This window comes from Kluyveromyces marxianus, chromosome 1 (assembly GCF_001417885.1).
Source record: "Kluyveromyces marxianus DMKU3-1042 DNA, complete genome, chromosome 1".
In the NCBI taxonomy this organism is placed as follows: Eukaryota; Fungi; Ascomycota; class Saccharomycetes; order Saccharomycetales; family Saccharomycetaceae; genus Kluyveromyces; species Kluyveromyces marxianus.
The window spans coordinates 799867-1745387 of NC_036025.1; the positions used below are offsets into that span (position 1 = coordinate 799867).

At 40.6% G+C, this 945521-nt stretch overlaps 427 protein-coding genes and 25 non-coding genes across 454 annotated transcripts; 215 read left to right on the forward strand and 237 right to left on the reverse strand.

The window, feature by feature from the left end:
• Nucleotides 1–905: 905 nt before the first annotated feature.
• On the reverse strand, nt 906–3020 carry KLMA_10395 (uncharacterized protein; the record flags this gene model as incomplete). The annotated part of the gene is made up of 1 exon (XM_022820862.1): nt 906–3020. The coding sequence occupies one exon, from the start codon at nt 3018–3020 to the stop codon at nt 906–908; it is 2115 nt and encodes a 704-aa protein (XP_022673915.1).
• Nucleotides 3021–3170: 150 nt separating this feature from the next.
• Nucleotides 3171–4232, reverse strand: YNG2 (histone acetyltransferase YNG2; the record flags this gene model as incomplete). Its single annotated transcript, XM_022820873.1, has 1 exon — nt 3171–4232. The coding sequence occupies one exon, from the start codon at nt 4230–4232 to the stop codon at nt 3171–3173; it is 1062 nt and encodes a 353-aa protein (XP_022673916.1).
• Nucleotides 4233–42174: 37942 nt separating this feature from the next.
• MRX6 (Mrx6p) lies at nt 42175–43662 on the forward strand (the record flags this gene model as incomplete). The annotated part of the gene is made up of 1 exon (XM_022820884.1): nt 42175–43662. One exon carries the CDS (start codon nt 42175–42177, stop codon nt 43660–43662), a length of 1488 nt encoding a protein of 495 aa, XP_022673917.1.
• A 145-nt stretch (nt 43663–43807) lies between these two features.
• On the reverse strand, nt 43808–45613 carry RIM21 (Rim21p; the record flags this gene model as incomplete). Its single annotated transcript, XM_022820895.1, has 1 exon — nt 43808–45613. One exon carries the CDS (start codon nt 45611–45613, stop codon nt 43808–43810), a length of 1806 nt encoding a protein of 601 aa, XP_022673918.1.
• A 629-nt stretch (nt 45614–46242) lies between these two features.
• MSB3 (Rab GTPase-activating protein MSB3) lies at nt 46243–48072 on the forward strand (the record flags this gene model as incomplete). Its single annotated transcript, XM_022820906.1, has 1 exon — nt 46243–48072. One exon carries the CDS (start codon nt 46243–46245, stop codon nt 48070–48072), a length of 1830 nt encoding a protein of 609 aa, XP_022673919.1.
• A 59-nt stretch (nt 48073–48131) lies between these two features.
• Nucleotides 48132–48779, reverse strand: MDY2 (Mdy2p; the record flags this gene model as incomplete). Its single annotated transcript, XM_022820918.1, has 1 exon — nt 48132–48779. One exon carries the CDS (start codon nt 48777–48779, stop codon nt 48132–48134), a length of 648 nt encoding a protein of 215 aa, XP_022673920.1.
• A 169-nt stretch (nt 48780–48948) lies between these two features.
• Nucleotides 48949–49743, forward strand: SHR5 (Shr5p; the record flags this gene model as incomplete). Its single annotated transcript, XM_022820929.1, has 1 exon — nt 48949–49743. The coding sequence occupies one exon, from the start codon at nt 48949–48951 to the stop codon at nt 49741–49743; it is 795 nt and encodes a 264-aa protein (XP_022673921.1).
• A 254-nt stretch (nt 49744–49997) lies between these two features.
• Nucleotides 49998–52319, forward strand: TGL4 (triacylglycerol lipase; the record flags this gene model as incomplete). Its single annotated transcript, XM_022820940.1, has 1 exon — nt 49998–52319. One exon carries the CDS (start codon nt 49998–50000, stop codon nt 52317–52319), a length of 2322 nt encoding a protein of 773 aa, XP_022673922.1.
• Nucleotides 52320–52437: 118 nt separating this feature from the next.
• Nucleotides 52438–54546, reverse strand: DIA2 (DNA-binding SCF ubiquitin ligase subunit DIA2; the record flags this gene model as incomplete). Its single annotated transcript, XM_022820951.1, has 1 exon — nt 52438–54546. One exon carries the CDS (start codon nt 54544–54546, stop codon nt 52438–52440), a length of 2109 nt encoding a protein of 702 aa, XP_022673923.1.
• A 319-nt stretch (nt 54547–54865) lies between these two features.
• Nucleotides 54866–55768, forward strand: ATX2 (Mn(2+) transporter ATX2; the record flags this gene model as incomplete). The annotated part of the gene is made up of 1 exon (XM_022820962.1): nt 54866–55768. One exon carries the CDS (start codon nt 54866–54868, stop codon nt 55766–55768), a length of 903 nt encoding a protein of 300 aa, XP_022673924.1.
• Nucleotides 55769–55839: 71 nt separating this feature from the next.
• Nucleotides 55840–56613, reverse strand: BUD21 (Bud21p; the record flags this gene model as incomplete). The annotated part of the gene is made up of 1 exon (XM_022820973.1): nt 55840–56613. The coding sequence occupies one exon, from the start codon at nt 56611–56613 to the stop codon at nt 55840–55842; it is 774 nt and encodes a 257-aa protein (XP_022673925.1).
• Nucleotides 56614–58491: 1878 nt separating this feature from the next.
• Nucleotides 58492–59409, forward strand: TVP38 (Tvp38p; the record flags this gene model as incomplete). Its single annotated transcript, XM_022820984.1, has 1 exon — nt 58492–59409. The coding sequence occupies one exon, from the start codon at nt 58492–58494 to the stop codon at nt 59407–59409; it is 918 nt and encodes a 305-aa protein (XP_022673926.1).
• A 143-nt stretch (nt 59410–59552) lies between these two features.
• RTS2 (Rts2p) lies at nt 59553–60272 on the reverse strand (the record flags this gene model as incomplete). Its single annotated transcript, XM_022820995.1, has 1 exon — nt 59553–60272. The coding sequence occupies one exon, from the start codon at nt 60270–60272 to the stop codon at nt 59553–59555; it is 720 nt and encodes a 239-aa protein (XP_022673927.1).
• Nucleotides 60273–60526: 254 nt separating this feature from the next.
• Nucleotides 60527–61567, forward strand: OMA1 (metalloendopeptidase; the record flags this gene model as incomplete). The annotated part of the gene is made up of 1 exon (XM_022821006.1): nt 60527–61567. One exon carries the CDS (start codon nt 60527–60529, stop codon nt 61565–61567), a length of 1041 nt encoding a protein of 346 aa, XP_022673928.1.
• Nucleotides 61568–61607: 40 nt separating this feature from the next.
• Nucleotides 61608–64841, reverse strand: PRP16 (DEAH-box RNA helicase PRP16; the record flags this gene model as incomplete). Its single annotated transcript, XM_022821017.1, has 1 exon — nt 61608–64841. One exon carries the CDS (start codon nt 64839–64841, stop codon nt 61608–61610), a length of 3234 nt encoding a protein of 1077 aa, XP_022673929.1.
• Nucleotides 64842–65298: 457 nt separating this feature from the next.
• MRPL20 (mitochondrial 54S ribosomal protein mL58) lies at nt 65299–65892 on the forward strand (the record flags this gene model as incomplete). Its single annotated transcript, XM_022821029.1, has 1 exon — nt 65299–65892. The coding sequence occupies one exon, from the start codon at nt 65299–65301 to the stop codon at nt 65890–65892; it is 594 nt and encodes a 197-aa protein (XP_022673930.1).
• A 192-nt stretch (nt 65893–66084) lies between these two features.
• On the reverse strand, nt 66085–66567 carry KLMA_10411 (uncharacterized protein; the record flags this gene model as incomplete). Its single annotated transcript, XM_022821040.1, has 1 exon — nt 66085–66567. The coding sequence occupies one exon, from the start codon at nt 66565–66567 to the stop codon at nt 66085–66087; it is 483 nt and encodes a 160-aa protein (XP_022673931.1).
• Nucleotides 66568–66967: 400 nt separating this feature from the next.
• On the forward strand, nt 66968–69851 carry HBS1 (eukaryotic peptide chain release factor GTP-binding subunit; the record flags this gene model as incomplete). The annotated part of the gene is made up of 2 exons (XM_022821051.1): nt 66968–67223; nt 67588–69851. The coding sequence occupies 2 exons, from the start codon at nt 66968–66970 to the stop codon at nt 69849–69851; spliced, it is 2520 nt and encodes an 839-aa protein (XP_022673932.1).
• A 40-nt stretch (nt 69852–69891) lies between these two features.
• UFE1 (Ufe1p) lies at nt 69892–70686 on the reverse strand (the record flags this gene model as incomplete). Its single annotated transcript, XM_022821062.1, has 1 exon — nt 69892–70686. The coding sequence occupies one exon, from the start codon at nt 70684–70686 to the stop codon at nt 69892–69894; it is 795 nt and encodes a 264-aa protein (XP_022673933.1).
• A 659-nt stretch (nt 70687–71345) lies between these two features.
• On the forward strand, nt 71346–72254 carry CDC21 (thymidylate synthase; the record flags this gene model as incomplete). Its single annotated transcript, XM_022821073.1, has 1 exon — nt 71346–72254. The coding sequence occupies one exon, from the start codon at nt 71346–71348 to the stop codon at nt 72252–72254; it is 909 nt and encodes a 302-aa protein (XP_022673934.1).
• A 106-nt stretch (nt 72255–72360) lies between these two features.
• On the reverse strand, nt 72361–74286 carry SGO1 (Sgo1p; the record flags this gene model as incomplete). Its single annotated transcript, XM_022821084.1, has 1 exon — nt 72361–74286. One exon carries the CDS (start codon nt 74284–74286, stop codon nt 72361–72363), a length of 1926 nt encoding a protein of 641 aa, XP_022673935.1.
• Nucleotides 74287–74808: 522 nt separating this feature from the next.
• On the forward strand, nt 74809–75177 carry DAD2 (Dad2p; the record flags this gene model as incomplete). Its single annotated transcript, XM_022821095.1, has 1 exon — nt 74809–75177. One exon carries the CDS (start codon nt 74809–74811, stop codon nt 75175–75177), a length of 369 nt encoding a protein of 122 aa, XP_022673936.1.
• Nucleotides 75178–75232: 55 nt separating this feature from the next.
• NUP133 (Nup133p) lies at nt 75233–78586 on the reverse strand (the record flags this gene model as incomplete). The annotated part of the gene is made up of 1 exon (XM_022821106.1): nt 75233–78586. One exon carries the CDS (start codon nt 78584–78586, stop codon nt 75233–75235), a length of 3354 nt encoding a protein of 1117 aa, XP_022673937.1.
• A 633-nt stretch (nt 78587–79219) lies between these two features.
• Nucleotides 79220–80128, forward strand: RPF2 (rRNA-binding ribosome biosynthesis protein RPF2; the record flags this gene model as incomplete). The annotated part of the gene is made up of 1 exon (XM_022821117.1): nt 79220–80128. One exon carries the CDS (start codon nt 79220–79222, stop codon nt 80126–80128), a length of 909 nt encoding a protein of 302 aa, XP_022673938.1.
• A 215-nt stretch (nt 80129–80343) lies between these two features.
• On the reverse strand, nt 80344–81321 carry MTD1 (methylenetetrahydrofolate dehydrogenase (NAD(+)); the record flags this gene model as incomplete). The annotated part of the gene is made up of 1 exon (XM_022821128.1): nt 80344–81321. One exon carries the CDS (start codon nt 81319–81321, stop codon nt 80344–80346), a length of 978 nt encoding a protein of 325 aa, XP_022673939.1.
• Nucleotides 81322–84097: 2776 nt separating this feature from the next.
• On the forward strand, nt 84098–85798 carry RAD7 (UV-damaged DNA-binding protein RAD7; the record flags this gene model as incomplete). Its single annotated transcript, XM_022821141.1, has 1 exon — nt 84098–85798. One exon carries the CDS (start codon nt 84098–84100, stop codon nt 85796–85798), a length of 1701 nt encoding a protein of 566 aa, XP_022673940.1.
• Nucleotides 85799–85866: 68 nt separating this feature from the next.
• Nucleotides 85867–87726, reverse strand: PRP39 (Prp39p; the record flags this gene model as incomplete). Its single annotated transcript, XM_022821152.1, has 1 exon — nt 85867–87726. One exon carries the CDS (start codon nt 87724–87726, stop codon nt 85867–85869), a length of 1860 nt encoding a protein of 619 aa, XP_022673941.1.
• Nucleotides 87727–88134: 408 nt separating this feature from the next.
• Nucleotides 88135–90003, forward strand: BFA1 (Bfa1p; the record flags this gene model as incomplete). Its single annotated transcript, XM_022821163.1, has 1 exon — nt 88135–90003. The coding sequence occupies one exon, from the start codon at nt 88135–88137 to the stop codon at nt 90001–90003; it is 1869 nt and encodes a 622-aa protein (XP_022673942.1).
• A 2322-nt stretch (nt 90004–92325) lies between these two features.
• Nucleotides 92326–92442, reverse strand: KLMA_10423 (uncharacterized protein; the record flags this gene model as incomplete). Its single annotated transcript, XM_022821174.1, has 1 exon — nt 92326–92442. The coding sequence occupies one exon, from the start codon at nt 92440–92442 to the stop codon at nt 92326–92328; it is 117 nt and encodes a 38-aa protein (XP_022673943.1).
• A 247-nt stretch (nt 92443–92689) lies between these two features.
• Nucleotides 92690–97244, reverse strand: KLMA_10838 (transposon Ty2-LR1 Gag-Pol polyprotein; the record flags this gene model as incomplete). Its single annotated transcript, XM_022821185.1, has 2 exons — nt 92690–96268; nt 96426–97244. The coding sequence occupies 2 exons, from the start codon at nt 97242–97244 to the stop codon at nt 92690–92692; spliced, it is 4398 nt and encodes a 1465-aa protein (XP_022678472.1).
• A 386-nt stretch (nt 97245–97630) lies between these two features.
• Nucleotides 97631–97702, forward strand: KLMA_R107. Its single transcript has one exon. It is a non-coding gene; the product is annotated as a tRNA-Arg (tRNA).
• Nucleotides 97703–97987: 285 nt separating this feature from the next.
• On the reverse strand, nt 97988–99145 carry GSF2 (Gsf2p; the record flags this gene model as incomplete). The annotated part of the gene is made up of 1 exon (XM_022821196.1): nt 97988–99145. One exon carries the CDS (start codon nt 99143–99145, stop codon nt 97988–97990), a length of 1158 nt encoding a protein of 385 aa, XP_022673944.1.
• Nucleotides 99146–100412: 1267 nt separating this feature from the next.
• Nucleotides 100413–104294, forward strand: RSE1 (U2 snRNP complex subunit RSE1; the record flags this gene model as incomplete). The annotated part of the gene is made up of 1 exon (XM_022821207.1): nt 100413–104294. The coding sequence occupies one exon, from the start codon at nt 100413–100415 to the stop codon at nt 104292–104294; it is 3882 nt and encodes a 1293-aa protein (XP_022673945.1).
• On the reverse strand, nt 104285–105211 carry AIM32 (Aim32p; the record flags this gene model as incomplete). The annotated part of the gene is made up of 1 exon (XM_022821218.1): nt 104285–105211. One exon carries the CDS (start codon nt 105209–105211, stop codon nt 104285–104287), a length of 927 nt encoding a protein of 308 aa, XP_022673946.1.
• Nucleotides 105212–106017: 806 nt separating this feature from the next.
• On the reverse strand, nt 106018–107412 carry GAL80 (transcription regulator GAL80; the record flags this gene model as incomplete). The annotated part of the gene is made up of 1 exon (XM_022821229.1): nt 106018–107412. One exon carries the CDS (start codon nt 107410–107412, stop codon nt 106018–106020), a length of 1395 nt encoding a protein of 464 aa, XP_022673947.1.
• Nucleotides 107413–108823: 1411 nt separating this feature from the next.
• Nucleotides 108824–109774, reverse strand: SUR7 (Sur7p; the record flags this gene model as incomplete). Its single annotated transcript, XM_022821240.1, has 1 exon — nt 108824–109774. One exon carries the CDS (start codon nt 109772–109774, stop codon nt 108824–108826), a length of 951 nt encoding a protein of 316 aa, XP_022673948.1.
• Nucleotides 109775–111212: 1438 nt separating this feature from the next.
• On the reverse strand, nt 111213–111305 carry KLMA_R108. Its single transcript is given in 2 exon segments — nt 111213–111251; nt 111269–111305. It is a non-coding gene; the product is annotated as a tRNA-Asn (tRNA).
• Nucleotides 111306–111531: 226 nt separating this feature from the next.
• KLMA_R109 lies at nt 111532–111603 on the forward strand. The gene has a single exon. It is a non-coding gene; the product is annotated as a tRNA-Gln (tRNA).
• A 257-nt stretch (nt 111604–111860) lies between these two features.
• KLMA_10429 (NADH dehydrogenase) lies at nt 111861–113924 on the forward strand (the record flags this gene model as incomplete). Its single annotated transcript, XM_022821252.1, has 1 exon — nt 111861–113924. The coding sequence occupies one exon, from the start codon at nt 111861–111863 to the stop codon at nt 113922–113924; it is 2064 nt and encodes a 687-aa protein (XP_022673949.1).
• Nucleotides 113925–114704: 780 nt separating this feature from the next.
• Nucleotides 114705–117485, forward strand: MIP6 (RNA recognition motif domain-containing protein; the record flags this gene model as incomplete). Its single annotated transcript, XM_022821263.1, has 1 exon — nt 114705–117485. The coding sequence occupies one exon, from the start codon at nt 114705–114707 to the stop codon at nt 117483–117485; it is 2781 nt and encodes a 926-aa protein (XP_022673950.1).
• Nucleotides 117486–117947: 462 nt separating this feature from the next.
• YSC84 (Ysc84p) lies at nt 117948–119433 on the reverse strand (the record flags this gene model as incomplete). The annotated part of the gene is made up of 2 exons (XM_022821274.1): nt 117948–119145; nt 119387–119433. The coding sequence occupies 2 exons, from the start codon at nt 119431–119433 to the stop codon at nt 117948–117950; spliced, it is 1245 nt and encodes a 414-aa protein (XP_022673951.1).
• Nucleotides 119434–120756: 1323 nt separating this feature from the next.
• Nucleotides 120757–121326, forward strand: YSC83 (Ysc83p; the record flags this gene model as incomplete). Its single annotated transcript, XM_022821285.1, has 1 exon — nt 120757–121326. The coding sequence occupies one exon, from the start codon at nt 120757–120759 to the stop codon at nt 121324–121326; it is 570 nt and encodes a 189-aa protein (XP_022673952.1).
• A 173-nt stretch (nt 121327–121499) lies between these two features.
• On the reverse strand, nt 121500–122888 carry ARG4 (argininosuccinate lyase ARG4; the record flags this gene model as incomplete). Its single annotated transcript, XM_022821296.1, has 1 exon — nt 121500–122888. One exon carries the CDS (start codon nt 122886–122888, stop codon nt 121500–121502), a length of 1389 nt encoding a protein of 462 aa, XP_022673953.1.
• A 500-nt stretch (nt 122889–123388) lies between these two features.
• DED81 (asparagine--tRNA ligase DED81) lies at nt 123389–125047 on the reverse strand (the record flags this gene model as incomplete). The annotated part of the gene is made up of 1 exon (XM_022821307.1): nt 123389–125047. The coding sequence occupies one exon, from the start codon at nt 125045–125047 to the stop codon at nt 123389–123391; it is 1659 nt and encodes a 552-aa protein (XP_022673954.1).
• Nucleotides 125048–125386: 339 nt separating this feature from the next.
• KLMA_10435 (proline--tRNA ligase) lies at nt 125387–127420 on the forward strand (the record flags this gene model as incomplete). Its single annotated transcript, XM_022821318.1, has 1 exon — nt 125387–127420. The coding sequence occupies one exon, from the start codon at nt 125387–125389 to the stop codon at nt 127418–127420; it is 2034 nt and encodes a 677-aa protein (XP_022673955.1).
• A 243-nt stretch (nt 127421–127663) lies between these two features.
• On the reverse strand, nt 127664–128686 carry HIS2 (histidinol-phosphatase; the record flags this gene model as incomplete). Its single annotated transcript, XM_022821329.1, has 1 exon — nt 127664–128686. One exon carries the CDS (start codon nt 128684–128686, stop codon nt 127664–127666), a length of 1023 nt encoding a protein of 340 aa, XP_022673956.1.
• Nucleotides 128687–129065: 379 nt separating this feature from the next.
• DAO1 (FAD-dependent oxidoreductase) lies at nt 129066–130175 on the forward strand (the record flags this gene model as incomplete). Its single annotated transcript, XM_022821340.1, has 1 exon — nt 129066–130175. The coding sequence occupies one exon, from the start codon at nt 129066–129068 to the stop codon at nt 130173–130175; it is 1110 nt and encodes a 369-aa protein (XP_022673957.1).
• A 227-nt stretch (nt 130176–130402) lies between these two features.
• On the reverse strand, nt 130403–130475 carry KLMA_R110. Its single transcript has one exon. It is a non-coding gene; the product is annotated as a tRNA-Ala (tRNA).
• Nucleotides 130476–131349: 874 nt separating this feature from the next.
• LDB16 (Ldb16p) lies at nt 131350–132321 on the forward strand (the record flags this gene model as incomplete). Its single annotated transcript, XM_022821351.1, has 1 exon — nt 131350–132321. One exon carries the CDS (start codon nt 131350–131352, stop codon nt 132319–132321), a length of 972 nt encoding a protein of 323 aa, XP_022673958.1.
• A 303-nt stretch (nt 132322–132624) lies between these two features.
• On the reverse strand, nt 132625–132697 carry KLMA_R111. Its single transcript has one exon. It is a non-coding gene; the product is annotated as a tRNA-Arg (tRNA).
• A 514-nt stretch (nt 132698–133211) lies between these two features.
• Nucleotides 133212–134837, forward strand: PGS1 (CDP-diacylglycerol--glycerol-3-phosphate 3-phosphatidyltransferase; the record flags this gene model as incomplete). Its single annotated transcript, XM_022821363.1, has 1 exon — nt 133212–134837. One exon carries the CDS (start codon nt 133212–133214, stop codon nt 134835–134837), a length of 1626 nt encoding a protein of 541 aa, XP_022673959.1.
• Nucleotides 134838–134951: 114 nt separating this feature from the next.
• KLMA_10440 (uncharacterized protein) lies at nt 134952–135599 on the reverse strand (the record flags this gene model as incomplete). The annotated part of the gene is made up of 1 exon (XM_022821374.1): nt 134952–135599. The coding sequence occupies one exon, from the start codon at nt 135597–135599 to the stop codon at nt 134952–134954; it is 648 nt and encodes a 215-aa protein (XP_022673960.1).
• Nucleotides 135600–136436: 837 nt separating this feature from the next.
• RER1 (protein retrieval receptor) lies at nt 136437–136985 on the forward strand (the record flags this gene model as incomplete). Its single annotated transcript, XM_022821385.1, has 1 exon — nt 136437–136985. One exon carries the CDS (start codon nt 136437–136439, stop codon nt 136983–136985), a length of 549 nt encoding a protein of 182 aa, XP_022673961.1.
• A 384-nt stretch (nt 136986–137369) lies between these two features.
• On the forward strand, nt 137370–138545 carry DOM34 (the record flags this gene model as incomplete). The annotated part of the gene is made up of 1 exon (XM_022821396.1): nt 137370–138545. The coding sequence occupies one exon, from the start codon at nt 137370–137372 to the stop codon at nt 138543–138545; it is 1176 nt and encodes a 391-aa protein (XP_022673962.1).
• Nucleotides 138546–139566: 1021 nt separating this feature from the next.
• KLMA_10443 (uncharacterized protein) lies at nt 139567–140574 on the reverse strand (the record flags this gene model as incomplete). The annotated part of the gene is made up of 1 exon (XM_022821407.1): nt 139567–140574. The coding sequence occupies one exon, from the start codon at nt 140572–140574 to the stop codon at nt 139567–139569; it is 1008 nt and encodes a 335-aa protein (XP_022673963.1).
• Nucleotides 140575–140913: 339 nt separating this feature from the next.
• Nucleotides 140914–141660, reverse strand: EFM5 (protein-lysine N-methyltransferase; the record flags this gene model as incomplete). Its single annotated transcript, XM_022821418.1, has 1 exon — nt 140914–141660. One exon carries the CDS (start codon nt 141658–141660, stop codon nt 140914–140916), a length of 747 nt encoding a protein of 248 aa, XP_022673964.1.
• Nucleotides 141661–142200: 540 nt separating this feature from the next.
• On the forward strand, nt 142201–145680 carry TFC3 (transcription factor TFIIIC subunit TFC3; the record flags this gene model as incomplete). Its single annotated transcript, XM_022821429.1, has 1 exon — nt 142201–145680. One exon carries the CDS (start codon nt 142201–142203, stop codon nt 145678–145680), a length of 3480 nt encoding a protein of 1159 aa, XP_022673965.1.
• NUP60 (FG-nucleoporin NUP60) lies at nt 145637–147752 on the forward strand (the record flags this gene model as incomplete). The annotated part of the gene is made up of 2 exons (XM_022821440.1): nt 145637–145711; nt 146274–147752. 2 exons carry the CDS (start codon nt 145637–145639, stop codon nt 147750–147752), a joined length of 1554 nt encoding a protein of 517 aa, XP_022673966.1.
• Nucleotides 147753–147846: 94 nt separating this feature from the next.
• ERP1 (emp24/gp25L/p24 family protein) lies at nt 147847–148497 on the reverse strand (the record flags this gene model as incomplete). The annotated part of the gene is made up of 1 exon (XM_022821451.1): nt 147847–148497. The coding sequence occupies one exon, from the start codon at nt 148495–148497 to the stop codon at nt 147847–147849; it is 651 nt and encodes a 216-aa protein (XP_022673967.1).
• A 645-nt stretch (nt 148498–149142) lies between these two features.
• On the forward strand, nt 149143–150513 carry SWD1 (COMPASS subunit protein SWD1; the record flags this gene model as incomplete). Its single annotated transcript, XM_022821462.1, has 1 exon — nt 149143–150513. The coding sequence occupies one exon, from the start codon at nt 149143–149145 to the stop codon at nt 150511–150513; it is 1371 nt and encodes a 456-aa protein (XP_022673968.1).
• A 334-nt stretch (nt 150514–150847) lies between these two features.
• Nucleotides 150848–152590, forward strand: CDH1 (Cdh1p; the record flags this gene model as incomplete). Its single annotated transcript, XM_022821474.1, has 1 exon — nt 150848–152590. One exon carries the CDS (start codon nt 150848–150850, stop codon nt 152588–152590), a length of 1743 nt encoding a protein of 580 aa, XP_022673969.1.
• Nucleotides 152591–152815: 225 nt separating this feature from the next.
• RFA1 (replication factor A subunit protein RFA1) lies at nt 152816–154681 on the reverse strand (the record flags this gene model as incomplete). The annotated part of the gene is made up of 1 exon (XM_022821485.1): nt 152816–154681. The coding sequence occupies one exon, from the start codon at nt 154679–154681 to the stop codon at nt 152816–152818; it is 1866 nt and encodes a 621-aa protein (XP_022673970.1).
• A 499-nt stretch (nt 154682–155180) lies between these two features.
• RPN14 (Rpn14p) lies at nt 155181–156467 on the forward strand (the record flags this gene model as incomplete). The annotated part of the gene is made up of 1 exon (XM_022821496.1): nt 155181–156467. The coding sequence occupies one exon, from the start codon at nt 155181–155183 to the stop codon at nt 156465–156467; it is 1287 nt and encodes a 428-aa protein (XP_022673971.1).
• Nucleotides 156468–156803: 336 nt separating this feature from the next.
• On the forward strand, nt 156804–157574 carry COG7 (Golgi transport complex subunit COG7; the record flags this gene model as incomplete). The annotated part of the gene is made up of 1 exon (XM_022821507.1): nt 156804–157574. The coding sequence occupies one exon, from the start codon at nt 156804–156806 to the stop codon at nt 157572–157574; it is 771 nt and encodes a 256-aa protein (XP_022673972.1).
• Nucleotides 157575–157886: 312 nt separating this feature from the next.
• On the reverse strand, nt 157887–161711 carry PMC1 (calcium-transporting ATPase PMC1; the record flags this gene model as incomplete). Its single annotated transcript, XM_022821518.1, has 1 exon — nt 157887–161711. One exon carries the CDS (start codon nt 161709–161711, stop codon nt 157887–157889), a length of 3825 nt encoding a protein of 1274 aa, XP_022673973.1.
• Nucleotides 161712–162969: 1258 nt separating this feature from the next.
• SEN34 (tRNA splicing endonuclease subunit SEN34) lies at nt 162970–163647 on the forward strand (the record flags this gene model as incomplete). Its single annotated transcript, XM_022821529.1, has 1 exon — nt 162970–163647. One exon carries the CDS (start codon nt 162970–162972, stop codon nt 163645–163647), a length of 678 nt encoding a protein of 225 aa, XP_022673974.1.
• A 251-nt stretch (nt 163648–163898) lies between these two features.
• KLMA_R112 lies at nt 163899–163982 on the forward strand. Its single transcript has one exon. It is a non-coding gene; the product is annotated as a tRNA-Ser (tRNA).
• A 200-nt stretch (nt 163983–164182) lies between these two features.
• On the forward strand, nt 164183–164257 carry KLMA_R113. The gene has a single exon. It is a non-coding gene; the product is annotated as a tRNA-Ala (tRNA).
• A 3673-nt stretch (nt 164258–167930) lies between these two features.
• On the forward strand, nt 167931–170630 carry PMA1 (H(+)-exporting P2-type ATPase PMA1; the record flags this gene model as incomplete). The annotated part of the gene is made up of 1 exon (XM_022821540.1): nt 167931–170630. The coding sequence occupies one exon, from the start codon at nt 167931–167933 to the stop codon at nt 170628–170630; it is 2700 nt and encodes an 899-aa protein (XP_022673975.1).
• Nucleotides 168277–168458, forward strand: KLMA_R114. The gene is made up of 2 exons: nt 168277–168311; nt 168398–168458. It is a non-coding gene; the product is annotated as a tRNA-Pro (tRNA).
• Nucleotides 170631–172377: 1747 nt separating the features above from the next.
• Nucleotides 172378–173589, reverse strand: OYE2 (NADPH dehydrogenase; the record flags this gene model as incomplete). Its single annotated transcript, XM_022821551.1, has 1 exon — nt 172378–173589. One exon carries the CDS (start codon nt 173587–173589, stop codon nt 172378–172380), a length of 1212 nt encoding a protein of 403 aa, XP_022673976.1.
• A 1359-nt stretch (nt 173590–174948) lies between these two features.
• Nucleotides 174949–177417, forward strand: PUF4 (Puf4p; the record flags this gene model as incomplete). Its single annotated transcript, XM_022821562.1, has 1 exon — nt 174949–177417. One exon carries the CDS (start codon nt 174949–174951, stop codon nt 177415–177417), a length of 2469 nt encoding a protein of 822 aa, XP_022673977.1.
• A 491-nt stretch (nt 177418–177908) lies between these two features.
• On the reverse strand, nt 177909–181457 carry PDR1 (drug-responsive transcription factor PDR1; the record flags this gene model as incomplete). The annotated part of the gene is made up of 1 exon (XM_022821573.1): nt 177909–181457. The coding sequence occupies one exon, from the start codon at nt 181455–181457 to the stop codon at nt 177909–177911; it is 3549 nt and encodes a 1182-aa protein (XP_022673978.1).
• A 654-nt stretch (nt 181458–182111) lies between these two features.
• On the forward strand, nt 182112–184454 carry SPC97 (gamma-tubulin-complex subunit SPC97; the record flags this gene model as incomplete). The annotated part of the gene is made up of 1 exon (XM_022821585.1): nt 182112–184454. The coding sequence occupies one exon, from the start codon at nt 182112–182114 to the stop codon at nt 184452–184454; it is 2343 nt and encodes a 780-aa protein (XP_022673979.1).
• A 1202-nt stretch (nt 184455–185656) lies between these two features.
• ENO (enolase) lies at nt 185657–186970 on the forward strand (the record flags this gene model as incomplete). The annotated part of the gene is made up of 1 exon (XM_022821596.1): nt 185657–186970. One exon carries the CDS (start codon nt 185657–185659, stop codon nt 186968–186970), a length of 1314 nt encoding a protein of 437 aa, XP_022673980.1.
• A 355-nt stretch (nt 186971–187325) lies between these two features.
• Nucleotides 187326–187790, forward strand: CTR2 (low-affinity Cu transporter; the record flags this gene model as incomplete). Its single annotated transcript, XM_022821607.1, has 1 exon — nt 187326–187790. The coding sequence occupies one exon, from the start codon at nt 187326–187328 to the stop codon at nt 187788–187790; it is 465 nt and encodes a 154-aa protein (XP_022673981.1).
• Nucleotides 187791–187946: 156 nt separating this feature from the next.
• Nucleotides 187947–189221, forward strand: FMO1 (N,N-dimethylaniline monooxygenase; the record flags this gene model as incomplete). Its single annotated transcript, XM_022821618.1, has 1 exon — nt 187947–189221. The coding sequence occupies one exon, from the start codon at nt 187947–187949 to the stop codon at nt 189219–189221; it is 1275 nt and encodes a 424-aa protein (XP_022673982.1).
• A 151-nt stretch (nt 189222–189372) lies between these two features.
• On the forward strand, nt 189373–191430 carry STB5 (Stb5p; the record flags this gene model as incomplete). The annotated part of the gene is made up of 1 exon (XM_022821629.1): nt 189373–191430. One exon carries the CDS (start codon nt 189373–189375, stop codon nt 191428–191430), a length of 2058 nt encoding a protein of 685 aa, XP_022673983.1.
• A 162-nt stretch (nt 191431–191592) lies between these two features.
• KLMA_R115 lies at nt 191593–191666 on the forward strand. Its single transcript has one exon. It is a non-coding gene; the product is annotated as a tRNA-Thr (tRNA).
• A 1072-nt stretch (nt 191667–192738) lies between these two features.
• Nucleotides 192739–193194, forward strand: SVP26 (Svp26p; the record flags this gene model as incomplete). Its single annotated transcript, XM_022821640.1, has 1 exon — nt 192739–193194. The coding sequence occupies one exon, from the start codon at nt 192739–192741 to the stop codon at nt 193192–193194; it is 456 nt and encodes a 151-aa protein (XP_022673984.1).
• Nucleotides 193195–193375: 181 nt separating this feature from the next.
• RGD3 (Rgd3p) lies at nt 193376–195487 on the forward strand (the record flags this gene model as incomplete). Its single annotated transcript, XM_022821651.1, has 1 exon — nt 193376–195487. The coding sequence occupies one exon, from the start codon at nt 193376–193378 to the stop codon at nt 195485–195487; it is 2112 nt and encodes a 703-aa protein (XP_022673985.1).
• A 2372-nt stretch (nt 195488–197859) lies between these two features.
• On the forward strand, nt 197860–199338 carry GND1 (NADP(+)-dependent, decarboxylating phosphogluconate dehydrogenase; the record flags this gene model as incomplete). The annotated part of the gene is made up of 1 exon (XM_022821662.1): nt 197860–199338. The coding sequence occupies one exon, from the start codon at nt 197860–197862 to the stop codon at nt 199336–199338; it is 1479 nt and encodes a 492-aa protein (XP_022673986.1).
• A 411-nt stretch (nt 199339–199749) lies between these two features.
• On the forward strand, nt 199750–201732 carry SSP1 (Ssp1p; the record flags this gene model as incomplete). Its single annotated transcript, XM_022821673.1, has 1 exon — nt 199750–201732. The coding sequence occupies one exon, from the start codon at nt 199750–199752 to the stop codon at nt 201730–201732; it is 1983 nt and encodes a 660-aa protein (XP_022673987.1).
• A 234-nt stretch (nt 201733–201966) lies between these two features.
• Nucleotides 201967–203079, reverse strand: MTM1 (Mtm1p; the record flags this gene model as incomplete). Its single annotated transcript, XM_022821684.1, has 1 exon — nt 201967–203079. The coding sequence occupies one exon, from the start codon at nt 203077–203079 to the stop codon at nt 201967–201969; it is 1113 nt and encodes a 370-aa protein (XP_022673988.1).
• Nucleotides 203080–203347: 268 nt separating this feature from the next.
• Nucleotides 203348–204121, reverse strand: PFS1 (Pfs1p; the record flags this gene model as incomplete). The annotated part of the gene is made up of 1 exon (XM_022821696.1): nt 203348–204121. One exon carries the CDS (start codon nt 204119–204121, stop codon nt 203348–203350), a length of 774 nt encoding a protein of 257 aa, XP_022673989.1.
• A 359-nt stretch (nt 204122–204480) lies between these two features.
• Nucleotides 204481–207642, reverse strand: RAD2 (ssDNA endodeoxyribonuclease RAD2; the record flags this gene model as incomplete). Its single annotated transcript, XM_022821707.1, has 1 exon — nt 204481–207642. The coding sequence occupies one exon, from the start codon at nt 207640–207642 to the stop codon at nt 204481–204483; it is 3162 nt and encodes a 1053-aa protein (XP_022673990.1).
• A 1231-nt stretch (nt 207643–208873) lies between these two features.
• Nucleotides 208874–210400, forward strand: TNA1 (Tna1p; the record flags this gene model as incomplete). Its single annotated transcript, XM_022821718.1, has 1 exon — nt 208874–210400. One exon carries the CDS (start codon nt 208874–208876, stop codon nt 210398–210400), a length of 1527 nt encoding a protein of 508 aa, XP_022673991.1.
• Nucleotides 210401–210600: 200 nt separating this feature from the next.
• KOG1 (ubiquitin-binding TORC1 subunit KOG1) lies at nt 210601–215109 on the reverse strand (the record flags this gene model as incomplete). The annotated part of the gene is made up of 1 exon (XM_022821729.1): nt 210601–215109. One exon carries the CDS (start codon nt 215107–215109, stop codon nt 210601–210603), a length of 4509 nt encoding a protein of 1502 aa, XP_022673992.1.
• Nucleotides 215110–215896: 787 nt separating this feature from the next.
• On the forward strand, nt 215897–216784 carry IKI1 (Elongator subunit IKI1; the record flags this gene model as incomplete). The annotated part of the gene is made up of 1 exon (XM_022821740.1): nt 215897–216784. The coding sequence occupies one exon, from the start codon at nt 215897–215899 to the stop codon at nt 216782–216784; it is 888 nt and encodes a 295-aa protein (XP_022673993.1).
• Nucleotides 216785–216902: 118 nt separating this feature from the next.
• GPI16 (GPI-anchor transamidase subunit GPI16) lies at nt 216903–218792 on the reverse strand (the record flags this gene model as incomplete). The annotated part of the gene is made up of 1 exon (XM_022821751.1): nt 216903–218792. The coding sequence occupies one exon, from the start codon at nt 218790–218792 to the stop codon at nt 216903–216905; it is 1890 nt and encodes a 629-aa protein (XP_022673994.1).
• A 270-nt stretch (nt 218793–219062) lies between these two features.
• Nucleotides 219063–221930, forward strand: HSH155 (U2 snRNP complex subunit HSH155; the record flags this gene model as incomplete). Its single annotated transcript, XM_022821762.1, has 1 exon — nt 219063–221930. One exon carries the CDS (start codon nt 219063–219065, stop codon nt 221928–221930), a length of 2868 nt encoding a protein of 955 aa, XP_022673995.1.
• Nucleotides 221931–222006: 76 nt separating this feature from the next.
• APL6 (AP-3 complex subunit beta) lies at nt 222007–224508 on the reverse strand (the record flags this gene model as incomplete). Its single annotated transcript, XM_022821773.1, has 1 exon — nt 222007–224508. One exon carries the CDS (start codon nt 224506–224508, stop codon nt 222007–222009), a length of 2502 nt encoding a protein of 833 aa, XP_022673996.1.
• Nucleotides 224509–224825: 317 nt separating this feature from the next.
• Nucleotides 224826–224900, reverse strand: KLMA_R116. The gene has a single exon. It is a non-coding gene; the product is annotated as a tRNA-Lys (tRNA).
• A 617-nt stretch (nt 224901–225517) lies between these two features.
• ABZ2 (aminodeoxychorismate lyase ABZ2) lies at nt 225518–226765 on the forward strand (the record flags this gene model as incomplete). Its single annotated transcript, XM_022821784.1, has 1 exon — nt 225518–226765. The coding sequence occupies one exon, from the start codon at nt 225518–225520 to the stop codon at nt 226763–226765; it is 1248 nt and encodes a 415-aa protein (XP_022673997.1).
• Nucleotides 226766–226816: 51 nt separating this feature from the next.
• On the reverse strand, nt 226817–227611 carry BUD32 (serine/threonine protein kinase BUD32; the record flags this gene model as incomplete). Its single annotated transcript, XM_022821795.1, has 1 exon — nt 226817–227611. The coding sequence occupies one exon, from the start codon at nt 227609–227611 to the stop codon at nt 226817–226819; it is 795 nt and encodes a 264-aa protein (XP_022673998.1).
• A 374-nt stretch (nt 227612–227985) lies between these two features.
• MES1 (methionine--tRNA ligase MES1) lies at nt 227986–230247 on the reverse strand (the record flags this gene model as incomplete). Its single annotated transcript, XM_022821807.1, has 1 exon — nt 227986–230247. One exon carries the CDS (start codon nt 230245–230247, stop codon nt 227986–227988), a length of 2262 nt encoding a protein of 753 aa, XP_022673999.1.
• A 659-nt stretch (nt 230248–230906) lies between these two features.
• On the reverse strand, nt 230907–232442 carry HAS1 (ATP-dependent RNA helicase HAS1; the record flags this gene model as incomplete). Its single annotated transcript, XM_022821818.1, has 1 exon — nt 230907–232442. The coding sequence occupies one exon, from the start codon at nt 232440–232442 to the stop codon at nt 230907–230909; it is 1536 nt and encodes a 511-aa protein (XP_022674000.1).
• Nucleotides 232443–233341: 899 nt separating this feature from the next.
• On the forward strand, nt 233342–235495 carry KLMA_10486 (uncharacterized protein; the record flags this gene model as incomplete). Its single annotated transcript, XM_022821829.1, has 1 exon — nt 233342–235495. One exon carries the CDS (start codon nt 233342–233344, stop codon nt 235493–235495), a length of 2154 nt encoding a protein of 717 aa, XP_022674001.1.
• Nucleotides 235496–236251: 756 nt separating this feature from the next.
• TDA1 (protein kinase TDA1) lies at nt 236252–237961 on the forward strand (the record flags this gene model as incomplete). Its single annotated transcript, XM_022821840.1, has 1 exon — nt 236252–237961. One exon carries the CDS (start codon nt 236252–236254, stop codon nt 237959–237961), a length of 1710 nt encoding a protein of 569 aa, XP_022674002.1.
• A 289-nt stretch (nt 237962–238250) lies between these two features.
• FOL2 (GTP cyclohydrolase I) lies at nt 238251–238988 on the reverse strand (the record flags this gene model as incomplete). The annotated part of the gene is made up of 1 exon (XM_022821851.1): nt 238251–238988. The coding sequence occupies one exon, from the start codon at nt 238986–238988 to the stop codon at nt 238251–238253; it is 738 nt and encodes a 245-aa protein (XP_022674003.1).
• A 392-nt stretch (nt 238989–239380) lies between these two features.
• Nucleotides 239381–239998, reverse strand: HUA1 (Hua1p; the record flags this gene model as incomplete). Its single annotated transcript, XM_022821862.1, has 1 exon — nt 239381–239998. One exon carries the CDS (start codon nt 239996–239998, stop codon nt 239381–239383), a length of 618 nt encoding a protein of 205 aa, XP_022674004.1.
• Nucleotides 239999–241687: 1689 nt separating this feature from the next.
• On the forward strand, nt 241688–245833 carry YTA7 (chromatin segregase YTA7; the record flags this gene model as incomplete). The annotated part of the gene is made up of 1 exon (XM_022821873.1): nt 241688–245833. One exon carries the CDS (start codon nt 241688–241690, stop codon nt 245831–245833), a length of 4146 nt encoding a protein of 1381 aa, XP_022674005.1.
• Nucleotides 245834–246007: 174 nt separating this feature from the next.
• Nucleotides 246008–247405, reverse strand: HER2 (glutamyl-tRNA(Gln) amidotransferase subunit HER2; the record flags this gene model as incomplete). Its single annotated transcript, XM_022821884.1, has 1 exon — nt 246008–247405. The coding sequence occupies one exon, from the start codon at nt 247403–247405 to the stop codon at nt 246008–246010; it is 1398 nt and encodes a 465-aa protein (XP_022674006.1).
• A 282-nt stretch (nt 247406–247687) lies between these two features.
• JNM1 (Jnm1p) lies at nt 247688–248791 on the forward strand (the record flags this gene model as incomplete). Its single annotated transcript, XM_022821895.1, has 1 exon — nt 247688–248791. The coding sequence occupies one exon, from the start codon at nt 247688–247690 to the stop codon at nt 248789–248791; it is 1104 nt and encodes a 367-aa protein (XP_022674007.1).
• Nucleotides 248792–249123: 332 nt separating this feature from the next.
• Nucleotides 249124–254943, forward strand: SLH1 (RNA helicase; the record flags this gene model as incomplete). Its single annotated transcript, XM_022821906.1, has 1 exon — nt 249124–254943. One exon carries the CDS (start codon nt 249124–249126, stop codon nt 254941–254943), a length of 5820 nt encoding a protein of 1939 aa, XP_022674008.1.
• Nucleotides 254944–254989: 46 nt separating this feature from the next.
• EFG1 (Efg1p) lies at nt 254990–255685 on the reverse strand (the record flags this gene model as incomplete). Its single annotated transcript, XM_022821918.1, has 1 exon — nt 254990–255685. One exon carries the CDS (start codon nt 255683–255685, stop codon nt 254990–254992), a length of 696 nt encoding a protein of 231 aa, XP_022674009.1.
• A 609-nt stretch (nt 255686–256294) lies between these two features.
• On the reverse strand, nt 256295–256861 carry GSR1 (Gsr1p; the record flags this gene model as incomplete). The annotated part of the gene is made up of 1 exon (XM_022821929.1): nt 256295–256861. The coding sequence occupies one exon, from the start codon at nt 256859–256861 to the stop codon at nt 256295–256297; it is 567 nt and encodes a 188-aa protein (XP_022674010.1).
• A 459-nt stretch (nt 256862–257320) lies between these two features.
• LCB1 (serine C-palmitoyltransferase LCB1) lies at nt 257321–258982 on the reverse strand (the record flags this gene model as incomplete). Its single annotated transcript, XM_022821940.1, has 1 exon — nt 257321–258982. One exon carries the CDS (start codon nt 258980–258982, stop codon nt 257321–257323), a length of 1662 nt encoding a protein of 553 aa, XP_022674011.1.
• A 1099-nt stretch (nt 258983–260081) lies between these two features.
• PRC1 (carboxypeptidase C PRC1) lies at nt 260082–261704 on the forward strand (the record flags this gene model as incomplete). Its single annotated transcript, XM_022821951.1, has 1 exon — nt 260082–261704. One exon carries the CDS (start codon nt 260082–260084, stop codon nt 261702–261704), a length of 1623 nt encoding a protein of 540 aa, XP_022674012.1.
• Nucleotides 261705–262017: 313 nt separating this feature from the next.
• On the forward strand, nt 262018–262476 carry LIP1 (sphingosine N-acyltransferase subunit LIP1; the record flags this gene model as incomplete). The annotated part of the gene is made up of 1 exon (XM_022821962.1): nt 262018–262476. One exon carries the CDS (start codon nt 262018–262020, stop codon nt 262474–262476), a length of 459 nt encoding a protein of 152 aa, XP_022674013.1.
• A 72-nt stretch (nt 262477–262548) lies between these two features.
• Nucleotides 262549–265716, reverse strand: TAF1 (histone acetyltransferase; the record flags this gene model as incomplete). Its single annotated transcript, XM_022821973.1, has 1 exon — nt 262549–265716. The coding sequence occupies one exon, from the start codon at nt 265714–265716 to the stop codon at nt 262549–262551; it is 3168 nt and encodes a 1055-aa protein (XP_022674014.1).
• A 579-nt stretch (nt 265717–266295) lies between these two features.
• On the forward strand, nt 266296–266835 carry RTT102 (Rtt102p-like transcription regulator family protein; the record flags this gene model as incomplete). The annotated part of the gene is made up of 1 exon (XM_022821984.1): nt 266296–266835. The coding sequence occupies one exon, from the start codon at nt 266296–266298 to the stop codon at nt 266833–266835; it is 540 nt and encodes a 179-aa protein (XP_022674015.1).
• A 104-nt stretch (nt 266836–266939) lies between these two features.
• RNH70 (Rnh70p) lies at nt 266940–269066 on the reverse strand (the record flags this gene model as incomplete). The annotated part of the gene is made up of 1 exon (XM_022821995.1): nt 266940–269066. The coding sequence occupies one exon, from the start codon at nt 269064–269066 to the stop codon at nt 266940–266942; it is 2127 nt and encodes a 708-aa protein (XP_022674016.1).
• A 459-nt stretch (nt 269067–269525) lies between these two features.
• Nucleotides 269526–270674, reverse strand: DYN3 (dynein light intermediate chain; the record flags this gene model as incomplete). The annotated part of the gene is made up of 1 exon (XM_022822006.1): nt 269526–270674. The coding sequence occupies one exon, from the start codon at nt 270672–270674 to the stop codon at nt 269526–269528; it is 1149 nt and encodes a 382-aa protein (XP_022674017.1).
• A 401-nt stretch (nt 270675–271075) lies between these two features.
• On the reverse strand, nt 271076–272605 carry ADE4 (amidophosphoribosyltransferase; the record flags this gene model as incomplete). Its single annotated transcript, XM_022822017.1, has 1 exon — nt 271076–272605. One exon carries the CDS (start codon nt 272603–272605, stop codon nt 271076–271078), a length of 1530 nt encoding a protein of 509 aa, XP_022674018.1.
• Nucleotides 272606–273073: 468 nt separating this feature from the next.
• Nucleotides 273074–275200, reverse strand: ATM1 (ATP-binding cassette Fe/S cluster precursor transporter ATM1; the record flags this gene model as incomplete). Its single annotated transcript, XM_022822029.1, has 1 exon — nt 273074–275200. One exon carries the CDS (start codon nt 275198–275200, stop codon nt 273074–273076), a length of 2127 nt encoding a protein of 708 aa, XP_022674019.1.
• Nucleotides 274013–275547, reverse strand: KLMA_R117. Its single transcript has 2 exons — nt 275514–275547; nt 274013–274069 (listed from the first exon to the last, which is right to left on the reverse strand). It is a non-coding gene; the product is annotated as a tRNA-Val (tRNA).
• Nucleotides 275548–275652: 105 nt separating this feature from the next.
• On the reverse strand, nt 275653–276354 carry PRE5 (proteasome core particle subunit alpha 6; the record flags this gene model as incomplete). The annotated part of the gene is made up of 1 exon (XM_022822040.1): nt 275653–276354. The coding sequence occupies one exon, from the start codon at nt 276352–276354 to the stop codon at nt 275653–275655; it is 702 nt and encodes a 233-aa protein (XP_022674020.1).
• Nucleotides 276355–276851: 497 nt separating this feature from the next.
• On the forward strand, nt 276852–278633 carry TGL3 (bifunctional triglyceride lipase/lysophosphatidylethanolamine acyltransferase; the record flags this gene model as incomplete). The annotated part of the gene is made up of 1 exon (XM_022822051.1): nt 276852–278633. The coding sequence occupies one exon, from the start codon at nt 276852–276854 to the stop codon at nt 278631–278633; it is 1782 nt and encodes a 593-aa protein (XP_022674021.1).
• A 38-nt stretch (nt 278634–278671) lies between these two features.
• Nucleotides 278672–279478, reverse strand: ELP6 (Elongator subunit ELP6; the record flags this gene model as incomplete). Its single annotated transcript, XM_022822062.1, has 1 exon — nt 278672–279478. The coding sequence occupies one exon, from the start codon at nt 279476–279478 to the stop codon at nt 278672–278674; it is 807 nt and encodes a 268-aa protein (XP_022674022.1).
• Nucleotides 279479–280094: 616 nt separating this feature from the next.
• SKN7 (uncharacterized protein) lies at nt 280095–281576 on the forward strand (the record flags this gene model as incomplete). Its single annotated transcript, XM_022822073.1, has 1 exon — nt 280095–281576. One exon carries the CDS (start codon nt 280095–280097, stop codon nt 281574–281576), a length of 1482 nt encoding a protein of 493 aa, XP_022674023.1.
• A 396-nt stretch (nt 281577–281972) lies between these two features.
• SET5 (S-adenosylmethionine-dependent methyltransferase) lies at nt 281973–283442 on the reverse strand (the record flags this gene model as incomplete). The annotated part of the gene is made up of 1 exon (XM_022822084.1): nt 281973–283442. The coding sequence occupies one exon, from the start codon at nt 283440–283442 to the stop codon at nt 281973–281975; it is 1470 nt and encodes a 489-aa protein (XP_022674024.1).
• A 282-nt stretch (nt 283443–283724) lies between these two features.
• Nucleotides 283725–284564, forward strand: FMP10 (Fmp10p; the record flags this gene model as incomplete). Its single annotated transcript, XM_022822095.1, has 1 exon — nt 283725–284564. One exon carries the CDS (start codon nt 283725–283727, stop codon nt 284562–284564), a length of 840 nt encoding a protein of 279 aa, XP_022674025.1.
• Nucleotides 284565–284600: 36 nt separating this feature from the next.
• On the reverse strand, nt 284601–285317 carry FAU1 (5-formyltetrahydrofolate cyclo-ligase; the record flags this gene model as incomplete). The annotated part of the gene is made up of 1 exon (XM_022822106.1): nt 284601–285317. One exon carries the CDS (start codon nt 285315–285317, stop codon nt 284601–284603), a length of 717 nt encoding a protein of 238 aa, XP_022674026.1.
• A 651-nt stretch (nt 285318–285968) lies between these two features.
• On the forward strand, nt 285969–287093 carry BAT1 (branched-chain-amino-acid transaminase BAT1; the record flags this gene model as incomplete). The annotated part of the gene is made up of 1 exon (XM_022822117.1): nt 285969–287093. One exon carries the CDS (start codon nt 285969–285971, stop codon nt 287091–287093), a length of 1125 nt encoding a protein of 374 aa, XP_022674027.1.
• Nucleotides 287094–287384: 291 nt separating this feature from the next.
• On the forward strand, nt 287385–289343 carry KLMA_10515 (GAL4 domain-containing family protein; the record flags this gene model as incomplete). Its single annotated transcript, XM_022822128.1, has 1 exon — nt 287385–289343. One exon carries the CDS (start codon nt 287385–287387, stop codon nt 289341–289343), a length of 1959 nt encoding a protein of 652 aa, XP_022674028.1.
• A 314-nt stretch (nt 289344–289657) lies between these two features.
• PGU1 (endo-polygalacturonase) lies at nt 289658–291184 on the reverse strand (the record flags this gene model as incomplete). The annotated part of the gene is made up of 2 exons (XM_022822140.1): nt 289658–290831; nt 291174–291184. The coding sequence occupies 2 exons, from the start codon at nt 291182–291184 to the stop codon at nt 289658–289660; spliced, it is 1185 nt and encodes a 394-aa protein (XP_022674029.1).
• A 588-nt stretch (nt 291185–291772) lies between these two features.
• KLMA_10517 (uncharacterized protein conserved in bacteria) lies at nt 291773–292462 on the reverse strand (the record flags this gene model as incomplete). Its single annotated transcript, XM_022822151.1, has 1 exon — nt 291773–292462. One exon carries the CDS (start codon nt 292460–292462, stop codon nt 291773–291775), a length of 690 nt encoding a protein of 229 aa, XP_022674030.1.
• A 554-nt stretch (nt 292463–293016) lies between these two features.
• SUC2 (beta-fructofuranosidase SUC2) lies at nt 293017–294687 on the reverse strand (the record flags this gene model as incomplete). Its single annotated transcript, XM_022822162.1, has 1 exon — nt 293017–294687. The coding sequence occupies one exon, from the start codon at nt 294685–294687 to the stop codon at nt 293017–293019; it is 1671 nt and encodes a 556-aa protein (XP_022674031.1).
• A 1698-nt stretch (nt 294688–296385) lies between these two features.
• Nucleotides 296386–298203, reverse strand: ARN1 (ARN family MFS transporter; the record flags this gene model as incomplete). The annotated part of the gene is made up of 1 exon (XM_022822173.1): nt 296386–298203. One exon carries the CDS (start codon nt 298201–298203, stop codon nt 296386–296388), a length of 1818 nt encoding a protein of 605 aa, XP_022674032.1.
• A 762-nt stretch (nt 298204–298965) lies between these two features.
• Nucleotides 298966–299688, forward strand: KLMA_10520 (uncharacterized protein; the record flags this gene model as incomplete). The annotated part of the gene is made up of 1 exon (XM_022822184.1): nt 298966–299688. The coding sequence occupies one exon, from the start codon at nt 298966–298968 to the stop codon at nt 299686–299688; it is 723 nt and encodes a 240-aa protein (XP_022674033.1).
• A 2111-nt stretch (nt 299689–301799) lies between these two features.
• Nucleotides 301800–302336, reverse strand: FMP23 (Fmp23p; the record flags this gene model as incomplete). Its single annotated transcript, XM_022822187.1, has 1 exon — nt 301800–302336. One exon carries the CDS (start codon nt 302334–302336, stop codon nt 301800–301802), a length of 537 nt encoding a protein of 178 aa, XP_022674034.1.
• Nucleotides 302337–303430: 1094 nt separating this feature from the next.
• ZTA1 (NADPH:quinone reductase) lies at nt 303431–304489 on the forward strand (the record flags this gene model as incomplete). The annotated part of the gene is made up of 1 exon (XM_022822188.1): nt 303431–304489. One exon carries the CDS (start codon nt 303431–303433, stop codon nt 304487–304489), a length of 1059 nt encoding a protein of 352 aa, XP_022674035.1.
• Nucleotides 304490–305110: 621 nt separating this feature from the next.
• GIP1 (protein phosphatase regulator GIP1) lies at nt 305111–306826 on the forward strand (the record flags this gene model as incomplete). The annotated part of the gene is made up of 1 exon (XM_022822189.1): nt 305111–306826. One exon carries the CDS (start codon nt 305111–305113, stop codon nt 306824–306826), a length of 1716 nt encoding a protein of 571 aa, XP_022674036.1.
• Nucleotides 306827–307233: 407 nt separating this feature from the next.
• SES1 (serine--tRNA ligase SES1) lies at nt 307234–308613 on the reverse strand (the record flags this gene model as incomplete). Its single annotated transcript, XM_022822190.1, has 1 exon — nt 307234–308613. The coding sequence occupies one exon, from the start codon at nt 308611–308613 to the stop codon at nt 307234–307236; it is 1380 nt and encodes a 459-aa protein (XP_022674037.1).
• A 373-nt stretch (nt 308614–308986) lies between these two features.
• KLMA_R118 lies at nt 308987–309060 on the forward strand. The gene has a single exon. It is a non-coding gene; the product is annotated as a tRNA-Val (tRNA).
• A 255-nt stretch (nt 309061–309315) lies between these two features.
• ATG31 (Atg31p) lies at nt 309316–309735 on the forward strand (the record flags this gene model as incomplete). Its single annotated transcript, XM_022822191.1, has 1 exon — nt 309316–309735. The coding sequence occupies one exon, from the start codon at nt 309316–309318 to the stop codon at nt 309733–309735; it is 420 nt and encodes a 139-aa protein (XP_022674038.1).
• Nucleotides 309736–309777: 42 nt separating this feature from the next.
• On the reverse strand, nt 309778–310974 carry FAL1 (ATP-dependent RNA helicase FAL1; the record flags this gene model as incomplete). Its single annotated transcript, XM_022822194.1, has 1 exon — nt 309778–310974. One exon carries the CDS (start codon nt 310972–310974, stop codon nt 309778–309780), a length of 1197 nt encoding a protein of 398 aa, XP_022674039.1.
• Nucleotides 310975–311324: 350 nt separating this feature from the next.
• On the forward strand, nt 311325–312419 carry TLG2 (t-SNARE syntaxin TLG2; the record flags this gene model as incomplete). Its single annotated transcript, XM_022822195.1, has 1 exon — nt 311325–312419. The coding sequence occupies one exon, from the start codon at nt 311325–311327 to the stop codon at nt 312417–312419; it is 1095 nt and encodes a 364-aa protein (XP_022674040.1).
• A 208-nt stretch (nt 312420–312627) lies between these two features.
• TOS7 (Tos7p) lies at nt 312628–314676 on the reverse strand (the record flags this gene model as incomplete). The annotated part of the gene is made up of 1 exon (XM_022822196.1): nt 312628–314676. One exon carries the CDS (start codon nt 314674–314676, stop codon nt 312628–312630), a length of 2049 nt encoding a protein of 682 aa, XP_022674041.1.
• A 589-nt stretch (nt 314677–315265) lies between these two features.
• KLMA_10529 (uncharacterized protein) lies at nt 315266–315685 on the reverse strand (the record flags this gene model as incomplete). Its single annotated transcript, XM_022822197.1, has 1 exon — nt 315266–315685. One exon carries the CDS (start codon nt 315683–315685, stop codon nt 315266–315268), a length of 420 nt encoding a protein of 139 aa, XP_022674042.1.
• Nucleotides 315686–315780: 95 nt separating this feature from the next.
• On the reverse strand, nt 315781–315873 carry KLMA_R119. Its single transcript is given in 2 exon segments — nt 315781–315819; nt 315837–315873. It is a non-coding gene; the product is annotated as a tRNA-Asn (tRNA).
• Nucleotides 315874–316165: 292 nt separating this feature from the next.
• MIC19 (Mic19p) lies at nt 316166–316633 on the forward strand (the record flags this gene model as incomplete). Its single annotated transcript, XM_022822198.1, has 1 exon — nt 316166–316633. The coding sequence occupies one exon, from the start codon at nt 316166–316168 to the stop codon at nt 316631–316633; it is 468 nt and encodes a 155-aa protein (XP_022674043.1).
• Nucleotides 316634–316970: 337 nt separating this feature from the next.
• On the reverse strand, nt 316971–318566 carry UBP6 (ubiquitin-specific protease UBP6; the record flags this gene model as incomplete). Its single annotated transcript, XM_022822199.1, has 2 exons — nt 316971–318409; nt 318551–318566. 2 exons carry the CDS (start codon nt 318564–318566, stop codon nt 316971–316973), a joined length of 1455 nt encoding a protein of 484 aa, XP_022674044.1.
• Nucleotides 318567–319085: 519 nt separating this feature from the next.
• TAT2 (aromatic amino acid transmembrane transporter TAT2) lies at nt 319086–320861 on the reverse strand (the record flags this gene model as incomplete). The annotated part of the gene is made up of 1 exon (XM_022822200.1): nt 319086–320861. One exon carries the CDS (start codon nt 320859–320861, stop codon nt 319086–319088), a length of 1776 nt encoding a protein of 591 aa, XP_022674045.1.
• An 802-nt stretch (nt 320862–321663) lies between these two features.
• DIS3 (exosome catalytic subunit DIS3) lies at nt 321664–324696 on the forward strand (the record flags this gene model as incomplete). The annotated part of the gene is made up of 1 exon (XM_022822201.1): nt 321664–324696. The coding sequence occupies one exon, from the start codon at nt 321664–321666 to the stop codon at nt 324694–324696; it is 3033 nt and encodes a 1010-aa protein (XP_022674046.1).
• A 45-nt stretch (nt 324697–324741) lies between these two features.
• Nucleotides 324742–327000, reverse strand: GCN20 (putative AAA family ATPase GCN20; the record flags this gene model as incomplete). Its single annotated transcript, XM_022822202.1, has 1 exon — nt 324742–327000. The coding sequence occupies one exon, from the start codon at nt 326998–327000 to the stop codon at nt 324742–324744; it is 2259 nt and encodes a 752-aa protein (XP_022674047.1).
• Nucleotides 327001–327376: 376 nt separating this feature from the next.
• KLMA_R120 lies at nt 327377–327447 on the reverse strand. Its single transcript has one exon. It is a non-coding gene; the product is annotated as a tRNA-Gly (tRNA).
• Nucleotides 327448–328060: 613 nt separating this feature from the next.
• TSR4 (small subunit rRNA maturation protein TSR4) lies at nt 328061–329365 on the forward strand (the record flags this gene model as incomplete). The annotated part of the gene is made up of 1 exon (XM_022822203.1): nt 328061–329365. The coding sequence occupies one exon, from the start codon at nt 328061–328063 to the stop codon at nt 329363–329365; it is 1305 nt and encodes a 434-aa protein (XP_022674048.1).
• A 67-nt stretch (nt 329366–329432) lies between these two features.
• Nucleotides 329433–331454, reverse strand: IFM1 (translation initiation factor 2; the record flags this gene model as incomplete). The annotated part of the gene is made up of 1 exon (XM_022822205.1): nt 329433–331454. The coding sequence occupies one exon, from the start codon at nt 331452–331454 to the stop codon at nt 329433–329435; it is 2022 nt and encodes a 673-aa protein (XP_022674049.1).
• A 459-nt stretch (nt 331455–331913) lies between these two features.
• Nucleotides 331914–333973, reverse strand: IGD1 (the record flags this gene model as incomplete). 2 transcript variants are annotated; one of them, XM_022822206.1, is made up of 2 exons in its annotated part: nt 331914–333144; nt 333444–333973. In XM_022822206.1, 2 exons carry the CDS (start codon nt 333971–333973, stop codon nt 331914–331916), a joined length of 1761 nt encoding a protein of 586 aa, XP_022674050.1. The 2 variants fall into 2 exon arrangements, with proteins under 2 accessions (XP_022674050.1, XP_022674051.1); XM_022822207.1 differs by lacking the exon at nt 331914–333144 and having other exon boundaries at nt 333440–333973.
• Nucleotides 333974–334399: 426 nt separating this feature from the next.
• Nucleotides 334400–336136, reverse strand: KLMA_10539 (inorganic pyrophosphatase; the record flags this gene model as incomplete). The annotated part of the gene is made up of 1 exon (XM_022822208.1): nt 334400–336136. The coding sequence occupies one exon, from the start codon at nt 336134–336136 to the stop codon at nt 334400–334402; it is 1737 nt and encodes a 578-aa protein (XP_022674052.1).
• Nucleotides 336137–337017: 881 nt separating this feature from the next.
• Nucleotides 337018–338268, forward strand: PGK1 (phosphoglycerate kinase; the record flags this gene model as incomplete). The annotated part of the gene is made up of 1 exon (XM_022822209.1): nt 337018–338268. One exon carries the CDS (start codon nt 337018–337020, stop codon nt 338266–338268), a length of 1251 nt encoding a protein of 416 aa, XP_022674053.1.
• A 236-nt stretch (nt 338269–338504) lies between these two features.
• POL4 (DNA-directed DNA polymerase IV) lies at nt 338505–340037 on the reverse strand (the record flags this gene model as incomplete). The annotated part of the gene is made up of 1 exon (XM_022822210.1): nt 338505–340037. The coding sequence occupies one exon, from the start codon at nt 340035–340037 to the stop codon at nt 338505–338507; it is 1533 nt and encodes a 510-aa protein (XP_022674054.1).
• On the reverse strand, nt 340031–340720 carry CTO1 (Cto1p; the record flags this gene model as incomplete). Its single annotated transcript, XM_022822211.1, has 1 exon — nt 340031–340720. One exon carries the CDS (start codon nt 340718–340720, stop codon nt 340031–340033), a length of 690 nt encoding a protein of 229 aa, XP_022674055.1.
• An 803-nt stretch (nt 340721–341523) lies between these two features.
• On the forward strand, nt 341524–342345 carry RBP95 (RNA-binding ribosome assembly factor RBP95; the record flags this gene model as incomplete). Its single annotated transcript, XM_022822212.1, has 1 exon — nt 341524–342345. The coding sequence occupies one exon, from the start codon at nt 341524–341526 to the stop codon at nt 342343–342345; it is 822 nt and encodes a 273-aa protein (XP_022674056.1).
• Nucleotides 342346–342693: 348 nt separating this feature from the next.
• KLMA_10544 (glycoside hydrolase) lies at nt 342694–346023 on the forward strand (the record flags this gene model as incomplete). The annotated part of the gene is made up of 1 exon (XM_022822213.1): nt 342694–346023. The coding sequence occupies one exon, from the start codon at nt 342694–342696 to the stop codon at nt 346021–346023; it is 3330 nt and encodes a 1109-aa protein (XP_022674057.1).
• A 1976-nt stretch (nt 346024–347999) lies between these two features.
• HGT1 (sugar porter family MFS transporter) lies at nt 348000–349670 on the forward strand (the record flags this gene model as incomplete). Its single annotated transcript, XM_022822214.1, has 1 exon — nt 348000–349670. The coding sequence occupies one exon, from the start codon at nt 348000–348002 to the stop codon at nt 349668–349670; it is 1671 nt and encodes a 556-aa protein (XP_022674058.1).
• Nucleotides 349671–351363: 1693 nt separating this feature from the next.
• Nucleotides 351364–353079, forward strand: HGT1 (sugar porter family MFS transporter; the record flags this gene model as incomplete). The annotated part of the gene is made up of 1 exon (XM_022822216.1): nt 351364–353079. One exon carries the CDS (start codon nt 351364–351366, stop codon nt 353077–353079), a length of 1716 nt encoding a protein of 571 aa, XP_022674059.1.
• A 2129-nt stretch (nt 353080–355208) lies between these two features.
• On the forward strand, nt 355209–356897 carry HGT1 (sugar porter family MFS transporter; the record flags this gene model as incomplete). Its single annotated transcript, XM_022822217.1, has 1 exon — nt 355209–356897. The coding sequence occupies one exon, from the start codon at nt 355209–355211 to the stop codon at nt 356895–356897; it is 1689 nt and encodes a 562-aa protein (XP_022674060.1).
• Nucleotides 356898–358101: 1204 nt separating this feature from the next.
• On the reverse strand, nt 358102–361041 carry CWH43 (Cwh43p; the record flags this gene model as incomplete). The annotated part of the gene is made up of 1 exon (XM_022822218.1): nt 358102–361041. One exon carries the CDS (start codon nt 361039–361041, stop codon nt 358102–358104), a length of 2940 nt encoding a protein of 979 aa, XP_022674061.1.
• A 481-nt stretch (nt 361042–361522) lies between these two features.
• KLMA_R121 lies at nt 361523–361597 on the forward strand. The gene has a single exon. It is a non-coding gene; the product is annotated as a tRNA-Lys (tRNA).
• A 446-nt stretch (nt 361598–362043) lies between these two features.
• On the reverse strand, nt 362044–364197 carry GLC3 (1,4-alpha-glucan branching enzyme; the record flags this gene model as incomplete). The annotated part of the gene is made up of 1 exon (XM_022822219.1): nt 362044–364197. The coding sequence occupies one exon, from the start codon at nt 364195–364197 to the stop codon at nt 362044–362046; it is 2154 nt and encodes a 717-aa protein (XP_022674062.1).
• A 642-nt stretch (nt 364198–364839) lies between these two features.
• UBC8 (E2 ubiquitin-conjugating protein UBC8) lies at nt 364840–365732 on the reverse strand (the record flags this gene model as incomplete). Its single annotated transcript, XM_022822220.1, has 3 exons — nt 364840–365441; nt 365497–365549; nt 365728–365732. The coding sequence occupies 3 exons, from the start codon at nt 365730–365732 to the stop codon at nt 364840–364842; spliced, it is 660 nt and encodes a 219-aa protein (XP_022674063.1).
• A 1052-nt stretch (nt 365733–366784) lies between these two features.
• On the forward strand, nt 366785–367060 carry MAK31 (Mak31p; the record flags this gene model as incomplete). Its single annotated transcript, XM_022822221.1, has 1 exon — nt 366785–367060. The coding sequence occupies one exon, from the start codon at nt 366785–366787 to the stop codon at nt 367058–367060; it is 276 nt and encodes a 91-aa protein (XP_022674064.1).
• A 51-nt stretch (nt 367061–367111) lies between these two features.
• MAK32 (Mak32p) lies at nt 367112–368146 on the reverse strand (the record flags this gene model as incomplete). Its single annotated transcript, XM_022822222.1, has 1 exon — nt 367112–368146. The coding sequence occupies one exon, from the start codon at nt 368144–368146 to the stop codon at nt 367112–367114; it is 1035 nt and encodes a 344-aa protein (XP_022674065.1).
• A 264-nt stretch (nt 368147–368410) lies between these two features.
• Nucleotides 368411–368484, forward strand: KLMA_R122. The gene has a single exon. It is a non-coding gene; the product is annotated as a tRNA-Met (tRNA).
• A 1131-nt stretch (nt 368485–369615) lies between these two features.
• Nucleotides 369616–371358, reverse strand: VAC8 (protein anchor VAC8; the record flags this gene model as incomplete). The annotated part of the gene is made up of 1 exon (XM_022822223.1): nt 369616–371358. One exon carries the CDS (start codon nt 371356–371358, stop codon nt 369616–369618), a length of 1743 nt encoding a protein of 580 aa, XP_022674066.1.
• Nucleotides 371359–372033: 675 nt separating this feature from the next.
• TY1B-DR6 (uncharacterized protein) lies at nt 372034–375915 on the reverse strand (the record flags this gene model as incomplete). The annotated part of the gene is made up of 1 exon (XM_022822224.1): nt 372034–375915. One exon carries the CDS (start codon nt 375913–375915, stop codon nt 372034–372036), a length of 3882 nt encoding a protein of 1293 aa, XP_022674067.1.
• Nucleotides 375916–375973: 58 nt separating this feature from the next.
• On the reverse strand, nt 375974–376900 carry KLMA_10555 (uncharacterized protein; the record flags this gene model as incomplete). The annotated part of the gene is made up of 1 exon (XM_022822225.1): nt 375974–376900. The coding sequence occupies one exon, from the start codon at nt 376898–376900 to the stop codon at nt 375974–375976; it is 927 nt and encodes a 308-aa protein (XP_022674068.1).
• Nucleotides 376901–377326: 426 nt separating this feature from the next.
• EDC3 (Edc3p) lies at nt 377327–378823 on the reverse strand (the record flags this gene model as incomplete). The annotated part of the gene is made up of 1 exon (XM_022822227.1): nt 377327–378823. The coding sequence occupies one exon, from the start codon at nt 378821–378823 to the stop codon at nt 377327–377329; it is 1497 nt and encodes a 498-aa protein (XP_022674069.1).
• Nucleotides 378824–379545: 722 nt separating this feature from the next.
• RHB1 (putative GTPase RHB1) lies at nt 379546–380118 on the forward strand (the record flags this gene model as incomplete). The annotated part of the gene is made up of 1 exon (XM_022822228.1): nt 379546–380118. The coding sequence occupies one exon, from the start codon at nt 379546–379548 to the stop codon at nt 380116–380118; it is 573 nt and encodes a 190-aa protein (XP_022674070.1).
• Nucleotides 380119–380465: 347 nt separating this feature from the next.
• Nucleotides 380466–381407, reverse strand: ARDH (D-arabinitol 2-dehydrogenase [ribulose-forming]; the record flags this gene model as incomplete). Its single annotated transcript, XM_022822229.1, has 1 exon — nt 380466–381407. The coding sequence occupies one exon, from the start codon at nt 381405–381407 to the stop codon at nt 380466–380468; it is 942 nt and encodes a 313-aa protein (XP_022674071.1).
• An 897-nt stretch (nt 381408–382304) lies between these two features.
• On the reverse strand, nt 382305–384224 carry NPP2 (nucleotide diphosphatase/phosphodiesterase NPP2; the record flags this gene model as incomplete). Its single annotated transcript, XM_022822230.1, has 1 exon — nt 382305–384224. One exon carries the CDS (start codon nt 384222–384224, stop codon nt 382305–382307), a length of 1920 nt encoding a protein of 639 aa, XP_022674072.1.
• Nucleotides 384225–384875: 651 nt separating this feature from the next.
• Nucleotides 384876–385829, reverse strand: GTT3 (Gtt3p; the record flags this gene model as incomplete). The annotated part of the gene is made up of 1 exon (XM_022822231.1): nt 384876–385829. The coding sequence occupies one exon, from the start codon at nt 385827–385829 to the stop codon at nt 384876–384878; it is 954 nt and encodes a 317-aa protein (XP_022674073.1).
• A 1719-nt stretch (nt 385830–387548) lies between these two features.
• Nucleotides 387549–387668, forward strand: KLMA_10561 (plasma membrane ATPase proteolipid 2; the record flags this gene model as incomplete). Its single annotated transcript, XM_022822232.1, has 1 exon — nt 387549–387668. One exon carries the CDS (start codon nt 387549–387551, stop codon nt 387666–387668), a length of 120 nt encoding a protein of 39 aa, XP_022674074.1.
• Nucleotides 387669–388345: 677 nt separating this feature from the next.
• On the reverse strand, nt 388346–389107 carry EAF5 (Eaf5p; the record flags this gene model as incomplete). The annotated part of the gene is made up of 1 exon (XM_022822233.1): nt 388346–389107. The coding sequence occupies one exon, from the start codon at nt 389105–389107 to the stop codon at nt 388346–388348; it is 762 nt and encodes a 253-aa protein (XP_022674075.1).
• A 384-nt stretch (nt 389108–389491) lies between these two features.
• MMS21 (SUMO ligase MMS21) lies at nt 389492–390256 on the forward strand (the record flags this gene model as incomplete). The annotated part of the gene is made up of 1 exon (XM_022822234.1): nt 389492–390256. One exon carries the CDS (start codon nt 389492–389494, stop codon nt 390254–390256), a length of 765 nt encoding a protein of 254 aa, XP_022674076.1.
• A 212-nt stretch (nt 390257–390468) lies between these two features.
• Nucleotides 390469–391800, forward strand: SLM5 (asparagine--tRNA ligase SLM5; the record flags this gene model as incomplete). Its single annotated transcript, XM_022822235.1, has 1 exon — nt 390469–391800. The coding sequence occupies one exon, from the start codon at nt 390469–390471 to the stop codon at nt 391798–391800; it is 1332 nt and encodes a 443-aa protein (XP_022674077.1).
• A 258-nt stretch (nt 391801–392058) lies between these two features.
• On the forward strand, nt 392059–392508 carry PGA2 (Pga2p; the record flags this gene model as incomplete). The annotated part of the gene is made up of 1 exon (XM_022822236.1): nt 392059–392508. The coding sequence occupies one exon, from the start codon at nt 392059–392061 to the stop codon at nt 392506–392508; it is 450 nt and encodes a 149-aa protein (XP_022674078.1).
• Nucleotides 392509–392774: 266 nt separating this feature from the next.
• On the forward strand, nt 392775–393524 carry RPC31 (DNA-directed RNA polymerase III subunit C31; the record flags this gene model as incomplete). The annotated part of the gene is made up of 1 exon (XM_022822238.1): nt 392775–393524. One exon carries the CDS (start codon nt 392775–392777, stop codon nt 393522–393524), a length of 750 nt encoding a protein of 249 aa, XP_022674079.1.
• Nucleotides 393525–393742: 218 nt separating this feature from the next.
• Nucleotides 393743–394852, reverse strand: KLMA_10567 (uncharacterized protein; the record flags this gene model as incomplete). The annotated part of the gene is made up of 1 exon (XM_022822239.1): nt 393743–394852. The coding sequence occupies one exon, from the start codon at nt 394850–394852 to the stop codon at nt 393743–393745; it is 1110 nt and encodes a 369-aa protein (XP_022674080.1).
• Nucleotides 394853–395130: 278 nt separating this feature from the next.
• On the reverse strand, nt 395131–396306 carry INN1 (Inn1p; the record flags this gene model as incomplete). Its single annotated transcript, XM_022822240.1, has 1 exon — nt 395131–396306. The coding sequence occupies one exon, from the start codon at nt 396304–396306 to the stop codon at nt 395131–395133; it is 1176 nt and encodes a 391-aa protein (XP_022674081.1).
• Nucleotides 396307–396629: 323 nt separating this feature from the next.
• Nucleotides 396630–401306, reverse strand: THO2 (Tho2p; the record flags this gene model as incomplete). The annotated part of the gene is made up of 1 exon (XM_022822241.1): nt 396630–401306. The coding sequence occupies one exon, from the start codon at nt 401304–401306 to the stop codon at nt 396630–396632; it is 4677 nt and encodes a 1558-aa protein (XP_022674082.1).
• Nucleotides 401307–401544: 238 nt separating this feature from the next.
• On the forward strand, nt 401545–401888 carry YSF3 (U2 snRNP complex subunit YSF3; the record flags this gene model as incomplete). The annotated part of the gene is made up of 2 exons (XM_022822242.1): nt 401545–401547; nt 401631–401888. 2 exons carry the CDS (start codon nt 401545–401547, stop codon nt 401886–401888), a joined length of 261 nt encoding a protein of 86 aa, XP_022674083.1.
• A 126-nt stretch (nt 401889–402014) lies between these two features.
• KLMA_10571 (RNA recognition motif-containing protein) lies at nt 402015–402593 on the reverse strand (the record flags this gene model as incomplete). Its single annotated transcript, XM_022822243.1, has 1 exon — nt 402015–402593. The coding sequence occupies one exon, from the start codon at nt 402591–402593 to the stop codon at nt 402015–402017; it is 579 nt and encodes a 192-aa protein (XP_022674084.1).
• Nucleotides 402594–402917: 324 nt separating this feature from the next.
• Nucleotides 402918–404519, forward strand: SRV2 (adenylate cyclase-binding protein; the record flags this gene model as incomplete). Its single annotated transcript, XM_022822244.1, has 1 exon — nt 402918–404519. The coding sequence occupies one exon, from the start codon at nt 402918–402920 to the stop codon at nt 404517–404519; it is 1602 nt and encodes a 533-aa protein (XP_022674085.1).
• Nucleotides 404520–404734: 215 nt separating this feature from the next.
• NAM9 (mitochondrial 37S ribosomal protein uS4m) lies at nt 404735–406183 on the reverse strand (the record flags this gene model as incomplete). The annotated part of the gene is made up of 1 exon (XM_022822245.1): nt 404735–406183. One exon carries the CDS (start codon nt 406181–406183, stop codon nt 404735–404737), a length of 1449 nt encoding a protein of 482 aa, XP_022674086.1.
• A 388-nt stretch (nt 406184–406571) lies between these two features.
• EAF7 (Eaf7p) lies at nt 406572–408056 on the forward strand (the record flags this gene model as incomplete). The annotated part of the gene is made up of 1 exon (XM_022822246.1): nt 406572–408056. One exon carries the CDS (start codon nt 406572–406574, stop codon nt 408054–408056), a length of 1485 nt encoding a protein of 494 aa, XP_022674087.1.
• A 168-nt stretch (nt 408057–408224) lies between these two features.
• FCP1 (protein serine/threonine phosphatase) lies at nt 408225–410411 on the reverse strand (the record flags this gene model as incomplete). The annotated part of the gene is made up of 1 exon (XM_022822247.1): nt 408225–410411. The coding sequence occupies one exon, from the start codon at nt 410409–410411 to the stop codon at nt 408225–408227; it is 2187 nt and encodes a 728-aa protein (XP_022674088.1).
• Nucleotides 410412–410777: 366 nt separating this feature from the next.
• TAF8 (Taf8p) lies at nt 410778–412352 on the reverse strand (the record flags this gene model as incomplete). The annotated part of the gene is made up of 1 exon (XM_022822249.1): nt 410778–412352. One exon carries the CDS (start codon nt 412350–412352, stop codon nt 410778–410780), a length of 1575 nt encoding a protein of 524 aa, XP_022674089.1.
• A 646-nt stretch (nt 412353–412998) lies between these two features.
• Nucleotides 412999–414144, reverse strand: SCS7 (fatty acid alpha-hydroxylase; the record flags this gene model as incomplete). The annotated part of the gene is made up of 1 exon (XM_022822250.1): nt 412999–414144. The coding sequence occupies one exon, from the start codon at nt 414142–414144 to the stop codon at nt 412999–413001; it is 1146 nt and encodes a 381-aa protein (XP_022674090.1).
• Nucleotides 414145–414684: 540 nt separating this feature from the next.
• KLMA_10578 (uncharacterized protein) lies at nt 414685–415005 on the reverse strand (the record flags this gene model as incomplete). Its single annotated transcript, XM_022822251.1, has 1 exon — nt 414685–415005. The coding sequence occupies one exon, from the start codon at nt 415003–415005 to the stop codon at nt 414685–414687; it is 321 nt and encodes a 106-aa protein (XP_022674091.1).
• A 253-nt stretch (nt 415006–415258) lies between these two features.
• On the reverse strand, nt 415259–418132 carry ZDS2 (Zds2p; the record flags this gene model as incomplete). Its single annotated transcript, XM_022822252.1, has 1 exon — nt 415259–418132. One exon carries the CDS (start codon nt 418130–418132, stop codon nt 415259–415261), a length of 2874 nt encoding a protein of 957 aa, XP_022674092.1.
• Nucleotides 418133–418830: 698 nt separating this feature from the next.
• RCE1 (CAAX prenyl protease) lies at nt 418831–419805 on the reverse strand (the record flags this gene model as incomplete). The annotated part of the gene is made up of 1 exon (XM_022822253.1): nt 418831–419805. The coding sequence occupies one exon, from the start codon at nt 419803–419805 to the stop codon at nt 418831–418833; it is 975 nt and encodes a 324-aa protein (XP_022674093.1).
• A 785-nt stretch (nt 419806–420590) lies between these two features.
• Nucleotides 420591–420713, forward strand: KLMA_R123. Its single transcript has 2 exons — nt 420591–420624; nt 420676–420713. It is a non-coding gene; the product is annotated as a tRNA-Ala (tRNA).
• Nucleotides 420714–420991: 278 nt separating this feature from the next.
• Nucleotides 420992–421915, forward strand: COQ5 (2-hexaprenyl-6-methoxy-1,4-benzoquinone methyltransferase; the record flags this gene model as incomplete). The annotated part of the gene is made up of 1 exon (XM_022822254.1): nt 420992–421915. The coding sequence occupies one exon, from the start codon at nt 420992–420994 to the stop codon at nt 421913–421915; it is 924 nt and encodes a 307-aa protein (XP_022674094.1).
• A 267-nt stretch (nt 421916–422182) lies between these two features.
• Nucleotides 422183–424939, reverse strand: BUL2 (ubiquitin-ubiquitin ligase BUL2; the record flags this gene model as incomplete). Its single annotated transcript, XM_022822255.1, has 1 exon — nt 422183–424939. The coding sequence occupies one exon, from the start codon at nt 424937–424939 to the stop codon at nt 422183–422185; it is 2757 nt and encodes a 918-aa protein (XP_022674095.1).
• A 535-nt stretch (nt 424940–425474) lies between these two features.
• CTK3 (Ctk3p) lies at nt 425475–426446 on the reverse strand (the record flags this gene model as incomplete). The annotated part of the gene is made up of 1 exon (XM_022822256.1): nt 425475–426446. The coding sequence occupies one exon, from the start codon at nt 426444–426446 to the stop codon at nt 425475–425477; it is 972 nt and encodes a 323-aa protein (XP_022674096.1).
• Nucleotides 426447–426889: 443 nt separating this feature from the next.
• Nucleotides 426890–427906, reverse strand: DAT1 (Dat1p; the record flags this gene model as incomplete). Its single annotated transcript, XM_022822257.1, has 1 exon — nt 426890–427906. The coding sequence occupies one exon, from the start codon at nt 427904–427906 to the stop codon at nt 426890–426892; it is 1017 nt and encodes a 338-aa protein (XP_022674097.1).
• An 804-nt stretch (nt 427907–428710) lies between these two features.
• On the forward strand, nt 428711–429874 carry DSK2 (ubiquitin domain-containing protein DSK2; the record flags this gene model as incomplete). Its single annotated transcript, XM_022822258.1, has 1 exon — nt 428711–429874. The coding sequence occupies one exon, from the start codon at nt 428711–428713 to the stop codon at nt 429872–429874; it is 1164 nt and encodes a 387-aa protein (XP_022674098.1).
• A 136-nt stretch (nt 429875–430010) lies between these two features.
• Nucleotides 430011–430985, reverse strand: KLMA_10586 (pre-mRNA leakage protein 39; the record flags this gene model as incomplete). The annotated part of the gene is made up of 1 exon (XM_022822260.1): nt 430011–430985. The coding sequence occupies one exon, from the start codon at nt 430983–430985 to the stop codon at nt 430011–430013; it is 975 nt and encodes a 324-aa protein (XP_022674099.1).
• An 859-nt stretch (nt 430986–431844) lies between these two features.
• On the forward strand, nt 431845–432522 carry URA5 (orotate phosphoribosyltransferase URA5; the record flags this gene model as incomplete). The annotated part of the gene is made up of 1 exon (XM_022822261.1): nt 431845–432522. One exon carries the CDS (start codon nt 431845–431847, stop codon nt 432520–432522), a length of 678 nt encoding a protein of 225 aa, XP_022674100.1.
• A 215-nt stretch (nt 432523–432737) lies between these two features.
• SEC65 (RNA-binding signal recognition particle subunit SEC65) lies at nt 432738–433565 on the reverse strand (the record flags this gene model as incomplete). Its single annotated transcript, XM_022822262.1, has 1 exon — nt 432738–433565. One exon carries the CDS (start codon nt 433563–433565, stop codon nt 432738–432740), a length of 828 nt encoding a protein of 275 aa, XP_022674101.1.
• A 248-nt stretch (nt 433566–433813) lies between these two features.
• Nucleotides 433814–435088, forward strand: RRN9 (Rrn9p; the record flags this gene model as incomplete). The annotated part of the gene is made up of 1 exon (XM_022822263.1): nt 433814–435088. One exon carries the CDS (start codon nt 433814–433816, stop codon nt 435086–435088), a length of 1275 nt encoding a protein of 424 aa, XP_022674102.1.
• Nucleotides 435064–438471, reverse strand: MDM1 (Mdm1p; the record flags this gene model as incomplete). The annotated part of the gene is made up of 1 exon (XM_022822264.1): nt 435064–438471. The coding sequence occupies one exon, from the start codon at nt 438469–438471 to the stop codon at nt 435064–435066; it is 3408 nt and encodes a 1135-aa protein (XP_022674103.1).
• Nucleotides 438472–438710: 239 nt separating this feature from the next.
• TMA23 (Tma23p) lies at nt 438711–439289 on the reverse strand (the record flags this gene model as incomplete). Its single annotated transcript, XM_022822265.1, has 1 exon — nt 438711–439289. The coding sequence occupies one exon, from the start codon at nt 439287–439289 to the stop codon at nt 438711–438713; it is 579 nt and encodes a 192-aa protein (XP_022674104.1).
• A 421-nt stretch (nt 439290–439710) lies between these two features.
• KYE1 (alkene reductase) lies at nt 439711–440925 on the reverse strand (the record flags this gene model as incomplete). Its single annotated transcript, XM_022822266.1, has 1 exon — nt 439711–440925. The coding sequence occupies one exon, from the start codon at nt 440923–440925 to the stop codon at nt 439711–439713; it is 1215 nt and encodes a 404-aa protein (XP_022674105.1).
• A 2681-nt stretch (nt 440926–443606) lies between these two features.
• On the forward strand, nt 443607–444065 carry ECL1 (Ecl1p; the record flags this gene model as incomplete). Its single annotated transcript, XM_022822267.1, has 1 exon — nt 443607–444065. One exon carries the CDS (start codon nt 443607–443609, stop codon nt 444063–444065), a length of 459 nt encoding a protein of 152 aa, XP_022674106.1.
• Nucleotides 444066–444459: 394 nt separating this feature from the next.
• On the reverse strand, nt 444460–446136 carry SEC9 (Sec9p; the record flags this gene model as incomplete). The annotated part of the gene is made up of 1 exon (XM_022822268.1): nt 444460–446136. The coding sequence occupies one exon, from the start codon at nt 446134–446136 to the stop codon at nt 444460–444462; it is 1677 nt and encodes a 558-aa protein (XP_022674107.1).
• A 399-nt stretch (nt 446137–446535) lies between these two features.
• TIF6 (translation initiation factor 6) lies at nt 446536–447273 on the reverse strand (the record flags this gene model as incomplete). Its single annotated transcript, XM_022822269.1, has 1 exon — nt 446536–447273. The coding sequence occupies one exon, from the start codon at nt 447271–447273 to the stop codon at nt 446536–446538; it is 738 nt and encodes a 245-aa protein (XP_022674108.1).
• Nucleotides 447274–447856: 583 nt separating this feature from the next.
• KLMA_10596 (hemocyanin) lies at nt 447857–449008 on the forward strand (the record flags this gene model as incomplete). The annotated part of the gene is made up of 1 exon (XM_022822271.1): nt 447857–449008. The coding sequence occupies one exon, from the start codon at nt 447857–447859 to the stop codon at nt 449006–449008; it is 1152 nt and encodes a 383-aa protein (XP_022674109.1).
• Nucleotides 449009–449903: 895 nt separating this feature from the next.
• Nucleotides 449904–451718, forward strand: RLF2 (Rlf2p; the record flags this gene model as incomplete). Its single annotated transcript, XM_022822272.1, has 1 exon — nt 449904–451718. The coding sequence occupies one exon, from the start codon at nt 449904–449906 to the stop codon at nt 451716–451718; it is 1815 nt and encodes a 604-aa protein (XP_022674110.1).
• Nucleotides 451719–452414: 696 nt separating this feature from the next.
• On the forward strand, nt 452415–453113 carry RRT8 (EI24 domain-containing protein; the record flags this gene model as incomplete). The annotated part of the gene is made up of 1 exon (XM_022822273.1): nt 452415–453113. The coding sequence occupies one exon, from the start codon at nt 452415–452417 to the stop codon at nt 453111–453113; it is 699 nt and encodes a 232-aa protein (XP_022674111.1).
• Nucleotides 453114–453407: 294 nt separating this feature from the next.
• On the reverse strand, nt 453408–455096 carry LCB2 (serine C-palmitoyltransferase LCB2; the record flags this gene model as incomplete). Its single annotated transcript, XM_022822274.1, has 1 exon — nt 453408–455096. The coding sequence occupies one exon, from the start codon at nt 455094–455096 to the stop codon at nt 453408–453410; it is 1689 nt and encodes a 562-aa protein (XP_022674112.1).
• A 494-nt stretch (nt 455097–455590) lies between these two features.
• KLMA_10600 (uncharacterized protein) lies at nt 455591–457168 on the reverse strand (the record flags this gene model as incomplete). The annotated part of the gene is made up of 1 exon (XM_022822275.1): nt 455591–457168. The coding sequence occupies one exon, from the start codon at nt 457166–457168 to the stop codon at nt 455591–455593; it is 1578 nt and encodes a 525-aa protein (XP_022674113.1).
• A 354-nt stretch (nt 457169–457522) lies between these two features.
• ILT1 (Ilt1p) lies at nt 457523–458332 on the forward strand (the record flags this gene model as incomplete). The annotated part of the gene is made up of 1 exon (XM_022822276.1): nt 457523–458332. One exon carries the CDS (start codon nt 457523–457525, stop codon nt 458330–458332), a length of 810 nt encoding a protein of 269 aa, XP_022674114.1.
• Nucleotides 458333–458342: 10 nt separating this feature from the next.
• On the reverse strand, nt 458343–458831 carry VPS51 (Vps51p; the record flags this gene model as incomplete). The annotated part of the gene is made up of 1 exon (XM_022822277.1): nt 458343–458831. The coding sequence occupies one exon, from the start codon at nt 458829–458831 to the stop codon at nt 458343–458345; it is 489 nt and encodes a 162-aa protein (XP_022674115.1).
• A 550-nt stretch (nt 458832–459381) lies between these two features.
• IRS4 (increased rDNA silencing protein 4) lies at nt 459382–461112 on the forward strand (the record flags this gene model as incomplete). The annotated part of the gene is made up of 1 exon (XM_022822278.1): nt 459382–461112. The coding sequence occupies one exon, from the start codon at nt 459382–459384 to the stop codon at nt 461110–461112; it is 1731 nt and encodes a 576-aa protein (XP_022674116.1).
• Nucleotides 461113–461541: 429 nt separating this feature from the next.
• Nucleotides 461542–463722, forward strand: IML2 (uncharacterized protein; the record flags this gene model as incomplete). The annotated part of the gene is made up of 1 exon (XM_022822279.1): nt 461542–463722. The coding sequence occupies one exon, from the start codon at nt 461542–461544 to the stop codon at nt 463720–463722; it is 2181 nt and encodes a 726-aa protein (XP_022674117.1).
• Nucleotides 463723–464017: 295 nt separating this feature from the next.
• HEL1 (E3 ubiquitin-protein ligase HEL1) lies at nt 464018–465520 on the forward strand (the record flags this gene model as incomplete). Its single annotated transcript, XM_022822280.1, has 1 exon — nt 464018–465520. One exon carries the CDS (start codon nt 464018–464020, stop codon nt 465518–465520), a length of 1503 nt encoding a protein of 500 aa, XP_022674118.1.
• Nucleotides 465521–465656: 136 nt separating this feature from the next.
• Nucleotides 465657–467231, reverse strand: ARP4 (Arp4p; the record flags this gene model as incomplete). The annotated part of the gene is made up of 1 exon (XM_022822282.1): nt 465657–467231. One exon carries the CDS (start codon nt 467229–467231, stop codon nt 465657–465659), a length of 1575 nt encoding a protein of 524 aa, XP_022674119.1.
• A 457-nt stretch (nt 467232–467688) lies between these two features.
• On the reverse strand, nt 467689–469281 carry MIC60 (Mic60p; the record flags this gene model as incomplete). The annotated part of the gene is made up of 1 exon (XM_022822283.1): nt 467689–469281. The coding sequence occupies one exon, from the start codon at nt 469279–469281 to the stop codon at nt 467689–467691; it is 1593 nt and encodes a 530-aa protein (XP_022674120.1).
• A 2242-nt stretch (nt 469282–471523) lies between these two features.
• On the forward strand, nt 471524–472795 carry KLMA_10608 (uncharacterized protein; the record flags this gene model as incomplete). The annotated part of the gene is made up of 1 exon (XM_022822284.1): nt 471524–472795. One exon carries the CDS (start codon nt 471524–471526, stop codon nt 472793–472795), a length of 1272 nt encoding a protein of 423 aa, XP_022674121.1.
• A 633-nt stretch (nt 472796–473428) lies between these two features.
• YPT52 (Rab family GTPase YPT52) lies at nt 473429–474052 on the forward strand (the record flags this gene model as incomplete). The annotated part of the gene is made up of 1 exon (XM_022822285.1): nt 473429–474052. One exon carries the CDS (start codon nt 473429–473431, stop codon nt 474050–474052), a length of 624 nt encoding a protein of 207 aa, XP_022674122.1.
• A 449-nt stretch (nt 474053–474501) lies between these two features.
• On the reverse strand, nt 474502–478185 carry SCP160 (Scp160p; the record flags this gene model as incomplete). The annotated part of the gene is made up of 1 exon (XM_022822286.1): nt 474502–478185. One exon carries the CDS (start codon nt 478183–478185, stop codon nt 474502–474504), a length of 3684 nt encoding a protein of 1227 aa, XP_022674123.1.
• A 694-nt stretch (nt 478186–478879) lies between these two features.
• Nucleotides 478880–479521, reverse strand: PRY3 (CAP domain-containing protein; the record flags this gene model as incomplete). Its single annotated transcript, XM_022822287.1, has 1 exon — nt 478880–479521. The coding sequence occupies one exon, from the start codon at nt 479519–479521 to the stop codon at nt 478880–478882; it is 642 nt and encodes a 213-aa protein (XP_022674124.1).
• Nucleotides 479522–480238: 717 nt separating this feature from the next.
• Nucleotides 480239–481156, reverse strand: PRY2 (CAP domain-containing protein; the record flags this gene model as incomplete). The annotated part of the gene is made up of 1 exon (XM_022822288.1): nt 480239–481156. The coding sequence occupies one exon, from the start codon at nt 481154–481156 to the stop codon at nt 480239–480241; it is 918 nt and encodes a 305-aa protein (XP_022674125.1).
• Nucleotides 481157–482608: 1452 nt separating this feature from the next.
• KLMA_10613 (uncharacterized protein) lies at nt 482609–483310 on the reverse strand (the record flags this gene model as incomplete). Its single annotated transcript, XM_022822289.1, has 1 exon — nt 482609–483310. One exon carries the CDS (start codon nt 483308–483310, stop codon nt 482609–482611), a length of 702 nt encoding a protein of 233 aa, XP_022674126.1.
• A 253-nt stretch (nt 483311–483563) lies between these two features.
• Nucleotides 483564–484676, forward strand: MPD1 (protein disulfide isomerase MPD1; the record flags this gene model as incomplete). The annotated part of the gene is made up of 1 exon (XM_022822290.1): nt 483564–484676. The coding sequence occupies one exon, from the start codon at nt 483564–483566 to the stop codon at nt 484674–484676; it is 1113 nt and encodes a 370-aa protein (XP_022674127.1).
• A 244-nt stretch (nt 484677–484920) lies between these two features.
• MRPL23 (mitochondrial 54S ribosomal protein uL13m) lies at nt 484921–485406 on the forward strand (the record flags this gene model as incomplete). The annotated part of the gene is made up of 1 exon (XM_022822291.1): nt 484921–485406. One exon carries the CDS (start codon nt 484921–484923, stop codon nt 485404–485406), a length of 486 nt encoding a protein of 161 aa, XP_022674128.1.
• A 261-nt stretch (nt 485407–485667) lies between these two features.
• On the reverse strand, nt 485668–487873 carry CRN1 (coronin; the record flags this gene model as incomplete). The annotated part of the gene is made up of 2 exons (XM_022822293.1): nt 485668–487732; nt 487869–487873. The coding sequence occupies 2 exons, from the start codon at nt 487871–487873 to the stop codon at nt 485668–485670; spliced, it is 2070 nt and encodes a 689-aa protein (XP_022674129.1).
• A 353-nt stretch (nt 487874–488226) lies between these two features.
• On the reverse strand, nt 488227–490095 carry MAG2 (RING-type E3 ubiquitin transferase MAG2; the record flags this gene model as incomplete). Its single annotated transcript, XM_022822294.1, has 1 exon — nt 488227–490095. The coding sequence occupies one exon, from the start codon at nt 490093–490095 to the stop codon at nt 488227–488229; it is 1869 nt and encodes a 622-aa protein (XP_022674130.1).
• Nucleotides 490096–490810: 715 nt separating this feature from the next.
• Nucleotides 490811–491320, forward strand: SPC2 (signal peptidase complex subunit SPC2; the record flags this gene model as incomplete). The annotated part of the gene is made up of 1 exon (XM_022822295.1): nt 490811–491320. One exon carries the CDS (start codon nt 490811–490813, stop codon nt 491318–491320), a length of 510 nt encoding a protein of 169 aa, XP_022674131.1.
• Nucleotides 491321–491479: 159 nt separating this feature from the next.
• Nucleotides 491480–492478, reverse strand: TDA5 (Tda5p; the record flags this gene model as incomplete). Its single annotated transcript, XM_022822296.1, has 1 exon — nt 491480–492478. One exon carries the CDS (start codon nt 492476–492478, stop codon nt 491480–491482), a length of 999 nt encoding a protein of 332 aa, XP_022674132.1.
• Nucleotides 492479–493067: 589 nt separating this feature from the next.
• On the reverse strand, nt 493068–496961 carry TUS1 (Rho family guanine nucleotide exchange factor TUS1; the record flags this gene model as incomplete). The annotated part of the gene is made up of 1 exon (XM_022822297.1): nt 493068–496961. One exon carries the CDS (start codon nt 496959–496961, stop codon nt 493068–493070), a length of 3894 nt encoding a protein of 1297 aa, XP_022674133.1.
• Nucleotides 496962–497839: 878 nt separating this feature from the next.
• CYB2 (L-lactate dehydrogenase (cytochrome)) lies at nt 497840–499618 on the reverse strand (the record flags this gene model as incomplete). Its single annotated transcript, XM_022822298.1, has 1 exon — nt 497840–499618. One exon carries the CDS (start codon nt 499616–499618, stop codon nt 497840–497842), a length of 1779 nt encoding a protein of 592 aa, XP_022674134.1.
• A 772-nt stretch (nt 499619–500390) lies between these two features.
• Nucleotides 500391–500464, forward strand: KLMA_R124. Its single transcript has one exon. It is a non-coding gene; the product is annotated as a tRNA-Asn (tRNA).
• A 282-nt stretch (nt 500465–500746) lies between these two features.
• On the reverse strand, nt 500747–501349 carry YKT6 (palmitoyltransferase YKT6; the record flags this gene model as incomplete). Its single annotated transcript, XM_022822299.1, has 1 exon — nt 500747–501349. One exon carries the CDS (start codon nt 501347–501349, stop codon nt 500747–500749), a length of 603 nt encoding a protein of 200 aa, XP_022674135.1.
• Nucleotides 501350–501752: 403 nt separating this feature from the next.
• MIA40 (Mia40p) lies at nt 501753–502916 on the forward strand (the record flags this gene model as incomplete). Its single annotated transcript, XM_022822300.1, has 1 exon — nt 501753–502916. One exon carries the CDS (start codon nt 501753–501755, stop codon nt 502914–502916), a length of 1164 nt encoding a protein of 387 aa, XP_022674136.1.
• A 343-nt stretch (nt 502917–503259) lies between these two features.
• SPP382 (mRNA splicing protein SPP382) lies at nt 503260–505260 on the reverse strand (the record flags this gene model as incomplete). Its single annotated transcript, XM_022822301.1, has 1 exon — nt 503260–505260. One exon carries the CDS (start codon nt 505258–505260, stop codon nt 503260–503262), a length of 2001 nt encoding a protein of 666 aa, XP_022674137.1.
• A 233-nt stretch (nt 505261–505493) lies between these two features.
• ATG17 (protein kinase regulatory subunit ATG17) lies at nt 505494–506759 on the forward strand (the record flags this gene model as incomplete). The annotated part of the gene is made up of 1 exon (XM_022822302.1): nt 505494–506759. The coding sequence occupies one exon, from the start codon at nt 505494–505496 to the stop codon at nt 506757–506759; it is 1266 nt and encodes a 421-aa protein (XP_022674138.1).
• A 55-nt stretch (nt 506760–506814) lies between these two features.
• Nucleotides 506815–508200, reverse strand: MST1 (threonine--tRNA ligase MST1; the record flags this gene model as incomplete). The annotated part of the gene is made up of 1 exon (XM_022822305.1): nt 506815–508200. The coding sequence occupies one exon, from the start codon at nt 508198–508200 to the stop codon at nt 506815–506817; it is 1386 nt and encodes a 461-aa protein (XP_022674139.1).
• A 313-nt stretch (nt 508201–508513) lies between these two features.
• On the reverse strand, nt 508514–509881 carry KLMA_10627 (putative alanine--tRNA ligase; the record flags this gene model as incomplete). The annotated part of the gene is made up of 1 exon (XM_022822306.1): nt 508514–509881. One exon carries the CDS (start codon nt 509879–509881, stop codon nt 508514–508516), a length of 1368 nt encoding a protein of 455 aa, XP_022674140.1.
• Nucleotides 509882–510053: 172 nt separating this feature from the next.
• On the reverse strand, nt 510054–511151 carry SDS22 (type 1 protein phosphatase-activating protein SDS22; the record flags this gene model as incomplete). Its single annotated transcript, XM_022822307.1, has 1 exon — nt 510054–511151. One exon carries the CDS (start codon nt 511149–511151, stop codon nt 510054–510056), a length of 1098 nt encoding a protein of 365 aa, XP_022674141.1.
• A 349-nt stretch (nt 511152–511500) lies between these two features.
• ACP1 (acyl carrier protein) lies at nt 511501–511866 on the reverse strand (the record flags this gene model as incomplete). The annotated part of the gene is made up of 1 exon (XM_022822308.1): nt 511501–511866. One exon carries the CDS (start codon nt 511864–511866, stop codon nt 511501–511503), a length of 366 nt encoding a protein of 121 aa, XP_022674142.1.
• Nucleotides 511867–512125: 259 nt separating this feature from the next.
• On the reverse strand, nt 512126–518008 carry DCK1 (guanine nucleotide exchange factor DCK1; the record flags this gene model as incomplete). Its single annotated transcript, XM_022822309.1, has 1 exon — nt 512126–518008. One exon carries the CDS (start codon nt 518006–518008, stop codon nt 512126–512128), a length of 5883 nt encoding a protein of 1960 aa, XP_022674143.1.
• A 538-nt stretch (nt 518009–518546) lies between these two features.
• RPN13 lies at nt 518547–519665 on the forward strand (the record flags this gene model as incomplete). Of its 2 annotated transcripts, XM_022822310.1 has the most annotated exons (2): nt 518547–519070; nt 519302–519665. In XM_022822310.1, the coding sequence occupies 2 exons, from the start codon at nt 518547–518549 to the stop codon at nt 519663–519665; spliced, it is 888 nt and encodes a 295-aa protein (XP_022674144.1). The 2 variants fall into 2 exon arrangements, with proteins under 2 accessions (XP_022674144.1, XP_022674145.1); XM_022822311.1 differs by lacking the exon at nt 518547–519070 and having other exon boundaries at nt 519345–519665.
• Nucleotides 519666–519709: 44 nt separating this feature from the next.
• On the reverse strand, nt 519710–520795 carry URA4 (dihydroorotase; the record flags this gene model as incomplete). The annotated part of the gene is made up of 1 exon (XM_022822312.1): nt 519710–520795. One exon carries the CDS (start codon nt 520793–520795, stop codon nt 519710–519712), a length of 1086 nt encoding a protein of 361 aa, XP_022674146.1.
• A 551-nt stretch (nt 520796–521346) lies between these two features.
• On the forward strand, nt 521347–523122 carry DPH2 (2-(3-amino-3-carboxypropyl)histidine synthase; the record flags this gene model as incomplete). Its single annotated transcript, XM_022822313.1, has 1 exon — nt 521347–523122. The coding sequence occupies one exon, from the start codon at nt 521347–521349 to the stop codon at nt 523120–523122; it is 1776 nt and encodes a 591-aa protein (XP_022674147.1).
• Nucleotides 523123–524163: 1041 nt separating this feature from the next.
• Nucleotides 524164–525819, forward strand: DAL5 (allantoate permease; the record flags this gene model as incomplete). Its single annotated transcript, XM_022822314.1, has 1 exon — nt 524164–525819. The coding sequence occupies one exon, from the start codon at nt 524164–524166 to the stop codon at nt 525817–525819; it is 1656 nt and encodes a 551-aa protein (XP_022674148.1).
• Nucleotides 525820–526099: 280 nt separating this feature from the next.
• CNB1 (calcineurin regulatory subunit B) lies at nt 526100–526627 on the reverse strand (the record flags this gene model as incomplete). The annotated part of the gene is made up of 1 exon (XM_022822316.1): nt 526100–526627. The coding sequence occupies one exon, from the start codon at nt 526625–526627 to the stop codon at nt 526100–526102; it is 528 nt and encodes a 175-aa protein (XP_022674149.1).
• A 502-nt stretch (nt 526628–527129) lies between these two features.
• KLMA_10637 (uncharacterized protein) lies at nt 527130–527699 on the reverse strand (the record flags this gene model as incomplete). The annotated part of the gene is made up of 1 exon (XM_022822317.1): nt 527130–527699. The coding sequence occupies one exon, from the start codon at nt 527697–527699 to the stop codon at nt 527130–527132; it is 570 nt and encodes a 189-aa protein (XP_022674150.1).
• Nucleotides 527700–528088: 389 nt separating this feature from the next.
• On the reverse strand, nt 528089–529186 carry CDC73 (Cdc73p; the record flags this gene model as incomplete). The annotated part of the gene is made up of 1 exon (XM_022822318.1): nt 528089–529186. The coding sequence occupies one exon, from the start codon at nt 529184–529186 to the stop codon at nt 528089–528091; it is 1098 nt and encodes a 365-aa protein (XP_022674151.1).
• A 485-nt stretch (nt 529187–529671) lies between these two features.
• KLMA_10639 (RNA helicase) lies at nt 529672–533874 on the forward strand (the record flags this gene model as incomplete). The annotated part of the gene is made up of 1 exon (XM_022822319.1): nt 529672–533874. One exon carries the CDS (start codon nt 529672–529674, stop codon nt 533872–533874), a length of 4203 nt encoding a protein of 1400 aa, XP_022674152.1.
• A 274-nt stretch (nt 533875–534148) lies between these two features.
• On the reverse strand, nt 534149–534234 carry KLMA_R125. The gene has a single exon. It is a non-coding gene; the product is annotated as a tRNA-Leu (tRNA).
• A 229-nt stretch (nt 534235–534463) lies between these two features.
• Nucleotides 534464–535642, reverse strand: NPY1 (NAD(+) diphosphatase; the record flags this gene model as incomplete). The annotated part of the gene is made up of 1 exon (XM_022822320.1): nt 534464–535642. The coding sequence occupies one exon, from the start codon at nt 535640–535642 to the stop codon at nt 534464–534466; it is 1179 nt and encodes a 392-aa protein (XP_022674153.1).
• A 1399-nt stretch (nt 535643–537041) lies between these two features.
• On the forward strand, nt 537042–538277 carry HRR25 (serine/threonine protein kinase HRR25; the record flags this gene model as incomplete). Its single annotated transcript, XM_022822321.1, has 1 exon — nt 537042–538277. The coding sequence occupies one exon, from the start codon at nt 537042–537044 to the stop codon at nt 538275–538277; it is 1236 nt and encodes a 411-aa protein (XP_022674154.1).
• Nucleotides 538278–538881: 604 nt separating this feature from the next.
• TPK2 (cAMP-dependent protein kinase catalytic subunit TPK2) lies at nt 538882–539988 on the forward strand (the record flags this gene model as incomplete). Its single annotated transcript, XM_022822322.1, has 1 exon — nt 538882–539988. One exon carries the CDS (start codon nt 538882–538884, stop codon nt 539986–539988), a length of 1107 nt encoding a protein of 368 aa, XP_022674155.1.
• Nucleotides 539989–540263: 275 nt separating this feature from the next.
• On the reverse strand, nt 540264–540797 carry MNP1 (mitochondrial 54S ribosomal protein bL12m; the record flags this gene model as incomplete). Its single annotated transcript, XM_022822323.1, has 1 exon — nt 540264–540797. The coding sequence occupies one exon, from the start codon at nt 540795–540797 to the stop codon at nt 540264–540266; it is 534 nt and encodes a 177-aa protein (XP_022674156.1).
• Nucleotides 540798–541275: 478 nt separating this feature from the next.
• On the forward strand, nt 541276–541608 carry RPB9 (DNA-directed RNA polymerase II core subunit RPB9; the record flags this gene model as incomplete). Its single annotated transcript, XM_022822324.1, has 1 exon — nt 541276–541608. One exon carries the CDS (start codon nt 541276–541278, stop codon nt 541606–541608), a length of 333 nt encoding a protein of 110 aa, XP_022674157.1.
• Nucleotides 541609–541790: 182 nt separating this feature from the next.
• AFT1 (AFT superfamily family) lies at nt 541791–544103 on the reverse strand (the record flags this gene model as incomplete). Its single annotated transcript, XM_022822325.1, has 1 exon — nt 541791–544103. One exon carries the CDS (start codon nt 544101–544103, stop codon nt 541791–541793), a length of 2313 nt encoding a protein of 770 aa, XP_022674158.1.
• A 1007-nt stretch (nt 544104–545110) lies between these two features.
• On the reverse strand, nt 545111–546286 carry KLMA_10647 (uncharacterized protein; the record flags this gene model as incomplete). Its single annotated transcript, XM_022822327.1, has 1 exon — nt 545111–546286. The coding sequence occupies one exon, from the start codon at nt 546284–546286 to the stop codon at nt 545111–545113; it is 1176 nt and encodes a 391-aa protein (XP_022674159.1).
• A 740-nt stretch (nt 546287–547026) lies between these two features.
• Nucleotides 547027–549027, reverse strand: HSF1 (stress-responsive transcription factor HSF1; the record flags this gene model as incomplete). The annotated part of the gene is made up of 1 exon (XM_022822328.1): nt 547027–549027. The coding sequence occupies one exon, from the start codon at nt 549025–549027 to the stop codon at nt 547027–547029; it is 2001 nt and encodes a 666-aa protein (XP_022674160.1).
• A 1132-nt stretch (nt 549028–550159) lies between these two features.
• On the forward strand, nt 550160–551845 carry DLD1 (FAD-binding oxidoreductase; the record flags this gene model as incomplete). The annotated part of the gene is made up of 1 exon (XM_022822329.1): nt 550160–551845. One exon carries the CDS (start codon nt 550160–550162, stop codon nt 551843–551845), a length of 1686 nt encoding a protein of 561 aa, XP_022674161.1.
• Nucleotides 551846–552234: 389 nt separating this feature from the next.
• MPS2 (Mps2p) lies at nt 552235–553113 on the forward strand (the record flags this gene model as incomplete). The annotated part of the gene is made up of 1 exon (XM_022822330.1): nt 552235–553113. The coding sequence occupies one exon, from the start codon at nt 552235–552237 to the stop codon at nt 553111–553113; it is 879 nt and encodes a 292-aa protein (XP_022674162.1).
• A 101-nt stretch (nt 553114–553214) lies between these two features.
• Nucleotides 553215–553991, reverse strand: KLMA_10651 (Smr domain-containing protein; the record flags this gene model as incomplete). The annotated part of the gene is made up of 1 exon (XM_022822331.1): nt 553215–553991. The coding sequence occupies one exon, from the start codon at nt 553989–553991 to the stop codon at nt 553215–553217; it is 777 nt and encodes a 258-aa protein (XP_022674163.1).
• Nucleotides 553992–556310: 2319 nt separating this feature from the next.
• On the reverse strand, nt 556311–556808 carry KLMA_10652 (uncharacterized protein; the record flags this gene model as incomplete). The annotated part of the gene is made up of 1 exon (XM_022822332.1): nt 556311–556808. The coding sequence occupies one exon, from the start codon at nt 556806–556808 to the stop codon at nt 556311–556313; it is 498 nt and encodes a 165-aa protein (XP_022674164.1).
• A 1227-nt stretch (nt 556809–558035) lies between these two features.
• Nucleotides 558036–562421, forward strand: SNQ2 (ATP-binding cassette transporter SNQ2; the record flags this gene model as incomplete). The annotated part of the gene is made up of 1 exon (XM_022822333.1): nt 558036–562421. The coding sequence occupies one exon, from the start codon at nt 558036–558038 to the stop codon at nt 562419–562421; it is 4386 nt and encodes a 1461-aa protein (XP_022674165.1).
• An 855-nt stretch (nt 562422–563276) lies between these two features.
• FUR4 (uracil permease) lies at nt 563277–565151 on the forward strand (the record flags this gene model as incomplete). The annotated part of the gene is made up of 1 exon (XM_022822334.1): nt 563277–565151. The coding sequence occupies one exon, from the start codon at nt 563277–563279 to the stop codon at nt 565149–565151; it is 1875 nt and encodes a 624-aa protein (XP_022674166.1).
• A 2731-nt stretch (nt 565152–567882) lies between these two features.
• Nucleotides 567883–572586, forward strand: CDR4 (TIGR00956 domain-containing protein; the record flags this gene model as incomplete). Its single annotated transcript, XM_022822335.1, has 1 exon — nt 567883–572586. One exon carries the CDS (start codon nt 567883–567885, stop codon nt 572584–572586), a length of 4704 nt encoding a protein of 1567 aa, XP_022674167.1.
• A 426-nt stretch (nt 572587–573012) lies between these two features.
• Nucleotides 573013–576525, reverse strand: CHS3 (chitin synthase CHS3; the record flags this gene model as incomplete). The annotated part of the gene is made up of 1 exon (XM_022822336.1): nt 573013–576525. The coding sequence occupies one exon, from the start codon at nt 576523–576525 to the stop codon at nt 573013–573015; it is 3513 nt and encodes a 1170-aa protein (XP_022674168.1).
• A 1028-nt stretch (nt 576526–577553) lies between these two features.
• KLMA_10657 (M20 family metallo-hydrolase) lies at nt 577554–578921 on the forward strand (the record flags this gene model as incomplete). Its single annotated transcript, XM_022822338.1, has 1 exon — nt 577554–578921. The coding sequence occupies one exon, from the start codon at nt 577554–577556 to the stop codon at nt 578919–578921; it is 1368 nt and encodes a 455-aa protein (XP_022674169.1).
• A 166-nt stretch (nt 578922–579087) lies between these two features.
• Nucleotides 579088–581835, reverse strand: CHS2 (chitin synthase CHS2; the record flags this gene model as incomplete). Its single annotated transcript, XM_022822339.1, has 1 exon — nt 579088–581835. The coding sequence occupies one exon, from the start codon at nt 581833–581835 to the stop codon at nt 579088–579090; it is 2748 nt and encodes a 915-aa protein (XP_022674170.1).
• A 581-nt stretch (nt 581836–582416) lies between these two features.
• KLMA_R126 lies at nt 582417–582521 on the forward strand. The gene is made up of 2 exons: nt 582417–582454; nt 582487–582521. It is a non-coding gene; the product is annotated as a tRNA-Gly (tRNA).
• Nucleotides 582522–582802: 281 nt separating this feature from the next.
• Nucleotides 582803–583984, forward strand: OLA1 (Obg-like ATPase; the record flags this gene model as incomplete). Its single annotated transcript, XM_022822340.1, has 1 exon — nt 582803–583984. One exon carries the CDS (start codon nt 582803–582805, stop codon nt 583982–583984), a length of 1182 nt encoding a protein of 393 aa, XP_022674171.1.
• Nucleotides 583985–584205: 221 nt separating this feature from the next.
• On the reverse strand, nt 584206–585147 carry SCO1 (cytochrome c oxidase biogenesis protein; the record flags this gene model as incomplete). The annotated part of the gene is made up of 1 exon (XM_022822341.1): nt 584206–585147. The coding sequence occupies one exon, from the start codon at nt 585145–585147 to the stop codon at nt 584206–584208; it is 942 nt and encodes a 313-aa protein (XP_022674172.1).
• Nucleotides 585148–585916: 769 nt separating this feature from the next.
• On the reverse strand, nt 585917–586846 carry SIT4 (type 2A-related serine/threonine-protein phosphatase SIT4; the record flags this gene model as incomplete). The annotated part of the gene is made up of 1 exon (XM_022822342.1): nt 585917–586846. One exon carries the CDS (start codon nt 586844–586846, stop codon nt 585917–585919), a length of 930 nt encoding a protein of 309 aa, XP_022674173.1.
• A 742-nt stretch (nt 586847–587588) lies between these two features.
• THP1 (Thp1p) lies at nt 587589–588968 on the reverse strand (the record flags this gene model as incomplete). The annotated part of the gene is made up of 1 exon (XM_022822343.1): nt 587589–588968. One exon carries the CDS (start codon nt 588966–588968, stop codon nt 587589–587591), a length of 1380 nt encoding a protein of 459 aa, XP_022674174.1.
• Nucleotides 588969–589674: 706 nt separating this feature from the next.
• YNK1 (nucleoside diphosphate kinase) lies at nt 589675–590133 on the forward strand (the record flags this gene model as incomplete). Its single annotated transcript, XM_022822344.1, has 1 exon — nt 589675–590133. One exon carries the CDS (start codon nt 589675–589677, stop codon nt 590131–590133), a length of 459 nt encoding a protein of 152 aa, XP_022674175.1.
• A 428-nt stretch (nt 590134–590561) lies between these two features.
• On the forward strand, nt 590562–591791 carry UPF3 (Upf3p; the record flags this gene model as incomplete). The annotated part of the gene is made up of 1 exon (XM_022822345.1): nt 590562–591791. The coding sequence occupies one exon, from the start codon at nt 590562–590564 to the stop codon at nt 591789–591791; it is 1230 nt and encodes a 409-aa protein (XP_022674176.1).
• A 623-nt stretch (nt 591792–592414) lies between these two features.
• KLMA_10666 (peroxisomal membrane protein 2) lies at nt 592415–592972 on the reverse strand (the record flags this gene model as incomplete). Its single annotated transcript, XM_022822346.1, has 1 exon — nt 592415–592972. The coding sequence occupies one exon, from the start codon at nt 592970–592972 to the stop codon at nt 592415–592417; it is 558 nt and encodes a 185-aa protein (XP_022674177.1).
• A 677-nt stretch (nt 592973–593649) lies between these two features.
• SMD1 (mRNA splicing protein SMD1) lies at nt 593650–594075 on the forward strand (the record flags this gene model as incomplete). The annotated part of the gene is made up of 1 exon (XM_022822347.1): nt 593650–594075. One exon carries the CDS (start codon nt 593650–593652, stop codon nt 594073–594075), a length of 426 nt encoding a protein of 141 aa, XP_022674178.1.
• Nucleotides 594076–594142: 67 nt separating this feature from the next.
• Nucleotides 594143–594868, reverse strand: PRP38 (U4/U6-U5 snRNP complex subunit PRP38; the record flags this gene model as incomplete). Its single annotated transcript, XM_022822349.1, has 1 exon — nt 594143–594868. The coding sequence occupies one exon, from the start codon at nt 594866–594868 to the stop codon at nt 594143–594145; it is 726 nt and encodes a 241-aa protein (XP_022674179.1).
• Nucleotides 594869–595145: 277 nt separating this feature from the next.
• Nucleotides 595146–595619, reverse strand: MRPL25 (mitochondrial 54S ribosomal protein mL59; the record flags this gene model as incomplete). The annotated part of the gene is made up of 1 exon (XM_022822350.1): nt 595146–595619. One exon carries the CDS (start codon nt 595617–595619, stop codon nt 595146–595148), a length of 474 nt encoding a protein of 157 aa, XP_022674180.1.
• A 506-nt stretch (nt 595620–596125) lies between these two features.
• DPS1 (aspartate--tRNA ligase DPS1) lies at nt 596126–597793 on the forward strand (the record flags this gene model as incomplete). Its single annotated transcript, XM_022822351.1, has 1 exon — nt 596126–597793. One exon carries the CDS (start codon nt 596126–596128, stop codon nt 597791–597793), a length of 1668 nt encoding a protein of 555 aa, XP_022674181.1.
• Nucleotides 597794–598206: 413 nt separating this feature from the next.
• OCA5 (Oca5p) lies at nt 598207–599787 on the forward strand (the record flags this gene model as incomplete). Its single annotated transcript, XM_022822352.1, has 1 exon — nt 598207–599787. The coding sequence occupies one exon, from the start codon at nt 598207–598209 to the stop codon at nt 599785–599787; it is 1581 nt and encodes a 526-aa protein (XP_022674182.1).
• Nucleotides 599788–600205: 418 nt separating this feature from the next.
• Nucleotides 600206–601675, forward strand: PRP19 (E3 ubiquitin-protein ligase PRP19; the record flags this gene model as incomplete). Its single annotated transcript, XM_022822353.1, has 1 exon — nt 600206–601675. The coding sequence occupies one exon, from the start codon at nt 600206–600208 to the stop codon at nt 601673–601675; it is 1470 nt and encodes a 489-aa protein (XP_022674183.1).
• Nucleotides 601676–601789: 114 nt separating this feature from the next.
• Nucleotides 601790–602287, reverse strand: GPX2 (glutathione peroxidase; the record flags this gene model as incomplete). The annotated part of the gene is made up of 1 exon (XM_022822354.1): nt 601790–602287. One exon carries the CDS (start codon nt 602285–602287, stop codon nt 601790–601792), a length of 498 nt encoding a protein of 165 aa, XP_022674184.1.
• Nucleotides 602288–604686: 2399 nt separating this feature from the next.
• On the forward strand, nt 604687–605364 carry ENT4 (Ent4p; the record flags this gene model as incomplete). The annotated part of the gene is made up of 1 exon (XM_022822355.1): nt 604687–605364. One exon carries the CDS (start codon nt 604687–604689, stop codon nt 605362–605364), a length of 678 nt encoding a protein of 225 aa, XP_022674185.1.
• Nucleotides 605365–605872: 508 nt separating this feature from the next.
• Nucleotides 605873–606169, forward strand: COX19 (Cox19p; the record flags this gene model as incomplete). The annotated part of the gene is made up of 1 exon (XM_022822356.1): nt 605873–606169. The coding sequence occupies one exon, from the start codon at nt 605873–605875 to the stop codon at nt 606167–606169; it is 297 nt and encodes a 98-aa protein (XP_022674186.1).
• A 258-nt stretch (nt 606170–606427) lies between these two features.
• Nucleotides 606428–607645, reverse strand: KLMA_10676 (zinc finger protein; the record flags this gene model as incomplete). Its single annotated transcript, XM_022822357.1, has 1 exon — nt 606428–607645. One exon carries the CDS (start codon nt 607643–607645, stop codon nt 606428–606430), a length of 1218 nt encoding a protein of 405 aa, XP_022674187.1.
• A 6793-nt stretch (nt 607646–614438) lies between these two features.
• On the forward strand, nt 614439–614549 carry KLMA_R127. Its single transcript has 2 exons — nt 614439–614473; nt 614504–614549. It is a non-coding gene; the product is annotated as a tRNA-Val (tRNA).
• Nucleotides 614550–615466: 917 nt separating this feature from the next.
• Nucleotides 615467–616801, forward strand: MET17 (bifunctional cysteine synthase/O-acetylhomoserine aminocarboxypropyltransferase MET17; the record flags this gene model as incomplete). Its single annotated transcript, XM_022822358.1, has 1 exon — nt 615467–616801. One exon carries the CDS (start codon nt 615467–615469, stop codon nt 616799–616801), a length of 1335 nt encoding a protein of 444 aa, XP_022674188.1.
• A 473-nt stretch (nt 616802–617274) lies between these two features.
• BPT1 (ATP-binding cassette bilirubin transporter BPT1) lies at nt 617275–621315 on the reverse strand (the record flags this gene model as incomplete). The annotated part of the gene is made up of 1 exon (XM_022822360.1): nt 617275–621315. One exon carries the CDS (start codon nt 621313–621315, stop codon nt 617275–617277), a length of 4041 nt encoding a protein of 1346 aa, XP_022674189.1.
• Nucleotides 621316–622652: 1337 nt separating this feature from the next.
• On the reverse strand, nt 622653–626063 carry RAN1 (heavy metal translocating P-type ATPase; the record flags this gene model as incomplete). The annotated part of the gene is made up of 1 exon (XM_022822361.1): nt 622653–626063. The coding sequence occupies one exon, from the start codon at nt 626061–626063 to the stop codon at nt 622653–622655; it is 3411 nt and encodes a 1136-aa protein (XP_022674190.1).
• A 536-nt stretch (nt 626064–626599) lies between these two features.
• CDC3 (septin CDC3) lies at nt 626600–628084 on the reverse strand (the record flags this gene model as incomplete). The annotated part of the gene is made up of 1 exon (XM_022822362.1): nt 626600–628084. One exon carries the CDS (start codon nt 628082–628084, stop codon nt 626600–626602), a length of 1485 nt encoding a protein of 494 aa, XP_022674191.1.
• Nucleotides 628085–628941: 857 nt separating this feature from the next.
• On the forward strand, nt 628942–630123 carry CDC12 (septin CDC12; the record flags this gene model as incomplete). Its single annotated transcript, XM_022822363.1, has 1 exon — nt 628942–630123. The coding sequence occupies one exon, from the start codon at nt 628942–628944 to the stop codon at nt 630121–630123; it is 1182 nt and encodes a 393-aa protein (XP_022674192.1).
• Nucleotides 630124–630563: 440 nt separating this feature from the next.
• Nucleotides 630564–631523, reverse strand: TRR1 (thioredoxin-disulfide reductase; the record flags this gene model as incomplete). Its single annotated transcript, XM_022822364.1, has 1 exon — nt 630564–631523. The coding sequence occupies one exon, from the start codon at nt 631521–631523 to the stop codon at nt 630564–630566; it is 960 nt and encodes a 319-aa protein (XP_022674193.1).
• Nucleotides 631524–632045: 522 nt separating this feature from the next.
• Nucleotides 632046–633035, reverse strand: GRE3 (trifunctional aldehyde reductase/xylose reductase/glucose 1-dehydrogenase (NADP(+)); the record flags this gene model as incomplete). Its single annotated transcript, XM_022822365.1, has 1 exon — nt 632046–633035. The coding sequence occupies one exon, from the start codon at nt 633033–633035 to the stop codon at nt 632046–632048; it is 990 nt and encodes a 329-aa protein (XP_022674194.1).
• Nucleotides 633036–633912: 877 nt separating this feature from the next.
• Nucleotides 633913–634842, reverse strand: YPQ2 (Ypq2p; the record flags this gene model as incomplete). The annotated part of the gene is made up of 1 exon (XM_022822366.1): nt 633913–634842. The coding sequence occupies one exon, from the start codon at nt 634840–634842 to the stop codon at nt 633913–633915; it is 930 nt and encodes a 309-aa protein (XP_022674195.1).
• Nucleotides 634843–635239: 397 nt separating this feature from the next.
• Nucleotides 635240–637876, reverse strand: SBE22 (Sbe22p; the record flags this gene model as incomplete). The annotated part of the gene is made up of 1 exon (XM_022822367.1): nt 635240–637876. One exon carries the CDS (start codon nt 637874–637876, stop codon nt 635240–635242), a length of 2637 nt encoding a protein of 878 aa, XP_022674196.1.
• A 1281-nt stretch (nt 637877–639157) lies between these two features.
• KIC1 (putative serine/threonine protein kinase KIC1) lies at nt 639158–642349 on the reverse strand (the record flags this gene model as incomplete). The annotated part of the gene is made up of 1 exon (XM_022822368.1): nt 639158–642349. One exon carries the CDS (start codon nt 642347–642349, stop codon nt 639158–639160), a length of 3192 nt encoding a protein of 1063 aa, XP_022674197.1.
• A 608-nt stretch (nt 642350–642957) lies between these two features.
• ATP22 (Atp22p) lies at nt 642958–645066 on the forward strand (the record flags this gene model as incomplete). Its single annotated transcript, XM_022822369.1, has 1 exon — nt 642958–645066. The coding sequence occupies one exon, from the start codon at nt 642958–642960 to the stop codon at nt 645064–645066; it is 2109 nt and encodes a 702-aa protein (XP_022674198.1).
• Nucleotides 645067–645746: 680 nt separating this feature from the next.
• Nucleotides 645747–646538, forward strand: BIG1 (Big1p; the record flags this gene model as incomplete). Its single annotated transcript, XM_022822371.1, has 1 exon — nt 645747–646538. One exon carries the CDS (start codon nt 645747–645749, stop codon nt 646536–646538), a length of 792 nt encoding a protein of 263 aa, XP_022674199.1.
• Nucleotides 646539–646827: 289 nt separating this feature from the next.
• Nucleotides 646828–647682, forward strand: PEP12 (SNAP receptor PEP12; the record flags this gene model as incomplete). The annotated part of the gene is made up of 1 exon (XM_022822372.1): nt 646828–647682. The coding sequence occupies one exon, from the start codon at nt 646828–646830 to the stop codon at nt 647680–647682; it is 855 nt and encodes a 284-aa protein (XP_022674200.1).
• A 144-nt stretch (nt 647683–647826) lies between these two features.
• On the reverse strand, nt 647827–648831 carry CIA1 (iron-sulfur cluster assembly protein CIA1; the record flags this gene model as incomplete). Its single annotated transcript, XM_022822373.1, has 1 exon — nt 647827–648831. The coding sequence occupies one exon, from the start codon at nt 648829–648831 to the stop codon at nt 647827–647829; it is 1005 nt and encodes a 334-aa protein (XP_022674201.1).
• Nucleotides 648832–649103: 272 nt separating this feature from the next.
• Nucleotides 649104–650183, forward strand: CYC2 (oxidoreductase; the record flags this gene model as incomplete). Its single annotated transcript, XM_022822374.1, has 1 exon — nt 649104–650183. One exon carries the CDS (start codon nt 649104–649106, stop codon nt 650181–650183), a length of 1080 nt encoding a protein of 359 aa, XP_022674202.1.
• Nucleotides 650184–650420: 237 nt separating this feature from the next.
• Nucleotides 650421–651560, forward strand: MSW1 (tryptophan--tRNA ligase MSW1; the record flags this gene model as incomplete). The annotated part of the gene is made up of 1 exon (XM_022822375.1): nt 650421–651560. The coding sequence occupies one exon, from the start codon at nt 650421–650423 to the stop codon at nt 651558–651560; it is 1140 nt and encodes a 379-aa protein (XP_022674203.1).
• Nucleotides 651561–651614: 54 nt separating this feature from the next.
• HIR2 (Hir2p) lies at nt 651615–654164 on the reverse strand (the record flags this gene model as incomplete). Its single annotated transcript, XM_022822376.1, has 1 exon — nt 651615–654164. The coding sequence occupies one exon, from the start codon at nt 654162–654164 to the stop codon at nt 651615–651617; it is 2550 nt and encodes an 849-aa protein (XP_022674204.1).
• Nucleotides 654165–654631: 467 nt separating this feature from the next.
• On the forward strand, nt 654632–655420 carry CKB2 (casein kinase 2 regulatory subunit CKB2; the record flags this gene model as incomplete). Its single annotated transcript, XM_022822377.1, has 1 exon — nt 654632–655420. The coding sequence occupies one exon, from the start codon at nt 654632–654634 to the stop codon at nt 655418–655420; it is 789 nt and encodes a 262-aa protein (XP_022674205.1).
• A 1703-nt stretch (nt 655421–657123) lies between these two features.
• Nucleotides 657124–658758, forward strand: NDE1 (external NADH-ubiquinone oxidoreductase 1; the record flags this gene model as incomplete). Its single annotated transcript, XM_022822378.1, has 1 exon — nt 657124–658758. One exon carries the CDS (start codon nt 657124–657126, stop codon nt 658756–658758), a length of 1635 nt encoding a protein of 544 aa, XP_022674206.1.
• Nucleotides 658759–662156: 3398 nt separating this feature from the next.
• Nucleotides 662157–663866, forward strand: KLMA_10696 (cd12148 family transcription factor; the record flags this gene model as incomplete). The annotated part of the gene is made up of 1 exon (XM_022822379.1): nt 662157–663866. One exon carries the CDS (start codon nt 662157–662159, stop codon nt 663864–663866), a length of 1710 nt encoding a protein of 569 aa, XP_022674207.1.
• A 1917-nt stretch (nt 663867–665783) lies between these two features.
• KLMA_10697 (uncharacterized protein) lies at nt 665784–667307 on the forward strand (the record flags this gene model as incomplete). Its single annotated transcript, XM_022822380.1, has 1 exon — nt 665784–667307. The coding sequence occupies one exon, from the start codon at nt 665784–665786 to the stop codon at nt 667305–667307; it is 1524 nt and encodes a 507-aa protein (XP_022674208.1).
• A 461-nt stretch (nt 667308–667768) lies between these two features.
• Nucleotides 667769–669082, forward strand: SUB2 (ATP-dependent RNA helicase SUB2; the record flags this gene model as incomplete). The annotated part of the gene is made up of 1 exon (XM_022822382.1): nt 667769–669082. The coding sequence occupies one exon, from the start codon at nt 667769–667771 to the stop codon at nt 669080–669082; it is 1314 nt and encodes a 437-aa protein (XP_022674209.1).
• A 661-nt stretch (nt 669083–669743) lies between these two features.
• FDO1 (Fdo1p) lies at nt 669744–670877 on the reverse strand (the record flags this gene model as incomplete). The annotated part of the gene is made up of 1 exon (XM_022822383.1): nt 669744–670877. The coding sequence occupies one exon, from the start codon at nt 670875–670877 to the stop codon at nt 669744–669746; it is 1134 nt and encodes a 377-aa protein (XP_022674210.1).
• A 537-nt stretch (nt 670878–671414) lies between these two features.
• RPS16B (40S ribosomal protein uS9) lies at nt 671415–672322 on the reverse strand (the record flags this gene model as incomplete). The annotated part of the gene is made up of 2 exons (XM_022822384.1): nt 671415–671822; nt 672299–672322. 2 exons carry the CDS (start codon nt 672320–672322, stop codon nt 671415–671417), a joined length of 432 nt encoding a protein of 143 aa, XP_022674211.1.
• A 1183-nt stretch (nt 672323–673505) lies between these two features.
• On the forward strand, nt 673506–674620 carry RPL13B (60S ribosomal protein eL13; the record flags this gene model as incomplete). Its single annotated transcript, XM_022822385.1, has 2 exons — nt 673506–673509; nt 674025–674620. The coding sequence occupies 2 exons, from the start codon at nt 673506–673508 to the stop codon at nt 674618–674620; spliced, it is 600 nt and encodes a 199-aa protein (XP_022674212.1).
• A 472-nt stretch (nt 674621–675092) lies between these two features.
• Nucleotides 675093–675416, reverse strand: RPP1A (ribosomal protein P1; the record flags this gene model as incomplete). Its single annotated transcript, XM_022822386.1, has 1 exon — nt 675093–675416. The coding sequence occupies one exon, from the start codon at nt 675414–675416 to the stop codon at nt 675093–675095; it is 324 nt and encodes a 107-aa protein (XP_022674213.1).
• Nucleotides 675417–676063: 647 nt separating this feature from the next.
• On the reverse strand, nt 676064–677512 carry SIP5 (Sip5p; the record flags this gene model as incomplete). The annotated part of the gene is made up of 1 exon (XM_022822387.1): nt 676064–677512. The coding sequence occupies one exon, from the start codon at nt 677510–677512 to the stop codon at nt 676064–676066; it is 1449 nt and encodes a 482-aa protein (XP_022674214.1).
• A 1430-nt stretch (nt 677513–678942) lies between these two features.
• On the reverse strand, nt 678943–680355 carry bioA (uncharacterized protein; the record flags this gene model as incomplete). Its single annotated transcript, XM_022822388.1, has 1 exon — nt 678943–680355. One exon carries the CDS (start codon nt 680353–680355, stop codon nt 678943–678945), a length of 1413 nt encoding a protein of 470 aa, XP_022674215.1.
• A 1029-nt stretch (nt 680356–681384) lies between these two features.
• On the forward strand, nt 681385–682050 carry UTR4 (putative acireductone synthase UTR4; the record flags this gene model as incomplete). The annotated part of the gene is made up of 1 exon (XM_022822389.1): nt 681385–682050. One exon carries the CDS (start codon nt 681385–681387, stop codon nt 682048–682050), a length of 666 nt encoding a protein of 221 aa, XP_022674216.1.
• Nucleotides 682051–682498: 448 nt separating this feature from the next.
• Nucleotides 682499–683668, reverse strand: RAD23 (Rad23p; the record flags this gene model as incomplete). The annotated part of the gene is made up of 1 exon (XM_022822390.1): nt 682499–683668. One exon carries the CDS (start codon nt 683666–683668, stop codon nt 682499–682501), a length of 1170 nt encoding a protein of 389 aa, XP_022674217.1.
• A 638-nt stretch (nt 683669–684306) lies between these two features.
• On the reverse strand, nt 684307–685659 carry ANP1 (Anp1p; the record flags this gene model as incomplete). Its single annotated transcript, XM_022822391.1, has 1 exon — nt 684307–685659. The coding sequence occupies one exon, from the start codon at nt 685657–685659 to the stop codon at nt 684307–684309; it is 1353 nt and encodes a 450-aa protein (XP_022674218.1).
• A 1920-nt stretch (nt 685660–687579) lies between these two features.
• Nucleotides 687580–688053, forward strand: HYP2 (translation elongation factor eIF-5A; the record flags this gene model as incomplete). The annotated part of the gene is made up of 1 exon (XM_022822393.1): nt 687580–688053. The coding sequence occupies one exon, from the start codon at nt 687580–687582 to the stop codon at nt 688051–688053; it is 474 nt and encodes a 157-aa protein (XP_022674219.1).
• A 925-nt stretch (nt 688054–688978) lies between these two features.
• Nucleotides 688979–689062, forward strand: KLMA_R128. The gene has a single exon. It is a non-coding gene; the product is annotated as a tRNA-Ser (tRNA).
• A 362-nt stretch (nt 689063–689424) lies between these two features.
• On the forward strand, nt 689425–692253 carry MCM3 (MCM DNA helicase complex subunit MCM3; the record flags this gene model as incomplete). The annotated part of the gene is made up of 1 exon (XM_022822394.1): nt 689425–692253. One exon carries the CDS (start codon nt 689425–689427, stop codon nt 692251–692253), a length of 2829 nt encoding a protein of 942 aa, XP_022674220.1.
• Nucleotides 692254–692693: 440 nt separating this feature from the next.
• On the forward strand, nt 692694–696314 carry SPF1 (ion-transporting P-type ATPase SPF1; the record flags this gene model as incomplete). The annotated part of the gene is made up of 1 exon (XM_022822395.1): nt 692694–696314. The coding sequence occupies one exon, from the start codon at nt 692694–692696 to the stop codon at nt 696312–696314; it is 3621 nt and encodes a 1206-aa protein (XP_022674221.1).
• Nucleotides 696315–696476: 162 nt separating this feature from the next.
• Nucleotides 696477–698432, reverse strand: TAH11 (Tah11p; the record flags this gene model as incomplete). Its single annotated transcript, XM_022822396.1, has 1 exon — nt 696477–698432. One exon carries the CDS (start codon nt 698430–698432, stop codon nt 696477–696479), a length of 1956 nt encoding a protein of 651 aa, XP_022674222.1.
• Nucleotides 698433–699013: 581 nt separating this feature from the next.
• ECM10 (Hsp70 family ATPase ECM10) lies at nt 699014–700939 on the forward strand (the record flags this gene model as incomplete). Its single annotated transcript, XM_022822397.1, has 1 exon — nt 699014–700939. One exon carries the CDS (start codon nt 699014–699016, stop codon nt 700937–700939), a length of 1926 nt encoding a protein of 641 aa, XP_022674223.1.
• A 750-nt stretch (nt 700940–701689) lies between these two features.
• On the forward strand, nt 701690–702118 carry VPS55 (Vps55p; the record flags this gene model as incomplete). The annotated part of the gene is made up of 1 exon (XM_022822398.1): nt 701690–702118. The coding sequence occupies one exon, from the start codon at nt 701690–701692 to the stop codon at nt 702116–702118; it is 429 nt and encodes a 142-aa protein (XP_022674224.1).
• Nucleotides 702119–702406: 288 nt separating this feature from the next.
• On the reverse strand, nt 702407–702478 carry KLMA_R129. Its single transcript has one exon. It is a non-coding gene; the product is annotated as a tRNA-Gln (tRNA).
• A 240-nt stretch (nt 702479–702718) lies between these two features.
• On the reverse strand, nt 702719–703672 carry BUD16 (putative pyridoxal kinase BUD16; the record flags this gene model as incomplete). Its single annotated transcript, XM_022822399.1, has 1 exon — nt 702719–703672. One exon carries the CDS (start codon nt 703670–703672, stop codon nt 702719–702721), a length of 954 nt encoding a protein of 317 aa, XP_022674225.1.
• A 1464-nt stretch (nt 703673–705136) lies between these two features.
• SOU2 (uncharacterized protein) lies at nt 705137–706015 on the forward strand (the record flags this gene model as incomplete). The annotated part of the gene is made up of 1 exon (XM_022822400.1): nt 705137–706015. One exon carries the CDS (start codon nt 705137–705139, stop codon nt 706013–706015), a length of 879 nt encoding a protein of 292 aa, XP_022674226.1.
• Nucleotides 706016–706576: 561 nt separating this feature from the next.
• POL32 (DNA polymerase delta subunit POL32) lies at nt 706577–707593 on the forward strand (the record flags this gene model as incomplete). Its single annotated transcript, XM_022822401.1, has 1 exon — nt 706577–707593. One exon carries the CDS (start codon nt 706577–706579, stop codon nt 707591–707593), a length of 1017 nt encoding a protein of 338 aa, XP_022674227.1.
• Nucleotides 707594–708723: 1130 nt separating this feature from the next.
• Nucleotides 708724–709206, forward strand: VMA3 (H(+)-transporting V0 sector ATPase subunit c; the record flags this gene model as incomplete). The annotated part of the gene is made up of 1 exon (XM_022822402.1): nt 708724–709206. The coding sequence occupies one exon, from the start codon at nt 708724–708726 to the stop codon at nt 709204–709206; it is 483 nt and encodes a 160-aa protein (XP_022674228.1).
• A 387-nt stretch (nt 709207–709593) lies between these two features.
• On the reverse strand, nt 709594–711759 carry NUP85 (Nup85p; the record flags this gene model as incomplete). The annotated part of the gene is made up of 1 exon (XM_022822404.1): nt 709594–711759. One exon carries the CDS (start codon nt 711757–711759, stop codon nt 709594–709596), a length of 2166 nt encoding a protein of 721 aa, XP_022674229.1.
• Nucleotides 711760–712380: 621 nt separating this feature from the next.
• URB2 (ribosome biogenesis protein URB2) lies at nt 712381–715815 on the forward strand (the record flags this gene model as incomplete). The annotated part of the gene is made up of 1 exon (XM_022822405.1): nt 712381–715815. One exon carries the CDS (start codon nt 712381–712383, stop codon nt 715813–715815), a length of 3435 nt encoding a protein of 1144 aa, XP_022674230.1.
• A 39-nt stretch (nt 715816–715854) lies between these two features.
• Nucleotides 715855–718161, reverse strand: GEF1 (Gef1p; the record flags this gene model as incomplete). Its single annotated transcript, XM_022822406.1, has 1 exon — nt 715855–718161. One exon carries the CDS (start codon nt 718159–718161, stop codon nt 715855–715857), a length of 2307 nt encoding a protein of 768 aa, XP_022674231.1.
• Nucleotides 718162–718724: 563 nt separating this feature from the next.
• SNU13 (RNA binding protein SNU13) lies at nt 718725–719105 on the forward strand (the record flags this gene model as incomplete). The annotated part of the gene is made up of 1 exon (XM_022822407.1): nt 718725–719105. The coding sequence occupies one exon, from the start codon at nt 718725–718727 to the stop codon at nt 719103–719105; it is 381 nt and encodes a 126-aa protein (XP_022674232.1).
• A 536-nt stretch (nt 719106–719641) lies between these two features.
• HUL4 (putative E3 ubiquitin-protein ligase HUL4) lies at nt 719642–722095 on the forward strand (the record flags this gene model as incomplete). The annotated part of the gene is made up of 1 exon (XM_022822408.1): nt 719642–722095. One exon carries the CDS (start codon nt 719642–719644, stop codon nt 722093–722095), a length of 2454 nt encoding a protein of 817 aa, XP_022674233.1.
• A 797-nt stretch (nt 722096–722892) lies between these two features.
• Nucleotides 722893–723534, forward strand: RIP1 (ubiquinol--cytochrome-c reductase catalytic subunit RIP1; the record flags this gene model as incomplete). The annotated part of the gene is made up of 1 exon (XM_022822409.1): nt 722893–723534. One exon carries the CDS (start codon nt 722893–722895, stop codon nt 723532–723534), a length of 642 nt encoding a protein of 213 aa, XP_022674234.1.
• An 837-nt stretch (nt 723535–724371) lies between these two features.
• Nucleotides 724372–726390, reverse strand: KLMA_10724 (uncharacterized protein; the record flags this gene model as incomplete). Its single annotated transcript, XM_022822410.1, has 1 exon — nt 724372–726390. One exon carries the CDS (start codon nt 726388–726390, stop codon nt 724372–724374), a length of 2019 nt encoding a protein of 672 aa, XP_022674235.1.
• Nucleotides 726391–726696: 306 nt separating this feature from the next.
• On the reverse strand, nt 726697–729810 carry RAD26 (DNA-dependent ATPase RAD26; the record flags this gene model as incomplete). The annotated part of the gene is made up of 1 exon (XM_022822411.1): nt 726697–729810. The coding sequence occupies one exon, from the start codon at nt 729808–729810 to the stop codon at nt 726697–726699; it is 3114 nt and encodes a 1037-aa protein (XP_022674236.1).
• Nucleotides 729811–730031: 221 nt separating this feature from the next.
• Nucleotides 730032–730154, reverse strand: KLMA_R130. Its single transcript has 2 exons — nt 730121–730154; nt 730032–730069 (listed from the first exon to the last, which is right to left on the reverse strand). It is a non-coding gene; the product is annotated as a tRNA-Ala (tRNA).
• A 725-nt stretch (nt 730155–730879) lies between these two features.
• Nucleotides 730880–731206, reverse strand: PET191 (Pet191p; the record flags this gene model as incomplete). The annotated part of the gene is made up of 1 exon (XM_022822412.1): nt 730880–731206. The coding sequence occupies one exon, from the start codon at nt 731204–731206 to the stop codon at nt 730880–730882; it is 327 nt and encodes a 108-aa protein (XP_022674237.1).
• Nucleotides 731207–731528: 322 nt separating this feature from the next.
• Nucleotides 731529–735659, forward strand: RAV1 (Rav1p; the record flags this gene model as incomplete). Its single annotated transcript, XM_022822413.1, has 1 exon — nt 731529–735659. One exon carries the CDS (start codon nt 731529–731531, stop codon nt 735657–735659), a length of 4131 nt encoding a protein of 1376 aa, XP_022674238.1.
• A 26-nt stretch (nt 735660–735685) lies between these two features.
• Nucleotides 735686–736855, reverse strand: CPR7 (peptidylprolyl isomerase CPR7; the record flags this gene model as incomplete). The annotated part of the gene is made up of 1 exon (XM_022822416.1): nt 735686–736855. One exon carries the CDS (start codon nt 736853–736855, stop codon nt 735686–735688), a length of 1170 nt encoding a protein of 389 aa, XP_022674239.1.
• Nucleotides 736856–737252: 397 nt separating this feature from the next.
• On the forward strand, nt 737253–741386 carry GEA2 (ARF guanine-nucleotide exchange factor 2; the record flags this gene model as incomplete). Its single annotated transcript, XM_022822417.1, has 1 exon — nt 737253–741386. The coding sequence occupies one exon, from the start codon at nt 737253–737255 to the stop codon at nt 741384–741386; it is 4134 nt and encodes a 1377-aa protein (XP_022674240.1).
• A 119-nt stretch (nt 741387–741505) lies between these two features.
• Nucleotides 741506–742825, reverse strand: KLMA_10730 (uncharacterized protein; the record flags this gene model as incomplete). Its single annotated transcript, XM_022822418.1, has 1 exon — nt 741506–742825. The coding sequence occupies one exon, from the start codon at nt 742823–742825 to the stop codon at nt 741506–741508; it is 1320 nt and encodes a 439-aa protein (XP_022674241.1).
• Nucleotides 742826–743347: 522 nt separating this feature from the next.
• URA3 (orotidine-5'-phosphate decarboxylase) lies at nt 743348–744151 on the forward strand (the record flags this gene model as incomplete). Its single annotated transcript, XM_022822419.1, has 1 exon — nt 743348–744151. The coding sequence occupies one exon, from the start codon at nt 743348–743350 to the stop codon at nt 744149–744151; it is 804 nt and encodes a 267-aa protein (XP_022674242.1).
• Nucleotides 744152–744565: 414 nt separating this feature from the next.
• Nucleotides 744566–744829, forward strand: TIM9 (protein transporter TIM9; the record flags this gene model as incomplete). The annotated part of the gene is made up of 1 exon (XM_022822420.1): nt 744566–744829. The coding sequence occupies one exon, from the start codon at nt 744566–744568 to the stop codon at nt 744827–744829; it is 264 nt and encodes an 87-aa protein (XP_022674243.1).
• A 958-nt stretch (nt 744830–745787) lies between these two features.
• ALF1 (Alf1p) lies at nt 745788–746540 on the reverse strand (the record flags this gene model as incomplete). Its single annotated transcript, XM_022822421.1, has 1 exon — nt 745788–746540. One exon carries the CDS (start codon nt 746538–746540, stop codon nt 745788–745790), a length of 753 nt encoding a protein of 250 aa, XP_022674244.1.
• Nucleotides 746541–746771: 231 nt separating this feature from the next.
• LSM7 (Sm-like protein LSM7) lies at nt 746772–747245 on the forward strand (the record flags this gene model as incomplete). The annotated part of the gene is made up of 2 exons (XM_022822422.1): nt 746772–746783; nt 746916–747245. 2 exons carry the CDS (start codon nt 746772–746774, stop codon nt 747243–747245), a joined length of 342 nt encoding a protein of 113 aa, XP_022674245.1.
• Nucleotides 747246–747900: 655 nt separating this feature from the next.
• On the forward strand, nt 747901–748554 carry FUR1 (uracil phosphoribosyltransferase; the record flags this gene model as incomplete). The annotated part of the gene is made up of 1 exon (XM_022822423.1): nt 747901–748554. The coding sequence occupies one exon, from the start codon at nt 747901–747903 to the stop codon at nt 748552–748554; it is 654 nt and encodes a 217-aa protein (XP_022674246.1).
• A 263-nt stretch (nt 748555–748817) lies between these two features.
• Nucleotides 748818–750008, reverse strand: ARP1 (actin-related protein 1; the record flags this gene model as incomplete). The annotated part of the gene is made up of 1 exon (XM_022822424.1): nt 748818–750008. One exon carries the CDS (start codon nt 750006–750008, stop codon nt 748818–748820), a length of 1191 nt encoding a protein of 396 aa, XP_022674247.1.
• Nucleotides 750009–750153: 145 nt separating this feature from the next.
• Nucleotides 750154–751989, reverse strand: KLMA_10737 (UPF0652 protein; the record flags this gene model as incomplete). The annotated part of the gene is made up of 1 exon (XM_022822425.1): nt 750154–751989. One exon carries the CDS (start codon nt 751987–751989, stop codon nt 750154–750156), a length of 1836 nt encoding a protein of 611 aa, XP_022674248.1.
• Nucleotides 751990–752874: 885 nt separating this feature from the next.
• On the reverse strand, nt 752875–755472 carry KLMA_10738 (uncharacterized protein; the record flags this gene model as incomplete). The annotated part of the gene is made up of 1 exon (XM_022822427.1): nt 752875–755472. The coding sequence occupies one exon, from the start codon at nt 755470–755472 to the stop codon at nt 752875–752877; it is 2598 nt and encodes an 865-aa protein (XP_022674249.1).
• An 875-nt stretch (nt 755473–756347) lies between these two features.
• Nucleotides 756348–757640, reverse strand: KTR3 (mannosyltransferase KTR3; the record flags this gene model as incomplete). The annotated part of the gene is made up of 1 exon (XM_022822428.1): nt 756348–757640. The coding sequence occupies one exon, from the start codon at nt 757638–757640 to the stop codon at nt 756348–756350; it is 1293 nt and encodes a 430-aa protein (XP_022674250.1).
• Nucleotides 757641–757901: 261 nt separating this feature from the next.
• Nucleotides 757902–758972, reverse strand: SAY1 (steryl deacetylase; the record flags this gene model as incomplete). Its single annotated transcript, XM_022822429.1, has 1 exon — nt 757902–758972. The coding sequence occupies one exon, from the start codon at nt 758970–758972 to the stop codon at nt 757902–757904; it is 1071 nt and encodes a 356-aa protein (XP_022674251.1).
• A 317-nt stretch (nt 758973–759289) lies between these two features.
• On the forward strand, nt 759290–760282 carry LDH1 (triacylglycerol lipase; the record flags this gene model as incomplete). The annotated part of the gene is made up of 1 exon (XM_022822430.1): nt 759290–760282. The coding sequence occupies one exon, from the start codon at nt 759290–759292 to the stop codon at nt 760280–760282; it is 993 nt and encodes a 330-aa protein (XP_022674252.1).
• Nucleotides 760283–760551: 269 nt separating this feature from the next.
• Nucleotides 760552–762075, reverse strand: ALD6 (aldehyde dehydrogenase (NADP(+)) ALD6; the record flags this gene model as incomplete). The annotated part of the gene is made up of 1 exon (XM_022822431.1): nt 760552–762075. The coding sequence occupies one exon, from the start codon at nt 762073–762075 to the stop codon at nt 760552–760554; it is 1524 nt and encodes a 507-aa protein (XP_022674253.1).
• Nucleotides 762076–764532: 2457 nt separating this feature from the next.
• On the reverse strand, nt 764533–766599 carry COS111 (Cos111p; the record flags this gene model as incomplete). The annotated part of the gene is made up of 1 exon (XM_022822432.1): nt 764533–766599. The coding sequence occupies one exon, from the start codon at nt 766597–766599 to the stop codon at nt 764533–764535; it is 2067 nt and encodes a 688-aa protein (XP_022674254.1).
• A 566-nt stretch (nt 766600–767165) lies between these two features.
• Nucleotides 767166–768581, reverse strand: TIM50 (protein translocase subunit TIM50; the record flags this gene model as incomplete). The annotated part of the gene is made up of 1 exon (XM_022822433.1): nt 767166–768581. The coding sequence occupies one exon, from the start codon at nt 768579–768581 to the stop codon at nt 767166–767168; it is 1416 nt and encodes a 471-aa protein (XP_022674255.1).
• Nucleotides 768582–769017: 436 nt separating this feature from the next.
• VPS28 (ESCRT-I subunit protein VPS28) lies at nt 769018–769770 on the reverse strand (the record flags this gene model as incomplete). The annotated part of the gene is made up of 1 exon (XM_022822434.1): nt 769018–769770. The coding sequence occupies one exon, from the start codon at nt 769768–769770 to the stop codon at nt 769018–769020; it is 753 nt and encodes a 250-aa protein (XP_022674256.1).
• A 221-nt stretch (nt 769771–769991) lies between these two features.
• Nucleotides 769992–771299, reverse strand: RGL1 (Rgl1p; the record flags this gene model as incomplete). Its single annotated transcript, XM_022822435.1, has 1 exon — nt 769992–771299. One exon carries the CDS (start codon nt 771297–771299, stop codon nt 769992–769994), a length of 1308 nt encoding a protein of 435 aa, XP_022674257.1.
• Nucleotides 771300–772025: 726 nt separating this feature from the next.
• AAH1 (adenine deaminase) lies at nt 772026–773093 on the forward strand (the record flags this gene model as incomplete). The annotated part of the gene is made up of 1 exon (XM_022822436.1): nt 772026–773093. One exon carries the CDS (start codon nt 772026–772028, stop codon nt 773091–773093), a length of 1068 nt encoding a protein of 355 aa, XP_022674258.1.
• A 268-nt stretch (nt 773094–773361) lies between these two features.
• On the reverse strand, nt 773362–775827 carry MCM7 (DNA replication licensing factor MCM7; the record flags this gene model as incomplete). Its single annotated transcript, XM_022822438.1, has 1 exon — nt 773362–775827. One exon carries the CDS (start codon nt 775825–775827, stop codon nt 773362–773364), a length of 2466 nt encoding a protein of 821 aa, XP_022674259.1.
• Nucleotides 775828–778591: 2764 nt separating this feature from the next.
• HTC1 (Htc1p) lies at nt 778592–779203 on the forward strand (the record flags this gene model as incomplete). The annotated part of the gene is made up of 1 exon (XM_022822439.1): nt 778592–779203. One exon carries the CDS (start codon nt 778592–778594, stop codon nt 779201–779203), a length of 612 nt encoding a protein of 203 aa, XP_022674260.1.
• Nucleotides 779204–779577: 374 nt separating this feature from the next.
• On the forward strand, nt 779578–780453 carry KLMA_10750 (uncharacterized protein; the record flags this gene model as incomplete). The annotated part of the gene is made up of 1 exon (XM_022822440.1): nt 779578–780453. One exon carries the CDS (start codon nt 779578–779580, stop codon nt 780451–780453), a length of 876 nt encoding a protein of 291 aa, XP_022674261.1.
• A 114-nt stretch (nt 780454–780567) lies between these two features.
• On the reverse strand, nt 780568–781137 carry DER1 (derlin; the record flags this gene model as incomplete). The annotated part of the gene is made up of 1 exon (XM_022822441.1): nt 780568–781137. One exon carries the CDS (start codon nt 781135–781137, stop codon nt 780568–780570), a length of 570 nt encoding a protein of 189 aa, XP_022674262.1.
• Nucleotides 781138–781626: 489 nt separating this feature from the next.
• Nucleotides 781627–782562, forward strand: BTS1 (farnesyltranstransferase; the record flags this gene model as incomplete). Its single annotated transcript, XM_022822442.1, has 1 exon — nt 781627–782562. The coding sequence occupies one exon, from the start codon at nt 781627–781629 to the stop codon at nt 782560–782562; it is 936 nt and encodes a 311-aa protein (XP_022674263.1).
• A 44-nt stretch (nt 782563–782606) lies between these two features.
• Nucleotides 782607–784250, reverse strand: MUK1 (guanine nucleotide exchange factor MUK1; the record flags this gene model as incomplete). Its single annotated transcript, XM_022822443.1, has 1 exon — nt 782607–784250. The coding sequence occupies one exon, from the start codon at nt 784248–784250 to the stop codon at nt 782607–782609; it is 1644 nt and encodes a 547-aa protein (XP_022674264.1).
• Nucleotides 784251–784589: 339 nt separating this feature from the next.
• KLMA_10754 (uncharacterized protein) lies at nt 784590–785147 on the forward strand (the record flags this gene model as incomplete). The annotated part of the gene is made up of 1 exon (XM_022822444.1): nt 784590–785147. One exon carries the CDS (start codon nt 784590–784592, stop codon nt 785145–785147), a length of 558 nt encoding a protein of 185 aa, XP_022674265.1.
• A 158-nt stretch (nt 785148–785305) lies between these two features.
• Nucleotides 785306–787324, reverse strand: BEM1 (phosphatidylinositol-3-phosphate-binding protein BEM1; the record flags this gene model as incomplete). The annotated part of the gene is made up of 2 exons (XM_022822445.1): nt 785306–787114; nt 787316–787324. The coding sequence occupies 2 exons, from the start codon at nt 787322–787324 to the stop codon at nt 785306–785308; spliced, it is 1818 nt and encodes a 605-aa protein (XP_022674266.1).
• A 245-nt stretch (nt 787325–787569) lies between these two features.
• UBP16 (putative ubiquitin-specific protease UBP16) lies at nt 787570–789969 on the reverse strand (the record flags this gene model as incomplete). The annotated part of the gene is made up of 1 exon (XM_022822446.1): nt 787570–789969. One exon carries the CDS (start codon nt 789967–789969, stop codon nt 787570–787572), a length of 2400 nt encoding a protein of 799 aa, XP_022674267.1.
• A 515-nt stretch (nt 789970–790484) lies between these two features.
• On the reverse strand, nt 790485–792455 carry YTA6 (putative AAA family ATPase YTA6; the record flags this gene model as incomplete). Its single annotated transcript, XM_022822447.1, has 1 exon — nt 790485–792455. The coding sequence occupies one exon, from the start codon at nt 792453–792455 to the stop codon at nt 790485–790487; it is 1971 nt and encodes a 656-aa protein (XP_022674268.1).
• A 403-nt stretch (nt 792456–792858) lies between these two features.
• GCR1 (transcription regulator GCR1) lies at nt 792859–795306 on the reverse strand (the record flags this gene model as incomplete). The annotated part of the gene is made up of 1 exon (XM_022822449.1): nt 792859–795306. The coding sequence occupies one exon, from the start codon at nt 795304–795306 to the stop codon at nt 792859–792861; it is 2448 nt and encodes an 815-aa protein (XP_022674269.1).
• A 1293-nt stretch (nt 795307–796599) lies between these two features.
• On the forward strand, nt 796600–797526 carry KLMA_10759 (uncharacterized protein; the record flags this gene model as incomplete). Its single annotated transcript, XM_022822450.1, has 1 exon — nt 796600–797526. One exon carries the CDS (start codon nt 796600–796602, stop codon nt 797524–797526), a length of 927 nt encoding a protein of 308 aa, XP_022674270.1.
• Nucleotides 797527–797584: 58 nt separating this feature from the next.
• TY1B-DR6 (uncharacterized protein) lies at nt 797585–801466 on the forward strand (the record flags this gene model as incomplete). The annotated part of the gene is made up of 1 exon (XM_022822451.1): nt 797585–801466. One exon carries the CDS (start codon nt 797585–797587, stop codon nt 801464–801466), a length of 3882 nt encoding a protein of 1293 aa, XP_022674271.1.
• Nucleotides 801467–802638: 1172 nt separating this feature from the next.
• TAF5 (chromatin modification protein) lies at nt 802639–805074 on the forward strand (the record flags this gene model as incomplete). The annotated part of the gene is made up of 1 exon (XM_022822452.1): nt 802639–805074. One exon carries the CDS (start codon nt 802639–802641, stop codon nt 805072–805074), a length of 2436 nt encoding a protein of 811 aa, XP_022674272.1.
• Nucleotides 805075–805194: 120 nt separating this feature from the next.
• On the reverse strand, nt 805195–806013 carry GPI2 (phosphatidylinositol N-acetylglucosaminyltransferase; the record flags this gene model as incomplete). The annotated part of the gene is made up of 1 exon (XM_022822453.1): nt 805195–806013. The coding sequence occupies one exon, from the start codon at nt 806011–806013 to the stop codon at nt 805195–805197; it is 819 nt and encodes a 272-aa protein (XP_022674273.1).
• Nucleotides 806014–807683: 1670 nt separating this feature from the next.
• Nucleotides 807684–809351, forward strand: PGI1 (glucose-6-phosphate isomerase; the record flags this gene model as incomplete). Its single annotated transcript, XM_022822454.1, has 1 exon — nt 807684–809351. The coding sequence occupies one exon, from the start codon at nt 807684–807686 to the stop codon at nt 809349–809351; it is 1668 nt and encodes a 555-aa protein (XP_022674274.1).
• Nucleotides 809352–809722: 371 nt separating this feature from the next.
• Nucleotides 809723–811015, forward strand: MSI1 (Msi1p; the record flags this gene model as incomplete). Its single annotated transcript, XM_022822455.1, has 1 exon — nt 809723–811015. The coding sequence occupies one exon, from the start codon at nt 809723–809725 to the stop codon at nt 811013–811015; it is 1293 nt and encodes a 430-aa protein (XP_022674275.1).
• Nucleotides 811016–811755: 740 nt separating this feature from the next.
• On the forward strand, nt 811756–812466 carry ATP4 (F1F0 ATP synthase subunit 4; the record flags this gene model as incomplete). The annotated part of the gene is made up of 1 exon (XM_022822456.1): nt 811756–812466. One exon carries the CDS (start codon nt 811756–811758, stop codon nt 812464–812466), a length of 711 nt encoding a protein of 236 aa, XP_022674276.1.
• Nucleotides 812467–812783: 317 nt separating this feature from the next.
• Nucleotides 812784–813204, reverse strand: AIM4 (Aim4p; the record flags this gene model as incomplete). The annotated part of the gene is made up of 2 exons (XM_022822457.1): nt 812784–813124; nt 813198–813204. The coding sequence occupies 2 exons, from the start codon at nt 813202–813204 to the stop codon at nt 812784–812786; spliced, it is 348 nt and encodes a 115-aa protein (XP_022674277.1).
• A 258-nt stretch (nt 813205–813462) lies between these two features.
• MED8 (RNA polymerase II mediator complex subunit MED8) lies at nt 813463–814107 on the forward strand (the record flags this gene model as incomplete). Its single annotated transcript, XM_022822458.1, has 1 exon — nt 813463–814107. The coding sequence occupies one exon, from the start codon at nt 813463–813465 to the stop codon at nt 814105–814107; it is 645 nt and encodes a 214-aa protein (XP_022674278.1).
• A 108-nt stretch (nt 814108–814215) lies between these two features.
• Nucleotides 814216–815322, reverse strand: RIM2 (Rim2p; the record flags this gene model as incomplete). The annotated part of the gene is made up of 1 exon (XM_022822460.1): nt 814216–815322. The coding sequence occupies one exon, from the start codon at nt 815320–815322 to the stop codon at nt 814216–814218; it is 1107 nt and encodes a 368-aa protein (XP_022674279.1).
• A 587-nt stretch (nt 815323–815909) lies between these two features.
• RPL21A (60S ribosomal protein eL21) lies at nt 815910–816812 on the reverse strand (the record flags this gene model as incomplete). The annotated part of the gene is made up of 2 exons (XM_022822461.1): nt 815910–816381; nt 816802–816812. The coding sequence occupies 2 exons, from the start codon at nt 816810–816812 to the stop codon at nt 815910–815912; spliced, it is 483 nt and encodes a 160-aa protein (XP_022674280.1).
• Nucleotides 816813–817724: 912 nt separating this feature from the next.
• Nucleotides 817725–818312, forward strand: KLMA_10770 (uncharacterized protein; the record flags this gene model as incomplete). Its single annotated transcript, XM_022822462.1, has 1 exon — nt 817725–818312. One exon carries the CDS (start codon nt 817725–817727, stop codon nt 818310–818312), a length of 588 nt encoding a protein of 195 aa, XP_022674281.1.
• A 1041-nt stretch (nt 818313–819353) lies between these two features.
• Nucleotides 819354–820535, reverse strand: LYS21 (homocitrate synthase; the record flags this gene model as incomplete). The annotated part of the gene is made up of 1 exon (XM_022822463.1): nt 819354–820535. The coding sequence occupies one exon, from the start codon at nt 820533–820535 to the stop codon at nt 819354–819356; it is 1182 nt and encodes a 393-aa protein (XP_022674282.1).
• Nucleotides 820536–821989: 1454 nt separating this feature from the next.
• MOT1 (DNA-binding ATPase) lies at nt 821990–827776 on the forward strand (the record flags this gene model as incomplete). The annotated part of the gene is made up of 1 exon (XM_022822464.1): nt 821990–827776. One exon carries the CDS (start codon nt 821990–821992, stop codon nt 827774–827776), a length of 5787 nt encoding a protein of 1928 aa, XP_022674283.1.
• Nucleotides 827777–828057: 281 nt separating this feature from the next.
• On the forward strand, nt 828058–828366 carry KLMA_10773 (uncharacterized protein; the record flags this gene model as incomplete). The annotated part of the gene is made up of 1 exon (XM_022822465.1): nt 828058–828366. The coding sequence occupies one exon, from the start codon at nt 828058–828060 to the stop codon at nt 828364–828366; it is 309 nt and encodes a 102-aa protein (XP_022674284.1).
• A 107-nt stretch (nt 828367–828473) lies between these two features.
• Nucleotides 828474–829313, reverse strand: GDT1 (putative ribosome biosynthesis protein GDT1; the record flags this gene model as incomplete). The annotated part of the gene is made up of 1 exon (XM_022822466.1): nt 828474–829313. The coding sequence occupies one exon, from the start codon at nt 829311–829313 to the stop codon at nt 828474–828476; it is 840 nt and encodes a 279-aa protein (XP_022674285.1).
• Nucleotides 829314–829975: 662 nt separating this feature from the next.
• PCH2 (Pch2p) lies at nt 829976–831508 on the reverse strand (the record flags this gene model as incomplete). The annotated part of the gene is made up of 1 exon (XM_022822467.1): nt 829976–831508. One exon carries the CDS (start codon nt 831506–831508, stop codon nt 829976–829978), a length of 1533 nt encoding a protein of 510 aa, XP_022674286.1.
• A 1092-nt stretch (nt 831509–832600) lies between these two features.
• KLMA_R131 lies at nt 832601–832674 on the forward strand. The gene has a single exon. It is a non-coding gene; the product is annotated as a tRNA-Glu (tRNA).
• A 256-nt stretch (nt 832675–832930) lies between these two features.
• On the forward strand, nt 832931–834259 carry SEN54 (tRNA splicing endonuclease subunit SEN54; the record flags this gene model as incomplete). The annotated part of the gene is made up of 1 exon (XM_022822468.1): nt 832931–834259. The coding sequence occupies one exon, from the start codon at nt 832931–832933 to the stop codon at nt 834257–834259; it is 1329 nt and encodes a 442-aa protein (XP_022674287.1).
• A 39-nt stretch (nt 834260–834298) lies between these two features.
• On the reverse strand, nt 834299–836734 carry BRO1 (Bro1p; the record flags this gene model as incomplete). The annotated part of the gene is made up of 1 exon (XM_022822469.1): nt 834299–836734. One exon carries the CDS (start codon nt 836732–836734, stop codon nt 834299–834301), a length of 2436 nt encoding a protein of 811 aa, XP_022674288.1.
• A 421-nt stretch (nt 836735–837155) lies between these two features.
• On the forward strand, nt 837156–837974 carry MBA1 (Mba1p; the record flags this gene model as incomplete). Its single annotated transcript, XM_022822471.1, has 1 exon — nt 837156–837974. One exon carries the CDS (start codon nt 837156–837158, stop codon nt 837972–837974), a length of 819 nt encoding a protein of 272 aa, XP_022674289.1.
• A 157-nt stretch (nt 837975–838131) lies between these two features.
• SEC16 (COPII coat assembly protein SEC16) lies at nt 838132–845196 on the reverse strand (the record flags this gene model as incomplete). The annotated part of the gene is made up of 1 exon (XM_022822472.1): nt 838132–845196. One exon carries the CDS (start codon nt 845194–845196, stop codon nt 838132–838134), a length of 7065 nt encoding a protein of 2354 aa, XP_022674290.1.
• Nucleotides 845197–846846: 1650 nt separating this feature from the next.
• ELP3 (Elongator subunit ELP3) lies at nt 846847–848532 on the forward strand (the record flags this gene model as incomplete). Its single annotated transcript, XM_022822473.1, has 1 exon — nt 846847–848532. The coding sequence occupies one exon, from the start codon at nt 846847–846849 to the stop codon at nt 848530–848532; it is 1686 nt and encodes a 561-aa protein (XP_022674291.1).
• A 104-nt stretch (nt 848533–848636) lies between these two features.
• On the reverse strand, nt 848637–849797 carry GLY1 (low specificity L-threonine aldolase; the record flags this gene model as incomplete). Its single annotated transcript, XM_022822474.1, has 1 exon — nt 848637–849797. One exon carries the CDS (start codon nt 849795–849797, stop codon nt 848637–848639), a length of 1161 nt encoding a protein of 386 aa, XP_022674292.1.
• Nucleotides 849798–850249: 452 nt separating this feature from the next.
• On the reverse strand, nt 850250–851203 carry YDC1 (alkaline dihydroceramidase; the record flags this gene model as incomplete). Its single annotated transcript, XM_022822475.1, has 1 exon — nt 850250–851203. The coding sequence occupies one exon, from the start codon at nt 851201–851203 to the stop codon at nt 850250–850252; it is 954 nt and encodes a 317-aa protein (XP_022674293.1).
• A 1102-nt stretch (nt 851204–852305) lies between these two features.
• SOU1 (SDR family oxidoreductase) lies at nt 852306–853148 on the reverse strand (the record flags this gene model as incomplete). Its single annotated transcript, XM_022822476.1, has 1 exon — nt 852306–853148. The coding sequence occupies one exon, from the start codon at nt 853146–853148 to the stop codon at nt 852306–852308; it is 843 nt and encodes a 280-aa protein (XP_022674294.1).
• A 1838-nt stretch (nt 853149–854986) lies between these two features.
• On the forward strand, nt 854987–857200 carry RLM1 (Rlm1p; the record flags this gene model as incomplete). Its single annotated transcript, XM_022822477.1, has 1 exon — nt 854987–857200. One exon carries the CDS (start codon nt 854987–854989, stop codon nt 857198–857200), a length of 2214 nt encoding a protein of 737 aa, XP_022674295.1.
• Nucleotides 857201–858145: 945 nt separating this feature from the next.
• RPS6A (40S ribosomal protein eS6) lies at nt 858146–859253 on the forward strand (the record flags this gene model as incomplete). The annotated part of the gene is made up of 2 exons (XM_022822478.1): nt 858146–858151; nt 858549–859253. 2 exons carry the CDS (start codon nt 858146–858148, stop codon nt 859251–859253), a joined length of 711 nt encoding a protein of 236 aa, XP_022674296.1.
• A 370-nt stretch (nt 859254–859623) lies between these two features.
• Nucleotides 859624–861033, reverse strand: GLR1 (glutathione-disulfide reductase GLR1; the record flags this gene model as incomplete). The annotated part of the gene is made up of 1 exon (XM_022822479.1): nt 859624–861033. The coding sequence occupies one exon, from the start codon at nt 861031–861033 to the stop codon at nt 859624–859626; it is 1410 nt and encodes a 469-aa protein (XP_022674297.1).
• A 400-nt stretch (nt 861034–861433) lies between these two features.
• Nucleotides 861434–862786, reverse strand: SSU1 (Ssu1p; the record flags this gene model as incomplete). Its single annotated transcript, XM_022822480.1, has 1 exon — nt 861434–862786. The coding sequence occupies one exon, from the start codon at nt 862784–862786 to the stop codon at nt 861434–861436; it is 1353 nt and encodes a 450-aa protein (XP_022674298.1).
• A 575-nt stretch (nt 862787–863361) lies between these two features.
• Nucleotides 863362–865113, reverse strand: DTR1 (Dtr1p; the record flags this gene model as incomplete). Its single annotated transcript, XM_022822482.1, has 1 exon — nt 863362–865113. The coding sequence occupies one exon, from the start codon at nt 865111–865113 to the stop codon at nt 863362–863364; it is 1752 nt and encodes a 583-aa protein (XP_022674299.1).
• Nucleotides 865114–865994: 881 nt separating this feature from the next.
• Nucleotides 865995–867926, reverse strand: NOG1 (putative GTPase NOG1; the record flags this gene model as incomplete). The annotated part of the gene is made up of 1 exon (XM_022822483.1): nt 865995–867926. One exon carries the CDS (start codon nt 867924–867926, stop codon nt 865995–865997), a length of 1932 nt encoding a protein of 643 aa, XP_022674300.1.
• A 610-nt stretch (nt 867927–868536) lies between these two features.
• Nucleotides 868537–869277, forward strand: SEC62 (Sec63 complex subunit SEC62; the record flags this gene model as incomplete). Its single annotated transcript, XM_022822484.1, has 1 exon — nt 868537–869277. The coding sequence occupies one exon, from the start codon at nt 868537–868539 to the stop codon at nt 869275–869277; it is 741 nt and encodes a 246-aa protein (XP_022674301.1).
• A 494-nt stretch (nt 869278–869771) lies between these two features.
• FZO1 (mitofusin) lies at nt 869772–872264 on the forward strand (the record flags this gene model as incomplete). The annotated part of the gene is made up of 1 exon (XM_022822485.1): nt 869772–872264. The coding sequence occupies one exon, from the start codon at nt 869772–869774 to the stop codon at nt 872262–872264; it is 2493 nt and encodes an 830-aa protein (XP_022674302.1).
• Nucleotides 872265–872641: 377 nt separating this feature from the next.
• EHT1 (medium-chain fatty acid ethyl ester synthase/esterase 2) lies at nt 872642–873988 on the forward strand (the record flags this gene model as incomplete). The annotated part of the gene is made up of 1 exon (XM_022822486.1): nt 872642–873988. The coding sequence occupies one exon, from the start codon at nt 872642–872644 to the stop codon at nt 873986–873988; it is 1347 nt and encodes a 448-aa protein (XP_022674303.1).
• Nucleotides 873989–874117: 129 nt separating this feature from the next.
• PNG1 (peptide-N4-(N-acetyl-beta-glucosaminyl)asparagine amidase) lies at nt 874118–875182 on the reverse strand (the record flags this gene model as incomplete). Its single annotated transcript, XM_022822487.1, has 1 exon — nt 874118–875182. One exon carries the CDS (start codon nt 875180–875182, stop codon nt 874118–874120), a length of 1065 nt encoding a protein of 354 aa, XP_022674304.1.
• Nucleotides 875183–875812: 630 nt separating this feature from the next.
• MSY1 (tyrosine--tRNA ligase MSY1) lies at nt 875813–877237 on the reverse strand (the record flags this gene model as incomplete). The annotated part of the gene is made up of 1 exon (XM_022822488.1): nt 875813–877237. The coding sequence occupies one exon, from the start codon at nt 877235–877237 to the stop codon at nt 875813–875815; it is 1425 nt and encodes a 474-aa protein (XP_022674305.1).
• Nucleotides 877238–877520: 283 nt separating this feature from the next.
• Nucleotides 877521–877883, forward strand: MGR2 (Mgr2p; the record flags this gene model as incomplete). The annotated part of the gene is made up of 1 exon (XM_022822489.1): nt 877521–877883. One exon carries the CDS (start codon nt 877521–877523, stop codon nt 877881–877883), a length of 363 nt encoding a protein of 120 aa, XP_022674306.1.
• Nucleotides 877884–878110: 227 nt separating this feature from the next.
• INA17 (Ina17p) lies at nt 878111–878599 on the forward strand (the record flags this gene model as incomplete). Its single annotated transcript, XM_022822490.1, has 1 exon — nt 878111–878599. The coding sequence occupies one exon, from the start codon at nt 878111–878113 to the stop codon at nt 878597–878599; it is 489 nt and encodes a 162-aa protein (XP_022674307.1).
• An 86-nt stretch (nt 878600–878685) lies between these two features.
• ATG21 (Atg21p) lies at nt 878686–879870 on the reverse strand (the record flags this gene model as incomplete). The annotated part of the gene is made up of 1 exon (XM_022822491.1): nt 878686–879870. One exon carries the CDS (start codon nt 879868–879870, stop codon nt 878686–878688), a length of 1185 nt encoding a protein of 394 aa, XP_022674308.1.
• Nucleotides 879871–880257: 387 nt separating this feature from the next.
• ELP4 (Elongator subunit ELP4) lies at nt 880258–881676 on the reverse strand (the record flags this gene model as incomplete). The annotated part of the gene is made up of 1 exon (XM_022822493.1): nt 880258–881676. The coding sequence occupies one exon, from the start codon at nt 881674–881676 to the stop codon at nt 880258–880260; it is 1419 nt and encodes a 472-aa protein (XP_022674309.1).
• A 462-nt stretch (nt 881677–882138) lies between these two features.
• Nucleotides 882139–883485, forward strand: FMP30 (N-acetylphosphatidylethanolamine-hydrolyzing phospholipase D; the record flags this gene model as incomplete). Its single annotated transcript, XM_022822494.1, has 1 exon — nt 882139–883485. One exon carries the CDS (start codon nt 882139–882141, stop codon nt 883483–883485), a length of 1347 nt encoding a protein of 448 aa, XP_022674310.1.
• Nucleotides 883486–883515: 30 nt separating this feature from the next.
• Nucleotides 883516–884457, reverse strand: ECM31 (3-methyl-2-oxobutanoate hydroxymethyltransferase; the record flags this gene model as incomplete). Its single annotated transcript, XM_022822495.1, has 1 exon — nt 883516–884457. One exon carries the CDS (start codon nt 884455–884457, stop codon nt 883516–883518), a length of 942 nt encoding a protein of 313 aa, XP_022674311.1.
• Nucleotides 884458–885750: 1293 nt separating this feature from the next.
• KLMA_10805 (alpha/beta fold hydrolase) lies at nt 885751–886842 on the forward strand (the record flags this gene model as incomplete). The annotated part of the gene is made up of 1 exon (XM_022822496.1): nt 885751–886842. The coding sequence occupies one exon, from the start codon at nt 885751–885753 to the stop codon at nt 886840–886842; it is 1092 nt and encodes a 363-aa protein (XP_022674312.1).
• Nucleotides 886843–887424: 582 nt separating this feature from the next.
• KLMA_10806 (uncharacterized protein) lies at nt 887425–887958 on the forward strand (the record flags this gene model as incomplete). The annotated part of the gene is made up of 1 exon (XM_022822497.1): nt 887425–887958. One exon carries the CDS (start codon nt 887425–887427, stop codon nt 887956–887958), a length of 534 nt encoding a protein of 177 aa, XP_022674313.1.
• A 109-nt stretch (nt 887959–888067) lies between these two features.
• MSD1 (aspartate--tRNA ligase MSD1) lies at nt 888068–890260 on the reverse strand (the record flags this gene model as incomplete). Its single annotated transcript, XM_022822498.1, has 1 exon — nt 888068–890260. The coding sequence occupies one exon, from the start codon at nt 890258–890260 to the stop codon at nt 888068–888070; it is 2193 nt and encodes a 730-aa protein (XP_022674314.1).
• A 28-nt stretch (nt 890261–890288) lies between these two features.
• SWD3 (Swd3p) lies at nt 890289–891230 on the reverse strand (the record flags this gene model as incomplete). The annotated part of the gene is made up of 1 exon (XM_022822499.1): nt 890289–891230. The coding sequence occupies one exon, from the start codon at nt 891228–891230 to the stop codon at nt 890289–890291; it is 942 nt and encodes a 313-aa protein (XP_022674315.1).
• A 482-nt stretch (nt 891231–891712) lies between these two features.
• Nucleotides 891713–892153, forward strand: UMP1 (Ump1p; the record flags this gene model as incomplete). The annotated part of the gene is made up of 1 exon (XM_022822500.1): nt 891713–892153. The coding sequence occupies one exon, from the start codon at nt 891713–891715 to the stop codon at nt 892151–892153; it is 441 nt and encodes a 146-aa protein (XP_022674316.1).
• A 407-nt stretch (nt 892154–892560) lies between these two features.
• On the forward strand, nt 892561–894810 carry SMY2 (Smy2p; the record flags this gene model as incomplete). Its single annotated transcript, XM_022822501.1, has 1 exon — nt 892561–894810. One exon carries the CDS (start codon nt 892561–892563, stop codon nt 894808–894810), a length of 2250 nt encoding a protein of 749 aa, XP_022674317.1.
• A 137-nt stretch (nt 894811–894947) lies between these two features.
• On the reverse strand, nt 894948–895556 carry SEC66 (Sec63 complex subunit SEC66; the record flags this gene model as incomplete). Its single annotated transcript, XM_022822502.1, has 1 exon — nt 894948–895556. One exon carries the CDS (start codon nt 895554–895556, stop codon nt 894948–894950), a length of 609 nt encoding a protein of 202 aa, XP_022674318.1.
• A 354-nt stretch (nt 895557–895910) lies between these two features.
• On the forward strand, nt 895911–897701 carry NPL4 (nuclear protein localization protein 4; the record flags this gene model as incomplete). Its single annotated transcript, XM_022822504.1, has 1 exon — nt 895911–897701. The coding sequence occupies one exon, from the start codon at nt 895911–895913 to the stop codon at nt 897699–897701; it is 1791 nt and encodes a 596-aa protein (XP_022674319.1).
• Nucleotides 897702–898049: 348 nt separating this feature from the next.
• On the forward strand, nt 898050–900134 carry SSE2 (adenyl-nucleotide exchange factor SSE2; the record flags this gene model as incomplete). Its single annotated transcript, XM_022822505.1, has 1 exon — nt 898050–900134. The coding sequence occupies one exon, from the start codon at nt 898050–898052 to the stop codon at nt 900132–900134; it is 2085 nt and encodes a 694-aa protein (XP_022674320.1).
• A 220-nt stretch (nt 900135–900354) lies between these two features.
• Nucleotides 900355–901080, reverse strand: DPC25 (Dpc25p; the record flags this gene model as incomplete). The annotated part of the gene is made up of 1 exon (XM_022822506.1): nt 900355–901080. The coding sequence occupies one exon, from the start codon at nt 901078–901080 to the stop codon at nt 900355–900357; it is 726 nt and encodes a 241-aa protein (XP_022674321.1).
• A 315-nt stretch (nt 901081–901395) lies between these two features.
• PEX32 (Pex32p) lies at nt 901396–902547 on the reverse strand (the record flags this gene model as incomplete). Its single annotated transcript, XM_022822507.1, has 1 exon — nt 901396–902547. One exon carries the CDS (start codon nt 902545–902547, stop codon nt 901396–901398), a length of 1152 nt encoding a protein of 383 aa, XP_022674322.1.
• Nucleotides 902548–902785: 238 nt separating this feature from the next.
• POP7 (ribonuclease P/MRP protein subunit POP7) lies at nt 902786–903196 on the forward strand (the record flags this gene model as incomplete). Its single annotated transcript, XM_022822508.1, has 1 exon — nt 902786–903196. One exon carries the CDS (start codon nt 902786–902788, stop codon nt 903194–903196), a length of 411 nt encoding a protein of 136 aa, XP_022674323.1.
• Nucleotides 903197–903201: 5 nt separating this feature from the next.
• On the reverse strand, nt 903202–903798 carry KLMA_10817 (uncharacterized protein; the record flags this gene model as incomplete). Its single annotated transcript, XM_022822509.1, has 1 exon — nt 903202–903798. One exon carries the CDS (start codon nt 903796–903798, stop codon nt 903202–903204), a length of 597 nt encoding a protein of 198 aa, XP_022674324.1.
• A 209-nt stretch (nt 903799–904007) lies between these two features.
• DAL3 (ureidoglycolate hydrolase) lies at nt 904008–904640 on the reverse strand (the record flags this gene model as incomplete). Its single annotated transcript, XM_022822510.1, has 1 exon — nt 904008–904640. The coding sequence occupies one exon, from the start codon at nt 904638–904640 to the stop codon at nt 904008–904010; it is 633 nt and encodes a 210-aa protein (XP_022674325.1).
• A 535-nt stretch (nt 904641–905175) lies between these two features.
• TYR1 (prephenate dehydrogenase (NADP(+))) lies at nt 905176–906504 on the forward strand (the record flags this gene model as incomplete). The annotated part of the gene is made up of 1 exon (XM_022822511.1): nt 905176–906504. The coding sequence occupies one exon, from the start codon at nt 905176–905178 to the stop codon at nt 906502–906504; it is 1329 nt and encodes a 442-aa protein (XP_022674326.1).
• A 362-nt stretch (nt 906505–906866) lies between these two features.
• UBS1 (Ubs1p) lies at nt 906867–907610 on the reverse strand (the record flags this gene model as incomplete). The annotated part of the gene is made up of 1 exon (XM_022822512.1): nt 906867–907610. The coding sequence occupies one exon, from the start codon at nt 907608–907610 to the stop codon at nt 906867–906869; it is 744 nt and encodes a 247-aa protein (XP_022674327.1).
• A 575-nt stretch (nt 907611–908185) lies between these two features.
• Nucleotides 908186–908737, forward strand: ARL1 (Arf family GTPase ARL1; the record flags this gene model as incomplete). Its single annotated transcript, XM_022822513.1, has 1 exon — nt 908186–908737. One exon carries the CDS (start codon nt 908186–908188, stop codon nt 908735–908737), a length of 552 nt encoding a protein of 183 aa, XP_022674328.1.
• Nucleotides 908738–909341: 604 nt separating this feature from the next.
• Nucleotides 909342–911153, forward strand: CQD1 (Cqd1p; the record flags this gene model as incomplete). Its single annotated transcript, XM_022822515.1, has 1 exon — nt 909342–911153. The coding sequence occupies one exon, from the start codon at nt 909342–909344 to the stop codon at nt 911151–911153; it is 1812 nt and encodes a 603-aa protein (XP_022674329.1).
• A 1275-nt stretch (nt 911154–912428) lies between these two features.
• str3 (Sit1p) lies at nt 912429–914331 on the forward strand (the record flags this gene model as incomplete). Its single annotated transcript, XM_022822516.1, has 2 exons — nt 912429–913772; nt 913885–914331. 2 exons carry the CDS (start codon nt 912429–912431, stop codon nt 914329–914331), a joined length of 1791 nt encoding a protein of 596 aa, XP_022674330.1.
• Nucleotides 914332–914831: 500 nt separating this feature from the next.
• On the reverse strand, nt 914832–915494 carry KLMA_10826 (uncharacterized protein; the record flags this gene model as incomplete). The annotated part of the gene is made up of 1 exon (XM_022822517.1): nt 914832–915494. The coding sequence occupies one exon, from the start codon at nt 915492–915494 to the stop codon at nt 914832–914834; it is 663 nt and encodes a 220-aa protein (XP_022674331.1).
• Nucleotides 915495–916512: 1018 nt separating this feature from the next.
• On the forward strand, nt 916513–918282 carry KLMA_10827 (uncharacterized protein; the record flags this gene model as incomplete). Its single annotated transcript, XM_022822518.1, has 1 exon — nt 916513–918282. One exon carries the CDS (start codon nt 916513–916515, stop codon nt 918280–918282), a length of 1770 nt encoding a protein of 589 aa, XP_022674332.1.
• A 226-nt stretch (nt 918283–918508) lies between these two features.
• Nucleotides 918509–919069, reverse strand: KLMA_10828 (uncharacterized protein; the record flags this gene model as incomplete). Its single annotated transcript, XM_022822519.1, has 1 exon — nt 918509–919069. One exon carries the CDS (start codon nt 919067–919069, stop codon nt 918509–918511), a length of 561 nt encoding a protein of 186 aa, XP_022674333.1.
• A 961-nt stretch (nt 919070–920030) lies between these two features.
• KLMA_10829 (uncharacterized protein) lies at nt 920031–920990 on the forward strand (the record flags this gene model as incomplete). Its single annotated transcript, XM_022822520.1, has 1 exon — nt 920031–920990. The coding sequence occupies one exon, from the start codon at nt 920031–920033 to the stop codon at nt 920988–920990; it is 960 nt and encodes a 319-aa protein (XP_022674334.1).
• A 617-nt stretch (nt 920991–921607) lies between these two features.
• On the reverse strand, nt 921608–922279 carry Nqo2 (NAD(P)H-dependent oxidoreductase; the record flags this gene model as incomplete). Its single annotated transcript, XM_022822521.1, has 1 exon — nt 921608–922279. The coding sequence occupies one exon, from the start codon at nt 922277–922279 to the stop codon at nt 921608–921610; it is 672 nt and encodes a 223-aa protein (XP_022674335.1).
• Nucleotides 922280–924392: 2113 nt separating this feature from the next.
• On the forward strand, nt 924393–926036 carry YCT1 (uncharacterized protein; the record flags this gene model as incomplete). Its single annotated transcript, XM_022822522.1, has 1 exon — nt 924393–926036. One exon carries the CDS (start codon nt 924393–924395, stop codon nt 926034–926036), a length of 1644 nt encoding a protein of 547 aa, XP_022674336.1.
• A 793-nt stretch (nt 926037–926829) lies between these two features.
• URA1 (dihydroorotate dehydrogenase) lies at nt 926830–927777 on the forward strand (the record flags this gene model as incomplete). Its single annotated transcript, XM_022822523.1, has 1 exon — nt 926830–927777. The coding sequence occupies one exon, from the start codon at nt 926830–926832 to the stop codon at nt 927775–927777; it is 948 nt and encodes a 315-aa protein (XP_022674337.1).
• Nucleotides 927778–928503: 726 nt separating this feature from the next.
• On the forward strand, nt 928504–929610 carry KLMA_10833 (uncharacterized protein; the record flags this gene model as incomplete). The annotated part of the gene is made up of 1 exon (XM_022822524.1): nt 928504–929610. The coding sequence occupies one exon, from the start codon at nt 928504–928506 to the stop codon at nt 929608–929610; it is 1107 nt and encodes a 368-aa protein (XP_022674338.1).
• A 263-nt stretch (nt 929611–929873) lies between these two features.
• PHO12 (histidine phosphatase family protein) lies at nt 929874–931322 on the reverse strand (the record flags this gene model as incomplete). The annotated part of the gene is made up of 1 exon (XM_022822527.1): nt 929874–931322. The coding sequence occupies one exon, from the start codon at nt 931320–931322 to the stop codon at nt 929874–929876; it is 1449 nt and encodes a 482-aa protein (XP_022674339.1).
• Nucleotides 931323–935591: 4269 nt separating this feature from the next.
• KLMA_10835 (flocculation protein FLO5) lies at nt 935592–938519 on the forward strand (the record flags this gene model as incomplete). The annotated part of the gene is made up of 1 exon (XM_022822528.1): nt 935592–938519. The coding sequence occupies one exon, from the start codon at nt 935592–935594 to the stop codon at nt 938517–938519; it is 2928 nt and encodes a 975-aa protein (XP_022674340.1).
• A 492-nt stretch (nt 938520–939011) lies between these two features.
• On the reverse strand, nt 939012–940571 carry FCY2 (cytosine permease; the record flags this gene model as incomplete). The annotated part of the gene is made up of 1 exon (XM_022822529.1): nt 939012–940571. The coding sequence occupies one exon, from the start codon at nt 940569–940571 to the stop codon at nt 939012–939014; it is 1560 nt and encodes a 519-aa protein (XP_022674341.1).
• A 1693-nt stretch (nt 940572–942264) lies between these two features.
• Nucleotides 942265–943452, reverse strand: KLMA_10837 (uncharacterized protein; the record flags this gene model as incomplete). The annotated part of the gene is made up of 1 exon (XM_022822530.1): nt 942265–943452. One exon carries the CDS (start codon nt 943450–943452, stop codon nt 942265–942267), a length of 1188 nt encoding a protein of 395 aa, XP_022678473.1.
• Nucleotides 943453–945521: the final 2069 nt, after the last annotated feature.

Here is a 945521-nt window from a genome sequence, read left to right on the forward strand (position 1 = left end):
CATATCCATATCCGGAGAGCTAAAGCCATACTAGATGTACCAGTACTAACTCAGCTGGGCCTGCTGTTTCTTAGATAAAGCGGGAGCGCAGAATAATCGCAGAATAATCGCAGAGTAATCGCAGGATAATGGCAGCGCAGCAGAAAGCGCAACGGACTATGGCATTTGGAAGGGCCATGAAGGGCCATATTTGTTTCTTTTTTTGTGTGTGATTGTTTTTGTGTTTGTTATTGTTTTCGTTCGAAGGAAGATGCCTTCGATGGGCAAAACGGGAGGGGGCGAAGACGGGGGCGTAGGGAAGGGCGGAAAAAGGGAAGGAAAAGAAACGACGGAGGGCAGGAGTAGGCGAGGGTGAGGTGTTTGTGGCACTCCGATAAGGCAGTACTGCTGGCAGTACTGCCAGCAGTACAAGCGCAGATCGCACGCGCGCCGGTATTTTTTGGTGCCGTGCGGGCACGTTGCTTTTTGTTTGTGGTGCCTTGCGAGGGGAGGGAAGGCGGCAGCGGGCAGATTGCATACTCTGGTTTGGGTGTGTGTGTGTGGGTGGGATGTCTGGGTGTTTTCGGTTTTTGTGGCGTTCTTGGCGAGACGTAGACAACGTTACCCGGGGGTACGTTTGCGTTTGTGTTACCCGGGGTACTTCTGAGCCTGTGTTACCCGGGGTACTTATGGGCCTGTATTACCCGGATACCCCGGGTAACACACAGTACCCTCCGGACAGCAGTGCTCCGGCGCCAGCGTCAGTATAACAATATAAATATATCTCTTTTATCATCTACTCTACTCTACTAAGTATACAACTAGGCCTACAGCTAGGCATGTCAGCCAGGCAGTATTTGGCCGGGGCCTCAGGCCCCGGATAGGTAGTATTTGGCCCCGGCCCAAGGCCGGGCCCAAGGCTGAGCCTAGGCCAACAACGGCATGTCCTCCTCGTCATCATCGCTAGTAGAATCAAACTCATCCTCGCCCGCCTCCTCATCAGAGTCCTCGTCCTGCCGCTTCTCGGCCTGCGCCATGATCTTGTCCCAGCTCGGAAACAACACAAAGTAGCTCTGCACAACACCAATCGTCAACATCCCAACACCAATCCCGATCCAGAGCCCAAACAACTTCATGTTCTCGTGCCACCCCAAAAATATCCCAAGCGGAATCGCAACAAAATGATACACCACCAAATTCACTATACTACCAATATACTGCATCCCTTGGCCCCGCAAACACGACCCGCTGATCGCATTCAACGAGTCAAATATCTCCACTAGCCCCACCAAGGGCAAAAGCTCGCACATTAACTCAATCACTTCTTCGTCGCTCGAATATATCTTCGCTATCGACCGCTTGTCAACCGTAATTATCAAACAGTTGAGCAATCCAACAAATAAACTAGACCCAATCCCAAGCTCAGCCGCAAGCTTCGCACACTCGGGTCTTCTCGACCCAATGAAATTCGCAATCCGCGTGCTAGTAGATATACCAACGGAAAACGGAATCATGTAGAGCAACGCAGCTGTCGTAGACACAGCAGACTGCGCTGCCAAGTACGTGGTCCCGAAATAAGAACTGAAAAGCGTCAAGATCTCATACGAAAGATCCTCGGCTTCAAGCATGATGATCCCCGGAATCGCCAACTCGGCAAGCGCTTTCCAATGCGTCAAACACTTCTTGTTGAACCCGCCCCAGCACTTGAACCCATCCACATACACAGCGTACAACACCATGAGGATCACCATGTTCCAGAAATTCAACACAACAGCAATTGGAGCCCCAATGAAACCCATCCCGATCCTCGAGTTCCACACCAACGTGTAACTCATGAATATGTTGAGCGGCGCACAAATCATCAACACGTATATTCCAGCGTCAAAGATGCCCTGTGCTTGCAAGAACCGCTTCATGCTCTCGAAAACAATGTACGCGGGCGCCCCCAGGATGCTCACACGCAAGAACTTGGACGTCAAGTGGATCAATTCCGGCTCATTGGGCATCACACAGCTCAAAATCGGCTCGGAAAACCACCACACAAACCCAAACGGCACGAAAACCACCATCGAAAACGCAACACACCGCTGCATGTGCACTCCAACACTATAGTACTTCCCGGCCCCATACGCCAACGGACAAAGCGTGTCCAAACTCGTCGCAATGCCCTCAAATACAGCATATGTAATGTTCGTAGTCATCGATGCCAACGAAACCGCTGCCAATTCGGTCTTACCCAAATGGCCCACCGTGAGCGAACACACAACGGGGAACATCTGTTCCAACAAAAACGTGAAGATCAACGGGATCGAGTACGACGCTAGCACCTTGATCTCGCTCTTGACCGTGACCCGAGCATGGCTCAAGTCCTGGTACGCTGCGCTATCGACGTCTTGGAAAACCTGGGGAACAGACCCGCGACTCGTGACCGATATGAGCGACCCGCGACGTGTTTCCCTCGCACCTTTGCCAACAGTACCTTTGCCACTACTACTACCTTGGAAATCCTGCTGCAATTGCAGTCGCACTCGGTGCATGAACTCGTCATACGCAATGGCATCTTCTTGTTCTTGTTCTTGTTCTTCCAGTTCCTCTTCTTCTTCTCGAGACCCTTCGCTATTCCGCGACGAAGTCGTCGAGAACCGACGCTCGTGCTCCTCGAGCAACCAGTCCATGCTCTGCTGCACCGTTTCGTCGCTTCGCTCAGATACACGGGACGGAAGAGACACCGTCCTGCTCAATGGCTCGCCCAATTCCTCTTCCTCATCTTCCAAAACCTCGTCAAGCACATGAGCCGAGTTCCTCACACTGCTCCCAAAATCCTCATCTAGCGTGTGGTAGCTCCCTTGTTCGTCCGGATGCAAATGCAACCCCCGATGCCTCCGTTTCTTCAAGTACTTCCTCAACAATGGGTTCTTCTTATCTGCATTCAAAAGATCGAACCCTAAAGATATACGTCTGTGGTTGTTCCCGATCCCAATACCATTCGTTCGAAGCTTCGGATGCACCTGCGACAACGTCTTACCCAACAGCGTAGCCATCGTGACCTCTCTGGCTCTGCAATGGGGTCCCTTTCGCTTCTTTTCCCTTCTTTTTGGCAACTACTCATAGTTATGTCTTGGAAACGGTTGTACATTATTATATAACTTTATATACGTCTAATAGTAAGACTAATAATAGTAATACAGGGCCTACTGCTTGCGCTTTTTCTTGACCTTCTGGGCAGCCATCTCCTGGCGACAGTCCGGACAGTACCACTGGCCCTTGGGAGGCTCCGTCAAGTTCACACAGCTGTAGTGGAACCATTCGTACTTGCAATGCGGGCCATCGCACGCAACCATCTCACCATACGACACGCTCTGGCAGAAACAGTACAGCTGTTTGTCGTCCTCCTCGCCCTGGTTCATCTTGAACAGCTCCTCGTTGTAGCCGAGGCCGTCGAGCGTAGGGTCTGCCAGCGGACCGCTGCTCTGCTGGGAATGCGGTGTTGCGTCTCGTGACGATGCGGTTCCGCCGCGCTGGTGCGACCTCGAGCGCTCTTTCTTGGGCTCGCGCTGCTTCCTGGGCCCGCCAGGGCCAGGGCCAGATCCTCCAGCTCCTCCTGGCCCTGTTTGGCTGCCTGTTTGGCTGCCCGAGGCAGGCCGTTTCCTGCCGTTTCTGTTCGACGTGGAACCAGAGCCAGAACTCGAGGCCACTGCTCCCACAGCTGTGGGAGCAGCAGCTGCTGCCTCCTCCTCCAGAAGCTCCTCCTCCAGCGGCGCAAGCAGCCCCTCCTCCTCGAGCGACTCGATGTTGCTGCTGATCTTCCGCAGATGCTTCGCTACCAAGTACAACGCTGTGTTCGCCAGCACACACTTCTGCTCTTGCAACGCCTCACACCGCGCCATCTCCTCCGAAATCTTCCGCGACAACTCCCCCTCCTTCGCATTCTCAACCCCAGACCCCTGCTGCCGCACAAACTTCTGCAACTGCGAGTCCTGCCCCAGGTACTTGCGCTTCATCTCTACCAGATTCGAGTCCGCATTTCTCATCTCTTCCATAATGTGCGAAAACTCTGACTTTAGGTTAGCCACATCCTGCGTGGCTTGCTCGAGCGCACTCGACGGGTCCTGTGGACGATCTCCCATGCCAGACATCCTTGCACACGCGCTGCTAGACCCTTCTAGACCCCTGTAAAGTGCCGATACACCAGCCTCATCTCCTATTCCCAAGCTCATCGCAAGGCCTTTTTTTTTTTTCCAAAGATTTTTCATAGCAAAAAGCCTTTAAAATGAGGCGATGAGCAAAGAAAGTGGGTGGTAGTGGGTATATAAAGGGGGAAAGCGAGGGGTTGTGGGCGTGTTTGGGGTTTGGTAAGGGCGTGTCGGTGTTGAGAATTGGTGGGGGTATGTTATGGATTGGTTTGTTGGGGGCAGAAGGGTTGGTTTGCACGGGATAATCGGTGCGCCAGTTTAAACTTTGGAATAAAAAAGGGAAAAGCAGGACTATTGCCATGTTTGTATCGCTTATTGTGAAGAAGATATCTCAGCGCGTGTTTGGGGATATCAAGGTCGGGGACGGGGAGGACCCGTACTACGAGGATGTGACGCTTGTGAAGAAGTCGTTCTGGGGTCGCGGGGAGCAGGTTGTGCACAAACGGTTGAAGAAAGCGATTCCGGAGTACATTCCGCAGAATGAGCGAGGGATATTGCAGCGGGTGAGGAAGCGGGCGTACAGGCTTGATATGATGTTCAAGGTGTTTGGGATGCGGATTGGGTGGCTTGGGATCATTGGTTTGTTGCCCGTGGTGGGGGATGTGGTGTGTTTGTTTTTGTCGTGGACGGTGTTCCGGGAGGCCTGCGGGGTGCAGGGCGGGTTGCCGGTGCCCGTGCAGGCTGAGATGTTGGGAAACATATGCATAGACTTTGTGTTGGGGTTGATTCCCATTGTTGGTGACATCGTTGGGATTGCGTACAAGGCGAACTCGCGCAACACGCTTGCGTTGGAGCGGTACTTGAAGCGGAAGTACGGGCCTGCGGGTGGACCGGACGACGTGTCGATGAACCCGTTTGCAGATTCAGAGGGGACAGCAGCAGCACCATCCTCCTCCAGTGGCAGCGACTTGGATCTGCAAAAAAAGCGTTCCTGAGCAGCTACTAAAACTTAACTCAACTGTATATTGATTGCCCTATATATACGATATATAAGCCTTTAAAAAACATCGGGCAACTTCTCGATCACGTACGAGTGGCCCCCCACGCTCATCAACGGAATACCAGGCACCTTCCTTACCCGCTGCTTCAACCCAGCATCGTTCGTCGCCACGATGTAGCACTTGTGCTGCAAAACCCGATGCACTATGCAATCATCCGCATACGTACCCTTATGCGAACAACTCAACCTCTTGAACCTCGAATCCCGCGCAAGTCTGAGTGCAATACGATACTTGGGCCCCAACTTCTCCAATTCCGCCATCACACAGTCCGTCACAAGCACATTACACTTCGCTAGCAAACAGTCCATCATGCCCTTCACTATGTCGATCTTCTTTTGGATCGAAAAATTGATGAAATTCGTATCGATAAGCACCTGGTATGGTGGCTTGATCGCCTCGTTATACTGGAAAAACAATGCACTAGACACCTGGGGCACGTTCTTGGTCAACTCAGGGTCGTCCTTGTGTGCTTCCTTGGCCTGGTTATTCTTTAGTCTGACATCTTTCTTTGCATTCAAAGTACGCTTCACTAGCGCAAACTTTCTTGTTTTCTTAGCTTTACCCATGGTATATATACCTATTATCTATTACCCAAGTCTTTCTGGACGATCAAATACCCTTGAGAACCACTCTACTAGCTATATCCTCTCTATTTTCTCTACTTTGTCTACCTCATCGCATCGTTAAAGGTTTCTCTTGCTTAAAAATTTTGAGATTTTTCTTTAATGGACAAAAAGAAAGAGCACTAAGAGGAAGAGCACCAAGAAGAGGAAGAGCAAAGTCAGTTGGATAAAAGCATTTGTAGATGTGTGTAGACTCTTAATTATATGACGGTTGAGGCTATTTATTTATTTATATATTTATATGTTTGTTTGATTACGATTAGCAGGTGACGTGTGTGGTAAACTAGTCCAGTCTCCATCATCACATTCTATCAACAGGAGTCAAACCCAATAGACGCATACCGTTGTTTAGCACTTGTCTAGCAGCACCGTACAATGCCAAACGGGCAGCAGCCAACTCTGGGGTTTGGCCCGCAACCCACAAGACATCGTAACAGGAGGAGACTTGGTGGGTCAACTTGAACAAGTATGTGACAACGGTTGATGGTTCGTGGGTCTTCATGGCGTTTCTCAAGACATCAGGGTATTGAGCTAGTAGACGGACCAAGATGACAGCAGCAGGCTCAGTCAATAGCGAGAAGTCGGCCTCGGCCCACTTGGATGGGTCGACAAGCTCAGATGCGTTTCTCTCCACAGATCTCAATCTGGAGTGGGCGTATTGCAAGTATGGACCAGTGTCACCTTCGAAAGAGGTCATTCTCTCCCACTTGAACTCGTAGTTGTTGATACGCTTGGCTTGCATGTCTTGGATCATGACAGCAGAAATACCGACCAAGTCAGCGACTTCATCCGGATTGTCGATCTGGGCGTATTTAGCTTCGTTCTTCTTCATCACTTCGTGCATCTTCTCCTTTGTTTCTTCCAAGATGTTGTCCAAGAACACAACGGTACCCTTTCTGGTGGACATACCTTGGACCATACCGAAGTTGACGTGTTGTAGTCTGTTGGCCCATTCGAAGCCCATCTGCTTTAGAATCTCAAAGAATTGGGCAGTGTGTAGGTCCTGTTGGCTGGCAATCACATAGATCATCTTGTCGAAATGGTACTTCTCGTAACGGTCCATGGCGGCACCAACATCACGGGTTAGATATAGCGTTGTACCGTCAGACTTTTGGACAATGGTCTTACCCAACTTCTTGTTGAACTTGGTCAAGTCGATCAAGGTAGCACCTCTGTCCTCGTGGGTCAAGTTCTTCTCCTTGAACATTTGCATGGCCTTGTCCATTTGCTCACGAGACACTTGTGATTCACCAGAGTAAACGTCGTACTTGATGTTCAAACGGGCATAGGTGTCAATGTACTTCTCGATGGATAACTCACGGAATCTCTTCCAGATCTTTAGCGCTTCTGGTTCACCGTCTTCCATCTTCTTGAAATAGCTACGGGCCTTACCGTTGGTGGACTCTTCTTCTGGTAGAGAATCGCCCTCGTTTTCAATGTCCTTGTTAACACGGACGTAAACGTCGAACAAATGGCCAATTGGGTCCTTCTGTAGAGCTTCCTCGCTACCGTATCTCTCGAAACCAACAGCAAGAACACCGAATTGCTTACCCCAGTCACCTAGATAGTTCATTCTGGTAACGTCCCATCCTAGTTGTTCGTACAAGTTAGAAAGGAAACCACCAATGATTGTGGATCTCAAGTGACCAGCGTGGAATGGCTTGGCAATGTTTGGAGATGAAAATTCAATAACAACCTTCTTGTTCTCCCCCAATGGAGAAGAACCGTACTTCTCCTTTCTGGTCAAGATATCTGGCAAGACAACCTTGAACAAGAACTCTGGCTTGAAGAAGAATTGCACAAATGGACCGTTGGCTTCAACTTTTTCCAAGTAATCACCACATGGGAACTTGGATGCCCATTCTTCAGCAATCTCCTTTGGGTTGCTTCCCTTCTTTCTAACCAATCTTGGAACTGGAATTAGCAAGTCACCTCTTTCCAAAGTATTGGTCCATTCCAAAGCTGGGTATATTTGTTCTGGTGCAACATCGGAGATCTTAGCCAACTCCTGAGTGATGTAGTTTCTCATCAAATCAACGACATTGACATCTGGATGAGATTCAGGTACCCTGGTTGGTTCCTCGATGGATAAGTTCTTCAACTGAGACACAATGCTGGTAGAAGAAGACATTCTGATAGAAACCTTTTTTGTGTATAACGATAACGGTGAGATATGCTGTTTCTTAGGGATGCCAAATAGTCTAAGTCTAATACTTCGATTGATTGATGATAGAACAGATGAGTTCAATCTTCTTAGCATAAACTAGTTTTAGCTCTTAGTCTATCTTGAATTCAAAACTGAATGAATGAATGAATATGCTCTTCTCCAAGAAAAATGAGAAAACCAAACCAAAATCAAACCAAACAGTGTAAAATCCGTGAAATAAAGTAATTAATGTGACACACACGCACTACCACTATTATCTTCCAAAAAGCTTTCGATGAGTACAACACAAACAGCCAAACCAGAAGAAATTGAAGAGTTTCAACACTATGAAACCAAATCAAAGAAAAAAAAAAAAAAAAATCAATACCAAAACCAAGAAGAAGAAGAAGAAACGACAGTATCAACAACACCAACTGCAAGTGCCCGCCCCAATTACTCATATCCATTCCAGAATGGGTCCATCAACATTCCAAATGAAAGAAACAATTAAAAAAAAAAAAAATTTCCAAACCAAAAAAAAAAAAAAAAATGTAAATAGGCCCGGGTAACCTTCATTAGTCTTCCATATCGTAACCAATCTCTTCAAAAACGTCCTTTATCTTGCACTGTTTCTCGTCAGCAACCATCTGGACGAGCCTCAAACCGGTATCCCGCAACTCATTGTAGAGCTTTAGATCCTCAATGTGCTGCTGGTTAACTTTCTCTGGTGTTTTGGTTCTGTAAAAGGCCTAAGGATTGCTCCTGTATGTAATGTTAGTAACAACTTGAATTTAGCCGCCGAGTAAAAAAAAAATAAAGGTATCGATTATAAGGGTAGAAAGGCCCCATACATGTCTAGTTTTTGGGAAAGCGATTCAAACCTAGCGGTTAGTTCATTACAGGATAGTTTAAGGGTTGCTAGCTTCTGTTGCTTCTTTTCCAAACGGTCTCCAATGCCCATTTTATGGTGTTTTTAGTCGTTGGTTTTGTTGTATATATAGGACAAAATAGTGGTTTGTAAAGGGGAAAGTTTAAATAGAGGAACTAAAAATATATGAGAATTAGATGCTATACGTATGATTTAAACATTAAAAAAATATATATGGGTATACACATACATGTATATATGGATATACACTTGCATTGGTTTTATGGTTGTAGAGATATCACATTCATTAAAAGAATTAATCAATAAAGCAGAAGTTCAAATTAATTACAAACCGGAGAAAGATGGGTTTCTTTGTCTTGTCTCACTACTTTAACGGGTCTTGATGATACCGGCAGCAATTAGGGTTTGGATCTTCTTGAAGACTTCTGGGTTCTTCATATGTTCTTGTAGAGCAGCTGGGTTTTGTTGAGCTTGCGATAGAATTGATTGCATGACAGGGTCTTGTAGAATGGAAGCAACTTCTGGGTCCTTGGAGACTCTGGCGTATGTTTCTTCTGGGGTTTCGTTTGCGTCTGCAGGCTGGAATCTAGCTTGGGTGGCCTTGATGTATAGTTGATCAATTTCTCTTGTGTTAGCGCCGCTGTTGATTTCTGCATCCTTTGTTCTGGCAGCGTCTAGGGTTTCGATAGCGCCAGCGTACTCTTTCATGGCGATTTGAGCGGTTGCCTTTCTGATGTAGGCTCTGACGAAGTTTGGATCCTTTTCGATGGCCTTTTCACAGTCTCTGATTGCATCGGCGAAAGACATTAGCTTCGATAGAGCAGCGGCTCTGTTGGAGTAACCCCTGGCATCGTTTGGATCTCTCTTGATCATTTCGGTGTAGGCTTCGACAGCCTTAGGCCAGTCACCCTTGGTGAAGTACTCTTTACCTTGCAGTCTAGCTTCTTCGGCCTTTTCAGGGTCCATGTATGCTTCGGCTTCCTTTTGTTTTAGTTCCTTTTCTGTGTTTCTCAACTTTGTTAGGATATCTGGTGTACGGTGTTCAGTCAAGGACTTTTGGTAGTATTCGATGGCCTTTTTCAAGTCTCCTAGCTTGTGATAGGCGTTACCCATACGGGCGAAGGACTTGGCGATGACCTTGTAGTCAGCTCTAAGTTCTCTACCTTGATCCACTGCCTTGTTTAGGGTCTCGATAGCGGCATCGTAGTCACCCTTTTCGTATTCAGCAGCGGCACGATTGTTCAAGTATGTGATGTCGTTGTGGGTCTCCCAGGCTTCGTTGTACTTTTCAATGGCCTCGTCGAACTTCTTTTGCTTGTACAACTTGTTACCTTCGGCCTTAATGGATTCAGCCTTGGCCTTATCGTCGTCAACATCCATTGGCTCAGGCTGAGATTCCTCTTGCTTAGCTTCTTGTTTTGGCTGTTCCTTTGGCTGTTCCTTTGGTTGCTCCTTTGGCTCTTCCTTGGACTCTGTCTTAGGCTCCTCCTTTGGAATAGAGTTCGACTCGTTTGGATCCATAGACAAGTCAATACCCATCAATGCAGCAAGAACGGTCATTAGTCTTGGATCAGACAACATCTCTTGGCCCATAGCCTGAGGGTTTTGTTGGAATTGCAAAATCTTAGCAACAAATTGAGGATCCTTCATAAATTCAGCGGTCTTAGGGTTCTTCTTCAACTTCTCAATCATCATTGGATCCTTGAACATGTTACCTAGACCCATATCTGGCTGTTGTGTACGTTGTTGCTGTGTTTGATGCACCTGGCTCAACCCATCTTGGGCAGCCTTGTTAGATGAATCCAACTCTAGCGCCTTCTTGTAGCTCTGTTCTGCCTCATCTAGATCACCCAAACCGTAGTGTGCGGCACCTAATCTGTTGTAACCCTTGGCCCAGCTAGGATTGATCTTCACACACTCCTTAGCATCTTCTAATGCCTTCGCAAAATCCTTGGAAGAAGCGTAGCAGGCTGAACGGTTCGAGTATAACACATGGTTAGGAGTCTCAGATACCTCAATAGCCTTCGAGAAAAGCTCAATGGCCTTAGCGTAGTCCTTAGCAGCAAATGCCTGGTTACCTTCTTGTTTGAATTGATCTGCACTCATATTCTTTAATAATTCTGTTTTAACTTATTACTATTAGTATAAGTAAATTCGCCTCCCTTGCTATTAGCGTTTATAATCAATCGGCTTGAATCCTCGAGTTTCGTCAATTATTCAGTCTATGCGAATGGTTTACAAAAAAAATTAACCTTCCAAACTCAAACCAAACTTAGCTTAGCTCAATCCTTTACAAATGATCTACTGATCACTGATTCTTCTTATATATGTTTCAATAGTTTAAGCGGGTTTCCAATGTTTTAAGGCAGTTTTTTTTTCGAGAACGTTCTTAGTGCGATGGTTACCCGGATTTGGTGATGTTTCGCCAAAAAAATGAAGGGAAAAAAAAAGTTGGTTATAGTGGTGAGAAAGGTTTGTGAGTTGGGAAATGGGCCTAATTTCAGGTGTGTGTAGAGGTGGCGACGTTAGGTAAAATATTACCTGTTCTTTCCCTAAATAATGTGTGGTTTTTCGTCCTGTTTTTTTATTTTTTTTTCTTTATTTTACTGCTTTAATTATTTCCCTTTATTATATGGAACATTTCTTTTAATTCCGTCGTCCGCCTGAAAAATTATTATGTGTCAAAATAGTTGAAAACAAGAGGTAGCTCATCGCATCGGTTTTGAAGGCTAGTTTGTGTGTGGTAGAGTGGTTCGAACTTGTGTATTGGGGCCTTGAAATTTGCTATTAGAGGGCAAGGAAAACTTTGAGTAGAATGACTGGGACTGAATTTGAGCAAATCACTGATAAATTTGTAGAATGGTTAGATACTGTTGGTATTGAAGTTTCGAAGAACGTTAAGATCGCTGATTCTCGGAGCGATCATCAGGGTAGATGTATGGTATGTGTCGAAGATGTTAAGGAAGGGGATCAGTTGTTTTCTGTACCCAATGAGGCATTGTTGAACGTTACCACTGGGTCGCTTGGAGAGGTGAGTTCTGAGATTAAAGAGGCATTGGTAAGTAAGGTGGAGCATTGGGAGGGGCTTATTCTTACGATTCTGTACGAGTGGAAGTATCAGGGTGAGAAATCTAAATGGTGGCCTTACTTGAAGGTGTTGCCCGAGGAATTCGATACTTTGATATACTGGGACGATCAGGAGTTGGAGAACTTGAAGCCATCTCTTGTGCTTGAACGTTTGGGGATTGAAGAGTCTAAGGCGATGTATGAACGTGTTGGTGAGTTGATGAGGGAGTTTAAGGTTGAGGATAAGATTGGAGAGGTGTCGTATGAGGAGTTTCAGCGTGTTGCCTCGTGGATTATGGCATATTCTTTTGATAAGGATATTTCTGGTGGTGACGATGAGGAAGAGGAAAAGGAAGAAGCACAAGAGGAACAAGAAGAAGAAGCAGAACATGGGGATGAGACACCCAATAGTATAGCCACTGATGGATCGATCAAGTGTATGATTGCGGTAGCCGATATCTTGAACTCGGATACTAATCTTGTCAATGCTAACATCATATACGATGACTCCGGTTTGATTTGCTGTGCTACCAAAGACATCAAAGCTGGGGAACAAGTGTACAATATTTATGGTAACCATCCAAATGCCGAGATTCTAAGAAGATACGGGTATGTTGAATGGAATGGCTCTAAGTACGATTTTGGAGAGGTCACCTTGGACAATATCTTGAACACGCTTTCGGAGAAGTATAACACCAGTCGTGAGGTGCTGGACAAGGCGGTGGATATTCTAAGGGAGGATGAAAAAGTGCAAGAATTGTGGGATTATGAAGATGTGGTATTGGATAATTACGATTGTTATGCAGATGGTGAAATAATTCCAGAGGCTGCGTCCGTTATTCAAGTTCTGTATGTCCTTCTGCAATCTCCAGAAAATGTTGCCCAACTGGATGAAGGTAACCTGACCAGACTACTGCAAAGAATCGTGAAAAAATGTCAACAGCTATTGGAAAGTGGACGTGTCACCCAATCTGTTCATGAAATCTGGCAATTGGTGGTAAACAAGAGATTGCAAATGTATCCAGAGAGTAAGGCAGATCAATTATCAGAAGATAACATCAAAGCGACATTTTCAAAGTCGAAGTCCGAACAGAGAAAACTCATGGCTTGGTGTGTTCTAGAATGTGAACGCAAAGCGCTCACGAACTGTCTTGATGGCATAACCAAACAATTTAAACTCATTGATGATGAGAAACTACTCAAGAACGTTCTAAAACGTCCAGCAGAATCTGAACCAGCTGGAAATGGCAAACGTAAATCAAGAATCGTCAAGAGACCCAAGAAAAGGGCCAATAACGATGACGATTAATATATCGGTCCTCCAGGCCACTGCATACTCTTTAACCCTTATATATATATATGTATATATGCATTACGTTTTATAGATATTTGATATAAATGGCACTATCGTGTAATTCTATATCCTGCGGTGTAGCGCAAGTCCGAAACGAGTCATCACTCGTGCCAATTACCAAATATTCATCCGTACAACAGAGCTTCACGATACTATCGTCGAGTTTCGGCAGTTCTTCCTGCTTTTTCCTCGTCACAAGATTCCAACTTACAATCTTTCCGTCCGCCCCTCCTGTATATAGGTTCAAAGAATCAGGCTGGAACGCAAGAGCAGTCACGGGAAATACAAGCTGCACGTCCTCAAGGTTTATCCGATGGCATCTGAACGCAAACTTGGAAGTCTCTGCGTCAAAAAACTCAACAGAAACCCGTCCGTCAATTGATCCTTGAACAAATCCGCGTCCATTCGGTATCAGGGCGCAGCTCCTACATTGATACTTCAACCCAGAGTCCGTATCCTTAATTTTCCACGACGGAAGTTCAACGATTTTGACCTTACCACCTGAAAGCGAACATACAATCCACTCAGTGGACCCGCAGACATGAAAGATCTTCTCCTTGAATTTCCAATCTTGCACCACTTTCCAGTGTAAATAGTCAACTACTACAAGTCGACCATCCCAAGATCCAGCCACTAGATAATCATCCACCGAGCAAAGCCCAGAAACCCCTAGATCAAATGCAATGGCATCCTGTTCATTTGTCACTAGTCTCTCAGATTCCCAATCCGCCTCTAATAACTCTCCTTGTACACTGCCAGCCCATACCCTCCCATCACGAGACACAGTACAGCAGGTTAGTGGCCATTTGTGAACCAATTTCACCAATAGTTTCCCCGTTACAACCTCAAATAACGACAAACTTCCGTCCCAACTGCTTACCACGATGCGATCCACTGATGAAATAACCTTTATATCACTGATATAGGCGGCTGGAACGCCGTCTAACTTCTTGAAACCAGCCACCATCAAATTAGAATCCGTCTTGTGCTACCCCAGCACCTCAAATCAGCCCCAATGTGCCTCATATAGTAAATTATTTTTTGCTTTATTTCGTCTTCTTTGCTGAATATGTCAAAGGTTTAATATTGAAAGAAGCTTTAATATTTAAAGGTTCTTAAAAGTTTTGGACACAAATATATGATAGAAAAGGTAGAAACAACAAGCCACAACGGACCAGACTGGTATAGTGGTGGTACCTGAGGTGTTTTTGGAATCTATATAAATATAATTGGCACCGCAATATGGATGCGATTTGGAAGAGCACTACGGGAGGATCAGACTCTAGCACTACAAGTCTATCGCAAAGTGCACAGAGTCTGTTGAACGATAAACTTGTGGAAAAGATTATTTATATGGCCTTGCCGGCCTCTAATGGGGTGGATACGGATATTATAGAGAATAGGGTTCAAGCCGGTGCGGGACGGCCCGGATTGTCTGTCCCTATCATGAGCAGGAACTTTATGCAGTTGAATTCAAGGCTTGGACCACCCTTTATGGTTATTGATGAGATTATACGGGTCTTCAATTGGACGAATCCAGCGTACACACTTTGTATAATGTCATTCTATTCATTTCTTATTTTGAAACCGCTGCCTATGCTTGTTGCTGGGCCCTTTGCTTACATTTTGTTTGGGGTGATGTGTCCGACTTATATGGACATTCATAAGCCGGACCCCCACATGAATTTGGATCACAACCCGATTCCTGCAAGGGGACCCCCATTAAAGAGCCCACTCCTGCCTGGTCCAGTTTCAGAGTTCAGTAAGGAGTTTGTGTTGAATCTAACGGACTTGCAGAACCATATGACTTTGTATGTGATGGCATATGACTTCGTAACGGGGGTTCTAAGCAAATTTGCCTATTTCAAGAATGAGGATGTGAGTGCGGCAGTCTATCTCAGTCTGTTCATATTCTCGTGCGCATGGGCAATGGTTATCGATAGTGTGTCGCAGCTGATACCATGGAAGTTGATTCTCTTGAGTGTCGGGTGGTTACTCGCCATAGTGTTGCACCCTAAGATACGCGATGCTGTGTTTCAGATGATGTATTCTGAGGAGACACGGTTGCGCATTCTCACTCAAATGAACCAGTTGGAGCGAGCCATCAAGGAGAAATTTGAGGCTACTGAGCCCAGGGAAAGACGCGAGGCGTCGATATTTGAATTGCAACGGTTCAACGAAGATTCAAAGAGTTGGGAATTGATTGGCTATTCAAGCGAGGATTACACACCATACTCCGAAGTACGACTCAACGGCACTCCAATTTCCCAGATATCTACAGTTCCCACGCTAGCTGATGTGAAACCACCGGTAGAATGGGAATGGCTGCCAAATTTTGACTGGACGTTGGATCTTCACCCTACGGAATGGGTATCGGCTTCTTTCCTACGGCATGTTGATATTGATAACGAAACTAAATGGGTATATGACATTAACGACGAAGAAGAGGAGGAAGTAGTAGATGAGGAGGAGGAAGCCCATAGAGGCCAGTATAGAAGACGAAGATGGATCAAACTTTGTTCCAGACAAAAGCATCGCCCTCCAACTGAAAAGAATAAGAAGGGTTCTAGCAAAACGGAAAACGAGGCAGACTACACCGATATCGAGGACGACAACGAGGACACTAATACTTACAACGGGTATGCTGCTATCACCCAAACATCTTTTTCTGGTTTCGATAAGACTCACCATGCAACTGGCAGCCTGACTACAGACAATGGCTCAAGTGATGCCCCATCTTTTGGACTGACCAACTCTACCTCTAATGCATCTATCCCAAGTCTGATTAGCGAAGAAAGCAGAACATCGGACAGTAAAGAAAAGTCAAAGGCTATAAAAAGCTTGAGCGATCTTTTAAGTATCACATCGACGACGTGATCTAGTACTAGTATATATTGTATCGTCTTTATTTTTCTCTCTCTCTCTCTCTCTTTATTTTATTCACTTCATAAAATCCATAAGACTTAAGGAAACTTTGTTCTTCTTAGCCTCTTCTTTCTCCTTCTTAATAGCTAGCAAGTTTGAGAGTGTAGATTGCTTCCTCTTTTTAGCTCTCTCCTTAGCTGTAGTGTTTTTCTTGATCTTTCCTTCTTCTTTACTCGTTGTATCACGCTGAGGCCACTCTATCGGTACCTTAGGTGAACTTTCTTTGCTCTGTGATTTATTTATAGGTTCTGTACGATCCAACTCGAATATGTGCTCGCTGTCACAGTGTTTACATATATATTGTAACTTCCTTACTATTGCTCCATCTTCTTGTTTCTCTCTAAGTAAATCCATTGTAAGATTATATCCAATGATCCTAGTACAACCACATGTACCACAGAAGTTGACATTGTCCTCACCAATAGGTTCTGGTAATGGAAGTCTGTACCTTTTGGCTGAGTTGTAAAAGTTCTTCAAATACAACCCTGATAATTGTGGTGCGCCCAATCGCTGCACATGATGTATCATGTTATACTTATGTGCCATAGTTCTATCCATGAATTTATCTCTATCTCTTTTACTCATCATTTTGCCGCTTTTATAGATGGATACTTTATGTGATGATACAATGACAGCTACTACTGCCCTTAATGCCCTTGTCTGCCACTTCTTTCTTCTGTTTATGTATTGAGCGATGAGCTATATATTATAGACATTTCCGAACCTAATTGATATTTGAATATAGTGATAAAAATGGAATATTGTGTCGCATAAAGGAGTTGGAAATACAAGAAAGAGCCACTGGCCATGCCACTATTCTACTCTATCAATCACTGCAGTAGTCTCTCGTGTGTATTTCACTTGATAAAGCTATGTTTTTTGTAGAATGGAGATACCATATGCTTGTACCTCACATCTATATATGATGATGATGATAATAATAATATACATAATGAAATGAATTTTGAATAAGTTGTATTATGCTAGGGGAAACGAGTATGGCTTCACAAAGAGCTTGTGCTTTTTGGAGTCAAGGTGAACATCTCTTCCGGTGTTGGCACTACGTGCATGGATTCTGTCTTCTTCAGACTGGGTATCAGTTTTCCATTTGGAAGAGACGTCGTTTTTCTTTTCTTTGGGCTATTTGGAGGAGTCGTCAGATCGCTTGGAGAGTTTGATTGCTGTTTCTGTTTCTGTAGTAATTTCTCCTCTCTTTGCCTTTTCCTCAGCTCGCTGGCCTCTCTCTTTAGTTGTCTAATTTTGTCCAGTTGCTGTTGTGTAAGGAAGAAGTCGCTCATGTGCTTTTTCAATTCTGTGACCCACTGGTCGCAGTCTGCTTCTATTTGATAGTCTATGATACCATGCCACGAGCCATCGCCAATAGTAGTCTTATTTACCAATATTACGAGTCCCCCACGGTCATGCACCTGTTTGCTTATTGTTTTCACCAATCTTTTAACTCCGTCCACCTTCAAACTGGTCCCCATGATCAAGAACAAATCGGCTTTGCCCCTGTTTATGTCCAGATTCAAGCCCTGGGTAATGAAGTCTGCGTTTGGATGGTTCTCTCCATATAGAACAATGTTTGGTCGTAGCATACCAGAGTGTCCCAGACACCTTTTGCCCTCACTAGACCTCCTGTTGTTCTTTTCAAGACACTTGGGACATACCGGAAGCTCCCCGTTCTTCAAACACCGTTTCCAGTACCTAGACCAAGAAAACACCTTGAAGCACTGTGTACATGATAGCGTGGTTAAATCTCCATGCAACTGGACCACATCTAGGTTCTTCCACTGGCTAGAGAACGATTGCTCCACATCTCTTGAATTCGACATCTGCAACCCCAACATCTCCTCCAAACCATCTATATTCTGCGTGTAACAACGTAAAAGCTTGCCCCGGTTCTTCAAGTGCGCAATGAACTCGTGTGTCTTGGTGGGCTTGGCCTGGATCGTGTGCGAATACAACGACTCCATGAATGACGCAAACACACTGATCTTCTCTTCTTCTCTGAAAAGCGATATATCAAACATATCCTGGCCAGAACGGATGTTCACCTCAGGATACTGCTCCTTCACCATACGATACAACCCTTCGAATGACCGGAAATCAGGTATCCCAGCGTTGCATGATATTCCTGCCCCGGTAAGCACCACGCATTTCCTCGACCGATGAATAACTCGGTTTATTTGCGATACCAACTCGCTATTTTCTCCAGTTTCTTGGTAATCACTAATACTCAAATGTCTCACTCGTTCAGTTTGAATCATAGACCCCAATGTCACCCGCTTCGTGCACTGGCTGCTGTTCCCATTTTCATTGCTGCATTCCGATTCTTGCGACGAACAATCCTCCATTTCATTATCCCTATGTGCCCTGATGTCCTTATTTGGACTGAGCACCATAGTAGACATTTCTTGGCCACTCTCTCAGTGCTTTCAAGACCCTACTTTTACTTCCTTTCGCTAAAAGAGTGGTGATCTATTGGTTAAAACCTTTGAGAAGACCTTAAAAAGCTTTAAAAAGCTCTAAGTTTACATATTTCCAAATCGGGAATTTGACATAATCGGACACAGAAACGGCCATACAAAGAAGCATGCAAAGACCCTACAAAATGCGGTTCCCACCCGGCCCCCACATCACAACCAAGTGATGCTGGCTAGCACGCTAGCTGGGTGGAAGAGAGGCAGTAATGAAGTGCGCGATGATATATTATATTCGTATGTTATACAGAGATATATATGGAAAAAAAAGAATAGAACAACTGTAAGTGGAAGGTTGCTAATCTTTATTAATAAAAGAAAAAAATCAAGCGTTTATACTGCCAAACCGTGAGGTTTTTTGGTTTTGTCTCTCTTACTAAATTGTTTATTCGTCGTCTTCCAAGGTAGCGGCGGCGATACGGTCCAAATCTCTCAAACCGTTGTCAGAGATTCTTCTACCACCCTTTGGAGAGATTTCGACGACACCCAACTTTTCCAAGGCTTGCAAGACCTTTCTGTTGATGGAACCGGAAGCGTCAACGTGCTTGTGTGGTCTGACACCTCTGTTCTTGGCACCACCGTACAACTTGTTCAACTTACCGACACCAACTTGCTTTCTCAAGTAGATGTGTCTGGCAACAGAAGCAGCTCTCTTGTAGAACCAACCTTCGGAGTCTTGTGGTGGCAATTCATTACCAGCAGAAGTCTTGACGAGGTCAACGTAACCTGGGACTTCCAACTTACCTTGTCTTTGCAAGAAAGAAGCGTAGTTGTTGATGAAATCTTGAGCTGGAACGTCTCTGTAGGGAAAGGATCATATGACATGATATGATACATTGTTGTTAGTAAAAAATGTTCGTATGGGACGGGTTGGAAACGAAAGAACTGGTTGTTTTGTTAATAGGAATCTAGTGTAATTAATTGACAATGGTGCGATATTCGTGCATCTCTCGAGTTCAATAACGTGGCAAAAAAAGAGATAAGAGAAATCCTCGAGTATTCCATGTTTCAAATGTGGATGGTCATATGGTATTACTTGTGGCTCCTCTGGCTTCTCTGGATCTTCTCGTCTTATATATGGTATATTGGTGCTTCATTCCCAATTACTTCTAAACCCAACATCGCCTTCTGATTGTCGGTATATCTTCATTCCGGTCATATCTAATTCTGATCGTGTAAGGCTAGCTCTTTTAATGTCTCTGTAATCTCATGTAATCTTCATCATTCGTAGTTCTCCAAACTTGTAGTGTACTTCATTCGCTATTTTTTTCACTCCCAGTCCTTTCATTCGCATTCGTTTATCGTTTCATTTGTTCACGTACCTAACGGAAACACCTGGCATTTTGTTCTTGACTTCTGGATATCCTTTCTCGAAAGCTCTAAGCTAATAACACAAGCCTATCACTTAATCTACAATGCGTACTCTGTTTAACCAATATTTCAATATGTTGATAATGTTGATAATAATTCAAAGGTTTACTTTGGAAGTTTTGGTGATACGAAGGGGCGGTGGAGGTGAGCCTAGGCAGAGACTGTGGGCAGAGCAGGTGAGTGAGCCTGGGGGAACTGGAGGTGAGAGGTGGGAATAGACAGAAGCTGGGCAGGAGCTAGGCAGGAGCTAGGCAGGAGCTGGGCAGAAACTGGAATGAGGATAGGCCGAGTCTAGGCGGGAGAAACGGCATGCCATCCCGTGAGGTAGTACCGAGGTGGTACCAGGAGTGAGCAGGGGGGCGGAAGGAATGTGTGCGTTCGGGCAGTGGAGCTTTCCACGGCCCACTGGGCTTGTTGTTTTTCCTGGTGCAGTGAGGGTAAGAAAAAAAAGGAGTAGTTTGGTTGCCTATTTAGGAATATTATAAACATGTTTTGAAAAATAATTGTATATAATGAGTGTGTATGGGTGTTGCAATTGCGGGACTGTTTTCTCATACCATTATTGTGTAGTTCTTATGTAAGACTGAATGGTGACTGTGATTGATGATGATGATTATACTATATTGAGAATTAAGGCGCACGCATTCGAATAGTCATTGGCAAAACAGGGAAGCAGGCAAGCTTCAGAATTTGCTAACTGATTATTGGCGCCATTTATTCTAGTATACATTGGAACAAGCTCGTGCTTGCTCCCAGTTGCAACGGCCTCTGCCATTGCAAACTGTTATATAATCATAACACTATTAAGAAGAGGAAGAATTGAAAAAATGGTGAGAATCCCAATGCATATTAAGGTTTCTTTATTAAAGCTAAGCTATACAATGCGATAGGACCTTCACCTTTGAAAAGGTTGGACAAGTGCAAACAAAATGTAAAGAAAGATGATAATTTTTTAGTTAAATAATCAACTTGCTTACACCTTGAAGGCTCTAGATCTTCTTCTACCTCTAGCTCTTTCGAACTTTCTACCGGTAGATTGGATTCTTGGAGCCTTACGCTTGTGAGGACCCATACCGAAGTGTCTGACAGCTTCTCTGGAGTTTCTTGGACCTCTGACGATCAAGGTGTTTTGACCCTTTGGAGCTCTAACAGCCAATTGATCCAAAGTGATGGCTTCACCACCAGCCTTCAAGATCTTAGCCTTGGCACCAGCAGTGAATCTCAAAGCAGCAACGGTGGTCTTTGGGAATTCAAAGATTCTGGAGTCATCGGTAACGGTACCAACAACAACGATGGTCTTTTGAGCAGCACCTTCTTGCTTCAAGGCTCTAGCGATTCTGGAAACAGAAACTGGTGGTCTGTTGATCTTGGACAAGAACAAAGACTTCAAGATGACCTTGTTGAATGGAGCATCAGTACGACCTGTTAAAATGATGAAAAGATACGATAATGTTAGTATTATGGTTCGGAACCGAAAAGACGAGACGGGGACTCTCCAGATGCTGGCAGCGATATCAATATACTGACACAACCTGTTGTTGTCCCAAAATACTGATACCGATGCCCTGGGTAGTCCCCAAAGGAAAAATTGTAAAAAAGATCCTGCTCACTTGTTTCCAGCACTAGCCAAACTAGCCAGTACTATTGGAATGAGACGCACCGATCCCAGCAACAAAATTCCGAGAAATTAACAGGGTCCCAAACAAGACAAATAGGTGTATTGTTTGGAAGCCCATGTTCTATCTCGAACAAATTGGTAGCTGGCCCGATACTCGCAGAACCACGACACATCAAAATATTCAGATATGCCAAACTGCATCAACGCTAAGCCAGTTTTTTCAAAGTAGAAAAAGCTGAAGCGGACGCTCGATATAATACCCTCCAGTGAGTGGAATCTTTCCCCTCTTTTCCCTTTCGCATTCCTTAAGTGGAAATAGTGTTATAACACATACGAGCCAAGAAAGCGTATAGCTTGACCAACAACTTCAAGTAGACGTTGTCGGACTTTGGAGCAGTTCTGTGACTGGATCTCTTGTGTTGCTTGGAAGTGTGATCAATACCCATCTTGAGACTTGTTTAGCGATGCTTTAAGCAGTATCAAAATGAAATATTATAACAATAGTAATAATATCTTGTAAAACTTTAACATATGAAGTGTATTCTGTCAAGTAAGTGATATATATCTCTGAAATATTATTCATTACATTTTCCAAACGATGATGGTGGTGATGTTGATGTTGATGCTGGGAGGAAAGAAAGAATATAAAAAATGGTTTGGGTGGTATTTCCTATTTAGGCAGGTTTGTATGTCTTAGGGTTTTTTCTGAAGAAAATATATTATAACATCAGTACATCCTTGAGATCTGGGGAAACAGTCCCAAGTACCAAGTACCAAGTACAGTTGGTCATGTGACATAGAAATTGTCAACGAGTATCACCTAACCCCAGCTAGTGGTAGCCTGTCTGTCCCACATGGATAAGTTGAATGGATCAATGTATAATGGCATATTCACACAGTTCTATGGACGGTCATACAAATAAGAAAAATTACTAATTACTAGCTACTAGAACTTGACGAGTTTGGCTCCTACGGAAAGGTATCTCGAAATGATGTAGAACATACTACCCATGGCCATCATAATGGAAACAAAAATGATGAAATGGTTAAAGTTGTCGATGGACCTGTCACCGATGAGAGCACCACAGATGGGGATCACGGGTAATGTAATAATGGCCTGTTGAAAGTACGCAGTGCTGTATCTCTTACCGAAATCAGCGGTCTTCGATATCTGGCCAATGCAAACCGGAGTGAGCGACAAGATGGACCCGGTAGCAAAACCGTAAAGCATTGTGTAAGCCCAAAGCACGGGGGTCGAGTAACCGAAGGGAAGCCACATGCTGAAGTTGAGGATTGCTGCCATACTGATGGTGATGATTACGACGTTGAATCGTCCAAGATACTTATCTGCGACGTAGCCTGGAATGTACCGTCCGAGAATACCAACGGCGTTGGTGGTCGTGATCAACGCATACGACACCGTTTGGCTGTTACCTCTAGCGGTGGCATACGAAGCGATATATGTGGAGCTAGCGGTCAACGACGACTCCGCAAACGACGCACCCAAGGTTGCAAATAAGAACTTGGGTTCCAAAAAGTACCTCCAGTTGAAAGAAGACGTGTAGTACCATTTGATCATTTCCTTCTTGCTGGCAAATGGCTTGGACTTGGGCTTTTCTCTCTCCTTTGCCGTGCACGTCGCAAACACTAGGCACACCGCACAGATCAACGCTAGAATACGCAATGCCCATTGAAACCCAACCCGAACGTACAACCTCCTTAGCAAAATGGGGAACACAATGCCACCGATCGACCCACCACAACTGGCCATGCTAGTCGCAATCGCCCGCTTCTTGAGGAAAAACGTAGCAACCACGCTCACTAGCGGCGTCATGAGAATCCCGCACGCAACCCCAACCATAATCGAAAACGCAAGGATAAACTGCCACACCGTCGTACAATTCGCAGTAGCAATCAACCCCGCCGTAAACAAAATAGTACCACAAATCATAGGATCCCGGCTCCCGTTTCTATCAAAGTACCCGCCCGCTAAAATGCAACTCATAAAGCTTATGCACAAGTATATAGAGAAAATCCACGACACTAGCGAAGACGACTCCTTCGCCAACTGGTTCGTCGAAATGTACGATTCCAACGCACCAAGTGAGTTTATCAACCCGAAAACAGGCACGAGCCCAAAAAACGACCCCAATACAACTAGCCATGCTTGCATGCCGCCGTCTGGAAACTCCCTCTGATCATCAATCACCAATGGATCCGTCGATTTCTCGTCCTCCAGCGCAAATTCGTGCGTATACTCCTGCAAACGCTCCTCCTGACCATCCTTCTTCCCATTAGAACTCACTGCCTCAATCTTACCAGCATATCCGGACGCAGTGGGCTCGGATGGACCCTCAGCCGGCCCATTCGTCACCTGAATCTCATCTGAAGATTTCTTGTGAAATAGCTTCTGGGGCTTTAATATCGTCAAAGGGATCATACTTAACCACAAGAATCCCCTGTTACACTCCCCTGTGATATATACTATATACTACGGGCTCAATATCGAGTTTATCCCGGTCTGAACCCCCTATACCTGGTGTTTTCGTCTACTTGTTTGGTTGTATCAAACCTTTTTCCCTATATTGTTTAAGCTGAAAAATTATTGGCTCTTATATGATTCATTGATATATATGTCTTCATCACCAAAAAGAAATATGTGGTGGTTTAAGTCTGAGTCATCGCCAAACATGGCACCATGGGGTATCAGTTAGCGAAGGGGTTTGGCTTTGGGTTTGGGTAGTGTAACGGCTGGCTCGTGTTATGTAGTAGTGCATGAATGTCTCGTATATTGTTGGTATGGTATGGTATGGAAAGAGAAGGAAGAATATGTGTGTGTACAACAAGTATGTAAATTTAAATAACTCACAAGTACTTCAAGACGTTTTCGGCAGAGGAGACGTCTACGCCGATCTTGTCTGGTTCAGCGAATTCTTGGACGACTTTCCCGTCTTGCACAATGACAGCGTATCTGATAGATCTTTCGTTACCGAAGATTTGCTTGGAGTCGAACAAGTGGTCACCAGCCTTTGCGAATTCGCCTAGAGTGTCAGCGATGATTCTGATGTCGCTTGGGACGCCTAGACTTTCTGCCCAGGCCTGGGTGACGAAGGAATCGTTCACAGCGGTGACGAACACTTGCTTGACACCCTTTTCCTTCAATTGGTCCAAATGCTTGATGTAGCCCGGGACATGGGAGGCGGAGCAGGCTGGGGAGAAGGCAGCTGGTAGGCCTACGATGACATACTTGCCGTGTTGGACTTCTTTGCCCAAGTCGACGGTGTTTCCTGGGCTGGATTCGTGTAGGCCCTTCAAGCCAGTTGGGATGGAGTCTCCGGCTTTGAAAAGGGCTGGAGCGAAGGTCTTGAAGCCTCTAGCGGCGACAGGGGTTGTTAGTCTCAGTTTAGCGGATAGCATGCTGGTGGGGGAGGTGGGTAGTGTAGTGTAGTGTAGTGTAGTGTGTTTAAGTGGGTTCTTGGGGTAGTCCCTTTTTCTTTTAGGAGTAAGGTAGTTTGCTAAGAGCAGTTAGTTTTTAAGGTTTTAAGTTATATATAATGTGTATGTTGTAGTACGAAATGGGTTCATGGTGGATCAATTGAATGGAGAGTGTTAGGGCTGAGAGGCTGGAATTAGAATTTGAGTGACTGTGTGGCAACGATGACTGATGAGGAGGATTACGCGGAGTATATGATGTCCGGTGAGGACATGAGCAGTTTTGAGATGGACGTTGATTCGGACATTGAAGGTGGAGATCAGGATCAAGAGGAGAACCAAGGGACAGATCAGGATCAGCATGGTAGTGTGAGTGTGAGTATCGGTAGCCAGGGACAGGTTCCGGGTGGTGGTAATGTCCTTCTTGACGATGTGAAACAGTGCAAGAGATGGTACGATACAGGGAAGGCTTTCAAGAGAGAGAATAATTACGTAGAGGCAAGACAATGGTTTCTAAAGTGTAGAGTCAACCCCATATGGTGGTTTAAAGCGTTGAAACAGCTGATCAAGTGTGACCTGGCTGAGGGATTGAGTTTCCAGGATGACTTGGAACAGCTTTTCCGGGTTGTTCTGGCTCATCAGGATGTCATTGGGACGCAGGGATACATTTACGACTCGATTGCTAGGATGATAAACCGGCTTGTGCCCGATTTGAAGTCGCAATTGTTCTTCCCGCAGAAGCAGGAGCGTTTTCTACAGCAGGACGTATTGTCCGTGTTCCAATGGCTAGAAATTGGGGTTCGAGAGTTGGGCCTGCACGGTCTTCAAGAGTTGGTTGCTATCAGAAAGATGGTATATTCCGTATGGATATGCGTATCTCGCGGAGAACAAATCCCGGAAAGAACGTTGCATGCATTGTACGGCACAGTGCACCTTGAAACGTACTTCGTTCTCATGCAGTTGCACCTTAGACAGTTCGTGGAGGAGAATGTGGTGGACATTAAGTCGCTTGTCGCGGTGACAAGCGAGATTGGGCGATTTATGTCCGGCTCCCTTTCCGTATCCCAGATCCCGACCATCACCAGCGTGTACCATTTCGCGAGGTTTCTGGTGTTTTGGAAGGGCTCAGAACACCACGACGAGGCACAGGTGCTGTCGAAGTGTGAGGATGAGCTAATACTCTGCTTCCAAGATCTCGAAACGATTGGTGGCAGGGAGGGACACGGGTTAATGCTTTCGCAGTTGTGCTTGGTCGGGATTGTGCTCTGCCACCTGCTGCTGAGCGATGAGGACAAGGTAGCGCCGTTCGAGCTAGAACAGATTAAGGTCCTCGAGTCGAACGAATTGGTCATCTCTTTACGAGAGTTGTACCAACAATTCCTCAAAATGGACTTGTTTGCACTAGAAGACTGTCTATCTCGTTTGAAACCGAGCTACTCGCCGTGGTATGACCCAATGGTGACGCAGCTCATCTCGCTCTGCCAGTCCAACAAACTGTGGAAGCAAATTGCACCCACATATTCGTGTATCTCCCTCCAGGACCTCATTTCTAAACTCAAAACGGAAACGTCAGTTTCCATGGACAGAGACCGCTTGCTCACCCTTCTCATGAAGAGCATAGCGAAGGACACCGCGGCCGTGTACTACAAACTCGACCTCGTGGAAGACTACATATATTTTGGCGACGAGTTTCAGGTCCCATTGCGCTCCGAAGAGTACGACATAGCAAACCCTTCAACCCAACGCACGGGCTCTGAAGTGCTTCGAAAAGACGAATGGCTATGCAACGTCTCCAACTGGCACAAGGCCAAAATCCCAAGAAAACCAAGCGCAATGCAATTCATGGACGCCATGAAGGCAGCTAGAATCGACACCACCCAATCGCAATCGCATCTAGACCATCACGACTCTGCTACAAACATTTTCCTTCTGAAGCTTTCTGCCCTGACATACGCACAAACATGCGCACCAGAACACCAACAACAGCAACAGCAACAGCAGAATCCACACTCGAGCTCCACCGTCACTACTAATGACCAATCCCGGTAATTTAAATCCCGGCCCAAAGTGCTATCCTACGCCAAAATCACAAAACTTTTTTTATTTGTCTTATGATGAAGTTACTGTCGTCCGCGAAATTTCAGCTTACCCACACATACGCAAAAAGAATTTCGTCTTCGTATGAGCCTGTTCTCTGGTCCATAATAGCGCAGGAACAACCCAGGTCTCGAAACTCGGTGCATTGGCCGCAGTTCCGACCCTACAGAACCCTTTTTTCGCTCTGCACTGCTCTATGCTTTTCGAAACAAAAAACTGTCACGAAATTTCATGTCATATGGTTAACAAAGGAAAAAAAAAAAAAAAAAAAAATAAGGGCAGAGACAAGAAATTTCGCGGCCAGCGACAGCGATGAGCGATGAGCAATGAGCAATGAACGGTGAGTAGTGAGTAGTGAGCGGTGAGCGGTGAGCTCACAACGACAGTAAAGACATAGTTACACGAAATGGAACCTAAATTATACCGGTCGGCTGTTTTTGGTTTGGTTCCTTTTTTTTTTTTTTCCAACTTTGCTACCCTTTGAATTTATCATATATAAACGGGTGGTCTTCCCGTCTTTCCATCTTTCCTTTGGGGAGCATATACCCATATCTATATACTCCTCCCTGGATTAGCCCAACCAAACTAACCCAAAAATTACCGGCCGTTTTCCAACTAACTACATTCATTCCTTTGAAATTAAAACCTACCTACCCTAACTAAAACTAAAACTAAAAAATGCAATTCTCTACCCTAGTCGCCGCTTTGTTCCTATCCGTTTCCTCCGCTGCTGCCCAAAGCACCACCGTCTCAGACGGCGTAACGTACGTCGACGTCACCACAACCCCAGAAACTACCGTCTCCGCTGTCTCCACCGAGGTCTCCACCTCTACCCCATTCACAACAACCACTCTATCCACCGCTGGCATCGAACAATACACAGGAGACAACTCCACCTCTTCCACCAACTCCATCGCTGAATACACCGGTGGTGCTGTCAAGCAAGGCGTCCTAGGGTCTCTCCTAATGGGTGCCGTTGCCCTGGTGGCAGCTTTGTAATAAGCCCGAGACTATTTTAGTTAATCAACCCTCTGTAAATTAGTTATATACACGTATACAGCGTTCTAATACCATACCCATAATATAATAATATAGTTGTACTCTGTCTGTCTGTCTGTCTGTCTATCTGTCTGTCTGTCTGCCTGAACGAGTGGATGATTCATTGTGACACATTTATTCTACTTCCAGAATAGGAAATTACAAGATAAAGATCCCGCAGATCCCAGCCGTTACCCGGCCTGAGATTTTCGGGGGAACAAGAAATGTCGGAAAAAAGAAACGAACATTGTAAAAAAAAAAGATCACCGTACATAGGAGTTACCGGTCACGTGTTTCGGCCGAGAAGCTTGTTGTGTGGTGTTTTCTTCCGTGGAAAGAGAGAAGAGGAAAAAAAAAAAAAAAAAAACACACTTAAACTTAAACTTTAAAAAAAGCGCTGCCTCAACACCAATTAGTTAGTTAGCCAAAAAAGAAGGTAAAGTAAAGGTATCTTCTATCTATCTAGCAGCACAAATAGTGGAATTTAAGAGAGATATAGTGGCTATTTGAGAGCTTTCTGCGGTTCAATTTGGTATATTTGAGTCGCAAAGTGGTTATATTTTTAGGGGATATTAGATTATTTTAGAGTGAGCAGCCCAGAGAAATTAATTGTTTGAAATTGGCGTTAGATTGAGGAATTGAGTTGCCAAGAGTGTTAATTTGGCCCTTATTTTCAGTTTAATACGGATACACAGTGGGTATTTTGGGTATTAATTTGGGGATAGGGTATATACAGTGGTTTATTTTTGGGTTTTTTTGGTAGGAGAATTGTTTTGATTTGGGATTGGATAAGATAGATAGAAGATTGAAAATATGAACGATCCCCTTATTCAGAAGCGGTTGGAAGGGCTGGAGCGGCAGATATCTATGTATGAGAGGCTTTTCCAGTCGTTTAGTTCTAAGTTGGACCATCATTTCAAGAAATACGACATGCTAATATCGTCGCAGCAGCAGCAAATCAATATTTTGACGGAAGCGTTGTTCACGATATTGAACGACCAGTATCGGTATAGCGAGATACTACGGGACAAGCTTAGCACGGCATTGACATCCGTGACGGCGACGCATGTGAATATGCCGGGTCTTGGGACTCCCAGGTCGCATCAGGAGTCGCAGAAGCAGCGGCAACAGCAACAGCAACAGCAGCAGCAGCAGCAACATTCGCCACAGCATGCTTCCCAGCCGCAACCATCGCTGCAACCACAGCCGCAGCCGCAGACAGCAGCGCCTCTGTCCAATGTAGATGCATTTTTGGAGGACTTTATCGCCCCAGAGGTGCCTATGACAAATCCTGTTCCAAGACGGGCGAAACTAGGGTCTTTCCAAACGAAAAGTTCAAGCACGACCAGTCTTACGGCGAATGGAGGCTCGCATGAGCCGGAGGATAGCGAAAACGAAAACGGTAGATTTAGATCGTTGGATGTGGAAGTCCCAGTCGCTAACGGCAGCGTGTCGGCAGCTGTCGACGCGCGGCAGCAATTGGTGCGGCAGCAGGTCCAGCAGCAGGTCCAGCAGCAGCAGCAACAACAGCAACAGCAAACACAGGATACCACTAGATTGGTAAAGAGGAAACATAGGAACACGAACGGAGATAGTTCTTCCTCGAAAAAAATCCACAGATCGCTGCCCATTCAAGATTCATCTTCCACTTCTTCATCTACACCCACGGAGGGACACAGGCAGTCTCGGGATGTGCCGTCGGCGTCTTCAGCATCGCAGCTCACAGAGGAGAAATACTACACCAGCAGAGGCCAGTCGAAGAAACGCAAAGTGTACACCGGTAACTTCAAGTTCTTCAACAGTCCTCAGTCGATTATGGATATCTGGAAAGAATATACAGAAGGGTTCGAAGGGCAGCCATCCATTAAGGAGATGGAACAGATGTACCATGTAAGCTGGAGAAGAGAGCCAGCCATGAATAAGAGATACCATAGAAGAAGGGTTCTATGCAAGGCCATCGAACGTGGTCTGGAAAAGGGATTCCATTTGGACGAAGTGCTACGAATGCTCGAAAATGCTAGAATCGTAGACGCAGAACGTGGCACAAAACACCCTATCAGCTGGATCTGTCAGTTCAGCCATATCCCAGATATGCTAAAGTAAGGTACTACCTTTCGTTATCCAAATTTTTTCCCTCTGTGTGTTTTTTTCCTTCTTTCGCTGCAATTGTATCATTATTCCTTTCTTGACATTGTTATTATTATATTACTATTTTTCATCATTACCACCATTACGATTATGATTATGATTGTCACCACTATTACTATTACTATATTATATTATTATTTGCCATCTATAGCTAGCTAAATTCGCGTTATTGATTAAATAACTTTGCATGATAAACTTATATGACTAAAAACTGTCTTTCACTCATTAAATCTGATTTCGTATTTACCAACTAAACGTATCTTTCTGGTTCCAAATGTGTATATTGTGAGGAAAATAATCCAGTTTTAGTATTTGGTTTGGGACACAATTCAAAATACATACAAATAGGACCCGGACAAGTGATTGCACAATCAAACCAGGGGGAATATACAAAGTGCCCGCTCCGGCAACCACCTTCTGACTTGCATCTACTCTCTCTCTCAATATATATATAGTTATGAAGATCTGTCACAAAGCCGGGTAACCCCTTTGAATATGATTTGTGTGTTGAAAATTTCTGTTGATGCTTTAATAAATAGCGATGAGCTTTCAAGAATGCTCGAGGACTTCAAACAAAAAGGGACTGTCAATGGCTTTAGACGGATTCACAACGGCCAAATCAGTAACTTAAGGTACAAGAATAAAATATTCTTTAATATGGCGAAAGCTCGTGGGTCAAACAAGGGTGTGAAGCCGAATAGGAACAGAAATAAACCGGTGAGAACTGTTAAAGTTAAGAAGATGAGGAAGTCTTCACTGTCTCGGGCTCGCAAGAACTTCTCAGTATTTGAGCAACAGTCACATGAGAACAAGTATGAGAGCTTGCAATCTATTCAAGATGATGACCATGGGGATGGAATGGTGGTAGTGCATGAAGAAGGAAAACGGATTAGTTCGGAAGATATTGATGAGGTATCTGTTTCTGATGATGGGTCTACAGGCGATGAGCAAGGCGATAGTGATGGAGAAGAAGTAGATGAGGATGATGATTCAGAGGGGAATGAGGAGAAGGAAGACGAAGAAGTCAATTCTTTGGGCGCAAACGATGATTTTATTGCGTTTGACTTTTCAGATGCGGAAGATGAGGATGAGGACAAAGATAATGGTCATGAGTACGATGAGTTTGAACAAGATGAAGAGTCTGGGGATGCTAATGGAGATGGGAAGTTGTCACATAATTCGGATTTCCCATGGATTCTTAACCATGACCATTCTAAACAGCGGGAAATTGCAGATTGGCTCACACTTGAAATCAAAGATTTTGTTGCATATATATCGCCCAATAGACAGGAGATCGAGCAGCGTAACAATGCGATTGCGAAGTTGAAAGCTGCGGTGAAGGAGCTATGGCCTGATGCTAGTTTGAACTGCTTTGGGTCTTATGCCACGGATTTATACTTACCTGGGTCTGATATTGACTGTGTGGTGAGAAGTGAGTCAGGTGATAAAGAAAACAGAAACGCATTGTATTCGCTTGCCTCGTTCTTGAAGCGGAAGGGTTTAGCGACACAGGTAGAAGTCATTGCGAAGGCGAGAGTCCCCATCATTAAATTTGTGGAGCCTGAGTCGAAAATCCACATCGATGTGTCTTTCGAGAGAACAAATGGGCTAGAAGCGGCAAGAGTTATCAGAGGATGGCTTGAGGAGCAGCATGGTTTGCGTGAGTTAGTACTTATAGTAAAACAATTTTTGCATGCAAGAAGGTTAAACAATGTGCATACTGGTGGTCTTGGAGGGTACAGTATCATATGTTTAGTGTACTCGTTTTTGAAACTTCATCCAAGGATTCTAACATCGGATATTGACCCAATGGAGAACCTAGGTGTACTATTGATAGATTTCTTTGAGCTTTACGGGAAGAATTTCGGATACGATGATGTTGGTATCAGTGTTGGAGAACACGAAGCACATTACATTCCTAAAGATGAGCACCCTGATTTGACAGCGGGAAGGCCGAGATTCTCATTATTGATCCAGGATCCAGGAGATGCGTCGAACAATATTAGTCGGGGTTCCTTCAATCTCAGAGATATCAAGAAAGGGTTCGCTGGTGCATTTGATTTGCTGACGAACAGATGTTTCGAGCTAGATTCTGCTACTTTCAAAGATCGGATTGGAAGTAGTATCTTGGGTAATGTGATCAAGTACAAGGGATCCAAGAGAGATTTCAATGACGAAAGAGACCTGGTTGTCAATGCAGCTATCCAAGAGAACGAGAAATACCATAACAAAAGAGGACGGATTGTTCATGACGAATTAATAACCGACATGAGCGATCTTGAAGCAGAGGAAGACATATACAAGGTTGAGGAGCCTCCATTAAAGAAGAGCAAGAAGGAAAAGCGCGACAAAAAGAGGAAAGAGAAGAAAAAGAAGAAGGAATCACTAAAGGAGGCGGCAACACCTGCCCCTATAGTTGTTGCCGATGAGGATGAAGATGACGAAGATGATTATGACCCAACGAAAGCTATTGTCATCAGCGACCACGCTTCAGAGCAAGGCGATGACTATGATCCTACCAAGCCTAGCGTGGATGATTACATGGGAATAGGAAAGTCCGATGCCGAAGAGCAGGCCGAAGAGCAGGGCGACGCTGCTGAAAACAAAAGCCAAAGCGCAGCACAAACCCAGGCCCAAGCCCAAGCCCAAGTTGACAAACAAACCAAGAGAGAATACTGGCTAAGCAAGGGACAATCCATGTAATGTATCTATACCCCATACATAAACTCACAATTATATATCTACATACCCGTCTCTAAAGTAACCTGGTTGATCGTATCCGCTTCTTATCGGACTTGTGTTTCTTCTCGCTGAGCCGTTCCTCGTTCGAGCGCGCCTTGATCCCACGCCATTTCCGTTTCGTATCCGCACTCGCTTCCCCAGCAAACTCAACCGTCCGTTTCACCTCCTTCACAAACTTTTCCACACAGATAGCACGGTTCTGGTCCCGAGACCTTGTCTCATCGCTTTGAATCACCAACGCATCTTTGTTCCGAGCATAGTACCTGAACCCTTTCTCCAGAAGCTGCTCTCGCACCTCTTCCGGAATCCAACTACATCTACTAAAGTTATAAAGCGTTAACGTGCACTTACTGTTCACCTTATTGACATTCTGCCCGCCCTTTCCTCTGGACCGGTCATACGTCGCTACAAATAATCTCATTGGAACAGCATCGGCCTTGAGCTCACTCACCCAATTTCGTCCAATCGAAACCTTATCACTATATAAACGTCTCAAAACCCGCAACATCGCTACCCTGCTGCCCTATCCCCTTACTTACACACGCACACATTCCATTCTACATACGTATATGTATATTATGTATATATTTGGCAGCGATGAGCTTGCCAATGAGCTCGAATTTTTCATTCATTACAGAGAATGTACGCACAAAACAACAAATCAACGGGCCTAAACCACCCCTCGCACCCTCCAAAACACTCTACACACACTCTCCGGCCCCCGAGAACGCTCACATACCTTCGCCTGACCCAGAACCGTCCTGGAACCGTCAGGGTTCTCGAGCTAACCTTTTCTTCAGCTTCAACACACCCACACACCGCATACTAAAACGCGAAATGACCAACCCAAATCGCCCATTTAGGAAAACTTGAAACAAAAATATCAAGTTAGATTTGGATCTCAACCTTTTTATAAAACAAGAGTGAACCTTGATAAAGTTTAGAGGAGAATAAGGCGTGAATGCAGCATCGATTAGGAGTCCAGAGAGGTACAGATCGATTCTCGAAGGCAGTTAACAGGGTTTAGTAGTTTCAGGCTTGCAAAAAAGGAGCGAGCAGAAGCGAATATGTCACTTTCAGCGGCGGCAAGAGAGTATTCTGAGGCTGATTTCCAGAATATTGGGCCAGCGCCCAAGCCTCCGATGGGGTTTAATCAGACGCAACCGATTTCGAAGAATTTTAACAAGCTGGATTTGAATAATAGTCGGAATTCGAAGCAAAAGACGCTAGTTTCAGCTGCACAGAAGCGTAAATCGGGATGGATTTCGTACAAGGATGATGGGATTCTGTCATTTATATGGCAAAAGCGGTACATGGTGCTTTCAGACGCGTATCTGTCGTTGTATAAGAGCGAGCAGACGATTCGGGAGACGCCTGTGTTGCAGATTCCGCTTACGAGTATTGTGAGTGTTTCTCGGACGCAATTGAAGCAGAATTGTTTTGAGATAGTGCGGTCATCGTCTGGATCTAACGGGTCGACACCGGGGTCTGGAGCGCAGGATGGTAGCAAGAAGTCGATTTACATTGCTACCAAGACGGAGTTAGAGTTGCACACGTGGTTGGATGCGATTTTTGCGCGTTGTCCGCTTTTGAGCGGGGTTTCTTCACCAACAAACTTTACACACAGGGTCCACGTTGGGTTTGATCCCGAGACTGGATCGTTTGTTGGTATGCCGTCGAATTGGGAAAAGCTTTTGAAGCATTCGAGGATCACAGGTGAGGATTGGAATAATAATTCTGCAGCGGTCATCCAAGTGTTGCAGTTTTACCAGGAGTATAATGGGGTAGGACAGTCACCAACAGGTTCCGCGCCAAATTCCGCGCCTCCGTCTAGCGCTGGGAACATACCTACAGTGGCTAGGAATAACTTACATGCAACTTCGCATTCTAAAGGAAGTTCAGGCAGCAGCACTGGTTCAGGCTCGACTTCTTCTTATCACAGCGATAACCACGCCAAGAATGAGTTGATTCCTCAACGGAAACCTCCATCTCCTCCATCCTCTTCTTCTTCATCATCTGCCAACAACATACATCCAAATGTAGAGATCTCGAGAAGTTCAGGAAACTCACAACAACCTCCATCGTCTGCTCCTTCTTCTTCTCAATACAATCAACGGAAGCCGTTAGCATCTTTGCACAATATGGCAAATCCCTATTCAAGGACACCGGCTGGCCCCACTGTTCATCAACAACAATCTGCATCACATATCCAGATTAATCAACAGCAGCAGCAGCAGCAGCAGCAGCAGCATAAACAATACGGTCATCAACAAGCACTAAGACAAGCTCCTCATCCAAATCAACATGACAGTAATCCTTACAGTTCAAAACGCGAACATGCTAATAATCAACACCACTATCAACAACAACAACAACAACAGCAGCAGCAACAACAACAGGCACTTCAGCATCAATACCAACAATCCGCTTCTCAAACTCCTGTTGCTATTCCTCCTAGAATGCATCCACAACGTATGCCAAATGAGAAGACCCAAAATCAAGCTTCGTACCAGAGCCCTAACCAAAAACCACACTCAAAGCCTGGTATTCAACCTTTGATCCAAATAAAAACTTCTCAAAACAAACAGGTCTCTCCAAGTCATTCAGCTGCTAAAGTGGCTATGCAACAAAGCCAACAACAGCAACAGTCAACAGGATCTCCAAATGGTGTTCCAAAGGTCAACAACATCAAGCTACAACCAGCAAGAGAGGCGCCAAGAGTCGCGGATGCTCAACAGAAAACTCCAACAGCACAGGTTACCAAAAAGAAGCCTTCTAAACAAGTTATGTCTAATGCCGAAATTATGACTAACTTAACCAATGTCACTTTCAACATGGACCCAACTCCTTTCTTCAGAATGATTGAAAAGGCTGGTCAAGGTGCTAGTGGATCAGTGTATCTTGCTGAGCGTTTAAAGCTTCCTCCATATAAAGATGAAAGAGATATCACTAAGAACCAACTGGGCAGTAAAGTCGCTATCAAACAAATGATCTTATCCAAGCAACCAAGAAAAGAACTGATTGTCAATGAAATCCTTGTCATGAAAGATTCAAAGCACAATAACATTGTGAACTTCTTGGAGGCATATTTAAAGACGGAAGATGATTTATGGGTTGTTATGGAATACATGGAAGGTGGATCTCTAACAGATATTATAGAAAACAGCCCAGCTAGTAGCAGCGGCCAATCCCCACTTACCGAACCCCAAATTGCATATATTGTTCGCGAAACCTGCCAAGGTCTTAAGTTTTTGCATGATAAACATATTATTCACAGAGATATCAAATCGGATAATGTGCTTTTAGATACCAGGGGACGTGTCAAGATTACAGATTTTGGTTTCTGTGCTAAACTAACAGATAAGAGAAGTAAGAGAGCAACTATGGTCGGTACGCCATATTGGATGGCACCAGAAGTTGTCAAACAAAGAGAGTATGATGAAAAGGTCGACGTGTGGTCCTTAGGTATCATGACCATCGAAATGCTAGAAAGCGAACCTCCATATCTAAATGAGGAACCATTAAAGGCTCTATATCTGATTGCGACAAATGGTACTCCTAAATTGAAACATCCAGAACATCTCTCCTTAGAGATCAAGAGATTCTTGAGTGTCTGTTTATGTGTAGACGTCAGATATAGAGCATCAACGGAGGAACTTCTACATCACACGTTTTTCAACATGAGCTGTGAAGCGGAAGACTTGACCTCTTTACTAGAATGGAAAAACTAAATAGTTCATAATTAAAGACTTACTACTAATATGTTTAGCTGATTATCTAGAGTTATGTACATTTCTCTTCTTTATTCTCTAAGCCGTGCATACAATAACGCTATCTGAAGTAAAGTCTCTTGCAACCCAGAAACCTTCTCCGATAATGGAATAGCCTTTAATAGAAGAGGATATAGGTCGTGCAACAAGGTGAAATCTTGTGTGTTATTGCTCAAGGAGCTATAAAACTTGAGAACACCTAATACACCAGTAGAAACTTGCTGCAACTCAAAACTTTTCACTTTCGAGATTGGCTGTAAATTGAGAAGTTGTTGATCAGCAATGAATTTCCTCAACACAAAGGAAACACGCGCAATCATGAAAGAAAAACATACCTCTCTAATTTTTTCGCTTTTAGGTTCTTCAAGAGTACAAAATCCGATAAGATCTACCAAGCAGGTAGTCGTTAATTCGTAGTTAGGCAATACCACAGGTTCCTTAGTGCTTCCAACAATATTCTCAAAATCAAAGGTAGAGAAGCGATTAACGACATCTTCCAGACTAGAACATTGTTTTATCACCGCATCTTCCACCTCATCTATCTCGTAATAAAATGAACTAGACCACAATGCGGACCCAAACGGTTGTATCATCTCTTTTGTAAGTAGATCAAGAGAGAGACATTTTATGAATAAAGTTTTCAATTGTAGATAAATTTGGACAGCTTGCTTTCCAATATCTGGATCTTCTTGTTTGCCTTCTTTCTCAATAGACGCTATAATACTGTTTGAAAGCACCTCACAATATTCCTTAATATTTTCTTCATTTGAAGATTCAAGGTTATCCTGTAAATACTCAAACATTTTTTCAGATAGAAGGGAGAACGAGTCACAAGCTAATTGCCAAAGTACTGGGTTTCCTGTCTCTTTCTTAATACAGATCATTGAATTCTTAAGCATAGGCTGGGAAAGATTGTTGAGCAGTTTGCTAAACGCTTTGCTTTTAATCATGTCTAAGTCTAAGAATTTCAAACCTTGCAATCTCTTGTATAGAATTTCGGCCGCAGAATAACTAATAGCTTGGAAAGATGGAATCTTTGTCTTGGATGAATCACCCAGCTTAGCAGCAAGCTTCTTTCTTATACGTTCGCGTGTATCAAATGGTAAGTCCACTATTGAAGACAATTGGGCCAATACCAAGAGCTCAAAATGAACCGGTAAATCCTCATCAAACACGCATAATGCAGCAAGAAGGGATTTTTGAAGGGGCGATGGCTTTGAAACGTCAGAAATATGATCCGGTAAAAGTGGATAACGCGAGATTGCATTGATATTGCCCAAACACTTTTCTATGAAGTTGATATCAAGCAAGGAGAATTTCCTATGAATTTCATAAAGTGGTTGGAAACAATCAACAAAAGCTTGTAAGCAGTCTGAGTTTGTCTTCTTTCTGTAGTCATTTGTAGGGATTGATGTGTACATCACAGTGTATGTCGTCCATACCTCATAGTATTTGTTCACAATTACAACTGGGAAATTATCTATTTTATTTGATATTTCCAATAATTGTTTGAAATTGTTGCAAACAGAATAAACAACATCGTATGCCGTTAGACGCATTAATTCACCCATTTTTGAGGCCAAATTAATCCAATATTGAGTTATTTCTGGTTCAATAAAGTTTTTTGATAGGTGCTTCGAATACACTTGGAGAAGCCCTTTGAAAGTCAAATTCACGAATTCTGCATAATCGTTCGCGGAAGCAGCTGGAAGTTCAAAAGAAAGCAAAACAGTTAGCGCCTGCGATGCAACTAAGTTCCATGATGGGAAGAAATTAGAATTGGAATCCAGGATACCGAAAAACGTCTGAACAGCACCGGTCTTAACCTCTGGACGTATATCGAATGCACATCGAACTAAAGTAACAAGTAGATATATCCATAAACTTTTAATTTTTTGCGAAATTGGATAATCACCATTGATCACATCCTCGACCTTTCCTTCTTTCACAAGATTAGTGAATGCGGTAACATCTGGATCGTCACCACCGGCTTCTTGCTCTTGCATTCTAAGACAATCAGCGATAAGCCAGAACTGCGAGATCGAAGAAAATGATATGTTCAAATCCCTGTCCTGACTGACGAAGTGAGACAAAGTATCGATCAGAGATTTGATGATATCTAATGGAAGATACTGAAGGAAGTTGTCTGATATTAGCTTGAATACCTCAAAAGACATTTGAATCATTTCTTTATGTTTTTGAATAACAACCGAAGCTATCTGGCCCTCCTCCTCACTAATTATTGTTTGCGAACCATTGTCTATCACTTCAAAAGGCGAATTTAATATTTTCAGAACAATATCCCAGCAAGTCAGTGTTTCTCCAAAACTATTCAAAAGATCATTTAAAGTTTTCAAGGCCTGGAGGATGATATCTGACTCAATGTTTGTATTATTACTGTAAACTGATTCAGAAGAAATGGGTAAGGAGCGGATTTTATCAATTAACTGTAATAATGATCGCATAATGAGGCCTTGAATTTGAAGAGAAGTTTCGCCTTCTTGTTTACCCCCAGTGCTGCATTTGGTAGAAAGTTCAACAACCGTGTCTGAATAAATTCTCGCAAGATACAAACGAATTGTAGAGCCTGATAAACTTCTATTAGATATCTGGTTAATAAGATATTCATTGAAAAGGGTCCAAATATCTTGGTCTCCACCTTCTGCTAAAACCTTATCAGAATTCGAAACTAATAACTCCGAAAGTTCTGTAACAAAAAAGGATTGATTGTATGGACAAAAATGAGAAAGCCCGGTTGCATCTACAGGAGTATCTGAAACTTCATCGGACGAGCTAAATACATCATCCGAGCATCCAATGCAACAACTCATTAGCTCATACAAGGATGAAGGAGTAAAATTGGTAGAACTTTCTGTGAATTTTTTAACCGAGGTTTCATATGCAGAGAGATCCTGCTTTGTGATAGTAGCTGCCGGGACATTAGCTTGTCCATAGTATGTTTCCATGTAGTCTGTAGTAGGACCATACATATAATAGGAGACCCATTGCCAAGTTTTAAAGAATATTTTCCAACAAACTTTATCGAAAGAGGTTCCCAATGAAATAGAGAGCGACACCAATGCCCGGAACAAGTTGAGATTTCTCTGGTGAAAAATTCTAGGGTGGAAGTTCTTCACACTGACAGATTGAGACTGGGATTGCGATTGAGACTGAGACTGAGCAGCAGATCCAGATTGCTTTTCAGCTATGTTAGCCGCAACATTAACCAAAGTATCTCCTATCGAACCTAATACAGTGCCACTGCTGGTTGCTTGCGAAGATGATTGTCTGTAGCTATTACGCGAATTATCATGAGTGCGGGAAACATTGTCTATAATTAGTACCGAAAACAATCCTAGACACTCCTGTAAATGGTCATCAAAACCCAAGACACCAGACGCGAGTGTAAGCATTTGAATTGCCCGTACCAAAGAGTGGAACAAGTGTGTGTCAAGGGTAGTAGAATATAGGAATTTTTTATGAATTCCAAATAAAAGAGGATACGATGTTTCATATAGTTTACGAAGAACTTCAGCTCCTTTTCTAGGATTTTCCTCCTGACTTTCACCTTTGTGATCACCACTTTGTTCAGGTTTGACAAAACGGTCATTGGATGATGTCAAATCTCCAATTCCGTCAGAGAAGTTATTGGATATCGAAAGCAATAAAAACACGACGTAAGTTTGATCTATCAAGGGTGGGGTATTTTTATCGAGGGTATTCAATATGGATACCCGCGTTGTATTATTATCTGGAGTTATTATTAGAGTATCACCTTTCAATAAAATATCAGATTCATTTAATATTCCTTCAAATTCTGGACTGTTCACATACGTGTTGATTTCCGAAAGCAAGGACGAGCATATATCTTTTCTGTCTTCAAATATATCATAGCTTTCGAAGATTTTTGCAATGAGCTCAGGGTCCTTTGTGCTGTTCTCAAAAATTTCAAAGGAGATGATACTTTTCCACATAGGCGAGTCCGATTCTTTACTCAACGTATGCACTAGTAACCATAGCATAATCTCTAACTCTAGTTCTAAGTGTTCAAAGAACTGCGTCGATATTAGCAAATTAGCGCAACGCGCCGTTCTTACTACTATAGGGAATGATTTTGAAGATGAGAATATCCTTAATAACAGTGGTACCACCTTGGTTCTTAGTACGTACAAAAGATCTTCGAACTTGCAGATGGATGAAGAATGGTTCGAAAGAACGAACTCCAATATCTCCAAAACACAGTCCTCTGGAACGTGCTTAACGTCAATGATAGCATTGTCATATTGATGAGGGTCATTCAGTTGCGATAGGTTCATCAACACAATGTGCGTATCATTTCTATAACTGTTCACACTTATCAGCTTGTCGTTTGCTATTGGCACTGTTGCTGTTTCAGCCGCATCGCTCTCAACGTTACATCTATCAAACACTTCATTAACTAACTGCTGCAACGTCGCACTAACGGTGCCTAAAAGCACAGAAGTTCTGTTGGGCTGCTGAAGCAATTGCGTGCAACACTGAAACAACCGGGCGAGCAACTTCCCCGTAATAATATCTGCGTACGTCTTGAAAAGATTAGGAATAAGCTGCAATACTTTAAGCTGGATATCAATCGCAAGCTCAGTTGCCCTGAGTAATGCCCCAAGTAGCGCACCTATTTTCTCAGGAAACACACACCGAATCCCTGATATCCTTTGCAAAGATTGCATAGAAATACTTGTCAGCTTCGCATTCCCAGACATACAAGCAGATATAAAAGGATCCACGAAATCAGGATGTCTCGAAAGATCCTGCACGCTGTGACTTCGTTTCAATATTTCAATTGATTTCTCGCATGCCTGTTTAATGTCTGAACTCCTTCTCTTAGATTCTGAAGCCAAAGTCTGTAAATCACGAAGCAATTGCTCCGAAAGAGACTTAAAAGAGGTTACTGTAGCCATCAAACCAATTAAATATATGATTGACTGATCTTTTCACTTCACTTTAAGCCTTGTAACCACCTTGATGCACCCTAAAGACCACCCTTTTCTTCCAATTCAAGTATTGTTTTGGGTTTAATAACCAGGTATTCTTATTATTAGAGTGAAGGCCTCTTCAAATTGTAAATAAAAGCCTTATATCACGTGACTTGTTGAAGTGATGATATTATAATGAGAAATAGAGTGTAAGCTTCTATCGAAGCACCGTTGACAAGAAGAAAGAGCACCATATACTGGGACCAGAAGGTTATCAGAGGCTTAGAAAGGGCACAGTACAATTCAGAAAAAGGAGTTTTATATATATATTAAAATTTTGGAGGATGATACATGGGTTAAGATCACGATTTAGAGTTGGAATAGTTAATCGGGTATTATCAGTGCAGAGGTACTCATCTAAAAGCAGCACACCGAATTCCTCGAAGCCAGCTACATCAAGTGAAGGTGCGGAGGGAAATGAGAATTTAGCAAGTAATGGTAAGAGTAATGAATGGGGTGAAAAGAAGGAGAAAGTAGAGACGAAGGAACCAAAAGAAGGTGCTGATATTAGAACAGAGGAAAAGAAAGTGAAAGGTAGACGATCATACGTAGTGCCTCAGGTCCCGTCGACTGATTATGTACCAAGGGCAGATTTAGAGACGGAGGGGTTGTTTGCGGGATACAAGCCGTTATTTTTGGGGAATTCACCGCTGGAAACGAGCCGGAATGACGTTCTTTTGGACGGACTCTTCTCATCGATTAGAAAGCTGAAGAACGCGCAGATCAACTCTGAGAGTAATACGGTGGAAATAGATGTTTCTGATATGTTGGACGACTTGAAGAAGGATAACAGGGAGTACCAGAAGCTGCATGAGAAAGTGCCCAAGATTCCATGGGACGCATCGATCAGTGGACTTGTATACAACGACCAGCCTTTTAAAGGTGTACCACGCTCTGTTGTTTCGAAGCTAAAGCCGTTCAAGCTAGTGAAGGTTGAGAAGAAGCAACCTCATAGAGAGGAGGAGCTTGGAAAGAAGATCAAGCTAAGGTTTCATGGCCCACGGATTAAAGATGAACCAACCATGGTTGATTTGACCCAGGAAGCGAAGAAAAGTAGGCAAAATACCAATCCGTCCGATTTACTCATGGACAGCCAGTCACTACACGCGAGAAATAGGTACGAGGCAAGTAAAGTAGACTTCGCTTACAAATTTAATTTTATCGAGGAGGACCAAAGAATGTTTAAACACAAGGTATCGAAATTGACAAGACTTTTCGCTAAGGAATTTATGAAGGTCAGAGAAATCAGATTAGCCTCTGACTTCAAGGACAACCACCTTCCGTTGTATATATACATCGACTATTCGGGACAATCGAGGGCCATGCTTAAAAGACATTTGAGGAGAAAGATGATAAACTACGTCAGTCCACTTCTAATGACACTTTCGCATAGTTACGAAACTAAAGAACAATTCGAAAAATTCAAGGGTAGAGTATATTCGAGGATAGAGTCTATTTCAGCGTTGCTTTTGGAGTATATCCCTAGTATTCGATTTAAAGATCCAGATGTGGATTGCGTAATATCTCCAAGTCCAGTGAAGGGCTTTGGAAGAATACACTGGTTAAAACCAACAAAGAGACACAACGTCTTTTGGGGTAAAAACATCTCAAATGATTATGTATTCAGTTTGAATTATGACGTGAAGGTATCACGTAGTGGAATAAGACGCATGAAATACCCGGTAAATCTTAATACCTCGTCTTTTGATTTTGCGTTTTCAAAATGGAAATGTTATGATCTAATAGTAGACGAGCCTATTGAAAGCAGATAAGATGAATCAAGAGAGAAGAGTGTTAAAGATACCCCTTCATCATGCATATTTAAAAATGCGTACATATATACATATAATTATGTAGTTAAAACGATTTAATGTGGTAAAGCGGAATTGGCCTGCAATTCCAAATGTACCAGCCTAACTAATTATGAGGATATGAACTACTCGATGATGGCATTGGATTGGAGGGCCCGACCTGTGAATAGTCTTGTGCTTGTAATTCTGTATCCACACTTTCCGAACCTGAAGATACGTTAACTTTTCGATACAAATACACATTCTCTGGTTCATCCAATCCGATAGTTTTCCTCACCCTCTCTACTTTATACATTCTATCAGAGCTGTCGTTACTAGAGTCAAACGTTTTAGGGCCTGCTAAACCATTGACCATAATATTATCAGCGTAGTAGATTATGGAGTCTAGGACATGATGGCATTTGTTCCAAAACGTCTCTGGTCTTTTAAATTGAGTTATATTAGCCTCTCCTTGTTGCGAATGTATTATAGGTATATCATACCTGGTAGGAGCTGAAACTGAAGACCTCCGAGAGGATGAGCTGAGGTTTGACAATACGTTATTATTTATCACTGTCTCCATACCCTTGGCATCTTGTAAGTGTGCTGTCCTTTCAATATTATCATGGTGTTCCACACGATTGCCCATGATACTGTCACCATTATTTCCACCGTAACTACCACTTTCACCATCATCACCACCATCATCATCATAGTGGTCATTGTCATCATAATTAGAATTATTATAGTTATTGATACTTTCATACTCATCATTGACACTATGATTTTCACCATTATTACCATGGATCTTGTAGCTGTTCATAGCGTTTTGCATTCTCAAGGCGTAAATTGCAAAGTGGAAGTTTTGCTCTTCGTCCTCGTATATAGGTCGCCCGAGAATACTGGACGCTTGTATTTTCCTTTCCATTGTATGCGTTCTATTTGTCCATTCTAAAACTATCACAGTAGATGCCAAATAGCACGTTGTATTGAATATTTCGCTTAGATCGTCGATCCACACGTTAGAAACATCGATGATGAAGAACGCTGGATGTAAAAGAACTGTTGCAATGGTCAACACGGTCAAAAATATCATTCTCCCACGAAAACAAACGTGCCTCTTAACTGATATGTGGAAACACACCACACTTGCGTAGCACGTAGCAAGAGTAATCCTGAACAAATAAACAAACGGTGGAAGAATATCGATGTCAGAATCCATTCCATTTTCGTTTGTTGGAGAGAACGTCGGTATCACCCAAAGCAATTGTGTGAGAAGGATCAAAAACAACCCAAAGTAAAACACCAATCTCCTTTCCAACATTCTATCGAAGAATCTCATCACAATCTGCAACTGACTGATTTGCAATAAAAATACCACAACCAAATCGATGATAGCGAACGCCTTGTCATCCCATAGCAAATTCAAAAATGCGTTAGACGAAACATACCCATACCGTGTATACGTATCAGCCGTCTTCTTAGAAACTCTCGCCACAAATATCCACAAATTCATGGACGCTAGCAGTGCCCCTAGCTTAAGAATATAAGATGCCTTTCGACTGGGCTTCGTTGGAATATTGATGAACACGATCACCGTAAGAAATACCGTGATGATAAAATTCACCGTCACAGAATAAACTATAGCGTATATGCTATACTTGAACGGGCCCTTGTAACTATCCTCCGTAATATACCTGTGCCAGTCATAATCGATTAACGGGAGAAATGGACACCCATCTTGTAATTCAACAAACGACGAATACACAGGTGAGCTATCGAAACACCTACTTTTGAAAAACGCAGATTTAACGTGCTCAAAAACACCCGGTAGCTTACTCCATACAATAACTCCATCGTCCAACCACGTCCCTTCACAGCTTGTGTACGTGCGCGATGGAGCTTGGAACCTCCATCTTGATCGAACTGCCATGTTAAAAGTCTAAAGTCTCCTATAGAAACCCTCCAAGGATCTTTCCAAAAGATATCTCTGCTAAAATTAACACGAACGGTATCACCTCACTGAACTATCAGAACCTTATAAGCACTTTACTGAACTCTATTCCTCTCTTTTTCTCGTGTTCTTATCCATTATCAAATAATTTTTGAGGTGCTAATGCCGTTTTAACTCTACAATTCCATGTCCATTGTTGCTTTAAAACACTAAACAAGGACAAAAAAACACCATAAACGACCACCAAGGGCGGTATAAACCCCACTAGACTCTTACCACACATATACACAATTACATATTAGCGTTTGAACACCATTAAAGCTTTCTACAGCTAATAGTTGACACATTTATGAATTAGGTCACGTGAAATGTAAATAAATCTGCATCTCCTGCTTCGAAAAGACTAAAAACAGCATTAACTTCAAGTTAAGAAGAGGACAGCAAGTTTTAAGATGAGACATGGGGAGAATACAGGTGGCATTGGAGGATTTAAGAGCGATTGCTGGGGAGTAGCATTTTATATTTGGGCATATAGCGTCGTATAGAGGTTTTTGTTGCTGATAGGTGTAAATTTGTGGGTGAAATTGAAGGATTTACGGGGAATAACGATGGATCACCAAGAGTCTCAGAGGTCAAATAGTTTCCAAGTACGTGGTAAAGGTATGATATTTTCGCCGAGTGTGCCTGATCTGAGTCAACGGTTCAAAATGATGAATACGAGTGAGGGGTCAATTGGTAGTGAGAGTCTGAGGTTGCCGAAGAATGTTGATCAAAACGCATCATCTACGAGCAATTTGCTTGGGAACAAGCGACCCAATTCTACGATCTTGAGAGAGAATTCTGGTGGACTGTCTGTGATAAATCTGTATTGTGAACAGGATGGGGAAGAAGGTGGTGAAGACGGTGAGAATAGCCAGTGCCAGATGAACAGGAGTGATATTGAGTTCGAGGGTGAAGGTTTACATGAAGATAGTCTTTCGTCTGACGCAATGCACACATCAGAGCAGTTACCGACTCCGAATCCCGAGTTGCATGGCGAAGGAGAAGGAGGTGAGGTGGATGAGGCTCCTGGAGTGCAAGTAACGATTCGCAATTCAATGACGTTAATTGAGGACGTGAAGAGTTCGCATTTGGACAGGTATGGGTTTATGAAACAGACACAGTATATTTCGGAGCAGGAGTACAATGCGTGGTGGTCGGAGTATTCTAAATACTGTATTCGTAGGAAGCGCAAGTGGAAAGATCTTCTGGTGAAATCAGGCTTGCCTGTGGATAATGATTATCCAAGCCGGTTCCCCTCGAGGTCCGAGAAATTGAAGAGATATGTGAGGAAAGGTATTCCAGCTGAATGGAGGGGAAATGCATGGTGGTATTTTGCCCGGGGCCAAGAGCTCTTGAACAAACATATTGGTGTCTACGATAAGTTGTTGACCAAAATTAATGACCCCAATTTTATGAGTAAAGATGCTGAGATTATAGAGAGAGACTTGCACAGAACGTTTCCGGATAATGTTCATTTCCAAAAACCCAAGGGCAGTGACGAGGATCCAGTAATTATAGGGTCTTTGAGGAGGGTTTTGAAAGCGTTTTCGATATATAATTCCAAGATTGGTTATTGCCAGTCAATGAACTTTTTAGCTGGTCTTTTGCTTTTGTTCATGGATGAAGAGAGAGCATTTTGGATGCTTGTTATTATGACGTCCAAGTACCTTCCAGGCGTTCATAGCATAAACCTAGAAGGTGTTAACATTAACCAAGGTGTTCTCCTACTATGTGTCAAGGAGTATCTGCCCCAGTTCTGGCATAGGATATACTCTGATAAAGATAAGCGTGGCGACCAAGGAAAGATTTCAGACAAAAACGAATTTCTCTACAAGTTACCACCCGTCACTCTTTGTACAGCAAGCTGGTTTATGAGTTGTTTTGTCGGTGCGGTACCCATTGAAACTACGTTGCGAATCTGGGACTCGCTTTTCTACGAGGGTTCACATATTCTCTTCAAGATTTCTTTGGCGATTCTAGAACTAAGCGAACACAGCTTACCTAAATCGCACCATCACTTCCACAATAGACACCAGGATGACGAAGACATGGAACTATTCCAAGCTATCCAAACGTTCCCAAAACACTTGATCAATCCTAATGAACTCATAGACAAGGCCATTTTCAAAAGACGATTAAAGTTTAACGCTCTGGATCAAGAAGAGATCGAACGTTGCAAAAAGTACGTGATATCGCAAAGGGCGAAGTACAAGAACTTCCAAGAGGTCATGAAGAATGAGAACGGTGTCCCAAACAAAAGAGATCCTAAATTGGATCAGGAACTAATAGACGAAACGTTCTCAAGCGAAGGGTACGGCTTCAAAAGGGGACTAAACGGGGTCCATTGGAACAACAACATAAAAGAAAGAGTGCGCAGATTAAGCAGAAAAAAGTAATCTATTCATTCAAACATATATATCTACATATACATTAATTAATAGTGTCGAACCTTTTACTACTTTGCCAGTTCCCATCCTCTTTGCAACCTTTCGACAGCAATCTTGGTCACTTCTGCGTCGCCTAGACTAGTTTCGAGAAGATCCCTGATTTTGTCCCAAGGAAGAGCAATGGAATCTATGGTAGGAAGGTTCAATTGTGGGTCGGCTTCATCAATGTCCATTGGCTCGGGATCCGCTGCCGCAGGTTCCGGAGCAGCAGCAGCTGCTGTTGCTGCCGGTGTCTCCACCGGCTTTTCTGCCTTCGAGACCATGGCAATAAGAGCCAATTTATCTTTACTCAGATCAGAAACCAATTGCGTGTCATGTAGAACCTTACCCTTAAGCAATAACTTGATTTGACTGGCGCCCACGATCTCAGGCTCCGTCTCAACAAGGAACTCTTTCACTTGTCCAAACGTAGCAGTAGGTTCAAATGACTTGACATGAGAAAACCTTGGTGCCTTGATTGACTTAATTGACACCTCCACATTCTGAGGAACAGCCTTCTTGCGCGATTTGCTAGGATCGTACTTGTACTTCAATGGTGTTAGCGCAACTCCAAGATTGTTCACTTGTTGCAATGGCTTCCTATAGTTTGATGGTAACACAGGCTCATTCAACGCAGCAAGCGTCAAAAACTTGGTGATAAAATCGGTTTCAGACATTTCAATGAGGTACTATTCTTAATAAATCTCCACTCAAGACCCGGTATCGAGCTTTCCTGAATCGTTTTGGGCCTCTTTTCTCTTATATTTGTAGAAGAACATAGTTATATAATATGAATTGTGTCTGCTTTTAGAGGCTTAATCCGATTTAAACTTTTTACTAAGCACAATGGTAAAGGGGAAAAAGAACAACAGAACTAAAGCCCTAATCAAGGTTATATTGCTGTCTGGGACCCGCCAAATGGTTTCACTGATTCTAAACGACACAGCGGACAGCTCGGATCTGTCGAAAGCTGCAATTACCGTCGAAGATTCGTCAGTTGCGCAACAACCGAAATTCTTCAACTACCATGAATACGTAGTCACAAATTACAGAGCCCTTGAAGAGCAAGAGGCGAGGGAACATGGCCCGGAATATCCAATTTGCGTCACACACTTCCCCAATATCTATGTCCCAGAGTCCAGTGAAGAGTTTAAAACGACCAGAGTTGTCAGAATACCGAGAAGATTCGAATCATCTACCGAGTTTCCAAGCTTTAGCACAGACTTGCCCGGGTTCGAGCCAGCCGCACTTCCGGATCCACACAATAGACACTTCGTTCCTGTAGGCGAGTACCAGGGACAGCTTTTTGGGGACTCCAGTGTGAGCCCACTGGCCAATTATGTATCTCAAGAAGAATGGGCTTCTATTATTTCGGACATAAACGGCTTGCTAGCAGCAGCATACAACCCTGTTCAATTCCGAAACTTCGCGAATGTCGTGCTCGACTACTTCACACTCAATTTCTGGAGCATAGTAGCCCCATATGTTCTCAAGCACCCACTACAGAAGCTCGAAGACTACGTGGCTGAACTGAATCACTCCGATATATGTAAATCAAAGGGCATCAAGATCGTATCTCCTCGCGAAAACTCCTACCTTTCGGTATGTATCAAACGGAAGAAATTACAGCTACAATACTGAACCCACATACTAACATATCTTGGACCACCCGGGCTCTCTGGAGCTCGCATCCTTTACATTCACACAGTTGGACGTTATTATACCGAAACCTTAGTCACTACCAACGATAATGATTATTACGTTTAAAGCGCCAAATAGTCTTCTCTCCCTTTAACACACCACTACAAAAGAAAGTAGAAACATGTAGCAACAGGGATAGCAGGACCGCTGTACCGATCCATACGATCAATAAAGCTGCTTGCAACGCAGTATAGATGCTTACGATGCAATATAACGGGTATACGAGCGTTACAGCTACGAAAGATGACCCAATAACCCGATATTTCTTTCAGAAGTACTATGAAAAGGTGAATGAGGGCAAACCGAAGGCAGATGAGTCGAAACAAGAGCCGAATGTGTTTCAAACGACGTTTAACAAACTGTGCAAGCTTCTGAGGGGCTCAGACGCCAAACAGGAGGAAATAGCGCGACTTATGGAGCAGAAGCAAAACGCGATGTCGTACCAGGAATGGCTAGCAGCAGCAACAAGGCTTGACGATATCACGGATGCAGAGCAGTGGAAATCTACGAGAGAGTCTGTATTGTATGAATACAGTTTGGTAGAATCGAGTACGAAGGCTATGAGAGAAGCGCGACTTTCACAAGACTGGGCCCACTTGTTATATTTAATAAGGACCACCTGGGTACGGAACCGAGGGGGCATGGGTAACGTCAACCTTTACAGACATTCCTACGTTGGGACGAAGCATATAATTGAGGATTATGTTGAGGAATCATCGCGTTCTTTGCAGGAACTCGTGCATAATTCAGATTTAGATGATACGTACTTGTTGGGAATGCTTACGCAGACGAGGAAAAATATCGGTCGTACGGCGTTGGTTTTGAGTGGCGGTGGAACATTTGGGTTGTTCCATATTGGTATTCTCGTTACACTTTTTGAGCAGGATTTGCTTCCACGTGTCATTAGCGGGAGTAGTGCGGGTGCTATTGTTGCTGCTATTCTCTGTTCAAGGCACAAGCATGAAATACGATCCTTAGTAGACGACATCTTGGTGAAAGATTTCAATATCTTCAAAGATGACTGGGAAAAGAGCGAGGGAGAGAATTTACTTATAAAGATATCTAGATTCTTCAAAAATGGGACGTGGTTTGACAATAAAAATCTTGTCAATACGATGATAAATTTCTTGGGTAATTTGACGTTTAGAGAAGCTTATAATCGAACTGGTAAGATTCTCAACGTAACTGTTTCACCAGCATCAGTCCATGAACAACCTAGGCTTTTGAACAATCTAACAGCGCCCAATGTCTTGATCTGGTCTGCCGTGTGTGCTTCTTGCTCTCTTCCAGGTATTTTCCCATCTTCTCCTCTATACGAGAAGGACCCAAAGACCGGAGAAAAGAAAAAGTGGAATTCTAGTTCTGTAAAGTTTGTTGATGGTTCTGTCGACAACGATTTACCAATTGCAAAGCTTTCTGAGATGTTTAACGTTGATCATATCATTGCATGCCAAGTGAATATTCACGTATTCCCGTTCTTGAAACTTTCCGTGTCTTGTGTTGGTGGGGAAATTGAGGATGAGTTTAGTGCAAGGTTCAAAATGGCATTGGGTAAAGTGTATCGATACATGGCTAGTGAAGTGATTCATGCTTTAGAAATTGCTACGGAAATTGGTGTCGGAACCAATGTCCTGACCAAGCTGAGATCTGTCTTGTCGCAACAGTACAGCGGTGATATAACAATTCTCCCCGAATTAAGTTCGTTGTTGAGATTTAACCAACTTCTAAGTAATCCCACCCAAGAATTTTTGTTAAGGGAAGCTACTAATGGTGCCCGTGCTTGTTGGCCGAAGCTATCTATTATAAAGAACCATTGTGGACAAGAATTCGAGTTGGATAAAATGATAAACTACTTGAAGGGTAAAATAATTTCAAACAAAGATTTCAAAGGAAATCCATTTCAAATTACTGGCCAGGAGTTCCCCTTGATAAACAGTCCAGTTCTTACCAGTAATGAAAAGAAAGCTATCCATATTTTTGATGACGTGTTACTGAACGCTGATAACTCCGAACAGTTCATGGTGGTACCTGATGCCTCAGGCTCTCGAAGATTGGAGGACTATCATAACTCACCAAGGTCTGTTAGCGGGCACAAAAGCAGGATGCACGACCGCCGTAAGTCTGAATCTAATAGCAGTTTAACGAAAAGAGGTAAGCGCCATAACTCAATCTCTGTACCTTATTCCTCATCAAATTCACCTCTGTCAGAAAGGATATATGCCCCAGTTATGCCATTCCGTCCGCCTTTTGACAGAAAACAAAGCATTGGGGAGTTGCAACTAAAAAAGACAATTTCCGTTCCATCTAAAAGTAGCAGCTTTACAAAGATTGACAGCGAAAGTAGCCCTATATCCCTGACTCCGATTGTTGATAAAGGAACATCTGGTCAGACAGATTTAGTACTGTATTCTGGCTATCAATCAAATCCTAGCTCTCCTCTGAGAACCAAAAAACTAAAGAATAGAAAGAAATCATCGACAAAACAAACTCCAAAAAGAAATAGTGAAACTGCATGACCGGCAGTCCAACTAAAATAATAATGATAATAATAATACTAACAACAGTACCCAACTTCTAATAATATAATGCTATATACTAAAAATAAAATAGAATTGAATTTCTTAAAACATCCACTTAGCGGTACCAGAAGGAGTTAACTCCGAATTTCTCCCATTGTGGTTTGTTAAAAGAGCACTGTATGCTTTCAACATATCCTCTTTGTTCTATGTCTTTCACCGTATTAGGAGAGATCTGTTGACAACCGTCAACAATAAGACATTGCAGTTTTACCTGACTGTTACTAAGTTCTCTTGCAATATCATATAGTTGATACCCTTGCATCGATGGATTAAATGAAAGATCTAATCTATTCAGCGATTCAATCTCCGGCAGAACTAGGGCAAGTTGCCTAAAACATCTAGTATGATGAAAACTCATATTAGGAACACTTAGAACCTTTAAATTTTGCATGTGTCTTAGGAACAAAAATACTGTCGTCTCAGTGTCCGTTCTTGGGTACAGTTCATCTGATATCTCTGTCAAGTTACCAATATTCAACGTCTTTATATGAGGTAATTCGTTTAAGAGCCTGTAAAGTACACTTCTTCCAATTGAACTATTCATTAGATCCAAAGTCCTGAGCTTATGCAAATTTTCGATCACTGTATCCATTTCATGATCGGAATACAATTCAACATTGTAAGACCTAGTTGATTCAGAAGGACTTTCTCTATAGGTTAAATGGGTCAATTGTTTGAAAACTTTACCATTTTTTAGCAGACCTATGAAATCCATCAGAGATGCGCCCGTGTTTCTCTCCAGCCACAATTCTGTCACATTTGGGAAGTTCTTAACCCAATCTCGCGATTGGATACTTCCAAAGTTTAAATTTGCAATGACAAGTTTCTGGACTTTAGGAAAGGTATGGATCGCCGGTCTGAGAATACAGGCGAATGGTGGCGGTTCAGTGAATCTATTATCTTTGTACAGAAGTTTAATTGATTGTAAAGAATGCGAAAGGGGAGTTAAATCATAGCTTAGTTGTCGTTGCTGTATACCATTCATAGATGTCGTTCCTCCTTTAGCAGTGTTTGCACCAACTAAGACTTCGAGTTTCTGAAGAGCAGGCACATTTTGAAGAAACTCACCATCATTGTCTCTTAGAGACAATGGATCATAAGAGCCGAATATTGAGAACTCTTTTAATTGTTCAGTCAGAACTCTCTTCCCAACTAGTAGCCTTAAGATCTTAGCAATATCCGTATGAGAGAATTGTAAAACCATCTTCTCAACGTATTTTGCTAGATTGTGAAACAGCAGCTGAGAACACTTGAGCTCCTCGTTTGAAACCATGACGGAGTAATTCAAAGATGCAATTGTTGAAGACACGCAATTTTTAGACTTAATAAATTTCACCATTGAGTTCACTTTCGAGCAGCTTGTCTTATTCAAGCTAATGGCATCTATGATCATCGGAGTGTTTGATAATTTATTATACCAGAGTTTTGAAACTCGCATACACGTCGTGATGTCTTTGGTATCAAGGTGTGTCATAATAGATATCACAAGCTCTACCGGTAATGTGTCAATTGGATCCTTCGTTATAGTCTTAACTTTCTTTGATACGCTAAAATCCTCATCAAGTTCCACATCTAACCCAACTGTTTTCTGCTCTATCAAAACGCGTTTCTCTTGTCGAACTGAAGGGTCAGCATTTTCCATTGACTTGCTTCTTAATAGTATCAAGTATCTGTCATTGAAAAGCTTTTCATGCAGAGGAGATACTGCTGTACCCTGACTTCTTAATCTATCAACTAGTTCCTGTCCCTTTTTATAAGTAGCCCTAGCCTTATCCCAATTATTGGCTAGTTCATACGATTTCCCCAGACGAAGCATCGCCCTAGTACTACAGGGCTCGATCTTGCAAAAATACTCCGATTCCCTAACAGCCCGTTTATAGTCGCCTACCTTCATCAAACACGATATTCTACTATCCAATAACTTATTGTACAATGGATGGTAAGCCTTTGATTCATCATGAGCAGATCTTCTGGGAAGACCAGCCTCGACGCGTAACCTTTCTATTAAATCCATGGAATAAGACCGGGAAAGCTTCATTGCCTTAGAAAATAGACTCAACGCCTTTTTATAGTCCTTACATTGCATACATTTTACTCCCAAGTCATAAGTTCGCAGTAATAAACCATCTGCTTGTATATTAGCAGCTTCATTTGTACCTTCCATTATATCATTATTACCTATCAATTCGCTTCAAATATACTAGAATTGGCTCATAAACCACCGTTAGCGCTAAGAAAATAGATTGCAGTTGATTTCACTAGTTTGATTGCACCAAATAACAGCTCTATAGCCAGCTCTTGTATGTTTTATATCTCTTCTTCTGCGATTAGTCCGAATATTGGTGAAGATCTAGTTTTCGGATTAGTAGAAGATCCATATAAGCTTTAAACTTAACACACCACATGATTTTGGTGATTGAAGACATAGAGACCGGAAATCTTACTCTATTTGATCGGATGAACGTTAGAACCATAACCCAAACATGCGATTGCTAATTGAGACGTTGCTGTCAGCAACGATCTTGTTCTTTGGGACCCTCGGAACTGGTTTTATACCTATAGTGTATATGAATAAATTAATAGAGAAGGGAAATGGCGAGATGAAATACTTAAAGTATATTTCTGACTTTGGAATTGGGATGTTATTGGGTACATCTTGTTTATTGGTTATTCCGGAAGGTGTTGAGCGTTTTGCAGAATCAGGAAGTGGGCGTGGGTTTGGAATTAGCTTGCTGTTGGGATTTCTCATATTATATGGTTTTGATAGATTCTTGCATGCCTTACAAACGGGCAGCATAGCATTGAGTTGGTGGGACGCCGCGGCAGAACCAGTTGTTATTGAGAGTAGAAGAGACTTCTTTAACTTGACCAAGACTTTACCTATTATACTGTCGAACAACATTGTTTTCGCGTTGGTGATCCATGGATTCTCTGATGGATTAGTGCTCGGAGTTTCACAATCTTATGATTCATTGAAAGTAGTGATGCTAATAGCTATAGTGATCCACAAGATCCCAGCTACGCTTTCATTAACCGGATTGATGATATCGAAGCAGCGACTACCGAAACCAACTGTTATCGTGAATCTCACTGCATTCAGTTTGTCTACACCTATTGGTTTAATCTTTGTGATGTGCTTAAAGTTTATTAGCAACGATATACTTGAGAAATTCAGCGATGGGTTATTGGTTGCCAGTGGAAGCAGCTTGCTATACGCCTCACTTCTTTCTTTGAACGCATCCGGTGACGATCATGTTCCATATGAAGCCTTGGAAGGGGACGAGTCAGGCCCAGAAAGGGAAAAAGAGTCTCTACCGGACTTCAAATTATTGCTCTTAGGGGTGGTAGTTCCATTAGTGATCTCATTCTTTGTTCCCGAAGGATGATCTCGAACAAAAGAATAATGTACATATTAAATGATACTATATTAGAAATAGAATGATCGATATACTTTTACTTATTTACGTTTTAGGCTTCTTCTCTTCAACCACTTATCCTTCGACTTCAAGATGCTAGTTTCTCTCTTAGGGGCTAGCGACCTGGACACATTCATCGAAGAAAGAAGATTGACCGTCACTGGGCCTTTCTGGACTTGTGTCTTTCTTAAATCTCTTAGAGTTCTCCTCTTTTGTTTTCGTATTTCCTCTCTCACCAGCTGTTCTTCTTCCCTGGCAGCCTCAAGATCCTGCTTACTGAAGTTTATATGTTTTGGCTTCACGCTCAAGCCTTGGGCTTTATCACTTTCTTCCGGGTCCTCTTCATTTGTCTCTAGCTCGTCGAAGAACTCTTGTGGTAGCTCCTCTGGGTCTTCCATATCGTCGGTTCGCACAGCAACACCACTGTTCTGCACGTCTGATCGTTGTTTAGCCTCTTCTAACTCGAGTTTCTTCTTCTTCTCCAATTGCTGCTGCTTGAATATCCTCTCATTCTTCCGTCTTCTCTCCTTAGCTGCTTCTTCTTGGGCCCTCTTGGCTTCCTCTTGTGCTTTAATCTTCTCCTCCAAAACGTCTTTCCCACTGCTCAAGCCCTCTTCTTCAGGCGCATCACTCTCACTATCGCTATCGCTATCACTATCACTATCAACTGGTTGTTTCTTTGCTACATTGATAGCTTCCAGCGTGGAATTGCCCTCGTCTGCTGTATGGAAAGAGTCTTCTGCATCGTCATCGAACTTTAGATGCCTTTTCGCTACCACTGCTGCGCCGGATTCAAACACTTTTTTCAACCCCATAGTCCCAAATGACTTATCTGATAATTCTGAACGTCCTAGGTTACCCAAACTACTGTTTAAGGTTCGAAATTGGTTCCCTACTTGTCACATTCATGTGCTCATCTGGTATACATCTACAAGCTCATCGCATCGATTTCAACCAAATTTTTCACTTTTGAAAAGAAACGGACTGCTAATAATTATTTACAAAACACGTGTCTTATTTTCTTTGCCAGGGTCTCGAATAGAGAGAGGACGCCATAACAATATATCATCACACATTCGATCCACACCACCTTTGACAGATTAACCTGGGTATTTGGGTGCAAAGAGATATATCAATTATGAGTAAGTAGGTAATTAAGTAATTAAGTAAGTAAGTATATCCTACGATGCCTTCAAGGCAATGTCACAAAATTGCTCGCCGAAAAGCATCTTTGCAACGTCAGTACCCAAGATCCAGCACAACGAGGCTTTTATGATGACCCACAAATAGGTCGAGCCACGGCCAGTAACTAGCGAGAAAATAGCCCCTGCAATACAAATGACAATTAGGACGTATGTAATAATAACTGGGTATTTTTCGTATAGAGCTCTCAAAAACCGCGCCATGGGAGTGTCCATGGGTAGCTGCGACTGGAGAGATGTGGCCGGGGTATGAGGTCTTTCGCTTGATGGTGGTGCAGAATGTGGTGCCCAGCAATCTATCTCTGCAGAGTGCTCAGGGGAAGGTGCCAGGTATATTTCCTCCTCAATCGATCCCTGATTTTGATAGCTGTTCCCATTCAATGGATCTAACAATGGCGTTGTCTCACTTGGCCCCACCACCAATTGACCTTTCTCTAAGTCACTCGCACTATACCCCATGCTGTCCAAAGGAACAGGCGGTATTTCTAAAAGCGAACTGGGATCCGCGACTGTTGGTGGTCTTGTTGGCGTGCTAATACGACGAGATTCATCGTGCAGTGAGTTGTCTATGATTCGTACAGATTTACTCTCACCTGGGGCAGCATCGTTTTGCTTTAGAATAGATTTAATGGGCAGCGAATTTTGTGTCTCCGAAGAATTCGACTGGGTTTCATTTGGCGATCCAAGTACTCGAGGGGATGGTTTGGAATAATGTTTTGGCTGGGGTTTTACTCTCGGCTTGGTGGGCGACGAGTGTTTTGTAACTGGTATAGAAGATGCTGGTTTATTTTGACGTTTGGGCGAAAACCTCCTGTTGATTAAACTCTTCATGATTAACACACGTGAATCTTTGCTGATTTCCCCTGCTGTAAGTGTTATTACTCCACAGTGTACAGATATGAAACACGAATTGGTTAGCCTAGAAGCCAGACTTTCCTCTTATATATCTGGTTCTTTGTGACGTCTTGTAATACTGACACATAGTCAGAGAAATATGCAAGCACGGAGAAAAATCGGCATTGTTTCCTGCTTGGCATATGTCCAAGTAGTGATTAGAGCTGAGCGTGCTTCCACTAGGAGTAGTCGAACGGCCTGTGGGGTTGCTGCTTGCTTTCGGAACAACACGACAGGTGCTTCTGTAGCTATATGAATCACGTGACATGAGTACAAATTCACGTATTAATAGATTTATCGGGCGGGTTTCGGACTCTCCAAACGCAGAGCAAATAATGCGTAATCGAGCCAGGTATCCATCCATATAAACATCCAGTGACTTAAATCGTTTCCCAACCAACTGATTGTCCAAAAAATGCCTGTTCCAACCTGTCTTTTGTATTCGAATCGCTCCCCATTCTTCACTAATTCTTCACTAATGTATAGAATTAAATGTATATATTAGATTCAGACTTGTAAAGGTAAAGCCCAGTTTCCCGAAAAAGGGAGAGCGCAAGAGAACCACAAAGCAGTGCGCACCAGGGTTTGTCGGTAGGTATGGCAGATAGATACGAGGCCCGCATTAGTTCTGCGGGAGGATTGAGAACAGCTGATACAGATTTCCTCGACAGTAATGATAATTTTGACGATTTAGATGATGACTTCTTAGATATCTACAACTTGAGTTGGAAGCAGCGGATAATCCAGCAAACCAAGCGGTCTATCAGGAGTATAAGGGAGAAATACGATGAATTGAGTGCTGGGAAAAAGCTATTGGTGGTTTTCCTGTGCGTTTTGGAAGCAATTTTGCTCTTTATAGTTGTTGTTAAGCGAGAAGCGATAATGCACTGGTTGGTGGAAGTTTCGAATGACTTGAAGGAGAAATGGTACACTGCGCCTTTGCTAATGCTGTTGATTATTCTAGTGTCATTCCCACCTGTTGTTGGATATACATTTTTGTCTCTTTCGACCGGGTTAATCTATGGACTATCGGTCAAGGGTTGGTTTATACTGGCTTTTGCGACAGTAGTCGGCTCAGTAGCGGCATTCACTGTGTTCAAGAAGGTTTTACGTTCGCAAGCTGAGAAGTTGATTCGTATGAACTCGAAGTTAGAAGCCGTATCTTCGGTACTCCAGGATAATGATAGTTATTACATTCTTGCATTGATCAGGCTCTGTCCGTTCCCATATTCATTTACGAATGGGGCATTGGCAGGAATTTACGGAATTTCTATCAGAAACTTTGCCATTGCAAATGTGGTTACGACTCCCAAGGCTCTCATGTATCTCTTTATCGGGGATAGGCTCAAGAGTATGGGAGAAGCCAATTCTGGGGCAGCTAGACTTCTGAATTTCATTTCGATTGTTTTGGCATGTGTGTTCTTGGTACTCACCACATGGCTATTATACTATAGGTTTAAGAAGAGGTACTTAGAGCTTCAGTCTGAACAGAGGGGCTCTTTTGATATCTTCTGAGATATGTCACCAACAGTGCGTCCTCTGATATTATATTATATTACATTATATTATATATACGATAAGACTAAATACCAAAAAAAAATACAACAAACAAACGAATGATACTGCATAAGCGTTTGAGTAATTGATTATGATTGCCATTACTTCTTAAATACATTGCCGAGTTTCTTCTTAGGCTTCTTCTTTATTACCTTATTTGCACTAAGATTTAGTTTAAGTGGTGCAGTCGGTGGAGAATCCACCTTGGGTTCCGTCGCATTATCCGTATCCGAGACACTTGTAGATTGAACTTCTTCCTCCTTCTTCATTTTCTCAATCTGAGCTTTTAATAGCTTCATCTTGATCTCCTGTTCGCTCCGTTCACCCTGCTTCAACGCCTCTATCTCTTTCTTCCGTATTACATTCTCTGATGACGAATCAATATAGCTAATCATAAATCGTCCGGGATCCGAATCGCTCGTAAGTTCGTCAATCCCATGCACACGAATACTACCCTTTTGACTGAGGTGCTGAATGAATCGTGTCAATGACGTGAATTTGGTAGCATTCATATGTATATGATCCTTGTCTTGAATGAACTCGTTGTAGAATTTGTTCGCTTCAACCTTCTTCTCTCCATGCATAAGCCGTAGCAACCTAAGGAAATCTTTCTCAAATTGGATCGTATATTGCTCTATGTCCTCATGTGTTATATTACTGAGCCTCTTCAAGTGCGATGGGGACTTGCAATGCGACTTGTAACCGTTTTCGTCTCTACATTGCTTCTGACATATTTGACAGTAGAATCGAAGCTTCTGCAAGCCCCGCATCTTGAGCTGCTTATTCAAAAAGGATGCACTACCAATATCTCCCGCTGCCATCACTATGTTCACTCTCACTTTCCATGCAATCTGACTACCTTATACCTATTACTTTCCTTTCCAACTCTCTCTCTCTTCTATATACCTAGTTAAATAAAGCGATGAGATGAGCCGATATTTTAAAGGTCTTCTTTCTTTCTACTAACCTATACCTTTAAAAGGACAGAAAAACGAGTAAAGTATTGGCTAAAAGTTGGTTCCAGGACCAAAGCTATTCGAATAGGCACTGTAACAAGGCTTTCATACAATATATCATGTTTAGAAGGGTGTTCAATCTGGGTTTGAGGAGTCAAGCAAGATTTTTCAATACTCCAGGCACAAGAGTTACTTATAAGAGGTTTGACGGAAAGACCAGTAGCTCATTTACCGAACTATTGTTTGATAAGACCTCCAGGAAATACCTCGCCATTGTGTTTGGTACTGGTGGGCTCTTTTATTTGACTCATTTGGAAGAAGCTCCTGTCACAGGCAGAACAAGGTTCATCTGGTTCCCCAGATCACTTGAATTAAAGGTTGGTGAGTACACTTACAACTCTGTAATTGAGCAAACACGGGGGAAAATACTACCAGAATCCCATCCATTGACAAGAAAGGTATCGCGAATCTTTTATAGGATTGTTGAAGCTGCTGCTAACGATCCTGCAGTCGATAAAACCCTGTTGAAAGATGTGAATTGGAAAATCCATATAGTGAATGATCCAAGCATGCCACCAAATGCGTTCGTACTACCTGGTGGTAAAGTGTTTGTCTTCAGTAATATTTTGCCAATTTGCAAGAATGAAGATGGTTTGGCTACTGTCTTGTCGCATGAGTTCTCTCATCAGTTGGCTAGACACACTGGGGAAAATCTCTCAAAGGCACCGGTCTATGCCGTCTTGGGTGCGTTATTGTATACAATTACCGGTTCAGAAGGTATCAATCGGATTCTGGTCGACAGTTTTATGAGAATGCCTGCTTCTAGAGAAATGGAGACCGAAGCTGACTACATAGGTTTAATGGTCATGTCTCGTGCTTGCTTCCACCCTGAAGAAGCGGTGAAAGTATGGCAAAGAATGGCTGCTGTAGAAGAAAAACAGAGACGTGGAGGTCTCGTTGATCTTGAATTCTTGTCGACACATCCAGCAACGAAGAAAAGAATCGACAACATGAATAAGTGGTTACCCAAGTCACAGGAGTTGTATGACCAATCAAATTGCGGAACTTTTGGAGGCTTCTACGGAGCTTTCCAAGATGCATTTGGTCACCCTACTACTAATGGCATTTCAGAACCTAAAATCACTATATGGGGTATTTAAGGTAATCATTAGCATTAAACTTTTATGTAGGTATATGTTATTACAATGGTTTCCTTCTCTTGATTCCTATCCGAACTGAAGGTTGTTCTTGTTCCTCGAAACTGTCGTCGCTTTCGAGAATCAGTTTTTGGCTATTTCTTTGCGACTCAAACGTTGTTTTATCTTGTTGTAATTGTTTGATAGCCTTCTGGGCATTTTCTTGTAATTTTTCGATTTGTGTATCGATGCTGTCTTTACCGTCAGGCGGGTTGGAGTTACTGACGTCCGCCTTTTCCTTACGTCTTCTGATGTGATAAAATATACCACTAATTTCCATAACCCATAGTGGGTCTACAGCAGTGACAACGTTAATATACTCCCTCGTTGTCATCAAGAGCTCATGGTACACAACATAAGGAGGTAAATCACCAACGCCAAACAACGCACTTGTAGGATGTATTCTTAACTCCATTCCGGTCTTTAGATGAATATATTTCCCTAGACCTGACAATTTAGCGGTCTGGTTTATGTAACCTGCGCATAGACATTTCCTAATCGGAGACCAATCCGCACCAGAGGATGATATAGGAAGCCCTTGTTTTTTAATGACATACAACAATTGTTCTCTGATAAACCTTGCCCTCTGCAAGGATTTATATTGAATAAAATGCGAATTGCACCAATGTGCTGACCATCTATTAGCTTTCCACTGAGAGTAGACATTCAATAATGTCAAATGATCAGACTCCGGCACAAAAAATCTACTTCTTTCTTGGTCAGATTCTTCTTCTCGTTCTTTAGGTCTATAAAATACTGAGGGCACAGAAAGCATAGACACAATTGTCAACATTTCATTGGTACAGCCGTATCCCGACGAGCAAATCAAGATTTTCGATAAGAAAGGTTGCAAGGGGAAAGAGCTCATTAATCTACCTAATTTGGTTAGGTTTCCAAAGTTGTCTAGAGCACCTAAGGTCCAGAGATCGTACAATGAAGTCATCAAATTTTGTGAAGGAGGTGCATCGATGAACGGAAATTTGGACACATCGCTGATATTTAAGGACTTCAATTGTAAAAGCGTGTTTGATAAATTAGTTCTTTGAATTTCTGGTATTGCCTGTGGGTACATATCTTCAATCGCACTATCGTGAGTGTAGAGACGATAAGCAACACCGGGTCCCGTACGCCCTGCTCTTCCGGACCGCTGATTAGCATTAGCCAAAGAAATAGGTGTTATTCTCAAGCTATCAAGTCCTATTTTAGGGTTGTAAACTTTTAATTTGGAATATCCACAGTCTATCACATACTTTATACCATCAACAGTTAACGAAGTCTCTGCTATATTAGTTGCTACCACAATCTTACGAGTATTTTCTTGCTGCCTCTGAAATATTCTATTCTGCACATCCGCTGGCAATGATGAATATATTGGAAGAACGCGCACGTCATTCATGTGCGATTCAAATTCAGCTCCATACTTTTTTGTATAAATCTCTGTGAGTCGCTCAATGATAGTGTCACATGTAGCCTCAATATCTTCTTGACCTGTCATGAATATTAATATATCTCCATTTGATAGAGGTGTTGATAAATGAATGTCTAATGCTTGATGAACTGCTGCTTCGACGTAATCTGAAACAGGATGATTAGTATAATTTATTTCCACTGGGAATGTCTTTCCTGGAATATGGAACTGGGGAGCATTTCCGAAAAATTGTGAGAATTTATCTGCATTCATAGTCGCTGAAGTTACTATAAGTTTCAAATCCCTTCTCCTGGCCAATAATGTCTTGAAGATTCCTAGAAGAACGTCTGTATTTAATGACCTTTCATGAGCTTCGTCCATAATAATACAAGAATATTTCTCCAGCAATGGATCGATCATTGCTTCCCTAAGAAGAATACCATCAGTCATAAATTTAATTTTCGTCAAATTAGAAGTTTGGTCTTCAAAACGGATCGAATAACCGACTTTCTCACCAAGAGGAGTATTCATTTCTTTCGCTACTCTATCCGCAACCGATACTGCTGCAACTCTCCTTGGTTGGGTACAACCTATCATGCTTCCATTAGCTGAAAACCCATCTTCATAAAGAAACTGGGCCAATTGCGTAGTCTTACCCGAACCAGTCTCTCCTATGACCACTGTGACTTGATTATCTCTTATAAAGCGTAATAGATCATCTCGTACTTTGAAAGCGGGCAAAGTTCTTCTGATAGCTTGTATCTGTTCAAAGCTCTGCTCCTTTTCGGAGCTATCTATCTGTGGGTTCACAGATGAAGTGGGTTTTTCATCTGTATCCGTAGTGCCATCCTCGACACCTAGTAAAGAGCCCAATGCACTGCCTTGTAATTTTGCAGCATTCGCTGATTTAGTCTTCCGATCTTTCTGCAATCGTCTCATAGCCACCAACTTGCTTCCCTTTCTAGAGTTGATCGAGAAGTCACTCTCGGGGTTTCTGATGGGGTTCACAATATTCTTGTTAGATGCCGAAGTGGAGGCATCCATGGCCCCAATTATCGCATGTTCTCCATATTGGTCGTGGAAATCCAACAAAAATGGCGGAATTAAAGACTTTCTCTCCTTCAAAGTTAGCGATCTTAACTGGATCTCAGGTTCTATCATATCTGCATCTCCATCATCATGATCATGGGGATCTTCACGAGACAAATCCCCTGCCACCGCGTCATCTATACCAGTCTGGATCACATTCTCGAAACTATCGTTGTTATCATACCAATTTCTATCCTGCGACAAAAAGTCCTGGTCGTCCTTTATATCTTCTAAATCGCTATTATTCGTATCATTGACATCCAATGATGTTTCTCTTTCTGTTTCCGGATCTGGCTTAACAACAGCTTGCGTTGAACCACCTGCTTTAACTTTGCCCGGAAATACCCGTTTCTTGAACTTAGGCTTAATACTTATCCCTAGCTCTTCTTCTTCATCATCTTCCTCATCCTTTTCTCCATAATCATCATCTGGCTTCGAAAATTTCACAGCAAACTTCTTCCTCTTAATTCTTGGCTCTGGTAACGCTGTTGGTGCAGCTGCCAACGCTGGTGCAGCCGTAGTTGCACTTCCCTTCGTCTCATTTTGTTCCTCTCGAAGCTTCGTAAAAAGTTCCTTCAAAAAGTCATCTTTGTTCTTGAATTTCCCTAGAGCCTTAGCAGCCCCAATAAACTTATTGATGTCTTGGTGTAGCCGTGCTATCTGCTTCAAAGTCGCCACAAACTTCTCGGTAACATTCGAGCTTGTATTCTCCTGAATCCATCGCTGTAATTCAGAATCCATCAATCCCTAAATTAAACTGTTTTTGACCTACGGTATACCAATATATTCAAATGGCCATTACCCATATATCTGAATTAACCTCTCTAAAGCCTATTAGATGCTGTTGATTGGCTTTTTAATGGTAAGTTGTAGTGGCTTTAAAGGTTTAATAGTAATTATATAAGATTGATGGATGATGATGGCATTGGGCTGGGCGGATCTTTCCGAAAACCTGAAGTGTTACCCGAATATTGTCTTTTTATAAAAATCACGTGATTGATTTTTCTTCAGACCTGGAAAAAAAAAAATTTAAAGCTTTTGGAAAGCACATCAGAACTGAAAACACATAGAAGAAGCATAGAAGTTGAACAAGAAAGAGAGTTAATATTAACCTGGAAGAGGTTTTCTTGTGCTTGGAGAATTGTTTATTGTCCGCTGGGAATTACTAAACACCGAAACCGGGACTAGAGTTTGAGCAATGGTCAGGTTATTCTCTACAAGTGCTCGTGCAGCAAAGGACCTTTCGAAGATCATTGATAAATCGGGCAAGATACCCAAGATTGTTGGGCCAGCTACCATCTACAACCCCAAGTCGTCTGCTTCTAATTACAAGGGTTACTTGAAGGCTAAGCTTCCAGCAGGTTTGTACTATGATCCTGCACCATCGTCTATCCATGGGTCGATTCATTCAGAAACCATTCCAAAATCTTTTCTACCAGCAAACGACCCAAGACGTGAGATTGTGGACGAGTTGACTGCCAAAGATGCTGAAATATCCAAGGTAGCGCCGGTGCTACATAACAAGGGCGAGAAGACATACCATTTGAAGCCTGAAGATATCGAGGAAATCAAGAGATTAAGGTTGGAAGACCCAGTGAAAAACTCCAGAAAGGCATTGGCCAAGAGGTTTAAGTGCTCTCCACTCTTTATATCGCTTGTTTCTGAGCCACCTAAGGAGAGAAAGGAGGAAATGGAGCAAGTGCTGGAAATGATTAAGAGCCAGTGGCATCCTTTGAGAGCTGCTGCAAGAGCCGACAGAAAGAAGAGAAAGGCTCTTTGGTATAGAGCATAAAGAAGAAATAGGTTACCCCTGTCCTGTATATATTAAATATATTTTTATATGAACGCTAACGCTGCATGACTCTATAATAATAAATACAAATAGCGTCGTCGGTCGTCGGTCGTAGTCTATAAAAGAGAGATTATTAGATTGTTACAAAATATTTTTACACGTTTTTTTCCTTTCGAGGAGCTGCTGCAACGCTTAATACTGCATCTCGTCGAAAAACTCGTATTCGTCTTGTATCCTCAGCAGGATGTCCTCGAACAGCTGTTTCTGATATGTGTCTTGTATGCGTAGCTCCAGCGCAATCTGATATCGCTGTTGACCTTCACATAGCATCGCAACCTGAAACCATTTCTCCGTCCTTTTCAGTACCGTCTGTAGCTCCTCCAGATTATTGATAACCTGAGTCTCACAGAACAGTCGACCCTCGCCAGCCTCCTCCCTATCAACTCCAACCACTTCCTTCTCAGATAAGAACTGAAATCGATATAAAGACGGCCTACTCACCATCGAATAGCTACTACCGTCCAAATACGTTAGCTCTTCCACTATCAGCTTTCCCTCCCATAATTTATGCTGCGGTTCCCACGCCCTCGCAATATCTCGCGGTATTATATTGAATAATGAACATCCATCTATCGTTCTTTTATGCGTCGTCAGTACGTTCTCCGGAACAGTCATACTATCTTAAACACAAAATACATGTAAAATCCACACCTTCCTTCGCAGTAACTTCAAACCCTGAGTGTTTTCTTGGTCCTACCGTTTGGTAACCTATTGCTGTATACTTTTTTCACACGCTTTCTGGCTCGGTTCTAGCGGAGTTCATCGATATCTCTTTCTATCTCATCTCGATCGATGCCGAGTCCGATGTCATGACAAGTTATTGATAAGATTTTTATTGTTCACGTGACATTTATTTGAGCGCAAAAATTATACATTTTTGTATATTAAAAGTTCAATCCAACAACTGATTGGTTTACTTTCAACACTTTAGTTGGGAATAGAGGGTCCATATATGGCCATTGGAAGCACTTGAGCCATCTAGGAGGACAATTTTCAATAATACAAATACTGTAACATGTCGAAGTATTACGATGAAGATGATGCGATAGATTATGAAGAGGATATTCCTGACTTTCAAGATGAAGACGAGTTTGATGACTATTTGAATGACGAAGAATACGAGTTGCTTAACCAGATTTTTCCAACGGCAAAATCTGAATTGGAGGAATACCAGGGATGGGACAATTTAACTGTGAAGAAGGCGTTATTTGAGCACAATTTTGACCTTACTAGCGCAATGATCGAATTAAAGAGGAAGTTCAAGAAAAAGGGTATGTATATATTATTATTATTTTAAAGACCGATGTTTTCAATTGAGTTTGCGTGTTTCAGTGACGATTTCTGGGTGGTTCTTCTATGTTCCTACAGATAGTGTGATATGTTTATTTTGGTGTTTTTCGATGCAAGGAGTTTTATGGTGGGCATATTAGCTATACTAACGAGATGGATGCTCTTTCTTTACCAACAGGAGAGAAGAGGAGGGGCCGCAGAAAAAGGAATTGATATACAGCTTGAACCATCTTTGGGCTATTTGACTAACACATGCGATGCAACATCCATACTTTTTGTGATTGGAGTGTGTCTTTTTTGTTTTCTATGAAGAACCAAAGGCTGACAAACCACTTTCAACATTAGAGATGTTGGCGAGGAAACGGGCCATGCAAAAGCAACAGCAAAAGAGTAGTGCGACGGTACCGACGTCAGGCCAAACCCCCTCTCTTTTGGATGCACTTAAAAAGAATAGTAGCGCCAAAAAATTAGGCGGTGCAAATGGCCCTGCTGCTAAACAGTCATTATCAGAGAGGTTGCAGTCTCTTAAGCTTTCGAGTAAGGGGAGTGTCAGTGGCCATACTGTCAATACGAATGCGACTAATAATACCAATAGTGAAGTACCGCATACAGCAACGCGAACTCTAGCATCTAAATTAGCTTCGTTGCGGAAAGCTAAACCGGAACCCAAGAAAGATGAGGAATCACCTGTATCACAGGAACCGAAGAAGAACGGAGAGCCTGGTAAGAATCAAGAAAACGTGGATACTCTCAAGCGTATTGATAATACATGGACGTGGAAAATCTTGAAAAAGCTCAATGATGTTGCTTCTCCCAACAAGACAACAAATATTAGTAAAAGCCCCTCCTTATTAGTTACTAATATCATCATACAGGAGGAGAGACACGAGAATGCGTCCCTGAAGAGAAAACATGATGAACTATTCACAGTTTATTATCCAAATACTAACAACCGTTCAGCCAAAAAACAAGCGATTTCAAACTTCAATAAACCATCGCCGGATGATGTGGCATTGACTCAACAAAAAGCTGCTTTCGAGGTTGACCGTGTCAAAGATAATATAGCAAAATTGTCTTTACAGGAGAAGAAGGATACTCAGAGTAAGCATAGTAACAATAATAATGATAATGTTGGCGAAAAGGAAGAAGAAGAAGATGATGATTATGAAGACGATGATGAATATGACAGGGTCAATGTTGAAGATGTGCCTATCAGAACTTACAAAAAAGCTACTGTTCCAACCAAACCTAAAAATCCTATCAACATACAATCACACTTGGCAGACAAGAAACCTCATTTGAACTTTGTTGTTTTGGGTCACGTCGACGCAGGTAAATCTACTTTGATGGGCCGTTTGCTATATGATGTTGGTGCAGTCGACAGCAAGTTAATTCGTAAGTTGCAAAAGGAAAGTGAAATGGCTGGAAAGTCGTCGTTCCATCTTGCATGGGTTATGGATCAAACTGCAGAGGAGAGAAATAGAGGTGTTACTGTTGATATCTGCACCAGCGATTTCGCAACTAGTAAAGGTACATTCACCATCGTTGATGCTCCAGGTCACAGAGACTTCGTTCCAAATGCCATTGTAGGTATTTCGCAAGCAGACGTAGCTGTTCTTTCAGTTGACTGTGGTACAGATGCCTTTGAATCTGGATTTAACTTGGACGGTCAAACCAAAGAACATGCCTTGTTGGCAAGAAGTTTGGGTATCAAACATATCATTGTTGCAATGAACAAAATGGATACCGTCGGGTGGTATGAAGGCAGATTCTTGGATATAAAATCAGAACTATTGGTTTTCTTTGAAGAAATTGGCTTTGAATCAGAGAATATCAGTTATGTTCCTTGTAGTGGGTTGACAGGTGAAGGTATCTTTAAAACACCTTATCCAATTGGTCAAACGTGGTATAAAGGTCCAAACCTAGTCCAAGAGCTAGAAATTACTGCCGCTAAATACTCAAAGATCAATGATGAAGAAGATATCAAGGAGCCATTTATATTCAATATTCTAGACGTTACACCAACTTCCAAAAACACGTCCGCTGTTATCTCAGGTAAAGTTGAAGCAGGTTCTATTCAACCGGGTGAAACGATAACTATATTCCCTTCGGAACAGAGCTGTGTTGTTGACTCCATTTTATGCGGAAATGACAACAAAAAGGTAGACATTGCATTACGTGGTGATTTTGTTCAACTTAAGTTACACGGTGCCTTTGCAGAGGATATACAGTCCGGTGATTTGGCATCTGTTGCAGGATATGATATTCCAAGTGCTCAAGAATTCACCTGTAGATTATTAACATTCAAAATTGACCGTCCATTGTTGCCAGGTACTTCTCTCATTTTGTTCAGAGGCGCTACTGAACAACCATGCAGAATCAAGAAGCTTTGCTACACTGTAAATAAGAAAAATCCAACGGAGGTACTCAAGAAAAAAGTCAGACATTTAGGTTCGTTCCAGTCGGCTATTGTAGAAATTGAGTTAGTTGAGAAAAAGAGAAGAATCCCAATGCTTACGATCAAGGAGAATAAGAAACTAGGAAGAGTTGTTCTCAGAAAGGAAGGTAAAACCATTGGAGCTGCTGTAATCAACTCGTTAGATTATTGATATCTTCTATTTGGTAATAGTTAATTAATTAATTAATTAATTAATTTATATAATCAAAGAATAATAACAAAAGACCGCAAATAATGGCAAACCACATCACCATATTAGCAAGCTTGTCACCCTTCTTGTTTGCTTGTTTTAGTTGTTTGTTACCCTTTTGCATTTCTATCTCCACTTCAATTTGATTGTCTAGTAAAGTATTGATATTTTGCGTTTGTACTTGCAAATGTGTCGCCAATTCGCTTTGCAAGGATGCAATATCGACTGCAGTCTTTCTAAGCTGTTCAGCCTTGCGTAACTCCTCATTCTTCATATTTAAAATCTCCTCGTGTTCCGTAGCCAAAATTTGTAGTTGCTCTTGTGAAAGCTTTGACATCGTCTCCTCGTACTGCTTTATTTCTTCCTGCGTAGTGGTTATCACCGGACTTTGTGAAACATGAATCTCCTGGGGCAGATGCAACTGAGCATTGAAATCGATCGCATAGAGGTGTCTTTGGCGCGAAAGCCGTGTTTGCTGTATAGTGGACAACCTATCCGAAACCTGCATTAGCCACATGTTCAAGCACTGAAGAAGCCCGTCCCGAAACTGGTTGTTAGCCTGGTGGAAGCTCTCTAGATCATCTACAGATCGCGAGAAGAAAGGAACATTAGAAGACCATTTTTTTAGCTTCTCCTTCATCATCTCCTGCCTTTGTCTCTCATAACCCTCAAGCTGTTTGAATTTCTCAAAGTACTGCTGCAACTGAAGTTTACTTTCCGTATCAAAATCGTCCTTCTCTTGGTCACTCATCTCAGTTTCACTCTCATATTTCGAAGTCAATTGGCGAACAATCATCTGAAACTCTAGTATATGCTTCATTAATTCCTTACTTTCCTTCACGAACGTATCTTTTACACTATACTTCGCCAGAACTTCATCTCGATCTTCACGCACTCGCAATTCCCTCTCAGAAATAGCTGACTCATCAAGCCCTTGGGCCTCCTCTATGACTTGCACATACTTCCGAAATAGTGCCGTTCTATCACTCATCGTCGAAATTGAATTTGGAAAGTGCAACCAGCAATATATTCCGATAAATCTGATCCTACCACAGTGTAAACTGCTATCTGATAGATCCTTAGCTTGGCTATATCTCTAAAATAAAACGTTTTGGTCGTGATGTATTAATACTAATATATGTTGTTACAGCTTTCTTAGGCTTGTCAAGAAACTATTTCCAACTGAACCATGTAGTCACGTGATTTGGTGATGTTTTAGTGGTTACCCCGCCACCAATTTTTCTGACGCGTAGATGTAAAGAATTAAATGAAAAAAAAGACGCGTGAAAAATAAATAGCATATGATTCAAAACGACCTTCATTAGCATCAATCAAAAGCATTACAACTTTTCTTCCCAAAAGGATAAACTTTACGATAGCTATTGACCACAGGACTTTTTAAGGTAGAATCTAGTGGGTTCATCTGCTGTATTATATATAACTAATAACATGACTATGAATTTGGATAGTGGAAATCCAGAAGAGCAACAATACTTGGACTTGTGTGAAAGGATTATAAATGAGGGAGAATTCAGACCTGATAGGACCGGTACTGGTACATACTCCCTGTTTGCACCACCACAGCTTCGTTTTGATTTGAGTGATGATAAATTTCCACTTCTAACTACCAAGAAAGTTTTCACCAAGGGTATTATTCTTGAGCTTTTATGGTTTATTTCTGGCTGTACTGATGGTAAGAAACTCTCTGATCAAGGTGTGAAGATCTGGGAAGGGAACGGATCCCGTGAGTACTTGGACTCCTTGGGACTTACAGATAGACGTGAGGGTGATTTGGGACCAGTTTATGGGTTCCAATGGAGACATTTCGGAGCAGAATACAAGACATGTGACGATGATTATTCGGGACAAGGTGTTGATCAGTTAAGCGATGTGATTCATAAGTTGAAGAACAATCCTTACGATAGAAGGATTATTATGTCAGCATGGAACCCTCCTGATTTCCCAAAAATGGCTCTTCCACCATGCCATGTGTTCTCTCAGTTCTATGTCAGCTTCCCTAAGGAAGAAGGGAAGAGACCAAGACTCTCGTGCGTGCTATATCAGAGGTCATGTGATATGGGGTTGGGTGTTCCGTTCAACATTGCTTCTTATGCCCTACTGACGAAGATGATTGCAATGGTGTGTGACATGGACGCTGGTGAATTCATCCATACTCTTGGTGATGCGCATGTATATAAGGATCACGTCGATGCCTTGAAGACACAGATTGCCAGAGAGCCTCGCGCTTTCCCCAAACTAAAGATAAAGAGAGATGTGAAGAACATAGACGATTTCAAGTATGAGGACTTTGAAATCACTGATTACAACCCACATGGCAAGATTCAAATGAAAATGAGCGTCTGAACAAAACTGTTGCTTACGTATAAACTATATATGTATATATATGCTAACAGCGGGTATCAAATGCGAATGCAAAGTTTTAAACTGTGTCTATCAATATATGCTTGAATCAGATACTGGGCTCATTGGCGTGGATACGTTTTCTCTTTCGGCTCATATCTTCCTTGGCTCGTACACGATGTGTTTTCGCTACATGTTTCAGCGATATTCCATCGATTATTTCAAATGCAGTTAAGTCAGGACCTGATATATCGCTGACCTGCTGTTGCTTCGAATCAAAATCGGGTGGTTGCTTTTTCAAGACTTTATTTGGACTAACATCTTTAAGAATTCTTTCATTTGCTTGGTTAATCTCTTTTATAGGGCCAATAGTAGTATCTTTGGTGTTCCTCTTCATTATATTAGCAGGCTTCTCCTTCAGCGCTGTTTTCACCCCTACGTTCTGTGGTATCTTCATTTCGTGTAATGGGACTACGCCACTACTCTTCTTTTTCTCATTGGGTCCAGAGGGGGGCACATCAGTACTGCTCTTGTTGGTTTCATTATTGTTATCATTATTGTCATGTTTTTGTTCCAAGCGGGTTGCAACTTGCTTTTCTCCCCCCATCACATTGGTAGGATCAAAGCCTTCGTTGCTTCCGGATTTGCTTATTGGTCGATCCTTTTCCTCATCAATGTCGGAACTATGCTCTCGTTGTTGGTGCTGATTTTTAGCTCTCTGCACTTGTAAATCGTGTATATCTGTAACGGTAGTTGCATCCACAAATTTCTCAGTAGGTCTTCTCATCTTGGCACGCAAAGACGGAAGTTTGTAGTTCACTGCTTTGCCTCGAGTTCTGCGCTCTCGTTTATCGAATCCCTCGTCATATTCTGTCTGGGGCATTATATCATCTTGGTTTCCTTTCAGCCTCGTTTTTGGATTCTTCATGGAATGCTTTACCTTAGATTGAGAAGGTATGGCACATTGGACAAAACTTGTCGACTCCTCTGCTCCAGTAGCTCCGTTGCTTGGTTCTTCTTTGTCATTGTAGACCTCGATTTTCGATTTTGAGAGATCCATCAAAATATGAGAATGGTCATGCGTACTCGCTTCCTCCGGTATGGAATACTCAATTACAGATGCGGTGAAATTATATGATTCATCCTCATCAGCATTGTTGTCTGTAGCTGACTGTGTGGTTGATGGCGTAGTAGACGTGGTTGAGGCAACTGCTGCTAATTCTACTGCTGTCTCTGCTGCTTCAGCTGCTTCTGATAGCGGTAGTGCTTCTGCTTCTGCTTCTGGTTCTGCTTCTACCACTGCTGGAACAGCTGTTTCTGTCATTTCGACATCTTTCCTTTCAGTATCCTCATTGTTATTATGCGAGTTTGCGATTTCATTTTCCCTATTTACTATGTCATTCAGTTCCATTTCCAGATTCTCATTGTTGAACTCAAAATCTGCAGGGATAAATAACGATTCCCGACGCGAGCTTTTCCTCCTTTTCTTAGCCAGAGGCCTTACTTCATCTTGATTCAGTTCCACGCTATTTGAACTGTTTTCATGATTATCTTCAGCTATCGTATCCTCGAAAATTGGCTTCTCGCTATTGTCTACATTAACATCACTTTCAACTTCTGAACCTCTAAACTCCACAGATTTGGTAGATTTCGGACTCCTGCTACTGTCCCTTTTCATAATCGACTTCGGGCTCAAACCTAGAGCAGTATGACCGTGAATCCCAGCTTCAAGACCTTGGTTTCTTCGTACTCGATCGAACAACTGACTGACCTCAGAAAACCGGCTTATGACTCCATCCTCTAGCATATTAAATATTTTGTTCACCTTCTCACGGTACCTAAGTTCGCTCATTGATAATCTCGACCGCAATTGCACATTCTCTTGTATTAACTCACTTACTTTCGTCTCCATATCCGTGATTTTCATCATCAAACCAGAATTGTATTTTGCGAGCTGACTATTTTGTTGCAAATAAATGGCCTTTTGCTGCTCAAGCAACGCTTGAAAATCATCGTACACTAACGGGCCTCCCATTCTCAACCCTACTACTCGCTCACAATCTTAGCCGCCGGTACTGCACCCTCCCTATCGTCTTGAATACACCTAAAATTTTACCGCTCAAAAGTGTTATGAAGAAGTGAAAGATTCCTTTTGTTTACATCTTTAAAAAGGTAAACAAAACCACAAAGACAATATTACCCGGATATTGAAATATGACTATCGATTATTCTTTAAAACGAGAAGGACAAGGCAAAGAACATAAGTAAGCAGTCCATTTAAGCCTGGTTCGTCACAGTCTTTTAGTATTGTTTCTATTATGCCATAACTCTAGGAAAGAACCGGATTTTTAGGTGTTGCTACTTTCACTTAATCTTGTTTTCTGATAAATCCAGCATAAACACCATATTATATATATCGTCATTTATTTTGTTACTAACAAAATAGCTTTTAACATTCTATACAAACATTGAAAGCAAGCAATCAACACAAAAAACGCGTGAGTAAAAGTACTATAGGGTACTGGGAGAAGTATAGAATTGAATATTGAATACAGAAATGGCTTTGGAAGATGAAATGGAGTCCAAAAGACGCGAATTGAACTATTTAAAGCATGTTTCGGCTCTAACAGAAAGGCTTAAATCGCAGTTAGATGAGCTGAGCGTACAGGTATCTCAAATGAATAAGAATGCAGACATAGTCAAAGATGTTATGGCCAATTGGGACTCTGTGCTTCGGTCTATATCGCAAGCATCGATATCATTGCTACAGTACACGGAAAATGATTACGAGACAGGAAAATGGGCTAACAAGGAGAAAGAGAGTGGAGATAGCACGGACATAGCTGCTGAAACGGATGGAGTACAGCAAGGCACACCTCTTCCGGAGACTTTGGTTAGGGTTAAAGTTACAGACGATGCAGAATAGAACATTCATTATACATATAGGTTAATGTTTATATATATAAAGTGCTTGGTAGGCACTAGAAGGAATTAAGGTTGGTCCTTTCGATGGTGTTTGATTCGTAATTGATTACACATTGGTTACCTGTCTCCTCGTTGGCTTGTCCGATAAGTGCTTGGATGGTTGTGATGTCAGGGCATGATTCTTTCAGAAGAACAACCTCTCTTTTTGCGTCATCAGCTAGTAATGGAAGATCAATAAGGTTATGATAAAGCCCGTCTAGATATGTGTCTCTGATTGTTGCTTCATTTGTTAAGGTATTGAGATGGGGAAGTTCTATGTGCTCATTGTAGAATTGTTGGTTGAAAAATACATGTAGAGTCTTTTTAATAGCATCTTCTCCGGACAATAAGCATCTTCTCCATATTTGATGTTCGCAGAACTTCTTCACCTCGGTTGGTAAAGTACGATCGATGGCAAGGACACTCAATGCAAAACCGTAAGAGGTGTCTTTGTTCAATAAAGTGAAAAGTTCTATCATATGTGGAACGGATAGAGATTCTCTCCTCTTTACAGCATCACTCAAGTACTTGAACAGCGTTTGATAGGTTTGGAAGTCTTTGAACACAGGGTTAATGCTGGACTCTTGGATTTCTTGAGACAAAAGAATTTGGCCATCTATCAAGTCTAATTCTGTTTGGATATCGTTCAACACTTGGGAACCTTCTTCTGACTCAGCAGCAAGAGCGCTGAGTTTGGCGATACTTAGTTGGGCCTGTCTTTGTTTGATATCTTGACCAAGGGAATCTGTTCCAGTAGAGATTGTTAAAAGAGTTGCGGTAGCCTCATTGTATTTGTTATTGTAGATTTCTCCGATCCATTTAACCTTTCCATATTCTGGGAATTCTTCAAAGTATTGTTCTAAGAAATCAGAATTCGACTCACCAAATGTTTCATAAAGTGCGTCCCACTTGCCAGCTTTGATATAGTACGTAAATAAGGCTTTTGCAAAAATGTACCCGTATTTTTGGAAGTATTCGTTGTATAATGAAAACGCGGTTATTCTTGGAAGAGTTTCTAAAGTTTCTACTAAACCTTCTAAATCTTGATAAAAGTCGGTGATTAAAATGGAGTCTTGGGATTTGTTGATGTCCCTCAAGACTCTATTCCATAACAAATGGTTATCGTCGAAGAACTTCTTATAAGTAGAGTCTGAGATACCATTGAAACTAATCCACATTGTAATTTGTTTAATCATGTAGTAAAGCGATTTAACAAGCAGTAATAGGTTCTCGTGTTCTTCATTTGGCATCAAATCTGTCTTCATTGATGAATCTTCAACAGCGTGATGGATCAAGAAAAACGTGTCGTTCAATGTTTGGATTATTTCATTAGTAGTAAACCACGGAATGTTTTTCGACATTTCATCTGCGCTCATTTGGAAGAGGCCGTATCTGTAGTTATTCTCACATTCTTCCAAAGTGGAGTGGTATATTATTTCGTTAATGAATTTCACGATTTGAATCTTCAACTTTGGATCTCTTGTTGTTTCAATGGAAGCATTCAATTGCTTCAATAATGCACCAATAATTTGAGGGATCTTTGATATACCATCCGTCACAAAATCAACATCTGACGTAAAGTTAAATTCACCCAATACTGTGCTCCAAGCCTTTTTGATAGTTTCCGGTTGTTCTGGTAGTAATGTGTAGAGCTTCTCAATACACTTAATAGTTTCGAAATCTGAAATTAAATCCAATTTGAACTGGGCCGACATTTGGTTCAAGAAATTATGAGCAACAAAGATCAAAAGTCTTTCGAATAATTCGCTACGAATTTTCAAATGTCTTGTGACGTTGTTGGCCACTGGAGGAATGTGATTTGATAATGCATATTTTATTTCGTCACTAGACATTTGGATATCCGTTTCAATTTCTTGGATTTGAAGATCCAAATTTTCGGGTAGATTGAAATCTAGTAGAGCCTCAGATGAGTTCCCACCGAAGTATATGAATTGGTCTACATGGGATTTGATGAATCTCACCTCTTGGAAATCGGACTTTTCATATTTTTCAAAAGTCTCTAGTTTTAAGGTGCACGTTGATGCATCGGTAATGTATAATCCGTTAGTGTCACAGTCATAACCAGCTATTCTCATATCCTTATTGAATTGTAAAATATCTTCCCACCTTCTTTTGAATGGATAGTTGGAGTCTAGTTTAGAGCTTGTTTGGGTTAAAACAGTTGCATCAGCGAATAGTGTGTATACAGATGTTATTGGTAGATTTTCACTTGTGTACGCTGATGGAACCACCAATCGTGGTAAATGAATGGAAGAAGCAAAAGTGTCGTCCACTAATGGTCTTGTGTATGTGTTCAATCTGTAAGAAGAGAAAATGGCAAAACTATTGGTATCCTCATCGAAAATTAAGGTCGAAAGCAAGTAATACGTATTGTGATTCTCTGACACGCAACTTAAGAATAGATATGCAGTTTTATCTCCCGCTAATGGATGGCAGTCTAGTAACTGTAAGCTAGAAGTGGCCAATGGGAAATGTTCAAGAACTGTTTGGGAGATCTCAGACAAAACGTTTATATTTATTCTTTTATAACAGTTCCCGATCGATGAAAGATTCCACACTTGGAATTGACCACCTTGTGTCAAAATTGACACCAGTCTCTCACCTTTACCACTAATTTCTCCCACTTTCATGGAAACTACCCTTTTGGGCTTGGACATCGATAAGAAAATCCCCACTTGGCACTTTATAATAGTCTGTTTTAACGAAACATGGGGCTTCCCGCTAGAATCCCGTATTGTATATAACTCTACGCGTCCGTAATTGGTCGAAAGAACCACACCTGCGGGCTCAGCATTCACTAAAGACTCCACATATTCCCCATCGCGTAATTTCATGCTTGCCGTGTGATATCTCGACTGTGTAATAAACGAAGCCACTTGGCTTACAGCATCCACATCCTCATAGAATTGAATCTCGCCCGACTTCACATTCACTAAAAACAACCCAGGATTCGCTTTCATATCGCGTTCCAAAACACTAGGCCACGTGAAACAGCATAATGGCGGTTTCGACCACGTCTCATACTCCTTCTGATGCAAAGGAATCCGTAAAAAGCTGGGATGCGTCTCAGATGACGCATATGGCCACACATAAACATTCTCACAATCGCAACAAAGCGCATATCCAGACTTCGCATCAATACTACATCCCAATTCTTCGCCCTGCGGTAAAAATCCAAGGCTAGGAGCTAGTCTAGACACCTTATACTTCCCATTCTCCGTAATTACCTGCTCATTGGAGAACTGTCTGTTCGTCCCACTAGACCCAATGGTGCTTTCTTCAACAGAAATAACGGACTCTTCAGCCGCCGGTACACTAAGCTCCTTCCTAAGCTGGAACAATTGTGTCATTTCCGACTTTACTAATATTTCCCTTCGTCCAGAAATCGATCTGTCCCTCAATCCACTCGGTTAGCCCTTTGATCTGGATGTAATAACCTGCTGCTCCTCTCTATAAATGCTCTTTGTGAGTTCATAATAGTAGTGATAGTCGAAAGAGAAATCCTTCTTAGCAGATTTCGATGTTTACTGATGGGAAAATACGTTCGTTCAATATGATATGAAATTTCCAAAAAAAAAATGCCGGTCACATGATCTGTATTTTTATTTTGAATTTTTGAATTTTTTTTTTTTTTTTTTTTTTTTTGGGAACTTTCTGTCGTGTTTCTTTTTCTTTCTGCCTGAAAAATTTCAACATGCCCAGACAGCGGCGAAGGTAACGAAGGTTTGAAATAAAAGATGCGATGAGCTATAGATGTAAACTGAGATGAGGTATGTAAGTGTAACAGAGAAAGAGGGTGATAGACTAACGGTTTACTCTGATAGAAGGATCTAAAGGAGGTTAGGAAACGAGTATAGTGAAAGATGATCAGAACTGTCAAGCCAAAGAACGCTCGTGCCAAGAGAGCTCTAGAAAAGAAAGAGCCTAAGTTGGTAGAAAATGTAAAGCAAGCATTGTTTGTTCCTGGACAAACGTCTGGTAAGATGTTGCACGATGCTATGGTGGACTTGAGTGCTCTTAAGAAGCCATACATCAAGAGATTTTCGAAGAAGAATGCTATTAGACCATTTGAAGATTACGAGCCATTGGAGTTTTTGTCTGAGAAGAACGATTCATCTCTAATAGTTTTGAGTTCTCACTCAAAGAAGAGAAGAAACAACTTGACATTTGTGCGTACGTTTGGGTACAAGATATATGATATGATTGAGTTACAGATTGCGGAGAACTACAAGTTTTTGTCTGATTTCAGGAAACAGACTTTCAATGTTGGGTTGAAGCCAATGTTTTCTTTCCAAGGTGCTGCATTTGAACAGCACCCAGTTTACATGCATGTGAAGTCTTTATTCTTGGACTTCTTCAGAAACGAGACGACTAATCTACAAGATGTTGCTGGTCTACAGCATGTTATTTCGATCAGTGTGCAAGGGGATTTCCAAGATGGAGAGCCTTTGCCAAACGTGCTATTCAGAGTTTACAAGCTAAAGACGTACAAATCTGAACAAGGTGGTAAGAAGCTACCTAGAGTTGAGTTGGAGGAAATTGGTCCAAGATTTGACTTCAAGATCGGTAGAATTCACACACCATCTCCAGAGATGGTCAAGGAAGCTAACAAGAAGCCAAGACAACTTGAAGTTAAGGTTGCTAAGAACGTTGAAATCGATAGTATGGGTGACAAGATTGCAAGAATCCACGTTGGCAAACAAGATTTGAACCAATTGCAAACTAGAAAGATGAAGGGTCTAAAGGCCAAGTATGACCAAGTGGACTCTGATATGGAGGAATACCTTGAAGAAGAAGAAGGTGCTGCTCTAGACCAAGACGATACCTACGGCGAAGAATTCGTAACGGCTACTGATATTGACGCTCCACCTGCCAAGAAGCAAAAGAAATAAGCAACAACAATCTATTAACGCTTTTACCAACTGTATCATATTATAGGTATATATATATATATATAAATTTTCAAACAGACATACACACAAGTAGGTATATGGATGTATATGTATGTACCATATCATATCATGTCTTTAAATATTGGCTATTGAACTAAATAACACCGTGTAGAACCCGAGGTTGGCATTCCTCGAACTCCACCTCCACCCCCAACTCATTTCTGGGCTAGTATTTGGCTCAACTTCTCCCTGTTCTCAACAAGTCTTAGCATGTTCCGTAACAACATGGAAATTGTAACCTTGCCGGTGCTTGGCACATATAAAGAAGCCTTGGATTTTACAGAGTCATCAAAGTTTTTGTGAGATGAGAAGTTGATGCAGATAGCACCTTCCTTGATGTATTCCGTTGGGAACTTGTATTTTTCTCCAGGTACACCGGTTATTATTACGTCTGCGTCTTTACAGCACTCTCTTAATAGATCATCAGAGTAAGACCCCAAATCTTCAACATGATGTTTGGTAAATTTCAAGCCTTGTCCACGGGTGAACTTCTGGATATTGTTTATGTCCACAGAGTACACATCTGCACCGTCATTGGCCAATAAAGCTGCCAATGGTCTCCCGACAATTTCAGATCTGTTAACTACCACACACTTCTTCCCATAAAGTCTGTTCCCTTCTGGAAGGAGGTTGTTGTACACCTTCAAGTACTCCAAGATCTTCACTACTGCCAATGGAGTACATGGTAAAATAGATTTTAGCTGTTTCTCGTTGTCCAAGTATCTGATGTTATGGTACATGTTTTGGTAGTACACGTGGTTCAAGCCTTCTACATCTTTCTCCCTCGCTACCACCTGTTGTAAATACTGATCCTGCGCATTTCCAAACACCGGGAAATAAATCATGATCCCGTCAACCGCATCATCCTGATTGGCATCGATGATCGCTTCTTCTAAAAAGTCTTTGTCCTCTATCTTCCTTAGTTCGTAACGGAATCCCATCGATTCACAAGTCTTTTGTGTCCAAGACGCATACATCTCGGCTGCTGGGTCATTGTTAGCCAAAAATCCAACTAATAGAGGACCCTCGGGACGCACATCCCTTAAGCTATTCACCTTCTCGGTGATTTCTTCCACATAGGTCTTCGAAACTGAAGATGCTAGAATAGTACGGCCTGGTTTACCTGATGACATCTCGAATATGCAGAGTACTGTTAGTTTATTTGGGGTATTGGTATCCTCACAGAATGAATAAGTTGTCAGTCTATCTGAGACTCAATGGCTACTGAAGAAATGAATAGATTTGTATAAACCTTTTTCTTCTACACTAATACATGTATATATATATATATATATATATATTTCCAGAGTTCAAGTTGAATCAGGTACCATAAATGTGATGCATGGAGTAATTATAGCACGCACCACCTAATATTGGAAATGATCCAATCCATATAGTGACTACTCTAAATAAAATTCCAATTCGAATTCCACACATCAATAATCTAACTAATTTCGATGCCTACCATCTCTATATTACGTACGTACTTAGGACTCATCGCATCCTCCAGAGTCAAAATTCGATATTGTTCCAAAAAAAAAAAAAAAAAAAAAAAAAAAACATCCGTCGAAGTTAAAAAAGAAACAGAGTTAAAAAAAAAAAAAAAAAAAAAAACGGAAAAAAAAACACACACATTACCCAGATAATGGTTATCATGTGATATACACGTGATTCAAAATAAACGACCGGGTAATGTTTACTTTTTTTTTTTTCCTCCCAGGAAGAACGGTAATCAAAGCGAAGACCGAGAGCTTTACCTTGTTATTGAATTAGCTGAGACATAGGCAATTTGTTGAAGTAAATATCCAGATACCGGTACAGGAAATTGCTACAGATATATATTCAGCCTCTGGTTAGGTTTAGTGCAAGTGGTGCAATAGAATTTTTGGGTTTATTTGAATAGGTGAAAGCTAAAATTCATCTAAGCAGATTGTTTTTTCTTGTTGATTAAGTTATTGCAAATTAGGGAAAGACAAAGTTTAATAAAGAGGAACGCAAGTGGTGTCATGGCTATTCGTACTTCGTCTTCATCCGGTACGAGAATTGACCAGTCTCCTAGAGAGATGTTCCAACGGTCAAATTCTAGCTCATCTTCTTCACCTAATGTGGTTGGATCGCTATTGAAATCGTGGAAGAAGAGTAGTAATGATTCACATCTAGATTTGAAACGACAGACTTCTAGAGGATCTTCTTCTGCGAAACACATGTCTCCGTTGAGAGCGGAGTCGCATGGGCATGGGCATGCTCACCATAAAAAGGATAAGTACTTTAAAGACTTGGACGAGGATTGGAGTGCGGTGATTGATGATTATAACATGCCTATTCCAATGATAAGCAATGGAGGAGTTGAAACGTCGCTAAGGCCAGCAGCGGTAATACATGATGAATATAGTAATGGGAGTCACACTGGAGGAAGTAGTGGGCTGGTTGGATTCTCCGGGAAACCGTCTATGGAGTCATCTCGAGGGAGAAATGTAAGTGATGAGAAGAAATTGCAATACGAAATAGAAATAGAGAAGGATGCGCAAGAACTCAATAGCCTTTTGGTGAGGATAGATAAGTTTGATCATCTGCTAAAACCCAAGGATTCTGTTTCACAGGTGAATCTACAGGAAATCCGGAAACTAGCTTGGAACGGAATACCGATGGTGCATAGGCCTGTCGTTTGGAAATTGTTGATAGGATACCTCCCCAGTAATTTAAAGAGACGAGAGCAGGTTTTGAGAAGGAAAAGGTTGGAATATAAGCAGGGAGTGGATCATATCTTCTCTGGTAACCATGAGAAGGATGTCACCACCTGGCATCAGATTGAAATTGACATACCGAGAACCAACCCTCGCATACCGTTGTATCAATTTCAGTCTGTGCATGACTCTCTAAAACGGATTTTGTACTTCTGGGCAATTAGGCATCCGGCTAGTGGGTATGTGCAGGGTATCAATGACTTGGTCACTCCATTCTTTCAAGTGTTTTTATCCGAATACCTACCGCCTGCAGAAAAAGACGACGTATGTACGTTGGATCCTTCCCAATACTTGAGCCCGGAACAATTATCTGATGTTGAGGCAGATTGCTTTTGGTGTTTGTCGAAGCTTCTTGAGCAAATTACAGATTATTTCATACATGGCCAACCAGGTATACTTAAGCAAGTGAAGCATCTAAGCCAATTGGTGAAGAGGATAGACCTTGACTTGTACAATCATTTCGAACAAGAACACGTAGAGTTTTTGCAATTCAGTGTACGGTGGATGAACTGCTTGCTAATGAGAGAATTTCAAATGCCTATGGTTATAAGAATGTGGGATACTTACTTATCAGAAACATCACTAGAAACCAGTATAGGCTCTGAAGACCTTATGGCAGACTCTTCCAATTCTCTGGATAGAAAATCAAGAGTGTCTACGTCGGCAGCAACAGCTTCGGATTCAAGGCAAACTACTTTAAGTGAGTTCCATGTTTTTGTCTGCGCAGCGTTCCTAGTGAAATGGTCTGATGAGTTGATGAAGATGGACTTTCAAGGTATCATCACTTTTTTGCAAAACCCACCAACTAAGGATTGGAAGGAATCAGATATAGAAATGCTTCTAAGTGAAGCCTATATCTGGCAATCTCTATATAAGGATGCTACTTCTCACTGGAGGTGAAACTATATAATACCCCTGATATATGATTGTTTTTAATCTACATCATAACATTTAACATAGCTTATTAGAGGCGTTCTCTTTTTCTACTTCTAATCTCTTTCTTTCAATTAGTGCTTTTAAAAGAAAGACAGACCAATTTTGAACTTTAATTTCTTCTTACTAATAGGCTTCCCTCCTCTATGATTGCGCGAAGAAAGAAGACGAGCAAGTGTACATTTGTTGTCCTGAGGCATGTGTTTATTACTGTAACTGTACGCTTCTCATAATGTATAGAGCTAATAACCGTCGAAATAATGATGGCAGTGGGGTTAGAGGACCAAATAGTGCGTTAACGCAATTTTTGAAAGAACAAGGTATTAGTGCAGAAAATATTAGAGAAAGATGGTTAGAAACACAAAAGAACAAGTCCGAGGAAGCTGCAGATATCAGCAAAGACGATTCAGAAACTGAGTCTGATGAGGAAACACCGAAACGTGTCACTAAAAAGAAGGTGGGCAAAAATCTAAAGGAAGATGACACTAGTTCTTCATCAGATGAGGACAGTGATGACAGTGACTATTCTCCAGAAGAAAGACTTAAAAAAATACGTGGTGATACTCCTTTAGATTCTGATGAAGAGGAGTCATCATCTTTACCTGTATCCGGAAGGCAGAAAAGAGCCGTTTCTCTATTGAATGGTAAAAAGTCATCTCCACAACGTGCCAAAGCTCAACTCCAGCAAAGAAAGAAACGAAGAAAGAAGGCAGCAGATCTACTTGATAGAAGAAATTCGCCGATCCTTTCACTTCAAGATATCTGTATTAAAATAATTACAAAGTCCATTATAGACTATAATGCACAATCTATGGTTGAACACATCAGAGATACTTTAGGTGGCATATCTGTTGAAAATTTAAACAAACTTGCACGAGCACTTACGAAAAATAGAGCATTGAATGATGATACTTTACAGCTTTTCTTGAACACGAGTTTAACTACTTTGAGTTTTTATGACTGCTCAAAATTGTCTTTTGAAGGGTACAAGAGACTAGCAATATTCTCTCCCCATTTGGAACACCTTTCTCTACAAATGTGCGGACAGTTAAATAACGAATCGTTATTATATATTGCCGAAAAGCTCCCGAAACTAAAGGAATTGTGTTTTGATGGTCCCTTTTTGATCAACGACGATACGTGGGTAAAATTCTTTGAACTAATGAAAGGAAGACTATCGATGTTCCATGTTTCTAATACACATAGATTCAGCGATAAAGCATTGCTTGCAATGCTCAAGAACTGTGGCTCTTCTTTAACATCACTTGGTCTTGCAACTCTAGATACTGTGACCAACTATGCACTCTTACCACAATATCTTGATTCTCCAAATTTTACCACCTTAACGTTGGAGGAGCCTTCCAGAGAAACAGATATTAATGATGAGGTTATAATTAGCCTTTTGGGAGCTATTGGGAAGAATTTAAAGAAACTCTCACTCAATCGTTGTACAGGACTGACGGACAGCTGTATAATTAATGGATTTTTACCCTTTTTGTCTAACTCAGGAGAATCACAACTTGAAGTCTTAGAACTAGAAGAGCTAGATCAAATTTCCACGGATGGTATTGTTCTATTGTTTTCTTCTATTAAATTCCCTCATCTTAAAGAATGTAGCTTGAAAAGATGTTTCTCATTAGAAGATGCTGCTTTAGTTGAATTGTTATTGAACGCAGCTCCTACATTGGAAAAATTGAACTTAAATGGTCTAAAATCTCTTACAGCACAGGCATTTTCCTTTATGAACTGCCCTAACCTGAAACAACTCAACTTAGGTTTTATTCACTGCATCAATGACGAAATAGTAGAACAAATATCCAATAATAATGAAAACTTATCCATAATTGAAGTATATGGTGACAATCAAGTTACAGCAAAATGTTCCCCACCAAATCGGGTTACTATTATCGGTAGACAAAGCGATAGTATTTAAAAGTGGTGGAAAATATCGTTATACTGTTACTATTACTACTACACATCTGCCGTTTTATTTTTGTTTATTTACTTCAAATAATCTATAGACATATAGTCCTCGTAACGAGGCTTTTGGTGAATCTTTTCGAGATTTCTAAATGCTGGTAGAGGCGCTGCTTTATTTCCCTTGGAACTCTTAGTAGAGAGTGAACCAATGATGGTGTTTTTAATTTGAGGCTTATCAACTAGTAATCCAGGATGTCCATTGGATTTGTATTCATCTGATTTGAACCAATCTTTACTTGGTTTTGGGTTAAGTTTCCATGTTGGATTGTTGATTTTTAGTTCTCCGTGGATTATTGGATCGTATCCAAACCTATTAGTGGATAAACTATTTTCGTATTCAGCAAAGTCGGCATTCATCAAGTAAAAGCTTTGGAAGTCTTGTACAATATAGTTAATGGCTTGTGTAGGTAAAGGAATTTCTGATCCAAGTTGGTCAACAAATTTAGTTAGTCTAGCAACGTTTCTCTGACTCTTTTCAAATTTATAATAAGTCAACCAAAATGTGACAGATGACTTCAATTGATCTAATTTTGTGAAATACGTAAAGTATTTCCGACACTGTATTATGTTTTTTAGTACCAACCAATAAATCTTAATTAGTTCTACCACTAATATGGAGAGATTTGTATCATTTAACATGGCCATAAGCTGTTGTGATTGACCTAGAGTTTCCATTTGGGCAGTGTTTTCAGACAAATATGCTTTGATGATATTATCTAAGAATACAGCATATCCTTTCTGTTGTTCAAGAATTTTCTTATCATCATCATCTGAAGACCAAGGAAAGTTACGCTTTTTGTAGAACTTCAAATACTTGTATATGGAGCTGGAATCTTGAGGCCATTTTAATTGAAAGGCATAAAGAGCGTCCATGTAGTATTTGACGGACAAATTATCATTAGGGTCCAAATGTTTTTCCAAAAATTGGATATACTTTACCTTGAAAGATTTGTTCTGTGCTGGAAGAGCTTCAGTTGCTCTTTTGAATAATGGGAATACTGCTTCGAATGGAGAAGTTTTCTCCATCCAAGTTATATATGCGTCCCAGAAAGGTTCGTATTTCAAGCACGGTATTAGGCACCGTTCAAAAGTACACTTTATCAAATCTGGTTCAAAGCTGGAATCCGTGAGTAAAAATGCTAGATATGAATCCCAATTTTGGAGTTCTGACTCCGGAAGCTCTGGGATATTGAAAAATGGTTGTTTGATTTTCGATTCGTAGGTCCAAAGTTTGTTCACAATTACCTGATTGGCAACAAACACTGCATCTATATCAAAATTTGGGTCCTTATTTGAGAATTCGGGGTGATACTCTAAGAACTCCTTGAAACTGGAATAATATCTTGCGTACTGGTGGAGTGGGAGTTTTATTAGCTTTCTGTATATCTTGTAAAGGTTTTCCCAATCCTTTAGCTTGGTTTCAAAGGCAATGTGTTTATCCCATATATCATGCGAGAGGAAATGAAATCCTACCAAAGATTCGCACTTCTCAAACTGTGATCGTACCAATTCGTGATCGTTCTGGTTGTGAGTTAAACGGACATTAAGTAAGTCAATCCAAAGATCAAGTGACGTTGGGAAAGAATCTAAAGATTGTTCCAGTGTCGCTATAGAAGCGTCCAAGCCATCCAGCTGATACTTAACCGCAACAAACCGTTTCCAGTATCCGTAAAATAATGGGTAGCGATCTAAAAGTTCTCCGAAAACTTGGTATATATTTCGCTTCACATCTTCATTTGGATTATTATACTTCTGGACCAATGATTCTGTTGTCACTATCAATTTATCGATAGTCGCTATGTCTGCCCAATCTACCAATTTATAACTTTGAACCCAGGCATCATTACTTTTCAAAAACGCTTGGTCTAAACCCTCAAACATAACGCAAATTTCTGCTTAGCACCAAGCAACCTTCTTTTGAAGAGATTCGAGATTATACTGGCTGATTAACTTAGTTTTAAAAAAAGCCTTTTGCTCTTTAGACTAAAAAATACGCAATACCTGTGTTCTTCAATGTTTGTGTGGTTAAGTAAGAAAGACAAATAACTTGAATCACTAGCACTTGCTCTTATTCTTCTTGCCGTCTCAGTGATGTTCTCTTAATTATAATATATTTTATGTCAAGAGCCCATCGGTATTTTGATATCACTTCGTACGTAAATTGTTGAACTATATGCTATTTAATAGTAAGGTTTAAAGAATGTGAAGCTGTTATGTAAACAAAGGGTAGATCCGAGCTGGACATAAAGTAAAAAAGACCACACAGGAACTCCTCGGGCGTTTTTAGAAATGTCTATACGACCTGTGGTTTTAGATGATGTTGGAGAAACGTCTTTTGAAGACGTTGAAAGCACTTTTACATATAAAAATGAGGATGTTGAGGTACCGAGATTAGCTCCGAACTCAGCAGTCTCGACTACAACAACGGAAACGACGACGTTCTCGAATGAAAAGGGGTACTCTTCCCATACAGAACCGGCTAGTGATTTTGACAATGATATAAACTACAACAGTGATTTCGAAGAGTATCAGGGTGGTCAAGATGTACCGCTTTCCGTGGATGAACGACTTAGAGAGAATTCTGAACAAGACGAATTGGAGGAGTTGCAAGAGCAATTGGAGGAAAAATTGTCTTTGAATCTGCGGCCTGGGATGCAAAGTCAGAACCGGAATTCGAACTCTAGTAATTTTCCTCTCAGGAACTTAGGAGCAGGAGGAAGACCATATGCAAAAGATTCAGTACGGCAGCCTAGGTCTATGGTTGATTTGGCTACTAAGAGGAATGAAAACATGAGGCGTATACCGAATAGTAGATCATATATGAATCTCAGGCCAAGTTCAAGGAGGACACTTCTCTACAAGAAATCCATGCCTTCAATGATGCGGTTTGATCACCAAGATGCGCTGATAGAGAACGATGGTGATGACGATGATGACGATGAAGATGACGAACCGCGTCTTTACGTTCCGAGGAGCAGATCAAGCTATAAAGACATGCATCTAGTAACGGACAATGATGAAGATGATGCTGACTTTGATAATGACTTTGAAGGTATAGATGAGAATTTCAGGTTTGACACCGGTAATAACGATAATATGAATAACGATTTCAACGAAGGATATCCTGCCTTCAACGCTGCACTGCGTCTCTCGCCAACGTATTATGAAATTGAACACGATGACACTTTATTAACTCCGCAGTTGCACAAGAAGCATAAAGACTATGAGGTCCCGCTAGAAAGGTATAGGGAAAATCGGAATTATTATATGTCTAGATCTAGGTCAGGGAATGTGAATATTGATCCGACTAAACGTCGTTCTACCAGAGCGAAAACGCGACTAAAAACCATCAGACAAGAGATTGACTTAAACACTCCGATGAAGAGAGGTAAAATGAAATATAATCCCAGAGAGAAGAGATGGGATGGGAATGAAGACATACTACGTAATTTCGAAAATATCGAAAATGTTGATCGGAAAGCATTTATTATCAAAACCAAACGTTCAAGGTCCCCACTGAAAAGATCGTCTTCCAATCAGGTTCTGCTGCCGTCTTCCTCCTCGAACAACAACAATAATATTGTGTCTTCAAACTCAAATAATAACCTGAACTCCAACACGAACGCTAACTCGAACTCGCAACATGGAAAAGTCGTAGGGAAAATGAAGTTCGATGAGAAGAATCTTCGGTGGGTGAGAGTAGACGGGCCAGAAGAGGACCCTTTCCAGGGCATATCTGACTTACCGCCAGTGCTATCGCATTCTTCCCCCTCCAAAAACGTCAAGTTCCAAACTCTCAATGGGTCAAACCCTTTACGGTCCCAATCCCACCTTCCCTTTTTCAGAGACGAGAATGGAAACAGGTACCTGTCATCAGACTCTACAAGATTCCATTCCCTCACCATAAACCACGCTACCACGGACCCTACTTACCAGATCTCAAGCAAGCAGCTCGAAAAGTTCTACCATGAAGAAAACAAATGGAGTAGAAAGGTTGGTGGATGGTTTATACTAGGCGACAAAACTACGAACAATAATGACAATATCAATACAAATGATACCCATGGCCCTTCGCCAGATCAATCGCATACTACTCCGAATGACAAGTCCTACATGTACGAAATCAGGAATATGGTCATGTCTTCTGCTCAGAATTGAGACATATGTGTGTGTGTGTTCTATTAATAGACGCAAAAAACTATAAACTTTATTTATTTTTAATTCTTTGTATCATAATTATGCAACATCGTATACCTACATCACAACAAATAGGGCCAATTGCGTGCATCATAAACAAGCAAATTTGGTCTAAAACACTTCATGACCCGAACTGGACTAGCAATCTATTTTCAAACACGAGAACTCTGACACACAAGCGTCCTTTATCTATGTTTCGACAGCCGTTCTTTCCGTTTGATGCAAATCTCGATTTTTACTATGTTTCAAAGGAGGAAAGAAAAAAAAAAAAAAAAAAAAAAAAGTGAACCGTACACGATTTCTTTTTATGTACACATTAGTTTTAGATATGAAACACGAATGGTTTATAGAGTATAGAAAGATTGATATACCACAAGTGTAGTACTTAAAGAGTCTTGCAACGAGTTGTTGGTTTTCCGGAAAGTCTTAGTGATAAGTTATTAAAAAACCAAAAATTGGCTCCAAGGATTTGGACTTTGGCGCATCCGCTTACACACTGACACTAAGATAGGTAGAATCTTCTCTTGAATGAGAGTTTCTAAACAATAGTGTTTTCACATCATTATGTTTGACAATGATTGGAAGTTAGATCTTAACTCCAAAACTTTCGATGCTCTTGATTTGGAGCTGTTTAAAAACTACAAGTTTAAAACGATTTTAAGTTATGTGTTTCTATTGTGGGGTCTAACGATATTGAAAGTGGTTCTTTTCGCATCGGATATTTACACGTGTATCAAATTGCTTGCATTTAACTCGTGGTCCAATAACGTTATCAAGCCATATCTATCATTTCGTATATCCAAATGGTTGTTTAGTGGTTGTATTCTCGCGTCGATAGTATTAATGATCTGGGAAGTGATAAATGGGATACGTATTTATAAGACCAAAAGCATCGCATTGACTTATATTAACAACTTTTCAAGAATGGTCTACTCGATCAAAGACTACAATATTTTTTGTGTGTATCACAAGATCACGCCTAAAGGTAGAATGCAGAAAATGGCTTTCTTTACGTTTTTCGAATTCAAGGACTGTGCGCGACTATTATTCACGGACACGCCAAGACAGGTGATTAACGGACTAACTTTATGGTCAGTCTTGGTTACTAAAAATAACGGGGCAAATTTGGGCAAATTGGAGAACTTTGACGGGCTTATATCAAAGATTAAGTTTATTGCGGACACCAACCGTGAGGAAGCGGTATTGTTATCATTTATGTTAGTTTCGTTTGCAATTTGGGCCTTTTTCATGGCAAAATTGGTCATTGCAGCGGTCTTGGCACAATTTGTCTACCATTACATATATGCCCATCCTTCTGTGAAGGGCTTAAAAGAGTTTGTTTGCACAACGGTCAATAAAAGAGTCGATCAATTGGTGGAAAAATACAAATGGAAGAAAGATCAGAAACAAGCATTGGAGACGGGGCTCCTAAACAGTACTTTCACACTCCCGACCCTCGATGAATTAGAGAAACAATCGCCCGAAAGCTCTTCAGACTTCTTATACAAGCTGACACCTCGTGGCACAGCAACAAGCATTAATGTTCAGCATCCACCCTCGTTCGATAAACCTAAAAGAAAATTCGTGCCGGTGCCGTTCACTTCTGTTATTAACGAGGATGCGGCCCGCAGTATTGATTCTTTACCCCCTAGAACGGTCTTCCCGCCTTATCCACACGCTGATTTAGAGGTTCGTCCAAAACCATCGTACGAATCTCTTTCTGCTCCAAAGGTGAATCCATTCCGTTCCAAGCCATTTAACGAGACCAGCGAATCTCTAAGTTCAGCTCCACAACGCCAGTTATTGGGAGAAAGAACGGAAACATTTGTTTCGGAAAGGGTTTTTGTAAAACAGTTAATCCCACGCGACACTTCTAACTCGGAAATGACCAGCAATCAGGCTCTTGATATAATAGACGATTACAACACTAGCCAAGATGATGTTGCGACACCATTGATGCCTAGTAATACTTTCAATTCTTCAAATATTCATATCACTACACCTGATAGGGCATATTTCAACAACAATAGCAATACTACCGGTCTGCCGGAAAGATCAACTAGCATTCTCAATCGGACTTTAAGAATGGAACAGCAAGATTACGATGTTTACGTTGACCGGTTTAACAAAAAATAACATTGGTTTTTAGATGGTTTATATAGAGTTTAAGTTTAATATTAATTAATATTTCAGCATTCAGACATACCTGTGACTTAAGATCAAGAAATGGGATCTTAAAGTTTGTTTGTGTGTATAATATATGCTTACTGTATTATGTATGTATCACACACACTGGCTGCTGTTTTTTTTAGGTGTCTGGAAAGCGGCCTTTTGTAGTGGTTGGGTATATTTCCAATCACGTGTCTTATAATCAAGATCTCGGGTATCTGATGAATCCATATTGTTTATTAGCTATATATCTAGTAACGTATGTTGATGCACCTGGGGATCTTGCATGACTATGTCGAGTGGTCATTGCCTAGATCTGTTGCCTCCTTATATAATAATTCAGATGGATGATGATGTTTCACCATGAAACATCCCTTATGTATCATCTTGATACTTAACCGCCTATTACATTGGTAGTTACCCTATCATAAGATATGCTCCGTCTCAACACACCCCCGTACTAATGTCATGGTCGCGGTTACTTGATCCACTTGTCAGTTAGTACTTTGAATTGTTTTATCTTCAACGGTTTAGTTAATAGGTCTGCCTCATTTTGTTTAGTCGGAATATGTTCAACCTTTAATTCACCTTCTGAGTATTTATCCTTCATGGCATAAAGTTTTAAATCATTATGTCTGGATCCAGGTTTTATGGTTTTAGTTCCCTTTATCGAATTTATTAGTGCTGTGTTATCGGTAAGTAAAATCTGATCTGGTTTCTTACCGGTGAGCGTAGAAAGTAGATAATTTATACTTCTTGATATTGCAAGACATTCACTTGCAGCGTATGTCTCAGATTGTGTGGATGATTCACACACATAAGATGTTCTAGTTGATCTTGCAAATAATTTCTTTCCATTCCATATGCAAAAGTATCCTGCTTGGGATTTATATTTTAAACCTTTGGCATGAGATGCGTCTGTTAGGCCTATTAACTCTGACGTCTCCTTTTCGTTTCGTTTCCACACTAAACGTTTGCCTCTCGTCGTCCATAAGTACTGCAATAATCTTTCAGTCTCAAATAGTACCGCATCACTGGGGTATAGTTGATGTTGTGCTAATATGTTAGTATAGTACGCTATGTCAAATCTGTACTTCATGGCAACGTAATTGCTTAATCCAATCGCTCTTTGGATCCAATTTACTTTTGCATTGTAATCTTTATCACATGGTATATCCAAATCTTGATTTAAAGATCTGTTTGGGGTTCCTGGGACTATGTTGTATCTTGATTCTTTCTTGAATTCAACCCCTAGTAGTGGTAGTTTCTTAGTTAAACTTTCTAGCATTCCAAACTTCATGCTTACACCCTTTTTGTATTCTACATCTATGCCCAAGATGTCATATCGAACTGCGTCACGTTCGTTTGGTGAACCGTCGTTCACTATTCTAGTATCAAATCTGTTTTGTAGATCTGTTATGAATTGGTTTATTGTGTTAACGTTGTTGCCGGCTATGACTATGTCATCAACGAATAAACATACAATTATTTCTAGGAATTTACCTTTAGTAAAGACGCAAGGCCAAAATCTCATTTCTTCCAATTCACATTTGCCTTTTAGGTAATCCTTAATTGTTTTCTGCCAATTGGCTCCGCTTTGCTTTAGACCGTATAAGGATTTATTGAGTCTTAATACTTTATCCTTTTGCTTGATATGAGGTGGTGCACGAATATATATCTCCTCTTTAAGATCAGCGTATAGGTAAGCGGATGAAATATCCAATTGTTTGATAATTAAATTATGATCTAGTGCTACAGCTAACACTGTCATAAGCGCCATGTTGTTGATGGTATCTTGTTGTCTATCTTTCGAATAAGTGCTGAGGTCTTGTTGGTCTCCTCTTGCAACCAATCTACACTTCTTCGTACCATCTCTTTTAATGCTGAACACTAGCATTGGGTTAATCACTTTATTTCGGTCTACCTCCGAAATATCTATTAGATTATTTTCGTCCCAGACATGCATTTTACGCATCTGATTAATTTCTTTATTGAAGGCCTGAGTAAACTGATCTCTCAATAGCTTGTTTTTATTACCGGTAATTGCTTGTGAGTATGATAGTGTGGCATCCTCGGAATACGGGATTGTATCATGATCTGTTACTGCTTTTACATAGTTTACTCGAAATCTCTTTTCCGATCCTTCTTCTGGATCTTCGACTGTCTCAGTGATTTTCCGTTTTAATTGTTTGTGCGCATCTTGTAACGGATTGAAGTCGTCGTTTGGGTGTTTGTGGGCTGTGAATTCTTCTGCTGTAGTTTGCTCACTTTCTGTGTTTGGATTGTGTGATACTTGTGAGTCTTGTGCGCTAGCTAACTTCGTTGAGTCGCTATCTGATTCTTTTGTTGAATCATCTTTCGGATCTGAGTGTATTTCCCCACCCCCGCATGAGGATATATCTTGTGTATCAAGATTTTCTTCATGTCTCACGGTGTCCGAATCATTGTTTGAGGATTTGTTCTTTTCAGACTCTTGTACTGCTAGTTTTCGTCTCTTATTGTGAGGTTCCGTAGTGAATTCTGGTTCATTCTTTTCCTCCTGACTGTTCGAGCTTATCTTAGTTTGTGCTTTATGTAACCATTTTCCAACTTGTTCATAGAATTCCTTTTCGGTGATCCCTTCAGGCCCGTTTTTGTAAAATGGTCTGAAGTCTGTGGTGTCAACAAGTTTGTTTGTTTCAGCATCCAGGATAATATATCCGTAGGATTCTTGTGATGGATGTAAAAGATAACCAAGTTTTGCTCTATTATCGAGTTTAGAGTTTGTATTTATACGATAACAAGCTAGTTGACCAAATGCATGTATATGTTTTAATTTAGGTGGTTTAATGCCAGCCTTCTCAATTGGTGAACACTTTAGCTTTTCCTTATAAGTATGGTTTAAATCGTATACGACATGCTCTATTGCATGATACCAGAATTCCTTGGATAGGCCTGTTTCTTCTAACAACGTACGGCATCGGTCAAGTAGAGTTCTGTTTAGTCGTTCAGCGACTCCATTGCCTCTTGAATCAGCTACCGTTGTGTAAATTAGTTTGGCTCCGCGACTTTTAAGTACCTGTCGGATCCATTCACTTGTGTATTCTGATCCTCTATCCATATGGAAAACTTTTATTCGTTTGTTATATTGAGTCCGAGTTTGTTTTATTATGGTAAGGAATGCTACTCTGACTTGCCTTTCTGTTTTTAGATATAATGGGATAGTCCACGTATATCTAGTACATTCGTCAGTGAAAGTAATCATATACCTATAACTTTTAGAGTCTTCACTTAGTCTTATTGGTCCAAATATGTCTGTGTGTATATATTCGAAAGGGCCATACTTTTCATTGTATTGGTCTCTAGAATTCTTGATGTGTGGATGCCTTGAAGCTTTTCCTTTCATGCATGATTCACATTGGAATTCGTCAATCCCTTCCCAGTTAACATCGGACATTGATAAATCTTCAATTCCGCCTCTTTTAACTGTTTCTCTAACACATCTGACATTTGTGTGTCCTAGACGTCTGTGTAATTCTCTTAATGTGACCTTATATTTCTTGGATTTCGTTGTTTGATAGACTTTGTGTTCTTCAGTTGGTAATTGAATGTGATTACCTGAAATCCACAATAACTTGTCTTTCTTGAAGATAGACGTAATTGTTTCACCATTTAATGATTTTATATTGTCACAAGTTTCATCAACGTGTAGGTTATTCTCATATAGTGACGCTAATGGTATTATATTTATCTTGATTGATGGTACAATCATCGCTTTCATTTCAATTGAAATGTTTTCATTCAATTTAAGTTTTAGGATTCCTTCTCCTTCAACTGTAATTTCATTTTGTCCTGCTGCAAGCAATTTAATGTTGGATTCATCTTTGATATTGTATAGCAAATTTTTGTTAGTGACCAACGCTACGGTTGTTCCAGAATCTAGCATGATATCTCTGACATTCTCGAGATAGAAACATTTCTGATTAATCTGAACTAAGAAAACATGAATCAGTTCCTGACGAAACGTCATCAAAATCATTGTTTGTTGTTGAACTTTGTTCAATGTAATTAACTTTACCTTTCTTCTTAGTTGTTACATGCTTATTGTAAGTCTTGCCGGATTTAGTTGACCTATTCGTTGCATTGTGAGCTCGACTCCAACTATTACTAGTTTTTGTTGGACTTTTCTTACTTTCTTTATCTTCTCTGCGATTATGGTTACTTTTACTTTTTACTGGTTTCTTAGATTCATTGTGTAACAATTTCAAGGCGGTTGGTAGATTGATGTTTTCATTGTTCTCCAGTTCCTTTTTTAATTTCTCACATTTGTTGGCATAGTTTTCTATCATCATTTGTTCTAGACATTCTAGTATCATCTCAACGTCATGATGTTTCTTACTACAAAAGAAGTTGCGGTACACATTGTTTCCTTCCTTCCATAATTTCCCAATATCCGATGAAGACATATATTTGTTAGTTTGATTTATAGCTTCTCTCCATATTTCTCTATTTTTGTTCCTCCGGTCATATGCTGTCAATAGTTCCAATGCTATAATGTTAGAAGAGTCGTCCGTATTGTATGGTGTAAACTCTACCCAGGCTGGACAGCATTCTTCTGGGATACATTTTTTCCACATACGCATGATGTATGAGTTTAACCTTTTGTTATTCATTATGACAGAGGACCAATTATTCTCTTTGTTGGGAACGTAACTCTCTAGTCCAGATATTTTAATTTGTACAATTAGGCACTTGACCCAATCGTCGAATTCATCTTCTGTATCGATTATTGGTAGGTAAACAATCTTCCTAATTTTAGCATTCGGGAAGGCTTTGAAACTGATGTAATCACTTTCTCCAGAAATCGTATCCTTTAGATCAGGATCAGATGACGAATTGTATTGATATCTGTATTCTCTATCGAACTCTTCATAGGTTAATCCTCCGAAGACTTCTCTTTCACTTTGAGGATCTGAGTAAGGATCAATAGGTTTATCCTTTTGAATACTCGAGATAGGTGCACCATCATCACTACCGATATTTAGTTTTCTCATTTCCTCTCGGATACCTCTTGTCGGATCATTACTCCCTTGTGGAGACTCAGCGGCGCTACCATGTAGTGGTTGGGTATATTTCCAATCACGTGTCTTATAATCAAGATCTCGGGTATCTGATGAATCCATATTGTTTATTAGCTATATATCTAGTAACGTATGTTGATGCACCTGGGGATCTTGCATGACTATGTCGAGTGGTCATTGCCTAGATCTGTTGCCTCCTTATATAATAATTCAGATGGATGATGATGTTTCACCATGAAACATCCCTTATGTATCATCTTGATACTTAACCGCCTATTACATTGGTAGTTACCCTATCATAAGATATGCTCCGTCTCAACACCTTTAGGTTACTACAAACGGTCTTTGCACTGAAGATAGTTCCGTTGGCGTAATGGTAACGCGTCTCCCTCCTAAGGAGAAGACTGCGGGTTCGAGTCCCGTACGGGACGGAATTGATTTTTTTAATTTTTTTTTATTTAATGTTTCACCTCTTATTATTATTAATAGAGGGAGAGGGCTGTTGTTAATAAAGGAAATAAAAAAAAAAAAAAAGAGAGAGAGAGAGAAGGAAGACAGGTTGTTAGCAGACATGCAGTAGCTTGATAGTTGTCATGATTACATTTATTCTACAAATAAAAAACATTTGGAATCCTCTATAGAGTGAGTTCCCAGTTAAAACGGATAAATAAAGTAATATACAATTGTGGTCGACCCAACATGAATGGATGATAGAATCATTGTTCTTTCTTTTCCTGCTCAGGTAATGGTTCTGGTGCAGGAGTCTCTTCCACTTTTCTTCTCAATGCAACTAATTCAGATAATTCAGGGCCACATTCAAAGAGACCGTACTTTCTGAACCTCCTGATTTCGTTGTTGATTTCAGCGATATCGCCATTGCACTTCTTGATATTTTCCTTTAGATCATGTTCTAATTGTAAAAAGTAGTCCTCGCTCAATATGAATTTTCCTGCAGTCTTCATCGTTTCAAAAGTGTTCTTGTTGAATCTGTTTTCTAAATCAGTTTGGAAACCTTCACCAGCGGATAGCTTGACACCTGGCTTTGAAGCGATTTTCATAACACCTGACTTGTAAGCCAATACTGCCCCACCGGCCTTTTCGATTCTGTACTTGTAGTAAGTGTCTCTGTAATCATCATAAATGGCTCTTCTAGCACCAACCCAGCCGATGTTTTTCAAAGTGGTCTTCAACTCCACGTTGTTTCCGGAAATCTCGGTCTTGCTAACCATAAAGGTTCTCCATGGGTTGAAAGAAAGCGGATTAACCAAACCAGAGTAGAAAACTGCGGTGATTACTAAAAGCTTAAAGATATGCATGACGAAAAACAGCCATTGTGTGGTAACACTGGCTTGGTTCACGCGGATCTCATCTCTCAATTTCCCAGCAAGCTCGTAGAACCCCAATTTATCAGCCAGGATCGCAAAATTCTTGGAAAGTTGGTTTGTCAAACAGATACCAGGTGTTGGAGAAACGCAATCTGGCAAATCGGTGTACAACCACACTAGCATTACTGCTAGATATGTGAAGATGGTATTCCAATCCTTCTCCCACTTAGGAAGAACCAACTGGCCGGGCCACAATTGCTCCCAAACACTCTTTTCAGAGTCCTTCAAATCCTCTAAATACTTTTTATTATCGGCATCGTAATCAAAGAGTAGACACCCATTCTCCGTCAAGAAACCGGGATGATTGGACTTCCTGAACCCTATAGGCACATTCTTATAGAAAATAGATGGTCTGAGTACCATATATTTTGTAAGCCCTTCTTTTGGATCAAAGATCTTCGCAAACCTAGAGCTTACCGTGTCATCTGGCTTCACAGTAAAAGCATAGTCGTTTTCGACATCTTCATTCATACGCACGTAAACCTCCATCTTCAGATATTTGCTTTACCTGCCTTCTGAAGATTGATTATTTACTGAGATTTAGATCTACTCAATGTAAGATTTCAGTGGCAAACAATTCACCTTTTTCAATTCATGTAACTTGTTAAAGTAAGGGTTTGGGTTTTTCCTTAAAACTGAAATACAAGAGATATTTGATTACACAGCTCAGCTGTTTTAACGACAAAATAAAAAAAATAAAAAAAAAAAAAAATGAACAAAACCCAGCAAAGAAATGGGCAAGTTGGAAAATAGAAACGTACGACAGTTTAACTTAAAATTAACCTACACAATCGCCATCATGATTTCTGTAACGGAAACATAATCTACTGTATCAACTCGTCACGTAGCCCACACGAACTAAATTGAAATTTCCATTCGGCATTTCTCTGCGTGCATTTCCCCAATTTCTTCCCTCTCTCATTCACATAAATCGTCATACAAAACATATATACACTAACTACTAACTAAATCTATCGCGGGTGCTGCATTTCTAAGTTCACTTGTTTGCCAATGGAAACTGGATTGGTCAGGCCCGCTAACAGTACCACAGTTACCACTTGTCTATAAACCCCACACATCATGTGGTCCACCTACTTTCTTTGTATCGGCAATAATTGAAAAAAAAAAAAAAAAAAAAAAGTACTATTATTCTCACACACCGGCTCAGTGGAATCTTTGAAATGCAAGGAGTGATGCTTTCCGAAGCCATCTTATAGATAGATCAAACCAAATACAAGCATAGTATTAGCATAAATGTACCGCCATCAAATAAAGATTTGAGATCTGGTGAATGGTGTGCTTTCGGCGGAACTTCGTACGGAAGACGGAAAGTTTCTCAGTATGCTTGTTTGTCTTTCTCCATAATTTATCTGGGGTGGGGTTGAGAAGCACGGAAAAACGTTTTCCCGCTCGGTGCATAGTTAGTAAGTAGCACCACTCTCGGCTCTCGGGAACTTTGTTGTAGTTGTTACGTTACTTACATCCATTAGATTAGATGCATGCTTTCCCTGTTTAACCCTGACGTCTGTGCGGGTAATAATCCCGTGGGTAATGATGTTTTATTAGGGGCCGGGTAACAGTGTGTAAACACCTGGGCTAAAAAAGAAGAAAAATAAATGTGTGCTGTGTTGGGCTGTATAATTTAACTAGATATATTTGCCGCCCTTGTTTATGAACCTTGCAAACTAAACACCACTTTTTTTAGCCGCCAACCTATCCAGTTGCTTGATTACAGACCAGGCCAGATATAAAAGTAATGACACAGGATGCTGGGATGCTGCTCTGGCACACCGCCTTACAACGACATAGGAACTATGTCTATTCTTGCACTGGTGATTTCACCATAGACAAGGATGTCAATCCTGTTTCAGCGGCAGGAGATTCTACAAGGGATGATCGTTCTAACGTGAAATATAGTGGTAAAAGGCGCAAAGAGCTGCAACTTTGTTTGGCAACCCAGAACTGTGTTGAATTGTACGATGTTAGCGAAGGGTCGCTCCAATCACTTGGGAAATGGCCCATTTCAGCTACCATTTTATCGATGAGTAAGTTAAATTTGGACAAATGTCCACATACCATTTTAGTATTAATGACAGATTCGGGGAACCTAACGTTCTGGAAGTTTGAAAGAGACTCGTTGAGCGGGAAAGTTTTTCCTCGGACTTTGGCTAACGAACCTATATGGAGAAGTGGGATCAGGAGGTATGCGCCTCAAAGTTACATGGCTTGCGATAAGCAGAGCCGATGTGTATTTTTGGGTGGTTTGGAGCGGACGAAGATGTGCGTGTTGACTGACTGGCAACATGGAAAACTTGTCGTTTCCTCCCCTGTAGAGTTACAGAGACAAAATAGGGTTACTCTAGCTATGGCATCGTGTGATGTTGGTTTCGACAATCCAGTAACGGCGGCAATTGAACTAGAAAATGAGAGTTCTGACTGCTACATATCCTTTTACACTATGGACTTGGGTCTAAACTCGCTTATGCTGCGCAAAGAGTTTGTGCAAGAGGATAAAAGTGCAAACTTTGTCATGCCGTGCCCCAATTTGGGACAGTACAAAATCAGGACCAGACCAACTTCCTCATCATCATCCACATATGAAAACGAAGACGAAATGATCAATCCCTTTGTTTTATGTGGATATGATGGTTACTTGACTCTCCGTGATTTGGAAGGCTTTTACGAAGTGTCAGTACAGCTCCCAGTCAGGAAAAATGTATCCTCGACTAATATCATCAACGGTGTGGTTCACAAGTTGAAGAAAGAGTTCTTTATTCTAGTTCAATCTAATTGCGGAGATCTATATAAGGTCACTATCGTCCCTGATGCTGAGACCCTGGAACCAGTGATGGAAATCGTGTATTTTGATACCATTCCTCCATCTGAAAGTGTCCACATCTTCAAGACAGGGACGTTGTTCAATGTGTCTGAATTTGGTACCTCTCATCTCATGCAGTTTGAAAGTCTCGGTGAAGATTTAGAGAAAACCACATCGTACACGCCAGGCAGAAGAATCTTCATTGAACCAAGGACTAGGTTGCAAAACTTATCAGTACTATCTAGTTTGAGGTCTCTGAACCCGTTAACATCTTTGCACGTAACAAAATCCACACCTTTAACACTATTGGCAGCAGCCAATGATTCGGGATCCGTTTCAAAACTGACATCAGCAATAGACTTTGAAGAACTTATATCTACAGCTTTGCCCCATGCGGCTTCTAGGCTTTGGACCGTCAAAGTTCCTGTCAAAGAAACTCATAGTTTAGTATTGTTGTCCACTGAGACTTCGACGACAGTTTTGAAAGTACACTCAGGAACCATTGAAGACTTCAGTGGTCCTTCTTGTCCCTTTACGTTGGACAAAGCAACCTTATTCGTTGGTACTATGGGTGAAAAATCTATCATTCAGGTAACTGCAGACCAATTATTGCAGATCACAGAGAGTAAGGATAATAGCACCTATTCTAAAAAACTAGAATGGCTGCCACCAGCAGGTGTCAATATAGTAACTGCTTTTTGTAACGAAACCCAGTTAGTGGTAAGTCTTTCGAATCACGAGATATGCTATCTCGAAATCCTCGATGAATCCCTAAATGAGTTACAAAAGAGGTTAGAGCTCGACTCCTTGGTGAATTGCATCTCGCTAACTACTGGGGTAAGGTCTCAGTACTGCGTATTAGGGTGTGATGATCACAGTTTGCAAATACTAAACTTACAACCTAAACACTCTGATTTCTTTACTGTATGCGCTATGCAGTCACTAATCTCAAAGCCACATTCGTTGGTGTTTGTACGAGACTCGTCACATTTAAAGATTCATATCGGAATGAAAAATGGAGTTTATGCTTCCTCGAAGCTCAACATCAGCGATGGAACTGTGTTTGACGTACGTACGAAACTTGTAGGTACAAAACCGGTCAACGTGTCTCTCTTGAGCAGCATTGATATCAATTATATAGAGGAAGACGACGAAGCGGAAGAGGAGGAAGAACAGGAGGAAGAAAGCAAATCTGTTTCTTCTTCTAAAAGGAAGAAAGAGTCATCTGATTTCATTCCTGTAGTAGTCTTGAACTCTAACGTATCTTGGATGACTTACGAAAATGACAATAGAATTGTGCTTCGCCCTTTGAAAACGAAAGAGGCGAAAGTGCTACGGACCGTTGCTTCTTTTATCACGGATGATATTGGGCATAACGGATGTTGTTCTATTACGAATAAAGGTCATCTCTTAATCGGAAAGTTAACCCACTTCCTATCTTGGGATAATTGGTTTAACGAAGAGCGTCTCGCTTTGTCCTCAAATGACAAAGGGGGTAAAGAAGAAGACGATGGTGAGGACGATGAAAACGAGGATGAAGATGAAGATGAAGATGATACAGATAGATGTGAAATATTTCACTATCAAAATCAAAAGCTCGTTAAAGACAGCATCGATGATACCCTTTGTTATGTTGTTTCGAAAGATTCAAACAATCAAACGTTATTAACTGTCATCCGTAATGATCAAGTGCTGGCTACTTCGAACCAGGAGACAAGCTTGAAAGTCCTCGATGAGCCATTTAGAGCGGCTACCAGTTGTAACTTTGGTACTACTGCAAAATACTTGGTGTTATCTACAAGCTCTGGGAAACTAGTCACTATACAAGTTCGGGTAAAGAACAATGTGCTCCAAATAGAGTTTGTTCATGAAACACTATTAGAATCCTCCTCATTGTATGCTATGGTGCCTTTCCAGGATAAACTAGCATGCTGTATACAGGGCAACATTGTGTTACTCGCATTGGGTAAGAAACAGTTACTTAAGAAGAGTATCACTCAGATGCCTCCACATATTACTCAGGTAACTGCCATGGATCAATGGGATGGACAACACCTCGCAGTGGGTGATATCGCAGAGTCCGTGACACTTTTCAAGTACGATGTGAAAAACAATGTTTTCGAAGGTGTTGCTGATGACAATATGAAGAAGCACGTAACTTCTATCAAGTTCTTAGACGAGTCTACGGTTATTGGCGGTGACAGGTTCGGTAACTGCTGGGTCTTAAGGGTAGACTACAATAATATAAGTAGGGTTGCTGCTAATATCAAAACTTGTCACTATACTTTGGATACTCTATGTCATATGTACATGAATGATACACCCATTCAGTTCGAAGTTGTAAAAAACATGGATATGTCAGACCGTCAAAGTATTCTGTGGATTGGCCTTCAAGGAACGATCGGTTGCTTTGTACCACTAGTCACAAGGAAAGAACAGCAATTGTTTGAGTCCTTTCAATTTACTTATGCTGAGTTGGACTTCTTGGATTTCCAAGATCGCAACAAGCATGAAGAAGTTGACCTGGAAGAGATGGAAGGTGCCCTTGACGAAAGAGAGAAAACATATCACTCCAATTCGAATGGTAACGATGAAGAACGTATTGTCGAAGGTGTAATTAGCCGTGTTGGAAGAGACTTTTTGAATTATCGCAGCTATTATTCTCCATTGAAGAATATCATTGATGGTGAGACATTGGAGCAGTTTTCAAAGTATACGCCAAGCGAGCAAAAATGGATAGCAAGTAAGATGAAACATGCAGATGGACAAGTGGAGACATTTAACAAGTTTATAAATGAGATGCGCACTAACTATTTATAGCCAGTGTACGATATATGGCCTCTATAGAAATCTTGTAATATTATATTCTGATCTAAATTTTCGAGAACGGTCTCTAAGTTCTGCGGAAGCACTTTACTGAACCATAATCCTTCAACATCACAGGTGTTGTTTTTGTTCTTGTTATTAACTCCATTGAACTGATAATATATAATGTTCCCAGCGAATTTGTGTCCTCCGACATGCGACACAATTCCTGTTTTCAAGGTTGGCCTTATTGAGTTTAGCTTATCTATAAGCAGAGGTGCTAGTTCCCCGCATCTTGCATCACGATTGTAGTGCCCACATACTAGAATTAGATCGTGATGGAAATCTTGAGTCTTAAATTGGGATGCAAGATTAATATCAGATCCTGGGTTCTCACCTTCTTGGGATTCTGGGTTGACTTTATCGGATCCTTGCAAATAGTCGGCAAATGAGAGTTTGTGAGAGGATGATGCTAAGTTTCCTTCACCCAGAAAAGTGGAGAACTGCGGTAGTTGCGATGGATCAACAGTATATATCTTCATATCTGGTATCACAAGGAATTTTATCTCTTTCTCAGATGAGTGGAATCCCGGTAAATCGAGTTCGTTAACTAGTATGCTGCTTCCGGTGTTTGTATTCTTTAAGCTAGATTTTAAGGGTCCTACCAGATTGAACGGGAAAGATATTGCCAATTCGATCTTGGAAGGCCATTTCTTCCAATCTCCAGCTTTTGGGGTGAGCATGAGTACATGCTTATGATAATAGGGTACTTTCTTGGGGATTTGTAACGACAAGTCGAGTTGAGATTCCTTTGGTAACCGATGATTCAATTCGCTTACAAAGCATTGGCATTGCTCAGTGATTTGGTTTTTTAAAGCAATATCCAGCGTTTTAAACTGGTACTGCCTATTCAAAACCTGGCGCACGAACATGGTGATACACGGGCCGTTTGGTTTAGGCCTTCTTTATCTTTTTCAACATACATCAAGTAAAACGTTTAAGTTATTTATTGTTCATAAATATTTCTATGTGAACATCTACAAATATATAGTTGTCTGCGCGTATGTACAACTGAAGATCTACAAGAATAAACACACGCCCATGCACATATTTACAACAAAGTCACCGTATGGTAGTAGAATATATGTATGTATATATATATGCGCGTTAGCGGGAGGGGTTTTATTGGCGTTGCCCTAGCTTATAATGAAGAGGAAGTGTGGGGAGAAAAAAAAAGTTACAAGAGTACTAATAGAAGTACCAGACGGGAACACTAAATGCATTTTTGCATAGAGTCTACTTCGTCATTGAAAGGAAGCAGGATATTGACTTTGTGTTTCCTATCTTTTTTTTTTTATTATCATAATCATCATTATCATCATCATCATCGTCATCAACAGTAATAACAATATCGTTATTATCAGTAGTAATACTAGTAATACTATTTCCTTTATTATTCGGGTTTTAGTCAGGGTTCGGTTTAATCTTGGGAGCGGTGTTTTTCTTTTTCCTGTATTTCACCTTATAGATCGTATGAGTTGTCGTAGTGGGTGTTTGTTTGTTGATTCATTTCATTAGTAGTACCTATTAATTAGGGAATAGTTAATATTAAAATTAGTCTAAAGTTGTAGGTGTAGGGAGGGGATGGGGATGGCGTGAGCGGGCAATGGGGATAAGAGTGGTGGTTGATTCCATTCTTTTTATTTTTTTTTGGTGTTGTATTGCTTTGCTTAATTCCTTAGATGGTTATTTCCGACACATCAAGGGTTCTTGATTCTTTATCGCTTTTGAAGACTGCGTCTATGAGACGGTGTAATATAATTGCGTCTTTGAAAGTCGGGAAACCTTCAAATCTGAATCCCTGCCTTTCGAACCTGCTGCTCAACAACAAGTCGTCTGGACCCCTGGGCGGTTTTGAGCCGGGTTTTCCTCTGAAGTGGAAGTCTGCGATGGACTCGTAAATTCTTAGTATGTTGCCTACAACGCTATTGTAGTTTCTGAGGTGGAACACCTCCATAGTTTCTTCTTCATCTGGAGGCGATCCTGACGGAGTGGGCGATACCTTGCGTGTCGGCGTAGACGTACTATTAGTAGTGGTTGCAGTGGCAGTTGGGCCATTGCCATTGCCATTGCCATTGCCATTGCCATTGCCGTTCTTGACACCGCAGAAATAGAGCACTAGGTTTGAGATTTCTACGAAACCGGCGTCTCCCTCTATCTTCAAGTCGCCCTTGGTGCCGTGAATGTCTATGACAAGGTTCTTGGTGAATTTTTTGGCCGGGGTACCACCCTTGAAAGAGCACGAGACGGGCACTTGCCCCTGCTCGAGCACTCCTTGGAACAAAAGATGGTCCGGGCACGTTTTCGAGATGGTTTCCTTGGTTCGTTTCCCGTTTTCGTCGAGAAGCCACTGTGTCGGAATATTGTTTGATATCATTGCGTTGATCTTGCGGAAATATGATCCTGTGATGTACTGTAACACGTCTATCGTGTGGCCGAACGAGTTGGAAACCAAGTTGACACCACCTTCCACGTTGTACAAGTACTCAGGCGACCGCATGGGCCGTTCGTACCCGTACCAACCCCCATTCCCAGACACCTCGATCGAGTTAATATCCCCGATGCACCCCTCGCTGATCAACTCCTTCGCACGCACAATATACGGCGACTTCCGGCCCTGGAGACAAATCACCGTCTGCAAGTTCGTCCTTTTTTGCGCTAGCGCATAGAGCTCCTCCGCTTGCTCGATATTCGCCGCTAGCGCCCACTCCACATACAAATACCGTAAGTTTAAGTTGTTCACAGAGTGCTCCAGTATACTCCGAACAATCCCGTGCTGCTCCGGCACCTTCACGCTAACCACTATCATATCGATATCCTTGCATTGCGCAAACGACTTTAGCGAATCAAACGCCGTCGCATGCTTCAACTGCAACTTCTGGATCGTGTGCAAGCTCGATTCCACCGTCGAATTGTACATCGCAACAATCTGGAACTGCGACGAAAGCTGCTGGATCGCCAGAAAATGTGTCTTCGACGCCCATCCTTTCCCGCTCGAAAGCCCTACAAACCCTACCCGTATGGGCCTGCTCGAGGGCACCGTCGAGAGTTTCGATCTCTTGTTGTTGTTCATTACCGTTTGCTTTGATTTTGTTTTATCCTACTCTTCTGTTGATTCTATTTTCGCTTTTAATTCCAATTCCATAACACCTCGTAATCTGGAGTAGATATATGTATATATATATATTTTATTCCTCTTCTTCTTATTATTATTATTATTATTCCTCCGGACCTTAAACCTTGCACATAACAGGTAATCTTCTACTAAACTAACTAAATAAAAGTGTCCATTGTATTAAAGACTAAGTAACAAGTACGTATTATATCCTTTGGGCGTCTGTTTTTTTTTTTTTTCTTTCCCCTCTGTTTTTCCTCGATTTATGGCTTTCTATTTATTTGATTTTCTGCTGTTTTGAAAACACGGCGAGCAGTGGCCCCGGGGCGGTACGCGCCGAGATCACCTCGTCCGGAGCTGTGTGGGCCGGCTGAAACTGGCCCTGGGAACTACTGGGAACTACTGGGAAACTACTACCAGTGCAGTTCGGAACGGACTTCTGTCTCCCCATTTTTTCCTCTGGTGCTGGGGGGGAGGGAGGGACTAGGGACTCAAGTGCGCGCGCGCAGGCGTGGTGGTGTAGTTTATTTCGTGTGGGGTTCTGGAGGGGGCTCCGGAGATGCAAGCCCGAGGAGCTGCGGGGCGGCCTAGGGGCCGCTTTCTTTTGTTTTGTTCCAGGAGGAAAACGAGTGGCACGACCCGCCCGCAAAGGGAAGGGAGGAGGGAGTGGTGGTGGTAGTAGTGATTCGGCGGCGGATTCGCTTGTGTGTATGTGTTTTTTGTCTTTTTTTTCCAACTCTGGATTTGGTATGGACTCGGCATGGATTCGGTATGGATTCGGCAAGGAATCTTCCCCTGTCTCCCCCCTTCCTCCTCCTCCCTCTGCGGGAGGAGGGAAGAAACGATTGGTGTAGGGGTGGTGGGAGTAGTTTTTCCGAGCCCACCGAACAATGGACGGTTCTCGTCCACGCTAGGCAAGGCTGGGCAAGGCTGGGCCAGGGCCAGGGCCAGGGTCAGGGCCAGGGCCAAGCACACACGGCCTTACGTCTGATATAATGTGTATTGTCATTGTATGTATGGATACGTAGTGTGGTATTAGAGATTAAAAAATAGGTAGTAGTAGGTAGTACAGTGGGGGGGAAAAGGAAGGGCCCTTGCAGGCCGTTCCCCGTTAAGCGTTTGTTTTGTTTTGGGTTGTTTTGTTTTGTTTTGTTTTTCTCGTGTTAAAGTGTCACTCTGGTTCTGGTTTTACTTTTGGATAGGTTGTGGGTATTGGGTATTGATCGATCGATAGTATTTTCGTTTTTGATGTTTTTTGTTGTGGTTAGTTAATCTTTAATTTTTTTTTTTTTAAATATTATTTGTTTTCCTTTCCTTAGCCAATGCCTTTTGCCTAAGCACGGCCCCACACAGTCAAGTCATGTCAAACCTACATCGACTCATCATCCGACTTGTGAGTCCTTCTAATCTTAAAGAACTTGATCCCAGACTGGTGTGGTGGCTCCGGCTTAGGGTCTTCCACAGTATCGCCGGCAATAGGACCCATGGTGTTCACGGGACCCATTCCGCCTATTCCCTGGTCGAGCCCTTGCTGGTCGTAGCCCACGGCAGCCGTTTGCTCCTTGTACTTTTGCAGCTCAACAAACTCGCGGTGCGCATTGTATACCCGCTTCAAGAAAAAGGACCCGAGCAAGAAGAACAGACAAATGTCCAACGCTACCGTGGTCCACGCAAATGCCATCATCTTGACGCCAATCTTGGCCTTGAAATGATCATCCTTGAACTTGTTCTTGGCCATCGCAACAGCTGCCGTCTGACATGCACTCCCAGTGATGTTCAACAACGTCCCGAGCCCAATGAGTACAAATATCGTGCCCTGGAACGCTCCAGACACCCACGACATCAAATAAAACAACATGGCTAGCCCAACAAACACCAACGCTAGCAACAAAAACACAAACGAAAACCTCGTCAAGTAGTAGTATGTGCTTCTGTTAGCGACAAAATCGTGCGGCATCCCAACCTTCGTGTGGAAGTTGTCCACCGGAGACAACGGATACGCTGGCCCCAGGTCCGTGCAGTTCACGTTCTTCCCGCCTGAAACTCCACACACACCCCAGAACGTCCATCTAGAGAGTGCAGGCGCACTCGAAATGTTAGAAGTGTCCGCCTGGAGCCAGTAAAACTTGTTTATAGGCGCATGGTTGATGCTCCCGGACATCACAATGAATAGCAACAAGAGCGTCGAACCTGCTAGAAATAGAATCGAAATAAACCGCACCAACGACTTAGATGCCTTCACAACCAGCATCCTGCTCTTCTGGCCCCTCCTTGGGCCTCCCAGTCCTAGCTCTCGGTCCTCTATGTCGTCTCCCAGCATTTTTCCTCTTCAAAAAAAAAAATCTTGGTTATATCTATGCGCTTAGCAGTGCCTTTTTTTAAGTATATATTATGACTTTTGCTTTTACCTTGGCTTGGGATATTATTACTTATTACACCCTCTGGTATCCTCTGGTATCTTTTCCTACCTCTGGTGTCCTCTGGAGTCCTTTGGTATCTTTTCACTACCTCTGATATCGCCTCTTCCAACTTCTTTTATCTACCGCTCCCCCAACAGCAAACTCTCCGATGGACCACTGTGCCTCCCTTTTATTCCTCTTTCTGTTTATTTATTTGTTTTCATTTCAAAAACTGCAAAACTTTTTTTCACTTTTTCACTTTGCCCATTTCCATTTCCATCAAACGTAAACAAACCGAAAAAAAAGGCCCGAGCTCACACACATACACACATACCACTACCCACAGACAAATGCAAATGCATCAAGCAGAGCTTATGGGCCGCTATATGGGCCACTACTGCATGAGCCCCTACCAGTACACAGGGTGCAAGAGACCTAGGGATGATGACTCCGGAATTGACGGCCCTAGCGTCAAGGTAAGCTGTCCTGAAGGGACGTCAAGTTGCTCTTGTTGGGATTATACCTCATCTGCTGATGCCAAAGGCATCAGCAGTAATAACAATAGTAATAATAATAATAATAATACAAATATGGGCCCCATTTCGGGGCCCATTCCAACTCCGGTTGGTGGTAATACTATTACTACTACTGCCAGCACAAGCTGGTCCAGCTCAAGAAGCGCTACTGTCAGTTGTGCTGCCAGTGGAAACGGTACGCCGCAGTACCAGTATCTTCTGGACGACTGCAGCTGCGAGATAGAGGACTACATGTACCAGGGGTACGCTACGGAGGCTGCTGGTTGCCAGTCGATGTCGACGTCGACGTCGACTTTGGTTGGCCAGCGGTATGTGCCCACTGGCATCAACGACATGTACCAATCGCAACAGGCGCTCTCGAACATCGAGCCAGTCCAGTATTCTCTGTATGACGTGATCGATGAGTAGAGAGAGAAGAACAGACGGTTTTTTTTTTAAAAAAAAAAAAAAAAAAAGGTTGGGAGGGTAACGGAGGGAACCTGGCTGGCAGAGAAAGAACAGAATGGAATGGAACAGGCCTTAGTTATGGCCCGGGCCCGGGCGCCGGGAGAAGAGGTTCTATTTCCGGCCAGTTTCCCCAGGGACAGAGCAGAGCGCCCACAAACGTAATGAAGTAACGACATGACATAGAATAGAACACATATACACTGTATTTATAGAGTCTGTAGGTAAACATCGAGACACTAGGGAAAAATTAACTACAACTACCGGCTGGGGTGGCTGGTCCTGCGTTAATCCCAGTTTCTCTGCAGAGAAACTGGGCATAGCATAAGACGTGCAGTGAGGAAAGGAAAAATGAAAAAAAAAAATTTAAAAAATATAAGTCTCCCGGGGGCGAGTCGAACGCCCGATCTCCAGATTACAATTTTGTATCACATTACAGTCTGGCGCCTTAAACCAACTTGGCTACCGAGAGTCCTTAAATCGGTGGCAGCTTCGTTGAGAATTCGGGTTCTTAAGGGGCCGCGTTGGGTTCGTGATCGGGGATGGGGGTACTCCCAGTCACGTGTGGCATTTTTGTCGTGTTTATCTCCTAGTTCATCCTGGAAGGAAAAATATGGAAAAGGCCGCAACGTGTCACATGACCGTGGTCCCTGCGTATGGTGGCACCGCTCGCTCGCTCCTACATCCGAAAACACTTCGGTTGTATAGTGTAGTGGTTATCACTTTCGGTTTTGATCCGAACAACCCCGGTTCGAATCCGGGTACGACCTACTTTTTTTTGGCTTTTCCTGATTATTATGTTTTTTTCCCATCTCCGGTCGGCGCACCCCGAGGTGTTTTAAATCAATCGAATCACCTTCGTTCGGTCTGACTTTTTTCCCAAAAAAAATGTATATAGCAACTATATTACCCAGGTGCATATATGACATATGTATCATTCTAGTACTACTTACTACTACTAGACATCTAAGATTCAGATTTAGGAAAGAATTTTACCCCAAGCCAATTGAGCACTCCAAAACCCCCAATGCCGTGTGCTCCTATGTTGTTGTGTCGGCCAATGGCCGGGCAATTGGCCCGGCCTATGGCAAGACCAGTCTTCACTAGGCTACTCGCAAAACATTCCATTAATAAAAACCCTATAACAAGAACATTCCACATGAATTCTCGTCTTTTACAAACTGAACAGGCCCCAGGCTCGGGCACCCGTACCAAATCAGGCACACTCTCAAAAGTGTTCAAATGGACCATCTTCACTACAGGTATGATTGCTTCGGGGCTCGGGGCCCTAGTGGTGGGATTCTTCATCTACGATTCGACTACTTATAAGTCATGTGACGTGCCAGAAGAGATAAAGGTTCCGAAATTGGCGTTGAACCCCGAGATTGGGGGCCCAGAGAACTTGCCCATCCTAAGGGAAACGCTAGATGCGTACGATTCGGAGCTCAAGGAATTGGCGTCATACAAGCCAAAGCTAGTCATTCTAGGGTCCGGCTGGGCCTCTGTCGGACTCTTGAAAAACTTGACTCCAGGAGATTATGACGTTACCGTTGTTTCCCCGCAAAATTATTTCTTGTTCACGCCGTTGCTACCTTCAGCAGCAACCGGTACGTTGGAAGTTAAGTCGTTGATGGCTTCGATAAGAAAGATCGTGAAGGATGTCGATGGTCACTATTTGGAAGCGTACGCTGAGAAAATCGAGTTCGACCATAATTTGGTCAAGGTGTCGCAATTCAACACCAAGACCGGAGTGAAAGAGTGTTTCTACGTGCCTTACGACAAATTGGTTATTGCAGTCGGGTCCACGTCAAACACACACGGTGTCGAGGGCTTGCAATACTGTTCCCGTTTGAAAACTGCAGAAGATGCTATTGCCATTCGTAAAAAGATCAAGACTTTGCTCGAAAGAGCCTGTTTGCCCACAACAACTGACGAAGAGCGCCGTAACTTGTTGAGCTTTGTTGTATGTGGTGGTGGGCCCACGGGTGTCGAATTCGCGGCAGAAGTGTTTGACCTTTTGAACGAAGACTTGCCCAACATGTACCCCAAGATCTTGAGACAGCAACTTTCTGTGCACGTGATCCAATCGAGATCCAACATCCTAAACACGTACGACGAGAAGATCTCCGAATACGCAACTGAAAGGTTCAAGAAGGAGACCATCGATGTGCTAACGAACTCTCGTGTCGAAAAGATCCTACCCGACCGTGTGCTGTTCAAGCAAAAAGACCCTGAAACGGGTGAAGTGCAGCTGAAAGAACTGCCCTTCGGGATCTGCCTGTGGTCCACAGGTGTTTCTCAGAACCCATTGACGAAACAGGTGGTCCAAGCCTTGTCCCACGCGCAAAGAAACAAGAGGGCCATTGAAACTGACTCCCACTTGAGAGTCATTGGTGCCCCTACAGAAGACGTTTACGCTATTGGTGACTGTTCTACTGTGAGAACCGACTTGGCAGATAACACAACCGAGTACATCAGAAGATACATTGTGAACAGACATCTCTCGCTAACGAGAAGCAACGAGATTATCACAGATGAGGACATCAAGCATTTGTCATTGTCCTACAACGAGATTATCGATATTGCCAAGCAAGTGGCACGGAAACATCCCCAAACAAGAGAACATCTAATCCACCTCGAAGATGACCTACCAAAATACGACACGAACCACTCGGGTCAGTTGAACTTCAACCAGATCTCGGCCTTGCTACGTGAAGTGGAAACTAAAGTCACCTCTTTGCCAGCAACCGCCCAAAGGGCCCACCAACAGGGTAAATATATGGGTAAAAAGTTGAGCAAGATCGCAAGAGCATCAAATAACACTGAAGATGGCGCCTTGATTATACACGAAAGGGGTGTGGATGAGAGAATCTACAGACCATTCAGGTATGTGCATCTAGGTTCTCTCGCCTACATCGGTAACTCCGCAGTCTTCGACTTACCAGGCTACTCATTTGTCGGTGGGTTGATCGCTATGTACCTGTGGAGATCCATCTACTTCGCCCAAACCGTTTCATGGAGAACAAGAGTCCTATTGTTCATGGATTGGTTGAAGAGAGGAATGTTTGGGAGAGATATCTTGAGTGAGTGAGTAAAGTAATAAAAAAAAAAAACTATTATCTCACCACAACTATCACTATCCTCCCACATTTTGGTATCTAGAATGACATTTAAAGACTAAAAAATCTGAAAACCTTTAAAATCTGAAAATCTGAAATTATGACAAAAACTCAAAAAAAAAGAATGGCAAATAATATCATTCTCCTATATTCATCTATAATCGATAAAAGTTCCTGTACAGATAACAAATAGTTCAATTGTTCAATGAATAACATCCCTTAAAACAACCAGAAATTAGACGCCAAAGGCCTTTCTTGCCACTTTTGTGGTTGTCTGACATGTTTACCGTTTTTTTTTGTGACACTTTCTTATTTTTTTTCATTTTGTATAGGGAAAAAAGCGTGAAAAAGTGAATAAAATGAAAAAATTCAATTTAATTTGTGTCGCTGACTGGCGACACAAAAACATCAAGGGTTAAAACAACAAAGTATATAAGAAGAATGTGTTTGTTTGGTTGTACAGTTAAGTTGGCATTGCAATAATATTTTTTTTTTCTGGCCAATTTCACTCTCCTGTACTATTGTGTGCAACCCAGCTTCTCGCCATTGCATATTATATCTATATTCAAAAAGTATCGGACATAAAAGAATAAAGCGCAAGGCATTTCTCACTCAAGCGGCAAAATCAAACAAACAAAAAATAACCGGGAGACTATAAACAGAAGACCAAAGGCAAAAGTGATAATTAATCAGTAAAAATTTGCGTGTCAGTTTTCAGCAATTTTTCAAAAAAGAATAGGATCTATTATACCATGTCTTTTGAAGCCGAGTCTTCGTTGGCATTGAACGATATTCCTTTGAATATCCAAAGGAATAATAACTCTCACTATGTCAATAATAAACATGTGATCTCAAAGGTTCAAGTAGGTAAAGTTATCAGCGAGAAAATAGGGTCTAAGAAAGTTGAAGAAAATAAATCTAGACAAGTCGATGAGAGAGATGGTGGTGGTAGTTGTAATGCCAGCACCAATGCAAATGTCAATGCTAATGCCAATACCAATGCCAATATTGCAATTGCCATTGAAAAGTCGTACTTGGATCAAAACCAAGAACAGGGGCAAAACCAAGCTAAAAATCAAGATCAGCAACAAGACCATGATCAAGACCATGACCAGAAACTGGGACAGAACGAAAACGAAAACGAAAACGAGGCTCAAACTGGTTCTGATTCTGGTGCATCTGCGGATGCAGAATCCCAAGTACATGTGCAATCTCAATCTCAAGCTCAACACCAAAAACACACTCAAAACCAACATAACTCAGCTGTAGATTCTAGAGGTTCTTCGAGCACAGATACAACCTCTGATGGTAGTGATTTGGTAAACCTTTCAAACTCCAAACATGCCACACAACAATCAAATACGATGAAGTCCGAGAAACAAACAGCTCTTTTCATCGGAGACTTGCCTGGAAATGTAACTGAGGACATGTTGGGAAACATCTTCAACAAGTTCAAATCTTTCACGTCCGTAAAGATTTGTGTTGATTCTAACACTAAAAAGTCGTTGGGATATGGGTACCTTAACTTTGGAGACCAAGATGATGCTGAAAAGGCCGTTGATGAATACAATTACATGCCTATTTTTGGAAGAGAAATTAGAATGATGCCCTCTTTGAGAAATACTTATTTCAGGAAAAACATTGGTACCAATGTATTCTTTTCGAATTTGCCATTGGACAACAATAGGTTCACCACAAGGGTATTTTATGACGAGTTTAAGAAGTTTGGAAAGATCTTATCCTGCAAATTGGACAGAAGAAAGAATATTGGCTTTATATATTTCGAAAACGATGCAGCTGCTAAGGAGGCCATTAGGCAATACAATGGGAAACAACTCTTTGACACTAACATAATGTGTGGAGTTCATTTTGATAGAAACGTCAGGAAGTCCCCTGAGTTTGAGCAAAAGATTGGTAGAATTAATAACTTAACCGTCGTTAAGGAGAAATTGGAGATTGAGGATGAGAATGGATCAGTCATTATAGTTGACGCTTGTGACAGTGCCACCATTAAAGAAAAGAAGAGTGGAAATGGTGCAGGATCTCCTTCTTCCTCAACTTTGGAAACAGCAGGTGTAGCTGTAGGTACTACTACTACTACTAATAATAATTCATCTGTTACCGAGGATGGCGTAACTGCAGTCGGTAGCCCCGTTGAATCAGAGGCTAGCGGGTCTAAACTACCCCATCCAAATGCAGTTTTCGTTAAAAATTTGCCCATAAATCCAAACCATGACAGTTTATTAAACTTCTTTAGCAAAGTGGGTCCAGTCAAATCAGTTTATACCTCTGATGTCTCTAAATTTGAGTCATCGTGGGCTTTCATCACTTACAAGAGAATCCAGGATACCAAGGTTGCTATTGAAAAATTGAATGGTAGTAAGTATATGAAGAGAACCATTGAAGTAAAGAAAGCCGAAAGACACCACCTCGAAGAGAGTCAGTGCCACAATAATATCAAACCAAACAACTATAAGAAGACAGTTTACTTGACTAACCTTAGCGTTATTTGTAACGAGGAGTTCTTAAAGTTCTTCTGTACCCAAGAAAGAATTAAGACAGAACGAATTGTTATCAGGTATTATGACGACAAGACGGATACATATTCGGGGTATGTTAAGTGTAATTCTCGCAATGATGCTCAGAGATTGTTTGACTTGATGGAAAATAAACTATTGGGTGACTCAGAAGTGAAGGCATCCTGGCAACAACCTAAGGATCTCAAGTTATTGGAAAATGACGCTTTATACCAGGATGGTCGCAAGGAAAAGAGGTCCCGTAATTCCAGAAATTCGTATGTTTACAGAGCCCCAGCTCCAAATTATAGACCTCCTAGACACAACGGTAATATGATTAATAACAATATCAATTATAATTATAGTCATGGTCATGGTCATGGTCAAAATCACAATGGTAATGGGAATATTAGAAACAACAACCATCAAATGAAACCAACAGCCAACATGTCTAATAATAACAGTAATAATAATACAAATCAACACTTTTTCCAATCCCCTCAACCATACTATCACCATCCAATGCATGCTCAGCAACTGCAACTGCATCAGCCCCAAAATCAGAACCAGCAGCAGCAGCAGCAGCAACAACAACAACAACAACTGCAACAACAACCAGTACCAATGCCAGTACCATATACCAACGCCATGGGCCAGCCAATGGGCCAACCAATGATTGGAAGACCCCCAGTAGTTATTAGCAACATGAATGGTCCTAAAAGCATGACACGTGAAGAACAGGCAAGGAAATCTTACAGTTACGAAGCTAAGAAACAATTGATGAACATGTTAAAGAAGGAAACCAAACGGTGTATTGATTTCTTACAGCATCCAGTTGCTACTAGAGACGAGAATATTTCAACGATTGCATCTTATATTATCGATGTGTACTATAAGCCAAACTACGACACTTTGGCTCAACTATTGTTGCTAAAAACTGGTAATAATTATTACGAAAGGGTTTTCCAAAGCCAAGTAGAGCTTGCCATTGAAAAATTAGGCCTACAAGAGAGGTGAATGCTGGGAATTCACTCACCTTATTCAACTGCATTAATAATTTAGCTAAATTTTTGTGTTTATATCTTTCTAATCCATTTAATTCTAAAGAAAATGTTAAGTAATTAATAATACCTTCCTGGATTAGAGTAGACTTGATTTCCCTTGTCTAATTCATTTTGATAAATACGACAGACTAATGCCGATGGATAACTTTAACTGGTTCAATTAGTATTTAGTTGTGTTTGTTTTACTTAGTCATTGTTTGTTTTACATGGAAGTTATACATATTCTTGGATTGAAAAGGGGAGGGGAAAGGACACATGTAAAGGCTAGCAAATAAAAGATATTCTTGGGGTTTCTCCATCGCCTGAATTCTTTTGCTTGCTTTATATTATTAATGTTAATATATTATTACTTTATGATTCAAATTCGTTGTTGTTATTTATTTTTTTGGTTGTTGTTTTGTTTTATTTGATATTTTCACACCAACTCCACGTAGTTTGCTGGGAAGATACCTTCTTTACCATTGACTCTTCCTGTCCACCAGTCATCCTGGGACTCTGATTTTTTGATGATGGTGATCACATCACCCTTTCTGAATGGCAGATCTCCTGGTTGTTCTCCTTTGAATGTGTACAAGGCGACGGCCTTTGGTGCACCAGATGATCTATCTGGTGCTAAGTCGTGGCTAGAAGGTGTTCTTGGACTGGTACGAGAGTAAGCGCTTGAACTGAAGTCTGGTTTTTCTGATCTTGGCCTTGAAGGAGCGCCTCTAGAATTTCTTGTATTAATACTTGTTCTTTCAAATCTGTCGTTCAAATCGTAAACTTCGTCTTCCCAACGCGAATTGGAAGCAGGACCTGTTCTTCTAGCGCCGCGTGAGGAATAACGATCGACATCCTCGTCATCGTATCTGTAGTCAGCCGAGTCATCGCTTGTTGTCGATCTGTATGAGTCGGCCCTTCTTCTGGTAGATCTTGTATTTGCTCTTGTAGAGTCAATATCGTCCGAGTCGAAGCTGGAAGGAATATCGTTATAGTAGTCGTCATCATAGTCGTCCACAGGTGCTCTGTGGTTGAAGGCACGCGACTCCAACACACGGAATAGCGGGTCTACCGATGGTGGAGGTCTCACGCGTCCAGAAAGAATCATCTTAGCAGTACAGTTGTTACCGTAGAACTTCCTGTTAGCCTCTCTTCTCTCGAGAATCACAGACCCTTCAAGCGAAACACCCGCAAACAAACCCTTCGTCTTGGAATATGCAAACACTGCCGCAACACCCGCAGTCGACGCCGAAGCAGCTGCCTCTGCGTTTCTACCCAAAGGACCTGCGGCAACAGAAACATTACCACCAAGCGTGATCGACCCAAACTGCGAAAACGACTTCACCGCATCAGCACTGTTCAAAATAAACACAAAATCAGTCAATTCCAAACCAATCATACCACCTGCACCCGCTCCTGCTAACGCAATAGCTGATGGCGCAGACCATCCACCATCTGGCAATCTCGCCACAATCACACCGGATCCTGCTCTCCCACTGAATAAAAACCCGGCTTTCAACACAGTGATAACCGCTAACCCCTTGGCATCCTTCAAAACATGTGGGGGGATAACATCGTTGGCTGATAAAACCTGGTTTGGCTTAACAAATGACGCAAGAACTTTAGCTGCCTTTCTGTATTCAAAGAAAAAAAAAATTGTGAAAGAACATTGAGGAATTACACCGGTCCAGATCCAAACCACCCGCTACTGGACCATCCCGGTTTCACCACAATTCCCTCCAATTCATTCCAGTTAGTATTCTCGCACTCAAATAACTCATATCTAATGGCTTTTCCAAAGACAATTAATCAACTATTGAATTAACCCTCTCTAGCTCAGCCTTCTAAAAAAAAAAAGGGCTTCTTCACACATACCTCGTCTCAGACTTTAGAGATCTAGGAATAGGATTATTGATACCCATTTTAAAATATACTACACTCGCACCGTTCTTTCAGTGCTAGACCGTCTATCTCGCCCTTTCTTCTTGTTTCTAATCCTATTCCTCTCACGTTTCCAACGTTAAAGTTAAAGACTGAATCAGTATTTCATTTTATTTCTTCGAGCCTCTATGTAATTACAATTCCAATTATATTTCAAAATCTGTCTAATGCCCGAGGAAGAAAAAAAAAAAAAGAGGGCGTAGCTGGGAGAGCGACGAGTGCCGAGTGTTACTTGGTTACTTCGTTGGTTGGTTGGTTGGTTGGCTGGTTGGTTGACTGGCTTGCAATGCGCTGGGGCCTTGGGCCTTGGGCCTGGGGCCCGCTTATCCATGTACAAATCGTAAGTGTTACCCGCACATACCTGGTGTGTTCTTTCGGCGAATATTAGGGGTTTCCGATGATTAAGTGCGCATGTGACATGAATCAGGGCCGTTCGAGGTGATGTGGTGAGGAATGCGGTGGTCCGGGTGACTTTGGGTAGAGAATGTTTTCACGTGATGCGTATATGGTGTCTGGTAGGGGGAAATATTTATCTCCGGGTAACATATATATTTATTTATAGTCACGTGAATGCATCACTCTTGTAAAACAATTATCACTTAGTTATCACTAGTTATCCCCCATAAATCACAAACTATCTATCGCTAGTATAACAAAAGCCCATCGCATACCTGTATCAGCACAGGTTGAAAAGTGTGTTCTCTGGTTCATAAATGACCGATCAGGTGTTAGACTTTTGTTTTGGCGCCTACAAGAACACGGTAGACGTTGTATCGTCTTCTGGAAAGAATACGGTAGATGCGTTTCGTGGGCTTTACAACAAGACGAAATCGGTGTACGATAAGTCCGTAAGAGGGTTGTCTGATGAGGAATTGGGTGGTATATACTACGATAAATCGATTGGGTCGTCGTCGGATTCGTCGTCTGGAGCCAGTGGTTTAGTGTGGAGTGTGGGGAATAAAGTGTGGGCTCATCGCAAAGTTCTTTTAGTGGGGTTAGGGGTTACTTCGACTGGATTTCTGGCATACTCTGCATCCCGGTACTTGCTCAACTCTCTACCAACGCACCTTTCGGATGACAATCAGGTGTTGTTTGTTCTAGGGGATATTAGGGACCCCGTTGTCAGGAATCAGGTTAACGAGTTGTATAGAAGACGGTTCATCATTTTTGTATGCAAGCGGAAGTTGAACTACGGAACAGGGGAGCCTGAAGACGACTTCACCATTGAGGATCTAACGAGCGAGGATGGTGGAATCTTTTTCATTGATGCGGATAGTTCTGGTTTGGCCAGCTTCATTCGATACATGAACGAACATCCGGAGAAGCAGTTGAGGTCGATTTTGTTCATGCCTAATCTTTCTTACTACCCTTCAGGGACGACGCTTTCGTCGAAGCTGGTTACCAATGAGGTGCAGGAAAATGTCTTGAACTACTATGGCGTTTTGGAGAAGCTTCTCCCCCATTTCGCAGGTAATGCTTTCAAGAAGCTTCAGTTGATCTTCTACAATCCGTCGTTGTCGAAGAATTTGCAACTCAAGCACCATTCCGTGGAGCATCTAGTATCGGGGCTCATCTCGACGTTCTACGAAACCATGAAGATAGAACACTCCCATCAGTGTGACGTTTACATGTGTCACATCGGTATATTGGGAATCGGAGGCAATGCCAGTACGTTCAAGTACTTGTCCGTGAAGGGATCGAATATTACAAAGTCGCTATGCGATCCGATTTACCAGTTAATTCTTTCGAGAGACTATATCTGGCTACGTTTGAAGAGATGGTTCTGCGGAAGTGTCTTGTATTGCGGGAAGGGCAGTACTTTGACTAGCTGGTTAGGCTCCCTTTGCCCGCTATGGTTGCTAGACCTATTCTAAGGTCGTCACATCGTCGGTACTTTTGCTGTTGTGCTGTCTCTATGATTAGTTTTTATTACCATACCTTTTTTATATACATCCTTTCCTTCCTTATCTATCATATCAGGCTTTTATTTGTAAGTGCTTACTTTCACTATGTTATATATATCTATATTAATATAAATATCCATTATTTACAATTGAGCTTCAAGGTTCTTGAGTTGTTTTAACACAGCACTCTTTGCGGTACCACCGGTAGCGTCTCTTCTCTCAACACTCTTTTCGAAATTGAAAACTTCGAAAACATCGCTGTCAAATCTTGCATCGATGGACTTGTATTGCTCCAGGCTGATCTTGTCAATACCAGACAAATTCAACTTCTCGGCCAAAGCAACGGCTTGCCCGGAAATGTGATGGGTTTCTCTGAATGGAACACCCTTTCTCACTAGGTAATCGGCGAGATCGGTAGCTAACATGTCCATTGTTAATGCACCTTCCATCTTTTCCTTGTTGATGGATAGGGTAGAAATTACACCAGTAGCAATTAGCACGGAATGTTCCACCGTAGTCAAACAGTCGAACAATGGCTCTTTATCTTCTTGCATATCCTTATTGTAAGTGGATGGAATAGATTTAATTGACATCAAGAATCCAGCCAATTGACCAAACACTCTACCGGACTTACCTCTCAATAATTCTAGAGAATCTGGGTTCTTCTTCTGTGGCATCAAAGAGGAACCAGTAGAGTATGCATCAGAAAGCTTGATGAAACCAAATTCCGCAGTAGAGTAAATGATCAAATCTTCAGCAAAACGAGAAATGTGGTTCATGAACAATGACCCCCAGAACATTATCTCAACGACAAAATCTCTGTCGGCCACGGCAGTCAACGAGTTCCCAATCACAGACTGGAAACCTAAACCTTCTGCTAAGAATTCTCTATCAATACCATATGGATGGCCTGCAAGAGCACCAGCACCCAATGGAGATGAGTTCAATCTTTCCACAATCTGCTTCAATCTCTTGAAATCCTCAGTGAAATATGTGGCGTAACAAGATATCCAATGAGACCATCTGATAGGCTGCGCTCTTTGCAAATGCGTGTAACCTGGCATTAGCACGTCTATCTCTTCGTTGGCTCTTTGAATAAGCACTTTGATCAACGATGAAAGAGCAGGCAAGATAGTCTCATTTATAATGTCACGACAATATATTCTCATATCCGTAGCCACTTGATCGTTACGGGACCTACCAGTGTGAACCTTACCAGCAATTCCACGACCAATGATCTCCCCTAGTCTTCTTTCGTTTGCAGTATGAATATCCTCATCATCTGCTTCTCTAACAAAAGAACCGTCGGCCCATTCTTGTTCAATCTGCTTCAACCCTCTGTGTATTTCTGCCAATTCTTCCTTATTCAACAACCCAATCTTTTCTAGACCACTAGTATAAACCTTAGTACCTTCCAAGTCGGCCTTGTACATCTTGTAGTCATATGGTAAGGATGCATTGTATAAATGCATTAGAGGGTCAGTTTCCCCGGTGAATCTACCACCCCACAATTTTTGTTTCTGTTCGGCCATTGCGTGCTATCTAAATACGTCCTGCGTTGACTATGCTGTCACCACTATTCCAACCACCAGTATCCACTAAAAGTCGAATTGATCAATGGGTCTTCATGTTAAAGTTTTCTTCGCCTTTATATACTGGTGGTGAAGTTTCGAAAGATTCCGACTCGATGTGTGTGTCGATGAGTCACTCGATACTAATCAATATGAATCAAATTTCTGTCACGTGACTTATACTACTAAGAGAGAAAAGAGGGACAGAAAGTAGGGTTTAGATACTGATAGTCATGGTTTTAACTGAATATGGGTCATGTTGTATCTTCAGGGTTTGATTAAGATTAAACACGCAAGCAAATTTACATATACATATATATATATATATATATATATACTGAAAGGTGGAGGCGTACATTATCTTATTCATGTTCCTTAATAATCTCTTTCTCTCATATTAACCTATTAAAACGTAGAATTTGATTATGATACTGCGTATTGTCCGTTATATCGCAGTTTACTCATGGCTTACATCTACCAGAGAAACGTGGGTATAGAGAACAATCTCTGACAGTGAATCTGTCACACAACCAGGCTAGGATACGTTCAGTACCCAAACCGTAACCACCGTGGGGACAGGTACCGTACTTTCTTTGGTCAATGAACCAGTAGTAAGAAGCTGGGTCAATACCTTCACGTTCGAAACCGGCCATCAATTCTTCGGTACCCTCAATTCTCATGGAACCACCGGTGATTTCACCCACAGTTGGCATTAACACGTCAACAGACTCAGTAACACGAGGATCATCTGCACAACGCTTCATGTAGAATGACTTAATTTCCAATGGGAATCTGGTCAATAGGATTGGAACACCAATGGTGTCCGTCATTTTTCTTTCAGCAGCTTCAGCGATATCATCACCGAACTTGAATTCTTCATCGTCTTCGTTCTTGATGCCGTGTTCCTTCAACCATTCGATAGCATCTTTGTATTCCATTCTCTTGAAAGGTAGTTGTGGGGCCTTGAAGCCAGGGTTCAATTGTTTGACCAATGGGCCTGCAACAGGGTCTTCCAAAACGTATTGGACGGTCTTAGAGATGACACGTTCGATATGGCTCAACAAGTCGTCAAAGTCTAAGAAGCACAATTCGGCTTCAATATGCGTATATTCAGACAAATGTCTTCTTGTGTGGGACTTTTCGGCTCTGAAGGACTCTTGGATACAGTAGACGTCACCCAAGGCAGCTAGACAGGTTTCCAAGTACAATTGGGAGGATTGTGTCAAGTATGCTTCTTCACCGTAGTAGTCAAGCTTGAACAAAGTGGAACCACCTTCAACTTGTGTTTGCACCATACATGGAGGGGTGACTTCGGTCAAGTTCTCCTCGTCGTAAACACGACGAATAGATCTCATCAAAGCTGCACGCACCTTCATCACAGCAGAAAGAGTTTCACCTCTCAACATCAAGTGTCTTTGGTCGAGCAAGATGGATGGATCCGCATTTTCTTGCACCTTATTAGTGAAGGCTTCTTCCCCAGATGGAGCCAAACCAACAATTTCGTAATAGTCGACGAACAACTCAACTCCGCCTGGAGCGTTCTTACCTTCAGGAACCTTCTTGATAGTACCGTACAAAGAAATGGTAGTTTCAAGAGTCAAGTTAACAATCTGATAAGATCTAGCCAGGTCCCCAGTCAAAACTGCTTGCAAAAACCCGGTACCATCTCTCAAGATGATGAACACAACAGACTTGTTGTTACGCAATCTGTGCACCCAACCACTGACCTTAACTCTCTTGTCAATTGCATTGTAAGAACCATTGATCTTGCAACGTTCAGCCTTTGGTAAACTCTTGTCCTCCTCAATAGAGATGTTCATAGCCTCCAATTTCTTAGCTGCATTCTTGGCCTCTTGTTCACGCTTCTTCTCTTCTTGTTCCTTTTGCTTCAACGCTTTTTTCTTCAAACCTTCAGCACCCTTCTTGGCCTTCTTTAAACCACTGGCACTGATCTCAAAGTATCCCTCGGATTCTTGCTCATCGCCCTTCTTGAATACAAGCAACTTACTGTCATCCCCAGAAACATATAATGCAAAAGCTGGTGTCTTGAATGGCTGTTGCTCGCTACCGGCAACGCCTGCTTCGTCTACACCGACAAATTCGTTAACATAAATTGACATCCTGATTCGAACTTAAAGATATTAACACTTTTAATCCTCTTAATGGATGCTGATACTCTCTTTAGCTCTAAACCTAGTTTCATCTCTCTCTATTACTCATATTTTTGTTGTTGGTTCTTTCTAAAATCAATGATGCGATGTTTTTTTTTTTTTTTTCTCAGCGTCTGCGCGCTTGAAAATTTTTGGCAGCGACATGGAAATGCTAAACAAAGATAAGAGATGCTAACTACAATGAAAACGGTAGTTTACAAGATTTTAGATGAAAGATTGATTTCGACGCGATTGGTTTAATTAGAACGGTAGGAAATTTGATCAGAACGGATTTGGTGCTAATATATTATGTCATTAGAGGAAACTTTTGGTAAGTTGGCTATTGATGGAGGTGATGGAGCCATCGCAGTGAAGAGTTTGGTGTTCAAGCCAAAGACTCCTAAGGGTCAGACTCCAGTTCCAGTTGTTGTTGTTGCATTGCAAACTACTGGTACACCATCTGGAGTGATTGCTAGTGTTAGTGGTACAAAGGACCCACGTTTAGCCCGTGATGAGTTGTTCCAGAGCCATTTCAAGATTGGGAATGCGAAGGAATTTCATTTGGGCCATTTGGCACAAGCTGAAGGTGAGTTCAAGTTGTTGTTGGATGACAAGTTGGTTGCCCTAGAAGATGATGCTATTTTACAGTTGAATGAGGAGAAATTTGTGTTGAAGGGTGGATTAGTTAAGGATTATTTGAAGTCGTTTGAGCCAGTTGAAGTGGACTTTTCTCAAGTTATTGAGGCCAAGCCTAAGGAAGCTGCTAAGCCAAAGTCTAAGAGCAAGGAGAAGGACGCTTCTGCTGCTGCTCTAGAGGATGCCAAATTGATTGGTATTACTGTTGACAAGGCTTTGGACTTTTCTGGATGGTACCAACAGATCTTGACCAAGGGTGAGATGTTGGACTACTATGATGTTTCTGGTTGTTACATCTTGAGACCAGCTTCTTATGCTATCTGGGAGCAAATCCAAAGATGGTTTGACGATAAGATCAAGGGTCTTGGTGTGCAAAACGCTTACTTCCCTATGTTTGTTTCTTCCCGTGTGTTGGAAAAGGAAAAGGACCACATTGAAGGTTTCGCTCCAGAAGTCGCTTGGGTCACGAAGGCTGGTTCCTCGGAGTTGGACGAGCCAATTGCTATCAGACCAACTTCTGAGACTGTTATGTACCCATACTATGCCAAATGGGTTCAATCCTACAGAGACTTGCCAATCAAGTTGAACCAATGGAACTCTGTCGTGAGATGGGAATTCAAGCATCCTCAACCTTTCTTGAGAACTAGAGAATTCTTGTGGCAAGAAGGTCACACTGCCCACTTGACTAAGGAAGAAGCTGAAGAAGAAGTCATGCAAATCTTGGACTTCTACGCCGGTGTGTACGAAGAATTGCTTGCCGTTCCTGTCGTTAAGGGTAGAAAGACCGAAAAGGAAAAGTTCGCCGGTGGTGACTTCACCACTACCTGTGAGGGTTACATTCCACAAACTGGTCGTGGTATCCAAGGTGCTACTTCCCATCATCTAGGTCAAAACTTCTCCAAGATGTTCAACATTAGTGTCGAAAACCCATTGGGTTCTGAACATCCAAAGATTTACGCTTACCAAAACTCCTGGGGTCTATCTACCAGAGTCATCGGTGTCATGGTCATGATCCACTCCGATAACAAGGGTCTAGTTATTCCACCAAGAGTCTCCCAATTCCAATCTGTTATTGTTCCAGTTGGTATTACTGCTAAGACCTCTGACGAACAGAGAGCCAAGATCCACGAAAGTGCTAAGGATGTCGAATCTAGATTGAGAAAGGCCGGTGTCAGAGTGTTTGGTGATTACAACGACAACTACACCCCTGGTTGGAAGTTCGCCCAATACGAATTGAAGGGTATTCCATTGCGTATTGAAATGGGTCCTAAGGATTTGGAAAAGCAACAAGTTACATGTGTTAGAAGAAACGACGGTAAGAAGGTTGTCGTTTCCTTGGATGAACTAGAAAAGAGAATTCCAGAAGTATTGGAAGAATTACAACAAGATTTGTTCAACAGAGCTAAGGAATTATTCGATAGCCACAGAGTTATCGTTGATGAATGGAAGGGCTTTGTTCCAGCTTTGAACAAAAAGAACGTCATCTTGGCTCCATGGTGTGGTGTTGAAGAGTGTGAAGAGGACATTAAGGCCTCTTCTGCTAAGAAGGATGATGGTGAAGAGTTCGAAGTTGATGACAAGTCCCCATCTATGGGTGCTAAGTCTCTATGTATTCCATTCCAACAACCACCTCTAAAGAGTGGTCAAAAGTGTGTTAAGTGTGATCGTGAAGCTAAGCAATACTGTATGTTTGGCCGTTCTTACTAGATTTGTCCTATTCGTCATTATTTGCACATTGCATAAACATCAAAGTATATTATCTACTGTATCTATCTTATAGTGTCTATCGTCATCTTGACTATAAGACTTTAGTTAGCACTGTAACCAGAAATTAATGAAAACAAACGATCAATGCCTCGCCGCTTTCACATACCCTTCTTCTATTACTACAAAAAATATAAGTGTATAGATCTATCAAAAACTTGTCTAATTTTGTATTTGTATATTTAATTATCGAAAGGTAGTCCAGAATGGTGCTTTCTTGAGTTCTTCTAATGATATATCCTTAAACTCCAGTTGTCCATTTGGCATTTCAGCCAGATATGATACTTTATCCATCTTAACTACGTTTTCCATATAATTTAATAACTTGTCGTAACAGACACCCACTTGCGAAACTGCATGAGCATCATCGCTCATAACATATTTGAGGTCTGGAGTAACCTTTTTCGCCAGTCCTACAATATCACGGTGGGGATAAGGATCTATTAAGCCTTTGCGTAGTCCCGAACTATTGAGTTCAAGTGCAGCTCCATAGGAGCATGCATATTGGAGATTTCCTATAATTAAATCTTTAACCTCAGGCCATAATGTCATGATGGAATCAATTGAGCTGATTGTAACAACATTCTCTACTTTTGATGATACTACCTCATCTTTTTCACTAATAATCTTCCCAGAAGTCTTATCGACTAACAAATCACCAGGCATATACAGCCGAATTAGATCGAAATGGCCTACAATCAATGGTTTCACGCTTTCTAGCATTTTTCTCTGCAATGTAAAGTAATCTACCAAAAGTTGTTTAATGTTGTTACCAGTCTTCGCTATGGCCTGATTCCACATTGTCTGGTCAAAGTCAATTGGAATATCATGGACATGGTGCACAGATCCCACCATGAATTGCAATATTCCGCTCTTTCTCGATAGTAAAGCTTTGGCATGCTCCAAGTGGGCAGCATTGCAACCTTCAATTTCCATTCCAATCAAGATGTTCAAGGACTCTCTTTCCTTGATTCTCTGGGCATGATCTAGAAATGACTCGAATTGGGTCACCAGCCGAGCTAGGTCTTTTTCTGGCTCATCTGCAGTCCTCACTTCCTCAGGGTACAGCAATGAAGGCTGTAAACGGGGCATATGTTCAGTCAAACACCATGTGTGGAATTGACGTCTTTTGACCTCCGTTATAATATCTTCCAACGGATCAACTCCATGTGCGACATAGTCACCGGAATGACTATGATGAGAGTGCATTGCGGATTTAAGTAACTTGCTCGAGTGGTTGCTGGTTCTCTTTTTAATGGTGCCAGAATTTTTCAAAACCTTGATTATCAACTATTTATTCTGTGACTGGCTTTTAATTACCACTTCTCTTTACCGCTGTTCTCTTATTTCCACCATCTCTCATGTATATCTCAATTGCGGGTTTTGGATTTGGCTGCTTTATCGTATTTTAAGGTGATCTTAAAATTGTTAATGAGTCAAATTATATAAAAGCTACAAAATAATCAGGCGATGAGACTCGGACTACCATCAAAGTGAAAAATAAATTCTCCAGTGACTTCTTATACCCTCAATCCAACCGCATAGAAACCTGAAAACGTAATCGATTATCGTGTAGTTGAGATCAGAAATGTCAAAAGTTGTTGTAGTAGGGGCCGGTATTAGCGGTTTGAGCAGCGCATACTCGCTATTGCAATTGTATGGTGATAAGATTAAAGACCTAACCATCCTTGCACGTGATATACCTGGTACTTTCACTTCTCATGACTATACATCTCCCTGGGCTGGTGCCAATTGGCACTCATTTGCAGATTCAGATGACTTAGAACAAATTAAAAGAGACAGAATCACATATGAGAGATTGACCGAATTGGCCAGAACAAAGCCTGAAACTGGCGTGAAAGAGTACAAATTAAAGCTCATTAAAAAAAGGGCCGCACCGGAGCCATGGTATATACAAGAGAGGTTTGTTCGTGATTTCAAATACCTTTCTGATGAAGAACTTGTGTACAGAAATTTGGACCCTTCCGAATACGTTGGATATGAATTCACTACATTCACCATTACCCCATCTACGTATAAGTTTTGGATGGTTAGTGAGATCAAGAGATTGGGTGGTAAAATCAGACAGCTAGCTAAAATTGACGGTATTGAAAGCGTTCCCGATATTGTAGGATTTTTGCCTGATTTGATTATCAATGCTACTGGTGTTTACGCGGGTCAGTTTTTAAGCACATTTGAACCTTCAGAAGTAGAGAAAGTCTTCCCAGTGAAGGGACAAATTGTTCAAATTTATGAAGACTTACCCTTTCAACTTGTTATTGACGATTTGCCAAAGGATGATAATCCATTAAGTTATCAATTCTTGAACATTTTCCCTCGTGGCGATGGTGGATGTATCATCGGTGGTATGATGAAGAAAAACGATTGGACAAACACTGTTGATGAGAAGTTATCAGAGAGATTTGTAGAAATTTGCAAGCGCCATACTCCAGAATTGAAGAGCACGACTGTCTACAATTCTTACGCTGCTTTGAGACCTGGTAGAAAGGGTGGTGTTAGAGTGGGTTACTCGGAATACAAATTGCCAAACAGTAATGCTAAATTACACGTCGTTCACAATTATGGTATTGGCGGCGCTGGTTACCAAGCATCACATGGTCTATCATTAGAAGTTTCTGCCCTTGCTTCAAAGGTGCTAGGACAACCTAAATGCAGATATGGGTCCTCTAAGTTATAGGTCAGGAAACAAGAAAGACAATTATATGGTATTAAGTAGAGTGATGAAATAAAGACATGTATAAAAAATGAACATGCTATGAAGCTTTAAACAAGTGTTAGTATCTCTTTTGATGAATCCTCATTAACGAGCGCTTCTAAGTCCGAAAAAGAGAAGCACCGGCATCATATACTATAGCGCCTAATGTGTAGGCATCTAGATAGGGATGTAAATTTGCAAAAAATAAATGGACGAGTCCGGAGTCGAACCGAAGACCTCTCCCATGCTAAGGGAGCGCGCTACCAACTACGCCACACGCCCGTATTTGTTGGAGTTTTATCAACTTGGGAATGCTATATTCCACCTAATAGTGCATACCCATGCTAAAAACGATTCAGAGAGCATCGCACGGATCGATGATAGATAAGTTAAGAAAGAAACCACAAGCTGAGTATCACTCAAAAGCTACTACGCGATATATAGGGAATATAGAGAGACACCAAGTCTCGTCGAACTATTGAAATAAAAGTGGGACGAGTCGTTTGATGTGTTCTCACGATCTGGAGGATGAAATGAAACCCACTGTGTATCAAAGGCGTGGGAACACCATTCTCCAGCTTTTTCTTCTCCATAACCAGAACTCGATGATCTATGGAAGCGAAAAGACCATGAGGCAGAAACAGGAGTGTTTGAATTTGCATTCGATATATTAGTATCTTCATGATGATTAGGCTTGCATATCTTTCGAACAGAAGCCACTACCCATTACTCATTAATCATAACCAACATAAACTTATGTTGACCGTCAAGTGTAAGGGTGAAGGGTCGCTAGACCCACAGCTTTGTGCATGATATTTAGCCAATCTTAAAGATTCGATGCTGTCTTCTACACGTATGAAGTTTAGAAAGCTTTTGCCAAAATGATGAATGGCAGTTAGAAATTATAAATTTTTTAGCTTGTTTCCTTATATACTAAAAAAAAAAAAAAAAAAAAAAAGAGAGCTGATGTTTTTATTTTTTCTGTCATATGATTGCAATATTGAAAGAAGATGTTTTTAGGGCTAACCATAGTATACTGAGTAAATAAATGTTTATAGCTGAATAAAAAAGGTCCTTTATTTTAAATTATTATGCCCTTATAGACGAGCTCCCACCAGCTACAACCATTGTCATAACTAGAGTACTTTAATTCAAGATGGATTTGCCGCCAATAGTGGATAACATCTTTAAATGTGCACCTCAAGTAGCGGGTACAGTGTATCATTATTCAGTGAAGTTTTGTTGGTCAATTGCTTGCAAAATCGCGGGTAACATATGGAGGATATTTGTTGAACCCCTATCTAGGTTTATTAATGGTGTTTTCTTTGTTCCAGTACGAATAATACTGCGGAACTTATTCGAATTTGCACTATTACCAGTGAATATGCCGCTCTATATTTTATTTGGAACGAATCTGTCAAATCTTCTTCTGACATTTGATACAAATGCGGGGCTCTTCGCTCTAGTGATGTTCTCACAGTATGTCATTAGCACTTTTATTTTTGGCGTGTCGTTAGGAGTAATTTCAGGTGTACTGCTATCAGCTTTCCATAAATCAATGCCGATCCCTAATTATTATTATGAGCCATCGATCAGGCGATCATTTGGGTACATTAAGGATGTGATTTGGAAGGTAGTATTCAAGCTCATTGGAATAGAACTCGAGTCGCCAGAGATATCTCCTGAACCCAACTCTTTCAATGTACCGGTATATGAACATCCAATTGTACAAACTCAACAAAAATTGACAGATCCAGAACAAGTTGTGTCGGTAAAAGAATCATCCACATTCAAAGATGCGCAGGAATATCCATATACAGAATCGAGCTCGAGCTCGAGCTCAAATGCCAACTCGGATTTAAATATACATGCAACCTCAATATCGGATCTGGGTGCAAGCTCACAAGGCATAGACCTTGGAAATATGACTCCTATGAGTATGCCAGATACTAATGGCGAAGAAGATTATGACATAGATGAGACATCTGAAATAACAAGACTTTGGGACAGTGACAATTCGTATGCTGCAGATACAGCACGCACTGAAGGTGTAGATGACATCAGCCAATTGGTGTACAGGAACAGAATTAAAAAGGCAATTGATAATATTGATTTACGGAATTTATAGATTATTGGCTCTGGTATCCCTATACTCTATTAGCTATTGAATTATTGCAAAAAAAAAAACAACAACAACAAATAATAGAAACTGATATAGAATTAATAAAAGGCAGTACGAATGAACAATTGGACTTAAAGTTTGAAAAAGAAGTATGGCTCTAGTAATAATCCAGATGCTTTTATTTTCGTAGATGTAGTAGCACTATTTGGAACTTGTTTAAAAAGAAAACTGTCTCCAGCGATATAACTAATTTACCAAAATAAAATTATCTTTCAAAAAAAAACTTAAAAATAAAAAAATAAAAGTAAAGCACTCACGGTGGGGGTCGAACCCACAATCTTCTGATTAGAAGTCAGACGCGTTGCCATTACGCCACGCGAGCTTATATTACTTGAAAGCAAGGATCGAAATCTGGAACACATCAAAATATTGTGTTCATGTGACATCTAAATTACTCTGGCACTTTAAACTTAAAAATCGGTCACATACTAGACTTTTCGCTAGTATAAGAAATCAATACAGTTTTTGTAGCTTCTCAACTGTACCCAATGTTATTCAGATATTTAAATGGTTCTATCTTTCTTGTATCCCTTGCCGCATTCAATCAAGAAGCTTTTTGCATGTGATCATGTGCTAATGTGTTTGTTTTTTTTTTCGTAACTATCAAAAAAGTACTATGTAGTTGTCAGTAAATAGTTCTTGCCTTTATTATGTGCTTTCTAGCTCATCTTCGTTCTGAAATAAAAAGCAGGCGCATATATATTATATGGCAACGAATACAGAACCATTAATGATTTCAGAAAAACCAGGTAAAGACTTAACTGGAAGTGGTGCTATACATTATCTAAATTAAGAAGTCAGTATCCATTTTAACTTCTCTTTTGTTGTTGCATTTCATGTTTCGCAAAATACAAAGTGGATCGTTCAAGTTTAACAGAATACCAGTTTGGTCTGCCGTTTTAAAACCAAAGGTAGACGCAGGTGCACGTTTCAGTATGGCAACAGTTACTAAACAATCAGAAAATGATAATAAACAGCTTGGTCATCTACAACTAATCGGGAAAGATGGATCAAAGAACGAAAATGACTTTATTAATATGGTTAAGCAAAAGTTATCGTTTCTCAACACGAAGGTGTACTTAAGAAAAGGAGAGATAGAAATCCTAAGTAACCCATCAGAGTTTTACTCTACGTTAAAAGATAAGATATCTGGGGCTAAAAAGAGAGTATTTATGGCTTCTCTATACTTGGGGAAATCAGAAAGTGAATTAATTTCTTGCATTTCAGACTCTTTAAGGAAGAACGGCAACCTTAAGGTGTATTTTATGGTTGATGGTCTAAGGGGAACTAGGGAAACGCCTAATCAATGTTCAGCTTCTCTTTTAGCTCAATTGGAAAAAGAGTTTGGTGACAGAGTTGACATAAGGTTATATAGGACACCTGAATTTACAGGATTGAAAACTCTCATTCCAAAAAGATTTAATGAAGGGTTGGGTCTACAGCATATGAAAATATATGGATTTGACGATGAAGTCATTTTAAGTGGTGCTAACTTATCGAACGATTATTTTACTAATAGACAAGATAGATACTACGTTTTCAAAAACAAGTACTTATCTGAGTATTATTTTAAAGTTCATGAATTGATTAGCAAAGTCAGTTATAGGGTTCGCTATTCTAATAATGAGCAGAAATTTGAAATGAAGTGGCCCGAGTCTAACATTGCCATTGAACCTATGAAAAATAAACATGAATTCATAAAACAATGTAGTGGAGTCTTCGGAACGTTTTTGAAAGGTCAACCATCAATGGGTAACGGCCACCTGATCAATGATTTCTCACAATATCCTACCATTGTTTATCCAGTTTCACAATTTACTCCTTTATTTCATAAACATAATGACCTTTCTACCGAGAAACCAGGTATTCTTTCCATTCTTTCCTGCATATCAAATCCTATGAATAAGTGGACGTTTACCGCAGGTTACTTCAATATGTTACCAGAAATTAAAGAACGTCTATTAGCTTCTCCGTCAGTAGATGGGAAGGTAATAACAGCCTCACCATACGCCAATGGTTTTTTCAAATCATCAGGTATATCTAAGCATCTTCCAGACGCGTATCTATATCTTTCAAAAACCTTTTTGAAAGATGTCCATAACTATGGGAAGGATAATCATATAAAATTAAGAGAGTGGAGATATGGGACGGTAAACCAGCCAAACGGTTGGTCCTACCACGCAAAGGGGTTGTGGATATCTGACCACAACAATGACTCAAGGCCCTGCTTAACCATAGTAGGATCATCTAACTACACAAGAAGGGCTTATTCGCTTGATATTGAAACTAATGCCATTGTCTTAACTAAAGATGATGAACTGAAGACAGCTATGCAAGCTGAAGTGGACAATATATTGAAAAATACAACAGAAGTTACCTTAGATGTTTTTAAGAATGACGAAGACAGAAAAATCAGTCCAGGCGTAAAGCTTGCCACTAAGATTCTTGGAGGGAGATTGTGAAAATCTAGCATCTTTTATTACTTTAGTGGAATGTTTATGATTTAAAAATATGAAGGCTAAGTTATTAATATTAAGTGAATCGCGTTTTCCAAGTTTTAAATTATCATGAATGTATCATGATCCCCTTGGTAAATACGGACTTCTATTGGCATATATGAAATGTGATTGGTATAAAAGTAGTATCACAGAAATTGCTTGACACATGAAGACGAAGAGTGGGTATGAATTCCAAGGAATTAAATAGAACTGCGATTTATCTGGAAACCCTATATAATGACTTAGGATTCCAATCACAGATGACAAAAGACTAATCAGCACGAACTTGGACGAAACACCCATAGTGCACATACCCATCCAGTTTAAAGATAATTGTGGTACATATTTCACACATTGAAACGCTTGGGCGTTTACCCATATATAGTTGAGGTGCTCTAGATAAAATACACCAAATTTACCCATATTCTTATCCGGGAGATAAAAAGTGGAGCATGCAAATGTAAAAACATGGAATACAGCACCTAGAATTAATAGGAATGTAAATAGTGCCGAGAATCCTTGGTAGGTGTGTTTTGTTCCTCTATATCTGAAAAGTTGCGTCAGGGCCTTATAATTCACTAATAGAACAATCACTTCTCCTACAAGCAATGGAACTGATATCGCAACGCTATCGCCGTCCATAGGGTAGAATAAAGGGAATCTGTCAGCCAGTTGACTTCTGATCAATGGCGAAAACTCATACTGTAAAGTAACGTATAACATCATTATCCGCGATATTATGTCAAAACCATAAAGGTCATAAGACAAACCATAAATTGACCTGTGACGTCTGTTATATTTTGTTTGACAGCTTACTCCAATGGCCTTATAATTTTAAAATGAAAGTTAGTATTCTGGATTAGATTGTTCGCTTATTGAAAGCGAAATGTAGTCGTATATTAACTTGCTACTCACGGAAGATTCTTGCAATAATGAACCTTTGGGAAGAAAATAAAAAATGACGCTAAATCCTTACCTACATTTGTTAGAGCACTAACACACTGTATGATCATGCTAACGGCTAGCATACTCCAGGTATATAAGGGGGTGAATGTAGCATTATTTTGTATCTAATATAAAACTATATAGAGATCCGACATTACCAATAACGCTTGTCCCGGAACTATAACGTTAAAAAGGTGTGCCTACTAAAGGCATCGAATATTAAAAGTATATATATATATACGGGACGTGAGAAGCCAAGAGAAAAAATTGAGTCCCAGGTATACAAAATGAAAATTTAAGATCTTCCTTGGTATCATATGATTCGTTTAAGGCGCGCATTTAGGGTTAAGTCTCAAGTTCGGACTAGGTAAGTACCTTTTTTCCCGGTTTTTCGGAATTTAGCTTTTTTTTTTTTTTTTTTCAGTCTTTTCTCGTTCTAAGGAACTTTACGATTGAAAATAACATCAACATTGAATAGTTTGAAATGAAATTACTTAAGATCTTGATCAGAAATAACACGTATGAAGTAAAGATTAAGGCAGTTGAAAGGATATAACTATTCGAGATACCCCAATTATAATTGGAATTGATCAATTTTGCCTCAAAGATTTATCACCAATGGATTTAAATGGAGATGAGAGGTCCAGCAACGGCGTTGTTGGTGAAGCGCAAAGATTGAAAGCATTGTACCAATACTATCTAGACCAGGCTACACCACATGTGAAGTACAGATGGGCTAGTTTGGCTGGTCTACTGGTGCTATTCATGTTTCGTATAGTCTTCAGTCAGGGCTGGTACGTGGTATGCTATTCTTTGGGTATCTATCTATTAAGTCAGTTCTTGGGCTTTTTGACACCAAAATTTGATGTGTCTTTACAGCAAAATGAGCAAAACGAAGAGCTAGAAGCCGGAGAAATGACAGATGAGTTCCGTCCATTCATTAGGAGGTTGCCTGAGTTCAAGTTCTGGCACAATGCGATTAGAGCTACCGTTTTATGCTTCTTTTTGACTTTCTTTTCAATTTTTGATATTCCAGTATTCTGGCCAATATTACTTATCTACTTCATTGTTCTCTTTGCTTTAACAATGAGAAAACAAATTAAACATATGATCAAGTACAAGTATGTTCCTCTGGATATTGGTAAGAAGAAATACACCCAAAAATGAAAACTGTTTCTGCATAGTATACATATCCCTTACGTTTTGTACGGAAATATTTTTAACACTTTATATGCTTGATGTCACTATATGGTAAGTATATAACCTTTTCTGCTACTTTCGTATCCATATAACTTTATAAAATTTAGAATATAATGTATTCAATCTGATCCGGCATTTCGTAGTTAAAAATATTCGATTTACTTACTCTGCTTCTTTTATTTTAGTAAATATATTTTGCCATTTAGAATATATCTTTCGACATTGAAAATAAGGCAAAATGTATATAAGAATAAAATAGTGTTAAGGTTTTCGCAGTTTTTAAGAAGCACTACAATTTTTTGCGGTTGTTTCACCGAATAAGGTACACCTTGAACCAAGCACCAGGAAGCAATGAAGCTTATCAATAAGGTTGAAGGATCGGGTACCAATGAAGGTACTATCTTAACACTTCTTCCACAAGATAAAGAAGATTTGTTCACATTGTATAATATAATCAATACTGATGATGAGATTATCTTTAAGAAGAAAGTGACCTCTAAAACTGAGGAAAGTGGCAAGAAGAAAACTACACAACTTGAAAAATTGAGAATTAGAGTTGTATCGTCAGAGTTTGAGCCTCAAAATGAATTCTTAAGGTATAAAGGTGTAACCACAGAGGATGATTACTCAAATGCCAACCAGGATATGCCAATTGGAAAATTCTTTAGTTTTACTATTGATTTCCAGTATCCTTTCACATTGATAAAAAGCGACTATAATTCGTATGTTTCCAATCTTATAAAGGAAGCTTGCAACATTGAAGGTCGTTCTGATATGGCTGCGGTTGTCTTACAAGAGGGCATTGCACATATATGTTTAATGAATTCATTCTCCACAGTGTTGAAGCATAAAGTCGAATATAGTATCCCAAAAAAGAAGCGGGCAACAGATATTATGAAATTTGATGATAAAGTTGAAAAGTTCTATAAGGCCACATATGAGTCTATGCTTAGACATTTTGACTTCGAGAGTTTAAAATGTATTATACTTTGCTCTCCAGGGTTTTATGCAAAGACACTCTACGACAAAATTTTGAATTATGCTAGGGAAACCAAAAATAAAAGTGTCCTTTCAAACTCTAATAAATTCTTAGTAGCTCATTGCTCCACTGGATATCTACAAGGAATTGACGAAGTCTTGAAAAACCCTGCCTATAAACATAAATTGGAAGATGTTAAAAATTCAAAGGAAGTCATAATAATGGATGAGTTTTTGGATCATTTAAATAAGGATGATTTCAAAGCATGGTATGGTGAGCAAGAGATTACAAAGGCCGCAGAATTAGCTGCAATAGATACATTATTGATATCTGATAGTTGGATGCGTTCTGATGATGTAAAAATTAGACAAAAGTCTTTGAACCTAGTCAAAGAAGTTGAACAGAGTGGAGGAAAAGCTTACATTTTTAGTTCATTGCATAACATTGGTGAGGAGCTTGATCGTTTAACCGGTATTGCTTGCATCCTTAAGTACCCTATTCCAGATTTGGATGAAGATATTGACGACGTTAGTGACGAAGATAATTAATAAATATTAAAACACGTTTTATCAGAATGTCTAATTAAGCGTATTTAGCTGTTTAACGTTCTTAAATCCCAGTTTAATGATTAATTGTTACATTTGGTATAAGTAAAAGTTATCATTTATATGTCTGCCTTTAAGGTTCTACTGAACCAATGCATCATTAGTAGTTATTGCATGGAAATATATAATATAATATAAAAAAATAATGGAAAAACAATACAATAAAACACTAAAATAAAATAAAATAAATTGAGAAAAAATCGAAAAAATATTGAGAAGATTCTAGTGGAATGAGTAATCATGTGACTAAGTATTATAAAAATATAATATTATAAATAATTTAATTTAAATTTTTAAACTTTCTACTAAATTAAAGAAAAAATAATTATGTTTTTATTATTATAAATATTTACTTTTTTATTTTTTATAATAAAATATAGTTTTGAAATCATATTTTAAAATAATATTAAAAAACACAGTTCCGAAAAATAATTTAATTATAAAAATAAAGGGGACTAAGTTAAAAAAATAATGCTCTTACTTTTAGATCATGTGTTGATTTATGGAAATTGCTGTGAAAGTGAAGAAATCACTTCTTAATATTGGAATAGCGCTACTTTCAACATTATTGAGTATCATGGAGATTCGTTTAAAACCGAGATTTCTATTTTAACGTTTAGAGTTATACTATGTAAAAATTATATTTTATTATGTTATTTATTTTTTTTATTTTGATTAAATTTCATCTTAGTATATTGTTTAATATTTATTTTTTGAAATGACTTATAAAAATTGAAATAATTTTAATGCCTTACCTCGCAATTTGATGATATACCAACAATATAATATCCTCATGACTTTTAATGTCATTCCGTTAAAACTACAAATAATCCCAGAATAACACTGTAAATCGAATGAAACCCTTGTGTGTCCCAGGCTTTTAACTTTAAGTAACTATATTAGAGAGGAAATAGATCATTAAAAAAAATAAGTAGTTAATGATTGAACTGACACAGTTAAAGAATTATAGATCGCAAATACGAGTCATTGCTATTCTGCGCGTTACTGTTCTCGTGTTTTCGTTTCTAGTTGACAAAAGCTCCTCCGACGTTGACTTTGAACATTCTGCAAGTTCATTATTTTTTAGTAAATGAGAGCATTGGTGATTATCTGATGTTTCCATTTGAATCGAGTTTTCTTTGGTCTGACAGAAGGAATCAGTTAACAAACTCCGATCAACGCAAGAACAATCGACGCTCAATTCCTCATCTTCAGATCCTAAAAGTAGTTCACGCCTACTAGATATTTTACTACAATCTTGTTTGAGGCGATTTAGGAACGTCGATGACAGTGTAACAGTATAAGAACTGGAGCACTCTCGGGTATTATCGATAGTAAGCAAGGAACCTTCCATTGTCAAACGTGATTTCTCTGCTGGATGCTTATCATATTGGAGATTCACAAAAGCATTTTTATTCAAATCTGACGAAGATTGTGTAGCACTCACTTTTTGTTTACGTTGAACCGATTCCCATGGTATTGGGTTAACTTCTTTAAAATTCTTGCTGCTATTTTGACTCTCGATGATTAAGGTTCCATCATATAATGTAGCGCTGAAAACGCTTGCCTTGGATACACGCGGTTTATTTTTATTCGACACAATTTCATCAATTTCACTCTTTGGACAGCTCTTCGAATTAAACCATCTGTGCAAAATATGCGATCTAAATTTCCCTTCAGTAACACTAAGTTTGAGCTGATTTTGGTTACTCAGAGAATTGGGACTAGTTCCATAGTTTACTACTACTTGTGAAGCCGCATCCACCTTTTTGTTATGGCCTGAATTTTCGTGGAACTTTTGTTTAAATCTTTGTATCTTGAGCGCAAATCTGTCATTAGATTTACCTATGAGTTGTTTGAATCTATCTCTTTTCCTTTTTATTAACTTTTGTTCATCTCCAGACTCACAAATATCTTCATTTTGGTGTTCAAGAGGAACATTCATAATTAGCTTTTCAGATTTTATGACCATGGCGATGCCATAAACCTATTAGGACCTTATTTTGACACAAACTAAAAATTGGTCAAGGAAGAAAACAGAACTCCCCCGTAATACACGTTGATGATTTATGGTGAACAGGAAGAATATATATAATTGTCTTTTAAATAATTATAACTTCACGTCGTTGTCATCTTATATGCTTGTTCTGATGTGTCACTTTACTTCACGATTTTACTGACGCAAAAGAATTATGCGCCTATTGTCAAGGGTAAAAATCTTACAAAAAAGCACTAAATAAAGAGTTATTGGTTGCAGATATTAATTATTTTATAGGAAGAGATTTATAATGAATAGCTTATACATTTTCCCTTATGGTTCCGTAGAGAAGGTCCACTTAGACCACTCAAAGTTAGCATAACATCTGAACTCGTTACTCAAACCGTTAGCATGGCCAGGGTAAAATGTTGTCATTTTGGTCCCAGGATAAATCTTAGCCACTATATCTCTCATTCTTTCCCCGGTACTAGTAATGATTCTGTGCTTTTCAACACCCTTCGAAGTCTTTTCACCATTGTTTGGAGCGAGAAGCGCCTTAGCAGTGATCGAAAAGTTGGTTTGACAATGTTCGTTCAAAAATGGTGGATCGATGAGCAATCTGTTAATCTTTCCAAGCAACTTTTCATCGATATCTAAAGGATGTGCAAAGTCATAGTAATAAAAGTGGTCCTCACCTGCTAATAAGGCAAATCTTTTGTCGTACTCAAACAAGTAGATATGCTTCGTTGGAATTTCGGACTCCGGTTTCCTCAAAATAGCAGCGTACACAGATGGCGCACTGACAATGGCAATGACAGTGTCTTCATCAGCACCGTCTAACAATGCATCTGCAAGTAGATCAGCAGTTGCTTCGTCATACCAAAACTGGGAAAGTTGCCAGTCTTCTTTGAAGAGACGCATACCTTCCTCTCTTTTCTTTCTTTCGAAGTCTTCATCGGCCTTATTTAGCAGCCTTTGGAACTCTTCCTCCCGCTTCTGCTCCTCACTCTTGAACTCCTGCAATGCAGCAAGAGCATGAGCTGATAGTTGAAGTTCATTATCTGATTCAGAATCCGACATAATTTACTAAAAAGACACTGTTTAGTCCTAGAGAAAAGAGTAAGAGTAAGAGGAAGAGAAAAAAAACAGCTTGTGACCTAAGTCTCGAAGACGGTTCTAACGACTTTCACCAATATGCGTGGTACAGCACTATCACTTGTCTTTCAGAAGTTTTAATAGGAAAAATCCAACCATTATAAAATAATACAATAGAAAGAGTAGTTTCTCTATCAATGGTTCATCGGGATATATGAAAGGTTTTAATTTTAATGTTTTTTTTTTTTTTTATTTCAGAGAGAGACTCGGTATTTAACAAAACATACAACAAATAAATAATAAACAATGAATACAAAATAATACACAATTCTGTTAAAGAAAAAGGGGACATTTCACATATAAACAGTTCTATGGTCGAGTTAATTCAAATAAGTTAATAGCAGATTTGGATAATAGTATTTGAGAACTCATATGAATTCTAAAAAAAATTGGGAGAATAATAACTTAAAACTGGAGACATTAAAATAGGATAGTAATCATAATAGTATAGCAAGTTTCTAGAAGATGACTGCAGACTCAGTTCTTTCACCAGATCAGCTAATACAAATTGTAATTGATGAAATCTCGTATAGAAAGGGTAAGATTACACTAGGTGAACTTTGGGAAATAGCTTCTGATTATATTGATTTAAGTGATGATTATATGAAGAGTTTCACGTTGAACAATATTTTGGCGCATCCTGACACAGTAGTGCTAGTTTCGGGGAAGCCAGTTGATTCCAAATCACTAACTTATGAACAGATGATCAGTAATGCAACTAACGTTCAGATTGGGATAACTGATGATAAGCTTTGGTTGACTTTAACTGGCCATTCTAAGAAGGAGGCTTCTGTTGTCGGATTCGCTTTTGATTTGTTATTGGAAGTTGCAGCTGCCAAGGAAAAGGGAATAAATACTATGGAATTGGCTCGCAATACTGGCCAGGATCCCAGAAGTGTCACTGGTAGAATTAAGAAGTTTTCGCATTTGGTTACAATGACCCAGTTAGTCTATAAGGGCCACCTGGTAAAATCATTGACGTTAAATCGTTTTGTTAGAGAGAAACCAAAGAAGCCGTACATCAACATTAAGCAGCATTTACCTGACATTGTGCAGATAGTGAAAGACTCAAAGAATGGGGTCCGTCAGGTAATTGACTTAAAGCGGGAAATGGGATTTGATAAAGAGAAGAGACTTTCCAAAGCTTTTACATCTGCAATCTCTTGGCTAGATCAGCAGGGATATCTTCGTAAGGTTATTGTCGTATCCCCCGCGAACCCTTCTGTCAAGATACGTTGTGTCCAATTTGTTAAATCGTATGTTGCGGAAGACATAAGTAGCAATAACGTTTTTGAAGATGAAAGCGCTGATGAAGATGATGAAGATGGTTTGAACGGCGAAGAACAGGATATGGCGGCCGATGACACGGAAAGGGCAACCATTGATGATGAAGATTTGATTGAGGGTTTTGACAAGGTCAATGCAACTAATATATTACAAGACTCTAATTTAGTAATACAAGATAGTTCTGCAGAAAAGAAAGAGTTTACGATAAACAGATTCTACCCGCTACAAACTCAAATATATTCAATGGCTGATAAAGCAGGACTATCAGGTATATCAACGCTAGAGTTAATTTCCAACTTTGTAGGTCCAGGCTATAAAAGGTGCTTCTCTAAAAATACGGAATATTTCATTGAGGGAACTAGTCAAAAATCATCGAAGTTCTCGTCTGACGATGGTATTGGTTTAGTTAAGATATATGATTTTGAAGGAAAGAAGAAGTTTCATAGAATATTCACTAAAAAGAACTTTGCTAAACTAACAGACCAAGAATCTGAATACAATGAAGGTGATTTACCAGAGATTGAAGAACAGCCGTATACATTGGAAGAGCTAAGTAAAATGAATTTTGTTCCTCTAAATGCTTCTTTGAGATACATGAATGATGGAGAAAAGGATATTTTCTTTTGGCATGGAGAATTAGATATCCCGGCCAGCTCAAAAACTTCAGTAAGAGGAAGAAAAAGAGTTACTCTACCAGACACTGAAGAGAAGCCTAAACGTATTAAAGTTCCAGAACTTACGTCACAGATGAAGGAAGAGCACATTGAAGTTCCCGCATTAAAGAATGCTCCTGCCAGCATCACTGTCAATGGATTTACAGGGAGCTCATTAAAATCTATTCAAAGACAAAAAGCTCTACTTACAGTTTTAAGGGAAAGTGGCGGCGTGAGATATATTGGAGATCAACTATATGATTCAATTTCTAAGCACATGGGTACAGATATGATCTTAGATAAGAAAACACTTAAAAAAGAATCTGAGATCCTAGTAGAGTCCGGAAAACTTAAAATAATCGAAGATCCAAATACCAAAAGGCGTCTATTGTGTTTGCCAGATACTTCCGATGAAAAGATAAATGATTATTTGGTTCATTCCAAAGATACGAGAGGAAGGTTCAATGCAGAGGTTGTATGTAAAGAAGACATTTATTTCTTTGATCAAACGGAAAAAGACCGTTTCCATAGGTCCGCAAAGGCTGCCAAAAGAATTAAAGAGTTTGAAAGAAAGTCTAGAAAGAGCCAACCAGATAACACTACTCCGGATGTTATAAGCGATGCCCCAACAGCAACAAAGAAACTCAGAAAGAAGGCAAAACCCAAAAACACCACTAAAGCTACAGAAAAGAAGGAGAAAGAAAAGGTTGAAAGTCCTAGTAATATTCGTTCAAACTTCCATTCTGGCACTAAGGAAGGTATGAAGGCATTGATATACGCAGTAGTCATTACTAAGAGTATTAAAGGTCAAATTCTCTGGGACGAGATAACGAAGATCTTCCCTCATAACGCTCTTGAGAGTTTAAAGAAGCAATGGAGAATAAGAAGAGTGCGAATGGGGGAATCCGGATGGAGAGCATTAATGGAAAAGTGGCGTAAGATCATGGTTGATGCTGTTAAAGATGAAAGGGCCACAATTGCGGATGCTGAACAGTTGAACCTCATTAAGTTGATTAATCTATGGCTAAATACCAAAGAAACGTCAACACATTTCATTAAACTATACAAGGATTATTCCGTCAACCGCTCAAAATATACATTTGTTCCTATATCTGGGAGATCAGGAACGGATGTAAAGGGCAGGGGTGTTGCAATGTCTTCCATGATTCAACGGGAGAATTTCCTCCTCAACAAAAAGTATTCCATCACAATTGATGCTTCAAGAAAAGAAAAAACTACCGAGGATGAAATCAGAACTATTGTCAGGTCTATGCTATTTGAGAAAACATCTGCAGAACCTATCGATGTTAATGTCTTACAGGGATTCAATCATGAGCAAGTTGACAAGGTTATCTTGGATATGGCTAAAGAAAGACTGGTTACGTTTATGGATTCCTCCAAATTGCAACTAACAGAAAGGGGTTATGATCTCTTAAAGTACCAAGGCGATACCTCTTTCCTACAAGAAGCATCCGCCTGCAGAACTAAAGCAATTGAAATATTCAATAATAAGAACGCTCTCATAATAAGCGAAGAGCCTTTACGCCATGTGCCGTGTGTTTTACTAGATTTGATAGAAAATTACGGAATCAAAAGCGAAGTTGTGCCACTAGAAGTGCAACATAAAAAAATGTATTATACTACAAGACAATATGAAGTACGTGCACTCACCCCACCTCTAGCGTTCTACAGTCCAGGCCAGATTAAAGATAAGAAAATTAAGAAAGCAAATGTGCCTGTTGGAAAAGCCTTCTCACGTCTATGGATAGACGGAAACTCTCAAATACGTGAGCATGTCTGGAAGTCTGTAGTGAGTTTAATTCTCAAAGAAATACTATTCCATCCAGGTGTGACAGCAGATTGTCTAGCCGATAAACTTTCGATATTACTATCTCCCAGAGAAGTAGCCGAAGTTTTACAATGGCTGACGGATACGCGGTTAGTATCTTCAATCAAGTTCAATGGTTACATGGTGTGTGACGGCTGGTACTTTGCTGTCGGATGAATTTCATATTTTCATAGAATATATCGTTATAGTATGTATCCTATTTTTAATATATGCCTTTTACCATTAACTTTGTTACACACTAATATTATCATGTCGACCTGTTGTTCCCTAACCTTAACAGACTTTTTCGCTAATATACAATTTCAAATGAAGCAAAAGAAAAATAAAATAATAATAAAAAAAAAATTAAGATATCAAAATTATATCAAAATAATAACCAGCAAGTCTTCAACAACATTGAAACACTTGAGCTTTCGAAGGTTTCAGCCTAGGTTGTCACGAAGGGCACTTCAAAGGATCACACATCATTTGGCAATGTCGAGTAATAGGAAATCGTACATTGTACGGAACTCAATAGCTCCTTATAAGAAGCCATCCAATTCCATTGTTACAAGAAACACAAGGGTATGTTTTCTATAAGCAATCCAAATGCTGTCTTTAAAAAACAACGAATTATCAGTACATTCAATTGAACAAGCTTGGTCAAGGGTTGTTATTGATAATTCAAAAAATCTTTCTGGTATTGTCTTTTACCATTTACTAACAGACTTATTGTATTCTCATTTATTTTGGAGATGATTTCATTATAGAAACCTTCGTTCTTTAACAAGATTAAATCCTTCTTCCAGAATCAACAAGGACAGGACAAGGAGGCCAAAAGTGACACTCAATCAACCTCTAATAAAACCAGACGTTCTGAATCTTCGTTCCACGTACCTGGAGGTTTTTATGATTCAAACGTAGCGGCAGAAAGCAGTGCTATCTTGTCCCGTGTGCTGAGCAGTCACACCACGGCAAACAGTACGTTTGATGGATTAAACAATGAAGAAAATGAAGAAGAAGAGGATCCAAATGTCTCGAATGCAAAACTTGCTTCATTCTTCAAAGAAAAGGGTGATCGTCCATTAACGGAGATGGAAATGGAAGGTGTTATTTCGTTAATGAAGAAAAGCCGGTCTGTATCATCCACTCCGTACGGCAGTAGGATTATTAGTGAATCCAAACATGCTCCAACTAGCAAGATTTTAAGAACGACATCTGAATCCATAGCTACACCTTTAAGAGCAACATCATATACACCAAGATTTGAAGATACTTCACAGGGAAATCACTCTATAAGAAGTACTAGATCATCCGTGACAAGGCGTATCTTTGACTACTCTAAGGTCCCTTCGCCATATAGAACCACTGTTTACAAGTACAGTGCTGGAAGTCTACCAAGTAAGGATAAAGATTCGAATACTTCTCTATCGCAACCCATCGAAACGAAAAACAAGGTTACTAGGAACAGAGCTCAACAACCTAAGAAACTAAGTAATACAGCATCTGCCCTAATGTCGATACTCGATGGAGACAGTGCCAAGAATGCCCAGACTACGAATGTGTCTGTAGCCTCGTCAATCGCGAACCCATATGCGTCGCATGTTGCAAGAGTTCGTAAAACCAAACCGTCCGAAACATCCTCGTCACATCCTCCAAGTACCCCAGCGAAGTCTACAGGCAGCAATATCACAGATCCCCAGCCTTCATTGAGCCTTAACTCATCATCACAACCACAAAATACCACTAGTATATCTTTAGAGAAAGAATCCTCCAAGACGACGGATGGAGCTAACAACACCACAAACACAAATGCGAATGGTTCCAGCCAGTATAAGCCAGTCATTTCATCATCATTGAGACAGGCAGTGACCGCTGAGAAATCTCCGGTCAAACCAGCTGACGAAAAACAGCCCGAATCAAAGCCACAACCAGCAGCCCAGATATTCGGAAATGACAGCAGTAAGAATAGCAATTTCAGTTTCACCTTCCAGAAGCCAGAGCCCTTCAACATGCCTAGCCTACCCAAAAGCACTATCCCTTCTAAGGCTGATAGTACCAATGGGAAATCGCATACCTTTTCATTTGGCAAAACTGAGCCAGTGAAACCAAAGGAAACGGAAGCTTCCGAAAAACACACCAAACCAGCACTTCAATTCTCCTTTGGAGAAGCACCAAAGAGCAACGTCGACCCAAACACAATTGATAAAAGGAAGGTAGAGCAATATAAATCGATGTTTGCATTTTAGAATATATATATGCATATATATATTTATTGAATATATACATATATGTGAGTTTGTACGTGTTCGTGTAACAAAAATGTCAATATACTAACCATACTTACACAATCTTTTGCTTGACGAAGAAAGTACGTAGATGCGACAATTGCCATGCACAAGTACCTCCAAGCACAATCAAAGAAATAACAGACCACCACATAGCACGAGAGTTGGCAGACTCGGAAGCATCTCTAAACATTGCTTCACGCTCTCTCACCAAATCCTGCTCTCTTCTAATACCATTAGCTTTCTCTATTAACACCTGGACTTTATTCTGTAGAGACTGAATGGTAGACTTCTTCTTCGAATCGATTTCAGAAATAGAACCAACTTGGAATTCAATATCCATCATGGTCTTGACACGTCCAGAACGAACTGCTGGTTGGAAACAGATCAAGTGTTCCCCACTTTGCAATGCTGTGAAAGTAAAATCACCACTTGGAGCGCCCTTTTGGTTCACAACACGGTGGTTGTCATCAAACACTTCCTCAACCATGATGACAACATTTGAGTCTTGACCATAAGTTAGCGCATAAGAGTCCTGTGAACTGTCGTATACGCTAAGCTTGTACTTACCTTTCAAAAGAGTACCTTTCGTCAATTCCTTGTGGAAGCATCTACGTTCCCCACTGTTTCCATAATAATAGAACGCATATGCATTCAAAGGAAGCTGCAAAAGCACAAAAAATTGCAAGAGCACTTGGAAAATCATCTTCTTGGCTTCTGAGTTTGCTCTAATCCTCCTTTTGACCACTCAATGACCAGCAAACACGCTTAAACAGTCTTGATCTATAAACACTTGTCTAACTGTCAGTAGTTTAAAGCTTTAAAGCTTGTAAAAAAAATATCTTAACAAGAAAAAATCGCCAAAAAAATCGCCAAAAATCGCCATATTTTAAGTAAAAATAGAGGAAACTTGAAGTTTACAATACCATTACATAGCGAGCTGCTGTCAGTTCACGTTCAAAGAGCACTTAAACATCAGGCTGGTGGCCATTGGGTTCAGGAACATGTAAAAACTTGTATCTGTTTTTTTTCTTGCGCTCTGAAATTAGAAGCTTTATTGTTATTACGTATATACAAAAAGTCATGGTATATACATCAGTGTAGAGTTATTGATTTCCAGGTGTATATTCTTGCATGATCTACGTGGTCAGGTGTGTGTACGTGTGTGTGTGATTTCTATCAATTGCACAAATGTTGGGCATATTGCAATTCTTTGGGCGATTGCGAGTACGTGTGCATTGGTTATAAAATGTAGATTTATTTCAGACTTGATCTCATATAGTTCTATCAAGAAAGTGAATCAAGCGACCAATAAGTACAATTTGTGTGGTGTTCCATAGAGGGCTAGCTGATGGCGAATCTTTTACTACAGGACCCGTTTGGGGTATTGAAGGAGTACCCAGAGAAACTCACACATACGTTGGAAGTTCCAGTGGCAGCAGTATGCGTGAAGTTTAGTCCTAGAGGAGACTACTTAGCAGTGGGCTGTTCTAACGGTACCATCATCATATATGAAATGGATAGTCTCAAACCGATTTCCATGCTAGGAACTCATTCGGGAGCTCACACGAGGTCTGTTCAATCTGTATCGTGGTCCCATGATGGCCGTTACTTGTGGTCTAGCGGAAGAGACTGGTACGTCAAGCTCTGGGACCTTTCGCAACCCAGCCGATGTTTCAAGGAATACAAGTTCGATGGACCGGTATGGTCATGCCATATAGTGCGATGGAACCTGTGTGTTGTTAGTGTGGTTGAGAAACCTACTGCTTTCATTTTGAAGTACGATGAGTCGTCCGGATTACTAAATAGTTGGGCATTGCAAAGCAGCGGCAATGAAGATTCGACAAATAACTACGGGTATACACTAGTGGCATGCCCACATCCAACAGTGGAGTCGCTTATAATAACAGGATCTTCGAAGGGATGGATTCAAGGTTTTAAGTTTGATTTTGAAACTCCGGACAACGAGAACGAGAGCGAGAGCGAGAAGGACGACCAAGGCCCAGAAGACCACATAAGCATCCAATGCTGTTTCGAAGAGAAGATTGCCAATTCTAACATCAAGCAAGTTATCATTTCGCCGTCGGGAACAAGATGTGCTGTCAATTGTTCCGATAGAAACATTAGACAATACCAACTTCAGGTCCAGATGGATCCAGAATCAGAAACAGGGCCTTGCTCGGTCACACTTGAGCTCGAACACAAGTACCAGGACATGATTAATAGACTCCAATGGAATACCATATTCTTCAGCAACCATGCAGGTGACTACCTGGTGGCCACGGCTCATGGTTCTTCGGCACATGATTTGTACCTCTGGGAAACGGGCTCCGGATCGTTAGTACGGGTGCTGGAAGGTGCAGACGAAGAGCTTTTGGATATTGACTGGAACTTCTATAATATGCGCATTGCCAGTAACGGCTTCGAATCCGGCTGGGTCTACATGTGGTCGATTGTAATCCCTCCAAAATGGAGCGCTCTTGCGCCAGATTTCGAAGAAGTAGAAGAAAACATAGACTACCAGGAGAAAGAGGACGAATTTGACATCATGGACGATGACAACAACTTACATGCGCTAACTGAGGCCGAAGAAGTTACCATAGATCTTTGTACGCCAGAGAAGTACGACGTAAGAGGTAACGATTTGTCTATTCCAAGATTCGTTATTCCTCTCGATTACGAAGGTATTTTGGTTCTACAAAACTGGGCAACGAACGCCTAGCTTGGTGTAATATATATTTATACATGTATAATAAACAGGTGTATTCGTATTGTGGTAGTCATTATAGCGTGTATAAGAACGCCAATAAGTAGCAGATATAATCCGCAACATAGATAATTTCTAAACTGTCGCTATTGAGATGGAACTGTTTGATAACATTTGGGGTTTCTTAATTTTTCCAAACCTGAATAAAATGGAAAATGGTCTTTAATGAAGAGAAGAAGAGTATTAAGATAAAGAACAGAGAGCTAGCTTCAGGCTTATTGCTATTTGTTTTCAGGGCCTTAGAGGCTATTGTGGTGGATAATACAAGCAATAGAGGTCTGTATACAAGATGCAGAATCCGTTCGCGAATAATACCCCTTCATCTTCTCCAGTAAAACGGGCACCAGGCCAAAGTGGTAGGGTTGTGAAGAGACCTGCTTCTTCGTCGACTACGCTATCTAATTCATCTTCAAGCTCATCACTGCTAGCTTCACCTGTAAGACGACCTAGATCTTCTTCATCTGGAGGGTCTACAGCGTTTGCGGATCGATTTATACCGAATAGAACTGAAATGGACTTGAATACAGTGAGTTCTATTAGATCTAACCCGAATATACCGATCTTCAAGCCATCTAGTGGGTCGGATAACCGTCTTGAGTGGGAGAGGGAACGTCAGGCGCATCACACTTTTGATATTGTGCTAAAGAATGAGCTTTTTGGAGAGCTGATAAATACGGATTCGAACAGTGGTGATAATATATCAAGGATCCAGTACTCTGAATCTTTAGAAAGACCTTCGACACCTCCTAGCGGGCTGAGAGATGGAGAAGGGGATACTGATGAGGATGAGGACCAGGAATTGCATCAAACGACGACTTCAGAGCCTCTATTTCCGACGACTCCGAGGAGAAGTCATAATACAAGCTTCATAAATAATGACCATTCACAAAGGCCAACTTCAAACACGACAAAGGGTGTCAGTTTATTCAGTTATGGATCCCGTTCGCAAAATAGTAGGAACCACTCGTCGAATATGGATTTGGGACTCAATCAGTATCTTCAATCGCTGTCTCCCATGAGACCTGAGTCTCAAAAGTTGCTTCAATCACCTGGTAAAAAATTCAGAGAAATAGCAAAGGTACCATATAGAGTGCTTGATGCACCTTCTTTGGCTGATGACTTTTACTATGATTTGATAGATTGGTCAAGTACGGATGTGCTTGCTGTTGCACTTGGGAAGTCGATTTTCCTTTCGGATAACGCTACAAATAGTGTTACACATTTGGCTACATCTGAGACAGACTTCACCAGCTTAAGCTGGGTCGACTCGGGATCACACCTTGCTGTCGGATTGTCAAGTGGGATCGTCGAAATCTACGATATTTTGAAGAATAAATGTATCCGTACTCTATCCGGGCACGTTGATAGAGTCGCATGTCTAGGCTGGAATCATCATGTCTTGACCAGTGGTTCAAGAGATAGAAAAATCCTGCATAGGGATGTGCGAGCACCAGAACCATTCTTCGAGCAGATCGATACACATTCGCAGGAAGTTTGTGGCTTGAAATGGAACGTTAATGAGAATAAGCTAGCATCCGGGGGCAATGATAACACTGTTTTCGTTTATGATGGTACTCTACGACAGCCGTTACTATCTATAGAAGAGCATACAGCTGCTGTGAAGGCTTTGGCTTGGTCGCCACATACAAGAGGGGTCCTAGCTACTGGCGGTGGTACAGCAGACAAGAAGTTGAAGATATGGAGCGTTTCAAAAGCTGTTAAATTGAACGAAGTGGATACCGGATCGCAATTGTGTAATATGCTTTGGTCAAAGAATACAGACGAGATAATTACCTCCCATGGATACTCAAAGTATAACTTAACACTTTGGAATTACCCAACTCTAGAACCAATGGCCGTTTTGAAAGGTCACAGTTTCAGAGTTTTACATCTAACGTTATCAGCGGACGGCACTACTGTAGTATCAGGTGCCGGGGATGAAACGTTGAGATACTGGAAACTTTTTGACAAACCAAAGGCTAGAGGCTACCAGGAATCTCTGATAAGTAATGCATTCAATACCCTCAGGTGATAAGAGACACTTATATACATACCTATATATATGGAACAAGACCTGTAAAAATACTCAACAATCTAAGAGATTCTGATTATATATACATACACGTACAAATAATAGAGACAATAATAATAGTAAGTGTTTATATTACCATAAAGTGAGAGGAGGGGGGTTGGAAGTGAAAAAATAAAACATAGTAATTATCTAAAGAATGGTGTGTTAATTAAAAGCTTAAGATCTCTAAAGAGCTTTCAATAGCTCATTTGCTAGGAAGTCTGCCTCTGCCTTCCATTTGAGTTCATGTAGATTAGAAACGGTGTATCTTATTCTAGTTTCGTTATTGTAGTTGTCTTCACGTGCTCTGATCCTGAAGTCGTATTCGTTCATTTGAACTTTTTGCGTTAGAGCAACGAATGCCTGGTTATTACTTTCTTTCAATTCTGTGAGTTCGTTTGCTGATACACCAAGAAGTTGTTCCGCTTGATCATTGAACAAAGTCAACCAAATTTGGCCCGTCTGGTCCATAATTGAAATGGTTAGCATGTATCTGTATTTAGGGTGTGGATGGTTCATATCACACTTTTCACATCTCCAAGTGTTGTCACTCTGTAGTATAACCTTCTTCTGACACCCCTCGTTCAAACAAGCAGGGTAGGCAAAGTTATCGACTTTCAAGAAACTTATCGCAGCTTTTACGCTGAAATAATCACCTTTCTCACTTCTACCTAGATTAGACTCAATTGCCTTTGCGATAGTAGTACGTTCGGCAATGAACTTCGAGGAATCTCCGCTACCACCTTCGGTTTTCAAAGCCTTAAATGTGGTATTGGAAGCGTTTGCGTCGTACCAACCCTTCAAAGTGTAAGCTTCTTGGATATCAGGGTTGGCGAACAAACTGCTGGTGTTCCCCATTGACAAAGATTTACCGTTAAAATCGGTTACACGAACACCCTTCAACGCGACGACCGAACCCTCAGGTAGGTTGAACTTAATTGCTTGTTCTCCCCATAATCCCAAAGAGATACAGGCACCTGAGTCATCGACCAATTCAACGTCCCTACGGTCAAATTTCTTACCGGACTTGGCTGCAAGTTCGAAGTGTGGGCCCACAGATTTCAGAATACCAACAACATCAATTGCAGTGTTTTTCTCCACATTATTGACGTCGTTCAATTTAATAAAGTTGAAGTGCATCTCTGGAACGTCATTTGCGTCCTCATTCATACATTCCTCCACAACACAGTCTCTTTCCAAACTCAACTCGTAAGGATGCTTCAAGTTTGAGAACTGCGGCTTGGCAGGCTGGACTCTGGCCTTTGAAACAAAGTACGCCTTACCCTCTTGCAAAATCTCGTTGAATTTCACCGCATTATCGTTAAATGCCGTAGCTCTGATCTCACCGGAAGAGTCTAGTAAGTTCACATTTAGAATGTAACCTTCACCCCTGTTGTTTTGCCACTTCTTTAGATCACCCTTGAAAGAAACTCTCGCCTTAATTGTCCAGTTGTTCTGGTATGGAGAGATTTGTTCGATGGCAAAAATCGGTCTCGAGCTTTGAGAAGCTGACGAGTTTCCGTTGCCACCACGAGGCTTCATCTGCGGCACAGCCCGAGCCTGAGGCGCTGGAATATTCGAAGTACTCGTAGGTGCAACCTTCGAACTCATAGAAGATGTAGCAGATGCCGCTTCAGAAGGCGTAGCACCATTCTCAGTCAATGTAACCAATTCGTTCATATGTTCAGCCAAATACGCATCCACAAATTCAGTAGACGAGTTGAAAAGATCTAACCCACGACTCAAAATCTCGATCTCATCAACTAGCAACACAAACTTCTTCTTTTCCTTGATAACTGCACATTCTGCACTCAAAACTTTGAACACATCCCCTCTTTCAAGTTCCGCTTGTTGCGCCGTTTCCGCTGCCTTGTTCCTTAATAGCGCCTTAACATGGTATTTTCCATCGTTAATTAATATCAAATTTTTCTTCGCATTAGTCTCACCCTTCTTGGTTTGCACTACCTGGTATATACCGCCCACTGGATTGTTGTATCTCTCTGGAATACGGAATATATCCAAAAGATCCCCTTCTAATAGTTGAACACCCATCTTTTATACAGTAAAAAACGCACGTTTTCGAGTGGATCCTGTCTTTTTCACAAATCAGTAACTTTTCAATGTTACTCAGCTAGATTCTACTGATAAAACAAAGCTCCTATAGCCCTTTTAAACGAATACTTCTTGCAAGTTTACTCAAGTTTACTGAAGTTTACTTACAAATAATGTGTCTCCTAACTGTTTTTCCTATTATAACACGAAAACGAAAATAAAATAAAATAAAATAAAATAATAAAAAAAATTGCTTTCGTGTTTACGCGTTTCTGGTCACGTGGACGTTTGAGATCACGTGGTTTTGAAATATCTGGATATTCATCATGTCTGCTCCAGTAGTATTAAGTAAGTAAGTAAGTAAGTAAGTAAGTAAGTAACCTTTATATGATTTATATACATCAACAAGCCGCTAAAGAGTTTGTGTCACTTAGTAGTTGGTGCAGCCATATATATTAGAGGTAGAGACGGGTTTTTTTTTATTGTTGGCAGTTGCAAGATGAAGGTTGATGAGTGGACTATTACTAGTGAATTCGATGATATTGTACAGGATGTGAAAGAGGAAAAGGTTGAGAGTGATAAGATATGGGTGAGTAAGTATGGTCATGGGGAATCTGGTGATTGTAATTTGGATTTAGAATTTGAAGTAAAATTGGACAAGAGAAACGAGGTTAGTTTTGGGAAGAGTGTTTGTCAAGGGAATGAGTACTCGGTTGTGAGGGCTCAGTCGAATATATATGAGGTAGTAGTAGCGAATGGGACAGAGAGTGGTCCAGGTAGTAGTGTTGTGGCTAGGTTTCAGAATTTCAAGCGGAAATGCGAATTCCAGAAGGGTCATTCGCCTGACTTGACTAGTGTGGATATTACCAACGTTTTTGATCCAGAAGAGCGAGTGGTTTGTGCCGATTCTGAGGGAAGCATATATGTGCTTCGAGGGAGTCGCAATGGCCCAATGGAGGAGAAGTTTAGGATAGAGCAGGGGCACGCAAGTCATGTTAGCAAGGTTCGATTTTTCCCCAATGGACACGGGTTTTTGAGCAGTGGTATAGACATGAGGCTTAAGATATGGGACGCCAACAACGGTACTGAGTTAAGGACGTTTGTTGGGCATACGCGGCCAGTTAATGATTTTGCCATGGTAGATAGGGGCCGTAATTTTGTGTCTGGCAGTTCGGATGGTTGCCTCAAGCTTTGGGAGTGTTCCACTGCTAGTTGCGTGTTCTCGATGGGCTCGGATGCTGGTGATGGTATCAATTGTGTAGCTTTGTCCAACTACACGGCCAGTGCATCATCGTCGTTATCGATAGATAGGACAAATGAATATAATACAGAGGGGAAGGCTGTATTTTCGGGACATGATTCTGGTGCTATCACGTTCCATGATCTCTACAATAGAAAGAAAGTGCTTGAGATACCATCGGTTAATGGGTCGAGTTGCGTGACGTTGGCTCAATCAAGCAGTGGGGACAACAGTCATTATTTGTGGGCTGGTCACTCTGATGGCAGCATTTACTCATGGGATACTCGTAACACTTCTGAGCCCATAGACCACTTAGAAGTAAATAGCGGAGTTCCAATCACGAAGATCTTCCTTGCAAATAATTTATTGCACGTTTCCAGTGGCATACAATACTTTTTCAGTTTGCCTGTGGTTGATGGCGAATTCAAGACTGGTAAGCTTGTCAATTTCATCAGGCCTTACGAAGATATAACCGATTTCTGCATAAATGAGTCTTACCAAGATCTGTGGTGCGTAGGCAACAACGGCACTATGTTGAAATTCTAACCGATATTTGATTTCGGTATGTAGATTTATATATATATAAATATATATAAATTAAAAACGTAATATACGAGCTAATAGTTTGCCGAAGGGCAAGCGACTCCATCCAGGTATCAAACGTATCCGTTTTCCATTTTTTAAATTTGACTTACTACTACTGACTAGCCTTATAATGTCAGTAAATATTGAAATATACGTATGAAAAATATCTTTGAAAAGATCCAAACGATCTACAATTATTATACATACATATATATATGCAACTAATACTACAATTAGCGAAAGGTGTCTACGATACGTTCGAATGGAAAAGACTGACGGTCCTGTAAGATTATAATCATGAGTGGTAGTGCGAATACCAGTACGAAAACATCCAATTCCAATGATGCCTTGCTAAATATGTTCTTTGATGAAGACTTTGTTCCCCAAGCTTATGTGGACATACTATTATCATCGTTTCAGATAAACCAGTTGGACGAAATCAAGACTACAAGCTCTAGTCTGCTCTCGAGAATGGATTTTTACAGTGGCCATGTTACTAGAGAGCTAGAATCTACCATTCATAGGCTTGAAAAACCAGCAGAACTTATACTTTACACTCCAAGTACAGACCAAAAGGGCACTACAAAGTTGGAGTACTATTTGGACACGTTGGCTAACAGTGTTAGTTTACTAGAGGCCGATGTTAAGAATATAGAAGAACAATTGGAAGCATTGAATGTCAAATATGAATCCAGTAATTCCGTCACAGAAACCCTATCTAAACTCATGCTAGCCAAAAATTCTTTGCTAAAGGTAAAAAGATCATTTGATACTTTGAAGACTATAATGGAGATATCTATACAGGATGATCAAGAAAAGTTGCAACATATAACTGTGGAGGAATTCAATCTTGCGCTCGCAACTTTACAAGAGACGATTACTAGTACATTGGCTAAGCCAGTGAAAGAACCTACCGAGTTATTACGGAAGATAGGGGACTTTATAGAGTTGAAACAAATGCTTAAGGGACTCCCCAAATTCTATGTGCCTTATTCAGAGTTTGCACAAGCTATTCAAAAAGAAAGGGATGCATATTTGAATAGCATACAATCTGCGGATGAATTGTAAATGTAATATTTGGTGAACGGATAATAAAAGTAAAAGTAAAAGTAAAAGTAAAAGTAGAATAAATAAAGGATTATCAATAATGTATTAGTTAAAATCTCTATAAAACAAAGCGTTGCACAATCCAGTTGTTTTTCTCAGTGGTATTGTATACAATAAACAGAATATGATAATATTTACATGGACATCAACCCTCCATTTGTAATTATGAATCGGCATATTCCTAGGTAATCTTCTTCTTTTTTTTACTCTTTTGTTAGTTTTTAGAAACGTCTGTGTGCATATATATATAGTCCAGGCCCAGCTCAGCTCAGCTCAGTCTGTAGTTTTTTCCTCTTTAGTAGAATCACTCTTATGGGCATCCGTAATATGAGAAAATCCACCGACTGCGCCTCCCACAAGGGTAGGCACCATAGTTACCGAAGCAATTAATGAGTGGTCATCATCGGATTCGTTATCCTCTTCGGTAGAATTTCTCCATCTCTTGATAACAGAGAATGGATTGAACTTGGAAGATTCCGAGCTGTGTGGATGTTCCTTGTGAGTTAGCATTTCAGACTTGGCACGTCTAAAAGCGCTTGTTTCAACAAGACCTTGTTCATCACTGTGGTCTACCAAAAGCGAAGCTTCTTCATCTTCTTCGTGGTCATCTCTCTTCTTGTTCTTGTTTCTGTTAAAGATGAACTCAAGACCAATAACGTAAAGGATTGGACGAACAATTCTTCTTGGGTAGATAGCTAGAGCCCATTCGTCTGGACATGCTCTTATAAATGCACCTGCAGGTAGAGATAAGAGACCACAAATGATAGCCGTAGCCCACATTGCAGGTGTTTGTCTGGCAATAGAGAAAGCTGCACCACCAACAAACATAATCAAAATTTGGAAAGCACCAATTAGAACTGCAATGGCCAAGAAATAATAGTTTCTGAACAAGTGTTGGAAGAAGTTCAAATTGTTAGCAGTTAATCTTTCTCTGAATGATTTAATACCGTCTGCCTCATCGAGCTTTCTGGTCACAATCAACTTGAAGAATTGTAGCCACACAAATGTGTTAAATGTCATGGCGTCTAATTGTTCTTGTTGATGGCCAGTAATCTTATCGTGATGAGGGAAGAAAATATGTTTACCACGGAAATGCAAGACAAACGTAACAGTAAGTTGTAAAGTGGCTTGACCCAAAATCATCTTCCAAGTAGACACAGCAATCAATGGAGCATCTCTACCTTTTGGTTTTCTGTCCAAGATAAATTCATCTGGTTTATCTGTAGCAAGAGCTAAAGCGGCCAAAGTATCCATAATCAAGTTAACCCATAGCAACTGCACTGCAGTCAACACGGAAGCTTCTTCAGAAGAAGCAACAGCAGAAACAAAAGTCAAGATAACAGCAGTAATGTTAACGGTAAGTTGGAATTGGATAAACTTCTTGATCGAGACGGCAACACATCTACCCCATTTGATGGCATTGACAATAGCTGAGAAGTCATCGGTCATCAAGATGATATCGGAAGCTTCTCTGGCAACTTCAGTACCAGCAATACCCATGGAGAAACCAACATCTGCTAACTTCAAAGCTGGGGCATCGTTGGTACCATCACCAGTAACAGCAACAACCTCACCCATCTTCTTCAAAGTTTCCACCAATATTCTCTTATCCTCTGGTGATGATCTAGCCAAGACCCTTAGTTTTGGAACAACACGCAACATCTTCTTGTAAGGCATTTTCCGGAACTCTGGACCTTCCATGGCACATTCTGGATCGTTGAATTCTTCTTCTGAAAGAATGCTACAGTTTCTGGAAATGGCTCTTGCAGTCAAAATATTATCACCGGTAACCATACGGACAGTAACACCGGCTCTTTGACACTGTTCAACAGATTCTTTTACACCAGCACGTAGAGGATCTTGGAGCGCAACCATCGCGTCAAGAACAAATCCGTCCTTTTCTGGAGAGTTACGGTCTACCTTCACACCTGTGACAATTTCCGGAGTGGCCAAAGTTGGATCGACGCTATCTGTGAATTCCTTTGGAGGCCATTGCGTAAAGTCTTTGTGAGCCAAAGAGATCGTTCTAAGGGCTTGGGAAGCCATGTCTTGGATACGCTTACCACACTCGTCAAAAACAGCTTGAGTCATAGGAGTAACAGAGTTGTCCGAGTTTCTCTTCTGAGAACACTGCTTCAATAAGATTTCAGCAGCACCTTTAACGTAAAGTCTGTAACCCGCGTTGTCCTTTAATCTTGCTGCAATGGCACCCCATTTCCTTGAACTTTCGAATGGAATAATTTGAACCACTTCTTCCACGCCTAGGGATTCTGGATGGTCTCTCAAATTGTGCAAGTCCGACATACCCAAAGATTTCTTCGCAAGACTCAACAATGCAGTTTCGGTCTTTGAACCAATAAATGGTTCGCTAACTTCTTTCAAAGCATTATCTATCAACTCCTGGGCCCTGTTGTTACGACTCCATGGGAATCTTCTCTTGCGGCTCTTGTGGTAAGGGTTCTCAGTGACTTCCTGGTCGCCGTTGTCCTTATTTTGCTTGTTTTCGAAAGCAGTAGAGTTCAAAGATATGTTAGTCAAGAGATCGTTCAGAACAGCTGCGTTGCAATCATTCTGGAACACTGCATCCGATGCGACTTCTTTGTTTTCTGCGTTAACAGTGTCGTCGAAGGTGGTATCACCAATGTAACCCTTGACGACGGTCATCTTGTTTTCCGTCAACGTACCTGTCTTATCCGAGCAAACTGCAGTTGCCGAACCCATTGTCTCACAAGCACGTAGCACTCTAACCAAGTTACCGTCTTTTGTCATTCTAGTTGTTGCGAACGCCAAGGCCAATGTAACGGCAAGCGGTAGACCTTCCGGCACAGCAACCACAATCACAGTAACCGCGGTAATGAAAATATGCATAAACTTGGTACCCTTTTGCGCGGGCGACAAGTCGCTATATTTTTTCCCACTGGGCAAGTATGTCAAGAATCTGATGAAAAGCACAATAAACAAAAGGAGAGCGGCCATGGACCCGTAAATCGAGACGTTGTCCGCCAAATTGGACAATCTTTCCTGCAACGGGGTGGACTCCGATTCCACGTTCAACGCCATCATGGTTCTCCCATGCACAGAGTTGACACCAACGGCGGTGATAACAGCGTGTCCGAGCCCGGACAAAAGCTTTGAGCCCGAAATGAGGAGCGGGTCTGGGATCCTGTCGCCCTCGTAACGGTTACCAACGTCGAGCGAGGGGTCCACGTCAAATATCTCGTTGTACTTCTCCAAAGCTGGCTTCAAGGCCACCTTCTTGATCGTGTCCGACTCACCCGTCAACGCTGACTCATCGCACTCGCACGTCCCGGAAATCAAGATCGCATCAGCAGGCACCACATCACCAGTCTGCAACGACACAATATCACCAACCAACAAGTCGTGGATCGAGATGAGATGCTCGTCCCCGTTCCGTATTACCACCACTTCTCTATCGTCCTTCTTCTTGTTCAACTTGGCAAACTGCATCTCCTTCTGATAATCGTTCACAGCTCCAACCAACACCACCACAACAACAGCAATCATAATGGCCACACCTTCGACCCACTCCACCTTGACCTTCTTGTTCCCCTCGGCATCGTACTCAGCTGGCTGACCTAGCGTCTCGTACAACCCAAGCGCAAACGAAATCACCGCAGCAACCGTAAGCAAAATCATCGTCTTATCGTTGAACGCTTCCCACGCGAGCCGTAGAAATGACTTCCCCTTACGCGTAGGAAGCCTGTTCAACCCATATACCTGTGTCCTCTCGAGACCCTCGATATCCTCATCCTGGATCGTGAGCCCCTTATCCTTATCGGTCTGCAAATATGCGTACAAGTTCTCCTCCTTGTTGTCAAATATATTATTAAAAGCACTCAAAGATTTGGGATCGTGCAACTCCCCAAGCTGCGACGTCGTCAGCTTGAAACTCGACCGGTTATTCACCCGACTCACAGACATCATAGTCGCCTGAGTCCCTCTATGAACCAACTCTCCAGGACTCCCTCCGCCTGAACTACTCTCATCCCCATCCCCCGGAATAGCCGCCGCCGCCATTCCTCTTCTATTCTCTGCAGAATCCGCTGCTAGCGCATCCTGGCGAAGCTTCTCACTCATTTCCGGTGTATGTTTATGAACCTATCAATACCTATTTCAACAAAACACCTTGAATTAACCGCTCAGCTGCCGCCCCCTTTGTTTATCCACTATCCTGACTAAAAAGGCGGTATTCCAAAATATTTGGGCTCTTCTCCTTATATACTAAAAAAACAAAATCAGTAAAACAAATAAAAAAAAAAAAGAATCCCAAGGGCCAAACAAAAACTACATATCTAAAACAAGTTAAGCAAGCCCGAAACGACCATGGCCATGGCTATGGCCATGACCATCACCATGACCATCATTTACCCAGCATGGAAGGGAGACGAAAACGTAACCGAGTGCTAGTAATATTGTAGACTAATCGGGTAGTCAATTGGAATGGAATGGGCTCTTGCGTTGACACATTTTTTTCTGACTACTTACTACTTACTGACTACTTGCTTGCTTGCTTGCTTGCTACTATCGCAATTCGCGAAACGATACGATACGATACGTATTGTGTATTGTGTACTACTAGTAGTACCACCGGCGAACCCTGAGGGCTGGAACCCAGAGCGTAGGGGTCTTCCAGTGGAATGTAATTTGTGTAGATGTGGATGTAAATGTGGATGTAAATGTGTCTTGCAAGACACATTCCGCTAGGCTCGCGCTTGCAAAACGAAATCGAAATCGAGGCTGAGCTTTTTTTCCCAGAACAAGTCGCTTGGGAATTAATTATTCTTTATCTATAGATAATGCTGCTGCCACTGCTGCTGCCACTGCTGGAGTTCGCACATCAGCCGGTCGTCGCGGACTGATCAAAGGGTTCACGCGCGCAGACGATAGGGCAGACGCACGGGCTGTGCTGTCTGCCAGTAAGTAAATAATTTTTCCAGTGTGTTTTTCCCTGACGCCATAGCTACTAAGCCACCTTTTTCGCCAGAGCCATGAAAAAAAAGTGGTAAATTTTTCTTGGATATAGATAACATAGAGAAGAGAAGAGGAAGAGAAGAGGAAGAGAAGAGTAAGCGAAGTAGTAGTGGGAAGCCGTGCGTGCGCATTGTTTACTCTTTACTTTACTGGGGCAAGCGCAATGTGTACTGGTAATAGTAATAGTAACAGTAATACCAGTGATAAGAAAGCGAAAATACACTTGGTAGGCTCCGAAGTGGCTTTAATTTTCGATGTGCAAGACATTGCTTTAGTGCGCGAGCATGGAGTGGTTGGAGTGTTGACTGGGACGCTAGCGGGTGCGCCGCAGCAGAACGTGTTTTTGGGTGTGCCGCTGCGACTCATGATGGAGGAGGCAGTGTGGCTGGTGGAGCAAGGGGTTGCGGCGATTGTTAGTGGGACCGGGGAAGGAGTGGCTGAGCGGCTAAGTGGTGTGCGGGCGGAACAGTGGGCGGAGTGGGAGCGAGGAGCGGCGCTGGAGCGGGGCGCGCAGCTTGCGTGGAAGCGGGAGCAGCTGGCGCAGAAGAAGCCGGAGCGCGCGGTGACTGAGCGCGACGAGGCGCTCATGCAGCAGTCGGTGTTTGTGCATACTAGGGACACGCCTAGGGCGGTCCCTAGCGGGGTGCCTAGGGATGCCGAGTCAACCGCCGAGTCGCCTGGATCGGCGGCTATAGACGTAACGGCGCTACTCAAGAGAGACAATAGGCTTCGGGCGAACTACGGGGTGTACAGATCGCTTAGGGCGAAGGGGTACGTTTTGTCGCCTGGTGCGCGGTTTGGTGGGCGGTACGTTGCTTACCCGGGCGACCCGCTACGGTACCACTCGCACCTTATAGTGCAGGAGGCGATGGACAAGAAGCAGGAGATTGATTTGTTGAGCATGGTGAATGGGGCTCGGCTTGGGACGAGTGTGAAGAAGACGTGGGTGCTTGCAGGCGTTGGGGCTGAGAAAGAAGAGGCTGGGGCCGAGGCTGAGCCTGAGACCGAGTTTTACTCTGTGGAATGGGCAGGGTTTGGATAGAGTGTGTAGTGTAGTGTTATGTCATGATATGTAAATGTAAAAATATGTAGATGTGAAAATATGTTGAAGGTAACGCTAGTATACTGCCCTTTTTTTTCAAGATCGATGTCCAAAGTGCTGCTTTGAGCATGGAAGTGAAAAAACAAAAAAAAAACATTAAAAGATACATTGGGTTGTTGGTACAATTCCCAGGTCATGGGACCCTGGGTACCTGTTGTGTACACGAGAGGATTGGTACTTTTCCAAGTACATGGCAACATGGCCGAGCGGTTAAGGCGAAAGATTAGAAATCTTTTGGGCTCTGCCCGCGCAGGTTCGAGTCCTGCTGTTGTCGTTATTTTTTGATGATTTTAAATATCAAATAAATTTTTTTTTTTCCCTTCCTAACTACTCACTCACACTGGGTCCTGTGAGTGCTGAATAGATAGATGATAATAAATAGCAACGGTCCCCTGACCTTCCCTGACCTTCCCTGACCTGTGATGACACACTCACTCCAACATAGTCCCCCTGTTTTCCAACAGCAACAAGAAATTGGGCAAATGGCGCAGTTGGTAGCGCGCATCCCTTGCAAGGATGAGGTCATCGGTTCGACTCCGGTTTTGTCCATAACTTTTTGTTTGTGTCGCCTCTTGCCCTTTCCTTACCCAAAGAGGGGAACATATGGAATGCACTGGTTGGCGCTTTTTTTTTTTTCGGTTCCTTGGACCAACGTGATCTCCTCGTTTCTTTTTCTACAGATGAAGATTATTGATATACACACACACAACACAACACGTCATCGTGCGGGAATTACATGGAAAAGGACCGCTATGGTTCAGCCCTTGCCTGGCTGCGTGTCTCCCACGCCCGAAAACACCTTTTCTCTCTCTCTCTCTGAGTTGGTGGGTGGGTGGTTGGTTGGTTTGGTGGCCAGTGGACTCGTCCACTGGCTCACCAGTCCACCAGTCCACCAGTCCACCAGTTCAAGAAAACCCTCATTCCTGACCGCCCCTGCGACCCCGTCTAGGCCTGCTGAGCGATAGCTGAGGGATTTTTCGTTTATCGATGCTCTCTGGCATTTGGGAATGGGAATGGATTTGGAAGGCTCCTGTCACGAGAGACGAAACCTCTGCCATGGCCAAAGCCAGAACAGAAAGAAAATCATATACTGTGGAAAGACAAGGAAGGAATTTCTGATAAGGCAGGCATAGGAGAATGCCTATTACAAGCATCCCGCGGGGCGAACCATTCCTAGGGCGGACTATTCCTACGTCGGAAATAACCTGAGAGATGATGCCCTTGCCAGAAGTTCCAGAGGTTCCGGAATGCGGACGTTTGCACTCCTTCCCCGGTTAAACTTTCACACACTAGCTCTAGCTGTAATTGTAGCTGTAATCGCAGTTGTAGTTGTCCACCCCGCACCTAATCCCAGCGGGAACATTCTTGCTGGCGGCCAGCACCCGCCAAGAGCCTCTGTCTAGAGCCTCGAGAAACAAACCAAACCAAACCAAACCAAACCAAACTTGAACTCAACTGGAAAAAAACAAAAACAATAACAAAAACTCAACAGCACACTAGTAGTACGCCTGCCCGGCGTATTGGGCTCTTGTTTTGGTTATTGACCAAATACGGCAATATTGCCAAATACAGTAAAAACGTGGGACGCGCGCAAGGTCCCCCCCAAGCGTAAATACTGGGCCTTCGCTCGCTTCTCCGTTGCGGCTGCGGCTGCGGCTACGGCTGCATCTACTCGTTTCTTTACACGCTCTTACGGAAAATACCACTTTCGGACATCCACTGCTACGGGACTACCCTGGCACGACAAAAACCCAAACAATTGCGTAATTGAAGTAAACAAAGAACAAAAAGCACTCACCGCCAGAAATCCCCGCAGCATGCCCGCATGGCCGTCTCCAACGGCTGAGTTCCCAGCAGTCGCCGTGGAGCGGCGACATACTAAAATAGCTCGAAATGAAAACAAATGGAAATATAGAACATACACTACTACTACCTTCCTCATGCGACCCCTAGGCATTCCCTGAGACAGTCTCTGCGCACTGCTCTAACACAGCGTATGTACGAAGAAGTGTGGCGGAACGAGCTCCACACACTGGCCCGCACACCCCCTGCGTAATCTGGATTCATTCTCTTTCTTTTTCCGCCTTTTCTTTCCCTTCTCCCCAGTACGCCCCGCACAGCACTCCCTACCCTCTCACCCATTCTCCTGTGTCTGTCCTCAGTTATCGAAGAACCAAAAAAAAAAAAAAAAACCAAAACCAAAATATCAAAAAAAAAAAAAAAAACATACACACACACTTCGGCGAGCTATGGCTGAACTAAACAATCAGGAGCGGTGGTGGTGTCTTGCCTTGTATACTGGTCATTGGACATTATTTTGGATTTGAGTGATTTTTGAATTTTTCAAATAAATTTTTTTTTTTCACACACAGAAGATGCGCAGAAAAGAGGGATTATAGTTATTGGTTATTAGTGGTGGTGGTGGTTATTTTTTTTTTTTTTTTTATTATTCTGATAACTAAGTGCTACTACATACTTACACCAGTACTAATGTTTGTAATTGTTCTAAATAGAGGCATGGGCTCGCAGGTATCTGACAGAAGCTCAATTGATTACGACAAGTAACTGAGGATCTAATATAAAAGGCGAACTAAATCTAGTTGTGGTTTTGTTCAGGTCTTTATCATTTTCTTAACTATTGTATATACTAGAAGTAACAATTCTTGTTGAAGTATTTCCCCCATCAAGCTAGTTCTTTGATAACTTTGACAGGTATGTGCGAAACAAGAGACTGTAGACGCAGCAATGTGGTGGAGACACCTCAATGCGGTGGTTGAACGTCTCAATTTACGACTTTAGTGGGAATGGCGTGAAGAGTTTAATAATTTTTATTATTATTATTTTGTTACTTTCTAATTTGAAGTAATTTGCGATGAGATGTGAATGGAGAGAAGAAGAAGAACAGGTGCACTGTAATACTGTATGGTATGGCCTACCACATGCAATAACAAAAAAAATTGAGCTTATTCTTGGCTCAACCTTTTTTGAGTGTGTGCGGCAGGTATAACCACATAGTATAATGGTCTATTCTATTCTTTTTTGGACCAGTACTAATACAGAAAAGAAGTCAATGGAAGAAATCTTAACGGAGTCAATCCAATTCGTATAGCTGTGATTGGCTAGCGAGTTGTTCCTGTTTTGCTTTCAAGTTCCACTGTTTCTGCTGTTGTTTCTCTCTTCGGAGTGAAAGGGGGATCCCGAGTGCGTTATTTTTACGATACCTTTTTTTTTCACTCGTGAATCGCACAGACGGGTCCGCAGACAGTTTCTGTTTTTCTGTTTTAATTTTTTTTTTCAATACTTACGAAAGAGAAGATCAGACTATCGTTACCCGGACTCGGTTCATAGACCTTTTCGGTATTTTTTTGTTTACGTTCTTGCAGGATGCATCCTGAAAAAGGAAAATCTGGCAAATTTTATGTTTACGAAATGCCTAATTGGGATAGTCCGTTTCCAAATTCACACACGGACTGCATAAAAATGTGAGCTGATGATGTAGAGAACAATCGTACCGCAAACAGGGGTGACTGCCTCAGTACCTACTACTATTGCTTACGAGTAGCTCTCTCCGTTTCCAGTGCACTGTGGTACCGTGCGGTCTGAGATTTTGTTGTTGATATTTTTTTCTATGACGCTCCACTTTGGCCCGTTTTAAACGAGAGTACCCTGTTATTTGTAATATGGTCTCGAATGTTAGTGGCACAGAAGTGGACGTAGTAGAGGGATGCCTTGACTAACGAAACTAAGTCAGTCCAACGGTCTTCTTCTTCTTTTTCTTTCTAGTAGAGATGCCCAATGCAGAATCCCGGAGTCCTCTCCCATCTCATCATATCATCGCTCATTGCTCGCCCCTACTTTCTTTCCCGACCTTATACATATATAAGGAAAAGATTAAAGCCCTTTAATCAATCGGTGTGAAGTTGGGAGAGATAGTAATATATTAAACTTGAAGCCCGTCGTTCCTGTTCCCCTTTTAAGAATATTTTAACTAACAAATCTTTTATTCTCTCTTAACTATACTGAGGAAATATTTGATTCGTTTTTCTTTTCTCTTTTTATTTTATTTCTTGGTGCTTCGAACAGTAATACCGTTTTCCCTTTAGGTAAAAAGAGGTATAGTAACAACAGAAGCAACTCAAGAGATTCAAAAGGAGAAGACTACGAATTTATCTTATATTCCGTTGATATAGTTAACTGTGTGAAACTGTTTTTTTTTGTTCAGAATGTCAGCTGCCACTGAACCAACTAAGGAAAAGCCTGTTAAAGCCCAGGACTCCGATGATGAAGATGAAGATATCGATCAATTGATCGAAGACTTGCAATCTCATCACGGATTAGACGATGACAGTGATGACGATGGTCATCACGCCGCTGGTACTGCTAGACCAGTTCCAGAAGAACTATTACAAACTGACCCATCTTACGGTTTGACTTCTGACGAAGTTGCCAAGAGAAGAAAGAAGTACGGTTTGAACCAAATGTCTGAAGAAGTTGAAAACTTGCTTGTCAAGTTCTTGATGTTCTTCATCGGTCCAATTCAATTCGTTATGGAAGCCGCTGCTGTTTTGGCTGCTGGTTTGGAAGATTGGGTCGATTTCGGTGTTATCTGTGGTTTATTGTTTTTGAACGCTGGTGTTGGTTTCATCCAAGAATACCAAGCCGGTTCCATTGTCGAAGAATTGAAGAAGACTTTGGCCAACACTGCTGTTGTTATCAGAGACGGTAACTTGGTTGAAATCCCAGCCAACGAAGTTGTCCCAGGTGATATCTTGCAATTGGAAGATGGTGTTGTTATCCCAGCCGATGGTCGTTTGGTTACCGAAGACTGTTTCGTCCAAATCGATCAATCTGCTATCACTGGTGAATCTTTGGCCGTCGACAAGAGATACGGTGACTCCACTTTCTCTTCTTCTACTGTTAAGAGAGGTGAAGCTTTCATGATTGTTACTGCTACTGGTGACTCTACTTTCGTCGGTAGAGCTGCTGCTTTGGTTAACAAGGCTTCCGGTGGTACTGGTCACTTCACTGAAGTTTTGAACGGTATCGGTACTATTTTGTTGATTTTGGTTATTGTCACTTTGTTGTTGGTCTGGGTTGCTTCCTTCTACAGAACCAACAAGATTGTCAGAATCTTGAGATACACTTTGGCCATCACCATTGTTGGTGTCCCAGTTGGTTTGCCAGCTGTCGTTACCACCACCATGGCTGTCGGTGCTGCTTACTTGGCTAAGAAGCAAGCTATTGTTCAAAAGCTATCTGCTATTGAATCTTTGGCTGGTGTCGAAATCTTGTGTTCCGACAAGACCGGTACTTTGACCAAGAACAAGTTGTCTTTGCACGAACCATACACTGTTGAAGGTGTTGACCCAGATGACTTGATGTTGACTGCTTGTTTGGCTGCTTCTAGAAAGAAGAAGGGTTTGGATGCTATTGACAAGGCCTTCTTGAAGTCTTTGATTAACTACCCAAGAGCTAAGGCTGCTTTGACTAAGTACAAGTTGTTGGAATTCCACCCATTCGACCCTGTCTCTAAGAAGGTTACCGCTATTGTTGAATCCCCAGAAGGTGAAAGAATCATCTGTGTTAAGGGTGCTCCATTGTTCGTTTTGAAGACTGTTGAAGAAGAACATCCAATTCCAGAAGATGTCCGTGAAAACTACGAAAACAAGGTTGCTGAATTGGCTTCCAGAGGTTTCAGAGCTTTGGGTGTCGCTAGAAAGAGAGGTGAAGGTCACTGGGAAATCTTGGGTGTTATGCCATGTATGGATCCTCCAAGAGATGACACTGCTCAAACTGTTAACGAAGCTAAGCACTTGGGTTTGAGAGTTAAGATGTTAACTGGTGACGCTGTCGGTATTGCTAAGGAAACTTGTAGACAATTGGGTTTGGGTACCAACATTTACAACGCTGAAAGACTAGGTCTAGGTGGTGGTGGTGACATGCCAGGTTCTGAATTGGCTGACTTTGTTGAAAACGCTGATGGTTTCGCTGAAGTTTTCCCACAACACAAGTACAATGTCGTTGAAATCTTGCAACAAAGAGGTTACTTGGTTGCTATGACTGGTGATGGTGTTAACGATGCTCCTTCTTTGAAGAAGGCTGATACTGGTATTGCTGTCGAAGGTGCTACTGATGCTGCTAGATCTGCTGCTGATATCGTTTTCTTGGCTCCAGGTTTGTCTGCTATTATTGATGCTTTGAAGACCTCTAGACAAATTTTCCACAGAATGTACTCATACGTCGTTTACCGTATCGCTTTGTCCTTGCATTTGGAAATTTTCTTGGGTCTATGGATTGCTATCTTGAACCAATCTCTAAACATTGACTTGGTTGTTTTCATTGCTATTTTCGCTGATGTTGCTACCTTGGCTATTGCTTACGACAACGCTCCATACTCTCCAAAGCCAGTTAAGTGGAACTTGAGAAGACTATGGGGTATGTCCGTCATTTTGGGTATAATTTTGGCTATCGGTACTTGGATTACCTTGACCTCTATGTTCGTTCCAAAGGGTGGTATCATCCAAAACTTCGGTTCTATTGACGGTGTTTTGTTCTTGCAAATCTCCTTGACCGAAAACTGGTTGATTTTCATCACTAGAGCTGCTGGTCCATTCTGGTCTTCCATCCCATCTTGGCAATTATCTGGTGCCGTTCTAGCTGTTGACGTCATCGCCACCATGTTCACCTTGTTCGGCTGGTGGTCTCAAAACTGGAACGACATCGTTACTGTCGTTAGAGTCTGGATTTTCTCTTTCGGTGTCTTCTGTGTCATGGGTGGTGCTTACTACATGATGTCCGAATCTGAAGCCTTTGACAGATTCATGAACGGTAAGTCCTCTAAGGAAAGACCATCTGGTAGATCTGTTGAAGATTTCCTAATGGCCATGCAAAGAGTCTCCACTCAACACGAAAAGGAAAACTAAATTAGCTCAGAAGGACATTAGTAGGAAGCAAGAATTCACTACATCAACAGAAGTTCATTATGATAACTTCTTTTTAATTTTAGATATCCATATTATCTCGGAAGATTATTACAACAAATTACATTCTCTTGTATATCACTGCCTTTCTTTGTTATATTCTTCCACTTTTTCTTTGAAGAGTGCCCTCTCTTTTTCATAGAGTCATGTTCTAAATCTAACTGGCTTTGATTTAGACTAGCGCTTTTTTCTGAAACAGGTTGGAAAGTTGATACAGCTGGGTTACGGTATACGGGACACTTTGTTGCAAATAATTTCTCCCTATGATACTGTGAGACTTCTAAAATTACAAACGGAAGGTTTTATCATTAATGGTCTCTGATTGTTGCTATGTTTTGATTTTTGCTACTTGTTTATTCCTCATTTCTGCTTCGTTTTGTTTTACTATTTTCAGACTTTCTTTCTTCCCCCCCATTCCAAGCAACCTTTCTCCTCGGCATTGCATTGATGTCATCGATATCCAGACAACAAGTTTCTATTCAAGCTAACCGTGTTAGGGAAAATGCAAGGCCGATGCCATGGGAGGATCAGATCAGATCTCAATATCGCACGCAAAATCCTAATGTTTAATTGATACCTTTTTTGATCATTTTCATCTGATGCCTTTTTTGTGCATTGACCACACTCAAGTTCTCTTCTCTATATGTTGAACCTTTTTTCTTACTTTCTTAACATGTCTGTTATTGTTGCTTCCAATGTTGTTTTTTTGTTGAGAGATAGTTTAAGATTTCTTGGACTTTTAATTCTCTGGAACATTTTATGATAAACATTTGATATCCTTTCCACGATACTATTAATCAATAATAAACTAATTTATTATAATCCACATATTGGCGAATTCAAAGGAAAAAATGAATAATAATACTCTTAATACAACAATATTTTTTCTGTCTTACGCAATAACAATACATCAATAAAATAAATTGACACACACAGCAGTTTTATTTGATTGAATGGTGTTTCTATCGGGGTTACTTTTGCTCTCTTTTAGTATTTGTGGTGGCTAAATTGTCGATGTGATTGGCATTGATGCTTACAAATGTTTTTTGTTTTCTCCTACACACACACACACACACACTTGGGGGAAACAAAAGCTTTTAATATTCATCAATGTTGTTATTTTGCATCAGCAATAGCTGCTTTAAGAAATACTGATTGAGGAAAAGTATCTTCGCTTTTAACTCAAGTGAAAAGACACTTTTCTACAAACAGATTTTCCTGACATTTCTCCATTATTTGGCTGGACTGTTCTAATTTTACACTTAAACACACACAAATTTTGCACACGCACGTACACGCACACGTACACAACACTTCACATCTTTTATTAATATAAGGTTACTCATTTCGCACAAAGACTTAATGGTAGTTTTTAATTTTATTTTATCTCTTTTATTTTATAAATTCATAGGTTAATTTAATAATGTATTCTCGATCATTGTTTTATATTGAAAGTTTCTTTTAGTAGTAACTAACCAACTATAGAGGAGAATCTTTTGAATCATTACTTACATACAGCCATTGAAGGTCAAAGGCCCCCTCATCTGCCACCACCCATTTCCCATGTGTAGTAGTTAGTTTAAGCATATGTATTATATAATACTATAATATTAAAGTCATCATACATAAAAATTAATTAGAAAGTAGAGAGGACGATAGATTCTGGTCCTGGCCAGCTATCAGTTCAAGCTTAGTACTTCTTTTCCTCTTTCTTGTAACCCTTTGCGACGGATTCCTCGTAGGTTGGGTAATCGGTGTAACCTTCCTTAGTGAATTTGTAAAAGGTGTTTCTATCATACTTGTTCAATGGCAAACCCTTTTCCAAACGGTACACCAAGTCTGGGTTGGCGATGAAGGATCTACCGTAACCGATCAAAGTGTTAGGCTTCTTAGAGTCTAGAGTAGCTTGATCTGGGTCCAAAGCATAGTTACCAACTCTGAGAACTGGACCCTTCCAGATAGAGTAGATGAATTCGTTGGTACCTTCCTTGAACCACTTCTCGAATTCTGGTAGGAATGGGTCGGTCACACGAGGCTCGACCAAATCGATGAAGGCCAATCTCTTGCCAGCTCTAGCTCTCTTTTCCAACTCACCAATGACGTATGCATATTGGGCAACGATGCCAGGGTTCTCACCACCGGACATGGTACCAAAAGTACCGTAAGGAGAGAATCTGATGGAGGTTCTTTCGGCACCAACTGCATCTACAACGGCATCAACCACTTCCAAAGTGAATCTCGCACGGTTCTCGATTGATCCACCGTACTCATCGGTTCTGTTGTTAGAAATAGGGTCCAAAAACTGGTTCAACAAGTAACCGTTGGCAGAATGGATTTGCACACCGTCTGCACCTGCATCGATGGCTTTCTTGGCAGCATCCACGTACTCCTTGATGTACTGCTTGATTTCTTCCTTGGTGATACCGTGCTGTGGGTTGTTAGCCTTTAAGGCACGCTCTTTTTCTTCTTCACCCATGTACAAGTCATCGGTAGCACTATCGTAACGCAAACCTTCCTTCTTCAACACTTCTGGCCATGCTTGTCTACCTAGAACCCACAATTGCACCCACACGAACGACTTGTTCTCATGGATTGCATTGAAGATCTTTTTCCATTCAGCCAATTGCTCTTTGGACCAGATACCTGGCACATTTGGGTAACCACCTGATTGCGCAGAAGGGAAAGTACCTTCCGTGATAATAAGGGTACCAGGGTATTGAGAACGTTGTCTGTAGTATTCCTCGGCCCATTCAGTGTTTGGGATGTTTCCTGGTGCAATGGCTCTCATTCTAGTCAATGCTGGCATGACTACTCTGTGTTTTAGCTCATTGTTACCGATCTTGATTGGCTTGAAGATATTGGTGTCTCCCAATGGCTTAGGGTCAAAGTTCATGTACGACATCTCGACAGTTTGTTGATATAATTAATTAGTTAGGTCTCAGTGCTGCAGATGCTCCAACTGCTACCACTACTACTACCAATATTAGCCTTCTTTATTCTAAGTCAAATACTCAGTATTAACCTAAATATATACATATATATATATATTTACACACCTGTAATAGCAAGTGTAACCACTCACCTTACTAATGCATGCCTATAACGCCCGAGAAATAGCATATGCAACAGCTCGAAGCCCTGCCTTTAGTCTTGGTCCAGTTTGGAATCCCGAAGAAGGTGTGTGTGGTGCGGGTCTCACCATCTCAAACGAGAATTTGTCAGCGGGACGGAGCAAACCTTACTTAATCGTTCGCTGACGAATCGATCGGATGATTCTACTCTACATACGTTATTTACCTACACTCACCGTTCATTGGACATTGGACATTGGACATTGGACATGGGCAGAAGAATATGTTGAAGTGGGACAACGGAGAGCGGAAGAGGGGCACGGATGCGCAGCGGAACGTGTTCCGCTGCGCATCCGCGTGAATTAAAGTGGGACTTTTCTCTCTCGTTTAAGTGTTATTATTATTATTTTTCTTTTTTGGGGGGAGGGCGGTGTGTCGGGGTAATACCATGACGCACGTGACACAATCATGTGCCCGGGTAACATCATACTGCACGGCTGTGTGAAGGTCGTTTTTTTTTTTTTTTTTTTTTTTTTTTTTTTCTTTCCTTTCCTTTCCTCAGCCAAAATGTCTGCGATCATCAATTTCAACATATTGCAATAATGGTATATTATAATTCATACAATTTTAATCAATTTGAATCAATAAACAAACAAAGAAACAAGAAAAACCACCACAAAATAGCGCATATCCCCCTTCATTATTGTTTGATCTTTCCATATCAACGCATATTTTTCATTTCATTTCAATACCACCCCTTCCAGCTTTACCAGTTCACCAACTTTTTCAATAAAATCAGCCTTCTTCGGTAACTTTAGAGAAAGAAAGAAAGAAAGAAAGATCAATAGTGCAAAGTCATAGGTATAACCCAGAGTTTGAATAGTGTGTCAGTTCCTTAGCCGTCGCGTCAATTCCGTCTTTCCTGGTGTTAGTAACAACTCAAGGCTGTCAGAAAAAAAAATAACGAACGAAAACTCTTTTCACCATTGACGGCCAGAGCTAACCATAAGCCCTATTAGTCCCCTGTACATTAGTGTAAACTAGTCCCATTACCATATTGCCTACCTCTATCCTGTTTGATTTGATTCCATTTTATTTTTGTATATTAGAAGAGAAGAGAAGATAGAAACGAAACGAAACGAAGCGAAACGAAACGAAACTAAATTAAACTGAATTAAACTAATTGAAAAATGTCTAGCAATCCTGTGGTTCCAGATACTATCAACGTGGCTCTAGGCCAGCTTCATTTAGATGAAGCTGGTGCTGTGCCAGTTCCGGTTTCCGGTCAAGAAAATGCTCCATCGGTAAAAGTTAGCACTTCCAATAACGATGACGATAATAGCAGTAACAGCGACAGCAATGGACATGCCAATGAGAGTGTTAATGCCAGCAGCATTAATGCAGGTCCCTCAGCTCATGTGACTCCAATGTTCGCGCCCCATATGATGAATCCCTTTATGCCTTACCATCCTATGATGCATATGCCACATTCGGGCTTTTTCCCCGGGGCTCAAGATCCAATGTTCCCTCCACCAGACTCCAGTGCAGCCGTAGATTTCACTCCAGCACAAGGGATCGATCTCTCGATTCCTCAGGAAATGGGCAGTGTCTCCAATGGAGGCGTTTCTGTGGGTGTGGATGCTAATTCTTTGCCAGCAAACGACCCAATGATGATGCAGCAGTACATGAGCAACGGCCAAAGACAAATGTTTTGGATAAACCCAGATAGCTTGAATTCAAGTGCCGTCGACGATATTAACCCAGCAGATGATAGTCATGGCCATGATCCATTTGTGCGTGGTTCGTCTTTCGCTTTAGAAAGCTCTACTGCTGCGGGTGCAGAACATGAAAAGACTGACGCAAAGGTTCCAGGCGCAAACATCTCTAGAAGACAGACGTTTGCAGCTGTCTCAACCTCCAACTTGCTAGGCAGTGAAAACGTCGAGTCAAGTGCCGATTTGGCTTCTCCAAGCGATGCTGCTAATGCTAAGAAGGAGGAACAAGAAAGAGTTTATCCTCAAGCGGCCGCCTACCCATACACCGGTGCTCTACTGCAACCAAACCCGGTCATGTCAGGTCACCCATTGGGCCACCCCCATCATCCACACCCTCACCACCCGCATCCAATCGGGTCGCCATTCCATGGTTACGGTTTCAACACAGCTTTCTCGCCAGTTCCAGTGGCAGGATCTCCATTGACCAACCGTTCTCCAGTTACAACTGGCGAAGGTAAGGACGCCAATGGTGGAGAAGATGCAAACAACGATCAGCCAAACATGCATAAAATTCATTCCGGCATGAACTCACCATCCATGGGCCAATCGGCTGGAATGCCTCCAAACCCATGGATGTTTGCTCCTCACGGCAGTCCAAATTTCATGTTGCCTCATCCGGGCCATCCAGGCCACCCAGGTCACCCAGGCCACCCAGGACATCCAGGCCACCCAGGACATCCAGGCCATCCAAACCATCCAAACCATATGGGCGGACATCAAAGACCACAGAGTGGTAACTCGCAACATAAGAAACGGTCTTATAACAACAATAATGGCAACAATAACAACAACAATAACGCCAATGGCGGTAACCGTAACAACAACTACAATGGTGGGAAATATCATGGGAAGCCTCACCGCTATGAAGATGGATCCCGTTACCAAAATGCAGTTCTAGAACAGTTCATCGGTTCCTTGTACTCTTTATGCAAAGACCAACATGGTTGTAGATTCTTGCAACGTCAATTAGACGAAGAAGGAGAAAAAGCTGCTTCCATTATCTATGCGGAAATTAAAGACCACATTTGCGACTTGATGAGTGATCCTTTCGGTAATTACTTGATGCAAAAGTTGTTCGAATGCATTAACGAAGCTGACAGAGTAGAAATCGTGAAGAACTGTGCGCCACATTTTGTGGATATCGCTTTGGATGCTCACGGTACGAGAGCTTTGCAAAAGTTGGTCGAATGTGTTCAAACCGAAGAAGAGGTTCAACTTTTGGTTTCCACTTTGCAACCATCTATTCTTCCACTAAGCAGAGATTTCAAGAGTAACCATGTTGTTCAAAAGATGCTCGAGAAGTTCTCCTGCAAAGACACTCAGTTCATCTATGATGCCGCATGCGAAGATATCATTAAAATTAGTAACCACAGAAATGGTTGTTGTGTGGTTCAACGTTGTTTAGATTTTGGTGATGAGACACAACGTAATGAGCTATGTGACAAGATTGTCGAAAACTCATTTGAACTAACTATGAACCCATATGGTAACTATGTGATCCAGTACATTCTCACCAAGGAAAGAGAGAAGGAAAACCCTGATTTCAAGTACACAAAGAAAATTGTTGATGTCTTAAAGCTCAACGCAATTGACCTTTCCCTCAACAAATTTGGTTCCAATGTCGTTGAGTCCATTCTTCGTACCCCTGCAGTCTCTGACGTTATGATTTCTAAAATTCTAAACAGTAACGATGAATCTGGGTTATCTAAACTACTACACGATAGCTATGGGAATTATGTCCTACAAACAGCTCTTGATGTGGTGAAAGACTCTAACAGCTCTTTATTCTCACTTTTGTCAGAGTCTCTCAAACCGTTGTTAGTAGGTCAAATCAGAAACACTCCTCATGGCAGAAGAATTGCAGCTCTTATCCAAACAGACTAGACAAAACTGGACAAAATTAAGTTTACTATCGAACTTTGTTCGAACATAGTCAACAATAACAAAACTTTTTTTTTTCTCATTTTGCACATCGGAAACCAATATTTCCCTTCGTCCTTCTATTACGCATTCTAACCTTTTCTCCTCATCCGCCCTCTTCTTTATTGCTCGGCGTCATGTATATTAAAACGGGTTTTCACCTGATGAACAGGGAGAGAGTTTCTCACCTTCAAGTCTATCAATTTAAACTATAGCATACGTACCAGACGGATATCAACAACTAAAATGAACTAAACTAACTAACTAAATAAAGTATACTGTATAATAACGATAATAGGCAATTATCATTTATGATTAAACAATGGTATCAAACATTAAAAACTTATTAAGAATATAGTTACACAAGAGGGGGAAGAGAGCATAAAAAGAGTAAGATCATCACGTTCATTTAAATATTTTTAATAGAATAAAGATCACTTCTATTCTTGTTGTGTTTATTTTTGGGGCGGTGGTGCCGGCCCTGTTACTAAATCATCCCAGAGGAAGGAGAATAATTGATCCACATTACCATGATCAGCAAAATCTTGAATTGTTCCCAAATTGAAGAAAGTTCCTTGATCATTTTTGCCTTGAGGGTCGACAGATTTTTGAGGCGATTGAGTCATATCAGGGTTGAATTGGTGAAATGTATCCGTTTTACCTCCCACTGGAACTGATGGCTGATGTTGCGGCTGCTGATGCTGTTGTGGATGCTGTTGTGGATGCTGTTGTGGATGCTGTGGTTGCGGCTGTGGTTGCGGCTGATGCTGATGCTGCTGATGCTGCGGCTGCTGCTGCATGTTTATTGGCCTTTTATCTTGTCCATACATGCTTACACCATCTTTACCCTCAACACCGAATTGATTAGGTACTTGAGAGGAGTTCACATTTAGACTTGGTTGGGTTGCAGTGGGAGGCACTTTCCCCAAGGTCTGTTCCAATATGGTATTTGGCGTTTCTGCATGATCCGTTGTAGTTGTACTTTCCGATGAAAGATTAGTAGGGAATAAGTCATCGAAGAAGAATAAACTTGACGGCATGGAGTCGGACTTATTGAACAATGCTTCGCTTAACCAAGTTTTCACTTGAACGTGTAGTTCACTTTCTTTAATAGAACTGAGAGATGGAGAAAAGTAGCTAAACGTATTGTCGAACAATTTGAGAATCGTATCTTGATATTCAGGATGCTCTGAAGAGGCGACTTCTGCTAGTAAAGCATTAAAGTCCTTTTTCATGTAGTCCAAATACAAATCAATCACCACACGCACCAGGATTTTAACAAAGAATTGGACTTGTAGCAATGATCTTTGAATTCTTGTCTGATCTATAGAATCACAACTAACACCACAGTATTCAAAATATCTGCACAATTTGAGAAACGAGAACACATCATCCAAAGTAGACAGTTTGAAATAGAGTAAATTTTCTCCAACGTATGAAACTGCAATAAGCAATATAAGTTTGGACATGAAAAAGAGATCATAAATATCGTCATTCATTTCCAAATAGCTGATAACCGTTTTCCATGAGAGCGATATACTTTTCCGGAACGTTTTCATCTCGTGATTCATTTCAGCATTATCGGGACCCAGGTTTAATCTTGCAAGAATATGTGTAGCCGATACAACGCAAAAAGTGAAAAAGGCTTCCGTTGTTATATAATACCAATATAAGCCTGGATCCTTTAAATCTGGGTCTTCATTAGGGTCTGCCTTAACATTACCGCTAAGCACATACCGCTGGAGAGCCGCATTCAATATATCGAGACGCCTTTTGTAAATTCTGAGTTCACGTAGTAGTTCTTCAGCCATTCGCACCCTCTCAGCATGATTTTGAGCAAAGATCCGGAAGTTTGCGAAACGGTCATTGTAGATGATGTTCATTTGAAACTGGCGAGAGAAGAAGCAGGATAAGAAAATGACAAATCCAAGAACATCACGAAGGGAGATATCTGCCTTGTTTGTGAAGTCAACGGTCCCTACGTCGACTTCTTCGTCAATCTTCTTCAACAAATCCTGATAGTCAACACAGTTCATTTGTCTCATGAATTTGGGGAAGAGGGGGCTCTGACTGTCAGCACCATGGAATAATGGCTTTGAACCAGTGATGAAGATGGAATACTGATCCCAGAAAAACGTTTTCCACCACAGCATTCTTCTAGAGTCAGCCATACGTTCATCCATAACAAGGTACGTCTCCCATTGGTCGAGGCCATAAACTTGAAGGACCTGAACTACCTGTGTCAAAAGATACGTGAACGTTTGATGGCCATCAATCCAGTACAAATTCATGACAAAATCTAAAACATCATCAATGAAAGCCAAAGGCTCTGCATCGCTTCTTGAAATACTTATTCTTTTGAAAAAATGAAGCGCCAAACTGAACAGTAGCTCTTCCGCTTCTATGAAACTAGTTGTCTCCCTACTTATGTTTTTCCCATCCTTTTGTTGTGCAGCAAGTTTGAAATGTCTACAAAGTTTCTGATACTCAATTCTGTTGGTCTCCAAAATAGCAACAACCCAATGGAATGTTTCCATAGTATAGGAAACCGTGTTATTCCCAACATTGCTCACGATGTCGTACCAGTTCTCAATACGGAACTGCTTCTTGGTGTTTACTAATTTATGCAAAAGGCGAGTGGGAATCTTGTTTAGCAAGAACCGGATCCGCTCTCCTTCTGGAACATTTATAGACGCCCTAGCACAATACGTTTCAATGGGCGCACTCCAACACTGCGCATTCTCCTTCTCAATAGCAGAACTTATATCAAAGTGACGTAGCAACAAGTACAAGTTCTCCTTTGACTCCTTGGTGTGGAACAGGCCATCCCTTAGGAATTCCTTCGCAAAATGACCTATACCTCTTAAAGATAGCCACTGTCCCGGATAGTGCATACCATAAGTAATGTCTATCAAAGGCGGTTTGTAAAGGTAACCTTCGAGACGATTAGTGTCTACTTTGACGTATCGGTTCAAATTAACTTGCGTAGACTCATAATTCCTCAATAGCTTTGCTTCAAGACAAATGGCGTTATCTTCTGCAAGTGCAGGATTCGAAAGTTCTTCACGCTTGATTCTGGGTTCCGAAATTTTCTTCTTCAAGGTCGCGATTTCAAACTCAATGTTTTTAATAGCGTAAACTATCGACTCCGATTGGGGCTGGCTGCTTTTCTTCAAGTCTTGAATGCATTTTTTCAAGTCTTCTATTCTATCTTCTACATCGGACAACGAACGGTAAAGGATATGGGGTTCCTTCTTTTGAGGACTACTGGCTTCAGGGTTCCCATTTCCGTTCCCAGTGCCATTCCCAGTGCCACTGCCATGTGTAGAAGCGTGACTTGACCCTTGGCCGGAAACTTGACCGGGACCTGGAACTGGAGGTGAACATGTGCCTGCAACAGCAGACGGAGACACATGCGGCGGCAGTTGGCCAGCCACGCCCTCAGAAGCAACAGACCCAGACCCAGCCCTCGCCCTGGCTCCAGCCCCAGCTAGAGGCTCGGTCGCCCGCACAACCGTGGGAATATCCACCTTACACGGCGTCGCAGAACTGAGACCCTGTGGGTGTCCATGTGGATGAGCCATTCCGTCACGTGACACAGAACTCGTCGTGGTCGTAGTCGCTGCTACTGCTGCCGGATTCCGAGAAACTGCCTCAAACCGCTTCGCCGTCTCCATTTTCAGAGCAACGCTGCTAGGATTAAGAATAGACACCGACGTCCTATCAACCACCTCGTTCCCACCAGCAGCATCACTCTTCTTCGTCTTCTTCCTCTTCGAAACCGACCCTGCAACATACGAATACACACACTCACACCCGTACGTCTGACAAGACTTACAAGGCAGCGTCCCAGAACACTTGATCTTCTTCTTACGACAACTATCACACGCCCGACTAACCTTCGTTCGCGACTTAACAACACCGCCTCCTTTACCATTCATCCCTTCTCCATTCCCATGTCCTACAACACTTTTCGCTTCCTGTGAAAGCCCAGGGGGCGACATCCCATTACTAAACATCCCCAATACTTCCAAATAATACCCCAATCAATCACAAATAATCCAATTTACCCTTTCCAAAACAATACTCGCTCTTTTGTCTTGTCTTGTCTTGTCTTCTTGTTCTTGAACCAATCAATCAAAACAATATATTACAATAAAACCCAATCTAAATCGCTTCCTATATCGCGAAATCTTAACCGCCCACACGATAAACTAAACTATCAATCGTATAACAACCCCCGATCGACAAAAAGGGCCATACCTCATCCTTTTCTCCCACTAAAACACTCTTCACAAATATCGTCCAATACTCAAGTATGTTGTAAATGGCTGAGTATTAATGATTCAGAACTCATTTTTAAGGTTTTAACGCCTGTTGGGAAAAGAAAATCGAGAAAATCGAAAATCCCCGACGGTTCGAGAGGGGTTACCCGGTGGATACTGTTTTTTGTTCGAAAAAAATAAAAAATAAAAAAAATTTAAATTCAAATTTGAATTTGAATTTTTCCCGCCGAAGTCCTGGGCTGGACTATAAAAGGAGAAAGAAAACAAAGGAGGTAAAGGTAAACAAAGGAATAAACAAAGGCGGCAAATGAGAAGTAAAAGGGTATAGAGCAGACAGACAGGCGCTCAAGACGGGAGCTAGAGGAATATTATATGGAGGATCGAGGAGTTCATGAGCGAGTGTATGTTTTGAGCGAAGGAAGTGGGGCGTTTGGGTGTCGAGTGAATAGTGGGCCGCTATGTAGCGAGGAAATCAAGGTCAAGACGTATCCTATTGACAAGACGAGCAGTGAGCGGGTTCAGGAGAGTTTGGTAGTACGAGACTTGCTTTTGGTGTTGCAGGGGTATGAGGGAGTTTACATTCGGTACAATAACAGTTATTCGCGGGAGATGTTGGTTGGTCCTGAGTATAAAGTGGTGAAGATGATGAATGTTGCGTTCAAGAGTTTCAGCAAGAAGTTGATCAAGATCGGGTCTATATATGTGAAGCTGGAGAAGTTTGGACAGTGGTGTGGTGAGGATAGGTACGGGAGGGTGATGCACCGGCTTGGGTACGAGGTGCGGAGGTTTTTGCACGAGGATTATTTGAGTTGTGTGAAGGAGTTGGAGAGACGGTTTCAGGAGGATGTTTTGTTTAGCATACGGGACTTGGAGATGGCGTTAGAGGAGGAGTATGTGTATAAGTTCAAGCTTTTGGATCGGCTAGTGGACGAAGTTGTAGGGAGTGTGAAGTATCGGAGCGAGATGGACCGTGTGCAGATGGATTTCGACAATTTTATGGAGGATTTGAAGCGCGACACCAATAGCGAGATCGATTTGCGGGTGTTGTACGATACACGGGTGTCGCTGTATGTGAAAGGTGGGTCGTTGTTGTTAATTTTGCAAAAGATGATGGAGCAAGAGCAAGGCGATTCGCGGCACATCAAGTTTCTCTCGGCGTTGTGCGAGCCATTGTACGAAGTTTACAGCAAGATGTTTATTCAGTGGATGGAACACGGGCAATTGGCAGATATTCACGACGAGTTTTTGATTAGTGACACTGTAGCCGATGTTGATGATGAGAAGTTATCGTACATGTTGGATAACGAGCGGTTGTGGGACACCAGATACGTCATTCGCAAGGACGGATTGCTTCCGCAGTTACAGGATAAAGAGTTGCTGCAGAAAATACTGCTGACGGGTAAAATATGGAGCTTGATTCGCGTGTGCTGCGGAACTACCGGCACCACCACTAGTACTAGTACAAACACCAAGAATAATGGTGGTGTTAGCAGCGGTGGAAGTATTACGGGCAACATATTCACCAATACGACCCTTCTAAGAGCCTATGTGAACGATTGGTACCAGCGCGCCAACGACGAATGCGTCAGGATGTTTTACGAGGGATACCACATGGACAAATTCATGCAATTGGTACACGACCAATCGTACGTGCACGGTGTTTTGGACCAGATCTGGAGCTCGAAGTTTCTAGCCAAGTCGCTTTTCGAACTAACAAGAAGCCCCAACGAGGCTACTGTGGTCAAAATCCAAAGGCATTTCAGCGATGTGGTTCGTGAAGTTAAGGTTGAAGATAGTTACAAAGGCATGTTACTACAATTAACCAGCTTAAAGTTGGATACCAATCCATTTTTCCAAACGTTACGCCAATTCATAGATGACCAAGAAAGCCAGTTGTTGAATGCAGATAACTTCCAACAGTTGAAGGTGATGTTGGTGGGCAACCAGGGAGTAGGAGAGGAACCACAATTTGGTAGGACCAAAAAGAAAAAGAATTCTGTCCCGGCAGCAATGTATGTTCAGTTTGATACCAGCATACCGTACCCTTTGAACATTATTTGGACCAAGCCAGTCATGGTGCAGTACCAGATGATTCATCGGCTAATATTCATTCTCTCGTACCACGAACGTTTGCTAGAAGACACATGGTTCGAGATATCCAAGAACGATTATTGGAGACGCAATGGTGTACCGTCCCAGGAAAACAATATGCTAAAAGTTCAATGCATACGTCTGGCACGGGTTCTACATTTCCAGATGAGATCGATGGTGAAGGAGAAAAGAAGACAGGTGACGACTGCAGCAGCAGCAGCAGCAGCAACAGCAGCAGCATGTGGAGCTGCCACCGCCGCCGTGGGCCCCGCCACGCGCGAAAGGGATCTTCTCACCCTTCAACACACCGTGCAGGATCACGTGACCAACATAGTATCAATCGCTGGCCTTACATCCATACACCACATAGAAACACAGGAGGCCACGCTCCATCTGATACACTCGTTCATACGGTTCGTGGCGTCATGGCGCAGATCCAAGCGTCCCACAAGCACCAATTCCAACGCAAATACCACTACCATCACCACTGGCATGCATGCAAGCCGCATGCTGGACCACGACAACACAGACGGGGCAGAAGAGGACATTTCGACCTGGCAATTAAGAATGGATACCTTAAGGCAGTACATGTCCGTATGGAACGATATCGTCTCGCAAACATAAGGGTAGTATAGTAGACTAGAGAAGAGAAGGGAAGAAAATACACACGTGACCGTTTAATTAAGTGTATGTGTTTTTTTTCTGCATTGAACTTTCCGCAACCGACAAAATGAAAAGTACAATACAACAAAACTCAAATTAAAAAAAAAAAAAAAAAATACGACCACACCCCGGCGTGTTTGTACCGTTTTCAATATTCAATTTTCAATTTCCCAAAAAAACAAGAAGCCGGAATCCACCGGAATCCACTAATACGCAAAAAAGACGACGCCAGCTTCGCCGTTGGGCATTGGCACCATATTCCATCGTTCGTTTGACTTTGGTTTTAGTTTTAGGTTCTGGCTTCGTGTTTTCCCCTCACTGCCCTTGTCCTTGCCGTGCTCCCCCTCGTTCTCTGCGCAAAGTCTGGTGACCCTCCGGCTGCCACAAAATCCCGAGGCACTGAAAGGGTGGGGCGTCGGGGGTCTCGGGGCAGAAGCCTTGAGCTTCGTGTTTATTCACTCTGTACGGGCGGTTCTAGCGTTTCTGGGAATCCAAAGAGGAAGGGCCGTGTTTCGTGCAGGCATTTTAGTGGATGCCCGGGATGTAAGCTCTTCGGTTACAGAAAATCAGGTTGTGATTCCAGTATGAGGAATAGTGGATGCCAGGTTGTGCGAGCATCACCAATATCATGGGAAATGCGAAATGGGCATGAGCCCAACCAACACAACACAATACCATACGCCAAATGGTAGCCTGAAAAAAAAAAAAAAGGTCTTGCCAGACCACTAAACTCGAGGTAGAACAAGACTGAGAAAGAGTGTGTGATCCCTTTGGTGGTAGTAATTTTTTTTTTTTTTTTTTTTTTCAAGTTTCCAGCATCCCAAACCGAAACCCAACATCATCATGATCCCATCCCATGCCTATGCCCATGCCACATTCATTCATTGCACAACACACAACGTAGTGGACGACAGCATAGCATCAGTTAACTAACGGCCACTTGTTTTTTTTTCTTCCATTTTTTCGTTTTGTTCTAGCAACAATGAGTTCTAATTTTTTTGTTATAAAAGGGACAGTTAAGGTATATGTAAGGTTTCTTGTTCCATTTGGGTTAGAGTTTTGTAGTATTAGTTTTGGTTCTTAGTTCTTTTGGCCTAAGAAACCAGTAAGAATTCTTCTGATTTTCTTTACAAACACATCAACAACAACAAACACAAACTACAATGGCTGTCTCTAAGGTTTACGCTAGATCCGTCTACGACTCCCGTGGTAACCCAACTGTCGAAGTTGAATTGACCACCGAAAAGGGTATGTTCAGAGCTATGGTCCCATCTGGTGCTTCCACTGGTATCCACGAAGCTTTGGAAATGAGAGATGGTGACAAGTCCAAGTGGTTGGGTAAGGGTGTCTTGAAGGCTGTTGCCAACGTCAACGACATCATTGCTCCAGCTTTGATCAAGGCTAACGTTGATGTTACCAACCAACAAGCTGTTGACGACTTGTTGTTGTCTCTAGACGGTACTCCAAACAAGTCCAAGTTGGGTGCTAACGCTATCTTGGGTGTCTCTTTGGCTGCTGCCAAGGCCGGTGCCGCTGCCAAGAACGTCCCATTGTACCAACATTTGGCTGACTTGGCCAAGGCTAAGACCGAACCATTTGTCTTGCCAGTTCCATTCTTGAACGTCTTGAACGGTGGTTCCCACGCTGGTGGTGCTTTGGCTTTGCAAGAATTCATGATTGCTCCAACTGGTGCTGAATCCTTCTCCGAAGCTTTGAGAATCGGTTCTGAAGTTTACCACAACTTGAAGTCCTTGACCAAGAAGAGATACGGTTCTTCTGCTGGTAACGTTGGTGACGAAGGTGGTGTTGCTCCAAACATTCAAACTGCTGAAGAAGCTCTAGACTTGATTGTTGACTCCATCAAGTTGGCTGGTTACGAAGGTAAGGTTTCCATCGGTTTGGACTGTGCTTCCTCCGAATTCTACAAGGACGGTAAGTACGACTTGGACTTCAAGAACCCTAACTCTGACAAGTCCAAGTGGTTGTCTGGTGAACAATTGGCTGAAATGTACCACGAATTGGTTAAGAAGTACCCAATTGTCTCTATCGAAGATCCATTTGCTGAAGATGACTGGGAAGCTTGGTCTCACTTCTACAAGACCGCTGGTGTCCAAATCGTTGCTGATGACTTGACTGTCACCAACCCTCTAAGAATCAAGACTGCCATTGAAAAGAAGGCTGCTGATGCTCTATTGCTAAAGGTCAACCAAATCGGTACCTTGTCTGAATCCATCAAGGCTGCTAACGACTCTTTCGCCGCCAACTGGGGTGTCATGGTCTCCCACAGATCTGGTGAAACCGAAGACACTTTCATTGCCGACTTGGTTGTTGGTCTAAGAACTGGTCAAATCAAGACTGGTGCTCCAGCCAGATCCGAAAGATTGGCCAAGTTGAACCAATTGCTAAGAATTGAAGAAGAATTGGGCTCCAAGGCTATCTTCGCTGGTAAGAAGTTCCACAACGCTAACCAATTATAAATCTAGCTGACGCGACGCTTTTTTTCTCCAACTAAGGGAATCCAGGGAAAACCCTCGAGCCCCAGTTTTGGTTAGAAATTGTCCTTTTTATAACTATTGAATGACCTAACTAAATCTATATAAACCTTTTTAACGTCTAACGACTCTTTATTATTGACCTTTCTTGGGCCAGGCCAAAGGCCAGGCCTTGGCCCAAGGTACCACCCCCTTATATATGCTCAGCCAATTGACTCAGCTGTCCCTCCACACTTTATTCTTGTATTCCTGTATTATTCCTGTATATAATAACTCTCTATAATACCATCTATAATACCATGTATAACCACTCCCCCAACCAACAGCAACCCCCACCGCAATGCACCACGAACAACAACCCTCCATGATGAAACACCACCCCGCCGCTCCTGACCACGGCAACCACCACCCTGGCTCGGGCCCTGGCTCAGGCCCTATGTGCTCCATGGACATGACTTTCAACTGGAACACCGAAAATGTATGCATTGTCTTCAAATCGTGGCGCATCTCATCATACACCCAGCTCTTCTTGTCGGCCTTATTCATCTTCTGCTTCTCGTATGGTGCCGAATACTTGAAGTACTACGTCGGTGTACTAAACCAACGTCTCACGGGATCGCTCACCAGACGCACCAGGATCCAAGCTTCGCTATGGTACGGTTTGCAGTATACTATCTCTATTCTACTAATGCTTATCTATATGACCTATAACGGGTATCTCATCGCCGCTGTGCTTCTAGGAGGCATGCTGGGCCACTTCCACTGGTCGCAGTCGCCTGCGATCCAGCTCCCACCGTGCCATTAGGCTGCCATTAGGCAGCCTAGTGGCAGCCTAAATATATATATATATATATATTCATATATACATATATAATAGTAACAAGATGTATATGGTTCTTTATGTGCTTGTGCTTGCTGGAGGAAATGCTGACTGGATCAAACGGCCAATTGACTTCGAGTGATGCTCAGTGTTGGTGTGATAGGTGCAGGACCCGCCGGGTTGGCCACGGCCCGGGTCCTTGTTGCAAATAATAAGGCTGCAAAAGTGGACTTATTCGAGGCCAGCGATAAGGTTGGTGGAGTTTGGAACTACGAAAGCAACACCGCGATGTACGACGTGCTAGAGACGAATTTGTCCAACGTGTTGATGGCGTACGAGGGGTTCCCGTTTGCTGGCCGCAAACGGTTCCCCACGCGACAAGAGGTGCAGCAGTATCTTGAGTCATACTGGGAATCTGTCATTAAGCCCAACGACAGAGTGAGACTGTTCACGAATACGCGGGTCACGGGGCTCGAGAAGGTGGACAACGGCTGGGAAATCACTGGAGAAGGTGCAAATGGTGTTACTCTACACCAATACGACTACGTGGTGGTCGCCAATGGCCATTTCAGCAAGCCTTTTGTTCCACGTAATATACCGGGCCTCGAGACATGGCCCCAGGCGAGCCAGTGCCATTCGAGAGACTACAAAAAGTGCACGCAGTTCCAGGACTTGAACGTGGTCATCGTGGGGAACGGCAGCTCGGCCACTGATATCGCTACGCAGATCAGCACCACCGCCAGACAGGTGTACCAGAGTGTCAAGCCCGATGCCAAGACCAATTGGCCCGACAACAGCATTGTGGAAGTGGTTTCGCAGATCGAGAGCGTTGCGTGGGACCAAGAGCGTAGCGTCCACCTCATCGACGGCACCGTGCTCGAAAACATCGACTACATTATCTGGGCCACAGGGTTCTACTACGACTTGCCGTTTTTGCGCAATGACAAGTACCGTTCGGACTTGTTCAAGGGCCAGCCCCAGGGCCAGCAAAAGCACTTGTACAGCCTTTACGAACACATCGTGTACACGGGCGACCACACGCTCTTTTTCTCGCTGATCCCGGCCAATATCGTGCCGTTCCCGCTCGCTGAGCTCCAGGCATGCGTCATCGATCTGTGCATCGCTGGCCGCATTCCAGACTCGGAGATCGTGTCGCCAGCAATTGAGGAGCCAACGTCGCACTTTTTGCCCACGCCAAAGGATATCGAGTACTACCAGCACTTGCAGGGCATCCTGGACAAGTACGGCGCGGCGGACGCTGCGTTCAAGCCGCGCAATTGGACGCAGAAGTGGGTTGATGAACGTCTTTCTTCTGCGGAATTGAAAGCGCAGCGCCAGAAACTGCTCGTGCAATGGGCAATCGAGCTGCACGCAAGGGGCCAGCCTTACACGCTGCCCCCAGGACCAGGGTCCTAGGCCAAGGGCCCTGGGGCCTTAGATAGTAATATATACATGTGTAATCCCTCTGTAAAGAGCCATGACCACGTGATTTTCCACTAACTTCACCAACTCTCATATTAAAGACAAGTTGAAGAAGAGAACAGACCAACCTATAGAGAGAGTTGGAATGATGAGGAGAGAGGAGTGGAAACAAGCCGTCAAGCGTCGAGAGTGGTGTTTTAAAGTAGCTGAGGCATTGGTCTATGGGCTAATGGGTGCAGAATCTAGCAATGAGACCGATGGAGGTGCAGGGATGCCATCGCATTCTTGTTCGCGATGCCGCAGGATCAAGAAGAAGTGTTCGAAGGAGGTTCCTGCGTGCCAGAACTGCGTGAAGGCCGGCAAAGCGTGCGATTATCCCGGGAGGGCTCGCCGGCGGAAACGGAAGGAGATTGAGGAGGCGCTTTTGCGGGAGGCGAGGGTAAGGAGTGGTACTAGTAGTGGTAATGGTACCAGTACCAGTAATAAAGAGGAACAGAAAAGACCACAGCACTCGTTGGTGTCTGCGAGTTCTGTTTCGTCGTTTTTGAATCTGCTCAACACGTTGAACGACACGAAGGGGATTGCTAGTGGCAGCCCTGATCTGGACGAGAGCGAGGATGTGTCATCGTCATCGCCAACAGCGGAGCCCAGACTGAAACGGTTTAGAGGGAAGAAAGACGCTGTAGCGTCGCATGCGGGACTTCCCGAGCACGAAAAGCACCGATCTGAGTCGACACCGATCACGGCATCAGCGATCCAGATCGAGACGGTGCTTTCTGTGTTCAAAGGCGGACGAACGACGCCGATGAAACAACTGCCGTTGCAGATCCAGAGACCGCTTTACGACCGGTTCGTGGCTGCTTTCTTCAAGCACAACCACATGTCGTACCCATTGCTCAACAAGGTGGACTTCTTGAACAAAGTGTCGAACATCCGGGACTTCAACACGCTGGAGGACGAGGAAGAGGGCTACGACGATGTGTTTATCTTCGAGTTGTACATGACCATGGCGATCGGGTGCACGACGTTGCAACGGGCCGGGATGCTTTCTGCTGAAGAAGAAGGGTTGAGCGAGCATTTCTCGTACATGGCCATGAAGCGGTTCTGCCCCGTGATGCACTTGCAGAACCTGGAGACGATCAAGTGTCTCTTGCTCTTGGGGATATACTCGTTCTTCGAGCCGAAAGGTGTGTCGTCGTGGACCATCAGTGGGTTGATCATGCGGCTCTGCATTGGGTTTGGGTTGAACCGGGCGTTGACGACGAAGAAGTTGAAGACGATGTCGATGATCGACGTGGAGATGCGGTACCGGGCGTTCTGGTCTTTTTACTCGTACGAGCGGTTGGTTGCGACGTCGTTGGGCCGGATCTCGTGCTTGCACGACGACGATATCAGCGTTCCGCTACCGCGACCTTTGTTCGAAGAAGAAAACGACGACATTGAGGTGACCAACATGATGATCAGCTTGCGGAAGCTTGGCGGACGCATCTACCGGAAAGTGCACAGCGTTGGTGTTGGGAAGAAGAAGCTGATGCTGGAGGAGAAACGGGCGATAGTCGAGGGCTTACGTGCCGAGTTGGACGAGGTGTACAAGCAAGAGACGATCAAGATACGGAATCTGAACATCAGGGCGAACAGGTACAATGAGGACAACCAGAAGAACCAGAACAGCAGCAGCTGTTCTGGCAGCTGCATTTCGTTCCACCACTCGGAAGAGTGGCTCACAATGAGGTACTACCAGTTGCAGATCATGCTTTACAGGCCGAGCGTGTTGATACCGAAACCGGCGATGGACTCGCTAACGATATTGGGGGACGCATGTTTGAAGTCGTTGAAATACACATACAGCTTGTACCAGAGACGGCTCTTGCCGCTTAACTGGATCACGCTCTTCAGGGTGCTTACGATCTGCAACACGATGCTCTACTGTTTGTGCCAGTGGTCGATTGACATTATAGAGTCCAAGATTGAAATACACCAGTGCATCGAGGTGCTCAAGCATTTCGGGGCGAAGTGGGTGTTTGCGGCGAAATGTGCGGATGTGTTTTCGAACGTGAACAACATGATTCTCGATATCAGTCTCTCGAACGGGCGGGTGCCCAACATGGACAAGTTGACGCGGGAACTTTTCGGTGCGAGTAACGAGTACCAGGAGATATTGGACGAGAACAACGTCGACATCTCGTGGGTGGACAACATATAGACATATATATAGGCATATATATAGGCATATATGCATGTGTTAATGTAGTTACAATTGGCCTGTGGTGGTGGTATTACCAAGGCATATATCTATCTATCTGCTGGCAGTTATTTTTGTCCCCAGGGTATCAACCGTTTGGCACGCCAACCACGACACAGGGAATGCCTCCTTAGCTTAGTGGTAGAGCGTTGCACTTGTAATGCAAAGGTCGCTAGTTCAATTCTGGCAGGTGGCAGTTCTTTTTTTGTTTCCCTGGGGGATGTTGGGTTACCCGGGGACACAGTCCCCGGGTAATTCAAATTACACACACGGGACCTTAGAAGGGACCTCAATTATCAAATACCTTACTTAGCCTTGGCCCTGGTATATCTGGGCCAAAGCCTTTTCTGGCCCTAGGCAAAGCCATTGGACGTCCAGGATCAACAAGTGCCCCCCCTTCTATTGTAAACGACAAGGGTTGTTTTCGGACATCATATACTAGTCACGTGGGAAATAATGTATAGGACAAAATAGTAATGCTCTTCACTCATCTTTGGCACTGGCCATACAAATACTGTTGAATCTGGGTCATCTTTCCATAATACAGAGATGTATAATATATTCTTCTACATAGTCTCATATATACCTCATCTATACCTCATCTATCTCTGAATCCATCTCTGAATCTATTTAGAAGTAGCTGGTAGAAGGTGTCCTTCCTTCTACTAGTCGTTATCCAATCCTTATACAAGAGAGCAGTTATAGATCGGGTAACCACATAACTATATACCAGCGTTACCCGGAGACCACGTGTTACCCGGGGGACCCAGTATTACCCGGAGATCCAACGTTACCCGGAGATCACTCACTCTCGGAAATTTCCGCCTTATCCCCAGGGTTACCCGGGGGAGGTGTAGTGTCCCCGGGTAACCCCTACATGGATAATTTCTTGTCACATTGTGTATTGTACAGAAGAAAGAGAGCGACCAGACCACACAGAAGTAAAGAGAGAGAGAGATGAGCTTTGTTGTGCCCCATTGACACCCCATTGACACTCCAATTGAATCATACCATACCACACCCATGCTACTCCAACTACTCTCCTACATAGGTACCGTCCTGGGGTTCGTTTTCCTGACTTTGTCCACCGCTTCTGGACTCTACTACCTAAGTGAACTAGTAGAAGAATACACAGAACCAACAAGAAGGTTCCTATACCGCGCCATATACACGATTATCGGGATCTATGTGCTGCTAGTTGTGTTTGACGGGTTTCCCATCGTGTTATCGGCGTTTTCGATCTTCACGTACGTGGTTTACTTGCAGAACATGAAGCAATTCCCGTACATTTCGCTCTCGAACCCAACGCTCATGCTCAGCTGCGTCCTGGTGCTGATCAACCACTATTTATGGTTCAAACACTTCAATGACGTGAAGATCCCGCCTCAGTTCAAGTTTGATCCGAACTACGTGCCCAAGAGACGCGCTACGTTTGCCGAAGTGGCCTCGTTCTTTGGGATCTGCATATGGTTTATACCGTTTGCGCTATTCGTGTCGCTTTCTGCTGGGGAGAACGTGTTGCCCACGCATACGAGCGGCAAGAAGAGCGACGATGCGGCTGCCATGGGCTCGGCTGGCGCCGCAGAAGGGTCCAAGACTGGTGTTAGGAGACGGGCCAAGGGTCTTGCGATGATCGTGATTGATTATGCGAGAGAGTACTTCTACTCGATTGGGAAGCTCTTTGGCTTGAAAGACAGCAAGAAGGCGGACGGGTTGTTGATCTAGGGTTGATCTAGGGATATCCAAATGTACATACATACATATAGATATGGATATATATATTTATGTGTAGGTCCTGATACGTATTTAAATGAGATGGCATTCTTTTTGAAAAGTTTAGTACCAATAGCTAATACCAATGGCTAATACTAGGAGTAATACCAGGGCTAATACCAGGGCTAATACCATGGCGCTATTCTGGTACACGTTTTGGAGTTCTGTGAGCACGGTGAGCGCGAACTCGTTGCACGAGGCGGTGGTTGACGATATACATGTGGTGGATCAGTACTTGGAGTTTATTGGGAAGTTGAACAAGGTATGGAGCTCATCGCAGCAGTCTGTGCGGAAGATCCCAGCGAACCGGGCGGTGGGAGTGAGCCGGTTGGTGCTTGAACGGTTGGAGGAGGAATTGGGGTCGCGAGTGGTCGATTGTGGCGAGCTTGTGGAGTTGCGCAAGCGGTACGAGACGCTTTTGGCTGATAGTAAAGAGGGCAAGAAGAGAGAGGTGAGTTTGATGCGGGAGTTGAAGGGGCTAAAGGCGGTGGTATTGAGGGTTAAACGGAGTGCCAGGGGCAGTGCCAAGGGCAGTGCCATTGCCGAAGGTAATGACAATGACAATGACAATGACAATGACAATTCCAAGGCCAATTCCAAGGCCAATGCCCTTGGAATTAGCCTTGGCCTTGGCAATGCCGACATGATGGCATTTCTCGAACAGATCAAGAAGACGCTCCAGTACTCGCGACGGTTCATCCCGCTCTCTGGGATGGCGAATGAGTATTTCACCGGGATGCAGTTGGTCGAGGCGGCCAAGAAGTTGAGTCCCGGGAGCGTGTGGTCGATGTACCAGCAAGAACGGTTTGGCCAATGGTTGATGGACGAAGGGTACATGATGCACCACAACGACATCTTGCGGTTGAGGAAGACGTTCAGCGTGGACGGATACTACTGCTGGCAGATGAAGACCAATAAGAATAAGAACAAGGTCCACGAGGATATGGAACCCTTTGTGAGCCGGTCTGAGGCGTGCAATGTGATGTGGGAGCAATGGAGCAAGTACAGTATCAAGAGGCTTGAGTTTGAGACGTGGCACATGGCGTGCATGGGCCAGCTAGGCGAGTTGCGCGAGAAGCTAGTGGATGTGGTAGGAAGGTTAGAGGAGGTATTGGGAGGGAATCGTTCCAGTTCCAGTTGTAACATCACCATGGAATCGTTATATGCGAGGAACATGGGGAGCATTGGGTTCTACGTGACGATGAACGAGCCGTTAGTGAAGCCCGGGGCCAACCCTGGAGACATTCCGGAGGACTCACCGCTAGAGATTGGCGAGCGGGATGATGATGTTGAGAAGAGCGGTTTGTGGGTGGTTTTGGACTCTTTGGAGCAAGAAGACGCAGTGGAGGTGAGGAAATGGTGGGACACCGAGTTTGATTTGGTGCACTGGCACCGGGTGCGAGAGGATATACAGAGGAAATGGTGGGGGTACGATGCGGAGTGGGAGTCGTTTGTGGTGGGACTACCGGTGGAGAAACGAGTGTGTGTGGTGAAGGGGATATTGATTGAGATGGGCGAGTCGATCGTGCCTGGGAGAGTGGTGGAGCGTAGTTTACGAGAGGAGCAAAGTTTGCGCAAGTCGTTGGGTGAGTGCAAGGTCGGGAGGACAACTCTGAAAGTGTTGGCCAAATTGGCGGGGAGCCCAGCCTTTGCCGGGGCCATGGCCGAGGCCGAGGCGATGGCCGAGGCCGAAGCCAAGGGTGAGCCCCAGGGCTTCGCCCAGGGCTTGGCCCAAGACAAGAGGATACCGTTGGTTCACTTTTTCATGCGGTGCCAGCACCAGGTTCCGCAGAAACTGGCGGTGTTGGAACGGTTGTGGTGGGAGTTTGTGGGGGACCTCGAGGGGCTGCTGGAGGAGGCTGTGGAGGAATCTGTGGACGAACCTGTGGCAGCACCAGCGCCACAGGTTCCTATAGTGAGTGTGACGCGAAGTAGGAGCAGCAGCAGAGGTGCTTCTGCTGCTGGTGCATCTCCTCCTCCTCCTCCTCCGCTTCCCCCAGTGTCACCTAAACGAGGTCACGTGACCGACACCCAGTTCATCCCAAAACCGTTCAAGTCGTCGCGGCCGGCGTCGTACTCTGGGCCGGACTCTACATCCACATCAACTGGACAAGGGCCTGGCCAGAGCCAGGCCCTGGGAAGCAGTTCGGGGACCAATTCGGCGACTAGCTCGGGCAGTAGCTCGGGGACTACCTCGCGCGAGAAGCGCCGCAGCGGCACGCCGTTGGTACACATCCTGGGGTGAGCCGGGGCCAATCCAAGGGCCAACCCAGGGCCAAGGGCCAATCCAAGGCGCGGTGCCAAGCCTTTGGTCACCTTTGGTACATTCTCAGACGACGCGACGCGACCCGACACCATATACAAGTCACGTGAGGACACACAATTCATTTACCCGGCCCACTAACTACTAGATTGATTTAGTGTGTATATAATAATAATAAGGCCAAATAACGACTAGTAGAAGGGCATAGGGCATCGGGCATCGGGCGCCTTCTGCCAATTGCATCCAGATTGGTTAGGGAAATAGTAGTGAGGATATAGAGAAGTAGTAGTGAGGATATAGAGAAATAGTATGTAGGCTAGACAACATATCTGCATTATAGAAAGAAGCAACAGGAGTAATAGTAGCACCCCAGGACAAACGGATTATAGCTGTTGCACAGCTGTAACGCTATTGTCGACGACATTTAATAGCCTCTGGTGTGTCGCTACTGACGTACTTCATCAATGTCAAGCCACTTATACAATTTAGGCAGCGAAATGAACACGAAGAAGGTGAATACACTGCAAAACTGGTGCTACCACTTCATTATAATACGGCAGATGCGATACCAAACAAGAGAATTTCTGGTATTTGGAGGCCTATGACGAACTGAGGTACCAGGGACTCCAGGATTAAAAAAGAAAAATTGACACTCAAGACTTACCGGTGAACACTTATTCGAGGAAATACAAGTGGGTAAGATGATGGAGTACTTGAAGTAATTGGGGAGATCAATGAAACGGTTCATAAACTGACCCTACAGACATAGTGTCTACATTGGGCCGTGATATCTCCCGGACGTCCTACGACGGCGCCAGATAAGGCTTTAGCCTGGATATACCAGGGCCAAGTCCAAAATGGCATCCAAGATGGCATTCAGGGACCTTATATGTATTATTTTATGCACAATGGAGGCAGGAAATCAGGGAATCATCCCCATAAACCCTGATATTTACTGGATGACTGACTGACTGACTGACTACAGACAGACTACATCCTATATTACACCTACCATAGATGTCCATATGTATACCATAGGTAAACCTATGGTACACCTATGGTATGTTACACACATCTAGGATGAGCCAGGGTCAGGGTAACACTGCCCCAAAGAAACATTTTATCTCCGGGTAAGGTTTCTAGGAGGCAACAGGACACTTGAGGGATACTTGAGTGCCAGGTGACAGCCAGAGGAAAGTGAAGACAGAAGAGCATGTTACTCTCCACAGTTATTCCCCATTGCATGGGGGCCGCTTTCCTCGCCGCTTTCCTCGCCGCTTTCCTCGCCGCTTTCCTGGCTGCTGATCACCATTTACTACTTGGACCAGTGCTCAGATGAAAAACAACTCTCTCTACATTCCGGGTAACCCTGATCACTCACTCACTCACTTACTTGCTGTTATAGTAGTAGTAGTAGTTCCAGTAGTAGCACTGGTTACCCGGGGCACCCTCTCTCCACTCTCCACTTCCCAGTTGTTCTAGATAGAATCTAGCACGAGTCTAGAACATCTGGAGAGTGGAGAGTGGAGAGAAAATAAATAATAAATAACAAATAATAGAGGTGTGGCCATGGCCATAGTAGTCGGAACACTGCTGTCCGGGTGACCCAGGGAAACCCCAGGGAAACCCCAGGGAAACCCCGGGTAATACTAAGTAGATCCAAGTGGCACACACTATTACACAGTATTACACAGTAATAACAGTAATAGCATTAATAATACAGTGGAGAACTGGGAAAACCAGGAGAACTGGGAGTAGGAGTAGGAGTAGGAGTAGGAGTAGGAGCACTAGGAGACCTAGGCACAGCAGTATCCCTGGAAATTCTGGGAAGAGCCTTGCCCCGTACATTCACGTGACTTTACTTCACTCCACTAGGAAGAGAGAGAGAGAAAAAAAATTTATCCGATGGAAAGCCCAGCGTGTCCACAGTTTATCCGAGGCCCCAGCTACTATACAGCAGGACCCAGGGCTCGTCCTGGGTCCTGCCTTGGTGTATAGTAAGTAGTACAGCATCTCCAGTATCTGGACCAATGCCTTGGTGTATAGTAAGTAGTATCTGGGCCCAGTAGCTGGGCCCCCGTTGTATAGTAGAAACGACGACGCCTGACTAATTGACGGTTCCCAGTATGCGGTGTCTGGGTGTCGCGCATTTCCAACATGTTACAATTACAATTATACAATTCACACACCTTTTCCAGTCTTGCTCACACCTTTATAACGGGAAGTATATACACATTGATGTTTGACAGCTCCACTTTCTCCCCCTCACAACCATCGGCTAGCAATTGTCTATTGTCTATTGTCTATTGTCTAGTGTCTAACAACTATCTCCAGAAATATCCCCCCAGTTTGTCATGTCCCAACCAGCAGGTGATATTGGTTTGATCGGTTTGGCCGTCATGGGCCAGAACTTGATTCTCAACGCAGCTGACCACGGTTTCACCGTCGTCGCCTACAACAGAACCGTCTCAAAGGTCGACCACTTCTTGGCCAACGAAGCCAAGGGAAAATCCATCATTGGTGCCCACTCTGTCGCTGAATTGTGCGCAAACTTGAAGAGACCAAGAAGAATCATCCTTTTGGTCAAGGCCGGTGCTGCTGTCGACGCCTTCATCGAACAATTGTTGCCCCACTTGGAAAAGGGCGACATCATCATCGATGGTGGTAACTCCCATTTCCCAGATTCCAACAGACGTTACGAGGAATTGAAGGGCAAAGGTATCTACTTCGTCGGAAGCGGTGTTTCTGGTGGTGAAGAAGGTGCCCGTTACGGTCCATCCTTGATGCCAGGTGGTGCCGAAGAGGCATGGCCACACATCAAGGACATTTTCCAGTCCATTGCCGCCAAGTCCGACGGCGAGCCATGCTGTGACTGGGTCGGTCCAGCAGGGGCCGGCCATTACGTCAAGATGGTCCACAACGGTATCGAGTACGGTGACATGCAATTGATCACCGAAGCGTACGATATCATGAAGCGTGTCGGTGGCTTCAACGACAAGGAGATCGGTGAAGTGTTCGCCAAGTGGAACAAGGGTGTCTTGGACTCGTTCTTGGTCGAAATCACCAGAGATATCTTGCTGCACGACGACGTCGACGGTACCCCATTGGTCGAGAAGATCTTGGATTCCGCTGGCCAAAAGGGTACCGGTAAGTGGACCGCCATCAACGCCTTGGATCTAGGTATGCCAGTCACTTTGATCGGTGAAGCCGTGTTCGCCCGTTGTTTGTCGTCCTTGAAGGACGAAAGAGTCAGAGCATCCAAGGTCTTGCCAGGCCCACAAGTGCCAAAGGACCTCATCAAGGACAAGCAAAAGTTCGTCGACGACTTGGAACAAGCTTTGTACGCCTCCAAGATCATCTCCTACGCCCAAGGTTTCATGTTGATCCGTGAAGCCGGTAAGACCTACGGCTGGAAGTTGAACAACCCTGCCATCGCCTTGATGTGGAGAGGTGGTTGTATCATCAGATCCGTGTTCTTGGGTGAAATCACCAAGGCCTACAGAGAAAACCCAGAGTTGGAAAACTTGCTATTCAACAAGTTCTTCTCCGATGCCGTTGAAAAGGCTCAATCCGGCTGGAGAAACACCATCGGCCTAGCCGTCACCGCAGGTATCCCAACCCCTGCCTTCTCCACCGCCCTATCCTTCTACGACGGTTACAGATCCGAAAGATTGCCTGCTAACTTGCTACAAGCCCAACGTGACTACTTCGGTGCCCACACCTTCAAGGTCTTGCCTGAAGCTGCCTCCGAAACCTTGCCAGCCGGCCAAGATATCCACATCAACTGGACCGGTAAGGGTGGTAACGTTTCCGCCTCCACCTACCAGGCTTAAGCGGGGCCAATCGGGTGCCCAATTCTGTTGATGTTGGCGTCAGCTTCGGCTTCGGCTTCGGCTTCTACAAATAGAAGATATACAAACTAATTCTCTTATTTTTTTTTTTCTATCTCTCTCTAACCTTACTACCACAGGGGTTGGTGTCCTTTCCCAGCTTGCTGGTTGGACTCTCCCCTCCTCCTCACTCCTATATACTCAACAGAATATTATGATGTCTCTATACTTATTCCATTCTGTCGCGCGTCAGCGACTGTTTTTTTTTTTACGTGAGATTTCCCAGGATTTCCCAGATAATATGTCACAAAACAGCACACATGAGCTTCCCTCTACCCTCTACCACTTCGGAGGGGGATACAGCTGGCCAGAGAACACCTCAGCTAACCAGTACAATCCACCAGTACAACCACCATGGATCACCCTCCGCTAGAGTTGAATTCGGAAGAACACTACTTCTACCCAACCTACCAAGATCCAGGCCAAGATCCAGACCAAGGTCTGAATCTTGGTCAAGACTTTGGCCAAATCCTTGGCCAAGAGTTTGGCCCACACCACAACTACCCGCCGCCCAAGGTGTTGGACTCGCGCAAGATATACGAGAAACTCAAGAACAAAGTCAGGTTCTGGCGCCAAACGGACGACGATGCAGATCGCATGAACACCGTAGACAGAAGACAACAGGAACTATGGAAACTTATTCGAGACAGCTCTTTCAAACTCACTCCAGAAGCAAATGGTGGCCCTGAGGGTGGCTCTGAGGGTGGCCCTCAAGCCCCCATCCACGACGCCTCAACCCTAAAGTTGAAACACGAAGCAACAGTAACTACAGTGCCGGCCACAGTGCCAGCCACTACGATGCCCGTGCCCGTGCCCGGGCCAGGCCCAGGGCCAGGCCCAGGCCTAGGACCAGGTGCCAGCGCAAACACGTTCCTCACCCAGGGCGAGGACGGTGATGACGATCATGAGCGTGCCCCAAATAACAACAATAATCCCTCCCCCATGAAAGTGACCGCCTTGGATAGGTCGCCGCTCTTCGATATCCCATCAACTACAAACATGGACTCCCTTGGACCGTCACCACCGGTACTTGTGGAACGACTCTCAGACAAATTCCAGTTCAAACGGGTCGGCTTGAAGCGGATCCAGGACCGTTTACGTCGCATCGCAGAAGCCAAGGAAAACGTCGCCAAGAACTACAACAAACTAGCATCAGAAATTACCTCTTGGTGCTCGTTGTGCCTCGAGAGAGATTCAGAAATCGACCTTCTTACCGATCTCCAACAAGTGCTCGCAACGGATAAGAGGTCAGAGCAAACGATGGCAAAACTCTTCAACATGATCGACACCAAGCTAGAATACGTCGCCAAACGCGAGGAAAACATGCTCCAAGAACGCAAAGACATGAATAGCATGGCCAAGAAGTACGATGCGCTAAGAGTGAAGAAGGGCGACCAAAATATGGAGACCGAGTACCTGAAAGAAAACTTGCATCGCAAGAGAAATTCGCTCCAGCAGCTGAAGGAACAATACTACGAGTCGTTGAGCAAAATCCTTAGAGAGGAGTTCACCAGATCCTGTTTCACCATCTATGAAATGGGTTCGGACTTGAAAGACGTCACAAGAGAATTCTCGCTACAGAGCCTTGAACAATTGAAAAGCACCAATGACAGTGGCTATATCGACTATTTCCTAGAAGACGTACGCAAGGTCAGAGCCGACAAGCAATGGAGCAAGCTTTCACCCAGGGAAAAGAATAACCCCAACAAATTGGCCGAACTTGTAGGAAATTTATACAATGGCCAGGACTCTTTGCTTAGAGTGGCTTCCAATAAGATCCCGATAAAGTTCTCACCTCTTCCATTGTATGATAACATCTCTTCCTCTGATACCAGCCTCAATCGAAAGGGATTGAAGCCGGAGGACGAGGGACCGCTAGACATTTCGATATCACAATATGGCAACGATAAGTATTACAACAATATATCTAGCAACCAGTATTTGCTCAAGAGACCCATCTTACCTCCAATGTCCAGACCCCAGTCCCATCCTTTGACGGCATTGCAAAATTTAAGAGCACCACCAATGTCAAGCCAAGGCCAAGGACAAGGACAAGGACAAGGACAAGGAGGTCATCCGAGAACCTTGGTTTCAGACAATGCTCATATCCGCCCGTACTCTAGACCCCCACAACAACAACAACAGCCTCCTCTTTTGAGGCCCAAGGCCGAGCCGAGCGTGTTGAGAAACGAGGTGATATCTGAAAATGTGTCGAGAGAGTCATTGAACGAGATGGACGCCAATGACCATGAGGAAGTGGTTATAAGGTTTGGACAGGATTTGACCAATTCGTTTATAGAGGCAGACCAGCTTTTGGCTACAAATGCTTGGGATTGAGTTTAGAAACTAACTATATACAAACGGAACGAGTCTATCTAAAATCCAGCATATTCCACAACACCTACGCCAATTCCGGCTAGGATCGATACTGCTAGTAGGAGAGACACACACATGGAGCACTTCAATCTCGCAACTTAGCAATTGACAAACGCACACCATTGATGTGGTTCTTATAGCACCCAAAAAAAAAAAAGAGAGAGAGAGAGAGGGAAAAAGACTTAGCCAGGCCAATCATACCGCAAAGAACTTCTTGGAAAGCTCATATGTAGAAATCATTATTGCACAGCTTGGTGCAATTTTCATAACTCTAGGCAAAAGACCTGTATATAACGCACCATAACCTTCAGTTTGCTTGATATTGTATAAAAATTTGAACATGCCTCTTGCAGAAACTTTCTCGCCCTTGTGCGCGACCAACGTGTTTCTCTTCCTGTTTTCTATATCCATCGTGATCTGCATCCGGGTCTTACCCACATCAAATGGATGCGTCAGCAATGCAGCGTTCGTGCCACTTATGCTACCACCAAGAAAACTGTTGATGAAGAAATCCCAGTTCGAACTCAAATTCAAACTCAGATACTGCTGGCTGAAATCAACCCAACAATTCTTCTTATAAAGTTCATATGACCACCAGTATATCGCACTAAACGGCACATCCCGCCAAAGCGTGATCTCTAACCCTTTGAATAGCACCTTGTATCCTCCAGCTGCTATCTCGTTTTTAGTTTCCTTTAACAAATCTTTGAACATTTGCTGCGTATTCGCACCATTCATCGACCTTGGTATGCTCTGTAACCTCGTCTTTAGAAGCTCCAGCGGTGCTATCGTCGTAGCAGCTAATATCCGAGCAGTGGCACCGCATATCAACGGATTCACCGTAGGGTATGTGTTCCTCAATGGAGAGTGGTCCCTGAACATCTCATACCCGGAAAAGTACACCACATTCGCAGGAATCGCCATCAGCAACGTTATACTGAGCCCCCTCCATAATGTAGATAGACCCTCAATCTCAGATATCTTCGCAAACGCGTCCCAAGTGTTGTTAAACCGTAGCGCACTGTTCTTACACTGGATATCTTGGAAACACACATCTTGCCAGAAGATTTTCGGCGCATTTCTTCCCGCTACACCTTCCTGACCAACCAAAACCTTCTCTGATCCACCGATCCCACTACCAGCACCACCAGTGGCGCCACACGAGCAGTCTGGAATCATTTCCTGCTGTTGCAACCGAATTCTAACCACATCCATCGGAGTTAAAATAAATGATGTTAGGAAAGAACCAGCACATGCACTTAGCATGCGCTCTTTCATGATCTCAGTCGAACTCCGGTCGCCAGACATCACTCAAATATCAATCCTTTGCCACTTTACAGCTCTTCAAACCATCCATTCACCCCTCTAAAACCCTTTCCAATTCAATGTTTCCATCATTCTTCAACACTTGTTCGATTTCTATGTGTTAATTTAAAGGAATTTCTAATATGTTCAACTAAAGGTGGGAAAGAATTTGACACAGTGAGGACGGAATAATAAAATAAAATGAAATAAAATCGTAGCTTGTTGTGGAGTGCGGATTGAGCTGCTTGTTTGATTTGATTTGTTTTTAATTCTATGTATTCGTGTTATATAGCCTGTTTATCAAGGAAGTGATTCTTCGTTGTTGTAGGAAGATGATTTCGACGGAATTTGTGAGTACTATCGAATCATCCATGCCATTGTCGAATTCGTCTTCCTCCCAGAAGTCAGAGTCTTCAGCGGCGTTGAAACAGTCCGTGTGGGTTAGCTGGGTCGATTCCTCGAAGAATACTGGTAGGTTTTCCATCCAACGCTCTACCTTTTCGCTGTGGGGCATGTTTCTTGCCTGTCTAGGATTGAAATAGGATGGGAATCCTGACACAATGGGGACTGGCGAGTGGGGCGACGAGTTGTGGTAATGGGCTGAGTTGAAGACGAGCATGGAGGAGTTTACGTCTGGTCTTGGAGGGAGCAGCGGCGTTATCGAGTGGTCGACCTGTTGCTGGTGTAGCGGAGAAGATGAATAATAGTTGTGTTGCAGCTGCAGTTGCAGCTGCAGTTGCTGCTCTTGCATTTGAAATTGTAAATCGTCATAGTCCGGTGGTAAAGAGTGCGAGATATGGTGGTGTTGGTGTTGTTGGACTTGTTGCTGAGCTTGTTGGGCAGTGTCGCCAGAGGTATCCATGGAATCTAGGAACTCTAGCTCTTGTATATCATTTTTGTATCTGAGTCTGCCTTTGTTTCTGATCTCGGAACGATCCAACGTTTTCCTAGCTCTTGAGCGCTTGTAAGGCGATTTATTTGGAATGTGCTTGTTCAAGATAGCAATGTTCACCCCCAAAGGCTTTTGGGCACCCATTTCGTCCATTATACTCAAACCGAACGGCTTCACACCTCGTTGTCGTCGCTCTATGTACGCTTATTGTTACAATAAGGCTTGCAATAGAGTGTGAATCACAGTGCAAAGTCACAAATATTGAGCGACAAATAAGTCCAGAAACTCAAAGACCACCGCTGACTGCGGATAGTGGAGTAGTAGTTGTAGAAGACACAATGAAGTGCCAGTTTCTGGGAACCCGTCGCATGTCGGCCGGCGGACATCTTGACAGTGACAGCACCTAAAAAAAAAAAAAATAACACAACAACGAAAAGGAATCGATGATGGTGAAGAAGAAGAGGTTACAACTACTTACTGGGGAAGGGGAGGGGGGGGGGGGGGGGTTCTATTTATTTTAGTCTTCTCTTTTTCAATTTAGAAGTCGCAGTCTCAATTCTCTTACCCAACTTGTATTGTTTCTCTTGCTGGAGGTACTGCACAGGGAAAAATTCATTAATGCGTTTTTGTACACCAGTGGACTTACGTTTGTTCAAATCGCGAATTAATGGCACTAGAACTTCATCTGATTTCTCCCTGTTCCAGCCGATGGTCTGTTGAAGGAAAGATCTTAGCTTATCCAAATCTGGAGAGCCCCACACGAATTTAGTCTTATCCGAGTCGACTGTTGGGTGGATGTATGCGTCGTAGACAGCAGCGCTGGGGAAATTCTCGTCGAGAACTATATCATTCTTCACAAGTCTTTTCCTTAGTTGCTTTTGGAACGTGGTTTCGTTTTCTAGCTTCTGCTTATCGAACTGGCCCTCGTTGTACCATTTGGCGAATTCTTTTAAAGATCCAAATTCAGCTAGGATTTCGACACCCATCACGGGACCGATCCCTTTCAAACCTGCTGTGTAATCGCTTCCCAATAGTTGAGCGAGTTGGATGAGCTTATCACGGTCAAGACCGAGCTTTTGGTCTAGGAGGTCCAGACTATAATACTCAACGTAGTTTTTCTCCTGGAACATGTTCTTGTAAACATGTGTCCCACCGAATAAGAACACATCACTATCGTCTGTGATAATACCATCGACCAATTTAAGCTGTAGAAGGGTCGCACACTGTGCTTCTGCTTCCATAGGAGCAGTAATGTACGGAATCCCAAATCTCGAAAGAAGACTTTGAATCTCATGAATCATTTCTACGGTGACTTCGTCAGCATCTCTTTTGTCCTTCCTCTGCTGTTCATATATTTCGTCATCATCTAAAAACGCATTCTGCACTAAGTTTGGATTCAACACAGACTTAAACTGGTTGTAGTCTTCTTGCTCTTTGGTTAGCTGTTCAGCTAACCGTTCTTCTTCATCTTCGTAGAAATCATAGTCTAGAAGAGGAAGCTGTTCTCTCACAACTTCGGAATCAGAATCAGAAGCAGGCTCAGATTCAGCTTCAGACTCAGACTCGGGCTGAGACCCGGCATCAGTTTTAGGAGCACTAGTTTCTTTCACTTCTTGCTCTGGGTTCTGAATCTCAATAACGTCTTCCTTATCGCTGTCGCTGTCGCTCTCATCGTTCAACTCTACAACCTCTTGGTGAAAGCGTGCCCTGTTTCTGACAAGTTCTTGGGCTGCCTCGCCGGTAAGCAATCCGTAGTTCTCATCAGTCTTTGAATTGCTTGGTTCTCTATCTGTAACAAAAGAACTCTGATTATATGGGTTATCATTAGTACTCGAAGAGAACCATGCCGGCACTTCCGGTACCGGGGCATCGGTGCTTTTGCCCTTCGATTTCTTCTCAGCCGGGGCACTAGGCTCTTCACTCGGCTTTTCATTTTCGAAGGCCTTACCCTTTACATTCAAAGAAAAGGAGAACTGGGGTATTTTGTTCACAATATTCTCAAGGTCCTTGCGGGATTCCTGGTTATCCAAGACTGGGATTGCGGTACTTTTCGTTGAGTGTGTTAGTGGTGGTTCCGCACCAGCAGCACCAGCACCAGCAGCACCAGCAGCACCAGCACCGCCAGTACCGCCTGATATAGGTTCAAGATCCTTACTAGACTCTGTAGATGGCCTAACATTTGGAGGTATACTAGTTGGTTTGAAATTAACATCTTCGAACTCTCCATCAGATTCAGCTTCAGATTCAGATTCAGCTTCTGAGCTTTCTAAGTTCACTTGAATTGGCGGCTGTTCTTTCAAACGCGATTGAGATTCCTGGTACTGTGCCATAGCTCTTGTTTCCTTGAGCAACTGTACGTAATCATCCTCTTCCTCACTATTCTTTTCACCATCCTCATCTAGCAAGTGAGAAGTCGTTGGCGCAAGGTCCGGCCTCTTGTCCAAGAATGATTGACTCCCACCTTGCATCTTTGTAGATGACAAGCGGGGTAGGAGCGATGCGTTGATGGAGTAGTCGAGTTCCTTTTTTTTAGGTTTTGGTTTGGTATCCACTTCTTCCCAATCCAGGTTTTCCGCTTCATCGTCGTCGTCATCGTCTTCTAATTTAATAGCTTTAGCCGATTCCGAACCATCATTCTGCGCCAAACTCAATGCCCACCCGTTTTCTGTACGTATTAGCGCATATTGTCGGTCTCGCTGTCCAGCGACTCGATTGACAACTTCCTCGTTCAACTTGGAAGCACCACCGTCGTGCATTCCGGTCACATTCATCAACTTTTGCGTGAAGAAGTTCCTTCTCTTCACCATTTCAATCTGAAACTTTGAAAACTCCATGCTATCTGGGAACACCTGCTCTAGCTGTTCCTTGGTATACCCTAACCTAAGCCGGGATTTCAACCTCAAAGCCGACAAGATCAAATATTGCGTCGACTTGGGCAACTCATCGAACTCCTTTGAGGCCGGATTCACCGTATCCAAGTCAATTCCATCCAAATCATCAATCTGGTCCATCACGGTCTTGTAATCCTCACTATCTGTGATTCTCATGTCGCCCTTCTCATACGAAAACCCTTTAATATCCGGTAAATGGTATTCGTCATGCGGGTAGAAAGGTTGGTTTTTGGAGGAAACTTCATCCGACTTATTCTCATTCTTTTTTTTGGGCGAGGCTTCCTTCTCGACTTGCGATTGGTGAATTTGCTTGGCTAGCAATCGCCTAGCTGTCGCATTCGCACTGTCTCTTTTCCCTTGCCTTCTCTCTTTTCTTTCCCTAATGGTATTTAGCTTCAACACGGGCACACCACCATCGAAAACAAACACAGGTTTGATCCCGTAGTATAGCAATTTGCATATTCTTCTGAAAAACCCAATAATGTGAGCGTTTCGGAGTGCATCACCTTCTTTATTTCTCATTGCTGTTAGGAACTGGTAAATCCAGATGGAGGCATCGACTGCCATCCGACGTTCGTTGAGGGACTCTAGCCTCACAGGCTTGGCTGTGGGCGAGACTATATCCCATAGAGAATGAACACCCATGGTAAGTGAGGGGGATCGGATACTGGAGGCTTTCTTGGGGGTGGATATATTCTTGCGATGAGCTAGTTTTGAGTGTAATAAAGAGGCATATAGAGATTCTATATTACACATCGCTTTAAAGGTAACAAAAAAAATCATGCTGGTCACGTGACCCAAAGGTAAAAAAAAAAAAGAACTACATTACCATCAACCCATTGGGCCAGACCTTACACTTGTTTTCAGACATATTGGGCTCTTTCCCCCAGTATTTGCCTGACCTCTTGCTATCACTAATTAACGCAATCCAATGGAAACACCTCCCCACACAACAAGAATGCCAAATAATATCTGGCGCGCGTCAGCGTCAGTAAATAATTAATTAATTTCCGCAAAATCTTTTTTTCCAAAAAAATTCTGAAAAAAACAAAATTGAAAAAAAAATCACTCTGAAAAGGTGCTGACGCTGGACCACCAGATACTTTTACACAGCAGGATCGTCCTGGCGCAGGCGTTCAATCGAGCCCAAACTTCGTCTACTACATCTACACACCAGCAGCTACACAATGGTACCGGCCACGGCTTGTCAAAAAATCTTGTTTCTGGTGTTTTCTTGTCCCTCAGGTGGGGGTCCGATTTAAAGGACAACTTTTTCACATTTTTGCAAGGCTCTTGCGAGACTATTTAGAAGCCACCACCCACCACCATCCACCAGGTCACCACTTGTCAAATTGTTTTCCGAAAGCGAAATGAGGAGGAGATAGGTAAATAGTTGAATAGGTGAGTGCGTTGTTTAAGAAACGCAAGAATAAACCGGGCATAGCTTGCAAGTATGAAACGCCATTATTACAGAAATATATAATGCCCACAGGGCCCCGAGTATTAAACGTCAGGTCTCCCGTACCACCACCATATGCCCAAGTAATATTATATCGATGAACAAGAGGAATGGAGGTATGTATGTATGGCCGGGAAGTGTGTGCCTGAGGTATACCGGCGTGACCTGACGCACCGGCATCCCCCCTCCAATCTGAAAACATATAAATACAGGGCACTTTTCCCAATCCATTTTGGAACCCTCCAGGGCCCTGGCACCACTTTCTTTTTTCCCGTTTTCCATCATCCTCTCTTGAGTGCCGCACAATTTTTTTTTTTTTTTTTTATTATTTTACTTCCATTTTATTTTATTTTATTTTTTTTTTTCTTGTAGTTACTTTTTCCGGAAAGCACTGTTCGTTTAGGGTCCACCAGCACAGAAACTGCCGCAGAGAAGTGCGTTTTCGGCGAGAATTATTCCATTTCGACGCACTGTGCTCGAGCATTGATCGTCAGAAAGAACAGGAAACTATAGAACTAGAACTAGGTAACACAAGAGAAGACCACGATTTTTGGAATGACAAAGGTTATGGAAGTTACGTCCCAGAATGGGTCGTTAGGGGAGGATATCATCGAGGAAAATGTCAATGGCTGCAAGGAGTCGTTGGGGTCAGGAAGTGTAGTGGATGAGGTATGTAGCGGGGTGGAAGAAGAAAGACCAAGCTTGACACATCCTATGGAGTCACGTGTTGTAAGGAAAATGGACATGTACTTGATTCCATTGCTATGCTTGTTGTACTTCTTGTCTAATTTGGACAAGTCTAACATTGGTAATGCGGAGGTGGCTGGTCTATCGAAGTCATTGGGTCTTGTGGGGAACCAGTATGGTAATTGTGTGACAGTTTTCTTTGCGACGTATATTTTCTTTGATCCGATTGGAGCGAACTTGTTGAAGGTTATTGGGCCCAAGTACATGATGAGCGGGTGTCTATTGTGTTTTGGGGCTATTTCTTTGGGTACTGCGTGGGTGAAGGATTACGGGCATTTGTTGTTGGTGAGAATTTTGCTTGGAGCGTTCGAGGCGACGATTTACCCATCGATCAACATGTATTTGTCGATGTGCTACCGTCGTGAGCAGTATGCGATTCGGTTTGCGTGGGTGTTTTTCGCGGCGTGTATCTCATCGTCTTTTGGTGGGCTAATTTCGTATGCTTGTTCGAAGATCAATGGGTCATTGGCGGCGTGGCAGTACATTTACATTGTGGAAGGTTCCATTTCCATTGGGGTGGTTCCATTGTACGTGTTTGGGCTAGCGAACAATCTCGAGGATTCGTGGTTCTGGACGCCAGAAGAGCGCAAGTATATCGTGGAACGGTATCAGACCATGTCCACTTTTAACCCAGAGGATAAGTTCAACTGGGAACAGGTGTGGCTTGCGGTTAAGGACATAAAAACGTGGGTGTCTGCAGTGGCATTGTTCGGTATCGATATGTCTTCATTCGGATTGACGGTGTTCATGCCAATTATCATTACTTCAATGGGGTTCACCCATGTTAATGCCCAGTTGATGACTGTGCCAATTTATTTCTTGACAGCAGTCACGTTCTTCATTTGCGCTTATATATCGGACAAGATCAGAATCAGGTCTCCTTTCATCTTCGGTTCGTGTATCAGTTGTGCAGTTGGACTTGCCATTGTGCTTGGAAGCGAGAAACACGGTGTCAGATTATTTGGTGTGTTTGTCACAGCTTTAGGCATCTACGTGAACGCTTCCATGAATTGTTTGTGGTTGAGTGGGAATAACGGTAACTATTTCAAGAGAGCCACGGCATTGGGTATCAACTTGTTTGTTGGATCCTCATCGGGTCTTGTATCGGGTCAAATCTTCGTCGCTAAGGACAAACCAAAATATACCAAGGGTTTGTCAACTTGTCTTGGATTGCAAATAATGGCGGCTGGGCTAACTGTAGTACAGTTCTTAATGTATCGTCGTCTAAACAAGAAGAAGGAAGCGTTAATCAAACATTGCGAAGAACATGACGAGCCAATACCTTATGACGAGCGTTTGTCTGATATGAACCCTCAATTCAAGTATATGTACTGATTGATTATTTCATGTAGCTAGCTAGCCTTATTAATAATGAAAACGAAAACGGAACAAATATGATTATGTATACCCTTATCCCTGTGTGGTTGGTATGAAGTGCTTTCTAAATTATGCTTTATTATTTTTTGTAATATAAATTTATAAACATCAACGCTTGAAATGATTAAAGTTAGTGCTTGCTTGTTTGTTTGTTTGTTTTAGTAATACATGTACTCTCTTCTACTATCGTAGCATTCATAAATATTGAATGTCGTATCATGAGAGTTGTTAGCTGCTAGCATCATGCGATGTGGATGGAACGTAAGCGCAGAAATGAATGGCGAGGAACGCGTACCAGATGCCATACCACTAATTGTGTTCGAATGACCATAACCATGGTTCTTGAATGTTCGTAACAAATCACCAGATGTGGTCCAGATTTTGATTTCCTTCGTACCAGTAGCTATAACTGGAGCATGCTCATGAACTTGCATGCTTGTCATCGTGCTCCCCGATTTTTTGCCAGGTTCACCTTCATCAGTGAAATTACACACTGGCTGATCGTTACGAATATCCCATAATGACACTACCCCATTGTTTGTACCACTGACCAATTCACGATACCCACCTCTTTGGAGGTGAATGTTATTGACCCAAGATCCCACTGGACTGGTGCCACGTTTGGCCGTTTTCCACAATCTAATCATCGAGTCTCTTGGATCCATACGTCTATCATAGACTCTTATCGACCCGTCAGAATATCCAGCTACGAATATATTACCCGTGAGTTGATCTGAAGTTAAGGATGTAATTAATGCACTTGACTTTGCTGGAATATCAACTTCAATAGATTCGGTCAGAGCATCCCATATACGAATGATTTTGACATCACCTGTAACTAATAAGGATCCACGACTTTGTTGCCACTCCGTTAAGAGACCTGTTGATCTTGGTGTTAATAGAAGATCTGTTAACCCTCTCCAAGAAGAGATCATGTGAAGCTTTTCCATATCGTAGAAATCTTTATAGATATTCACAACACCGTCAGATGAACCCGTTAACAACAACGGAGTATCATCATCATTCAAGAATTTCATATCTGTAATCTTAGTCCCAAATGGATTACCATTTGAGAACCTTGCCAACTTTTCTTGAGTAGACCAATCATAAACTGTGACATTATCCCTATCATCACTTGCTGTAACGTAATTGTCAAATTGAGTGAAAAGAAGAATCTTAGGTTGCGTCTTGTTATCAAAAGTGACGGTTTTACGCGACCAATCTCCATAGAGTGCCAATTCTTTTTCAGATTGTGTTTCCTGGATGATTGATTCATTCCGATTCCTCTTCCATTCACGAGCAGTGTACTCGATACTTCCTGGTTCATCAACCTCATGTTTTTTCATCTGTGGCTCTTGGAAGTATTCACTGCAGTAATCAAGGAAACGGCTCTCTAAAGGAAGCTTAACCTCGGTATCCCTTTTTTTATACATCATAGGGAAAGCCCTTGGGTTTGTACCATATTCAATACCCATCAAAGATAACCCTTGAGCTGCCCTTCCACCCGAACTACGTATACTTTCATTGTCAGAGTAAGATTCTTGTTCATGGGAGAAGCCTAAAGCTTTGAATAATGTACTCATAGAAAATACACGGCGATCATTTGGCGATTCATTTCTAACGCTATCCTTTTTGTTGTTGTTCAGGCTTGCTGGCCTTCTGATAGTTGGTAGTTTATTTGACGATACCAAACCCTTAGAATTGACCGCATTTTTGCTCAATATGTATTGTTCCATTTCCTTAATTATTTCACCTAGTTTAGGATGTTCATTAAGTTTTAAAAGAATGTAGTCGATGACATCCTGGGCTAGATCCTTATTTTCAGGGAAAGGATCCTCAGAAAGAATCAAGAGCGCCTTCCAAACGGTGTTGAATATAGAGCCGTGACCCACAGATGATACATTTCTTACATCGTCTTCGTGCCCATTTGATTCCAATGATGCAATTTCAGAACTTATTTCAGTAAAGGCGATGATAGTAAAGAAGTCAATGTATCTCTCTACTACTTGGGATAGGAAAATAATCAACTCTTTCCGAACAATTGGGCTTCCATCATTAACTAACGAAAGCGTAGTTACAATAGTTTTGATTTCATATTGTTTGAGATTGCGTAAATTGATGCTTTGTAGCTGAGTAATAGAAGTTTGTACATTTTGCAGTTGTTGTTGAATCTGGTAGTATTGCTGTTGAATATGTGAAGTATTGTTTTGTTGATTACCCTGCTGCTGTTGTTGATTCTGCTGTGATTGAAGAAGTTGTAATTGAGCTTGGAACTGTTGAATTTGTTGTTGGAATTCCTGTTGAAGTTTTAGAATGATATTGACGTCATCCTCTTCCGAAAGGAAGTACTTGATTGCTAGTAATGCAGCGCATCGAATTTCTGGAATTGGGTCTTTTAGGGATTCTACAACGGTGTTCATGTTCTCATTTTCTAGACACAAGGTTTTATGCAATGGGTTATGAATGAATAGTTGACCAATGAGTATAATGCACCACTGGCGTAGAAGTGGAACCTCGGAATTCTCAATGAAGAAGCATAGTTTGTTCACAAGTTCAATACTAAAGCAGTGCCTTTGACCAAGAGGGAAATCACGGACAAAGCAAGAAAGGACAAAGGCTGCCATTGCCTTTTGTTCATCGGTCGTATTATTATTAGACAGTAGTGTGGCATTATTGTACGCTTGCTGTTGTTGATGTTGGTACATCTGATACCGTTGAGTAGTGGAACTAGCTGGTACATTCATAGTTAGAGGACTTCCATTGCTACTAATACTTTGTGCTCTTGGAACACCAAACTCCGGGACAAGCATTTTAACAAAGTACTGATATCCACGTTCCTTGATGAGTTCTGTTTGCGTATTTTTGTAATCAATAGATAGTATTCTGGCCCAAATGAAGACTAGTATAGGTTTTAATTCATGAGCTGGACTTTGTAGCAGTTTTGAAACATACGGGAATATTCCAATTGACAAAGATAAGTATACAGCCCAGGGCCCAAGGTCAAGAAATCTGGAAAGCAAAACCAAAGTTCTTACACGATGAACCTGAGATAACAAGACTTGTAGTACAATTGGAAGTTGCTCTGGAGGGTGTCTCGAATTGGCACCATATTTCACCCACAAGTCAAATGCCGTTAAGTTCTGCTCAAAGAATTTCGTGAACTGCTGTTGTTGTTGCTGGGCCGCTGTTGGATATGATGTAGAGTTACCTGAATTTTGAGAAGCCTGGTTATAGTTCACCAACGACATAGAGCTTAAGTTTCCTAACGACGATTTATTTGGCATGCCATCTAAATTCTCACTCACATCAGAAGGTGCCTTGGATAGCTGCGTATCTGCAAAAGTGGTATTCGTTGAATTAGAGTGTGATCCTTCTAGTAACTTTGTTAAAACTTCATCGATGGCTAGATCCCATGATCTCCACATTGGATGATCAGCAATTGAATCCGGCAATGCGGGATCTGAAACTGGATGACAGTTATACCATGGCATAATTCTTTTAGCCAATAAAAAGTTACGGAACAAGGCAGCAACCATTAAATCGTGTCTGAAAAGCTTTTTGAATAAGGCTCTGGGCAAAGATGTCCATGCAATTGTATCTGTGATAGCGGTGAAAATCCAGTTTAATTCACCAAGTGGGGTTCTCCGCTCAGAGAGCTTACCAGGAATAGTAATGTTCGGCATTTCGTTTATTCCAGTTTCCTTTCTTCTTGGGTCGTTGTTCTGGAAGAAAGGCGCGTATTTAGTGTCCTTAAGTGGCGATTGCATCAAGAACACTTTAACAGATATTTCAATAGGGTTCGTTAGACAACAAGTGAAAAAATCCGCTGGTAGTTCTGGGTTCATAGGCAATAGCTCGTTGTTCTCACACGAAGCCAACTGAACACACTCCGTATAGGATTCTGTTGGAGAAGGAGATGCCACATCATGGTTCCCTTCTTTATCATCTCTAATTCTCTTTTGAACAAATTTCTTGAAGTTGGATACAATGTTGCCAGCACTATTGCAATCCCACACATATATACAAGGAGCTCCTAGCCATGTTTGTAAATCATACAATGAAACAGGAATGTACTGGGTGTATCCCCTATTGAATACCCATATTTCTCCCGAAGGAGTCGGCTGCGGCACACCGTGGCCGTTGTAGTGAAAAAGAATCCGTTCATCCTTTGAAGCCCTTCTCAACGAGTTACAGAACCTCTTCACATCTTCCACGCACGGATCTAAACTCTGCTTATAACGTGTCCTTAATGAAAGTGTTTCATATTGACTCTGTAGATTCTTCCCTATCTGCTCAATTGCTTTCTTGGAATCTTGAAATGACAACGGATCTACCCATGCCTCAAGTCTAGCGCATGGCTGCGTCTTCGTAACATCTGGTGGATCAACTCCTAAATTCAAACACAACAATAATGCAGCTGCAACCGTCTTTTGTCTATCTTTAACTATCTTCCAATCGTAAATCGGCTGATAATATCCATCCTTATCCTCCTCTTTAACTTCATCAGGCACTGGATTACCATTGGTTCTATGTCTCTTATCATCGTAGTAGAATATAAAATTATTAGCTAGCGACTGCAAAAGCTTCTCACTACTATACTGCTCTTCAAACCCATGCCTAGTTTCCGTATTTAGCCGTGTCAATGGCTGTGGACCGTAAACAACCATTGTTTAGGGTATTCTAATTATCCAGAATTCAAATCAAAGTTTAAACAGAATAATTTGTCTTTTAACCGTAAAATGCTCAGTATTAGAAGCTCAATTTTCGATCAAATTAAAATTAATATACTCTCAAAAATATATTCTAACACTATTACCTCGTATTAGGTTCACAGACCCGCTGTTCGTTTTACAATCGTGCTTTTATTCTTTACTTCTAGTGTGTTTTGTGGGATTTATCATAGCCTGTTTTTGAAGGACTGTAAATTTAGGAATTGATCAAATATCAATATCAACGGTTACCCGGATAACAGTCTGTACTGTACACTCCGGGTAACGATAACTTCCACCTTTTTTGTTTCGATACATGTTCCAACAAATTCCGTGCACCACACCGTATATATACATATATACATATATATATATATACATATTGGTTTCTATCAAGCAACCGTAATACAGCTAGCTGAACGCAGGCCCATTTCATTTCCCCCAAAAGGGATGTCTGCGAAATCAAAAATGTAGCACATATGGACCGCCTGGCTTCCATTTTTTTTTTTAGTTTCTCGTCATGTCCTTAGTTAGTGGTATTGCATTAGATTTTCTTTTTCACTTACAATGACACAATTCAGATTAAACCTGAAATATCAAGACAAATCAAATTGAATGCGATGAGCTTGGAAAAGAAGAGGAAAAAGAGGGAGAAAAGGACCAGACTTAGACGGTTTTTGGGGGTGTTTTGGTTTTCTAGGAGATTATAGATTTGTAGGATACTGGGAATCATCATAAGTTAAGAATGTCCTCCACTAATAATAACCCCAAAATTCTTTTAAAGAGGACACTTTCTTTAAAGGAACAAGCATCACTTATACTTTGTGTGGACACATTGGCACAGAGCAGCAGATATATTATTGATGAATTCATTTACAATATCTCTGATGAGGTACCGGTAGTTTTTGTTTCATTTGAGACGGTCACAGCTCCAAAATATGCGAAACAGTTCATCGATGCATCCGGAAAGAGTGTCAAGCAACTAATAGCAGCTATACAGCCATATCTCCCACAGAAGGAGGAGAAAGCGCCCAGGATGCACTTGTTAATATTTGATTCTTTGAACTACATTCCATCTGAGCAATTGACTCAGTTTATTTCGACTATAGCTGCGCCTTTTGTGACTATTCTGGCGACATACCATCAGTCTATTCCTTTATGGAGGTCTTCGGAGTTACAGAACTACCCAACATCGAGCCAGCTCCTCCAGTTCATCTCCAACACAGTAATAGAAGTTTCTCCTAACACACAACTTGATGAGGATGATTTAGACTCGGAATTGGCAAGGTTTGTGATACCAAGGAATTTGAACAGCAACACATACTATATAACTGTGGTGAACAAGAGGAAGTCCGGGAGGGAGGTGAAAAATAAGTTCTTAATCAACTCGAAAACTCACGAGTATGAGTACTGCATTGAGAAAACGACTTCGTCTTCAGAGGAGACTCCGGAACTTTTCGATGGTTTGACCACTTTCAACTTAAACACTTCAGAAAAACAGAAGTTAGCAAAGGACCAAGTGGATTTGCCGTTCTTGGAAGCCCAATCTTTCAACAGCGGTGGTGCTATTGTGTATGAGTTCGAAAAGGATGACGACTACGATGAAGAAGACCCATATGAGGATCCTTTCTAGAAGTAGAGTATATATATATATATAATTAACACTCTCTATTTTACGTTCTGCTTCATTTGCTTCTATAGTACACATATACATATTTGGATAGTATAAACTACGCCATTTCTTTGTTCTCTTATGAGATCTTATTCTCTTTTGGCTTGCTGGTCTTCTTTTTTAGCACATCCAGAACTCTTGCTCGTACCTTTGCCAGCTTAACTTTGATGCCAGAGTTGGCTAGGATCTTATCTGCTTCCTCTACTGTTAGCAGTTGCTTCGATAAGAGATTGAACAAAGTACCAAATGCAAGTCCCATTACCGTGGAAGTCAATATAATAACATTATATGGCATACTGAAATCTGGTGTGGAAAGGTAGAGTAATAACGATGATGTTCTCATTTGATAATTTTCTGGTTTCAGAACGGTGGCCACAGCAGCTTCTATTTCGAAGCCGTGATTTGCATCTGGAGGATATTCTGCATACTTCAAGAGTGACTTGTCAAATTGGTATGAGATGGCAAATGTTGTGTTTGGTGGAATTACCATTGTTCTTTCCAAATGGGTTGGTCTTTCGCGGTCTTTTGCTGGAGAATAGAACGTAGATTTTACAATATCGCCAAGAGTTAATTCAGAATTGTCACTCTCCAATGTTAAAGATGATAGGTAAATTCTCATGAACCATGGTAACGATTCAAAGTAAACCAATTCCACACTTTCGTTTGATGGATTACTAAACACAGATCTTAGACCACCTCTATCCTGAGCGTACCCAGTCAACGCCCTAGAGATATAGATTGGAGCGTCTTTTAATGGAACAATATCCCCTGAATTCGTTGTTTCAAGATGTATATCATGAGGTTCAGTATTCTTCAAGTCAAAGCAGTTATCATCAGTTGCATAATAGCTTTCGCCCACCTGGATCAAAGCATTCCATTCAGATGTGACATGAGCACATATTCTGGACTCTGTATGGGCTAGTAAGCTTCCACCGCGGATCTTTTTCCCAAACAGCTTCGAAAGGGTATAGCTGACCTCTTTACTCTGAGGCAGCGGGAAACATTGGAATGCGTCATAAGGCTTACTCATATCACAACGAAGTTCGTCCCCAGGAAGAGGTTTTGGAATAGGTCTTTCAGCTCTGGCAAGACTGTTTGGCACATTCACAACAGTTTCAATAAATTCCTCCATACGCAATGAGCACATATTATCATGCTCATTGCAAACAGTCTCCACGTCAATCGACATGCTATGCCAGTTAGAATCAAATATCTTATGCCCATCCAATAACGAGGAAATTCCAGACTTTCCTCTAGTTGGCAAAAGTTTCACAAATGGTGTGAGGTTTTCTGTACATATAGGTTCATTGGCCAACGCTGCTCTCATCAAGTATAAGCGATTGGAAGAATTGAATACGGGAATATCCTCATCTTCTTTGGGCAAAAACGACGATACTGGGAAAGTTGTCTTCGACGAGTCAACAAAGTTGATAGAAGCACAAAACAAACCACCCAAAGAATTTGCCAAAGTGATCCAGGACTGGAACGCCTCTTCATTATCAGCTGCCTCTACAATGGCCCATAATTCGACACCGTTACCTCCAGATTTGCTTCCACTATGAGGTAATTGTCCCCATTCCTCAGAGTCCCACAACCCATGGGTAAATCTCAGATGCAATTGTCGAGTATTAGTTTGAGACATTAGAGGACCAATTGCTTTAGGGAAGATCGTGTGGTGAGAATACTCATCGCCATCTTTGCCGTCTTTCTCGATACCAAACTTCTCAGATTCCATCCAAAATTGAAAGCTTGCCAGCAAGAAGTTATTTGGCAATGGTGTTAGATCTAGCTTCTCTTGGAATTTATAATCGATTGGAACATCCAAAGAAACAAGTTTTGGTGAGTATGGTTTGCTAGATATCTTTTCTTCCAGTTTAGATTCTGTTTCTGTTTCTGTAATTGTTTCATTATTATCAGCTACAGATGCTACCAAAAGCACCAAGAAGTGCAGCCACCAATCTAATCTCATAACAAAAGGTGTATCCGTACTTCTCAGTCAGGTTTAGACCCCTGGTATCACTCTGTTTTTTTTGTTTTAAATCGAATATCGTGTACTTCTTATAGTAAATAGTAAAGGTTTTGATTGATATTATGTGGTACGTAAATATTAAAGTCTAGATATTTTTAAAGAAAGTCAATAATGTTTCTTACCATAGTAAACACATAAAGAAAGAGGAAATTTAGCACTGTTAATAGGGATTAATGGAACATCAGAGCATTAACGCGGGTACTTTAGAAGATGAAGAGTGTTGATTTCAAGAAACCGAGCGAAATGCGCTCGTTAGTCAGCCAATATACTGCTCCGAAAGATGCATTAGAATCAACTTTGGGGAGCGATGAGGTTGAAGATGAGTTAATGGCTAACCAGAAACGGCGTCAAGTGTACGAAAAACAATCGGAGTACCATAAGAGACGGTTTGAGCGGTCATTGGATGGCAAAGGTGAAGATACGGAGGCGCCTGATAGTAATAAAAGGCAGAAAACTGAGCACAATGATAAAGAAAAGGAACAAGAACAAGATGGTTACATGTTACCGACTACATCACGAAATGTTGTTCAAGCACTTTCAGAGGAGGTGATAACTGAAGTCCCTGGTGTTCCAAACCTTCAGTTTTTCAAGCCATCGGATAAGGCACATTTTGCACTTTTGTTTGATGAGAGATCTGAAAGCGATTTGAGTGAAGAAGAAAGGAAACGCAAGCAGCTTTTGAAATTAGTTCTTAGGATTAAGAATGGGCTACCAAGTTCCAGAAAAATAGCGTTTAAGATCCTTGCACGGAAGGTGGCCTTTTTTGGACCATCAATATGCTTTGATACCATATTACCAATTCTCTTAGATAAGACTTTAGAAGATCATGAACACCAAATGATGCTAAAGCTTATTGATAGGATATTATTACAACTACAAGATTCAGTTAAACCATATACGGGCAAGATTCTTATGGTCGTTAGCCCTATGCTCATTGATCCTGTGATACTAACAAGGGCCACTGGGAGAGATATAATTTCTAATTTGGCAAAGGCAGTTGGCTTGCCAACCATGATATATACGATGAGGCCAGATTTGGATCACGATGATGAATACGTACGGAATACATCAGCAAGGGCTATGGCGGTAGTAGCGAAGGCTCTTGGGGTAAATCAGCTAGTTCCATTCTTAAGATTAGTTTGTAAATCTAAGAAGAGCTGGAAAGCTAGGCACACTGGTATAAAAACAGTGCAACAAATAGCAATACTAATGGGAATAGGGGTATTACCGTATCTTAATGATCTTATTTCATGTATTGATAAAGGGTTGATTGATGATCATCTTCCAGTAAGAATAATGACAGCGCAAGCAGTGTCATCACTAGCCCAAAGCTGTCAACCTTACGGTATCGAATGCTTCAATCCTGTGCTTGAACCACTATGGAGAGGAATAAAACGGAATAGAGGACGAGAACTAGCTGCATCATTGAAATCGTTGGGATTCCTTATACCATTGATGGATCCTGACTATGCCTCCTATTATACCGAAGAAGTGATGAGAATCGTTAAAAGGGAATTTAATTCACCTAATGATGAAATGAAGAAAACTGTTTTATTCGTTATACAAAAGTGTTCTGTTACAGAAGGTGTAACATCAAAATATTTAAGAGAAGAACTAGCGCCTGAATTTTTCAAGCAGTTTTGGATTCGGAGAACAGCACTTGATAGACAGCTCAATAAAATCGTCGTGTTCACTACTGTTTTGCTTGCAGAAAAACTTGGTTCAGCTTTTACCTTGGAGAAACTCTTGCCACCGCTCAAGGATGAGTCAGAGCCCTTCCGTACTATGGCCGCACATGCAGTTAACCGGGTTGTAAAGAAACTAGGAACAAATGATGTTGACGATAGGTTAGAAGCTAGACTACTCGATGCTTTACTAATTGCTTTCCAAGACCAAACCGATGGAGAAAAGATCGTATACACAGCTTTAGGTAACACTGCCAAATCTTTAGATACCAGAATGAAACCATACGTGGCGCCAATTTCGAGCACAATATTAGAACATTTAAAGCATAAAAAACCTATGGTCAGATCATTTGCTGCAAATTTATGTACCATTCTCATTCCGGTATTCAAACGATGCGGAGAGATGGCGCTCATAAACAAGTTCAATATCATCCTATTCGAGTCTTTAGGAGAAGTGTATCCTGAGGTATTGGCGTCAATCATTTTTGCCATGGACAAAATCGCATCTCAAATACCATTTTCTGAATTGCAACCCCCTCCAAATCAGATATTACCCACTTTGACACCCATCTTAAGAAATAGTCATTCTCTTGTACAAGAGTCAACAGTAAAGCTTGTTGGAAAGATTGCAAGACGCGGGCCAGAGTATGTGTCACCGAAGGAATGGATGAGAATATGCTTTGAGTTGTTAGAAATGCTAAAGAGCCCTGTGATGCCAATCAGAAGAGCAGCAAACAAAACGTTTGGTTATATTGCAAAAGCTATTGGTCCTCAGGACGTTTTGGTTACTTTGCTAAACAATCTAAAGGTTCAAGAGCGTCAACTTCGTGTTTGTACATCAGTGGCTATAGGTATTGTTGCCAAGACTTGTGGTCCATTCATTGTAATTCCTGCTCTAATGAACGAGTACAGAACACCAGATACAAATGTTCAAAATGGTATCTTAAAAGCATTTGCATTTATGTTAGAGTATATTGGACCAATGTCGAAGGATTATGTATACCCATTGATACCTCTCCTTCAAGATGCTTTAACTGACAGGGACCTAGTTCATCGGCAAACTGCAGCAACATGTTTAAAGCACTTAGCAGTAAATTGTGCTGGAAGAGGTTTAGAGGATGCATTTGTCCATTGCATGAACTTATTATTCCCTAATATTTTCGAGACTTCTCCACATGTTATATCGAGGATCATCGAAGGTATTGATGGTTTAAGAACTGCATTGGGTCCAGGCGTTGCCATGAATTACGTGTGGGCAGGATTATTCCACCCTGCAAAAAATGTTCGGACTGCGTACTGGAAACTCTTTAATTCTGCATGTGTTAGTCAACCAGACGCCCTAGTGCCGTACTATCCGGTTAATGAAGTGGATGAACTTAACTTAATACTTTAGAAATACTATGTATTCGTATGTATATGTGTATAATGGGTGTTTCTCTAATTATTATAACTTTTGGGTGTTTTATTTCTCAGTTATCTGGTGAAAGCAGAATATGATTGCTACTCTCTGATTCATTTGAGTTATCATCATCATCTTCTTCTTCTTCTTCTTCATCATCGTCTTCATCGTCTTCATTTTCATCATCTTCGCTATTTTCACTCTCATCGTCATCGTCGTCGTCATCTTCTGATTCTTCGGACTCTTCTGCGGAATCAGTTTCCGATTCTTCTTGAATAACAATCTTCTTCTTTGTCTTTGGTCTTTCAGGGACATCAGCAAAGAATTCCTCTAAACTTTGTAGTTTGTAAGTTTTACCCTTAGAAGAAGTAAATGTGGTGACGTCAGGACTGGGTGATTTGATGAAGGAGGGGGACTCCATTGTTCGTGGCTCTGTATTTCTCGATCTGTTGGCAAAGAATGTACTAGATGAGATACTTGACTTATTCTTCATGAAGTCATTAACTGGGGCTGGTGTTCTATCTACTTCTTCCTCACGATCATTATTCCATTCTTCCGCTTGGAAAGAGTTAACCACCTCCTGTGATAAATCGAGATGCGCAATGTCCTTTGCTTTATCTTCATAGCTGAATACGGAGAAAGCAGGCCAAGGTTTTGGAGCCTGTAACAACAACGTCAAGATCTCGTATCTTTGATTCGTGAATAAAGAATCGAATGATCTGGCTTTGTCTCGGATATCAAAATCATCATCAAACTTCGCAAGATATATTACAGCATCATATAATTGTGCTATTCTTGAATTTTCAAAGTCATAAGTACCTTCAGATTTGTCGATATCAAACGATAGTATCTTTGCCGCTAATATAAGGATTTGCATCCTACATTCCTTTGATTCTTCTGCAAAGTTGGGGATCAACTTTCGCAAGATATCGGGAACAATTCTGGGTTCTGTGTGTAGATACTCCCCGAAGAGCCAAATAATTCCGGCTTTGGCATATCCAGATAGATTATCTGTTGTTGTGATAATTTCCGAAAGTTTTATCATAACTGACAAGTTTTTGGAAGGATTAATTTGAATTAGGTGACGAAGAACATTCACAAGCTCGCTGGTCACTTCTACATCCTTCAATTCATCAGTTTCCATAAATTCTAGTAACCATTTGATTACATGCGAACATATACCGTTTGAAACGTAGGCGCATACCACAAGGGTACTGAGAGCTTGTTTTACTATTGCTGTATCGCTGGATGACGAAATGTGATGTTTCAATTCACGCACGATATTTTGGACATTGCTCTCATTGATTAGAATGGAAATAATCTTAAGTTTGTAAGATCCGACAAGAGAGTCATCGTTGTTCGCAGGAAGGAAGCTTTGGTATAAGCGAGCGAAAGAGCGGGGATCGTACACCGAGTAATATGCTATAACTTGTAATATCACGCATTTATTCTCATTGGAGCTCAATTGGAAGCTCTTGATGAGACACTGCGGTATGCCAAATTCTCTAAACTTGGAAAGGGGCGCCAAATGGAAAACGGCCTTGGCTACACTTGCCACTACGGCAGCATTTGACGAAAAGAGCAAGGGTCTCAACGAGTTTAGGAAAAGCTCTAAATCGGGATCCATTACAAGCTCGTGATCCTTGAAAAATTCAGGGCCCAGAGTTTCGTCTTCATCTTGGTTGAAGGGGACCGGGATCTCGCTTTGATCATTTTTGTTAACGTATTTGGGCCTTTCAATATACCGTCTTGAATATTGGATAAGGCTCTCCACCAATAATGGTTGTGCCCAGTGGGACAAGGACGTCAAAGCCTGGCAATATCTGCGGAAGTGGCCATGCAAAAGATCTAATCTATCTGGGATGCAGTTGTGAAGCACAATGATAGCACTGGATATAACGAGCGGGTCCGCATCGGCCAACAAGTCCACAATCAATGACACAAGCTCATTCTTCCTCATATCTGCCACACCATCGTCCTGGTGATGCGCCGTCGCCCCCTTTCTCGAAGAAGCTGCAACGCATTCCTGGAAAAGCTTGTACACGGCGAAAGCCGAAGTCGAACGAACCAACGGACTCACGTCCGAAACGCATTTCTTCACCGATTGCAGCGTTATAGGGTAGAGTGACGACACATTTATGTCCGATAACGCCTTCAATGCAAGCGCTTTCGCCTCTGGGTCCCTCTCAACAAGACTCTTTTGTATAGTGTTCACCGACAACAACGCCAAGTTAGGGTCCGATTCCGCGAATCGCAGCAAGTAAATACACACCATACGCTTCACTTTTAGATCATCAGAAGTGATATTCTTCAAAACATCAGCCAACAACCCCCTCAATTCCATCGTCTGGTCATTCGTCGCCAATAATGACATGATTCTTTTCATTGCATCCTTCACTTCGCGCGAGTTTCTCGAGTTCAAAAGGCGTATCAATGCATCTGGATCGATCGATTTCGAGTACTGTGTGTATGATGATTCTCCAATCCTCGAACTGGCAACTGCTGCTGCCCCTAAAGTGAGGTCTCTGGCCGATTGCAGCGCCGAAGTGATACGTTGGATCGAATCTACCATTACAAAAGGGCTAATAAAAACGCAATTCTTTCTCCAACGACAGTTTCACAGCCTGCTACTCTTGGTCTCGATATCAAGCACCGTTTCGCCCCGTTTCCTGACACTTTATTTCCACACCAAACCGCTGTTTTCACCGTGCTAAGGGGAAAGAAACAAGTGTCCAATTAGCCATATGTAATATACCAAATATTATATTATATTATATTATATTGTTATATGAAATTTCAGATACTGTGCTGAGAGAGGGAAACCTTTAAAATAAAAAAAAAAAAAAAAAACAATTAATATTGTAATTTTACAATAAAATTACAAAAAGTAAGCCCTGCGGGGGGCTCGAACCCCCAACCTTGAGATTAAGAGTCTCACGCGCTACCGATTGCGCCAGCAAAGCTTATTTGATGTTTTACCGGGTTTTTCCTCTCATCATACCGCAGAGTTGCCAGCACGCGCTATGGTCTCTCTCGGTTGCCCCCCTTGCTCTAGCAAAACCTCGCATTACCTTATATATACTATACAGTGAGAAGCTTCAACATGTGCGCCCGCAAGCCACTGCTTCAGCTAGGTCCCAATCCGGTCACCAAATCTCGTGTATCGCCCGGCTATCCACTTCTACGCATTCACTTTGCATGGAATTGCCGTGTTCTTCTTTCGCCGAGTGCTCAAAGCCCATGTTCGCATGACTTTCTCCCGTTGTCGATGTCGTACTGGTGGTGAGATGTAAGGACCGGTGACCAATTGTGCTTGCCAAGGTGTTTGTCGCATTCAAGAAACAGACTGCGAAACGCAGAGGCGCAGGAAACGGATGGGAAACAGAAGGGAAACACGGCGAAAAAAATTGTGGTTCACGTGATCTGGAATTAGTGAAACATAAAAAAAAAAAAAAAAAAAAAGAAGCGGTGCATATATAAATGTCCGATGCCCCAAGAAGTATACTGCCTTTTAGCAACAATGGATAAGGGCCATATAGGTACAGCAGGCCGGTTTGGGACGTAATAGACGGGTTATTGCAATGATGGATAGTTCAGCTTTGGACGCTATCAAGCAGAAGATTGTTCGCAACGTCGTGATACCGGATTTCGACTTTTCAAAACAGGAATTCCAGATTCTAGCAACGATACGGTACGACCCTAATTTCACGCATGTGTTTGCGAGCCAGGAGCTTGTGGAAACAGACGACGATTTCTCGTCACAGCTGGACCCGCAATTGACGAGTTTGATGGACAGTTCGAGTTTTTTGCAGCAGAGCGATGATAGTGTTGGCAAGGACGATTTTCTTGAGTATTTGGATTATAATGATACTAGCAATTCGAGTGTGCTTTCGAGTCCGATATCTGGGATATTCGACATGAGTTCATCAGGAGTGTTTCATAGGGATCCTGTACTGCAGGGGCTGTATGAGACGGCGAATTACAGCGTCAAAGCGGGGGCTAGCCAGGGGCAAAGCCAGAGTCCAGGCGAAGATGAAAGTACAGATGCCAGTTTATGGTCGATATACTATAATCGGTTTTTCCTGCTGGGAGAGCATTACAAGAGGTTGAAATTGGCGCTTGATTTTTTCCAGTGGCCGCTGGCGTTGACTCCCAAGGTGTTCTTGACGCAATTGGTGCATTCGTTGCCCGTGCAAGGGTCGATGTCCATCGAGGATAAGATGAGAGCGCTTTTGAACGTCAATGTGTCATACAAGATGCGAGTTCTTGTTAGCAAGGACGGGAATATGAAAATCGAGGCCCACGAGTTGCCCAGGTTTCCAGGGTATTTCCCCGATACGCACGAGTACATTGTGAGGAACTTACTTTCTGGGTTCCTCGATGGAGAGCCGACGTGGGACGTTTACATCAATACAGAGCCAATTAATGTGTCGCCTTTCACTACGTTCAAGACCACGAAAAGAGAACATTACAACAAGGCCAGAGAAAATATGGAGCAATTGAAGCGGGATATTCCAGACCAGAGACCCAAATCTGAGATCTTGGTATATAACAACCTTTACCAGCTGATGGAGGGATCCATAACCAATGTGGCTGTCAAGTCGCAAGTAGGGACCGATTCAGATGCCGTCAGATACACAACGCCATACCTCGCTTCGGGATGTTTATGCGGGGTAACGCGATACTTCTTGCTGAGGAAAGGTCTGCTCCAAGAAGATGCCATTGACATAAGAGACCTGCATCTAGGCGATGAGATAATACTCTTCAACGGTATTATGGGCTGCGTGAAAGGCGTCATCAGAAACTCTGTAGACTTTTCAGGTGTATAATGTACATATTATGTCCTGCTATTACATATATATATACGGCATTGTAAGATTTCATCCGATCATACTTCTCTTTCTACCACGCAGCCGGACCTCTTCAAATCTCTTTATTAATTCCTTGTATTTGCCCAATCCTACTTTCCCATTGGCTTCGAACACACTCTTGAACCCTTCTAGAATCCATCCGTTATACCTTTCGGAAAATGACGAGTGCGTACTAATGATTGCTCTTTCAAGCACATACAAATCTACACCTTTATCCTCCACTAGAGTGGAAATCGATCCAAGACCAAAATCAATAAGATATGGCTCCCAATGGTCGCCAGATCTCACCAACACTATATTGGAGCTGGTCAAGTCACCGTGGCAGAAATCGTTCCAATGCATTAGTCCTATTTGCTTACCAACTTTGATCAATACTTCCTTTACCAAATCGGAATATGGATCGCTCGCATTCATCCACAAGAAGTTCTTCAAGTTACTGAACCCATGGCCATTTGGTAAATCTTCTCCCAAAAATTCTAGCCATATACAGCCGTGGTATGGATCACATCCTATGAGCTTTGGAACATTCAAACCGTCGATTAATCTCAATTTGGCGAGAAGTCTTGCTTCTCCCAAGGTACGATGTTTCGTGAGAGCCTTGTCAATGACTGGGTGTCTATACTTCTTTTCAGGCCTGTACTTTAGGATATATAGTGCCTCATCATCGCTTGCTGCTACCTGAGGTGGTAAGTATGGATGGACTGGCGATGTGAAAACCACTGCTTCTGCACCTTGAGATATCGGGGTCAACGGAATATTCTCAGTGAGAACGCTGGAAATACCAGCAATAATTTCTGATGACATTGCGTAGTGGATGATTTGCCCTGGGTCTCACTATCGATCTGTAGTTATGTATAAATGTCCAACTTTCAATAGTTTGTCATGCTTATAAAATAGCACGGTAGAAACCTTTAAAGCTGAAATTTTTCAATGGGTAAAAGCTTTAAGTTGACTACGATGAAACAAAAACAGATTCACAAAGGGTTGTGAATAAGAGGGACCATCAGAGGTTGGAGACTTTGTTAGTGACGTATCCGGTACGGTGGTGTAGTTATTTTTTTTCATACTAACTGAAAAGAAGGTAGGGGGATTTTGAAGTCAAAAACTAAGCAATTACGTATATAGAAGGATACAATAAGCCCAATATTATGTGTATATAGTATATATATATGATACACTCAAACTTGCTTTCCAGCATATCTCTTCCTCCATTCTTCAACATCCTTCTCATCGATACGGGTGAACAAGTATTCAGCCTTGTTGATGTTATGGCCTGCTCTGATAGGAAGGTTGAAGTGGTCGTCAATGCGTAGTGGAGGAGCATTCAACATTCTATAGATGGTCTCTGAAGTTTCTGGGATGAATGGAGCCATGATGGATGCGACGGTGTAAATGATGTTCAAAGCAACACCTACAACGGCATCAGATTTATCAGGTTGTTGAGCGAACAAAGAATTGTCCAATTTGTTTTCTTGCAAGAATTGGTTACCACGAGAAGATAGCGACATGGCAATTTCCAAACCACGTCTCAAATGAACGTGTTCCATGGTGTTGACATAGTTTGCTAAGATTTCGTCCAAGTCCTTCTTCAATTGATCGTAACCTGGTAGGTTTTCGACCTTGTACTCAGGAACCACACCGTTGTATTTGGCGTTAACGAACTTGACAACTCTGTTAACGAAGTTACCCAAGTTTGCTAGAAGTTCACTGTTGTTTCTTGCAGCGAAATCGCTCCAGGAGAACTGAGAGTCTGAGGTTTCTGGTCTAACGGAAGCCAAGTAGTATCTCCATACACTTGGGGATAGACCAATTTCTTGGGCATTGTTACCGAACACACCGATACTTCTAGACTTGGAGAACTTACCACCTTCGTATTGTAAGTATTCGGTAGTGTTCAAGTGATGTAGCATGGTCCAGTCTTCGCCAGTACCAAGTTGGGAACCTGGGAAGATAACGGTGTGGAATGGAACGTTGTCTTTACCCATGAATTGGTACAAGTCGACGTTGTCTGGGTTCTTCCACCAGTTTTCCCACTTGTCAGTGTAGTTTGCAGTGATCGAGACGTAACCGATACAAGCGTCGAACCAAACGTACAACACCTTGTCTTGGTACTTTTCTAGTGGAACTGGGGTACCCCAGACCAAATCTCTGGTGATACAACGAGGATGTAGACCTTCCTTCAACCAAGATTGAGTAATAGTCTTGGAATTCTTGGACCATTCACCCTTTGAGGAAGCCTTTTCATTCCATTCCTTGATTTGTGGTTCAAGCTTGTCCAAGGACAAGAAAATGTGGTCAGAGTTACGTGGCTCTGGCTTACCTTCGTCCAACTTACAACGAGGGTCGATCAACTCGAATGGATTCAACAATGCACCACACTTGTCACATTGGTCACCACGGGCGTCCTCATATCCACACTTTGGACAAGTACCTTCCACATATCTATCAGCCAAGTAACCCTTGTGGACAGGACAGTAGAGTTGTTTCATACTTTGTTCTTCCAGGTATCCTCTGTCGTTCAACTTCAAGAAGATATCTTGAGCGATCTCAGTCTGCTTTTCCGTGGTGGTTCTACCGAAGTAATCAAACCCGATTTGGAACCATTTGTACACATCCGCATGGATCTTGTGGTACTTGTCACAAAGTTCACGTGGAGTAACACCGTCTTCCAAAGCCTTTGTCTCGGTAGCAGTACCGTATTCGTCAGTACCACAAACGAAAAGAGTGTTGTAGTTTCTACCCTTGGTGTAACGGGCGTAGATATCTGCCGATAGCACACTACCGACGATGTTACCCAAATGTGGAACATTGTTAACATATGGCAAGGCAGATGTGATCAAAATGTTACGCTCACCATCCTTTGGCAAAATTTCAGAACCTTGGGACTTCATCAAGTATTCTTGAGACACGTTCACAGCACCAGTGTGCTTGTAATCGGTAGAGGAACGAACGGCCTTGGACTTAGCCAATGCCACAGCCTTTTGCAACTTTTCTGGCACAGAAGCTAGAGGGAACTTAGCTTCAACTGCAGCAGAATCCAAAGCATACGAATTGGCAAAAGTCACAATTCTGGTAGCAGACAAAGGCTCCTCAACACTAGTCAAGTATGTTTCAATAGATTTCTTCACAGATTCAGTAACATGCTCCTTGATCTGATCCTTATGGGAGGCTAGAGCCTCAAGAGAAGACACTGCAAAGCTGTATTCATCAGATTCTTCAGATTCAAAATCGTTCAAAACATATCTTAAAATGGCATTGGCATCGAACAAACGGAAACCACTAGAGCCAACAATCAATTGCGAAACGGAAACTTCACTGTTTTCTTCCAATTTCAAGCTGGCAGGAGCGGACAAAAGTGCGTAAGCCAACTTTATATTGTTGGCAAGCTGCAAAGTTGCAGTATGCAGCTTAGATTGGTCAAAAGATATTTGGGAAGCCATATTTTTCTTGACAGCCTAATTGTACAATCCCAAAAGTTTTCTTCAAGACTTACTGGAGTATGTAGTTCCAGGTTTCAATACGCCCTTTTTCCTCATGAGTGACTGATCATGATAGTCTATTTGGTGATCTTAATTTAATATGTCGAATTTTTTTTTTTTTCAATATCAAGAGAAGAAAACTGTGTTGGAATGTGTCATGTCATAGGAAGAAAAGACAATGACAAGAAGAGAGAAGAGAACATGGGAATGGAGGTGACTTTCAAGAGGTACTGGGAATAATGGGTTGAAATTTTTGTAAATATGGCATGTAATTAGTGTATTGCAAAAAATAATAAGAAGAATTAGAAACGGTTACTAGTGGTTGAAATAGTACTTTACTGACTTAGAAATGGTGAAAAGAGTCAGAGTAGAGTATAAGGAACTCAATGTCACTTTTAGGCCCTAAATTGAGAAGAAGTTATATGAATTTATATGTATCATGGGGAATCTCAATGAAATAAGGCGGGAAAGAAAGAGAGAGAGAGAGAGAGGGCGTATCCACAATGCTAATTCCTGTAAGCATTTATACAGTTTCTATATAAGTACATATAGACATATCATACAAAAAATTAATACTAATGATGAGTGAGAGGGGGTGGAGAAGAGGAGAGAAGATTTGTTTAATCCTTCTTTCTTCTCTTGTTGGAAGATGGGGTTTTTCCACTGGCACCGATGGTTATGTTGACCTTTGGTGGCACTGGGAAACCGTAGGACTTGGCGACCTTTGCCAAATCTAGCTTGTCAATTTGGTAGACAGTTTTTAGAGAATGAGATGCATATGCTTGTAGGTACGATCTGTAACCATCCTTGGCGATTTGGTGTAGGTAGTAGTTGGACTTGATCAATTTCTCCAATTGGGCTTGGACGTTTGCGATCTTATTGGAAGGGAATTCGTATTCGTTTAGAGGCACCTTGGCAGCCTTTAGATACCTTAGGAAGCCCAGTTCGTTTGGAGTCAAGAACATCAAAGATTTACCCTTACCCTTGGTACCTCTTGCGGTTCTTCCGACTCTGTGGATGTAGTCTCTTGGATCATCTGGAGGATCGAATTGGATGATCCAATCTACTGCAGGGATATCCAAACCTCTTGCTGCAACGTCGGTACAGACTAGAATACCACGTTCCGCGTTACAGAACTCGAAGAAAGTGTTGGTTCTCTTTTGCTGCTTTTGCTTACCGTGTAGCTCCAACACGGGCAAATCAATGTAGTTCAACAATTCCGCGTAGTACTTCACTGAGTTACAGGACGACAAGAAGACAATGACCTTCTTCTTCTGGTTTCTCTTCAAGAACGAAAACAACAAGAGGAATCTCTTGTCACTGTCGCACACAACGTACCCTTGTTCCAACCCGTCGGCAGTCGACGTGTCCTTCTCAGAATCCACATTGATGAACAATGGACCGGGTCTCAACGAGATACGGGCCAAATCTTCCACCTTGGTGGTCTGTGTAGCAGAGAAAAGCATCGACTGTCTATCCTCGTTAGGCAAAATCTTGATAATCTGCTTCATTTCGTCTTCGAAACCAATTTCCAAGATACGATCGGCTTCGTCAATCACAAGAGCCTTCAAGTTCTTGAAAACGAAACCCTTAGTGTTCTGCAAATGATCCAACAAACGACCTGGAGTCGCAATCAAGATATTCACACCCTTCATCAACTTCTCAGCCTCCTGTCTACGGTTGGCCCCTCCAATCACAATACCAAACGTCTGACTGTGGAACTCCATCAACTCACGCGCAACACCGAAAATCTGAAGAGCCAACTCTCTGGTTGGAGTGATAACAATCACACCAGTCCCGTTTCTAGGCTTGAACTTCAAAGAGTGAAGCATCTCGATCGCTGGAATCAAAAATGCCAATGTCTTACCAGAACCAGTCTTGGCTGCTCCAAGCACATCCTTACCAGCCAACAATGGTGGAATCGTACGTGCCTGAACCGCAGTCATCTTCGTGAATCCCATCTTAGCGATAGCCTTCATAGTCCCATCGCTAAGCTTCAAGTCGGCAAAATCTTCACCAACAGCATTACCATCGCTACTGCTGTTGCTGTTGCTTGTTGGCTTAGTTTCAGTTTCGGTTTCCACTACGGAAACTTCCTCATTATTCTCCTCTCTCGCACGCTTGCGAGACTCTTTCTTCACACTGTCCTTTGCCATTGTGCGTATCCTGCTGAGCTGCCAATGAAACACCACTAATCCCACCTATAAAACACTCTTTATCAACAGCTTAAAACTCTTTTCTATACCTCATCTCATCTCATCTCATCTCATCGCTTCTTTCAGCTTTTCCCAAAATTTTCAAATGCTTTTTTTTTTCCTGGAAAAGAAACGACAGGCACGTGATACAAAATTGATTTTCAACACACGTGATATTCATGTGACCTGGGTGTCCTACGCACTACACACACACACATACAGTCGACAATCGATACTTAATTAGAGGAGAGAAATGCACCAAAAAAACTCCGTACCAGTCCCTCTCGGTGTCCCTCTCGGTGTCGGGTGTCGTGTCTCTTTCGTCTTGGCCATAAATAGCAACGCGAAGGACCGGGGCCCGGGTACTGGGTACTGGGCAGGGTTTCTCTTTGCTCTCGGGGACCCTTCGGTGGGAGCTGTGCGGGCGGTTCTGTGCGACAGGGTTCTATGCTTCAACCGGTTTCCCAAAAGGGAACAAATGTAAACAATGAAATAAGGCTGTTTTGTCGCATTGCATGAAATGGTGCTATTACGCGGTTGCTATTGCTAAGCCTTGGACAATCTTTCCATTGCCTTAGAGCAGGTAGTTGGGCCAAGAGGCGGCGAGAGCGGCGACTGCCCACAGGGAGGGGTCTGCTACCAGCCTCATGAGCAAAGGCTCGAAGCCCTTTTTTTTTCTTTCTATTACTTTAGATAATTTTTCAGTCAACAACTGTACTGGTATGATACTATATAAGGCTTTCGAATGGTGAATTGCTCTCGAAAGGCTTGGCCCTGTCAAGACAGGCAAGAGGCAATCAAGGAGCCTGCCAAGAGGTCAAGCGAAGAAACTAGTAGCTGTAGTAGTAGTAATAGTGGCGATGACCGACGATTGGTTCGATAAAGTTGATGTAGAGGCGCTCTATGCGGGTAAAGTTGTTGGATGCGACGATTGCGGGCAGTCTCCGGTAAAAGCGAAGGAGTCAGGCATTGTGTGCGGGCCCATCTTGCGTCTCATCAGCGTGGATTACTCCAAGAAGGTTTACCGTGGGTCAATGCTCATTATAGTGAAGAATAGCGGAGAGCAACCTGTGGTGAAGTTGCAGGTAGGTCCGGCAAAGTCCGAGGATGGCTCATCGCCCAGTATCGATGAGCCCCGCACGCTCAAATGCACGCTTTTCTACGAGGAAAGTGGCAGCGAGGCCAGTTATAAGTTCTACCGCTACTCGATCGAGGTGCCGCTCCAAGGTTATGAGCAGATGTGCAAGTACTCTGTGGACTCGGAAATAGAACCACATTACCGGTTCTTCGTGCCAAGCGAAGAACAGAACTTTAACACGATATCTGTATCGTGCAACGGGTTCTCGCTCTCTGTGGACACCACGAAGTTCAAGGGCTCGATGTGGTACGATATTCTAAGGAAACACGAGAAGGTGCGCTACCATGTGATTCTCGGTGGAGGTGACCAGATCTACTCGGACTCCATCAACATTTACTGCGACAGGTTCAAGCACTGGCTCAAGATCAAAGACCCGATTAAGAAACACAAGACTAAAGCTACACCCGAGATGAAACGCGATTTGGACGCATTTTACCTACAAGAGTATTTGGATTGGTTTGGGTACGGCCATTGGAAGGGCTCTACGGACAAATCGAAGACGACACAGCGGTGTTTCCCGATCTCGATGTCGACGATTCCCTCGCTCAACATCTTCGATGACCACGACATCATCGACGGCTACGGCTCGTACTCGCACCAGTTCATGGCGAGCGAGGTGTTCAAACAGGTTGGGAAATCCGCATTCAAGTACTACATGCTTTTCCAGCACCATACTTCTACCAGCGAGCGCGAAGCGTATTTGCAGGACCCATGCTGGGTTCTTGGTGCGCAACCGGGGGACTACATAGGAGAAAAATCGCACTCTATATACACTAGACTCGGGCCCTCAATGGCTGTTCTTGGTATCGACTGCCGGACGGAGCGTAAGGTGAACCAAGTGTGCTCAAGCAAGACTTACGACGCATTGTTTGCTCGACTGCGCCAGGACTTGAGCGAAAACGAAAACAAGTTAGACCACTTGCTAGTGATGTTGGGGGTCCCCATCGCGTACCCCAGACTCGTGTGGCTAGAGTACCTATTTTCAAGCAAATTATTGGCACCGCTCAAGTGGCTTTCAAAGAAGGGTATCTTTGCTCGAGGCCTCGTGAACGAGTTTAACGGTGACGTCGAGCTTTTGGACGACCTCAACGACCACTGGTGCGCACACCACCACAAGCGCGAGCGTAACGCCCTCGTCGCACGTCTCCAGGACTTTGGGGCCCAACAGGGTGTCCGTATCACGATCTTGTCCGGTGATGTCCACTTGGCCTCTGTCGGAAGATTCCGCTCTGCTGGCCACAGACACTTAGATCACGTGATCCCAAATAGCGACAGCAACGCCGCCCCATCTTCTCCCGAGCACGATGTCCGCTTGATGATGAACGTGATCTCGAGCGCAGTGACAAACACCCCACCACCAAACCAGATGGCACTGTTGCTCCAGAACCGGGCCAAGAAGCCCCACCATTTCGACCACGAAACAGACGAGGACGCGGTGCCCTTGTTTTACGAGGACGTCACGGGCGAGCCCCGGTCTGCCAACGCGTTCATGAACCGCCGTAACTGGTCAGACATCATTCCTGTTGCCAACCTCTTGCAGAACCAGTACCTAAGCAACCAGTACAAACTAAACGTCGGTGACGTGATGAAGCCGGGCAAAGTGGGTACCGGTGTTACCCGGGGTACCAACTCTGGTGAAACCCATGAATCTGCTAAAGCTGCTACAAAGGCTGCTGCTGCTACCAAGAGTGGGGAAAATACTACAGAAGAAAGTTACCCGGTCACTGCTCGTGGTATCGTAGCCACGATCCATTGTGAGAAGGACGCTTTGTCTGCCAGTTCTGAGACCGTCGGGTATACGCTGCCGATTCCCGAGCTTTGTGCGCGCGTTGACAAACTATCGCACGTTGGTATCAAGCATTTAAACCTGGAGTAAGGAGGAAAGGAAAGGAAAGGAAAGAGAGGTGCGCGCCACGCCACGCAACGCCACGCCACGCGCTGTGCTGTGATGTGATGTGTTGTAACTTCGGATAAACACCTGATCGACGGGAAAACCGGAGAAAAACGGGTATATCTCGGGTACCCAGGATTACCCGAGGGTGTACACCTTTTTCTGTGCGCGAAAAATCCCCTCTACTGCGGAAAAACCCCCTTGCTGCTATCTCACCCCACAAAAGTGGAGACCAAGAGCCAAAACGAAAGAAAAAAAAAAAAACAAACTTCAAAAAAACGCACGTTAATGGATTTTATTTATTTATTTATTCTTTTTTTTTTTCGTTTTGTGCTTTTTGGTTTGTGTTATATAATTTTTTTTTTTTTCGCTCGCCGGAATAACGGTTGGTGCGCAAGTGCGTAGGAGCGCTCTTGCGTTTCTATGTTCTTGCGCTCGTACGCACTTGCGCAACTGCGCAGTTGCGCTCGCAGCGCGTGCATTTCAAAAGAATTTCCAGCTGGAGAAATAGTTCCGGAAACGTCCATATAGCAAGAAAGTACTATGATAAGTAAAGTGAAATAAAGCGAATTTTAATTGTATAGATAGATTTACCCATAAGCTTATGCTCATATATATATATATATAAAGAATGTGGGGGGCCAACAGGGCCCTTTTCCATAGGATACCACAGTCAGTCAGTGAGTTATAGTGTTTAAGTGTATGATATAGTTTGATAGAAGACAATAAGTGACGCAAATTATGTCTGGAAAGTCGGATTACGTTACTATTGGAGAAAAGGTTTGGCCCGATGGATGCAGGGCCGTTGGTCAAGGTACAGCAACAGGACTTGGTTCAGGTCCTAGCCAGTACCAATGTACGTATGTGACCAAGAAAAGTGCTCTAGGTGATGGCCATTTCAGTGTAGTGAAAGAATGTATGAATACAATGACAAAAGACCGGTATGCAATGAAACTGGTCGACAAGAGACTGGTAGTGGACAAGCTACAGTTGATCCAGCGGGAGATTAGTGTGTTGAAACGGATCAGCGAGTTGATCAGGGAGTTGGAACGTGTTAAGAAAACGGAAAGTGGTGGGAACCAGGCTGTTTTTGAAGGTCATCACCACGTTCTACAGCTATTTGACTTCTTTGAAACTCCAAAGAACATTGTGCTTATCACGCAACTCTGCGAGCCCGAAGACCTTTACGACAAGATCTTGAATGCTGGCCATTTGGACTTGAAGAAACAGGTGCAGCCATTCACGGCTTGTATTCTGAGTGCGCTGCAATTCTTGCACGAACACGGAATTATTCATCGGGATATCAAGGCCGAGAACGTATTGTTCCGGCTACGGAACTCGAGCTCGAGCAACGCGTTGCTCGAAGTGCCCCAGGAGGGCGCTGATTACGATACCAGTGCACACGACTTGATTTTGGCCGATTTTGGGCTTGCCATCAAGGCTAGCACCGGGAGCACAGAGTTTGTCGGAACAATCTCGTACTTGGCACCGGAAATCGTCGCATGTAAGAACAGCGCCCGGATGTCTGCCGTGCAATTGAACAGGTTGAGACCCTACGGACGCGGGGTTGATATCTGGGCGCTTGGGGTGTTGTGCTACTTCATGGCGTTTGGTTACATGCCTTTTGATTGCGAGACAGATGCCGAGACAATGGACTGCATTACAAAGAGCGACTACTACATGGATGAGGAAAAAGTCCAGGATCCCGACTTTAAGGAGTTCTGGTCGTTCTTGGAGCGCTGCTTTGACGTTGAAATGGACACACGTAGCTCAGCGGACGAATTGGCAGCACATGGGTTCTTGTGTGCGCAATATTTCCCAAATAAACTAGCGAAAAGCACTGACGTCGCCAAGGGAAACAACGCTACAAAATTAACAACAAAGCCTGTGCTCAAGGTTTCTAAATCATCTTCGAACATCCACTCTCGTGCTCCACCATCAAGGTCTGCCAGCACGCTGTCCATGGACCTTGGTGAATCGATGAGACGTTCGAACTCAAGCGAGGCTAACCTCAACAGAATTAGAGAAACTTTGAAGAAAACACTCTCTATGACATCGATCAAGAATGCCGGTGGAATTCCCAACCCCAATGCCAATATCGCTAACAACTTCAATAGAGGCATTTCTACATTTACTCTTGAACCGGAGCTTCCGAACGTGGCTCTGATGAACGGATGCCTATGCGCAACGCCTAAATCGTACTCTAATTTTACAACTTCGCCAGTGATGTCGCGTAACGCCTCGCGCAGCAACATCAACACTGCTTATGGCTCCTGGAACGAACCGCACATTTCTGCTCTAAATTCCGGAGCCACGTTAACGGATTCGGAGGCTCAAGCCCAGAACGAGACAATGTCATTAGCCATGGCTTTGGGTACGGGCACGTCGCAAGGAACAGTCACTGGAGGAGAACCAATTCACAGAAACCACAAGACGGTATTTGAATTATGAATTTTTAAAGTTATGATAGGATGGATACGGGATGCATTGTGTGCAATCCTCTTTGGTCTTTAAACTCTTTTTTTTTATTCCTTTCAAGTATATATATATACATAGACAAAATACAAGGTAATACAAGGTAAAATAATATGAGGAAGTTCACTTCTATCTTTAATTGGAGCAGGAAGGAAGGGGAGTGTAATATTAGGCACAATGGCTCGGCCATCGTGTGTGTGTATGTATATATGTAGATCCAAATTTTATATCCCTTCCAGTTGGTTCCGTTCTTTGCTCCACTTAACTAGCTTCTCCTGCCCAACAAGTTCAAAAACTCTTCTCTGGTCTTGTGCGACTCTCTCAAGTAGCCCAGCATACACGACGTCACCGTAGAAGAACCAGTCTTTTGCACTCCACGCGACACCATGCACATGTGCGTCGCCTCAATCACAACCGCCACACCGCGTGGCTTCAAGATATCGCTCAAAGCCATCGCAATCTGTTTCGTCAACCGTTCTTGCACCTGGAACCGTCTGGCATACATCTCCGCTAACCGCGCCAACTTCGACAACCCCAACACCTTCTTATTAGGAATGTACCCAATGTGCACCTTCCCGAAGAAGGGCACCAAATGGTGCTCACAAAGCGAGAAGATCTCAATATCCCGCACAATAACCATTTCATCGTGATCTTCTTCAAAGACCGCCTTCTTGATCACATCATCCAAAATATTGTCCTGATACCCCTTCGTAAAGAACAACATCGCCTTCGCATACCGTTGTGGAGTATCCAGTAACCCTTCACGCGACGTATCCTCCCCGAGCTCCTGCAAAATCGTCTTCACAGCCTCCGCAATTCTATCTGCTCGAGCCTGCTCTTCTTCTTCGCTTTCATCAACCCTCTTGCGAGCCCCAATACTAGGCCACGACAACCCATCTTTCTCCACAGGAGGATTCAACGTGTATGGCGACGCTGGCCTGATGTTCAAAGGCGTAGAGTTCCGTTCAAGGTCGCTCACCTGCGAAATGTGCTTGTTCTCCATATAGTATGATTAATTGATATTAAATAAAATGTGTCAACTTCAAAGTGAAAAGACAACAAAAAAATTTTAATTTTATTACACCACCAGATGTTACCACCCGATATCAATGTCAGCTATCCTGTAAGCCCCTAAAACCAACAAAACCAGCCTGTTTATGCCCCATTTCCCACCCTCTAAAGGTCCTTTTGGGTGATGGTTCAAGTGATGGCTCATCGAAATTTTTCACTTTTAATGTTCGGAACGAAGAAACGAAAAAAAAAAAAAAAAAAGGCCGAGCAAAGGCCGGCGATGACTAGCGAGGAATTGGACCGTGATATTACGTCGTTATTATCCGTGATATTACGTCGTTATTATGTATGACATTATGTAGGTAGGTGGGGCATGAAATCAGCTCAGTAGGGCCGGTGGTAGGCGTTGAAAACACGGCCTACACCGTGACAATCGACACATGGCACTTTGTCCAAGAGGAAGCGGACCTGGCCTGTTCCGTTACAAGTGGGACACAGGAATCCACCAATTCTGGGATCTCCTGGACGCACGTATATTGGATTGGCATTTGGGGCTGCTGGTGCTGGGCCTGGCACTGGGTTTACTGGGCCGTATACTATTCCTGAAGGGTTTACTGCAACAGTTATAGGGGCAGCTGTGACTGGGACAGCTGTTACTGGTGGAGCTGGTGCTGGGGGTGGCGGAGTGTAGAATTTAGACCAACATGTCTTGCACTTGTGGCCGTTTTTGATCTTGTAACCCGTATTTCTGCATTTTCTGCAATAGTAGCGAGGAGGATAGGTGAATGGGAGGTTATTATTATTATTATTGGATGGTCTTGGGGGTTGTTGAGGTGGGGCTCCACCATAGTATTCAGATTGCGTTTGGGAAGTGGTGTAACTGTAACTGTGACTCTCGCTATGGGTTTGGGGCCGTGCAGGCAGCGGAGGGGTGTTTGAGTTTCCTGTTTCTTGTGAGATTACTTCTTCATAAGTCGGTAGTCCGTCGTTTGGGCGTCCCATCTTATCTTAGCTATTGCTTTAGTTAGTGCTTTGATTATCTTTTGTGATGGGAAGTGGAGTAGATAATCGTTTCCAAAGTATACCGGCTCTTATAAACCATATGTATGTGCCTGAGTAATGAATGTCTGTTTAAATACTTGTAGTACTGGCTGCGCCGAGGCTTCGAGAAGGAAAGGGTTTTCAATGGCAGCAGTCATTGCACTGGGCTGAACTGATGCCGGGCGAAGCCCCGAAGTCCGGGTAACTAAGTGAAGATCTCTTTTGTGGAAAATATCTGGCGCAGATTAAGTATCACGTGGGTGTCAGTAAGAAGTCACTGACACCCACGTGACTTCCATTACAATGTCTGAATTTTTTTTTTTTTTTTTTGATTTTTTTTTTTTTCAGTTGGCGAATTTCGAAACTTATTTCGTGCTCTTCTCACACAACAACAACAACTAAGTAAGTATAGACCCTCAAAAACAACGGCACCAGCGTCTAGGCCTCAACGAAAGCGTCTGCAACAATATTCCACAATGAGATGGCTTTCTGAGTCGCAGCGTATGTGAAAAAATCCGGGATATCTCTCTCCTTCTCTCTCTTTTTTGTTTTCCCTCTGCCTCCCCCATACTAACAAGCTATATACAATGTACACACAGAATTCGGAGCCGTGTTCACCTTTGGCGGATGCCTCTTCTTTCTATTTGGCGTCCTCACGTTTTTCGACAGAGCATTGCTCGCCGTAGGCAACATTCTCTTCTTGCTAGGCGTACTGCTCATGATCGGTCCGCAAAAGACCGCCAAGTTCTTCACCAGACCCAACAAAAGAAGAGGAACGGTGTTTCTTGCGACTGGGATATTCATGATCCTATGCAAGTGGACGTTTCTGGGGTTTTTGATCGAGTCGCTGGGGATAGTCGGACTTTTTGGCGATTTTTTCGGAGTTGTGCTCCAGCTTCTACGGTCGATTCCGGTCATTGGTCCGATCCTGTCACATCCAGCGATCGCGCCAGTTTTGGACCGCATTGCGGGTGTTTCGGTGCTGCCAGTGTAATTTACGGCATCAGCAACACCATTAGAAGCGCAATTGCAAGGCAGTTGCGCTGCCACCACTAACTAGCCCATAGTAAGTGTGCATATATACATATACATATACATATACATTATTATGTATAGCAACGATAGATAGAGAAAGAGACGTCAGTCAAAAAAAGAATATTACTGGGGCGAGGGGTAACCCGGGGGAGAGTGAGAGTGAGAGTGAGAGTGGAGAATGAGGAACGTATTACCCTGACCAACACGTGACACAGAACTCCTCCCCCAAGGGCAAGCCCTCTGCCACCCACACACCCCAAACTCTCGCCACTTTCCAAAAAAATTTAAATTTTTTTTTTGCCAGCTCGCACTTCGCCCCCCCCTACACTTTACCCACTCTGTTGGCCCCCTCGATTACAAGGGATAAACACCTGTTTTCAACGCGTATATTTCACGTCCAGTTTGCAGTTAGTTTCAGCCTTTGTTTTGTCACTTTCAAGAAGGTATTGATTAGCAAGTTTCAGCACACAAGGCCCTAATTTTTTTTTTAGGTGGCAATTGGTTACCAGCGAGTCAGGTTTCTGGTTTACCAAGAAGAGAGTAGTTAGACTGGATATAGTGTATCAGAGGGTGGATATCAGAGGAATAAGTAGGTAGTGAGAGAGTGCGCTAGCAATGACAGGACACGGCAGCGACGAGATAGCCGCCGAGAATGTGGATGGCGGAAGTAGTGCCGCAGGACAAAACACAGGCCAAGACCAGGGCCTAGGACAAGGACAAGGACAGGGACAGGGACAAGACCCTGGTGTAGGTGCTGGTGCTGGTATAACTGCAGACGGAGAACCTGCCAAGCCGCCCGGCCGGGTAAAACGTCGGAGTGGACCTATAGGGACCAGAAGTAGACGCGCACCGCCCAAGAAGCCGCCGCGCGCGGCGCCTCGCGCCGCAGACGACGATGACGTATCATTCCATGAGGAGGATCTGGACGACCTAGAGGAGTCTGAAGAGTCGGAAGAGGACGACTCCGACGAGTATATTGATTCTGCGGACGAGCGTAAGCGCGTAGCGAGAAGGCGGGACCGCAGTTTCATTGTGAAGGACGATATGGACGGTTCTGGGGACGAGTCTATCAAGGAGACGGATCTAGAGCTGGATGACGATGACGACGACGATGATGATGAAGAAGTTAACGTAGGACGCGGACGTGGACGCGGCGGCAGGGGTCGCGGCCGCAGAAGAACGCGCATGGATGAAGAAGAGGATGAGGATGAGCACGAACTTCTCGAAGAGGAAGAACAGCCGCGCAAATTGCGTACTAGGACGAGGTCTATGCGGGCCAGTGGTGCCAGCGGGGCCAGTGGTAGCGGCAGCGGCAGCGAAAGTGATGGCGTGGGCGGCAGAAGGAGGCGTGGGCGCGCGCGCACGCGCACGCGCCGGTCTACGGCCGAGGCGCTATCGCTTGCGGACGAAATCCGCGAGTTGCAGGAGGACAGTCCGATTCGGGAGAAGCGGTCGTTGCGCGAGCGCACGAAGCCCGTGAACTACGCAATTCCGCCACCGCTGTCGGAGACCCAGGCGGCTGGTCTAGCCGCAGGGAACACATACCCAGGCGAAACGGGATATTTAGCCGCCGCTGGCGCCCTCAATGGTGTACCTAACGTGCAACCAATGGCGAATGGTAATGGTAACGGAATTAGCAATGGTAACGGCAATGGCCTAGGTCTAGGCGCCGCCGGTGCCGCCGGCGGGTTCTACCCGACCGCGTCGTTCCAATCTCCGCGCGGCAAGCGCGGCCTCCACGCCGGAACCAGCTTCGGCCCCATCAGACGGCTATTTCCGACAGGCGGGCCCTTCGGCGGCAACGACGTGACCGCCATTTTCGGCAAAAACGTCCAGTTCTATAACAACAACGAACAGACAAACAAGTTTCTCGACTCGGACTCCTCGGACGACGAAATCCTACCGCTCGGCGCCGCCGAGGACCCGGAAAAGAAGAAGCTCAAGGAACAGAGGAAGCTCAACAAAAAGAAGAAGCCCGAAATCGCAGACCTCGACCCCTTGGGCGTCGACATGAACATCAACTTTGACGATGTCGGCGGTTTGGACAACTACATCGACCAGCTCAAAGAAATGGTCGCGCTCCCGCTCTTGTACCCGGAGCTATACCAGAACTTCAACATTACCCCGCCTCGTGGTGTCTTGTTCCACGGACCGCCGGGAACCGGTAAAACGTTGATGGCCCGGGCGTTGGCGGCTAGTTGCTCGAACGAGAAACGGAAAATCACGTTTTTCATGCGCAAAGGTGCAGATATCCTCTCGAAATGGGTCGGTGAAGCCGAGCGGCAGTTACGGCTTTTGTTCGAGGAAGCCAAGAAACAACAGCCGGCGATCATCTTCTTTGACGAAATCGACGGGCTTGCGCCAGTCAGGTCCTCGAAACAGGAGCAGATCCACGCCAGTATCGTGTCGACGATGTTGGCGCTCATGGACGGTATGGATAACAGGGGCCAGATCATCATTATCGGGGCTACCAATAGACCGGACGCAGTGGACCCTGCGCTTAGAAGACCGGGTAGATTCGACCGTGAGTTCTACTTCCCTTTGCCCGATTTGCACGCGAGAGAGAAGATCTTGCAGATCCACACCAAGAAATGGGACCCACCAGTGTCGCCGCAATTCATCAAGAAACTCGCAGGGCTCACCAAGGGGTACGGTGGTGCCGACTTGCGGGCGCTCTGTACCGAGGCATCGTTGATCAGCATCCAGCGGAAGTTCCCGCAAATTTACAAGAGCGACGCCAAGTTGAAGGTGGACCCGAAAAAAGTGGTAGTGAAGGCACGTGACTTCATGCTTGCGTTGCAGAAGATCGTTCCCTCGTCGGCCAGGGCCTCGGGCTCGTCGCCACAGCCGTTGCCCAAAGCGGTGGAGCCCCTCATGGGCGACCAGTTCGCGAAAGTGCGCGACCAGTTGGCCAAGATTTTGCCCAAACAGAACGAGCGGCTCCAGTCCGGATCCTCCATCATCCAGTACTACCTCGAGAACGAGGACGTGGACGAGGACGGCAATGGCTCTGGCCCAGATGACGACGGCAGCGGGTTCGACAGACACGAGTTCTTGGAACGTATTAAGAAGTCACGTGTTTGGAAACCAAAGCTCTTGATCACAGGCCCGGCCGGTAACGGGCTGCAGTACATTACGTCTGCGACGCTCAACTTCTTGGAAGGGTACAACATCCAGATGCTCGACATCCCAACGATGGTCTCGGATAGCACCAGGACGATGGAGGCGACGCTCGTGCAGACTTTTGCAGAGGCAAAGAAGAGACAGCCTTCGGTCATTTGCATACCTAACTTGGAGCTCTGGTTGCAAGCGGTGCCCCAGAGCTGTCTAGTGACGTTGACTACGTTGTTCAGATCATTACAAAGCACAGACAATGTCGTATTGTTGGCTATTGCCGATGGGTTGTCCCGCAGTGAGATCAACGAAGCGCCACTTTCGATGTTTGCGTTTGGATCCAACGTCATCGAGATCCACAGGCCATCGTCTAGCCAGAGACACGAGTATTTCCAATCTGTTGCCGATCTAGTTAAGATGAAACCTACTCAGTACATCGAGTCCAGGAAAAGAAAGAAACCTTTGAAACAGCTTCCAGTGGCCGATGAGCCGTTGCCTCATGAGGTGGATGAGACTGGCCGCGTGCTCACAGAGGAGGAAAGGCTCAAACTCGAGTTGAAGAAGTTCCAACACCAGGACATGAAGTTGAAAAATACTTTGAAGATCAAGTTGTCGGGCTTGATGGATCTTTTCAAGAACCGTTACAAGCGGTTCCGTAAGCCTCCGATCGACGACGCATACTTGGTCCATTTGTTCGAGCCGGAGTCCTTTGCCGCAAACCAGGGATGGCAACCGGCATACGTTAAGGATGGTGATATGATCTTGGAAGTGGCTACTGGGAGGAAATTCTACAACATGGACCTCGATATCATCGAGGAACGGTTGTGGAACGGGTTTTACTCGGAGCCAAAACAATTCTTAAAAGACATTGAGCTAATCTATTTGGATGCTACCACATCTGCCGACAGAGAAAGAGTTATCAAGGCATCGGAAATGTTTGCCAACGCTCAAGTCGGGATCGAAGACATCTCGCAACCTGAATTCGTGGCGGAATGTAAGGCTACTCGCCAAAGGGAACTTTTAAGACAGGAACTATTCTTGAAGGAAGAAAAAGAACGTATTGAGAGAGAGCAACAGGAAGTTACCGAGGTGATCCCAGAGGACTCGGCAGCACAAGTTGAACTCACTACAGCATCCGGCAATCAGGTCCAATCTCAAGCACAGCTGAACGCCAATGAGAAACTACCACCTGCAGAAGAACCGGCTTCAATCCAACCTTACGAAGTGCCACAGCAATCAGCAACTGAAGAAAAAGCCAATGGCGATTTATCCACTTTGAATGACAAAGAGAATGATGAAGCTATGACAGATTCTACGCCTCCTACACAGCCTGACGCTCAAAAGGAACAAAAACTGGATGGCAAACCTGCATCTGCATCTGAATCCAAGCCTGAACCTGAATCTGAACCTGAATCTGAATCTGAATCTGAACCTGAACCTGAACCAGAGTTCATTTACGATATTGCTCGCATCAACGACTTAGTCTCTGCCTTAGAGAAACGCACGAAAAAGTTTACCGTTGAGAAGTTGGAAGAGGTTTATTCAGTCATTACCAATATCATCTGGGATGACAGACTTTCTTGGGACAAGACAAAGACCATTGAAAAATTGGAACAATTTGTTGAAACATTACAAACCTCGAAATAGGACAGAATCATAAAAAATATTAACATGAACATGAATGACTAACTACAGCGTGTATATATATATATATATATATATATATATATATACAATACATGAACCTCTTATCTGTTTTTAAAGCACACACATAAAAGGTTTCAAAAACTTATTTTTTATCCTATTGAGATCTCTCTACATTCATAAAGCACACTCTTGTATCTCTGAGACCGCGTCTAGGAGCTCCCCGTCATTCCCATGTTGTGAGAACGCTTGGATACCGAAAGCATGTCCAACGGGAATCGATATTGCTGGAAGGCCAGACAAGGAGATAGGCATAGTGAAAACATCGTTAATGTAGGTATTCAATGGGCTCTTTTCTTCCTTGCTTAAAACCTCCTCGTATGTGGTTGGAAGCGATGTTGACGTTGGAGCTAACATGATATCAACACCTTCGTGATTAACCGAGTTATTGCTCAAACAATTGGGGAACCTGAATGCACAATCAAAATCGTTAATTAATTGCACTCTTAATCTCTGAGCTTTGATATAGTTGTTTTTAAAGGCCTCAGAACACAAGTTGTAATTACCCAAGATGATTCTATTTTGAACTTCTGGTCCAAAAGCAGACCTCGTTGGTGTGAATAAAACTCCGTCTTCGATATCAGAGTCGGCTCTGTAGCCATATCTAATACCATCAAATCTGGAAAGGTTGGACACTGCTTCAGCCGGAGAAAGAGTATAGTATATAGACAACGCATGTTTTACCGATGGAATGGATACAGGATATACCTCATGTCCCCTTGCCATCAAATTCTTGATAATTCCGGCCAACTTCGATTTGAATTCCTGAGGTATGTTCTCCTGCGAAAATTCCTCTGGTACACCGATCCGTAATTTCTTCTTCTTGGAACTCAGTTGTTCAAACTTGTGTCTGACTTCTTCACTCAATGAAGTTGGATCCTTCTCGTCATGTTTGTCAAGGATTGTAAACACTTTCTTTACAATATCGATATCTTTGGCCATTATGCCAACTGTATCCAAACTTTGAGCATATGATATCACACCGTACCTCGAAATACGTCCGTATGATGGCTTGAACCCATATACAGATGTGTATGAGGCAGGAAGCCGCACTGAACCACCAGTATCTGTACCCAAGGAGAAATCAACCGTATCAGCTGCTACTGCTGCTGCTGAACCAGAGGATGATCCCCCTGCTATTATCCGGTCCTTAGCATCAAATAACGGGTTGAAGGTGGGTCCAAAGTGCGAATGCACACCTGCTGATCCCATACCAAACTCATCCATGTTGGTTTTCCCCGCAATGACGGTCCCTGCTTCCAAAAGCAGGGAAACTACTGTTGCATCAAATGGTGACTTGTATCCTTCTAAAATTTTGGATCCACAAGTTGTAGGCATATCCTTCGTGACAATGTTGTCCTTGATTCCAGCCACAGTATAGCTTAGTGGTTTATCAGATAACTCGATGTTCTTGATTTGATTGGCTGCGTTCTCATTGATATGCGTGAAGACATTATACTGATTCTGGACTTCAGGTATTCGGTGGAGCTTTGTTAGAGCATTCCTAAGTGACATTTCGAAACACGCTTCTACTTCTCCCTTTCTTCTCTTCCAAGGATTACCTGTGCCACAGTATACTTAATATTAGCTCCCCAATGGCTCTTGTCCCACTGTCTTGTGTAGTTTATCCATGTTCTTCTCAATTGTGAGTTTGTTGTAATTAAAGATTTAAACAAAGGCTTTATCATATATTAGCTTTACTTATGGAAAGAATATACAGCATATGACATGGTTTTACACAAATAAAGCCACTTTACGTTCCGAATTGAGGAGCAACAGCTAGCCCCAATTAAAAATATGGCATCTGAGATAATTGACTTGTCTGCAAGCGTGGAAGAGTTCGGATTAGAACCTGATAACACAGGGAAAGTGATATATGAAACAAGCGATGTTGATGAAAGTGAAGTTGAAGTCTCGAAGGGGCCCCAGAACGAGGATATTATAGAAGATCCGGTATCAGATGTTGCTAATAGTACCGAAGTATATGAATCTACACAACTAAGTGCAGATCAGACTGATTTCTCAGGAAGATTGGACTCTCTGCCTACATACAAAAGTCGATTCGTTAAGGAAACCCCAAAGCAGAAACTGGCAAGGATCCAGCGCGAGATCTTGGAAGTGCAGCATGAACTGGAGGTGGAGAATTCCAATTCAAACGAAAAGGACCTTCTAGATGTTAAAAACTTATACAAATCACTTTCCAGATTCAATACTGAGAAGATGGGAGAGCTTCAACGCCGGTTATTGTCCGATAGCGAATCACAGGAGACAGAAACTGTGCGTCTACCGAACATAAAGTTAGATCCAACGTCCATAATGAAATTGGAAAAATTGGAACAGAAACTGACCTCAATGGAATCTCAGATAGGCATTTCTACCGACGCTAGGTCTTCGAAATCGATTATATCCACTATCAACGACATATACAGGGACATGAATATCCTCAAGATGGATGAGCAATCTCTAACCAATTTCCAAAAACGTATGAAAGAAATCAGCGACCAGTATGACCAATCCATCATTGGCAGAAGAGCCCAGAAGGACCCCGAACTTATGACCGAGATCGAAAAGAAGATGAAAACTACAGAAGCAAAACTACAAGACATTTACGTCAATTACCAACTGTTAAACAGATATTCAAAACTTATACCGCAGATAACACAACGTCTAAAATCCCTTAGCTCCTTACATGGCTCTATAAATGATATGAACAACACTGTGGCACAGATAAATGACCACATTTCTTCCATGGATGGTCAAATCGAAAAGTGGTCCACCCTAGTAAATACCGCTAACGATGCTCTCACTTCGCATGAAACTGCTTTCGACAAGAAGAAAAACACTCTAGAGGCACAGCTACATGAAACAGAATCCCGCATAACGAAATTGCAGTCTAAATAGCTCTCATTTTAGTCATATTACCTTACATAACTTGACTCTTTACCTCACAGTCGTGTGTCACTTTTACAGGTATTTTATTTTTTCAGCGATCATAACGATTTTGGCCTTTAATAATACTGTTAAAACCTTTGAAAAGGACATCGGTTAGCAAAAGTTCAACTTTGAAGAGGCCATTGACCACCAACAAGTGACCAAACGGACATAAAAGGCTCTAGTTTGGTATAATAGGAACCGGTGTGTATATTGGTCGGATTTGTTTTCCAATTTTTAGCACTATGAGCACTGCATATTCGGTTCATTCTGTGGGCTCTTATATGAAAGCGATGGAGGTAATGGTTGAATCCGTACAATCATTCCCTCCATTGGAGAATTATATGGTACCAGAGGTTGATAATGAGTTAGAAGATGATACGGTTAATAATAATGGAGATAAATTGCTAGTTATGTCTCAGGATAGGAATGAATGGGATGAGATATTTGATCAATTTTCCAACCTTTCTTCTGAGAGGTTGCAGAAGTTGATAAGCAATAAGCACTCTACATCGAACGCGCAGTCGCAAATATTTAAGGAACTGTTTAGGTTGCTTGATCAGGTGGAATCGGATTTCCCTAGGGATCAGTTACTTGAGCAGTTGATTGAACTTTTGCGGAATAATGAAAGCACTGGGACTGCAGACCAAGATCTCTTCGACTATTTGGGAGCCGAGAACATTGAATTGATTTCGTTTTTGTTAGAGCATCAGGACGTGTTAAAACAGATGCCAGTTCCTAGTGCTTCTGGTAATGATGCTGATGATGGCAGCAGGTTTATGACGGAAGAAGATATTAGAGCGCAAGTGATGATGAATAGAGAGAAGGGCAAAAATGCGAAGTTAGCCCCAATGCAGAAAAGAGTACGGTACCCCCATGTGTTCAGACAATATGAGGATGGTGGATCCTCGATGCTATCGTTTGCTGGTCAAAAATTTGCTCTTCCTATTGGAAGCACAAGAGCGACGTTCCAAACCCATGAAGAAATCACCATACCCTGTGCCACACCAAGAAAAAATTTCAACGTACCGTTGGTAAAAGTTAGCGATTTAGATGAGTACTGCCGTAAAGTATTTGAATACGAGTATTTGAATAAAGTCCAGTCTTTGGTTTACCCGGTGGCATATAATACAAATGGTAATATGTTAATTTGTGCACCTACCGGTGCTGGTAAAACTGATATTGCCCTATTAACAATCCTTAATACCATAAAGCAGTTTTCGATGATAAACGAAGAAGGTGGATTTGACATCCAATATGATGACTTTAAGATCATATACGTGGCTCCTCTAAAAGCGTTGGCTGCTGAAATTACGGACAAGTTTGCTCGTAAGCTTGCGGTATTTGATATTAAGGTTAGGGAACTTACTGGTGATATGCAACTAAGTAAAAAAGAGATCTTAGATACGCAGGTTATTGTGACCACTCCGGAAAAGTGGGATGTGGTAACACGTAAGGCTAGTGGGGATAATGACCTTACCTCAAAGGTGAAACTACTAATTTTAGATGAAGTGCATTTGCTTCATGAAGATAGAGGATCTGTCATTGAGAGTTTAGTTGCTCGTACACTTAGACAGGTCGAAAGTTCACAAACTATGATCCGTATTCTTGGTCTTTCGGCTACACTACCAAACTTCGTGGATGTTGCTGATTTCTTAGGTGTCAATAGAAACGTCGGTATGTTCTATTTTGATCAATCTTTCAGACCCAAATCTCTTGAACAACATCTAATAGGATGTAGAGGTAAAGCCGGAAGTAAACAATGTAGAGAAAACACAGACAAAGTGGCATACGAAAAGGCTGCCGAAATGAGAAGGCTTGGCAATCAAGTAATGATTTTCGTCCATTCAAGAAAGGATACGGTGAAAACTGCAAGAACGATGATTAGTATGGCAAGAGATTTCCATGAGATGGAATTATTTACTAGCGACGATCCATCAGCCTCTTTCTTCAAAAAAGAATTATCAAAACAGAAGGATAAGGATTTGAAAGAACTCTTTCAGTCCGGGTTTGGTGTTCATCACGCAGGTATGTCTCGTTCGGATCGTAACATTACGGAGAAAATGTTCAAGAGTGGTGCAATCAATGTTCTTGTGTGTACTGCAACATTAGCTTGGGGTGTTAATTTACCTGCAGATTGTGTTATTATCAAGGGTACACAAGTTTACGATTCCAAGAAGGGTGGGTATACAGATCTTGGTATTTCTGATGTTATTCAAATTTTTGGTCGTGCTGGTAGACCTGGTTTCGGTGCGGAATTCGGTACTGCATACTTATGTACTTCTAACGACCGTTTAGACCATTATGTTGACCTCATCACTCAGCAGCATCCTATAGAATCCAGATTAGGTGCGAAGATTGTTGACAATTTGAACGCTGAAATATCTCTTGGAACAGTTACTAACGTTGAAGAAGGTGTAAAATGGTTAGGTTACACTTATATGTTTGTTAGAATGAGACAAAATCCTTTCACATATGGTATCGACTGGGAAGAAATTATTAACGACCCTCAATTATACGATAAAAGAAGACAAATTATTATTACAGCTGCTCGTCGTTTGCACTCATTGCAAATGATTGTTTTTGACGAAGTTTCCATGCACTTTATTCCAAAAGATTTAGGGAGAATTGCTTCCGAGTTCTATTTATTAAATGAATCTGTGGAGATATTCAACCAAATATCAGACCCTAGAGCTACTGAGGCTGATGTGTTAGCCATGATTAGTATGAGTAGTGAATTTGATTCTATTAAATTCAGAGAAGAGGAATCCGGAGAGCTCAAAAAATTATTGGACACTGCAGTAGAATGTCAGGTATCTGGTGATGTCGACAGTTCTGCTGGTAAGACGAATGTCTTACTTCAAGCTTATGTGTCACAAAGTAGAATCAATGATTCTGCACTAAACTCCGATGCCAATTATATCGCGCAAAACTCTGCTAGAATTTGTAGAGCTCTTTTGTTTATTGGTATCAATAGGAGATGGGGTACATTCTCTAGGGTTATGCTAGACATTTGTAAGTCTATTGAGAAAAGAATGTGGGCATTTGATCATCCTTTATGTCAATTTCATTTGCCAGACACTGTACTAAGAAATATAAAGGAAAAGAATCCTAGCATGGAGATGTTATTGGATATGGACTCTCGCGAATTAGCAGACCTTGTTCATAATCAAAAAATGGGAGGTAAACTTTACAGAATCATCTCACGTTTCCCTAGAATCGATATTGATGCAGAAATATTCCCAATCACTACCAATGTTATGAGAATACATATTTCTTTATCTCCAAACTTTGAATGGGATTATCATGTTCATGGTGATGCTCAATTCTTTTGGGTGTTTGTGGAAGAATCCAACCAATCAAGTATTCTTCATTTTGAAAAGTTCATTTTAAATAAAAGACAGTTGAGCAATCCTCATGAAATGGACTTCATGATTCCTCTTTCAGATCCTTTACCACCTCAAGTCGTCGTGAGAGTGATATCGGATACCTGGATTGGTTGTGAAACAACACATACAATTTCATTCCAACATTTGATCAGGCCGCATAACGAGACACTTCAAACAAGGCTACAAAAGCTCAACCCTCTACCAACAACAGCTTTAAAGAATCCATTGATCGAATCGATATATCCTTTCAAATACTTTAACCCAATGCAGACGATGGTTTTCCATACATTGTACCATTCTAATGTTAGTACTTTTGTGGGTTCTCCAACGGGTTCCGGTAAAACTGTTGTTGCAGAGTTAGCCATATGGCATGCATTCAGAGATTTCCCAGGGAGTAAAGTCGTTTACATTGCTCCAATGAAAGCCCTTGTAAGGGAAAGAGTGGATGACTGGAGAAAAAGAATTACTCCAGTAACAGGAGATAGGATCGTTGAATTGACTGGTGATTCTGTTCCAGATCCCCAAGATATAAGGGATGCAACGATCGTAATCACAACTCCAGAAAAGTTTGATGGTATCTCTCGTAACTGGCAAACGAGAAAGTTCGTTCAGAATGTATCATTGGTAATAATGGATGAAATTCATTTATTGGCCAGTGATCGTGGTCCAATCTTGGAGATGATTGTCAGTCGTATGAACTATATCTCTTCTCAAACGAAGAAACCTGTTAGACTCTTGGGTATGTCTACCGCAGTTTCAAATGCATTTGATTTAGCAAGTTGGCTAGGTGTTAAAGAAAACGGATTATACAATTTCCCATCTAGTGTTCGTCCAGTTCCTTTGAAAATGTATATTGATGGCTTCCCAGACAATCTCAACTTTTGTCCCCTAATGAAAACAATGAACAAACCAGCTTTCATGGCCATTAAACAACATTCTCCAGAAAAACCTGTTTTAATCTTCGTGGCGTCACGTCGTCAAACTAGATTAACTGCTTTAGACTTGATCCACCTTTGTGGTATGGAAGATAACCCTCGTAGGTTCTTGCATATTGACGATGAAGAAGAATTACAGTATTATATTTCAAAAGTTAAAGATGATACTTTAAAGCTTTCATTACAATTTGGTATTGGGTCACATCATGCTGGTTTGGTTGAGAGCGATCGTGAAATATCACATCAGCTCTTCCAAAAGAGTAAAATTCAAATATTGGTTGCCACTTCTACGTTGGCTTGGGGTGTTAATCTTCCTGCCCATCTAGTTATCATAAAGGGTACCCAATTCTTTGATGCGAAGATTGAGGGTTATAGAGACATGGATTTGACTGATATTCTCCAAATGATGGGTAGAGCAGGTAGACCTGCTTATGATACATCTGGTACTGCTATTGTATACACTAAGGAATCCAAAAAGATGTTTTATAAACATTTCTTGAATGTCGGTTTCCCAGTTGAATCATCCTTGCATAAAGTGCTTGATGACCATATGGGTGCTGAAATTGCATCTGGCACTATAGGTACTAAGCAAGAAGCACTTGACTTTTTGAACTGGACATTCTTATTCAGAAGGGCACACCATAACCCTACGTACTATGGTATTACTGATGACACGACTACAGCTGGTGTCAATAAATACTTAAGTGAACTTGTTAACCAAACTCTCGAAAATCTTGAGGAATCCTCATGTGTGGAGATATACGGCTCTAACATCTATGCAACTCCATTTTTGAGTATATCGTCTTACTACTATATTTCGCATAAGACTCTTCGTACTCTTTTGAAGCACATCAACAAGAATGCAACCTTCCAAGATGCTTTGAAATGGCTCTCACTTGCAGTGGAATATAATGAGCTTCCAGTGAGAAACGGTGAAATTATTATGAATGTGGAAATGTCAGCTCAATCTAGGTACTCTGTTGAGTCAACGTTTGTGGATGATCTTGAGTTACCAATGTGGGATCCTCATGTGAAAGCATTCTTGTTGTTACAAGCTTACCTAAGTCGTGCTGAGTTGCCAATTGTAGATTACCATCAGGATACTGTTTCTGTGCTTGACCAGTCTTTGCGTATATTGCAAGCATACGTTGATGTTGCTGCTGAGTTGGGATACTTCAAAACAGTGTTAACATTAATAAGGGTTATGCAATGTATAAAGCAGGGCTGTTGGTACGAGGATGATCCACTATCACTATTGCCAGGAGCACAATTGAAGAGAGATAACAATATTGCGTTTGGTGATGACGGGTGGCCATTATCAGAAAAGGAAGGCTATAAGATGAATTTGGAATCATTGGCAAGGCTTGAGAGTACCAATAAAGGTAAACTGAAGAGCATTATGAGCAGACACTATAAGGTTGACGCTACACACCAAAATAAGATGATGAAGACAGTTTCTAGGCTACCTATTCTCGATGATATCGAGTTTGCACCACAGCACAATAGCGAATCGCTGGTTATGACAGCCACTCATCACAACAGGATACCCAAAGATTTCACAATTTATTGCTCGAAATATCCAAAGACTCAAAGAGAGTTATGGTTTGCAATTGGGTACGTTGGCGACGAGCTATTTATGCTAAAGAGGTGCCAACCAAGGCCGAGCGCCCACGGTAAAGGCGGTTTGAGCTTCGACTTTGTCATTCCAGAAGAGGTTCGTGGACGTGAAGTAGACTTTGTTTTAATCAACGATGCCTTGGACATCAAGTATCACATGAAGCACAAACTTTTACCTTAGTCTATATAGATATATAGATAAATATATATATACATATACGAGTTGCTTACTCGAAGAAATCGTCTTCTTCCTCTTCTACGCCTTGGTTGTCCAAGTCTCTCTCCATAGCCTCTTCTTGCACTTGTTCCTCCTCCAACATCACACCAGTACTGTCCTTATTCAACCTCTTACCCTTGATGATATCTTCCAAAGACACCGGTAGAGTACCCTCGTCAAGCTGTTTAGCCACGAGACTACGGAACTCCGCTCTCTTGGCGTTAGTCTGCTCGACACCCTTGCGTTCTTCCTCAGACATCTTCTCAACAGAATCAGATGTAGCCGGATACAACGCAATGTACTTGCTCAATCTAGGGAAATTCACCACATAACACAAATCTATCGTTGCCTCGCGTAGCTCTTTCTGCAATTCCTTGTCCTCAGGCTGCGCAAGCACCTTCTTCGAAGCCTGCTTGTACTTACGCATCGCCTTCTTGCGCTCGAAAAACCGCACCATATGATATTTCTTCGCATTCTTACGCCCTATCTGTCTCAACTCAGCTTCTTTCAACTCAAACTTCAAACCTTCAAGCATACGCTCCTTCTCCACAATCACTGTGTCCGGCAATACGTCCCTTCTCTTCTGGAGAAGCCTCTCAACATTCCGGATTTGCTTCTTGATCTTATTCGCTCCAGCACCAATAACACTAGCTAATTGCAAAGAAGAATCGTGTCTTTGTCTGGGACGTTTCGACTTAGGGTTCATATTACTAATTTTATGCGTTACTGAGTACTACTGGCTAGCTGTCAATGAGTAACTGCCCTCTTTATCTCTCTTATTTCCTCTTCATTTTGTTCATGCGATGAGATGAGATGAGATGAGATTCTTTTCACCATGTTGATACATTTCTTTTTGCTTGAGATGAGCCAGCCAAAGACGTAACCAAAAGACATGGCATAACCAGAAAACATGGCATAACCCAAAGGCAGAGCCAACGGCCGCTAGCCAGCTAGCGGGACGGATGTGGACGGTCGCTTGGGAATCCAAATATTACACGTTATACACCTCAGCCAGTATATAAACATACAAAATGTATATAGACATATAAAATAAAAGATAGAAAAAAAACCAGAAGTCCATCCTACTGCAAAAAGGGTATTCGAGGGAAGGTCCCGCGGGCGCGTCCCGCGTTTGAGGGGCGTCCCGCCAGACGTCTTGATAGGACAGCTTTGAATATATATATAAATTGACCATAGAGCTTGACAATAACGACAGTTATTATTGTTAATAATTATTTTTTTTGTTGTTTTACGTTTTACGTTTTATTTCTTTGCTTGAAGATAGACAGACAAGCAAGCAGCCAGCGAGTCTGCCTCAATCCTTCTTCTTTCTGCCAAACAGACCACGCTTCTTCTTCTTCTTCTTCTCGCCGTCAACTGCTGGCGCCGGAGGCTGGTACACACCCTGCTGGTACGAAGTGTTCATATTGTCATGGTAACCACCAGCCGCACCGCCAGCCGCACCGCCAGTATACCCAGCAAACCCAGGCTTCACCCGGAACCCGTACTGCGGCGTCTCCAGCTGCTGTGCCCACGTAGGATCCCCAGAAATAGAGTACTCAAACCCTCTAATAGTATCCATAGGACGCTCGTCACGTGCTCTCAATGGATTTGAAACATCTGGCTCACGAATTGGAGCCCCAAACACATCCCTCAACTCCCCAGAATTCAAATAAGACTGTCTGTTCACGTTCTCCTGGAACTGGTCCGCTGCCTGCTCAAACGGCTGTGCCTCCTGAACTGCCTCGAGAATAGGATCATGCACATTCGCTGTCCGCACTTTCAAGTGCTCACGATCTTGTTTCGTAATCTTAACTTCCGCCGAACCACCAGACCCATTGCTTCCAGATCCTCCACGACTATGTCTTTTGAATACACCCATCTTTGCCAACTGATTATCTTCTCGATATTGCCTGCTCTTTACCCCTCTAATCTCCTTTTAATCCTTTTGCAAATGTGGTGTGTACCAGAATAACATTGTTTAAGCTTCAAGCATTCATCTTTTATGCAAACGAAGCTTTTTCGTTTGATTTCTAAAAAAAAATTCCTGGGTCGAGAAATGCCTAGACGGGGGCGCAGGGGAGGGGTCTAGCCAAGCCCGAAAATGTTACGTCTCTCGAGCAACGGCATTCTCGAGGTCGAGGTCGAGGCGTTGAGAGTGGCCGGCGTTGGGACTGGCCTTCGGCCAGCCAACGCCTGGCTTGGTGGCATACACCAGCTCTTGCACATTGGGATATGTATAAGTATGGTATATACATACATATATATATATATATATATATACATACATACATATGTGTATACACATATGTATGTATGTCTCCTCCTGCTCCCCCCTCGCCTATGCACACACCTTGACGATGGCAGCCTTGACGACTTTGAAGGCCTCGTAGAGCTGGACGTCGTCCATGGCTGCGTTGCAGCATATGCTGATGTTGGGGGCAAGCGGTAGCGTTTCCTGCTTTAGAATTACGGCATCTCTTGAGATCAAGACGTTGCCCTCTTCGAGCGCAACGTCGACAATCTGCTGTAGGAACTTCTCCTCTTGTTCCCAGGCCTCAACGTAGTGGTCCGAAATGCAGTGTTGCTGTTGGTACTGGGACTCCTGGAAGATGGACTCGATGGTGGAGTTGAATCTGGCAAGACGTTCTTCGTCCGTGAGCTTGAAATGTAGCACGCTCGAGTCCGGATGCGACGTTACCTCGATGATTTTGTTTAGCTGCTCGTCGTGCTGGAACCAGTCGTGTAGGTTGTTGGCTAGCTGTTGTAGTTTCAGCACCGCAGAGTTGTCCTGGTCCATTAGTTTGAGCACCGCGGACGCGGTGCGCACCGCGTAAGGTGGTAGCGACGCAGAGAAACAGTATGCATTCGAGCCGATACGCTGGTGGCGGGCCATCACGCTGTCTCCCAGTACGAACCCACCTGTGGTACCAATCGCGGTAGCAAGCGACCCCACGGTGATGTCGATTGTCGAGGCACGGCTCACGTTGTAGTACTCGGCAAGGCCACGGCCCGTGCGGCCCAATACACCGATCGAGAATGTCTCGTCCACAAACAAACGGTACTTGTACGTATTCTTCAAACGGACTAACTCGGGCAATGGAGCGATCTCACCGGTACGGTGGAAAATCCCCTCCGTGACGATGAACTTACGTGGGATCGCAGGAAGCTTCTCCTTCTTCTCGGCCTCGTCCAACTCGTGCAACAAATTCTCCAACGACGCCATGTCGTTGTGCTTGTAGTAGTACACCGTGGATCTGCTCAATTGCAACGCGTTTTGCGAGCTCAATGAGATCTTATCGTCAGCAACAATTACGTCACCACGCTTCGTGAATGCTGGAATGACACTCGAGGACACACAAAAGTCTTGTCCGTAGAGCACGGAGCTTTCCGTGCCAAAGAACGCCGCTAGATCGTACTCCAAGTTGTAGTGCACGTCCTCGTTACCGTAGAACCCAGCAGGACCGCACGACCCGACACCGTAGTTCTTGATCGTGTCCTTGGCGACTTGCATCACCGATGGATGTGCCGTCAATTGGAGGAAGTTGAACGAACACAAGTTAAACACCGACGCATACGCTTCTTTCCCATTGTCACGCGTAATATCCACCACATTACGTGGCCCACTACCTTCACACACTGGGATCTTCGCCAACCTCCACTCGGTCCGCTTATCAGGCATCACAATCGGTTCAGGCTGCCATTCCTCGATCAAATTGTCGATCTCACGCTCGCTCAACTTGGGCTGGTCCACAGCTCCCTTCTTCTTGGGCTTGCTGAGGAAGTACACAATACTGTAGATCATCAATAGTGCCTCCACAAACGTCCTGTATGGGTCATCTTGGTGCGATTTCTTCACATAATCAATGATGTAATGTGCTCCTGGAATCAGCTTGAACGTCTTAATAAAGTAGAACCAAATGTATGAAGCAGAGCTCACAATCGCACTGGGCACCGGAATGCTGTTGGGAAGCACCTCAGGCACTTCTTGAGGGTCAATCATCTCCTTTGTGCCAATGGTGAAAACTAATTTTTGGTGGTATTAAAACAGAAAAGAGAGAAAAAACGGCCAATGGGGCTCACTGAACTGGTCCAAACGGAGATCTATGCTATTCTATCGGATGCACAATCTCTCAATCAGTACGCACTAGCTGCCAAAACGATCGTGATAGGGCCTGTTGCGGTCCTTTCTCAATTTTCTTCTTGTCTTGAAATGTTGTATGTTATTGTATATCTTGTATATATCTCGTGTAATACAATAACAAAAGTGATATATATTGTTTTAATTTTACAGTGAGGAAGCGGGAGGGAAAGTAGCAAGAGGAGGGGGGCCAAAGGGGGCCAGCAGCTGCTGGTCCTGACCATCTACCAGTGGCACGGCATGACACGGCATGGCATGGCACGGCTTGGCTTGATCCTAGAGTCAGAGTTAGAGTTACAGACAGGGATCTGCAGTGGATGGTGCGGTGCGGTGTGTGGGTGTTCCTCAATACACAGACCGATATGGTCACGTGCTGTTCTCCGGGTAATACCTTTCGTACGCGGTGATATTAATGTGGTCACCCGGAGTTATCACGTGATACAAATTGGAAGGAGAAAAACCCAGCGAAGCATCCCCCGGGTAACACCGGAGTAGGGGGCAAGTACAGAAAAAAAAAATAAAAAGGAACTGCCGCCGTTACCCCCCTGAAAAATTGCCGCCACCCTTCTTTTTACCCCCTGAGAATTCATATATAAAAGGAGCAAAATAGGGAGTAAACAAAGTATAGATTTTATCTCTTCTTTCTTCCCAGATACAGGTTGAATAATTAACCGCTGAACTTATTTTGGAACACATTTGTTTTGTTTTGGGATAACTCAATACTGACTAACTGTAACTGCATTGAGGAACTTTTGTGTCAAAGTAAGTATAGGTGAGGTAAGTGGCTGCAAAAAAAATTGGGCCCCGTTTGCGAATTAAGTGGTTTTTTTTTTTTTGTGTGTGGACTATATATATAGTGTAAAGCAAACTAAACTGAAACTAAACTGAAACCCCCGGTCAGAGCTATAACTAGATTAGATTAGCGCTAGAAGCTGAATAAAGAAAATAGAAAACAGTAATAATGAGAGGCTCTGGTGTTTTGCAGGCCCTAGCGGTAGCTAGCTGCGCTAGCTACGCTTCTGCGTTTACTGTGCAGGATAAGTTGCACGGACAAACTGTGTTGGACAAGGCGGTTGATGCGTTGGGATTGGACGCGTCTGAGCTTTTGAGGTCGCTTCCGGGCCATTTAAAGACGGCTTGGAACGAAATGGGTATGTTGTATCCTCAGGAAGCCAGCCAGTTGGAGTTTGTTTCCAAGCCCAAGGGGAAGATTGTCAAGCACGACAAGTGGGACCATGTTGTGAGGCCAGAGAGCTTTGTGTCTACGGCTAGCGTCAACAACGACAACGTCGGGAACTACCAGTTGCGTGTGAAGAAGATCAAGGACCCTAAGGTGCTTGGCGTGGACCCCGACGTGAAGCAGTACTCTGGTTACTTGGACGTTGAAGACGAGGACAAGCACTTCTTCTACTGGTTCTTTGAGTCCAGAAACGACCCCAAGAACGACCCTGTTATCTTGTGGTTGAACGGTGGGCCAGGGTGTTCCTCTTTGACTGGTTTGTTCTTCGAATTGGGTCCATCTTCCATTGGCGAAGAGGTGAAGCCAATTTACAACCCACACTCTTGGAACAGCAACGCTTCCGTTATCTTCTTGGACCAGCCAGTCAACGTTGGTTACTCTTACTCTTCATCAGAAGGTGTCTCAAACACTGTTGCTGCAGGTAAGGACGTGTATGCGTTCTTGCAATTGTTCTTCCAGCAATTCCCCGAGTACGCCTCTGGCCAAGATTTCCACATTGCTGGTGAATCTTATGCGGGCCACTACATCCCTGTGTTTGCTACAGAGATTTTGTCGCACCCACAAGAGGAACGTTCTTTCAACTTGACCTCTGTTTTGATCGGTAACGGTTTGACCGACCCCTTGAGCCAGTACCCTGAGTACGAGCCTATGGCTTGTGGTCAAGGTGGTGAGCCATCTGTGTTGGACGAGGAGCAATGTGAAAACATGTTGGAAACGCTACCCAGATGTCTAAACTTGATTCAATCTTGCTACGAATACGAATCTGTTTGGTCATGTGTGCCAGCCTCCATCTACTGTAACAACGCTCAAATGGGTCCATACCAAAACACAGGTAAGAACGTGTACGACATCCGTAAGGAGTGCAAGGGCAACCTATGCTACGACGAGATGAAATACATGGACGAGTACTTGAACCTGGACTACGTCAAGGAGGCCGTGGGTGCCGAAGTCGACAACTACGAGTCCTGTAACTTCGACATCAACAGAAACTTCTTGTTTGCCGGTGACTGGATGAAGCCATACCACAAGCACGTTGCCGAATTGTTGGACCAAGACTTGCCTGTTCTAATCTACGCTGGTGACAAGGATTTCATCTGCAACTGGTTGGGTAACAAGGCATGGACCGATGTGCTTCCATACAAGGATGCCGAAGAGTTTGCCAAGCAACCAGTCAAGAAGTGGGTCACCTCTGTCGGTGAGCACGCTGGTACCGTCAAGAATTTCGACAAGTTCACCTTCTTGAGAGTGTACGGTGCTGGCCACATGGTGCCATTCGACCAACCAGAGAACTCCTTGGAGATGGTCAACGACTGGGTCAACGGCAAGTTTGACTTCAAGCACTAGCTATAGCAGAACAACAACAACAACAACAACAACAATTACGAACAGACAGACTTTTATATTGTATCTAAAGTAGTCAAAATAAAAACATACTTATCATACTCTTTCCTTTCCTTTCCCTTTTTCCATTCCTCTTGTTAAACGAACGAACAAACGACAAACAAAGAAAGCCTTTCTTAAATCATAGAAACAACTGGAAACAGGAAACAAAATAGAACAAACGATATAATATATATTTACATATTTGAACTAAATCAACTGATTGACCAAGGACAATAGTAGTACCCGTCAAGACTACGCCTAATACCTCTATACCATGGCTAAAGAAAAGTACGTGCCTCAAAACAGAGTGTTTATTCTTCTACAGTACATCGCTTGTGCTTTGGCACTAGTTGCTGCTGTTGAATACTTCAAATACAAGACCAGAATCTCATACGAATGGTTCCATTGTACTCCACAGTTTGCTCCATTGGGAAGCAACAGTCACAGTTCCTCATCGTCTGCTCAAAAGCTATGGGCTGTAGGTGGACCTTCATGCGATAAGAGAGGTGAATTGAAGACTATCATGAAGCGTATCACAATGGATTACGATCCCAATGAGGAGCCAGTGCGGTTCTGCATTGTGGAAAACCACCAGATCCCATCTATCCACTACCCTGTTGAGAACGGGAACAAGGGTGAGGCGGGCTATGTGTCCTATGTAGGGTACGAGCGTGACGCTGCGGCTGTCGAGGAAGCGTGTGCATCGCACGAGGCTACGGTGTTTAACTTGTGAGATGGATGTTAATGTATGTTTGTGTATATATACATGTATGTATACAGTTTGTGTGTTGTGTGAATTGCATTACTACAACTCTGGATCGTTTTTGATTGGGAGCGAGGCTGGCATTGATGATGCTGGGTCTGGGCCGGAGCCTGGACCGGAGCTTGGGCCTGGGCCTGGGGTGGTCGATGAGGCCTCGAGAGAGGAAGTGCTGCCGCTTTGTGCGGCAGCAGCAGCATTGGCTGCAACCCCTCCGTTGTACATGGGACAGGACTTGTTGGTTCTGATGTGGCCAATGGCACCACAGGTGGCACATCTTCTAGTGGTGTTCTTCGCCTTGGTGACCTTGCCGTCCTTGGTCTTTTCCCTAGCAGCTTTACGCGCCTGTCTTCTTTCCTTAGACTTCTCAAGCTTCGCCAATTGCTCCTCCAAGAGTTTCTTTTGCTTCAACTGTCTTTCTTCCTCGTTTTCACCACCGACAATGTTTATGTTGTCGTTGATTAGTTCTTCGAGACCCAAGTTGCGCTCGGCTTCCTCGCGTCTCTTTTCGTAGGCTCGTAGGTACCCCTGTATGACTCTAGGGTCCCGGATTATGACCGTTTGCCGTTGGATGATACCGTTGCTGTCTCTCTTCTTCCTGACGATGCGCAACACTTTTTCGTCCGGTCTTGTGGATGGGACGTTCTTGTTGCTTTCGTTCACGATATCAGGATCGTCCATCTCTTCGAATGGGTTCTGGATGCTTAGCGACTTCGCCTGGTGGTACCACGTCCTGCTAATTTCTTCCTCGTATGCCTTTTGTTGTTGTGCAACGTTATAACTATGGCCACCAGCAATGTGCGGCTGATCCTTGGAGCCCGATTTCACGAACCCACCCTTCATAGACGTCTTCAAGAACGAGAAACCTTCGCCACACCCGGTTGGGTCACCAGCACCGTGAATTTGAATCATCGCTCTCATTTGGGTTGCGTTTAAAAAGTTCTTTGTAGCATTCCAGAATATTAAATTCTCTTCTAGCTCTTTAGCCTTCTCTTCAAAGTTGTAGAAATCAATATCCTCTTGGAATTGCTGGCCGTAGTACATCGACTCCACAAGTGATACGTCCTCCGGCGTGATCATCTTCTTCACGTTTTCATTATCCAAGAGCACTTCACCTTCCTTCAACTTCCAGAACCCCTGGTCGTCACCCTCACGCTGGTACTTCATGAATTCCTTAAGCCTTTGTCTATTTTGCATGTCATTCTGTTCTGGGAAATGGCGTGCAACTTGCTTCACAAGCAACCTGTGTTCTGGAGATTTGTTTAGAATACGGTACACTACCATACGTAACCTGTTCTTACCCATCGCAGTGACTTTTCTCGAATTGGGACCAGGGACTTCAACAACAGGGAACGTTTGACCCACGGTGAACAGGTGATTGATTTGACGTAGATAGAACCTGTTTCCGGATCCGTTACCGGTACTTTTCACCAAGAGAAAATCAGTCTTTGATACCTCATGCTTGAATACAGGCGCTCTAATCATATTGTTGTACAACGTTGGAACAATGTTACCGGGACTCACGAACCCGAAATTCCAGAATGGTGATTTATCCTGTACACCAAGAACATGAGTTTCACCAACTGGTAACTTCGGCCTTGACGTGTCATTCTCGTCTGTCTTCCTATAGTAGTTGATTAGTTTGTTTGCCATACCAAATTTGGATAATGCAATTGGTTGTTGCTCGCTGAATTCCATCAAGAATACTTGAGCACTATCACCAACCGTTAAGTCTGAAGAGTGCTGGAAAATCTCGTGAACATCCTTACCCCTATCCTTCTTTCTCTTACGGGTTTTAATCTTACTGAACACGATGTTGGTCCCCGGTCTGATACGTTTACCAAAGTGATTTCTGTGGAAGTGTCTTAGTTGCTCTTTAGGTAGAAACACTTTGTAGAATGGAGATTGTAACCGTGTCGCAGGTTGAGAATGTTCGATGTTTAAGTTTGAGATGGTAGATCTGATTTTCGTTTGGTAATTCTTCTTCAAAATCTTGTATGTCTCGTCGTTCGATATATTGAACTTGGCTAGAAGAGATTTTTCGTTGTATGGTATCAATGGTTTTTTCGAGACCTTGGAAGTTGTCTCAATGGCAGAATCCTGGCTATCGTTAGGTAAGATGAGCAACTGTTCATCATTCATATCTATAGGCGGTTCTTTAGTTATCATTTTACCATTTATAATATCATCTTCATTCCACTCCCAGTCCTTGCCCGTCTCTTCAAGAGTATTTTCTACAGTGACAACTGACTTTTTGTCGCCATCACTACTGTTGTCACCTTTAGCATCTGCGGTGTCTCTGTCGTCTACAATTTTTTCATAATCCCATTCATCAGCCACAATCAAAAGATCCTCCGGTATCACTTCGTCGTGGTAGTCTCTTTTACTATCTACTGAGTCCTCTGGATATATTTCGTCAAGGGATACTTTGACCACGTTCCTTCTCGGCCTCTCTGTAAGCTCTGTAAGCGAACCCTGCCATGGCTTCGACGATTTAGTCCTCGTCTTGAAAAGCTTCCTAGTATCCTTTTGCACTTGAAACTGTATTTTTAGTGGTATCAGTGGCTTTAATACCCTATTACGAAGATAAAGTTCTCGTTGCCACTGATAATGGGCTAGCGGTTTAGGAGCAATCTTTGTCATTCGCAATACACGTCCAGGCTTGAGTTCCGGGAAATACGACTGGAACAACAATTCTTCTTCTTTTGCATTCTCCTCCTCCTCTCTTCTCCGCTGCTCCTCCATCTGAATCCGATGCTGCTCGTCATATTCGTTGAACTGGTGCTGTTCAGGCCCAAACGACTGGTATGTACTCTCCATGAAAAGTGCATTATTGCCCTGAACATCGAAAACTGGCTCACCATCGTCCTGTATCACGTCTCCATGCCCTATCAGCGTCATATACTCGTCTTCCCCTGATAAACTCCGCTGGAATGACCCTTCAACTACATGGCTACCGGCCCCATTTCGATTCGAAGGCTCCTCTTCTTCGGGCAATTCCTCATCTGCTAATTCATCTTCATCCTCAAAATCAATGGCATTCGGCAGATGTTCCGTCTCATCTTGCTTCCCGTCTGCACTAGTATAATTCGCAATCTCTAATGCCCCAAACTCTCCAGAAAACAATGCATTATACGCTTCATCTTCATGACTTAAATCCTTCTTCGCCTTTGCTTGCTTCTTGCCGCCGCTGCTTCCTGCTCCTCGAGGCATCCTGTTTAAGCTCCAGATTCAATTTTTTCCGCTATAACGTGCCTTTCTTGACTAAAAACACAATTTACAGCCTGTACTTGGCTACCGTTTGCCTTTGCGGGGGCTTCTTTCATTCGTATTTGTTATTCATTCTTTAGTATTAGTTGTTTGTTTCTTCAATATGTTTAAAGGATTTATTTGAAGAAATCAACACTTTTGGTAGGTTGTATCCGGGTAACACTCGTTATATTTCAGTAAATATGGTGAAAAGTGGCCCTTACGGTACCTTTCGGGGGGATATTTTGGTGTCATTCTAACGGCAACATGTACCGCAACCTGCTAGGGACCTTTCCTATGACTTTAACCAGTTCAATGGCCTTTTTGTCTATGTTTTTTACCCTATTCACCACTAGCATCGCTTTACCATTGAAGCTTTAAAGATCTTTTAAATATTGAGAACTTAAAGCCTAACCTTTGCAAAAATTATGAGAAACGATAGCAATTGGTTGGTATTTATGTTGTGAATACTTCGTTATAGGTCGGTATAGAACTATTAAATTCTAGTCTGGTTTGTTTTATCAACCAAGAACAAACATAATAATGTCATTAATAAGTAAAGCGAATCGTCTTGGAGGGTTCTCAAGCGATGTGAAGCATTGGGAGTACGAATGGACGTCTACAGCTAAGCAAAATGAGAATGGAACGGATGATAAGGTAAAATACAAGTTCAAGGAATGGGTGAAACAGGAGAATGCTGTTGTAGATATGGAAGAAGACGATTCTGACGTGTTGAACTTGGATGAATTCGATAGAACGAAGATAGCGAAGAAACATGTCCGCACACAGGAGAACGGGGGGCCAGAATCGCTATCTATCAACGATATACGAGGGGCTGTTGGGGGTTCTGACATTCCTGGGTTCTCTAGCTCGGACGCGAAGAAGGAAGCGGAGGCTAAGCAAGAGGCCAAATCTGAGACAAAGGAGGAATCAAAAGAGGAATCAAAAGAGGAATCAAAAGAGGAATCAAAAGAGGAATCAAAAGAAGAACCAAAGGATGAATCTACCAAGGAGGAATCTACCAAGGAGGAATCGAAAGATGAGCCCACCAAGGATGAAGAAGGTGATGTTAATATGGAGTAGATATCCTAAAAACTTTCCACTTATAGTGTAATTCTTATTTTGTATCTCTATATATACACAAATATATATATATATCTATATATTTTACAAGAGTGCCCGTTAATTTAGTTGATCCCGTTTTCATTAGATGGTTGTTGCTGTGGTGGCTGTAGTTGCTTAGGCTTCATTGCTTTAACGGTCATGAAACTTATAGCATCGCGAGCAGTCTTAACAGATTGTTGTATTTCCTCCTCACGTTTGGCTTTTTCCGAGAATCTAACATCCTTATCAAGTTTGTTCAACTCACCCATGATTTTAATCCATTCCCTAGTATCACCAGTACCAGAGCATACAAGAAGCATTGAAGATGGTGGTAAGTGTTCATATATCTTTGTGAACCTCTCCTTCAAATTATGTATTGCTATCTCTGGAGATTCCGCAATCTTGGTGTCCGGATTGTTACAAGTTGCAAACTGGCGTGCGAATTCTAACTCTCTAAGTCTTCCTACAAAGAAGTTATGCTCCTCGATGTGTTCACATATTTCATCGACAATCATTTGATCATCTTTGCACCTAACATGTAGCTCATTGCTGCTGTCCGATTTAAGGACTTTACTTTGCCTTGATGCAGAGTCATTCAATATCATGGAGGATACTCCACTCCGTGATAGTCTATGGAAAAGGTTTTCGGTATTGATACCAAGCCCAAATGCTAATCCATTTTGAATCTTCAACTTTGTCAATTCTAAACACGTCTTAGCATCTTCGTACGAATCATGCCCGAGACCCGTATCCTTTTGAATATCAATATTCAAATGCTCTGAAGCCAAATATTTAAGTCCTGGTTTAAACGGTGGACCTGCTTTGTGCTCGTAGATTATAGCTGTGTCAACAATCCTAGTATGTCTTACCTTTAGCACATTAAGGTCAGACTGTAACGAATGACCTATTAATACGTCATCAGTGCTTATTATTTTCAATAGGTCTTCTTGAACATCCTTCAAAGTTGTCGTGACGTCCCTTAACTTTTCTTCTGTAATACCACTATATCTTGTTAGATAATCGATGATTGGGACGTCTGGTTTCACTAACTTGTCATAAATCAATTTTTCGTTGAAATCCACGACACTGCAACGAGTTAACACTGGACCGTTATCCGATAAACACATTTCACAATCAATTGCAAATGTGTGTGGTGCTTCGTGTTCAAAAGATTTGGTGTTCACCCAATCCTTATATTCTGGTTTTGAGTAATTTTCTTGCAAGGTTTCCTTGAATTCGTCTGATAAACCAGGAGTTTCCAAATGAATAGGATAGTCATTTTCGATTAAGTTATCCACAGTCATTAGTAGATCATCCATGACAACTTTCTTCTTAGATAATTGTGCCCGCTTCTTTTCCTTTTCCTTCTTATTTAACCCAACATTAACAAAAGAGTTATAAGCAGAAAATAGGGAGTTCTTTGACCCTGGTGCACATAGAGGTAAATTATACCACTGCGCTTCTGGATTCGAAAATAGAGTCGGTGGAAGTGTATGACTGCCCGTTAGAGTCTCCAAATTGTCTGCAAAACTAGTGAGTTTTTCTTTATGCTCTGCATCTTTTGAAAAATCCTCAGGTAATAACCCTGGAACGAAAAGAACTATTATCTTTTGTAAAGCAGACCTATTATCAATTTGTAACCAGCTAGGAGCATTGTTTGTGTCTCTGAATGCGAAGAGTACAAGGTCTCTTAGGTCTTTTATAGATAGAGGCTTTGATAGTTTCTCTAACACGATGTTGACTGATTTCGTTGACTTTTTCTTCTTCTTTGGAACAGCAAGGGACGAAGTGCTCAAATTGTCACGTTTCAAATTATCTAGCGATGAAGAGCTTTGAACAGCACTAGACCTTCTTCTCCTTCTTTTTGATCCACTTTGGGTATTATTGATATCTGTTATTTCGTCATCTTCTTTCCCATCAGTAAAGCTAACACTATCCCTACTGCTACTAGAGCTAGGCGGGTGAAGTTTGCTCAAAATCTCATCTTTCGTTTCCGTGCCCTCACATATACTTAGTCTTTCCACTCTAGAGCGAACTGACAGTGAATTGTTGTTGCTGTTGCTGTTGTTGATGATGTTGTTTTTGGTATCAACCGTAGGCGATGGGGCCGCAGCCAGTGACTCGGTCGTTATTCCATGACTAATCTCTGCATTCTTGCCAGGCGAGACTAAAACTGCAGACTTTGGCGAACTGGATACACTGTTAGACATTCCTTTGGCTGAGCTAGCCGGAGTTATTCAGCGGAGTTCCCTTTACTTTTCAACGTTTTTAATTGAACCCTTTCTTCTGCAAGATCCAAATATTGGGATGTACAAACTCCACAAGGATATTCAATTGAAACAATTGTATACCAACCTTCACAAAAAAAGAGTTGCCTTATCCTAAGTACAATCGCGATACTGCTAGCACGACTACACTATGACTTCTGTAAACTCTTTTCTTGTTTTCTCTCCTAGTATAACCGCAAACTGAGTAGTTACACGCAAAAAGAAAAAGAGTTTGAAATAATGGTACTAAATGAAGTCCGGAGTAGTTCAGAAAGAGTCCACCAGTGTGCTTTAGGATCCACTTCCAATAAGGGAACACGTCCAGTATAGCTTCACTCACACTGTTGAGTCAGTCTCGAGAGAGATGCGATGAGATGAGCTTTCGAAAATTTTTGTGTCGCACTAAGATATCTGATGCCTTTGTACGATATTGTCGACTAAAGAATCAAGTGCATCATCGTCTTCACCAGGAGAGATCGTAGCAGCTTCTAACGCCTCGTTATTATAGTCATGTTTGCCACCATTCATAATGGCAGTGGTGATTGTTTCCTGTATTACGCTCTGGTGAGAATCTAACTGCTGCTGTTGGTGTTGTTGTAATCTCTTGGTGGAAGATTGCTTCTTTTGTAAATTATATAGATGCTCCAGTTGTTCTTGGACGTCGGGAATTGCAACCGATTCTTGAGTGTCTGAGGTTTCAACTGTGGCCTTGTTATCTCTTGTTTTCATTTGTGGTATTGTATTAGCATAGTCTTGTCTCAACTTATCCAAATCTTTACTATAAGCCGATGTTGGGAAGCTCTCGTCAATCATAGAGATTTTGCTCAGGGAATCAGAGCCTTGTATTATGTTTAAGCTCTCCAAATGTACTAGATCGCTGAGCTCTTTGCGCTCCTCCCCCGTAAGTGGAATTCCTGCAGCGCTTTTAGTGGCCAAAACACTATCATTTTTGTCGGAGTATACGCTGAGTCCAAGGTTCAGAGCCATGATTCTTAAGCTTTGGTGCATGAAATCAACAGTACTAGCAGACCATCTTGCATGAGTGGTCTCTAAGTGTTTGCAGTAGTCGCTATTAATCATCATCAATGAGTTGTGTTTGCTTACATCGGGCTGAATTTGATTGCACTTGGTGAATAATTCATTCATATCTTCTAACCAATACGATTGATCCTCTTTGACCCAGTCTACCAACAGGATGAAGCACATACTACTTTTGGGATCTTCACTTTTTAGAAGTAGCGGTATTAGGTCAATAGAAGTTGTTTTCCAAGGTGGAGGCATGCATGATATATTGAGTTCCACTTGCCATCCCTGATCCGTAGTAATCTCTTTTGTATAATAACCTATCGGCGATAACACCACTGGAACTTCTTGGAGCAAGTTTGAATTCGAACTTTCATCTATCGCATCGATGTACTTGAAGAATTGTTTCAAAGTATCCTCTTCTTCACAGAAAACAATGACGCTGATAGTCTTAGATCCATTATTATCTTCACATTGTTGCTTCAAATCCTTCAAAAACACTTCCCAAGAAGGCTCTTCGCGCGTCATTCGTTAATATGGTTGGAATTTTGATATTTGCTGTTTCTCCGATCCTTGGATATATTTTTGGAGCCAGTGTTATGGTGTTAACCTGGTGTTTTCTTTCACCTCATCAAGGGTTATGAAGTTTGTAGATCCTGCTTTGAATGTAAATTATATATAAAATAGCGGTTATTTCTTAATGTACCAAAAAAAAAAAAAAGAGAAGACAAAGATCTGGTGTACCACCCTTTCAAGAGCTTCAAATGTATCACTATTCGATATCTTAGTGGTAGCTGTAAGTAGTCGACTGCGGTTAAGATGCGATGATAATTTTATTTTGTTTCAATGTCTATTTTGATTATATATATATATATATCTATATCTATGTAAGCACCTTGAAATCAGGACGAATGATGAAGAAAAAAAGATCAGTAGTCGGCACTGTTATATATACCAATGTCTGATTCTGCTTTGGCATTAGCTTTCAGTATATTTGAAGCACGCGCTTTTTCCAGTTCTAACAGATATCCGTCCTCGACACCAGTAACATAGTTACCTGTAAAGACACCGACTTCGAACTTCTCAATGTGTGAAGTCTTACAACAGCTAATCAAATCGTCCAAAGACTGATAGATGACTTTATCACATCCAAGCTCTTGTTCTATTTCCTCTTCTGATTTGTTGTAAGCGACCAACTGCTTGGTATCAGCCAAATCGATACCATAGATGTGGTTGAAGCGAATAGCTGGAGCTGCAGAAGCGAAATATACCTTCACAGCACCTGATTCTCTGGCCATGTTGATGATTTCTTTAGAGGTGGTACCTCTAACGATAGAATCGTCGACGATCAAGACACGTTTTCCCTTGAACTCGGATTCCATAGGATTCAACTTACGTCTCACACTGGAAACACGTTCCTTTTGGTTAGGCATGATAAACGTTCTACCAACGTATCTGTTTTTCACGAAACCTTCACGGTATGGCTTATTTAGTGTATTGGCACATTCTAGAGCACAGGTACGAGCAGTGTCTGGCACTGATACAACCACATCTATGTCATCTGGGTTGATACATCTGGATACATTTTCAGCAAGCTTGACACCCATGGCCAATCTTGTGTGGTACACGGATATACCGTCCAGGACACTGTCAGGACGAGCAAAGTAGACATATTCGAAGAGATCCGGTCTGTAGCTATTAACTGGGACCACCTGTCTGAACTCTGGCTCGCCTTCGGAGGCATCTTTAGGAACAATAACGGCCTCACCTGGGTTCAAGTCACGGAATTCGTTAAAGTTGTGGGCCTTTAGGACCACACTTTCAGAGGCTAGCATGTAGTCCTTGGTACCATCAGCGTTGGTTCTAGTACCAAACAACAAAGGTCTGATACCGTTTGGATCTCTGAAACCAACCATGGCAAAACCAGCAATCATACCAACACATGCATATCCACCACGGCACAAACGATACACACCTTCCAACGCATGGAAAATATCATCGTTGTTGACTCTGTACTTGTTGTATTTCTCTAGCTCAGCTGCAAAAATGTTCAACAATAGCTCGGAATCACTATCCGTATTAATGTGTCTGTGAACATCTTCATCCATGTAACGTCTCAAAGCCTGCGTGTTCACCAAATTACCGTTATGGCCCATACAGATACCGTATGGACTGTTAACATAGAACGGCTGTGCCTCAGAATTAGCACTCGAACCGGCAGTAGGATAACGCAAGTGCGCAATACCCATAGATCCGACTAGACCAGCCATTCTTTGTTGAGTGAAAACATCGCGGGCCATACCGTTACCCTTGCACTGGTACAAACGACCACGTTGACCACAAGTAGAGATACCAGCTGCATCTTGACCTCTATGCTGCAAATACATACACCCATCGAATAACTCTGGTGCCACTGTAGCCGTTTGATCCGCTAGACAAATTCCTAAAACACCACACATCGCTGACTCAAACTCTTTATTAGTTCTCTAAACCCAAGCTTGTCTTTTGTAAAATCCTTTGGACACAAGCTCACGACCTACATCTAACATTAAAACCCTTGAGAAAAGCTTAAAATATCTGAACAAAACTCTCTTATCCTTCCTTCTTTTCTTCTTCTAATGTAGTTGGCTTCGAGATGACTTCGGCTTGAATGAAAGCCTTTAATTTTTTAATATTACGACCAGAGTGAAAAATTATTTTGACTTCGACAACCAAAATAAAGAATGAAATATATAGAGAACTGTCATGCAAATTAAATGGGGACAAAAATGAAACAAAGAGAGTCCTGTAGCGTGGCTGTTGTTTCGGGAGAATCTCCCGGAAGGAAGGGTACGGAGAGGTAATTTTAATTTATATGCTATACCTATGTTTTCATTACTGGGCGTTTTACTGATGTATGTAGTTTAGTTTAGTTTAGTCTAGTCTACCTACTTCTTTTCTTTTACTAGAGAAGGATGTTGTTCGAGATTGCGCTCTTCCTCGAGTTCTTCTTGCAGCATATCAAGGTTCTCTTGTATGTTCCAGAGCTCGCTGTACAGGGAGTTGGGGTCGGCTAGCAATTCGTTGTGGGTACCGTGTTCTTTGACTGCACCGTTTTCCAAGACGATGATCTTGTCGGCATCAGCGATTGTTCTGAGCCTGTGGGCGATGTAGACGCTTGTTTTAGAGACGTTATTGAAGTTTTCCTTTATTGTCTTTAGTAGTGATTGTTCTGTGTGGGTGTCTAGGGCACTAGTAGCCTCGTCGAAGAACATGATTGGGGTGTCCTTCAATAGCACTCTTGCGATAGCCAATCTCTGTTTTTCACCACCACTTATCATGAGGCCTCGTTCCCCAACAATGGTTTCGGTACCCTTCGGTAGCTTGTGGATCAACTCCGATAGCTGGGCCTTCTCTATTGCAGCGACGATCTCTGAATCCGTGGCATCGATTCTACCAAACTTGACGTTTTCCCAGATGGTGTCGTTGAAAAGTGGAGTATCCTGTGGTACCACACCGATGATCTTTCTCAATTGCTCCAAGTCTAGTTCCTTGATGTCTTTACCGTCTAGTAGAATTCGGCCTTGTTGTGGGTCGTAAAATCTGAACATGAGTCTCAATATTGTCGACTTACCAGACCCACTGGGCCCCACAATTGCGGTCTTCTTGCCCGGTGGGATGGTGAACGTAGCATTTCGTAGAATATTTCTGTCTGGTTGGTACCCGAACGTAACATTCTCGAACTTGATCTCGCAAGGTAGATGGTCTGGTAGCATCAATGGCTTGGCGGGGCTCTGGATCAAGACGGGATTCTTTTGCAACTTGAAAAGAGATTCCATATCAATCAACGACTGCTTCAACTCTCTGTACACAGACCCCAAGAAGTTTAGGGGCACCGATAACTGGAACACTAGCTGGTTGATCAAGACCAAGTCACCCACCGTCAAGCTGCCTCCCATCACACCAGTTGCACCCATGTACATCATTGCCGTTAATGCGGACGTAAATATGAAGTTCTGGCCTGCATTGAGGAAGGACAAAGACTGGGCGACTTTGATTTGGGAGTCGCGGTAGTTGGAAAGGGACTTGTGGTACTTGTTTGCCAAATACTGCTCGTTGTTGAAGTACTTGACCGCTTCAAAATTGATCAAAGAGTCCAATGCCACCGACGCAGCCTTGTTATCAGCACGATTGGCGCTTCTTCTGAATTCAGTCCTCCACGCAGTGGTCCTGAAGGTGAAAATCGAGTACAGAAGCATAGTAGCAAACGTGACCGCTGCAAACGAAGTACCAAACTGGTACGTTAATATACCGCAAACGACGGATATTTCAAAAGTGATCGGAATGATATGGAAAACCATCGCACTAAGCACATACGAGATACCCTTCGTACCCCTATCCATGGCCCGCGTTAGCCCACCAGTCTGTCTGCTCAAATGCCATCCTAGATCCAACTTCATCAAATGCTGGAACGTCTGTAACGACACTTTCCGAATAGCGTTTTGCGCAACTCTAGAAAACACTGCGTTCCTCAACTCCCCAAATAGCACAGATCCAAACCTGGCTGCACCATACGAAAGAATCGTCATCGTAATCGCTACTGGCAAAACCGTCCCGACGTCAGACCCCCACTCGATGTTCATAGAGTCGATCGTCTGTTTAAAGAAGAACGGAACCTGAACATTCAACAATTTGGCACCAATCAAAAGACCCAATGCCACCAAAACCCTGATCCGGATTTTCTTATCGCCACGCGGCCAGATATACTTGAAAAGATCCTTCATAATCCGCAATTCAGATATAGTAGGAGTCTTTGACTTCTCCTTTGAAGCTGGTTGTGGAGGAACGATCTTTTTAACCGGGATAGCAGTAGCAGCACTACCAGCGGCTTTATTATTGCTAATAGAACTGTTAAATCTCTTGAATTCTACCCTAGCACCATTTCCCAAGCATTGTCTCATCGACAAGAGCCTTGGTTGGACCAGAGAGGTGTGGAATGCGGACTTCAGTCCAGACTTCAGTCCAGACTTCCACACCGATATTACAACCGGAGAACGACGAAACATTGGTACCATTTTATCCAAACGGCTTCAATGGCACTCACACTGCTTCAATACCGTTTTGAAGGCGTTTACTAGTGCCCAAGTTCAAGGGATAATGACCTAGTTTTTAAACCTTCTTGTACTTTGTCATTGATGTAATGTCGGTTATCTGCAAAAGTGAGTGTGCATCATCGCATCGCTTGCGGGAATCGGGACATTGGACGCCAAAAAGAAAGAAGAGGGATCGAAAACTGTGGCATTTTGGTCACGTGAGGACATGGCATCAGACTGTTGGCATCAGACTATTGGCCAGGGCAATGGCCATGGCAATGGCCATGGCCAAGACCAATGGGTTCGCCATTGCCCTGGCTATTGCCCCTGCCCCGGCCTGAAAGTAACAACAGTACGTTCCAGAATTCGCTAAATATGCTGTTTAACAGATTATACATACTAGTAGTATCATCCCCTCCTCTACTCTCCTCTCCTCATAGGTATGGCTGTACGTCGTCTCCATCGTAGATCGTGAATGGCTTGTCGTGGCCCACAATGGCAATCGACAGGTTCTTCGTGCTTAACGTCTCGTCCTTTAAAGAGTGTTTTAGAGCCTCTACACCGTGCTTGATCAACTCATCCGCATCCTCAATATCCCGATACTCGTCCAAAACCCTCTCGAGATACGTCTTGGCCCCCTGCGAACGCGCACCAATCGCTGCCCCGTATAATTCCAACGTGTTCCCGGATGGCTGGAACTCTAATAGATGCGCCCCAGTGTTATCGTACCCAACCAGCAAAAGACCCACGCCGTACGGTCTGCCCCCATACGACTGTGTGTTTTTCTGAGCCTTGTCGCTGAGCAAGTACCCAGCCCTCTCTAGAGCCAATTTCCGATTGTACACCAAAGAAGAGTAATTGCATTGCTGTCTCAAATAGTTCGACAACACTCTTGCATCTGGCGCCAATCCCGCTAGCGAAACTCCCATATGCTCATCGCACTTGATAATTTTCTTCTGGTATGACGATAGCTCGTCAGCATTACGCTTCAATGCAACAACAACCGCGTATTTAGACGATCTCAACCCAACTGTCGCAGACCCTTGCTTGATCGCTTCCAATGCGTATTCTACCTGGAATAATCTCCCTGTTGGCGAAAATGTCACCGTGTCTCCGTCGTAATTATTTCTGAACATGTTTCCCACACTCTCAATCTGACTCCTGGCCTAGCTATTGCTTGCTATTGCCCTTTCAAAATACCTACACCTATAAGAGTGTTTGTATGTGTGTATATATACATATATAAATAATATATCTATAGTATTGTTAAACGCTTTTTCAATTTGGCTTTATTCGCCACCTTAAAAAAAATAAAGAGCCCAAGGGAAAAAAGCGTGTGCGATGAAGTGGTCATGTGACATACATGTGGTATTCACGTGTATGTCACATGACTGTGATGTTTTCTCTCCCAAAATTAAATTATTTTTCGCATTGCGTTCCCAAAATTAATCTATTTTCCGCCCCATTTTCAACATTTTTTTCTTTCCTGTTTCCTGGTTCCAAACCCTTAAAAGAGCACTTCTCAGTCATCCATCAGCTCATTATATGGAAAGTCTAGCACATTAGCTTGGGTAAAACAGGCAAGGCAGGTGAAACACACAGCTAGGATAGCTAGGACATACAATTGCCAACCATGTTGTGGCTCAAACAGATGTTTATACTCTTTTTTTACGCGATTTTGAACCATGTGCCGAAGCCCGTATGGGACATTATGCACGTAATATCGGACATTTACATGTTCTGGTGGAGACGGTTTATGAACAAAGTACGGCCGAGATCGAGGACAGTGTACCGGGAAGCTGTTTCTGGGCTTGATGGGTGTGAGGACTACGAAGAATGGTACGAAAAGGCGAGTCTAGTGGACGAATTGACCGGGGTCGATCTTTGGCGTCGCAATTTCTTTTCTAAACGGTACGACTTTGAGTCGGTATTGGAGCAGTATGGGGCGCTGTTGGAGGCTCTTGAGAATGAGGATATCGATGCAGTGGTATCGAGGTTTATAAATACAGGGCCGACCATGCTTCGGAATTTTGCTGGGATTGTGGATAAACGTCTTTTCACAAAGTCGTTTGTTGGGACGAAGTTGCTCATCGAGCAGTATCTCGATAAGGTGGTGGAGACGTTGTACATGTTGGCTGAGAGACGGACGCAGCAGGTGCAGCGGCCGTTTTTTCAGCGGTGCAAGTTGTCTCTTGGAGCCACGGCGCTCGCTCTTCAAGGTGGGTCGCTTTTCGGACTATTTCATCTTGGCGTGTTGAAAGGGTTGTTGGATAGGAATCTCCTGCCCAATATCATCAACGGGACGTCTATGGGCGCGTGTGTTGCTAGTATGGCGTGCTGTCTCAGCGATGTCGAGTTGGAGGACCTTTTGACGGCAAATAGGCTCGTATCCACGATAAAAAGAGACACGGTGTTGCTACTGGAATGTGGCTACGGTGCCATCGATGAGCACTTCAGCATAGGAACTTTGGTGCAAAACGTGGTCCACAACGGTTACTCCAAGGACGTGTATCTGTTTATCAAGTTTGTTCAGCGGTCTATCATTGGCGACCTGACTTTCGAGGAAGCGTTTCGTCGCACGGGCAAAGTGTTGAGCATAGTGGTACATCCAACAAACAAGAACATCTGTCCCACGTTGTTGAATTACGTAACCACGCCAAACGTGCTCATCTCGAGTGCGATAAACTGCAGCTTTGGCTCGAACACAATCTCGAAGGACACTTGGCTCTTGGCCAAAAACATCCACAACGAGGTCGTGGACTTCTTGGACAGAAACGAGCCCTGCTACCAAAACTTAAAGTTTTTATCCCCTCAAAGCGTACAGGATTCTAGCGAACTAGAGGCCCCCTACACACGTTTAACCGAGCTCTTCAACGTAAACAACTTTATCGTATCCTTAGCCAGGCCGTACTTGGCCCCATTGGCACTAAACGATTTGAAACACGATATCAGAACTTCAGAGTACTACTACTACAAGAGATACCCCTACATCGATCCAGGAACTTTCACTCCTGGTCAACTCTCTTCCGTCAATAAGGTGGAACCACTAGCTTCCAAATTCAAGTACCATATGGAAAGAAAGATGAAACACATTCTAACGATGGAGCTTAACCACCGCATAGAAATAATGGACAGCATTGGTCTCCTATCGAACTGGATCAAACGTATTGCCATTGACGAAAGGACACCACGGAGCGCCACGGAGGTAGCGATTGTCCCACAAATTAACTCTCTAAGCGTATCACGCATCATCGAAGGCCGTCTTGACAATATCAATTACTGGATGATGTGCGGCCAACGGAGCACATGGCCTACCATATCTCTAATCAAGACGCGATGCGCAGTTGAATTCACGCTAGACGACATTATCAACGGATACAGGTCCAATGCACCACAGCAAATTACGCATATTTAGCAAATGATACATATACATATATACACACACACCGTCCTTCATCTGTAAAACAAGGTAGTCACGTCCTTGACGCTGTGGAACAAGTATTGGTTCTCCACCACATGAAGCGCTGCATTTGTCGCGTTCAAAAGTGCGCCGCCTCGGCGAATTGCGAGAGTACCCGTTATGTCCTTGGCCTTACCAGTGTCGAGAGGCCTTACCGAAAGCACCACCGCACACTTGTGGAAACTTGAGGTTGTAAACCTGACAAACTCAACCGTGTCACGACCTATATTCTCCGGAAAATCATTATCAAACGCCTCTACCGACGTCGAAACTATCAACATAGAGCACTTGCGCAACAATGGATTGATTAGTCTCAATTGCAAGTCATCGCTGCTCATGTTGAACAACGACATAAGAATCTCCGGCTTCTCAAGTACAAAAATCGACCCCTCAACACCCTCAAACTGCTTCAAAATCCCACCTACAATAACATCAATAGGTTTCCCAACGTTTTTACTCACTATATCCTCCGCTAGCGGCAGCACTGTGTATCTATCCCGTGGTATCTTCGACTTCTCAAACGCTCCCACAATTTGCGTTTGCATGCTCAAAAACGACCCCACAACAACCTTGCCAACCCTAGCTCCGATCCCGCCAGAATTCCCATTCCCGCCATTCAACGAAACAACACTTCCCAAAGTAACAGCCTCCACTAACGCGTTTAGAAGCCACGATCCACTGGTAGCTGCTGTATCTGTAACTAAAATCATATTGCTCCCCACTCCAGGGCCAAAAAGACCCTTAGAAATCACTGAACTATCGCTGAAAACTAAAAGATCCTGTTTCTGTATTGACGACATATCTCCTCACTTGTTCCAAGCTCACCGAACAACCCCAATACACACTCTTTTACCCACTTTTAATCCACTGTCTCTTATAGCTCATCGCTAGGCTTGCTAATGGGTTTTTTCACTTTTCTTTCCTGGAAATGTATTGACCAAAGAAAAAAAAAAAAATAGCGGTCAATGAGCGTGTTGGCAAGAGTTCAAAGGCCTTTAGCTATGCGTGCACTTATCTTTTCAGAGCATACTTTACATATTTGAATGAAGGAGAATCTAGGCTATCCTGTAGTGTCCATTATAACCTATAAGAGCTGTTATACGAGAAGCCACTGCTGATTTTGTGAAGGTAATTGAGTTCGCTAAATTCCAACGATTATTAGGTTTCCTAAGAATTACGAAATTTAAAAAGTAGAATAAAAGATTAACAACAAAAAAACAACAACAATAATAACAACAATAGTGGGAAAAGAAGGATAAAAGGGCTGTTGCAGCGCTTTTTACGAGTATACGGATAGTATTGTGAGTGTGTGAAGGTGAGTAATTACAGGGCTAAAAAAAATTTATAGAGTCAGTAGCTTTGTGGGAGGATAAAAGTATAGAATAACAAGCACACGATTTAGTGGTAAAAAGAGCGATGGATGAACTAGATGAGCAGTTTAGCGGGTCGAATGAAGCGTCATACGCGAAGGTTAGTGATAAAAGGGATGTGAGTAGTGCAGGGAGTCAGAGTGGGTGTACTAGCGGGAGTAGGGGCCGTAATCAGCGGTCATCCTTTAACGATTTTGTGCGAAAGTTGTTTTTAATATTGGAGTCAGAGGAATATAGGAACATTATATCGTGGTCTGAAGATGGGAAGAACTTTATAGTGATGGACACGAACAAGTTCACGACCGACATTTTGCCCAAGCATTTTAAGCACTCTAATTTTGCGAGTTTTGTGAGGCAGTTGAACAAATACGATTTCCACAAGGTGAAGAGGAAGAAGAACGAGGTGTCTGAGGGAACGCAGAACGCGTGGGAGTTTAACCACCAGCACTTCAGGAGGCACGATGAGGCCGGGTTGGATAATATTCGGCGGAAACCTTCGTCGCAGAAGAAGATTTTGCTCGACGAAAACTCTGTGATTTTGAGGAAACTGGGCAACGGGAACCCAGAGGAAGGTTTTGCTGCTGGGGCCGGTCTTGGTGGTCTTGGTGGCGGCGACGAAGATAGCTTGGCCGCCAAGGCGCTATTGAAAAACACTGTAAATAAAGCAAAGTTCAATCAAATGAAGCGGAAAGTCGAGGAGATGGAGAGCCAGATTCAGTACTTGACGAACGAAAATCACAACGTCAAACTGGACCTTCAGAAGATCCAATCAAGGTATAACATGGTTCTAGAGACACTATTGTCTACAGAAAGCTTTAATACCGAACTAATCAATAATTTCCACCTTCTAATTGATAGTTTGTCCCAGCAGGGAATAAAGCTTCCGGTAGGATTGACACTGAAAAAGAACGATTCGTCTCTTCTTGCGAAACAGAAACAAGAGGGCGGATCATCAGGATCTCCACCTAACCTAAATATGATAGGTTTACCGGTATCGAATCCAGTTATAAAACAAGATCCTGTAAATATTCTTCCGATAGACCAACAACAACAACATCAGCAGCAGCAGCAACAGCAACAGCAATCCGTACTACCTCGCGGTTTCCATGTCTTACTTGTTGAAGATGATTCTGTCTGCATACAGCTCTGCTCCAAATTCTTAAGAAAATATGGCTGCTCAGTGGAAGTCGTGACAGATGGGTTATCCGCTATATCTACGCTGGAAAAACAGCGTTTCGATTTGGTATTAATGGACATTGTCATGCCAAACTTGGACGGTGCCACCGCTACTTCCATCGTCCGTAGTTTCGATAACGAAACGCCTATAATAGCCATGACAGGTAACATCGATGATCAGGACTTGGTCACATATTTACAGCATGGTATGAACGATATTCTAGCCAAACCATTTACCAAAGACGATTTGCATTCTATGCTAATACGATACCTAAAAGACCGTATCCCACTATCGAAACAAGGACAAAACTCCAATAATGACCCAAAATCTTTCGTCGAAAATTCATGTTGAAGGAAAAGCTTTGTTGAATGTCTTCTCTTCCTTTTATTTTTATTTTTTTTTCTACCTTGCCAGCTTCTTCTTCTTTCTTATATTATTAATATTATTATTATTCTGTCGCTGCTATGGCTAATTCTTCTCCTTCCTTTCCTTTCATACAGGCGGTATCATTTTTATTTTCCCCCCGTTATACAAGAACTGCCTGATCTTATAATGCTGTATGAACACAGGGTTTCTTAGTTCATCGAGATTATGCCTCGATCGTGGTACTTCAAACAAAAAAAATAAACCTTATACATGTATACATAGAAGAAGCAAAGGTAATAGGTGTGTATCTATAACTTTCAAAAATTCTTTTCATTTTTGGAATTCTCTCTCTCTCTCTCTCTCTGTATATATATATAGTCTCTATTCTTCCTCCACAGCCATGGTAACATGGCTATTGAAACGAACAGAAGTTCTTCTTTTTGGGTTGTATTCCGATGGCATTTCTAAGTCGAACTCGTGGCCATTTTCCAAAAGCTCCTTCAAACTAGGCCTGGACATCTTCATTGAGGATTTTCTTCTTGCCTTGGTCTGAAGTGCTGAAGTATGCAAATGATTGTGCTGATCCTTTAGGATCTCTTGACGTTTCTCCCATTCCCGGTTACACCTCGAACAGTGGCACAAAAACCCGTAGTTCACCCTCAACTCTCTTCTTCTCAATGTCACACCGTGTAATGGGTTTACGTATGTCAAAAATAGCTGCTCGCCCTGTTTTATATCTTTTCTGGCATAGACGTTCAGACCGAACTTGTTCTTTGCATCTATTCTGACGTTAGGCTCACAGCTGTGGTTTATGTGGCAGGTGAGTGGATACAATTGGTCCATAATCTGGTTCAAGTTGAAGGTCCCGGTAAGCTTCAAGCAATCTTCATACGTCATTTCGCATTTCGGGAACGCCTTGGTAAACATTTCGTACGCCACCTCCGACTGTGTTTGCAAATCTACCGGTGCTGGCGAGCCACTAGCCGTTTTCCCGTTCGACGAAGCATCAAAGGTCCCACCAACGTTCAAAGAATCCGAAGCTTGCCAACGAACCTGCTGGCTAACGGAACATAGCGAAGTGAACAACTCCCACAGGTTAGAGTTCGGTTGTAGACAATGTCTTGCATACAACACACCGACAGCATACATGCTGTACAGACTCTCTTTCAGACAAAACGCCTCGAATTTGGCCCAGTTCACCGTATTACACAAATGGTTCCTTGAGGTTGCGTGCTTTAATACAGAATGCGTGACGTCGAGCGTCTTGCACTGTTTCGAGCACCAGATGGTCTCACACATGCTACAGTCAAGGTTGTTCTTCATGATCAACTGTGGAGACATGCTGGTAAAAGCAGAACACAACCCACAGCATTTCCCCCGCGCTACCAAAGGTTGCTTATCCAGTTGCGGTATCACACTTAAAGGTATTGGTTCAAAGTAAACCAACGTCCCTTTGCGTATATCCTGCGTCGCTACCAGACCCTTCCCGAAATCCGTTTCGACAATGGAAACCTTCTCCATCATATGCTTGTTCAGCTTGCGCATATCCTCGTCGGAAAGCTTGCTGCTGCTGATTTGGTCCGAGTAAGTGTCCAATTCGTTCAACTCTTGAGCGTATAGTTTGTGCGATTTCAAAGCATCGTAAAGTTCTTCCTGGCTCAATGACCAGTTCTGACGTCGTCGAATCAACTGCTCGTACAATGTATTGATCGGTAGATCTTCTGCTGCCGGTTCTTCCTTCCACCAGCGCACAACATCGTCGCAAATCTGCGTTTGGCTCGGTGTGATCTTCTGTGAATCATCGCTTTGAGCCTCGTCGTTTAGCCTGAGCGTCTCAAGCTTCAAAGGCATTGTTACCGGGTGACTGCTCCTTGTCTAGACACTCTTTTGGGGCACATATACAGCCCTTTATATGCCCTTTTTTCTTCACCAATTCCCTTTCATGAAATAGCTTTGGGCAATTTGGAACCAAGATATTAAAGGATTATTATTCCATGTAAGCTTTATAAAGCCTTTAAACAACAACTTAACAAACAACACACTACACTAGACACACAGAGTACAGAGTACAGAGTAGAGGCATACATAGGACTGGTACGCAAGTGAAAAGTAATCTGGTCAGTGAAAGAAACGATGATTAGAGGATTCAATGGCTTTAGAGGCAAATTAGTGGGCCAAATTGGCGGAAGAAATGCTGGGGCATGGAGGAAAAGCGTTGTTGGTAGGATGTATTCGGTGGAAAGTGAAGCGGCCAATCAGGCCAAACAGGCCACGAGAGAGGCCAAATTTGTGGTTAGACCGAAGGAGCGCTCTCGGAAGTGGAATAATGTGTTGATTTTCGGTACGTGCTTTGGGATCGGCTGGTATACTACGCAGCATCTGACCCTTTCGGACATCATGGCATGGATGTTCTATTCGAAATTGCCTGACACGGACGCGAAAGTGGTTGAGTACAGGGATGAGTTGAACCAGAGGTGCGATAGGCTTCCTATCGTGAAGCAGCTTTTGGCGAAGGGGTACGTTGCGGTGTACAAGAAGAATGGATCTGGAAAATCCGGGGAATCTGGGTTGGAGTCCAACACGCTCATTGACAAGACGTTGAGCGTTCCTGGGGCCATCAGCATTCCTCCCAGAATATACTACAACCCCACGACCAAGGACACTGTTTCTATATACCATTTGGGGATGAAGCTCACTGGGTATCCGTTCTTGGTGCATGGAGGCATTTTGGCTACGGTTTTGGAGGATACGATGCGGGACTCAGTGAAGCTAGTGACGGGGAAGCAGGCAGAGATCACGAAGGCGTTGAAGCTAAGCTACTCGTTCCCGACGTTGGCGAACCAGTTTGTCGTTGTGAGGAGGACGAAGTGGGAGCCAAAGACGGGCAGCGTTGTTGAGATGGAGGCCGAGTTGATGGACCAGGCCGGGAAACGGCCTCTCGTGAAGGGCAAGGCCACTTTCAAGGTGAAATAGGTGTATATAAATACATATATATATTCACTCTAACCATTATTTATGATCCTTCTTGCTCCTGTCTGGGCTGGGCCGGGGCCCATACCAAGTGACTTCCCCATCGCCGGAGACCAGGCAGTCGACGGTGTAGTCGTGCTCCTCGACGGGCACGTCGTCGACCAGCTGCTCCTTCAACGCCAGCCCGACGAGCAGCGGCTTCTTGCCCGTGTAGTGCAAGTGCCTGGTGATGTAGTCGTCGTAGTAGCCGGCCCCATGGCCCATGCGTGCGCCGTTCTTCTTGCAGAACGCAACTCCGGGCATGAGAATCACCTCTAGTTCCTGCGGTGGAAGCGGCTCAGGGTCCACTGCTTGGGGCTCCCGCAATTGGTACTTGCCCTGCGGTTTCAACGCCCGCACCTGCTCGATGGAGCTCATCGCATAGAAGGTGAGGTGTGCGTGGTGACCTGCCTGCTGGTCTGCCTGCTGGTCTGCCTGATTCCCACGCAATATCTTCTGCTTCGAAACCCGAGTCGTCGTGCACCGAGGCAAGTACACCGTCTTGCCCTCTCGAAACAGCGACTCGAGCAGCGGCTCGGTCTTCACCTCGCTGTGCTCCATGTTCAAGAAGCACGCGACGTGCCTGTACCCCTGCGCATCGATCACCCGAAGCGCAAGTCTCGAGAGAGTCTCGCTCTGCTGCACGAGCTCCCGTTGCGTGATCGCACGCAACGCCTGTTTCACCTGCCTCCTCAAAACCTGTTTCTGCGGGACCATCCTGATATCTTGTCTCCTGTCCCTCACGTGTTGGGGGGAGCCTATCTCTTCTTATCTATATGCCTATACAATTGGCTCATCTATAATGAACGAAACCGGGATGTTCTTGCACCGGGCCGGTGAAAGAACGGCCCGATCCACTTGAAAACGCCCTGGCTGCCCGTATCCTGTGGCCACCTACTGCCACCTGCTACCTCTATATATACGTTTAGTCGCACCCTGGCCCCATACTGCGCGATGAGAGCCCCGCTAGGGGCTCTCATCGCCAAGTCAGAACCTCTGCCCGATTTTTCACTCACTATTATATACCACTATCACTACCAAGATGTGTCATACCCTGTGACATACCCTGTGACATACCCTGGGTCATACTCTCCCCCCCCCCATCATATATATATACACACACTCACACACACCGCCGAGTCGAGACCCCTCCCCCCACTGAGTCATTCTCTCTTCGGACCTATAAAAATTTGGTGAAAAGTTTTAAAGGTTTAATCGTGAACTTTGCACTATTGCGAAAGAACCCACAGTTATAGAGTATAGATTATTAAAAGGTTTTTGCAATTAGAAGGTATGAAGAGCGTTTTCGGAGGTCTAAGCAAGGGCCAAAGGTTGTTGAACGTAGGGATCGGAAGATATAGCAGAGCGATGAGTTCATTGGATGCGTCAAAAGTGAAAATTACGAAGGTTTCTGAGCCATCGAAACCTCGTCCAAACGATGAATTGGTATTTGGTCAGACGTTTACAGACCATATGATGACTGTTGAGTGGACAGCCAAGGACGGATGGGGCGTTCCTGAGATTAAGCCATACGGGAACCTCTCTTTGGACCCATCTGCGTGTGTTTTCCACTATGGGTTCGAGTTGTTTGAAGGTTTGAAGGCATACAGAACGCCGGACAACAAGATCAGCATGTTCCGTGCAGACAAGAACATGGAGCGTATGAACAAGTCGGCGGCCAGAATCTGTTTGCCAACGTTTGATGGGGAGGAGTTGATCAAGTTGATTGGTAAGTTGATCGAGCAGGACAAGTACTTGGTTCCCGAGGGCCAGGGCTACTCGTTGTACATCAGACCTACGATGATTGGTACTACGAACGGTCTAGGTGTTGGTACGCCTGACAGAGCGTTGTTGTATGTGATCACTTCGCCAGTGGGGCCATACTACAAGACTGGGTTCAAGGCTGTGAGATTGGAGGCCACGGACTATGCGACCAGAGCTTGGCCCGGTGGTGTGGGTGACAAGAAGCTTGGTGCGAACTATGCGCCATGCGTGTTGCCCCAGCTCGAGGCAGCCAAGCGTGGCTACCAGCAGAACTTGTGGTTGTTCGGTGAGGAGAAGAACATCACGGAAGTCGGTACGATGAACGTTTTCTTTGTGTTCAAGGACTCTGCCACGGGCAAGAAGGAGCTTGTGACCGCTCCATTGGACGGTACCATTCTTGAAGGTGTGACCAGAGACTCGATCTTGCAGTTGTGCAGAAAGAACTTGGACCCTGAGGAATGGGTTGTGTCGGAGCGTTACTACAGCATCTTCGAAGTGGAGGAGAGAGCAGCCAAGGGCGAGTTGGTCGAGGCGTTCGGGTCTGGTACTGCTGCTGTTGTGTCTCCAATCAAGGAGATCGGCTGGAGGGGCAACGACATCAACGTCCCATTGCTTCCTGGCGAGCAATCCGGTCAATTGACGAAGCAGGTCGCCTCCTGGATCGCTGACATCCAGTACGGCAGAAAGGAGTACAACAACTGGTCCCGTATTGTTGCTGATTTGAACTGAGCTAGTCAGCCAAGTACATACATAACGATATTATCATTATCTGTATACATATATACGTAATAAAGGACCCTCCCGTCTCTTTCCATGCCTCTCTTCTCCCTTCTTAGTCATACACAAGCCCAATGTTGCTGACTCTTTACTATATATATATATATATCCATAATTAATCATTATCAATGTCTAACTTATCCATATCTCCTTTACCAACAACGACAATAAAAATAGAGGGACTCACAGGGCCAAAAAGGACTACGAGGACCCGTAGATGACTGAAAGCACTGTGTTTACGCTATGAAGAAAGTGGTGAGATCGTATAACGGGTGCCAGAAGTGCAGGAGTTTGAAGAAGAAGTGCAGCGAAGAGAAACCGCAATGTAGCAACTGCAAGAAGCAAGGGTACGATTGCAGCTACGTGAGGCCTTTGAAATGGGGCGGTCGTCCGTTCAAGGACAAACGAGTTACCAAGATGATGCGGTTTGAACACACGTACGTGGTGGAGGGAATATGTGCTGTGGATCTCAAGGCAGCTACTGGGAAGAACAGTTCTGGAACAGCATCTGACTCAAAGGTTGCGAAGAAGAACAAGAAGAAGAAGAATAGCCGTGCGGAAATGGGTGCTCAGCAGATGCTCTTGCAGATGCCCCTGCAGCAGCAGCAGCAGCAGCAGCAGCAGCAACAGCAGACTTCCTTCCCAGAAGCAAAGATTGTGGAATATCTGCCCCAGGTGGACGTAGAAGTGAAAGTCGACGTTGATGAGAATAGCATCAACATCGATCCCAGTGTAGGCGGCGAGTCGTTCTCGCCGTTATCAGCTCTATTTGACAACAGCAACACCGAAAGAAGCCCCACGGCTCTGGATACAGATCAGCTGGTATTCCAACCGAACGCAGCGAACACAGCCTTTTCCTCTGAAGTTGTGCTGCAGAACCAGCAGTTCATGTCTCCTACTACAAGACTACCAAGCTTTATGATTCCCGATTTGTTGCTTCAATCCCCAGAATTAGCAGAATCGTTTGACTTCTTCTTCAGCCAAACATCGAAGTTGCTCGTCCCAGCTCCAAGTACTACCTACAGCCGTAACCCATTCTTCAACTTTCTACCTAGAATGGCGATGAACAGTTCCGCGTTGATGAATTTACTCTTAGTCTTTGGAGCTAACCATAAACACAAGATCATGCACTCGCAAGGGTTCTATACTGATGGCAACAGCTCGTTGGTAGCGAATGACTTGTTGACAAACACTTTCACCAGTTTGCTAACGCAACTAACAGACTTTGACACTAGAAATAGCGATTCAACGCTCGCTACCATTTTGCTATTGGCAGCTTTCGATATATTCTTTGGTGATAAGAAGCAGAAATGGCGTACACATGTGTACGGGGCCAGAAAAATCATGAAGGAAAGGCTTTCAAATGGGACTGGTGCCCTCACCCTTTCGGACCATAGTGCAGATTTCCGGCAAGAACATTTCCTTTTGAGATGGTTCGCGTACACCGATATTATTTCCTCGTTGTCGTCAACTAACTCGATTAATAACATTCACAAGCTCTCGTCTCTCAAATACGAGATGGAAACAAACGTGGAGGATAGTTTGATGCAGAAGATGATTCGACTAGAGGATATTGAGTACTTTACCGGGATGGAGGTATCCTGTTTGTGGATGTTGGCAGAGGTTTCTCGTTTGGTGAACGAGAAGGAGACAGACGAGACCACCGTCTTCCCACAGGTATTGGTATTGAAGGCCCTAGAACTTGACCACAAGATGACAACTTATTTAAAGAAAACAGAACTCAAAAGAGATGAGGTCTATCAAACCTACTACTTATCAAAAACAGACGCAGTCATGGCAGAAAGGTACGAGGTTTACAGAATTCTTCGGGGCACAAACCAGATATTTACGCTAACTGGGGTACTACAACTAAAACGAAGGGTATTGGGTATCTCGCCCAGCAGCCCTATCATAATAGAATTACTAAAAGAAATAACAAAACTTATAGAAAATTGCATAGCGTTTGAATCTTCCGCAGAGACATGTATCATTTTCTGTATCTTCAGCTGTGGATGTGAGCTGATGGATCCAGAATTGTACGAATACAGGTTGTTGTATCAGCAGCACTTGACATCTTTGGTTCGTAAGGGTGTCACCAGTGCAAAACAAGCGCAAAATATTATGGAAGAATGCTGGCTATCTGGGAAGCAATGGTGGGACCTCTTCAAAGAGAAGAACATGGATATTACGTTCGCGCTCTAAACGATACCCCCTAAGTTTAATCTTTCCCTCCAATTAAACATCAATAATGAGAGTAGAATGCCCCCCTCGTACGTATATATTCATCAAGCATGTATTGGTTCACTACAAAAAATATTCTAAACACAAAGCTATATTTCCATAAGAACAAAAACAATAGAAAAGAAAGAAAGAAAACCAACTATCATACTCTCAGAATATATTCAAAGGAAGTCCCCGAGGTATCGAAATGGATCAACCATTTAGAACCGCATTGAAGACTTCCCTTATCTTCTTCACGTTAATAAAAAAAAAAAAAAAAAAAGAGAGAGAGACGCTTAACAGGAAGCTCCGCTACCAGATGGAATACCAGTACATGAACCGAAAGAAGAACCACCAGTGATATCAACATCCTTCCAAGTCCACTTAGAAGCACCAGCAACCAAGATCTTGACTCTGTAAGCGGAAGAGTCAACTGAACCAGTCAAACCATCGACTTCGAAGTTGGTGATTGGGACCTTGCTACCTGGGGTACCGGTGGTGGATCCACTGCTGTAATCAGTTTCAACAACAATACCGAACTTTCTGATGCCGGAGATAGTGTTGGACAAGAAGTGCACGTTGTTAACGGAACCAGTGGCCTTTTGAATGGTCTTAATTCTCAAACCGTTGTCAGAGTTGACAATTTGGTTGTTCTCGAAGTAAACGGTGTCAACCACATTGTTTGAGCGAAGACCGACTGAACCAATGGAAGCACCATGACCACCAGAACAGTAGTTGTTCTTGAAGTAGACACCGGTACCGGAGTTGACGGCGATACAGTCGTCTTGGTTGTAGACATGACAGTTTTCAATGGTGACGTTGTTAACGTTACCAACATCGAAACCATCAGTGTTGTGACCCAAGCTGTCCTTGTCACCATCACTGTTGTCAATGGTGACATCGTGAATCACAGTGTCACTACAAGAGTTCACTGAGATAGCTTGAATTGGGGTATTCTTGATTTGCAACCCACCGACATCTGAGTTGCCAGTCAATTTCAAGCTCATGAACTTAGGCTTCACCTTTTTACCACTGTCACCCTTCCCGTCCCACCAACGTGCACCATCACCATCTAACAAGTGGCCAGACTTACCCACCACCTTGATGTTCTTACCGGAGATGGAGACCAATGGACCCACCCATTCATCGTAATCAAAGGTAACCTGCCCGACGAAATTAACTGTCGCACCGTCTTGCAAGCCTGTCAAGTCCAAGGTCTTACCAGCTGGGACTTCAACGTTGTTGACAGTGACCGTGGCACAGTTGGACAATCCACCTCCTGCTGTCTTCCCACTCAAGGTACAACTGTCTCTCTTTTCCAATGGAGAAGCTTCAGCTAATAATGCACTAGCTGCTGCGATTAATAAGGTGTTGCTGAATAACATTTTTTTTTTTTTGGTTTCTGAGCTTACTTTCTGTTGCTGTTGTTTGTTGGTATCGTTATTGTCGTTACTGTTGTCGTTGCTGCTACTACTGTTGTAGTAGTTAGTATTGTTCGATATTGAAGTTGATACTACTGTTATGTGATATTCTTGAGAGATAAGAAGAAGATTATGAGTTACTTACTGGTCCTGATTCACAAGAGAGTGGTTTATCCTTCACTCTTTTATAGTTTTTTTTTCTGTAGCTGCTACGGTAGATGGTTATTTAGCATAGTGTGTGAGCTCTGGAGCCCACGTTTGAGATCCTGTCTAATCGGTATGGTGGCTGGTCGTTCGGCGATGTCAATAACAAGAATATGAATAATAATAATAATAATAATAATAATAATAGTAAAACTAAGAATAATAATAATGGTTTCGAACGACTTACTCTACATGCATATCCTCAGAAGTTGCCTTAATTCTAAGTTTATACTACTGCAAAATCTGGCTAATTGTGCATGAAAACTGTAAGAAGCGAAACGGCTGCTGCAGGTTAACCGTTCCCGGGTTTTGTACGCAGTAATGATAGGATAATTAATATCTGGTTCGAGGTTTTTTTTTCCTGCGGAAAAACAATTCCGGATTATAAGGTGAGCATACCCATTCAGTTGGAGCCCACCATTGCTGTTTGATATCTATCATTAACCAAATTACATTCCAAGTTGCCTTTGAGATTTGTTGTTGCCTTTTGCCTTTACAGTGGTTGCCTGCAGCATTATTAGAACACTTGAGATCGGCGATACCCATTATAGAAAAGATGGATTGAGGTGGAATAGTTTCAAATGGGGGAGGAAAGCAATTTAATTTGCTATTGGTAAAGTATGCATGCATGCATGCAGTATCCCTTACCATGCCATGGCATGAAATGGCATGGCAAGGCATGTCTCTCCGCCGCCCCCTTCCCTTCCCCTCCCCTTTACGTCTAACATTTCACATTTATTTCGTTTCGTTTAGTTTCTACTAGCTACCATCCATACTACCTACTTACTACATAGAAAGTTTAGCTACGGTGTGGAAATAAAACATGTCGTCGAAGGTCACAAATTCGGGTGCCGCAAGTTTAATAATCGGGCAGGCCTCTGCCAAGGACTTATGCAATTCATTAATGGTCTTGGTGAGTTCTTGCGTCTCGGCGATGGTTAATTCTTCGTTTATGTATGCAAGGGTTATATGAAACCGGATCGAATCGTGTGATGGGTCAATTAGGCCAGTCAGGCTTGAAACGTTGTCTCTAAATTGCTTAATTTTTGTCTCTTGCGAGTCCGTAGAAGGCTCCATAACCACGTTTATCGATCTTGGTTTGTCCAATTGCATCGACATAGCAGGCTTGTACACCTGTAATTCGAGTTCGGAATCGGCAGAGCCCGCAGTGGCCGCATTCTCGGACGTTAGAATGTTGGTCAGATGTGATGTACACCGCAGCATGCTTGTGTCCGGATCGATTCCTTTGGGCCAGTGGCCCTCAGAACGATCGTGTTCGTGGCAGCAATTCATGATCGTAACGTGGTAGCTTGAAGGAGGAAGTAGGGTGATCTTGTCGTAGAAGGAAAGTCGTTTCGCAAAACGGTAGAAGTCCAACAATTTGTTGAAGAATTCGGTTTGTTGAGGAATATGGCATATGATGGTGTTGCCGTGAAATTCTTTTACCACACCGTCATCGTCAAATTTGAAACTCATTTTCTTACTGAGTGCAATTGGTATGTCTATAATCAGTCTAGACCCAAATCGAATGACCTTTCTTGGCTGCCTTTGCACTCGAGCGATCTTTCTTTCGTACTGTTATTAGCTGTTGTGTTGATCTTTTTCTTATTTCTGGTGATGATGATCTTTTCAATTGTTTGATGTTAAAGGTTTCGAGAATTAGTTTCAGATGCGAAAATGAGTTCGGAATTCCAGGCCACTAATTGAAAGGAAAAGGGAAACGGAAAGGGAAAGCGACCGGCACATGATAAAGATATAGTGCCAGGACAGCTGGTTTAAAGGGCACTTTTCTAAGGTTAGAATAGAAATTTTTTAAAAAAAAAAGAAAATACGTACACTTATATAAAATGTCGCTGTGACCAGGCAAAGCTAAAAGGGTATATAGAGTAAGTGACGTGTAAGATTTAAGAAAGTTAAGAAGATGATGATTTCATAGCATCATTTAATCATATCATATCGTAAGAAGAGAAGGACTGATTGTTTTTTTTTTTTGGATTTTTTTTTGTCGTTAGTAAAGTAAGCAGATCAGATCAAACGTTAAATTGGGTAACGTTAAATGAGTTAATGGTGTAAGCCTTGTCGTATGGTGACTTGATGTCAATTTCACCAATGACGTTGTTGGTAGAGAAGAAGAAAGTGTTGGTGGAGACGACGTTACCGTTGTCGAAGTACAATTCGATGATGTTCTTGTCAATGACACCGTAAACGTCGAAGACGTTTGTGGTGTAGTTGGAAACTGGGTTGGTAACTGCCAATTGGTGGTTGAAGAACAAGTTCTCCTTCACGAAAGGAATCTTGGTGTGGCCACGGTCCAAGAAGAAGGCACCACCGTTGGTTTCGTAACCCAATCTCAAGTATTCGTTGTCGTCGTTGTTACCCTTGAAGTACAAGGAAAGATCAGCGAACACGTTGCTCTTGATATCTGGGGAGCCGTTAAACACGTATTCAAGATGGAATTCAAGAGAACCGGATGGGTTGTCTAGCTTGATCTTCTTGCCGTTTTCGGAGGTGACGGTGTAGTTTGTGATGCTGTAAGTGGTACCGTTCTTTCTCAAAGCATCATAGTTCAAGACTGGTTGACTGTTCAAGACGACATCGGCGGAGTTAGGGTTTGTGCTGAAGTCTTTCAATGTGAATTGTCTAACCAAACTCATAGATGAACGCCATGGGTCAGTTGGGGCTTGTTGGGCGTATTGCCAGTTAGAAGCCCATGCGATACCGTAGACGTCCTTCTCGTTTGGAGTGTTGAAGAAAGTTTGTAGTGCGTAGTAGTCCTTACCCATGTCTAGGAATCTGGTTTGATCGTCGATTGGAGTGAAGTGAGTACCGTTGAAGTCACCAACAAAGTATTGGGTAACGGAACCACCCAATGGACCACCAGGGTTGATGGAGACAAACAAGACCCATGCGGAGTCTGGCTTGGAGTCGGAGGAGTTCGAAGAAGAGTCAGCAACACTGTCGTATGGAACCTTAACTAGACCTGGGCATTCGTATTGGGTACCAGTCCAGCCGTGGTGGGTGAAGTTGGATTCCAAGGTCCAGTTTTTCAAGTTTGGAGAAGAGTAGAACAACACAGAGAACACTTGCGATTCAGCAACGGCCATGATCCAACGACCATCTTCGCCGTTCTCGCCCTCGTGCCAGAACACCTTAGGGTCTCTGAAGTTGGAGCTGTTGATGTCCAACACGGCGTTGTCGGAATAGTGTTGGAAGGTGTAACCACCGTCCAACGAGTAACTGATGTGCTGGGCTTGGCTTGGGCCCTTAGACAAAGTCCAGACTGCAACTGCTCTTTGTCTTGGGTCCACAGAGCTGTTGAAGAAACCAGAAGTATTGTTATAATCGATAACCATACTACCACTGAACGCACCAGCGTCGTCGGAACCTGGGCCCAAGGAAGCACCGTAATCTGTCCAAGAAGTCAAATCCTTGGAAACAGCGTGACCCCAGTACAATGGAGTACCCCAGATCGTGGCTGCTGGGTTGTACTGGTAGTACAAATGCCAGTCTTCTTCCTTGGCATCGTACCACAAACCATTTGGATCGTTCATCCAACCATGGGATGGAGTGAAATGCACAGAAGGTCTGTTCAAACTGAAAGTGGTGTTAGTGATGGCCTTGCTGTCACCATCTCTCTTGTAATTGATAACTGAAGCACTGACTCCTGCCAATGGAAGCAAGAGGGAGTATGCTAACTTCATATCTAACAAAAAAAAAATTAAATGTGTCACTTATGGGATTCGAATGGAAGATCTTCACAAACTCTCTTTTTTTTTTTTTCTTTCTCTATGGCAATGGAAAAAAAAAATAAAAAACGAAATATAACCGTTACACACAGTAGTAATTCTTCCTTACCCCGGATTTAATTGCTGATTAGGGGAAGGAAAGAGAGAGATAGAATAGAAGAATAAAGGATGAGTTACAACTGGCAAACACGATTCAAGGGAGACTTTGAGATCTCGAGATACGCTTTTTATATGTGAATTTTTTTGTTTTTTCAAACTCCTTCTCATGAAGATGGATTTTGGAGCAGCGGCGCACGGCCGGATTAACACAGGAAAAGTTTTTCCTTCGAAACCCTCTTTTCCTGCAGTCAGGCAGTCAGTCAGGCAGGCAGGCAGGCAGGCAGGCAGCCAGTCAGTCGTACCTCCGCCATGGCTCAAACCCACGGCGTGGGTGATGAGTAGGTGCGGCAGACACCCCAGGAAAAATGCACACAGAACCGCACCGCAGAACAATTACGAATTCGCCAGAAACAAGCGCTCCAATAAATTGTGTGTGTGATGATTCCCACAGAAACGCCGGATGACAAAAGTGGTGATACTTTCACGCACTAATTGACTCAACTCAACCCAACTAACTCAACATCAACATCATTTTTTTCCATCCCCAGTGCCAACTACAACCGGATACCTGGGGTAACAACGCCCCATTTCGGTTTGAGAATTCAGAGCACAAGAATGTGGAATCCCCAGCTCTAGCAAATGTCAGGTGGAGACGAGCAGATTTGTTACCATTCGTTACCAATTGTTAGTATTACTTTGCCTTCAACCGTTCTTTCCCCTGTGGGAGTGCCTAGGCTTACCTTGGGATTGCCTAGACGGAGACGCCTGTGATTCCTGAGTTATCCCGTTCCCGTGGCTACCCCAAGTTTAATTCTAATTCCAATTCCAATTCTGATTCCAGCGTGCAACTTGCAACTTGTAACTTGCAGTGGTAACCCCATCTGTGCGCGCTCGTCTGTGTATTTTTCCCTTTTTTTTCCGGCAGCCCCGCCGGCCCTTGTGTGTATAATTTAGCGTTTTTGTGTTTGTGTTTGTGTTTTTTTTTTTTTTTTTTGCTCCTTCTTCTCTTGTCGTTTTTGTGTCTGTTTACCTTTTCGGAATTGAGGCGTTTCTTTTTAGCGAATTCCGGTCTGTAGCGGAGGGCTGCGGGTTTTCTGGGGATATGCAGTTGCAGCTGGCATCTGGTACGTATTGTTGGTGTGTTACGTAGTTTTTCCGGTGGTGGGCGAGGCCTCCACACACCTGGAAGTTGAGTCGCCTCGCCTCGAGTCTCCACTTCTTCTCGTCTCTTCTCTTCTCCCCTCCCCTCCCCCTTTTCCACCCCAGTTGCGTGACTCTGGAGAATGTGTGTGGGTGACTTGACAGGAAGCCCATCAACCAGTCAACAGTCAACCTACGGCGGACGGATTTTTCCCTCGGAAAAACCACCTGATGCGACAATCATTGCTCTGAAACGACCCACTCAAAGGCCCGCAGCGTACGTAATTTCCCTCTGTTGTTGAAAATCACATCAACAAAAAGCTGGGGTACGACAGTGAAGGAAAGGAAAGAAAAAAAAAAAAAAGCGTATAGCATTGCATAGTATTGCATAGTATAGTATGTAATATTCAATTTCTACTTGGTAAGCCTGTTCCACTTGGAACTGATCCAATTGCTCACTGGGTCGTCGTGCTCGACGTCGATGTACTCGCCCTCCTTGATGTTTTCATGCGCAACAGAATCCGTAAGCGGTGGGTCCCTTAGGCACAGCGACAGCACGAATAGCGGCACAGTGAAAATCAACGCTACTAGCACCTCGTACTTCTGCACGTATCTGTAGGCTTGCACAACGCTCTGTCTTATCGGGCTGTCCCATGGGTACAGCGCGACGTAGGTCAATGGGGCGCCGTAGAACTTTGCAGCTAGCTCTGCGTCACCACCAAGGTGTTTCAAAAGCTGCTTGTACAGCAATTGAGTCCAGATGGCACCGGAAACGGATGAACCCACGGCCGAACCAATTCTGTACATGGTGTAGCTGAGCGCAGTGACAGTGGCCATGTGTTCATGCGAGGTGACAGACTGGATGGAAACTGTTACCGGATACGTGAACATAGTTGTTCCGATGCCCCAGACGACCAAAGCCCCAATTATCCCGTTGTCGGAATGTTGGCCGGATCTGAAGTGGAATAGAATTCCCATTGCGACCATCCATAGCGAGCAGCCGAGGATGATGTAAGGCTTGAGCCTGGTGACTCGTGTGACGAATAGCGCGAAGAAAGGCGAGAACACCGTCGAAGTGAAGGTGCTGATGCTCGTGATTCTCGTGGCCGCCTTGTTCGATTGGTCCACTGCAACAATCAAGATTGTGAAGAGGTAGCCCGCAGCCATCGTGAAGATGAAGTTGACCAAAAATGAAATCGCCAACGCGGCCCAGATCCCACGGTCCTTCAATAGCTTGAACGGAGCCACGGGCTCAACTGCAAAGCGGGATTCCCACACTATAAAGAATGGGATCAACACAAACCCAACGACAAAGGGAGCAATGATGTGCGCTTGTCTCCATTTGGAAGAAGTTCCGCCAGCTAGCGTCAAGGGAACCAAGATGCACCCCAGAATCACAATCATCAAAATTACTCCAACAACGTCTAGTTTCCAAAATAATTCCACCAGCGTGCTCTTGAGCCCGTGCTTTTGGTAGAAAGTCTGCTCTTGGCTCAGCTCTTTCCACGCAGCAGTCTTTCTCGCACGCATCCTCATGTGAATCATGCATGTGATCAAGGGCAAGCAACTTAGCGGGAAAATGAACGCCCACATCGCAATGGCCCACGACCAATGCTTCTGGGGCTTCACACTAGCAACAATGTCACCAGAGATCCATGTGTTGATGATGAAGGGCCATGCTGGAACAAAAGAGTAGAACAACCTCCATCTCAATGAGGAAAAGTCCGACAAAATCAATAGCACAATCAAAATCACACCAACATACCCAATGTTATAGAAAACCGCACCAGCGGCGTACCGCTGCACATCGTACGCCTGAGACTCGATGATCGTCCCCACCACATAAAACATTATCGCAGTGCAAAATAGCGTAAACCTACCATAAACGTCAGATAATCTAGCATACACAATCTGAGCTGCCGCTCCCATGACAGCGTTGATCACACCAACAGTAGAAAGCAACGAATGTGTAGAATACGAATTCGTCGCATATGTCGTATAGAAACTACGCAATGTGCTGTCCAAACCATACCCATAACCGCATAAGAAAGCAGAAAGCAAAAGAACAAACCTCCATTGCCAGGAACTGTACTGTTCGGCCAGAATTTCAGTCTTTCTAATAACTATAGACTTGCTCGACTTGAAGCTATCTTTCTCTACATGCTTCTCATCGATGATGACATTATTGCCCTTGTCCTTAAAGGCAATGTCACCGTTGTCGCTGGACGTCATCCTTCCTTCCTTTCTTTCTTTCTTTCCTGCTGGGCTTGAAGAAATCTTGTCTTATCGAGATATAAATGACAAATAAGAAGCGTGCCAAAAAGGGTCCTACTCTTACTTCTTACCTCGCATAGTTACAAGAGCTACTCAACAGGTTGCTTACATTTATATAGTAGTTAATCGCATCGTGCCAGTTCCTTCACTTGGGATTCTTCACTTGGGATCCTACACTTGGGATCCTACACTTTACACATAGGGACTGAACTGGGTGTATTCGAACCAAAAAAACCAGGTGTGCATATGTGCTCGAAAGGCACTGTTTTACCTATCTATATATACGTATATATAAATACCTACATGTATATATACTTCTACGACGTATGTACCTGTGTACCTGTAAAAAGAACAGTTTGAGGCACTTGTGCCTTTTTACGACGGCTGTTCCTGGATTGTATTTGTAATGAATGCTCGCTAGCTGTCCCATTGTTCTCCATTGGTGATGATTACTAAAAACATCAACACTTTTTTTTTTTTTTTTTTTTAAAGCTTAAAGGTTTAGGTTGTAGTAAGGTTTGTAGATCTTAGATAAAGTACCTCGATTAAGTGACAAACCGGGTTTAGTGTGAGTCATTTAGCTGTGGCTGTCTGTAGCTATATAAAATGAGGTGAGCTTGTAAGAGTTGTGTAGAAGTAGTAGTATATGGTGATGAATGTGGGGGAAGGTGGTTTTATGTAGATCCTAAATAGAAACGAAGGACACCCCATAAATTCTGCATGTACATCCCATCGCACCTGGAAGTGACAGAATTAGACCAGCAGGTCGAGCTTATTCGCGAGTACCCATTGGGTACAATGTTCAGCTACAATGGCGGAAAATCCCGCTTGCTGGATTATTTCAAGTCTGGGAAAGAGGATGATGCCATTGATTCGGAGATGTGTGCTACGCATGTTCCGTTCTGCTATGTTGCCGGGAATTCTGGGACGGGGCCTGGGAAGTTGATAGCCCATCTTGCGAGACGTAATCAGCATGTAGAATTGCTCGAACAGTCTCCCAATTGTCTTGTTGTGTTTCAAAGCGTGGACTCTTATGTGTCACCGGAGTATTATCCATTGAAGAAGAAGACTCACAAGTTTGTTCCTACGTGGGATTTTGGGTGTGTACATGTGTATGGGCGGGCAAGAATTATTCGGGATGATCCAGCCTGGTTGCTGGAGATGTTGAATGCGATTACGGACCAAGAGGAGGAGAAGCGTCCTGATGAGGCGAACCGGTGGAAAGTTAGCGAGGCAGAGCCATCGTATTTGGAACGGATGATGAAGGAGGTGGTGGGGATTGAGATCGAGATCAGCAGTATGCAGTGCAAGATGAAGTTCCAGCAGGATCAGCCACCGGTGAACGTCAACGGGGTCCTCGATGGGTATTCCAAGGAGTTGGACGCTGCGAAGGCGCAGGAATTGAGCAAGTTCACTCGGAAACACTATCCAAGGGACTTATAAGAGCCTTTTCACTTGAGTCCCATATATATATATATATATATATTTATTACTTATTTATTCACTTATTTATTCAATCTTAAAGTCAACAAAGCACACGGAACAATCATACGCCCCACACAGGTAATAGAATAGTGTTTTAAAACATTATACAAAAATTATAACGATTAAGAATCACACCTGGAGTTTGTATGTGACATCAAAGCTAAGTAAATGTAAATACTGTCAACGGCGGCGGTCGGTAAGAGAACACGCGCGAAGACACATTCGAACTGCGAAACCTAATCGATAAAAGTATGGTTTGAGTTGATCTTGATGATGATGAGAAAGGGTTTTATAGGTTTGACTATGATATTAAATTTTTTATAACGATATCAAATATAATAAAAACACACACTTCTCTGCTTAGAACTTGCTGAATTGCTTGTTGGCCTTACCGGGAGCAGAAGCAACCTTCAAGACGTTGAATCTAACAGTCTTGGAGATTGGTCTACATTGACCAACGGTAACAATGTCACCAACTTGGACACGGAAAGCTGGGGAGACGTGGACTGGGACGTTCTTGTGTCTCTTTTCGTATCTGTTGTACTTTGGAACGTAGTGCAAGTAGTCTCTTCTGATGACGATGGTACGGTGCATTCTGGTGGAAACAACGGTACCAGTCAAGATCTTACCACGGATGGAAACCAAACCGACAAATGGACACTTCTTGTCAACGTAAGAACCTTCAATAGCGGTCTTTGGGGTCTTGAAACCTAAACCAACGTTCTTATACCATCTCTTGGTCTTTCTGTTGGCCTTGGCCTTTGGGTTGGTGAAGATGTGAGGTTGCTGTAATAGAATAGAAAATAAAATTTGTTAGTACATTGAATCATTGAGGGCGCAGGTCACGAGTCCTACGTAGCGTAGCGTAGTGGATATATCACAACAGATCGGAAATGGTACTTGTCTTAGCCGTTTGTTGTTTATTGTTACTGCTATCATTATTATTATTCGCTACTTCTGCTGTTGCTGGTGCGATGTTGATAAATAAACTCTTTTTGTATGTCTTGCCATGGTTCATTAAATAATGTAGTTTGTCTACCATAGTCTTCCAATAAGTTTTGACACCAGGGTGTTTCTTACCACTAAAATACTCATTCAACTAGATGTTGTGCTCTCATGTTGATTTCCTCCGTTGGCTCGTCTATGGTCTTCTCTAGTTGTGATATATGGTCATTACGCTTTGATATATGTGTTATTCATACCTTTTGGAAAGCTCTTTCAGATTGAACAGTCAATTCAGTGGACATCTTGCTCTTGGTTTCTTGCTCTTCGGATCCAGCTAACACAAATAAGCCAAAAACTGTTATAATATGCACTTATGAGTACGTCAAACACCTATTCTTCAATTAAACCAGGTATGTTAAACCATCAAAACGACTAAAGCCTTGGATGGAATAGTTTCACGATTTCCTGCCAGGGTTGTTGGGAAGGAATTCTGGACCGGATCCTGGGCTGGTGTGGTAAGAGTCCTAGGCTGGGAGCTGAGCCAAAGGGGACGCTGGACCAGAGAATCCCTGCCGAAGGTAAGGCTAGCGCTAGGGTGGTGTAGTGTTACTAGGCGGGGAGGAGAAGCAAAGACTGGCCCAGGCTGGCCTGGGCGAGCGAACTGACTGGAGGAAGGTTGGTGCTACGGTCGCTCTCCCAGGAGGAGGGAACTGTTGCCAGCGGCAGGTCAGCCTAGGTAGGTCTCCACGAACAGCCCCAGCCAGGCCAGGAAGGCGAGGAAGAGGAAGAAAAAATTGGAAAAAATGGAAAATTTCATTCCTTCATTTGGAAATACTTATAAAAGCTTCCAAAAAAGTACCTTCCCTTTGTTTTGTGTTTCAGGTGTATGGGTGTTTCAAAAATAAACAGTCCGTGCGATGTGTGATTGTAAAACAGTATCACGTGGCCAATGATGTTTTTTTGTATAGTACATTGCGCATTATGTAATCCATTGCAACCGTTATATTTTGAGCATTACATACATAAAACAACAACTTAGCTAAGTTACTCATCTACCTACATTAGAATATCTATAAGAGAATGCGGGACAGACACAGCCTTTGCTTGCTTGTAGCTGGTCAGGTCTACGAGGATGCCCTTCTACGCTCGAAATCCTCAAACACAGAGTTGCTCTGCAACATAATATCAAAGATCACACTGTGTCCCCCGTTCAAGCGTAGTGTGTGTCTGACACCTCTACAGAAGTCTAAAAACCTCTCGATAATCATCTTGTCCCCCACAGTGTCACAATACACCATTGGCAACTGTTCTCCGTGCGCCATCAGGTCCGATTTCTGTGTGTAGACGGAGTGTTTGGGAATTACCTGACACTCAATGTACTTTTCAATCTCAAACACCAAGTCATCGGGATTCTCTTCGAAATCCGTGTACTGTTTGTTCAAATGAGGCACTAGAAACTCATCGCGGAACGTTTGAAGCTCGTTATAGTACTTCTCTATAAAATTGGAGTTATCCGGTAGTTGCTTGTATTCGCTTTGCAACGCCTTAAGGCTGGGCTGTCCATAGTTAACCTGTGTAACTGGCGGGATGATGATTCGGTTAGAAACAGACTTCGACGATACTGGTGCGAAAGTTCTGAAGGCTCTAGTAAATTTGATCATATTTTTTCTCCAAGTATTACTTATATGCTGAAAGTGGGGCTGGAAATGCTCTACTGTGTCTATCTACACATTATAGTTTGTGGTTTAAACTGACGTTGTCATCAGGCGGGCTTGCCCTTTATATATCAGTATCTACGGGATCACATATGATTGTGTAAGCAAGTATCGTATATAGTGGGCCCGCTCGGTCCTCTAGATACGCGAGAGCACGATGTGATGTGCGGCATATCACTTGGGTCTTTTTAGGTTTGTTTATCTTTGGCACATCGCACCCTTATCCAAAAGACACCTGGATTTTCCTTTTCTTTTGGTTTCTCCAAGCGTAATAAGTTGCGACACCTTTTTACATGGACACCCAGTATGTATGTTTAAGACTGAGGGAACGGGAGATAAATATGTCAGACCATTTGATTTGGCCAGCATAAGGCTAGTGGGAGGGCCATGTGGTTTTGTTAGCTTTTACATCACATTAATACCGTGTCAATCGCACCCATAACCACGCCCCACACCCCCACATAGATATATGTCTGCGTTGTGTATTCATGTATGTATGTATTATGGATCTCTATTTTGAAGCACGTGATCACATTTTGAACAAGAGAGAAGATGATCAAATTGTGTATATACAATACACACTGTTAGCACCTCTCGACCTGTCATCCTGTCGATGACACGACGATCTGTCTTGCTGGGGTTTCCTTACGAGTTTACCTCTTAAAAATCTTTACTTGGGAACATACTCCCCTATTGTCTCAGATTACTAATGGTACTGTACTGTTTGCAAATACAACCATTAAATTGGAGGAAATAGATCCGAATGACAAGAGATCCGGAGGGCATAGTTTGGCAATGGCTTGGCAATGGCTTCTATAGACCTCCCTTGACTCCAATTGGCTTGTCTTGACCACAATTGAGGCCTTTACTTTTCGGATCGTAGTCTTACATTTGCTCATCTCATCACATAATTATATAAAGGGTACAGACTTGTAGATTTATCCATGACTACAACAACTGAACAAGAAAGAAAAAAAGATATTAGCTTGTGTGCACAGCTGTTGGTAAAGGGTTTGTTTGTATTCCTTTATGAGTTCTAAATGGCATCTCTAGCTCGTCTAGCTAATCGTCTAAGTCTAAGAACCATGTCTAGTAGTGCTATCCCAAGTGTTCAAAAAGTCGTTCTAATCAGGGAAACTGGTGGTCCAGAAGTTATCCGCTACGAGGAAGATTTCCCAGTTCCAAAGATCAGTGAGAACGAGTTGTTGATCAAGAATTCCTACGCAGGTGTCAATTTCATCGAGGCTTATTTCCGTAAAGGTATATATCCATCCGAAAAGCCGTATGTTTTGGGAAGAGAAGCAGTAGGTACAGTCGTTGCCAAAGGTGAAAAGAGCGGAGACAAGTTTGAGATTGGAGACAAAGTTGCATATCTGTCCCCTGGCACTTTTGCTCAGTATACCAAGTATCCAAGCAATGGGAAGATTATTAAATTACCTCAAGATATCTCCAAGGAGAAATTAATCACTACAGCAGCATCGCTAGTCCAGGGTCTAACTGCTCTAACTTTCATCGACGAAGCATACAGTGTCAAGAAAGGAGATTACATCCTTGTGTATGCTGCAGCAGGTGGTGTTGGATTGATTTTGGACCAATTGTTGAAGAAGAGAGGTGCACGCACTATTGCTGTGGCTTCTACTGATGAAAAATTGCAATTGGCTAAGGAATACGGTGCCGAATTTCTAATCAATTCTTCCAAGGAAGATATAGTCGAAAGGGTGAATGAAATTACCAATGGACAAGGGGTTGAAGCTGCCTTTGATTCAGTTGGTAAGGACACTTTCGAAACCACTCTCCAGGCTTTAAAGAGAAAGGGTACTTTTGTGTCATACGGTAACGCTTCAGGTCCTGTTCCTCCTGTTCCTCTTAACAAATTGGTCCCTAAAAATATAAAGCTTGTGAGACCACAGGTTTTCGGCTATATTACGGCAGATGATGAATGGGAGCACTACTCTAGCGAACTCGTTAGATTGATTGACTCTGGAGAATTGAAGATTAAAGTGTTTAAAGTGTATCCTTTGAAAGACTACAGGCAGGCAACTGAAGAACTAGAAGGGAGAAAGACAACAGGTAAACTTGTCCTAGAGATTCCAGAATGAGATGGCACTCAAGTCCAGAGTTTCTTAGATCCTTATGACCACTGCTGATTTTCTTGGTTCTTTTTTTTTTGTTTGTTTTGTTTTGTGTCATACTACTACTAGTAGTACTACACAGACACACCCTCTCTCTTTTTCGTGCCATGTATGAAACTGTCGCGCGACGCAAAAGCACAAATTTTGCACAACCTCAGAAATGGACACTAAGACAAGTATGTGTGCGTTTTATTTTGCAGTCAATAGTTTGGGATATATAAATATATGTCTGGAGCATGCTCCTGGAGATATATCTCGTATTAAATTGGATAATTTGTGTCATTAAATTTTCATTTAGATTTAAGAAGGCTTAACTTCGGTTGGTTTGTTGATTCTTTGTTAAACCATCTTAGCAGTTTGTAAAGTTGTGTTAGATAGAGGACACTTGGACTTTAAGAAATTATTAGGGCTTTCGCATAATACATCGTCACACTGTTTGCTATAATTTTTATTTTGTTTTAAGTTAAGTTACTATTATCTTAAAGCCGTTGCTATATTTAATTTACAACAACTACAAAACTACTACTACAGAACTACTACTACAAAACCAATACTTTCGCCTGCATAACTCAGTACAAGTATAAAATCATGGCAACTTCTTTACTGACTTCTATTGAACTAAATGACAGTCCTGCTATTTCCAGTGGCACAAAAAGAGCCAAGATTAAGAGACTTTTCAGCACTTTGGGTGGTGGGGTGTCAACAGCCTTGTCAGAAAACCAGCCATTGGGAGACGAAACTCCGCCCACACCAGACCAGTTTTCCGGTTTGTCACCAACGAAACAAGCTATTAAAAAGATGAGATTTTTCTTTGCCAGGCATTGGCTAGGTACAGCAGATCCAATGGATAATAACGAATTTGTTAGTAACAGCGCAAACGTATCCGTGGAGGATTTCTCTTGTTACAATAAGTATAAGACTGATGGCATGGAGTTGGAACGATTGTTCAATGAGGCCGTCGTTGACAAAAGACCTCCTTCTACTCGTGATGAAATTGTGAGAAAAATGGGACCCTTTGAATCCATGGATTTTTGGCAATCCAAGAATTGGATGCAAGGTATTAGGGATTTCAATGTCACATTTAGTCCAGTGGAATCTGAACCAAGCGCGGATCTCTCTATGTCATCTGACGCCTTTAAGAAACCTTCGAATAATAGAGACGATGATCATAAGGGCACTGCATTAAGCTCTTCTAAAGCACCATATCTAGATAAATTAGCATCGGGGTCAGCAAATGGAAATTCGTACGTTTACGATTTTGGGAATTCTTCTGCTTTGCCTGACCTTATATATGGCTTAGAAACTGCTCCAACACAGTCTGGAGCTGGCTCTTCTGCTAAACAAGTCAAATCTCTGCAATTGATAGAAGAGAATGATGGCTTAGCTCTGTTAACATCAGGTAGAAGTTTGAAGAATGGTGCAAAGATATTCAATTCTAACAGTCCGGAATCTAACCAGCTTGAATCTGCTGATTGCGCAGTGTCCCAAAAGGTAATGATTCCAACGTTCAGAGAGGAAATTGGCATGGAGGTGCATTCTATTGCTAACAACTTGCAAGGTGGAACTATCACTGAAGCCGATTTAATAAAACTAGCATGTTGTAAGAAGAGAACTTTTATGGATGCAAACTTTTATAACGATGAAGACGACAACGAAGAACGTTCCATTTCATCTTTAGAAGAGTATCATATGGCTGAAAATTTCTCGATAAGGTCCAAAGGGTTTGTACAAACTGGTAGCATAGAACACGATCAAGAACGTGAACGTAATTTGGCTAATATGGAGGTTGAAAAGGGAGATAAGGGAGATACGGTTAAATTCAACAAATTCTCTTATTTGGTGATTTACGATGCCTCGAAGAAGTGTCATTACTCAGAATCTACAGATAAATTGACACTTAAAATTCCACATGATGGTGGTAGTCAGACAAGGGCCAAAATTGCCGTATCTGCACTCGTCAATACAGAAACATCCTTGAATATTGAGGCGGAATCTACTCCATACAGCGATTCAATGAGACTGAAATCTATCTTGAAGCGTAGAACCAATGAACAAGAAAGCATTGAGGCACAGCGTGCCAGGAAATGTGATGAAATTGATGCTAGTGATTTCTTGGAATTTGTCGAGAATCACGAGAATAAGCGTCGTTCGGGTGAAGATATTTTGGTACTTGCCCGTGAGAGACAGTTGAAGAACTATTACGATGATCAAATGCTTCAAACAATTACCGTCAGAAAGGAGAAACAGTCTTTCTCAGGATTTGAAGATGAGTATAACAAAGTTTCTGGACTGACGTCATGTTAAGGGAAGACATTTTGCATTGACACAAACACAAGACGAAGAGAAGAAACAAGAAAAGAATGCTCGTGTCGGGGTTTTCATCTTTCTATGATTGAATTTGTATTGTAGTCTGTAGAAGTGTAGAAGTACAATATAGGATAGAGAAACGACATAAATAACTAGAACCGTTAAATAAACTTTGCAACTTCTGGAGGTTGGTTGTTTTTATTCTTTGAGGTCTTTTATGACAATAATTAAAAGCAGGAAAAATAGCTGTTTATTTCTATTACGTTGATTTCGTTTTGATTTTTTTAGTGATATCTAGTATATTTATGATCTGTTTGTTTGAGGTTTGATTATAGTAGTAAAGCTAGCAGAGGATTCCTTTATTAAATTAGAAATTTGATTAACGGGAAGGGTGTGCAGCTTGCTTAGTTCTTCTTCTTGTTAGAAGTAGAGTTCTTTGGCAATTCTTTAACGTAAGGCAAGAATTCTGGTTCGCCTGGAATGTACTTTCTCAAGACTTCTGGGACCTTTAGACCGTCTTCTGTTTGGTAGTTTTCTAGAACACAGCACAAAGCTCTTTGAGTGGCACATAGGGTAGAGTTCAAGCAGTGGACGTACTTCTTCTCTCTGTCACCCATCTTCTTGATACCGCATCTGATTTCCAAGTTTCTAGATTGGTAGTCGGTACAGTTGGAACAGGAAACCAATTCCTTGTATTCCTTTTGGTATGGGAACCAAGCTTCTAGATCGTACTTCTTGGCAGCGGCGTTATTTAATTCACCGGAAACGATACCGACAACACGGTAAGGTAGACCCAAAGATTGGTAGAATTCTTCAGACAAGCTGATCATTCTGTCGAATTCTTCCCAGGACTTATCAGGTTCAGCCAAGACGAATTGTTCGATCTTTTCGAAAGCATGCACTCTAAAGACACCCCAAGCGTCCTTACCGTGAGAACCAGCTTCTCTACGGAAACAAGAAGAGTAACCGACGTAACGAACTGGCAATTGTTCTTGTGGCTTTTCGAACCATTCACCAGAGTGGTATGCAGAGATTGGTTGTTCAGAAGTGGCAATCAAGTATTTCTCATCGTCACCGTCCAAAACCTTGTACAATTCTTCGTCAAATTCCGACAATTGAGCAGTCTTGGCCATGACATCCTTGTTCATCATGACTGGGGCTTGCAATGGAGTGTAGCCCTTGGAAGCCAAGAAAGACAAACCGTAGTTGATCAAAGCTTGGTTCAAAAACACACCGTAGTTTCTGAAGAAGTAACCTCTGTGACCGGTAATCTTGACACCACGCTCTGGGTCGTAACCGTCTAGTCTCAACAAGATTTCGTGGTGAGACAACTTAGCTTCAGCACCAGTACAGGTAGCAACTTGGCCAACTTCCTTGACGTTTTCTGGCATCCAGGTACGAACCAATTCGTTGTTCTCTTCGTCGTTAGACACAACAACAGATGGATGCACAATGTTACCAACTTGGTTCACCTTAAATCTCAACTGCTTGTCTTGTTCTTGTTCCTTTTCAGCAAGAACCTTCTTCTCAGCTACAATTCTGTCCTTTTCGGCCAACAACTCAGAAGCATCTTCCTTGTTCTTGAACTTCAAACCAATTTCCTTCTGGACCTTGTTCTGTTGCTTGTTCAATTCATCAACTTGGAATCTAGTCTTCACCCATTCCTTGTAATCAGCAATGATTTCGTCAACAATCTCCACACTAGCACCACGGGCAACCTGCGACTTTCTGATCAAATCTGGGTTACCACCTTTCTCTTCAATAAATTGTGTGATATCTAACATTTTGTTTGTACTCTAACAATAACCTGGCCTAAATTCAAGCAATATGCTATCTAATTTCCGTACAGAGTTTGTTTTAACGGATGATAAATTCAATCTAGAACTAAATAAAATGTCTATAATGAGATTACACAAGGTATTAAACACAATCTTACTCATTAAATATAAGAGTTGATTCAATCATCGCGCAATTTTTATCATCTTTTCATTTTTTCCATATACTAACTCTACTGCTAAATGTAGTGAAGTAACAAAAAAAAAAAAAAATTATTATGGAACAATTTGTGTGTGTATGTGTGTGTCTAGGGAGAAGAGTTGGGAAAAGTTGAACCATAATAACGGCAAAATCTTGTCAGTACTTCAACGAATTGAAGCAGGTCCAATGGTCTAGTGGTTCACGACGTCGCCTTTACACGGCGAAGATCCCGAGTTCGAACCTCGGTTGGATCATGTTCAATTCTGAATTTTAATTTTTTTTTTCCTCTTCTTACAAAGGACAAGCAAACAAACAGCATGGGAATAGAAGAATAGTTAAAATAATAGTTAGTGTATATGGCTTAAAATAAAGGGTTCTTCTTTCTACATGTAACAGGAGGTTAAAATAAAAGCATAAGGTTTAGAAATTTTCGAACCTCTATATTCTGTAGTATTTTATTTTATTTTACTTCACTTGACAATCCCCAATCCCAAAGAAGAGTATTCACAATGGATACCCCTATGCTTTTGGTTACTAATGTTAATGATGCTATACAGAATGATGACTTGCGAATGGACAGCTTGACGAATGAAAACGCATGGTTTTTAAACAATATATCGTATATATTTGAAGATGATGAGCCAATCCAGCAGGAAGATCATTCGAATTACGAGAATTTGTTTATTATAGATAGTGATTTGAACGGCAAGATCAGCGGAGTTGAACTTTTGAGTGAGAAGTGGCAGCTTTTGTCGTACGACCAGAATAAACCGTACAATTGCATTTCGCTTCGTGTCATGGACGAGCTAAGGGCAGATTTGAGCCCGCAGGACGGGGATGTCAAGGACTTGGACTCGTTGGCTAGGCGATATCATGACCGGAACGTTCAGATACGGAATCTCTTAGATTCCTTGATACAGGAGGATTAATCGGTAGATAGTATGTATATATATAATAATTGTAAAGTGCATTTAAGACAACTCTTCTAGGTTAGCAGGGGTAGGTTTGATCTTTATTCTGTAGTGTGCCTCGATTTCCTTCAATTTAGACTTTTCATCCTTAGTGATGAAGTTTATGGCCACACCCTTTCTTCCGAACCGTCCCGATCTACCTATACGGTGGATGTAGTTTTCCAAGTTATCAGGAATATCATAGTTTATAACGAGTGAGATTTGTTGAACGTCGATACCACGGGCCCAGACGTCTGTTGATATTAGCACTCTTGCCTTGCCGCTTCTAAAGTCGTTCATAACGTGGTCACGCTCTTCTTGCTTCATGTCACCGTGCATAGATGAGACAGAGAAGTTCGTTTGCGTTAGCTTCTTGGATAGCCAGTCTACCTTCTTCCTGGTGTTGCAGAATATCACACATTGGGTGATGGTCAACGAATCGTAGAGGTCGCATAAAGTGTCGAATTTCCACTCCTCTTTCTCCACATCCACATAGTACTGTTTTATAACATCCAACGATATTTCATCACGCTTCACCAAGATCTTCACCGGGTCGCTCATGAATTTCTTGGTCACCTCAAGAATATCCTTGCTCATTGTAGCACTAACAACCACGACTTGGATCGTTGTTGGTAACTTTGTGAAGATATCATAAATCTGCTGCTTGAAACCTAGCGATTCTCCGAGAAGTTCATCGGCTTCATCTAGCACTAATATCTTACAGTTCCTTACGTTCAAAAGCTGTCGTTTGATCATATCAAGTACACGACCCGGCGTACCACTCACAACCTGACAGTTTTTCGACACCTTCTTAATATCCTGCTGTAACGTTTTACCACCGGTGCATGCATGGGCGGTCACATTTAGATAGTCACCCAAGTTAGAAATGACAGATTCACTCTGAGCTGCTAATTCTCTGGTAGGAGAGAGCACCAACGCTTGTAACTCTTTGCTCTTAGAATCTATAGCCTGTAATAAACCAATAGTAAATGTGGCTGTCTTACCAGTACCCGATTGAGCCTGTGCAATCACATCTTTACCTGATATAATCTGTGTAATAGCTCTCGACTGAATCGACGATGGTAACTCGAAACCATATGAATAGATCCCTCTCAATAGATCAGGCTTCAAGTTCATCGACTCAAATGTAGCAGACACTTTAAGCTTCTTAGAAGTCTTAAACTTTAGCTTTGAGTCTTCATCTCTGTTGAACGACATTCTTGCTTTCTATAATTTTTGTACACTTCCCTCTCTAGCCACGAAACAACGTCTCTTATCGATCTCCTGTGCTTAGTTTTATGCTAGCTCATCTCATCGCTCATCTCATCTCATCTCATCTCATCGCATCACATTGAATAATTAAAGATTTCTATTTTTTTCAGCTTTAAGGATTAACTAAACAGGTTAAAATGAAAATCTGTTTGCAATAATAATAAAACCTTAAAATGTTATAGCGACCATTGAAAACTGGGGTTATCATATGCCATTCGAGCTAGTTTAGAGCAACCTACGGTTATCCTCAAGTTTTTACAGAGAGGTTTTCAATTGTTGTTTGACTATTTTGCACTATGTACCGTGATAGAACCAATTTGTTCCTATCATATAGAAGGACCTTTCCACACCAACGTTTGTCCAGCACCAAATATACGGTTGCGAATAAGGATCTAGAGGATCAACCGTTCATTGGGAATGAAGATGGTATTGCCATGGATAACTTTTCACGGAGACTTCCACCGAGGTTCTTTGATTTAACATTCCAAGTCGACGAAGCTTTGGCCCTAGTGGATCGCTTGTTAGTGCAGTTAGCAAAACTCTACCAGAAGAATTCGTTGCCTGGGTTTCAGGATAATAGACAGGATGAGCAACAAATTGAGGATATAAGCTTTCAGGTGATCAAAAAATTCCAAGAATGTTTTGGGGTTATCAAGACGCTCACCAGGATTAAAGAAACACAGTTTTCCAATGGACAGCAACTAAATAAGGATGAATTGAGAATCTTGGATAATCTTGAGAAAAACTATGCCTTAAAAGTGCAGGAAAAGTCTCAGAAGTTCAGGGTCCTTCAGAATAACCATTTGAAGTTCTTAAACAAAGACGACTTCAAGCCGCTGCCTACAGCAAAATCGAATGACGATACGTTACTATTGCTAGAAGAAGAAGTTCAGCAAGGTGACTCAAACGAGATTGATAGCTATTCAAAGCAAACGCTTCAAAAACAAAATGCGAAGATGCATGATAGTAACCAGCAATTCTTGCAACAACGTGATGAAGAAATAACTCAGCTAGCGAAAGGTGTTCTTGAAGTGAGTACGATTTTCAGGGAAATGCAATCGTTGATCATCGACCAAGGTACAGTTGTTGATAGGATTGATTACAATTTAGAAAACACGGTTGTTGAATTGAAACAAGCGCAGAGGGAGTTGGATAAGGCCACGCACTATCAAAAGCGTAGTCAGAAGTGTAAAATTATTCTATTCTTATCGTTACTTGTGCTTGCGATGTTCATGCTAGTCATGCTAAAGCCACATCACCGTACGATAAAGGAGACAGCACCTTCTCCCGATCAAGGTCAACCGAAAAATGGCAACTCTGGTGGATCTGGTAACCAAGCAGATGTGGTCAATGCGGATCCTTTGTTGGATCCAGAAAGTAATATACAGTAAGTAGATCTAGCGGAAGTAGTTAAACTAAATACTGAATGAAATAATGAGGATGGGGGGCGGCGCATGCATGTATGAATGATTTAAAGTGTGTTTGTAGTCACAGTGTGAAACAAGTCTATATATCTGTTACAATTATAAAAGTTAAAAAATCTCCTAATAGTATAAGTATAGGTAAGGTGTGTATGTATGGGAGACGAAATTTCAAAGGTTAGAATCCCCCATATGGACTATCTCTTGACATTGAAGCTGGAGCAATGTTCATTTTTCTTGGAAGTCTCTTCTTGTAAGCTGGTTTATAGTGCATATTTGAACCTAGACCTGAATTAGGATTTCCAGCTCTTTGTCCACCCGGCAGCGAAGCTGGGCCAGATCCAATGGTGAATTCTGGATTTGATTGTAGTACAAAGTCAGACGCAGACGGACCAGCCGAAAAAGAACTGCGTTGTTGTAGCTGTTGATGAGGTGGTGCTGGTTGTTGGTGTAGGTGAGGAGATACTCCCATAGGCATTCCCATTGAAGGATCCTGATAATGACCCTGTTGATGTTGTGGAGGTGGAACCGCGCCGCCATGGTTAGGCATAGGTGGGTAGTATTGGGCACTCATTGGTTGCTGCTGCTGCTGCTGTTGTTGTTGTTGTGGAAGTGGTGGATGGATCATGCCGTTCGCACTTTGAGGTTGTTGGCCCATTGGAGGAGGGTAGTACTGCATCCCTTGAGGCGGTATTCCACCTCTTCCTTGATAATATCTTGGGTTGATACCTCTTTGTGATACTGAAGTAAATTCAGAGTCATCGTCGTTAATTCCATCGCCGTCTTCGTCAAAGGCATCCATTGGTGGTCTATCGCTTGGATCGATAGTGTTTCTTTTCAAAAATTCCTCTTCGTCTTCTGGTAGAACGCCATTGATCAAGTCCTGTAGCACGCCATCTTCATCTGTGTGATGCAATGGCACTGGCTCTGGCTGACGACCCGGTTGTTGTGGTTGTTGTGGTTGTGGTTGTTGTGGTTGTGGTTGTGGTTGTGGTTGCTGTTGTCTTTGAGTCATAGGATACCCGTTTCTGTAGCGATCATTGCTCGAAGTGAAAGGAGCAGCTCTGTGGCCAGCGTTCGAAGGGCCGACGCCCACGCCCATGCCCATGTTATTATTACTACCATCCTGTTCCTGTTCAGTGTATACGGAAGAAGGAGCATCTGATGCGATTCTATCGGTCGTTGCCAATGGTTGCTGTCCGGGTCCCAATCTACCCGACGCAGCCAAACGAGGTGCGGCTGAACTTGTAGCCACACTTGTGGTGCTGCTGTCGATAACGGAGAAAGGTTGCTTTGGCACAGCAGATTGGAAACGAGACGATGCCGCATGCGAGTTACTGATGTTGTTCACGTTGTTGTTGCTTGCTCTCTGGTAAGGAAGGGAGGAGGAAGAAGATGCTGCTGCTGCTGCCACAGCACCTGCTCCTGCTCCACCGCCCATACCAGCGGGAGCGAACTTATTCAAGTACGAGTCGCTGACATCGGAATCGGTAACAGTGTTCGAGTTCAAAGTCGTCGTGGTGACGATCTTGGGGGCCTTGTAGTATTCTGGGAATGACAGATCGTCCATATTGGTCAAATCTGTTTGGTTTAGCTCATCCTTGAACAATTTGTCCCTCATTGAAGAAGAAGACGCATACTCGCCATCTTCGTCATCGCTGCCGTCTCCCAGCCCGTTGCTAGCCGTCTCAGACCGGGCCAAGAAGCATAGCGGTAGACAAACAAGAGTCAGCACTGCGGACCCAATAAGAATATAAGCCGTCCACGTGACATGTGGGTAGAAGAGCAAAATCGTACTGATGCAACAGAGTGCCGAGGCAATGAACGCCAGCACAGAAAACGAGAAGTTGCAGCAGAACCAAATCGTGTTGGCATCGAAATGCTTGAACTGGCAAAGGAAACTCGTCACAAGTGCCAAAAGCGTTAGCCCCGCAGCAACTGGCGTCACAATCAAAAGATTGCCCAAAGATTTCCGCGCATCGTGCTTCATCTTCCAGTCCCCATCGTCAGAACTCAAGTTTTCTGGGTGGTAATTCGCCTTTGCTGAAGAACAACCTTCGCCTTGCTGACAGTAGCCAAACACACCATAGTGAATGTCTCCCAATTTAGCCAAACTGATGTTCTTGAAAACGGGGGCAGAAAGACACGCCAAAATTAGAAAAGCCAATGCAATGCACTGCAAAACCGTGAGCAGCGTCGCATACCCAAATGTATAAGTTTTAGCCATGTTGTATCGCGTACTCTCTTGTTCTTTGTATAGTTATTATATCTCTGTACTGCAGACACAAAATGCCAAACCCGGAGATTTATGATAATAATAACCAAAAAAAAAAAAAAAGAGGAGCCTTGTCGCGATCAAAAGACTGGGAAAAAATCTGGTACAGCTCTAATTTCCAATTCTAACTCTAATTCTAATATAGCCGAACCTTGGATCCTATATCAACCAAAAAATCACACTAATATTATATTATCTCTTTTCTCTGGTCCAAAACCTAGTGAATTCAATTAGCAACAAAAATGATTGAAAACTTCTAGTAACGCTCGTCTCTGTTTTCTCCTGACTGACGTCTGTCACTAGAAATCCGACCTCGCCCTGCTAAAAACAAGAAACTATCCCTCTACCTTAAACTAAATTATTCATTTTAAGTAGTTGTGTCGCAGATAATCCAGACATGCCATGTATCAGAATATATACTAAATTGCAATAGCCAGCTATGTACGTAAATAGAAAAAAATGAAAAGATGAAATCTGAGTATCAGAGATCTGAGAAATCTGAGATAAAAGGCCACTGAAAAAATTGCCCGAAATGGCACGGTCAGATCGCAGGGTTTTGGGCTGTCTTGTGGTCTTTTCGTACGAGGTCCAGCATTCGCAGAACACCAGCCGTATGCGCTAGGGCATGGGCATTTCGCTGGGCCTGTTCTGTGCTTCTTCTTTTTCTGTCTTTAATTAATTGCGTTGCTGGTTGTGTCTTAATCGGGCTGTGTCTTAATGTGGTTGCAATCTTGGAAGGCAGGGAGGGAGGGAGGAAAGAAAGAAAAGGAGATGAGGGCATGCATGTGTAGCCGTAGTGTAGTGTAGTGTAGTGTAGTGATAGTGCTGAGATAGGTGGTGTGTGTGTGCCAAGCGGACGGACCGGGCCGTGTTGATCTTGGTTTAGTCGGGGATTCTGTGGCACGTTCTTTGGGCGCGGGCAGGCGCTATGCGGCACGTTCTGTGGCAGGAGCTCAGCCATTTCTGTCCTGTGTCTGTGGTGTCCTGGTGTACGCGAAAAAGTTAAAAATTGGAAATTTAAAAAAAAAAATGATGGGAAAAAATTAAAAAAGATAAGTCTCCCGGGGGCGAGTCGAACGCCCGATCTCCAGATTACAATTTGGTATCACATTACAGTCTGGCGCCTTAAACCAACTTGGCTACCGAGAGGAACTTGTTGGAAGACCCGGTTCTGCCTCGGTATGCACTGGGCGGCCGGTGAGGCGTGACCTTTTATTTTTCTTCGCTTTCTTTCCCATCTTTAAACTGCCGCACATTGAAAAATTTAAACCAATGAAAACCAATAGAGTTTAGTTGGTTAGAGTTGTTAATTTATCCAGTACAATGGAATAGTTTAATCCGCAATTGTAAGAGCCCCCGCCAGGAAGGATTCTTGAGTCGAACAACCAACCAACCCTACTTCTCGTCCCCATCTCACATCCAGAAAACTATCTAAATCACAATGGGTGCCCAACCTTCAAAACCAGCAGAAACAAAGGTATACGTCCCTGAAACTCCAGTGAACTTCGAAAGCAAGCTAATTGCACAGATCGATAACTCCACGGAAACAGATTTCACCAGGGCTCAAAAGGCAGAGAGATACTTGCAGGAGAAAGTTTCTGCGAAATTGGCCGACTTGGAAGCTGAAGCCCTCAAAGAGTTCGAAAGTAAGCTCAGTTCTTCTACGCTACCGGATGATTCCAACTCCAATTCCAGCACCAACACACTCTCTACTGCGCTAGTGAACGAGAAAGTGGAACAGTTGAAGAACCGTTTGGCCAAGCTAGAGGAGTCGCATAAGGCAAAGAGTACAGAGAGCGTCGTTGCAACCAAGAAGAGTTTGACCGAGTGTTTGTTGAAGAACAAGGAAAAGCCTTTGAACTGTTACGATGAGGTAGAGCAGTTCAAGAAGGCGGTCATGGAGATCTGAATGGCGGCTAGACTGATGAAAAGGAAGAAGAAAACCCAACTTTTGTACCATAACATGAATATAGGTTACAGCTGCGGCCGCTACAACAGAGCAGCAGTACCTTTAGCACGCATATATATGCATGTGTCAAGGTATACATACATGTATTAATATTCCAAACCACACACACACACAAAAATCCTGAACGACAAAACCAGTATTGAGAGAGATAAGGTGTATATTCGCTCATATATGTATGTACATACATAAAATACTCACGTCTGTATGAACAACGAAGAAAAAAAATGATATATATATATTTATATTTATATTTATATATGTTCACACAAAAATCTCTCTACAACCCGAGACCCTTGTAGATGAGAATTAGCGCACTGTCGCTTTCACCACCACCAGCAAGCTGTTCGATCTTGTCTTGAGAAATAACTGACACCTTGTCATCATTGTATTTGTACCATTTTTGCTCATCGACCTCGTCTCTGACAAATGATTGGTAATGTCCACTGTCCGAGTTAGCACCTTGATGTGTAATAACTGCAATCAAATTGTAAACAGACGATGGGTTTTCGCCAGGTCTCAAATCCTTGGGGAACTTCTTAGCAAACTCAGTAGCCCAATGCTCCCTTTTACTCTCTTCTAGAGCCATCTGTGTCTCGTACCTTTCCGCTGGCGATAAGGATAACGGAACATGTTCTTGGATGTTCTTGTTGAATTCTTTAAAGTCATCCTCTCTGAGCTTATCAACTTCACGTAATTCATCCCTCATTTTAATCTTTTCTGCTGCATATTCTGGCGTCAAAAGATCCGCAACATCGAGCTGGAATGGGAACTGCACTTTACGTAGAATCTTGGACTTCTTTCCAGTAGATTTTTTCCAGTAAAATCTCACAAACTGCACTGTTAAGTATTCTGGTAGTTTTGTAATCTTTTTGGAGTTTTCGAAAATGGAGTTTGAACCAGTCACCTCAGATCTCTTTTCCACTTTTTCAACTAGTGATTCAGTGAGACCGTTCTTCAAGAAATTCGTCGTGCTAGAGATATGGCATTGTAATTTTTTATCACTTTCTACCTTGGTTTGAACATCGGTCTCGTTCAATGTGTCGGTGATGGTGGTTTTAAATTCAATCTCAAACTTGGAAGATAGAGATTCACCGAACACAGCATCCACTGTGTGAAGCAACTGCGTAAATAATTCTTCTGCATCTTGTTGTTTGTAGAAACCGGTGGATGGGTCCTTTTCCGCAAATTGGGGGTAAATCTTTCTAAGAATTGTTAGCATTATAATAGGGGTGAACGCTTTTTCCTTCCTTTGTGCAAAGGCATTGAAACATTGTTTGAGTTGAGCCACCAATTGACCATGTAGATCGGGGTTCGATTCATTGAATGCTAGTACTTTTTCCCTTAGAGGTTTGATTCTGTATAAAGCCTGTAATGAAGCATTAAAATAACAAGTATTGCCCATGTTTCTTAGACCCACTGGGGTAGCATCTTCCTGCATCGATCTTTCCTTCTCAGACAAGTCCTCCAAGAACTTTGTATCATCAGTTGGTTTGAGAATCAAATTGGCATCTGGAGTACCAAGAACCATTACAGTAGAGTTCGGCTTGATTACTGAAGAAACTACAGTGCTGTTATCTGTTAATCCACCTCTTACCATAAACTTTTGTCTATCTTGAGGAACTAGGGTCAAAGTTTCAACCTTAGCGCGTAAGTCCGAGCCTACAGCTTCAGAACTTAACGTTATTGGGTATACCTTACCAGCATGTTTAATATTGACTAAAATAATAGCAAACGGATGCTCATTGTTAGTATATAATTCGTAATTAGTCTTCTTTTTGCCGATGCTACCTTTTCCTTAATTGAGAAAAGTCGCACCTACTTTAAGTATGGAATTGAATCACCAAAGCATTAACATACATTGAAAATCACTCATTCTTATGTTTCGTAAGAATCTCGATTGCGATCTGAATAATTCGACTCTTTGCAATCTATTCTGGATCTACGACTCTTCTTCTTACTAGTGGCAAATTAAGTGGTTTCAGTTTGTTAAGAATCTAAAACATTAGGTTTTTCTCTATATAGGATTATAACTCTAAGAATTTGCGGTTACCCGCATATGTGACAGTTATTTAATAGTAAGCAAGTATCTTGTAAGTCAAGACAATTGCTCTTATTTGATCCATAAGGTTAATGAATGGATAATATATTATTAATATTAGTATTAGTATTAGTATTAAAACATCTCTAAATAGTATATGCTATTGGGATATTACCTAAATGACTTGAGATCTCCGAGATGAAGTGAAAAATGTCTTTTAGTGTCATTATGATTGTGATATCATGCATGCATTAGTCGTTAATATCGTTAATATGTTCACATGAAAGGTATACAGTAAGTAAGTCTGCAAATTTTTCTTTGCTTTAAGATATTAGATTTTGTGAGGGTTGCATTCTAGCACCAGAAATTGTAGAATCTGATATACCACGGTCTGGTTGAAAGATAGAATTCTCTCTCTCTTACTTCCTGCTTTACGATTTCAATATCAATGTTCTTCCTATCAGTTTCCAAGTCGATTTCTGTTAGAGGCTTAAAGTCGAACCACTTACCAGTAGATATTCTGAAGTATATTTTATGCAAAACGAAAATCATAACCAATACAAGAGCGCAAAGGTATTGTTTGAAGAAGAGTTCAGCCCTGTCGCTTCCAGATGTCCAACCTCCAACAGGCCACAACGATATGTAGAATTGAGCAATTAGAATTAGACAGTTTATCACAGCGGAATAAATAGAACCATAAACACCAACGGAGCTTTTGAATTCAAGTTCGTCCAGGGATCTTCCTTGTGCCTTCATGGCCATTCTGAATCTGATATGGGAAATGTTGATGCTTAACCACACAACACATGTTGCTAAACCAGCGATTGCCATTAGCCAATCAAAGATGACGTCCATGGAAGAAGACTTGACTAGGAAAGCTAGTAAACCGAACAAAGCGTTGACGATGATTCCCACCAATGGTCTACCAGCTCTGTCAACGTATCCAAACACTCTTGGAATGAGGCCTTGATGGGCCATTGAACATAATGTACGACTTGAAGCAAAGATACACGAGTTTCCGACACTCAAAATACTGATCAAGATCACAGCATTCACAATGGATGGTAACACATGGATACCGTTGAGTTTTATAGCAATAACAAATGGGGAATTGTTCACACTAGAGCCACCCAATAGGTTCTGGTTGGTGTAAGGTACTAAAAATCCCACTAGTGTCAATGAAACCAAGAAGAAGAAGACAATTCTCCAGAACACTTGCTTGATTGCATGAGGTAACTCCTTTGGATCGGTTTCTGCTGAACATAAACAAACCATCTCAGAACCACCAAGACTGTATGAAGCTGTGACGAAAACACTAGCAACACCTTTGAATCCATTGGCCAATGCACCCGGGTGGTGCCAGTATCTTCCACCGATGAATTCGTGTTTTGGACCACCTCCACAAATAAGAATCACAGAAAGAATAATGAACCCCAAGATAGTAACCACTTTAATAAGAGAAAAGGCAAACTCCGCTTCACCAAATCCTTTAATACCTACCAAATTGATACAAACCACTAATGCCCAAAATATAGCTACCCAAACGACAGGGTCCACCTTGGTAGTCCAATACTGCACCGTCATCGCACTCGCAATCAATTCTATCGGAAGAACAAAGTACCATTGGCAAATGTAAATCGAACTGACCATAAAACTGACACTAGGATCCAAAAGCCTGGTACCATAGTTAGCAAACGCTCCAACGACAGGAAATCTAATCGTAATTTCACCCAATCCATGAATGGTCCCCACCATCTGCGAACCCGCTATTAGCCAGCCAATAATCATAGCAAGTGGCCCACCAACAGCCAAAGCCTTCCCTGAACCAACAAAGAGACCAGTACCAATGGATCCACCAATGGCTATCATAATCAAATGTCTGGATTTTAACTTCCTCTTCAAATTATCCGAATGGTAAGACCCATCTAATGGAGGTTTAAAAGAATCCACCATCCTTGTTAACAAAGTCCGCCTTTTACTACAACTTCCTGATGTTCTATCATCCAAATCGGCCTCCACTTCTTTAGTCACCGTATTATCGCTAAACTTCATTTCCAAGTCACCACTGCTTGGTGACACAAGCTCACTCATCCCTAACCTATCGATATCGATATCACCCTCTTTCTTCATTTTAGCGAGTGTATATTATATTTCTCCAGGCCTCACAGTCTACTTACTATACGAACCTGATGCTTCTAATGGCTACAACCAGGCCTCTCTATCCATAAAAGCTAACATATATTATATTCATACATCACATTAGAAGTGTATTGTTGTAGTCAAACAGGAAAAAAAAAAAAATATACTTTACTAATGATCACCGGTTGTCTGTGACTAACATTACTCGAAACAACTAAACCCAAATCCAAATCCAGAACTCCTCCTCCCTCCGTTTGCTTCACCTTCGTTACCTTTGCGATGCCTTTGCCATATACCGTATGGCATCATATTCACGTTCATATTTCTCTTTTCTGCACATTTTGGGCATTGGGCCCTAGAGAAAGGCACTATGTGTCTGCATGACAGCGAAGAATAGACAAAAAAAAAAAAAACAAAAAAAAAAATGCGTCGCCGAAAATCCCAAAAAAGAAATGGGAGCCCTTGAGAGAGAAAAAAGAAATACCACGGCGGAAGTTGCCGTCTCCATTACCCGGATGGGATTGTTTCGTGGAGTTTTGTCCACGTGATATTCACATGGCTTTCAAATTGTTTAGAAGGAAAAAAAAAAAAAAAAAAAAGAAAGCGCCAAATGCTGAAATCTTTCACTGCACATCGAGAGAGATGCTTTCAATAATGTATAAAATATAATTACATAGTATTAAAAGTTTAAAGCGATGAGGAATAGAGAAAGAAAGAAGAGAACTGTAGGTAAAACGGGATCTTTGAAGGTATCTATAAGGAATATCACACGGCAGACTTGTGAGGTTTTGTAATGGCAAGCACAAAACCACTTGTGAGGAAGAGAATCAGCGATGGTTTGGCTGTTACTCAGAAAGTTTTCGTGCGTTCTAGGAATGGTGGAGCTCAAAAGGTTGTTAGAGAACACTATTTGAGAAGGGATATTCCATGTTTATCGAAAGTTTGTGACAAATGTTCTGAAATTATTGTTCCAAATGCAGTTGGGGAGTTTCCCAAGTTTGTTTTATCGGAGAGTCCGCAGGAACTGGAAGATTTAGGGAAGCATTATGTGGTTGTAGATGCGAATATCATTTTGCAGTCTATTGATCTTTTGGAGAACCCTAAGTGTTTCTTTGACGTTATAGTGCCTCAGATTGTTTTGGACGAGGTTAGGAATAAGTCGTACCCTATTTACACTAGGATTAGGGCGCTTTGTAGGGACAGTGAGGACGATGTGAAGAGATTTATTGTTTTCCATAACGAGTTTTCGGAGTATACTTACATCGACAGAAACGGTACTGAGAGTATCAACGATCGGAATGACAGAGCTATCAGGAAGACCGTGGAGTGGTATTCCTCGCATTTGAAGGAGAAGGATGTGAGTGTAGTTTTTGTAACGAACGATCGTTTGAACAGACAAGAGGCGTTGAAGAGCGGTTTAGTTGCGAAATCATTGTCGGAGTATGTGGATATGTTGCCTAACAGCGAGGAGATCAAGGATTTGATTCCTAACTTGGCCCCAGTATCTGGTATGAGCGGTAAGATGTTGGAAGATGATGCGGAAGGCCGCTCTAAGAGTGGTAGCAACGAGTTTTGTTTCCCAGAGTATTATTCGACGTCAAGAATTATGGGTGGGCTTAAGAACGGGTCCCTATACCAGGGTTCCATCCAAATATCAGAGTACAACTTTTTGGAAGGTACCGTTTCCCTTCCTAATTTCAAGAAACCTGTTTTGATTTTAGGCCAAAAGAACTTGAATAGAGCCTTTAATGGAGACCTCGTGGTGGTTGAACTTCTTCCCGAATCCGAGTGGAAGGCACCATCAACCGTTACCATCGATTCTGAACACTTTAACGTTAACGATAATCCAGATAATGATGAAGACGATGACGATTCTACTGGCGTCTTGACAGGCACACAGTCTGCCTCTGCTATGATGTCAGACAAAGATCGTAGACTATTAGCGCAGTCTGCAATCAAAGCCCAGCAATCTAATAAGATTCAACCAACAGCTAGAGTTGTTGGTATCACAAGAAGATCCTGGAGACAATACGTCGGTCAAATTACGCCAACTTCTGTGGATCCACAAAATAGCGGAACCCAAAACGTGTTTGTTATTCTAATGGATAAATGTCTACCGAAGATCAGAATCCGGACTAGATTGGCTAAACAGTTATTGAACAAGAGAATTGTTGTTTCTGTTGATTGTTGGCCAGAAAACTATAGATACCCACTTGGGCATTTCGTAAGAGACTTGGGTGAAATCGAATCTGCGGAAGCTGAAACTGAAGCTTTATTGCTTGAACATGATGTTGAATACAGACCATTCTCTAAGAAGGTTTTGGATTGTCTACCTAGTGAAGGACATGACTGGAAGGCTCCAGCAGATTTGTCAGATCCAGAAGCTATTAGTAAAGATCCGTTATTGGTGAAGAGAAAGGATTTCAGAGATAAGTTAATCTGTAGTATTGATCCACCAGGATGTGTGGATATTGATGACGCTTTGCATGCTAAGCAACTTCCAAATGGTAACTGGGAAGTCGGTGTTCATATTGCTGATGTTACTCATTTCGTAAAGCCTGGTACTGCTTTGGATGCTGAGGGTGCCTCAAGAGGTACCTCTGTGTATTTGGTTGATAAGCGTATTGATATGTTACCTATGTTATTGGGTACAGACCTCTGCTCTTTAAAGCCATATGTCGATAGATTTGCTTTTTCTGTTATCTGGGAGCTTGATAACGATGCTAATATCGTTGGTGTGGACTTCTTTAAATCTGTGATCAGATCAAGAGAAGCATTTTCTTACGAAAAGGCTCAGAACCGTATTGATGACAAGAGTCAAAACGACGAACTAACTCAAGGTATGAGAGCGCTATTACAGCTATCTAAAAAACTAAAACAAAAGAGATTAGACGCTGGTGCTTTGAATCTAGCATCTCCTGAAGTTAAAGTCCATATGGATAGTGAGACTTCAGACCCTAATGAGGTTGAAATCAAAAAGCTATTGGATACAAACTCTTTGGTGGAAGAATTCATGTTGTTAGCCAATATCTCCGTTGCCAGAAAGATATATGAAGCTTTCCCTCAAACTGCCATGCTTAGAAGACATGCTGCACCACCATCAACTAACTTTGAGCTACTAAATGAAATGTTACAGGTCAGAAAGGGTATGTCTATTTCCTTAGAATCTTCTAAAGCTTTAGCAGATTCTCTAGATAGATGTGAAGATCCAAATGATCCATACTTAAACACATTAATTCGTATCATGTCTACGCGTTGTATGATGGCAGCTCAGTATTTCCATGCTGGTGCATTCTCGTATGCTGACTTCCGTCATTACGGTCTTGCGGTAGATATCTATACACATTTCACCTCACCTATTAGACGTTACTGTGATGTTGTTGCCCATAGGCAACTTGCTGCTGCCATAGGCTACGAATCGTTAGACCTTTCTCATAGAGATAAGCAAAAGATGGAAATGATCTGCAGAAATATCAATAAGAGACATAGAAATGCACAATTTGCAGGAAGAGCAAGTATAGAGTATTACGTTGGTCAAGTTATGAGAAACAACGAATCCACTGAAACCGGTTATGTCATTAAGGTCTTTAATAACGGTATTGCTGTTTTGGTACCCAAATTTGGTGTCGAAGGTTTGATCAGGCTAGAAAATTTGACAGATGATCCACAACAAGTAGACTTCATTGAAGATAAGTTTACCTTGAAATTTGTTGATAAGAACGGTGTTTCCAGGGAAGTTAGTGTATTTGATAAGGTTGACGTCCAAGTGAAATCTATTCTTGATCCAACAACAAGTAAACGTAAAGCTCAACTATTATTGAAATGAACCCAAAGAGAAGTAATTAATTAAATACTTGTATACTATCTATATTTACTGTCTTTTGATGAAACCTGCTTTACCAGCATTAGCGATGATGTAATCTCTGTAATCAAAGATTGTACCATCGAACTTATTGACCTTACCATTTTCGGATACCCAAATTTCATTACACACACTGTTAATGACAGCAATATCATGCGAAACCATCAACACACCACCAGTGAATGATTTCAAGGCATCAACAAGGGCATCTAAACCAGCAGTATCTAAATGGTTAGAAGGTTCGTCTAAGACTAAAATGTGAGGGTTGTTCAAACATAGAGCAGCAAACGCAACTCTCGACTTTTGACCACCAGAAAGTAGTTGCATTCTTTGAATACCAAGAGAACCGCTAATACCAAATGCACCTAAATGACGTCTATATTCTTCATCTGTCTTACCTGGGAAGGTAGCTGACATCCAATCAACCGCAGATAAATTCAAATCCATCGAATCAACATGATGTTGGGTGAAGTAACCAATACGTAGTCTTGGATTTCTAGAAACGAAACCCTTAGTTGGTCTTAGCTGTTCCATCATAACCTTCAATAGTGTGGTCTTACCACAACCGTTAGCACCAACCAATGCAATTCTCGAGTCCATTTGGACATCTAAACTGACATCTGTTAGAAGAGGAGCACTTTCCTTGTAGCTAAATGACACCTCTTGTAATTGAATGATAGGAGGTGAAAGTTTTTCACAGTCAGGGAAGTGGAAGTTAATGGTTTTCTCTTCTTCAGGAGGCTCCAATATAGGAAGCTTTTCCAACTTTTTGATTCTTGACTGAGCTTCCTGAGACTTTGCAGCATTATACCTGTATTTGTCGATAAATTCTTGCAAATGCTTTCTGTATGCCATTTGGTTTTCGTATTCTCTTTGAGCGGTCTTACGACGTTCTTCTTTGGTAGCGTAAAAGCTGTCAAAGTCTTGACCTCTGTAATAGTCTAGTCTTTCGTTGTGTTGGTAGATAATATCTGTAGCGACTTCATTCAAGAAAGCCCTGTCGTGCGAAACAACGAGAACAGTGGCTGGGTATGTTTTCAAATATTCGGCCAAGTATGCGATGGATGGAACATCCAACATATTGGAAGGTTCATCCAATAATAATAGATCTGGCTGACAGAATAAGGCTCTTGCTAAAGAAAGTCTCATTCTCCAACCACCTGAGAAAGAGTTGGTTGGCTGCTGTTGTGCTTCTGTACTGAAACCTAGACCATATAGAATAGATGCTGCTCTAGCTTCAGCCTTGTCTGATTCCATATCGATCAATTTTGCGGATATTTGTTCCAAATGGTCTTCTAAATCTGCTCTTTCGTTGTCCAATTTTTTAACTTCTAAACTTTCTTCATCGAATTCCTTTCTTAACTCTTCAATCTCTTGCAATCTCTCGTTGATTTTAGTTTCCTCTGATAGTAATTGCTTTCTCCAAACGTCGGCATCCAAAACACTCTGTAGCGCTTTCGTTTCATCACCACGAATTTCTTGTTCCACATGCAAAATGGAAATGTGTTTAGGAACGTTTAATTCTCTTCTGGAAAGCGCTCTTAGTAAAGTAGATTTACCAATACCGTTCTGACCAACAAGACCATATCTACGTCCGTAACTTAATGTTAATTGAGCATTTGATAATATTCTCTGACCGTCACCAACATATAAATCGAAGGTATCAATCTTGATATCCTTGGACTTACCTGCAGCAGACCCAAATTCCAAGGGATTGATTTTCAAGAAGAAAGAGTCATAGTCCTCGTTTTGACCTTCATTGATCAACTTAGATGCCTCATACTTAACAAATTTGTTGTTTCTTTTAGCAACCTTCTTTGCGATTTTCTCTTCTGCTTTCTTCAACTTCTTCAAATCAACCCTGGTTTCCATCTTTCTACCAGTATGTTCGATATCTCCAGACACCCCAAGGGCAGCCAAAGAGTTGTTCAAATTAGATTTATTGTTATGGCTCTGCAAAACATTGATATCCAATAATCTTTTGCTGGTGTCACCAGTCAATTCTAACTTAGCTTGATTCTCCTTCAATTGAGCTGAAAGCTTATCTTGCATTTCTTGGATCACACTCGAGATTTTTTCTGAAGATGCACCCGCATTTACCAATAGATCTCTGAGGAAAGAGACCTCTGAGTTTAAATCTAACTGCTTACTTTGAACTGCGTCATATGTGGCGTTAGATAAATGATTGAAGTAACCAAGCACATAATCAGTGACAATAGAATCCACTTGAGGAGCGTTTTTACGCAAACTAAAACCAATATTGGACATTAATGTTATTTATTTCACAGTTATCCGTTTGCAATGGTATATAATGCTTTGGGAGTGTTGTAAAACGTTGTTTTCTTGTAAAATCTACAGTAGTAGTTTAATCAATGTGAGATGAGTTAGTTGTACGCTTCTACAAATTTTAATTTTTTCATATAACGAAAACTGACGAAGTACATAATAAAGTCGAATATGACAGTTCCAAACAGAAAAGTAGAGTGTGAAGGGCAAAGAGAAGATGATTACAAGCATGTAAGACTGCCTTGCTTCTTGTTATTGACGATAGTAGACCTGTGATATGTTTCCTAAACCAATTAATTAAAAAAAAAAGGTACTAGATGAGTACTCTAGTTATTAGTTTCAACTGGAAAGTTGAAAATGCATCGGCCGGGAATCGAACCCGGGGCCCAACGATGGCAACGTTGGATTTTACCACTAAACCACCGATGCTTTGTAGTTGTTATATTTGTTAACTTAAAACATGGACATATATCTCTCAAGTGCAGTCAAGTGACTTTTTTCCAATTTGTTTTGTGGTAGCTACTATTCATTAGTATTAATAAGTACCAAGTGAGCTCAACCTACGCAGAGAACCCCTTCATTGCATTTATAAATAATCAACTGGTGTGTATAATATTTTTCATATAAACAAATTCATTGATGATATTTGGTACTGAAAACTTATGTGGCCATTGATGAATATAATTCATTTGTTAAAGTGAGAACTGCTACCAACATGTCAAAATTAAAAAATTCGAGAGAAGCCTTGAAAAAACTCAGTTTTAGTCGGAGATCACACACTATATTAATGAGAGTATTACCACACCAAACAAGACTCCCAATCCAAAGAACCTTATGCCAGTTTTTGTTCTATAATAACGTTTTCTGTCAGCCTTTTCTCTATTATAGAAAACCTTAAAGTTCCTGAAAAGAAAAAACGAAAAACAGAAAAATGTCAGCTAAATGTTAGAGCTCATCGACTTCGATGCATGGTGCAAAAAGATGAAATTAGCCCCTCAACCAAGCCGAAGATACTCGTAAGAACAACAGTACTCAGCGAAAAATGTCAAAGAATGATCAAAATAACTTTGATGGGGAAGAAGAAGAAGATAGCTACAGCTATGAGAATAAAAACAGCAATGTCTATTTAGGTCTAGTGGATACTGCGATTAAGGAAGACGATGAGCCCGTGCCTGAAGACACTTTCATTGGTGGTGAGCCATGTTGGTTAGCTCCAGATTCCATGCCAAATGAAGAGATGCTAAATTGTGGAAGCTGCAAAAGCACTGAGTTTATGAAGCTTTTAGCGCAGGCATATGCTCCTTTGGATATGGATATGGTTGAACCAGTTTGCCAAAAGAAGAAGATAAAGTTGAGTACCTCTAGCTTCATCAACCCAGACTACACGAGAGTCTTGTATGTTTTCATTTGTACTAGATGTAAGAGAAAAAATGGATCTGTCAAGTGTATTAGAGGTGTGAAGAAGAATGATTCAGTTGATTACGTTACTGAAAAAATGGAACAATTACAGAGCAAAGAGTTCCAATTGAACCCGTTCGACTTGAGCTCATCAAAAAACGATTCAAAGTCTGGCCCAGAGTCCAACCCATTTGCACTTTCCAGCGCATTTTCGGGAGATGCTGCTGTTGCGAATCCATTTGGGGCTACCGCTGCCAACCCATTTGCTCAAACTGACAGTAAAACTGAAAATGAAAAGGATAAGGATGTTAAAGAAGAAGCTCCTGCACTCAGCCAAAAGGCATTAAGGAAGTTACACGATCAGAAGAAGGACAAAGAATTCGACTCTTCTAAGGCATTCCCAGGTTATTTCGTTTTTGTCGAAGAAGAATCTTTCAAGAATAAGACTCCAGATCATTTGAAATTGCCAAAAAATCTAAAGATTGACAAAACTGCACTAGATCTAAGCGAAGACGCCTTTGACTCTCTAGAAGAAAACCAAGCAAAACTTGACCCAAGAACAGAGAAGCTTTCCAAGTTTTTAGATGACGATGTGTTCCAAAAATTCCAAGAAGTTGTTGGTTATAACCCTGGCCAAGTTATTCGTTACGATTTTGGCGGGAAACCTCTATACTATGCCAAGACGCCTAAAGAATTCGAAGATATCGTCGCTAAACCATCATATAACCCAGCTTCGAAGAGAGTTTTCGAGATGCAACTAATGCCAAAAATGATCTTAGATTTAGAAGAAGAAGTATCACTAACCGAGGGCATGGACTGGGGTACGATTATGGTTTACACGGATATTGAAAACTATATTCCAAAGTTTGATGAAAATATGGTTGGATACGTCGAAGAAGTGGTTAAAGTTCAATGGGAAGCAATTGACTATGACGAAACAAAGAATTAGTACCATTGAATATGAATAAGCTGTTCTTTCATATATATATATTTACATAGATACCTTATTAATCTATTTACAAGAACCGGGGAACTTTAATCTTTTCATAAACGATAATCTTATCACCAACTTCGTAATCTTCGAAATCGTTTTCTAGTGTGATACCACAGTCATTACCTTTATTAACGTCTTGAACAGTTTCCTTCCCCTGTTTTATGGATGCAATTCTACCATTGTACACCTCATCTTCTTGAGGACCTCTGACAACCTTTACCATAGAATTTCTGCTAACTTTACCGTTAACAACTTTGCAGCCGGCAATTTTTATAAACTTACGCTTCACCTTGAATTCGAAAATCTCACGAATTTCGACAGTAGCAAGCTGTTTCTCTTCGAATATTGGTTTTAGATTTTCAGTGAGAGTTTCAGTTACATCTTCTATTAGCTTATAGATGACGTTGAATTGTTTAACTGGCACCTTATCTTTATTGTTGATGATATCGTTTGGAACATTATCCAAGTTGAAACATATGATGGTACTACCAGTGATTTTAGCCATCTTTAAATCACCTTCTGTTGGAACACCAACAGATGATTGAACAATATTGCATCTTACTTCTTCATTTCCTAAGTGTTCGATACTTTGAACAATGGCTTCTTCAGAACCAGAAACATCAGCCTTGATGATGAAGTTAATATCTTTTGGTCCAGTTTCAACTTCTGCTGCGGCTTCATCTCCATCTTCCAAGTCATCCAACTCGTCTTCAGTCATAGAAACCTTCTCTTGTTCTATAGCCCGGTCGTCGTTTAGTTTCTCAATATCTTTAACTTCACTCTCTTCTTGCAACAAATGTTGTCTTTTGGAGACGTATTTTTTAGCAATGGACTCTGATTTTACTTGAATTACCTCATCACCTGCATTTGGGAGACTCTTCCAACCTACAATCTCTACAGCCTGGGAAGGAAATGCCTTTGGAACGTTATCTCCATTTTCATTCAACATGCTTCTGATTTTGCAAATGGAATTACCTGATATTAAAATATCACCTTTGCTCATGATACCCTTTTTCAATAACACTGTTGCCACGTTTCCAACTGCTTTCTTCACTTCACTTTCTAATACCCATCCCTCACAGACGGTCTTCACATTCTTTTCGGCTTTGAGATCCATGATGTCACTTAATGAGATAATACTTTCTTCCAATTGATCCATATTTTCACCTGTCTTAGCACTAATATGAACAACCTGAACGTCACCGCCAATCTTCTCAAGTTCTATTTCGTTAGCAATTAGCGAGTTCTCGACCTTCTCAATAGCCTTCGCACGCTCCTTCATATTGGTAATCTTATCGATCTTCGTAATTGCCACGATGAGCTCATTTCCGGAGTTCTTGGCATGCTTGATAGCTTCTAGTGTTTGCGGCATAATAGAATCTTCAACAGAAACAACTAAGACAATGATGTCAGTAATATTAGCACCACGCTCTCTCATCTTAAGAAATGCTGCGTGACCGGGGGTATCGAGAAAAGTTATCGGTTTTTTGGACACCGGAGCTATACACTGGAAAGCACCAATATGCTGAGTGATCCCTCCATGTTCCTGCGATACAATAGACGATTTACGAAGGTAATCCAATATAGTTGTCTTACCATGATCAACGTGGCCCATAATAGTAACGATAGGAGGGCGTGGTTCAAGGAAACGAGGGTTCATTGGTGATTTTAGTTCATCATAAAGATTAGAGGAGTCGACAGTTTTCGTTGACTCAAATTCATAGTTATATTCTTGCAAAATAAGCTCAATATATTCCCTAGTCAAAATGTAGTTGGAAGAAGCCTGGGAGAAACCCAGCTTTTTCAAATCTTGGATTAGTTTCTCGAGTCGAATGTTCAAAAGATTTGATAGATTATTAACCGATGTGTGCTTCGGTATGTCAAAAGTCAACTTCTTGAGCTCTTTCGAAGGTGCGTACCGTTTCTTCCTCTTACCAGCAAGTTGCAAACCACTCCAGTGGAAGTCCCGTACTGACGTAGCCAGAGGAAACGTCATCGTAAGTCTGCTGCATGCTCTTACAGGAAGTCTTCTTGTAAGTATCATTTTACCTTTAGTAGTGATATGTCAAAAAACAACTAGTTCAAAGCAAAACGAATGGCTTCCAAACTATACCTACAGTAAAAGTCGAACCAATACACCAGGCTTTGGTTTAATATACGGCAGTTGTTACAGCAGTTGTTATTGCCTTTTTATCTTCCAGCTCATCTTCTTAAATTTTCCAAGTAAATAGTGCTTGAACCAAAATCTAATGGCATATTAATTTTTCATTGAAGCGATGTCGATTTATGTGCTACTAGTAAAAACCGAAAGAACACAACTGAAGCCATGGAAAGCAGAAGGTTATACCTAACTGCCATCCTTGTTGTTTAGCTTCTGCTGCAGAAAGTATGAGAAAACATGGAGGAGAAATATTATATGTTATTTATGCTATATATATATATAATATGTTCGTAGATCCCCATGTTCACGTATAATATTCACGTCGCACTAAAGTAAAACAAGCTACACTGAGTTTAACCATTGCTCACGATCAAAAAGCAAAGATCTGAATCTTGCAATGAAGTCATCCCTAGTCAAATAAGATCCACAAAGTCTTCTCTTCCCATTGAAAGCCGTTCTAGCATGTAGGACTCTCCAATTATCAAATACAAAAATAGTTCCTGGAGCCAATGGGAACCTGACGTAGTTCACAGTGTCGTTAATCAGTTCGTTAAATCTTGACATTGCCAAATATATTTTATTGACAGGATATTTGGCGTTCTTCATCATGGAAGAACGGTCACTGGTGTTCCATCTACATTGGACTAAGTTTCCATCATCGTCGATTTGTAGAATAGGGAATCTATTCTCGACGAAAACGTTTTCGGGCTCCCCAGATTGATGGAATTCAATTGGCTGTTTGGTTAGAATATCTAGTGTTTCTTGCCATGATTCATCTTCTGCAGCCCTGGCTTTGATCAATTCTAAAACGCGAGCCACGTCACAAATTCTTGTCTCACCACCTTCGCCATCGTGAAATAACAAATGAAACAATTGTAAACCTGGCGTCTCGTACCAATAGTTGCCGTCTGTGTGCATATCAATGGCTAGAGACGTATACGCAGTGTCCTTTTTCGCCAAATCAGAAGTGAAGTCCCAAACACCTGTGTCATAGTGGGTAGGGCGAATAATGGAAATCAGCTCAGACACCTGTTTTGTAGCTTCGATACTGACGGGCACATTTTGGATAAGCGTGAATCCGTATTGATAAATCTCTTGGAATATGTTCTTCTTTACAGAGGGGTCTTGCAAATGTTGGTAATCGTTCTTGAAATGCTGACCGTTTTGGATCAAACTATCGAACTTCGTTCTTCCCCAAGTTATCTTCTCTGGGAACTGCACATGTTCGTTTGGCTCAACGACATCGGCAGGATAGTAAGCATGTCTCAAAAGCCATTGTTCGGTGAACCTTGAAACAGCTCCATCGCGCCATTTCACGACCAATTCGCCCTTTTCAATGTCGACTGCACCGTTCAAATCAGATTCGAGATCGATATCGTTGAAAATATCAACCAGTCTCTGGTGCGTCTCGTCGTGAAAGCTCTTCTTGTCCGTGCAATTGTCTCTCAAGTACACCAAATGGAATAAGTACGCCTTGCCATTGATTTGGAGACTGACATAGTTATCAAAGGAGCTATTAACAGCATAATCAATTATTTCAATGGTCATTTTAGGGGAGTGATTACTTGAGGTACTAATAATGCCTGTACTGATGCCTGTATTGGTGGGGTTCCAGAGCTATTTAGCAGTTGTTTTGGGTCTCACCGAGAAAGCGGAAAATGCCATGCCATTACTATGCGTGTGCCTTACTTTACTCTGTCGAGAACTAAAAACTCATGAACATTTTATATATATATATGCTTATATATGGTGAGGAGAGGAGTAATTCGTATGTATAAATCAGAATAGTTTACAGCCTACAGTGTTGTCATAATTGTGAATTGGAGAGGAGGGGGGGATGATAATCGTGTAGTTACTTACTTACTTACTTACTTTGGAGGGTCGAACATATGGATATTATCGTAATAGTCTTTCTTGAAATCCTCATATAGCGACGAGTTCCTTCTTTTGAAAGGAGGTATCTCACCACTGGACCCCGACCTAGACGAATGCGAATTAGAATTAGAATTCGAGCGTACCTCTCCCTCTCCCTTGTCGCTGTCTCTATGTTTGTCTTGGTACGAGTCCTTGAATTTCACCTCTTCCCCGGCTTGCGGGTGTTCTGGAGGCTCTCGCAACGTTTCTGGCTCAGATTTCTGCTGGAAAAAGTGTCTGTGATCTGTAGTATTCGTCGAATGCACCCCCTGTAGCCTTTTCGACACAGAGGAGAGCAAATCACTCAAGTAATCCCCATTCTTAGACTCCTTCTTCTGAGCAAATGGATCCGGGGTTCTCTTTGGTTCTGGTGGATTATCCAACGCAGTAAAGTCTCTAGACTCCAGAAATTCTGGTTTCAAAGGTGCTTGTAAATTTCCATGGCTCTGGCCTGGCGCTTGTCCTGCTTGATGGCTTTGTGATGGCATATTGAATCGTTACCTGCTTGGTTTCTATCTTTCTATCTGCAAATTCGGACTATTTGGTAAAGGGGAGCGGACAGAAGCAACGCAAGGAAAAAATAAAAAACCAAGTATGATGATAATGTACCACTTTTATTCCAAATATATATATACAGTACTCTATATCACAACAGTACTATCTCTGTTGTTGTTAGCTAAGCTGTTGCAATGACCCACGCAAAAAAAAAGAAGGCTGCTACACGGTGTCTCTATATCATTAAAGAGCCTGTCTTGTCTTGTCTATCAGGGTCGAATCATCGCATCTTATATATGGTGATTATGTAGTAATAGGGAAAATATAAGAACCGGGGAACGGGGAACACAGAATAGGAAGTAGAAGGACCCTTGTGAGAGGGTAATCGGCGATTGCTCACGTGACATTAGGTGAGCAATCTATATCAGTTTGAAGTCGATCAGTGCGATGAGCTGGCGGATGCCAGGGTACTGTTCCTGGTCTAGGGAGTGTAGGGATTGGAGCAGGTCCTCATGGGTGATGATCAAGGGCCCGCAGTGGTGGGCCAATTTGTGGAGGATTTGGGTCAAGATTGGCTCGAGGACGGGGTCCTTTGCGGCGTCTTTGAGTCCGAATTGCAAGTATGGGATGATGAGTTGTAGGATGCGTAGTTGTGGTAGGTTGAGTGATTGCTGGTTGAAGTGTAGGAGGGAGTTGAGAAGGGACCAGAGCTGCAATCTGAGGTTTGATGCAGCGTCTTGACGTTGTTTCAAGTTTCCTACTTGGATGACGTGGATGAATCTTTTTGTTGGTTTCAAGAAGGGTATGAATTTGGGCAAGAAGTGGAGGAGTGTGTGGAGCGGTAGTCTTGGGGCGAGGGTGATGAGCCATTGGGCGTGGTAGAGGGTGAATTCGGAGTCTAGGAGCTGGTTGACGATGGAGAGTGTGTATGCGAGGTTGTAGTTTTGGAACTCTTTGAGCCAGTTTTCTAGGAGGTGGTCAGAGTCGGGAGTTGCTGTAGCTGTAGCTGTAGCTGTGGCTGGGGCTATTGCTAGCGAGCGGGTGATTTCTGCGTAGAGTGGTGGCTCAGGTTCAGGAGGCATGTCAAGGTGTTGCGATTCGGTTTGGGAGAGGGCTGTTAGGGACTCGATGAGGGAGTCGAAGCGGGAAATGAGCGATTCGAGTTCTGCGACGCGCTGGTGGTCGCTTGAAGAAGTGATTTCTCCGTCCTCGTCGTCGGACAACGAGATATCGAATTCGTCTGAATCGGAGGCGTCGTCTAGGTCTCCTTCGTCTTTGGAGTAGTGCCTGAGGGTTTCGAGGAAGGCGAGTATCTCTGGGGGCACGCCTTCGGAGGAGTACCAGAACCAGAACAAGTTGTAGGTTAGGCGCACGTTTTCCGGGAGGCCCTGGCCCTGGGGGCTCTCAGGGCCCTGGGGGCCCTCAGGAGGGATCCTGGTGACCTCAGACAAGATCTGGAGGGCTCTGGTGCGGGTGAATTTGTGCGGGTACAACTCCGAAACGAGTGCTAGCTGGCGAAGCGTGAAGGGGTAGGACGAGACGAGGATCCGGGACAAGTAGGGCACGAAAGCCTTGACGACGGGATCGGGGATGCTGGGTCCCTCCTGAGGGCCCTGAGGGCCCTGAGGGTCCTGAGATCCAGGACCAAGGCCAAGGCCAGGGCCAAGGCCCTGGCTAAACACCGAATCGAGCGGCTTCAATTCGGAGTACTGCTCGAGCAACAGCACGACCACGTCCCAGTGGACCGATTGGACCATCGGCTGGGAAACGAGTTTCGAGACGTAGTGCTCGATGTTTTCGAACGAGACGGAGAGGTAGTGCTGCTGCTGCTGCTGCGTCTCTAGCAACAACGTCTTGAGGGCTCGCGTGCAGGGGAGGGACGCATCGTCCAAGAGCGACCGGAACAATCCGACGACTGCTTGCGGGTGCTTGCACCTGCAAAACGACACCACGAGCGAGGTGGACGCCAAGTCCTGGATGAGCACGCTGCTGTCGTGCAATCCGAGGAGCACGATATCTTGGTCATTGCTAGGGCCTTGGCCAATGCCTTGGCCTTGGCCTTGGTCAATGCCCTTATTCTCTTGTTTCCATTGCCTGTCGATATACGACTTCAAGGCCATGTACCTGAGATCCTCATCTGGGGCCTGAAGATCCATTGGTGAGTGCCACTGGCTGCTGTGCCGTTGTGAAAAGGCCCTGTGTAGCAGAGAGGGAGGTGTATATAGGTATATATATGTATATATATGTATATAAGTGTGGATTTAACACACTCTCTCTTCTTTCCCATGCCATGCCAGTCACGTGTTCCACACGTGACTGTACTTACCCTCACATTACCCTCACTCTTTCACATTACCCTCCCCACCATATCTTCTTTGGTTTTCCCCCCCCCCCAGCTTCCTGTCTTCCACTATCCCTGCAACCACCACCACCACACAACAAACATCCCCCAGCAGCCCGGAAAAATCCACGCCTCCCCCCGAACACACGAAGCCCGCCCCGGCTTCCACTCCAACACTGCCAACACTGGAACCCCGCACCACGTAACCACCCGCTTTAGTGGAACCCCGCCCCTCCTGCGCTTCCCTTGCGCTTCCCTTAGGCTTCCCTTGCGACCACACTCCGGTGGCATGGCCCTCGCTTGCTACATGCTACCTTTTTTTTGCCCTTTTCTGGCCTTTTCTGGCTTTTCTGGCCTCACCACAGTGTAGTGGTGTACCACAGTGTAATGGTGTAACATTGTCGAATGGTATTGTAGCCTGTTGTAGTCTGTTGTAGCCTGGTGTAATGTCTGGCATAGTCTGGTGTCTGGTGTCTGGTGTCTTTTGGAAACTGAACAGTGGAAAGTGGAAGTGAAAAATTGTATAAATATAGGTGTCCCATTCGTGGTTTGGTGGATGTGTCCTTGACATTGCAGGTTTCTCTCTGTTTCATTGTAGTAAGACTTGTTAAGACTTGATAAGTATTTCCCTAGTAATACCCCACCAACCATCGGTTGATACATTTTAATACACACTACCTATATAAAGATACAAAAATGTCTTTGAGTTCTAAGTTGACAGTCAAGGATTTGGACGTTGCTGGTAAGAGAGTCTTCATCAGAGTGGACTTCAACGTTCCATTGGACGGTAAGAAGATTACCTCCAACCAAAGAATTGTTGCTGCTTTGCCAACTATCCAATACGTTTTGGAACACAAGCCAAAGGCCGTTGTGTTGGCTTCCCACTTGGGTAGACCAAACGGTTCTCCAAACGACAAGTACTCTTTGGAACCAGTTTCCGTTGAATTGTCCAAGTTGTTGGGCAAGCCAGTCACTTTCTTGCACGACTGTGTCGGTGACGATGTCACCAAGGCCGTCAACAACGCCAAGGACGGTGAAGTTTTCCTATTGGAGAACTTGAGATTCCACATCGAGGAAGAAGGTTCCAAGAAGGTGGACGGCCAAAAGGTCAAGGCTGACAAGGCCGACGTTGAGAAGTTCAGACACCAATTGAGCTCCTTGGCCGACGTTTACGTGAACGATGCCTTTGGTACCGCTCACAGAGCCCACTCCTCCATTGTCGGTTTCGACTTGCCTCAAAGAGCTGCCGGTTTCTTGTTGTCCAAGGAATTGGAATACTTCGCCAAGGCTTTGGAAAACCCAACCAGACCATTCTTGGCCATCCTAGGTGGTGCCAAGGTCGCTGACAAGATCCAATTGATCGACAACTTGTTGGACAAGGTCGACTCCTTGATCATCGGTGGTGGTATGGCCTTCACCTTCAAGAAGGTTTTGGAAAACACCGAAATCGGTGACTCCATCTACGACGCTGCCGGTGCCGAATTGGTTCCAAAGTTGATCGCTAAGGCCAAGGCCAACAACGTCAAGATCGTCTTGCCAACTGACTTCGTCATTGGTGACAAGTTCGCCAACGACGCCAACACAAAGGTCGTCACCGACAAGGAAGGTATCCCAGCCGGCTGGCAAGGGTTGGACAACGGTCCAGAGACCAGAAAGGCCTTTGCTGCTACCGTTGCCGAAGCCAAGACCATCGTCTGGAACGGTCCTCCAGGTGTCTTCGAATTCGACATCTTCGCCAAGGGTACCGAAGCTCTATTGGACGCCGTCGTCGCCTCCTCTCAAGCCGGTAACACCGTCATCATCGGTGGTGGTGACACCGCTACCGTCGCCAAGAAGTACGGTGTCGTTGACAAGATCTCTCACGTCTCTACTGGTGGTGGTGCTTCTTTGGAATTGTTGGAAGGTAAGGAATTGCCAGGTGTCACTTTCTTGTCCAACAAGCAATAAGTGCATTGTTGAACTTTCTAATGAAACCACACGTGAATTAAAGGAAAGCGCGCAGCAGCAGCAGCAGCAGCAGCAGCTTTTCTTTCCTTCTTCAAATCATACCTTTTCTCTATTTCAACGTTCTTTTCATTTCACCATGAAATGAGTTGAATTGTTGCTTTGAGTTTACGACGATACATAAATATTAATTAAAATACGAAAAATACACATTTTATTTACGACACTTGCCTCTCCCCCTAGATGTTACGCTGCTCAGGTTCGAGCCGCTCGATCCCTAGCATATCGAGAACTTCGTACTCGTCCCCCAACGGGATCAGCTGGCCCTCCCGGTACAATCCGTCGTTCCGAAGCACAAACCCCCTCTGCTTCGCTACCGTACGGCACTTCTTGTTGAAATCGTCGTTCCCAGTAAAGTACAACTTCGTCGCCCCAAGGCCGCTGTACCCAGAGATTAGAAAGTCCACCCGACGACACACTTTGCCTCCACCAACGCTCATCTTGTACCGCAAATCCTGGCTCTTAAATGGAATCACGTGACGAGACTCTCCCTCTTGCTCTCCCTCTTGCTCTCCCATCATATCAACCGCAGCACCGCAATAGAACTTATGCACCGCTTCATCGTACGTCTTCACATCGAACCGCTTGTCGAAATGAGAAAAGAGTTGGCGAAACCACGGCTCGAACGCTTCCTTCAACGTCTCGTTCAAGTTCAACGGACATATTATGTAGCCAGATTCCACTAGCTTGACAATCACTTTTTGTAACTGTGCAGATACGTAGTCCAAGTCATCTTGTCCTGGAATATGAACGACAATGTCAATATCCCCGCTTGTCCTGCTTCCTCGACGGTACGAGCCAGTGATTTCCATCTGCAATTCAGGGCTCACCTCGGAAATCGCATCCCGAATAACGGACTCGTGCTTCTTCGTCTCCTCCCGCGGTATCGGGAGTTGCCAATCTTCGTAGAAGGCTAATCCCGTTAACTGAACCCAGTTCATAAAGGGAACAAGATCCTGGAAACTCGTGTACCCCATGTTCACAAACTGCTGCGATGTGAAAACACCAATGCCGTGGCACTGCTGGAAATACCGTTGCGTTTGCTCTTTCAGGTCCATGTTCAACTCGGAACCACGGCCTGCACTTAACTGGAGAAGCATCGGAACCTTTCTGGATAATCCAGCTGATAATCCATTGCGAAGGGCATCGTCTTCCGTTTCGATTTTGTCTTGTACTGTTTGTAACTTTTTGATAGCCTTCTGGTATCCAAGCGACCGAAATATGTCATTCTGCAACTTGTACCTTTTCTCTAATTGTCGAAGCACCTTAATCAATTGCGAATTAGGATTAGAACTGTTAGGTATGGTATTCGGTTCAGTTTTACCAACATCGTTTTGAGCTTCTCTTTTTTGCTCAACAATAACTTGTCGAGAACCGTTATTACTCTCTTGACTATCATCACCTTCTTCATCAACTACAATTTCCTCATGCAACTGCAACGGTTGCGAAAGATCAACATACTTATACTTCAACCATTTCGTCAAGTCAGACAACTTGAATAACTGTAGCCTTTCCAACGGTACATTCTTTGGATTCAACTCGGCATAGAATAATTTGTGCTTAGTTACATGTCCTCCGCTAACAAAACTATCATCGACCAACCCAACCTCATATCCATTGTCACCACCGTTCTTCTCAATCAAAGTACGCATGTACCGGCGCCGTGGGGTCTCCTCATTGGGAAGCACCACAAACTTACGACCCTTCAACATTGTACCTCATCGAACCCTTGAATAGTGGGAACATCTAGTTGTAAATGCTTCAAAGAATCACCAATAATATACCCTTTAACTCCCTCTGCTAGTATACAGGGAAGATCACCAAAACTGTCACCGATATACGTCACCTCACTCTTTGGATCAAGAATCTTATCCTTCAAGAGATTGTACTTGTCTAGTCCAGTAACCACTTGCTTTGTAAAGTGTCCGTTGTAAGTAACATTATCACGTGATATCAAATCATTGCAGAAGATATTGCCCTTACGCACACCGGTCAGATCGTGAATCAGATCCTTTGACCAATTCAACGACACAATGTACGTCTCGTGAAATTGGCCCATCATCTCACGCAACCCAGGCCGCACTTGAACCTGCGGTTTCACCACTTGCAGAAGATCTTGTATGACCACGTCTTTGAAATGATCTTGCGCTTCTAGCTCGTTAATGGACGCCAGCTCACAGCTTTTGGCATCGCGTTCGTAGTTACAAACCGTAATCCATGGATTAGTACCCAAGCTTCTAGGTTTTGGAACATGATGTGCCTCATAAACCTTGGTATAGTGATTCCAAGGAACCTTCACGTTCTTTAGCCTGTACACCGACTCGCCAATCAGACTAGTAGTGTCTTTCGTGGTGATGGTCCCATCAAAATCAAGCACCAGAATTCTTTTTAGCATTGCACTTACTTGTTATTACTCCTGGTATGCCACAGAGTATACACTGCTATTTTGAGTGCTTCACTCGACTTTGGAAAGGGAATAAAGCCAAATAAAGGTGTGTGTGTGTAGTATGTATAAATACTATTTAATCCAAAAAAGCTAAGCTACTGTAAGAGCACACTTAAAAAAATATTCTCGAATAGAGAGAGAGAGAGAGAAAGAGAGCTCTAAGAAAAGTACAAAAGAAAAATATGGCAATGTAATCACGCTTCTATATCGAGTCCTTGTTTTTACACTCCAATTATTTGGAGTATCTGAAGGACCCAACTCAAACTGTTGATTTGGTGGTTCAGTCTATGCCCTATGAAATCTCTAAATTACAACAGTACCATTGTAAAGAAAAACCGTACTGTGCGAACAACGAGACCCGGCAGGCAATAATAGTTTATGATTGGTAGACTGAAACCACAACTAAATAGTAATCATATATATACAAACTAACTCTCATTAGCTTTTCCAGAAGTGGTGAAGACAAGCTTAAGTTATCTTTTTCTTGCACTACGAATAGGTAAAAAGCTTTGCGAAGCGATGAGATGAGATGGGTATAGCCAATTTCTTTTTTTTTCTCTCAGAATTTGACGTGCAAAGAGATTTAAAAAATTTGGACAGCCATTAGAACAGTTGAGATGAGATGGGGCAGGGCAGGTCAAGACAGGTCAGGACAGGGCTTTAATTGGGAATTAGAATCGATTAAACAGACGGTAATCATTGCTAGAGTGTATAGTATACAGGCTACAGAATAAAGAAAAAGAAGCGTCAAGATGTCAGAACACGTACCGGCTTGGAAAAGATTTCAAATCAAAGGATCAGATGAAGGTAAGAAGGTTGAAGATGAACTAGACTCGTTGATTGTGTCAACACATCTATCAACTGGGTCGCTTTCGAAGAAGGAGAAGAAGAGGATTATACAGGGCCATAAGGGTGATGTTGGTACCACGAATAAGGTCAGCAAAAAGAGCAAAGACAGGAAAAGAGAGAAGTTGGCTAAAGAAGAGAGACTAAAGAAGAAGCAGGTTGTTTTGAAGGATCAATTAAGATATTTGATTAACTTCTACACCATGAAGCTGGAACTGGAATTACCAGAAGCTGTCAAGGAACTACCTAGTGTCAAGGAGAATATAGCGCTTCAGACTGGTGCGGAAGAAGAAGAACAGAATACAGTAAAGGAAGTTTGGAAGTTTAGCAAGCAGAAACAGAACTGGCTCATCAAGCACTTTACTTTCCTAGACGAAATCCCAGCTGAATTTGATCCTCTTATGGTCAAGTATTTCAAGGATCTCCAAGGTGGGTCCAAGGAACAGCTACAGAAAAGTTGTCTGGAAATCGTAAACAGATATAACGAGTGTATGGAGAAGCAAAAGGAAGAAATGGCGAAGATTGTTTTGGGAGAGGCCGAAACAGATAAGAAAGAGGATGCTAAGGATGCTGACAAGGACGAGTCCTCAGAGGAAACCAAAGAGGATTCCAAGGAACAAACTGCAGCTGAGAAGAAGGACGAAATATTACCACCTAGCAAAGATCTTTTAAAGAGAGCCTGTTCCATGCTAGACGCTTGGAACATTCAGTACCAGCTCGTAGAATGAGGGAAACACACACACACACACACACACACACACACACACGGGGGATATACATCCATACAGCCGTATATCTATATATCATCATATATATGCTCAAATATATATATATATATATCAATGTATTATTCAAACCGATGCTCTAAGTCACGTGCTCACAGCATCAGCTGGAAAGAAGATCTCTTCTGTTGTCTTTATACTATGATTGTTTAAGCGATGACGATATATCCACCATTAACAGCGGGTTACCAATACGAAAGTAACCTCTAATAGAAGCAATACATTGATTCGTGTAAAGTAATATATCCAGGCAAGAATCCGTCTATGCTGTGATATCAGGTTATTTGCTGATAAATGAATGAAACTCTCGAGAATGACGGCAATAATGAGAGATCGTGTGTGCTTGAACTACTCCGAAAGCCTTTCAAACAGCGGCTACGGTATGAAGAGGCGACAAAACAAGCCCTTGAAGAGCTTTCATACAGCAAAGACAAGGAATTGGCTCGGAGAAATGTGTTTCCTTTGTTAAAAGTACTTCCAATCCGGTTAATCAAGTCAGATAATAAGAGATCCGATATGTTTCATTCACTAAGACAGTATTGCAAGACTAATAAACATAAAAGCTACGGAGAGGAATGGCCTACAGAACTTGCTGATTCAATGGGCCTTGATTCTCTACTCGACTGGGATTTTGATACTGATGCGCATGAAGATACAAACGGCAGCACCAGAGCTAATTATAAACCGACTGAAACACTTATTATTACGGAAAGGACCGTCGCAGTTCAAGGCTACCAACATATATTCACTACCAATTGTAGAATTATAGACGCAATTGTAATACCAAACCAAAATCAGACGAATAAAAACGATACCTGTTTAATATGTCTCTCCACAGGTGAGATTATTTCATTAGATTTCTGTTACTCTTGGGAATCTGCAATATACAATATCGAATGTGTGTGCACGGGTGGTAACCCAAATCCTTCAAGCGTGAAACTAGAGGCTAGATTTATCTACTCTAGCGAGGATGATACGGTCATGCTGGTAACGTCTCTGCTTGTGATGTGTGTTGTAGCCTTACATAAGAGAGAAAGAACGTTTTTCAAGCCCGAATTCAATGTATTATTACAGATTGGATGTGATGTTTCCTCTTCTACATGGCAGGCAGGAAAACTCTTGTATATGGTTAAAAGGGCATCAGAAGCCATGGATTGCGTTTTGATAGAACAAGATGTGTTAAGATTTGGGCCATTTGAAGAAATCCTTACGATTAGCGACGTTCATGATAGCGACAAGCTCGTCATACTCGAGAGAGATAATGTCTTACAAATAAATGCCGTATCTAAGATGGGCAGCATTATATCTGGTGGTTTGCAAAGAACTTTTGTTGGTGCACTGGACGTCAAATTCTCAAAAGAGGTTGATGTACATATACACGATCTTGGGCGAGTGTTCAACGAACCGCTGAAAAAGGCGCACCTTTTAGTGCTCGAAAACTCCGTAGTTGTTCTGTGCATGGCAACGGACACTACCAATAAGATCATATCATTCGTGGTAACAAGGCTCCCGATACCGATTGACGACATTACAATTGAGCAACTGGACACAAATGACCTGGCTACATTTTTGGTGGTCTCTCGCGCAGAAGTGTACAGGTATACTATAGATTTCCATGAAGCAATTGCCAAGGAGATGACATCTGAAAATGACTCCGTTCTGGCTGATGAGATGCCACTAGCGAACGTGACGAACGTGTTCAAGATGACAGAGGGCTACGAGGACATCGAGGACATTTTCAGATTCAAAGACATGGTGTTGCTGCGATCCAAGAACAAAACGTATCACCTGCCAAGAGCACCTAACAGGCCAGTGGTTCATATGGACCAACTAGCTTTCTTCACGGAGTTCCAAGCGTTCCACGAGGTGAAAGTGTACAACTTGAAGCAGCAAGAAGATGGTGTGTCTTCTGTGCAGGAAAATAAATTCGGTCCCATACCTATCAGACACGAGGATCCGCAGGTGGAACAATACATTTTGGTGGGACTGTCGTTCTTTTGCTCTGCTGAAGCATACTACGTAGAAGTTGTGAACAACGAACAGGTAGAGTTCCAAATCATCGACGATCTGTTACCGGAAACGCAAGAGCGCATGATCGAATTCGGAATAATAGACGGCAAGTTCATCTCGGTAACCGAGACAGCGGTTTACGTGAACGACTTTGAGGGAGTGAAGTCACACACATTACCCTTCAGCGTGACTGGGGCGCGAGTGACGAAGGAATGTGGAATACTGGTGTGGCCAGAGGGCCAGGGCCAGGGCGAGGGCCAAGAACAAGAACAAGAACAGGCCAATGTCTATTCTATAGACTGGGAAACGGGAAACGCAACCGCAACCGCAACAAACGCAGAAACGCTCACACAAAATCCAGACCAATACGACACCATAGACGCCATAAAGCTGGATGCCACTGCTGCACCGCTGGACTGGGCGAAAAGCACCGTTACCGGAAAGATCCTACTGGGATCGACCAACACAGGCACCGTGCGCGAGATCGACACAGACGGACCCATGAGACTGGCAAAACTCACGGGCCCATGGATCGTGTTCTACAATGCCACCTCCGTGAACGTGCTGAACGTCCTGCTGGAAGGATGCCAAGCATGCTGCATGGACCATCCGGACTCGATAATCGTCGAAGTCACGTGCCCACAAACAAGTTCCAGTGCCAGTTCCAGTGCCAGTTCCAGTTCTACACATGTGTTCACGTTGCATGACAACGGACTGGCGGTAAACAGCATACGCGTGAACGAACCGCATGGCAGGCCTTCTCTCGAGCAGGACTGGGCTGGAATGGAGTGGACCATCGAAATGGGTTCTGATCTGAGGATAGTGAGCAACAGCGACATGTCGAAACTGATATACATACAAGACGGAGACAGCGGCGCGTTACAGGTTGAGAACCGGCCGAAACACAAGCTGCCAGGCGAGATAGTTGGATATGCGATTCTCGATGACGAGGCACGGCGTTTGTGTGTATTGAGTTTCGGAGAAAATGCCCTGTGGGCCGATGTGTTCACCAGAGGTATAGATAAGAAGAAGAAGGCGGCGGCAGAGACGCTTCAGTGGGAATCGCGCACCAAGGCACTAGCGCTAGAAGGAGGAACCAACCTGTGCTGGAGCCCTGGGCCTGGCCCAGGCCCAGGCCCTGGCCGGATCCGCGGCCGGAGCCGACGGCTGCCGGGACGCACTGCTGGACAATTTGTGACTGTCGTTTCGGAGAACGGAGCCGCCGAAGTCTTGCAGCTGAGCCTACGGCCGGACAGTGCCTCTGAAGAGAATAAGTTAGCCGCCGACAAGAGACTGTCCATTCCTATGGTGGAAGAGAGAGAGGGAGGAAACTCGTGCCAGTTTTTCGACAGCGGCGGATACGTTGTTCGGGTAACACACAATGCTACAGGTAGTAGTACTAGTACCAGTAGTATCACCACTCCGTCTGCCGCTGGCCCGGGCGGTAGCCCGGACAGCGGCCAGGACAGCAGCCAGGACAGCAGCCAGGACATCAGCCAGGACATCAGCCCAAGCGGAAGCGTGGTAGTAACTGTTTACAGTGCGGTACCGTGTGGCACGACCATGCGCATCGAAAAAAAATCTGGGGATTTTCGCTATAGCGATTCCTTTTGAGTGGGTAGGGCAGGGCAGCCCTTGCGTGGGTGGGTGGGTGGCCAGTCACTCCATAGCAAAATGAACAACAACCAAAAAAAATAATAATAATATCAGAGCCTGGCCTGGCCTAAAGTGATGTGACGTATGACGTGGTTTTTCTCGGCGTCTATTGCTCCGATGGCTGCCAGCACACCCCATTCTATTTTATTTTGATTCAAGTTACGGCTCTCGACTTAGGGCTGAACAATAGAATAGAATATGCATTCATTATTCCGTTGCCCAATCAATTGCTCTGAGAGTATAATGGGAAGTGAAAACTGGGAGGTCAGACCCGATTGTTAATCCGTGATGCTAAGACAAAAATTATGGGGCAGGGCAAGCGGAAGAGAGGAAGGAGAGCTCGTTACCTCTCCCCTTGTTCCATTTTGAATCCCCACTCACCACTATCCGTATTTTTGCCGTAGTCTGTGCAGGGTCTTCTACCTGCTCAGACGCCTTCGTGTACCCCGTTTTATTTTATTTTATTTTTTTTCCGTATACTTTTCTTATTTTCTAATTTTTCTAATCTTTCTAATTTTTCAGTCTAATGGTTTGTAATACGTTTTTGCAAGAAAAAACCGGTTCCAAAAAAAAAAAATCCGGAGAACCGTAATTATTCGGCCTGTCTCAAGAATGGTTTTGTAATTTCCTAATTTTCCCCCCTTTCCATTTTCAGACAGTTTTTGATGTTTGAGGTGTGCGCGTCCACATGCCTGGGTACGGTTTTTTTTTTTTTTATTTCTGCCTCTCTTCAGGGTTTTCCAGGCTAATAGCCCGTTTTGGGAAAATATTTGGAACACTCCTAGAGACTGGCGTACCGTGACATGGAGATGGAAAAACTTTGCTGTTCTAGCCGCGCGTATGTGCGCCGCGCCTCTCGAGAGACTACGATAACAAGAAGGAAAAAAAAAAAGATAATAACGAAGGGACTACGACTATACACTAAGGGTGCAAAAAGCTATCCGCACCAACGGGACCCTGGATGGACGTGGACGTGGACATCGACTAGCCGCTCCCTCCCTAGACACACCTTAGCCTGGCACGGCTAATTGATTCCCATTGCAAGCTGGCTGCTAACAAGCAATGCATACTTCCATGCCAACTGGAAAAATATTGGAAAAATAATTGTGGGGAAAATCACTGCCACGAATCTGTTTTTTAGTTTATTGCTGCGTTGTCTTACATATATCCAGGGCCCATCAGAATCGCCATTTCTACGAGAGTTTCACTGGCTAGGGCCTTTCGTCTTTCGGTAAAAGGTTTTTCCAACCAGTGCTTGTACAGCGTTTTATGAGATTGTGTTTCAGTATGATTAATGCAGCAGCTGCCTTTTTTTTTTTTTTTTTTCCGTGCTGTGATATTCCGCTTCTGGTATCATAGGCCGCGTTCTAGCGTCATTCGGGGAGTTATGTGTTCCATTAAAACGGGCGCCCAACACAATAATGATTGATTGATGATGATTGCCAATTAATATTGTGAGTTGGCGTCGTTTTTGTTTCGAATCGGACGGAGTGAGTGACTGATTGTGCGGCGCTAGCTGAGAGGAAAAAATAAAATCATAGTAATAATAATAATTGGTATGGGGTAAAGACGTAGAATTGTTCCGCGCATCTCATCTTGGATAAAATTTGCTTGTCTTCATGATAATTATTCCCCCTTTGTTGGCTTTTCTAATGGATCTGGGTGGGGAAAATCAACGAATTGACGTAGCCAACTAATAGCATTGGGAGGAGAGGATGGGGTCTATAGAATTAGTTTCCCCACTTGACGCGATTTCCGTCTTGCATTTTGGATCTCTTTCTCGACATTATTTTTTTTTGTATAAATACGCCTTGTTGAAACATGATATTGACTGTTGTTGAATTCCATCTCATCTCAATTCCTTTATTATACCATTTACAATTTATGCTAATCTCAAAACATCATCATCAGCAGTCAGAAACCGCAATAATATAATGACTTTAAAAGATAAACTATTGCTCCGCAATATCGAATTCAAGGGAACTTTCTATGCGAAGTTCCCGCAAATTCACAACATTTACGCAATCGGTGTGATTTCGTGTATATCTGGTCTCATGTTTGGTTTCGATATCTCTTCAATGTCTTCCATGATCGGTACTGAAACTTACAAAAAATATTTTGACCATCCAAAATCCATTACCCAAGGTGGTATCACCGCGTCAATGTCCGGTGGTTCCTTCTTAGGCTCTTTACTCTCTCCTGCTATTTCCGATACCTTTGGCAGAAAAGTGTCGTTGCACATTTGTGCCGTCTTGTGGATCGTCGGATGCATTTTGCAAAGTGCTGCCCAAGACCAACCAATGCTAATCGCTGGCCGTGTTATCGCAGGGTTGGGTATCGGGTTCGGCTCTGGTTCTGCTCCAATTTACTGTTCTGAAATCTCCCCACCAAAGGTTAGAGGCTTGATCACCGGTCTTTTCCAGTTCTCTATCACTGTTGGTATTATGATTCTCTTCTACGTTGGTTACGGGTGCCACTTCCTCAGTGGTAATCTTTCATTCAGATTGACTTGGGGTTTGCAAGTTATCCCAGGATTTGTGTTGCTGGTCGGTGTCCTATTCTTGCCAGAATCCCCACGTTGGTTGGCTAACCACGACCGTTGGGAAGAAACTGAGTCAATCGTCGCCAAGGTCGTCGCCAAGGGTAACGTAGACGATGAAGAAGTCAAGTTCCAATTGGAAGAAATTAAAGAGCAGGTGATTCTTGATGCTGCCGCCAAGAACTTCTCCTTCAAGGATTTGCTAAGACCAAAGACCAGAAAGAAGCTCTTTGTTGGTGTGTGTGCTCAAATGTGGCAACAATTGTGTGGTATGAACGTTATGATGTACTACATTGTGTACGTCTTTAACATGGCTGGTTACACTGGTAACACCAACTTGGTTGCATCTTCCATTCAATACGTCTTGAACGTGCTAATGACTTTCCCTGCACTATTCTTAATCGATAAAGTCGGTAGAAGACCTGTCTTGATCGTTGGTGGTATTTTCATGTTCACATGGTTGTTCGCTGTCGCTGGTTTGTTGGCATCATATTCCGTCCCAGCTCCAAATGGTGTTAACGGTGATGATACTGTCACAATCAGAATCCCAGACAAGCACAAGTCCGCCGCTAAGGGTGTCATTGCATGTTCATACTTGTTCGTCTGCTCTTTCGCTCCAACCTGGGGTATTGGTATCTGGATTTACTGTTCCGAAATTTTCAACAACATGGAAAGAGCCAAGGGTTCCTCTGTGGCTGCTGCTACCAACTGGGCATTCAACTTCGCTTTGGCGATGTTCGTCCCATCTGCATTCAAGAACATCTCATGGAAAACATACATCGTCTTTGGTGTCTTTTCAGTTGCATTGACTGTCCAAACCTACTTCATGTTCCCAGAAACTAGAGGTAAGACCTTGGAAGAAATCGACCAAATGTGGGTCGACAACATCCCAGCCTGGAAGACTAGCAGCTACATCCCACAATTGCCTATCATCGAAGATGAATTTGGTAACAAGTTGGGTTTGTTGGGTAACCCACAACATCTCGAGCATGTTAAATCCGTCGAAAAGGATACTGTAGTGGAAAAATTAGAATCGTCAGAGGCTAATAGCAGCAGCTCGGTCTAGGAAAAGAAATACGCACCAATGAACTAACTCAGTAAGTGTCCCATTTCTGTCCCTATTTTATTCTATTAATTTTTTTTGATTTTTTTTTCCCTTCAAGTTGAGCGGCGGTTACTAATCCCTTTTACCTTTGCTCATTACCAAAATGCAGCTTTGTAATGACATGGCACAAACCAAATATTCAAGTATGTATTTTATTTGCACAAATATCATGACAATTTCATTACTCTTTGACCTTACCCAACAATCCAATTGGTACACTCTCGCAACGCTGTCTCCTGAGTTACCAAGGGGCTTTCACCTTTTCACCTTTTCCATTTACCCTCTAGTCCCATCTGTCGCCATTGTCTCTGTCTAGCCACTCTTCGGCATTCTCAGCTCCATATCATCCTTCTATTTCCCTTTTGTGCCACAATCAGGACGTATTCACTCTTAACATTCACGGGTCTGCTCGGGTCTGTCCTATTGAAGACAGGGCTAGACTATTATTATATTTCAGCCAAGCCTTGTGCCTTCACATCTGCAGCAGCTTTCTTTGCCTTAAGGGTACCCTCACATAGTCTGTCAACAGCGGAAGTTACTTTTTACCGACCCCCGAAAAAAAAAAGGTATGATGATCTTTCGAACGCCAAGAAAACTCCGTAGTGTCCCCCGCAAAAATTTCAATGCGACTTTACTCCACGAACGTTTCTGCACAACAGCCGTATCTATTTACTTTTCTGCACTCAGGAACCTGTACAGATGTGAAACTGTACAGCTACACACCGAAAACAAAATAATAAACGCCGATGAGGCACCTTAAATGCCAGTTCCGTGCGAACTTACTAGAACAAAGTTATTGCCAAGATTATCATTGGAAGGAATAATATACCGCAATGATACTTCAGTAGTGGGCAGGCACTAGTGGATAGTAAAGCAAAGTAATGGCAAAATTTCCGTTGCTCCAAGTCCATCTGAAAGCTGGATCTTGAGTTGCAGCGATGTAAATAATCCTTTGCAGGCCCCCGCACACACTCCCTAATGAAGGAACTTTACGCTAGACAATGGAACATCCATGTTTTGTAATGGTGTGCTCATCGTGTTTGGAATTTTCCTTTTGGCCCCAATAAATCAGCCGAGGACAGAGAAACGGCGTTGACAGGCAGGTAATTCGATGAGGTTGAAACCTACAGGGGATCCGATGGATTATGATGTATGTTCCGGATATGGTATGATGGTGGGGTGGATGATGGTTCCTTCAGTATAGTGACTGCCTGTTTATCTATCAGGAAGAATGTTTTCCGAGAAGAGCCCGGAAGTTTAATTCGTCAAGGGTGTATGTTCATTGCTGGTTAGTAAAGTTGACAGCATGTAAGGAAGGAAACAAATAATGTGGGGATATTTCGTATTTCATAGTTTGTTATTGTTATTACAACTTGTTGCTGTAAACTCCATGACAAATGAATATTACAAGGCTTGAAAGCAGTGCAATTGGATGCCACTTATGTTTTGTATAAATATGGAGGATATGGTGCATTAAAACTCAATTCTCAATGTTGTTTGTTAGTTTGAGACGATTTTTTCTTCCTCACTTTAATGTTTTTTTTCTTGGACCCTGTTAACCAGAGTATCATAAGCGCTATTCTAAAATAATAATAACAAAGGTAAAGCGAAATACAATACAACATTCAAAAAAAACATTAACTTGTAAGGCAAAATGTCATTCTTAGACAAGAAAACTATTAGGGGCAAGCCTGTAAAGGATATACTGTTGCTCCGTAACATCGATTACAAGGGAACGTTCTATAAGAAGTTCCCCCATGTCTACAACATTTATGCCATTGGTATGATTTCATGTATCTCCGGTCTTATGTTCGGTTTCGATATCTCGTCAATGTCATCTATGATCGGTACTAAGAGATATAAGAGATACTTTGGTCACCCTGGTCCAACTGCCCAAGGTGGTATCACCGGTTCCATGGCTGCTGGTTCATTCCTGGGTTCCTTACTTTCTCCAAACTTCTCAGATACCTTCGGTAGAAAGATGTCCTTGCACATCTGCTCCGTGTTCTGGATTATTGGTGCTATTATCCAATGCGCAGCTCAGGGTAAAGCCATGTTGGTTGTAGGACGTATTCTATCTGGTATCGGTATCGGTTTCGGTTCCTCTGCTGCTCCAGTGTACTGTTCTGAGATTTCTCCTCCAAAGATTAGAGGTTTGATTTCCGGTCTCTTCCAATTCTCAGTCACCGTCGGTATCATGATTCTATTTTACATCGGTTACGGTTGTCATTTCATCAACGGTACGGGATCCTTCAGGTTGACTTGGGGTTTGCAAATGGTCCCAGGTTTCATCTTAGCTCTTGGTGTCTTGTTCTTGCCAGAATCTCCACGTTGGTTGGCTAACCACGACCGTTGGGACGAAGCCGAGACTGTTGTTGCCAACGTTGCCGCTAAGGGTAACCGCCAGGACGAGCAAGTGCAATTTCAGTTGGAGGAAATTAAGGAACAAGTGTTGATCGATGCTGCCGCCAAGGACTTCTCATTCAAGGACTTGTTCAGACCAAAGACCAGAAAGAAGACAATAGTCGGTATCTCTGCCCAAATGTGGCAACAATTATGTGGTATGAACGTTATGATGTACTATATTGTGTACATTTTCAACATGGCTGGTTACACCGGTAACACTAACTTGGTTGCATCTTCTATTCAATACGTCTTGAATGTGATCATGACTATTCCTGCTCTATTCTTGATCGATAAGGCTGGTAGAAGACCTGTCTTGATCGTTGGTGGTATCTTGATGTTCACATGGTTGTTTGCTGTCGCTGGTTTGTTGGCCACGTACTCCGATCCAGCACCAGGTGGTGTTGATGGTGACTCTACCGTGACCATTAAGATCCCTCATAAGCATAAACCAGCTGCCAGAGCAGTTATTGCATGTTCGTACTTGTTTGTGTGTTCCTACGCTCCAACCTGGGGTATTGGTATCTGGATTTACTGTTCTGAAATCTTCAACAACATGGAGAGAGCCAAGGGTTCCTCAGTATCTACGGCAACGAACTGGGCATTTAACTTCGCATTAGCAATGTTTGTCCCATCTTCTTTCAAGAACATCTCATGGAGAACTTATATCATTTTCGGTGCCTTCTCTGTTTCGTTGACCGTCCAGACCTTCTTAATGTTCCCTGAGACAAGAGGTAAGACCTTGGAAGAGATTGACCAAATGTGGGCCGACAACATCCCAGCCTGGAAGACTACTAGCTACGTCCCACAATTACCAGTTGTCGAAGACGAAGAAGGCAACAAATTGGGCTTGTTGGGTAACCCACAGCACTTGGAGGATGTGAATTCGAACGAGAAGTCTGAGCAAACAAACTCTAACTCTAACAATTCGACGCATAATAGCATCGCGAACGACTCTCGCGTATAATGAATGAATGAATGAATGGCGCTATGGTTCATGTCATGTGACGCGTAGTTCATCCATTTACTTTTTTTTTTTTTAGTTTCACCTTGCCCGTTGGAAGAACCCAGTCCTCTATTTTATTTTTTCAACACCATATATCGTTATATGCCTTATTCAATCGATATGCCTTAATCAATCGATATGCCTTAACCAACCGTTCTATCTTTGTGTCAGCCGTGACACCGTTTTGCGAGCCCCCCCCCCCCCCCCAATATTCAAATGCGTATGCTTCGCGGGAGGGAGCGATGGGAGCGCTCGCACTGGTGTTTGCCGAGAGGTGGGCCCAAACCGAAGCTAAACGAAAAACTCAAGCCTGCCCAGCAATTAACCCACCCGCCAAACTGTTTGACACGGATGGATTTGCTCTTTTCCATTCCCTTTGCCTTTGGCGTTGCCTCTGGCGTTGCCTTTGGCGATGTTTTTTTGGCGCCGCCTTGGCCTTGCTTGGCCTTTACCAGTGGTGTCCGAGTGTTGGGTACTATTGGGTATTTTCCGTGTCCCGTGCTTCTTCCGCATTCGGACCCTCCGCTTCTGTAAAAGGAAAACACCCACACCACCCGCCGCTTCTTGTCTTCCCCAGAACCATTTCTCTCCCCAGACCCTGTCTAGGGTCTCACCACTCGTCTACGCACTTTTCTGTGTGCTCTCCATGTAACGCTTTGTGGAAGCCAATAGAATGGAATGCTTTTTTTCGTTTTTTTCCTTCCCTGTTTTTCTCCGCAACTGGCACACACCGTCTCTTCTAGGTCGCGCTGCTGCCGCAAACGGAACAATGGAGAATCCTGCGACATGCGATCTCCTGTTCCTTCGCACGTCTCTGACAGACCAAAGATATGTCAAACGTCCAAACGGGGGCGGCATTCCACGCCACCTTGGCAAAGAAACACCTGTAACACCACACCCGCTACCAGTACTACTGCCAAGGGAGGGCCCTCCCTCCCTCCCTCCCCCTGGATTAATGAATGACGTATAGGTGCCGCGCCTGTTTCTAGGTGGCGTTCCCCCGCATCACTGTGCTCCGAACGCTCTCTCTGTTTGTTTGTTTATACGTGTTTCTTTTTCGACCAGTTTCCTCGCACGACTGTGCTCCGAACTGCATCTGATATCTCGGGGCCTCCCTCCTCCCCCCAAACCCTGGCCTTTGCCTACAGAACCAGCCGCACAACACACGCTCTCGCTCTTTCCCCACACTGCCATTAATCCAACCCAATCGCCACGTTCCCCCCAGAAGTGGCTAGCATGCACGGCTAACCCGGCGTAAAGCGGCTCGCACTCGCTACAACTCCCTCTACGCGGCCAATGACCATTTCGACTTCAACAAATCTCCGGACCTGTTTCCGGAAATTGATATGGTTACTGGCGGCAGCAGGGCCTCTAGTAACTCTTCCAGTGCCCAAAACAAGCCAGAAAAAAATGATATTCCGGTAAAACTTGTGTGTGTTTTTTTGCTTCTTCCGAGTTTTTCAGCATTGGCAAATGCAAATGGCCATACTATTTGCTTGTTATTTGTTCCATTTGGAATGGGATGAGATTCTCTCGTTGGCATATTGTATGGTGTCTCACCAATATAGTACGGGAAAGAAAAAAAAAAAAAGAAGTTTTTTTTGTTAGTCGAGCAAAGTCTAATATTGCTAATGCTGTGGTAATGCTGTGTTGTAGTAATGGTATGTTAGTGTTATACGCAGGTTTGATTGTGATTGATGGATTGACTTGAGTTTATTTTTATTTTTATTTGTGGGGGAGAGTCGACCGGCAGTTAGAGTGTCAGGCACGGCTTTCGATGTGCATCGATTCGTGATCGCTCGCTCGCTGGGGATGTGCGATGGCTATGGCTATGTTATGGGGGTTTTTTCCATTAATTCATGCACGTATATTGGTGTTGTTTGAGGGCGGCAGGATTTGTATAAATAGATGGGTTATGGTGGATAATTTATGGGGTATGATGATGAATTTGGTGTTGTAGTTTTGTATACGTTATTATGATTATTATTATTTTTCTTTGTAACAAAGAACATCAAGCAATAGCAAGCTTTAATACTATAACAAACACTAATCAATCAAACAAGCATTATTGAACGCAAAATATTAAAAAAATGTCATTGAAAGACAAGATTTTGCTTCGTAATATCAATTACCAGGGTACGTTCTACAAGAAGTTCCCTCAACTTTACAATATCTACCTTATTGGTTTGATCTCATGTATTTCCGGTCTTATGTTCGGTTTTGATATCTCATCGATGTCGTCGATGATTGGTACCAAGGAGTACAAGAGATACTTTGGTCATCCAGATGCCACTAGACAAGGTGGTATCACTGGTGCCATGTCGGCTGGTTCGTTCCTGGGGTCTTTGCTATCTCCAAACTTTTCTGATACTTTTGGTAGAAAGATGTCTATGCAAATCTGTTCCATCTTGTGGATCGTCGGTTGTATCATCCAATGTGCTTCTCAAGACGTTGCCATGTTGGTTGTTGGTCGTGTGATTTCAGGTATGGGTATTGGTTTCGGTTCCTCTGCTGCTCCAGTGTACTGTTCTGAGATTGCTCCTCCAACCATTAGAGGTCTGATTTCCGGTCTCTTCCAATTCTCAGTCACTGTCGGTATCATGATTTTGTTCTACGTCGGTTACGGTTGTCATTTCATCAACGGTGCCGCCTCCTTCAGATTGACATGGGGTTTGCAAATGATCCCAGGTTTCATCTTGGGTGTTGGTGTCCTATTCTTGCCAGAATCCCCACGTTGGTTGGCTAACCACGACCGTTGGGATGAAGCTGAAACCATTGTTGCCAACGTTGCTGCTAAGGGTGACCGCGAAAACGAACAAGTTAAGTTCCAATTAGAAGAAATTAAGGAACAAGTGTTGATCGATGCTGCCGCCAAGGACTTCGCCTTCAAGGACTTGTTCAGACCAAAGACTAGAAAGAAGACCATCGTCGGTATTTGTGCTCAAATGTGGCAACAATTGTGTGGTATGAACGTTATGATGTACTACATCGTTTACATTTTCAACATGGCTGGTTACACCGGTAACACTAACTTGGTCGCATCTTCTATTCAATACGTCTTGAATGTGATCATGACTATTCCTGCTCTATTCTTGATCGATAAGGCTGGTAGAAGACCTGTCTTGATCATTGGTGGTATCTTAATGTTCTCATGGTTGTTCGCTGTCGCTGGTTTGTTGGCCACGTACTCTGATCCAGCACCAGGTGGTGTCGATGGTGATACTACTGTTACTATTAGAATCCCAGACAAGCACAAGTCCGCCGCTAAGGGTGTCATTGCATGTTCATACTTGTTCGTCTGCTCTTTCGCTCCAACCTGGGGTATTGGTATCTGGATTTACTGTTCCGAAATCTTCAACAACATGGAAAGAGCTAGAGGTTCCTCTGTGTCTGCTGCTACCAACTGGGCATTTAACTTCGCATTAGCAATGTTTGTTCCATCTTCTTTCAAGAACATCTCATGGAAGACATACATCATTTTCGGTGTCTTCTCTGTTGCATTGACCGTCCAAACTTTCTTCATGTTCCCTGAGACAAGAGGTAAGACCTTGGAAGAAATCGACCAAATGTGGGCTGACAACATCCCAGCCTGGAAGACCGGCAGCTACGTCCCACAATTACCAGTTGTCGAAGACGAAGAAGGTAACAAGTTGGGCTTGTTGGGTAACCCACAGCATCTAGAAGATGTCAACTCCACTGAAAAGGGTTTGATGGACAAGTCTTCTTCTAACCTTGACTCTAACAGTCAATCAAACAACTCAAACTCAAACTCTAACTAAGAAAGCGGTTAGCGGGTCCTGGTCTTAATTTATCAAACTATTATTGTTATTATTTTCTCTTTCGAAAACCACCTCCACCCTCTCTCCCTTTTAATATCTCAACCGTAATTATATAGCCTTTTAGCTACTAATGAATGAATGATGTATAATTGATCTAATCTACTATTATCGACCATTACTAATACCTCTCTAAAAATCCTTTTCATCTATAATTTGTGACATGTCTCACCGCCCCTAATGAGTTAATCAAATGACCATGTTGGATATAGCCAAATAATTGTATTGCTCAAAGGCGTCAACTACTCTTAAATACTATTTTTATTGCTAGGAACCCTGCTCTGCATTATATCCATTCCCAGTTTCTATTAAACACCCTTTTTTTTTTTATAAAAGTATTGGGCCACTTCTTATTTCATCCCTCTCTCTATATATGAGCTGATGATACGTTGGCGTTTCTTTGATCATTAAGGCCGAACCCATCTCATCTCGTCCCATCTCATCTCGATGATCTTGTATACTTTTTCACCAGAAAGAAAAGTGAAAAATGGAAACAAAATGATTTTGAAAAAAGAGACTACGTTACTACTGCCACTACTTGTGCAATAATAGTATTCTATAATGAATATGAATACAAATATAGAGTCTAAATAGGCAGGTAAAAGGTCTTCTGGAAGTATATATGTCGAACCCATATTCTAACTTGATAATAGAGGAGGTAGATGTAGCGGCTTTTCTTCCTCCTTCGCCTCCTTCATCGCAAGATCGTACTCAGAATGGCGAATCAGGCACAAATAGAAAACACAAGCATGCACTGAATTCTGACTCTGATTTTGACCCTTCTCAGCACTCGAACCTTATAATAGAGGAAATTGATGTGTATGAACAATAATATATTACTAGAAAACTTTCGCGGCTTCACGGAATCATTCATTCATACATAAATAAACGGATTATTACTATTTAACTATCTACCGACATACAAGAACAGCGACGATGATAAAGACTACATTAAATAATATTACCATTCTTCAGCGGATGCGGAGTGAAAAATAAATAATACACAGTTTTAGAAGATTCATTAAAAAGGAGAAAATAAAAACAAAGTAAATTCAACTTGTATACTATCATTATTATTAAGGTTTTTTAGTTCGAGTCCTTCATACTTTATTTTGATTTATTTCATTTCATATTTTTCAATCGTAAATCAATCGAAATAACGTGGTTCATCAAATACATGATAATAATGGCCTCTTTCACCTTCACCCAAAAACTTGTCTGGGAATTTAAAGCTCTCAGGCACTTCATCTGAAGAAATTGTCCTATACTCGTATAGATCATCATCACTGATTTGATCGACATCATGAAGCACTTGGAATTTTGCTACTTGAAGTTCGGTATCCGTTATGGTAGCACGAGACACTCTTGCGTACCCTGTTCTCTTTAGCTTCTTGTATAATATGTACTCGCACCATCTATCTTCATCAGTAGGGTCTATATCATACATTTGACTTTTTTCACTAACGTAAGTATTATAATTCCCTTCATGTGGGTCGGTGACTAAGTAACTCAACAAGATGCTTGGACGATCTGTTGAGCCCATTAGTCTAGCCATTTCCTCACTCTGTAACCTTCTGTCTTCTTCATCTTCTTCTTGTCCACTATGGAAAACAAACACATCAACAAGCTCACCGTATGCCTCAATAGTAGCGTGAATAGCGGGGGCCAATTCACCTACTGGTGATGGCAGCAAGTGATGCTCACTTTTGATGATAGGGAACTTCGAGAGAAGCATACAACCCCAAGTATGTTTGTTTGGACCTGGACCGAAATCTGCATACATTCCTAGATCATGAGCCAACTTCGCGGTCAAATCACGATTACCTGTGGTAATACGCTGTGTATCTGTTTCCAATAAACCAACGACATCTAATTCCATATCTTTGATCAAATTAATCATTCTGTCTTCGCTGGCCCACAAGTCATTGTCGAAACCGAAATGAATTGTCCATATACCAGAAGTGATGAGATTAGCCTCTGGGTGGTAAGGTTCTGGTACTATAGTTGGTCTAATCTGATATGTGAAAGTAGCTGTTAATATCATGATTAAAACTACTATCGTCTTTACTTTCTTCAAGAATGAGGAGGTTACAGAAGAAAATAGAGTTAAGTTGTCAAATTTGATTAATCCCGCCAAGATTAAAATAGTTGAAAAGAATAACACCTCCGGTTCCCTCTCTCTTAGTAACCAGCCGTATGGAACAAACGCGTAAGCCACAGTCCAGACATGTGCAAGCACTAAAATAACATAGATGGAGAACGAAAATGTCAAAAGCCCTGGGGATTGCAAGTAGTTCATCATTTGGAAATATGACGGAATGGTCCAAATGATGGATACAGTATATGGTAGAACGCCAAAGATAAATTTATACCATTCCTTAACTTGTGGGAGTGATACAAGCAAAGTAGAAAGTGCCAAAGTTATAAACATTATGCGTTTAGATTGGTTAATTGTGACAATGGCGAAACACATGACAATACATACCAGTGCTGCCCAAGGCCAAGCCATTGGTCCCTTATGCGATGACCAGCCCTCCCAGCACCAATATATTAGTGTCGAAGCATCAGTCAAAGACTGATGAATGGCAAAAACAAGGGATCCAAAACCCATTGATGCCAAAATACGTTGGTAATAAGGTAATCTTGTTTGCACTTTAGGTTTGTTCCACAAATGGCAAGAGTTCGTGAATGGTGTAATCAAAGCAAAGAGTACAGAGACAATTAAACCTGGGAAATTCAATCCACCGTTTGTTTCATCCATAATAGCCCATAATGGGTTATTTGTGAAGAAGCCCATCTTTACAACGGTAGAAAGCACTAGACCTAAAGCCCATGTTACTGAGAATGTTGTCACAGTAGAAGAATTTAATGAGTTCAAGTTCAATGCAAATGTCATAACGCTTAAAGCGGTAGCAACGGCAACTGTGATTAATCTATCTTCTGGAGATTCAATGAAATATGCTCCAATGGAAAGAACATTTGCCAGAAGCGTTCCGTATTGGTCAATAATCACATTGGCTAGTGGTATATACAACAAAATTGGGGACAATGTAGCAATGACCACAGTTTCATATCCTGAAATACCCATGTACCATAGTGGGAAATGCCATATCATACAAAACAACGAAGTTAGAGTTGTCCAGAACATAAAAGAGTTGAAGATGTTAACGATGATGTACATGAAGGAATCTTGTTCTGGAGGGGAAGGTAGGTCTTCTGGGTACATGACACGTTCCGTCTCCCTCAGTAAAATGGTGATTTCGTCGTCATTTGAATTCAACAATAGAGAACGATCTTGTTGAACAACACCTTCCTGGTCATCAAATGAAATATCCGCGATCGAATCTTCATTGTTTTTCTTTCCGACCTCACTTTTCTCTGATAAATCACCAGTAAATGTGATATCAAATTCATTTTCTGTTGTATTTCTTGCCTTATCATCCTCATTATCGTAATGAGACACCTCGATCTTGATTTGCTCAAAATCATGTGCTGCTAGCCCATCAAAGGTGATGTCCAAAATAATCAATGACCACTCAAAGTACGCATAAATTGAGTACGCACCAGCTCTTCTGTGGATTTGATGTTGGATGAACCAATAAACCAATGGAACTAGCGTACCAAAAAATGTTCCCATGACGATTTTCTTCCATTTCTTGTGCTCAGAGTTCCGAATCACAAGGATGTCCCATGGAAGGGTTAGAATAATGTACGAAATCATAAATACATCATGAATGTCATGATCATCAGTACTCGTAATGTAGACCCAACCACCACATGTAACAGTCCTTACAATACCAACCAAGAGCGTAATCACGGAACGATTCACATAGTAGTGTGTGAACAATAGCAAGAACCTTGGTAGAGCAGTGAGTGCAATCAAAATCTGGAAAATGGACCTTTCTGGGTATCGATCCCCAATTGTAGCGCTAACACTGGGAAACCATTCTTCTGGATAAGAATACCAGGCATTCGTAACAATCTTATGGAAATGTAACGTGTATCCAACGACGAATGCTGCAATAAAAGCGGATGCTGCACACACAGTGTGGGTCCAAGCGATCACGCTTCCTCGTACGGAAACCATTTCGAGCTCAGCACTTATATTATCTACCAAATAGTAAAATCAAATGTATGAAAGCCTAGCTCTGCGCCGCCTATACCGTCTAACAATAACTAGAAGCAAGACAGAACTGAGTTGGGATGTATTATACAAACTGTTTTAATCAAACTGTACAAGTTTTTTGTGTATGAGTATTGCATAATTTATGTTAACATTTTCAAGTATTTTTAATAGAAAGCTTTAACGTGAGGTGATGCGACAATGCAAGAATTATATTTGACTTATGGCAAGCCGTTCTGGAAAGAAAATTGGCCACGTTCCCCAGCTCAGATAAATAACAATAATTGTAATAGTAAACACACTATTTATAAATTGTGTTAGAGGTTTCAAAGGGAAATGTACATAAAAGGATTGAACACAATGTTGGGTTCGAATCCTCGAATCTGGTCATCAAACTAACTAGTGCCATCAAAAGGTAATCAGAAAAGGCCCATTACAACAATTAAGCCTTGCTGGCGCAATCGGTAGCGCGTGAGACTCTTAATCTCAAGGTTGGGGGTTCGAGCCCCCCGCAGGGCTTTCTTTTTTTTTCCCCCTCCCTTCAAAATTAGTTTTTTTTCCACATATTAAGTTGGGGTAAGTAAGTATATGTTGCTCGCTATAGTAAGTGTGTAACTAGTTAAAGAAGATGAGATAGTAAGCTTCGATTAATGAAAGCAGTACTTCGTTTGGACTTGTAGTTTTTATTATTTTTTTTTTTCGGTATCTACATATATTATATACTATATATAATCATCTGCTTTTTTGGAATGTACATGCAATATTGTAAGGATTCGACAGTAGTCATGGCTCTCTATATGTAAAGTTTATTGGTTTTCTGTATTTTTGATGATTTTAAGATGTTTTGTAGTTTTCAAGTATTAAAGTTAAGAAGCAAATGAGGAATGGTAAAAAAAAAAGATGTTAGGACAAGAACCAAAAGCAAAAGAAAAAAAAAAATGTTGCGAGTGGTTCTGTTATTTTCTTTTAGTGCTTTTGGATTCTAGAATCGAGGGCAAGGACTAGCGCGCTACGGTTTGGAATGTAGACTTGGATGAAGTTGTTTCTATCGTTCCATTTCAAGTCTGTAGTGAAGTATTCAGATTTGGATTCGTCAATACGATCCCAACCACCATAGGCAGATCTGTCCGAGTTCAAGATGATACGATAACAGCCTGGTTCATTGACACCAATACGGTAATCGGTGAAAGATTCCGTTGGATGGAAGTTGAAAATGAACAAAAGACCATTTCTCTCAAATGCAATAACTTTATCAACTTCATGCTTCAAAGAAACGTAAGCCTGAGGGGTGTTCAACCACTTATACTGTTTTTCACAAAGTTGCATAGCTTTATCAAACTGGTACAACTGCTGGTATCTCAACAGCTTGTCATCAACCAAGTTGAATTGTCTTCTGGCATAATGGTAACTGTCACCATTGTTAACGTTAGGGAAATCCAACCACTCTGGATGACCAAATTCGTTACCTTCAAAATTTAGATATGCCTCACCACCTAAGGAATGGGTTAGAAGTCTGATCAATTTGTGCAAAGCAATACCACGGTCCACCACTGGGTTAGTTTCTTTCAGAATTGTCATGTCTGTGTACATCGCGGCATCCATCAACCAGAAGGCCAAAGTCTTGTCTCCGACCAACGCTTGATCATGAGACTCTGCGTAAGCAACAACCTTTTCGCGATGTCTTCTATTCACTAAAGTATGGACAATGTGACCCATGTTCCAATCCTCGTCTTTGTATTCCTTCAATAGCTTGATCCACATGTCTGGCAAAGCCATTGCCAAACGGTAGTCGAACCCTGCACCGCCCAGATCACGCGGCATACATAGGGTTGGGTACCCAGACACATCCTCAGCGATAGTGATACCGTTTTCAGGAAGCAATTCTCTCACGAGATCATTGGCCAACATTAAGTATGCCAACGCTTCGTGGTCCACGAATGACCTCTCCTTGGAAAGATACTCGTTGTAATCACCGCTGAATGCACCACCTTCACCAACACCGTGGTGCAAGTACAACATAGAAGTGACACCATCAAATCTGAACCCGTCAAACTGGTACACATCAATGTAGAAGGCAAGGTTTGCCAACAAGAATCTCTGCACTTCAAAGTGGCCATAGTTAAATAGTCTTGAATCCCACAATGGGTGTTCCCCTCTTGTGGATGCAATCGAGTGGAAGTACTGATGATCAGAACCATCAAACTGGTTCAACCCATCGGTGACATTCTTGGAAGCATGCGAATGAACCACATCCAATAGCACAAGAATACCCATCCCGTGGGCTGTATCAATCAATTCTTTCAAATCGTCCGGTGTCCCAAAACGCGAGGATGCTGCAAAGAAATTCGTCACTTGGTAACCAAACGAAGCGTAGTATGCATGCTCCATAATAGCCATCAACTGGATAGCATCATACCCTAAGTCCTTGATGCGAGGCAACACATTCTTGGTGAACTCCTTGTAAGTTCCAACCTTGGGCTCTGGCGTAGAAATACCAACGTGCGCTTCATAGATACGCAACGAATCTGTAGCACTAACAAAACTTGGCCTAGCATTCTTAAAAGTATACTGCGTTGGAGGGTTCCAGAACCTCGCCTCATAGGATGGACCCCACTGCTTCGCAGTCTCTTTATCTGGCTGCGTTGCTCTGGTAATCCACGCAGGCAACCTGTAAATCCTAGATCCATCGGCCAACTCAAACGAAACCTTGATCTTAGAATCGTGAGGAATAGCAAACTGCTTTTTCCCATCGCTACCAACAACAGGTGGAACAACTAAATGAAACACACCGTACTCATCCCGCTCCATCTCGTTCGCATTAGAGTCCCAGTTGTTGAATTCCCCAACCAAAAACGCACGAACCGCATTGGGCGCCCACTCCTTATAGCTAATCTCAAACGTCTTTTGGTTAGCATGCAACCCAAACGTCTTATACGAGTCACGTGCAAACTTACTCAAGCTAGTCTGCTTATCCCCGCTATGCTCAATTCTATACTTCCACTCGTCTGCCAGATATCTCCTTTCAGAAAGCACCTGAGCAAACGGTCTTAACCAAGGATCAATATCAACAACCCCTCTAACGTTCTCTGGAACATCGCTTTTATCATCGTTGCCACCCATTTTGACTTTTTTTTCTGTTACGTGATACTATACCAATTCTCTATTATCTCCTAGCAACTCTTCAAATCTTGTTATCAGATTACTTTTTGGTCACTTACAGTTTCCTTCGATTACCAAACGCACCTCTATTTATACAATCTTCTACCTTTGCATTCGATAAAAACAACAATCACCTCCTAAAACCTTTTATATCAAGATTGAAATGTGGTAACTATATAGATACGTTTCATAAATCTACAGATAAAATTAAATTAAATTATCTTCTCATACCTCATGTATGCGTCTCGCCCCTCAAAAATTTAGGAAATAAATCTGGGCACACTGGACAAATATTTCTTTTAGGGTAGCGCCCCTTAATTTTTTTGAATTTTTTTTTTTCCACTTCAGCGGAGAAAGGTGAAAGTGGAGTCATGTGATATACACGTGATACACTTTTCACCGTTTCTCTTGCTTAACTGGTTATTACTTGTATATATACATACGTACATATATGTATACATAGATACATACATACTTGCTGTACCTGGTGTACTCGATATATAGTGTGCAAAATGTGGAGATATGATGAGAGGATATGGGGACATGGGGACATGTAGAATGAGAAAACGGACGGAGCCTTATTTTTTTTTGTTTTACCCTGTCCTACTCCTCGCCGTCATCGTCTTCTTCGTCGTCGTCGTCGTCACTGATTTCTATATCGCTCAACTCTATGCTGTCATTGTCATCGTTAAGTTGCTCATCTTCAGATTCGTCCATGTCCTCGTCCTCCTCCTGATCATCCGTGTCGTCACTCGCGTTCCACTTGCCAAACTGCTGGATATACTTCTCCTTCGTGGCATACTTACAGATATATTCGTTGATTTTCTGCTCGTACATGTCCTTATCCTTCAGTTGCAAGGTCGCTGCCTCGTTATTCAACGGGTCCGAGCCATTGGGCTCCTTTAAAAGCCCCGGAATCATCCACTCTACAATATTCAAAAGATCGTACAACGGAGACCACGTCGAATTGATCACATCCAAACAAATCGAGCCCGATGCCGCATCGATGTTCGGGTGGTATATCTTATTTACAAACCCTATGCTCGGCGACTTGTATGGATAGTTATCCGGTAACTCCACATGGAGCCTCCACACTCCCTTCTCGTACGGCGTATCCTTGGGCCCATAAAATTTTATATGAAACTCCTGCATGTTGTCGTTCACAAGCTCCACATCGTGGTCACTCATCAACAACTTCATGACGTCTGTCTCGATCCTCCTCTTAGAATTCGAACTAAGAAAATACTATGGTTCGCCAACAACAGGTCAAGAGGTCTGAAATCGCCTCCCCCCTTAACCCTGCAACGTTCCCGCTGGCTTGTTAGTACTGATGTTCCTGTCACTGATATTTTCCCAGAGAGATTAAACGATTCAACCTGAGAACTAGCGTCTCTTAAGCTCCCTTATCACTTCATTCCCACACCCCCCGTTTCTAACCTTCGGACTAAAAAGGGAGGCCAGAAACAGCCCAAATTACAACCCAAAACATACCTCATCTTTACTATGTCACTGTCTCGGTCCTTCAGTGCCTATATTACACAAAGCAGAACTACTACCACTTCTTGTCCTCTTCAAAAGAACCTAACTTATGTCCAAGAAGGGGTTGGCCGTTCAGTTAGTCATTTTTTTTTCCATTAAATGTTTAAAGGATAATAAGTTCACTCTGATTTCCCGGTCCTTTTCACTTTTCTCATTTTTCCATGGAAAAACTGAGTGGGCAGAAAAAAAAAAAAGGACTAGACAAAAACAAAATGCAGTCACGTGATACCAACCGGAGCTTTTCTCACATAGAAAAGATACATTAAGAGGAGAAGAAGAAGAAGAAGAAGAAGAAGAAGAAGAAGTAAAGTGGAAGGAACAGTGGTGTTTCGCCCAGTATTCTTACTGATTTTTTATGTTTTTTCCGTTTCTCCCTCTATTAGGTACTGTTTATATCTCCCTTTTCTGAGCTTCTACCTCGTTTTTGGTAGATTCAAGTCTCTTTTTCAAGGATTCCAGCTTTTGAGCACGTTCCTCGGGAGTCCCGACGTACAATTCGCGTCTGCTGCTGTCGTCTAGAAGATTAAAGAGCTCGACCATGTTGGCTCTTCTTGAGAGCAACTCCTGGGCAGTGATGACCTTTAGGTTCACCTTTAATTCCTGGTTTTCGCCAACTCTTTCTTGTGATGTCATCTTTTCTTGTATCAGTTTTGGATTCTCCTATATCAGCCTGAATTTAAGGAACGGTTAGGTAAAGCTCTATAGAAATACGAAAGTAGTTTCAACTGAAGTTCCTCAATTCCGAGCTAGGAAAGCGTTAGCCAGTTTAATAGATGACTATATCGCTTAGTTATTGAAGGTGAAGTGATGAATTCACAATTAATTTAGATTGTAATTGTTTTGGTATTGAAAAAAAAAAAAAAAAAAAAAAAAAAATAAATAAATAAAATTAATATTATTTATTATTCCCAATGAGATAGATAATGCTTTGATTCTCATATATTATACAATGGCAGTGACAATGGCAATGGCTAAGATATAAAACCAAACTCAAAACCTAGGGCTCATTATGAACAACTTGTCGTCTGTTAAGCTACATGATTTGCTGGGTCAAGCTCTATATGTAACTTTGAGCGAAACTCGTTCTCTAACTGGCAAGCTCATAGCCATCGACTGCAAAGCAAATCTATTACTAGACGAAGTAGTAGAGAATAACGAAGGTCATGTACGGAGAATGGGTCTCGTTAGTGTTCCATTTGCTGCTGTTAGTTCAGTAAAGATCAAAAAAGAACTTGTGAGCCAAATTCAGGCTATGAAAGCAAGTATTCACTCGCAGTATGGTTGAGGAAACAAACAAAAAAGAGTCCTTCCCTCTGAAGGATCTCTGCTACTTCACCTACTTTCCCGATAAGGCTTCAAGTATTTTTACTGGATCCCCTTTCAAATCGTAGGCGGACAAGTAGTATGACAGTCTGTCGGCGAAGCTGCGTTTATTCCATTGCACGTTTTGGTAAACGGGAACTCCGTACTGCTCTATAGCACATCCAGCTGCGATATTACCGCATATGCTTGCAATTGAAATATCATTACACATTGCATAGGCGAAAGCAAACCCGCCTAAGAAAGTATTCCCACCACCAGTTGGGTCTATCACGAGTTCCGGAGTTTTGTAGTGATAAGCAGGGAAGTGAAGGATTGCATCATTAGTGCCAGATGTGACAGCCAAAGATCCTTCTTTCCCGCATCTCAGGACACATACGTTCCCAGGCTTGATCTCTGCAGCCAACCTGACTAACAAACTACGGCAATCTTCGAGTGTGCTCGGTTCTGACTCTCCCAACATTCGAGCTCCTTCTTCGGCATTTGGAGAGAATATGAAATGGTTTGGGCCATTGAGCAATTTCTTCATCAGAGGAAATTGATCCGGAGTACAAAGGTCTGGAATTGGCTCCCATACAAAGGAATGAGTGCCATCTTGAAGATAATATCTCTCTTCTAATTTGTTTATAATCACAGAAACTCTATCAGCAGAACATAATAAATGATAACATCGGATCTCTTGAACCACGTTTTCGCTAAAGCATTCACACCAATCTTCAACGTCTATCCTTTTCTTGGGGCTCAAGTATTCAAACTGTCTAAAATCGTTACTACCGTATAGATTGTATCCTCTTGTAGTCAATCTGTTTTTATCATCTCTAAATACACATCCTGTCCCCCATGAACTGATAGCTTCTGTCAAAGAATCCGGAAAATCAGATCCTCTATCTACAATCCACAACAAACCGCGACGGAGATCAATATTGCTGCAACATATAGAAGCTCCTAAAATCGCGTACATACCTCCTCCTCCTAAGATATCATAGTAATGAGATGATTCAGTTTCGATTTCATCGATGATTAACATTCCATTGGTAGTAAGAAGGGACATTGTTTACTACGTGATTGTAAGCGGAACCGTTTTAAAAAGAATGCTTAAACCGAGCTACCAACTGAAGTTCTTTACTTGCGTGTAAATTTCAAAGATGATACCCTTATATATTTGCGATACTCTTTATCTAATGGTATGCAGTCAAAAGCGGTATCTACCTAATTATCTCGTAGATTAATCATAGTAAACTATTGTTAGTTGGCATATGATATTGGTATCTGGTAATATTGAGCTCAGATATAAAAACATCAACAGCTAATTTATTAGCGCCGTGGCGCAGTGGAAGCGCGCAGGGCTCATAACCCTGATGTCCTCGGATCGAAACCGAGCGGCGCTATATTTTTTAATTTTTTTCATTCCAGTCAAGACAAAAAAAAACTTGAGACTTTTTTTTTCCTTTCTTGAAGAATGACGGACAAAACGCTGCTTGATTTAATAGTCTTGTAAGCCGCAGTTGACAACCCAATTAGCCGTTTTTACACCCTCCAGCAGTAAAGGATATTAATATATCATATATTTTCTTGTTATTCTTCCATTCTTTTTTTTCGTTTTGTGTTCAAACATATATTATTAGATCAAATAGTTTAGTTTATACAATGCATAAGTGTTAACTTATGATTATTAAATACAGCAGAGAGGATCATAACTCTCCGCATAACTTACCAAAAAAAAGGACGTAAAGTACTGGAATTTGATTTCTGCACTAAGGTTTTCTTGTTGTTTTTAACATTTCATTCGGTGAAAGACTTCATTCATGTTTCCCAAGCTGACATCGAAAAGTATTCAATCTCCTCCTCCGACGTGAGTAATATATCTTTAAAAGAAATAAAATCTTTGATAAAAGATAAAAATTGATAATAAGGATTATGATATAAAATATAGTATGTCAATTTCTGAGAATACTGCTCATTTTATGACTGTGTTTCTTTTATTTTTTTTTCTTTGTTATTGGGCTCCTATCGTTATAATACGTTAGAGGAGCGAAGAATAAAAAAATAATGTATTAAAAAGCGCATATAGCCTATGAAAAGACAAAAGCGACAATTGTTCAATATGGTAAGTGTCTTCAAAGATAATATAATTGAAGGCAAGCTCCTCAAACTAAAATGAACATTGACAAAAAGGAACAATAACAACAACAAAAACAAGACAATAATAATATATAAAAGAAAATAATCAAGATACTAGGAAGAGTTAATCAATTGACAAAAGAAATAAAAAAGGAATTATTGTCAGGATCAATTACTCGAAACCAAAACCAAGGATAGAAGGGTATGCCTTGTACTGTATCAATCTTTAACATTTTCTTCTAATTTTTGTTATATTTTTTTTAGTTTTTTTTTTCTTTGTAAGGGGAGGGGGGGAGAGGGCTTTTATTAGTTTTATTCAATCTTTTTTTCTCTTATAACGAAAAGGCACGGAAAAAGGCTCCCTATCCTATCTCTTCTGCTTCTGTTTTTTTAACTCTATCATACCAAAAATTGAATAATTTGTTGAGTGATATTGTACAACTCGAAAGATGCGTCTTCCTTTTCACTCGATTGCCTATTATTAGATCTTCCGTTGGCCATATTATTAGCGTCAGTGCTGTGTTCCATATTATTATTGCCCTGTCCATCATGCATATATTCTCTTGCCACCGCGTAGTTCTCATCTGCGATCTTCTTGACTCCACTAACAATCTTTTGGTCCTCTTTTATTAGCTTGTAAATCGTATCATTGTGACATTCAAACAGCTGTAAGATGGTCCAAAGTGCGATATGTTCGTAAGTTGGGAAGTCGCTGGATAAGAATCTAATTAGGAAACCCTTTATACCATCGCTTGGTTGATCCCAGTATTCCAAAATCTTTTCTAGGTTACTCACCCTCGATATTAAGTTGGCGACAGCTGCAGCGGAGTTACCCGATATTTCCTGATCCTGAGACATAGTCATTGGGATCAAAACTTTCAAGACGTCCTGTTGCAAAAGATCATACTTCGTATTATCAGAAAGAGCCAAGATTGCGAAACATGCGCTGATCTCACTCTGAACACTAATGGGGCAAGACAATGCAAGTTGTTTGAATTTCTCAATCACACCGGATTGGAAAAATTCAGCTCTATTCTTTTCTGAAGATGCGGCTAAGTTTCTCAAAGTAGATACAGCATGGCATTGAATTTCTTCAGATTCTTTGTAATCAAGTAATTTTACTAAAGGTGGTAGAAATCCGGCATCTACGATTAGACCTTCGTTTAAGGGATGGATGGAGATATTTCTGATACAAGCCACACTAGCCAACACTAGCGGCAAAGAATCTGATTGAATCAATTGAACCAAGTCTGGCAATCCACCTGCTCTGACAATCTCTAGTTGGTAGTTTGTATCCGATGCCAAATTTCTCAAGGCCAAAGTTGCCTGGCATTTAACACGAGGAGAGGTGGAGTTCATCAACGACACAAGCTTAGTAACAAGCTTTGGCGCATGTTTGGATAGGTATCTTCTATTTGATTCGTCAACAGCAATGTTTGACAAAGCTGTGGTACAGTAGTACTGTACGTCTGCATCCATACTCGAAAGTAACGAAACAAGAACAGGGACAGCACCCGCATCAACCAATTCTTTTCTATTTTCTCCTGAGTGCGTCATGTTCAACAACGCACCAGTTGCATTTCTTTGAACCCTAATGTTAGAGGACCTCGCTAATTTCGTCAATGGTACTAGGGCACCCGACTGAGCAATCTCAATTTTGTTATCGTCTTGGGTAGCCAAGTTCGTGATACAGCCGACCGCATTGCATTGCACTTCCACGTTGTCCGACTTCATCTGTTCAATTAGTGGCTCGAGTCCTCCCATCTCCACTATCAACAACTTATTCTCGTTGTTAACTGCCAAGTTTCCAAGCGCTGCGCAAGACGCAATGCGAATCTGCGGGTCCGGATTAGTCAAAAGCATCAATATTGGCTCCAAAACATCCCTACTCACGGGATTAACATACTTCTCAGTAATCTCAGCAAAAGCCAACGCCGCACTCCGCTGCAAATTCAAGTTATCAGAGTACACTAGAGTGGTGAGAGCCCGCAAGGGCTTACCCGAGTAGAAATCGTACTGGTCCTTGTTCTCTAAAAACTCCAACAACGAAGTAACCGCCTCACGCTCATTTTCCGCTATAGGCAACCCAGTAGAATCATCCAGAGAACCACTACCCCGGAGACAACTACAGCATAACCCCATCGTACTTTCCCAGGCTTCTATTCCGTCTTTTCAAAAAATAAAATTACTCTATTCTTTCTTATATTATCCAAGCTTAAAAAGCACAGAACAACAATTAAAACTCTAAAAAACAATCCTGAACTGAAAACAAATTTACTGTTTTTCGCCTCAATTCTAACTCCCTCACTCACCCGTATGAAACCGCCGTTCCAGTGTTCTAACTCACTTGCTCTGCTCTCTTTATTTTCCCTCCTTGTTCTCTTCAATATGCTGTAAAATAGTAATCTTTCTTCCTTTTTTAAACTCTTTTTCTTGTTTTCATTCCCATTTTGTAATTTAAACGTTTTACTGTCCGTTTGCCCCTTTGCACGGAAACAGGAGCGAAGGGGAAAGAAAATAGGAAATGTAGTGCACGTGATAAAATTGTTGAATCTGGGTCATCTTTTTAGGAGATTACCCTGATTTCTTGTGTAATACAGAGATTGATGATATATCCCTCTACATAGTCTTATCTATATCTCTTCTCCTCTATCTCTAGTCTATCTAGATGTAGTCAGTAGAAGGTGTCCTTCTACTAGTGGCTATCGATCCTTATATACGTGTCTTGAAACATGAGAGTTAGAGATCTGGAATATTCGATAATCGGGTAACCCATTATCGTCAACACACCCCCGTAACTCGATATGTTTAAAGGTACTATATCAACCATCCATTTGTTAATCGATTGAATCTCTTTGCTGACAATACTTTCGTCAGTATATCCGCTACATTTTGTTCTGTAGGAATATATGTGAAATCACATAGACCTTCATTATGTTTTTCTCTTAATTCCATTGTTCTTGTAAACGTAGGTTTGAATGGGGACACAGTGGAGTTAGGGTTGGTGATCCTACCTAACGCAGGTTTGTTATCTGATAGTAGTCTAACTCTTGGTCTCTTTCCTGTTAAGGTGAATAACAATGCACTTATTGCAAAGTCGAACTTCGTAGCTTCTTTCATCGCACATATCTCAGCACCAGTAGATGAATCACATACATAACTTGATTTTGTCGATCTGGCCGAAATTTTGTGACCGTAGATCTCGTAAAACCATCCTAGTCTGGACTTTCCTTCAGGTTCGCATCTATCCGATGCATCAGATATTATTGTGAATTCATAGTCTACTGGAGTCTTGTTTTTTGTCCATACTAGACGCTTTTCCTTTGTGTTCCAGAAGTATTGTACTGACTCGTTTGCCCATTTCATGACTTCATCAGTGGGGTACAATTGATACTGAGCAAGAACATTTACGTGATATAATGCTTCAAACCTAAATTTATGTGCAACATATGATAGTAATCCCACTACTTGTTGTAGCTTCTTCACATTTGACTTGTAATCCTTTTCGGTTACATAAAGATTCTTATCCACCTTTGGTGGTTCGGAACTTGAGGAAACTGGAGCTTGGTTGTACCTAGAACCTTCTCTCAGTGGTAAATTCAAAAGCGGTAATTTGTGAGACAATATGTCTAACATTCCGAATTTCATGTATCCATTTCTTTTGTATTCCAAGTCTAGTCCAAGTATATCGTACCTGGCGGTTCCATCTTCTCCCATTTTACCATCATGAACGAGTTTTGTCTCGTATGTCGATCTTAGTTGTTCTAAGAATCTTTCTATTTCTTGCGTATCCTTCCCGGTAACAATGATGTCATCGACAAAGATGCAAACGATGATGGACAATGGTGGTTCTTTTGTGAACACACAGGACCATATTTTATCCTCTTTCAGGCCACATCTTTCCTTAAGGAACGAAGTGATTGTCCCGTACCAATTTGCATCACTCTGCTTTAATCCATAAAGAGACTTCCTTAATCTGAATGCTTTATTTGGCATTTTCATATGAGGAGGGGTTCTTATATACAGTTCCTCTTTGAGGTCTGCATACAAATAAGCAGCAGTGATGTCTAACTGTTTGACAATCATGTTTTCTTCGAGTGCTACGCTCAATATTGTCATTAGAGCATAATGGTGTATGGTATTGGACTCTAGATGTTTCTCATATGTAGACCAGTGTTGCAGGTCTCCCCTTACTACTAGTCTGCATTTCTTTCTACCATCTCTTTTGGTAGTAAATATGAACATTGTGTTCAATAGTTTGTGTGGTTCAATTGACTTTATATCAACCTCTGTTGTATCCCATGTACCTCTTCTCATGAGTTGTGCGATCTCACTGTCGTAAGCTTCCTTGAAGGCTTCCCTCTCTTGATGGTTACTGTTCTTTGTTATTGCTTGTGAATAAGATAAAGAACGATCGATCTTCGTGTTTGGTAAAGACCTAACCATTTTCAGTGAGTTCACTAATGGGATCTTCACACGATTTTCGTGCTTTATGTTGTCGTAGGTCTGTACAGGATTTTCCTGTATCAGCATGTTTACGATGGCATCGATTTGATGTTCATGATTTTGATCCGACTTCGAATCATTAATCTTCAGCTCTGTTTTAGTACAGCTGATAATACCCATTATTTGTTTATCTGGGTTACTTAGATCGCCTATGTCAGATCCTCCACCCCCGTACAGAGAGTCCGTAGATTGAAGTTCAATCGAGGAATCTCTGTATTTGGCAGATAATTTGTCATAGAGTGATCGGCGTTCCTCCTCATTGAGTGAAGAGGTATCTGTGGTGTCGTCGTTATGCGACAAGTGTTCAGGTATAGGTGAACATTGTTCTGGGGACGCCTTAGTGTTCGGCCTTTTGGTAGAGACACCAAGTTCATCCCGTTGCGCTGGTCGTTTGCCATTCTCGGCAGGAACATGCTTTGTCGGATGCTTTACCGACCGTGCTTCCTCCTCCATTAGTCGCTCTTGACTAATAAATATGTTATTGGGAGGTGATGCAGGGGATAGCGCAACTGGAAGTGTTTCCTGTACTTCCTGTGGTGATTGCGATGGTACGTCCGAAGAATTTCGAACTGGGTATCTCGAATCCTTTCCTAATGTATGGGTCGCTATACCCTTTTGAAACTCGTTCTTATGAGTTCTTAGGTAATTACCATGAGTCTCAGTTGAGTCGGACTCTGGTTGTTGGGGTTCGTCAGTAGGATCCCGCTCTTGGGATATATAATCCTGTTCACGCTGATTCCTGTGCGTGATATGACGTTGTGAATCTGTAGATGGATCGTTTGATCTCTGTCTTACGATGTCATCTACTTGATTCAAGGTATCAAGGTTTTCCTCGCTATTGAGGTAGTCACCTTGGATGGTGTTAATGATTTTATAGTTAGTAGTCTCCATAGTTTGCTTTGAACTAGGATCGTAGAAAGTATAGCCATCGGATTGTTTGGCTGGGTGTAGTGCATAAACTATTTTACCTCGTGGCAACGTTTTCTTGCCAGTGTTATAGTATACTACCACCGGTTGCCCAAATGGTAATATCTTGTTGATAGCGATACCGCCGAGACCTGCTGCCATATTCGGAGATCCGTCGAGTTTTCTCATATGCATCGAATTCCGAACGATAACTGCAAATTCAGCTGCATCGTACCATAAAAATTCTGGAAGGTTGGCACTTGCTAGAAGTGTTCTAGCATCATCTAATAATGTACGGTTGAGCCTTTCAGCTACTCCGTTTGAACGTTTATCGCCTGTAGACGTATATTTTCCTTCTATACCAAATTCATCCAATAGGTCTCGGACCATTCGTCCAGTATATTGGGAGCCTTGATCCATTAGGATCTCCTTTACTCGAACTCCCTGTTGTGTTCTTATATTTGATATTAGTTTCCGCATGATAGCAGACACTTGATGTTCTGAGGCCAGGGACATTGGGAATATCCATCGATACTTTGTTACCTCATCACTAAACGTTATTAGATAGTTCGGTGGGATAGTGTTATCCTCTCGGAATGGACCCATGATATCAGTATGAAGATATTCAAACTTTTTGAACTTCTTCATATAAACGTCTCTACTATCTGTGAAGTGATCATGGAATTTCCCTTTACCAATGTTACAATATTGGCAAGTAAACGAGTTCATATCAGACCAATCTATGTCTTCAAGTTTTATGAATCGTATATCACCATTGGAGATTGATTTCCTAATTTGTTTTATATTGACGTGTGCCAATAAGTTATGTATGAACTCTAATGACCATTTTTTCTTAGGTACTGTGTTCTCTCTTATGTGACACAACGAAATACTTACCGGGGAATCGTCATCGGCTGGCGAGTGGATATTTGTCTCATTTAGAACCAGATACTCACTCGATAGCCAATAGAATCCATTTCGGTGAATAATATCGATATTGATATTGTGATCCTGGACTAGCATCTTTCTTTGGTAGAAATCTACCGTAATCTTTTGTTTAGCTGTTAATTGCATTACGCTTAAAATATTTGAGGGTGTTTCTTCTGAGTATACAGCCGGGAATTGAACTACTACGTTATTGGATAAACGTAATATCAATATTCCTTCGCCCATAGTGTTTAATGTTCCCATGTTGGCGGCTGTTATGTTTCTTGTAATGTTGCTGGTGTAGTTGTGGAGTAGTTTCAAGTCAGTAACCACTGATATTTGTGCTCCCGTGTCAAGCATGAGGTCATATTTGCCAGACACTATGTCTATGGGATCAGCTTGAATAAGTGGTACTGAATCAATGCCTAAGATTAGCTACAGTTTTGGATTCGTTTTTGTCGTCAACCTTAGGTGTGCTTTGTTTAACGTTGGACTTCTTGGTGAAGTTTTTGTTGTTGTTTGGTTTATTGCTAAACTTGTTGTAAGGTTTATGAACCTTTTTACCGACATCGTTGGTTCTCATACTTTCATTTCTGTGGAGATAGAACTTCTCGTCGGCTATTTTTTCACGAATCTCTGCAATTATGTGAGTTAATCTTGGTTCTAAGTGTGCAAAGTTATGAAATCTTCCATTTCTATCCTTTGTCACCATCATTCCTTCGATTGCCCGTTCAACCAATAGCGGTTCTAGAGATGGCAATCGTGCTAATTCCAGTCTTTCATTGAAGTTTTGTAAAATTCTTTCCACATTTTCCAATTTATAATATTTCTGTAATCTGAAACCACAGATTTCTTCATACAATCTTTCAGGGTCATACTTGACTCTTGTGTATGTCAAGACGTTCAATAAACGATCATCTGAGGTATATAAACCCTCGAGCTCATGCTCCAACCATGTTGGCATTTTAGATATGTGTACACATTGTTCATTGACATCCCGTAACCAGAATCTCTGGTTTGCAGTAAGGGACTTAGGAAGCTTAAGTTCCTTAGGTGTCATGGCATTATCAACGTTATGACGGTGAAGGTAACGGTATAGATCAATTAACCATGACTGATACATTTCTTCATTTTCGACGATTGTTATTGCTATCTGATGTTCAGCAGAGGAGTCAGGAATACCTCTAATTATCATATACTTTCCTTTAATCATACCCTCAGGTTCTTCATCTGGTAATACTTCTTTGATGTTCACCGTTTGGAACATCCCTTTCGAGTTTATGAACATCTTGCGATATTCCTCTGGATCGTAGAACGCAGCGCTACCATGTTGAATCTGGGTCATCTTTTTAGGAGATTACCCTGATTTCTTGTGTAATACAGAGATTGATGATATATCCCTCTACATAGTCTTATCTATATCTCTTCTCCTCTATCTCTAGTCTATCTAGATGTAGTCAGTAGAAGGTGTCCTTCTACTAGTGGCTATCGATCCTTATATACGTGTCTTGAAACATGAGAGTTAGAGATCTGGAATATTCGATAATCGGGTAACCCATTATCGTCAACAAAAATCATGTCGTACGGATACTTGTCACTGAGCACGTGACACTGAATGGTGGACAGATATATCTATTTCCAATGGGAAAGGGAAGAAGAGACCAGAGCAGGTTTATCAAGTGTCGTTTTTTGAATTATATTAATATTATATATCATATTATACAGGATGGATAGGACGGGCCATAGCATGTCGAGTTTTTGTATTTCATTTCTATTTCAATTCTTGGGTGCCCGAGAAGCTTGGATATATGTCGAGTTTGTGGAACTTGCGCAAGTTTGGTTTCAGCAAGTAGGTTTGTTGTGGAATGCCGGTGTCGTAGACGTAGGTCTTTTTCCAGTCTGGGAGGAACTGGGTGAGCTTTGGGAGGCAGTGTAGCGGCCATCCGGTGGAGAGGATTGTGGATGGGTGGACGAAGTCTGATTCTATGACGTCACCGGAGGAGGGGTCAATGTGAGCTGGGCAGTCGAGGGAAATGATTTCGAGGCAGCCAGGAGTGGACTCATGGCTGTTGATCCAATTGATGTATTGGGCGATGTTGTCGTTTGAGTCTGGGGAGAAGTCCAGGTCAGAAACAGTATCGTCGAAGCCCTGGAGGGCATCAATGATGATTGCTGGTGTTTCGTCGCCGACAGTTTCCTTGAGCTTGGCCAAAGAGTCTGGGAAATGAACATTCTCGAATCTCTTGATCTTGTTGAGCTGTTCTGAGGAGATATCGTCATCGAAGCTTTCGCGCTCGTTGATGAATGGGTTAACGATGATGCACTTGACGTCCTTAATTGAGAGTAGGCATCTTAGTGCCGAGACACAACGAGAGCCACTTCTCCCGCCAGAAACAAAGGCCACGACGGTAGGCGTGGCAACATCTTGCAGGGGCTTCAACATGTTTCTCAACAATCTCGAAATGTGGATAGCTGAGTGTTCCAAAGATGTTTTCAATGGGAACATGAATTTCTCGTCTGCCAATTTTTCCATTTCGAGCAGTTGGATTGGGGTCGCTAGAGGCACCTTTATCTTGTTCTTGCCGCCGCAGGTGAACGTACGACGTTGGGAGGCCAGACTGGCTGCAATGGAGTCGTTTCTTAGCAGGTGGGTGATGTTGATTGACTCAGTGATTCTTTCTGATTCGCTATGATGGGGTTCAGATTCTGAACCTGAGGCAGAGCCTGAGCCTGAGACTGAGGCAGAACCAGAACCAGAACCAAATCCAGAATTGGAATTGGAATTGGAATTGGAATTAGAATTAGAATTAGACCCGTAACTAGAAGTCGAGAACTTATTGCCAGCAGTGACCATCTCGTTATGTGGAATCTTGGTCTCATCCTTTGGAATCTCGATGTTTTGGAAATCTTTGAACGCGTCCTTCTTATTGAATCTCTGCAAGTTTCCTTGGAAATCAAAGTCCGAGGACATTTCAGTGTCCCAAATCTCGTTACTCTTCTCCTTCTCCTTCTCCCTCTCCTTCTCGCCACGGTCCTTGCCCTTCTCTCCACGGTCCTGGTGCTTTCCAATAACGTTTGGTGGTAACTTCAACACCTTTAAATCTTGCAATTTGTCAGACTTGATCTTAAAAATAGGAGAAACCCCACCGTCCTGGAACACAGCATCCGTCAAAGTCAATGACTTGGGACTCACTTGCTTCAAAGTACCCGTGATCCGCTTCCCATCCTTCAATTCAATCTCAATCTGATACCCTTTGAAGTTCAGCATTTTACCTTTTACTTTTACTTTTAATTTTACTTTTGCGTTTTTATATTTTTTTGATTCACTTTCTATATCCCTTATTTCACCACCACAGCACAATTACGCTTCTTGAGATCGACCAACGTCACTCTTTTCTGTCTAATCTCTCTTTTTCCAGCCGTTGACTTACTAACTATCACTTAAAGTTGGATGTAAAATATGCATTTGTAGGATTCTTGCTTGTATCAACTTTTTTTTTTTTTTTTTTTAATGAAAAAAAAAAAAAAAAAAGAGCAACTGAAAAATTAGAATAGTTTGGGAAGGCAAAAAAAAAAAGAACGAGTTAGGTGTTGCTCGGAGTTCGAACGGGGACCTTTCTTCTTCCTCTTCTTCCTCTTCTTGTTTCTTTCTTTTCTTCTTTCTTTTCGTTTAGTGAGTACTTTCGGTGAACCGAGAGAACTCAATGCGCATTTAGGCTTGGTCAGGTACAAGTTACAATTTGGGATGCAAATAAAAATAGTTAGTTATTCTTGGCACATTTTGAATGCTCGAAGAGTTGTTAGACTAAAAGTCTCTGACACCAGGTCATAGTGTATACTATATTGGATCTGGGAAAGTCGAGCAAAATAAGGGGTTTTCTTCGTAACGGTATAACAAAGTGTGTGATTAAGAGATTATTGCAGTTGCTCATCGGATATTAAAGATAGATATTATAATTGGGAACAAAAAAGAGCATAACAAGGGTTAGGATGTCAGTTAGAGATAGAAAGATTATAGTGCTGGGGTCTAGGAATGTGGGGAAGACGACATTATTAGTGCAGCTTACGGAATCGCACTTTGTAGAGTCGTATTATCCGACGATTGAGAACCAGTTTATTCACGAGTTTGTGTTGAAGAAGCCCAATGGGACGGAGTTGAAGTTCAACTTGGACATTGTAGATACTTCTGGGCAGGATGAGTTTTCTATGATAAATGCGAAGTCAATGCTTGGGGTTGCCGGGTGCATATTGATGTATAGCGTTGCGAACAGACACAGTTTTGAGATTTTGGAGTTGATACGGGACAAGATGCTTGACATGTTGGGGCTCAGAGAGCTACCCATAGTGCTTGTGGGGAACAAGATCGATCTTGAGAGACAGGTGAGTTATCAAGAGGGGGAGGAGCTTGCAAAACGGTTGAAGTGCGGGTTCGTAGAAATTTGTGTAAAACAGGGTTCTGGGATCGAGATGCCGTTCAAGACTCTAATACAGAAGATCGAGGGTTTTGAAGATGGGTCTTCGAGAAGCGAGGAAGGTGGTTCTGAGGGATGTATAGTGATGTAAAATAAGAGAGAGAGAGATTATTATTATTATTAATTTTTTTTTTTTTTACTAGTTTCTATCTGTTTCCTCAGAGGAATTCAATCTTGTTTGACTAAATTGGAAAATGCTACTACTATACTGCGATGCGATGCGATACATTACTTGAATAAAGAAGAGATATAGATCTGAATGAGTTTTGTTAATTAATTATAGAAGGATATGGTGTGATAAGGTATGATATGTTTATGTTACACGGCTGGGAAGGTGGTGGTGGGATACTATGATTATTATTACTAGTATTTTTTTTTTTTTTTTAATTTCTCTTTGTTTCCGGGGTGTGTGTGTGTCGTCTGTTGAGAATGGGTGATTCACCAGCACACGTACCCACCATCGACAACCATATTTTCACCGGTGGTATAGCTCGAGGCCGAGCGCGACAACAGATAGAGCATGGACCCAACGAATTCCTTTGGTTCCGCCATACGGCCCACTGGGATCCTATTGGTCCACTCCTTCTGCAACGCAGCACCTTCTGGCGACTGCGAGATGACTTGCTTGGTCAAGGCGGTCGCGATGTAGCCGGGGGAAATAGCATTGACCCTAATCCCGTATTTGGCCCATTCTGCAGCTAGCGACTTGACCAAGTGGATCACACCTGCCTTGGACATGTTGTATGCGCATTGTGGCTGAGGCGTGTTCACGATCAACCCGGACATCGACCCGATCAACACGAACGAAGCTTCTGGGAAGTGGGGCAACACTTCTCCGGACTCGTTCACATCAGTGGAAATAGACTTTCTTCTCGTCCTTCTCGCCAACAATTGTCTCGCCATCGATTGGCAGATGTACAAGGACCCCAAAAGGTTCACATTCACCAGCTTCTGGGCCTTGGCCGCATCGTACTCGTGCGCATTGATGTTCTGACAAAACCCGGCCGTGTGCACCAATTTTTGCGGAATAATGCCGTTGTGCTCCCCGGGAATGGCCCTCACAACCTCCTCCACTTCATCTGCGTTCGAAATGTCGCACGCCCAGATCGAAATGGCCACCTCTGGAAGATTGTTCTGCTTCTGGAAATGGATTAGGTCTCTTCTCGTGTTCTCCAAACTCTCATGGCTCAAATCCATCAACGCTAGCTGCGACCCTTGCGCCACAAGAGCCTGCGACAACGTGTGCGCCAACCCTCCTGCTGCACCTGTAATAATGGTCACATGTCCATCCAGTCTGAAAGATGGCACCACATCGGCCAACGATGGAATACTGGGGTTTATAGGAGTCGCTGAACGAACCTCTTGACTCAATCCGGACATTGTATACTGTATAATTTATTGTAGTACTGTACTGGACTGTATATCTTCCTCAAGACATTCACATTAACATCCACAACGGCAAACCTAATCTAACCTCAAATCACCTCGATGCACTCTTCTCCTAGCTCATTTATATACAAATCGCATCCATACACAAACTTTAAAACTACTTACTTACTCACTTACCTGCTTGCATCTAGCAACCGCCTGTAACCCGCATAGGAAAACCCGAATCTTAAACCCAGGATGGCAGCAGCAGCTCTAACCTTGCTCTAGCTCACTGTAGCTCGCTCTAGCTCGCTCTAGCTGGCTCTAGCCTGTGGAAAAAAGGAAAGAACAGCATTCCCTTAGTACTGACTGGATAATCATGTAGCAACGGGCTCTGGCATGGAAACAAGAAACGACAGGATCTGTCTGTATCACCGTCTTTTTTTACTAATGCTACTGTATCGTGGATGACCTCCAGAGGGACGAGGGACAAACCCAGCGGTGGATGGACGGATCCTGGGGACAGGAACTGGATGGAGCTGGGACTGGGACTGGGACTGGGACTAGGACTAAGAATCTGGAAGAAAAATGGCAATGCGACAAAAGAAAGAGGACAGAAGAGGCAGAAGCGAGGCCAGGAGGAATAGGAGTAAAGCATAGGAACAAGAAACGATTGTGTTGTTCCTTTTGGGACAGAAGAAAAGAGGAATGGAGGGAGGAAGGAAAGAAGGAAGAATGGATGGGAAAGCAACGGATAAGAGGGGCAGTCACGTGGTTTGTGGAGCAATGTGAAGAGGAGAGGGGAGGATAGAAGTATATGTATTATGTATTAGGATTTGAGTTGAGCGGGGCGGGGAGTATGTATTTTGTATGTATTGGTTGGTATTGGTATTGGGAGGGACCTGGGGACTAGTCAGAGTCGCCATTGTGGTTTCCCTTGCCCTTTGATGGCCATATTTTGTGTATGATGTCGTTGATGGTGGACTCGACTTCGTCTATAATGTCGCCTAGCGACGGTGGCACGTCTGCTTCGTCGGTGGTAGAAGTACTCGAAGTAGTGCTAGTAGGAGCAGTAGTAGTGCTAGTAGGAGTAGTAGTAGGAGTAGTAGTAGTAGTAGGAGCAGACGCTTTTTCGTACGTGTTCCATAACTTGTTGTATTCGCTGTCGGGGTAATGCTGGAGCATTTCCGGCGATGACTCGGAATACTTGCCTAATGGCATCAAATGGTCCCAAAACTTGAGATCTGCATCGACGTCTATGTCCTTCCCGGAAACATCGATACCGCACAAGTTCAAAAGCAACGAAAAGATCTGGATGTTGTCAAAGGGCTTTATGTACTGGTCGGGGAGCTTGAGCTTCGAACGTGCGTGTTCGAAGAACGGGCCCTTGCCCATGAACAAAGCCCTCATGTCCGGCTCGTCTCTCCGGAACCCATGGTTCCCAAACCTCGCCGGTAGCTTATCGTACTTCTCCCTAGTGACTATTAGGTACCCAGGATCACACGTAATCACCAATTGCGGGATACGGTTTTGTATGAGTGGGTCTCGCACGTCCGGGAATAGGTCCGTCGACTTCACTAGCTCGCATACGGGAGGCACCTTGGGTTGTAGTTCACGATACAATTCGTCCACCGCGGAGTCTTTTCCATCCTTTGTGTATATGAGCGTATTCACATCATCGTAGAGCTTTGCGATGGATGGGTATTTCGCAACGTCTCCGAAATGATCCTCCCACACGTAAACGTTCTTCTTCAAGATCGTGCTCATTCCGTGATCACTCACTATGACAACGTTGACGCTGGGATCGATGTCGCTGAGCAATTGCTCTATGAAATCGTCCACCTCTTTTAAAACCTTGGAATGGCCCGAGTCAAGTAGATTCCCGTACTTGTGGCCCATCGTGTCCACCACAGGGACGTATGCGAACGTGAGCGTTGTCGATTCATTCTGTAACGCTTTCTGTATCACGACCAACTTATCGTTCAAGGGCTCGTCGATGTTGAAAGGATCTATTATCGTTGGGTTCCTCAGTGGGTCCTCATGAACGATCTCACTACCAGGCCACATGTGCGTGTGCGTTTGGAGCTCATTTTCGTTCGTGAAGTACCAAATAGGCAGCGTGCGGTTCCAGAAAGTGTTCATGCGAGAGGACAAGTCGCCGATCTGGAACGCAAGGTCCTGCTTCTGGTCCCAGAATCTGTTGGCGATGATCCCGTGGTGATGAGGGAACTGACCAGTTACCATACTCCAATGGTTAGGGAACGTTTGCGAGGGGAAAGAAGGTACCATATATGGGGCTACAATCGTGTCATTGAATGAATTCGCTTCCGACGAGAAAATCTGGTTCAAGAACGGCGTTCTCGACTCGCTAATGTACCCTGGATGGAACCCATCTAACGAAATGATTAAAGTCTTGGCCAGCCCTACGCCAGTGCTCATCGCTGCAGCAGCAGCTCCATGTACACGCCTTTTTTTGTTTTTCACTGAGGAAACAATCAATATGGACAATAGGAGTAGCGAAATGATCATTAGAACGAATGTGATCCACTTCCAGATGTATGCCTTCTTGCTGTTGCGGTTTTCGGTTCCTGAATTTCTGAAATAGTCGGATTGTAAATCCGGTGACACAGAGTCGAGATCAACGTCGTTCCACGTTTCCAATTCTATACCAGACTGGAACGGCGTCACGTAGTACCATTTTCTAAAGTAGTTTCTGGACTTGTTGGCGAATGCTCGCAACCGTTGAGACCACGATGGAGAGTCCAAGAACTCCAAAGGGTCATCTAAATCTGAGAAGTCCAAATCGAACTCAGAACCTGGAGATACCATGGTATTTATGTCGTGTCCAATATTACTCCCACTATTTGGTTGGTTGGTTGGTCGGTTGATTGGTATTTCCTGGTTTTATTTTGGCTACGATTTGTCTTGAATATGATTTTACAATAGTTACACTGCATGTACAGGCTTTAAAGGATATAGAAAGATAGTGATACAAAAATCGTGAAGATATTACAAAGATATAGAACATAGGCAAAAAAAAATAATAATAATAGTAGTAGGAGTAGTAGTAATAGTAATAGTAGTAGTAGTAGTCGTTGAGTAAGAAGAGGACACAGTGAATAATAGTAACAACTGGGGCTGTGAATGGCCTCGAGACACACTGTCTAACAAGTCCGTAGCGCGACCCACTAGTAGTCTATTACTCCAGCTAATGGGGTGGGGAAGAGGAGGTTTTTTATATTCTTATTTTGTACTGGCGCCTGGTTGTAGATGTGTTTGTAATATTAGTAGTAGAAACCAGAATATAATATCATAGTTGGGTCAGGCTTGGATCTTGGATCTTGCATCATCAGAGTGTATTTTAACGGTGGGAACACTAAGTCAACAACAACGACAACGACGACAACAACAAACAAACAAATAAACAAAAAAAAAAGGAGAGAGTGTGTGTGTGACAGGCCAACAAATATGGATCAAAGATCAGGCCAAGACGTACAAGGCCACCACGACGGCAGCAGCGTTGGCGATCAATGGCAAATGGCCTAGTTGGAATTTCCAGTAGAACAATCCCACATTGTAGCCGTGTGTTAGCAACTGTGTGATGGAGTAGTTATCTGTCAACAACAACTCGATTTCCTTCTTGACTGCTGGCGAGTTGTATAGGAATTGAAGGGAGATCAAGGCCTTGGACAAGTGGTAGACCAATGGGTCAAACTCGATGGAGAACAACTCGTGACGTACAAAGTTGAAGTAGTACGAGATCACAGAGGGTAGCAAGTGAGCGAAAAGGAACCAGAACGAGATGGAGAATAGGAAATCGCGTTGACTTGGGTAGAAAGAGACGAATTCTGGCGATGGGAAACGTGTGAAGTCGAATTGAACCAATGGCTTGACGAAGAAGAACAGTTCCACAGCAAGCACGAGCTGTTTGACAGTTTGTAGGGTGGACAAGTAGTCCTGGACACGTTCGTTCCATTCCTGGGTGGTGTATTGCACATCGTCGATGAATTCGTGGAACCTGAAGTAGTAAGGGCTGTTGGTGACCTTGTTGACGAATTTCAAGTTGGAGAACCACAAGCAAGCTGGGGACTTGTTTGGCAAATCGCTTTTGAAGTCGATTTCGATTTCTTCCTCTTCTTCTTCATCGTCGTCGTCTTCATCATCATCGTCGCCTTCACCATCCTCCTCCTCATCATCAGAGGAGCCAGAAGACGAGGTACCAGAAGACGTGGTGCTGATTTGAGCGAGAGCCTCGTAGTATAGCTCAAGCTCCGGGAATTCCATTAGATCAACGGGTTCTGGCAAGGACTCCAAATGATCCAATATTTTTAGCACGAGTTTGGGCTTGGTGTTGCTCGAGCTCACCGACAAGCCAAGCTTGTCGGCCAAATCGATCAACTCGGCCTTCTTGAATCTTTCCAACACAGTAGACATTATAGGGGAGTGGATGTGTGCGGACTATGGGTGGGACCCTTAATAATAGCCTATACAGAATACAGTCTTGTATGCGAAGATGCACTGAAACTGGTACTTAATCTAAAAGTGGTACTGAAACTGAAACTGAAACGGGAACCGTAACGTAACGTAATGTAACGTAACTGAAATCGAAATAAAAACTACCTCTATCAAGACAAGACATTCTTTTCACTAAACAAAGAATAAGCAAAGGCTCTGTGATCAATGGATAAAATCCACAAAGTAAAAAAAAAAAAAACACAACAACAAACAAATGAATATATAAACAAAAATAATCAAAACAGGTCAAAACAGGTCAAAACAGGTCAAATCAAAACAAACAAGGATACAATCTGCCACTTGGAATTGGAACGGGAGCAAACGAACTCTGCGCCAGAGGGACGGCTTCGTTGCATTCTGTTTTAATTTTGTTTTTTTTTTTTTTTTGTACTTCTCCAGGAAATGACTATATAGGGCAGACAAAAGAAAAACAAGAAGAAGTAGCAGCGAGCGGGCGACGACGACACAATTTTCAAAAGTGCGTCGTGCCATTGCCGAAACGAGAAAAAAGGTAAATAAAAGATAAATACATGCACGTGACACCACCGGGTAACCGAATATACATGAAAACCAAACTCTGGGGTTACCCTGTCGTATATAAAAGCAACTGGAACGAACAACAAACACCTTGTATGTAGTAGTAGTCAAGCCTGTAAAAACCAAGAGAAAAAAAAAAAAAAAGAGCGCACGCAGCACAGCATGTGCCCCGCCCGCCGAGTGGGCAGGGTAAGTATGTAAATACGCTGGCGTCCGGTCCGGCACCTCCCGCTTACAGGAGCAACCGCCCACCGCACACTCCCTACCCTAGTCTGCGGCATTAATTAATTCAGCTTGTCTCTAGCTCGTTTGTCTTGCTACAACCGTACACTCCAGCGAAAACGAAACCCAAAGCCTGAGGACTGAGACCTCAGGCCTCAGGCCTGGTTTGAGGGAAAACGTCATTCATAGAGGCATGGCATAGGCATTGAGGCATTTTTGGTACAAGCACACACGCCAGCTAAGACTTGGCTAAGCGGAAACAAGAACACTACACTAGACCAGGCTAGGCTAGTACCCCTTGTAAACGACAACTAGCTAAACCCAGCCTAGCCAAGACCTGGCTCATCCAGTATTCCAAGAACCTTCTTCCAATTCCAATTCTATAGACATATGGATACATAGGATACCGAATGTCAAGAACCTAACCCAGGTTTCTACTTCCCTCAGTTCCCTTATCTGGACAAAACCTCCTAGCTCTTCTCTACTCTGTCCTCCCATGGAACGGATTTTTTTTTTTCTGATGTGATTTGCCTAGACAATCCCCAGTGGGTTTCCAAGTGCTAACCCACTTCTTTTTTTTTTATTTTTAATTTTTTTTTTTTGTTTATTATTTTGGTTTTTTCCTCAGTTTTCTCATATTTCTGGGCATTCCAAATTTTTTCCTTATAAAAGAGGATTTTTATGTACTGACAGAACCTTTTTCAGTTTCTCGTATTTAAAGCGTCATATGGGAGAGAATGGAATTTTATTAAGGTATATATTGTATTAGTATTTGTTTTGCAGTATTTTATTTTATTTTATCTTATTTCTTGTTTAAAAACTCCACGCACTCACGCACTCGCGCAAAACACATTTAAACACAAAACCCCATACATAAAAATGTTGCCAGCTGGTGTTATTTTGGTCTTCGTCTTGGTTGGTTTGGCCGCCATCGCTGTTATTGGTACTATCATGTACAGAAAATGGCAAGCTAAGCAAAGAGGTTTGCAAAAGTTCTAAGCCGTTTTTGGTTTAGAGCAGTGCAATAGCCTGGAAAAAAAAATTTTTTTTTTTTTGTTAAAAACAAAAGCTTTTTTTTAACTCAATGATCGAGGGTACAGGTTCTAATCTCTACCGTTTTGATTTGTTTGAAATGTGTTTTATGCGAAGTGTTGTGTCGTGTCGTCGTGTTGCCGTGCCGTGTGTTCTTTTTTTTTAATTATTAGAAAAAGACACCAATAACAAATTTGTTTTCCCCACTGAAGAGCTTTTTATTGCGTGAGGCTGGGACGGATATGGCTGGCTTTCTTTTCTTAAGTGTGGGCGCTGCCGTGCTTTTTTCGGGAGCGTCTTTCTTTTGTGTGTGTGTTTTAAAAGAAGACAGCCATGCCGTTTTGTGCCAATTGTGATTACGGTTTCTTTGTATTTTTTTTTTTTTTGATTCAATCCAACTTAATACCCCCCCCCCCCTTTGACGTGGGGAAAGAATGGGCTCTGGTATGCATATATATATTAACTTATAGTATGTGTATCGTTCCGTATTTTCTATTCAAGTTTAATTTAAAAACATTTCCTGTGTGTGTGTCTTTAGCAAATGCGTTTTCGTTTTATTTTATGTATGTATTATATGTACGTATTGTTACAAAGGGCGAGTAATGCCCGGCGAGGAAGCGGTTTCCTTTCTCTTTCTAGTTGCGTCAGTTGTCCATTGCGTCTCTGACAAAATTGACAGTCATGTCTAGCTCATCTTGGGCCAGAAGTACCTTTTCTGTGTCCTCGTGGCCCATACTCATCACACCGTTCGTTACACAGTTCTGTAGGTTCCATTGTAGGTCGATCAAGTTGTTTAGATGCAACGTTTTCAACTTCTTGAGGTCGTTTTCCACCTTGATGACCTCGTTGTTGCTGATGTTGGCAAAAGAATCAAACACTTTCTTGAACTGCTCGAACGACTCGAGCTTCGCTATCACTGTGTCACGGTACATCGCTAGGATCTTGCCACGCCGCGACTTCATGTAGTCTACCTTGTTGGAACCACCGCTACCGCCGTTGGCAGAGTTGTTTGACGTAGCACCACCACTACTACCAGCAGTAGCAGGTGCAGCCGCAGCTGCAACTGCAGAAGTAGAAGTAGAAGCAGGAGCAGAACCAGAACCAGAACCACCAGTACTACTACTACCGGTCGTGCTCGAACTAGCAGTAGCAGGCACGGTAGACGCTATCGAACCATTGGTACCATTACTACCGCTAGGACCCCTCACCCGCCTCAATTCAGCTTCGTTCTTCGCTAGCTTGTTCACGAGGTCTCGCTGGCACCTCTCGTAAACGTCCATTATCTTGTTCTGTATCTCGTTGATCTGCAAGTGATAAAACGTTATCTGCCCATCGTTGAGGCTCGTCTGGTTCGGAAACATCTCCTTGATCATATCTAATATCTCGTTGATCTTGACATCCTCCATCCGAGTGAACCGATGTATCTTATGATCGTTGAACCCAGTCCGTAACCGAATTAGCGACACCTTATTCGTCTGAGAATTCAGCAGCTCATCGTAGAGCACATCTAACAACAGGAACTCCTTGAACATAGTGCCTGTACTATCCCCGCTCTGGGCGTTGGTTGCACCCCTTTTCCTTTCTTACTTTCCCATTTCCCTTTAGTTATAGCTCATCGTCAAATGTTTGAACTTTTCCATGTTGATTTTACACTATTTCATTATAATACAAGAGAGATAGATATATAGATATATATGTACTCACTTGGATGTATAATGTAAGAGAGAAAGAGAAAGTGCAGGAAAGATATACGTTGTATATTTCCAAAGTCTCAGCCTCTCACCAGCGCAATGTCAGGTACTGTTAGACTCCCCGATGTGCTACCTATAACATCCAAAAATATCGACTATCTCAACAAAATCACGGTGCCTGATCTATCGCAGGAAATATCAAATTCAAAGACATCTATCCAGGAATCCACCATAGCCCTCCTTTCTTCCACTTCCACGTACCCTGAGGAGAAAGTAAAACAGCTCGAGGAAATGTACAAAGAGTTGCTGCGGCTCGAAGAAAAGCAGAAGTTTCTCTCTTCAAAACTCATTGAGTTAAAGGCAGAGTACAAGGAACAGTCTGCGGACCTGCCTCGGCTTGACCTCGAGAATTGGAACCACTACTTAAATAACGACTACAATTTGACTAATATAAGGAAGAAATGGATAGAACTACAGTCAGAGGAAGTAGAAATAAACAAGAAAGATCAATGGCTACGCGTTTTTTACGCATTACCGTATATTTGGTCCGATCCATCGCGAGTCATTCCATATGATCCACTAGAAAACAACAATAGCACAGAAGAAGAAGAAGACATTAAAGTGGATGGTGGTGTAATTGATCTTAACTGCCCCGTCAGTCTAAAGAAATTCAATCTACCGATGATCTCTTTAAAGTGTTTCCATACCTTCGATGACGCATCGCTAAAAGAGTTGTTCAGGCCTAGCAAAACCATCGAGTGTCCCACACCCGGATGTGGGAAAGTACTAACTACGAAAGATTTCACGGAAGATAAACTCATGCGGATACGAGTACTAATATCAGATCTACGTAACAGTAAATGAAATATTGCGCCCTTGCTCGTGTGAGCCAGAGGAGAGGTATTGGTTGGTTAGCCTGAAAAAAATCATCCATGATATATATATATATATATATATATATATATATATAATACATATTTAACTTAAGCTTTCTTCCATGTATAACTAACAATCAACTGGGTAAGGCAAGACGAGGCTACTCATTGGAAGGAGGATCGAGAAGTTCGTTGTGTACGATGAGGCTTCCAGTCACACTGAAACAAGTTTTCGAGCAAGTGAAAGGTAACGGTGGAAGTCCGATCAAATGCGATAAAATATCAGGTTGGGTAAAAGATGTTAGACAATTGAAAACGATTACCTTTGTCGAGCTTCGGGACGGTACCTCGCTACAAGACCTCACAATTGTTTTGAAACAAGGTCTTCCTGAGTTCAAGCCGACGCTTGGCCAATCTATTACTGTTGAAGATCCGGTGGTCGTTCAGCGAAAGAATAACCAGTTTGAGACGTTATGTCCACCCGATAAGTTGAAACTACTTGGCAACACTACAAACTATCCGGTACAGAACAAACAGACAACATTAGCGACGCTACGGAGAATGCCGGAATTCAAACATAGAACCACGTATCTCTCTAATCTTTTGCGGTTTCGTCACAAGGTCGAATCCCAGCTAACGAAAACGCTAGACGACTTGGACTTCACGCTGGTTAGACCTCCAACTTTAACTTCGATTGACTGTGAAGGTGCTGGTGAAATGTTTCAGTTGAAACAGAGCCACTGGAATAAACCAGTTAATCTTACTGTGTCGTCCCAGCTTCATTTGGAGGTACTAATGATGGGTTTGGGTCGAGTATACTGTTTGCAGCCATGCTTCCGTGCGGAAAAAAGTGATACGAACAGGCATCTATGTGAGTTCTGGATGCTAGAAGTTGAGACTGCGTTCATTGACAAAAATGAATCACTCATGGACCTTGTAGAACTCATGATCAAAAACGTCGTTTCCTCACTATCGGAGTCCAACGATCTACCCAAATATTTCCCAATTGAATGCGACAACAAGGTCAGCACCAAGTGGGCCAAGCTTCTTCAAGATTGGAGAAGAATCACATACACAGATGCCATTGAACTGATACAATCCAGCGGAGCCAAGTTCGACAATACGTCGACATGGGGGCAGGATTTAAACAGCGAACACGAGAAATGGTTATGCGAGCATTTCGGAGGCCCTGTTTTCGTCACCAATTATCCTCGCGACTGTAAAGCGTTCTATATGAAACAAAGGCCCCAAGAGGGAACAGTAGAATGTTTTGATCTGCTATTCCCAGAGATTGGAGAAATTGTCGGAGGAAGCATAAGAGAAGACAATTATGATGTTCTCAAAAACGAAGTAGAAAGGCGGAAAATGGACTACAAAGAACTCGAATGGTACTTGAACCTACGTAAAGAGGGTACAGTTCCACATGGTGGTTTTGGAATCGGTATAGAACGTTTGGTCTCATACCTATACGGCAATCCCAATATTCGCGACAGTATACCATTCCACAGAACAACAGGCCAAATTGACTTGTAAATAGCAACATATATATATATACTTAGATAGGTTCGCATGAAGAACGATCTATACCTGTTGTTCATATTCACACACTATATCACTGATTCATATTAACCGATTGTCAATGCCTAACTCAAAGTCCGCTTGCTGCCTTGTTCACATGGCCACCTCTTCCATTCTTTTCAGCTTTAGTAATGGAAATCAGCGAGTTGAAAATTATATATATATAATAGCTGTTATTACCACACATTATATAATATTCTCAGATTTACAACAATGAATGGCACAACAAAACAGCGCTCGAGTAGACAACTATATATTTACAGCAGGATGGAGATTGTAGAAAGATTCAAGAACAATTTGATCCAGTCTTTCGATATAGATTTAAAGCATGCAATTCGTCTAGTTCTTATTGTTGGAGGCTACTATTTCATAAGGCAAATTGCACAAAGAGAGTTGGCTAAGAGACAGCTAAAGTCACAGTTAGAACAGAAAGATGCTGAACTGCATGCTCAGCATGAGGGTGAGCTAAACTCAGCAAATGATCTTGCATTAGATGAAGAGAGCACTGCTGACACAACCTCTTTTGGTTGGGGTAAGAAGACCAGACAAAGAGTCAAGAAGCAAGAAAAGTTGCTAGAAGCTGAGTTCAAGAGGTTACAAGAAAATGCTGCCGAAATTGACGAGGAGGAGGACAAGGATATTGAAGATCTCCTAATTGATTAAGAAAGAATGCATTCGCTGGCATCCTTAGGCATCTTGTATAAGTGTATAGAGAACGCATGTATCATTAGTCTTTTCTCTATTAGATGTACTTACATCCATACACCACACCATGAAATGACCATTCTAACATGGCTTGACAAAAAAAAAATGCCAAAAGAAAGAGAGACCTCATCGCTCATCGCACAGTCAGGATGATTTATTTGCTTAGTTTGCTGGACTTGCAGGTATCTAGACGGTGTTATAGCATTCGGAAAATTGTGTGAACCATGAGTTTCAGAGGGGGAGCTCGAGGGAAGTCGTCTTCTGCATTTAGTAATCTACCGTTCGGGCTCAGTTATAGTGATGTTGGTGCCAATGGATCTACGGAATTACCTACGATTCCACTCCCAATGAACCATCCTAGTAATGACCTAGAACGTGAAATAGCGATGCATTACATCAACTTCAGAAATGCATTGAAGGATGGACCGTTGTTCACCGGTTCTATGGAATTAATCTCAGAGGATGATGAAGAGGACAATGGTGAGGCTGAAAAGAATGGAAAGAAGAAGAGGAAACAAAAACAACAAGTTGATGCTGATGGGCTCAACGATGGTATCGAGAGATATTCGGATAAATACTTGAAAAGAAGAAAGATCGGTACTTCGATCGATGAGTATCCATTCAATGTCGATTTCTTCCCCAAGGAACTATATCAAGTACTAGGCATAAACAAAAAGAAGTTGATCCAATTATCGAAACTGGACAAGAACCAAACTCTATTTGGTGCCAGTGGATCCAAGGAAGAGGATGAAGCCGTTGGACGAGCATTGCTTGAGAAATTGAGCGGAATGGCCGAAGAAGAAGAAGATGCAGATGAAGAGAATGAAGAGAAAGATAGAGACAAGGGAGACGTCGATGAAGATGACGAATTTGAAGAAGATGATGATGACGATTACAATGCAGAGAAGTACTTCGATGATGGTGATGATGACCTAGGAGGCGAGGATGAGTACCCAGATGAGGCTGAATTCTAAGCAATTACTACTTTTTCAATCCTTAATCTAAACATAAAAAACTGGATTGCACTTCATTAAAGTATCTAACAAACTCTCCTGCACTATTTCATGTGCCAAACTAGCATTAACATAACCCAAAATGACATTACTCTGTATAACATAATATATAAATCTCGGACATTAATTTAAAACTTCTATTTACCATAAGAATTCTAATATGATAGATATTTGGTGCCTCAGTTCCGTATTACTTCATTGGTATATTTATCCTTATCCAGTAAGTAATACTCCTCCCACAGCATACCTTTAGGACATTTCGGAGGGACTTGGGGTGCCGGTAATGCCTTCCCATGCAACATGTAATACTGCCGTCTAAACTCGTTCCCTTCTGGAATGACCCATTTTCCATTTCCCACGTATCCTGTCAACCTCGTATTACGACTTGGAAAAATCTGAGCAAATTGAACTCTCTCACCTAAAGACAAACGAGCATGTTTATTTTTCATCAAGTCTCTAGGAGTATCCCCAATTACTAAGGTATCATCATCGGACAATCGATTGGCGCTGATCTCTTTATTTCTTCTGATAAAACTGTACACATCCATAGTATCGACATTGGTAGCGCTGTCATCCACGATTTCAGGCATATTCATACCATGTACATAATTTCCCATAACCACTTGTTGTGGTTCCTCCTTGTTATATTCGATAACATTGTCATAGACTACCTCACTTTCATCGGCGGGATAATCTGTTCTATCTGTTGAATGTATATGCCGCAGGTTCTTTATCCCTTTTTTGAATCGATTGAGAATAGTGTGTGAGGGCTTAACTTTGTTCATTGGCTCAGTCTGATGCTTCACTGGTTCTGGACTTTTCTGCCTAATATTGGGCCGTCTTTCTTTGAGTTCATTTGCTTGTAGTTGATATGGTTGGTTCTTCTTCAACGGTTTAATTGGACCATCGGATGGGTAGAATTCCAGGTCAAAGATCAATTGAATATCTTGCACCGGCAGATCTAACTCAATATTTTTCCAAGTGACACAGTATTCAGCTATTCGTTCTGGTTTTCGGGCTTTAATACTCAGCGATGTCTGCTCAATTATGTCTCTTCTTCTAAATCCAACAGGATCACCATTTAGCCTTGGCCTTCTACGAAAAAGTACAAAGCCCATCTGTTGGTTCCAATGCTCTGAACTGACTTTCATCTCTAGAGGTCCCTTCACCGAATCAAAACGCACGCAGCTGTTCCCGAACTTTAACATAAAGTACGATCCAGCTTGTAACCGCTTCCCAATATTCAATTTATTGGGTAATATCACTAATGTCCCATTTTGACTTATCATCAGTGTTGATTGAAACCGATCTGGTATAGATATGTGTCAATCTATAACAAACATGACAACCTCCTTACTGGCAATCGTATAGTCTCCACAAAGTAGTAAAGTGTTCACCTTTCGTTTAATATATGTTGTTTTATTAAAGATGCTAAGAGGGCTTAGCTTTGCATGAAACTATTATGCATTATATTGTATTATTAGAAAACCAGCCCGGATGCTAGGAAATAAATGATAAAGAATCACAGGCATTTTAGGTCTATATAAGTCTATATGCCATGTACTACTCACATTGGCGGTGGTCTTCTTCTTGTTGGTGAAGGTGGGCCATGTCTTGAAGAAGCCGGTGAGTAGTTTGTGGGTAGATCAGGCAATCTTGGCGATACGGGAGGTCTGAATGGAGATCTTGTAGGAGAATCTCTTACAGATGTGCGGCTTGGCGTTCTGTTTGCTGATGTTGGAATAGGTGGCAGTGGTGGTTCTTGGAAATTCTTAGCCACAGATGTTGGCACATTTATGTGAGAGGGAACTCTCGAAGTAGATGAGCTTTCCATTCCGGCACCCACAACTTTTTGTAACACTTCCAGATCCATCGCATTATTGGCAACACTCTCATTCGATGGATCTGATGATCCGTTCTTGAAGTAGTTGAGTTTTTCTTTTATGAGTTTTAGTTTGTCCATCAAACCTTCTGTTGACTGAGTTTGTTGTGAATGGTATGTGTCTGTAGTTGCATTTGAACCCATAGATACATCAAAATCTGCTGGTTCTTGCACTTGTACCCGCTGTTGATCTCCAGGGTAATATGAAGATGCTCTAGCGACCGAATGGCTAGATACAACAGGCGACCTTGATCTCATATGGGAGCCATGAACGTATCCGCCTGGGACGAGTGATGACCCAGTCCGTTGCCCTAGACTAGAAGTTGCCATATTGTATTGGTCATGGAACTCAGGAGGATCTGAAGGTAGAGGCGGAACTGTTCTAGATTGGATGCTAAAATCCATATTCGACACTTCAATGTTCCTGCTCTCGCTTATAGCGTTTGGAACAAATGTCAACTCGATATACACCTTCCCGGCCTCAATGCTTCCCTTGTTTAAATAGTACCATTGATCATGCCCTTCTTCAGGGTCACTTAATAATGCAGGCAGAAGATCCACTTCACACTTGCCGATAAGCCTGGATCCATGTTTATGGTCGTGGTCATCGTAAAGCTCAACAGAAAGAAGAGGTTTCATATCAGGTGTTAGCTGGAAAACACAATGGAAGTCAAACTTTGGCGTTTGACCCCCACGATAAATAACGGGCGAAATCTCGGTAAGGTGAGCTATCCGCAGCTTAACAAACGGATCTTGTTTATCTAGTTTTCTCAAATTCGGTAGATCTTTAGCTTTGCTAACATAAACATCTAGCCTACCATTGGCCCCAGTAATGACATTTCCGCTTGAGGACAGCGACATAACTGAAAATAAGTTAAGTTTTGTCTAGTTATTCTTATTATTACTCTAAGTTTGGACCCTTGTGATCAGTGGTCGCCAAACTTCTGGTGTCTGTTTCGCTTCGCTTCAACAAAGATCTGATTTTCGATCTGATTTTCGAACAATGTTTTGGTTTCCTGCTTTTCATATCGAAAAGGCGTAAGAATGTGTCAAAAACACAATGAACCGTTGTAAGAATGAGGATGATGAAATCTAGGATACAAGAAAATGAAATTAATCTATGTATGTTCTATGTAAATCAGTCACTGATTTCTTCTTATTCTTGTTTTTGCTCTTAATATGTATTATCTTGAGAATCTGGAGCCTCCTGCTTGTCTTTTTGGTCCAGTTGGTAGAGAGTTTTGAACTTTTGATGAACGGTCGCGATCATGATCGCGATCACGTTCGTTTAGCTTGGGTCTCTTCGAATTGGAAAATCTGCTAGAGCCTTGATAAGATTCTTCTGATTGTCTCTTTCGTGGTTCGTTTGGAATGTTGCCGAAAGATTTGCCTTGGTTGTGATTACCGTACGATCTGGCAGGTGGTTGAGAGGCAGCAGAGGAGGATTTGGGGTTGTTAGAGTTTCGGTTATTGTACGAGTTATCATTACGAGGACCAGAAGGTAGAGCATTATGGAATCTGCTCTGAGTGGTTGCAGGTTTTGAAGCGCCAGCAGGAGCCTTCGGTAGATTTACGGGACCAGAACTGCGTTGGTAGCGGGATGCGGGGGTAGTACTAGCAGCAGTAGCAGTAGCAGGTGTAGCCCTGGAATTCGTATTAGTCGAACTTTGATTAGCATTTTTAGGCTCACTTGGAATCCTTGTGGAAGTGGTTGTACGAGATTTATCACTAGAGTATTTTGAAGCAGCTCCCTTAGTAGGTTTCACATCACTTTCTTCGTACATGCTGCTAGATATAGGACCTTGTGGCAGAGGTGCAGATTGAGTGCTCTTTAGTATAGATTCAAATATCGATTTGTAATGTTCTGGTGGATTATTTGTGACCTTCTCATAGTAATCTTCGAGCAAAATCCTTAACTTATTTCTGAAGGAGTTGATATTGTTTGGATTATGTATCAACTTTCTGAAATCACTTTGAGATTGAAGATCGTAAATGAATGGAACAGCTCTACTGTAGTCTACATCTTTGATGTGCCTTTCGACCTTGTATAACCCATCCATCACTTGTGATATAGGAATGGCACGATTTCCGTTTGTTTTCGAGTGAGAGCTCGTGCTTTGAGTGTTATCTGAACTCTTCCTTTCCGCAATTTCTCGTTCACGTTGTTCAGCTTCCTCCTTTCTCTTTTCTTCCAACTCCTCAGCTTTCTTGGCATCACGGTACTTTTTGATTAATGCTAGTTCTTCTTGATACTTTTTGACCTCACTTTCAGGAAGAGTTACAAAATCTGACTTTTTGGAAGCAGTAGCCAATCTTGCTTTCAAATGACCTTTTAAGGCGTTACATGGAAGAATGATATCTTCTCTCTTTTCCCTTTCCAATAGATCATCTAGCGTTTCTAATACTAACTGCAAATGTTCATCAACCACAGGGAAGACTTCACTTATGAAGTTTAGGAATTGTATCGTGTTTCTTATAGACATATAATTCGATTCTTCTAAGGCAAACGAGACCTGTTCTGTAAGTTCGTAATAAACTTCGCATAGCTGCTGTTTTGTAAGTTCATTATCATCGAACAAAGCAAGATGTCTCCACTCCTCCACCTTCACAAAAATATCTTTGAAAAACAATGCCATATTACTGGACTCGTTCACAGTCAAAGAAAACAGTAAAGTGCCAAGGATCCCAGAAGAAACGAGCTGTTTGACAATATCAAGAACTTCCTGCTTACTAAATGTCTCTGTTATGAAAGTAGCAGAATAAATTGCATCAAATGGCGAAAAGATAACTCTTGGAATAACACAATGCTGTAAAAATGCCGCAATACGTTCACTAGACATTACAGGGAACCATAAAGCTTTCTTTTCTTCTAGAAGTTTTTTAGTTTTTTCCAATACGTTTCGATGCTCAGAGAGATCATTAGATATTTTTTGGACGTCATTTAATAATGAATGTCTTTCTTTGAGCACCTTTGCATTCCTACGCTTTCCTTCGAATAAATCATGCTGCTCTTTGTAAAGTTTTTCATCCAATCTTATGTCATAGAGTGAGAGTCTCCAGAAGTCAATCAAAAGAGTTTTCTCAAGATTATTGAATTCAATGCTATTGAAGTTTGTATCATATAAGATATTGTTGATCTGCGAGGCATCTTCCTCAGATCTCACTAATTTTGAATCAAAGTAATCTCTCCAAATATCAAAAGCCCACTCAATAGGAAATTGATATTCTTCGATTAAGACATTAAATGGCAATACATTGGCTTTGAACTGTTCTTCGGTTAAAACATGTTTTAGAAGCTCAATGAATGACCAAAGTAGAGAGTTGGATTCATCACATTTTGATGATAGGATTTTGAAATGAACATCATTTTCAGATTGGATTTTCAAGTTCAAATTAGTGAGCATTACAATCATTTCAGATACAGCATTCAATTTTACCAAGTAATTAATAATAGCCTTAGAGCGATTGAAATATTTGTCTCTGAAGTCCAACACTAAAGCTCTCCCTAATTGTTTCAAAAAGGGACCTGAGTTCAACATAATTAGAGTGTTCCAATTAACATCATAGAGATTTTGAATACCTGCGACTTGAGTAATCATCTCCTTTAAAATGGATAATGTCAAAGAAGGGTCCTTGTGTAAACTTTTAACCATAAACACAAATATATTCGACATGTCCATTTTGGAGCATACCTTTGCTAATCCAGCAATAAACAAAGATAGTCTACTAATCCACATTTTTGGAGTAATACCGTCATCCTGCAAAGTAGATCTTTCAGAAGCTAATTGAATAAGTAAAATGTACTGTAGAGTATCATACGCAAACTCAGAGAAGAATTCTGCACTTACGACTATCAACTCAGAAACCTTATCGTAGTTTTCTATTTGCTTCAAAATTGATCCTAGTGTTGATAAAGGATTACAAGAGACATAGTTCGCCACATCTCTGCATTTAACCGCTATATTATCAATGCTTAATGACTTAAGGAGAGACCTTATCTTCTTTTGATATTTGTTAAACTGTAATCGAACATGAATGTTATCTTCTGATATTTTAGTGTTTAGTTCATTGTAAAGGAAGTATCTTTTTTCATAAGGGAAATGTTTCATGACAGAATATATCGCATTTGCCACTATTTGTTGATCTTCAATCAACCCCAATACGGGAACTAAGAACTTTCTTGTGTAATCAATCCATTTCTCTAAATTATTCTCATTTTGTGAGTTATTCGATATGTCAGATTCGATAATTGCACAGATATGTTCAACAAGTTTTGGATTAAGAAGTATACGTGGACCAATAGTATCAAATAGAAGATGGGAATAATCAAACAGTTCTTGTATAGTTTCGATTTTTAGGATATTTTCGCGCGTATCTTGACTGTAGAAAATGTACTGCGCACCTTGTATGAAGCTTGGAGTCTTCTGTAATGAGTTATACTGCCTCACCAAACGATCTTGTTTGGTTGGAATTCCGTTATGGGATAGTTTTGATATTGGACGGAAGCTTTGGGAAATGTCCATTTTGTTAAGGGATCTAAGAAGAGGCTCGATCATGTCATCAAATACTTGTAATACACATTCGACCAATTTATCATTAACATTGAAGAACTTTGGGTACTTCAAAAGAGCGTACAAGCCAGGCATTAACATACTGTGAGTGAGTAATCGTTCAACAAGTTTCCACTTTGGCGATGTTTCCACACTCTCAGAAAGTAATGCTTCTCTCTCTTTTTCTGACATTTCCGCATCTTTGAGGTCAGAAGCCTTTGTGTCTTCGTTGCCCTTGGAATCATCTTTATCATCATCATCATCATCAGGCAAAACTGCGGCCATAGCTAGTGGATTCAAGGAACCTTCAAGTGATTCTTCCTCCAATTTCTTTAGCTTTAGACTGACAAATTCTTCAATGGTACTATCACCAGGGGTAAGGCAATCAAAGATTGCGGCAAACGAGACAAAGCCACCTTTTATCAACTGTACCACCAAATCGATATACTTTTCATCGGAGCTTTGCGTGTTCAAATGATTTATTATTAAACGTGTAGCTACTGGGTTACCACCTTGGTTCAAATGTTCGTATTCCTGACAGTTTGCCAAATTGGAATGTGGCCAGAATTCAGTTAAACGCAAAAGCTCTAGTATAAATTCATGGTGTTCCACTACATGCAAGGAGCATACTTGCAATATTAGATCTAGACATCTAATTGGGTCTAATCTATATTTACCCATGATGAATTTCAATTGTTTGCTATAATACTGCACTGACTGGAATCTATCAACGTTCTCAAAAGCTATGGATAACATTAAAATTAGTTGACTGAAACCTGTAGAGCATTCTAAGAAGACGTTTGGTTTTTGTAAAAGGAAAAACTCTGGTACAATTGCCTTCTTGAAGGAAGACCAAAAATCCTTGGACCACTTTTCGGGCCCTTTTGAAAGAAAGGAGTCATTCAAATAGACACATAGATCCGTTTGTAGCTCTTTCATGCATCCAAGTAGATCATATAGTCCGTTTTCAGGTTCCCAGGGGAAAGAATTGACTAATGAGACAAATATATCAAAGTTGAACCTGTCATGATCGCATAATAAGACTATAACTTTTCCAATGGCATCTAGATTCAGTGATTCTGGTTTATCTTCGGGTTTTCTATTCAGAAGAGAGAGCGCTTCTTCCAGAAGCTCGTAAACATAATCACGTTTCTGAGAGGCAGAATCCAATGCCTTGAACTTGTCCATCAATGTGCTAATTCCAGTTTCTGGCTCATCAAAGAACTTTTGGTTGAAGAACGAAGAATTGTCATTATCCGTATTATTTGGAAGCTTCGAAGCCAAATTATTCAACCTTTCAAACAGTGCCATGTTTGTTATCACCCTCTGGTTCCTATACCAGAGCTTCTACCTCTTCTTCTCTGTTTTATACATACCTTATATTTGTTAAGCCAGTGAAGTAGTCTATAAAGATTTTATTTTATTTGAATTCTATGTATATTATTATTATTATAATTACGTACAAAACGGTTCATCAAAGTGAGAAGATATATTCACCTGAAGTAGGAACCTAAAACACCAACAGTAAGCTACCCTAGTTACGAAAGCGATGGTATGTATGAGTGAATGAAGGAGTACTTAAATAATAACGGAACTGAACGTCTTACTAACCAACTAATTACAAACTATTTACAGAGCAATAAAGTGAGAGAAGAGCAGGTGTATGAGGCGATAAGAAAAAAGCATGCTGGTGTAGGAAACGAAAAGACCACCAAGGAGGAATGGTCGGCCAATATATCGAAGGATACGTACGCAGGGTTGGCTATGCATCAAAATATGCTCGAGTATGTGACGCTGGCGTCGAATTACACTTCAAAGAAGGATGCACAACTAGCAATGCTGCGAAAGGTTGCGAATCCGCCTACCAGGCCGGCGTCGAAGAGGCAGCAATGAGTAGCGTAAAGTAATTGTTACAGATACCCTATATAGAAGCACGCACGTCCCGGTAACGAATATATATATATATGTATGTATACATTTTTTCTTTCTTTCGTAAAGTGTCCCATATTTTGAACAACATCAGAGCTCAGGCTGAGAAGATATCTCCGTTAGAATCCTTCTACCGTCGATCTCTGCTTGGTTGAACCGCTTATGCAATGATTCTAGATCCGAAACCGATGCGAAAACCTCAGCATGTGCTGATCCCGTGGGGAGATCGATGACTTTCAAATCAACCACCTTGCAACTTCCCAAGTCTTGCAATACCCTTTGCAAATGAGAAGGATTCGTCCCTACTGGCAGATTTCGTATCTTCAAGCATTTTGCACTATCTTTGAGTGAAATTACTAATTTCTTGTTCGCTGAACCATCTCTCTTATTGAGACTAATATTGTTTTGTTTCTTTCTCTTCTGTTGGTTCTGCTGCTTCTTGTTTTTATTAGAGTCCCCTGCAACTACAAGCTTTCCACCGACAAAAGTGAGCCCAGCCGCTGCTTCTTTCTTCCCAGTATTAGATATACCTGTCTGCTTCTTATTTTGCTTCTTTTGCGGTACATTGCGTCCATTATTCTGCGTACCAACACGTCCAAACAACGAGTTCCCACCTTTTCCAACTTGTTTCGTGTTCTTACTCTTCGACTGAGACCTCTGAGAACCCATTTTGCCTCACTAAAGCTATGTCTTCTTGTGCAGAAAGAATTTCTCTACAAAATATGGCTGTAACCTGAACTGCAGAACCTTAATTGTCCCCAATAATCTTTTCTTCAAGTCATCCACTGGTATTGTCATATTTCTTTAACCTAAAAGCTTTTCCAATATTTCAATTCTTTTTTTTTTTTATTTTTTTCCATGTTTCTACCTAAAGCCTAAAGCTTTATAGGGGCATTGAACACGTCTTATACCACTACATTTAACGATTAAAATAGGTTTAAAGGGCTAAGGCGTACTGAAGGAAAGCTTAAGGAAGTAGCGAAGGTGTTGAAGATGAGTGAGACTAATTTCTCTGTGCAGGGATATAATTTGGTGAAGCTTTTGAAGCGTTTAGAGGATGCAACCGCGAGATTGGAAGATGTAACCATATACCAAGAAGGCTATGTCCAATCGAAGTTTGGTGGAAAAGAGCAGAAGGATTCCAGCAAAACTCCTGAAGCAGTATCTGAAACTCCAGCTGAAACTCCGGCTGCAGTTGCATCTGAGGTTGCAAGTGCACCTGAACCAGCTAAGGTAGAAGAGGCACCAAAGGCTGTCACTGAGTTTGAACAGTTTATTGCGACCAACGTTGATCCCTTGGTTGAATTATCAAAGGAGATTGATCCTGCTGTTGAGAAGGCTGTGAAATACTTGGCAGAAGCTTTCCGTGCACAATTGACTTTTATCAAGGCTGCTGTTCAATCAAAGAAGCCTGATATGAGCTCTCCGGAATTTAGCAAAGCCATCGCACCTATCAACGAAAGCGTTAGTGCGATTGTGGAATTGAAGGACGAGAACCGCAAGAACAAGTATTTTGTGCACTTGAATGCAATTTCCGAAGGTTCTCCTCTGTTCTCGTGGATTGCTGTGCCAACTCCAGTGTCCACTATAACCGATTTCAAGGACGCGGCCCAATTCTGGACTAACAGAATCTTGAAGGAGTTTAGAGAGTCCGAACCAAAGTCTGTTGAATGGGTCCAAGCTTTCTTAAAGATGTTTGACAACTTGAAAGCATACGTGAAGGAGTTCCATACCCAAGGACCAGCTTGGAATGATGCCTCTGGCGAAGATTTTGGCACTGTTTACGAGAAGGTTTTGAATGGCGGAGACTCTAAGACTGCAGCTCCAGCAGCAGCTCCAGCCGGCGCTGCAGGTGGTCCACCTCCACCACCACCTCCACCACCAGCTTCTGTCTACGAGGTTAAAGATTCATCTTCTGCAGGCGGGTCTTCCACTGGTGGTATTGGTGCCGTGTTTGAAGAATTAAACCAAGGTGAAAACATCACTAAATCGTTAAAGAAGGTTGACAAATCCCAACAAACCCATAAGAATCCCGAACTTCGTGCATCTGGAACTGTCAGTACAAAGTCTGCTCCTCCACCAAAGCCAAAGAAGCCTTCGACCCTGAAAACAAAGAAACCTCCAAGAAAGGAATTGATCGGTAACAAATGGTTTATTGAGAACTACGAAGATCAAGCTGAGCCTCTAGTGATCGAAGCCAGAATCGATGAATCCGTTTTCATCGGTAAGTGTGTGAATACCTTGGTTCAAATCAAGGGCAAGGTTAACGCCGTCACAATTAATGAATGTGAGAAAAGTAGTTTAGTTTTGGATGCTTCCATCAGTGGTATTGAGATCATCAAGTGTTTCAGATTCGGGATTCAAGTCGAACAGTCTTTGCCTCAAATAACTATTGACCAATGTGACAGTGGTTCTATCTACTTGAGCAAGGACTCTCTACAAGCACAAATCTTCACCTCCTCAAGTACCGGTATCAACATTAACACACCAACGGGACCCGACGGTGACTTTGTTGAAGTTCCACTACCAGAACAAATGGTCCATAGCTTTGTAGAAGGGAAGCTACAAACCAAAATTTATGAGCACGCCGGTTAGAGTATGAGCAAAGGTACATATATATATTTGCACATACTCATACACACACAAACATATATAATTAAGGCAAGAAAGAAAATAGATTTGTCTAATTGAATCTTTGTGTATTCCTTATTCATTAAGAACATCTATATACATACGGTATAACTGATGATGATGATAATAATATGTACAAGTTTTTGGACCTAAGTTCCTAAGCTTTTCGCAAGGCTTATTTATTTACCCTTTCTGAGGTAGTACATGTATGAACGTTCATGAACGGGCAATCCGAATGGAGTAATGACTTCCGATTGTCCTGGACGGGCAACTGGGTCTCTCAAGTAGATAGCATGGCATGACTTGAAAGAAACTTCCAAGTGATGTGGCAAGATAGCAAATGGCGCTAGGAAAGGTCTTGGCTTCCATGGAGTGAAATATGGCTTGGATGGGTCTTGGCGTCCGAAAACACCCTTTTGCCAAGGTAGGTTGATGGCAGTCTTTGCCTTTTGTTCATTTTCCAATAGCTCAGCGACATTGATCTTAGGATGCAATGGTAATTTTTCTGCCCATTTGGAGTCGTATGGGATATCTACGGAATCAACAGAGGCCATTTTTTGGTTGAAGTGTTCTCTAACAGCAGCTTCATATTTGTGTCTAAGATCCACTGCAATTTTGTGAATAGATCTGAATTTTTTCTTCAAGTCATCCTTAATGTTATTGGCTGGTTTAGCTATTCCTGTAGCAATCTTCGATAGTTCTGCTTGTTCGTTAGGAATTTCAGACAAAGGCTTACCGGCAACAGTTTCTACAGCGTTTGAGGTCTTGACTTCTCTGAAAATTTCGAAGGCCTTTGCAGCTAATGCCTCATCATTGTAGAACGCTGGTAGGAAGTCTTTAACGGCCAAAGTTTCCAAGTCCTTAGCTTCTTTAGCACTGGATAGAGCCTTGAGGATCAAGTACTCTTCGTTGACTTTATCTAGTTCAGTACGCATTTGAACATGCATAGTCTTATTGTAGTTCTCAAGGAAAGACAAGAATTCCTTCTTCTTAGGGTCGTTGATGTCCATCTTCCTCAACTTTTCAATCTTCTCTGTCCAAAACTTTCTTGGGTTCTTTCTTGCTTCTATGACATACTTGTTCCATAGGTATATTTGCGTGTTATCAATCTTCAAGGCTTCCTTCAAACTAGGCTTCTTGGCTCCAAGCGCTTGTAGTACCTTGTCTGCTCTGACCTTGAACACGTCCCCAGCTTTGAGCGTGTAACCAGGAGAAGTGATCTTCACCCCATTCACATGCACATTCCCATGCAAGATAAACTGACGTGCCTGTCTCACGGAAGATGCAAACATAGCTCTGAAAAGCGCAAAGTCTAGTCTCTTCTCTAAAACAGCATACGTCTGCAACAAAATTGGTGTAGGTTCAATGTCACTACCCCTTAGAGACGCATCCAATTGAGCCACAGACTTCAATTGAGGCTCGAAAACAGTCTGCCATCTACTTTCCGTCAAGTGCTCACCATGGTACGCACGAGTTTCCTGTTTAGAACTCCATTTCTGTTGGTATAAAGTCTTATTTCTGAATCCAAGCTGCGATTTCTTATACAAATTGAAAAGATTGTACTTGTTAAACGAGGTACGAACCCGTCCTCTCGCCAACGAATTTAATAGCTGAGCTTTCCTTGGCATCCCACTTAATGATATATGCTTTCAAACCCCGCAAATACACCCCGACCGGCTCTTTAAATACTTTCTTCACTCACTTTTATTCTATATCTATTCCATTTTTACATGGTAAAATCTTTGAAAAGCTTTTGACGTTTCCCAGTTCCATGTTGAAAAATTTTAAGAGTGTGTTAACGTACGAAGTGATATCAACACATTTCGAATAAGATCAACTATGGCTTTGGAAAGCTTTAAATTGAAATGACCTTTGGTTTGGTGATAGATAAGGATTTGGGGGGGTCGATCTGATGCATTGTGTGATTTCTAAATAGTGTTGATTGTGTTTTAGTTTTAGTGTTTTGGAAAGAATATTGAAACTTTCTGTTGGGTGGTGCAAAGTAAGAAGTGCTAGATGTCAATAGTTAAAGAGGAATCGCCCAAAGGGCAGAGCCTGCAATGGACAAAAGTGGAGGAGATACGGCTTTTCAAGTGGATGACTTTGTTTAAGCCCGCTGGCATACATAAGCACTTTCATATGATCTGTTTGCTGGAGCGTTTGAACAAGCCAGATCAGTATCCCATTAAGCTTTTGCAAGGTGATAAGGGCAGTGGTGGGAAAGTGTTTTCCGGAGAAGATGTATGGGAGCATTTGGATCAATATTACGACTTGGAGAAGGCTGATGAGGTGGAGAACAGGCCGTATCCCAATATAGACTTGGAGTTGTATCATACGAAATATCACGAGGATAGTAATGATGAAGAAGTGGAAGATGAGGATGACGAAGATTACGAGGTGATTCCATTGCAGAATCGGTTGACGAAAGAGACGGAATTCGAGCTACCGTGGGAAGAATATGGGGATTTGATGCTTGAGCATGCACATAACCATAACGAATTGGAGGCCGAGCAAGAGGTAACAATTCGGGATGAACAAGAAAAGGAAGAAGAAGACGAAGAAGAAGTAGAAGAAGTGAAACAGGACAACAGCCACGATGACGAGAAAGAAGATGAGAAGGAAAGGGAGGATGAGGCAAGCATCAAGGACACAGAACCTACCTCTGAAACTGAGGAAAAACTAGAGTCAAAGTCTGAAGAACCTGTCGAGCCTAAGGCATCGGATGCTTCTAAGGAATCGGATGATGGGACGAAAGAGCCTGAGGGGGTCACTGAAGAAGCCAGTGGGGCAAAGGAGGTGATACAAGAGCCTGAAGAGGAGACAAAGTCTACAGTAAACCCCGAAGAGGAAGAGAAACCTACGGAACAGGAAGAAGAGGAAGAAGAAAACAAAGAAAAGGAAGAAAACCCCACAGAAGAAACTGAAAAGGAAGAAAAGGTAACAGAGAACCATGAAAAGTCAGAGGATCCAGAAGCTGCGAAGGGTCCTGAAAAGAAAGAAGAACCGGAAACTGCAGAAGAACCTGTAAAGGTAGAGGATGCACACTCTGAAACCACTAAAAATTCTATCGATTTGGAAAAAAAACCAAGAACAAGATTATCGACAAGACTCACTCGTTCGCAAAAGAGAGGTTTGGATGAAGAAAGTGAAAATGAACACGATAATGATCATGAACATGAAGGAACTCACACAGAGGGATCGACTCAGCCATCAAAGTCTGCAACTCCAGATGAACATGGGCAAACGCCATCTAAGCAGGTTACTTTCGCAGATGAAAATGGCGAGGATGCTACAGACCTAAAGGACAAGCAAACTACAACAGGGAAAGACGAAACTGCAGAGCAGCCTACCACCCGTGTAAAAAAACAAAAAGTAGCTTCTCATGATGAAAACACCGCTGATCCGCTAGTCGATGTGGATTCGCCAGCTAGAAGAACAAGAAGGAAATCAGTAACTAAACCAGTAACTAGACTCTCTAGTAGACTTAGAAGTAGGAAGTAAAGTATTAATTACAATTAAAAATATATAATTACATATGTAAGTATACGATCGGAATGATGATTGAAGAACTATTAAACAAGGAAATACTATAGGCTGAAGTTGGGTCGTTGTTAAAATGCCTTTAATTGTAAAGGATTGTGCAAAGATGTAGAGAAATAAACATCGGAATCAGCTTCCTAGTTCTTGAAGAAGTTCTGCTTCTAGCTCGTCATCTAGATCGCTACTTGAACCTTCGAAATCCTCTGAATTATTATTATTATTATTATGATTAGCCGAACTGTTGGTTTCTGGGTCATTTTCTGATGAAGACTGTATACTAGAGGGATCTAATTTGAGCCTCTTTGCAGAAGGTTCTTCGATGTTGTCATCATTATTATCCTCATCTTCATTACTTTCTAATTCAGCCTCTCCTTCTTCTTCCTCCTCTTCAGCCTCATCATCATCATCGTCTTCATCATTAAGGAGCTCATCCATTTCATCGTCGTCGTTATCCAACCAATCGTCATTTCCGGCAAGTAAGTGGAATTCTTCATCAAGACCTTCCTCCTCTATAAACGAAGTATCATTATAGGATGGATCTAGAAGCTTTTTATCCAGAGCTTCCTTAAATTCTTTGACCTTTTCTTCATCAACGGGATCTTCAATAAGTAGTTCGTACGGCGATTCCTTTACTCTTTCCCATTGTACCAAACACTCGAATATCCAGTCAGGATGAACGATTTTTATATCCGGGTTGAAGGATTTCGCAAGACGAGCCTTGAAAGTTCTTGATGTCCTAGTTATCACATGAGTAGTTTCGTAGTTAATGTCAGATGTTGTGGATGCACCGAACATATTGGTCCATAGAACTATATCTGCCTTGTTCACATCTGTTTCCAAAGGAATTAAACCTGAAAAAACAAAGTGGCATCCACTGAACACCTTTGATTTGATTTGAGGTAGGAGATATTTGATATCAGGAGGATGTTGGGGATCTTTGCTGTACTCTTTGAAGTACTCTTCGTGTACACGTAATAAAGTTTTTGATAAATGTGGAAGTTCATCATCTTGGTCTATTAATAATGTTTGGTTGTGAAGATGTTTCTGAAGTTCAGCCAAAGGTCGATTTTGTTGTTGTACCTCTAAAGATGCGCTATGTTCTAGCTTCTTGGAAATGTCATTCATATTTGACCCGCCAGCTTCTTTCCGTGACTCCTCTCCTATTTGACTCATTAGTTCTTCTTGTCTTTTAACCTCTTCATTGATTTTTTCCTTCAACTTCTTTTCATTATCCATGATATCCGATATAAGTTTCTCTTCTTCTTGCTTCCTTCTATGATGTCTACCTAAATGTAACACCGAGTTTTGTTGTCTTGGCAAAAAATTGGAATTGATATCACCAATACCAACAAAGAAGCTGTATGGAATCACCTTAATCAAATTTGGAAACCAATTCCATACGTCACCTCTATCGTCAATGACAACTACCATAGACTGGTCCATTGGGAATAGTCTTTCTAACGATTTTGTCGTTAAAGAGCCGTTTTCATCTCGAGATAAGATTCTATCGCCAAATAATTCTCCTGTGGGATCGATTATTTTAGCAATCTCAAGCGCATAAGACCTTGTAGCCATAGTATAAATATGCATTTCAAAATGTGGTGATATAGCGTCAAAGAATTCCTTCAATCCAGGTCTCAATTTCACGTAATACCAAGACTTCCTAGCTGGCGGTTTAGGTCCGTAATACATCGCCGGTATGATAGGCTCATCTTCAAGCGTAAAACTGCGTACATCTTGCAAAGCCTTATAGTTCGGGTTCTGGGGATCTCTCATCCACTCTCCAATGGTAGGGTCAACACCACAGTGTATCACAGTCTGATCTAAATCCACCACAAGAACTAGCTTCTTCTCACTTCTTAGCCTACTTAAGGAAGATTTTTCGAGAGTCTCGGCCTGTTTCTCAGAGATCTTTATATTGGTATTGACATGGGAAATAGTCAAATTCTTACTGTTATCTTCATCATCTACAGTTTTCCCACATTGCACACACAATCCACCATACGTAATGTCATGGTTGCAATCCTGCTTGATGGTAATAATTTCGTGGTTCGCATTCACATATTCATCTTTCACAGAACAATTCCAGGACTGGACAACCCCGGAAACAGGGCTATCAAATGTAGCAACTAAATCAACACGGCGCTTCTTAGCCTTCTCCTCATCCTTCACAAGCACTTCCTGAAAGTCCCAATACTCATAAGCAAATAAACGTTGGCCCTTTTCAACATGTTCGCCAGGTTTCACATAGAGCTGCGCAATTGTAATAGGGTACGGTAGATCCTCAGTTAATTTTACCTTCGCTTCGAGTGACATTGTTGAACTGGTTAAGTACCTTGTTAGATGATCTCTGAACCTCTACTCCAAGCTCCGGTGTTTGCTTCTTATATTATCAAAACAAATAATGATAATTGCATTCTATTATTATAAAATTGATTTTCAAAGGTTTTGGCGTTACGCAGAGATGAGATAAAAAGTCAAAGTAACGAAAGATGCGATGCGATGCCCTGTTTTACTGACAAAGCCAGAAGTACTTTCTCAAATTAGCAGAGATGAAAGGCAATAGAACATGGAGACTCTATATGAGATGAGAGTTGGTAATGATTTATGTAATTTAGTGATACAACTTGTGTTTATATATAATTTTCCTATTTTGAGTAAATGTGAAAACGTCATAGAGGGTCAGCTCCCAACTTGACTAGGTATGCTTGACTGTTCCTTCTCATTGGGGGTCTCACCTTCATGGTGGGTGTCATTTTCTACATCGGGTTGTGAAGATTCATCTGCCAGTTGGGTTGGTGTCAAAGATGGAGCAGATTCTGAAGGCCAATGGTTGAGTTTAGCGTCTTTTTGCTCTTCATTCAGTTGCGAGGAGGGCAACTCGGAGGCATCCGTTGCTGGCTCTTCAGATTGCTGTTTGGTATGCTGTTCCGACCCTAGCGTTGATGATGCGTTTTGAGTTGTATTTTGCTTTACGTCGTCGAATTCAATGTTGTCGTCGTCATCGTCGTCGCTATCATCGTTATCCCAGCCAATCAATGGGTCATTTTGCAAGTTATTTAGATCAAGAACCTCTTGCTCAGTCATTTTCTTTTCCTTTTCTAACCTTCTCTGTTCTTGTAATTGCCTCTCCTTTTCTTCTGCTTCTTTTCTTGCCTTTTCGCGCTCTTCTTTGAGTTTCGGTATAGAATGAATCAACCCCACATAACTACGTTTTAACATGGTTTTCAATTGATTTTCGACTGATTTTCTGGACTTAATGCTTCCTTGTCCATATGGTGAGCAAATTGCTGCTGCTCGAATGAATGGGTTTCGTTTTCTATTTAATGCTTTGGATTCGAGTCTTTCGGCTCTCCGTTTCAGTATACTTTGCCTTTTCAAGCAGTATTCGGACACGTCAAAGTTTTTGAGTGGTAGCGGTTTAAATGACTCTAGTTCTTCCTTCTTCGAAGACTTGGTTTCATCCAACCCGTATATCAACGCAGTCTCGAGTTGACTTTCGTTCAATTGGTCCGTAAGAGCGATGTTGTCTTGCTCCGACAGCGGGTCTTCATTAACACCAGCTTCGTTTAACATTTTTATCAAAGCTTTTTCTGAACGCCGTCCTTCTTCAAGTAGTTTTTCCTTCATGACTCTCTCGTCTGTAATTGGCCTCTTGTATAGAGATGTAAACTTGTAAGTATGGTCGGGCGGTAGTTCCGGTAACCAGTCAGGGAAACACTTATTAGATTTCTTACTAGTCGATAATAGATTAAGAATGTCCACATCTTGCACGAAAAATTCTGAATGCTTAGAGCTCAAGAGTTCGGTTTCTTCTAACTCTGTCATGAACTTGCTCATTACCTTGTCCACGTTTTCATTCAACTTTTGAGTTTCCTTTGGGAACGTCTTGTGGATATGGTTCGAAATATCGACTTGCTCATTTAGCGCAGATAAATCCATATCAACACCCTTGAAATAAAGTTCTAAATCATGCTTGGAGATCTTGGTCCTCCGCTGCACCTGCGTGATCTTCTTCAAACCTTGCAAAAGATCATCCAGTTGCAATAATGTAATATAACATAAATCGTCAAACGCAAGCTGGGAGATGCTCACATCCTTATTCAGACATTTAAATTGTAAAAGTACGGCTTGTGCAAATAATTGTTCCATTGAATTGGCGTGAGGAACCTCGTCAAGATTCGGTAGCTTGCAGAGTTGCACCTTCTTACTCTCAATAGCTTCGCTCGCAACATCTTTGTCTTCTGAAGCTGTCATCTGGAAAGCAATTAAGAAAAAACAAAAATGGTCTCCCTGTAGAAATACCTGGGATATGCTTTGGGAACTATGTTCAATGACCAAGCTGTCCTTGCGGTCTATTAAGAGAAGCTTTCAAATAGCTTTCTTTGTTCTTATGTTAGTGTTTCTGAATAGTAGTCTCTTGAAAGCGTTCAATATTGAGTCTTGAATGACCGGGTAACTTTATAAAGGTTTGAAAAGGTTCACGTGATAGTATACACATATATAAATACACACATATCAACGGGAATAGGTTGTTGTACCTTTGAAAAGGACGGTTGTAAATAGCAGCCCAAGGGATTGGTAGAGTGCTGCAAAGTCACTGATGGATTTCCCAAATTTTCAGGTGTCATATTATTAGACTTCAAAACAAAATAATAATGATGATGAACAATGTTGGTGTCATAAAGTAATACATAATGATACGTCAAATATCATTCTATAAAAAAAAGAATCAAAAAAAACTATTGAGTTCTGTGTATTCTAAAGGATAGTTCTTGTGTATTCGCGACAATAGAGGCTTGTTAGGTCTATTGCAACTGGGTAATAAATATCGTAATTGATAATAATAACAATAATAATAAAAAAAAATGGGAGAAGAAGGAACCGTTAATAAAACTTGCACTCATTCGTACTTCATCTTAGATAGTGGGGCAGTTGGACCTAGGTAAGTTCCGAAAACCTTATCCCAGTACCAAGAAGTGACACCGAAGCCTAATTCGTAGTTCTTGTAGTGATGTTCCAAATGGTATTTCTTCAACTTACGCATGTAAGGTGGTAGTTTTGCGTGATGCAAGAAGTAATGGGTCATGTCGTAACACACGTAGCCGAATAAACCACCGGCGAAACCAGCACAAGCCCAGTAGTATGGCAAGAGCGCAAACACCAATTTGTAGAAGGGAGTACACAAAACAACAAATAGTGTTGGAGGCATAACCAATCTGTACTTGTCCATTGGCAAATAGTGGTGGACACCATGCAATAAGAAATGCAGCGTTAGAGCGGCATTGTTATCTGGAAGACGTGCATCCAAATGGAACAAGAATCTATGCAAACAGTATTCAATTAGAGTCCACACAAACACACCTAGACCAAACAAAAACACGGCGAAAGGTTGGTTCATGTTGACTAATGCCTTGTGGATGTGGTAAATCACCACAGGGAGCCAAACCGTTGGCACAACCCACCATGCAGTCTTTGAAATTGGTTCCAAAAAGTTCCCGAACAATGGAGCAGATCCCTTACCATAATGTCTTGGTCTATGAACTTGATCCAAGTAGAAGTCTTTCGTCAAGTTGCCGAACATGACCTGCCATAACAATGGCTTGTTCAAGTCCAAAAACTTGTGTCTCTTATAATCACTGGTAGGATCGGTGGCGACACTTAGCTTATCTTCGGTTGGCAGTTCCTTCACAAAAGTGGTAGAGTCGAACTCAGCATCGCCCTTCAAATTCACTTCGACAACATGATCTTTGTTGGTCAAAAGTTTCTTTTCTTCTTCCTCGGTAGCCAAATATCCAACCAAGTAAGATTCGTCCATGATCTCGTAAGCAGACTCGCTGTGTTCATGGATAGCACTGTCCTTCATCACTTCGGTGATATCCTTACCAGCGTGCTCCAAGAGATACTCAGGACCACCTGGGTGCTCGTCCAAAAACGCAGTCACGTTATAGATCTTTCTCTGGTATAAAGAAACCCAGCAATCATCCTTCTTGGCATGGCTAGCCAAATCGCTCTTGGAATAAAGCGGTAACACTTTAGATGATGACATTTCTCTCTATATTACTATCAGCTGCCCTTGCGACTTTCTTGCTTTCTATAGTGTAAGTAACGAGTGTATATCGCTCTTTATTTCTTCTCTTCTTCTTGTTCTTCTTGTTACACGGTCCTCGTATATTAAAAATAAACGACGCGATAATCCGATGTTAACGTTGATGAACGACTCCTTTTATAAGTCCACTAGAAAAGAGAAAAAAATACCCGAAAAAAGACTTTTTGTATCGGGTGTGCCAACTGAATCACCTTTTGTCAACTGATACCAACTGAAACGCTTCTCTCTGTGTTTCCTAACTCTATACTAAACGGTGTCGTTTGTTAAACTGGCTATGTACATTTCAAATACTTTTCGTTTTATATACGATTTAGAAATTTTCCACTAAATAAAGCAGGCACAGATTTGTATGTCTTCTTAAAGCCGTTAGAACGAGACCAAATGCAACGGAAGTGGGAAGATCACGTTTCGTGAAAAAGATAGTACGATATAGGTACATTAAATTATGGGGAGTGAGACGAAATAGGATGTGCTGTTTGCTTATTGCTCTTCTGGAATGTTTTCCTCGACAAATTGCTTGACGTCTGCGACGAGGTGTTCGATAGATTTGTCCAGGATTAAAACAATTAGACCGTCGCTGCTGATTTCGTACTTGATGTTTCCCTCGTTAGGGATGCATATCTTTTCGTCGAACTTGTCGAACCAAGAGTTTAAGAGGTCCATCTCGTCGACCTGGATCGGAAGTGTGACTTCGTCAACGAACTCATGCGTAGCGTTTTGTTTCTTGGTATCTTCTTTGCTTTCTGGAGCCGGCTCCTCCAGGAGTATAAGCATTCTATAGACGTTTTCTGATGTAGACATTGTGTGTTGGTGTGGATTCGACGGCTCGGTTGGACGCTGTGTTTCCCTAAATGAGTAAGTATGTTTGGCATAAAAGAAGCGATGAGCTCTTCTTAATTGTACTGAAAAATGGCAGGGCTGTTTTTCGTTTCTTTTGGTGTCACGTGGTTATAGTATATTCTATACATATTATGCTATACTATACGCCTAAATAACTATACCATATATTGTACATTAATAATAGTGTCCATGGGGTGAGCACGGCATGTGTTGTTTAGATGTCCGGTATGTCGATCAATGGATTTCCGGATCCCAATTGGGAAGATCCTTGGCCTCCCATTCTTTCTTCTTCGAGTTGTTGGAGGTATAGAGAGTGGTTCACCAAGTTCAAATATGCATACATGAAGTTGGAGAGTAGCACTTGTTGTCGTAGAACCCTTTTTGGATCGCTTAGTTTTAGGTGTGAAAGTCTGTATATGGCACGCTCAACGTGTATTGGTAGCCTGTGATCGAACATGATGACGGTTGATATCGTTAATGGTGGGAGAGGGAACCCGAATGCGGAATCGGTGAACTTCATTGGCGCATTTGGCCTGTCAGGTTTCACCACATCATCGAAAGTGAGTTTACGAGGTGGTAGAGGATAGTTATTGTCAGGTAGTGTGGGGAGCTGTTCCTGTTCAAGCCTTAGTTCCTCCTGAGTCTGGGCATTTGTTTGTAACGGGACAGGTGGGGACGCGGATGCGGATGCGGGTGATGTCGGAGAAGAGTGTATCGACTCGTTAGAGTTTGGTGAGTTCTGCTCCATGGAAGTGAGCATAGGTTCTTTGCTCAAGCTGATATTGCTCTGACCAGAGTTCAAACTAGTGAAGGAGTCTTCTTGGACTGAAAACTCAGATACTTCCACTTCGTCGTCATAATTGTCGTGAGATTTGGTCTTGGATGCTGCGTTTCCATGCACATTACCATCACCCATATTGTTGACATTGTCTTCGTATATTATCGTACCCAATTGGCCACGAGGTTCTTTTTGGAGTTTAACCTCGTCATTAGCTTTTGTAACCGTAACTGCTGGCTGTAACGACGCTTTTCTTTTAGATTCCTTCTTGTCTCGATCAAATTCGATGATTACCTTCCCTCTATGCTTTATCTGTTCAAATTTAGAAAGCTCAGTTTTACTAGACTTCTTCGGACTGATTTTGAATTTAGTGGATAGTCCATTTCCCGATTGTTTTTGTTTTAATTCTCGTACTTGGGTATCATGGTTCAAGTTTGAGTTCAGTTCCTTTAACATTTTACTCTCTGAAGAAGACGTTCTTTTCTTGAAGAATTTAATAAACTTATTTTGACTTTGACCGCTCTTTTTACCCTTTTTGTCCTCGATTGCTGGAAGAGGTTTATCTAAATGCTGTTTTTGAGGTCCAACATGCGATAGCGGCACATTTTTAGCTTCAACCTCTGGTACTGAAACTTTAGATGTTCCCAAGCTTAATGTAGAACTACTGCTGCTTAGAGTACTGTTCCCACTATGAATGCTTGTCTCGCTGGTATTAAGTCCTGTGCTCGAAGAGGGCACGTTATGACGATTTCTTGAATGGTTAATTTTATAAGGGGAAAGATTATCTTTTGGTACGCTTTGAGCTTGTTGGAAGTCAACGGCTGTTGTAGTATTTTGTGACCACTTCCATTTAGTTGTATTATCACTTCTGTCACTCATCACCCTCTGTGAAGTGTTAGCAGTCTCTAACTCTGCAGACAATTCATTGCTAAAATCAGTACTTGAGTCTGCTTCCTCGGTAGATGTGTCACTTTCAAGATCATCGTTTGCAGGAAGAGTAGAGAAAAATTCTTGGACTATAGGTTTTTTCTCGTAGTAGGGTTCATCATTATACATTCCTATGATAGAATTTGGAGAATTGGTGCCGGACGGGGACCTGTGGTTCATTCCCAAGGCACCGTTTTCAATTTCTTCATTTGAATCAAACGATTGAATTCTGTAAGTATTGAATTTACTTCTTCTCAAAGAGTGTCTAGCAGGTAATGTGAATCTATTCTTTATTAGCATCGTTGATGCATATTCGCTATCATCTTCTTCCTGTTGAGGGCCATGATTTTTGTTCTGTTCATTTTCTTCGTCGGGTATGTTATCAGCTACTCTTAGGGTTCTCGCGAGAGTAACAGCGTCCGTATCTGTTAAGCCAGCCTGGTTAGAGAGCTTTGTTAATTCTTCGGTGATATCCTTGAGGGACATCGTACGTCTAGTCTCTTTTAGTGATGGTACAGAAACAGGGAGAAGCAGTTGCTTCGCGTTATCCTCTGTCTGCTGTGTGCCATCTACATCTTCCGAGATTTCAGTATATGACTTCCGTAACCTTGATGGCCTTCTTGCCAATGAATTTTGTGATTGCAAAGATCTTCTACGTAAAATCTTAAGATCGGATAAGGAGTGTGCTTGTACATCATTTGCCGCAGTATGGTCGTCAAGATTCAGGTTTTCTAACGTGTTTTGTACTAATTCTAAGTAGTTTTCCGGTTTCACATTAGGATGTTGATCTGCTCTAACCCATAGTAGATTTTGACTTAGAGATTCACTATGCTTTAACTCTTCTTTTCCATCACTGGATCCCGATGTTGACCGTGATCTTAACTGTCCAGCAACAGACCCGCTCAATACTCTTCGTTTCGGAAGTGGTTCTTGTTGATATGTACTATTTGTTAGATTTGCCTGAGCATCCTGATCCAAATATTCCGCATTCGTCACGTCCATACTGTCATCGGTAAAAGAATAAGTATCATCCTCTTCATCCGCCGTACCTCCGATAGTGGTATCTTCGCCGGATGTAAATGTTTCATCAGGAGTGCCTTCTTGGGTTACCGGCGTTTCGAGAATAGAATCTTGCGATACCGGTGATATGTCACTGTCTGTTGATGTCCCTGATGTAGAACGTCTTTTTATTTCCTGACTATTAACACTTGTCGGTGAGCTCTGCCTCGTTGAAACACGGTATTCCATTTCAGGATCCATAAGAAGATCCATGGATCCTATAGACAACCGTTTCAAATTTTTAACATGTTGAACTTCCTGATCCAAAGATTGTGCTGCAATTAGCACCTCTGATTTCCTCTTATCCCTCTTGGACATAGTCATTCTGTATGAAAACCGTTGCTATTGAATTATGTGCTTCCAGATACCGGCTCCGTCAAATATATCCGCTACTGAAAGCCTCTGTATCACAAATAGAAAGATGCAGAATACCAAACTGATTTAACAATAATGTTACCAGCCGGTATATGTTCTAGATATCTTGGATGAGCTAGAACTCAAAAACCTTCGAAAACTTTTCTATTTGATCCAATGCCTATGTTTATGCTCTTTTGAAGTACAAACTTTCGAGTATCGCAACTATATTGCTAGTAGAATCTTCAACCGTCCTTGTTGACCACCTATAGTTGCTCTACAGGTACTCTTGTTAGACCCTTTTGTTATCCAATTTCAGCCTCAGTTACAGTTCTTTACAGAGTTGTTATATATTTAAAGTTCGAATCTCGTTTTAAATGCGCCGGACGCGAAATGCATGGCTTTTCGCCGTAGTTCTTCTTTGTTTCTATTTTGTTTCTCATTCCTTCATATTTCCATTTTTGCTTAGAAAGAGAAAGACCGGTCATAGTCACGTGCTATTTTTTGATTTACGCTTACTGATCAAAGAGAGGTTAGGAATGCACTCTCAAAGTGGGCTTAACGGCTAACGAGCCCTCTGCTTTTGAAAGTAAAACGACTTTAGCTATTTAATGAATATATAGAGTGTTATTATTATCTGCATTGTTTATTGACATAAGGTAAATTCATTAAATTAGGGCCGGAAAAGAATCGGATCTTGTTAGCGATGAGAAGTTGTTCTTGAAGGCTACGATTGTGATAATTAGTGTTGGTAAGTATAGTAAACGCCATATTAATGATGCCATTGTGCCTAGCCTTGATTTCTTTCCTTCTGGTAGTATTGAATACGATTTTGAGAATGAATTTCCTTGGGGTAGGCCCATAAAATTACAGAAAGTGTGGATGAGAATGCAGGATAACAGGTTACCAGCGCTGTTCAAGAATAGGTGGTTTGTGAATGATCCAAACAGCCATGTATATGTCATTTGTAGAAGCGTTACAAATACGATGTTAATAAAGTTCATCATCCCGAGTGTATATTGTTCATAAGCGTGGTGTAAATGGGCGAATCCAAACAAATTAGGTACTACAAATTTCAGGTAGTTCGCATCATGAATAGTAGAGTTATGGCATAACCTCAAGTAGCATACTAGGATCATTGATGTGTAGAATAACTCTTCGGTGACTGGTCCAAATATATAGTCTCTGAAACCCCAGATATTGCTAAACTCGTAGATAATGTCCTTAAACATATCATTCCACGACTTGTCGGGCATGAAACAGTAATGTAGGAAGGAATCTATCAGAGGAGACGTGTATAGTATAGCCGCTAACTTCATGTGCGATACAACGTCTTTAAAGTAACCTCTGGGAATCCATTCAGGTAGTCCAGTTTTTGGATTATTCAAAAACCCTGGTACTAATCCGAAACGTAGTAGGGTATTTTTGATATCATCACCGTTGAGATACTTCAGAACCAATGGAATCATAATAAGGTTCAAGAGAGTCAACAAAGTGACTGATTTCATCCTGGCCTTGATCACATTAGGGTCATTTCTTCTAATCTTAAAGTCATTGACGTTTTTAGATGCTAAATACACTGCAATAACATACGATACCGATACGTAAATCCCAATGACATCACTCAATCGCTCCATCCCCATGTCTCTCACTCCTTGTATTGCAATCAGAACGGGTGGACTCTGTTTTTAAGAACCTTATTTGTTATTGCGATCTGAGTGGCTTCAAAAGTTAGAATTGGTTTAAATTTCACGTTTATTATGGGAATTGTGATACAATTTGCCTATATGTCCGTACAGAACCGTTTCTCACCAAAAAGACCATAGTATAAAACATTATACCAAGTAACTTCCTCGCATACCGGCTCTTCGATTGATTTAATTTTGGTTCCATTTTTGGCTTCAGTCTCCTTTTCTTCTAAAGCCACAAGGACCGCCTCTATGAGCAGCTGGATTCGAGATTCCTTAGATCCTTCATCCACATTTACTAGAGTTTTATTTTGATTAAGCTGAAACGGTAGACAGTTAACAATAGAAGATATCAGTATCAAACATAACCACACTTTTCTCATTGATTAATGATACCCTAAGTTATTTATCATTCCTTGGTGGGGGCATTTTGCGTATTAATAAGTAGATATCGCTATCTATATTTTATGTGTCACATTCTTTTTAACTGGCGCGCAAGTACGTCTACAGTAGTTGATCATCAAAACAGTCAATGCATAGCAACACTAGTTTTTTGGAAATATAGATTGATCTTGGGTTTGGAATCCGAAATATCTGATGAAAGCAACAGCAGTGGAAGCTCATCTAGTTGATGGGGGAGTCAGTTTTTATGTAAATAACTGTTAATCAGATATAGATCAAATGATTAGTCTCTACTGGTATGACAAATTTCTTCCTTGAAACATTCATCAAATTAATATGGGCGTGTGGTCTAGTGGTATGATTCTCGCTTTGGGTTAATAGCCTAGCGAAGCTTCGATAAACGGAGTTCTCACTACTGCAAAGCATGCGAGAGGCCCTGGGTTCAATTCCCAGCTCGCCCCAATTTGTTTTTTATTTTTTTTTGAATTTCTAGTTTTCACGTGACTTCGTATAGATAATTCGGTTCCAAGATATCATTCAAACTTTTAAAAAATTCAGCAGTACGTTCTAAAAGTTAAAGGTAAGCCCATTGGTTGGGTAACGTAGTGGAAACAAAATACAATTTAATTAAAGTACATTCACGATATACTTTCTAGAACAACTGTTCGTTTCTGAAATTGCAGAGTGTAAAGTTCTTTTTGAAGCAATTTATAGAAGAAGAAAGCTGCTTGTTCTAAATATGATTCCTACAAGAACGAAACTTGGAACACAATTGTGCTTCAAAAATGGTAAATTGGCACTACCTCATCAAACTATCAACAATCTAAGATATTTGTCATCTACTAGGCTCCAATTGAACAAAAATACAACTGTTGATGAGAATTCAACTACACATTTTGGGTCTAAAACTGTTTTAAAGGAGGAGAAAGAAAAACTTGTCGGTAATGTTTTCTCCAGTGTAGCTTCAAAATACGATGTTATGAACGATATTATGTCTCTTGGTATCCACAGATTATGGAAGGACCATTTCATTAATAAGTTGGATGCAGGTAAAAGACCAAACTCTACTGAACCATTGCATTTTATTGATGTAGCTGGTGGGTCTGGAGATATCGCGTTTGGTCTTTTGGATCACGCTGAACAGAAATTCCATGACGTGGAATCTACCATGCATATCGTTGATATCAATGCTGATATGTTGAAGGAAGGTGAGAAGAGAGCTATGGAGCAAGGGAAGTATTACAATGATCCTCGTGTGACATTTTTAGTTCAAAATGGTGAAACTCTGGAACAAATTGAGTCAAACTCCAAGGATATCTACACTATTTCTTTCGGTATCAGAAACTTCACTAATATTCAAGCTGGTTTGAACACTGCTTACCGTGTGCTAAAACCAGGTGGAATCTTTTTCTGTTTAGAGTTCTCAAAAATCGAGAACCCACTAGTAAATCTAGCTTACCAAAACTGGGCTAAGGTGTTGCCTGTTATGGGATCTATAGTTGCAAATGATTACGATTCATATCAATACCTTGTAGAATCCATTGAAAGATTCCCCAGTCAAGAAAATTTCAAGTCTATGATCGAAAAGGCAGGGTTTCAATCTTGTGGATATGAAAATCTAACTTTTGGTACATGCGCTATCCATTGGGGTATCAAAACATAGTTAGTTATATTCCAAAATTCGGAAATGAAAATACGATTCGTGTATGTACTTTTAATTTTTGTTTTCCTCATGGCATAATATAATATGTATATAAAATCACATATAAAGTAGGAAAGATTGTAAAAATCCTATATATTCAATTTGAAGACTTTGGGTTTTGTGACGCGCTTTCCTATAATTTTACATTCATTTTGTGTTAAAAACTATAACTTATGAATCTATGCATTTATCTAGAGAAGATGTAGTCTATCACGTTATAAAGAATGTCTAGCATTCCAAGTTTCTAATTCTTACTGGAACATCAATCGATGCCACTCCGACACTATTCTCGAATTTTACACTAACACGTACACAGTACATTCTGGAGCACAAGCAACTCTCAAATGTGGGGACCAGAGTTTCTTTAATCTCATTATCTAATTCGAGATTAACTGTTACCTCCCTGTCATATTCCTTATCGTTGCTTTGAACCCATTCGTGCAGCAGTTCTTCTTTCATCAGTGTGCTATAATTGCCATGGTGGTTAGAACTGCCATGGGAAAGAGACGTGTGTAGGCTCAATTGTGAGTCATTGTGGTTTGGCGTGCTGGATCCAGATATTTTTTCCGTTGAATTGTTCAACGTGTTTTCCTGTTTCTTGAACACAGTATTTAAACTCTTAATGTCAATAATAAGGGAAGCTAAACTTTCAATGTCATTCATTAATTGAGGGGTAATGAAATCCGAAAATCTAATTTCTTGTTGAGTGCTGGAATTTGATCTAGACTTGTTGTATAATTCATTGAGCTCTTTGAGTTGCTCATTAAATCTTGCCTTGTATTCACGAGCCCTAGTCAGGTATTCTCTAAAAGTGTTCATAATATCCTTCATTCTATCTGTATTCAACAAAAGTTGGGCATTCAATTTCAGCGGGAATGAACTGATAGCCTTGCACGTAATACATATTAGTTGTGTTGTTACCAACTGGATTTCTGGTGGTGAATGTGGTTCACTGTTGTTAGCTTGAATACATCTCAGATGTATGTTCAATTGCTCCAATACTTTCCTTTCTTCATCTAGCAGTGATGATTGCAAAGATTTCCAATTTGATTGATCGTGCTTATTTTTGTTATTGAATTGATTAGTTTTTTTCAACAACGAAGGTCTTAGATACGGAAGCCCATCTTCGGGTATTTCACAATCTAGCATTATAATACCACACTTTGGTGAACTGCTAGTGGCAGAGCTTGAAGAATCGTTTTCCGGTGAAGTGGCATTACTGCTGCTGTTGCTGCTACTACCATATAGTCCACTGAAAATACTCTTCTTCAGCCTGCTCTTAGACTTGGATCTATGCTTTATAGTGTAAGGGAATTCAGATTCAACTGAGTTTTTTGGTCCTTTAGAATATTTGACATTTCTTACGGGGAAAGCTGCAGCATCTGGGTTTATTCTATTCCCAATATGAAGTTGGTTGAGTTTCCTGTTGACAATATCGGTAGAGTCGACGTTGGTATCATTGTCTATTGTGCCGCTAATATCGGTATTGTTTATGTCACTAGCAGTAATGCATTCACCATCTTCAAGTTTTTTAAACACTTTTTCAAGAGCTTCCATTCTTTCCTCTATTAATTTCTGTAGAGCGTTCATCTGTTTTATTGGATCACCCTCGCCAGTCAATGGCTGACAGAATCCAAAAGGTATAAATCTAAGATTGTACTCCTTTTCCTTCATAATAGTCAATTCACTTGTCTTGCTGTCCTTACCCACAATTCTTGCATCTATGGTATAACTGACGGATACATTTTCCCCACATAAATCATTAGTCAAAATGGGAGAACCTTTGGTGCCTAAATGACCGTAACCAAGCATAGAATTCAATTTGATATTAGAGTAACGGGCATGGTTTTTGTATTTATCTACACCGAAACTGGGCGGTACTAGACAATGGCAGAAAATTTCGTGTTTACAAGAGATGTCAAGCAACTGATTTGGGAACTTGAAAGTGAAGAACTTCTTGTAACGAACACCTGGCTGCAAAAATCTATCGTTGTTTAACCCAAGCACACAACCGTCTTGGTCGATATCACCGGGGGTATACTGGAAACCCGTTGCTAGATCGATATTTGAGTATGACCAACTTGCGGAAAGATCAACCATTCTCAAAAATCTTTTGATGGTACGCTTACCTTGTTTCTTATCGATAACACATGTGCAACCTTCCAAAGTAACGTAAAACATTTCAAACCTTAGAGGATGTTGCGACCTATTTTCTATGACAACATATCCGTTAATAATATCACCAGAAGTATATTCCTTCAAGATAGACTCCTCTTCAGGTTTCTCCGAAAATGGCTTCGTTGCTTTCTTTAAGATCCGGATGTTTACATCGACAGGAGTAGACACCTTGGGTAAAGAGTAAAGTTTCTCGATATTGATATTATCAGAGTCATTCAAATCATCAATAATAGCCTCATATCTCGTACTTAGCGCTTGCAAGTTACTCTGGACCACTGATGATGGTATAGTGGCCAAACTATGCAAACTCTGCAAGCTTTGTGTTGAAGCTCCGTTTATATCACCACGAGAGAGTGGTGGACTAGACGGACACTCCAGTTGCGATACCGTACTACCATCTGTCAGCTCGGCTTGTTTATATTGGGATTGTACTTCTTGATAGCTGGGCGGTAAGTCATGTTGATCGGGGTTCACATTACCGCGCGGAATATTCCGATGCAAGGCATTGTACATTTCGAACGATGGAAGAACATCCACCATATGGTGTGTGTCTGCACCCTCAACAGCATCAGGGCTAACAACAAGACCATCTCGACTCGACATTGCACTCAAAGAGTGCTGTTGTGATGCATTAGTAGAATGGCTGGATCCATTACCGCTAGTAAACGAATTCCGGAGTCTAAATAATGTAGATGTGGATGAACTTCGAAAGAACAAGCTTGACGTCGAAGAAGTATTTCTCAAGGCACTTCTTCCTCTTGCCGATATCTCATCTTCCGTTTGTTGTTTTCTGAGCTGTGGTCGCATCTGAAGCACCTTAGAGCACGCGCCTGTTGGACTTTTGTATCTATGATTTCACCTTCTTTGGTTGACTTAAGTTGACACAAAATCTTGTGGCTTCCAAGACTTGTGGAAATTTTATTGGGGTTATTTTGGGTGTGTTTTCGATACGTTCAATCCAAGTCCAGTACACTCAAGCTCTTAACGTAACGCTTCGCTGTACTACTGCCTTTTTGGTAACTCTTAAACACAGGCACTTTTTCGGATATATTCTTGCTGCACTTTCGCTTTATTTTTGTTACTTTAGTTCCAAGACTGTGGAAACATATTTAACATACAAGGCTTTCTTTCTTTAAATATAGCTATTTCGGGATTTTCCAAATCCATGGAGCTGAAAGACACAGAGAATAGCATGGCGATTTGACCTGGGGAACGGGGATTGAGAGGCAAGAAGCTGTATGGTTAAGGTTCTGAAAATTTCAGGAGTGGGCGTACATTTCTATACATATACATATATATATATATATATATATAAATATTAGTTGAGATGGTGTGAAGGGTATCAATTCTCTAAGTATTTATAGCTTGCTTGGGCAATCTCTTGGATCGTTTTTATGTTCTGGTAGTCATTTCTGTTCATACCTAGGGAGAACGAATTCCATATGGTGTCAAACTCAATGGTATCCATCATATCGTCGCGCTCGATAAACCACCGGTGTTCCTTGGACTTCTTATGTCGTTCTCTGTCATTTTCCATTCTGTGAAGCACAGTCGGAAGTTGAGAGGTGTTTGGCAAGTTTAGCACCAAATGCTTTCTGTATGCTTCTTGGAGAATGAACGCCTTGGATCTCCTGTCTACTAAAATCTGGAGGCACTGAATTATGGATTGTTCGCACGTTGGTTGTTTTGTGTGTTCGACCCATTCGAACTCAAAGCTCTTCTCATTGATCTTATTCCATATAGACTCCGAGAATTGGTCAACGATGTGCGATCTATCTAACTCGAGCAGCTTCTGGTACTTTTCGAGCCCGTCCTCCTTGTAGGGCTCGAAATTCAATGCATTTGAATCACTCTTTACAAGCGAGATGATAAACTGCAGCACTTCGATCGAGACGTCTAGATTCGTTAACGATTTCCAGTCTTCCTTCGGAAGCACTATGTCAACCATTTTGTTCAAATCCAGGAGCAAAAACTCGAATAATACTTTCCCCTGGATGTTCCACTGTCCGTCGACATTTTTCAAGCATCTGGGCCAGAGCGACGATATTATTCTGCTCCAGTATATTAGAACGTTCAATCTATCTAGAGAGTCCATGTTCAATGCAGTTTCAAAGAAACACTGTTGAAAGTCCTCATAGTGGTGTTCGAAATGTTTCAAATAGAACTGTACTGGGTCCGTGAATGCAGAGCCGGAAGATGAGCCGGAAGATGATAATGCTGCTCCGCTTGGCGATGTGTCTCTCTTCTTGTGAAGTGTTTTATGCAGGTTTTTGATCACTTGGACGAATTGCAACCTGGCTTCAAATGCATCCATGGCGTGTGTGTGTTTCAGGTTACGAGGGATAGTTTAGAACTGGCTGCAAAATGACTACCTTTTTGATGCTTATGGCTTGTGTGATATATATATATTTGCTTCTATGCATTCCAATTTAATATTTTATTCATAATTTTAACATTTCAAGCATCAATTATACAACTAAATCTTAGAAATAATGCCTTTAAGATGAAAAATACTACATCAGAAAAAGAATTTGAATTTGACTAGGGTAAAGAAAGATTAAAGACTATTCTGTATTACAATATAAGAGAAGAGATACATTGATATACTATATATATAAATATATATATATATATAGATAGATATGGTATAATATAAACACAACGGCATGCTAGTAGAGAGCACTCGTTTTAGTAATTTTTTTTTTGTTTAATTTTTTGTATTTGTTGTTTTGCTTGCTTGGTTGCTTAGTTTTGAACTTAGTGAGAGGTTCCTAAATCTGACGGATGTGCAGATGAGTTACTCTGGTGAATTGGAGAATTGGAGCTACCGACCTGTGGTGGAGGAGTATTCAGCCACGCTACGCTCGATTGTTGAGACAAGTGCTGGTTTTGGGGAAATGGCTGTTGATTTTGTTGTTGGCCCTGGTTATGGCTGTGACTGTTAATGTGGCTATGGTGCTGATTATGACTGTGACTATGATTTTGTTGCTGCTGTTGCTGTTGCTGTTGCTGTTGCTGCTGTTGCTGTTGCTGTTGTTGCTGCTGTTGTTGATGCTGGAGTTGAAATTGAAGCTGAAGTTGATGCTGGAGCTGCTGTTCCTGATCCTGTCGCAGCGGCACAGATTCCATACCGCCCCAGAACGAAGTCAACATTGGAAGCTTGGACGCCTGCAATGGCTCGGGCGACTGTGGCGGCGACTTGCACTTACTGAGCTTGTTCAAAGCATCGATAAGCTCCCTGTCTCGTCTAGAGACACTGCCATTGCCATTACCATTGCCATTACCATTGCCATTACCACCGTTGCCGTTACCGTTCACGTTTCCACCGCCATTGGACCCAGCATCGTGGCCGTGCCCATGACCATGCCCATGCCCATGGCTATGGCCCATGAGCCCCTGGGGGGCCGCATACCCATGCTGGTGGTGACCTTGCCCATGCGAATCTTGCGAATCCTGCTGCAGCAACAGCGACGTGGCCATCGCCATTGCCGGCGACGACCCGGTCGAAGACGATTGCGATGAAGGCTTCCCGCCCCCAATCAGACTCCCAGCAACATCAAGACCACCGCCCTTTACCCTAGACTTCGACTTCCCCTTCGTCCCATTACCAACATTTTTCGTCACTGAATTCGCCATTCCTGCTCCACTTCCAGCAACGTTCTTCGACCCCTTCTTCCGCCCACTACCAGGCTTCCGCCCCTCAGCTAGCGTCTTCGCCTTCCCAGGCTTCCTACCACTCCCTGGTTTACGTCCATCACTCAGTTTCTTAGCCATCGCGCGCGCCTTTGTCTAATGATGTTTTCTATTCGCAGCTTATCACTAAAAATGCTGCACACGTTTCCCCTGATACACGCGACTTCACACACAAAGAAATCCACTTACAACGGATAATCCCTTTATCTAAATGTTCGCACACTCGCTATACCCTCTCGATACAATCGCTAGGTGCTTATCCAGAGCTTTTCTTGGACCTTTCAGACTTGCTCTTAGCTTTGTTGATTTGAGCTGAGTCTTGGTGCGTTTTATTGAATGTTTTGATGAAGGTAAAGAAAAAAAAAAAAAATTTAAAAAAAAAAACCACTAAAAAAAAAAAAACCAAAAAAAAAAAAAATAAAAAAAAAAAACAAAAAAAAAAAAACAGGAAAAAAAAAAAACATCGTTTCTTTTCGTTCGCGGAGGGGGAGAGAAGAAGAAAAAAAAAGACACCGGAAGTCATGTGATATGCACGTGCCGCAAGATTCCCCAGTCATGTGACACTCACATGACCAAATTCTCGGTCTTGTGTGTGTGTCTTTTTTTTTTTTTTTTTCCTTTCCTTTCCGTTCCCTTCCTTCATTTCTCCCCTCTAACGATATGATATGAAGACATGGCGTATTTCTAATAGCCCCAATATGCTAAAGAAAGCTTGTGCTCATGCTGCGAAATACAGGATAGGTAGCAAAGCAAAGCAAAGCCAAGCACAGGCAGACAGGAGCATTGAGATAGGCCTTGTATTGTTGAAGATTAAACATCGGAATAAGCAGGCAGCAGGTAACAGTGGTATTTCTGGATTTCTGGATATAATATAAGATAGGTGCAATGAGTGACAAGATTACAGTTCATATCAAGTCTGGACAGAACAATTGGAGCGTTGAAGTGGAGCAGAGTGCTACTATTCGTGGGTTCAAGGAGAAGATTAGCGAGGTGAGCGATGTTCCAGCGGATAACCAGCGGTTGATTTACTCTGGGAAGATTTTGAAGGATGGGGAGACGGTTGAGTCGTACAAGATCCAGGACGGGCATTCTGTGCATATGGTGAAGTCTGGTGGCGCGAGGGCAGCATCTGGGACGTCTGGAGCATCAGCAGCTGCAGAGCCAGCATCAGGAGCATCAGGAGCAGCCAATTCCAACGGTGGCGCCGCAGTTCCAAGCAACATATCTGCAGGTCAGACAGGCGGTTTTAATCCGTTGGCAGATTTGACTGGAGCACGTTACGCAGGGCTCACGAACTTGCCCTCTGCGGATATGTTTGGGCCTGACGGTGGATTGAACAGCGGGGAAGGTGCAAATGCGGAATCGATGCTTCACATGCTGGAGAATCCTATTTTCCAGTCGCAAATGAACGAAATGTTGAGCAATCCGCAGATGGTGGACTTTTTGATCCAGCAAAACCCTCAATTGCAAGCATTGGGTCCTCGGGCCAGGGAGGTTTTGCAGAGTCCGTTCTTCAGACAGATGATGACCGACCCACAGATGATCAGACAGTCGATGCAGATGGCTAGTTCTATGGGTCTTTCCCCTGACGGGGGCGCAGCGTCATCGTTCCCTGCGCCTGGATCTGCAGGTACCCAGTCCACTACTGCCACGCGAGATGATGCGTCTGGGACCTCTGGAAACACTGGAAACACTGGCGCATCCTCTGGAAACACCGGTGGTGCGGCCGCTAACCCATTCGCTAGCCTCTTTGGAAATGCTGGCGGCGCCGGTGGCGCTGCTGCTGCGGCAAACCCATTCGCTGGCCTATTTCCTCAGGGACAACAACCGCAATTCAACCCAGAGTTGTTCGCAAGCATGTTCGGTGGCGCGGCTCAACCACCCACACAGCCAGCTGACAACAGACCGCCAGAAGAGCGCTACGAATCTCAGTTGAGACAGTTAAATGATATGGGTTTCTTCGACTTCGACAGAAACGTTGCCGCGTTGAGACGCTCAGGCGGCTCTGTCCAAGGAGCACTAGATGCTTTGCTAAATGGCGATGTCTAAGTATACTATTACCTCCTTTGCCCCGTTGATATTGATATATTACCATGTATAATTAATTTTAACTACGTTAAATAAACTAAACCCAACCTTTTAACTAGTTCGGAGTTTCCTTCCCTACTTTAAAAAGTTACTACCACTACCACTTGGTCACTATATCCCTTAACCGAGATAACCTGCTTGATATCGAGCTGTCTTCTGTGCCACGTATCAGGGTTTCGTACATGAGATCGAGGATCCTGTCCTTGTCGTAGTAGCAGCTCCATCTTGGGTGGCCCACATAATCTGCATCCTGCAACACCTGTGACAAACCGGTCTTTATGTAGGACCCCACACATTCCAAAATTTCCTCCTCAGGAGATCCCACAGGTTCGTAGCCACAGAGAAGCACGTATATTACTGCAAGGTTATCGCTTGGACTAAACCCAAACCATTGGGCTATCTTTTGGATCTTTTCAGGAAGCACAAATTGAAGCTTCCACGATTTGTAGTATTCCACACTGGAAATCTTGTCCAACGTTTGCTTTATACGGGTTATCTCATACATCACAGTATTGACGTTCAAATGGTATACCATATCTAGAGGAACAGACAAGTATGACCACACGCACTCTTGGGAATGTACGTCTTTCAATCTGCATGCATATTGCTCGTTAAGATCCATATCGCAAAGGTCCAACGATACCGTTTCTTTGCACGAATTACAACACAATGTCACCACAGAATCTTCACAGAAACTTACTGAAAGCCCTCTTGACACTATCGCTACAGGGTTCACAAATTGCGAGTCCCAGCATATGGGAGATGTCCTGGTAGCCTCCACGACCTGCCGCAGTCCTTCGTGAATCCTCTCTCTGTTGAACAAATTTTCTTTGTTACCAACGGTATCAATGACCTTCACATATGGCGTAACCCTTGTCAAAATCTGTTCCAAGTCTCCCCTGGATGTTACTTTCGACCTGCTTCTGTACCTGTACTTGTTGATCCGATGCGAACCTTTGGCTATTTTCTCTACCCATTTCACCATATACTGCACATCATCTTCGGTACGACTCTTGCTCCCTCCTAAAACATGGGCCAAACGGTCCATCCGTTCTCTAAGGTCCGCCTCCATAATCTCTTAGACCTTATCGTCAGCGTCAATTGCCTCACAGTCGCTCCCTTTCCACTTTATTGAGCGAGAAAGAATAATAATAGTAGTACTCAGTAAATCAAGTTTTAAATATATATATATATGTGCTTAGCGCTCCAACACTTCGGAACAATTTCCAGTATTCAATGCACACAAAGACCCAAGATCCAAGAATCGCCCTTCTTCACCATTGAATGACTGCTATGACCTCCCAATACATACCAGTCGCCGTACGCAACCGTAGAAGTGGCCCAATTGCAGCCAATCAGCACGCCATTGGGCCATCGTGATGTTTAACTATTCTTCCGAAACTCTTCTCTAAGCATCTAAACCTCTACACCACATACAAAAATCCAAAAATTTTCACATAATGAGGCCCCATTAAACACTGCTTAGCCCGCAAAAAACGGCCTTGAACGGCCGTTTCAGCCCCAGTTCTCTCGCACAGCACAATGCTGCTCTCCACAGCTACAGTCCAGTATACATATCTCCAAATTGACCTCTCTGGAAGCAGCCATCTACCCTGTTTCACCTTCTCTCTTGCCTTTTTTCTCGTTTTTCCATGATTTTATTCAATTCTGACGCATTTCATTGTCGATTTCTTTAGAAACCAAGTATAATAAAATATCTTTGATACCACCAGTTGTGGTAGAAGGAGAAGAAGGAAAAAAAAAAAGGATACCTTTATCAATTGAGTTCGATTCGGGTGTTGGATTAACCTTTGTTGTGTCCTGGGACTTCTTATAGGCTTGAAAGAACGAGTGCTTTCTGTCTTGCTTATTAGTTAATATCGGTGGAAAAGACGAGAATTTGATAATTGGACATTATAATAACCAGGAAAATGCCAGTTTTAGAAGATTACCAGAAGAACTTTTTGGAGCTTGCCACGGAATCCAAGGCGTTGAGATTTGGTGAGTTTACGTTAAAGTCTGGCCGTAAGTCTCCATACTTTTTCAACTTGGGTCTTTTCAACACGGGGAAGTTGCTTTCGAACTTGGCTACTGCTTATGCGATTGCGATTATCCAATCCGACTTGAAGTTTGATGTTATCTTTGGTCCAGCTTACAAGGGTATTCCATTAGCGTCGATTGTGTGCGTGAAGCTAGCTGAGATTGGGGGCTCGAAATTCCAAGATGTGAGATATGCTTTCAACAGAAAGGAAAAGAAGGATCACGGTGAAGGTGGGAACATTGTTGGTGCGGCATTGAAGGACCAGAGGGTGCTTATCATTGACGATGTGATGACCGCTGGTACCGCTATCAACGAAGCTTTCGAGATCATTGCGAAGGAGGAAGGTAAGGTTGTGGGTACGATCATTGCCTTGGATAGACAGGAAGTTGTGAACACAGAAGATGCAGAAAGATTGAGTGCCACTCAGGCCGTCTCAAAGAGATATGGAATCCCAGTGCTAAGCATCGTGAACTTGTCTAATATCATCAGTTTCTTAGATGGTAGAATATCTCCAGAGGAAAGAGAAAGAATGGAAAACTACCGCCTAACATACGGGGTGTCTGAGTAGCCCGTACTATCTCTCTCTTTTACACTTTAAACTCTTAGACTTATGTATTTAATTTTAACCAGACACATATTATTAGACTAACTACTAATAATACTCATAATAATCATCATCTTAATATTAACTGTAATTATTCTCATCATCGTCTTCTTGGTTATTGTAGTTGTAGGATTGGTAATATTACTACTATTATTATTATTATTAACTATATGATATTGTTAACGTCTTACTACACGGAATTTATTCTTTGGTGCCTTCATCTGCTTCTCGGAAGCACCACCTGCGGCACCAGCACCTATCTGCTGCGATGGAGGAGGTGCATCGTATAATGACTTTGTCATCGGATGTTTCATCAAAAATGGACTATGTAGAGGAACAATATCGTTCATTGGCGTTCCCTTCAACAACGGAATCTTACTTGGCTGCACTTCGTCAAATTCGTGACCGTAGGGTAGTTGTTTAACCCCTGCTAAGGTGGTAGGATGACGCTTTAGATACTCACCAATACGTTTCATAAGAACCCTCTTATTAGGAATATCATTTACAAATGGCTTGCCTTCACTTTTGATTAACACGCGCACTCTGCCGGGGTTACCGAAATCCTGAGGATGTGTCTTACTTCCTTCGAAAATAGATGGAATGCCCAGCGATCTAGCCGCATCAGCTATCGTTTTGGCCACAGGATTCTCAACACACAGCTCTACTGGTGCCCGTCTACCCTGAGCATGACTTCTTCTAGCATCGAAATAACATGGATACAACATTTGGAATTCCTTAATCTCATCCAACTCTGCCTTCGATAGAGCATGGCTCTTCTCAACTTTACCCGTCTCTGAGTCGATAAAACTAAATCCAGCACCACCCTCCTGACTTGAGGTACCACTTAGCTGTTGCTGCTGCTTTTGTTCCTCTTCATCTTGACTTCTCACTACTGTAGGTACGATCTTGGGAGCCACTGGTGTCTTTAAAGAGGCGTCCAATTGGGCAAGATCCATATCTAAATTATCGATATCATCGATATCTTCAATCTCCTCTATAACTGGCATATTTTGTGAGTATTTTTGACCGCTCTTAGGCACTTAATCACCTCCGCTTTCCCTTGGTTTCCTCCTTTAACACTTTCTACGTTGTCTTAAGCAGAACTAAGAAGCTTCAAAATTTTTCAACATGTATATTAAAGGTTTTAATATTCAAATCTAAAGGATATGTATATACGACTAACAAAAACATATGAACAAGAAACTCTGATATGAACGAAAACTAGAATCAACTTAGGAAACCTTTGAATTGCAGCATGGATTCTCAGTTGGTACGAGATGCAGTAGATTTGCTTGCAACGTTAGATCAAGAACAACGGAATGATCTTTCAGTACATTTGTACTCTGCTCATCTCTTAAAACATCTGCTCTACCGAGCTAACAAAGATGAGAAAAAGATATTGAGAACGGAAACGTTTGTTAAAACGGTTTTAAAGGAGGACTGGACGGCATGGCCTAGTGAAAATGTCATTATAGATCCCAATACGACTTCATTGTATGAAGATCAAAGTGTAACAGAAACACAGAAAACAAGATCAGAATCAGGCCTGGAGCCGGGACAATTGGATCAAGAGTCTTTGAATCATGCTACAGAAATGCTCTATGGGGAGCTAAATGCATTCTGGCAACAGAAGCTGAAGGAAAGCTTTAATAATGGCAAGGAAAGGGATGAGAAGGAACAACAAGATGCAGAAGAAGAGGGAGAGGGCACCGAAGAAGAGACAGAGGGAAACAAGGAGAAATTCAATGGCTATGCTGGCACAGTATTGGATATCAATCAAATGGATCTACCAGATGACATTTTCCAGAATACACTCTTCAAGTTAGATCAATTCATCGGGACTTTGCACTTGGATGCCGCGGAGAAGAATACAATCTCATTGTCTACAGTTCCTAATGAGCCACAAATTAAACTCACCAAGGAAGAATTAGGGAGCGTTCAAACACAATCTTTGAAAGGAAAAGCGAAATATGACTACAAAGATATAATAGTGCACGCTTGTGCCTCAGGAGAAGATATGTCCCAAGAATACCTTAAGGCAGTAGAATTATTCCAAGATTTACCGAAAACTCTTGACAAATCTCAATTCGTACTACCAGATTCATTCTTGAATAAATTTACTCATATCAATCTGGGTACCTTTGACGACTCACAGGGGTCATCCGATGATAGTAACTTGAATAATACTGGAGTGAAGCATAAGAAGAAGAAAAAGACCAAGAATTCAAAACAAATACAAGAAGAAGAGGAAATAACAGACGAGCCTGAAAAAGAATCAGAAGCCGAATCCTTTGTAGAACTCAAAAGAATATTTGGCGATCGCAGGAATGATCCAAATGCTAGAAGGGAGGCTAGACTACTTCTCAGAAAGGACGAATTTGCAAGAGACAAGAAGATGTTCTTTACAGTTTTGGAACACCAAAAGAAGGGTTATTCCAGTACTCTAAAAAGGAAACCAAAAAAGAAACTAAATACTTACGGAGATGCATTAGATATAGACACTGACTATGGATTTGCTGATTTGGACTGAGCTTTATTGATTTCTTCGAATACCACATCCAATATCTCTAAGATTAGACTAGCATTTAAATATTCATTTTGTAGCATCGCATGTAACCTATAACCAGCATTACTAGCATACATCGTTCCAACGACTTTGCCACATGTTTCTACCATAAACTTTTCAAGCATCGCCTGCGATTCTATACTTGCCCGGTTTATTTCACCTTCAGTTCTTGGAGCAGGTTGAGGAACACTACTACTCTTGAAAAATACTCCATCGACCCATATAATAGAGTTCAACTTAGAGATACAAAATGACAACTTCTCTGGTGATTTGATTCTTTGTATCAAATCTTTGATATATTTCTCAATAGTACTTCCCAATAATCGTTGCAACACTACAATGATTGCCCTTCCGCGCAGCCACCCTGAGTTAGATTGATTCAGTGCAAAAAAAGATATAAACAACTCACATATAGGCTTGACTAATGTACCAGGGCCGTTTGCTTTGGCTGAGGAGTAAAAATTCCGTTCATCTTCAAAAAAATCTAGCTCTTCCTCTAGCTCACTAGTATCCCGTAGTAAATCAGAAGGTATATTGGTCACTTCACCTACGCTATTATCAGCTTTCATTAAAACCCACGATCTTCTTTGATCTTCTTTGATCTCTGAACTATCGCTGAGATTTTCTTTAATCTTGAATGTGTTTGAAACATCCGTTAAGTATTTTCTAAATTGTTCATCTTGACAGATTTCCCTGATCTTTAACAGTTCCTGCATGTAGTGCTCAAGCCTTCTTCTTCTCTCTTCATATAATAATGTTTTAGAAACATGATACTTCAAAGATATCTTTACTCTTTCTGGGAAACCATCGGAAGTTTGCAGGTATCTCATTTTGAATGGGTACTTCTTTCTCAAGTAGGTGTTTAGTCTATAAAATTCACTAAATCTTCTTGGAACATCCCAAGTAACTAACTGCTTGTTGAATATGTGTTGCACAGTCATCAAATAATAAACAGTTTCTTTACCGTTCTCTGACGATATATCTGTTAGATAAGACTTGATGGAAATTTTTGCTCTTCCATATAAACTGTTGGAATCTTCATGGACCATGTATTGCTGTTTCAATAGTTCCTGATATTCCAATTCTCTTCTCAAAGTTCTTTCTGACTTTCTTAGTAGTACCAATCTTGATTGATTATTAGTTAACTCTGCCTTTAAGATCAAGTGATGTACAAGTTGTAACTGCTTGTTTAAAGATTCAATAGATAAAGCCAGTTTTCCAATTTCCTCCTTTAAATTAGTGTAATTGATAATATTTGAATCATTATAAGTGCTACTGCTCATTTTGTTTGAGCCACTGAGACTTTCCTGACTGCTATTAGCTACCGAGTACGGATCAAATGATGTTCCTTCTGTTTCGTTTACATGATCCTCCTCATTGATGGATGTATCTCCGAATAATCCATCTTGAAATAGGCTTTCAGTTTCGTTTCCGAAAAGATTAGAAAATGACTTCTTGTGGGCTACCTTTTCTTTTGTATCATCAACTTTTAAATCTGTGTCATGGTTTAGAATATCATCGAGAGCTTTCCCTAAATCACCATGTGTAATTAATTTAACAGTATCAGCTTGAACGTTATCATTCGGCATTTTTGAAGATTGTATGGAGTCAATGTGCTCCTTTATAAAGTTGAAATCCGATAGCATTTGAAAAAAGAGCTCTGATGATTTGAATTTAGGAAACCAGTTATCGGTAATACTTTTCAACGCCATCTTTTGTAATAGGAGCATGCTTTTCCTAGCTTCGAGTGCACTAATCTTCTGGATATTTTTTGAGCATTCTGATAAATCATCATTACTTTCAACAAACTCTTTGATGGTCTTAACATTAATTGGATCTAGATGCATTAGGTGATCCAGAGTGCTTTTTGTAGTGAGGAATTTTGTATAAAGCTCCTTGAGGTCTTCTTTAATATCATTAGAGGTTTCCACCTGTATCTCATCATTCGATATATCTTCTAAAGGATTCCTTAGATGCTCGATGAATAACCAGAGCTGAAGATCAATTGCACCAGACTTATCGGAGGAGGATTCAAGGAATGACATAACATAATTTGAAGATAAACCGCTGCTGAGAATATCCTGTACCGTTATTGTTTCTATAAACTTTTGGAAGTTTGCTAGTTGTTGGTCTAAAACGTTTTTTGATTGAGTACTATCCGAATTGTAAGGTAGTAAAAATGATAATTTGCTATCGATAAGATCCAAAGCAAGATATATTCTTTTCTTACTCCCGGAGTATTTTTTTTCAATTTTAGGAGAGTCATGTTCTTCAATATCCTTTTTCATTCTCAAAGCCTCTATCCATAACCTTACCTTCATTGTAGTCAATTGGTTAACCCCTGTAACTGAGCTTAATTGCTTTAAGAAAGATTCATACTCCTCTTCAACACCATAAATAGCGGAAACGTCAATGTTAAGGTTTTTATCCACACCTTCATCAGAAATAGAATTAACATCTTCATGTTCAATTGTTTTTGAGAGAACTGCACGAAGTTCAGTGATTTGTGATCTTTCCTTTAGCACTTGAGAGCAAATATCAATGAGCTTTGTATTCCAGAAGTCTGGATTGGAAATCTTTTCTACGAGGACTTGAAGCACCGAACATGCCACAATTTCTCGTAGAATCGGCCTCACAAACGGTGATTCCAATTCTTTGGGATCTATCAGAATTTTCAGTAGGTCATTTGCCAATTTTCGCGAGTATTTTTGAATGTCATCTGACCTTTTCTCTTGACTCAGTGTAAGGGTTAGAGCTTTGTGAATCCTGTATTGTTTGTTAAATTCGACCGCTACGGCGAAATCAACATCCTTTTCCGGCTTATCCATTGAAAGGCCACTAGTAATCGTCTCTTGGGATATATAGAATGTAGTGTAATGCTTTGTTAGCAGTGGAAGAATTTTTAGGATAAGCAGTTGACATAAATCTACATCAGACAAGGCTGAACTTAATCGCACAATTGCATCACTCAAAACCGACTTCACAGCGTTTGGAAAATTATCAGAATCGCTAATTGAACGGAACCAAGATTCAATAAAGTTCTTGACAATATTATCAAGCAATACTTCGATTTCCTTCGATAACGGTTCGTTTTCGGGGAATAATAACTCAGAAGATCTGCTGCTACCGAGTCCCTGCTGAACTTTAAAGCTGGCATCGCAAAATTTAAGAACCCGCCTTCTTGGCGGTTTGGCTGGCTTCTCATTTACAATGAAATATACTAAACAACTCAGTATAAAGACCAATGATAGGATAATTGTAGAAATCGTTATCCATGAAGAAGACAAAAGGAAGACCAATATCAGGAAGCCCGCTCCCCATTTTGCCCTGTCATCTATCCCGGACATTGGAACTAGGGAATTACGATAAGCGTGATAGAGAACCAGCACTTAGAACAATGGGATTTGCGTCGACTTATAATAAAACTATCTTTAATTTTTATTGAATCGAGAGTAAATCGTTGTTAAGATTTAATATACATAATATCTATATGTGCAAAAGAGTTATTAAATATTGTACAGACTGAGAAAAAATAAAATAAATGAAAACGGCAGTAACAAAACAGAGTAAAACAAGCTGTTCAAACTTAATCTTCCTTCTTCTTACTCTTCTTCTTATGCTTTTTATCACTCTTGTGATGGGATCTATCTTTCTCAACCTTGTACTTTGATTTGTGCTTTTTGTCCTTCGACTTATGCTTCGAGGATTTCTTACTTTTGTCACTCTTTTCCTTCTTCTTTTCCTTCTTCTTTTCCTTCTTCTTTTCCTTCTTTTCCTTCTTCTTAGTGTCTTTTTCAGCTAGTTCCGTAACTTTCACCACCGACGATTTGTCTTCATTCGGTAGCTTGATCTCTATCGTTCCCTTCAGTACCTCACCTCTGACAAACCATTTGTATAGAGGAGACTCACTCTTAGAAACCGACGATGCGATGACCTCACTTTGCTTGAAAGATATACCATTGGAACCCGTCTGGACATCCAATCCTCGTAGCTGACCATCAAATAGACGTTCCCACCATGCTTCACTATCGTCATTGCCTGGAGCGCATCCAAGTCCTTTCTTGTCTTTCTTATGCTTCACAAGAATTGGCTTCTTCAGTCCTCCATGTCTTAAAGCTTCACCTTCTTCCCAACCGTAAGATTTGAGGTACCCTTTGCTATCCATAACTCCAAAGTACCTATATATGTAGGTTGCGTTTTGTCCGAGAGATCTTGATGAAGGGTAAATAGACTGCCCAATCCTTTATAATGGTGGGTTTTGATTCACTCTTTTTTCCCGAAATAGTCAACTTCAACGGGCTCATCGCTTGCCCATCACTTGGAAAGGTTTGGTGCTTGATCGCGTTTCTTTTGTGGTGAAATTTGAAAAATATCACGTGATACATCAATTTGTAAGTTACCTACATAATGAGAGGGATATAATACTCTGGGGAATCATCACTACGGAGCAGGATGTGTTTATAGAAGAGAAACGGATGGTATTACCGAAATATGATGTATATGTATATATATTCATACGTACACGCTGTACTTGAGAATAAAAAAATTGTCATGAGAAGGTGTATGTGATCTAACAGCCTGCTAATTCAAGAAGACACAACCTTGTAGCCCTTGGCTACAGCCTCTTCGTAAGTTGGATAGTCAGTGTAACCGACGGCACCACCACCATAGAAAGTGGATCTGTTGTATTGGTTCAAAGGCAAGCCCTTTTCCAAACGGTAGACAAGATCAGGGTTTGAGATGAATACTCTACCATAGGCCAACAACGTTCTTTCGTTTTCAAAGACCTTCAATGCGACGTCTGGATGAGTACCAAAGTTACCAGATCTAACGACAATACCTTCCCAAACGGTGTAGATGAAATCACTGGAATCAGTTGGCTTACCGTCTAGCTCCTCAGTGAAAGGATTTGGAAGACGAGCTTCGACTAGATCGATAAAGGCCAATCTTTTACCCTCTTGACCTCTTCTTTCCAATTCACCAATGATGTAAGCGTGTTGGGCCAAGAAGAGAGGGTTTTTGGAACCAGACATACCTTGGAAACGACCAAATGGCGACAAACGGACCGCGACTCTTTCAGCGCCAATAGCCTCAACCATGGCATCGATAATTTCTAGTGCAAAACGAGCGCGGTTTTCGATGGATCCCCCGTACTCATCGGTACGGTGGTTGGTAGCCGGATCAAGGAATTGGTCCACCAAGTAACCATTAGCGGCATGCAATTCGACACCGTCGAAACCAGCAGCAACGGCGTTCTTGGCCGCCTTGGCGAAGTTGGCAACGTATTCCTTGATTTCCTCTTTGGTGATGCCGTGCTGAGGGTTTTTGGCTTTCAATGCAGCTTCCTTAATATCCTCGGACAAGTATACGTCGTCGGAAGCACTGTCGTAACGGAGCCCGTCTCTGGCCAAAGATGCTGGGTTACCAGCTCTTCCGGTGGCCCACAACTGCGCGAAAATATACGACTTCTTAGAGTGCACTGCGTCTGTGACAATTTTCCATTGTTCAACTTGCTCTTCGCTGTACAACCCTGGAGTATGGTCAAAACCACTAGCCTGCTTGGAAACAGAAACTGCTTCAGTAATCAGCAAAGTACCTGGACTTTGGCCACGCTGAGAGTAGTACTCTCCACTTAGTTTACCGTCTGGAACACCATTGATATCAGCTCTAACTCTAGTCAATGGTGGGAGCACAATTCTGTTTTGCAATTCGCACTTTCCAACCTTAATTGGCTTGAGAGCATTGGTACCGGCAAATGGTTTGGGCTCAAAGGACATAAAATGTGGTTCTTCAGCGGACATTATTGTTACTCTTGTTACTCTTGTTTTGTTCCTTTTCTTTCTTTTTTTCTATTCCCGTTCGATGCTCGAGAGAGATGATGCTAGCTTTCTGTACTGTATAGTAATACTGTATGTACTCTTGTTTTCAACAATGCTTTGAAAATTGCAAGTAGACGGAAACCAGAAAATAGGGTTTACATTTCAAGTTCAATCTTAATTTTTTTTAATTATCCTGTCGTATAGCTAGCTAGATGGGGCCCATCCCATATATACCGTTCCGGCCACACATAACACGATTATTCTCATATGTCATCATTATTCATAGATATCACATTAATCAGATATCGTGAGTGAGGAAGAGGTAGCATTAATTTGTCAGAGAGACTGGAAGGAAGACAGCACCGGACACGTTGAGGGGCAATGCGTAGAGTAGCTTGTGCTGGAGCGGAAGCTGTTCTTTCCGTCTTGTCGCCGCCGGCGCTGCAGCCGCAGCAGCAGCCGTTGTAGCCGCAGCCCTTTTTTTTTTTTTTTTTTACTTGTGTTTCTTGAGATTCTGTTTCGCTTGGTTTCTATTTGTCATTCTCACGTGACCAGTAAGTAAGACCCACAAACTAACTAATTCTTTTTTTTTCTGCCAGCTCGTTGCGTTGGCTGGGGAAGAAAGGAAAAAAAAACGTCATTGGTATAGACTGGAGAAAAGACTGGAAGAAAAAAAAAAAAGAAAACCAAAACACGTGACCGCAAATACGCATTAACACCGGGGAATGGAGTGAAGGAGACGGCGGTGTGGGCTTGGTTTATTTTGTCAACGACAAGGAAGGACAAGAGGCAAGGACAATGGGGGCAAGGACAATGGACATGGGACAAGAGGGTGCCAAGGACAACAATACACAATACTGAGTGTTACCCGCCTTTCGGGTCGATCCCAAATTAGAAACATCCTCGACCCCTCCCCGTCTTGTTTTGCTTTGCCTTGAACCCCTGGACAAGCCAAGCCTAGGCCAACGCTAGGAAACACGAAACAACAAAGCAACAAAGCAACAAGCTATACGGTGCAGGAACGCGAAAACTTAGCCACATTCTGCTTCCAGGCACGTGACCCGTAACATCTGCTCCCTCCCGTAAATTTCTCCCGTCACACACACACACACACACACAAACAAGAATAAACCTAGCCAACAAACAACCCTTTCCTTCCTCCCTGCCTCGGTCCCCCTCTCGATTAATGGCGCACCCACAACCCCTTTACTTTAACATTCTTGCTAGCTTACCTGATGCGCTCATTAGGTCAGCATTGACATTGCCAGTGCCATTGCCATAGCCATTGTCATGGCTATGGCAATGGCACTGGCAATGGCTCACACCCTTCCATCACTATGAGCGAATATTCAACCTAGCGTCAGCGTCAGCCTAGCGTCAGTCCAGCGCCAGCCCGGCGCCCGTCCCGGGGCCTCGCCTCGGCTCGCCTCACGTCTTAACAGAGACTATGTGTGACCCCAGCCCAAAACCGACCGCCGCCCAGAGCAAAATCCGAACACAAAACAAAACCCGTCCTCGCATGACATCCATGCGCTTGGCCTGCGCCAGATTCTACAAGTTGCCAAAAATAATGTAACCCCAACCCAAAAATAAGACCAACAAAAAAATTCACTCGTCTACATTCTCCGAACCACCAAATTTTCATTTTTCTTTGCCATTCCCCTAACTTCGGCCTAGCCTGGCCCTCTGCCTAGCTCTCTACCTAGCTCTCTGCCTAGCTCTCTGCCTAGCCCTTCCTAGCCTAACCTCCTGCCCATAGAAATCCAAACCGAAACCTAAACCCAAACCCGTTTTCCAGCAAAAACTAGGCAAACCAAGGAATGCAAAAGAAAAAGAAAACAAGCTCTTTTTTTTTCCCCGTTCCTGCGATCGCCGTCCAGGTGCTACAGCATTTTCAGTGCCAAAGAACAAAAAAACAAACTATAACCTTCGGTGTCGTTCCACCACGCGCTATGAGAGCATACCATATGTGTCAAAAGATGAGCTGTTTTCGTAAGCGTGTCACACACACCTCGTATTAGTGTGTTCTCGTTTGTTCTCGGCATAGGTGTGCAGCTGGTAGTTGGCAATGGCAATGGCAATGGCAGAGACATTTGGTTATGGATGGATGGGTTCGTTGTGGTGTCTGTCTGTCTGTCTGTCTGTCTTTTGTGTGGTGTTTTTTGTGTGGTGTTTTTTTTTTTTTTTTTTCTGCTTGTTCGAATAGCATGTGGGACCATTAATGTACGCATGTGGACATGTGTACAATAATTACCGAGAATGGGAACCTCGTGCTAATATTAGCTATAATGATATATAAGAGTGAGAGTATAGCATATGAAACGTGTTGGGGCCGTAGTGTTAGGATGTAGAAGGGGCATGCTTTGGAGTATTTTTGCCTTGCCTTTTGGGTAGTTTGGTTGGCTTTATTTGGAACTTGTGTAAATAGACCATAGAAGCGGATTATTCAATCAAGTGAATTGTCTTTTTATTGTATATAAGAGCCAAGAGATCGGATCAGATCAGATCACAAGGGCAAAGAAAAAAGACAGACGGATAGACGAACGGTTAAAAAAGATACACACATACATTGTTGTTATAGAGTAGTCAATTGATAGAGCAAGACTACCGAGAGCCAAATACAAATATAAGTTCAAATTTCCAATTCAAATCCACATTATATCATGTCAGCCTTCAACGATTATTGCACGGTTTGTGGACAATTGATCCAGCGCGATGTGGCCGAAGACGAGCTGCTTGACGATAGACTATACTGCTCCTCCCAGTGCCAGGAAAACGACAGACTCAATGTAGAGAACTTCAAGTTGTCCAACGAACTTTCGGGAACTCCAGCCTCGCTCATACGTTCGCCGCTACTACAGCCTGTTGATGGGTCACGTGCCAGCCATAACAGTCTCATGGAAAGTCTGGGCCGTGAGCAAGAGCAAGACGATTACGACTACGACTTCGAGCTGGAGATGCCATTGGACAACGTCATGATAGGCAGCGGGCCCGCCATCCCAATGATGACCATCCCTCGCTCTGTATTGGGCAGCGACAGCACCTCAAAACCAGACGTTGTATGCGATAATACTGCAGAGGATAACTATAAACTGTGGCTAAATTATAACCTCACAAGCTGAAACAGAAAAAAATAAATAAACACACCAACAGTTTACGGTTTTCTCATCTCTCGCTTTATGACTATTAATTATTATCATTATTATTATTCCTCTCTGCTACGATACGACTTTTCCAATACTTTTTTTGCATATCATGCACACGATAGTGTGCGTGCAATATACCCCCCCCCTGCCTCTCATCTTCATTCATCATTTGCACCCCCCAAAATGAGGGCTCATGGCATCGCTTTTTTTTTTTTTTTTTTTTTTTTTTGAAAGAGACATACAGACAGACACTCTTAGATAGATCAATTTTGATATATATGATGATATACACACACAATTTATAAATAGATATAAAACAATATATTATTGACTTTGTCCAAAAAAGAACAAACATCATTCATTGTCTGTCTTACCTGATATTAGATAATTTCGTGGTGTTCACGTGGATCTTAATATCCAAATCGTCGGCATTCTCCTCAATGTTTTGAATACGTTCTTGTTGAGAATCAATTTCTTTACCAGTAGCAATAGCCAATTTCTTCAACCTACCGCTGATTTGTCCAATCTTATCCAAGTTCCTGTCAATTTCCAACTCCATTTCGTCGTCTTCTTCGTCATTCTCGAACTGGTACCGCTTCGATTTCTCCAACACTTGTTGGCGCTGGTACCTGTCTCGAACTTCGGACGCACCGTTGTCTGTAGATAGCACTCCTTCTATACGTCTTGTACTTTGACTTAACTGAGAACTCAAATCCTGTTGGGCTTGTTTGTCAAGTCTTCTTTGCGTTTTGATCTTTTCCTCGGTTTCACGAGCACGTCTTTTGCTGTTAAAAGGATTTGACACATGAACGGCTAGAATATTACGGTTTAATTTTTTCAACTCGGCAACCTTATCATCAGCGACACGGTTCTGTATCTGCATCAAGTTCAGGTTCCGCTCAACGCTGTTCAACTTTTCAGATTGGTGCCCAAGCATACCCAACGTATTCATACCAGCCAGCTCAGCATCTTGGGCCATCTTGAGCGTGTTTCTTGTACTTGCCACAGAACTCTGCTTTGTGAATTTGATCTGTTGCTTGATGGAATCCACCTCCTCATCTTCTTCTGCCTGCTCTTGTTGCTGCTGCTGCTTCTGTAGGTCTTCGAAAGTCTGATAGCCCTTTGGTTCTCCACCTGCACCGCTGACACCAGCGCCAATACGCTGGTTTTCATGTATCGAGTGGTTCAGGTCATCAAAATCTTCTCCACGCCCACTCCCAAACTTGTCCTGGCTGATTGTATCGTTAAGATCTAAGTCATCATCCTCTTTGTTTCTTTCGAAGTCAAACTCTTTCTGAGCCGCAGAGCCTCTCCCCTTGTTACTACTGCTGCGTGGAGGGACAGGTGTACTGCTTGTACTTCCATATGCATTTGCACTTGTTGATCTCGAATTCGATATATACGGATCCGTAGCGTTCACTGATGCATAGGGGTTACCAGAGGGTGCCCGACCAGATGATTTGTAGCTGTTGCTATTGGGCAACGCTGACGTGGAATATGCGTTAGCAGGAGGACTGGTATTTTCATAGACGTTTCCGTAGCTGTTCCCATAGCCTTGACGAGAGCTGTCATTGTATCTTGTGTTTGTGTTCGTGTTAGCTGACCCATATGGATCAGATGCAGGTGTGTTCGTAGATGACTGGCTGTATTGGTTTGTACCGTACGGCGAGGGACCACTGTTAGAATAAGGGTCTACATAGTTCCCAGCACCATAATTATTACCGTAAGGACTGCTGTTACTCACACCAGCACTAGTATTCCTATTATTAACCATCGAAACTTGATCATAAGGGCTCTTATTCAAGTCGTCCATGTCAGCCTTATCGCTAGGTTCAGTATCTGGATTTGCATATTGAGCATATCCTTCAGGTGCATACACATTGGTTCTAACTCTATCATTAGCAAACTTCCCGTACGCTGCAAATTTCTCTCTCCTTTTGGTAGAATCCTGCTTTGTTGCAATACCTAACTCATTCAAATAGTCCCTGTTCTCCTCAACAGTAGCCTCTGGAGGAGGCTTAATCTTGAAAAACTTTTTGATACCCATTCCTGGAACTTACTCCTCTGTTCTTAATACACACTCGAGGTATCTCTACACCTTATATAGCTTGTTTGTAACATTGCTTTGTATATTAATACACCTTCTAACTCTGCCCACCTTTAATTTTAGATATCATTTGTACCTTTCATAAATATAATATTTATTCTGTGAATAAAAAGTAATGAAACAATGCAAGAACAATGAATCCCAAAGAGAAGTCAGAAATTGTATTATACAGATCCAGAGATATACACCAATACTACATTAAATATATAAATGGGAAATAGGTGGAGTAAGTAATGATGTGTCCGATGTATATATATATGTATTGAAAATGCCCGAGATAGAGATATCCACTATGATGCGAAGAAACAAAAAAAATTGGTGATTAAAATACAACAATAATCACGAGTAGGTTTCAATCAAGGTATCACGTAAGTTACCAGAGATAGCATCTGGTTGAGCATCTTGTAGACGGAAGATGGATTCGATAACACTTAGTTCTGGAGCAGTGGTATCAAGACCGGTGACAGCTAGATAGTCGTTGACGACCATACCTGCACCAACAACCTGAGAACCACGATTCACAGTACCGGCGACCAATGGGACCTGCAACAAGGACGAAAGTTCTTCTTGGTCTTGAACAGTAGTCTGAGGATGCACAAGGGCACCTTGGTTGGACAAAGCACAGTATGAGCCTACAAGGACGTTACCTGAAATGGTTTGACGGAAAACTTCGACACCCAAGACATCTGCAATCAACTCTTCGGTTTCCCTGTCGATATCTGGATGCACCAAAGCAACGTAGTCATTACAACAGATGACATTACCCAATGCAGACAATCTTTCTTCCACTCTTTGCACCTTAACAGAGTCTGGTAGACAGTTTCTCAAATGTTGTAACTCTTGGTCTGTGGTTTGTGTAGGAACCAATAACCCTCTACGGTTACCAGCAGTCATACGTCCAACAATTCTGGTACCAGCAATAGTGGTGTGGGCGATAGGAATAGCATCACCTAATTCAGCTTCAAAAGCAGAATAGAAATTCTCTGATCCACCAAGAGCAACCAAACAGTAAGAGTTCGTTAGCTTGGAAAACACACCAACTTCGTTGGAATTTTCGAATTGAGTCCTAGTAGCCATGTTTCAAAATACGTATTCACACGAGGCCGCAACGATGTTCGATAAAATAAGTGAGAAATGAAGTCTAAATATCAAATAAACCTTCCACTTTAAAACTATATTATGTGATGAGATGAGATGAGATGAGATGAGATGGCTTATTAAAATTGCATTAGGTATATATTTTTTAAAATTTTCCATACCGTAAAGAAAGAAAAAAATAAAAAAAAAAACCTAATATTGGGAAAAAAAAAGGAAGACTTCAAAGAGTGTACATGTTACCCGGAATCGCGACAGCCAACAGCTTTTCAAGAGAGAATGAAAGGTGACAACGACAATGTCTCTGTGACAGTGACACAAAAGCTTAATATTTCTAATGTGGGATATGCTCCAACATCATTGTACATATGAAGTTGTAAAGACCTTAATAACTACTAGCTTCTTTAACACTAAAAATATAGATTGGAAAAAAAATAAGGCAAAATACTGATAATACAAAACTCGAAACTTAGTGATATACTATATTTCAAGATCAATCCTTACAGTTACCAAGCAACAAAACATGTCTGATTGCAGCACGACTGTTCACAGCATAAGATCTGAAATGGATGCTTTGTCTCTTAAGGCAATTTCTCCATCAAAATTGAATAGAAAGTCCGATATGAGTGACCGTTATGAAAATAAAAGTACTGAATTTAAGCTTCACACCAACATCAATGAAGAAGAAGAAGAGAGCAGTATACGTTCAGATGTTGTAAGCAAGATGAAGAATGAAAAATTCCATTTGGAATTGGAATTAGAGCAAAAGACACATGAAATCGCCAAACTAAGGGCCATGCTTTTGCCAAAACAGACACCCCCGGCGATTGACCTTAGGTTCACAACTCCTAGAAGAGATCCCATGTATTACAAACCGGAAAAAGAAGTAAATCCTGAATTCGGAGACTTCATATCACATTTCTCGTCTTCCTCCTATGATGGTATTCGTAATGATATTAACGAAACCTCCACCGTTGCCAGCACCACGAGTTCACGAAAGGAAAAAAACCATATGTTGTTCACTAGAAGCATTTTGCCATTTATTAGAGACTCCATTAGCATTTACCAAAGTTCACACGTTCTAAACGGCGAAATGGTTCCAATAAAGGAAGAATTCGACAACTTCTATGACAAAAGTTTGAGTAAGGAAGAGAGGTGTGAGGTACTTTCCAAGGTATTGGTTGGGATTCTAAGGGTTCAACGTTTGAACGTAGCTGCGCTAAATAGAGAGTTAGAGATGAAAGCTGTTGACAGGAAAATGGATTACTTGGCTGCTTGTTTCTCAGATCCCACAGATTACGATATGCCCAAAAGTAAGATGATGAAGAGAATCCGCAATGAAATGTTAAGTGTCATAATTTCTCTCTATGGAGAATTGCCTTCAATGACAAACACAAAACCACATTATCATGTAGATACAACACAGAAGTCTTATAAAACCAAGCAGATATTAAGAGAACAAGAACCAAATATTGGCCAATTTGAACCAGAAATTTTACCTATTGGTTACACTACCTCTACCTCAAAGCCTTCAAGGTCTAAGAAGAAAAGAGTTAGGAACATCAAGCTAACACCATTCAAGACAACATCACAGGAGAATATTGATCCTGATGATGATATTGAACTAGATCTCTCAGATCCGCTTCATATGCTTCTAGCAGAAAGGCTTTCAGGTACAGACATGGACAACACTAGTTCTCTGACAAACACCATGTAAAGTCCTAGCGCTTTCTCTTTTTACAGGCTACTTGAAACGAAACCTAGAAGTTAATGGAAGAAAGTATCACATATATAATACCAGTCCCATCAATGAAGTCAAATACATATAATTAAATAATGAAGCAAATATACCCTGAAGTCCTTATTACTTGTGATAGCCTTATTCCCTGTTTGGAACGCAAAAACAAACCACGTGATCACAAACTCCAAATGGTTTGTTCAAAGCGCTACATATTCTGAGGAAACTATCAAATATTATATGCTACAGACTTAGCAGGCAAAATGAATTAGTTATAGCTTTAATTATGCCCTAAGTGATATAGTAAACAGTAGCGACAAATGATCATTGATAAACTGTCGTTAACAAAACGGTAAAGTTCCAATGCGTATCGAAATAATTAAGCCCTACCAATTATTAGATGTATACTAATACCACTAGCAAGTCTCAGAAACCATTACTATGTAAAAATATGAAACAATGTTGATTGAGAAGAACCAACCTTGAGACCCCCCAGTGTTTCTGGAGATTCCAATGTCACAGAAACCGTTCACAATGATGATTCGTTCGAGATCCCAAGAGTTCTTTATTATCACTGTTCCCCGGGTAACCTAATCAAGGAACTTTTCAAAATCACGTGTTTCCCGACAGTCAAAGCTAGGAAGGAAAAAATGATTACCCGAATGACGCGTAGAGCCCTTTTCACGTTTTGGTGTTTCCAGGTACTAACTTGCTTTCCAACAATCATTATATGATTATCAACACTTTTTAAAGCTATAGCATCGCACGAGTGAAGTAGGGTATTGCTAGTACAAACCGAGGTTTATCGGCTGCTTTTGTGCCTGCTTATTTGCTGGTTAGGAAAATTGTTATAAAAACGGCCGGATCGGACATTATGAGTGCAACAGCATCGCCTGTCTCTGGGCCAAAGAAGCATGGCATTCTGTCATTCTTTCAGAACACTGCAAAGTCAGAAAAAAGAGCTGAAGAAAGCGATACAAAGGGCGATGGTGAAAGCCAAGAAGCAGCTATTCAAATTGAAGAAGATTCTGATAAAGCTGATCCAATAGAGTCAGCTGATGAATTGAATGAAGACTCTCAAAGATCCACTTCCACAGCGGAGAAAGGAAACGAAACAGAAGTGGACGATAAAGAGAATAATTATAAAGAGAATAATAAAAATAATGATGATGCTGACTTAACACAGGATAATAAGAAGGCTGAACGTGCATTGAGACGAGAAAAGTCCAAAGAGCTTAATTTGAAGAAGAAAGAGCAGGAAAGGATTGAACGTGAGAACAAGAAACTGGAAGAAAAGCAGAAGCGCGAGAAGCAGAAGCAAGAACGAGAAGCAAAGAAGCTACAAGAAAGAGAAGAAAGAGAAAGAAGAAAACAACAGGAGAAAGAGGAACGAGAGAGGAAGAAAAGACAAGAGAAAGAAGAAAGAGAAAGGAAAAAACAGCAGGAGAAGGAAGAAAAAGAGCAAGAAAGATTAAAGAAAGAAGAGGATAAACGTAAGAAGGAAGAGGAGAAACGTAAGAAGGAAGAAGAGAAACGAAAGAAGGAAGAGGCCAAAGAAAGAACACAATCTCGAATTGGGAATTTCTTCAAGAAAGCATCCTCTAAACAGACAGATGAAGTTGAAGTAAGCGATTTTGAGAAATACTTCTTACCATTTTATGTCAAATCTGGTGTTGTAATGGTGAATAGTTACAACAGTACTACTTCTGAAGATTTAGAAAGCAAAGTAAAAGATATCGATCAATTACTGGAATCAAATGATACTTCTTCAAGTATAGAATGGCTACATTCTCATAATCAGAAACATGGATATGAAATCAAAATGACAGCGGTGGAGGTGCTTCAGACAATGACTGCAAAAAAGAAGTCTGATGAAGAGTTGTCGAAGCTATTAGATAAAGTTCCACAAAAATTCATAAAATTCTATGAGAACGTCAGACCTCCATATGTAGGTACATTTTCAAAGAAGCTAACACTACCGAGAGATAATCCCTTCAGCACTGAGGGGACCGGGTTTGATTACGGATATGATTCAGATTTGGATTGGGTAAATGAAGAAGAAGAAGAAGGCGGTGTTGACGATTTGGAGAATGATGATGAAGATGAAGAGGAAGAGCAGGATGACGAGGACGATGGCGAAAACGAGATGGATGGCTTCTTAGACAAAGACGACGATGAAACGGGCGTTTCACGCAAAAAGTTTGTTGGCCCACTAATACCTACCATCAAGCTTCGAAAGGATTTGAGCACACTAGACGAAGAATCACAGAAGTATTTTGCTCTAGTGTCAGTGGAATGCCTATACCAAGACGCAGAATTCCCAGTAGATCCATTCAAACCACTCAACAAGAGAGTCGCAACAGAAACCCCTGATCAACCGGAACAGAAATCATCCAGTACTACTCCTAACAAAAAAACGAAAAGTCTTATCACAGAACCCCAAGACATCGTTAAATTATTGGAGCAAGTGCATGACTCCACATTTTCATTGAGTACTATAACAGAAATAGTCCAAAAACATCTACCTCACTACAAAAAGGATACTATCAAAAACTCTATCAAAGAGTATGCCGCAAAGTCAACCAAAGGTGATCGGAAATGGCAAGTCAAAGACATGGAAAGTTGGGAAGAACTTAAGAAGTTACCTTCTGGGCCAATTAAAACAGAACTCTCCTCTGTACAAACTTAACAAGACAATGAAAAACAATAACACCATACTTTGATCTATACATAGACAGATAACGACACTATATAGATCCTCTCATGTAATTATAACCCATCTATGGCCCTGTTTCCATGTAAGTTCAGAAACCCTTTCTTTATCTTTTTTACTCATATTATTTTGTCAATGCTTGTCAGCCAGGTATTTTTTGATTTCAATAATTAAATCTGTCATTAGATCTTGATGACACCCCATGTAATAAGCGCCATGCTAAAAAGTTTGTGGACACATCTTACGAGAGGACCACTTTAGCTACTGGATTGAAACGAGACAGCACAGCACTTAATACCAGGTATTAGGGCTAGAAATGGATCCAGTATATCTTCAGAACTACGATGATTTCAAAAGGCCCAATAAAGGAAAAGATCCTGCCTCTTATAATACAATAAGAGAAGTCGATTCTATATGCAAGGAAGTATACAATTTGACAGCTGGTTTTCTGTTCGAGCTTTATGCTACTGTGGTGTGGAGAACAGATAGCATCAAAGCTAATTTTACCCACGATTTTTTTCACACAAAGGCTATCTGGTATCCCTTCATTGTATGTTTACTTAGTTGAAACTGTGGAAAACTCTTTAAACCGTTTAAGGAAGATTAAAATACAACACATTTTATTATGGACATATACTAACAACAACTTTAAAATAGGGCATATTTCACTTTATGGTTGATTACAAGTATTGGTACTATGGATTTGTCATAATGGTTTGTTATATGATTTTATTTATCATTCTCATATGGATATATGCAACTTTCCTATTACCAATTCTTGCTGGCTGGCAGATCATATTGCTTGGGCCAATTGGGTTGTTTATTGCTATAGTGCAAATGATTTTGCAATGTAATACATGGACTCTAAGGGGTATCAAGAACTTTGTACTAAATATTTTCACTGATGATATCTTTGAGTTAACATTGTTAAGGAAAGGTCAGGCAGAGAGTTTGAAAAACTTTAAGATGAGACAACTCCCAGCAGGTCCCGAACTGCATTTAAACCATATAGAATATTGGATTCACGATGTTCCATTTAATACCTTTTCGTTTTTACGTTGGCTCTTTGTTTTTATTGCATTAACCCTCATATCGCTAATTCCTATTATTGGTCCATTTACCGCTAACTTCTTACAAACACCAGATAGGGCCTATGGTTACTATGATGTATGGATGAGTAGAAGAAGATTAAGCGACAAAGCAAAACGTGATGAGTACTACTCCAGGCTTGGGCAACTTTGGGCCTTTGGATTAACTGCTGGCCTTTTGGAACTAATACCCGGATTTTCAGCCCTTCTGATGATCAGCAATGTAATTGGAGTTGGTATTTGGGCTCATGAAGATATCAAATTTAAAAGGGTACAAACTTGATACGATATACCATCGCTTATTCCAAAATTCGATCGCATCTGATAGTGTATCAATGAAGTGTAAATTAGAATTAACATCTATTTAGAATGTATTGACAAGAGATCTTCATCGTTCAGTACTAAAGTATTTATCTCTTCCAGTTAATTCACCTGCATATTGACTAACAAGCTTGTCTTATCATATTAAAAAGTCCTGTTTTATTTTAATCTTTTGAATGCTTGGTATGAAGAGCATGTATATACGTAGTCCTCTTTTAACGACGAGGAACAAATTAGAAAAAAAAGATGTATAATATTATATTCTGAAGAATCTGTCGTCTTTACAATCTTCCGGTGTTCTCTTGATGACTTCTTCTATATTCCATCTTGGAGGTTTACCATCTAAGGAACCACCTGCCTTTCCACTAGAAACCTTCAAGAATAGTTTCTCACCGACTTCATCAATGTGGCGTAATAAATAGTCAATATCCTCTTTTGTGAGTGCAGCAGAAACACAGAAACGAACTCTTGACTCAATCAATGGGGTAGCAGGGTATGCAACAACAACAACCGCGATTTTCCGCTGCAACATCATTCTTGAGAACGCAGGCATTTTACTTGGTGCATAAAGTAGCATAGGGATAACAGGAGAGTCAGCAATACCATATACAATGAAACCTAATCTTTGTAGGGCTAGTCTTAGGTAACGAGCATTGAATGCAATACGTTGTAATCTTTCTTTTCCTTCACCAGGGTTCAACTCACCAGTAATGGTTTTTAGTGATGAAACTGTTTGGGCTAATACTGGAGCAGGTGTTGGTTCACTGTAGTATGGAGTCGTGAGGTCAAGTCTGAGTCTATCAATAATCCACTTATCCGCAGCAATGTAACCACCAGCAGCACCAAAGGATTTTGTTAGAGTACCCATTAAAATATCGATTTCTTTTGGATCAATACCAAAGAAGTCACAAACACCACGTCCAGAAGGTCCCATTGCACCAATAGAATGTGCTTCATCAACAAAGAGATAACACTTATATTTCCGCTTTAGTTCCACTAATTTAGGTAAGTTTGCCATAGTACCTTCCATTGAGTACAAACCTTCCACACATATAATAATCTTCTTCCATGGACGATGAGTCTTAGGTTGGCCTTGAACGATTTGCTCACGAATCAAGCTTTCCAACTTTCTCATATCATTGTGCTTGAAAGTTTTAACAGCAGCTCCTGACAAACGCACACCAGTTCTAATCGAAGTATGGTTCAAGGAATCGGAAATAACCAAACACTTTTTATCCAAAAATGAGTTGAAAAAGTTGGCATTGGTACCATAACCCATGGAAAACAACAACGCATCTTCCTTACCAACGAATTGTGCAACGTACTTTTCAGCCATTACATGCAAGTCGGTAGTACCTATTCTAGTTCTTGGACCACCAACATAAACACCGTACTTGTCCACTGACTCCAATGCAGCATCCGTACATTGACCCTCAGATTGAGCAAAACCCAAGTAATTGTAAGAGGAAAGATTGAGACACATAGAAGTGGTACCAGGGTACGTGAAGAATTCATTCAAATCATGAGAAACACGATCTATACAACGGATGAACCTCCCTGGAACCCCGGTGGTTGGTCTCGAAAAACAGTCATCGATTCTTTGCTTCAATCTTCTGACATAGAAACTTTCAAATGTGGAGAACCATGGTGCCAATCCGTCATGCTCCATAATACTCTTATGTTTTTCCTTTTGGAAGGTTAGGCCCAAGAAATCATGGATGTGGCCCAGAATAATCAAAATAAGATAGTTTAAGTATGTGATCAAAGAGACATAGTAAGCAGGCGCATCTAAGATTGGATCCTGTAGAGCCTTTCCATCTCTAGACTTACTTTGATACAAGAACTCTTTAGATGTCAAGCGACCAAACTCATTCTCTTTCTTATCTTCCAAAGGAATATCCTCTGGAGGAATTAACGGAACTCGGGTACTATTCACACTAATCATCTGACAAACTGTGCAATTCAATTACCAAAGTTTCAATCCTGCTATAAAGTAACAACCAACTAGCCCGATTTCGTGTAGTATCCTCTGGCAATGCGCTATCTCACAAACTCCAACCGTTACCAAAAAAAAAAACACACACACACGCGAATAACAAAAATGCTTATGTGTAAGGGTCAATAACACTTTCAAGTTACTATTCAATGGATACCTGATTTTAGGGTATCAAAAACCAAATACCTGATACAAAACTCTACTTCTTGACCACTGGATACCTTCTGAATCGAGCGTGGTTTTCTCTTTTTTACTTTCTGCTTTAAGTGTTTGCATTTCTATAACATGTTGTGATTTGAATGTATTGAAAGCTTTAGTTATGAAATGTTTTTAGAGAGATTATATACTAGTCACGTGACACGATTTTAATGTTCATTCATAAGGTTTGTTATAGAGGCTGTGTGAGCTGACCAAGCAGCGACAGAGAGAGAGAAAAGAATAACTCAGTGGAGATCACCGATCTCGTATTCACCAGGTTTAATGAGCCTAATGTAGTGATCGCAACGTGGCGTTTCTTCTTGAATATGGGATACAACTAAGACTGTACCTGGCCACTGTTGCAAGAAATCATGAGCTTTTATGAGCTGCTCTGTTTCCACGCCGGAGAAAGCCTCATCTAAGATCGTGATTTCTGGCATTTTTACTAGTGCTCTAATGAACAACGCTATCTTTTGGTCACTTATTGAAAGTGACCCAAATGGAGTTTCTGGATCCAAATGGAAGTAATCTATGTACATGTCAACAATGCGTTTCTGTTCGTCGGATAGAGATTTGTAAGTTGGGTGGAAGTTATTCGAGCTTACCACATGTAGACCAGAAGCTACAGTTTCTAATGTAGAGAGATTCGAAGCCTTCTTTAGGAAAAGCGCATGCATTTCCGGGGAGGAAAGTCCTATTCTCTTATTGATATCAAAGAAATTGGCACTTCCAGTTCTTCTGGGCACGCCATGATCGACGAGTTTGGAATTCCAAGACTGTGGATGGTCTGCAGTAATCAAGGAGAGCAAAGTTGACTTACCTGTTCCATTATTTCCCTGAATGTGCCATTTGGACCCTTGTTTTACACCCCAATGAATATCCTTTAATACCGGTTCCCCTTTATATGCGACAGATAAACCTTCCAGTTTAAGCACTTCTGGCACCTTCACCAAGTCGTGGTGAGGCTCTTTAAAGAATTTGTGAGGAGATATGAGATCTTGGATTGTGTACTTGCTTTGCGGTTTGTTTAGCTGTAGCGCTTCCAAAAGTTGCAATCTCATAGATTCTACCTCGTCCCGATATTGTTCAAGCGGACCCTGGAATTCGATCCCATCGTTATCTACACATACAATATGGGTGCACCACTCTGGAATTTGATCTTGATACCTCAAACCTATAATAATTGAAGTGCCACGATCATACGCTGCTAGGAACTGCGACATGATAGCCGTGGCGCTGGGGTCTAAACCAAGGAACGGGTCATCAATAATGGCGATATCCGGCTCTTTTAATAAAGACCTAGCCAATCTGGCACGTCTCATTTGACCATTACTCAATCCCATTGCCCATCTATCCTTAATATCAAATAGCTTTAGCTTCTTTAGCAAGTATGACAATAACTCCGGGTCAATGGTCCTGTCTGTGGTAGAGACTTCATAATTGACGTTTCTGGACCCAATGGAGTTATCAAGAATGAATTTCTCACATGTTTGATCGAAATCATCCTTAAAATACTCGTATCTAGCACTGAGATGCGCTGTAGGCATTACACCCTTGAACTTAACTTGTTCTATTCTAGGAAAAGTTCCTTCAGCGACTTTCCCATACCGTAGAGCCAACGGTGGATCTGCCAAAAACTTATTTGATAAAACATCAATAAACTTCTCCTTTGTTGGCCCCCATATGCACCATTTCTCGTTGTCTTTAATCTCAAAGTTGATGCGGTTGGGGAACACACTGCTAGCACCTTTCCTTAATGATGATTTGAACAACCCATCGGTGATTTTAACCACATACTTTGAAGCTGCACCCGAAGCTGTCATCCTCACTGAGTTCAATACGCTCAGAATCAAAGAATAAATGTGTACCTGAGATACTCTCTTCTCATATTAGTAAACTTTATGTATCAGTCACAGTCTCTGACTTTTTAAAGTTCTAGTTTAACGGAACCTTTAATTTTATGAGATGGGATGAGATGACTCAAACCACTTTTAGACTCGGAAAGGGAATAGTTAGTGCTGAAAACTGGATAGAACTAATCGCACTTCTGTATAATAACAAGAGAGTCAAGCTGGTCTTACAGACTAATAGAAGATAGTGTTTTTACAGGCCTTTTTGCCCCGCTTCGAGTTGTGTTGCCTTTCCCGAAACGAAGAATCTCATATTGCTGTGCAAAGATGGGTTCGGAAGGTGCTGCAACCGCATTGGCAACCATCGGCACTGTTTGCTGGTGCGTTCAATTGATCCCGCAAATTATCTACAACTACCGTAGGAAGGATTGCACAGGACTCCCGCCAACAATGATGTTTCTTTGGGTTGTGTCCGGCGTGCCATTCGGGGTGTACTTCTTAGTAACAAAAGCGAATATAATATTACAGATCCAGCCGCACTTATTCATGTTTTTCTGTTCCATATCATGGATACAATCATTGTACTATCCTCCAAGAAATATTCCCATCAAAAGGATCATGATCTGGTATGTTGTTCCAATGTCCATGTTCATTGTAGGATTTGAAATTGGGTTTACACTATGGTTGAGGCCCGTTTACAGCCACGGCACAAAATGGCCAGCTCTATTGATAGGCATATTTGCTGCCATTCTACTTGCTGCCGGGTTGGTGCCACCATATTTCGAGCTTTGGAAACGGCGGGGACGTGTTGTGGGAATCAACTTTTTGTTTCTATTCGTCGACTCTATGGGAGCATGGTTCAACATTGCGAGTGTCATAGTCGGCAACATGGACGTCATGGGCATCGTGCTATATTCAGTGGTAGCAGCCATGGAGATCGGAATATTCGCGTCGCATTTCATCTGGTGCTGCCGATTCAAATGGTTTGGCAACAGTCTCGACGAAGAAGACCTAAACTCGATAAGCGATCTTGACAGTGCTTCTGGAGACGTTGACTTGGAGATCCAAACGATAACGGACAACAATAATACAAGTATACATTCTATAAACAGCAACAAGAAGGCTACCGGAGCCTGAATTTTCCCCCTCACTGCTTCATTAAAGACTGCGCCATAGTGCATGTTTCTCGGAGTTCATCCACAATGCCACTGTTCAGCTGGCTCATTTCCCTTAAAATATCGTCCACTTTGATCAAATCATAGTAGTTATCATATATCGTGTTTTTAATCGTGTTATCAGCCTCCGTTTCCTCGGCAAGGAGAACATTTTGTATCTGGAGCAACTCTTTCAAACTCCGTGTCTTGATATCAACGTTCCCATTCTCTAATTCCGCCTTGATATCTTCTTCCTTGCCAGTCGAATTCTCTTCAGGCGTCGCCAATCGACTCTCAGAAACATTTTCCGAAGATTCCCCGACTCCGCTCGAGTCAGCATTCTCTGAGCCTGCTCCAGAAACCCCGGAATCCCTCTCAGCATCGCCCCCATTCTTCTTCAACCCGTAATACTCTTTCAACCGCTTCCTCTTCTCATTGTCCACCCGTTTCAAGGACTTTTTATGCGATATTTGTTCAGCCATTGCACCGTAAACCCGCACTACCGCTTAATTCGAGTCCCCTGGTTCTCTCTGGCTCTTTCCCTCTGGCTCTGTCCCTCTCTCTTTGTCTCACAACATACCTTTATTCGTACAATGCTTCTGCTGGTGCGGATGCTTGTACGCTTTCTCCGCTGGTTTCGAGAGTGGAAAGAGGAAAGTGGAACGCATCACGTGAATATCACACGATACACACGTGACCACTGGCTTCCCTCCAAAAACGTAATTTTGAAAACGTCATGAAAGAAAGGCAGAGTAACGTCTGGACACAACAGTTTAAAGAACAATCGAGCTGAAAATAGGGTCTAGAAATAGTTTATTACTATTTAAAATTGTGTTTTGCATAATTATTGGGCAGCGGTAGGAACCATTGATGGATTCGGGACGTTGCAGTGAAGAAATTGGGGTTAACGACTGCTATTATTTGGTAGCTATAGCATTCAGGGCAGTAGCGAAAACGAGGCTGATCAGTGTGAGTGGTAGATAGAGATAGAGATAGAGGTTGATATAGAGGTTGAGATAGAGATTTGTTGGAATGAGGTTTGGGTCGAGGCGACATAGTGCGAAGGCTAATATTATTCCATCGTATGCGGAACGGAATGGGGCTAATCAGGTTGTGGAGGATGCTTCTTTGAAGGCAGCTCAAGCGATGTTCAAGAAGCATTCTGTGGGTCAGGTGCCGGCGATCCAGGCTCCCAGACCGGTTCCAATACGGGTGAGTTCGAGTTCGAGCAGGCATGTGTCTGCTAACATGGGGAGAAGGAGTCCACGGATGACTGTTCCGCGATCTGGAGCTAGTTCTGAGAGTGTGGCTCGGTCGGTTTCCCCTCTCGATGGGACAACGATGGATCGAGGCGAGTCTGGGGTGAGTGATGCGGCCCAGCAGGCAGCGTCAGTGGCATTGGATAGCGAGATTAACATGAGTGGAGATGGGTCGTACTCGCTGGCGATTCCTGCGCATGTGACTTCAAGCGATGGGTACCTTTCGTCTAGAAATTCGTCCAAGCTTTCGTTGCCAAGACAGCATTCTCCGTCGCAGTCCGTGGGTCTCGCGAACAAGCTACACTCGATGAGCTTAGAGAGTGTGAGCACTGTGGGGAACTCACCGGGGACAGCTCATTCGGGCAACAAGACGCTTATTGCGCGCAAGGATGGCACCGTTGGTGGTGTACCATCAGTTTTGGTGGAGTCCGATGGCACGCCGATGGTGTTCCGCGATGACATGAGCGAACAAGACGACCGGTCTCTAAGAAATATTACCTACGATACAACAACAAAGATGAACGTCCCAGTCACGTATAAAGGGACGTTGCCTGATCTGATACCGGTACACCAGAGGCATCGGAAGAAAAGATGGCATAGCATATTTGGGGGCATACAGTCCTCGGGAATCTCAGGCTTAGCTTCTGGCGGGTCCAGCAGCTGGGACCATGAACAGAATGGGGTGGCCGGAGGCACCGTTTCAGAGGTGCAATTCAACCAGGCCGATGACAACCTTGTGGTGAAGAGTGAAAACCCTATGCAAAAGACAAGACTTCGAACTACAATGAGACCCAATAACAACAACTATACCGCAGAACAAGAGAATGATATGGACTCCAGCGGAGACTCCTCTAACGAGTCCACATATTCTGCAAACTCTGAATTCGACAAAAGGCATAGCATGGATGTCACAGGCAGCCATACGGATATCCATCTGTTCAGTAACACCGGTACGAGTACCAAGAAGAAACGCAGATCGATTATGCGTTCGCACAAACGCCATTCCTTCAACGAGGATAAACCATGGAAATCTCATGTCGATATTGGTTATGTCAGCGAAAAGGAACGCAAACGGTACGAAGGAATATGGGTTACAAACAGAAATAGCTACTTAGAACTTCTGCCCTGGTGGGATGAAAATGACTTATTGGATGACGAAGACCATACCATCTTCCCCCAGGACGGTCTCATACTAAATCAGGTAGTGCTTGATTTATGGTCGCGTAGTAACTTGCCGCCTCAACTATTAGCACAGATCTACGATAAGGTTGATACAAGACGCGATTGCACGTTGAACAGACAATCATTTCTAATTGGAATGTGGCTAGTCGACCAATGTCTCTACGGCCGGAAACTTCCGAAGGAAATCGACCAGAGGGTCTGGGATAGCGTCGAAAAGTTCTCTATCAACATCCCAAACAACAACCCTCACCATCACCATAGAAGAAGAAAGAAGATGCTCAAGAAGGAGTTGAAGACCATCAAGAAGGAACTCAATATTTGAAATATGGATTTTTTTAAGTGCACTGCTTCCAGTTAATACAGATAGTAGTGCTATACTCATAATACTAGAAAAATACATAGGTGTTTCTAATGTCTTTTTCTGGCTAACAGCCTCTCGAGCAGTCTAGAGTAGTAGTAGTAGTGGTGTTGGTGGTGGTGGTGGTGGTGCAATCTCCTCTTTTCATGACACGATACAAGGAATTTTTTTTTCTTTACCTTAAGTCAATCTCACGTGACTGAATGTTTCGCTTTAAACGTTTCTTCCCATGGAAAACTTCGGAAATGGAAACGCACTAAAAATAAGATTCGTACCCGAATTTTACATAAAAGATGACTGGTGATCATGAGGAATATGGGGAATAAAAGGAGTTACATAGTCAATGGCAGACATATTGTGTAATCGAGCCTATACAGATAGTAACTTCGAGCCATGTTCCGTGTTTTAAATGCGCTTAAGGGTGGTGGATCGCCCAAAGTATCTGAGCTATCAGGCGAAGAGAGAACGCGATTTATTCTTCAACAGGCCCATGATTTTGAGATAGCTTTGCAGGCGATGGATTATGTCTTAGATGACAATGCGGAAGCTGGGTTGCAACTTCTTGCAGATAACGCTGCTACAAGTCCTGGTGATAAGACGGTCGGAGTGTTGGCCAAAGGTGTGATTGAATTTTTAGAGGCCACTTTGGGTTTTGAACCCGAAGTGATGAAGAAGGCTGCCAATACCTTAGGACAAGCAGAGCAACTGTCTTTAAAGAGCAGAGCCAAGCAGCAGAAGCTGAATATTAAGACAAGCTCACTCTACCCTCCAGGCACGGAGTATGCAGTGACTTATACTGAATCATGTCTTCTACATGCTTTGTTAATGTTGTTTAGCGAATCTATGGTAGAAGGTGCAAAGGCCCTTTTCAAGCTTAGAAAAGCTTACCACATGCTGCAAGACATACTAAGAGAGATAAATGCCGCAGAGAAGAAGCTCTCGAGTGCTATTTATTTACAAAAAATCAACGAATCAACAGCCAGTTTTATCTCCGCCGAATCGTCGTTCACCTCTTACGACATCCCATACAAGCTCACCCCGGAAGAAGCTCGTGATAAGGAACTATTGGATTTCGCGAACACCGTATATTCTTTGAGAAAGAAGCGTTTGTGTGGGGCACACATAGGAAACTCGCCAGCCATTAATAGGTTGAGAAAAGACATTGGGATGGACTCTTTGAAAAGTGAGAAAGCAGAACACGTTGATGAATACCACTTAATAAATGACGAAAGCGATGCAAATCAGGCTACAATGGACGAGTTCATCCATTCTGGTGTGAATTTATGCTTTGGTATTCTCCAGGTAGTCCTTTCTTTGATCCCTCCAGCAATCGGCGCTGTGTTATCGGTAGTTGGTTTCCATGGTTCTAGAGAAGAAGGTCTAAGACTTGTATGGAAGTCTACCAAGTACAGAAACATTCATGGTGGTATCGGATTGCTCGGACTACTATTCTATTATGATGGACCCTTCCAATTCACTGATGTTGATTTTGATATCCCAGCAGCAAAGGCAGATGAACCCATCCCTAAGGAAGAGATGGATCGTGCAACTCTATTGCATCCAGGGAAAATCCTTACAAATGCGTTATTGCAGGCTAGAGCTCTCTTCCCAAACAGCGCCTTGTGGTTACTTCAAGAAGCTCGGATGCTTTCTAAAAATGGCCGTCTAAAGGAAGCAGTAGACCTGTTAGAGTCCATCGATCACAATTCTATTCAAATGAAGCAGATAAAGGCTCTCATCGTTTTCGAAAAAGCCAACACTTTGGTATTTATGCATGAATTCGAGAAAGGTGCAAAATATATGTTACTGATGTTAGATATTAGTGATTGGTCCCATGCTTTATACACTTATTATGCTGGTTGCTGCTACCTTGAAATGTATAGAAAATATGACATGGGGATTTTGAAAGAAGAAGAGGGAGACGAGAGAAAAATGTGGTTCAAGAAAAAAGCTACCGAACTGATCTTCGACTCGGCCAAAATTGTTGGAAAGAAGAAATTCATGTCTAAAGTTTTGCCTTTAGACAGATTCTTATTGAGAAAAGTAGACCAGTTCAAGAAGTTCAGCACAATGATTAATTCGAATGATCCATTAGATAGTATTGGTGTTTCGCCAGTGCATGAGCTAATTTATTTGTACAACGGATTCAATAGAATGACAACCAAAGAACTTGATCTTTCCTTGAAATCACTAACAGAATACCACAATCCAACGATTGACCTAAAGAATCCTGATCAAGAATTGATCACCAACGTTTTAACTTCTTTAATCATGAGAAGAACTGGTAAAATCCAGGAAGGGTGTGATTTGTTGGATAAGAAGGTATTACCCCAATTGTACACCATGCAAGGTGGTAAAGTCAGATTCATCAAGAAGACGGAGGACCCATGGATTTATCCAACTGCTTTCTACGAAAGGGCGTTGTTTACCTGGAAACTTAAGGGCGTTGATGGTTTGAAGGAAGCACATGGGTGGTTAGACAAAGCCCAAAACTACCAAGATGATTATGAGTTAAGTACGCGTATTGGAATGAAGGTTAAAGCCGCTAAAGATAGAGTTGAAGAATCATTATAGTACTCCCTCATTCACCATCTTATTCATCCTGATGAAGAAACCATAAACATGACACTATATATACATATATATATTCTCCCCATATATTGTAGGACTATACACACTGGCGCTGCATATATATCCCTATTTTTGTATGCCTTTGTAAGCCTCACAAATGTGGAATGGAACTTTAATATAATAATTATAAAGACTAACTTGAAAATAACAACTTTAGTTCACTATTAATTAAGGCAGTAAGGAGCACCGAGAGGACAAAGGATAACAGCAGCACGAAGTATATTTTAGCCCGGTGTACATGACAAGCTTAGAAGACTATAACTTTGAGGTGAGTGAAGATGACGAATATTACCAGCTAATAGGCGACAGCGATTATGAATCTGATTATTCCCTAACTAAAGATTCGAAGGTTAGTCAAAATTCACACAACTCCCAAGATTTACAATTTAGATATAAATCCTTATCCAGAGATGAACTATTTGCAGATGTAATGGAACGTGTCAAGTTTGTTGGGTCGATTACGCAACTATCTCTTGACAGTATGATTATATTACTAAGGCTGTATGGATGGAACGAAGAAAAGCTTTTAGAAGATTATACTGAAAATCCAAGGGATATCTTAGAGAAAGGGGGTTTAATAGTACCAGAAAATGGAAAGAGAGGAATTCAACTAGAAAAAGATTATATGTGCCCCATATGTTGCGATACTTACGACAAAGTGTCGGTATTTATGATGGAATGCGGTCATGTGGCTTGTATTAATTGTTACAGATCATATTTAACATCCACTTTAAAGAAACCAAGGGCGCCCACTTGTATGAGTTGCAATATTTCTATAACGTCAAGTGATATTGATCAAATATTTGGCAATTCTGACTTCAGTAAGAAACATATATGCCTTTCCTTTGAAACCTTTATTAATAAACATTCTAAAAACTATAAGTGGTGCCCATACACAGGCTGCGGGAATATTATTTATTCGAATAACGAATCCACACTAAATGAAATGCTTAAAAGACATATGATACCAGAAGTAATTTGCAATAACAAACATGCCTTTTGTTTTTACTGTTCCACGGAGGTGCACAGCCCGTGTGACTGTAAAATTGCTCAATACTGGATTGAAAAAGTTAGAGATGAGTCTACGAACTTGAATTGGATCCTTAACAACACAAAACCTTGTCCATTTTGCGGTACTAGTATAGAAAAAAATGGAGGATGTAATCATATGACTTGTCAGAGTTGTCAATCAGAATTTTGCTGGATTTGTGATGGTAGATGGTCCATACATACAGACAATTATGTCTGTAAATTCCAAAATGAGAAAAAAGATAATCGTGGCGTTAAATCAATATCAAAGAGATTTACGGATGGATACAAAATGTTTATTGTACATGAAAACTCTTCTGACTTGGATCTTAAATTGGCAGGAACTATTGAATCCAAGATATTTACCCTTCAAAAAGAACTCGGAATTTCTTGGATAGAGGGTCAGTTTCTATCGGAATCCATTAAAATATTGTTACATGGCCGTTCTGTATTAAAATGGTCATACACTATTGGTGTATTTTGTGATCCTTCTCACAATTTAACCCATATATTGGAGCAGAACCAGACTATGCTATCAAATGCCGTTGAGTCGTTATCGTTGAAACTTCAGATAAAAGATCCTAACGTCATAATCAAGAGCAAAGCCGAATTCCGTGATTCTTCAAGTTTGGTTAATGGAAGAATTGCTGCATTAGAAAGGTGCTGCCAAGAACTTTTAGTCAAAGGTATTTGCAAACTCGAGAGCATTTAGGTATCTTGCTTTCAGTTGTAGATTAGGGGAGAATGTACGAAATAGATACACATACTTATATATATTATTATTATTACAGTTTCGTTAAATGCCTTAAGACATCTGTTTTTCTTTTTGTGATAAAGAGGGATAACATCTACCTAAATCTATCCTTGAGTAACCTATCCGCGCCCACCTCTTCATATTCTTGCTTACCTACCCATAACTGATGAAAAGTTCCTAGACTAGCTAAAATACTCCCACCTAACCAAGCTTGATACTGTCTCTCTCTTAGATGGCCTGAAGAAAGCATCCTAAACTTTAATGCCGGAAGTGACTTGTTTAATTCATACATTATTCTGTCTGATAAACCTGGAATCTTAGAAGTACCACCAGTAAGAACAACATTGTGCGCCAATGTCGCTCTCAAGTCAACATCAGCCTCCATCATTGTCTTATTAATTAGATCAACAATACCTGCAACATGGTCATTATCCTTACCATTAACACCATCAGACGAAGGTGCTGGAGTTGAAGAAGTTTCATTTCCATTTTCTTGGTCATTATTAGACTCATTATGATTTTCTTTTTCGCCCTTCTCATCTTTAGGATCTATTGGACGCTTACCATTTTCATTTGGTTCTTGGGAAGGAGAGCCCACTGCTTCTTGTTCTGTTGCTACAGGAACTGGCGTTGACTCTGCTGTACCTTCCTTATCTTTAGTGTTTGTGCTGGTCCCTGGTTTCGTTCTCTTCAAAGGAACGTAATCATTGTGCCATGTCTCTACGACACCATCCTTAGATACTGGCCATCCCTCTGGGAAACTTTCTTTTAAAGGATGGAAGAGCTGTTCAGCAAAAGAGTATCTTTGTTCTGCATCATAAATAAGTTCTTCTCCCCAAGGAGCCTCCAATGATCTTTTAGATTGTGATTGTAGCTCATCAGCAAATGATTTTAGAGATTTTGGAGCTATGTGTAATAGAGTTTCCTTAAATTCCTGGAAGAATTGTCTTTCATTAGCAAAATCAATGATCGATTCGTTGACATCAAAAGACAAGGATCTTTTCACAAAAGTAGGCTTCTTCTTCAATACTTGGAAAATAGGGACAATTTCCCTAGGTTTCAAGTTCTCTTTTATTAAATGATTGAGGTACTTTCCCGCTACAAAATTCCTTGTGGAAGGTTTGGAGAGGGTCATACCATCAATCACCGGAGATACAGAAGTCACATCATGCCCAATATCAACAACCAAACATGTAGGCCTTCCCATAGCAAACGAGACTGCAGATGGAGCTGCTGTTAAGTAGCATGCTTCAAATTCCATAGCTTCCAATAAAACTTCCAAAGACTTTTTCCTGTTGGACTCAGGGTTCCAAATTGGTTCAGTAAGCAATGCTGGTGTACCTTTATTAGTATCAAACTTCAATTCCGATTTTAGAGCGTATTCCCATTGTTCTTGCGCACGATCCCAATCTACAATAACGCTGTTCTCTACAATAGGTTTAATTTCTAAGCCCGAACGTGGGAATAAAAGAGGTTGCTCGTTGAATATCGTCTTTGTAGTAGATTCATCTGATTCCGGATCAATCTCGTAGGTACCATACTTGGAAGGAAGTATTGTTTGCGGGCAGTCTGTTCCAGAATACCCAATGTTTGTCACATAAGAACCTGGATCAATTATTATAGCGTTTATTTCATCACCACCATAAACTTGTAAAGCAGGATTTGACATGGTTTTCTGACTATGGAACCTTTATAGATACACAGTCACCAATTGAAGCTTAATTTCTACCAAAAGGTATACTTATTTAGCTTTTGTCGTGTACTTTCTGTCTGCTCGAGACACTACATATCCACTGTTTTTGAATTAAATTATATGGAAAATCCAAACTCTACTTCTTCGATCTTGTTACCCTGAAAAGTTCAAACATTTACCCACAGAATACCAAACAAGATAGAATAGGATAAAAGATGGTAGAGAAGATACCGTACGGGTTGTTTGGCATCAGCATTATGTATATCTGATGGATAGTTAACTATTCAATAGTCAAGCCAATTATAAGTTATGGGATCTTGTAGTTTTAATTTTGTTGATTTCTTTTTACTTTTTGGATGGTGGAATATAGTATTATATATAGATGTAACCTATTAGCAGATTGTATGAGCTAAGAAAATTATGGAAAGAGATTTCATAGAGTCTTTAATTCGTGATCGATAACGTCGACAAGAGTTTCCAATTCCAATTTGGAACGGGCGGCTTGTAGCCAGCTTTCTGCTTCTAGTCTAGACCAACCTTGAAGTTGGACGACTTCTTCGACAGCCTTATCTAGTCTATTCAATTTGATGTTTTCTGAGACACGAGAAATGACGGAGTCAATATCGTTGTCGTTAGAGATACCAGATTTATTGAACAAGAACAGGGAGAAGAATTTAGCAGAGATGTGACCCAAGAAGCCTGCGTTTGGAGGTAACAAAGAAGCTTCTCTGACCTTTTCTTGCAGCAAATTCCATCTGTTCAATAGTTGCTCGTTGGAAAGGACCTGTCTTTCTTGTTCACTCTTACCCGAGATCAAAGTGTCTAGTTCTTTGACGACAACATCAATCAATTGAGGTTCCTTGCATTCGCATTTATTTGGCTTTCCGGGCAATATGTTCACTAGTAGTTTCAATCTTTGCAAGTCCTTTGACAAGTCCAAAGAAGGAGTGTTATCCAAGTTTAGCTTGAATCTGATCGAAGAGACTAATGTGGTCAATTGGTTGATACACTCTGACTTGAGTATCGTTTGTTCGATGGACTCCAAGGAATCAGAAACGTTCTTAACGCTGTCATTTAATTCATCAAGGTTCTTTAATCTACCGTTTCTTTCGTTTTCAATCTTGTCAGAGATGATCTTGTTGAATTCTTGCACCTGTTTGATGGACAGCATAGCAAGTTCATTTTTGTGTTTGGCAAGCAAGGCTTGTTCGTTAGCTTTCAAGGAAGCTTGTAGTTGGGAGTCGAATTTCTGTTCGAACTCAACCTTTAGGTTGGACAAGTCCTTTTCGAACTGTTGCACTAGTTGAGCTCTGTTGTTTTCGATTTCCTTTGCCTTATCAGCCTCGACAGATTGTTTTAATTCAGAGGAAAGGGTGCTCAATTGGGAATTCAATTGTTCGGTCAAGTCTTTGTTCAACTTGTTTAATTCTACGGAAAGGTTCTTGTACGAGTTCAAAAACAATTCCACGGCGTTTTCGGGAAGCACTAAATGGCTTTCGTTGAGCAAGTCCACCTGTCTGTTGAAGGATTCGACGAATTCCTTGTTCTTTGGAGACACAGACTCCTCGTCCAACTTCAAGTGAGGCAATTTCAACAAGACAGAACCTACTGGAGGGATGGATGGGTCAACAACAGCGACGGCTGGCTCTGGCACGGTAACTGAGCTAGTGACTGGAGTAGGTGTGACGGCAGCTACTGGCGAGGAACCTTCATGACGGACGTTTTCGACTCTTCTGGCGAAGGAGCCGAATTTTTGTCTAATTTCTTCCAGAGATAATTGGGGAGCATTTAAGGTACCATCGTTGTAGGATTCGACCAATTGCACTAGTTCTTCTGCCAATGGGACGTTATCAGTGAATAGTTCAGCAAATTGGTAGTTGTAAACGGATAGGGCGACACCACCGGCGTAAAATGCGGTTGTAGCTGCTGTTAGTTTCAAGAAGAAGTTTCTGATTGGATGAGCTGTTTTGACTGGAGCACTGGTTGAGGCCAGTCTGCGACCGACGATTCTGCTAGCACGAAGCATGATGGGTGGAAGTAAGGAGCTGGTGGGTGGTGCTATGTAGCTGCTACTGCTGCTGCTGCTTTTCCTTTATTTATTTATGTATTTACTTATTTTTTTTTCTTCTTCTTTCTTATGCTAATGCTTAGAGTTTGGTCAGCTTGAATATAGAATATAGAATATATTCTGTTCAGACTGAGCGACTGAGCAGAGCAGCAGCACCAACATTCGCTAAAAGTTCATTGGAAGAGAAAATTGAAAAATTGGAAAATTGGAAGAAAAAAAAAAAAAAAAAAAAAAAATTGGAAAAACAAAAAAATCAAAAGGACAAAAAAAAAAAAAAAAAAAATATCACGTGCCGTTCGAACCCCGAGCGGGCACCAACTAAGATCCAAAAACTTTTTTCTCGCATCTTCTTCTTCTTCTTCCCCCGGGTAACAATCCCGGCAAGTTCTTGTGAAAATCCTCTTTTGCCACCGCCACCTGCCAATCGCTGCCCAGAGATCTGTGGTGTCTGCGGTGTCTCTCTACCAGGTACAAAACGTAAACCTTTGGCCTTTGGTCTGAGTCTAGCCCTGAACCTGCGCCGCCATATTACACATCAAACGCACAGCATTCAAAATAATGCCGTTGCCACTGGAATCGCATTCCGGTGCCTCGCAAGTCTCTAGTCCGCACTACCTCACAACTGCCAGCCGTCACCACAGAACCGCAGGCACCCCACTACGTCACCCCCCTCTCGCCCATCTCACATAGCCATCCATTCCTTGGCTATGCGGCTCGGAACCCACCTCTCTGTTTCCCGACGCTTGCCATTCATTCATTGGTTACAAGCTCTGAAAATCAAAAACGAATAAAAAAAAAAAATGATAATAATATAGTAAATAGTAGTGCTAGCTGCCCGGTGCGACACTCTCTTAGGCGTTTGTGTATCCTAATGCGAATCCTCGTTTTTGCGGATTCCGTTGCTAGTGGCAACGGAACTCTCTGCACTGCGGACTCTTCTACTTTCACAAAACAAGCTTCCGCAATATTTTCCCAAAACAGTACCCACTCCCTACTCCCGCCTGCAAACAACTCGGAATCCTTTCGGAATATGCCGAAAGTTCCATAGAGACCAACCACCCGTACCCTTGAGCCTAGTCGGAACCGCAGCATATTCCCCTGGAAATCTCTATTCTCGCCGAACCGCACTCGGAACCCAAACCCACACACGGCTCTTTTTCCTGTATGGCACTTTCGACCTGCGACCCACATAGATAAAAAGAAAACACACACACAAAGTGATTGTTGTGATTGCGCCAGATACTATCATGTCCCCAGTCGCCGCCGCACCACATTCCAGCGGTCCCTACCGCTAAACCTAAGTTTTGGCACATAAAGAAAAAAAAAGAAGTTTTTTTTATTTTGTTTGGGACTAACACTCATAATGAAAGTGTCAAAACCGCACTCTTGTGCGGCACGGCAACATTTTGTCTAAGGGCCTTCCATAATTGGAATCACTACTAGCTACTTAGAGACAGGTAAGTAAGTACACAGACACACACAGACAGTCAGCTTGACTAATCACTAACGTTTTTCGTTTTTTTACTACTCTTGGTATTTGTAGCAGCACTGCGAGTAAAGGCACCAATCACTTACTTAGGCAGTCATGGATTTCATGTTTGTTTGTTTGTTGCCATTAGATTTTAGTGTATTATTGAGTCGATATTGATGTCCGATGCGATGCGATGCATGCATGCTCACAATGGCGGACGATACGATCTGTTTATCTGTGTAGAGGTTGTAGGAGGGTTTTTGGCAGTGTTTCGGGTTTCACGGTTTTCAGAAGAGAGTGGGTAAAGGACACTCTCACTGCTGACTACATTAGTAGTACTAGTACTAGTTGTATGTGGTGTTTTCTTTGTTTTTTTTTGTTTTTCTATTATTTTTACTCTGTTTAGCTTGCTTATGTGAATTCCGATGCTCGAGTCGGAAGTTCTAGCTAAGTGAGTGCATGATTGGACAGGAAAGAGTCCTTCGGGCTAGTCTTGGTGATGTTGTTGTTGGCAGTGATTCGTTTGAAGATTGGAAAATTTGTATGCCCCTCGGTTTAGAGTAATTAGTTGTAGACCAAGTAAGGTATATATATAGGAGATGCATGTATGGTTCTTGGCTTTTGTTTTCGGAGAGGTAGGTACGGTACGATTACCATTGAAGCAGCAATACTACCGAAGTTCAAGTCGTTAATGGATTAAGGAAAGAGGAATCAGTCAAATACCTAGGCATGGATTCGTTTGTAAATAGTGTTACGTGCCAGCAGGTTTCACCTGAACAGTGCGAGCAGATGCTCCAGCTGTCGAGGGTCGACAGTACAGTGAGCTGCTCGAATTTCAAGAAGATTTTAGGTTGGTTTAAAACAGCACATGCGGGTTCGTCAGAGGACAGAGCGTTGGCAAGCACTGTGGCCAACGTGTTGCTAAACTCGAGCGAACAGAGAATGCATGCTAGCCAAGACAGATCTTTGATCAAGTGCGTGGAATCGCGCCTTTTCAATAATCCATACGATCTCCCAAGATGGAGAATCATGTTTCTAATGGCACATTGCAAGCCTGAGGGACGGGAACATGAGCATGAGCAGCAGCATGAGCAGCAAAGGGACCAACCATTTGATAGACTATTGGCCCCAACCTGTTTCCAAAGAATGGTGAGCGAACTGAGGATGGATTCGGAGTACATGAACACTTTGTGCGAGCTCGGGAAGTTTTGGTACGCGCTCTGCTTCAACTACGGGTGCACGATAACAAACTCCGTGTTGTACTGGAACATCTTCACAGACTTCGCTGCAAAACCATACATATCTGTCCCAGGGTTCCAGGACTGTTTGATACAGTTTGGATCCCTTTACCTTTTGGTGCACTCCAACGAGATGTGCGTCGAAAAAACCACTGTTAATAGATTTCTTTGCATATTCGAGGACAAGTTTAACGACTGGTACACGCAAACCACTCGGGAGTGGTATTGCTCTTTGCAGGAACACAGACTTCCCCAAATACTCAACATCCTGGAGCTGTTGATCGCTTACTCTTCTCCCAGCTTGAAGCAGGAAATTAGACAATGCTTCTTGTCGTCTCAGAACTCTTTGCATTGCCCCTTCGTCAATTCCTCATTCATCAAGTTGATCGAGTCCCCAATCAACAACGTCTCCAACACTACGGCCTCCATCCTCAGCTTGCTTCATCTAAGGCACGACAAGTCGTCCCACTCTCTAAAGCTAATGGCCCCACCACTTGCATCACGTGACTCCTTATCGTCCACCAAGTCTTCGGATTACATTACTTATTCAGGACTGCCCACTCCTTCCGTCTCATCCCAAGCAGACCCTGCGGTTTCTACATTCTCCACGGCTGCCTCTTTCGGATCTGCTTCGCCAGTGTGCGGACAGCCTTCTAACTACGACGACTGGTCCGAAGAAGAGCAGTTCCTGGAAGCTGAAAAGATCGGGGCTGCCATAGAAAGACTAAACGAATTAGGTTTTGTGAAAATGTCCACCGAATAAGCTTTTTTACGATTCACTTCATTTCACTTCACTTCACTTCACTTCACGTCACTTCAATTATATTCAATCATATTCATTTCAATTCCATTCAATTCAATTTATCTCGCTTAATTTCACCTAATACCCTTTACTTCTAATATTTATTCATAGTATTGCTACTACTACTTAATAACGACTATTTAATCAATATCACGACAAAGAAAAACTAAAAGACCTCTTCTTCGCTACTACGAAATATTCTTACTATTCCTAAGACATTTTTTGCCCCAACTATGTATCCCTTTCCTCCTTTCGATCTTTTTAATGTAACTTAACGTCTTATTTAATATACACGTGACTAATAGATCTTTTTCCTTATTTTCGTACCAGAGCTGCTTTAAATTCGAGAACAAATCCTTTAAATGCTTGTAAAGAAAGTAGGTTTCATCCCTTCCAAGAGTAAAAGAGCAACCAAAAGACCAGTACTGCGGGTTAACGGTACGCTGAAACTTTCAAAAACTGCGCTTGGTTTATTTCTAGCTTCAGATCATTGTGTTACACTCTTTCCAAGTCCCTATTTCGCACGTGTATACCGTTTTTGTTTCCCATTAGGTTTAAAAAGTAAGATAAAGTAAAGGTTATTCCAATTTAATAATGCTACAATTCAAGTTAGTTCTTCTAGGTGATTCATCTGTTGGTAAATCTAGTATCGTTCATAGATTTGTCAAGGATTCCTTTGATGAGTTTAGAGAATCTACTATTGGTGCAGCCTTCCTATCGCAGACGATCAAGTTATCGGAAGAATACGATGAGGAAGTTCTAAAGTTCGAAATATGGGATACAGCAGGACAAGAACGGTACAAGTCGTTGGCTCCAATGTACTACCGTAACGCTAATGCTGCGCTTGTGGTGTACGATGTTACCGAGCCAAATTCTTTACCAAAGGCCAAGCTTTGGGTGGATGAATTAAAGGAGAAAGTTAGCGATGAAAAGTTGATCATATGTCTAGTCGGAAACAAGCTCGATCTAGCTTCTGAAACTGACCCAAGCTCTTTAGTCGATGAATCAGAAGCTCGCGAATTTGCTCGCGAAAATAATCTACTATTCCATCAAGTCAGTGCTAAGACAGGTGAACACGTCATTGATGTCTTCCAAGATATCGGTCAGAGGTTATATTTACAGAATAAAGACGAACTGCAGAATTCCAAGAAAAATGCTTCTAACAATGTGTCTTTGCAAAGGCCTAGTACTAACGATTCTCAATCGTGTTGCATCTGAACATATCTTCTTGAAGCCTTTCACCCAAACACTCTCTACTCTCCCCCTTTCTCGCATCGTATTATTTACTACTAAATTGAGTATAAACCTCTATACAATTAACATATTATATATATATATATATAAATATATATGCTTATGTATCCCCTTTTTCGGCTAGCTCCTAATAATATCTATAAATGTGCGACAACTCCCATCACATTTGCTCATCTTTACGGGCGTAATCCTAGATCTGCCTCATTAAGAGAAATAGTACTTTTTTTTTAGAATTATGTAATTTTCTAAGTCAATTCAATATACACGATAGTACCTCGAAATGACGATATATACAAAAGAAATGTAACTATATATACACCTTTGTTTGAGTCTGGAGTCATTACTTTCTATGTTTGAAAACAGAATACAAGAAGAACAGATTATGTGGCAGATAAGATTAAATTATTAATCCTTCATAACTTGCTGGTAATCAATTCGACTGCCTTCTTTACACCTTCTTCCGAACCTCTAACGTAAATGACATCGTTAACTGCATCGTTGTTTCTTGGAACGTGGATAACAGTCTTAGTAGAGTTTCTGATTTCCTTAACTTTACTACCATTTGGACCAACGATGTTCCTGAACTTCTTTGGATCTTTGGCCCAGATAAAGCCTTCGGTGTTGGCATTCTTGGCTTCGGCAATTCTTTCTTCTATCAACTTAGTAACCTTTTCGATAACGGTATCTTTGCTTTCGATTTCTTTCTTGTACTCTTCACCTAGAACATCACTCAAATCCACAGGATCATAAGTCAATCTCCATGGAATACTTTGAGATGTAGATTCAGGTTCTTCAAGCTTTTTAGTAATAACATTGAATTTGGAACCTTCATTTTCTCTGATATTTTCAGGAACAGTGTACTTAGCACGAGCCAATTTTTGAGCTGTTCTGTTAAATTTACCATGAGAAACGTCGATTGAGAGTTCATTTCTCAAGGTTTGGAATAGTAGACCAGAATTAGAAACATAGAAGTGATACTCAGCTGGAACTTCGACAACAGCATCGAACTTCTCCTTAATAATGTCCTTTTCGATCTTTGCCTTACAAGCTTCGGTATTGGCTGGAGAACCAGAAATCTTTACTGTTTCATCCTTGCTATCCCTGTTTGGAACGTGGATTCTAACGTTGAATTCGGTTTCTAGCGCTTGTCTAACAGAACCGCCCGGACCAATCAAGAGACCGAACTTTTCTTGTGGAACACTTAACTCAACAACAACACTGTTTTCCAAGCTATCGATGATTTCTTTGATGTGCTTAACAGCCTTCTTCACAAAATCAGTTGGACCGGCAACGACAATAGCCTTTTCTTCGGCATCAGCATCTGGAATTCTTAAACGTTTGTTATGAATCAAGTCACCGCCAGCCTTGCTGATAATGTTCTTTAATTGGGCACCATTACGTCCAACGATTTCACTAAACCACTTAGGGTTGACATCTTCGATCTTGACAGTTTCATAGTCAGAAGCTTCTTTGATGATGGACTTAACCTTGCTTGCAGCCTCCTTAATGTTAGTTCTTGAACCAATAATCTCTAATTCAACCTCACCTGCTTTTTTAGCAGCTTCGCTATCAGTTTTATCCAAAAAGTTCAATTCTACACCAAATTCAGCTCTGATATCGTTGATAGTTTCACCACTCTTACCGATGACTCTGGTGACGTATTCAACAGGAACCTTGACAGTTTCTTTATGACTATTTTCGATCTCGAAATCCAAAAGAGCCTTCAACTCTTCGTAAGCACCCTTAACACCTCTAGATGGACCTCTGATAGTCACTACTTCACCTTCCTTAGGGAATTTGATGTAAACAGAGTATTTGTTCTCTAGACGGATACGGTAGCTACCTTGCGAACCAATCAAAGTACCGTGATACTTTGATGGGACGATAAGCTCTTTGGTAATAATGTCAGACCATTTCTTGGCTTCAGCAAGAATATATGGCTTAGCATGGTCTAAGTTGAACTTCAAACCGGTCAAAGTAATCTCTGTGTGTTCGTCCTTTGCATCTTGAGGAATGAAGGTAGTAACATCAAATTTGTCACGAATTTGTTGTAGATGAGCACCCTTTGGACCAATCAATCTAGCAACAACGTTGGTTGGGACTTGGAATGTGATCTTGGATTCAACAGAAGGGTTTTCAATGATGGATTTGATAGCAGCAGAGGCAATCTTACAACCGTTGTCATCACCTCTAATGGTGATCTTGTCAGCAGAAGGAGTACCCAATTTAATCAAAGCGTGTGCACCGGCATGGGTAACTTCTTCGTTGATTAGCTTCAAAGTAACCTTGTCCTCACTGAAGAGCTGTGCTTGTTGTTCCTTTGATAAAGTCAAGACGTTGGATGCCAAGGCACTTTGCTTTTGTCTCAATGAATCAAGTTGTTGGTTCACCGATTGCAATTTGGCCTTTAGTTCATCATCAGAAGGCTTGAAATCTTCTTCATCTACCTTAGTGATTAGTAAGATGCTGTCGTTGTCTGGATAGTAGTCACCCAATTGAACAAATTGGACGTCATTTTCAGTTGCTAGTAAAGTCTGTTTAATGTCTTTATGGAACAAATGGTAGTCCAAATCCGATACCACTAAGGTTTGTTCTGGAGCTAGTTCGTTGACCAAAGCCACAATCTGCTTACGAGCGTTCTTAATTTCATCAGTGAATTCATTCTTGGCTATTAAGGTAATGATGACACTTTCCAAAGCTGGCACAGTTTCCAATTTTGGCAAAGTTATTTGGACGTTAGGGAAACGTTCGCTAATTTCTTTCAAGATGTTGTACTTATGGAAATATAGAACCAAATGCTTAGCATGTTCAAGGTTCTTACCATGAGCCTTTGAGATTTCTAGGGATTCGATGGCGTGGTATTTGGATTGGTTCTTTGCGTAAGTGATGGCTTCGTTAACGTTATCAGCTAGACCAGTGAATACAAAGTGGTCATCGTCGACCGCATGTGGTGGCTTCACTTCAACGTGGAACTTTTCTTTCAACTCAGCAGCGTTAATCAAGGAATGGAACTTGAATGGGACCTTTTCCTTCTTGACGATAATTCTCAGGCCCAATTCGTTCATGTAATTGATGACCTTCACCTTTGCCAACTTGACATCATCACGAGGACCGGTCAAGACAATTTCTGATGGTTCGTTATTGGTAAATAATTGGACCTTGACATCTGCTGGGGTATCGATAGATTCAAGTTCAATGAAAGAGACCAGCTTTGGATCTTCCACTGGGACCACAATTCTGGCGTTCTTGGTCTCTTCCTTGACGATTTCTAAGATTTTGTTCTTTGCCAATGTAACCGATTCAGCGTCACCGTGCAAAGAAATGGAAACATTGTAGTCTTCCAAATCCGCATCGTATGAGTCCTCATTGACCTCCTTTGGAACATCAATCTTCACGCCTGTTGAGTCTGAGATGCCTCTGATGGTTCTACCACCAGAACCAATGATGGCCGATCTGGTCTTCGAAGGCACTTCAAAGGAAACGGAAACTGGCTTGGTCAACTTCTTGACCAAGTCTCTCCTGGCAAGGCCAATCTTGTCCGAGGCACCTGAGATTAGGAAAGTACGGGAAGTCTTTGAAAGCGTGGATTCCACGGAAACGTCGTATTTTTGCTTAATGGTTTGGATAATGCTAGAAAACTCGGCCTTTGTAATTTGGTATTGGGCTTCAAGGTCCAAAGAGAACACCTCTTGGATGTTTTTGGAGCGCATGGGCTTGGCTGAACCCATCGAAGATGGACGTGCCTTGTTACTGGTAGCAGCACTTCCAACAGACTTCAACGTAGATCCCCAGGATAGCGCGTTGCTGCCTGTTGATCCTGAAGAAGAGCCAGAGTTTCCACCCAACCTTGGGAAAGAAACCTTGACTGGGGTAGGCGTTGGAGTTGGTACACCATCGACGGTCTCGCTGTCATTCTCGCTCTTTGACTCGCTTTCAGTCTCATTTTGAGACTCGCCAACAGCCGAAGAAGAGACGGATTCGCCGTTTTCTTCTCCAGTTGTCGTCGCCATTTTCGACGATTCGTCCACGGACGAAGGAGGTGTGTCTAACACAACTTGAGAATGGCTCTCTGAAACATCAGGAGTAGCTTCTGACATTGTTCAATTGCAACAAGATCCGATCTGAAGTACACTGGAAACAAAAATAGAAGATATAACACGGCTTTTTCCGATTAGTATACCTAACCTTATAGATGCTTTTAAAAACCCTTAATGTGGGAAAAAAAAATAAAAGCTAACAGATAAAGAGCCAAGGAAACAAACAACACACGATTTTGAGACGATTCTTCGACTAATCGTACCCTTAAACTAAATACCGGGTATATCGTACAGCAATTGATCCACAATGAGAGCTGTCTTCCTTGTAGATTTCCGTTTCATCGTTAATAACAAATAGTAAGAGTGAGTTGGTGGTATGAACGATTCACACACACTTTCTTTTCATATCCGGCAAGTTCGAAAAACTGAAAAAAACTGAAAAACTGAAAAATTGAAAAATTGAAGATCAAACCAAAATCGAAAAAAAAAAAAAAAAAAAAAAAATTGTATGAATAAATGACGAAAAAGACACATAAACAAAAACATGAAAAAAAGTGGGAATGAAAACAAAGGGAAACAAAGATTGAAGACAATGAATGCTATGGTGTGGCCATTACCCTGCTTGGTGTGGACAGAGGGAAAAAAAATGTAGATATATAAAAGAAAAAAGAGTCAGAGTCATATGTTGAGTGTCACATGACTTTTTTTGTCTGTCAGTGAAGTGAAGTGCACATTGCTTGCTTGCTCCAGTTATTCATGTGGACGGTAGGACATTTTGCTGGAACTGGCCGACGATGTTGCCTGGCGGGTCGTACTCGCAAATGGTGTACTGTCCGTAGTATTTCCCGCAAATAAGGTATGCGCATCCCAACTTGGTTGAGTTTTTCCATACGAGCTGTGTGAAGTGGCCGGTTTGAGTGGAGAACTGGCCGTTTGAGAAGTCGTAGAGCTTGTACTCGTCATACCAGGCCATGGTTGCGGCCGTGGTGTTGTATCCTAGGGCCAGATTTTCGCCGTAGGGCAAAGTCGAGTGTTTCAGCTGGCCATCGCAGACGTAAGTGTTGGCGTAATCCTGGGCCTTTGAGGCGAGGTTGGAGTCCCATTGCAGCGGGCCGGCACTGTGTTTGGCTCTAAGCGAGTTATGCAGGTCCAGGATTTCTGTTTTGAAATCTGGCTCGGTCGTTTGAGGGTTTGAAGTAATGGATTCTGTGTAGGTGCCCGTTGCGGTGCGGTAGACGATAGTAGTTGAGGTGGTTGATCTGGTGGACGTCGATACGATGCTGGCAGGAGTAACCACGACAGTTTTGTATTTTGTAATTGTGACAGATTGGACTTTGTGTAGGAGCGTGGCCAACAGTGGCAGGAGTTTCAATGCCGAGGCGGTGAAGATCCTCATGTCTGGTTGATATATATTATATAATGCAAGGTATTACGAGAGAGAGAGAGGCCTAGTAGAAGTGAGTCGTAGCTAGGTGTCTTACCATAGGGCATGGCGATATACGGGATGAGAGTATATATATATATATATGGGTGTGTATCTGTGTTTGTATTTTCAATGGGTACGCCTTCTGTTCCCAAGAAGCTTCACAATTGTAAGAGGTTTTCAACGCTTGATTTTATAGTCTTGTTTAAAATTACTGGGGAAAAAAATAAAAAAGGTTTACATATATTGAAGAGAGGGCTAGCTAAAAGGGGTATCTTAGTATGGACATAGGAGATTGAGACGGCTAGAGTCTCAACCTTGTTTTGCAAGATAATCGGGGATATAACCTACCCTGCAGGTTTATGAAGAAATGAAAAAAGTAGGGGGGGGTAAGCGGCCAGGGACCGAGAAAACATGGGAGAAAGAAAAGAACAACATTCATTCATTCATCGGTTGGTAGATTGATTGATTGATTGATTGATTGCCAGATGCCGTCTAGCGACGGGAACCGATCCGACAGACTCATCTTTCTCTCTTGATGTTTTAGATTTTCTTTTCAGGCTCCCTTTCACTTAACGTTGAAGAAGCATGTGAGAGACCACGAGATGACGATGTGCGTTTCAGAATTTCTAAAACCCAAAAAAAATGCCTTTATAACTTGAGACAATGTTTGATGGATGATGCGCGCGCTCAAGCCAATGGTTGGACATTGTCTTGGTAACCACCATCGACGTTACCAGCTGGGTCGTAGGAGCAGATGATGTAAGCACCCCAGGAGTCACATTGCTTGACACCGCAACCGATGCTGGTGGAAGCCTTCCAGACGACTTGGGTGAAGTGACCGGTGCTCATGGAGAAGCCTGGGTTGGAGTAGTCGTAGTCCTTGATTTCGTCGTACCAAGCTTCAACGGAGCCGGTGTTTCCGTAGCCCAAAGCCAAGTTTTCACCGTATGGACCGCCGGAGTGGGTCAAAGTACCGGAACAGTCGTAGTTGTCGGCGTAGTTTTGTGCGTAGGAGGCCAAGTCATCGGACCAGGACACGGATGGGGTGTTCTTGTGCAGAGATCTCTTGCTGTTGTGGGCATTGACCATTTCTGAAGCGAAGGAGGACAAGTTAGAGTCCGAAGAAGAAGCGGAGGAGGTGGCAGCTGGAGCGGCAGATGAAGAGCTGGAGCTGGTAGTAGTGGTAGGAGTAGGAGAAGGAGCTGGAGTAGAGGTGGTAGCTGGTTGCTCAGAAGAAGAAGTGGTAGCTGGCTCGATGTTTAGTTCAGCAGCGTTGTTGACTACGCTGGCTGGCTGGGTCGAGGCTGGAGCGGTGTTGGTGGATGGAGAAGGAGCTGGGGAGCTGGAGTCGTCCTCGACAGCACTTTCGGCAAGCGGGCTTGCAGCTGGGGAGGCAGTAGAAGCTGGAGCTGGAGAGTCGGTTTGAGTGGCAGCTGGTGCGGCACCGTGGGTGGTGTAACCGGTAGTAGTGTGGGTACCATCGAAGTACACGTAACCTTCAACCACGACGGTTTGTTTGACGTGGTCATGGACTGTAACGGTGGCTACTGGAGCAGCAATTGCAGTAGCAGCTAGAGTTAGAAGTGTGGCACTGGAGAGCTTCATGTTGTTGTTGTTGTTGTTGTTATTACTGTTATTCTTTAGTCTTTCCTAGAAGTAACACGCGTTTGGTTTGACGGTGAAACAGATGCAAATGAGTGAATTCGACAGACTGAAGCTTCTTAGAGAGTGTGTGTGTGCCAACTACTACTACCCAAAACCTAAAACGTCCACCAAGTAACAGCCTAAAACAAAGTCCTATATACTATGCTCATATATATATTTCACCTTTCTGGTGCTGAACCAGAACCAGAAACAAGCAAAGGCTGCTGTGATGCTACACCAGTCCTGGCATTCGTTTGAGACAGAATACCCGTTTCAGGCGTGTTAGTAAAGTGTTCCAAACAGGCGAAGCCATTTCCATATACGGTCTCAAGTCTAGATGCAAGAAAAGAAATAAACTTCATCTCACCATCTATCTGCTGGTCCAAACCTCCAGACTATGCCAGACACCTTCCTTCGCAGTAAATCTACTGGCACTGCTGCTGCCGCACGATCCTAGTTAGGAAAACCTATGGGGACAATCCGCCAAAAAAACAGGCCTAATACGAAAAAAAGGAAGATGAAAAGGGTAATTAGAGAACGATATTAGGGAATGGGACGGGACCAGGTGCTACCGGGGCAGCGCAGACAGGGCCGCATTGGGGCCCACTCACTACCCACTGCCCACCACCCAGTGTGTGGGCTTGCGTGCTGGAGAGAAAGGAAACGGACGCTTGCTTCGGGGCCAAGCTCCACTACCGCTACAGAGTACATACTTTACTTTACTTTGCTTTACTTTGCTTTAATCTGGCCTATTTATTTGCTTATCTAAGCTCGCACGGGGGATCTCACAGATCTCACAGATCTCACAGATCTCACAGGCCTCACGATTAGCCCATAGCAAATCGAGACCTGGCGCCTGGCCATTGTACGGCACCAGACTTTCCCTCTCCTCTGCCCTGCCTGCCCTGCTGGTACCTTGCTGGGTGCCTGGTTTCAGTGCTGCTCTGCTGGTGTTTATGCTTCATTTTTTGCATTTTGGATTTTCTTTTTTGCAGCTTCCATGCTGCTCGGGACAAAAGTACGGAGACGCGTTACCTATAGTAGTAGTGGTTCTTTTTCGGGACACGTCATTACCCGTTCGGGAACTGCGGAGGCATGAAAACGGCCAGAACACGAAAATAAAGGGAACAAACCCTCTGGGCGTGCCCAGTGTCATCATCTCATCGTCAACGGTATGCTATGCCACTGGGGGACGGTAACGCGAAAAGCACGGGGGCAAAAGAAAGAAAGATGCGGCAAAGAATGTCGCAGCATCGCGTCGCTGACGCCAAAAGAAAAAAAAAAGAACATAAAACACTCATTTCAGTGTAGTGCCGTATAGCATATGGTATGGTATAATTTATGTATGTACTTAGTTAGTTGGACGAACAGAAAAAAAAAAAAAAACGAAAAAGGCAGGGTAATAGTGTTGACTCACGTGATCATGGGAAGTTTGGATTCGAATTCCTCCCACGTGATCTGGGATTTGGTCCCCTCGTAGCGGATCACCTCTTCGAAGTACTCGTCCCAGTGGTCCATCACAAGGGTCACGTACTTCCAGCAGCCGGCCTTCTCAATGAGGTTCTCAAACGTCTCCTGCTGGTTCCAGCCTTGCTCAGGCATGACCTCGGGTAGAAACGTCGCACTGAGCCGGGCGCCCGTCTTCGGGTGTCTGAACTTGAGCTCGATCCCATGCTTGCCCAGCTCCCAGTCGAATATGCTTGACTTGGGTAGTGAGTCCGGGCTGGCAGCAGCAGCGTTATTCTTCTTGTATATCGTCTTGAAATTGCTGAGCAAGTTGGTGCCGCAGCTTAGCAGTGCCAACTCTTTCTCAGATATTGGCGAAAACCTCGAGTCCTGCAAGGCCGCTATTAGGGCGTATCTCGTAAGGCCTTGTTCGATTTCGCATTCTGCAAACGTGCCGATGCATCCCCGGAGCTGGTACTGGCCATGTCTGGACAACTTCTTCCAGGTGACGAATAATGGACACCTGGCAAACTCGGGCTTTACTCCTTTCCCCTGGTACAATCGCTCATCGATGGTTTGGAGCGAAACTGCTGGGATCTTGTGGAAGTGACGGTATAGTTGGTAGAACGCATAGAATGCGTATGGTGAGCTGGAGCTGGCTTCTGCCATCGTTTAGTTCTTTAACCTACTGTTTTGCGGGGTTTCTCTTTTAATTGTAGAGTATACTACTATATATTTTGTATACCCTTAAATTGTGTATAAGTTTCGATGATGATGTCTTTCTTAATAATGCGCAGAGAAGAACGAAGGCTCGAGAATCTTTGAAATATTGGATTTTGACAAAGTGTACACCCCACAAGAGAAGAAGAGAACAGCAATCAGCAATAGACGATTATAGTTAGGTTACAATAGCCAGCCCGTGATGCTAAGACTCCCTGCTGCTATCTGCTGCTATCTGCTGCTATGTTTGGTGCGAGCTTCGAATTTCTATGATCGCGATGAACACATCATGGAACTTACACCCGCTTCTTTCGATAAAGTGATCCATCAGACAAACTACACAACCATAGTCGAGTTCTACGCACCATGGTGTGGATATTGCCAGGAAATGAAAGGCCACTTCAAATCAGCCGCAAGAATGCTCTCTGGCATTGTGCAGGTCGCCGCTGTCAACTGTGACGAAAGCGTGAACAAACAGCTCTGCGCCCAGCACAGAGTGTCCGGTTTCCCAACAGTAATGGTGTTCAGGCCGCCAAAATTCGATTTGAATAATCAAAACCATGGTAATGCCGATGCATCCTCCATCGCATCGTCTCGCCATGCTTCGGAAACCTACAAAGGTGAGCGGAAACTCAAACCCATGGTCGATTTCGCTCTCTCTCGAGTCAAGAACTACGTAAAGAAGTTGAACCGGTACGAAAAATTCGAGGACGTGTTGAAAACAGACCGTTCCAGATATGCGGTCATTCTCGTCACTAAGAAAGACAAGGTCCCTTCTTTATTCAAGGCCGTGGCGCTAGACTGGCTTGGAATCCACGATTTCTACGCAATTTGGAACAAAAAACTAAATGGTGTTTCCCAACTGACATTCCAAGACGACACCTCCCGTTGGCCAAATGCCATTGAGTACATAAAATCTCTTGAAACTACGGCTGGTTCGCTCGAATCGCCTAAAATAATCGTCATCGATAAACAAAACGACACGGTGTCAGAATTAGACTTGGTTAAAGAAAATGGAAAGCAACAGATTGCTGAATTCCTATCCAATTTTGGCCTGACGCCTAGAGAGGGACCACTCAGTAAAAGAGATGAGTTTATCCAATCCATAGTGAAAAAGGCAGATCGTGCTAAAAGCTCGAAGTCCAAAAAGCAGGCTAAGGCTAAGGCTAAGGCTAAGGCTAAGGCTAAGGCTAAATCCAAATCCAAATCCAAATCCAAATCAAAGGCTAGCGAATCCCAGTCCAAATCAAAGGCCAGCGAATCCCAGTCCAACTCCGAACCCCACCAAAATACAATGGTAGACGATGAGCTATGAAGGTTACGTTTCTGGACCGGGTAATCTTTCATGATGGAATGAAAAAAAAAAAATTAAAAACTTAAACCAAAATCAAAAGCTGTTGAAAAATTCAGAATTTAATGAAATATATAGAGAATATATAAAATAATACAGCTATAGACGTTGATACAGTAGTTTATCCGTGGTTAAAGAAGAGTTCGAGCAGTGAAATTCTACTCGGCAGGTGCTTTTATAGATATCACAAAACAAATAAAAAGAAGACATGTCTCAAAAGGTTGGTCACACAGGTCTAGCGTTTGCTAGGATGTGGCATCATGTCGATTTGGCAAAGGATAAGAGGACGCTTGGTAGAGTTGCTTCACAAATTGCCATTACTCTTATGGGCAAACACAAGCCAGTATACCATCCATCTGCGGATTGTGGGGATTACGTTGTGGTGACCAACTGTCAGGCATTGCGTGTAACCGGTAACAAGATGTCGCAAAAGACATATTGGTCGCACACTTCCAGACCAGGTTCTCTAAAGCTTACCACGATGGAAGATATGATTAGCAACAAGGGTCATAGTGAGATTTTGAAGAAGGCTGTTTCAGGTATGCTTCCCAAGAATAAACTACGTAAATTAAGACTCTCAAGGTTAAAGGTGTTTGATGGTGGGGATCATCCATACAAGAGTAATATCACAGCATTTGCTGATCAACAGCCAAAGGTGCAAGAATTGTTGCAGAAACAGCAGCAGAAAGCCTAAGCATTGAATGCCCTCATCAAGTAAAGTAAAAAGTCTCAAAACCTCATTATAATATTGTTCATTATACATTTGAACTTATTATATATATTTTTGTGTTCTTCCTGTACATATTATACATATATCCAATCAATCCATATCATAAAATCGTTTAATCAATAACGTTTTGTTTAGATAAAAAAAGATTAAATATCAAATACAACTTTCTTACGTAGGCGAACGACGTTTGCTTCGTTTCTATACTGTTATAACTAATTGGTTTCCTTATTTTTGTAACAACTTTTCCACCTTGGCTTCCAAAGCGGCAAGTCTTTCATCTTTAGCTGCGTTTTGCTCGGTTAAGGTTTGGATGTAACTTTCCATTTGCAAGACTAGCGCTGAGAGTTTCTCAACAGATTGCTTCAAATTCAAAGACTTGTTACCAGCGGACGCAGAGGTTGGTGTGGAAGTAGAAGTCTTAGAAGGCTCGTTGGTCTCTTTAGGCTCTTTAGGCTCTTTAGAAGGGGTCTTGATACTTGTTTGTACGCTAGCTTGTGAAACAGTTTCAATTGTGGTATCAGATCCGCTTTCGACCTTTGATGTAACCAGGGCAGTGGTAACCACACCTGATTCTGCGTTTTCTTTGGCAGGTGGGGTTTCTTTTGTTTCAGCAGGCAGAGGCTCTTCTTTAGATTCCGTTTTCACGACAGGTTCCGGTGTAGACTTGGTCTCGACTTCCTTTTCCTTCACAGGTTCATTCTTGGACTTTGTTACCTTTTCATCTTCAGAATCCCAAACAGAACTCTCTTCACTAGGGTTCTCAGCATCATTGTCGGCGTCTAATTCGGTGGCCTTTTGCAACAGCTTATCAACGGAAGCATCCTTGCTTAAAAGCTCATCTACTTGATTTTTTCCTGTGGATTTTGGACTTGGAACCTCCTTCTTAAGAGAGCTCTGTGGGGTAGAGGATGTGCTCTCACCGTTAACGGAATCCTTTGGAGTAACCTCCACGGATATTTCGTGCTTAACTTCTACAGAAGGTGATTTTGGTGGGGTAGAGGTAGGTGATGATTCTTTTTTCTTTTCATTAGCGGAAGCACCATTTGAATCAGCCTTTTTGGCGTTGGTGAATTCAAGTTCACTTCCATCATATATAGCTTGTAATTTGAACAAAATAGGGCCATCTACTGACTTACCAGATAACCATTCTTCTGCCGTCAATGCTGGCTTACTGGAAGGAGCATCAGGGTAGATGTCATCTTGGAAAACCTCAGATTTTCTAGGGACAAAGAAAGAAATTGGTTCGATAGTGTGTTCACCAACAGCTTTAAATCCTTTCAAGACTTCATTTTCCTTAACGTTGACCGCTCTTTTTGGGGCTACTGCAAAACCTCTCTGAGGTTCAGTTGATTGGTATTCAGATAATTCAAACAATTCATCATTTTGGAATTCGAAATAGCGAATGTTACCGTCACCTTTACCTGCAAGATACAATATCTTGTTGGAATCATCATAGAATGGCATCAAGATCCCTGAAGATTGGTCTACGTTGTAGAATCCGCCTAAATCACCCTTTTCAATGTTTTCAGCATCCCAGATACCAATTTGACGATCACTCAATCTGGAAAACCCGGTAGTGGCAATTCTTTCAGAGTTACCTAACCAAACAACCCTTTGGTTCTTAGCTCCTGAATGGGCAGGGCCTTCGGTAATAATTTTCTCTGCCCTGATATCCCAGACTCTTAGTTTCTTATCACGGGATACAGTTACCAAACGGTTACCATCGTAACTGAAAGACATGGATGTAACCATGTCTGGATGCTTCAATGTGAACTTATCCTTGCCCTCAGAGATGTCCCAAATTTTAACAGTGTAATCCAAGGAAGACGAGGCTAAGATATTCTCCGCCGTTGGATGGAACAATAAATGACCAACTTTTCTAGAATGGCCAGAAAGCATTTTGAGGGGTTTCAGATCGGTTGGTGTACCATCCTCGTCCACGTAACCGTGTAGAGAATAGTCTTCTGGAATCTCCCATATACCAATTTTCCCATCATCAGAAGCTGAAGCAACGATATTATCGTTGAAAGGGTTGAATTCAGTGTCCAAAACTTGAGCGGTATGACCTCTAAACAGTGGAACTTGATCTGGAGCCTTTCCGACCTCTTTAATAGGGATAACGGCAAAGGCACCACCACCAGAAGAGTTCCAATTAACGGAAATGTACTTGCCATTGGCTTTAATCAAATTTGAATCCCAGGCATTGCTGGTGATCCTTAAATTTTCATATTGTAGCTCTTTCTTAGCAGCTTGACCATATACATGTCTGTACTTCGACGCACGAACGAATCTTCCGCTGTTAAACCGATATGTAACCTCATATAGTATTACATTCTCGAAGAGTTAGTATCATATAATTGTAATCCTTAACATAAACACACTCCAATAAAGGTATGATATTAATCTAGAACTGTCATAAAACATACCTCATGTTTTTAAATCACTTAATTGGGTTTTAAAAGCTTCAATGACCTTTAACTAATGTGGAAGACCTTTTTCTGCTTGTATCCTTTTCTTCAACACTTTTGTTTACTTTATTTGAGTCTCACAACATATAAGAACATTTTATTTATTTTTGGATTTTTTTATTGATTGATTCAAAGCCACGGCAAGAACATCTGCCATAGGGACAAGCTATCTGATTATTTTGAATTGCATTCCAAGTAAGTCAATAACGGTAAATATATATATCTATATATTTGTGTATATACGTGTTTCTCATGCTGTAGTCATCCCATTGAGATATTTTTCAGGCTATGTAAAGAATGCTACAATGCTACAATGCTACAATGCTCTGGTAGATGAATTGCTCAATAGGAGAGTTTTACCCTTCTTTTTGGAGCGATTCTTCTTCGATTGGGATGCTTCAAGTAGCATTCTTTCAAATTCAAGATCTTCTTCAATAGTATTTTGATCTGTCACGACGATTTGCGTACCCCATACAGTACGTTCCTTGAGTTTTGGCTTAGAAGGATGATCGTCTAATGACAATTCGCCTTGCTTTTTGTCATTTAACGAAGATGGTGTGTGTTGGCTAATTGTCTCTGGTTTCGAAGGTTTTTTCGAAGGGAAATATGTTTGTGCAGGTTGGATGGATGAGAAAATATCATTGTTCTCCCGTTGGTAAAATTCCAACTGCTCTTGTTCCAAACGCTCCTGGTACAAAAGCTTATCTTTATCCTCCTTGCTTCTTCTTGCCATGGCTTTCCTGTGTCTCTGCTTTAACTCCGCTGCAAATTTATTGTAAACGGCTTTCGGAATTGTGTCCTCATTGCGCCAGTCAAGATCAATGAATGCTAGTTCAGTCCCGATTGGGAGGTGTGAGAAGTATTTAAATTTGGATATGGTTGTTTCCGTCACCATTGATCCATAATGAATATCTTCCACTTTGACCTTAAGCACGGGAGGGAACTCATGATAATGTGGGAATGCGTTTTTCAATACCTTAATGTCTAGAGGTGAAAGGTAGAATTTTGTGCTAGAGCTGAATCCAGTTTCATAATAAAAAAATGCTGAATCATCAGTATATTTCTCTATTCCTTGGTGAGCATCTAAAGTAAGCCCCATAATGTCAGGAACTTCATTTTCCTTATCGGTATTTTTCAAACTTTCAATTAATGCTAAATTTTCGTCAATAGCCATTTGGGCAAGTCTTCCGTTATCATGATATAAAGCCTTATCGACTTCTAATTGTGTGAAGATTTGTAAATTATCCTGCTCCAATAAATCTATTGCATATTGGTTGCTACATTTCATAATTCTTGAATATTCAACCAATTCTTTCATATTCACAGAAGGAAAATTACCGATAGTCAATGGATCGATATTTAAAGTTACTGGTAGGGGCAATAGTGATCCATGAGGTCTACAAATTAGTTGTAATTCAACTTCGGATCCTATAGTTGGAGTATTTGCTTTTGAATCTTCTTCTGTGAGTAAGACAGGTTTGACATTGCTTTTCTTGATTATACTACTGCAAAGCGGACATTCGCGTAACTCTTTCCTCTTCATTCTAGCAAGGGTACTTTCTTCGCCCTTGCTTACAATAGGATCATTCTTAAAAAGTTCAAGTAAACATGTTTGACAAAATACATGACCACAAATTACCATACGTGGAGATATTAAGTCATCTGTCAAGCATATTGGACAACTTTGACCTTTCGGCATGACAACTCTTCTAATTGACTCTGTCTCCAAGGGGACATTGGGATCATTAGACTGAGCTTCATAAGATCCTTTATCATCCACTATGAACTTGTAATTGGCATTTACGAAAGAATCACCATGAAGGAACACCCTATCATGGTTATCGCTATGGCGTCTTCTTCTTCGATCTGCAGGGTTCCTGCTCAAGGGTTTGGGAGCTTCGATCTCGGGGAGCTGGAAGTCAAGTAGATGGTTGATAGATATCTTTGTCTTCTTTCCATTTAGCTTGTAGTTCCCATTGGCAAGCTCATCTTGAATGTTCCATTCCAGATCCCCCGGACTTGAGGCAGTTTTAGCCCTTGGAAGATGCCTGTTGTTATTTCTTTTTGGTTTTCTCTTGTTACTACCCTTGTCAGTATCAGCTTGTTTATTTGCTGTACCTCTTCTGCCACCTTTCTTGTGCTCAGGGACAAAGCTGGGTGATTCGATATTCAACTTCTCGGACATCACCTTCTCTCTTGAAGAATATAAAGTGTTTATTTGCCTAGTTTCTTTGATTGATACTAGGATGCTGTAGTAAATGAATACCTTTCGAATTCGAAAGGTCGGTGTTGGGTTGAAAACTAGAAACTAGTCAACTCCCCCCGTAAAAAGCCTCGTATTCTTTCTGTTTTTCTCCCTCTTTTTCTTTTACTCATCAAAGGTGTTGATCTTTATAAAAGAAGTAGTTCTTTAAGTTCTTTATATATTCAATATATATGGTTAGTATTATGAACAACAAGAGTCATAAGATACATATACCAATCGTGTTATTAAGTCAATGATAGTGTAACTAATAAAATCATTGTTATCTGAAAGGTATTAGATACTGTGTTTAATACGTTCTATCATATACATACTACAACAACGTTTAGCATGTGGGAGACTGGTAGTGAAATGAATCACGTGCCACTGTTATATCATAATATTATAGCGGATAACTTGCGTATAGATGAACTACTTCAAATATCAGTTTCTGGTAACTTCGAAAGTTAAATCTTGTGCGTCGTTTGATAGCGGGCACTATCCTTGTGTCCTTACTTTCTACGTTAGTCGTTAAACATAAAAAGTTGTTTTAACAGCTTCGTTATTTAGTTCTTGAATATATTTCTTACTGAATTTAAGATAAGATCCGAGAGAAAAGCAGCAAGTAATTGGTAATCCATTGAAGGTATCAGCATCAATGTCTAAGCCAATTAATGTGTATGCAGTATCAGAGGCTCGCCAAGCTTTTGAAGAAGCTTTGCCGGGTATTTTCTCTAGATTAGGCTACACTCAAACTTTTAAGTTAATAGATACGAAGTTATTCCTAGGATATTCGTTGGTAGTATTTGCTGCAGCAAGTTTTCTACTCGACAAAAAGTTGACATGGGAGGAGTCTAAACAATATCAGTTGATATTGGTCTCTTTATATGCGGTTGTCTGCGGTGTACAATGGTGGTTTAACAAGTTTGTTGAGAAAGGTATAATATATCAGGGCACTAATAAGGATAACAAGATCAGCATAGGTGCTAAATTCAAGAAGAACTCACATGAGTTCCACATATATATTGCGGACTCCACGAACCAACGTGTTGAGTTGGAAACTTCTTTCACCAAATTCTTCAATGAGCAAGGTTATTTACAGACTGAACTTCTATACAACTACTTCAAGCAACAAACTGAACAATTGGTTAGCAAAAAAAGCAAATAGACAAAGTGCAATGATTGAGATCAATGATTGAGATTAATGAGTTAAATTTAATCATAAATATATTTTTCTCATATACCCTTAAAAGCTATCTCTTTTGATATCGGTTTCTATAAAATGTGTAAATAAAAAGATAGTTTGTATATGTACGTTTCAGCGGCACTATTTAGCTTCGTCAAGAGGCAAGCATTCATCCATCTTCGAGAATGCTCGCAGTTTTTCAATCAGCATTTCAGGGAAACACTTGAACATTCTCAGAAAGTTCACATAAAATGGTTTACAGATCTCGCCACGTTTGCCCTGAATACAACATGCAACAATCTCTTTCGCTAATTTAGGGGCCTTGACCACTGGTGCAAAAAATTGTCTTGGAGGCTCAAAGCCTTGGAACATCTGTGTATCCATTTGCCCAGGTAGAACGAGCAACGTTCTCACATTCATTACATTTTCACTCAGAAGTTCGTACGTCCAAGATTCGTGATATGAAATCAATGCCGCTTTAGTTGCCGCGTATGTGCTGGCTCTAGCAGGCGATAGTATACCCAAGGCGCTTGCAACATTAACAACATAGTAAAAATCGTTAGGTTCTGTCTTAAGCGGGTGGAATGCTTGTATTAGTTTAATAGTTGATAGAACGTTGGCATGGAATATCGTGGCAATCTCATTAGATGGCATATCAGCTAGTCTTGAAAATCTCCCTCTAATAGCTGCATTATTTATTAGAACATTGACCTTACCATATGTTTTTTTGATAAGTGAAATTGCTTCTTCTACAGCATTATCTTCTGAAAGATCGCACTTAATGAACTTGATTTGCTCTTTCCATGACTGTAACTTTAGCTCTGGTTCGACGACATCTAAAATGACAATTCTTATATTGGGGATACTCTTAATGAGTGATTGGACAATTTCAGACCCTAAACCACGGCTACCACCAGTAATAACGCATGTAGGATCTGCCAAATCTTTAATTGAAATCCATGAGCCTCTAGTCTTGTATTTTTTGTCAATATGCATGTACCCTGCTAGTAAAAGAGTATACGTAAAGAATACGGCATACAATAAACGTGAATTAATATGAATAGTTCTGATCCCATAATTGAACGAGCAAGTACACGGTCCGTACTGATGGTTAGTAAATACTGGTAATTGTGTACACATAACAGCTTCCTGTCAAATGCAGTTAATTTTTCACGAAACTATTCTGACATACCTTTCTACTACAAATAGAAGAATAATTGGGTATCTGATCACTGGCTGGATTATCTCCCATATAGTATCAACGTTTGGAACCCATTTGATTAATGAATCCATCCTGCTTTGAGATGATCTCTGTGTTTTTTTCTATGTCTTGGCAATCTTTCAACACGATGAGATGAGTTCGGTAATAAAAAGTGTCAGATGCATTAAATTAGCACAGAAATAGTTTTTCTCAATAACCTAATACATACATTAGACATTATTATATACAAAATATAAGACAGTCCACAAAAACAGCTTAAGTTAGTGACACAAAAGAGACAAAATACACAAAATTACTACTTTTATTGTACTTTACTTTTGGATCTAATGATATACTTCTTTTTTAAATAATATTAGCTTACTGGCCACAATGTTGGTGTTTTAAAAGTAAAGATCTGAAAATATTACAATATCGGCTTTAGAGATCAAATGTCACCTGATGTACCTGTATAGTCATTATTTAAATAAGCTATTCTACTATTATCTGCAGTAGTTATAACGCGAGTCACTAACTTGTTAAGTTAAATTCCATTAATAGTTGTCTGCCTGGTATGTTTGGATGGGTCAAAACTATGCTGGTGTAGTCTTCCACTGATGAAGTCATTTTTATCTTCTTACCCTTAATGATCTGCACTGGCTTGATGGAACTTATCGCCCAGTCTGCACCATCTAAAATATGTAGATCATAGACTTGAACAAGGTTGTCACCAGTAAGTACAAGGTAGCCTTGGCATAGTGAAACATTAATGCAGTAGAAATCTAGTACAAGAATATCATTCTTCCAATCCGGAATTTCACCAAACTTGTTGATCCTTATAATTGCTTCGTCGTAGCATAGTATAAAAATATTAGGATCGATCTGGAAACAGCCAATAGGCTTGGTTTTTTTAGTTAGAATGTCCGATCTAACATACTCTGCCATCTTCATAGATGAAGAGTTGCTTTTCGACTTATAGTCAATTTGTTTTTTAAAGGGTAATCCATTGAACTTTGTTTTGGACGATTCTGGAAGAGTGATCGGTAGGAAAGCTCCTTCTTCATTGAAAGACTCTGAATATAAGATTGCTCCTTTCGAGGAGCATACTATGAAGCTATTTTTGAAAATGGTAATATCTGATATTGAGGTATTCACCAATCCGTTACTTGACGCTGGAATTTTATAGCTCTTATAGTGCTTGAAAAACCTAAAGACTTTTGTCAAGGGATCAAACTCCGGTGTCATTATAACTATTTCGCCCTTTCTCTCGTAAAAGAGATGGCGAGAATTACTGAAATCCTCGGCAACTTTAAAGAAAGATATCTTTTCTTGAATCATGATTCCTACTAGTTTATTCTCGGGTAAGTACTGCTCTGAATCATAAAAGGCAGATATTATACTGGGGATATTGAAATAACAGAGTTTTCGGTCTGCTAGAACAAACAGAAGTCCTAGTTTCGAATTGATCTCCATTCTAGTAGTTTTTGGGAGGTTTAAAATGCGCTTCCATTGCTTTAGACACCTGTAGGAGGCAATATATACCCCAGTGTTTACACCACATAAAACGAAGTTTTCGTTCTCGTATGTAAATGACAATGAAGACAAAACATCGCCCTTTACACCATAAGAGCTAATAGGTTCAGATCCGTAAAATTCTTTAATTGCTCTTCCAACAGCTGAACCTTCTGGTTCCAATGGTAAATTGGTTGGAGCTTGAATATCATCGTATGAAAACATATCGCATAGACATTGTAGCTGGAATGCTTCTTTGCCGCTGTTACCCATATATTTCTGGAACGAGTCAATCAATGCTGCAATCCATAATTCACGATCCTCGATTGACGAAGTGTAGAATGTATGAGATTCATTGGACGCTGTATTCCTAATTTTGAATGAATATGAATAGTCTTCGTCATCTTCGCCATTATGGTTTGCATTGGTAGCAGTTTGATAAATTGTTTTTGGTATTGAACTCATAGTAGTTCCTGCTTGTAAAAGTGGAGGCTTCTTAGGGGTAGAAGGTGTCTGTAAACTTGAGCTCTCATCATCACCTTCGGATGTTGATTTTCTTTTGTAGTTAATTTCTTCTTTCGTTTCTAAACTCAAATAATCAATGGGAATAGGTCTATCCAGCAATTTATATTTCTTTTCTGTTCCCTTCAATACCTCCTCTGTTATCAGGAAATAGTTATCTAATAATATGATATAGACCGGTGCACTTTCAAGCCAAAGTTCCCTTTTTTTATGAAGCATTCCCTCTTTAATGATCTTTCTATCAGGGTCTCCTAATTTCAAATCGAGATGCTCAGTATTGGTTGAATTAGATGACAAATTAGCATTGTTAGACTGAATGTTTAGGTAATTCACTGTATTTCCTGTCTTAAACGTAATAATTAATTGACGAGCTAATCTTATGATTTTTCTTCTGTCGATGGCGTCTCCATGGGTCTTATCAACTAATCTTGAGAGCTCCTCAATTTCTTGGATTGCTAATTTCAAGTATTCATAATCATCCATAGATGGATCTGTGCATTTTAATATTGATCTCAAGGTTACCGGCATATTTTGTAAAGACTTGAAGAATCCTCCGAAAAAAATCACATCGTGATAAAGTTTAGAACGGGTTATTGCAGAAGATTCATCGATCTCCTTTAACCATGCAGCAAATCTAGTATTATTTTCCTTTTCCCAATTAATAATCTCATGAACAGCTGCCATATTTTGAGCATATTTCACATAAACTGTTTTTGCTTCATTTGCCCATTTCAAGTATATTTTACCGACACCATCAATGAACTTTCCTTTGATTTTTAGTTTCCAAAGAATTGGACTTAAAAGGAAGTCTTTATGAAGTTCGATCAATGGAACAAATATATCATAAGCCATTGCCTTGAAGTTCGGTTCGTATGGAAGAAGCGCCGGATCGAATGAAGCACCGTAAATTTCAACAGCTGCATTTGCCAAATTAAGAGATCTTTCTTCCAACACTATAAGATCAAAGATAAAACTCTGGCGCTTGACTTCTCTAGGATTGATCTCTGCTATTTCATCTGCTGTTAGTTTCCAATAATCGGTCCATAATCCAACGGACTTGTTGATGAATTCTGAGATTTTGATTTCAGATCTATATGATTCCGAAGTTTTTGTGCTCCAGCAAGTATGAGAGTAACACTTAAGGTCTGTCGTTGGATCATCGTGTATGTGAGAGTAGGAATAGCAAGGTAATAAATCCGTAAATACACCTTGTGTGTCTAAACCTGCGATTATAATAGTTATTTGTTTAGAAGTCTCTGGATCCTCTTCAAAGCGCACTGCACCTTGATGAACTAGCGACTCGATAATCTTGTCCACATTGGAATCTATAATATCTTGTTCACATGAACTTGGTAGTTGGAACTCCAAGAGTAGTTGAACAATCTGGAAAAATTCCAATTTGAAGAAAACATACTCATTAAACCACTCAAAATAGACCTTCAAAAGCCATTGATATATATGTGACAGTTGACTGATGTTGTAACATTGATAAAGCTTGCGTTCATCGAGTAATTTGATTGGGAATGGCTGGGTTGGCACTGTAATGCTCGCTACGTTATTCAAAGGTTTACTACCAGTAATGGACCCAAATGATTCATGTCGAGCAAATTCCTCTGCATTCTTGTTGAAAGCATAACTTGAGTTAGAGTAGTAGCTGTTAAGACTATCGGAGAGCCCTCTCTCGTGTGTTAGCTCTCCTCCTAACCTGGGTGGTTGTTGGTAATATAGAGTCGTATTTTGCAAGCTACTTTTATCCGAGGTTGACCAATTGAAATTGAAATTTCCGGTTGAGATTGGCGATATTGTCTCCAGTGCTGGCAGTTGAGCAGCAGTGTCAACATGAGTATGTGATGTTGGTGTCGTCGAAACAGCACTAGTCTTTGTAGCAGCGTTGATCGGTCCGGAAAAGTTTCTTGGTGGTAAAGCAGGTAATGCCTTCAGTGTAACATCTTTAGAATCTTGTGTAATGAAGCCTTCATACTCTATGTTTGGCAATTGAATGTTATTGGTGAAGATACTTGAAGTAGATGACGATGACAGCCGTTGATTACTTTGAGATGAAACTGGACTTGTTGGTGATCTGAATACCGAAGGATCGCCAACGAACGGAGATTTGTAAACTTTAGGAGCTGATGGTTTTCGTTCTCCCATTGTGTTATTCTTTTCTGATACAAACGGAGAAGAATATGCACTGTTGGAGGATGGCTGGAAAGGGCTGTCGTTAGGCCGCATTGGTACAATATTAAACGAAGTTCCTGAAGTTGGAGTCACTGGACTAGTAATAATTTCACGTGGAGGAAGTGGAGGTGGCCGCCTTCTTCTAAATGTTTGCGGCTGAACCTGCAGCGGAGGAAGCGCTGGCAGCTTTGGAGATTGCCGTTTGCTATCCATTTTAGTTACGTGAATATGTTTATAATGTCTCAGTTAATGTTCCCTTAGTTGCGAATTATGTGAGTGCAGTAGCTGTACACCTTAAATGAGACTTTTATAGTGTATTCGTTAAAATTTGGGTTTATTAGTACAACAAAACTTCCGCGTTGATCTTTCCTTCACGCTTTGAAGTATTGAATTAATTCAATCTAGTAAATTCTCTATGATCTATCTAACTGTGATAATTGGTATAGCTGTATTTTTGTACCGGTTGTCCTTAAACATTAATACATGATTGTTTAACTAACCTTAACGAGATTCATTCGAGATATATCAACAATATGCAGGCTTTGGTGTTCCTATATTATTTACGATATTCTAAGCACGTGATTAATATTTTTCGTTTGGTATCCTGTAACTATTTTGTTTCCATTTTGTTTCTACAAGTGCTCGTTTCCCATATCAAAAATCGGTTAAGAACGAAAAAAAAAACTGACTTGTCCCCAAAAATTACTTCCGCCCGAAATTTTTAGCCATTCAGGTTAAATCGACATTTCTAGTAAGACAAAAAGAACTTACTGCCTTAATACACGTACAGGCAAATTTGAAATTGACGTTATGTAATTAAGGAAAACGAATTAATGTTATACTTTTACGTGTACGTAATTGAATATTTTTGTTTTTATTTCTACTGTTTTTATGAATAAATTAAGTAGGAGAAGCGTTCAAACATAGGACTCTATAGGATGCCATGTTTGGTTAGAGGATGTGGGAGTTGAAGCTCGTCTAAACGTTCATTAGGAATAAATATTAAGAATATGATTTATTTTATTTTTACGCCTGGTCATAACTTTCATTAATGGTAGGTGGGGGGAGGAGGAGAGATAGATACATTTTGTTCAATTTTCCTTGAAGTCAGTTGGTTCGTGTGGAACATACACTCCGTTGTACAAGTTGTCACGAGGTACGCTAACCGTTCTACCGTGAAGAGTAGATAGATCCAGATACTTCTCAGACAATTGGTCGATGCTAGTGACACCAAGCAATCTCATTGACATTTCTAGTTCGTCCTTTAGCAATTCGATAGCTTTCTTGACACCTTCCTTACCATAACAACTGTTTGCGTACAAGAATGGTCTACCTAAACCGACACCCTTGGCACCAAGACACAAGGCCTTCAATATATCGGTACCTCTTCTGACACCACCATCGATGAAGATTTCGATCTTGTCGTCTAGTTTCTTTTCTTTTAGAATAGGCATTGTTTCGGCCAAGACTTCGATTGGCGCTCTGGAAAAGTCTAGTTGTCTACCACCGTGGTTGGACAAGACGACACCGGCGGCACCAATTTCTGCGGCTTTCAAGACGTCTTCGACGCATTGAACACCCTTAATGACAATTGGCAACTTGGTCTTTGATTTCAAGGTAACGATATCATCCCAGCATAGAGCAGGGTCAATGAAAGTGGAAAGAGCTCTGGAAGCACCCTTGGATTCCTTGACGTTGCTCTTTTCCATGGCCTTTGCGGAACTGTCCTTGTTGGTGAATTTGACCTTAGCATCCTTTTCTCTGTTACCGAGAGATGGGGCATCCACAGTAACGAAGATAGCCTTCAAGCCCAGCTTTTCGACGTTTTTGATCAATTCCTCGGTAATCTTACGGTCACTGTTGACATACAATTGGAACCATTGGATTTGGTCCTTGGAAGGTGCTGCTTCGACGATTTCTTGCAAAGAACAAGAGGCCAAAGTGGAAATCATCTGGATTGGCTTCACATCGCTCTCGCCACAACCTCTAGCGATATCCTTTTCACCTTCCTTTGGATTACCCAATTTACATAGAGCGGTAGCAGACACATAGAATGGAACACCCACTTTTTCACCCAACATGGTGGTGGAAGTGTCCACCTCCTTGACGTTGACTAGGATTCTTGGCTTGAAGAAGATACGGTGGTATGCAGCATGGTTCTCTCTGTGGGTGACTTCGTCATCGGCAGCAGAAGAGTAGTAGGACCATGCCTGTTTGGTCAAAATCTGGGACGCCAAGAACTCGAAATCGTAAATGTTGACCAACGAGTCGAGATCTGGCATATTTTGACGCAACTCCTCCTTTCTGGCAACATCCTCAGGAGTCTCACCGGGCGTCAATGGCGCACAGATCAAGTCGTCGGGCATTTTCCCGTCTAGAGGACCGATCCGGTTCTCCGGAGCAATGTACTTCTCAATGACATCTGGCGCATGAATTGGGCCAAAGATCGCCGTCACATCCTTACCGGCGTTGTTCTCGATGATAGCTGGTCCACCAGGATGGGCGCTAATGAATTCCGTCAAATTGTAGACAAACCCATCGATCACCACCCAGCAGTCATCGGGACTCGAGTGCTTGGCGACCTCGAGCGGGGAAACCTTTGGCTTGTTTAGCTCTTCTTTCGTAGCATTTTGCAAGCTGTCGCTAAATTGAGAGAGCAGCCCGATCCCAGCTACAGCTGAAGCCCCAGCAGCCAAAAACAACATCGTTTTATTCGAACTTTTACCCTGTCCGTTGAAACCTTTTCTGACTCCGATGTTCGAAGTACTTAAATATCTCATACTCATGCTCAAGCTCGATTTTCTCAGACATCTTCTCGAAAGAGCAGAGCCGCTACAGCTCTTGTTGATGACTCTAGCTGCAGATCTCATTGCTACTGGTATTGTATTACTTGTGTTACTTGTGTAAACTTAGCAAGTCAGCCAATGAATGCAGTTATGATTGGATTTGGTTGGCCCTTATTTTTTTTTTTTTTTCCTTCCTTCCCTTCCATCTTATTTTTCAGTCATGGGAAGCTTCGAAGGTATGTATGAGCAGACATATATATATCAGAATATCGTGGGGAACAGCAAATATCGGCTCGAAGTGGAAAACGTGAGCATGAGCGGCATCGGGGAAGGGCAGAGGTGTGCGCTATTATCGCTCGGGTGCCGGACACCGCGTGAAATGTGACGACGGGTGGAGGGGAGAATCGCTGTAGATCCAGAGGAATACTAGCTAGTTCGAGGTGTGGCGGGTGGTGTTTGTATGCGTGGTGGCAGACGTGGCGGGCGTGGCAAGCGTGGGTAGTGAGGAGTGGGGCGTGGGTAGTGGGGTTCACCATCGGAACTGGGCGGGAGGAAGGGAAGCATGACCGAGAATTCGCAACATTACGAAAACAAACAAAAAAAAAAAAAAAAAAAAAAAAAAAGACACGAGTGAAAATCCAGAAATATATCGGAGTGTTGGAGGCGGCGTTCGCGGCGGGTGCTGATCCTATTCATTGTCTGTTTAGAGGGTGTGGGTAATGCAAAGGGTGGGGCGGTAGGTGTTCTCGAGCAGTGAATGAATCAATGAATGGGGGACGAGTAAGCTAAGTTCCGCGGTCCCGGGGAGCGCTGGCAGATACTAGTTCAGAGTCTGAGCTCTTTTCTCCAACAAGTAGACTTCGTGGCCAAGCTGGTTAAGGCGTGCGACTGTTAATCGCAAGATCGTGAGTTCAATCCTCACCGAGGTCGTTTGTTTTTTTTTTTGTTTTTTTCCTCCTTATTCGATTGATGAACGAACCAAAAAATAAAAAAAAAAATTACAGTGCACAGCACAGCGACAGAGAGCCCTTTATTTACTGTTTATATTTATGTTTGTTTTTTTTTGGGTACGCCAGCTTCAGCCAGCCGGTCAGGTAGTTAATCAATAAACCAACAAGCGAAGAATGATGTGTAGCTTTATTACAGAAGAAGAAGAAGAGCTTAGCCTAGTATATAAAATTTACATAGCCAGGGATGTGGGCGGAAAATTCGCTACATCACAATGCAACACGAGTTGGTCTTCTTGGCCTGCTTGTAAAACATTCTGGAGGCCGCAGAAAGCGACTCCGACTTGTCCACTAGATTGTCCAACTTCTCACCCCTCTGCAACACGTTCTCGATCGTCTTGTGCAACGTGATCTTGGTCTCGTCTAGCTCCTGTTGCACACGCATGATCGCGTCCGCTTGCGACGGATCCTGGTACTTCGAAATATATATATCCAACTCTTTCAACTTGAGCGAGTCGTTCGTCTCCGCAACATCCTTCCATTCCAATGGAGGGTGCGCCACCAAGTACTCATCCAAAATCTTGTTCAATAGCGTGTATGCTGGTCTCACAGGATACTCCTTATCCGTGATCAGCACCCCGCAAATCCCCTCAGACCTCGCATACACATGTCCAACGTATTTCCCTTCTTCAACACTTTGTCTTTGTCCAGCACTGGTCCTGCCCGCAACAGTCTCACTGAAAAATGACATAAACTGTGCCACACTGTTCCTCTCGAAAAACCCAAACTCGCTCAAGTCCTTCACTGAACTCAACTCTAGGGTCTTGTCCCCGCTGTTTCTCAACACGCCAATGTAGTATATCTTCATCTCAATAGCAAAAACACTCGAACCCTATTCGATCCGCTATTGCTCACAAGCAAACCTTTTTCTTCCTTTCTACCCACTGGAAAAAAAAAACCAGTCAGCTTCAGCTCCCAAAGCAATCAAAACAGCTAGCGTTCTTCCCTCTGTTTTAATATCAATCACTATCAGCTTTAACAATGTCTCTCTATCTATTTTTTTTTTTTTTTTTTTGCTACAAAGGCTGTATGTGTAGCATTAATAAGAAAGCATTGAAATACTAGAAGAAAAAAAAAATATAAGTGAAATATTGATAATTGCTTGGAACAATCCACAGACTTCTTTCAGGAAAGTTGAAAAGAATAAGAAGTATCGAGCCAGTGAATATATCTGAAGGACTCAATTGAACAGCGAATCATAATATTAGACAATGTTCCGTGTTTCTGCGCAAGTTGGTAGACGTTTAGTGGTCAGGTCGGTGAGACAGGCAAGAGTTTATAGTTCTGCTTCCCATGGGGGAAGTGGGGCATCGATGAGTAAGTCAGCGCTGCTGTTGGCAGGATTTTCCACCTTGGGGGCTCTTTATGTGGCTAACGGGTGTCCTACTTTGATTAAGTCGAAGCCTGCCAGTGTAGCTGCGCCAGTTTCGGAGCCAGTGAAGGATAAGAGCGATGCACCACATTCGGCACAGGATGAGGGTGCGGAACCGGTGACTGCACCAGGAAACGAGACTGTTTTCAGTGAAGAGAAGTTCGGTGAGTTGAAGGCAGCTCAGGAGGCTCAAGAGGCTCACGAGACTCAGGAGGATGCTCAGGGTGCTCAGGGTGCTCAGGAAAACACTGAGGCTGGTGAATCCACCACCCAGGCATCCGGAGTTGACGAAAGTAGCGAATCCAGCGAGACCAGTGCTCCATCTCTCAGTGTAGACAATGAAATCACCAAGAAAAACGTCGTGTTGCACCATGAGGCTGATCAGAAGGAATTGGTCCAGGTGACCGGCCCAGATGGCGTGAAAATGGTTACTAAGGACTCCGAACCTGCTTCTGAGACGGAGGAAAAATCGTTTGCGCCAGCTTCTCCTTCCGAAAATGAAAACGAAGCCAAACCAGAACAATCTGCCACTGCTGAAGCTGCTGCCGCCGGTGTTCAAGGTGAGGAAAACAACGAACAAAAATCCGCTTATAACCCAGAAACCGGTGAGATTAATTGGGATTGTCCATGTCTAGGTGGTATGGCATACGGCCCATGTGGTGAAGAATTCAAGACCGCTTTCTCCTGCTTCGTTTATTCCGAAGCTGAACCAAAGGGTATCAACTGTGTTGAGAAGTTCTCCGCTATGCAAAACTGTTTCAGACAATACCCAGATTACTACGCCGAACAAATCAAGGACGAGGAAGAGGCTTCAGCAGAAGCTTCCAAAATTGAAGACAAGTCCACCACCGATGCTTCTACTGCTACTGCCACCGTAGAAGTCGAAACTGAAAATGCTGTTTTCGAACCAGTCTTGGAGAAGTACGTCGAAGAAAACCCTCAATTGAAGGAAACTTCCGAAGCTGCTCCAGTTGTCACCTCTGATGCCGGAGACAAGAACTAAGTTGGAAAAATAAAAAAAAAAAAAAGATAAAGTCAAGTAGTAAACAGTAAAAAAGACTCTAGAAATTGAACACTCCTGTTACTAACAAAAACATATTCCTGCACCTTAACTAATGTTAGGCTGTCTCGTTCGTTCGTAGCGAACCATAGCCAAAAAAAATTCTTTTACCAAAATCTCTATATTTCAACTTTAGCAAATAAAAGGAAGGAAAAGAGGTCATATGCTGAATAAATATATGTAAGCCCTCTTTTGTTGAGGCCTCGTTTGTGTATATAAATATGTACTCTTGTATATACCCCTATTTCCATTCTCTCTAATGATATGCCACGCTTAACTGAATATATTATTTGTCCGAAGTGAAGTGTAATAATTCGTAAATATATATTGGTTTGTATGTGCCGTTTCCCTTCTTCAGCCAAAGAATATCGTCTGACAATGCAACGTGTATTTTCTTGTTATTGCTGAAATTGGATACCATAAAGGTTGGTACAACTTTCTCTCTTCCTAGAATTTTAATTGTTGTGTTTTCTGTGGCAGTCCGTCGTAGTGATAGTCCATGTTCATGGCAAAATGTTTCAACAACTGTTTTGAATGTGGTCGAAATTTTTGTCATTGGGGTACTATTGTATTCGTCTCGCTTGGAGCACTGTTCCCGTGTGCTTCTTATTAAGGAGTGGAGGGTCAACTCTTCGTCATGTTCCGAAACAAGGGAAGGATTCCTTACGAAATTATAAATATTCCTGAGTTCCGCTGAATGATTCATAGCCAAAGTCTCTGAGCAGATTTGATTTAAGATGTGATTCACCCAATATTCGGCATCTGGAACAAAGGTTTTAGGTTGTAGCACAAACCATTGAAACAGCACTTTCTGGATTGAATTGATAATCACTTCAAAAACCTTCCTACTTGTATCACTGTCAAAGAAAGGTTCATATTCATGGATCACTTCTGCTACTTCTGATATATATCCACCTTCGCCATCTTTTTCATTATAATCAATAAATTCATCGGTAAGATTGAAAGTAGAATCAAAATAGTCAACGAATCTTGGAAGCCAGTAGGTATTGATTAAATCGTAAAATTTCAATTCTCCTATCGTTTCCCTTAATATTATAACATCCTCTGTAACAACCCTTTTTGATGCAGTCCAACCTTTGAGGAAACTCTCGAATTTATGAATCATCAATTCCTTAGTCATTTTTAATTCTCGAGCTTCTAAAACAGATTGTATCTGGTTATAAGTAACCATGAATCCGTCATAGAGGAATGATTCGGAAAGATTTTTCTCTAGGTAAGGAATCACATAAGTTGAAATGAAATGCTCTTTGCAACTAATAAACTCGATAATAGGCATATATTGCACTAGGGCTCTTCTTATAAGTTCATTTTGATCATTTGTAGATTCCAGCATTCTACATAAAGGCTCATAGATCTTTCTGAATATTACACTTTGGGTGTTGTTTAATGTATACTTCGATTCCATCCTGTAAGATAAGTAATCTACTATTTGTTGCAACTGGGAAACCTGTGCAGTTTCTAAATCATCCTCTGATGCTAAAGGTTTCAAGCCCTTCGCTAATACGAAAGAGCAAAGTTTGTCAGCAAGAAATTCATCATCAACTTCAAGACACCTTGTTATTTGCTCAGATAGAGTGAGCTGGGCTGAAGTTTCGCTCTTTTCATCAACATTTTCGGACATTGTGGCCATCGTTTCTCGAAGAATTGACCTTTGCTGTGATTCACGCTTAGATTCTAGTCGAAGTCTTTCTAAGCTGGACTCAACTGTTTTTATTTCTGTTGATATTTTCAGAAGATCCTTTGTGGTTCTCCTTATTTCTTCAATATCTTCATTGCTGAGGAGAGAATTGTTGATTCTTTCTGTAACATTATTTGGTATTTGGATATTCTGTTCCATTAGAAGTTTTACATCTTTAACTAAACCTTCCAATTGGGCATTGGAGACACTTTTAAATCGAACTGGAGTTTTTTTCTGACTCAAATTCTCCTCTTCTGATGAGGTATCAGTCTCTTCTCCCTTTTCCATGTTATGGACGGCGCTAAGCATCCCCAAACCTACACCTTTAGGGCGTGCTATTGTTTCAATCGGGTTCACAATACCTTTACCATCCCGTCCTAAACCTTCCCCCTGCTTATAACCCATTTTTGAAAGTAATTTAGCACCTATACCGTATCTCTTCTCCATGCTATTGCTTGTTCTCTTTACCTCCACGTCTTCCACGTCTTCTTCCTCATCGCTGTATCCATATGGATCTATAAAAGACATACTATTCATGCTCGGAGAGAGTTTCCTTCTTTTGTGTTCCTCTTTGTCCTCATCTTCCATCTCTATATCATACACTCTTTGGTAATATGTTGGTGTTTAGATTGAGCTCCCCCTGCCACTTAAAATGTCTTCTTCTTACCACTTCAAAACTTTCTGTCTATCTTTGTAGATTTTAAAACGGCTCCAATATTCGTTAACTTTGAATTATAAACATTATATATACTTTAGACCCTTGGGATTTAAGGGTTCGCATAGCAGAACAGCCCAACCGTCGAGTGCTGGTCATTCAAACAATGAGTTATCATTATGATGGTATACCGGATATAGAAATAGACTTATATTGGAATAAAGCGAGAAACCACCTCTTGAAAGCACAAGTGGAATGTGAGGAGTCATTAAAGTTACTTTCTACCATTCGGTCCGAGATGGATAGCTGTCAAAAATCCAGACTTAAACTGCAATTCATACTTAATTGTTTGGTAAATCAGGTTGAGTTTTTTAGCTCAGTCATATTAGAGAAGTGTATTGCTGTTGAATTACTAGATAACGAATGGTCGAAAGTGGTACTGGTCGGAGTTGTGAAAGATCTTAATTATTGGCAGGATGAGATAACCAATAAGATAAATGCGTTGAAAAACACCAAGTATGATCTAAACGCTGAGTATAAAAGTTTGGCAGATTTTATTTGTGAAGATCATGTTGAGATCCTACAACAAAAGCTTGATGAGGTACCGTTCATTAAGAAACAGGTGTCTAACATACGACAACATTACAAATCTATTAAGGAAGGTGTACAGTATCAACTGAAAGCTGGTAAGGTAAAAAAGTTGAAAAAATACTATGAAACGCATTTCAGCAGAGACAACCATTTGTTTGAGCTTTTAGAAGGTGAGTATTTAACCAAATTGAATTCTTATGAATCTGAGCTTACCGATTATATAAGATCAATCACGGATCATTTTGATAAGTGCAGCATATTAAAAGCTGATGGGTTGCCACCACAAGACCTAAAGGACCTATTCGAAGTTGTTAAAAATGATGATGCTGAATTGGAGCATATCAGGGAACTAATTTACGAAAGTGATGCTGAGATTACTCAATTTTATAAAAATGTTGAAGGAACAATAACAAGCATTAAAGAAAACGTCGCAGACTTTTACGGTTTGTCAACAAAAATCATGGTGGAATTGGAAAAATGTGAGGAGTATGTGTCTATTTTTCAAGATATTGCCAAATTAGTCTCAGTTTATAAGGAATCTTGTATTCGAAAGATTGAACAGGTTCAAGAGTTATGCGAAGTTTATGATAAATTCAAAAAGGCATATTTCAATCTATTGAAGGAACGAGAAAGGAGAAAATCGGTTGCGATACAAATGAAAAGCATTCTTGATGAATGCAAAGGAAAGTTAATGGCTTTGAATGAAGATGATTTGGATCATAGACAGCAGTTTTTACATGAAAATGGAGATTATTTGCCAGAAAACATATGGCCTGGGAAGATTGATGACATGACCCCGCTGTATAGTCTAGAATACACCATATACAATGAACAAAAATAGTTTTGTGTTGAAAAAGGCACCTATATACATGAGAGTGTGCAAGAATCTATTTTATCTATTTATAGTTTGTTTCAAGATCCACGAACTTATCGAATACTTCTTTCAGAGTCAACTGATTAACATTTCTTGATTCTCGAGTCCTAATCGCTACTTTATCACTTTCTACCTCCTTATCACCTATCATTATAATGAAGGAGTAGTGTTTTTTAATGGCGTCCCTTATTCTTTTGCTAACTGATTCATCTCTACAGTCCATATCAACTGAAAAGTGGAAGCTATTAGGAGGAATTGGGCTTTTGGGATCGGTATTCTCGGCACGTAAGGTTTTAACAGTTTTTTCCGCAAGATCCATTATCTTTTTGTCCTGAGTTTTCACTGGAATTACCATACATTGATTTGGGTTAAGCCAAAATGGCCATTTACCTTTGTTTGAGTCGATTAAAATTGCCATGAATCTTTCGACAGACCCAAAAACAGCTCTATGGATCATAATTGGTCTCTTGTAATCATTATCTTTGCTCTTGTATTCTAATTTGAATCTTTCAGGTAATTGAAAATCTAACTGGATAGTAGCAACTTGGTGGCTCTTGCCAGTATGGTCATGGACTAGAATATCGATTTTAGGCCCGTAAAATGCACCATCCCCTTCGTTAATAGTATAAGAATGCCCCGATTCTGACAAGATACTTTTCAAAGTTTCTTCTGCATGATTCCAAACTTCAATTTCCCCAACAAATTTCTCAGGTCTAGTAGATAGTGTTAAAGAGTATGCCGGTTTGGTATCGTTTCCAGAAATTGGAAATACTGATGTGTAACACATATCCACTAGCTCTAGGCATTTTTTGATTTCCTGATGAACTTGTTCTTGGGTACAAAATATATGACCATCATCTTGATGGAATTTTCTAACTCTTGTAAGACCAGATAATGCACCGGAAGCTTCATTTCTGTGTAAAGGGGAAAAATCTGAGAAACGTAATGGTAGATCATTATAAGATCTGTCAAATCTTTTGAATATAACGCAATGACCAGGACAGTTCATAGGTTTTAACCCATACTCCTCCTTGGATAGGTCATTTCCCTCGACTCTAAACATATCATCTTTATAGTTTTCCCAGTGCCCCGATTGTTCCCAGAGCGTTTTTCTATAAATTAATGGAGTTACAACCTCTTGAAATCCATATTTATTCTGCTGCTGAAGCTTCATAAAACTAACCAATTTGTTAAAGATCTTCGTACCATTTGGCAAGAAAAAAACTGAACCTGGAGAGATAGGATCTGTTATATAGAGCTCTTGTTTTTGTGATACTTCATTTGCTGTATTGGCTGCACTGTCTATTTTATTTTGATCAGTATCGTGAGAAGAGCAGTATCTTATGAATTTTGAACTGAACTTGGTTGGAACATGAAGTACTGTTCTTCGACATCTAAGTAGAAGCATCCCTATCCCTATTTATAGCCTCTATCGGGACTGTTTGTATCAATTAGGTTGTCTAATTTTCCCATGTTTATATTCAACTTTAACTGCTTAAAACTAAGCTAGATTGTTAAAATCTGGTAAAGTGTTTAATTTCATCCATATTCTAAATATTTTGAATTAAGAAGACCACATCTAACACACATTATCAAAAAAATATAGAAACCAGAATGCATATTGGAAGGAACTCTGCTTTTACAAATATAGCATATCATTTAGAGTTAAAAAGTAGTTAAACTAAGAATAAATATTGAATGGTGTATATATTTAAATAATTTCAGAAATTGGATTGTAAGAACTTCCCGAGTTCCTCGAACTCGTTATCTCTGAATTGAGAAACCTTTCCTTGCCATTTACCACCATTTTTACCACCGCCACCTTTCAACTGCGAAACTATAGCCTTTATGCTATTAGAAGTCTCTTGAATTTTTTCACCAGAATCAGAAATGATCAATACTGCGCCAGTAGAAGTTGCTCTTTCCCTCCCAATAAGAACATAACAGTAATCTTTCAAGGAAAGTTCAGTGACTTGTTGGTTAATTGCATTCCAGGCTTGAATCAAAAATTCTAGGGTACCAAATTCATCCCGAATCAAGTGTGCTTTGGATCTCTCTTGCAAAGTTTCGACAACAGGTTTGGCTGAATATTGAGCTAATTCCTTAATCCAGTATTGTTCCCTTTTAGTGGCCTTTTGTAAGTTCTTCAATGTAGTTTCGCACTTATTAACAATCTCATTATCCGAGCAAGATAGAACTTTCTTTGTAGCACTAATTGTTTCATTAGCAAACAATGCATATCTTCTCACTCTATCACCACACATAAAGTACAATCTAGAATTTGTACCTCTTACGCTAGATTGTTTGGGCAAAATGAGGACTGAAGATATCTGTGAAGTCGATTGCAAATGAGTACCACAACATGGGTTCTTGTCCAAATTCCCAATTTTCACAACCCTCAAAACACCTTTTGATAAATCGTAATCATCAGGAACTTTATGAGTGCTAACTTCTTCATGAGACTCTGGATCCCCCTCAAGAATTTCAATGTTCTTTGGATCAACAGTTATGTATTTCGTGATTGTTTCAGTTAACTCCTGTACTTCTTCTGCGGTGAGTGCTCTTCCAATTTCAAGATAATTGAATAGATCAAATGGTTCAATGTGAGGCTTCTTTTCACTTGGAACACCTCCCATAGACCAAGAAAGTGTCTTTAAATTCCATTTTTGTTCAAGAATTGCACTTACTAAATGTTGGCCAGTATGTTGTTGCATGTAGTCTAGTCTTTTAGTCCAGTCGATGTCAATAGTCACTTTAGTTCCTGGGTTGATGTCTTTGTCGGCAAGATGCACAGCATGCAAGCCTCTTCTGAACACTGAAGAAACAGATAAAACTTCGCCATTTTCCACACGAATTCTACCAGAGTCGCTAGGTTGTCCTCCACCTTCTGGGAATAAAATTGTGTCTTCTAATTCGACTTCATATGTGTTCTTCTTCTTGCCTGGATTGCAGGCAACGACTGTGGTGACAAAGTCTTTTGATAAAAACGAGTTTCTTTGGCAAGCTAAAGACCCCACATAGGTTTGTTTCAGTCCAGCTGTCATTGTAGCAATATTCCTTACTATATTGAGGAGTTGGACTCTTGGCATTGGTGCATTTGTTTCGTTACTAAAATTATGAGGATTATAGAAAGTTTTGTTATCAATTATTATTTATGTTATATGAGTTGTTCATTATTCTTAATGGTTGCAAAAACAGGTATCATGCAAGTTGATTCAAAAGGAACCATGGATTAAAAGAGTAAAAAGTGCTGAATCCCTTTCAAGCACGTACGTAAGTTGCGTCAATTTTTTGTAAAGATTCTCCCAAATTCAATACAAGTTTTCTTCTATACTGAGTTCTGTTTTTTGTCTGTATTGGGTTCCCTTCTAGATAAATGGTTTCAAATTCAGGAAGATGTCCAAGTTCTTCACCCAAGGATTCGAAGGATTGGTCAATTTGATTATCAGATGCCCACAAATCGGTTAAATGGACTAAGTGCTTCAAGTTTTCGATCTTTGTTAATCTATTGCCAGTAACATCCAATGTGGTCAATTTCGTATTCTTCTCAAGACCTTCGATCTTGGTTATGAAGTTATGTGAGAGGTATAACTCCTCAAGATTCTCTAAATCTTCTAAACCTTCCATTTTCTTAATCTTATTGGACTGGATGCTCAAAATCCGTAGATTCTTGAGGTGTGACAAGTTCATCAATCTGGAAATAGAGTTTTTCCCCAACCAGATCTCTGTCAAATTATCCAAACCTTTTAAGTCGTCTGGTCCAATTTCACTGATTCTGTTACCACCTAACTCAAGATTCTTTAGATTCTTAAGAGTACTCAAGTTTTCGATCTTAGAGATTTTGTTTTGAACAAAGTACAAATTCTCAAGGTTGACCAACTTGTCCACGTTCTTTATATTTCTAATCTTGTTAAAGGATAAATCCAAGGTTTTCAAGTTAGGGAAGAGGTTAACACTCTTCGAGATATGTTTGATCCTGTTATCGTAGAGATCAATTTCTTCCATTTTCTCAAGTGGAAGTACCTCCAATTCGGCTATAGACTCAATCAAATTCTGTCTCAAATATAACCTCTTTAAGTTCTTGAAACGAATTAGGTTCAAATCTTCAAGCGCTTGAACCTTAAGATGCACTAAGTCGATTACATCTGCATCATCAGGAATTTCTGCAGCCAATTCTGCATCTGCAGATATATATTCTGGATGTTCATCTGGTATAATTTCCGTGTGTAACGTACTCCCCTCATTATTTGTAGACTGCAACTGAAGTTTGTTTGTAGAGTCAACGATTTGTTGATCTTCGTCTGAGTGCTCTTCTTCAGAATCACTTAGTACTCTGTTATTATGGCTCATTTGGGGCATTATTACTGATGGTTGTTGTCTGCAGTTCTGTTTGTGGCGTCAACTGATCTTTAGTGTTCTTCACTAACTTTCCATGGATTTATATGGATAAAAATACATTATATAGTATAGAAAAAAAGCTATATATTTGCCATTTTGAAGTGTTAAGAACAAAAGACTAGTATGATGGCACCCCACATGCATTTAAGGTAGCATAGTCTGACAGGAGAAGTGGAATAAAATAAAAAATGTTCGTCAATTATACTATATATATGTGAGTTGGTGGTTATTTCTGTATTGTATATATATTCATTATAAGTTGTTTTGTTATACTTCAAGAATTTTGATGTGATTTGCTTGCATAAGAGCTCTAGTTGGCTTCTGGGTTGGAGGCAATGTAATCTACAGTTTCTCCCACGGTCTTCAATTCGTCAGCAACCTTGTCTGGGAACTCGATGTCGAATTCTTCTTCAATGGAAACCAATAGCTCCACGGTATCCAATGAATCTAGTCCCAAATCCTTTGAGAATTGAGTTTCGGCTGTGATAGAGCTGGCAGCAGAGGTCTTGTCAAACGACTTAATAACATCAGCAATACGAGATGTGATTTCATCCTTAGATAGCGAAGAGGAGGCGTAGAATCTGGAGGCCGAGCTGAAAGTTGGCTTGACAAATCCAGTTCTCAATCCAGAAACTCTGGTTAAAGTTGGTGCGACACGGAATACACTTCTGAACATGATGATTTCGTTTTGATGAATTGCAATAATTGAAACCTAATAGGAACAAATGGTGGACTTAATAAGTACACTAAATATATACATCTGAAATAAATACACACTCTACTTTTCTTAACAACTACTAATCAAATAGTCGTTATAACTATTTTTCTCCATTTCCTCATTTTTTTCAAAGCCGGGAACGGCTTATCACTTTGAACGTTTTGATCTTTACTCCGACGATATGTGATGAGCAAAGCAGGAAATGGTTTGTCAGCGTTCAACGATTCATTCTGAGAGCATTAATGTGGCTTTTTGGTCTCATAATTCTCGTTGATTGAGAAGGCGCTTGAGAGGGAGTTTGGGATGTTGCCTGTGAAGTAGCATGGGAAAGTGTGTGGGAGATCGCATTACTTTTCGATGACCTCAATGAATAGGAAGCGCTGGTTTCTGGCATGCTTGCTCTAGCGGCACTTCCATTGCTTCCAGATGATCTGATAGAATGACTTGCAGAAATAATGGATGGAGTCATCAGCATTGTATTTCTCTTTGAGAAGCTACTTTGCGTTGATTGAATTTGCTTGATTCTGGAATGAGTCTCTTCTTTTGTCTGATTAACATTTATGTTGCAGGCTTGAATTTCACGTTCAAAGTTTCTGATAAACAATTCCTGTAAAACTGTATGCGATTTCGTCAAAGATGGTGGACATAGCTGGCCATGTAGTGCCAAACAACGGTTTAGAACGATGGTTAATTCATTAAATGCAGCAATTAGCAGTTCCACATCAGATTCTTGCAACTTTGATCTTGTTTCTTCATCAGTATAGAAGACACGGTATTCAGCTATACCCCCATTGATAGGAGCATCGATAGTACCTGAGATATTTCTTGAAAGTTCTGAAAATATTTCGGAACAGTCTCCGTTTTCCTTCATGAGCTTGTAGCACATATCTTCTAGGCCGCTTAATTCCTGAATCTTTTGCTGTAAAGATTTTATAGCATTGCTGATAGGAGACAATCTCTTTTCACCTATGTTCACAACTTCGGAACGGTTCATTAAGGTTGGGAATGTTGACTTTGTCTCGAAGATGTACTCTATCACCCATAAATCAGTGATTCCTTGTGTACCAGCAACTTTTCTGGAACTACTAAAGGTTCTGAGGTTTCTATTTTCGACATATGACCTTACCTTGTTATTGATATCGTTTTTCTTTTCACTTGTAGCATATTCGTCTGATATTTCTAGCTTCGGTTCAACACTGATAACATGGATGTACTTACCATTTGGTGGAGACACAAGTAACCTATCTGCTTCTGTAAAACTATTAACAAGTTTGGAACCAGGATATAGCTTTAAGAGTCTGTTGTGAATTGATGTAATGTGCTCAAATGGTAGGCCTTCAAAAATGTACGTTTTGCCTCTCAGATTCTTAGGAAATCCAAAACCATAAAATGACACTTTGAAGTAACTTGGCACCAATCTATCAACATTTTGGAGATCGGTGTAGATATTGGATATTTGGCCATGGACAAATGATAAACCATCTAAATCATAGTTGATTTTGTCATACGCTTCTGCCAAATCTTTGTATACAGTTAAAGCTTTTTCAAGTTTTAAGCCCTTGGTGAAGTTCCTTGCTGCTTCCTTATACAAATACTCCCTACGTTCGAAAGAGGATTGTTGAGGTAAAGGTGGATATTTCGTTGCAGGAAGAGAGTCATTCGGATTCCAGTCGTATGTTAATGCCAACAATTCTAGTGAGAGTGCTGCCTGGATGTAGTCTTTTCTTCTCATATAACTAATGAACAAATCATTAACTAAGGTATGCAACATTTCAGGTTTGTTCATTGACATCAAATACCCAAATATTTGTAATTGATTTGCTGTTCTATCATCGTCGAACTCAGGACCAGATGGAATTTCCTCTGTTTCCGCCATCGCAGTCAAGAAATCTCTTAGTATACGGATATAATCAAACAAACTGTCCTTCATTCTATCATTAACATCCAAGTGAATGGTATACAAAAGACTATCCAAGAATAGTTCTACTTCCAGAACCGATGGCTTCAGTGCTCCCTTTTGATAGGCGTTGAAAAACTGTGGTGTTAACTCCTCAATTGCTGCGGTTAAAGAATCTTCTTTAATCCATATTAGTACCAAGGTAGTCCAAATTACTTTACTTCCAACTTTTCTAGCTTCTGCATGGCGAAGCAAAGAAAACACAAAGAAGTCCGATACCATATCCATTGTACCCAATAAAAGAGTTAGTTGATAGTTCGAACAACGTTTGATACCATACTTACTTTCAATATCGAACCCGCTAGTATCATTTCCCAATAGTTCCCAAATTTGGTCAAATACGTGTGCAGATCTGCCTATTAGATCATCTCCAATCAAGTACAGCGCCTTTCTTGCTAAAGGATTCAATGCTGTACTGTTTACTGTTTTGTGGTTAGCAATAGAAAGAACTATCTTCGCATAACGTCCCCATACAATTTGATCGAAATTTTCGATCGTCGAAGACTCTTCTGGTATATAGTAGATTCGAAGAACATCTAGACACATTTCTGCTAATGTCATACATGCCCGCATAGTAGCGGCTGTAAAGGTATACCACTTTTTTGATGGGTAAAAATCTCCTTTTATTAACCGACTGATAGTACTAAATATACTAATCAAATCCTCGCGCACAATCTTTTTAATAAATAAGGGTGATTGGAAATGTTCGTCATCTTTACATTCGTCAATTATATTGATGAACGAGGCGTTAGAGCCATACAGCGTTTCTGCTATACTTGTAAGTGCAATAATAATTGTTGTCATTTCTAGCAATACCTCAACGACAATTTCGTGAGTGACCATGGAATCAACAGTAATTTCTGCTAGAGGGTAAAAAGTAGGGAATAACGGATTAAAAACTCTCTTGAATCTGAACTTGTCTTGCTTCCCACAGGTTCTCCTTAAGAATAGGAACGCTCTACAAAACACTGGCAAAAGCCTTAGTAAGTTTCTTTTGAATACGGCATCTTCGCATCCCTCTATGATAGATATTAGCACACCATTCGCAAAACTCACACTAGTAAGATCTGGAAGCGTTTCATTGTGTTTAATGAGCGGTTGAAAACACCAACCAATTACCTGATTCAAAAAGTTTAATCTTGTTGCATTTTCCGTAGAATCTTGGAAAAAAGAAGACAAATTGGAGCATTGAATTATTCTTCTTAATAGTAGGAACTTAGCATTCACGAATCTTTTTTCTTTGGAGGACTGATCACTTTGACCAAAATGTGTAGCATCTTCCTTTTTTTGGCAGGCATCGAATAGCATAGAAATCAACTGAATTAAATGGGTATCATCGAAAATTGCCGAAGATTCATTAATAGCAAGATCATATGATTCCAAAATAGCAACCTGATCAACTAGAACGGAATCATTTGTCACTGAGAAAAACACACATAGTGAACTGAAAAATGCGTCAACTTCTTCATGGTAACCAACGAAATCTTTAGAAAATAGTCTACTAAGCCTTAAAATCAAGACATATGAACGACACAACGCTCTTCCAACGTAAGTCCAAGATTCTTTTGATGAATTGAATTGTTGCGACATCATATTGACCAAAGTAGGGCCCAATTCTGGGAAATATTTAACATTTTCTCTTTCAATTTCCTCAACAAAATCGTTGAATAAATGTTTACAATTGTCATGGCGAGCAATATTCATGTCTAGGAATTGTACTAGCGCTGTAAATATTGCTTTTTTTAGTTCCTCTGAATACCTTGCCTTGTTTACATAACAGATGTAGTGAAGAAGTTCCAATAATGTCAAAAGAGTTGAACCGAAGTATTTTGTCACTTGTGTTAGAGGAACCATTTTCAAGGCTTTCAACAATTCTATTGTTTTTGGCTCAAATTCTTCTTCAGAAAACTTATTCTTTCGTAGCAACGATATCAAACCATGAAGTGTTTTATCCATATTGAAGTTAGTTCCAATATAAGTCGTTCCAACCTCAATCTCTACTAAAGGTTTACTCAAACTAGAAATAAGTTGGAATACTGACTTTCTCTTGTATTCAAGGATTTGGCGTCCCTTTTTAACATAGAACCTTGATTTCGCCAACAAACGACCATTTAAGTAAGCAGAGACACGTAGTGTTTCCTCTTTGCTCATGGAATCAATACCATCAATTCTTATAGTCTCATTTACTAATTCACCCGGCCTAATAGAGACAAAGGACCATCTTTTATAGTAATTATCTACCCCACTACGTCTGAAGGTCACGTTCTCATTGTTTGAGGAAACCTGAATCGTAATATTAGAGATATTGGTTTTATGACTTTCGATTCCATATAGGGTTACCTTGTCAAGAGTCATATATATCCTATCAGATTGCGAGGAAGATAAAGTGTCGTAGAATTGCGGATAAACAGTTGTAATAGCAGTTGAGTTTGCGACACTAGTTTGAAGAAAGTTGCAATCACTTTTAATCTCTTTCACGGATACCAAAACACTCTCTATCTGAGATGTGACTGCAATACCAGTATGGGAGTCGTTGATAATTCTGTCAATCAGATCACCCCAACCGTTGTTTTTATTGGAAATTTTGTTCTTGTTTTTCATTAAATTAGCAATCTTTTGTGGATCACTTAAATCGACTGGAGTGTCCTCTGGCTCTCCTGCTTTGTTAGTATAGAAAGAAGCCAATAGCTCTACTTTAAAATTATAGGCATAACCCGATGCCAAAGAACCTTTTCCCTTGGAAAAAACACGTGTAATATCAGTGGCACCTGCCACAACACCACGTCTAATAACTTGGACAGAATCATTAGCAGCTCCATGGAAAGGAACGAAAGGTTTGATAATCTTCTGTTCCCCATTTTCATCAAGAATAACTTTGGTGTTTTCAATTATCTCAACAGCTAGGTAAACTTTATTATTTTCACAGATATTGTAAGGCAAATTTCTGAAGAGAACGGATGACACCGTCTCAAACGAGTTATTTTTTATCGTCTTCAAGTCGATAATAAATGACTCTGTAAGCACCTCTTTTGCTGTTCTTAGGTACAAATAAGCAACGAGGTCTTGTGATTTTTGATCGGATATCAACTTACCAATAATTTCATGGCAGTCGACTAAGATTTGAGATGGGGGGAACGAGTGAAATTTGTTGTTTACATCGGGCTTCAATTTCAAATCATTGACATTGGAAACCGGATAGTTTGTCGTTAGTGCATATAGTGATGTACTAGCTGCCATGTGCTGTGGGGACACGGAATTAGTCAATAGCTCCCCTGTTTCTTCGTTACGGGTCAATACACCCCTATAACCAGCTGGATCCAACGCTTCACTCTTCCTTACGGTTCCCGCCTTCTTGGTCAGCGCTTGGGAGGCGATTAGCTTTGGTATTTTGCTCATTAGGGCAAGAACACTTTTTATTATCGCCGATCTCTCAGTGCTAGTCATGAATTGCTCTTGTAGTCTAATTCTTTCAGCATCAAGCTTGTAGTACAATTTAGACATTTGCTCGACAACTTCAAACGCTCCAAAAGAGTATAGGTAGTAGATATGCTTGGTCAGAATGAACAAGCTCAAGAGAATTTCTCTATTCAAAGAGTAGGAATTTGCAACGTGGTAAGGATACGCAGGTCTGGTCGACCTCGAGGTCTTGGAAGTCTTCATTAACCTATACAAGCTTGGAAGCTTAGCAGCTTGACTTTCGTTACCTTGCTCGTATTCCTCCTCAGTAGGGAATCTCAAGAACTCATAATCCTCAATTCTCTTATCAAAATCCAAATGAACAAATCGTCTGGGGAAGATCAACAGCTGAATTTTCTGCTTAGGCAATTCCTCTGAATCACTGTTCATGTTACTAATAAAGTCCATGGGCATCAAGTCATTGCTCACATAACCTCGACACCACTTCCCATCCTTGGTTTGCTCTACAACAAAAACTTCATCCCCGGGGTAAAGATCAGCATAATCATTCGAGGTTAAAACGAGTTCCGGGCATTTCTTGAGCGGTAGAAATGCACGAATAACGGTACCAGGAATAATCTTATGTGTGGGTATCCATTCAAAACGTTTTGACCCATTCAATTGGCCTGAATTTTGAGCCTCAATGTTCCCATTGCTTGAAATATCAGATTCTGACATCATGCGCATGAATCAGAAGACTTTCTTATACTTTCCAATTTCACTACGAAAATCAAAAGCAGGAAGTCTACGATTATTCACAAAATCCCACACCCGTTAATATACCAATTGAGCCCGATACTACTGTTTCCAACCAAAAAAAGTAAACCAATTATACGCTAGTAATGTTAAACATCAACCTCATTATATTAGTTGTTTTAACTTTAAATAAAGTTTATGTCTGTATTTTTCTGTATCGTTTGATATGAAATTTTTTAGAAATCTGTAAACCGAAAAAGACAAATAAATACGGTCCAGAATATTTATGTCACATGATCGCTTTTTTGTCGCCTGGGTTAATTGAAGAAGTGGCAAAACTCGTTTTCTAATCCTTAACTTCTTTCACTATACAAAGAATAAGCATTCTCATGTAAACTTAGAGTTTTGGGATAGATTTATTGTTAATCATAAGTGTGTAATTTGGTAGTTGTCAATTGTCAATTACTTATTGAGGATTCGGATAATCAATTTGTAAAGGGCTTCGTTTCTTTAAAGATAATACAGCACTATGACGGAAACTATCGAATTCAGAGCAGGAAAATGTGACTACAATGAGGAAAGCAAGATCTGCACGCCGAAGCCTATGAAGGGTAAGATTGTGATCAAGCCAAGTGAGGAGGCACAAGGATTTTATGACTTTAAATGGAGTACTAAGGAAAAGACAGCTGGAAGTTCAGTAGATCCAATTGAGTTTATTTTGATTCCTGGGGAAACGAAGTGGGTGGACATCAAATCTTCCAAGAACGGTAGAATCTTGTGTTTGCTCTTTTCCAGTGGTGAGAAATGGTTTTTCTGGCTACAGGATAAGCATGTAGGTACTGAATCGCTCAATGAGTGGAGCCAGAAGGATAAAGAATTGCTTGCTAAGCTTCAGAAATTGTTGGAGTTTGAAGAAGAGGAAGAGGAAGAAGTAACACAACCTGAGGCTGAGGCTGAGGCTGAAAAGATGGATGTTGACCAAACGGAAGATGAGCAAAAACCTAGCGAAAATGAAAAGGCCTCCGATGAGCAACCGAAAGCTGCATCAAATCCGTAAGTATATACACACATTGTACATTGTCGTATTTGAATCATATTTGAATCAATGGAGGACGCAAGTGGGGGGGGCAAAGAAAATAAAAAAAAAGATACAGTATTATACAGTGTAATACGACGAAGCTTAGTACCTCACCTCATGCTCTTGCTGTCTTCTTTGATTTATTATATTCACTTCTTCTGTCCAACGAAATGTTCCTTTTTTACTAATACCTGTTAATGCTGTAGATTCATTCCCATCAAACACCTCTCTGATTTTCTCACAAAGGATATGCTAGTTAAGCACATTGAATCTTTATCTGAAGATTCAAAAGAGCTGCAATCATTATACACCTGTCTTCCAGAAGATATAGAAAAAAATAAAGGAAACCTCATCAAATGTGTGAGAGGACCCTTCTTTCAGCAAGCTGTTGATACCTTAGACCAGGCCACGAAGCAGAGTTTCGCTGGGCAGCAGCTTTCCAGTATGTTTGGTTACCCATACGCGGGTGAGGGTCCTCAAGCCCTAATCCGTGGTTTGAGGGAAAAGGGACTAAAAGAAAAGGAAAAGGAGACGAAAGAGACTGGTTCTTCCGAAGATGGGAATAAATAAGGTTTGATAACTATGTATAATAAGTAAAATATCTCATTGATTCATTAATTCCATCTAACAGACCAGTGCAATTTTTCACCTGCCTTGAATGGTGCAACCTTGATACCCGATTCGTTAGTGATAATTTCTGGGACAGTTTGTGTTCGCTTGTAAAGCACAACTTTCTGCTTAGATTTAATGTCTTCTGGCTTCAATGCGTAAAATGACAATGGAGCAATGCAGACAAAAGTCTTGAGTTCGCTCAATTTTCCTTGAGAATCAAAAACCTCAGCTAAGTATGGAATACTCAAAGATTGAGAATACACACCGGCACAAACACCGGTATGCTTGGCTTTATTCTCAATTGGATGTGGGGCAGAATCAGATCCAAAGAAGAAGTATGGTTTACCAGACGTAGCTGCCTTGACCAAAGCTCTTTGGTCACTTGGTAATTTAGCCACAGGTTTGCAGAAGTTGATTGGATTACCAGCCCAGTCGTCAATAGTTAGGCTTAAATGATGAGCAGTGATGGTGGCTGCAACTCTTATATCTTTAATGTCAACGATACCTGCATTGATTTCTTCGATAGTTTTGATGGCAGCTGCTGTGGTACAGTGCTCCAAGATTATCTTCAAATTAGGGAAATCAGCATGCAATTTTTTAAGAGCTGGCAAAAAGGATTCCTCGGCGTTCAAAACATGGATGTCTTCTTTTTCACCAGCTACACTTGGCTTCTCACCATGTAGATTTAATACAATACCCTCTTCTTCCATAGCTTTGAACAATGGGTAGAAAGCGCTAAAGTCGTTTGGATCAACACCTTGCGCAGAGTTGGTAGTGACACCAGCTGGGTAACATTTGACACCATGGATAGCATTTACTTTTGCTGCCTGGTGAATCAACTCCGGAGTCAAATCCTTAGAAAGGTAGAAAGACATCAAAAAGGTAGTTTCTGGAGCTAGCGCTTCCAATTGGGCCTTATACTCCTGAACTCTTTCTAGAGTCGTTATAGGTGGTTGAAGGTTTGGCATAACATATGCGACAGAGATACCACCTTCCTTCACAGTAGGTGTAATCAACTTGCACATGTCACCATCTCTCAAATGAACATGCATATCACATGGAGTGCCAAGAATATATTCAGAAATCATTGTTTTAAGGTATTGCTTTCTGTTTTGTGCGATATGGTACAACGTTTTAAGTCTTTAACAGCAATATAAGCAGAACTTCTCCATAACATGAGTCTTTCCTTTCAATGATTAATTAAAAGTTCGACAAATAGAAAAGATGACTTTTTTCACTCTTCTTCATTACAAAGAATTTTGAGTACAGATATATATAGTGAAAAATTTAGTACGGTTGGGCACTTGAAAAAACGGTAAGCCGATTGTTAATTACACATTATATCTCTATCGATAACTGGGGACGTGCATATTTTTCCTAAGTGTGTGTATGTGATCTCTTTAATGAAGCTATCCTTTCCTTGGTTATGACAGTTTGTATATTGTATATATTATTATTATTACTACTCTCATTATCATGATATGAATAAAGCCGTACCAATACTGAAATGTTGAAAAATTTCAGCGCTACAAAAATTCAAACATCAATTAGCAAGCTCATCGCATCGGTCAGTGAAAAGAGAAAGCCATCGTAAAGAGAAGTTCACGCTGCATAGTGCTCATATATAACCCAATATAAAATGAGCGATTCAGTATTGGTGGCACCATCCCTCTCTACAGCGCAAACAGAAGAGACATTTGAATTTCAGAGTTATGAGAAGTCAACTCGTTCGAGATCTTACCTTGGGCCAGACGTAACAGCAGAGAACGTCTCTGAGCTAATAAGTGCCTACTATAGTGTGCCTGACCTAATCCAGTTCTTCAAGGAGCATCCACAGTACCAAAAAATTACATTACAATTCCCAGATGAGCTGGTATTGGACTCCTCAATAGTTGTTCAATTAATGCAGAAAGAACTATGTGTCTCTGATGGAGAAGCGTGTGTAGTGGATACGGTCAAGGAGTCATGTGGTAGCGGCAGCGACTGCTGTGGTCAATCAAAGGGCGAATGTGCGTCCAAGGCGTTCCAACAACAAGCCGGAAGGAAGATTTGGATACTTGCCGATACCTCGTACAGTTCTTGCTGCGTCGACGAGGTGGCTAGTGAGCATGTACACGGTGATATTGTCGTTCACTTTGGAGACGCGTGCATGAATGCAGTGCAAAAGCTCCCTGTTATTTATTCATTTGGAAGACCCAGCCTGAACCTCGCCGCAGTGAAGGAACGGTTCGAGAGTGAGTACAGCGAAAAGGACGCCAAAGTCTGTTTGATGGCGGATGCGCCATACTCGATACACATGCACGCGCTATACCATATGTTAAAAGACGGGGGGTATTCCAACCTGGTGTTTGCAGACATCAACCGCGGAATGCTAGAGGAGAATAACCACATAGTTGGATACAGCGGAGTTGACGAATCGACATACAAGAAGCATGCCACCTTTGGCAACAGAATTATATACGGTGATAGAACCACAGTTGACAATGACGACGACAACGACAACGAGCTAGACATGCACGACTACAAGCTCTTCCACATCACGATACCGAAAGACCCACATCTCTTGTTCTTGACGACCCAATTTGAATCAGTGACGCTGTACGATCCGGAAACGAACAGCGTGAACCATGGACCATTCCCCTCGATGATGAAACGGTATAAGTTCATGCATGTGGCCAGAACCGCGGGCACCGTGGGAATACTAGTGAACACCTTGTCGTTGCGCAATACCAAGGAGACCATCAACAAGCTAACCAAACTACTCAAAGAAAACGGCAAGAAACACTACATGTTTGTGGTTGGGAAACCCAACGTCGCGAAGCTCGCAAACTTCGAACCGATAGACGTGTGGTGTATCCTCGGATGTGGCCAAGGCGGTATCGTTTTAGACCAGTATAACGAATTCTACAAACCGATCGTTACACCGTATGAGCTTATCATGGCCTTGGACAATGAAGTCACATGGACAGGACAATGGATCACGGACTTTGAGAAAATCATCCAAGAGATTGAACACGAAGAAGATAACAACGATGAGGTTGGGGATGGACATGGACATGGGAATCAGAATGAAGACGAGGACGACGCTCCGGAGTTCAACGCCGTCACAGGCCAATACGTTTCTACCTCAAGACCTCTCCGCCGAATCGAAAGACTAGAGATTGAAACACCGATCAACGAGGTAAGATCATCGGACTCCACAGAACTAGTCCAACAGTTCTCAAAAACTGTCGCCATCAAAAACACAGTCTCTACCTCTGCTGCCTTCTTACAGACTCGTCAATGGACAGGTCTCGGTAGCGATTACCAAACTCAAGAACAAGACAGCGAACTGGAGGAAGATGGAGCGACAATGGAGGAAGGTACCTCAGGAATCGCTAGAGGATATCAGTTTGATCGGCAAAATCATGCGTAATAGTGACGCTATTCGTATAGTACAATAATATCTAACGCTATGTAGAAGCTAGCAAGCTCGCTCGCTCGCTCAAGTGTGCGCTCCCCTTAATTCATAGATAAGAAAGAAATTAGAAAGAACAGAAAAATAACAATAATAGATCTCTAGATAAACTTGGGGAGGCAGACCGCCGCAGCCTTTATCTCCACCTCTCCATGGCTTTTGGGTACACGCACGGAATAGCGTTGGGATGGTAAACCAAACCAAACCAAACCAAAAAAAATTGGACCCTTGCTTGACTCACTCATATCAAATCTCGGTCTCCTTCGGCTGCATTATCCCCTTTTAGGAAATAGTTGTGCGGCCGATACGAGCGCTTCTGTCCGCCGCAGGCGTTAGCGCACAGGCCAGCGGAATTGAGAGCCTAACTCTTCTCGATTTCCAGCTGTTCCAAGTCACGAAAGGGGGAAAAACAGAAAAAGAAGAAAGTAAAAAAGGGAACCGATGAGCGCAGGTATCAGTGTCGGAGGATGAGTGACTGGCTGGCGGCACGAATCTCGAAGGACGCGCTTTTGATTTATTTCTTTTGGTATAGAGGGGAAACGCAGTAGCCGTAGTAGTGGTGCATTTTGATTGCCAAGGCTTCTCTGATTAGGCTAGGCGTACCGATAAGACTGGGCAAGCGTAAAGGTGGTGGACTGGTTTTGTTTGCTATAGCATGACTACTGGAGGTAAACATTGAGAGTGAGACAGTGAGACAGTGAGAGAATGAGAGTGCGATTTCAAGGCAGGAGAGGGTAGATGTGAGGAACGATAAGATTAGATTTCGATATGAGCTGAGAGCTTGGTTCGTTTGGGGAAGGTGCAGAGAGATGTGTGTGATATGTTATTATCGATGGGATGGATGGAGTATGAAGAATATATAAGGGTATGGTATTGCGATGGATTGAAGTCCGATTGAGAGGTGAGACGTTTGATGTTGTTTGGTTTTCGGTTCTTGGGATTGGAGGTTGAGTAGTAGTAGTAACAAGAAGCAAAGCTATACTGCCTTTCTTTGACTAGATGACAGACAAAAAAGAACACAACATTGGTGTGACGATTGATTCGTCGGACCAACCCTCCAACCACTCTCACGATGAGAAGATCAAGACGGTTATTTCGGTTACAGCCGAAGACATGGCACACAGAGATGCCGTCATAACGACGATTTTGTCTCCAGATGGTAAGGAAGTTGATATCACTGGTGATGTCGATGATGCGATGAGATTGGCTTTGAAGTCGAAAGGTGTGGTTTTGACGCCAGAATTGAACGCCAAATTGTTGAGAAAGACCGATCTAATGCTTTTCCCTATTATGTGTATGATTTACTCGGTGCAATTCATGGACAAAGTTACGACCTCTAACGCATCTATCATGGGTCTTGTTAAGGACTTGAAGATGCACGGTGAGCAGTATTCCTATGTTGGTTCCGCGTTCTACTTCGGTTACCTTGGAGGGTTGTTTATTCTTCCTCCAATCATGCAAAAGGCCAAGAAATTTATGAAATTGTTGACTACCATTATCATTATCTGGGGTATGGTTCTTGCGCTCCACGCTGCGCCTTCGGTAAATTACCCTTCATTCATCTTCCTAAGATGTTTGCTAGGTTTCCTTGAATCTGCCATCACTCCCGCATTTACTATTATCACATCTCAGTACTGGAGAAAAGAGGAACAGTTCTCCAGAATCAACTTCTGGTTTGGTTTTAATGGTTTAGGTACGATCTGGGGTGGTTCCATCGCATATGGTCTTTTCACCCATCAAAATTCATACTCTATTGAAGCATGGAAACTGGTTTTCATCATCACGGGCTGTATCACGATCTTTATGGGTTTCATCATGATGTTACATTTGCCTGATTCCCCAGACAAGGCATGGTTCTTTAGCGAAGAAGAAAAACTTCTCTTGGTCGAGAGAATTAGAGATAACCAACAAGGTTTCGGTAACCATCACTTCAAGAAGCATCAATTCTTGGAAGCTTTGAAGGATATCAGAACGTGGTTGTATTTCTTCTTCTCAGTTGCCTCGAATATTCCAAATGGTGGTGTTACAAACTTCTCTTCCATTCTTTTGAAAAGTGATTTCCGTTACTCAACTAGTAAGAGTTTGTTAGTTAACATGGGTTCCGGTGCAGTTGAACTTGTTGGTTGTCCATTGTTTGGTCTTCTATCGTTCTGGTGTTTCCAACGTAAACTCAAAGTTTTGTCTTCCAGATTGGTTTGGGCATTTATTGCTACCGCTGTTTGTTTCATCGGTGTTTGTATGCTTGCATTTGCCAAACACGATAAACACGCAAGACTAGCAGGTTTCATGCTCATCGGTATCGCACCAGTGTCTTTCATTTGTGTCTTATCCTGTATATCTTCGAACACTCTGGGATACACTAAAAAATGGACAGTCTCTTCTATTAATTTATTGGCCTACGCCGGTGCAAATATTGCAGGTCCACATACATTTATCGACAGTCAAGCACCAGACTACAACGGTGCAAAAGTCTCATTGGTCGTGTGTTACGCTGCAGCTCTAGTGCTCATTGTGGTTATTTACGTTGTTAACGTCAGAGAAAACAAGAGAAGAGACAAGATTGAAGCAGAAAGAGTAAATGAACCAGTTATTGAAAACATCGAATTTGCAGATTTGACTGATTTCGAGAACTTGAAATTCAGATACGCTATTTGATCACGACTTTCTTTCAACTTTTTTTTTTCAATAGTGTTTTAACTTATTAGAAGTGTAGTCTTTAATAATTCTATTATTCGGCAGGGACTGGTTTCCCTGTCTTTTCCGTACACAAACCATAAAATCGATGTTATTTTTATTATATAAGGTTTTTTTCTAATATGGAATTGAACTAGCGCCTACTGCTGTTATAATATTTGCTTCGAGTTTTGGTAGGCATACTAGCCACTTCATTTATTTTTTTTTTGTCTTTAATTATTATTCCATCAACTGAGACTTATCATATATTATGTTGAAGGGTTAACGACTGTATAACTTCTGTTGTTTCTGCTGCTCTTTTGAACTCCTCAAAAGAAAGCTTTCCGTCTCCATCGTTGTCGTTTTCCATAATTGTCCTATCTACAATTTGTTGTAATTGTTCATCTTCTAAATTCGTTCCCACCATTATCTTCAAAACAATGAATAATTCACCATTTGAAATATATCCATCTTTATCGATATCATATATTTTGAAAGCAAAGCGTAGCTTGGCATCCTTCTCTCCTCTTCCACTAAATATTGATAAACTCTTGATGAATTCTTGGAAATCAACATCCCCACTGTCATCCTCATCGAAAACCTCTATAATTCTTTTCGCAAGTGGATTCGAAGAAACACCTGGTATCGACATAAATTCAGTCTTGTCTATGGAGCCAGAGCTATCTTTATCTAGCTTCATAAATCTCTTCTTCAATCTGTCTATTTCATCTCGATCGAAGTTTGTATCATCTAACAAATTGTCCACAATTCTAGAAGGGGTTGCTCCCATCTTGAAACCTGTTCTAGCCGATTTCTTGTCTAGCGCTATTAACGTCCAGCCTAATCCGACTCAGCTACCTTGGCAAGAAACATCTATCTTCTTCTTGTATCTGAGGCTTAACAAGTTGTCAACCAAGGCTTAGCCTTTTAAGGTTCCTCAATATTACCATATGTTACCCTGACTATGAATGTTCCCACTTTAAAAGCAGTTCATATGTGTCAGAATAATGTTAATTATAAAGAGCAGACATTATGATATGAAAGAGAAGCGCTTTTGAATCTTAAATTCAACATTCTTTTATGGCGACGTGGAAAATAATTTCGTTACACAAGGTCTATATTCTTCTAACTCTTTTAATCCTCATCTTATATTCGTCCGTTAAAGTTCGTCAAATTTCTTAAAAGATAAAAGCGTCAAAAACATACTCCACAAGTTTCTCCAATCAAGAATGTTCCAGGATGAATTTTCTATAACTTCGGAACACAGCACATAAATGTGTCATATATTCTTTTCAATACGTGTGTTTAAGGATCACGTTGCTAAATTTTACTCTTTTTTCTTGGAATTTACCTCTTGAGCCCGGAGTTTTAACCACTGATCTATAAGGAATATTAGGGTTTGGTCGTGGCCCACTTGGAATTTTTGATTGACCTTTAATGTCAGGGATGACAATTATTCTCGGTAAACTCTCAGTTCTACATATTGGGTAATCATGAACATTTTCAGAATTTTCACGATAGGGTAAGAAACCACATGCTCTTCGACGCAAATAGAATCTATGATATCTTTTTGCCTGGGAATTATAATATTCCAGCCTCTTCTGGTACAGATTTGATAAGTGCTGCCAATTCTTATCAGATATATTTTGTCTTTTAGGGCTTTCTTTATAATTCTCTTCTAAAGAACGTTTAGACAGATATTCCATAGATCTCATCCCATAATAATAATTATTATTACTATTATCCGTATCGGAAGAAAAATACCAGTTTGAGTTTTTAATTTCACTAGTGCTATGACTTGTATTTGTTGTAACTGAAACTGGGTTGATTCGTTCTTTATTCTCTATAGCGTCAGCGTTCATTTTTTTCCTGAAGTCGATGTAATTATTATAATAATTGTAGAGCCATAAAGAGTTTTTAACCAACGAAGAGCCCTGGTTCAGTTGGAAAGGAATTAAAGATTGTAATAACTACTTCCTTCTTCCTTTCTTAACAGTAGTACTAATATTTCACTTAGAATTTTGTTTTAATATTTCAACCGTCATAATATACTTTTTTTTTCATTCCCGTACAGATCTCATATGCTTCAAATTTTGAAACGTTTCCCTAACATAATATAAAAGATCTGGGGTAGCTCGAAAAATCTCAATGTCACCATCGTCTCAAGGGCGAAACAAAGGTGAACAGTGATATACCGGAGGATTTTTATACTACATTTCGTTTCTTGACTGTTATAAAATTACATAAAGTTTCAGTGGTAGCCTCTAGTTAACAATTCTCTTTCTATTATGGACCAGAAGAAGCGAGAAACTTCAATGTCTCTGAAACGCTTGTTTTTATCGAGTTGAACTTTTTGTACGTTCCACTGCTCAGCAGTCTTTGGGACAAGATCTCCAGCGAAGTGGAAATAAAACCCTTTGCAATGTTGGAACAATTCTGCTGGGTTTGACCATTGGTAGTTCGAAAACTGCCATTCATGACCAGTAGTAAACACAGCAACGACACGGTCCCAATATTCTGGTTGAGTAAACAACTTTGTGTTATTTACAATCAAGAACTTAATCGGTCTTGATATACGATCGAACTTCTTCACCGCTGTTACTAGGTCCTTGTGTGAATTTGGCAAATCTTTGGGATTGATATATTTCGATTCTTCTAGGAATTGCTTGATGTTGGCAATGGTGAAAATAGAAGATGCCGCTGATGGGATTAAGATGATTGGATCCTTCTGTGTAGATGGTTTTGATTTGCCGTGCGCAGGCTTGGAAACTCCACCCTTTGATTTCGTAGCGGTCTTGAAAGAATGTACTAATTTCAATTCCGCTTCTTTTATTAGATAATGGAAGTTCGTTGGCTTTGAACCTCTAAGTGATGAGTTATGATCTAAAAGAGCACGCTCATGAGGGAATACTTCACCCTTGTCTTTTACCACATTGTTGCCCTCTGTCTTAGTAGATGTAGACGCGGACAAATCAGTTTTGTCATTGTCGCCAGCCTTTTTGCCAACATTGACATACTGAGAAGTTTCTGTCTCCCCAGACAACCATTGGATCAAATCATTTCTTTGCAAGAAAGACACATTTGTTAATTGTTTGGCCTGACAGTCTGCCAAATAATCGGCTGCGCTGGACTCACGATGTAACCAACAATGAACAACAACTCTCAACGGCACTTGTTGACCATCTAAGCTAAACTCTGTTGGCTCATCAAGTTTTTTGTTTTCTCCATTGATAGTAACATATTCTGCTGATACGATATCATCCACTTCCTCACCAGAACTATTTACTAGCTTCAAATCCTGGTGACTCTTATCTTTACTCAAAAACTCTCGAAGGTCCGCTAACTTCATTTCTCCAAATTTAAAATAAAATATAAGCTCAAAATGAAATATAAGAGACTAGTTTCAACCCAATCACTGTGATTATATTCCAATACTTATTCGCACTGATGGGCTAGCAATTATCTTGGATTTATTACTCACAATTGCCCTTTAAAGTTCACCTATTTTCCAGTTTCGTCTATCTTTAATGTTAATAAATTCCAAGTTTTCAATATATTCAAAATTTTCTAAATGATACCCGGACAGAAGAATTCATCAACATATCTCATCTTGATGAAAAAGAATCACATCGCTACTGTTTAACAGGCTTCAATTCCGAAGAGTAAAGGCTTCTCTGAGAATATTCAATACTAACTTTCTTTGTTCACCTGAGTGAGTGAAGTTCATTCCTAGTTTGGATTAAATATATCTGTCTGTATTACTGAGAAAATACATTTTGATAGAGAAAGTTTTAAATTCAAAGGTGAATCTAACTGATCTACTTTGAATAAAAAATGGCAAAGAAGAAGAAGATCGAAGATGTCAAAGAGGAGCCCAGCAACGCCAAGGGTAAGAAGAATGGTGGCAAAAACAAACGTGAACCACTTAGTGAAGAAGAGAAGAAAAAAAGACAACAATCGCGTGCCAATGTTACAAGTTCTGTTAGCTGGACTGGTAAACTACCGCACAGTGTTTTGCATGAGTACTGCCAGAAGCAAAAGTGGAATAAAGTTGAATATGATATGAAGAAGTTGGGTGAACGGGGCCTTGTTGCTGTTGCAATATTGTCTTATACTGACCCCAAAACGAAGGAAACACTTAAATTGAGGGCGAATTTGGAAAAGAAAGACTTAGTTCCTCCACAAGAGACAGCCGCGGAAGCTCGTCATTACGCAGCAACTGTAGCATTGCATCGGATTGCGTTCAATAGTAAGCTCTATTTAATGCTTCCTCCAAATCATAAGAACCTTTGGTATGATTTAGAAGACTATCGGAAAGAACTGCTGAAGGAAAATCCACATAAATGTAATAGGATTTTTGATGAAAGTCCTTTTGAGTCAATGATTCGATACAGAAAGGAGAAGGAAGAACAAGATAAAAAAAGAGCGCTCCTAGAGGAAAAAGAGAAGAAGAATAGTCAAGAGCCTGTCTTCATTACTAGTATAAACTCGAAAACAGAAGGCTCTTCTGGCATGAAGAAACCTCAGAACAATAGAAACCTCCAAGACGAGAAAGAAAAACCTGTCGTAAAATTCCCAAAGAAAGTATGGGAAAATGCTACATTTTTTGACTTTGATGAGTCCTCTAGAAGACTAATTGAAAACTCATTGAAGACTCATTTAGACTGGGATAGAAAACTTTATCATGGGGAGCCCACGAGTGAACGTGAAAATTTGAAACATAAGCTAATATCTCTAGGCTTTAGAGCCACACATGTAGAGGAATCAATGGCTTATAAAAATCCATTGGCCTTTTTAATTTGTAATTTGCCAGAGGATGATTTACCAAACTTTTTCAAAAGACGTAAAGAAGAATCACTGAACAAAATTGAGGTTGCTAAACTTCCCTTGAACAAGAGGAATATGATTGATAATTTATGCGAACTAGGAAATTCAAAGGAAGAAGTGCAACTTGCATTGGAGGAATGTGATTACAATGAATCAGATGCATGCCTAAAACTCTTACAAGATATTTATCCTTTTTCCATACCAGAAGACTCAATGGATGATACTGATGATAACTCAGATGAAATATGGCAACAAGAGCTTGAAGCTTTACAAAGCAGTTTCGAATCTGATATAGAGATTATAAACAGTAACTGCTATACAGTTAAGCTTGTCGAGGAGTTTAAGATCAAGGTTAAATTGTACAAAACAAAGTATTATCCCAGAACACCACCGGGTATTATTGTGTCGACGTTTGAGAAGAATTATAAACTTCCAAGTTATGTGAAACTTATTATTATTGAAAAGCTTTTACATTTCTTAGAACAATCACAACTAATTGGCGATATGTGTGCCTACAGCATCATAGATTGGCTACAGCAAAATCTATCCAGTATCATCGAAAACCCTGGTCCTTTATTAACAAAAGAACGTCATGAAAGATCATTAGAACATGTTCCTAAAGATTCTAGTAGAAATAAGGGCAAATACAACTCTAAGCGTAAACCACTTACAGAGGAAGAAATTGACGTCTTGAAAAAGGAATATTCAAAAAGACAAAAAAGTTCGGAATTGAACACAATGAAATCTCAACGAGCCAGTTTACCAGCTTGGAAATTACAAGACCAAATAGTAGACCTAATTAATTCTAATGACGTGGTGCTTATTACCGGTGAAACTGGTTCTGGTAAATCTACCCAAGTTGTTCAGTTCTTGTTGGATCATCTAATGCATAAGGGGGATTTCGGGAATACATCTATCATATGTACTCAACCAAGAAGAATTTCTGCTATTGGTTTGGCTGAGAGAGTCTCTCAAGAAAGATGTGTGTCATGTGGTGATGAAGTTGGTTACATCATCAGAGGTGTAAACATGACTAAGAATAACACTAGAATCAAGTTTATGACAACAGGTGTTCTTGTTCGTATCTTACAAGGTGATACAACATTTTTGAATGACACCATTGTTGTTATCGATGAAGTTCATGAAAGGTCGATCGACACAGATTTAATCATCATCTTATTGAAAAACATTTTAAAAAGCGTAAAAGGTATGAAACTTGTATTAATGAGTGCTACTGTTAACGTCGAAGTTTTCAAAACTTTCTTCAAAGGTTTGAAATCCATTCATATTGAGGGAAGAACCTTCCCTATTAAGGACTATTTCCTAGATGACATTCTAGTGGATCTTAACTTTAAAATACGCAAAGAGCAACGTAACTATAATAACATGGATTCCAATGATGAAGAACAGTACCTTACTCCTACAGCAGACTCTAAATTCTTTACTTCAGGTCAAATAAATTACGATTTGATTTCTGAAACTGTTTTTCATGTACACCGAAGATTATTAAGTGAAAATAATGATGGTTCTATTATAGTATTTCTCCCTGGTGTAGGGGAGGTGAATCGTTGTTGTAAATTGCTAGAAAAGGTTGATAATAACTCAGATCTAGTAGTGTTGCCGTTACATTCGGCCCTTGTTCCATCAGACCAGAAAAAGGTATTTAAAAGATTCCCATCCAAAAGAAAGATCATTGTATCTACAAATATCGCTGAAACCTCTATTACTGTCGATGACTGTGTTGCAACAATCGATACTGGCCGTGTAAAATCATTAAAATACGACTCGTCGAGTAACACATCAAAATTGATCGAAACATTTGTCTCGAAAGCAGAAGCTAAACAAAGAAGAGGTCGTGCTGGTAGAGTGAGAAATGGTTATTCATACAAGCTTTTCTCAAAGAAGGTATATGAAAAAATGGATGACCTTCCAACTCCAGAGATTAAGCGTGTAGGATTGGAATCTTTATACTTATCGGTAAGGTCCATGGGAATTAAGAATGTTACAAAATTCTTACAAAAAGGTTTGGATCCTCCTCCACTTTCGGCGCTACAAAAGGCAGAACAAATGCTCACCACTACGGGTTTAGTCGATGAGTCGGATAAGTCTCTAACAGAACTTGGTAAGTTTGTTAGTCTATTACCCGTAATGGATAGCAAACATGGTAAGCTATTAATATATTCTATCATCTTTGGATGCACTGATATCGGTGTACTTATTGCTTCTATTTTAAGTGTCGGAACATCAGTATTCATTAATGAATATGAAAACAGAAATGCCATACGTTCCATACTTTCAGAATATGAGAAGCTCGGCGATGTTTTGGCCGTAACTCTCTTATTGAACAAATACTTTCATCTAGATGGCCCTAATAGACGGAAATTCTTGAAGGACAACTTACTTTCATACAATAAAGTGACTGAAATCTCATCTTCAAGGACTCAATTCTATTCCAACTTGAAAGACATAGGATTTTTACCATTTGACTACAAACCTGATAGTTCTACGTCTAATTATTTGAATAGAAACAGCAAAAATCTGGATATTATTAAGTGTGTTATTTCAGGTTCATTCTATCCAAATATTGCTCGGGTACAATTACCAGAAACAAAGTTTGTTGCAACCGGTGTGGGTGCTGTGGAAAAAGATCAAGATGCCAAATTAACCAAGTATTGGATTAGAAATGAAGAATTCATCGACAAACTCTATAACGAAGAATATGATCCAGACTCAGATATATTACCAGCAAGCAGAGCCTTCGTTCATCCATCATCCTTGATATTTTCGGCTAGTAACTCTGCTCCAAAAGATATCCAGAGTACAGACTCAGTTGAGGACCTTTCATCCATTAAAAAGAGCCAATCAACGAATTCGCTAAAGGCGCCTTTCGTTGTCTTTACTGGAACTCAACATACAGGAAAATTATATATAAAAGGGCTTACACCAACATCGACGATTGCAGTCTTACTATTTGGTGGGTCATTATCGTACAATCTCAGTACTTCTTTGAATTCACCTCATGTTGTCGTTGATAATTGGTCACCACTACGGATATGGTGCAAGAACGGTATTCTAATAAAGGAATTAAGATCATTGATTGATGAAGTTATCAAGGAGAAACTAGATAATCCTCACTATATCAAGGAAGACTATTCGACTAAGGGCGATGATGTTCTCAAAATTGTTGAGAAAATCGTTAAAACCAATTAAGTATATATACATACATATAATTATAGAACTTTTAACAAAGTAAAAGAATAGACAAAACTTTTAAAGATGTAAAAGATGTAACTAGTATTGAGTGAGGTAATTTGGAAAGCGTCTTCCAATCTAGAACAATTTTCTATTAATGTTGTGTTTGTACGGTCTTGCTTGCCCCACAAGCGTGACGACAGACAGCATATATATAGAGTACATTTAAATATAATTTGCGGAGGAAGAAATGAAAAAAAAAAAAAATGAAATTAAAAAGTTAAAAAAAGTACTGAAGGATGCGAGGTTCGAACTCGCGCGGACAATCGTCCAACAGATCTTAAGTCTGCCGCCTTAGACCACTCGGCCAACCCTCCATATGTTTACAAACCTTGGATGTTTCACTCGAATAATAGCTAGAGGTGATTATTTTGTCTATTACTGCAGTAAATTTACATAGATAATACAACACAACTAGAGAAGCACTTGTGGGGTATGAAACGAGAATATTCTTTGCAATGCCACATGCTATGATAGAGTTAAATAAACATGCTATGTAATGCCATTGGATCCTTATGCTTTTTTATTTTCTTTTTGCGTTTTTCGATTATAGGTTTCCGTTGATTCTGTTATGCTTAGAAACTGCATATTCTATCAATTGATGAGCGATAGCAGTCCGGCCGGGGAAACTGATCGTGTCGTCATACTTCAAGAAAGCTGTCGATGTTTTATCATGTTTGCTAAATGCTTCTGAGACGAGTTTCAAATCAAACCATCTTGCGTCTGCCAACTCCTTGTCATGTTCTAGATTAATCGTTTCGTTGTCACCGTTGAAATCCACGATACCAAGGCATCCAATCATCAAGTTGGAAGGGTAGGGCCATGGCTGGGTATGAAGGATTTCCACATCTGCTGGACCGACCTTTACACCAGTTTCCTCCCAAATCTCACGCTGGCACGCATGTTCCACAGTCTCGCCGGGTTCCATGAAGCCTGCAATGGTAGAGTACATGACGAAATCCCCCATTCTTCTTCTAGAGCGAGCTAGACATATCTTGGAGAACTGTCTGTCAACAATCGCGACAATAACCACGGGATCGGTTCTTGGGAAGCACACATTGGACACGGCTGCGCTCTGGACCGGACACTTGGCGTCCGGTTTCGTGTTACCGCATTGCAGCTTGGTACCGCAATGAACAGGGTAAATCTTGGACCCGCACCCGGGGCAATACAGATACTTACGCAACCAATCCAAATACATGTTGGCGTGCGAGAAAATAGACGCAACCTCGTTGCTCAAACTAAATGCCTGCATTCTCCCCAATGGCTGATACCGGTCCAGTATAAACTGCACATCGGCCTTCTTAATCAACGTATCACTACCGGGACGCAAGTCCAACGCAAATATTGGTCTTCCAACGTACTCCTTATACTTGAAAACTTGCACATCACCACTGTATGTCCCATATTCGCGAAGTCCTAGAAACGTCGCGGTGAAACCAGACTCCACCAGCCATCCTTTCTCAGTGTCCAAAACCGACCCTATCCGTTCCAAAACGCTACTCCACCCGCTATTACTTTCAACATGTTGCCCTAGAAATAGCAAATCTGTCCCACTATCACCCGTAAAAGCCTGTCCGTCCACGAACGGTATGAATAGCGAGCTCTCATGCTCGAATGCCTGAGATATAAATAACCTGTCTTCCCGTAAAAACGACACTCTATTGATCGTCTCGAGACCAAAAAACGTTACTGCTGCACTGTCACTTGCCATTGCCATTACCATTACCAAACCTGATCACCCTACACTTGTTGTGTATATATATGTAGGTAGGTATATCCTCTATCCTCTCTGTTCCGCACCTCATCACGATGACAAATTCCATTCCCCATTGTTCTCACTATGCTATTCCTATTCCTATACCATGCGAAAGCCAGTAGTAGGTATCCAGCAGCCAGAAGCCAACCCCGTTACCCTACCACTGACACAGAAAAACAAAAATTAGAGAAATGTGCGCCGCCCCTCCGCAATACCACGTGACCACTTCCTTACTTCCCTTTTACCCTTTTTCTAAGTTTTGTTTTTTTCTTTCTGTCGCTGTTCCGCATGCTCCATTCAGGCAGTCACTCAGTCACTCACTCAGTCTATTATTATTATTATTTGTTGTCTGTTTAGCCTTTTCATATTCTCCGAGTAAAAGAAATTCACGCCTTTCGCTTTCGCTGCTAGCACACAAAGAGAGAGAGATTCTTCTCTTTCTCCTTTTACAAACATACAGACAGCAACCACGCGAAGTCTGTCCAGCCAACACCACTTTTGGGTAAACGGGACCGCTACACTTGTGTAAGGTACTTCCAAGCGTCACAGCTAATCGGTCTATATCTGTACACTTCGTTGCACATTTGCGCCCTATCTTTTTTTTTGTCCCATTGAGCGCTTGCCATAGTATTTTTGCCCAGATATATTAATTAATACTACCACTAGTAATATTACTGTTAGTACTGTTACACTTTAATTTTTGAGTATTATTATTATTATTGTACTTTTTTTTTTTTTTTTTTTGAAATTTTTGGTTTGAATATTATCTCGTTTTGTTTTCGGATTATATTAAAAAATATCAGAGAAAGAAAGAAAGGTTTTCGATTTTGGACAAAGGTGACAAAAGAGACAGGAGGTTTTTTTAGAGAGTGTTTTACATTAGCACAGTTGTCAGCTTGTGATTGGTTGTAAGTGAATTATAGCGGATAAGAACGACATTTGCTAGACGGAGAAGGAAATTTTGGTTTAGAGAGAGTTGGAATCGAATAAGTTTACTTTTTTCTTTTGAGTTCGTTTAAGTAAGTAATTATTGAACGGCAGGGGAGATTATAAATTGTACAAAAGCAGTTTGTTTGGATCCAAGGTGAGCTGTATTGGCAGAAAGGAGGTTTAATAAGGGTTTGCAAAGATGGATTTGAGAGTTGGTAGGAAGTTTCGGATCGGAAGGAAGATAGGATCTGGGTCTTTTGGTGACATTTACCATGGGACGAATTTGATTAGTGGAGAGGAGGTTGCGATTAAGTTAGAGCCGATTCGTACGAAGCACCCGCAGTTGGACTATGAATCACGGGTGTACAAGTACTTGAGTGGTGGGATTGGTATTCCGTTTATAAGGTGGTTTGGTAAGGAGGGGGACTATAATGCGATGGTGATTGATCTTTTGGGTCCGTCGTTGGAGGATTTGTTCAACTATTGTCACCGGAAGTTCTCGTTCAAGACTGTGATCATGCTAGCGCTGCAAATGATATGCCGGATCCAGTACATCCACGGCAGGTCTTTCATTCACAGAGATATTAAACCGGACAATTTCTTGATGGGTGTTGGGAGACGTGGATCCACGGTGCACGTTATCGATTTCGGGTTGTCGAAGAAGTACAGGGACTTTAGGAGCCACAACCACATCCCATATCGTGAAAATAAGAACCTCACGGGTACCGCGCGTTACGCGAGTGTGAACACACACTTGGGGATCGAGCAGAGTAGGCGTGACGATTTGGAGAGTTTGGGTTACGTTTTGATATATTTCTGCAAAGGGTCTTTGCCATGGCAGGGCCTAAGGGCAACCACAAAGAGACAAAAATACGACCGTATCATGGAGAAGAAGCTCTGCATTACAGTGGAACAGCTCTGTCAGGGTCTCCCCATGGAGTTCGTCGAGTACATGAGGTACTGCAGAAACTTGAGGTTCGACGAAAGACCAGACTACATGTACTTGGCACGTCTATTCAAGGACTTGTTCATCAAGTTGGAGTACCACAACGACCACTTGTTCGACTGGACCATGTTGCGTTACACCAAGGCCATGATCGACAAGCAAGGCGGTGCCCAGGCTCTAGAACAAAAAGACGAAAACGGTAACAAACAGGACTCCTTTGATAAAGTGAAGCAGTTGGCCATGAAGAAGTTCTCAACACACTTCCACTACTGGAAACCAGACGACACTTCTCACCCAACAGCAGATGATATAAAGCAACAAACGATCTTGAACACTCAAGTCGTTTCATCGATCCCAGACGAAGTCATGAACGCTATCGACAGAAATATGGAACAATTGAAGAACGAAGTCAACCAGCAGGTAGCGTCGCAACCACAACGAACACAGCAACAACCGGGACAGCAACAACAGCCTGATCTCCAATTGCCTCAACCTACCACCCTACTACAACAGCAAAGAGCACAGGTCCAAGGCCAACAAGAACAGCTTTTGCAGCAACAAGAACAACAACAACAGCAACAGCAGCAGCAACAGCAGCTACAGACTCATCAAAATTCCATGGCTACCACTACTAATAATAATAATCCTAATACTAATAATATTAATGGTAATCCTCTACCAAACCACACCAACAACGCTACTGCGTCAAATAATATCTGGCTATGATAAAAAAATCAGTCGGGTTAATTAGTTTATATGTAATGTACAAGCAAAAAAAGTAGAAAAAACAGCTTCCAATTAGAAATTACAGTTTGCATATATTACGGTAGCGCTGGAGTCGGAAACGTCTTTAGTCTTTTCTCTCTCTCTCTCTCTCTCTTTTTGATAGAGGCTACCTGGCCGATGTAGGAACATCTTTGGCACACAACGAACGTACCGCCCACGCATTGTTCTTTTGTATGCGGTTTTGGGCTTCCTCTTTCATATCGCTATACACGAGTATTTTTTTTTATCCAAGCTTCCCTTCCCTTCAATAAAAAGGGTTTCACTTTAAAGACGATGTTCAATAAAAGGGTAAAACGGACAAGAGTTGGACAAAAGGTTGATTCAAACGGTTTTCGAAGCTCTTGTGAGCGTTATAAAGCGGGAAATAGTTGTTTCAGAGTATTCGATTGTGATTTAACGGAGTATTGGTCTTTTTGGGACTGAAATTGCACGGGTTTTGCTGGTATTTTTTTTTTTTTTAATTATTTGGATGAATTAAGGTTCCCTTCTCATTATCATATAGAAATAGTTTTAAGGATAAGGATAATACTGAAGTGATTCGAAAATGGAGTACCAAACCATGAACCCACAGCCGGTACAAACTGGTAATGACAATCTGGTAAAGATTACTTCTGGGAATCCAGGACAAGATGCTGAATATTTATCAGCTCAGGAGAAAAAGTCGCTGTTGCCTCAAAGGTCTACTGTCTCGAAGGGGAAGTATACGCTCCATGATTTTCAGATCATGCGTACGTTAGGTACTGGTTCTTTTGGACGGGTGCACCTTGTTAGAAGTGTTCATAATGGGCGTTACTACGCAATAAAGGTGCTAAAGAAGCAGCAGATTATCAGAATGAAGCAAATTGAGCATACAAACGACGAGAGAAGAATGTTAAAACTGGTCGAACACCCCTTCTTGATTCGTATGTGGGGTACTTTCCAGGACTCCCGTAACTTGTTTATGGTGATGGACTATATTGAAGGTGGTGAATTGTTTTCGTTACTAAGGAAGTCGCAAAGATTTCCTAATCCGGTTGCCAAATTTTATGCGGCAGAAGTGACGTTGGCCCTAGAGTACTTACACTCGCACAATATCATATATCGTGACTTGAAGCCAGAAAATATCCTATTAGACAGAAATGGTCACATAAAGATAACGGATTTTGGGTTTGCCAAGGAAGTTATCACTGTGACTTGGACTTTATGTGGTACTCCGGATTACATTGCCCCCGAAGTCATCACTACAAAACCTTACAATAAATCTGTCGATTGGTGGTCACTTGGTATATTGATTTTCGAAATGCTTGCAGGATACACTCCGTTCTACGATGTTACTCCAATGAAGACTTACGAGAAAATTTTAGCTGGAAAGGTGGTATACCCACCATTTTTCCACCCAGATGTTATCGATCTACTAAGCAAGTTGATCACTGCGGATCTAACAAGAAGACTAGGTAACTTACAGAGCGGTCCTCAAGATATCAAGTCTCATCCATGGTTCGCTGAAGTCGTCTGGGAAAAGTTATTGGCAAAGGATATTGAAACCCCATATGAGCCACCAATCACAGTTGGTGTTGGTGACTCCTCGTTATTTGATCAATATCCAGAAGAACAACTGGACTACGGTGTCCAAGGAGAAGATCCATACGCCAAGTACTTTGTAGATTTTTAGATAATCCAAAATCAGATGAACACAAAGAAAGAAAGACTTACAAAAAAAGTTCATAACAGTAATATCTCACTTGCAATAAGTAAAGTAACTACTATATCATCATTATCATTATCATATTTACTCGTCAGAAATTAAAAGGTAGTAGCAATTTGTTTGTAAACTCGAGCCAACTGAAATTGCGCTTTATGTGTATTTGAAGTTATTTTTTATGAATAGTATATACAGGGTGGGGGAAAGTGAGGAGTGAAATGATGAACTAATTAGCTTTCCTGCGTCTACTCCAAGACAATCTTGGCACCTAGACCCTCCAAAGCAGCCTTAACCTTGTCTGCGTCCTCCTTGGCGACATTTTCCTTCAAGACCTTTGGTGCACTCTCGACAAACTTCTTGGCTTCAACCAATGACAAACCTAGCAAGTTCTTCACTTCCTTAATGATCTTTGGCTTGGACTTGGCATCGAAGGATTCCAACTTGATGGAGAAAATTGTCTTCTCTTCGACAACTTCCTCTTCCTTGGCTTCTTCAGCTGGAGCTGCTGCTGCTGGAGTGCCAGCACCAGCTGCTGGGAAAGAAATGTCTGGAATATTCAATTGGGTCTTCAACTCTTGGATCAAAGCAGATGTTTCCAAAAGAGTCAACTTAGAAATATCTTGCACAATTTGGGCAATCTTAGGATCCACTGGGGTGGCAGCTGGGGCAGCAGCATTGGCTCCTCCGTTCACAGCTGCTGCGCTACTTTGGTAACGCACCAAACCCAATCTGCTGGCTCTAGAAAAAACACTGGTTGATCTAACCGCTTGGCGTAACATTTTTTAATGAACTTTCTGTGGTGCTATGACTCTAAACAACTCTTCAATCAACCAATATTTGTTCTTTTACCATTACTACTAACAGCTTTTGTCTATTAATCTTAAGCTTTTTCACCAAAAATTTTCAGATGCTGAAAAAATCTATACCGTCTACAATGATATACATTTTAAAGCTTTTCCATGTTAAAAAGTGTTTGAAATATGTTAAGTGGTTTGGTTGGTAGAGAAAAGAAGTGAAATTTAGAAAGTAATTGAGGCTTTCGGAAGGGTTTACCAGGAGCTGCCATTCTGCGTGTATAGATTTTGTTTTTTTAGGCGTTGTGTTCTGTTGTGGGTTTGTTTTTTGTCAGATCTGAAATAAAAGATTGACGATTATAGCCAAAGAGAAGTTCTAGTAGTGGTAAAGAAGAAGAAGAATAAATAGAATTATCCGGAACTAACAATGACTACGTTTAGGTTTTGCCGTGATTGTAATAATATGTTGTATCCTAGAGAGGATAAAGAGACACAGAAGCTTCTCTTTGAGTGTCGTACGTGTCCGTATGTGGAGGAAGCGGGGACTCCATTGGTGTATCGTCACGAATTGAAAACGAACATTGGTGAGACTGCTGGTGTTGTGCAGGATATAGGATCGGACCCCACACTACCGCGGTCTGATAAGGAGTGCCCGAAGTGCCATTCGCGGGAGAATGTGTTTTTCCAGTCTCAACAGAGAAGAAAGGATACTAGTATGGTGTTGTTTTACGTTTGTCTCCAGTGCTCGCATATTTTCACCTCTGATAAAAAGAACAAGAGAACAGCCTTTTCTTAAGACACCCCGGGAGGGTGGTGTTTCATGTATAATTTTAATATAACGATCAAAAACTATTAATTAAGGGGCTAGACTAAACTAAAGTATAAAGTCACATTAAGTAGAAACTATGTATAGGAGACGATCATGAGAACCGAAAGAAAAAAGAACACACAAACAAAAAACAATATACACGCGCCTTTTCACTGAAGGAATCCATGAGGTTCTTCCCACAGGGTGTGAGGGTTATGCGTTGTTTGTTGAGGTTGATTTAACTCCTCATCGAACATTAACTGGTAGTTGTAATTTGATTGAGAACCGAGGTTGTTCATGCCACCTTGTTGCTGATGTTGTTCATCTTGGGAAAGTTTAAGTTCGTTAAAATCCGTATTCAGTACATTAGAGATATACTCCTGTGGGTTTGAAGTTAACTCTGTTTTAATTGGAATATCATAACCATGGACGCTCGAGTTGATACCATTACCCATAGAACTAGTCGTCAAGGTAATACTGTTAGTATTACTATGTGAATTGGTTTCGACACCAGCGCCGACACCGCCACATTGTCCAAAGTCATTTGCACAGACATCATAGTTATTTATTTCACAAATAGCACTTTGATTCTGATGTTGATTTGAAGTTGGTAATCTAGAATGTTGAAAGTTTAATGACCGTCCTGGAATCACAGAGTTCGGGGTATTTGAGTTAGAATTACGGTCTTTAGAATATTCGGAGGTGCCGAAAATTTGATTCATGTCAACGAAATCTTGAATTTGTTCCTTAGATATATCCGATGAGTACAATGGCACGGAACTCTGAGTGGGTCCTGTTGCTGCTGTAGCTGTGTTAAGAGCTGGTGTGATTGTCATAGAATTCTTTCCTGTGGTCATTACATTCATACTAGGTGATGAATGAGTAGATGGTGTAGAATCAACGTTCTGGTATAACATATGCCTGCCTTGGGCCTGAGAATGATGGGTGTCCGGAATACCACTGTTTGATGGTTTATGAGAAAACGAGAGTGGAATAGCATCCTGTGATTGGGGTACAGGTTGCTGATTGTTTTTGAAATGAGGTAATGGTTTGCTAAATAGCTCCGTGAAGTCAATTTCATTCTCAGTGTTAAAGTAGCTTGGGTTTAGATTTGAAAAGTTTGGTGAGTCATTACGTTGCGAGGAAGCTGTGTTGGGGAAGAAATCATGCGAATATATGTTTTCTTGAGGGGTTAATACCACGCTTGAATTCATATTTGATCCAGAAGTGGACTGTACACCCAAGTCCATGTTGACATCAAATTGGAGATTCAGTGTATTTGGTACATTTCCTAATGGCGTTCCTGTAGCGGAAGTATGAGCGCTGTTGCTTTCGATATCCTGTTGCAACTTTTGTTTTGTATTCTTTAGCCTCAATTTTTTTGATTTCTTCTTCAAAGAGTTTTTACACTTCTTTGGCTTTGACACAGTGTTTGCATCAGAAGAACCAGCTCTGCTGGTTGATGCTATAATGTTTGTTGTTGGAAGGACGATATTAAAGGACTGGATTTCCTGTGTTAGACCACAGTCACATGGGATAGGGCTCAAATCGATAGGCAGGTTCGATTTAGTTCTGTATTCGAGCTCGTCGAATTTCTTGACCGTCTCGATATCGCCGCTGTCGTATAGACCCTTTTTAAATTTTTTGTAGTCCTCGCTGTCGGGATTGAACCGTAGCGGGTGGGTGTGCACGTTGTTAATCACCACGATGTTCCACTTCTTCCTTTTCAACGAGAAAGTAGCTCGCACTCTGAAGGGACACGAGTTGTATGGACCAGTGACCCTCTTCTTTTTGCCCGTGGATGTGGTACTATTACTAGCATTAGCATTTTCCGCAGCATTAGCGTCGACGTTAGCGCCGCCGCTATTTTCACACGACCCATCGCCGCCGCACTTCTCGTCCTTGCACCTGGCATTATTACCGCTGCCATCCTTCTTCTTACTCGAACCCTTATTCAACATCGGATTCGTGTTCATGCCCACGTACGCACACCCTAGGAAGTGGCCGGAACTCCCCGCTACCCCAGAACCCGAAGACGCCGCGGCCGCCGCAGCCGCAACCCCGCTCCTCGCCTTCTTCACAGCCTTGCACTTGAACACAATCTTCATGCTGTCCGACCGCTCAATCACAATCTCGATCCCCTGCGGATAAAATATCTTCTGGAGCCACGGCTTCACCTCGCTCTTGTCCTTGAAGTCAGGAATCGGGTCCAAGTGGATCAACTTGTTCTGGTCCTGTTGCTTCTGCAATGCCTCTATCGCATTCTCACTCAGAACATTATTGTACGAAACCTCGCTGTTGCTACTCTGCTGCCCGCCCACACTAGGCGTATGCGTCATCACAGTGCTCGCAGGTGACACCTTCGGCGAATTCATCATCTCAAAAGAAGGAGATGCGTGCCAAAACTCCGCATTCGAAAGCGGGTCCAGAGGGTCCAGCGGGTCCAAACCGCTAGACGCACCCATCTCTTGCTTAATCGCCATTCTAGCTAGCTTAGCCTATCTCTCAACCGGTAATGTCGCTAATACTGACAACCAATTTTTCCACCAACCGAAACTAAAACTAAAACTAAAACCAAAACCTAAAACTACAAGTGCTTGCTTGCTTCCTTCAATTTTGCTAAATTCAATAGAATCAGTTCCAATATTTAACAGAGATTGAAAATTTACTCAATACTGGCTTCTCTTGCTCTCTTTCTTTCTTTTCCCTAGCACAGCAATACTCGAGTCCAATTCCTGCCGATTCTCTGTCCTTTCTCTCTGTAAATCTGGACAAGTTTTCTCTATTAACTATATTTTATTATATTATATTATATTATATTTTACTCTTTCATCTATATTACACTCATATTCCTGTTTCTTTCCATACTGTATAATTTTATCTAACTCTTCTCGCTTTCTATGTCATGGAAATGAATCTTGAAAAAAAAAAAAAAAAAAAAAAATTAAAAATTTAAAAAAAAAAACTTTAAAAAAAAATTAAAAAAAAAAAAATTGAGCGTGAAATTCCGAAAAGAAACAAAATGCTGGCATAGTGCTGGCATAGTACTGGCAGAGCACTGGCAGGGCACTGGCAAAGCGATGTGCAGAAACAGCCCCGAGCCCGCGGGGGCGAATGCCGGTTACCGGAGCGTTAGACTGGGTCATACTGGGCCATACTGGGGGGCAAGCAAGTACTGAGGGTCCTACTGGGGGTCCTACTGGGGGTTGGTTACACAGGTTATATAGGCAACGAGAAAAATGGCAACGGCAACGGCAACGGACGGCAACGGCACCGGAGGAAGGGTTCGGTTTCGGACTTGCTGGCGCAGCGTAGCCTGGCGCAGCGTGCGCCAGGCTGTAGTTTTGTTTTGTTTTGTGTGTTGGTGAAGGGCCTTGCGAGGCCTTATGGCTACATACAGTATGGAGTAGTGTGTAGTGTAGTGTAGTGTAATGTAGTATATAGTATAGTAAATCATTATGTGTGTGTCACGTGACTCGGGTTACCACTACTATGCCTGCGTGATCCTGTATTCGAACGTGTCGATGCGGCCCTGGTCGTGGTAGATCGTCAACGCTTGTCTCTCCGCGCACACGTGGAAGGCGTGCACTTTGTGCACGCTAAATTGCGACCGCACGTCCTCGAACCCGCAGCAGATCCACTGCTGCTCGTCGCTGTTGTGCTCGAAACACTTGAGCATCGTCCCGTACAAATGCGTCGAGAGCAAGAACAATATCGTCCCGTTCCCGCCCCACGAAATGTGCTGGTTCGGGTGCTCGCCAGCAACAACAGTTATCGCATCCATATCGTTATCGTACACAAGGATCCTTTGCGTCGTAACAATGCATAAAAACCGACTGTCGTCGGACCACAACATCTTCGTAACCTTCTCGCTCGGATCAGCCCTGTACGCAGCCTCCTCCTCAGTGAGACCAAACCCGGTAACGTATCGCAGAAACCCGTCCTTCAGAATGCTGATCTCCCCAGAGTGCTTGGCAATCGCTAAGCTGTCCCCAGTAGGCGAAACCTCCAAGAGCGCATAGTCTTGGATATAATGCGTCATCTGTCTAGACTCAAGCGTGTCGTCGTGTATCGAGATCCGTCTCCTCAACGACACGCGTGGGTCTTCGCTAACATGCGCTGTCCCATCGGGTAGTATGCAGCAAAACTTGGACTGGTGCGGCATGTACCACATCGCAGTAATGGGACCAACATTCCACGACTGGAAATGCACTCTCCCGTCTCTGTCTCCATCTTCATCTTCATCGTCTCCTTCCCCTTCCCCAGTAGCAAAGTATATAGCATCAGAGTGGCCCATAAACAAAAACTCGTTCCTCGATATCTGCGCTACACGGCTCAACTCGTTCCCGGGCGAAATGCCCCCGGCAATATTATACATAGAAACCCCAGCCTCACGCGAAACAACAGCTATCTGAGACCCCTCCTTGTCCCACACCACCAACGATCCTTCCACAGATCCACTATTCATCATCTCTCCTCCGTGATTCATCTCACGTGACTCAGCTCTCCGAAGCGTCAACAATCCGTTCATTGTGCCCCTAGAGCTTACAAGGTTATTCCCAGCAGTGTAACTGCTGTTCCTTCGGCGCATCTGAACGCCTCCAATGCCGATATCTGGCCGTGTCTCCCGGACCCGCAACGAATCTATATCGATTGGAATCCCCATCGCTCTCTCTCTCTCTCTCTCTATTGCCTATCTTTCTTTCGAAATCAAACGTAAAAACTGTTACAGCTAGTTAGTTACTCTCAACAAAAATGTCGTTCTCCCACTCCCTTTCGCTCTTTATTCAGGTTTTAGCTTTTCGTCTCGATTCTATTTGGTTCGCCGTTTATATAACCCCCCATCTAATGGCAACAACTTAGCTCACTGCCATCAAATGTCAAGTTACTAAAAACTTTGTGATTTGGAGATACCCCGGATTTTTTTAAGGCTCCTTTGCTACAACTTTCATATCATCAGTTTTTTTTTTTCGAAAGGATTCTTTTCTTTGGAGAACCGGAGCTGAGGAGAAGACGAAAAGACATTCTTAAGGCAAAGAAACAGGCAAAGAAACGATAGAGTTTGGTCGAATGGACATTTCGAACGTTTGTCAGTAATACTTATGGATGGGTAAATATTGGGTATATATACATGTATTATTATCATGACCAGCGACGTGTTTTTTTTTTTGTTATTTAATTGTTAAGTCATGTATAGTACATATAGAGAGTTGGTGTATATGTATAATGTAACCTGGGGCTGATATTAGTATTAGTGACGCGTAGCATAATTAGTAGTTCCTGTGTTAAAGGAAATTTCGAAGAGAGGGGGAGGGAAAGCCCTATTGAGGACAGGTGAGGGGGAGGGGTATATGTTAAAGGCGGAGGAAAGTCTGTAGAAAAGTAAGTAAAAAGTGAAAGGGAACCTCAGGTAGCCTTTCTTCTCTTCCTCTGTGGATTGAACTCTTCTGAGGGAATGTCCGGCTCGTTTAATCGAGGTTGTTGTAGTTCCTCTATGTGTGAGTTGTTGAAATCTGGAGTTTGCGATGGAATTTGGCCCTGGTTGCCGTGAGAAGTGGTGAACTGAGAAGCCATGTTGAGATCAGGGAATATTGGGGTGTTTCCATCCTCACCTGGACTGAGTTTTGTGATCCAGTCTTGGATCTCCTGTATAGACTCCTCTTGCCTATCGATGTTATTCTGCAGGTCTTGGAAAAATGAAGGGTCTGGAGAGTCAGAGCTGATGATGCTTGGCGTAAGTTCTTGAATGTCTCCGTTGCTTGAATGTATCGAATGCTGCGGTTGGAAAGTTTGGACCCCAACCTGGGTGCCGTTCCCACCACCAATGTTGTTGATTGCTGGATTTGCGCTTCCGTTTCCGTTTCCGTTTGAGTTTCCGTTTGAGTTTTGAATCACATAAGGGAATTGTGGCTGTGCCTGACGTTGCTTACGTTGTTGAATGTGAGGTTGTTGTTGTTGTTGCTGTTGTTGGGTATGCTGCTGGTGCAGTTGATCCACTGCAACTGGAGTACTGACCATTCTATGATATGATGATGCTCTTTCACTTGGAATGGAAGATGACGAACTTGATCCGGAACGATTTTTGATTAGAAGCCTTGGCCTAACCTTGTGGTCTTGGTTCTGGGGTATCTTCATCTGATCAGAAGGAGTGAGCGGTCCAAACACGTTGGCCATAGGATCTTCCTCGTTATGGTAAGAACCTGGGTTCATGTTAGCGGTGTTGTTGTTAGGAGATTGTACTTGCATGTCACCTAACTCGTGAATAAGATCTGGTTGGAAACCGTTTCCAATCGTCTTTGCAGAGTTTGGCCCAAACACACTGGATAAAAATCTTAAGATTTTCTCCAACACTTGCTGCTGTGACTGGTGTCTTTCTCTGGCCATCATGTTTTCCTTCCATAACATCTCATTATCCTTAGTGATTCTTTGTAAATCCTCCGCAATAGCCAGTTGGTTGTACTTTACCGTCTCCAACTCATTCATCAAGATGTTAATGTCCACTTCGTCGTTTCCGCCTCCAACCATATTTGAGTTTGGCTTTTGTCTAACGATATTCTCGAGCAAATTCTCTTTGCCCTTCTTGAAGTTCTCATTCTCAAACTCCCACCTGCTGTCGTTGTTGCTTAGCATGCTGCCACTCTTGACATCCTGGACTTTGTGCCAGCCGTACATGTTCAACTGACGCACAAAACTGGCGAAGTTGGAGTGCTTGAAGTACTTGGGGAGCACTTCTTGCACAAACCTTTCTCTGTTAGGAACCACAATAGACTCACCGCTGTCCGACCAATGGATAAACTTCTCATTGGTGCTGTCATTCACCATGCTCCACAACTTATTCACAAATGCTGGTCTAGCCCGAGTAGTGCTCATCTTTTTCTTGCTGTGCGGCTTGTCCACACCGTGAGGTTTTGCAAGCAGCTTTCTTTTGTTCAACGATACAACAGGCTGGTGGTGCGTTTGGCTGTATCCGTTATAGTACTTCTGACCACGATTGCCAGGCTGTGTGTGTTGGTTCTGTTGGTTGTCTGCGTCGTTCAGAAAACTCTCCCTTCTTGACGACTCCGTAGTAGTGCTCTTGTAATCCTGGTTACCAGGTGTGTTTGCCAGTCCGTAAACACCAGTAACTGGAGATGGCCTGTGCATGTTATGGTCTATATTGAACGAGGGATGCATCAGGGGAGTCACAACCTCATTAGACGGCTCTGAGGAAGACCCTTCCGGGTCCAAAGATGGGTTCACGATATCCTCAATCAACGGGTCTTCCACGTCGGCAGCGCCCTTCAAGTGCGACGTATGCAGCACATCGTTGATGGGGTATGCCTCTGGCCCAACGGAAATCCCAACCGGCGTTAGCCCAGTGCCTTCATGGGGCAGTAAAATATCATTAGGGTTCGTTATCTCGTCCATGGTCTCAACACTGCCTTTCCGATTCATATCCTCGTTAAAACTGGGTATTTTAGTTTAGCTTAGTTAAAAACCAAAAAAAAATAATAATAATCTGATCCAACTTAATAGTCTCTAATAGCTGGTCGTTCTGTCTATAAGAGTGTAAACCCTTAAAGTTGTAGTCGAAAGCTCAGAAATCACTTCTACCTGGCAGTTAATCGTCACTATTTTTTTTTTTTTTGGGACTTCACTCGTTCTGCCACCTAATAAGCTAGATTTGCAAAAAAGTCAAGACGTCAAAATTGTGCAACTGCGTGAAAACACTCCAAACTCGTCGTTTAAATGAGCTATCGGGTCTCTATAGGATAAAAGCAGGTGTGTAACTCCGTTTGCAAACAGCCGGTGTCCGAAACAAGTTCCTGAGCGTGCAGTTTCCTGTCCTATTTATTCTTTTATTGTTGCCTTAAGGTAAGTGTTAGTTTATAGTATCGCTTTTTGCCAACTTCTTACTATAAAAATAAAAAGGAATCTCTTGGAAAACGTAATACATTTTTTTGGCATCAACACTCCGTGCACCACACTAAAATCAATACAGGAAGCAAACAAACAAGAACAACTGGCTAAAATGCAGTTCCGTCGCACACACGTACTGTCTACAGACCGCGGATAGACCCATGTTACTACTCTTTTGCGACAGTTTCGCTTGTTGGCGGGTGGGCGTAGAAACTTGTCTTTTAAATGTCTCTTGGTGCTATTGCCCTCTCTTTGCTTCGGGTAATGGTCTTAACAGCACTTAAAAGTGAGTAGAGCATGTGCCATGCAGGTTTATCGACCTTTCTGGCTGCCCGTAGCTGTGCGTGCTTTTTCAACAATGCTGCGCATGCCCCTTTATAGCGTCGAATCAGAAGTAGCAGGGTAGTTTAAATAGGTGAAAAAAAAAAAGAGCTGGGGATTGAGATGGTCGCGAGATCTGCGGTGCAGCTGGAATTGGATTGAGCATGGAGTTGAACTTACGCCTAGGGTTGAGTGCATGGTCCAATTGGCTGGATTACAGGTGTGTGTGTGTGTGTGTGTGTGAGAGAGAGAGAGAGAGAGAGGTTTTAGCTGAATTGAAGAGATGTTCAAAACGTACCAACGCCAAGCGTTGAGATGTATGTCTAGCGCATATCGCGCTCATGCGAAAAAGTCAAGGTCTACACTATATACTGGAGCTGCAATTGTGGGTACTGGTGGTGTGGCTGGGTACCTTGGGTATTTATATGCGAGTGCGAGTGGGAAAGGTGACTCAAAAGTTTTGTTTCCATTGGGTTCGAAGACCAAGCTGCAAGATTTGGATTCGCCGGTGTATCTAGATCCTGAGTTTGACCTGGCACAGTTCAGAGAACGTCTTGGACAGATTGTTCGGGAACAAGATATCTCGTTCAAAAAAACTGACATCGACGACCACTCGTTCAATAACTACACGTTGCATAAGCCCAAGGACAATGAGAGGCCATATGTGATTGTGTTCCCGCAGGACACCGACCATGTGTCGGAAATCATGAAGTTGTGCTATGAGTTCAAGGTTCCCGTGATCCCATTCGCCGGTGGTACCTCTATCGAGGGGCAATTTGTTTCGACTAGGAACATAAAGGACAGTGCTGCTGCATCTGAGGAGCAGAACAACACGGTCACCTTGGTGCTGGACTTTAACAAGTACATGAATAAAGTCATCAAAATCAACGTTGACGATTTGGACTGTGTGGTACAGCCTGGTGTTGTTGCTAAGCAGCTGAATGACGAGCACCTGAATCAGCTTGGTCTGATGTTTGGACCCGACGGTGCGCCGGGATGCGAGATCGGAGGGCAAATTGGAACCTCGTGCTCCGGAACCAACGCCTACAGGTACGGGACGATGAAGGAAAACGTTGTGAACATGACAGTTGTCCTCGCAGACGGAACAATCATCAAGACTCGACAAAGACCAAAGAAATCGTCTAACGGTTACAATCTTACTGGTCTGTTTATCGGATCTGAGGGTACCCTTGGCGTGGTAACAGAAGCAACAGTGAAGTTACACGTCAAACCAATATACGAAACGATCAGCATTGTAAGCTTTGAAGACCTATCCAAGGCCTCGCATTTAGTGCAACTTCTAACGAAAAAAGGTATATTGGGAATAAACGCTATCGAGTTGCTAGATGGTAACATGATGAAAGCTATCAACTTTAGCGGGCAAACTTCAAGAAAGTGGAAAGAGCAGCCAACACTGCTCTTCAAACTGGGATCGCATAATAAAAAGATCCTGAAGGAAGTCGTCAATGATATCAAAAAACTCTCGAAAGATGCCCAATGCACATCCTGTGAGTTCGCAGAAACACATGAACAGCAAGAGGAGCTGTGGTCTGCTAGAAAAGCTATCTTCTGGTCTTCAATTGACTATGGTAGACACCTGTTTGGGCCAGATGTCAAAATATGGTCGACTGACATTGCAGTCCCCGTATCGAAACTGGCGTCAGTCATAGACGAGACTTTGGAAGAAGTTACCAGTTCCGGTCTGTATGGAACAATTGTGGGCCATGTAGGTGATGGTAACTTCCACTGCCTGGTTATGTATAATGACACGAACGAAAAGAAAGCCTTGGAGGTCATAGACAATATGAACATTCGCGCTATTGCCAATGAGGGAACATGTAGTGGTGAGCACGGTATTGGTACTTCAAAGAGGAAATTTTTGGCTCTGGAACTTGGTGATGATACTATATCAGTTATGAGAAGGATAAAAATGGCCCTGGATCCTTCACGTATTCTTAACCCAGATAAGCTCTTTAAAATCGACCCATCAGACAAGAACGATTAGAATTTAATACATTTAAATATAAAAATATATATATGCACCCGTATCTCTACAAAAGTTAAATATTCTCAATATCAGTTAAGATGTGATTCTTTCGTTTTCTAAAAGTGCCTGCAACTGTTACATATGATGTGACATTGGGATTGGAGGCACTCTGTATATTGTGCCCTTTTAGCGTCAGCGTTCCATGAAATTTCGGCCCTGACTACTTTATGTAAATAGAGAACAAATAATAAAAATAAAAAAAAAGCGCGTATAATAAATAAACGCCATTACAATATAGATAGAGAAAGACTAGAGAACAGGAACATAAGCACTCTCTATACCAAATAATTAGAGTGTAATCGACACCTTTTCTGATATACAAGAACTTTTGGGAGTCTTGTCGAATAATGGACGGTTCACGGTTTTTGGATCGTGCGTGGTCGTTGTTAGATGGCGAGAAACGCGGTTATATATATGCAAACGATATTCCTAACTTGATAGGGTTTATCAGCAATGAGTTGCCATCTAAACTAACGACATCATCGAATGATAAAGTAATAGAGTCTTGGATAAGCAGTGATCCTATGAAAAGGGTCACAAAGGAAGAGTTCAAACAAGTGTTTTCGATGCTTGTTGGAACATCCTTCGATGCCGCCATTGAAATGGCTAAAGAATCTGAAGTTTTCACACCAAATAGACGTGGGAGTGGATTGTTTGGGAGTTATAGGAGGTCATCAAATGATTCTTTGCCGGATACTGCGGAACAGCTTCAAAGTTTGAAAAGAGAACTGCAAGAATGGAAGGATAAATATGGGTTCTTGGAACGAGAGTTCCAATTCTTTTTGGCTCAAGAGAAGAAGAATGCGAAAGTAATAGATAATACCAAGCACGAGTTCATAATTGGAGAATTGAACAGGAAACTTGCGGAACAAGATGAGGCCATACGTGATCTAAAACAACAGCTTGATTATGGGTTAGTTGCTAAACCTATAAAAAAATGGATAAATACCAAGTTTCTAATAACAGCTTTTCTGCACCTACTACCGAAAGCTTTATTTCTTTTTGTTATTGTAGTACTGGGTTGCTACGTTATACCACTAATAAGCCTTACAAAACGTCCAGTAGCTGTACCGGCGTCGCCCTTCATGAGACAAGAGTCTTGGTGGGAAAGAAGTAGCATGCTAAGCAGAATTCAATGGTATTTCAAAGATAGGATGGAAAATAATATCGAACGTAATACGTCAGAGTTGATGCAGAACTATAACTCCGTGTTTGGCATAAGTTAATTGGTTGAGATTTCAGAAAAAAGAGTAACAATAATAACTTTAATGGTAACAATATGATATGATTACATGTGGATACAGACCGGAGCTGTATATTAATTAAGCTATATATTTTTCTTGATACATTGGCAGAATAGGGATAATAATTGTTCGAATAGTTTTGATTCAGTGAACGATTGCTGTTGAGGTTGATGCTGCTGTTGCTGGTGATATTGGGACTGGAACTGTGGTTGTTGTTGATTGTTCTGTTGATATTGTGGTTGTTGTGGGCTGCTGTAAATCTGTTGCGGTTTACTTGGTTTAGCTTGAGATTGTGCGTAAGTCGAAAAGTCTGTAGTATCCCATGACACTGGAATTCTAGCCCCTCTTAAATCAACAACTACAACACCTGCATTCTTTGGGTCAACGTGATCATTCAAGTTAGCCTCATCACAAAGTTCCTGGATAGCTGGCTTCAATTTGGCAACACCATGAGCCGAATGTAGACCTTTCCCCACTATAATATGTAATTCAGTTTCGCCATTTTTCACAGCTGCAGCCACTCGGCGCTGCAAAATCCATTTGGCTTCTTTGACATACAACCCATGTAAGTCAATTTCGTTACTCGAACTATCTGCGTTATTGGCCACGAAAACATATTCTGCTGCTTGGAGGTTATAATCTTCGGCTTCTTTTAGTTTCCGCTTAGCTTCTTCGCTCAAATCGTGTGCTCGAGATTTATCACCTGACTTGTAACATTGTTGAGATTGCTGTGATAGTTTTTGCTTTTCCTTAAACGCTTGGTCTGCCAGCCCTCTTAATCTCTTATATTCACCATCGGTAGCATGATTGTAGTCTTTTCCCGTGGAAAGCAATGCCCCTCTATCACCAACGTAACTCATTTAGATTTGATAACAGATTTTTCTTTTATGATGCCTGTGTTCAACTTTGATTCAGACCTCTATTTAATCGTATTTACAACAAATAACATTTCGGAGTCATCTTACTATTTGAATATTCTTTTCCTGCTCGAATAAAATATTGTTGACATTTTCATATAGAATGTTTACAAAGAACATTCCTGCAGGAGCTACATAGAGAAACAAGATAAGCATCATCGTCATTCCATTTCCCCTTTAACTGGTAATGCGTTTTTACTACTTAAATGGCGTTTTAGAATTTCAAATTTACTTATTCGATATAAGAGCAAGATGGGTTCACAGGTTTGTTCATATTTCGAAGCCCTAAAGAGAACCCTGCTTAACACTTTCAAAACTAGGGTCGTTTTCTTTTTTGGTTTTTCCTGGATTTTTTTTCAGTTATAAAAAAAAACATTATAATTTTTTAGTTCCATCAAGTTTAACATAATGTTTGTTCAAAGAAATCTTCTATAGCATAGAATTCCAATAGGATTTGTTAGTCGATGCGTTGAGGTATTAAGGACCTTCATATCAATTAACTGATCGTCCATTAAATCAACGGTACATTGACTATCACGTTAGGGTTAACGTGAGGTTGTTGTATCGTTGATATCGACGAACTGTAAATAAATGAAACTTTCTCTTGGAATACAAGAGGCTCTATAGTGATGACAAATGTCTTGAACATTTCTAATGTGGCTAGCTACGGCGATGATGTCTACAAATTAACACCATCTTTCGGGACTGATTTTAGAGCCTTTCACATTCAATTAATTCATTTACATAACTCTTGTCTTTTCTAAGTTCGAGCTTGTAATCGAGCGAGCATTCATCGTTCATTATGTAACAGAACTTATTCGCAGGTATGAACACCACTAATACACTGTGCTCTAAAATGAATTCAAAATCATGTGATTAATACCTATTTGTGACTGTTAATTGTTCTACACCCATACCTCCTATTTCATACTGGTTTTTAACGATTTTCACTTTCCTAATTTGGATATATTATGGTTTCAAAAGTGTCCAAAAAAACACTCACACATCACATCACATCGAAAGTGAAATAATTCGTTATGGTTTCGAGTATAAAATATGAATATTGAATGAACAAGTTTAAGTTAGCACACGATTAGTTAATAATGGTAAATAATTAATTCACTCAAAACCACAACGAACATCAAGAACAATGGCTGCTGAGTACGTTAATTCATTATTTCTAATGAACAAATGAGTTGATCTATATCTGAGTTACACTTAGTTGTTAATCTGAGTATTTTTCATATTCAAATCAACATCCAAGTTGTAGTACTATTCAGTGTTAGATAACATGAGACTGGTATAAACAGCTCTCGTTATAAAGTAGGGGATTTCCTAATTAAATTTAGGACAAAGATAGATTACTCGGGATATTACTCCTGGGTAGTTGTTGGCTTTAGTACCTGTAAACACCAAAACTTATGGTCTTTAGCCTCCGCTCTATCTCTGCACAACTCCCTGACGTCGAATGAAAATGTGGTGATTTCAATTCGGTGTGACTTTTGTATAAATCATCTCTTTTATTCAAGAACGGCGTTATTGTCGGACTACCGCACAATCTACACTGGTTGTGTGCCGGCGGAGATAACCTCTTTTTGAAGAATCAATTTCACTAACAACTAAGTTTTTTCATAAAACGCATTCAACTAGAAAGGTTTTAGTTCCAGAATCCCAAGTCAAGAAGTCTAAGGCTCAACAAAAGACTGCTGAGCAAGTTGCTGCTGAAAGAGCTGCTCGTAAGGCTGTATGTTTTTAAAATTTTATTCAAACATTGTCATTTGTATGAGCAATCTGATCTTACTTGCATTGTATTCTGAGAAACGATATTTCCTTCATGTTTTCCATGATATAGCGGACTCATTAGAGAATGAGACATCGAAACATTGAGGGGGAGTAGGAGGATGTAAAATTGATTTTTTTCCTTGTATGTTTATATGATGAAGACCTTTTGAATCCCATTTCAATTATCGACTAGCTGCGGCGATGTTGTCGAACCTAATCACCATCTTTCGCCTGACTTTAATTACAAAGAATGAATCTCAATTTCTCTAACTCTTAATCTTTTTCCTCCCTTTCGAAGTCTACTCTCGAACAGTACAATATCACTCAGTTTACTGTGTTTGTAAGAGCCAGAATTGTTTCGAATGCACACTTTGGTAACACAATTTACTAACAATTTATGAAAAAAAAATAATGATATCGAATTTGGATATGTGCTGTGTCTGTATAGCCCTTCACACATTCCAATTCGCTTGTTATTATTTAATAATCAATTGAAATTAGGCTAACAAGGAAAAGAGAGCTGCCATTTTGGAAAGAAACGCTGCTTACCAAAAGGAATACGAAGCCGCTGAAAGAGCTGTCATCGATGCTAAGAGAGAAGCTAAGGCTAACTCTTCTTACTACGTTCCAGCTGAAGCCAAGTTGGTCTTCGTTGTCAGAATCAAGGGTATCAACAAGATCCCACCAAAGCCAAGAAAGGTTTTGCAATTGTTGAGATTGAACCAAATCAACTCTGGTACTTTCGTCAAGGTCACCAAGGCTACTTCTGAATTGTTGAAGTTGATTGAACCATACGTTGCTTACGGTTACCCATCCTACTCTACTGTCAGACAATTGGTCTACAAGAGAGGTTTCGGTAAGGTCAACAAGCAAAGAATCCCATTGTCCGACAACGCTGTCGTTGAAGCTAGCTTGGGTAAGTACGGTATCTTGTCCATCGATGACTTGATCCACGAAATCGTCACCGTTGGTCCTCATTTCAAGCAAGCCAACAACTTCTTGTGGCCATTCAAGTTGTCCAACCCATCCGGTGGTTGGGGTGTCCCAAGAAAGTTCAAGCACTTCATCCAAGGTGGTTCTTTCGGTAACCGTGAAGAATTCATCAACAAGTTGGTTAAGTCTATGAACTAAGTATAAAACCTACAAGAAAAAGAATCTCTGTGATTCCCTCTATTTTTTCAAAGTATTCGTTTTATTCACTTCATTTCTATTTTCATGGTATTTGAGATCGTGTAACCTAAACCCTGAGCAAAAATTATTCCTTTTGGTCTATATCGATTGTATATAGTCCATAGTGTGTGTTTGTTTGTGTCTTTTCGGTTTATCCGCTACATAGATTTTCCAATACCTTGTATTATAAACCCAAGAAAAGGAACTGCTACAACTACCCAGTCAGTCCTCTTGTGCCTCCATTTCCATGGAGTTTTTTCCTTCACTTCTTTGCAATTAATTAATTAATTAATTTCACCCTTTCTGATGCTCTAAATATTGTTATTAGTTTTACCGTGGTGTACATAATTATTATTACTACCATTATTACCATTATTAATCCTATGCTAAAGCGCTGCTGTAGCCGCGGGTTGCTAGAAAGTTCAAAAACAGAAAGGCAAAGAAAGAAAAAAAAAAAAAAAAAAAAAAAAAAACCAACCCAAACCAAACCAACTCAAACCAACGGCACGTGACGCAACAGGAAAATCTTTCTATTGAGTAAATCTCACCCACACAAATACAAGATATCCGACTACTGAAAAACTATGCAACCAGGCAAAACGCTTTTACGTTTCTAGAGTCCATTACTAAGACCCTCTTATTTTCAGCAACTCTCATAGGCTATACGTGTACTGAATATGCTCGTTTACTAATGGTAAACAGACGCAACTTGCTTGTTTGCCTAAATTTTCCACTTATTTCCGTGGAATTAACTGGCTTCGCCATCGCCCGGCCTTTGGTCATTTCTTTTTTAGTATCTAGCCGGTGTTGAAGACAAAATAAGTAATTTCGGACCATGCGCGATGACATTGAATAATCATTGTCATTGTTTGCTATATATAAAAGCATGAATGCCACACATAAGTAAAGGTCATCACCAAGGCGTCAAGAAGCGAAGTAGAGGTAGTAGCGTTTCGTACAATTGAATCTTTAAAGTAATAAACTTTAAACTTTAAGACGGAAGCGGAAACCTGAAGCTTGAAACAAAACGATATTATGGAAGTTTCGAGCACTGGAAGCGGCATTAGCCGTGCGGTTTCGGTTGAGGAGTTTGACGTTGCAGTCGATAAAGGTGAGGTCATCAAGAGGGCTTCTGAAGATCCCGAGTTTTTGAAGAAGGTTGAGACGCTTTCGAAAACGTTGTCTCGCCGTTCGACTACTCTTTCAGAATGGGACGAAGTCGATGGGGATTTCGACATGTACAGAGAAATTCGGGGAATCCTGCAAGCCTCGAGGGATGAAGGAATTCATTTGAGAAAGTCAGGTATAACCGCGCGTGGTGTGAAAGTGAAAGGTGTGGATGCTCAATTTTTGGAAGGGTCGACTTATGGTGACATGATGATGTTACCTGTCACCATTTACAAAGGTATTCGCAAAGCAAGACAAACAACTCTTAGAGACATTATCAGTAACATTAACATACTTGTGAAACCCGGTGAGATGCTACTCGTGTTGGGTAGACCAGGATCTGGGTGTTCCACGCTCTTGAAGACTATGGCTGGTGAATTGACTCACTTCAAAGGTGTTGAGGGAAGCATTTCATACGATGGTGTCCCACTCAAAGATATGCTAAAGTATTTCAAGGCAGACGTTATCTACAACGGTGAAATGGATGTGCATTTCCCTCATTTGACAGTCCAACAAACTTTGGATTTCGCTGTTGCTTGTAAGACACCAAGCAAAAGAATAAAAAACTTCACCAGGAAACAGTATGTCGAGTTCATTAGAGACTTGTATGCTACCATTTTTGGTTTAAAGCACACCTATAACTCTAAGGTGGGTAATGATTTTGTGAGAGGTGTGTCTGGTGGTGAACGTAAGCGTGTCTCGATTGCAGAAGCATTGGCTGCCCGTGGTTCAATCTACTGTTGGGATAATGCCACTCGTGGTTTGGATGCATCTACTGCCCTTGAATACACCGAAGCCATCAGATGTATGACCAGTTTATTACAATCGACTGCGTTGATCACCATCTACCAGGCTAGTGAAAACATTTACGAAACGTTTGATAAAGTCACTGTCCTATATGATGGTAAGCAAATATACTTTGGTCGTATAGAAGATGCAAAGGCTTATTTCGAGAAAATTGGGTTCGTTTGCCCTGCAAGACAAGCAACCGCGGAATTTTTGACATCGTTAACGGATCCAAACGGTTTCCATCATGTCAAACCTGGTTATGAAGGTAAGGTTCCAAGGACCAGAGAAGATTTTGTCAGAGTATGGGAAGAATCTGAAGAATATCAGCAACTACTGCAAAGCATCGAACACTATGAAACAAACGAAGTTGATGGTGCTCAAACTTTGCAATTGTACAAAGAATCCATGGCCGCTGAAAAGGACAAAGCATCCAGAAAGCGTTCTAAGTATACCATTTCTTACTGGGCTCAAATTGTACTTTGTACTAAGAGAGGTTTCCAAAGAATTTATGGTGATAAAGCATTTACAATTACAAACACTGTGGCGGCAATCATTCAAGCATTTATCACTGGTTCCTTATATTATAATACCCCAAGTGGAACCTCTGGTGCTTTCTCCCGTGGTGGTATTTTGTATTTTGCTATCCTTTACTTTTCGTTGATGGGTTTGGCTAATATCAGTTTAGCCAACAGACCTATTTTACAAAAGCACATTGCATACTCTTTATACCATCCTTCTGCTGAAGCCTTTGCTTCAACGGTCTCTAGCGCATTTTTCAGAATGATTTCTTTGACATTTTTCCTCATTATCTTATACTTCTTATCAGGTTTGACTAGAGAAGCTAACAGGTTCTTCATGTGTTACTTATTCTTGGCTCTTGCCTCAGAAGCCATTAATGCTCTCTTTGAGATGATCACTGCTGCGTGTGATTCTTTGTCTCAAGCCAATGCTATCGCAGGTTTGGTTATGATGGCATTGTCTTTGTATTCCACATATATCATCCAAACACCATCCATGCATCCTTGGTTTAAGTGGATTTCTTATATCTTACCATTAAGATTTGCGTTCGAAAACATGTTGGAGGCAGAATTCTACGCTAGAAAGATGGATTGTGGTGGAACTCTAGTCCCTACTGGTCCTGCATATGCCAATGTTAGTAGTGATTACAAGGTTTGTGCTTTCATTGGTTCTCAAAAGGGCCAATCATATGTTTTAGGTAACAATTACTTGAAGCTTCAATATGGTTACACATATTCTCATGTTTGGAGGAACTTTGGTATTTTGATTGCTTTCTTGGTTGGCTTCTTCGCTATCAAATGTTTTATTACAGAATTTAAGACACCCATCAAAAGTAATGGTGACGCTTTGATTTTCAAGAAGGGGACCGGTTTGAAGAAAACCCTTAGAGACAGTGAGTCTAACATTGATCCTTCTGAATCTACTAATCAAACCGCTGACAGCTTTGCAAAATCAGATGACCCAGCTCTATTTGCAGACTTGAGAAGTGAAGGTGTTTTCTTCTGGAAAGAGATATGTTACACTATTCCTTACAAAGGTGGAGAGCGTCTACTATTGGATCACGTTTCAGGTTATGTCAAGCCAGGTACATTAACAGCCTTAATGGGTGAATCTGGTGCAGGTAAGACAACATTGTTAAACACTCTTGCTCAGAGAACAGACATTGGTGTTGTCACTGGTGACATGCTCGTAAATGGAAAACCAATTGATGCCTCGTTTGAAAGAAGAACAGGATATGTCCAACAACAGGATGTTCATATTAAAGAAATGACAGTCAGAGAGTCGTTACAATTCTCTGCCAGGACCAGAAGACCCTTAAGTGTTTCCGATGAAGAAAAACTAGACTATGTCGAAAAAGTCATTCAAATCTTGGATATGGAGCCTTATAGTGAAGCCTTGGTGGGTGACATTGGTTATGGTTTAAATGTCGAACAAAGAAAGAAACTCTCTATCGCTGTTGAATTGGTTGCCAAACCTAATTTGCTTTTGTTTTTGGATGAACCTACCTCTGGTCTTGATTCACAGTCTGCCTGGTCTATTGTTCAATTGTTGAAGAAGTTAGCCATGGCAGGCCAATCGATTTTGTGTACAATTCATCAACCTTCCGCAACTTTGTTTGAAGAATTTGATAGGCTATTGCTATTGCGTAAAGGTGGTCAAACTGTGTACTTCGGTGATATTGGCGAACATTCTTCGACCCTATTGGGATACTTCGAAAGGAATGGTGCCCGTAAGTGTACAGAGAAGGAAAACCCTGCAGAATACATTTTGGAAGCAATTGGTGCCGGTGCTACCGCATCTGTGAAAGAAAACTGGCATGATAAATGGGTCAACTCTCCTGAATTTACGCAAGTCAACAAGGAGATTGATGAGTTGATTGAAAAGCTATCAAACCAACCTGTGGACGAATCTGCATCTTCTGCTTTGGTCAGTAAGTATGCTACCCCTTATAGATACCAATTCGTCCAGGTGTTAAAGCGTACTATGACAATGTTCTGGAGAGATGTGGATTATCTAATGGCCAAGTCAATGTTGTACATCAGTAGTGGTTTGTTTATTGGTTTCACCTTTTATAACGTTGGGACTTCTTATGTCGGGTTGCAAAATGCGATGTTTGCAGCATTCATGGCATGTATCGTTTCCGCACCAGCCATGAATCAAATCCAGTCCCGTGCACTACAATCAAGAGAATTGTACGAAGTTAGAGAATCCAGATCCAATATGTTCCACTGGAGTTGTCTCTTGATAACACAATACATCACAGAGTTGCCATACCAATTATGGTGTAGCACTCTATTCTTTGTTTCCTTCTATTTCCCATTGAGAGCTGAATACACCAGTGTGAAGGCAGGATTATTCTTTTTGAACTACTGTGTAATGTTCCAACTGTACTGTGTCGGTTTCGGTTTGGCGGTGTTGTATATGTCCCCCGATCTTCCAAGTTCCAGTGTCATTATGGGTTTGCTCTTATCATTTATGATTTCCTTCTGTGGTGTTGTGCAACCCGTTAACCTAATGCCTGGATTTTGGACCTTCATGTGGAAAGTTTCTCCATACACATATTTTATTCAGAATCTTGTCTCGTTCATGTTGCACAATAAGGAAGTGAAGTGTACCAAGAAAGAGCTATCTTACTTCGAACCACCATCAGGTGAGACTTGTGGCTCGTACATGAAATCTTACTTATCTAGTGGATTCGGATACGTCCAAAATCCGGACGCCAACACAAACTGTGCATACTGTAGATACAAGGTTGGTGACGAATATCTTTCGTTTATTTCTGCATCCTACAACAACATATGGAGAAACTTTGGTTTCCTCTGGGTATACATTTGTTTCAACATCTTCGCGATGGTCGCTTTGTACTACATCTTCAGTGTGAAGCGCATAAGCCCAAGATCGTTGGTTGAGAGAACTCTTGCTAGATTCAAAAAGAACAAGACATAATCGATATGCTTGGGTTCCTTTCTACTAGTACCACTCAAATAACTTTATTCTAATAAATCTATAGTACAAGAGTATACTTTTTCAACTCTCAATTATTACTGACCACTCTGAGAGAAACCTAAAAGAGGTAACTTAGTAGTGGTACATGCGTGCCAAGTCAACCTCTCTTTCGCTGGCAGCCCTGATCCGTTGCATGATCTAAGGATGCTGCAAAGATACTCCAGCCGATGTTCAGGGTCTGTCTCGCTCTCTTTTCTTTCTCATACCGAACATGTTTTATGATGCACCCAAACACCACATATCGGCTTTCTCCATAGGAGATATTTTTCAGATTTTTTAGATTTTTTTCAAAATTTGTAGATTTTCCTAATTTCTCCTACGCCTTTTTCTGAGAAGCTCATCGCATCCCATCGCTCACCATATTTCGAATGAAGCCTCTGTCTGATATCAATCAGCAGTTGTTGCGATAAACGGGATAAGTATGCACGATAAGCTAGGAAAGGCGACGCCGATCGCAATTGGGCGCAACTTTAGGGATGGCGGTAGATTTGAAAAGGGCAAGAAAGCCTGAGATAAGCTTACGAGAGTAGTTTGGTCTGCTAGCTATGTATCCCCATAATTTTTTTTTTTTTTTTAGGGATGAGATAAGGTAGTCAAGTCATAAGCGTTCTGGAATAGAACGGCTAGCTGTAGTCACCATTCGAACATACGCACACAGAAATGCATATATAAGTGGTGATGTTGTTAGTGGTGAGGGGTGATGGAACTAACATGGACAACGGATAATTGGAACGGTTAAAGAGTGGTTAAGCATATGATATAGCAAGCAAGTAACAATCTTTGTCAAGAAGAACAATGTCGGTTCAACTTGCGGAATATTTCAGTAACTCCTCTGCAGCTGTTGCAAGAGGCTCGTTTGATAGGATTGAGAAGAATAGAAGGGCGTCTTCCTCATCTTCTGCAGAACTGCAAAAGGATAAAATTGTGCAAATTGATGAGTCGGTAACTCAAAACGAAGATAGCAGTGATGATAGCGAAGATTTTGGCGAGTACAGCTCAATCTGGAGCAAGATATACTATGAGTATATCTTGGTGAACAAGTCACTCAGTAAACTTACGATACGTGAGTCATTCTTGTATAACGATGATTTGAAACCTGTTGAAGAAAAGAGAAGACGCTGGGCGTGGTTCAATTACTTGTGGTTTTGGCTAGCAGACTGTTTCAACATCAATACTTTCCAGGTTGCAGCAACAGGTTTACAGTTAGGTCTTAACTGGTGGCAGACGTGGATTACTGTGTGGATTGGTTACAGTATCGTTGGTATTTTGGTCAGTGTTTCTTCGAGATGTGGTGCCATGTACCATATTTCATTCCCTGTGGTTGCTAGGTCATCCTTTGGTATTTACTTTTCGCTTTGGAGTGTCTTGAATCGTGTTGTTATGGCTGTTGTGTGGTATTCAGTACAAGCGTGGATCGCATATACCCCAGTGTCGCTAATGTTACAAAGTATTTTTGGAACTGACTTGCCCTCGCGTATCCCTGATGGGATTTCATCCCCCAATGCGACGACGTACCAATTCATGTGCTTCTTTTTGTTTTGGTTAGTGTCGTTCCCAGCGTTGCTTGTGCCACCTCATGCGATCCGTCATTTGTTTACAGTCAAAGCGTGTCTGGTTCCATTTGCCGCTTTTGGGTTTTTAATTTGGACCTTGAAGAAGTCCCACGGCAACATTGCGTTAGGTGATCTTACCGATATTAAGGTGAGCGGTTCTGCTAAAAACTGGGCTTACATGAGAGCCATCATGGCATCATTGGGTAACTTCGCAACGCTAACCGTCAATGCTCCGGATTTCTCTCGTTTTGCCAAGACAAAGCACTCTTCCTTCACAGTTCAAGCTTTGGCAATTCCATTTTTGTTCTCCATCACCTCTTTGATCGGTATTTTGGTTACTGCTGCTGGTTACAGCATGTACCGCGTGAACTACTGGAGTCCCGTTGATATCATGGAGCAATTCTTGCACGATTCGTATTCAAGCGGTACGCGTGCTGGTGTGTTCTTGATCTCGTTTGTGTTTGCGCTTTCTCAATTGGGTACCAACATCTCAGCCAACTCGCTTTCAGCGGGTACCGATATGACTGCCATGTTGCCCAAGTTCATCAACATCAGACGCGGTTCTGTTATTTGTGCGTGTTTGGCACTATGCATCTGCCCATGGAACCTTATGTCATCTTCGAGCAAGTTCACCACGGTTTTAAGTGCATACGCCATTTTCTTGTCGTCCATTGCCGGTATCGCTGCTGCAGACTACTACGTAGTGAGACGCGGGTACATCAAGCTCACGCATTTGTACTCGATCAAACCAGGGTCCTTCTACATGTACGGTAACCGTTTTGGGTTTAACTGGCGCGCACTTCTCGCGTACCTGGGCTCGATGGCCTTCAATTTCACAGGATTCATCGGCGAAGTCGCCGACGACGTCAAAGTGTCCAAAGCTGCGATGCGCATATATTACCTAAACTACATTGTTGGGTACGTTTCCGCATTCGTGCTATATACATTCCTGTGTTGGCAATTTCCTGTCCCGGGCACACCTGTGCGTAATATCTTAAGGGACAAAGGATGGTTCGAGAAATGGGCTGAAGTGGAACATTTCCCAGAGGAATGGCGGGAGATGATGCAAAAGCCGGATCTATATGAGGACCATAATGAGGATGGGCTCAAATATTAGGGGAGACCAGGAGGACCATATTGGAAACCCAAATTTTTTCAATCTCAAACCCCCAATCAAATATATGCCGCGGTCGGCCAGTCGGTGGTGATGGTGCTGGTGTGGTGGCTCAGCCTTCTTTCACCCTCCGCTCGACTTATGATCCAATTCGATAACATACGTACGTAATTTTTCTTTTTTAATTCGTTCTTCTTCTTTTTTAGCTGTCGAGCACTCTTATATGTGTCATAACGTAACAAATACTAGGGTCAATGCAGGAGAAAAGGCGTTCACGCATCTAAACCCGAGGCACACAGATTTGATCTGATACGTCTCAGTTTCTGCTTTCGGCCCGGCTTCGATTTCGGTTTTGCTTTTTTCTTGCTATCTAAAAGCGAGAGGTATAGAGGGCATATCATCAAATCCAAATCATTAAAGGATACCAGTTTTCTAGGGCCGAGAGCACACGTCTAATCTAAGAAAGGAAAGAAAAAAAACACATGCACACACGCATACACACGTCTTCAAGGTTTCTCCACGGCAAAGCGTCCGGTTGTCTCGATGCCTCAATGCCTCATAACAAGAATCCCCGAGAGAAAGATATAGAACCCTAGCCTAAGCCCTGGCCCTGGCCCTGGCCCTGGCGTATCTACACTACACTATATTATTACATATACGAATTAAAGTCTTGCAGAGTCTTCGTCTCATCTTCGGCGATTAGCTGATTGAGCCCTGGCAATCCAACCAACCCATCGCCTCCAGAGGAGATCACAGGAAAGGAAACAACGACAGAAAAAAAAAAAAAAAAAAAAAAAAACATTAAGGAAGGAATCTCTGTCCGAAAGGAACTGAAACGAAACCATCGTCTATATCGAACATCCTTTGTTATACGCTCAGCGCTAGCTCCACCCTCCTTTGTCAGCCCCACCTTTCCGCGGAACGGTCCCGTACGGAACTAGAGCCCCTCCCGGGGAAGCAGGTGGCTTTTTTTTCTTCCTCTTCGATTTGTTTTGGTTTTTTCCCTGCACGGAGAAGGAAGGAAGAAAGGAAGGAAGGAATGAAAAAAAAAAAAAAAAAGAATTCTTTGTCATGCTGATCATTGTTCGGTGATTATATTATCTCCGGACAAGTAGCCGTTCCAGAGATCCCACTTCGAAGCACAACGAAACAAAAAAAAAATGGCAGACACACGCACGCACACACACGTAACCACAAAAGGCTGCGCCACGCTCTAGTGTGGCCTTAACGCGCTGAGAACCGCTCTCTGTCTGGCTCTAGCTCAAGCGTTTCCTTTCCGTGGGATTAAGCCTGTCTCCGGTGTGAACTGGCTGATTCAAAAAGCCCAGGCAGGATAACTGCTGTGGGGGAGGTGCGCCTCTTTCTAGGCGAGGGCCCTGGAAGTCAACGACTGTAGCTAGCTGGTTAGCTCGCCAGAGAGACTGGGCAGGGCAAAACAGAAAATTTAATAAGTTAAAAATAAAAATAAAAATAAAAATAAAAAAAAAAACAAAGTGTGCATGTGCGTGTACGCATTAGAAAACCACAGAAGAAAAAAAAAAAAAAAAAAAAAGAAGCACGGAATGCGTCTCCGACCCCTTCACAGTCTAGCCACTCCGGACGTCTTTGCTTAATACCGGCGATCCCTTAAATTTTTCTGCGTACGTTTTTGCGTCCGAGCGCACGAATGTCTTTCTCCCGAAAGAGGAACAAGGTAACAAGGCGCACGGCCCAGAACATCCCGCACGCGAGTAAGCGCCAAGAAAAGATATTTATCATTACAAACAACAACGCCAGTGACAGCAGCAGCATACACGCACAACAACGCCGTACCTAGAACTCAAATACCGCGCACACTTTTACTGGAGGCGAAAAAAGAGAGAGGGGGGCCGCTAGAGGCCGGTATGCAGCATTTTGAAACGGACCTGGCTGGGTGCCGTTTTAGCTGTGGATTTGACTTTCCGTTTTTCATTTCATGGGATTATGGTACTTACGACCGAAGATTGGACATGGCACGGTTCGCCAAGTTGAAAAAATAGGCAAAAGAAAAACAAGTAGAATACGGACGATATGAGCAATCAGCGTAAAGGGCGAGGAAAAAAAAATTATAGAATTGTTTATGGTGAGTGAGAGAGTGTTGTAGTAGTGGTAGGTTTGGTGGGAGCAAGAGTTTTTGTTTTGGTATATAAGGAGTGAACGAGGGATGGTTTATTTTGGATGCGATGGTTTGGGGATCAACATATCTTTATAATAGTAGTATTAGTTTAGTTTGGCTTGAGAGCAAGTAGAGAGGATTAATTCTGTCCACTTACATCAACACAAGAAAGACTAAAGTGTGTATAGAGTTACACAGCAACTAGGAGAGAAGATACTAAACTTTCCAAAGTTTTTGATTTCAAGAAAGCAAGCGTCTACTTTTTTTTGTATTTATCCACTTGAGTTTTTGATATTTTGATTGCATTTGGCTTAGTGTCAATACTATAGTTTTGTGATTTCGTTGTTGTTGTTGTTGTTGTCGTTATTGTTTGTTGATCTATTTGAACATCGCAGAGAGCAGCTTTAATAATAATAGGTTTAGAGAGCTAGCCAAAGCTACTGCTACTACTGTCGTTGTTATTAAGAAAGAAAGAAAGAAAGAAAGAAATAAGAGAACCAAGGGTTTTTGTCTCTCTATTTTGCGTGTGTTAGTGTGATTTTTTTTTTCTTTCTCCCCCGTAGAAATTAATTATAATCAGAACATTTTGTTCCCCTAAGAATGACTGCAGAAGAAAGTTCATCGCAGTCGTCCGTCGATATTAGAGACGGCGAGAAGTCGGGTGGTCGCATCCCTTCTACCCCAGATGTCAGCAACTACAGCCCTGGCATCGATGGTGAGTCCGAACACAGACCCTACTTCGGGTTGGAAAACGATATCCAAGAGCAACAGCACATTCAGAAGCTTGCTCGTACGTTGACCAACTTGTCTATGGCCAGTAGAAACAGCTCTGGTGCGCATATTCCAGCAGGCTCGCACAAGGCTGAGGACCACGACAGTATTGCGGAAGCTGCCAAGTCCATCACCAACGATACCTTACAAAGGAGTTTGTCAAGGGCCTCCCACACCCTAGAAGGTGGTCCAGTGGATGTCCCATTTGACGAAAATGCCAGAGAGTTGGATCCTCGTTTGGACCCTGATTCCCCCGAATTCGACTCCAAATTTTGGGTCCAAACTATGCATCACTTGTTCAACTCCGATCCCGAGTACTACAAACCTATGCGTTTGGGTGTCTGTCTGAAAGACTTGAGGGTTTCCGGTGTTTCGAACGATGCTGATTACCAAATCACCGTTGCTAACGTCCCATTGAAAGTGTATGAGAAGGTCAAGTCCTGGGTCACCAAGCGTGATGAATCGCGTTACTTTGACATTTTGAAACCCATGGACGCATTGTTCGAACCAGGTAGAGTGTGTGTCGTGCTTGGGAGACCAGGTGCTGGTTGTTCCACTTTGTTGAAGACCGTCTCCGCTCGTACTTACGGTTTGACTGTGAGACCCGAATCGGTGATTTCCTATGATGGTATCGATCAAAAGACCATCGTAAACCACTACAGAGGTGATGTTATTTACTCCCCGGAAATTGACTTCCACTTCGCTAACCTAACTGTGGGTTACACTCTAGAGTTCGCTGCAAGATGCCGTTGTCCTTCTTCAAGACCTGCTGGCATCTCAAGAGAGCAATATTACAAGCATTATGCAGCAGTTACCATGGCAACCTACGGTTTGTCACACACCTATAACACTAAGGTGGGTGATGACTACGTGAGAGGTGTGTCTGGTGGTGAACGTAAGCGTGTCTCTATCGCTGAAGTGTCCCTAGCTGGTGCTAAGGTCCAATGTTGGGATAACGCTACCCGTGGTTTGGATTCCGCTACCGCTCTAGAGTTTGTCAGAGCTTTGAAGACAAATGCCTCCGTCACCGGTACCACTCCATTGATCGCCATTTACCAATGTTCTCAAGATGCATACGACCTATTCGATGATGTCTTGGTCTTATATGAAGGTTATGAAATCTTCTTTGGTACAGCTGATTCCGCCAAGGACTACTTTGTGGATATGGGTTGGGAATGTCCTCCAAGACAAACGACTGCCGATTTCTTGACATCCATCACTTCGCCAAGTGAAAGAAAGCCTAGACCAGGTTTCGAAAAGACTGTGCCAAGAACCGCTGAGGAGTTCTATGACCGCTGGAGATCTTCGCCAGAACATGCAGAGTTGAGAAACAGAATCGATGCTTACTTGAACAAGCACAGCAACGGTCAAGCTGCTCAAACCATGCACGATCACCACACAGCTCGTCAATCCAAGCATTCTAAGCCTACATCGCCTTTCTTGATCTCATTCGGTATGCAAGTTAAGGCTGTCATGGACAGAAACTGGCAGAAGATTAAAGGTGATCCTTCCGTGTACTGTTTCAACATTATTTCTAACTGTATCATGGCCTTGATTATCTCTTCTATGTTCTACAACCAGAAAGCCAATACCGGCTCTTTCTACTATAGAACATCTGCTATGTTCACTGGTTTATTGTTCAATTCCTTCTCCTCATTGTTAGAAATTCTTGCGTTGTTTGAAGCTAGAAACATTGTTGAAAAACATAAGACCTATGCTTTCTACCGTCCTTCCGCTGATGCTTTGGCCTCCATTATGACTGAAATGCCATCTAAGTTTTTGATTGCAGTTGGTTTCAACTTGATCTACTACTTTATGATCAATTTCAGACGTTCTGTGGGTCATTTCTTCTTCTACTTCTTGATCGCTCTTACTTCCATGTTTGCTATGTCACATTTGTTCAGAACTGTTGGTTCTGCTTGTGTTTCCTTGCAACAGGCTATGATTCCAGCTTCCATTTTGTTGTTGATTCTATCCATTTATGTTGGGTTTATCATTCCAAAGGGTAATATTCTAGGATGGTCAAAATGGTTGTACTACTTGAATCCTATCGCTAGATCCATGGAAGCTATGGTTGCTAATGAGTTTGCTGGAAGAGAGTTTGAATGTTCACAATTTGTGCCCTCGGGTGGTGATTATGACAAACTGCCTCTTCAAAACAAAATATGTTCTGTCGTTGGTTCTGAGCCAGGTAAATCAATGGTCAGTGGTACGAAGTACATGAGATTATCCTTCGACTACAGGAACGGTCACAGATGGAGAAACTGGGGTATCGTTGTCTGCTATGCTGCCTTCTTCCTTGGTACTTATTTGCTATTAATCGAATACAACAAGGGTGAAATGCAAAAGGGTGAAATGACAATCTTCCCAAGATCCACTTTGAAGAAGTTGAAAAAGAAGCAAGGTTTGAAGAATGACATTGAATCCAATGATTCTCTCCTCAAAGATGAGACTGTTGCTGACTCCCATGATGAGAAGAGCCACTCCTCTTCTGGTGATGGTGCAGTGGAAGGTATTGGTTCCGATCAAGTCGTTTTCTGGAGAAACATTTGTTACGACGTCCAAATTAAGAGTGAAACTAGAAGAATTTTGAGCAACATTGATGGTTGGGTCAAGCCAGGTACATTAACTGCTTTGATGGGTTCTTCTGGTGCAGGTAAAACTACTCTATTGGATACGTTAGCTAATCGTGTTACTACCGGTGTTATTACAGGTGATGTGTTTGTGAATGGTAGACCAACGGATGAGTCTTTCCAAAGATCTACTGGTTATTGTCAACAACAAGATTTACACGGCCGTACACAAACCGTCAGGGAAGCTCTTACCTTCAGTGCTTATTTGCGTCAACCATACAAAGTTCCAAAGAAGGAAAAAGATGAATATGTTGAAAAGATCATTGACCTTTTGGAAATGAGAAGCTACGCTGATGCTCTTGTTGGTGTTACTGGTGAAGGTTTGAATGTCGAACAAAGAAAGAGATTAACCATTGGTGTTGAACTTGTTGCCAAGCCAAAGTTGTTATTGTTTTTGGATGAACCTACCTCTGGTTTAGATTCTCAAACTGCTTGGTCTGTGTGTCAATTGATGCGTAAATTGGCTAGTCATGGTCAAGCTATTTTGTGTACCATCCATCAACCTTCGGCTATTTTGATGCAAGAGTTTGACCGTTTGTTGTTATTGCAGAAGGGTGGTAGAACTGTCTACTTTGGTGAATTGGGTAAGGGATGCTCAAAGATGATTGAGTACTTCGAGTCTAAGGGTTCTGAAAAGTTCCCACCAGACTGTAATCCTGCTGAATTCATGTTGCATGTTATTGGTGCTGCTCCTGGTTCTCACGTCACGACTGATTATCATCAAGTTTGGCTGGAATCTCAAGAATATCAAGACGTCCAAAAAGAATTAGGAGAATTGATGAAACGTGCTAACCAACCAATTGAGGACAATGATGAAGATCTCCACAAAGAATTTGCAACACCTTTCTGGTACCAATTGATGATCATGACCAAGAGAGTCTTGGAACAACATTGGAGATCACCTGGTTATATTGTTGCAAAGCTTTGGACTGTCGCTTTTTCTGCTATTTTCATTGGTTTCTCTTTCTTTAAGGCTAACAATACTCTCCAAGGTCTACAAAACCAGATGTTCTCATTATTCATGTTGATGATGATTTTCAACCCACTTGTTCAACAGATGTTACCACAATATACTGACCAAAGAGAATTATTCGAAGTTAAGGAAAGGCCTTCTAAAACATGTGATTGGAAGACCTTCGTTTTGGCTCAACTTCTTGCCGAGTTACCATGGTGTTTGGTAACTGGTTCTTTGGCTTTCTTCTGTTTCTACTATCCTGTAGGTCTTTACAGAAACTGTCCTGACCATTATCAATTACATGAACGTGGAGCTCTCTTCTGGTTGATTTGTGTTTCATTTACCCTTTTCACTACAACCTTCGGGCAAGTTTGTATTGCTGGTTTAGAAAGAAGAGAGAATGCAGCATTGGTTGCAAACACATGTTTCATGATGTGTATCTCCTTCTGTGGTGTTTTGGTCTCAAAAGAGCACTTACCTGGTTTCTGGAAATTCATGTACTACATCTCCCCCTTCACGTATTTGATCGCAGCCATGATGGCTACTGGTATCAGTAACACAGAGGTGATATGTGCAAAGAAGGAATACTTACACTTCCCACCTCCAAATGGTCAAACATGTGGCAAGTATATGAAGGCTTATATGGAGAAGGCTGGTGGTTATTTGTTGGATGAAAACTCTACCACAGAATGTACTTTCTGTACAATGTCTCAAACAAACGCTTATTTGAAGACTTTGGATATTCATTACAGTCAGAAATGGAGAAACTGGGTTATCTTTACATGTTACTCAATCTTCAATGTTTTCCTATTCGTTCTGTTATACTGGTTGTTCAGAGTTCCTAGAGACCATGTTTTCTTCAAGAAGTTAGCAGGAAAGAAGGAAGAATGGGTTGCTTCTAGAAAGAAGAAGAAGGATGCGAAGGATGCCGCTAATCAAGTATGATGGATGAAATTCCTTCATTTTTTTTTTGGCAACTCTTTCAAGATACCAACATACCGCTGTGTTACGGTATAAAATAAAATTGCCTACTTCCGCGCGCCCTTCTTTGTATAGTATATATATATAATTTTTTTGACAAACTCTATAATCAAATTAAACTTATTATCTAAACAAAATTTTAATCATTTTTAATTTAAAGTGTATTTTAGCTCCTTAAACATATATAGAAAAAAAGATCAACGGCCATTATGCTTAAAAGTTCAAATCGAAACTTTTTTGAATAAGTTTAAAATGACCATTTCGTTATATTCCTAATTTCTTAAAAAAATACGTGAATAAACAATGCTAAAACGCAGAATATATATATAGATATGTTATATATGCGGTATATGCTACAATGAAAACAATTTACGGAAGTTCCAACTAAAACTAATACGATGGTTGGCTACTATCGTCCTGATTTGAAATATCGTTATCCATTAGCTTGTCCATGAATTGAGAAGGACCTTCAACGGCACTATTTCTATCTGTTGCGTGCTGTTTTCTTTGGTTCAATCTCTCTGCTCTTTCTTGCCTTTCATATTCTCGCCATGTCCTCATTTTTATCTTTGAATGATCAAATTCACCTTCAGCCTCTTCAGCGGCTTTTGTTTCCCCGGCAATCACTCTAGTTTCACCCCACGAAAAATCGTCAAATTTCCAATAAGAGTAAGTAGGGAAGACAAAATTCCATATAGGTAAAGCAATTAAGTAAATTAACATCCATATCAAGTACGATAATCTACTAGCTGTGATTACTATCAAAATACCAGGCAAACCCAAGATCAATGCAAGCAAAACTAAAGTTAAAATAGGAGTTGGATGGGAGAAAATTGCGAAGAAAATAACGTAAATGGTGAAACAAATTGCCAACGGAAGAACCAAAGTTCCTACCAACTCCATTAAAATAATAAATTGCATGGAAAAGCAGAATGTACCACACAAGTCATTGACCATCGCTAATTCCATTAAGTTATGGACGGTAGAATTGATCCAACGACGTCTCTGAGATAATAAGACTTTGAATGTTGCTGGAACAATGGTTTTACAAGCAGCTTTGGGAACGAACACAGTTTTACGTTTGGGGAAGGTCTTTAACAACAACGAGGACAAAAATCTATCCTCACCTAACAATAATAAGTTTTTCTTGTGCAAAGTGTCTGTGATGTTATCGGAATATCTTTCAACAATATCCGGGTTTGCAAGGATAGGAACCCAAAAGCCGTCTTTACCTTTTGGTGTTTTTATTCTGTATATCGAGAAACAACCTGGCAAACAAGTTACTGATCCAAATACCGATTCAAAAGCTTTGGATTGATGATGTGAAATATAATACTCAAAGACCTGAATAGCACTGACCCACGACTCACGTTTATTGGCAATTTTAGTTTCACCACAAAGTCCCATGATCATTGGATCATGGACCATCTCAGAAATCATGTGGGTCAAAGAATCAGGAAAAACTTTAGTATCGGCATCAACCATTAAAACAGTTTCATAAAAGCTGGCCATTAAACCAGTAATCTGCCATATATTTTTCATTAACTGATATTCCAGGGCAGACATTCTCTCATCAAAAGTTACTTTTTGTAGGAAAGACATCAATATAATCTGGGAGTCTCTCTTACCTCTGTTACCTGGTTTTGCGGAGCCTTGTTCTTCTGGCGTACCACATTTAACGATTGTAATGATTGGTACCCGTTGTTGGTTCTCAACAGGAACTGTTTCATCATCATATTTATAGAAACCAGCGTAAATCTTAGCCATATTATGCCTTTTAGATCCGAGAGCAATAGCAACATAAGGATGGGCTTTCACTTCATCCTTAGGAACAGCGAAATCATCCATCATATCTAAAACAATGTCAGGTGTCGTTCTGTCGTTACCTGAACCTTTGATTATACCATCACATATCACGATGATCAATTTATGAGAGTTAGGGTAGTCTGTGGTAGCAATAGAATCCAAAGTGGTCCTTAAACCAACTTCATCTTCGGAGTAACATGTAACACAGCAAAGAGTATGAACTAAGGGGAAACCGTATGGCATATAATCTGGGGGTGGTTGCAACACAACATCGGGATGAATAACGGTTGGGTCCAATGAATCAATGGTTAAAGAAGAATTAAATGCATCAATACTGTCAGCAAAAGGATTTGTGGTGGAAATAGGCCTTGTAACATTTGTACTCTTCCTTTTCATTTCATTGAGATACGCAGTTTTCTGAACTGACTGTGTAGTCATGGTTATCATTCCTGTGTTTTCTAATGTTTGGAGCACTGGGTCAGTCAATGAGATCGATTTTGCAGAGGATGATGACTGTCCAAACTGGGATTTACGGCTGAATAAGCTGAGGTTAGAATTATTCTTCTTATGCATTTTGTTATTTGTTCTCCTTGGCCTTAAAGATGGGTCAACCAATTTTAAGGGACCTACGGAGTTGATATTTTCTGACCAGTCTTCGAGATCATTATTATGCTTCGCCAATTCTTTATTATCAACAGCGTAAGCACCTTGTTTTCTTGCAATGAAATAATGGAAATAGCAAGCAATGATGAACTTTGTGGCAACAACTGAGAGAATGAAAACCAAAGATAGGTACAAGACGACATTGGACGCAATACAACCAATTGTTTGGGAGTCGACGACGCCTACTTTAGCAATTTCAACCAAACAACGGGCCACTTTTCTTTCACTGGGAGTTGATAATGTCAAAGAAATATCGTAACCTTCCAAATTCGCTGACCTTAAAATATCGAAAGATTTTGGATATGTGAGATCGTCCGTCTGTAACCAATCCAAGATGTCAAGATCAATGACATCACCATTGTATACGACCAACTTTCTGGATGAATTTTTTAAGTCATCCCAAGAGTAATAAATATCTGCTGGTGCATTCAAAGAGTAGTATTGTTCCCTTGCCTTAGCACTCGTGTGACAACCCCAACCTTTATAATATTCCGATTTTGTGAAGTTTGGTTTAGTTGATCCGTCTTGCTCGACCAATTTACAGGGGAAATACCATGCCATATTGCCATCATCATCAAAAGGAATGCTTGAATTCTCTCTTGGTTTTATCAAGCCTTTACAATTCCCATTAACATTTTGGAAAAGAAAGGATCCATCTTTACCTCCAGCATTGACTGGAGGATATAATATATTGGAGCCACCAGGAATACCAGCTGCAGCAGGATGAGAAGATGATTCCAAAGAAAACGCTTGTCCGTGGATTATCAATTGGCCCGATGAAGCCTCGTTTCGATGAAGCCTCGTTTTGCCCGGTTTACAGACAGTTTTGGTAAAACCAAAAGTCAAATACGCAACAAAAGCACCTATGTAGAAAATTATCGAGATCAACCCCATCTTATCTCTCCACGCCTTTTGCACAGCCTTCGACTTCAATCCGAATAGTCTCAAAAGTGGAGGAGGAGCCCAAATGGTAATCAGGAAACAGTAGGATTCCCAGGGAGAAAATCCAGTTTTCCTTAACTTTTTGTCTATAAGCCGTTTTTCTGCCAGTTTCTGCTCATTTTCGCTGTCAAAAGGAGATGCTGTCTTCTTTTCACTTTCGCTATACACGTTAACATTTTTGTCGATCCCATCATCTAAATGATCTTCTTCTTCAACTATCCTCAGCGAATTTCGGAGTCTACCATCAGGTCCCAAATCCAGATCATGCATTTGAATGTCTGCCGCTGATTCTTCTGGAACAGCACCAGTAGTCGACGGATTGATCTGCACCCTAGCTTCCTTTGCTTTCAGAGCATAGTAATGGTATGGATGGTTCGGATCCTTGAAACTGTTCCTTTCTGGTCTCACCAACGAATTTTGTCTCGAAAGCGAACGCTGGGACCTAGATTTTATCAGTGACTCGTTGTCAAATGCATAATAATCATCTGTCATGTTCTGTTCGTGTAAATCTCAATCCAGCGGGTATCTTCCAATTTTTTTTGGCTGAGTTTCTTTGGTCTACCTTAATCCTCACTCTTCCGAAGACTCAACCAAACTCTTTTTTCCCCAGTATCTATCCAGCAATTCGCTCCTCCTTTGCTATATATTTAAAATCAATTAACTACTATTAATATATACATACATCTATTTATATATATCTTCTCGCACAAATCATCAATAAATGATGAACGCTTCTGTGTTAACTTTTGTAAATATCTTCTATTTCCAGGATTTATGAGCCGAAAAAAGGAATTTCGTAACAAAAATAATAACAGGGAACCAAAGAGAAGAATGTTATTACCCGGTTAAGAAGTTTCTGCCCGGTATTTATTTATGTTTTGGGAAAATTTTTTTGAGGTTCCATGCGTCAGGGCTGACGCGAATTATAGATCACGTGTAAGATCTTTTCCGCGTTGGTTCGAACCGCGGTAGACGCCTAACGGGACTTTTTTTTTTTTTTTTTTTTGTCTTCGGCTTCGGTTGTCTTTTGTCCTTGTCTCTCTCTCTCTTTCCACCATATCTTTCGCTAATCGCGATGTTTTAAAGATCGGACAACATATGCTGCATTATTATGGTAAGGACGGACTACGGAGTAGCAAATGCATCTACCAAGTAATACCATTATCATCGGAATGACCGCAAAAAGATACCATATGGTATTATTATCTTTTACTATAAAAAACATAGAAATTTCCTTTTCTGTAAAACGATAGACGTTAATAAGGAAACCCAGGCATATCTCGCATTAGATAAGAGAGCAGTCAGCAGTGGCTCGGAATAACATGTTGTAGGAGAATAAGGGTAATAAGATATATACTTTGTTGAATCATTTGAGATATGCTTATTTATCTAGAATGAAAATATATAAACGGGCATGGGAAGGATGCTAGCGACCGTGTCAATGGCATCGTCCTATAATTTAAACAGATGAATGGAATTACTAACAGCAGTACAACTAAACAAGCAAATTAGAAACGATAATGACAACCAACACATCAACTACATCTATTAAAGAAGAATCAAGCAGTGGGACTATAAACGCAGTGGGAAGTATCCCATTGAAGATAGTTCCTGGTCGTTTGAACGAGACGATCTTATCTACAGGCCTAGAATTTGGCGGTGTTGCCAGATGGGGTCCAGCAAACTACGAGTTTGGTATGAGAAGACTTGCTGGCACAGAATTGGATGGAAAAGTCAGAGATTGGTTTGTAGAACAGTGCAAAAATCTGGGTTGTACCATCAAAGTGGATCAGATTGGTAATATATTTGCTATATACCCAGGAAAGAAATCAGGTACGAAGCCAACAGCGACTGGTTCGCATTTGGATACTCAACCAGAAGCTGGGAAATATGATGGTATCCTTGGTGTTTTGGCTGGTCTAGAAGTGCTTCGGACTTTCAAGGAAAATGGATATGTTCCAAATTTTGACGTTTGTGTAGTTGTATGGTTCAACGAAGAAGGTGCGAGATTCCCAAGATCTTGTCTTGGGTCATCAGTTTGGTCCGATGATCTATCTTTGGACGAAGCTTACAAGATTTGTTCAATCAATGAAGATCATCCAGAAACAGTCAGAGAATCTCTCACGAACATTAACTATTTAGGTGATACACCTGCATCTCACAGTGAGAACTCAATTGACGCCCATTTTGAATTGCATATAGAACAGGGCCCAATATTAGAAGATGAAAATAAAAGGATTGGCATCGTAACTGGTGTCCAAGCCTATTACTGGGCTAAAGTCACCGTTTCTGGAGTTGGTGCGCATGCTGGTACCACTCCCTGGAGGTTAAGAAAGGATGCTTTGTTAATGGCTTCGAAGATGATTTGTGCTGCATCTGAGATTTGCGAGAAGAATGAAGCATTATTCACCACTGGTGTTATGGATATCAAACCATACTCTATTAATATCATTCCAGGCGAAGTCTCCTTCTCCCTTGATGTCAGGCACACCGAAGATGATAAATTGGAGGAAATAGTCGAACAAATATATGCAACCTTTGATAAATTGGTCAAAGATAACAAGGGTGGTGAGTTAACTTACAAAAAGGATATCTTACAGGTTTCACCTGCGGTGAAATTTAATGATATTTGTATTGATTGTGTTACTCGTTCAGCGAATGCTCAGTTCAAAACAGAAGAGGTTAGGACTATTTGCTCAGGTGCTGGTCATGATTCTTGCCAAACTTCTAGACATGTTCCAACCTCAATGATTTTCATTCCATCAAAGGATGGTCTATCTCATAACTACTACGAGTACTCATCTCCACAAGAGGTTGAAGATGGCTTCAAGGTATTATTACAAACAATTATCAACTACGATAACTACAGACTCACCAGAGGATATTAATTATTGTGTCAAGAAAGATACGATTAAAAATAAATAACTCTATTTTCAGGAATAACCGAAATATAAAGTAGGAAATTGTTCTTAATGTATGTATATGGGTATATTTAACCAAACATTATATGGTAAGCTTAAGTGTCATTAAAACTTTTGTTCCTTTTGAAATTTATCATTTCTGTGAGAATATCTTTCCGAAGCTTGGAAGGTTTAGCGAACCACCATCTTCAGCCTTGTGTTTCCAACTTACAACCATACGTAGGTACTGTAAGAAAAGGAATAACATCGAACCTGTCGCTCTGAAAGCAGCTAAAGCGGCAACAGACCATAGAATGAATTTTAGGTAAACGTTATTGATCGTTTCTTCAGGTTTGTAGATTTGCGTTATAATCATCATCAAAATCAAATTCGATAACATCCATACCATGACAATTCTAGTTCTTATATCACGGTAATAGTCATTTTGCTTCTGAGTCAAGTCAACCTTTGATTCTACAATCTCATCCTCCTTTAATCTCGATTTTAGTTCTTCATATTTGTTGTCGATATCCTGAGGCCATTGGTCAGTAACAATAGTGATACCATCAGGACCTTGAATCACTTCGGCACTAGGAATTGGCTTAGCAGCCTCAGTAGAGCCCTTTGTACCCCAGGAAACATCATGGGTATTGCAGAATGCAAAAATCTGGAGGGTACAAATGAAACTTGGTAACATTAAAAGGTATTGAGCAAAGGATGTAACCATGTGCCATGGATCGAGGTAAAGGACCGAAGTAAAGGCGTATAATCCATATGTTGATAAAAGTGATATAACAATATCAATAAATGCACTATGACTCTCGGATCCACTTTTTAGTGTTTTGAACGAAAACACTAACCCACAAACCAAAGCATAAGTAGAACAAATAGTCAGTAGAACCATAGAGGTTATGAAAAGATGGTTTGCACCTTGTGGTCTGTTACCCATCGAAATGATGAATAATGCACATAGGTTACAAATTAGAAGGTATTTGAAAAAGGTAAATAACACGTCACCATGACGAATAACTGTGTTCATTGAACCTGCCAAATAATAGAAAGTCAAGAAGAAATTAGCAATTGAAAACCATGAGAATAACATCTGGATTAACTGATAAAGAAATTCTATGTGGAAGAAGAATTTTCTTGTCCTGGAATGTCTTGTCTTCCATATTTGATAGAAATGCAACTGGGCGTATAAAGCTGAAAACATAGCACCATTCAACCAACGTCTTCTCTGAGAAATGAACTCTGGTGGTTCTTCTGGGACATCAGTTTCACCTGTTGCTTCTTTAACATACTTGAGAACCCAAGCTGCATCTCTTTTTGCAATTAGTTCCCAACAGAGAATTCTATCTTCTGCTAGATACATATTAGCTGTGAAAACATCATGATCTCTACCCTCCTGAGTTTCTCCCAAAAAGTAAGAATATAGTGGCCCTGTACCATCATCGTTATTTTTTAATGCTCTATAACGGTATGCAGAAAGTGCACCTGGAAGCACACTTATATAACCAAAAACACTCTCCAATGGCTTATCTAAAATGTTAGACATTTTATACTCAAAATTTTGAGCAGCCACAAGAGGATTCAATAACTTTTTATAGAATTTCCCTTTCATAGTTTGAATTTGACCGGCTGCACCTGCAACATTAGAATCCATGTCAAACACCTTCCATAAATGATAAACCGCTGTGTTATTTAACTTTGTTCCAACATCAACTAAAGTCACAACAGTGGGATCCAATATTGGACAAAATGCGTTGAACAACCAACGATGAGAATTAATTTTTTTCTGGTTCTCTTCTTTCAAACAGAAGACCATTTGACATGGCACTGTTCCTTCACTTTTATAGTCCAAATTTTCGTCAATTGAAACTTGGGTAGTAAGTTCAAAAATATGTGCCTTCACTGGCTCACCGTTAACGGTAGATTTGGCCATGTCCTCTTGGTAAAGACCAATAGCGGCTAAATAATCAAGAGAACCCTGGTTGATCTTGGATCTACCATCACTGATGATGAGAATTTGAACTCTCTTCCAGCCATTAGCTCCCCATACACTTGACCTGTGACGTTTACAGAGATGAGCAACATTCTGCTGAATAGAGTGCAATGTACGAGCCAGAGCATATTTATCTTCATTGTACATTGTCACACAAATAGCTATTTGGCACTCACGATCCATCTCTGCCATTCTTAAGTTGTAACCGTCCTCCACGAAATTATCGGGATCGCTTGTACAAGCAGTGTATCTCATTTCAAGAAATTCTGGGGAGTTTCTTCTAGGGAGAATTTCCCTGAGGCCAGCTGGAATTGGGTTATCAAGCTTCAAAATTTTCCTCTGCTTTGAAGCTGGAGGATGGCTCCTAACTTCAGAGAGACCACGTTTTTTGTATGTCCTTGTCTTCGGATGATTTAGTTCAAACTTAGTTTCCTCAAACGTGTCACCAGAATATACTGTGCTCTCACCACTAGTTTTCCTGCTCTCATAAGTATAATCGGTTTCAATAGAAGAACGTCTTGGAAATAATGGCCCTGTCTTGCTTGGGCTGTTGTACATGTCATATAAACTCTCACCATCATCATTTTCAACATCAATGACAGCATGGTTCATTCTTCTTGGGGATTCTTGTAAATTTGCTTCGTATCTGTTTCTTGGCATTGGTGAATTAGTAGCACTAGTAACAACAGGTTTGTTAAATTTCTGAGGAGAATATCTAGCAGCAGCCTTGGATGGAGAAGGTGGGTTACTTTCTACCCCAGGAAAGCCCTGAAAACGGCTGGCGTCATCATCATAAGAAGCAGCACTATAACTGTATTGACTATTTCTAGTGGCTGCCCGTTGAGGGGAAGGAATGAATGCCGGTTCCTCCTCTTCGACAACAAACGGGTTTCTTACCATTTTGGTTATCAATAAGAGTAAGAGGGAATACTGTCTTGTTTGATATCAAACCACTATCCCTCAATTAAATTCTCTAAGAGATTGACGCTATGATAAAGAGTTTTGAACTATACTTTGAATCAATAGCATATAATTAGAGTTAATATATTATTTTGAAATGTTTAAAAACATATATTCCCTTTAATAATGACGTTAACGATTGGTTGTTCACCTCTAAAAGTTATTCTGTATTCGGTTAATATACAGAGGACATCGATTCTTATTGTTTTTACAATTCCCTTTTGGGCGGGAAAGTAAACAAACTATACAGAATTTTTCTTCAGCCAAAGCTCATATTGAAAGAAGAATGTAATATTATGGCAAATTTGAGGCTTCGCTCGAGCTAAGTGGGACTGATGTGCATTGTATTATACCACCTCTTAGTTGTGCTTGTTGCAAAAAGGAGCTAAATTTAGTAAGAATAATAAAATAAAACCTTTATCTTCAGTTGAGTGCTTCTTTATTGTTTTTACTTACAGAAGTTTATACTTTATTCGCTACTGTTAAAAGCGATTGAAAAACAACACAAAACAAGAAGACACGACACTGTAGTCTAGTGGTTTAGGATACTTCCCTTCCATCAAACAGTGAAGTTTCACAGCTTCCAAGGCGAGGAAGTGACACGGGTTCGAATCCCGTCAGTGTCATCTTTTTTGCAATTATTTTTATTTCAAATTTTAAACAAACAACGTACGAAGCGATACGTCATCGAAATATTTTTGAAAAGTTTCCTCATCCCATCTTAATGAAAAAATATTAGCAAAGACTTAAAGCATCATGCTCTGTTAAAGGTTTCTTCAATTTCAATCATTTCTGTAGTATTTATTTGTTGAAAGCTTTTGTTTTTGTCTTTATCTATTACACTTTTCATCTTCTCTTGATACATAAGAACTCAAGTTTCACTAGGCTGTCACAGTTAGTATAAATCATGCCACCAAAGAAGCAAGTCGAAGAAAAGAAGGTCTTATTAGGTCGTCCAGGTAATAACTTGAAGGCTGGTATTGTTGGTTTGGCCAACGTCGGTAAGTCTACCTTCTTCCAAGCTATTACCAGATGTCCATTGGGTAACCCAGCTAACTACCCATTCGCAACTATTGACCCAGAAGAAGCTAGAGTTATTGTTCCTTCTCCTAGATTCGAGGAATTAAGTGAAATCTACAAACCAGCTTCCAAGGTTCCAGCTCATTTGACTGTCTACGATATTGCAGGTTTGACTAAAGGTGCTTCCGCCGGTGAAGGTTTGGGTAACGCCTTTTTGTCCCACATCAGAGCTGTCGACTCCATTTACCAAGTCGTTCGTTGTTTCGATGACGCTGAAATTATTCACATTGAAGGTGACGTTGATCCAGTCCGTGATTTGGATATCATCAACACTGAATTGAGATTGAAGGATATCGAATTCGCTGAAAAGCACTTGGAAAATATCGAAAAGATCACTAGAAGAGGTGGACAATCTTTGGAAGTCAAGCAAAAGAAGGAAGAAGCTCAATTGGTTGAAAGAATTATCGAACTATTGAAATCTGGCCAAAGAGTTGCTAACCAATCCTGGACTCCAAAGGAAGTTGAAGTTATTAACTCTATGTTCTTATTGACTGCTAAGCCATCTATCTACTTAATCAACTTGTCTGAAAGAGACTACATCAGAAAGAAGAATAAGCACTTGTTGAAGATCAAGGAATGGGTTGACAAGTACTCTCCTGGTGATTTAATTATTCCATTCTCCGTTTGTTTGGAAGAAAGACTATCCCATATGTCTGAAGAAGAAGCTCAAGAAGAACTAAAGAACTTGGGTGTCCAATCTGCCCTTCCAAAGATCATCACGACCATGAGAGAGAAGTTAGATTTGATCTCTTTCTTCACTTGTGGTCCAGATGAAGTTAGAGAATGGACTATCAGAAGAGGTACCAAAGCTCCTCAGGCTGCTGGTGTCATTCACAACGATTTAATGAACACTTTCATCTTGGCTCAAGTTATGAAATATGAAGACGTGGTTGAATACAAGGATGACAATGCTATCAAGGCTGCTGGTAAATTGCTACAGAAGGGTAAAGAATATGTTGTTGAAGATGGTGATATCATATACTTCAGAGCCGGTGCTGGTAAGAATTAATAGAATAAACCCTTCAAGATAACAATAGTAGTAATAGAATCTGCATGTATAATATATATACAACGTGAGGTCTCATATATCATTTCCATTACTTACTGGCTAAATAACACAATTTCTGTGAGAAATCAGATATTATTAGTATTTTTAATATGGTTATCATTAAATATTGGCTATATACAGGGGAGAAGGGGAGGAAGAGAAAGCGAATTTAAAGGGTGCTTTTAAAATAAGAAAGAGTACCACTTATCTTTCCTTTTTTCACGTTCTTCCTTAGGAACGTAAGCAGATACATGTTCTACAATCTTCTCAACACCGGTTTGTTCATCGTAGTTTCTACCCAAAGCTTCAATGAACTGTCCTTCTGGATCCATTAAGTAGAAGAAGATAGAGTGGTCAACCAAATAATCTTGACCAGGTTTAACATTAGGTGGAGTGGAGAAGTACACTCTGTACTTTTTACAAGCGCTCTTAATAGAATCATAATCACCAGTTAAACCAATAATATCTGGATGAAATTCACTTAAATATTCCTTTAATACCTCTGGTGGATCTCTGGCTGGGTCACATGTGATGAAGATTGGCTGTAAATGGATGTCCTTCTTCTTCAAATTATCTAACCACACTCCCAACTTGTCTAACTCATCAGGACAGATATCAGGGCAGTGACTAAAGCCAAAGTAGATGATAGAGAACTTACCTAATAGATCCTTTTCTGTAAAGGGTTTCCCATTAAAGTCGATCAAGCTAAATGGACCACCAACCAACGGTTTCCCATAACCTCTATTAGCCTCTGCTTCCTTTTCGGTCTCCAATCTTTCCTTTTCATTCTTGAAGTAGAAATATATTGAACCCCCAATAACTATGAATAACGCAGCGGCCTTCCAAGTACTAAATTCAATAGACGAATTCGAATCCATTTTTTGAGAATGAGTTTCAGTACCACCAATAGGTATCCTGCTTAAAGGCTTTTTTTTCTTTTGGGTAACAGGTTCAGCAGATGCCGCATCTTCGACCTTTTTAGACTCTTGGAACCATGTTCTAGTAGTTGAGAACTGCTTACTGCTGTAAGCGAGCTTGGTTGCTGCACATTTTGTGATGGTAGGCTTCAAAATATTCAGGGTTGAACCAACAGTGGTACGACTACGAATAATGTTGCGAAGCATATTTGGACAGGTTATCCACACAAAAGTTTAGAAAAATGAATACTAGCAATGAATATACCAAATTGCTGATCTTGAGACCATCGTTCTTCTTTTGTTAATGGTATACTCTTCTCAAGTACACAACTGAAGTTCTGATGAAACTTTGATTTTCTTCAGAATTTTTATGCTGTAACACGTTACTCCCAAGAAAAAAGACAAAGAGGACTGTTAAACAGCTTTGACCGATAACAATATAAAAACGTTAGATTATTAGATGATTACAACGTTAAGTTACTACATATATTCATTAAGTACAACACAAATTCTATGTCAAACAGAATTAGAATTACTTGACTGAAGTAACAGCAAGGAGACAATGGGTGAGACTACCTTTAAGATTGTAAATCAAAAAAACGTCGTTTAAGTTTCGCTTCCATTACCACTACTCCTGCCATATCAATACGGTCTTTATCCCTGGCATAATTTCATAAACATCATCAATGATGAATGGTAGGTTGATATTAGCTCCTTATACTATTTTTAGTGTTTTAATTATTACTATTCTTCATTGTTTTTTGTTTTAAATCCCAGCAATAGGATAGTTTTAGTTGAGTGTTTGATGTTATATTGATTAATAATTGAAAAGTTTGCAGTCAGACGTGTTGTTGGAAGTTCTATGGTACATTGGTGAGTTGAAAAAAGATACGGATAAGTGTAAAACAATAGGCAATATCATTTTAAGAGATAATCATGTCCTTCATTTTGGTGTTCTTGGTTGTTCTGTATTACTCTATAAGAAGTACCCACCTCTTTGGTTGTTTTGGTTTGTTTCTTGAATATAGTCATCAGGCACAGCTGAGAATATTTTGAATGTTGGTTCCAGATCATCTTCAACTTTCATAACACTGGCCACATTACCACATCTATAACAGTAGTTAGGAGCTGACCATACAGTCACGACATCCTTCTCCGGGAAATGGTACTTGAAACCTTCCATAACTAGTTGATGCGCTCTTGCGATTAGACTTAATCCGTTCACATAATTGAACTCTCTTGCCACTTTACTACCGAATAACCATCCTGCACCACGAGGCGAAACTTGCCATGCTTCTACATTATCTGGGTCACTCCACAACAAATCTGAGAACCCACCTTCATGAGGAACCTCTTGGGCTCTTGAAAGCACCCTAATTTGGTCTAGCATTCTGATTTCAGGAGATAAGCCACCATGAACACAGAGGATCTTCCCATCTATAATGGCAGCCAAAGTTAAAAAGTCGAACACCTGACAACAGTACTTCCATACGGTAGTAGAACCATACTTATTTAAACATTCCTCATAAAACCCATAAACTTGTGTAATCTGTCTCGATTCATGGTTACCTCTTACGAGTGTGATTCTGGATGGATACTTCACCTTCAAACACATCAAAAGAGTGAATGTCTCCAAACTGTAATAGCCTCGATCCACATAGTCGCCGAGAAATATGTAGTTTATTTGGTCAGGGAAACCTCCAGCAGTTCTGAATAGCTCCAAAAGATCGTGGAACTGACCATGAATATCACCACATACTGTTACGGGCGATTGGACAGGCTGAATGTTGGATTCTTCCATCAAAAGCTCTTTCATCATCTCACAGAGCTGCTTCATTTCAGACTCCGTCAAAGCTTGACATTTCTTGATCTTCTCGAGCCATAAATCTGGCCCTTTGTCAGACATCGTGTAAATATGATTATGATGCTCTTACGTTGCAACTTTTATTCCCCACAATATGCCTTGTGAATGTATGTGCGTCTTATAAGTGTCGAAAGATGACTCGTAGTATCAGCTTCTTTTTGTTATCTAAATGTCTTAACCCAGCCCACTAGTAAAGCAAACTGTATACCACACAAATATGGTAGTTTATTTTCAAGAAATTCCTTTCACAACTCGTATAATCCTCTTGGGAACGATTTGTAGCTTTCAAATGACCTGCTTCTTCTTTCTTCGATGTTTTATCCCGTTCTTGTCCTTGGTATGAACAAAGCGATTTTTCAGTACAAAAAAAAAATATAATAACAAAATATTGTCTGTAGTGTGTGTATACAGAGGGACACACAGGAGAGAATGATAAACAGAAAAGATAATACTGACCCGGGATTAAAAAACTTGACTTAAAAAGGGATATCGAGACCAATACATATTTTTACACACTAAGTATAAATCAACTCTTTGCAGAAAGCTGCTGTGTAGTGTCTGTTCTTGCCACCGAATTTATACACTGTTGTTTTTACTTCTATGATGTATCGAAGCTTTTCTACAAATATTCGTAGTTCCTTACTTTTTTGAAAAACGACCTTAACCCAACGACAGTCGATACTGAATACTATACTGAATAAGACTTGATACCTGACATATGCCTTTTAGTAATCGAGAAGGATTTTAATTCTATAAACCGTGTATAATATATATATATATATTGTTATTTGTCCAACCAAGAATCTTCATGGCTTAATGAGAATCTGGAAACGACCTTTTCGTTAATCTTTGGGAAAATCATGGATATGTCGTCAGTCTTCATTGTAACGCACACTTGCAGGCTGGGGAATACGTTTCCCTTCCATAGCTGTTGGATTGATAGAGTGACGAGAATATTTTCGAGTGACTCTGCTGTGTAATTTTCTTTATATATTGCCGGAATATCAGGTGAGTATGTTCCTATCGACTTCGCCAAGAGCGGTCTGATGACGGAATATGGCAGTTTGTTTGAATGCCGAGGAATGCAGTAATTCAGGAATATGGATCGCAGCAATGATCTAAAAGTTAGTATTGGTAGCTTTTCTAGGAGGACAATTAATAGTTTGCTTTCTTTCAACCAAGCTTCATTCTGATATAGCCACATGTTCACTGCATGCAAATTACCATTTTTTACACCCAGTAGCAAGCCGGTGTACAATTCTGCTAGCTGTTGATCCCATTGAGAGAGTTTATAAAAATCAGGAAGTTTCCCAATGATGATTCCGCAAGGAATTAGAAATTTTAAAAGCCTCCGCATGTTGTTACGTTTGATGACTGAGTACGCGGAATGTTCGCTATCGGGCAAAGTGACAAGTAGTTGGTAGCATTGATTCAATTGATGAAACGCGTTCACAATTCTATGATTGAGTAGATAATATCTCCCGAGATAATATCTGAATTGCATCCTCTCCAGTAATGGGTATTGACTGAACGAATTAATGTTTGATTTAGGTTTTAAATTCTTGAAGATATTTGAACAAGACGACGGTGAGTTTATCTTGAAGTAAATCATGTTAAGCTTGTTTGCAATATACAACAAAATCTTTTGTTTCCCAGAAAGGTTCGCAAATTCTACTTTGTCGTCATCTACTCTGGACTTAATGCTGTTGAATAATTTGGAAATAATCGATGCAATATGAGTTAAAAACTGATGCTGTCTTGTACCAATGATCTTATAGTTCCTGTCAAGACGAATGGCCATTGGTATAATGAGTTCAGTGGTCGACGTAAATAGAGGTACTAGTGAATCCAAAGGATATATCGTACTTTCATTTGTCAAACATGTGTTAAGATCCTGATAGTATTGGAAAATCGAGAAGGAAGATTCCCACAGAGAGTAGGGGTTCAATTCCTTACAGTATATGAGAAAAGACTCTACTAGATTATTAAACCGCGTCCATCTATTCTCAAACAAATTCTGCGATTTGACCAGTTTCTCCAGCGAGCTGACCTCATTTGATCGCAGATACTGCTGCATAGCTAACACCATTTGCCCATTTCTATCGATATTAATGTCTAAAACTGCAAAGTTGCCATTTTTTAGAGCACCAAAGAAGGATTCCATGTCTGCCTTGATTTAAGCAATCACAAGAAACTCGCCTCAACTTCTCCCCTTCGCCCCGAATATACTTTCCACCTCTGAAGAGTGTTTGTTCTTACGCTCTTTTAGCCCTGTATACACATATACCATACGCATATACATGCACACTCTTTCAGTAGGCGTGATGCGATGCTATGGCTTTCCAGATGCGTGTCGGGTAATAGAAATAAAAAAATAGCCTAACACGTGATCGCGTTGAATATCGATTTACCAAAAAAAAAAAAATTAGCAACAGCCAACACCCACACAACTTGCCAATTGCCGTACCCCGGCGTCATTAGCACTTATTTCAGAAACAAGAACCCGTACATCCGAGAACCCAGTCTCTTCGTAATCGCTCCAGCCAATCAAACGTACTTCCGAAGGGCAAAGAAACACGCACGTGACCACTCACAATTGCAGCAGCCTCCGCAGTTCCTAGTGCAGTTTAATTTTTTTTTTTTTTTCTTTCCATTATTATTTTTCTGGTTGTCCGTCGTCCATCTCGCATTGTGCACTAGCGATGAGATATTGTTATATATATTGAATAATTCGAGTTTGTACAAATTTTGACTACAGATTTACGTTTTGTTTAAAGTGTTAGCATTGTATTTCTTTCCATTTAGTTTAAAATTGGATCTTTTGTTAGGATTTTAATTACTCGAATCCCCAATCACAATCTATAATCACAATGTCCAACACTGAAAGAACTTTCATTGCTATTAAGCCAGATGGTGTCCAAAGAGGTTTGATCTCCAAGATCTTGGCTCGTTTCGAAGACAGAGGCTACAAGTTGGTCGGTATCAAGTTGGTCACTCCAACTGATGCTTTGTTGAAGGAGCACTACGCTGACTTGGCTGACAAGCCATTCTTCCCATCTTTGTTGAAGTACATGACTTCCGGTCCAGTTTTGGCTACTGTCTGGGAAGGTAAGGACGTTGTTAAGCAAGGTCGTGCTATCTTGGGTGCTACCAACCCATTGCAATCCGCTCCAGGTACCATCAGAGGTGACTTTGCCATTGAAGTTGGTAGAAATGTCTGCCACGGTTCCGACTCTGTTGAATCTGCTCAAAAGGAAATCAACTTGTGGTTCAAGAAGGAAGAACTTGTTGACTACAAGTTGAACCAATTGGCTTGGATTTACGAATAAGCGCTCCAATAGGCAATGTCCATTATTGGAAGAAGCAAAAAAAAATGAGAAAACTACTCTAGCGAATACGTTTGGAGTTATTACATACTTCGAAATTCATTCTCCTTGTTTAAAGATTTGCAGCTGTATTTTCTGATTTATATAGTAAGTATAAACATATTCATACATTTTTTGAGGTGCGATGAGAGCACATACCATTTCAATGCGATGCACGTAACGATTTGCGATGGCGTTCTCGTATTAATGGCTGCTTCTGCTAGATTCCCTCTTTTTTCAGGTATTTTATGTTTTAATGCTGAAAATTTTGAATATTTGTGTGCAATTAAAGAGCTTCTTTACCTATACACAGAATTTAGCATCGCATACAGTTTCAGTGTATACAGAAGCCTCACAGATGAATAGGTCACACTAAAAGCAGTATATTCTAAATGCTGCCTAGAAAGAGGAACAGAAGAAGATACAGAAAGAGAACAGGACCTGTTTCTCGTGAATATAAACTATGTGTTCGGTTATTACCACCAAATTTAACTGAAGAACAGTTTATTAATACATTAGAAGAACATGGGATCAAAATCGACCTATTCAAGGAATCTTTCTATTACGTGCAGGGTCACTACTCTCATAAAATCTTTAAGAAACCAACATTATCTCGTGCATACATACAGTTGGATTCATTGGATACAATTAGATCTTTAATTGACGGTATTAAAACTTGCAGGTTCATCGATGACTTGGATAATTCCATGGTTCCGGACCTTCAAATATCGCCATTCGTGAAGAAAACCACTAGTGCCTGTGATACCAATCCCATTGAGGGGACAATACTGAAGGATCATGTGTTTCAAACCTTTGCAAAATCATGGAAATTGATTAATGAAGAGGAGAGCAGCTCATTACAATTCAAAGATTTGAGTGTGATAACACCGTTAAGAAAAGAATTAGAACGAGAGGCTAAGATGGAAAAACTATTGCAAGAACGTAAGGAGAAGGCACTTATTGAGCTAGCGGGTGATCCCACCAGTGAGGCAAAGAAGAAGGAGATCAAGAGACTTAAGAAAAAACTAAGACTATTAGAAAAGAAGAAGAAGAAGTTTGCCAAAGGCAAGGGAAGTAATGATGATGATTTAGAGAAAGAATTGAAAGGAAACTTAGCTGCCTTCAAAGAGGGCCTCTCGAAATCTAAATCCAAGACAAAGTCAAAGAAAAAACTAAAAACTAAATCTAAATCTAAATCTAAGTCCCAATCCAAGTCTAAATCTAATCCTGAAACGGATACTACCGTTAGCGAAACATCACCAGTAAATTCTAAGAAGAAGATTCTTCTAAAACCAAAAGATAAGGAGAAGTTGGATACTGCAAGTTCGACTGAAAAGAAAGGGAGCAAGAAATCAAAACCCAAGAAAAAAGACAAAGGTAAAGATGCTTCAGAGGCAGCAAAAGAGCAAACAACCACGACAGACTCTAAGACGAAAGGTAAAACAAAACCAAAACCAAAACCAAAAACAAAGAAGAAACCTAATTCAAAGGCTGACATCCCTAAAAACGATAAATCAGGACCTCGGGAAAGTACATCGGACACTACAGTAAATAACGAAACTGCAAAGCCCAAACCAAATAAGAAAAGGCGATACAGAAAACCTAAAAAGAGTGCAGAATAAAAAGTGCATTGGCATATACATCAGAAATTAAGATGGTAATTAAAATAACGATTCCCCTTAACTACCGAGTCATAACGGACTATCAAATATAATACTCATGTCATATACTGTATTAGATGACTGAGGTGTCAGATGGACTTAAAGATTTTTTCCCTTTAAGAAAGACTTTTGTGGAACAATAAGTAGCGAAATAACTCACAAGGTAATACGGAAAGAGTTATTCTTTATACACACTAGATACCGAACACTTAGTAGTTGTATTGTTTAGTAATTTAAACAACTATACTTTTTTTCTCTGATGCTGAGGGAGACAGAACTAGAAGCAGACGTGGCACAACTCAATTACGAGGCTGGGATCAGAGAAAAGGAAATTATGACATTAAAGGAAAGCATTGATCGCCTAACCAGTAAACTTACAGAGCTAAAACTTGAGAATATGGAATTGAAAAGTGAGTTAAAACATATAAATGGACTACCTCTTAGTCCGCTTTCTCTATCTTCTGAGAACATTGGCACAAATGATCCGATATCAAGAGGAAAGAGCACAGAACAAGAGCGCCTAGAAAGAGAGGTAATGGTTTTGAAGAATGAAAGCAATATATTGAGCTCCTGGATTAAAACTCTCATTTCTGAAACTTCAAATAAACGTTCTGACCAGTGCCCAAAATTGCATAAGCCAAACTGAAAAATACGGACCATTTTTCGGGCGCCAAGAATTTCTGTGCAATAGACAAGATAATTGTCGATGTAGCTAGACTTGATGATAGCATGGGTAGATATCTGCTCTTGATTGCATTTACTAGCACCTTTTTGTCAATTTTCCCTACGTTAATGGAAGTCAATGTGCACAATAACCCGAAAACCTGGATTGGCGACACAATACCTAGGGAGCAAGCCAATTGGACAACAGCACGCCATTTAACAGCGACTTTTCTGCTAGTGAAATTCGTTATCCATTTGTAACTAAAATGATTCACTGGAGAATTTAACAGACCGCCGTAGAGACTCATCAATCCTATTTTAACCCAATTTAGCTTCTTCTCTTTTTCCTCAGCAGACAAACTAACCCATTGGCTTACCAATTCACTGAGAGCGCTTAACACTGCACCCGTTATGCATTTCGTCAAAATTGGACTACGTCTTAAAGCTATATTGTACTTCTTAACCACGACAGATGACATGTTTGAGTAAAAGAATGTGTATAATACAGTATATTGGTATCTCCAACTTTACGCGTAAAAATGTATATGTTACCTACCTCTCAAAAAACTGAATTGATAATCCTAATCAATTGTATAAATATATAGATTTATATATGCAGCATTCTAATACGAAGCACGACTCTGTACGTCACTCGCATGTACCCGTTCAGCAAGTCTCCTCCTCCTTATAAATTATGCGCTAACGATGAATCTTTTTATCTTTTTTTCGTAGCTCACTGTCTGCCCTTATCAATACCAAATAGCATTAATTATACGCCAAAAGAGACGACGAAAATGGAAAACTGAAGCGCTTTGTCGGTTCGAACGCTGGAGGTAAATAATATTAAAAAAAAAAAAAACTCCAAGAAATTCTCAGAGTGTCACCCGGATAACTACACGTGATCCAAAGATCGTTGAAGTCCGTTTTTTTTTTTTTTTTTCTTTCCAATTGTCTAAAGGGCCCTGCGAAAAGTAATTCTGCCACACCAATACTGCAACTCAAGTATTGTTAACCACTAGCGCGAAGAGTTGAGGTAAATGAGCGTCTCATAAAACAAATCCGGATTTGAAAGGAGTGCGTGCATTACCATTCAGCAAAAGAATATAAAAGTTCTCCATACATATAAGTACACCTTTGCAGGCTAAAAATTGGGAAAATGCAATTGACTGGATTTTTGAAGAAACTAAAGAACGAGCAAGTGTCTATAGAGCTTAAAAACGGAACAACGGTATGGGGTATAGTGAGAAACGTATCGCCACAGATGAATGTTTCGCTCACAGATGTAAGGCTCACACTCCCCGCTAAAAGTTCAGATGCGACATTAGCTGCGGTTTTACTCTCTGGAGGTTCGACTCAGGGCCAAGATTCTAAGAGAACGACTAGTTTGGAGTTCATTAATATCAGAGGTAACACTATTAGACACATTCTACTTCCAGACAACATCAACTTAGATGCTCTATTGGTGGATCAAGAGGAGGTGAATAGATTACGAAAGCTGGGGAAAGTGGGCCATGATGCTAATAAGAAGAGAAGTTTGGAGAGTAATGGAAACGCTCCTAAACGTCCGAAGAGAGCATTCTAAGAATCTTCTCATTTTGTATTATACAGAACTAAAAAATAGGAATGAAGAGCGGACTGGAAAAGCCGGATTACTCATTGGACTCGCTGGAGTTTGATGCCGAATCTGTATCTGAGATTGAATCCGAATCTGAATCCGAATCTGAATTTTCGTCATCATCATCATCATCCCATATCTTACACCAACTACATTTTCCAAGTGGGATGCCCCAGATTTCACTCTTTTCGCATAACCAATCGACAATCTCGTCCAAGTGAGATATTACGAGCTCCTTTTTGATTGCTTGTGACCAGCAGTCTACATCTAGCGGATAGCTCTTTAGTTTTCTGTGGTCCTTTATATATTTCTTCATCATATCATGTAGTAAACCGAAGGATATACCTTGCTCATTTGAATGGGTTTCACTTAGAAAATAGTATGAAATTCTCAAGTAACATAATATCAGTACTGTAATATATTTGTTATTAAACGACTCGTGTGGCTCTAGAAGTACCTTTAGTTGATCCCATGGCGGCCGAAGGTTTATCATCTTCATCAACAAGCATTTGAACTCCACACCTCCGCACACACCCATGTGAGGGCTCTTGCGTTCATTCAATGATCCCAAATCCCTTACTATAATTGGAATAAGCTGGACTATGGTGTCTCCTCTCATGCTTATAGGTGTGAGATTCACTTTATAGTACATCGAGGACATAACTCTATTTCGAAATGTTTGAGGAACAACCAACGAAGTCGATTGGTGATTCAACTGCTTCCCGGACAAACTGTCCTCAATGTAAAACTCATTTGACATTGACTTGGTAGCGCGTGCGTGTGTGCGATGGCTGATTGTACCTTATAATTCGGAGTGATTTTTTCTCTTCCCTCTGGTAGTTTCAAGCATAAGCTACAGAGGGTCTAAACATATTTAATGTAAAGTAAAAGACACGATTAAATGCATTGTTACGTTTACATAGTGACAAAAAATTTTTGATAATTCTAAAGTAAATATTTACAGGATTTGGTCACTAGCACTTCATTGATGAATTTTGTGATACCGATTCAGTAGAGTACACTCTTGCAGCACCCATTCAGAACCAACTTCTTGCCTTTTCCTTTTGCTTCTGTTCTAACTTTCTCTTGTACTTGGAACCCTTCACGTCAATGATATATTGGTCTGCATTCTTGATAGCTTCAGCCATCTTAGCTATTTTTTGTTCGTGAATACGTTCATGCTTGTGGCCTTTAGGTAACAGTACACCCTTCATGAACTTCTTATTTTCGTACTTTTCTTCGAAGAACAGCTTCTTTGTTGGTGGAAGCATGTCATGGATACCATAGTTATAAGCAAGTTTATACAAATCACTCATCCGTCTTAGCGAATACTTAGGTTCGTGGTATTTTCCTGTAACAGGGTTCTTGTTGGGTAGGAATGGATTGGCATCTGGAGCCGAGATCACAGTTGGCTTGTCGCTGTATTTAACATTTGGTGGGTATTTCTTGAAGAAATTTTTTAGCTGAGCTGGCAGAAGATCAAAATATTGTTTCATATTAGTTCCTGGCATGGTTTCCTAGTTTATAGTATGCACTGATGTCCTATGGACGCTATTAAAAACCGTTCTGTGCTCTTTCTTTCAAATGTGATGTTCCTGTTCACCTCGCAGTTCGTCTTTTTTTACTGAAATTTTTCTTGAACCATACGGCTAATGTATGCAATCACGTGATTTGGGCTCTATTAAAATGTCATTTATGCTACTGAGTGCATAAATGTTAAAATGAAGGACCAGAGTCCAGTCAATTGTAGTATTGTACACCTACGCCACTCAGTATAGCTGCCCTGGCCGTCCTTTCATTCCTATTTCATGCCCGTTTTTTCCCGGTTTGTGTGTCATACACAGGCCACATACCAGTTTTCAAAGCTTTTCAAGAACGAAATACAAAATTCAATGCATCATGAAGTGACGAATACTTCTACTACAAGTTAGCATTTGATCGAAATATTTTAAATGTACATTATCAAAAGGTGATAAGAAAACATTTGGAAAACTTATAGTGCATCAGGAGTTTCGCAATGTCCGAAGAAGTTAAGAAGGATCCAGTTGAACAAATTTCTCAAGGTGTCGAACAAGTCATCTTGGGAGAAGATGGCCAACCATTATCGAAGAAAGCTTTGAAGAAGTTGCAGAAGGAGCAAGAGAAGCAAAGAAAGAAGGAGGAAAGAGAGCGTCAATTGGCAGCTGAAAAAGAGGCTCGTGAAAAGGAAGCTGCTGCTAATGACACTGCTAAGGAAAACTACGGTAAGGCACCATTAGTGCAATCCACCACTAAAACTGGTATTGAAAGAGTGCATTTCGAAGATTTGGATGAAGCAAAGCACGATGGCCAAGAAGTTGTTTTCAGAGCTAGAGTTCACAACTCTAGACAGCAAGGTGCTACTTTGGCTTTCTTAACTTTGAGACAACAAGCTGAATTAATTCAAGGTTTGGTTAAAGCCAACAAGGAGGGTACTATTTCAAAGCAAATGGTCAAGTGGGTTGGTTCTATCAACCTTGAATCTATTGTTGTTGTCCACGGTATTGTTAAGAAGGTTGCTGAGCCAATCAAGTCTGCTACTGTGCAAAACCTGGAAATTCACATCACCAAGATTTACACTATCTCTGAAACTCCAGAACAATTGCCAATTTTGATTGAAGACGCATCTCGTTCTGAAGCCGAAGCCGAAGCTGCTGGCTTGCCAGTTGTCAATTTGGACACAAGATTGGACTCCAGAGTTATCGACTTGAGAACAGTGACAAACCAAGCTATCTTCAGAATTCAATCTGGTGTCTGTGCCTTGTTCAGAGAATTCTTGAGCAGCAAGAAGTTTACTGAGGTGCATACTCCAAAATTGTTAGGTGCTCCATCCGAAGGTGGTTCTAACGTCTTTGAAGTGACATACTTCAAGGGTAAGTCCTACTTGGCCCAATCTCCTCAATTGTACAAGCAACAATTGATTGCCGCTGACTTTGAAAGAGTCTTCGAAGTAGCTCCAGTGTTCAGAGCTGAAAACTCCAACACTCACCGTCATATGACCGAATTTACCGGTTTAGACTTGGAAATGGCATTTGAAGAACATTACGATGAAGTTGTTGACCTATTGGGAGAATTGTTCGTCTTTATCTTTTCTGAATTGAAGACCAGATATGCGAAGGAGATTGCGCTAGTTCGTAAGCAATATCCTGTTGAAGAATTCAAGCTACCAAAGGACGGAAAAATGGTCCGTATTCCATTCAAGGAAGGTATTGCTATGCTAAGAGAGGCTGGTAAGGAAATCGATGACCTAGAAGATTTGTCCACAGAAAATGAAAAGTTCTTGGGTAAATTGGTCAGAGAGAAATACGATACCGATTTCTACATCTTGGACAAATTCCCATTGAACATTCGTCCATTCTACACCATGCCAGATGCAGAAGACTCTCGCTACTCTAACTCCTATGATTTCTTCATGAGAGGTGAAGAAATCTTGTCTGGTGCTCAACGTATTCACGATGCTGAATTGTTGAGAGAAAGAATGAAAGCCCATGGTGTTCACCCAGAAGATCCTGGTCTAGAAGACTACTGTAACGCTTTCACTTACGGATGTCCTCCACATGCTGGTGGTGGTATTGGTCTAGAAAGAGTTGTTATGTTCTACTTGGACTTGAAGAACATCAGAAGAGCTTCCTTGTTCCCAAGAGACCCAAAGAGATTGAGACCATGAACATAATGTAGATGTCAATAGAAAAAAATGTCTCGAATATCTTTTAATTATTTAGTAATTCACATATTAGCTATCTAATGAATTGATTCTACCTACTAGAGTAACCTTGTCATCATTAACATAACCGATTCGCACGTTTTTTTCCCTCTAGATTTATGCCTGGACCATCTGATCCAGAAATATTCAATATTAAAAAAATGCCGAAACGCTTAGAAATTTGAAAAGTCTGATGAATGCCACAACGTGAATACAGGAACAGAGAAAGTAAAAGAGAGAAAAGAGAGAAAAGTGTTCGACGGTCAACGTACAATTGCAATTTGGTTAGCTGCTGAAGTTCCGTTCAAAGGAAGCTTCGATACGTTATCATCTCCTCTCGTTCCTACTTTGCTTCCTGCAAAATAACTGGCAATTTAATGCCTTTACAGCCGTCCTCTTCTCATTCCGAAAGGAAGAATAGGATCCACCTCCATGCTTCTTCAAGAAATTCCAAGCAGCAAGAATGGGATAGAGAGTTAGTAGCATTAATCATCAAACTTTTGGGTGAAAACGATCATGATTCGCTAGCTCTCATCGCTAGAAATGCTGGTATTCCTCCACAGTTGCGTCATGCAGTGTGGCCAATCTTGTTGAAGTATCATCCTATGGTTATTTCTCCAAATATTTTATCAAACACGCTAGTTTTGAAGGACGATGAGAACGAAACGGAATTACAATATTTCCCAGAAGATCGAACCGACGACGAAATCTCAGATCTAATGGACAACGAATTAAACAAATACTTTCAAGTGAGACATTCTGTTCCCGTACCTCCAGAAATTCAGCATATCAAGAGTCGATTGAAAGATTGTGTCTGGCAATTTTTGAAGAAGTGGGGCAAAATTTGTAAGTATGAATCTGGTTTAATTTGGATAGCTCTTGGGTTGGCAGAATGGTGTCCAATGTCAACTGGTGATGATTTGGTATTAAGTGGAAAAAAGCACCACAATCATAACTCTGCATTATTCCACCTATATAATGAGTATCCGATGCTCGACCATTTGGTGCAAAAATTACCTGTACCGGAGTTCTCATTCGATGCTGTTTATGAACGTTTAGTTATGGTACTCTTTCATTCTCCGGTTCTAGACGAAAAACCTGACAATTCTACCTATTATCTCTTTAAAAGCGGTAATTTAAACCAACAATCACAACTGTTCTTCAAAATTTTCGCAAAGACCTTACCTGAACTTTACCAACCTATCACGGATGAAGGTGCTTTACAAGGTTCCAAAAAAATCACATGGCTGTATTGGTGGATCAAGTGTTGCGGTTGCAAAGTCTTGCATCGTCAGGATAGAGCTAGAATATGGGATGTTTTATTAGGCTGGAGGCCGCGACCAGAGTCAATTAACTACTACCTTGACTACAATCGTAAATCATTTGAAAGTATCTATACTAAAGAATTGAGGTTGCCTGAAGATGTTTTCCACAGGATATGTAAGGGTGAACATGACGAATTCTGGTTCCCAGACTTAATGTCTTTGAAGCTAGGTAAAAATGGGTTGAATACTGATAAAGACGTAATAAGAGAGTTAATTAGAAGGAATAAGTATGGCGAAGAACCCGAACCTCACGAAAATGAAATCCCATACTCACTTCTAAACCCTCGAACCCAACTCTTGTTCATTTACGTGGCCATTATTCAACATAATGAGTTCAAACTCTTGGAGTTTGAAGAAACTGAAATTACAGAGTTCTTAAATAATGTGCCATTAATCTCAAAATTTGATGACTACAATTTCAAAAAAATGTACGACGATGATATTACTAGCGGAAGTTCCACAGACACAGACGAATCTATTATCTCTTTAACAAGGCCGTCGCTTAATCATATGATGATTGAAGTCGGGACGGATGATAAAATTGCTAATTCTTTTGACGAAATTTACCAGCAGGCTGGTGACATCTGGAGAAACTGGGCTTGGCAAGAGATGGAAGAGTTTGTTGAGGACTAGCTTCACTGATGTGTGATTTCCTCTGCTGGTGGATAACTCGTCGAAGATTGAAATTTCAATAATGCAAAAAAAGCACTAATACGAGGTTTTACTTCCCTTGAACATTTTCAACCAACAGGTTATATATGCTTTTGAACATATCAATAGTTTAATATATACTTAACACTCTATACAATTTAAAAAGAATAACATTATTTACTCTCATTACTACCTCATACTTGATTCTTTATACTTATAATTAATTAACTTTGACACTTTTTAAAGATTTAGATTCAAAAAATATACAATTGAAATAAATATATATTTTATTATGTTACAATATGAAGGACCAAGAAATAGAAATGAAAGTGAAGACGAAAACCTCCATATTCGATATCCAAAACGTAGAAATTATATCTGACTCGGTATTTCTTATCAAATGTTTTGTGCTATCAGCGGAAAACCGCCAGTCAAGGCTGTTCTTTCACCTAATTCGAAATGCATCTTCGAACAACATCTACTGGAACAATATATCGACCAGAATGGTACTGACCCTATAACCAATGACGCACTTAAGAAATCCGATCTAATTGAGATAAATACAACACCTCATCAACTATCCCTTTCAGAGACCTTGGATTCTGCTACCATTGCGAATAACTATAGTATTCCAAGTCTGTTGAATACTTTACAGAAAGAATGGGATGCTGTTATGTTGGAGAATTTTGAGTTAAGAAAGCAATTGGACAGTTGCAAGAAAAGTTTGAGCGATGCCTTGTACAGATATGATGCAGTTGCAGCAACAGCAGCGAAGGCTTTTGTGGAACGTGACCAGCTCAGACAAGAACTTACAGAGCTTACATCTTCTCTTTCTGTTGTAGAAAATGAAGAGAAATCTTCGGAGTCGCTGCTATCAGAGTTTTCAAAAGAAATATCCACTAATTCCCAGCATTATATCACCAGTTTCAAGAAGTCTAAGAGAAAACTACAGCACTTCAACCACATGCAAACTAAGGATGCTGTTGAATTTACTGGTTCAATTGTAGTCAATAAAAATAGGCATGTGGATATCTCTCAAAGGTCTATGGTAGTGAAAGACAACGAAAAAGCATATGTATTTGGGCTTAAAGACTCTGAAATCGAGGTAAATCCAAATATTGAATATCTGGTGGAATACAATGGTAAGCTATACGGATTTATTGACAATCATCTAATCAGATATGATATTGAAAGCAGAAATATGGTAGGAGATGACCTTATTGAGGGCATTCAAACCCCAGTGATATTTTTAGGGTTTCCAGAACACATAACAGAGGCCTACTTTATTTTTGTAAGCTCAAATGGAATGGTGTATGGTTACAGTACCCATAAAAAAGAGTTGTTTACTATTAAAGAATTAGAGTTAGAAAATCATGTTGAATTTGTTTCCTATCATAAAGACGGTGGATTACTTGCAGTTGGGAACGAAACTAGTGGGGTAATAGTTCTTAACTTACTCGCTCCAGATAGTAATCCTATCAAGTTCCCAGTATCGTTTGCTGTGACTAAAGTTGAATTTGGCTTAAATGGTTATTGGATGTTCGTGTTTGGAAAGAGTGAATTGTGCGTTTTTGATTTAAGGAAAGAAGTTGGAACACTGGCAATGGATCAAATTTCCTTTGATGAACCAATTTCAACTGTCGAAATTGATGATACCGGTAAAGGATTGCTTGTCAATACGATTGATGGGAAGATTCGCTGGTTTGAACATGTCAAAGGTCAATCGTTTGTTGAAAAGTCCATCCTTTCCATCGAAAGTGGAAGCTTAAAAGAGATGGTATTGTTAAAAACTATTGAAAATGATAATTATTTACTAAAGGCCCTCTCAGATAATAAATGCATAACATATGAATTAAGTTCAATTAAATAATACTACTATTAAGTTTATAATTAGAGTGTAATATTATAAAAATTAAAGATATAGGATCAACCAGGATTCGTCCGCGAAATATTGTTAGGTTAGTCAATGCAAATGTCAAAGTCATCAAACCTCTTCCCCATTTAATAGTTTAATGATATCATCTCTCATATCTTTAGGTTTTACTAGTGTGGAGTATCGTTTTATTACCTTTCCAGATCTATCCACCAAAAACTTCTCAAAGTTCCACCTTATGAATTTAAAACTCAATGTGCCCGGTTTTTGGTCTTTGAGATAGTTATATAGTGGGATGGCGTCACCTCCATTGACTTTGCATTTTTTCATTACTTTATAGGTGACACCATAATACTCTTGACAAAACTTTCCGATTTCTTCATCTGTACCCGGTTCCTGGTTAATAAACTGATTGCAAGGAAAGGCAAGAATCTCAAGCCCCTGGTTCTGGAACTCACGATACAGATCCTGTAATTCTCCAAACTGCATTCTGAATCCACATTTAGAAGCCACATTGACTATTAACACCACCTTACCCCGAAGTTTGCTCATCGGAAACTCTGATCCATCTCTTTCCTCGCAAGTGTAACTATAAAAGTCCCCAGACATCTGAATGGTCGATATGATACCAATACGCGTACCAAAACACAATTCCCAGCTTTAATTTGAACCGATCTTAAACAGCAAAGTAAAAGTATGCTGAGATGAGGGAGGTCACTCTTATTTTTCAACTCGTTTATATATATATTATATATATGCTATATATATTTAGAATATATAACACATTCTTGACTTTCCTCAGAAAAACAATGTATTCGTAAGGTCAGACACCAAGTCCAACCTCATTTATACTTATAGGGATCAGCCTTACAGGCCGTTCATAATCATTTGGGGAAATTAAAGCCAAGAATACCTTGCGGACTAAAAGGAACACGGAACAATATAGAGCGTGTATGGCTAAGCTTACGAAAAGTCGGGTTTCGTTTGGCAGAACGAAAAATATATGCCAGCTCGGAAAGTTAGATTAGGCTTGTATGCGATTCTAAAGCTTCCCCAAATTTACTACGGCTCTCACTGGGGAAAAAACTGAAAATGTCAAAAGTATTCTGAAAATTCAGTAGACGAAATCCAAAAAAAGCTGTCAATTCCGACTTTTTTGGCCCCTCGGTACCATATTTCGGCATAGAATCCCTTAGGAAGGTTCTATTTGTTCTTTCTTTTTTTGCATTTGCCTTCGTAACTGCAGTATGAAGAAAAATCTGGTGGGAAATGCGAGAGGTCCCTTGAAATCCAAAGAGGAGGATACTAGGCTATCGTGACAGCCTATAGGGGTGGCAGTGTATTCATGCTCCGAAATGTCAATAGTGTGACTGTAGTCTGTCATTTGTGAATATGTCTAACAGATTATCCTATTCAGTGGCGATGATAAGGGTGTCATTTGTTACTCTGTAACGAAAACCGGAGTTATGCCTACCGTTCATAAAGGTTTACGTAAAGCAGAGAACAAAGGAACTAAAACTGAAACTAAATATTTGCGGACCAATCCAGATGGAGGATTATCATTATATCATTATCTTGAATTGAAGAAAAAAAAAAAATGCTAAATGTATTGTCGTAGGTACCATGGCGTGTTAGGACCTCCCCGTTGATTCACAGAAAACCGGAAGTTACAAATGAAGTATTTCCCGCCTCCATTCGGTAATTCCTAATTTTTATAATATTTTTTGTGAACCGAGTGAGACTGCTGTATATTGACAGCAGTGAAAGGTCCTTAATTCATTTCAATGGACGGACGCTCTTATTATTATGTTTTATTATTCTAAACATTGATCGGGTAACAATCGTCATTCCTTAATTTTTCTTTTTTTTAAGGGCAGAAAAAACCATTCACGTGCTTTATGTTAAACCTAAAATGGTACCTGAACATTATCCTCCGGGGATCGTTTAAATCTTCCTTATTGGATGTCACTATGTACGTTCAGAACATTGCTGACATGCCTAAGCCTTATCCATTGATTATTGGCTCTTAATACTGTGAGAGAAAAAGCGAATCAATTAATATGTGTTATATACTTTTTTCTTTGAAGCCCTTTTAATAGTTGTTTAACTCATGGTATTTTTTAAATCCTTATAAAGGTCCAAGTAGAGGTAATAAACCAAACTGAAATACAGGATGTGATTTCGGTTTCTATGGTTTTGATAGGTACTGTTGTTTCTATTCCACAGGGCAGCTTTTACATTAGATCCAAAGTCCCATTTGAATACTATTTATACCTCTTCATTTATGATTCTGTCGTTGGTATTTAATTGTCGAAATACTTGGGAAACCCCGATCCATTGGTCACGTGAATTTCACGGAGTTACCTGGATTTTTCTCCGTTTGTCAGCGGATCTTACTATATACGACCCATACCCGGGAATTGATTCATTCGGCAAGACAAAAATAAAAGTCCGTGGATATACAACTAAGGTTTAGTAATGGAAGATCCGACTACTCACGTGACCTTGTTGGGATAAAAACCTTTCCTAAGGCACTTCTATCGGGAATACGCCACAAAGTCCGGGAATTATTCTACCATATCCGTTAGTTGGTGAAAAGAAGGGCAACTTAAGATGCCCTTCTAGAATCCCGGAGTGTAGCTGGAGTCATGGAAAGACCCTTCTCAGGTTAGATCTCTAGTTTTTGGGATATATAGTATTTTCTTTACGGGTATATATGAAACGTATTTTATATATATAAATATTTCGTATGTTTTAATATTTGTACATATTCCCTCATTTCATCTCATCGCATCGCAACTTGTCTATTCAAGCGAAAACAACGAAAAGTTGTACCTAAATAACCAGAAACAGAATAAGTGTAATTGAAGAGTCAAGAAACATTAGTGCGTTATATAAGTTTCAAATAATCTTAAACTTTTTGAGGGCTTACATGCGAAAGCGCACTGAGATATATTGGGTTATACGTATACGCACAGGCACGAGGTGAAGAAGGATAGTTCAGAGCAATGTCATTGTTTAAAGGGCTCAGAAAGCTTGCACAGAGTACAACACAGTTGAAAGCTAGGAAAGCTACCGATTCCGACGAAATCAATGGTGCTACGGGAGCTTTGATGAATGAATTGAGTGTTTTGACATATAGTGACAAAAGTGCTAATGAAATTTACGATGTCATTAGGAAGAGATTAATAAATGGTAGCTCCCGATTGAAAAATAGCCATGAGAGTGTGGTACAGGTCTTGAAAACATTAACACTTATTCAATACTTGCTAGATAATGGGTCGGAAGATTTCGTCAACTGGATGAAACGACATTTAGCGTACATTGAAACCCTAAAGGACTATCACGGATACGAGAATAGAGACCTGTCGAAGGTAAGACAAATACGAGCTCTTAGTCAGGATATCGCTCGGAGTTTGAAAGAAGGCGAGATACTTGAAAAGAGAAGATCAGATATTGTGATGTTTAGATCCAGTATGTCAACTCCGGGGAGAAAGTCTACAGACAACAGTCATTTAAGTAATCAGTTCCGAGTGAATTCTGCTCCAGATGAGGAAATATTGCATCAGATTGATCCAGGTCTACAAACGAGATCATTAGATCTCCAGAGAAGAAAATCATCGAGGTACAGTTATGACAGACTACGATATTTGTCCACCTTAAAGGAAGAAGATGATACGATGTAATGACGTCTCCTAGAGTAGAAGATGGCCGTGATGATATATGAGATTCAACTAATGTTCATAACAATAGATTTAGCAAAATAAATAATAAATAATAGATAATAATAATTTCACATACATATACATATATATATATATATATATATATATATATATATGCTACCTGTTTGGGATGACCACTCATGGTACTGTTACCTGTTGTTATAACCTTCGGATAATGTTACATACATAGAGGATCGTTTTCATCCGGGTAATATTATTTTTACTTACACTTTCTTAAAAGTGACAAGATTTCAATATAATGGTGTAAGCTCAAACCGAAGAAACATCGGTCGTTTTGGAAGAACACAAAGGTTAACGTTTGCATCGTCTAACCTATATTAAGCCAATTTTCTTCTCTACTTTGCTTCTTAACTTTTTAAATTGCAGAACTACCTTGGAACTGACTCATTTCTACCACTGAAGAATCCTCGAAAGCTCTAAATCCTATCTTCGAATATATACATACCTCATGTCGGCCAATCCTGGAAATTCCCTAAAAGCATTGTCACCAACACCACCAGAGCGTGGCTCCTTTCCTTTAGACCATGATGGTGAATGTACTACACAAATGCAGGAATACTTGAACTGTATCAAACTTGTTAAGGGAGAAAATGCACCAAATTGTAGGTTACTCGCTAAAAAATACTTAAAATGCAGAATGGACAACAGGTTGATGGATAAAGATGATTGGAAGCATTTAGGGTTGCCATCAGATAAATCGGATAGTGTGTCAGATGTGGAACGTAACGCTACAGATAAAAAATAGAGGATGCCCTTCTAACGCTTTTTCACCCAACATAGTATATAACTTAAAGGAAAACGTATAATTATAACTTGTAAATAATACAACAGTCGAAATGACATATAATACAGTACAGATGCTCTACTACTAGTATAAGTATTCTAATTGAAGGTTAACCAAATCAAATATAGTGATATAGTGTCTCATTTGTAGGGTAACGGTTTTAATAACCTTTGCTATTCCCAGGAAGTAGATTGAGATCTTTAACGAAATTTAAAGGTCTTAAGATTTGTCAAATTTGTGACGAGATCTAATATGTCTAGTCAAGTTACTTTTCACATTGAATCTTCTGTGGCAATTTGGAAAGGGGCATTTGTGTGGTAATGCTCCTGAATGGATTAATAAATGCGTCTTTAAAGTGCTGGGCCTTGAACAGAGCTTCTTGCAGACCGGGCACGTTCTTCTCTGAATTGATGATTTATTAGAACCACTATCCGTATAGTTCGGTGAAATTAAATGGTCGCTCTCCATAAATTCTCCTTGGTCCACATGTGTGTAACCATGTTGATTGTCCGGGACCATTTTAGATGACTCTTCATTGATTCCATATGTTGAAATTTCAGTCCTAGGTTTCGTAGCCATTGAGTCTCCTGGAGCGTAAGTTGGTATATTACTAGTGAACATGTGCCTTTTATCATCAGAACTATGTATCTGATCAGCATTTGGCCTACACAGTCCTTGTACGTTATTTTCTGTAATGATAGGAGGATTCCGACCTCCAAAGGTATTATTCACAGGCGTATAAAAGTACTCTTGAGGCCCCGGATAACTCAATGACTGGTTCAACAAGACATTACTACCTTTAGGTGAATGAGCAAAATTGTGTAACGCTTTTGGGCCTGAACTGGTACTCATCATAGAAGTAAGTCCTGTAGTTGTAGGATGCATACTATATGGATGTGTCGTTTCGGGGAGCAAGTTAGGATATGGGTTAAGCATTCCATCCACCCCCGCCCTTTCATTACCAGTAGGTGGTACCATATAAGTTGGGCAAATATTTCCATCCGATGAAACAGAATCAGTATTAAAACGCATTAAAACAGGTACTACCATTGGAACCACGATTGATGTTGGTCTTCGCGGCTCATGATATATGAGGGAGCTTTGGAATCCTCGCTGATCCATGTTATTAGGAAATTTAATATGTACATTGTTCGGTTGTTGTCCCTGCACTTCATTTTTAAAAGAGGGCAGATTTATTGAGTGGGAAGGTGCTCCGCTCATGGAATTTCGTATTTTCGCAGTGCTTCCCTCCGAATATCCCAAAGAAACTGATCTACATTTTTCTAGCAGCGAATTAACAGGCGGTAGTTCCTGCTTATGCTGTAATTGTGACTCAAACCCTGATTCATGAGATTTTTTATTTCCATCACAAATCTTAGCTAAAGTTGGTAAATTCATATTCGATTGAGACATATTTTCACCATTTCTACTTAGCATATCTCCCTTCTGAAGTGTGTTTACCAATAAACAACTGTATTTTTATCAGATGCTTAATCCTGAAGTTTGTACTGAATCTTGCTTGTTTTTCTTAGCGTAGCGAATATGAAGCTGTATCAATACCAAGCTATTATTTGTACCACGATGAAATATACTCACCAGGTTCTCTTGATTAGTATCAAATATGAAAGGAAATAGTTCAGATTTTCAAACCTTAGTTACAGATGTGCGCCCAAAACAAATAAGTGAAAAAAAGAAGGTTTAATTTAGACTTCTGTGAATATAATTCAATTTAATAAATCCTGTTTATTGCAGAGGCTTCTTTTTAAGTTGAAGCAAGAAATTTAGACCCGTCTAAATTATTAGTATTGACAGAGGTGTCAACAACTCTTAGTGTAGCTGTTTCGCCTGTTTCTAACAAAGCGCGTTCTTGATGTCCTTCGTAATTCTCGAAAACGATAGATATAACTTAATACACTTGGAAAAAGCCCCAAACTAATCAGTAAAAAATTATTGAAGGTATTCTGTTCAAATTCAGACCAGAAGGTTTAATTCTTGGGGTATAAGAAATATGTGTTAGTTTTGCCCAAGTCATCCACCACCGTAACACTTTTCCAATGGCTGATATATAAAGATTAAAGAGACCAATGACAAAGAACACGTAAATAAGTAGAAATGAACTTTGATAATTCTCTCCGAAATCTTCAACAAGGGGTTTTTTTCTGTTGCTTTAGAGCAGCTATCTAGTCGGCCAAAATTTGTTGTTCTGAGTTTTTCTGAAGAAGTCGATTGTTATTGTAGCTATCGTGCACTTAGAAGTTCAAAACGGGTACTGGAGATATGCTTAATGTACTAGCACATTTTATGTTGTTGTAACGGTTATAACTTTAATACTCTGAAATTTGGAAGAATGTTATTGATATTAAACATATCCGTTGTGTTCCAAACTACCTTAAATGCGTCCATCCGGGAAAAATATCACCACGGAGGTCAAGAAAAGAAGGAAGCGTCGTACATTAAACCAGCATACAAATGGTCGCATGTATGCTCTAGTTTTTATCGAGAAAAAAGAAGTTCAACTACGAAAGTTCTGTGCTTCAAAAAAAAGCAAACAAATACGCAGGTACACAGGAACATAGGCACAAGATTCAAACAATTAATAAACATTAAATCTTTCACAAAATCCATCTGCAAGTATTTCTATGAGTCTTTTTTTAACAAATATTAGTTCTCTCATGAGTCTTATAACATTCCGTAGCAACGTCCGTTTGAATGAACGCATGAACTTCATACTATTTTCGCTGGCAATTACCTTCAAGGTGCATTAAGGTCAGACAAGAAATCTGTAAAACCCGCATGTTACAGTATTAGCATATAAAGTAACGTACGAAGTTTTGTTTTGAAATTTCAAAAAGAAAACAATGGGTTAGGTGCATATGTTAAGCTAGAAAAGTCTTGACTTCCAGCAGCTCTCAGCATTGCATACTGTTGTTAATTTGTATTTGTGTTTGTGTTAGCAGCTCTTTGAAAAAAAAAAAAAGCTGGGTTACCACAACAGCAGTTTTTCGTCTGAATTAAAAAAAGACTATCGGAATTGAATGTAGAGTAAGTAGGAGAACGAAGACAACAATAACAACAACGACAATGACAATGACACATTACAAAGGAAAAACGTAGTCACATTTACACCTCAAAGGCTGTTCGAAATAAAGAACCTGCAGCACAATAATAAATAGAAACCTTCAACCTGCGGGTTTGTTGACATAGACATTTACTGTCACAGAAAATTTCGTAGAAAAGTTAGCATTTCAAAAAAAGAATTGCAACGTATAGTTGTCCTTTGTTGCTTAATGTCAAAAAAAACTCTCAGACGCATGTTGTTATTATTCGAGATCATCGTTCCCCGTTGATATACCGCAGGAACGTATGGCCTTTTGACTGTTGTTTTTCTTTTTAGAAAGTGTAGGGGTGACATTATTAGCTGTCGCATTATTCTTCAGTCAGCTGTTTTTAACTTAATTCTGATCATACCGTTCGCCAGTGCAGCCGATTTAAGCAGCTCTTCTGTACACTCTCTGTCGCTACGATGACACAAGTTCAACGCTTTGAGGACATAATAGCCGTCTACTTCCTGATGTTGATTATTCCAAATGTATGTAATATTACTGCGAATAATTCATGAAAAATATGTGCACTTAACACGAAGCTTCTCAGTATGACATGCACAAAGAACTTTTGCGTTATTACAAAATATTTGCAGCAGACGTTGTCAAATATTTCAGAGCAAAGAAGTGTTAAAGTGTGGAATTTGTGTTCTCATTTGGTTGTACTGCAGGTCACAAGGGTTACGAATTAGAGGAGTGTGCACATTAAAGGTACATAAAGCACATTGCAGCTTATTCACAGCAGTAAGTCGGTCAGAACTTTTCTGAAGATGGGGAAATGGAACCGTACTGCTATATCGGATTAGTTAGCTGCAAACAACTTGCGAACTTTCTCTGAAAGTGGTAACTCCTGTGCAACTACGTCTATGTCAAATAATGAAGAATACCGCTCATGCATTAACAAGGGTATGTCCGTATCCTTACAGTCCGAAGGTATCTATGATATTAATGCAAGCTGTGAAATAAGTTTGGAAAGGAGCACTCATACGAACGTCACTGGGGACCATATCAAGGCATTCAAAAGAAATGATAGCAGCATTTCTAGGCATAAGAAAACAAATTACACTGTAAGTTCTAGACTAAGTCTCGGAAGGCGGAATCTTTGGTAAGGATTTTCCAGTATGCATACTTCTGGCTTCAAAAGACGAATGTAGGGCATTTGCTGTTGTTTCCGTAAATGGGCGTAGCAGGTTACACCTAGTATCAAGCTAATAAGGTGTGATGCTACATAAGTGTTCGGAGTCAACGGAGTCAACGGGAAGTTATATGGCCTTTGAAGATTCCCATAACGGATGGAAGTTACTTGATTGGTGATTACAAGGTTCACAGCTACATGGTCGTCACCACTGCAACTATCATTTTTCATTAGAACAGAAGTTTACAGCGATTAGTGTCATAAAATCAAAAAAGTATAATAGAAGGCCTGATTTTTCCCTCTTGGCCTACTCTTTTCCACCGTTAGCACATCGATACGTATTTCCACTGTCATTGTTACTGTGTCTATCGAACCAACATTCTCCGCAATGACCTCTTTAAAATTCATAAAAAAGAAACATATTCTTTCGATCTTCTCTAGAGGGAGCGAGCGTATTGTTTTAGAACCGTTTTTGGAAGCAGATGAAGTTATGTTAATTATAAGAATATCATCCGTTCCATAAAAAAAAATCTATCTTACGAGCTTGTTCTTTGATGGTGAGTAGTGATAACTGGAGAACAATGCAAATAGACTCCTTGACCCATATATGAAGCATCATGGTAGGTAGATCAGCCCTACCATTTGGTGAAGATCGTATTCCAGTTTCTTTTTCCATTTTCAGTTTAATTTCGAAATAGTTTTTTCTCTGTGATATCTCGGACTCGAATGGCGTTACGGCTAAAAACAAATTGATATATGCCGTAGAGGGTTCTATCCTTCGAAAACCCTCAGTATCAACAGTCCCCAGTTTATTTTCGGTAATTACTACTGGCCTATGCAATCGGAGGTATAATTCGGTATTGTTTAGTCGCATTCTTGAACATGAAACGTATCTGCAACACTTTTAGCCAGAGAATAGATCTTCAAAGAAGGTGGTTAAAGCAACCAGCCTCTTGAGAATATCCTACGGTATAAGTACAATGAGTACTGTGGCTTTATATGGATCTTTTCAACTTAAAGCGATATCTAGCATCAAATTAAAGTTATGAGGCGATTTTTATCATTCTTTAAATCGTCCAGTCCGAACAAAGAACTCCGAGTTTTCCTGTAATAATTTAATCATTGGTTAGTTCAAGTAACTTAATAGGCTTTGTTGCATCATTTAAGCAAAGAATAGGATAAGTTTGCTGTCATTTTTGACTAGAGTAAGACATATTAGGAAATCATCTTACTTCAGTAAGAAATTCTTTACTAGCAAAGAGCGAGTAAGGAATACCGATGTTAAATTTTTGAATCATCAAACGACTTGATAAGACTGTCACCATGCAGTTATGCCTTTGTGCTAATACGTCACAAGAAGCTATACTCCTATGACGTTGGAAAGTACTTTTTAAGTGGAAGATTTTATGTTTGCATCATTGGAACTTCAATAAAAACTATTTTTTGGACTCTATGAGCATTTAGTAGTACGGATATCGATCGGATATCTTTTGTTATACAGTAAAATGGTTTTATGGAACTCAAAAGCCTTAGTTTTTGTTTTTGTTTTTGTTTTTGATACACCTATTGATTTTGATGACATATATATGAAGTTAACCCACGAAGTCTTTAAATTAACCTGGTGAATCACAACTTCATATCTGCTTTGGTTTGAATTCCAGAACTTTTATCATAAGCGAAGGTATACGAATAATTTCTCATCCATTCACTTATAAGGATATTGCAAGGTTCACAATATATTCTCTAACTTCTATTCGCAATGAAATTTAGTGAATTATCCCAAACATGTATGGTGCAAACTGCTATTAACACCATCTTCATCTCCTTTAATAAATTAAGGAAATTCAGCAAAGACCATAAGCAAAAGTCGTGAAGGTTTTTCTTTACGCTTCACCAGTAGGAAAACAAACCCGCTATTCAACTCCATAAATTATAATAAAAGGCGAATTTCTCATGTGTATTACGGAATGGATGGGCGCTTGGTATAGAGCAGAACCACACTCTCTTACTTTTCTTTAAACAGAACGATTTTAAGTGGAGGAACTATTCATATGAGTTCATTTTTGTTGCTCTATTTTATAATATGCTAAACCTCCCATATTAGTGGGAGAGGAAGACGAATTGAAAGACGAATTGAAGTAATATCAGACTATCCCATAAACAATGCAGCCTTGTCAAAGACGGAATTCTAGACTTTCTTCATAGTCAAAAGTAATGGGCAAATTAATTTAGCACAATCCGCTTTTTGATGCCTTTAACTATCTATGCTGTTTTTAGCACCTTTGAAAACCACATCTCACCAGGAACGGAGAAACTTCATTGTACTGGTTGTTCAGGAAACTTTGGTATTAGCATGAAAGTTATGGTTCGACCATAACCAATCAGGGATAGTTCAATTGTTCAGCGAAGATAAAAGATGATCAGTATTCTATTTCAACGCCTGAAAAATGGAAAAATTGTGCAAATCATTTTCTAAAGTTATGTGCGTGCTAATGATTAGCCGTCATACACACTTTCGCTATATACCTTCATCAATATCGAATCAATTATTGTCATGAATATACTATACGGATCTTGATGAAGTAGTGACAGCGAAGAGCACATACTATGTTTATTCTTTCTCCTTGCAGGTTCAGAGGAGGAAAACTTATTGTGTCTTTTCATGGAAAAAACAACTGTTTATTCTACTTAAATATAACAACTCATACCTGCAAGGATTCAATGGCTAAACTAAATTGAATATTGAAATGAAACGAGGATTAGAAAAACAATATTCTGCATGGATATATTCATGAAATCCATGAACTCTTGAGTGTTTTTATCACAAAATATTGTGGTAATATCGTAAAAATTTTTATCTTATAATTGTTAGGAATATATTCTACTCCAGCCCTAGTGAAAACTTGTGGGAGACTTGGATTAGAAAATTCAGATAGCTCATTAGACGGATTTTGCCTTAGTTCCCCCATTAAAATTGAAGCAAATCCGAAACAGATTCGAATCAGCTATCTTCGGTTAAACGTGGTTTTCTTTCCCACACTAATTGATATGGCTTTCATGTAAATAACAAAACAGATTGGAGAAACTGAGAAACCCACTAGCATTAAACACTACATTATCTAATTTCAAGGAATCGTGTTGTGTTTTCTCTTCTCTGTAAGAGTTTTTTTGATTTATCCTATTTTTCGCTTCATTTTGAGCTTGTAAGTGGTGTGGAATCAGAGATCTGATCTTGTCATCACAGTAAGTAAACAGAGTTTGCATAAAAAGAAAAAATTTAAGTTCGGAGGACCTGGCTAGGCTTATTTATGTCTGCAAAAGATGAGGAGTTTACGCATGGATTTGCTGGGGTTTTTTCTAAGCAAAAGACGTTTAGTTACTTGACCAGCTCACTTATGCTGAAGTAGGAGAAACTACCTTAACCGAAAAAAAAAAAAAACAATAAGGGTATATGGCAATACTTTACCAGTAAGCAAGCTTACATACACATTATATTTAACCGTTCCATGATCGGATCTTTCAGAATTTTGCGTTTTATTTTTTTTTACAAGCATGGCATTTTATGTTTTACAGTCAATTCAAAGTAGGACTACTAGCACTAGCACCCTTCATCCTCAACATCTTTGGTTGCTATTAGATTAATCTTTTGTGTAATTTTTACTTCTTTAGGAGTAATATTCCTTGGCCAAGGTCCACTTTTTTTTCCAGTTGCCAATTATCTTTCATCGCCTAAAACGCGATTGTAGGTGTTAAATATGAAAATGCGTAAAAAAAGGGAAATCTGCACCTAGTGCCCAAAACATTCTTTATATCGGCGTACATTCTTATTAATGACTGCATGATTGTTATGTCCAACAACGTTATCAAACAATACAAATCGGGAAAGATATTCGAAAGTTACCTTCATGTCAATTTCCTTTTCCTTACAGCCAAATACACCTGACTACAGATATCCGATGTGCCCACCTCAAAAACTATGCTTTCAACAAATTACGAGAGTTTGGCCGAGTGGTTAAGGCGTCAGATTTAGGTCTTCACAAGTTTCCAATAACTTGTAAGCACTCTGATATCTACGGATGCGCGGGTTCGAATCCCGTAGCTCTCATTATTTTTTGACTTTCCCGACTATTTTCTTCGGGTCATACATGTTCTTTTTTTTTTTCTTCCATTTCATCTCCGTCTCACCGGGTTGCTCGATTTTCTAATAAGCACGTGAAAATTCAAATTAAAAAAAAAAAAAACAAAAAAAACCACACACACATGCACGTTAGTGTGGAGCGGAACGATCCACCTGTGGTGGTTTCAAATTTTTTTTTTTTTAATTTTCTGTGGCTTTTTAGGGTCTTCGCTTCTCTCTCAATACTTTGTCACCAGAGACACCATGACTCAAGTCACGTGCTTGTGATAAATGCCAGATAACTAGATTTACCACACATTAGTAAGAACATATTATATCTACAGCACTTCCTTTCCCTATTGGGCATTCGGTTCAGTGAAATAGAGCTGCTGCTAGTAGCATAGCAGCTCAGAAACGTACATGGGTTCACCTTGTTCCAATAACCCTGTCTATACCTTTTTTTTTTCCCTTGTGTGTATCGTTACTATGCTAAGCTATTTTTGTCTGTGGCTCTTCCAGATATGCGGAAAGTCACCTGAAATTGTGACTTTACGACAAAATGATTCAGTGAAGTGATTGCATCTGTGCAAATAATTGGTTATTCGACGGTAGCCCGTTGATTACTACGTTTGGAAGAGCACTTCCAGGTGAGATTTTGAATAATGACAAGTCGAAAAGGTCGATAGTTTTGCATTGGGGTATTTGAAGTGGCAGAAAAGTATAAAAAGTGGATGAGTTTGTTGTAGTCTTTTTCAAGCGATGTGGTAGTTTATGCTAATCCATGCATCCATTGTTCATTATGCTTGTGAAATATATATTATATGATACTTTACCGTAAATTCTAACTTCGAACACTCAAGTCCAGTCCTCATCGACAACATTGTCCACATATATATATAGAAGAAATGCCATCTCACTTTGATACTTTGCAATTGCACGCGGGCCAGGAAAAAACGGCTGACGCTCACAACCCAAGAGCTGTGCCAATTTACGCAACCACATCATATGTGTTCAATGATTCCAAGCATGGTGCCCAATTGTTTGGTTTGGAAACTCCAGGTTACATTTACTCTCGTATCATGAACCCAACCAACGATGTTTTGGAAAACAGAATTGCTGCCCTAGAAGGTGGTGCAGCCGGTTTGGTTGTCGCATCTGGTCAAGCTGCCCAAACCCTTGCCATTACCGGTCTAGCTCATGCTGGTGACAACATCGTTTCCACATCTTTCTTGTACGGTGGTACTTACAACCAATTCAAGGTTGCTTTCAAGAGATTGGGTATTGAGGCCAGATTTGTTGATGGTGATCAACCAGAAGACTTTGAAAAGTTGTTTGACGAAAAGACCAAGGCTCTCTACCTAGAATCTATCGGTAACCCAAAGTATAACGTTCCTGACTTCGACAAGATCATCTCTGTTGCTCACAAGCACGGTATTCCAGTTGTTGTCGACAACACTTTTGGTGCTGGTGGTTACTTCGTTCAACCAATTAAGTACGGTGCAGACATTGTCGTCCACTCTGCTACCAAGTGGATTGGTGGTCATGGAACCACTATTGCAGGTGTTATTGTGGACTCTGGTAAGTTCCCATGGAAGGAGTACCCAGAAAAGTTCCCTCAATTCTCTAAGCCATCTGAAGGTTACCATGGTTTGATCTTCAACGATGCCTTCGGCCCATTGGCTTTCATTGGCCACGTGAGAACAGAATTACTAAGAGATTTGGGTCCAGCTTTGAGTCCATTCTCTGCTTTCTTGTTGCTACAGGGTATCGAAACTTTGTCTCTAAGAGCTGAAAGACATGGTCAAAACGCCTTGAAGCTAGCCCGCCATCTAGAGAAGTCCCCATACGTTTCATGGGTCTCTTACCCAGGTTTGGAATCTCATTCCCATCACGAAAATGCCAAGAAGTACCTACAAAACGGTTTCGGTGGTGTTCTATCCTTCGGTGTTAAAGATCTTCCAAATGCAGATGCTGAAACTGATCCATTCAAGGCTGCTGGTGCTCAAGTTGTCGACAACCTAAAGATCGCTTCTAACTTGGCTAACGTTGGTGACTCCAAGACACTAGTCATCGCTCCATACTTCACTACCCATCAACAATTGAGCCACGAAGAGAAGTTAGCCTCTGGTGTTACCAAAGATTTAATTCGTGTGTCAGTAGGTACCGAATTCATTGATGACATCATTGCCGATTTCGAAGAGTCTTTCAAGACTGTCTTCAAAGGTGTTGTTCCTCAATGAGAGAGAATTTAAGAATTAATGTTAATCCAATTTGATCCTAGAGTTACAAAAGGGGATATCAATCAGTTTATTTTATCCGGTATATTGCATAACTGAAGAGATGGTAAATACACAGAATATATATATATATATATATATATATATATATATGTCAGTCAACTTCTATGTAACCTGGGAACCAGAACTTTAAATAAACAATCTCAACAACTTGAATGAATAAAAAGACTTGTGCTAATAGAAAATCCAATAGTTAACACAAGTTTAGCGCTTTTATTAAATTATTCTCAATTAATTTGACCCCAAATCAAGAAAAATACCAACTAAATAAAGTGTGTTTTCAGTAATCAGGATTTTATTCTTAAGGATATAAATATTAAATAACAATGCCTTAGCATAATGATAGTGTTTCTCACTGACAAAAGGAGAAGCCCCTATCTCTTATATAAATAAAAAAAAGTCTTATATTTGATTTCTTAATTCTTCAAATATCCACCCTTTTCGCATAAGCTATAGAATAAAGACTCTTTATTCTCCAAAAGGTTTTCTGGGGTGTCAAACTCTTTGAGTTCACCCTTATCTAACACCAAAATTCTATCACTATCCATGACTGTATCAATACGATGAGCAATCGTTAAAATAGTCCGGTCTTTGAACGCACTTCTAATAGTCTCTTGAATAATCTTATCGGTTTCTCTATCAACAGCAGCAGTAGCTTCATCTAAAATTAGGATTTTTGAAGGATTTAAAAGAGCGCGAGAAAGACATAACAACTGTCTTTGGCCCATTGACAAATTGCCACCATTGTCAGAAATCTTAGTTTGCAACAAATCTGCTGGCTTTTCTTCATCATCTCCTAATTCTTTAACAATACGTTCGATATGAGGTTTTAGGTGCGATAATTCCAAAGCTCTCCAGACTTCAGCATCTGTATGATAATTAAATGGATCAAGGTTACTTCTCACGGTTCCTTCAAAGGCTTGGGCATCTTGTGGAATAATAGCAAGTCTGCTTCTCAAGTCATATAAGCCTAGAGTAGATATATCGATGCCATCGATAGATATACTGCCTTCGAACGGCTCCAAGATCCGGAATAAAGCCAATGTTAGTGTTGATTTACCTGCACCAGTTCTACCAACAACACCAATTTTTTCTTGTGGTTTAATGTTCACGTCAATATCTTTCAAAACTGGATCCAAGTTAGCTCTATACTTCGTAGTATAATTAGAAATCTTAATTTCACCCTTTGATGGCCAATCCTTTGGTGGAGTGTTGCCTTCAACAACACGCACACCTTCTGGTTCCAAATCACGATATTCAAGCACTCTTTCCACACTAACAATCGTAGTCTCAATATTTACCAACATTCTAATGATCCACATCAAAGAGGAGGAAATTTGTAAGACATAACTCATCAAAAGACCTATCAAACCAGCACTTATTGGATGAGTTGTTCCAAGGGTACCCAAAGCCATCAATGACGTGATAAGTATAATAAAGGCACCCATTGTTTCCAAACGCATTGACAACCATCTATTTGTCGACCTGAAGTTGAAAATAAAGTTGACATTCGTTTGAACATTCTGGAAATGGTAATAATTGAATATATCAGCATGATTATAAGCATTGATCACAACATATCCACCTAAAGTTTCACCTAAAAGAGACATCACAGGAGAATAAGATATACTAGTTAGTCTTTTCAACTCTCGGGAGAGGACAACGTAGAACATTTGATAGTAATAATAAATTGCTAACAAAAAGGTATTGACAAGCAAGAACCAAGGCATGCTGATAACGATAACAGTGATAGTAATTAGGTAATCAAACACTGAATGTAAAAATAATGCGACAATATTTTTGAAATCTTCATCGATAGAATTAATATCGGTAGAGAATCTGTTAACAATACGGCCAACCGGAGTTGTTTCAAAAAATGACATTGGCGCCATAACCACGGAATGTGCCATTTGGTTGTGAAGTTGTTTTGCAGCTCTTAAGGAGCAGAAGAATATCATGACGATGATTCTCGTGACATCGAAAGCTGCAGAGGCCATACCAATCAGCGAATAGACAATCATAAATTTCCAAATATGATCATTACCCCCGTTGGTTTGGTTACTTTCAGACCAATATTTCAACCAGAAATTGTTTCCTAGTCCCAATAATTTTGTGGCTATCATCAAGATAAATACTATCAACACGCCAAAGAAACCACATGCCTTCATATAAGCAATATAGACAGATTTTTTAACTCTCCCTTCTTCTTTGGTTTCAGCTTTCTGTGCAGTTTTTCTATCATCTTTGTTCACGTCAATCAATGGCCTTGGTTTCAACGTAGCAACAGAAGCACGACGAGAAACAACTTTGGCAAGTTGTGGATCTTCTTGTTCCTCTTCAAACGCTATCACTGCATTAGCATCAGTTGCTTTAGCATTTTCCAAATCCACCAAAGGTTGTAGAGGTATGATTTCTTCCTCATTATCTTCATCTGAGGATAAAAGATAATCAGAGTCATTCCTGGGAGATTTTGATTTACTTTCAGCATCGGTATCTGCCTCTTGTTCTTCCTTCTCCTTTTCGTTTAATGCATATTCTTCGATGATTTCCCTCAAGAAAGATTTCTCACCATTAGCTGATTCTGTACTCATGACACTATCATAACTATTACCTTCAACAATCATACCATTCTTCAATAAATATATCATATTGGAATGTTGCAAAACGTTAATAGCATTTGTAGTCAATATAACAGTCTTATTCTTCAAAAGACCGGTGTTTCTATCCAAGACTTGTTCAATGATATTCTTGCAGACATGAGAGTCAACAGCACTTAAGATATCATCTAACAGATAAAGATCTGCCCTCGCATATACAGCTCTTGCCAAAGATAATCTTGCTTTTTGACCACCAGATAAAGAGATACCTTTTTCACCGACTATAGTTTGATCACCATCTGGTAAAATTTTCAAGTCTGGTACCAATTGACATGCCTTAATTGTTTTCTTATACATAGCTTCATCATATTTGAAGCCAAAGAGAATATTATCTTTGAAACTCGAGTTCATAATCCATGGTTGTTGAGGACAGTAAGCTAGAGATTTTGCCCTAATGGTGAGTTTTGGCTTAATTTGTGGGGTAGCATCATTTGGAACACAAGGCAAGAGACCTAATATAGCTTTCAAAAAAGTACTCTTACCAGAACCAACCCTACCCACGATGCATGTCAACTCTGCCCTCTTAGCTGAGAAGTGCTCAATATCTCTTAATGCAACACCAGGGGAAGAAACAGAAGCTTCTTCATCATCGTTGGCATCACTCCTTTCACTTTGTTTAACTGATTTCCACAAAAATGTGGCATTATTGATTTCAACAGTTGGATCCACATCATTTGCTTCAGTGCGCTCAATAAAACTATCATCCAACTCCTCCGCCAACAAGTAACTCTTTAATCTTTTCAATGATACACCTATTTCAATTATGTTATTGATCATTTCTGGGATGGTGTAAACACATTGATTTAGCATACCAAACAAAGTCATTGCTGGGAAAACAACTTGTGGAGTAAGGACTTGTCCCGTTAGGTATGAGAAAAGAAGGAAGGTTGAACTTGTGACAAAAACTGGAACAATGTCCCATATAAAGGACATAAGGTTACTTACGATCGCAATTTTCTTCATATTCTTTAATTCTAGATCATTACGAACGTGACCCAAGCGTTCAAGCATTGGCTTTTCCCATGCATATAGTTTAATTGATTTAATACTGTTCAAAATTTCTGAGATAGTTTTTATTCTTCTATCCTTATATTTCATTTGCGCCTTGAACATACGTTTGTAAATTTCAGTTAAGTAACTGTACAGGGGAATCATAATACCAATGGACACGAGCCCTCCAAGAGTAGCAGTACCTAAGAAGAAATAAAGTGAAATCAATACACCAATTAATTGAGTAGGCGCACCGATCATAGTTTGAGCATTTTCAAAAAATCTTTGAATTCTAATAACATCCACAGACATTAGATTCATGATGTCACCGCTTCCTTTCTCATCACGAGCTTCTGCTGAAAGACGGAAAGTCTTTTGGTAAATCATGGACATCAAACTACCACGAATTTTCATACCTGCTTGGAAGATATTGATGAAGAATTGATTTCTAAGCACCGTGCATGAAACATTCAATATGAACAATCCAACTGCGACAAAATATGCGTTTAGTCTGGGAAGTTCATTAGATTCAGGATTGAAAGCTTCAATAAACTTCTTCAAAATTTGTGGTTGAAGGATTGCGAGAACAGTTCTCAAAAATTCGTAAGAAACAGCAATGGCGATTCTTCCACCTACTGATTTTAGCACGGCCAACAAGATAGAATGTCTTTCAGTCCAGCACTCGTATTCCCAATTTGCCTGAATTATCCTGGTAGCTTCTGGAATATCCAAATCAAAAGGTGGTAGAGGCAAGTTTGTAGGGTCTTCAATCTTGTTAGAGTGATAAGTCTCTACAATCAATCTATTCATCCACGTAAAGGTGATATTAGCTAGAGCATTTACAGGTGGATATATGTTGTTATCAGTAAAGTATCTCATCAAGCGTGGAGAGCATTTGAACAGGAAAGTATCATAGCAGAAGATCGAAACGGAATTGACCAGCAAAAGAACGTCTAATGCCATAGCAGCATTGCCGTTCTTTACCACATTGTAATTCTCAGTTCCTGGATGATAATAGCGTTGACCAATTTCAAAAGCGACAAGGAAACTATAGATGAGGAAGTAGAATATTCCATGTCCCTGTGCACAAGAGCTTTTATGGAAGGACAACCACGTAGAGTTTAGGTAAATAATGGCGACGTAGAATAAATTCAACAGAATACTCCACTGGGTCCATTTAGGCTCCTCTTTGACCCAGCTGAGCTGGATTAATAAGAGAACGCATTGACATAGCACGTTGACAATATGAATCGCATGAGAAACACTAAGATCCCGTATCGTCCAGAAGCTTTCCCTAGCAAAATACCCTGGGCCCTTTACACTTTTTCGAAGCGATATATATTGCAAACTGCCAATAACAATGAAGTGAGCTACAAAAATAGCAGAGACCCAAGAAATAAAGCACGGATTCAAGGCATTCACATCCGGCGAAATATAAGGTCGCAAACCATACTTGCAAGTAGCAGATGCAATCTCAGTACCATTGCCTACTTGAATCATGATACAGATATAGATTCTCCGCTGTTATAGTATGTTTAGCTCGGCTAAAAGTCCCTTTATACAAACTGTAATTTAAAACCTAAAATAAATAATAATAAACAAACTTAAAAAAAAAAAATAAATGAATAACTTATTAATTCATAATACCAACCGAATCGAAATCCTTCTTGACATAAAAAAGTGTGCAAATGCAGAGCTCATCGCCCCAGTCCTATCTAATTTCTGATGACACTTATATATGCATCTTCCTGATAACAGATATTATATTTTATGAAAAATTAAAAAAATGTAAAATATGAGTAACGCTGAATAACCATACAAAAAGATACACTAGCCCCGTAGGTCTATATGGTTGCATAATAGAAAAAAAAAAGACAGTGAAAAGAAAAACAGTACTGCGAGGATATCTGTGCTATGCGCAACGACTATTGACTCATCTTCTCAAACAATAGAAAAAACTTCTTGGCATTGCCGCATTGAATCGTTATGACACATTTTTTTTTTGGGTGTCTTTTTTTTACCACCCGGATTTTCTCCGAAAATGTTACGGCCGTAAGGGCCAGTAAAAGAGAGAGAAAAAGCGAGTGTGCGTGGGTGCGAGATATTTTTAGGTTTTATAGGTTAACGGCGGATAATACGATTATATACTAGAAGAGAACAGAGTCCTTAATTGGTGGGTGGAATGAAAACTCGTCAGAGTTTTCAATGAATCTGAGAGATGGTGGAAGTGCTTTAGTTGGATTGTATAGTCTCAATGCAAGACTGCTCAACAAAACCGATAGTGAGGATAGCGCCATTGCCGCACTAGACCACACTGGAGAGAGTCTTGTATTTTTGTACGGATAAATAACCCCAGCTGCTACCGGCAATGCGATCATATTGTAGACCAAAGCCCACGTAAAATTGAATCTAATTCTTCTGAACACCTTCTTGGATAACTTAAGTAGGGCCAGGAGAGAAATCAAGGTATTTACAGGTGAAAGTAGGACAAAATCGCAGGATGTCATGGCAAGTTCGGAACCGGATGCTAACGCGATCCCGACGTCAGCGGTTGCTAGAGCGGGTGCGTCGTTTATACCATCCCCTACCATTGCAACCGACTTATGTACGCCGTTTGGGCCTAAATTGTTTTCTTGTATCCATTTCACTTTAGCGGCTTTTTCTGTTGGAAGAACATCTGCAATAACATACTGTATATTCAATTGATCGGCCACGGCTCTTGCTGTAATTTCGTTGTCACCTGATATCATCCAGCATTCGATACCACTCCTTTGTAGTTCTTCAATAACGATCTTCGCTTCGGGCCTAATTTCGTCTCGAGCAGCACACATCATCACAGGGTAGTAATTGTCATTACCAAAATGCGATCTGCTCTTGATAGCGGTGATCATTACACTTTTCCCTTTAGATTTCCATTCAGCCAATAGCTTCAACTGCTCAGAGTTTAAGTGGCATTTATGGTCCTTTAGCAACTTTTCGTTCCCGATAATAGCGCATTCTGGGTCTATTTCATGCCATATACGGGATTCTGGAGTGGAAAGACCTCGATTAAAAAGGATGTCACCTTTCATACCGCCTCCTGGTATTTCAATTGGATCAGGTACTTTCATCGTCCCAACCTTCTTACCAAATGTGGTATCAATGAATTGTTTCACCCCAGCGGCTAACGGGTGCCTTGACCCAAGTTCCATATCTCTTGTCACTTCGATACCGATGTGAGCTAGCTTCTTATTGTCATGCAATGCGTAATTTGTGACCTTCATGTCTTTCCCCATGGTTAAAGTTCCTGTTTTATCGAAACATACAATGGCAACTTTACATGCTTCTTGGAAGGCTGCGCCACCACCCCGACAAAGGATACCTAATCTTGCAGCCATTCCAGACCCAACAAAAAGTGCCGTTGGGGCAGCAAGACCAATACCACAAGGGCAAGCAATGACAAACACTGCTATAGCAAATTCTAATGACCAGAGAGGCCACCCACCAACATCGTTATCTAAATAATGATGCGGAAGTCTGCCTGTGACACCAAGTAATAGCCATATTATCCATGTTACGATAGCCAGAGCTATAATAATTGGGACAAAGTATCCGGTCAAAATATCTGCCAAACGCTCAATTGGAGCGCGATTTATCTGTCCATCTCTGACAGTATTCACAATTTGATCAATCAAAGAATCACCAGTAAACGAAGACACCTTAGCAATGACAGAAGTTGATCCAACATTTACTGTTCCTGCAAAAATCTGGTCACCTCTTAGTCGTAAAATAGGAACAGATTCACCAGTGAGTGCACTTTCATCAAACTGATTTTCACCTTGAACAATGATCGAGTCTAACGGTGGAGATTGTCCCGGTGTAATCTTAACGAAGTCACCAATTTCAAGGTATTCCACTTTTACAGTGCCAACTTCTTGATACTGATCACCTACCTTTTGCACAAGAAGTGCAGTATCCTGTTTCAAAGAGCTCAAATTGCTAATTGCCGATGATGCTTTAGTCTTAGCTAAGCTTTCCAACAGTCTACCAATTAGAAGAAAGAAACTTAAGAATACAACAGAATCAAAATATGTTGTTGATAAACCTTTGTGTGTCATTGATTCTTTGTTGTTTCTTGGCCTTGAAGCTGCAATCGCTAGAAGGGCAATGCTGGAAAAGTATGCTACAGAAGTACCCAAAGACATCAACAAATTCATACTTCCAAATCTAAAGAGACGTCTTTTCCAATTGTTTGAGTGTTTCCATAACGAATAAACCTCTTTGATAGCCTTACGATGGAATATGTCTGCAACGAAAAAGTACACCGGGGTACTGAGGATAAATAAAATCCAAACTACGCGGGCAACATCCCCAACCCATATTGGCTCTTCTAACCACTTTCTAAATTTATTCTTCGAATGTACTAAAGACATTCCGATAATCCCAAATATAAATGTAGGAATTGCAACAACGGTAACAGCAACTAGTCTTTTAACTATCCCTAAAGTTTCCCTTTTGGCCATCTCTTTTAATTGCAGTTCGATAGGCACTTCTTTTACTATTACGACATCAATATCATTATGCTCCGGGGTAGTGAGTTCTGTTTTGATCTTGTCGATTATATTACGAATAGTTATACCTCTTTCGACATTTGGAATATAGGAAAACCTAATATAAGGGTGTTTAAGCGATAATTCGTTGGAATCATCTATTATTAGCTCTGCATCCGCAATGTCTTGTAATGAATGAATAGCACGCACCGGACAGTTTGAACAGAACATCCCCTCTATTTTGACAGTAACAGCTCTGCTTGGAACTTTAACTGAAATGTGATTTGTCAATGTTGGAGAACCAACAGCATTGTATATGAAACCGCAGTCTTCTACTGTTTCTTTCAACTCTTCTAATTTATCCGGAGCATTAGTATCCAAAATGAATGATCCAACTTTACTAACAACGTTTACCGCGACGTCAGAAACAAAATCCAAATCAGACACTGCATTGGTTATAGATGAGGCACAGGCTGCACAGGTAATACCACCGATAGACGCGGTTACTTTATATTTTCTTTCGCTTTGAACTGGTAAAACATCCTTTAATTGAATCGAAATATTGTGGTCCCTAATAATATCCAAGATTTTTTGGCAGATATTCTTATTCTGAACAATGGCCAATATACTATTGTCTTCTAATTTTACATTGGATATACCACATTTCTCTTTTATTTCCTCGATTATGGAATCAACTTCTTCTGTGTCCTCCAAAACGAAATGCGCTCTATAATTCAGATCTGCTGCATTGTTGGAGTTGTCGTTTGGGTTACCTAAATTTCTAATATCAACTAGTTGCCAGTCATGTAAGTCTTTATCAAATACTTCAATGTCGGCATCAAGACCTGATCTTGATAACGATTCTAGTAAATCCTTTAGATCTTTACTGGACTTGATCTCTATCACATTCTCACTTTTTTTATATTTGACGGACCCTGTCTTGTTGTCTACAACTTTTCTAATAGATTTTTCAGTTTCTGGACCTTTATTGTCCTTAACAAGGACTCTAACCTTAAGTGATCTTTTCATTTACACTATTAGTTGGATTTTTTTATCTAGGGGTGTTCGATCTGACATTGTGTAGATAAGCCATACTTAACCAACATCCGCTACCATCAAAGGAACAATGGATCTCTGGCACCCTTAAGATTAAGCTTTATCTGTTTATATAGAATGAGGTGTAACTTTTTTTCATCATGTATCTCAATGATGTAAATACAGCACTAATAACGCAAGGCTGAAAAATATATAGTCACTTTGTAATCATAAAAGAAAAGAAATATGAGCGGCTTTTGCTGTATGTGTGGCACTAGTTTTCGGGGTATGATGTATCTTACGTAATTAATCATACACACACACACACACACACACACACACACACACACACACACACACACATATATATATATAAGTAGAGAAACAATCGTTAACCTTTCTTTTATTAGTTAGTCGGCTAGTTAGTTAGTTAGTTAGTTATGAGAATCGTAGTTATACAATTAAAATAAAAACAATGCACAAAAAAAAATATATGTAATCATGTTCTTAAGTGTTTTGATTTTTTTTGTTTAACGCAAGAATCCCTTCTTTTTAGCAGGAACTGGTGAATTAGATGGTTGGTTTGCGAGGGACAGTTCTAGTTGACGTTTCTTTTCTTCCAAAGCCTTAAGTTGGCTTGTTAGTTTATCCTTCAATTCTTTGTGTCTAGCAAATAGTTCGGCTTCAGACTTCTGTAGCTTCTTCTCCTTTTCTTCAACCTTTTGTTGGAAAACAGCCTTCATTTCAGCCTCAAGCTTAGCTAACTTGACTTCGTGAAGTTGTTTTTCCTCCTTTTGTCTAGTTTCCGGATCGAAGCTCTTGAACACACTGTTGTCCTGCTTGATGCCTAAACCTATTAACTTTTCCGATCTGTATTTCTCGTATAGAACCTTGTTAGTTCTTTCGCGCAACTCTTCCAAGTACTGTCTTATTAATAGGTCTCTTAGGTACACGAAATCGGAGTGTTTTGTGTTATCGACCTCGATGACACCCCATGGATAAGCTCTACCTCTAACTCTTCTACCATCCTCTGTGGTCACTTGTTCCGTAGAACCAACAACAGCGAATGGGATCTTTTCAAAGATGTTTTCATTCTCCCCAGAACCATCGTCTCCCAGCGTAAAGTATTGAGGTGGTTCGAACAATTGAACGTTAGCCTGTTCCAATTGCTTTTTTATAGTAGCCTTGAAGGACAGAATCTCTTCATCTGTTAATATATCAGACTTGGCGATGATTGGAATCAAGTTACACTTAGAGTGAACTTGTTTGCAAAATTCCAAATCTAATTGCTTTAAACCATGACCAGTTGGTTCAATAAAGTAGAGACAGGCATGAATTCTGTTATCCTGTAACACGCTTCTTTGAATTTTGTTTTCAGATTCAAGGTATTGATCGAATCTACGATTTATTTCATCGACTATTGGCTTCCAAGAATCGGTGTTATCGATCGAGTCACCAAAACCAGGCGCATCCACAACAGTCAACTGTAGTTTTACCCCATTCTCTTCAATTTCAGCAGACACAGTCTCGATCTTAACCTTGGGTTGATGCACAGAATCCTCTTCGCCGTTCTCCTTCTTGACACTTGTATCGGTGTTGCTGTCGCTCAAGTCCAAAGATTGAACACCTTGAGTCAAATTGTCTTGTTCGTACAACTCCCTGTTGAACAACGTGTTGATTAAAGTGGACTTACCCAACCCCTTGTAACCAACGCACAACAAATTCAGGTTGAACCCGCGGCGAATCGACTTTCTGTGCCACTGCTTTGGAAGGTTCGCGAAACCAACGTAACCGCTAATTTGGCGACGAATGACCTTTACTTTTGGTTGTTCAGGAAGAACTTGACCTCTGGAAACCGTTTCTTCAACAGCAGGAACACTGTCGGCCGCACTCAATGCCATATGATGGTGGCTAGAAGCATCATGGGTTACACTTTCCGAGTCTGCAACACCGGACTCTTCACGTTTTAAAGAAACTGCCTCTGCTTTAACTGCATCATTCATCATTTCAGCCATTGCGTATTGATCTTACTGATGCTTCTATTACTGGTACTTCCCTTCGATAGACCACAACTAAAGACTACTTTTCTTTGTCTCTTCTCTTCTGTACCCAAACCGAATAAAACTTGATCTGTTCAAATATATTTATTATAGATTTATATTTCTATATTTGTGGTCCATGTTTTAAATCGCGTTCTTTGTACTAGGAAACTTTGGAAAGAGAACAGAGGAAAAAAAAACAGAGAACAAAAAACAACAAAAAGTGGGAAAGAGGGAGAGAGAGAGAGAAAGATTGATACAACATTGTTACCCGGCCACACGACATTTACACATGATCTACAAGTGACAGGCGTTACCCGCAGAAACGAACCCCATCCTTTAAGCAGAGAAGAAAATAAAAATAAATAAATAAAAAAAAAAAAATAAGAAATTGAAAAAGAACGCGTCGCCTGTGCTATCTGTGTTAGTAATTTTTTTTTCCAGAATTTCAGAACATTCCCGTTAAATCATAATTTATTTTATTTTTCATTTTTTATTATTTTTATTTGTTGTGTTAGAACGCATGTTACCCTGTCCTCTGCCCGCTAGAATTCCCCTCAGCATATATTCAATTTCTTCACCTCTTACAATTCTTCGACACGAAACAAAACAGAAAGAGGAAAAGAAAGCTTGTTCAAATATAGAATAAATAAAATATCTGCAAATGAAGCAACATAGATCAAAAGAAGAAGAAAAAGGATACAGGAGTTGGGTTGCTTAGTGAATTGGTGCTGAAAATTAGCAAGAAGCAAATAGCAGCAAAAAATTAAAGGTTTGAACTAGGTTCGGAGACAGGAATTGAACAGGCAAAGATAGGATATATATAGACTAGAATGACGACCGAAGAAGTTGTAGGAATCTCTAACTTGCCAAATCAGATTTACAAGCTGGTTTCGAAGCAAGGTGGTGTTTTCACGTTACTAACTTGTGGTGAAAGTGGGTTGGGTAAGACTACATTCATTAACACGCTTTTCCAGACGACTTTGAAGCCATCTGACGCGCGTACTGGACGTTCCATTCAAGGTCCTATCAAGAAAACGGTTGAGATTGACATACTACGTGCTGAGCTCGAGGAAAAGAACTTTACTTTGAAGCTAAATGTAATTGACACGCCTGGGTTTGGTGACAATGTGAATAACGACAAATCGTGGCAGCAAATCATCGATTTCATAGACGATCAACACGACTCGTACATGCGTCAGGAACAGCAGCCATACAGAGACGTCAAGTTTGATTTGAGGGTTCACGCTGTATTATATTTCATCAGACCAACCGGGCACGGCTTGAAGCCACTCGATATCGAGACAATGAAGAGGATCAGCACTAGAGCCAACTTGATCCCTGTGATCGCCAAGGCGGATACGTTAACAAGCCAGGAATTACAAGATTTCAAGCTCAGAATCAGACAAGTCATTGAGGCACAGGAGATCCGTATCTTTACACCGCCATTAAATGAAACACAGGACGACCCAGCTGCCATGGAACACGCCAGACAGCTGATTGAGTCTATGCCATTCGCCATTGTTGGTTCTGAAGATCAATTCGATAATGGTAGCGGTACCAAGGTTGTTGCAAGAAAATACCCATGGGGTCTAGTAGAAGTAGAAAATGATCAACACTGCGATTTCCGCAAGCTGAGATCACTTCTACTAAGAACCAATCTATTAGACTTGATTCTGTCAACACAAGAACTGCATTACGAAACTTATAGAAGATTACGTCTAGAATCCCATTTGGGCGGATCTTCAAGCGATATTGCAAACGACAAATTGGGCAGCAACTTTGTTGCAGCTCCTGCTAGAAAACTGTCACACAACCCTAAGTTCAAGGAGGAAGAAAATGCATTGAAGAAGTACTTCACTGACCAAGTCAAGGCCGAAGAACAAAGATTCAGACAATGGGAACAAAATATCGTCAACGAGAGAATCAAACTCAATGGCGATCTAGAAAAGATCCAGGCCGAGGTAAAAAAACTAGAAGACCAAGTTGCAACTCTAAAGCTAAGAAAGCGTTAAAAATTATGCTAAGGTAAAATTCAGTAGAGAAAGAGAAAGAGAGAAAGAGAGAGAGAGATAAAAAAAAACATCAAAATAAATACGATAGCGAAAAATAGGATATCCGTTCTCAATCACTACAGTAGCTTAGATAAATGACACGTGCTCCAGTTCCATTCCAGCTTCCTCTAGCGAAGTACAGAGAAATAAGAAAAAATATATATATATATTTAAATATCTATCAGAGAACTAAATAATACTTTGTAGTTAGTAATAATAGTACGCTATGCGAATGATTTTACTTGCCCCATGACGAAGCCAATTCGTTTCTATCTGGTATTATCTAAGAACGATTATATTTATTTGTTTATTTGTTTGTGTGTATAGAGTTATATATACGTATATATATTTATGTGGTTGATACTATCTGCAAGATCAAATCAAAGACGAGGAACCAACCTTTATTCCAATTCAGTTAGGTACTTTTCAGCATCCAAAGCGGCCATACAACCAGAGCCAGCGGAAGTGATAGCTTGTCTGTATCTAGAATCTTGGACATCACCAGCAGCGAAAACACCTGGGACGCTAGTCAAAGAGGAGCCTGGGACGGTCTTAACGTAGCCAGCATCGTCAAGATCGACTTGTCCAGCAACAATTTTGGTAGCTGGGGAGTGACCAATGGCGTAGAATAATCCGTTAACTGGCAAGTCGTATTCTTCATTGGTCTTTACGTTCTTGACCTTCAATGCATTCAAGTACTTGTCGTCACCCTTGGCTTCCAAGGTGACGTGGTTGTACAAGATTTCGATCTTTTCGTTTTGTTCAGCACGTCTTTGCATGATTTGAGAGGCACGCAAGTGGTCCTTTCTGACAAGCATGTACACCTTGGAACCGTACTTGGTCAAAAATTGTGCTTCTTCACAGGCAGAGTCACCACCACCGATGACAGCCAATGGCTTGTTTCTGAAGATTGGCACTGCACCGTCACAAACGGCACAGGCGGAGATACCCTGTTGCCAGTACTTCTCTTCACCTGGCAAGTGTAGACGCTTAGCGGAGGCACCGGTAGCCAAGATAATGGCATCGGTAGTTTCTGGTTCTTGGTCCTCGTTGAATTCGGTCCAGAACTTGAATGGCTTGCTGGACAAGTCCACCTTTGCAACGGTTTCGGTAATCACCTCGGTACCAAACTTGACAGATTGAGCCTTCATCTTATCCATCAATTCACTACCGGTCAAACCTTCTGGGAAACCTGGGAAGTTTTCGATTTCAGTGGTGGTTGTTAGTTGACCACCGGCGGCGATACCATTAGCCATGAAACCCTCGTATAGGGTAGGCTTGATTTCTGCTCTAGCCAAGTAAATGGCGGCGGTGTGGGCTGCTGGGCCGGAACCAATAATTGTTACCTTGTGATGAACCATTCTGCGTTGTATTTGTTGTATGGGTATACGCATGTACTAGTGGTGATACACTTCTATTGAATATAGATTGTATAGATTAACAGTGTGTTTTCACTTTCGTTTGGTGTGGCTGTCTTTTGACAATTAGGTCGGGTCTTTATATCAGTTTTCATGAAAAATTCCAGGCCGGTGTGACAAATCAAAGCGATGAGCCAGAACAAAGCGAGTTTAGTCAGAATGAGAAGAAAACAAAATCAGAAACCAGAAGCCAGAAGCTAGAACCACCGGACATATTAGTAAAGTGAGGGGCATAGCCTAGACATATAGTTCAGGCACGTTCGATCTGACAAAAGAAAAAAGGGCCAAAAGAAGGAAGAAGTTAGTGAACGTTGTCCAAAGGGACAACGGAAACACATTTGATTTTTGAAAGCCATCATCTATATAGGGGAGGAGAGGGTGGTGGGACGCCCATCCAATATACAGAGTATATAAGTATTCGTTTCATCATTTGACATGGGAAGGGGGAAGGGGAAAGAAAGTATCTTAGATAAAGGTTGGGAATTCGTTGCCCAACCAGTCCCATGGGTCGTTAAATCTCAATCCCTGGTCCAAGCCGTTGATCTCCTTGATCTCTTCGTCGGACAAGGTAAAGGTCTCTTCGATCTTCAAGTTCTCGAGGAGACGTTCCTTCTTGGAGGACTTTGGAATGACGGCGATACCACGTTGGGTGGACCACTTCAACAAGACGTGGGATGGGGTGACGTTGTGTTTTTGAGCAATGGCCTTGATGGTGTCGTTTTCGAACAAAGTCTTTGTGTGCAAGGCCTTTTCGTTGTTCAACTCGACAAAGGATAGTGGGCCGAAACTGGAGTAGGCGACGACTTGCAAGCCCACCTTTTGGGCGTACGTGATCAAGCGGTCCTGGACCAAGTATGGGTGGTGTTCGATCTGCAAGGCGACTGGCTTGATACGGGCGCCACGCAACAAGTCCTGGATCAATGCACCCGAAAAGTTTGAGATACCCAAAGATTTGATCAAACCTTCGTCGACCAACTTCTCAAGGGCTCTGTAGGTGTCCAAGATTGGGACAGGCTCCTCTTCGATGATTTCCTTGGCGAAATTGTCCTTACCTGTGTAGAAACCTGGAGGGTACTTTTCGTCTAGTGGCACGAACTTGAAAGCCAATGGGAAATGGATGTAGAACAAGTCCAAGTAGTCCAATTGCAAGTCGTTCAAAGTTCTTTCGACTGCGGTACGCACGTTGTCTGGGTGGTGGAAACTGTTCCACAACTTAGAAACGACGACCAAGTCTTCTCTCTTGACGATTCCTTCCTTGATGGCTCTGTTAATACCTTGGCCCACCTCTTTTTCGTTGGCGTAGTCCTGCGCGCCGTCGAACAAGCGGTAGCCCAACTTGATGGCTTCGTACACCTGTTCGGCACACACTTCGTTTGGGATTTTCCAGCATCCCAAGCCGACTAGCGGCATCTTGGATCCATTGTTCAAGGTAACTGTTGGTGCGAGGTATGTCATGGTGTTTCTATACTGTGTTTTGGTGGAGATAATTGACACTACTGTCAGAACTATTTACAACCAGTATTACATCTACTAGCAAGTAGTAAGGGGACTGACTGATCAGATTGCTGTGACAATTCCATGCCAGCCCTATTTATACAGAAAATTGCAAAATACAAACCTTCACGAGAGCAATTGCGGTTGATATGGGTTTGATATGGGAGTGGGTGGGAAGGGCTTAAACCAACCAATGCCTGGGCGCAGCCCAGGCATAGTTCCAGGCCCAGGCCCAGGCCCAGAGCAATGCCTGGGCCTCTGCCTCTGCCTCTGCCAGATTGTCCCTTAAGTCCAGGTGGGTGCGCACGCCCTTGGAGACAAAGTCAAAAACACAGGGCAATCAACAGGCGAAAGAAAACCCAAGCAAATCACAACACCAGACGAAACAATGTGCTCGTTCTCCAAAGAAATCTGGTGTGTATGTATGTGTGTGCTACTTACCACAGGTAATACAGGTAAACACAGATCACACTGCCCATATGCAGAGAGTGTCGAGGATGGTGGGTGGGGCGGCGGCCGGAAGATAGTGCTCCGGCCGTAGCACGACTCCTCTTTCGACGCGCTTCCACTGGGGGAATCACACACTGGAAACACGGAAACGGTGTTACCCGGAGACGCGGGCGGTGAGCCAGTGGGCGAGCGTGCGAGCGTGTTCAGAGAAATATTACGCCCTGGTGTAGTGATGTTTGTTGTTTGTGGTGGTGTTGCCGGCGGCTCTGGCGTGGTTGTGGTGGTGGGGGGTATGTATAATATAGAATAGAATCAATCAATCAATCAATCAATTAATCTGTCGCATTACGTAATTGGGGTTGCGTTACTTTGTGCTCTCTACCTCTGGCTATGATATTAAGGGCATGTACTCGTCAGACTCGAGGCGTCTGATTATGTTGTCGTCCGCATACAAGACGTAGTGCTGGTAGAAGTAGGTCAAATCGAAGACGATGGTGCCCGCGCTTCCGACAATGAATGGGAGCGCGTTCATGACGAACTCGTGCTTGTCGTCACTGGTCAAGAACGAACAAGAGGTGAAGATGGACAGTGTGTATGTGACGTTCGCCAGTAGCGTGCACACGAATAGTAGCGGCGAGAGGCCGTCTGTGCTCTTGCGTCTGTAGTTCTTGATGAGCTGTGGTATTCTTGCGTAGAAGTAGGCCATCGCTCCGACCCACGAAAACACCTGGCCTGGGATGCTGGTGTGGGGTTCTTCTGGGGTGGTGGTGGTGGTGGTGGTGGTGGTGGCGGTATTGGAAACCGAGATTGCGCGGCTCACCAGTGCCATTGGCATTGCCAATGGCATTGCGGTTGCCGCCCCGCTCTGGCCCACGACGAGCGTCGCGAGCCATCTCCACCAGCCCTGGCGACGCTTCATGTTGAAATGTACGCTCGGGTTCGACCCCCGGCTTCGTACCAACAATAGCCGCTCCTCCATGGTCGCCGACTCGTGACCCGGCGTAGCCAACTGGTTCTTGTGCAATATCCCATAGTAGTAGTACTGCCCGCATATAACTACATCGTTCGTCAAGTAGTACACGGCCAATAGTATCTGGAACGGAAGCTGTCTGGTCATGACAGCCCCAAACAAACTGGTTATATCGCCAAAGAGCCAGCACAACAAGAAACCGGCCGAAAGCCCTTCGACGCTCTTGTCCCGGTACGTCTCGATCAACTGGGGGATTTGCGCAACAAAAGAGGTCAAAAACGAGACCCCGCCGCTGGCGACGCTCACATCCGGCCACACTGACCTATCGCACCATGTCTCATTACTCATCTCTGGAATTGGGTCTGCCTGGATGCCTGTCTGAATGCTCTTATTCGCTTCACCAGGTCAAACCAGTGTTGGTTTTCTTTACCTAGTTTTTTATTTCCCTGCTTTTTCATTTCATTTAAGTCTGTACTGGACTGGACTGGCTGTATAAACAGAGTCACAACCTGAGAAAGAAACTCATCAAAATTTGAAAAATATATATATATATATATATATACATTACTGTTATAATCATATATCATATAGTGGGTGTATGTTATGTATATGGAACTGTAGTTGTGTGTCTAGTGGGAAGAAGCACCAGCATGGCTCGGCCCTTCTTAAGTATCGTTTATTTGTTTGTTTGTTTGCTTGCTTGATTGATTTTATATAGTTAATTCTTTTCTTCTCTCTCCTTGTCTCAAAACTTCGCGTAGTAATGGTTCCACTTCCTCACAAACAACGCATTCTGCTCTCTGATGGGCTGGTACTCGTCAATCGCCTGGATTAACCGGAACGACGACGACAACTCGTCCAAATGCAAAAGATTGTTCCATCCGAAATGGTACCGGAGCAACACGTTCAACGTGAGCGAACAAAGAATCTTGTAGTTTACCGTCACATGCTTCTCCTTGAAAGCATCCCAATCAAGTGCCTGCATCTGCTTGTTGTTGGCGTCGTACCGCGATACCTTGGCGTTCTCCGCAACTATTATGTCCAAGATCCACATGAATAGCTCGTGGTCCACCCGCGCTAGACAGTTCCAGAATGTCATGTAGTTCAAATATCTAGAGTTGAACTCCTCCGCAAACGCAGCATCTTTCCTCATGTACCTCCCAACAACCCCATCTTTGTTCATGATCCGGTTGTCGTACTTGTCTCTCGTGGTAGAGTTGAAACATGTCAACTGGAGCAAGTTCGCCAGCTTCCATATCTCTTCCACCTCAAACCCTTCCAGAAGCAAGTGGTACATCAAGTAGTTGTCCCCCGTCTGTATCCCATACTTGGATATAGACTTCCATTGCAAAAGCTTCACCAAGTGTGGTCGAAGTGATGGCGTCACGCCGATATGCATATCATCCGCCAACTTGTTAATTTCTGCCATCTGCGTGCTAGGGAAGGGCGTCATTTTGCACTTGATGATTTCATCTAGTTCTTCCAACTTGTCCATGTACTTGTTAGAAATCACGTTGTGCTCTGTGTTCAACACAGTATTGTAGATCAACGACCTTTTGCACGATGAGAATCCGGTTTCCCATGCAATTCTTTTCAGATCTGGAAGCGAAGATTTCCTATTTAACCCTCTATCAATAAGTAGCACCACTTTTTGTCTGTTTATCTCGTCCTTCACCTCTTGCTCCTCTCGTCTATGGCTACTCTCCAACTTCTCGATGCTGGCCATGCTCAACGTTTTCCGAACCTCCCTTTCGTGAGACTTCCGCTCCTCTTGGCCCTTTGGCGGCAGCCAACATGGCCTCGTGCTCGTCACCATCGACACTTTGTCGTCGCTCACTAGCTTTAAGTCCTCCATACCTTCTTCGCTTGCGTTCTTGAAATCAAAGGGAAGTAACTCTGCAGATTGCGTACGCTCCAGGAGCCTCGACTTGGTAATCTCATACTCAGATTTTTGGTATACAACACTGAGGTTTCTTCCAACTTGCTGGAAGTACTCCAGGTCAGACATCCTTTGCACACCCGGTATTGGGCTAGGAGGCATGTCATGGGTGTCAATGATTTTCCCGTTCCCGCTGCCGCAACCACCGGCACCGCCCTTCGATGATGAGGAGCTTGTTGCCGACGATCCCGATGCAGAAGATCTTTTTTGTTTGCGTTGAGTGAGGAACGCAGAACTATGGGAGGCCATTGGTATGGTTGCGACGAGGCTTTCGTCCAGCAACTCGTTGGCCGAGAGCTTGGCGTCTTCATCGTAAAAGAGCTCTTTTTGTTTGATACTATGTTGCAAGTGTATCTTGTTTTGTTCCCTGCGCAGTCTGTAACGCTGCGAAGGAGTTAAGGGTTTCTTTGTATTGTGCAAGTCCGTTGGTAGAACGGGCACGCTCTTGGAATGCTGCGATACGGACAACGGATGGTGACCGTGATGCGATGCTGAATGTACAGAAGTGGACGACACCGAAGATGGAGCCATTGCGCTGTTCGTGCTGGGCTTCATGGCTGAAGCTGTTTTCGACCGGGTAAGCAACTTCGCGCCGCCTGGCCCAGAGCTGGAACCTGCCGTATTCATATTCATGCCCATGCTGATGCCGGAGCTGTCAAACCCGGCTCCCGACGACGTCGATCCACTCTTACTGCTGGCATTACTGTTACTATTGCCGGTTACATGCGAATCGCTGTTGTTAAATGTGTATTTAGTGTTCATTGCCTTTGGTGTTGATGTGACCTTGACTGTCGATACTGAAAGATCTGCATCCGAAAGCGAGGTATCGGTGAGGTGGGATAGCGACACAGCGTCCAGCTCATCCTTGTTATTCAGGTGGCTGCCGCCATTTTTTCTGGTGGATGCTGCTGCCGCACCCTGACTCGAATTTGAAGCGGAGAACAACTCTTTTGTCAACGCGCCACCATTAACAATACTGCTGCCATCCTCATCATCCTCCTCATCGTCGATAATCGACGTCCCGCTAGAGGAGTCCTTGGAACATCCAGCATTAATGGAAAACACATCTCCCGTGTCTGTAATGATCGACTCGTTCGAAATGGGTCTTTCGTTCTTCACTAAAACCGCCTTCCGATTAGGCGGCTTAAACGACAGTACACCATCCTCAGGCGCGTCTGGTGGCCCCCCTGCAGGCCCTGGCCCCGTAGAAAGAGACCCTGCCCCCCCTGGAACACTACTGGACGCGCTTGCTGCCGCACTACTACCACTACCGCTACCACCTTCCATCATATTCATCAATATATTCTCACTAGGACGTCTATGAATCCCGGACCCTACCGTCTTGCTATTCGTGCTATTGCTGTAATTCGACACACACGAGTTGGCCCCCGATGACCCAGGATACGTCCCCATCTTGCGCGACCGAACATGCGCCATAACCATCGATTATCTCTCGTGCAATTAATTATTTTCCTCTGGGTATATTCCCACCTTCTCTTATTAAAACGAAAATAAGCTTATAATCTCAGTGTTTCAAAAAAAAAAAAAACGCTCTAATAAACAATGAATAGAATAGAAAATAGTATAGTACTAAAACCAAACCAACCGGACCGAAACAAAGACAAACACAAGACAAGCTAGACGATACTCAAAAATATGAACGTCCCCTGCTCGCCTGGCCTCTGTATTTTCTCCTTCTCTTGTTGAATCGAAAAAAAAAACCTTCTGCTCTTTTTTTATTATTATTATTTTCTATAGACCTACCTATTAAAAGTGATCTCAAATCATCTAAAACTACAACTATTGTCTGAGAAACATCTAAAAAATCTCGAAAATTGGGAGAAAACCTGAGAAGTCGAGTTTTTTGGGAAAAAATGGCAAAAAAAAAAAAAAAAAATTCCCGGTTTCACCAGAACAAGAGAACTGAGGAAAAAAAAAATGAAATAAAATAAAATGAAAATAAAAAAAAACTATACTAAAGGAGAAGAGAAGAGACCATCGCCCGCTGCACGGTGGGTCTAACCGTAGACTATATATTATCTTGTATTGCCTTACCTTAACTTACTTTATTTAGTACAGTATAGTATAGCATACTATACCGCACTCTATTTTTATTTGACGAGCTAGCTGTCCCTGCATTAGCAAGCAATGGCTTAGCACATAGTAAGTACCGTCGTGCGTAAATCTATAAATAGCTATTGCTACTGCGTTTGCCTGCGACTACTCTCCGTATTCATTTGTTTATTTGTTTTCCATTCTTGACTACTTGGAAGGGGGACTTGAGACAAGGCCTGAGACGGTTTTGTTCGCTTTGTTTCTTGTTTGTTTCTTGCTTCGTGGATCGTGTTTTCCTTGTGATTCTATGCTGCGGTGTTTTCCGGTTTTAGTGCAGAAGAAGATGCGTCCTGTGTTTAGATTTCTGACTGAGATTTACTTTTTCTGAGCGGTTTGTTTAGGGTATTCCGGTTTGGGGAATGAGAGGGATGCAGTAGTTTCCGCGGAGGGAGGCGGGTTAACCAAAACAAAAAAACAGCAGCAAAAAAAAAAAACAGAATTGTTGCTGGGAACGAACCGTTTGGGCAGATCTACGGTTCGACCCTCGAGCGCGGTCCATCTTGATCTATTTATTTCTCATATCATATCATATCAAAACCACGTCACATACAAATTATATTATATATATGTATATGTATAGAGAGTGATGTACACAGATCAGCCGGGCGGCTACTCCTCTTCCGGGGAGTCCTGGGGGAGCGAGTTGCGTAGCGTCAGCTCCATCACGGTGAGTCCGTCTTCGAAGAGCTTGAGAAGCGTGTCGAGTTCTGACAGAACAGTAGGTTTTCTGTCCGCGCGGTGGTCATCCGGAACGTCTATGAACATGTCCATCGAAAGAGACTTTGGGGGCGCGTCCATCATGAGTCCCGTAGAAGGCGTCACTGAGGCCGACACCACTGCAACTGCTGGGGCTGTGCCCGAGGCGTTTCCTGGGGTCGTGCTAGCGGTGGTATTCGTAGCGGTAGCGTTCGTAGCTGTAACGTTTGCACTGGTATTGGCAGTACCAGTGTTAATCTGGGCGGGCACTGACGCTGAAATTGGAACTCCTTGAGCCTGGACAGAGGCGCCTGCACCTGCGCCTGCCGGTACCGCCGGTATTGTCGGTACACCAGGCGCTCCCAACATTCCCAGCGAACCGCCGTGCTCGTTGGTAATGCTGTTGTTGCGGCTCGACGTGCTGGCACTCGTGCTCCGTTTCCGCGGCTTCAAGTCTCCGAACCGTTTTTCCGCAACAGGAGTCATTGCCACGGAGATTTGCGCATTGCTCGTGTTAATCCCGAACTGGTTCACCGTCTGCGCGGTTGTACTGGAATGCGGATGTGCAGAGGCAGATCCCGAATTGCCGCCGCCGCCGCCGCCGCCCTCTTCCAAGTGCGATGTGCCGTCCAATAGCTTGTTCGACCCAACCAGTGTCGTTGGCGAAGGCATCTGTAACTTGAGGTTTGGGTGCTGCTTCTTGAAATCACGGTTGATTCTGCTGGGCTCCTCCTCCTTGCCTTTCTTGTCCATTGGCGAGTTCATTGACTGCAACAGTATGTCGCTGCTTGTCTGTAACTGCTTCATTACGGGCGGTGTGTTGCTGTATATCGAGCTTTGGTGCTGCACAGCGTCCAGTATTTTCTTTTCCGGAGATACCCCGTTAGAGCCACGCGTAGGCGACGGAGATCTCACGCTCATGTTGGAATAGCCGCCATTCCCCATGGAGGCGGCACCATTCCCCGTGGAGGAAGTGCTGATGCCTGCAGGAGCGGGGACGGAAGCGGAAGCACCCGTACCCGCGCCCGCACCCGCACCCGTATTTGTACCTGTACCTGTACCCGCACCCGGACCTGCACCCATGGGTAGCAGGGACGGACCAGAGTTTGCCTGCATAGATGTTGCTGCGCCAGCAGGGACACTGCTTGCACCACTAGACACGTCAGACCGATACGCAGCAAGCTGCGCTGAAGGCTGTCCGCTAACTGTAGGCCTGCGCTGTAACGCAGGTGTCGTCTTGTGCGTCATCGAAGAAACTGTCGCAGACCGCGGCTTTGTACTGTTCATGTTCATGTTCATGTTCATCGTTATAGAAGATTCTTTCGTCACGGGTAACTCCTCGGGGATCTCGATCTCAATAGGAGTTGGTAACACCGATGAGCTGCCCGCACCTGGCATGTTCGTCTTGAAGTTTGTCTGGAGTATGGATAACGCCGGTGTGCTTTGACTGTGTATATTCCGTATGTCTGGCCTGCCGTCGTTGTCATGTTCCGCATGGCCTCCACCAGCATTGGGCTGGATGCTGAACGATGAGACTGTCTTACTCAGCTTTGGGAAATCGTAAACCTCTTCAGGTTTGTCGTCAAATAGCTGGAGTAATTGCTTGGACGCTTTTGTCTCGCTTCTCTTTGACGTTCCATGAGTCGTGGTTCCTGTGTGACGGCTATAGTGGTTCGCAGTACCAGTAGCCGTTTGCTGGTAATGTTTAGTGAAATGGGAGTTGTGCTGGTTTGTGGCGATGTTGCTATTGGCATTCGTTGTGTAGATATTGTTGTTGTTGTTGCCGTTGCCGTTGCCTGTGTTCGGATTCATCGCGTGCATAGTCGAAAGTTGTGCTGTTCCGGGGTTATTATTAGTATTAGTATTATTATTAGTATTGGTGTTATTATTATTATTAGTATTAGTATTATTGTTGTTGTTAAAGGTGCGTCCAATCGTGGATCCCTGGTAATATGGGAAATACGGCTTGTTAGAGTTGTAATAGTCTTCTTCTGGGTACGCATAGTTAACCTCTTGTGGGGAATATTTGATCCAATCTGCTTCTTCCGGAATAGCTTCAACATTGATATCGTTTTCCAAGATGTATTCCTTCGAGCTTAACGAGTCGAAATCCCATTTTATATCAATCTCATCCTGTGAGTTTTCGTTACTTGAACCCCACATGTTCGCATCTAAAGAAGAGTTGGATTTCCTCTTTGCCTGGTTTTGCTCTTCTTCTTGCTTATAATGTTCGTTCTTTTCTCTGAACAGTAAATATCGCGTTATAAGTTCTCGTAGCACCGAGGTGCTCGTTCCTCTCTCTTGCTTGATTAACTTACTCTTCGATAAATCTTCCGCAGATGGTCTTTCCCGAGGATCCTCGTCAAGGCATAATGCGATGAATTCTTTCAATGGCTGTGAATATTCTCGCCCTTCAAGTCTTGGAGGTTTTGATTTCGTAATCATCTGCATCGCTCTGATAGCCTCCATGTGGCAGTATGGCGGATTACCAGTGGCAATCTCATACGCAGTTATACCTAACGACCATATATCCACCTTAGTATCATAATATACCCCTTCCATGATCACTTCCGGCGCCATCCAGTACGGAGTTCCAGCCATTGTTTGTCGTTTCAACATTGATTGAGAAAGTTGCGCAGCAACACCAAAGTCACATAGCTTTACACTACCGTTGTTCGAAATCAATATGTTAGCCGCCTTGATATCTCTGTGAATCACATTATCTCTGTGAATCGAAACTAGCGCCACCAAAATCTCTCGCATTATAACACCAATGTACTTCTCCTCGATCACACCTGGTCGAAGTAACGTCCGAAGCGAACCTCCTGCACAATACTCCATGATCACCCATAGCTTCGTGTCATTCAAATAGGATCCATAGTAATGTGTAATATTAGGTGCCTGCTTCAACGAAGATAAAAATTGGATTTCCTTACGAATATCTTCCACCTCATCTTCAGTGTTATCTAAATTTAACACTTTGATCGCATATACCTGTTGCGTCTTAACATGATACGCCTTGTAAACAACACCGAATTTACCTCTTCCGATGATCTCCTTCCTTTTGAAAAGGGATGTAGCATTGTTTGTTGAGCCAGTAGCCATCTTACTTATTAGATTCTATGACAAAACACCGTTTGTTTCGCTCAATTATACAATGCAATGTTTAACAGTCTGTTTTATAACCTATTAGCCTTTAGAACGCCGTGTAAATCCAGTCCTCTCAACAGCAAGTATAAATGAAATCTACAAGCTCACCTTCTCAAATAACAATGTACGCCTACTTCTTCCCTTGTGGCTTACTTTCTCCTCCTTTGATACAGCCTTTCTTTGTTTTAAAGCTACTGGATTAACATAGCTAATGTTACTTCCTCTCCATGTGTCTACAATATAAACATTACGAAATACATACAACAACAACGCTGTATAGATATTACCCGGCCATCAACCATCAATCAAGACAGTCAATCACAGTCACGTGACACTATCAACTTTTTCGAAAAAAAAAAAAGCTAACAAGCCCTTGGGCATCGCTCGGTGTATATACATATTTTATATTGTGTAAGTAACAGAAGCGCATCAAATCGAATCGCCCAGCGCATATCTCTTGTGAGAAGTGGCAACTCAAGCACAGTGGTGAGAATCTGTAATATACTACAGTTTTGTGAAGTGGGATCTCACTAATCAGGACAAATTCATCAGTGCTGGGTGTCATGTTAAACATCTCACGATGCACCAATCGACTTGGTGCAGTTGTTGTACAGCGAAGATGGATTGCGGGAGTGTCGAAGGAAACTATGTTCGATATAATAAATAATGCCAAAAGTTTGAAACAATTGCAAATACTCAAGAATGATGAAAGGGTGCATACTTATGTTGGAGAAACACTACGAAATCCTACGCAGGAAACTGTTCATGAATTGATGCAGGTGAAGAGGAAGATGTTGCGTTCTCTTGGAAAGGATTATTTTTTGGCGGTGAATTATATAGAGCAAAGCATACCAGTAGATGTCGACAGGCTCAAGTTCCGAACAGAATTTCAGAAACAAGTGACACCATATCAATATGACATGTTTGTCAAAACTCTCAGTCATTTGAGAACCAAAAAAGGTTATGATAGGCCCACTAGGAGGAAAGAATTATACAAGGCTATAGAGTTGCATAGGTGGTGTAATCCAAAAATAACAAAAGAATCCGGAATTCTTCTTCCTGAAGATATCCACAAATGGTTTTATATGTTTGTACCGAAAGAAGACCGCTTGAGTCATTACAATTTTCTAATAGAAAACAACGTTGTAATTGCGGGCGATTCCGCAGAAAGGTTCCAGTCCCTGATGCTCACTGGATCACAATTAGAATACCAAGTGGCTACTTTCCAACATTTCATCAGAGATCCAACTAAAAGGCATCTCTTCGAGGAGAAATTTATTATAATGCATGCGTTCAAACCTATAAAGAACGTCGTTGATACACTCATCGAAAATAATGATATTGAGCATATTAAAGAGTATTTTGATGCTCTCATAACAAGACTAGAACACGTTGAATTGAAGAATGAAAAAATTCCTTATGTTATCAGAAAATCGTACTTCAACCAGTTTATGCTTTCACTCCTGTGTTTTGCAAGACACACATATTCTGTTGAAATGTTCTTACAAGTAACCCAGGAATTCTTGAATTCGTTACCAAAAAATACTCCAGTTACCTTTATACAGAAACCATTTGCTGAAATAATCAGTCATTTCCAGAAAAACCAAGATACAGAAACGGTGTTCAAACTTATGAGCTTGTTCGACAAGTTCGCATTAACTAAACCAAACAGTAAGTTTACAAACGAGATGCTAGGACGCATAGTACACTCATTAAGGAGTTTTAAAGACCCAAAACTTACAATGTCATATATTTTGAGCACTTATTGTGATGAAAAGACTCGGATAAGGTTGAATTCTCTGGGCCTTTGGTGCTTAATATTTGATAACAAGTTCGGTCATTTACCTTTACAAACTATTAGTCACCCTGAAATGAGAAAGAAATACATCACTGTGAATGTACCAAAGCGATTGAAGTATAAAGGAACACCGGACACAGCGATTTTGAATGAGTTATACATCGTGGTATTTGACTACTACAAAAAGAAGTTATCTAAAGAAGAGTATAAAGAACTTGTTTTGAAATGCTTCAGTGCGTACTGTCATTACTTAAAAAAAGATCTTCCCGATAATGAACGATGGAAGATTGACACTAGCATTTTAAGAACGATGATACATCGCGCAAAATATGATCTAAGAGATAATAGACTAGCATTTGATATGCTGATAAAATTCTATTCTTTAAATTTGAAACCGAGATTTGATTCTAAAAGCGCGCCATTCGGGCTTGTCCTTTATGGAAATGATAGCATTTCGCAAGAAGAGTTCAACCAGGTTTTGAAACTCATGCAGGAGTGTAACGCACCCATGGACTCGAAACTATTCATCACTATCATTCTGAGATTCCTTAAATCAGATGATATTCATTCGGCTCATGAATGGTATAACCGTTTTTTGAAAGTGGGATTTCATCTAAAGCATTTTACATTAATAGAAGAAGCAAAAAGGCTTGAATGGAAAGTACCTGAAACTGCCGAAAAGTACTATCAAGAATGCGAAGAGAAGAATAAACTTGAAAAAAATGAAAGTTTCGACGATATTTACTTGCAAAGTCCTGTGGAAGACTCCTACACGGAAGAGATTTTGAAGATTGCAGAAAAGCTTGGTGAGTTTGTCAATGTTTCAGAAAACAAAAGAGAAGAATCAAGCAAAACCATAATTGAAGACTGCTGAGCATAGCCTCTCGGATGATACAGGGAAGATGGAACCCATACCACATAAAACCCACCTAATGACTGAAAAGACCGAAAATATCCCATTGACTAATGACGCATATAAAATGAATATTCTTGTAAATACACTATATACATATATATATATATATATATGGTTTGTAACACTATAACAATAACCCTCACCTTACGTCTCTACCGCTTATAAAGCAAATCTTATCATGTAGATTCAATTTTTTTTTACCTGTCTAATTGATGTATCTATCTCTTTTCGATAGTAATTCTAAGAAAAACTACAAGTGTTGAAATATATACCTACACATATATATGATAAATATGACAAAGACACTTGATGGCAAAGAAAAGAGGAAGGAATATCACGAAAGCAGCCTAGTGAAGTGTTGCTAATTAAATTAAAACACCATAAATAAATGAAAACAATCCTACTAGCATTAGCATTGGGTCCTCTACTGGTACTAGCGCAAGAATACTCACCAGCGCTTATATTCTCATACAATCTGTAAGTTATCAGTCAGCATCGCTATCCCTTCGCCACTTACGAATAGTATACTAACTAGTAGAAAATATACGAACAGAGTTCCTGGAATAATACAACATCGTAATAAATATGGAAATCCTGCAACGTTGACTCAAGACCAATTTCTTGAGATAGCAAAAGAGATGATCTCTCCATGTGAATCAGAAACGTATGTACTTGTGAACCAACCGGGGATTCTCAAGGCTGATTTCAAGAATAGGAAAAAATCAATGGGACTACTACACAAGTATGTGGAGACAAGTTCAACAGCTTTAGGTTTTGAAAATGTGGAGATCTCTGAACACGACGATCTTTTCGAAGACATAATTGATTATGCTATGCAGAAATGTGATATTAATGATAGAATCGACCTAGCAGGGGATCCGGAAAATCGATATGATCCGTATGTGGAAGCACATAAAAGAATAATACGTGTCGACTTTCCTCCTTTGCCTCGTACAGATTATATTTTTGATGGGAACCTATCGAGAAGAGAGGTTCTTAAGGCGAACGACGAGTATTTGAGATACATTGTTGGGACCTTACCATCACCACAACATACAGTAATTTACACTTCTTTAGAAGCCAGTGATCCTATTGAAAATGAAGAGGATGAAGGTACATTAACTATCTGGCCTGAGATCTTTGAGAATGCTTGGCACCAATTGGAAATTGATAGAAACGACAGAGTGAGCAAAGAATTACCCACATTTGTCCCATACAGACCAATGATTGATACATCAGAAGATCTCAAGTTGAGTGTACTAGACAAGGATTTCATCCAGAAAAATTACGGAACCCTTGTATCAATAGCTGCCGTGTCAGCAGTTTTTTTGTTATACCAGATAGGTCTTGTCCTCTTTAAGTCACCTGCTATTAGCCAGAAACCTAAAAAGGTAGACAAGAAGGTAACTACGGAGAAAAAAACTCAGTGAGATCGCTACATGCTTATAAGTCACACCGCATATATCTACAATAAATGTTTGTCGTTGTATATATGTACGCCTTACATTCAGCCTCATTACTTTTCCTTCCTGAGTTATATTTTCCGAGAAATAAGGAATATTTCATAAATATATAGAAATAATAATGTAGTGTAGAATGAATGTTATAGTACAGTTCATAAAACACAAGCAATGAGTTCACTGATAGGGAATGTACCAGATCGCATATCTATAAAACCATAAAAGAAATAATACAGTAGAAGTGTCATAAACTATACAGATGTCGGACTCAGATGATGAAAGTTCTCATTTTAAGGATAATCCTAACTTCGAAGAATGGTGCGATACCATTTCAGAATACCTATTCGAATTAAATGGATGCCTCGCCACTATGAATCATTTTATCAGTGCTTTAGAAAAGAATGTATCACAAGGTAAAACTAATAGTAAAGTTATCGAGAATATAAATACCAAGACTCTTCAACTTATAGAAAAGAGTAAAGGGTTGGTTTCATCCATAAATGAGTATATTCATAAAGTAAATGCGTTGGAAGAAACAACATTGGATAAACCACACTTAATTACCAGGGAGAAGTTGACTAGGGATGTCAAATTCTCAATTCAAGAGTTTACGAAATATCAACAGGAGTTTTTGGCAGTTACCAGAAGGATAAACGCTGTAGCCAAGGATGCCTTAAAACAAGAAGAGGACAAGCAAAGCCACTCTTTCTCCGAACAAATATTGTTAGAAGATGAGGAAAGATCGCAGCAACAACAGCGCCAGAAGACACAACAATCACAGGTAGTAATCGAACGGGAGCCAATAAATAATGAAGAATTTGCCTATCAACAACATCTCATAAGGGAAAGAGATCAAGAGATTTCAAATATTGAAAGAGGTATCACAGAATTAAATGGTATATTTAAAGATTTGGGTGGATTAGTACAACAACAAGGGCAACTTGTCGATAGTATAGAGGCTAATTTGTACAATGTTGCAGACAATACTAGGAGTGCAGCAAACGAGCTAAACAGAGCTATGAGATCTGGGAGTAGTACTCGCAAATTAAAACTATACTTCTTATTAATATTACTATTCTTTTTACTATTGACAACACTAGCAGTATTTAGTTGATATAATACAGTTCGCTAGTTTGGTAGAACAGCACAGTTTGTATCTGATTTAGTCTTAACTTTTTGCAATACATCGATAATGGCTTGAAATGTTCACAAGCGACTGATATATGTGCAGAATAGACCAATAAATTCATTATAAGCATCATTCATCATTGAATTTCCAGATGTTTACATTACCGTCATCGCCGGCGGTGAGTAGCAATGAATCTTTATCTCTACTAGAAGTCCATTTTACCATGTTAGTTTCATATACACCATGCGCTAACTCGTAAGTACATTTAATCTGCCAGTTGTTGCTGCCGTTCTCTTCATAAATTACTAAGCGTCCGTCAGATCCCGTACTTGCAATATAACCCTCTGGACTCCAACTGACACTATAGATCGCCCTAGTATGCGCTTTCGGTAGAACTGTTTCCTGTATCCATTCCTGCTCATACTCATCGATATCTTCTACTAAAGCCCAGATAATAACTCTACCATCATCACTTCCACTACAAAGCCTCACATTATTGTCCTTTTTCTCGAAATCAGAAGACCATACGGTACCCTCATGTCCATTGAGGACAGCACAGCAGACCCAATCATCATCACTATCCTTCCAAATCCGTATTGTATCATCGTAAGAACTGGATGCCAATAAGGGAAGCGATCCGTGCCAAGTAACGTGCTTTACGTCTTGTGAGTGTTCCTGCAACACACTGATGCACTCAAATTCTTCACCCATTTCGTCTGCTTCCCAGATCCACACACTTTTATCTCTTGAACATGTAGCTAATAATTGCCCATCATGCGACCAAGACACACCTTTGATTTCATTTTCATGTCCCTCTATGATAGCAAGCAACTCCGTCTCTAGCACATCACCTTCTTCGTCATATGAATCCTCATCCTTGCCCCATATAGACACCGTAGAATCAAATGATCCTGCGGCAAGTGTCTTGGAATGTGGCCTCCAGGCTACACTCCTTATTGTTTTTTTATGAACAGTGTCGTCCAATTCTTCAAGCACTTTTAAAGAATTGAGGTCTACTAATTTAATCTTTCTATCAGTGCTACCTGTAGCTATTATCCCATCTTTGCTAACATCGACACTCCAGCACTTATCAGCATGTAAATTCAGGGATTTCAATAATTCCAATGTTGACATGTTTGTAGTATATGTAGTCTTGATGCCTTTCGGTTTTGGAAGCTTGTATATGTCGTTCTTTAGGTGTTCTCACAACAAACTACTAATGCTCTTTTCTTCACCGAAAATAATTTTAATATATGTTCTTTCTAAATAGTATTGAAGAATATCAAAAGTCAAATTGGAGATGACTAAAAATATATAAAATTTGGCGACTTAGAAGGATACGAATTCGGCTTCCTGTTACATTAGACAACACAGGTTATAGATAGAATTGATTTGTACTTTGAGCCATGAAGATTGTGCTTGGAAATGTTGGTAAAAGGTTATTCTCATCAAGTGTTAATTCAATTCCAAAACAGCCTAATCATGGGTCTTTGTTAAAAAAAGTGGCGGCTCTTGTTGGATGTGCGACAATCACCGGTTTATCATGGAGATATTATGAACAGAATTATTATCAAACAGAACTTTCAAGAGAGTATTTCACGAAATATCGGATTAGTCGCAAACAGACTATCGATCAGGATCATTATCTAATCCAATTGCAGCCTTTAAAACCACAAAGAACTAATCTGTGGAGTACAATGGGGTCTTCAAAGCTTTGGTCAGTGGAGGTAAAACAACCAGAAATTATGGTTGTTCGTAGCTATACACCTTTGCCGCTGATGTTGAACGAGAACGGATCGGTAGACGTACTCAAAGATGGCGAGAATGCAAATGGTGCTTTAACCTTCTACATTAAAAAGTATAAACAAGGCGAAGTTGCCAGGTGGATTAATAGCCTTCCGATTGGACATGTTTTGGAATTACGTGGACCTTACATTGAATATGAGATCCCAGAGATCCCAGGTGAAGTTAAAAGAGATAGATCATTCTTGTGGGATGATGAACTGGAAGCTGCCTCACAGAAATTCCAATACCAACCAATTGATCTGTTATTCCTCAGTGGGGGGACCGGAATTGTTCCATTACTACAAATGACTCTTACAGAATCCCCATTTAGGGGTAAAATTGCAGCTTTCCACAGCTGCAAGTCCAAGACAGAATTGGGTCCATTGGAAGGGATTTTAAATAAGTTATCCAGCAATGGACGCATTAAGCTACATCTTTACGAAAGTCAAGATGCATCAAAATCTTTCCGTAATAACTTAAACTCTATTAAAAAGTTAATACCGGCACCATATCCATACAATGGTCCACAGCCATTCAAATCCATTGACCCTCAACTGAAACCGGTGCTAGCGCTAGTGTGCGGTCCTGAAGGTTTCATTTCTACAGTTTCGGGTGCCAAACTCGATTCCATGCAGGGACCTGTTAGTGGAATTTTGGGTTCTAGAGGCTGGAACAACTCAAATGTCTACAAATTATCGTGATATCTTATAATAGTTTCGAACTATATGTGTATCCGCTTTTATCTTGTATATATTAATCGTACCGGAGTTTTTTCATTATATATTATAATTGCACATAATATGGGAAATGTGAAAAGTTAGCTGAATCCATCAAATATTAACGTGATTCCTTCACGTTAATGTTTAAAGGAAGGGTTTGTGCTCAGACTTTCGAGAACCATTCTTCAAGGTCACCCTTCTCTCAACACAATTCCTGCAATGTATACAGTATCTCAAAGGGTTAGAAATAGAGGAGCTCAAGTACTATGCAAAAGGCTCTCAAGCAGTGTAAAAATCACCGGGTTCAAATTAAATAAAGAAGATTTACCCACAAATGCTACCATCTTTAGTATGATTCAACCAACTGGTAAATTCCATTTGGGGAATTACTTGGGTGCAGTGAGGGTTTGGAAAGATATTTCAGATTTGCAAGATGATAGTACACGATCTCTTTTTGGAACAGCCGATCTACATGCTATTACTATACCTAAACCTAACGTGAAAGACTTCAAAACATATCGGACAGAAGCTATTGCATCTATCCTATCTATCGGAATCGATCCAGAAAAATCAACTGTCTTCCACCAATCTAGTGTAAGACAGCATACGGAACTTCATTGGATGTTGTCGACTTTTGCACCTATGGGTTATTTGAACAGGATGACGCAATGGAAATCAAAAGCCAATATAAATGACAATCCTGATGAAGCTGCTCTAGGCGCTATAAAATTGGGTCTATTCTCATATCCTGTGCTTCAAGCAGCGGATGTTTTGTTGTACCGTTCTACTCATGTTCCAGTCGGGGATGACCAGTCTCAGCACCTAGAATTGACAAGGCAACTAGGTAACACGTTCAACAAATTTTATAAAACTGATTACTTCCCTACACCAACCACAATCTTATCGCCAACAAAAAAGATTCTGTCACTTTTGAACCCATCAAAGAAAATGTCGAAATCGGATCCTAACCAAAACTCTGTGATATATATTACAGACGAACCTGATGTAATTGCCAAGAAAATCAAGAGAGCTGTGACAGATTCAATATCATCTAGTTTCTATTATGATCCTGAAGGCCGTCCTGGTGTTTCCAACTTGATCAATATTGTTTCTGGAGTGCAAAGAAAGTCGACCGAACAAGTAGAAAATGACATCAAGCATATAGATAACCACAAGGACTTTAAAGACTACGTTACTGAAGTTTTAGTTGAGGAATTGGCTGCTCCACGTAAAAAATTCTATGATTATATGAGAAACCCTGAATATTTGAACCAAGTATCCGAAGCTGGTGCCGATAAGGCCCGCGCTATAGCGGAAAAGAATATAACTGATATTAAACGAATCATGGGCTTTTTGTAAGGGCAGGATATTATTAATGATTTTCCTATACATGTAAATATTATTTTGTACTCATTATAACGAATTATCTATTATCCCTATTTCATTGGCATATGAAGTGGTTATTCTTTGAACCTGTCTTATGTCAGCGCACGAGATAATTATTTCTTTAATCAAATCATGTCTCTTTTCGGAGCCTAGCGCTAAGAATTTGGAGTTTGTTGGATCATACAGCCAGCTTAAAGTTTGGCTAAACCTATCCGTATAACCCATTTCAGCTAATCTGATACAATATATCTTCAAAAGCTTGATGGCCTCCTCATTCTCTTCCAATCTGAAAGACACCAAAATTTTGTTCTCCAAATGTGCTAAAGTGATCATTTCTTCTAGGTTTTCAAAACCTTCTTTCATTAATAACACTTTAGCAAACCTTTGAAGATGTTTCATACGTCCTTTTCTGGAAAGCTCGTCATTGGTTTTCGTTTCTAAATAGCCTATGATACTGTTTCTGTTGTTTTTAATTTCTTTCGCAAGAGCATCTGCCTCGGCATTCCAGTACTTATCTTTTTTATCATCACCGCTATTTCCACAATCAACTCCAGAAGAAGTCATGAAATTCCAGTATTGCGATCCATAAGGCCACCATGAATCATTTATCAGCATCCAAGATTCCATATTCTTGTCAAACATATACCCATCACCATTGCTTAATGTTATGATCGGTACCCCTTTTGCCGTTATAGCACACATTGTGATATTTTCAGCCCTGCTCAAAACATCATCTGAATAACGTAGCATAGGACTCAATAAGGAATATACGTCATTAACCGGGAAAGCAACCTTTCCTAATTGAACATTCCAACAATACATTTGACCAATGCTGGTAATACATAGTAAGTAATCACCACAACCTTCGAGGAAACTAATTGGTATGCCAAGAATCATTGGTGGGAAAAGCATTTGCCCAGAAATAGATGAGACATAGATTGTACCCATGTCTGTAGCCCATGCCCAGAATGTAGAACCTGAGGTGCATAATGTTATAAATTTAGGCAGATATGTTTGAAAGAGTTGTTTCTCAGCCTCTTTATCTTTTTTTGTTAATGTTATAATTGTGGGCTTTTGGTCATTACCTGATCCGTTCTTAATTTCAAGAACTGTATCATCTTGACTATTATACTGGAATGAGAGTCTAATTTTAGGATGTGCAAGACGAACTTTAGAAAACGATACAGATGGTAAAAGTAAATTCGTATCGAGGAAATCCATCTGGTCTAAATCTTTTCTAGGCTTTTTGGTAGTTGGTTTACCCTGTGAAAGTAGGGGGTCCTCTACTGGAGGTCTCCTTTTTAAATCCTTTGGAACGGTGTATGATGGCTGCACAAACTCCATGTTGGAACTTGAAGATATCGAAACTTCGGTAACCTTTTGTTGCTTTTTTGTGTTCGCAGAATTTTGTTGTACAGCTTTAATTGCAGGTAGTTTTGTAGTATCCTCTTCTGTCTTTGGCTTAAATGGTAACGGTTCAAGAAGCTTGATTTCCTTTCGGGCCTCTTCAACAGCATCCAACGGCATTACGTCCCCTAGTTCTGAGGTTTCAAATGCAAAAATCACTAATTGACCATCTTGACTAATCGCAAAGAGTCCAAGCCCTGAGTGGTCCCATTCCAGATCTGTAATATACGAATTAACGACCTTAGACGCATCAAATAACGGTTTGATCCGTTTGGTGTTCCACAACACAACATTTCCATCTTCATTGCCCGAGGAGGCGAGAAGGTTGAATGTTTGGATATCATCTGATGTAGAGGATTTCTTCTTACTATAGAGCCTTTGGGAGAACTTCAAAATCTTACAATCAGCAACATATCCAACCAATGATACCTTGATTTTGAACTTTTGTAATCTATCTAGAAGTACAGCAGTCGGTACATTATTATGCAATGAATTGATCATCGGCACGACATCTCCTTGAGGAGACATTGTCATTCTATATGGAAGAGGATTTGTTTGGACGAATTGATTTATAGTTTGATGAAGTTTTGTCGAACCCCGAACGTCGTACTGATAGATCTGTATAGATCTATTTTGTAGAATTACAGTTAGCAATTGTCCCAATGGGTCTGTAATTATCGAGATAGGTTTTGATTTTAGTTCTATCGTGGATTCCAATGCCCATGTTTTTGCATTCAGAATTTGAATCGAGTTTGCCTTACTCAAACTAACAAATAAGAGTTGGTTATTGCTATCATACTTCAGATCGGTGATAGCCTCCGTGTCTTTAAAGTTGCAAATCTCACGAGTGCCTTCTTTTTCATTGATTTTCAAATCATCAGTTAGTTTCAAACTTGCAAGTAGATGATCAGATCCATACACTATTCTTCCATTTCCTAGGGTTATAAGCCATCTACCATCTTCTTGCTTAGATTCGAGCAAACTTAATTCCAATTTAGCGAGTTCTTTGACGTTTTTCACGTCTGTTTTCCCCTTTGCGGAACCCAGTAACATCTCAGTATCCCAAATAGATAGCCATTTACCTCCAATGATATACAACTTCCCTTCAAGAGCCTCGCATTGGGTCAATTGACCACCGTGCAATTTATTGGGCAATTTGAGTAGCTTCATCACTCTAAGGAGTAGTTTGGATATGCCAGCTATAGATCCTCCTATATATCTTTTTGGAGGCACGCGTAGTTTTGAACCACTATCCCTACCAATAACTGGGTAATGATCTCAGTGTTTCATACATATATCTTATATAATTATAATATTGTATTTCATATGTTTGATAGTATTCTTCCTATATTGAAAGCTTCGGTATGTCCAAACAGAAAGAAAGAAAAAAAAAAAACACAGAGCTTTTCAAGAACAGTGAATGAAAAAAACTACTAAGGAAGAGAGTTCAGTATAATAAAAGATAGACGTAAAGCGGGTATTAGTGACACCGATACGGGATTTTTGAGCCTCTTTTAGTGTGCTTATTTGTATTTAGAGCATTTGGAAGGCATTTTTTTCTTTTCAAGAGTGGCGAAGAGTAAGAAATAAGGCGTATAAAACCGAAGTGTAACATTCGATTAAGAAACAAAATAAAGATGTCGGTGCGAGGTGAAAGCAGGGACTCTACCGAGCAACAAGACGTTGCAATGGTCGATGTTACTGAGATAAGGGACCATGATCAAGATGATGGATCTGATTCTGGCGAATATGTCGAATTTTGGATCGATTTATTTCTTGGGAAGAAAGGGCATGAATACTTTTGCGATATCGATACGGACTACATCACGGATAGGTTCAACCTTATCAATTTGCAGAAGACGGTATCCAAATTTACTACTGTGATTCAATATATGGTGGATGAGCTTGAAGAAGGGATCATTGAGAATATATCGCCGTCTCGTTTAGAACAGTTGGAAGCGGATGCACGCAAGTTGTACGGGTTGATTCATGCTCGTTATATCATTACTGCCAAGGGTTTGCAAAAGATGTTACAAAAGTACAAGGCTGCAGATTTTGGCAGGTGTCCAAGATACCACTGTAATCATCAAGCCTTGCTTCCTGTAGGGCTGCACGACATACCCGGGATTGATTGCGTGAAGCTATACTGTCCTAGCTGCGAGGACCTCTACGTTCCAAAGTCGGCCAGACACAGTGCAATTGACGGAGCCTACTTTGGTACCAGTTTCCCCGGCATGTTCCTTCAGGCGTTCCCCGAGATATGTCCCAAGCATCCAACAAAGAGGTATGTTCCAAAAGTGTTTGGGTTTGACCTACATAAACAGGCACAGTTGACCCGCTGGCAAGAGCTACAAAGGTTAAAGCTAGAGAAATGGCTGGTAGAAAAGGGCATAAGTCTCAGTGAGGCAGGTGGATACCAGTATTAGGCTAGACGATCGACAAGCACGAAACAGCCTTCAACGAGCGGGCGTGTCATCGTAGAATAGTGTGGGATAAACGCACATACATACACACATAATTACGTATATATAAATAAATGTATATATATATCATGTACCATCATCAGTAACTTTGCAATGATCGAACCCTTGGCACGACGCTGGCACCTCTCTCGTCGACAGCCGTCCTACGTGTTTCTTTGGACCCTTTCCTCTATGGTGTTTTGTGTCAGAGGGACACAGACACAGACACAGACACAGACACAGACAGGGACACAGACAGGGACAAAGACATGGACATGGACGTGGACAAAGAGGGAGACATGGACATGTGAACACCGGAATATATTTATCCGAAGAGAAAGAATGAAATTCGGGTAACGGCGGTATCGCGAGAGATAACACTGTTTACACTTTGGCACTAACTTACTACCACATGTTCTCCACACAAGCACATACCCCACATCGACACCCCTCCCCCCCTTCCTCTACCCTTCCTCTCCCCTCAATTATTTCTAATCGGGTCGGGGAGTGCTTTTATTCCTCTCCCTCTCCTTCCTTTTCTCCCGCCCCTCCAAATTCCCAGCTTCCACCTTTCCAGCGACAACTAACTGAGTACCTTTATTAACAATTGCCGTCGTCCACTTTTCTAGCTTCCACCATTAGTATCATCCATCACCATCATCACTAAGCGAAAAACAAAACAAACATGGAGAGGAGAATCCAAGCAGAAAATTCAATTTCAATTCCAAAAAAAAAAAACACACTAAACATTCGGTGCACAGTCATCACCGCAACTCCTGCGATCGTCACCTGATACAGACACAAATGGAAATGACAGCTTATTAAGAACGCCTAAGCCAAAGCTTGGAAACAATCATCTACTGCCTGGGTATTCACACGATACACTCTAGTATCTAATAGCTACTTTCCCTACTACATAACATATTGTGTTTTGTGTCTCTTCAATACCGGATTTCGGCTCGCCTTTATCGGAATCAAGAAGATAGCCGCTTTCCGGACGTTCCTGTTCCATGTCACAAGAGGCATTATTAGAAATCGGCGCGTCAGTCAGTCACACTCACTTGAAAATTCCAGCTGGCAATTTTTTTTTCTTTACTGTAGAAAGGAAAAACTTCTACTACAGCTAGTTTTTCCGAAAATCATATATAAAAAAAAAAATTATACAACGCATCGGATCTAACTTCGACACACACAGCACATCAAATATAAAAAAGATTCGGCTGTCCCAAGAGTTGGTGCATTAGTTTTTCGTAACGTTACTACTTCTATTTCTCGCAATAGAATATATATACACATATAAAACTAGAACTAACCATTCGCTATAGTCGCCTGACTGCCACTTAGAAAAGAGGAAACCTGTCAGCCGTCCAGCACTAGAATAATAATTACAAGTTTTTTTTTTAAAAAAAAAAAAAAAAAAAAAAGAGTTATTGAATAGTGTCAGAAGCAATTTACATTTCTTTTTCTCCTGACATCGATAGAGCCGCACTTTCCTGTGTTTTCACATATATTACAGGGACATATTCCATCGACAGATAATCGAATCGATTATACACAGAGATTGATCATTTACAAGTTCCAAGATCGCATTCATTGGTCTGTATTTTGTTGAAATTTTAGATCGATAGCTCCGGCCACACACATATTCTCCCTAATTCAAAAACAATATGTTTGTGAACAAGCATCTAATGGCTGCTGTTGCCCGTAACAGCAGCAGAGCTTTGAACGTTTCTGCTCGCTCTGGCACCACCGCCAGATTGTTTTCTACATCAAGACCAGCCTTCAATGCTGCTGCTGGTAAGCCTTCCTTGGCCAAGAGAGTTTTGAAGGGTACTTTGAAAACCTCTTTGGTTGCCTTGCTTGCAGGTACTGCTTATGTCTCTTATGAATTATACAGGGAGGCTAACCCACCTCCACAAGTTCCACAATCTCCAACTTTCAGCAATGGATCTCCAAGAAAGACCCTAGTCGTCTTGGGTACCGGTTGGGGTTCCGTCTCGCTATTGAAGAACTTGGACACCACCTTGTACAACGTTATTGTCGTTTCTCCAAGAAACTACTTTTTGTTCACTCCCTTATTGCCATCTACCCCCGTCGGTACTGTTGAATTGAAGTCTATTGTCCAACCTGTTAGAACTATCACCAGATCTTCCCCAGGTGAAGTCCACTACTACGAAGCTGAAGCCAAGGATGTCGACCCTGTTGCCAAGACCGTCAGAATCAAGTCTGCTACCAAGGACCACGATTACGAATTGGACTTGAAGTACGACTACTTGGTCGTCGGTGTCGGTGCTCAGCCAACTACCTTTGGTATCCCAGGTGTGTTTGAAAATGCTTCCTTCTTGAAGGAAATCCCTGACGCTCAAGACATTAGAACTAAGATTATGAACAACATCGAAAAGGCCGCTACCCTATCTCCAAATGACCCAGAACGTAAGAGATTGTTGAGCTTTGTTGTTGTTGGTGGTGGTCCAACCGGTGTTGAATTCGCTGCTGAATTGCAAGACTACGTTGACCAAGATTTGTCTAAATGGATCCCAGAAATCTCTAAAGAAATTAAGGTCACTTTGGTTGAAGCTCTTCCAAACATTTTGAACATGTTCGACAAGTCTCTATGGCAATACGCCCAAGATTTGTTCGCTAAGGAAAAGATTGACTTGAAATTGCAAACTATGGTTAAGAACGTTGACTCCACTACCATTACCGCCAAGCGTGGTGATGCTGTCGAAGAAATTCCATATGGTGTTTTAGTCTGGGCTACCGGTAACGCTCCAAGAGAAGTCTCCAAGAACTTGATGCAAAAGCTACCTGAACAAAATTCCAGACGTGGTCTTCTAATTAACGACAAGTTGCAACTATTGGGTGCTGAAGACTCTATCTTCGCTATTGGTGATTGTACCTTCTACCCAGGTCTTTTCCCAACCGCCCAAGTCGCTCACCAAGAAGCAGAATACTTGGCTACCACTTTGAAGACCCAGTACAAGATTGACCAATTGAAGTGGCAAATCGCTAACACTAGCAACGCTACTGAAACTTCTAAATTGCACTCCAAGTTGGACAGATTGTCAAAGCAAATTCAACCATTCAAGTATGTTCACCAAGGTACCCTTGCCTACATTGGTTCTGAACAAGCTATCGCTGACCTACCTTTCGGTGACTCCAAGTACCGTATGGCTGGTTCATTCACTTTCTTGTTCTGGAAGTCTGCTTACCTAGCCATGTGTCTATCCTTCAGAAACAGAATTTTGGTGTGTATGGACTGGGCTAAGGTTTACTTCCTAGGAAGAGATTCTTCTGTTTAAGAAGGGGACAATATATTTAATATGCAGGCAAACCAAGAAAGGAAGCAAAAACATATCTTTTGTATTATTTGATCCTCCCTATTCTTTGTACGACGGTTTTTGCCAAATCGAGTTTGTACATCTTACTGATATTCTTCCCATGCACATACAGTTATAAGCCCTTTAAATTAGAGTTAATAAATTAAGATATGCATATGTATATATGTATATATCAATAATATAAATATATTCCAATGATCATTAATTACAGTATTAGCATGTAGTTTCCTGCAAATAGGCACCAAGGTAATGCGACAGGAACCTTCGAAGTTTGTTCTTTTCTTCTTTTCTTAATTACTGAAAACATCGCAGTTTCTATGTAAGGAACCTCATGAGTAGAATGGAGTGTTTTTTTATATCCCGACAAACATAAACTTGGTGTATATGTAGACTAATTACTTACTCCGGCCATTTTTTGTAAAGAAGAAATATATTGTGATACTGTTATGGTGTGATTAAGGCTTGGGGAACGTATTTGAGGGCAGTTTCTCGAATTTTTGCTTTCTTCAGCCATTTAATACTCAGTAACTTCATGAGAAAGTTCCTTTAGGTCACAAAATTAATTTCTATCGTCAGTGTTTTTTGTGCAGACCCAAATAACTGATTACAGCAGATGTTTAATATACTTTTCATACTACTGCTACCGTTGTTCGTTGAAGGATTTGCAAGATTTAATGCTCTTTATCCTGGATTTAATCTGGATTTAGACTGAAACCAAGACCTTTTGGAGTCATGCGGTATGGTAACGAACCGAAAAGAGAAAACAAGAATGCTTCCAGATTACTTTTTGCAACACACATGACACTGTATGCATGCAATATCTACAATCCACATTGGTATTATTAAATGGAACTTAGGGCGCAACCCTAGTGAACAAGGGAGAAGCATAATAGAAGATGAATTTTGTTGCGCCATATGCAGGAAGATTGAAAAATTCTGTCACTTGCGTATCTATTATGCATATGTTAGTTCATTCTGCAGCTAACATAGGTAATAACATGGTGAAGTAAAACTTTGCAAAGCTTAGAATTGCCGTTATCGTATAGATTTTCCATCCGATAGTGATAACCGAATGGTACTATACTGTGCGGAAAATGTGGTAGCGTCTACCTAGTCTTATCCGTACGAGAACCGTACAACAGATATGACTGGAGGGATGCATTAGAGATTTGACAAAAGTACAGAATGTTCTTTATGCAACTTTTTGCCATCTCGACTTATTCATTACATTCATTTTGAGCTTGAAACCGGTATTCATTCCTTCGATACAGCTAATATTCAAGCACAAGCACGGTGCGCTATAATGCAAAAAAAAAAAAAAAAAAAAAAAAAAAAAAAAAAAAAGAGAGAGAGAAAGAGAGAGCATATAGTGGACATTGAAGTTTGAGCAGGCAATCCCAAATTCAAAAAAGGGTATTATTTACTCTTTGCAGAATTAGATGCTGCGATTTTCAGAGTTTCAAACAAGAGCCGGCCGGCTCGCCCTTCTCTTTCATTGATGATTAGCGAAATCGTTCTTAAAATAGTCATTTAAAGTGAGCAAACAAGCAATAGTCAAAAGCACTGATGTCCTCGGATCTCGGCCTTTAGTGTTTGCTTCCCATTGCCTGATTTCTCCGCTACTCCGTCTGTAGCCACAACTGTGGCCCAAGCGAGAATCATGTTTCTATCTGATCTACACTGTAGGGTATAACAATTTAGCCACCTTAGTTTCCAAGAAGCGTCCCTTCATTCCGCTGAAAGCACGAGTATCTAGAAGCCTTCTACCGCATCATATTGGTGAGAGAAGGTAAGGGATACATGTTGGGGGAGGGAGATATATTTGCAGCCAATGTCAATGCAAAAATAAAGGTATCGCTTTTAATATCTTATTACGGCGATCTTGGACCTGCGATATTTTCTACGGGTGTAAAGCCTTTTCAGTTATTTTCCATTGTTCTCGGCCTTGAGAACATTTATAGTGCCCTTTGTTAGGTTAAGAAGAGAACATGAATTGCAGCAGCCGCTCTGCGCAGACCAAAATTAATTGCTGAATAATATTATTATTTCGTATTGTAGGCTTGACGTATATGTCGGGGTAGACACACACACCTTGCTTCAACCGTTTCACTAGCTACTATTATAGTAGCCTAATGTTATTACTGTTTCTCTATAACAAAATCAGAGCTGGATCTAGGTCTAAATGTTTGAGAATGGTTCTTCGACTTCCGGAAGTAAAGCTTAAATAAAACAATGTACGCGCGCTACCGTAGTATATCCTCTTTTTCTTCGTTTTTCGGATGCGCTTTGCTTCTCCGTTTTGAGCTAGTACAAACTACCGGTTGTCATCGACATTGAGTAAACGTGTACCTTACGTTATGCATGCGTGTGTGATTACTACGATGTATTCTACGGTATGCCCAGATTTTCTGCTATGGCAGTGCATCCCAAAAAAAACCACGTCCAAAATTCTCTCCGACTCTGAAATCTATCATTCCATTCACCTTAGCAATTTATTCGACTGCATAAAGAGGCTTCCGCTTTATATATGTTTTCTTTTTCTTTTTCCTTTGTCGGAGGTCCTGGTGCCACATCACTACTACGTTCAGATCACAGTGTTTATGTGCCTGTACGGGCGTGGATCTGTTTCATTTATGCTTCTAAGAATTCCTTTGGCCAAACTTGTCTAAGGCGATGTTCCACCAAAGGTTGGGGAAATACTCATATTGGATACTATTATTATATTTTCTACTTACGTTACTTGGTTTGCAAGTAAGTTCCGAACGGAAAAGTAACAGTGGGATAGGAAGTTTGGTTATGTTATTGTGCCAGTATTGTTTGTTGTTCATATAAACTTTTTTTTTTTGCTGTTGTGTGAGCCTTTCGCCGAAAACGAATTCCGCCAATGTTCAGCAGGATTTTACCTTAAGTTTTACTTGTTCCTCTACATCATCATCTTCCCGGGCTGTTGTTGCATATAGTATTTTGACTTTTTTTTCACTTGTTCTATACCCTTTATGCAGGAAAAAAACCGTTACCTATCCTAAGAAAACTGTTTACTACATATTCAATAGCAGTATATTACTGCTGTGAAGTGATCATTTTTCGATTGCACTTTATTTGTCTTGATTTAACAGTGAAAAGAAACTGAATAATTGAGAGGCTAAGATTAGGGATCTCGAATAATATTAATAAATTATCAATTCATTTAATTGGAAGAGAAATAAGCAAAATAGAATTAGGAAATACCTATTTTAATTGCTGATAATCCACTCATATAACATAATTACTTTGTTGGATGACCGTTTGAGTATATTATAGTGCAGATTTTTTTGTTTTGATCGCAATATTGAATTCAGTTTGACAACACTAAAAGTGCGATGTCCCGAAGACGATCAAATGCATGTTCTGCTTGTCATAGAAGAAAGATCAAGTGCGATGTAATGGCCCAGAGACCGTGCACGAACTGTAGGTTATTCGGGACGGTTTGCCAATTGCATGCCGATGAAAGAAGGAAGAGAAGTACGAGTGATCATACTTATATAACTGGCGACAACGCTGAGAATACTGCACATCAACGATTGAAGATTTTACTTGCAGATGGAGGGCTGTTCGGTATGGACTACCTTAAGGAGCTCATTAAGAGGAAAGATGATCTGAAAGAGGTTGTTTTTCACTCTCACAAGAAGAATTTTGAATGCACTAGTATGTATTACTTTCCTTCCAGTTCCCACTATCAGATATATGCACCCAATCCAACCCAGATTCATACCTATGTTGATCCCTGTCAATATATGAAGAATATGACAGCGTTACAGTTGCCAGATGCAAATGTAACTGTGTGGGAAATTCTTATGCTAGAAGGTGCGCTTTTGCTTCCGAAGAAGTCGATTTGTCGAGAGCTTATTGACGACTTTTTTAAATACAACCATTGGATATTTCCATTCATTAACAAGAAAGAGTTTATCGAGCAGTTTGAGGAAAGTAAGTGTTCCATGCTACTACTCCAATGCATTATACGATGTGCCATCATATCATCAGATGACCCTCGGTTCCTAGATGACCTTCAAAGTATTCATCTTGCTTCAGAAATCATGTCGAAAAGGATAAAATGTCTGTTAAACTACAGCTATGAAACAGACCCCTTAGTAAGGATTCAAGGACTGTTATTACAAACTAAAGGCGAATCCCTGTCTACTAACGAGCTGGTTATAGAAGAAAGTTTATTTTTTGCAGCCAATTTAATTAATTGTTTCGGTTTCCATAGAGCGAATTTAGACTCAGATCCATTCCCTCAAAAAGACAAGAAGCTATGCTATTGGTACTTCTATATCATGTCCAATGCATACTTAAATGGTAATATCTTTGAAATGGATGTCGATGTGGAGATGCTTACCCTTGACGATTTCTCAGAGGACATGCCATATCAGGAGAAGTATGTGTTCATCAAGTTAGTTGAACTAAGTGGCATTTTGAAGAGTATTAAAAAGCTCAATTACAGTCCAAAGACCGAATTCACAATTGACTCTACAGAGAACATCATGAATTTCACTAGTGTGATCGATAAGTGGAAATCTACACTGCCGCCGTTTTTCATAGAGTGTTTAGAAACGAACGGCATCTTGGAAAAGGAGGATTCCCGTTTGTTCATCTACGTTCACTTACTTTATTGTAAAGTTATATTGTATTTGCATAAGAAGGTATGGTTATATGGGTCAGTTAATGATAAGCAATATAGCCTATCGACACCAATTTGTTACAGCACGATCAACATGATTCTTGATATATGCGATGCTATTGTCGGAAGCGAATATTTGAGAAGAAGAATGCATGAAATTTTCAACAGAATCATACTGGAAGCTTTCCAGGTGGTCAATTATAAGTATCATACCGACTCTGATCTCATTACAAAAGATGCATGCTTTTCATATGTTGTACGTTTCCAAAAGTATTTCGAGGCAACGAAAAGTCATTGGTTAACAGCAAAGGTTGGTGGTGAAGTTTTGAAATCGTACTTCCCGAGTGCTGTTGGCCAGTTTCGGCCACTGTCATCATTAGACGACCATGAGGTATATGACTTTCAATTCTGAGAACGGGCTTTGAAAAACTAATAAAAAAGAGTTAAAAGAATTATAGAAGAAACGGCCGCGACCACGAAAGCCGTAATTACAACGTCATCATTATCACACAGTGTCTGCTTCAACTTGTTTGCTTCAACTTGTTTGCTAGGTATATAGAGCCTGAAGCTAAAAAGAAAAAATAATAATATTATTCATAATAATACTACTACTAATACTAGTACTACTAATAATAATTGCAACAATAACAATTCTTCTACACTACCAAGGTAACACGGTACAATCTATCTGAGTAGTTCAAGTTGTGCTACGAAACTATCCTAAAATTAACTTTCTCTTTCATTGTTCTACAAACGTAGCCTGTTGAGACAGCAGGCTTATATTTCTCGACACTTCACGAACATACAAAGCGTCCCGCTAGCCACGGCGACCGTCCTTCCACGGCACCATGAAGTAATGACCAGCCATTTTGACATGTTCCGTAATCCGCCCAATCAAAAGCAATTCGTTTCATCATTCTCATTTTTCCCTCCCTAACTGGCAGCGCACAACTCAAAAAATAACAACCAAAACAGAAGGAAACCAGTGTCTGGTGCTATGATGTGTGATATACCTGTTAGTCTCTTCATAATTACACCTTTCGGCGTTCTGTGAGAAAGAAAAAAAAACAACAACAGAAATGATACTCAACGTCTTCTTTTATGCATAGTGTTCGTATCATATTCCTGTACATAAATAAACTACTCTTTGAAAGCAGCAGTTCTCATTGCGGGCATGCATGCATCGCGCATAAACCAAAAAAACAAACAGGGGCTCTTTACAAGAGTAAATGCGAATTGGCCTGAGAAAAACAGAAACAAAAAAAAAAAAAAAAATGAAGATTCGGAATTATACATAATGGTCCTTTGCATATCCGAGGCGTTATGAGCAGGATATCCTCGTAGAGACTTAAATCAAAGAAAAAAACAAGCACAAACACAAGTACAAGCACAAACACAAGTAAATAAAAAAAAAAATGCTTACACACACGGGAATACGTATACGTACGGGATTACATACGGGATTACAAACGGGATTACACACGGGATTACATATTACATATTACTTACAGCCATACGTAGTAGATACAGGCAGAAAAAAGCACTGGGCTAATGCAGACCTGCACTTTGATGTAGTCTCACTACTGGTAGTAGTCAGCCAGAATGCCACTGAGGTACTGTGTTATGTAGTTTCAAAGTACATCTCCCTCGAAACCCCCTCATGTAAGGTAAGAAAATCCGTAGCGGGGGTGGGTGGGTGCCCCTTTTGAACGCCGTCTTCCAACCGGTTGCAGAATCTGAAGATATTCATTTGCTGATCACGGGAGTTGCATCCTACATGCAGTAGAAGCATACTGGCTATCCCTCGAAATACTATAGATTAGATCTAAAAAAAAAATTAATAACTGTACATCCCTTTTTCCCTTCGAACAATAGGGGTTAGATTTTCGGAAATTTCCGCTTGTTCTATGCCGTGTCAGTACAGCTTTTTTTCCTTTGGATGTTTTGTTTGAATTGCCAATTATTCTTTTTTTTATGTTGCCGGGTGACGATAACTTAGAAGGAAAAAGAAATCTCTAGATAATGAGAAAGGTAGAGAGTGTAAAGGGTATTGTATCAAATGAGCGATGACTTATTGAATAAAGTAATCAAGTAAGGTACAAAAAATAAATAAAAAAAAAAAAGATGCATACAGTATGCCTTGGCGGAAAATTCAGCGGTTAGTAAGTAGATTTGTAAGTGAAGGCTGATGCTAAGTTTTCTGTCTGTGTGAAGTTGCTTGATACCTTCGGTAACGACGATACGATTTGATATTGAAAGAGATCAAGAAATCAAGAAATCAAGAAATCAAGAATTCAGGATCTTGTGCAATCTTGCCATATTGGCGACTATGGATGTAACATCTGAGCATGAATTACCAGTGAGTAAGGAGGAGCGAATCAAACTAGCGTTGTCATATATCAAAGAACAATATGGTGGGGATGCTCCCAATTTGATGTGCGTTGATAATAATTCTAGGGAAAACGGAATTAAGGTCACGAAGTATGACAAGGCTCAGGGAGGACCGACTATTAGGCAGATCGCGATGTACTTCAAGATTCCCAAGAGTACTCTGTATGACAGAATGAAAGCTTATCGGGGCCAGAAACGACAAAGGGCACCAACTAGAATGCGAGCGCGAACACGAACACAAACCCAGGCCCAGGCCCAGACCCAGACCGAAGCTCAAGTTCCTGGAGTTCCTGGTATCCCTATTAATTTATCCTCGATTAAGAAGCAGCAGCAGCAATTCGAAGAAATGGATCAAATACAAAAGGAATTCACACACACCTCTCAAATGAAGTTTAGTCCCGAGATGGAGCTTCTTATTGTCAGAAATATTCAGGGATACGTCATGGCGTATGGGAATTTACCGCTGATATCTGATTTACGGGAATGTATATCGCTGATCACAAGAACTAAAACCTTTGGTAATAAATGGATATCTGGGTTTATACGAAGACATGCTGATGAGCCGATCTACGGAAATACAGGCACAACGGTACCTAATGCTACATTCAAGGATTTCAAGCTATGGAAGAACAAACAAAGCCAGTTAAACACCATATTTCTCCAACAGCTACAAAAGCGGTTGTGCATTTGTGATCGTTTTCAGTACCTATGCATGTATGAAATACGGCAGGCAGATCCAGCTACGAGCGTAAAACATGTAATACTGGCACTCGACGTAAAAATTTTGGAAACTGATTCTGGGAAAAAGGACGTTTCCGTAGAATTGTTGTGCGATCCCGTTGTCGTAGATATCGGTGCCATGGCTCTGCCGAGTTTAGATTCAACATCACACCCAGGTCACCCTGGTGATCCTCTATTACACCTTTTGCATTCCGTCCTGAAATACATCCCAGCAGAAGAAACACAGTTGATCATCTTGGAAGGATTGACTCATCTCGAGCATTGGAGCTGGTCCCAATGCATCGAACTCGTAACAAAATACAAACTCAATAATAAACTATTCGCTGTTCCCTGGGGGAACCATATACTGGCAAAAAGCCTACAATATAGCTTGCAGGACACGCTTCTCTCGAAAGTTACATCATCTCAACTCTCTCCTGCGTCCCGCATCCTAAAAGAACTAGTCAACAACTCAACAAATAACTCACAACTCCATCAGCAACATCGGAATCATCAGAACCACCAGAACCACCAGAATCAGCATCAGCATCGTCTCGTAGATCCTAAAGACGCGCTTCAAAAATTACTCGACACCATCTGTAAGAACGAGTCTCGTCTCTATAGAGAACTACACAATCCAGAAAGTCGCATCACCCTATGTGACATTTTTAACCAGGTGCGCGTCATCTCGGAATCTCTATCATCATCATCCTCCTCCTCCTCATCATCATCATCATCATAGCAAGCTCACAGTCCCTCTGTTACTCTTGCATCCTATCTAGGTCACGTGCTTCAAATCTTCTGGTCCTTTCTTTACTTCTCCTTCTCCTTCTCTCTCCAGTAACTACTACACGACACGAGGACGATAAGACTAGTTTAATTTTCGCCGTTCAAAACGATTATCTGCGCCATATCTCTTCGAATCACTTAGAACGACATGTATGGTCATGTCCAGTTCGAAACCCGTTTGTCATGCTGTCTAAGTATTGTTATTTTATTTATTTTTTTTTTGTTGTTTCGTAGGAATAGATGGAAAAAAAAAAAATAAATTGAATTGAGAAATAACAAGAAAATGCTAAGACCTTGAACACCATAATTAGGACGTTTTGGCGTTACTAGTATTTTTGAGAGTGGTATTTGGAGATCAATTGGTTTTCTAGGTCTTGCTGGTAGAGCTGGGGAAGTAGTAAAAGCATAGTAACAATGTCACACGAAGCAGAAGAGGATTTATTGGAATACTCTGACAACGAACAAGAAGTTCAAGTTGACAACAAAGCAGCCGAAGTCAATGCTGAGAGCAACGGCGAAAGCCAAGACAAGGATGCCGATAAGAAGGGTTCTTATGTCGGTATTCACTCTACTGGTTTCAAGGATTTCTTGTTGAAGCCTGAATTGTCGAGAGCTATCATCGATTGTGGTTTCGAACATCCTTCTGAAGTGCAACAACACACCATTCCTCAGTCTATCCACGGTACGGATGTCTTGTGCCAAGCCAAGTCTGGTTTGGGTAAGACTGCTGTGTTCGTTTTGTCCACTTTGCAGCAACTAGACCCAGTTCAAGGTGAAGTCAGCGTTGTTGTGTTGTGTAACGCTAGAGAGTTGGCCTACCAAATTAGAAACGAATACTTGAGATTCTCTAAATATATGCCTGACGTCAAGACTGCTGTCTTCTACGGTGGTACTGAATACAAGAATGACATCGATTTGTTGGCCAAGAAGGAAACCGTCCCACACATTATCGTTGCAACCCCTGGTCGTTTAAAGGCTTTGGTTAGAGATAAGTACATCGACTTGTCCCACGTTAAGAACTTCGTTATTGACGAATGTGACAAGGTTTTGGAGGAATTGGACATGAGAAGAGACGTACAAGACATCTTTAGAGCAACCCCAAGGGATAAGCAAGTCATGATGTTCTCCGCTACTTTATCTCAAGAGATTAGACCTATCTGCAGAAGATTCTTGCAAAATCCATTGGAAATCTTCGTCGATGACGAGGCTAAATTGACTCTACACGGTCTACAACAATACTACATTAAACTAGACGAAAAGGAAAAGAACCGTAAGCTAGCTCAATTGCTAGACGACTTGGAATTCAACCAAGTTATCATTTTCGTGAAGTCCACTGCAAGAGCTAACGAACTAACCAAACTATTGAACGCCTCTAACTTCCCAGCTATCACTGTGCATGGTCACATGAAGCAAGAAGAACGTATTGCCCGTTATAAGGCATTCAAAGAATTCGAAAAGCGTATCTGTGTGTCTACTGACGTGTTCGGTAGAGGTATCGATATTGAACGTATCAACCTCGCTATCAACTACGATATGCCAAACGAGGCAGACCAATACCTACATCGTGTTGGTAGAGCTGGTAGATTTGGTACTAAGGGTTTGGCTATCTCCATGATTTCTAGCCCAGAAGATGAACAAGTCTTGGCTAAAATTCAAGAGAGATTTGACGTTAAGATTACTGAATTCCCAGAAGAAGGTGTTGATCCATCTACTTACTTGAACACTTGAACTCTCTCTTAAGTTGTAGCCTGTTTTGCTCCAAGTCCAATGCAGAAAACTAGAATAAAAATCAAGTACATTAATTTAAGTAAAACTAAATTAAAAAAAAACTGGAATGAACCTAACGTGTGTATTATCAAATAATATATGGTTTTTATACTACTATAAATGACTCTTTATTAACTCTTCAAGGTTAATGTGACAAAAAAAATAAAGGATATATTATTAACATATCATTTTATATATATCATTGTGTGGTAAATTACATGAATTTTGAAGCAGTCTAAACTACTTCTGGTGTGTCTTAAATTCTAATCTATAGAAATATCAAGCAAGACGACCTGGCAACAAAGTATTTTCGAAGAATATAGTGTACATTGTTACACCAGAAAGAAGAAAATGGAAAACTAATCGTATGAATTTAAACCTTTCTGAGCTAAGTCTGCAAAAGACGGATAACCCTGAAATACTAATTTTTGATAAGAAGTCATTCAGTGTCAAGGTTTTTGGGACAATATGTGGTAATATTTGTCCTTCTTTAATCATAATTTAACGACGCCATTTTTTTTTCAAAGGATCATAGTTTCATTATGCAGCTGAAGACGGTTGAGATTAAAATGAAACAAAACCTTGCGGGGAAATATCTTGGAACAACAAGTTTGTACAATAATTAGAAAATGTCTTTAACTGTACCATCCGCTGTATTGAAACTGCGCAACTTCGGCAGTGCTGTTCCGTTTGGTAATGGAGGCCTATTTAACTGTAGAGTTGGTAACTCGGTATTGTCTACTTTCGGAGCCATGGTAGAAAGTTTGGGTTCAGCTTTGATATCCGACACATTTCGCAAAGCTGGCAAAGGTTGTATTGCTGGGATTGTTGGTGCTGGTGTTGTGTCTACTGGTGTTTGAGGACTGTGAATAATCTGTGATTGTTGGCTTTGGTTTGCCATCAGTTGGGTGCCGTCATGCGAAATGTCAGATTCAGTATTATCTGGATTTTCTAGTTTCTCTTCGACAATAGCAGATGTGCCTATAGATGTACCAACACGTCCTGCTGGATTTTGTTCCTCCTTCAATACTTTTGTAGCAAGAATACCAAGGGTATTGAGCATATTTGAATCAGAGGTGTGGAGTTGTCGCGAACCATATGGAGGTTTTCTCACATGAGCAGATGGCATTGAGTTTGGCCTTGACAGCCTTGAATTGTATGCCTGATTTTGGTTCAATAATCTTGATAAACGGTTGATCTCTTTATTCTTGGACATGATGGTTTCCCTGTACTTTGTGATCTTTACCGAACTGTGTTCTAATTGCTTTTGCAACTCTGTTTTCTGTAATATTAAGTTATACTTCATACTTTCGAATTGTTGTTTAGCTAAAGTTTGTTCCACTTGGAAGCCACTCTGCAGTTCATGTAAGTTCTTCACGAGAAGCATATTTTTTAACGTTAGCTGCTTGACGCGTTCTTGTGATTTAGATAGTGCACTCATTAAACTTTCCAAAGTTGAAGAGACATCATTCGGGTCACCGTTTAAAGACTCAGTTTCTTTTTCACCATTCCCATTAGATTCTGGACTTATCATCGTGGTTTGATTTGGTTTTAAAGTAACTATGGTTTTTCTAGCATTGTCTATTGCTAAATTAACGTGCTCATTTAAAGAATCTTCTTGTGTGGATAAGGAGGAAGAATTCGAGACAGTAGAATTATTACGAGCCAAATCCTTTGGTAAATAGTTTCCTTGTATATCTTGTAAGTCACTATGATTTTCGGGATCACAATTGTGGTCCTTATTGTTCTCTGTCATGTTGTGTTCCTTACCCTTATCGGATTTACGTTCCAATATCTTCTCAGCCCAACAAGAACTGTATAACTCTGTTGCTGGATTATCCGGGGTAAAATATTTTGCAACCTACTGAGGGAGATTTCTGATTCAGTCGAGCCGTTGGGCTGTTTTGATTCAATTTCAAGCATGTTGTTATATAAATCCTTTTACTTGACTGTGGTTGTTAATTACTCTGTGACGCGAAACAACGCGTAATCATGCGAAAACTTCATTCTTGTCACGTGACAGCAGAACCTGTTCACTAAAACGCGACCATTTCTTTGCTTCTAGAAGGCAGTGATGTACGCTTCTATATTCCGCATGCGTGCAGGTGGGTGTGCTTCCATCCCTGTACGTTACATTCAAGCTAGACACGAAACATGCCTCGAGGATTCAGCCAAGGCTTTGGGATATTAACGTTCTACCCGTGATATTAGGCTATACAGTATGTAGATGTAGTATTATGTTGATAATAAGATACAATAGAAAAGCGAAATGTAGATTTCCATATGATCCTGATTAACGGTAAGATTTTTGGAATCTAGATCTAGCACCTCTACCACCGAATTTCTTTGGTTCTGGTCTTCTAGAATCAGCAATCAACAAGGTTCTGTCGTAAGAAGTGAAAGCCTTCTTCAATTCGTTCTTGGATTGTTCGTCAACGTACTTTTGGTGGTAAGCGACCAAACCCTTAGCGATAGCTTGTCTGATGGCGTAGACTTGAGAGACGTGACCACCACCGGTGACCTTAACTCTGATGTCGATGTTGGCGAACTTGTCCAAACCAACCAACAACAATGGTTCGTAAACCTTGAATCTCAAGATTTCTGGTTGCACCAAGGTGATTGGAGAACCGTTAACCTTGATCAAACCCTTACCGGCCTTAACATGGGCGACGGCAGTAGCAGACTTCTTCTTACCAAAAGTCTAAATTAAAACGGAAGATTATCAACCAAGGAAGGTTAATATGATATAAATGTTAGTATAATGGCTCCTCTGGAAGATTTTTTTTGTTAAGAGCAAGCTGAAATCATAAGCATATGAATCAACGAAATGGTTATAGGTATGAAGGTATCATCGGGACAACACTATTTCCTCTTTTATTCTTCAAACTGGATGTGCATATACATCTGAATGTTTATCTCATGCTTCCTGCGTTCTATTATAGATATTTCTGCTCATTCTCTAGTTCGCAATACGGTATCGGTATTTACGACAATTCAGGTTCAAAATACATTACACGTTGTACGCATGAATGTTATACCACGATCTATTCATATTTGTTGTTTAACTCTCTTGTCTATTCTTCATTGCACAATGGGTTGTTCTATCTGTTTAAACCATATGGATCGTCTTTACTCTGCTAGCTCTCATTATTTGTACTCTTATTTTGGTAAACATACTTGGACACTTGGGACAGTAGACATCTTCGACTTTGCTTGCTTCGGTCTAAACTATATCTTAATTATAACGTGAACTGTCTTTAAGCGTTAAAACCTATTATAACTACTATAATCGCTACATAATCCAAATGTAATATCTTTTCAAACACTTTTTCAACTTTGGTGAAGCTAACGGAACCTATGCCAAAAACAGTGGCCTACGAGACTGGGGGGGCACTCCATCCTGGGCAGAAGCAGCCTAACGAAGCTACCTAGAGTCCATTCGGGGACTAAGCAGAGAGAGGGGAAAGTGAGTCTAGAGTAGAGGTTAGGCTGGGAACCTCTTCTGCCTAGCCTACCCCATCACGGTAATGGTACCAAAAGGTTGGAAACTCTCCGCCCCCCTCCCTGGATACCACCTAGAATTGCCCTCTCTCCTGGTTGGGAAGATACTCGTTCCCTGCTGAGAGGAATCTCTGGCCCTGGGTTACGGGCAGTAGACCACCTAGACGAAGAGTAGGCAAGGTACCAATTACTTGCTTACCCAAGACAGAGACCAGAAAATTCGTAGACCTGACGGTTAACCTTTCCTTTTATGGTAATTATTATTAATCAGTGTTTCGTATGGTGTGAAAATATATGTCTTGGTGTACTGATTTTCAATCTAACAGTCCCTCATTATATTTGTGACTGTTTTCCGTGCACCCTGTATTTTCAAATTTTCATAGCAGTCACTATTACTCTTTTAGGTATATTATCGTATGTTTTTCATGGATTATCCACCCTCACTTCAACTGTCCACTGGAGGCGCACTATTGTCACACACAGTTGCAGCTCCATCTCACCCCATTCCCCAACTTTCTCTGTCTATCCCAACGCACCGAGTGTGGGACCTGCCTAGCCTAGCCTGGTTCGCTGTGGTATCTCTCCCAGCTTCTGCCACTGTACACACCTTCCCCTCTCTGCCAGGCTCAATCCCTTCCTGCCTAGCCCGCCTAAGCTCAGCTCCAAACCTTTGCGACCGCCAGAACTGCTGGTTGTGCCTTGCTGTAGTATGCTGCCTGAGAGTTTCGCAGATGCCTGGCCTCTCTCCCTTCTCGATAGGATAATATTATTCAAAATTTTAAGTGCTAGTTATAATATTGAAGTTAAGCAAGGTGTGTGTTATTATAGTAGTTGTATCATATAGCTTAAGACCACGTTAAGGTAAACCAAGGATCAAGTAACAATGGGTATGTTAATAAATGAGCTATAAACAGCACCGACGTGCCAGTAAAGTTGGAGTTATTAGGGCTTAGACGTTTTAAAATGAACCGAGATGGAATATAATAGAACCACTTAAATGAGAAAGCATTTACATTAAGTTAAATCTAAGACGAGAAACATGGGATATATGACTGAATTGAACAGTGGCATAATATAGTGGTATAATACTTCATGAATGTGATTGATTTTGGGATGAAATATTTATGGATCAGATAGTGTTATATCACAGTTGTTTCGTTAGTTTCTCCTAATACTCATCCTACACAGGAGTAAAGTTGAGTTTAATTCACTTATTAGTTATTGAAAGGTTACTTTGTAATCACTCGTATTGGACTACAAAAGAGACCGAAGACACGAAATCTAAGACACTCCATTTTTACAGATTCCTGTATAGGAATACATGGCATTTCAACCACTACTAATTATGAACTATTTTGACTAACAATCGCTTATTATTGTTTACAATAATATTATTAAACAGCTATCTCCAAGAACTTACCAATTTTGAAGAACCACTTCAGAAAGCACTGGCAAGAACGTGTCAGAGTTCACTTCGACCAAGCTGGTAAGAAGGTCTCTAGACGTCACGCCAGAGCTGCCAAGGCTGCCAAGATCGCCCCAAGACCATTGGACTTGTTGAGACCAGTTGTCAGAGCCCCAACTGTTAAGTACAACAGAAAGGTTAGAGCTGGTAGAGGTTTCACCTTGGCTGAAATCAAGGCTGCTGGTTTGACCGCTGCTTACGCCAGAACTATTGGTATTGCTGTTGACCACAGACGTCAAAACAGAAACCAAGAAATCATGGACTTGAACGTTCAAAGATTGAAGGAATACCAATCTAAGATCATCGTCTTCCCAAGAAAGGGTAAGGCTCCAGAAGCTGAACAAGTTTTGTCTGCTGCTGCTTCCTTCCCAATTGTCCAACCAGTTACTGACTCTGAAACCAGAGCTGTTGAAGACAACGGTGAATCCGCTTACAGAACCTTGAGATTGGCTAGATCCGAAAAGAGATACAAGGGTATCAGAGAAAAGAGAGCTAAGGACAAGGCTGAAGCTGAAGCTGAAAAGAAGAAATAAGCAACATCATAACTATTATTCAATTACTAGAAAACAAGTTGTTTTATTTTATAAATCTTTAATCAAATATCTTATCCGTCATTTAATATCGTTTACGGTTTTATTAAATACTGCTACTACATGTAGTTGCGTTATCTTTTCGTATATAGTTTGGCTCTGTCGTGAAGCGGCATTTGTGAATAATTGTTATAGTCATCTAAGCAATACTAATCCGTATCATACTTCAGCGGTGAACGGGTGCGACTTCGAAGTGTCATAATTTAGGCATATATATTAACATCTAGATGATGCAATATATTATACATAACTTATGTACTGAAATTGGAGTAATACACAAAGACGATGCAATGAATTAGAAAGAATGAACTTTGGTGTTGTATATTTATTTGATTCCAAATTAACGTAGTAAATAGTATACTAATGTACTAATAAAAACAGAATAATCTTTTCCCATGTTAAAAGTGAAATTAATTTAATCGAACAAACCGAAACCCATGTCATCATCGGATTCTTCCTTGGCTTCTTCTTCCTTTTCTTCAGCAGCAGCTTCTTCACCAGCGGCACCAGCGGCACCACCGACAGCAGCTGGAGCAGCACCGGCAGCACCAGCTTCGAACTTAACCAACAAGTCCTTGATGTTTTGCTTAGACAAAGCCTTAGCAAAGATGTCAGCCCAGATACCTTCAACTGGAACCTTAGCGGCATCGGTCAAAGCCAACAACTTTTCAGCAGAGACTTCGATTTCAGCATCAGCCAAGATCAAGGCAGCGTAGGACAAAGCAGTTTCAGTAGACATTTCTAATAATACTTTCCTGGTTCTGGGGTTGTAGAGATAATCAAATTAAGCTCGTTATGAAGCAGACTATTTCTTTGGTGCTAGGAAAACAACAAATAAAAACTTTTGTTAACACATCTAATAAATGTTCTAAACCAGGTAAATTCAATGGTTAATCTGCAAATGTCTCTTCTAAACTTTTATTCGAATTGCATCTCAACTGAAAAAGTTCAAAAATTTCAGAAAAGTCTTTGCGTGGTCTCGTGAATGATGATAGTTCGTCTTAAGTGATTTCTCACATTTCCAATTTACACATTGTGGTTAGAAAAAGCAATGTTTAAAAAAGACGTTCGCACGTGATCTGAATAAAATGTCTAGTGTCATAATAATAAAAACAGAAAGAAGGAATATTGTTTCTGCAACTGTGTTTCTCATAGTAAAGTCATTTTATATTTACGCTACTCGATATAGAAAGATATACTGTACGCACATGTATAACTATAAGTGCAGTTTATCATTTAAGCACATTGGAAGAGAATTTTTTTCCTTATCGAAATTTACGAAAAGGTTCGTCCCTTCAATAAAAGAGTAGATGCAATAATGAAATTAATGTGGAGTGTCGTATCATAAGTCATATCATAGTCGTTATACATCATATCATACATGCATCAGTGCTCTTGTAAACTTAACTTGATAGCCCTTTGAACCATTTCATCATCCAGATCTTCCAACGTTTTTTGACGCCTTGATGGACTATGTGGGGTGTCAGGGCCCCCAATGGATGATGAAAATGATTCATGTCTTGAAGGGTATTCCGGGTCAATCAATTGGTTGCTCATATGTATGGCTGTGGCATTGGCTGATCTTCTTGCCAATCTTAGCCTTTCCTTGTTTAAGTTCACTTCCCAATCAGGCCTGATAGTATCAGCGGTAATCACAGAGGGGTCGTGTGCAGGAATAGAGCCTCTACGCATTGTTTGAATATTTTCTCCACCGATATTGGGGCTGCTGGTATTGTTGTTATGGGATGAATTGGAAAGTTCTCCATCCTTACCGCTGAATTCTGATAAACGGTATTCCGAAGGGTAAATGCCGTTGATGCCGGTGGTCCTATTTTTGGGCGGGTCATAGGTGATACCAAACTCCGCAGTGGCACAATATGGACAGTTGGCAGGCTCACTGACCAATAAATTGGGGTCCTTCATCTCATCTGGTTCTACTTCTTTCGTTGGATCAACTTCTTCATGAGGGAAATGGGGCGCTTGGCGTTTGATCTGTACAAAACATTCGGTGCAAATCGGTTGTTGGCAGCACCTTGATATGTTCAACGGCTTTGGGAAGTATAAGAAGCAAATTGGACATTCTGCTCCATCTTTATAGAGTACATATTTTAAGTCATCGCTTGGAAGGGAACTCACCTTGTGTGACTCATGTTTTCTTTCTTTAAGCTTAAGCTCGAGGAACTTCTCGCTTGCCTTCTCTTGCCAGTTAACCCTCTTGAAATAGAGTCTCGCCTTCGAAATCTTGGATCTCTGTCTTCTCTGCTCCCTTTTGGACAGACTTTTGTCTAAAAGATAATCAAAGTCATCGTCTGCCAGGTTTCCGATGGGGACACCTTCAAACTCCTCTGGATCGGTCGGGAACGAAGCATGCAAGGGCAAACCGTCCACAATCTTGATGATTTCTTCGCGTGTCCATGACTCGTCAAACTCCTGCAGCGGCGTGTAAAAGGGAGCTAGTCTCCTATCTATGATCAAAGCCTTCACTACTTCCGCGTCATAATCCAATTTATCAAAGTTGTAACACCCAAAAGGTGCCAAAAACCCACCGTCAACGGTCTCGTTATAGTTCACGACTAAATGTCTTGCATGTCTCTCTCTAGCCTTCTCTTTCTCTTTAGCAGACTTCTTCTTATATGGATTCGAACTACTTCCATTGTATGAATCTGATCTGGCTCTCCCACTAGCACTTAATAAATTTCCCACCAAAGATGTAGCTCTTCGGTTACGAATCCCATTCTTCGGCACTTGGTTGCCCAGGTTCAGGGATTCCGACCGCTGCTGTTTTCTGATTCCGGCTTCTTGCGGGCCATCTATCTTTCCTGGAACATTACCCATGGCTATTATTACTACTATACTATGGCTACCGTTTAGCAACTCAAGACCCAATAATCTCCTTTTGCTCTAAATCACTTGGATTTCTCTCTCTTAAGTCCTAGAAGAATTAAAAATGAAGCGAAACTATCTCAACTGTATACCGTTGTTGGTTCACTCTACTGTTTGTTAGCTATCTCTATCGATCCGACTGGATGCAGTTCTTTCGATTCTGCTCCTTGTGTCTATGTCTGTCTTCTTTAACAGACTTCTCTCCCCTTTTCGATAATAAAGGGTAGTTTTCCTATATGATGAAAACGGTATTTATCCAATTTATATATATATATATACAGAACAAACATTTTTCCTTAATTAAAATACTAAGTTAAGCAATGGCCACAGATCAAGAAGTATGCAGGAGATGGACGGACAATACGCCCGGGATATAGATATATATATGAATATATATATTGTGTAGATATTGATGTAAAGAACAAGGAGGGGTGGGTTAAGAGAGTAAAATGCGGCGAAAGAAGCATATTCGTCAAGCCAAAGTGGGGCATCTACAATGGCCTGTGTGCAGTTCTTGAATATTTCTCTTCGCACCTGCGTATGCGTATGCGGGTGCGGGTATATTTGCTTATGTACATCATCTAGACCTTCCGAGATAAAAGACAGACAGTATTTATTATTAGGTAAGTAGATGAAGTTTTTGGAGTTAAACCCGACCTGGAAACAAGGCTGGGGTTGAGCTCGTGTGAGGAGGAGGGTGAGGAGGAGGAGGAGGAGGGGGGTTACAGAAGACCCGCGCTCCACACGGCCCTGGGACGCCACGAGATAGTCCTGTTAAACACTTTTACAGAGCATTGATTGTCACGAGCTACGCCCTGCAGGGCGCAACCCGGCCAGGCTCGTGCCTTTTTTTTTTTTTTTTTTTTCTCTTCTTCCTTTAGCTATTATTTATTTATCATTACAAATAACGACTGTTCGGGAACCCTTTAATTCAGGAAAATAGAGGCGCAGGAAGAGTGTCAGATGCCAAGCCACTAACTATGATTCAAAAAAAAAAAAAAAAAAAAAAAAAAAACAAAACAAAGGCGGATCCCGTTCTGCGAGTGTGATCGATAAATGTTGGGAACTAGATTCGAATGTCTCTCTCTCAGAGGGAAATCAGCGTAGTCCTGGTTCTTCTGGAAAGTTGACCCCCCGCCAGAACGTTTCACACACTCTCCTCCACCCCACATACTATTTTTCTTCTTCTTCTTCAGCCTTGTTTGTTTGTTCATTACAAGTTTTTGGTGACAAAAAACAGTTTCGAGATTGAAATGGTTTAAAGAATTTAAGGTTATTTATTATTTATTTATCAGAAAAGTAGAAAACATGAACATAAGCGCGTCAGATATACACATTTGTGTATGAGAGGGAAAATAGGAGATACCTCAAACTCTATGAGCTTAGAATAGGCCTTCTGCCTTCAATTCAGCAGTCAAATCGTTGACGGACTTGGTAACTCTTTCAACAATAGTTGCTACGTCATCCTCGGTGATGATGAAAGATGGCGCCAAGAGAGCAATATCACCGGACACAAAGTCGATGTTACCTTGCATACCCATGACGTTGATGCCGTTTTCGAAGCAAATTGCTTCGAAACGGTGTGCGACGTCTGTCTTGTATGGGAATGGTTCCTTGGTTGCTCTGTCTTTGACGAATTCGAGAGACCAGAAACCACCAATACCTCTGACATCACCGACAATATTATCCTCCTTTAGTAGCGCTTCTTGCAACTTGGCACCCATTAGATTACCCTTTTCGAAAATGTTCTTGGTCAACCCGTTGCCCAAGATCTTCTTTTGCACACCTAGGGCGACTGCACAGTTGAACCCGTGGGAGGCGTATGTGTGAGAACCGATGACCATGTTGGTACCCTCGACGTAGGCCTTCTTGATCTTAGGACTAACCAAGACACCTGCAATGGTGACGTACCCAGAACCCAAAGTCTTACCTACAGATTGGATATCTGGGGCTTCTTCTGGGGTTAAGAAGTTTTCCCAGCAGTTTAGCTTACCGTTAGGATTGGATCTACCAGTCCCGCACATAACCTCATCAAGCATGAAAACAATATCGTACTTGTTACAGATACGACGGATACCAGATAAGTAGCCCTTTGGTGGAGGAGTAGTACCCAAGGAAGAACCTGGCAAAGTCTCGACAAGCACAACGGAGATCGTAGTTGGATCGTTGTCCAAAATCAATTTTTCCAAGCTGTCAATCAATCTGGCAGAGTACTCCTCTTCTGTTTCACCTTTCTTCATAAATCTGTAAGGGTAGCAGACAGGCATCTTCAAGCAAAGCTCGTTTTGGTCAAGCAAGATCTCTTTGAATTGCTCGGCTCTTGGGTTGTGAGAGATGGACAAGGCACCCAAAGTGAAACCGTGGTACGAAGATTCTCTAGAGATGATCTTGGTTCTCTTGCTTTGACCACGTTCGACTTGGTATTGTCTGATGATCTTCATAGCATTTTCGTTTGCTTCAGAACCACTGCAACACCATAAGGCTGATGCGAACACACCTTCTGGTGAGTTATCAATGTAGAATTTGGCCAACTCTTCAGATTGAGGATTACCAATCAAAGATGGGAATGTGTAGGTGTGGGTCTTGGCAGCTTCGCTCATAATTCCATGGATGTCCTCATCACCCCATCCCAATGCACCAACAGCTGCACCGGTGATACCGTCAAAAATGTCCTCGTGTACTTTACCATTCTTTTCAACAATGATCTTGCAGCCCTTACCACCTTGAACTTCTGGTAGCTTTCTGTCGATCAAACCTTGGAACACGTAAGAGTCGTTGTCGGTTGTAACTGTCATTTTATCTTTTTAATAGTAATAATAATAATAATATTTTTTTTTGTCGTTTAAAATATTTATGATAACTTCTGCTTTTGTTAGTCTTTAAAGCGTCAATCGTAGGTAGCTGTCGTTGTTTAATACAGTTTTGTATTGATGTTTGTATTGCTTGAAGTATAACAAGAAAACTGACGCTAAGATTGTATTGAACATTTGAAGCTACAGTTGATGAACAAACCTACTCTTTATATACAAATTTTGGGGAGGGAGGGAGGGAGGGAGAGAATCGTACATCGAGAAACTTTACGGCACCAGTTACCTTCTCAAGCATAGTCAAGCTTTACGTTTATCCAAGGTGTCGATGTCAAGTAATGCACCCTTATCACTTATTTGTTTGGATAAATTGTATATCTCTTTTCATGTAATAAAAAAAAACTGACATCTCGCCATATTTTCATACATACAATGTTTCGAAGATCTCATCTGTATACTGAAACTCCCACATCAGGGAAATAATCCGCAAACAGTGTGATTCAGCGGTCGAGGATCTCGGCGCAATAATGTAGCAGCCGCATGAGATGGATGCAGACTGGACTAGACTAAAAGTGGGAAGGTTCAATTTGCGCTATTGTTGTCGTTACTGCATAAAAAAAAAAGGCTGCCTAAGCTACTTCCAGCGGCTTGAGATGCCTAAAAGGGATACCGCTGTGTCGCTGCTAACTGCTGCGTTTAAAGACTACCCTTAGGCCTTCAACTCGCTTCTGATTTTTTCAACGCTTAGTTTCATTCCATTACTCTTTTAGGTTGTTCCAGCCGATGGATATCGAAATTCCGTGTTCTCTACTATTGAAAATTAGCAAGGGTAGCAACCAAAGAAAAAGATAATCGATCTTAAGATGAGCTTCGTTTTATCGAGGTACTGCAAAAGCACTTTAACTATAAGATATTTCAGGGGTAGCGGCTGAGAAGAAGATACGATATTAATCTAACTCTAACTGAAGCACAGTAATCATTGGCCTTGTGTGTTGGAAGGGGAAACAGTAAAGTGGTATGAGTCAATTGAAGTATATCTTGGATATTGAAGGGACAGTTTGCCCTATTTCGTTTGTGAAAGAGACGTTATTCCCCTTTTTCTTGAAACATGTTGATTCAGTTGTGAATACGGAAGATCCCTCTTTGCAAGCGTTGCTAAAGCAGTTCCCTGTTTCGCAAGACCCGGTTTCCTTGAAGCAGCACATTGAAAGCTTGGTCAACAACGACATTAAGGACTCTGTTCTAAAGCAATTGCAAGGGCATATTTGGGAGCAAGGCTACAAAAGTGGTGAAATCAAATCGCCAATCTATCCAGATGCGATAGAATTCATTAAGAAGCATGAATCTAATGTTTACATATACTCTTCGGGTTCTGTCAAAGCGCAGGTCCTTTTATTCCAGAATGTAGAAGGTGGCATCGATCTCACAAAGTACATTGCTGGGTACTTTGACATCAACACGTCAGGCAAGAAGACGGAAGCACAGTCGTATGCTAATATTCTAAAAAGTATTGGAGTTGCTCCAGAATCGGCAAGTGATGTTGTTTTCATAAGTGACAACCACCTCGAGCTAGATGCCGCTAACCAGGTAGGCGTGAAGACTCTCTTGGCGATTAGACCTGGTAATAATCCTGTTCCAGATGCTGAAAAATACACATCGGTGACAGATTTCTCTTCTCTATGATAATCAATGGGATATACTTTACAATATAATAACAATATAATAATAAAATAATAAAACGATAATGAAATGATAAAAATATTATTAGTACTAACATAACAACTAAATGGAAATTGATCATTAGTATGAGGTATAGAGGTCCAAGGATGGTAAGTCAGGCCTTACAATATTCTTGCTGCTCGATATAGACATATGAATACAATTAATGTGATTGGTACTTTTTCAAGGAATTTACTAGAGTTCTATTCGAGAACAAGATGTAAAGTTAAACATAGCCGGCGGTTAATGGAAAGGCCAATTCACATACCCCCAAAGTGAGTATATAAAATTATCATTTTTGTTATTATGTTCGTAGTAGCTTTTTTTTGTCTCTCCTAAGGTGTATGAAATATACTTGTAATAGTGGTATAATATTGTGTGGCATTAACAAGGATGAGTGAGTAGAAAAACCTTAATCCGCATAGTTGTTGAAAAGCATATTGGCGGCTATTTCTTCGTTCTTGTCACATGCAAAGTAGATTTGGATCACTAAAGTACGCTCGAACCCTAGTTCACAAAGCCTTCCAATAGCTGCTTCATCTTCTGCTGAAATTGTCACATTTGGAGCTGGGACTTGAGCTTGTTCACCAATATCCCCTAAGGAACTTTCGAGCTGTTCATCGCCAAGATTTTCAGCCAAGCTATCTGTCAATGATCCGCCAACTGCTTCCAATAGTACAGTGATAAATCTTTGAGGATCTTGCAGCATAGTTTCACGTAGATGAGGATAACGTGTGCTTAAACTTTCAAAAAGAGGCATAATGGCTTCTGGATGGCCAGATACTACGTCGCGCAATTGAGTGATATCTTCCATAGTCAATCCGATGGTTCCCATCTCTTCGTCACCAAGAGCAGCACCAGATTCTGGTCCATGTCCACTGTTGTTTGCTTCGGCTTGCGCAAAAAGATTGTCTTCGTGAGTGGCATCCTGAGAGGGTTCGTTGGCAACAGCACTTGCTTCAGAAGAAGGATCCGCTTGTTGTTCCTGTTGGTGATGCGTCTCACTGACCTCAGGTAAACCCATTAGTAAGTATTCGACGGCACGATCTGGATTGTTGAAGGCTGCTCTTAGGGCACGTTCTACTTGATCACGATCATATCCCATTTCCATAATTCTATTAACAGTTTCGTTACGCTGGGACCCTGTAACGAAGGAGGCATCGGTAGTAGTTGCAGCAGCTCCTTCCGTCTGGGTATTTTCAGTACTTGCTTCTGGATTCCCAGTTGCTGGAGCTGGAGCCTGTGCTGCACTTGGAGCTGCTGCGCCAGCGGCGCCAGTAGTAGCAGTCGTTGAAGCATCTTGGGACTCTTCGCGTGGTTCAACAGCAGACTCTGTTACCTTAACCTCGGCCTTCTTTTTAGATTTACTTATCATGAAGATAACTTGATCTCCATCCTTCAAATTGCATGCTGACACAGTCTTGGTGTCTTGTAGCACCTTACCGGAATATATCAATTTGATTTGCGATGGCTCGCAATGCTTTTGTTCGGCGATTAATTCTTTTGCATGAAGAATGGTGGCATCTTCAGTCAATTCGATTGGTAATTTCTCCTTCTTAAAATCTTTAAAGTTGACTAGCATTCTACCGAGCACTTGTTTCGTTGACTGGTGTTCTCCTTCAACCTCTTTTTCCTCTTCGCCACCCTAGTCATTAGAACAAATTCTCCAAATCATAATACACATTAATTTCCAGAACACTACTTTTTATTCATAATAATAGTGTATGTATGACAATAAAAAAAATAATCAAATATAAGAATACAACAACCTTAACAGTGAGTGATATAATTCCTACATAGCAGCAATGGAAAGCATACATGCGACACGTTTTTACAGTCTGCTAGACTAATTTTAACAGAGGTAGATATTTCAGATTTTATATAAGTACAACACTAGTTTATAGTATACAGCATTGATAGAGATGCTCAGTGATAGAAAAATAGTCTATTAATTTGGAAGATTATAGGACGAAGGAGGGATATCTTTATCGTTGTGTCCATTAGCAATATCGAATGGTGTTGTAAGAACAAAATTGAAGGGATATATAGAGAGTGTGGCTGGAAGTAATGTGAATGGGTCGTATTATTACTGATCTTTTTTTTGTTGTATTTTTTTCTGGGTTGAAATCTTAGCCTACTCTTGTAATTATATTAGGATAGGGTTATCTCTGAAACGGAGAGGTATCAAATACTGCATGTGGTTCTTTCTTCTTTCTTCTATTAATGGGATGGGTCGAATTCTAAAGGAACTTCATGCGAATCTTTGTTATTTCCGTCGTTATTGGAACCGGCTCCATTTCCTTCATCATCGGACCAGTCCACTTGAATCTTTCTATCTAGGACGTTAGGGTCTATGTTCTTCAGGATTTGAAGTCTTTCGAGTTCCCACTCATCTCTCATGTCGTCGAAGCCGATATCCCAGATTCTTGCGTAGAACTCTTGGATCTTTTGTTCTTCGACACGACGTTTTTCTTCTTCTGCCATCCATGCCATATGCTTCAAGTCATCGCTTGAAGGCTCGTAAATATGCCATATCACGTAGTGTGGTAGACCAACAACGCTGTATTGCATTCTACGCGATAGTTTACCGAAAGCCTCTGTCTCTGCGTGTTTTTCGAATGAGAATGCGGGGAAGTGGGAACCTGTTCTAAACACTTTGGCCTTCGATAGAATGGAGACACCACCAATACCATCAAGTTCCATTTCCACTTCTGGGTCACCGCTTGGATCTCTCATGTACGCTAAGTGAGTTCTCCATGTAGCGTATTCTGGGTAACCCTCAACGATACACGCGTCTTCATCCAATGAGTCTGCCAATTGCAAACCACCCTCTGACTCCACCCAAGAGTTCAAATCGTATGGTTGTATATTACCTAGCCAGTCTGGTAAGGGTCTCCAGACATTTGGCACGATAACATCTTTGTCGTGATGCATCAAGTCCTCCAAGATGGTGTTTGGTATCGTTTGGACGTCGACGTCTCTCCAGTAAACATACGAGTGGTAGGGCTTCAAAGCTGCTGATCCAAGCCAGTTTCTTGCCTTGGCCATAGATTTTCTTCTGGGTCCCTGTGCGGCAAACCCGTGCCTATCAGAGAACGATTGGCCCACGCTCTGCCCGAAATCTTTCTCGAAGATCTCAATGTTTCCGAAACGTTTTGTCTTGTCCTGGTTGGACTGTGCCTTTCTCAAGTGAGAAAGTAGCACGCTCATGGTGTCATCACTCGAGTCACTGACTAGGAATGATAGATCGATAAGGTTATGTGGGTATGTCAACTTGTCCATGGTGTCGAAGAACATGTCCAAGTGAGCTGCGGCATCTCTCAAAGGAACACAGAAGAGCACTCTATCGCCCGTCTGCCACCCATTAGGTTTTCCCTGGTAGTTGTTCAAGTCATAGTATTCGACTTGCGGCAGATTTCTGAACCGATTGGCGTATGAAGTCCCGGAGACTACTGGCACCACTTGTAAGACAGTGGGCAAAAGAATGCGAAGTATAAGAAACCCTGCAACGACCGATCCGATCAAAGAAACAGCAGTCAGACTCGTAAATCTATTCTTCCCCTTCGACAACATCTGGAAAATGGGATTGGAGAGTATCTTGTCGTGCTGTTTAGTATAGTATATTTCCTTCCTCTACTTCCTAGTTCAAAGGTATGCAAGCTAAAACCACTAGAACAACAAGAATATTTTATATCAAATCAAATTCTATCTCAAAAATATTCACTCTTTCTGTCTCTCTTTCTATTTTTTTTTAGTAAAAACACACTGATTTACACTGTTCAAATGCCAAAAGAGTTGTCTCAGTGATGTGGGTGTGGATGCTTACAGTCTCGACGCCAACGTGAGTACCGTCTCCTTGAAGCCTACTATCTCTCTCTCTCTCCAATGTAACAAGTGTTGTATGTTTTATATATATAGATCAAGAAAGTTCAAAAATATTTCTGTCTTCCTCCAATACACCATTTTTCATCATATAAGAAATTGCAGGCAGAAAGGCAGGATTACGCATACGCATTACAGACAATAGAAATTGTAGATAAATTTGTTTAGAAACTACGGAGAAAGAGGAAAAATGTGAGTGGAAAGAAAGATACGTACGTAATAAGGGTAAATGAAGTGAAGGAAACGGGAGCCCTACAAGAAACTTGAGGAGGTCAACAGATGCCGAACTAACTTCCCACGATTTCCATTCAAGTGTGTAATAGTAGTACCAAGTAAGCCCACTACTTTTATAGTTGAGCGAGACGTGAGGCCGAAACTCATGTCCAAACTCAGGCTCAAACTCGGGCCCAAACTCAGGCCTAAACCCTTAGCAAGCTTGTAAGACGTTACATCAGTGGTGAATGCAGCATGGATCTCGAAACACTCGATAGGAACTAGAATTTAAAAAAAAAAAAATTCATGTATAAACAAAAACATAAACAAAAACAAAAACAAGAAGGAAAAAAAATTGGTAGGTACACCCTTGTCTGAGCATTGGCTATTGTACTGCATTCGCATTGGCAATTACTATTGCAGTCGCAGTTGCAACTCCCCATTCTCTGTCTGTCTGCCTGTATGTATATTTGTATGTCAGGGTAATAGATCGCGAAAATAAAAAGAAAAGAAAATTCGCAAATAATCGAAGTAGTAAACCACCGTCATGGTCACATGACTTGTTTCTGTGTTCTGTTACCCGGTTTACGTACAATGTGATGTATACCCACCGTATATGGTGAAAAGAACCAAAAGAAGCTTTTCACTTTTACCGGACCTGGCGCGGTGCGGTGCTGTGCTACGCGCAACTATGCTACGCTTAGCAATTCGCGGCGGTCTCCAGCGGGACCTAGGCAGGACTGTTCTGTGCGCTACGATGTGCCAGCCTGTATACGAGTGTTGAAAACGCTGTTACTACAACTGCTACAAAGGGCAGTACAGCTCTTACATGGATATATCGTATGGAATATGGAGGTGGGATCGCTACTATCACTACTAAGGCTCCTAAGTACTGGATATTCAGCATATAGGTATGTTTATATTGCTTTTTTATTTTGCTCTCTGTCGAAGTCGCACTAAGCTCCCAGGCAATACATCGGTCTTTTCCTACAAGAAAAAAAAATTTTTTTTTTCCAATTTTTTTTCACTTTTTTTATTTTTTTTTTCCCATTTTCTCACTTTTCTTTGCTTGTCGACCTGAAAATTTTTTGGTTTTCATCGTCAGTCTATATAAGCTGGGACGGTTTTTTTTTTTTTTAGAGCCCTTCCCAAGCAGGATAGCAGAACTTTCTTTTGATTCTTGTTCAACTTCTTTCAAAATTTTTTTTTCTTCGAGTTAGGATTTAGTTTCCCATTTATATATATAATTTGGAACAAAATTTTTTTTAATTCTTTAGAGTTTTGATCTCTTGCTGGAATAGATAGATTCAATTAAAGCTTTGCTTGAGTTACTTAGTCTTACTGTTTTTCTCTTAAGGACTTAGACAATCACAACACATACAACACAACACAACAAACATGGCTGAAGAAGAACACACTTTTGAAACTGCTGGTGCTGGTGCCTCCTTGACTTTCCCAATGCAATGTTCTGCTTTGAGAAAGAACGGTTTCGTCGTCATCAAGGGTAGACCATGTAAGATTGTTGATATGTCTACTTCCAAGACCGGTAAGCACGGTCACGCCAAGGTCCACTTGGTCGCCATTGACATTTTCACCAACAAGAAGTTGGAAGATTTGTCTCCATCCACCCACAACATGGAAGTTCCAGTTGTCAAGAGAACTGAATACCAATTGTTGGACATCGATGACGGTTTCTTGTCCTTGATGAACATGGACGGTGACACCAAGGATGATGTCAGAGCCCCAGAAGGTGAATTGGGTGACAACATGCAAGCTGCCTTCGATGAAGGTAAGGACTTGATGGTCACTATCATCTCCGCCATGGGTGAAGAAGCTGCCATCTCCTTCAAGGAAGCTCCAAGATCCGATTAGATTTTCATATGAGGGTTGCCAAAGCTATTAAAAAAAATTCACATAGTTACTAATTTTAATGGACGTTGAAGAGTAGGCCAGGCGGGTGATGAAAACCGAAGAAAAAAATCCGAATTTCTCTAACTCATCTTTCCCTCTTCGTTGCTGAAACGACACATTCAGATACATTCATACTTTTTCTGCTGAGTATCCCCTTTTCTCTAGTGCATTGCAGTATGTAATGAATGGGTGAGTGCTTGTGGGTGCGGAATGAATTGGTGACGTTATCTTCTATGTTTTTTTCTTATTATTTCCTCTTTGCTTTCCCTTCTTTGTCTTTTACCCTTGTTTTCTACATTGTTGTATTTTACGCGAACATGGCAAGGCGGAAATCAAGAAGTGCAGAAGAAGAAACTACACTGTTTGATTCTTTTCAACCTGTTAGCTCAGTCCGTTAAGGGAGTTTTTTTTTTCCTTTCTGTCATTCATATAAATATCATATATCGCCTTAATTCTATTTCTTATATATTTAAATCTTTACCAACGCTTCAATTTGCTTGTACTCACTCATTTGATCTTCGCTGAATACAGGCGAATTCCCAAAATCAATGATTCATACACTTTTTACACTGTGACGTTCCAAAATTAACTTTCTAAGCTAAATGTCATATTTCGCAATAAAATAATAAGAATATAGATATCAAAGGTCTGTGAAGCTTTTATTTACACTAATAGATATTCTCGAGGAAATAGAATGGAGGGGAATTTCCGTTTTTTCTAGCCAATGGCATCGTCCCCGGACCTATTCAATCAATAAACAACTCATATCCTGTTGTTAAATGCCTGGCTGCAACAGATAAGCAATAAATATTTTGCAGTAGATTACTACGTGTTAACATCTATTGGACAGCATATAAGCAACTACTCACCTACCTTTCATATAAGTTGGCAACATGGCCGAGCGGTTAAGGCGAAAGATTAGAAATCTTTTGGGCTCTGCCCGCGCAGGTTCGAGTCCTGCTGTTGTCGTTATATTTTTTTTAAAACGCGTGAATTCTGTTGTTACCCGGTAACACAACACTTTGTTTACCCAAATAGGTTATCATATTGATCTACAATTCTCTTCTTTTGCCGTTCTGGTACGTTTGGTCTGTTTTTTTTTATTTTGTTTTAGAGAACGAACACTATCCAATATCTTTTGTAGGTATTGTAATATAATAATAAAACAAGAGTGCAACTTATTATCCATTCGGAGGAACTAAAACTGCGTGTTTGCTACTAATCTATTGAAAGGACTATAGTCACATATTTCTCTAATATCCAGTACTCGCCAAGCAAGAACTTCCTGTGCCTCTCTGTGTTTACTCATCACTCAAGTAGATTCAGTTAGCCATGAGCGATGCATTAAACCAAACAAGTGATGCTGTCTTCACAGACAGAATGAGAAGATTCCAAGAGTTTTTGGATACTCATTCTCATTACACGCGTGAAATAAGATCGATATTAGAGTTTAACAGTAACGTGGTTAAAGATAAAAAGGAAGATGATGACTTTATGGATAATATGGATAAAGACATGATGGAATACGATTCAGACCGCTTACCATTAAGACTTGTAATCTCTTTGGACGATCTACGTGAGTTTGACAAAACGTTTTGGACAGGTCTTTTACAACTTCCTTCGTTTTTCCTGCCAGCTGCAGAGCGTGCTGTCTCGGAGACTGCGATGGCTTTAGACGATACTCCACTTGGGTTTCGTGGGTTCCAAAATGACCCTAGAAGACAATGGAAATTGTCTTTCAAGGGTTCCTTTGGGCCAAACTCTCTATCGCCACGTACCTTAAACTCTACTCATTTGAACAAGCTCATATCTATAGAAGGTATCGTCACAAGGACCTCTTTGGTCAGACCCAAGCTGCTCAGATCTGTTCATTATGCTCAAGCAACGGGACACCATCATTATCGTGATTATCGAGATGCCACTACGACCTTAACAACTTCAGTTCCTACACCAGCTATCTATCCTGAAGAAGATCAAGAGGGAAATAAATTAGTCACTGAATATGGTTTCTGTCATTACATGGACCATCAGCGTATTACAGTACAGGAAATGCCTGAGAAAGCTCCTCCTGGTCAATTGCCAAGATCCATTGACGTTATTCTTGATGACGATTTGGTAGATAAGACAAAACCAGGTGATAGATTAAATGTGGTGGGTGTATACAAGTCACTTGGTGCCGGTGGTTTGACCGGTGGTTCAAACAATAATGACAAAGGTAACGGTGCACTATCTGGGTTTAGAACCGTCATCATAGGAAACACAGTATATCCCCTTCATGCAAGATCAACAGGTGTTTCAGCAATTGAGTCGTTGTCGGATAATGATATCAGAAATATTAATAAACTATCGATGCGTAAGGATATTTTCGAGACATTGTCTCAGTCCTTAGCACCTTCCATTTACGGACACGAGCAGATTAAGAAGGCTATCTTGCTGATGCTTATGGGTGGTGTGGAGAAGAATTTAGCAAATGGATCCCATTTAAGAGGTGATATCAATATTCTAATGGTTGGTGATCCATCTACTGCTAAGTCGCAAATGCTAAGATTCGTTTTAAACACTGCTGCCTTGGCCATTGCCACGACAGGTAGAGGTTCGTCGGGTGTCGGTTTAACAGCGGCTGTCACAACAGATAAGGAAACAGGTGAAAGAAGGTTAGAGGCCGGTGCTATGGTGTTGGCGGATAGAGGTATTGTTTGTATTGATGAATTTGACAAGATGTCAGATGTTGATAGAGTTGCAATTCACGAAGTCATGGAACAACAAACGGTTACTATTGCAAAAGCTGGTATTCACACAACTTTGAATGCCCGTTGTTCTGTGATAGCGGCAGCTAACCCTGTCTTCGGTCAATACGATGTCAACAAGGATCCACATAAGAATATAGCTCTACCCGATTCTTTGTTATCTCGTTTCGATTTACTATTCGTGGTCACTGACGATATAAATGATATTAGAGACAGAGCCATTAGTGAACACGTTCTTCGTACTCATAGATATCTACCTCCAGGGTATTTAGAAGGTGAACCAATTAGAGAACAGATCAATTTGTCACTAGCTATTGGGGAGGACGAAGATGAAGAAGAGGATGAGGAAGAGGAGGATATTGTCTTTGAAAAATTCAATCCTTTATTGCATGCTGGTGCTAAGCTTGCTAAGAACAAGGGCGATAGCAACGGTAATGAAGTCCCTCAAATTATCGCAATTCCATTCATAAGGAAGTATATTCAATACGCCAAGGAAAGAATTGTTCCTCAATTAACGCAGGAAGCAGTAGATGTTATCATCAAAGCTTATTCTAACCTAAGGAATGACCAAAATACAAAGAAATCTCCAATCACAGCAAGAACTTTGGAAACATTAATCAGATTGTCTAGTGCTCATGCTAAGGTAAGGCTTTCCAAGAAAGTCGAATTAGAAGACGCGAAAGTTGCTTCTCAACTACTAAGATTCGCTTTGTTAGGTGAAGATAGTGCTGGCGTTGATGAAGATGAATTCTCACAAGGAAGAACATCTGAAAGGTCTCCAAGGAAGAAACCAAGAGCCTCACCAAAGAAGAAGAAGACATCCACTTACAGAGACACTAATTCGGATGAAGAGAACGTAGGGTTAGAGGAGGACACTGGTGAGGATTTAGACCAAGATATGGAAGGTACTCAACAGGATCATCCATCAGATTTAGAATCCACAATGGTCCAACTACCGCCTGACCAAGAAGAAGATCTACAAAGACGACTGGAACAAAACTTAAGGGTTAGTCCAAGAAGATTACAACATACATTGGAAAGAAGAATACTCTCCCAAACAGACCATCAACAACAGATCTCTTCCCAATCGTCGAACAATTCGACCGGTCCACTAGAAACAGGCTCTCAACTTCAACAATCGCAAATCTCGCTTGATTTCATGTCCATTGATGACATGGACCAAGGATCAATTTCTACTGGAAGATTATCATCACTTTCCGGTATTGTAGCAAGGTTGATGCAATCGGACATTTTCGAAGAAGAATCATATCCTGTGGCATCGCTTTTCGATCGTATCAACGAGCAAGTTCCAGAGGAGGAAAAGTTCTCTGTTGAAGAATATGTTGCAGGTCTAAGGATTATGAGTGACAGAAACAACTTGATGATCGCGGATGGTAAGGTATGGAGAGTGTAATTATGGACTTCTCAATAAGTAATACTACTCTTTCTTTTCGTAACAATAAATAACAATCTACATAAATTCAATAATTAGCTTTACCAGGTTATTTTAATATAACTCTAGCAGTCAGCAATAGTATTTGTGGTACTAGAGGGTAGTAACGGGAGGCTCCCATTAAACCATAGCTGTAACTGTGTCTATGTATATCAATTCTTTATGCCACTTTTTCATTGAAATTTCCGTTCAGTTACCCGTAAATCCCATATGCTTGCTTATTTTTATTATGGTGGCAAACCTTTCTCAGTAACGTGTCAGGAAGATATGAAAGGTGAAAAAGTAGATTTTAGATCAATCAATACCTTTAAACCTTTGAAGGATTATAGAGACTTAATAAATAACATTTAAAGGACGTGAACCACCGACCTAAGAACTCCGAGCTTATCGAATATATCAAGATGGCTGATAAGCAATATGTGGACAGTCCTTTGGTCAAGGACTCCACTCCTTTGGCTGCCAAGATGTTCGTTTTGAGGCCATACGTTTTGCCGTTTGTTCCATTATATGCGAGCTTCTTACATATCTACCTTACACAGTATGACGTGTATATTAAGGGCCCCGAATGGACATTTGTATACTTAGGTGCTCTTATTTCGTTCAATGTTTTAATGGCGCTACTTCCAGAGTGGCATATCGATATCGCTGTATGGTTTAAATATACTCCAGTTGCATTGGAAAATGCTACTCACATGCTAATTCACACTACTCCTAACAATGGTGCGTCTGGTATTGTCGAAATTCAAAGAGCAACAGAAGGTGGTCAATTACAAGTGTTTTTCCAATTCCAAAAGAAGAGATTCTTGTGGCACGAAGATACTCAGGTATTCTCATCTCCAAAGTTCTTAATTGATGCTGAACCTAAAATTGAAGAATTCCAAAGCAGTAAAGGTTTATCTGGCGATTTAACCCACCATATTAGACTATATGGTCAAAATTCTTTTGATATCCCAATCCCAACTTTCATGGAACTATTCAAGGAACATGCAGTGGCACCTTTCTTTGTTTTCCAAATTTTCTGTGTTGCCCTATGGTTATTTGATGACTTATGGTACTATTCCCTTTTCAATTTGTTTATGATTTTGGCTATGGAAGCAACCTCTGTGTTCCAACGTTTATCTACATTGAAGGAATTTAGAACTATGGGTATCAAGCCATACGCAATTAATGTGTTCAGAGACGGTAAATGGACTGAAATCCAAACCAACGAGTTGCTACCTATGGATCTAGTTTCTGTTACCAGAACCGCTGAAGATAGTGCTATACCTTGTGACATGCTATTGATTGATGGTTCCTGTATTGTAAACGAAGCCATGCTTTCAGGTGAATCAACTCCATTGTTAAAAGAATCCATTAAATTACGCCCTGCACATGATAAACTACAGCTTGATGGTGTTGACAAGAACGCTGTTTTACACGGTGGTACAAAAGCTCTACAAGTTACTTCTCCAGAAAAGAATGCAAACGTTCCTTTACCTCCAGATGGCGGTGCATTGGCTGTTGTTACTAAGACTGGTTTCGAAACTTCTCAAGGTTCTTTAGTTCGTGTCATGATTTACTCTGCTGAACGTGTGGATGTTGGTAATAAGGAGGCTTTATACTTTATTCTCTTCCTATTGGTATTTGCTATTGTTGCATCTTGGTATGTCTGGAAAGAAGGTACTAAGATGGGAAGAATTCAATCGAAGTTGATCTTGGATTGTATCTTGATTATTACCTCCGTTGTCCCTCCAGAATTACCTATGGAGTTGACAATGGCAGTCAATAGCTCGCTAGCCGCACTATCAAAGTTCTATGTGTACTGTACGGAACCCTTCAGAATTCCATATGCTGGTAGAATTGATGTTTGCTGTTTTGACAAAACAGGTACATTAACCGCAGAAGACTTGGTTTTTGAAGGTCTAGCTGGTCTTCATGATGGTTCGGACATCCGTGCTCTAAAATCTGCAGACGAAGCCCCTACTGAGGTTTTGTCTGCCATTGGTGCTGCACATGCTTTGGTTAAACTAGATGACGGTGAAATTGTTGGTGACCCAATGGAAAAAGCTACATTGAAAGCTGCTAAATGGAATGTTGAACATAAGGATGTTGTGAAGAGGAAAGGTTTAGATGATATTCGTATCTTGCGTCGTTTTCAATTTTCTTCGGCGTTGAAGCGTTCTTCTTCAATTGCAACTCAAGACCGTAAATTATTTGCTGCTGTAAAGGGTGCACCAGAAACTATTCGTGAAAGATTGGTTTCTATTCCTGCTGATTACGATGAAATATACAAGTCCTTTACTCGTTCCGGTTCCCGTGTTCTTGCGCTAGCCCACAAGAATTTGCCTGATCTTTCTAAATCTCAAATCGAAAATATTGATCGTGATGAAATTGAAACCGGTTTGATCTTTAGTGCATTCCTTGTTTTCCATTGTCCTTTGAAAGACGATGCTATTGAAACTATAAAAATGTTGAATGAATCGTCTCATCGTTCTATCATGATCACCGGTGACAATCCTTTGACAGCTGTGCATGTTGCTAAAGAAGTTGGCATTGTTGATCGTGAGACTTTAATTTTGGATGAGCCTATCGATGGTTCTTCTCATGCTTTAGTGATGCGTAATGTGGATGAAACTATCGTAAAACCATTCAACCCTAAATCTGATACTTTCAGCGAACACGACATCTTTGGAAAATATGATTTAGCTGTTACTGGTCATGCTTTGAAGCTTTTAGAAGGACACAAGGAATTGAGGGATGTTATAAGACATGCTTGGATATATGCTCGTGTTTCTCCAGCACAAAAGGAATTCATTTTGATTACGTTAAAAGACATGGGTTACCAAACTTTAATGTGCGGTGATGGTACTAACGATGTCGGTGCTCTAAAACAAGCCCATGTTGGTATTGCTTTGCTAAATGGTACTGAAGATGGTTTGAAAAAGATTCAAGAACAAAGAAGAATTGATAACATGAAGGCCATTTATGAGAAGCAGTGTACATTCATGCAAAAGTGGAACCAACCTTTACCACCTGTTCCTGAACCTATTGCAGAATTTTACCCACCTGGATCCAATAATCCTCATTATTTGAAGGCTATGGAAAAGAAGGGTATCGAGATTACTCCAGAAATGCGTAAACTTGCCATTGAAGTTTCATTGAAACCTGCCATTGTAACATCTAGCGAACCAAGCAAAAAATCAGCTTCCGATCTTGCTGAATTAATGATGAGTGGGTTAGGTGACATGGAAGGAGATGAAACACCTTCTTTGAAACTTGGTGATGCTTCTTGTGCTGCTCCATTCACATCAAAATTGTCTAACGTTAGCGCTGTCACAAATATTATTCGTCAAGGTCGTTGTGCGTTAATCAATACTATTCAAATGTACAAGATTCTTGCTTTGAATTGTCTAATCAGCGCCTACTCCCTCTCTGTTATTTATCTAGCAGGTGTCAAATTTGGTGATGGTCAAGCCACTGTTTCTGGGTTGTTGTTATCTGTCTGTTTCCTAAGTATCTCCCGTGGTAAGCCTTTAGAAAAATTGTCCAAAGAAAGACCACAACCAGGTATTTTCAACATCTACATCATGGGTTCTATTCTTGGCCAATTTGCCGTCCACATCATGACATTGGTTTATATCACTAGAGAGATATACAAGATTGAACCTAGAGAACCTCAAGTGGATCTTGAAAAAGAGTTCCTACCTTCTTTGTTGAACACCGGTATCTTCATGGTCCAATTGGCTCAACAAGTTTCTACCTTTGTTGTTAACTATCAAGGTGAACCTTTCAGAGAAAACATCAGGAGCAATAAGGGTATGTACTATGGTATCATTGGTGTTTCGGCATTAGCTCTATGTGGTTCCACAGAATTCATTCCTGAATTAAACGCCGCCATGAAGTTCGTCCCAATGACCGATGATTTCAAGATTAAATTAACTGGGACATTACTATTGGACTTCTTTGGTTCATGGGGTTTAGAGTTATTCTTCAAGTTCTTCTTTATGAATAGCAAGCCTGCAGACATCGCTCTACGTGATTAATATTCACATGCAGCGAATGGCTCCTCAATATGTAAAATTTAGACAAATATAAACATTTTCACCAAGTTTATAACACAATAGATTTCTTTTCATACGTTTTACTACTAAGTTCTCTCCGTTTTTCTATCTGCAAATATACAATGATATTTCTTATGGTAGTATCTATAAACGAGGTTGTAGCATGTTTTTCTCCAATGGTTTCCACTTGTACACCTTCAAGTTACCTTCCACTTGTACGATTTGGAATACATCTTGACCAAGTAACTCACTAATCTTAGCAAGGACCTGAACACATTCTTCTCTTCCAATTGGGTTATGGCTGTCTGTCAATGAGTCAACGATGAGCCCTGTTAAATAGTCTTCAGTATATGGGACCTCTGGCTCCAAGGTGAAACAAATATCGAACACATGTTTCATTTTAATCGCTATGAAATGATCTTGCATTAGTTCACGTTGAGACAGTAGTGCAGCTGCTCTTCTTTCCTTGACTCTAATTCTATCTAGAAGAGATGATTTTGGATCTACCATTGTCACATCATCCGTGGTTAAATTATCCCCGTAATTGGTAGGCGTTACTACTGTAGGATTCAGAGAAGAAGTAAGTGACATAGATTTTGGTTTACCTTTCAAAGATGCAAATTTACGCCTGGCGACATTTTTAGAAGGCGACGAGGAGTATGTGGTTGATGTAGAACCGTTACTAGCCTTTCTTTTGCCCAATTTTAATGGAGGAATTTCTTCTGGAACGCTACCTGAGCCTTTCGCATTTTGAAACCACTGATCAATTCTCTCTGCAAACTCTAAGAGCCGTGACTTTGTGAGCGAGAGGGTAGTCTGAAGTTTAATGGAGATTCCGCAGTTTGAATTTATGTCAATATCGTATGCTTGTGGCCAAATGTACAGCAACCTCTGGAAGTCTGTTGAGGTGACTTTAACTCTCATCATCCTCGAAATGCTGGGTAATATCGTTTCCAAATCAACCATGTCGGTGCCAGGGTGGTTTATCTTGTAGAGATTGATCATCGATTCCATGGTGGTAAAGAAGGTTTTCAAGAGAGAAACGCTACGCTTTAGAGCAACGAGCTTCATTTCTTCCGGATAAGCTTGTTTGCCAATGTCTGGGAACCGTTGTAGATTGAATTCTAGGAAGTGTTCGGCAAAATATCTTCCATCTGCCATGCGGTATTCCAAATGTGGCTGAACAGTGTATGCCAGCGAGTTTGTGGAAAGTCGTAGATCTGAAGTAGAGTGCATTCCTCTGGATGCAGAGGCCAGGACAGGCCCCGTATGAAGCAAGATGCAGTTTTCTACATCAATGCCATGCCACGAATCGTTTCTGTACACTTTTGCGCAGGTAGCATCTGGAACCACGGTGAGCAGCCCTACCGATTTGAATTCAATCCATTCGGTTGCCGAGTAATCGAACTGCAGGTCGAGCACTTGGTCACCAAACTTCGAATGGTGACGAGACAGCACTGCCGAGTGGTTTCCTGAGGCAACAAGGGCGTCCCGGTCTGCGCACTCCAGTGCTTGCAAGCACAGCTTGCCAAAGTACACCGCGATTCTGCCCAGGATCGCTCTCAGACGCCGTACATCACGTGACTCAGCATGTTCCGGTCTTGTCTCTTGGTCGTTCACGTACACCCACTGTTCAAGCGAGTGATTCCCAGCTTCGAGCACGCCGTCGAAGGACGCATCGAGCGCACACGCGGGCCCGTCCTCCTGCGCCACAGACCCCAGCAGCTCGCGCACAGCATCAATATTGGCAAAATTCTGCAGCAGGAAGCTATCGTGCATTAGCAAGATCTGCTTCATGAGAGGCAGCAGGTCCGTCTCGTTACCCACCTTATCCAGATCAATCACCGGCGGCGTGTACTTGTATGCATTCATGGTTTCTTGGGGGGGTGGGGCTTGCTTGCTTGCAGGTGTCTCTATACCAATGTTCAAACGCCTTTCACTTTCACCGAAGTGACTGACTTGCTTTAAGCTCTGTGTGCAATATGAGATGAGATGAGATGAGCTGCTATGCCATGCCATGCCATGCCATCCACAATGTATGGGTGTTTCACAAGACCAAGACCAAACCAAGACCAAGACCATGTGACTTGTAATTACCATCTTACCCGCACTCGCTTATCCTTGGTGCCCCTCCATCCCCCTCCTCTCCGCCAGCCATCACCGAGCACGGCAATCGACGAACAGCGAGAGGCACACACACGCATAAAAAAAAACCGGGACGGGACCAGGGGACGAAAGCCGGTGCGGTGCGTGCACGCGCAGTAGATTGCTGCAGAACCGGAAAGAAGGAAAAGAAAAATTTCTCTCAATCATGCTGAGCGGACCTCTTCCCCGTCTAGAAAATGAAAAACGAAAAAAAATGAAAATTTTGGTCACGGAGAGAAAAAAAAAAAAAAAATTTGGAAAAATTGGAAAATTTGAAAAATTTAGCTGTCATTTTTTGAGTAGGAATATATATATAAAGGAAAAATGATTAACTTAGAGGATGGCAAAAGAGGAAAGGACAACTTTATGCAAGTGCGTGTACACATATACAAATTAAATTTAATTAGTGAATAGATAGATAGATATTAACGGAGGTTCTGTTATATTTATTTATTTTTTTAACATATTTATATTATTTGCTTGCGAGATAATCCAGTAAGGAGTATTATAGCATTTAAGAAGGAAGGAAGTAAGAAATGATTGCTGCCAAGAGAGTTTTGCACCGTAGCGTTGGTGCTGCCAGACGTTTGCAGTCTACCAAGGTCCAAGGATCTGTGATTGGTATCGATTTGGGTACCACCAACTCAGCTGTTGCTGTTATGGAAGGTAAGGTTCCAAAGATTATTGAGAATGCTGAAGGTGCTAGAACCACTCCATCTGTTGTTGCTTTCACCAAGGACGGTGAACGTTTGGTTGGTATTCCAGCCAAGCGTCAAGCTGTTGTGAACCCAGAAAACACCTTGTTTGCCACCAAGAGATTGATTGGTCGTAGATTCGAGGATGCTGAAGTGCAAAGAGACATCAAGCAAGTTCCATACAAGATTGTCAAGCACTCTAACGGTGACGCTTGGTTGGAAGCCAGAGGCCAAACTTACTCCCCAGCCCAAATTGGTGGTTTCATCTTGAACAAGATGAAGGAGACCGCTGAAGCTTACTTGGGTAAGCCAGTCAAGAACGCTGTTGTTACTGTCCCAGCCTACTTCAACGATTCGCAAAGACAAGCTACCAAGGATGCCGGTCAAATTGTTGGTTTGAACGTCTTGCGTGTTGTTAACGAACCTACCGCTGCTGCTTTGGCCTACGGTTTGGAAAAGTCCGACTCTAAGGTCGTCGCCGTCTTTGACTTGGGTGGTGGTACTTTCGATATTTCCATCTTGGACATTGACAACGGTGTCTTCGAAGTCAAGTCCACCAACGGTGACACCCACTTGGGTGGTGAAGATTTCGACATTTACATGTTGAGAGAAATCGTTAAGCAATTCAAGCAAGAAACTGGTATCGATTTGGAAAATGACCGTATGGCCATCCAAAGAATCAGAGAAGCTGCTGAAAAGGCCAAGATTGAATTGTCTTCCACCGTCTCCACCGAAATCAACTTGCCATTTATCACTGCCGATGCTTCCGGTCCAAAGCACATCAACATGAAGTTCTCCAGAGCTCAATTCGAAGCCCTAACTGAACCTCTAATCAAGAGAACTATCGACCCAGTCAAGAAGGCTCTGAAGGATGCTAACTTGGCCACCTCCGATGTCTCCGACGTCATCTTGGTCGGTGGTATGTCCAGAATGCCAAAGGTTGTCGAAACCGTCAAGTCCTTGTTCGGTAAGGAACCATCCAAGGCCGTCAACCCAGATGAAGCCGTCGCTATCGGTGCCGCTATTCAAGGTGCTGTCTTGGCCGGTGAAGTTACTGACGTCTTGTTGTTGGATGTTACCCCATTGTCTTTGGGTATCGAAACCTTGGGTGGTGTCTTCACTAGATTGATTCCAAGAAACACTACTATCCCAACCAAAAAGTCCCAGATCTTCTCCACTGCTGCTGCTGGTCAAACCTCCGTGGAAATCAGAGTGTTCCAAGGTGAAAGAGAATTGGTCAGAGACAACAAGTTGATTGGTAACTTCACTTTGTCTGGTATTCCACCAGCTCCAAAGGGTGTCCCACAAATCGAAGTCTCCTTCGACATTGATGCCGATGGTATTATCAACGTCTCTGCTAGAGACAAGGCCTCCAACAAGGATGCTTCCATCACTGTTGCTGGTTCTTCCGGTCTATCCGAATCTGAAATCGAAAAGATGGTTAGCGATGCTGAGAAGTACAGAGAACAAGATGAAGCCAGAAAGAAGGCTATCGAAACCGCCAACAAGGCTGACCAATTGGCCAACGACACCGAATCCTCTTTGAAGGAGTTCGAAGAAAAGTTGGACAAGGCTGAAGCCCAAAAGGTTAAGGACCAAGTCGCTGCCTTGAGAGAAGTGGTTGCCAGAGTCCAAGCTGGTGAAGAAGTCGACGCTGAAGACTTGAAGACCAAGACTGAAGAATTGCAAAACTCTTCCATGAAGTTGTTCGAACAAATGTACAAGAACGATTCTTCCAACCAACAACAAGGTGAACCAAAGCAATAAGCGTAGTAAAGTTTGAGAGAAAATATATCACATCGAGCCCAAGAGATCCAAAGAATTATGGTGCATTAATTTGAATTAGTACGGTGGGAAGGTAAAACAGTAAATGAAATAAACCAAAAATGTTTATTCAGTGGTGATGAAGGCTTTTTAAGTTCCTTTTCGAAGGTACTCTAATGATATTTGTTATAACCAAACCCAGTCTTTCTTCACTACTTCATTTTTTTACTTCCAACCATACTTCGAATTGATTCTTTGGCTCGATATGATTTTTCTTTTATCCCATACGACAGATTCTACTCTTATTCCTTTATAAGCTTCTCCATGTACATATGTAAAATACAAATATGTTTGAAGACCACCTGTATATAAAACACTAAATCAAACTCTATACGTTAATTTAATACAACTTGGTGTTATTAATTAAAGCCGTCCTAGCTTCTCCTAGGCTTAAGTCACTTCGTCCATCCAGCGGTGGATGCATCTCTCCACATCATATATGTATATGCGCTACTATACTCAAATTGTAAAAAGAATATTAGTATACATAATTATTCCCCTTAATGAGAGGAAACCAAAAAAATAAAAAAAATAATGGTAATATTAAATATAGGTAAAACATGTTAATCCTAGTAATTATTACACGGAATCTGAAAAAAACAAATCTGCGTTAGACAAGTTACTCACTCTGTTGGAGGGCTGAAACTAGCAAAAGTTACTAGCATATCATATATTCACTTTCTGCTCAGGAAAATGGGTTTACAAGTGTCTCCTTTGACTAAAATTATCTGCCTAAGTGGTGTATTGGCATTAGGGTTTTTATTAATCATATTGAGTTGTGCTCTTTTCCATAACTATTACCCATTGTTCGATGTGTTGGTATTCCTACTTGCACCACTGCCTAACGCTTTGTTCGGGAGGAGCGATGGGTTCTCTTCCCATGGCGAGTTCTTGAACGAATCTGGAAGAAACGGTGAAGACTTTGGACATTTCATGACCGGAATACTAGTTTCTAGCGGTGTACTACTACCAGTGGTGTTTCACCACGCAAGGTTGATAAATTACGAAAGTGCACTAATGACACTATCAGGTGGTCTTATTATATATCTGTGCATTGTTGTCTTCACATGGTTTTTCAATGGTTCATTGGAGTCAGAAGATGACAACTTGTTTGGGTATTAGAAGACATAGAGGTACCTCTGGGATACGAAACACCTTAGTGAGGCCAATTATTTGCCTTCGAGATATTCATATAGTTGACTTACATTTAATATTTACGTAAGTAGATACTTTAGTTGGAACGCGCGCGAAACGGATGTTACGTTTGATTTCTTACACCATTCATTGTTTTACTGTAAAGGCTGGCCTTAGCTTTAGGATCACAGTGTATACTAAGTAGTGTCCTTTTTTTTAACTAGCTTAGTCGGAAAGGACCGCTTCTGGATATTTATTTTTCAAAAAAAAAGTTGTAGGTCGTACCCGGATTCGAACCGGGGTTGTTCGGATCAAAACCGAAAGTGATAACCACTACACTATACAACCGAATGTGTTGAAAGTTTAGGATAACGGAAAGGTATGATGTGTCTGTGTAGTATTGTGCCGTGCATAAATAAAAAGATCAACGGTATATCGTACGGAAACTTGATATCTTGTTGCCTTGTAGGGAAACGATTAGCTTCTTTACATATTTTCGGTTGATTAACGACCAAGCTCAAAGTGGTAATAATAACGTTGAATTAATATATATATGCATATATATGTGTATTACTTGTTTTAGATACATTAGTTTTGACCGTGCGCTTCTTCTTCTTCCCAATTGTAGTCGAAGTAAAAATCTCTATCTATAGTATTGCAATCATAGCAATCAATGCTTTCAATGACACGTAGTTCCATTTCTTTCATGGAGTTTGGATCTCCGATGCAACCTTTTATATTTTTGGCGTGTTTTTTAGTTATTTCCAACACCTTGTGCATGATGTTGAGCACGATGTTGGTTTCAGTGTGGAATTGATCAATTTTCCCACTTTGGAACATGTAGTAGAGTCGGTGCAAGAGCATCGCACTGAACAAGTCACCAACCCCAGTAAAATACGACTCGATAACTGGAACGCGGTACACATATGGCCGTGGCATATCTCGTAGCGAAGACACGGAGTAGATATGTGTAGGGTCGTTGAAAAGAGACTGCGCACACGAAGAAACCACAATCACTGGAACGTACTCATGAAGTTCTTTAATAGCGGTGTACAAGTCCGATCGGGTCTCAATTGGCTTCCCATATAAAAGTTCCAATTCAAACTGATTTGGAGTGATGATATCGACCAGCCCAGAGCGAATAACCGCCTTGTATTCCGGTATCACGTCTTTATCAACGTATAACTCGCCTTCATCACCCATGACTGGATCTAGCAACCATAGCAAATTCCTGTCCCTCTTTTTAAGCTGCTCGTAAAATCTTGCCATACATGTCAAAGTGCTGCTATTGGGCATATACCCGGACAGCAACGCATTGTAATCATCTGAGAGTTTCATGACACCTTCGAATACCTGCTCCAATTGTTCGGCATTGGCCCTCGACCCAAACACCCTTCCAATTCCATATCCAGTATGGTTTGAAAACTGTACACTGTTAACACAGTCCACATCCCATCCAACACATTGTAGCGGGAATGTGGCTGCCTTATTGCCTACATATCCATGTACAACATGCGACTGGCAAGCTAAGATCCTCGGCATACCCTCTATAAAAAGCCAAAAAAAATAGTAGCCAAATATATGATTCGAGAACTGGACTCACTATTCCTGCTGTATATTATTTCTCACTACCAAAGATCAAGACTCATTCCCTATGAAAAGCAAGCCCATACCATCTTCCCATTGGATACTTCTTTTTTTTTTATTATTATTTTATTTTATATATCTGTGTTATGTATTTTCGTTACTCGATGTTCACTATCACTTGCTAGTTTCTCGATGAGTCGAACGATGATGCTCAAAGAAATGCCAGGAATCATACAAATCCCAGAAACAGCCGAAGCAATGAAGTGAAAAAAAATAAAAAAATATAAATGAATATTAATATAATAGACCAAGTTGAAGAGGATGATATATGCTATGATATGATATGATATGAAGAAGAAGAAGATGAATCATTCCAGGTCCCATATGTTACCCGGAAACAAGAAAAACACATAAACAAACACGGAAAAAGGCATATGCAACCGCGATTATGTAATCATCTTGTCGTAAATATTTTCTTCCCTTCCGAAAACCCAAAAAAATAAAAAAAATAAAAAAATGAAAAATAAAATATCCAGTCTTCCCCGCGCGACTTGGCACGCGTCACTGCCCGGATTAACTTGAGGAGGCACTCGCAATCACTGCTTCCCTTAATTGCACACCGGACACAAAAAGAAATAGATATGGAAACGAAAAAGCAATACAGCGTTTCAAGGGTACGATATCGCTGTCATTGATACGTCAAGGGGACCCGAAATGTGAGGGCCCTCGCACACGCACAAGCGTGCCTACCACGCCTTCATTTCTTTTCACTTTTCTTTGGGTCTACCCCAGATTTTTCGAGACCTACTACCGACAGTCTACTAGCATGTCTGCAAGGTTGTTCCGATTTCGGTTTTCGTTTCGACGTTTGTTTCTTTATTTGTCCCTTTGATTCAACATAATAGCATCCCTCTAGAGTCGTGTGGAGTTTCCCGCCCACTCTACACCACAAGGGCACCACACGGACACCACACCTTGAATCTTCATAGAATACAACCCCCAATTGGTGCTGTAGTTGGTGGGTGGTTTTCGTTCTCTGTTTGGTTGTCACTGTAATTTTTCCAATTTCCAGTGTTTGTTTGTGCTTGCCGTTACATTGGTGGCTTCGGAATAAAGGGACAAAATACACACGCACACACACACACACACACACACACACACACACACACACATATTTAGTAATGTAATGTATGAGTTAAAATATGGATTTAAGAGGATATAAATAGATGTGCTTTCAACGCACTGTCGCAGTTGAAAGAAATGTAGTTAGTTTAAATACCAGTCGAAGGAGGATATTCTAAGGTAGGTATTAATTCTGAATCTGAAAGTGGAAATTGCTTGTCTTTAATTTTAAATAGTAAAAGTACATACGGACAGCGCCAAAAAGTAAGTTTTGAGTGTTTTATTTTGCCATTTGAAATGACTGTAAAGAGCTTTATCAAAAGCTCCCAGGAAGACAACTCTATTCCTCAAGATCCCCCAGTGCAGAATTATCCTCCTGGCGTCAATTATCTTTCGCTATTCAGCCAAAAGGGAAAATTGACCGTCATTACTGGTGGCGCAGGTGCTATCGGTGGTGCATTGTGCGAGGGTTTCGCCTCATGTGGGTCTGATGTTGTGATTCTTGACACGAAGTTCCAACCAGAACTTTCCCAACACTTGGAGAAAACGTATGGGATTCAGTCCAAATCGTTCCAAGTGGATATCACCAACATTGAAGATGTCATGCTTGTGTTTGAAAAGATCTTAGAAGAGTTCCCCGGCCGCGAGTTGAACACTTTTATTGCTAATGCCGGCATTGCGTGGACCAACGGGTCCATCTTGAATGAGGGGTCTACTCCAGAGATGTGGCACAGGGTTATGAATGTCAATGTGCAGGGAACTTACCACTGTTGTAGATACGCTGCCGAAATTTTCAAACGTCAGGGCCATGGCAACTTGATATTGACTGCTTCTATGTCAAGCTACATCAACAACGTTCCTAATTACCAGACTTGTTACAATGCGTCGAAAGCCGCTGTGAGACAAATGGCCAAAGGGTTTGCTGTGGAGTTCGCTTCGTTGACCACACCAGCTGGGAAAATCAGATGCAATTCCGTCTCTCCCGGTTACACTGACACCGTGCTATCCTCTTTCGTCCCAACAGAGCAACGCGCGCGCTGGTGGGGGCTAACTCCTATGGGACGCGAAGCTCTGCCCCAAGAATTAGTTGGTGCCTATTTGTACTTGGCCTCAGACGCTGCAACCTACACCAACGGGTGCGATATCCAAGTCGATGGCGGATACACATGTGTTTAAATAAACTGCCTCTTTTCCTACTGCTAGCTATATAAAGTTATATTGTTATTCACTCGATAATTTGATTACCTCCGCAACATGTTGCATAGACAATAGAGCATTCTTCTCTTAATAGGGTTTCATTTTGTATTGCCAGTCGTCGGCCTATGTGTCATGTCATCGGTTCTGTCTTCTTTCTATCACACACGAAAAGAAAAAATAAAAGTGTTAATGATATTATACGCGTAAAAATATGGAATATCTATTTCACTGCTGAATCCTAACTACAAAATGCTTCATCGAATAACAAGACTGTGTGTACTTAAGCAATACCAATATAGGTACATCGAGAAGAACAGTCTACAGAAGAGGTAAACCTTAACCATGGTTTCCGCTATACAGAATTACATCTCGCAAAAACTCATCAATGATAACAAGCCTGTGACCTTTTTGGATCTATGCGACGAATTCTCCATCAATGCCAATAAGGCAAAAAATGAGATGGTGCACTATTACAGCACTACAAGACACGAGTCCATACAGTGTATTGTAATATGCGTCCTTAAACAGAATATGATAAAGATGATTACAGATCCGGAAAACCTTCCAGAATCTGAAAATATTAAGGACTTCTTCATTTATGCATTCAACCCACTAGAAACAATCGACTTGGTGAACAAAGAGCGCACTTACGTCTCTATCAAAAACCCTTTCAAACTAACTTATCCTGATGGTACCAGACCCAAAACAAGTGATGCTATTCCTACCGTTATTAGCATACCGACTCAAACCCAAGCAAAATCTTCGGATAAGGATAGTAGTTCAAAACTGAAAACAAATCCTGAACCCAAAAACGATGTTAAGAAACGTGCTAATACATTCCCACTGAATGAACCTAAGCCTAAAAAGCCTGCCAAAAGCATGGGCTTGAAGTCCACAGAACTCTTAGCAAGAATGAGAAGGGAGAGAGCAGAGAAAGAGAATCAAAGACAAGAGGAATTGGAGAGGAGAAAGAAACAGAAAGAGGAAGAAGCACAGAAGAAGAATGTGGTAATTAGCCAGGAAAAACAGAAACAACTGGATCAACTGGCGCACATGTTCGACGACGACGACGATCTGACTTCGTTAGGCAATAATAATAATAATAATAATAATAGCACAATGAACAATGAAGATGAAAATAACGACGAAAAAGAGGATAGTCTTCCTGTTGCAATAGAATCTATTCCCTCTCAGGAACCCACAAAACAAGAGCATACTACAAACATCGAAGAACTATTAGATACAACAGCGGATGAATCGATCTTAGAACTCTCACAGCCAGTAAAGAATAACCCAGAAACAGTCGATGTTGCGTCCTCTGATACTTCAGAAAAACAGCAAGATATAGAACCGCAAGAAGTCACTTATGTTGATGAGGATGGTTACATGGTTACGAAGCGCGTAGCACCGGAAGTGAAGAAGCCATCCAAAACAACTAGGTCGGCAAGGTCTGTACAACCCGCAAAAGAATCAAAGCCACGCAGTAACGATAAGAAAAAGAGCTCCGATGGACAGCGTACCCTAGAGAGCTTCTTTTTCAGTAAGAGTAAGAAGTGAAGGAAGAGATGAGTACGGTTGTAACTCTTAATTCACGTGTATATAAGCATTATATATAGTACTAACACCACCGGTATCATTCATCCTTCAGTCGCATTCCCTTCAGCGAACGTTTCTACTGTCCAATTGTAATTACACTTAACAAGTTTCAGTTTTATATATTAAGGCATTTACTCAATTCACTTAATCTGACACCGACGGTTTTCTTTTGGCATAAAAAACTGATTAGAAGTTTGACAGACGTGTTCCAGTGTGGTCCCCTGTAGCAATTATCTGCCAATCTTTTTCTTCGTAGCACCCTCCAATTTTGATAGTACCCACACCGCTGGATAACCTTCTTCCGTCTCATCGAGGTAATAATTAGTCCATTTGACATTTCAAGAGGGTCCAACCAATATAAAATGGAGCACCAAATATAAATCACGTGCAGCAGACAGAGAAAAAGCGAAGGAGAGAAAAGAGAGAGTCACATTTCGTGACCCGGATCGTGGGTCCTTACGTACACGGTGACATGCCACGTGACTGTCTTAATTACAGAGAGTCATATCTCGTTTTCCTTATTATCCTTTTTATTATGTACTGAATTTTTTTTTGTTTTTTTTTCTTCTGCATTTCTATCGCCCAAAAAGGGGTGACTATTCGTACAAGGTGAGTTTCTTAGTTTACTATAGGCATTTTACATGAAAAATGAATTTCGGCCAGATTAGAAGTTACAATAATCAATGCCACACGCATGCTATTGATAAAAGGACTTGCTTTTGGGAATAAGTTTTTAATTGTAAGCTGTTAGTGCTCTAGAAGATCATCAACGAAGAACAGTCAACGACTACTACATTTGGAATCAACTTTCAATCTATCAATACTCCATTGGATTGTACTATTTGGCTCTATTTTCAGCATACATACGTTTTCTTCAAGAGTTTTAATTAAACAAGTTTACTTCCCCTAGCTTCTTATTTTTGAAGATTGGTCCAATTTGAATATTCGGCCATACAATTTAATCCATTAGTGCTCTTTCTGCTTTCATTTTCTTTTACCGTTCTAACTTTTTTGGGTAAGGATCTTGAGCTATTGTGAGAAATCTTCATCGTATTTTACAACTAATTCAAATCAAATAACGTTTATCCAAAATGAGTGATTTGTGTCCAGTTTATGCTCCATTCTTCGGTGCCATTGGTTGTGCCGCAGCTATTATCTTCACCTCTTTCGGTGCTGCTTACGGTACTGCCAAGTCTGGTGTTGGTATTTGCGCCACCTGTGTCTTGAGACCTGACCTATTGTTCAAGAATATCGTTCCAGTTATTATGGCTGGTATCATTGCTATTTATGGTTTAGTCGTCTCTGTTTTGGTGTGTTACTCTTTAGGCCAAAAACAAGCTTTATACACTGGGTTTATCCAACTAGGTGCTGGTTTGTCTGTTGGGTTAAGTGGTCTAGCTGCTGGTTTCGCCATTGGTATTGTCGGTGATGCTGGTGTTAGAGGTACTGCTCAGCAACCAAGATTGTTTGTTGGTATGATTTTGATCTTGATTTTCGCAGAAGTTTTGGGTTTGTACGGTTTGATTGTTGCCCTATTGTTGAACTCTAGAGCTACTCAAGATGTCACTTGTTAGATGTAGATGTGACACAACCATAAACACTTTAGTGTTTAGGACAATTTTGAGTAGATAACGAGATAAAAAAAAAAACAAGAAGGGAACGTGGAAACAAGCTAAGAATGTTCGTACCTTTCCCGCTACATGTTTCACTTTGTCTATTCTGTAAAGTCCTTATACATTTTTCTCATCTGCTTTGGAAATACAACCAATTCTACAATCTTAAATAGAATCTAAACTCACATATTGTCTGTTTATATATAAAAGTATAAACATATCCATTTAAAAGCTGCCGTTCTTAAAAGAATCTTGCTTCGGAACAAAAACTTTACTCTTTTCACATTTGTGATTGCAACTCTTTATTCACTACTTTTTGTAGACACCCATTTCTACATCATACATATCCTACATAAATGCTTGACATACTTTATAATTCAGAGTCTTTCTCACATCTCGGATCAATGAATCGATGGAGTCAGGTAGTGAATTCACTTTGTTTTCTCCATTTTTAAGTTGAGAATATAACAAGTGACATGCATCGTTTATTTGTACCTTTTCCAACCTCTTCAAAAGGGTGAATATCTGTGATTCCTGCAAACGAATGTTCTCAGGCACCAAAAACATTGGATAGAAGAATCGAGCTAACAACAAGATACAATATTGATCAGGCATGTATGGGAAGCTAATTAATTGAATCATGTTGTCGATCGCCTTTTCAATTTCATTACTTTCAACAAGTTTGTGGAACTCGTATAATACTGCATATGGAGAGAGCGCTTGTCTCATCACATCTGTGACCATGCTATCAATTAAATCTTTAGGTATGCTGAAGGATTCTGAATCCCCACTTACAATGGCATTTATTGTTATATCATCCAATGGGGCCCCTTTCAAAACACTAGCTTCAAAAATCATCCATGAGTAGTGCTTGACCCACTCATATTCTCCGGCTTTACTGAAATTGCTCATTGCTTCAACAACGTTATTCTGGTAGAGGGTATCCTGACCTAGTATCTTGTAAATACTTCTGGCTACTTCAGGCAATCTCCATTTGGCACAAACGGTTAATAGCCATTCGATATCATCATTTGTACTGTATGGAAAGTGTGGTAGTAATTCTGCCAACGTTGTTCGTTTTGTCGCATCTCCTATATCTGGTAACAGAGAAATCAATCCTACGGAAATAGGCCAGAGCGTTTTATCATCGTATGTGCATAAATTCAAGGCAAGTTGATTCATCAAAAAGCCACTTATAGTAGGATCAGTTTCAAATGCATTAATACTATCCATATTTTCGTCTTTATGACTGAAAATCTCGTGGAAGTCTGTTCTTATAACTCCCTTTGATTCACAAAGCACGGCTACAAAAGCCGCTGTTGCAAGATCTAATGATTCCAATACAGGGAGTATGTCCGCTACCCTATCGCATATTATGTCATAACAAGCCGTTTCCCAGTTATTACAAACGTCAATGGCATTATTATTGGTTGCTAGTTGTCCATATTCATTACTTAGTTCTAACGTTGGAATGTAGTATAACATTAATCCACAGTATGACTCGTACCAGTATTGAGAAAATTCACAGATTTTATTCTTTGAGCCGCTCAAAATCATGAATATGTTCATCATACTTTTCTTAATCTCAGGCTCAACATCCTGCTCGTCCCAGTTGTTTATTAGTTGTAAAACACTGTTTTTCCATTCACGGAATAAAGAATCAGATTGCAATGGGTAGGTTTCGATTATTGTTATCAAATCAGTGGCGAATATCCTCACAGGTTCTTCATCATGCTCTAATAGTTGTGATTTGGAAATACATTGGATTGCTTGAGACCATAAACCTCTTAACAAGAGTTGTGCAATCAAGTCCCAAAAGCCTGTTGTTTCGTACACTTTTCTTCTGGTCAAAAGACTAGTATCAAATACCTCGGCAATAATTGCTTCATTTGGTTCACCATCTGATCTGTTTATCCAGTTAATTAATGACTCCAAGAAATCTTCTTGTTTCCAACCAGGAGAATCTGTTATGAAATAGAGGGTCTTGAGACAGTTCAGTATACTAAGACACTCTTCTAAATCTCCAATCCTTTGAAGTTTGTTAGTGTATTTTATGGACTCAATATAGAATTCCAATTCTGTTACTAAAGCTTGGAATGCTAGGTTGATAATGGAAAGATGTTCTTGTCTGGAAGTCTGTTTAATCAACCCAATGGTCGGTACATCATTTTTGCGGTGTTCGCCTAAACCTTGATATAGTTCAAACAATTTAGAAACATATTGAGCAAACTCTTTTGATTCATCCAAGTTTAATAGCTTCACTGGAAAAAGTTTATTGTTGCTTTGTACATCGTCAAACGCAAGACTGCGAGAGGAAACATTGCTAAACTTGAACTTCAAAGCTTTACCAGTTGGTTGTTCATTAGGAAAGCTCACCATAGGAGCATTGCTAACTGGATCCATGGAAATCGTTAAATCCACTGAGTCAGTGCTGTCTCCCTCTTGGTCTAGAAAGTCTAGACCATCGACATCCATTAAGAGGTCCTGAGTATTGTTATACTCATCATTGGTCATTGTATCTACTAAAGATAATAGCAATTGAAGTCTCCGTTATTATTATTAGCTGGAAATGGTTGATTGAAAAGTAAATAAAGTCACAATAAACCCTAATCAAGGAACCAATTAAGAGTCTTTGGTGTCTACAACGAATAGAAGGAAGGTGCTTCTGTGTTATGTTTTGTTTTGTTCAGGTTGATATTCGATGGGGCCTTTCTTCAGAAAATTTTGATGATATAAACCCATACACCACATATACAATCAGAGACCACTTACGCTTAAATAATGATTATTCAAGCAAATGATATGATTATACCTAGGTTAGTCCATATCTGTCCAAAAATTAAGATACGATTGCAAGATTGAACTGTATTATTAAATCCATGCTTTTACAGAGCCCTAGTAGGACCTACTGCTCCTATCTTTACATATAGTTTTTATTCAAACTGTCATTTCGGTCCATTGGTTTTTTTGAGAACTGTTCTTTCCAAATGTTGAAAAAGTTTGAAAAGAAGCAATGAGATGAGATGAGATGAGATGAGGTAAGTTATATGATAAAGTTTAAAGTTTAGATAGCACGTAGTATTACTAAGTGACCCAATACACTTCATCGGGCAGTAAGTTCGACTTAATCAAGACATGGTGCCGTTGAATAGTGCAGAAAGTCTCACAAGATTTTTAAGATCCAAAGACATTAGCACGCAAGAAATATACGATATTTCAGTTTCGTTGTTGGAAGGGAAGTATGATATATATTTCCCACAGGGTCATATATTCATACTAGAACTAATTATTGATAGGTGGAACGATTCCAAAAACACGAAGTTTAGAGAAGACACTAATATATGGGAAGCATGGAGACTTTTATGGCCCACAGTTAAATCTGATGATCATAAAAAGAAACTATTGAAGAATCTTCGAATCGTACAGTTAATCAACCAAACTTTTAATGAGATGAATTATGGGGATTCTAAACTATGCGCACTTGTTTATGAAATGTTGAAGAGTGCTAATGCTTGCATGATTACTGCAGTTTCACCAGAGACTGCATTGAAAATATTGGGAAGAGTTATAGATGTTGTTCTATCCTGTGATTTCGTCAGCGATGCTGCTAACAAGAAGCAACTTATAATATCAGAGGTGTTATCCTTTACGGATTTAGCCAATCTCACGGAGGTACCTAAGAAGGTCTCACCAGTTTACTGTTCAGATTTACTGCTACCTTCTTTAAAGTACCTGCAGCAGGAACAAGCAGTCGAAGACACATCTTACAACATTTCTAGCATACTATCCAATTTCATGAAAAAATTCTTGTTCGAATCTAGTCGAGACCTAACTTTATCAATGAAAGATTTTATATCGCTACACAAAGAAAGTTTAACAACTGATATTTGTCTTCAACTTTTCACCAACTGCATCATCGTTGGTAATTGCGACTCAAAAACATTAGAAGTTGTTCTAAAGCTGCTAATTGATATCAATCCTACACTTTGCTCTAGTTTATTGGCAACACTCAATTCTTACAAGAAATCCGTATCTCAAGAGTTTTTAGAGTCACTTTTCGATTCTGTTATTAAGAATAAGGACTGGGATATTATCAAGAGGATTATTGAAATGAATATTGAAATTGGTATTTTGAAGACGAAAGATCTCATGGAGCTATTAGAAATTGCAGATGATGATTCCAAACTAAAAGTATGGTCATCTTTAGTTAACTGCCACGTTAACGCAAGAGAATTCACGAACTTATTAGCTATTTGGCAAGATTATTGCAAAGTGAATACGTTCTCTGTATTCATAAAAGATTCAAAATTGACCGCTGTTATTTCTAAAAACGTATCGATGTTATCTGCCACCCAGACTCGTACACTGATCACGGATTTAGTTGATGTGATAATGAGCCAAAATGATATTCACTCAGTAAAGGTATTGCAAGTAATTGTATTAGGTTTCAAAGCATTATCCTACAGTCATTCTCTAGAATTCAAATTGTATTTGTCAAAACTATTCGAATTAGAAGATTTTTATGCACCAGAATTTTGGCAACTAAAGTATCATATTCTAGAACTATATGATGAGCTTCTATCTGAAGTCAGCTTTTCAGTGAAGGATATAACTACATTACTAGAATTAGATGAAAAAGACTTCAGTAGTGATTTGTTTTTCACAGTTTTCAAGTTTAGAGAATTAAAATCTTTTGACCTATCCCCATTCTTGTCTAGGTTCCTGAAATATATCGAAGGGATTAATGAAGAAGAACTCAAATTGGTACTTTTGCAACTATTTACACGTTGGTCAACTCTGGTGGACCAACTTTTTGATAAGAACAGCATAATTCATTTAGTAAAAAAAGTGTTACAGCATACTGAAATTTTACCCGAACTATTTGAAAAAGAAGACTTCTTTGAAGAAGGAAATATCGTTCACGCTCTTGTATCTGAATTTATTGACGATATCAGCTCAGAACTGTACCTGCATTACTTACTAAGAGTCCCTATACAATGTTTGAATAAAAACATTAGATTAAAAATCTTGGACAGAATTATTGAGAAAAAAGAGTTGAAACAAATTGATGTGGAACTTCTTACCCGCGTGTTGGGCAACCCTACATTTAGAAGTAAGATTGAAACAGATTACCAAACTATGTTGTCTTTTGTTGACAATCCTATTTTTCAGTATAAAATGGAAAATCCTGTGATAAATGCCGTTTGGAAAAACTTACTTCTTCAAAGAAAAGATAGTAAATCTGCAACAAATATCGACTCTTTATTGCAAAATATCCAAAATTCTCTTTCCGAGTCCTTTTCCAAAAGTACCTATGCATTATTGCATGCGATTCTATCTTCTTCAAAGGATACTGAATCCAGTTTCAATGTTTTAAGAAGGCAATTTATAAGTTGTATTATTGACGAAATCAAAAACTATTCAGGAAAGGATGAAGAACTACTTGCTTGGCTTCTCAAAGTTTTATTTGTTCAAGTAAAAGATTCAGCCACCAAAATTACCATTGGTCCTCTATTTTCTGCCGAGTCTCCAATACCAGCAAATGTTGATGTGAAGGCAGCATACTTCGCTGTAGTTACACTAGACTTCAATGATAAAATAGCATATTTGCTTGCGCAGTACATGGTGTTAGTAGAAGAAGGAGCCCCTAAGGAACTGCTATTAAATGCTTTGGAAAACAAAATCTCAACTAGAATGTCAGAGGACCTGGCAGATTTCAACTTTGCCTTACAACTAATTTCAAATACAACTCAGGAATTGGAATCTGAATATTCTGATGCTGTCATAGATCTATTTAAACTGTTCGCTGGTTATATTTCAAAGGAAAACGAAATAGGGAAAAGGACTTTTGTGTCAACCATATCTCACATTGTGACAAATTACTCTAGAGATGTAATCAGTACTCATGGACTGTTGTCACTAATGTCATTAATAAATGAATTGTTGGTAACAAAACCATTTATCTTCTCCCAATACTGCACGGAACTACTGTTTTCACTAACATCAAAAGTACTCGATAATTACACATCCGTGTCTATCAATGCAGGTATAGTATCAGAAGTGAATTCGGAGGGATCAGCAGATGATATTGTAATCAGTTGTACCCATATGCTTTCTTCTTTGCTTATGTTCCATCGTTTCAAATTATCAAACCGTTCTCATTTGGTGAATATTTTAATTTGTCAGTTATTAGAACTCTTGGCAGATTCAAATAGAGGTCTCACTTTAAACTCAGCAAAGGCAGTTACACGGTTCATATGTAACTTTTGCGAACCATCTAACGTTAGGAATAACAAACAGTCATCGTTATCTTCTGCTGTCTCTAATGTAAAAAGATCATTAAGGAAACAATTGCCAGTAATTCTTTTGAAATTCATCAAACTATCCATAACCAATCCGTTCCCAGTTACAATAAAGAAAGAGTTAATGCTTGCGGTATATGCTTTGTTCGACTTACTTTCTCAAACAGAAATGAACATAATAAATGCTAGTTTGGATAGTAATGGTAGATCGTACTTCAAATCATTGCATGCTGATTACAAAAAGAGTGGTAAATGGCATGATGATTGAATTTTAAGTTTATAAAGTTATATTCAATAATGTTATAATCTACCTTCTTGCAAACTTACTTATACAGAATTCTATCAGGTGGAATGCTTTTTTATCAATTTTATCATCGAAAGCATATAATGGACCGAAATTTTCTTTATGCTTTATCCTCATAAATCTGACGACGTCTTTTTTAGTTGTCAAACCCATAATAACGCCACCATTCTCCACCACGATAGAAGAACAACCCAACTTTTGGAATAGTTTGAATAGTATGCTTAACGGCGTCGAAGGGCTTACGCATATCGGAGTGAAGTTAACAAATTGTGTTAACTCATGTTCCGAATTTTTTTTAAAGTCTATTAAGTCAGTTGGGGAGCCTGGAACGGTGTCCAAGTAATTACGAATATATCTTGTTAGTATCGTCCCCTTACAAGATAGTTTACCATAGTCCAATTTTTCTAAGATTGGTAGAGTACTAATAGTGGCAGCCGGTCCTTCTAATATGTTAATAAGTGAGTCCCGGGTCATGGTTTCTTCCAAATACACCAAATCGCGAGTTACAATGTCTTCTGCAAAGAAATTTTCCATGAATTCATGATCCCCCTTTTGTTCTTCCATTAATGGGAATCCGTTAAATACTATCATCTGATCTGCAATACCACCATCAGCTCCAAAAGAAGAAAACACAAATCTTGTAAATGCAACAACGACCATTGTAGGAAGGATATATGTAAAAGCACCCGTAACTTCAAACATGATCACTACAACAGTTAATGTTAGGTTTGTAATACCACTAAGAGCGGCAGTAGCTCCAAGGAAAGCATATGTTCCAGGGGTGATGACATTTGGGCCAGTAATATAGCGTTCGACAATCAAGCTGACAGCTCTTCCAAACGTTGCACCAACAGCCATCGATGGTACAAAAATCCCAGCTGGGACCCTGCACCCATATGATGCAACAATAAGTAAAGCCCTTACAACTGTGGCAAAAATTAAAGAGCAGAAAAGGTTAAGGAATTTCAAAAAGGAACCACCATTGTCAACATCACAAAGCCTATGGGACCAAGAAGAGGAGGAATCACTGGTTTGGCATTCATGAAAGAGGAAACCCATTGATTCAGTCATATCCAATTTTAAAAATTCATTAAAATAAGAGATTATGGCTGTAAACAATGATAGTATGATTACCTCTTGTAATGGCCATCTGGATAAATACCTCTTCCTGAAAGAAACATAGTGAACATTCCATTTACTGATATAATTACCGTATAGTCCTCCAAATATACCAAAAAGAATAAATATAGGTATTTCCTGAACGTACCAGTCTTTGTCATACCTGACCTCAAATACAACGATTTTCCCGTTCCTCGAAGGATTCATATATTGTAAAGCAGCGATACCTGCTAATGCGATGTAATAAGATTTCCAGAGAGTAGAAAGTTTAAAGTGAGATGAGGACGACATTTCTTCTAAAGAGAATAGCACACCTCCTATTGGAGCACCGAACGCAACAGCAACCCCTCCAGCGGTTGCAGCTGTTAAATATTCAGATTGCTCAGAAAATGACATCTCCTTCCCAAGTAACCAGTTCGTAATAACGTAACCACAACAAGTAGCATAATGAACAGAAGGCCCCTCTTTACCAACGCTTAACCCAGAGGAAATTGCCAATGGAAGAGCAATGGATTTTACAATCAAAGTCTTCAAGTTCAAGAATTCGTTAGTGTATTTGAAACCCGAGACCCACGTTTTGATCTCTGAGATACCAGAGCCAGTGGCAAAGGGAGCAATATGTAGGATCATAAGACAAGCTACTACCGCAAATGCCACAGACATAGAAATGAAAAGTAGAAATGATAGTATTGGATTGGTAGTTTCTACCCAGATTCCATCTTCAATACATTTACTTTGACTTCGCTTCGCAAAGGTATCTGCAACTGTGCTGGCAGTATTAAACGCTCCAAAAAGAAGTCCCCTCTTCTCTAAAGATTCCTTAGGACAACAGAAAGTCTTATTCAATAACCAGTTACGAGCACAATGACCTGACTTCCAATTCACTAATAGTTCGGTAAATATCTGCAAAAAGCCTGCAATTCCACCTATTAAGAGACCAATCGCAGTTAACGTAATAAAACTACTACCTTTACTCCATATCCAGTGCTTATATCTGTGCCACCTGGACGTCGGGATCTCAAATTCATCGCGCAAAGGTAAAGCTTTCTTGATCAATGCATGTCGTTCTTCGTCAATCCAGTCTACTGATGTGAATTTATCGAAATTCGCAACTTCGGGTATATTTTCTGGAGCCTGCTCCTCATTACTCCCCAATTCATATGCCATATTTAACCTTAGACTTCCTGACATAAGCCAATTCCCTTTTAATTCTTATGCATTCCACACATATACTACATATTTCATCTACAGATTGTCATTATTTCATTGCATTTGAAAGATACATCTACCGTACATAAAGAAACAAATAAATAAATGCGAAAACACTTTCGTATTACGTAGTTGAAAAAAGACAAAATAAGAGTCAATGTGATTCGTACTAGGTCATGCTGAACCAAAAAACCCTAGTGGTGGTTGAACGCTTATAACAACTATATTCACTGCTTACAGAATTGGTCAGATTTCCGTCAAGGTACAGCGTTACCTTCCCCGGATACCAAAACCCCTACATCACACACATTACAAATTTCTTTTTTCATCATCGATCGCTGTCTGAACTTCAAAAAATTTTCAGTTAAAGCTTTAAAGCTCATCTCATCTCATCGCTTCTTCAGAATACTTTGTCAAAGATAATATACATACGCTTTTTAATACTGAAACAATATAGGCCTTAGCTAACCAGATTCAAGCGAGCTTTTCATTGTTGCAAGGAACTTGGACCGAAACTCATTCAACACTACTAAAAAATCCTAATAATGTCTGCTCCAAACCCAAAAGCTTTCCCTCTAGCCGATGCTGCTTTGTCTCAACAAATCTTGGATGTTGTCCAACAAGCTTCCAACATGAGACAATTGAAGAAGGGTGCCAACGAAGCCACCAAGACTTTGAACCGTGGTATCTCTGAATTCATCATCATGGCTGCTGACTGTGAGCCTATTGAAATTCTATTGCACTTGCCATTGTTGTGTGAAGACAAGAACGTTCCATACGTTTTCGTTCCATCCAGAACCGCTTTAGGTAGAGCTTGTGGTGTTTCTAGACCAGTTATCGCTGCTTCCATCACCACCAACGATGCTTCTGCTATCAAGAGTCAAATCTATGCCGTCAAGGACAAGATCGAAACTTTGTTAATCTAAGAAGGGAAATGATTTTTCTCCGGATCTCTTCTGATTTCATGTTTTGATTTACTTTACGGGTGGTGGGACGTTGTAGTGATAGCATGTGTGTGTATACATAAAGTACATCACACTGACTCCACAGTTCAACCTCTGTATATTACATAGATATGTATAATAATATCACTTCTACATTGTTCAAAAAAAAAAAAATACAACTGAAAACTGAAACTAGTGCGCATATATGAAAGACGTTCTTAATCGAAGAGCTTCGCTCTGTGCAAAAACCGTGCACGTTCAATTATCACCTTTAAAACTCAAAGGTTCCAGAGCTCATCGCATTGCTTCATTATCAAAAGCAATATTCTTTAAGAAACCGTCACTTATATTTCAGTTTTCTTCTACTTACGACTGTCGCTTCTAAAAAAAAAGTATATTTTATAAAGTACGTATATTTGACACAATGATTATTATTCCGATCAAGGCAACCCTTATTTCTGTGGAAGAGAATCAAGATTATCAACAAGGCGAAGAGTACAGGGAAAAGCTATCGTATAATGGTGAAATTCAATCCTTTGCAAATAGTAGGGAGAGAAAAGATAAAAATCCGCTATCAGAGCTCTGATAATTTGATTTGCGAGGATACTCCCCAATTTATTGAGACTCGATGCAAATGTTGCGGGACATTATTGCGCCATCCACTTAACGAGTATAAATTCAAATGCACTATATGCGAGGTCACTATTATATTAAAATCCAAGTCGAATCCAAGCTCCAACTCCAACTCACCTGGCGGCTTAAGCGGAGGGAGGAGACCTAACCCTTCTTTTATAGAGTTTTCTGATCTTGTTAAACAGTGCCGGGAGCTTTATGAACGTGATTATAGCAACACTAATGTATCATCCCAACAACGATTTCAGTACTTCATTCCGGTTGAAAAGTATATCAGTGAGAATTTCGGCAGTGCAGAGGCGTTGAATCGTTGTTTCCGACCTGTCGTGAGGGATCAGATTATTGATTATGAACGTACTGTGGCTTTTTATAATTTGATAGGGTCCATACCGACAAAAAGACCATTATATTTAATGCTACGGGTATTCGACGAGATACTAAAGAGACCTAAAATAAGGTTAAAGAGATTGGATGACTATTTGTTTATATTCTTTATTATGGAGCTTCCATCGTTAAGACATTGTGTCAATAACAGCCATACTATTTCAAAATCCCCTAAAGTGAAAGACTTATCATACAGTATATTGAAGAGGTGCATCGGATATTTGGGTTCTATGGATCCTAAGTTAAAGGTGAAACTAACCTCAAATTTAGTGAATCTACGTCCGGGGAAATTTCAGAAACAATGGGAGTTACTAAACATATATTTAACCTATCAATTCCTGAAGCTAGGGCCTGGTCCAAGAACACAGCCTACAAAAATAAACTTTGCGGGAATGGTTCCTAATGAACCATCGCCACGCGATGAGAGCAAAGAAAATGCTGCAGGTTATTTCTTTCATTCGGGGCGACTGAAGATTCCGCTGGAAAGTAGATTTAGAATCGAAAAATACGGCATTGATTGGCACATCACCACCGTGTGTCAATTAATGAAGATTTATTTTGAGGCCCACTGCAGAAAGCCCAAAGGCGATATTTCAATGTTTTACAATATGGTGGTAGACTTTATTGACTACAAGAGAGATTTTATTACGTGGCATAAGATGAATCGGGAACAATGGAAAACACTTGAAGAATTAGAACTAATGCAAACCCATGAAACAAGGTACACTACCATATGCCAGTATCCTTTCCTTATGTCACTAGGAGTGAAGATTGCGGTGATGGAATTCGAAACAGGAAAAATGATGGAACACAATGCCGAGCAGGCATTTTTGAAAGCATTGGATTCTAAGCGGCTATACGATGTTCATTTTAGGGTAAAGGTAAGACGAACACACGTGACTCAAGATTCCTTACTGTCTATTCAGCGCCATCCCCACGATTTAAAGAAGTCCTTAAGAGTAGAGTTTGCAAACGAACCTGGGATCGATGCTGGTGGATTGAAAAAAGAGTGGTTTTTACTACTAACTCGTGAACTCTTTCACCCAAACCATGGTTTGTTTCAATATGTAGAGGAGAGCCGCTTGTCGTGGTTTGCGTATGGAACATCAGGGTTGAAATTGCATGGGGAAAGCAACACACAGTTATATTACTTGTTTGGAGTAGTTTTGGGGCTCGCAATATATAATAGCACCATATTGGATGTCCATTTTGCCAAGGCGCTATACAAAAAGCTCTGTCACGAGAAATTGGAATTTAAAGACTATGAGGAGTTGTATCCAGAAACAGCCAGAAACTTACAGAAGATGTTGGATTATGAGGAACCAGATTTTGAAGATGTTTTTGGGTTAACATTTGAGACCACTTATTTTGACATTCTAAGCGCAAAATCAATTACGAAACCTCTATGTTCAGGTGGTGAATCAATTCCTGTCACTTTACAAAATAAACGTGAATTCGTGGATAAATGGGTCAAATTCTACATGGAGGATGAGGTGGCCGCTAGTTTCAGTTCCTTCCAGTCCGGATTCTCAAGAGTAATAGGAGATGGATTAGCTTTTCCTATGTTCCGAAGTTGCGAGGTCGAAAGGCTCATTTGTGGCAGTATCGAACAAGACATGGACTTTACGCAACTAAGAGCTGTCACCAAGTATCACGGGGGATATAATGATAAAACGCCTATTATAGAATGGCTCTGGGAGCTACTACCTCAACTAGAGCACGAGAAACAACAAAGGTTCCTTCACTTTGTCACGGGCAGTGACAGAGTGCCAGTAACAGGACTTGCGACCTTACCTTTCAAGATTACCCGCACAGTAACCGGGGCTGACACTCAGTTACCTACTGCCCACACATGCTTTAACGAGTTGTGTTTGTACGAGTACGGATCACGTGATGATCTTAAAAACAGGCTACTCATTGCCCTTGAACTATATGAGGGGTATGGGTTTAAGTAGCAACAACTAAACACCTACATACATACATACAACCACTATAGAAGAGAGATATAGTTACTACTACCTTTTTTTTTTTTGGATTTTGTTTTCCCAATTTCAAAAGGACTTGTATATGTCACGATGAACGAACCAATAATATAACCGAACATCATCCAACCTGCAATATGAGCTCAATATTCTAAACTGCTACAGAAAAAGAGTATCCCTGCTAATTTTCTGTAGCGATGAGATTTCAATCGATTTCCTAAAGAGAAGGAAAAGCCGTTAAATGCGAGCTAGGACACTGTGCTGTCATTGGAGCAGAAAGAGACCAATAAGAGACCAAAATACATTGGACAAAACGAACTCCATTGTTCAATAATTATAGCAATAAAAGAATTTATTTTGGTAAATTATAGTCCATGTAATGGCTCTCTGAGCTAGATGTCAGATTATACTTTAACCAACGACAGCTCGTTTTGTAATTTTTTTTTTTTTTTTGAATCAAAATATTTTTTTTTGTTTTCTGTTCCATGAAATTTCTGATATTTTTTTTATCGATTTTAATAAATTTAACCATACTTCAACCAATATCCATATTTATTAACTGGAAAGTTGAAGATCTAAAATACATTAGATAACTTTGTAGATCTGTGTGAGTTAGCCAGTGTACTGAGTTTCGGTTCTGATTTGATTTTGTGGAACTGCTAAGAAAGCACGGGAAAGATTGATTAATAGAAAGCGTACTATTTGTCATACGTTCTTTACACGGAAAAAAGCCATTCAAAAGAAAGCATTAATAACACATAAATAATACAATGTTGGGTTTGAGAAACGGTGTCAAGGCTAGTTTGAAGTCTGTCGCTCCAGCTAGATTGTTGTCTACTTCTTCAGTTGCTGCTAAGTCTACTTACAGAACTCCGGACTTTGGGGATTACATTAAGGAAAACAATGACGCTGACAAGAGCCGTAACTATGCATACTTCATGGTTGGTTCTCTAGGTTTGTTGTCTTCTGCTGGTGCCAAGTCTACCGTTGAAACTTTCATTTCCTCCATGTCTGCTTCTGCTGATGTTTTGGCCATGGCCAAGGTGGAAGTCAACTTGGCTGCTATTCCAGAAGGTAAGAACGTTGTCGTTAAATGGCAAGGTAAGCCAGTCTTCATCAGACACAGAACTGCACACGAAATCCAAGAAGCCAACCAAGTTGAAATCAACTCTTTGAAGGATCCTCAAGCCGATTCTGACAGAGTTCAAAAGCCAGAATGGTTGGTCATGTTGGGTATCTGTACTCACTTGGGTTGTGTTCCTATCGGTGAATCTGGTGACTTCGGTGGTTGGTTCTGCCCATGTCACGGTTCCCATTATGATATCTCCGGTAGAATTAGAAAGGGTCCAGCTCCATTGAACTTGGAAATCCCTCAATACGAATTTGACGGTGACAACTTGATTGTCGGTTAAAAGGAATAACTTTAATGTCCTATTTTTCCAACATTCAAAAACTCTAACATTCTTTTCCTCTATTTTATTAGCCATTTTTTTGATGCGTATGTGTGCACTTCTTATTTATTCACAACACTATGAAATCCAATATGCAAATCGAGTTTTAGGAGTAGCGTTAAAAGATAAAAACAAGCAAAAATCATTAATTGATTTTTGTTGGTGTCACTCTATTCTCCTATTATTTCATTTTTTATGCAGTTGGAGGAACTTCAATTTTATGATATTCTCAAACTTAAAAATAACCAGTTATTTTTTTCTTCACACTAAAGCTTTGTTCACCTAAGTTATTTGATGACATCGAGCGTACTGTTAATAGATTTCTGCATCGTGTCTCAGAGAAACGTTCACAAAAGTGTTCTCTCTTGTGGATTTTTTTGTTAATGCTTCTTCCTAATTCTTTATATTCAAACTCCTTCATATATTGAATTAAAGATGACTTGTTTGAAGTTTAAAGCAAATTATAATCTTAAAATCTCACAAACCATCAAAAAACAAATAAACCAAAAACTATAAAAATTCAACTATTAAAAAAGAGCATTTCATGAATTATTGTTTAAATTATTCGTCACAATTCTCTTTGGGAATTCAAATTTTTATCACTTTAACATTTGTCTTCCTATTATTTATATAATCTGTTAACGACACCAAGAATATATATTATATGTATATATGTATATCTCCCCACATACTCTTTTAAAAGAAATGAACAAATATTATGTCATTAGTCAATAGACTATATATATTAATAAGATGCCAGATAGTCGAGGTAAATATATAATTATGTATGCAGTAAATTCATAATTCCGGGTTTTCTTTCAATAATTCGTCAAGATCATCCGGTATTATTTCCCAATTGTTTTGCCCCCAATCGATTAGTGATTCCGATAATTTTTCTTTTAGTTTATTGATATCATCTTTTTCGCAGTTACATTGGTTATCAATACTTTCTGGAGGTCGTAACTGTTCTGACTCATGATCATGACGTTGCAGCTGTGATTGTTTCTGTTTCGAAATGTCAGATTTAATGTTCTTTTTCTTTGGTAAAGAAACATTCTCATAGTCTTTAATCAAATCAACACAGTAATCAGGCAAATTTTTGGGTCTATAATCATCCACTAATTTAATCCTCCAATAAACTGACCAATGTAGATCACCACACTCAGGAATATTTCTTCTTCTGCCGAAATTAGGAACATAGACGTTTCTCCATTGGCACTTTTCGTTTTCGATCCTAATTCCAATCGGAATTAATTCTGCAATCCACCAAAATAGTACTTGCAACAAACCAACATTACCGCTTCCATCGTGCTTTTTTTTAATCAAATTACTATTATGCGTCGAAGATGTTTCAATACTTTGTTCAATATCATTAATTGAATGTAAAGAATCATCCCTCAAGTCAAATGTTCTGAAACATTCTTTATTTTCATCCCTATTCCATGGGAACGAGAACCACCCTTGCTTCCGTTTTTGAGATTGAAAACCATGGTACCTGTCCATTTTATCTTTATCAACATTATTGGTTGCACCATTTTGGAACGGGCTTTTCATTGTGAAAATACTCTTCTTAAAACTTAAAAGGTCATGAGATGCCGAAACAAGGCTTCCAGCAGAGGTATATTTTTTCGCAAATTCATGGACTATACCTTTTTTAAATAACACACCTGATCTTATAGCTTCTGATAAAATCCACCTCAATGAGATATCACTTAAAAAGTGGTTCGCTTCACTAATATCAGGAGGCCAACTTCCACCAACATCGGAATGATCTCCAGGAAACCACTTTTCGACAAGGTCCAATGACATCCTGTTACTATTAAAAGTATCACTGGGTGAATTAACTTGAAAGATTCCTTCAACTTGTTGATCAAGGAAATTATCCGATCTTTCCGTATGATCCACTTCGAGATATGTATTAATTCGTGATATTAGGTCTTGTATTGATTCATCCGAATGATCCAAATTCGGATGAGAACCGATTGTATGATTTATGAAATGATTGTTTGAACTAGTGTAGTAAGGTGTTCGAGGCACAATATTCTCACGTTCAACCACGTAGTTTCTATAATTTAATGAAAAAAGATTGGGTCTATAAGGATTTGGAGAGAAGGATTGTTGTTTTAGTTTACCTCTTCTTTCGTCAATGCTAACAGCATGTCTTATATGTCTTACAATCCCACTTCTTGCAGTATATGGGAAAAGGCGATCCCTTAATATACCACAGGAATTAACAGAATCAAAGAGACCTTGAAAATGAATTTCTATATCAACGTTTCTGGAAAAAGTTTTTTTGAATTCTTCCACCAATGTAGTTGTATAGCAAGGTTGAACAGGTTGTGCAGCATATTCCCATGCTTCATAAATTTTCCAAGCCATCCAAACAATCTCATCAAGACCAATATTCAATAGACCAACCATCTCAAGCATTCCCGTTAAAATTCTAGCTGTGAAAGCTCCCCTACTGAATCCAAACATGATGATTTTATCACCCGGTTCATAGTGATGCATCAAATAAGTATAAGCACTAACAATATGATGGTCCAAACTATACGCAATCGCAGAATCCAATGTCATTTTTAATCTTTTCCAGCTAAACAATCCATTGAACGTCACATTTGAATCATATTCTAATGAAGAACCGATTCCCGGCTGGTAATAGCAAATTTGCCTTTCTGAGTTCGAACTATCAAGCATTCGATAAATCTTCAAAACATTACTGAATGGATTTGGTCCAAACGTATTGTCTGTACCATCAAAGCAGAGAATGATATTCTTATTGCCCTGATATGACCCACTGTTATCAGATGAAGACATCGCTTTTATTGTTTTATTCTTTGATTTCTTCAAGTAAGGATTATTTGCTCTATAATATCGTCATTGGAGTATTCAATCTTTTCTACAATTATCATAATCTTTTATAGCTATGTTTGTTCGGCTTGTTGTGTAAACGATTAGGCACATGTGCATTAATATCTTCCGCCCGGTAAAATTTTGTGTCGCTTTCGGAGTTTTACCCGCCTTTGCGACAGATAGATGAAAAATGCATTATAAAATTGTCAACACATCTTTTTCACAGGAAAAAAATACTGAACATAATCGGGAAAATAAGGCATTATTTATCTATTCTGTTACAGCCGACGGTTTCAAAGTCCAGACTTTCTCTTGTTTATCAAAAACAGCAATATCTCTCAAAATACTTCTGACACGGTCAACTTCAGTAGCATTAGTAAGGTGCAAACCGACCTTAGTAACAATATCTGCAGACTTACTAGAATAGTTTGGTGCCTTAATTAGATAAGATTTAATTGATGATTTAAGAGCTTCAAGATCGATATTCGAGTCCTTTTTCTTTTCTTGGGAAGGTAAGGTTTTGACTTTTAAAGGTTCATCATTGTCCTGGCTTGCCTCCCTGCGGGTTTTATTGATTTTACTTTGCGTCGATTTTGCTTTTTTAATTCTTCCTGCTTTTCCAAACCTTCCTGTCCATGTCGGAGTTCCAACATCAAAGCGTTTTGTTTGCTTTCTAGACTGTTTTAGGGCATCTAATGCATCTTTTACATTCCGCGAAGCCTCCTGGCTAATAATATCGTCTTTGTCCTTGTCGTCAACAAGCTTCTGACTGGAAAATAAACTGCCCATTATTCTGTCATCTTCAGTACTCTTTTTTTCTTCTTCCTCTTTCGAATTAAAAAAGCCTTCCAATTTGTGGACACCTGATATTTGAGAAAGTTTATCTAAATCGTCCGCCTCTTCAGATTTATTTCTTTGAAGATCAGTTGTTTGTCTCATAATCTCTTGATTGAATTCTTCAGTCTCGTATCCGTTATCCCCACCTAATGTGAAAAGGTCATGTAGGTCGCTCATTTTAAAAAAACGCTTTTGTTTTGGATCCTTCAATATTTTATTTGACAAAAATTGTTTAAAGATCTGTCTGTGATATATTTTTTCTTCAATGCTCCCGGCAATCATCAAACGATAAATTGCCACTTCCCTTTTTTGGCCAATTCTCCAAGCTCGCTCTCTAGCTTGCATATCAGTGGAGGGATTCCAATCTGGATCGAAAATTATAACCCTGTTTGCACCAGTCAAATTAACGCCGAGACCACCGACTCGAGTAGTCAATAAAAATACATTGTAATCTTCATTATTAAATTTATCCACTAGTTGCTGTCGAGAGCCTATATTTGTGGTTCCATCCATTCTTAAATATTTTAATTCAGAAAGTTTTGGGTCTTTAAATCTAATAAACTCTTCCAAAATGTCCAACATTTGCCTTGATTGAGTAAAAAGAAGTGTCTTATGACCTTGAGAATACCAAAGCAATAACAATTGTTTTACGACTTGCATTTTTCCCGATCTAGCAGGATTACCATAGTCGTCTTCATCATAATCATCTCTTTTTTTCATCTTAAGATCTAATAAGTCTGGATGATTACAGATTTTCCTTAAAATATCAATGCCATATAAAACTTGTCTTTTTCCACTTCTTATCTTTGCTAATTCATCTGAATGAAGGAATTCTAGGTATTTTGATTTTTGGAACTGGGTAAGCTTACAAAACAACACCATTTCGTTTTTCTTTGGCAAGTCTTTTGCTACATCACTCTTAACCCTCCTTAACAAGTAAGGTGAGATCAAATCTCTAAGAGCAACTGCACACTTATAACCTGTTTTCACCTGAATGTTAGATGCATTTGAGTACCCACCCATATTTATAGGGTTAGCAAATTGTTGTTGGAAAACTGGTAGAGTACCAAGTTTTCCAGGATAAATGAAATCAAAAAGGGACCATAACTCAGTTAGATTATTTTGAATTGGAGTACCTGAGAGGATTATTCTATTTTGCGTCTTTATTTGCTTACAAGTTAATGAAATATCAGAATCAGGATTACGTATCTTATGGCCTTCATCTAAGATAGCATATCCCCAGTTAACATTCAATAATGCTTCGGCATGAAGTCTTAAACCAACATAAGTTGTTATTATGACATGTCCATCAGTTATTACTTTATCAAGAAGTTTTTTGACACTCCTTCTTGACTGCACTGAAGTCCTTGTTTTTTCTTTTTTCTCATAGTCGTTATAGGTAAAGGTCCCATAGTTAGAATTCATTAGCAAACTTTCTAATTCTTCTTCTGAAATATCCGTACCTTTATTCATACCAGCACCAATAGAATGTAAAATAATTGTTCTAAAAGGAGGCCACCATGTATGGAACTCATTACACCATTGTTTCATAACCGTTGCGGGACATACCACGAGTACAGGACCGTCTAATTTATTAGAGTGGTGTAAAGTAGCAAGAAAAGAAATTACTTGGATAGTTTTACCAAGACCCATTTCATCTCCTATGATACCACCACATCCTTGTTGGTAAAGTTCACATAACCATTGTACGCAAGTTTTTTGGTATGGAAAAAGCAAAGGAAATATATCTCCAGGAACCTTGAAATCTTCGTTGAGTCTAGCATCTGGGATTTTCGGATGTGGTTTTAACCATTCTGGTGTATTATCATCTATATCACTATCCCGGTCTTTACTTCTATAAGATATCCATTTCTTCAATCGTTGTTGATAATGATATTCATCTCCGTCATCAATGGTTTCAGCTGGCTTGCGAGTTATATCTGATTTTTCTGAAGTTAGTGCTGCTTCTTCCTTCGAATCGTCAATTATATCAGACGATATTTCTCCTATATTTTCATCCGCGTCCTCCTCACCATCAATATTTTTAAGCATCTGCCTTTCTGCAAGTAATACTGACTTCGAGTCTTCATTGCTATCCATAGAGAAATTGACAGTGTTACCAAAACCTGTGATTTTACCAGTTCTTAACAAAAAGTCTTTTTCAGATTCTCCAGGTTGCCTCTGATCAGATCCATTTTGTGCTGTAGGTTCACCATCGACCTCCTTCAAGGCCTTTATCCTGCCCTTGATTTCTGCAATATCTTCTTCCAAAGGTTTTAGTTCATAGTTATCTATCTCATCTATTTGCGTTTTCAACTTAGCACGTACACTGATTCTGCTAGCACTTTTCCGCTTTCTAAATAAGCTGTCTCTCTTCTGCCGTATGACATCACGTTTGTTGATATATCTCTCTAATAATTTCTCCTCTTGTTCCAAAGTCTGCTTGCTAATCAAACTGTTAGCATTATTCTCGATCTTTTGTTCTAAAGATGCCTGTGACATCATCTGAACCCCGAGGCTATTCAATTCATTGTCATTTTCATTCATATTGTTGTGTTCCTATGTAAATTTATCTCTACCCGTACAGTCAAGTATCTATGCACCCTTAAGGAAGGGATTTTGTATACACTTTGGAGACGTTGTCTATAATCTCAAAAACTCAATAAAGGTTCAACTCATCATACATGTCTCTACGTTTGGCTTTTAGGATATTAGTAAAGAAACCTGTACATGTATGTGAAGAAAAAAAAACCAAAAAAAAAAACATTGGGGCGAGCTGGGAATTGAACCCAGGGCCTCTCGCATGCTTTGCAGTAGTGAGAACTCCGTTTATCGAAGCTTCGCCAGGCTATTAACCCAAAGCGAGAATCATACCACTAGACCACACGCCCTAATCGTTAGCATCAGCTGAACAAAATATCGTATATACAAAAACCTTTAATTATTACAGCTCGTGTATTGAATGGTTTTCTGTAAATCATGTATGCTTTGTTCGACGTAAACACTCTAGCCAATGATACCGACAGCCTGACAACGAATCTCAGAGTCTTATACAAATTGTAGTTTCATACCCTATTTCTATAGATGTCCTTATTTTGATAGGAACTTGTTTTGAAAATTCTCCTAATATTAGTGGGGAGGATGTAGTGAATGAGAGAGCGTGTCTTCTTCTCCATAAAAGATTAGCATAAATGATGAATAATTTATTGTCACCTAGCAGTAAATCACCATTAAAGGCTAAATGGAAAGAAGTTGAAGTGAAGTAGCTGCTCGACCTGTTTGTTTTGGAAACTTTTCATCACTTGCAGAACCAATTTTATTACAAACTCTTTGACTAAGTTACGAAGTTTGTCTGACAACCAATAATATACAGACACGGGTGTAAACACAGTCTCTTTTGATGAAACGAAATAAAAACGCATATATATCAAAGGGCAATGTATTAAAATACTTAAATACTATACTTAAATACGTACCGACATATGTGTGATGGTTTCCGCATCCACTGCTTGCCCGAGCTTTCTCTTATAAGGATGCAACCTCACTTTAGAAGTATTTACGTCGAGTAGATGAGGACAAAATAATAATATTATATACAAGAAAACCAAAGAAAGTCCTAGTTCTTACTGGCGCTGTCCAAAAGCTTCAATTTTTCGTACTCCTCTCTTGCGTTAAAATTCCCAGTGGATAATTTCTCGTATTGTTCATCGTATTTCCCTGTTGATAATGCACCATTACCTCTGAACCTTTTAGTCATATCAACAATACCACGTTTGCAATCTAAAAATGCCTTCATTTGAGCCATGCATAACTCAGGAAGATCCTTACTTAGTTTAGGATTCTCTATGCATTCCTGTGGAGTATGCCTTTCAATAAGAACACATGGGGATCTTTGAAGGCAAATGGCAACAGCTTTTCTTTGATCCTGACAACTTGCACCCATATTATTAATCTCAGTAGTGACTTTTACACTTGGGTAGGGGCCATGAACTGAAGATTCTGTTATCGGTCACCTTCAAAAGTTCCTTGTGCGCTGACTATATATGTATGTAAAGGTCATTTTACTTTACATATAAAGAAAAACCCGTTGATAATGACTATTTCCGATACGGTTCTCTACATGAAATTGATACAGTTCAGAAGATAATTAAGGTAAGGTTAAACACATCTAGTGTCTTGACTTTATAACATATATATGGCTCACGAAACAATAGACACAAATATAATTACATTATTCCACTAGTATTATTACCAGAAATAATTCAATGAGTTTGAATTTTTTACCAGGTGTACCTAATAAGACACCACAAGCTGTATGCCAGCGATCATGGAATAACAATACAATTCTTGCATACTGCTCGGGAAATAACTTAATATTGTTATCGAATCGCTCCGAACGACTTCAAACAATTTATCTTCCTTCAGACTGTCTTGCTGTTGATGTCAACCCAGCTAACGGTCTTATAGCGGTTGCTGTTTCAAATGAAGTTTTTATCTATAAACCATTGCATCAAATAATGAAAAACCCTAAATGGGTATTTTGCACCAAATTGTATCATGATAGCTCGCAAATAAATTCATTACAGTGGGGAATGGGAAACGAATTGGTTATGGGTTCTGACTACCTATCATTTTGGGATATCAAAGACGTATTTGGTGAATATAAACCAAGATTGCTGTGGAGTAAAAGACAACCATTGCCGGTTTACCTCTGTTCAATAACACAGGACTCCAAACTAATATCCAGCATGAACTATAATGATAGAAATGTTAAATTGTGGAGACGAGTATCAATCACTGCAGACTCAGATTTTTTCGATTTGATAATTCTTCCACATCCTGACGTAGTAACATCATTTAGATGGAAAACCGCTGATCATCAATGCGACAAAGAGCACACCATTCATATATTTTACACGATATGTGCTGATCGTAAACTAAGGGTTTGGATTAGCTTTGATATAGACAATAAAAAAAATGTTCAAAATTGGGGTACAGTAGAAATGTCAAAAGCCGATAATGAAAGATTTTGTGTGATATTGGATAGTTGGTTGATTCAAAAGGCAATCACACCCCAACTGAATAACAAAAATAAAAATAATGAGATAATGAGATTCCTTATTGAAGAAAAACCAGAATTAGTTTTATTTTCTACCCCGGATCATAAAATTAGAGTACTAGCCTTGAAAAATCTTTCTGATGATGTTCCTAAAATCATGTCTACAAGAGAATTACTCAAGACTACGATAACAACATCCTCATTTGGATCCCGTCCAGAGTTTTTACACTTTCCCGAACCACAGCTTTACGATGATGAAAACAGCATATCGTTGGTTGTACATGATCTTCACGGAAGTGTAAGACATTCCTTATTGCATATCTCATCAATATTAGAGAACAAAGAAAATGTTGGTATTTTACAGCACAAATGGACCGGTCATACTAAGTCTATTCAGAAAGTTTTCCGAAGTAGCGATGGTTCGGCAGTTCTAACTACCTCTCGTTTTCACGAGAATTCATTATGGGTACCATTGCAATTGAAAGACTCTGTCACTTTAGCAAAAAAAGCTCTAATCGTCACTGAATCTCCGATTCGCCACGCTTTAGTTCATGACAAAGGGAATCTTGTCGTTACCTTCCTTGAAAATTACAAAATTCAGTTGTGGATATGCAAACAATCCAATAAATCAGCTTTGTTACAAAGCAGCATCAAAACCAATAATCTGAAAGGCTATCCATGTTTAATGGTCAATACCCCAGAAAAGGATCACCATCACAACACACATTATTTTGCTTGCGTATATTCAAATGGATTTTCTGAGGGTTATGTAATTCAGGATGATAAAATAAAACAGCTGGATAGCAACAGTGTCGACTTAGAAGGCGAGGACGAATTTCATCTAATAACCGCTATTGACCCTGTGAGATATCATTTCCAAAGTGATAGGTCATTGATTGCCACTATCACAAAAGGTGGTACTATTAGAACATATAAAGCACATGCAGATACGAAAGGCATAATTTGGAAGAAAAGCTACGAAACAAACACTGATGTGAAAAACGCTTCCAAAGTTACGGGATCGTCAAATGATAAGATGTCCGTGATAGATGAAGAAGGTTCCACTATGACCCTATGGGATTTGCGCAGAAGCGTTCTTGAATACGAAGCAAATTTTGATGGTAAGGTTATTGACATTGATTGGACCAGCACAGAGCTTGAACAGAACATTGTTGCTATTGGATTCGAGAATCACGTCATTTTATACACACAGTTGAGATATGACTATACAAATAGAAACCCACCATACTTGCCAATAGAAAAAATAGACGTTTCAAAACATACAACTCATACTATTGGCGATTCAACCTGGTTACAAAATGGATCTATAATAATTGCAACTGGTAACCAAATATTTGTCAAAGATAAGCGCCTAGATCTTAACGATAAATTCACATACAGATCTATAGGTTCTCGGAAAATTCTATCAAATGACATATTGCATCTAACCAGTGTTTTAAACGGACCTTTGCCTATATATCACCCTCAATTGCTAATCCAGTCGCTTTTTGCGAAGAAGATTAATCTGGTTAGAGAGATTTTATTGAAACTTTTCCACGTACTTCGTGGTATAGAATTTGGTTCGGAAAAGGGAAGTAACCAAGGGACGTCTTTAGAAATGGACCCATCAAAATTTTTGCATTCCAATAATTCAACATACCGTTTTGATAAGTATGAAGAACCTTATAGTACCTTTGACTCTGTAGTCTGTTCAGGACTAATAAATTTGCTTTCCAAAATCCCATTGCCATATCTCACTCGTCATCAACAGGTAACGTTAATATCTGTTGTGGAAGCAGTAGAAGAAATAAATCAAAATGAGAAAATTGTGGATATTAATGGAGTAAGGTTTATGTTGGGAGTAAAATTATATATGTCTCATAAAAGTACGCAACCAAGCGTTAGTATGAGAGATGTTAGTTGGGCAACCCATTCAGATAACAAAGAGATTATATTATCCAATCTTTCAAGTCGTATTAAATCCTGGGAAAATTTCAGGGAGTTTAAGGTGGCTTATTGGGCTGAACAGCAAGATCTCATAAATTGGTTTGAAAAGCTAGCCAAATTAGAATTTAACAGTCAAGAGAAAAGGGATCCATCTAAGTGTTCCATATTTTATTTGGCATTAAAAAAGAAAAATATACTGATTGGCCTATGGCGTATTAGTTCCGGACACCATGAACAAGCAAAGATGCTAAAGTTTTTAAACAATGACTTTTCTGAAAAGCGCTGGCGTACAGCTGCGCTGAAAAATGCTTTTGTTTTATTGAGCAAGCATAGATTCATGGATGCTGCATGCTTCTTCCTATTAGCGGGCTCCCTAAAAGATTGCGTCAATGTCCTTTTGAAACAAGTAAATGATTTAGATCTAGCTATCGGTGTTTGCCGAGTATACGAAGGAGATAATGGCCCAGTACTTCACGAATTCTTACATAACCAGGTACTACCAACGGCAATTATAGAAAGTGATAGGTGGACAACAAGCTATATCTACTGGAAGATGTGCAAACAAGGTTTAGCCATTAAAGCTTTGGTGCAACCCCCAATTGAGCTCGATGACAATGCAAAATGGATCACAAAAGATAAATGTGTCAATAAGTCGTTTTTAGTCGAAGATCCATTACTATTACAACTATACCTGCAATTGAGAGACCGCAATATTGAATATTATAATGCAGCGCTAGAGGTAAATGAAAGTTTGGAATATGATATTATTATGCGCGTTGTTACTATCTATACCCGTATGGGTTGCGATTATTTAGCTGTTGCTCTTCTACAAGATTGGAAATTTTTGGAATATAAAGAGTCTAAAGTAACTTCTCCTTCCATTTCGCAAAGCTCTCATACGAAAGCTTTCGACAGCACAGTCATAGAACCGGTAACTACACAGAAGGCGAGACCTAGTCTCTTTGATAAGTTTGATCCTCAGTTTACGGAGAACTCAGGGCATCTTCCTACCAAAACTGGTCAATCGAGTCAATCAAGAAGTATTCTTGACTCTTATATCACCGAAATTCCTTCTTTAGCTTCTTTGGGACATAAGAGTTCCAAATCAGCTTTAAACATAAATTCCAACAAAAGTTTAAAATCTGATAATAACGAAGCACAACCATCATCTCATGTAACTAACATTTTGGACTCCTTTATGAATGAGCCCAGCTTCATGAAACCCGGACAGAACTCTCATGGAGACGTCGAAAGTGCGTTTACCGCAAAGGAAACAGACGACAACAGTAAAAAATATTCAACGGTAAAACACAATGGTGAAAAGAATAATACGATTAAGAAAGAAAAGAAAGTCATAAAACCTAGAAATTTATTAGATGATTTTATGTAATTTTGCATTAAATATTATAATTACAACTACTGGAAGAACTTGCTGATGTTTTTCTTGGTTCTTTCCTTTTCTGCTTCAATTTTTCCACTTGTGATATCTATCTTTTCATCAAGTATAGTGTCTTCTGGATTCAACTCTTTTGATTTCTTGTAGTCATCAAGCGCAGTTTCTAACCTATTTAAAGCATAGAAACAATTGCCCCGTCTTAGGTAAGATTTTGCCTTCTCTTTAGTTGTTGTACCATCCGTCTCCAAAAGATAACTTGTGTATTTTATTGATTCTTCATATTGTTTCAAGTAGAACAACATTAAACTAATATTGAGATATAATTTTCTTTTCTGAGATAAAAACTTATCATGATACTCTTTGTTAACATCTGGTTCAGGTATGAATTCATTGACGTAGTTAAGGGCCTTTTTGTATTTAAATAGAGCGTTCTGAAAATCTCGTTTCTTGAATAACAAGGTTCCAGATTCTTTGATGGTATTTGATGCTTCGAATGCTTTAGCAAAATCTTCACCATCAAAATGGGAATCATCTTCAGGATTTTCTTCGTAGAAATCGTTCCCAATTGTATCATTGCAACAGTTGTACACAGGCACTGGCATCTTGTCATTCCATTCACCACAGCCAGAAATTACTACTGGAAGAATTGGAACACCATTTTCATCGACTTTCGAGCGCTCAATGGTGCGGACTACGGATTTACCGTGTAGTATTTTTCCAAATTTCGAATGCTTTCCATTGAGGTGAGGAGAAGGGTATGTTGTGATAAAGAATTGTGAACTGTTCGAGTCTTTCGAGCCAGTATTAGCCATGGCCAATATAAAGCTTTCGTTAAATTCACCAAGATTTTCATCCCCAAAGTTACCGAAGCACTGTATCTGTTGTTGGTCGCTATTTTTGAGTTCTTCTTCAGTTGTATATATAGAACATCCACCTTTACCAATTTCTTCCCTGTTGATAGGTTCGGTAGACCCATAAATCAAGTCTCCAGCTTGAATCATAAAGTTCTTTATGACTCTGTGGAAATGATTTCCCTTCAATGTGAGTACTTTATCACCAACTGAGATGTCTCCCTTGCACAAATGTAAGAAGTTTTCGCATGACTTGGGTGCCTCGTCAGTGAATAACTGACATATGATCCTCCCGATTTTCTCTTCGCCAATGGTAATGTCAAGATAAACTTTATTCATTTTCAAACTTATTCCACTTCTTGTAACGTATAAAGTTGAACAAACGATTAGTTATTAGTTAGACGGATAATTTTACTACAAGTAAATTATTAAGTCGTGGAGGGACCAACTCTGGTGGACTTTTCTTTGCTACATTAACTATGGCGATGAGCTTGCCAAGTACTTTCAAAATTACCGAGAGAGATTGAAGATCAAACCTTGGTCTGATAAGGCCGGGTAATAATAATTTTCTCCAAATTCCAAGAATAGTGAACAACAAGGCCAACTGTTTATTAGAATATCTTCTATCATTTACCTAGGTGCAATTAAGATCGAGTGAGGTTAAGGCAAGAAGCTCTCAATTAATATCTCGTGGTTTAAAGCAGCATCTTAAAATTGCGAAATGTATTGGCGAAATATGCCTCATGATAATGTTGCAGTAGATGCTGTTACAATTGTTATCAAGGAGTGTATATCTTTGTCAACCTCTATGAGAAAGTATGCAAAGTACTCAGTTCAATCTGGAGTTGCAGCGTTGCTTGGAGGTGGTAGCGATATTTTCATTAACCAAGATGCATCCCTTGCTGGAGCATTTAACAATTTAGCAATTAATAAGACTAAAGATCCATTACTTTCCGGGTTGATCCAATTACGATTGATGCTTAATCATAAGGACAACTTAGACGATATTGATGCTCTTACTGTCCTACAACCATTTCTTCTGGTAATTAGTACATCATCAACATCTGGGTACATTACTTCTTTGGCATTGGACTCCGTTCAGAAGTTTTTCGCCTTCAATATTATCAACGAGCGCTCCAAGAATCATGTTGCGGCCTATAGACAAACTATCAACTCTTTGACACATTGTAAATTTGAAGGGTCGGAGCACTTGTCAGATGATTCTGTTCTTCTCAAGGTTTTGATTCTTATTGACTTTATCATTCAATCTCCAGGCGGTGAAATTCTCTCGGATTCATGCGTTTATGACGTGTTGCAAACAGTAATGTCATTAGCGTGCAACAAAAGAAGAAGCGACGTTCTAAGAAAGGCGGCAGAAATGAGTATGCTATCAATTACAATCAAAATATTTGATAAACTCAAAAGATTGGACCCAAGCAATAATCACATTTACATCAATGATCAAGACTTCTCTAAGAATATACTAAAGGATGATATCATAGGTGCTGAAGATGCAGCAAATGCTGATGATGTTCCAGTAGAAAATGAGAAACCTTCTACTTTTGATGAACCTCAAAAACTGGAACCAGACTATGGTCTCCCAGTGACAAAGGATTACTTAGACATTCTAGTCTCTCTCTTATTACCGGAGAATCAGCATAAACAGAACAATTCTACAAAGGTGTTTGGTCTACATTTACTGAATACGGCAATCGAACTAGCTGGTGATAAGTTTCCTCAGCACCCTCAACTATTTTCGCTAGTGTCTGATCCAATCTGCAAAAACATTCTCTATATTATCCAGAAATCTGACAAATTGTCACTACTTCAAGCTGCTTTACAGTTATTTACCAACTTGACCATAATTTTGGGTGATCATTTGTCGTTGCAGATTGAATTTACGATAGATTCTATATTCAACATTTTGCTAGACACCAATGTCTCTGACGATGTTCCAGCCAGACCTGCTTCTGTTAAAGAATTATTAATTGAACAAATATCTATACTCTGGACAAGATCACCATCATTTTTCACTTCCATATTTGTAAATTTCGACTGCAGTCTGGAAAGATCTGATTTAGCAATTGAATTTTTGAGTGCTTTAACTCGACTCTCTCTACCTGAGTCTGCTCAAACAACTTCTGATAGTGTTCCTCCTATCTGTCTAGAGGGCCTAATTTCAGTTATAGATGATATGCATGACCACGTTGTGAAATCTGGTGTCAAAGACTTTGTTGAAGAAGAGATTGAAACATTGAAGAGAAGAAATCAGAAAACAGAATTCATTAAGTGTGCAGAAGAATTCAATAAAAAACCAAAAAAGGGCCTCCCATTGTTGGTTGAGAAGGGTTTCATTCCATCTGATTCAGAGGATGATGTCGCAAAATTTTTATTTGATAATAACGCACGCTTGAATAAGAAAACAATTGGTGAGTATATCGCAGCCCCAGAAAATGTTTCCTTACTTTCAAAATTCATTGGTCAGTTCGATTTCTCTGGTCTTAGAATCGACGAGGCAATTAGAGCTCTTCTAACTAAATTCCGATTACCAGGTGAGTCTCAACAAATTGAAAGAGTTGTCGAACAATTTTCAGCTAAGTACGTGGAGGATCAACATTATGATCCAGAAAGGGATGGACTAAATATCGAAGGTGACTATTCTACAATTCAACCTGATGCAGACTCTGTATTTGTCTTGTCTTATTCTGTGATCATACTGAATACTGACTTTTACAATCCACAAGTTAAGAAACATATGACTTTTGAAGACTATACTCTTAACTTGAGGGGTTGTAACAACCAAAAAGATTTCCCTCTTTGGTATCTAGATAAGATCTACTGCTCCATTAGAGACAAAGAAATTGTTATGCCAGAAGAGCATCATGGCAGTGAACGCTGGTTTGATGATTCGTGGAACAATTTGATAGCAGCTACCACAGTAGTAACAGAGTCTCACGATACAAGTCGGTCAGAAGGTTATATCCACTCTTTATCACCAAACCAACTAATTCAATTTGATAAAGCAATTTTTGAAGTCGTAGGTCCATCAATTATAGAAACACTATTCAAAATATTCGATATTGCTTCTGATGATCATATCGCCACAAGAGTACTTACTACATTGGACAAATGTTCTCAAATTTGTTCACTTTTCAGACAAAGAGATATGTACAATGAAATCATCGAAACAATGGCCAAATTCACGACTTTGACTGGAGAAAGAAAACCAAGAGATGATTCTTATGTTGACGAGATTCCAGTTGTTCAAATCGATATCGAAGATTCCAAAGAAAGTATTTCTGTGAGTAATACTGCTATTGTCTTAGGCAACGATTTTAAGGGACAGCTATCTACCGTAGTTTTATTCAGGGTTTTGAAGCAAAATATTAATACCGAGCTCATCTCAGAACAAACATGGAATAAAATTGTCGACATACTTCTCTGCTTATATGAGAATATGTTGATATCTCCAGATATTTTCCCAGACTTGCAAAACAGGTTGAAGCTATCGAACTTACCTAAGTGTAAGCCAGATATCTTGGTCAACAAGTCGAACTCAAATAGAGGTCTTCTATCTACTTTTGCTTCTTATTTGAAAGGTGACGAGGAACCTTCAGACGAAGAAATACAAGCTTCTACGAAAGCCATGGAATGTATCAAGGCCAGTAATGTTGCAGGATCGCTATTTGGCAACGATAAGAATGTTAGTAGCACATTAATCAATGTTTTATTAAATCATATTAAGACTGAAGTGAATGATGATAACAAACGTTTCTTTGAACCAGAGCTATTATTCCTCATGGAATTAAGCGTGTCTCTATTCCTATTTTCGAAAGATGACAAAGCTACGGGTAAGGCACTATTGGACAAAATATCAGCAATATGTGAAACTGTTCTGCTTTCTAAGCCAGCTGCAGTGAGGTTAGTTTCCTACAGTCTTCTAATCATATCTGTTTTAGAAGACCAAGATTACCTATTAAAGGTTATTAATTCACAGTTGTTAGCTAAAAACGAAGTCTTTGACGATGCTGTTCTTAAAAGTAAAGCAGGCATTAGAATCGTTGATTGGTTGCTAAATTTAGCCGAAATTCCAAATTACCAGGGTGTATTACTAGGTGATGAAGGCTTTTGGAAGTTATTGAGAAAATATGCTTCCTTAGGTGAACCATGCAAGTTGATTTATGGATACCTCGACAATTATTTGTTCAAACAAAAGGATTTGATAACTGATGTCAATTTTATGTGGGTTTTGGGCCTATTTGATGAAATATCTTCTGTAGGAGCAATTGGTAGTCAGTGGGAGGAGCAATATGAAAATCTCGTAAAAACTGGACACAAGGTGGATCAAGAAAATCCTTACCAAGACATAGTGGATTCTTCTATACAATCTATTAATTTAACCGCTCGTCTTTTAGAGAAGAAACCATCAATATCCAAAAGTGAAATTGTTGCTATTGTACAGGCACTATCTCATCAATGTTTCAATCCATGCCGCCACATACGTTCTCATGCATTGAATACGCTTGAAAACTTGCTTTTAGAACTATTGGTACCATTTGTTGATGACACCATTACTTTATCTAACCTAATTGATATGGGGTTATATCCGCTAACTAATGAGCTCGAATCTAGTGCCAATAATGTTGTTTCCTTGAAGAGTTTCTTATCATTACTATCGAAAATGTACTTGAACTATCTTGCTTTGGATAAAGCAGACAATGAAACTTATTTGCAGGTCTTGGGCATATTTAACAAGTATGTTGAAAATGAGGAAGTCGAAAAGCAACTTCAAGACATGATAACAAAAAAACGTGAAATTGAGAAGAAGGAAGGTACACCAAGCCTGGCTGCTGATCAAGTACCTGCTTGATCTTCTTAATTTGAACATAAAGGCATGAAACGATACAACTGCATGTTTTTTGCAAAATCTACTGAAAAATAATTCTGTGTATTCTAATTTTAGTTTATTTGCAGTTATATATTATAAACTCATTCTAAACGTCTATTATCTTCCGAATTCTTTAATTTGGATCTCATGTAATCAAGTAGGAGAAGACCTGCTGTGGTTCCTGGAATAATTGCAAGTGTATTTCGTACAAATCCTTTGTATAACCAAGCCAAAGTTTCCTTTCTACTTCTTTGCATAAAAAAAAAAACATGTTCAAAAGTGTCAATATAGGAGTTGTAATAGATACGAAAGCGTGTTTTTTCATTAGGAACCACTATTTTTGTATTGGGAATCATATGAGAGACATTTGGATTTCCTTTTCCTTCCTTGTTTGCGTCTGCGGACGGGAGGTTTTTAAGATATATGTCGTAAGCTTCTAAACGTGATATGTGTATTTTTTGTAACTTTTGGAATGGGTATTGAACCACTTGCAGCACGAATGCTGCTGTAACACCACCAACGAAGATGAACACTCTTGAGTACCATCTTTCTTCTTTCTCAGACACAAATACTGGTTTCTGCTTCTCGATCTTGTTTCCATTTTCATCTAAGAATATATCTGAGAACTTTGTATTTTGAACCGTATATTTCAACTCTCTGTAGTTCTTGACAAAATCCAGAGTGAGCTTACTGATTGGTCCTCTTATCATTTCAAATGTTGTAAAATATAGTGCGAATCCAAGAGATTCTCTAATAAAGGACAATCCGAATCCTCCGAAACATCCTATTAGTCCGATTTCCTTGATTTTATCACGGCTATATAGCCATAAGTTGTCGTATTTCTTTGCACTAGATAGCAATTCGTCAATATTCGCTCTTGTGTATATGGCATCGATTGGAGCAGACACTATTGCTTGCGCTGCTCCTGCTAGAAATCCAGACCTTAAGTAGTCAAACAAATTGTGTTGAAAAGCTGGCTCCACTGATCTGACTGGGAAATTATTCAGGGTAGTCAAGTATGTGGTATAAAGAACTACCCCAGCAAGGGAATTTGCCACCAAAGGAGGCAATATTCTATCAGGAATAACTTTCCACCCATACTTATTTAGTGCCTTAGTAACTATTCCAATGGAGGAATTTTCGAAGTAGTATGTATATTTGGGACTCCAAAACTTATATTTTGAACGTCGTACCTTAGAATCCTTATTTGTATCATCACTCCCAGTCAACAGTACTCTAATATAATGCGTATAGTCAAATCTGGCCGGTCGAAACAGTTTTAATGGAGTTCTCATATAGAATGAAGTCATCTGATAAACCATAGATCTTCCACCAGCAGTTAAAGCACCAACAAGTGACGAATTCTGATTGGAAAGACCATTCTGCTTTACTTTTAGAGCATCTTGGTCTTCTGAGCTCATTATACCTCAATCAAAACTGAAATTAGGCGCCTGTCACGGCTCTTTTTTTACTGTACCTGTGACTTCCTTTCTTATTTCCAAGGATGCTCATCACAATACGCTTCTAGATCTATTATGCATTATAATTAATAGTTGTAGCTACAAAAGGTAAAAGAAAGTCCGGGGCAGGCAACAATAGAAATCGGCAAAAAAAACTACAGAAATACTAAGAGCTTCTTCCCCATTCAGTCATCGCATTTCGAAACAAGAGGGGAATGGCTCTGGCTAGGGAACTAACCACCATCGCCTGACTCTATGCACTAACCACGTGACTACATATATGTGATCGTTTTTAACATTTTTCAAAGGCTGTGTGTCTGGCTGTTTCCATTAATTTTCACTGATTAAGCAGTCATATTGAATCTGAGCTCATCACCAACAAGAAATACTACCGTAAAAGTGTAAAAGTTCGTTTAAATCATTTGTAAACTGGAACAGCAAGAGGAAGTATCATCAGCTAGCCCATAAACTAATCAAAGGAGGATGTCGACTAAGAGTTACTCGGAAAGAGCAGCTGCTCATAGAAGTCCAGTTGCTGCCAAGCTTTTAAACTTGATGGAAGAGAAGAAGTCAAACTTATGTGCTTCTCTTGATGTTCGTAAAACAGCAGAGTTGTTAAGATTAGTTGAGGTTTTGGGTCCATATATCTGTCTATTGAAGACACATGTAGATATCTTGGAGGATTTCAGCTTTGAGAATACCATTGTGCCGTTGAAGCAATTAGCAGAGAAACACAAGTTTTTGATATTTGAAGACAGGAAGTTTGCCGACATTGGGAACACTGTTAAATTACAATACACGTCTGGTGTATACCGTATCGCCGAATGGTCTGATATCACCAATGCACACGGTGTGACTGGTGCGGGCATTGTTGCTGGTTTGAAGCAAGGTGCCGAGGAAGTTACGAAAGAACCTAGAGGGTTGTTAATGCTTGCCGAGTTATCGTCCAAGGGGTCTCTAGCGCACGGTGAATACACTCGTGGGACCGTGGAAATTGCCAAGAGTGATAAGGACTTTGTTATTGGATTTATTGCTCAAAACGATATGGGTGGAAGAGAAGAGGGCTACGATTGGTTGATCATGACGCCAGGTGTTGGTCTTGATGACAAAGGTGATGCTTTGGGACAACAATACAGAACTGTGGATGAAGTTGTTGCCGGTGGATCAGACATCATTATTGTTGGTAGAGGTCTTTTCGCAAAGGGAAGAGATCCTGTAGTGGAAGGTGAGAGATACAGAAAGGCGGGATGGGACGCTTACTTGAAGAGAGTAGGCAGATCCGCTTAAGAGTTCTCCGAGAACAAGCAGAGGTTCGAGTGTACTCGGATCAGAAGTTACAAGTTGATCGTTTATATATAAACTATACAGAGATGTTAGAGTGTAATGGCATTGCGCACATTGTATACGCTACAAGTTTAGTCACGTGCTAGAAGCTGTTTTTTGCACCGAAAATTTTTTTTTTTTTTTTTTTTGTTTTTTGGTGAAGTACATTATGTGAAATTTCACAACCAAAGAAAAAGAGTTTAATACAAGTGCGAAGAACCAAACCTTGCTTCTTAGTCCATTGACCGTTATAAAAGATACACATTTCTGCTAGACTTTCTGCTTTACTACTAGTGTGAAGAAAGATACAAGAGTCAATTTTTATTGAGTCTTGGACCGTCGATTGCTAGAACAAAAAAATCAAATACACAGTTAAAAATGGATCAACTAAATGGTAAGGAACAACAAGAGTTCCAAAGAATTGTGGAACAAAAGCAAATGAAGGACTTCATGCGTCTATACTCCAACTTGGTCGAAAGATGTTTCAGTGACTGTGTCAACGACTTTACCTCTGCTAAGCTAACTTCCAAGGAGCAAAGCTGCATAATGAAATGCTCAGAAAAGTTCTTGAAACATAGTGAACGTGTTGGACAACGTTTCCAAGAGCAAAACGCTGCTTTGAACCAAAGCATGGGTCGTTAAGTTATACAAACAGTTATGATATAAATAGTTATAGCTTTCTCTCTGTATATAGCCAATATAGCTACTAATAGTTCACATAAACAAGTGCTGCACGATGTGTAAAGGAACTTATCTATAATAGATTTCAAATATCAACCACTACTACTCACTATACTCAGTGATGGCCGATGTCATAAGAATCGCTAATATAAATTAATAGGCGAATGCACAAGAAGCATACCAAGAAAATAAAAGTTGAAGGAAAAAGAGAGAATTTAGATCTCCTCAGACACCAAGTAATCGGTATTGTGTTACCTGCAAACCGATAAATCGGTGTTGCAGACTCTCTGCATTGCACTCAACTAGGCCTTGCCTCTATGAAGAGGTCAAGCTAAACTGTCCGTCCGTTGTCCCTCCCATGTCCCGAAGGACTTGATTTCTTATAACAACGACTAAACCAAGCTGAAGTTCCACTAGAAACAACCTTCTCACGAAGAATAATCAAGCATGCGTTAACCGCTGCCTGATTCGCTTGTAATTATGACGTACCCGAAAGCACGCATAACTTAAACCTGCAACGTTGAAGGCTTAACACCAACAACACTACAGGCTGGACAGCTGCGATCCACCGAATTTCCCACCTGGAATGGTTTTAATATTGATCACACGTGATCCTTTTGTAACCAGGTCTAAACGAACAGAGACTTGGAGTTCTGAGGAGTTTTTTGGGTTAGACTCGAACCGCCGCCATAATGCCACTGTGTGAACAGCTGCGCTACAGCTACAGATCGAAACTAACTACGAAAATTACGTATAGTACATTATGTCACGTGGAGAACACGCATTATATATATATAACCAATATTATATACGTACATTCGTGCAAAGTCAATAAACAAATACACTAAACGTATGTACTTAATTAGCGTTAATATATAGGGTCTCACTGTGAGTATGTAAAGTTTAGTTTTCTCTGTCTTCATAACTCTTCATCCGTAAGAGCCAATTCATCATCCAGAAGTGGCGTAAATTGTTCGCCAACTTCAACTGTAATTGGCTTCACAAACCCACCGTAATTTTTGCCTACAGGTCCAAAATACTTAGTTCCCGAAAACGATCCATCGTTTTTGCCAACAGGCTCATCGAATTCGATGCCGCACCACACGTCTGTATTATTTATTTCACGAACTTTCCCCACGTACCTTAGCCATCCTCTTCTTTCTTGTGACGTGCTATCGGGATTTGTAGCATTAGTCGATAGGATTCTGCACCTTTCGCCAATATGATTTTTTAAGGACTCCACTCTTTTCAGGTTTAATTCCAATTGTTCTTCCATCTTTTTACGGTACTCTGGATCGAACTTTCCTAACTTGTTTTCTTTCTTCCATTGTAACACTGAATCTTTCCTGTTTTCATAATCTTCTTTAGTGAATTGAAACATGACGCCCTCAACATCTCCCTGGGTCATGTCATGCTTCAACTGGTTCGCGACACTATTTTCATTGGTGTCAATTATCCGAATAGAGTTTACTCCCTCTACTATTTGGTCCTTAAGTTCATTCATGTACTTGGAATTGGCAGTGTCGCCGTTAATAACTAGTTTCATGTCATCAACTTCAACACCAGTTAACTCGCTCAATAACTTTCCAAAATGGGACCATGTTGTATTTGGTTTAACATTTGTTTGTGTGTTAATCAAATCACTAGTTATATCTACTGTTGCGAGTGACATTGTAGCTATATTTTTGTGTTTTCACTCTGTTTTTGTTTGTTGATGCAATATATATTAATATGTACTTCAATCTTAATGCATATTATTTATTTTATATTTTTTTGTATGAATTTGGAAAAAGAGAACAACTTACAACAAGCTAAAACACTACTCTATGGTTAAATTGTTTCAGCAGACAATTCTTGTCGAGAAGCTTCTCTTGATTAGTACGCCAATACACCAACAATCAAAATGAGTGACTCAGTATGTTATAGTGCACGAAAAATCTAACTCCACAGCTCTAAGTCTAATTTACTAACGAAACATTTGAGCAAACAACATACCTACAAAGTCTATTAGACATTGGGTATGCCTTAAAGCGCATTTTCCGAACAGCAACAGCAGCAACAGCAACAACCGAAGCAAGAGCACCAGAAGAAGAAGTTCGAAGGACCAAAACGTGAGTCTATTATAAACCTATCTCAATACAAAGATACGATTGTTCGTGTCAAGTTTGCTGGCGGAAGACTTGTGACAGGTATTCTAAAGGGCTACGATGAGTTAATGAACTTGGTGCTTGACGAGACTGTAGAGTATGCCAGAGATCCAGAGGATGAAACCGTCATTTTAAAGGACCAAAAAAAGGATATTGGTTTGGTCGTCATTAGAGGCACTGCACTTCTTTCGTTGTGTTCTTTGGAAGGTGCAGAGATCATCAGCACATAATAAGAGGAATTAGGAACGAAAATTACGCATCATGTATACTTCGAATATTACCCAAGGTCCAACTCGATATAAGCCAATGTGACTAATACGAGCCTAGTGGTATTCCAATGTGTTTGTAAAGTAAATAGCGAGAATAACACGCATAATTAGTTATTGACAACCGTTTAATTAGCTTCATCCGTTATCAAAGAAGTTAATTTGGGGTGTAAATAGGCTTAATAATGCCAGCTGTTATGTGGATGTATTCCCCACATATTCATTCCCTTATTCTTGCGCCGTTCTACCCGTTTTGTTACCGCAACCATGGATATGCTCTCAACCATTTAATCATTAGGTAGATTCTCATAGACATCGGAATCTCCGTTGGAGATTGTCTTCAAAACAATCACGTGACCGCGTTTCTTTTTCGTATATCGGAAAAAAACTGTCAAAAAGCTTTGATAAAAAAACGTCTATCTCATCGCACCGCATCACCATGTTATTAAACAAGTGTGGTGTTGTTGTGCCTCCAGTTTATATATATGGATACGTTAGCGTTTTAACTTTTGTATGTTTTAAATTCAATTGTGATCTGGAAGTTTCCTTCAATTGATTCTTTATAATTCATTTCGGACAAGCAAGGTTCGTTAAGTAGTAGTAAGCGATAAGACCAAATATGAGCTCCACCCAACCATTTCCTAATGTCCATTTGTTGGCACAAAGCAAGCAATTGCTAGGCTTGTACACTATTATCAGAGATAAGGAAACCAAGAGATCAGACTTCATCTTCTACTCTGATAGAATTATCAGATTATTAGTCGAAGAAGGTTTGAACCACTTGCCAGTTACACCAAAGACCATCACTACAGACACCAAGCAAAAATTCGAGGGTGTTTCCTTCTTGGGTAAGATTTGCGGTGTGTCTATCGTTAGAGCTGGTGAATCTATGGAACAAGGTTTAAGAGATTGTTGCAGATCCGTCCGTATCGGTAAGATTTTGATTCAAAGAGATGAAGAAACCGCCCTGCCAAAGTTGTTCTACGAAAAATTGCCAGATGACATTGCTGACAGATACGTGTTTTTGTTGGATCCAATGTTGGCTACTGGTGGTTCCGCTATTATGGCTACTGAGGTTTTAATTCAAAGAGGTGTCTTACCGGAAAGAATCTTCTTTTTGAACTTGATCTGCTCTAAGGAAGGTATTGACAATTATCACGCCAAATTCCCTGATGTCAGAATTGTCACCGGTGCTGTCGATGCTGGTTTGGATGAAAACAAGTACTTAATGCCAGGTTTGGGTGACTTTGGTGACAGATATTACTGCATCTAATCTCTCTCAGTATATGAATTGTGACATAATTTAGTGTCATGTTTAGTAGCGATAATAATAATATTATTAGTATTACTAGTATTAGAATTACTCTTCTTCTTACATGTGTGTCTGCGATAAATATATAACCATTTCAGTCTTCAGATGCGTTCTATATACTCATCATTCCACTTGTTTTGTACTTTTCATATGGGCATCGTTTCTTCATTGGTAGTCTTGTAAAGTGTATATATCAGATTTCTTGAAAAGTTTGCTAGTACAAACTATAAGAATCGAGCATGCACACTTCCTGGGTTCTCCTCCCAATCTTTTCTTGCCACCCATATTTTCTTGAATGTTGAAAGACCTGACAATATAGAGCCACCAATCCAAGTACTGTATTTCCTTTCTGGTGGGGCAAATATCTTTATCTTTGTTTGAGGTTCGCAAAGCAGCTTCAATTCTTTCAAGACTCTATCTCCAAACCCGGGTATCATAGTAGTTCCGCCACTAAATATTATATTTGAATATAGTGATGTCCTTAAGTCTAAATCAACTTTCTGTATGCTCTCAAATAATATGTCTGGTAAACTGGGAAACTCAGATCCCACTAATTGAGGATTGAAAAGGATTTCAGGCGCCCTGAACTTTTCATTATCTAATTCTATTTGCTTCCCATCCGGAAGTCTGAACATAGTTTGTTTTCCATGCAATTGATAATTCTTCTCTTCTTCTGCAGGGTTCAGTGCTACGTAGCATGCTTTTTCCTTAATGATCCGAACTATTTCCTGCTCACTACTAGAAAGTAACGATACACCAGTAGATTTTCTTATCAGTACCTGTAATAAGTCTGTAATATCACGTCCTGCAATATCAATTCTTCTTATTGCTGACGGCAACGTGTATCCATCATACACTGGTACGGCATGGGAACAACCATCTCCAGAATCTAGAACGCATCCTGTCGTTCTGCCACTGGCATATAAAGAGAGTACCGCTTGAATTGACACATATACTGCAGGAACATTAAACGTCTCAAACAGTAATTCGCACATTTTTTCTCTATTTTTTCTTGGATTTAGTGGCGCTTCCGTTACCAATACTGGATGATCTTGTAAACTCTTCAATTGTAAACCTTTTTCGAATACGTAAGACCACAACTCCTCTAGCCCATTCCAATCAGTTACAACACCATGCTCCAAAGGACGGCGCAGCTTTAGTAATCCACGGTTCTCTTGAGCTTCGTTTCCAACAAACCTTTCGCTATCCAAGCGCCCAGCCATAACCTTGCTATATTTTGGTTTACCGATAAGTGAGTATTCGTAACATTTTGGCTTGTCTTCACCACCGAAACCAGCTTTAATTAGCCCAGATCCATTGTCAATAACCACGGGTTGATTATATAGTACCTCTTCACTTGAATCCATCACGATGGGATTGGGGCCGTTGGCTGATTCGGCTTTCTTGTTCTTCATGAAAGTATTTGTTTGTTTTTACACTTAATATTTGTTTAAAGTTCCAACTTTAAGATCTTAAAACGGTTATATGTATATACAAAGAAAGTATGTTACGAATTTTCGGAAAGAGTGAAGACTCTCATTTAGAGCAATAAGGGGCACTTTAGAATCCTTGATTTCCGTTGAAACCAATAAATCTTGTCATTAAGAAAATATTGTAGTATTTCTTCTCTGAAATTTTGTTCGTGTGATTCCAAGCAGAAGTTAATCTACCATCGATACATGATCCACTCATGTAGAAATTGTCTGCACCTGATCCATCAAACATATGAGCAAATGCATCTTGTAATATTGTTAATTTTAAATCGTCCACAGATCCATATTCTGCATTGATGTAATCTCTCAACTTAGGATCGTCCTTGACAAGATCATTGATTTGTAATAAGGTGCTATCGAATGGGATCAATATATTTGGAATTTGAGTATATTTGTCTAAGAAGAACATCGCATTAGGGACAGCATCATCCCCCAAATGAACCACAGAAGAGCCGACCCAAGAGTGACACTTGGATCTACATTCATTCAAAATGTTGTGGACTGCTTTGTAAAGAGCGGGGCAAGGTTTAACACGATTCAAACCTTGACCAGTGGAGGTCAATCTGTATGAGGAGCTGTTGAACAAATCCTGGTCTGCTATGTACCAGAGATGTACCATTTCTCTTTGAATTATTGACCATAACGTCAAGGACTGTTGAACGTAATGCCACTGTCTCTCGTGGTCATGGGTCAACCTTGCCCCTTGACGGCCATATTGAATTCCAAGAGAATACTTTTTTTGAATGGAAGGATCACGGAAGACTTCAAGTCTTTCGAGCATTCTCATGATTGGTCTTCTGTTTGTATTCACATATGCATTGTAATCACCAATTGAATAAAGAACTTGGCGAATATCTTCTTTGGAATAGATGGATGAACTGTATTTGGAGGCTAAAGTCTCAATTGCAGATTCTTTCTGTTTGATCATTCTTTGGATCTCTGATCTTGTCTTACCTGTAGGGTTAATATCAGCAGTTGCATAAAGTATTAACTTATCTTTAAAGACTCCTAAAGCTTTACCTTTGTCATTAGGATTTCCCAAAAAGGTATGGACAGTCTTAATAGGTTTGAACAAATGGAATTCCATGTGATCTTCAATTTCCGGTAGTCTAGAGTCCATCACCATATAACAAAGTTTACCAAAGGTACTCCTCATACGGTCTGGATTCATGACTTTATATCTTCTTCCAATTTCAAATATATCTTTAAACCATTCTGCATTATCGCTGAAATTCTTCATCTCCAAAAGCTTCTTTCCAACCTTCAAATTGGACGCTATAACTAAACCACATAAAACAGAGCACATCTCCCTTAATTGCTCTAATATTCTCTTAGACTTAGATTGGTAAGATAGAATGTCCACACGGTCAGTATATTCAGATACTTCAAGGGCAGCTTCAAGGAGTCTTAGTAAATGTCTTTCTTCATGTGTTAACCTCATTGGAATATATTGAGAGTGTAAGTACAATTGTGCTAAAAGTTTATCATCAATTCCAGTGGTGTTAATTTTCTTTTCTTCAACATCATTTGCTACACTAGATTCCCTTGAGCTGTTGATTTCATCTTGTAACTTCTGTTGCTCTACTTCTGTAGTAGGTTTTGAATCGTTTGATTCCTTGTTTTCGGTTTTATCCTCATTAACTTTGATATACTCATGCTTCTTCCTCTTCCCTCCACGATGTAGCATGCCGAAACAAGTTACACAAAATTGCTCATCACAATCGCTGCAAATGATTTCAATCTTCATATCCTGACATTCACTACAGTAATCAGGATTTAATTCCGTTTCTTTTGATTCTTCTAACTCATCCTCGCTACCAACCTCTGGTTTAAGATTCTCTTCATCGCTATCCTCCACATATTCGGAGTCCAAAATTTCTTTTAAAGTACGTTTAGAAGACATTAGATATCTGTTTCCTCGTAGATATATGACTGATAATACAAATAGATTCTGTGATATATTTATGCCTTTATTTTATCTTTCTAATTGCTACCTGTTTGTTAGTAGTAAAAAGATTAAAGTGAATATTACAATGTTAACTTATAAAATATTACATATGATATCGGCAATTATATTTAACAAACAGTTGATAATTAAAAGTAAACAGACTAAAAGGATACCACGGGTATTGAGTGATTTGTTACTCAAAGTAAATAGAACAGTGGTTCAAGTGTGATTTTCCTTTCATTCTGGATCCCCATTTCAAAGATAACGTACTCTTAATTTCCGCCTAACCCTAAGAAGCCTACTACTAAATATGTCAGGCCATTTCACAAGTAAAGAGACGCAAGAGAATGGATACGTACGATCGTTGTATTATTTCTGTTTAGCGATCATCCTTATCACAGCTTTAAGTGCACTTTTATTAAGAAACGATTTTAATGGATCGTTAATACAATGGTTTACTGATTCTTCACAAAGGCATGATGAAGTGCTGCGTCCAATATTCAGCTCGTTAGAATTTGATCCTGGTGATATAAATCCACTGCATCCAATTCGTGCCACCATTATTGTAATATCTTTTCTGATCATCGGATTTGCACTTCTTCATTAAAATACCAAATTTATGCGGATCCCGCGAATATATACTAGTATTCGTACATAAAAGGGAGCTTAGTTAGCAGTCTGTAGTAGTTAAACGACTTCAATGGACATTGATGAGTTCCCGATAACGTAATGAGTTGTAAATAAAAAAACACAGTAACAGAATAATCATTTACTTGTGTGAGCTATATGTTTCTACTTATGCTTAAATATGCCATAACTGTAATCATGTATCATTTCATATCACTCTTTCGGTGTTGCTCTTACTAGTCCTGAGGGTGTGATGATATAAGGTGTCAAGTAATGGTTTTTGCACTTACTTAGCAGTAGTGCCGGCTGAGTATTGTACAATTTTCTTAAGAGCTTAGTTTTTGAAGGACTGTCGTTACTTGACGCAAACCCTGATATTGGGGGGTTATTAGTTTCATATTTCGGACCCATGCTAGGTGCTAATGCAATTTTATTAACCCATGATTCATCAAACCCTAGAGGTCTTACACAACGTAATGAATCTCTGATGTACCTTCTACGAGTTATTTCTTTTCTTGGTGGTTTCCATTTATACTCGGAGCTACCATATGGTGTATGCGACAAGTTACTTGTAACAGAGGATGTACGTTGTCTATGACTACTCACAACAGGCACGTAGATGTAATCGTCGTCACTATCGTGGAAAATTCCTTCTTCGTGGTAAATTGACGAGGAAGCTGAATGTGGATGGTTCAGAGTAACGCCACTAGTACCCGTACCTAACTCATCTTCGTCATCTTCGTCATCTTCGTCACCATCGTCGTCGTCTTCATCATCGTCTTCTTCTTCTTCGTCATCTTCAAGATCTTCATGGTCAGGCTCCGTTTCCTCACTACTCTGTTCATTATGTTCATTGAGGATGGTTTGTAATTCATTCAACTCCAAACGAGAAGATATGGCATTTTGGTAGCCTGTTTGAGCAGATAAATCATTCTCGGAGGAAAAATCCTCTGCGTTATGTGAAATAACAGAAATTGATCCCAGCTCAATTTCGTTTAGCTCTGACACTGTTTCTGAAGGAAGATTTATTGGTTTAACATCTTCGGCATGACGTAATCCAAGCGTTTTATAGATACTATTTGGAGTAGCGTCATTTGCTTTTGGTAAAGGAGACGATGACGATGATGAAACGGAAGGAACACTTTGTGTTCTTTTATGTGGTGAACTGATCGGAGTCTCGGTGGTTTGTTCCTGTGATTTTGCAGTTGGGGTTGTAGTAGACGATTGCTCCTCATCGTCTTCATCTTCAATGACACAGTTCAAAGTACTTGCATTACTAGTCTTCCTCTTGCTACGCGAAGGAGTTTTCCTATCGTAGTGGAACATCGTAGCTAATTTTGATTTTATACCCTTTAGAGATGAGTCACTGGATCTTCTTTGAATTTCAGTTTTTGATGATGGAGAGCCTGTTTGGGGTGTAGAAACCCCTAGGGACTGTGTTGATCTACTACGACTCTTCAATGATTCGAGAACAAATCCTGTGCTACGACTTGATGCTAAAACAGGTCTGATATTGGAATCAGTGCATGATCCGGTGGATGCTGAAGATGCCCTTCTTTCGTTTTTGCCGTTCAGTGGTTTTGGAGACTGTCCGGTTCCCACTTGGAGCATCCGTTGCAATCCAAGTGAATTGCTGTGATCTGCAATGTTTCTTCTTCTTCTTCTCCTTCTTCTGCGATGGCCCCTGCGCCTTCTTCTGGGCACTGTTCGGTATGTGGGCATTTCTCTGCACGCTAAATCTAAGGAGACATCAATACCAATGGATAGGTAAACGCTCCAGTCTATCATATCATCTACGTGAGCGAAATTTATTAAGAACTGTTGCAGTTCGCATCTCAACCGCAGAACAAAAGTTTTTTTCGTGTAATCGGTGGGGATCCCAAACTTACCATATTGTAAGCTAAAGGATCTGAAGAGTAAATCGGTTGATAGATATTTTTCCTCGTTGCTCTTGATCATTTTTGTGATCCACTCTTGATCCGCCCTGTTAAACTGGTAGGTACTCTTCGAATGTAGAGAGGGTAAAAATCGGTTTGACTGTTTTGGCGCATGGAAGTCGTTCGTAAAATTTGACGGGCCACCATAGTAGTTTCTAATGCCGCTGGTTAGTGACTCGTGGATGTAATAAAAATTTAGCTGGGTTGAGTTTATTTCCATAATGAAGTTTTTCCACGCTCTTGACGTAGATAATTCGTAAGGGTTTAGCCATTCGTTTTTCATGGACACAACTGTTATCTCCCTTACTGCTGGTGTGTATTTGGGCAACACATTATTGTCGACGGTCTCGTATATTGGGTATGTGATTCTTCTGTTGGGATTCACCGCTTTATAAGAAGGCGGATGTCTTGGCACGTTATCGACCCACCGGAAGTATTCTATGGAATCCTCGTAGCTTGGCACTTTTGTCGGTACAACACCAGTGTAACCACATCCATTGCCGTTTCCGCCACCTTCAACCATGGTGGAACTTTCATTAGTGCTTGCACTCTTGGCTATACTCGAAGACACATCCGCCTCATTCGAAAAATTCTTGCCAAGCTTTGCCGTGGTAGCAGACAAATCTGCGACAGAACTCGAGTTCATCGTCGACGAGTTATCCGTTCCGCTAGCACCATTCGAGTTCGTGTTCGAGTCCATTAACGAGATGTCCTCTGTATTCTCTGAAGATGTATCCGAGGAAAGCGATTTCACGTGATTCACCCTTTTCATTTGGGCCTCCTTCTTGTTGTCGCTCGGAACACAACTACCGCTATCAGAAACCCGGTTCCAAGACACGTGTGACGGATGTACCGAAACACCAACTGAACTCATCGTTTCTATCTATCTTCTCTGATGGCTTGTACAAAACCAAAAAGTCGAGTAACCTAACAACTCCTTTGCTTGTTCACTTGATTTAATTCAAACAAAAGCCTGCCCTTCTTTCCTATAACAAAAAAAAAAAAAAAAAAAAAGCACAGAAGCAGAAGCAGAAGCAGAAGATTATATCCCTCGCCTATTCACACGCTTGGCAAACTGCCCGTATAAACTAACTCTCCCTTGATCTTCTACCACTCAACACAATAAGTGATCGTAGATGATTGATAGCTTTTACCAAGTCCCAAAACTAGTTCAAATCACGGAAACAGAATTCCGAATTGACAATAAAACTTAAAATTTTCGCTGCAAAAATTCAGGTAAAAGACTCTGTCTTTCTTACCAGACTGTTGTCCTCGATCTGTATTCGCCGCTAACACGCTTCTATCCTCGGGTGATACGCTTATATACTTTATGGTCCGCCTTTTCTTCCTCTGCCCCGTCCTCGAACATCATGTTTTTTTTATAAGCAAAGGAACCCAAAGGCTCTCTCTCTTTCAATCTATATATTTAAGAAAGAAAAGAGAAACCAAGCAACATGAGAGAAACATCCGGTTCCTGGAAAAGAAGAGACAGATCATGTGATATGCCAAGCCGGATTGTCGAGAAAGGGTGAGGGATGTATGGACAGGGAGCAGGTAGGTGAGGTTAGGTATCCATGAATGCTAGTGGGGGAGCCGCAGTCGTGGTCATATGATGCAGGAGGAGTAGTAGTGTATGGTATCAGGGAGGGGAGAGTCTCTTGCATTGTGAAATGTAAAGTATGAAATACATAGGTGTATGTATAATACAATATACACTGGAGTGGGGAGCCGGGAGTATGTGTATGCCCCTTACCTTACTTCCTCTGGGACTTGCAAGCCACGGACCTTGAAGTACTTTCTGGTACAGAAGTAGGATTGGGCCCAGGTCAAGTCCTTCGAAGGGTCGCAAATACACTTGTTATGTAGTCTGACCTGCTCTTCAACGGGGCATGAGGTGAAGCCTGGGTGGTAGTAGCCGATACCGTCGAAGAAGTGGAACTCTTCTGGTTCTAGGAATATGGAAGCGGCAATGGAATGAACTGGGGCGTCTCCCCATCTTTCGTAGAAGAATCCACCAGCCTTGTCCAAGTAATCAAAGTATGCACGGTACGCAGGGGATCTCCATAGGTCTAGTGACGCAATCTCGAAGTTGGACCAGAAGTGGCACATATTGTACGTTTGCCCTTTGTCGTTAGAGACAAAGTCCATCATGTTCTTTTCCTTGACGTACTGTGGGTACTCCTTCATGAAGTTCTGGGTGGTTTCCCACAAGGTTGGAATCGTTGACTCGTACTCGCTGACCGACAAGATGAAACCGTACTTCTTGTTGTTCTGCTTCATCATCTTGAACACGTCGTAGTTAATGTCACAGTAGAGCACGATGTCGGGTTCGACACGCCAGTACCATTCGTACTCATCTAGCAACTCATGTCTCCAGAAGAAGCCTGATTCATATCTGCACATGTGTCTGTAGGAGACGGAATCACCGTAGATAATACCTTCAGCCCCCATCTTCTTTCTAGCAGCAGCAGCCTTGTCCAGGTCAATCCAGTCTGGGAAAGACCAGTGCTCCTTTGGAATGAGCCCAAACTTAGCGGTACCACTCACCAGAGAAGTCATCACCTTCTTGAACTCTTCGTTGAATGGCTCATCGTTCAAAAATACCCAATCGTAGTGGTAGTTCTTGTTGAATCTGTCTTCAACGTGTCTGACAGATGTTACAAGATTCCACAAATCGCTGTTTCTAGCTAGAGTCACCATTGTGGCCTTCTCTCTAACACCATCGTCCTCTGGATACACAATGCCTTGCTGTTTATCGGCAAATGGCATTAACAATTGCTTCTTACTCGTGGCCGCACTACCACCAGAAACAGGTGGTGGTGGTGGTGGTGCAGTTTTTGCCTGCTCAGCTGGCGTCTTAGCATTATTTACTGCACTTGGAGTCCCTAGGTTTGCTGAGTTCTCTGCGGGTACAGGCCCGGACCGTGTAAAGAACACGAAACATAGGACCGTGATGAAAGCAATGAATAAAATCCTGAAATGACGTTCATATTTCTTCACAAGAAATGCGGACTTGGGCAAGAGCTTCTTTTTCGGTTGCATTATGTTCGCCTTCCTGCCTATCCAGTCAATTATAGTCCTTCTAAATCTTCTGTTCTTCAATTCAAATCTCTATTTACACTAACCTAAAGGCTTTGTCTGTTACTCGATCGATATTTTTCACTTTCTTTGAATTTTTCAGGTACCGCGAAAATCGTTACGCATTGTTGGTAGTTACGCATAAGAGAAAGATTAAAAATAAGAATATGAGTAAGAACAGAGAATATGGAGAATATTTTTTAGGTAAGCTTGCTATGTAGGATATTAAGGGACTTGGTTGACCTTCTCCTCGCTTGGAGCTGCTAGTATGAAATCTCTCCACGACTTCAAGACTTTCTTGTCGCTCATGATAAGTGGTTCTGTGTGGAACCCATTTTTTTGTCGCTGAACGACTAGATTTGGATTGGATCCAATATGTGCTAAGAATTGCTCTACCTGGATCTTGAACACCTCGCATTCCCCGTAGTTTACCAGTAGTCTAGTGCGCTGTAGGATATCTTGCCAGGTCTCGGCCGCGGTGTTGTTAGTGTTTATGAGCCATGAGTCTTGAGTCAACGGCGGTTCTTCTTCGTTTAAGTATGAATGCTGGTATGTCACTAAGGTCTCACGGTTGAGCAAGTCGACATTAAAACCCTGGATAGCATCTAGGTCTATCGTATTTGTATCTAGGATATTACACCAGGGTGATATGGCGATGGCCGTGCTTGGCCGGTTCGCGTAATTTTCGCGGTGACATCTTAGCATAATGTTTAGAATAAGATGGCCTCCGCATGAATCACCAACGAGATTGACTTCCGAGTACTGCGATGCCAGCTTGCAGTACTCCTTCCATATATATTCGTTGAGATCCGTGCACTTGCTGAATAGCGGGTAGTTTAGTGCTAATGCCGCTGTATTTTGGTCTAGTTCATTCGATAAAATGCGAATGGACGCTAAGCTCGTTGGCAATAAATCACATACAAACCCGCCTCCATGGACGTATAGAAGCAACTTCCGTGTTTGCTTATCCGGCTGCGAATCTTGATTCTGAGCTTGTCTTACCCAGTAGCCCTTCCCTTCATCAGAGTCATATTTCGTCATTCCGTGTCGTTTAGCTAGACCAAGACACACTACTCGCAATACAGGATTCACCACGTACTTGAAAATAGTCAAGTTGGCATTCTCACTCATTGTCTGGCAACAGAGTGAGATGAAAAGCTTTTTTCTCTCCATCTGGGTCTTGTTGTGATTCTGCAGGTACTTCCATCCGGCAATAAACAGACTAAACATCAATGCTAATATGCCTCTTAGAGTTGCAAAAACAGGCAAAAAAGAACCTTTACTCTCTAAATCCATCGGCCCTTGTGCTTCACAAACAGCTAATTCTGCTTGGGAGCCTGGGATTGACCTTCGTGGGACCTGGGCAACAACGAACTGCTTTATTTTATTTACATTATTTTCCTTTTATCGTTTCTCAATGTCGCATCTCTAATTTAGCCGAAGAGGGCTTCGAGCTTTTCTTATTATACAAATGCAACTTGAAACTTTAAAAGAAAGCCCCACGCATCCATACAACAGACAATAAAGAAAATAAGAATACCTCGAGTGTATTCCCTTTTTATATATCACTTAGTAGCTTTGCATGATACCTACCACTTAGCGGAGCTATAATTATGGGTTTCTATCATTATCCAACGCCATTGTCAGGTATACCTACCGATAAAGTTGTAGAAAAGTACAATGGGAATAATCACAAGTTAAACGAACAAGTACTCTCAAATGCAAAAGACTTCCACAATGAGATAGTAGAATCACACCTAGATGTAGTTGAAGTACCTATAAAAGGTAAAAGTGTCCAGATTCAGACCTGTCACAATATAAGGAGCGAAGTACGAAATGAGAAATTCGTTCTTATGATCCATGGACTGGGTGGGAACTTGACACATTTCGAACCTCTAATAAGTAGGTTTAGCGAGGATAACACTCCTTTTATCACCTTGGATCTCCCGGGCTTTGGAGATTCGGGAAATCTAGATCGCTATGACATGAATGACGTTACAAGTGTAATATGTGAGCTGGTCTACAAGGTATGTCATCAACATCAATTTAAGTCAGTCGACATAATTGGCCACTCTATGGGGTGTATCTTAGCTGCCCATGTATCTAAAAAGATAAAGTATAAATGCGCTCAATTAATCTTTCTTGGAACTCCTCCGATGGAAAATAAAGCACTACAAAACCCTTTAGTCAGGCTGATATTAAAACTTCTTTGGTTTTTCCCCGGAATATTTGATTTCTACAGAGTGAAATTCGATCAGAGCAAAGGTTTAGACAGTAGTGGAATTCGGAAATTTTATTACCGCTCGGGAAACACGTATGGAAAATTGTACCAGTTCTACAGAAATATTCAAATAAAGTCAAAGACCCTTGTGGGATACTTTCTGGGATGGCATGACGTGCAACTTTCAGAATTAAATGCTGACGTTCCTATACACCTTATACACGGTGATAAAGATGAAGTATGTACTTTGGAAAAGCTTCAAAAATGGACAAGGCTAGAAAATAGTACTTTGGATGTGATTCCTGACTGTTCGCACAACTGCTTGCTAGACGCTACGTCGGAGACGCTAGAATTAATAAATAAGTACCTTCAAATAGGAAAATAGAAGAAACCTGTCTTGCAAGTTATACACGCAGTGTACACATAAACTTATATATACATACAAAAAATAGAAGGGATTGAAAACAAAAACAAAAAAAGACCTCCAGAAGAATAAACACCAGCTATGAGGAAGAGATGATGCTTGGTGGTAACAACAGGCTATTATTTCGTCTCTTGTTCTAATTTGTTTGCTTTACTTCATTATTTTTTTATTGTAAGCTTAGTACGTTAATAGCATCAAATCATTTACATGGATGGGGAGCATAGATTAGTTTACTCGAGCTTGATTCTGACAGCCTTGACTTGGGTGTATGATTCGAAAGCTTCTTCACCCATTTCTCTACCGTAACCAGATTGTTTGTAACCACCGAATGGAACAGCAGCGTCAAAGTCGTTGTATGTGTTAATCCAAACGGTACCTGCATGCAATCTCTTAGCGACCTTCAATGCAACAGACAAGTTTTCAGTTTCGATACCAGCACCCAAACCGAATTCAGAGTCATTGGCAAGAGCGACAGCCTCGTCAACAGTAGAGAACTTGGAGATAGTCACGACAGGACCAAAGATTTCTTCCTTCACGATTCTCATGTCTTCCTTGACATCGTAAAATACGGTTGGTCTGATGAAGTAACCCTTGTTGCCGACTCTTTCACCACCCGTTAGAATCTTAGCACCTTCCTTCTTACCGATGTCGATGTAGTTCAAAATGGTTTCAAATTGAGCCTTGTTTGTGATAGCAGCTTGGAAGTTAGATTCGTCGAATGGAGAACCGACCTTGATTTCGGTTTCCAGATACTTCTTGAATTCGGATAGAAGTTCATCATATATGGTATCTTGGACGTAAATTCTGGAACCGGAGGAGCAAATTTGACCAGCGTTCTTGAAGATACCGTTGACCAAGTTTGGAATAGTCTTCTTGATGTTGGCGTCGGCAAACACCAAGTGAGCGGACTTACCACCTAGTTCCAAGGTAACCTTCTTCAAGTTAGATTGAGCAGCCTTGATAGCGACATCTCTACCGATATCAGTGGAACCAGTGAATGCGATCTTTCTAATCTTAGGATGGTTTGTGATGGTGTCACCGACAGATCTACCTGGACCAGGGACGATGTTAACGACACCAGCTGGGATACCAGCTTCCTTACACAAGGAGGCAAAGAACAAGGCGTTTAGTGGGGTTGGGGAAGCTGGCTTTAAGATGACGGTGTTACCGGCAACCAAAGCTGGGGCGATCTTCCAGGAAAGCATCATCAATGGGAAGTTCCATGGGATAATTTGACCACAAACACCAATTGGTTCTCTGTAGGTGAAGTTAGCGTAACCATCACCAGTGTCGATGGTTCTACCGCCTAGCTTGTCAGCATATCCAGCGGCGGATCTGATGTAGTCAATGACCAAACCAACATCACCTCTGGCCAATGCCAAAGCTTTACCGTTATCGGTGGACTCGATGGAGGCAATCAATTCTTTCTTTTCCTCAATCAAGTTAGCCAACTTGACCAAGTATGCAGCACGGTTTCTTGGATCCATAGAAGACCATTCGGAGTTGAAAGCAGCTTCAGCGCTTTCAACTGCATACTCAACATCTTGAGCGGTGGCAGATTGCACCTCAACGATGATTTCTTCGGTGGATGGGTTCTCAACCTTCAAAGTGCTACCATCCTGGGATCTGATGAATTGGTTGTTAATGAACAAACCGGTTGGTTGTTCGTAGGTTAGACCGTTTGGCAAGGTCACAGTGACCGGCTTTTGTTCAACAATCTTGACGTTTAGTTTCTCTGCTAGTGATGAAGACATTCTTATACTATTGCTTCCAATATTGATAGTGGATACTCTACTACCTGTTGGGTTTCTCCCCAAGCTAACAGAAATGTAACGCAAACCATAACCATTAGATACTCTGGATGTGGATGAGAGCAATAGAAGCCCTGTATTTATACAAGATCGATTGACTGTTCGGCAACGGGTGCATTATTAATAATGCTTGTATACTAGACCAACGCATTAATGAAACAAGAAAACCCTTTTATGCGACTCCTTCTAGAGCGTGGTCGGTACGGATACGTGAAATAGAGTTAGAACAAAGGCTAGAGCTTAGAGCTTAGAGCCTCCTTTAATGCCCTTGCACCTTAATCCCATACGCTATGATCCCGACGCTGGAAAGAAAAACAAAAACAAAGTAAACTAAAGTAAAGAAAAAGCCCGTGTTTTACTTTACTTACAGCAAACGCATAATGCTAGAACAAAACTCGGAGGCTGACAACCGGCGAGGGAGGGCCGAAGACTCCGAAAACACCCCGCTTTTGCGCCAGAATAAACTAACTAGCTTTGTCCTTTGTTGAGCAATTGCTAGCCACTTGTCCTCTCTCTTTCATTCCAGCCCAATCCATCCCAACAACTAAGAAATATTACTCACTCACACTCACACTAGGTTTTTTTTTGGGTCTTGTTCCACAGTTGGTTAGTATGCATTACAAAGCGTTGTTGTTGCTGTGTTAGTAATAGAATTTTTGTGCGGTGCGTAATATGCATCCGATTGTTTGTGTACGTACGCGCATAACGTGTGTTCTCGTCTGTCTGTCACCTTCCAGCAGCTCAGTTTGTTGGGCTAAACACTCTCTCAACTAAAACTCCGGGCTGAAGGAACGGTGATCCGAGCACAGTGAGGGGCATAATGCAGAGGGAGGGGAAGGAGGGGTTTAACTTCTCATGTCATACGACTACAGGGGTGGGGGCGGGGCAAGCCCTTTTTTTTTTTGGTTTCCTTTACTTTTCTTTTTTTTGTATTCGCTTTCCTTAGGCTTGGCTTTATGCAAAATCAGCGAGCGGACCTCCGGGGGCCCCGGAGGTCTGGAACGAATAATTCCACGTGACCGACTATGTTTTATCATCTCCTAACCGCTAGGAGATTCCCGTTCGGTTCGGTGAAGAGAGGGAGCGGGCGTGGGGTGGGGTATGGTAGGGGTACGGTATGGTTCAGTAACAGCCTAACTAACTAACTAACAAACCAACTGACCGATTTTGGGGGTGCGAGACAAGTCCCGACCGCGCCTTGTTTTCGTTCCTAACATACACCCATTATTTTCCTTTGGTGCAACTCCAACTCCAACTCCGATTATTTATTTTTTTCATGTCCGCTCCCTTCAGCGCTAAATTCCATTTCAGCCGTGCCACCTTGAAATCTTTCTCCCATTTAGTCCTCTTGACGCATTGTTTCCCCTTTTTTCACATTACTGTCGCAGATTCAGATTTCCCATTCGTGCAGTGCACCTCTGTCGCTGTCGTTAAGAAACAAACAAACAAACAAACAAAAACAATCAGAATAATAAAAAAAACAAAAATTCAAAACATACTGTTGTGACGCATTTTTAATCACGTGATATATAAAACCTGTTTAGAGCGCTCGTATTAGTTTCGAGGTGTTGATATCTCTCTGCCTTGTCTGTTGTGATCGAAAAGAAGAAAAGCCAAACGAAGAACGAGAGGAGGGGAGGAGAGGGGAAGGTAGGAAGGGGTTTATCCTGGACTGAGGATCTAGACTACATGGAAAATCGAAATCCTAGAAGGCTCGATGCGTCTTCTTATTTATTTGTTTGTTCTTTTCTCGCATTGTATTACTCATACTGGTAGCAGAGTCGAATTTGTGCTGCTAATGCCGAATTGAGCCTTTGATAGGGCGCCGGAATTCTTGTTCTGTAATCTCAGTCGCTCATGCTGGCTTCTTCTTAGTAGTTGTTTGGGCCACACAGTTTGTTGGTACAATTTTTTTTTTTTTTTTTAGTGTTTTTTTTTTCTTTCTCTTCTAGGAATGAGTCAGTCTGACCGGAATAACTCGCCGTTAGCGCAGAGTAGCATGCCCACACAACCCGGTGCACGTCAGGTGGAGGGGCACCGTTTTCTGATGCTAAGGGCGAAGTTCGGATTATCTAGATCATCTAGGTGTAGGTGTTATGTTGCTTGACCTTATGGTTGAAAAAACGAACGGCCACCCACGCCTAAAGAAGTCTCTAAAAGGCCGGTAACGGAGGTGAAGGAGGGGACCCTACGTCGCGCGCACAGGAAGGAACATAACAATAAGAAATAGAAACGATATACAGCACACTACACATCAAAGCGAAACAAAATAAAGCGAAACAAAACAAAACGAAAAGAAACAAAACGAAAAGAAACATAATCAAATACGTACATAAACCTCGGTGTATTGCTCAAGTATTTTTAAAGCGACTCTGCAGACAAAGACAAAAACAATCTAATTCAGATCAGGTCGTATCGCATGCCTCCCGCAGAGAGGAAGTTTTCCCCAGTGTGTTGCAATAGCTGGCCCTCTCTTAGATGATTTACTCTTTCTAGTAGCATATCTGTGCATTGTTTTAGCTTATTGTCTGTAGCCGTGCGTGGAGTGCCGTTTTCAATCCTAAGGTGAAGACAGCTCGAAACAGGATCTATCTTTACCAGGTAGCTGAATTGGCCCGTTGTAGAGTTCAAAATCGAAATTTCCCTTACTGGAATGGCTACGTTTGAAGAATGGTCCACTACCTTGTAGTTCAATTGTTCGCTGGCCCTAGCAAGATGAACTTGATCCCCGCATTGGATTATCATCCTTAAAACGGGCACCCATCTCAATTCGAACCATTCAAGAATCTCTTCGTCACTTCTGTTATTCATCATGTCATTGAGAATAATCAATGCTACCATTCCATCCAGGGGTCCTTGTCCCGCAAGTGGTAGCGTTGTTTGTAGACCACTACCCTCGAAATTCATGTAAACTTCATTCATGGGGCGCTGCTCCTGTAGACATTTAAACATTGTTTGCGAAATTAATCTTTTCATATCCCTTTGCACTAACCAGACCACATTTCCAATTTCCAACTTGCGAAGATGTTTGAGCGATAATATAGCATCGCATAAATCATCATTCGTCAACATCTTTAATTGGAATTTCTTACGTGGGGTGTATTTGTTCGTAAACATATTATAATTCTCCGACGTTGTCCCAAATCTGCCAGTTGCAATGGTATCTGCTTGTTGGTCTTTGTAATGATGGTAAGGTTTGTCACTGTCAGAGAAATACTTGGCCCTTGGCTCGCCCGACTCAGTTAACTCGTCGTCATCTCCAAGATAAGCCTCCTCTTGGTCCTCCGGGAAAAAACTTATGTATTCGCTTCTTTTGTACTTCAGGACTTCAATCTGAAAATCTGGAGAAATCATTAAGTTGGAGAGTTTTAGGCTGCGAAGGTTTACACATATGCGCAATATGTGTAGAATGTATCCAATTGGTAAATCACGAAGATGAGCGTATTTAAGCAAAAATTTGTTGGTGTAAGGTAGGGATGAATTTTTTGGCATCTTATCCTCCATAGAGCTAGGAGATAGAGATGGAGACGAGGACGGAGATCTTTCGTCATCGATTTCTTCATGCAATGGTCCTTGCTGAGCGCTTGACATTTCAAAATTGCTCGAGAAGAACCGTCTTATTTTCGTCATTACATTTTTGTTTCCTGCACCTTGAGTGGTTTTTGACACAATTGATGTTGTCGAACCAGAGCGACCTCTCGGATAAGTATTGGAAAAGATACTAGAGTGTGTGGAGGAGATATCACTACCCCTTCTCCCGCGAGTATGGTTGATACTGCTTAGCATATGGGAGCCATAGAGGGAGTTGTTTCTATATCTCCAGTCTCTCCAACCTGCATATGCAAATTCCGGAAGTTCAACCCCATACGCTGACATCGAGGCTGCTTCCTCGGCTTCTGTAGATTCCGGAAGGCAAACAAACCCATTCTTCAACTGCGATAAATCTATAGAGTCCACATATTTCCCATAGTTGTTATTCTTCCTTAGTGTAGTAACAAACTGCCCGACTCTATAAGTACTGGTAAAACTGACATCCCTGTAAATAATCCGTTTGGCACACTCAGACCATTTCCATGAAACATACAAACACTGTAACTGCTCCTCCCGATCACCTAAATTATCAATAATTCTGCAGATAATCTCCTCAGGTAAACAATTGATATCTGCAAAATCAGTCTCCCGCACTTGCGGTTCTTGCCTCCTTTTCTCCCCTTGCAGCCTTCCAAGAAATGCCTTCGCCTTGACAACAGATTTGGGACCGGCCCTCTTCTGCTTCTGCTTCCAGTGCCTCCACTGTCCAGATCCCTGCATCAAAGACTTATATCTTTTCTTGAAGCCGTCAGGCTCATGACTTCTAACCGGCTCCTTTTCACCACCAGACCCTCCCCGCCCATACAACTGATCGTACACAGATACCCCGTACCTCGAGTAATCCGCGTTTAGAATATGAATATTACCTGTAGACATATAACTATTCCCCTGTCGTACTCTCTTAAGCCCTAAATAATTCGCAACACTGCGCCTACCGCACTTCCTTTCTTCTAATTCGCTTGCTCCCTTAGGCGCTTAGCCTTATTCAATGCAAAAAAAGATCTCAGAAAGATGGCTGTTTATCTGAAAACAAATATTTTTTTTATACATTTTGTCTGTTTCCTTTATTTGCAGCAAAAATCCGAAAACAACTGATCGACGGCATTAAACTCAATAGTGTGAAAAAAAAAAAAAAAAACAGTGAGTAGTGGACAAGAAGCGGAATATTAACGGATTAATTAAGGTAGGAAACTAGGGGTTTCTTGGATTCATGGCTAAAGAACAGCTGGGAAAGTGTAGTATCACGAGCTTTTTTTTTAACTTTTCTTTAACTTAGTTTTAGTAGCGTCTGTATGTTTCATATGTGTGGGGGTGTGGCTGTGGGGTAATAGGTAATACTTGCGGTGTTGGACATCATTTGATCTAGATATATACAATATACACATAACTGAGTATTTACATGTGACAGCGAAGAGAGTGTAATGGAAGGCTCAACGCAGACATTATTTTCCTTGGTCAATGTTTTGCTCTTGAGCCTTCAACTTCTTCCGTTGTTCGAACTGAGCCTCGATTTCCTTTTGTTTTTCCATTTGTAGCTTCATCTGTTCCTCTGGGGTAGGGATGTTACCTTCAACGTAGTCCTTCAAGGTGAAAGTTTGTTGGCCCATAGCCTCTTGCTGTAGTTTTATTTTTTCCTTTTCTTCTTCGACGAGCTTCATGAATCTGACATAGTTCTTCTCACCTTCTTCTCTGATCATGTCGAGTGGGAATTTGGGTTTGACTCCGGTAAGACCGGCACCCGATAGTCTCATGACCCAGTTGTTTTGGTTCTTTTCTTCACGCTCGAACTTTTCTCTTAACTTCTGGACACGTTGATCGAAAACTTCTGGGATGGTCTTGTTATCTGGGAAGGACTTCAATATTGGTCTCACGTCGCTCACTTGTTGGGTAGCCAAGTATTCCAAGAATGGAATCAATCTCAACAACTTGTCATCAGCCTTACCGTCCCATGGTTCCATGTAAATTGCATTTTCTGGCTGTAGCTTGAAGGAGTTTTCGTCGGTATCGATGATCAAAACTTTACCCAAATCTCTGTTTAGCTTCGACAAATCCTTGATGTGAACACCATCTTTGTACAAACAATGCTCTTTGAAAAGGTTGTAGGTAATAAAGGCATGGATAGGATCAAGTTTTTCAGCAATCTTTTCGGAATACATCATATAGTTGGAAGAAAACAACACAATCTCGTAATATTGGGATAGGTAACCCAAGAAGTAGTCTACACCAGGTCTCTTCGCAGTTCTCCAGCCTGTTTGTTGAGTCCATTCAGAGTGAACCAACAAATCCTCCAAAGAAAGGACAAGGGTCAATGGTCTTTGGTATGGTGGTGGAGGTGGAGGTGGGAGTAAATCTGGGAATGGAGGTTCTTGGAAGAAAGTGAATATCGAATCCCAACGTCTCTTCAATCTCCTGTACATCAAATCTGGGGTATAGCCGTTTGGAATTTCAGCCTTCAATTCTTCGGACTCGTCGTCATCCCAGTTACGTGCCATGGATAGAGCACCACCTGCAAGACCAAGCCCTGAGAGAATGTAGAACCAGTTTGCGTAACGTTCACGCTTAATGTCTGTGGATGATTTTCTACTTCTTCTCTTCTTACCAGAACCCTTTTCTTCTTTGGCTTGCTCTTCATCAGCAGCGGCTTCTTCTGACTCTGCGTTCTTCCCTTCTTGGCCTTGCTTCCCCTTCTTGGCTAACTCGTCAGCCTCTATCTCTACACCAGCTCTTGCAAGCATATCATCATCTAGGATTGATTTAGGTGTTTGCTTCTTTTCGTCTTTTTGTAATATAACCCTGCTGTTATGCAATAATCTGGTAGGAACCACTGTACTCCTTTTTACTGCGTATGCAGGTACCATACGCGCACTACGCAAAAGTGATACTCTTGCCAATGATAGCATTGCGTTTGGAGAGGTTCACCCTTGATTGTTGGCAAAAAATGCTCTTTCTTGATCAGTAAACGAAAAGCAGATGTAATAAAAAAAGATTTTATACTCTTTCTTATCCTTACACCTAGGAAGAAATCGATTAGGTCTGATTTAACAGAAGATATTAGTCTCTGGTTAGCCCAGTAGGAATATTACAACGAGCTCTTAAAATCTACTTCAAAATTCCATTAAATATTATTGTTACTCTGAATAGTTTCTTACTTTTAAAGTCTTTTTCATTCTCTTTTTTTTTTTTTTTTTTTTCTACCAAAATTTTTCAAATGTCAAGAGAGTAGTAATAGCAATAGTACACGTGACATCACAGATGTTGTGGTTTATATACGTAATGGTTATACAAACTGATGCACTATTCGAGGAGGGTATAAAATGATTTGTATGCACTTTCGAGAGCGTATAAAAGCTGTTGTACTTCTGAATCCGATAGACTTTCGTCGTTTTTTAATTTGTTGATCTTGATAATCCATTCTACTAGTTTATTTCTATTCTCGAAGTCATTACTAGTTACTCGATTAACACTTAGTAACAATTCAGACATTAAAGGATGTAGTTGTTCCCTTGTTTTGTAATTTAGTTTCAAAGCATCCATCACCGTGATGAAATTTCCTGTAGCTTCGGCTACGCGTTTGCCGCTGTATTTATTATTACCATTTGAAACGCCGTTTGCCGTGCCGTCTTGTGATATATTGTCTTGTGAACCAAAGTCGCCACTCGTACCATGCTCTACTGTCACCGGTATTCCTCTTTCCAATCTTGTAATTGCATTAGAGGCTGTTATTTGCCACTTTGTTTTGAAAGTTTCTAGATCGTGAAAGCGCTCTTCAACATCTTTATCACTGAGATAAGTTCTATATTGATTTATGAGTTTATTTGCCAAAGCAGTGTACTCATCGCTACCTATATCATCCTTCAAATATGCCTTCTCCACATGGTCTAATGTAATAATGATGGAATATATTTCCCCTAAGGTTTCAACGATTTCTCTCTCCCTCGCCTGTGTATTGATATCAAATAATTGAAATTCCTCTAGAAGTTTTGGATTGAAGGGCCTTGTGCTGTTTTGACTGCCGTAATGATTTACCGGTGCCCTGTAGTCTTGCATACTGCAGTTCTTGTGCTATTGTGGTCAGATCTCTCCTATACCTTTGTCTGTTTTCTCTGTACTTAAATCAGTACGATTAATTATTTTAGGGTCATTTTTCAATTGATATTTATGCGTTCGTTAGAAACAATGCATACACATCAAATCGGTTAAGAGATATAACATTTTCAAATACAAACAGATATACTACAACTTTTTATACTATAAGAATAAACAGGTCCTTATTCGATTAGGAACATCCTTCTGGGGACTTTTGAGTCTGTGTTATAAAGGACACCTAACTGGGTTAAGGATTCCTTCGTGGGAAGGTATATGACCGAAGGTAGTGGTGGATATTCTAGCTGTCCATTTTTATTCCGTCTTATACCACCATAATTTTGGTAGAAAGCTCTTGCATTCTTAGCAATTTCACGTTCTTGGTATATAAGCTGTTCCAGGTGGTTCAAGTGGGTTTTTGGCCAAGGAGAAACATCAATTGGGTATGATACTTCAAAATCTTTGCCTTTCGATATCTTGAACTTTATCATGATAGAATGGATAACAGAGAATAGTTTTCCTCTCGTTGTGATGGATGAATTGTACTGGAACGGCTCCTTGATGTGTTTGCCCTTAAGAATTACTGTTTCTGGTGGCCTTACTTGTTCTAACTGGGGTGGGTGAGAAGGTAGTTGATACATTACAGCGGGTTCATTCAACGAAGTCTCGTAAATATGTAGAAGCGGGTTCTTGGTTAATACCCTCAGGTTTAACTTGACTTTGAAACCGGATTCTGGGATGGGTTCATTGTATACCTTTGACACTGATTGAAGGACATTTTCCCTTACATCCGAATTCGCGTCGTAGAGTTCTAATAGCTCTCTGAGTTCTAAAGAAATGCTCTTTATTTTAACCTGTTTATTGAAAATTCCTTGTTTTTGGCCATGAGACGCTGCCTCCGGATACAGCGTTAAGTTCAGTGAAAGTAGGTCATCCGTCGTAACACAGGGATTGTTAATCGTTAGTTGTACTCTGAACTTCCTATCTGGTGATGTAATGGTTTTCGATATTGGTGGATATAGTTGCGGTGATGCGATCAACACATACCTCTCTACATTCACGATATGCGAGAAGGTCTGCCAGAGCTGGCTTGAACTGGAGTCTTTAGTACTATACCAAACATCACATTCAAGTACTGTATAGCAATGACCGATTTTCGAATTGTAATTCGTTTCCTTGATGTCGTCTGGAAGGGCAATCGTGAGTGGAATATCCAATCCAACAAGTTTTTTGTCCGAGATTTTCATACTTCTCTTATGGTGGACCGTTTCAATATCCATTTTTGTCCGCTTAGAAGCGAATGATCCCAATCCCGTATTCAAGCACTCGAGAGTTTTGAGACTTGTTTGTATATTTCTGATAAAAAAGGGCTTTCCATCATTAGATCTAATTCTAAGCTCACATTCGATTCTGGGAAGGGTGTCTGGCAAACCAGGACACCCTCTAATAATAGGATTGTAGCTTGGTTTAAGGGATATCACAGGATAGGTCATTGTTTGGTATCCATTTCCCGTCACTACACTTGCAGTCTAAACGGACGGACTTCTCATTCTTTTCCCCTTCTTTCTCCTAAAGTAACTTGTAGACACATTATCATCATTGCATTCGCGAAATAAATGCTACAAACGACATTGTATACCGGTACTCGAACAAATATTGTATGAAATATTTATCTCCGGTACACGTGACTACGCTACCCGGACGAAAATAGCCTCACACAACTCTCCATATTGTCGCTTCTGGCGCTCGAACAATGGATAGAAAAATGGCGTCAAGAATTGCAGGCAGAAAGATTAAGAGAAATGATGTACTACTCCAAATTCAACATCAGCAAGATTGCGCGCATCAATAGCAGTAATAGAATCTCCATTTCCAATAAACAGTTAAAATCCTGCAGGCGAATTAGTGCCTTGAACGAAACAGCCTTGCTGATCACTATCAGACAATTCAAAATTTCTTTTTTTTATCTTCGAGCAACTTTTTTATAAGAAAAATAAAAAAAAGAAATACATGCCAAGCTCATCACATATCACTGATATCTTATATATAGTTCAAGGTGAGCAGATTCATGAATCAATAGAAGAAGTTTGAATGTCATACTAATAGCTTGTTTTGACTTTATTGTGTTTCCATTAGTTGGGTGGGTTTGTTTCATAATGTATACCTAAAGTTACTCTGAAATCTCTTTTGAATATTCAAATAAACAGTTGCAATTCAAAATGGCCAAATACGAATGTACTGCAGAAGTGACTAGCTTTTTAACTGAACTTCCAAAATGTGAACACCATTTGCACTTGGAAGGTACGCTAGAACCTGAATTATTGTTCCCATTGGCCAAGCGTAATGGAATTGTTTTGCCTGATAACTTTCCTAAGGATGCAGAGGAGTTACAGAAGATTTACAGCAATTTTGCCGACTTGCAAGACTTTTTGAACTACTACTACATTGGATGCAACGTTCTAATTAGTGAGGACGATTTCTTTGAACTAGCCTGGAGCTACTTCAAGAGAGTTAGTTCTCAAGGTTTGAAACATGCAGAGGTCTTCTACGACCCTCAATCTCATACTTCTAGAGGCATCTCCCTGGAAACTGTTACTCGTGGTTTCCAGAGAGCCTGTGAGAAGGCACAAAAAGAATTCAACATCAGTTCCAAATTGATTATGTGCATGTTGAGACACTGTCCTGTTGAAGAATGTTTGGATTTGGTCAAAAGTGCTAAGACTTTGATTGAGAACAATGTTATCTCTGGGTTAGGTCTTGACTCTGCTGAGAAGCCATTCCCACCAGAACTCTTCGTTGAGTGTTACCAACTTGCAAAGAGTTACAACTCAAATTTACAACTCACTGCACATGCTGGTGAAGAAGGTGGTCCAGACTATGTGAAGAACTCATTAGACTTGTTGGAAACTACCAGAATTGACCACGGTGTTAGAAGTATTGAGGATAAGGAATTGATCAAGAGATTAGCTGACCAGAAGACTATGTTGACTGTATGTCCTTTATCCAACGTTAAGCTACAAGTTGTTAAGGATGTTTCGGAACTTCCATTGCAAGAACTTTTGGACAACAATGTTCCTTTCTCCATTAACTCTGATGATCCAGCCTATTTTGGAGGTTATATTCTACAAAACTATCTAGAAGTTTACACAAGATTTGGCTGGACAAAGGCTGTCTGGGCCAAAATTGCCAAGCAAAGTATTGAAGGCTCATGGTGTGATGCTAAGAGAAAGGCGGAACTTCTAGCTGAGGTTGAGGCAGTTGTTAACAAGTATCCAAACTTGTCATGATTACACTTCAAATAATTCGATAATTATATACTTAAGATAGAGACTTCTTTGAAAAGAAACAGAAAATAGAAAACATAACAACCTTTGATATTCTTTTACGATGGAATATATCCTTGCAATATCGAAATAAGACCGTAGCTATTATGGTGTAGTATTTATTATTACAAAATTGTTCAAGAGTACAAATATTTTTGACTAAAATGTACATGGAGAAGTAAGGAAAATTAGTGTCCGATTACCGTAAATGCCTTAGAATTCATCAATAACACTATTCCATAGTGATATCTTCTGCTTGTGAGCTTTCTGTCATCTGGCTTGCTGGTGCTGATTCATCGTCTGCTGATTCATCGATGTCATCAATAAACAATAAGGTATTTCCATCCTCTATTTGATGCCAAACGTTCAAGTACTCATATTCCTTTATGCAACTTGCTAGTTGCAACATCGTGAAACCTCTTGATCTAATGGTTCTGACGATAGACTCGTATGGTAGTCTCTTGTTGAATCTGCCATTCTCCGTTGCCATCTTTTTAATAATAGTATAGATTCTTGTCGTTGGGTTTTCATCTTCGTATGGATTCTTGTTATCGCTGTACAATGACTCCTTGGAAACTTCCACCAATCTCAAAGCTTCATCAACATCTTCGATCTCAACACTATCACTCAATCTTAGTTTTGCTAGAGCCTGTGATAATCTAATAATAGCAAGTAATGTTCTTGGTGTTGCCTGTCCGAAAGAGAACCTGGAATCTAATGCTTTTTTAGAGTCTTGTCTCATTCTGGTATAAGATTGGACAATGTGTTCATTAACGGCTTCAGAAAGTACGGGTCTCTTTGTCTTTGCATAAGCGATGTATTCCCTCATTTCATTTGATGGAATTGGTTCGAAACCAAAGTCTGGTTGTTTGTCATGCATATGAACATAGGTAACATGCTCTGCCAATTTCTCGTCGTTTTCTCTGCTTGGTAGATCTAGTAACAAGAACATTATGTCAAATCTAGAGAGAAGAGCAGCTGGTAAATTGATATTCTCTAGAGGTGATAATCTTGGATTGTATCTACCATACAGAGGATTGGCAGCAGCAAGGATAGAAGCTCTAGCATTCAATGTGGTATTGATACCAGCCTTCGAAATAGAGATGGTTTGTTGTTCCATAACTTCGTGAATAGCTGTTCTATCACTTTCATCCATTTTGTCAAATTCATCAATACAACAGATACCATTATCTGCTAGAACCAAAGCACCACCTTCCAAGACCATTTCATCTGTTACTGGGTCCTTCATAACTGCTGCGGTTAAACCCACACCTGAAGAACCCTTACCTGTCGTGTAGACACCTCTTGGTGAAATTTTACAAATTGACTTTAACAATTGAGATTTAGCAACACCAGGATCACCCATGAGACAAATGTTGATATCACCTCTAATCCTCATACCATCACCAACGTGTTTGTCTACACCACCAACAAGTAATAGGAGTAGCGATTTTTTCACATCGAGGTTACCGTAAATTTCTGGTGCAATTGACTTAGCTAATCTATTATAGACATCCCCTTGTTCCACTATTTTAGCAACTCTATCCTTTAAGTGTTCATCGACCTGAAGCGAAGCAAACTTCTTTTTGTGCTGGTAAACGTACTGGGTTTCGAGGTATGTCTCGGTCAATAACCCTGCCTTCAATGCACGGAAACCAGTGTAAGGCGAAGGCAAATATATACCACTGACATCCACAACATCACCTGGGATCATTGATCTAGCTAGAGGTCCATTGACGTGAATTGTTAGAGTTCTTGGGATGTGACCGATTGGCACTTGGTCCGATAACTCCTGAATTTTACATTCTTGGAAAGCACTAAACTTGGAAGCTCTGGTACTCATGAATAATTGACCTTTGGTTTGATTTTCTGAACATTGAGCCGAGGGACATTCGACAATTGGGGTGAAAGTTCTTTTGTTAACCTCCTGGAACACTTCATGACCACATTGGTCACAAGTGTATGCATTGACTAGAACACTTGGTTTCACATCAGATACTCTGGTAATGATACCACGAACAGTAATAAGTTTACCCAGGTAGTTACCCTTGATTTCTCTGACAGAGAGTGGTTTGAGTTTCCTGGTGGATCTGTTTGTCAAAGGTTTAAAGTATAGATGATATCTTCTGATTAGAGTTGCTGGGAACAAATCTGCATCAGTAGAAGCCAACTGATCCAAATTGGGTTGGCTATCTTCATTTAAAGATTGTGCCATCTGTTGGAACTCGTCTCTGGTTTCCAAGATATTTCTTTCATTTCTCAACCTTCTTTGGTGCAGGATCACGTCTAACACGTCAGTCTCGTAATCTATGTCCTTAGTTGGGGCAGGCAAAAGTTCATCAACACAGTTGCAAAAGAGCTCCGAAAAGCGCTTAGTATTTTCCATCACCATGTAATGTAGATTTAGTAGGTTCCGTCCCTGATTGTCAGGTGCCTGTTCGAACTGCTTTGTTCTTTGGTAGTGGTAAATATCATCTAATTCGATAAAAAGAGAATCTTGTTCCCGATTGGCAATGTTTTGCAGTTGTTGCATATATTTTGGACCTTGACCAATGTCACTATTATCGTTTCCATCTTCTTGTTCTTCACCAGAAGTTGCTGTTTCCTCCTTGTAGTGCACTAGGAAATCCTTGATGTTTTCCTGAGCTAGTTCGTAATCAATACCCAGATCCAGCGTGGGCAAAACTGAAGAAGCCATGATGTAGTGTGGTACTTTCTATCAGAAGGAATAGCCGAATCTAAGGTAGGCTTTTAGTTTGATTCGGTTTTATCTCCCGTTGTAAGGTTGTGCTAACTATAATTTACAAATGAGTATACAGTTTCCTTCTATATGTTTTGATACTTCAATATTTGATATTGGTTCTTCTTGTTTGAAAGACGAGAAAAAAAAAAAAGAACTAAGTGAAGGCTTGAAGTATTTACAATTCCTAATCCGGTATAGGGAAAAATGAGTGTGAGGTTGGACAGCATAATAGTTACCCTGATATCACGTGATCGAATATAATGTATTTAAAATTACGTTGCTGCCTCCTAAGCAGAGAGGAAGGGAGCAAAAACACCAGCGCCAAAAGTGCTATCAGAGACCCAAAAAAAAAACGCTATGTTGTTGCTTGTAATCCATACTTGAGACACACACACCTGAAACCCAATTGAGGCGGAGCGGGTGCGCCCCCCCCCCCCCCCGGTGCACCTGGGGGTGTGGTTTACAATCTTTCCAGCCATCAATTACAGCCGCTGACATTCTTAAACGACAGGTAGACAGATCCCTACATGAAGTTGCAAAGCTAAGCAAAGCTAAACAAAGCTAAACAAAGTTGAATGCGTCTTTAAGGGGATGTTGAAACGCGTAAACGCACCCTTTTTCAAAAATAAAGGAGAAATTAATTACACCTCATTTACGCGTCGCAAACGAGAAAACCAAAACAATGCGCATCGCATCGCATCTCGCCCGCCTACATACATACATACATACATACACACAAACTGCAAAATATTATTATTATTATTATTATTATTATTATCTGTCTATCCCCTTGGGCCAGCCCGGGCGAGAGCGAGAGCTGCTGCTGGGCCTCTCGCTCATTATCTCCCGCCCATAACGTTTCCACTCTACGGCCGTTCCTAAGCCTACCCTTGCGCCTGCTGTTGCCCCTGCCCAACAGGATGGCAGAACAGCTGATGAATAATCCCGTTCGAAACGATCCCTACATATATGTATACATATATTGTATATATGATGTTGTTGTATATTTAGATTTTAGCATTTCTGATGGCTGCTAGTGTTTCCCAACCACCGAAGTGTCAGACCACTCGCTGTGCTCCCTAACTTAAAAGTCAGAAACCCCTGTACAAAAACAACTGTTTTTTTTTTCCAAGAAAAAAAAAAACAAAAAACGAAAACAAAAATATGGCCTTGTCTACGTGGCCATGTACGCATATCTCTACGGAAAACCCGGAACCTGCGGAGCGCGGCGAGAAGCCGGGAACCATTGCGCAGAGCTAGCCGTACGTGTCTTCTAATGTCTTGTAGCCTGGACAACAACAGACAACCCTTTGCCCCATTTCTGCGGCGGTTCTATCGTAAGAGCAGGAGCGTACGGCTTCGATTTTCGGTTGGGAATGGGATGGGATGGGATGTGGATCCATCATTTTACATCGTTAAACGACGACGTTTTTCAAGTTTTTGTAGTTTGACAAGCCCTCGTGGTGCGCCTTTTTCTGGGAGTTTCATTTCAATATTGATTACATGCGTATATTGTAACCTGTATGGTATCTCTATTATATTCATGTTCAAACGGTATCGCATAAATATATGTAATATATGTGCTATATAAATTATACAGTATGTTACCAGTGCAGACTTGCCGGGGACAGTTATATAAAAGTGAGGTTGCATTTGTATTATTTTACTTCTTGGATTGCTTGCTATAGATAGCCAGATACAAAGATAGTCAGATAGTCAGACAGACAAACCAGCGAACACTTACTTGGTTGTTAAATTCATTATTTGGAATTTGGTACATTGGTGACGTCGAAACCAAAGATTCAGTTACACATAACATACACATACACATACACATACAAAGATGATTGCAAGCACGATATTTAGAAGACAAGCCTCAGGGTTCGCATCGCATAACGTTAAGACTAGCAAAGCATATCTGTCATACTTGACATTGGGATTCACGATTCCGTTTGTCGTATCATACTACACAACATATTCGTCATGTGACCATGACGATTTAAAGGGAAGGTCTAATCCAAGATGGTATTTCGGTAGATTTCTATGAGCGGTATGGATCATGATGGATGATGATCCGATTCTGCATGCTGTATAGACACGTTTGGCAAAGAAAAAAGACGGTAAGAGTGATGTTGCATTTCCCGCTTTGCACTTTCTGCCTCTTTCCTGTCTGCAATACTACTCCTACCTATTTTTGTTCCATAATTTTATTTTCTGCTGATTTTCTCGCTATAAAGACACAAGAAAACGAAAACAAAAACAGAGCACATGATTAAAGAAAGAAAAAAAGAAGAATGAAGATGAAGGAGAATAAGTGGGTAGATTTCAGCGTCGTCTATGTAGAAGTTTCTTGCCGCTGAAACGGTACTTCGCATTCGAGCATCTTCTGCTCCAATGTTTTATTTCCACGGCCCTTCTACTTTGTTTTGTTATCTCGCCTCTCTCTGGCTAGAAGAGGTTTCGATAGATTGATTATTAATTTTTAAGTTTTATAAATATAAATATATATATATATTATGATACAATACGGACATATTTAGCGCATACTCAAAAGACGCGCTTTTAAACGAAAGATTTAATATATATATATATATATATATATATATATATGCCATCGCAAGAGTTGCTTCTAACAGCAGAAAACAACGCTAATCACTCGCTCGAAAACAACCTGTTTGTTTGTTTTGTCTTCGAATAGCTAGCTTTATCATCCTACAGCATGACTGAATCGGAAGAAACCCTTAGCTGGAATCAAATTCAGGAATTAATCCAGTCGGGAGAACTATACAAGCTTGTACGTTCGCCAGAAGTGGCTGCCTCCTACCGAGAGTTCAGGGCAAAATTAGAATCCCAGGGTTGGAACTTGGTTTCTCACATATTGGAAACAAGGCTTCATTGGGAACAATCAGAGTTGCAACAGTTGAACACAGTAAAATATCCCACAGACGAAGATAAGGCAGACGCCATCTTTAGAGATAAAAGCACGCTCAAAATACTCAAAAATGACTTCCCATACAACTTCGAGTCTGACGTTTCGCACCTGCTGGTCTGGTCCAAAATCTACATACCCTTATACCTCCCTCTAGGCGATAACGTGCCAGACTTGGAGTACCACAAACATATGAACCCTAAGGTCAAGTCGCTCGTCGAAAGATTATTGCATCAAATGCTCTCGCCACTGGGCTTAACCGAATACGTGTGGTTCATTAACTATCCAAGGTTGCAAAGTATTAAAACAGTCTCTCACATTCATGTGCTAATTAAGTCATCTGATACCAAGTCCGTCGAGCGTCTTTTGACTGACGAGTCGTTGATAGTTCCGATCTCCTGAAAAAGATTCTTGGACCAGAACAGCCTATCTATTATATACAAGAAATAATTAGTTTCTTAATAGAGTTTATTAACCCATCGTCTATGTACCTCTCTGTCTGTATCGGGGAATACATATTGTTGTTTGACAATCATTTTGGTCACGTGAGCTCTCCATCATTTTTACTTGCTGGCGGTTGGTTTTCCTAGTACTTTTTTTTGCCTTGTTTCTTTTGCTAGAAACTTGTAGATATACGTCTTCAATGCTTCTCGAGTGAATCCATTTCAGCTAGAAACATAGGTCATCGCATAACTAACGTCAAGGTTAATAACACCTCGGCTTCATTCCTGCTCGTAATACACAACCATCTCAGTATTTCATATCCTTCATACAAAATGCAGCTACGAAGAAGTACTCGTCTCCGCACTACTAATTCGGATAAAGACACAGACACAGATCATATATCAGACGATGAGTTAGTCCCAGCATTAATCCCAACTCTACCGGTGATGGATAAAAGGATTCGTGAAAACGTTAATTGTAATGATATTGGCAGTACTTCCGGTCCAAATCTTCATGTTAAAGAAGCACGCATCAAACAACCACTCCCGACTTCTGAGTGTCTACCGGATCCCAACATAGAAATTGATGAGAAATTTATACAAGAATTCGACACAGTCATACAACAGCAGACAAAGCTATTCTACAAGAATCTATCATCTCCTCAATATGTGAATTATAACTCCTTGGAGATCTTCAAATCTCCTGAAGATAAAACTAATTTGGAGAATATTTCGAGGCAGTTGTCAGAGTTGCTACCCATCCTGAACAGAGACACCGATGCTGAACTAAAAACTTTACTTCAACGTATAAAAGAAGAGGAGCATGAAGCTCACGATAAATCATCGACTTCACCTGACAGCTCTCTACTAAATCTACTTGAGTACCAACCTAATGTGACGGAAACGGATGACTCAAAGCTTATACAGGAAGTTGCCAAAATACACAAAATCAATATTTCTGACATTTCAGAGATGCTGATCACTCAACAATCTAGGCACTTGAAAAGATCTTTAAGCTCAGTGTCGAATCAGTCAAAAAAACAAGATATATCATTAGTCATAAACAAATGTACCCGCCTTTTAACTAAGGAAAGGGACCATGCTTTACCGTGGCCTACTAAGAAAAGAAAGAAAAATAGTAATCTCATTGATAGCATTGGACGCAACGCTAATCAAAATTCTCATGAGAATATTCCACTTATGTCATGAGATGCATTATTCATTTCCTAAGATACCGTCGAAATGTTCTTCACTTTATAAAAACCATGACCTACATAAAAGTATTAAATAAATATGGACCTTCATACAATGCAAAAGCGACGCTTAGATCTCAAATCCGTAAGTTTTCTGCATAGCCTCATTAAAGAAGTAAACCAAATGCCCGGGCAAAAATACAGATAACAGTTGCAAAGTATTCCATTTCCAACGTCCCCATCCAAGACCCATCGATAAGATAGGCAGCCACGCCTGTCTGATCTCTAAATCATCGCCTAAATGTATGATATTTCTGCTTTTCTTAGTCACATAATACCATATATTGAACCCCAAAATGCCACCTACGGAATGAGGAAGTTCCGTGTAAATGCTGATAGAAATTATAACCAGGTACATTCCAATTAACTGAATTGCGAACCTCCTCTTCGAAACCGCGCTCTGTTCCCATTCCTTTAATGATGAAATAACAGTGAATGTGAAAAGCATAGATGTAGACGAAAGCCCTAAATCAAACAAAGCATAGACTAATCTCAAATACTGTTTTTTATGGTACACTAGATCCCACGAATATAACACGTCATATATACTTAAAAGATCATAATGCCTTGCGATAGCCATCGCTATTGTACCATATAGATAGTACTTTGTAATCGGTGGTAAATCTGGTAGAAGATCCATTCTCCTCTATGCTTGTTTGATGAGCTTACTCCTGGTATGGACAATTGTCAACTTATTCTCTTCGTTTAGTAAAAGGGAATCACTTCAAAAAACCTTAATATCAAGTGTAGACTAAATCAAGGCCTAAGCACCAGCTTATGCTTTGGTTGTACCTACTAGACAGACCACTGCAAACAGCACTTTTATAAGCAATAAAACCACTGGATGATTGTTCCTCGTTCTTTCTGCTTTGCTGTACGTTTAAATAAATTTCTAGCAGTGTCTAGCTTTTTATAATATATATGTATCCTCTTTTAACACTAACAACGTTAAAATAGTAACAATTAAAGATATTTGTAGATGAAAACGGTTGTGAGCTGTAGTGCTGAAGTACAAAATATTCAAAGTTCGATCCCTTACGTATCGACTTAGTTGAAACTCTAAGATTGAGTTATTTATCAAGTATTGAGTTTGGAAATTATCGTTGGTGCAATCGATCAAGGGTCCTCAATGGAATCTTTGGATCAGATCATCAAGGACAGTAGCCTACAGGCGCCAGCTCCTGTAGTTGCTCCATTTGAGTATTTGGTGAAAATGCAAGGTAAGAAGGTACGCACGCGTCTTCTTTATGAGTTTGCAAAACTATACGAGGTTCCAGCGGCTTCAGTAGACGCAGTAAGCGAGTTCATTGATGAGCTTCATACAGCTAGTTTATTGATCGACGATATCGAGGACAATGCTGAACTCAGACGTGGTAAAGTGGCAGCGCATAAGAAGTTTGGTATTTGGACCACTTTGAACAGTGCGCAATGTGCTGTATACATTGCTATATCGAAGTTATTGGGAAAGGAAAATCAAGCGTCTCTACCGTCCATTATAAACGAGGAATTAATTCGATTACATTTTGGCCAAGGTCAAGACATATACTGGAGGGACAACGGAATCGTCCCTAGCTTAGAAGAATACTATGAAATGGCTAAGAATAAAACTGGTGGGCTTTTCAGGTTGATGGTGAGGCTGCTGCAAGCCTTGTCATCTAACAAAGAACGTTCGAAAGACTATGACTTAATACCACTAGCCAACGCTGCAGGGATACTTTACCAGATTCGTGATGATTACTTGAACCTATTTTCGAATCAAATGTTTGAACAAAAAGGCTTCGCTGATGACCTCACTGAGGGAAAGTTCTCTTTCCCTATAATTCATGGTATTACTCTGTCTCATAGTGTTGATGGTGATAATTATGTCTTGAAAACAATTCTCTCAAAACCAACAGATATTGATACGAAGACCCAGTTACTAGACTACTTAAAGGAGAAGACACATACTGACGTATACACTAGAGAAATAATCAATAGTTTGGGGAATAAGGTAATATCAGAGTTTATTCCTGATGAATTGGATTCAATAAAGGCTATACTATCAAAGTTATGTGATCTAAACTAAAGCGCATATGACTGTTGCAGCTTGTATAATCATTGCATATTTATCTATTTACTCTTATTTGCCAAATTCTGGTATATATCAAATATATTTCGCATATCGCTAATCTTCAGATCTTCGAACTTAGAATCTTTGTATCTTCTCCAATCCCCTGTCAATGTATCATTAACTTCTGCCAGAGGAGATGAGCCGTGTTGACCTAGAGGAACTGGAGTGTTGGATCCCGGAGGGACAGGTGGTGGTGTATATGTTTTGAGTCTTCCCATTAAGTTTCTTAAACCAGAATCAATCACATTCCCCACAGATATCAAATCTGATAGGGAATTAGATCTTTTAAAGTCAGGCATGAAAGGTTCTTCGGATGCTAGTGGTAATTTTATCTGATCACTGATAACCTCTAATTGAGGAATCTCAATTTCTTCAACATGCTTACAGAAAGGTAACAAATCTTTTGTAGTTACTGAATCGATGAAAGAGATTGCGGCTTCAAAATTTGTGGTGACATACAGCTCCTTTTCCTTCAACCTACGATGATATCTGAATAATTTAATGAATTGTAGATTTAAGAATAGTTCTCGCCTAGGATGGTCTATTAGCAAATAAATCATAGAGGGAAGGATTTCGTCAGTGTTATTACGATCAAGTTCCAAAAGCATATCATGTAGTTTCTTTAGACACGTGACCTTCTCACAGGGGGAAACAGTATCATTCAGCAACTCATCGAAGGATGAGCCTACCGATTGTAATTGTTCATCGTTCTTAGTATCTAAGGCCAAAAAGGTAGGTAAGTCTAGCAGTTGGGAATCTGATAGTTCTTTTACTGTATTTAGCTTGGTGGTCAACAGCTTATCAAACTCTATGAATTCGGGGTTATTGCGAAACAAACTAGTCATCTTCCAAGAAGTGTTATGATTGACTGCTGGTTGATTCGTAGATATTTTGACAGGTTTTCCCGTCCCAGTTCCGACCTGTAGTATTTTCCTAAATATTTCCGTCTCGCATAAATCCATGATTTGATCCACCATCAAATTGTTGCGTTCCTGAATCTTAATCTGATTCGAAATTTCTTCTGGGGTCAATAGCTGTTGGAAGTTTTGTTGTGAATTTGTACGTGTTCTAGTTCTTGAGCCATTATTCCTTAAACTGCTACTTCTTGATCTATTAAAGATGCTGCTTAGTCCACTATTCTTCGTTTCTCTTGCATTAAATAAAGCGCTAGCAGAACTTGAGTTGCCAGAAATCCCGCCTGGAGAAAACTGTGCGTTGAAGTGCTGCTGTGCCGACCTGTCAAAACGTTCATAAAACCGTTGAAATATTTGCGATAGTTGCATAATAGTAAGCGGCTTTGAGTACTTTGGTTGTTTCAAATCGTCGATGAAGAAATCGATAAGTTTCATCAATTCATCTGGAATACTGGAAACAGGAGATAGATCATCGCCACTACTGCAGCTACTGCTGGTATGGCTTCCGGGTGAGGATGCAGATCGCACCATTGCAGGTTTTCTTTTATCATCACTGGTGTTAGAAACACCAGAACTTAACCCGTCACGATACGACTCACTAATCGACTGTTTTGGATCAAACGACGGGTTGGAGTATGGAGGTGTATGAAATACCATCGAGCGCACTCTTTCGGTCCCTCTCTCGTTCATTTCGGTGTTTGTTGTCCCTGAGGACTGTTCGTTATTCATATATGCTACATATAAAATCGTACCTTAGAAGATTTGAAGCCTTAAATAGCTATATTTGGCGTTTCAGGCAAGAAAATTCAACGAGACGGAACAAGATATCAGATTGTAAAGTTTGACTCCAGTAATATTAGGGGCACATAGGATTCGTCATAACCATCGTAGATCCTACAAGCAGAGAAATACTCTCAGAGATATGAGCCCTCAGGTTCAACAGTGATTTTTCTCATGATGTACATTTAAGACTATTAATACTCGTTTAAGTCTTCCAGAAAGTTCTTAATATCCTCTAGGCGGTAGTATTATTTAGTAAAGGGTTACAATACAAAACTGGTATAGTATATGTTGGGGTACCCTCTGGACGGTCAGAAGAACACTGTGACGATGACCCCGGGCTTTAAGATGAAGAGGCCTAGAAGTCCTGATCTAATAGGGATCGAAAACTACAAGAGACAGAGATTGATATATGACTTTGAGCACCTATCCTTGGGATCAAGAAGTAACGATGGAGTAAAAAAGCATAAACTTGACTCTGGGCTGAGCTCATTCAAAACTGTAGTTAGTAAACGGATGTGGGAGGCAGTAGAGCGGGAATTAAGTGGATCGAATAAAAATGATAAGCTATATGAGAAGATATTTGAACAACTGCGACAATATAGCATGCAAGTAATAAAATGGTATGATTGGCGTACTGTGATTAGAGACATGTGGACTAAGTGGTGTATATATAAAAACATCCCCATATTGGGCTACACATTCTCAAATACAAATGGTAATTTGGATGCAGATATGGATATAGATATGGATATGGAATTTGCTACGGATGCAGAAACCGATACAGGAAAGGATACAGTTATAGATGGCTATGGTACTGACTTTGATATAGATATGGAGGCGTGAAATATATTCAGAGCCCTCTGACTTGAGATAATTTGTATTTATAAAATATTAAATATTACAAGCGATGTAGTAGGCTACATCAATATTGGAAGAAGACCTGACAACTAAGGAAAAATGCAATCGAAGTAACAAACGTAAAGGTATTCTTTACTTCAGCCTTAATTATCATCAACGTGAATCTTACGTTTTTCTTGGATCAAGATTGGAACTTGGTTGTCTGATGTGACTTGTGGGCCAATTTCGTCTCCGTTCTTGATGTATAACTTAAACGTAGTTGTATCAATTCTTGGTGCAATTTTGCTGCATAATTCCTCAAAAGTGATAGTTGGGTGCAACATTAAGGCGAAAATGTCGTCTTTGTAATAGAATTTAATTTTCACGGGTTTCTCATCTTCGATTCTTGGAGCCAATCCACTAGGCGGCCTTGACTTTACATTAGCTGAGTGAGTCATAGTGTTTGCACCACTGTTACCAGCATCCAGGGTATTATTATTATTACTGTTATTATTACTATTATTATTAATATTGCTGCTTTCGCTCACGTTTCTCATAGATAATCCTTTCATAGCTTCAGGAAGCTCCACATCGAGTTCCTCCGTTGTGAGAGTAGAGTCTTCAAGTGGGTTTTTAGAACTTAATTCCATGGTTTCGTCATTGCTTAACTCCCGATCGAACCAGTTGTTTTTAACTGTGAATAATCCTTTTACTAGTTGCGACTGTGAAATATAAGGAGGCAGAGAGATCAAGTCCTTCACATATATGTTAAGATCTTCTTTTCTTTTCTTAGATATGGTGTCGGTAACGTATGGTACAGGCCCAGGAATATATGGCATAATACGTTTAGTCCATTGGCCATTTGCGTCTCTAAGCTTCCCACCTTCCGCAGGGAAAACATCAAGCAGTTTCACTTGTAAGTCGTAAAAGTCCTCATAATAACGCTTAAGAATACGCGTTTTGTTATTTGACAACTGACAAGAAAGCTGGAACCAATACTTGTCGTCTTGAAGATAAAAGTTTTCTACAGCGGCATGTGTTACTGTAACGCCACTATCACCATTCTCTGCTCTGGAATTCCCAGAATAATGGGCATAAGGATGTTGCTGTTGTTGCTGATGATGATAGATGTTTTGTTGTTGGTTTACAGAGTTCTGTCTGGATTGTGAGCGTTGTTTCTGACCATACGATTGATTTTGTTGTTCTACCGATCCTAATGTGATGTTACTAGCCTTGTAGCGTGCAATGTTCATTTTCCATTCTTGTACTGTTGGTAGATTGACAGATTCTATGTCACTCCTGACATCATTTCCTGTTGCATACCCTGTAGCAATATCTATAATCGTTACGAATCCCACTGGCACTAGACCAGGACCACCTAATCTTCCGATAGGTTTAGCAATGAACCACTCATAATCATGATGTGCACAAATGAATAAATTTTCTCCTGCATATGAGGTTAATTCATCAGCTTTTTCAGCTTGGAAATCATACAGAACTATGGCATAAAGAGTACCCATATTAGATGGTTGCTGTTGCAGCATTTGGTTGCTACCTACTGAACCGCTTCTATCAAGGCTTTTCAAAGGCGATGTGTGGGAATTTGGCCTCGTCCTTCCAAATGTCTCGAAATAATTCTTTGGAACCATTCCTCTTTTGTTATCAACTGGATTGTATGCTTCGTACCAATCATTCTCTTCCCTTTGGACATGGAAGAAATCGCCTTTGCTGAATGATAGTTCACCCACCGATTGGGCACGATAGTTGTAAAGAGCTTTTATAACCTTTTCTGGAGAAGAAATATCTCTACCCTTGCTGCTTGGGTGGCCTGCTGAAATCTGAGAGGAAGTAGATACTTGTCTAATCGGAACTTGTTTCATACCGTCAATGCCCTTTCCAGTACTCTGGGTAGGACTTGAAATGTCCGCAGAAGTCAACCGCTGCTTCGTACCGTCTTTCTTCAACTTCAAGTTCTATTTTAAGTAGTAATTTCAATGATGTGCCTTCGCAAGTAATGACACATATTATATCCTTTGTTAGTATTCTGTGCTCAATGTGACATCCCCGTTGAGGGTGCTAAAATTTTTCAACGCGAAACTATTTACAGGCAATTTACCCATTGTTTCCACGCGATAATTGTGTCTGAATCTTATCCCAAAAAATTAATAACATACCTTTAACATGTTGAACTACAAAGCGCACTGCTTATCGGCTTGTTGTTCCAAAAGAAATACTCTTCTGTTGAACTCGCTGAGATGAACTCTCCCAAATTCACTTGTTTTCTTTTAGTTGTCAATCCTTTTCCATTTTCTTATTTTGAAACTGCAAAGAAGAAAAAAAGCGGACGATATTTCGGTCACATGTTATATATAGTAATTGTATTATTATTTATTTAGTTAACATAAGCATACGGACATCAAAGTAGTGTCTAATTCTGAACTTTTTCATAATATAGCATGTATACGAAGCGGGTTTCAGCCAAGACATCACCCACTCTACATTCTTTAACTTTTGTGTCTGATATTCTCCACCATGGATACTTTACAACACTCTTCAATTTCTTTAAACGTCTTTTTCTAGTCTTTTTTAGGGCACCTTCTTGTTCAGTTTCGGTATCAACCTCTGTTGTACTTGTATTTGTAACCTGGTCAGTACTCGAATCGATACTGCCATTACTTGATGTAATCGACATTGATCTGCCTGTTTTCATCGAAGATATACTGTTGAATCTTGAACGGTTTCCTGTATGTGCCGGAGGAGGGGAGAGAATTGGAGAGTTATTAGATATAATGGAGGGGCCACTGGCACTCACTGACATCGCGACCGAGTTAGGTGTTGCTAGTGTTTGGCTGTTTGGCTCAGGGACTGACACAGAACTTCTTCTGGATAAGAAACCTGTCATTCTCTTTAACGTCGAAGGGGTCCTGGAAACACCATTGGTACTCATATTTCCAAGGTCGTTACTATGTGCGTTGTTGCCGGATCCAGAAGAAAATTCTGTGCTTCCAATAACGTAGTCATCTTCTGTGACAACAGCACAGTTTGGTGAGTCTAAAAATACGGACCTGAAAGGTACATTAGATGAAATGGAATCTTCTGAGTCGATAGAGCAAGAATCTGATTTGTTTGAATTCATAACTGCTTGATTCCAAATTTCAGCTGCCAGTTTGTTAGATGCTATACCAAAATCAACAATTGGAGTTTTGTTAATGACTTGGTTAGTATCTATGTCTTTCATAAAGTCGGGCTTGTGCCTATAGCATTCGTAGTGGCCAGCAGCGTGCGAGCCTTGATGTCTTAATACAGATTTTAGTTTGTAAGTTTCGTTTTTGATGCCAACACATTTATTGTTCTCGATGATTTGACGATTTACATTAAGTTCCTCGTCGAATGCCACATTGCATGTATTTTTTTGGTATCCCATTCCATTGAATACAGAGCGTGATAGATGGAGAATCAAGACATCGGGAGAATCAACAACCACAGTCTTTTTTACGATGGTCGATTTGATTTCAGAGGTTTTCATGCCGTCCTTGTTGTAAGAGTTCACGTAATTGCTCAAATGGCCAGGTAAATCATCATTTATAAACGCATTTGGAAGAAGTTCCTCCAATTCTTTCAATATGGCATTTTCTTCTTCGGAATTATTACTAAAATTTCGATTCTTTTCGTTAGCTAATATAGCTCTCAGCTTGCAACATAAACATGAGTACCCGCTAATCTGATCCGTTTGGTTATCAGAAATCATTTGAGATAGATTAGCATTAATTAATTGAGGAACCGGCATCGAATACATTGAAAAACCGTGCACATTAACCTTGGACGACTCACCGCAGCTCAAACAAAAGAGACTATCAGCTAATGAACCGTGTACCGGGAAGGTTGGAATGATTACGTCTAATGAATTGGCCGTGACGAACTTTTTTAAAGCGAGATTCTCTTTTTCTAAAGTTTGTAATATAACTTGGGTTAGTTCGTGAGCGTCATTTTGACCGGTAGATATTTTGGCTTTGAATATACCTTCTATTACTCTCAAAAATGGCCAAATGGAGATGTGGTGTTCTGCATTTACAGTTTGTTGCAACTGGTAGAGAATTTGAGCCAAGGATTCATGCAATGGGATCTTAGGAATATCCTTTGAAGAAGCATCCGAATGCGTCTGGGACTCCAGTTCTTCTTGTTCATTCTTGTCGGTGAAGTTATCCGATTCGATGTCTAATGAATGTTCTGAGTGATCCGACTCTTCTCCATTCAATGATGACTGCTCAGAGAGTCCGCCTTTAGGAGTTGCAGTGTCTTGGAATCGTAATGTGCAGAGTGTATTTGTGCTGGTGTGAGCTTTCCAGAGAGCAGGTCTCTTCTGTGGTGGCAATGCATTCGCATTCTCTCTGCTCGGTGGCACAACCTGGTCGTCTTGCTCATCCAAACTCTCTCTTTCGTTTTCTTCCAAACTCTTTTGTTGCGCATTAGAATCCAGCAGTGTCGTCAGATGCTGAGTCTGCCTCAAAATCTCATTCAAATATTTGGTCAAAAACACTAGAGATGAGAGAGCTTGCACAGACGAATTGGCAAAGCAATCGTTCCGGTTGTTAATCAACCCAGTAGTGAATTTATCGCTACGCTTACTGCTGCTACCAAACATCTTCTTAAACCTGTCTCCGAATATCCAATTCCCAATGCTAGGTCCTAATATGTAGACCCCGAGTGCTACAGCTAACCCAAAACCTATACGGCGACAAGTACCTTTATTCTTTAGTAGCCAATCAGAAACCCACTGACTATTCCCGTTATTCAATTCCCGTGAACTGTAGTATACAACTCTTTGCATACCACTTAACTACCAAAATACCTGAACAACAAAAATCTCGCTCAAGTACACAAGTGTAGTCTGGTTTCTCTATTCAAATAACACCTGAACAGCTTTTCCGACGCTTCTCTCCCGACTTTAAACCCTGCCCGATTGAATGACCCATTATTAATCCGCTTCGAATTACGTTTTATATCATTACCAACCAAACAACAAAAAGGTATGTCACGTGACCTTCTCTTTTTCTTCCCCATTAGGTATATAATCTAATCCCTTCTGGTTCCTTTTCCTCCCTTCCCTCCTTTTTCTCCTTTTTGTTTGTAGCCACTTTCCCAATTAGGAACCGAGCCGACCCGAAACTTTCATTCCTCGAGAAAGAAAAAAAAAAATATCAAGATAAGCACACAAACAACCACAGAAAGAACAAAAGAGCAATTATTTGTGGGGTATGCCAGAGGTAAGCTATGAAAGGAAAAAAAAAAAAAAAGAATGCTAATTGTGCAGGCCACTATGGGATTTGGTCTATGTAGGGTATTCTATGTACTGCCGTAATTTTTTGTCCACTCTTCGAAGCGGAGCAATGAGTCCGGAGAAACGCTTGGTTTTATTTTCTTCATTGCATTTACAAAGTCTTGTAGGACAACGGGACGAACAAGCTCAAGGTTGATATCGATGAGCCTTTCTCCAAGGTCTCTTATGGGTTCCATTGCGGCATCTTTGGCAAGAGAGGTCAAGTCAGAACCGCTGTAGCCCTGGGTTGCTTTTGTAATTTCCTGGAATTGATCTTCTGATATGTCGTTCCTCTGGTACTCCATGAGACGTTTTAAATGGTAGTAGCGGGTGTCGCGGTCTGGTAAGGGTATATAGATCTTCTTGGAGAATCTCCGTCTTGCTGCTTCATCAAGGTCCCATGGGGTGTTTGTGGCAGCAAGGACAAGTACTTGTTTTGTGTGCGTCAATTGGGAGGTTGTGCTGGCAGAGGACAATGATGACCAGTGTATAAGGAATTCTGTTTTCACTCTTCTTGAAGATTCGTTGTCGTTGTCAGTTCTGGCGCTTAATAATGAGTCTATCTCGTCGACAAAGATAATAGAGGGAGCGAGTTCTTTTGCTAGGTAGAATAGCGCCTTGACCAATTTTTCGGACTCGCCCAAGTATTTGGATAGAATTGACGAGGCGCTGATGCTAAAGAAGGTGGATTTTGACTCCGTAGCAACGGCTTTGGCTAGTAAAGTCTTTCCGGTTCCTGGAGGTCCAAAAAGTAGAATGCCAGATACCGGCACACGGAGCCCTTGAAAAAGATCCGGTCTTAGAAACGGATATACTACGGTTTCCTTTAGGGCGCCTTTGGCATTCTCTAGACCGGAAATGTCATCCCAAAATACTTTTTCGTCAGTAATTAATATTTCGTTGAGAATTTGGTGGCAGACGTTGTCATCTACACCGTCCATATTATCCATTGCAGTTTTGACTCGCTGCTCGAATGGGGATAGTTTTATGGGTGGTTGATCCACGGTCGGACTGGTCGGTTCTGAATAATAGTCGCTTTTTTCCCTATCATCAGGATCGCTGACACTGATCTCAGTCACACCGTTAGAGTAAGAAGATCTTGACACAGGCATAGACTTTGCCATTGTCTTAATTACAGGCCTCCTAATTGTTGGCTTGTTGTAGACGTATTTAGGTTTCGCTTTCAGTTGCGGTGTTTTCTTCTGTTGACCATGCCTTTCTCCACTTTGTCCTGTTGGAGTCATTTCTGAAATTTGATTACCCCATGCAAGCAGCGCAGCCTTATTAATTTCTGGTGCATTATATACCGTGTAATCTCCTGATCTGCCTTTATAGCCATCTAAACTAATCCGTCTTGAAGAATTACTAACGTTTCTCCTAAGTTCGCTATCCATCGATTTCCTGTATTGAGTTCCCAAAACACTTTCCCGTTTCGTTCTTGTCTTCGGATATTTGTCTTTACCCTCCATTTTTGACTGGTTCTCGATACGCATCTGCTCACCTTCAAGTTGCAAAGTAGCTCTTTCTTCTGCATCTTGCAGAATCTTAGCGGTCTCCCTCAGTAATTCTTCATCTTCACTCTGCTCCTTAGCGCTTCTTTCTCGCTCAAAATTCTTGTTGCTTCTTTTGAAATTTAGTTTGAGTCTAGACATCCAAACTTTATCGGAGCCCTTCTGAGATGTCTTACTTTGTAAACCCATTAATATATCTTTAATATCGCGGTCCAAACCCTTAACGTCTTCATATTTGGAAATTACTTCGGTGTTTTTGAGTTCATTGTAATTGTCAATATTAAAATGTTTTCCAATAGTCTTTAAGCCCTCACGAAGGTAGTTTAGAACTGAAATAAGTATTTTTTCGGCTGAGGCATTTGTTGTTGTGCCATTTGATACCCTTTCCTTAATATTTTCTAGTTGGATGCGTACTATTGAGTATAATAGTAATAATGACTGATTTAAACTAGCATTTTTTGGGACTGTGAAGTGACCATCTGGCATTTTTTTTAGCAGTGAATTTTTAACAAAAGCTTGATTTCCATAGCTTCTTTGATCATGTTAATGATCGATGGTGAAGTCAGTTCCATATATATTGGACCCTTTTCCAGGTTTAGTTTTTCTTGGCTTGATGACGTTTTGCTTTTTTATATATTTCGAATGCCAGGTTAGCTTCCTGTATTAAAAAATGAAAGACGGAAAGTAAAAAAGATTATTCAAATGAATAGGCAAGGAGAAGAAGAAGTATGGTTTCAAAATATAAAGAAACCTATCTGTTTCTGTGCAATTCATTTCATGATATTTCATTAAATAGTGGAATTACATACATACATACAGATAAATATATACGTACCTGCCTCTAAACTAAATATAATACAACTGCGACCGTAAAACACATATCGTCTCATTATTCATTATCATCTTGCGAGTAATTATCTTCTCTGGTTTCTTTAGTCGATAACATTTTCCGTTTGCAGAATTTGATTTTATCCTCATCGCTCATTGTCACTAGCGACCAGTCATTAAAGTTATTATATATACAGATTTCTTTGCCCCATCTTGTCAAATTCCGGAAATACAAAGATAGTGAATTCAAGGTCAAACCGTTATCTTCTCTAAATGTTTCCAAGTCCTTTACAATTTGCTTTCTTAAAGCTGTTCTATCGTTAATAAGAGGGCTATTTTTGTCAAACCTATTCAAGTTCAAGCTTCTGTCGATTTCAGTTTCGATGTAATCGATGATAACCCTTCTTGTAGGAAAAAAGTGGGAATCTTCAGCTACCTTCCAACGTCTATATCCGTACTTTTCGATAAGTTCTTTGATGGAAAGTTTGCCATTTAGTCCATGATACCATTCATTGTACAAGTCCCAAATGGTTTTATTATCACGAGAAAGTTTATATTTAATATCTCTATTCGGATTTCCACTTCTCTTGTTTTTACTGTTTCGCCTAACAAGCGCTTTTGATCCCTCCGATTCATCATTCTCATTTCGATAACTATCATCCTCTCCCTCTGTTGAGTCACTTTTTGAAGCCGTGCTATTTCTGAGATTGCTTCTCTTTTCTATTGGATTTAATGCAGGTGCGCTTCCTTCGTTCATATTTGTTTGATTCGCTTCGGTAAGTATGTTGTTGGTATTATTTCCTAGAGCCAGAGGCTCGGAAATAGAGGGTAAAGGCGACATTGTTAGTGGGTTAGGAGGTGGAGAGGCTACAGAGTTGTTCAACATAGCAACCGTAATCTTTGGAGACGGCATTGGTTTTGACAATAAAGCTTCTAAAGGAGACCCTATTTGCAACGGAGATTGTGGTTGAGGTTGAGACAATCTTCTTGAAGTGCTATTGAAATTGGACATATCCTTTCCGTCTAGCTTTACTCGCTTGATGGAGTTAATGGCTGCTTGGGGGTACATATTTCTTTTCTCATTTGGTATTTTCCGGTAGTTATTCACAGAATTCATTAATGACGTATTTGTATTTGCATTTGCATTTGTGTTTGGATTCAGACCTTCTGCAGTTACGGCCATACGGACGTTGTTTGCATTAATCATACTATTTACGCCAACATTATTGTTATCATTAGAAGATAAACTATGCTGACCACTTATTTGTTGGTTGGAATAGTTTGATATTTGGTTATTCATAACCGATGCAGGATAATTAACTTGATAAGATAAAAGTTGCCGTTGCGTTTGAAACATCTGACTGATCATAGTGTTCATTGATGCGATCTGAGATTTCATTGAATTAATCTCTTTAGACAGCTTGTCATTTTCGGACACCAAGTCCTTAGATAAGTTTATGAACTTATCTTCAATTTTCCCACAGACAGAGTTGAACCAGTCTAGTTGTAAAAGTTCATCATCAATATGCCGTTGCATTTCATCCTTGAACTGGTTCCAGTCATCAGACTCTAAAAACTGCCACCCCAATTCAGATTTGATCAACTCTTGCAAGTGAGGTAGTTGACCCGTGCATTGTAGGAAGGCAAAGTCTTGAAGTATGACTTTAGCCAAAAAATTGAATAATTCTACTAGCGAGAAGAGGATGTAGTTTGATCTATCATGACTCAAGTAATCTCTTTCTAATGCAGGTAACCAAGGGAACACGTAGCAGAGTAATTCCTTCTTTGGAGATACCGATATCCTTACAATCTTATTGGTATATACAGGCGCTCGATTTTGGCTATTACCTTGAAGCATTATGATGTCTTTTGAATCGAATATTAGCGGTAAATTGACGAAATTTTTCCAAGAGATGGCTGTATGTTTCCATGTGATAAAGGAGTAGAGTGCTACTGCGAAGACAGGACAACTGGTAATAAATTTGTCCCGATTGATGGTGTTGAAGAACTTGTAATGCGAATTTTCCGTTTGCATATTTCTGAGAGTAAGAGTTTGAGGGAAGGTGGAATCTTGAGTCAAGTCAATTAACCGAAGATTAGCTAGCTCGTCCTTATTACACTTGAAGAATTCGATGCAGACGAACTTCATCAAAGTTCCCAAGTTGAGCCTCGAGTTCATTAAAAAGCTAGAGAGCTCCGATGTAGATGCTTGGTCTACAGATTTTCCTGCTGCATTCTTATTCTGTTGTTCCTGTTGTTGCTGTTGGACTTGTATTTGAATCTGTTGCTGTTGCTGTTGCTGTTGTTGTTGTTGTTCCTGCTGCTGCTGCTGCTGTTGCTGCTGCTGGTCCGATTGTTGTTGCGTTTGTACCACAGCCCCATTGGTATTCGAACCATCGATACCGTTGTATATTGTCGGCGTGGCAGACTGAGGACGGTTTAGCTGCGCCGCTAACATCGGGTCATTAAGCCAGTCCTGCAAATTGATATTCAAATTGTCTTTGTCCATCACGTAATAATTCGAAAAAAAGCGACACTACTAGGAATACCCCACTACTATGGGAATGGAGAGTATTTATGCAACTTCCTTTTAAATGATTCAGATCGGTTGATACTATTGCCAACCAATGATCAGTCACTAAGGAAGCTCGGAAAAACTATACCAGAACTGCCTCTATGTGGATTGGGCGAGAAACCACAGGAAGGAAATTTAGGAAGTTGAAAGGGGACCTCCGGTCTCGAAAAAAATTAAAATAAGCAGCACAAACTTGGCTACTACCTTTTGGTTACTGGCTACACGAAAGCTGGGGAAAATGTCACTTCTTTGCGCCTGTTCTCTGTCTTTAATTGCAGGTTGCGAGTTGCTTCCTATAACTAGATGTTATTGATGTGACAAAAAAAAAAAAGAGTCTATAACTAATGCAGGCTAGCTCTAAAACGTGAAATAGGTTTTTTTTTTTCTTTCGTCAACTGCGAAGACAAACACATAAACAATGGGCACAAATGGGTTCAGCTTCCGGTATTCTGTTTTCGCAAGCTACTTCTTTTGTGGGATATGGAAAAAGGGTTGCCAAAATCGTGCCAGACTGACGATTCTGAATTCGTTCTCAAATCTAAGTGCACTACTCTGTGTGAGTATGTGTGCGTGTGGGCACTTTTTTTTTTTTTTAACTTTGTTACTGATCGGCCACTAAACAAACTTTAAAGGAAAGTAAAGGAACTGGGGAGGGATAAGAATAAAGTGGGAAAAAGGAATCCCGGAGTCTATCTCTCTATTTTGTTCTGCGATTTTTGCGTGTGTACAACAGTATACTATGCTATACTCAGCTGTGCCAAACTATTGTTAGGTGCGGGAAAGCTGAGAAGAGTGGGGTGTATATTGATACCCTTCTGTTCTCTGTGGTTGATCAATGAAGGTGGGAGTAGAAAGAGGAATTCAACTTCGTCTCCTGATTTTTCCGAACAAATACCCACATCGACGAACAACAATGCTGAAATAGTGGAATCCCAACGGGCGAGCAGAAATCATTATGTACGTAATGAAAGTGCTTTTCTAGTACAAGTCACGTGTTAATAATGTTGACGATAATGGGTTACCCGATTATCGAATATTCCAGATCTCTAACTCTCATGTTTCAAGACACGTATATAAGGATCGATAGCCACTAGTAGAAGGACACCTTCTACTGACTACATCTAGATAGACTAGAGATAGAGGAGAAGAGATATAGATAAGACTATGTAGAGGGATATATCATCAATCTCTGTATTACACAAGAAATCAGGGTAATCTCCTAAAAAGATGACCCAGATTCAACATGGTAGCGCTGCGTTCTACGATCCAGAGGAATATCGCAAGATGTTCATAAACTCGAAAGGGATGTTCCAAACGGTGAACATCAAAGAAGTATTACCAGATGAAGAACCTGAGGGTATGATTAAAGGAAAGTATATGATAATTAGAGGTATTCCTGACTCCTCTGCTGAACATCAGATAGCAATAACAATCGTCGAAAATGAAGAAATGTATCAGTCATGGTTAATTGATCTATACCGTTACCTTCACCGTCATAACGTTGATAATGCCATGACACCTAAGGAACTTAAGCTTCCTAAGTCCCTTACTGCAAACCAGAGATTCTGGTTACGGGATGTCAATGAACAATGTGTACACATATCTAAAATGCCAACATGGTTGGAGCATGAGCTCGAGGGTTTATATACCTCAGATGATCGTTTATTGAACGTCTTGACATACACAAGAGTCAAGTATGACCCTGAAAGATTGTATGAAGAAATCTGTGGTTTCAGATTACAGAAATATTATAAATTGGAAAATGTGGAAAGAATTTTACAAAACTTCAATGAAAGACTGGAATTAGCACGATTGCCATCTCTAGAACCGCTATTGGTTGAACGGGCAATCGAAGGAATGATGGTGACAAAGGATAGAAATGGAAGATTTCATAACTTTGCACACTTAGAACCAAGATTAACTCACATAATTGCAGAGATTCGTGAAAAAATAGCCGACGAGAAGTTCTATCTCCACAGAAATGAAAGTATGAGAACCAACGATGTCGGTAAAAAGGTTCATAAACCTTACAACAAGTTTAGCAATAAACCAAACAACAACAAAAACTTCACCAAGAAGTCCAACGTTAAACAAAGCACACCTAAGGTTGACGACAAAAACGAATCCAAAACTGTAGCTAATCTTAGGCATTGATTCAGTACCACTTATTCAAGCTGATCCCATAGACATAGTGTCTGGCAAATATGACCTCATGCTTGACACGGGAGCACAAATATCAGTGGTTACTGACTTGAAACTACTCCACAACTACACCAGCAACATTACAAGAAACATAACAGCCGCCAACATGGGAACATTAAACACTATGGGCGAAGGAATATTGATATTACGTTTATCCAATAACGTAGTAGTTCAATTCCCGGCTGTATACTCAGAAGAAACACCCTCAAATATTTTAAGCGTAATGCAATTAACAGCTAAACAAAAGATTACGGTAGATTTCTACCAAAGAAAGATGCTAGTCCAGGATCACAATATCAATATCGATATTATTCACCGAAATGGATTCTATTGGCTATCGAGTGAGTATCTGGTTCTAAATGAGACAAATATCCACTCGCCAGCCGATGACGATTCCCCGGTAAGTATTTCGTTGTGTCACATAAGAGAGAACACAGTACCTAAGAAAAAATGGTCATTAGAGTTCATACATAACTTATTGGCACACGTCAATATAAAACAAATTAGGAAATCAATCTCCAATGGTGATATACGATTCATAAAACTTGAAGACATAGATTGGTCTGATATGAACTCGTTTACTTGCCAATATTGTAACATTGGTAAAGGGAAATTCCATGATCACTTCACAGATAGTAGAGACGTTTATATGAAGACGTTCAAAAAGTTTGAATATCTTCATACTGATATCATGGGTCCATTCCGAGAGGATAACACTATCCCACCGAACTATCTAATAACGTTTAGTGATGAGGTAACAAAGTATCGATGGATATTCCCAATGTCCCTGGCCTCAGAACATCAAGTGTCTGCTATCATGCGGAAACTAATATCAAATATAAGAACACAACAGGGAGTTCGAGTAAAGGAGATCCTAATGGATCAAGGCTCCCAATATACTGGACGAATGGTCCGAGACCTATTGGATGAATTTGGTATAGAAGGAAAATATACGTCTACAGGCGATAAACGTTCAAACGGAGTAGCTGAAAGGCTCAACCGTACATTATTAGATGATGCTAGAACACTTCTAGCAAGTGCCAACCTTCCAGAATTTTTATGGTACGATGCAGCTGAATTTGCAGTTATCGTTCGGAATTCGATGCATATGAGAAAACTCGACGGATCTCCGAATATGGCAGCAGGTCTCGGCGGTATCGCTATCAACAAGATATTACCATTTGGGCAACCGGTGGTAGTATACTATAACACTGGCAAGAAAACGTTGCCACGAGGTAAAATAGTTTATGCACTACACCCAGCCAAACAATCCTATGGCTATACTTTCTACGATCCTAGTTCAAAGCAAACTATGGAGACTACTAACTATAAAATCATTAACACCATCCAAGGTGACTACCTCAATAGCGAGGAAAACCTTGATACCTTGAATCAAGTAGATGACATCGTAAGACAGAGATCAAACGATCCATCTACAGATTCACAACGTCATATCACGCACAGGAATCAGCGTGAACAGGATTATATATCCCAAGAGCGGGATCCTACTGACGAACCCCAACAACCAGAGTCCGACTCAACTGAGACTCATGGTAATTACCTAAGAACTCATAAGAACGAGTTTCAAAAGGGTATAGCGACCCATACATTAGGAAAGGATTCGAGATACCCAGTTCGAAATTCTTCGGACGTACCATCGCAATCACCACAGGAAGTACAGGAAACACTTCCAGTTGCGCTATCCCCTGCATCACCTCCCAATAACATATTTATTAGTCAAGAGCGACTAATGGAGGAGGAAGCACGGTCGGTAAAGCATCCGACAAAGCATGTTCCTGCCGAGAATGGCAAACGACCAGCGCAACGGGATGAACTTGGTGTCTCTACCAAAAGGCCGAACACTAAGGCGTCCCCAGAACAATGTTCACCTATACCTGAACACTTGTCGCATAACGACGACACCACAGATACCTCTTCACTCAATGAGGAGGAACGCCGATCACTCTATGACAAATTATCTGCCAAATACAGAGATTCCTCGATTGAACTTCAATCTACGGACTCTCTGTACGGGGGTGGAGGATCTGACATAGGCGATCTAAGTAACCCAGATAAACAAATAATGGGTATTATCAGCTGTACTAAAACAGAGCTGAAGATTAATGATTCGAAGTCGGATCAAAATCATGAACATCAAATCGATGCCATCGTAAACATGCTGATACAGGAAAATCCTGTACAGACCTACGACAACATAAAGCACGAAAATCGTGTGAAGATCCCATTAGTGAACTCACTGAAAATGGTTAGGTCTTTACCAAACACGAAGATCGATCGTTCTTTATCTTATTCACAAGCAATAACAAAGAACAGTAACCATCAAGAGAGGGAAGCCTTCAAGGAAGCTTACGACAGTGAGATCGCACAACTCATGAGAAGAGGTACATGGGATACAACAGAGGTTGATATAAAGTCAATTGAACCACACAAACTATTGAACACAATGTTCATATTTACTACCAAAAGAGATGGTAGAAAGAAATGCAGACTAGTAGTAAGGGGAGACCTGCAACACTGGTCTACATATGAGAAACATCTAGAGTCCAATACCATACACCATTATGCTCTAATGACAATATTGAGCGTAGCACTCGAAGAAAACATGATTGTCAAACAGTTAGACATCACTGCTGCTTATTTGTATGCAGACCTCAAAGAGGAACTGTATATAAGAACCCCTCCTCATATGAAAATGCCAAATAAAGCATTCAGATTAAGGAAGTCTCTTTATGGATTAAAGCAGAGTGATGCAAATTGGTACGGGACAATCACTTCGTTCCTTAAGGAAAGATGTGGCCTGAAAGAGGATAAAATATGGTCCTGTGTGTTCACAAAAGAACCACCATTGTCCATCATCGTTTGCATCTTTGTCGATGACATCATTGTTACCGGGAAGGATACGCAAGAAATAGAAAGATTCTTAGAACAACTAAGATCGACATACGAGACAAAACTCGTTCATGATGGTAAAATGGGAGAAGATGGAACCGCCAGGTACGATATACTTGGACTAGACTTGGAATACAAAAGAAATGGATACATGAAATTCGGAATGTTAGACATATTGTCTCACAAATTACCGCTTTTGAATTTACCACTGAGAGAAGGTTCTAGGTACAACCAAGCTCCAGTTTCCTCAAGTTCCGAACCACCAAAGGTGGATAAGAATCTTTATGTAACCGAAAAGGATTACAAGTCAAATGTGAAGAAGCTACAACAAGTAGTGGGATTACTATCATATGTTGCACATAAATTTAGGTTTGAAGCATTATATCACGTAAATGTTCTTGCTCAGTATCAATTGTACCCCACTGATGAAGTCATGAAATGGGCAAACGAGTCAGTACAATACTTCTGGAACACAAAGGAAAAGCGTCTAGTATGGACAAAAAACAAGACTCCAGTAGACTATGAATTCACAATAATATCTGATGCATCGGATAGATGCGAACCTGAAGGAAAGTCCAGACTAGGATGGTTTTACGAGATCTACGGTCACAAAATTTCGGCCAGATCGACAAAATCAAGTTATGTATGTGATTCATCTACTGGTGCTGAGATATGTGCGATGAAAGAAGCTACGAAGTTCGACTTTGCAATAAGTGCATTGTTATTCACCTTAACAGGAAAGAGACCAAGAGTTAGACTACTATCAGATAACAAACCTGCGTTAGGTAGGATCACCAACCCTAACTCCACTGTGTCCCCATTCAAACCTACGTTTACAAGAACAATGGAATTAAGAGAAAAACATAATGAAGGTCTATGTGATTTCACATATATTCCTACAGAACAAAATGTAGCGGATATACTGACGAAAGTATTGTCAGCAAAGAGATTCAATCGATTAACAAATGGATGGTTGATATAGTACCTTTAAACATATCGAGTTACGGGGGTGTGTTGACGATAATGGGTTACCCGATTATCGAATATTCCAGATCTCTAACTCTCATGTTTCAAGACACGTATATAAGGATCGATAGCCACTAGTAGAAGGACACCTTCTACTGACTACATCTAGATAGACTAGAGATAGAGGAGAAGAGATATAGATAAGACTATGTAGAGGGATATATCATCAATCTCTGTATTACACAAGAAATCAGGGTAATCTCCTAAAAAGATGACCCAGATTCAACAAATAATAAGAGTAACAATAGTATATATACGTATATCTCATATACAGATGTGTGCACTTTGCTTGTGTACTGGATGCCATACGAAGTTGCTGGTTGTCATGGAATTTTCACACTTCTTGAACCCCCTTTACTCTTCCCCAAACCGTACAAATTCTTTGCAATGTCTCGGGTTCCACTATTTATGTTAGCTTGTTCTTCGTATGTAGTCTTGATTCTACGCAATTAATAGTGGGGAAGGGCAGAATGAGACCGCGCGCGCGCCTCGTGATAATGCCCCAATTGGATTATTTCGAGCACTTACTGGCAACTGACAATACACGCCGCCAGGAAACGAAAACTCTGAGACAGTTGACCACCGGTTCGTATGAATGACTAATATCCGAACTTCTTAAACGGATAACTAGCTGCGTTTTCGGTTTTCACCGTTGGTCTGGTGCTTGGTGTCCTCTGACTGTTAATAGACGCTAAGCGTAAATCTGTGTTAGCTTTCTGCAATTGCAGGCATGGTTCGAATCCTGAAGGTCGAATAACTTTTTTTTAAAAAAGTGGATTTTTGAAAAAAAATAAATAAATGATGATAGTATTTAATTACCCGGATAAAAAGTGAATTCTTTCGAAGGGAAGAAAAGATCACCACCGTATGTAATGACAAAAGAGGTTTGCTGGCTAACATGAGAAAAGTAGGAAAATAAAACATAGAACAAGCTAGTGATAAATAATGGCAAATGCTAGCACATCAGTATTTGTCAAGAAACAAGAAGAAGGACAGTATCCTATTTCAGGTAAAACTAGGAGTGACGTGAGTGCATACTATTCTTGCGTGCATTTAGGGACGGAGCAGCAGATCAATTCGTTGGAGACACTTGACAGTATTAATAATTAACTGCGATTGCTTTCTAGTATGTCTGCGAATGGTAAACAACAAGGCAGCAAGCAGACCAATACTGCTGGTGCTGGCAATTCAAACGCTAGTGGGAGTGGAACCGGAAATGCAAACTCCAGTGTAAATTCAAATGCAAATGGTGGGAATAGTACTTCAGGAAGCTCGAAACCAGGGTTTTCTGCATCTGATCTAAATAGGATTGTGTTGGAATATCTTAACAAGAAAGGTTATCATAGAACAGAGCAAATGCTTCGCGCAGAGTCATCCCGTACACTGACCCCTCCAAACAAACACTCGGCAGCGTTAAACACGATTCCTTCTTCTGCAGCTCCCACAGGAACGTTGGGAAATAGTGCCGCTGCCAAACCGGTGTCAAATCCATCTATGCCGTTAAAGAGAGACAACAATGGCCAATTGATCAAGCCACAGCAAGTTACAGCTCTGCATTACTTTAGAGCATACTCCATGTTAAAAAATTGGATTGATTCTTCTTTAGAGTTGTACAAACCAGAGCTATCGCGGATTATATATCCTATTTTCATTTACGTTTTCTTACAATTGGTTATGAAGGACCCACTACAAGCTAGAAGATTTTTCGATAAGTACTCTGTTGATTATAAAGCGTTGCACGGATCAGAGATCAACAGATTGTTTAGTGTCAACTCCATGGATCACATCAAAGAGAATGAACTTGCACAAGGATTCCAAACAAACAAATATAAAATAACAATATCGAGAACTACCCTCAATCTTTTACTTTACTTTTTGAATGAGAATGAGAGTGTAGGTGGTTCATTGTTGATCTCCATCATCAATCAGAATTTGGATCCCAATATTGTAGATGTTGTTAAGTCGGAAGACATATTGACTGATGGAATCAAAGATATTTCTACCGGTGATATCGATGTTGATACTTACAATTCCGTTCCGGTTAAATTAGGACCATATCCAAAGGACGAAGAGTTTACAAAGGAGGTCGAAATGGAATTACAGAAAAAGGATGAACAAGAAGCAGCTGAAAACAAGGAGAACCCTCCAGTAAAGACCTTGGTAGAAGAATATAGAGAAATGAGTGGTAATCAAGGCGTATCAGAAGCAACAAGCGATGAAAAAAGTCACAAGCCTGAAAAAGAACATAAAGATGAAGAAACAGAAGATGTCAAAAATTCTATAGATGAAAATGGAGAGAAGGACGAAAAGAGAACATCAACACCTACGGCGGAACCATCCACAGTGGAAAGAAAAAAAAGAGATGCCAAATCTAAGGATGAGGAGGATAAACTAGATAACCCTGAGGGTTCGATGATGGAATCACCACCTAAAGACGCTCTTCCCCTACCAGTGAAAACAACGCTAGACTTGAAAATTGAAATCCAAAAAGTCAGAGAGAGTAGAGACGCTATCCAATTGAAGAATCTTCAGAGTTCTGCTCCAAGTGTGTGTCTGTATACGTTCCACAACACCAATGGCAATATGACTTGTGTGGAATTTAGTGATGATGCAAGGTTTACAGCCGCCGGTTTCCAAGACAGTACAATTAAGGTTTGGTCTCTAGACGGTTCACCATTACAATCAATACTTCCTTCGAAGGCAAAAGATATAACAAACTCTGTTACATTGGTGGGTCACAGCGGTCCAGTCTATTCAGTTGCTTTCAGTCCAGATAATAGATATTTATTGAGTGCATCTGAAGACAAAACCGTTAGACTATGGTCCCTAGATACTTTCACATGCCTTGTTTGTTATAAGGGCCACAACCACCCAGTATGGTATGTTAAATTCTCACCACTAGGTCATTATTTCGTCACAGCGTCTCATGACCAAACAGCAAGATTGTGGTCCTGTGATCATATCTATCCATTAAGAATATTCTCTGGACACTTGAATGATGTCGATTGTAGCACTTTCCATCCAAATGGATGTTACGTGTTTACTGGATCTAGTGACAAGACTTGTCGTATGTGGGATATTCAAACCGGGGACTCCGTTAGATTATTTTTAGGTCATACGTCTCCAGTTACTGCACTAGAGGTTTCTCCAGATGGAAGATGGCTAACTACAGGCAGTGAAGACGGTACTATTATTGTATGGGATATCGGTACAGGTAAAAGAATCAAGCAGATGAAGGGTCATGGTAAGAATCCTATCTATTCTATAACTTTCAACAAAGAGGGGAACTGCTTGGTTACCGGCGGTGCTGATCAGAGTGTTAGAGTTTGGGACATCAAAAGGTTTACTAACGAACCGGGTATGGAACCAGAACAACATTTCAATACTTATTCGGGTGATATGGAATTAAGTGTCAATAATGATATCAAGGAGTTTGGGCGTAGACGGACAATAATACCCACTCAAGATTTGATGGCTTCATTCCATACTAAGAAGACTCCCATTCATAAGGTTAAATTCACGAGAACGAATTTAGTCCTAGCTGGTGGTGCATTTATTGAGTAAGTGTAATTATATATATTTGTGTGTATAAACTATTAAATATGGTGGACTCAAACAAGTTTTGTGTCCCAGGTAATCGAGGGTACCTATCCCAGTGAGCTTTTTCTTCCAATTTTTTCTAATTCAGTCTAGAATAGGAGTTTTTGCATCCCACTGATGCAATATGGGATGTCCTTGTTGGTAATAACGTTCCCAATTAATATAATAACGTGGAATTACAAATAGTAATAGCAATGACGATATGCCCAACGGAATGGTAATTGCAAATCCTAGTAGTTTTGTGATAAAGTAGTACACTGTACCATGTGTGCATACTACGCATATCATATGTGGCAGTTTCATTCTGTGTTTTAAAAGATACTTTTCCATTGTTGGTAATAGGATATTAACTTGAATACAGATCAATAGGAAGCAGAATACTTGAGTGGAGGTCTCCAGTCTTGAAGATAAGACAGTGACATTAGAGAAAAGAATGTTTGTTGGCAAAGTTTTCGATTCGAGTGTGGAAATTGAAATGATGTAAAATATGCTAAACCATGCGGATAGGGTCCATATGGAATCTGACGAAGTTGTCTTCGATAACGACTTCAACACGGGGGATAGAGTCAACATCGCAAAAATAATGATTACGCTAGACTTCCACGGTACGCTTCGATTACCAATGATTAATGAGACTAGAGACGTACAGCTAGCTATCAATATGGGGTTGTATTTATAGTGATAAAACCATGCAAATATGATGTATAATAGCATCGCGTTGATGATCGTGTGGTAAAATTGGAAAAGATCAAGTAAAACGGATCTGTATGAAGAGTGGGGCCGTACTGATGCTTGCCCAAGTATTAGCTCATTGTATTGTTTATGGAAGTTTGGGTCTGTGTATGTGTCTGGAAACGGTTGCTTTAGCCACAATAGTCGTTTCCATTGTTTCTGAACTACCATCAGAGGCTGGGGAGTGAATAATCACGAATAACAGCACCAATAGTACAACACTTTATCAGAGATATTATGAGTTTCGTCTACGCACATTAAAACTAATCACAACACTCTAGAAACAATCCTATACTGCTTTGGTCAAGAGTGCATTTGCCCAACCTTCGAGCATTGTCGCATTAAACCTTTATTCATTTTAAAGGAATTTTTCATGTTCCAAAAGGAGTCTCTATAACATAGATCGACAGAGGCATCCAGCCAAAAGCTCCGAAAAGCTTTGGCAGCACTCGACAATCAAGATATTTGCTAAAATGGACCAGCACAGCAGTTACAGCAGGGATACGGGAACAAGTTTTGACCAATTCAGTAGACAGACAACTCAGAACGAAGCTCAGGTGGAGGAACAGAAAACTGTTCCACGCACTCTACCGCGAGAAACCATCTCGAGCGATGTACAAGCCACTCCGAAGGTCGACTACAAGGATAGAATATGGACCGATATCGATACCCTAGATGATGTGAAACGTATGGCTACTGAGGGGCCCGTCAGTGTAGGATTTCCAGAGAATTTCGAAGAGGACATTACGCGCCTACGTCAGATGCACGCGGCTTTACTACAGACCAGCACCATCAACTCAACGGACACCGACGTAAGTCTTCAGGAGCAACAAGAACAAGTCGACGAAATTGTATCGACCATAGAAAAGTACATCCCAATGGACTAGCGAGCTGTTACACCAAACCCAAACCCAAACCCAATTTCAAATTAAAATAAAAATCACGTGCATGTATCGTGATTTCCACATGATCCATAATTGTAATTACCCGCCCTCCTAATATATAGCCCTCGTGCGCTTCTCCTCTCTCACACGAAAACACGAACTACAAAAATACCCAAAAAAAAAAAAAAAAAAAACTGCATGCATACAAATGAATGAAAAAGCATGTACTACATACAGCCCATTAGTTGGAATTCCAGCTTCGTGTTTCAGGTGCAGAAAAAAAAAAAAAAACAGGGTGCTACTGAAATTGGCATCCACTAATCCCTCGGTGTAGCAAGGCCCGACAGCTCGGAAGTTTTAGGTATTCCGAATAATATGGACTGAGGACAGTGAAACAGAGAACAGAGAACAGAGAAGCCGTATTGGCATATTTTTTTCAAAACGATCGCATCACCTGCGGACGCTAACACTGAGAGTAACGCTAACAGTGATGCTGGTGTGTGGGCTCAAAAGTTAAAAAGATCGGCCACTATTCCACATATATAACGCCTGGAAAATCGCTTGTTGTTGCTAACACACGCACGCCTAGTGGGAGGGATTGCTGATCAATTTGACACGCTGTATATGTTCATTTCTTTCAATTAATTTTCTCCGTTCTCTCTTCTTGCATTTTGTCTTCTCACAGTTTCTGCCCATTTTCTTTTGGGGAAATAGAACAGTTGTTAACATTATTAACAGTATAGTTTCAGTTAATAAAGGGTTTTTCTTAAATTTTTAAAACTGAAAAGCTTATAAGGAACGCATTTGAACATAAATATTATCCTTTAAAAGACTTTTAATAGTTAGAGTAGGAAATTATTTCATTGTTTATCCCTTTTTATTATTGTTCAAGAGTTTTTGAAGGAAGGCGAGTAGTATCCTATACCACACCACATCACACAATAACACATTACAGCAATGGCTTCAGAAAACACATTTTCAGACTTTAAGTTGGCAACTGAGTTGTCCGCATGGAAACAATTGGAATCCTTGTACGAAAGCAAGGGTAAGAAGCTAAATGTCAAGGAAGAATTCTCTAAGGACAGCTCTCGTTTCGAGAAGTACTCTAAGACCTTTGTGAATTACGATGGTTCTAAGATTCTGTTCGATTTCTCTAAGAACTTGATTGACGATGAAATTGTCAAGACCTTGATCTCCCTAGCCAAGGAAGCCAAGGTTACCGAATTGAGAGACGCCATGTTCAAGGGTGAACACATCAACTTCACCGAAGACCGTGCTGTGTACCACGTTGCTTTGAGAAACAGATCCATGAAGCCAATGAGCGTGGACGGCGTTAACGTGGCTCCAGAAGTGGACTCTGTTTTGCAACACATGAAGGAATTCACCGAAGAAGTTAGATCTGGTTCCTGGAAGGGTTACACCGGTAAGGCTATTACTGATGTTGTTAACATCGGTATCGGTGGTTCCGACTTGGGTCCAGTCATGGTTACCGAAGCCTTGAAGCACTACGCAACCAACATCCACGTTCACTTCGTTTCTAACATCGATGGTACCCACATTGCAGAAACTTTGAAGAACTTGAACCCTGAAACCACCTTGTTCTTGATCGCTTCCAAAACCTTCACCACTGCTGAAACCATCACCAACGCTACCAGCGCTAAGAACTGGTTCTTGTCCAAGACTGGCAATGACCCATCTCACATCGCCAAGCATTTTGCTGCTTTGTCCACCAACGCTAAGGAGGTTGAGAAGTTCGGTATCGACACCAAGAACATGTTCGGTTTTGAAAACTGGGTCGGTGGTCGTTACTCTGTTTGGTCCGCCATTGGTTTGTCCGTCGCTCTATACATCGGCTTCGACAACTTTGAAGCTTTCTTGAAGGGTGCCGAAGCTGTGGATAAACATTTCGTTGAAACTCCTTTGGAAGACAACATCCCATTGTTGGGTGGTTTGTTGTCTGTTTGGTACAACAACTTCTTCGACGCTCAAACCCACTTGGTCGCTCCATTCGATCAATACTTGCACAGATTCCCAGCCTACTTGCAACAATTGTCTATGGAATCCAACGGTAAGTCCGTCACCAGAGGTAACGTTTTCGCAAACTACTCTACTGGTTCGATTTTGTTCGGTGAACCAGCCACCAACGCTCAACACTCTTTCTTCCAATTGCTACACCAAGGTACAAAGTTGATCCCATCTGATTTCATCTTGGCTGCCCAATCTCACAACCCAATTGAAGACAACTTGCATCAAAAGATGTTGGCCTCAAACTTCTTTGCTCAGGCAGAGGCTTTGATGGTCGGTAAGGACGAAGAAAAGGTCAAGTCTGAAGGTGCTACTGGAGGCTTGGTTCCACACAAGATTTTCTCTGGTAACAGACCAACTACTTCTATCTTGGCTCAAAAGATCACTCCAGCTACTTTGGGTGCCTTGATTGCTTACTACGAACACGTCACTTTCACCGAAGGTGCTATCTGGAACATCAACTCTTTCGACCAATGGGGTGTCGAATTGGGTAAGGTGTTGGCCAAGGTTATTGGTAAGGAATTGGATGATGGTAGCAAGATTGCTACTCACGATGCCTCTACCAACGGTTTGATCAACCAATTCAAGGAATGGATTTAAAGGATACCTTTGTGAACCTTCCCTTTCCTTCTGTTTCCAAATACAAGAAACACACATAACGTAGAATTTTACGTAAGGTAAGTAAAACTGCATCGCACTGGTAGCACCAGTGCACGGTACGCTTGCTATTCTAGTATGTGTAATGAATTATGTATACACACGATATTAATACGGATCATGGGTCTCTCATAGAAAATATTGTATAGCATTTTTTATTTTATTTTTTTTGAAAATAAAATAAAATACTACTAGTATTAAGAAAGCATCAGCTTTGTCGATACGCGTTAGAGAGTACAGCTGGTAACTAGATACCAAAACGAAATATCTTAGTGAAATAACGTTACTTTCTACCTTACTTGAACTGTGTATAAATGGGTGATAGAGAAATGAACGATCTTATAATTGAAGAGCCTCCTGAACTAGGGTCTAGTATATCTGAAGAAGTTCAAAATCGATACACCAATTGGAAGAAGAACACCAGATTACTATACGACTATTTGAACACAAACACATCGAAGTGGCCATCGCTAACATGTCAGTTCTTTCCAGATCTTGCAGTCTCTAATGATCAACAACGAATCTTATTATCCTCTTTTACTTCACAACAACTTCCTTCTGATGAATCGCTCTACATCAGTTCTATTTCAACTATGAATCATATCAAATGGAGTTCTATCAATAACTTCGATATGGATGAAATGGAATTTAAGATGGATAATTCAGTAAAACTGAAAGTAAGAGAAAAGAACTTGCAGGCAGAAGTACGAATAACATACCCTGACGGAGATTGCAACCGATGTAGATACATGCCTCAGAACCCAGATATTATAGGTACGGTCTCATCAAATGGATCTGTATATGTGTTTGATAGAACAAAACACGGTAACAAGATATCTACAGGTAGGAAGTTCGAGATAGAGTGTCGCAGTGGCAATGAACAAGGTCAAGATGAGAGTGTATCGCTTGCATGGAACCATAATCTTGTAGGTATTTTGGCATCTTGTCAAACCAATGGGAAAGTGAACGTTTGGGACATCAAAAAATTCGATAAAAACACTCGCAGGATTGAAAAAACAACTAGACAAAGCATCACTGATTCCAATGGAGTGAATGATGTGTCATGGATGGTGAACCACACTTCTATCCTAGCCTCCTGTGGAGAATCGAACACAATATCAATTATGGACACCAGAAAATCACCAAACGAAAATGATGTTATACACCGTACCTCACACCTGGATGGAATTAATAGCATCGAATTCAACCCTAAAAATGATATGTTATTATGTACTGGTGATTCTCAAGGCCAATTGAAAGTATGGGATATAAGAAACTTTACGGAACCTGTGAGATCATGGCGCCATAGCGAAAACCAGGATTCCATCTCCAGTATACAGTGGAACCCACATATGCCTCAAATAGTAGCGTCTGCTGATCAGAATACAGGTCTAGTCAAAATATGGAACACATCAGAGTCGGGCGAAAATATGCTTCTGTTCGTCCATGGCGGTCATATGTTAGGCGTAAATGATATTTCTTGGTCTCTGCATACCAAATGGACAATCTGCAGTGTATCGAACGATAACTCGATCCACATATGGAAACCCGCAAATAACCTGGTAGAATCTGAATTAGGGTCCAATTGTAACAATACTATTCTGTAGCATTCTAATAGAATAGAATTTAACATAATGTATAGAAAATTACAATGAGATATTAATTACTGACACAGTGGTGTCAGTAACCGCACTTGTCGCCGAAGAGTATACTACTACAAATTCAAATACAAAGTACAAATACATATACATATACGAAAAAAGGTAGAGAAAACTACCCGGAAATATCACGTGACCGTGAACCAATCATAGGGCAATGTGAATCGATGGTGGTTACCTGAGGCACAAATAATACACCTGCAGATGCGAATATACAAGAAGGAACAGGGGACATTTTCAAGCAGATACTTAACACATGGAGTATTCGATTACTGTAACCTCTAAAATGCAGAACACGGGCGCCATGTTAGAGGTTGCTCAGGATGTGATCTCTACTTGACTGTTTAGCAATACTTCAATACACATCGTTTTTAACGGTATCTATGTCCTTTCTCTCTTTTCTATTGCAGGTGCAGACACCAAGAAAAAGATTTTTTTTTTAGTTTTCTGAGATTTTTAAATTTCGTTGAAAACCTTTAATTAAACATTTCTGTAGAACAGTTTGCTTGAATACAAGATATATATATGCTTTATTTACAGTGTATTTTTTATTTGGTAACCTCTTTGTTATCTTTGGAATAGATTTCAGGTTGATATCTGTTTTTGTTTGATACTCAACTTATCTTTTTTGCTTTGGAATAGTGTTCCAGATTGTTTAGGAGACAGAAAGATCAGTGAATCAATCAACCATGTTTCGTGCTTTGAGTTTGAAGGCTGCTTCCAGACCAGTTACTGTGGGCCTATGTGCTCGTCCAGCTCCAATTGCTGTTCGTTACATGTCCAGTCCAGCTCCACAAGACCCTAAATCCAAGGCTTCCTCTGTGTTGGATGCTTTACCAGGTAACACTCCATTGACCAAGACCGGTATCTTGGCCACCTCTACCGCAGCTGCTGTTTACGCCATTTCTAACCAATTATACGTTATGAACGCTGAAACTATCTTGCTTGCTACCTTCACCGGTGTTGTGTTGGCTGGTTGCAAGTACTTGGCTCCAGCTTACAACGAGTGGGCCGAAAGCAGAGTCAAGCAAGTTACCAACATCTTGAACTCCTCCAGAACCAAGCATGTGGATGCTGTCAAGGAAAGAATCGAATCTGTCTCTGAATTGAAGAACGTTTCTGAAACTACCAAGGTTTTGTTCGAGGTCTCCAAGGAAACCGTCCAATTGGAAGCCGAAGCCTTTGAACTTAAGCAAAAGGTTGACTTGGCTGCTGAAGCTAAGTCTGTTTTGGAATCCTGGGTCAGATACGAAGCTTCTGTCCGTCAATTACAACAACAACAAATCGCTGACGCTGTTGTCGCTAAGGTCCAAAACGAACTAACCAACCCTAAGTTCCAAGAAAAGGTTTTGCAACAATCCGTTGCTGATGTCGAGAAGTTGTTGGCTAACTTGAAATAATTTTAGTCATGATTATCTTCTTCTTCATTACCTTTCTCTTTATTCTTCGCACGATAGTAGTACTACTAAAACTAATGGGCCCCCTTTATGAAACTAGATATTCCAAAGATTTTACAAATAACTTAGAAAAAAAAAAAGCAAATACAGAAATACAGATTTAGTTCAACAATATTCATTGAATTATATCATGATTAGATTCGACTCATTCTGTCTTTTCCTTAAATAAATTTACAACACATCTCTTTGTATAGATGAAAATGGCGTATTTTTAACGACATAAAAATGAACTAACGTATTATCTTATCTCAATTATGTCTCTAAGACTTCTTGTCTTGATCGTTGTTCTGACCTTCTCTTTTGCGGTTAGGTTGGTTAAGAGATTTTGGTAACGGTATATCTTCAAATCCATCCAATCTTGGCGCTAAATTAGTCTCTCGTTGGAATGTTCTGGGATTATATGGGATGTTTTTTAATCCAAAAGGTGCCTTCCCAGATGGATTCCAATCAGGATCATAGAATATGCTCTTTTTACCAAGTTCATCACCAACTGGTTTCTTATTTCGAACAAAAGTCTCTGACTCTTGAACTACTTCACTTAGATCTTCATTTTCAATTGTCTTACGTTTTAGCTGTGATACCTGTTGGTGTAATGAATGTTCTATTTTTTAATTGAAATAGTTAGTCAATCAATATGTCTTCAATCAATAATAAGCAACTACTGTTATACATACTGTTCATCACTCTGTGTCAGCCTTCCTTGACTCCAATCCTCATTATATGGTATTGCACCAATGTTTAACTCTTATTTTCAGTATTATTGTTCATTGAATTGATGTATGGCCCGTAGGAAAGTGTCTATTCGATGATTTAAACAAAAAATGGGTTTTATATAATAACAAAAAATGTTAAAATCTTAGCTGTAATAACAATACAGATCAAAGGAATAACGTTGAATTAGCGGTTACTCGAAAAAGTCCACTCTATATATCAAATCGAATGTCAGACACTCCTTCGAACGCAGATCCACTTCAATCATCTGTTTCAGCAGATTTCAGCAATGTACCAACACAAGCTCTTGATGCACTACGAATGAAGTTATCGCAACTCACTGCTTCATTGGCCAAAATACGAGATGAAATGTCAAAAGCTGAACTTCCGCAATGGTACTCACTACAGGCACAATTGATGGTCACGCTTACGCAACTCTCATCTCTAACAAATACTCTCGATCATTATGAAGAAACTTTAGATTCGACAGTAGCATATCCATTGCCTTCTTTCCCCACAACAGCACATGAAGGTTTAATCACGACTTTGATGAGGAAAAAAAATATTCCTGAGGTAGATGAATGGATAAAAGATGCTAGAGAGACCAATGGAATTGATGTCGAAAACCTCTCTGATGAGGAAATCAAAAAACTCATCAACAAAGATAAGGACATCACAACTTGGGCTACCAAGTGCATAATAGATGAAAGGTCGAAGCACTCGTATAATGGTCTTCACTCTGCAAAAGAGTTAAAAGAACTTTCGATGGATGAAAGCAGTAACATCTATCCATCTTCGGTGTCGACTGTAAAGACTTCAAGGCCATTTAGTGTGGACAAATTATTGAAATTTGTCCATCAAGGCGAAATATAAAATGAAACTAAATTCTATCTACAGGAAATTTTAAGGAGTAAATACATGTCACATAAGGTCATTAAGTAATCGAACGCATTAGGTGGTCATCAAGGAATTGACATTTGTTCATGACAATAGTTTAATTACTAGTTCCCATGTCCCGAACATAATGATGCTGTTGGGTACTGTTCTTAATAAGTGCGGTGTTAAACCACTATACATTGAAACAAATCCTTCTTCTTTGATAATTACTCTGAATGACTGGACTAGGCCGGTGTATTTTAATTTACCGTTTTCCATTGGCGCTTGTCTCAACCTGGTTCTAACAACTTCATGTGGGTATGTGACAATACTTGCAACAAATTTGGCCAAACCAGCACTACCTGATCTTTGACACCATTCTTTAATCTTTTCAGATGTATTTTTTTCACTTTCATTGATATGACCAAATTTCTCAATTGATCTTTCTTTGATAACTCTCTTCATTTGCTCGTATAGAATCCATTGAAGGATACCTTCCACAGAACCCAAATAAGATGCGCTAAGACCTTTATAAAGTCCCAGAATTCCTTCATTTTTTATCACACTTTTGATACAATCCATCGAATTTTTATACTGCTTTGTCCCTGCTTTATCAAGTTGTAATCTTGTTTTCACTAGCCAAATAGGATTTGTGACAGTAGATGTAGCCCACCCAGCTGTTGCTGCCGCTAGTAGATGGATCCATGGTGCTTCTTTACCATCATTTAGAACCTGGGAGTATATATCCTTAGTAGTTCCGTACGTTAAGAAATTAATACTTCTAGCGGGAACAACTCCTACTAAATTTGGTCCTAACCCTTTGAAAAGACTCCTAAACCCTTCTTGGCGGTAGACATTTCCAATAATACCAAATGTCTCCTTAAAATGTAATAAACTTCTAGAGATGAAATGAATTCCACCAGTGCCCTTGCTTACACCAGCTGCAGATTTGTACTGAGCCTGAAAGACATCACTTTGCAACCTAGTCTTGACAACATCAAACGGACAAGTAACAATCGCTCCAGCCATTCCACCAATACCACCAGCTACGAAATGGACCCATGGTTTAACAGGCTGTTGTTTGTCATCTGGTGGATTTGGTAAATTTAGACGGTCAGCACTTTTCAGGTTGGCATTATTCTCATCACTACCTAGAAAAGGAGCAGATTCAATTGCATCTGTTTCTAGTTTCTCGATATCTACTTTTTTCATCGCTAGAAATATTCAAACAGGTTAACGTTTTGATATATTGTCTGTTTGTAGATACTACACTTGTATTTTCTGCAGACGCTTTCTTATGAAGAAACTGACTATGAGGAGAATGATTAAGTCAGGGCGCTTATAATCTAACGATAAAAATTCAACTTCTAATAATTCGCCACTTGCGTCTACGAAAGCTCGCAGTACTCAGTTCACTACAACCAACTTCGGGAAATCAGGTACGTTTTGTTTTTGTCTGCTACCTGTTATCAGCTTATGGTATCACCGGTTTCCAGAGATGAGATGAGGTTCAAATTTTTAAACATTTATATATTTAATTACTTTTTATGAAAAAAACAAAAACTGACACAGAACGAGCTGTCAAGCATTTGAATGTAGTCATAGTTATAGAATGACAATGAATTCGCCTAATTTAAGATATTATTATTTGGTGAAAACCTAAAAGCGCCTCCTGAAAACAGTTGTTGTAATTTGACTGAATAGTTGTTACTATTATATTATATCTTTAACGAGCAATTCCAATAATATATAAAAACTATAAACAAAAACTTTGCAAACCATGACACTGAGTTTAGAGATTAGATGAAAGTTTCGTATGGAACTGGAGCCAAAGTTTGAGGAACGTTACCTTCAGTGGAAACGACACGGGATTCCTTTGGTTGAGCTGGTTGTCTTTTTAGTTGAACGGCGACACCTTGAGCCTTAGCTTCAGCCTTCTTGGCAGCGTTAGCCTTAACTCTTTCCAAAAATTCTTGTCTACACTTAGAGTGCTTGATGTGTTCAACTCTCAAGTTCAATCTCTTTTCCAAGTATCTGTTACCGACCATCTTGTTGATGATAACACCGACAGAGGACTTGGTAACGTTGTAAACAACACCGGTCTTACCTTGGTAGAACTTGTGTGGCATACCCTTGTGGATGGAACCGTTGGCCTTGATGTCAACGATGTCACCAACCTTGTAAACCTTCAAGTAGGTAGACAATGGGATGGTACCGTGCTTTCTAAAGTCACGTTGGAACATGTAACGAGTACGAGATCTGTAACCGTGTCTATTTTAAAATTATCATTGTGATAATGATGGTTAGTAAAAATGTCCATTAACTATTGATAATAGCATTAGTTTACGTTTCGTCATGAACATTGTTGTCATTTCTGTAGAGCACAAATGGAAACTTTAGCTTGTTTTGTCCTTGCTGGTGCTTGCTTTCCCTCCTTATTGTCAAAGTGCCGTTGCAGGATATTATATTTGGTACTGAACTCAAAAGATCACTTCATAGCCACTTTAACTTGCCATGAATGACATTATTACTATAGGTTCCCACCAAAAGTTGTTATTCGGTATAATGATGCATTCCTGTAGTTCTAACTTAGTGGAGTGGATTTCTCAATACTGTATTCCATATCATTAAAATAACGATCAATATTCACTTCAAAAACGCCTAAACAATTGTAACGATAGTACCACATACGATTTACCCATTTTTGCTGATTGATCCTTAGTTGTTGACGGGGTCTTGAGCCTGACACAGAAACACCTATTCAATACTATGTGATTCAAAACTTTTTCATTTTGTATACTATAACTTGTCTAATACTCTAGAAACTCATACAATATTGCAACTTCCAGAATCCAGACTTCCCAATCCAATACAATGGTTACGCCAGAGCAGAATAGAGGTGGGTCCACCAAGCTGCTGCTAGGACACCGGTGCTAACGCTAGGCAGAGAAAGAAAGGAATGCCAATGAGGAGGGGAGAGTCTAGGTAGGACGGCACCCAGCTAGAAAGAGAAGGTTAGAAGGGGCGCTCCAGCTTAGATGCTGGGAAGTGGGCTGACATTCGTGGTTGCGGGAAACCGAAGTTTTGCGTTGGGTTTAGACAGACTTCGAATGAGAAAATGTGGGACAACAAAATTATTATTTTTCACACTACATTTCCTCATTGGGTAATATTTTATACAAAGATTAAATATTTAAATAGGTATGGGTGTTAGACAGTCCCGTGATTTATATTATCTGGTAAGCGTCAAATCTGTTTTGGGCATATCAAACTACGTTTTAAGATATCTGGATAATTGGCAGCTAGTCAGTCACCTTGAATGGAATTTAGGTACTATTATACTTAATCATATCCAATAGATTAATAGTTCCAATAATACAATTAATTAACATAATATACACCTAAAATTACCGTTTGATAAATCAGAGAATGATATTAAAGAAGCTATTACACTCAAAATTCCTTAACCCGTCAATGCGAGAGAATTAATCTATATACAGTTCGATGAAAAGCAACGATGAGTCTTACTAGTTTCTAATCATAAAACTCTGAAGTTTGAAGAAGAAGGGATAAAAACAAAAGAAGCAATAGTTATAAATGATTTAAACTTTGCGATGCAATTATTCTTCGTCAGCTTCTTCAGCACCACCAGCAGCAGCAGCTCTCTTTCTAGCAACTCTACCTGGTCTAGCACCACCGAATGGAGAGGTTCTAGCGAAGTCGATGTGCTTTTCAGATTCCAATCTAACCATGAAAGATGGAATGTTGACGATTTGCTTACCGACAGCAATGTGTCTTTGGGTAATCAAAACTCTGGCGTGGTGGACAGACTTGGCCAAACCCAACTTGTAGACTTGGGTTTGCAATCTTCTTTCCAAGAAATCTTCAATCTTCAAAGCCAAGACATAATCCAACTTCTTCTTGTCTTCAGACAAGACACCAATTCTCACCAATCTTCTGATCAAAGCATTACCTTCGAACAATCTCTTTGGGTCCTTTTCGTCTCTGGTCAACAAGTCTCTGGCAGCTCTTCTGATCTTAGACAATTGGAAAGAAATTCTGTAGATTTCTCTCTTGTTCTTCAAACCGTATTCACCAGCCAACTTCAATTCGGCATCCAAACGAGCAGATTCGTAAGGTCTCTTTGGGGTAGAGTAAGTCTTAGAGTAGGTTCTTGGGGCTCCTGTTGTAAAAGTTATTAGTTGTTAGTGAAAATGTTTTCCAATATTTGCATGCAAAGATTGACGGATAGACTATGCTTCGCTTGCAATTAGAATGCAAACAGTTGGTCAAAGATGACTGAACTACGAGGAATTATAAACGGGAATAAACACTCACGAAACAACAAATAAAGACATGATCCTGATGCAAACATTTGCAACAAGAATGGAACTGATATGCAACAACGCTGAAAGTTTCTTGAACAAACAGTGATATACATGCACCACCCATATTTCGGAAACCTGTACGGTTTTGAAATTATGCATGCCTACTTCCGTTCCTTGTGCTGAAGTGTCGGGTTTTCAACGACAAGGTAATATTGGAAGTAAGTTATATGCATTTTGGGTGGAGTATCTGCTCCATAGTCAATATTCATGATTCATGAGGACCCGAACCTCGAAAGGAAAGATAATGGCTTTAAATAAAGCCAGCGTTCTTTCCCCCACTTTAACTTATCCAATGTAGAAAAGTTAAACTGTAGTAGAGTACATCAATGAAGTAAACTGGTGTTATGATACCACATACTTGGCATTGTGACTCGATGATTCTTGGTTTCTTTAGTTCTTGCTTGAAGAAATGTATGTCTGAAGTAACAATCTGCTTTTTATACTAATCGATGTTCTCAGCGGTATTGATTTCTGTATTTTTCAGCGTCCATCCAAAAAAAACAAAAAAAATTAATGAATTCAAAAAAGGAAATGTTAAGAAATCATATTTTTGTTTATTTTAATGATGTACGGATGTATGTTGACAAAACAGTCCTTTTCAATCTCCTTGTTTTTGTCATTTTCTCTTTCTATAAGGTAATCATTTATTATTCTCGGGAGATTAACTGGCAGTATATTTGACGCTCATTTAAAGTGTAAATGCGGCAGTCTGATAAATACAGTTCGTTAACAATGTTATAGTAAAACTAACAGACGAATTCAGTCATACATATTTATTCGAAAATAAAATACTATATATTTTTAGGATTGACCGCTAATAGGAAATTAACGATTATCTGACAATATAATAATTAATCATAACTCCGAATGGAAATTTTTGATGATAGTATCCACATCTTCGATACTCAATTGACGCACGTCACCGATTTGTTTGATCTTAGATGTAACTTCTTTGACTTGATCGTCTGATAGGTTTAAATTTAGTTGTTCGACACGAGATTTGATAGCATTCCATCCTGTCAATCTGTTAGCAAAGTGAATATATCTCTTCATACCAAAGTCTTCTGGATTTAGAATCTCGTAAGTGGAAGGGTTGGCCAAAATAGCCTTGGCATGAATACCCGCTTTGTGTGTAAATGCACAGAATCCTGTAATTGGGTTGTTAAACGGTAGGTTGACATGAACTGCGTCAGCGACAAGATTCTCTATGTCACGCAATTTGTGTAGTTTATATTTGGACTTAACGTAATCTGGTGCAGATACAATCATCCTTGCCATTAGACCACCAAGGGAGGTTATACCGTTTCTCTCCCCAATTCCTAAAACCGAAACATCTATCAACCTTGCTCCTGCTTCTAAAGCAGAATAAGAATTACCGATGGCACAACCTGTATCATCGTGGAAGTGACACTCAATATCACACGACACAACACTTTTTAAAGTTCTAACCAATTCATAAACTTGTCTTGGATTTGCACATCCGACAGTGTCTGCAATACCAACTCTATTAACACCAATTTTATCAACAGTTTTGTAGATATTCAAGAGATCAACAATATCGGACCGAAAAGAATCCTCCGAAGAAAATCTAATTTCAAGACCTTTAGATTTGACGAACTCAATGACCTCAACAGCAGATTTTGCAATATAATTCATATCCTTACCGTGCGAATATTCTCTCAAGAATTTTGAAGTGCCGATGACTACATCGACACCGTCTACGCCGGTTTCTACAGCCACTCTTGCATCGTCCATATGACAACGAATGTGCGTCAAAATTTTAGCCTTCAATCCAAGTTTGCAAATAGCTTCGCAGTCCTTTCTGGACTGTTCGGAGGCAACTGGTGAGGTGAGTTCGATATAGTCAACACCGAAGTCATCTAAAGCCTTTGCGATTTCAATCTTTTTTTCAGTGGAAAAGAACGCATTGGCAAACTGCTCACCTTCTCTCAAAGTTGATTCAATAAGTTGGAAATTTCCGACATTCGATAACACATCATTTGGGGATGGCGCGTACGGATTTGAGTTCACAGACATGATTTTTTTTAATTTTCAAAAAACTGTACTTCTTATTAAGGTGCCTTTGCCTATTGCTTTGTCATTCTGATGACCTTCAAGTAACAAACCAAATTTATGATAATGGTTTGCCAAAAGAGTTATATATTTTGCCTTCTTATATATACACCTTTCGTTTCGATGACATGGGATTCCTGCACCTAGTTCGATGCATACATAGTTATTTTTTCCTTGTGATGAGCTACATACTTAAGAGTCATTTTGCACCTAGTCATTTCCTTTCCTCTCACCTAGAAGTTCTCGAAGAAAACCAGTCTTTGCTTTCTCGAACATGGAACATGGCGTGTCGAAACTGTTCACAACAACGAAGTTCCACCGGAAAAATGAACTGTATAAAAGTAATTCAATGAGAAAGAAAATTGAGTAACTGCTCTTTCAGGAATCGAATTGAAGAAACGCCGCTTCGTCATTTGATACGTTCTCATGCTCTTCCACATTTTTTTCTCAATGCAAGGTCCTCCTATATTAACTAAAGAAAAAAAAAACGAAAAGCAGAGTGAAATACCCTACAATATTATGTTGGTGGTGTACGGGTGAGGAAACTTCTCGCCTACGTGTGTTTAAAATATATGTGGAACAAGACGATTCAGTTGTAACTAAGTTGTTTTCATTAGGTTGTTTTTTTTTTTTGAATAGAATTTAAACCATTATTATTCGCCGTAGCGCTATATACAAAAAAAAAAGAATGAGCTTAACACCTTAGTAGGCCCATAGACTTTATGTCAATTACACGTTTTTTTTTTTTCTGAAGTAGAAGTTAAGCTTTTGTTTTCAATAGCGATTCTTGGAACCTAACTATCTAATCAAAATATATATAGTACCACCGTTTGAATTCCTTTCTGCAGGTAATTGCTATTTTATAGTGAGGATATAGGCGCCAAATTTTTTTTTCAAGGTATAAAACATTAATATCCTTGAATCTGGCGATGATCTAAATCGTAGGTGTCAGAAAACGATTTTTTTTTTTTTTCGGAGGAGACTGGAACAGTGATCTTTTTTTTTTTTTTTCTCTCCTTTCAAAAAATTTTTCATTATTTGGATTTTTAGACGGAGACTACGATATTATTTCTTTTTGGACTTCATAAGATTCTGATATATAAAGGTTTATAATTTTGGCGTTCTTTTTTTGTTTTGGTCTCAGCGGCAGAATAAACAAATTGGAAAACAATAACAAACAGCAGTAACAAAGATTACAAGAATAGCGCATAAAAAGACGGTACCTACTTGTTGAGTACACATAAAAGATAGAAACTGTGTTTTAGTACCTGGTATACCCTATTATCGTCTTTTATCTGTTTGTGTTTTTGCGTGAACAATTTTTTGAAGGGTGTACAGACATACACATACACATATTTGATTTATATTTCATAGTATTATATTCCGGAAAAGTCAAATAAGACTGAACTTACAAAGTAATGTCATCGCAGGAATCACGGTTAGATAGACAAGTGATATTGTTGGAGACGGGGTCCACCCAAGTGGTACGGAATATGGCCGCAGACCAATTAGGTGATCTAGCTAAACAGCATCCTGAACAAACTCTTCCATTATTATCGCGCGTTTATCCATATTTACTGTCGAAAAACTGGGAAACAAGGGTTACTGCTGCGCGTGCGGTAGGAGGCATCGTGTCACACGCCCCTCTCTGGGACCCTAATGGTGAAGATGATGACCTAAGCGTTAAAAATGAGGAGAAGAACAGCAACACTAATATTAATAGTAATGATGATAGCAATTGTAATAATATTAATAGTAACATTAATGACGATGATGACGATAATAATAATGATGATGATATAACCAACAGCCATAATGTAGACGTGAAAAAAGAAGAAAATGGGCTGTTAGAGGTAGACTCTGCCAAGGTTAAAATTGAACAAGAGATGAAAGTAAAATGGGAGGAATTATCGCATACAGAAGAATGGTTAAATTTACAAGATGATACACATTATTTAACTTTGGATAACTGGAATCTGAGCCAACTCCTTAAATCGGGGAAAACTCTTTTGGCATCAAGCGCTAATGAATTTGATTCCAATGAATTGAACACAAATATAGGGTCCACGGATGATGATAATAGCCAGATACCTAACACGAAACATTTAAAAAGGGGAAATTCATCTTCAGATCTCAAAAAGGAGCAAAGCGTAGACTCGGTAACAGATGAAGCCACCTTTAATTCACCAAATGGAACAAGGCCCACTGCACCTCCCGAATCAAAAAGCTCTGCAAGGATGTTGGCAATGGCTAGAAGAAAGAGAAAAATACAAGCGAAAACAGTAAATAAGAAACCGGTCGATTTGTCACAATCAAATGCAACACGTAATATGCTAGCTGCCAACGTTGACGAACCGAGTAACTCTCCAACACCTTCTCCAACAACCTTAACAAACCCAAAATTAGAGATTACAGAGCAATCAGATGAAAAAAGATTGATGGTCGAATCAATGGTTCAGCCTATCTTAGAGAAGCATGAAAAAATCAGTGGTTTCGTATGGCAATTTCAAGGCATATATGAGCTACTTGTAGAAAATCTCACAAATGAACAATGGGAGACTAGACACGGTGCGGCTCTTGGTCTTCGTGAATTGATGAAAAAACACGCCCCAGCAGTTGGTAGACTAAGAGGTGAATCCAGGAAAGCGAACGATTTAAGAAATTATCACAGTTTAGAGGATTTAGCAACTCGCTTATTGACAATTTTTGCATTAGACAGGTTCAGTGATTTCATAAATGATACTGCTGTTGCACCGGTCAGAGAATCAGCTGCTCAAACTTTAGCAACGCTATTGCTACACCTAGATGATGAAGTTGCATTAAAAGTCTTTTATAATTTAGAACAATTGGTTCTCCAAGACCCTAAACTGACAGGATCACCCAATAGAATCTGGCAAGCAACCCACGGTGGTCTACTAGGTATAAGATACTTTGTGTCTATCAAGACGGATTTCTTGTTTAAGCACAATCTTTTGGATAACGTAGTCAATGTTGTATTGTACGGTTTAAAAGAAAGTGATGATGATGTCCAAAGCGTGTCTGCAGCAATTTTATCTCCAATAACATCACACTTTGTCCTTCTCAATACAGAAACACTTGATCTCGTTCTAACAATTGTATGGGGGTCATTGACACATCTAGATGATGACCTTTCCTCTAGTGTTTCCTCTGTCATGGATCTTCTAGCCAAACTCTGCAAACATGAGCAAATTCTTGCAGTTTTAAAGCAGAAAAGTATCGACTCACCTTCCGAATGGTCGTTTAAGTCATTAGTTCCTCAGTTATATCCATTTTTGAGACACTCTATCACAATGGTGAGAAAGTCGGTTTTGAATCTTCTTTCCGCTTTCTTATCGCTTAATGATAATTCCACTAAAAACTGGATTAACGGAAAGTTATTCAAACTAATTTATCAGAATATTCTTTTGGAACAAAATGAAGAAGTTTTAGAATTATCGTGCAATCTTTATACATCCATGCTCAAAGGATATAACGAGAACAAAGGCCAGGAAAAAAGTATCGACTTTGTGTTCAGCAAGTACTTGACTTCTATTCTACACTTGCTTATTACACCAATAGGTGAACAAGGAAAAAATTATGCTATGGATGTTCAGCATATTACAAAACCCTCTTCAAGTTATTTAATAAATCTTGAAAGAAAACGTTCAAGTAATGTTACAAATAGCAACACGATAGTGAGCCCCCGCAGTAACTTAGTGAATATTGACTCTCCAATGCTCGCTGGTGATGTAACCCTTCTTGGATCTGATATTATATTCAATACCAGAGTAACAGCTGCAAAAATTTTAGGTTTAACTCTCTCATATTTTCAAGAATCAACTTTAAAGTCATTCTTTGAAAATGTATTAGCAAGTTGCTTGGATCTCCCTTACGCAACACCTAGAATATTAGTCGCTATTGTCCTATCGGCTTTTTGTTATAACTGGAAACACGTGCATGGAAGAGAGGTGCCAGCCTTTGTTTCTTCCCTTTTCAGCGAAACATTCCTCAAATTCTTAAACGGTTCGGTTGAGCTACCTGTTTTCCGCGAACTTACACCAATTTTGAAGGCATTAAGAACACAATGTCAAAGTTTAATGTCGACCTTCGTCGATGTAGGAATGCTACCCCCACAAAGGGTCCCACCTATCGCAATTATTGTAAAAGGTGAACCTGAAGCGGGTCCAGAGGCTTTCTCTATTCAAACAGCTGAAAAGGTACAAACAGAATATTATGCTAAATTATTTTCGTTATTACCTAATGCACAAAAGATACTAGCAAAGAAGCCATTAGAAGATTCTTGTTATAGAGTTACTAAGGCAATTGAATCAGCTAAAGAATCTGAATGGGAAAGGCAATCTGGCGTTCTCTCGAGTTTCGCTTCAGCGGTCATGCTAATAGACGGTTTGCCAAACAAACTAAACCCAATTATACGATCTTTGATGGACAATGTCAAATCTGAAAAGCATTCGATTTTACAGCGCACTTCGGGTGACAGTGTCATAACATTGATTAACGAACTAATCAAAGCTGAGAAGAATAATGTCGTCAACAAGATTGTTAAGAATTTATGCGGGTTTTTATGCGTTGATACCACTGAAATCCCAGAATTTGATCCGACGCACACCACAGTTATAATGACTTTATTAAATGAAGCAGCCAGTTTATCTTTACAAGAAGATGCAGAAGTTAAGAAGATATCTGAGGCAGCCCAGATTAAAAGAAAAGGTGGCCTCTATACTTTAAGCCAACTTTTATTGTCTTATCAAGATAAGGCGTTGGATGCTGTTCCTCAATTGAGGAAAAGTCTTCTCGAACCACTAGATAAAGCTGAATTACTATTGCCTGATGAAAATGGTAACTTCGATCGTAAAATTGGTCAAGAGATTGTTGACGCATTTGGAATCATCAGATCACTGTTTACCTATATGTCAGAAAATATTCAGCAAGAGGAAATCTTGTCAAGACTCCATCTCTTCAAAACCTTCTTAAAGTCTAATCTTGCAGTCATCAGATACTCTGCTGCCAGGACATTGTCAGAGCTTGCTTGCCACAAGCCAGTGCAACTTATGTCTTATATTATCACAGATATTTTACCAATGTTGAATAATGCTGGATCTGTCACTGATAGACAAGGTGTCGTTGAACTCCTCTACCATCTCTCCATTCAATTGCAGAGTGAAATTCTTCCTTATGTTGTCTTTTTGATTGTTCCTTTGCTTGGTAGAATGAGTGATTCGAACGAAGATATTCGTAAAATCGCAACTACCACATTTGCATCAATTATCAAATTAGTTCCATTAGAGGCTGGTATTGAAGCTCCGGTTGGATTATCTGAGGAATTAATGAAAGGTAGGGAGAAGGAAAGAGACTTTATTCAACAGATGATGGATCCATCCAAAGCCAAGCCATTTAAACTTCCAGTTGCAATCAAAGCAACATTGAGAAAATACCAGCAAGAAGGTATTAACTGGTTAGCATTTTTGAATAAATATCATTTACATGGGATATTATGTGATGACATGGGTCTTGGTAAAACTTTGCAAACTATTTGCATTATGGCAAGTGATCAATATCTAAGAGCAGAAGACTATAAGAAAACGAAGTCTGAAAAAACTCGCCCTCTTCCATCATTAGTCATTTGTCCTCCCTCTTTAACAGGGCATTGGGAACAAGAATTCCAGCAATATGCCCCCACATTGAAAGTGCTTGTTTATGCAGGAGGTCCATCCGTTAGATTGCCTTTGCAGGGACAAGTTCCTACAGCAGATATTGTTATTACATCTTACGATGTTGCCAGAAACGATATTGATTTTGTGAAAAAGTTTGACTATAATTATTGCGTACTGGATGAAGGACATATCATCAAAAATTCACAATCGAAATTGGCTAAAGCTGTGAAATTGATCAATTCCAATCATAGGTTGGTTTTGACTGGTACGCCAATTCAAAATAACGTAGTGGAGCTTTGGTCTTTATTCGACTTCTTGATGCCTGGCTTTCTTGGTACCGAAAAGATGTTCCAAGAAAGGTTTGCAAAGCCCATTGCAAGTTCTAGGAATAGTAAAACATCGTCGAAAGAGCAAGAAGCTGGTGCGCTTGCATTAGAAGCATTGCATAAGCAAGTTTTGCCATTTATGTTGAGAAGGTTAAAGGAAGACGTTTTATCAGATCTTCCTCCGAAGATCATTCAAGATTACTACTGTGAATTAAGTGATTTACAAAAACAACTTTACAATGATTTCGTTAAAAAGCAAAAGAATGTTGTTGAGAAGGATATAGAGAACACCACTGATGTTGAAAACAAGCAACATATTTTCCAAGCTCTCCAATATATGAGGAAATTGTGTAACCATCCTTCTCTAGTCTTGAATGCATCTCATCCTCAATATCACCAAGTTCAAAGTTACCTATCTCAAACTGGAATGGACCTTCATGATATAAACCATGCACCAAAGTTGGAAGCATTGAAAACATTGCTCCTTGAGTGTGGTATTGGTCTGCAAGATATTGAAAAGAAAACCAACAGAAATCCTTCAATTGACAATGTCATCAGTCAGCATCGTGTTTTAATATTTTGTCAATTGAAGGACATGCTTGACATGGTTGAAAACGACCTTCTTAGAAAACATTTACCGTCTGTCACCTTTATGCGCTTAGATGGTAGCGTGGATTCAAGAGATAGGCAAAAGGTTGTTCGTAAATTTAACGAAGATCCATCCATTGATTGTTTGTTGTTAACTACCAAAGTCGGTGGTTTAGGGTTAAACCTTACTGGAGCTGACACTGTCATTTTTGTTGAACATGATTGGAACCCTATGAATGATTTGCAAGCAATGGATCGTGCCCATAGATTGGGTCAAAAGAAGGTGGTTAATGTTTATAGAATCATCACAAAGGGCACTTTAGAAGAGAAAATTATGGGTCTTCAGAAGTTCAAGATGAATATTGCTTCTACAATCGTGAACCAACAAAATGCAGGTTTATCCTCGATGAATACACACCAGTTATTAGACTTGTTCGATGCTGATGCTATTCCATCGCAAGAGAAATCAGAAAAGAAGAAATCTGTCGAAGAAATCGCAAACGAGACTGGTTTAACAGGTAAGGCTAAGGAAGCAGTTGGTGAACTAAAAGAATTGTGGGATTCCTCACAATACGAAGAAGAATATAACTTAGATAACTTCATAAAGACTTTAAGATAAACACTTTAAGTAACTAAATATCATAATGGTATTGTAATATTTCATAATTTTACTAATTGGTACTTAAATGTTAAGATTTATTCTTTAATTTCTATTGTAGTTTCAATTTTTTTTATTATTTTTTTTCTATTGTTATTTTTTGACAATGGTTACAGAAAAAGTTGCAAGAGTTAACATACTAATGCCTATGTAACTTTATAAGAAGGGAATAACATGATATTATAATTTTAGATACCTCATCACATCATAGTTGATCAGAGATAAAGCTTGTGAATGACATTATGAATTCCTTATTAGAAGAAAGAAAAAATCTCTTAGAGCAATTACGGCAATACGATACCCAAGATAATCAAGTGAATGAAACAACTTTTAACAATAAAGTTACGAGACGATCTTTAGATGCTGCTGTACACGAGCAAAGTACGAGTTGGGAAAATGTGGGTGAGGAAAATGTGGGTGAAGAAAATTCAAGTGAAGTGAAACTCGAAAAAGATCTAGCGGAACTCAAAAAAAGAACGGACAATAACTTGAAACGAATGCTTCGCGAAAGGGTCCTTAGGGAAGTTGCTCAAGAAACCCAGGGTGCATGAGGTGACACCAAAATCGGAACCGATTATTCGTTTGCATAAATATACACATATGGTTAGACTATGCTAGGCTCGATGGGTTAAGAATCTATAAAACATCATACGAGGGACTAACTATGGAATGCTTCGTAAATATAGACGAAACCAAAAACGAAGAAAGAAAATGCACCTCCCAAGGTGACAGTTCTCATACTGATCTTAGTTGCCAAAAGCTTCCCACCAATAACGGCCAAAGCACTACAGAGTGCATGCCCAATGGATGCACCCACCATTACATAGACAAAGTTACTACCAGATGCCATAGCAATGGTAGATATTTGAGAACGGTCCCCAAATTCCCCTAAAAAGACCATGATGAAAATTTGAACCCATGTTGGCGAGACAAACTTTGTAGAAATTCTCATGAACTTTATGATCATGTCGTTAATCTTGTTATTTGACACGTATTTTGTAACCACCTCCTTGGAAGACCCATCCTCTGCTGCATGCAGACTATGATTAATATCCTGAACTGCAAGCTCATCCTCAACTTCTGCTAATTCATCCTCAATGCCTGCATTCCGAGGCATTTCAAGCCCTTCTAGAATCAATTTGTATCCAAAAATCAAAAATAGAATACCTGCCAAGAAGGTAGTCAAAGTTTTTGGAATTAGCGTTGTAAAGGTACGACCGATGACACCACCAAGAACTGTCATAATAACCAACGATGCGGTGGAAGCACTGAAAACTAGGAGCCTTTCATGACGCATAGCCATCAATGCTGCTATTAGAAATGTCTTATCTCCAATCTCAGACACGCAGATCATAGAAATCGACATCAAAAAAGCAGCCTTAGGATCATCGGCTCCAGATTGAACTTCATCAGGCTTAGCATTTTCCAATGAAGTGCTTGCCGATACCACAGAAAGTAACAAACCTAAACTCAGGAGGGTTCTAGCGACCTTGTTCATTGTTCAACTTATTTGTCTTTTTATGCCCTGAAGCTTTGAGCCGTATTTCGTTACAACACTAGGCTCATCTTCTTTGATGAGCAATAGCTTTATTTTATAATAAATCTCTAGTATCCGGTAGTTGATGTTTACTTTTTTAAATTTTTTTTTGAAATAATTCCTCATAATTTTTGTGTGGAGGGAACACGTTTAGGGATAAGCCTAGATTTTTTTTTTTTTTTTTTTTTTTTTTTCAGAGCACGTTTGAATATCCCGAATGGATTTTTTAAGGTACCAAAGGGACGGTATGTGGAAAAATGTTTATTCAATATTGCTTATAGAATATGCAGTAAAAACAGACAGGTTGCAAACCCGTTTCCAGAAGAAAATTTGTTCTAAAGGATTGGTTCTTGGTGATTGATACACGGAGCTGTTTTTCTTTTTTTTTTTTCTTATTAACGTGAGGCCGGTATGATCGGATCTCTGGAGAAGACCTAATTCATCACGACTGTGATGACTGATATTTGCTTAAACTAATTGAGAGGGCAATGAGATATTGAGTTAATGTGACTGGAAAAGTACTAAAATTCTCTGATATACAACTGAATGGAAGTTTGGAAAGACTTCGACCACTTATTTTGACTTTCTGATTGAGGAAATGTTTAGTTAGTATCCAGTATTTTTTAGTATGAGAGGATGTAGTGTTTGATTTTTTGACATACGTTTGAGTAGATAGCCAATTGGCCAATAATTTTGGTTATTTGTGGTTTGTTTTCATCTGGAGTAACAACTTTAGACTCTATTATCTCATCTGTAAGGTTTTTTAGAATCTGGAAGCAAGTCGCAACAGAAGGGAAATCTACGAAAAAAGATACGTCTAACCGATCCAAAAATGCAGGATCAATATTATTCTTTAGATTGGAGGTGCATAATAAAATGAAGTTAGGATATTTTCTGAGGTTATCCAAATGTGTCATCAAACAATTGAGGACACGAACGGAATCTGTCGTCTCATTCTTATTCAAAAGTTCACTTCTTGAAAAGGCCAAAGACTCCACTTCATCAAATAATACACACACAAATTTCCCTGTGTCTTCTTGGTATTTGAGAAGTTGCTCAAGATCGCTAAAGATTCCATCTAAATTTTTTGATGATTCGCCAAACCATCTTGAGAATATCTGCGAGCATGTTATTTCAATAAAAATGCCAGAGTATCCATCATTGTCGAAAATACTCCATCTTCTCACTGCGAGCTTCTGGCAAAGAGTTTTGCATAGAGTTGTCTTTCCCGTCCCTGGAGGTCCATGCAATAAAAATAACCTATTTTTACCCACCATAGATCTTGACGTCTTTAATAAGTTGCTTAGTTGTAAAGACGAAGTTAAGTGTGAATACATCTTTTGTTTCAAATCAGAATCATAATGGAGTAATTCCCAGACCCCATCAAGGTTCTTTGTGGGAAGAAAGGTAACTTTTAAATTTCTTAAGTTCTCGAGGGGGAGCGGAAGCCTGTGGTGAGAATGTTCAAATTGCGTCTTTTCACTGCTTTCATCGCTATCAGATAATCCAATATTATCGAAACTTTGACTGATATACGACTCTAAGGTTGACTGCTTCTCTTCAAGGTTGAGATAGAAGTTAATACTCATCTCAAAATCATTACACTGGTACCGTTGCGTTTTTGAGACGTCCTGCGATATTTTTGCCTTTTCTGAAGGTTTTCCAACAAGAATATTCTGTATCACTTTTTGGAGATTCTTTTCATCTTCAGTGTCAAAAGCCATCCGAGTCCCCATTTCATGAGTAATCTCCAAGTGGGTTTCCTTTACATACGAAGATAATATAGTTTCTTCATGGAAATGCGTCACATGCTCCCCTTTTACAGCGGAAAATGGCGATTCCCTAGTGTTTTGAAGTAACTGATGCCACGTCACCTTAAGAAGGGTTTTTGGGAAATCCGTCCCATGGTTATTTAAGCGTGACAACTTTAGTCCTTGCATAATTTTGCTCTTCAATTTCTTTTCCAACTCGAATGTACTATGTTTGTCATATTGTGTCTCCTTAATGATATCTTCAATCTTACCTCTCAATGCATTTTCCATAACTACAATGAGGTTTTCAGCCACCACCTTTGAACCTTCATTCTCACTGATTAGTTCATCCAACCAAGTAACACACTCAGCATTCATTTCACAGTCTACAAATATTTTGAGCATTGTTTAGATGTTTTGGAAAGCCTTGATTGTAGTTTCTTTAGTCGCTGAATTTTTGACATTATGAATTAAGAAGTTGAAGGTAAAATAAGTTTTTACTTCATAACTATTAGCTGTTTAGAATGAGAATAACAGTCAGAAAAATATATTAATTGACGTAACCATATAAGAAAGTTAAAATCTTAACCTTCGTATTTTTAGCCGCTGAGATTTTCAACAGACTTCTCTGACTTTTAGATATTCAAAAAGAACAAAACAAAAAAAAAACAAAATTTAAAAAACACAGGAAATAATTCTCTAATGTTCATCATATTTTTTCAAAAATATTTTAATTTTGAGGTTATCTGCTATCTAGCATCGCATCGATATACTTCATTGGGTAATCGGTGACTATTTCCCTACGCAGCCTCCGCAGTAAAGTTCACGCAGGCATAACTCAGAAAGATCATATCGATAATGGTCCTTCCCAAAGGATGATTAATATATATATATATATAGTTGGAATCACAATTCATAAAACTGCTTCTTAACTATCAACATGCTTATGTTTTTTTGGCGTTGGAGCCAAATTTAAGTAGACTAGGTTTATATTGTGCGAGGTATCAAACAGGTAAAATACGAGTCATCATGAGTTGTTGTTCAAGCAAAGTTACCAACGAACAAGCGGCCAAGAGTTGTTGTTCTAACAAAGCGTCTAACCAAAAGGGCACTGCTGCAAATGCAAAAGCCGCTTCGACTTCTAACTGCTGCGCAGCAAGCAACAATAACAGCAAACCTGCAAGATGCAAGTGTGGAAGTGGATGCAGTTGCGCAGGTTGCAACAATGTTAAATTATGAAGATGTGTATTGATGAGAGGAGGGTTTCGCCATAGCCTACATTTTAGCTTGATGCAATTGTTAGAGTCTAGTCATTGTCACATAGTCGTTATACATATATATTCATATTCAATATAATAGTGAAGATTCATTCGTGTTAAATGGAGATTGTTCGTTACACACGTCAAAAAGAGTACTCAGACTTAAGAAATGTGGTAGTAAAGTTATATATTTAAGTAGTGAATGTTATTACTTGGTTAGCAGAAGTACAACAACAATTTCCGATATAGTGTAACGGCTATCACATCACGCTTTCACCGTGGAGACCGGGGTTCGACTCCCCGTATCGGAGAATTTTTTAATTTTTTATGGTTCTGAAATGAAAATGTTATAAGGCATCGAAACTAGATGTAATGAGATGAGTTAACCTGTTAAACTTATAAGTTACAAAACAATTAGCTTGAAAGAGGGGGTAGAACAGATATTTTATACTCGAACCAAATCACTATATGCCAATATAATAGTTAAGTGACATCTTTAATGGAGATTTATTACCATTAAGCGCTTACTTCAGTCTAACACACTTTTTAAAACCTTGCCATTATTATTATGTCTGATAACGAAGAGGCATTCAAAGACTCTGATGTCGAGGATGATGAGCTTCTACAAGACTGGACTAACGCTTCGAGGTTAATTGGAAATGGAAATAAACATTCAATACCTTTGCGTGGTGAAAAGGATTATGAACCTGATGGGACAACCGTTCAAGTATCAATGCTTTCCCAAGCGAAAAATGCTATGTTCAATGTACTTCGACAGCCTGATAGAGGAACCATTATAAAAAACCAAGTAAAAGCATTCTACGATATGGAAAACCACTATGCCGTTGTCAAACGCCCTAAGGGAACCTTTACAAATAGCATTGGAACACCAAATTCAGACGGATCTTTGACCTTGCAGTTTTATGAATTTGTGTATTTAGTAGAGCGAGGAACGGTGACTCCTATTTTCAATATTGAGATAGAAGGAAAGAAATGTGAATATATTTTATCAATACAAGAGGTCTACTCATTTTTCAAGTCCCAAGCAGAATTGGATGAATTCTATTTATACGCATATTTGAAAAGAATGGGGTATATCGTTTGTGCCAAGAATTGGAAATACGGCCATAGGGACTCTTTCCAGGAGCTTTACTTTAACAAGTACCTTAAAAGTTCATCTCGCCCAAGTTACATTAATAATTTCTTTCATCTCTTCTCCAAGTTCTCATATACAGTAATAAGAAATACACCCAATGTTCTTAAAAAGATTTTGGGATTTTGTCCTATGAAATTTACTTCAACAAGTCAGATTTATGAATCGATAGGCAATGCTATACCTTTCTATGTTCCACCTAAAACATCTCATGAACTTTATGAGTCGAAATGCTCGAATATGTCAAATTATGGCACTTCAAAGTATAAAATTGTTTTTGACATATGGAAGCCTAATCCTAACTTCAAGAAGAGTTACAGGTACTTACCTGATTTTCAAGTAGTGATGTACAATAAGAATTCTAATACTTCACAGTTCCCTACCCTTTCAGACTTCAGAGAGATATTACAACATCTTGATTATAAATATCCATTTATTGATGACATAGATGTTTTGGAATCTAAACAACCAATTAACAATAAGAAAGAGAACAAAGTGAAACAGGAAACACAAATGCAAAATCAAAAAATCAAGAAGCCAAAAAAATCCACTGGAAATGCGTATAGTCGAAAAATGAAGAAGATAAAGGATGGCTACCGAAGTTTTCTATTAGCAATTATGGACGATGGTCTACTCAGTATAGTAAAAATAACAGAGACGGACTTTGGATCTGAAAATATATGGTACGTTCCACCAACAGGCAACGATAGGAATAATAAACCGAAACAGAAGAGAAAAGCTTGAGTTATATATGACATACACATATTTATAGAGGTCAAACACTTACTTGCTAAATTTGGAATACAAATCCTCATCAAATACTGATGGGTTGTTATAGAAAGATGTAGGCCCACTTGATGGTTTTTGTTGTCCCAATAGTCCATTCAAGCCAGATGGCAATGACTTTGGTGGAATAGGAGGAGATGAATTAACTCCTTCGTAGTTTCTCTTTGGTACTGCTGGAACACCCTGTTGTACGTTACTAGTATCTCTTACACTCATCCTAGCAAGACTATCAGCAAGACTCGTTGATTGAGTCGACCTCTGGGGAACAGCTGGAGGTATCAAACCATCCACATATCGTCCTGCAGATTGGTCAGGACGGTTTACAGAACTTATATCCTTGGCCATTTTCAATAGCGTATCATAAAAGCTCAAACCTTTTGGTAAGTCTGTTGTGTATATCATAAACTGTGTATAAGCTTTCTCCATTTTATCAAAGAATTCTCTCCTCTCCTTTGACAGACTTTCCTGTTCAGGGGTTTTATCTTGAATACCCGTTAATTTAAAAATCTCATCAAGCTTTATTTTAATATCATTAATAAGATTCGTTTGTTTGAAGATAGTTGCTTCAATTCTACTGCTCAATGGTTTGAATTTATCCAACTCTTCTTCAAAAAAGGCTTTTATATCCTTTGCAGATTTCCCGGTGTGTAAGATAAGCTTTTGTGTTATGTCATCATTATTTAAACTCTCTTTAAAATCCTTTAGATTCCTTGAACGTTCTTCTTTTAACAGTCTGAGAGTTTCTTGGTTGTTTTTAATATTGGATAAACGTTCTAGAATCTGTTCATTTTTGGTATCGTCAATATCAAGTAAGCTTGGCTGAGTGTTTTTAGATTGGAATCTATTCATTACGTTGAATAGAAGACTAGGATTTGATAAAAGACCGACCTCTTCTAGGTATGGGTTTATAGTTGAAAATATTTTTTCGTCTGATTGAGAAGCCTGAAGAAGAGAGTTTTTAATCTTCATAGCATTTTCCTTCTGATCAGGAGACACATTTGATAAGACAGATAAAATCTCATTCCTCCTATTTACAATATTTTGTAATTGTTCATTGACATTCTTCAGTTTGTTCGTCTGTACGAGTTTGGACCATGACTCAATTTGCTGTCTCATTAGGTCATATTGAGGATCATCTATGTTTGACCCAGATCCATCTGCGTACTTTGATTCTAAATCTTTAATGAGTTTTGGTAAATCTGTGAACTCAATAAAAGATTGATATTCCCAATCAGCAGTCTCAACGGTTTCTACTTCTTTTCTTAATAGCGAAGCTTTTTCTTCTGAATATATGCTTTCATTTTCGTATACTTCCATAGGCACGATCCCTTTGAACGCACCTTTGCATAGTTCAATAAGATCGTCATCTAAGTAAGATTTAATCTGCTCTTCCCAAATTATCGGCTTTATTGCGTCCATTGTTTTGATGCTCTCCAGAGTAACATCTGAAGGAATCAGATCATTATATATGAAGTCATTGTCTTTGATAAGGCTCTTTAGTTTCTCTTCAATAACTGTCTTCAAAGCTACTACGTCAATTTCTTCTTTCACAAATATTTTGTAGTGCACAGCTTCTTTGATCTCCTCTAGGGCAATATTACCATATGATATAGCTTCTCCAATACGTTTCGAGTCCTCCAAGACAAGCAGTTGGTTGTAAGCGGTAACGGCTTTGTACAAATGAACTTTTAGGGTGATTATATCTTTCCATTTATCTTCTCCATAGACGGTAGTACCGAAACCTACCTTGTAATTTTCTTCATAGTATTGCTGACACTCTTCATATAGGTTTGCCGCTGTATGAGCAAGCTTACTTATCAAAGATGCTCTACCAGATGGTTCAGGTCCGTTTACTAGAGTCAACAAAAACAGTTCCTGCGCTTCTGCATGACACAATGTTGAGAGAAAAGCGGTATTTTCTGCAGCACAATCTACAGAGGGAGAGTTTAGAAAGTGATTAGACATGTAGCTAAAACATGCCATGGCCCTGCTTAAATAAGGAACAGCACTTTTGTAATCATCTGACATCTTCTTCTTAGCAATTTGTGTGAGTAAAACACCTATATTGTACATCACTGAGCTCTTCTCAAACACAACTGTGCGCTGCTTGTATTTTTTGTCAGCAAGTCCCGGATGATATTCCGCTTCATACCAAATGAAGTCTATTTGTAAGGCTCCGCTATGCGAGCCTAACCTCAAATACACTTGTTCCAATATAGCGGCATACTTATAATTCTGTTCCAAAAGGGATTCCGGTGCTAAATCAGAATTTGCTGTAGTTCTACATGCATCAATTTCTTTTGTCTTCTCTTCATCGTAAAACACCGACCATTGGCCAGAGCCGTAAGATTTTTTCAAGTAGCTTACCAACCCCTTTGCCCAACTGACACTCTCTGTATCCTTAATTCTTAAGGGAATTATAACCGTTTTCATGATTGTAAAATGCTAGTATAAGACAGAATTTCAAGTTTATCTCTTCGTTGAAACCACGCACTCGCAAATAGACTTCTAAGTTACCTTTTAAATCAATACATTAATACTTAGATGCACAAGCATAATTGTGAATAGGAAAATATGGGATCTCTTCTTTATTGTAGGCGGAGCTGAGGTTCTGAAAAATATCAAAACGTATAAAGTGATAGGTACACAATGTATGTGTGGTATGAAAAATTTACTAACATTTCCACATTTTCCGGCTTATAGCATCAAACGTAAAGCAGATTTTGTTTCCAATGGCGAGTTGATTAAAGATTTAAATTATTATTTTCTGATTGATTGCATAGGTTATATTCGATTGTTTTAGAATAACATAGAGTTAACTATAAATAAATTATCATACTAGAGTTATTTATCGATGTTTCCACTTAGAGGAGTAAGAACTGTGGGACTTTTAAGGCGTACCAATGGCCATCGTCTGTTTAGTAGCTCTATAAGGCTGCTTGATGCCGAAGGAGTTGTTAAGAAACCAGCCCCATTCAACCCTCGTCATATGGGTGTCGCAAATCAAGTTTACATTCCTCCTTCAAAAAAGAATATGCCAAACCCAATTACCTCTCCCGTTGCATTTTTCAATGTGATGATTAGAAAGATGTATACTTTAGGAATGAACACAATCCAAGTGGCCCTATTCAGATACCAATCAGGATATAAGCCTCAATTTCTATTGTGGAAAAATAAGGCCATTGAGACATATGTTCAAGTCAACAAGGCCTTCGCTAACCGTCAGTTGGAAGATATCAAACCGCATGTATCCATTTGGGTTGACGAGGCTCTTACTTCCAGATCAAAGCAAATTCCAGCCGGTATTACTCTAGATTGGGAATTAATCAAATTCAACGAAGTTCCGAAATTAGTATCAACACAAGCCATGATGATCCCAGGCAGACCGGTGGAATTAATCCAACTTATCTATAAATTCGATACAAAACAGAGATTGATTAAGTTCAATAAGAAGAGTGGCAAAGCTGACAAACTAGATAGAGATGTTGTTGATTATGTTGCATTCCTATGTGATGCATCTACCAACGATATCCTACTAATTGGTTCTGTTTTCGAAAGTGCACCTGATGAAAAGCTACCCAAAGACAGCGAGACCTCTAATAAGATCGTGATCGAAAGAATGAAGACTAACGGAGATTTATTCAGAGTTCCACCACCTGTCAAAAAAAATTAGTGGAATATATGAATGCTATGAATTTTCATTATTTTATGTCAAGAAAAACTGTAAATAGATACGTAAGATAATTTTTAAAGTGAACATATTCACTCATCTCTAACTCTACTTATCAAATTCCTAGCGCCATACATTTAAAAATGACATCACCATTAGATTATAGCTTTTCCATGACATTAACATACCCTCTGGTCGATCTCTTTTTCCTTCTGGTCGAATGTCCGCTATTAGGACCGCCTGCCAGGGCCATGAGATCATCTAGACCATTGGCTTTTGTACCAGAAAGTTTTACGGTGGAATTCATGAGTGTAGGTGGTGGAGATGATGGTGGAGAATTTTCTTCTGGTTTAACTGTATCAGTTAAATCCTTGATTGGATCCAGTGGCTTTCCTGTTAGAGGGTTCGTCGGCATAACAGCATGCGCTGTCCGCAATGCAGGACCACCAACTACTGAACCTTGACGTGGTTTAATTTCGGGCGTCTGAGATATTTTACGCTTTACAATTGGGGGAGGAGGTGGAGGAGTTGCAACTTTCACCTTTTCTTCCTCAGTAGCGTCTTTGTTGATCCACCTTTTCAGTTTTTCATCGTAATAGAAGTTATTCTTATGGCCTAATTTTGCTTTAATGGGCTTCTTTTCGTTAGGATCCTTCTTAAACCAACCTAACCAACCACTTGATGCTTGATGTTGCTTTTTCTTATCATCCGCCTTTTTCGTATCTTCTTCATCGCTCAAGGGCTCTACTTCATCGATATCTTTCTGCTGCTGCTGCTGCTGCTGCTGCTGTTGTTTCTGGTTTTCCTTTATACGGTTATCTGACATTTCCTTTTTGATTGATGATATAGATATCTGTTCCTCATCATCATCATCTGTGTCCTCCACAACGTCATCATAATATTCCTCGTTATCCTCATCATCAACTATCAGCGGAGTAACACTAGATGATTTTACTGGCCTAATAACAGGATCTTTAATTTCAGATAAGGGTAGTTCAGAGGAGTTTTCTTGGAGGTGTGGTGGCAGCCCAGTAACTAACATTGAATTTTCTCTGCTTTCAGCGATAGGAGGAGTAAAAGCACGGCTCGACGAGTCTTTCAAGTTATTCTCCCACACAATGTCACTTTCTCTATTGTTAACATTTTCATAAGCCGCACGATTAGGTGGATTGTAGTTATCAGGTGTATTTTCGGAGTTGGTCCATCTGGGACTAGATTCTACCGGAGGCGAAGCATCAGCAACATGTGGTGATCTATTTCTTATATCCGAAACCGATGATCCTGTATGCGAAACTGATGATGGAGCATAAGGATTTTTCGAACGTTTACCCACTCCTGAAAAAGAGCTTTCCTTGGCTTTAGGTGCGTAAGGGTTCAAGGGTTCCACTTTAGGAATACTTGGTTGACGAGAGTGTCCATTCTTAAGTGACGTTGAGGAAGTGGCCTCAGATTGACTCTGCTCTTCACCATTTTTATGCGAAGTTAGTACAGGAGGGGCGTTCGAAATACTTTCAAAATCAGGCCTAAAGTCAGATCTTACATTTTCTTCCATATTGCGGCTAATATTATCGTCCGAAAATTCGGAATGCTGAAGCTCATCTAATTCTGCATCAATCTCATGCTCAATTTCTTCTACAACTTCATCTACAGGCAATTGGTTGCGCTCTTCATAACTCTGTGAAGGTGCGACTACAGATGTTCTGGCAGAATCATTTGTAGAATTGGTGGTTACTGTTTCATCAAATAATGACTCCAGTGGTAGAGTCTTAGAACTATTAGATGTTTGATTTTTCGCTGGATATGTTTGTTTAACCGTAGATTGAATATTTGAACTGGATACACGATGTAGCGGAGGTTTCACTGGGTGAAGCTGTTCTTTATAAGATGAAGCCGACGAGTTGCTATTCGAATGAGCATGCTTACTAATTGGGAAAGTAGGTTGCGTTAATAGAGGTAAATGAGAATCTGATGAAGAATTCATGCGAGGATGGTATGGTGATTCATGTTGGTGAATTTGGGGATTTCTGGTACCATATGGCGACTCAAACTGCACAGGCTTGTTTAAACCAGGCATAGATGGATTACCATAAGAAGAATCTGGATTTGAAACATGCCCATGTGTTTCTCCCTTATATGAAATTAGGTGACGCGTTTCAGGTGGACCATATTTGGAAGACAAATCTCTACTTGGCATTATACTCGAAGAATTCTTTTTGAGAGGAGCTTTCATTGCCGAGTTTGTAGTGGAATGAGGTTGACTAATATGTGAGCGATTCAACGCAGGTGTAAAGTAAGCTGCTGATTGAGATAGATCGACCATAGATGGATTTCTTGAAGTAGTTGGTGTAAATTTTTCAAATACTTTCTCTTCTACACCTATAGCTTCTTGCTCATCAATATCTGTATCACCACCAATAAATTTGTTGAAAGATTTATCAAGTTGACCCCACACACTGCTCAATTTTGGCTTTCCTAACCATCCAATACTGTTGGAAGAAAGTTGGTTACTAATATCTTCAATAAAACGAAGAATATTGAGGGATGCTTCAGTGTTTTTTGGTAACAATTTCAATAATCCTTGAACGGTGTCCAGGTATTTAGTAGCCAAGGCATTCAAACCGTAGTCACTTAATGCCGCAGCATGTATAATTTTTTGAGTTGCCAGCGAAGTAAACCCGGAAAATGAAGAATCTTTCTGCTTGTAACTAAATTCGTAAATCTCGGATAACATCAAGCTTTCAAAAGCATTCGCACTTCCAATGGCTTCAAAAGTAATTGTAGATCCAGGTATCAATGGCTCTTCGGACATAGGTATATCTGCAAGAATAAAAGCAATAGATGCTGGTATCAATAATTGTCTTCCAACCAAAAATTCACCATATTGAAGAAGAAACTCCACAACAAGTGGCGAAAGAGGACCATTTGATGAAACTTCATCAACGTTATTCAAAACGCACGATAATAATAGACGCCAATTATTTGACGCCCATTCCATTTTTTGAGGGCTCGTTCTAAAAGAGTCAATTACCTTTTTCGAATTTCCAATGAAAACTTGAAATATGGTTCCCAATAGATATATCGAAGATATATCATTATCACTTCCCTCCTCAAACTCTTGCGTTAAATATTGGTCCACAACTGATGACCACTTGTCTTTCCCTAAAATACTTCCTAGTAATAATGACATGGCATAGTCTTTTAGATCCAATGAAAGTTTTAAAGCGTCGTCATGGGCGCCAGTTTGCAACAATGTCAGAATTCGAACTAGGGACGCATTATCAAGTTTATAGGCGTTTGGCTCTGATATTCTACTTGTAAAGGGTTGAGAAAGATAAGGTAGCAAAACACTCGAATCGTATAATACATTGTTCACATTCTTGAATGAGTAGTTAGGCTCTAGTCTTAACTTTAAAATCTCTAGCAAGACAATTAAGTCACTAGCCCCTCTATTTTTGCTCTCCTCTAAATATATTTCAATCCATTTGACTATATCTTTAACTTTTGACTTCCCTCTGATCAATGGTCCGGGATATTGCTCTAGTGTTTTATCAAGAGATATAACCGAATCATGGGTGAGTATATTAATAGATTCTATCTTTGGTTCTACACCACTCATATATCCCTGAGAAGTTGGTAAAGCAGACACAATTTTAGAAGACTTACCCCAATGGAAAATTGGGAATTGACGACGCATAATATAAGAATTGTCTACATGTCTAGGAGCATTGCTTGTGATTTCATTTGTCGTGACGGTATTCATATGAGGTGGCTTTATTGTTGTAATATCTGGCTGAGGGTACGAAGTTAAGCCGTGGATTGGGAGATTTGGAGCTAATACGGCCCCGCCACTGGGTAGAGATGGTTGTTGTTGCTGTTGTTGGTGGGATAGCTGAGGATGATTTTGATATTGCTGTTGTTGCTGTTGGAACTGTGGCTGTACCGTGGGAGCATATTTGCTACTATGTGCATGATTTGCCGGTGCATATATGCTAGAATTGGAGCGCGCGTGTGTTCTTCTAGTTGAGTTTACTGAAGATGCACTATTAGGTGAAAGGACAGCTGGGACGTTAGTTGATATATTTGAGATTCCTTGCGAAGGTCCATTTGTAACAGAAGTAGCCGGAAAATTGTAGGTGCTTGATTCACCGGGTAATGGAATAGGAACTGTAAGGCTTGGTTTCCCTTTGAAAGAACCTGTGCTACTGATGGATAAGTTGTTGCGGGTTGATGATTTCATTGGTTGGCTTGGACTATATGGTGTACTCTTTACAGTGCTGACTGGAACATTATTTGAAACAGGGGCATATGGGTTAATAGGACCTCTGCCTGATGGGGGGATAGTCTCGTTTTGCTGTTCAGGATTGTTACCGTAAGGCGATCTTACTGTTCCAAAGGAATTAGGAACTGCAACATTGCCCATCCCATGTTGTCCAATATTTGGAGTGACTTGTGAGTTTACAGTCTCTGATTGAAGTTTGGGAGCATAAGGATTAACTGGTGGCTCGGCACTATTTATTCTTTGATGACCTGGTACTGACAGCACGGAAGACGATGATGCCTTTGATAATAACGTTGGAGCATAATTATTTTGAGAAGCTACTCGAACAGGGGCTGCTCGCGTAGGTTTCATCTCGTTTATTGGAAGTTCCGCATAAAACGGCTTTTGTGGCTTTGGAGATTTATGGTTCGTGGATAAAGTTCTAACCGGAGGGACCACAGACGATTTCTGGCTAGCAGAACTTGGAAACGAGGTTTGTTTCGAAGAAAAGATTGGGCTTGTGACACGAACAGGCTTACCGCGTTTAATATCTTGTTTTACTAAGTCCAATGGAAAGTCGTATGCATCCGTTTTATGTTTTGCTTCATCCAATTTCTTTTGCAGGTCAAGGACGTTGTGGTTAGAAGCATTCGGTGTATCAAAATTGTTAATTAGTTTTGGTTTCACTACGCCTGGAACAACTGGTACAGATGCAGGATTGGCAGGGTACGCGTAAGATGATGACTGTGAGATAGACACCCCTTGTTGTTGTATATTAGCTCCAAGACCTATTTTCGGCTCATAAGGGTTTCCATGTGGTTGATATTGATGAGGATTTACATGAGAGGTGGAAGAAGAAGTAACAGAAGGTACGTAATTCCTATTTTTTTCACTCTTCTTTTCTATCGATGATAAATTGATACTCTCATTCTCGTCAGAATCCAAAAGACTATCTTCGTCATCCAACAAATCATTATCATTATCTAAGAAAGAGAATTTCGCCGGGCCTTCTGATGAAGCTCGTGTATTTTGAGCGACCGAAGGTTCATTTTCCCATGGTAAAGATTCATGGTCCTCTTCATTTAAGCCACTAAAGAGCTCATCGCCAGCAATTTTGTCATTGTGAATAGAAGTTTCCTGATCGTCTTGTGCATCATCTTCATTTTGGCCTGCTGATGAATTTAATTCAGGTTTCAAAACTTCTTCTAAATGTGCATCATCGTCAGAGGGCAAAAGATCAGAATCATCATCAAAAATAGCATCTATATTAGGCCTAACTGTTGAAGTTTGGGGAGAGGTGAGTTTTTCATTATTTATTGAATTTCCCGAAGAATTGTCTTGACCTTGAGGTTTTTGTTGTTCTGTCTGATTTAGCCACGAATAATCGACGTTATTATCAGAACTTGAAGAGAACAGTTCACTAACTTCATTTTTTGCATCGTTAACAAGTTTTGAATGCTCAGTGAAAGCGTTAGATGGTACCGATACACCTGGCTCAGAATTAGTAGCCAAGCTATCTTGAGTTGTAGGCGCAGGTGTTGGGTTAGTGCCAATCGCGGCAAAAAAGTCTGATCCTTCATGCGCATCGTTATTCCCGAATAGGTCTTCTATATGCGAATCTGCCACAGTAGTTACATGCTCTGAATTTTGGACTGCTAGGACTGACGTGTTTACATTGGACGCCCCTGGCGTTTCCTGAGATAGTTCAACAATATTTTCATTCAATGAACTTTCGGTATCTTTTTGTATGGATTCAGTCATGGACTCCTTTGAGAAATATTGAGTTTCTGGTTGAGCATTTACTTCTGTTGCTGCTTCTGATACTGGCTCACGGACCTTTGGTTCTGTTGAGGAATACTGAATCTCAAAGTGAGCCTCTGGATCCACCGGAGCATGCTGAACTTCTGGTTCTGCCACTTGTTCTGCGACTGGCTCTTCTGGAGAATAACGAACCGCTGTTTCAACCTCCGGTTCTGCTACAATTTCTTGAACTTCTGGATCTTCCATTTGTTCTGCGACTGGTTCATGTGGAGAATATTGAGCCTCTGTTTGGGCTTCAGGATCTACTGGACCATGATGAACTTCTGATTCTGCCACTTGTTCTGCGACCGGCTCTTCTGGAGAATAACCAGCCTCTGTTTCAACCTCCGGTTCTGCTATAATTTCTTGAACTTCTGGATCTTCCATTTGTTCTGCGATTGGTTCATGTGGAGAATATTGAGCCTCTGTTTGAGCTTCAGGATCTACTGGACCATGCTGAACTTCTGGTTCTGCCACTTGTTCTGCGACTGGCTCTTCTGGAGAATAACGAACCGCTGTTTCAACCTCCGGTTCTGCTACAATTTCTTGAACTTCTGGATCTTCCATTTGTTCTGCGACTGGTTCATGTGGAGAATATTGAGCCTCTGTTTGAGCTTCAGGATTTACTGGACCATGTTGAACGTCGGATTGGTCCTCCGGTTCCTCAGCATCTGCTTTTGGATATGATTGAGGAATAGCTGTAACTTCTTGTTCAATTTGACTTGTAGTTGACTCTTGGATTTCGGCATCTTTCATCTCTTCCTCAAACGGAGGAACTGATAGCTTCTCTACAGTGGTTTCTGGAACCTCTGGAACTATGTGTTCCTCAGGTAGAATCATATTCTTATGAGCGATAGGATTCTCTTCAAAGGACGCATCCTTTAGCAGCTGATTAGAAGCGACCAATACAGAATGTTCATTATGCGATACTTTGTTGTCCAAAAGCTCTTCTGATCCTTCATCCAACTGGCTATCGATGCTTGTACTACTCACGTGACTTGTGGAATGAGCTTTCTCGACTGATTCCGGTGCAGAAATTGATTGAGAAAGAGGCTTATCCTGTGTTATCGGTTCATCAGAGGTTGAACCACTTACTAAAGAAGCTCTCTTCTGCTTATTTTTGAGCTTCTTTTTCTGATTTTTCCTCTTCTTAGCATCAGTGACCATTGTACTGATTTCGTATAACTGTAAATCCAATAGATTCCCCTCGTTTTAGTTGAATTCACCTTTCAACTATCAAAATATGGTTGCAAAATCACGTCGCAATATGAAAAAGTCGAATTGTCTAATGAGTTGGATTTTGACCTTCTATTCAATACTGTTTGATCATTCTTTTCTTTGGATCAAATTCAGAATACATGATACTTAAGCTATTTATTCATATCCTTTCCTCTATTATTTTCTGTTAAACATAACCAAATTCCACTAACGCAAGAAAAAGGTCGCTGAAGTCATCATAAACGACTAGAACGGTTTTCCAGAATTTACAATCACGTGACTCAGTCGTTGGCGATAATAGGCTACCTAAATATCAATTGTTCTAGATAACTAACTCTTATGATTCAAGTCATGTATATAAAGTCAAATAATGACTGAGAGAAGGATACCTTCTACCAAGTATATCTTGCTTAGTTAGAGGGATAGTGGAAAAGATATAGTAGAGACTATGTATACGAATATATCATCAATCTCTTATTATGGAAAGAAGCAGGGTAATCACTAAAATTATGATCCAGCTTCAATATTAGTTGTTGAGTATGACACCTTGTTAAAAACTCTGTGCCGAGGCACGTGACTCAAATATGATGTCTAATAATTGCTTTCTAACAAATATTACCATACGTTGAGTTATTTTGAAGGAGCAAATATTCCTTGAGAGGGCACCGACTAATATCAAAAACTATCAAAAAACCTCAGTTTGAAATTTTAGAGTAGTAACTTGAAGGGAATGAACGTGATGATCAAACTGTAACACGAATAAAAGGATAAGCCGCCACACGAAGAAGAATTTTGGATCAAAGGCACGAAGGGGTCCCAATTTAATTAACAAAATAAAGGATAAGATATGATGAAAGGTACTCACGTCCGCAAAAAGTGTCAGGTCAGTTTCAAATCCTACTGTTTCAATATAAGGAAATGCGTTAGAAATGCTTCACCAATTTACCAAGTAAATATCTCTTGCCATTAGAAAACCCACAATATATTAAAAAAGACAACAACAAATATATTTAGGCTGGAACTAAGGATGAATGTGACCATTACAGCATCCTCTATTTCTCTGTAGTAACGTTTTTAAATAATTAAATGGCCCCCAAAGAAACATTTCCTCTGGTAATGTTGCTTGAATGAAAAGTAATGTTTGTTTCGAATACAGCTGGCGCGTTGAAAAGTTCAAAATTCTTGATCCTAATGCTCCCTGTTAGTACATTGATTCTGACTATCATGTTAGAAATTGAATACAAGCACATATATTTACAATTCCGAAAATTGGCGACAGTGGGGGGGTGCCTTTCACGAGAAGTCAGAGGCGAACGAATAGGCTATGTTATCCGGGTAACACTATTGAATAACGTTAACATCCTTGCTTAGTCTATCAATTGTAGAACCAGTCGCAAGTTAGGAATTTTCTTTTTTTCAAGACATCAATCCACATCTCTCATTAAAATGAAAAAAGAACAAATTTCAGTTCGAAATTAAATGGGAAGTGATGCGATGAGCTAGGCTACACTTGAGAAGTTGGAAAGCTCGTTAAAAATACAGGGTTGTGTTGTTTTGTCCTAAATAACATACATTAATAGACGCATAAGATATAGCGTAATGGGTCGTAAAGGTAAGGGTCCTAAAAACAACAAACAAAAGTTAGCTCCAGAGAAGGAACGATTTTTGCAATGTTGCTCCGATATTACGGTCGAATTGGTTAATTCTTTAACTGGCGGTGCCAGTAAGGAGGTTAACCTAAATGGTTTAATTACTAGATATTCTAAGAAGTATAAGTTGAAGCAGCAACCACGTTTGACAGATATAATCAACTCTATTCCTGACCAGCATAAAAAATATTTATTACCAAAGCTTAAGGCCAAACCGGTACGTACGGCCTCTGGTATTGCTGTGGTTGCTGTGATGTGCAAACCACATAGATGTCCTCATATTGCATACACAGGTAATATATGTGTGTACTGTCCTGGTGGGCCAGATTCTGATTTTGAATATTCTACACAATCTTACACTGGTTACGAACCAACATCCATGCGTGCCATCCGTGCGCGTTATGATCCTTATGAGCAAGCGCGTGGTAGAATCGAGCAATTAAAACAGTTGGGGCACTCCATTGATAAAGTCGAGTATATTATTATGGGTGGTACGTTTATGTCTTTACCTAAAGATTATAGAGAGGACTTTATTGTAAAGTTACACAATGCTCTATCTGGTTTCAACGGTAATGATATAGATGAAGCCATTCAGTATTCTCAACAATCCTTGACTAAGTGTGTTGGTATTACGATCGAAACTAGACCTGACTACTGTACACAAACCCATTTAGATGATATGTTGAAGTATGGTTGTACCAGATTGGAGATTGGGGTCCAATCTTTATATGAAGATGTGGCTAGGGATACAAATAGAGGACATACCGTGAAATCTGTGTGTGAGACTTTTGCTGTGGCAAAGGATGCTGGATATAAGATTGTTTCTCATATGATGCCGGACTTGCCAAATGTCGGAATGGAAAGAGATATTGAACAATTTAAAGAGTACTTTGAAAATCCTGCTTTCAGAACTGATGGGTTGAAAATCTATCCAACATTAGTTATTCGTGGTACAGGTCTTTATGAGCTTTGGAAAACAGGTAGGTATAAGTCCTATAATGCAAATGCGTTAGTGGACTTAGTAGCACGTATAATGGCCCTTGTGCCTCCATGGACCAGAATTTATCGTGTTCAAAGAGATATTCCTATGCCCTTGGTTACATCCGGTGTTGATAATGGTAACTTAAGAGAGTTAGCACTCGCTAGAATGAAGGATTTCGGTACTACTTCTAGAGATGTGCGTACCAGAGAGGTAGGTATACAAGAAGTGCATCATAAGGTTCAGCCTGATCAAGTTGAACTCATTAGAAGAGACTACTATGCTAATGGAGGTTGGGAAACTTTCCTTTCCTACGAAGATCCAAAACAAGACATTCTAATCGGTCTATTGAGATTAAGAAAAGCTTCAAAGAAATACACATATCGTAAAGAATTTACATCACAGAAAACATCCATTGTTAGAGAGCTACACGTTTACGGCTCAGTTGTTCCTTTGCATTCTAGAGACCCACGTAAGTTCCAACATCAAGGTTTTGGTACTTTGTTAATGGAAGAAGCTGAAAGAATCGCTAGAGAAGAGCATGGCTCTGAAAAGATCTCAGTTATATCCGGTGTTGGTGTTAGAAATTATTATGCAAAATTAGGATATGAGCTCGATGGACCCTATATGTCTAAGAAAATTCAACAGGACTCTTGAATGGGAATATTTATTCTTCTTGTGCTCAACACTATTTATTCTATTTATTCGTTTGCATTCAGTTAAATATAATAACACAAATTTTTGTTTCCGGTTTAATCCTTTTAGTATATCCTGGCACTTCTTTCTTCCACAGTGAACTCATGCTCCTTGTAATACATTGCAATATCGACAAAAACTTGTTTTAATTTATTCAAACTGTTTTCCGATATATTTTGGTAGTGGAAAGCCAATCTACCGTCCCATAAACGAACACTGTTCTTTTCTCCAAACTTCAATAAAACATCACATGAGATTTTCGACTTTGGTAAATCAATGAAGATGAAGTTTGTTTCCACCGGATGTAACAAAACTAGTTCAAAGTTGTATTCTTGTTTCAACGTATTAGATAAATCATTCCAGAAACTTTCGGTAATCTGGTTGACTAGCATGATATTTTCAGGGAAATTCTTTTTAATACAGTAACTAGCAATCGTGGTAATGAACCCCGCTTGCCTGATCCCCCCGCCTTGTTGTTTCTGAATATGTCTAGCTTTTTTAATGAATTCGATCGATCCGACCAACACAGAACCTATTGGGGCACCAATTGATTTAGATAAGCAAATGGAAACGGAATCAACGAGTGAAGCGACTCTCTGCATATAATTTCTCTCTGAAGTTAAGTTTTCGTCAACTGCGGCTGCATTCCATAAACGTGCACCATCCATATGAATTTTAATATTTTGAGAGTGTGCCCATTCACTAATTCGTTCTAATTCCTCTAATGGAAAACGCATTCCATGCAACGTGTTTTCCAAACATATTAACCGGGTGGGTGCCAGATGAATATCGCCAATATCAGGAACATAATTAGCTTTGATATCCTCCAATGTCAAATGGTGATCGTTGGTTGCTATCGCAGGAATAACAAGAGCTTGTGAAAGCACAGCAATTCCGGCACATTCATCTACATATACGTGTGCTCTTTTATCACATAACACAGAATATGGAGGAGCAAAGTTCAAATGCGAACGAATAGCGAGTTGATTTGCCATTGTTGTAGACATACAGAACAAACCTCGAGATAACTCACCATTGAATAATTTACCACCAAGAATCTCCTTGGATATCTGGGCTTCGAGTAAACACGTGTCAGTATCTTCTAGATTAATAGTGTCACCCAATGATGCTTCTTTTGCTAGATCCCAGAAGTCAGGGGTTGGGATTGTGAAAGTATCGGATCTATAATCTGTAGCTGAACTGGTGTATAACGGTGGGATTGACATTACAATGGATCTGATTTTGGTTTTGCGGGAAATGAAATTTAACGTATGCTAACTTATCTTCCTAATTGCATTGAGTGTTAACTCTCTTGTTTTCGGTAGAAGCAGTCATCATAAAGCTCTTTAGATTTGAGTCGTGCTGCTTTCACTTTTATACCGGCGATCATAATATAATAATGGCTGTAAAAAATGAAAATATGCAAAGTCTAATAAAGTGCATATTCAAGCAGAAGCAGAAAAATTGAGGAAATCGGAAAACAACTAATCTTTTATGAAAGTATTTGCTTGGAAAAATAGTAACGAGATACTAACTGGCTATATAAACAAAATGATATAGACATGACACTAGACATATATGTCCTGGTATAATTTTTAGTATTATTATTATTTTATTTTTTTAATTTGGACTGTATATATTTTTTTTTTTAGGGGAGAGCACCATGGTAACATTTTTATTATTCTGACTTGCTTCTCTCCTCTAAACGATGTGTTGGGAGAGATTCAAATGCACCGAACAATTCTGTAGAGTATGGTGTTGAAATCCTTGAACTTGTCAAAACAACCTCTGGGAATATGGACCATCTCCATATCATTTGATACTGGTCCCCTTTTCCGTGAATATAGATTCTCAAGTATTCTAAGAACACAATGTAGAAGTACACTCCGAGCCCAGTGAACAAATGCCACCAACCATGGAACTCTAAAAACAGTCCAAGGGGTAATTTGAGGTATAATCTTCTTATCATGATCCAAAACTTGCAGAAATGAACATCAAGTTGCCAGAAGAAAAATCCAAACAGAAACATCCCTATGCCAAGTAACATGGAATTTTGTAGATTCCTCTTCGCTTTTTTGTCGTCCACAAACAGAGACGTGAGTCGGAACGCAAACGAGATTAAAAGGGCATTAATAACCCCATACCCAACTTGATGGATCGTTGGGTCTTTGAAAATAAGATATACAGCGGTAAGTATGTTGGCACCAGTAAAAATGGACAGTCCGATTATCCACTGCTTCCGTTTTGTTGGAGACTTGATTTTGGTTGTAGCAGCATCGATTTCCTCACAAAATATACTCCACGCTGGAATACAGGTGGCATAAACCATGGGTAACTCGTCCAATAGCTGATATTCATATTGAAGGGTCATGTGAAAAAGCCAAGACCCGATTCCTACCAGTCCAAAACCAGCGCAAATCAGTTTGAATCTGGTTTCAAGTTTATTCTTACCAGCAGAATAGTACAGATATAGTGCCAACAGAATAAATCCACTGTTCGTTAGTGTGTTAGACCATTCTGCCACATAAGGAGATATCACATAATTCTCTTCGCACCAGTCGATAGTAGATGTAGGAGTGCCCCAAAATCCAGAATCTGGCGCAGGAGGATAGTCCACGAATAATCCGAACATTTTATGACAGTCAAATAATGAGTCCTAAATATTTCAGCTCGCTTGGGTGGCTTCTCTAACTAACATATAATATAATACTTACTATGAATCATCCCCCTTGTTTTTTTAAATTTACCCAGTGTCACTTAGCGACAGATTCTTTCTTTATATAATATTATTCCAACTTCCTTGATTAAGTGTAGCGTGCTCTTTTTTACAGTTTTTATCTCAAAAAATGTTAATCCGAGCCGAAGGCACTCGAATAGGCTCTGCGAAGAGAAGCAGGGAACTTACATTTGAACTCAAAGGGGAACGGAAATACAAAATTACTTCGAGAGGCGCAGTAAACGTATCCTAACTACTTGGATATCTTCGGCCATACAATAAGTAAATGCACAGATACATGCAGTCGCACGTTCGTTAAGCCAACAAACAGCAGCGTGTTCTTAGACACGAGAGAGTTTTTTTTATTTTCTATTTTTCTGGGGATGGTTTTGTCATCCCTAGTAATTCAATAGCGATCACACGGAGTGTGAGACAGTGTCGTTTTTTTTTTTTTTTTTTTTTTAGTTCTACGTAAGAAGTAGTGATAGTTAACGAGGGTTGTCGGAAAGTCGTCAACGCCCGCTTGGTTGGGAGCGTAAATGTATGGAAGAGAAGGTACCCTGTAGCCTTTTTTTTCCAAAACTGGCAAACGATATTTGACAACGATGCATTCTGTATTGGAGTGGCTGAAAAAAAAAAAAGGAAAAGTATGCATATTACATTCTTAAGCGAACGAGAGACATAAAAAAAAAGGCAAACTAATACGAACCTGACTTAACACAAATTAACTTAACCTAGCCTAATCGAGTGAAAACGAGTTGTTTCGTTTATAGAACAAGAACAGCTTGAGAAGTTGATCTGGCAGCATAATGCTTTGGTGTTTTTTTATAATTTTTTTTTTTTTTTAACTTGGTGTACGTTGTTTAGAGGATGTGTCTATATATGATGTATACACTAATCTAATCAATTACAAGCTACTTCTTGTGAGCACGTTGCTGCCTGCTGCCTGTCTGTAGTTGTCGTAGTCTTTTAATTTTTTTTACCTTTTTTTTATACAACGTTTTGTTCTGTCTGCCCTTTAAACGGCACAGTAACCACCGTCAACAATCAAATCAGACCCAGTAGTGAAGGTTGAGGCATCAGAGGCAAAGTAGAGATATGCACCTACTAGTTCTTGTGGCACACCTTCACGACCCATTGGGGTGAGGCGGCGCCAGTGGTCTTTCAGTTCTTGGTTTGCAAAAACTGTGATTGGAGTTTCAACGTAACCTGGAGAAACAGTATTCACCCGGGCGAAGGGAGTCCATTCAATGGCTAAAGACTTGGCGTAGTGAAGAACACCAGCCTTTGCTGCATTGTAGCAAGCTTGGAACTGAGGGACGTTCACGATATGGCCGGACATGGAAGCGGTGATCACCATGGACCCGTTTCCCTGCTTTTTGAACTGAGGGCCAACGTGCTTGGCACAGTAGTAAACACCGTCGAAATCTGTATGCATGACTTTTTTCCATTCGGACTCGTCTACACCTTGTTCTGTTGCATTGATTAGAGACCCTTTGGTCCATGCCACGCCCGCGTTAGCAATGAAAATGTCAATCTTTCCAAAGTCCTTCACCACTTGCTCTACGGTTTCCTTCACCTTAGGTTCCTCTGTCACTGGACACTTGTAGGTAATCACCTTAACATTGTATTTTTCAGCCATGATCTTGGCTTTTTCGACCAATTCCGTGTTGGAATTGTACCACAAGGCAAGAGAAGCTCCTGCCTGTGCAAACGCTTCGGAAACTGCATAACCGATACCTGAAGATGCACCAGTCACGACAGCCACTTTCCCTTTGAGAGAAAATAGGTCAAACACATTGTTAGACAATTTTGGAACTGGCTGAGGAATAGGCAAGTTGGTAGAATACGTGTTCACCATTGTTTCAAATATTTGTTTTCTGTTGTCGTTTAAAGCAATTATTAGGGATATATATGTATATCAATGCTTACGATTGATTTGCCTTGAATTTGCTGTACTATGGTTTTTTCCAAGATTCGAGCGGTCAAAAATCTGCATATCTACTCTCGAATTCGAACCGCCACCATCCTTCTCTGTAAATCTTGCTCGTATCTACTCTTTATATACACTCGCGGTTCACTATTTGCAATCCGCAATTCGCAACCAGGGTCAAATCATCTACAGTGTCTAACTTCTAGTTTTTCCGTTGCGACAGAAACGCTAGCTTAGAAACAATCAAAAAAAAAAAAAAAACAAAAAAAAAACCTAATTAAAAAAAAAAAAAAAATGAAATGAGAGACTGGCCGGCTAACTGGCTAGAAGATTAAGAGGGAAAAAAAAAGGTCAAGGAAAAGAGGAAACCGAAATGATGTTACAGACAGATACAAAAGTGGAGAACTCGAGGCCAGATTGAAAAAAAAACATATACAAATTAGGTTGTAGCCGGCGATCCACGCTCCAAAAAAATTAGTTTACAATCTGTGAGGTGTGGGCCCGACCATCATACAAACATGTTACGGACGGCAGGGAACTAGTTTAATTTGTATAGCCAAAATCTTGGAGTTTTTTACTCGCCCTTTTGATTTCTCGAGAGAGGGAAAGAGGAAGGTTTGTTGGGTACCCGCGGGCAAACGGCTACCGCATAAGAATCGATCCGACCGTTATGTCCGTCTTTCTCTCGGTTACTCGGCCGGCATGTGACCTAGGTGACGTGCCTCGCTGACGACATATGCCAACAAGGCTTTTCCATGTGATTCTATCTGAATCCGCTACCCTCTTTATAGTGAGCACGCCTCATGCGGTATTACGTATTTTTAACTTTAATCCAGTTTAGCTCAGTTTTTTTTTTTCTTGGTTGCCATAGTCCTCTTCTTCTCCGTAGTTTGTCTTCCTTTCATTTGCTTTTGGAACGCTAGTCCCAGGAAAACGAATGAACGTTTCAGGGAGAAAAAAGGGGAAGAAGAAATAAAAAGAAATTAAGAATAAAGAGGACTACCCTGAGACGGTTGCAGCCGTAAAAGCTCAGAGAAGGCAAAATTTCTATTTCACGTGCATATCACGTGATCCCAGTCCTTGTTTTAATTATATAACTTTATTGCTCTTTTTTTTTTTTTTTTTTTTTTGGTTTGTCCGTTTTGTCCTGCCCCCCCTCGTCACCTCCGAGTGAAAGTCAAATTTAAGAAAATTTATTTTTAGCAAAAAGGATATTTCACTGAAAACAAACTAGTCAATGTGATAGTTCTCGTAAGTTTCGAGAACGCATTCACACACGCCTTGGATTTCCACAGAGTAAAACTTAGCTCAGACAATATTCAAACTGTATCTGAACAGTTTTGAAATTTTTTGAAAACAGAGGAAACGAGTGTATCGGTGATCCTATTAACATACTCGACTTCCCAGTACGCGTTCAGTTGTACTGTGCTGTGATCTGATCTAGCGCATTTTTCACGGGTTTTTTTTTGGTGAGAAATAGTATTATACTAGTGCTTTAGCTACTAAAGACTAAATTGTTAGTACTTGGTAGTGTTTTTTGGGCATCTCAAGAATTAACATACAAAGGGTGATTTCGTGAGAAAGTAGGTGCTTCGCGGACCAAACATATAGTTGATACGAAGGACCGAAGGTTAAGGTAGTGTACTTGGTGAGGTTTTCTAGCGTGTGGATCTTAGCAAATCGTCAGTTGGTCTTCCCTTTTTTTGGCCCATTATTATTACCATCTCTTCATTTCTTCGTTGAAACACGAACACGAACACGAAAAGATGGGTAGACGTAAAATCAACATCGAGCCGATCACGCATGAAAGAAATCGGACAGTGACTTTCATCAAGCGTAAGGCTGGTTTGTTCAAAAAAGCGCATGAATTGGCAGTGTTATGTCAAGTAGACGTTGCAGTTATTATCTTGGGACACAACAACACGTTTTATGAGTTTTCGTCTGTGGACACCAATGATTTGATCCGTCATTACCAAGGAGATGACTTGCCTCATGATATTAAGGGCCCTGGAGATTATGGGGACTACGTGAAAAAGGAGAGGGTGGTGCTTAATCCATCTAGAAAACGGAACACTGGCAGTAGGAATATGCCAGGACCGTCTTCTACCGATTCTTCCGCGATAATGGGGAGCGATATGAGACCTGCTAAGCGTCAGCTGAGGAATAAGATCTCATCATCAATCGATGGGGCCAGTGTGTCTGGATCATTGAGTAACGGAACTCTGCACGATCATGACGACGACGAGGACGAAGATGAAGATGATGAAGATATGCACGAAGACGATGACGTAATAGGCGCAGATGAAGACGATGAAGACGACGATAACGAGGAAGAAGAAGACGACGAAGTTGATAACGAAGATGGCGCCGGTGAGAAGGATGGCATTACAAGCAATGGAAAGAATGTAAATATTTCAAGAGGTACCGGTGTTGGTAAGGCAGGGAAAAACAGAAAACGGGCACGCAGATCCGATCGGAGCTCTTCGAAGAATGGCATGCATAGCACTAATACCAGTTCGGAAGCTTTGACATCGAATGACACATCAGAAAACCGCCACGGTTCAGACTCCAGGTTTGCTACTGTCAATTCTGCATCTGCTACTAGCTTGAATTCAATATCAGGTAGGCAGTCTCCATTTTCGGACATGAAATCAACAACACTTTCCAAACAACAAAACGTTTCCAATATGGAACTCAAATTCAACCCTCTACAAGAACACGTACAGAGGCAGTTCCATAACCTTTACAATTCTAAAGAACCAAGATTAGGAACGCCAGTCATTCAACCTCAAATGATGAACTCCGGGTTTTTACGAAATAGTATGGGACACTTGCAGGATGGTTCAGATGGCTCTTCCAAACTGAATGTCCAATCTCCAATGACAGCCTTAAGGACAATGATGGGTGGAGCTACTACCCCATCCCCAACAGAGGAAGTGAATCAAGCAAGTGCCTCACAAAAACCATCGGTACCTAGCAATGCACACCAGCAACATGATAAAATGCGTCAACAATATTCGCAACAGAAAAGACCAGTATTAAGGGTGGAAATACCGACAAGCAACACCGCAACAGCTATCAAGAGTGATGGAGATTCTGGAACAAGTGATGGACATCCAAAATCTGCAAATGATCCGCAGAGAACCCCTTCAAACGTTATCTCCCAGGCTCTGTCTTCTAGTCCAGTCGTAGGCGACAAACCCCGAACTTCTGCCAATTCTGGAACTAACACAGGATTCCTTTATAATGGATTAGCTTCAAGCTTTGCAGCGTCACCATCAGTTCCTCTATATTTTGCTACACCATTACAGGCTCAAAACAATGCAACATCCATGCTGCAAATTCAAAATCCACAGAATTACTTGATGCAAAGACAATTGCAATATGCTCAACAACAGCATCAACTCCAACAAAATAGAACGCAGGTAAATCAACCGCAAGCAGGTCGTAACTCGGGTCAAACTCAAACCACCATGGAGCAAAATTCGGGTCCTTTGACAGGATCATTGCCATCCAAATTTGCACATGATCTAATCGTGCAGTCTCCAAACACATCAATTGGAGGTATGTTTCAAGAGTGGCCATTCCCACCTAATACAAATTCATCCATAAGGCAGGGAAACACTCTTCCGCATCTGCAAACCCCTGGTTCGATGCAGAACCCATCGCAAGCACTGGGACACCGACAGCAAGCACCACTGACTTTCCAGCAGCAGCAACAGCAACAGCAACAGCAACGACAAGTTCAACAGCAGCAACCTTCTCAGCAGCAACCCGTTCAACAGAAGTCTGCTCAGCAACAATCTACTCAAAATCAGGAACAGTTATCTCCCCAACAACAGCAAGGTGTAGTGATGAACGGAAGTCCAGGATTGTCGCCTTATATCAATGTGAACCAAACACCAACTAGTAAGACTTTTAACTTTGGTAACACAAGTTCAACATCATATGATTCCGAAAAAGGACCACCTGATAAATGAATAAGCTTATCTATCATAGGGATATTTACATAAACGGACAATCTAACTGTGCATAATATAAAATCTAATGAGCATTCTGTATGCGTATGTATAAAAAGCTTAGCTTTACAACGATACAAAAAAAATACAACACCTAGGTTACGGAATATATGAATAAAATATCTCTGTCACTTCTTTTCAAGATTGAACGTCTATATCTGCAGCAAAGACCATTGTTTTGTACTCAACGCAGATCTTCTCCAGCAGTACAAATATGAAAATTAGGAAATTTTTAGCCTTGCATCAACCGAACAAACGATAAACAGTCGGATGGACAACCAGAAAGTTGAAACACACTAATCCAAGTATCACGTGATGTTGAGGGACTGTTTGTATTTTATTTTCCATCCGTACACCATGTATTTTATATTATATTTAAGGATATGTTTTTGTTTTCTGGATTCCTATTATAGTAATTTAATTGCGAAAATATCTTGCTGAAGACAGGTGACATTTTTTCTCTTGTAGGCAGAGGAGCCCGCCAGTTTCCTTCCTTCTAGCTTAGGTCCTGGTGGGGCTTCACTGGAAACCAATCTCTCTCTAGAGCTCACCACGGAAGGAAGGCTGGGCAACTTTCCTTCCAACAACTGTCCTCCAGAGACCTTACGATCCCCAGAATGCAATGTAGCACCTCATTCCTCTTCCTAACGCTTTGGGTGGGAAGAGTCTCTCACCCTCATTCCCTGGTACCACGGTGTAGGCAGAGTTTCTCTTTTCCCTTGTGAATCCGCCGGTCGGCCATGCTTCGCCAGTCTGGAAATCATGTCTGAAGCTAAACTTTCCAAATATCACACATTGTTGAAATCGTGAAAATTCATTGTATGTATTAAAACTGGATATAGAGACAACATATATACAGATAGGATATTCAGCAATACAAGGTAGTCATAGCACAACTAAGCCATCATGAAGGTATGTGGAGGGTCAATATATTGAGCAGCAGGCTTGTAATGAAAGAAGAACCTATTGAGAACATCAAAAACAAGAAAATACTATTAGGAGAAAGTCTTTACTGAGAACAGCAAAACGTAACCTAGGATATAGTTTGAAGGTTAAAACAATCATTGTATGAATAACGTCGTAGAGGAGATCATAGAGGGAAAAGCATTGCATTATAAATAGACTACAATAGTGGGTTGTAAAGGAATGATTTTATTGAAATTTTTTTGAGTGAGAATGTACTTTTATCAGTTATGAATGTTCTCAGTGAGGGCTCCAATGAGGTCTTTCATTTTACCTGCTGTTTGCAACATTGTTTTGTCGACTATTTACTAACAAACTTTGAAATTCTATTTCATATTTAATGCAGTTGAACATCTCTTACCCAATTAACGGTACTCAAAAGTGCGTTGAAATCGATGATGAACACCGTGTCCGTGTTTTCTACGACAAGAGAATCGGTCAAGAAGTTGATGGTGAAGCCGTTGGTGATGAATTCAAGGGTTACGTCTTCAAGATTGCCGGTGGTAACGACAAGCAAGGTTTCCCAATGAAGCAAGGTGTCTTGTTGCCAACCAGAGTCAAGTTGTTGATGGCCAAGGGTACCTCTTGTTACAGACCAAGAAGAAACGGTGAAAGAAAGAGAAAGTCCGTCAGAGGTGCTATCGTCGGTCCAGATTTGGCTGTTTTGGCTTTGGTTATCGTCAAGAAGGGTGACCAAGAAATTGAAGGTGTCACCAACGAGACTGTTCCAAAGAGATTGGGTCCTAAGAGAGCCAACAACATCAGAAAGTTCTTCGGTTTGACCAAGGAAGATGATGTCCGTGACTACGTTATCAGAAGAGAAGTTACCAAGGGTGAAAAGACTTACACCAAGGCTCCAAAGATCCAAAGATTGGTTACTCCTCAAAGATTGCAAAGAAAGAGACAACAAAAGGCTTTGAAGATCAAGAACGCTCAAGCTCAAAGAGAAGCTGCTGCTGAATACGCTCAATTGTTGGCTAAGAGATTGGCTGAAAGAAAGGCTGAAAAGGCTGAAGTTAGAAAGAGAAGAGCCTCCTCTTTGAAGGCTTAAACGAATTTCAATATCTAGTCATTGAAATTTTTTTAATCTTTTCTTCATTACTCTTTTGTTAACATCGAACTCCATTATGCTGCAAAAGCTTTTACCAATGTACTTTTTAGGGAGAGTCTATAAATTATTCTCTAAGTAATAGTTTCTTATATAAGTAAAGAAAATATTGTTCATAATTAAGTTGATAACTGTTATTATTACTACTACAAACGCGAATTGGGAACGCTTTCTTATATGCCCGCTCTGGTTAAAGTACTGTTTGATAGAATATCAAGTATCTTTTAACATCAGCTCTTACTATATATATATATGTGTGTGTGTGTGTGTGTGTGTTTGTTTGTTTGTTTGTTTGTGTACATACGTCTATGTATTAAGTTAGAGTGACAATTTCTTCGGCACTAGTTGGGTGGATAGCCACACAAGAGTCGAAATCAGCTTTGGTAGCCCCCATCTTGATGGCCACGCCAAACCCTTGTAGTATTTCAGCAGAAGAGTCGCCGACAATGTGTAAACCGACAACTTTCTCTTCTTCACCTGCACAGACCAACTTGTATCTTGTTGGAGTTTTATTTTCTTCATTCATCATTGCATAGTACATGGCATTGAATTTGGAGTTGTAAACCTTAACATTTTCCTTACCAAACTTCTCGATGGCTTCTTTTTCTGACAAACCAATTGAACCGGCCTCTGGATGAGAGAAGATGACGCTTGGAACATTTTCATAGTCTTGCTTTTGGTTCTTGAATTGATCCGGACCAAATAGCCTATTGGCTAATTTTCTGCCGGCAGCAATAGCTACAGGTGTCAATTCAACCTTACCAACAACATCACCCAAAGAATAGACATTCTTCACATTAGTGTTTTGGTATTCATCAACAATAATTTGTTCACGTTCGTTTAGCTTAACCCCAATGTTCTCTAAACCGAGGCCCAGCATGGATCTACGGCCTATGGTCCAAATGAGAGAGTCTACATCAGTAATGTTTTTGCCAGTATCTAAAAAGATGGTCAATTTCCCTGTTTTCTCGTCCTTCTCCACCTTGGTGACGTTGGAAGACTTATGAATGTTAACACCTTCCTTTATGTAAGTATCTGTGACGGTGTCTTGGATGCATTGATCGAACTTTCTCAAGACAGTTTCACCTCTAATAACTAAATGACTGTCGGAACCTAAACCGTTGAAAACACCAGCTAACTCGACACCGATGTAACCAGCTCCCACAACTACAACCTTTTCTGGTTGCTTCTCTAATTCAAAGAATCCATCTGAACTTATACCATACTCATATCCAGGAACTTTTGATGGGAATACTGGCTTACCACCTGTAGCAATCAATATATGCTCGGCAGTGTACGTTTCGACAGAATTATCAGCCTTTCTTACTTGAACCTTACCATCCTCCGTAAAGCTAGCCCAACCGTAAATAAAGTCAACACCTTCCTTAGTCAAGTTTCTTTCGTAAATCCCATTCAATCTGTGAATATAGGCATCCCTTTTCTTCTTAAATTCTGGCCAATTAAAGGTCAAATTGTCCTTGGTTAAAGGCAAGTCTTCGAACAAGTTGTAAGAATGAGCATGTGTAATTCTTGTAGCCAAATCAGAAGCATACCACATGACCTTCTTAGGGACACAACCTTTATTAACACATGTACCACCCATGGCCTTCCCTTCAATTAACAGTGTTTTAGCACCGTATTTGGCTGCTCTTCTGGAAGAAGCCACACCACCGGACCCACCACCAATAACTAGATAATCGTAATGATTCGTTGCTGCTGACATGTTTCTTCTAATTATAATCCTATGGATTGTATTCCTAACAGACATATCAATTCAATTACTAAGTATAAACCATTCAAGATTTAAAATGCTTCAACAATTCCTTTCTCTAAACCTATATTTGATGCCAGTGTCTGATTTCTAATCTGTCTTTTTTATATATGCAAGTTGCTTTTGACTACGTTTTTTCTTTATGCAGTAGCAACGAAAATAACAAAGACGAATAAATAAAATGTAAGGGAAAGAAATAAAGACAAAAGAAGAATAGCCACAAGTTCTTATTGAACTAGAGGTTACACTTTTATAACTAAAGATGATTACTTCAACTGAATAATTTTGATGAATAGAATTTCAATGAACTTCTCTGTTCAATAGAGTAACCAAGAGCTAATGACGTTACCTATCAGGCAAGAGAAAATGAAGGACTCTCCGAATTAGGTTTGTTATGTGAATTGGGCGTCGGAAGGCTGGAGAGGTCTGCTTCGGAGATAAATTCATAAAACTCGTTAGCAGCCGTTATAATAGTGCCTATCAAACACGCTAAGGTAACAATAATGCAAGCACCAGAATATATTGTGCTAATGACTCGAAATGCAGACATGGGCACCAATGGATCAAATTGAATATAGAACTCGATGGATCCGATGGCCATGGTTCCTAATGGAAATGTCATGCTCCACCATGCTTTTTGGTATTTGTATAACTCTGTTTTGCGTTTGAAGCACGTTATTATTCTAAGAATTGCTAAGAAAGTAAAGAAAAATCCCGTGCCCAATAATGTTAGTGACGCTAATAGGCCAAATATTTGAAAGCAGCAACCAACTGCAACTTTTGCTATGTAGCCATTTAAATCAACATTGGGGTCTATTTTGTAGTACATGTCGATATAAATCTTGACATCTTTCGTGAGCCAAAGGATCCCAAATGCACCTTGGCCCATGGGGCCTAAACATAGAAACAATGAAAACACCTTGTTCTCTTGAGGGAGTTTATTCACATATAGGTTCCAAACATATATTGCCATAATGATGGCAACCAATACGATAACATGCAACCACGCCAAAAATGTAATTGTTAAGGTAACTAACTGCACGTTTCTGTTGTAACATTGAGTGAAAAGATCAGACATAGCGAAAATGCCGCTGCATGAGCAAGCGACGACTAAAGTAATTACAGGAAGCAAAAGGACTGTTTGTAAATTCTCTCTCATCGTTTTAATTTCTGGTACACTTACGTAATCCTCAGTCTCTTCAAAATAATGATTATGGTCCTTCCAGATGATGAAAGTAATGCCCCATGCGATTATGAAGGAAATAGAGATATCATACCACCAAAGGACAAACACCATATGCATTAATCTTTTTGCATGTTCTGTGTCTTTTACTGAATTTGAGGTCGCAATAACGAAAATATAGTTAATTATCGTTTGAAGGCCCATCGCATATGTACCCCAGAAAACATTATTGTTCATATTTCTGAAACACCTCCAATAGTATAGCTTTCTCTTTGGTCCACTAAAGGCATTTTGTAGAAATTGGATCCACGAGATAAGTTGTAATGAAATGAATAAAATACATGCGATGGCGAAGAATATGTAAGAGCATCGTATCATCCATTGTCCTTTATATGGGAATTTGTATAAAATATTAGCAGATATTCCCGTGCCCATGCACATTATAAACCAAAACGGAGTGAAACCATCAATCCAGCATTTTTGGTAATATTGAAGAACTCTTACCACAATATGTTTCGACATTTATTTCCTTTCTATTATCATGAACTGTGAGTATGGTCTATTTTGAATATTTCTCTGCTTTATTTGTGTAAAAGCTATACCGATAACACCATATCTCTTTATGTATATGTCTGAAGTAACGCATTTATATATCCATACGAACTAGATGAGTACAGTTCAGTTGTAATCCGCTTTCGGAGCATAAAATGACATTATACCATATAGCGGTTGTTCTTCCAGAGTTTAAGTATCACGAATTCTGATCATCACTAAAAAGAACACATGCATATTTTCATGACTCTTCCTTGTAAATGACGGTAATTCTGCACCTAACGCTCTATATGCAAGCAGTTTTTAGTAGTTTTGGTTTTCGTTACCCAGCCAAAATAATAATCCCCGCTGGCCGTAAGGTATGCAGCCTATTTAGGAAGCTGGGTACACCACAATTGTGGCTCAACAATATCAAATACGTGAATTCTATTGTCCGAAAAAAAAATTACTGTAATATACACTAAAAAAAGAAAAGTGTTTTATTAGTTATATACTCCACGAACATTATATAATGTGGGCCCTTAATATTGTTACCCTTATTTGAATTATGCGACAGCGGTGACAGTGGCATTTTTTTTGTCGTCTTTCTTTCTACCCTCCATCATCAAGTAAACGATACCTAGTATAGTAGCGCAATCACAGAATGCCAATCCGGTGAAACACCAACCAGTTCCCATTTTTTCATTTAATTTGAATACTATAGCCGAAGCTACTGCTGCAGCCGCATTTCTGAAGAAACTACTGATAGATACCAATGTTGCAGTTTTTTTTCTGTCCATCTCTGTTAAAAACGTCATAGTTGCGTTGGAGCACCATGTCATTCCAAATGCCAACAAAAATGAGAATAGTAATATAACCACTATATGCAATTTCTTTTGAATAGCCCAACCAAATCCGAAGCATCCAGCCATACTGAATACTAAACCCCATATTTGAAACCAAAGTCTATTTTCTGGTATCCAATGTTTCGATTTTTTTTTAAGATAATCTGAAAGATGGCCTCCGCTCAAGGAACCACACAGCAATCCGACACCAGGGCAAACATAACAAGCCCCAATTTCAAGGTTATTGAAATGAAACCGACTGTGTAGCTCGTGAGATAGAATTACGCTAAAACTGTAATAGGAGGCAAATAGTATTGCCGTTGACATGGAACATATCAAGACTCTCAACTCCAAAAACGTCACATAGTAACTACGCCATGTCGGCTTGGGGGGTCTTGGATACAATTTGGTGAACAATTGTGTATTATTAACTGGTTTCTGTGGCCCTAAGTTTGCGAATAATTGTAAATGAACTTCCGGTGTTGGTGCAGCTTCTGGACCGATGAGTTTTTCTACACATTCAGATTGCGGAAATTGGGGATCATTTTTCCAACGAGGATCACCATTTCCTACAATGCACCTAAGAGTCTCTGGTAGAAATATAATAACTGCTATAAGAGCAATCCCTGTAGTTATCGAGGTAAACCCAAATAACCACCTCCAACTATCTCCATTCATTAATATGAGGCCGCCTATAATTGGACCAAGAATTGGACCCATATTTGGGCCTAACATAAAGTACGAAATTCCTTTTGCACGGTTCTTAGGAGAAATAAGATCACTCACAGTTCCAACACCCAAAGGGATTACAGCGCTTGTACCCACAGCTTGAAAAACTCTTAAAATATAAAGAGAAGAAACATGTTTGGGTACTGCTGCCAAAAGAATATTAGCTACAACCGCTATAACAAGTGACACGATGTATAGAAACTTTCTACCACCAAAATCAGCCTGAACTGCCCACAAAAATGGACCAACTGCAAAAACAGCCATAAATGCAGCAACTGTACCATTAATTGTTGAAGTACTTGTGTTAAATTCTCTTTGAAGTAAAGGCAATGCAGGAATGTAGATATTACCTGTTACCGGCCCTAAAAATCCGATGTATATTATAATTAGTAGGATCGATCCAATCTGGAATTTTGAAAGAGCACTGTAGGGAGGTGTGTACTCTTCAATTGGGTCATTTTGAAGAACAACTGTCTCTGCCTGATTTTCAGGTTGAATATTTTTGTTATCTGAAGAACTACTCCCTTCTGCGGAACCAACGCTGCAAAACTCAGTTTCCTTAACTTCGCTAAGCTCACTTGACATCGAGCAAGATTCTAGTTTTGATTCAGTCATTCCTACTGGGGTGTTCCCTATTGAAACAAGTGGAGATGGTAAATCATCCATCTTTCGTTCGATTTTTCTAACGATTTTGCTGTTATTTGTTATTGTTGAAAGGATACTATTACTCCGATTAACGACCATAATCAAAAACTTACGGTTCTTATTATATTTATCTTTAATTCTTTGTTTGATTATATCAAATACTTAAATGCTCATATAAAACATGTAGCTAATACACTCCACAATGGAGTACTCTTGAACCTACTTGTTTGCTCAATTCAAGAAGATTACTTATTTGCTCATTTTGTGACATCTCAAAAGCACTGACGCCAGGATTTTTATGAGGTAAAGAGATATTTTATGAGTGAAAATCAAATTATCAAATTGATTCTTAGCGGAATTAACACCCATTAACCCTTGGTTAAACACCTAAATAATAAAAGGAATATTTTTATATATACAATCTTCTAGTCATTGTAGAGTTTTTTTTTACACTAGTGACGACATATGTTGAGTAGGTCTTGTATAAACTATCTTTTTACTGAGCTACAAATAAAAGTACTCAATAAAATACTTTATAAGAATATTTTTATAGAAAGCTTTCTAGAAGAGGTTTGAGTATTGTGTGGAAAAATAAAAGCAAAAACTTTTGAAGATGTTTACAGACAATGACATAGGTACAGAGTTTAAGATTATCTCCTTTGGTACCCTAGTTGGCTTCATTGTTTTTGTTTTTTCACATTTTTGAAGATTTTTCAGTTTTTGAAAACCAAATGTAGATGTTAATGATTGAACAAACGTCTTAACAGAGAACTTTAATATGGCATATTCTAAAATATCAATGGTAGCTCTTGAAGTTTACTACAGAGTACTTGAACTATTATACAAAATTAAGGAGTAAATATATAACTTTAACCCACCCATGCAGACAAAATAAAGGAAAAGTAGCAGTGACTAATATGTGTGCTAAAAAGAGAAAAATATACTGTGTCCATCCAAGGTATCGCAAGCGACCTAAATCTTCAACGGAAATCAGTTTTACCAACACCACGTTTACCAGAGAACAAGTGCTTAGGTAGAGAAGCAGTAGCATGTCTATCAGCTTCACCGGCTCTGGCCATTCTATTTCTTTCTCTTCTTTGTATTTTCGCCATTCTCTCAGCCTTGGATCTCATTGAACCATCAGCAACACCGTCTGTCAATCTGTCAGTTTGTCTTAGTTTACCTGCAGGAACAGAATCTTCTTGTCCACCATATACAACATCAGCACCAGATTCCTGGTATCTATTCTTCTCTGCTGCAATTCTTTGCTTGTCTTGTAGAGCAGTCATGTCATGACCTAAGGAAGACATGTGTTTTTCCATATCCACGTAGGACTTGGCCAATTTTGAACGAGGCATAGTACCACGGTTCTTTAATGCCTTTCTGTTTCTGGAAGCATTGATCATCTTCTTTTGTCTATCTCTGATCCATTCAGCCTTTTCCCTTATTTCAGCAATTTCGTCAGCTTCAAATCCTTCAAAAGTTTCTTCTTCGTCAGACTCATAGAAACCTTCAGCTTCAAGTCTTTCTTCCTCTTCTTCAAGAGCTTGCAATTTACTTGCGATATCTGGGTCTAAGTAATCATAAACGTTCTTACCATCCATAATTTCTGGCATGACATCATTCTTCCAATCTTCATCTTCTAATAGGTATTTTTCCTTCAAGTTGATGTTAAACACACCAGCACCACCGTTTTCGATTTCGATGTCCTTGGCCAATTTTCTTCTGTTTGGATCTTCTGGATCATATTTCTTCATGTTAGCAATCGCCTCGGGAATATATGGAGTTCTGTCAACACCATCATCACGCTTTTGAGGTTGAGCAACGTGGATTTTGTTCAAGACGTTGTTAATTCTAGCTTGAGATTTTAGCTTGTTTTCAATTCTAGAAGCCAACAATTTTTCACAGGCCTTGTTCCTGACAGCCATAACGTTGTCTTCTTCGTGACAAGAAGTGGTCATGATTTCGACACCTGGTAGTTCCAAAACAGTGTCAAGTAACTTCTTACGTTCTTCATCCAAATCTTCAGGTCTGATAATATCAGTCTTATTTATGACGACCATAACAGATTTGTTAGCAAATAGTGGTTTGATGGAATGGAATAATTTAATCTGAGCTTCAACAGTGAAACCACACTGTTCAGATAAATCCATGAAATATAGAACAGTGGATCTTAAATGAGCAATTGCATAGATAGATTGCATTTCGACATTGTTCATTTCGTCGGTTGGTCTATCCAAAATACCTGGGGTATCGATAGCCTGGAATCTCAAATACTTGTAATCAAAGTGACCAACGTAGAGAGACTTAGTGGTAAAGGCATAAGGTTGAACTTCGACATCAGCCTTAGTGATACATCTCAAGAAAGAGGACTTACCAACATTTGGATAACCACAGATCAATAAAGTTCTAGTGTTTGGATCAATAGATGGCAATCTACCCAAATGTTGTCTGACTTGTTCTAAGTAAAGTAAAGGATCCTTTAATTTCTTGACAATGGTAGCCATTCTACCCAAAGCAGCTCTCTTAAGTTGCTTACATTGGAAAAGGGATTGACCAAACTTCAATAATCTGGTGTAATCTCTTTCGACTTGTTCAACTAAAGACTTGGCACGGCTGACAGCAGCTAGAGAAACCTTGTAATGGTTCTTTTCATACAAAGTGTCCATCAAATCTCTGTGGAAAGGATGCACATCATTGATGTTTGGGAAACCTTTCAATATATCTTCAAACTTCTCCACAAAACCTTCACCGGTGAACTTCACCTTTCTCATGTAGAAAGCTCTGATACGAGTGATCTTGAACCCAGGTCTAATAACAGTTGGTGTCTTTCTTTGTGTCCTGTTCAACACAATATCCAACATATCGTTGGCCGGAGGCACAGTAGGAATGTCTTTCCAAGAGAGTTGCATTACGTCTGTCTTTTCTCAAGGGATGATCCGTGTGGTGTATGCAGTTATCTCTCCACTCAAAGAACAACGAATCTAGTAAAGCTTCACTAAGACCTTGGATGTGAACTTGCCTACCACTTACTTCTCTTCTGTAATGAGAAGATGAGATGAGATGAGATGAGATGAGCTTGCATTTTCTAAAAATTTTCTTGTACTACAAAATAGAGGAACGGGCTGTTTCTTTTTTCTTTTTTTTTTTTTTTTTTTTTTTTCTCCCAGAGAATTAAAATAAAGAAAGATTCAGATTGAGTGCGAGAAAAGTTCGTGTTCAATGACAGTATAGAGTCACGTGCATATAAGCACAAAACCAGATAGTTGCAGGGTAATGTAAAACTGCTAATGATATTATAACAGAATGTCATAAGCTTTCTTACCGTTTACGTATACCACAGCATACATAGAAGATTGCAATTGTTAATCTTGTAAAGAAACACTTCAGAGCTGAATCTCACAACCAGATACTTATAGAGTTGATAGAAGTTCTAGGTATTCGATAATTGGAGTGCGTTTGTTTAGAGGAATAGCATTAAAAACTGTGTTAGAGAAGCTGAAGAATTAAAATCCTAATAAAATGACAGAACCAAGTCCTGAGTCTGCATTGGCTATTGCCAAACTATTAAGGACTCATAAGGAATTGAAACAAAGACAAGGTCTTTTCGATTCGCGTTTAGTTGACTTTTTCCGTTATAAGCGATTCATCAGAGCTTTACAGAGTGATCAATACAAATCGAAATCGAATAAACAACCTAACTTATACCCACCGGTGAATAGTGATGAAGACGCGCGCAATATTTTCGTGTCCTTGATAAAAACCCAATTGGTGGTTCCCGCTGTTAAACTCCACTCTCACGAGTGTAAAGAGCATGGATTGAAACCAAACGCATCGCACCCCAACCTATTACTATCAGACAAAGCTACCCTACAGCCAGATGAATACTACGTCTGGTCATATAACCCTAAAACTATTTGGGACTATGTCATGGTAGTAGGCATAATACTAGGTGTTTTGGCTTTTGTATGTTACCCATTATGGCCTCCTTACATGAAGCGTGCAACCTATTACTTATCTCTTCTAGCATTGGGGTTGATTGGTGCTTTCTTCGGTATTGCTATTTTAAGGTTCATTATCTACCTACTATCTTTGGCAGCTGTTAGCGAAAAAGGAGGGTTTTGGCTATTCCCTAATTTATTCGAGGATTGTGGTGTTATAGACAGTTTCAAGCCATTGTATGGTTTTGGTGAAACAGAGTGTTATAGCTTCCTAAAGAAACAAAAGAGAAAGAAGAGATCTCAATCTAAGAAGAAAAAATGATATCATGTAATAAGAAATAACAAGTCCTCTGATCCCTCAGATAATACCATAGAAGAGCCAGCCATGGCCTAGCTATTCTTCTCAAAGAGTAATAGTCAGCCTATCTCTTAACTTTAGTTTATATCTTTCTACATATAGGTAAAATAGAGACAACAAACGAACCTTTTTATAACCTATATAGACTTCATTCAGTGATGCCGACTAACGCAGGATAGAATAACGTAACCATATTTAAAACAGTAGTGTTTGAACCTCATGTTGCCTATATTAACCCCATTCGAAGATGATCTAAATTTCAAAATATTAGGTGAAATATGGGGCATCGCAAAATTTCTACACCAGTGTTTGAAAATAAAGAGCGTGATCGGGCTAAGATGTAATTAATTACAGTCTCAGCATAAACTGCCAAAGAAATCAAGTAATAGACAGGATCAAGCATAAGTACACATAATATCGAAATAACAGGACACTACCCATATCGCTGTTTATGAACCATGTCACAACAGCAGACACCACATGACCTCACTAATGGCGATAACTCACAAAATGAGCATGAGTTGATTGAAGATCATCCTTTAGAAATTACATCAAACGAGCTACAGTCCAGTATTAGCCTTACAAATGGACAAATGAACAGATTGCTACAAAGTCACTCATCCCATCGCCGTGATAGATCTCGCGATCATATGTTCTTTTCGCATTTAACGCAACAATCATACTCCCTAAACAGAAATAGCTTATTAAACTCCATCAATACTGTCCGGCCTTTAATTAATGATTTGATTACCGAAAACAACCAACGTGCCATCTATATTCCCGAGAATCCAGATTCTCTAGAAGTTCTCCAGCTCAAAGTGAAGCTAGATGGTAAGGATAATATGGAATTAGACAAAAGCGCCCTTTCGCAGTTGTTTAAAGCACAAGCATTATCTGCTATCGATCATTTGACTAATCTACAGACTCGTGTTCAAGACATTTCATCTAAAGTGTTTATTACTGGTGACTTGAACTCCGGTAAGTCGACCCTATGCAATGCCTTTCTCAGAAAGAAAGTATTGCCCGAAGATCAATTACCATGCACTAATGTGTTTTGTGAAATAGTAGAAGCGAGAGAGAATATGAATATGGAACGAGTTCATGCTATTCCTAAAACTGTGGCAAGTTCTGTGAAGGATGCTACTATTTTGTATGACATTAGAGATAAATCAACATATGAAGATCACCCTCTTGAAAAGCTAGATCAGTTGGTTTATGATAATGAACATTACATCTTATTAAAAGTTTTTATTAAAGACGATAAAAGACCTGTCGAATATAGCTTACTAAGGAATGGTACTGCTGATATATCTTTGATCGATTCCCCTGGTTTAAATATGGATTCCGTTAAGACTACTGAAGTTATGTCTCGTCAAGAAGAAATTGATCTAGTAGTATTCGTTGTCAATGCCGAAAATCAATTAACATTATCCGCAAGGGAATTTATCACTATGGCATCCAGGGAAAAGAAGTTAATGTTCTTCGTTGTCAACAAATTCGATCACATTAAAGATAAAGAGCGCTGTAAAAAGCTGATTTTAGACCAAATCAAAGAGATATCACCCGAGACTTACAAACTGAACAAGGAATTTGTACACTTTGTGTCTAGTCATGGGAAAATTCCAGATGATGGTGGGGATGGTCCAGATGGCGATCATCCTGAAGATGATAACGGTATTTTGAACGATGATGATCCAGATTTTGATCAACTTGAAGACAATTTACGTAATTTCGTTTTCAAAAAGCGCTCATTATCGAAACTCTTACCAGCTAAGACTTACCTAATAAAATTACTGAAAGATATAGAGAAGATCTCAGCTTGTAACTTGGAAAAATACAAACAAGAAGACTGTGATCTTAACGCGGCACTAGAAGAGTTACAGCCCCAATTACATGATGCCGCTCAGCGCTGTGCCCGACTCGTCGAATCCATCGACAAAATTTCCGAGTTCTCTACAAAAGAGGTGTACGGATACACGAAGATGAAAATAAACCAGGCATTAAAGTTAACACCATCTGAATTCCCACCTTACACTGGGCTTTCATCCATCTATGATTACGTCCAGCGCGTGAGAACCTTCATAATCGATCAGATATTGACAAGTGTGCAAATCAGTGAAGAGTATGCAAGAAATAATGCCGAAGAATCGGTTAAGGAGATGCACAACCTGGCGAAGGAACAATTAGGTGATGATTTCATGTCTAACTTGGTGTTCAAAAGTGATCTAATGTTCACGAAAAAGAAGCATAACTTGAGCAGAAAGTTAGATGTTCCTTTGGGGATCAGTAATTTCCTAGACCCTTCTGTAGAGGGTTTCATTTCCTATTTATCGTGGGGTTTAGTAAAACCACCACTTAGAATCGGTCACGACAGCAGCAGTAAAGAAGATACATCGTCTGTTAAGAAGAATTCGTGGTCTCAATCACTCGCTCTATCTTCGTACTCTGTTTCCCAATACTGGACAAACCCATCGTTAATATTCACATCTAAGATACCAACTCTTTTAGTCTACTCATTTGGAGGATCTACGATGCTCAAAAATGCTTTGATAAATGGATCTATGTTTTTCTCATTAAGATCCTTGAAAAAGCTGTCAGGTTCACTACTAATCGTAGGAAGTTTTCTAGGTATAGCATATTTGATCCATGATCTTCCAAGAGCGTTACCAATGAAGTTATCTGAAAAATACAGAGAAAGGTTATTAGAGCTTGACTATGCCCATAACAATGCTGATCGGGTCTCTAAGGAAGTATCACAAGTCTTCAAATTTCCTACAAGAGAAGTTGTCAAGGCTTGCGAGTTAGTCGTTGACAAGAAGACTTCTAAGAAGAAAGAGGTTGAAGCCCGGCTGAGAAATAATGCAATGAGTATTGACTTTTTCCAAGCTTTACTTTCAAAGTCCCAAGAGCAAAGATCCTCAGTGGAATCTATTAACTTGGAAGTCGATTAAATCTTGGCTTCCTTACATTTTAATGCCCCATGTAAATACTACAACATAAAAATTAAAATTCCGTCACCATATTTAACTAGTGTAATACAAGTTTTTCTTAATTTCACCACGTGATTAAAACAAGTTTCTTATAGCCGATTAAGTCTGACAGTTTCGGTTGGTATACCCCTTTACCGAAAAGCACGCAAATAATTCATTTGGGAACTATAAAGATACAATAAAAAAAAGACATCGAAAGCTCTAAGACCCGCAGAGTCAAAAGACCCTGAATTGTTCGGAAGAAATAAGACCCTGAACCATTTTCGACATTGTTCATTGATCTCTTGGTTGCTGATCAAAAGTTTTCAAAGTACAACTAATTATACATTCAAAAAGAGATGGTATTCTTATTTAATCCTGCCCACTGGGGTTATAACGGTACTATAACTCAGCATATTGGACAAGAAGGTACCGTTAAACTCCAAAAGAAGGATGGTACCGAGGAACAATTGCATGAATTGATTTCTAAGGAAGTTCCTAACTTGGCAGATGGAGCGAAATTCCAATTGCACCCAATGTTGTTCACAGGTATCTTGCAGACTATGTATTTGGCTGCAGGTGATTTCTCGAAGAAATTCAATGTCTTTTATGGGAGAGAGTTGTTTGAATTGTCTGACAGTGGTATCGCTAGTGTCGATTGGGTCCGGAATGATTGGAAGAAAGATTATGATTTTGATCCTGCTACTGGTTCATATAATAAGCAGAAACTTGCAGAAGATGGTGCGAAGACTCATCCAGAAGGCTGGCCTCGTTTGCACCCCCGCACAAGATACATGACTGAGGATGAAAAAAAAGGGCTTTTAGATGATACGAGCAAACCGTTAATTATTGTGATGCATGGTTTAGCTGGTGGTAGTCACGAACCAATTATCAGATCCTTAACCGAACAACTTTCTACTATTTCAGATGAGAAGTTCCAGGTAGCAGTTTTGAACACCAGAGGTTGCTGTCGTACCAAAGTAGTCTCACACAAGCTATTCTATGCTTTTGCAACTGAGGATTTACGTGAATTGGTTCAAAGAGAACATAAACGTGATCCAAACAGAAAGATTTATGCTGTTGGTTTCTCTTTTGGTGCAACAATGCTGGCTAATTACATAGGAGAAGAAGGTGATACTTGTTTACTCTCTGGTGCCACTCTCTTGTGTAATCCATGGGATCTAGTTCTCTCTGCTAATAAGATGAAGACAGACTTCTGGGCTCGCAAGTTATTTGCCAAAAACATCACCCACTTTTTGGTAAGAACTTTAGAAGTAAACATGAACCAAGTTGAATGGAAAGGTGGTGAAAAACCAACAAATGTTTCTCCGGAAAATCCAACTAATTATCCATTCACACGTGAAAACTTGAAAAAGGCCAAACAGTTTACAGAACCCTCACAATTTGATGAGACCTTTACTTCAAAGGCCGTCGGATTTGATTCAGCTTGGGATTATTACAAGGTTGGTAGTTCTCTAAACCGTTTACCTTCTATCAATGTTCCAACGTTGGTGATTAACTCTCATGATGATCCAGTCATCGGCGAAGAAAATATCCCTGTCGAGCAAGCAAAAGCAAACCCTAATATTTTGCTGGTGGAAAGCGATTTGGGTGGTCATTTAGCCTACCTAGACAGAAACTACAATCCTTGGATCACCAAGCAAATTGCGATGTATTTTGACACCCTCGAGTCTTTTGTCAAATAATGGGACACATAAGCGATGGTGCTAAATAAATTCACACGCTAAGAAAAGTTATCCATATGTATATATACGTATGACATAATAGTAAGACTTTAAAAGAGAAATAATATCACGAAGAGTTCAAAGCACAAATTAAGCTCCGTCTTCACCTCTTTGTGCTTTCCATTCTGCAGAACCACTTTCTCTACCTTGCGAACCAGAGAGGGTGGTGGTTGCTTTAGTTTCATCCTGTTTTGTTTTCGATTTTTCCCATTCCAGTCTCTCTTGTTCATCTCTACAGGCCAGTGTGTATAATTGATCATCATTCATGCGTCTTCTCAATTGTTTGGTTAGATAGACGCAGATAAAGTTAAGATCGGATTCTGAGATTGCATCTCTTGGTAGTTGGTTTTTCAAGATATACCTGCTGCTTACATCAAGCACAGTATCATGACTGAATGCTAATACATAGCTCATTTTCTTGTTCCAATTTTGAGAATATATATGTGGCTCATCAAAACTTTGTTCACATGAATCCACATGAACCCATCTTTTAAGATTTGGTGAATAAAATTCGCACCATACATGATCTTCCTTGTTCCAAATATATCTAGCTTCCAATCCAAAGGATTTCAAAATTAAGGTGAAGAGGTTACACCATTCACCACATCTTCCTGTTCTAGTTTCTAATAGTTTCATTGGATCATTATAACGAGGAAATCTAGTAATATCACCTTCGACATTACACCTATAAAGCTCGACATTTCCGCATTCATACTTAGCCTCTTCCAAGTTTGGTCCACTTGAGCCACTATATTCCATATTAGAGTCATTTCCGCATCTAATACACTTAGGTTTATTGCACCAGGTAAAAAAGTCTTGTTTAAAATATCTAAGTAATTCTTTAACCAAATAATCTTGGTATTCAATGTCTGTCGCATTGTTTTCAGCAATTGCCTTATCCACATTATTATAAATCAGATCAAGATCTAATGTGTCAAGAACTATTGAATACCACTCATCGTTCTCATATCTGAAACACAAAGTTTTATAAAGACCATAAAGTTGCCTGGCAAAATCATTTTGATTTAGAAGTCCAACGAATCGTTGTTTATCACCATCAGATGCGCTTCCTTTCCATTGGGATAAGATTTTAGAACGATAGAGCTCCAAGAATTTCTTGGATATATTTGAGAGCGTCTCATGGAAGTCTGACATTTTACTAAGCCGCAGCACTTTAAATCGTCAAAGAGATGTTCTGTGATGTTTTTCACCCTGTTCTTATTCTTATCAAATGTTCCACTTTTAGATCGATCCCCTTTCTTTAATATATGATACGTAATAATTATATCTAAAATAAATCTTTTCGCTGTTAACACTTTCTTCGAAAAGTGTCAATAGAACCCCCACATAAGTAAATAGAAGACATCACAAAATCGGAAGATAGCCTGACTACCTATAGCATCTACAACAACCAATCAAATGACACTATAGTGTTGTTCTGTAAGATTTCAGAACTCGAAGCACAATTATAGCGGTGGATCATCGTATTTTAAAGTACACTATGGGTATTGGGACCCAAAATAACAAGCGTGTAGCATGTCTTGTATTTGTTGTCTTCAACCTTATTACAATTGCTGGATTAAGCTTTCTAGCATTGAATTGGAATAAACCTGATAACCTACTATATTGTTTTGTTATTTTATTGTTACCTGTTCCACTGTGGTTGTGGGCAGTTATTTCGTGGAGTGCATCCCAAATCTTCGCGTACGGTAAATAAAAAGGTTGGCGAGTAAGCAACGATTACATAGATTTCATAGATACATATATACAAGATATTTAGATATTTCAAACGAATTCAACGACGAAACACTTTTGTTTACCCACTCTCAATAGTAGAACTTTTTCGTCAAGCATATATGGCGAAAAGTCAGCAATATCGTCAGTGACTTTTGTCTTACTAGGGCCCAAGTAGATTGATCCCTGTTTCACCTTCCTCTTGAATTCACTTTTGGAACACTCTGTCAACTGACATACTAAATCAGAAAGAGATACAGATTTTGGCACTCTGTTCAATATTCTATTCTCAGTGAAAACCCTAATTAAGTCATTGGCCTTGACGTCAGCAAAGTCCGAGGAGTTGCCAAATAGAATTTTAGACACAAATTGTGCATCCAAGCCTTTCCCAACACCATGAATGAGATCGACTACTTCTAAGGCTAAACACTTTTGTGCGAATCTTTCGTTTGGTGACTGCTCATGTTTTTGCATGATTTCCTGAATCGATTCCATGGATAAGAGCGTGAATATTTTCAAGAATCTGGAAACATCTGCGTCAGTTGTATTAACAAAAAATTGGTACATATCGTAAGCTGAGTTAATTTCCGGATCAATAAAGATTGCATTACCAGCGGACTTACCAAATTTTTCTCCGGTAGATGTTGTCAAAAGAGGCACCGTCAACCCAAAGGCAGGGCGAGTTTTAAGGGATTGAGGCGAAATTCTGTTTATGAGGTCAATTCCTGCAGTAATGTTCCCCCATTGATCGTTACCACCAACTTGCACTGAAACATCCTCATTGGAATATAAGTGGTAGAAATCATAAGCTTGCAAGATCTGGTAAGTGAACTCGTTGAAGCCAATACCATCCTGACTCTGTAATCTTGAAGACACTGAGTCACGTCCTAACATGCTCTGAATACGAATATGCTTCCCATATGAGGCTAAGAAATCCAACATTTTAACATCCTTCCACCAGGTAATATTGTTTCTATAAAACACTTCACCTGCCTGAGAAGCGACGGTTGCATTCTGGGATTGCATCCTGCTTTCATAATATTTAAGACCGTTGGTGAAGAATTTTTTAAATTGGGAAACAATTCGTTCGATGTTCTCTTGCCTTTTATTCTCCTCAATCACATCTCTCTCAGTCTTTCTACCACTTGGATCACCAACTTTCCCCGTGGCACCCCCAATTAAAGACACTACATCATGTCCTCGAATGTAAAAGTTCAAAAGAATCATTAGAGGCAATAAGTTGCCCAGATGCAATGATTTTGCTGTGGGATCCGCACCGCAATATAACTTGATCTTATCACCATTGAGTAGTTTCTGAGTAAGAACAGATTCAGGTTGTGACACTTGTTGAATCAGGCCTCTTTCCCGAAGGATCTGCAATATATCATTCTTAGTAGTGAGAGCCCTGTAAAATGTCCTGCTTATTAGCCTATGACTAGGTTTTGAAACAATTGTAAATTTCTGCACACCGAACATAGGGCACTAATTCCAATTAGCAGCACTTCAGCTGCACCTTAATGAAACGATTAATACTAAATTGTCTTTGGATCACCTTTGCAAGCCTTTTTCATCCTCATAGAAGATTGGTTCAATTATCAAACCAATAATGTTCTCCTCCATGAATTTTCAAGATTTTCCGATACAAAAAAAACCACAATTCTAGTACAATCAAACTGGCTTACGATACCCCAGTCAAAGTAATTCTTCAAATCAGAATAGCTATCACAATAGTTCAGCAACTGCACATCAATATAACAAGATGCCACCTCCACCACAAGTCTATGGCCAACAACAACAACCATCGAACTGGGAGAAGTTCAAGATGGGTTTGATGATGGGTACCACCGTCGGAGTCTGTACTGGTATTCTTTTCGGTGGTTTTGCAATCATTACACAAGGCCCTGGGCCTAACGGGGTCGTTAGAACTCTTGGTCAATATATCGCTGGTTCTGCCGCCACATTCGGTCTTTTCATGAGTATTGGTTCTATCATCAGAAGTGACGGCAGTGCTGATAATGGCTTCAACGATTCATTCTATCACAACAAGATGACTGAATTACAGCAAAAGTCGAGGTTTGAAGTGTGGAAGGTCAAACAGGCCTACGGAATCTACAGAAATTGATCGACAGTTGTAGCATTTACTCGCAAAACATTTTATATATACAATTTATTTTACTATCAAATATTGTATGTATATTCACATATTGTAAATAGGAATGGAAGATGAGAGACTGTTTTTCAGAATATGATGATTATGATGAATATACAGAGAAAAACAGAGCACACAGCAGTATTTGAAGCTCGAATCGGCACAACATTAACTGCTACTGAACTCTGTAGACTAAAGATATGCTTTTGAGGACTTTAAACAGCGCGAAACGAGTTCCATTTCGCCGCTATCTAGCGTCATATAGTCCTAATACTCAAGTTGAAATAAAGACATTGGAGGATCTTGCGAAACTCAAATCATTGGATGATGTGGATCCAAAATTGATTAGCAAACTAATAAACCAGAAGACGAACGAATTGAATGTCAAAAATGAGCTTCAAATGCTAAAGAGGTTGCAACAGGAAGAACAAAAGACGCAAGAAACTCCACTCAAGAAATTTGTAAGACCGGCATGGTTGTTCCTTCTAATGGGTTCCATAGTGTACCTTTCTGGTCATTACTTGTGGTGGAAACTAGATTATGAAGAGAAGGAACTAGAGTACATTCATCAGGTTAAGGAATTAGAATCTGAACTTAATTCACTACGGGAAGCACATCAGTCTTCTGTTAGTAATGGCTTACCTTCAGGGAATAAGCAAAATGCTAAAAGATGGTACAAGTTCTGGTGATGATTTTACCTTATTATTCCTTTCTCCCCAGTTTTTTAATATACATGTAATACTTTAGGTTATATATATATTTAATCGAAATCTTTTTAATCGAAAGTATTACTCTTCGTCAATGTACATGGTCCAGGTTCATCAGTGGGAATTGAATACACCAAGTAGTTACCATCTTCACCACATATATATATGGAATTTGGAACCTCCTTAGGAAAACCAATACGGTATTTTATATTTTCTGGAATCTTTATGTACGCCATGTGCCTTTGTTGATTTTGAGTTGGTATCTTTGATATCACCATTTTTCCAAATCTATTTGCAAACCCTTTAGATATATGTTGAAATCCAGTTATACTACTTGATAACGAACCTGCACTCTGATGCAAAAGATCATCTTCATCAATTGTACCAACAGCTTCCAGAGTTGAAGGTAAATGAAAAATATGAATAGTGTCCGATGCCCCTACACATGCCAATAGAGTGTTATCATCATTAAATTTCATCTCATCTATATGACAGGGTCGTGATCCTCTTCTGAATTCACTTACCAAGTTTTCATTGCTCCCGTCGTCATTAGAACATGTCTTGAATACCCTAATTAAAGTGCCCTTTTCCGAGGCAGTAGCCACTAACGTACCGTCGGATGAGCACGCGATGCATGCCACATTGCTGTGATGTACAGCTGGTAATACTTTTATCTGCTCACACTTCAGAGCATCGAACACCACTATGTTATTTAGTGGTGTCGCATCTTTATCCAAGTTCGAAAAAGAAGAGTAACATAAAACACTAGAGTTATCACTGCTCAAAGCCACTTTAACCCCCATTTCATCAATTGCTCGCGCCGTTCTTGGTTTGTGCACGTATTTCAACTTCTCTCCACGAACGTCAATTGTGCGCAACAACTTCATACATGATATGTCATATACGAATATCTGGTCACTGTTCAGAACCACACATATTATCTTTCTGTTCATGATAACATCTACAATTTCGTGTGGAAATGTGAGCTCACATATAGTGGTTTTTCGTTTCGTATTCACAATTTTCAATTTCTTTCTATTTGATGCTCCAATGGTCTTATCCACAACAGCAATTAAGCTTGTAGAGAATAACATTTCCACCAAGAAGTCAAGTTGTCCTTCATTCCCAGTTGACTTTTCCAACTCAAAACATTTTCCAAAAGGATCACAATTGTATATAGTCACTCCTTTATTTGGAGAAATTACTGAAAAACACGTCGCATCTTGGTTAAACCCTAATACTTTCAACCCCATGTCACGCTCAAATTATAGTTAATCGCTCCGTTGACTATTTATTCTAACCTCTTGCGAAAGGCCAGCTATTAAGTGAACACGCACCGTTAATCTTACTTTTAACTTACCTTAAGCAATAAGTTAAAAACGGTCTTGATTGTAACCCCAATACATAAACCTCTTTCTGCGATACATAACATAAGTGGGTGTCATCATCCATCTATTGTATGTATCCTTTAAGAAATTTCTCTTTATCTTTATAAGAAAGAACCCATTTCAATACTGAAATTACGTGGCACATAAAAAAGCAGAGAACCAGACCTTAGAGCGAGAAACCCGAGACAAGAAACATAAGTCACGTGCTGAATTAATTAACTGTATTTACCGATTAAAGATAATTAATCAAATTTAAAACTCTATATTTTTAGTATGCGCATGGCTGTGGTCATGATCGTGTTCGTTGGTGTGAGATGTGCTTGATTGGGTATTTTGCGAGTTGTCATCATCTTCAACCGGAATACCCCATTCTTCTATCTCAAACCTTTTTCTACCGTTTTTGAAAGCCCATTCCGATTTAGCAACGTGCATCTCACCTCTTTCGGAAAACACTGGAAGTTTCTTAATATGCACTAGACCGTGTTGTATCTTGTTTGGTTGGGATTTGTAAGCTCTTTCCAAGAATTGTAACATTTCCTGACCAAATGGTTCCAACACTACGACACCGTCAAAAAGCTGCTCTATCTGGGCCATGAAAATTGGTTGATTAGAAAAGAGCGCCGTTGAAATAGTGGAGAGCATCACACATCTCGTCTTATATTTTTTCAAAATGGACCTCAATCCATGTAAGAGGGGGGTTATCTCTTTAAGTTGGGCCATCTTAGGTGGATACAATGCTGGATGCAAAATATTAGGAATGAGGATTCTTATTAATTTCGAATCGTGTCTCTTAATAGTAGCCTCCACTTGTGAAAGAACTGAAACGACAGGAAGGAATGGCGAGATGAACGATATTTCGTTGGAAGTAGGGACGGGAATTAAAGTTGATGTGATGTCGAATTGATGATTATAGTTTGGATAAGTTTCGTTCTGATCATACTCACGACCAGACTTTGCTTTTTCACCATTTCTATCATTGATTCCATATCTCCATGCAATCTTTAGGTCTTTATCTCTTTGTTTAGGCGTGTGATTCTGAGATTCTAAAAGATTTGAAACAGTAACCTTAGACTGCTCTTCTGCTATCTTGGATTTTTTGATTTCTTTTCTAGATCCTTTGTATACACCAGGGAGTTCTTTAGCTATCTGATGGTTTAGTGAAAGCACAATGATATGGGTATTACCATCCTTATACCCTGCTGGATTTTCGACACGATTGTGTACAATACCTTGCGCTGCAAAAACTTTAGTTAAAATTGAATTAAAATCTGTTGTAGACTCCTCTTCGATTAGAAGTGAATTCCCTAGAGGGAAGCCCATATGTCCCATCAATTTATCCAAGTCAGAACATCCAGTTGATGTAGTTTGTTGTGATGTAGCTGGAGATGGTCGTATACCTGGATGAGACGTGTCAAGCAATGGAGAATTATCCTCCAATGTTGCATTGGGCGAACGGCCAATGCGTAAACCCATCATATCTCTTTCTATACCTCTAGTATTAGGCACTATCCTTTGTGGGTGTGGAGGCGCATTTCTTTGAATAGAAATTTGGGGTCCCGTTGGAGGGCCTCTTGCTGGTAAATCTCTCTGAGGCCCAAGACGAGGAGAAACTTCTCGTCTCTTTGGTGCGTTCTTATCACTCAATATTTCACCTCTTTTCCTGAAAGACATCTCTCATGCAGTACGTTACTGTTGTTATATATTTCTACCAAATCGTGATAATTTTAGCATTGGTTTATCCCAAATATTTTTTTAAGAACCCCATTTTATTCAATGCGATGAGCTTTTATAAACTCTTTCATGAATTAACTAATGGTAAATAAAATATTTCTAACCTTTCATATCAAAAAAAAAAAAAGAAAATCAGCATTACATGCGAGCTCATCACTTACTTACTATTGACGCATAAATTAATTTCAAAACCTTACGCATCGAGGACACTCACAGAAGTGCCTACAATCTAGAGGTTTCTCTTCCGCCTTGTCGATTCTTACTGTCAGAACCAGATTCTTATGATGCTAGTATATCTATGAGCTTTACTCTTTAAGAAACTTTGTGAATACGAAAGCAGTATACAACATACACTAATAGAGACAATAACACTAAAAAGGTATTAATTGAGGAGAGATAAAAATGTTTCGAGTTATCACTCCCAAAAGTCTACTGAAAAGACACTATACTAGTAAAACTACCAAACAAACTAGACGCATTGGACTCAAAACAGCATTGGCGCTTTTCGTACCTTATACCGGATATGCTATTTATGTATTCGGTAAGACTAACTATGAAATCACGAAAAGAGAAACAGAACTTGAAGATCCTGAAGATATTTCATTCGAATCCACTCTTTTCAAATATTCACCTTTGCAGATACTGGGTCGTTTTGAGAACCCTTTCAATGAATATAGGATTCAAACTGTGTACGAATTCTTTTTCAATAGACTCATTGAGGTCTTTCAGTTGAATAGGGGAGGTTTGCCACGAAGTAAGGAAAAAATGGACGAACTAATGCCCATTCATAAACCTTTTTGGCTAACGAATGATGATAATGTTAATATTAAAGCCAAAGATACTACAAACACCATAGAAGTTGAATTGAAACCCTTTAGTAAAGACAAAGCAGTAGTTGGTAAAGACGACGCAATTCATCTTAATTTTACATGGTTGGGTCAATCTTGTAGTCTCATTTTACTAGATAATTTGAAGATCCTGACTGATCCTTTATTCTCGAACCATTTGATTAATGAAACTATTGGACCAAAAAGAATCACTGTTATGCCTTGTGAAATAGAGGATATGCCAACTCCAGATATTATTTTGGTATCTCATAACCATCCGGATCATTTGGATGAAAAAAGCTTACAGTTTTGGGGAGATAATAGTCCTCAAAAACCATTATGGATTGTGCCCAAGGGATTGGCACCATACATGTTGTCTAATAGCGTCTCAAATTTTATAGAGTTATCATGGTGGGAAACGTGCCATGTTAAATTGAATAACCCAAAGAATCGTAACATCGAAGAAACGGTATATCAAATATCATCTGTACCAGCAATGCACTGGTCTGGAAGGTCTGTTCTGGATGCAAATAGATCCCTTTGGTGTTCATTTTTTGTTCACAAGGGCTCCAAACCCGTACTTTTCCACGCTGGAGACACAGGCTTTGTACAAGATCTATACAAGAGAATGGCACATAAATATGGAGAAGGCGTTAAACTGGCATTATTACCTTGTGGGCAGTATTGTCCAGAATGGCATCAGAGACCACGCCACATTAATCCACAAGAAGTTATTAAAATCATGAAAGACTTAAATGCTCAAAATACCCTGGGAATCCACTGGGGTACTTTCATCTTGAGTGGAGAGTACTTCAGGGAACCTAAGGAGAAGCTTGAAATGTTAGCGGGATTTGAAGAAATAAGCGATAGATGCTACTGTCCTGAACTTGGACAGACTATTGATTTTTCCGAAAAAAAATAGAAATCGTGTATATATATACAAGAGTTGTCATCAGGTGTCTTTATCTACCTTTGAGACGAAATCCTGATAAACTTCATCACTTACCCTGAAGGTGTGTTCACCAACCTTGGGGAAAGATTTATCTTGAACTTCTTTTACGTATTGATTTAAAGCGGAAACTGCGTCAATTTGTAAATTGGCGTACGTTTTAACGAACTTCGGAACGTGTCCCGTAAGCATACCCAGTAGGTCCGATTGTACCAAGACCTGTCCACTAGTACCAGGTCCCGCACCAATGCCAATTGTGGGAATCTGTAACTTTTTGGATATTACCGATGTAATTTTATGGGGAATACATTCTAAGACGAGAGCAAAACACCCCATCTCTTGTAATCGCTGGCTTACATCGTATAGCGCGATGGCGTCTGCAGTCTGTTGATTCCCTTGAACTTTATAACCTCCTAATGAATGAACTCTTTGCGGAGTCAATCCGATGTGACCTACTACAGGTATACCCCGTCTGATCAATTCGCGCATGTAATCCAAAGAATAATCATTCTTAGCAAGACCACATTCGACTTTAACAGCCTGTACTCGAGGATTTAAATGTAGCAATTGAAAGGCGTTTTCGATGCCCGATGGTATAGACTTCTCAAATGACCCGAAGGGCATATCTACTACAACAAATGCGTTTCCAGGAGCACGGCACACCGATGCGACGTGGTACTTGAATTCCTCCAACGAAAGTTGGGTCGTGGACTCGTACCCCAAAGAGCACATCGCGACGGAATCTCCTACAAGGATCATGTCTGCGTTAGCTTTCTGTGCCCAGCTTGCTGTGATGTAGTCATACGCAGTGACCATCGATATAGGACTTCCATTGTGATATTTGTCTATAATATCTTTCACAGTGAGCTGGCGTACTGCAGAAGCTGATGCCTTTGCTGGCGCTCCGTGCACCGAATAACACCTTCTACTAATTAAGCGGAACATGTTTAACGACACCCCCAAGATCCAATTACAGATCCACTCCGAACTTTGATCTATCTTATCTACTTAAGCGTCCGTCGATTTTCATCTCTGTTAAAATATGGTAGTGAGAGTTTTAATGCCAATATCACAATTATTTTTTTTTTTTTTTTTTTTTCACAGCTTGAGAGACTACTATTCTATAAAGGCCGAAGAGCTAGCGAAGAAAAATCGGAACCTTAGAACACGAATGGCAGGCGTCGCAGTTTACTTAACCCGGAGTTTTAGTTACCCCTAGCAATGAACCAATTTTAGTTGCTGCTGTAGTAGAAGATGTTGTCTTCGTTTTTGGGTGCATGGGCTAAAAAAGGTGTATTAATTTAAGATACCTAACCGCATAGTAGTATATTTAAACTTCTGTTCCACTAAGTGCATAGTTTATGTAATTAAGCACTTCACGGACTCTGTTCTACTTAAAGAAAAAAATCGGATTATCTACTGGCTTTGTATGAGCCGTGTGAATAGAGATTATCGTAGTCCCTTTTCTCTCTCTCTTTTTTTTTTTTTATTTATTTTCCGGCTGTGTCTTCGCTAAGAAGAAAAAAAAAAATTAAAAAAAAAATAAATAAAATGTATTACAATAGTCGACGCTAGAACAGTTCCGCGCTAAAGTCCATTCAGGATCTTTTTTTTTTACTACAGATTTTCTGGGCGATTATCTGGACTTTTCGGTCTTTCTTTTTTATTCTCCTGGGATTTCATCTTCGAAGTTTATTTTCTGCGTCTGTTACTTCGTTTGCCGTATTTCGGGCTTGGTGTTTTGTCCCTGCACCAAGGGGCTAGAATGCCGTAGTTTTTTGTCTTTACTTGGCTTTGTGCAGTGGTTCTTGAAACAATTTCTTTCCACTCCTTGTTTTGCGTTGTTCGGAGTTTACTGTAGAACATGCATAGCCTTGCGTCAATTCTACGAAATATTTGAGGCAGATAGCTAGTATTTCTGCTGGTTGTATAGACAGCATTGTCCAGTGTCAATTTGGTAGGCGTTTTTTTAGGATTGCGGCAATTTATTGAACGTTAATAGATTATGCGATCAACGTGTCTATCTATCTATACACACACTTTCACCGAAGTACAACACACACACACACATATATATATATTGGTATATATTGGTATATTTGCACACAATTATTAGGTCTTGTTTCGTTTAGTATCAACATATCGATCGCATTTACTTATTCTGCGAATCAAATTACCGGACTGAAATTCCAATAGTGTTTTAAACCGAACAAAGCACACAACACAACATTGAACAAGATGCTTCTCGCTTACACCGTCAGACCATCTAACTGGTCTTTTACCAGAAGAGCATACTCTGCTACTGCCAGAGCCTTCAACCAACAAAAAGGGCTTTTGCCATTGCCAATCAAGGAAACTGTCGATATGGCATATGATCTGCACTTGCCAGAAAGATCTGTAATTGGTAAAATGCCATACCACAGTCCAGAACCAATCATTTTCTATCACGGTTTGCTTGGTTCTAAGCGCAATTATAGACATGACTGTAAGAAGCTTGCTACCGCTTTGCAAACTCCAGTCTACACTGTCGATATCAGAAACCACGGATCTTCTGAACATGCTCTACCATTCGATTACAACACTTTAGTCAACGACCTAGTGCATTTCGCAGAGACACACTCATTGGGTAAGGTTAACCTTGTGGGTTATTCTTTGGGTGCTAAGGTTGCCATGCTTGCCTGTTTGAAACATCCAGAACGTTTCAGTGCTGCTTGTATTATTGACAACTCTCCAGAAGAACAACCTCATATTAAGCCTTTGCTAACTGCCCTTGTGAAATCTTGCGTTAAGTTGCTAGATCACCATAATGTTAGAGCAGATGACAAGCTATGGAGACACAAAGCCTCGGAGGCATTGAAGAAGTACATTCCAGATGCTGGTATCAGATACTATCTATTAAGCAACATCATCAACAATCCTCGTGTGGTTGAATACAGATCTCCAGTTATCAACTATGACGACGGTATGCTACATTTCAAAAACCCAGTTAGACACATGATGGACTTCGTTACTAAAGAAGTTGCAGCTTGGCCAACTCAGGAACTCGAGGGTAAGCAATTCTTGGGACCTGTTAACTTCATCAAGGCTACCCGCTCTGACTTCATCAACCCAAAGAGCTTGCAAGCAATTAACCAATATTTCCCTTACCACAACATTGACGAAATTAATGCAACTCATTTCATCTTAAACGAACGTCCTCAAGAGTACTTAAGAGCCGTTACCGATTTCTTCAAGGTGACAAGATATCAATTAGAGAAGAAGAGAGAACAAGATCTTGCTAAGATCGATCAACTCAATGCATCTGAATCTCTCAAAAGTGCTAGAGATTAAGTTTCTTCTCACTAACTCATAAATGAACCCACTTCAAATTCTTCTCTCACACCGCCTTACGTCCAGAACGTACTTTATGCCGAGAGCTTATAAATCCTCATAATATAATATTCTTTAATTTTAGTAGCATACATAGATTTCCAATCTGAGTTATGTACGAGATAGACTTCGCAACATTTTAGATTCTTTAAAACTATGTTTGAAAACTTTGCTTTGTTTCTTCGATATATTAGTTTACCTGAAGTGTTTGCAGTAAAGTTAATATTTTTTACTTTTTACATTTTTTCGCTGACGCACGACAGTTTCTCAGCGATGAACAAAATAAAATATTGTTACCAAGTGTGTTTTTCTTGGCGTACATTTCCATTTCAACATAAGTAGAAACTGTAGAAAATGAAACTGTCATTTCTCTCCCTGATACTTATACACGTATCATCAAGGAGATCTATAACTCATCTATCAAAATATAATGGAGTTGTTGCAGTACAACTCTTGAAATACATCAACAGAAGGAAGATATCGCGATTTTTTTAAAACAGGAAGTGCAGGGTTAGAGCCAGTTGATATATATTTTATTCGAGTATGCTCAGCTCGAGCTCTGTTGTGGCAGACACCATTTCATCCATGATAATTATTGACTATGACGAAGATTCATTAACTGTTATAGGACTTCCCGAAGAAGACCTTTTCAGAGAATTCCCGGATTTAGATTTTACAGTAGACATTAATATAGAGGGGGAAACAACTGTAGAAGATGAAAGTAGTACGGAGTTTGACACAACTTCTCTATGGAGTAGCGCAGATTCAGATTTGACAAGAACGGCGGAAATTAGGCCACAGACCAGGGGTGAACTCAATCTAGATTCTGATAATGATTGGCATTTTGGTACGATACCCTCATATTCCCTTCCTTCTCCTAACATTCTCTCCTCAAATGAAATATTTAGGACCACTAGAGGAATACTTCCTAATCAAATCCACCAGAATTATGAACAATTATCACCTCTAGCGGTAGGAACCAGTCTGACAATAAGCACTTCTTTGAACGAGCTCGGTAATCATCTATTTCTGCACTTGCTGGAAAATAAGGAAAATACAGACAATACTCACGTGTAGAACTGTTCATAAGACGCACATGTTTACGGGATATATACATCAAATTAAAATGGGTTAGGTGGATGCTATTTACAAGATACTATTCCATCTCTATTCTACGAATGGTTCATTAATCCAAATCCGTGTTAGATTTGATATTGTATTCAGTAAGTGTATAAGATGGAACCTTTGATGGGCTACCAACAACTTTATCCACACCACTGATACTCTTAGGGAATGCAATTACATCTCTGATACTTTCAGTGCCACATAGCATAGCACACATTCTATCGAAACCAATAGCAAATCCTGCATGTGGAGGGGTTCCCATTTTAAATGCATTCAACAAGTGACCAAAGAGTTCTTCTGAGTTCTTAATCTTTAGAATATTGTGGAAAATGAAATTTTGCAACTCTGGATCGTGAATTCTAGTTGAACCTCCACCTAACTCCACTCCATTAATAACAAGGTCGTAATGTTCACCATGACAAGCCAAAGGATCAGATTCCAATTTATTGTAGTCCTTCAAACTGACCATTGTAAATGGATGATGGGTGGAGCAGAAACTGTCCGGAACATATTCCGGATAGAGCCTTTGAGTTGTTTCAGCCTTTTCTACAGGTGAAAAGAGCGGGAAATCAACTACCCATGCTGCAACAGAGGCGTCTGTTTTACGGAATAGTTCCTTTCCTTTCGCAGTTTGTAGGACTAGTTGACGAGCCCTACCCAAAGGCGTTGGGTTTTCGAAGAGTCTGCGGGTCGGTTCTCTTGTCGAACCGATGATTATGTCACCCTTTTGCAGATTTAAGAATTTAGTGACTAACTTTGGGTTCTCAAAAGCTGCAATCGACAAGAATTTATTGAACCAAGACGTTTGAGCGTCTTCATTTTCGATTGGAACAACTATTGGCGTTCTACTCTTGTAGTTATCAGTTTTAGATAAAAAGCCCCATTCTTTTTCAAAGTTTTCCATACTCTCAAAGGCGTTACGTAGCACTAACACTTCAAACACAGGAAAGTCTTTATTGGTATAACCGTATGCCTTAAATTCAGATAGATCCATTATCTTCAAATCAGGCGATCTCAAATCAGGTTTATCAATACCATAGTTCGTCATAACATGTTGGTAGGTAAGTTGGGCAATCTTCTGTTCAGAAGAGGCAGGAACTATATTTCCTGCCTTGTCTAAAGTATGTAAATCAGTTCCTGCAACATTGTGCTTATTCCAAGTGCAGGTGACAACCTTTTCAATAACTTCCCTGACGTCTTTACCAGCAGCAAATGCCATTTCCATATCAATTTGGGTGAATTCGGGTTGTCTATCACTTCTAAGGTCTTCATCACGGAAGCAACGAGCAATCTGGAAATAACGATGAACGCCACTGGCTATTAATAATTGTTTATACTGCTGTGGACTTTGCGGTAACGCATAAAACGAAGCTTCGCCATCTATTTTACCTCTTGTTGGAACCAAAAACTCGCGAGCACCCTCCGGTGTAGATTTAAATAAGAGCGGTGTTTCAATCTCAACAAAGTTAAAGGAGTCCAACAAGGACCTTATACTCTTAGATGCTTCATATCTTAACTCCAAGTTCCTTTGATATTTGGGTAGTCTCAATTGTAAATACCTATATTCTGGAGGGAAGTTAGTATCCTTGATCTTAAAATCTTGCAATTGAGAAGGTTTCTTGTTGGCTTGATTCAACTTTTGCAAGTTTAGAAGCTTGAGTTCAAATTCTTTGTTATGGCAATTAGCTTGGGAAGCCGCATTGCCAGACTTCTTTTTTTCGGATAATTCACCAACGATTTGGACAACGTCTTCGACTTGACTATCCTTCAGTAAAGACTGAGAATCAACTATTTGGATGGTTTCACCATTGGTGTCCCTTAAGGTCCCAAAAATTAAATTTTTACCAACTTTCTTTGGCTTTGCGTCAATCCAACCGTTAATGATCACGTTCCCTTTTTCTTGCTTATTCTCTATTATAGAGCTGATGCTACTAGTCTCCGATGATGACTTGAAGATAAATTTATCTTTCACTGAATTTAAAGGTGGAAAAGGACCTAACCTGTTGCTGAAAGTGCTAAAACGTCTAATTTTTAGCATCGTGAAATTATTAGTGGTACGAGTTGTTGTACAGTCTATATACACTTGACAACTCTCAAGGAGCTTATTTTTATTATAGATGCAGCTGTACTTCCACATTATATGTAAGAAGAAGATCGCTTTATTTCGTTTTGTTCTATGAGAAAAAGCGAAAAAGAGCCGAATAGTTGGGATAAAGAAATTTGATAATAGTTGAATAATATGGATATATATCATATATACATTGTTACTGCACAGTTAAGTATTAGGAACTCCAACGGAACATATTACACTCACCATTTATGGAAAGCGTAACTAACATTGAGTCTTTCGCTGATATGGATATCACTGGAGAATTGCGATGTTTATCGTTGATCTTTTGTAGCAAAGTCTTGGAGTAGGCATTCCAGATACACATATCTCCAAAATCGTCACCACTAATGACTAGTGGATCAGAGTCTTTTGGGTACATGAGCTCGAGACCGCAATTGTATTTAAGCTTAGTCTTGGTTTCTTGGTTAGGCCATAAGAATGTTCGTACGACCGTACCTCTTGTATAGTCCCACAGTTTGACAACATTATCTAAAGATTTGACAAGTAGGAATTTACCATTTTTGCTGAATTTTACCATTGATATTGGCACAACACCATCTTCTGCAATCCAGTCCTTATCATATGTTAACGTTTTCAAACAATGGCCTGACTCGGTGTCAAATATCCTGATCAAACCATCATAAGAACCAGAACTGAGAATGCTTGAGTCTGATTCTGGAATATCTATAGATACAACGGGATCTGAATGGGCTGACATAGTTTTCAAAGCTGTACCACTTAGTACATGCCACTCCTTGATACTTTCATCCACCGATGATGAACAAAGTATGCTTCCTTTATTATTATAGCAGACTGAGATGACTGGCGCTGTGTGTCCCATGAGCCTATGTATCTTCCCGTAGAATATATGTGTGATTTCAATACTAAAATCCTCGGAACCACTAGCTACACATTTAGAATCCGGCGACCAGCATATGCAATTGATACCTTGTACGTGTGTAGTAGTAAGATGAATCAGTTTGGATGTTGAAATCTCATAGAGTAGGATGTTCGTATTTGAACTAATAGCGACATATTCCCCATTAGGAGAGATTTGACAAGACGTACTAACTGCTCCAGAGGCGGGGAGTATTTGGCTAACGAATTGTAACATATGTCTTCGTTGTTTGTTCCGAATCCTGCAAATGATTTTTCAATTTCGCTACATTGGATAAGCAGCAGTATTCTTGTTTCTTACAATGCATTTAAAGATGCACGTAAGTAATTATTGTCAAGAGAAGGAAATAATACATATATGGAATGTAAAGAGTTCAAAGAGAGATACTGAGAATTATAAGGCCAACATTGACATACGATATGATGATTCCAACTTAAACAAAATATGTATTGGAACTTAAAATACCCAATCCACTGTACATAACCTGGAAGAGGCATGTTTCCTTGTGAAACACCCATACTTCACATACAAAAGAGTAAAATTTAGAGTTTATGAATGATATGAAAAGGTACGTATACAATATAAAGAGTATTATGCTCTCAAAACTATAAATTAAGGTGGCGAAAGAGGAGATCGAAGTGAAGACAAGCATTGCAGATAATAATAGGCACATCAGATCTAACCACATCATTATAACCATGAATATTGTACCAGATAACACATTCAAATCCAGTGTATCTACTGATAAGGCTGGTGAGCACAAGTCCAATGCCGTCCAAAGTTTACCAGATGTTTTCAGGGAACAAGTAGGTGCTCGCCCCATGAATACACAACTTAATGACAGACATCCTCTAGAATCGCGCATTAGCAACTGGGAAGAAACCCAACACAAGAGACAACTGGAGCAGTACAGACAGATTTTTGGGATTGCTGAGCCTATGAAGAGAGTCATGGAACTAAAACTTGTAGAAAACACCGATTTCAACCCATTGAACCACTCCGAACTACACAGGGATATTCTAATGAACAAAGAGACTTCTATAGACTGGGAAGATGTGTATCCTGCTGCGGATTTCACCAGCGGAATGATGGTGGGTGATGATTTACACACTAAAATTGAAAGAAAAATGGGCATATAAAGGAATCATAATTCCTCCAGGTATACTTAATATATAATACAAAAATACAAGGTTAATTCTCTCATATAATTTAGATGCTAGTTTATGCAGCGCTCAACCCCGTTCTTGATCTGGGAACGTTCTTCATATTACCAAAAGCCTCGAATTACTTACTTACTACTTGGTATTTCAATACTGGAAAAAAGCCAAACAAAAAAAAATAGAAGGTCGTTGTCTGTTTGATATATAAAAGAGGAACTGAGTGGAAACAAGCGAAAAAATTTTACTGTGGAAAAGAACGAGTAAAAACCAAGGGTCAAAGAAAGTCGTACTTACCAGTTTCAGGTGCTTTCAGTTTGTAAACAGTCAAGGCCACCTTGTGTTGATAAATTGTGATTTCAAAGTGCTCTTAAAACGATAATTTTCCGATGGAATACCAAAAGTCTTCACAGTTCGACTATGTGCACAGCATAAATTCTGTGAATTCGCAGTTGCAAGATTTTAGCATGTCTTCATCAATTGGAAGCCCACATCCTATGAGTGGGTCGTCAACACCATTATCTGGCGTACCGCATCTTCATCGTTCCACATCTCTTATGGACACTTTAGGAATTCAAAGAACCCATTCGCCTTTTGAAAGTGCTGCTTCAATGAAATGGAGTTCAGGACCAAATTCTAACCCCACGATGAGCCATGGAATTCCTGTTGGTGGAAGTGCTGATATTGGGATACCGGCACCCCCAGGTCTCACATTGAATGCAAAACAGATTTCTTGGAAGTATCTAGATCAGACTCATCAAGTTCAGGGTCCCTTTGATTCGCAGTTGATGGACCAATGGTACAATAGTGGGTTTTTCAATGAGAGTTTGCAATTGATGCCCATACAGAGTCTTGATCCCTTTCAATTCTCGAATCGATTCATTGCTTTCGCAGAGTTACTTAGAAAGACTGGAACAGTTAATCCATTTCATACATTCGATATGATCTGTTCGAACGCCAATCCAAACATAAATCAAGTTAACAACATTAATCAAACTTCATTTTTTGGTTCAGCCTTACCAACTTCAAATCAACCTGTTATGGGACTTCACCAACAATTTGATGTACCATTATTCGATACCACGCCAACTTTGCAGAATATGCAATATACCGGCTCACAATTGAATATTGAAAATCCTGTGGAATTGAGGGAGAACTTCCAATCTCCTGATTTGTCTCATTCAGAGATTTTGCAATTGAAGAGTGAGGATGGATCCTATTACCATGATACCGTAGTTACTGTTCCGTATTCTAAAAACATCCAAGTTGTAGACAGTTTTAATCAGCCAAAGTCTGGTTTAGAGAGCGACAAAAAACGTACGATTATTCAGCCCCCTATCAAATCTTCAACTGAGTCCAAGACTTCAGAGCAAAAGAAGGAACCTGTTGAGCCACCTAGTGAGAAACCAAAATCGGAAGTTAACTCAACTGACTTTGTTAAGAATATCTCAGAGGATAAAAAACAGGAAACCTTTACTCCGGCAGAAGAATCTATCCCAAATAATCAAACCAAAAAAGACAAGTCATTTAATGATGAAATCATCCAGCAATTGATTATACAGGAAGAACTTGAACGTAAAAAGAAGGAAGAAAAGAAGAAGAAGAAGGAACAACAACAACAACAACAACAACAACAACAACAGAAACAAAGTAAATCGGATAGTCTGTCTACCAAATCTAAAGATTCATTTTCAAATGATCAAAATCATTCAGAAGCACATAGTAACGAACATGATATTTCGTCGCCATGGAGTGCACCTGTAAAGCCTGCTGTCCAAACAATTAACTTATCTGATATTCAGAAGCGTGACGCGGAAGAGAAGAGAAGAAGGGAACAAGAACGAGAAAAAAGGGAAAGGGAAGCGGCATTGAAATTACAACAAGCTCTATTGGAAGAAGAAAAGAAGAACAAGATTAATGTATCCTCTGTAGCTTCTTGGGCAAACCAAAACAAATTGCCATTAAAGGTAACAACAACACCATTATCAACATCAAAACCTCAACAGACACAAGAAACATCAGTTGAGAAGATAAAGTATATCGAAGAACAGAGAAAGATCTTAGAAGATATTCAAAAATCTCAATCCCAAGGCAAACCGGAAGTATCAGGTTCACTTGGCGGTTGGTCAAGTATAGCAAAGAAAAAGGCTCTCAATGAGCCCATACAATCTAATAAGCAAGTCTCTAACTCATTCTTGAATCCTGGAAATACTAATTCTAAAAAGAAGATTTTGCATGGGTCCACAATCTCAATCCCTACTCTGAAGAAGGGAAATTCTACGACGCCTACTATAGCTTATTCTGGAAATCAGTCTACTTCTGCTAGAAAACAGTTTTTGAGCTGGTGTAGATCTCAAATGAAACTTTCTCCTGGAGTTAAAGTGGACTCTGTTTTGGAAATGTTATTATCCTTACCACCAACAATGGATTCGAAGGAGATAATATCTGATACCATATATGCTAATAGTTCTGTGATGGAAGGCCGTTCTTTTGCATCTGAATTTATCAAGAGACGTATTGAGTGTGAAAAATCTTTAAATGACCCACTAACGTGGTCAGAAGCTTTGAGTCTACCTCAGGGAGATTCCGACGACTGGGAGTTCCAGGTTGTGAGCAAGAAGAAAGGTAAAAAATTCTAATGCAGTCACAGTAACTAGTTAGCACCTAGCATTTATTATTATATACACAATGAATATAAGTAGTATTCATCATTTCTTAAATGTACATATAATTCTCATCGATGATCTAAAGCGAATCAAGGTCTTATAAAAAACCACTATTGGATAAGTTTCCCGTTATCATCCAATTTTAATTGGTACTGTTTTTTGTACACGTTCTTTCTATCTAGAATGGAATCATAACGCCTTTGAAGAGCTTGGTTAAAGCAAATTTCTCTACAGAGGTTCACAAATGCTTGTGGCCATTCTGGTTGTAGTCTTTCTGCTTCCTCAATGCAGCTCTTCAATTCTAAATCTACTAACTTCATCTCATTTTGATACCGTTGCCAATATTTATCATCAACGGACCCGTTCTTGTATAAAATCTCTATTTGAACAGCAACTTCTCTTAACTTTATTGTACGTCTCACCGCTTCAGCACCACGGTTTAATAATGCAGCTTTTAGGACTTTAGGGTGAATTTGCTCCGTTTCAGAAAGTTCCTGAATCGAGTAGTACAAATCACGCGCTTCATGTTCATCAAATATACTTGGTAATTCTGTGAGCTTCTTGACTTGGTTCTTTCTATACTTTGAGGCAAAAATCATCAAAGATATGACTAGAATAGAGACATATACCAATGGAGTATACACACTCACTGCCTTTATTTCTATTTTCTCTTGTTCTTCATAAAAAGTACCATTGAAATGCGTACCGTTGTTTGACATTGTACCCAAAGAAAGACAGCAATATCTTGTTAACTTTTAAAGAGGCAACGATTCTTACAGCTGAGCTAAACCAGAGCTATACCGAATGGTTCTTTCTCATAAACCAGTCGATATTCATGTTTAACTTTTAAACTGTTTGTTAATATCAGATCTGTACGACTTTCGTTTTTTTTCAATTTAGCTTTTGAAAGTTATAAGCACATATAAAATACTTTATGACACTGCTGTTAATAATAGGATATTTCAACCAGATTTAAAGTTTGCCACTAACAAAGATTAAAGGGAGAGGTGTCCTCTAGAAACTGTACTATTATTTAACCAATTGCAGTGATAGACCTGATAATTCAAAATACAATGCTATTGAGATTTCGGTCAAAGTTAGGAATTCATCGTGTTTCGTGCGAAGCAAACGATAGTTTTGGCAACGTTGTTGAGAAATGGGCAAAACAATTGTCAGTGCAGGTGGACTTGAACACTGTGAGTGTCAGTACACAACCAGGGGTTTCAAAGTTAGCAAGTGAGATTGCGCATCAGAGTGTAGCATCTTTAGGATTGAAGCATGGTGATATGCTCACTACTGTATTTGAAAGTACAGAAAGCCATCAAGAAGGCACAAGTGCTAACACTGGCTCTAAAGGAAATGGTGGAAGTGTGTCAATCAACAATAGAAATAACATTAAGCCTCAAATTAAAGAATCTGAACTCGATAAGGAGCTAGAGGGGGAAACTGGACTTATTCAGCGCCCAAGATCTACCTTCTGCAGACATGGTGACAAAGGTATGTGTGAGTATTGTTCGCCATTGCCGCCATGGGATAAGGGATATCACGAGGAGCATAACATCAAACACATATCATTTCATGCATATTTAAAGCAGCTAAACGAGGTAACCAATAAGAAATCATCTGGATCGTCATACATCCCGCCCCTAAGTCCACCTAATTATAGAATAAATTTGAAATGTACAGGTGGCCACGAGCCATGGCCAAAGGGTATTTGTTCGAAATGTCAACCCTCCGCCATCACTTTACAACAACAGACCTTTAGAATGGTGGATCACGTTGAATTTCAACAAAGTGAACTGATCAATCAGTTTATTGATTCTTGGAGAACCACCGGTATGCAAAGGTTCGGTTACTTATACGGTTCATATAGAAGGTATGACAATGTTCCGTTGGGTATCAAGGCTGTTGTAGAAGCAATCTGGGAGCCTTCTCAACACGATGAACAAGATGGTATCAGCATGGATATGGATCAAGTGATGAGGGAGGTGGAGGAAACAGACAAATTAGCGCAAGAAATGGGGTTAGAAAGAATCGGGATGATTTTTACTGATCTTACGGATGCTGGCCTAGGCGATGGGTCTGTTTTCTGCAAGAGACACAAGGACTCATTTTTTTTATCTTCGCTTGAGGTTATTATGGCTGCGAAACATCAATTGAGACATCCAAATTTGTCCAAGTTTAGTGAGACAGGATCATTCTCATCAAGATTTGTTACCTGCGTGGTATCAGGAAACTTGAAGCAAGAAATTGACATAGCCACTTATCAGGTTAGTTTAGATGCAGAAGCATTAGTTGATGCAGACCTCATATCAGGTTCCACTCACCCATCACAGGCATATATCAACGAAACAAACGACAAAAGATATGTACCTGAGATATTCTACACACGTAAGAACGAATACAATTTGACGGTGAAGGAAAATGCAAAACCCGCATTCCCCGTAGACTATCTCTTAGTATCATTGACTCATGGTTTCCCTGTGACAACTGATGCTGATTCAGAAACCGAGGGCACTACAAATCATGTAACAGCAACTAGCCCACCTCTCTTCAAAACTGTTGCTGGATTTCCATGGTCTAATCGACAAGCAATGGGCCACTCACAAGATTACACAGAACTCAAGCGCTACATCTACAAAGCAGCTACTGACAACGACCTTACACATTTACATCAAAAACTTTCGAACTTCCATCTCTTGCTTTACATACATTCACTTCAAGTGTTAGCCCAGCATGAATGGTCTTTGCTTTTACAGGCCGCAACAGCACCAACTATTGAGGAAGCAACAGAAGCACTACTCACCCTTTCGCATTCTCCGGGATGGCAAACACTTGTCATGATCCTTCAACAATCTATGTAGAACGTTAATATATCCCTCTTCTTCTGCTCTCTGGTCTATTCTAGAAGCTTCTCATCACCCTGAACGACAGTTTTCTCGTCATCTTGCTCTGTTATTTTTTTTTTTTTAATGCTCATGTACGAAATGGAAAAGAAGTGAAAAGTACACATACCAATCGACTACTTTAAAGTTTCTCATCACTATTAAATCATTAAAAGGTACGTTGGGTATTAAAATAACATATAGTGACATTATTCTACCAGCTAAAACAGCTTTTAAGGAAATCAAACAGTACTAGCCGTAGTAAGAACAACTTATTGGGCTAATTTTTGTATCTCCTGGTAATAATATAGAATATTAAAAAGAGCGATGAGTATTCCATTTGGTTTAGATTTGGGTAACAACAATGCTGTATTGGCTGTTGCTAGAAACAGAGGTATTGACGTTGTTGTTAACGAAGTTTCCAACCGTTCTACCCCAGCTCTAGTTAGTTTCGGTCCAAAGAATAGATTTGTTGGTGAATCTGGTAAGAACAAGCAAACTTCCAACATCAAGAATACCGTTGATAACTTGAAGAGAATCATTGGTTTGGACTATGAAAACCCAGAATTCAAGGAAGAAAGCAAACATTTCTCCGCTAAGTTGGTCAAGCTAGAAGATGGCAAGGTTGGTACTGAAGTCAGATTTGCTGGTGAAAAGCAAGTTTACTCTGCCACCCAATTGGCTGCTATGTTCATTAACAAGGTCAAGTCTACCGTGATTGATGAAACAAAGGGTAACATCACTGACGTTGCCATCGCTGTCCCAACTTGGTACACTGAAGAGCAAAGATATGCTATCGCTGACGCCGCTAGAATTGCTGGTTTGAACCCGGTTAGAATCGTAAACGATGTTACTGCCGCCGCTGTCTCCTACGGTGTCTTCAAGACAGATTTGCCAGAAGGTGAAGAAAAGTCTAGAATTGTCGCATTCATCGACATTGGTCACTCTTCTTACACCTGCTCTATCGGCTCTTTTAGAAAGGGTGAATTGAAGGTCTTAGGAACTGCTTACGACAAGCACTTTGGTGGTAGAGACTTCGACCGCGCCATTACCGAACACTTCGCTGATGAATTCAAAACTAAGTACAAGATTGACATCAGGGAAAACGCCAAGGCTTATAACAGGGTTTTGACCGCTGCTGAGAAGCTGAAAAAGGTTTTGTCTGCTAACACTGCCGCCCCATTGAACATCGAATCTGTTATGAACGATGTCGATGTTTCTTCTCAATTGTCTAGAGATGAATTAGAAGAATTAGTCTCCTCCTTATTGGAACGTGTCACTGACCCTGTCACCAAGGCTTTGAAGCAAGCCAACTTGACTGCTGAGGATGTCGACTTTGTCGAAATCATTGGTGGTACTACCCGTATCCCATGTTTGAAGAATGCTATTTCTAAGGCTTTCAACAAACCTCTATCTACCACCTTGAACCAAGATGAAGCTATTGCTAAGGGTGCTGCTTTCGTGTGCGCAATCCACTCTCCAACTATGAGAGTTCGTCCATTCAAGTTTGAAGATATTCATCCATACTCTGTCTCTTATTACTGGGACAAGCAAGTTGAAGATGAGGATCATTTGGAAGTCTTCCCAGCTGGTTCAACTTATCCTTCTACCAAGCTAATTACCTTGCACCGTACTGGTGATTTCACCATCGAAGCTAAATACACCAACAAGGAGGAATTGCCACCTCATGTTCCTGTTGAAATTGCTAAGTGGGAAATCAATGGTGTCAAGCTAAACGACGGAGAATCTTCTATTCCAGTCAAACTAAAATTGAGATGTGATCCATCTGGTTTGCACACTGTCGAAGACGCTTACACTATTCACGACATTGAAGTCGAAGAGCTTGTCCCACCACCAGCTGACGCCCCAGAAGGTACTGAACCAGAATACAAGAAGGTCACTAAGACTGTCAAGAAGGATTCTTTGACCATCGTTGCTCACACTTTTGCTTTGGATGAGAAGAAGTTGAACGAATTGATCGAAAAGGAAAATGAATTGACAGCCCAAGACAAATTGGTTTTCGAAACCGAAGATCGTAAGAACACTCTAGAAGAATACATCTATACCTTGAGAGGTAAGTTGGATGAAGAATACTCCGAATTTGCTTCCGATGATGAAAAGGAAAGATTAAAGAGTATGTTGGCTAAAGCCGAAGAATGGTTGTACGACGAAGGTTACGATTCTACTAAGGCTAAGTACATTGCTAAGTACGAAGAATTGGCTTCTCTTGGTAACATGATCAGAGGTAGATACTTGGCTAAGGAAGAAGAAAAGAAGCAAGCTTTGAGAGCTAAGCAAGAAGCTTCAAGAATGGCTGAAATGGCTGAAAAATTGGCTGCCCAGAGAAAGGCTGCTGCTGAAGCCAAGCCTGAAGAACCAGCTAACGGTGAAGGTGATGTTGATATGGATTAGTTCTCTTTCATTCACCTGACTGTTAACTGTTTTAGTATCTTCTATTTTATCTTTCAATTTCTATTAAAAATGGATGCATAAATATATATATATATATATTATACACACATATATTGTAAGCTTTATAAATCGTGTTCCAGAATTATCCGCTGTGCATCCACCTTAATTAAATTACTTTAGGGATATGAGGGTAAAGAATATTTATGTTGAATTGACATAGTTAATCAGATGAGGATGTTTGTGCTAAACCTTTATTGGCAACAGCTTTCTTTCGAAGATTCTTTTTCTTCTCAAACTCAGCGAAGGCCTTAAAGAAAACGGGAACATTTTCCCAGCCTTCACTATCATCCATATCCGAAACCTCTAAATCCGGATTGTTGGAGCTGTTGCTTTTTGAACCTGATCTTTTCATAGCATTTCGTTTCTTTGCTTCTATAACGGCCTGTGGTAAAGGAGTCGTACGTTTAGGGAAAAAGCTGCTGCTAGTTTGCTTCTTCATGCTGTCGAGCTTTTCCTTCTTTTTATAAAGAGATTTCGGAATATTTTTTTTATCTAAATCTTTCAAAGGCGGATTGAAGTCCTCGGGCCATACTTCATTTGTTGAAGCTATTGCTTTAGCTGCTTCTTTCCTCTTAGTCTTCCACTCTTTTAAATCATCGTTGTATAGCTCCCATACACAGTTTACACAGCCAGACATACAACAGTTATCCGGTTCATGAGGTCTGGACGGTACAACGACACCTGCTATCTTCCTGCTATTTGTATCTTTTAGAAATCTGCTGGTTGATGTTGGGGGTTCTTCTTTAAGTCTTCCACCGAAAACTGATTTTAACCTTTCTTCTTCAGTTCCGAAAACTCCTTTTGTGTTTCCTTCGAATGTCATAAGTGTTGGTCTTGCATTAGATATATATCTGATAGTTTTAAGCGGTATGTGGTTGCGAATCATCCTAACTTGGTTGGTTGAAGACCTTTCTTGATTCTGTATTTGTTCGGCTTATAGACTTGTACATTATGTGATTTTTATTAGTCAAGTGTATTTTAAAGGTTTTTAAAGCTTTTCATATTTTTATATCCTTTTCAGATTAGTTGCAGGTAAAACTCCGAACATATCAAGTTAGTCCAAGTACCCAAACTTCACTAGCTCTTTCAAGTCAAATTATGTTATCAATACTATGAATACTTTAAGTAGTAGTATTATACATATATGCACCAGGTATACGTTAAGCTAATAACTGCTGATGAGTGATTTGGTCTCATAGCGTTATTGTAATATTTTAAATGCCCTTCGCTTCCAAGTTCTTTTTCTGGTGAAACATGCAATAGAATCATTTGCACCTAGAGAATTCCATTGTGCATCACAATATATCCAATTTTCAGGAAGCCAATTTGCGTCAACCCAAATCCATCCGTTTGTTAATTCTTCTTGAAACTTCCATGGCGAGTTTGTCTCCATTAGTGTAAACGAGTTACAAAAGTGCGAGCGTTCGTATGGTAGAAGTTTTGGGGTCCAGCCCTCTTGCTTCCACTTCCGCTCATTTTCATCGATATTATACTCCACAATCTTGACATGAATGTAATCCGATTCAGGGTCTATAGTGGTTGGGTCTTGTACAATGAGCATTTGCAACTGAACTTGTAGCTCTTGGCCCCTAAGGCCCTGCAAAGATTTTGGAAATGGGATCATTTGACTCTCACTGATTAGCTTATAGTTTTGTGATTTTCCCAAAGTTGGGGAGTTAGAAGTTGCCTCATTATCCCAAATGAAATAATATAAACGCCGTAACCAAAGATTTCTCCAGAATAATTTCATTGTGCTTTGATAATAGACGGAATGGTAAACAGACATGAAGAGAATGCAAAAGGTAACATAAGATCTAGTTCCTAATAATATTGTTAGAGGAACGTGTACTAAAGTTAATAGTATTACTAGTTTGAAAGTCTTCATATTAAATTTATCGAATTTCCGTGATTTCTTTGAACCAAGCACTTCTTCTTGCATTATGTTTACTTTATCCAATACAGATTCCAAAGTGTGTGTTACTTCATCTAAAGTCGGAGCTTCATTCTTGTCCAACTCTCTTAACAAAGTACTGTTATAATAAATGAAGCTCGCGCTTAATAACAAAAAGCACATGTATCCTAACCAAATATCAAAAGCTTTAAAGAGGAGAGATGAATCCTTTGGTAATATCATAGCTACCAAATAGCATGTCATTATAATGTATAGTATTTGTAGCGGTATATCATCCACATGCCACATGAGTTTGTCAAGTAATTGGTCAAATAATAGGAGTAGTGGGTATAGCTTATAAAGACATGATATTGTTATAGGATCAAGATCCCTCGGTTTAAAAAGTGAATTGGGCAGACGAGATTTCGATATGAATCGAACATGAAGTCTTTTTGATCCCATTGTTAGGAAAACTTACGATCTGATTGCCCGAATACGAATACCTTTGTCACTTTTTGTGTAATTGTTCTCCTGTGACTTGTTTGTGTAGTTACAGGCAACACTTAAACTTTTAATATTTCTGACATCAAGATATATACGTGATCTTTCAACATGAACTTTTAGAAAGAATGAAGTAAATTGAAAGGACGGAGCAAGAACAAGAACAAAGGTATTGTATCCAAGTTTAAGTACGGTCGACATGGGTAGTACGCGAAGCCCGAAAGATGTCCGCAGAAAGCTTCCTACGGTAAAGACATTTTCTCATGATAATATTAAAACAACAATATATGTTAAAAGCTCATCGCCATATATATCTATAGTAAAGAGAACCAATAAGTTTCTTCAGGAACTAGGAAAACGAAAAAAAGAGTATGTGACACTATTAGGTATGGGAAAAGCTATTTTTAAGACACTTTCTGTGGCTACACACTTCTCGTCATTGGGTGATTATAAAGTGGATATATTCACAAAGACATTAAATGTTTTAGACGAAGTTTATGCAGACAATGGTAAAGATGAGGATGGGAATGATATCTTATCAGAGGACAGAGAGGTAAGGCTCTCTTCGCGGACCATAAGCGGGGTTGAGGTACGTATTAGCATTATCTAAATCATCTATTTAGAAGGGTGGTCGACGACTTTCGATTTCGACTTTTCAATCATATATTTAAGCTCCTCTAACTCTCGCAGCATCTTATTCTTCTTATTGAAGGGTTCAAATGCAGTGAGAAGTGTTTCAGAAACTTTTAGACAATCTAAATAATCTCTGTTGTAATAAAATTTTTCGGCATATGATATCATTCTCTGTCGATCTTGTTTTAAAGTAAAATTCAGGTTATCGCCTTTCATCAATTTTTCAAAGTCGTTGATCACCAAATGCCCCTCTTCAGTTTTCGTTGGACCCTGCTCTTCTATGAAATACTGTCTAAGCTGTTCCTGATACTCTTCTGCACTTTGTCCTTTTCTTACTTTGGCTTTTCCTGTAGTCTTCCGTACTAAAACTTCTCCAGTAGCATTATCTATTGTGATAGGTTTGGTAGGTTCATGGTTTCTTCGTCCAGGGTTGTATTGAGTGCTGCTATCAATTTCAGAATTGGAATGAGCATTAACTTTTGCCTCTGTTGGGCATGTTCCTTCAGAGATTTTCGAACTGAGAGGACTGATTTGGAAGCTGGAGAACTCTCCTATTAGGTCAGACATTCTCCTCAGCATATATATCTACGCTACCTAAGCTGAACCAAATCTTGTCAATTTCTTGAAACTTGCATTTAGATTTGAAATTATTTGATCATCGTTGCGCTGCGATGCGATGAGCATCTTTATTAAGCATTCATTTTTTTTTTTTTTTTTTTTTTTTTTATACATATATATATTTTTATTATTACTTTTCATTACTATATTGTTTTATATGTGAGTTGATGCTATTGTGATCTGGTAATCAGCCTTAAATATAATTGCTGGTCAAAGAAGCGTTCTTGTAAATCAAACTCTGGTTTTTGTATATCAAATAATTCGTTAATGATAACAGTAAAGTCCAGGTACGGGTGTTCGCCAATTACAATCATAGGAGCATGCCAGACTCCTGCGCCGTAGGTAACTGCTTGATTGGGTTTACATAGAAACGCTTTTAGTGTAAGTAAGTCTGGTTCCCCTTTTTCATTTGGTAATGCAACGACTACTATGTATGCAAATCCCATGGATGTAGACCTCCCCATTGGAATGAAAGTTTGAGAGGAAAATGGGTGCTTTTCAAGCACTTTTAACTCGTGCAAGACTACATTTGTTTCGGAGCTGTCTTGATTGACGCATTCGAAGTTCTTCCTCATATGTTCCTTAGGGAAACATCTGAATAAGTTGCAATTTGGGTTTTTGATCTTGTATTGTTCTGGGAAATTGTTTTGTAAAGAGCTTACTTTTATTAGTTTTATTGCAGTTCCTTGGTTAGCGTTCTTCTGCTCCGAATCTAATTGTTCGACCTCTTCATCTGGAGAGATAATAGATCCATAGTTCTGAAAAGCTTTAATATTCAAAGGTGTCAGAGGGATAAATGACATGATGTTTAGGTATGGGATTGTGAACTGAGTCTGTAGTCCCTTGATCTAAATTGTTTCTACTTTTGAATTCTGAAATCATTACCAAATATACTGGCCTTATATTTCAAAACTTCTTATTGCGGCTTATCTTAAGACAATTTATTGTTAATATTTAGAAGCAGAATGGTTTCGGACATTTCCGTTCTCTACAAAAAATTATCCTAATACACGCAGATAGCTATACCCAGTTTGCTTAACTGCATATATGAGATAAGTCATCCTGAAATGAGGATATTGAATATTTGAATCGGTTCCCTCCTGATCTTTGAATTACTTTGTTTTCCTCTCTCAGTTTTATTGTTGATGTTACTCTTGACTCTTTTTTCTTGTTTACAGGTAAAGTGATCATTTAGAAAGTAGTAGATATGCTTTAGAAAGGCATAAAACTTAAGAACTGTTGGAATCTAATAAGAACCGGGATTCTAAATAACAGTTGATTTCCAAACCTAAAGGAAACTACGGAACCTCGTATAACAATACTACTTTATTCAGCACAATGATTGCAACTGAGGAACAGATATCTCGGTGGAAAGAAGAGAAAATCATTGGTATCATCGGCTTAGGTGATATGGGCTTGTTGTATGCCAATAGATTCTCCAATGCTGGTTGGAAGGTGGTTTGCTGCGATAGAGAAGATTATTATGATGACTTGAAAGTCAAATATGCGGGGGAAAGATTCACAGTTCTCAAGAACGGAACCTTAGTGTCCAGATGTAGTGATTATATTATTTATTCGGTCGAAGCTGAGAACATTGGAGCTATCGTAAAATTATATGCGGGATCTACCAAAGTAGGAGCCATTGTTGGTGGTCAGACCAGTTGTAAGAATGCAGAGATTAAAGCTTTTGAAGAATATTTGCCCCCTGATTGTGAGATCATATCGGTTCATTCGCTACATGGTCCAAAGGTTAACACAGAAGGTCAGCCATTGGTTTTGATTAACCATAGAACAAAAAGTCAGGAATCATTTGATTTCGTCGAATCATTGATGTCTTGTTTGAAGAGCAAGCACGTTTATCTATCATATGAGGAGCATGACAGAATAACAGCCGATACACAGGCAGTGACACATGCGGCCTTTTTGAGTATGGGTGTTGCCTGGTACCAAAAGCAAATATATCCATGGTCGCTGGGTGTAAACAAATGGCAAGGTAGTTTGGAGAACGTGAAAGTAAATATATCCCTTAGAATCTACTCCAATAAATGGCATGTATATGCTGGGTTGGCTATTACAAACCCAGCAGCTCATAAGCAGATAACTCAATATGCAAAAAGTGCTACAGAGCTCTTCACATTATTCGTAGAGGGAAAAAAAGATGAGTTGACTGAAAGACTTTCCGTAGCTAAACAATTCGTGTTTGGGAATCATAACGGCAAGCTACTTCTACATGATTTAGCCTTAGATGGATACTCTCTATCGAAACATAAGAAAGGTGTCGATGATGAAATTATTCCAAACTCCCACTTGTCTCTTCTGGCTATCGTAGATAGTTGGTACCAACTTGGAATTGACCCGTATGATCATATGATATGCAGTACCCCGCTATTCAGAATATTCCTTGGTGTTAGCGAGTATCTTTTCCTCAGCGAAGGTCTATTGGAACAAACTATCGAGGCAGCTATTAACGTAACGGAATTCAGGGCCGATGATATGGAATTTGTTATCGCCGCTAGGTCATGGTCTAATATTGTTTCATTTGGGAACTTTGATTTATACAAAAGGCAATTTGAAGAAGTGCAAAGATTCTTTACTCCAATGTTTCCTGAAGCAAATGCCATTGGTAATGAAATGATCAAGACGATACTTCAACATTCCAAGGATTAGAGATACTAATAAGTTTTCACTATTCGAAATATACTCTGTATATAACTATATATAATTATACGCATATAAAATGGAAGAGCGCGCGGCTATGATTAGGAAAACAGCAATCTTGAAGTGAAGAAGATGTATGAGAAGTTTTGTATTTTCCGATTTACCCAAAACCTAATAAATGCAGTTGTGATGTCAACAATAACAATTGGCAGCTATCGTCACAATCTTTACAAGAATAGAAATATTGATAATTTTCGAGAATTGAAGTCTTAATGTACAACTCGATCTTAGAGTTTTTGCAGTAATGATGATAATGATGTTTTTATCATTGAATTCTAAAGATGCAATCTATGATGCAATGATTTAAGCTTTCAAATTTTACGTTTCCTATCTTCTAGATTGTAACAATTTTCAAAGTTTTCAAGAGCGTTGTCATTTGGTTCAGGAACGGGGTTGACGTTTATATACGAACTAACACCGATTCGTTGCCTTTTAGTCATAAATAGCTGTTCCGTACAGCCTTCCTGTGAGTTCATATTCATAATGGGTTGTTCTGTGGTGGTATTGACAAAGCGTGAGTTTTCAGCGTTACTCTTCGAGTTAGGTCCGTTTTTTTTAATGCTAATAGTTTGTGATTGAACATAGTCATTTACGAGTTCTGCATCCATTTGGGTTACAGAAAAGGTAGAAAACAATGTTGGGAAATTGTGTTTGAAATCTTTGATCATGAGACGATTCCATGCTAATGCCAACCTTCTGTGAGAGTCCAAAATACCGCTGCACCGTTCAAATATTGAAGATAGTAGGTGCTCATAAAATGAAACTAGCCCATAGTTAAGCAGAACTGGAGATAAGTGGTTCAAACAAATAGCCTTGTTTATTGGTATGCAAGGGTTTGGAGTCAAACAGCTTAATAAAATTATTGGTTCATATTCACTTGTTTGTTTATGACTAATAAAAACAACACAATAGAGCTCCAAGTCCCATCTTTCATCGTGCAACACCATATTCCAGAATTGTAAATTCGATTCTTGTGGTTTGATACAATATTGAGAACATTTGTCATGCGAAAGCCGTCTCCACTCTCTGAGCAACTTTCTGTATAACTGATGCATTATGTCTAATGTGTACTTTATGGGTTCGGAACTCTAAAGCAAAAAGACCGATGAAGGCGATTAGATGGATTAACCTTAAAAAGAAAACTTGAATAAAGGAACACTTGCTCTGAGATGTTCTTTATACCGCTTGTATCACCAATCAACTGCTTCCTTTGTGGAAATGAAAGCTAAACGCTCTATTTTGGTTACTGTTATATTCTGCTTTCTTAACTTTTTTCTCAGTAAAAGGGAAAACGATCAGAATCATATTACCCGGCCTTGACTGGACGGAAAGTATTATCTGTTATTTCTATAAAGCACGAATTTGTAAAGATGAAATCTAATGTGCATTTATAATGGATGAATGCTATTTCACGAATTTTAAAGCATTGTTACAACGGGCTGAAGGCATTGTGAATCTCGGGAGAAGTTCCAACAGGAGTTATTGTGAGGAATTGAGTGTTATTCCGTTAAACTGTTATTTGAGTTGTGTTTGAGCTTTTTCATATATTAAAGCATCTATCATCACTAATTAAAACAGGCTAAGGCGGTTCATTAAAACTAAGTTTCAGCATACTTTGATTTGATTTAAGATGGGTAACTTTTTCAGTTCTATGTTCGATAGACTATGGGGTGTGGATAAAGAGTTGCGTATACTTATTTTGGGTCTCGATGGTGCTGGTAAAACTACCATATTGTACCGTTTGCAGATAGGAGAGGTGATAACGACAAAGCCAACAATTGGTTTTAACGTGGAGACCTTAAATTACAAAAATTTAAAGCTAAACGTCTGGGATCTTGGTGGACAGACTTCTATTAGACCTTACTGGCGTTGCTACTACGCAAACACAGCAGCAGTTATTTTTGTTGTTGATTCAACAGACAAAGATCGTATGAATATAGCTTCAAAGGAATTGCACTTAATGCTACAAGAAGAAGAGCTACAAGATTCAGCACTACTTGTTTTTGCAAACAAACAAGATCAGCCGGGGGCACTGAGCGCTTCTGAAGTTTCAAAGGAATTGAATTTGGCCGAACTAAAAGATAGAAGTTGGAGTATAGTTGCTTCCAGCGCTATCAAGGGTGAGGGTATTACCGAAGGTTTAGATTGGTTGATTGATGTTATAAAGGAGGAGCAGATGTAAACAAGCCTTATACTTCTCTTTTCACGATAACAGAGAAAGTAGAAAATGTCAATAATATTGAAATAATTTTTGCTGTAATGAATGGATTTCAACTCTAAACTTCAAAATGTTTAAGGAAGCACCTGATCTATCATTTCGAATATTATTCTATTTCTGCTTTTACCCCATGCATTTCACTTCTATTCTCTAACTCCGGTTTTCCTGACGTTGTTTGATATCTTACAATTATCGTGTATCCAAACATAACAATATATATATAATGATATATAGTTGTATCCTAAATAATGATTCAAATTCCAATTCAAGTAAAAATCATTCTTGCTCTGTCGAGCGTTTAAAAATGTACTTCACAACTTCTTTGGCATGTTCTCATACGTCATTTTATACTTATTTCCATTTGTAGGCTCTTTCTCTCTCTATATATATAGCAATATAGCAATATATATTTGTTACATGAGAATAATATAAAAACCTTAAACTTGTAATTTGAAGAATTGAAAATCAACGAAGAGATAGAGTATTCAACTACACATTACAGAGCAATTCCGATATCCAGGAGCTTTCCCACTGTTGCAAATCCTACCTGTTAAAAGGTCCATTTTCAATGAAATTTTATTACAGTGCCTTCCGATCTAGGGTGAATACCAGATTCATATTCTCCAGAACCTTTAAGTATTCACCTTTGATTCTTTTACCTCCGGTCGTATCTCTTTCCATGCAATGGTACAAAGATCCTCTACTTAATAACTGGCAACCACTTTCGCCCGACGGAAAGGGCGATACATTTGAGATGAAACTCTATCTGTCATCCCAAAAGCAACTCGAGGAAGATGCCAAGCAACAGCGTGAAAAATCAATCCGCTCTGGAATACTTCCTAGCATGTTCAAAAAAGTACTATATCAAATTAATGATACCATAATAGAGCCAATTCGTATTTTTGTTCGTTTCTTAGAACTCTCTGCTATCTTTATACCGTTACTTCTAGTTTATCCAATCTCATGGTTAGGGCATCATAAGAGGATACAGATGAATCCAGACCGAGTAATTCAAGAAAAGTCAGGATCTTTACTATGGTATAAACTACTACGGAAAGCATTGGAATTGGCAGGACCAACTTTCATCAAATTAGGACAATGGGCAGGGTCTCGTACGGATATTTTCTCTGAAGGATTATGTGCAGAATTGGGTGAACTACATAGTAATGCTCGTCCGCATTCTTTAGAATACACCAAGAAAGCCATTGTTAGTTCTTTAGAAGATAAGTACCAATTTGATGAAATATTTGATGAATTTAACGAAACACCGGTTGGTTGTGGGGCAATAGCACAGGTTTATGTTGGGAAACTCTCTGAACGTATTATAAAAGACTATAATACTGGTACTGAAAATAGGTATTTTGCAGTTAAAGTTGTGCATCCTGGTGTTCCAAAAAAGATAGATAGGGACTTGAGAATCATGTACTTTTTTTCCAATGTAATTGATTCACTGCCGACCATGGAATGGCTTTCACTTCCAAATGAAGTTGAACAATTCTCTATATTGATGAAATTGCAACTTGACTTAAGAATAGAATGCAAAAACTTGGAGAAGTTCAACACGAATTTTAAAAGTAATCCAAGGATTAGATTTCCAGTAGGTTCCATGGGGTTGTCTTCAAGATATGTTCTCTTCGAAGAATATATTCATGGTTTTCCAATGGAAGAATTCTTAGCTGTAAAAGACGGTCTAAAAAGGGTTGATCTCTGTAAAAAGGTTAGTAATCCCTTCATTGAAGCTTTTTTGAAAATGTTGATTCTTGACGATTTTATTCATGCCGACCTTCATCCCGGAAATGTTATGATTAGGTTTATGAAATTAAATGAATACGAAACGGAAGTTGTTTCCAGTGAATCGCAAATGTTCCGTATTGTTAATAAACTAAAAACTCTGGCCAAAACCCATGACCCTGAGTTCATTCCAGAATTAAAACGAGTCTTGGAAGATTATGAACCGCAAATCTGTTTGATTGATACAGGCCTTGTCACAGAGTTGAATGATCGTAATAGGGTAAACTTTATTGCGCTTTTCAATGCATTGGCTAGATTTGACGGGTACCATGCTGGTGAGTTAATGATCGAACGATCACGCACACCAGAAACCGCAATAGATAAGGATTTATTTGCGTTAAAAGTGGAACGGTTGGTCAGTAACGTCAAGAAACAAACATTTACCTTGGGGACAGTTTCGATTGGACAGCTTTTGGATAAAATGCTAAGTATGGTTAGACAACATCACGTCAGAATGGAAGGCGATTTTGTATCGGTGATTGTGGCTATTCTATTGCTCGAAGGAATTGGTAGACAGCTAGATCCTGAAATGGATCTTTTTGCAAGGTTCGTATTTTTTGTTTTAATTAATGGATTTCAATCACCCTAGAAAAAATAGGACAACTACTAACATTGTAACGACTAATACACAAAATAACAAGATAAAGCGTACACTATCATTCATGATTGCTGATAGCTGCGTTTCATTTTTGTCATATTTTGTGTTGTAAGAAATATTGAACAGTTCTTTGCCATTTTTACGCCGATTTGGAATGAATAGGACGAATGATTTCTACGGAAGTGATTCTAGCTTACTACACGATGTCAGTTCATTATCAATGTTGAAAATATGGTTAGGCTTGGAAATTCGGCAATTGATGAGTTTTTCTGCCAAGCAAATATATGAATTGGTAAAAACTGATCAATTGTGCCCGAATTACTGATTTTCAGAATTGCTCTAAAGAAATCTTACAATGGCATCTAGTATATATCAATATTAACTAGCTTAATCCCATACTCTATTCTTATTATAGTATACAAGACCTTTCGACGTTCTGAGGTCGCCATTGAAAGGATTTATGCTTTGTATGTAGAGTAAAAAAGTGCACATAGACGAAACAGTACTTTCGCTGTTTAGTTTACGCCCACCTTCAAACACAACTTAAAGGCAAAAGAAACAAGTGTTAATCACTGTAATGCTGCACGCTCTGTATATTATGATTTATAGTACAAAAATAGGTGTTGTACTGTAACTTCTGCATAAAAATGGGTGCGCATATTTTAAAGAAATGTTTACATGAAAACACAATACTAACGTCGAAAAAAAAAGGTTTTTTATACGACCCGTGCAGTTTCTCTAAGAAACAGGATTTTGGAGTTTAACCTGAGATCTCTGTAAAGGGTGCAAAACTGTCGTCAGTCAAGATGATTGAATCCTCACCGCATTATACGCGCCAGTGTGTTCCACTTATTAATTTGTTTTACTCCGCGGACATTAAAGGATATTAGCTTACAAACCTTCTTTCTTTCTAACCTAGCTGCATGTATGAACTACAGAAGGTAAAATTACTTTGCATAACGTAAGGAAATCAGACCCAAGATAGTATCTACAATATGAATAATTAATGACTATGAGTTTGTAACTTGTAACTCGGTATTAAGATCTGACTGTGTTATATATATAGAATCATTTTCCTTTGTAATGTCTTAAACAAGTGCTCCGAAATCATTCAAATTGTACTATGTTTGATAAACGTTTGCAGCTCACATAGCCTCAGCATTAGAGATAAAAGATTTCGCAATCTTTTAATCGATAGAGTCATTGCTGGTTCGAAATTATTATTTGTAGCAACATCCTTAGTTCTAGAGTAGTGATTTATTTCAAATGGTATCTTTGAAGTTCCGAAGAGACGTTAAGGCAAAAGCCGAACAAAATGGTCAACAATTAACTGAAATTGAGGTGAGTAAAGGCGGTGAAAAGATCTTGAATGAGAGCTCTTCGATAGCGTCAAAAAGTGAAGACAGTGAGGAGATTACCAAGACTCGGGGTGTTACCAGAATTGAGGCGGTTAAAAAACATATGACAGGTAAATTCTTCTGGTTATTTGTCGTTTCCATCAATATAACATCTTGGGTTTTGGCATTAGACTCTTCTACTACTTCAAGTTATCAACCATATGCGACATCTAGTTTTGATAGGCATTCAATGTTGTCAACATTATCCATTGCAAATTCAGTTATCGGAGCAGTATGCCAACCGTTTATCGCTAAGATATCGGATCTAACTTCCAGACCAGTCACATATGCAGTTGTTTTGGTAATGTACATTATAGGATTTGTTGTCACCGCATGTTCTCCAACAATTTCGGCCTATGTTATTGGTTCGGTCTTCATTACTATTGGCCAAAATGGTTTAAATTTACTAAATTCTATTGTTATAGCTGATATGACCGATTTAAAATGGAGAGCTCTGTTCACTTCTCTATTGTCTGTCCCATATTTAGTAACTACATGGGTATCAGGTTACATCACACAAGATATCATTGATAGCAATTGGAGGTGGGGATATGGTATGTTTGCAATCATTACTCCTGTTGCTTTGACTCCAGCGATCCTTTTAGTATCATACTTAGATCGTGAGGCAAATAAGAGAGGAGAAATTCCGGTAGGTACAGACCCACTAGCACAAAGCAAGAAACATATTGAGGAAGAAGGTGTCAAAGGTTTCAAAGCTAAGTTGGTGTTGCTGAAATCAGCCCTAATTGAAATAGATGCATTTGGATTAATATTACTGGGTTTTGCCTTTTCGTTGATCTTGCTTCCATGTTCTCTATATCCATATGCCAAGGAAGGTTGGAGCAATCCAAGTATGATTGCAATGGAGGTAGTTGGGGGTATTCTCTTAATATGTTACGCCATTTTTGAGATCTGGATTGCGCCCTTCCCGCTTCTACCAAAAAGGGTCTTAATGAACAGAACATTTATATGCTGTGTTATAATTGATTTCATTTATGAAATGGCAGGGTACTTCCCATTGTTATATTTTACCTCATACACTCGGGTAGCATTAAACTTATCGATTCAACATTGGACTTATCTATCTAATATCACTACTATGGGTCTTTGCTTTTTTGGGGTGTTCTGGGGTGTCTTGTTTAGAATTTTCCGCCGTTACAAAGTTTTCCAAGTCGGTGGTACTGGGATTAAACTAATTGGTATGGGTCTGTACGTATACAGTAGTCAACAATAAAGGACCAACCTTGGCAGTTATAGTCATCTCACAAATAGTCACCTCTTTTGGTGATGCTGCCAACGTAATGGGAACTCAGGTTGCAGCTCAGGCAGCTGTCCCACATCAAGATATGGCAGCAACTATCTCTGTTTTATCCCTTTACAGTTCAATTGGTGCTGCTATTGGATCTGCGATTACAACATCTATCTGGACCTCTGAACTTCCCAAGGCTTTACTCAAACACATCCCAGATCCAAAGGTTGCAATGTCTTTCTTCGAAGATATTAGTTTGATTGCAGCAGAGCCTTGGGGGTCAGCTTATAGACTTGGAGCTATTGAAGCCTATCAGGAAGTGTTGTATAAACTGTTCTGTATGGGTGTTGGTGTCAGTTCTATTATGTTAATAACGGCTATGCTTCAAACGAACTATTACCTAGGTGATCAACAGAACTGTATCGAAGGTAAACAGGTGGAAGATTATAAATATAACCCTGATGGCTCCAAGAAGACTTTGTTGGATAGAGTAACTGACTTTTGGAACAAACCAATGTATTAGTTTCGGTGGTGCACATGATGATAACACTCTTCGATGCCAAATCTAGAAGCACAATAAACAAACTGATAGTTAGTTATCCTGGTTCGACCTATATTTTTAGTAGGCTCATCGATGTCATAAACCTCGATTGACCTAGCATTTTGTACTTCCGCCTGCAGTGTGTTTCCAGTCAGGAAAAATTTCTAAGAAACTACTATATTGTATTTTATGATTTTGTTAGGTTGTTTCTGAAGTATATAACGACAGTTTTTTAATACATTTACGTTTTTTGTCTCGTAATAATTATATCTAAATATCCAAAATAGCGTATAGCTAAGGCAATGTAAAAACACCATCTTGAGGTTGGAGAGTTTTCATCGTACAACACTAGTATTAAATATATATACTAAGAAATAGCACCTGTGGAATCTACATTGATCTGTGTCATCAATTCTATATATAGATTAGGACAATGGATGTGATGCCCCTCAAGGTGGGCGATTCTGTAAGCGCAAGTTCGATTAAATGATCAACGCAACTATCAATGAGATTAAGTGGTGACTATGTAAAGCGACAATTCCGGCGTGGTTTTTACTTGATTTTTTGGAAATGCCACCTCCACTTGTAGAATGAGCCAATACTGAAGAAGCAGAGGACGCGTCGAATGTTTGGCTACCCAATAATGATATAGAAGTTGAACCGGCCGACTCTCCTTTATAGTCTTTGATTGAAGCCCCATCACTTCCAATAGCCTTTATTTGAATTGGGATCACATCAGATCTTCCAGCTGCAGCATTAATGGACCCCAGAACATATACACCTTCTTTTCCAGATGGGACAGCATGGAAATCTTGGTCATATAACTTCAAAGTACCATTTTGAACGGTAAAGTCATTTAAGACTTCAAAACTTGGTGAATCGGCCGATAAGGAGAGATAGTTTTTACCTATACCCATGAGTTTTCCACTTTCCAGCTCTAATGAACCATTATTCAAAATTACACCGTTAGTCAACTGTGAAACATTTCCAAGATAAATTTTGTTGTCGCTGCCAATATAAATATGGGCATCAGCTAAGACAGTGCCTGGAGCATAACACTCTAGAGTGAAATTAGATGAACTTGCAAAAGCAAAATTTATAATCCCAATTAATATAGTACCGATTAAAGAATAGTATGATTTCATTATGAGTTTCTTGGTGATGAGCTTCTTACCGAGTGATGACCATCTCACAACATATTATTGAGGAACCACATTATTCTAACAAGAAAAGCTTAGGAGTTTCTTTTGGCTCATATATACCTGTTTGAATATTGCTAGAGTAAAATAAAACTACAATGAAACTCCGGGTGTTTCCACAGAGAGTGGTATGTGCTTGGTACTGTGGTCCTATAACTCTTATTTTACAGCAAAAATGCCCTTTTCTATTGCTCAACCATATTATGCTCTTGTTTTCGAGATTAATTTGCTCGATCAGTTCCAAAACTCTATCTAGGGTCTTTTGTCACCCAGTTTTTTATACATTACTCTCTCTGTGTATCTTAATGATTTCACGGAAACCTCCCAGAATAGATTTGTAGGCGAGTGGGTACTTTTAAGAGCCGAAAATCCTGCGTATTGAGTTTCGCTTATCCCGATAAATTGTTTTGAACCTTCTTAGGAGGATAATAATTAGATAAATATGCGCAGTTGTTCAAGATACTACTGTGGTAAAACTTGTAAGTTGCCGAACTTATGCTTGAGCAACTTAGTGGATTTGAGAATTAATTTTTAAAAAGACTCATGTGAATATATGCGCAATGAATAACTAAGACACACTTTATTACGAAAGTACAGAAAACCAAGAAGAGATGCAACAATTTAAGACACTATTTGATAATGCTCTCTTTTTTTTGTTTTGCCTCTAAATGTGAGTTTGTGATCTACTTTGCTCATTTCTTTACACTGTGAACCATTTGGATTAAAATTATCAAACTTGAACTACGAGTCAATATTGTACATGTCTTACTCCGTGTTATTGCTTGAGAATGTACCTATGTCCTATAGTTGGAGATAGTACTAATATATTATTATAATTAGTTCTATGAAATAAACAAGTAAGATATATATTTACGTCTTTTCATGACAGTTACCTGAATGTGTCTGCAACTTTACGGGCGAATAATGTGCAACAAATCCAAATAATCAACAAACCTTTGAAATAATGATAGACGTCTTGATTGGAAAGCATGACAGCCGTAAATGTCTATATGAAGACATAGATGTAACTGAAATGACGGTTCCAAATCCACAGAATATGTGTGGTGATAGTGATCATATGAATCCAAAAGATGAAGATGGTGTTCCATACAAAGAGCCCCTCAAAGTTTTAGAGCAACGGTGGTTTGAAGAAACCCAGGTTAACAATATGAACTTAAAATGGTATCAAAGACCGACGAAAACTTTGCTTTTCCTGGTTCTTACTTTACACACTTTATCTTTTACAATCTTGATGGGGCCGTTAGTCATATTGATGCTTCAAAATATATGTACAAAAGAAGCCCCAACAATAATTCACCATCATGGAAGTGGAGGAATGAAAATGCCAACCAACAAATTTAAGCGTATGGAAATGGGAGGAAGTGCAGGTACAGGTGGTCTTGAAGGTTGTAAGAATGAAAACTCTCAAGAAATATTATCCAATGTACAATCGATATTGTCTTTCATATCAGGTATATTAGGAATCTTGATGTCTGGGAAATATGGGCAGTTAAGTGATCGATTTGGAAGAATATTTGTATTAAAGATACTCGGTCTAATAAATTTGATAAACTCGTTTTGCGCAATAATATATTTTCATTTCTTCAAACAATATCACCAGTTTTGGATGATACTTTTATTGTCACCCGGGTACTTCTCTGGTGGAATTATGACTATTATAGCTAATGGTAATAGTTATCTGAACGATATAGTTACTCCACAGCACAGAGCTGCATCTATTAGTGTACTTATGAGTTTGGTATATTGCGCGCTAGGTATAGGGCCGCTTATAGGTTCACTCATTGTAAAACATTCAGGTAACAATATGATTCCACTTTTCTTTTCGATTGGTTTTGGGGGAATCAGCACCCTATTGTCTTTCAGTGTATTAAAGGAAAGTAGACACCCTGAGGCACTTAGATTATCCAAAGAGCTGTATCAACAACGAAGTATTGAACCTCAGCATTCTAATATGCTATTAAAATACATACATGTCGTTTTGAATTCCGTTAGTTCTTTCTTTACCCCCTTGAAAAGCCTATGGTTACCAAAAACAGAAACTGGTTCTCTTATTCACAGAGTCAATGTTCTCACACTACTATTTGTCGATAATTTCAATATGGCGGTTACAATCGGAACTATGAGTCCAATTATATTGTTTTCGATTTGGAAATATAATTGGACAAGTGTTGATATTGGATATTACATGAGTATTGGTGGGTTTGGAAAAGCATTTGTTCTGCTGGTATTTGCACCTACATTATTGAGTATATTGACTAATCGTTGTCGATTTAATGTGAATCCCTATTCTGTTGATTCAGTTGATAGATTTACCATTTTAAGCTCCCTGATATTTGTTTCGGTATCTTTATTAGTGGTTATATGCATCAACGACCCCTCTGGAGTCTACATTAGTAGCATTCTACAAAGTTTAGGAGGGATGATATCACCTGTTACACAGAGTGCTATTGCAAAATATAGTAACGTTACAAATTCAGGAGAAATCTTCGGTGCAATTGCGTTAGTTAGGCACGTTTCAATGTTAATTTTTCCACCATTATTCCTGCAAATATATTCGCACTCAATTAAATTCAGTGCCAAATTTTTCTTGTTTGTTCCTTTGGTTGTTTCCTTAATGACGATAGCTGTTAGTTTATTCGGTTTGAAACAACATAAGGAATTTCATTTGGAGCACTGCGAAAACATTGAGCCCTTAAATGATTCTGATATTTGACTATTGCTTCGCTTCCCTGCATCAGTGTTACTATATAGGTGATATATCTATATGAATTTCCGCACGAGTGCTTAAAATTATTTTTAAATTATTTGTTTCTTGAACTTCTCATTGAATCATCATAAAAACAAATTGTCGTCAGTGTAAAAAATTGTCGCGCGTCAGGAACAAAAGATATATAAAAATGTTCTTTGTGGAAGGGCTCTATTACAAAAAAAAGAAGTACTTAGATAATTAAATACAATGAGGTCATAATAACAAGTGGATAGATAATAACACTAGCTTGCAGTTCACTGGCTCCACTTCCTTTTATTGAAAACTTGTCCACTTTCTTACCTTTATCGTTCACACATTTAACCTTAACTGTGTAAGATGAACTTAAAGTTGACAAGGCATTTTTAGATGCTAAAATCCATGTGTCAGTCTCGCCATTAGGAATAGCTTTGAATTCTTTTTCACCATAAAGGTTAAGGAACCCTTTGCTATCAATTTTAAAAGGCAGAGCATATTCGGTGAAATTATTTGTGACAGTTAGATAATTTTTCTTAATGCCGATAAACTCGTTTGTACCCAACTTTAACGATCCGTCATCTTGAATAGTGCCATTAACCAAACTAACAGGGGATTTTTTTCCGATGAATATTGAATTGTCATCATAATAAATTGTCATACCTTTCAATTGTTTAGGACCATGTAGCTCCAACTTAAAGTTTTCAGAAACCGCATTTACACTGGATACAATAATTGAAAACACTATTAAAATTTGTTGTAAGACCTTCGAATTCATTTCTTGTTTGAATAATCCTTCTTTTTTCGATTTTCGAATATTTAATGTTCAGAGAATCTTAATAGTTGATTCCACTTTTACATGATATAGTAGATTCATATCATTGACAAAAAGATATGTAAATTAATGGCAAACCTTAAATAATCGCATTGACGACCTTTCAATTAATTTAGAATGTCGAGAAGAATACATTTGAAAAAATAAGAATTATAATCTCTAGTTGTAGGTGATGATATATCTCCGAGATATATTTGCTCAAGGGTGCTGGAGCAAATATTGTGGTAACAGATTTACATTAATGAAAAAAAAAAAAAAAAAAAAAAAAAATAGCATCAAGGATAACACAAGAACCCTATTTTAATATTCAGAGTCGAAATGCCATCTCTACATGCTTTTCTTTGATAATCCTTCTCTTCTTCTTCCTTAAATTATTTTGTCTTGTTTTCATAGAAGTAATAAAGAAACTTGAGTACAATGTTTAAACTTTTTGCTCTGTTATTATAGATTCAATCTACTCTCTTACCTTCAAATTTTCTCTGCATTCAGGGTCCGAAATAGTACAAATTGCTCAGAGCTATCGATTTTGACCTAGTAGACTGAAAAGATACTCAGTAAGTTGATCTTTGTCTCACCTTTTTGAAGACTGCTTTACACCTGAGAGGTACATGATATGAGTTAAATTGCATTCAAATTTAGCTCCTCCATAAAATTCTCACCTTCCTCATGTTTCAGAAGTTGTTATGAACCTTAATGCCTAAAAGAACATGTAACGCAATATATAAGAGAACAATCTGGTCTTCGATTTTTTGTTTTCTTCCATCCATTTCCCATCGCAGAAAATGAATGTACTTTCTAATTGTAGTCGACATTTAATATCCTAACCCTCTGGGACCTTACACTCGTTTAACCATCTACTTAAGGAAATATTCGACAGCGAATTAATTTTGAACTTTTAGCAGACATGATATTTCCATTAAGATACTGTTCTTTTTTACTCGCCTTTTTTTTGCGCCTAATCACTGCAGCATCTGAAGATTTTACTTTGAAATTAAGTGCTGCAGGAACTAAAGTTGATGGGTTTAACATTTATGTTGATGACCAACATAGAATTGTTTTGTCAAAGTCTGGTCAATCGATGAGTGGTGCAATCCAGGATGATGGTACATTAAAATTGAATAATGGCGAAACCGTTGGAATTGGAAAAAACTACCTTTCCACAGAAGCATTGTCCTCTTCATTCATAATTGCAGAACCATGGACCATTGTCGGAGGAAAATTGAAGCTATATGATGGTGACTTCCACTCCATTTATTCCGGTACAGATGACATTTACGTATTAGGGTCTAAGAATGCTGCTATGGGGCGTTCTGATGTAATTGTGGTGTCTATCGTCCCAGTTGATAGCAATGGAAATGTTATTGCGGACTTTTCTGCCACCACCTCATCCTCATCAGCGGCTTCCTCCACTGCAGCAAAGACAAGTTCTTTTTTAAGCTCTACTACTTCTGCTTCTATCAGTTCTAATACCGTTGATGGAGGTATTCCCAGTTCATCATCAACCCCTTCTGTTTCATCATTTTCAAGCGCTTCTTCTTCTGAATCGTCAATTTCAAGTATTTCTCCTTCTGTCACAATCGCTTCCGTTACATCTTCAGTTCCAATATCTACAACTCTGGAGTCTAGTACAAGTCAAAAAGATTTGAACAGTGAGTCGTTCAGTTATTCGAACGACTTCCAAACGACATCGCTGAAGGAAGGCAGTTCTGCATCTGAGAGCACTACCGGTCATATTGCCACATCTATCTCGGTAAGTTCAAGCAATCAAACTACTGCCACAGTAGAAAGTTTGTATAGTGGTGCAGCTTCCCATACTAGAGCAACATTAAGTCTTCTATTCTTACTTTTAGGAGGATTCGTTTAGAAGGCTAGGTGCTCCATATTAGTTCTTATACTGTGGGTGATAAATGACTTTGAAGATAAACACTTCTCGTCATTTTTAATCAAAAGATCTTCTTGATTAACAAAGATGGGAGAACAAATCAGATATATTTTCCCCATACCCTTTTTGAAAAATGTTAGAAAAACAAAAATTAAATAGAATAATACCCCTATGCAGACATACAGACAGATACATTATATGTAATTTTGAGCGCTCTATTTGAATTAGAGGCTTGTTTTTAAAAGAAAGATTTTTATGACATATGACTACGAGTGATCAATGTTTAAGGGAGCCATTTTATCAAATACTTTAAAAACTCTTTCCATCTTCTAAAAAGTAATATCTATTCTTGATAACAACTTGTGATATTTTATACCCAAAAATGACTTTAACTTTCTTATTCTAAAAAACACAAAGAGCTTCTCCACGTCTTTACATGCACAAAGAGATGCAAATATCAAAACTTATCAACTTCTTTCCTACCATTTTCCAATAGTTAAAGTAACTACAACTTACGTACATTTTGTCTTATATAATGGAACAAATAGTACCATACCGTTGAATTAGTTCATATTAACCCAAATATGTTAACCAAAGATCTAGTTTGGCAATTCCTTTGCGAATGCACGAACTTGTTCTTCAAATTCCTTAACCTTCTCTTCAGATTGAGTGTTAGCACCATACAAGTACAATGGCTTAACAACATTCAAACCCGAGTAACCGAAAGTGGTTAAAGTTCCGGATAGCAACTTGCTGACGACTTCATTTGGATCACCTGGCTTGTAAGCATTCTCTGGGGAACCACCTAGGGTAACAACAAGAGAAGCATTTCTACCAGAGACAGTCTTCTTCTTCAAAACTTCTGGATCACTTAATTCTGGGTGCTCCCAGTAGTTGTATGCAAAACCGTTAGAGAATACTCTGTCGATCCAGCCCTTCAATATAGCTGGCAAATTGAACCACCAGATTGGGAAGACAAATAGAATTGTGTCAGCCCACAAAAGTTTTTGCTGTTCCTCAACAACATCCTTGGTTAGGGTGCCGTTGGCTGTGTAATCCTTCGACGCAATTTGTGGGTTAAACTTCTTATCAGCTGGGTAATCAGGGAAGTCCGAAACATCGACTTCACTCTTCCACTTCATGGCATACAAATCACTAACTTTGACCTCATCTCCTTGGGACTTTAATTGACCAACAAGCTCATCTAGCAAATGACCATTCAAAGATTTACGCTCTGGGTGAGCGAAAACAATAAATACCTTTCTGCCCATTCTTATTATTTTGTTGCCTATATTATACTATCGTACGACTCTATCTTACTTAGTGTCGGTTATAGGTGCTATATATGAATCATGATTCATATTCTAAAACATTGAATGAAGAACAAAGAAGTTTTCACTCGAGGGTGCCATGCTATTTATATAAGTTGGCTCAAGAGACATCCAATCCACATGAACCCTTAATTTCCTGATTGTACATTTTCAGGCGGTGCAATAAGAGTGGTGTGCAATCCACAGACTTCACATACTAGTAAATTTCTGAAGTGGGTTCAAGGAAAACCCTAGAAAATTACAAATCGTTAGATACATGATACGTTAGTATCTCCCCTTACAAAGTAGAGGACCCTCGATAATTACCAATCCGTTCATAATACCACATTTGTAAACCTTGACAGAACCCTTCCGGTGCGTCAGTTTCTTGGAATTTTCTATTTCTACTATTTCATTACCTACAACATCTCCTGCCACAATTAAGTAATCTATTATTAATGTAACCCACCTGTGTGCGGGAATTTCTAAAGCCACTCATTAAAAAAGAAATTTATTTTCGAAAATGACCCTCGAGACTCGAGAAAAGCAACAGTCAGAGCTCGTAGCAACATACTGAAACCTTCACATAGATAGCGTTACATATCTCAAACCCGTTTTTAATAATGTGTTAACAATGCAGGCATCCGAGGCTGAACGGAACAATACTGCATTACCCACTCGTTAATTAATCATCGAATGGCTTTGGGTGCATTCAAAGGCAACGCATAATTTTTTTTTTTTTAGATTTACAACGGCGAATTCAATTCGCCATCAGAGTCGTTCTTCTCCAGCTACGAGGAATGAACAATTATATTTACAATTCTCTTTTCTTGTAAGATGTATGCCTGTATAGTCGTGGCTATATGTGCTGAAATTATATCGAGTTTCTAAGTTTCGATCGAAGTCTATGAACATGGAATCACTGTATGTCCCTTAGTTGCTTGTTTTTCTTTGTATTCCGTAGAAAATACTAGCCCAGTTTCAAGACACTAAGGATCACCCTATACTTTAGTCGAACTTTTCGCGATAAACTAAAGGAACTACAACAACCGTTGATTTGAGGTGTATATTGGGAGGCACATAACCCATTTAGAATATCCACTTTCATCTTCAGTTATACGCAGAATTCTCTCCTTCATACAGTTCTTATTTAATGAGGGGAAAAAGAGTTTACAGGTCTATACATATTAAGGTACTAAAGAGTTTTGCGAATCTTTAATTCGGACTTTATGTAGCTCGAGTTTTGGAACTACTGATTATGAGTTGATGGCTTGATAGGTGTGCCTGGAGCTTCATTGTTATATTCTCCCACGAAGTATTTTACTACATCATACCATCTATTTTCTTAGTATATTTATTTTTCTTTTTGCCAAGTAAAATGCTATATGCCTACCTGCAAAATGATTATATGAATTCACTATGGGGTGCGAAACAAAGTCAACAATAAAGTTATGGCTGTTTCACAGTTTTTTTTAATGGTTTTTCGTCCTTTTAGAACTTCAAGCGCTGTCTCTGCGTATTATTCCGTATTAAATTGTTTGCGGATATAAATCTATACCTCAAGCAGTTGACTCAATCTCATTATTTCTTTGAGTCAAGATAAGTGTTGCTTTATTCATTGAGTCGATCCTAGAAGCTTAATTTTTTTTTTTTTTTGGGGATTCTGGAGATTAAGACATAATGAAGACTAAGACTGATAATGCCGAGAAAAGACAATTGTAGACACCGTCCTTTAAAAAACAAAAACTTAATTACCGTTCTTGGCAAATAAGTGCCGATGTCAATGTAATAGATAGTAATCTTCGAATCGATACTGTGTCTATGAGAAGGCATTTCATAATAAAGTCTTTAATCGACATACCGCAGTCATGCTATCATTAAAAACAAGCGATATATCAAAAGTCCGACATGAGGGGTAATCAAACAGTAATTATAAATATGGTGTAAATAACAGCATGCCTCATTTAATTTCTCAGAAAGGCGATGGCTAGTTCATTATTTCTCAGACAAATTAAGTTAATGATGTACCATGAAGTGATCCTAAAAGAAGAAAGACAGAAATAAAACTGGGAAAATGTCAATAAACACTAGCAGAGCTAGTAAAGATGCTATTTTAATCAGCGAAAATCATCATGAGAAGGGGCTTGACTACGTTAATATAAGTAAATCATCTGATGACTCTGAATTAAGCTTACACCAAGATAATAATATCAAGATCATTTCTGCTAAAGATGCCGATGTAACAGTCAGCTTTATGAACAAATATGACCACATTACACCTGAAATTTCCCCTGAAGAGGAGAAAAGTCTCTCCAGAAAGTTGGTATTAATTGTTGTTCCTCTTTGCGCGTTAGTGAATTTCGTTTTGTATGCTGATAAAGGTACGGCCTCCTACACTTCGATATTTGGGATGTGGAAGGACACTAATATGAACCAAAATAGATACAATAACTCCACTACTTTATTTTATGTGGGGTACATTGTTGGACAGGTTAACTTAATACTTGTGCAAAAGTTTCCAATTGGTTACCTCCTCTCAATTTTATGTTTCGTATGGTCCCTCCTAATATTCATGCATACCGTTGCTACAAACTATCAAACTATTTATGCACTAAGGTTTCTACTTGGGTTCGTAGAATCTATCGCGGTACCGATATTAAATATTACTATGGGCCAATTCTTAAATGCAAAGGAAAAAAGTTGGACTGCTTCACTGTTCTATATCACCTGTTTGGGAAATGATATAGTCCTTGGGTTTATAGCTTATGGATTACTACACGTTAAGGCTACAATACGCATTTGGAAACTTTTTATGATTGTTATTGGTTCCATAAGTATACTAACAACAATTTTTGTAATTCTGATTTATCCAAACAATCCCACTACAGCGAAATTTCTCTCGGTAAAGGAAAGAGTGTGGGTGATCAGAAGGGTGCAAAAAACAACAGGTTCTTCCATAGAACAAAAAGTGATAAAAAAACATCAAGCAATCGAAGCAATTAGAGATCCGGTTTCGTGGCTCTTTTGTGCTTTTTTCTTTTGTAATCAATTGTCTAACAATTTGGTTTATCAAGAAAAGTTATTGTTCAAGGAAATTGGCGTTTCTACATTAGGGTCTACACTTGTATCTGTTGCATATGGCGGTTTCGCAGTGATCTGCGCAGTAATTGCTGCTTTCATAATTAAACTCAGAAATGATTTTACGGCATATTCAGTTATATTTTGGACCATATTTCCTTTTATAGGTAGTATTGCAATGATCACTTTACCTTGGGATAAAACCTATGCGTTATTGGCTATGATTATATTATGCTCAACAAAGGGTGTTACTTGGATATTAATGTTTTCCTGGACTTCAACAACCGTTTCAGGTTATACCAAAAAGGTCACCAGAAATGCGATGATTATGATAGCATATGGCATAGCAAACATTATCTCGCCCCAATTATGGCAAGCTAGGAACAAGCCAAGATATTATCCAGCTTGGATTGTCCAGTTAGTCTTTTCGTTTATTCTTGGGCCTATTATTGCCTTCTCAATTAGATACGTTTTAGCGAAGAGAAATAATGAAAGACTCTTACTAACCACCTCTTCTGATGAACTTGATTATGGATATATAAAAAACGAAGATGAGGAGAGTGCTACAGTGCACAAGCAAAACATCGCAGCTCTAGATTTGACTGACTTTGAAAATAGAAGATTCATATATCCCTTATAGGAACCGTAATTTACAGTGTCATCGAAATTGGGACAAAAATATCTTTACCATTTTTAACCTGGAGACTCATTATGATGACCGTGTTGCTTATTTTTATATAGTGCGAGCTGACTTCAAAACCTCTTTTGAAACGAAGAGCAGTGCAGGGAACCTCTGAACTGAATTGCAATAGGGTTCTCTAAATGTATGAATCGTAATACATATTTACAAGCATCCATACAGACTATTCTCTTTTATCCGCTCACCAGCCTAGCAAATTCTTATAGTAGTAGTTAATAATATTCAAATACATAGATACCTCATGCAAACGTACACACACTTTATGGTCTGCTTCAGATTTTAAAAATACTCATTAAATGTTAGTAGTATGATATGGTAATTTTATTCCTCCGTATGTGTTTGCATGTCAACATAAGAAATTTGGCGGATGAAGGTATGTACAATTTCACAAGTTTAAAAACTCTTCAGGATGAAGCGTCTCAACATATTCACACTTCCTTGTTTTTACATTAATACACTATCCCAACAATTCGTTACTTGTGTTCGTATATTAAGAAATTGCTATAATCAGCTGGTCATAATTTTCATCATTGAAAACCATCATCTGATGAACATGCTAAGATTCAAGAAAAACTAAAAAAAAAACTGACGCTATAAGAATAAGAGTATATGATGTATACGAGTTTTCACAAATGAAATTTATGGATAGAGTCATTTCATGAAGCTTATCATTACCATTCAAATGAATTAAGAGAATAGTAAGTAATAAACCAAAGGGGTTTAATTAATCAACATGTCTGCATCGTTGCAAACCGAGTTTTTGGGTCGAAGCTACGACAATCCTTTTATGAATGCATCTGGCGTTCACTGCATGACCATCAGTGACCTAGAAGAAATGGCAAACAGCAGTGCTGGTTCTTTTATAACTAAGAGTGCTACATCGTTGGAAAGAGCAGGAAACCCTGAACCTCGTTACGTCTCTGTTCCCCTTGGTAGCATTAATTCGATGGGACTCCCTAATCGTGGGATCGACTATTACCTTGATTATGTTTTAAAGAGACAAACTGCGTTTCCCGACAAGAATCCAGCCTTCTTTTCCGTTGCCGGCATGAGTGTAGAAGAGAATATGCAACTACTAAAAAAAATACAGGAAAGTGATTTCCAGGGCGTTACTGAATTGAACCTTTCATGTCCTAACGTTCCGGGGAAACCTCAAGTTGCCTATGACTTCGAGTTGACTGAAGAGATATTGACCAAGGTTTTCAAGTTCTTCAAAAAGCCATTAGGTGTCAAGCTTCCCCCATATTTTGACATTGCCCATTTTGATACCATTGCAGATGTATTGAATAAATTCCCCTTAGCGTACGTCAATTGCATTAACAGTATAGGGAATGGACTTTACATCGATGTGGAACAAGAATCTGTCGTAATTAAACCAAAGAACGGATTTGGAGGAATTGGCGGAGATTATGTCAAACCTACAGCATTAGCCAATGTGCGCGCTTTCTATACCCGTCTAAACCCAAGTATTAAAATTATCGGAACTGGAGGTATTAAAACGGGACAAGATGCGTTCGAGCACCTACTCTGTGGTGCTAGCATGCTACAGGTCGGAACTGAACTACACAAAGAAGGTGTAAAAATCTTTGACAGGTTAATCGCAGAATTGCAACAAATCATGGCGAAGAAAGGATATACCAAAATTGAAGATTTCCGTGGTAAGTTACGCTCTATTGAATAAATAACAGTTTTATTTAATTATGATAACCAAATATCCCATTTCTTCCACGCTATCTTAGGTATAATATCTTTATTTGAAGTAGTCGCCATATGATAATGTATGTATTAAATTCCAAAAACAAAAATGCCATACAGACCATGTACGCTATCCTATAGTTTGGATGTTAGCAGCCATCTATACGCATGATTCGCCGTCCTTGTAAACCCCTCTCTAAACGATAAGATAAAGAAACGTTTTAATTTTTTTTTGTTTTTGGTTGTGCGGAAGTGTATAGGCAACTGTGACGAAGTAATAATAAACATTAGAAAAGTGACTTCGAATTTGCAAAATTGTAAACAATGTTGTTTATATGTAAACAAGTTTTTTTTACGCTGTTAGCCGAACTCATTGACACGGCTGTATACACGTTGAACAGGTCAAGAGTTACCCGAAATATTTCTTTTTTGACTTCTCTTCCGTTAATGTCTTATCTGTGATCGCTATTGTAACTTTAATTAAGTGTCAAAGGTTCGTGCATCTATTCACAATTAGCGAATGACAGTTAATTCAACGTTTCATTACGGATTCTTCAATTCAATTTTGCGGTATATTTGAAGATACGTTTAAGTGACAATATTTAAAGGGTCCATATAAAGAAGTTTTTGTAAATTTGCCCAATAAATTTCCTATAACTTCTAAATTGACGCAAGAGCTTTTTGCCTAACACAAACAAGTTCACTAGCGGGTATGAAGTTCACTAACTATCTATTGCAGGCTGCTGCACTCCTTTCCTCCCAAGCTTTTGCTGAAACTTTTATCATTGACAATGATACTCCAACCGCTTTACAATTCTTGCTTCCACTAGCTGCTGGAAAAAAGGTTGCAGGTATCACTACCAATATTGGTGATTATTTAGTTGAAGGTGCCACATATGAAGCAGCTGTTGCCTTAAAACATGGTAACCTTACATCATGTATTCCAGTTTACCAAGGTGCGGCAACACCATTGGTGCGCACCAACGACACCTATCAATTGTGGCAACAATTGTACGGCCCAATTTACTGGCAAGGGTGCTGGGCTGCTGATTACCAGGACCCTAATCCAAAGGGTGAAAAGTACGTCTATAACGACACAGTCACTGCTACTCAGTGGTTGATAGACTACGTCAAAAATGCCAATGATTCCGTGACAATTGTTGCAGCTGGTACCATGACCAACCTAGCAATGGCTTTGGTTCAATACCCAGATTTCGCAAAGAATGTCAAGTTGGTTATCATGGGTGGTTACATTGACGGGCAAATTGCTCAAGCTACTGGTGGTGATTTCATAAACGACATGTACACAGATTTCAATTTGATGTTTGATCCTGAAGCTGCTCAAACTGCATTAAGTGCAAATTGGAAAGAATTGGTTGTCGTTGGTAATATCAGCAGTGAGCTTTTCCCAACCCAGGACCTATATGATGAGTTGATCGAGAAGTCTGGTGGTTTGACCAAATTATCTAACACTACGGAATTGCAATATGTTAAAGATACTGTTGGAAATGGTACATTGCCAAGCTTTAATCTACCATACTGGGACGAAGTTGCTGCTGCTGTTGCTGCCAACCCTCAACTAGTCGAAGAGTCGTATGAAGCTTACGTCTCTATTGATACTTCATTCTCAAGTCCATTTTATGGTAACATGAGAATTGTACCAGGTGATCTACGTGCTAAGAGAGGTGTAGCAACTAAAAAAGCTACTTTCGTCACCAAGATTAACACAGATAAATTCTATGATGCCATAGTAAATGCTTTGGTCAGAGATTGGACTGATTACTGTAAGACTGGGAAAACCCAAAACCTAGCGGTATAAAAATATAACTCAAGGATGCTATTTCATCTTTAGCATATCAATGTAAGATACCCCCAAAACTAATATATATATATATATATATATTTGTACATATGAATTAATATCCATATGATGTAAAGATATAACCTTGTGAAAGTAAAAAGGTTGACCGAATAAGATACATATGAGCTATTGATTCGACATACATCTGAAACTGCAAACATTTTTTAGACTATCTCGAGTTGAACTTAAATTTGAATTTTTGATGTGAAGATAGAGTGTATCTACTTTACAAGTAAAGAAGAGTTGTATCCAACAGTGTTATAGTCCCAAAAGAAGCTGAGAGAAGTGTGATTACTCGAAGAACTGATGTTACATGATTTAACATAGTCTAAACCTTGGAGATTTTTTTCCGCATAAGCATAGAAGTTTTGTTCGGGACAAGAAAAACCAGGGCCCGAGGAACATGATTCGATTGGGATAACTGCATCATTTAAAGTATATCTAACGTACGTTTCGTTAGAGCATTGGAACTTTTCAGTATAAAGCCTTGCACCCATTGGTGTCATCCAAGATCTATGGTAAACATGCTCAAGGAAGGAAACTGAGGAGGCATTCATCTTTTTTCCATTGTCAAAAAGTCCTATTCCAGCCAAATAGTTTATCATATCCGTATCATGCGTGAAACTCAACCACACTTTTTGATCCAAATTTTCACTTTGTTTTAATAATTCCACGGATGCATTGAATAGCACCGACCCAACAGTCTTCCCTAAAGAATTACCAGGCCCATTCTCATAGTATTCGCTTAAATCATCATTATAAGCATAGTGAACAAGTTCATCATTAGTAAATATATTACAGGCCTCGCTATAACCTTTTACACTTATCTCAAACGCACACCAAGTGAATAAGTTAGCTGCGTCAGTCTTGTTCAATTTTAAGCCAATATTTTTATTTTCGTTGTTCAACCTCTGCGCAATATGATCCAAATATTCTTCGGAGTAAGTGGATACATAGGATGCATTTTCATCCTCATCGTACGTTAAACACGAGCTTTTGGGTGTAAGGGTATTTGCACCGGACTTAGGATCTTCGCTGATAACACTCAAGTGAGTTGAGTTCACCTCGTTCGCTAGTTCTTGAGCAAAGAACAAAGCCGTGTCATGCACACGTTTAGAATTGGAGGAAAATAATTCGATATTAGATTCCTTGCTCAATAAGTCACCATACAGCGAAATAAAGTTATGTGCATGAGATTTGGCATCTTGTTCACCAGTGTAAGGGTTTAGGGGATTTAATGTGTTCTCAAAAGTGACTTCTTGTTCTAGCTGTGAAGGATCTTCTAAAAACCATTGATAATTATGGTCATTCAAAAATGATAAAGAACCCTTGAAATTTCCAGTATAATTTTGGAGTTTTTTGTAAGTTTTCATTAAAGCTTTGCCTTTAGATTTGCTGGGGAATCTTTCACCATGTCTTGCAACCAATTGCACTTGCTTTAACTCACATTCTTGCGGGATCCGTAAAGAAATGCCATAATCACTAGGAAATTGGAAGTATGGTGCGGCTCCAGCTAAATAAGGAAATAAAGTCTCTTGGCCGCCAATTTTACTGTACTCATTTTCAGCAAATCTATAGTTGTAAAAACTGGCACCTTCTACAACAGCCACTAAACAAAGTAAAGTTGATAGATAAAAACTTTTCATCAGTCCTTTAAGTATTTGTTTCATCTTCTACCATCTTAGCAGGACTTAGCAATGGGAAATAATTCCTTTAACAACGTAAAAAAAGTGTTGCAAATTCTTTCATGTTGTCCTTATGTATTAAATATGACTTTATGCACCTATGAACCTTGTAAGAGAACATTTGAAGTAATCATTAAGACATGTGGGTTAATCTTTAACTTTTGACCTCTCGTATGCTGCAATTTCAAAGAAACATTACATATCTGTAGGGTGTATAAGGAGAGAAAGCTTTAAAGTGAATAATCATAATTTTGTACCGGGTGGAATTAATTTTAACATTGCTGTGACGTTAACGAAGCACTGTCAGTGACAAATTATGAAGTATCCACGTGCTTCTTGGCATTTTTTTTGACAAACATTTGGATGTTGATGTAAGGGAGCTACCGTCCCATACCCTCCATTTTTGCGAGTGAGATTATGGTTGTTGGATTAGGAATTAGTTAACTATTATAGTAATAACCTTGAGGGTGAAGGTAGTAGAAATGATATCACTTAGATTTTTTTTTTTTGCTTAATTGATGTGATGTATAATGAGTGTTCGATTCACTAGATGAGTAAGTAGCTGGTGATATATTCGGTTGGTTTCTTCTACACAATATAAAACTTAATTTGGACCAACAGGTGTTAGTGGTCATTTCACATGGGGTCTGATGAAGAAACCAATTACACATATAGTTTCGAGTAATAATTAATAAGCACTAAAAGTTCTTCCTTGACCCTGATGCATCACTGCACCTCGGCTGTTGTTCTATAGTGGCTTCACAGCTAACACCCTAGAGGACCCTGTATTCATTCAGAGGTCAATCTTATTTTCTACAGGGTCCCTCGAGAATTCGGGCACTGTATCTAACTTCGCTCAAAAGTAGTTGCTTTTTTTTCCTCGCTTACATATCAACCACTGGGAAAATAAGTAGATTTATACCTTTTTTGATATTATCATAACTGTCACTCTGTGATTAATGGTATATCCCATAGACAATTAACCCAAAACTCTCAAATTCCGATTCACTCTTTTGCATCATTTACTCAATTCTGAGTTGCTGAAGATTTTGTCTGGTCATCATTTGAAAAATACTCTCGTAGTGAAAGGAAATGTCCACCGTTGAAGGTATTACACCGTTCAGGAAACCTTCTTTTATATCCTACGTTGCAGTTCATTTCGGTGATGTCTTTATATAATGGGGTTTCAGCTCTTTGGATGCGAACATCTACATAAGACCGGTCGTCATTGTATAGCCTTATACAGAAGGCAAGCATCCTCCTGTAATCATTCGAATTGAATAAAATTTGTAGTGCGCATTCTATATCATCGAATGTAGGAAAATATGATAAGTCACGGTTAAAATAGGCAGATGTAATATTCAGTTGCCACTCGATACCTATAGCCTCATGAGAGTAGACAGTACCAGTTTTGTGTTCTCTCAAGGCAATATAATCGTACCACCTCTTCCACACCTTATGGTCAGTCGATGGTTCAAAGGAAGTCTGGTCGATGCTTTTTGCCTTTACCTGCCGGAGTCCAGCAAGAATGTCCTCCGAGTTAGTAGCTACTGACGATGGCCAAACAACATTGGACGAAAATAAGATAAACAAGAAAATGGAACGTATGCCAAACATGACTCCTGACTTATTTTAGATTGCTACCAAGACTAATTTCTTTAAAGTGCAACAATTGAGATTTCTCTGAATTGGTGATCACTCTTGTTGGACTGGATATTCCTCAGTGTCGGCAGTAGGGACGTAGTAGAAATAATGTCATTGGATGTCATTTTAACTTGAAGTTGTTGGATTAATAAATTGGCAATTGAATTGTTGGATTCACTAGAAAAGTAAGTATTTAGTGATGTTCTACTTCTTCTGACTTGACTTACAATTGAATAGTAAGTAAGTTGTCAATTCAAGTTGGGAATTGGATGAAGAAACCTTCTACTCATATACTTTTTGGAATGGACTCAATTTTCAATTGCTGTAGCCTTGATCCTAGTATATCTAGGCTTTAGCCTTAGCATTTATAATTGCTATGATATCTGGCGCCATATACAACGGCGTAGGACGTTCAGGATCAACATTCGCCGTTTTTATAACACAAAACAGATCTGTTTTTTATTCTATTTTGTCGTACGAAAAGAGCTTTTCAATCTGATCATTCATCGGGACAAAACCTCTTTTTTTCTGTCTTCCACAGCGCCTATCAAAAAGGGTTCTCATAATGGAAAAAAAAGAAATAATTATATCGCTCGAGGAAAATATCAGACTTCCCGCTTCTGATAACTGTTAAGATTTTTCATACCTAAATTCATAGAGGCTGCGCGATCTAAAGAAATAAATAAATAAACAAACTGGTACTGCTTGGCACAAAAAAATGCTCGGCAAGTCATTAACAACTCTCCTGATATTTTCTTCTTTCCCTGTAATATATATATATATTCCATTGAGGTCGCTGGATACTTTCTGAAATTTCCTGCTTTGAAATATAGTGGATCCTTTGTCTAAGTTCACCGTAGGATATTTTCTGGTCACATCCATTCCATATTATTTTATCTTTAGAATTAGGTACCCTTTTATTAAATGGGCTCTGTTTTTGTTCTATCTACATTGTCAGGTTAAAACAATTATTACTGGTTTTGAAAGAGAACAGAGCAAAGGCTACTGAGTGGTGTAAAATGGGACAATGACCTAATCAAACAACGAATATTATGTAGTGAATTGAAGAAAAGGCATTAAATAAAAATAGTAAATCTCCTATTCACTTGCGCTAATCACGTCATACCAGTATTATACAATATTACCGTAAATATTGTTTTAAAATCAAGCATTTTCAAACCTCTGTTTTTTCTTCTAATACCATGTGATCGGATGTCATAAAAACCAGATATCAATTAATATAACTCTTGGTTTGGATGTCAAGAGACCAAGATTCATAGGGTAGACTCACAATAGAAAAGTCTGAAGGATTGTTGTTCGTGCGATTTGTTAGAGTCACCGATATGAATACATATCTTGGCTAAAAATACCCTAACAGATGAACTTGTATCGTTTTTTAACTACTTTATGGTTATATATATATATATATAAGTTATAACAGAAAGTCTAACCATAAAGAACGGTATTCTTACTAAACATTCCGTTTTATCAGTTGAATTCTAAGTTAAATCTCTGAATAACACAGATAATAAAGAATGGTATTATGGTAATTTAATTAGCTTGCCAGTTACATTACCCTAACTCTTTTTGAGTATAAAGCTCTCACCTTGGAATACATTCCCAAAATGCAACCTATCTTCATCAAAAGCTAAAACTTCGATATGTATATCAGCTATTCTCTACCAGAAGTTGAAAAATGCGAGACCTAGTTTAAAGCAGTTCCGGAACAATTAATAAACGATTGTTGGGTTTCACTCTAGAAGAAACCAATAAGAGAATACAGAGAACGAGAAGAAAAACGAGATATTTCCATGGCTTTCTTCCCAGCTTTGGAGATTTTTAGAGTGTTTACGAGAAAGAGTTATTATCCCCCACCCTTCTAGAATTAATGTAATCGAAAACGTCGGTTACTTCTCTAGGATCATATTTCCTATTTTGTAAATTAGTCTGCCAGGTACACCTGCAGTTCTTTATGTTCAATAGGGTTCCGCCCGCGCGAACATTCCCGTTCGATTTTCTTTTTCTTTTTCTCTAAGTAAAAATGCAGCGACCATTGTGCGTTAAAAATTATGCAGGGTTTCTACGTGGATGCATTGTCGATATAAAGAACCGCCGGTAAAATAGGATTGTTACACTGTATGTACTGAAAGTAACGGTTTATCATGATATTCCGAGACAATGCAATAAAAAGTAGTCAATTCCGCGACTCGGGTACTCTGGGTTTTGAAGATTTTCCAATCATCTTCTTTATGCAAGTTAGTGTCCTAACAAAATGTTCGACCATGCATTGGGAATTATACGGTAGAGTAGAGTACTGAAGTACCGCAGTGATGAGATTTTTTTAACAGCCATAGATGCTTCGATTATTATAAACCCATGGGCATTTTGAATATATATTATAGCCTGGCAATGGTATAAATCATGGTCGAATATCATTCTGTACTCTTCAACCATTTTCAGAATAGAGTGTAAGAATATCATATTTCAGTAGAATATATTAACATAATAGACAATTCCCAATATCCTTCCATATATTAGCATTTCATTATTTATCAAAGGGTTAAGAACTTTTGAACGTGTGACAAAGAGAGGAAAACCGGTACAACAAATATGTGGTTTTTTTATCTGACACAATTAACTTTAATGTGTATTATTCCATTAGTCAATGGTGTATCTCAGGTTGTTGATTCAGGAACTATTCTAGGTTGCATTCCTCCACAGGGTTCCCTCGCAAAAGGGTTCACTGTGTCTTACTACCACTATCCTATGATTCCAAATCCGAACTCAGCAGGTTGCTACCTTATAAACAGTGTATTTCGAACGGATGAATACCAGCACGGCGGTTATGAGACTCTTGGTGGAGGATTAATTGGTAGGAGCAATGGTGTAACAAATTTAACGTACTATTCCCCTAGCACATGTTCCCCCGGTTGTTGTAAAGTTCAAGTTGGTAATGTACCACCAAACTATAATTACGATTCCCAGGTAGCTTTGGGTAATCTCACTATGTTGCTCACTGGCTATTTTTTGCCCCCTAAGTCTGGTAACTATAAATTCAATGTAGATTATGTTGACGATGTGACTTACATGAATATTGGTGCTGGCAAAGCATTTGGATGTTGTCATATTAATAGTACTGTTTCAAACCCAGGTCCATTTGATTTAACCCTTACATATCCTGACAGTAAAAATAGTGCCACAGTTAATCTATTAGAAGGGTTATACTATCCGGTAAGAATTCTCTATATTAACAGGTATGATACCGGTAAACTTCTTATGTCTTTCGAGGATCCAGATGGGGTGATCCATCAGACTTTCGATGATTATGTATTTATGGCTCCCGATGGAGATGAGTGTCCTGCCCCTGTAGCCACAACAACAATACCATGGACTTTCCAGTCAACTACCACTCAAACAACCGTTGTTACAACCTCCGGTTCTGATAATCTACCAATAACTGAGAACCTCATTATCGTGAGAGCACCAGATATTACCTTTGCCACGACAATTAACACCCCTTGGACAGAGACCTTTACCAGCACATATTCGACTGGTTTAACAACCACTTCGGGACCCGACGGTATTAAAACCATTTTCGAAACATTATTTGTCGAGACTCCTGAGATTGAGACCGCTGTGACCAAAGTTATTCCATGGACTGGGAAATACACCACCACATATTCAACTAATATTGCCACGGAGACTGGTACTGATGGCATACCAACTGTCAAAACGAACTTCCTTGTAGAGACTCCTCAGGTTGAAACAGCCACTACAGTTAATAAACCATGGACCGGTACTTACACCACCACCTACTCCACTGGTATTTCCACAGAGACTGGTGCTGATGGAATACCAACTGTTAAGACAAACTTCCTTGTCGAGACTCCTCAGGTTGAAACAGCAACCACAATCAATGCAGGATGGACCGGTACTTACACCACCACATACTCCACTGGTATTTCCACAGAGACTGGTGCTGATGGCATACCAACTGTCAGAACCAACTTCCTTGTCGAGACTCCTCAGGTTGAAACAGCCACTACCATCAATGCGGGATGGACCGGTACTTACACCACCACATATTCAACTAATATTGCCACGGAGACTGGTACTGACGGAATACCAACTGTTAAGACAAACTTCCTTGTAGAGACTCCTCAGGTTGAAACAGCCACTACAGTTAATAAACCATGGACGGGTACTTACACCACCACCTACTCCACTGATATTTCCACAGAGACTGGTGCTGATGGCATACCAACTGTCAGAACCAACTTCCTTGTCGAGACTCCTCAGGTCGAAACAGCAACCACAATCAATGCAGGATGGACCGGTACTTACACCACCACATATTCGACTGACTTTGTTACTGTCACAGGTATTGATGGTATCATAACTCTCCAAGCTGTGTACCATGTGCAAACACCTACCCTTAAACTTTCCAAATTCGATAATTTGTCATCAACAAGTAACGATACACAAGCTTATTCTACCGACATTATAGCTACCACAGGCGCCGATGGTGTTCCCACTGTCCACCCCACCTTCAGTGTTGATGCTTCAGAGATTGGAAGTATCTCTACGGTTATTTCGCCATGGACTGGAACATATACCACCACTTACTCAACTGAACTAGTTACAGCCACCGGTACTGACGGTATTATAACTGTCCAAGCAGTGTACCATGTGAAAACACCAAGTACTGGAACCACCAATACCAAAAAAAGTACATGGATCAGCAACTATATCCAAACATACCCCACTGGCGGTATAGGTAGTAGCAGTGCTGATGGTGTTTCCAATGTTCAGACCGCTATTCATGTCAAGACCGGAGAGGCAGGAAACGCCATGAAAATCAATATCCCATGGACAGGCACTTACACCACCACCTACTCAACAGGAGCCTTCACTTCCACTGGTTCTAACGGTATACAGACTGTTCAAACGGCGTTCTACGTTAAAACTCCAGAGATGTGCTCTTCCAGTTTTGGATACAGTAACACTTCAAGTACTACTTCCCATGGTACCGATTCAAATGGTAATAAAAATCTTCAATCTGAAACATCCAAGCCATTAGTTAAGGTATCTGTTACCTCCGGAAATGTGATAGGCCATTCCACGGCAGAGACAAACTTGCCAATATCTCAAAAAACAAGTTCTAATCGACCAACAACTTCTAAAAACGATGACGGTCCAGTACCAGAAAGAGGTAGTACTGCAAACATCAACACTCCTCTTGGAACCACGATGAATGCCGTTGGGGAAACATCCGGAGCGGTGAGTGGAATAATTGATACTGAAACAAAGGGGAAACAAAGTAAAACAATGTCGATCAGTGTTGGTCAACCAGTAACAGTCAGTTCTGCAACTTCCAAGGCGACTTCTCCTCAACCATCTTTGAATCCATCCATCCCAACTTTTACGCCTTCGATCTCCGGAGCTTCACAAACCGCCACATTTGAGACGCGTTTGGAAGACAAAGCCAATAAGATACTCATCTCTCCTCTAGTGATAATATTATTAGCGTTCTTGTGAGTGTTTTTTAAACACTAGTCTCTTGATTCTTGAAGTCATTAAAGCATAAGTTTGCAAACATATGTCGATTTACCTTCAAAACATCATTGACAGAGTTGATCAATCTACGCTAGATCTCTGACTTCTGTAACATTCCAGTGGTTTGGAATATTTTGTTCTCTTAAGTAAGTGAAGTATGTACTTACTTCTTATATATCCTTTAAATTCATTTTTTTGTGTTCTTCTGAATTGTTTTGTAATGAGGAATGTTCATACTGAAAATCTCTGGCTCAAGTTTGAAATCTAAAGGACCTAGCCTTCGGAAAGATTAGCTGCCGAGATGTTAGAGTGAGAATTGATGTTTGTGTACTAGCACTGCTAGGACCCGTGACATACAGTACTATTTCGTATGAAGAAATTTTTGAGGCATTTAGCATTTATTCACACATGTGACAAGAAATCAATGACAGCACTGCTTACTACGGCATATAAAATAGTTACTATACTGTTACATCAACGACCATTATATTTTAGTTCAAGAGGTCTGCAGATATTGTATGCAATAAATGCAAACCCGGCACCTAATTCGAAACCGATGTCTGCTCCACCACTTCCAATATGCCTTCCAATTTCACCTTTCCAGTAAGATTGGCTCATGCCAAACGCTACGCCAAATGCTCCAATAAATAGTGCTGCGCATCCAGCGTAGCCAATTGGCAACTTGTCCCATCTGTTCCAATCGGATACAGTGTAACCTGTGAATCCGCGTCTGTAGATGTAGTGCTCTGAGAGAGAGATAGCAATGTATATACCAATATAGTATCCGATGGAGTCCATGAATTTGCTCAAGAATGACTCGAACTTGTAGTAGGCCCCGATGGAGATGGCTAGCGCAGCCAGATTGCCAACAAAAGTCCAGAAGACACGAGGAATCTTGGCAAGGGGCTCCCACATTGCCTGTGTGCCCAACGCAATAGAGTACATGTTGGGCGTGTTGTTTGCAACAGTGGACATTGCTAGCAACACACAGCAGAATGACCCAAAGCCCCAGAGGGAATCTTCAACCAAGATAGCATAGCATAAGCCACCTACCGAGTGCGAAGCGTATAACTCCGCCCATCTCTTATTGGTCTGTGTGCATGCCATGGCGGCAGAAGCCAGTGTCATGGTGAACAACAATGGTAATCCCAAGCCTAACACTACGCTGAAGAAGACCTTTTTCTTATTTGTTTGTCTTGGCATATAAACGGTGTAATCGGCGGCGTATGTTGCCCATCCTGCAGCATAGCCAAAGATGGAGCTACCAAAGGAGAGTACACCAGCGGCAGTATTGGATCCACCACCCCAAGGACCGTTCGTGAAGTTTCCAGACTTGGCCAAGCACGCAATTATCACTAGAAAAACAGCAAAATTCGGAACCCAAGACCACTTCTCGTACAGGTGAATGAACCTGTACCCAAAGAATGTGACGACAATGGTGCACATAATAAGGATCAAACAGGCAGCCCATGGAGGACAATTGTGGCCACTGGGGTTTACCATGTGCAAGAGCGACGCGGACGCCATAGTGTTGACGGAAACCCATCCAACACAAGCTATGACGTTCATGAAAGAGAAGAGTCTAGCGGTGATGTTTCCCACAAGGAACCGGGACAACACCATCTGTCTAAGGCCTAGCTCGACCCCAAACACCGAAAAGAAGGCCACAGGCATAACACCGAGAAGGGTGAAGAAAAAGATGGTTAGAACGGAGGTTCCGAAATTGAGTCCACATGCAGATATACCGAGACAACCCAAGGAGAATGCGGAGATGACCATGTTGCTAGAGAACCACATTGTTGCAGCATTCATAATGTCGGTGTCATCCTTTTCATTTTCGGTGACAGGGTCAATACCCTTTGTCTCAGCATTCACTCTGACGGCTAAGCGATTAACCCAGGAGAGTCTCGAGATCTCTGTGGTGGTAGTGTAGACCGAATGGTCTTTTTCGAGCTCTTGGACATGAGATTCTGCTGGGTCTTGCTTCTCAATGTCAGAGGAAAGGTATCCTTCGTTGTAAACGGGCGAGGACATAGTAAATGTTTGGAAACGGTGTTGTAAAAAAGGTACTAGAAAAGGACCGATACTTTGTACCCGGTTATCCACTGGTGTGTCGGGATGCTTCCGGTTAGGTGAATATCGAGATATTCTGCGTATACAATAGATATATTGGTTGTGTTAAATGGCATGAGATGATATAATCAATGTGTCGCTGGCGAAATCGGAAGAACATACTCTCTTTTTTATATGAAAAAGTGTGTCAAGTTTGTCGAGTGAGCGAAAAGGGAAGCCAAGGAAAAAAGGTCGCAGGCGCACGGAGAAGAGATGTGAGGTCAGTGTGTATACTACGATCTCTACAGAAATCTCTAGCACACCAGTAGGGAAAGCGAACGATGATTGTCATGCTTTTTCATATGTGTTGAATAGGGCAGAGATAAGGCGTAGACCAGGCAATGCTAAGCAAGCAAGGATAAAACATTACAGAGGTAAGTATAGGTGTAGATAAATGTATAGTAGTTGTACTGATGATTGTGTGCAAGAAGAGTCAGAGTGAGAACAACCGTTCGTTCCCTGATCAGTGAAAACAAGAACCGAGTCGGGTGAGAGTGATTACCGAAGTTAGAGCATACTGTGACGCGTATCAAACATGTACAGTTAGATGGTAAGTGTGACTGGTGTTGTTTTTACTACTGTTAACACTGTCACTGTTTCCTTGTCTTTGGTAAATTTCTCAAAACTGGACCTTAGAGGGAATATTAATCGTTGTCTCGCATCAGAGAAGAAAGATTACTAAAGGCGGATTAACACTGCTTGTTAGCTTGGAATTCTCGTGGCCGCTCTACTAAGTGTTGCATCTCTTGGGATGCAGAATGTAGAGGCAATGGTGCTAAGGAACCAATTTCCGGTTTGTTCTTGTCCTCCTCTGTATCTTACTGTCATCTCAATGTCAACGAAAACTCCTATTGTAATGCTCTGATAATTGTTTTTTTGAAGTGACGGGAGAAGAGAAGCGGAAAATTTTTTCAGAGCCTAGACCGAGGAGAGGAGCGGAGACAAAGAAGTTGGAACGGGCCCAAAGAGGGCCTAAGGAGGGCCTAAGGAGAGCCTCCACGAGAAACTATCAGAGACGGGATGACATACACCTAGATCAGAAGATTTATAGATGTAAGTAATTAGGAGATAGGAGAAGGTGGTGGACTGTGTCTGATTAGGCAGTGCTTGTGCTGGTTTACGAGCCAAGTTAAGCATAAAGTTTGGGTTCTTGTAGTACTATGTCGTTTGACACTGTGTTGTAGCACTAACTAGATGTCAGGCTTGACTGTTAAGGTGTGTTGGTAAATGTTGTCCACGTGATTTAAATTAAATGACAGCAGGATATTTTGTGTGGTTGGTACGGACCCATGTTACCCTCTCGAAAGGCATATACTTTTTTATGTTTAGAGAGGGAAAGTTGGTATCCAGGCAGGAAAGATGGAACCATGTAGGAGTAACTTCTGGTGGAGAAGGTACGTTTTATTACATCTTATCTGATCTATTAATGGATGAGTTAGACGATACTTTCATTCTCATTATTCAGAAAGATTCATGTTAAGGTTGCAAAGTAAAGTTTTGTCAGGCAACTGGGAGAGGGGGTTTCCCATTGGGCCTAGAATTTCTATTTCTATCGTTCTTGGTATATATCTTTATAAAAGTGAGTACTAGCATTGATTGTATTCTGGAACCGCTATTAAATGCCAAGGAGTCTGGTGGCAATTTCTGGGTCCGAAAACAAAGCGACGAGGCTGGGGAAGTCTTGGTCGAATCCTAAACGAAATGTGGCAACCATGAGTTCGAATTTCTTAGGTAGTGCTCTGAGGATATTGGCTACCATTTGGGATTCTAATTGGAGCAAATCTGCCCTCGCTAGCCTATCATACAGATCTCCCATCCTGGCTAAGAAATCATGGATTGGTTCCTCATCGGGCATGGATATCCTCGAAACTTCTTTTGCGAAGGTCTGTATCTCCTTTTTCTTGAGGGAATCTACCTCTTCTTTCTTGAGGGAATCTATCTCGTTATTTTTGAGGGAATCTACCTCTTCTTTCTTCAGTGCATCTATCTCTTCTCTCTTCAGGACATCTATCTCTTCTCTCTTCAGGACATCTCTCTCCTCTTTGTCAACCTTGAGATTCAACACCTCTTTCTTAATTGTATTGGTGTCTATCTCCTTTCCATCTGAGATCTTAGTCTCAGTTTCTGAGAGAATTTCCATGAACCTTTTGAAGCTTCGATCCTTTTGATCGTAAAAGGTCACGGTAGCCCGGTGGTATGTCTCAGGCAAAGTTATCAGAGTTTTGTCGATGAGTATTTGGTCAACACCGGGGAAATTAGCGTTTGATGCTCTTCTCTGTAGATCCTTAGCTCTTTTCAAAAAGCTCTGGAGAGATTCTTCTGGCAGTAGTGACAAAGCTGCCATCTCATCGACGATATTTGTTGGGTATTCCTCTGCATTGATTTTTTTGACAGCTTGTAGGAAGCAGTCAACAATTGAGGCATCGTCTTCAGGACTCAATTTTAACCATTTTGGGCATTTGTCTGGAGGAACGCAAGCAGAGTGGATGCTTGTTATGTAGTCCTTCTCATCATCTTCTGGAACGTGTGAAAAGGTTCCGTCGCGTAAAGGTAGAAGATAGCCTAGGCCCTGCTTGCGCAATGCTTTACAAAACTCTCTTAGCCAGACCTTGTAGCCCCAAGGAGATTGGACTGTGGGCAAAGTGAAGCGGGACTTGGGTTTATTCAAATAGCTAAATGTGTACTGTTGAGATTTCGAAGAGGAGTTGGCAATGGGTGAGGTAGTAGATGAGGTAGTAGATGAGGTAGTAGATGAGGCAGGTTTTAAATCAGAGATTGGAGGGATTGGTTCAGCAACAGTCATTGTGATTTGGGTGGGAGGTAGTAAGGGGAGCCAAAGTGTTCTGGGTATTCACGTCTCGGAGTAATCTAATTGATGAATCATATGTAGTGGATAGACCAGAGGTGTTGTTCAGTGGTCAGTGGAAAAGCATGTTTTCATTCTGGTTGCCTAATTTTCGAAGTTAGAAGAGGGTACCCTTTGGAAGGGAAGTTATTCAGCGAAAAAAAAACATTTGTTGATTAAAAAGTTTCGTGTTTCATCGAATGGGCAAAATTTAGAAGGGTGGTCCCTTGGGATGGGAGTGTATTACTGAGGAGTGTTCCCAGACTGGTGAAAATTGAAAATGAAAATTAAAATGAAAATGAGAAGAGAGTAAAATGTGAGGGAAAAAAAGGTGAGAGGAGAGGAGAGGAGGGCGATGGAGATGGGAAGAGATGAGTTGGGGAGAGGAGCCTAAGTTCGTGCCGTGTGAAGTGACGAGAAAGAAAAATAGAATGGGAGGAGGGAGGAGACACGTGATATAGATATATATCCGGGTAACAATAGAAAGTTCGAAGGCAAGGTTGAGATGAGATGAGATCTGGAGGCAAGGGGAGACAAGAGGAAGCGAGTTGGGAAGGCGAGTTTCAATGTGCGGGTAACGGGAAAGTTTGTTTGTTACGTGAGAAGTGATGAAAAGAAAGTGAAAATGAAAAGTGGGGGAGGCAGAGAGAGGGAGGTATAGAGGGTGGAGTTATAAAGCCGGTTGAGGGACAGAGACATATATCATCCGGGTAACACAAGGAAACATAGATTGACGAAGTGGATGTGGGTTGAAGTTTGATGGCAAGGGGAGCAAGATTGGTGGAGGTGACAAAGTGCAACAAAAATGAAGTGCGGGTAACAACGAAAGCTGTGGGCACGATAGGTTAGGGGACAGATGAGGGACAAAAAAGAGACCAAGGAGATACTCGGAAACATTTCCCAAAGAGGAAGTTAGGAAAAGAAACGTTTGACTAACATACTTACCGTAATAGGAAATGGGACATGAGAAATACAGGAAGCTGGAATAGCAGGTGGAAAAAAGAAAGGATAATGCATGAAGAATGTAACGTCGCACGAATATAAAGAAACGAACATGAAAAACGAGGTTACCGAAATAGGAAATAGTGAGAAAAGTGAGGTATAATATAGGGCGGGTAACACAACAAAGAGGGAGGGTAACGACGACAAGTATGGAGGATGAACCAAATGTAGCGGGGAGGGTAACACGAACGTGAAGAAGGAATGTTCTAAATTGGGGCGGGTAACACAACTAGAACAGAGGGTAACACTAGAAAAATGGGTAGGGTAAGACAAAAGAGAGGGTAGGGTAATCAAATGAGGGGGTAGGGTAATGGCGAAAAGAGAAAAATAAGGAGAGCATTGGTGTACGGATTTTATTAGTTATGTGGTGTACGGATTTGATTAGTTATGTGGTGTACGGATTTGATTAGTTATGTGGTGTACGGATTTGATTAGTTATGTGGTGTACGGATTTGATTAGTTATGTGGTGTACGGATTTGATTAGTTATGTGGTGTACGGATTTGATTAGTTATGTGGTGTACGGATTTGATTAGTTATGTGGTGTACGGATTTGATTAGTTATGTGGTGTACGGATTTGATTAGTTATGTGGTGTACGGATTTGATTAGTTATGTGGTGTACGGATTTGATTAGTTATGTGGTGTACGGATTTGATTAGTTATGTGGTGTACGGATTTGATTAGTTATGTGGTGTACGGATTTGATTAGTTATGTGGTGTACGGATTTGATTAGTTATGTGGTGTACGGATTTGATTAGTTATGTGGTGTACGGATTTGATTAGTTATGTGGTGTACGGATTTGATTAGTTATGTGGTGTACGGATTTGATTAGTTATGTGGTGTACGGATTTGATTAGTTATGTGGTGTACGGATTTGATTAGTTATGTGGTGTACGGATTTGATTAGTTATGTGGTGTACGGATTTGATTAGTTATGTGGTGTACGGATTTGATTAGTTATGTGGTGTACGGATTTGATTAGTTATGTGGTGTACGGATTTGATTAGTTATGTGGTGTACGG